We start from the raw sequence: 1153433 nt of genomic DNA, 5'->3' as shown, positions 1-1153433 counted from the left end.
CAATGCCAGCACGCAGGCCAGCCCACAGGAGCCGGCTCTCCACTGCTTGGTGCAGGGCACTGGACGCGTGATCCCTCTACGCTGCTCGGCCACTGCGAGCAGGGCAGCAGACATGGCAGGGCCATGGGGCAGGGCCGAGGCATCCTATCATGGCCGCCACCCCTGGGCACCTAGGCCCACGCCTTCTACAATACTGGCCCACCTGCCCTCTTGCTATGAATTCTGGAATGATCCCGGACCTCCCGGACCCCCGGGCTCCCTGCCGAAACTGGGCACACTAGATCTCCAGCTGCCGGTCCGGTCTGACGGCAGACAAGCTGGAGTACGCAGAGATTTGTGCAGAGATCGCAACCTGCAATTCCTAGAAGTGAAGCTGCCCAAGAGACCACCACTGGACAATGCACCCCCGCAACAACTAAAACAGTACAGATTTAAATTCGTGTTTAAAATGACATGTCTTCGTAACAAAGGTTTCTCTCCTTTTGTATTAATGACCATGTTTATGTGTATGTTTAAAGTTTGGTAAACAATAACTTTAAGGTTAAGAATGTAACTTTAAGGCTAAATTCTTACTAGGCAAAGTTAAATGAAAAACCTTCTGCAACCCTCAATGACCCTGGGTCCATGCTCCCAGAGGGATAGAGAATGGGAAAGCTACCATGGGAGGGGGTGGGTTATGGGGATTGGGTGGTGGGAATTGTGTGGAGTTGTACCCCTCCTACCTTATGCTTTTGTTCACTAATCTTTTCTTAAATAAAAAATTTAAAAATAAAAAAAAATTTAAAAAAAAAGGTTTTCAACGTAATTCTCATAAAGATAAAATTAACTTACATTTAAAGTCTGAGGTAAAAATTAGTTAACAATCAATATATTTTAACTAAGTTGGTCTAAACAAAAGGTTAAATAGACTTGTTGATATGTAAAACTCTCCATTACCATCTCTGTTAGATATGGTAGATCGCACAATGGCTATGCTAATTATTCTCATGCTTGAGGTTTCCTTTCCTGCACAACTAGGGTGTGACTCCATTTGAATGGGTGTAACAAAAGGTTAAAAGACGTTGTTGATATGTAAAAGTCTCAAATTCCTTCTCTATTAGAAATATGCTAATAACAAGTTTTGTTTCATAGTAAGTAAATTGCAGCCAGCTGCCTTTGGGACTCTAGGCCATTCCCTGCCCCCATGCAAATGCCCGTCGAAGCAAGTACGCCCCCCAGAGGCAAGAAATGTTTTTTTAAGCTGATTAAGTTTTGCCCACAGAGGCAAAAATGGCCCCCTCAGGCCTTCCCTTGGCAGCACACTGGTTCTTGTTACTTGCTTGCATGTTTCTCCATGTTTGTGCCAGTTTCTTTTTTAAAAATGCCTGTATGATATATGTTTCTGTTCACCTCACACCCTTGATACTGTAGTCATTTAGTTAAAAAGAAAAGGGGGAATTGTTGTATGCTTTACATTGGGTAGTTCTCCCCCGCCGAGAGAATTGGATCAGTCCAGTTAGTTTCACGGGCCCGCTTGGCCCCGCCCATAGGAACCCGGAGAGAGGGTCAGAGTTCCAGAGTTCCAGAGTTGGAGAGTTCCAGAGTTGGAGAGAGTGCTTGCACCTCCGCAAAGAGACAGCAGAGTTCTGTTTGGTGATTAGTTTGTCTTAGTTTATGAATCGTTGTTCCTGAATAAAGAAATACAGCTTCCCTGCCGAGCCATATGTCTCTGGTCATCTCTGTTACCCGCCCGTGAACACACTGTCAGAAAAATGGTTGAAGGATTCTGGTACAGCTTTTAATGCAAGGAAAACAGCATAAAGTCCTTTGTACTGAGGGGAATTCTCAGGAAGCTCAGTAAAGAGAGGTTTAGGAGGTTGTTTGTCTGGGTAATATATGAGGGCAGCAGCTCCCTTTTTTCCATCATCAGTGAAGACTAGGAGCAGAAGGAATGGGATCTCGAGAGAAAAGTTTAGGTGCTAGTAGAGGCAAAAGAGGTAAAGAAGCTATCAATTTATTAGAAGGAAAATGGTTATCTATTTGTCCTGGAAACCCCATGAAGCTTATGGCAAAGCGGGAATGATGGCGTATGAGCCACTCTGTATCTGTGAGAGAAAAGGGCAGAATAATTAAATCCAGTTCTTTCCCTAGGACCTGCACAGACCTATTTCTCCCTTGGCAAAACATAAATGCTAACACGTCTATCTCAGTGAGGAGTCTTGGAGCTCCTCCTACTGGCATGTGAAGCCACTTAAGAACCCCATGGTCTTGCCACAATGCCCCTACTACTGTGGGGGTGGAGTTGAAGATTAGAAGGTTTACCGGAGAGGAGGGGGAGAATCAAACAATGTGCATGTCCTGGAGGGCCTGGTTAACCCTTTCCAGTGCCAAGGAGGCCTCGGGAGTTAACTTACATATTGAGGAGGGCTGTTTGTTTCCTTCCAACAGGCCAAACAGTTGGAGGCAGCTTGTAGGTGTTGTTTTCGATGGGTTATGTTGTTTTTGCCGGGCTGGCTTCACAGGTGGGTAACAGACGACCCGGGATTCATGGCTGGGTTGTAGGCAGTATCTCTTTATTCATGCAGGACACAGCACAATCTAAGATGAGCTAAGTTAAACTCAAAGTACAGTACTGTAAAACTCACAATGCTGTCTTTATATATACTTGCCAAGTAAGGTGGAAACAGGATGTGACATAGAGAGGGTGGAGAGAAAAGTGACTGGTGAAAATCAGAGTGTGACAAAGAGGGGGCAGATTAGGCGAGATTCCTATCACTGAACCACAAATGCCCTGGAGGGAGGGTGGAACTTGTTAACAGTGGTTATGTAAATAGAATGAAGTGGTTATGTAAATAGAATAGTGTTAAGCAGGGGGGATTTAAACCAAATGAAACAGAAGGGGTCTCATGCATACCAACAATAGTGTTAAGCAGGGGGGATTTAAACCAAATGAAATAGAAGAGGTCTCATGCATACAAACATGTAGGCAGATAGAGATACTGCCTAAGCCAATTTAAATTTCCTAGAAAACTTTGTAAAGAAGCAAAAGTAAGGTTAGAAGGAAAGGTGACATTAGGTTTTAAGGGACGAATTTGCATTAAAGAAATCTCTGAACCTAAAAAAGATATTGGAGGAATTATCTGTATCTTCTCAGGAGCCACATTAAGGCCGCTTTTCTTTAATGCAGGAATGATTAAATCATGTAAGGCATAGAGATCTGTATCTGATTTTCCCCATATTAACACGTCATCCTTATGGATATATGGAAAAAGGGCAGATTTAACAGCCTCTTGACAAATTGTAGGACTATTGGCCATACCCTGGGGCAGCACCACCCATTCAAATCTATCAGCAGGGCTGGTGTTATTAATAGAAGGAACAGAGAAGGCAAAACGTTTACTATCTTGTGGATGCAAGGGAATAGAGAAAAAACAATCTTGTATATCAATAGCTATGATTGGAATTTCTGTGGGAATTGCAGAAGCAAGAGGCAAACCCTTTTGGGGGGAGCTCCAGAGCTGCATGGTTTTATTTACTGCACAGAGATCTTGGAGGAGGCGCCATTTTCCTGAGCGCTTTTTAATCACAAAGACAGGAGTATTCCATGGGCTTCGAGAATGATGAATGTGTCCCAAAGACAACTGCTCTCGGACGAGCTCTTTTAAAATTTCTAGTTTATCCCTAGGTAAAGGCCACTGTTCCACCCAGACAGGCTCATTAGAAAGCCAGCTTAAGCGGGGTGTTTGGCTACGAACAGTGGCATTTAGTATTGGGGGTGCTGATTAGATGTAGTCTCGCGGGAGCGGGTGTTACGCTCTGCAGAGGCATCTGTGGATATCCTAACATCAAGACATTCTAGAAGATCCCTGCCCACTAGGTTGGTGCTAATATCAGCTACCAATGGGTGGAAGTGTCCAGTAGATCCTTCCAGGTCTTCCCACATGAGCAAATCTCGTGTGAGAAAGGATTGGGTCACCCTTCCAATGCCATGTATACGAGGTCCTGGGAGGAGTTACCAATTTTGGGGAACCTCTGCTTGCCTTAAAATAGTCTTTTATGCCCCCGTGTGAATAAAACATTTAAAAGGAATATTGTCAATCTTTACTGTCATAGTAGGGTGACCACATTCTAAAACAGGAGTGGTCCACAAAATCTCAGGCTCCAAATTTGTACCATTCAGGGGCGTGCCATCTTTATGAAGTCTGGACCAACAATCTCTCTTCCAGTGAAACCCTTTACGATATCTTGGACAGACCGTATGTGGCTTCTGGCTCCCTGACTGAAGGCGGGGTTGTCCTGATTGGGGGCGGGGTTGCCCTGACTGGAGGCGGTATTGCCCTGACTGGAGGGGTGGTAGCTCTAACTGGTGGCATGGTTGCAGCTTATCAGGACATTGGTTACGCCAATGCCCTTCGTGACCGCACAGAAAGCAGGCCCCGTTTTGATTACGTGGGGTAACTGCATAAACCTGTGTCATAGCGGATGCCCCATAATTGCCTGATGTAAGTTCCTGTGTCACTAAAATCCAATTATCTGGGTGTAGGTGTTTAAGACTAAGGCATGCCTGATGGAATTGTGGTATCATGCCATCCCAGACAATAGAACGCAGGAGGAAAGAGAGGATTTCAGGATTATAAACCTTTCTTTCTAAGGTTTGCCTCACCCTTGAGATGAAATTTGCTAAGGTTTCATCAGTGTTTTGGAGAAGAGTTAATAGGGACTGAGGCCTCTACTGTGGTCGGGGTTAATCTTTCCCATGCTTGTGTTGCGCAGATGTGTACCTGTTCAAAATAACCAGTTGGAAACTTGGCTTCTGCCTGCTGAGTTCCAGATTCAAACTCTCCTGCTCCAAACAATGCATCAAAATTCCATGCTGTTTGTTACTATTTTCCTGAGATTGTCTAGAGCATTCATCATGGAAGTATGTTGTCCACTGTAGGTAGAGGGGGTCTGGGAGTGCAGCACAAACCAGGTCTTTCCAGTCCTGGGGGGTGTTAAGGTGCTGGTAAAAACTCCTTAAAATGGACTTGGTCCATGTTGCATGAATTCTGTCCTCCTTCACGGCTTGTCTGAGTTCCCTGAGGTTTTTGGAGGAGTATGGATGCCACACCTGAGGATTTTGTCTAGTTGGGGCCACATTTACTGGGAAGGTGTGGATTTGGTTTGATGACACTGGGGAGAGATCTATGGAAATGGAAGGTGCTGTAGTGGCAGGGGAAATTGAACACTTATCTATGGGGATGAAGCTCTTGGCGGGGACTGCAAATGGTTTAAGGTCCCTAAATGCTGAAAAAAATATCCTTTAACTCTCGTATCTCAGCCACAAGGTCTCTTAATGATGAGGTGTCAGCAGGGGGAGGAGTCAAAGAAGCGGAAGCTGCAGCAAGAGAAACCGAACCCGTGTCTGTGGGGACAGCTGGGGGAGGGGTCAAAGGAGCGGCCGAACACGTGTCTGCGGGGGCAGTGGGGGGAGGGTTTGTGGAAGCAGAAGCTGCCGCAGGAGAAACTGAACTCGTGTCTCCAGAGGCAGCAGTTTTGGGGCTGACTGCAGATTGCTTAGGGTGTTTAAGTCTTAAGCAAATATCCTTTAACTCCCGTATCTCAGACTCAAGGTCACTTAACCTTTTGGCAGGAGGCCATGTACATATCCTGAAAATAGTAAATATAGCCATGAGAACCCACGGTGTAGCAAAAATTAAAGCGTCTCTAAGATTGAAATCCTGTCCCAGGAAAGAAGGATAGAATGTCTGGGACACCTCCTCATAAAACGGAAATAATCCCATGGTGGAGGGAAACACGGGGCCACAGAGGTGGGCGGATGCCACTTACCTGTGTCTGGGCAGCTTTTCTGGACCTCAGGCTGGGCGTGAGTGCGGGACACATCAGGCACCAGATGTTGTTGTGCCAGATGTTGTTGTGCAGGCCGCGGAGAAGAGAGATAGGGGGTCCGGAGTGAAGAGGAAACACAAATCTTTATTTGTGCTGGCACCTCAGAGTTGGGTGCTAGAGAGGCAGGTTGGGACACGTGGAGGTAGCCAAAATGGCCGCCTCACGCAGTAACCTTTCCTGTGTCTGAACACCAGAGTGAAGCGCGCGCTGGCAAGAGAGCGAGGTGCGGAAGAAGAAGGGCTTTTATAGGAGTAGCTTTCGCGAGAATGGGATGGGGGAGGAGTAACCATAGTACTCCAGGATAGGATAATAACTCTCATGATAATGGGAGGGGGGAGGAGTAACCAAAGCACTCCAAATATCGTGGGGATATAGACAATGCCCTGAGGGCACAACATGGCTAAACAGGCACTCTGAGAATGTCCCAACTCTCCCAGGAACTAGCAGTAACCTGAGGGGACAACATGGCAGATGTGACTGCATCGGCACAATTTCCCAGCAGTTGTACAGTGTGGTCCTGTTCAGTATGAAGATGCTTTGTAGCATACTTCACCTCTATCCATTGCATGGCACTAGACTTTCAAAAAAGATATCTCCACATATAGCCAGATGTCTCCTGAGAGGCCAAAGTATTCCTGTGGAGGAAGAACTGTCTTACCCTAGCATCTCACTCATGAACTTAACTCTGGTGACATGCAAACTCTGCCCAGTAAAGTAACTTGGGGAGAATACGTCTCTGTTATTCTGAGATGTTCAGACCTCCTGGATCATATGTCCAGAGAGCAGGAGCCTTGTTAATTTGCTCCTTCCCTGCTGTATGGTGAATTGGCATCCCCTCTGTTTTCTGCATGTCCTCCTCCTGCATGCCCAAATCAACATGTTCATTTCTAACAGTCAACAGCTTTCAGAAACTATTAGGAAACCGGGTCTTAAGCAACCAAAGAGTACTGTACAATACTTTCCTATAAAATCTGGGGAATTTGTTCTGCAAGATTCATAGAAAACTCCACTGTTGTGGGAAGGTTTTAAACTTCAACAATAACCACAGCCTCTCTGCACTCAGCATGTGATACAGAATAGAAATCACAACTTTTAGAAATTTTTCATTTGAAATATTTAGACAACTGTACTGTATTCTTTTTATTTATTTTGATAGCATTTCTTTTTTGTTTCCAGATTTCCCATTCATATGAGAGAACATGGCTTATTTTTATCATTTTTTAGTTATCTTTATTTATTTGCTGGATAGAGACAGCCAGAAATGGAGAGGAAGAGGAAGAGAGACAGAGAGACACCCTCAACACTGCTTCCCCACTTGCAAAGCTCTCCCCTTGCAGGAGGGGGCTAGGGGCTTGAGCCCCAGTCCTTGCACATTGTATCATATGCACTCAACTAAGTGTGCCACCACCCAGCCCCAGAACCTGGCCTATTAAAATTTGAAAAGGAAATATCAGTTTAACTACATGTATAAACTTCCAGAAGCAAATTCTTCACAATATTAGTTGAGTATTTGAAAGCTGTTGTTGATGTTATCCCTGGTGAATTGATACGTTACAGTTCAATTTGTATTGAAGAAGCATAAAGAATAATGATTGTTGGTATGCTTCTAGATTCTGCTTGTGAAGTCTTTTGTTTTTATCATCATCATTGGGTTCACTTGTGTTGCTTACTATGTGTTCTGTTTGCATGTCCACTGTTGGCTGGGCACCCCCCCTGCCTCTGGCATATTGGTTTGGTCTCCCCCCACCCCCACCTCTGGGACATTTGGTTTAGTCATCGCTGGTTCACGCTTCTTTCTTCTCCCTGCCCCCTATCGTACATATTTCCTTTGTTCCTGACTCTTCTACCTCAGGAGGGAGGTAGGAGAGAGATGCAAGACAGGAAAATTGTGTTGTGATAAGAAGAGATTAGTTTGTTGTACCAAATCCCCATTCATTAATAAAGAAATACTGCTCTCCACTCAGCCATGAGTCCCTGGTCGTCTCTGTCTCCCGCCCGTGAAGCCAGCCTGGCAAAAACGACAAAATGGCACCTGGATAGGGACAAGAATCTTGGCTCCACATGCATTCAGCAGACCAAAAGAGACTAGAAAAGTAAAGATGCCATGGCCTGCATTTCTACTTATAGAGAGGTTTCCAAAAGCCTCTACCCTTTCTTTATGAGATAGTTTCTCTGTCTCTGGAACATTTCGCTCTGAGCCACACTTTGGTTTCCACCCACCGCCTGCCTGCTGGAGCCTGCTCGCCACCACGGGACATGGGGGGCTGGGCATGGGCTCCCTCTGCGCTGCTTGGCTGCCAGAGGCACAGTGGCAGCCCATCCTGGCCCCCACCCTGGGGTGCCTCGGCCTGCGCCTTCTACATGGCTGGCCCTCCTGCTACAATGTCTGGGCAGATCCCAGACCCCCGGTGACCACGGGCACTCTGCCAGAACTGGACCCCCTGCCAGAACTGGGCTCCCTGTCCAAGATCCCCAGCTTGTCTCTGATGGCAGACGAGCTAGAATACGCAGACATCCATACAGTGATCGCACTCGTGCACTTCCTAGAGATGAAGCTGGGCAACAGGCTACCGCCGGACAACGCACCCCCCCAAAACCAATGATGTGACTTGGCACAACCTGAAGAAACAGATTCACAGACTCCAAAGATCACTCTACAGGAAAACGAAATTCCGGTGGCTGATCTTCCCCATCGAGGCAGATGTGCATCATTTCATCCCCTGGCATTTCTTCCATGGTCATCTACTTTGGACTGGCACTTTTATCAGACTTACTGGTACACCTCTTGGACACTACACAACTCTACAGCAGCTTCCCTTTACACTGCTGGGTTTCTCAAAGACTGACTGCAGCCAGCTGCCTTGGGACTCTATAGGACACACACACACACATACTCTCCTTGCTAGGTAATGTCCACAGAGGCAGGAAATATTCTTTAGCCTGTTAGGCCTTGCCCACAGAGGCAAAAAACGCCCCCCTCAGGCCTTCCCTTGGCATCACACTGGTTCTTGCTGCTCTCTTACTTGTTCCTCCATGTCTTGTGCCAGTTCTTTTGAAAATGCCTGTACGATATAGGTTTCTGTTCACCCCACACTCCTGATACTATGGCCATTAGTTAAAAAGAAAAGGGGGAATTGTTGATATGCTTCTAGATTCTGCTTGTGAAGTCTTGTTTTTATCATCATCATTGGGTTCGCTTGTGTTGCTTATTATGTGTTCTGTTTGCACGTCCATTGTTGGCTGGGCACCCCCCAGCCTCCGGGATATTGGTTTGGTCTCCCCCTCCCAACTTTTGGAACATTTGGTTTAGTCATTGCTGGTTCGCACTTCTTTCTTCTCCCCGCCCCCTATTGTACATATTTCCTTTGTTCCTGACTCTTCCACCTCAGGAGGGAGGTAGGAGAGAGATGCAAGACAGGAAAATTGTGTTGTGATAAGAAGAGATTAGTTTGTTGTACCGATTCCCTGCTCGTCAATAAAGAAATACTGCTCTCCACTCAGCCATGAGTCCCTGGTTGTCTCTGTCTCCCACCCGTGAAGCCAGCCCAGTGAAAATGACAAATGATTGAAAGAATGAGGTCTCTTCATTCAATATAGGCAAAAAGAACCAAAAATCCTCTACACCTAGTGGTGTAAGCCGACATTTTTGCTCAACAAAGCATCGCCTGATATCAAGCTTGGTTTTCTGATTTTCTTCATATTTAATTTCATCTGTATAGTTGTGTGGTGATCACAGGTAGATAGTAACATCCAGATCACTTAGGAAGAAGGAAAAGTTAGATGCTTGGTGTATTTTGTGGTAAAGTGATTTTTTTCATTTCTACTTCCTTGTAGCAGAGCCAGGACACAACCTCTTCAGAGTCTACATGTTCTCTATGAAATATGGCTTTGCTTCAGTTACATTGCACTTGAAAGAAAATAATGTATTAAATAATTACAACTATTTTGTATCATATAAATGTCCACCTTGCAACCATAATCCCACTAGTCTTTGTTTACTACACACCTGTAAGAACATGCACTATGTTTAAATGATATGTGCATGCACCATGCTAAAGAATGCAATGGCACCCCTAGCCAGTGGAGAAGCAATTACAGAAGCCAGACTTCCCACCTTTTGCGGCCCATATAGAATTTTGGTTCATACTTCCAGAGAAGGAGAAATGTTAGTACAAGATGACCAGAGGACTCTGAACTCCAACTTCATAAGGACTTGGAGAGAGAAGAGGGAAATAGGAAGGACACTCAGCAGTAGTAATAGGTATTAGTGTTACTAAGAAAGGAAAAGAAGGGAGTCGGTGGTAGCACAGCGGGTTAAGCACATATGGAGCAAAGTGCAAGGACCTGCATAAGGATCTTGGTTCAAGCCTCCGGCTCCCCACCTACAGGGGAGTTGCTTCACAGGTGATGAAGCAGGTCTTCAGATGTCTATCTTTCTCTTCCCCTCTCTGTCTTCCCCTTCTCGCTCCATTTCTCTCTGTCCTATCTAACAATAATGGCATCAACAACAATAATAACTACAACAGTAGAAAACAACAAGGGCAACAAAAAGGGAAAAATAAATATATATAAATATTTAAAAAAGAAAGGAAAAGAAGGCAGGACTATAGGGGGGAAATGGCATATATATATAAAGATATAGAAATAGTAATCAACCCATATCTGTGACTTTGGGAGAATCATTGCAGTTTCCTGTGGAGGGGATAGGGACACAGAACTCTGGTGGTGGGGACAGTGTGGAATTAAACCCCTGTTATCTTGTAATTTTGTAAATCACTAGTAAAAAAAAATAGAAAAAAGAATGCAGGGCCTCATGCAAGTGAAGTGTGTACTCTGCTGTGGGACTATGTGAAAGCCTGGTAGAGCTTAGGGGAGCTCTCCCATCCTTGTGATGGAGGTCTGGAAAGACACTCTGTTAATCTCTCCCCTCTAAGGATGGAGCTAAGAGGGAAATGCTTTCCATGACTCAGTTTCCCCTTGTTAGTCTCTCAAAGCTTCACAAAAGCCTGTATCCTCTCACATTTAGTTCACTACCCTGCTAGTAGACCAAATGGCTGCCTGCTTGTAAATTTACTCAAAGTTCACTATATTCACCCAGAGTTCATCATCCTTTCATCCTTTGATCACATACATAAGCATACTCCATCACAAGCCTCGTCAGTACCCTGGCAATGAGACCCCCCACACCTATTTCCTTGTCTTTGATATCTATGATTTACATCAAGCCTTCCCCCTCTCTGCTTTATCTCACCTTACTGGTTTAACCACTATGTTTTTCTTAATACATTTAGATAACTAACATGTCTTGCATCATGGAAACTAGTTGCTTTGACCTTTCTGTAGCTCATCAATTCTTGTCATTCCTACCCCTCCTCACCATTGGGGTATCTGACCTTTAGAACCCTGTAATTTCTGACATATTGGAAAAATTTTCTTTGTTCTGTTTGCTATAAAACCCTGTGCTTACCCCAAATAAAGTGGAAGTTCATACCTGAGTCTCCCCTGGCAGTTTTCCTTCTGCATCATGCAGTCCCTAGAACTGGTGACTTACCAGTGGCTTACCTCAGGTTGCGAGGCAACCCACATGAGCACCAGCCTCTAACACTGAAAAAATAGCCCAGATTCTAAATGGTGTTTTAATAATAAATGAAAACATCACTAAAACTCCATGGAATTATTTTTCCCCCTTTAAAGGTATCTAGACATCACTTAAATATGAGAAATACTGACCCTATTTCATCCTAACTATTTCTGGAGATGGATGAATTAAAGGGGCTTAAGATCTGGAAGTTAGTCCTAATCCTAACATGTATAAGGAAATACGATTGTGTTACGACGATAAAGTGACTAGATTAGAATAGTATTGGGTTGAAAAGAAAGTCATGGGAGTCAGGCTGTAGCGCATCGGGTTAAGCACAGGTGGCGCAAAGCACAAGGACCGGCATAAGGATCCCAGTTTGAACCCCGGCTCCCCACCTGCAGGGGAGTCGCTTCACAGGCGGTGAAGCAGGTCTGCAGGTGTTTATCTTTCTCTCCTCCTCTCTGTCTTCCCCTCCTCTCTCCATTTCTCTCTGTCCTATCCAACAATGACAACAACAATAATAACTACAACAATAAAACAACAAGGGCAACAAAAGGGAATAAATAAAATAAATATTTAAAAAAAAGAAAAGAAAGTCATGACATGAAAAGGGCAGTAACACCCCATCAGGACTGACATCTTTCCCCCAAAAGGTAAATAATGAACCAGTCAGGGTAGATAGTTGCTCACCTTCCAGGGAAAAGATTCTAGGTATATCAGTGACTCACTCATTCATGTCATATGAGGACTTGTTATGTATATGGACTCATTCATGTCCATATACAAGGGTGATGCTAGCCCTACAAGAGTCTTAAGACTCCTGAAAGTTGCCTCCCACTTCCTCAAGTTAATCCACCCACTCTTGATGAATGCAGAGTACCATCACGGGCCAGCCCCAGGATAAAAGAAGCCTTACAGCACCACTGCAGAGAGTCCACTAATTAAACAGTCTTGAGGCACTTGGGAGAAAATATCCTGTTAGTATACTATCTCATACCATTCCTGGAAGTTTTTTTTTTTTTGAGGTGCTAGTTAGTTATTTTAAGATTATATTTAGTCATGTGTTGAGGGAAGGGTGGTGGTGGCAAACCTGGTTAAGCACACATAGTACTAAGAGCACATAGTATTAAGTGCAAGGATCTGCTCAAGGACCTAAGTTTAAGCCCCTGCTTCCCACCTGCAGAGGGGATGCTTCAAAAGTGGTGAAGCAGGTTTCCTAGTGTCTCTTTCTCTCTCCCTCATCCCCCTCTTTTTAAAAATATTTATTCTTTTTTAGTTGTTTTTTTCCTAATTTGTTATTATCTTTATTTATTTATTGGATAAAGACAGTCAGAAATTGAGAGGGAAGGGAGAGGTAGAGAGGGAGAGAGACAGAGAGACACCTGCAGCCCTACTTCACCACTCGCAAAGCTTTCCCCTTACAGGTGGGGACTGAGGGTTTGAACAAGGTGGGTCCTTGTGCACTGTAACATGTGCACTTAACCAGGTGTGCCACTACCTAGTCAATTATCTCTCTCTCTCTCACTGTCTCCCCCTCTCCTCTCAATTTCTCTCTGTGATATTGAATAAAATGAAAAATAAGTGAATAAATAAATAAATAAATATTAAAGAGAGTACACTCTGGTATATTCTATGCTAGTAATTGAAGCCGGATCCCATGCATGCCAGTCTTGTTCTCTATGGCTAAGTTACCTCCCATGCCACTAGCTTTTAACTACAAGTTACTCAGACCAAATATAGAGGAGCCAAGTGTGGTTGTCCCAATTGGCCCAGCTCACACATCACCAGACACAGGAGCCCAGGATCAAGCCCAGACCCCCACCTGCAAGAGAGAGAGCTTCACAAGCTCTGGAGCAGTACTGCAGGTCTCTCTGCTTCTTTTCATCTATTACCAGAGTCATCATGGAGATCCTGGGCCCAAGCAATGACCGTGGTGTAGATAAATAAATTAGTGTATTGGTAAATACTATCTTTAGATGTAGAGAAGACTTTCTGAATAAAGACTATTGAGACACAAAAAAGATTGATCAGACCAGTGGAAGAATGGGAGCTATGTCAAGAACACACACACATCATTCTATATGTGCAGATACACATACACCCATGTAGTACATAGATATAGACAAAACAAACATAGCATTTAGTAAAAACTGGGCATCTGTTATAAAACAAAAATTAAAACTACACGACATATACTAGGAACAATGTTTACCCTAGAAAATGGAAGAAAAAGTCATGCAAACAAAAAATATATATATTTCAAGCAATTGAACTTATTCTTGGCAAAATTCACTTTGAAAAGGATACCCAATTGCTGTGGGGAATGTAAACTGGAAAATTATTTCTTGTACATAATTAGATGCTATGCTTACAATTTTTTAAAACTCTGTATGCCCTTTGACACCTAAATCACATTTTAGAAACATATTCTCTACCCAAATAAATTGGATCATAAATGAAAGAGGAGTTATCATAACAGACACCACAGAAATTCAACACATCATGCGACACTTCTATGAGCAACTATATGCCACCAAGCTAGAGAACCTGGAAGAAATGGATGATTTCCTAGATACCTACCAACTTCCAAAATTTAATAAAGAGGAACTAGATAATGTGACCAGGCCCATCACAGCTAATGAAATTGAAACAGTTATCAAAAACCTTCCTAAGAATAGAAGTGCTGGACTAGATGGCTTTACAAATGAATTCTACAAAACCTTCAAAGAAGAACTAATACCTCTACTTTTAAAAGTCTTGCAGAAGATTGAAGACACTGGCATACTCCCTTCCATCTTCTTTGAAGCCAACATCATTCTGACACCAAAAGCAGACAAGAACACAACCAAAAAAGAAAACTATAGACCAATATCTTTGATGAACATATATGTCAAAATATTGAACAAAATTCTAGCCAGCCAGATACAGCAGTATATTAAAAAGATTGTTCATCACAACCGAGTGGGATTTATCCCAGGAATGCAAGGCTGGTTCAACATACGTAAGTCAATCAATGGCATTCACCACATCAATAAAACCAAAACCAAAAACCACATGATTGTCCCAATAGATGCAGAGAAAGCCTTTGACAAAATCCAATACCCATTCATGCTCAAAAAACTACAAAAAATGGGAATAGATGAGAAATTCCTCAAGATAGTGGAGTCCATATATAGGAAACCTACAGCCAACATCATACTCAATGGACAGAAGCTGAAAGCATTCTCTCTCAGATCGGGGACTAGACAGGGCTGTCCAACATCACCATTACTATTCAACATAGTATTGGAAGTTCTAGCCATAGCAATCAGGCAAGAGAAAGAAATCAAAGGAATACAGATTGGAAGGGAAGAAGTCAAGCTCTCATTTTGCAGATGACATGATAATATATATAGAAAAACCTAAAGAATTCAGCAGAAAACTACTGGAAGTTATTAAGCAATATAGTAAGTTGTCAGACTACAAAATCAATGTACAAAAATCAGTGGCATTTCTTTATCAAACACTAAATATGAAGAAGAAGACATGCAGAAATCACTCCCATTCACTGTTGCAACAAAATCAATAAAATACTTAGGAATAAAGCTGACCAAAGAAGTGAAAGACTTTTATACTGAAAACTATGAATCACTATTAAAGAAAATAAAAACTGATACCAAGAAATGGAAAGATATCCCATGCTCAAGGATTGGAAGAATAAATATCATCAAAATGAATATTCTTCCCAGAGCCATATACAAATTTAATGTGATACCCATCAAAGTTCCACCAAGTTTCTGTAAGAGAATAGAACAAAAACTTCAATCATTTATCTGGAACCAGAAAACACCTAAAATTTCCAAAACCATCTTGAGGAAAAGAAACAGAAATGGAGGTATGACACTCCCAGATCTCAAACTATATTATAAGGTCATCATCATCAAAACAGCCTTGAATTGAAAGCCCAGAACTAAACCCGCACACCTATGGACATCTAATTTTTTATAAAGGGGCACAAAATATTAAACAGAGGAAGGAGGCTCTCTTTAATAATGGGAAAACTGGGCTGAAACATGCAGAAGAATGAAACTGAACCACTTTATCTCACCAGAAACAAAAATCAACTCCAAATGGATCAAAGACCTAGTTGTTAGACCAGAAAATATCAAATACTTAGAGGAAAACATTGGTGGAACACTTTCCCACCTAAATCTCAAGGACATCTTTGCTGATACAAACCCAATTGCAAGGAAGACTAAAACAGAAACAATCAATGGGACTACGTCAAATTGAAAAGCTTCAGCACAGCCAAAGAAATGATTACACGTACAAAAAGACCCCTCACAGAATGGGAGAAGATCTTCACATGCCATACATCAGACAAGAAACTAATAATCAAAATATACAAAGAGCTCAGCAAGCTTAGTAACAAAAAAGTGAACGACCCCATCCAAAAATGGGCAGAGGATATGAACAGAACACTCACTACAGAAGAGATCCAAAAGGCTAACAAACATGAAAAATTGCTCCAGGTAGCTGATTGCCAGAGAAATGCAAATAAAGACAACACTGAGATACCACTTCACCCCTGTGAGAATGGCATACATCAAAAAGGACAGCAGCATCAAATGCTGGAGTGGTTGTGGGGACAGAGAAACCCTTCTACACTGCTGGTGTGAAAGCATGATATATTTTTAAGAGGATCTCTGACATTCATAGAACAGAACCTCCCTGCTGAGGAATGAATGTGCATTTATATCTGCAGAGGAGGAGATAGGGCCTAGAGATGGGGTTCCAAATTTGGCCTGTGTGTGCTGCCGCTTGTATGTTCACTTCTCTTGGAAGAAATTTTCCAGATGACTCAAAGTCTTGCTGCCATCTTTTGACGGCATCTCAAGGCCCTTTGTGACCCATCTCCTTACAATCTTTAGGCCTATAAGCAAGCTAGTAGGCCTGTCCCTAGTCCTGCTCATACTATGAAGCTCCCTAATTCATTTAACTTTGGTTAATGTACTGCCTTGTCATGATGAGGACTTGTTAAACCTGGCCCCATATATACATACCCTAAGGATGATCAGATTCATTTCTTCCTCAAGTTAAACAAACATATTTCAAATATAATTGTGTGGTTCTTGATAAGACTGTAGTATTAATGTGACTTTTCATGTTTAGGGGACATCTCTGCCTGATTGGTCCCTCAAAATGTTGGTGTCATGAAGGCATTTTTAAATCGAATTAATTTTCTGCATCCTAATGAAGCCCCACTCTGCCACCACCTAAAATCCAGCAATGTTCTTATTATTAACCTACTTTTGTTGAATGAAACTCCAGAGACCAGCTGCTAAGGTCAGTTACACTTAGTGAAGTGCTACAGTGTGACCTGAAGCAGTGGTGCAGAGCTGTGAGCGCATGTGCAGTGAGGGCTCAGCTGCACTGCAAAGGTCTTCTGAAATCCCCAGGAGGCTTATTACCTGATGTTGCTGATGCTACTTTTGACATTTCTGGGGATGAAGAACTTGAGATGTCTAAGAGCTGACAAAACACCAGGATGACTACCATGAAAAAAAAAAGAAGCTTTCACTATAGTCATAGTAAAGGACTGAAGAAGTCTACTCCATCACACAGGGTCTTGTGAAAATGGAACAAATGAGGGGCCCAGTAATGGTGCATCTGGCTGAGCATTCATGTTAAGCCCCTGGTCCTCACCTGTAGGGAGAAAGCCCCTGGTCCTCACCTGTAGGGAGAAAGCTTTGCGAGTGGTGAAGCAGGTCTGCAGGTATCTATCTCACTCCCTCTCTACCTCCCACCTCTTCTCAATTTCTGGCTGTCTCTATCCAACAAACAAATAAAGATAATAAAAAAAGAACAGAAAGAGAAAAGAGAGCAAGTGATAAAATGGTTTAAGCTAGGAAGGGTCTTAACCAGTTTGCTTACACTGTTTATACCCACAACTCAGTGAACTGTGATTACTGCTTAAAGACAGAATTCCCAAGTGGAAGACACACTCCAGTGAGCCTGAAAGTCCCAAGCCAGTTTTCAGCCTCTCAGTCCCCCCTCCTGAGTGCCAGCTTGTGTGTGTGCTCGCCAAAGGGTCATACACATCTGCAGTCTCCTATGCTTGAATGGAAATGCCTGATGTAGGCATTCTTTGTATCCCTGATTCCCTGTGCTGTCAACAGAACAATAGCAGGTCTGCTATGAGCACAGTCGTCACACCCACGTTTCACTAATGTTATTATGCTGCCCACTCAAGGAAGCATATTCACAGAAGTCCAACTTTCTAGATACATTTTCTTATTTTTAATTATATTTTTATTTACTTATGTTGGGTAGAGACAGAGAAAACTTGAGGGGGGAGAAATAGAGATAGAGAGAGACAAAGAGACACCTGCAGCCCTGCTCCATCCACAGCTGATGATGTGCCCTCTGCAGGTGGGGAGAGAACTTATCTCACCCCAGTCCTGCCTTTCACAAATAAAAACATTTGTCCCTGGAAAACAGTCGGGTTTTCAGGGTCTTACAGTTGATGAAAAGGCTGAATCCTGAGCTCCTCTGCCCCTCAGTCCTTCCTGATGCTAAAGGTAGAGAGCTATGGTACTGTTGTTGTTGTGGCCAAGTGTCAGGCTGCACCGTGGAGAAGAGAGAGGAAGTCCGGAACAAAGGGGGTACACAAATCTTTATTATAGGATGGGGGGGTGGCTCAGGCCACGTGGAGTCAGCCAACAATGGCCGTCCCCACTACCTGACCATGGGGTGAGAGAAGGGAGAGAGATCTATGAGAGGGGGAGCCAAGAGTCCAGAGAGAGCGAGCGGGGGGGAGGGGGATTTTTATTGGGTGACAACCAGGGGTGACATGTGGGGCCAGGATTGGTTGAAGGGGGCACTGCTAGGATTTCTCAGGGCGTGGCAAAACCTGGGGGCATCAGAATAATTCCTCAGCAACATCTCCTATCCCTTTATATCTAAACGGACACAGTAAAGAAAAATGGAATGGAGCAGGCTTAAATGTTTTAAGGAATGCCGTGCTCAGGTGGTAAGATGTAGGACTTTCTGTGGAGGAGGGAAGGCTTAAATGGCTGCCAACCTTGTGAGATTTATGTGTCCTCCTGAGCTCAACCCCTCTTTAGAGAGAGAGACTTACCTGGAGGGACTCATCTCATAGATTTAAGCGCAGCCTGCTCAACAATCTCTTCACAATAGCTCTACATCTTTTCTATCTTTCTGTCTAGTAATAGCATAAGATGGTTCAAAGTCTGTAAAAGACTATCATGGAGCAGAAACCTTTTGGGCATAAACCTAAATGATATAACAAAACAGGAAGGGACAAGTAGGGGAGTAGTCAAAGCCAGTGTGAAGTAAAGGGAAGGATTGGTGTGTAAAGGAACGTTCCCTGCTTGGGGGGGGGGAGGGGCAAAGGTACATAATGAGGGGGAGGCGGGAGGGCATGACCCACCAAACAGAGGGGCTATTTGGCATTGTATAGTCCTCAAGGCAACAGTCTGTAAAGTCTATGAATTACTCAGGATCAGTCTATAAGAAACCAGCAGCGTGAAGGGAAATAAGCTGATTTAAATTTGTAAAATGTCAGAAAGTCCGATACAAGTCTCAGTCCAAAGTAGATGGCTAGGGGAAGAATTGGCAGGGGATGAGAAACTGCATGAGGGAGGTCAGCCACTGGAATTCTGCTTTTCTGTAGAGAGCCAGCTGGAACCGCCAACATGTGACAGGCAGATCAGAAGCAGGAACGGCGAGCAGGCATTAAGAAAGTTCTGTCCTTGGAGTCTGTGTATCGGGTTCTTCAGATCATGTTAAGTGACATCTAGGGTTTCGGGAGGTGTGCCATTGTAGTCATGCAGTCTAGTGGGTGACGTCTTGGTGTGCAGGGGTTCAGATGGTTTTTCCGGGATTCCTGTGAAAGAAACAAACAATATGCTTCTCGTGGTTAATTTGAACTTGTAACAAGTTATAGGTTTGTTATAGTTGATACCTCAATGATTATAATTGGTTTAAAATCTCGTTATGATTTTATTTAAAGGTCATCTAATGTGACCTCCTGTAGCAGTCTCTACCGCAGGATCTTGAGACCAATTTTAGCCAAAATATGTATTTTAAACAGACACAAATTGCTTAGAGAGTTAACACATTTTCGTGATAATGATTTTAACGTTTACAGTGCCAGATTGATGCCAGATCTGTTGTGGATTAATTTCCACAAGATAGTTTACAGGGCACCTTTGGGGGCCCTTCAAAGGTGTCCTGTATATAAAATTTATATATTTTAGTTTTGGGAATGTATAGTCACGTTAAACATTTAGACTTTTACCTAAATAGTTAGTTACCTTAACAAGTTAATATTTACCTTTTCTGGTAATAGTGTAGCTGTAGGGTTACACTTTTGACCATTAAGTTAGTGTTACCAAACTTGAGACATACCCATAAACATTTAGTTATAACACACTGGAGGAAAAAGAACTTTTGTTATAAAAACATATTTTTAAAAAAAAAATTTATTTCCATCATTAGTCACACAGTTTAAGACTAAACACTTACATATATACCAAAACAATATATAAAAATCAAAAGAGGGAGAAAAACAAAAATTTTGGAATATTTCTGGACATCTCCAGAAACATTGGCTGCATCCAGCATTTTTATATAAAGCCAATTACCTTTTAGAGTACTCCGAGAAGATGGGTCATGCAAAAAAAATTTTTTTGTCATTCAACACACTCTCAAAAACAACTGGCCAGTTATAACATAAGACACTCAGGGAAAGGGTAGGAGAGAGGTCTCTGTGAGCCAGATTTTGTAGGTACTGCTATGTCATATTATGGGTCCTGGGATGTATCCTGCAACTGGTCCTCTTGTAGTATTTCTTGTTCTTCAGGGATAACAGCACCATCCTGCGGGTATTGTCGGACATGGCGGGCAGGAACCCAGACAGGTTTAGAGAAATTTTGAGGGAAAATGCATGCGAAACCCCTTCCCATGGTCAATAGTGGGTCAGGTCCTTTCCAAATTTTATTGAGTGGGTCTCTCCATTTGACCTTAATAGATGGGAGGGTAGATGGTGTTTGCCAGTGAAGAATAATAGGAGGTAGGTCTGAGTTATTGTAAATATTAAAGAGATTTAACATAGTTAAGGCTTTTGCTAGCTGGATATTTGGGGGGTACATTCCTCTTTTAATTTTACTTAGTTGAGCCTTAAGGGTTTGATGGGCCCTCTAGACAATGCCTTGTCCCTGTGGATTATAGGGAATGTCTGTGGTATGAGTAATGTTCCAGAGGGAACAAAAATCTTTAAATTGTTTGCTGGTAAATGCTGGTCCATGATCAGTTTTCAGTTGAAGAGGTAAACCCATCACAGCAAAACAGGAGAGCATATGGCTTTTAAGCTTTTTAGCGTTTTCTCCTGTCTGAGCTGTAGCCCACATAAATTTAGAAAAGGTATCAATTGAGACAAACACATATTTTTGTTTGCCAAAGTTTGGTATGTGGGTGATATCAATTTGCCAAATAGCATTAGCTTTTAAACCTTGAGGGTTAACCCCAAGGGTCTGGATAGCAGGTGTCTTTATGAGACTTGCACAGGAAGAGCATGTAGCTAGGATATGTTTTAACTGTGGTAAAGGAACATCAGGAAATCGATCTCGAAGGCCTTTAAGATTAACATGGGTTAGAGAATGAAAATTAGCAGGATCAGAGACAGAGACTGGGAAAGTTCCTGTGGAGGCAAGGCAGTCAACTGCGGCATTCCCTTCGGACAGGGAACCAGGAAGAGGGCTGTGGGAATGAAGGTGTTGAATATACAGTGGTTGGGTTCGAGAAGAGAGCATAGAGGCGATTTGAATCAAGAGAGGGGAAAGTGGATTGTCATCAATTTTCACATAAGAACGAGCAAGCCATGGAAGTAAGTTAACAGTGTACACACTGTCAGAAAAAAGGTTGAAGGATTCTGGTACAGCTTTTAATGCAAGGAAAACAGCATAAAGTTCTTTGTACTGAGGGGAATTCTCAAGAAGCTGAGTAAAGAGGTTTAGGAGATTGTTTGTCTGGGTAATATATAAGGGCAGCAGCTCCCTTTTTTCCACCATCAGTAAAGATTGTAGGAGCAGAGAGAATGGGATCCCGAGAGAAAAGTTTAGGTGCTAGTAGAGGCAGAAGAGGTAAAGAAGCTATCAATTTATTAGAAGGAAAATGGTTATCTATAGTTTCGTGGGAAACCCCACGAAGCTATGGCAAAGCGGGAATGATGGCGTATAAGCCACTCTGTATCTGTGAGAGAAAAGGGCAGAATAATTAAATCCGGTTCTTTCCTTAAGACCTGCACAGACCTATTTCTTCCATGGCGAACCATCAATGCTAACGCGTCTATCTCAGTGAGGAGTCTTGGAGCTCCTCCTACTGGCGTGTGAAGCCACTCGAGAACCCCATGGTCTTGCCACAATGCCCCTACTACTGTGGGGGTGGAGTTGAAGATTAGAAGGTTTACCGGAGAAGAGGGGGAGAATCGAACAAGGTGCATGTCCTGGAGTGCCTGGTTAACCCTCTCCAATGCCGAGGAGGCTTCGGCAGTTAAATTACGTTTTGAAGAGGGCTGTTTGTTTCCTTTTAACAGGTCAAACAGTGGTTGGAGGTAGCTTGTAGGCAGAAAGAGATACTGCCTAAGCCAATTTAAATTTCCTAGAAAACTTTGTAAAGAAGCAAGAGTAAGGTTAGAAGGGAAGGTGACATTAGGTTTTAAGGTACGAATTTGCGTTAGAGAAATCTGTGAACCTAGGAAGGATATTGGAGGGATTAGCTGTATCTTCTCAGGGGCTACATTAAGGCCACTTTTCTTTAATGCAGGCATAGAGATCTGTATCTGACTTTCCCCATATTAAAATATCATCTGTATAATGAAAAACATGAAGGCCCTTATGAATATATGGGAAAAGGGCACATTTAACAGCCTCTTGACAAATTGTAGGACTATTGGCCATACCCTGGGGCAGCACCACCCATTCAAATCTATCAACAGGGCTGGCGTTATTAATAGAAGGAACAGAGAAGGCAAAATGTTTACAATCTTGCAGATGCAAGGGAATAGAGAAAAAACAATCTTGTATATCAGTAGCTATGATTGGAATTCCCATGGGAATTGCAGAAACAAGAGGCAAACCCCTTTGGGGGGAGCCCCAGAGCTGCATGGTTTTATTTACTGCATGGAGATCTTGAAGGAGGCACCATTTCCCCGAGTGCTTTTTAATCACAAAGACAGGAGTATTCCATGGGCTTTGAGAATGACGAATGTGTCCCAATGACAACTACTCTCGGATGAGCTCTTTTAAAATTTCTAGTTTATCCCTAGGTAAAGGCCACTGTTCCACCCAGACAGGTTCATTAGAAAGCCAGCTTAAGCGCGGTGTTTGGCTACGAACAGTGGCATTTAGTATTGGCGTGCTGATTAGACCTGGTCTCGCAGGAGCGAGTGTTACACTCTGCAGAGGCATCTGTGGATATCCTAACATCAAGACTTTCCAGAAGATCCCTGTCCAGTAGGTTGGTGCTAATATTAGCTACCAAAGGGCAGAAGTGTCTGGTAGAGCCTTCTGGGTCTTCCCACATGAGGGAATCTCGTGTGCAAAATGATGGGGTCACCCCTCCTACTCCGTGTATACTGGGTCCAGGAAGGAGTTTCCAATCTTGAGGAACCTCTTCTTGCCTTAAAATCGTCTTTTCTGCCTCCATGTCAATCAAAAATTTAAAAGGAATATTGCCAATCTTTACTGTCATAGAAGGGTGACCCCATTCTAAAACAGGAGTGGTCCACAAAATCTCAGGCCCCGAATTTGTAACATTCAGGGGCAAACCATCTTTATGAAATTGGGACCAACAATCTCTTCAAATGAAACCCCTTATGACATTTTGGACAAACAGTCCATGGCCTCTGGCTCCCTGACTGAAAGCGGGGTTGCTCTGACTGGAGGCGTGGCTTCCCTGACTGGAGGCGTGTTCGCAGCTTATCAGGACATTGGTTACGCCAATGTCCTTGTCAACCGCACTGAAAGCAGGCCCCATTTTGATTATGTGGGGTAACTGCATAAACCTGTGTCGTAGTGGGTGCCCCATAATTGCCTGATGTAAGTTCCTGTGTCACTAAAATCCAATTATCTGGGTGTAGGTGTTTAAGATTATTGCATGCCTGACGGAATTGTGGTGTCATGCCTTCCCAGACAATAGAGCTCAGGAGTAGTGAGCAGACATCAGGATTATAAACCTTTCTCTCTAAGCTTGTCTTCACCCTTGAGATGAAGCTCGCCAATGATTCATCAGTGCCTTGGCGAATACAGTTAATGGGAGCTGACGAATCTACATCGGGTGGGGTCACCCTTTCCCATGCTTGTGTTGCGCAGATGCATACCTGTTCAAAATAACCAGCTGGAAACCTGGCTTCTGCCTGCTGAGCTCCAGATTCATAAGCTACTGCTCCAAACAAAGCATCAGAATTCCATTCTACCTGTTTGTTACTATTGTCCTGTGACTGTCTAGAGCACTCATTGCGGAAGCATGCCTTCCACTGTAGATAGAGTGGGTCTGGGAGTGCAGCACGAGCCAGGTCTTTCCAATCCTGGGGCATGTTAAGATGCTGGTAAAAACTCCTTAAAATGGACTTGGTCCATGGAGCATGAATTCCGTCTTCCCTGACTGCTTGTCTGAGTTGTCCGACCCCTTTAGAGGTGTATGGCTGCCATGCTGAGGGTTTTGTTTAGAAGGGGCCACATTTACCAGGAAGGTGTGGATTTGGTCCGATGGCACGGGAGAGGGTGCTACAGAAGTGGAAGGTGCCGTGGAAACTGCTGTAGTGGCTGCAGGGGAAACTGAACGCATATCTACAGGGATGGAGCTCTCGGGGCAGACTGCACATGGTTTAAAGTCCTTAAATGCTGAAAAATATCCTTTAAATCTCGTATCTCAGCCACAAGGTCCCTTAATGATGTTGTATCAGCAGGGGGCAGGGTCAGAGCCTCAGGAGAAGCTGAAACCGGGGCGACAGGGGACAGGGTCAGAGGAGGAGCCTCCGAACACTTATACTTGTCTGTGGGAATGGAATTTTTGGGTCTAGCCGCGGATCGCTTAGGGCGTCTAAGTCTTAAGCACATGTGCTTTAACTCTCGTATCTCAGCCTCAAGGTCGCGTATCCTCAAGGCAGACCACGTTGTACATATCTTGTAAGTCATGATTATAGCTATGAGAACCCACAGTGTAGCGAAAATTAAACCGTCTCTGAGAGCGCGAATCTGTCCCAGGACAGAAGGAGATAATGACTGGGACACCTCCTCATAAAACGAAAAATTTCCCATGGTTGAGGGAAATGCGGGGTCATAGAGGTGGGCGGATGCCACTTACCTGTGTCTGGGCGGCTTTCAGGGACCTCAGGCCGGGCCATCCAGTGGGGTGTGGGTGCGGAACATGATGGGCGCCAGATGTTGTTGTTGTGGCCAGGTGTTGGGCTGCACCGTGGAGAAGAGAGAGGAAGTCCAGAGCAAGGGGGTACACAAATCTTTATTATAGGATGGGGGGGTGGCTCAGGCCACGTGGAGTTAGGCAACAATGGCCGTCCCCACTACCTGACCACGGGGCGAGAGAAGGGAGAGAGATCTGCAAGAGGGGGGCCCAGAGAGAGCAAGCGGGGAGGGTGGGGAGGGGGCTTTTTATTGGGTGACAACCAGGGGTGACGGTGAGGCCAGGATTGGTTGAAGGGGGCACTGCTAGGATTTCGCTGGGCGTGGTAAAACCTGGGGGCGGAGACTGCATCAGAATAATTCCTCAGCAACATGGTACCACATGCTTTTCCATGGAATGTGTGCTCTCCACCAACACATTTTCCTTGAATCTGTCTGGATGCAGCACAGCAATGATTTGGGAGGCTGTGCACCCCAGCAGTGACATCTTGTAGCAGTACAAGTGATCCCTATGTCTTGGCTGTTCTTTCAACAACAATGTAACTGGCTCATTTGGCCTGTGCATTGTGCTGCTGGTTAGTATAGTCAGAGCTGTGCGTCAATTTTAAAACAGCCATCACCCACCCCACCCCACCCAACCCCAGCCCCAAACACTAGTGCACATGAACAGTCTCTCACCACAATATATATTTTTTATTCCTTAAAATAAATAAATAAATAAATAAATAAATAAATAATCTGGAGAACTAGCTCACCAGGCAGGGTGCTTGCCTCCCCCCCACCTTTCTCACTGAGTGAGAAAATTAGCCCAGGAGCAATTAAATTGTGTATGCTGAAGGCCCTAGTACCATGAAAAGTGAAAATAAATATGAGATCCAGGGTGTCACTCTCACTCTGACATCAATAGTAGAAAGGTGCAGACTCAGGACCTCACCCATGCAAGGCCTGCATTCTGCTTCTGAGATACCTCACCAACTACTATGCCTTTTCATTTTAGATTAGATTTTCTGAAAGTTTTATAATAACTGGTACTTGTGTAATAAAAAGAAAACTGCTAGAAGTAGCATGCCAATATAATACTCAGTGTAAAAGAAATATACAGGTACATAGAATATAGAGAAAGAATTCCCCAGAAGGTAAAAATCAACTACTTTTACTATTTCTGATATATTTGGGGTGACTTCCTCCGGGTCCTTTTCTGTGCACAAGCAAACATAGCTTTCCCATTTAAAGTTAGTTTGCGTCCTCTCCCAGGTTGCTGCATCTTTTGGATGTGACTTTCTAAATGGCTGAAGCCCATGGGTTATGACAAAGTTGGAGGCAGCTCAGGATTGCCCTAGGACATCATGCAGCAGGTGGGACTAGATGCTGTGGAGAGAAGTGGCTGTGTTGCGCATCAGGACTGCCCCAGAGTACCTGGTACTTTCCATGACCAAACGCTTAACTCTTCTGGCCAATTTGAAAAAAATAAATCTTAAATTATTATTAACAGTGATGTAACAGTTCAGTTAGTTGAAGTTCTTCCTTACTCATTATATACCAAGCTCCTTTTTCTTTTTCCAAAAACCTTTTTCACTTAATGCCATTAATTTACTGTCCTACTGGAAGATTAGCATGATCTTTGTTGATAAGAGTAGAAAGAGCTTTCTCTTTTTATTTTCTGTGAAGTGCTGACCAAATGGAAATTCTAATGTATAAACAATCTTAAAGAAGAGTCTGATCTCCACTTATTGTTTCCCACACCTTCAAAGTGGGATGAGCTGTCTGTATTTGGGAGGACGGCTGCACTCTCTTGTTTTTTTTTTCTTTTAATACAAAGATATGTATTCAATGTGTGTGTGTGTGTGTGTGAGAGAGAGAGAGAGAGAGAGAGACAGAGAGAGACAGAGAGAGAGAGAATAGCTAGGACACCAGTTCATCATGTGTGGTGGCCTAGATGGATTTGAGACCAGAGACTGTGAAGCCCTGTACTCTCTTTTTAAAAATTGTTTATTTTCTATATTTATTTATTGTACAGAGATGGCAAGAAATTGAGAGGGAAGGAGGAAAAAGAGGAGGAGAGAGATAGAGAGACACCTGCATCCCTGCTTCACCACTCACAAAGCTTTCTCCCTGCAGGTGGGGCTTGGGGGCTTGAACCCTGGTCCTTGTGCACTGTAGCATGTGTGCTCTACCAGGGGAGCCACCAGAGTCACCTCCCAGGTTTCCCTTTTCATAACTTCTGCAGTGCAGAAAGCTGTAGGAATGAGGACATGGTGGGAAGAAACTGAGACCAGAGCACTTCTCAGCTCTGGCTGATGATGGTGCTGGGAACTGAACCTGGGACCTCAGAACATTATGAAGGAGAGTCTTTTGCAGAACCATTGTGCTGTCTCTGAATCCCTTCGCCAATTTCATTCTGAAGTTTACCACCTAACATTGTATTTGCTAGTAATAATGTAAAAAATTAGTTAAAGAGCTTTGTTCTGGAGAAGTTCAGTGGGTTTTGCTTAATGAAACCTATTCTCTGTAAAAGGCACCCTCAACTCTGGACCCAAAAGTACTAGAATATGGAAACTGCAATAGAATCTTACTCATTATTTCTCTTCGACAAAGGTGATCTCTTAAGCCAATGCACAGTCTGAAATTTCACTGTGACTCAGTTCTTCCCAGGGCTCCACCACAAGGTTTGAAAGGCTAGCTACCAAAGTCTACAGTTACTAACACAGAGATCCACTTTGAAGTACAGAGTAATCACCGCACTTTCCAACAGCTAATAATGTTATACTGATCACATCTAAGGAGTCAGGTGCCGCCAAATGGGGAAACACCTGGATTTCTTTACAATGAAGAGGACCTCAGGTGGGAAAGAAGTTCATATAGAGCAAGGAATGGTTATTCTTGTATAGAAAATGACCACGTGATTCATTTCACAGGAAGAGCAGGGAGGAAATGGAATTGACTGATCAGGGTGAACACACAGAAAAGAATATTCCACATAGCCCCCCACAGAACTGGGATGTGCTTAAAGTTTGGAACAGCTTTACTCTTGCCACTAAAGTTTCCCTGATGCCATGTTGAGCCAGACTTGTTGAAATGCTATTGTCCTCTAGCAGGTCTTCCCTGTGTATTTTCCTGCTTCCATTTCATTTTTAGTTATACATTAGACCCCAGTCTGATGCAATAGTCAGAGCACAACTTTGATTGATGCTACTTGATTTCAAAAACCAAAACAAGAAAGTTGCCTTATGTTTCTATTCAGTCTTTGAAACAGAATGATGAAATTTTCTGTTGCGAAGGAAATCAAGAAATAATTTCCTAGTCTCAGATTTTAGTTTTAAATTTTGATGGTGTTAGAGTTTCCTTTTAATGAGAGTTTAAACATGAATGAACAAGAAAACTGTTTAATTCACCCCTAAGCACCTGTCGCCACGCTGGGTAATCATCAATAGTAAGGAAGACTTCCTTGTCTATTCCCCGCACTCCTGCAATTTTTTTTTTTTGGTGATGGGTGCAATGAGTTGTATACACACACACACACACACACACACACACACACACACACACACACACACACAAAATATACTTCTAGTATCCCACATTGTAAGCCAGTATTAAATCAATTGAAAATAAAACTATTGTCTACATGAACAACTCCTGTCATTGCAGCAAAGGTCAAATTGAAAGCACTATTTTTTAATATTTACTTATTTCCTTTTTTTCCCCTTGTTGTTTTTATTGTTATATTTATTATTGTTGTTGTTATTGATGTTGTTGTTGGATAGGACAGAAAGAAATGTAGAGAAGAGGGGAAGTCAGAGAGGGGGAGAGAAAGATAGACACCTTCAGACCTGCTTCACTGCTTGTGAAGCAACACCCCTGCAAGTGAAGAGCTGGGTGCTTGAACCAGGTCCTTGCACTTTGCACCACATGCACTAAATCTGCTGTGTTACTGCCCGACTCCCTGAAAACATTTTTAAGGTCTAAGGATGAAGCAGTGGCCACTTCCAAAGAGACTTAAATTGCAGCCATCCTGTCATTTCCCACCTAGACATCCAGCAAACATCTCTAAGCAACATGGACACTTTGCTATACAACCAAAGTATCATCATGTTGTCATATTATATTGTAGAATATATATTCCTAATAAAATTGATGACTGTGATATGCCCCCTTCCTAAGTAAGATTCTAATTGTCTATATTTCCTCACAAGTATCTTCTTATAAAGTCCTGAAAAGTCCTGAAAGTGACTCATTCTATCACTAGGCCCCATGTGTGTCCTTTGGTTCTGAAGTCATTCCTCTCCTGGACCCACCCCCATGGGTTCTGCTATGGTTCTTCTTCTTCTAGTGTTTTCCCTTCTTCCATAGCCAGTCAACAGCGTCAGGTTGAGCCTGATGTAAAGTTTTGAGACCTCCTTTGAATCTGGAGAGGTGGCAGTCGTTGACTATGTGGGTCATAGTCTGTCTGTAGCTGCAGGGGCAGTTCGGGTCATCTCTGGTTCCCCAGCGATGGAACATAGTGGCGCACCGGCCATGGCCTGTTCGATAGCGATTGAGGAGGGCCCAATCATAACGTGCTAGGTCAAAGCTGGGTTGACGCTTGCAGGGGTCTGTGATGAGGTGTTTGTTCTTTACCTCAGCTGACTGCTAACTCTGTTTCCAAGAGTCTGGAACAGAGAAGTTCAGTGTAGGCGTAGGGGACCAGATTGGGTGACGAGACGTCAAGCGTTGGACAGGGTGGGCGAAGATATCCGCGTATATTGGCAGGTCCAGTCGAGCGTAGACGTGGGAAATGAACTTAGATGATGCCGCATCCTGATGAATATCTGGTGGGGCGATGTTGCTAAGACCTGGCAGCCATGGAACTGGGGTGGAACGGATGGTTCCAGAAATTATCCTCATGGAGGAATATAATTTGGAATCGACCAAGTGGACATGGGGGCTATGGAACCATACTGGGGCACAGTATTCTGCAGTGGAATAGCATAATGCCAGAGATGATGATCGTAGTGTGGAAGCGCTTGCACCCCATGAGGAGCTAGCCAGTCTTGCAATGATGTTATTCCTCGCACCCACCTTTGCTGCAGTTTTTATGAGATGTTCGTGAAATGACAGAGTGCGATCGAGAGTAACGCCAAGATAGACTGGCTGGGCTTCATGCCGGATTCTCGTATCGCCAAGCTGCACATTAAGCTCACGTGAGGCCGAGGCATGGTGTAGATGGAAAACAGATGATACCGTTTTTGTAGTGCTAGGGATTAGTCGCCATTTTTTACAGTAATCAGATATCAGAGACATGTATCAGAGACGATCCTTCCTAGCCGACTGAATCCACATGGATCCCAGTCACTTTCAAAGCCAGCAACATGCAGCTCCTGACAGCTTTCAAGCTGTTGGTCCTGCTCTTCGAGTCCTCCAACTTAATGTTGAGGGGCTGTCCTTTGCCAAACGCGTTCTTATTGGTCAATTGGCGATACAGCATCAGGCAGATGTTATCTGCCTACAAGAAACACATATAGCAGTCGATGAAGCTGCTCGATTCACCATCAGTGGATTTGATTTAATATGCTATAATCTCCATCCTAAACACGGCCGAGCCATCTATGCCAAATCGTGTTTTGCGGACGTTTACCATACGGCCTCTTTGACCTTCTACGACTCCATTACTATTGGAAGTATTCAGCTCGTCAACGTATATAAGCCTCCCAGTGCCTCATGGGATAATGAGGTCCTGCCTAGCCCGAATCACCCAGCCATTTACATTGGAGACTTTAATAGTCATCACCAAGACTGGGGATATTCCTCCACTCGTGCTGACGGCTCTATCTTAGCCGACTGGGCTTCAGCGAATGACCTCTCCCTATTATATGATCCCAAACAGCCAGGCTCTTTTCACAGTGCTAGATGGAATAAAGACTCATCACCCGACCTGTGCTGGATTAGCACAGTCAACGGCCAAGCTTTTCCCGTTACGAGACAACTTCTCAAGATCTTCCCGCACAGTCATCACCACCCAGCTATCATCCACATTGGTCTCCAGCTCCCACTGATTCTGTGCTCAAAGAAACTAAGATGGAACTTTCACAAAGCAAACTGGCAATCTGTTCAGTGATCTTACCAACAAATCTGCTATGGTTATGGGTGGTGACTCATTAATGAAGCTGTTGCAGATAACTTCATCTGAATTTTTCATTTTTTTATTTAAAGATGCATTTATTTTTAATTTTCTTTGTTATCCTTGTTTATTTAGGATAGAAACACCCAGATATCAAGAGGGAAGTGGTTGCTAAGGAGAAAGACAGAGAGACACCTGCAGCCCTGCCTCACCACTTCCAAAGCTTTCCCCCTACAAGTGGGGACCAAGGGGGCTCAAACCCAGGTCCTTGAGAATTGTACCATGTGCATTCAACCAGGTGCACCACCTGGACCCTAGAGATGAGAGAGATGAGAGATAATGGGAGAGATGAGAGAGAACACTAGAGCATCATTCTGGCAGATGGGACTCCAGGGATCAAACTCAGGACCACATGTTCTCAAGTCCAAGGTTCCAGTTCCCTTGATTTAAGGGTTCAACCACTGAAGAAATTGAACCTCATAGGACTGGAGTGAGCTCCCTGCCCAGAACAACTCCTAGTGCGTAGTAGGATCCTCTTCTCTTTACTGCATTCTTCCACTGCCTGGATGGTGTTGCCATGGCACAGTGACATTTATGATTTTAGTATTTTGGTGATATAGTTCATTGATAAATATTGGAAACATTTTAAACTCTATTTTTTTCTGTATTTGCTTATATGTAAAATTCACAATTTAAAATGCACAATTTACTCAAGATTTAAAATTTTCTTCTTTATCCTCCCAATCTTTCACTCATCACCACTGCAATAAATGTTGTTTTCTGGGTCAGAGAGGTAATGCAGTAGTAACACACAGGAATTAGATGCTAGAGATTCCAGGTTTGGCCCCCAGCACCACCAATCACTAGAGGTGAGTGAGTGGTACACTGCAGAAAGGAAAAGAAAAGAAAAGAAAAGAAAGAAAGAAAGAAAGACAAAAAGAGAGACCTCACATGTTACTTTCTGAAAATATGCCATAATTAATTTAAAAACACAAGTCTTCAAAAACCAAAAATATCTTGCAGTGTATCAAGAAGAAGTAATAGACATTTCACTCAGCATTTTTTATTTATAAAAAGGAAACATTGAAAAAACCATAGTATAAGAGGGGTAAAACTCCACACAATTCCCACCACCAGAACTCCATCTCATGCCCTCCCCTATTTCTATTCTTTAGCCCTTTGGGATTATGGATCCAAGTTCATTGTGGGATGCATAAGGTGGAAGGTCTGGCTTCTGTAATTGCTTCCCCACTGAACATGGGTGTTGACAGGTCAATCCATACTCCCAGACTACCTCTCTCTTTTCCTAGTGGTGGTGGTGGTGGTGGGGGTTCTGGGGAAGCAGAGCTCTAGGACACATTGGTGGGGTTGTCTGTCCAGGGAAGTCTGGTCGGCATTATGCTAGCATCTGGAACCTGGTGGTTGAAAAGAGAGTTAGCATACAAAGCCAAACAAATTCTTGACCAATCATGTAACTAAAAACTCGAATAGTGCAGATGAAGAGTTGGGGAGTATCTCCATTTTGTAGATAGCTTGTAGGCATATTTTAGTTATATTCCAAAGGGCCTGTGGCTATACTAGTTTGTTTGTTTGTTTTTTTCCCTGAGCCTTGAAGTTTGATATGTAGGTGGATCCAAGTTATTGTCTGGGGAGATGATGTCATGGCTGGTAAAGGGACAGAAAGCTGGACCAGGGAAGAGAGTAGCTCCCAAATATGGGAAAGATGTATACATATTGTTGACTGAAAATCCCATCAATTTGATGTGATCTGGGGCCCATATTCAGCTTAGGAGTCCATGTGACGTCTGTATCCATGTAGATCTGAACTCACATTTTGTGAACATGATTAAGAACATTGCAAGTTGCCCCAATATAGACCCCTCTTTCTCAGGTGTAGCATAGAGTATGTTGTCCAGCCTCCCTTTGGAAGATGTAACATTCCCTACCATTGTTGATCCAAGGTGAGGGCAAGTTCCTATGTGGTGCCCACAAAGGGGTCTATTTTCTTGTTCCTGATAGAGATGACTGGTAACAACAGAGAGAGGGATCTATTCAAGGTCTAGGCCCATCATGTCTGTTTGGGAATCTCAGGACTCCCCAACTAGGGCCCCAGCTGATGGGGTGGCCTGATAGTGACTAAAGAGTCATCATTAAAGTATGCCAGTCTCTTGCCCTTATTCAGCTTTTGCAGTCCTTGCTTTGCTCAGGTTAGCTTTGGAGTGAAATGAGGAAGTGTCATAGTAAGTAGGTGAGGAGGGTGTCTAAGACTAAGTAGACACTATTTCACTATGAACTTATACTGACTCACTGCAGACTGTTGTGTACTTTTGCTTTCAGGTATATATTTTGCCCTAATTTATGGGTACATGTGAACATATGCTCTATCTTACAGGAACTGGTCTATATCTAGGTTTTGGGACTTTGTTAGGAAGTGAACCACCTGGAATGGAATTAGGGAATACTATGAAAGGAGAGGTCTCATCTGAGTAATGAGGCTGAAGGGTTGACATATCACACCTGAAGTCTCTGGACACAGTCTGAAATGAAGCATGCTGAGGTGGTACTCATTGTGTTGATTAGGTTGGGATCTGCAGATGCAATATCATTTGGTATGAATTGAAAGAAGAATGCAGGAAAGTGAGCCCCACCCTAGAGGTTCCAAGACTGGGGGAAGTATAGGCTCTGTAGAGGAAGTGGGAAGTGCCTGCTGTCTTAGGGTTCAAGAAGGCAATAGTTATTGCTATAAACACATTATTTGGCAATTGTGTTAACTGAGAAATCCCTTTGTTAGGATTTTCTGTATTATACACAACATCACCATAATTTGTGTCCTTTGATATTATTTGTATATAGCTGTGCCACCGGTTGCTTCTGTTCTCCCTGGTCTAAGCTTTTAAGAGAGTCAACATATCAAAGAGTCAGCCTATGGTCCATGCATTAAAAAGTCTGAGACATTGAATCAATTTTTCTCCTCCTATATTAATTAAACAGTGATTCATATGACTACAAATAAATAGGAGTATACATAAACACCATTGCCACCACCAAAAGACTGTGTTCCATCCCATCCTCTCCCCACCGCCCCATGAAGCAGAACATCCACCCCCACCCTCAACCCAGGGTTTTTACTTTGGTGCCCTACTCCAAATTCAGTCAAATCCTGCTTTGGGTTTCCCTTTCTGTTCTTTTTTCTCAACTTCTGTTTATGAGTGGGATCACCCCATAGTTGTCTTTATATTTCTGACTTAGCTCACTTAACATAATTCCTTCTAGCTCCACCCAAGATGGGTCAGAGAAGGTGGGCTCATTGTTCTTAATAGCTGCATAGTATTCCAGTATATATGCTACAAATTTCTTAGCCACTAATCTTTTGTTGAGTTTGCTTCCAGGTTTTAGCTATTACAACATGTGCTGCTATGAACATAGGTGCACACATATCTTTTTGGTTGGGTGTTATGGAGTCCTTGGGGTATATCCCTAGGAGAGGAATTACTGGGTGTTATAGAAGGTCTATGTCTAGCCTTGTGAGAGTTCTCAAGACTACTCTCCACACAGGAAGACTGTTTTTAATTTTAATTGAGCATATTCAAATAAAATTCTCTTAGTTAAAACAGATTTTTAAAAAAAGATTTGTTGGCTGAATTGTCAAAAAGATAAGGGGGGCCAAAGTATTAAATGGAGAATGGAAGCTCTCTTCAATAAATGGTGCTGGGAAAACTGGGTTGAAACATGCAGAAGAATGAAACTGAACCACCTTATCTCACCAGAAACAAAAGCTTCAGCACAGCCAAAGAAATGATCACACATACAAAAAGACCCCTCACAGAATGAGAGAAGATCTTCACATGCCATACATCAGACAAGAAACTAATAACCAAAATATACAAAGAGCTCAGAAAGCTTAGTAACAAAAAAGCAAATAACCCCATCCTAAAATGGGCAGAAGATATGAACAGAACACTCACTACAGAAGAGATCCAAAAGGCTAACAAACATGAAAAATTGCTCCAGGTAGCTGATTGCCAGAGAAATGCAAATAAAGACAACACTGAGATACCACTTCACCCCTGTGAGAATGGCATACATCAAAAAGGACAGCAGCATCAAATGCTGGAGAGGTTGTGGGGACAAAGGAACCCTTCTGCACTGCTGGTGAGAATGTAAATTGGTCTAACCTCTGTGAAGAGCAGTCTAGAGAACTCTCACAAGGCTAGACATGGACCTTCCATGTGACCTACTAATTCCTCTCCTGGGGTTATACCCAGGACTCCATAACACTCAACCAAAAAGATATGTGTACATCTCTGTTCATAGCAGCACAATTCACTCAGATTTTGAAGCAAAACTTATCAAACACAAATATACATGCAAGGCCAGGAGGTAGTTCACTGAGTAGAGTACATTATTTGGGGGTACAATGGACAGCATTAGGGAGACTCATGGATGGTGGAGTAGTAAGTAATACAGTCTTTCTATCAGTATCTCCCTCTAAATAAAAAGAATGAAAGATTTTGAGCCCAGAAACTGTTCAACCATATCAGGATTCAAGGAGGCCTTGAATTCATTAAGATCAAGCATCGGGACAGGACAGTTCAAAGAGAGGGGCTGGTTGGTCAAGCACACATTTTCTAGTGTGCAAGGACCTGGGTTCAAGCCCCTGGCCCCCACCTGCAGGGAGAAGCTTTTTGAGTGGTGAAATAGGGCTGCAGGTGCCTCTCTGTCTCCCTCTCTCTCTATCAGCCCTTTCCCTCCTGATTTCTGTCTTTATTCAACAAATAGATAAAGATAATAAAAAATGTTTTTAATTAAAAAAAAAAGTCAGATAATGGCCTGAAAGCTGGCTCAGCACACATGTTATACACCTTGCATGAATGAAGACCTATGTTCAAGGCCCAGAATTGCATGATAAAGCAAGAAATGTAGGCAGAAGTCCATGGAAGATGGAATGGGGATTTGGTGTCTCTTTCTCAAAATATATTAAACAATTTAATGATGGACTTACTGACTCCTGTCTTAGGTAACCATAGCTTATTTTGTCTGTTGGTGACACAGTTAGCACATGGAATTCAGTGTGTTTTTTGTGCACTGCTTGTTCCTGGGAGCACAGTGTGGAGAGACACAGAGGATGGGGGTAGGAAGTATTTCCTTCCTCACACAATTTTTTACAGTTTCCAGGAGACATGGCAGAAGGAACAAAACCCTAAATCCATGTTGGTGGCTCCTGCTTTGTTCTTTTTGACAATTCAGCCAACAAGTCTTTTTTTTAAATCCATTTTAACTAAGAGACTTTTATTTGCATATGCTCAATTAAAAATGAAAAATAGTCTTCCTGTGTTCTAGAATTCTGATGAGGGATTATTGTTTTTAGATACCACAACTTCCTCACATGAAAAAGAGAGTTCATTGGCCACATACTCCCCAGTCCTCAGTCCTTACACGACAGCTGGACACAGTATCACCTCCTGTTGACCGACTCCCTGGGTCTAGTCTAGCTTAGCCCTTTGATATATGGTAAGAGACTGAAAACTATTTGCCACAGTAGAACAGATTCTTTACGGCTGCTGTTGAATCTTTCTTTTTTTTTTTTTTCTAATGAAAAAATAAGAAAAAGTACATTGTTTGGAAAAATATGTTTTTAAAATCATTTTTAGAGATTGTAGATTTTGTTAGCGATAACACTAATTGTTAGGAAGGGGTCCCCAAATGTGTTATATCCCTTTAGCATAAAGCTTTTGTTCTCTGGCATTGAATATGTCATTTTTCTCCCCCAGATTGCATTTCTAGAGGTATAATATCTGTCTCCATGTCAAAGACAACTCATGTGCATGAATTTCCACTCAGTGAAGCAAGACTCTGCCTCCCCTACTTCTAATGCAGATGCTATCCAAGGGGTAGAGTTACATTCACTTCCCCAAGCAAAATGAAACAGATGAGACATTAAATATTGTCTTTGGACCAGGTGCACAGAAACAACCAATTACCCAGTCAGCTCATCAAGTTCTGATATGTTTACCACATTTTTTTTGTTTGTTTTCTCTTGAAACATTTGCTGAATTACAGGGAGGCTTTCATTCCTCTGTAATGAACAAAATTGGCTTATTAATAGAGGCCCCTTTTGTGTGATTCACTCACAGTTGACTCACAAATGCCTTTGAAGCCACATCTGAAAATTTCTGAACTTAACTTGAGTTTCTGTGAAGACAAAGCTTTCCTACAACAAAGAGGACATTGTTTCCAGCTCTGTGCTAAGTAGAGGAGATCTAGAATGACTGACAAGAGGGGCAGTCAATGAGAAGAGGAGGCATGGGGTGAGATGCTTCTGCTCATCTTTTAGACATTTCACGATGGCTTGGACTTAGAGGACAGACTCCAAGTGAATTTATCAAATTGTGGCCATTGCTCATTACACACTATAAATTTTTTTAAAATTTTATTTATTTATTATTGGATAGAGACAGAAAGAAATTGAGAGGGTAGGGGGATGCAGAAAGGGAGAGAGGCAGAGAGACACTTGCAGCCCTGCTTCACCATTTGTGAAGCTTTTCCCCTGTAGCTGGGGACTAGGGACTTGAACTCATGTTCTTGCACACTGCGATGTGTGTGCTCAGCCAAGTGCACAATTGCCTGTTTCCATCACATTTTGAATATTTAAGTATACTATTACAGCTGTGGAGTATTATTGTTTATTTGTTTTTGCTTTTTTTTTTGTCACCAGGGTTATTGCTAGGGCTTGGTGACTGCATGATGGTGCCACCATTCCCAAAGGCTTTTTTATTCTTCTTTCTTTTACTTATGCTATCGAGGGAGAGAGAAAGGGGAGAGAGACAGAGAAGGAGCAGCATCTGCAGCGCTGCTCCACTGCTTGTGGAACTTCCCCTCTGGAGGTGCGGACCAACGACTTGAACCCAGGTCCTCACACATGGAAGGAAACACACGATAGTGTGTGTGTGTGTGTGTGTGTGTGTGTGTGTGTGTGTGTGTGTGTGCTCTACCTATCCCTTCTATGAGTAGTTCATGAATAAACTTTACTGACACATTCAAGAGCTTCCTCCAGACTTGTTTCTGTTACTTGAAGACACTTCCCCACTTCCTAAGGAGGGGCTGTTTTTAAATCTCACCAAGTAATTAGCCTCCAAAAGAATGTGAACAGAATGGCTGCATTGCTGGAACTGGTGGGAACTATGAGGAGGCGGGGGGCTGTGTTGGGATGCCTGACAGTGCACTGGGAGATGGAGGATGAGGGCAAGGCTACTGCAAACCTCATCTAAGGCTTAGTGCTGCATGGCTTGAAGAGCAGCCCTCTGCCTACTAGCCACTTACTGAGGGACTCTCTCCCCGTAAATGGTTGAGCCCCTGGGCTTCCTTGGGAGGCTTGGGGAAACTCAAAGGAAAGTGGGTGGAAATCTAAAGCAGACAGTTCTGCTAAGTGTGAGTGTGTGCACTCCCAGGGGGCAGTGACTGAGTACAAGCCTTGTTTTTCCTTCTATGAGAGAGCATCTTGAGAAACTTTAGGGAAAATGAAACTTTCAGATGTAGGTGTAGAGAAAGAACTTGAATCAGGACAAAAAGGGATGCACATGTTGAAGTTCAAAGAAAAAAAAACAATTGAATTTTCCAATACTGCTGCAAGTTACTCTCACCAACTGTGACCATCAGGGACCCAGCTCAGCTGGTGGACTCAGGGCCTGGCACACTGAGACTCCAGTGCTACTCTGACACTTCCGGTTGGAGTAGTAGTTTGATGGTGCACTCTCTCTTTCTCTCTCTCTTACTCTCTCATGTGAGACTCTCTTTACCTTATAATGAAACAACTTAATCCCACTTTGAATGAATCAGAGTCAGGTCAACATTAGATAAAGTTGTATAGAAGATGACCTGGCATTCTCTTCTAAAACTACAGCCCAGAAGTCCCACTTCAGCAGTGATTCTGGCACTCTGATTTCTCTGATTATTATGCAATAATAGTATTTTTTTCAGGAACCTAAGGAAGTCATTAATGCATTGATATGAATTAACCAAATTCTTCAGCATAATGATAAATTAAAAAAACAAAAGGCAAGGGGAAGATGGGCTATGGAGCAGCTGCAGCTGTGTTTATCTCCTTTCCTTTCCCAGGTAAACTAGTAATACCAAAGGAGACCACCTGGGACCACAACAAGGCAGGATTAGAACAACTTCAGGAACCCACAAAATCATTGGTGAGTGCAAACACGTGTGGTTCGTGGACAGAGAGGAGCCTAGGGAGATATTAAGTGGCTGGTAACAATCCAGCAGTTTACCAGTTGAGACACCACCTCCAGTCTGTTTCACCAACAAAAAAATGGCTGAAGGGAGGAGAGGACTCCCCTAAGACTCACTGAAAGCAGCTATAAGTCCTCACTGCTACTTCCCTCAGAATCTGGAGCATAGGGGGAGGGGAGAGGCTGTGCTGGCACCAGGGGACAGAGAATGAACCAGGAAACTCAGGAGAAGATCTATACTTCTGAGGCCTAGAGATAGGGCTGTAAGAGTTTCTTACAGTGCATAAACACTGGATTATCTCTGTCCCACCCTGCTTTATCTCTTGGTCAGGAGTCTTATTAAGCTAAGAAGCCTACTTATAGTTTAAAAGCCCTCAGGCTCCCATAGCCTACAGGGAAGAAAAAGAACAAAAGAGGCGTTTAAGCCACTGTACTCAAAATCAGGGATTAAAATACTATTGAAACAACTGTCAATTTCCACAAGTATGAACCCTTACTTAGACACAAGTCAATCCAGGCAAGAATGGTCAGTAATTTGAAAAGTACTGAGAGAGGGAATTCATAACATACTATATAAAATGGTTAAACCAACAAGAAGAAATATTGGAGAAATGAACCAGAACAAGAGTCCAGCTAAAAGTCCCCCAAAGGTTGAAGCACAAAATAATGAGGTCAACATCCAAACACTAGTTAAGGACATAATCACAGGAGGGAGTGAAGAGTTTGAAAGAATTGTTATCAGAAATGCAGAAAAATCAAATGAGACTCTGGAAGAAAACACTAATTATGTCAAGGTTATTAGAGAGCTGAAAGCTGAAATATCTGAGCCAAGAACACAACTAGTTGAGCAAGGTAAAACAGTATCAGAACAGGGTAACAAAATAGATGAACTCCAGAAAACAGTAGAGGGGAGAGAGACTAGAATAAATGAGGATGAAGAATGAATTAGCAAGATCGAGGAAGAATTAGAGACCACTAAAAAAAGAAGGAAGAGATCTCAAAAAGAGATGAAAAGATAGTGAAAACAACAACAGAGACCTATAGGATGACTTCAAAAGAAATAATACACTTGGGAGTCAGGCGGTAGCTCAGCAAGTTAAGCGCATGTGGTGCAAAGTGCAAGGACTGGCTTAAGGATCCTGGTTCGAGCCCTCAGCTCCCCACCTGCAGGGGAGTAGCTTCACAAGTGGTGAATCAGGCCAGCAGGTGTCTGCTATCTCTCTATTTTCTGTCTTTCCCTCCTCTCCACTTCTCTCTGTCCTATCCAACAACAATGACATCAATAACAATAACTACAACAATAAAACAACAAGGGAAACAAAAGGAAATAAATAAAATAAAAATAAAATAAATAATATGCTTATTATTGGCTTACCACAGGAAGAAAGAGAGGGAAGGGAAGAAAGCATTCTTCAGGACATAGCTAAGAACTTCTCTAGTCTAGACAACATCAAAGACATAGAAGTTCAAGAAGCCCAGCGGGTTCCAAACAGAATTAACTCAGACTTAAAGACACCAAGACACATCATATTGAGAATGGAAAGGAATAAGGATAAGGAAAGGATACTGAGGGCTGCAAGAGAAAAACAAAGAATAACCTACAGAGGAAAACCCATAGGATTAGCAGCAGACTTCTCCACACAAACACTACAGGCCAGAAGAGAATAGCAAGATATCTGTTGGATAGTATGCCAGCTCCCCCTGGCTTCTGCTTAACCATATGCCTATATAGGGATTGATTGATCCCATTCAAAGCTTTGGTCTATTTACATAAATCACTTTTACATTTACATAAATCACCACACTCCCTCCAGGGCATTGGTGGTTCAGTGGTAGAATTCTCACCTGCTCCACCCCCTCTCCTTGTCACACCCTGATCTTCCACCAGTCACTTTATTTTATTTTATTTTTATTTTAAGAAGTGGTTGAGGAACAGAATAAAAATGCTAAGATCTGTGCTAATAAAACTAAATTATTGAATCCTCTAGCACTTGCCTACATGTCCCATCTCATATATCAAGAAGAGAGTCATCTAAAACACTGTTTCACTACTTGCAAAGCTTTCCCTCTGCAGGTGGGGACTTGGAGCTTGAATCTGGGTCCTCGCACATTGTGACATGTGTGCTCAACCAGGTGCACCACCAACCTTTTAAAAAGATTCTGCAGATGAATCTGTTGTGTTTCCTGACTTATTGTACTTAGCAAAATTCCATCCAAGATTTTCCATGTTGTCACCACTGACAGAATTTCCTTCTTAAAAGTTGATAAGAACCAGGCAATGCTGCACACTATGGAACGCACATATGGCCAAGGACATTCACCTCTCATCTGTGACCACCTTCGTGAAGAATCCGAAGACACTAGCTTAAGCCCTTGGTCCTCATCTTCATGGGAAAACTTGGCAAGTGATGGGAAAGAGCTACTGCTGATTCTTTTTCTCTTGATCCCTTCATCTGTGTGTGTGTGTGTGTGTGTGTGTGTGTGTGTGTGTGCGCGCGCGCGCGCACGCACTTGTGTTTATGTGTGAGTATTTCTTTGTCACTCTAAGATATAAAGAAATGGGGATAGCCACTGGGAGTTCTAGAGGTGTCATATAGGTACCAATTTAATCATAACCTTGGTGGACAAAAAGGAGTTGAATAATATTTGTTTCTTTGTTTTACCTATTTATCAAGTATATGTATGTTTATCATGCATTAACTGTTGTGAATAACTCTGCAGAAAACATAGAAATATACTCCTTGCAACAGTGACTTCATTTCCATAAGATATATTGTCTTTCTTGATCATGTGATAAATTAATTTTTAATTATTTGGAGTGTCTACAATGTTTACATAGTGTCTGTTGTAGTTTACATTCTACTAACAGTGTACAATGGATTCTTTCTTCTCCCCATCCTCTGTATTAATATCTATATTATCTCTTGCATGTGTGTTATCTTGTTGTTCGATCAAGTGTGAGTTAATATATCATTATGGTCTTGATATGCTTTTCTGTAACGATTAATATGTTGAACATATTAGTTTTTTATCATTTCTGTATCTTTACAAAAATCTCTATTAATCTTATGCCCACTTTGGGTCATTTTGCTTGCAATTTTAATTAAATTGTAATTAAGGTTTTAATTTAATTGAATTATTAAAAATAATCATTTCTTTGCCTTTGTTAAATTATTTTTATTTTTTGTCTGTATTGCTATTGAGTTGTATGAATTTCTTACATATTGAAAAACCAGAAAAGACTCAAATAATATCATAAAGGAAAGAGAATCCTTATAGCTGAAATTACAGAAAATGTTAAGGTTCCAAGAAATAAGTTTGATATGCCTACAAAGTGGGCAAGTCCAAATACCCATCTTTTAATTAATAAGATTAAACAATAGAGAAATAGGAATTATGGACAAAACAATTATAAGTGAGAAGATTTGAATTAATAATTCAAAATCTTCCATCAACTAAAAGGCAAGATTATATGGGTTCGCTAGTGGATTCTACCAAACATTAATTAGGAAGAATTAATAAAGAACAGCAGGTTTTTTTTTTCAAACTCCTCCATACAGAAAAAGAGAACATACTTCTAAATTTTTATTATAAGTCAGCACTACTCTGATATGACAAAGCCAAATAAAAACACTACAGGAAAAAGAAAAATATGGGCCAATAGTCATGGCAATTGGGCACAAAAACTAAGGGAAATATTAGCTCATAAATTTGAAAAAAATTACATCTTCCAATGATAAAAGAACTTGCAACACTGTGAATATGAAAAGAACGTAATTCAATAGATTATATATTTAGCAACATAGCTACTTGGTTCTGATTCTGCATGGAATCCTTTTTGCTCTTTGTTTCATTGGACTATCACCATGTTTTTTCTGTTTTGTTTTATTTTGTTTTTTAGTTCAGCAATTATTTCCATTTCACAGAGGAAAATGTTTACTGACATGTCAATAGAATAAATCAGTGACAGCATCTGGTCTCAGGTCTACCTGACTTCAGAGTTGAACCATTTGAGTACTATGCTATATTACCGCTTTGTTTCTCCCCTAAATGTTCTTTTATTTCAACGATAAAAGTCAGATATTGATTGCACCTCAGATGAGATGGTAGACTAAGTGAAAGGGGATAGTTACAACACATAACATCAGAACTGATGATAAGCACATTCAGTAGTTGTAGAAAACAGAAATTGTCCCCTGGGCTTAATTCAAACAACTTGATTATTTTTTTAATCTTTTATTACCACCTGGATTATTGCTGGAGCTTCATGCCTTGATGGCAAGCCAGAGACCATGTTTTCCTTATTTTCTTTCTTTCTTTCTTTCTTTCTTTCTTTCTTTCTTTCTTTCTTTCTTTCTTTCTTTCTTTCTTTCTCTTCCTTCCTTCCTTCCTTCCTTCCTCCCTTTCTTTCTTTCTTTCTTTCTTTCTTTCTTTCTTTCTTTCTTTCTTTCTTTCTTTCCCTTCCTTCCTTCCTTCCTTCCTTCCTCCCTTTCTTTCTTCCTCTCTCTCTCTCCCCACCTGTTTTTTAATTTGCTATATCAGAGGAACTGAAAGGTGTGGGGAGATAAAGAGGGAGAGAACATGAGACACCTTCAGACCTGCTTCACCACTCATGAAGTTTCCACCCTGCTGATGGGAATCGGGGACTTGAACCTGGGTCCTTATCCATGGTAATGTATGTACTCTACTGGGTGCCCAACTAACTAGCTCCTTGACCCAAACAAAAAGATATCATTGGCACAAATTCATTATGTGTGTTTTGTTAAGATGCATGTACACTGAAAGAAGAGCCTCTGAACCTCCACTTCTCCAGATGTAATCTCTAGTAATTGTTGCCATTCTTGCACATTACCACCTTTCAATCTACAGAGATGCAGGATTATTTCAGTTTTTAGCCTGAACACTAGTCCATTTCTTTGTAATCTTGACATGTTCCTAATCTCAAAAAGTACATACAATATAATGCACATGTTCTACTGTGTGTTTTAATGAATAAGCCCCATATGTATGTGATAATTTATTATTTAAAAAACCTAAAAAGTGCACAGGCAAAATAGCTCACTGGGATAGTGTGCAGCTCTGCTCTGTGCTTACCCCAGGTTCAAATCTGGCCCATACATCACATTAAAGGAAGCTTTGGTGTCATGGTCTCTTCTCTCTCTCTCTCTCTCTCTCTCTCTCTCTCTTTCTCTTTCTCTCTCATCTCTCTTAAACAAGAATAAGCTGAAATATTTGTTTAAAATAAATTCAGGGTCATGTTATTAAATGTATTGGTGATAAGGGAAAATTATATGAGGTAATAATCAATTAAATGTTGAATTCTTTTCAACTGGGCAGCTTTCAAATACCTACCACATCTCTGCACCATCCCTCAGTTTTTGCACCACTACCCTCCCTTTGCCCAGAGAATGAGAGAACACAGAGGGACAGATTGTAGGTTCTGATCATAAATAATCACCTGCAATATGCAGTAATTTCCTCCAGTTCAGGAATAATATCTGTCCAGTGGTGTAATTATGGTTGTACGTGGTGCCCTTCACATTTCTAATTTGGTGGACTGTCAGCTCCCAGTTGCCTGTCATTTGCTCCTGACACTGAAATGTAAACATAAGTGGAGGCTAATATGGGATCAGATCTGTTGTCCTGTTAGATATTTATATGTGGATATTGTGTTTATAAATAGTCATTTTGAATTAAAACATTTATGGAAGGACTTGTTATTAGTGTAGAGGCATTCGATAGAATAAGACATACATCCAGTAATATTTTTCAAGTCTCCAAATCCAGCTTGTGGCATCCAGTCAGATAACTAAAAGGAAAAAAAAAGAAAAAGACTCAGCATATAGACTGGGACATCCTCAGATAAACTGTCAGATTGCTACATGTACTATACTGAACAAGACAGATTTGCGTTCAAGAGACTGCAAGGTCGAAATTGAAAAACTGACTTTTTTCTCCTTTTCTCCCTCCTCCTCTTCCTTCTAACCTTCCTCTTTTTCCTCCTTCTTTTTATTCTCTATCCCCTAGTTGTTTATTGCCATCAGTTATCTCTGAATCTTGGTGCATGTACAATACTTCCACCACTCCTCTACACCATTTTCCCCTTCATTTTTAGATTTGTATTTGGAAATTTTTTGTGTGTGTGTTTCTTTTTTGTTTTGTTTTATTTATTTATTTATTTATTTTTATTTAAGAAAGGATTAATTAACAAAACCATAAGGTAGGAGGGGTACAACTCCACACAATTCCCACCACCCAATCTCCTTAACCCACACCCTCCCATGATAGCTTTCCCATTCTCTATCCCTCTGGGAGCATGGACCCAGGGTCATTGAGGGTTGCAGAAGGTAGAAGGTCTGGCTTCTGTAATTGCTTCCCCGCTGAACATGGGCGTTGACTGGTCAGTCCATACTCCCAGTCTGCCTCTATCTTTCCCTAGTAGGGTGTGTCTCTGGGGAAGCTGAGCTCCAGGACACATTGGTGGGGTCTTCAATCCAGGGAAGCCTGGCCAGCATCCTGGTGGCATCTGGAACCTGGTGACTGAAAAGAGAGTTAACATATGAAGCCAAACAAATTGTTGAGCAATCATGTGTTGGGTAGTATGCCACCTCCCCCTGGCTTCTGCTTAACCATATGCCTATATAGGGATTTACTGAACCCATTCAAAGCTTTGGTCTATTTACATAAATCACTTTTACATTTACATAAAGCACTCCCTCCAGGGCATTGGTGGTTCAGTGATAGGATTCTCGCCTGTTCGCCCCCTCCTTGTCACACTCTGATTTTCACCAGTCACTTTTCTCTCCACCCTCTCTATATCACATCCTGTTTCCACCCTACTTGGAGAGTATAAAAACAGCTGCTCTTCTGATTAAAGACACTTGGAAATTGCTTTCCGGCTCCAAGAGTTCCAGAGTGTATCTCCTGCAAAGTTGGTGCGGCACGAGTTCCTGATCCCTCTCCCACGCAGCAGCCTAGATCGGCTCCAGTTGAGTTCTCTCCAACCCAGAGAGCACTAGCTCGGGAAGAAGTACCCTCAGGCTATCCCGGCATCTGGCGCCTGAACAGGGACACGTAAGCAGCAGATTTACAAGAAGACATCTTAGATAAGTACACACCTTTTGGGTATCTGCAATATTGTGTTAAGGCACTGTGATTTTTTTCTTTCTTATTGTTTTCCTGAGATCTCTCCACCATGGAAAATCTTTTCCAAATTCTGCATTCTTTTTCCAGTATACAATTTTTATATATCTGGGACATTTTTCTCGGGGCTTCACCTTATATCCGGTTGATCATCATAGCAGCTTTTAAGGGATATATAGGGCAACCTCTCAAAAGGCTTAAGGACCTAGAGGCTGAGGTCCAGGAGATAAAGGAAGTGATCATAGAACTTAACCAGCACCTTAAAAACAAGAAGAAGCAAAGGCCTGTCGTGATCTTGACCCACCCTAATTCCTCTGCATCTTGCCCTGAGGCCCCTATTTTGGCATCTTGCCCTGAGGCCCCTATTTTGGCAGACACGTGTCCAAATTCCCCTTTGGATTCCACAGCCACTTCTTCGGCCACCCCCATTTTGGCAGACACGTGTCCGGAACCTCCTGCTGCCTCCACGGCTGCTTCTTCGCCCACCCCTGTTTTGACAGACACATGTCCGAATTCTCCTGTAGCCTCCAAAACCACTTCTTCGGCCACTTGTCCAGAAGCTTCCACTTCGGTGACTCCTCCTACCGCTACACACTTATCAGAGCAAGTCCACACATTTCCAGTCAATGTTGCCCCCAATAGACAAAAACCTCAGGCCTGGTATCCATATTCCGCCACAGACCTGAAGGAACTACGCCAGGCTATCAAGGATGACGGTATTCATGCCCCATGGACCAGGTCCATTTTACAAGGCCTGCTTCAGAACCTTAATACCCCCCATGATTGGAGGGATGTGACTCGTGCTACGCTCCCAGGCCCCCTCTTCCTGCAATGGGAGGCATTCTTTCGCGACGAATGTTTACAACAATCGCGGAAAAATATTCAAAATCAGCCAGAGGGTAATTTTGATGCATTGTTTGGAACAGGCCAATTAGAAACAGGGATTCAACAGGCAGAAGCCAAGTTTCCACCGGGGTATTTTGATCAAGTAAGCCTGTGTGCATTAAAAGCATGGGAGCAATTAACACCACCCATGGGAGCAGCCTCAGCCCCCATTCTCTCCCTGCAACAAGAACCTGATGAATCCCTCGCTAAATTCATTGCCAGGGTCCAGTCGAGTTTGGAAAGGAAGATTTATAATCCTGACGCTCGTTTTCTCCTCCTGCGATCCATAGTCTGGGATGGAATGCTTCCGCATTTTCGACAGGCCTGTATCACTCTTAAAAACGAACACCCAGATACTTGGATTCTAGCTACACAGGATATCAGATCAAGCTCTTTTCAAGGACCTATGTTACAAGCCTATGCAGCTACCTTACATAAGCAAAAAGGGGCTTGCTTTCAGTGCGGTCACCAAGGGCATTGGTGTAACCAATGTCCAGAAAATAGACCGTGATCCCGCCTCCAGTCAGGGCAACCCCACCTCCAGTCAGGGCAACCCCGCCTCCAGACAGGGAATCAGAGACCACGAATGCCTTGTCCCAGATGCCAGAAAGGATTTCACTGGAGGAGAGATTGTTGGTCAAGGTTCCATAGGAACGGCACGCCTCTGCCAAATGTAAACAGGGATTTAAACTAGGTATGGGGCTTCCCTTAGCCCCGCCCCCAAGAGGGAAGGAAGCAGGTTGCCCGCTTGGTGCTGTGCCCTTCTTCCACAAACAGAAGCCCAGCTTGAGACCCAATCCATCGCTACACCCACCACGCCAAGTAACAATAACAGAGGGTGAGCAGAAGGAGGAACCCGCGGTATGTGGGAACTTCCAGCATATAAAATAACCGGCTGGAGCAAGAGAAAAGCTCGAATTTGGAGCCTGAGATTTTATGGACCACCCCTGTTTTAGAAAGGGGTCACCCAACTATGACAGTAAAGATTGGTAATATTCCTTTTAAGTGTTTCATTGACACGGGAGCAGATAAGACAATATTAAGACAAGCAGAGGTTCCCCAGAGTTGGGAACTCCTCCCAGGACCACGCTTACATGGTGTTGGAGGATTGACTCAGGCATTCCGCACACGAGATTCCCTTGTGTGGGAAGATCCAGAAGGGACTACCGGACGCTTTCAGCCTTTAATAGCTGATATAAGCACCAATTTATTGGGAAGAGACTTGCTGGAATCTTTAGATGTAGTGATATCCTCAGACACCTCTGCAGGACACCACACTCACTCCTGTGAGAGTGCTAGACCCAACCAGCACCCCCAATACTAACTGCCACTGTTCGTAACAGAACTCCCCGCTTAGATTGGCTTTCTAATGAGCCTGTCTGGGTGGAACAGTGGCCTTTGCCTAGGGAGAAGCTAGAAATTTTAAAAGAACTCGTCCAAGAGCAGTTATCTTTGGGACACATTCGTCATTCTCAGAGCCCATGGAATACTCCAGTCTTTGTGATTAAAAAGCGCTCAGGAAAATGGCGCCTCCTCCAAGATCTTCATGCAGTTAATAAAACCATGCAGGTTTGGGGCTCCCCCCAAAGGGGTTTGCCTGTTGCTTCAGCAATTCCCACAGGAATTCCAATAATAGCTATTGATATACAGGATTGTTTTTTCTCTATTCCCTTACACCCACAAGATTGTAAACGTTTTGCTTTCTCTGTTCCTTCTATTAATAATGCCAGCCCTGCCGATAGATTTGAATGGGTGGTACTGCCCCAGGGCATGGCTAATAGTCCTACTATTTGTCAAGAGGTTGTTAAATCTGCCCTTTTCCCATATATTCATAAGGGCCTTAAGGTTTTTCATTATATGGATGATGTGTTAATATGGGGAGAATTAGATACAGATCTCTCCGCCCTACGTGATTTTCTAATCCCTGCCTTAAAGAGAAGTGGACTTAGTGTAGCTCCTGAGAAGATACAGCTAATCCCTCCAATATCTTTCTTAGGCTCAGAGATTTCCCTAATGCAGATTCGTCCTTTAAAACCTTGTGTTACTTTTCCTTCTAATCTCACTCTTGCTTCTTTACAAAGTTTTCTTGGAAATTTGAATTGGCTTAGGCAGTATCTTTATCTGCCTATGAGCTGCCTGCAACCACTGTTCGATCTGTTAAAAGGAAACAAACAGCCCTCCTCAAAGTGTATGTTATCCCCTGAAGCCTCCTTGGCTCTGGAAAAAGTCAACCAGGCTCTCCAGGACATGCACCTCGTTCGGTTCTCCCCCTCCCCTCCAGTAAATCTTCTAATCTTTAACTCCACCCCCACGGTAGTGGGGGCATTGTGGCAGAAACATGGCATTCTTGAATGGCTTCATACGCCGGTAGGCGGAGCTCCAAGACTCCTTACTGAGATTGATGCCTTAGCATTTATGGTTCGCCAAGGAAGAAACAGATCGGTTCAGGTATTAGGAAGGTAACCAGATTCAATCATTCTTCCTTTTTCTCTCACTGATACAGAATGGCTCATACGCCACCATTCTCGTTTTGCCATAAGTTTAATGGGTTTTCCAGGACAATTAGATAATCATTTTCCCTCTAATAATTTGATAGCTTCTTTACCTCTGTTGCCTCTACTAGTACCTAAACTTTTCTCTCGAGATCCCATCCCCTCTGCTCCTACAGTGTTCACTGATGGTGGAAAAAAGGGAGCTGCTGCCCTTATATATTATCCAGACCAGCAATACCCCAAACCTCTCTTTACTGAACTTCCTGATAATTCCCCTCAGTACAAAGAACTTTATGCTGTTTTCCTTGCATTAAAAGCTGTACCAGAATCCTTCAACCTTTTTTTCTGACAGTGTGTATACTGTTAACTTACTTCCATGGCTTGCTCGATCTTATGTAAGAATTGATGACAACCCACTTTCTCCTCTTTTAATTCAAATTGCCTCTATGCTCTGTTCTCGAACCCATCCACTGTATGTTCAGCACCTACGTTCCCACAGCCCTCTTCCTGGTCCTCTGTCCGAAGGGAATGCTGCAGCCGACCACCTTGCCTCCACAGGAATTCTCCTAGCCTCTGTCTCTAATCCTGCTGACTTTCATTCCCTAACCCATGTTAATCTTAAAGGTCTTCGAGCTCGATTTCCTGATATTCCTCTGCCACAGTTAAAACGTATTCTTGCTACATGTTCCTTCTGTGCAGGTCTAATCAAAACACCTGCTATTCAGACTCTGGGGGTTAATCCTCAAGGTTTAAAAGCCAACGCTCTTTGGAAAATTGATGTTACCCACATACCTAACTTTGGCAAACAAAAATATGTGTTCGTCTCAATTGATACCTTCTCTAAGTTTATGTGGGCTACAGCTCAGACTGGAGAAAACTCAAAAAAGCTTATAAGCCATATGCTTTCCTGTTTTGTTGTAATGGGCTTACCTCTTCAACTTAAAACGGATAATGGACCTGATTTTACCGGCAAACAATTTAAAGATTTTTGTTCCCTCTGGAACATTACTCATACTACAGGCATTCCGTATAATCCACAGGGACAAGGCATTGTTGAGAGGGCCCATCAAACTCTTAAGGCTCAATTAAATAAAGAAAAAGGGGAAATTACCCCCCCAATATCCAGCTGACAAAAGCCTTAACTACATTAAATCTCTTTAATATTTACAAAAACTCAGACCAACCTCCTATTATTCTTCATTGGCAAACAGCACCCACCCTCCCAGCTATTAAAGTCAAATGGAAAGACCACTTGATAAAATCTGGAAAGGACTTGACCCCCTGTTAACTATGGGGAGGGGTTTCGCATGCATTTTTCCACAAAATTACTCCAAGCCTGTTTGGGTTTCTGCCCGCCATGTCCGGTAATACCCACATGATGGCGCTGATATCCCTGAAGAACAAGAAACACTACAAGAAGACTGGCTGCAAGAGGACTGGCTGCAGGATGCACCCCAGGATCCATAATACAGCATGGCAGAATAAATAAATAAATAAATAAATATATATATATATGATTCACAGAACTCTTCCCCCCCCGAATGTCTTATACTATGACTGGCCAGTTGTGTTTTGTGAGTGAGTGAGTAAAAAAAAAATTTGAGTGAGTTGAGTGACCAAAATTTTTGTACGACCCATTGTGCTCAGAGTACTCTGAAAGTTAACTGACTTTATATAAAATGGCCGGACACAGCCATGGTTTCTGGAGACATCCAGAAACAGTCCAAAAATTGTTCATTTCCCTTTTTGATTTCTTTTTAAAATCTTGATATAAATATGAAATGTTTAGTCTTAAACTGTGTGAGTAAAGATGGTTCAACTATGACAGTAGATCTAAATTTGCATTTAAAATTATATGTCTTATTTACAAGTTTTTCTCTTCCTGTGTGTTATAAACTATATAATATGCATGTTTCAAGTTTGGTAAACATTAACTTAACGGTTAAATTGTAACTTTGAAGCTACATTCTTAAGAGAAAAGGTAAAATCAATTCATTAATGTAACTGAGTGTTTAAGGTAAAACTCTAAATATTCAATGTGACAATCCATCATCTCCTAAGTTAAAATACAAATCCTCTATACAGGACATTTTTGGTGGGCCCCCAAAAATGTCCTGTAAGCTATCTTGTGGAAATTAATCCACAACAAATTTGGCATCAATCTGATATTTTAAATGTACCAAAAAAATTGTCACTAAAATGTGTTAACTCTAGTAACTTGAGTTTGCTTAAAAACCCAATGTAAAAATAGTTAAGAATCAATATATGTGACTTAAATTCAGTATGAAAATTTTGCTATAGAGACTGCTACATGAGATCACATAAGATGACCTTTACACGAAATTATAAAGATACCTAAACCAATTATAATCATTGAATTATCAATTGTAGTAAACTTCCAATTTGTTACAAAGTATTTTATAAGTAATTGACTACAGCTATGACAAGCCTTCCCATAAAGAAGCATCTGCTCATATAGAATCCCCAGAAATCCATCTTGGACCCCTGACCTCTGACATCACCCACAATTACAGCCATCCCCCAAAACCCATGATGTGACCTGACACAATCTGGAGAGCCTGATTCACAGACTCAAAAGGACAAGACTTTCCTACTGCCTTTCTCTCAACCATCGGTGTCTACTCTTCCTGCTTCTGTTTCGCCCATCATGTTTTGGCGGTTCCAGGTCACTCTCTACAGAGAAGAAAAGTTCCAGTGGCCATCCTCCTCCATCAAGATAGACGTGTGGCATTTATTTCCTGGCCGTTGACATTGGACTGATGCTTCTATAGAACTTGCTGGGCACTCCCTTTATACTGCTGGACTTCTTGAAGAATGACTCTAGCAGTTCATAGAACTTTCTGCCAGCTGACTCGGGATTTTGCAATGCCAGATCACCCCTCTAGCCCCTCGGCTTATCAGGCCCCCACTCATCCACCCATCAGGCTCACTCTGTCTCTTGCTACTCTTACTTATCCCTCCCTGTCTTGTGCTAGTTCTTTTTGAAGACACTTACACGCTATCATTCTGCTTTCTTCTCAACAGGTTTCTGTTCACCCCTACACTGCTATTCCCCTGACAGAGATGAAGCCTTTTACAGACATTGACCCAGTTATATATGGCCATTAAGTAAGAGGAATATGTTGGGGAATTGTGAGGATATGGTTGAACTTGGAAGGGCTTGAGCCTGAGGGGTATGTCAATCCTGTTAGTCTCTCTCTCTACTGAGATGTTGAGCAAGGAGGGACAGTAGAACCCCAAAAAGTGTGCCTCTTATCAGTCTCCCTGCCTCACAAAGTGCCCCGCACTCCTGATACTATGGCAAATAGTTAAAAAGAAAGGGGGAGATATTGGATAGTATGCCAGCTCCCCCTGGCTTCTGCTTAACCATATGCCTATATAGGGATTGATTGATCCCATTCAAAGCTTTGGTCTATTTACATAAATCACCTTTACATTTACATAAAGCACCACACTCCCTCCAGGGCATTGGTGGTTTAGTGGTAGAATTCTCACCTGCTCCACCCCCTCTCCTTGTCACACCCTGATCCTCTCCTTGTCACACCCTGATCTTCCACCAGTCACTTTTCGCTCCACCCTCTCTATGTCACATCCTGTTTCCACCCTAATTGGAGAGTATAAAAATAGCTGCTCTTCTGATTAAAGACACTTGGAAATTGCTTTCAGGCTCCGAGAGTTCCAGAGTGTATCTCCTGCGAAGTTAGTGCGGCACGAGTTCCTGATCCCTCTCCCACACAGCAGCCTAGATTGGCCCCAGTTGAGTTCTCTCCAACCCAGAGAGCACTAGCTTGGGAAGAAGTACCCTCAGGCTATCCAAGCAGATATCTATCTAGTGCTCAATAAGAAAGGCTTTTACCAAGACTACTATATCCTGCTAGCCTGTCAGACTAGATGGAGGCATAAACACCTTCTCAGACAAGCAACAGTTGAAAGAATCCACTATCACCAAGCCTGCCCTGAAGGAAGTTCTGAAAGAACTTCTATAAACAGTCAGACCACCATAAATATGACATATATCAGATCACTGTAAAAATCTATGAGAATGGCATTAAAATAGGTTTAATCTTTGATATCAATAAGTGTCAATGGCCTGAATACACCTATTAAAAGACACAGAGTAGGAAGATGAATCAGAAAATACAACCCAACAATATGCTGTCTACAGGAAACTCAACTAACTCATCAAGACAAACATGCACTCAAAGTGAAAGGATAGAAAACTATCATACAAGCCAATGGCCTACAAAAAAGGGCAGGAACAGCTATTCTTATATATGACACAATAGACTTTAAAATAAAGAAAATTTAAAAAGATAGGGATGGACACTACTTAATGCTCAGAGGATCAGTCAATCAAGAGGACTTAACAATTATTAACATCTATTCACCCAATGAGAAGCCATCTAAATTCATCAAACATCTACTGAAAGAGATACAGAAATATATTAACAGCAACACAGTCATATTAGGGGACATCAACACCACACTCTCTCAACTTAACAGATCATCCAGGCAAAAAAAAAATCAATAAAGACATGAAGGAGTTAAATAAGGAGATAGATACAAGAGAACTATTGGACATTTTCAGAGTCATTCATCCCAATAAACTAGAATACACATTTTACTCAAGTCCACATGGGTCATTCTGAAGGATAGACCATATGTTAGGCCACAAAGACAGCATCAGCAAATTCAAGAGCATTGAAATCATCCAAAGCGTCTTCTCACACCACTGTGGAATTAAAGTAACACTTAACAATCAACAAAAGATTAGTAGTAGTCCCAAATTGTGGAAGCTTAATAGTACATGACTTAGCAACTACTGGGTGAAAGAGGAAATAATGGAAGAAATCAATTTTTTTTCAAAGTTCAATGAAAATGAAAACACAAGCTATCAAAATATTTGGGACACAGCTAAGGCAGTACTGAGAGGAAAGTTCATAGCCATACAAGTACACATTAGGAAACAAGAAAAAGCACAAATAAACAGCCTGATTGCACATCTAAATGACCTAGAAGAAGAAGAAGAAGAACAAAGGAACCCTAAATCAACCAGAAGGACAGAAATCACTAAAGTTAGGGCAGAAAAAAATAACATTGAAATTAGAAAACCACACAAAAGATCAAGAAAAGTAAATGTTGGTTCTTCGAAAGAGTGAACAAAATCAACAAAACTTTAGCCAGACTCACAAAACCAAAAAGCAAGAAGGCCCAAATAAATCAGATCATAAATGAAAGAGGAGATATCACAACAGACACTGCAGAAATTCAACATATCATGTGAGTCTTCTATGAACAACTATATACCACCACGCTAGAGAACCTGGAAGAAATGGATGATTTCCTAGATAACTACAAACTTCCAAAATTAAGTAAAGAGGAGCTAGATAATATCACTAGAACTAGGCCCATCACAGCTAATGAGATTGAAACAGTTATCAAAAACATTTCTAAGAATAAAAGTCCTGGACCAGAGGGTTTTACAAATGAATGCGACAAAACCTTCTAAGAAGAACTAATACCTCTACTTTTAAAAGTCTTGCAGAAAATTGAAGACACTGGCATACTCCCTTCCAGCTTCTGTGAATCCAACATTATTCTGATACCAAAAGCAGACAGGGACACAACCAAAAAAGAAAACTACAGACCAATATCTCTCACGAACATGGATGCTAAAATAATGAACAAAATTCTAGCCAACTGGATACAGAAGTATATTAAAAGACTGTTTGTTATGACTAAGTGGAATTTATCCCAGGCATGAAAAATTGGTTTAATATACGTAAATCCATCAACGTGATCCACCACATCAGTAAAAGCAAGACCAAAAACCACATGGCAGTATCCATAGATGCATAGTACAACATCCCTTTATGATCAAAACACTATAAAAAGTGGGAATAGATGGAAAATTCCTGAAGATAATGGAATATATACATATATATCAAACCTAGAGCCAACATCATACTCAATGATGAAAAACTGGAAGCATTTCCCTTCAGATCAGGTACCAGACAGGGCTGTCCACTATCACCATTATTATTCAACATAGTGTTGGAAGCTCTTGCCATAGCAACCAGACAAGAGCAAGGAATTAAAGGGAAACAGATTGGAAGAGAAGAAGTCAAATTCTCCCTATTTGCAGATGACATGATAGTATACATAGAAAAACCTAAGGAACCCAGCAAGAAGATTTTGGAAATCATCAGGCAATACAGTAAGGTGTCAGGCTACAAAATTAACATTCAAAAGTCAGTGGCATTCCTCTATGTAAACGCTAAGTTAGAAGAAGTTGAAATCCAGAAATCAATTCCTTTTACTATAGCAACAAAAACAATAAAATATCTAGGAATAAACTTGACCAAAGTAGTGAAAGGTTTTTATACTGAAAATTTGAGTCACTACTCAGAGAAAAAGACACAAAGAAGTGGATGGGTTGGAAGAATTAACATCATCAAAATGAATATACTACCCAGAGCCATCTACAAATTTAATGCTATCCCCATGAAGATCCCAACAACATTTTTTAGGAGAATAGAACAAATGCTACAAATGTTTATCTGGAACCAGAAATGACCTAGAATTTCCAAAACAATCTTGAGAAGAAAGAACAGAACTGGAGGCATAACACTCCCAGATCTCAAATTGTATAATAGAGCCATTGTCATCAAAACTTCTTGGTACTCTAACAGAATAGACACACTGACCAGTGGAATAGAATTGATAGCACGGAAGTAAGCCACACACCTATGGACATCTAATCTTTGATAAAGGTGCATAGACTATTAAATGGGAAAAGCAGAGTCTCTTCAACAAATGGTGCTGGAAAAATGGGTTGAAACATGCAGGAGAATGAAACTGAACTACTATATTTCACTAAACACAAAATTAAATTCCAAGTGGATCAAGGACTTGAATGTTAGACCAGATACTTAGAGGAAAATATTGGCAGAACTTTTTTCCACATAATCTAAAGACTTCTTCAGTGAAACGAATCCAATTACAAAGAAGAGTAAGGCAAGTATAAACCTATGGGACTACATCAAATTAAAAGCTTCTGCATAGCAAAAGAAACCAATACCCAAAGTGAGAGACCCCTCACAGAATGGGAGAAGATCTTTACATGCCATATATCAGACAAGCTAATAACAAAAATATATAAAGAGCTTGCCAATCTCAACAATAAGAAAACAAATGACCCCATCCAAAAATGAGGAGAGGATATGGACAGAATATTCACCACAGAAGAGATCGAAAAGGCTGAGAAAAACATGAAAAAATGTTCCAAGTCAGAGAAATGCAAATAAAGTCAGAGAAATGCAAATAAAGGCAACAATGATATACCACTTCACTCCTGTGAGAATGTCATACATCAGAAAAGGTAACAGCAGCAAATGTTGGAGAGGTTGTAGGGTCAAAGGAACCCTCTTGCACTGCTGGTGGGAATGTAAATTGGTCCAACCTCTGTGGAGAGCAGTCTGGAGAACTCTCAGAAGGCTAGAAATGGACCTACCCTATGACCCTGCAATTCCTCTCCTGGGGATATATCCTAAGGAACCCAACACACCCATCCATAAAGATCTGTGTACATCTATTTTTTTAGAAGCACAATTTGTAGTAGCCAAAACCTGGAAGCATGCAAAACAGATGAGTGGCTGAGCAAGTTGTGGTATATATACACAATGGAATACTACTCAGCTATTAAAAATGGTGATTTCACCATTTTTTCAGCCAATGTTGGATGGACCTTGAAAAATTCATGTGAAATAAGTCAGAAACAGAAGGATTTATATGGGATGATCTCACTCTCAGGCAGAAGTTGAAAAACAAGATCAGAAGAGAAAACACAAGTACAACCTGCACTGGAATTGGCATGTTGCACCAAAGTAAAAGACTCTGGAGTGGGCTGCAGGGAGAATACAGATCCAGAAAGGATGACTGAGGACCTAGTGGAGGTTGTATTGTTATATGAAAAACAGGGAAATTTTATGCATGTGCAAACTATTGTATTTAATATAAATATAAATTATAAAACACTAATTCCCCAAATAAAGAAATATAAAACATTAATTCCCCAATAAAGAAATTTTTAAAAAGCAAGGAAAATTTCAAAAAATTAGATCACATTTTACATCTGAATGAAAAAAGAGAAAGTTGTGCACCTATAATGACTTGGTATAATTGGACACAGTTACTTGGAGCTGGTTGAGTAACTGTGAAAATGGTGAGGAGGCAAGGACTGAAGTGCGGCATTTCACTACTTGGAACAGGGTATGTTTCAAAATATAGAGGAGAGAAGGACTATCTAGAGCAAGGCTGCCTTGGCTCTGTGGAGTCCTTCTAAACTTTCTACTTCTATAATATTGAACTAGAACTCCACAGGGAGGAAGAACACACAGTGAAACATGGACTTGACATGGGGTATTGCATCAAAGCAAAGGACTCTAGGGAGGGAGGGTGGGCACAGGGTGAAACATGGACTGGACATAGGTTATTGCATCAAAGCAAAGGACTCTGGGTAGGGAGAGGGAGAAAGCTTTGGGGGTTTTGTACAGAATGAAACTGTCTGCATTTGTCAATGACTGCACTGTAAAGCATTAGCTTCCTCAATGGAAAAAAATATATAATAGCAGCAACAAGAGACATTACTGTGCTATTTCAGATTTCAGAGCCAGAGGTGGCAGGAGGGAAGTGGGTGGGCATACTCTCTAAGTCCTGCAGAGCTACAGACAGCAGGCAAGAGGCTGCACCTTGGGCAGACAGTGAAGAAAGACAATGCTCCTTGCAGGAATGTGGCTTGAAGGCCACACTTTGGTACTAACTGCTGAACCAAAAGTGGGAAGGCCAGGCAGTGGCACACCTGCTTGAGTGCACACATTACAGTGCACAAGGACTGGTGTTCAAGCCCTCTGGTCTTCACCTGCAGGGAGAAAGCTTCAGGACTGGTGAAGCAGGGCTGCAGGTGTCTCTTTATGTCTTTCCCTTTTCCCTCTAAAATTCTATCTGTCCTATCAAATAAATAAATAAATAAATTTAAGAAAAGGGAGAAAAACAGAGAATTGTGTTGACAAGTAAGAAGATACAACTTTGACTTAATATGCAGAATTTGTTTGCTGATGTGAATATATATATTTGCAAAACTCACCATATTCATCAGATGCTCAAGGAGGACTGTGATCCAAATGGAATCTTCAGCCCCTGAAGTGATTATGATGGTGCACCTTCACCCAAGGGCTGAGTCACCCAAAACTGAAAAATCAGAAGTCTATCAATAAAGTTGGAAGAGAGAGAGAGGGTGGGGGAAGAGATGGAGAGAGGGAGGGGGAAGAGATGGAGAGAGGAGGGAAAAAGCGAGAAAGGATGGGGGAGAGAGGAAGAGATGGGGGAGGGAAAAGGGAGGGTACAAGAACTACCGTCCTGCTCTATTTTTAAAATAATCATTCTTGTATTTCTGGTTTCGTTTTGCATATTTACTTTTACTATTATTTACGGAATATTGTTCTTCTTAAAATTAAGCATCTAATTAAGCATCATTGTAAATAAATACCTGTGAAATAGGAACACCGTGCCTTTTGAAGTTTTCCCTCCCTAATATGTACAGATTAGAAGAAATGTACCTCCGGGTCGGGCGGTAGCGCAGTGGGTTAAGTGCACGTGGCGCAAAGTTCAAGGACAGGCATAAGGATCCCGGTTCAACCCGGCTCCCCACCTGAAGAAGAATCACTTCACAGATGGTGAAGCAGGTCTGCAGGTATCTATCTTTCTCTTCCCCTCTCTATCCTCCCCTCCTCTCTCCATTTCTCTCTGTCCTATCCAACAACAAGAACATCAATAACAATGATAGTAACCACAACAACTATAATAAACAAAACAAACAAACAAAAACAGGGCAACAAAAGGGGAAAAAATGGCCTCCAGGAGCAGTGGATTCATGGGGCAGGCACCAAGCCTAGAAACAGAGAGAGACCACAGCACTCGGTCTGCCTCCAGTGAAGTGGACACAGGGTTCCACTCTAGACTGAAATGGCAAAGCAGTATGCTGTCCAAATGAGCTGTTGATGTTTCACTGGTATAAATGTACTTACTTTTAAAATGTAAAGATATTTATATCAGGGCTGGGGACACTGCATCATGATTATGCAAAGAGACTTTCAGGCTTGAGGATCTGAGGTCCCAAGTTCAATTCTCAGAACCACCACCGTGAACAAGAGAGCTCTGGTCTCTCTCTCTCTCTGCCATTAAAGTATATTAATTCATTAAAAAAACAACAAATAAAAACATTAGTATCCTTTCCAAAATCATTCATTGCAGGTACAGAGGTAGACTCTGAAATAAAGCATTTAGGGTCTGCACAGGGAAGGGAGCTGAGCAGGTAGTGAGCCCACCATCCCTGGACTGCTCCAGGGATGAACCTCCAGGTCAGTCCAGGCAGTGCAGGTCTGCTGGTGACTCAGCCCTGAGGACGCTCTTACTGCTGTGCAGACAGTTTAAAGAGCTTCTGAAATGCTTTCACATTTCCCCACTACTACATAATGAGAGTCAGGTAGACTCCAGTAAAAACTTGATTGATTTAATACTTTGGTAATGATCCCAGTCTCAGATCAGGTCGGGGAAAACCAGGGAGTTACTTTCTACTCAAATTCCAGTTCCATCTCATTTTTATTTTTTCTTAGTGTTTTTTTTTTCTTTTTGAATCCCTAGTTCCAAAACCTGTCCCTCTATTATGCAGTGCAAATGGGAACAGATGGGGAGAAGTTATGTTGGAAAGGGCTTTGGAGGGCCACAGAGAAGAGAAATATGACTGCTCAATGTGTCATACACCAACCCACAGCTGCCACCAGCTCCTCCACGTGCAGCTCCTCCACGTGCCCTGGCGTGTGGAAGCAGCCCCGGTATCGGGGCAGGCTGGCTGCGGTAGCAAAGCATAGTGGGAGGACAGGCCTTCACCTGTGCCTTCTTGAAAATACCGAGAAAGCTTCTAGCAGAGCACCACCAATAAGAGCAGCACAGCCAAGGCTCTCCCAGAAAAGGGCTAGTGGAACCCTATGTTTCCCAAGGGCTAGCTGGCAGTCAGGTCTGTCCTGCCTGCTTCATATCAGACACCTCAGCATTTCTAGAAGCCACCCAGCAGGTGTTCTGGCCAGCCAGCAACTGCTCTGCTAGTTGGCTACATAGTCACGCAGAGGTGGGGAGGGGACCAAATGTGGTCTTGGAAGCTGGCAGTCCTGAGGCTGATCCACAATACCACATAGACTCTGGCTCTCTCTGCCCCTCCTTATCATAAGCAACTATATATTTTAAATTTTTTGACAGAGGATGAAACAGAAAAATAGACAGGGAGAGAGAAGCTTTCCAATCACCACCCCCCACCACCACACTCTGTATGGCGGTAGCACACCTAGTTGAGTGTACACATTACAGTGCACAAGGATCCAGGTTTAAGCCCCTGGTCCCTACCTGCCAGGGGAAAGCTTTACGAGTGATGAGGCAGGGCTGCAGGTGTTTCTCTGTCTCTTTCCCACCCTACCTCTCATTTCCTCTTAATTTCTTAATTTTTGGCTGTCTCTATCCAATAAATAAATAAAGATAATTTATATCAATATGTACCTTAAAATAAATAAATGGAACATTTTTAAAAACAAGAAGAAAACAGAAATTTCTTCATTTGATTGTATTCATCATCTGGAGATCCTCAAAATTAAAGAAACACTTAGTGGTTGAAAAATAAGGTAAGTTATGCCATTCTTCTGCAGAAACAGAAAGAAAGGGGCCAGGCTGTGGCATACCTGGTTAAGCAAATTCTACAATGTGCAAGAGTCTGGTTTGAGCCCCTGATCCCCATCTGCAGGGGAAAGGCTTCATTCATGGTGAAGCAGGGCTGCAAGTCTCAGTCTCTCTCTCTCTCCCTCTCCCTCTCCCTCTCTCCCTCTCTCCCTATCTCCCTCTCTATATCTCTCCCCTCCTCTCTCAATTTCTGGCTTTCTCTATCCAATAAATAAAGTTTAAAAAATCAGAAGAAATAAACAAAAGGCTATACTAACTTTGTGCACGATGTGACCTCCCACAGTGTTTTTTACTATTATAGTTGCTTAGGAGCTCACTAAATATTTCAAGAGGAAGGCAGCTGCCCAGTTTCAGATGTCAGATCTGCCAGTTACTAGCTGTGAGACCTCAGGCAAGTCCCCTGACTCCTTTGAGCCTGAGGTCCATCTTTTGTCAAGTGGAGTTGACAGGACTTGCTTTTGAGGTGTTAGTATTCTTGTTGATGCACATGTGTGCCTTGCACAAGAGCACTGCTTGTTGTATGGAACTCAGTGTTGCTGGCATTCTTAGCATAGGGAAGATTATCTTAAAGATTCCAGAAAAGGTGCTGAGACTGTACACTAGCATGTACATGCATGTACATATATATATATATATGAGGTATAACAGCATAAATATGCAGTATTCATACACACATATATGCATAGATACAATATCTATGCTGAATGTAATTTTAAGACTATCATGGTTTAAATAATTTAACTCAAACTGTGACTTGAGTCATATAGACATTACCTATGAACAAATCATTTGTTCTCTAAATTTTTTTACTAGTAATTTAAGAATGATTAACAAGATTGTAAGATAACAGGGGTACAATTCCACACAGTTCCCACCACCAGAATTCCGTGTCTCATCCCATCCATTGGAAGCTTCCCTATTCTTTATTGCTCTGGGAGGAGAGTATGGACCCAAATTCTTCATGGGATGCAGAAGATGGGATTTCTTCCCCCCTTTAATTCCTTTGACCAGATCACTGCTCAGTTCCATGTTATGGTGGTGCCAGAGACTGAATCTGGCTCCTGGTTCAAGATGTGTGTTGAGTAGACTTCTCTTTTTTTGTTTGTTTGTTTGCTTTTTTAAAATTTATTTTTTATTTAAGAAAGGAAAAATTAACAAAACCATAGGGTAGGAGGGGTACAACTCCACACAATTCCCACCACCCAATCTCCATATCCCATCCCCTCCCCTGATAGCTTTCTCATTCTCTATCCCTCTGGGAGCATGGACCCAGGGTCATTGTGGGTTGCAGAAGGTGGAAGGTCTGGCTTCTGTAATTGCTTCCCCGCTGAACATGGACATTGACCGGTTGGCCCATACTCCCAGTCTGCCTCTCTCTTTCCCTAGTAGGATGGGTCTCTGGGGAAGCTGAGCTCCAGGACACATTGGTGGGGTCTTCAGTCCAGGGAAGCCTGGCTGGCATCCTGATGGCATGTGGAACCTGGTGGCTGAAAAGAGAGTTAACATACAAAGCCAAACAAATTGTTGAGCAATAATGGACCCAAAGGTTGGAATAGTGGAGAGGAAGTGTTAGGGGGGTACTCACTGCAAACTCTAGTGTACTTCTGCTTTCAGGTATATATTTTGCACTAGTCTATGGATACGTGTGAACATATGCTCTCTCTCTCACAGAACCTGGTCTATATCTAGGTTTTGGGACTTTGTTAGAAAGTGATCCACCTGGGATGGAATTAGAGTATACTATGTAAGGAAAGGTCTCACCCGAGTAATGAAGCTGAAGGGTTGTCATTCCACGCCTGAAGTCTCTGGACACAGTCTGAGCTGAAGCATGTTGAGGTGGCAATCGTTGCATTGATTAGGTTGCGATCGGCTGATGCAATATTATTTGATATGGATTGGGAGAGGCATGTGGGAAAGTGGGCCCTATCCTAAGGTTCCAGGACTGGGGGAAATATAGGCTCTATAGTGGAGATGTGAGGTTCCTGCTGTCTTAGGGTTCCAAAAGACAATGGATAGTTAATGTTATCATCACATTATTTGGTAATTGGGTTAACTTTGAAAAGTCCTTTTGTTAGGGTTTGCTATATAGTACCCAGTATCTTAAATAGCTGTGCCACTGTTTGCTTCTGATCTACTTGGTCTAGGCTTTTGAGAGAGTCTGGATATCAAATACACAGCCTATATATTAAAAAGACAGTCTGTGTTTTAAAAACTTTGAGACATATAATTAATTTCCCCCTCTCATATTAATTATGTTGAGTAGACTTCTATGCTACCTTCCTAGCCCACAAATCTACAAGTTGTGAACATTTGTGTTATTCAATCTATAGGGACTTCTCAAACTGTGTCTGTCTTTGTAAAGTAAGCATGCAAAATTTTTGTATATTAGATCACTTTTTCCTTCCTAGGCTAGTTCATAAATTACATATATCCAAGATTCATTTTTTAACATTTTGAATTTTATCTATTTATTTTTAATTTGTTTTATTAGTGATTTAATATTTATTTATAAAATTTTAATATAATAGGAATATCATTCCACATGATTCCCATCACCAGATTTCTGTGTCCCATCCCCTACATTGGAAACTGCTTTAGTTCTCCCAAGGTCACCAATACAAGCTGATAACTACCTATCTATAGGGGTGTGCGTGTGTGTGTGTGTGTGTGTGTGTGTGTGTGTGTTTTCCTTTCTAAGTCACCCCTACACCTATTACAACTTCCGAATGTCTTTCCTTTTTCCCTTTCCTCTCACATATAAGCGAAATAGTGCCTGGCTCCCCTTGGTGTTTTCTAGATTTACTTCCCTTTCAGTGATGGTATAAAAATAAGATTTCTGGTGACAAATGTTTCAGGTCCTGATAGAATTGGGGCTAGAGCCCTCTGATCATCTTCCCCTATCGTTTAACCTTCTGGGTAAAATTCTTATGGGTGCAGAAGGTGGGAGTTCTGGCTTCTGTAATTGCTTCTCCACTGGACATGGATATTGACAGGTTGAATGTATCAAAATTTCGATGGGAGGCTGCTGTGATCCAGTGGTCTGGATCCACTTCAGAGTAGTTTTATCATCTATGAGAAGTAAGTTTAGGAATTCTCATTTTATTTTATTTACCCATTGTTATTTTTTTTCTGGTAACCAGTGAGTCTATTTTTCAGATAGGGAGAGAGAGAGAGAGAGAGATACAGAGGAAGAGAGGGAAGATAGCATAATAGTTATAAAAAAGACTTTAATGCCTGAGGCTCTGAATTCCAGGTTCAATCCCCCATAACAGTGAGTCAGAGCTGAATGGTGTGCTCTTTAGGGGAAAAAAAAAGTGATAGCTTCCCCCAGTGGAAACTGGGTTCTGAACAGGTCACGTATAGGAGCTGGTGGTGGTGCACCTGGTTGAGCACACACACTACAGTGTGCAAGGACCCAGGTTCAAGCTCCTACTCCCCACCGGCAGGAAGGAAAGCTTCATGAGTGGTGAAGCAGGGCTGCAGGTGTCTCTCTGTCTCTCTATCTCACCTTTCCCTCTCAATTTCTTTCTGTCTCTATCCAGTCATAAATAAGTAAAAGGGAAAAAAAAAGGTCATGTGCATAGGACATGCACACTTACTACCCAGGTGAGTCATCCTGCTGGCCCAGGACTACTCATTAGAAATAAAAAAGATGACTACTCTTCAAACAAAAAGATGTGTTTATTTATTTGTATGAAGGAGAGAAAGGGAATGAGAAGTGGGGAGGGGGGAGGATAACCAGAGCCTGGCTTGGCATAGTGATGCCTGGTTGAGCTCAGGCCCTGGTACAGGCCATCTGGTTCCCCCCCACCCCCCAGTGGTGATGTTTAAGGACACCGTGTCGAAGAATTCTTCCCCATGAACCAGGACAATGATCATTTTGAGTCCTTTCCATTGAGCTTACTTCTTCCATCTCTCAGAACCAGGCTCAGAAATGTAGCAGTGAATCCAAAGGCAGAGCTGGGGTCCAGGAGCTTGAGTTTCTCTCCCTTACAACCTCTGTTCTCTTGTTGAGCAAAGTGTTTGGTTGTGGCTGGGCTAGCCATCACTTCTTATCCCAAGAAGATGCTAACCAATTTAGTTATTTGTTTTTAATTTTTAATTATCTTATATATTTATTGGGGAGAAACAGCCAGAAATTGAAAGGGAGGGGGAAATAAAGAGGGAGAGACACAGAGACACCAGCACCTCTGCTTCAGCACTCTCAGAGCTTCTCCCTGCAGATGGGGACCAGGGGCTTGAACTCAGGTCCTTGTGCACTGTAATGTGTGTGTTCAACCAGGTGTTCCACCATCTGACATTAGATAATTTATAATTTGCCCTAAGAAGCAGGCCTCACATGCTAGTCTGCCAGAGACAACCCTGGACTACCCAGCATGCATTTTTAATTGTCCTTTTTATTTTCAAATGTATTACAATGTGGATAGTAAATTCTAGCATTACCTTAGTTCTAGATGAACGTTGATTAGCATCTGCAGGATGTCAAGGGAGACCGGCAAGTTTTCTAAGTGACATTATTGGCTCATGTGGGGGAGACCCACCTTAGTACTCTCAGCAACTAAGAAGAGGACTACAGGGGAGAATTGAGAGAGAAATAATAAAAGGAACTCTAATCCTTCAATTTACTTCTTAAACTGGGATAAAGAAGGTCAGGACATGAAGAAACTGAGAAATCTGAACTGATTATTAATACTGCTTTCCTCACCTGAGCAGCTGAGCAGATTCTGATTTGGGCTCCATAGAATCAGGGGCCTCTCTCTTCTGTTTACTGATTCTCCCCTTGGACACGGGAGTCAGTATCTCTGAATCCCACCTCAGTCATGTGCTAAGGAAAACTGTCTTTCTTCTTTGTGAGCACTTCATGAAATATGTGTATTAGGTACCTGGAACTGTGGGTAGGTACCCAGTCATCATAGTTGTGCCATTGTTTTGTTGTTGCTGTTTTTTTTTTTTTAACTATGATCACTGTACTCTCATGTTCTAACAGAGACAAGTGACATTTAAAATAAATCCTTGAGAGAGGAGTCACGGGAGGGATCTGTGAAGCTAAGGCTAAGTTAGAGGGAGTAAAAACTTTCTTACCCCTTCCTTCTCTCATGGTAAACCCAACATTATACACACTTTTTTTTCCCTATGGAAAACAAAGAGCTAAATGGACAAGTAGTGATGGAAACTCAATAGAAAAAAGGCATAATTATATTCTTAGGTGAATCAAAAATAGTGAAAACAAACAAACAAATACATATAGAAGGGAATGATTGAAGGAAGGAAGAATTGGAAATGGCAGAAGTGGTAGATGCTATCCTAGTCAGGAAAGCCTGACTAGAGTTTGTCCAGGAACTTTCCTGGGGTTCCCGCAAAGAGCTCTGAGGGGGTAGCACCAGTCTACCAGATCTGAGAGATGCCATTGTTCATATAACTGTTGCCTCTCAGTCATCCAGACTGCTGTTTGGGTGGGCAGGATGGAGAAATACTATTCAGTTAAAATTAAGAGCTTTGAAGTGGAGACAAACACAATCTGGTAGTATTACAGAGGCATTATTCACCCTGATGACTCACTCTCTTTGGCTCCCACACAGCATAGGCAAGAAGAAACATCAGTGACCTTGAAATGTTGGCCAAGTATAGGCCAAGTCTTGTGGCCTCATTTTCCAAGTGGGATCTGTGTAAAGGAGAGAAGGAAGAGGTGAGTGAGGAGGAGAAGGAGGAAGAAAAAGAGAGGAGAGGAGAAGGAGAAAGAGGAGAGGAGGAAGAGGAAGAAGAAGAGAGGACAGGAGAGGAGAAGGAAGAAGAGGAAGAGAGGAGAGGAAGAATATAAGGGGGTACAAGTTAAAGATTAAAGATGTAGGGGTCAGGTGGTGATGCACCTGGCTAAGTGCATAAGGACCCTTGTGCATAATGCACAAGGACCCGGGTTTGAGGCCCCTGGTCCCCCTCCTGCAAGGAAAAATCTTTGCAAGTGGTGAAGCATGGATGAATGTCTCTCTCTCTCTCCCTCACTCCCTCTCCCCTCTCAATTTCTGACTGTCTCTATCCAATAAATGAATAAAGGTAAAAAAAAATTAAATGATTAAGAATGTATGCGGATATTCCCCAAAAAGCAATATAAAAATTGTTGTTAAACAGCTGTTCAACTAAACTACTACAGCTAACATGAAAGCAACCATTGTGTGGACTGGTCTTGGCTTAGAGTGTGGAAGAGATCGTTCATAATGGAGCATGTAAAGTCACTATTAGCTGAGGGGCCAGGAGTGGGTGGCCAGGGCTCTCTGATGATTCTCTTTCATCTGAGTCCTCAGAAAGCCAGTGTGTCGGGCATGATGTGCCCATGTGGTTTCAAGTCAAACACAGCTCTCTGCTCAGTGTGCCACAAACAGCCTTAGCCCTCCAGCATTTGATGCCATGGGGAGGAAGCAGGTGATCAAAAGTGTACAGGAACAGAAGGGGTATTGCCAGCTGCACAATGGCAGACACTCAAGACACACGCAGCTGGTCCCCATGCTATGGAAGGGAAGGACACGCAGAGGTTGAAGGAAGTCATCTTCATTTCATCCAAGAAAGGTACTCTTAGGCTTCTGTTGTGATTTTCATCAGAGCATTGCTCCACTCTGCTTTATGGTTATGTGAAGAGTTGAACCTACAACCTTGGGGCTTAAGACATGAAAATCTTTAGCATAACCATCATGCTGTCTGACCAGAGTTTTGGGTAAAAAAACAAATCCTCATTCTGATACAGGTGACTATTGTTAAGTGGTAGAAACTAGGAATTTCTTGTGTGGAAGGAAAATATTAAAGAGAATTTAGGTAAACAATATAGTATATTAATAGAGAAGGGTGAGGAAGAGTGTAAGTGCTTCAGTAAAACACAAACTGAAATCTTAACACAAGTAGACATCGAGGAAGTCTTTCCAGAAACTGATAAAGGCACAGGACTTCCAGCTGTATTTGTAATATTCTGCTGCATATTCGGAGTGGTAGTGTGTATATATGTTAGATTCTCTATGTCTCTTCTCTACTTTTTTTAAATATATCCCTTAAAAATAGATCTTTCTCTTTTCCTAGTGGGGCAGAGCTCTAGGGAAGTGGGGCTCCCGGATACATTGGTGGGGTCCTCTGCACAGGGAAGTCTAATTGGCATCATTTTAGCATCTGGAACCTGGTGGCTGAAAAAAAGAGTTAACATAAAGTCATACAAATTGTTGATTAAGCATGAACCTAAAGGCTGGAATATTGCAGATGAATGCTTGGAGTCTTCATTTTGGAAATAGCTTGTAGGTCTATTTTTGGTATATACCAAAGGGCCCATGACTTTATTAGTTTTTGCCTGAACCTGACATCCGATATGTAGGTTATTGTCTGGGGAGATGATGTCATGGCTGGAAAAAGGGCTAGAAAGCTGGATCAGGGAAGAGAGTAGCTCCCAAATATGGGAAAGGTGTATAAATATTGTTGGCTGTAAACCCCATTGATTTGACCTGGGGCCCATATTCAGCATAGGAGCCTATGTAACCTCTAAATCCCTATAGGTCCTAACTCACATTCTGTGGTCATCAGTAGAAGCATTTCGAGTTGCATCAATTTCAGGACCCATCTTCCTCAGGTAGTAGATAAAGTATGTTATCCAATCCCCCTTTGGAGGATGGAACATTCTCTACCATTGTTGATCCAAGTTGAGGACAAGGTCCTATGGGGGCCCACGAAGGGGTATATTTGTTGCTCCTGATGAAGATAATCAGTGACAATGGAGATAGGGGTTTATTCGAGGTCTAGGCCCATCATGTCTGTGTGGGAATCCCAGGACTAGCTGACTAGGGCCCCAGGTGATGAGGTGGCCTGATAATGACTAAAGAGTCATCATTAAAGTATGTCAGTCTCTTGTCCTTATTCAGCTTTGTAGTCCTTAACTTTGATAAGGTTAGCTTTGGAGTGAGTGAGGGAAGTGTAATAGGAAGTAGATGAGAAGTATATCTAAGTCTAAATAGAAACTATTTCATTAGGTACTTTATGGTGTTTCTCTAGGTCTTTCTACTTGCTTGTTTAGAGAAACAGTCTGGGAGTATGGATCGACCTGTCAATGCCCATGTTCAGCGGGAAGCAATTACAGAAGCCAGACCTTCCACTTTCTGCACCCCATAACGACCCTGGGTCCATATTCCAGAGGGATAAAGAATAGGAAAGCTATAAGAAGAGGGGATGGGATACGAAGTTCTGCTGGTGGGAATTGTGTGGAGTTGTACCCCCCTTATCCTACGGTCTTGTCAGTGTTTCCATTTTATAAAAAAAAAAAGCTATATATTATAAACAACAACAAAAAATAGATCTGATTCATGTTCAGTCCCCAGAACCATAAGCCAGAGCTGAGAAATGCTCTGGCTAAAAGAAAATAAATAAGGGAGTCAGGAGGTAGTACAGCAGGTTAAGCGCAGGTGGTGCAAAATGCAAGTTCCAGCATAAGGATCCTGGCTCCAGTCCCCGGCTCCCCACCGGCAGGGGAGTTGCTTCACAAGTGGTGAAGCAGGTCTACAGGTGTCTCTCTTTCTCTCCCCCTCTCTGTCTTCCCCTCCTCTCTTCATTTCTCTCTGTCCTATTCAACAATGACGACAACAATAACTACAGTAACAGTAACTACTATAACAACAAAAAACAACAAAGACAACAAAAGAGAATAAATAAATATTAAAAAAAGAAAAGAAATAAATAAGCAGTTTGGTATCAGTCTCTATTTTGGAATCCATTATGAATTGATTATCTGTCCATTCTGAATAGAGAGGTAGAGAGGATCTGAATACTGGTGTTTTCTTTCTTCCAGCAGAAACAAGTACTTCAGAGTCCCCGACCTTAGATGGCAGCAATACCCATTATGGCCTGCAATTCTGAGGCTACCCCCCCTCCACCTTGTTAATTTTTCCATTTCCATCTGGGAATGTAGTTGTGTCCCTGTTTGCCACTGCCCTGGTTGTACCAAGAAGTGGGTGGAGTAGAAACTCAGTATCCACTGGTATGTGTCATTGTTCCTGAGTCAATCCTGCTTTTCAAAAGCACAATATGTTATTAGACAAATCCTTTCCTCTGTGCTGAACAACAGAAGAGGGCTTGGGTATTTTTTGACATCTAAGCATTTTAGAAAATAGTCTACATGCTCAGTCCCCTCAAAGGGCTATCACCTGCCAGGATTTGTGGAGAGTTGGTCGGTAGCCCCCCACGCCCACCCGATGTTCCCCGAGACCAGTTGTTGAGTCACATAATGGAAATGTTTTGCAATAAAAATGCCAGCTTCTCTTCTGTTGTATTTCTGCTGTTATTTAAAAAACAGCCAAATGGATGTTATTGAAATCCTGTTCCCCTCCCAAGGTCTGGCTGGGCTAGTGGCTCCTCCTGAAATCCTGTCCCCCTCCCCGCAAAAAAGGTTGAAATTGCTCCCCAGCTGGGCCTGAGACCCTTTGTGCCAGATCGCAACCTGAAGAGAATTCTTACATCTGAGTCGCTGTGAGCAGCTGAAAATATGAGGTTTGGGGTGGAAATGCTAACAGACTCTTAACTATCATTTTGTGAACCATGTGATTATAACACAATGCAAATGCCCTCAACAGCTACTCTTTGGCATAAGCAACAGAAACAAGACGCCTGAGCCCAGAGTCCTGCCTTTCTGGGCATCTGCTGGGCTCCCAGCAGCAGAGCAGGGCAGGCAGTGGCATCCTGGTATTTCTGTTCTCACTGAGGTTAAAGACTGTGCCCTGCACATGAATGTCTGCTCAATTGCAGGAGGAAGTGTGGCTCATTCCTTCACATGGCACCTTGCAACATGGGCCCATGGTCACCCTTGCTTGTTCTGGAAGTGTTATCACCAACACAGTGCCTGGTTCCAGCCAGACACGAATTGTTTGCCACCTCTAGTCCCACTGGTGTACTCACACTTGTTCTTGTGCCAGCTTGGCAATGATGCCTGTGCTGCTTCGGCATCTGGTGTTTAAATGTGGGTTGAGATTCCTCCCACTAATGTCCAGAGCCATGGAGATGCTTTGGCTCCAGGCTTCAGACACATAGGCACATGCCAGTGCCCAGTGGAGGGGAGGGGAGCTTCCTTAAGCAGGAGCATGCCTGTGCCCCCACAGTTGGAGAGGTGATGGCAGCTTCCCCAGGGCAGCCCTCTGGAGCACCGATGCCAGAAACATATCCTGTCACACCTCTCACAATGTCCAGTTCTCTCTAGGGGCTATCACGGTTGGCAACTTGCTCCACACAAGGCCAGCCACAACCTGACTCAATTTCTCTATTTCTTCTAACCCAATAGCTGGTCTGCTACCCAACAGCTGGTCTGTTATCATGGACAAGACCCTTGCCCTGAGTCTCAGGACTTCTATATATGAAACGGGGATAGCCCCTGCCTTCTAGCCTCCTTCTTGGAGGGATCATAGGATGTGAGAATGTTTCCCAAATTGCAAAGCACATTTTTGTTAGTATTATAGCATTCAGAATCACATTACAACATCAAAATACCCATCTAGGTTTATGTCAGTAGCAATGAATTATAAAATCTGTTCCTGGGGGCCAGGTGGTGGTGCACCTGGCTAAGCGCACATGTTACAGCGCACAAGGAGCCGGGTTCGAGCCCCTGTCTCCTCCTGCAGAGGGAAAGCTTTATGAGTGGTAAAGCAGGGATGCTGTCTCTCTCCTCCCTATCCCCCCCTTCCTTCTCGATTTCTGGCTGTGTGTGTGTGTGTGTGTGTGTGTGTGTGTGTGTGTGTGTGTCTTAAGAAATCAATCAGGTTGCCTGGGGCAAAGTTTCTTCCCGTCCCCATTTGTCACCCCCCCTTTTAAAAAAAAAAGATTTATTTATTTATGAGGGACACACACCAGAAGGAGGAAAGAGAGGGTGGTAGGGAGAGTGAGAGTAATAAAGGTAATTAAAAATATCTGTTCCCACTAAAAATGGCAGGTCATAGATTCTAAGAATCAGTAAGGACCAGTGAAATTTTTACTGTAAATTCTGTATTGAGGTCCTATAAAGGGTACATAGAGAGTGAACACATGATACTGAGCTTCAAGACTATATTTCAGTCCAACCAGAGCAGGTGGTGATGTAGTGGGTAACATTAGACATAAATAAATTGAGGCCCAGATTTGATCCTGGCATCTTGTGTGCCAGAGTGATGCTCTGTTCTCTCTCTCACTCTCACTCTCACTCTCCCTACCACCCTCTCTTTCCTCCTCCTGGTGTGTGTCCCTCATAAATAAATAAATCTTTTTTTTTTAAAAGGGGGGCGATGAATGGGGACGGGAAGAAACTTTGTCTCAGGCAACCTGATTGATTTCTGAAGACACACACACACACACACACACACACACACACACACACACACACTTTAATATGAAGCACAGGTTACTTGATAAAAAGGGCTAGAGAGGCTGGGTGGTGGTGCATCTGATTAAGCACACACATTACAGTGTACAGGGACCTGGGTTCAAGACCCCTACCATCAAGGAGAAAGCTTCATGAGTGGTAAAGCAGGGCTGCAGGTGTCTCTCCATCTATTTCTCTATTTCCCCCATTAATTTCTCTCTGTCTCTATCCAACAATAAGTAAAATAAAATAATAAAATAAAATATTTTTTAAAATTAAATTTAAATGATATTAAAATAATAAAGAGCTAGAAACTCTAGCTGTAGTATCATTGTAGTGAAGAGGGGCAGTGAGGAATGTGGGGTACAGGGGTGGCTTTACAGATGAGGAAGACAGTAGATGCCATTCTTTTTTTTCACTTTTTTTATTGGGGAATTAATGTTTTACATTCAACAGTAAGTACAATAGTTTGTACATGCATAACATTCCCCAGTTTCCCATATACAATACAACCCCCACTAGGTCCTCTGATTCCATTCTTTCTGTTCAAGATTCCATAGTCCATGTGGCTCTGGTGGGTGTGTCAGTCACAATACCATCGACACTGTTCCTCCTTGGCTACAAATGTGATGGTTGATGTGCGCCAGGCTGGACTAGCACAGCATTCCATGCTTCTGGCTGGAATGGCTGAACAGAGGCATGGCATTTGATTCAAACTAGGCCATTAAAAGTTCTCCATGGTGGTCCAGGAGGTGGCACATTGATAAAGCTTTGAACTCTCAAGCATGAGGTCCTGAGTTCGAACCCCGGCAGCACATGCACCAGAGTGATGTCTGGTTCTTTCTTCTCCTCCTATCTTTCTCATTAATAAATAAACAAAATCTTTTGAAAAATGTTTTAAAAAAAAGTTCTCCATGGGCACTGGTGAAGGCACACCAATGTGAGTGTACACATTACCATGTGCAAGGACCTGGGTTCAACCCCTTGTCCCCCACCTGCAGGGTGGGGGTTTAAAAGTAGTGAAACAGTGCTGCAGCTCTCTCTCTCTCTCTCTCCCTCCCTCTCTCTCTCTCTCTTTCTCTTTCCCCTTCTTTTCTTTCTCCCATTATCCTCTCAATTGCTTTTTTTCCTATCAGACTGAAAACTAATAAATACTTTTTAAAATATCCCCCAGAATACTGATGGTGTGGGGAGGTGAGAAGAGAAGTGTTCTCTGTGACTTATGCATAAAGAGATGGCAGAAGTGTAGAGCTTTCTGTGGGAACTTAGTGGTGCTCTGGCTCTTTCTCTCACCTCTCATTCTCTCCCTCACTCTCATAATAAAAATATCTGGAAAGAAAACTTAAAAAAATCACTTAAAAATTTTTTTTAAGGATTTGAATGTGACCAAAAGAAGGCAAGGTCTTCTGGATAAACAGAGTCACAGCAGAGAAGAGGAGGAGCATGGGGTGTTTGCAGATTTCATAGTCTAAGAACAAAGGAAGTGAGTTTGGTGCAAACTGGTTGGGTGACATAGATAGATAAATAGATAGATAGACAGACAGATAGATAGGGACTAGTTTAGGAGTAAAGGAAAATTTGTTTAAAGGTGTGAAAAAACCTGGCAACAACAATTAGTTTGCTCAGGTTGCCCTAACGACAGACCACATCCATGGTAGGTTAAATATAGACAGTTATTTGCTCATATATTTTTTAAATATTGAATTTATTAGTAAAATGAGAAAGACTAGAGAGAGAGAAAGAATCAGGCATCACTCTGGTATGTGTGCTGCTGGGGAATGAACACAGGACCTCACGCTTGAGAGTCTAGTGCTTTAGCCACTGCAACACCTTCTGGCCCACCTGTATTCTTGAGACTGGATGTTCACAGTTCAAGAGTTAGAAAATTTGACCTTTCTTGGTTTGTAGATGACCACCTTTACCTCCCTCTCTATACAGCCGGTGAACGGGGAGCTCTGGTGGTCTTTCCTCTTATAGAACACCAGTCATGTCGGATTAGGTCCTGACTCTTATGACCTCATTAAATTAATTTTTTTATTCAACCAGAGTTATAACCGGGGTTCAGTGTCTGCCTGATGCATCTGTAGCTTTTGGTGGCCATTGTTCCTATTTCCTCCCTTTTCTAATATTGATAAGACAAAGACAAATTGAGAAGAGAAGAGAGATACAGAAGGAAAGAGATAGACACCTGCAGCCCCGCTTCACCACTAAGGAAGCTTCTCCCTTGCAGGTGGAGATGGAGGGCACTGGAACCTGGGTCCTTGTGCATAGATGGTTGTGTGTGTGCTCAACCAGATGCACCACTCTCGTTTATGTTTTGAGAAATGTCTGTTTGTTTGTTTCTTAAGAGTGAGACGTAGGACCAAGTCACCACTGTGCTGAAATCAAGCCCACAGCCTTACTAGGAGTGGGAAAAGGAGGGTGAGTGGGACTCTTACACTTTGCTAGTGGGGCAGTAGGTCAGACAATGCATAGGGGAAAATCTGGCAAGGTGTAATCACATTGAAACAGATCATACCCATGACTTGGCAACTCTACTACTGAGCCTTTTCACCAATGCGCCATGAGATACATGCCAAAAAGATTTTTAGTTATCTTTCTCTAAAACTTAAGACCAACTGAAACATTCAGTGACAATAAAGACAAATGTTAGCACATTGAGACACAAAATAAACCCTGACATAGCAGTATTTACACCATGACCATTTGCATCTACTTTAATTCCAGACTTCTTTTTCCTCCAAGAGGAAAAAGTTGAGTACCAGGATACCATCAGACACCACTCTTACAAAGACCAATACACTGAAGCAACACAACAGGTCATAATAACTATGTGCAGACAAGTATTTGGTGCTACAATTGCTGTATTCAGGAGTTTCTGCTTCTTGAGAGGAAGGAAAGGGATCTGAACAGGGAGGGAAACTCAAAGATCTCAGCTGATCTTGAGATGTTTCACTTCCTCAACTGAGAAGCAGGCATTCCAGCTGGCTATTCTATACTCTGCACTCTGTTACCCTGGATGTAGTAGTGAATCAGTGAGACGTAGAAGCCTAAACCAGTGCTGACACTGCACTCTCCTCTTACACAGCCCTATGCCATCCAGAAACTTGGAATTTTTCTAGTATTACCTTACTTGAAGCTTGTGTCTCTCGATTTTTTTTGTACCACTATATTAGGGTTGATTATATGTTTCAAAGAGCCAATATTTGTCTTTTTCTTTGATGAACGTGTAGGTTGGTCTAGCTCTGGAGACCTCCAGGGATAACACAGGTGAGGCTCTGTTTTGAAGTCCCCCTGACTAGCTAGAGTGGAGATTTTTTGCTCTCACTTGGGGCGGGGGGTGCACTACACCTGCAGTTTTTCTGGGGTTGTATGTAGACACCACATTTGATGTGAGGTTGTGGAAGAATTAATTGTCAGCACAGCTCTGGGGAGTGATGATCTGAGGGGAACTGTTGGGTGGTTACGTGGTGTTGTACTGAGTGGCCTCTACAGGTTGCCAGCAGACCAATCTGGAAGCAGCCCTGACAACAGCAAGCAGTGCTTATGCTGCACATGTGTTTGTCTTGGTCAGCTTGGGTCAGAAAATAATTTAGGTCTTTCGTTTGTTTGTTTGTTTTTTTTGTCTTTGTTTTTATTTTATGGGCCTATATAAGTTAAGGTCTGGCAATGAGCTTCCCCCCCCCCCCCCCAGGGTTATTGCTGCGGTTCAGTGCCTGAACTATGAATCCAGAAATGCTCCTGTGGCCATTTAAATTTTTCTTTTTTTTGGATAGGACAGAGAAATTGAGAGGGGTGGGGGGGAGGTAGAGAGAGGGAAGGAAAGATAGAAACCTGTAGACTTGCTTCACTGCTTGTTGCAGGGAAATTGTGCAGATGCATTCACATCTGCTATGTTTTCCCCTCAGGCTACTAGTTCCCATGAGAGTTGGGATATTCTGGGAGTGCCTGTTCCTCCATGTTATGCCTTCAGGACATATTCTATATCCCCGTGATATCTGGAGTGCTTTGGTCACTCCTCCCCCCTCCCATTCTCATGAGAGTTATCATCCTATCCTGGAGTGCTATGGTTACTCCTCCCCCTTCCCATTCTCACAAAAGCTACTCCTATAAAAACCCTTCATTTTCCGCACCTCACTCTCTTGCCAGCGCTTCACTCTGGTGTTCAGACGCAGGAAAGGTTACTGCGTGAGGCAGCTATTTTCGCTACCTCCACTTGGTCCAACCTGCTTCTCTAGCACCCAACTCTGAGGTGCCAGTGCAAATAAAGATTTGTGTTTCCTCTTCGCTCCGGACCCCCTCTCTCTCTTCTCCACGGCCCGCACTCAACAACATCGCACTCAACAACAGCTTGTGACCCCCCTGAAGGTGAGGAACTGGGGGCTCGAACTGGGGTCCTTGAGCAGGTCCTTGTACTTTGTACTCTGTGTGCTTAACCCGGTGCACCACTGCCTGCCACTGATCTTTGAGCTTTCTTCTTGGACTTGGGAACCTTTTCATTTTAGGGGAAGTGTGCTAGCATGCAGTCTAGTTGCACCCCTCTGGGTCTGGGAAGCAAGCTAGGATTACTTTCATAGGCTGGTCTGGATTTTGTTCCTCTCCCTGCCTCCCTCCCTCCCTTCGGCTTTAGTGATAATTAAGAGTTTTCTAAGCACACCACACTGTTTCTGCACAAGTTGTTCTTTCTGCCTGGAATCCACCACCCCACTCACAAGCCCCTTCTCTCTTTAAGCTCTTCCTGTGTGATAACTTCAGTCTTCCCCTCCCTAGTTCTGTCTCTCCTGACACAGTGCTGTTCCTGTCCCTTCCTTCCTGCTGTGCTGAGATCCTTCATGACCAGAGGTCTCTCTTGGTGCTTCTCTACATCTTTCTGCCTGACACCCTTGCAGAATTCAGTTGCAGGCAAAGAAATAAGGTAAAAGGGGTGGGGGATGCCAGAGACACTCGCTTGCAGAAAAGGCGAAACACCAAGCAACTGTGGAGTTTCATGTCACCTCATGCAATCTGTGGGAAATTAACCACTCGATACACAAAGGCTTGACAGGGACTAAGACTGGTGGGACCTCTCTTCCTGCTTTGTCTGTGGACTTCTGCCTTCTTTGTATTTCTTGACCTGGTCTGGCATCCGTGGAATTGTTGTCTATAGCTAGCTATTTCTTGGGTGTTAGGCCCTGGATTCTGTTCTCAAGAAGACAATGATAGTAGGTTCCACTCATTAATTAAATTGTACTTTGTAGCCTAGGAGTCAGGTTTCTTGAATACAAGATGCAAATTTATGCAACATATGCAAATCACTCATGTTCTCAAATTCCATGAACAAAATCTGGTAGCCTTGAGATAAAGAAGCCCCTGCCAAGCATCATCTCTCCTAATTACTGCTTAATTCCTCCCCTTTACCATGGAGCTGACACTTTCAGGCTTGGCAGGAGCTAGGAGAAACACAATGAGAGCTGATTTCAAACAGGAAGTTCCTTCAGGGCAAAGGCCCTGGAATCTATTTATGTTCTCCTGTGGCTCTTCATATATACTGTTGAGCACACAAATAGTCTTTCTAAGGGATACTCCTCTGACTACTGCATTGTGGCTAAATTAAGATTAACCACAGTTAACCTTAACTTTTAAAGAATATGACATTTTAGTCCAGGAACAAAGAGATGGCCTCTACTATCAAATATATATGGCTATACAAATTCTAGTTAGTTACAATGAAATGAGACTTAAAAATTCAGTTTGTGGTGGTCTGGGAGGTGGTCCAGGAGCTGGCACAGTGGATAAAACATTGGACTCTCAAGCATGAGGTCATAAGTTTGATCCCCAGCAGCACATGTCCCAGAGTAATGTCTTGTTGTTTTTCTCTCCTCCTATCTTTCTCACTAATAAATAGTGTTTTAAAAAATCAGTTTGTAGACAAGCCACATTTCCTATATCTAATTGTTACACTAGAATGTGGATAGTGACTTTTTTTTAGGATTGAGCAGCACAGATATATATATACTTTTATCCTAGAAAATCCTATTGTCTGTTCCTTGGACCAGAAGAACGTCTTCACATAGGAGCAGTGATGGGAACTACAGGATCTCAAAGCTGCCAAATTAGAGTCTGTGTTTCAACAAAAGCCCCAATTCACTCACATGCAGATCAGAGTGGAAGGCACTGGTCTGGGTCTAGAATAGACGTTGGTGGTTCTCAAATTCTAACATGCACCACGCTTGTCTGGAGGGCTTCCTCAACACTGACTGCTGCACATCTATGTAAGTTTCCGACTCAGTTGGTGAGGTTGTTCTTTAGGGCTATGGTACACATGACCCCAATTCCATCTCTGTATTGTCTGTTTCAGACCCAAGGGAACATCCCACCTTGTCCCTTGCTAAGGTGTGGAGCTTTCTTTGCAGCATTAGGTGTTCCTTGGCTTGCATTTCTCCCAGTCACAGACATATGCATGGGCTCATGGGGTGTTGGGAAATTATGCAGATGTGGTCGAACATTGGCAGGGCCCACAAACTACTATATTTCCATGCAAGTATTATTTACAGATCCCCAAACACATTATCCCCTCTGGGTATTGCTAATTCAGTTAAAACCACTGCAACAGTTGCTAAGGACACTTCCACCTTCCCAACATGCCTTTTGCCTCTCTCCACCCCCTTTCCTAGCCAATCCCATCCCAACTTGCCACTTCCGGAATCCTCCCATAAAAGCTTCTCCTATTTTTGCTTTCACTCTCTTTGCTCTTTTCTCTTCTGAGACCCAACCTGGAGAAGGGCTGGTGGGCATAGTGGAATGTGGCCATTTTGCTAGCTCCAATCTGAACTTCTATGCTCACACCCAATTCTGGGGCATCTGCATGAATAAATATTTGTGTTCCCGCTCCACCACAAGTTCCTGGTCTCTCTCCCCCACGACATATCCTGATATCTGGTGCCTGAACAGGGACTCAACCTGCCCAGATGCAGATAAGTATACAGCCGCTTTGCCAGGATAGCCTGAGGGTGCTTCTTCCCGAGCAAGTGCTCTCTGGGTTGGAGAGAACTCTACTGGAGCCAACCTAGGCTGCTGTGTGGGAGAGGGATCAGGAACTAGTGTCACAGGAGAGAGACTCTGGGACTCTCGGAGCCAGAAGGCAATCCGATGTGTGTTTACTCAGAAGAGCATCTGTATTTACACTCGCCAAGAAGGAAATAGTAGGGTGGAAAACAGGATGTGACATAGAGAGGGTGGAGCAAAAAGAGAGTGCAAACTAGTGGTGGAAAACAGAGTGTGACTAAGAGGGGGCAGAGCAAAAAGAGAGTTTGAACCAATGGGATTAAACCAGTCCCCTGCAGGCAGGGCAGTTCTCAGGTAAAACAGTGATTATGTAAATAGACCACAGTGTTAAGCAGTGGGGAGCTGCTGTACTGCCCAACACTGCTTGGCTCTTGTCCCTTGTTTAACGAAGGCACTGTGATTCCTTTTCTCCCTCTTCTTATTTCTCTGAGACCCCTCCGCCATGGGCGACCTTCCTTTTCATGAGAAGGTTTCCCAAACCCTCTACTATTTTTTCATGAGACAGGTTTTCTGTCTCTGGGACATTTTGCTCTGGGCCACACCTTGGTTTCTCTTGACCATGATCATAGTGCTTGGGAGATACACGGGGTCACCTCCCATGTCTCCCATGGAGAGCACCTACTCTAACCTGGAAAGCAGCTCTAATCTAATTGACCTTGAGGCTGTCGTCCAGAAGCTCCCATTTCGGCAGACATGTCTCTGGCTGCCAGTGCCACTTCTGCGGCCCCTCCTCCTGCCACTTTTTCCGGAAGAAGGATGCCCACTGGGGCTCATAATACAACATGGCTGAATCTGAAAAATTAGTTCACAGAGCCCAAAACAACTTCCCTACCATTTCTCTCCCCCCCCCCACCATTAGAGAGAACAAATATCTTGAGCTTGCTGTCTGCTCCCTCTGCTTTCAGTTGTGTTTTGTGAGAGAGTGAGTTGAATGACTAAAAAAAATTTTTTTAGTAAGTTGAATGACCAAATTTTTTTGTACAACCCATTTTGCTCAGAGTACTCTGAAACTTAATTGACTTTATATAAAAATTCTGGATGCAGCCATGGTTTCTGGAGACATCCAGAAACATTCCTAAAAAATTGTTTTTCTCTTCTTTTGATTGTTTTTAGTCTTGGTATAAATGTGAAACATTTAGTCTTAAACTGTGTGAGTAAAGATGGTTCAACTAAGACAGTACAGATCTAAATTCATGTTTGAAATGATATGTCTTCGTAACAAAAGTTTTTCTCCTCCTGTGTGCTGTAAACTACAAGTTTATGTGTGTGTTTCAAGTTTGGTAAATATTAACTTAATGGTTAAAATTGTAACTTTGAAGCTACATTCTTACCAGGCAGAGTTAAATGAAGGCATTTTCAACATGATTCTTATAAAGGTAAAATTAATTTGCTAAAGTAACTGAGTATTTAAGGCAAAGTCTAAATATTTAACGTGACAATTCATCTCCAAAATTAAAATACAAATTCTCTATACAGGACATTTTTGGAGGGCTCCCAAAAGTGCCCTGTAAACTAATCTTGTGGAAATTAATCCACAACAAATCTGGCATCAATCTGATATTGTAAATGCTAAAAAAAAAAAAAAAAATTGTCACTAATATGTGTTAACTCTCTAAGTAAACTGAGTTTGTTTAAAGTCCAAAGTAAAAAATAGTTAAAAATCAATATGTATTTTAACTAAATTTGGTCTAAAGATCCTGCTGTACAGAGACTGCTACACGAGGTCACATAAGATGACCTTTTAACAAAATTAAAAAAATACTTAAACCAATTACAATCATGGAGTTATCTTCACATGAAGAAGCATCTGTTCATATGGTAAGATATTAAACTATATAAGAAGTTCCCACACATACAACTTATATAAATTAACAACAACATTCACATATTTTTCTACACTTAACTGGTGTATCTCATTTTGCCACCATAGGCCTGCCTTTGTCAGCCAACAATTTAAAGACTTTTTTTCTTTTATAACATCACCCACGCCACAGATATCCCTTACAACCCCCAAAGACAAACAGTTGTTGAAAAGGCCTGCCAAATGCCTAGGCCCAAATAAGTAAAGAAAAAAAGGGGATACATCACCCCAATATTCAGTTGTCTAAGGCACCAACTACAGTAAACCTCTTTTAATATCTACAAAAATTCGAACCAGACACCCTGCTAACCATGGGAAGCAGAATTGTTTGTGTTTCTTTCATAGGAATCCCCGGAAATCCATTTGGACCCCTGTCCTCTGACATCGCCCACAAGATGACATGACTACAGCGTACCTCCTGAAACCCATGATGTGACCTGACACTATCTGAAGAACCTGATTCATATACTCCAAGGACAAAACTTTCTTACTGCCTTTCTCTGGCCCATTGCAGTCTGCCATTCCTGCTGCTTCACCTGTCACGTTTTGGTGGTTCCAGCTCACCCTCTACAGAAAAGCGGAATTCCGGTGGCTGACCTTCTCCATCAAGATAGATGTGCAGCATTTCATCCCCTGGCATTTCTTCCCCTGGTCATCAGCATTGGACTGATGCTTCTATAGGACTTGCTGGTACACCTCTCGGACACTTTACACCACTTTACAACAGCTTCCCTTTACGCTGCTGGGTTTCTCAAAGACTGACCACAGTAGTCCATGGACATTATAGGTTGTTGTCTTGGTATTCTATAGGCCACTCCCCCTTGCCTGCAGGCCCTGCTCCCAGAGGCAGAAACCCCCTCTAGTTACTAGGCCCTGCCCCCAGAGGCAGGAGATGCCCCAGGAGGCAAGAAACCCCCCTCATTACTAGGCCCTGTCTTATTATTATTCACAATAAGGCAAAGGACATGATGGCATTTTTAACAGCTGAGTAGTATCTCATTATCCATGTATTAATTTGCATTTAAAATAAATTCCTAGGGATGAAGATACTACTCCAGACATCATACCTACAAGTAAGCATATACAAAGCAATGTTACAAACACTGGACTATGCTATAGAAATGTACAAAATCCTGCTTTGAAGGATTCTTATGAGGTTGTCATCCAGTGTGTGTGTTGAATACTTCCTGTGACAGGGTTCCAGGTACTAGTCTAGCAACCGTCTCTGCAAGGATAATCTTGAAAACGCTTGCTCTTTGACTCTTCTGAATACTGGATGTATCTAGATTCATCTAGATATATGATGGCAGCTGGATACTTTAATATTGAGCCAGCTATTTTCTGAGTAACAGAATTTGCAGATAGTTCCAGATTTTCCCTTAAGGATACATTGTTTCAAGGTTTTAGGAGTAGTAGTTAAATTTCTTATTGGATATGATTTATTTAAACACACATTCAATAAATCAAAATCAAAAGGATGACTTCATTTCCGGTAAACAGACTGAAGAGTAGAACTTTGACCCTGACTGTCAGGCTTCCCACCATCCCTCACCTGATCAAGTTTACCTAGCTTAATCTGGAACAAGACTACTGAATCATACCCCTGCACAAGATTCCAGGAGGAAGCCTTGCAGCTTGTGCTCCAGAAATGAAGACAACACACTAAGAATAACAGCTGTCCTGAGAAGGATGCACCCTGGCCTCTCCTTCCCACTCACTGAAAGCTTCTTTCTCCTGTGGCTATGTAACTAGTGTCCTTTATCAACCTTCTCCTTTTTCCAAACAGAATCTCAGCATATTTAGAAAAGCTTCCTTGCCTGTGGTGCCCCAAAGTTTCAGCAAATGGACCCTATTGTCAAGTTAATCACAGTACCTCCTGCAAGTGAAGGGTACCAGAACTTACTTAGGTTTAAGTCAGTCAGTGTGTGATGTTAGTTCAGAAAATACTGAAGGAGCTTGGCTGTGTTATATGAACCAGCCTCCTCATCCTTGAGGTGAAAACTGTCCAGAGGTTGGAGGGCAACTTTCTCCTGAGTTAGTGTTTTTATCCCCTGAGCTTGTGACAATCACCTTCTAGCCACACAGGGGTCAGTCCAGACAGTGGAAGAGCAGAAAAGTAGATCCCAATACCAATTATAATATAACTCATCTAACTTTAGATTTTTCTCTTTATAAAGCATAATCTTATTGTTTTAGTCAGCTCTGTTAGTAATTTTTTCCTTTTCCTTCCTTCCGTCCTTCTTTCCTTCCTTCCTGCCGTCCTTATTTTCTTAACTTTATTTAATTTGCTAGAATAGAGAGAAATTGAGAAGGAATGGGGAGGTAGAGGGGTAGAGAGACAGAGAGACACCTTCTGCCCTACTTCACCACTTGTGAAGCTCCACCCCCCACAAGTGGGGACCAGGAGCTTGAAACAGGGTTCTTGTGCACTGTAACATGAGTGCTCAATCAGGTGCACCACCACCCAGACACTTTTCTTTTTGCCTCCATGTTTATCACTGGGATTTGGTGCCAGCACTACAGATTCATTGCTCCTGGCAGCCACTTTCCTCCTTTTATTGGATAGTAAAAAGAGAAATTGAGAGAGGAGGGAGAGATAGGGAGAGAGAAAGATACCTGCAGCCCTGAAGGTGGAATCAGAAGCTTGAACCCAGGTCCTTGTGCACTGTAGTGTGTGTGCTTTACCAGTATACCCTCATTGCTGTTTGTTTGTATCTAATACATTCTAGCCCAGGTGACACTCAGCTGAAGTGGTGTTAGGGGAATGGTGCTTTGGCATAACTGCCTCACATGAGTGCTGTGTGCCCTGCTTCTATGTCACACCCTCAACTGAGATCATTTTGAGTTGTGGTCTAGCATTTGCAATGGTAACTATTCTTCCAATTTTAGTAGGAACTATAAAGATATATATGCATTTCTTCTCTATTTTCTTATGACTCAAATATCAAAATTCTGACTGAATTAGCAGCAAGGGGACCAATGTAAGCCATCCCATTGTTCGCAGAGTCATTACTGGATGACTGTCTCTGTGTCCCTAACCTTCTGTCTGGGTGGAAACACCTGCAGCACAGTATCTTCCACTTCCAGTGCATTATCTCCACCATCATTCACGGTGGAGGGCTGGAAAGTTTTGAAGAAAATTAAAGTGCCCCACACAGTACTTTTTGAGCTCTTTGAAGTCGCTTCTATTCAGAACATATAATTTCTATTCTACGTAAAAACAGTTGCCCTTTAGAACAAGGTCTGAAGTGACCCAGCTCTGTCAACTGTGAAAGGGCTGGAAAACCAGGAAGCACATAATATGCTGGGTTGGAATCATACAACCAAGTTCTCTTATTGGTTTTTTCCCCCCAAAACCAAAGTGTAGATGCTTTACTTGTAGCCGTGTTTGCTTCAGATTTAAGCAGGTAAGAACACTTCGCTATTAAGTAACTATTCTCAGAGCCCAATCTTGAATTACACTCAACAAATTAGATTGATCAATGGTTACATATCCATCAAAACACAGTATTATGGATACCTCCAACATAATCAAGATTAAAGTAGGTGGATGATATCATCTTAATCTGACAATTTAATAGTCCAACTAAAAAAGGAAAGGATATGAGTTTGGTATGACTTATTTTGGGCAGATACATCATATTTGAAATGATTGTTGTTTAAGTTCAGGCTGTTGAATCAAAATTACCACAGACAGGATGACTTACACACATTTCTTGCAGTTCTAGGGGCTGGAAGTCGGAGGCCACAGCGCCAGCAGAATCAGGTCTGGTGGGAGCTCTCTTTTCTGGTTTGTAGACAATCTTCTTTTTGTGAATCAAATAGCAAAGTAGTGGAGGATAAAGACAACAGCAGCAACCTTCACCAAATCAGCATCCCTGACACCTACTTTCCCTTGTTAAAAAGTGATTATTTCCCTACAGAACTATTTTTAATATTTAAAATAATTAATTAATTAATTAATTAATTAATTAATTAATTAATGGATAGATATAAATTGAGAGGGGGAAGAGAGAGAGAAAAAGAGAGACACTTGAAGTCCTGCTTCACCACTCATGAAGTTTCTCCCCCTGCAGCTGGGGACTGGGGGATTGAACCTGGGTCCTTGTGCACTGTAATGTGAACACTTAACCAGATGCAACACCACCTGGCTCCCATGACCTTATTTATTTATTTATTAATCTTTTTTTTAAAGTATCCATAGAAAGAGAGAGAGGGGGAGAGAGAGAAAAGAAAAGAGAGGGAAGGGGGAGAAAAAGAGAGGGAGGGAGAAAGGAAGAGCAAGGGAGAGAGGTGGGGGAGAGGGAGAGAGAATACCACTCATGTATGTGGTACTTAGGGTTGATCCTGAGGGTCACACATACAAGGCCTGTACTCTACCTTTTGGGGTCACTTCCTTGGGCCAGGATATGCCTGAGATCTCTCTCTCATCCTCCTGAGAGAGAAAGATAGACACCTGCAGACCTGCTTCACTATGTGTGATGGTTACCTTCTGCAGGTAGGAAGTGGGGGCTTGAACCCAGGTCCTTGTGTGTGTCCTTGCACTTAGTACTATGTGCGTCTAAGCAGGTACACCACCATCTGGCCCTGCCAGCTCTGTTAGTATTTTGGTCATTTCCAAGTAAAATAACTCTTTCCAGTAAAAAACGCACATGCCTTGCTCATGCTGTCTACAAGTGGCCTCTGTGTTCACTCACCAACACTCCACGTTCATTGATTAGCACAGCTCCAGCTCCTGAAGTGGGTGCCCATCACTGGACTGACTGCTACAGACACTGTTTCTGGAAACTCCCAGAACCCTGCACATCAACTGCCATGGGAGGTGCTGTAAGCATACGTGCAGTTAGCAGACGAGGTGAGAGAGCAGATTCACAGTGTCAGCAGATGCGGCAGGTTTATTACATTCAGAAGGGCTGATACCAGGAACACTCCCACACCTTCACTTTTTCACTTTCAGGCCTTTTTCCTCCAGTGGGGGAATAAGCTGGAGTCTGGGAAGTTTGGACAGGAAAGTGGTAGACTTTTCTTTCAGTTTCTTGCATCTGTGGTCAATTAATTAGCTTGCTATCTCAACTTGGGGCCACTGGGCAGCTGTCCTGCCTGAGCTGTCACCTGAAATCCTGCCTCCACGCTCACACCTCTCACTCTCACTGGAAGAGCAGCTAGAAGCTTCTCTGTATCTCTATTCCAGGAACAGTCTGAGGAGAGGCCTGATACACGTGGAAGACGAGTGCTGGAGCCCTCTCTGTCCACTGCTTCAAAAGAAGAACGGCCTTCTGTCTTTCTTTATTTTATGTTACAGCTCTTCTCTTTCAATGAAAAGTCCCTGCTCTCTATTCATTGCCAAGAAGAAAGACTTTTCAAGTGTGAGTTGCTAAGCTCAGAAGGGAAGGGAGCTATTTTTAAGAGGGTTTAAACTCTGAGCTGCTGCTCTGGGCCAGCCTGCCAGTAGTAAGGATATCCCGGGGCCTGGAGTCAACTGTTTCTATTCAGGAGAGGACATTCAGGAAGGAAGCTCCCAGGCTGGGGCTGGGGCTGAAACAACCCAGTTTCTTGGCCCACAGACAACCCTGGTGCTCTCAGACCTGGCTGCTCCAGGCAGAGCCTCAGAGGGGTCTGGGGAGTATTATTTTTTGATTCTCACCCATTTGATGTTTCTCTGCTGCCTTGGGTTTCTCACATCAACTTCCTCCAAATAGGAAGCAGAATCTGTTTGATTTTCATCCGGGAGCACAGGGAGGAGGGGCATGTTTCTGTCCTCTCCTATCTTCATCAAGCCATATGCAACTGGCAGCCACCCTACTTTCTCTCAGTGGGAAGAGGATAATCAGAGTTGAGTCCCAGTATGGGAGGAGGGACAGGCAGAGTTGCCTGCCTCCCCTCCTGTACCAGTGAGAACTGGGTCTGGCCACTGCTCTCCTGACCTTACTGCACTTGAGGTTTGGAGATGGGCTTTTCAGAGTCGGAGCTCAATGGTTTGGGTTCAGATTCTATCTTCTGAGCTTCTGTCCCCTTAAGGTAAGATGAGGGGAACAGTGCCTCCTCCCTTAGAGATACTGTGGGGAAGGTCACCCGTGAGCTTGGAAGAGTGTCAGTCTTGCCCTGTCTTTAGCACATTAACCCTTGCTCAGAAATCAGATGAGACAGGTGCTCTGATTAATTTCAAGCTCAGAAAATGGCATTGTTGGATGATGCAGCACAACCATTTGACCGAAACTACCAATAATTTAGGAGGACTGAGGTTTGTTATTATCATTTTAAAATTTCATTTATCTTATTTTATTTATTTACTACTGGATAGAGACAGAGAGAAATTGAGAGGGGAGAGATGGAGAGGGAGAAAGACAGAGGGATACCTGTAACCCTGCTTCACCACTCGTGAAGCTTTTTCCCTGTGGGTGGGGACAGAGGCTTGAACCCAGGTCCTTGAGTACTGTAATATGTGCACTTAACCAGGTGTTCCATAGCCTGGTTCCTGAGATTATATTGTCATTGTTATAATTATTATTACTTTACACTTTCCATTTCAGTAGTTTCTCCAAAAGAAAAAGAACAGGCAATAAAGTTGTTCTAGTAGTTTCTGAAAAGTAATATAGATACAGAAAGGCTAAGAGTGAATGGAAATGATTAACCCATTTCATCTGAAGATGGATAAAAAAGAGAGGGAAATTGTATTATATCTTGAACCATATAGGTACAGAATTTATAAGGTTATATTTCAGTAAAAACAAACTAGGGAAAAACAATAACCAGGAAAAATAGATAAAACTGGGGTGGGATAGATAGCATAATGGTTATATAAAGAGACTCTCATGCTTGAGGCTCCAAAGTCCCAGGTTCAATACCCCGCACCACCATAAGCCAGAGCAGAACAGTGCTCTTGTTAATATGTGTGTGTGTGTGTGTGTGTGTGTGTGTATGAAATTATATGAATAAAGGACACAAAGGACAAATAGTATAGATAGATGCAGGTATTAAAGTCACAGAGTACAATGTTTTGAAGAAGGGTCAAGCTATTTGATTCTGAGCTTCCATGAGGCCAAGGCCAAAGACGAAGTGATGGCAAAATTGAAGTTGAATCTTCCTAAGGAAACCCCTTCTTGTATCGGATGACTCATAGCATGGAGATTTATCAGGAAGAGAACACTGAGAAGGTTCTATTATGGTACTCTTCAACTCTTTGATGGGCTTCCAAATGTAAAAAGGAAGAATTACTTTGGGTAGTTCCAGACCATAAAACTAGAATCAATGAGTATATGTTAAGGGGAACAGATTTTGGTTAAAAATAAAGAACTTTGCAACAATTAGAGTTGTCCATAAATTGAATGAGTTGTCTGGCAAAGAAGTGAGCTCCCTGTTACTGGAAGTGATCAAATAGAGGCTGGTTGGCCATCTGTTAAGGAGAAGAAGGATGCATGCATAATGAGAGGGTTATGCATAATATAAGGCTTTGCATGACAGTTTTATTTATAATAGTAAGAAGGAAAATGGAACCAACCTAACTATTCAACAATAGGGGGTCAGATTATTTATGGCTCTTTCATATGACTAACATTTTACAGTACAATATAGATAAGTATTAAAAAACTAATCAAATTACATGGGAAATGCTTATAGTCTATTACTATATGGAGAACTTCAATTGTTGAAGTAGAAAATGTGTCATAATACTACTTTATAAGGAAAATCTACACACAAAAAGACAATACAAAAGATTACATACATAAAATAAATAATAGTGATTATTATTTAATCTTTAAATCATGGGTTATCTTATTCTTACAAGTCTTCCAGATTTTATACTTTGAGAACTTAACTACTTGTGAAATGATAAGAATAATGCCAGAAGAATGAAAGTCAGGAGTTTCTTATTAACAGTTTAAACTGGTTGGCCCCTATACTCTTTTCAAAGCTGAGGTTCCCTGTTTTCATTGTGAATGTAGGTAAAATTTCCCCTCAGGAATATGATAAAATCAAATGTAAGTGTCTTCACACTAGAAGATGTTGACTTTGGTTCTGAGGTTTAGTATAATCTAGTGCACTTCTGGTTGCCAGGAGCATTTTCTTTCTTTTTTTAAATATATTTATTTATTTATTCCCTTTTGCTGCCCTTATTGCTTTATTATTGTAGCTATTGATGTCATCATTGTTGGACAGGACATAAATGAAGAGAGATGGGGAGACAGAGAGGGAGAGAGAAAGATAGTCACCTACAGACGTACTTCAATGCTTGAAGTGACTACCCTGCTATTAGGAAATTGTGAGCATGTGGTTGAGCTTGGCAGGGCTTGACTTGAGGGGACATCCATTCTCTCCCTGCCCCCCAAAGCACCCTACATTCCATGCTACTAATGGCCTGTCCCTTTATTATTTACGTATCAATCTCCTGCCTTGTCTTACAAATAACTAAAGGTCTCCTTCCTAAGTCCCTGCAGGGTATTGATAATTCCTGCCAGTTGAATCCCTAGCAATGGTTGCTAGGAAGGTTCTACCTTTCCAGCCCCCCCCCATTTTTCTCCGCCCCTCTCATAACTATGTATGGATGGTGAAGCCACTTCCAGGGCAGGCTTGGCTCTTCCAAGTACCAGGGGAGGGTTAAAGGGGGGCATGCAGGGGGAGGCAGACAGGCCATTGCGGTTTTTTGGCTCCACATAGTTTTAACCAGGTGACTACATGCCTGACTTTGGGCCGCCCACATGAATAAAGATTTGTATTGCTACCACCATGAACTTAGTTCCTGGGTTATCTCTCCCTCCTGCAACGCTAGCCCAACACTCTGCAGGTGGGGAGATGGGGGCTCAAACTAGGATCCTTATGCTGGTCCTTGTTCTTTGCACACCAGGTGCATATTCATCTCCTGCCTTTAAGGAATGCAACAGCTATGAATGTAAAAGTCTGCACAGTACTGAAGGGATTAAGAACTGGACTCAGATCCCCTTAGTTTGTGCCTCCATTGCATATGAAACTGAAGTTTTCCCAACTGTACATGGTATAAAAAACATTAGCTAAGAGTTGTAGAAAACCCCCTAAGGGCTTCATGGAATCCTCTAAGCTGAAACATGTTCTCATTATTTGTAAATTGATGAGGCTTGAACAGAGGGGATTATAATATTTTGCCAAAGTCAGATATCTAGAAAGTGATAGAGTTAAATTTTAGTCTAACAGGAAAATGGGCAGGTAAGTGCATTAAGTACTTACTTTTTTTTTCCCTCCAGGGTTACTGCTGGGGCTTGGTGTCAGTACTATGAATCCACTGCTCCTGGTAGCCATTTTCCCCCATTTTATTGGATAAGACAGAAAGAAATTAAAAGGGGAGGTAGAGATAGAAAGGGAGAGAGACAGAGAGACATCTGCAGCCCTGCTGCTCCTCTTGTGAAGTGTCCCCCTGCAGGTGGGGAGCGGGGCCTGGAACCCTAGTCCTTGTGCATGGTTCTATGTGCACTTAGCCAGGCATGCCACCTGTAAGTGCATTACTTTTCTCCCCAGACTCTAAAAAAAGCTATTTACACATTTACTTATTCATTCACTCACTCACTCACTGATTTTAATAAAGAGAAGACAGAGTACCAGCACAACACATGCCATTCTGGGCACTGAACTCCTATCCCTCATGCATGCAAGTCCTGCCTCCTACTACTGAGCTAATGACAGAGCTGTCCTAAGCGTCTTGTTGACATTGAGTCTCTCTCTATATATATCCTTTATTATTATTTGTCGGGCTGCGTCTCGGGGGAGAGAGAAGTGAGCAAAGCTAAGAAGGAACACAAATCTTTATTCACACAGGCACCTCAGAGTTGGGTGAAAGTGCAGTGGTTTGGGCCATGTGGAGCTAGCAAAATGGCCACCTCCTGATACGCACAGCAACCTTCTGTGTCCGGAGGTGAAGGGGCTAAGAGAGTGAGGGGCAGAACAAGAAGAGCTTTTATGGGAGAAATTCTGGAAGTGACAACTCAGGACGTGATTGGCTAGGAAACAAGGCACTCTGGGATAGGATTACAGCTCTAGCTGGAATGGGAAGGGGGAGGAGTAAACAAGGCACTCTAGGATTATTGTATCAATTCTCATGGGCAATTGACAATACCATGAGGGGGCAACATGGTGGATGTGACCGCATCTGCACAATATCCCAACAATTATTATTTAGTAGTAGTAGTAGTAGTAGTAGTATTAGTAGTAGTAGTAGTAGTAGTAGTAGTAGTAGTAGTGATGGTGGTAGTAATTATTAAAACCTGGGGCCTTATTCATGTATAATTTCACTGCTCTGGACTGCTTCTTTTTTTTTTTGTCCAGATAGACAGATTTTTTTTTTCTTTTTTTATGAGAGAAATAGAGCCAGCCACTGTGTCACCACCATCCATGGACTCTCAGTCTTGTTCTTATCTGGTGTCAATGCCCAAGCCCACGGTCTCCTGTATGTAAGACAGGCATTCTGTCTCTGAGCACCTGGCCTCTTTCCTGAAACTTGTCCATAGCTCTTTGGTCCCAGAAACACTTTTTAACATCTTCCCCAAGACTCCACTAAATCTTCACTGCGGAGACACAGCTCTGTGGTAGGTAATCTTACAAGTTCATTGTCAGTGGGACTTATGTCAGACTCAGGAATGTTACACACGTCCCTCAGGACTCTATTCTGGGACTGACTCTTTAATAGCTCATCAATGGTTTACAAGGCTAGGAGAGAAAACAAGCTTCTAAAGCTGACAGATGATGTTTGCTGTTAGCAGATGACACCCATAATCAGCAAGGAAGGCTAGCATCCAGGACAGGATTAGAATTCCAAATGGTCTGGCAAGATTGAGAAGAGGTGGAGGAGAGAAGCATGAACATCACTGGCAACTAGCTGGGAGTAATTTATTGATTAAGAGCAAGAAAGTGATAATACTGGCATAGCAGGGACACAGACAGCAAAGCATGATGGGAGCTGGAGAACATCAAAGGTAGAGGTTGTTTAGAAACTAAAACTGAAACCCAAAGTCAAGTGTGACTGATTGTAGAAATGTGATAAAAAAAAAAGTATGTGACTATATTAAGGCTAAGTCAATTTTCTGTTCACATGTCATATTTCCAAAACTTGTTGAGTGTCCAGTGGCTTTATTCTATATCACTGTTCCAGACTTCTTAGAAAAGGTACATGTGGGTGGGGAGGTAGCATGATGATTATGCAAACAGATTCTCATGCCTGAAGCTCCCAAGTACCAGGTTCAGTCCTCCAGACCAACATAAGCCATGAGCAGTGATCTGGTTTAAAAAATAATAATACAATAAGACCTCAGAGCACAGGTCATGCCTGAAGCCCTGCAGTGCTCAACCTCTGGCACTGCATATATCAGAATAGTGTTTGGACTACCTCTCACACACACAATAACTAAATAACAAATACTTTTTACTGAAATTTTAAAAGAAATTAAATCTTTCCACTTGCAAAATGCAAGCTGAGATCTTTTAGTTGATTCAACTCACTTGCTGACCATCAGAACATTGTTTACTGAGCTACCTGGAAGTTCTCAGTGGGAGAGACCAAGACTAAGAGCAAAAGGCCCCAACACCACAGACCTGGAGGGATGCTCTGCTTCACTCACTTGCACTCACATCCACTCTCAATTTTCTTCCAGAGCCCTGCTCAGCCCTGGTTTATGGTGGTGCTGAGGATGGAATCTAGGACCTGGTTGTCTCTAGGCATAATTATTATGCTATGTCTTCTCTTTTATTATGCACTCTCTTCTTTTATTTTGAGGTACTCATATAACATTTTCTTGCCACCATCATGTACTGTGATAAAATTACAGGTAGTGAAGCAAGGTTGATAGAGAGAAAAGTGGGTTCTAGTTGCTAAATAGATTGTGCTCTTTTTTTGTTATTTATTTATTTATTTTAAAAAGGAGACATTAACAAAACCATAGGATAGGAGGGGTACAACTCCACACAATTCCCACCAACAGAACTCCATCCCCTCCCCTCCCATGATAGCTTTCCTATTCTTTATCCCTCTGGGAGTATGGGCCTAAGGTCATTGTGGGTTGCAGAGGGTGGAAGGTCTGGCTTCTGTAATTGCTTCCCCGCTGATCCATACTCCCAGTATGCCTCTCTCTTTCCCTAGTAGGGTGGGGCTCTGGGGAAGTAGAGCTCCAGGACACATTGGTGGGGTTGTGTATCCAGGGAAGTCTGATTGGCATCATGTTGGCATCTGAAACCTGGTGGATGAAAAGAGACTTAACATACAAAGCTAAACAAACTGTTAAACCATTATGGACCTGAAGGCTGGAATAGTGCAGATGAAGTGTTGGGGGGTACTCACTGCAGACTACTGTGTACTTCTGCTTTCAGGTACATATTTTGCAATAATTTATGGATATGTATGCTCTATATGAGGGGACCTGGTCTATATCTAGGTTTTGCTACTTTATTAAGAAGTGAACCACCTGGAATGAAATTAGAGAATACTATGAAAGGAACAGTCTCACCCAAGTAATGAAGCTGAAGGGTTGCCATTCCACACCTGAAGTCTCTGGACACAGTCTGAAGTGAAGCACACTGGGGTAGCACTCATTGCATTGATATGGTTGCGATCGGCGGATGCAATATTATTTGATGTGAATTGAGAGAAGCATGCAGGAAAGTGCACCCCACCATAAGGTTCCAGAACTGGGGGAAATATAGGCTCTCTAGTGGAAATAATTGGTTGCTGCTGTTTTAGGGTTCAAGAAGACAATGTTATCATCACATTATTTGGTAATTGAACTAACTTTGAAAGGTCCCTTTGTTAGGGTTTGCAGTATAATACCCAGCGTCTTGTATATAGCTGTGCCACTGTTTGCTTCTGTTCTACCTGGTCTAGGCTTTTGAGAAAGTTAACATATCAAAGACTCAGCCTATGTATTAAAAAGATTCAGGCTGTGTTTTAAAAAGTTCGAGACATACAATCAATATTTCCCCTCTCATATTAATTAAATAGTGATTTATATGACTAAAATTTAATAGGAGTGTACATAAACACCATTCCTACCACCAAAAGACTGTGTCCAATCCAACCCACCCACCCCTGCACCTCTTCTGCCTGGAAAAGCCGAATGTTCAACCTCCCCCTCACCACAGGGTTTTTACTTTGGTGCCCTACTCTAGATTTAGTCAGATCCTGCTTTTAGTTTCCCTTTCTGTTCTTCGTTCTCAACTTGTTGATGAGTGGGATCATCCTATATTCATCTTTATTGTTGCTGAGGAGTTATTCTGATGCAGTCTCCGCCCCCAGGTTTACTACGAAACCCTAGCATTGCCCCCTTCAACCAATCCTGGCCCTACACGTCACCTCTGGTTGTCACCCAATAAAAAGCCCCCTCACCCGCCCCCCTCTCTCTGGGCTCTCAGCTCTCCCTCTCTGAGGTCTCGCTCCCTGCTCCCCCCCCCCCCATGGTCGGCCATTGCTGGCTGGCTCCACGTGGTCTGAACCAAACCCCCCCCATCCTATAATAAAGATTTGTGTACCCCTTTGCTCTGGACATCCGCTCTCTTCTCCGCGGTGCAGCCCGACACCAGACCACCACAACAACACTTTATCTTTCTGACTTAGCTCACTTAACATAATTCCTTCTAGCTCCCTCCAAGATGGGACAGATAAATTGGGTTCATTGATCTTAATAGCTGCATAGTATTCCATTTTGTATATATACCACAGCTTTTTCAACCACTCATTTGTTGTTGGGCACCTGGTTGCTTCCAGGTTTTAGCTATTATGAATTGTGCAGCTATGAACATAGGTGTACACATATCCTTTTGAGTCGGCATTATGGAATCCTTGGGGTATATCTCCAGGAGAGGAATTACTGAGTCATATGGAAGGTCCATGTCTAGCTTTGTGAGAGTTCTCCCGACTGCTCTCCAGAGAGTCTGGGCCAATTTACATTCCCACCAGCAGTGCAGAAGGGTTCTTCTGTCCCCACAGCTTCTCCAGCATTTTTTGCTATGATGTCATTTTTGATGTATGCCATTCTCACAGGAGTGAGGTGGTATCTCAATGTTGTCTTTACTTGCATTTCTCTGACAGTGAGCGACCTGGAGTAGTTTTTCATATGTTTTGAATCCCCTCTGAAGTGAATATTTTTTCATATCCTCTGCCCATTTTTGGATGGGGTCATTTGCTTTTTTGGAGCTAAGTTTGCTGAGCTCTTTGTATATTTTGGTGATTAGTTTCTTGTCTGATGTATGGCATGTGAAGATCTTCTCCCAGTCTGTGAGGGGTCTCCTTGTTTGGGTGATAGTTTCTTTGGATGAGCAGAAGCTTTTCAATTTGATGTAGTCCCGATGATTTGTTTCTGTTTTAGTCTTCCTTGCGATTGAATTTGTATCATCAAAGATGTCCTTGAGGTTTACATGGGAAAGTGTTCCACCAATGTTTTCCTCTAAGTATTTTACAGTTTCTGGTTTATCATCCATGTCCTTGATCCATTTGGAGTTGATTTTTTTTTTTTTCTGGTGAGATAAAGTGGTTCAGTTTCATCTTCTGCATGTTACAACCCAGTTTTCCCAGCACCATTTATTGAAGAGAGCCTCCTTCTTCCATTTAATACTTTGGGCCCCCTTATAAAAGGTTAGATGTCCATAGGTGTGGGGGTTTAGTTCTGGGCTTTCAATTCTGTTCCACCTAATAAAATAGGTCTGCGTACCTATTTTTGTTCCAGTACCAGGCTGTTTTGATGATGATGGCCTTATGATATAGTCTGAAATCTGGGATTGTAATTACTCCATTTCTGTTTCTTTTCCTCAAGATGGTTTTTGCAATTCTATGTGTTTTCTGTTTCCAGATAAATGATTGCAGTTTTTGTTCTATTCTCTAAAGAAGCTTCGTGGAACTTTGATGGGTATCACATTAAATTTGTGTATGGCTCTGGGGAGAATATTCATTTTGACGATTTTTTTTGGATTTAGTTTCTATTTCCTTGAATAGTCACTCATAGTTTTTAGTAGAGAAGTCTTTCACTTCTTTGGTCAGCTTTATTCCTAGGTATTTTATTGAATTTGCTGCAACAGTGAATGGGAGTGATTTCTGTAAGTCTTCTTCTTCAGATTTAGTGTTTGCATAAAGAAATGCCACTGATTTTTGTACATTGATTTTGTAGCCTGACAACTTGCTATATTGCCTAATAGCTTCCAGTAGTTTTCTGCTAGAGTCATTAGAGCTTGACTTCTTCCCTTACAATCTGTATTCCTATGATTTCTTTCTCTTGCCTGATTGCTATGGCAAGAACTTCCAATATTATGTTGAAGAATAATGGTGATAGTGGACAGCCCTGTATAGTCTCTGATCTGAGAGGGAATGCTTTCAGCTTCTGTCCATTGAGTATGATGTTGGCTGTAGGTTTTCTATATCTGAATTCCACTATCTTGAGGAATTTCTTATCTATTCCCATTTTTTGTAGTTTTTTGAGCATGAATGGGTATTGGATTTTGTCAAAGGCTTTCTCTGCATCTATTGAGATAATCACTGGTTTTTGGCTTTGCTTTTATTAATGTTGTTGAGGTGGTCTGGTGTTGGGCTGCACCGCGGAGAAGAGAGCGGACGTCCAGAGCAAAGGGGTACACAAATCTTTATTATAGGATGGGGGGGGAGGTTTGGTTCAGACCACGTGGAGTCAGCCGGCAATGGCCGACCATGGGGGGGGAGCAGGGAGCGAGACATCAGAGAGGGAGAGCCGAGAGCCCAGAGAGAGAGAGGGGAGGAGTGAGGGGGCTTTTTATTGGGCGACAACCAGGGGTGACGTGTAGGGCCAGGATTGGTTGAAAGGGGGCACTCTAGGATTTAGCGGGGCATAGAAAAACCTGGGGGCGGAGACTGCATCAGAATCAGTCCTCAGCAACATCTCCTCCTATCCCTTTATATCTAAATGGACACAGTAAAGAAAAATGGAGCAGGCTTAAATGTTTTAGAGGAATGCCATGCTCAGGTGGGAAGATGTAGGACTTTCTGTGGAGGAGGGAAGGCTTAAATGGCTGCCAACCTTGTGAGATTTAAACGTCCTCCTGTGCTCAACCCCTCTTTAGAGGGAGAGACTTACCTGGAGAGACTCATCTCATAGGTTTAAGCGCAGCCTGCTCAACCATCTCTTCACAGTATCTCTACATCTTTTCTATCTTTCTATCTAGTAATTGCATAAGATGTACAAAGTCTATAAAAGACTATCATGGGGCAGAAACCTTTTGGGCATAAGCCTAAATGACATAACAAAATAGGAAGGGACACGAAGGGGAGAAGTAAAAGTCAGTGTGGTGTGAAGGGAAGGATTGGTGTGTAAAGGAACATTCCCTGCTTTGGTGGGGAAAGGGGCAAGGGTACATAATGAGGGGGAGGCGGGAGGCATGACCCACCAAACAGAGGGGCTATTGGGCATTGTATAGTCCTCAAGGCAACAGTCTGTAAAGTCTATGAATTACTCAGGATCAGTCTATGAAAAACCAGCAGCGTGAAGGGAAATAAGCTGCTTCAAAATTGTGTAAAATGTATATAGGGTATGTCAGAAAGTCCGATACAAGTCTCAGTCTGAAGTAGATGGCTAGGGGAGGAATTGGCAGGGGATGCAACGCTGCATGAGGGAGGTCAGCCGCTGGAATGTTGCTCTTTTGTAGATAGCTAGCTGGAACTGCCAACACGTAACAAGCAGGTCAGAAGCAGGAATGGTAACCAGGAATGAAGAAAGTTCTGTCCTTGGTATTCGTGTATCAGGTTCTTCAGATCACGTTGAGTGACATCTAGGGTTTCGGGGGGTGTGCCACGGTAGTCATGCCATCTAGTGAGTGACGTCAGGGTGTGCAGGGCTTCAGATGGTTTTTCCGGGATTCCTGTGAAAGAAACACAAACAATCTGCTTCTCATGGTTAATTTGAACTGGTAACAAGTTATAGGTTTGTTATAGTTGATACTTCGATGATTATAATTGGTTTAGAATCTCTTTATGATTTATTAAAAGGTCATCTAATGTTACCTCCTGTAGCAGCCTCTACCGCAGGATCTTGAGACCAATTTTAGCTAAAATATGTATTTTAAACAGACTCAAATTGCTTAGAGAGTTAACGCATATTCGTGACAATGATTTTAATGTTTACAGTGCCAGATTGATGCCAGATCTGTTGTGGATTAATTTCTACAAGATAGTTTACAGGGCACCTTTGGGGGCCCTTCAAAGGTGTCCTGTATATAAAATTTATATAGTTTAGTTTTGGGAATGAATAGTCACGTTGAACATTTAGACTTTTACCTAAATAGTAAGTTACCTTAACAATTAATTTTTACCTTGTCTGGTAAAAGTGTAGCTGTAGGGTTACACTTTTGACCGTTAAGTTAGTGTTACCAAACTTGAGACATACCCATAAACATTTAGTTATAACAAACTGGAGGAAAAAAAACTTTTGTTATAAAGACACATTATTTAAAAACAATTTTAAATCTGTCATTAGTCACACAGTTTAAGACTAAACACTTACATATATACCAAAACTACATATAAAATTTAAAAGAGGGAGAAAGAAAAAATTTTTGGAATGTTTCTGGACGTCTCCAGAAACTTTGGCTGCGTCCAGCATTTTTATATAAGGCCAATTATCTTTTAGAGTACTCCAAGCAGATGGGTCATGCAAAAAAAAAGAAAAAAAATTTGTCATTTAACACACTCACTCACAAAAACAACTGGCCAGTTATAACATAAGACATACAGGGAAAGGGTAGGAGAGAGGTCTCTGTGAGCCAGATTTTCCAGGTTCTGCCGTGTCGTATTACGGGTCCTGGGATGTATCCTGCATCTGGTCCTCTTGTAGTATTTCTTGTTCTTCAGGAATAGCAGCGCCATCCTGCGGGTATTGTCGGACATGGCGGGCAGGAACCCAGACAGGTTTAGAGAAATTTTGAGGGAAAATGCATGCGAAACCCCTTCCCATGGTCAATAATGGGTCAGGCCCTTTCCAAATTTTATCGAGTGGGTCTCTCCATTTGACCTTAATAGATGGGAGGGTAGATGGTGTTTGCCAGTGAAGAATAATAGGGGGTAAGGCCGAGTTATTGTAAATATTAAAAAGATTTAACGTAGTTAAGGCTTTTGCTAGCTGGATATTGGGGGGATATGTTCCTCCTTTATCTTTATTTAGTTGAGCCTTCAGTGTTTGATGGGCCCTCTAGACAATGCCTTGTCCCTGTGGATTGTAGGGAATGCCCGTGGTATGAGTAATATTCCAGAGGGAACAAAAATCTTTAAATTGTTTGCTTGAAAACATAGGTGCATTGTCTGTTTTCAAAAATAATGGGACCCCCATAACGGCAAGAGAGCATATGGCTTACAAGCTTTTTAGCACTTTCTCCTGTCTGAGCTGTAGCCCACATAAATTTAGAAAAGGTATCAATTGAGACAAACACATATTTTTGTTTGCCAAAGTTTGGTATGTGGGTGACATCAATTTGCCAAATAGCATTAGCTTTTAAACCTCGGAGATTAACCCCAAGGGTCTGGATAGCAGGTGTCTTTATGAGACTTGCACAAGAAGAGCATGTAGCAAGGATATGTTTTAACTGTGGTACAGGAACATCAGGGAATCGAGCTTGAAGGCCTTTAAGATTAACATGGGTTAGAGAATGAAAATTAGCAGGATCAGAATCAGAGACTGGGAAAGTTCCTGTGGAGGCAAGGCGGTCAACTGCGGCATTCCCTTTGGACAGGGAACCAGGAAGAGGGCTGTGGGAACGAAGGTGTTGAATATACAGTGGTTGGGTTCGAGAACAGAGCATAGAGGCGATTTGAATCAAGAGAGGGGAAAGTGGGTTGTCATCAATTTTCACATACGAACGAGCAAGCCATGGAATTAAGTTAACAGTATACACACTGTCAGAAAAAAGGTTGAAGGATTCTGGTACAGCTTTTAGTGCAAGAAAAACAGCATAAAGTTCTTTGTACTGAGGGGAATTATCAGGAAGCTCAGTAAAGAGAGGTTTAGGAGATTGTTTGTCTGGGTAATATATAAGGGCAGCAGCTCCCCTTTTTCTGCCATCAGTAAAGATTGTAGGAGCAGAGGGAATGGGATCCCGAGAGAAAAGTTTAGGTGCTAGTAGAGGCAGAAGAGGTAAAGAAGCTATCAATTTATTAGAAGGAAAATGGTTATCTATTTGTCCTGGAAACCCCACGAAGCTTATGGCAAAGCGGGAATGATGGCGTATAAGCCACTCTGTATCTGTGAGAGAAAAGGGCAGAATGATTAAATCCAGTTCTTTCCCTAAGACCTGCACAGACCTATTTCTCCCTTGGCGAACCATGAATGCTAATGCATCTATCTCAGTGAGGAGTCTTGGAGCTCCTCCTACTGGCGTGTGAAGCCATTCGAGAACCCCATGGTCTTGCCACAGTGCTCCTACTACTGTGGGGGTGGAGTTGAAGATTAGAAGGTTTACCGGAGAGGAGGGGGAGAATCGAACAAGGTGCATGTCCTGGAGGGCCTGGTTAACCCTTTCCAGTGCCAAGGAGGCCTCAGGAGCTAACTTAAGTTTTGAAGAGGGCTGTTTGTTTCCTTTCAACAGGTCAAACAGTGGTTGGAGGCAGCTTGTGGGCAGATAGAGAATTTTAACAACAAATGGCGCCCACGTGGACCTGACCTGCGCATCTCTCAGATAAGTAAAGACAATTTGGCTACCTATGCACGATGGCCTTCTCTTCTGCTTGTGAAGAGATCTCCAAAGGCCTCTGCTCTTTCTTCATGAGACTGTTTTGCTGTTTCTGGAACATTTATCTCTGGACCACTCTGTGGTTTCCACTCGCTCTGGCAAACTCAGAACAGCCACCGGGAAGTGCCAGCGGGCGGGAGGAGAGGCGCAGAGCTGCCGTTTCCACCTGGTTAAACAGCCAGCCAGCCGGCTGCACCCAGACAACCCCACGCACCGCGCCCACAGCCCCGCAGCCCCACAGCCCGCAGGAGGCCTATGCCAGCATGCAAGAGCCCGATGCCAGCACGCTAGAGCCTGATGCCAACATGCTGGAGCCCGATGCCAACATGCTGGAGCCCGAGGCCAACATGCTGGAGCCCGAGGCCAACATGCTGGAGCCCGAGGCCAACATGCTGGAGCCCGAGGCCAACATACAAGAGCCTGAGGCCAGCCCACAGGAGCCGGTTCTCCACCGCGTGGCGCAGGGCACTGGACGCGTGATCCCTCCACACTGCTCGGCCACTGCGAACAGGGCAGCAGACATGGCAGGGCCATGGGGCAGGGCCGCGGCGTTCTATCATGGCCGCCACCCCTGGGCACCTAGGCTCATGCCTTCTACAAAGATGGCCTGCCTGCCCTCTTTCTATAAATTCTGGAACCATCCTGGGCCTCCCGGACCCCCGGGTTCCCTGCCGAAACTGGGCACACGAGATCTCCAGCCGCCGGTCCGGTCTGAAGGCAGACAAGCTAGAGTACGCAGAGATTTGTGCAGAGATCGCAACCTACAATTCCTAGAAGTAGAGCTGCTCGGAAATGGAGCTGCGCAGGAAGCCACCTCCGGATGGTGAACCCCCCCAACCACTAAGACAGTACAGACTTAAATTCGTGTTTAAAATGACATGTCTTCATAACAAAGGTTTCTCTCCTTGTGTATTAATGACCATGTTTATGTGTATGTTTAAAATTTGGTAAACAGTAGCTTTAAGGCTAAATTCTTACTAGTCAAAGTTAAATGAAAAAGGTTTTCAATGTAATTCTCATAAAGATAAAATTAACTTACATTTAAAGTCTAAGGTAAAAATTAGTTAACAATCAATATATTTTACCTAAGTTAGTCTAAACAAAAGGTTAAATAGACTTGTTGATATGTAAAACACTACCTTCTCTATTAGAAATGGTAGATCGCACAATGGCTATGCTAATTATTCTCATGCCTGAGGTTTCCTCTCCGGCCCACACCTAGGGTGTGTCTCCATCTTGAATGAAAAGGTTAAAAAGACCTTTTGAAAAGGTTAAAAGACGTTGTTGATATGTAAAAGTCTCAAATTCCTTCTCTATTAGAAATGTTAGATCGTGCAGTAGATATGCTAATAACAAGTTTTGTTTCATAGTAAGTAAGTTGCAGCCAGCTGCCTTTGGGACCCTAGGCCGTTCCCCGCCCCCATGAAAATGCCCGTCGAGGCAAGTAGCCCCCCAGAGGCAGATATGGCCCCCTCAGGCCTTCCCTTGGCAACATGCTGGTTTTTGTTATATATGTTTCTGTTCACCCCACACCCTTGATACTATAGTCATTTAGTTAAAAAGAAAAGGGGGAATTGTCGTATGCTTTACATTGGTTTGTTCTAGCCCTCCCCCCGCCAAGAGAATTGGATCAGGCCTGCTAATTTCGCGGGCCCGCTTGGCCCCACCCCAAAGGAACCCCGGGAGAGGGTTCCTGAGTTCGAGAGTGCCAGAGTTCGAGAGTGACAGAGTTCCTGAGTTCGAGAGTTTCAGGGTTTCAGAGTAAGAGAGAGTGCCAGAGAGAGAGAGTTCCTGGGTTCCTGAGTTCGGAGAGTTCTAGAGTTGGAGAGTTCCTGAGTTCAAGAGTAAGAGGGAGTGCTTGTGCTGCTGCAAAGAGACAGCAGAGTTCTGTTTGGTGATTAGTTTGTCTTAGTTTATGAATCGTTGTTCCTGAATAAAGAAATACAGCTTCCCTGCCCAGCCGTTGTCTCCGCGTCTCTGTTACCCACCGTGAAGCAAGCCAGGCCAGCAAGAGCCTCCCGAAAATTTTAACAACAGTGAATGACATTGATTGACCAGCATTCCTGGAATAAATCCCACTTGGTCATGATAAACAAACTTTTTGATATATTGATGCATCTGGCTGGCCAAGATCTTGTTTCATATTTTGGCATCTATGTTCATCAGAGATATTGGTCTATAGTGTTCCTTTTTTGCTGTGTTCCTATTTGCTTTTGTTATCTGTGTAATGTTGGCTTCATAGAAGGTATAAGGGAGTATTTCTGTTTCTTCAATCTTATGGAAAAAATTTAGAAGTATGGCTACTAACTGTTTCCTGAAGGTTTTGTATAATTCATTTGTGAAGCCATTTGGTCCAGGACTTTTGTTGTTGGGAAGATTCTTAATAACTGTTTCAGTGTATTTAGGTGTATTTATGTTTTGTAGTTATTCTTAGTTCAGTTTTGGAAGTTTTAGGAATTCTTCCATTTCTTCCAGATTTTCTAGCTTTGTGGTGTATAGTTCTTCATAGAAGTTTTGCTTGATTTTCTGGGTTTCTGTGGTGTCAGTTGTGATATCTCCTTTATCATTTACAGTTATATTAATTGGACTCTTCTCCCCTTTTTTTAGTGAGTCTGGCTTGTGGTTTGTCAATCTTGTTTAATTTTTCAAAGAACCAATATTTGGTTTCATTGATCTTTTGTATGTTTCTCTTTTTTTTTTTGATGTTGTTTATTTCTGCTCTAATTTTAGTGATTTCTGCCCTTCTTATTGCTTTAGGATTCCTTTTTCCTCTTCCTCTAAGTCCTTAAGGTGTGCAGTAGGTCATTTATTTGAGTTTTTTCTTGTTCTTTAATATGTAATTGTATGGCTATGAGTTTCCCTCTCAACACTGCTTTAGCTGTGTACCAAATATTTTGATGGCTTGTGTCTTCATTTTCTTTTATTTCCAGGAACATTTGAATTTCTTGCTTGAGTGTCTCTCTGACCCAGTGGTTCTTATGCAGTATATTGTTTAATTTCCAAATTCTGTGTCTTTTAGTAATTTTCTCTTTGTTGTTAAAGGTTAGCTTTACTCCACTGTGGTCTGAGAAAATACTTGAGATTGTTTCCATGTTCTTTAATTTGTTGATGTTGTCTTTGTGGCCTAACATGTGATCTATTCTTGAGTATGTGTTGTGTGGATTTGAAAAGAATGTGTATTACAGTTTTTTGGCGTAAAGAACTTTGAAAATGTCCAGGAAGTGTAGTCTGTCCATCTCTTTATTTAATTCTCTTGTTTCTTTGTTGATTCTGTGCTTTGTTGATCTAAGTGTGAGAGTGGGGTGTTAACATCTGCCACTATTATTGTATTACTATTGATGTGTTTTTGTAGTTATTTCAGTAGGTGTTTGACGTATTTATATGGTCCCTCATTGGGTGCATAGACGTTAATAATTTTTAAGTCTTCTTGGTTGATTGATCCTCTCATCATTATGTAATGGCCTTACTTTATTTAATTTAAAATCTATTGTGTCAGAGATGAGAATGGCTGTTCCTGCCTTTTTTTGTGGTCCATTAGCCTGTGTGATTGTTTTCCATCCTTTCATTTTCAGATGGGATTCTTGCAAGTAGCATATGGTTGGGTTATGTTTTCTGATCCATCCTCCCACTCTGTGCCTTTTGATGGGTGAGTTTAAACCAATGACATTTATTGATATTACGGAATTAATGTATTGTAGTGCCACTTGTTTTTCTCTTGTAGCCTTTAGGATCCTTTCTTTATTCTTACTTCTTTTCATTGTAACATGATGTGTCTTGGTGTCTTCAGGTCTGGGTTGATTCTGTTTGGGGCTCTCTGGGCCTCTTGAATATTAGTGTCTTTTCTGTTGTTCAGGTCTGGGAAATTTCCTTCTAAAATTTCCTCTAGAATGTTTACTTCCCCTTCCTCTCTTTCTTCCTCTGGCAGGCCAATTATATGAATGTTACTTCTTTTGTGATGATTCTGTATGTCTCTTTTTTTGTTTTCAGTGTCTTGATCTCTTTTTTGAGCTCTTTCACCTCTTTCTTAGTTTTCTCTAGCTCATCCTCTGTCTGGCTAATTCTGTTTTCTGTTTCTGTTAGTCTGCTTTCTCTTCCCCTCAGCTTCTTTCTTCAATTCAGCTATTTTAGCTTTCAGTTCTCTAAATACCTCCATATAGCTAGTATTTTCCATGAGGGTGTCATCTGTTATTTCCCTAATTCTGCTAGCCCTTCCCTCCATAGTTGTCTTCATTTCTGTGATTATTAAGTTTACTATTGCTTGCATAATTTTTTTATCTATGGTTACTTCTGACTGATTTGTAGTTTCTTCTGGGCTCCTGTCTTCATTCATTGTAGTAGCAGTTTTATTTGCCCTTGGTTTATCCATTTTTTTATTGATGTGTTTTTTATTTTTATGTTCTGTTTTTCCTCAGTTGTTGTGTTTTGAGTACAAGCCACACTATACTAAATACCTTTATAACAAATGCAATCACCAATCTTGGAAATTACAATAGTAACTGAAACAAGGATTGAAGCAGTTTAACTAATACCAGTTAGCCAAACAATGCCTCCAGTCCAAGAAAAAATAGCCACCAAATCCAAATGAAAAAGAAAGAGAAAGAAAAAAAAAGGATAGCAAGAAAAGACAATTATGCAAATCTACTGTCCACTGTAAATTCTAGGGGTAGAAAGAGGAGAAGGGAAGTAGAGAAGAGACACACACAAAGGGAGTCCACTCTAAGTCAGGTTTGTTCCCTAAAATAATTCACAAACAAGTATTAGTGAATTCAGAAAGCAGAAGAAGGAGAAAGGAAGAAAGGAAGACAAGAAGAAAAAAAAGAAAAATAGAAGAAAAAAAGAAGCTAAAGAGGTTTTTTTTTTTTTTTTAATTTAGCTTAGAGGAGGGAGAAGGGGGAGAGTGGATAATGGAGATAGGTAGGGTGAAACAAGTTCCTCTCTCAATGGATAAAACACCCGGTCACCTAGCAATGGAAAATATACTAAGTGTTAATTTTGGTCAACCTGAAAGAATGGGGGAAAGGGACACTTGTGTATATAGTAGTAATAATAAAATAGAACAGAGTAAAATACCCCTAACAGTCAGTCTGCATCTTGGATGGCTCCTGATTGACTTGGGCACTGAGGAAGGACAATCAGTTGTTAAAAAATAATAAATAAATAAATAAATAAATAAATCCTTTAGGTAGCCTTTCCCTGGTGGGATGAGGCTCTGATTGGTCAGACATTTATCACTCCAGTTGGGCTTGAGCCACTTAGAAGGAAAAAAAAGAGCAAAGGGAATCAGAAAGGAAAAGGATTGGAATGACACCCCTGGTGAGCCAGGAATCTTGATAAAGAAAAAAGCTCATCAGGAAGCCTGCTAGTAGCAGTTCTCCACCCCCTGGGGTCTGGTTATGGGGGGGAGGGGTGCACTTCAGAAATAATCAGAAAATTTCCTTTTTTTTTTCTCTGTTTTCTAGCCCAAATTAAGCTATAGTCACCTCCTTGGTGTCACACATAGGACCCCTTATTCACTTTCCTGCTGAAGGCCGAGTATCCTTCCCTTTCCATAAGTTGTTGTCGAAGCTCATGCTGGCAGCTGCATCCATGTCACCATCTTGGCTCCACCCTCAATAGGTCATGTTCTATAACATTAAGGAATTTGAATTTTTCTCTTACTGATGAGTTAGTGAAGGTTAAGGGAAAAGGGGCTAGGTAACACAGCCAAATTAGGGTTTTAGGAAGAGAAATTTTATTATGGTAAGTAGCCTGGAAGCAGGGGTCCTGTTAGAAAGCAGTTGTTAGTCTATAAATAATAGAGACCAAAACTAGGCAATGGAGTTAGAAGAGGCGGAAGATATGCAGACATGAGAGACACTGTAAAGTGAGAGTCAGGATAGTTTTGTGCCTAGGTGAATGGAAAGAGAGGAGTTAGAGTAATGCTGAGGTGCTAGATGAGGGCTTGGAGAAATGAGATTCCCAAGGAGGGTGGTGGAAACAGGAAGCTGACTGATGGCACGGGAGCCATTCTGGCTCGGGGCTGAACATTTGCTCTTTGTGCTGAAGGAATGTATACACACGACAGCTATGTAGCCAACTGACGGGCACTGGCCATGGATCTCACAGGACATCCTCCCAGAGGAAGAATGTTCTGGACATATTCCTCTGTACACCCCTTACACAACACACTCTGCATCTCATAACTTCATTCAGTTGTCAAACTCAGAGTTTAATTTGGATTTCTCCTCAAGGATAATCCTGCTTCTAACTAGCCAGGCTACCAAATTAATGCAAGTAGCTTTGCCTAATACCCTCCTCATGCCCACAACAGTTACTCACCAAAACAAGTGATGCTTAATGGCACAATAATTGTCTCATTCTATCAAATTTTCTTTCATTAATATATTTATTTTTATTATTGGATAGAGACAGAGAACAATTGAAAAGGGAGGAGGGTAGAGAAAGAGAGAGAGAGAAATACATGTAGCCCTGCTTCACCATCTGTGAAGCTTTCTCTCTGTGGGTGGAGACCAGGGTCTTGAACCTGGGTCCTTTCACATTGTAATGTGTGTGCTCAACCAGGTGTGCCACCACCTGGCCCCTGTTATCAATTCTTATTGCCAGAGTTGATGCTTCCAAGATCTGCCCCTGTCACTATTGCATAGTTCTGTAAGAGGTCTTCTTGCCACCTAAGTTTGTATTTTCTACTGCTCATAGAGTCAAATTCAGTCTTTCAGGAAATGAACACACCTGTCTAGTCTAATCTTTGAGGATATCTGTATGTATTTCACCTGGAAGCCCCACCAGCCTCCTTTCCTTTCTTGAGTAATCTAAGCATTAGACTCTACACCTGACTGCCTCTGTGAATGCTTCCCGTAATGTGGGGAACAAACTTTCCACTGAAGGGGATCACTGCAGGCTCCTATTGCTTCATTCTCTTCATTCATTTGCTTCTTCCTTCCTTTCTTTCTTCATTTCTTTCTTTCTTTCTTTCTTTCTTTCTTTCTTTCTTTCTTTCTTTCTTCCTTTCTTCCTTTCTTCCTTTCTTCCTTATTGGATAGAGACAGAGAGAAATTGAGATGGGGAGATAAAAAAGGAAGAGGGACAGAGGGAGACCTACAGCCCTGCTTCACCACTCACGAAGCTTCCCCCTGCTGGTGGGGACTGGAGGCTTGAAGCTGGGTCCTTGACACTGTAATGTCAACCATTGACACTGTAATGTTAACCAGGTGCCCCATCACCTGCCCCCCTGCTTTTTCCATCAAGCAAGCACCATGGAGGTGGGAATAGACATAGGAAGCAGCCAGGTATTCAATGAAAAGCCAAGCCAATGATGGTAGGGAAGAAAGGCAGAGTGGAGGTAGACAGACAGACATAATGACAGTCTTTGATAGTCCTGATTGGTAAGGGAGAATTAGAATGTACAAAGTGAAGGAAGAGTAAAAGTAGTTGGACACATATTCAGCAGATCATTAAAAAGTCTTTCAGAAATGAAAAGAGTGGGTGGAAGTGGGGGAAATATTTGGAGATTATATGCAAACAGATGACAGAAGATGTGTGGAGAAAGAGGAGCTGAGGAGGACTGTTCAGGGGGAGCAGCTCTGAGGGGATAGCTAGGAACACACCACAGCTCCTGGGACTTGAGGAGGAAGTCCTACTAGCAAGAGACACAGGCAAAAATTGCTTTCCTACATGAAATAACATATTTTGGTTCTCTAAAGGGTAATTCTTTGGTCTTTAACCTTTTCATGAAAATTTCCAATTTCTGAAAATGTGCTGGATTTAAGGCAACTACCGATTCCTGATTCAAGTTGGGTTCCTTCGGATTACAAATCTTGATAAATACTGGTATGAAATTTAGTCATTTTTCTTCTTTCAAAGGAGATGCAATGTTATTATTTAACCAAAATCAACAGCAACCAAATTTTAGGCCAAAATATCTAAAAAAGGAGTGGGTTCATAGGGATTGGTTTTGCTGTGCTCTGGTGATGAAAGATGGCCTGGTGAGAGCCTCCAAGTATAGAGAGCAAACATTGATTTTATGTCTCAAACTTTTTAAAGCATAGACTGTCTTTTTAATACATAGGCTGAATCTTTGATACGGTGTTTCTCTCAAAAGCCTAGACCAGGGAGAACAGAAGCAACCGGTGGCACAGCTATATAGAAATAATGTCAAAGGACATAAATTGTGGTGATGTTGGGTATTATAAAGGAAATCCTAACAAAGTGATTTTTCAAACTTAACACAATTACCAAATAATGTAATTATAACAATAACTATCTATTGTCTTCTTGAACCCCAAAACAGCAGGAACCAATCATTTCCACTATAAAGCCTATATTTCACCCAGTCCTGGAACCTCTAGGGTGGGGCACATTTTCCTGCATGCTTCTCTCAATTCAAACCAAATAATATTGCATCCGCCAATCCCAACCTAGTCAACGCAATGAGTACCACCTTCACTTCACCGTCACTCACCATTATTCACTTCAGACTGTGTCCAGAGACTTCAGGTGTGGAATGACAACCCTTCAGCTTCATTACTTGGGTGAGACCTTTCCTTTCATAATATTCTCTAATTCCATTTCAGGTGGTTCACTTCCTAACAAAGTCCCAAAACCTATATATAGACCAGTTCCTGTAAGATAGAGCATATGTTCACATGTACCCATAAATTAGGGCAAAATATATACCTGAAAGCAGAAATACACAATAGTCTGCAGTGAGTCAGTATAAAGTTCTAATGAAATAGTATCTCATTAGACTTAGATACCCTCCTCACCTACTTCTTATTACAGTTCTCTCACTCACTCCAAAGCTAACCTTAGCAAAGCAAGGACTGCAAAATCTGAATAAGGGCAAGAGACTGGCATACTTTAATGATAACTCTTTAGTCACTATCAGGTCATCCCATCAGCTGGGGCCCTAGTTGGGGAGTTCTGAGATTCCCAAACAGACATGATGGGCCTAGACATTAAATAAATCCTTCTCTCCATTGTTACCAGTCATCTTTATCAGGAACAACAAAACAGACCCCTTTGTGGGCCCCACATAGGACCTTGCCCTCAACTTGGATCAACAGTGGTAAAGAATGTTCCATCCTCTATTCAGAGGATAGACAACATACTCTATGCTACACCTGAGAAAGATGGGTTAATATTGGGGCAGCTTGGAATGTTCCTACTCATGATCACAGAGTGTGAGCTCAGATCTACATGGATACAGATGTCACATGGACTCCTAAGCTGAATATGGGCCCAGACCAAATTATATTGATGGGATTTACAGTCAACAGTATTTATACCCCTTCCTCATATCAGGGAGCTACTCTCTTCCCTGATCCAGCTTTATGTCCCTTTCCCAGCCATGATATCACCTCCCCAGAAAATAACTTGGATCCACCTGCATATCAGATTTCAGGCAGAGAGAGAGAGAGAGAGAGAGAGAGAGAAACTAGTATAGCTACAGGCCCTTTGAAATATAACTAAAATATGCCTACTAGCTATCTACAAAGTGGAGGACCACTCCCAACACTTCATCTGTACTATTCCAGATTGTTCAATAATTTGTTTGGCTTTGTAAGTTAACTCTCTTTTCAGCCACCAGGTTCCAGATGCTAGCATGATGCTGATGAGACTTCCCTGGGCAGATGACCCCATCAACGTGTCCTGGAGCTCTGCTTCCTCAGAGCCCAACCCTACTAGGGAAAGAGAGAGGCAGGCTGGGAGTATGGATTGACCAGTCAATGCCCATGTTCAACGGGGAAGCAATTACAGAAGCCAGACCTTCAACCTTCTGCATCCCACAATGACCTTGGGTCCATACACCCAAAGGGATAAAGAATAGGAAGCTATGAGGGGGAGGGAATGGGATGGAGTTCTGGTGGTGGGAAGTGTTTGGAGTTGTACCTCTCTTATCCTATGGTTTTGATAATGTCTCCTTTTTCAAATAAATAAAAATTTTTTTGAAGTATTTGATTCAGTCAAACCACAGCTCTAAAAGGACTCTTTACCTCAAAGGTGAAGAGCAGCTATTCTTAGAAGAAATTACTACAAAATGTTATAAAACGTTAATTATTAAAAATACAATCAGTTCACAGATAGAGAAGCAAATACAAAAACCCCATATCATAATATGCAGTTCAGAATAAACTTTCTCAGAATTCACATTTGCACAGCTTTTCCTACATGTAATTCACCCAGATTTTACCTTCCATTTTCCCTAAAGATAAAAATTTACCTGATGGTAGTGTACCTGGTCATGGTAACATGTTCAAGGACTCGGGTTTGAGCCCCCACCATAATGGTGAAAAAAGGAAGAAGAAGAAGAAGAAGAAGAAGAAGAAGAAGAAGAAGAAGAAGAAGAAGGAGAAGAAGAAGGAGAAGGAGAAGGAGAAGGAGAAGGAGAAGGAGAAGGAGAAGGAGAAGGAGAAGGAGAAGGAAGGAGAAGGAGAAGAAGAAATTACAGTGATGAAGAATTACACTAGTGAAAGTTAGATTTATGTAGATTTCCATACTCCTTACATTTCACATGTATTAAATCCTGAATCCCTACACAGTTGTCCAGAAATAAGTGTTGATAAGACGTGTTATTTGCCCAAAGCCTCACATCATTGGTACTGAAGAAGTCGCACCTGGATTGGCATCTCCTACCACAACAAGCGCATTTCCAACATCACCCTGTTTGCCACAAGACGTTCTACGTCCAGTTTACTGTGCTTCTCCTGAAATGACATATACAATATCAAATGAAATAATCACAATTTTCTTTTTGCAATTGTATGACCCTTTCTTTAATGAAATGGATATGGATTTTCAGTTAAAAAAAAAAAAAGAAAGCAAAGATTGGCCCAAGACATGTAGTTTGGACAATGTGATATCCCTTTCCTGGCAGCTGCCACACTGTTATATTCTTCTGGTTTTGATTGGACTAGGACATCCTTGCAGATAAGGATCCCAGACCACGGGCTGGTTAAAACTTGGACTGCAATGGTCATTTCTGTGATCTATACAGATGCCCTGGTTCTATTGCTCTGCTACTTTCTAAGTTTTTGCTGTGTGACCATTGTGCTTCTCTACTACACATGCCTTCTTTTTACCCTCACAAATATGCAATTTTCCCCAGAGAGCTAAATACATATAGATCATTATGCCATCTTAGTTGTATGAAAGCAGACCTTCCACTTCCTTCTCTTTGAATTGCTTCACAGCTTATATTGTCTTGACAAGTTTCCCAACTTAAGTTGTCTTCTTTTTAAAATATTTACATAGGGGCTGGGTGGTGGAACACCTGGTTGAGCACACATGTTCCAATGTGTAAAGACTTGGGTTCAAGTCCCTGGTTCCCACCTGCAGGGGGAAAGCTTCACAAGTGCTGAAGCAGGTCTGCAGGTGTCTCTCTGTTTTCCTTCCTCTCTATCACTTCGTTCTGTCTTGATTTCTGGCTGTCTCTATTCAATAAATAAAGATAGTAAAATATGAAAAAATATTTACACAGTTACTTATTGATTAGATACAGACAGAATGAAATTGAGAAGGAGGGGGGAGACAGAGAGGGGAGAGACAGACACACCTAAAGCTTGTGAAGCTTCCCCCTGCAGGTGGGGAGCAGGGACTTGAACCTTAGCCATCACACATGGTAACATGTGTATTCAGCTGGATGCACCACTGCTTAGCCTCCTCTTAAGTTACCTTCAAGTTGATGACTCTCTTCTTCTTGATTCAGCTGTCCTATAATTTTTTATGACAAGTATGTCAGTTCCAAACTTAAAATTAGGATATTATTGGAATGTTACCGTAGAGATGCCAAGTGGCTATTTGATGTGGTGTCTGGATCACATTCTGAAGTGATGACAATAAAGAGTATCATGAAAATGCCCCACACTGGTGTCTTTGTATGTTACTGAGTGAGTGTGTGATCCTGGAGGACTGGGGATCTAACTCAGCATGCCAAAGCACAAGGTTTCCATCCTTGAAGACCCAGAGGCCATAGGTTCAGTCCCTGATATTATCACAAGCCAGAATGGAGGTGGTTTTGAGGAAAGAGCTCTCTATGTGGGGGGATAGATCTCGCATTCTTGTTTCCTTATTTTGGATAATTTCTTGACTTCCTTCCTCTTCCTCTTGGAGAAGGCAGAACTGAACCAAGTTAGTTCATTCCTTCTTTCTTCATCTCAAAGTTATCTGTCTTATAAAGCTTTTAATGGGATGAGATATGTGGCCACATACTGAGAATTACTCAGATTTCTTGGGTGTCTTCCGTGTGTACAAAGGTACATTTGTTAATAAATTCCTTTGACATTTTACTTTATCATCTCACCTCATATTTGTTTGATTACCCAGTCTTTAAGAGCTCAGGGATATTTCTTTCCACCCTACAATTTGACCAGCTGGGCAGGGAAACTCAAAGAACTGGAGAATCTAGGATGGCTGCAGAAATAATGACAAAGATCTCTGGAGCCAGCAAACACGCGAAAGATAGCTTACCAAATCTGACTCCTGGATCTTTCTATACAAAAATCTAATGGGAACCAAGTGGTAAGAAATAGTTTATTTCTCTAGCTAAACTTAAGCTTGGTAGGAGAGACAAACAAAGCAAAAACAAATGAACCTGGGTAGTATAGTTAGCTGAGAAGATATTTTCTGACCTTGAACTATTTCCCACAAGGAAGTTCCCTGCCATTCAAATTTATCTGCTGAGACATTGTGTTCAGAAAGGGCCATGGGGATGGCCCAAAGTGTTCACCTAGCATATGTGCAAATCTAATTAGGTCTCTAGCATCCCATAAGGATGCTGGGATGGTGATCTTGTCTCCCTCTCCCCCACCTCGGTATTTCTGGAAAATCATAATTGAAAATTGTGAAACTACCTTCTGTAGGCTACTCTTCTAAGATGAAAACTAGAATACTTAAGGATCAATCACTGAGGGTGTTTTGCTCATCTTGGTGCCTTAGCTCTGCTTCTCAGTAAAGCCTATTACCTTCCCAGTGTTCACTTTGGTCTCTCTCCTAAGGTGTTGTTCTCAAGTCTTTCCTCTGAATCTCTTGTTGGAAGAGTAAGTTATAGCCCTGACTCTCTTTCAGTTTCTCCTCACGTGGCTCATGAATATACACATTACATGTGGTGATCCTGTGCTAAGGGGTGGGGCCGAGCTTGTTCCCCACAGGGCTAATGGTTCTTCACACATAATCTCAACAAAGAATTGAGGAGAAAGCATTTCAGGGATTGTAAACTTTATTCAGGAAAATTGAGAACACCCATATGTTGGAGGACACATAGATTGAGAGAGACAGACACATAGAGAGAGCCTGAGAGCCCTTACTCACATAATGGCAGGCTCACCTAGGATGAGGGAGAGAGGGAGGGGGAGAGAGAGAGAAAAGGAGAGGGAGAGAGAGAGAGTCATGTCCATGGGTGTAGCATATAATCATCCAAGGCCCGCCTCCTTTCTAAGCCACACCTCACCTGTTACCACTCCCATTTCCTGTGCATCAATTTCCTTCCTCCAGGCTCAGGTGTTCTGGCATGTTGCAGCAGTGTCTTTGTTCCTCCAGGTACTTCCTGTCATTTCTTTTTCTTTTTTGCCTCCAGAGTTATCACTGGGACTCAGTGCCTGCACTATGAATCTACTGTTCCTGGAGGCTATTTTTTCCATTTTACTGGATAGGACAGAGATAACTGGAGAGAGGAGGGGAAGACAGAGAGGGAGAGAAAGACAGACACTTGCAGACCTGCTTCACCGCTTGTGAAGCAACCTACTTGCAGAACGGGAGCCAGGGGCTCGAACTGGGATCCTTGTGAAGGTCCTTGTTCTTTGTACTGTGTGCACTTAACCTGGTGTGACACCACCTGGCCCCCCTTCCTGTCATTTCTGACCTCAATAATTAGGTAATTAGAGGACTGCTTTTCTTCTGGTCGCCATCAGCTGGAAGTTACATGTGATGGAAAGTATTAAGTGGGCAACTGATTAAGCTGGGAGGCTGGGCACTCAGATGGCAGTAAATTTCTCCTTTGTGCATATGTGTATCTTCAATTGGGAGTGAACTTCTTTGGATCACTAGGTTCAGCTATAAAAATGTTTACAGAACTTGGTGAGTAACAATCAATGTAGGGAATTTTCTAAATTGTTTATTGAACTTGTGAAAAACTTTAGAGAGCTCTCAATGGCAATTTCTTGTTTAAAATATACAGTTAATTAAAGAATAAAGAAAGAATATTATAAAATCTTGGTTGGCACTAAGAAATGTTTTGAAGAAATAAATACATTTCTTAACAGAATTAATGCCAGTGGTGTACCTAGAATTTACATGGTCACTATGGCACTCTCTCAAGTTCCTCAAGCTTTTTTTGTGCTAAATTCAAACCATGAGATTTAAAGAAAAGCAAATGTATTATTTAGGGTCTATGAATTATTGAATAATAACAATGATGATGAACTTAGTCTTACAAGGTTGTACTGCTGATATGAGACAAAAAGATGGAGTCACTTGTGTCAAACTCCATGTCACTCAGGAATGTGGGCATGGCATTGCTAAATAAGGTAAATTTGCTTGAAAGTTAAAAATAAATAAATAAACCAAGTTATAGAAACCTCTAGCATTATTTATTCAATTATTTTGTAGTTTATAATTTTAGAGCCAGAGAAGACAAAGTAATGGGAAAAAAAAAGAAAGGAGTCTTTCAAAGAAGATGATCTTACTAGTGTTGTCCAGATTTACTGGATTGAGATTCTTCTCTGGAGGGAAGCTGAGTCTAAGTAGAGCTTACATTCTATCTGAGGTGCGTTTAGTTCATTTCCCAAGTCTCTCTGGGGAAAACCCAAGATTTGCTCAGTTTAATTATAGGAATTCATTCAGCATATAGGTCATATTACTATCATATGAATTGTCAAACTTAGGTCTATTTTTAAAACTAAAAATAGATGTGTTACATTACTTAGGAAACTGCACTAAAAGAAGTCTGTATGTGTGGTCAGTTATGATGAATCCCTGAAATTAACTTGTATCATCCACAAAAAAGAAGTATGCTTAAGAACATGGTCAACTTCTAATAGATGAAAAATAGTTTTAGTCTCTTTATAAAACAAAGTTATGGGTTGGGGAGATAGCATAATGGTGATGCAAAGAGGTTAGAAACTCTACCTGCATACTAGATGTCAGGCTCAGGTAAAAACTAGTAAAGTCATGGGCTTCTTGGGATATACCTAAAATAGACCTACTAGCTTTTGCCAAACAGAGACCCCAAATCTTCATCTACAATATTCTTGCCTTTAGGTTCATGATTAGTCAACACTTTGTTCTGCTTTATATCTTAATTATTTTTAGCCACCAGGTTCCAGATGCTAACATGATGCCAATCGGACTTCCCTGGGCAGCTGACCCCACCAATGTGTCCTGGAGACAGCTTCCCCAGAGTCCTGCCCCACTACGGAAAGAGAGAGACAGGCTGGGAGTAGGAATTGACCTGTCAATGTCCATGTTCAGCGGAAAAGCAATTACAGAAGCCAGACCTCCCACCTTCTGCAGCTCATAAAGAATTTTGGTCCATACTCCCAGAGGGATAAAAAATAGGACAGCTATCAAGAGAGGGGAGGGGATACAGAGTTCTGGTGGTGGGAATTGTGTGGAATTGTACCCCTCTTATCATATAGTCCTGTCAATATTTCCATTTGATTAGTAAAAATTTTTTTAAAAGTCCAAACCATAGGAGGAAAATGTAATATCAAAGAAACATTTCCAGGATGTTAGGGAATGGATAAAAAACATCTTGAAAGGCAAATGAACCCGAAGAACACAAGAAATAATTTCACAGGGAAAGGTTACATGTTCCAGGTGGGAACAGAAAGCCCAGCTGAGAAAGAAAATGGCATGCTGAAAGGAAACAGCATCTGAGAGCAGGCCACTGTGACTGTGAATTACTGTGTGCTTTAAGAACCCTAGACTACAACCAATCAGAATCTAGAAAGAGAGACAACTGAAGTATAGGCAAGCTGCCCTGCATTCTAAAAAGCTTCAGTGTTTCTCAAAAGACAGGAAAGCAGCTTAGTGCTGGCACTGGAATAAACACATAATTACAGTGGAGACTGAATTAAGACAGAAAAAGCACTAAGTTGGCTACTCTAAAAAGAACAAAATTTAAAATACCTGAATTTTACTCCTCCTGACTGGCTTACCAAAATATATGGAGGTTGGAGGGGGAGCTGATGGCCAGGTGTGTTTCCCAGAAATTTAAAAGTCTGCCAAGTGTAATCTCAACAAAGAATTGAGGAAAGAGCATGATTTTCAGGAATTTAAAACTTTATTCAAGAAAATTGAGAACATTCATGAGAGATCGACAGAGAGAGAGAGAGAGAAAGAGCCCTTCAGAGCTCTTACTCACATGTGGAAAGGATGCTCACTTAGGCAGAGAGCAGCCATGCCCACAGGTCTGTCTGATAGCACTCAAGCCCTGCCTTCACCTTCCAAGCCATACCTGTCACCACTCCCATTTCCTGGAAAGCAGCTTCCTTCCCCCAGGAACTTTCTTCCTGTCTCTCAACACAGGCTCTTTCTTCAGTTCTTTCCACAGTCCTCTACTTGTCTTGATTCCATTGTTATTTTGACTAAATGTATAATTAAGTATTATTTCATAGTCATCTATGTAAGTCCATATTCATAACTTTGTGTTCTCTCTCTATTAAAGGGAGCCCTAGAATTATATAAGTGCCATGCTCCCTAGAACTCCAGCCATGCTTTGGAGGTGTCCAAATGCTGTGTTAACAGCCACCTTGAGCAAATACTTCTTCAACTACATGACTTTCAGTTTGGCCCGAATGCCAGGGACTCTAGCCAGTAATGTAGGACTTTAGACCCTGTAAATTTTTCTGAAGGGTCTCCCTGTACAATTTACATTTAATTTTTACAAGTTGGCTTGCTTTGCAGAGACATTTCGAAGACAATGTTGACATATTCCCATGATATTGTGCTTTTTTTTTTTTTTTTAACTTTTTAATTGATTGCAAAGTTTCACCTAGCTTTCAGGGAATGTGATGCTAGCAGATAGGGGGAGTGAATCCTTTCTAGAGCTCTACAAATCCCAGATTATACTAAACTGTGAGTAAAGACCTCTTTAGCATTTGAAAGGGGTGACAATTGTATTACTAAACCTCACTGTACTGTCTCCAGACTTTGCTCAGCCAGAGAACAAAGAAAGAAAAGCAAATACTACTCCACACTCCTATTCCCTGGGGGTTCTGAGAGAGAGCCCACTAAGTAGAGGTCCCTCTGATGGTCAGCAGGGAATCTGCAGGAGGAGCCCTCTGACCCAGGACAACATGCCATCCATTACTCTCAGATTCACAGCTTCTGCTTTTTGGGGGGCATGTAGACGAATACATCTGTCAGAACTTCCATCCCTGATGAGATTGCTGGTGGTTACCCTGTACTCCTTTGGCCTTATTTCATCATTTTCTGAGTCTTGATTCCAGATGAACCAAGAAAGGCACTGAGAGCCAAGACCACTCCCTGAGGATTCATTCATACTCACCAAGCACCTAACTGGTGTGTCAACAGTGTGAGAGGTTGTGGTGTTGGGGGCTGTAGCAGATGGAGCAAGGGCTAATCAGTGGGGAACATCTGGTCTAGCACAGGAACTGAAAGAAGATTAATGTGACTGGAGTCAGAGGAAAACTAGTCAGGAAGCAGCTTCTGCAGGGCTTTCTTATTCTGAGGACTTTTCATTGGAGGAAATGAATTAGGAGGTTCTCAATATGAAGAAATGGTGTTAGAGGGCAAGGGACTTATTCAGGGAGGCAGGTTAGTAAGCCATACCAAACTAGGATTCAATCTTGACCTTCCCTGGGCAGACAACCTAACCAATGTGTCTTTGAACCCACCTCGCCAGAGCCCTTTGCCCAGTCGGGAAAGATAGAAACAGCTGGGGATGTGGATCTATCTGTCAAAACCCATGTCCAGCAGAGAAGCAATTACAGAAGTCCGCACCCCAAATAGAATATTGGTCCTTACTCCTGAATTCCTTACTTTCAGAGAAAGAGAAATACTAGGGGAAGATGACCAGAAGGCTCTGAACACTAACTTCATCAGGACCTGGAGAGAGGAGGAAAAAAAAAAGAAGGAAACACAGATTTAGAAAGGAAGAAAAATGAGCAAATATATATAAATAGAGGTAGTTATAGAAATAATATTCAGCCCACATCTGTAATGTTGGGAGAACTAATGCAGTTTCCAGTGAAGGGAATGAGGACACAGAACGTTGGTGGTAGGAAAGGTATGGAATTATACCCCTCTTATCTCAAACTTTTGTAAATCAATATTAAATCGCTAATTTTTTAAAAAGTCTCCTTGAGACACTTTCAGATTTTAGTGACTTATCTGGGGATCTTATGAGAAAGCAAACTGAAGGGCTGAGGAGATAGCATAGTGGTTATACAAACAAGCTCTCCTGCCTGAGGCTTCTGGGCCTTAGGTTCAATCCCCCACACCACCATAAGCCAGAACTGAGCAGGGTTCTGGTAAAAATAAATAAAATAAATTATAAATATATATCACCTGGTTAAATGAACACATTATAGTATACATGGATCCAGTTTCAAGCCCCTGGTCCCCACCTGCAAGGGGGAAGCTTCACCAGTGGTGAAGCAGGGCCGCTGGTAGCTCTCTGTCTCTCTCAATCTGTCCCTTCCCTTTCAATTTCTTTCTGTCTTTGTCCAATAATAAATGAGTAGAAATATACATATATGTAAAAAAAGAGAAAGCAAACTGATCCTGTAGCTGTGAACTAGAGCCTGGGTTGTATTTTAAGCAAGGTGCCCAGGTATTGGTCCACAGTAACAGAATTTTAGATTAAAGTGTTCGCAGCAGAGATTAAGGAAATGTGTGGAATAGGAGAGTCCTTGTGAGAGAAGTTTCTCAGGTCTGTGACTTGAGCAACACAGGGGAGCAGGTGGGTTTCACTGACAAGATGCACCAGAAAAAAAAAAAAGGGTGAGCCTGGGTGGGAAGTGGAGAGTGAGTAGTGTTCCATTGTGTAGATAGTCCACAACTTGCTCAGCCACTCATCTGCTTTTGGACACCTGGCTTGCTTCCCGATTTTGACTATTACAGATTGTGCTGCTATGAATACAGGTATACACAGATCTTTTTGGATGTCACTCACCTGCATTTATAGATCAGAAGACTAATGTCCAAGAGGGTGATTTCCTGCCTCAGCTGGTAAAGCTAGTTTGCAGCGACAAGAGAATGCAAACCCAGTTATTTCTGTCTGTGGAGGCTGTTCCTTGTCAGTCAACGTTCAGGTCGCCAGTATGCTGGGCTAGCTTCGCGTCAGGAGACAGATGACCAGGGGACACAAGGCTGAGTGGAGAAGCAGTATTTCTTTATTCACGAGTGAACAGTTCAAAAAACTAATCTAATCTAATCACCACACAATTCTGTCCTCCATCTCTCTCCTCCAGTGGCAGCGTCAGGAACCCAGGAAGTATACAGGATAGGGGGCAGGGAGAAGCAAGAAGTGTGAAAAGGCAAGGACTAAACCAAAATCTCCCAGAGGCAGGGGGAGTGAGACAAACCAATGTAACAGAATGACCATGTAAATAGACCACAACGTCAAGCAATGTAACAGAAGGGATCCCAGAAGCAGAACTAGAATCATACCAACAGTTCCTCCCACCATCAACTGCAGAGTAATCTGTTCTCTTTAAGAGGGCTTTAAACACCCAGCTCTAAAGTTGTTCCTTGCTTCTCTGAAAATAGTGCACGACTCCAAAGAACACATCTCACTCGTCCAAATGCTTTTTCTGCTGTTGTTTGTGGTTTTGATGTTCTTCTCTTCCTCTCTTTTCACTGTTTCATTCTTTTCTTATCTCCTCTCCCTCCTAGATTTTATTCACTTCTGTTATTTAACAATCTTAATGTTATTTCCTATAACCCCTTTTGCTTTACAAGCACAAGTGTAGACTACACATTAGCAAGCATGATAACAATGCAGAAATATTCTGATTCATGAAGCCAGGGGAATATCATTTAAAAAGGACTTCTTTACTTATCTGAAAGAGGAGGAGGAGGAGAAGAAGAAGAAGATGATGATGATGATGTTGATGATGATGGAGAAGAATGGACCCAGATCATCATTCTGGCACACATGATCCTGGGAATTGAATGCAATACATCACACCTACAAGTCCAAAGCCCTATCCACTGTGCCACTTCCCAGGTTATGGATTTGCTTTGCAAACAAATAATCTTCAGTCCAGGACTTAGCAGCTCATTGGTAGAGTCCACTTTGAATGTGTTAATTTTTACCTCACTCATCTGTGGGAAGCAATCCACATATATCTATGTTCCCCTTGGGGAAGAAGACCAGCATGTCCTCCCAGGGCCTCCAGCAATGGCTGGTACAGACTACCTGTAGTGCAGGTTGACCTGCCTGCTCTGTCCCTCCCCTCCACTTCTGCAATCACACCCCTCTTTTCTTAGGAAAGAAGCTCTTTCAGTCCAGTGCATGACTGTGCTACCTGTTAGCCATGTGGCCCTGTGTATCCCGCTGAGGACAAAAGGGTGAGTCAGGCCAAGAGGAATGTGCCACCGCCCTAGGTACAGTTAGATGCACTAGCTGTGGAGAAACAGAAATAACCCTCCCCCTCTTTAGAGGTGTCAAGGGTGCTGAGACATTATCCCTTTGTCATTCTAATTCTTGAGAGAACCCAGGCTTAGTGATGCTGGTGGCCGAATGATAGATTTTCCCAAGGTACCCAGCATAGGCTTTTGTCATTATGTCTCACCTTACAAATGGGTAAAAGGCTAAATGTTAAGTTCCCATATGTGTGTGTGTGTGTGTGTGTGTGTGTGTGTGTGTGTAATTTAGTGTGTTCTTTCTTTTTTAAAATTTTTATTTATTTATTTATTTATTTATTTATTTATTTAACAGAGACAGTCAGAAATTGAAAGAGGAAGGGGAAATAGAGAGGGAGAGAGACACCTGCAGCCCTGCTTCACTGCTTGCAAACTTCCCCCCTGCAGGTGGGGACAGGGAGTTCAAAACTGGGTACTTGTGCGCTCAGCCAGGTGTGCCACCACCCAGCCCCAATAAGTGTGTTCCTTTTTGTACTCATTGTCCTAATGTTAATCTGTTTGCTTTACTGCCTTGGAAAGACCCCCAAGGAGGGTTGGAAGCTTCTCCTCTGTGCTTCTCCAAGATAGCTTTGCACCCTCAAGGTTAGAATTTACCTGGGATGAAGCTCACACAGGGTAAAGGAAACTAGAGATGGAGGGGGAGAGAGAAGTCCTGATGGCATTGCATCCAGTTTTCCTGCTGAAGTCTCTTTTCCTTTAGATTGTCTGTTTCCTTGGCCTAATAAATATAGTTTGGCTTAAACTGGTCTGAGTTTTTACTGCTTACAATAATCTTTAAACTATGAAACATATTTGTTTCCAGTGGAATGTCCAATACTTGTTCATCTCCAATGCTTAACAATCACTTAACCTGCTCACAGATACTCACCAAGTGAATAGAGAGAATGTTCTCTGCATAGACACTTTCTGGGTCTCAATAGTCAGTAAAATCATGCAGTCCTTCCTGGTGACTTCATATGGAAAGTGCTTTTAAAGGTTTTTATTTTTTTTTTATGGTTCTGGAGACTGGAAAGTCTGAGATCCATGTGTTGGTCAATTTGGTGTCTAACGAGTGTCTGGGCCTGGCCTGCAGACGACCACCATGACGTGTTTCCTTGGTGTGAGCTCTGAGGACTGGGGACATTAAAAGTCATTGGTGCTATGAGACAGATATCTCTGTCTTTTCTTTTTTAGGCCCTAATCAGCATACAAACCTCATCCTCATGAGTTTACCTAGCTTTAACTACTTCTGAAAGTCTCCATTTTCAGACTAATGAATTGTGTATTAGGACTTCAATCTATGAATTGAATTCATAATGTCTGAAACTTTTTACAAATTCCTATCAGCCTGGTAGGAATGTTCCCTCTCACTGCTGACTTCAGCCATCTTAGTTTTCTTGCTTTATTTCCTTGACTAGACTAGTTGAATATTTGTTGGCTTTATTGATCTTTTTGTGAAAGTAACTTGTTTTTATTGATTTTTCTCTATGGTTTTTCTGTCTTCTAATTTATTTTCACTGTCTTTCTTTGTGTGTTTTGCCACCAGGAGCCCAGTGCCTGCACAGTGAATCCACTGCTCTTATCAGCCTTTTCCTTTTTCTTTTCTTTCTTGATTTGATGGGACAGAGAAAGATTGATCCTGGAGAGAGAGAGATAGAGAGACACCTGCAGTACTGTTTCATGGCTTGTGAAGCTGCCCTGATCCCACAGTTGGGGAACTTAACCTGTCCTTGTGCACACTTACTTTTACTCTGAACCTGTATTTGTTCCCTCCTCTGCTTGCTCTGAGTTTAGTTAGCTCTTGTTTTCCTAGTACCTCAAGATGAGATGTTCAGATGCTGCCTTGAGACCCTTCTTCTTCCTAAGCATGGGTGATTAAACTAGAAATCTCCAATCTCTGCATGATTTTCATCATACACCATAAGATTTGCTATATTGTGTTTGCATTTGGCAGGTATGTACTAATTTCCTTTGAGATGTCATTTTTGACCCCTTGGTTTAAATAATTAAGATTGTGTTTGATTTTCACATACTTGTGAATTTTGCTATTCATCTCATACAAAACTGAAACCTATTTATCATTCCTTGGATGTACGCTGAATTGGACTTCCTGTTGACTAACAAAATGTTGCACAAGTCAGACTGGAAGCCTCTACTTTCAGAAACGCCAATGCTGACATTTGAAGCTCAGCATTTATACTGTCGGAAGTCTAAACATGGAGAAGCCATGTGGAGTAGGACTGACTTGAATTTAGCTCCCAACCCCTCCAGCCATGTGGTGTACAGGTGAGTCATGAGAAGGTTTTAGGCAAACCTCCAGGTGGCCACAGCTCCAGTCAGTGCTGCACAAAACTGAATCACCCACCTGAGCCTGGTCAACACATGGGATCGTGACAGCTAACACAGTGGCTGCAGTTGTAAATGGTTAAGTTTTCAGGTACTTTGTTACTTAGCAACCCACAGACTGTGATATCACGACTTTATAAACTGAATTTTTTCTTTTTTAAATTTTAATTTATTATTGATATATACAGAGAAACTGAGAAGGGAGGAGAGATAGAGAGGGAGAAAGAGAGACATCTGCAGCCCTGCTTCACCACTTGTGAAGCTTTTCCCCTGCAGACAGGGACCAGGGGCTTGAACCTGGGTCCTTGAGCACTGTAATGTGTCGCTACCACCTGGCCCCAACTTTATAATATGGGTTAAGAGATGATATTCTATTTGCTGGGAGCACTTCAGGTGTAAGATGTCACAGCCTGAAAAGCACCTTGAAGGGTAGGAACTGGAGCCAATTGCTTTAGAGAGTCTGATGTGAGAGAGATATGCAGGCCCAGTAGCTTTCCAAGGAGGGTGTGTGTTTTGCCATGGTCATGGCTCATATTTAAGCCCCCACACCACAGAGAGTGATGGCAGTGGGAGAGGGGGTACTCTGGGGATGAAGTTTCGCTCTGTGTGTGGTTTCTCTCTGAATGAAAAAGCCAGTTTGGAATCAGTGCAATCAGGCATGTACAGGTTGTAACTGAAAGAGAGAGACAGGAGACATTTCCAGAAGTTAGAGTAAAATGGTCAACATTTTGCAAGGACATTATATTGACTTTTAATACAGATATTTAAATGCTATTTTATAAGATGCTCACATGAACAGAAAACATTGATGATACAGAAGAGAGATGGGGTTTGCAGGAGGGATGATCCCCAAGAGATAGGAAAAGGTGTTTTATATTTATTCAGGCTATCTCATAATGGACCTGATTTTTATTATTGATTAATTTTTAAAATTTTTCTTTATTATTGGATAGAGACAGAAATTGAGAGGGGAAGAAGAAAGAGGGAGAGAGACAGAGAGACACCTGAAATCCTGCCTCACCACTTGTGAAGCTTCCCCCCTGCAGATGGGGACCTGGGGGTTTGAACCTGGGTCCTTGTGCACTGTGATGCTAGCACTTAACCAGGAGTGCTACCACCTGATCCCATTAATTTATATTTTAGATAGAAACAGAGAAGGAGAGAAGAAGTGAGTGAAAGTGGAAAAGACAGAGGTACTTTGTTAGGTACTTTGTTAGGAGGAGGAAAAAAGGGGAGAGAGAAATGAGAGAGAGAGAGAGAGGGAGAGAGGAAGAGAGAGAGAGAGAGAATGTGAATTATGCACATAAGAATGTCATACAGCATCCACATGAGATCCTTGATGGTCCATATATTGTGATTTTACTAGCCATCACCCAGTATGGAAACTGCCACATTCTGCCCCTGTGACCACTGCTCTATGACTAGTGCTTAAGGCTCCTACTGCCCCCTTCTAGTCACTTGCACCTTGGGTCTCAGGTGGTGCTGGTCAGAATCCTATAAATCACAGAAGATACATTGCAAACTGACTGAAAGAAACATCTGTCTGAATTCGAGAGCTGGTTAGTTTAGTGACTTAGCATCATCATCAAGGTCTCAGGTACTTATCTTTCTGCTTTGCTGTCTTTAGAATTTTGTTCTTTCAAGTTGTCTCCTGTAATGACGTCAAGATGGCTGTCTCAGTCTGGGATCCATATTCCTAAGGCACAGTGGGTGGGGGTGGGATTTCCCTCCCATGGGGGTGGGATTTCCCTCCCATGTTCTTTCCCCAGAATTCCTGCAGAGGATTTCTCTTAGGGTTCTGGAAATCACTGAATGCCATGTCAGCAGCAGGGGTGACTTGGAGTAGGATTTTAAACTTCTTGATCTTCTGTTCTCTTTTGTGAAGAATGATGGGGTCTTGGAGACAGCTCACTCAGACAACCATGCATCTTGCCATATGCAGGGCCTTGGTGTGTATGTGTCCATTATACATGAGTGAGGCTGTGGTAGCTCTCCAATTTCTCTCTCTCCTCTTCTGACTCCATCTGAGGTAAAAACTATGGTGGAATGAAAATTGGATCAGGGAAGGCAGAAGACACAGCGTAATGGCTCTGAGATCCCAGGTTCAATCCTCAGAACCACCATCAGCCAGAGCTGAGCAGGGCTCTGGTCTTTCTTTGTGTATCTCTCTCATTACAATAAAACACACACACACACACACACACACACACACACACACACACACACACACACACACACACACACACACACATACACGGCCAAGTTGATATTAAAAAATAAGGAAAAGGAAAAATAATTGACCAAGGAGAGTGAAGTTACTTGTGAAGGAGCCCAGAATAACAAGAACCCACTTTAGTGAGTTCAGAGGGTGTATTCTGGCCTTCCATCTGCTGCACCCTCTGTGCTGTGTATACAGTTCATTTTCTCAAAAGCAAACTTGAGCTTCTCCTACCATTGAAAATAGCATAATTGAGTTAATAGAAATTTGGCTGTCTTTTCTTGCTTGAGTCTATTTTTCCACAAGCACTGAGCAGAGAGAGGAAAATAATTTTTTTAAAGGAAGAAAGGGCATAGATAGCATAATGGTTATGCGAAGAGACTGTCATGCCTGAGAATCTGACATCCCAGGTTCAATCCCTTACTCACCATAATCCAGATCTGAGCAGGGCTTTGGACAGGAAAAAAAAAAAAGACTAGAAAGGAAGAAAGGTGGGCATTATAGTATCAGCCATGTAGAACCACCAGGATACAAGAAATTGAATACCAAGTATATTGGGCAGGAACTGAGCTGTCTAGAGTCTACAATGGACATCCAGTCTGCACTGTGGAGATTCAGGGGATGGGGCATCTGGGTGCTAAGGGTAAGCACTCATTGTGGTTCATTGCTACCCCAGCTATACCCCACATAGGATGGCTCTAATCACCAGCAGAACCCTGAGGCCCAGTCAGAATGATAAATCCTGGAGTTCTTTGCTTCACGAAGCCTGAATCATATTTGTGTCATCATATTACTAAGCGACAATAAATACAATACATTATTACATGCAGTAGGCTTTCTGCAGAAACAATTAGAGTCAGGGCTGGGTAGTAGTGTACCTCGCTGAGCGCAAGTTACAATGTGCAATGACCCTGGTCCTGCAGGGGGGAAGCTTTGCAAGTGGTGAAGCAGGGCTAAAGGTGTCTCTCTGTCTCTCCCTCTCTATCATTCCCTTCCCTATCAATTTCTGGCTGTGTCTATCAAATAAATATAGTAAAAATAAATAACTAAAAAACAAACAGTTAGATTTCTATTTATTTATTTATTTATAAAATGGAAATACTTGACAAGACCATAGGATAAGAGGGGTATAGTTCCTACCACTAAAACTCCATATCCTATCCCATCCCCTGATAGCTTTCCTATTCTTTATCCCTCTGGGAGTATGAACCCAGGGTCATTATGAGGTGCAGAAGGTGGAAGGTCTGGCTTCTGTAATTGCTTCCCCACTGAACATGGGCATTGACAGGTCCATCCATACTCCCAGCCTGTCTCTCCCTCTCCCTAATGGGGTTCCAGGACACATTGGTAGGGTCATCTGCCCAGGGAAATAATTAGATTTCTTACTACACGTTCCTTTTGGATAATCTTAACAGTACCTTCTACTGAGAATAACAGCAGTAACTGCAGTCTTGAGGGATCCCCGGGAGAGCCTTCCCATCCCGTGGGCTCCCAGTCCTGCCCACATCACAGATGGGCTAGGGGAGTAGGCGGGATCCACAGGCTGTCCTCCTGCCACCAACTGTATCGCATCTGTTCCCTGGTGCTTTCTGGGAGCTGCAAGAAGAAGACATTCCTTCAGAGACCTGAGGAATCCTGCCAGAAGCCCAGTGTCCCAGAAAGCTCTTTTAGGCCACTGTCCTGCCATCCATCAGCTGTCATGTTACACTGTCCTACAGAAATGACACATGCTTTTATATAAAAACATACATACACATGTGTCTTAATTGTTTTCCCTGATGCAAGGGTGGTGTGTTTCCTTTCATGTAGTAGTGTAGCCATGTTCTTTTACTTTCCTGTGAAAATTCTGACTGGTAAAGAGACGAGATGAATGCCAGAATTCTGGAATATTGTTTAGAAGGCTATGGCTGGAATTGGGGGTTGTGTGTGTGTGACCTACGTTGTTGAAAGATTAATTTGGGCCACAGTTCACCTTCTGGCTAACTGTGTCCTATCTCAATCGAGTATCTCTGGATCCCATCAATCCCAAAGCAAAGGAAAGATTGTTGCAGCCCTGTGGTTCCTGTCCTCCTGTGAGACACCAAACAAAGGCTCCCCCCATAAACAGGCAGCCCTCTGCTGGCAGACTCGCTCCACCACTGCCTTCTCTACCTCCCAATGTCTGCCAGTCTGTCCTTTCTCTCCCAGGATCTTGGCTTACCTGGCCAGCAAGCAAGACCTCAGGGATAGTCTATTATTTAACTCTGTGCTTCCAGTTGATTTTGATTTGGCTTTTGCTTGTCAGACCTGGCAACCCTTCTGTCTGTCCCTTCAAATCTAGCCCTGTGTTTCTGTATCACATTTGTTGCTCATTCCTTCTGTGGCTTTTTTTATTATTACTGTTTTTTATTAGATTTCTCCAAAACAAAACTATTGACAGTTAAGTTCTGGGCATGGTAAATTCTCAGCAATATTCTTTAAATTGCTGCATTCAAAGAGGCTTTCAAAGCTGAAGCCTGGGCATCTGCTCCCAGGGTGAGGACAGGCCCCTCCTTCAGAGTCTGCAAAGAGGTAAGTCTTGCCCTTGGCAGGAGATGGAAAGCATAGGACTAGAAATGACAGGCTAGGCTAAGAGGCCCAGAGACTCTGTGGTGATACTGCCAACATGGACCTGGGTGTGCTCCTACACAAGATGAAGTCAGCTGCAGCCCTGTCCCTAAGCTCTCCACACTGTATGGGAAATCAAGGAAATAGGGGCATTCTTTCAGCCCTCCAGCTAGAGAGGGAAGTCTGAACTGAAAATGTGTAACCAGAGGCTTGCTTAATGAGACTGTACATACTCCTGAGACAGTCATTCAGCTCTGTGGCTCAAGTTATCCATGGAAAGAAAAGTATACAGACCACTCATATGTCCATGAAGGAGATAGTCAAGGTGAAGACTTTTAGGTAGTAAGTTGCTACATTCAGACAGGCTAAAATTCATAATTTGAGTCAACAGCTGTTCCCTAGAATCTCCTTTGGATTGTATCTAGGAGAAGGTTGTCTTCTTCTCAAAGAAAAGACAAGTATTCCAAGAGAGAGCAGTGACAAAATGTCCTATTTGAGGCTTTTTCCCAGTTGACATTCTTGACCTTCCCTTATTCATTAAGTCTGTAGAAGAGTGAACACTGGCTCTTAGGTATGACTTGAACTACCTTAAAATGTTAAAAGTATATTTAATAGAGAGTGAAAGTTACAGAGGGAAAAATGGCATGGTTTCACCCACCCTCTCTTGTCTTCATTCAGAAATAATTTTGGGTATCATGTTAAAGAGAAATCTGCAGTGGCAAAAATCATATTATTACACTGAGAAATGTCAGGCCTCACCCCACCCATCCATAAAATAGAGAAAGGTCTCTGGAGTTGCAGACTTAGGAGTATTTTATATGTGTTGCTTTCTTGGTAGATATAGAATATATTGGATCAATGAGATTAGACAAATATGATAAGAAAAAGTACATCTTGGTGAACCTGGTACAGATGGATACAGTCAAGATAAAGAAATAATCTGCACAGTACTGACATTGTTTTCTTAATTCTTTTATTATTTTTATTTATTGGGTAGAAACAGTCAGAAGACAAGAGAGAAGGAGGAAAGAAAGAAAGAGAGAGGCTGAGTGACACCTGCAACCCTACTTCGTCACTCGCAAAGCTTTCCCCCTGCAGATGGGGACCAGGGGCTTGAACCTGGGTCCTTGTATACTGTAATTTGTGCCCTTAACCAGGTGTGTCACACAAGTCAATAATCTGCTACCTCAAATATTCTAGTTTTGCTTCTTCTTGCCAAAACGGTAGAGAGTAAAACCTCCCCAGACATAGACAGGATGTGGGGGGATTACCAGAGGGCTGAAAGGAGTCAGATGTCCAAATCAGAAAAATCACCCATCAGAGAGATGCCTTGCACACGTATGGGAGGATCAACAAAACAATTAGGCATGAGACAGCTGGCTTTGTAATTTCTGATGAGCAATCTCCAAGAAACACACCTGTTTTTTCCTGTTTCAGAACTTATAAATGGCGATTAGTTTGGGATCGTAGTGTAAGGCCTCAAGAGCAGCATGGATAATACAGTTAGCTGAAATACAGTTTCTCTTTAATTGTGGCTGCAACCTGCTCTTCCTAAAATAAAATGGAGCATTTGCTCAGTTTAACTTTAGCTCAGCTTACTTTCCTGCCAAATAAAATATAAGTATACTGGATATAGTACCATGTTATCTTCCTTTGCAACATTAACCCAGAGTCTGAATGTTCTCATCACTGATTATTAACTTTCACACAAAAACAAAACAAAAAATTCTCAAGAGCCTGACCTTTGGCATCCGGTGGACTTAGCTCGGGTATAGAATGGACAATTTACCTGGTCACCTGTCCTCCCTTACCTATAAAGGTTGGATGATAGGTATATGTGTCTCATAAAACAGTCACAGTGCTTAGTCCACAGCTAGTTATTTTAGGTAATCACAAGTCCTAGACTGTAATAGCAAGTGGATGTACATTGCATGGGAGTATTTGCACAGCAAATACCATCTACTCTCCCCACCCAAATTTTGAATCCATTAAGACAGGAAATATTGACATTGTTAAGCCTGACATTGGGGACCAGGTGGAAGTGCACCTGATTAGTTGCTTATAGCACTAAGTGCAAGGACCTGAGCAAGGATCTGGGTTCGAGCCCCCAGCTCCCCACCTGCAGGGGGGATGCTTCACAAGTGGCTAAACAAGTCTGCAGGTGTCTCTCTCTCTCTTGCTCCCTGATTCCAATTCTCCTTTCAATTTCTCTTTCCTATCCAGTAAAAAATGAAAAAAAAATAGTTGCCAGGAGTACTTGAGTCCTAGTGATAACCCTGGAGGCAAAAAAAAAAAAAAGAAAAAAAGAAAGAAAGAAAGAGAGAAAGAAACGTAGAAGGAAAGAAAGAAGCCTGACACTGAACTTCTTCACTCCAAGCATCAGAAAGAGCCAGTTATAGTTACCACCTAGTCACCAGCAGTTCTAGACAATTTTCATCTCTGGACAGATGCCTTTGCTACTAACTTAAACCAGTCCAGAGCACAATTTGCTACAGAAACAAGAAGAGATAGGGTTATTAATACCCATTTCTTCCAAGCTTTCCATGAGATAAATCACTGCCCCTCCAGGGCAGCAAGAGTTGGAAGTAAGTATATGTTTCCAATTAATGTTCACCATAATGACTAGCACAAATGAGCCTTTATGGGGTCAGGCAGTGGCACACCTGGCTGAGTGTACATGTTATAATGTGCAAGGACACAGGTTCAAATATCAGGCCCCTACCTGCAAGTGGAAAGCTTCAGGAGTGGTCAAGCAAGGCTGCAAGTATCTCTCTCCATACCTATCTGTCTGTCTGTCTGTCTATCATCTATCTATCTATCTATCTATCTATCTATCTATCTATCTATCTATCTATCATCTATCTCCCCTTCCCTCTCAATTTCTGATAGTCTCTACTCAATAAATAAATAAATTTTTTTACATATATATTGCCTCCAGATTTATTGCTGGGGCATGGTGCTGGCTGTTGGACGTTAAAGCTAGCCCTCCCTGCTCTGCTCCATTGCTGACACTATGGTCTATTTACATAATCATTGTTTTGCCTGAAAGATCCCCACCACATCCCCTCAGGGTATCGCTAATTCAGTTAAAACCATCGCAACAGTTGCTAAGGATGCTTCCACCTTCCCAGCATGCCTTTTGCCTCTCTCCACCCCCTTTCTTAGCCATTTCCACTTCCAACTTGCCACTTCAGGTTTTTACCCTATAAAGCCCGCTGCTGTGCCCGTTTCACTCTGTTTCTCTTCCGTGTCCCGACCTGGAGAAGGGCTGGTGTGCATAGCGGGAGGCAGCCATTTTGCTAGCTCCACATGGCCTTAACCCTCTGTGATCACACCTGACTCTGGGGTGTCCGCATCAATAAATAATTGTATTACCACACCACCACGAGTTTCTTGTCTCTCTTTCTCTCCAGCGAAGCTAGCCTGGCAGCTGGCACTACAAATCCAATGCTCCTGATGGACATTTCCCCCTGTTTTTATTGGATAGGCCAGAGAAATTGAGAGTCCTCACAAAAGGTACTGTATTTTGATGATGGTACTGTATTTTCATTACTCCTGATTGATAGATGAGAAAACTAAATTGTTGAGAGTATAAGTACTTAATCAATATTCCTAGCTTGTAAATGAAAACCTAGAATGTGATTTCATATCTCTCTAACTCTTTTATTTATTTATTTATTTATTTGATAGACACAGAAATTGAGAGGAGAGAGGGAGAGAGACAGAGAGACACCTGCAGCCCTGCTTCAGCACATGTGAAGCTTTCCCTTACAGGTGGGGACCAGGGGTTTGAACTTGAGTCCTTGCGCACTGTGATGTGTGTGCCTAATCAGGAGCACTACCTATTTGGGGGCCAGACATTGATGCCCCAGGTTAAGTGCTCATAGTACTAAGAACAAGGTACAGTATCACCTGCCCCCCCTAGCTAACTCTTTAGATGCAGTACTGGCTTCGTGTGCATGAGAACTCAGCATTCATACTGAGCTCAATACTTCAGAGGGCTTACTTATTGGTTTAAGTTTCTGTTACTAATGTGTTTATGTGGTAGGGATGGAGAGGGAAAGGGAGGGAGAGGGAGAAAGGAAGAGGAAGAGAGCTGTTCAGCTCTAGTATGCTCAGTATTAGGGATCAAACTTGGGACCTTAAGCGTGCAAGTCTTGTGCTGTGACACAGCTCCCTGGCTGAAACTCTTACTAATTTTACAATGAGAGATTTCATATTTTCATTGTGTACTGGCTCTCTGAACTTTGTAGTCAGTTCTGCCAAGAAATCTTTTCTTTCTCCATCACCATCTCTACCAAATCTAGAGAATTTTATATAAATACAGCTCCCCTTTATGTTAAAAAAAAGCTACAGACCTGGTTTGAGCCCCCAGCTCCCCACCTGCAGGGGAGTCACTTCACAAGCAGTGAAGCAGGTCTGCAAGTGCCTGTCTTTCTCTCCCCCTCTCTGTCTTCCCTTCCTCTCTCCATTTCTCCCTGTCCTATCCAACAATGACAACAAGGGCCACAAAAAGGAATAAATAAATATTTTTAAAAAGCTACAGAAAATTAGCTATTGTAGGTAGCATATAAACATGGGAATGATTACATATGGGCATTTTTAATTTATCCAAACAAGTGTGCATATTCAGCATCAAATATCCATCAACAAATAATCCTTTCTCATATTATCTTTTTTTAATTTTATTTATTTATTCCCTTTGTTGCCCTTGTTGTTTTATTGTTGTAGTTATCATTGTTGTTATCGTTGTTGGATAGGACAGAGAGAAATGGAGAGAGGAGGGGAAGACAGAAAGGAGGAGAGAAATATAGACACCTGCAGACCTGCTTCACCGCCTGTGAAGCAACTCCCCTGAAGATGGGGAGTTGGGGCTCGAACCGGGATCCTTATGCCGGTCCTTGTGCTTTGCGCCACCTGCGCTTAACCCTCTGCTCTACAGCCCGACTCCCTCATATTATCTTTGGTTCCTGGGGACCTCCCCATACCTCATGTAGGAGCCAGGCCAAGAAGTGGTAAGGACAAGGTCTGAGGAGTAGTAGGAGATAAATACATTCTTGTCAAAGCACATGTGTCTGGTCGTATTCTGAGTTCATATAGAAATTAATTTTGGATTATCTTTCTGGTGTTCCCTATTTCATTACTTGGCATAAATAATCAGGGAATGATAGAACACATACTGGCAGAATCTTGTGACTTTGTTCTGTAAGCTGGCTTACAGAAAAGCAGGCAGCTATTGGAGAAGGTGGAGGAAGGTGTCTGAAAAACATTCTTTGTGAACAAACAGCATTGTACTGGTATAGTGACTTTATTTCATCAAGAAATCACACTACTCTTTGAGGTGATTGGTTCTATTTAATTTTTTAATAAGAAACTTTTTTAATTAGAGAAAAGTCTGAACATGTACAAAGAAATTCCCCTAAGTCTGTCCATCATTTATCCAAGTGCACATGGACACACACGGAAATAACAGGCACATGATATGTCAGTTGGGTTTGTTTTCCTACTTAATGAACTTAATAAATTTTGTAAAAAGCACTTTGAATGGTTTTCTTGAGCATCTTACTTATTTTCTTTTTAAACATAAAGCCCACTGTTGTAAAAAAAAATATTATGTTATTAAAGTGAAATATCTTAGTCAAAGGCTGTGTACATTTAAAAACCTGTTCTAGGGGCCAGGTGTTGGTGAACCTGGTAGAGCACACATGTTACAATGTGTGAGGACCCAGGTTTGAGGCCCTGGTCCCCACTTGCAGAGTGAAAGCTTTGCAAGTGGTGCAGCAGGGCTGCAGGTGTCTCTCTTTCTCTCTCTCTCTCTCTCTCTCTATCTCCCCCACCCTCTCAATTTCTCCTGTCTCTATCCAATAAATAAAGACAATAGTTTTTTTAAAAAAACCTCTTCTATGTATATATGTATATGTGTGTATACTGATATATATATGCATATATGTAAATAGTCCCTCAGATGGAATCTGCCAGTATACTGAATTCCAGCTTATTGAGAGAATGCCCTTTTTTGCATAAGCTCTTTTTTGTAAACTTTGGGTCAAAATCTTGTTTTCTCCTAGTGACTTGTCATATCAAGATGCCTGTTACCTTTGGGTAACAGAGAATGTCTACCACTGTGTTTGTAGTTATAAATATGAGGACCATTATTATTATATAGACAATAAGTTCTGTCTTGGAGAGAAAAGCTTTTCCTTTTAGTATGTCTTATATATATCTATATCTAATCTATATCTATATCTAATCTATATATCTGTGTCTATATCTAAATCTATGATAGTTGTGGTTTAGTTAGGAGACATGGCTATTATCTAGTTATAACAAAAAATTAAGAAGGCTTTCTTGGGCGTGTTTTGGGTTGTTTAAAATTAGTGGATTTATGGTGTTCTTAGAAACCACAGCAATGGAATACGTAAAGGAGGGAGAGACTTAGAAATCTAAACAGCTAACACACAGCATAAGTTACTTTCTGCCATAAGTCTGTTCTCCAGCTGTCATCTTCATTTTTATAGATTTATTTATTTATCACTTATTTATTACTGGATAGAGACAAAGAGAAATTGAGACAAACACCTGTAGCTCTACTTCATCATTCATGAATTTTCTCCTTGCAGGTGGGGACTGGGGACTTGGACTTGGGTCCTTGGGCACTGTAGTGTGTGGGCTTAACCAGGTGCACCACTGCCTGGACCCTCTACCCATAATCTTCCAAGATTCAGAGATTCCAGGAGAAGCAAGGGCAAGCTGTAAAAGCAGGAGATGGAGGCCAGGAGCCAACCAGTGCGTCAAGAGGCCAAGACGACTATTACAGCCATAGTACCCTCAAATCACTTCCATTCTCACGAGTTCTCCTGAAGTCATATCCTATGCTAACACCAACTGCAAATCATACCCAAGTATCCCAGCCTTCCTATTTGTTCACAGGAATAATACATGGTGTATTCCAAACAAAGAATCACGGTGAAGAAGCAGTTACAGAAGCCAGACCTCCCACCTTCGCACCCCATAACGGCCCTGGGTCCATACTTGCAGAGAGATAAAGAATAGGGAAGCTATCAGGGGAAGGGATGGGATACAGAGTTCTGGGGGTGGGAATTGTGTGGACACGCACCCTTCTTATCTTATAGTCTTGTCAATATTTCTATTTTATAAATAAAAAATTAAGGTACTCGGGTGAGACCTTTCCTTTTATAGTACACTCTAATTTCATCTCAGGTAGTTCACTTTCTAACAAAGTCCCATAATCTAGATATACACCAGTTTCTGTGAGAGAGAGCTTATGTGCACACGTATCCATAAACTACTGCAAAATATATACCTGAAAGCAGAAGTACACTAGAGGTTGCAGTGAGTACCTCCCTAACACTTCCTCTCCACTATTCCAAGCTTGGGATCCATGATTGCTCAACAAATTGTTTGGCTTCATATGTTAACTCTCTTTTCAATCACCAGGTTCCAGATGCCACCAGGATGCTGGCTAGGCTTCCCTGGATTGAAGACCCCACCAATGTGCCCTGGAGCTCAGCTTCCCCAGAGACACACCTTACTAGGGAAAGAGAGAGGCAGACTGGGAGTATGGACCGACCAGTCAACGCCCATGTTCAGTGGGGAAGCAATTACAGAAGCCAGACCTTCTACCTTCTGCAACCCTCAACGACCCTGGGTCCATGCTCCCAGAGGGCTAGAGAATGGGAAAGCTACCATGGGAGGGGGTGGGTTATGGGTATTGGGTGGTGGGAATTGTGTGGAGTTGTACCCCTCCTACCTTATGTTTTTTTTCACTAATCCTTTCTTAAATAAAAAATTTAAAAAAAAATTAAGGTAAAAATTATAACAAAAAAGAAAAGAAAAGAAAATCTAGTCCTAGGGGCCCAGTGACAGTTCATCTGGCAGGGTTCATGTCTGGTAATCCTAATGTCACATGACATGATTTCAACTGGTGACCTGCATCCTGAAACTAGGCTTTTCACTCATGCTAACAAAATCATCACAAATCTTTTCCTTAACTGCCTTCGTTTAAATTAGTTTTGTGAGTTGGCTTTTAGAGCACCATGAGGCTAACATCCATTTGACCTTTAACTTGGGAAGACCAAGAGGAATAACATTAAGTCATTCTTGACCTTTGCACCTTCTCCAGCTGTCTTCACAGCCCTGGGCAGCAGAATCTTGCTGTCACCGAGGCAGGTGTCCCCTCTGTTGTCTTCATAGCATTTCTTTGGAACCATGCCCTGAACTCTAAGGGCAATTTGTCTGTTTCTGACATGGAAGTACTGCCTGCTTGTCTGTTAGATTATTAGATCAGGGAGAAAGAGGAGGAGAGAGGAGCTAGAGCGCTTACCATGGAACCAGAAAACATATTAGGAAGCTGCTGTCAGCATTTGCTTCTGGGGCCCTTTTTTTCACTTGTTTGTTTTGTTGTCAGGCATTCTGGGGGATCTTTGGTCACTGCTGGTTATACACTTCCATTTCACAATGTGCTACTGCATAAACCTCTCCACATTTTGCAGCGAGGGAGATCGGTTTTGCATGTGTGTGGTTCTGGGATGGATCGCTGGTGTATATATATATATGTGTGTGTGTGTGTGTGTGTGTGTGTGTGTGTGTGTGTATGTGTTGTATCTTTCTGTATATCTTTCTGTCTCTCTCTCTTTGTCTCTCTCATTCTCTCTTTCTGTGTGTGTGTGTGTGTGTCTCTCTCTCAGTAAACATATACTTTGTCTTCACATTTTCAAAAGGCTAAGTTTCAGTGTTCTTTTAAGAGTCTTGTTGCCTGGTTGTAATGATAAGAAGGGCAGGATAAAGGACTGAAAATAGATATTTTTAAATTGTTAGTAAATTCTATTAAAAATATTTATTAACATCAGAGAGCCACAAACAACATGACCCAGGAATAGTGAAATTGTAAATGAGAGAGGTCCCAGATATGCTAAATGAGAGAATAAAAAAAAGGAAAGGAAGAAATAATAAAATAAAGCGAATAAGTGAATAACTGTTATAAAGACATTTTTACTCTGTCTTTTGTGTTGAATTGTTACCTAGGAGCTCTGTGACCAAGTAACTCGTTCTTACTGATCCCTCACTACAGCTTCCTGGACATACTTGCTTCTCCTTTGCCTGAGCAGAGGTCCTGTGTAAGCACCAAGTGAGCAGCAGGGGACAGGACTCACTCCCTGTGGTAAGGTCATATAAAGAGTTTAATAAAGATTTTAATTATGAAGCAAGGTATTGACAAGAGATCACAAGTCCTGCAGTAGCCTGGACTTATAGAAGGCTGCTACTGTTTTCTCTCTTTTTTATTATTATTCATTTATTTATTTACTTTTTCACCACTTATGTCACCAAAAGTCTGTATCCCCTTTCCCATTCCCATAGATAACCACTATAGTTCTCCCACAGTCTTGAAATAGGCTGACATTTTGTTATTTCACATTCATATGTTCAGTTCTCTATATTAAGTCTAAGAGTGAAACCATCCTGTAGCTGTCTTTCACCTCCTGACTGGCTTCACTGAGCATCATCTACTCCAGTTCCATCCACTTTATCCCAAAAGACACAATATCATCCCTTTTTATTGCTGTATAGTATTCTATGGAGTAGATGTTTTATAACTTTTTTTTTATCCTGCCATCTCTTGAAGAGCATTTTTGTTGTTCCAGGTTGGGTTGTTATTATTCATTTTTGTTGTTGTTGCTGAGCTGTAGGAGTTCTCTATAGATATTGGATATCAACTGCTTGTCTGAAGTGTATGTGCAAATCTCTTTTCCAGTTACTGCTGTTCTCCAAGGCTAGAAGAAACAAAGGACAGGACACTGACAAGACATGGAGAATGGGGACACCTGCAAGGAATTTGAGTGCTCAGGAAGCCCCCAGTGGCCCATGGACAAGGAGCCAGTAGACAGTTTGACCTCCTGATCTGCTAGGCTCTCCATCAGTGAATCCAGTCAGAAGCCAGGTGGCCAAGGAGCAGTGACCCATCCACGCTGGGACAAACCAGAAAGAAGACAGGTATTCACAGTCTCATTTGAGAGGAAAGGATAGGAGCATAGAATGCGGAAGACAGTGATCCAGGGGGAAGAGCCCTGGGTCTACCCTGGGCTTGCATTTCCAGTTTAAAGACAGTCTGTGTTAGGGCCAAGGACATAACTCCCCATGTAGAGCTCTCCAGTTCCCATGCTCAGACCAGATTCAAGCCCCTAACACCAGAAAGGGGCCAGACACAGAGGAAGCTTCCAGATTCTCAGTGCTGACTCTCCTTCATCTCCCTCCCTACCTCTCACCTCACCTCTCACCCTATAAATGGAAAAGGGGAAGAAAAAGAAAAAGTAAAAAAAAAAAAAAAAGAGAGAGAGGGAGAGTGCACTGGGTATGCTGGAACTGCATAGGTGTGAAAGCTCATTAGTAATAAGGAAATTAAATAACAGGTGGTCAGAGGTCCCAGGCTCAAATCCTGTCACCATCAGAGTTTCACAGTGCTCTGATCTCTCTCTCCCCCGATTCTCTCTCTTCCTCTTTCTCTTTCATATAAGTAAAATACTATATTCCTTTGTGTGACCTCCAGAGAAAATATTTCTCATTTTTTATCACTTCATTATTGATTCAATGATTGACAAGACTTTAGAATAAAAGGTGTATGATTCCACACAATTCCCACCACCAGAGTTGCATATCCCGTTCCCTCCACTGTTTCCCTATTCTTTATCCCTCTGGGATTATGGACCCAGAATCACTATGGGGTGTGGAAGGTGGGGGTTCTAACTTCTGTAACTGCTTCTCCACTGGACATGGGAGTTGGCAGGTGGACCCACACCCCCAGCCTGTATCTATCTTTCCCTAGTGGGGCAGGGCTCTGGGGAGGTGGGACTCCAGGACACATTGGTGAGGTTGTCTGTTCAGTGAAGTCAGGTTGATGACATGGTAGTATCTGCAACTTGGTGACTGAAAAAGCATTAAGATATAAAGCAGAACTATAGCAGATGAGATTTGGGGTCTCCATTTTGGAAAAGCTCTATTTTAGATATGTTCCAGAAGGCCCATGACTTTACTAATTTTTGCCTAATCCCAACAACTAACATGCAGGAGGACCCAAGGTATTGTCTGGGAAGGTAGTGTCAGAGTTGAAAAAAGAACCAGAAAGCTGGATCAAAGAAGAGAGTAGCTCCCAAATATGGGGCAATGTTGGAGAGTGGGCCCACTGCCCAGAAAGTCCAGGCTATTGTTTCCATGTGGTCCGAGTGGGTTGATCCCAGGCTCTCCCCACTCCAGGTCAAGACAACGGCAAGTTTCCCCAACCTCGTGAACTAATGATGGATGGCTTCTCCAGATGGGGACTACCTTTCTGCACATGTCCCTCCTCTCCCCTTAAAACAAAGGACATAAATTACTGTACATTGTGTATGGCCAAACTTAAAAACTACCGCAAACGTCCTATTACTCAACTGTCCCCTTCCTCCCCCTCCTCTGAAGTGCCTATAATTTACCACCAGGGCAAATTGCATTGTGAGCTTGTGATCAAAACTTGTATGATGACTCTTCACTTGTGATCATATAGTTTGTAGGTCAAACTGTGACTATGTATTGTGTTGCTTTGTGTTTGGGTTAATGATTACCTTAACCTTCTCCCTGTGCAATGGGTATATCTGCTTGCTTTCTCTCTCAATAAATGAGTTGCCCACTTCTGAGGCCTCTCCTGGAGCTGGACGAGTCTGGCGTGATTCTTGCCTCTCAGCGCATGTTGCCCCCAACATGCAGAGCCACCCCAGGACTCCCAGGGGGCCACTCTGACCTCCGTCGCCCAATGGCTGGGGAGATGGGGGACCCAGAGCGAAAGCCCACAGGGAAAGTATATAAGTACTATTAACTATAAAGCCCATTGATTTAATCTGGGGCCCATACACAGAAGCCTATGTAGCCTTTGCATCCCTGTAGGTCTGAGCTCATATTCTGTAGTCACAGCTAGGAACATTCTAGGCTGCACTCTTTGCAGGACCCATCTTCCTCAGGTGGCAGAGTATGTTGACCCAGCTTCCCTTCAGGGACTGGGGCAGTCTACCATTATTGATCCTTCTAGGGGGCAAGGTCCCGGAGAGGGCCACAAGAGGGTCTACTATTGTTGTTCCTGAAGGAGATGACCAGTAACAGAGGAGAAAGGGATTTGTTAGAGGTCTATTGATTGCCTCAATTTTTGAAGCCCTTAGAGAATTACCAGGTTTAGGGAAGGAGGATAATAATGAGGGTCAGGCAGTACTGCAGCTGATTAATAGCACACATTAGAGTGTACAAGGTCCAGGGCTCAAGGCCCTGGTCTCACCTGCAGGGGGAAAGCTTCACAAGTGGTAAGACAGGGCTGCAGTTGTCTATCTCTCTCCTTCTCTATCATCCCCTCTCAATTTTTGGCTGTCTCTATCCAATAATAAATAAAATTTTAAAACTTAATAATAATGATAAATGAGGAGACGAGGTAATGAGGTTGTTAGCAGATGCTTAGACACTGTATTACAGGGGGCTCAGGGGAGGTGCAGGAATAGCCAGGTGGAAAATGAGAAGTGCTGAGGGGGAACCTTCCAGTCCAGAGCTGTGGGCAGGTCCACAGTTGGAGGGAAAATTTTGGCGTCAGTCCAGCTTTGGCTGTGGTAGGTGAACCAGAGGCCTAGTAACTACTGATTAACCCAGTTACAGGCAAATACAGATCTGTGTTGTTTTCGCTGGGCTGGCTTCATGGGCGGGTAACAGACGACCAGGGACTCATGGTTGAGCTGTACGCAGTATCTCTTTATTCATGCAGGAAGCAGCGCAATCTAAGCCGAGCTAAGCTAAACTAAAAACTACAATCTTGTCCTTATAAATATACTAGCCCAGTAGGGTGGGAACAGGATGCGACGCAGAGAGGGTGGAGAGAAAAGTGACTGGTGAAAATCAGGGTATGACAAGGAGAGGGGGTGGAGCAGGCAAGAATTCTATCACTGAACCACCAATGCCCTGGAGGGAGGGTGGTGCTTGTTAACAGCAGTTATGTAAATAGAATGAAGTGGTTATATAAATAGAATAGTGTTAAGCAGGGGGGATTAAAGGAATGAAACAGAAGGGGTTTTTAGAAGCATACCAACAGGTCTGGCCTACATTCTGGTCTTTATTATTTGGAATTTGGCATTTTGTTTCCTGAAACACCTTGGAAACAACTCTGCCAAAGCAAATGAGCCAAAGAGACTGACAGACCCTCAGACCTGCAGCTTTGCTCAACCATCTGAGATTGGCAGTGGTTTCTGAGGGAGTCTCACGAGATGGTCTCTGTGCTGGTTCAGTCCAAAGACAACTGAGTCAGGTAGGAAGCTACAAGTTTTCTTTGGAAGTCACTAATGAGCACACAGACTAACGATCATCACTATTAAAGACTTTATACAAAACTTAAAAATATATTTTTATATTTATTTATTTTCCCTTGTGTTGCTCTTATTTTATTGTTGTAGTTATTATTGATTTTGTTAGATAGGACAGAGAGAAATGAAGAGAGGAAGGGGAGGCAGAGAGAGGGAGAGAAAGACACCTGCAGACCTGATTCACCACTTGTGAAGGGACCCCCTTGCAGGTGGGGAGCCGGGAGCCTGAACCAACATCCTTACCTCTGTCCTTGTGCTTCACGCAGCGTTCATGCTGAGTTGCCACCTGACTACCTATACAAAACCTTTAAAATCTTCTTGCATATTAATTATTGGATAGGGACAGAGAACAACTGAGGGAGGGGAGTCAGAAGTGGGGAGGTAGGCACTGGCACACCCAGTTAAGAACACATAGTATGAAGCACAAGGACCTGCGCAAGGATCCAGCTTCAAGCCCTTCTGTGTGGATGCTTCATATGTGGTAAATCAGGTCTGCAGGTTTCTATCAGGTTTCTATCTTTTTTTTTAAATTTCTTTATTGGGGAATTAATGTTCTACATTCGACAGTATGTACAATAGTTCGTACTTGCATAATATTTCCCAGTTTTTCATATAACAATACAAGCCCCACTAAGTACTTTGTCGTCCTTTTTGGACTTGAATTCTCCTCACCTATGCCAGAGTCCTTTACTTTGATGCAATATGCCAATTCCAGATCAGGTTCTACTTGTCTTCGCTCTTCTGATCTTGTTTTTCAACTTCTGCCTGAGAATGAGATCATCCATATTCATCCTTCTGTTTCTGACTTATTTCACATGAATTTTTCAAGGTCCACCCAAGATTGGCTGTAAATGGTGAAGTCACCATATTTAATAGTTGAGTAGTATCCCACTATGTATATATACCACAACTTGCTCAGCCACTCATCTGTTGTTGGACACCTGGGTTGCTTTCAGGTTTTGGCTATTACAAATTGTGCTGCTAAGAACATATGTGTACACAGATCTTTTTGGATGGATGTGTTGAGTTCCTTAGGATATATCCCCAGGAGAGGAATTGCAGGGTCATAGGGTAGGTCCATTTCTAGTTTTCTGAGAGTTCTTCAGACTGTTCTCTACAGAGGATGGACCAACTTACATTCCCAAAAGCAGAGCAGGGTGGTTCCTTTGTCCCCACAACCTCTCCAGCATTTGTTGCTGCTACTTTTTCTGATGTATGACATTCTCACAGGAGTAAAGTGGTATCTCATTGTTGCCTTAATTTGCATTTATCTGACAATCAAAGACTTGGAACATTTTTTCAATGTGTTTCTCAGCCTTTTGGATCTCTTCTGTGGTGAATATTCTGTCCATGTCCTCTCCCCAGTTTTGGATGGAGTCATTTGTTTTCTTGTGCTTGAGAGTTTGGCAAGTTCTTTATATATTTTGGTTATTAAACTCTTGTCTGATATATGGCATGTAAAGATCTTCTCCCATTCTGTGAGGGGTCTCTTAGTTTGGGTAGTGGTTTCTTTTGCTGTGCAGAAGCTTTTTATATTGATGTAGTCCCATAGGTTTATACTTGCCTTAGTCTTCTTTGTAACTGGATTCGTTTCATTGAGGATGTCTTTAAAATATATGTGGAAAAGAGTTCTGCCAATATTTTCCTTTAAGTATCTGATAGCTTATGGTCTAACATCCAAGTCCCTGACCCACTTGGAATTTACTTTTGTATTTGGTGAAATATAGTGGTTCAGTTTCATTTTTCTGGATGTTTCAACCTATTTTTTCCAGCACCATTTGTTGAAGAGACTCATCTTTCCCCATTTAATAGCCTGGGCACCTTTGTCAAAGATTAGATGTCCATAAGGTGGGGGCTTACTTATGGGCTCTCAATTCTATACCACCAGTCAGTGGTCTATTCATTTTCCACTACCAAGCAGTTTTGATGACAATAGCCCTATAATACAATTTGAGATCTGGGAGTGTGGTGCCTCCAGTTCTGTTCTTTCTTCTCAAGATTGCATTGGAAATTCTAGGTCTTTTCTGGTTCCAGATAAACATTTGTAGAATTTGTTCTATTCTCCTAAAAAATGTGATTGGGGGGAGTCGGGCTATAGCGCAGCGGGTTAAGCGCAGGTGGCGCAAAGCGCAAGGACCAGCATAAGGATCCCGGTTCGAACCCCGGCTCCCCACCTGCAGGGGAGTCGCTTCACAGGCGGTGAAGCAGGTCTGCAGGTGTCTGTCTTTCTCTCCTCCTCTCTGTCTTCCCCTCCTCTCTCCATTTCTCTCTGTCCTATCCAACAACAATAATAACTACAACAATAAAACAACAAGGGCAACAAAAAGGGAATAAATAAATAAAATAAATATTAAAAAAAGTTTAAAAAAATGTGATTGGGATCTTGATGGGGATAGCATTAAATTTGTAGATGGCTCTGGGTAGTATATTCATTTTGATGATGTTAATTCTTCCAACCCATGAACATGGAATATCTTTCTACTTCTTTGTGTCTTTTTCAATTTCCTTAAGTAGTGACCATAATTTTCAGTATACAAGCCTTTCACTACTTTGGCCAAGTTTATTCCTAGGTATTTTATTGTTTTTGTTGCTATAGTAAAAGGAATTGATTTCTGGATTTCAGCTTCTTCTAACTTAGTGTTTACATAGAGGAATGCCACTGACTTTTGAATGTTAATTTTGTAGCCTGACACCTTACTGTATTGCCTGATGATTTCCAAAAGCTTCTAGCGAGATTCCTTAGGTTTTTTTCATGTCATCTGCAAATAGGAAGAATTTGACTTCTTCTCTTCTAATCGGTAGCCCTTTAATTCCTTGCTCCTGCCTGGTTGCTATGGCAAGAACTTCCAACACTATGTTGAATAGTAATGGTGATAGTGGGCATCCCTGTCTGGTACCTGATCTGAGGGGAAATGCTTCCAGTTTTTCACTATAAAGTATGATGTTGGCTTTAGGTTTGTTGTATATAGACTCCACTATCTTCAGGAATTTTCCATCTATTCCCATTTTTGGTAGTGTTTTGATGATAAAGGGATGTTGTATTTTATCAAAGGCTTTCTCTGCATCAATAGATATGACCATGTGGTTTTTGGTCTTGGTTTCATTGATGTGGTTGATCACGTTGATTTATTTATATATATTAAATCAACATTGCCTACCTGGGATAAACCTCACTTGGCCATGATGAACAATATTTTTAATATACTACTGTATCTGGTTGGCTAGAATTTTATTCAATATTTTAGCATCTATGTTCATCAGAGATATTGGTCTGTAGTTTTCTTTTTTGGTTGTGTCCCTGTCTGCTTTTGGTATCAGAGTTATGTTGGATTCAGAGAAGCTGGAAGGGAGTATTCTAGTGTCTTCAATATTCTGGAAGACTTTTAAAAGTAGAAGTATTAGTTCTTCTTTGAAGGTTTTGTACAATTATTTGTAAAAACCATCTGGTCAAGGACTTTTATTCTTGGGAAGGTTTTTGATAACTGTTTCAATTTCATTAGCTGTTATGGGCCTGTTCATGCTATCTAGTTCCTCTTTACTTAATTTTAGAAGTTCGTAAGTATCTAGGAAATCGTCCATTGCTTCCAGGTTCTCTAGCTTGGTGGCATATAGTTGTTCATAGAAGTCTCACATGATATGTTGAATTTATGTGGTGTCTATTGTGATATATCTTCTTTCATTTACAATCTGATTTATTTGGATCTTCTCCCTTTTTTGTTTTGTGAGTCTGGCTAAAGGTTTGTTGATTTTGTTCACTCTTTTGAAGAAGCAACATTTACTTTCCTTGATCTTTTTATTTATTTATTTTTTATTTAAGAAAGGAAAAATTAACAAAACCATAGGGTAGGAGGGTACAACTCCACACAATTCCCACCACCCAATCTCCATATCGCATCCCCTCCCCTGATAGCTTTTCCATTCTCTATCCCTCTGGGAGCATGGACCCAGGGTCTTGTGGGTTGCAGAAGGTGGAAGGTCTGGCTTCTGTAATTGCTTCCCCGCTGAACCTGGACGTTGACTGGTTGGTCCATCCTCCCAGTCTGCCTCCCTCTTTCCCTGGTAGGGTGGGTCTCTGGGGAAGCTGAGCTCCAGAATACATTGGTGGGGTCTTCAGTCCAGGGAAGCCTGGTCATCATCCTGGTGGCATCTGGAACCTGATGGCTGAAAAGAGTTAACATATAAAGCCAAACAAATTGTTGAGCAATCATGGACCCAAAGGTTAGAATAGTGGAGAGGAAGTGTTGGGAGGGGGGTACTCACTGCAAACTCTAGTGTACTTCTGCTTTCAGGTATATATTTTGCACTAGTTTATGGGTGTTTGTGAACATATGCTCTCTCTCATAGAACTTGGTCTATATCTAGGTTTTGGGACTTTGTTAGAAAGTAATCCACCTGGGATGGAATTAGAGAATACTATGAAAGGAAAAGTCTCACCTGAATAATGAAGCTAAAGGGTTGTCATTCCACACCTGAAGTCTCTGGACACAGTCTGAGCTGAAGCATGTTGAGGTGGCAATCGTTGCATTGATTAGGTTGCGATCGGCTGATGCAATATTATTTGATACGGATTGGGAGAGGCATGTGGGAAAGTGGGCCCTATCCTAAGGTTCCAGGACTGGGGGAAATATAGGTTCTATAGTGGAGATGTGAGGTTCCCGCTGTCTTAGGGTTCCAAAAGACAATGGATAGTTAATGTTATCATCACATTATTTGGTAATTGTGTTAACTTTGAAAAGTTCTTTTGTTAGGGTTTGCTGTATAGTTCCCAGTATCTTGTAAATAGCTGTGCCACTGTTTGCTTTTGATCTACTTGGTCTAGGCTTTTGAGAGAGTCCAGATATCAAATACACAGCCTATATATTCAAAATATTCAGTCTGTGTTTTAAAAACTTTGAGACATACAATTAATTTTCCCCCTCTCATATTAATTAACTAGTGATTTACATGACTACACTTTACTAGGAGTGTACATAAACACCATTCCCACCACCAAAAGACTGTGTCCCATCCCACCCACCCATCCCCACCCCCAAGGACCTGGGAAGCCGCATGTCCACCCTCCCCCTCACCACAGGGTTTTTATTTTGGTTCCCTACTTTCAATTTAGTCAGAACTTGCTTTTAGTTTCCCTTTCAGATCTTCATTCTCAACTTATGTTGATGAGTGAGATCATCCCATACTCATCTTTATCTTTCTGACTTAGCTCACTTAACATAATTCCTTCTAGCTCTGTCCAAGATGGGTCAGAGAAGGTGGATTCACTGTTCTTGATAGCTGTATAGTATTCCATTGTGTATATATACCACAGCTTTCTCAGCCACTCATCTGTTGTTGGACACCTGAGTTTCTTCCAGGTTTTAGCTATTATGAATCCCCACACCTATGTATATCTAATCTTTGATAAGGGGGCCCAAAGCATTAAATTGAAGAAGGAGGCTCTCTTCAATAAATGGTCCTGGGAAAACTGGGTTGAAAAATGCAGAAGAATGAAATTGAACCACTTTATCTTGCCAGAAACAAAAATCAACTCCAAATGGATCAAAGACCTGGATGTTAGACCGGAAACAATAAAAAACTTAGAGAAAAACATTGGTAAAACACTTTCCCACCTACACCTCAAGGACATCTTTGATGAATCAAACCCAATTGCAAGGAAGACTAAAGCAGAAACAAACCAATGGGACTACAACAAATTGAAAAGCTTCTGCACAGCCAAAGAAACCATCACACAAACAAAGAGACCCCTCACAGAATGGGAGAAGATCTTCACATGCCATACATCAGACAAGAAACTAATCACCAAAATATATAAAGAGCTCAGCAAACCTAGCACCAAAAAAGCAAATGACCCCATTCAAAAATGGGCAGAGGATATGAACAAAACATTCACCTCAGAGGAGATCCAAAAGGCTAACAAACATATGAAAAACTGCTCTAGGTCGCTGATTGTCAGAGAAATGCAAATTAAGACAACACTAAGATACCACCTCACTCCTTTAAGAATGGCATACATCAAAAAGGACAGCAGCAACAAATACTGGAGAGGCTGTGGGGACAGAGGAACCCTTTTACGTTGCTGGTGGGAATGTAAATTGGTCCAGCCTCTGTGGAGAGCAGTCTGGAGAACTCTAACAAGGCTAGACATAGACCTGCCATATGATCCAGTAATTCCTCTCTTGGTGTTATACCCCAAGGACTCCCTAACACCCAACCAAAAAGATGTGTGTACTCCTATGTTAATAGCAGCACAATTCCTTGATCTTTTTTTTTATGTTTTTCTTATTTTCAATGTTATTTATTTCTGCCCTAACTTTAGTGATTTCTGTCCTACTGGTTGCTTTAGGGTTCCTTTGTTCTTCTTCTTCTAGGTCTTTAAGATGTGCATTCAGGCACATGCTTTTTCTTGTTTCCTAATGTGTGCTTGTATGGCTATGAACTTTCCTCTCAGTACTGCCTTAGCTGTGTCCCAAATGTTTTGATAGATTATATCTTCATTTTCATTGAACTCTCAAAGAATTTTGATTTCTTCTTTTATTTACTCTTTGACCCAGTAGTTTAAAGTCATGTACTCTTAAACTTCCACATTTGGGACTATTAGTAATCTTTCATTTATTGTTAAGTGTTAGTTTAATTCCACAGTGGTCTGAGAAGATGCTTGGGATGATTACAATGCTCTTGAATTTTCTGATGCTGTCTTTGTGGACTAACATATGGTCTATACTTGAGAATAACCCATGTAGACTTGAGTAAAATGTGTATTCCAGTTTCTTGGGATGAATGACTCTGAAAATGTACAATAGTTCTAGTGTACCTATCTACTCATTTAGCTCCCTCATGTGTTTATTGATTTTCTGCCTGGATGATCTGTCAAGTTGAGAAAGGGTGGTATTGAAATTCCCTACTATGACTGTATTGCTGTTAATATATTGCTGCAGCTCCTTCAGTAGATGTTTGATGTATTTAGATGGCTTCTCATTGGGTGCATAGATGTTAATAATTGTTAAGTCCTCTTGATTGACTGATCCTCTGAGCATTAAGTAGTGTCCATCCCTATCTTTTTAAATTTTATTTATTTTTAAGTCTATTGTGTCATATATGAGAATAGCTGATCCTGCCCTTTTTTGTGGGCCATGGGCTTGTATGATAGTTTTCCATCCTTTCACTTTGAGACTGTGTTGTCTTGTTGAATTAGGTGGGTTTCCTATAGACAGCATAGTGTTGGGTTGTGTTTTCTGACCCATCTTCCTACTCTGCTTCTTTTAATAGGTGAATTCAGGCCATTGGCATTTATTGATATCAAAGATTGAAGATATTTTAACACCATTCTTGTAGGTTTTTAGAGTGATATATGGCCTATTTTGGTGGTCTGACTGTTTATAGGAGATCTTTCAGAATTTCTTTCAGGGCAGGCTTGGTGATAGTTGATTCTTTCAACTGTTGCTTGTCTGAGAAGATTCTTATGCCTCTATCTAGTCTGAATGATAGTCTATCAGGATATAGTAGTCTTGGTTGAAAGCCTTTCTCATGGAGCACTTGATAGGTATCTTGCCATTCTCTCTGACTTGTAGTGTTTGTGTGGAGAAGTCTGCTGCTAATCTTATGGGTTTTCTTTTGTAAATGACTCTTTTTTCTCTTGTAGCTCTCAGGGTCCTTTCTTTATCCTTATTCCTTTCCATTTCTCAATATGATGTGTCTTGGTGTCTTTAAGTCTGGGTTAATCTCTTTGGGACCCTCGGGGTTTCTTGAACCTTTATTTCTTTGATTTTGTCTAGACTAGAGAAGTTCTCAGCTATTATGTTCTGAAGAATGCTTTCTTACCCCTCCCTCTCTTTCTTCCTCTGGTAAACCAATAATGGGTATATTATTTCTTCTGAAGTCATCCCATAGGTCTCTGTTGTTGTTTTCAGTATCTCTTAATCTCTTTTTGAGATTTCTTACTTCTTTTTTAATTGTCTCTAATTCATCCTTGATCTTACTAATTCTGTCTTCAGTGTCATTTATTCCTAGTTGACTCGGGAGAGGAGAGGACAGAAACACAGCTGCTGCTGCTCCATAGCCCTGCCTCTGAAAGTCCTCCTCTCTTTTTTTAATAGAAAAAGTGTACACCACCCATGTTCCTCTCACCACAGTGAGAGGTGAGGATTGAGTGGAAGTGATGCACAGCTTCCAGTGGACTCTGGTGGAGGGACAGCCACGCTGGCAACCAGTACGCTGGAAGCACACATCCTGTTGTTTTTTTCTAATGAGAGCATGGCTCAGCTCTGTCTGCTGGAGGTGCAGGGAATTGAACTTGGGCTCTTTCAGGGTTGAACTAGACACCTGTGGAGCCTCAAGCCAAAGGACTTGCTTCTCTGCTGTGTCTGCAGAAGATAGGTGGGGTTTGGGAGCTGGAGCTACTTGTTTATTTTTCCAGTGACTGACTCAAAACCGTCAAAGCCATCTCCTTTGTGCCCACTATTTTAATTAGTAATTTAATAATGAATAACAAGATTGTAGGATAACAGGTGTACAATGCCATGCAGTTCCCACCTGAGTTCCCTGTCCCATCCCCTCCATTGGATGCTTCCCTATTCTTTATCCCTCTGGGAGTATGGACCAAAATTCTTTTTAAAATTTTTTAATTATCTTTATTTATTTAGTGGAGAGAGACAGCCAGAAATTGAAAGGAAGGTGGAATAGAGAGGGAAACAGATATATACACATCTGTAAGCACTGCTTTACCACTTGTAAAGCATCCCTCTTGCAGGTGGGGACCAGGGGTTTGAACCCAGGTCTTTGTGCACTATAACATGTGTGCTCAAGCAGGTGCGCCACTACCCTGACCTTTGGCTCACAACTCTATATGGTGCAGAAGGTGGGAGGTCTGGCTTCTGTAATTGCTTCTCTGCTGGACGTGGGTGTTGGCAGGTAGATCCACACCCTCAACCTGTTTCTATCTTTCCCTAGTGGGGCAGCGCTCTAGGGTGGTGGGGTTCCAGGACACAATGGTGAGGTCATCTGCCCAGGGAAAATTTTTTCTAAATCTAAAGATGATTTGAGTTCCTTGGAGTCTTTGTATTTCTCCCCTGTGTATGGGTGGTAGACATATCATTAAAACTGCTTTTTACTTTTTTCCCCTTTGTCAACTTGCTTCCAGCCTGTTTTATTTGTCCCACCTTGAAGAACTTATGGCAGTGGTTCTTTACACATCCTGCCATGGTGGGAAGACAGACATCTCCTCTGAGGGAGACCACAGGAGCTTGGTTACAAGCAGGGAAACTCACTCAGTGATAAAGGTGACAGGGACAGTCAGAGCTAGGTTTTTTCTTGGAGAAGAGAAAAACACCTGTAACATTCAAGAGAACAAAATTTCTTTTTTAAAAAAAATTTTTTAATGTTTATTTTATTTTATTTATTCCCTTTTGTTGCCCTTGCTGTTTTTTTTATTGTTGTAGTTATTATTGTTGTTGTCGTTATTGGATAGGACAGAGAGAAATGGAGAGAGGAGGGGAAGACAGAGAGGAGGAGAGAAAGATAGACACCTGCAGACCTGCTTCACCGCCTGTGAAGTGACTCCCCTGCAGGTGGGGAGCCGGGGCTCGAACCGGGATCCTTATGCCGGTCCTTGTACTTTGCGCCACCTACACTTAACCCACTGCGCTACAGCCCGACTCCCGAGAACAAAATTTCTATTCTACAAAAAACTGAATTAGAAATATTAGTATGAGCTCACAACTTCAAACACTAGGCAGCATGAAAGTACATACAGATATGAAGGAGACATATCTCTGTGTGTTTGTATTTTGCATGCTCCAATCTCTAAGTCTGTGAGTGTTTAAAATAAAAAGTTTTTGAAGTATTACCATGGAGTAGCAGTACTATCTAAAATGGAGATACAGTTTAAACAAATGGTACTGCTGAAGGAATTCAGCAATGTGATTGTGTAATGGGTATCACACAGTGTAATATGGTGAGTACAGCTTCATCACCATCATTGTCATTTCCTCTGGGATTCAAATATGCCATAAACAATTCTGCATTATGTGTTTCCCCCCTGAAAATGTATCCTGGAAATTGTCTCATAATAGAATCTACCTTGCTTTGAAGATTAATAAGTCTAGCTTGTGTCCTTTATTACTTTCATAATTAGAAAAACAAAAACCAGGGCCAGGAGGTGACACACTTGGTTAAGTGAGCACATTATAGTGCACAAGGATCCAGGTTCAAGCCCCTGATCCTCACCTGCAGGGGAAAAGCTTCACCAGTGGTGAAGTAGGGCTGCAGGTGTCTCTCTGTCTCTCTCCCTCTTTATCTTCACAATTTCTCTCTGTCACTATACAATAATAAATAAAACATTAAAATTTACAAAAAATTTTAAAAAAGAAAACCAAAAACCATTAATTGTTGGGGGGATAATTTGCATTAGTATGTCATTTGCTGATGAGTTATAATTTAATTTGTGTTGCTAATGGGAACATCTGGCTGAAGAAGGCATGCTTGTGTTTTATTTTGCACCAGAGCATTGCTACGCTCTAGGTTATGGTGGCAGGTATTGAACCCGGATACTGTGATGCATGAAAGTCTGTTATGCTATGCATGTCACTATCTCCTCTGACCCCCATATTTGTATTTTAATGGCTGGTATTTAGTACAGAAATAAGAGAAACACATCCAACAACAAACAGATGGACACATGAGTATGCTCACTGACTTCTTTAACTTTCATGAACCTCTGAATCAGAAGTTCTGGGTACCTCAAGCAGCTGCCAGAACTCATCCCTTCCATCTCTAGACATATCCTGACCAAAGGAATGCTTCTCCATGTGTCAGCAGACATGCTCTGAACAAGACTGTGTCTGTGGACAAGAGTAAGGGGGCGGGCCCAGGGTGTATGGCTTTCAGTCTAGTGGCCAGAGACACGTTATCAAAACAAATAAAACATTAGAACAACCCTTTCTAACCTGGTAATATTGTGATGTGTCTGTGCCTTGTCAACTGTTTGACTTTCAGTTGTTTGACTTTCTTTTGAGTCTCAGGTTCCATATGCCCAAAATGGATGTAACAGTTATAAGGTCATAAGTCTGCTTGTAACCACACACATTATGAGTCTGGCATGAAGTCATCCTCTTAAGAGGCAGACACTATCACTAGACATAGATGGACGAAATTTGGCTCTTGTTCTGACTGAGAGCAATAGCATCACTTTGGTTTAAACTGAGGCTGCTTCCTGGTCCAGATAGGTTGTCTGGCTGAAATACCCACAGCCCTGACTGACCTGCCTCCACCACCACTAATAGCTCCTCTACTGTCCCTCACACCTCACGTCCAGAGAGGAAGTTCATACTCCCCATGCCTTCTTTTCCTTGCCTAGTCCCTCAGTCACCTCTGGAGTAAAGGCCTTTCTGTCCTTTAAGTTCTGAAGCAGTTCATCTTTTACTTCAGGAGGATTAAAAGAGAGGAGTATCTCTCCCCCTAGGGGATGGCCTCAGCTACACTGATCAGATGAGAAAATTGACATCATTCCCCCCCAAAGTTCATTGACCAAGGCCTGGGCTATTCAGCTTTCAAGTTGATCATTGTATTCAGTAAGAGCCTTAGCAGACAACTGGGTGATTCTGGGTCAGAAAAGCTGCCTAATGTGCTCTCCAGACAGACCACGTACTACAATGGCTGGACTCAGTGATTTCACAGACAGAGCTGGGAACAGGGGAATATCCCAAGTGTGCAGGTGTAAGAATGCTGAAGTTAGAGTTAAGGTTGCCCACCCCATCTTGGCTCTTATTCCCCCCCCCCCCAGCCCCCGGTCCCACCCCTCCACTTGGGCTTCTGTGTGGCACGTGTTCACCTGCTTCTCTGAGTCTGGCAATCAGCCCCACTTAGCTGGCCTCTCTGCAGCAGCTGCAGTAAATAATAATAATAATAACAGCTCCCAACATTTGTCCAGCCCTCCTGCATACTGGTAGGCACTGTGCCAAGTACATTTCTCACACTGGTAGGCACTGTGCCAAGCACTTCACACACATCAATGCCTGTGGCATTCTGCAAAGTCTAACATCCTTACACTCATCTGACAAGTGCAAAGCACCCAGCAGGGGAGATGAAGCTCTTTGCCTCAGGTCCCAGAATGGGTACATCAAGTCCCATCTCAGTGATTTCAAAGTCCTAGCTCCTTCCTCTCTTCACCCAGACTGTTCTTGGTTCCTTTCCTGGTTTCTCTTGACTGCTGTTACTAGGGTTTCCTGTTACCAGTCTCTCGGGTCACTCACTTCCTCTCAATAGATTGGTCTCTAGGGCAAAAGGGCTCCCTGGCAACCAGTGGGCCTTTAGGTGCTGAACCAAGAGCTCTTCGCTGCCCCCACCTGGAAGGTCTGCATACAGCACATCTGTTGCCTTTCACAGAACATTGTATGAAGATGTTTGAAACCTCCAAGAACAAGGGACACTTGCTTTGCCAATTCCTCCTTGGTCAAAACTTATGAGGATCTCAGCTTTTTTGTGTATTTCTGTTTCTCTTAGTCAGATGGGAATATGCTGCCCTTTCAGTCAAGGTAAGAGGACAGGGAAAGCGCTCAGCCCTTGAGAGGACAGAACGTGCTTGTCCACGGCTTCGAGGCCACAGTGTCTGCTTTTGGCATCTCCACATGCAAGAACTAAGCAACCTGATCTCCCGCTTCTATCAAAGATTTGCTGTCTCATAATAAAAATTCAAGGAAACATATTGTAAAATAATGGTAATAAAATAAAGTAGGAATGCCAGATTGTCAAGATCAAGATCTGAGGACATTTTAGTTTCTCAAAGTGGATTTTAAAAACTGTGAGGTAAACTGCTGGCCAGGAGGTGGCACAACCAGTGGGGCATGGGGACCTGACAGCTCTCTCGAAGTTCAGTGCCAGAGTGGTGATCTGGGGCTAGCCCTGCCTTTATTGTTAATAAGCAAGCAAATCTTAAAAAGGAAAAAAGAACTTAAATTCTTAAGCAGAGTTAATGAGATGCAAAGATATTTCAAATTCAAATATTTTGAGGTTTTTCCTAGAGCTGAGAAATTGTAACTTGAAAATGGACTTTGTGTCTCTCTAACATGTTTCCTCAGTTATAAATATGTGTGTGAAAGTTTGCCTGAGAGTTTAAGGAATAGAGGTCTGAAGTGTAAACTGATTGGTTTGAAAGGGGAATTAACTTTTTCAGCTTATTAGAAATAAGCCAGCAAAAGACCAGTAATTATTTTGTGAAACACTCAATTACCTGTTTGACTTTGTTGTCAGATAGGCATATAGAAGATTGTTGCATGAATTCTAAAGAAGACCCAAATAATCATTATGAGTTGCCAAGGTGTGGAGAGGAATATTATTCAGCTGAAGTTAACACTGGAATTTCCCCCAGATGCACAGTGGTTTGGAAGCTTTGCTCAGTAGAACACTGTACCAGCAAAACAAAATGGGTGTCCTGCCCCCCTCATGTTAATGACTCTCTCTAGTTCTTGCCTTCCTCACCATGTGATTATACCGTTATTTCTAGACCAGTCAATAGGCATATCTCCAAGACTAAGAGTAACTGGGGTCATTATTGTCTCTTCACCTCACATGCACCATTTCCTGTTTGAATAAGGCCTATAATCAGTATTATTTACCAATCTTTACAGTGAAATTTTAAACCACAGATTGTTACTGTCTTTGCAGGTATTAAACACCATTTCAAATACCCTTTCAATAGTTTTGCAGTAGCTAATGAAACCCATTTTCCCAGATTTTCAGTCCACTGAAAGACACTGAACCCCTAAGAGTCTTTAAAAAATATGTGTTGTTTAATTGATGGCAGCTGTTCCTTAGAAAGTTACCTAAGTGTATAAAAGTGTCTTTCCCTTGTTTAATAGCCTTTAAAAGAACAGTTAGTTACCCTTGGAAAATCTAGAATACATGTGAAGATGCTGCATGTTTTATGTTTTTGCTATCTCTGGGGACTCGCTGTCATAGGAGGACTTTTTAGGTAGAAAGGGGGAGGCAGACACTGAGGGGCAGAGAAAATGGAAGTCCACAGCAATGAAGCTCCCTGCTCCTTTTCACCCTGCTCTGCTCCTCCTCTCCCAGCTCTCCTCCTCCTCTCCCTGCTCTGCTCCTCCTCTCCCTGACCCTTCTCTCCCTGCTCCTCCTTTCTCTGCCCCTCCTCTTCCCACTCCTCTTCTCCCTGCTCCTCCTCTCCCTGTTCCTCCTCTCCAAGCTCTGTTCCACCTCTCCCTGCTCTGCTCTGCCTCACCCTGCTCTGCTCCTCCTCTTCCTGCTCTGCTCCTCCTCTCCCTACTCCTCCTCTCCTTTCTCCTCCTCTCCTTGCTCCTCCTCTCCCTGCTCTGCTCCTCCTCTCCCCACTCCTTCTCTCCCTGTGCCCAGGGCTTGAGTTTAAGCCTGGGCTGCCCCCTAGTAAGACAGCCTTCCTTCTGTAGGAACTACTAATATCTTGCTAGCTCTCAAGACTCTGACATTGAAAATCTCAAATATAACAGCTCCAACATACACAAGAAATAGCAGTAGAATTCACTTTTGAATTTAATCACTAAGGTTATATACACAGTTTGTTTGAATTGTAGGAGAAGATATTTTTTATATTTATTTAATTTGTTTTCTAAAGCATGTTCAGTCTCTGCTACTTGAATGCAACATTTTTCTACCTTGTCCTTGAGAATGCTTTTAAAAATAGCATTGAGTATTAGATACATACAGATTTCTTAAATGTCACTATTCATCTAACTTATAACCTCCTAACATTTTAGATGAGAAATCTAGGGCAGAAATCCTTCCACAGACATCTAGTGTCCAGAATGACAGTCCTAGGAGTTCAGGAGGCATGTCTCAAATGTGTTTTGCTGAGAGTCTGCATTCAGATAAAACATATCCGTTAAGAGCAGGGTCTTCATGGAGTGTTGTTATGTGCCGTGGAGAAGAGAGAGAGGTCCAGAGCGAAGAGGGAACACAAATCTTTATTTGCACTGGCACCTCAGAGTTGGGTGCTAGAGAAGCAGGTTGGGCCACGTGGAGGTAGCGAAAATGGCCGCCTCGTGCAGTAACCCTTCCTGCGTCTGAACACCGAAGTGAAGCGCTGGCAAGAGAGCAAAGTGCGGAAGAAGAAGGGCTTTTATAGGAGTAGCTTTAGCGAGAATGGGAAAGGGGAGGAGTAACTATAGCACTCCAGGATAGGATAATAACTCTCGTGAGAATGGGAGGGGGGAGGAGTAACCAAAGCACTCCAAATATCACGGGGGAAATAGACAGTGCCCTGAGGGCACAACATGGGGAAACAGGCACTCCGAGAATGTTCCAACTCTCGCAGGAACTAGCAGTAGCCTGAGGGGACACCATGGCAGATGTGACTGCATCTGCACAATTTCCCAGCAATGGAGGAGGTCTGTCTTGTGGCAGCACTGTGCCAACTTCCAAGCCAAGATGCAAGTGCTTTCTGAAGTCTACTTTTAGGGTTTCCATGTCTCCATAGGATGCCCCCAGCTCTGAGCAGCTGCAGGGAAGGCACATCGGGCTATGGAGAAGAAAAGCCCTTCCCTGCCACCCTGCCTGCTCCTGTCCACAGGCTCCCACTTTGCTGCTGTCATGGGTAGATTTGCCTCTCCCATGTGCACCTCTGCCCATGAGCTCACCTAGTCCTGGCCTTCAAGAAGCCAAACACTCGGAGCCAGCGAAGAGCTCACTTGGAAACGATGTGTGACCCAGGTTAGAGCCTGGCCCCCAGCACACTGAAGGAAGTGGAGGGTCTATGATTCTTTATCTCTGTTCTATCTGAAAAATGAACTTGGAGTGGTGAAGTCCTAGAGATATTCCCACCCCTTCAAAAGAGAGAGGGAGAAATATTTGCAAAGGTATATCTTATATCTGGGGAAATAGCTCAACTATACATCACTGAACTTCCATGCCTAAGGTTTCTGGTTTGAAATCACATGTACTACTGTGGCACTGTGATGTCTGTCACTTTTCTGCCTCATGTGAGTCTCTCAAAATTTTTTTTAATTGTCTTTCTTTTATTTATTGGATAGAAATATCCAGAAATCAAGAGGAAAGGGGGGAGATAGAAAGGGAGAGAGACAAAGAGACACTTGCAGCCCTGCTTCACCACTTGCAAAGCTTTCCCCCTGTAGGTGGGGACTAGGGGCTTGAACCTGGGTCCTTGCATCTTGAATATGTGTGCTCAGTCAGGTGCACCACCACCTGGCCCCTTTTAATCTCCCCCTCTCCCTCTCCCACTCTCTCTCTCTCTCTCTCTCTCTCTCTCTAATACATTGTTAAAAATAGAATGGGGGAAGGCACATGGGGCTTCCATTTGTCTCCAGGACCTCTCAGCAGAGCGGTGACCTTATATCACTGTTATTAATTGAGTTGCCTTGACCGTCAGCATGTAAACATGAAGGGGAAAGATGTCAGGTCAAAGTGATTTGATTTAGATGAAGGTGAAGACAGAGAGAGGGAGTGCACATTGGCAGGGAATGTCAATCGCCACTTGTCTGTTTCAGAAATTGAATACTGAAGATGGAGAAGTCAGAAACAAAGCGACAGACATGAATGTGTGTCTACCTTACATTGCAGCTCTTCACTGTTAGAGAGAGAAGTAAAGATGAAGGATTCTGAGAGAAACTAACAGAGAAGCCCTACTACAGCAAAACACTGAAACAACAGTCAACAGTTTCCCCTAGAAGGAAAGTCCTAGGCTTTTAAAGTGAAGATCCCCACCCCCGTTTCTTGTAAGTGACGCTTTAACTTTATTATACTATCAGCAACACTGGTAGAGTATCATCTTTATTTTCTCATGAGGAAATGCCTAAACACCCTCTTTGATGTCCTGCAGAACCCCATGGCCTCTTCTTCCACCCTCAGCCCCAGTATCACTTCCATCCTGACAGCCCCATCTTGTGGCTATTCGTGGAATTTCCACAAAAGCTGTGGGGTGTCTTCATAGTCTCAGGCACAAGACCCAACCTCTCTCCCTTCTGTGAGCCTATGATATGCAGCAGAAAAGAGCAGGCAGAAACTCACTTTGAAAGACCACAACCTGAATATATCTTCTTTTTTTTTCACCATTCCAATCACCGGAGGTCTGTGTCCCCATTCCCACCCTCATAGATGACCACTATAGTTCTCCCACTTGGAAATAGGATGACATTTTGTTTTTTTTTTTTCACATTTGTATACTCAATTTTCTATATTCCACTTGTAAGTGAAACCATCCTGGAAACCATTCCTTCACCTCCTGGCTGGCTTCACTGAGCATCATCTGCTCTAATTCTATCCACTTTATCCCAAAAGTCACAATATTGTCCCTTTTTATTGCTGAATAATGTTCTGCATAATACTTTTGTGATCAGAGTGTGAGAAAAAATAAATATGCATTGTAATTTTACAATCTTGTAGCCTACTATCAATCACAAATTAAAAATCAAATGAAAAAATTATAAAAGATCTACACACACACACACACACACACACACACACACAGCCTGCAGGGGAGAATGGATGGAGGTGTTCAGTCAATGCCCATGTCTTGAAGTGTGTTTTAACTATCTTCTATTATTTTAAAATTTTTCTTTATTCGTGAGAGAGATGAGGCACAGGAGAGAAAGAGAGAGATGTAGAACATTGCTGACACACAGGATGCTATGCATCAAACTCCGGACCCAATGATGAGAGTCTAACACTGCATCTGCTACATCTACCTTCTGGGCCTTGACAGTTATTTCCTTTAAAAAAGGATTGTATTATGTTATTTTGTAATGAGAAGTAGAGGAAGAGAGAGAGAGAAACTAAGAGAGATATTGAGAGAGAAGTTGAGAGAGCAGTCCATAGAGAGGAAGGTAGAGAGAGAGAGGGACAGGGAGGGGGGAAAGAGAGGGTCACAGGGAGAGAGAGGGAAAGAGAGGGAGGAGAGAGGGAGGGGGGCATGGCTGAGCTCTGTCTTCTGGTGGTGCTGGGGGTGGGCATGTGGGCCTCAGACTGGAATGTCTGATGCTGAACTGCAGTGTTTCCTGATGCTGAGGAATTATTCTGATGCAGTCTCCGCCCCCAGGTTTTACCATGCCCCGCGATATCCTAGCAGTGCCCCCTTCAACCAATCCTGCCCCCACATGTCACCCCTGATTGTTGCCCAATAAAAGCTCCCTCACTTCCCCCCCTTGTTCTCTCTGGGCTTCTTCGGCTCTCTCTGGGCTCTCCCCCCTTTTGCCCTGTGGTGAGGTAGTGGGGACGGCCATTGTCGGCTGACTCCACGTGGCCTGAGCCACCCCTGCCTGATCCTATAATAAAGATTTGTGTACCCTGCTTGTTCTGGACCTCCTCTCTCTCTCTTCTCCGTGGTGCAGCCCGACACCTGGCCACAACAACAACACCTGGAGCCCATCGTGTCCTGCACCCACGCCCCGCTGGGTGGTCCGGCCTGAGGTCTCCAAAAGCCGCCCAGACACAGGTAAGTGGCATCCGCCCGCCTCTGTGACACCACGTTTCCCTCCACCATGGGATTCTTTTCGTTTTATGAGGAGGTGTCCCAGTCATTATCTCCTGGGACAGGTTCTTGTTCTCAGAGACACTTTAATTTTTGCTATGCCGTGGGTTCTTATAACTATAATCGCCACTTACAAGATATGTACAATGTGGTCTGCCATGAGGATAAGTGACCTTGAGGCTGAGATACGAGAGTTAAAGCACATGTTCTTAAGACTTAGATGCCCTAAGCGATCAGCAGCTAGACCCAAAATTTCCATTCCCACAGACATGCACACGTGTTCGGAGGCTCCTCCTTTGACCCTGCCCCCAGATGATCCTGCCAGCCCAGTTCCGGTTTCTGTTTCTCTAAGCCCGCCTTCTGTTGACCTCGTGGTTCTGGTATCTGCTTCTCTAAGCCCACCTTCTGTTGACCCTGTGGTTCCGGTATCCACCCCTCTAAGCCTGCCTTCTGTTGACCCTGTGGTTCCAGTTCCTGCTTCCCTAAATCCTCCCCCTGCTTATACGTCATCATTAAGAGACCTTGTGTCTGAGATACGAGAGGTAAAGGATGTTTTTTCAGCATTTAAGGACCTTAAACCACATGCAGTCCGCCCCGAGAGCTCCATCCCCATAGATACGTGTTCAGTTTCCCCTACGGCCACTACAGCAGTTTCCATGGCATCTTCCACTTCCGTAGCTCTCTCCCCAGCATCATCAAACCAAATCCACACCTTCCTGGTAAACGTGGCCCCCTCTAGACAAAACCCTCAGGCGTGGCACCCATACACCTCTAAAGAGCTCAGAGAACTCAGACAAGCAGTCAGGGATGACTGCATTCATGCACCATGGACTAAGTCCATTTTAAGGAGTTTTTACCAGCACCTTAACACCCCTCAGGACTGGAAAGATCTGGCTTGTGCTGCACTCCCAGACCCCCTCTACCTTCAGTGGAAAGTGTGCTTCTGCGATGAATGCTCTAGACAATCACAGGAAAATAGTAACGAACAGGTAGAATGGAATTTTGATGCTCTGTTTGGAGCAGGAGTGTTGGAATCCGGAACTCAGCAAGCAGAAGCCAGGTTTCCAACTGGTTATTTTGAACAGGTACGCATCTGCGCAACACAAGCAGGGGAAAGGGTGACCCCATCCAATGTGGATTCGTCAGTTTCCATTAACTCTCTTCACCAAGGCACTGATGAATCATTAGCGAGCTTCATCTCAAGGGTGAGGACAAGCTTAGAGAGAAAGGTTTATAATCCTGACGTCTGCTCTCTACTCCTGCACTCTATTGTCTGGGATGGCATGATACCACAATTCCATCAGGCATGCCTTAATCTTAAACACCTACACCCAGATAATTGGATTTTAGCGACACAGGAACTTACATCAGGCTCTTATGAGGCACCTGCTTTGACACATGTTTATGCAGTTACCCCACGTAATCAAAACGGGGCCTGCTTTCAGTGAGGTCGATAAGGGCATTGGCGTAACCAATGTCCTGATAAGCTGCGACCATGCCTCCAGTCAGGGCAACCCTGCCTCCAGTTAGAGCTACCACGCCTCCAGTCAGGGCAATCCCGCCTCCAGTCAGGGCAACCCTGCCTCCAATCAGCCATGTAAGGTTTGTCCCAGATGTCGTAAAGGGTTTCATTGGAAGAGAGATTGTTGGTCCAAATTTCATAAAGGTGGAACGCCCCTGAATGGTACAAATTCGGGGCCTGAGATTTTGTGGACCACTCCTGTTTTAGAACGAGGTCACCCTTCTATGAAAGTAAAGACTGGCAATATCCCTTTTAAATTTTTGATTGACACGGGGGCAGAAAAGACAATTTTAAGGCAAGAAGAGGTTCCCCAAGATTGGGCACTCCTCCCTGGACCCAGTATACATGGAGTAGGAGGGGTGACCCCTTCATTTCGCACATGAGACTCGCTCATGTGGGAAGACCCAGAAGGCTCTACCGGACACTTCCGCCCTTTGGTAGCTGATATAGCACCAACCTACTGGGCAGGGATCTTCTGGAATGTCTTGATGTTAGGATATCCACAGATGCCTCTGCAGAGTGTAACACTCGCTCCTGCGAGACCAGATCTAATCAGCACCCCCAATACTAAATGCCACTGTTCATAGACAAACTCCCTGCTTAAGCTGGCTTTCTAATGAGCCTGTCTGGGTGGAAGAATGGCCTTTACCTAGGGATAAACTAGAAATTTTAAAAGAGCTCATCCGAGAGCACTTGTCCTTGGGACACATTCGTCATCCTAGAAGTCCATGGAATGTTCCTGTCTTTGTGATTAAAAAGCACTCGGGGAAATGGCGCCTCCTTCAAGATCTCCGTGTAGTAAACAAAACCATGCAGGTCTGGGGCTCCCCCCCAAAGGGGTTTGCCTCTTTCTTCTGCAATTCCCATGGGAATTCCAATCATAGCTATTGATATACAAGATTGTTTTTTCTCTATTCCCTTGCATCCGCAAGATTGTAAACATTTTGCCTTCTCTGTTCCTTCTATTAATAACGCCAGCCCTGCTCATAGATTTGAATGGGTGGTGCTGCCCCAGGGTATGGCCAGTAGTCCTACAATTTGTCAGGAGGCTGTTAAATCTTCCCTTTTCCCATATATTCATAAGGGCCTTCGTGTTTTTCATTATACAGATGATATTTTAATATGGGGAAAATCAGATACAGATCTCTATGCCTTACGTGATTTTCTCATTCCTGCATTAAGGAAAAGCAGCCTTAATGTAGCTCCTGAGAAGATACAGCTAATTCCTCCAATATCTTTCTTAGGTTCAGAGATTTTTCTTATTCAAATTAAGTTTCATTGGGTTTCCAGGACAAATAGATAACCATTTCCCTTCTAATAAATTGATAGCTTCTTTACCTCTTCTGCCTCTACTAGCACCTAAACTTTTCTCTTGGGATCCCATTCTCTCTGCTCCTACAGTCTTTACTGATGGTGGAAAAAGGGGAGCTGCTGCCCTTATATATTACCCAGACAAACAATCTCCTAAACCTCTATTTACTGAGCTTCCTGAGAATTCCCCTCAGTACAAAGAACTTTATGCTGTTTTCCTTGCATTAAAAGCTGTACCAGAATCCTTCAACCTTTTTTCTGACAATGTGTATACTGTTAACTTACTTCCATGGCTTGCTCGTTCTTATGTGAAAATTGATGACAACCCACTTTCCCCTCTCTTGATTCAAATCGCCTCTACACTCTGTTCTCAAACCCAACCACTGTATATTCAACACCTTTGTTCCCACAGCCCTCTTCCTGGTTCCCTGTCTGAAGGGAATGCTGCAGTTGATCGCCTTGCCTCCACAGGAACTTTCCCAGTCTCTGTCTCTGATCCTGCTAATTTTCATTCTCTAACCCATGTTAATCTTAAAGGCCTTCGAGCTTGATTTCCTGATGTTCCTGTACCACAGTTAAAACATATGCTCACTACATGCTCTTCTTGTGCAAGTCTCATAAAGACACCTGCTATCCAGACCCTTGGGGTTAACCCCCGAGGTTTAAAAGCTAATGCTATTTGGCAAATTGATGTCACCCACATACCAAACTTTGGCAAACAAAAGTATGTGTTTGTCTCAACTGATACCTTTTCTAAATTTATGTGGGCTACAGCTCAGACAGGAGAAAGCGCTAAAAAGCTTGTAAGCCATATGCTCTCTTGTTTTGCCGTTATGGGGTTCCCACATTTTTGAAAACAGACAATGTGCCAATGTTTACCAGCAAACAATTTAAAATTTTTTGTTCCCTATGGAATATTACTCATACCATGGGCATTCCCTACAATCCACAGGGACAAAGCATTGTCAAGAGGGCCAATTAAACTCCGAAGGCTCAATTAAATAAAGATAATGGAGGAACATATCCCCCTAATATCCAGCTAGCAAAAGCCTTAACTACATTAAATCTCTTTAATATTTACAATAATTTGGACCTACCTCCTATTATTCTTCACTGGCAAACACCATCTACCCTCCCATCCACTAAGGTCAAATGGAGAGACCCACCCAATAAAATTTGGAAAGGGCCTGACCCCCTATTGACCATGGGAAGGGGTTTTGCATGCGTTTTCCTGCAAAATTTCTCTAAAACATGTCTGGGTTCCTGCCTGCCATGCCCGACAATACCCGCAGGATGGTGCTGTTATCCCTGAAGAACAAGAAATACTACAAGAGGACCAGATGCAGGATACATCCCAGGACCCATAATATGACATGGCTGAACCTACAAAATCTGGCTCACAGAGACCTCTCTCCTACCCTTTCCCTGAATGTCTTATGTTATAACTGGCCAGTTGTGTTTTGTGAGTGAGTGTGTTGAATGACCAAAAATTTTTTTTGCATGACCCATCTTCTTGGAGTACTCTAAAAGGTAATTGGCTTTATATAAAAATGCTGGATGCAGCCAAAGTTTCTGGAGACGTCCAGAAACATTCCAAAATTTTTTTCTCCCTCTTTTGATTTTTATATGTAGTTTTGGTATATATCTAAGTGTTTAGTCTTAAACTGTGTGACTAATGACAGATATAATTTTGTTTTTAGAATGATATGTTTTTATAACAAAAGTTCTTTTTCCTCCAGTGTGTTATAACTAAATGTTTATGGGTATGTCTCAAGTTTGGTAACACTAACTTAACGGTCAAAAATGTAACCCTACAGCTACATTATTCCCATACAAGGTAAAAATTAATTTGCTAAGGTAACTAACTATTTAAGGTAAAATACTTAACGTGACTATACATTCTAAATATACAGTCTAAATATTTAACGTGACTATACATTCCCAAAACTAAAATATAAATTCTCTATACAGGACACCTTTGGAGGGCCCCCAAAAGTGCCCTGTAAACTATCTTGTGGAAATTAATCCATAACAGATCTGGCATCAATCTGGAACTGTAAATGTTAAAATCATTGTCATGAAAATGCATTAACTCTCTAAGCAATTCGAGTCTGTTTAAAATACATATTTTAACTAAAATTGGTCTCAAGATCCTGCTGTATAGACTGCTACAGGAGCTCACATTAGATGACCTTTAAATAAAATCATAACGAGATTTAAACCAATTATAATCATTGAGGTATCAACTATAACAAACCTCTAACTTGTTACAAGTTCAAATTAACCATGAGAAGCAGATTGTTTGTGTTTCTTTCACAGGAATCCCAGAAAAACCATCTGAACCCCTGCACACCCTGACGTCACCCACTAGATGGCACGACTACAGTGGCACACCTCCCAAAACCCTAGATGTCACTTAACGCCATCTGAAGAACCTGATACACAGACTCCAAGGACAGAACTTTCTTAATGCCTGCTTGTCGTTCCTGCTTCTGATTTGCCTGTCACATGTTGGCGGTTCCAGCTGGCTATCTACAGAAAAGCAGAATTCCAGTGGCTGACCTCCCTCATGCAGTTTCTCATCCCCTGCCAATTCTTCCCCTAGCCATCTACTTTGGACTGAGACTTGTATCGGACTTGCTGGCATACCCTATAGACATCTTACACAATTTTAAAGCAGCTTATTTCCCTTCATGCTGCTGGTTTTTCATAGACTGATCCTGAGTAGTTCATAGACTTTACAGACTGTTGCCTTGAAGACTATACAATGCCAAATAGCCCCTCTGTTTGGTGGGTCATGCCCTCCCGCCTCCCCCTCATTATGTACCCTTGCCCCTTCCCCCCCCAAGCAGGGAACGTTCCTTTACACACCAACCCTTCCCTTCACATCACACTGGCCTTTACTACTCCCCTACTTGTCCCTTCCTGTTTTGTTATGCTATGACTAGATAGAAAGATAGAAAAGATGTAATGAAGAGATGGTTGAGCAAGCTGCGCTTAAACCTATGAGATGAGTCCCTCCAGGTAAGTCTCTCTCTCTAAAGAGGGGTTGAGCACAGGAGGACACATAAATCTCACAAGGTTGACAGCCATTTAAGCCTTCCCTCCTCCACAGAAAGTCCTACATCTTCTCACCTGAGCACGGCATTCCTTAAAAACATTTAGGCCTGCTCCATTCCATTTTTCTTTACTGTGTCCATTTAGATATAAAGGGAAAGGAGGAGATGATGCTGAGGAATTATTCTGATGCAGTCTCTGCCCCCAGGTTTTACCACACCCACGATATCCTAGCAGTGCCTCCTTCAACCAATTCTGCCCCCACACGTCAGTGCCCCCTTCAACCAATCCTGCCCCCACACATCACCCCTGATTGTTGCCCAATAAAAGCTCTCTCACCTCCCCCCCCCTGTTCTCTCTGGGCTCCTTTGGCTCTCTCTGGGCTCTCCCCCCTTTTGCCCTGTGGTGAGGTAGTGGGGATGGACATTGTTGGCTGACTCCACGTGGCCTGAGCCACCCCCCCCCAGATCCTATAATAAAGATTTGTGTACCCCGCTTGTTCCAGACCTCCTCTCTCTCTCTTCTCTGCGGTGCAGCCCAACACCTGGCCACAACAACAGTTTCTTCCCCAGCCCAGTGTGTTTTGACCTAAATATTAAGCCTGATGCTAGAGCTTCTGGTTCCACTTCAGGCTGCCTGTAATCTTCCAGTGCTTGGAGTAGGTCTAGCTGGTGAGCATCAGAGATACATAAAACCTGGAGGTAAGAGAGAGAGAGAGGGAATAGTTGGAGAGGGCCACACGCGGACTCTTCATTCTGACAGAATGAAAACAAAAGCATCTTTTTGCTGAGTTATCCGTTGTGATTTTGGGCCCCATACTGTGAACAGATGTGTTTGGTGAAGAAGACATGGAATTATGACTGCAGGGTCTCTGAACTGCAATATAAATCTTTGAGGAATCCTTCTGTATCTATAAGGAGAACAGAAGACTAGCATCAGTCTGTGCAGGAAGTTTCTGTGTGAAAAAGCAAGCCCAGGGGATTTGTTTTGCATTGTTTCCAGGGGAAGAGCACAGACACTGGCCTCCCAGGGGACTATCTTCTGTGCCCACTGCAGGCTCTTTTCATTTCTGGGACGTGGCTCTCACCTCCCATGGCTGGAGGCAGCCTGCTTCTGCAGGGCCCTGAGGAGGAGGCTAGCTGCTTAGACATGAACTGCCCACGCCTGCTGAGCAGAGCTGTCTATGACCTGTCTTTCCATTTAGGAAAATGTTCAGTGTGTTTAGCTGAAGCCTGAAAAACCAGAACAGCAGATGCCCAGCAAGTGGTCTTTGAAGACTTTGCTGTCGTGGGGCCAGGTGGTGGTGCACCTGGTTGAGTGCACACACTAGGTGTGCGAGGACCTGGATTAGAGTCCCTGGCTCCGTACCTGCAGGGATTCATGAGTGGTGATGCAGGGCTGCAGGTGTTTCTCTCTTTTTAAATTTTAAAAAATCTTTCTATTTTATTTATTTATTGTTAGATAGAGAGGAATTGAGAAGGGGCGATATATATATATATATATATATATATATATATATATATATATATAGAGAGAGAGAGAGAGAGAGAGAGAGAGAGAAAGAGAGAGAGACAGAGAGACAGAGAGACACCTGCAGCCCTACTGCATCATTCACAAAGCTTTCCCTCTACAGGTGGGGACCAGGGACTTGAACCCAGGTCCTTGTGCACTGTAACATGTGTGCTCAACCAGGTGTGCCACCACCCACCCCCTTCTCGATTTCTCTGTCTATATCCAATAAATAAGTGAATAAAGATAATAAAAAGTAAAAAAAAAACAAAACTTGGGACCAGGTGGTGGCACACCTGGTTAAGCGCACACATTGCAGTGCACAAGGACCCAAGTTTAAGCCCCTTAACCCTACCTGCAGAGGGGAAGTTCCACAAGGGGTGAAGCAGGGCTGCAGGTGTCTTTCTGACTCTCTCCTTTCTCTCCCCCATCTTTCTTGATTTCTTTTTGTCTCTAGCCAATAATGAATAATACAGACTTTGCTGCTATTACAAAGCAGACTCCAGTTTGTGGGTGGGGATGGCAGCCCTTCAGGGAAAGGATGGTGGGATCAATCACAGGAGTTCAGCTGCTGGCCTCTTAGAAACAATCCCCTCTGTGCCTCCTCTCCAGTGGCTCAAGCAATGGCGAGCTCTGGACAAACAGCCTTGCTAAGGTGCTCAGGGAGAAGGAGCCAGGGCTTTGTTTTTGGCTCCCCAGGATCCCAGAAAAAGTCAGCTTCATGAATCCTTTCCAGTAGCACTCCATCTCCTAAAAATGCCTTTAATCAGGACCCTCTTCCCCTTTAAGTCAGACCAGAGAGGGGTTTCTGATGAGAGCTGCTCTGTTTGCTGCACAGCCAGGTTTCATGTAGACAATGGTTAGAAAGTCTCTGCTCCCTGGCACAGAGTGACGTAATGAGACACAGACATGGCCTCATGGAGTCTGCCACCTGTGGACACAGCCATTCTCTCAGAGCAAAACCACAGAAGCAGCCCCCCCAACACACACACAGAGTCACACCAAACTCCAACCAAGCCGCATTTCCTGGGGAAATTGGTTTCCAGAGAAGTGTTGGACCACAGCCCTTCCGGACATTCCAAGTCTATGTCACAGGGACCCTTGGGCGTCTGGTGGTAGAGTCTAGATGTTTAACCATGTTGGTCTGTAAGAAGCAGGAAGCTTGGTCTAGTCATGATCTAGATGGCAGCATCATCAAATTCTTCTTGCTCTCTGACCCCCAATTGTTCTTCCATCAACAAAGCTCCATTCAGCTCTGTTAATGGCTCTGGGGGGCTGAACCTGGGTCCTCTCTCCTCCACGTGCTCTGTGTGCCCACTGCACATCTCCTCAGCCCTTAAAACAACTTGCATTCTTATCCCACAAGGACTCGACCAAGCATTGTTTAACTCATCTCTATTGTGGTTATTTTAAAATTCATTCTAGGGGCCTGGTGGTGGTGCCCCCTGGCAGAACAAACAAGTCATAGTGCACCAGGACACAGGTTTGAGCCCCTGGTCCCACCTGCAGGGGAAAGCTTCACAAGTGGTGAACCAGGGCTGCAGGTGTCTCTCTCTCTTTCCTTCCCTATCTCCCTCTTTCCTCTAAATTTCTCTCTGTCCTATTAAACAAAATAAATAAAATTTAAAAAATAAAGTAAAATGAGAATTCTTGTGCTTTAATAGTGATATATTATATTATAATGTTTTTCAGAAACAAAGTACATGTCTTTGTCCTGGATCACATTTTTTTCATGTAGAGAGACAGCAGGGGGTGAGGAAATAACACAGCAGATGGTGTTAGAGACTGAATCTGGGCTCAGTATTGGAGAGGCAAGCCCTCTGCTCAAGAACCCTGTGGGTACATATGGCAGAAGCAGGGCTGGGAGATAGTGCAGCAAGAGAACCCAGGGCTTGCATGCAAAAGGTCTCAGGCTTGGTCTCCAGCACCATTGATACTACAGTGAACTGAGCTCTGGTTATACACACACAGACTCACACATACTGTCACACAGACACAGAGACACACAGAGGCACACAGACACACATTGACACACACAGACTCACACACTGACACACATGGACACAGAGGTACACATAGATACACAGACCCACACACTGACACACAGATACACACTGACAAACACTGACACAGACATACACATATACACACAGAGTCACACACACAGGCACATACAGATATACACATACACACAGACACAGACACAGACACACTCGCACATGCGCAACCCCTACAAAAAGCCAGATAGAACCCCCTCTTGTATGTCAGTTTTTAAAAGACTTGTGTCATCAGTCCTTCCCATTAAGACTTATTCTAAAGCAAAGCACTCTGGAGGGGGGAAGGGAGGAGGACAGGAAGAAAACTCTGGGGGGGGGTCTATTACAGTAATGAAATCCTATGCACCATCAACCATTGCACTGTAAGCATTAACCCCCTCAATAAAATAAATAAATAAATAACTCATTCTAGCATCCTGGGCACCTGCTGAGCATCTTGTTAGTGTCAGGTTGCTTTTGAAGCCTTCCTGTGCACAGATGGCAGTGAGCCCTTGATGTCAGACACAGACCCTGGAGAACTAGATAGTGCTGTGGAGTTTGAAGCATCTGTTCAGCTCCTGCTGGCTCCTGGTTACAAGCTGAGTGGGAGAAGCTAGCACCAGGGCCCTAGGTCAGCATGACTCAAGCCCTTCCCTTATCCCTGTGGAATCTGGATCTGAGATGAGCTGGGACAGCCAATTTTCTACATACATCTCTTGACTCTGGAAGGAGACCAATGATCATTTTCTCCATGACCAAGAGCTGAAACAGCCTCCTTTCACTTCTCCTCACAAGCCAGGTCATGTGGTCGGCATTCTAGGGGTCACCCATTCTCTTCACACCACCCAGGGCAGGGAGAGCATTGAGGAGGAACAAGTGGCAGGGCTTTGTATCTGCCTCCTGGTCGATTGCTACACCTCCTGTACATTATGTGGTGCTGAGCCAAGGTAGCCTACATGGAAGTCATGCTAAGTGCACACAGTCAGGAAGAGTAAGGGCACCCACACCCATATATCACATGCTTCTGCCAAAGTGTGGCATTTTAAATAAACTTTACTCTGAAAAAACATAAAGGTGTTAATGAAATATGGGGCAGGGCATGAGTTGACACAGCAGTTCCTGCCTCCCAAGACCCTCTAAATAATACCTCTTGAAATACACAGCTCTTCTCTGAGTTTGAATGGGCTATAAAGATTTTATGGGGTGTGTCCTGACTTTATTTAAAAATATTCTCCACTTTTATAGTAAAGGTGACCCACAAGCTCCTTGTGAGTCATACAACAACATATTCAAGCTGTTCCAGCCACCTCTCCAGACAGTAGATATGCCCCCTAGCACTTTCTTTCTTCCTGGATGGAGTCAGGGAGGAATTTGGATTTCACTGTTTATCTGAAACAAAGTATTTTTAAGAGCAGAAGTGGCAGGCTTTTACTTTAAATATCCCCTCATGAAAATCTCTATAATCAAGTTGAACCAAAGATTCAAAAACTAAGATTCCTTGTTACAGAGACTTGGAGGGGCCCAGTGATGGCACACCTGATTAAGTGCTCACACAACAGTGCACAAGGGTCCAGGTTCAAGCCCCTGGTTGCCACAGGCAGTGAGAACATTTCATGAGTGGTGAAGCAGGACTGCAGGTGTCTCTCTTTCTCTCCATCTCTCTCTCCCATTCCCTCTCAATTTCTTCTCTGTCTCTATAAAAATAAATAGACAAAAGTAACCACTTCCTTAAAAAAACACAAAAACAACTTGGAGAGGCAGGCAGTGCTGCACCTGGCGTAGAACAGACATTACTGTGTGCAAGGACCACACTTCAAGTTCCTGGTCCCCACCTACAGGTGGACAAGCTTCACTAATAGTGAGGCAGTGTTTCAGGTCTCTCTCTCTCTCTGTTTCTCTCTCTCTCCCTCCCTCCTATTAATCTCTCCCTATCTCCTTCAAAAAGAAAAACAATATAGCCACTGGTAGTGGTGGAATCATCCTGCAGGTACCATACCAAGCCCTAGCAGTGACCTTGGTAGGAATAAAAGAGAGAAAGAATGAAGAAAAGAAGAAAATTGGGGGAGATTAAATATTTTATACCTGAGCTGTTAAGACTGTAAAATTCATAGCCCCAGCATTTGGTCCAAAGCTGCTACTTTAACAAACTGTCAAAGTACTTGTGAGAACTCTGGTGGTTCTTTCTGGGAGGCTGGGGCACAGCACTCTGGTGGTGAGTATGATGTGCAACTAGACACTGCCATCTCACAGTCTTGTAACTTACTATTAATAGCAAAGAAAGAAAAATAAAATAACAAAGTTGCTGCTATAAAAGTTACTACTTCATTTTATTTTGAGAGAGAAAGAAGGGGCAGCATATCTGCAGAGCTGAGGATTTGGGTCTCACTCATTCACACCCTGTCTTCTACCCCTAAGTCACTTCCTGGTCACTAGTGTTGGTTTTTGGAAAAAAAAAAAAAACTAATTAACAGGAATGTGGAATGAGTTATTTCCATCAATAGGGAAAAGATTTTAAGTCCCCAAACTAAGATTCTCAAGTGTCTTTTGTTTATTGCTAGGTTCGCTCCTGAGTTGCATTTTCTGATTACATCCAACTTTCGTGTTTTCTCAGCAAGGCACACATTCTTCTCCATTGTTCTTTTCTTTTTCAAGTTTCCTTTTTCTTTTCTTTTATCCCCTACTGGGTTATCATGGGGGTTCGTGCCGGCAATACGAGTCCATGGATCCCAGCGGCCATTTTTTTCTTCCTTTTTCAACTTGTATAATATTTTGGAATAAATGTTTTCCTTTAGCATAAAGAATGGAGACACATGGGGGTAAGGTGGTAGCACAGCGGGTTAAATGCACATGGCTCAAAGCACAAGGACTGGTGCAAGGATCCTGGTTCGAGCCCTCACTTTCCCATCTGCAGGGGGGGTTGCTTCGCAAACAGTGAAGCAGGTCTACAGGTGTTTATGTGTATCTTTCTCTCTCCCTCTATCTCCTCTTCTCTCTTGATTTCTCTCTGTCCTATCCAACAACAACAATAACAACAAGGGCAACAAAGTGGGGAAAATGGCCTCCAGGAGCAGTTGATTCATAGTACAGACAGTAGATTCTTAGTACAGGCACCGAGCTCCAGCAATAACCCTGAAGGCAAAAAAAAAAAAATGGAGACACATGGTTCTGTAATTCCTTTGAACATTGGGCAGCTGACTTCCCTGCAGGATGGGCAGCATGACACCTCTCAGTAGGCAGTCTCTTGCAGACATCTCAGGTCCTCCAATAACTAGCAGGAGGACAGGGAGCCTGTGATTGGTGCTGAGTCAAGTCTTTGGATAACATATCAGTGGAAAGGTGGGGAAGATAAGTTACAAGGTCTGGGAGCTAAGGGGAAATTCAGAGAGTTGATATTGCCAAAGTGTTCTGTTTTCATGTGGACAGAATACTTCAACTCCCATATGATGCTCCATATGGGTTAATCCCTGCACAGCTGCAAAGACTTTCTTGAACTTGGAATGAATGCAGGACTTCCAAGCCTACTCCTTGTGAAGAGATTTTTCTCCATCTGGGAACTAAACATTATGAGATCTCAGACTGTTAGAGCTGAGGACAGATTTTCTAATGGTCATCTAGTTGCACCTGCTAAAGATGAAGATAAGTGAGGCCAGTGCTTGCCTTAGTCTGTGTGGTTGTTCAGGGGGAAAGCCACCTGGTAACCTGACTTGTGCACTGGCCTGGATGTCATCCATGACCATGGGCATTGAACATCTGAAGGGGGGACAGAAAGTGTTGAGGAGGAAGTGAATCTCACTCTACTCTTCTTGGTTGGTAGGATGGAAAATAATCAAGTTGACACAAGAGAGATTAGTAAAGAAGAGAAACAAATTTTTCTTGCCCACAAACTACCTATATAATGTGAACCTGGGCCCAGATGAGGCATGCCTGATTGAGCACATACGTTACCATGAGCAGAGACCTGGAACTAGCTCCCTTCCCCCACCTGCAAGGGTGGGTAGCCACATGAGCAATGAAGAAGTGGTGCAGGTGTCTCTTTTTGCTCTCTTGCTCTATTTTTACTTTTCCTTTCTATTTATCTGTAGCCTACCAAATAAAGAGGAAGAAAGGAGGGAAAATGACCTCCTGGAATGATGAGGCCATCACACAGGCATGAGGCCCCAGTGATATCCCTGATACCAATAAAAAAGTATGTGAACTCCACTTTCTGATCAGCCCAGAGAAGCTATATAGCCTCTAGAGATGGCCATTTTATTTGGGAGGGATACAAACTTTGCAATGTAAAGCAAAAACGATTTTGCAGGGCTCAACCACGTGTGCATGGAAATAGACTTTGCAAGCCTAGGACATAAGACTGTAGGACTTTCTCCCACTCCTGGTTGAGCACACATGAACCATACACAAAGAACTAGGCTCAAGCCTTTGGTTCCTCACCTAGGGTGGGGAAGCTTCATAGACGGTGAAGCAGGGCTGCAGGTGCCTCTCTTTCTCTCTTTCTATCTCCCCCTCCCATTGGACTTCCTCTTTCTATATCCAATACATGGATAAATAAATAAAACATATTTAGTGGGCTATCTCCCTAGATATAAATAGATAGATAGATGGATAGATAGATAGGTAGAGACACAAAGTGAATCCATATCGGTTACCTTTGGAGAATTATTGAAGTTTCTGCTGCAAGGAGATGGGGACACAGAACTCTTGAAGCTATTTTGGGTGAAACAGCAGACTCCATCAGAAAAAATAACATCAGAATTACTGGAATTCTTGAAGATGAAGACGAGAGAGGAGCAGAGATTATATTCAAAAAGTCATATGGAAAAATGTTCACACCTATGGAAAAAACATCCACACCTGAAAAAAGCTGAAAATATAAGCATAGAGGAAGCCAAAAGAACAGCCAGGGCTTATACCTCAGAAAGGTCATCCTGAGGTTCTTTGTCTCCCTGGCCACTGGCAGTGGAGACAGGACAGCCCCTGGGGGCAGGGGGGGCTGGTGATGAGGGTGATGTGCATGGAGAGAAAGTAAGGGAATACACGACCAATCAGCTCCAGGAGAAACCTCTTAGGACAACTCATTTATTAAGGGATACAAGCAAGTAGATATACCCAAGGCTCAGAAAGAAGGTTGAGGTAATCATTAACCCATACACAATGCATAGTTACATCTTGACCTACAAAGTATTTGATCACAACTGGAAAGTTACCATATAAGGTCCAGTCATGAGTTCACAATGCCTAGGCTTTTTCTCTAAGGGTAAATTACAAGCACCTCTGGGCAGGGAGTAAGGGAGGGGTTGAGCAAAGCCAAGTGGTGAAGCAGGGCTGCAGCAGGTGTCTCTCTGTCTCCCCCTTCCTTCTTGATTTCTGGCTATCTCTATCCAATAATTAAATAAAGGGAGTTAAAAAAGAAAAATACAGACGTGATGCACATAGACTTGGAACAAGGTCTGAAGCTCCTAAGAAGTGCTGCCTCTCTTGACCAAAATTTAAGGACCAAACAGAGACCACTTACAATAGCTTCCTTTCCCCAGAGTTTCATGAGTAGGTCTGTAGAGGTGCATGACTGGGATGTTAGCTGCATAGAAGATGATCATATTAGAAGTTCTTTAGTTTAATTAGAAATATTTCAATCCATGAGTCAACATCTTAAAAGCAGTTTCTACAATCACCACAAGGTGGCAATCTTCTGCACCTATTGAATATGGAAGAGCTGGAGCACTGGCAGGTGTGTGCTGACCAAGACTGTCAAGCCCAGCACTAGCTGTAGACATGTGCATTAATTCTAAAGGGGCCCAGGAAAGAACTGCTTATCAGAACAGGCTTCAAACACGCATTACAATTAAGCACAGACACACTCTAAATTTCATAAGATGTCCATACCAGGTCCCAAGGATAAAAATGATAAAAGTCTGTTTGAGAAAGGCATGTAGTCTTTACAAAATGAAAACTGACACAGAGAAGAGTCTTAAAAGCTTCCTGGAAAGTTTGGTTTTGAGTGAGAACGTGCTATTTGTTCATTAAAAAATAAGCATAGCAGGTCTGGGTGGTGATACCTGGTTGAATGCCCGTTACCATGATCAAGGACCCAGGTTCAAGAACCTGGTCCCCACCTTCAGGAGAAAAGCTTCTGAGGTGGTGAAGCAGGGCTTAAAGGCAATCTCTCTCTCTCTCTCTCTCTCTCTCTCTCTCCCTCTCCCTCTCCCTCTCTCTCTCCCTCTCTCTTTCTCTCCATTTCTCCATCTTCTGTCTCCCTTCTCCCTCTTCTCTCTCTCCCTCATCTCCCCTCCCCTCTCAATTTCTTTCTGTCTTATTAATAATAAAATAAAAAGGGGGAAATGGCCACCTGGAGCAGTAGACTTGTCATGTAAGTACCAAACACCATCAATAACCCTGGTGGAAAATAAGGAAGTAAATAAATAAACAAACATAGCATAGTGGCTATGTAAAAACTTTCATGCTTGAAGCTCTAAGGTCCCAAGTTCAATCTCTGACATCACTATAAGCCAGAGCTGAGCCGTGTCCTGGTTCTTCTTCTTCTAGCGTTTGCCCTTCTTCCGTAGCCAGTCAACAGCATCAGGTTGAGCCTGATGTAAAGTTTTGAGACCTCCTTTGAATCTGGAAAGGTGGCAGTCGTTGACTAGGTGGGTCACAGTCTGTCTGTAGCCGCAGGGGAAGTTCGGGTTGTCTCTGGCTCCCCAGCGATGGAACATAGTGGCGCACTGGCCATGGCCTGTTCGATAGCGATTGAGGAGAGCCCAATCATAACGTGCTAGGTCAAAGCCAGGTTGACGCTTGCAGGGGTCTGTGATGAGGTGTTTGTTCTTTACCTCAGCTGACTGCCAACTCTGTTTCCAAGAGACTGGAACAGAGAAGTTCAGTGTAGGCGTAGGGGACCAGATTGGGTGACGAGACGTCAAGTGTTGAACAGGGTGGGCGAAGATATCCGAGTATATTGGCAGGTCCGGTCGAGCGTAGACGTGGGAAATGAACTTAGATGATGCCGCATCCCGACGAATATCTGGCGGGGCGATGTTGCTAAGAACTGGCAGCCATGGAACCAGGGTTGAACAGATGGTTCCAGAAATTATCCTCATGGAGGAATATAATTTGGAATCGACCAAGTGGACATGGGGGCTACGGAACCATACTGGGGCACAGTATTCTGCAGTGGAATAGCATAATGCCAGAGATGATGATCGTAGTGTGGAAGCGCTTGCACCCCATGAGGAGCTGGGCAGTCTTGCAATGATGTTATTCCTCGTGCCCACCTTTGCTGCAGTTTTTATGAGATGTTTGTGAAATGACAGAGTGCGATCGAGAGTAACGCCAAGATAGACTGACTGGGCTTCATGCCGGATTCTCGTATCGCCAAGCTGCACATTAAGCTCACGCGAGGCCGAGGCATGGTGTAGATGGAAAACAGATGATACCATTTTTGCAGTGCTAGGAATTAGTCACCATTTTTTACAGTAATCAGATATCAGAGACATGTCTTTCGTGAGTGTTTCCTTGAGGATGTCAAACTTGGATGCCTGAATTGCACAGCAGATGTCATCGGCGTAGATGAACTTCCTTGAAGAAGTTTCTGGGAGGTCATTGATGTAAATATTAAATAGCGTAGGAGCCAGAATAGAGCCCTGGGGGAGGCCACTTGAGACAAGTCTCCATCTGCTAGACTTGTCACCCAGATGTACCTGGAATCTTCTGTTTTGGAGAAGAAACTATATAGTGTTGGTAAAAATAAATAAATAGCATATCCTGATAAAAATAGTGTTATTAGCCTGTAGTCAAAATCAGAAAATGGAAATGGGGTGTGGATAAACTTAACAACATCAGGGCAGTTATGAACAAAAAGTGACAGGGGCTGTGTCTTGGCTGTTGTGGACAGTCAGCACCTAGCAGCAGGTAAAGATAAATGCTTAAGAAGTCAGTTTGAAATTATAGCTGAGTGCTGTAAGTAGCCTATTTCACTGTGACAGTGGACTTTGTGTTTGAAGATGAGGTCCCTGGCCCACACTGAGGGGTAGGTGCTGTGTGGTTTTTCTGCTGAGTGGCAGTAGATTTGAAGGGATCTGTCAACCTGCATCCCTCTGGTTCCTGTGTGTCATCATCAGCACTGTATAAGCAATCTTCCCTGATGACAGAGAGTTCAAGCCCCCGGTCCCCACTGCAGGAGAGACACTTCATGAACAAAGAAGCAGGCTGCAGGTCTCTCTCTTTCTCTCTCTGTCTCTCTCCTCTATAATATTTCTTTCTGTTTCTATCATTATATATATATATATATATATAATTAAATAAATAAGTAAAAGGGAAAATGGTGAAAGTGGTGGATTCATTGTAAAGGCACTGATTGCAGCAAAACAGCAATAGCCCTAGTGGCAAGAAAGAAAGGAAGAAAGAATAAAAGAAAAAAAGAAAGAGAAAGAGAGAGAAAGGAAGGAAGGAAAGGAGGGAGGAGAAGAGGACTGGGGTCTGGATGATGAAGGAAGTCCTAAGGCTTTTGTGGGTCTGATGACAGGAAAAAATTGCTTTCTGTCTTCTATTGATGACAGACTTCCGGTTTCACAGGTTTGGGAGTGGGAGGGAAACTGGGGATCAGGGAGGAGAATTCATTCGAGTTCATATGGTTACTTGAACATCTCTGAAGAGCTAAAGATAATAATCTGACTTTCCAAACTCTAAACCAATGCATGGCATCACTTGGTATGTTGCAGGGCCTAGGGAAAGGGTGATTGTGTGCTGCACGTAGCTTTCCTCTTAAATTTTAAAGGTCCAATTCTTTTAATCTGGCCTGTTAAGGGAACTCTGGAGACCCAGAGAGAAGAGCAGGCTTGGGGAGGGAAGGGGAGTGCTGCAGAGGACCCGGATATTAAATCAGCCCCCAAGCTGCTAAAGGCATATGGCTTCCTGGAGCCCACTGGTGTCAGTTTGGGAAAGTACAGATTCAATATTCATTCTCCAACTCCATCCAGTTACCTGGTTGGCAAAACTTGCCGTAGTTAATTAGCTAAGTGAACTTTGCAGAGGTCACATGACACAGTTGTGCCACCCCTCAGAGGGTGAGGAGACAGAGCTGAGAGGGTGACTCCATGTGGGCCATACTTCCGTTGGCTGTTTCCTACACTTTGGCTTTCCCTTTTTTTTTTTTTTTTTTTACTTTATGATTTATTTTTATTAGTGATTTAATAATGATTAACAAGATTATAATATAACAGGTCTCAATTCCATACAGTTCCCACCAGAGTTCTGTGTCCCATCCCCTCCATTAGAAGCTTTCCTATTCTTTATTACTCTGGAGTATGGGCTAACATTCTTTATGGGATGCAGAAGATGGAAGGTCTGGCTTCTGTAATTGCTTCTCTACTTAACATGGACATTGGCAGGTAAGTCCATACTCCCTGTTTCTTTTTTTTTTTTTTAATTTTTTATTTAAGAAAGGATTAGTGAACAAAAGCATAAGGTAGGAGGGGTACAACTCCACACAATTCCCAACACCCAATCCCCATAACCCACCCCCTCCCCTGATAGCTTTCCCATTCTCTATCCCTCTGGGAGCATGGACCCAGGGTCGTTGAGGGATGCAGAAGGTAGAAGGTCTGGCTTCTGTAATTGCTTCCCCGCTGAACATGGGCGTTGACTGGTCGGTCCATACCCCCAGTCTGCCTCTCTCTTTCCCTAGTAGGGTGTGACTCTGGGGAAGGCTTTCCCTTTTTAAAACTTTTTATTTTATTTTACTTTATTTATTTTTCTATTATCTTCATTTATTGGATAGAGACAGCCAGAACCTGAGAGGGTCAGGAGAGACAGAGAGGGAGACACACAGACCTGCAGCACTGAATCACTACTTGTGAAGTTTTCCCCCTGCAGGTTGGGACTGAGGGCTTGTCCTTGTGCACTGTAACATGTGTGTTCAACAGGTGTGCCACCACCTGGGCCCTGGCTTTCCTTTTAAAACGGGACTTGTTAAGTATCAAAATACTTTATTTCCTCCTTTTAAAAAAGTTATTTATTTATTTATTTATTATTTTTCTGTCTTAAGCAAAGACCCTGGCCCTCCATCCCTGTGGAAGGGTAGAGAGCACTGATTCAACCTGGCAAAGGAGTCAGTTGGGTGGTGAAGGATGGAGGCTGGCCTTTTATGTTGAACAAAAGGCCCTATAAAGATGTGATACTATGTAACCCAAAATGTACATAATATTATTATACAATATGACTTCAATGACATGATCTTAAAAATTAAAAGTATTTTAATTACAATACACAAAATGATATATGCATGTCTACTTGAGTATATGCACATATATAGAATGACTCCTAGTATGATTCTACAATAATTTGTTTATTTTACATTTTAAAATGTTTTTGTCTAAAACCAAATGGTGCTCACTATAATTCAAGCAGATTTATAGAGAGGGGTAGTATACGTTTTCATCTTCTGTAGATCAGTATTTCATGTTTTGTACATATAAAGATGTGTATGTTGTAAAACTATTTTGAAATTTCAGATGTTAAATAAAATAAATATTTTGACCTTTTTAAAAATTTTATTTACTTATTGATGAGAAATATAGGAGAGAGAGAAGGAACCAGACATCACTCTGGTGCATGTGCTGCTGGGTGCTGAACTCGGGACCTCATGCTTGAAAGTCCAGCTGGCTTTCTAGCCCTTTTTCCAGACATGACATCATCTCCCCAGACAATAACTTAGATTCACCTGCATATCAGATGTAAGGCTTAGAAAAAAAAAAAAAACTAGTATAGTCATAGGCCCTTTGGAATATCACTAAAAAACAGGCCTACTAGCTACAAAACAGAGAGCCCCAAATCTTCATCTGCAATAATCCAGCATTTAGGTTCATGATTAGTCAACAATTTGTTTGGCTTTATCTGTTAACTCTTTTTTCAGCCACCAGGTTCCATATGCTACCATGATAGCAACTGGACCTCCCTGGGCAGAAAACCCCACCATGTGTCCTGGAGCCCTGATTCCCCAGAAGCCCGCCCCACTAGGGAAAAAGAGAGACAGGCTGGGAGTATGGATTGACCTGTCAACACACATGTTCAGCAGGGAAACAGACTTTCCACCTTCTGCACCCCATGACGCTGGGTCCATACACCCAGAGGGATAAAAAATAGGGACGCTACCAGGGGAGGGGATGGGATATGGAGTTCTGGTGGTGGGAATTGTGCGAAGTTGTACCCCTCTTATCCTATAGTTTTGTCAGTGTTTCCTTTTTATAAATAAAATTTTTTAAAAAAAGAACAACAGAAAGAGTGGGGGGGCTAGGCAGTGGCACACCCAGTTAAGTGCACAAAGTACTAAGCACAGGGACCTCACAAGGATCCGAGTTCAAGCCTCCATCTCCCCTTCTGCAGGGAGAAAGCTTCATGAGCTGTGAAGCAGGTCTGCAGGTGTCCATCTTTCTCTCTCCCTCTCCATCTCTCCCCTCCTCTCTCAATTTCTCTGTGTCCTATCAGAGAGATAGAAAGACAGAACTTCCAGAGGTGTGGCTATGGAGTAGCAGCAGCTGTGCTTTGCTCTTCCAGGAAAAGCAATGACAATAACCTGAAAACCTAACAAAATATCACTGGGATTTCTTCAGAAATTCACCAAGCCACAAGTGTGGCTTGTGGACAGAAAGGGGTGAGGGGCCAATTCCTGGGGCTGAAAGGCCGGACTCAGAGACAGCTGCCTCCACACTGGAAGTTTGGCAGTGAGGCTTACCACTTCTGGTCCAAGTTAGAGAAACAACTGTGGAAAGATAAGAAAGAAAGAAAGAGAGAGAGAGAGAGAGAGAGAGAGAGAGAGAGAGAGAAGGAAAGGAAGGAAGGAAGGAAGGAAGGAAGGAAGGAAGGAAGGAAGGAAGGAAAGAAAGGAGAAAAAGATCACTTAAGCCATAGGTGAGTACAGACACGTGGCTTGTGGGTGGGTGAGGGATTCCCACTACTAAGAACAGGTGAACAGGTGCTTAGGGAGGGCAGACACCAGATTAGACCTGCAGCTGAGACACACCACTTCTGGGTCTGTGTTTTAGCAACAAAAAAATGTTAAGAAGAAAAAAGAATCACCTAATTTAAAACTCACCCATTTACAACTGTGACTTCTCGAGCCTCCATTGCTGTTGCCCCAGAGACTGAAAGAGCAGCAGGGAGACTCTTTATTGACATCAGAGACAATGACCCACCTGGTGACTCAGGATAAAGGTTCCCGCCCTCATCAGGATACATAAAGGAGGAAATCGAACACCTCCGCCACAGCGCCTCCTGCTGGCACAACAACAAAAGCAACACCAAATGAGGAAACAAATATGCAGACAGCAATGACAGAAACCTGATGACCAGACAGACTCTGATGTAGAGAAAAGGACAGAGAAAGAGTCTCTCTAGTCTGGAAGAGGGAATCCTGACATTAAAAGGTGAACTCTGGGGCCAGGTGGTGGCACACTTGGTTGAGCACACACATTACAATCTATAAGGATCTAGGTTCAAGTCCTTGGTTCCCACCTGCAGAGGGAAAGCTTCACAAGTGGTGAAGCAGGGCTGCAGGTGTCTCTTTGTCTCTTTCCCTTTCTATCTCCCCCTCCTCTCCCAATTTCTCTCTATCTCTATCTGATAATAAATAAAATATTTTTAAAAAGAGAGAGATTTAAAATTTGAAGGTAGACTGCTGGTCCTTCTGCAGGAAGGGAACCAGGTATCACTGCATCTGACTTTGTAGAAAGAACTTAACAGGGTCAGCAAATAGCTCAGTTGGATAGTTTGCTACTTTGCTGGCTGTGTGACCTAGATTTGAGCCTGACCCCCACTGTATTGAAGGAAGCCTTGGTGTGGTTCTGTCTCTGTCTCTCTCTCTCTCTATCTCTCTCCCATTTTTATTGCTACCAAAGCTATCACTGAGACTCAGTGCCAGCAGGATGTACCCACTACTCCCAATGGCTATTTCATTTACTTTTTTCCTTCCTTCCTTCCTTCTTTCCATCTTTCCTTCCTCCCCTCTCTTCTCCCTTTGCTCTCTTTCCGTTTTTGATAGGACAGAAAGAAATTGAGAGGGAAGAGATATGGAAAAGGAGAGAGACATCTACAACCCTCTTCACTGCTTGTGCAGGCTGAGGGTTTGAAGTCATATCCTTGTGCTCTACCAAGTGTGCCAATGCCCAGCTCCTGGTGGTATGGTGGTCTCTCTCTCTCCCACCCTCTCTCCCTCTCCCTCTTCCTCTCTTTATTACAAACATAACTTAATAAAACTTAGAAGTAGTCACTACTGGGATAGATTGGAAAGGCTTTGTGACCATGCTGTCTTCGGAAATGTTCACAGAGTGGAGATAAGCATCCTTTAGGATGTTGTATAGATACACTAGCCAGGAAGACTTGGAACAGAAGACTTTGCCCTTAGACTGGGTGAAGATCACTGTACCAAAGTGCCGGCAACAACAGATACTTGGCTCAGGCTGTAGTTGACCCAGCAGAGCGTCTCTATTGCCATGTGGAGGCAGTGGGCTTGAGCCTCAGCACCATATGGGAGAGCCAGGGAGCTGAGAGAAGATCCATGAATGGTAGGAGAGTGAAGTAGTATCTTTCCTTAACTTTTTTTTTCTCTCATGATTCTCATATATACTGACCTGGGAGGAGTGGAATCATGCATGTGGAAGGTCCCAGAACTTCTAAAGAGAGAGAAAAAGAGTGGCCAGGCAATGGCACACCTGGATAAGCAAACAGATATTGGTGCTCAAGGACCTGGGTTCAAGCCCCCATTCTCCACCTGCAGGGGAAAAGCTTCACAAGTGGTGAAGCAGGGCTGCAGGTGTCTCTGTCTCTCCCTCTCTATCTCCCCCTCATTTCTCAATTCCTCTTAGTCTCTGTCCAATAATAAATAAAGAAATAAAAATATGTTTAAAAATGAAAAGAAAATGCCATTGTGAGAAAGAGAGAGGGAGAAAGGCAAGAGAGGATAAAAAGTATCCGGAACAATATGAAGAAGTCTCTGACATAGACATGAGATTTTGAGGCCTGAGGGGGAAAGGCAGTGGTGGATGGGGAAAATTTGCCCTGGGAGGCAGGGTTCAGTGGGACTCAGAGGGTGGTGAGGGCCATCCCAGGGCACCCTAGGGCTAGCCAGTGGCTGAATGCAGGCAGTGCAGTACATTAAATCGTCTGGGATCCTGCAGAGGGGCTGTGAGGCCAGTACTCCAGGACAGACACTGAAAGCCCAGGACTCCAGGCTGCTGAGTAGGTCTGTGGCTCCACACCTTGCTGGGCAGCTAGGCCATTTATACTCCACAAGCCTGATGGCTTCTTTGTGCTCTGCCTCAGCAAGGACAAATGTGAGGGTGAAGAGCTAAGAATATCCTGGCCTCTGTCATCAATGGAGGCCCTGTGCTCACAGGACTTTAAGGGAAAGAATGCATCCTTTTGGTGCCTGCCACCCAGCCTCCCCCAAGCTTCAAGCCCACAGTACAATCACCCCGGAAACTGCAGGTCATTTAGGAGTGGAGGCAACACCCAGCTATGATAACTCACTTAGAACTTGCCCTAGATTCTACCCTGTGGCAATTGCAGGATGGGAAGAGGAGTCCCAGAGGTGGGGGGGCCTTTGAGGCTGGCACTTCCTGTCTGAAGTGAAGCCATATGGTTTCTGTGGTTGGACTGGGCAGGCTGGCCTGAATGGCAGAGTTCCTGGCTGGAGTTGTAGCCCTTCACCCACCCAAGGAGGCCTCTGTCCTCAGAACTCTGGGGACTGCCCAGGCCTCCTGCTCACAGTCAATCTCTCTCTCTCTCTCTCTCTCTCTCTTCTTTTCTTTTGTTTCTTTTCCTGAGCACTGCTTATATCTGGCTGATGGTGTTGTGGGGGACTGAACCTGGGACTTGAGAGCCTCAGGCATGAGAGTCTCTGCATAACCACTATGCAGTGGGAGAGGGAAAGAGAGTTGAAGAGGGGGAGAAGGAAAGGGAGAGAGGGAGAGGAAGAGATGGAGAGGGAAGGGAGAGTGAGAGGGGTAGAAGGAGAGGGAGAAGCTTTCTTTTTCTTTCTGCACTTAGCCAGGTTCCTTGGACAGGAAGCTCAGCTGAAACTCAGGGCTACTCTTGTAACCCACTATCAGGTGGGAGGGTGTTTCCTCTAACAGGCAGTGCAAAGTCCAGCTCTTCTGCGCTGTTCTGGAGAAGTCTGAGCAGCTGCTAGCAGCCCAGAAACCCAAACTTGTGCAGAGAGAGGAGGAGAAGTAGAAGTGAGCAGGTCAGCTGTTAATGTCTGTGATTCTCAGAGCAAGGAGACAGCAACAGTCACAGGTTCTGTGGGAAATATGCCTACAGACAGCTGTCCCACATGTAATCACTTGAGGAACCTTAGAAAATCTTCAGATAGCTTCCATATTAGACGACTTAGTATCTCTAAAATGCTACCACCATACTACACCTAGACACATGTCCAAATGACAGGAAAATGCCAACCCAAAGGGATACATGCACCCTACATTCATAGCTACTTCATTCACCATTCCAAGGAATGGAAGCAGTCTAAAAGTCCATTGACAGAAAACAGGAAAGGTGGGGAGAGCACCTGGTTAAACACACACAGTACTGTGCAGAAGGTCATGCACAAAGACCAGGGTCCGAGCTCCTGCTCCCCAGTTGCAATGGGGATGCTTCACAAGCAGTGGAGCAGGTCTGCAGGTATCTGTCTTTCTTTCTGCTCTCTCCCTCTATCCTCCCATCCCCTCTCAATTTCTATTTTATCCAAAAAAAATTGGGAAAAAAATTGGCCACAGGAGCAATCGATTTGTAGTACAGGCACTGAGCCCCAGTGATAACCCTGGAGGCAAAGAGAGAGTGAGAGAGAGAAAGAGAGAGAGAGAGAGAGAGAGAGAGAGACTGACTTATGGGGCATATGTCCAATGGAATTCTATTCTGCAGTTTATGGAAAGAGAGAGATAGGCTGGGAATATGGATCAACCTGCCAATGCCCATGTCCAGTAGAGAAGCAATTACAAAAGCCAGAACTCCTACTTTCTGCTCCCTACAAAGATCTGGGTCCATACTCCCAAAGGGATAAAGAATAGGGATGCTTTCAAGGGAGGGGATATGGAGCTCTGGGGGTAGACATTGTGTGGAAATGTACCCCTATTATCTTATAGTCTTATCAATATTTCCATTTAATAAATAAAAATTTAAAAAAATAATAAAGAATGAAAAACTGAAAAATAAATAAATAACAGATAAATAAGATAAAATGTGTCCTTTGGGACAAAATGAATAGAACTGGATGTTATTATGTTTAGCAATATAAGGAATTAAAAGACAATTACTGGATGGTTTCATTCATATGTGGGATATAGGAAAATGAAATACATGAACTTGCAAAAAAAGTTACAACCATCTCTAAGACTTTGTGAGAACTGTGGTGGTTATTGTTGGGGGCTAGGGAGGAAGAAATGTGGAGGTGGGTGTGTGGAAATACATCCCAATGAATTACTAAGAGAGAGAGAGAGGAAGGTAAAATGCTACCACTAGGGACTCCCTGGATTTTAGCATCTAATCTAAGAATGTCGCCTTGAGGTTCTCTTCTAAAATGCAATTTCAGAGAAGGGAAAAAATTAGTCTCCTGGCTCAGTCCTACCTGTTGGTATGTTTCATATTGGTTTGCTCCCCTTCCCCCGACCTCTGAGAGAATTGGTTTGGCCCTTGCTAGTTTCGCACCCTGCTTTCTCCCCGCCCCCTATGCTAAAGACGTCCAGAGTCCCAGCAGTAGTCGCAGAGGGAGAATGATGGGGAAGCACATGGTGTGGTGATTTGCCCATTTGTGAATAAAGATTAAACTGCAGCTTCTCAACCCAGCCGTGTATCTCTGGTCATCTCTGTCCACTGCTGCGACGCTAGCCCAGCCTGCTGGAGCCCCCGAACTTTAACAACAAATGGCGCCCAATGTGGAGCTGACCTGCGCATCTCTCAGATAAGTGAAGACAATTTGGCTACCTATGTACTATGGCCTTCTCTTCTGCTTGTGAAGAGATCTCCAAAGGCCTCTGCCCTTTCTTCAAGAGACTGTTTCACTGTTTCTGGAACATTTATCTCTGGACCACTCTGTGTTTTCCTCCCAATGCCAGCCCGCATGAGCCGGCTTTCCGCTGTGTGGCGCGGGCATTGGGTGGCGGCTCCCTCCACGCTGCTCGGCTGACATGGCAGGGCCATGGGGCAGGGCCGCGGTGGCCTATCCTGGCCACTCTGGGGCACCTCAGCCCGTGCCTTCTGCACAGCTGGCCCGCCCACCCTCCTGCTATGAAGTCTAGGCAGATCCCGGACCCCCTGGAGACTGCGGGTTCCCTGCCGAAACTGGGCCCCCTGGCTGAGGTCCTCAGCTCGGGTCTGAAGGCAGACGAGCTAGAATACACAGAGATTCGTGTAGAGATCGCAACCTACAATTCCTAGAAGTGGAGCTATGCGGGAGGCCCCACCTCCGGATGGTGACCCCCCCCAACAACAACTAAGACAGTACAGATCTAAATTCGTGTTTAAAATGACATGTCTTCCTAACAAAGGTTTCTCTCCTTGTGTATTAATTACCATGTTTATGTGTGTGTTTAAAGTTTGGTAAACAGTAACTTTAAGGTTAAAAATGTAACTTTAAGGCTAAATTCTTACCAGGCAAAGTTAAATGAAAAAGGTTTTCAACCTAATTCTCATAAAGATAAAATTAACTTACATTTAAAGTCTGAGGTAAAAATTAGTTAAATATCAATATATTTTAACTAAGTTGGTAAAAAAAAAACCTGCGCACACCTAGGGTGTGTCTCCATCTTGAATGGGTGTAACAAAAGGTTAAAAAGACGTTGTTGATATGTAAAACTCTCAAATTCCTTCTCAATTAGAAACGTTAGATTGCGCTATGGTTATGCTAATAATTCTCATGCCTGAGGCTTTTTTCTTTCTATGGTTCATGTTTGCCTTTCCACATTCTATTGTTTCAACTTTAAACAGCCTTAGAATTGTGCTGGAAGGGACTTCCAATTGTAATAGAGTTATCAATTGTGGTAAACTTCTAACCTGCTACAAGTTTTGTTTCATAGTAAGTAAATTGCAGCTGTCAAGCTCTCTACAGAAAAGCGGAATTATGATGGCTGACATTCCCCATTGAGACAGATACACAACAATTCACCCCCTGGCATTCTTTGGTGGACATCTGCTTTGGACACTTCTATCGGACTCACTGGTACACCTCGGACACTTTGCACAAAACTAGCAGTTTCCCCTTATGCTGCTGTGTTTCTCAAAGACTGACTGCAGCCATACCTTGGGACTCTAGGCCTCACCCTCCCCCCATGCTAGAAAATGCCTGTCGAGGCAAGTACGCCCCTCAGAGGCAGGAAGTGTTTTTTTTAAGCTGATAAAGTTTTGTCCACAGAGGCAAAAAATGGCCCCCTCAGGCCTTCCCTTGGCAGCACACTGGTTCTTGTTACTCACTTACATGTTTCTCCATGTTTGTGCCAGTTTCTTTTTTGAAAATGCCTGTACAATATAGGTTTCTGTTCACCCCACACCCCTGATACTGTGGTCATTTAGTTAAAAACAGAAGGGGGAATTGTTGGTATGTTTCATATTGGTTTGCTCCCCTTCCCCCCGACCTCTGAGAGAATTGGTTTGGCCCTTGCTAGTTTCGCACCCCGCTTTCTCCCTGCCCCCTATTCTAAGGACGTCCAGAGTCCCAGCAGCAGCCATGGAGGGAGAATAAAGGGGAAGCACATGGTGTGGTGATTTGCCCATTCGTGAATAAAGATTAAACTGCAGCTTCTCAACCCAGCCGTGTATCTCTGGTCATCTCTGTCTACCACCGTGATGCTAGCCCGGCCTGCTGGAGCCCCCGAACTTTCACACCTACCTAATAAGCTGAGTGCATAGCCCTGATATTTTTAGGAGTTGGATAAGGAAGCCAAAGATAAGTAAACGTTTTGAACTGAGAGAGCAGAGACTACTAATGACCAAATATGTTTTTGTTTCTGCTAGTCAGCTCAACTCTTTTGTTCAGTCTCTCTAGGAGGAAGCAAATCAAAACAAAACAAAGAATGAAAGAAAGAAAGAAAGAAAGAAAGAAAGAAAGAGAAAGAAAAATCTGGAGCTTGACTCTGATGCAGCCTTTCAACTCTGACCTGCTATGCCCATTTCAATGCTTTTGTTTCCACCTTCAGGGACACTGTCTTTGAAGTTGGCTGGACATCCTCAGTTCTGTTTTTTTGGGGGAATGGAGGGAGGAATCTAGTGCTTCCTGAGCAGACAGCCTGCCACAGGGTGAGCTTGGAGTTCCCTTTCCGACCTAGCCTGGAAGCAGGGGCTGCTGCTCAGTAATGGTGGAGAGGGTGGAGACTGGCCAGCAGGTGTCAATAAGTTCTAAGACATGCAAGGAGCTGGCTTAACAGCCAGATGAGCTGTCTGCCAGAACAGCCTTAGAGGGTGCTGATTTTAGGGACTTCCAAAGGAGGGGTTCCTGGGAGAGAAATACTGTTCTATTTCATTCCAGAGAAGAGCTGATTCTTGATGTGTGTCTGAAGATGCCAGCATGTCTCTATGGAGCCTGGCAAGGCAGACTTTGTAAACCACCCTTCGCCTTCCCTCTGTCTACTCTACAGTCATGGCATGCTGCAGCTCTGAATTCCCTGAGGAATAGCCTGGTGACACCTTGAGCTTGAATGATGTGCAGAGCCTGCAGCACTGGCAATGGCTCAGGGAGTGTGCTTATGCTCTAGAGTGAGCCACTTGCACATGAAATAATTCAGACTAGAAGCCCTGGGACCACTGGAGCTTGGTCTGGGGCTCCTGTTCCTATCATGGCATCAGGAAAAGTTCTAGAAGAGCTGTCTCAGAGGTGTGGAGAAGACTGAAAACTCTGCTGGCTATTATGCAAGGTGTCTGAGTTTGGATCTGCACTTGGGCCTTGGAGTTAGCCAGTATCCTAACCTAACCCCACTCTACTGTTCCTGGGGGAGGAATTCCCTGTCTTAACTGTGTGCTATGCCCCACTCACACCATGAAGAGACTGCAACTTCAGCTGGAAAGTCAGGTAGCTTTGTAGCTTGGTCTCTAGGAGGGTGTCTGTTTCTCATAGCTAAAGCAGCAGAACAGATCTATGGATGGTATTTGGTTTCCCACTTCATAAAAATTCAGCATAAAGTAATCCATTCTCCAGAGAAGAGAATGACTGATCCAAAGATGTTCATATTTCATGTGGGGCAGGAGGCCAGGTGGTTAAGCACACATGTTACAGTGCACAAGGACCCAGGTTTAAGCCCCCAGTCCCTACTGGCAGGAGGGAAGTTCTGTGAGTGGTGAACCAGGGCTGCAGGTGTCTGTCTGTCTCTCTCTTTCTCTATCACTTTCTTCTCTCTTGATTTCTAGCTATCTCTATCCAGTAAATAAAGATAATTTAAAAAGAAAAAATAATTATGTGGGGGAGTTAAGTATTCAGGAGTGGGAGCTGGTTTTCTAGTCATAACGGTTACTATCATCACATGCTGCCTGGATCAGGGATGTCAGAAAGTTCATTTTTCTATCCCTGCAAGGTTGAGCTCTGAAGGGCAGGAGTGTATCAGATAGTGGGCCAGAGTTTTCACATCCTTGCCAATGCTCCTGCTGCATTGGCGTGAACTATTCAGTAGCAGGAGAAGGACCTGAGCATGGGAGCTGAAGTAGACAGCTCTCACACACTGAGCACATAGAAGTGATCTTTGAAAAGGCAAAACACCAGATGTCCTGCTTTAGTCTGAAATATTAGTTTCATTACCATTAGAGATAGGCTAGGAAAAGGGCTCACTGAGTTTCTTTCTTCTTTCCTTCTTTCTTTCTCCCTTTCTTTCTTTCTTTCTTCCTTTTTTCCTTTCCTTCTTTTTCCCTGCTTTGTGTCTAGGGCTATGACCCCCCTCCTCAAGCACCTTTGAGAGCTTAGTTTTGATAATAACTTTCCTAGCATTTCAGGATTTGGACAGTCATTATAGATCCACTTTAGAAGCTATTTCTACATTTCCATTTAGTTTCTCTCTTGTTAATATGCCACGTGTCTGTTTGTCTAACATCTGAAGAAACCAGAGTGAGGAGGAGGCAGGATGATTCCCTTTCATGCCCACTCAGCCACGTTATGAAGGAGATGTTCAGTTACTGGAGTTATTGGAATAAAACACTGCAAGTTGGGTGACTTCAAAAAACATCCCTGTCTTATAATTCTGAAAACTAGATATCCAAAATCTAGGTATGAGTGAGGCTGGCCTTTTTGAGACAGTCACCTCAGTGCCTCCCTTTCAGGTCCTGGTAACCACCCATCATCCATAGTGTTTCTTGACTTGTAGATGCAGCTGTCTAATCTCTGTTTCCATAGTTTTCAAAAAGTTGAATTGAGTATTGGATTACAGTTCTATAGGATCTTGTCTACATACATAGCTCTCTCTCTAAAAGATCTACCACCTTTTGCTGTCAAGATCCTAGTTCCTTCCTTGCAGAAACAACCCTCTACCGATCCCACCCACTCAACTTCCTGATCCCACCACTGTTCCTGTATATACTTAGCTCAACCATCACAGGTCCCTCCACTTCATCCTGTATTCACTCAGCTCAACCCTCCCCAGGTCCCTGTATTCACTCAGCTCAACCATCTCCAGTTACCTCCATTTCATCCTGTATTCACTCAGTTCAACCCTCCCCAGGTCCCCTCATTTCATCCTGTATTCACTCAGCTCAACCATCCCCAGTTCCTTCCATTTCATCCTGTATTCACTCAGCTCAACCATCCCAATGTCCCTTCATTTCATCCTGTACTCACTCAGCTCAACCCTCCCCAGGTCCTTCCATTCTATCCCCAATGGCAGGACTGTATCTTTCTAGAGATAGTCATAGTTCACAGAGTGTATATTCTCAACTTCTTTATTCACTCATCTGTTGACATGCACCACTACCTTTAACATTTTAACTGAAGCAACATCCTTGTAGAATATTGCAGGTTTATTGAATAGCACTACCACTTGCTGTCTGCATGTGCCTGTTCTCATATACACCCAAGGTCTGCTTTTGTCCCCACCACCACATTAGCAACCCCTTCTCTGCTCTGGAGCCCTTTATCTCCCTTTCCCTCTGGTGAATTCTCAGTCTAAGGTTTGTTTGTTCATTTGCTTTGTGTTTGTTTGTTTACTTTGCCTCCAGGGTTATCACTGGGGTTTGGTGCATGCACTACAAATCTATTGCTCCTGGGGGCAATTTTCTTCCATTTTATTGCATAGGATAGAGAGAAATTGAGAGAGAAGAAGAGATAGAGAGGGAGAGAGACAGAGAAACACTTACAGACCTGCTTCACTACTCATGGAGTTTCCCCCTGCAGTGGGGAATGAACCCAGGTGGGCTTGAACCCAGGTACTTGTGCTTGGTAATATGTGCTCTTAACAGGCTGTGCCACTGCCCAGTCCCCCTTGGGGGTCTAATGCGTGTTTGAGCATTAGACCAGAAGCTCATCTGTCAGTATCCCCTTGGCATGCCAGCCATTGTGGTTGAGCGAGATGGGCGAGAGTATGAGGGAAATTCCAACCAGCCTATCAGTCTCACTGCATCACCCCACTCCTCCTCCCTCTGGTGGGCTTTGCCTTCATAAATTTCTATTTCCCCATTCTTGCCTCACCATCCGTACCTTCTCATTGTCTTGCTCTCTTTTTCCTTATAAGGAGATATTGGTCTCATTGGCCAGCTTGGCTATTTCCCCTGCACAGCTACCTCTTTATAAACTTGTAACTGAAACAATAAAGTGTTCCATCCACTGCCACAGTGCCCTGAGGTGGTTTGTTGTACCGTCCACCACCACAGTACACTAGAAGACTGCTTAGTGAGCTCATCCCTGCAACTGCTAGCCTGAGATTCCCCACTCTCCATCTGTCTCTGGTGGCCAACAGACCAGATGGTGAAGTGGGAGCTGGGCTAGCTCATTCCCCGAGGAGCCTGACACCCCCTCCTCATTTTCTTTATGTTTTATCACTTTAGTGGAAAACCAATGATTTATGAGACTACTATTATTACAAGTGTACCATTCCGTATTGCCCCATGATAGGTGCATTTTATTGTAATTAATTACGTTCACAGCAACCTTATTTCCAATTAAGATCATATTTTGAGATAATTCCATTTAGAATTTGGACTTTGATTCCTCCTCCTCCTCTCTTTCTCTCTCTGCCTCTCTCTCTCTCTCTCTGTGTGTGTGTGTGTGTGTGTGTGTGTATGTGTAGGGACACAATCCAGTCCATAACAGGGAATGACAGAATGCTGGCTCATCAAATATCAAATGCTCCACAGCCTGTAAGGTAACACTCTAGATAGATTTGATTTTCAGTGGCAGTTCACGGGGACTTTGTGATAGACTAAGATATCTAATAATGTATCCATAATGGATAGAAGTGTTTCTGTCCCATTATTTTTCCATCTCAGCTCTGATTCGAGTGTCAACAGTCACCTAAGAGATAAAGGCTCTGTATTCCAATCCAATTTACAGGACCATTTTACTTTGAGTTTACCAAATAAGAAAATGTCAGGAATACATCTCTGAGTATGTGTATCAATAACACATATCTTATACATTTTGTGTAGTAGCATCTCTCTCCAGAGGCTTTCCACCTTCTCAATTCTTAAAATGGCTTCAATACATATAGAGACAGAAGAAGCATTTATGGGAGGTTACAGTGAGTTGAAGCTGACTTGCTAGAAGAGTTGTCCTTAGGGTAAGTGGATACTATGATTGTTTGTTTCAAAGAACTAGGTTGATAATCCCATTCTGAAGGTGCTAATCTGTGGACATACAAAGGGATGAGACTTTGTGGATATATTTTCTAGTGTGTTTGCCGTTTTTCACTGGGCCAATATTGTAGTAATCTATTTTGTATTACACAGTAACACTAGGCAGACAACTAGTATTTTTTCCACCTCAGTTATTCATATCTCAACATTGCTGTAAAGAGTTTTCTTTGATGACAAAGAAGATTTTGCTACTTGTGCTGAAATGGAACAGTCTGTGACTCATATTCATTTGCAAAACTGTGTTGGGAGATAATTATTTGCTTGGTTTTTAACCTCCCCAAACACATCTCTGTCAAGTAAAGACATTGAGAGCTCCATTGAGGGTGTGTATAAACATGGAAGAGAAGAGAACTTTGCATGCCCATGCTTGGACTGGATTTAACTGCATCCATGGCGACTGGGCCAACAAGACTAATGTTACACATAGTCTGCATCTTGGGTTCCAATGAGTCTTCTACAGTTTCTCCAGGGATTAAATGTCGGAGCCACAGGGTTCTGCAAGCTGCACTGGAAAGATCTAATCCGTTTTGGCTGGTTGTACAAAGACACTCTCTGTTCCCAATTAAATCAATTATCTGGGCAATCTTCATAATTAGCATTAGGAGACTTGAGCTGTCATGACAGGTTGTAGCAGAACTCTCTGAGTGTGTGGACTGAGTTACAGCTGCTCTTTGGCATCTGAGGTGGGGGCAGGAAAGGGAGCAGTTCGGTGCCCACTGGTAGTGATGGTGAGAAAGGAAAGGAAATAGCAGAAGGGGTTTGCACACCAGCTAGCCATGTCCCACTGATCAAGGTCTCTTATCTGGGCTTGACTTATCTCTGTGTCCGCAAGGTAAAGAGTGAGGTCAAATGGTTTCAGCTTGTCTCTATTCAGCAATGGTGACTGTCAGGCAAGCAGTAATCTCCATAGTCAACCTTTTGTGAAAAAAAGGCACAGAGAGTAGTTAGCAGTTCTCAGAGACCAAAGGCCCTCCAAGTTCCCTCTGTTTCTTTTAATGTCCTGATGAGGGTCAAATTGAAGACTCTGTATCCCAAGGCTTTGCTTACTAGCTACTCAATGGCTAACAACCAATTGCATGGACTTCACAATCTAGCAACTTTCTGGGATATGCAGAGTCTCAGTTCCTACTCTCAATGTATTAATCAGAATATAATTTTTAAAAATTTATTAGTGATTTAATAATTATTAACAAGATTGTAAGGTCACAGGAGCACAATAACATACAATTCCCACCACCAGAGTTGCATGCCCTATCTCCTCCACTGGAAGCTTCCTTATTCTTTATCTCTCTGGGAGTATGGACCAAAATTCTTTATAGGGTGCAGAAAGTGGGAGGTCTGTCTTCTGTAATTACTTCTCCGCTGGACAATGACATTGGCAGGTGGATCCACAACCCCAGCCTGTTTCTACCTTTCCTTAGTGGGGCAGGGCTCTGGTGAGGGGAGGTTCCAGGACACATTGGTGAGGTCATTTGCCCAGGGAAGTCAGGATGGAATCATAGTAGCATCTAATAACTTTTTGGGAAATGCAGAGTCTGTTTCTACTCCCAATGTGTTATTGAGAATGTGTATGATTAAACAGACATCAAGGTGGTTCATGTGTTTACTGTGATATCAGGCTGATTAAGTGGGTGTCTCTGCTAGGGGCATCTGCTCATGTCACAGCAGGAAGCTCTGACAGCCCAGGTGTCAGGAGATGGGTGTGTGCTTCATTCTCAGCCTCTGTGTGGAGCCGCTTACTCAGGGAGAGATTTTCTGTTTCATCTATTAATGTCTGACTTGTGTCACATGCTCCTGACTTCATGCTTCATTTCCACAAAGATGCTTCCAAGTATCCAGAAAAATTCATGCAAGTTGACTGCAGGGGGGAAGCCATTAGGAGGGGATTAATGTATATATGAGAAGAAATCCTCCTTTAATTAATGTATATATGAGAAGAAATCCTTTGCAGGCAGGAGAAATTGCTGTTCCAACTCTCCACTGGATTCCCTCCCACACTTAACAGTGACTTGACATGAGTGCTTTCTGTGAAAAGATAATTGGATTTCTAACTCTATTTGTTCAAAATTCACTTAACATTATAATGGTCCTAGATACAATGTTTGTATCAACTCATCAGTTGGATAATTATACAGATGCAGGCTTTGCCACTCCCTGCGATTCCTCACAGTGCCCTTTTCAACCAATCCTGTCCTGACACGTCACTCCTGGTGGTTGCCCAATAAAGCCCTCCCACTTCTGCCCTCTCTCTATCTCTCTCTCGCTCTCTCTCTCTCTCTCTTGCCCAGTGGTGAGGTAGCAGGGATGGCATATTTTTTGGCTGACTCCACGTGGCCTGAGCCACCCCCTCCAGATCCAATATAAAGATTTGTGTACCCCATTTGCTCTGGATCTCCTCTCTCTCTTCTCCACAGCGCAGCCCGACACTACAGTTCCAATTTCAAGATAAATATCTAGATTTTTGTACATATATTTTGCATCACCAATGCAGGAAGGACAAAAGGATCTAGAATAGAAATCCATTGATAAAAAGATACAACATAGTACTTGCTGCAGAGCCTAAGTGTGCTGGATAAGTTTAGATTTTCTCTGGGTGCTATTTTTATCATGCCTATGTTTATTTGCTAGATGTTTAATCACTGTGTTACTTTTAGCAAGTGGTTCACTGCAGAAGAATATGGCCTCCTGTATTCATGACTGAGGTGCCATTTAACTCAACCTAGAGTGAATTAAACATACTTGCATCTAATGGTGATTATCCCCCTCTTACCAAGGAAACTTAAACTGAACCCTGCTTCCTGAATACCTACAGGGGAATTACCTGACACTTTTAGGGCAAAGGAGGAGAGGGAGAGGAAGAGGAAAAGTAGAGGGAGAGATAGAGATCGATAGAGAGACAGAGAGAGAGATGAGAGGAGACAATGGGTATGTATTTCTAGGGAGCTTTATTAGTTTCTATTTTATGTGTGAGAGATGACTTTTCTTGCCACCTTAAAGATATGATGATGGTTAATTTTTCTTGATACTTTAAAGACATGATGATGATTAATTTTTTCCCCTTTTCAGCTCTTTTCCCTGAATGGGAAGCAGCCACCACCCAATCAATATCTGAAACAAAAAGTGAAAAATGTTATCTGTGAGGAAGATACAACCTCTGTAGAAACAGGTTGCTGCTCTCCTAGGAGGCTCTGGAGAGCCTCAGAATCCACCATCTTTCCAAAGATGCCTGAGCAGCAGGCCATTGGAAGCCATTGCTGAGAGAAACTATTACTGATTGGCTTGTCTTGGGATCCTGTTCACCAACTCAAAGGAATCATTAATCTATTGGTAAGGCTTTTAAAAGGATCTGGTACTTACTTGTTATTATTTATTTGTGTGTTTTTATTTTTTGCCACCAGGGTTATTTCTGGGACTCAGCATCTGCATGACAAATCCACTGCTCACAGTGGCCATTTTTTCCTTTTAATTTTATTGGAAATTGAGAGAAGAGAGGGTGATAGGAAGAGAGAAAAATAGACACCTGCAGCCCTGCTTGACTGTTTGTAAAGTTTCCCCCTTGCAGGTGGGGAGCAGGGAGAGGGGTGTTGAACCCAGATTCTTGCACAAAGTTACATGTGCACTCAACTGATTGCATCACTTCCAGGCCCTGTTACTTGTTATTCTGATCAAAGGGTAGTATCTTTCTCTCTCTCTCTCTCTCCCTCTCTCTCTCTCTCTCTCCCTCTCCCTCTCCCTTTCTCTCTCTCCTTCTCTCCCTCTCTATCTCTCTATCTCTCTCCTTCCTTCCCCTTTCTATTTCTTTCTTTCTCTCTCTCTTTCGGCAACCAGGGCTTTTGTTGGGGCATGGTGCTAGCAAGGCTCCACCATTCCTAGCAGTCATTACTTCATAGAGGGTGAAAAACAGAGGTAAAGAGGGAGGGACATACTGCTCCACACTAGTGAAATATCCCCCCACCCCCTACAGATGGGGACGGGGATTTTGAACCCAGGGCTTCGCACATGGTGACAGGTGCACTTAACTGGGTGAATCACTACCTGGCCTCTCTGTCTTTTTTGAATTTGAAGTAGTAACAGGTTTTCTGTTCACCTCTTTGCTGTACCTGCCACCTCAGCAAGCCCATGTTATTAAATATTAGGGAATATAACCTTTATGAGCCCATTAAATCTGAAAGTGCCTACACTTTATCTCTCTACTCTAGGGTAAAATAGGGAATAGTGGGCCCTGCTCCAGGCTAATTCCCTTTCAGAGGTAGCTCTTTGCAAAGGTCGTGCCATTCTTTGTCCAGATTAAGTCAATTGAATGTGTTGTGTTTGCCATCTAATATGAAGAGTGCTCACATGAATAACTGTTCCTGAACAGCTTGTAAAATTAAGCTATCTTGTGCCCTATTCCTTTGGTCTTCACTTTTCCAATGAACCAACTGAAGAGAGAGAGACAGGGTAATTTCCCCCAAATAGCATAGATCATATGCCAAGGGCATAATTTTAACTTCTCAAGGCTATTTGTGGGATGAAAATACTTTTGAAAAAGGACACAGTAGTTATCAACTCATATCACAAAGATAGATAAATATGTTACTGCAACATTATTTAGTCATTATTTACAGTGGCCAAAAGCTAGAAATTGAGAGGAAGGGGGAGAGATAGTGGGAGAGAGACACCAGCAGCCCTGCTTCACCACTAGTGAAGTTTCCCCCTGCAGGTGGGACCAGGGGCTTGAACCTGGGTCCTTGTGCACTGTAACATATGCACTCAACCAGCTGCACCACCACCCAGCCCCGATACATTTACATGTATAGATAGATTGACAGATAACGTATCTGGGCCAGGTGGTGCTCTTTATGTAGTGTCACTTTGTTGCCAACAGTTTCCATGTGATTTGCACTATGTTCTTAGTTTTTAACCTTACGGTGTTATAATACAATATTGGGATAAAAAGGGCATTATGGACCCACCTTCTAGTTGGTGTCATATGCCAGCCTGGTCATGCAAGTACTCTCACCAACCCTCTGTCTCTTCATTTGTGAACTAAGGAGAAAGCATCACACTGTGTCATAGGATTGTTGCAGAGATCAGATAAGGACACACGAGACCCTTGGTATGGTACTTGGTAAGTAAGTAAGTGCTGACGATGTGGGTTAGATCAAATCTGCCATTTTAATCTGTAGAGAAACCTGACAGCATAGGAAGATAAGGCCAGATAGGTCACTCCAAGCCTTGGTTCAAGCATAACTACCACTCCTAACTTGTAACCAAGAGCTAATCGCCAACCCCCCTAGAGGCATAATGTTCTTTTTTTAAAACATTTATTTTGTTGCCCTTATTGTTTTATTGTTGTAGTTATTATTGTCGTTATTGTTGGATAGGACAGAGAGAAATGGAGAGGGGAGAGGAAGATAAAGATAGACACCTGCAGACCTGCTTCACTGCTTGTGAAACGACTCCCCTGCAGGTGGGGAGTTGGGAGCTGGAACTTAGTTGGGATCCTTACACTGGTCCTGCGCCACCTGCACTTCACCTGCTGTGCTACCGCTGGACTCCCCACAATGTTCTTATTGACAAATAAGAATACTTGCATCAGGCAGTTGGGCAGTGGCACAGTGGCTTAAGGGCATGTGGTGCAAAGCACAAGGACCAGTGTAAGGATCCTGGTTCAAGCCCCCAGCTCCCCACCTGCAGTGGAGTCGCTTCACAGGCGGTGAAGCAGGTCTACTGGTGTCTATCTTTCTCTCCCACTTTCTGTCTTCCCCTCTTCTCTCCATTTCTCTCTGTCCTATCTAACAACAAAGACATCAATAATAACAATAACTACAACAACAATAAAAAAACAAGGGCAACAAAAAAGGGAAAATAAATAAATATTAAAAAAAAAAAAAAGAACACTTGCATCATCTACATAGTGAAAGCTGCCATTTGCAGGCTTTGTGGGCCCTTCCAATGCTCTCCCAAGGCCTCAGTCTCCTCACCTGTGGGAGATGGTAAGACTGTCCCTGTAGTGTGGCCCTAAGCAGGCAGTGAGGTGACAGGGAGGGACCAGAGGTGCTTACCACCCAGGACAACTGACATGAATATTAAAAGAAAATCACTTCACTCCAGAGGGATAAAGAATAGGAAAGCTATCAGGGGAGGGGATGGGATACAGAGATCAGGTTGTGGGAATTGTGTGGAATTGTACCCCTCTTATCCTATGGTTTTGTTAATGTCTCCTCTTTTAAATAAATAAATTTTAAAAATTAACTAAAAAAATCACTTCAAACAAGAAACAAAATTCCACCAGCTGCCCTAGAAAGTCATATTTTAAAACTGTCAATTGAATTTTATTATTAAATATAAAAGGAATCACTGTTATTATATTTTATTACCAAAACTGTGTTATTATTATTGGTAAGCTTTAGAATCAGAAAATGATTGCAGTGTTAATTGTTTTTAATTTTTTATCTTTATTTATTGGATAGAGACAGCCATAATCAAGAGGGAAGGGGCAGATAGAGAGGGAAAGAGACAGAGAGACACCTGCAGACCTGCTGCATCACTCTCAAAGCTTTCCCTCTGCAGGTGGTAACAGAGGACTCAAACCTAGGTTTTTAAGCATTGTAACAAGTGCACTCAACCAGGTGCACCACCAACAAGCCCCCCTGGTGTTGATATTTTTTAACTTACAAAAATTTAAGGCTGCATCCATAGTCCCAGTCAGAGAAGCAGTGGGGAAGCTTCCTGTGGAGGGGATGGGACACAGAACTCTGGTGGTGGGAACTGTGTGGAATTGTACCCCTGTTATTTTACAATCTTGTTCATCATTATTAAATCACTAATAAAATCTAAAAAAAAAATTAAAATTGTCTTACTTTAGATCTGACTCTTGCTACGCAGTTCTGGAAAGGGCCATTTTTGGCAAATGTAGCAAAGGATGTTCATTCTCCCAAGGGTCTCTTCTAACTCTCTGATATTTAACTACTCCTCTTATGAATCTCAAAGCATATCTTCATCAAGGAAGATAGAAGCCTGCATCTTTTGCAGGGTATTCAAGTCACTGCTGCAGACAGCTTGCGTTTGTGATTTGCGTCGTGCAATTGCCCACCAAGGAGCAAAGCCCTCTGTGCTGCATGAGGGTGGACACTGCCTAAATGGAAAGTTATGATTAACAGGAGCTAGCTATAAACATGAGCTGTTGATTAATGAGTCTTTCCCATCTGGAGACTGTTTGTTTCCACACCTCATCTTGGAATCACATTGGCATAGCTAGTGAGACCACTACTCCCATTAAAACCATTTATGATGCCAGCTCCCCAGAATCTGACTTGAAGAATTAGGCCATATTCCAAACACATTTGGACAGGAGATGAGATTTTGAGGCATCCTTTGATGTTTTTCAAGTAAAATGCAACAAACAAACAAAAACCCACAGAATCCCTGGCATGATGTCACTTTCATACATCTGGTTTTTAGGAATCACAGTCTTCTCAAAGCAAGGCATAGCCAAATGCTTTGGGTGAGTTGGGGCTCAAGCAACGCCACTTCACTTTCTCCCTGCAGGCAAAGGGCCATGTTTAAGACCACCTTGGAGTAGGCCAGATCCAGAAATATGTTGCTCACTTACAGGGGAAGAAGTGAATTCTGGGGCCAGGCAGTGGTGCACCAGGCTAAGCACACACATTACAGTGCACAAGGAACAAAATTCAAACCCCTGGTCCCCACCTTCAGGGGGAAAGCTTCATGAGTGGTGAAGCAGAACTGCAGGCGTCTCTGTCGCTCCCTCTCTACCTATCTGCCTGTCTATCTATCTATCTATATATCCCTCCCCTCTCAATTTCTCTCTCTTTATAAATGAATTCTCAGGTGGAAGACCTCTTCCATTCTCTGACACTTGAATGATCTAGGATCTGTGGTGAGGGAGGGGAGCGTCTCTTTTGGACTTGTGCAGGCAAGAAGCACTAATGAATAAAGACATAAGTGAATGAGGACAAATGCTTGTCCTGAGCACCTCCCGTCAGATGTAACTCCCTTGACATGTGTGGAAGGGGATATGTCTATCAAGATCACAGAACCCAGCCACCTGTCCTGAGTTGTCTTGAGACAAACTCTACATACTTCTCCAGGATTAGCAGTGAGGATGTCAGAGGTCAATCAGGGCTTCACAGTGCTGTTGTCAGATTTCCTAGGCACACAACTGTGGGTAGGCATTTCAAGGGGTACCAGGCCTTGTAAAGGGCTCTAGTGATCCTGCCTTGTCTTCATCAACTGTGGAAGTTTGTTTCCTGAGGAACTAGACATTTTTGAATGTGCTTTGCTTTCTTTTTCTTTTTTATTAAGAGGACAGTGGGTGAGGGAGGGAGGGAGAGAGATTGTGGGAGAGAGAGAAAGAGAAAGAAAAGGGAGAAAGAAAGAGGGAGGGAGAGAGAGAGGGAGAGAAAGGAAAAAGAGGGAAAGGGGAAAGAGAAAGAGGGAGAGGCAGGGAGAGAAAGAGAAAGAAGAAGCGGGGGGGGAGAAAGAGACAGAAAAGGAGAGGGAGGGAGATATGGAGAGAGAGAAAGAGAGGGAGAGAGAGAGGGAGAGAGAGAAATAAAGAGAGGCAGAGAGAGAGAAAGTGAGAGGGAGAGAGAGGGAGGGGGAGAAAAAGTGACAGGGAGAGGAGATAGAGAAAAGGGGGGGGACTCAGAAAGTGCTGAACTGGCTAGAGAGATAGGAATGGCTTTGAAGGAAGTCTTTTGAGGAAATGGACCCATCCCACCCTGAAGTCCTCTCAGAACAAAATGGCCACTGCTCCTTCAGCCATGCCCAAGCCCGAGAAGGCCCCCCACACCATCCCCATTCTTCTTCTTCTAGCGTTTGCCCTTCTTCTGTAGCCAGTCAACAGCATCAGGTTGAGCCTGATGTAAAGTTTTGAGACCTCCTTTGAATCTGGAGAGGTGGCAGCCATTGACTATGTGGGTCATAGTCTGTCTGGAGCCGCAGGGGCAGTTCAGGTCGTCTCTGGCTCCCCAGCGATGGAACATAGCGGCACACCGGCCATGGCCTGTTCGATAGCGATTGAGGAGAGCCCAATCATAACGTGCTAGGTCAAAGCCAGGTTGACGCTTGCAGGGGTCTGTGATCAGGTGTTTCTTCTTTACCTCAGCTGATTGCCAACTCTGTTTCCAAGAGACTGGAACAGAGAAGTTCAGTGTAGGTGTAGGGGACCAGATTGGATGATGAGATGTCAAGCATTGGACAGGGTGGGCGAAGATATCCGTGTATATTGGCAGGTCAGTCTAGCGTAGATGTGGGAAATGAACTTAGATGATGCCGCATCCCAACGAATATCTGACGGGGCGATGTTGCTAAGAACTGGCAGCCATGGAACCCGGGTTGAACAGATGGTTCCAGAAATTATCCTCATGGAGGAATATAATTTGGAATCGACCAAGTGGACATGGGGGCTACGGAACCATACTGGGGCACAGTATTCTGCAGTGGAATAGCATAATGCCAGAGATGATGATCGTAGTGTGGAAGCACTCGCGCCCCATGAGGAGCTGGCCAGTCTTGCAATGGTGTTATTCCTCGCGCCCACCTTTGCTGCAGTTTTTATGAGATGTTCGTGAAATGAGAGGGTGCGATTGAGAGTAACGCCAAGATAGACCGGCTGGGCTTCATGCCAGATTCTCGTAACCCAAGCCAAATCTGACAATCTCAAAGCCCAGATTTAAGCACAGTGTCAGGCAGTTCTGAAGGCCAGCAATTACACTTATAGGTGTGGGAAGAGAAAACCCCTTGGGTAAACTTCCTCTGAAGGCATCAGCTCTTAATGTTTAAAATCTGTTAGCAAACTGTGCATTTTGCTGCTCTCACTGGGGCACCTGGTCTCTAAATAAATCACAAGCTACTGAGCATTCCAAGGGTGGATTTGGAGCCTCCTTTAAGCACTATCCAAACAATGCAGTGTGGGGGCAGGAGGCAGGGCTGGACCCAGATGGCCTCCTTCAGGCTACAGCCCTTTCATGCTCTGGTGGAACATGGGCTTTGGAATGCTAAGCAACCCTGACATCACCAGTCAAACCTGGCTGAGAGAGAGGGGAGTGGAGGGAGAGGGAGAGAGAGAGAGAGAGGAGCCTCCAGGAAGCCACCCAGGGGGACTCTGTCTTTGAGGGTTGGCACTTTAACCTCCCAGAGACTTGTGAGGAGGGAAGCAAGAAGGTGCAGCTTGCAGTGTCAGCAGAGCCAGAGAAAAACTGAGATGCAAAGACCACACTGCTCTGCATCTTAAAAAATGAGGATTCATGGAAGGAAAGAGAGCACAACACTTACGCAAGAATTTCCTACTGAAATAGTTCAGCAAGGCCAGGCTACATGTGGACAAAGGGACTGACTTACCCAGCAAGGTCTGCAAAGGCATGTGCAGCCATGCTTTTCTCCCCTGCCTTCCGTTATTTCTAGGACAGAGAGAAATTGAAAAGGGGGGGGTAGATAGGGAGAGAATAAAAAAAGAAAGACACCTAAAAACCTCTTCACTGCTCTCAGCTACTCCCCTGCTGGTAGGGACCAGGGTCTTGAACCCAGGTCCTTGCCCAGAGTAATGTGTGTGCTCCAATGGGTGCAGCACAGTCCACCTCCCCTGCTTTATTCCTTTTCTTACTCAGTTCCCTGGGAGCTTATAAAGGAGATTAAACATGTTATAAATTGAGTGAGAAAGCTATATTATTTCTCATAACAACTGTGATTTAAATAAAGTTATATCACAAGAGTTTCTGATGCTTATAGTTACATCAGAATCTCACTTGAATATGGTCTATCACTCTGGGAGAAGGGATGGTGGTGACACATAACTTTGCTAGTGGGTGTAGTATAGAACTATACATTGTAATCTCAGAGTCTTATAAAATATTAATAAATTAAAAATATTATTGGTTGAGAACAAGAATATGGTCCGTCATAACTTTACAACTAATATTTCAATTGTTCTCTACTTTATCACCAATAGTTTCTTTTCTCACTTAAAAATTTTTTTTTTAATTTAAGAAAGGATAAATTAACAAAACCATAGGGTAGGAGGGGTACAACTCCACACAGTTCCCACCACCCAATCTCCATATATCCCACCCCCTCCTCTGATAGCTTTCCCATTCTCTATCCCTCTGGGAGCATGGACCCAGGATCATTGTGGGTTGCAGAAGGTGGGAGGTCTGGCTTCTGTAATTGCTTCCCCGGTGAACATGCGCGTTGACTGGTTGGTCCATACTCCCAGTCTGCCTCTCTCTTTCCTTATTAGGGTGGGTCTCTGGGGATGTGGAGCTCCAGGACACATTGGTGGGGTCTTCAGTCCAGAGAAGCGTGGCCGACATCCTGATGGCATCTGGAACCTGGTGACTATAAAGAGAGTTAACGTACAAAGCCAAAAAAAATTGTTGAGCAATCATGGACCCAAAGCTTGGAATAGTGGAGAGGAAGTGTTAGGGGGGTACTCACTGCAAACTATAGTGTACTTCTGCTTTCAGGTATATATTTTTGCAGTAGTTTATGGATACATATGCTCTCTCTCACCAAAACTAGTGTATATCTGGGTTTTGGGACTTTGTTAGAAAGTGAACCACTTGGTATGGAATTAGAGAATACTATGAAAGGAAAGGTGTCACCCAAGTAATGAAGCTTAAGGGTAGTCATTCCACACATGAAATCTCTGGACACAGTCTGAGCTGAAGCATGTTGAGGTGGCAATCGTTGCGTTGATTAGGTTGTGATTGGCAGACACAATGGCAAACGCTAGAAGAAGAAAAAGGCAGACACAATATTAATTGATATGGATTGGGAGAGGTATATGGGAAAGTGGGCCCTATCCAAAGGTTCGAGGACTGTGGGAAGTAGAGGCTCTATAGTGGAGATGTGAGGTTCCTGCTGTCTTAGGGTTCAAAAAGACAATGGGTAGTTAATGTCATCATCACATTAGTTGGTAATTGGGTTAACTTTGAAAAGTCCTTTTGTTAGGGTTTGCTGTACAGTACCCAGTATCTTATATATAGCTGTGCTATTGGTTGCTTCTGATCTACTTGGTCTAGGCTTTTGAGAGAGTCTGCATAACAAATATATATTATATTATATATATATTATATTTTATATATATTTTATATATATTATATTTTAATATATAGCCTATATATTAAAAAGACTCAGTCTGTGTTTTAAAAACTTTGAGACATACAATTAATTTTCCCCCTCTCATATTAATTAACTAGTGATTTATATGTCTACATTTTACTAGGAGTGTACATAAACACCATTCCCACGACCAAAAGACTGTGACCCATCCCTCCCACCCACTCCCACCACCCTTACTGGCACAGGAAGCTGCATGTCTACCCCTCACTACAGGGTTTTTACTTTGGTGCCCTACTTACAATTTGGTCAGTTTCCCTTTCAGATCTTCTTACTCAACTTCTGTTGATGAGTGGGATCATCCCATACTCATCTTTATCTTTCTGACTTAGCTCACTTAACATAATTCCTTCTAGCTCTGTCCAAGATGGATCAGAGAAGGTGGGTTCATTGTTTTTGATAGCTGCATAGTATTCCATTGTGTATATATACCACAGCTTTCTCAACATTCATCTGTTGTTGGGCACCTGGGTTGCTTCCAGGTTTTAGCTATTATGAATTGTGCTGCTATGAACATAGGAGTACACACCTCTTTTTGGTTGGGTGTTATGGAGTCCTTGGGGTATAATCCCAGGAGAGGAATTACTGGATCATATGGAAGGTTCATGTCTATCCTTGTGAGAGTTTTCCAGACTGCTCTCCACAGAGTCTGGACCAATTTACATTCCCACCAGCAATGCAAAAGGGTTCCTCTGTCCCTACAGCCTTTCTGGCATTTGTTGCTGCTGTCCTTTTTGATGTATGCCAGTTGCTGCTGTCCTTTTTGATGTATGTCATTCTTACAGGAGTGAGGTGGTATCTTAGTGTTGTCTTAATTTGCATTTCTCTGAAATTCAGTGACCTAGAGCAGTTTTTCATATGTTTGTTAGCCTTTTGGATCTCCTCTGTAGTGAATGTTTTGTTCATATCCTCTGCCCATTTTTGGATGGGGTCATTTGCTTTTTTGGTGCTAAGTTTGCTGAGATCTTTATATATTTTGGTGATTAGTTTCTTGTCTGATGTATGGCATGTGAAGATCTTCTCCCATTATGCAAGGGGTCTCTTTGTTTGTTTAATAGTTTCTTTGGATGTGCAGAATCTTTTCAATTTGATGTAGTCCCATTGATTTGTTTCTGCTTTAGTCTTCCTTGCAATTGGGTTTGATTCATCAAAGATGTCCTTGAGGTGTAGGTGGGAAACTGTTTTACCAATGTTTTCCTCTAAGTATTTGATATTTTCTGGACAAAATTCCAGGTCCTTGTTCAATTTGGAGTTGATTTTTCTGGTGAGATAACGTGGTTTAATTTCGTTCTTCTGCATGTTACAAACCAGTTTTCCCAGCACAATTTATTGAAGAGAGCCTCCTTTTTCCATTTAATCCTTTGGGCCCCCTTATCAAAGATTAGATGTCCATATGTGTGGGGCTTTATTTCTGGGCTTTCAATTCTGTTCCACTGGTCTGTGTGCCTATTTTTGTTCCAGTACCATGCTGTTTTGATGATGACGGCTTTATAATATAGTTTAAGGTCTGGGAGTGTGATGCCTCCATTTCTGTTTCTTTTCCTCAAGATGGTTTTGGCAATTCTAGGTGTTTTCAGGTTCCGGATAAATGATTGTAGTGTTTGTTCTATTCTCTTAAAGAAGCTTGGTGGAACTTTGATGGGTATTGCATTAAATTTGTATATGGCTCTGGGGAGAATATTCATTTTGATGATATTTATTCTTCCAATCCATGAGCATGGGATATCTTTCCATTTCTTGGTATCAGTTTCTATTTCCTTGAGTAGTGACTCATAGTTTTCAGCATACAAGTCTTTCACTTCTTTGGTCAACTTTATTCCTAGGTATTTGATTGATTTTGCTGAAACAGTAAATGGGAGTGATTTCTGGATGTCTTCTTCTTCAGATTTAGTGTTTGCATAAAGAAATGCCACTGATTTTTGTACATTGATTTTGTAGCCTGATACCTTGCTGTATTGCCTAATAACTTCCAGTAATTTTTGCTGGATTCTTTAGGTCTTTCTATGTATACTATCATACCATCTGCAAATAGTGAGAGCTTGACTTCTTCCCTTCCAATCTGTATTCCTTTGATTTCTTTCTCTTGCCTGATTGCTATGGCAAGAACTTCCAATACTATGTTATAGAGTAATGGTGACAGTGGACAGCCCAGTCTAGTCCCTGATCTGAGGGGGAATGCTTTCATCTTCTGTCCATTGAGTATGATGTTGGCTATAGGTTTGCTATATATAGATTCCACTATCTTGAGGAATTTCCCATCTATTCCCATTTTTTGTAGTTTTGAGCATGAATGGGTGTTGGATTTTGTCAAAGGCTTTCTCTGCATCTATTGAGATAATCATGTGGTTTTTGGCTTTGCTTTTATTGATGTGGTGAATGACATTGATTGACTTACGGATGTTGAACCAGCCTTGCATTCCTGGGATGAATCCCACTTGGTCGTGATGAACAATCTTTTTGATATGCTGTTTGCCAAGATCTTGTTTAATATTTTGGCATCAATGTTCATCAGAGATATTGGTCTGTAGTTTTCCTTTTTTGTTTTGTCCCTATCAGCTTTTGGTATCAGGGTGATATTGGCTTCATAGAAGGTGGAAGGGAGTATTCCTGTTTCTTCAGTCTTGTGGAAAAGCTTAAAAAGTATGGGTACTAACTGTTTCCTGAAATTTTTGTAGAATTCATTTGTGAAGCCTTCTGGTCCAGGAGTTTTGTTGTTGGGGAGATTCTTAATAATGGTTTCAATTTCTTTGTCTGTGATTGGTGCATTTATATTTTGTAGTTCTTCTTGGTTCAGTTTTGGAGGGGCATATGTTTCTAGGAATGCTTCCATTTCTTCCAGATTCTCTAGCTTGGTGGCGGATAGTTCTTCATAGAAGTTTCACATGAGTCTCTGGATTTCTGTGGTGTCAGTTGTGATATCTCCTCCATTGTTTACAATTCTATTAATTTGAGTCTTCTCTCTTTTTCTTTGAGTCTGGCTAGGGATTTGTTAATTTTGTTTAATCGTTCAAAGAACCAACATTTGGCTTCATTGATCTTTTGTGTGGTTCTTTTATTTTTGATGTTGTTTATTTCTGTTCTAATTTTACTGATTTCTGTCCTTCTGGTTGCTTTAGTGTTCTTTTGTTCCTCTTCCTCTAAGTCCTTAAGGTATGCAGTAAGGTCGTTCATTTGAGCTTTTTCTTGTTGTTTAATATGTGATTGTATGGCTATAAATTTCCCTCTCAGTACTGATTTATCTGTGTCCCAAATATTTTGATAGGTTGTGTCTTCATTTTTCATTTGTTTCCAGGAACATTTGAATTTCCAGCTTGAGTGACTCTCTGACCCAATGGTTCTTAAGGAGTATGTTGTTTAGTTTCCAAACTCTGTGTGTTTTAATAATTTTCTGTTTGTTGTTAAATGTTAGTTTTACTCCACTGTGGTCTGAGAAGATACTTGGGATGATTTCAATGCTCTTGAACTTATTGATGCTGTCTTTGTGGCCTAACATGTGGTCTATCCTTGAGTATGTGTTATGTGGATTTGAAAAGAAGGTGTATTCCTGTTTTTTGGGGTGAAGGACTCTGAAAATGTCCATGAGGTCTAGTCTGTCAATCTCTTCATTCAATTCTCTTGTATCTTTGTTGATTCTCTGCTTTGTTGATCTGTCTAAGTGTGAGAGTGGGGTATTGAAGTCTCCCTCTATTATTGTATTACTATTGATGTATTTTTGAAATTCTCTCAGTAAGTGCTTGATGAATTTAGATGGTCCCTCATTGGGTGCATAGATGTTACTAATTGTTAAGTCTTCTTGGCTGATTGATCCTCTAATAATTATGTATTGTCCTTGCCTATCTTTTATTACTTTATATAATTTAAAATCTATTGTGTCTGAGATGAGAATGGCTGTACCTGCCCTTTTTTGTGGTCCGTTAGCCTGTATGATAGTTTTCCATCCTTTCACTTTAAGTCTGTGTTTATCTTGTTGTGACAGATGGGATTCTTGCAAGCAGCATATGGTTGGGTTATGTTTTCTGAGCCATCCCCACACTCTGTGCCTTTTGATGGGTGAGTTTAAGCCATTGACATTTATTGATATTATGGATTTAATGTATTGAAGTGCCATTGTTCAAAAAAGATTTTTGTTTGCTCTGCTATATTGCAATTATTATAGTGATGTTCTTGTTTATAAGAGGTCTTTTAGAACCTCTTTCAGGGGCAGTTTGGTGATGGTTGCCTCCTTTAACTGTTGTTTGTCTAAGAAGGTTTTGATCCCTCCATCTAGTTTGAATGAAAGTCTAGCAGGATACATTATCCTTGGTTGAAACCCTTTTTCATTCAGGGCTTGATAGATATCTTGCCATTCTCTTCTGGCTTTTAGAGTTTGAGTGGAGAAGTCTGCATATAATCTTATGGGTTTTCCCCTGTGTGTGACTTTTTGTTTCTCTCTTGCAGCCTTTAGGATACTTTCTTTATCCTTACTCCTTCTCATTGTGACTATGATGTGTCTTGGTGTCTTCAGGTCTGGGTTTATTCTATTTGGAACTCTCTGGGCCTCTTGAATCTTGATGTCCTTTCTGTTATTCAGGTCTGGGTAGTTTTCTTCTATTATTTGCTCTAGAATGTTTGCTTCCCCTTTCTCTCTTTCTTCCTCTGGCAGGCCAATTATATGAATGTTACTTCTTTTGAGATCATCCCATATGTTTCTGTTGTTGTTTTTAGTGTCTCTCAATCTTTTTGAGCTCTTTCACCTCTTTTTTAGTTTTCTCTAACTCATCCTCTGTCTGACTAATTATGTTTTTTGCTTCTGTTAGTCTGCTTTCCCTTCCCTCAGCTTCTTTCTTCATTACAGCTATTTCAGCTTTCAGTTATCTAATTGCCTCAAGATAATCAGTATTTTCCTTGGGGTTCTCAACTGTTGTTTCCCTAATACTGCCATTCCTTTCCTCCAATGTTGTTTTCATTTCTGTGATTAATAAGTTTATTATTGCTTGCATACTTTTCTTATCTGTGGTTACTTCTGGCTGATTTGTAGTTTCTTCTGGGCTCTTGTCTTCATTCATTGGAGTATCAGTTTTATTTGTTTTTGATCTACCCCTTTTTTATTTATGTGTTTCTTATTTTTATGCTCTGTTGTTCCTCAGTTGTTGTGTCTTGAGTACAAGCAACACTGTACTAAATATCTTTATGACAGATGCACTCACCAACCTCAGGAATTACAATAGCAACTGAAGCAAGTATTGAAGCAGTTTAATCACTACCAGTTAGCCTAACAATGTCTCCAGTCCATGAAAAAATAGCAACAAAGTCCAAGTGAAGAAGAGAAAAGAAAGAGAGGATAGCAAGAATAGACAGTTATGCAAAACTACTATCCACTGTATATTCTAGGGGTAAAAAGAGGAGAAAGAGAAGTAGAGCAGAGATACACACTTAGAGAGTCCACTCTGAGTCAGATTTCTTCCCCAAAATAATTCACAAATTCAGAAATGCAAAGAAGGAAGAAGTGCATGACAAAATAAAAAAAAAAAGAGAATCGAGAGAAAAGAGAAAAGATAAGAAAAAGAGCTGTAATTAAAGAGCAGTGAAAGGAAAGTTTTTTTAATTGATTACTTTATTTTTTATTTTATTTTGGTTTTTTTTTTTAATTAGCTAGGAGGAGGAAGAAGGGGAGAGTCTATAGAGGAGGTAGGAGTAACGAGACAAGTTCCTGTCACAATAGATAAGATGCCTTCTACTCTAGCAATGAAAGATACCCTAAGAGTTAATTCTGATCAACCTAAATGGGGGGGGGAGATATATGCCTTTATATAATATTAATAATAAAATAGAGCAGGGTAAAAACCCTGTCCCAGATTGCCTCAAGCAGCCTGAGCAGAGGCAGCTGATTGTTAAGAAAGAAAAGAAAAAAAAAACCCTCAGGACTAGACAAAGATATCAGGAATAGACAGTTATGAAAATCTACTATCCACTGTATATTCTAGGGGTAGCTAGAGGAGGAAGGGAAGTTGACCAGTGATACACGCAGAGAGAGTCCACTCTGAGTTAGATTTCTTCCCCAAGATAATTCCCAAACATGTATCAGTGAATTCTGAAAGCTAAAGGATTAAGGAAGAAAGGATGACAAGAATGAGAAAAAGAAAAAAAGAGAGAGGGAGAAAACAGAAAAAGATAAGAAAAAGAACATTAATAAAAGAGTGGTGAAAGGAAAGAGTTATTTATTTATTTTTTATTATTTAATTAGCTTTGTGGGGGTAGGGAGAGTTTTTTATTTATTTATTTATTATTATTTAATTAGCTATGCAGGGGAGGGATGGAGGGGAGCTGCCTGAGCAGAGACAGCTGGTTGGCTACTTAGAAAGAAAAAAGGCCAAAGGTTTCAGAAGGGAATAGACTTAGAATGAATGATACCCCATGGTAGGACAGGAATCTTGGTAAAGAAAGAAGCTCAGCAGCGGAGCCTTCTAGGAGCTGGTCCCCATTGACTGGTTATGGGGCGGGGGAAGGAAGAGGGAGTGTGCTTTGGGAATAATAATTTAAAAGAAATTTTTTCCCTTTTTTTTGCTCTATTTTTTAACCCAAGTTAAGTTACAGTCACCTCCTTGATGTCATTGCTAGGACCCCTTATTGACTGGCCTATTAAAGGCATAAAATCCTACCATTTCCCATCGATGTGGTCAGAGCTCAAGCCACTAGCAGCTGCTCAGTCCGCCATCTTCCGGGAACCATCTAAAATTTTTTAAATATTTATTTATTTTCCCTTTTATTGTCGTTTTTCATTGTTGTTGTAGTTATTATTGTTATTTATGTCATCATTGTTAGATATAGGACAGAGAGAAATGGAAAGAGGAAGGGAAGACAGAAAGGGAGAGAGAAAGATAGACACCTACAGACCTGTTTCACCACCAGTGAAGCAACTCCCCTGCAGGTAGAGAGCCAGGGGCTCAAACAAGAATCCTTATGCCTGTCCTTGAGTTTTGCACCTTGTGTTTTTGCACTTAACCTGCTGTGCTACCGCCTGACTCCCTCTTTACTCACTATTAAGTGTCTGTTTTGCATACAATGTGTTTGGCTCAGGAAAACACCCGAGGGAATAACTTGCTTGGCCAGATCTTTTTGCTCTATGATAGTGTGTGATCTTCTGGTTAGGGAATTGGGAGATGCAGCCATCTACAGGGAAGTTCTAGGAAAGTGAGGCAGTAGATTCACAGAAAAATCAGTTATTTACCATCAGATGTTTATTTAAAGCCATAAAGACATACACATTCTTTTTCCTCCCTTCTTTTGAATGTCTTTACTGGACTGTGTTATTGTGATTAAATTTCTCCACTTTCAGGGATAAACTTTGGGGATTCAGTGGTAACAGGTGTGCTCAGCCAGGTGCTCTACCCCCAGCTTCTGTAGGGGATTCTGAGAATTTCACTCCTGTTCCCACTTTGGGAATCAGGAACCAATCAATTACTTTTATGCAGACTTGGGTTTTGACATCCCAGTTAATCAGCCAGTGCAGTTAGTGGAGTATTCCCATGCTATAAGTGGAGCATGATTGTTTCCAAAGCCTTCAAATACACTGGAACACATGAGCTCAAACTCACAACATTTTTGCTAGAAGCCTCAGAACACAATTTAGCATTCTGCTGTCTCTCTGGGTTGTAACTGTGAGAAAAAGTATCCTTGTTCTTTGTGTGTTTTGAGGTGGGGGGAGGTGACAGTGTTGTCTGTCATCTAAGCCAGCTGTTAACTCTGCCATGTTGCATTTGTTCCAAGTTTCATTCCACCCCAAAGCAACTTGGAGGTGTCCTGGGACGTATCTCCTGCCCACAAACACCTTTGCCAGGACTGCACAAGTCTACACAGCAGGGTGATGGGTGCACGGAAGGGGAACCAATAGTCATTCTCACATTGGATGATCTGCACCTGACCCAGGAAAGGGCTGGGAGCCTACAGAGAAGCCTCTTGAGGGCTCGGAATCTGGAGCCAGACGTGGTGGTGGTATACACCATTGTGTCTCACCAGCAACAGTTTAACTTGCACCTTTCTGAAGTCTGTGTGGGGGCTAGAGGACATGCTACAATGAGGATAGATGGCATCCGTTTTAGACCCAGATTTAAGAATCACTTGGCTCAGAACTCTTCTTCCTGCACCCCAGAAAAACTTCCTTCCATACTTCCAAAGGTCTCTGAACCCCAGTTCCACCATTACCCAGAACTTCTGTGGCCAGGACCTCTGTTTTTGCCCCATCCCTGAGAGGGAAGGGAATCTGGAGAACACCAGAGGAAGTGAGACACTGTTTGGTTCACCATCCCTGAGAGGGAAGAGGAAAAGAGAAGCATACCGGGAAACTGGACAGTCTGGGAAATGGAGGTGTGTCTTAGAAAGGAAGTGAAGGTGGGGCCTTGAAAGTGAATAAAAATGGAAGTGTCAGCTTCCACAAGGGCTCAGCCACCTTTGCCTAGATGGCCTACATGATTCTTGGATGCAGCCTTTCATTTTCCTGATTAAAGGTCTAAAATATCCAGGGGCCCAGGGAGAAGCTATGAGGAATACCTCAATGGAATCAGGAGGATTATTTGCAATCTAGGATTCCCAATTCAGGCATGGCTAGACATACACTCCATTTTCGCTGCCACCTGCCATTTGAGTGACTTGTAAAGGAGAGAGCCAGGAGGGCAGCAGGGGATTTCCCTGGTGAGTGCCAGGCCCCAAGTCTAAGCACCCCACCACCCACCCCATGGGAGCACTACAGGAAAGGTCTCCTGAGCAGTGGAGCAGTTCTACAGTGACTCCCACTCTCCAGTTCTCTCATCCTCTCACTGTCTCTGTCTCTTACCCTCTATCAGAAGAAAGAAGATGGAACCATCAGGCCCTGAGTGATAACCTTGGTGGCAGAAAAGCCAAAAGAGGACTGGAAGTAGAGGTGACCTACCACCTACCCATTCTCACACCATGACGCTCTCCAGTGGAACAGACCAGGTTCTTCAGGCCCTTAGTGTATCCTTGGCCAGTCCTCCCATTTCCACAAAGCAGCTCAAGTCTGCAGGGTCCTGTGTATTTGGGGTGAGTGCCAACCATTCAGGACCCTCCCCAAGGCTCCATTCCACTTGTCAACCCTGATCCTGATATACTGTCACATGTGTACTCCTCTGAGGTCAGCATGAGGCTACTTTTACTCAAGTTCCACCTTTTAAAGTGTTGGTTGACTATGTGGATCCACACCTCCATTCTTCTACACAGAAACCTGGAGGTGAAAAGTACCAGCCTGGAGGTCCAGGCTAGAAAAAAGACAGGAAAGCTGGATCAAGGAAGAGAGTAGCTCCCAAATATAGGAAAGGTGTACAAATATTGTTGACTGTAAACCCCATCGATTTGATCTGATCTGGGGTCCATATTCAGCTTAGGAGACTATGTGACCTCTGCATCCCTGTAGATCTGAGCTCTCATTCTGCGGTCATGAGTAGGAATGTTCCAAGCTGCCCCAATTTCAGGACCCATCTTCCTCAGGTGGAACATAGAGTATGTTATCAAGGCTCCCGTTGGAGGATGGAACATTTTCTACCATTTTTGGTCCAAGTTGAGGACAAGGCCATATGGGGATCCTGTCTTATTGGGACTTAGATCCATCTGCATATCAGATGTCAGGTTCAGGGAAAAACAAACAAACAAACTTTTATATTCATGGGCTCTTTGGAATATAACTAAAATAATAATATAAATACTATCTATCTACAAAGTAATATAACTACTATCTATCTACAAAATGGAGAACCCCCCCCAACTCTTCATATGAACTTTTCCAGCCTTTAGGTTCATGATTAGTCAACAGTTTTTTTGGCTCTATATGTTAACACTTCTTTCAGCCACCAGGTTCCAGATGCTAACATGATGCCAACCAGACTTCCCTGGACAGACAACTCCATCAATGTATCCTGGAGCTTCGCTTCCCCAGAACCCCACTCCACTACCGTGAGACAGACTGGGAGTATGGATCGACCTGCCAACACCCATGTTCAGCAGGGAAGCAATGAAAGAAGCCAGACCTTCCACCTTCTGCACTCCATAATGACCCTGGGTCCATACTCCCAAAGTGATAATGCATAGGAAAACTACCAGGGGAGGGGATGGGATACAGAGTTCTGGTGGTGGGAATTGTGTGGAGTTGTAGCCCTCTATGTTTTTTGTCAGTGTTTCCTTTTTATAAGTAAAAATTAAAAAGAAAAAGAAACCAAAGCTCTGCACACATCCTACAACCCTTTCCTCTCCAGCCTGTCGGATAAGTTCCTAGTTGAGATCAGGCCGTACAAACTGAAGAGCATCAGTCTTGTTATGTATTCTTCCTTTCATTCCCCTTTTTAGGTTTCTTCTATTTGTTTGTGGCCCAGCAGAAGCAGAGAGTGTTTTCTTCAGCCTCTTTTCATCTGGGGGCGTGTTATTCATTAAGCAGTCATCTCCCAGACTGTGCACAACAGCTCAGGAAATCAAAGCCGAGGACCAGAGAGCACATGACTTCCTGACTTTGCTAGGCAGATCCTGGACCCTAGCCTCTCCAGAGCTCTACTCCACTAGGGAAAGATAGAATCAGGCTGGGGGGATGGATCCACCTGTCAACACCCATGTCCAGCAAAGAAGCAATTAAAGAAGCCAGAACTCCCACCTTCTGCTCCCCCAAACGGCTTAGATCCTTGATACTACTAGTGGGAGAGAAATGATAAGATGAAGATAAGAGGACTCTGAACTCCAGCTCCATCAGCACCCAGAGGAGAGAGAGAAGGAAAAGGACAGGGACATGTGGAGGTAGTTATGTTGTCATGAGTGGCTTAGAGGGGAAGAGAGGATTGGGTCAGGAAAAAAGGGGCAACTATGTATAAGTGTGGACATGGTTGTAGAGATGATGGTTGGCCCATGTCTACAACCTTAGGGGAACTGCAGTAGATTGCAGTGGAGCGAGCGAAGATTCAGAGCTCTGGTGGTGGGAATGATGTGGAGTCAATTCCCTGTTGATGTGTAATTCTGTAATATAAATATAAATAAAAAGGAGGAAAAAAGATAAATATAGTAATTCCTTTAGGTCCACATAAAGTTACACAGTAAAGGCTGCGGGTAGAATGCCAAGACGTCAATGAACTAGGAGGCATGCTTGTGGTAGATTTTAATTAGTGACAACATTCTCAATATATTACCAATGTACCAAATTCACTCCACTCTTACCATTCCTATTTATTTTAACATTAAAAGGTTTAACATTAAAAGGTTTAGTCCAAGGGCTGGGAAGACAGTTTAGGTGACAAACCTTTCATGCCTGACACAATAAAGTCTTCAGGTTCAATTCCCAGAACACCCATAAACAGAGCTCAGCAGGGATCTGGGGATAAGGTGTTGGCCTGAGATATAGACGACAATAAATGCAAGAAACCCAACATGGAAGAGAACTGACCCATCATTATTTTCAGAAAATCTGATGATAGGTAATACTCTAAAGACACCATTGAAAAGCTATTAGAAATGTGTAATGAATGCAGCAGTACAGTCAATGCAAGAATTGCTTAAGCACCACTATGCAAAGAGTAAGTGAGAAGTTGGTCCCCTGCTGGACCACAGACCCCACAGGAAGTTCCTGGTCTCTCAAGCCTCCACCCAGCATGACCCAGTCAGGCCTTCACACAGACTGACTGGAGCACTCAACACTACCCAGTCAGACTGGAGCACCCAGCACTACCCAGTCAGATTAGAGCACCCAGCAATACCCAGTCAGACTAGAGCACCGAGAACTGCCCAGTCAAGCCTGGAGCACCCAGCACTACCCAGTCAGGCCTGGAACACCCAGCACTGCCAAGTCAGGCCTAAAGCACCCAGACCACCACACATGCCCGGGGTTCAACCCAGGGGTAAGCACCAAAGGCTCTAAGTCTCTACCTCAGCCCACTGCTGGGGTGGCCTGTATTCCTGGAGATGCCCACCCTCCTTCCTGGTGCACACTCACTCTCTCCCCCCGGGCAGCAGATGGATGAGGTGCAGAGACAGAAGCCGGCTCAGCTCTAAGGGCATTCATCATCCTGATGTTCCCAACCACTGTTCTCCAGAGCCCTGCCACATTAACCTGAGTGATGGGAGGCCAGACGCGTCTCCACACTCAGCGTCAGCACCCATCTGTGAAGTCCTGAATATTTCAGGCCCTCACTCCAGGGCTGGAAATACAGTTCATGACCTTGCTTGAGTCTGCTTCATCAGTTCTGGCATGAATATATGCAATCTAAGCAATCGCCTTCTCCCTAGGAGTTCACATTTTTCTCAAGTACCACCTTTTCTAGAGGCCTTTCCTCACATTGTCTGAGACCTGCATCGCTCACCCCTCTCTGGCTTCATCTTTCATGGTAACACTACCGCCTGCCTGTCAAACTCCAGGGTCGCCAATTAACCAGCTCTTTGCCCTGCTGAGCAGCCCTTCTCTCATCGTTTTAAGGACAAGGATGGGAGGTATGCAGATATTTATAGAAAACATCAGGTTGAATCTCATAGTATGCCTTAAAGATATATATATATATATATATATATATATATATATATATATATATATATAAAGATATATATATATCTTTCTATATATATATCTTTATATATATATATATATATATCTATATATATTTATATATATATAAAATATATATATATTTATTTATATATATATATTTATATATATATAAAATATATATATATAAATATATATATATTTCTATATATATATATATATATATATCTTTCTTTGATATATATATATCAAAACCAGGAAACTCCAGCCCTCAAAGAACTGACAAGTTGCTCACTGGGAGGGCAGCTGCTTTACATGTGAGTATGTGAGTGAGTCAAGTTCAAGCCCCAGGATGCCACCCACATGGGAGCATCATGGTTCTTGCCTAAGCTTCAGTGGTATGGCATACCTCTCTCTCTCCATCTCTCCCTCTCCCTCCCTCTCTCTCCATCTCTCCCTCTCCATAGCTACCTCTCCCCTTTCTCCATCTCTCCCTCTCTCCATCTCTTCCTCTCCTTTCCCTCTCCATCTTCCTCTCCACCACTCCTCCCTCTTCATCTCTCCCTCTCTCCATTGTCCTTCTTCCTCTCTCACTCTTCATCTCTCCTTCTCCCTCTCCCCCTCTCCATTTCCCTCTTTCCTTCTCCATCTCCCTCTTCATCTCCATCTCTCCCTCTCCATCTCTCCATCTCCCTCTTTCCTTCTCCATCTCCCTCTCCATCTCCATCTCTCCCTCTCCATCTCTCCATCTCCCTCTTTCCTTCTCCACCTCTCTCTCCATCTCCATCTCTCCCTCTCCATCTCTACTTCTCCTCCTCTCTCCATCTCTCCTCTCCCTCTCCCCATCTCTTCCTCTCTTTATTTCCCTATCCTTCTTTCCCTCTCCATTTCCCTCTCTCCTTCTTTCTCCTTCTTCCTCTCTCCCTCTCTCTCTCCCTCTACTTATCTCCCTCTTTTTCTCATTCTCTCTCCCTCTCTTTATTTCTCACCTCTCCATCTCCCTCTCTCCTCTCCATTTCTCCTCTCCCTCTCTCCTCCTCTCTCCCTTTCTTCATCTCTCTTGCTCCCTCTCATCTCTCCCTCTACATCTATTCTCTCTCTCTCTCTCTCTCTCTCTCTCTCTCTCTCTCTCGACACGTTCCCCCTTGGCCTACTCAGGTGATCATGGAGTTACCTTGGTTAAAGTGAAACTTTCCCTAATGTAAAATCCCATAGAAAAGCCCTTAAAATCAAATCAGCACCTCACAATCTACAAAAAGATTCCTTCTTTGTCTCTTCTCCTGAACTTGCAGAGCCATTGCTTTCCATCAGATGAAGTTAGATAGAGTCCTATTGCTTCACCAGAATGGGAAGTCTATGCTATTTTCATTAAGCAACTAAATGTTAGGTGATTTCTAGACCTTAAATAAATTCACACACTGGCAAGATGACAAAGTAAACTTTACTTCAATTTCTTTTCAGGATTGTAGCTGATAATATCATCAAAGCTATAATAACGTAGACTGCTTTCTGGTTTGTTAGATGCTTTAAGTACATTTCTTTACAAGTAAAATGTTCAGAAATTCTATTTTACACTGTGACTTCATTTTCTAAATTGTTGTCTAAGGACCAAATAGATAGTACAGCCCAAAGCATGGACTCAAATGCCCAGAAGTCAGAACCAGCCTCCAGCACTACTATAAGCCAGACCATCTCTCTCTCTCTCTCTCTCTCTCTCTCTCTCTCTCTCTCTCTCTCTCTCCTTTTCATTCCTCTCTTACTTAAAATAAACAAAGACCCAGCATCAAGTCCCAGTCTCCCTGCAAAGAGGAATCTTCACATGTGGTGAAGCAGGTCTACAGGTGTCTCTCTTTCTCTCTCCTCTATCTGTCCTTTCCTGCTCAATTTCTCTCAGTCTGTATCTAAAAGAAAAAGAAGGAGCAAAATGGGGAAATGCCACCAGGAGCAGTGGGTTCATCATGCAGGAACCAAGCCCCAGAGATAACCCTAGGGGGGAAAAATAGACTTTAACCACCACCTTCATAAACTGTAAAAATAAGAGAAGAAAATAAATATATCTTTTCACTTTTAAAGAAATTTTAAAGATATGTTGCAACTTAAAGATGTTAAGGCAAAACATAATTAGAAGCCATTGTGAAGAACAGAATTGAGAGCCCAGAAGTAAGCCTTCATACCTATGGACATCTTCAACAAAGATGCCCAGACTATTAAATTGGTAAAAAAAAAAAAAAAGAGTCTCTTCAATAAATGTTGTTGGGAAAATTGGGTTGAAACATGCAAAAGATTAAAAATGAACCACTATATTTCACAAAAACAAGTAAATTTCAAATGGATCAAAGACTTGGATGTTAGATCAGAAAATATCAAATACTTGGAGGAAAATATTGGAAGAAATCTTTTTCACCCAAAATTTTTATTTATTTATTTATTTAAGAAAGGATTAATTAACAAAACCATAAGGTATGGGTACAATTCCACACAATTCCCACCACCCAATCTCCATAACCCACCCCCTCCCCTGATAGCTTTCCCATTCTCTATCCCTCTGGTAGCATGGACCCAGGGTCATTGAGGGTTGCAGAAGGTAGAAGGTCTGGCTTCTGTAATTGCTTCCCCGCTGAACATGGGCATTGACTGGTCAGTCCATACTCCCAGTCTGCCTGTCTCTTTCCCTAGTAGGGTGTGTCTCTGGGGAAGCTGAGCTACAGGACACATTGGTAGGGTCTTCAATCCAGGGAAGCCTGGCCAGCATCCTGGTGGCATTTGGAATCTGGTGATTGAAAAGAGAGTTAACATAGGAGGCCAAACAAATTGTTGAGCAATCATGGGCCCAAAGCTTGGAATAGTGGAGAGGAAGTGTTAGGGAGGTACTCACTGCAAACTCTAGTGTACTTCTGCTTTCAGGTATATATTTTGCAGTAGTTTATGGATATGTGTGAACATAAGATCTCTCTCACAGAAACTGGTGTATATCTAGGTTATGGGACTTTGTTAGAAAGTGAACCACCTGAGATGAAATTAGAGTGTACTATAAAAGGAAAGGTCTCATCTGAGTAATGAAGCTGAAGGGTTGTCATTCCACATGTGCAGTCTCTGGACACAGTCTGAGGTGAAGAATGTTGAGGTGGCAATGGTTGCGTTGGTTAAGTTGTGATCGGCGGATGCAATATTATTTGGTATGGATTGGGAGAGGCATACGGGAAAGTGGGCCCTATCCAAGGGTTCCAGGACTGGGGGAAGGAGGGGCTCTATAGTGGAGATGTGAGGTTCCTGCTGTCTTAGGGTTCAAAAAGACAATCATTAGTTAATGTTATCATCACATTATTTGGTAATTGGGTTAACTTTGAAAAGTCCTTTTGTTATGGTTTCCTGTACAGTATCCAGTATCTTGTATATAGCTGTGCTATTGGATGCTTCTAATCTACTTGGTCTAGGCTTTTGAGAGAGTCTGCATATCAAATACACAGCCTATATATTAAAAAGATTCAGTTTGTGTTTTGAAAAACTTTGAGACATACAATTGATTTTCCCCCTCATATTAATTAACTACTGATTTATATGTCTACATTTTGCTAGGAGTGTACATAAACACCATTCCCAAGACCAAAAGACTGTGACCCATCCCTCCCACCCACTCCCACCACCCACTGTCCCAGGAAGCTGCATGTCTACCCCTCACCACAGGGTTTTTACTTTGGTGCCCTACTTAAAATTTGATCAGGTCCTGCTTTTAGTTTCCCTTTCAGATCTTCTTACTCAACTTCTGTTGATGAGTGGGATCATCCCATACTCATCTTTATCTTTCTGACTTAGCTCACTTAACATAATTCCTTCTAGCTCTGTCCAAGATGGGTCAGAGAAGGTGGGTTCATTGTTCTTGATAGCTGCATAGTATTCCATTGTGTATATATACCACAGCTTTCTCAGCCACTCATCTGTTGTTGGGCACCTGGGTTGCTTCCAGGTTTTAGCTATTATGAATTGTGCTGCTATGAACATAGGAGTACACACCTCTTTTTGGTTGGGTGTTATGGAGTCCTTGGGGTATAACCCCAGGAGAGGAATTACTGGATCATATGGAAGGTCCATGTCTATCCTTGTGAGAGTTTTCCAGACTGCTCTCCACAGAGGCTGGACCAATTTACATTCCCACCAGCAATGTAAAAGGGTTCCTCTGTTTCCACATCCTCTCCAGCATTTGTTGCTGCTGTCCTTTTTGATGTATGCCATTCTTACAGGAGTGAGGTGGTATCTTAGTGTTGTCTTAATTTGCATTTCTCTGACAATCAGTGACCTAGAGCAGTTTTTCATATGTTTGTTAGCCTTTTGGATCTCCTCTGTAGTGAATGTTTTGTTCATATCCTCTGCCCATTTTTGGATGGGGTCATTTGCTTTTTTGGTGCTAAGTTTGCTGAGCTCTTTATATATTTTGGTGATTAGTTTCTTGTCTGATGTATAGCATGTGAAGATCTTCTCCCATTCTGTGAGGGGTCTCTCTGTTTGTTTAATAGTTTCTTTGGATGTGCAGAAGCTTTTCAATATGATGTAGTCCCATTGATTTGTTTCTGCTTTAGTCTTCCTTGCAATTGGATTTGATTCATCAAAGATGTACTTGAGGTGTAGGTGGGAAAGTGTTTTACCAATGTTTTCCTTTAAGTATTTGATTGTTTCTGGTCTGACATCTAGATCTTTGATCCATTTGGAGTTGATTTTTGTTTCTGGCGAGATAAAGTGGTTCAATTTCATTTTTCTGCATGTTACAACCCAGTTTTCCCAGCACCACTTATAGAAGAGAGCCTCCTTTTTCCATTTAATCCTTTGGGCCCCCTTATCAAAGATTAGATGCCCATAGGTGTTGGGATTTATTTCTGGGCTTTCAATTCTGTTCCACTGGTCTGTGTGCCTATTTTTGTTCCTGTACCATGCTGTTTTGATGATGATGGCTTTATAATATAGTTTAAGGTCTGGGAGTGTGATGCCTCCATTTCTGTTTCTTTTCCTCAAGATGGTTTTGGCAATTCTAGGTGTTTTCAGGTTCCAGATAAATGATTGTAGTGTTTGTTCTATTCTCTTAAAGAAGCTTGGTGGAACTTTGATGGGTATTGCATTAAATTTGTATATGGCTCTGGGGAGAATATTCATTTTGATGATATTTATTCTTCCAATCCATGAGCATGGGATATCTTTCCATTTCTTGGTATCAGTTTCTCTTTCCTTGAGTAGCGACTCATAGTTTTCAGCATACAAGTCTTTCACTTCTTTGGTCAACTTTATTCCTAGGTATTTGATTGATTTTGCTGAAACAGTAAATGGGAGTGATTTCTGGATGTCTTCTTCTTCAGATTTAGTGTTTGCATAAAGAAATGCCACTGATTTTTGTACATTGATTTTGTAGCCTGATACCTTGCTGTATTGCCTAATAACTTCCAGTAATTTTTGCTGGATTCTTTAGGTCTTTCTATGTATACTATCATATCATCTGCAAATAGTGAGAGCTTGACTTCTTCCCTTCCAATCTGTATTCCTTTGATTTCTTTCTCTTGCCTGATTGCTATGGCAAGAACTTCCAATACTATGTTATAGAGTAATGGTGACAGCGGACAGCCCAGTCTAGTCCCTGATCTGAGGGGGAATGCTTTCATCTTCTGTCCATTGAGTATGATGTTGCCAATAGGTTTGCTATATATAGATTCCACTATCTTGAGGAATTTCCCATCTATTCCCATTTTTTGTAGAGTTTTGAGCATGAATGGGTGTTGGATTTTGTCAAAGGCTTTCTCTGCATCTATTGAGATAATCATGTGGTTTTTGGCTTTGCTTTTATTGATGTGGTGAAAGACATTGATTGACTTACGGATGTTGAACCAGCCTTGCATTCCTGGGATGAATCCCACTTGGTCATGATGAACAATCTTTTTGATATGTTGCTGTATACGGTTGGCCAAGATCTTGTTTAATATTTTGGCATCAGTGTTCATCAGAGATATTGGTCTGTAGTTTTCCTTTTTTGTTCTGTCCCTATCAGCTTTTGGTATCAGGGTGATGTTGGCTTCATAGAAGATGGAAGGGAGTATTCCTGTTTCTTCAATCTTATGGAATAGCTTAAGATGTATGGGTATTAACTGTTTCCTGAAAGTTTTGTAGAATTCGTTTGTGAAGCCATCTGGTCCAGGACTTTTGTTGTTGGTTCACCCAAATTTTATAGGCATTGTCAGTGATACAAATCCAATTGCATGGAAGACAAAAACAAAAATAAACCAACGGAACTACATAAAATTAAAAAGCTTCTACACAGCAAAAGAAACCACCACCCAAACAAAGAGACCCTTCACAGAATGGGAGAAGATATTTACATGCCATACACCAGACAATAGGCTAATAGACAAAATATATAAACAGTTCACCAAACTCAGCAACAAGAAAACAAATGACCCCATCCAAAAATGAAGAAAGAATATGAACAGAATATTTATCAAAGAAGAGAACCAAAAGGACACAGAAAAAAATAAAACATTGTAACTAATTTAAAAAAGAAACTTTAATAATATTAAAAGCTGAATTATGCTGTTTTTAAAAGTATAAAAATGCTTCAAGACGTTTTTGGCTATTTAGCTTTTAGGTAAATATGTAAGTGTCGGAAATCAATCTAGGTTGCAATATTTATTAGTAATAGAGAAAGCATGGAGATAGCCATGCTTGGTTCTGGCATATGTGATGTTGAGGACTGAACTTGGGACATCCTGTTTGTATAGGCAGGGCTGGAGTCACTACACTATCTCCCAGAAGCATATTGCACTTACTTATTCATTTATTTACTCATTTATTTATAGACAAAGAGAACATAAAGGCAGAGAGACAGTAGGAAAGATGACAGCTCTGGCTCTGTCTTCAATGTGGTGGAGGACAGACTTGAACCTGTCACAGATGTCTCAAAGCAGCACAGTGTCCAAGTGAGCTATGTTGCCAGCCCTTCCTACTTTAAAAAAAGACTATTTGAAGGTAGTAAATGGTGTTAAGATAATAGCTGCTGTCCTTTTGTGACGTGCTTATAAACCAGGCATTTTATGTTTCTTTTCTCATCTTATCTCACCCAAATTTCTGTGTCATAATTACTATTCCACTGTACAGAAAACAAAGTAGCTGGAGTTTGGAAATATTATGAGCTTGCCCAGCAATGAATGGGCCATTTGGCTTAGACAGAATTATTTTCAGAATACCATATTGCTTCTGTGAGTGCAGTGAGTCTACCATTTTTGAAACAAAGCAGCATCCATGTGGGGTGACAGAATTGTGCTTACTGTTTTCCTTCTGAATCCAGAGCCAGAGGCTGGCTCTTCTGTGAACACAATGACTTTCCTTTTATCAACTCACTGATTATGCTCAAGGACAATGCATCATTTAGTATATTGTTGCTCTATTTTTAACCAGTCTTAATGTTCTTTCTTCCAGCTCATCTAAGCCACAGTTCTCTTCCCTAATTAGTTCAAATAACTAAAAGCTTGTCAAACTTTGTATTTTATTTTTTCTACTTTGAACTGGAACTGTTACACATTTTACTCAAACTCCCAGAGTCCCCATTTTTTTCACTATCATGTTCTCCTTTGTATGGGGATAAAAATGATTACAACACAGTAGTAGAGGATTGGAATCAGGGTGGAGGCTTCTGCTCCCTATGTCCTGGTCATTCCCTTGTTGCAGCAAAGAAGGAAGACCAGGCTTTGATGGGGAGGAGGGACGATATCTGGTACTGAGGTGTGAAAAAACAAAACATGTTTCTATAGGATTTTAAAAGTGTTCATTTGAAGGCATTTAAAACACTTTCAAATAAGGCTCAGTGTATAATTTAGTGTGTCACTCCAAATCCTGATTTGCAGTATTGTTATGCTCCAAATGAATGAGAGACATAGGAATCAAGTTTGACCAGGAAAATAAAGGGAAAACTGTACTCATAAAGGAAAGCACAAATGAGAGCAGAATTGTACAAAACGCTGATATTGTAAATTTATACTATAAATCCAGAAACTGCTTATGTCAATTCTTTAAAGTTTAACTGAGATAGAAACTATTGCAGTGCTTATCCAAAATCAAGACTATTTTAAAGTGAAGCTTGTGCCCTGAACCACCTTCTTCTCCTTCTTCTTCTTCTTCTTCTTCTTCTTCTTCTTCTTCTTCTTCTTCTTCTTCTTCTTCTTCTTCTTCTTCTTCTTCTTGTTTTAGTGATTTAATAATAAAAAACAAGATTGTAGGATAAGAAGGCTACAATTCCACAAAATTTTCACCACCATAGTTCCATATCCCATCCCCTTTATTGGAAGCTTCCCTATTCTTTATCCCTCTGGAAGGATGGACCAAAGATCTTTATGGGTTGCAGAAAGTGAGAGGTCTGGCTTCTGTTATTGCTTCTCCACTGGACCTGGGCATTGGCAGGTGGATCCACACCTTTTTTTAAATTGTTGTTGTTCTTGTTGTTATTGATGTCCATCATTGTTAGATAGGACAGGAAGAAATAAAGAAAAGAGGGGAAGACAGAGAGGGGGAGAGAAAGATAGACACCTGCAGACTTGCTTCACTACTTGTGAAGCAACCTTCCCTGAAGGTGGGGAGCTGGGGGCTTGAACCGGGATCTTTATGCCAGTCTTTGTGCTTTGCGCCATGTGAGCATAAATGTTTTTGAAATAACCAGGCAGTGAATGCCTCTGCAGAGAAAGCAAAGCTCATCTGAAGGTAAAGAAGGAAGAAGGACTTTTAAAAAAAATTATCTTTATTTATTGGATAGACAGACAGAAATCCAGAGGGAAGGGGGAAATAGAGAGATAGACAGCTGTAACACTGCTTCACTACTTGCAAAGCTTTCCCTCTGCAGGTGGGGACTGGGGGCCTGAACCTAAGTCCTTGTTCATTGTAACATGTCTATTCAACAGGTGTGCCACCACCCAGCCCCCAAGAAAGGACTTTGATAGATTATTTTTTAAATACATTTTGAATATGGCAAAATGTTAGCACTTGTCAAAAAACTGTGACAACCACACAGATATCTGTTATAGCTATATACTCCTATATGTTTTATACATTTCAAGATCAGAAATTTTAAAATGCTACTAAAAGACCCAAACACAGTGATCAGAAAAAAAAAAAAACACCAGCAAAGCCAAGGTCAAATAGACATTAAAAGGAACAACACTTTTGAAAAGTTCTGACATTCCTAAGGTGAGGTATTAACAGAAGTTTCAACGTGACCATGGTCACTCAAGACTCACTTCTTTAGAACAAATTAATGATTAAGTCCATGGTTTCATTTAGCAGTGCTGGGAGACAATCATAAAACACTTTCTCTGTCACTAAACCAAAATTAGAGTTAGTCAACTTTGAAATTTCATGACTTTCTAGTCCTGGAATCCAGCTTCCCCAGGATACATTAGCATTTTTTTCACATCTGAGCCCTCTTGGCCAGCAGCAGTAATAACCTTGATTTTTTTTTCTTTCTTTCTTTTTTTCTTTTTTTTGGTTAGAGGTTAGGCCTGAACTTTCCTGATTCCAAGGGAAATTGGAAAACCTCCTCCTTTTAGTGCGAGGTTTGTCAAAGTCACAGAGTTTCTTTCCAGCCACAAGTCTGATGTCCCCGTGTCCTTGAATTCTGGTTGGGGCACATTCATCTGGTTCTGAAACACAGACACTTTAATTTCCAAGACCCACAGTCATTGAGTGGGCAAGTCAGAGGCAATTTGTGAGTCAGGCACAGAGGGAAACAGAATTGGAGTCTTCCAGCATTGTTCATTGTGAGCTCACTTACCAGGGCTGCTCAGGACAGAAAGAACTTGTCCTAACCCTCAAGGAAGATGAGTCCTGCAATAAGTGCAGCCTATAATGCTCCCAGCTGAGACCATGGACTGAGAGCTCAAACTGACAGGGACTCAGATGTCACAGTCTCTTGTGCTAAATATGAATAGATATGGGCCCCTGGTAAAGTGAATGGGGTAAACAGTTAGTGGTATCTGTACACTTTCCTCATGTTTGGGAGCTACTCTCTTCACTGATCCAGCTTTCTAGTCCTATTCTCAACTCTGACACCATCTTCCCAGACAATAATTTTAGTCCACCTGCATGTTAGCTATTGAACTCAGGCAAAAATTATTAAAGTCACAGGCCCCTTAAAACATATCTAAAATAATAGACTTATCTGCTCTATTCCTACTTTTTGGTTCCTGTTATTAAATATTTTGTCTGTTTTCCATCTTACCGTCTTTCAGCCACCAAGTTGCAGATGCTACCATGACACCCCACCAATGCATTCCAGAACCTCACCTCCCCAGAGCCCTGCCCCACTAGGGAAAGATAGAAATAGGCTGGGGTGAAGGTATGGATCCACCTGCCAATGCCCATGTCCAGCAAAGAAGCAATTATAGAAGACAGTTCCCAACTTCTGAACCCCATAATGATTCTGGGTCCATCCTCCCAGAGGGATAAAGAATAAGGAAGCTTCCAATGAACGGGATGGGATATGGAACTCTGGTGGTGGGGATTTGTCAGTCATAGTTCAGCGTGCCAGTATGCTGGGCTAGCTTCGTGGTGGTAAACAGATGACCAGGGACACATGGCTAAGCAGAAAAGCAGTATTTCTTTATTCTCGAGCGAACGGTTCAAAAAACTAACCTAATCTAATCACCACTCAAATCTGTCTTGCAGCCGACTCCACAAGCAGCAGCGTCAGGAACTCAGGAAGTACCTAGAATAGGGGGTGGGGAGAAGCAAGAAGCACGAAAATGCCAGGACTAAACCAAAATCTCCTGGAGGCAGGGGGAGTGAGACCAAACCAATGTAACAGAATGACCATGTAAATAGACCACAACATCAAGCAATGTAACAGAAGGGATCCCAGAAGGAGAACTAGAAGCATACCAACAGGGATTGTATGGAATTATACCCCTGTGTTAGGTAGTATGCCAGCTTCCTCCTGCTTAACTCTGTGGTTTATTTACATAACCAGTTACCTAAGAACCACCCTCCCTGCAGGGCACTGGTTTAATCTCACTAGTTTGCACTTTCTTTTGGCTCTGTCCCCTCTCCTAGTCACACCCTGATTTCCACCACTCTCTTTTCACTCCACCCTCTCTAAGTCACATCCTGTTTTCACCCTACTTGGTGAGTATAAATACAGCTTCTCTTCTGATAAAACACACTTGGAATTGCCTTCCAGCTCTAAGAGTCCCAGAGTCTCTCTCCTGCAATGCTAGCCAGGCACGAGTTCCTGATCCCTCTCCCACTCAGCAGCCTAGGTTGACTCCAGTCGAGTTCTCTCCAACCCAGAGAGCACTTGCTTGGGAAGAAGCACCCTCAGCTATCCTGGCATCTGGAGCCAGGAACAGGGACACATAAACAGCAGACTTATGAGAAGACATCCCAGATAAGTATACAAGCTTGGCTATCTGCAACCTCATGTTAAGGCACTGTAATTCTTTTCTTTTTTTTCTCTTTTCTTTCTTATTATTTTCCTGAGACCTCTCTGCCATGGATGATCTTTTCCAAATCCTGTACTCTTTTTTCTATATACAGTTTTTATATCTCTGGGCATTTTTATCAGGGCCACATCATGGATGCTTTTGACCATGGTGTCAGCTCTAGGGGATATATAGGGCAACCTCCCAAAAGGCTAAGGGACCTTGAGGCTGAGGTCCAAGAATTAAAGGAAATTGTCATAGCACTTACCCAGCACCATAAATGCTTAAAAGAAGAAGCAAAGCCTATCCCAATCCTGACCCACCATAAGCCCTATGCATCTTTCCCCGAGGCTCTCATTTTGGCAGACACATGTCCGGATTCTCCTGCAGCCTCCACAGCCACTTCTTCGGTTGCCACTTATCCACCGTCTTCCACTTCTGTGACTACTCCCCTCACTGCTACACAGCTATCAGAGCAAGTCCACACATTCCCAGTCAATGTTGCCCCCAATAGACAAAAACCTCAGGCCTGGTATCCGTATTCCACAACAGAACTTTAAAAAGTTTGTCAGGCTATTGAGGAAGATGGTGTTCATGCTCCATGGACCAGGTCCATTTTACAAGGCCTGCTCTAGAACCTTAATACCCCCCCAAGACTGGAGTGACGTGACTTGTGCTATGCTCCCAGGCTCCCTCTTCCTGCAATGGGAGGTATTTTTTTGTGACAAGTGTTTACAGAAATCATGGAAAAATAGTCAAAATCAGCCAGAGGGGAATTTTGATGCATTGTTTGGAACGGGTCATTTGAAAACAGGTATTCAACAGGCAGAGGTCAAGTTTCCACCTGGGTATTTTGATCAGGTATGCCTCTGCACATTAAAAGCATGGAAACCTTTAACACCACCCATGGGAGCAGTCTCAGCCCCCATTCTCTCCCTTCAACAAGAACCGGATGAATCCCTGGCTAAATTCATTGCCAGGGTCCAATCAAGTTTGGAAAGGAAGATTTATAATCATGACACCCAGTTTCTCCTCCTGTGATCCATTATCTGGGATGGTGTGCTTCCAGATTTCTGACAGGCATGTATCAGTCTTAAGAATGAACACCCAGATAGCTGGATTTTAGCTACACAGGATCTTAGATCAAGGTCTTGTCGGGTACCTACTATGCAGGCCTATGCAGCTACCTTACATAAGCAAAAAGGGGCTTGCTTTCGTGCGGTCACCAAGGGCATTGGTGTAACCAATGTCCAGAAAATAAACCGCGACCCTGCCTACAGTCAGGGCAACCCTGCCTCCAGTCAGGGAGCCAGAGACCATGAATGCCTTGTCCTAGATGCCAGAAAGGGTTTCATTGGAGGAGAGATTGTTGGTCAAGGTTCCATAGGAATGGCATGCCCCTGCCAAATGTAAACAGGGATTTAAACTAGTTGTGGGGCGTCACTTAGCCCTGCCTTCAAGAGGGAATGAAGCAGGTTGCCCGCTTGGTGCCATGCCCTTCTTCCATAAACAGAAGCCCAGCTTGGGACCCAACCCATCGCTCTGCCCACCATACCAGGTAACAATAGCAGATGGTGAGCGGAAGTAGGAGCACACAGTGTGTGGGAACTTCCAGCGTAGGAATAACTGGCTGGAGCAAGAGAACAACTCGGATTTGGAGCCTGAGATTTTGTGGACCACCCTTGTTTTAGAAAGGGTTCATCCAACTATGACAGTAAAGATTGGTAATATTCCTTTTAAGTGTTTGATTGACATGGGAGCAGATAAGACAATCTTAAAACAAGAAGAGGTTCCCCAGAGTTGGGAACTCCTCCCAAGACCATGCTTACATGGTGTTGGAGGGTTGACTCAGGCATTCCTCACACGAGATTCCCTTGTGTGGTAAGATCCAGAAGGGACAACTGGATGCTTTTGGCCTTTAATAGCTGATATAAGCACCAATTTATTGGAAAGAGACTTGCTGGAATCTTGGATGTAGTGATATCCTCAGACACCTCTGCAGGATACCACACTCACTCCTGTGAGACTACTAGACCCAACCAGCACCCCCAATACTAACTGCCACTGTTAGTAACAGAACTCCTTACTTAGATTGGCTTTCTAATGAGCCTCTCTGGGTGGAACAGTGGCCTTTGCCTAGGGAGAAGCTAGAAATTTTTTAAGAGCTCATCCGAGAGCAATTGTCCTTGGGACACATTTGTCATTACCAAAGCCCGTGGAATACTTCTGTCTTTGTGATTAAAAAGCGCTCGGGGAAATGGCACCTCCTCCAAGATCTTCATGCAGTTAGTAAAACCATGCAGGTTTGGGGCTCCCCCCAAAGGGGTTTGCCTCTTGCTTCTACGATTCCTACAGGAATTCCAACCATAGCTATTGATATACAGGATTGTTTTTTTCTATTCCCTTGCACCCACAACATTGTAAATGTTTTGCTTTCTCTGTTCCTTCTATTAATAACGCCAGCCCTGCTGATATATATGAATGGGTGGTACTGCCCCAGGGCATGGCCAATAGTCCTACTATTTGTCAAGAGGCTGTTAAATCTGCCCTTTTTCCATATATTCATAAGGGCTTAAGATTTTTCATTATATGGATGATGTGTTAATATGGGGGAATTAGATACAGATCTCTGTGCCCTAAGTGATTTTCTTAAGGAAAAGTGGCCTTAATGTAGCTTAATGTAGAGAAGATATAGCTAATTCCTCCAATATCTTTCTTAGGCTCAGAGATTTCCATAACGCATATTCATCCTTTAAAACCGTGTGTTAAAACTTTTCCTTCTAATCTCACTCTTGCTTCTTTACAAAGTTTTTTTGGAAATTTAAATTGGCTTAGGCAGTATCTTTATTTCCCTACTAGCTGCCTGCAACTGCTGTTTGATCTATTAAAAGGAAATAAACAGTCCTCCTCAAAGCATATGTTATCCCCAGAAGCCTCCTTGGCACTGGAAAGAGTTAACCAGGCTCTCAAGGACATGCACCTTTTTTAGTTCTCCCCCTCCTCTCTGGTAAAGAAGCATGGCATTCTTGAATGGTTTCATACACCAGTAGGAGGAGCTCCAAGACTTCTTATGGAGACTGATGCTTTAGCATTCATGGTTCGCCAAGGAAGAAACAGATCGGTACAGGTCTTAGGAAGGGAACCAGATTCCATCATTCTTCCCTTTTCTCTCACAGATACAGAATGGCTCATATGCCACCATTCTCGTTTTGCTGTAAGTTTAATGGGTTTTCCAGGACAATTAGATAATCATTTTCCTTCTAATAATTTGATAGCTTCTTTACCTCATTTGTCTCTACTGGTACCTAAACGTTTCTCTCGAGATCCCATCCCCTCTGCTCCTACAGTGTTTACTGATGGTGGAAAAAAGGGAACTGCTGCCCTTATATATTATCCAGACCAGCAATACCCCAAACCTCTCTTTACTGAGCTTCCTGATAATTCCCCCTCAGTACAAAGAACTTTATGCTGTTTTCCTTGCATTAAAAACTGTACCAGAATCCTTCAACCTTTTTTCTGACAGTGTGTATACTGTTAACTTACTTCCATGGCTTGCTCAATCTTATGTGAGAATTGATGACAACCCACTTTCTCCTCTCTTAATTCAAATTGCCTCTATGCTCTGTTCTCGAACCCATCCACTGTATGTCCAGCACCTTTGGTCCCACAGCCCTCTTCCTGGTCCCCTGTCCTAAGGGAATGCTGCAGCCGACCATCTCTCCTCCACAGGAATTCTCCTAGCCTCTGTCTCTAATCCTGCTGACTTTCATTCCCTAACCCATGTTAATCTTAAAGGACTTCAAACTCAATTTTCTGATATTCCTCTGGCACATTTGAAATGCATTCTTTCTATGTGCTCCTCTTGTGCAGGTCTAATTAAAACATCTGCTATTCAAACTCTTGGGGTTAACCCTCAAGGCTTAAAAGTCAACACTCTTTGGCAAATTGATGTCACCCACATACCCAACTTTGACAAACAAAAATATGTCTTTGTCTCAATTGGTACCTCATCTAAGTTTATGTGGGCTACAGGTCAGATGGGAGAAAGCTCAAAAAAGCTTATAAGCCATATGTTGTCTTGTTTTGCTGTAATGGGCATAGTTAAAACTTAAAACTACAATGGCACTGCTTTTACCAGCAAACAATTTAAAGATTTTTGGTCCCTCTGGAACATCACTCATACTACAGGCATTCCATATAATCCACAGGGACAAGGCATTGTTGAGAGGGCCCATCAAACTCTTAAGGCTCAATTAAATAAAGAAAAAAGGGAAATGTACCCCCAATATCTGGTTGGCAAAAGCCTTAACTACATTAAATCTCTTTAATATTTACAAAAAATTGGACCAACCTCCTATTATTCTTCATTGGCAAACACCACCCACCATCCCAGCTACTAAGGTCAAACGGAAAGACCCACCCGATAAAATTTGGAAAGGGCCTGACCCCCTATTGACCATGGGGAGGGGTTCCGCATGCATTTTTCCACAAAATTACTCCAAACTTGTCTGGGTTCCTGCCCACATTATCCGGCAATACCCACATGATGGCACTGATATCCTTGAGGAAGAAGAAACACTGCAAGAGGACTGGCTGCACCCCAGGATCCATAATATGACATGGCAGAATCTAAAAAATCTGATTCACAGAGCTCTGTCTCCTCCCCCCCCCCCCCCCCCCCCGTTGAATGTCTTAATCTATGACTGGCCAGTTGTGTTTTGTGAGTGAGTTGAAAAAAAATTGAGTGAGTTGAGTGACCAAAATTTTTTGTACGACCCATTTTGCTCAGAGTACTCTGAAACTTAATTGACTTTATATTAAAATGCTGGGCGCAGCCATGGTTTCTGATGTCCAGAAACAGTCCAAAAATTGTTTTTTCCTCTTTTTGATTTCTTTTTAGTCTTGGTATAAATATGAAATGTTTAGTCTTAAACTGTGTGAGTAAAGATGGTTCAAATAGACAGTACTGATCTAAATTGCATTTGAAATGATATGTCTTCATAACAAAAGTTTTTCCCCTCCTCCGCCCATCAGGCAGCCCTCTTCTCTGCCTACCAGACCTCTCTTCAGTCTCACTCTGTCCCTTGCTACTCTTACTTATCCCTCCCTGTCTTGTGCTAGTTCTTTTTGATGACACTTACACACTATCATTCAGGTTTCTTCCCAACACGTTTCTGTTTACCCTTACACTGCTGTTCCCCTGACAGATATGGAGCCTTTTACAGACATTGACCCATTTATATATGGCCATTAAGTTAAGATGGAGATGTTGGGAAATTGTGAGAATGTGGTTGAGCTTGGAAGTGTTTGAGCCTGAGGGTGTGTCAATCCTGTTAGTCTCTCTCTCTACCGAGAGGCTGAGCAAGAAGGGACAGTAGAACCCCAAAGGTATGCCTCTTCCTATCAGTCTCCCTGCCTCACAAAGTGCCCCGCACGTCTGATACTATGGCCATTAGTTTGAAAAAAAAAAGCTGGAGATGTTGGGAAGTATGCCAGCTTCCCCCTGCTTAACTCTGTGGTTTATTTACATAACCAGTTACCTAAGAACCGCCCTCCCTGCAGGGCACTGGTTTAATCTCACTAGTTTGCACTTTCTTTTGGCTCCACCCCCTCTCCTAGTCACACCCTGATTTCCACCACTCTCTTTTTGTTCCACCCTCTCTACGTCACATCCTGTTTCCACCCTACTTAGTGAGTATAAATACAGCTTCTCTTCTGATTAAACTACACTTGGAATTGCCTTCCAGCTCTGAGAGTCCCAGAGTCTCTCTCCTGCAATGTTAGCCAGGCACGAGTTCCTGATCTCTCTCCCATGCAGCAGCCTAGGTTGACTCCAGTCGAGTTCTCTCCAACCCAGAGAGCACTTGCTTGGGAAGAAGCACTCCAAGCTATCCCAGCACCCCTGTTATCCCACAGTATTGTAGATCATTATTAAATCACTAATAAAAAATTTAAAAAAAAACTTAATGTAGTCAGGACACTGAACTGGACCCAGACTTTTGCATAAAATCTTCAGGAAGTAATAAACCTGGAGTGTGGCAAACTGCAAATAAAAGAATACATGAGGCTGGTTTAAACTTCTCCAAAAGTGAGACTGACGTTCCTGAAAGCTAGTTGGCTCAGATGCTGCCCAGAGATGCTCCTCTCACCCCAATCTCACTTTAACTTTTATTTTATTTTTAATTTTTTTGTACTAGAGTTTTTATATTTGTGTTTGGTTGAGTTCTGAATTACTTGTGTTTTTTAATTATGGATTTATTCATCTTTAAAGATCAAATTTTGTTCCATTGTTGAAGCCTCTGATTCTTGTACTGAAAAGACACCAACACTCAAAGCAGTGGTGAAAAATGTCTTGTAAAGGATGGTTTCTGGGAAAGCCCATGTCTGGATGCCAGTGTCAGTTTACCTGTATGACTTCAGGCACCTCATTTACCCTCCCTGGGGTCTGCTCAGCTCACCATACCTGAGGACTGAGGAGTTAGCACAAAGATCCTGCAGTGGCCTTAAGGAGAGAGGTGGGGCGGTTCAGCCTGGTATAAAGAGGCATTAATCCCTGTTGTCACATTCTTCTTCCTGTTCTTCAATTTGTCTTTCTTTGTCCTTTGCATTTCTGTTCTGGGTTCATACTGACTATGCTGAGCTTAAATACAGCTTTTAAATTTTTTCTGCTGACAACTATTGAGTCAAAATAACATGCTTCATTTCCAATTTCTTGAACTTTCTGTTTGATAGCCTGTGCTTTGCATTTCCCCTCAGAAACATCATTAAGGACAGAAACACTCAAAGCCAAACTAAGAACATCCAGAAGTGAAATGGGTTCAGCCTTATATATTGCTGGTGACCAAGTCAGTGACATGGCACCCACCTCCACAGGCACCCTTGACTAGGTGAGGCACCCATATTGGTGTAACCACAGCTACTGGTGAACAGGCATGTTAAGGTCTGTAATGCTGTGAGAGTGATAGTCCCAGTAAGAAAGCCACCAGAGAAGGCAGGGTAGTTCTAAGGCAAGTACTACACATTTGAACTTTCCCAGACTTGCTGGTGGTGTACCTGGCTAAGTGCCCATAGTAGTAAGTGCAAGGACCCACAGCAGAATCGGGGTTTGAGCCCCCACTCCGCACGTGCAGGAAGGATGTTTCACAAGTAGTTAAACAAGTAGTGAAAGCAGGGTTGCATGTGTCTATCTCTGTCCCTATCTCCCCATATCAATTTTTCTCTATCCTAGCCAATAAAACTTTTCCACTCACATTCAGATGACTGACATTTTGTAATACAGTAAGAAAGGAAGGAAGGAACGAAAGAAGAAGGAAGGAAAGAAAGAGAGAGAGAGGAAAGAAGGAAGAAAGAAAGGAAAGAATAAAAGAAGAGAAAAGAAAAGAAATAGAGAGAGAAGAAAAATCTTTTCAGAACATAAGAATAGGGTCAAATTGGGGGTGGAGATAAGATGGTGACTTGGAAGCAGCTGCTGGCATGAGCTCCAGCAACAACTGCTGGAAAGGGTAGGGATAGGTGACCTTCAGCAGGACGGTGAATAAGGGGTCCTAAGGGTGACATCAAGGAGTTGACTAGCACACTTTGGGTTGGAAAGCAGAGAAAAAAGGAAATTTTCTGATTATTTCTGAATTGCACCCCTCTCCCCTCCCACTATAACCAGACCCCAGGGCCTGGAGAGCTGCTACAGCAGGTTTCCCGCTGAGCTTTTTTCTTTACCAAGATTCCTGGCTCACCAGGTTTGTCATTCCAACCCTTTTTCTCTCTGAGAGCCAATCTGGAGCCACCCAAGCTGCAGACTGACTGTTAGGGGTTTATTTACTCTGTTCTATTTTATTATTACTATTATATATACACGTGTCCCTTTCCCCCCCTCCTTCAGGTAGAGCCAAAATTAACTCTTAGTGTATTATCCATTGCTAAGTGACTGGGTGTCCTATCCATTGGAAGAGGAACTTGTTTCACTGTACCTACAGCCTCAATCCACTCTCCCACTTCTTCCCCTTAGATAAATAAATAAATAACTCTTTCCTTTCACTGCTCTTTCTTTCTTGTCTATTTTCTTTCTTTGTCTTCCTTTCTTCCTCTTTCTTCATCTTTCTGAATTCACTGATACTCATTTGTGAATTATTTTGGGAAAGAAATCTGACTCAGAGTGAACTCTCTTTGTATGTGTCTCTTCTCAACTTCCCTTTCTCCTCTTGGTACTCTTAGAATTTACAGTGGACAGTAGATTTGCATAATTGTCTATTCTTGCTATCCCTTTTTTCCTTACTCTTTCTTTTCATTTGGATTTGGTTGCTATTTTTTTTGTGGACCGGAGGCAGTGTTTAGTTAACTAGTATTGGTTAAACTGCTTCAATCCTTACTTTAGTTACTATTGTAATTTCCAAGGTTAGTGATTACATTTGTTATAAAGGTATTTAGTATAGCTTGGCTTGTACTCAAAACACAACAACTGAAGAACAACAGAACAGGAAAAGAAAACACATCAATAAAAAAATGGTTCAACCAAGAGCAAATAAAACTGCTACTGCCATAAATGAAGACAAGAGCCCAGAAGAAACTACAAATCAGTCAGAGGTAACCATAGATAAGAAACTATGCAAGCAATAATAAATTTAATAATCACAAAATTAAGACAACTATGAAGGAAAGGGCTAGTAGAATTAGGGAAACAACAGATGACATCCTCAAGGAAATACTAGCTACCTCAAGGTAATTAGAGAACTGAAAGATGAAATAGCTGAACAGAAGAAAGAAGCTGAGGGAAGGGAAAGCAGACTCAAAGAAGCAGAAGACAGAATTAGCCAGACAGAGGATGAGCTAGAGAAAACTAAGAAAGAGGTAAAAGAGCTTAAAAAGAGATTGAGAGACACTGAAAACAACAATAGGGACATATGGGATGATCTAAAAAGAAGTAACATTCGTATAATTGGCCTGCCAGAGGACGAAAGAGAGGAAGGGGAAGCAAACATTCTAGAGGAAATTATAGAAGAAAACTCCCCAGACCTGAACAACAGAAAGGACATTAAGATTCAAGATGCCCAGAGAGTCCCAAACAGAATCAACCTAGACCTGAAGACAACAAGGTACATCACAGTTACAATAAAAAGAAGTAAGGATAAACAAAGGATCCTAAAGGCAGCAAGAGAAAGACAAAAAGTCACTTACAAGGAAAAACTAATAAGACTATCAGCAGAATTTGCCACTCAAACTCTAAAAGCCAGAAGAAAATGGAAAGATATCTATCGAGCCCTGAATGAAAAAGGGATTCAACCAAGGATAATATATCCTGGTAGACTTTCATCCAAACTAGAAGGAGGGATCAGAACCTTCTCAGACAGAGAACAGTTAAAGGAGGCAACCTTCACCAAACCTGCCCTGAAAGAGGTTCTAAAAGACCTCTTATATTCTGCACAGCCAAAGAAACTATCACACAAAGAGACCCCTCACAGAATAGGAGATCTTTACACGTCATACAGCAGACAAGAGACTAATCACCAAAATATACAAAGAGCTCAGCAAACTTAGCACCAATAAAGCAAATGACCCCATCCATAAATGGGCAGAGGATATGAACAGAACATTCACTCCAGAGGAGATCCAAAAGGCTAACAAACATATGAAAAACTTCTCCAGGTCACTGATTGTCAGAGAAATGCAAATAAAGATAATATTGAGATACCACCTCACTCCTGTTCTTCTTCTTCTAGCATTTGCCCTTCTTCCGTAGCCAGTCAACAGGGTCAGGTTGAGCCTGATGTAAAGTTTCGAGACCTCCTTTGAATGGCATACATCAAAAAGGACAGCAGCAAGAAATGCTGAAGAGGCTGTGGGGACAGAGGAATCCTTTTGCACTGCTGGTGGGAATTTAAATTGGTCCAGCCTCTGTGGAGAGATGTCTGGAGAACTCTCAGGAGGCTAGACATGGACCTTCCATATGATCCAGTAATTCCTCTCCTGGGAATATACCCCAAAGACTCCATAACATCCAACCAAAAAGATGTGTGTACTCCTATGTTTATAGCAGCACAATTCATAATAGATAAAACCTGGAAGCAACACAGGTGCCCAGCCAAAGATGAGTGGCTGAGAAAGCTGTGGTATATATAAACAATGGAATACTATGCAGATATTAAGAACAATGAACTCAACTTCTCTGACCCATCTTGGTCAGAGCTAGAAGGAATTATCTTAAGTGAGCTAAGTCAGAAAGATAAAGATGAGTATGGGATGATCCCACTCATCAGCAGAAGTTGAGAAAGAAGATCAGAAAGGGAAACTAAAAGCAGGATCTGACTAAATTGAAAGTAGGGCACCAAAGTAAAAACCCTGTGGTGAGGGGGAGGGTGGACATGTGGCTTCCTGGGCCTGCAGGGGTGAGGGTGGGGGTGGGGTGTGTGAGTGGGATGGGACACAATCTTTTGGTGATGGGAATGGTGTTTATGTACACACCTATTAAATTGTAGTCATATAAATTACTATTTAATTAATATGAGGGGGGAAATTGATTGTATGTCTAACAAAGGGAGTTTTCCAAGTTAACCCAATTATCAAATAATGTGATGTTAACAATAACTATCCATTGTCTTCTTGAACCTCACATTTCCATTATAGAGCCTAAACTTCCCCCATTCCTGGGACCCTAGGGTAGGGCCCACTTTCCCTTATGCTTCTCCCAATTCTTATCAAATAATATTGCGTCCTCTGATCAAAACATAATCAACATAATGAGTGCCACCCCAGCGTGCTTCACTTCAGACTGTGTCCAGAGACTTCAGGTGTGGAATGACAACATTTATCTTCATCACTCAGGTGAGATCTTTACTTTCATAGTATTCTCTAATTCCATCCCAGGTGGTTCACTTCCTAACAAAGTCCCAAAACCTAGATATAGACCAGGTTCTGTGAGAGAGAGCATATGTTCACACATATCCTTAAACTAGGGCAAATATATACCTGAAAGCAGTATTACACTAGAGTTTGCAGTGAGTACCCCCCAACACTTCATCTGCACTATTCTAACCTTTGGGTCCAAGATTCTTCAACAATATGTTTGGCTTTGTATGTTAACTCTCTTTTCAGCCACCAGGTTCCACATGCCATCAGGATGCCAGCCAGGCTTCCCTGGACTGAAGACCCCACCAATGTGTCCTGGAGCTCCGCTTCCCCCAGAGACTCACCTTACTAGGGAAAGAGAGAGGCAGACTGGGAGTATGGATCTACCAGTCAACATCCATGTTCAGCGGGGAAGCAATTACAAAAGCCAGACCTCCCACCTTCTGCAACCCATAACGACACTGGATCCATGCTCCCAGAGGGCTAGAGAATGGGAAAGCTATTGGGGAGGAGATGGGATATGGAGATTGGGTGGTGAGAATTGTGTGGAGTTGTACCCCCATCCTATGATTTTGTTAATGTCTCTTTTCTTAAATAAATAAAAAAATAAAAATAAAAAGGCCTCTTATAAACAAGAATATCACCGTAAGACTTGACATATACAGAGATAATAAAAAATTGTTGAATAATGGCACTACAACACATTCAATCCATAATACCAATATATGTCAATGGTTTATACTCACCCATCAAAAGGCACAGTGGGAGGATGGATCAGAAAACACAACCCAACAATATGCTGCTTGCAAGAATCCCATCTGACCCAACAAGATAAACACAGACTTAAAGTGAAAGGGTGGAAAACTATCATGCAGGCTAATGGACCAGAAAAAAGGGCAGGAACAGCCAATTTCATCTCTGACAAAATAGATTTTAAAATAAATAAAGTAATAAAAGATAAGCAATACCATTATATAATGATTAGAGGATCAATCAGACAAAAGGACATAACAATGATTAATATCTATGCACCCAATGAGGGACCATCTAAATACATCAAGTATCTACTCAAAGAACTTCAAAAATATATCAATAGTAATACAATAATAGTGGGCGAATTTAACACCCCACTCTCACACCTAGACAGATCAACAAAGCAAAGGATCAACAAAGAAACAAGAGAATTAAATGAAGAGATGGACAGACTAGACCTCCTGGACAATTTCAGAGTTCTTCACCCCAAAAAAACTGGAATACACATTCTTTTCAAATCCATACAACACATACTCAAGGAGAGACCAAGTGTTAGGCCACAAAGATAGCATCAACAAATTCAAGAGCATTGAAATCATCCCAAGTATCTTCTCAGACCACAGTGGAGTAAAGTTAACATTTAAAAATGAGAAAATTACTAAAAGACACAGAATTTGGAAACTAAACAACATACTGCTTAAGAACCACTTGTCAGAGAGACAGTCAAGAAATTCAAATGTTCCTGGAAACAAATGAAAATGAAGACACAGGCTATCCAAATATTAGGGACACAGCTAAAGCAGTACTGAGAGGGAAACTCATAGCCATAAAATCACATATTAAAGGACAAGAAGAGCTCAAATAAACGACCTCACTGCACACCTTAAGGACTTAGAGGAAGAGGAACAAAGGAACACTAAAGCAATCAGAAGTACAGAAATCACTGAAATTAGAGCAGAATTAAACACCATCAAAAATAAGAGAAACATACAAAAGATCAATGAAGTCGAATGTTGGTTCTTTGAAAAATTAAACAAGATTCACAAATCCCTAGCCAGACTCACTAAAAAAAGGGAGAAGACTCAAATTCATAGAATTGTAAACGATAGAGGAGATATCACAACTGACACCACAGAAATACAGAAAATCATGCAAAACTTCTATGAAGAACTATATGCCACCAAGCTAGAGAATCTGGAAGAAATGGAAGAATTCCTAGAAGCATGCCCTTCCAAAACTGAATCAAGAAGAACTACAAAAACTAAATATACCAATCACAGAAAAAGCAAATTGAAATACTTAAGAATTTTCCCAATAACAAAAGTCCTGGACCAGATGGCTTCACAAATGAATTCTACAAAACCTTCAGAGCCCCACCTAACTAGGGAAAGAGAGAGGCAGACTGGGAGTATGTATCGACCAGTCAATGCCCATGTTCAGCAGGGAAGCAATTACAGAAGCCAGACCTTCCACCCTCTGCAACCCACAATGACCCTGTATCCATGCTCCCAGAGAGATAGAGAATGGGAAGGCTATCAGGAGAGGGGATGGGATATGGAGATCGGGTTATCGTAATTGTGCGGAATTGTATCCCTCTTATTCTATGGTTTTGTTAATGTCTCCTTTCTTAAATAAAATTTAAAAAATAAAATAAATAAAATAAAACCTTCAGGAAACAGTTAATACCCATACTTCTAAAGTTTTTCCACAAGATCTAAAAAACAGGAACACTCCCTTCCACCTTCTATGAAGCCAACATCATCCTGATACCAAAAACAGATAGGTACATAACAAAAAAGGAAAACTACAGAGCAATATCTCTGATGAACATAGATGCCAAAGTATTAAACAAGATCCTGGCCAACTGTATAGAGCAGTACATCAAAAAGATTGTTCATCACAACCAAGTGGGATTTATCTCAGGAATGGAAGGTTGGTTCAACATAGGTAAGTCAATCAATGACATTCACTACATCAATAAATGCAAAGCCAAAAACCACATGGTTATCTCAGTAGATGCAGAGAAAGCCTTTGCCAAAACCCAACACACATTCATACCTAAAACACTACAAAAAATGGGAATAGACAGGAAATTACTCAAGATAGTGGAATCTATATATAGGAAGCCTACAGCCAACACCATACTCAATGGACAGAAGCTGTGAGCATTCCTTCTCAGATCAGTGACTAGACAGGGCCGTCCACTATCACCATTACTCTTTAACATAGTATTGAAAGTTCTTGCCATAGCAACCAGGCAAGAGAGAAAAATCAAAGGAATACAGATTGGAAGGGAAGAAATCAACCTCTCACTATTTGCAGATGATATGATAGTATACATAGAAAAAACAATAGAATCCAGCAGAAAACTACTGGAAGCTAAGACAATATAGCAAGGTGTCAGGCTACAAAATCAATGTACAAAAATCAGTGGTATTTCTTTGTGAAAACATTAAATCTGAAGAAGAAGACATCCAGAAATCCCTCCCATTCACTGTTGCAGCAAAATCAATAAAATACCAAGAATAAAGGTGACCAAAGAAGTGAAAGACTTGTATACTGAAAACTATGAGTCACTATTCAAGTAAATAGAAACTGAATCCAAGGAATGGAAAGACACCCCATGCCCATTGATTGGAAGAATAAATATCGTCAAAATGAATATTCTTCCCAGAGCCATATACAAATTTATTTATTTTTTAAAAATTCTTTATTGGGGAATTAATGTTCTATATTCAACAGTAAATAAAAGTTTATACATGCATAAAATTTCCCAATTTTCCATAAAACAATACAACCCCCACTAGGTCCTCTGTGATCCTTCTTGGATCTGTATTCTCCCCACCCACCCACCCCAGAGTCTTTTACTTTGGTCCAATATGCCAATTCCAGTTCAGGTTCTACTTGTGCTTTCTTTTCTGATATTGTTTTTCAACTTCTTCCTGAGACTGAGATCATCCCATATTCATCCCTCTATTTCTGATTTATTTCACTTAACATGAATTTTTCAAGGTCCATCCAAGATTGGCTGAAAACTGTGAAGTCACCATTTTTATAACTGAGTAGTATTCCATTGTGTATATAGACCACAACTTGCTCAGCCACTCATCTGTTGGACACCTGGGTTGATTCCAGGTTTAGGCTATTACAAATGGTGCTGCCAAGAACAAATGTGTACACAGATCTTTTTGGATGGGTGTGTTGATTTCCTTAGGATATATCCCCAGGAGAGGAATTGCAGGATCATAGGATAGGTCCTTTACTAGTTTTCAGAGAGTTCTCCAGACTGTTCTCCACAGATGTTGGACCAACTTACATTCCCACCAGCAGTGCAGGAGGGTTCCTTTGACCCAAAAACCTCTCCAGCATTTGTTGCTGTTACCTTTTCTGATGTATGACATTCTCAAAGGAATGAAGTGGTATCTCATTGTTGTCTTTATTTGCATTTCTCTGACAATCAGTGACTTGGAGCATTATTTCATGTGTATCTCGGCCTTTTGGCTCTCTTCTTGTAGTGAATATTCTGTCCATGTTCTCCCCCCATTTTTGGATGGAGTTATTGTCTTCTTTTTGAGATTTGCAAGTTCTTTATATATCCTGGTTATTAGCCTCTTGTCTGATGTATGGCATGTAAAGAACTCCCATTCTGTGAGGGGTCTCTTGATTTGGGTAGCTGTGCAGAAGATTTTTAATTTTATAAAGTCCCATAGGTTTATATTTGCTTTAGTCTTCTTTGTAATTGGATTCATTTCATTGAAGATGTCTTTAAAATTTATGCAGAAAAGAGTTCTGCTAATAATTTCCTCTAGGTATGTGGTCTAACATTCAAGTCCTTGATCCACTTGGAATTTACTTTTGTGTTTGGTGAAATGTAGTGGTTCAGTTTCATTCTTCTGCATGTTTCAACCTATTTTTTCCAACACCATTTGTTGAAGAGACTCATCTTTCCCCATTTAATAGTCTGGGCACCTTTGTCAAAGATTAGATGTTCATAGGTGTGGGGGCTTACTTCTGGGCTCTCAATTCTATTCCACTGGTCATTTTCCACTACCAAACAGTTTTGATGACAATAGCCCTATAATACAATTTGAGATCTGGGAGTGTGGTGCCTCCAGTTCTGTTATTTTTTCTCAAGATTGTATTGGAAATTCAAGGTCTTTTCTAGTTCCAGATAAACATTTGTAGCATTTGTTCTAGTCTCCTAAAAAATGTGGTTGGGATCTTGATGGGGATAGCATTAAATTTGTAGATGGCTCTGGGTAGTATATTCATTTTGATGATGTTAATTCTTCCAACCCATGAACATGGAATATCTTTCTACTTCTTTGTGCTTTTGTCAATTTCCTTAAGTAGTGACTCATAATTTTCCATATATAAGCCTTTCACTTCTTTGGTCAAGTTTATTCCTAGATATTTTATTGTTTTTGTTGCTATAGTAAAAGGAATTGATTTCTGGATTTCAATTTTTCTTAGTGTTTGCATAGAGTTATATTACTGACTTTTGAATGTTGATTTTGTAGCCTGACACCTTACTGTATTGCCTGATGATTTCCAAATGCCTCTTGCTGGTTTCCTTAGGTTTTTCTATGTACACTGTCATGTCATCTGCAAATAGGGAGTTTGACTTCTTCTCTTCCAATCTGTATCACTTTAATTATTTGCTCCTGCATTATTGCTATGGCAAGAACTTCCAACACTATGTTGATTATTAATGGTGATTGGGGCATAACACTCCTATATCTTAAATTATATTATAAGGCCATCATCATCAAAACAGCCTGGTACTGGAACAAATATAGGCACACAGACTAGTGGAACAGAATTGAAAGCCCAGTACTAAGCCCCCAAACCTATGGATATCTAATATTTGATAAGGGGGCTCAAAGTATTAAATGGAAGAAGGAGACTCTCTTAAATAACTGGTGCTGGGAAAACTGGGTTGAAACATGCAGAAGAATGAAAATGAACCACCTTATCTCACCAGAAACAAAAATCAACTCCAAACTGATAAAGGACCTGGAATTTTGTCCAGAAACTATCAAATACTTAGAGGAAAACATTGGTGGAACACTGTCCCACGTAAACCTCAAGTACATCTTTGATGAAACAAAACCAATTGGAAGGAAAAATAAAGCAGAAACAAACCAATGGGTCTACATCAAATTGAAAAGCTTCTGCACAGTTAAAGAAACCATCACACAAAGAGACCTCTCACAGAATGGGAGATCTTCACATCCCATAAATAAGACAGGAGACTAATCACTAAAATATACAAAGATCTCAGCAAACTTAACACCAAAAAAGCAAATGACCCTATACAAAAATGGGCAGAGGATATGAGCAAATCATTCACTTTAGAGTAGATCCAAAAGCTAACAAACATATGAAAAACTGCTCAGGTGATTATTGTCAGAAATGCAAATAAAGACAACACTGAGATACCACTTCACCCCTGTGAGAATGGCTTACATCAAAAAGGACAGCAGTAACAAATGCTAGAGAGGCTATGGGGACAGAGGAACCTTCCTTCTGCACTGCTGGTGGGAATGTAAATTGGTCCATCCTCTGTGGAGAGCAGTCTGGAGAACTCTCACAAGGCTAGATATCGACCTTCCATATGACCCAGTAATTCCTTCCTGGGGATATACCCCAAGGACTCCATAACACCCAACCAAAAAGATATGTGTACACTTATGTTTATAGAAGCACAATTCATAATAGGTTCTTCTTCTAGAGTTTGCCCTTCTTCCGTAGCCAGTCAACAGCGTCAGGTTGAGCCTGATGTAAAGTTTCGAGACCTCCTTTGAATCTGGAGAGGTGGCAGTCGTTGACTATGTGGGTCATAGTCTGTCTGTAGCCGCAGGGGCAGTTCGGGTCATCTCTGGCTCCCCAGCAATGGAACGTAGCAGCGCACTGGCCATGGCCTGTTCGATAGCTATTGAGGAGAGCCCAATCATAACGTGCTAGGTCAAAGCCAGGTTGACGCTTGCAGGGGTCTGTGATAAGGTGTTTGTTCTTTACCTCAGCTGACTGCCAGCTCTGTTTCCAAGAGACTGGAACAGAGAAGTTCAGTGTAGGCGTAGGGGACCAGATTGGATGACGAGATGTCAAGCGTTGGACAGGGTGGGCGAAGATATCCGCGTATATTGGCAGGTCCGGTCGAGCGTAGACGTGGGAAATGAACTTAGATGATGCCGCATCCCGACGAATATCTGGCGGGGCGATGTTGCTAAGAACTGGCAGCCATGGAACCGGGGCGGAACAGATGGTTCCAGAAATTATCCTCATGGAGGAATATAATTTGGAATCGACCAAGTGGACATGGGGGCTACGGAACCATACTGGGGCACAGTATTCTGCAGTGGAATAGCATAATGCCAGAGATGATGATCGTAGTGTGGAAGCGCTTGCACCCCATGAGGAGCTGGCCAGTCTTGCAATGATGTTATTCCTCACGCCCACCTTTGCTGTAGTTTTTATGAGATGTTTGTGAAATGACAGAGTGCGATCGAGAGTAACGCCAGGATAGACTGGCTGGGCTTCATGCTGGATTCTCGTATCGCCAAGCTGCACATTAAGCTCACGCGAGGCTGAGGCATGGTGTAGATGGAAAACAGATGATACCGTTTTTGCAGTGCTAGGGATTAGTCGCCATTTTTTACAGTAATCAGAGACATGTCTTTCATGAGTGTTTCCTCGAGGATGTCAAACTTGGATGCCTGAGTTGCACAGCAGATGTCATCAGCGTAGACGAACTTCCTTGAAGAAGTTTCTGGGAGGTCATTGATGTAAATATTAAATAGCGTAGGAGCCAGAACAGAGCCCTGGGGGAGGCCACTTGAGACAAGTCTCCGTCTGCTAGACTTGTCACCCAGATGCACCCGGAATCTTCTGTTTTGGAGAAGAAACGATATAGTGTTGGCCACCCATGGAGGCAGGCATCTTGAGATCTTGACTAGGAGACCATGGTGCCAGACCGTGTCATAGGCTGCTGTGAGATCAACAAAGACAGCACCCGGAATACTATGCAGCTATTAAGAACACACAATGGAATACTATGCACAATGGAATACTATGCAGCTATTAAGAACAATGAACCACCTTATCTTTCCAAACTTGGATGGAGTCAGAAGGAATTATGTTAAGTGAGTTAAGTCAGAAAGATAAAGATGAGTATGGGATGATCCCACTCATCAACAGAAGCTGAGAAAGAAGACCAGAAAGGGAAACTAAAAGCAGGATCTGACTAAATCTAGAGTAGGGCACCAATGTAAAAACCCTGTGGTTGGGGGAGGGTGGACATTTGGCTTCCCAGGGTGGTGGGGGGCGGGGGTCAATAAGTGGGAGGGGACACAGTCTTTTGGTTGTGGGAATGGTGTTTATGTACACTCCTATTAAACTATAGTAATATAAATCACTATTTAATTAATATGAGACGGGAAAAATTGATGGTCTCAAACTTTTTAAAACACACACTGAGTCTTTTTAATACATACGCTGAGTCTTTGATATGTTGACTCTCTCAAAAGCCTAGACATGGGAGAACAGAAGCAACTGGTGGCACAGCTATATACAAGATGTTGGGTATTGTACAGCAAATCCTAACAACGGGACTTTTCAAAGTTAACCCAATTACCAAATAGTGTGATGATAACAATAACTATCCATTATCTTCTTGAACCCTTCTTGAAAACAGCAGGAACCTCACATTTCCACTATAGAGCCTATATTTCCCCCAGCCCTGGAACCTTAGAGTGGGGTTCACTTTCCTGCATGCTTCTCTCAATTCATATCAAATAATATTGCATCCGCCAATCACAACCTAATAAAGGCAACGAGTGCCACCTCAGCATGCTTCACTTCAGACTATGTCCAGAGACTTCAGGTGTGGAATGACAACCCTTCAGCTTCATTACTCGGGTGAGACCTTTCCTTTCATAGTATTCTCAAATTCCATTCCAGGCAGTTCACTTCCTAACAAAGTCCCAGAACCTAGATATAGACTAGGTCCCCTGAGATAGAGCATATGTTCACACGTATCCATAAACTAGGGAAAATATATATATCTGAAAGCAAAAGTACAGAATAGTCTGTGGTGAGTACCCCCCAACACTTCATCTGCACTATTCCAGCCTTTAGGTCCATAATTGTTAAACAATTTGTTTGGCTTTGTATGTTAACTCTCTTTTCAGCCACCCGGTTACAGATGCCAGCATGACGCCAACCAGACTTCCCTGGACAGATGACCCCACCAGTGGTCCTGGAGCTCCGCTTTCCCAGAGACCCACCCTACTAGGGAAAGAGAGAGGTAGACTGGTAGTATATACCAACCAATAAATGCCCATGTTCAGTGGGGAAGCCATTACAGAAGCCAGATCTTCCACCTTCTGCAACCCACAATGACCTTGGGTCCATACTCCCAGAGGGATAAAGAATAGGAAAGCTATTAGGGGATGGAATGGGATATAGAGATCTGGTGGTGGGACTTTTGTGGAGTTCTACCCCTCCTATCCTATAGTTTTGTTAATATCACCTTTAAAAAAAAGAATAGGGTCAAATCTTGAAAATATTAAAAACTAGGGAGAATAATTAGAGAACAGTCAGAGGACATTAAGTTATACTTCACTGTCATCGATACTCTAAGCTTTTTCTGCCCTTCACTGGAGAGATGTCCAGTCAGTTAACACACTGGGGAGTTGTAATGTGGGATATTAATCTTCACTGGAAAGTGAGTGGTCAGAGATCACTAATGGACAGAATTTACACTAGAAACATACATGTTAATTAGCCTAGTGAGTTCACTGGGCTAATTAACTACCTAACACAGATCTGATTAGCGAACTCTTTCACCTGTGAGAGTCAGAGGTCAGTGCTAAATCCGATAGTGCTGGACTTTCTCAGTACCCTCCACCAAGTGAATGGAGAGCTACAGCATAGACTTCCAAAGGCCTCTGCAGAATGAGTCCTGCAGACTGTCGGCGATTGTTGGGAAAGAGATGCAGACAAATCAGCTAAGATGGGACATAGGTTCCAGAGACAGTTGTATACACACCATAGTTCATTTTATCAAGATAGCATTCCCATTCAGCTTGATCTGCCTGGAAAATTAAAGCTGTCATTAGCTCTAGAAACATTGTTGGCCTTGGGAGTTTTGGATACCCTGGGCAGAGTTGCAATTCTGTTTCCTTCTATGTTTGTAAGCTTTGCTGGTTGGTTAAGATGCATCAGAGGAAGCCAGCTTAAAATACAAGAAGTTGGCTCAGGGTGGCCCTCAGTAGGAAAAGAAGTGTCTAACAGTAAAGCCCTAGCAAGAAACAGAAATGTCATTCTTCACTTGTACTCGTTTTCTTTCCTTTCTTTTTGTTTTTTCTTTTTTGCCACCAGAGTTCTCACTGGGGCTTTGTAACTGCACAGCAAGCCCACCAACCTCAGTTGCCATTTTTTTGTTGTTGTTGATAGAGACAAGAGAGAGATTGAGAGAGGAAGAGAAAAAGAAATACCTGCAGTACTACTTCACCACTGGAGTAGCTTTCCTCCTACAGGTGGAGACTGGGAGCTTGAACCCAGGTCCTTGTGCATGGTAATGTGTGTGTTACCTTGTGTGCCACCTCCTGGCCACGTTGTTCACATTCTTACTGAGAGACCCATAGACATTTGTGTACCTGATGCTATTGAACATCTACAAATACCAACCTTATCTAGGAGATACGCTCTCTCTGAAGGCTCCCTGTTGCTTTGAACCAGAAGCTATGTGTGTGAGAATATTTATTAATTGATAAAGAAATATGGAATGCTAAAGAAGAAGTTGTTATAAGCAATTTCATAAGAAACCATAAGTTTCAAGGGAGGGTTTTCTTCTATTTTGGAGTTGAACTGCCATGTTTCAGTCACTTACTTATTTTTACAGGCTCATCCCACCTTATAGCAGTGCTAGGGACTAAACCTTGGATCTTTAGTTTTTCTTTTTTGTATAACCATTGTGCACTTCCCCAGCCCATGATTATTAGATCATTAGATGTATAACTCAGCAAATCACGTTTCCCTTTCTCTGACATCAGTTGGAGAGTGACTATCCAAGTAGTACAATCTATATCTGTAACTTTATCTACTTTTACTGAATCCACACATGAGGTCAGACAGAAGTATGTATGTTGGGTAATCTTGATTTCTTTTTTTTTTAATTTTTTATTTATAAAATGAAACATTGACAAAACCATAGGATAAGAGGGGTACAGCTTCGCACAATTTCCACTACCAGATCTCCATATACCATCCCCTCCACTGATAGCTTTCCTATTCTCTAACCCTCTGGGAGTATGGACCCAAGATCATTGTGGGATGCAGAAGGTTGAAGTTCTGGCTTCTGTAATTGCTTCCCCATTGAACATGGGCATTGACTGGTCAATCCATACTCCCAGCCTGCCTCTTTCTTTCCCTAGTTGAGAAGGGCTCTAGGGAAGTGGAGCTCCAAGGCACATTGGTGGGGTTGTCTGTTCAGGGAAGTCTGGCTGGCATCATGCTAGCAACTGGAACTTGGTAGCTGAAAAGAGAGTTAACATACAAAGCCAAACAAATTGTTGACAATCATAGACCTAAAGCCTGGAATAGTGCAGATGAAGTGTTGGGGTGGGTCCTCCATTTTGTAGATAGCTAGTAGGCATATTTTAGTTATATTTCAAAGGACCTATAGCTATACTAGTGTTTTTTTTTTTTTGTTTATTTATTTTGTTTTTTGCCTGAGCCTGAAATCTGATATGCAGATGGATCCTAATTATTGCTTGGGGAGATGATGTCATGTCTGGGAAAAGGACCAGAAAGCTGGATCAGGGAAGAGAGTAGCTCCCTAATATGGGAAAGGAATATAAATATTACTGTGTTAAACCCCATCAATTTGATGTGATCTGGTGCCCAATCTTGATTTATTATTTGTTTTCATCAGATATAATGTCTTTTGCTCTTATATTAAATGTTTAACAAACAAACTTCTACAGTTAGGTGAACTTCCTAAATTGAGAGATGACATAGCTTAAATACACATAGTGCATTTCAATGTCATATATACCATGCAAATAAAGACTATGCAGGTTTCCTTCCAATTAGAAGTGCACTTCTTGGTTCTTGGAGAACTTGACTCATTTATGACAACAGTGCAATGTGTTAGTTACATCTCAACTAAAAATAATAAATCAGGGCAAAGAAGTTCACAAGAAGATGCAAAATGTTGTCCAACCTGGATGAGTGAAGAACTTCAGTGTTCAGCCTACCATTCTGTCTCTAATTATGGAACCAAAAGCTCTACCTGAGAAATAATTAAAGGGCTCCTATAGTGCCTAGGGAGAGTTAACTGCGTTGCAGCATATTATGAAGTGATTGAATGTGCTTTATGGTGGACTTGACAGAGAATGCACTTCCAAAATGCCTGGTATGCTATTCATCTGAAGGACAGGCATAAATCTGCCTGCAGATTTAGCTCCTGCTCTTGCCCCAGGTTCACTGGACATAATAGAGTATTAATCTTCACTTGGCTTACGGAAGTTTTATGAGTTCCTTCTGATCTGATGGGAGTTATGTGAAATGTCTTGTGCAGAGCCTTCATGACAAAGTTCAGAAAAGCTTCACTTACCTAACCCAAACAAAAGCTGCCTCTCACCGTGTTTATTTCCTGTTTCTTATATCTACCGATCTATTTATTTATATCAATTCACAATTAAGCTCTGGTTTATCCTACCATATTTATTGCTTCAGGGAGATGAGAGAGAGAGAGAGAGAGAGAGAGAGAGAGAGAGGATTATAAAGATGGCAGCAATGATAAAATAAAAGCTTCAATCAGCACTTTTCACTGAATATAGCTATTTGATACTGACCATGCTTGTAACTTGCCCTGGTGTGGTAGAGAACTGCTCCCAGCCTCACCTCTGGTTCATGCTTCAGCAAAAAGGAAGAGAATGTGATTCAAAAAAAAAGTCAAGGAGGTGACATGTCCATGAAAGTCTACTTAGTGAGCAGTTAAGTGTTTTAGCACAAACAAGATATTCCAACAGCCACATTCATACTGGGGATAGTTTATCATGAGATTCCCAAGTTAGTGAAGTACTTCTGGATGAAATCTAAAGGATTCAATTTTTTCTAAAGAGGTGTCCTCAAAACTTCTAACCAGATTATCATTCCACACTGGGAAAATCATTGAGAAAAATGAAGTCCTACCCCCTAATTAATTAATTAATACCAATATTTTAATAAAATGATATGATTAATGGGTTCATGGCTATGATGCTTTAAGAATATTTTTAAGTTCTCTATTTTAAATTATTTATTTATTTATTGTTGGATAGAGAGAGAGAAGGGGAGGAGGTGAGATAGAGGAGAGAGACAGAGAGACAACTGCAGCCCTGCTTCACCACTTGCAAAGGCTTCCCCCAGCATGTGTGGACCAGGGGCTTGAACCCAGGTCTTTGTGCACTGTCCTGTATGCTTAACCAGGTGCTCCATGGCCTGGTCCCAAGAATATCTTTATTAAAGCAAGGAAAAGTGGAGCAGATCAATGATTCTAAAAATACCGAAGTCCATGGTGGATTCACTAGTTTATACATACACAGACATGTGTGTGAAGTTTTACCCCTGGAATCTTATGATTCCACAAGCCAGCATTAAAACACTAATAACAAACAACTATTCAAAAAGTAAAAATATTGGGGCCAGGTGGTGGCACACCTGGTTAAGCACTCACATTACGGTGCACAAGACCTATTACATTGATTTTAAGACTCAGAGGTTAAGTATTTGTATATATGAGACAGTTTGTGTGAGGAATTCACAATTTTCTGAGAGAGAGAAAATTAGCATGTGAAATTTCTCCTATTACTGAGAACTGAAAAAATGCTCTCAGAGCTCAGTGGGGTGGGGGTTACTCCTAGTCAGGGAAGAAAGATACTTAGGAGGAGATATTTGACTTTGGCCTACAGAATGAGCAGGATGTGTGGTCTGGGAGGTGGCGCAGTGGATAAAGCACTGGACTCTCAAGCATGAGGTCCTGAGTTTAATCCTCAGTAGCACATGTACCAGAGTAATGTCTGGTTCTTTCTCTCTTTCTTTCTTCCTATCTTCCTCATAAATATAATCTTAAAAAAAAAAAAAAAAAGAAGAAGAAGAATGAGCAGGATGCCAGCAGTTGAGCAGTGAAAGGGGAGGCAAAGGAGGCTATTGCAGGAAAAGGCCCATAGCAGGGGCCCTTCTCTTGACCTGTTTGCCAAATCATTTGAGAAAACTAATTTTTTTTAGAGTCTACATTAATAAGGGTGAGCACCCATATTCTATGCAAAGCTCCCTGGAGATTTATTTATTATTTTTTTAAATATATATTCAATCAGGCTAAGGGTAGCTGGAGTTATATAGAGAAACAAGGTTTTTGTTAAGATGTTTGGAGGCATTTGTATAAAAATGAGAGGAATGTAGAGCAAGCAATCCCCAGAGAGTGCTTGGCCTACTGTGGTGGAAGGCAGCAATTCTTTTCACTAGTGATTCAAATACATTGATTATTGACAAAATAGCTGAAGGCTCTGGGCAATTCATAAATATGAATTGGCAAGAACTAAGGCCATTTCAACAATAAGTGTCAGTGATCTTGCATTCCTATCTTTCCTTTTTAAAGATTTTTCCCTTTTAATTTTTTTAAATTTATTTGTTATTGGATAGAGACAGAGAAATCGAGAGAGGAAGGGGGAGATATAGAGAGGGAGAGACAAGACCCACCTGCAGCCACTCGTGAAGCGTTCCCCCTGCAGGTGGGGAGAGAGGGCTTGAACCTTGGTCCTTGTGTATTGTAATGCATGTGCTTTATCAGGTGTGCCACCACCTGGCCCCCTTAGCTTTCTCTGCTTTACTGGAGTTGGGGCAGGAGGGGGGCGACTAGTAATGGCACTTGTGATAGGGACCTGGGCTGGGCCAGTGGCTTCTGGGCTAGAGTAGAGCAGAGGTGTTGAGGTCTCCTCCACCATCCCTGCTCCTCAAAATCTGACTCAGGAGTCAGCAACATGAGCACCAATAAGGGACTTGTTAGAAAGTCAAATTCAGGGCAGGGGAAATAGCATAATGTTTATGCAAACAGACTCTAGTGCCTGAGGCTCCAAAGTCCTATATGTTTAATCTCCTCCCTGCCTGGAGCCAGAGCTGAGTAGTGCTCTGGTAAGAAAGAAAGAGAGAGAGAGAGGAAGAAGGAAGGAAGGAAGGAAGGAAGGAAGGAAGGAAGGAAGGAAGGAAGGAAGGGGAGGGAAAGAGAGAGAGAGGAAGGGAAAAAAGAAAGAGAGAGAGAGAGAGGGAGGGGGAAGGGAAGGAAGGAGGAAGGAAGGAAGGAAGGAAGGAAGGAAGAAAGAAAGAAAGAAAGAAAGAAAGAAAGAAAGAAAGAAAGAAAGAAAGAAAGAAAGAAAGAAAGATTGAGGAGCCAGGTGATAATGCACCTGGTGGGCATACATGTTATAGTGTGCAAGGACCTATCCCCCAGCCCCCACCTTCTGGGGAAAAGCTTTGCTAGTGGTGAAGCAAGGTTTCAGTTGTCTCTCTGTGTCTTTTCCTCTCTATTACTCCCTCTCCACTCAATTTCTGGCTGTCTCTATCCAATAAATAAAGATAATAATAAAAAAAAATTTTTTAAAAATGGTCCACACCCATCAAGTGTGCAAGAACATGGGTTCAAGCCCCCAGTCCCCACCTGCAGGGGAAAAGCTTCATGAGCAGTGATGTGGGTATCCATTTGTCTTTTCCTCTCTCTTCCTCTTCCCTCTGTTAGCGAGCATAAATCAAACCACCATCCACTGAAAGGAAGCAAAGATGTTTATTGACGAATTGCAATCCAGGCCGAGATGGTGACTGGTGTTAGTCTACCAAGCTCGACCCCGAACAGGGCTCAAACCACACAATTTATAGGAATTCAGACTACACTCAGGGAGGGGGAACACATCACCTTATCAACCTACATCCAATAACAGGCTATAGCAAACACAAAATCCAATCATTTCAAACTTAGCAAAAGCATGATCCATTCAAAGCAAAGCGCGGGCTAGTTTCAAATATAGTAAGATCACACAACCAATAGAATCTAGCCAGGTAGGGTCACCACATCCCCCCACCATCAGCTATGACCACCCATCTGGTAAACAGCATGCCACAAACTCTGTGCAAAGGTCCTGATAAGGCTTGTCCCCATGCAGGGTCCTTCGAACAACTTACAAAACATTGGGTGGCCTTCACTGATTAGGTCCTGTTTATTCAAGGGGGAAAGGGCAAGGAATTTTCCATCTCCCTCAGCAAACAACTTAACTTCTGAAAAAGAAAAAGAACTCAACACTTAAACCCTAAAACTAAAAGGGAGAAACTGAAGAAATTTAAAATCTAATTCAGAAGGGGGTTTCAATGTAACAGCTTATTACTGCCTGTCACACCCTCTCTATTTCTTACTGTCTCTATCCAATCAAACTAAATCAGATTCTGACACCCAAGCAACTGACACAAAATCCCTAGAGTAGAAGTCCTTGAAGTAGTCAATGGTTTCCTCACTTCTATCTCCTTCCTTCTTCCATTGGTATTTGAAATTCAAGTTTACTCTGATTCTAAGACTATACTTTCAGGGGTCCTGTCTATAATGTGTTATTCAATGAAAAGAAGTAGAAATGACAGTCACCAACAAGATCCGCCCCACGGATGAGTGTTCTGTCAATGCGATTATCATGCAGCTGAAGACTGGAAAACAACTTCATTGAGTCAGAGTTTGTTTGTTGCTGTTGCTTGTTGGTTTAAACCAGAGCAGTTTCAGCTCTAGCTCTGGCTTATGCTGGAAAATGAACTTGGGACTAGTCTCAGGCACGAGAGCCTTTCACATAATTACTATGCTACCTTCCAGGCTCTTTAAAGATTTACTTACTCATTTGTTTATTCACACACACACACACACACACACACACACACGGAGAGAGAAAGATAGCATCATTCTGGCATATTAAATGCCTGGGATGATTCAGGGTTTCAGGCCCCCAAGCCTGTGCTCTACCCACTAGGAACATCCTGGGCTACAACTACATTCTTGTTTTTTCCCCTTCAATTATTGTCTTAATATATATTTTCAATGTTAGATTAGAAAAGAAGTAATATATTTTTCTTTCTCATGTATTTTAAAAATATAGTATTTAATAAAAATTCTTAATATCTGAGATATTAAAACTTATAGCTAATTTTGAGTTAGAATTTTGCATAAGTATGACAAATTATGAGATGTACTGGAAACAGACTTCTAATCAGAAGATAGCATTGGTTTCCTTTTTTTAATTTATTATTTATTTAATAAAGGAAAAATTAACAAAACCATAGGGTAGGAGGGGTACAAATCCACACAATTCTCACCACCCAATCTCCATATCCCATCCCCTCCCCTGATAGCTTTCCCATTCTCTATCCTTCTGGGAGCATGGACCCAGGGTCGTTGTGGGTTGCAGAAGGTGGAAGGTCTGGCTTCTGTAATTGCTTCCCCGCTGAACATGGACGTTGACTGGTCGGTCCATACTCCCAGTCTGCCTCTCTCTTTCCCTAGTAGGGTGGGTCTCTGGGGAAGCTGAGCTCCAGGGCACATTGGTAGGGTCTTCAGTCCAGAGATGCCTCGCTGGCATCCTGATGGCATGTGGAACCTGGTGACTGAAAAGAGAGTTAACATACAAAGCCAAACAAATTGTTGAGCAGTCATGGACCCAAAGGTTGGAATAGTGGAGAGGAAGTGTTAGGGGGGTGCTCACTGCAAACTCTAGTGTACTTCTGCTTTCAGGTATATATTTTGCACTTGTTTATGGATAAATGTGAACATATGCTCTCTCTCACAGAACCTGGTCTATATCTAGGTTTTGGCACTTTGTTAGAAAGTGATCCACCTGGGATGGAATTAGAGAATACTATGAAAGGAAAGGTCTCACCTGAGTAATGAAGCTGAAGGGTTGTCATTCCACACCTGAAGTCTCTGGACACAGTCTGAGCTGAAGCATGTTGAGGTGGCAATCATTGCTTTGGTTAGGTTGCAATTGGCAGATGTAATATTATTTGATATGGATTGGGAGAGGCATGCGGGAAAGTGGGCCCTATCCTAAGGTTCCAGGACTGGGGGAAATATAGGCTCTCTAGTGGAGATGTGAGGTTCCTGCTGTCTTAGGATTCAAAAAGACAATGGATAGTTAATGTTATCATCACATTATTTGGTAATTGGGTTAACTTTGAAAAGTCCTTTTGTTAGGGTTTGCTGTATAGTACCCAGTATCTTGTATGTAGCTGTGCCATTGGTTGCTTCTGATCTACTTGGTCTAGGCTTTTGAGAGAGTCCGCATATCAAATACACAGCCCATATATTAAAAAGACTCAGTCTGTGTTTTAAAAACTTCGAGACATACAATTAATTTTCCCTCTCTCATATTAATTAACTAGTGATTTATATGACTACACTTTACTAGGAGTGTACATAAACACCATTCCCACCACCAAAAGACTATTTCCCATCCCACCCACCCACCCCCACCTCCCACCAGCCTAGGAAGCTGCATGTCTACCCCTCACCACAGGGTTTTTACTTTGGTGCCCTACTCCATATTTAGTCAAATCCTGCTTTTAGTTTCCCTTTCTGATCTTCTTTCTCAACTTCTGTTGATGAGTGGGATCATCCCATACTCATCTTTATCTTTCTGACTTAGCTCACTTAACATAATTCCTTCTAGCTCTGTCCAAGATGGGTCAGAGAAGCTGGGTTCATGTTCTTGATATCTGCATAGTATTCCATTGTGTATTTATACCACAGCTCTCTCAGCTACTCATCTGTTGTTGGACACCTGGGTTGCTTTCAGGTTTTAGCTATTATGAATTATGCTGCTATGAACATAGGAGTACACACCTCTTTTTGGTTGGGTGTTATGTTGGGGTATATCCCCAGGAGAGGAATTACTGGATCATATGGAAGGTCCATGTTTAGCCTTGTGAGAGTTTTCCAGACTGCTCTCCACAGAAGCTGGACCAATTTATATTCTCACCAGCAATGCAAAAGGGTTTTTCTGTCCCCACAGCCTCTCCAGCATTTGTTGCTGCTGTCCTTTTTGATGTATGCCATTCTTAAAGGAGTGAGGTGGTATCTCAATGTTGTCTTTATTTGCATTTCTCTGACAATCAGTGACCTAGAGCAATTTTTCATGTTTGTTAACCTTTTGGATCTCCTCTGAGGTGAATGTTTTGTTCATATCCTCTGCACATTTTTGAATGGGGTCATTTGCTTTTTTGGTGCTAGGTTTTCTGAGCTCTTTATATATTTTGCTGATTAGTTTCTTGTCTGATGTATGGCATGTGAAAATCTTCTCCCATTCTGTGAGGGGTCTCTTTGTTTGTGTGATGGTTTCTTTGGCTGTGCAGAAGCTTTTCAGTTTGATGTAGTCCCATTGGTTTGTTTCTACTTTAGTCTTTCTTGCAATTGGGTTTATTTCATCAAAGATGTCCTTGAGGTGTAGGTGGGAAAGTGTTTTACCAATGTTTTCCTCTAAGTATTTGATTGTTTCTGGTCTAACATCCAGGTCTTTGATCCATTTGGAGTTGATTTTTGTTTCTGGTGAGATAAAGTGGTTCAGTTTCATTCTTCTGCATGTTACAATCCAGTTTTCCCAGCACCATTTATTGAAGAGAGCCTCTTTCTTCCATTTAATACTTTGGGCCCCCTTATCAAAGATTAGATGTCCATAGGTGTGGGGGTTTATTTCTGGGCTTTCCATTCTGTTCCACTGGTCTGTGTGCCTATTTTTGTTCCAGAACCAGGCTGTTTTGATGATGATGGCTTTATAATATAGTTTGAGATCTGGGAGTGTGATGCCTCCATTTCTGTTTCTTTTCCTCAAGATGGTTTTGGCAATTCTAGGTGTTTTCAGGTAGCATTGGTTTCCTTATCAGTCTTTAGATATGTCTTCACAACATGGCTTTATTCTGAAATCTTGCAAGCCCCTGAAATCTGAACTTTGTCTAAATGAAGTGTGAGTACAAGATTATTTCAGAAGTCAGACATAACATTGAAAATGATCTTTAGTTTTATCTTCCTACATTGACAGGTATGATTTTTTGACTTTGGATACAAATGTTTTCTAATCAACTCACCTTAATTTTTTTCTGTGATAATTGAGATGAACTGTACAAATAGATGGTAAGTAAATATTCTGATTAGCCAAACTAAAAATCTGATAGTCATCCCAGAATCTTCGTCCAATGTTCAGAGTACACAACTGCATTCTATAAGAGCTAATTGTGTGGTCCCAGAGTGAAGGCTTTCTGTTACTCTCACCTTCATTCTGGAGCTTCCTCCATTCGAGAACTGGCGTTTGATGTGCTGATCTCACTCTTATCCAGATTTAAATAGCTATGACTGCAGTAGGTATATGGCTCTAAGACCTAGTAGTCATTCTTGCCACATAGACTCCTAGGAAGAGAAGGAAAATGAACAGAGCTAGACAGGAATTACCATGCTATAGTCAACTTGTAGAAGCTTGTACAGACTTCTCAGTTTCTGTAAACAATTTGAAAACTGGAATTGTGACATGACCTAACTGAATGCTGATGATGGGATTAAATGAGGTAATGTTTTCACTATACCTAATTTTCATCTGTATAAGCACTTTTTGTGCTCAGTGTTATACTGGGAACATCTGGACACACTTTGTTTTGTGCCATCACAACACTCTCCATGGATCATGCTGTTCTCAGGGGAAGGTGTGGACCCATGGTGCTAGCAGCTATCAGTAGGTAGAGCTGTACTCTGGTGTTCTTCTAAGCGCTCTCCCTCTCCAAAGTTCTTTACATCTTCATACTTTTTCCCAGAAAAAAGGTTTTGTTTGAGTTAATTATTCTTACCTGGCTTCAACAGATAAAGAGACTGTCTATCATCTGGATTGGGAACAAAAACATAGACTATGCCAGCAATGTTTGAGAATGAAAAATAAAAAATACATTTTTGACTTTAGGAAAAATAATTGATTATTCACCACTGATTTATATTTCATTTTACTCATATAAACAATATTTTATTACTTTTATAATATTTAAAAATATTTATTTTCATTAAAAATTTTTTTGTTTCTAAAATGGAAATATTGACAAGGCCATAGAATAAGAGAAATACAATTCCACACAATTCCCACCAGCAGAACTCTGTATCCCATTCCCTCCTTTGAAAGCTTTCCTATTCTTTATCCCTCTGAGAGTATGGACCCCGGATCATTGTAGAGTGCAGAAGGTGAAAGGTCTGGCTTCTGTAATTGATTCCCCACTGAACATATTTTTCTATTTTGGATAGAGACAGAAAGAAATTGAAGAGGGAGGATGCGATATAGAAGAAGAAGAAGGAGAAGAAGAAGAAGAAGAAGAAGAAGAAGAAGAAGAAGAAGAAGAAGAAGAAGAAGAAAGAGAGAGAGAGAGAGAGAGAGAGAGAGAGACCTGTAACACTATCTCACCACTTGTGAAACTTTTTCCCTGTAGGTGGGGACCGGGGCTTGAACCTGGGTCCTTGTGCACTGTGGTGTGTACACTCAACCAGGTGTGCCACCACCCAGCCCTCCTCACATAAACTTTGTACATTTGTCAAGAGAAAGGTCAGAGATCCTGACAGGAACTGAACCCACATGCATTCCGGAGACAGTTCAGAATATGCTGATAATGGTTCCCCCTCAACAAGACATGAGGTTCCCAAGCCAAGTAAGTGTACACAAACAGGATTCACTGCTCTGGTACCCATGATAAATGCAGTTTTATTTTGCAGTTTGCTTTGTTGCTGGCTATTCATAACGACTTGGTTCACTGTTTAGCATGGGCATTTCTTGAAAATAACCATTATTTAATATTTTATATTTTTAAGCTTCTGGTTATTTCTTTAGAAAATTGCTTATGGACTACTTCTAAGAGACCTATATTTCTGTATCACTTACCTTATTTCAAATATATTTTAATTACAGAAGCAATTTATGCTCATTATTTAAGTTGGGAAAACACAAAAGAATAATGCATTTAAAAGAAAAATACATATAGACTACCTAAACATCAACTTATTTACTTCTAGTCTTTTTTAATGAGTGAATTTTAGAGGAATTAGAATTATGTGACTTTGAATCCTGTATTTTAGTTAACTTTGTCATTAATATTTCCCATATTTTTACATTTTTTGAAACACCTTGTTACAGACTTCAAATGGTTGCACAATGCATGATCTAACCTATTACTAAATTTTATGTTAGAATATTTTTCATTATGAACAGCACTCAAATGGTTATATTTAAGCCTAAATATTTGTTTCACATTCACGTCTATTATCTGATTTGCAGAGATGGTCAATGGAATAGGTTTTTCAGAGAACTTTTGTTTTCCAAAAATTCTACTATTAATCAAAGTCCTACATGTAGAGAATTGTCAGGGTCTCTGGCAGGGTGATCTCCAGGGGAAAGGTAACAGACAGGTTCTTTCTCTCTCACGACAGGGGGCAATACGAAGTAAAGACACGGGGGGGGGGGGGAGTTGCAGCTTGCTCAGATCTCAGATCTCAAGCCTCAGGTCTCAGGTCTCGTTTATTAGCAGGTGGGCAAGGTTTAAGTAGAAAACCAAAGAACATTACTCAAATTTGTCAGAAATTACAGGTTTCTTAAAGGTCAGTTTGTCCCTATGATAGGGGGCTGGTATGACAAGAACTGATGCAGATACATAAAGGTCAAGATAATTAGTCTCCTGATGCAGTCATTTAATTACCCAAAGGCATTTGAAGGGAGGAGAGGGGTTGAACCAGTTAAGGCAAGATAGAGAGAAGATAAGCAAGGTTTGATGCAAATTGTGGATATCAAAGGGCACTGCTAGGAGTGTGTGATAAGGTGTGTTCTCCTCTGTGAACTTTGAGTAAGTGAATCTTAAAGTAGGTGGCCATGTGGCCTGCAGTTAATGGGGAGAAGTACTGGGGTTTCTGTGGGCCTGAGAGTCAAGAAGGAAAGAACTAAGTCTGAGTTTCTCCCCTTTTGCTCACCTTGGTTGAGAGAGACTAACAAAGAGGGTATCTTCTCAGACCTCCATCCAAGGATGGGGGAGTTCTCCCTAAGCTCTATCAAGCTTACACATAGTCCCAACAGAGAACTGTATGAATTTTAATGAAATTTTATTCACTGTTTGCTATTACAAACAAAAAAGTTCTCATGTCTACTATCTCATTGAAAATTCACATTAGTTCTCTTAGGTGGGCTTAGTAGGTCATTATTTGAACCATAAAGTGAGATTAGATTTAGAGACATCAAGGAGATTAGAGTCCCATCAGAGGATGACAGAGTCAGAAACTTTGATCAAGTCTGAAATAATCAGAAGCTTAAAAATACAAAGTATTAAATAATGGTTATTTTTTAAAAATATTTATTTATTCCCTTTTGTTGCACTTGTTTTTATTATTGTAGTTATTATTGTAGTTGTTATTGATGTACTTGTTGTTGGATAGGACAGAGAGAAATAGAGAGGAGGAGAAGACAGAGAGGAGGAAAGATAGACACCTGCAGACCTGCTTTACCGTTTGTGAAGTAAACCTCCCTGTAGGTGGGGAGCCAGGGGCTCAAACCAGGATCCTTACGCCAGTCCTTGCGCTTTGTGCCACATGCGCTTAACCTGCCACAACTCCCTTAAATAATGGTTATTCTAATGGATTCTTTCAAGGTGGTTTCTAAGATCCTTGTATACTGCACTAGGCAGAATTTTTGAGTCAGACTAAGATACTTGTTCATGAACTGTGATGGAGTTCTGAAGGACAAGAGAGAAGCAGAGGGCATTAAACAGAGGGAGAGAAAGAAGAGGAAAATACTGGAATGAGGAGAAGGAAGGAGCAAGAAAATCCACTATGTTCTCTAACTGCGAGGGCTGGGGGCTTCCTCCAGCTGCCTTCTTTCTAGGGCATGATGTGAGAGGATGAGGTCTGCTTTCCTGGCAACACCCCACCTGTTGTCTGTAAAATCACTGGCTGGCACCCTTCCACCTTCCACTATAGATTAAAAGTGAGGTGGGAAGCCATCACCTTCTAAGGCGAGTGTAACATACATTTAAAGGTGTTTACACTCCTGGGTTGGTTTACAAGGTCTAAAATGCAGTAGGATTAGCTTCACACAGATGGAATAATTGTTGCTTAAGACATCAGGTGGATTGGAAAGTTGGTTCATTGTCATAATCTCTTATTCATTCATTCACTCATTTATTTATTTTATTGTCTCCAAAGTTATCACTGGACCTCAGTGCTGGCACTAGGAGTCCACCATTGCCTGCAGCCATTTTTTCCCTAATTTTTATTAGATATGACAGAGAAATTGAGAGAGGATGTGGAGATAGAGAGAAAGAGAGAAAGGTGGACACCTGCAGACCTACTTCAGCACTTCAGCATTTGTGAAGCTTCCTCCCTGCAGGTAAGGAGTGGGGGTTCGAACCTGGGTCCTTGTGCTTAGTAACATGATTGCTTAACCAGGTGTACCACCAGCTACATTTTGGTACTCTCTAAATAAAATCCTTAAGGTGTTCTTGTCCTGCCCAAACTCCATACCAATACCAACACATTCCTATCTTCTTTGATAGAATCAGGTAAAATTAGCATTTTGCTTGGGACATTAATCAGTGTCACTGATTAATGTGTTGGTTGTTAGTCAGCAGTCATATTTTATTTCTCATCAAAGCAAACCAACTGAACATTGTGTGTCGTGGTGTTACATAATAAGTCTTATTTGGAAGTAAAGCTTCAAGAATGAAAATATTCCTGCCTATATACATCAGCTATATGTCTCCAGAAATACCCAGAATTTCCTGTTGCTTATCATAATCTATACAGGTCAAAGAACCATTCAAACTGCAAGCAACTCTAAATATCTGTTTTTGTTTTATGATCAATCTGAATAGCTGTAATTCATGCTCACTAGAACCATACAGTGAAGCTATTTTCAAACTACTATTGTTTGTAAAAGAAAAAAGAAAGCCCAGAAATTATGACCTTATTATATTTAGATCTTGACCCAAGTTTCATCTTCATACTAAGAAAGGATAAAAAGTCATGCACAAAAATTAATATTTTTGTACAGGGAGATAGCATAATGGTTATGCAAACAGATTCCCATGCCTGACCCTCCAGGTGCCAGGTTCATTCCCCCACACCACCATAAGCTAGAGCTGAGCAGCACTCTGAAAAAGATAAATAGCAATAAATAACATTTTAAAAAACTCCTTGAAGCCATGACTGTATCCTCTTTTTTACAAGCCTCTATGGTTAACTTCTATTCCAATACAAAAGTGACTCTAACCTGTCAGAAAAAACCCGAATGCACAGCCAAGATAATCATGAGGCTTGAGGACACGCTGAGGGCCTGATTAAGACATTGTCGTGACCGTGACTGCGCATGTGCAGCTAGGGCAGCCTCACTAGGGGAAGCACCACACACCTGCCTAACCAGATCACGGTGTTCTGAGGATGGGTGAGATGTCTCCTTCAACACTGCTGCCCTGAAAAGGGGTTTTGAGGGACCTTTCTTGGTTCTTGCTCAACATTACTTATATGAGTCAGGAACTGCCTTTTCTTTACTGAATCTTACCTGTATTTGCACTGACTCCTACAACACAGAACTGGATGGTGCCTCACTCAGGAGAGTGCACATGTTACCATGAGCAAGGAGCAGGGTTCAAGCCCCTCAGTTTCCACCTGCAGGGGGGAAGCCAGAAGGGGAGTAGGGTAGGGCTGCAGGCGTCTCTCCCCTTTCTCTCTCATGCCCTCTCTCGCTCTCTGCTTGTCGCCCTCTAGCAAAAAGGAATGGCCAGTATGAACAGTGGGGTCTTGCGGGAGCTGAGGCCCATCCAGTGATAACCCTGCTGGGGAAAGAAAAACACAACAAAATATGCAGAATCCAAACAGGGCCAGGAGATGAGGAAGTTGCTACAGGACCAGGGAAACCACAGTTACTATTTTCTGAACACTGAAGTGGTGACTGGCTTTGCTTAGTACCCTCTGCCAACACCAATTCTAGTTCCTTCTTGCAAAACCTTTGGAGGAGTGCTGGTCTTTTCTGGCTTTGACATGATGAGTGGGGGCATGTGGCTTGGTGTGTAGTACAAAGCAAGTGACTTAACATTTGGTGAAGGTGCAAAGTCATGTCTACTTAGCCTCAAAGTGTAGACTGAATGGCTCAGTGGTGTTTTCTCTCTCTTTTTTTTTTTTTTTTTTGAGCTTCCTAGACCTCACTGCAGAGTGTCAGTGGCCTGGATATCCAGTCTGTGGAGGCCCATCCTCTCCCCCACTGATGGCTCACCTGCACTGCTGCTAGACCACTCCATCCTCAGGCCTTCACCTATTCATTTCCATGGCCAACCTGCTGTTGGCAAAGGACTCTGCACAGACCACCACCAGAATTCTCCACTACCAGTGCTTATGCGTTCTGACACCTTTGATGGCAGCACCTACTGCAAGTTGGGAGACTGAAATGGGACTGAAATCTGAAGCAAAAGCAAATGGCTAGAATTCAGGCTTCTTATTTTCCAATATTTTATTTATTATTGGATAGAGACAGAGAGAAATTGAGAAGGGAGGAGGTGGTAGAGAGAGAAAGAGACAGAGAGGCACCTGCAGACCTGCTTCATCACTTGTGAAGCTTTCCCCCTGCAGGTAGGGACCAGGGACTTGAACCCGGGTCCTTGTGCACTATAGTGTGTGCTTAACCAGGTGCTCTACCACCTGACCCCCAATAAGGACTGTTTTATAAGAATTTATGAAGGTGAAGTTGGAATATTTTGGTGATTTCTTTAAATCTTTAAGTTAATGCAGGTTTTATTTATAAATAAAACATTTCTAATCAGAAATATAAAATCAGGAAATATATGTAGGGCAGGGGAAATAGCATAATGGTTAGGTCAACAGACTCTCATGCCTTAGGCTTCAAGGTACCAGGTTCAATATCAGGTCCCACCATAAGCTAGAGCTGAGTAATGTCCTGAAGAAATAAATAAATATAATAAGTATAATAAACAGATCTAGAAGTAATAGTTCTCCTATTGCTTACATTTTATGTCATCAGTACTTAATAAGTATATAGTCTACTGTGCCAGCCAAGCTGTGGTGCCCCTGGTTGAGTTTGTGCATTACAGTGCACAAGGACTTGGGCTTAAGCCCCTGGTCCCCACCTGCAGGGGGAAAGCTTCACAAGAGGTGAAGTATGGCTACAGGTGTCTCTCTGTCTATCTCTCCCTCTATCACCCTCTCCCTATTTCAATTTCTCTCTGTCTCTATCCAATAATAAATAAAAAATATTCCAAAAATTAATTAGGCTACAGAGGCTGACTGTACATCAGCTATCTACAAGCTGCTTACTTTTAACTGTAAACTAGCAGCATGAGAGTAACACCAAACAAATCAAGAACAATTAACTACATTAAGCTTTGTGTCAAGCTGATGGCAGTTCTCAACTCATGAATGTGATATCTACACAGGAAATTACTGAAAATAAAATAAAAAACATCATTACTGGAAGCTGACCCTTGGTTCATTATCCAGTTCCTGTTGCAGTTCATTTCTTTTAATGGTTTTTGTGTTGGTGGAGAACACACAGAATGAAAGCATGTGCATTGCCTATGCTCAGAGAGTTTGCACTGGAGGGAAATGGAGAGGACAGGGACTGAGTGTGCAAAGATGACTCTTAGGGAAATGGAGAGGACAGGGACTGAGTGTGCAAAGCCACCCCGAGGGAAATGGAGAGGACAGTAACTGAGTATGCAAAGCCGGCCCCATGCTCTCTCTCTCTCTCTCTCAGGAGTTGTCAGGTCATCACTGGCTAGGAAAAAATAGTGGGGAACTCTGAGTATGAGTCTTCCTTCATATAAATCCTGGCTTCTTTGCATTCTTACACCTTTAATTATTGTCCTGGTGTGAGTTCATTGCTAGAAAAATACCTTTTCCTTTTTTCAGCTTCAATGCTATTTTATTGAGAGAATGCTGACTTATAGGACTATTCTCACTAGAACACGTTCCACAACACGGGAGTCCATACAGCACACCTTCCACCAAAAGGATGTCCTCCTGCAGCAAGAGCATTGGGTCCCCACCCCACCAGCAAGCTCCCTCCCAGGGTCTCTAATCTCACCAGCACACCCCCTCCCCTGGTCTCTAATCTCACCAGCATACCCTCTCCCCTGGGTTTAATCCCCACCAACACACTCCCTCCCCTTGGGTCTCTAATCCCATCAGCAAGGCCCTCCCCTGGGTCTAATCCCCACCAACACACTCCCTCCCCTGGGCCCCTAACCCCTCCAGCACACCCCCTCCTCCTTTTGATCCCCCCATCTGCTACAACAGCTTACAGTCCATGGATGCATCACCTTGTGTTTCCCTGCTGTTGTGTCTCATCCATGAAGAGATTATCTAGTGGTGGTACTTCTCCTCCTGCTTTGTGTTGTATCATCATTCCCAGTTCCATCCATGTAGCAGCAAAAACAAACAAAAAATATGTCATTGATTCTCACCTTGTATAGTACCCTCACTGTTTCTCACACTATGTAGTACCCTTACTGTTTCTCACACCATGTGGTGTCCTCACTGTCTCACAGTGTGTAGTGTCCTCACTGTTTCTCACACTGTGTGGTATCCTCACTGTTTCTCACACTATGTGGTATCTTCACTGTTTCTCACACCATATGGTGTCCTCACTGTTTATCACACCATATGGTGTCCTCACTGTTTTTCACACTAGGTGGTATCTTCACTGTTTCTCACACCATGTGGTATTCTCACATCCTGTGGTGTCCTCACTGTTTCTCACACTATGTGATATCTTCACTCTTTCTCACATCATGTGGTGTCCTCACTGTTTCTCACACTCTGTGGTATCTTTACTGTTTCTCACACCATGTGGTAACCTCACTGTTTCTCACATTGTGTGGTATTGTCATTGATTCTCACCTTGTGTAGTATTCTCATTGTACATCTACACCTTGTACATCTACAGCTTCTTTAGCCATTCACCTATTATTAGATACTTGGGTTGTCCACAAATTTTGGTTATTACACACACTATAGCCATGAACATGGATACTTGGTTTTGTCTTCTTTGGACAGATGCCTAAGAGGATTTTCTGGATTGTGTGGCAGCTCTATTTTTAATGTTTTGACTAATTTCCGCAGTGGTAAATCAATTCACATTCTCACCAACACTGTAAAAAGTGTTCCTTCTCTCCAGAGCCTGACAGCACTTGTTTCTGTTTCTTCTAGCTTGGGCCATTCTTCCAGAACTGAGATGGTATCTTGCTGTTTTGGTAGTTTTGGTATGTGATTCTCTGATAATCAGTGCCTTTGTCCAGATCTACTTTGTATATACGTGAGAGAGAGAGAGAGAGACCCTAGAGTACTGCTCATATCTGGCTTGTGGTGCTAGGGATTTAGCTTTAAAGTATTAACCCCCTTAAATAAAAAAGAAAGAATGACAGGATTCAGTGAAAGTTATATAAAGAACAATTTGGGAAAGGAAAGGGTGTCTTAGTTTGCACTTTTTGGAGTAAGATAGAACCTCAGCTGTCCTCAAAGAAATAGAGACTTGACTTGTCTGATGTCAAAAAGCCACAGGTAGTTGAGCTATGCATCACTAGAAACAGACAGGCTCAGCAAGGTGGCATCTTCTTCACAGCCACAGCACAGGAACAAGGTCTAGCCAAAGCCCTCACAGAGGGACTAGGAAAGATTCCTGTGGATACCAGGAAGAAAGAGAAGATTAGCAGTTTTAAAAACATATTTCTGGGATGCATCTTGAAAGTAAGCAAAGATAAGCATGTGAAAAACTAAGTGTGGACAGTATGGACTGACTTGTCAATGCCCATGTCCAGCAGGGAAGCAATTACAGAAGCCAGACCTCCCACCTTCTGCACCCCATAATGATCCTGGGTTCATACTCCCAGAGGGATAAAGAATAGGAAAGCTATCAAGGGAGGGGACAGGATACAGAGTTCTAGTGGTGGGCATTGTGAGGAAATGTACCCCTCCTATCCTATGGTCTTGTCAATATTTCCATTTTATAAATAAAATAAAAAATAAGTCCGAGTGTGACTAGGTTCCATTAAAACTTTATTTAAAAGACAGGTTGGTTTGACCCAATGATCACAGTTTATAGTGACTTCTCTGTAAAGACATCCACTTATTCAACAAACTTCAGGAGCCTTTGACACAACACACATACAACGCCAGGTCAGGGTATACCACAGAAAACTGACCTTTCTGTTAGATTTATGAGCCTGTATCAGTTGTGAAAATTGTCAAGTCATTAAGCAACTATAAAAAGTATGGTGAAATTAGGACAGAGAGTGTAGAGTATTAGCAATATCTATCTTTTTTTATCCGTCTTTCTTCAGTTTTTTCTTTTTGTTTTAAATCTAGAACAGAGAGGGGGTGGAGGGAGATGGAGAAGGAGAGGGGGAGGGAGAGGGAGAGGGAGAAGAAGAGGGAGAGGGAAAAGGAGAGGGGGAGGGAAAGGGAAAGGGAGAGGGAGAAGGGGAGGGAGAGGGAGAAAGAGGTGGCAACAAAGCTTCCTTCATTGCAGTAAGGGCTGGACTTAAACCCAGTTCACACACATACCAAAGCAGCATACCATGAAAATGAGCTATTTCACCAGCCCTCCCCCCACCACACACACACACACACACACACACACACACACACACACACACTTTTTACAATCTATACTCTAAACAGAATCCAGTATGGGTGGGCTAAAGTGAGGTCGGGTCTAGGCATATCTAATGTAATCTATCTGGAAAGCTACTAAAAGTTCCCCTTGCCACAGATTCAACCTTTTGGAGGAAGTAGCTGCATCTGAAGAATGACCTTGAGTTAGTCTGATGAAAGGTGTGGGGGGTGGGAGGGAAGATAAGTGAATGTCCTTAGGAGGAAGGACACTAGTTGGCAGAAAATGGCTTCTCACATTCCCTCAGACTTGAGTTCCCATAACCCATAAGCATGCCAAATTCTGTAGCTAGGGAGGTCAACTAAGAGATTTAATTGATATGTGGACACACAGAGATAAAGGAGCCAATGTGATGGAAATCAGAAGGAAGAGAGGATAGAGACACAAAGAAATTGTAGTGATCCAGAAGCTTCAGTGAAGATTAAATATCAAGTGTTCACATCATGTTAGGAAAGCTACTTTCTGGGAGACTCATCTAGTGTATCCCTGACCTGATTTATTCACATTTGACCCTAGGGCCAATACTAATTTGCATTTCAAAGAGTCATATTTGTCTAAACCCTATCACATTGTAAAAGTGAATCTGGAAAGACAACAAATGTAAAATCCTGTCCTGAATGTTATTACCTAATTGCATTTGGAAAATAAAATAATTTAAAGTAAAGCAGGGAGATTCATTACCTACTGGCAGAATTGACTACATACCAAACATTAAGAGTAAACTCTCAATGATATTCTTCTAAGGCCACAGACTGAACCCCACATCGCAGGAACTGCACCTACAGACAGATACAGCTCTAGACTCCTTCTCTTAAGTCTTGGTTTGGACAGGGGATCTTGGACAACAGTGTCAGTTGAGGGACTCATCTGGCAAAGAACTTACTGAGAACTTTTCAGCTGTAGCACAGAAATGCCCACTTCCCAAGCCCTCACTGGACACACAGTATGTATCTCTGGATTTTATGAAGGAGAATACTTTGTGAACTGGATAATTAGCTAGTGTTGCCAAAATTCTCTGTTATCCAATCCCAGAATGTACATTAAAAATTCTACTTTTGAAAATGAACAGAGGGGATTAAAAAATAAACTGAAGTAGTCTTTTTTTATTGTTGTTTTAGTTATTATTGTTGTTGTTGTTGATGTTGTCCTTGTTAGATAGGACAGAGAGAAATGGAGAGAAGAGGGGAAGACAGAGAGGGGGAGAGAAAGACAGACACCTGCAGATCTGCTTCACTGCTTGTGAAGCTACTCCCCTGCAGGCAGGGAGCTGGGCGGTCTAACTGGGATCCTTATGTCGTCCCTTGCGCTTCACACCATGTGACTTCCCCTCTTTTTTTTTTTTTAACTTATTAAGGCATAGGAACATGAGGGTATAAAAACAGCTGGAAGATAAATCATGGTGAATTTAAGCTGTAAATTTAATCCTCCAAAAACAAACAATACTCATATGCAGCCAGTGATGTGAGCAAAGCCTTATCTGTGCTCAACAGATAAACTGGTGTAGCATAGAAATGCCCACTTCCCAAGCCCTCACTGGACATGCAGTATGTATCTCTGGATTTTATGAAGGAGAATACTTTCACTTAAACTGGTGACTCTGGGAGGAGTCTGCTGATCCCATGTTTTTTGCCAATTTGAGATACATTCAGCAGTCTCTCACAAGAACGCTGGAATTCTCCATGAGGACAATGGACTGTGATTCCCATTCAGAACATGCAGGCACCGAGCTTTATTGGTGGGCAGATGTGAAGCTGCCATACAATCTATAATCTATAAACTGCTATTAATCACAAATTTTTAAAAATAGTTTGACAAGCCTTTAGATTCACGATTAGTCAACAATTTGTTCTGCTTTCTATCTTAATTCTTTTTCATCCACCAGGTACCAGATGCTAGCATGATGCCAATCTGACTTCCCTGGGCAGATAACCCCAACATGTGTCTTGGAGGCCCATCTCCCCAGATCCCTGCTCTACTAGGGAAAGACAGAGACAGGTTGGGAGTGTGGATCAACCTGGCAAGACCCATGTTCAGCTGGGAAGCAATTACAGAAACCAGACCTTCCACCTTCTGCATCTTATACTGACCCTGGGTCCACACTCCCAGAGGGATAAAGAATAGGAAAGCTAACAGGGGAAGGGATGGGATACAGAGTTCTGGTGGTGGGAATTGTGTGGAGTTGTGCCCTTCTTATCCTATGGTTTTTGTCAGTGTTTCCTTTTTATAAATAAAGATTAAAAAATGGTTTGACAAAAAAAATTTCAAAAAAGAAGGAAAAGAAAAAAGATGCCTGGTATCCATGAGATGGTGGGAGTCTGACTTTTGGTGAGAAATATCAGTGTTCACCCTGCTTAGCTTCCAAGATCAGAAGAGATCGGGTATGTTCAGGGTGGTATGGCTGTAGACTGGTAGACCGGTGGTGATTTCTAAGGGATGAACTTGTCTCCAAATGGTTCTTTTTTTTTCTCTTGGCCAGGATAAAAGTATTGCCAGACCTGGGGTAGGAGCAAGTTGAGGTTGGCTGATAAGCTATCAGGGGCGCAGGAGCAGAAGAAAAAGCCACCAAGGAGAGGTAGTCTTGCTGCAGAAGAGCCTGACCGGGTGTTGCACAGTTCCTGGGAAGGAATTCTAGAAATCTTATACCCATGCCTTAGGCAACGCAGGTCCTAGATTAGGCCCCAGGCCTATTCCTGGCCACAAGTTATAGCTAAACAGTTCTTTGGTCAAAACAAACAAGAATGAAAGGAAGGGAGGGAGGTAGGGAGGAAGGAAGAAAAGAGGAAGGGAATGAAGAAGGAAGAAAGGTGGTAGAGAAGGAGGAGAAGGAAGGAAGGGGAAGAAGGGAGGAAGGAAGGAAAGTAGGAAGGAAGGAAAGAAGGAAGGAAGGAAAGAAGGGAAGAAAGGAAGAAGGGAGGGAGGAAGGAAGGAAAAGAGAAAGGGAGGAAGGAGGAAGGAAAAAAGGGCAGGAGGAAGGGAAGGAGGGAGGCAGGGAAAGGGAGAGAGAAGAAAAAGAAAAGAAAGCTTATAGAGTGGTTCTAACAGTTGCTTATTGTTGGAGGATGGGGCCCACTGTCCTGGAAAGTCCAGGCTGTTGTTTCCATGAGGTCCAAGTGAGCTGACCCCCAGCTGTCCCTTCAGGTTGACACAAGGGTAGGTTCCTTTGACCTCCTGGATGGCTTCTCCGGAATGGAGGCTATCTTTCTGCATATGCCCCTCCTCCCCCGTTAAAACAAAGGCCATGAATTACTGTACATTGTGTTTGGCCAAACTTGATAAACCACTGCAAATTCCTGTTACTCAGCCCCCCCTCCTTCCCTTGCCCTGAGGTGCCTGTAATTTACCACCAGGGAAATATGCATTGTGAAGTTCATGATCAAATCTTGTATGGAAACTTTTTATTTGTGATCAAATAGTTTGTAGGTCAAAATGTGACTATGCATTATGTTGCTTTGTGTTTGGGTTAATGACTACCTTAACCTTCTCCCTGTGGAATGGGTATAATTTGCCTGCTTTCTCTCTCAATAAATGAGTTGCCCACCTTTCCGAGGCTGTTCTCCAAGCTGAATGAGTCTGTGATTCTCTCCGTGCACATCGCCCCCAACATACAGAGTTACCTCAGGACTCCCCAGGGTTTGCTCTCACCCTTGCCAGCTGTGGCCAGGGGGGCAGGGGACCCAGAGCTACATCCTGCAGCTTATGTTCTGGGAAAAAAATGCTGGTCAAGAATAGTGAAGTTCTACCTGCAACAACAATAAAATAAATATATTTGGAATATTTATAAACAGAATATATACAGAATATAATGACACTAGATCCATACTCCCAGAGGGATAAAGAATAGGAAAGCTATCAGGGGTGGGGATGGGATATGGAGTTCTGGTGGTGGGAACTGTGTGGAGTTGTACCCCTGTGGTTTTTGCCAGTGTTTCATTTTTTAAATTTTTTTATATTTATTTATTGATTTCCTTTTTGTAGCCCTTGTTTTTATTGTTGTTGTAGTTATTATTGTTGTTGTTGATGTCATCATTGTTGGATAGGACAGAGAGAAATGGAGAGAGGAGGGGAAGACAGAGAGGGGGAGAGAAAGATAGACACCTGCAGACCTGCTTCACCACCTGTGAAGCGACTCCCCTGCAGGTGGGGAGCCGGGTTCTTGAACCAGGATCCTTGGGCTGGTCCTTGCGCTTTGCGCCACATGCAATTAACCAGTTGCACTACCGCCCGACTCCCCAGTGTTTCATTTCTATAAATAAAAATTTTAAAAAGAATATATACTGTATATAATGGAGATATATAATTAATAAACATCTATAGATGATATCAAGCCTTGGGGTTATAACAAGTCACTCAAAGCCACCATTTCATAGATGACTGGGCAGCACTTGACAGCAAGTTCTCTTCATCCTGCTAGTTGCTACTATTTTCTATGATAATTAACTTATCAAGACATGATTCAGGGGCCAGGAGATGGATCTCCCAAAATAGAGCACTGTTTGTAGGAACCAAGCTTCCATCCCCCGCTGAGATGCCATGCAGAGGAAGCTTCCAGAGCAGTGTGATGATGTTGTGGTTCCCCTACTCTCCCTCTCTCCTCCTCCTATTATCTCACCCTCTAACTGGAAAAAAGGAGAGAGAGAAAGAGAGAGAGAGAGTCCATGGGAGTGGAGAACTCACTCAGGCATGGAGTCTCAATGAGTCCTGCTAATAAATAAATTTATTAAAAGATAGGATACAAATAAACATTATTAAAAATAACTCATCAGAAGAATCAAACTCCAGTGGAATTGTGTATTTTAAAAGTCACATTAAGGGGCTGGGTGGTAGTGCACCTGGTTGAGAGCACACATTATAATGCAAAAGGATCTAGGTTGAAGCAGCCAGTCCCCACCTGCAGGGGGGAAGCTTTGCAAGTGGTGAAGCAGTGCTGCAGATGTCTTTCTTTCTCTCTCTCTATTTCCCCCTTCCCTCTTGATTTCCAGCTGTCTCTATCCAAGAAATAAATAAAGATAATAAAAAATTAAATAAAAAATAATAAAAGTTACATTGACTTTTACTTTTCCCAACTGGATATTTTCAAAAATTTCAGGAAAACATGTATAATGATTAACTGGATTTATTTTTATTAGAGTCCTGCTCAGCTCTGCTTCATGATAATGCTAAACTTTGAACTTGGGACCTCAGAGCCTCCGGCATGAAAGGCTTTGTGAATAACCACTCTACTACCTCCCCACCCCACACCCCTTTGGCCCATTCATGTCATCAGGCCCTCAGGCTGTTTCTGTACCTTGGTAACCACAGTTACTGTAGAGTTCTTTGGTGGTGGGATTGTCAAATAACATGGAGGTGTATTATTCATACTTTGTTTCCTGTGAGAAACGCACATGCAAGGTACTTCTGTTTTCAAAGTTAGACTATTGTCTTGTAAACTATTCCACATTCTAGATTTATCCCTGTGTTCATTGTGGTTTATCTGGATTGCATGTGCACGTTGCCTGTTTTCTATCATGTCACAGTTAGGCGTAGGGGCTTGAGTAGATACAGTCATTTGGCAAGAACACTTGGCAATACAGCTTGAAACCTACTGGTGCAGCTCGTGTGAGAGATGGACCATGAGGACAGCCCCATGCTTGAGCTGGGTCACCTAGCTGAGCTGGTAACTACCATCTCTTTCCCTTGCAAAGGGAAAGTTTTTGCCCTATAAAGTAGAGAGCAGCCCGCAGGGCACTAGTTTGTCATGACCTGAATCTCCTCTGGTCCAAGTCTTGCAGTGTTTCATCCATAATTGGTGAGAGAGGGAGACTTAGCTGGGGTCAGCCTGACTTCCATAGGCAGAGGCCCAATCAGCACACATCATGCAAAACACCTGGATATGAGACTTCTTTTTTTTTTCTTGCCTACAGGGTTATTGCTGGGGCTCCATGCCTGCACCAGGAATCCACTGCTCCTGGAGGCATTTTTCCTCCTTTTTGTTGCCCTTGTTGTTTTATTGTTGTGGTGGTTATTATTGTTGTTGTTATTGCTGTCATTGTTGCTCGATAGGACAGAGAGAAATAGAGAAAGGAGGGGAAGACAGAGAGGGAGAAAAAGACACCTGCAGACCTGCTTCACCACTTGTGAAGTGACCCCCCTTCAGGTGGGGAGCTGGGGGCTAGGGGCTCTAACTGGATCCTTATGCTGGTCCTTGAGCTTTGCGATATGTGTGCTTAACCTGCTTCACTACTGCCCGACCCCGCAGAGATGTCTTCTTTTCCCATTTTTCAAGGTCTTCTGCTTCCATAGGACCTGCTGTTCTAACTCATAGGAGTCACCAGGATGAGACCAGCACAGGCACAGAGCCTTCTGTATCTGCCTGCCATGGGGAGGCTTGTGTTCCTTCCGGTGTTTAGAATTACTATTAGATATCATCCCAAATCTTTCCCCATTAGTGAAGCCTTGCATGACCGATTAAAGCCATTCATGTTCTATTTACTTAGCCCACTTGCTTCATTCTGTTTCTCTCCATCACTTTGCCTGTATGAGAGCTGGAGCCTTGTTTGTTCTTTTTATGAGAAAGTGCTGGGAAATTGTGCCGATGCAGTCACATCTGCCATGTTGTCCCCTCAGGCTACTGCTAGTTCCCGCAAGAGTTGGGACATTCTCGGAGTGCCTGTTCAGCCATGTTGTGCCCTCGGCATTGTCTATATCCCCGAGATATTTGGAGTGCTTTGGTTACTCCTCCCTCTTCCCATTCTCGTGAAAGCTGCTCCTATAAAAGCCCTTCTTATTCCACACCTCACTCTCTTGCCAGTGCTTCACTCCAGTGTTCAGATGCAGGAAAGGTTACTGTGTGAGGTGGCCATTTTTGCTACCTCCACGTGGCCCAACCTGCCTCTCTATCACCCAACTCTGAGGTGCCAGCGCAAATAAAGATTTGTGTTTCCTCTTTGCTCTGGACCCCCTCTCTCTCTTCTCCGCGGCCCACACACAACAACAAGAAACCTCCAACACGTGAGTGACATGAGAACTCAAGTAGTGCCTGTTAGTGAATGAACACGAGTAAAACCGGGGGGTGGGGTGGAGCGTGTGATGAAAGGAGTAGCTGCTGGCTTTTGCTGTGCCATGGAGCAGTGGCTACAAGAAACTCAGCCAGCCCCTTCTTTCTCTAGTCATAATTTCAAATTGCCTGAAGAACTGGAGGGAGCCCTTACCTGGCCAAAGACGAAAAGGTCTATGTTTTCAAGCCAGATTTCTACTTGCTGTATAGTTCAAGCAAACACTTCCTTTCAGCTCTGTCTATAGCCTCTGGGCTCAGTTTTTGAAAGGTGAACAAACTGCTTAGAATGGAGCTACAGAAACCTGTGAGTCACTGTTGACCAACTTGTTTCATTAACCTAGGAACGAGTGGTGGGACTCCGATGTTGCCTCAGCAAAAACCTGGGACTGAGGAATAGTGACACTCACAGAATCATTCAACACCAAAAGACTGAGCCTTTGGAACAGTGCAGACCACTACACAGAGCCAGATAAATGCATTCAGCTAGGGCTTCTTACTATGTATATATCTGCCCCTTGCAAAACAGAATCTACTCTAATTAAACCCCTCACATTCTGATTAAAGATGGTAATCCTTTTGCACTCTGAGCTTATGTTAAGTGTGTTTAATCTGTGTTTTATAAGGCAATGCACTGCTTCTGACATACCGTTGCTTGATGGCAGTATATAAAATCCAATATTTATCTGAGACTAGGTTCTGCTTGAATCCTCTCCGGTCTTTAGTTGTTTGCAGCTCTCACAGTGCCTTTTCTCTTGGGTAAATAAAGAGCTTAGTGTTATTTCTTTTGACAGTTAATGGTAATGTTAGGGATATATCTAGTCTTCATATTATTACTTTATTGTAGTTCAGTGAAAGGAAGCAAATTTGACTTTAATTTCATTTTTATATTCTTTCTTCAATCTCAGAAATGAAGAATGTTGTACTGGGAACTGCACTGATAAAATAAGAAAAATATTACAATAAGCATTAAAGATCATTTTCAGTTGAGTTGGAGCATTTCTTAACTCTACAAAGGAGATAAAGTAGGCTTTAAAAAATTATTACATACAAGTCAATCAATCACAGCTTTCTTCACTCACCAAAGTGAAGGAAAAAAAGCTGACTTAACACTAAATAACTTGCCAGAGTTCTTACAATGAATAAGCATGTGAGAGGCTCAGGAGAAGGTGGAGTGGATAAAGTATTGGACTCCCAAGCAAGAGGTCCCAAGTTTGACCCTTGAATATGCCAGAGTGATGATCTGGCTCTCTGTATGTCATCCTCCTCCTCTCTGGATCATAAACAAACAAATAAATAAATCTGACTGGGAAAAACCAAAATGCTCTTTGACAGATGACTGCATAAAAAGTTATAGGACATATACTCAATGGAGTACTACTTAGCAATTTAAAAAGATGATTTTGTAACTTTGGATAAAGTAGATGGAATTGCAGAAGACTATGCTTAGAGAAGCAAATAAGGAGGTGAGTACAGAATGGTTTTATTCATATGAGGAACATAGACAAGTGAGTACACAAATGTGAAAAAAAATTGTCAACCTACTTCCAAGACTGTGGGAGAACTATAGTGGTTCTATATGGGGGTGGAGACAGGGATGGGGACACAGACCTTTGGTGACAGGAGTGGTAAAAAATAATAAATAACATTTTAAACAAAAAACAGAAATGCACCTTAAGACTCAACTGTCCTGCTATGAATATGTCTAAAAACCCCCAGAGGGTTAAAGAGTAGGAAAGCTTTCAGGGGAGGGGTTGGTATACAGAGGTCTGGTGGTGGGAATTGTGTGAAGCTGTACCCCTCTTATCCTATGGTTTTGTCAATGTTTCCTTTTTATAAATAAAAAATAAAAATAAATAAATGAGAGGGCTTAAAAGGCATACTAGTTTCATTGTGAAAAATATGACCTATTACGTAGCTGTGAGTAATAAAAGCATGGAATATCTACTTAAAACAAACAAACAAATATGTCTAAAAGCCAAAGTTAAATGAGTCATAGTTTGAGTTAATGTCCCTCATTGTTTAATAAAAGACGTCAACTGAGGCTCATCATAAAAGCTTAATGTAAAGTGAATAAGTATACAAAAATGCTTCCAAAACAGTAAAGAAGCCAACTGTACCCAAAGGTGAGGCTGTGTCCAGGTAGTAAAGTTAGTGAGATCATCAGCTGTATTACAGTAGATACAACTGTGTGTACTTCAAGTGTCTTCATAACACTTTTAGAAGAGATATAAATTATCATTTAAGTCAATAAATTAACCTAATAAAAAAGAGGTAAAATATACACAATTCTTAATACTAAGTTTCTTGTTTCTGTCTAGTTCAGCATTACTTTGAAAGCCTGAAGTGCTAAGGTTCAAATATCTATCCCAGTATGTTGTTGTTTTATTCAACTCAAGACAGAGGTTAGAGTTTAAAGTCTTTTTTAATATATATATATATTTATTTTTCCTTTTGCTGCCCTTGTTGTTTAACATTGTTGTGATTATTGATGTCATTGTTGTTATATAGGACAGAGAGAAATGGAGAGAGGAAGGGAAGACAGAGAGTGGGAGAGAAAGATACACACCTGCAGACCTGCTTCACTGCTTGTAAAGCGACTCCCCTCAGGTGGGGAGCCGGGAGCTGGAACCAGGATCCCTACGCTGGTCCTTGCACTTTGCACTATGTGCGCTTAACCCACTGCACCACCGCCCAACTCCCAGAGTTTAAAGTCTTTAAACAAAAATTCACAAGCATGAATGTGCAAATAATGTGAGTGGGAGGGTTTTTTTTTCAAGTGAGATCCACTATCCTCTCAGCTTTACTTTTGCATGGTGGAGACAGAGCCTAAGAATCAGCATTATTAGCAAACTGTAGCTCTGATACAGGTGGCTACTGGACACATTTTGAGGAATGTCAAGCTAGAAGAACAAGTTTTTCCTCTGGCCCTTAGCTTTGATGAGATCTATGGATATCAGTTTTTTCTACTTAGGCTTTAATAAGCAGTCAATATTTTTGAGATGGAGAGGCAGAGAGAGTGCAAAGGTTCTGGTTCTTGGGGTTCTGATATGCCAGGTGTATACTGAGCACATATAGGATCTGTTTAATGAACTTGAACCTATGAGGAATTAAGGGGGGCAATGAATGAAGGGGAGACTATGAGAAAGGCCAGGAAGAGAGGCAAGAAGAGCCTTTAGAGTCAACAGGACATTCGAAGCTTTTAGTCTTGCCATTATCTGAAGTTAAGAAAAATGTTTGGATTTTGCTGTGCACAGTGAAGTGTTTGTGCCTGTCTTCACTTGCAGTACAGATATCTTCCTGTAAATCCTCTCTGAGTCAGGGGTTACAGATGCAGGGACATGTGGATTCCTGAACATTCATGGATAGACTTCAGGGGCCTCAAGCCCCTAAAATTACACATGAAATTTATTTGTTTATTAATGAGAAAGACACAAGAGAAACCAGAAATCACTCTGGTACATGTGCTGCCAGTGATTGAACGCAGGACCTCATGCTTGAGAGTCTAGTGCCTTACCCACTGCACCACCTCCTGGATCACTACATGAAATTTTAATATGCATGAAATTTGTAATTTTTAGCAGTTCTATGTTGGCATGCTTCTAGTTCTGCTTCTGGGATCCCTTCTGCTACATTGCTTGACATTGTGGTCTATTTACATGGTCATTCTGTTACATTGGTTTGGTCTCACTCCCCCTGCCTCCAGGAGATTTTGGTTTAGTCTTTGCCTTTTCACGCTTCTTCCTTCTCCCCACCCCCTATCCCTACGTGCTTCCTTGGTTCCTGATGCTGCTGCCGGAGGAGAAGGATGCAGGACAGAATGGGGTTATTAGATTAGATTAGTTTTTGAACCTTTCACTCGTGAATAAAGAAATATTGTTTCTCCACTCAGCCATGTGTCCCTGGTCATCTGTCTCCCACTGTGAAGCTAGCCTGGCACCATGAACTTTGACAACATATGGCGCCACAAAGTGAGGCCTAACCTGCGCATCCCCCAGATAAGTGAAGACGTTTGGCTACCTACCCACTATGGGATGCTTTTCTACTTATGAAGAGGTTTCCAAAGGCTTCTGCCCTTTCTTCATGAGGCAGTTTCTCTGTTTCTGGAACATTTTGCTCTGGGCCACACTCTGGTTTCCACCTGCTGCCCATCCACAGGAGCCTGCTTGCCACCGCGGGGCGAGGGGCGGGGAGCAGGGCAGCGGGCATGGTGGCCAGAGCTGCAGCCCATCCTGGCCCCCACTCCGAGGTACCTCGGCCTGTGCCTTCTGCATGGCCGGCCCACCCACCCTCCTGCTATGAAGTCTGGGCAGATCCCAGACCACCCGGAGACCATGGGCTCCCTGCCAGGACAAGGCCCCCTGGCCCAGATCCCCAACTCGGCTCTGAAGGCAGAGGAGCTAGAATACGCAGAGATCCGAGCAGTGATCACAACCTGCAATTCCTGGAAGTGAAGCTGCACAAGAAGCCACCACCGGACAATGCACTCCCTGAACAACTAAGACAGTACAGATCTAAATTCGTGTTTAAAATGACATGTCTTCGTAACAAAAGTTTTTCTCCTTGTGTATTGAAGACCATGTTTATGTGTGTGTGTTTGAAGTTTGGTAAACATTAACTTTAAGGTTAGAAATGTAACTTTAAGGCTACATTCTTACCAGGCAAAGTTAAATGAAAAAGGTTTACAACATAATTCTCATAAAGGTAAAATTAACTTACATTTAAAGTCTGAGGTAAAATTAGTTAAAAATCAATATATTTTAACTAAATTTGGTCTAAAAATCCTGCGCACACCTAGGGTGTGTCTCCATCTTATACGGGTGTAACAAAAGGTTAAATAAGATGTTATTGATATGTAAAGCTCTCAAATACCTTCCCATTTAGAGGTAGAACCAGCCCAGGCATAAGATAGATTACACGATAATTATGCTAATGATTCTTATGCCTGAGGCTCTAACAAAGGTTCTTTGCCTTACCACATTTTATTGTGCTTAAATTGGTTAAGGAGCCTTAAAATGAAACGAGAAAGATCTTCGAAATTTATAAAGATACTTAAACCAATTATAATCTGTTGCTAAAATTCGGCGGCTCTAGCCGGGCGGGTTGGCTTCAGGGAAGCTGTATTTCTTTATTCAGGAACAAGGATTCATAAACTAACCCAAACTAATGACAAAATTGTCATATGCTTTACATTGGTTTGTTCTAGCCCTCCCCCGCCAAGAGAATTAGATCAGTCCAGTTAGTTTTCGCGGGCCCGCTTGGCCCCGCCCCTAGGAACCCCGCCAGAGTTCCAGGGTTCCTGAGTTCCAGATTTTGAGAGTTACAGAGTAAGAGAGAGTTCCACAGTTGAAGAGTTTCAGAGTTCCGGAGTTCGAGAGTTGGAGGGAGAGTTCGGAGAGTGCCAGAGTTGGAGAGTTCCTGAGTTACAGAGTTACAGAGTAAGAGAGAGTTTCACAGTTGAAGAGTTTCAGAGTTCCAGAGTTGAAGAGTTCCTGAGTTCCAGAGAGAGAGAGTTAGACAGTTGGAGAGTTCGAGAGTTGGAGGGTTCCTGAGTTGCAGAGTTAGAGAGAGTGCTTGTGCCGCCGCAAAGAGACAGCAGAGTTCTGTTTGGTCATTAGTTTGGGTTAGTTTATGAATCCTTGTTCCTGAATAAAGAAATACAGCTTCCCTGCCCAGTCGTTGTCTCCGCGTCTCTGTTACCCACCTGTGAAGCTAGCCCGGCCAGCTAGAGCCTACGAAATTTAACAACAATAATCATTGAGTTACCAATTATAGTAAACTTCTAACTTGTTACAAGTTTTATTTTTTTTTCACAAGTAAATAAATTGCAGCTGTCTAGTTCTCTACAAAGAAGTGAAATTCCAGCAGCTGACCTTCCTCATGCAACGTTCCATCCCCTGGCATTCTTCCGTGGACATCTGCTTTGGACTGGCACTTCTATCAGACTCACTGGTACACCTCTTAGACACTTTGCACAAAACTATAGCAGCTTCCCTTTATGCTTCTGGGTTTCTCAAAGACTGACTGCAGCCAGTTGCCTTGGGACTCTATAGGAAATACCCTCCCTCCTTGCTAGGTAATGACCACAGAGGCAGGAAATGCCCATCAAGGCAAGAAAATCCCACAGAGGCAGGAAATGTCCTTTAGCTTTGTCCTAATGTCCTAAATGTCCTAAAGCCTTGCCCACAGAGGCAAGAAATGTCCCCCTCAGGCCTTCCCTTGGCATCACACTGGTTCTTGTTGCTCACTTACTTGTTCCTCCATGTTTGTGCCAGTTTCTTTTTTGAAAATGCCTGTACGATATAGGTTTCTGTTCACCCCACACTCCTGATACTATGGACAATTAGGTAAAAAGAAAAGGGAATTGTTGGCATGCTTCTAGTTCTGCTTCTGGGATCCCTTCTGCTACATTGCTTGACTTTGTGGTCTATTTACATGGTCATTCTGTTACATTGGTTTGGTCTCACTCCCCCTGCCTCCGGGAGATTTTGGTTTGGTCTTTGCCTTTTTGAGCTTCTTCCTTCTCCCCGCCCCCATCCCTACGTACTTCCTTGGTTCCTGACGCTGCTGCCAGAGTAGAAGGATGCAGGACAGAATGGGGTTGTGATTAGATTAGATTAGTTTTTGAACCATTTGCTCATGAATAAAGAAATATTGTTTCTCCGCTCAGCTGTGTGTCCCTGGTCATCTGTCTCCCACCGCAAAGCTAACCCGGCATACTGGTGCCGTGAACTTTGATGACAGTTCTAATTATCACTTTCATCAAAGTCTCAAAGTACTCTCTCTTCCCAAAAAATTGAGAGCACAGGAAACAGAATTTCAAACTTGTTCTGACTTCTTCCCATCACAATCAAACCTGCTATGACTTAGTTGACAACCTCCTTGGTGACAGGTCACTGAGTGTCCCTTCCCAGGAGCCAGTCTCCCTGCCTCCTCTGAGCATGCTGGTAGCAAAGATGTCAGGCTTAATTTCCATAAGTTGTTTTGGGCAATTAGTCCCTTTGAATTGCTCAGGGAAATTATAATTTGAGATGACAGTATTATTTTGTGCTGTTTGTTAACAAGCACCCATGGTCAGCAAAATCCCACTGAGACTGTTACAACCTGTTATTCTCCACCTTGGCACTCCCCTTTAAGTTGCCAGAAAAGACATAATGTAGTGAAATCAGATCACAGTCTGCAAAGGACAGAGCCCAGGTTCTCTTTGATCTTTCTGCCCAATGAAGGATTAGAGAAGGACTTTCAACTTCTTCCTGCTACTGTCAGCCCACAGCAGGCGTCACAGACTCATTGATGATTAACTTGAAAAGCTGCAGGAGTTTCTAGTCCTTCCGCTTGCTTGTTGATCTGTTCAGCCAAATTGTTTGGAATAAATAGGGTCCTTAGTGATGGAACATTTGACTCAGCACAAGTTGAATATTCTCCCTTATTTTCACTTCAATAAACAGGCAGGTCAGTTTGACCAAAAGGCCGAGATGTATCTGCCCAACAGTTCACCTGAGCCATCTCAGCAGTTGAGTGGACGGAGGGGGAGCACCCAGCAGTGTAGGAATTGGGATTGACTGACTCCTAACTCTGTCACAGGTAGTCCTTCCTTGGTCCTCTCAAGGCCCTCACTTCACAGTTTGTCAAAAAGTGGTAAGGATAATACATAGCTCCCAATACAGCTGTAAGGATTAAATGATAGTGAAAGTGCCCAGTATGTAGCAAAAACTAAACAAAAAGATAGGACTTTATAAATACAGTACATTTCTCCTTCTCAAATCCACATTCTACAAAGGAAATTTGGTGGTCTAATAAGTAATTACTACACTCATAAATCCCTATGTCCTCAAAACTTGTTAATATGGTTATATCTAATCCTGTATGTACTTGAGGTCCTCTTTAAAAAAATTTCTTTATTGGGGTATTAATTGTTTACAGTTGACAGTAAAATACAATTGTTTTTACATGCATAAAATTTCCCAGCTTTCCACATAACAATTCAACCCCCACTAGGTCCTCCTCTGCCGTCATGTTCCAGGACCTGAACCCTCCCTCCACCCCAGAGTCTTTTACTTTTGTGCAATATACCAACTCCAGTCTAGGTTCTGCTTTGTGTTTTCCCTTCTGATTTTGTTTCTCAATTTCTGCCTATGAGTGAGATCATCCCATATTCATCCTTCTGTTTCTGACTTATTTCTGACTGATTTCTTCAAGCTCCATCCAAGATGGACTGAAGAGAGTGACGTCACCAGTTTTAATAGCTGAGTAGTATTCCATTCTGTATATAGACCACAACTCAGCTACTCATTTGTTGTTGGACACCTGAGTTGCTTCCAGGTTTTGGGTGTTACACGTTGTGCTGCTATGAACATAGGTGTACACAGATCTTTTTGGATGGGTGTGTTGGGTTCCTTAGGATATATCCCCAAGAGAGGAATTTCAGGATCATAGGGTAGACCCACTTGTAGACTTCTGAGAGTTCTCCAGACTGCCCTCCACAGGGGTTGGACCCAGTGACATTCCCTTTACAGGAGGGTTCCTTTGTACCCACAACCTCTCCATTATTTGTTGCTGCTACCTTTTCTGATGTATAAGATTCTCACAGGAGTGAAGTGATGTCTCATTGTTGTATTCAACCTGAGGTCCTTTTAAGAATGATCCAAATAAGAATAGATATCATTACACTGTGCTTAGTTCCAAGCAGTTGACACAGATCTCAGTGTTCTATGAAGTCAAATATTTCATGTCATATAGAATCAGAAAGTTCATATGTCACAACCAATAAAACATTTGTAGGGGACCCAATATTATGTGTTATTTCTCCCTGCTGATGACAAATCAGACATTGCCTGTATGGCATCTTTTCAGAATAGCGGTGCTTTTTAACATTTTTTATTAAAAATATGTTTGTTAGCTCCCCCTAGTTCCTTATCATAAAATTCAATTCTTATTCTTTTTAAAAATTATCTTTATTTGTTTATTGGATAGAGACAGCCAGAAATTTAGAAGAAGGGGGATATTGAAAGGGATAGAGACAGAGACACCTGCAGCCCTGCTTCACCACTTGTGAAGCTTTCCCCCTAAAGGTGGGGACTAGGGGTTTGAACCTGGGTCTTTGCGCACTGTAAAGTATATGCTCAACCAAGTGCACCACTACCTGGCCCCTCAATTTTTATTCTTTAGAAACCAATGCTGGCTGTCGGGCAGTGGTGCAACCAGTTAAGTTTACATATTAACATGAGTAAGGACTCAGGTTCAAGCACTGGCTCCCCACCTGCATGGGAGACACTTCACAAGCAGTCAAGCAGGTGCCTCTCTTCCTCTCCCTCTCTCTATTTTCCCCTCCTCTCTCAATGTCCTTCTGTCCTATCCAATTTAAAAAAAAGTATAAAAATGGTGGATTCATAGTGCCACCACTATGAATAACTAGTGGTGATAGTGATAGCCTAGTGGTGATAGTGATAAGTTAATGATAACCCTGGAGGCAATAAGAAAAAGGAAAAAAAAGGAAACTAAATGCTGATAAATCTATTCCTTTGTAGACAACTTCACATGTTGAAGGACTTCATTTTGTATTTTTCTTCTCAAATTCCTAAATATTCTGTAATTACTTTTATTAGTATTTTCTGAGGTCAATGTTTCATTTCCCTTTTATGTTTACTCCAACTTTGGTAGTCCAATCTTTCCCTGCACATTTAATATGTGGCTATGGCTTCTGGCATCTTCATGCAGTTTTTAGCCATATGCTAACATCCTAACAGTGGGATTGTATGAAATGACTCTTTTTAAAGTGTAGTATATAAAAGCTGTGATATATATATATACAATGGAATACTACTCAGCTACTAAAAATGGTGAATTCACCTTCCTCACCCCATCCTGGATGGAACTTGAAGAAATCATTTGAAATGAGATAAGTCAGAAACAGAAGGATGAATATGGGATGATCTCATTTACAACAGAAGTTGATAAACAATAACATAAGGGAAAACACAAAGCAGAACCTAGACTGGAGTTGGTGTATTGCACCAAAGTAAAAGACTCTGGGGTGGGTAAATGGGAGGGAGGGTTCAGGTCCTGGAACATGATAGTTGAAGAGGGCCATTGTGTGTTGAATTGTTATGTGGAAAGCTGGGAAAATTTATGCATGTACAAATTATTGTGTTTTGCTGTCAATTATAAACCAATAATCCCCCAATAAAGAAATAAAAAAATTAAACATTATTAATCAGAGCCAAATAATAAAACTTATGTGAAAGAAGATGAAAGATAAGTACCAGATAAAAGTTATGGGTATATGGAATATAACTGACATATGGGATATAAGTTTACAAAGCATATAAGCATGCAAAAATGTTTTAAGTAATCAAGTTGTCTCTAAGACTTTGTGATAACTGTGGTGGTTAGGGGAAAGGTGAGATACTTAGAACTTTGGTGGTGGATGTGGTGTGAAACTATACCCCTGACATCTTATAATTCTGTGAATTGTTATTAAATCACAAATGAAAATTTAATATCAGAAAAGGAGTTTGATTAATATACAGAACAGAATACTACTCAACTATGAGGGAAGATTAAACCCTGCCCTTTGCCAGAACATGAGTGGGGCTGGAGGGGATGATACTAAGAAATAATTCAGAAGAGAAGGAGCAAATGCAAGATGGTCACACTTACATGTGAAGGATAAAGAAACAAGTAATTAAACATGGTCAAAAGGAAAACAGGACATTAGATTCTGACTGCAGAGCTGAGATCAGCAAAGGGTATGACTCTGGGAGTATTAAGAGTTGAAGGGCCTAGTAGACTTTGGTATGGGGTCATTGGTGCTGTGATGACTGACAGAAATAAATAAATAAGGGAGGCATGGCTATGGAGCAACAGCAGCTGTGATTCTCTCCTCTCCTCTCCTAGGTCAACTAGGAATACCAAAGGAGATCATCTGGGACCGCAACAAGTCAGGACTAGAACTACTTCAGGAACCCACCAAATCACTGGTGAGTGCAAGTACGTGTGGCTCATGGACAGAGAGAAACCTAAGGAGAGATTAAGTAGCTGTTAACAGCCTGGAAGATTACCACTTGAGGCACAACCTCCAGGCTGTTTTACCAACAAAAAGACTGCTGAAGGGAGGAGAGGACTCCCCTAAGACTCGCCAAATGCAACTATGAGTCTCCATTGCTACTGAGCTCAGAGGCTGGAGCAGCAGGGGGGAGGTCCTGTGCTGACATCTGGGGACAGAGAACTAACCAGGAAACTCAGGAGAATTACACCATGGTGGTCTACTGGTGGGGCTGTGCAGTGGGAGCCTTTCTATGTTGTTCTCCTGATAAGATCATAGTGAATAGTTGCCTCAGAACCTACAGACTATAAACAGGACTGGTTTGGAAACTTATAGGGCCTAGTAGTGCTGCCCATCTTGGCAGAGAAGCTGATTTGAGCCTGGAGATTTGGATTATTGGGTTGTGAGAGTCTCTTTGCATAACCACTGTATTATCTCTCCCTCACCCTGATTTATCTCTTCATTAGGAGTAAGGGATTAAGCTAAGAAGCCTACTTATAGATTAAAAGCCCTCAACTTCCTATAGCCTACAGGGAAGGAAAAGAACAAAAGAGGCTTTTAAACCACTGTGCTTCAACTCAGGGATTAAAACGATATTGAAATAACTGTCAATTTCCACACCTGTGAACCTTTTAATCAGCTTACTTAAACAAAAGTCAATCCAGGCAAAAGTGATCAGTAATTTGAATAGTACTGAGAAAGGGACCTCATAACATACTATATAGAATGGTTAAACCAACAAGAAGAAATATTGGAGAAATGAACCAGGACAAGAGTCTACCTAAAATACCCCCAAGGGTTGAAGCACAAAATAATGATGTCAACATCCAAACACTAGTTAAAGAAATAATTACAGGAGTGAGTAAAGAGTCTGAAAGAATTGTCATCAGAAATACAAAAACAACAAATGAGACTCTGGAAGAAAACAGTAATTATCTCAAGATTATTAGAGATCTGAAAGCTTAAATAGCAGAGTTAAGAAAACAACTAGCTGGGGAGTAGGGCTGTAGCACAGTGGGTTAAGCGCAGGTGGCGCAAAGCACTAGGACCGGCATAAGGATCCCGGTTCGAGCCCCGGCTCCCCACATGCAGGGGAGTCGCTTCACAGGCGGTGAAGCAGGTCTGCAGGTGTATATCTTTCTCTCCTCCTCTCTGTCTTCCCCTCCTCTCTCCATTTCTCTCTGTCCTATCCAACAATGACAACAACAATAATTACTACAACAATAAAACAACAAGGGCAACAAAGGGAATAAATAAATAAAATAAATATTAAAAAAAAGAAAGAAAACAACTAGCTGAACAAGCTAAAACTATCAGAGCAGGGTAACAAAATAGATGAACCAGAAAACAGTAGAGGGGAGAGAGAATAGAATCAATGAGGTTGAAGACAGAATTAGCAAGATCTAGGACACATTAGAGATAACTAAAAAAGAAGTAAGGGAGGCCAAGATGGTGGCTTTGGAGCCACAGCTGCTGTGAGCAACAAGAGGAAGGAGCTTGCAACCTGGAATCAACTGCATAGGGTAGGATACTGGGATGTCTGTAGGAGGGTTAACATGGGCTGGTCAGAGTGACACCAAAATACAGTCCCATAACTCTCTCTTGGACTGACAGATGGAGGTCAGGGTGACAAAGGAAAATCCTTTGATTATTTCTGAGCTCACTGCACCTCCACCCCAGTACCAGCCTGCAGAAGCAGCATAGCTGCTCCTAGAAGGCTGTCCACTGAGCTGTTTTCTTTACCAAGATTCCTGGAGAACCAGGGGTGTCATTCCAACCCTCTTCCTTTAACTTTTCTTTCTTTATTTTTATTTTACTTTATTACTACTATTATTATATACACGTATCCCTTTTCCATCCACCCCCTTCAGGTTAACCAAAATTAACCATTGTTCTTTTTTTTCCATTCGAGGTGACCAAGTGTCCTATCCATTGTGAGAGAAACTTGTTTCTCTCTACCTCTTCTCTTTACTCACCTTTTTTCCCTCCTCCTAGCTAATTAAAAAAAAATCTTTCACTTTACTACTCTTCCTTTTTTCTTCTTTCTTCCTTCCTTCCTTTCTTTTTCTTATAACTCTTTTCTTCCTTCCTCCTTATTTTGTTTTCTGAATTCACAGATAATTGCTTGTGAATTATTATGGGGAATAAATCTAACTCAGAGTGGATTCTATGTGTGTGTGTGTATTTTCTTTACTCCCCTTTTACCACTTTATATCCCTAGAGTTTACAGGACACTAGGTTTGCATAAGTGTCTATTATTGCTTTCCCTTTTTTCGATTTTTCTTTCTTTTTATTTTGTTTGGTTGCTAATTTTTCTTGTACTGGAGGTGTTGTTTGGCTAAATGGTATTGGGTGAACTGCATGAATCCTTGCCTCAGTTAGTATTATTGTAATTTCTGAGGCTGGTGACTGCACTTGTCATAAAGGTCATTAGTATACAGGGCTTGTACTCAAAACACAACAACTGAAGAACTACAGAACAGAAAAATAAAAGCCATCATTTAAAAAAATGGTTAAATCAGGAGCAAATAAAACTGCTACCACAGCGAATCTGGACAGGAGCCCAGAAGAAACTCCAAGTCAGTCAGACATAACCATAGATAAGAAAACTATGCAAGCAATAGTAAACATAATAACCACAGAAATGAGGACAACTATGGAGGAAAGGGCTATCAGAATTAGGGAAACAACAGAGGAGAACATCAAAGAAAATACAAGCTACCTTGAGGTAATTAGAGAAATACAAGCTGAAATAGCTGAGCTAAAAGGTGAACTAGCAGAACAAGCTAATACTATAACTGAACTGAAGAAAGAAGCTGAGGCAAGGGAAAGCAGACTCACAGAAGCAGAAGACAGAATTAGGCAGACAGAGGATGAGCTAGATAAAACTAAGAAAGAGGTGAAAGAGATCAAAAAGAGATTGAGAGACACTGAAAACAACAACAGAAACATATAGGATGATCTCAAAAGAAGTAACATTCATATAATTGGCCTGCCAGAGGAAGAAAGAGAGGAAGGGGAAGTAAACATTCTAGAAGAAATCATAGAAGAAAACTTCCCAGACCTGAACAACAGAAAGGACATTAAGATTCAAGAAGCCCAGAGAGTCCCAAACAGAATAAACCTAGACCTGAAGACAACAAGATACATCATAGTTACAATAAATAGAAGTGAGGATAAAGAAAGGATCCTAAAGGCAGCAAGAGAGAAACAAAAAGTCACATACAGGGGAAAACCCATAAGACTATCAGCAGACTTCTCCACTCAAACTCTAAAAGTCAGAAGAGAATGGCAAGATATCTATCAAGCCCTGAATGAAAAAGGGATTCAACCAAGGATAGTAATTCCTACTAGACTTTCATTCAAACTGGATGGAGGGATCAGAACCTTCTCAGACAGAGAACAGTTAAAGTAGGCAACCATCACCAAGCTTGCCCTGAAAGAGGTTCTAAAAGACCTCTTATAAACAAGAACATCACCATAATACTTGCCATATATCACAGCAAATAAGAATTGTTGAATAATGGCACTACCATACATTCAATCCATAATACCAATAAACGTCAATGGTTTTAACTCATCAAAAGGCACAGAGTGGAGGATGGATCAGAAAACATAACCCAACCACATGCTGCTTGCAAGAATCCTATCTGACCCGACAAGACAAACATACACTAAAGTGAAGGGAGGGAAAACTATCATACATGATAATGAACCACAAAAAAATGTAGGAACAGCCATTCTCATCTCTGACACAATAGAACTTAGATTAAGTAAAGTAATAAAAGCTAAGCAAGGTCATTACATAGTGATTGGAGGATCAATAAACCAAGAAGACTTAACAATTCTTAACATCTATGCACCCAATGAGGAACCATCTAAACACATCAAACACCTACTTAAAGAACAACAGAAATACATCGATAGTAATACAATAATAGTGGGAGACTTTATCACCCCACTCTCACACTTAGACAGATCAACAAAGCACAGAATCAATTAAGAAATAAGATAATTAAATGAAGAGATGGACAAACCAGACTTCCTGAACATATTCAGAGTTCTTCATCCCAAAAAACTGGAATACACATTCTTCTCAAATCCACACAGCACATACTCAAGGAGAGACCAAGTGTTAGGCCACAAAGAAAGCAACAACAAATTCAAGAGCATTGAAATCATCCCAAGTATCTTCTCAGACCACAGTGGAGTAAAGCTAACCTTTAACAACAAAGAGAAAATTACTAAAAGACACAGAATTTTGGAACTAAACAACATACTGCTTAAGAACCACTGGGTCAGAGAGTCACTCAAGCAAGAAATTCAAATGTTCCTGGAAACAAACAAAAATGAAGATACAAACTATCAAAATATTAGGAACACAGCTAAAACAGTACTGAGAGGGAAACTCATAGCCATACAATCACATATTAAAGAACAAGAAAAAGCTCAAATAAACGACCTTACTGCACACCTTAAGGAATTAGAGGAAGAGGAACAAAAGAACCCTAAAGCAACCAGAAGAACGGAAATCACTAAAATTAGAGCAGAAATAAACACCATAAAAAAGAAGAGATTTACTGTATAGTAGTGGCATTGTTCAACGAATTTTTATTTGCTCTGATATATGGCGAGTACTATAGTGAAGTTCTTCTTTATAAGACGTCTTTTAGAACTTCTTTCAGGGCTAGTTTGGTGAACGTCACTTGCTTTAACTGGTTTGTCTAAGAAGGTTTTGATGCCCCCATTCAGTTTGAATGAAAATCTAGCAGGATATATTATCCTTGGTTGAAACCCTTTTACATTCAGGGCTTGATAGATATCTTGCCATTCTCTTCTGACTTTTAAAGTTTGAGTGGAGAAGTCTGCTTATAGTCATTTTTTTTTGCTTTTATTTTTTTTTAATTTTTTTTTATTTTATTTAAGAAACAATTAATTAACAAAACCATAAGGTAGGAGGGGTATAACTACACAATTACCACCACCCAATCTCCATAACCCACCCACTCCCCTGATAGCTTTCCCATTCTCTATCCCTCTGGGAGCATGGACCCAGGGTCATTGAGGGTTGCAGAAGGTAGAAGGTCTGGCTTCTGTAATTGCTTCCCCGCTGAACATGGGCATTGACTGGTCAGTCCACACTCCCAGTCTGCCTGTCTCTTTCCCTAGTAGGGTGTGTCTCTGGGGAAGCTGAGCTACAGGACACATTGGTAGGGTCTTCAATCCAGGGAAGCCTGGCCAGCATCCTGGTGCCATTTGGAACCTGGTGATTGAAAAGAGAGTTAACATATGAGGCCAAATTGTTGAGCAATCATGGGCCCAAAGCTTGGAATAGTGGAGAGGAAGTGTTAGGGAGGTACTCACTGCAAACTCTAGTGTACTTCTGCTTTCAGGTATATATTTTCCAGTAGTTTATGGATATGTGTGAACATAAGCTCTCTCTCACAGAAACTGGTGTATATCTAGGTTATGGGACTTTGTTAGAAAGTGAACCACCTGAGATGAAATTAGAGTGTACTATAAAAGGAAAGGTCTCACCCGAGTAATGAAGCTGAAGGGTTGTCATTCCACATGTGAAGTCTCTGGACACAGTCTGAGGTGAAGAATGTTGAGGTGGCAATCGTTGCGTTGGTTAGGTTGTGATCGGCGGATGCAATATTATTTGGTATGGATTGGGAGAGGCATACGGGAAAGTGGGCCCTATCCAAGGGTTCCAGGACTGGGGGAAGTAGGGGCTCTATAGTGGATATGTGAGGTTCCTGCTGTCTTAGGGTTCAAAAAGACAATGGATAGTTAATGTTTTCATTACATTATTTGGTAATTGGGTTAACTTTGAAAAGTCCTTTTGTTATGGTTTGCTGTACAGTATCCAGTATCTTGTATATAGCTGTGTTATTGGATGCTTCTAATCTACTTGGTCTAGGCTTTTGAGAGAGTCCACATATCAAATACACAGCCTATATATTAAAAAGATTCAGTTTGTGTTTTGAAAAACTTTGAGACATACAATTGATTTTCCCCCTCATATTAATTAACTACTGATTTATATGTCTACATTTTGCTAGGAGTGTACATAAACACCATTCCCACGACCAAAAGACTGTGACCTATCCCTCCCACCCACTCCCACCCCCCACTGTCCCAGGAAGCAGCATGTCTACCCTTCACCACAGGGTTTTTACTTTGGTGCCCTACTTACAGTTTGATCAGGTCCTGCTTTTAGTTTCCATTTCAGATCTTCTTACTCAACTTCTGTTGATGAGTGGGATCATCCCATACTCATCTTGATCTTTCTGACTTAGTTCACTTAACATAATTCCTTCTAGCTCTGTCCAAGATGGGTCAGAGAAGGTGGGTTCATTGTTCTTGATAGCTGCATAGTATTCCATTGTGTATATATACCACAGCTTTCTCAGCCACTCATCTGTTGTTGGGCACCTGGGTTGCTTCCAGGTTTTAGCTATTATGAATTGTGCTGCTATGAACATAGGAGTACACAGCTCTTTTTGGATGGGTGTTATGGAGTCCTTGGGGTATAACCCTAGGAGAGGAATTACTGGATCATATGGAAGGTCCATGTCTATCCTTGTGAGAGTTTTCCATACTGCTCTCCACAGAGGCTGGACCAATTTAAATTGGCACCAGCAATGTAAAAGGGTTCCTCTGTCCCAACATCCTCTCCAGCATTTGTTGCTGCTGTCCTTTTTGATGTATGCCATTCTTACAGGAGTGAGGTGGTATCTTAGTGTTGTCTTGATTTGCATTTCTCTGACAATCAGTGACCTAGAGCAGTTTTTCATATGTTTGTTAGCCTTTTGGATCTCCTCTGTAGTGAATGTTTTGTTCATATCCTCTGCCCATTTTTGGATGGGGTCATTTGCTTTTTTGGTGCTAAGTTTGCTGAGCTCTTTATATATTTTGGTGATTAGTTTCTTGTCTGATATATGGCATGTGAAGATTTTCTCCCATTCTGTGAGGGGTCTCTCTGTTTGTTTAATAGTTTCTTTGGATGTGCAGAAGCTTTTCAATTTGATGTAGTCCCATTGGTTTGTTTCTGCTTTAGTCTTCCTTGCAATTGGTTTTGATTCATCAAAGATGTCCTTGAGGTGTAGGTGGGAAAGTGTTTTACCAATGTTTTCCTCTAAGTATTTGATTGTTCCTGGTCTGACATCTAGGTCTTTGATCCATTTGGAGTTGATTTTTGTTTCTGGTGAGATAAAGTGGTTCAATTTCATTCTTCTGCATGTTATAACCCAGTTTTCCCAGCACCATTTATTGAAGAGAGCCTCCTTTTTCCACTTAATCCTTTGGGTCCCCTTATCAAAGATTAGATGCCCATAGGTGTTGGGCTGCTTATAGTCTTCTGGGTTTTCCCCTGTATGTGACTTTTTTGTTTTTCTCTTGCAGCCTTTAGGATCCTTTCTTTATCCTTACTTCTTCTCATTGTGACTTGATGTATCTTCAGGTCTGGGTTGATTCTGTTTGGGACTCTCTGGGCATCTTGAATCTTAATGTCCTTTCTGTTGTTCAGGTCTGGGAAGTTTTCTTCTATAATTTCCTCTAGAATGTTTACTTCCCTTTCTCTTCCTCTGACAGGCCAATTATACGAATGTTACTTCTTTTGAGATCATACCGTATGTCTCTGTTGTTGTTTTCAGTGTCTCTCAATCTCTTTTTGAGCTCTTTTACCTCTTTCTTAGTTTTATCTAGCTTATCCTCTATCTGACTAACTCTGTTTTTTGCTTCTGTTAGTCTGCTTTCCCTTCCCTCAGATGCTTTCTTCAGTTCAGCTATTTCAGTTTTCAGTTCTCCAATTGCCTGAAGATAATCAGTATTTTTCTTGAGGGTCTCAACTGTTGTTTCCCTAATATTTCCATTCCTTTTCTTCAAAGTTGTTTTCATTTCTGTGATTAATAAGTTTATTATTGCTTGCATATTTTTCTTATCTATGGTTACTTCTGGCGGATTTGTAGTTTCTTCTGGGCTCTTGTCTTCATTCATTGGAGTATCAGTTTTATTTGCTCTTGATCTACCCATTTTTTTGATTAATGTGTTTCATATTTTTATGTTCTGTTGTTCCTCAGTTGTGTTTTGAGTACAAGCAACATTGTACTAGATTCCTTTATGACAAATGCAATCACCAGCCTCAGAAATTACGATAGCAACTGAAGCAAGGATTGTAGCAGTTTAACAACTACCAGTTAGCCAAACAGTGTCTCCAGTTCATTTAAAAATAGCAACCAAGTTCAAGTGAAGAAGAAAGAGTAAGGAAAAAAAGGATAGCAAGAATAGACAATTATGCAAATCTACTATCCACTGTATATTCTAGGGGTAGCAAGAGGAGAAAAGGAAGTAGAGCAGAGATACACACTTAGAGAGTCCACTCTGAGTCAGATTTCTTCCCCAAAATAATTCACAAAAAAGTATCATTGAATTCAGAAAGCCGAAGAAAGAGGAAGGGAGAAAGGAAGACAAGAAAAAAAAGGAAGAAAAACAAGACGGAGAAAAGAAAGAAAGATAAGAAAAAGAACTTTAATAAAGGATCAGTGAAAGAAAAGTTTTTTAATTAATTTATTTTATTTTATTTTTTAATTAGCTAGGAGGAGGAAGAATGGGAGAGTGGTTAGAGGAGGTAGGAGTAGTGAAACAAGTTCCTCTCGCAATGGATAAGATGCCTAGTCCCCTAGGAATGGAAAATACACTAAGAGTTAATTCTGGTCAACCTAAAGGAGGGGGGGGGAGAGCTACACCTTTTTATAATATTAATAATAAAATAGAGCAGGGTAAAAAACCCAGTCCCAGATTGCCTCAAGCAGCCTGAGCAGAGGTAGCTGATTGTTAAGAAAGTAAAACAAACAAACAAATAAAGAAAAACCAAAATCCAGAAGAAAAAAAACCACCTCAGGGCAGTCTTTCCCTTTTAGATCCAACTGGCCACTTAGAAAGAAAGAAGGCCAAGGGTTTCAGAAAGGAATAGCCTTGGAATGGAACCCCTGTTGGGCCAGGAATCATGGTGAAGAAAGAAGCTCAGCAGGAAAACCTGCTAGGAGCAGTTCTCTGGCACCCAGGGTCTGGTTATGGGGGTGGGGGGGTCAGGGTGTCCTTCGGGAATAATAAAAAAATTTTCCTTTCTCTTTTCCTCTATATTCTAACCCTAACTGGGCTATAATCACCCCCTTGGTGTCACAGCTAGGACCCCGAATTCACTATTCTGCTGAAGGCAAAAAATCCTACCATTTCCAGCAGTTATTGTCGGAACTCAGACCAGAAGCTACTTCTCAGTCTGCCATCTTGGCTAAGCCCTTGCTTTTTTTTTTTTTTTTTCAACAGAGCACTGCTCAGCTCTAGCTGGGGATTGAACCTGGAACCATATAGCCATAGACATAACCATTCTGCTATTTGCTATTTCCCCAGCCCCGTTGCAAATTTTTTTTTTAGGAAATGCATTTTGATACTAGGATTTTTCTTATCTTATTTAAACTTTAGCACAGAGTCAATAACTGGAGACTTGAGTGCAGGTGTAAAAGTCAGCTTCTTGGGGTCACAATAACCTTGAGTCACGTCTTTCCCAGCCTTGGGACACTATCACCCAGGGAGACACCATGGAAAGGGTGTTGGAGGCTCCAAGGGTTTTCTGAGTTCTCTGTGCAATGACACCACATGGAAACTCCTTTGAGAGCTGACACAGAGCGGGAAGCTGGCTAGAGGGTGGTTGGAGATGACCTGGGGTCTTTTTGGCATGCAGCACTATTGTTTCAGTCAAATTTCCTTCCAACCCTGTAGAGGATCACTGATAGTCTCTTAATCAGTGACAATAACCCCACAGATATGCACTGGTCTGGAAGCTTCTTTGCCAGCCAGCTGATATGCTTGGAGCAGAATTTGTGGTTTGTCACCAGAGAGACTGGGAAAGGGGGACAGAACAGCACTGAAATGACCCACAGAGACATAGCACCCTCTGGATGGTTACCTGGCCCTAAAGCCTGGGCACAGCAGGTGCCCTCCTGGGGGAGCTGCCTGCCAGCCCTGCAGGGTAGAGGCTAAGATACTTCAACCAAGAGTCATCAAACAACAGAGTGACTTCCCTGGGCAGACAACCCCACCAATGTGTCCTGGAGCCCGCTTCCCCAGAGCCCTGCATCACTAAGGAAAGAGAGAGACAGACTGCGAGTATGGATTCACCTGCCAACGCCCATGTTCAGTGGGGAAGCAATTAAAGAAGCCAGACTTCCCACCTTCTGCACCCCATAACGACCCAAAATCCATACTCCCAGAGGGATAAAGAATAGGAAAGCTATTGGGGATGGGATGGGATATGGAGTTCTGGTGGTGGGAATTGTGTGGAGTTGTGCTCTTCTTATCCTATGATCTTGTCAATATTTCCTTTTTATAAATAAATAAATAATTTTTAAAAGGCAGGGCAGAGAACACTGCAGGCATTCAGTGGGGTTTTATCTCTCTCTCTGTCTCTCTCTCTCTCTCAAGTGTTTCAGTGTTTCAGTGTTTTCTATAGGTCTATAGTTTGGACTTTTATCTGTCTGCCTCTTAAACACTGTCTTCATTTTCTGTTTTATTCAAAGAAAGGGAGCCTATCAGAGACATAGATGAATGAAATAACTGCAGTTAATCCTTTGCTCAATCCTTTGCTCAACTCCAGCCTAGGAGGAACAGAGAGAGAAGGGGAGAGAAAGAGAGAGAGAGGGAAAGAGAGAAAGAGCAGAGGGGAGGGGGGATTTATCTGTGTATTTATTTTCCTTACCCTGTGTCAGGATCCAGCCTGCAGAGTGGCAGAGTCCCAGCTGGTGGTCTCCACCTTGCTTCCATCTTTTCTGGGTCTTCTCCCCGGTGTTTGCTCCAACTCTGGCTGTTCCCTGATGCACCACCCTCCTTGCTTCCTCAATCCTGCCCACCCGCCTTTGTCAATAGTCACTCCACCAATTTCCTGGTTTAGTTATCCCATCTGCTTCCTGCTAGGACCCCATCATAGTGTCTGAGTCATGTCTGGAGAGCCACACCATAGTAAAAACACTGACTTTGGAAGATGAAGACATTGCACATGAAGACAGTTCGATTATCAACTTGAAATGCTGCAGTTAGAGTCACATCACCATTTCACAGAACAAACTCATGATTCTGCATTGCAGTCCATTATGCCAATGGAAAAAGCTTCACCTGGTGATACTGTACACTGTGAGGAGACTCTGGCCCACACCCACACAGCCTCCGCCTACTCACTGTACACTGTGAGGAGACTGCGTCACAACCTCACAGCACCCACCACCTCACTGTACACTGTGAGGAGACTCTGCCCAACACCCTCACGGCCTCCACCAACTCACTGTACACTGTGTGGAGACTCTACCTGACACCATCATGGCCTCCACCACATCACTGTACACTGTGAGGAGACTCTGCCTCACACCATCACAGCCCCAATCACCTCACTGTACACTGTGAGGAAACTCTGCCTATACCATCACAGCCTTCAACACCTTGCTGTGCACTGTGAGAAGTCTCTGTCCCAAACTCTCTCAGCATCCACCACCTCATTATACACTGTGAGGAGACTCTGCCCAACACCCTTACAGCTTCCACCAACTCACTGTACAGTGTGAGGAAACTGCCTCACACCTTCAAAATCTCCACCACCTTGATGTGCACTGTGAGGAGACTCTGCCTCACACTTTCACAGCCAACAAAACATTGCTGTGGACTATGAAGAGACTCTGCCCCACACCCTTACAGCCTCTACCACCTCATTGTACACTGTATGGAGACTTCCCCCACACTCTCACACCCTTCAACACCTTGCTATACACTTTGAGGAGACTGCCTCACACCCTCGAGGCCTTCACCACCTCAATGTACATGGGGAGGAGACTCTGCCCTCACACCCTCACAGCCTCCCATATGTCACTGTACCATGTGAGAAGATTCTGCCACACACCGTCACAGTCCCCACCACCTAGCTGTACACTTTGAGGAGACTCTGCCTTCACACCCTGACAGCTTCCACAACATTGCTGTGCACTGTGAGGAGACCACTCAGCCTCCACCACCTCACTGTACACTGTGAGAAGACTCTGCCCTACAACCTCACAGCCTACACCTCCTCGCTTTATACTGTATGGAAACTCTGCCCCACACCCTCAAGTCAACACCACCTCAATCTGCACTGTGAGAAGCTACCCCACACCCTCACAGTCTCACCACCTCACTATGCACTGTGAGGAGAATCTGCCTTGCACATTCACAGCCTCCACCAACTCATTGTGCACTAATAGGAGAGTCTGCCTCACACCCTCATGGCCTAAACAGCCTCAATATACAATGTAAGGAGACTTCCCCACACCCTCATGTGTGGGGAAGAGTCTCCTTACATTGTATATTACCACCTCGCTGTGCACTATGAGATGCTGTGCTAGCTTCATGGGCGGAAGAGAGAGACAACCAGGGACTCATGGCTGAGCTGGGAAGCAGTATCTCTTTATTGATGAGCAGGGATGTGGTTCAACAATCTAATCTCTTCTAATCACAGCACAATTCTGTCCTGCATCTCTCCTGAGGAGGAAGAGTCAGGAACAAGGAAGTACATAGGATAGGGGGTGGGGAAAAGGGAAAAGTGCGAACTAGTGAGGACCAAACCAATGTCCCGGAGGCAGGGGAGTGCTTAGTTAACAGTGGTTATATAGGGAGTCAGGCAGTAGCGCAGTGGGTTAAGTGCAGATGGTGCAAAGCAAGGACTGGTGTAAGGATCCTGGTTCAAGCCCCTGGCTCCCCACCTGCAGCAGAGGTGCTTCAGAAGTGGTGAAGCAGGTCTGCAGGTGTCTATCTTTCTCTCCCCCCTATTCCTCCCCCTCCTCTCTCCATTTCTCTCTGTCCTATCCAATAACAACAGCAATAACTACAACAATAAAACAAGGGCAACAAAAGGGAATAAATAAATAAATATTTTTTAAAAAACAGTGGTTATGTAAATAGAATACATCGTAAGTAATACAAGCGAACCTAATGTGATGATCGAAACAGAAGGTCTTATAAGCAGGATTTAGAAACACACCAACAATGAGAAGACTGCCCCAAACCCTCACAGCCTCCATCGCCTCACTGTACACTGTGAGGGACTCTTTTCCATACCCCCACAGCCTCCAAAATCTCACTGTGCAGTGTGGTGACTCTGCACCACACCCTCTCAGCCCATACCACCAGGCTGTACACTGTGAGGAAGCCCTGTCTCATGCCCTCACAGCCTCCACCACCTGGCTGTGTACTGCAAGGAGACTGCTTCACACCCTCACAGCCTCCTCCACCTCACTGTACCTTGTACCTTGTATGGTAGACTCTGCCTCCCATACTCACAGCCTCCACCTTGCTGTACACTGTGAAGAGACTCTGCCTCACACCCTCACAGTTTCCCCAACCTCACTGTACCCTTGAGAAGATTCTTCCACACACCCTTCACAGTCATCACCACCTAGCTGTAAACTGTGAGGAGGCTTTGCCCGACACCATCACAGCCTACACCACCTCACTATACACTGTGAGGGGACTGCCCCACACCCTCACAGATTCCACCATCTCACTGTACTCTGTGAGGAGACACTGCCCTACACATTCACAGCCTATGCCACCTCAATGTAGACTTTGAGTAGGCTCTGCTACACACCATCACAGCCTCCACCACCTCACTGTGCACTGTGAGGAGACTCTGTCTCACACCCTCATGGTCTCCACCACCTTGCTGTGCACTGTGAGAAGACTCTTCCTCGCACCATCACGGCCTCCACCACCTCAATGAACAGTGTGAGGAGACTCTCCCCACACCCTCACAGCCTCTACCAGCTCATTTAACACTGTGAGGAGGCTCTGCCTCACACCCTCACAGCCTCCACCTCCTTGATGTGACTGTGAGACTTCCCCACATCCTGACATCCTCTATCACCTCGCTGTACACTGTGAGGATACTCTGCCCCACACCCTCACAGACTCCAGCACCTTATGTACACTGTGAGGAGACCCTGCCCCACAACCTTATGGCCTCCACCACCTCAATATACATTGTGAGGAGACTCCTAACAGTGCCCTTTGATGTCCTTAAATTTATATCAAACCTTGCTTATCTTCTCTCTATCTCACCTTAACTGGTTTAACCCTTATTCTCCTCTCAAATGCCTTTGGGTAATTAAATGCCTGCATCAGGAGACTAATTATCTTGACCTTTATGTATCTGCATCAATTCTTGTCATACCAGCCCCCTACCATAGGGGCAAGCTGACCTTTAAGAAACCTGTAATTTCTGATGTATTTGAAAAATGTTCTTTGTCTGTATCCCTATTTAAACCCAAGCCTACCTTCCAATAAATGAGAGTGTTCCAAATGTACCCAGTGTCTCTTATCTATATTGCTCAGTCCTCGAGATAGTGAGGGAGAACCTCGCTGTGAGGAGACTCTGCTTCACACCCTCACAGATTACACCACCTCACTATATACTGTGAGGAGACTGCCCCACACCCTCACAGCCTCCACCACCATGCTGTACATGGTGAGGAAACTGCCTCTCGCCCTCACAGCCTCACCATCTTGCTGTGCAATGTGAGGACCTCTGCTCCACACTCTCACTGCCTCCACCACCTCACTGTATACTGTGAGGAGACTCTGCCCTACACCCTCACAGCTTCCATCACTTCACTGTACTCTATGAGTCGACTCTGCCTCACACATTCACAGCCTCCACCACCTTGCTGTACATTGTGATGAGACTCTGCCACACACCCTTACTGTATCCACCAGCTCACTGTACACTCTGAGGAGACTCTGCCCTCACACCTTCACAGTCTCCACCACCTCTGGACTGCTTTATTTTCTTGCTTTGATTCCTGGGTGGGGAGACTCAGCTGAAATTTTGAATACCTGACTTTTTCATGCCTTATGATGACATTTTTTGAAGACCTGACTTTTTCATGCCTTGTGATGACATTTATCCCAGTTTCACACACATAGACATGCCGGGATAGCCTGAGGGTGCTTCTTCCCGAGCAAGTGCTCTCTGGGTTGGAGAGAACTCAACTGGAGCCAATCTAAGCTGCTGCATGGGAGAGGAATCAGGGACTCATGCTGCACTAACATCGCAGGAGATAAACTCTGGAACTCTCAGAGCCGGAAAGTAATTCCAAGTGTTTTTACTCAGAAAAGCAGCTTGTATATATACTAGCCAAGTAGGGTGTAAACAGGGTGTGACGTAGAGAGGGTGGAGCAAAAAAAGAGATTGGTGAAAATCAGGGTGTGACAAGGAGAGAGGGTGGAGCAGGTGAGAATTCTACCACTGAACCACCAATGCCCTGGAGGGAGGGTGGTGCTTAGTTGAAAGTGGTTTATGTAAATAGACTGCAGCTTTAAGTGGGATCAAACCAATGCCCTGAAGGCATGCCAGTGCTTAGTTAAGCAGTATTAGAGACAGAAGCTTTAAGCCAGAGGAGCTGGCATACTACCCAACACAGACACACATGGGAACATGGGCCTGAGTATGCTCACCAGACAAGGTGTCTGCCTTTCTCTGCTCATGGTCCCAGTTCATTCTCTTAAAACACATGGGAGTTGCTGGCACCAGGGAAAATTCTGGTTATGTCTTGTCTCTCCCTCTCTGTGTCTGCTTCTGAATGAAAAAAGGGCCTGAGAGCTGTAGAATTAGGCATGTAAGAGGCCCAAGGAACACATACACTCACACTCACTCATACTTAAACACACTCATTTAGATGGAAGCACATACACACACTCATACACTCTCACACTAACATTCATACACACACCCACATGCACACCCAATCACACACACAAAAACACACACTCACACATTAACACTCACACACACTAACACATACTCACATACAGGTGCACATACACACTAACACTCTCACACACACACTCACACACTAACACACACTTACACACTCAGTCACACTCACACATGGATGGGCACTACCCATGGGCACTACCTGCCACTAGCTCCTCCCTGAGAACATCATCCCTAAGCTTTTTGGTTTTAATACTTTACTGCAAAACAAAGCTAATACTTTTTAATGAGTAGAATGCCTTTTAAAAGATAATCTTCTATACCTGAATATATTTTCACATTTCAAAGGTTTTGTGGAAATTTCCAATATTTGCAATTTAAAAATGAAGGTGCTAGAGTTGCTTAAAATTGAAAGCTGGAGTAAGAGATAACAGGGCCAGGCAGTTCAACACCCAGTAGAGTGTACACATCATCTAATGTACAGGACCCAGTGTAAGTCTCTGGTACCCATCTGTAGGGTGAATCCTCAAGAGCAGTGAAAGTCATTCTTTCTCCCCCTCTATCTCTGTCTCAATCAATTAATTAATCAATCAAATAACAAAAATGGCCACCTTGTGTTCACTTCGGCAGCACATATACTGAAAATGGCCACTTGGAGTAGTGGGGTAGTCAGGCAGTGACCAAGCTCTAACAATAATTCTGGTGGCAACAAATAAGTCCATAATTGATCTATACAGCTTTCCTCCAAGGTATATGTACCATCATCCTACCATGGGAGGAAATAAACAACATCTGATGCTCCTATTCAGGAAGACAGAGTACTCAGGCCCAGGCAGGAGCATGGGGCCAAAAGGCACAAAGCAGGGCTCTTCAGAAGTCTCTTGGGAATAAATGAGAAGTGAGTAAAGATGAGGTCATCCAGTGACAAGAAATTGTGTCAGGGCGGGTGACTAAGACTGACTTGTCCACAACAGCCCAACGTTGGCATTGGTGAAGATGAGCTGAGGCCACCAAAGACATTCCATTAGATGAGTCAGGTCTCCCTACCATGAAGGTCAGTGCCTTCAAGATTTCACCCAATATGTTAAGCCACTCACACACTTCAGAATAAAAATTTCATTTTCATGTGTGAAGATGATGTGTTTTCAAAGTCTGTCTTTTGTGAAAAAGACTAAGAAAAGTTCAAACTCAAAAGAGCCAGAGCAGAGTTGAGGGAGAGGCTGCCATGGAAAGGGCTGATAAGTGGGGGTGTCAGTGTGATGTCAGTATGCTGACATTGTGTTTTGTGGCTTGAAAATGTTAGCTTCCTTTAAAGAGGAACATATGCAGAAGATTCAATACATGAAAAAACAAAGGCTCAATAAAATCCTTGTACACACAAGAGCAGTATACTAAGTGAAAGAAGTCACTAAGGACAAATACTGCATGCTTTCCCTTACAGGATGTAACTAAAAGAGTCAAATTGATGGATAAAAACTCTCATGAACTAGTGGGGAGATATAGCATAATGGTTATGCAAAGAGACTCATACCTGAGACTCTAAAGTCCCAGGTTCAATCCCCTGCACCACCATAAACCAGAGTTAAGCAATGCTCTGGTAAACAAAATAAAATAAATAATTTGTTTTTTAGAAAAAGATTCTCATAAACCTTTTCATGGGAAAAGGGGCTGAGAGAAAGCTGTTGTTTAATGGGTACAGAGCATCACTTTGGTACAATGAAAAATTTCTGGAGATGGACAATGATGTGGATTGCACACAGTTATAAACTTGACAGAATGCCAATGAATGAGGCAAGAGGTGGTGCAGTGGGTAAAGCACTTGGACTCTCAAGCAAAATCCTACTGAAATGTTCAAAAAAGCTAAAATGGTTTATATGTATATACATATATATAACAATTTATCACTATAACCAGTAGGCTAAAAGGTCAATTAGATCTATATTGTGATTTTTATAATAACAAATTCTGATATTTAGAAAGTTCAAAGGTGTGGTGGTGCACCTTGTTAAGTGCACACATTACAGCATGCAAGGACCTGGATTCAAGCCCCTGGTCCCCACCTGCAGGGGGAAAGCTTTGTGAATGGTAAAGCAGGGCTGCAGGTGTCTGTCTGTCTCTCTCACTCTGTATCTCCTCCTCCCCTCTCAATTTCTCTGTCTATCCAATAAACAAACAAATAAATAAAGTGAAATAGAAATATATGACCCTCCCCCCAAGAAATGTGGAGATAGATTGTACAGATTCTTCATCAAAGAGGGTTTAATAGTGATCAACAGGAATATGAAAATCATGTTAATCATCACATACCATCAGGGAAATGCAAATCCAGACAACAATGACATATTCCTGACTCCCTGATGTCTGTGAAGGGGACCAGGACAGGTGCTGGTGAAGCTGTGGAGAGAAGTGTCTATCACCCTAACTAGCACTGGTATTAGTGGTCTTGTTACAGAGTTGCATTGTAGTCCAAGCTCCTTTGCTTTCTGTTATTTTTAATCTACAGTACTATAATATATACATGTACATAGACACAAGGATACATTGTACACATATGCACAGCTTTCTTCTCCTTGGAAGAACTGAAAGCAAGAGAAACACCAAAGTTCAGATGTTTCAGACTGAAATATTAAGTGTTTCCAAGAAAGAAATGTTAAGTATTGTATGTAATACTATGCCTGTTTTTATCTCTAGCAGAATGAAGATAGTAAGAACTGTTTTTCCTACATGTATATTTAGTCTTCTCTATCCTGAGAGCCCTGTGTGGTTTTGCCTAAGCATTTGTTGATAGGAAAGTTGGGCAGAAACTAAACCACAACAGGAGGGCATAAGGCTCTTCATCTCAGGTTGGAAAAAAAGACTGAAAATCAATAGATTGGGTATGGTGCCATGAACTCTTGGTATCTCCAACACAATGTTCAGTGATGAACCAGTGTTTGAAGAGACCACTGCTAGCTTCTGACAGGTAAATGGTATCTTCACCTGAAAAATCAGACCCATTTGGAGCATATTAATATTTCATTTTCTTTCAAACCACCCCTTGTCAACAGTCCTGGGACTAGAGGTAGGAGATGTTTCTTGCAGGCAGAAGAAACAGGTTATCTCCCAGTCATTATTAAAGCAGGCAGCATCACCAAGGAGAAGGGTGATGCTGGCAGCCCTCTTGTGGAAGAACTGGGCTGTTGGGGAATTATACAGATGCAGTCTTTGCCCTCAGGTTTTACCACTCCCTGTGATATCCTCGCAGTTCCCTTTTCAAATAATCCTCTCCCGACACGTCACTCCTGATCGTTGTCCTATAAAGCCCTCCCACTTCTGTGCTCGTTCTCTCTCTCTTCCCTGGTGGTGAGGTAGCGGGGACGGCCATTTTCAGCTGACTCCACATGGCCTGAACCACCCGTATAACCCAACAATAAAGATTTGTGTTGCCTCTTTGCTCCGGATCTCCTCTCTCTCTTTTCCACAGTGCAGCCCGACACCTGGCTCCCAATGTGTCCCACACTCATGCCCCGCTGGGTGGCCCAGCCTGAGGTCCAGAAAAGTCACCCAGACACAGGTAAGTGGCAGCTGCCTGACTCTGCAGCCCCGCATTTCCTCCCACCATGGGATTTTTTCAGCTTTACGAGGAGGTGTCCCAGACATTATATCCTTCTCTCATGGGACAGGCTCTCGATCTCAGAGACACTTTAATTGGTTCTCTTGGCTATATTTGCAATTTTAATGATATGTACAAGGCGTCCTGCCAAAAGGTAAAGAGACCTTGAGGCTGAGATACAAGAGTTAAAGGATATGTGCTCAGCACTTAAACACCTTAAGCCTTCTGCAGTCAGCCCTAAGAGTTCTGCCCCCACAGACACAAGATCGGTTTCTCCTGCAGCAGCTTCTGCTTCCATGACTCCTCCCCCTGCTGATACCTCATCATTAAGAGACCTTGTGGCTGAGATACAAGAGTTAAAGGATATGTTCTCAGCGTTTAAACACCTTAAGCCTTTTGCATTCTGCCCTGAGAGTTCTGCCCCTGCAGATACGTGTTCAGTTTCCCCTGCAGCCACTACAGCAGCTCCCACTTCTGTGACTCCTTCCCCCATGTCATCAAACCAAGTCCACACCTTCCAAGTAAATTTGGCCCCCAATAGACAAAACCCTCAGGTGTGGCATCCATATTCCTCCAAATAACTGATAGAACTGAGGCAGGCAGTGAAGGAGGACGGAATTCATACCCCATGGACCAAGTCCATTTTATGAAGGTTTTTCCAGCACCTTAACACCCCCCAAGACTGGAAAGAGTTAACTCGTGCTGTCCTCCCAGAACCCCTCTACCTACAATGGAAGGCTTGCTTTCGTGATGAATGATGTAGACAATCCCAGGAAATAGTCACAAATAGCTAGAATGGAATTTTGATGCATTGTTTGGAGCAGGAGAGTTTGAAACTGGAACTCAGCAGGCAGAAGCCAAGTTTCCAACCGGTTATTTTGAACAGGTACACATCTGTACAACACAAGTATGGGAAAGGTTAACCCCATCCACAGGAGAGGCCTCAGTCCCCATTAACTCTCTTCACCAAAACACCGATGAATCCTTAGTGAACTTCATCTCCAGGGTGCGGTCAACCTTAGAGAGAAAGATTTATAATCCTGAAGTCCGTTCTCTCCTCCTGCGTTCTATTGTCTGGGATGGCATGATTCCACAATTCCATCAGGCATGCCTTAGTCTTAAACACCAACACCCAGATAATTGGATTTTAGCGACACAGGAACTTAGATCAGGCTCTTATGAGGCACCCATTATGACACAAGCTTATGCAGTTACCCCACATAATCAAAACGGGGCCTGCTTTCAGTGCAGTCGCCAAGGGCATTGGCGTAACCAATGTCTAGATAAGCTCCAGTCAGAGCAACCATGCCTCCAGTCAGGGCAACCACACCTCCAGTCAGAGAAACCATGCCTCCAGTCAGGGCAACCACTTCTCTAGTCAGGGCAACCACGCCTACAGTTAGGGCAATCACACCTACAGTCAGGGCAACCCTGCCTTCAGTCAGGGAGCCAGAGGCTACGAACACCTTGTCCTAGATGTCAGAAAGGTTTTCATTGGAAGAGAGATAGTTGGTCCAAATTTCATAAAGATGGCACGCCCCTGAATGGTACAAATTCGAGGCCTGAGATTTTGTGGACCACTCCTGTTTTAGAACAAGGTCACCCTACTATGACAGTAAGGATTGTCAATATTCCCTTTAAATTTTTGATTGATATAGGGGCATAAAAGACTATTTTAAGGCAAGAAGAGGTTCCCCAAAATTGGGAACTCCTCCCAGGACCCTATATACACGGAGTTGGAGGGGTGACCCAAGCCTTTCTCATACAAGATTCGCTCATGTGTGAAGATGCGGAAGGGACTACCGGACACTTCCACACTTTGGTAGCTGATATTAGCACCAACCTACTGGGCAGGGATATTCTGGAATGTCTTGATGTTAGGATATCCACAGATGCCTCTGCAGAGCGTAACACCCGCTCCTGCGAGACTAGATCTAATCAGCACCCCCGATACTAACTGCCACTGTTCGTAACCAAACTCCCTGCCTAGCCTGGCTTTCTAATGAGCCTTTCTGGGTGGAACAGTGGCCTTTGCCTAGGGATAAGATAGAAATTTTAAAAGAGCTCATCCGAAAGCAGTTGTCCTTGGGACACATTCGTTATTCTCGAAGCCCATGGAATACTCCTGTCTTTGTGATTAAAAAGCGCTCAGAAAAATGGCACGTTCTCCAAGATCTCTGTGCGGTAAATAAAACCATGCAGGTCTGGGGCTCCCCCCAAAGGGGTTTGCCTCTTGCTTCTTCAATTCCCATGGGAATTCCAATCATAGCTATTGATATACAAGATTGTTTTTTCTCTATTCCCTTGCATCCGCAAGATTGTAAACGGTTTGCCTTCTCTGTTCCTTCTATTAATAACGCCATCCCTGCTGATAGATTTGAATGGGTGGTGCTGCCCCAGGGCATGGCCAATAGTCCTACAATTTGTAAAGAGGCTGTTAAATCTGACCTTTTTCCATATAGTAATAAGGGCCTTAATGTTTTTCACTACATGGATGACGTATTAATATGGGGAGAATTAGATACAGATCTCTGTGCCCTACGTGATTTTCTCATTCCTTCCTGTCTTAAAGAAAAGAGGCCTTAATGTAGCTCCTGAGAAGATACAGCTAATTCCTTCAATATCTTTCTTAGGTTCAGAGATTTCTCTAATGCAAATTCGTCCCTTAAAACCTAGTGTTAATTTTCCTTCTAACCTCACTCTTGCTTCTTTACAAAGTTTTCTTGGAAATGTAAATTGGCTTTGGCAGTATCTTTATCTGCCTACTAGCTGCCTCCAACCACTGTTGGACCTGTTAAAAGGAAACAAACAGCCCTCCTCAAAATGTAGGTTAACTCCCAAGGTCTCCTTGGCACTGGAAAGAGTTAACCAGGCCCTCCAGGACATGCACCTTGTTCGATTCTCCCCCTCCTCTCCGGTAAACCTTCTAATCTTCAACTCCACCCTCACAGTAGCGGGGGCATTGTGGCAGAACCATGGGGTTCTCGAGTGGCTTCACACGCTAATAGGCAGAGCTCCAAGACTCCTCACTGAGATAGACGCCTTAGCATTCATGGTTCGCCAAGGAAGAAATAGGTCTGTGCAGGTCTTACGGAAAGAACTGGATTTAATTATTCTTCCTTTTCTCTCACAGATACAGAGTGGCTCATACGCCATCATTCCCATTTTGCCATAAGCTTCGTGGGGTTTCCAGGACAAATAGATAACCATTTCCCTTCTAATAAATTGATAGCTTCTTTACCTCTTTTGCCTCTACTACTACCTAAACTTTTCTCTCGAGATCCCATCCCATCTGCTCCTACAGTCTTCACAGATGGTGGAATAAAGGGAGCTGCTGCTCTTATATATTACTCAGACAAACAATCCCCTAAACCTCTCTTTACTGAGCTTCCTGATATTCCCCTCAGTACAAAGAACTTTATGCTGTTTTCCTTGCATTAAAAGCTGTACCAGAATCCTTCAACCTTTTTTTCTGACAGTGTGTATACTGTTAACTTACTTCCATGGCTTGCTTGTTCTTATGTGAAAATTGATGACAACCTACTTTCCCCTCTCTTGATTCAAATCGCCTCTACACTCTGTTCTCAAACCCAACCACTGTATATTCAACACCTTCGTTCCCACAGCCCTCTTCCTGGTTCCCTGTCCAAAGGGAATGCTGCAGCTGACCGCCTTGCCTCCACAGGAACTCTCCTAGTCTCTGTCTCTGATCCTGCTGACTTTCATTCCCTAACCCATGTTAATCTTAAAGGCCTTCGAGCTTGATTTCCTGATGTTCCTTTACCACAGTTGAAACATATCCTTGCTACATGTTCTTCCTGTGCAAGTCTCATAAAAACACCTGCTATTCAAACTCTTGGGGTTAACCCCTGAATCTTAAAAGCCAATGTTCTTTGGCAAATTGATGTCACCCACATACCAAACTTTGGCAAACAAAAATATGTGTTTGTCTCAATTGATACCTTTTCTAAATTTATGTGGGCAACAGCTCAGATGGGCGAAAGCTCTAAAAAGCTTATAGGCCATATGCTCTCTTGTTTTGCCATAGTGGGCTTACCTTTTCAACTGAAAACTGACAATGGGACTGCGTTTGCCAGCAAACAATTTAAAGATTTTTGTTCCCTCTGGAACATTACTCATACCACAGGCATTCCCTATAATCCACAGGGACAAGGCATTGTGGAGAGGGCCCATCAAACCCTTAAGGCTTAATTAAATAAAGGTAAAGGAGGAATGTACCCCCCAATATCCAGCTAGCAAAAGCCTTAACTACATTAAATCTCTTTAATATTTACAATAACTTGGACCTACCTCCTATTATTCTTCACTGGCAAACACCGTCTACTCTTCCAGCTATTAAGGTCAAGTGGAAAGACCCACCTGATAAAATTTGGAAAGGGCTTCACCCCCTATTGACCATGGGAAGGGGTTTCACATGCATTTTCCCACAAAATTACTCTAAACCTGTCTGGTTTCCTGCCCGCCATGTCTGACAATAACCGCATGATGCTATCCATAAAGAACAAGAAATACTACAAGAGGAATAGATGCAGGATACATCCCAGGATACATCCCATAATATGACATGTCAGAAGCTGGAAAATCTGGCTCACAGAGCCCTCTCGCCTACCCCTTCTCTGGATGTCTTATGTTATGACTGGCCAGTTGTAATTTGTGAGTGAGTGTGTTTTGATTGACCAAAATTTTTGTATGACCCATCTGCTCAGAGTACTCTAAAAGGTAATTGCCTTTATATAAAAAATTCTGGACACAGCCAAAGTTTCTGGAGATGTCCAGAAACATTTCAAAAAAACTTTTTTTTCTCTCTTTTAATTTTTATATATAAGTCTTGGTATATATATGTAAAGTGCTTAGTCTTAAACTGTGTGAGTAAAGACGGACATAAATTTGTTTTAAAATGATATGTTTTTATAACAAAAGTTTTTTTTCTTCCTGTGTGTTATAACTAAATGCTTATAAGTATGTTTCAAGTTTGGTAAACGTTAACGGTTAAAAGTGTAACCTTGAAGCTATACTACTACCAGACAAGGTAAAGTTAATTTGCTAAAGTAACTATTTAAGGTAAAGTCTAAATACTTAACGTGACAATATATCCCCAAAACTAAAATGCAAATTCTCTATACAGGGCGCTTTTGGAGGGCCCCCAAAAGTGCCCCGTAAACTATTTTGTGGAAATTAATCCACAACAGATCTGGCCTCAATCTGGCACTGTAAATGCTAAAACTATTGTCACTAACATGCATTAACTCTCTAAGTAATCTGAGTCTATTTATAGTTAAAAAATCAAAATACATATTTTAACTAAAATTGGTCTAAAGATCCTGCTGTAGAGACTGCTACAACAGGTCACATTAGATAATCTTTTAAAAAATAATAAAGATATTTAAACCAATTATAGTCATCGAGGTATCAACTATAGTAAACCTCTAACTTGTTACAAGTTTTTTGTTTCATAAGTGAGTGATTACAGTTATTAAGCCTTCATATGAAGAATCATCTGTTCATATGGTGAGGTATTAAACTATAAAAAGTTCTTCCATATACAACTTATGTGAATTAACAACATTCACATATTCTTCTACACTTAACTGATGTATCTCATCCCCAATACTCAGTTGGCTAAAACACCAAACCTCTTTTTCTATAAAAAAAAAAAAAAATTCAAATCAGATGCCCTGCTAACCATGAGAAGCAGATTGTTTGTTTCTTTCACAGGAATCCCGGAAAAAACCATCTGAACCCCTGCACACCCTGACGTCACCCACTAGGCAGCACGACTACAGTGGCACACCCCCCCGAAACCCTAGATGTCACCTGACATCTGGTTTTCTGAAGAACCTGATTCACAGACACCAAGGTCAGAACTTTCTTGATTCCTGTTTGCCTTTCCTGCTTCTGCTTTGCCTGTCACATTTTGATGGTTCCAGCTAGCTGTCTACAGAAAAGAAGAATTCCAGTGGCTGACCTTCCTCATGCAGCATTTCATCCCCTGCCATTTCTCCTCCTAGTCGCCTACTATGAACTGAGATTTCTATTAGAATTGCTGGTATACCCGTTGGACACTTTAGACAATTCTACAGCAGCTTCCTTCCCTTCATGCTGCTGGTTTTTCATAGACTGATCCTGAGTAGTTCATAGACTTTACAGACTGTTGCCTTGAGGACTATACAATGCCAAATAGCCCCTCTGCTTGGTGGGCCATGCCCTCCCGCCTATAGATCCTGCCCTTTGAGGCAGGAAATGCCCCCTCATTATGAACCCTTGCCCCCCCAGACAGGGAACGTTCCTTTATGCACCAATCCTTCCCTTGACATCACACTGGCTTTTACTACTCCCCTACTTGTCCCTTTCTGTTTTGTTATATCATTTAGGTTTATGCCCAAAAGGTTTCTGCTCACCCGTACACTACTATTCCTCTGTCATAGATAGTCTTTTACAGACATTGAACCATCTTATGTGATGACTAGATAGAAAGATAGAAAAAGATGTAGAGATATTGTGAGGAGATGGTTGAGCAGGCAAAGCTTAACCTATGAGATGAGTCCCTCCAGGTAAGTCTCTCTCTCTAAAGAGGGGTTGAGCATGGGGGGACACATAAATCTCACAAGGTTGGTGGCCATTTAAGCCTTCCCTCCCCGACAAAAACGTCCTACATCTTCCCACCTGAGCACGGCATTCCTTAAAAATATTTAAGCCTGCTCCATTCTACATTTCCTTACTGGGTCCATTAGATATAAAGGAAAAGGAGGAGATGTTGGGGAATTATACAGATGCAGTCTTTGCCCTCAGGTTTTGCCACTCCCTGTGATATCCTCACAGTGCCCTTTTCAACCAATCCTGTCCCGACATGTCACTCCTGGTCGTTGCCCTATAAAGCCCTCCCACTTCTGTGTTCATTCTCTCTCTTTTCCCTGGTGGTGAGGTAGTGGGGACAGCCATTTTCGGCTGACTCCACGTGACCTGAACCACCTGTCTGACTCAACAATAAAGATTTGTGTTGCCTCTTTGCTCCACATCTCCTCTCTTCTCCATGGCGCAGCCCGACACTGGGCTGCCATAATTTCTTGTGCTCATTATTTCTCTGATCATAATCCTCTTGGTCTTAAGTCTTTAATAAATCTCTGAATCCCTGCAGGCTGATTATGCCCATTAATGTTTAGAATTAAGAAAAGTCCATTTTAATGCCTTGAGCAAATCTTGAAGAAAGCACAGCAATTACCTAAGTGAGGTCAAATGTGAGATGGAGAAAGATGCTCTGGGGCCAGCAGAGGCATGGCTGGAACCACTGTGTTGTCTAAGATGACAGGCTCCATCCAGTGTGCAATCAAGCTTGGGGCAACATGTAGGCACTTCTAGAAATGTGCACATAAAATAAGCAAGTTGAAAGAATACACAAAGGCATGTGTATACTAAGAGAAAGTGAGACTACTTCATATTCATTTTACCGGGGACACACTTGGTGTACAAAAAAGCTGTGTAGAAAAGACCTTGGAAACAATTGCTTAAGATAACATCCCCAAAGACCTAAAAAAGACACTATAAAGTACCTAAACAAATAGTTTCTACTTAGACCTAGATAGCCTCCTCACCTATTCGTATTACAATTCCATTAATCACTCAAAAACTAACCTTTTCAAAGTAAGGATTATAAAAGCTGGATAAGGGCAAGAGACTGGCATACTTTAATGGTGGCTCTTTGGCTTACTACCAGGCCACTTTATCTCCTGGAGCCTAGTCAGGGAATCCTGGGATTCCCACAGAGACATGATTGGCTTAGACTTCTAACAAATGTCTCTCAACACCATCACTAGTCATCTCCATCAGGAACAACATAATGGACCCCTTTGTGGGCTCCTACAGGACCCTGCCCTCAATGTGGATTAACAATGGTAGAGAATGTTCCATCTTGTGAAGGGAGGTTGGATAACATATTCTACCACCCAAGGAAGATGGGTCCTGAAATTAGTGCTGGCTACAATGTTCCTAGCCATGACCACAGAATGCCAGCTCAGACCTACAGGTATGCAGAGGCTCCTGTGCTGAATATGGGCCCCAGATAAAATCAGTGAGGTTTACAGTTAACAATATTTATATACTTTACCCATATTTAGGAGCTACTCTCTTCCCTGATCCAACTTTCTAGTCCTTTTTGCTAACTATGACACCATCCCCCCGACAAAAACTTAGGTCACCTGCATTTTACATGTCAGGCACAGCAAAAACTAGTAGGGTCATTGGCCCTTTATAATATACCTAAAATAGAACTATTAGCTTTTTCTAAAATGGAGACCCCTCAAATCTTCATCTGTAATAGTCTTGCCTTTAGGTTCATGATTAGTTAACACTTTGTTCTGCTTTATATGTTAACTCTTTTTCACCCACCAGTTTCCAGATGCTACCATGATGACAACCCAACTTCCCTGGGCAGACAATCCCACCAATGTGTCCTAGAGCCCCACTTCCCCAGATCCCTGCCCGACTAGGGAAAGAGAGAGACAGGCTGGGAGTATGGATCAACCTGCCAATGCCCATGTTCAGCGGAGAAGCAATTACAGAAGTCAGACCTTCCACCTCCTGTACCCCATAATGATCCTGGGTCCATACTCCTAGAGGGGTAAAAAAATAGAAAAGCTATCAGGGGAGGGGATGGGATAAGGTGTTCTGGGGGGTGGGAATTGTGTGGAATTATACAACTTTTGTCCTATGGTCTTGGCAATATCTCCATTTTATAAGTAAAAAAATTAAAAAGATAACATCTCCCTGGAGAAGTCCCATTCTCAAAACCCTTTCACTGTTAGAAGGAACAGAATATCTACACTAGATGATGGGCGTAGCTAAAGGGTAACTAGACTGCAAGGGGACTTACTAGGCATTTATTTTTTATTAGTGATTTAATAATGATTAACAACAATGTGGGATAAGAGGGTTATAATTCCACACAGTTCCCACCACCAGAGTTCTGTGTCCCACCTCCTCCAATGGAAGCTTCCCTATTCTTTATCTCTCTGGGAGCATGGATCCAGGATCATTACGGGGAGTAAAAGGGGGGTGTTCTGGCTTCTGTAATTGCTTCTTTGCTGGACAGGGGCATTGGCAGATGGATCCACACCCCCAGTCTGTTTCTATCAGCATTTCTTTTGGTTACATATCTAGATAAAAACCCAGAGAATACTCACATCTGACAATGACTCAGTGTTTTCTTCATTTGCCTGACATAGTTCACGTAGATGCTCAGGACAACAGAAGGGTGTTATATAGTGGATCTCAGAAGCCAAGATCACAGGACCATAAATGTGAGTTCTCACAAGCCGTGTAAAACTGAACAGAATACATCAGCTTCCTTGCTTTAGTTTCTCAGTTACACTGTGTGATAACTGATAATACATCCCTGTTGACAAAGAAGTTATTTCACAGATGCACAGTGTCTAGACTAGAGCTTAGTGTACTGCTAGCTCAGTGAGTGTTGACTTTCACTATTAGAGTTTTAGCCAAGGGTCAAATATAGTAAAACATTGGCTTGCTGCTTGGTGTTTGTGGAGATATGTATCTCTGAACAACAACCCACCTTAAACAACAGTATGTTACTCTATCTTATAACTCTAGGGGTAGTGGAGCTCAGGTGGTATTTTTTCTGTGACTCCCACTGGGGTTCTCTCCTATGGTAACTGAGGCTGGAGTCACTTAGAGGTATGAAATTTATTAGAATACCCCAGATTGTGTCTTGCCTCACAAGCCTAGTGTCTTAGCCTTCCATCACACGCCGGAGAGCTCTGCACCCTTCAGGTAGCCCATGTGACCCATCCTCTTGCAGGCTACTTGGGTTTCTCACATAGCCATGGACCTCTGAGCACTTTCTAATACTTAGAACCAGAGCTGACAGCACCACTAAGGCTCCACTGTGTTGGCCAAAAAAGCCAAAAAAAAAAAAAAATCAGACTCAACATGGGAAGGAAGGACTCTAACAGGGCATGACGATGGGGAGGAAGTGTTCACTAGGAGTAGTCCTTGGTGGGAGGTTTCCTTATTGACATGTGGAGATGATTGGGGAATATGTTCTATTCAGAGTGGAGAGAGAAGGTACAATTGAATTCCAGTAACTGAGGAAGGTAGAGACCAAAGCATGTGGTGTTGATGGATCCAAGATGGAGTGACACATGGTAGATGATTCAAGTTGAGCGAGGGTATCACAGAGATTCGAAATTAAAAGCATACTCACATATGTACAGTGCACTGTGCAGCATTAATCCTCTCAAAATAATGAAGTGGAGACCTGGACAGAATCTTCTCCACAGAAGAGACCCAAAGGGAGGCTGGGAAGTGGTGCACCTGGTTTACCATGCATAAAGATCCAGGTTCAAGTCTCCAAACCCCATTTGCAGGGAGGGGATGGGTGATAGCTTCACAAGCAGTGAAACAGGGCTGCAGGTGTCCTGCTTTATTCTCCTCTCTCAATCCCTCTCTATCCTATCAAATTAAATCAATAAATGTTTTTTTAAAAAAAGATGAAGAAGAAATCCAAAGGGCCAGAAGGGAGAAATGAAGGGTTGTATTTATATCTTATAGACTACGCTATACATCATTAAACTTCCCAATAGAAAGGTACAAAGCAAATAAGGAACCTCCTGAGGGTTCTACTGGCCTTTTAACCACTTAGTTTATTTCCAGAGCACTGTTCATCTGGCTCATGGTGGTGTGAGGTAGTGAATCTGGGACCTCAAAGACTCAGGCGTGAGAGTTTGTGTATGTAGCCATTATGTTATCCTTCTCCCCTTGGTTACTTTTTAAAGTAAATATGATACAAGAAAATAACAACAATGCTGTGAAAATATTCTTTTCACATGATGTTGATCTTTTCTTTCCAGATAATTGGATCCTAAGATGCATAAAAATAAATTCATATAGAATTGTAAGGCACTGTCTTTAGCAAATTAATTATTTTCACTCCAAGTATGATTTCATTTGTTTTTTTAGTAAGATAAAAATATTACTTTCAGTAATTTTCCCAGACTCATGTTAATTCACACTATTTCAGTAATAAGAAATTTTTGTAACAATGATTTAAAATATACAGTGATGGTAAAAATTTCATATTAATACAATGTTTATAAAAACACTGGAGGAAAGAGAAGCAAATTGTTTTTGAAGTTGTTTATAAATATTAGGAATTTTATGCACATGTGGTGTTGTTATACTGACATGTCTGGGGAAATGTGCAAATTAGAAGAAAATTACTGTAACTACTCCATCCTCCAACTTACACTTCTACCTACAACTAATAAGTTCTGAGGGGAGAAGCATTTGGTAAAGTTGGTAGGGTCCACAAGGGCATTAGAAACAGTATTGAAATAGAAACATGAATCAGGCTAAGCATAAAAATAAATGCTAGATTCAAGTATTATTGAAGGCAGAGAAAAAAGAACACATCCCTTAGTGTAAGAAGACAAATTATTATACCATTTGGAGAAGACTCTTTCTAGAGACTTTAAAATCATAATGTTAGCTGAATGTTAGCTATCAAGCTCAAGCAAAAAATACTAAAGTCATAGGCCCCAGGACATACCTAAAATAGACTTCCTAGCATCTCTTCACCTTAGCCCTAACCTCATCTGTTCTAGCCCTACTTTTTGATTCATGTTAATTAAACACTTTGTCCTGCTTTATATCTTACTATCTTTCAGCCACCAAGTGGCAAGTGGCAGATGATACTATAATGCCAACCTGACTTCCTGAGCAGATGATCTCACCAGTGTATTCTAGAATCTCACCTCCCCAGAGCCCTGCACCACTAGGAAAAGAGAGAGACAGGCTGAGAGTATGAATCAACCTGCCAATGCCCATATCCAGTGGAGAAGCAATTACAGAAGCCACATCTCCCACCTTCTGCACCCCCTAAAGAATTTGGGTCCATACTCCCAGAGGGATACAGAATAGGGACATTTCCAATGGAGGGGATGGGACACGGAGCTCTGGTGGTGGGAACTGTATGGAATTGTACCCCTGTTATTTTACAATCTTGTTAATTATTAAATCACTAATACATTTTTTAAGTATATGGAAGCATGGGTTGAATTCTGTTTTATTTTTTTTTCCTTCCAGGGTTTTTTGTGTGGTTTCTACCTGCACTGGTCCACCATTACTCATGGAATCTCTCTCTCTCTCTCTCATATCTCTTTCAGATAGACAGTGAAAAACAAAGGGAGGAAGAGGTATAAAGACAGAGGACATCCCCCAACTTTTGCATGGGCTCAGCCCCGTGAGCAAAGTTTTCATTGACCTTTCCATGGAATGGAATTAATTCCTCTAGGAAACAGGACTCAGAAATTCAGGTAACACTTATAAGCAATGTAATGTTCTCCCTGCTTTCTGAAGAGACAGGAAGTGGTCATTAAGAGGATAGATTACAGAGGTGCAGGCACTACCTGTACAGCTCATAAAACTGTGGCTGATGCATTAGAAGAACTAAAAAGAGCCCCGTGTATAACTGCATCCACAGAACCAAACAACAAATCCATTTATGCTAGTTTCAGCAGGAAATCAATTTATTAGGGATACTGGGTTGTTCTAGACTTTCTGGGAGGTCCAGGGAATCAATGTTGGAAGCAATTCGACTAGAGAAAATGCTCATCTCTCTCCAGGAGACTGATTTCACTACAAAGCACTGCTTTTTAGAGAGCCCCATGCACTTTTGCTGGCATTATTCATACTGAGTGCTTGTCCCTAAAAGCTCTGCAACTATCATTTCCCAAGGCTACCAACCTGCACTTCTTATCATAAAATGGGCTCTTGCTTTCAACATAATTATTAGGAGGTCTCAAACTGAAGGTATTTTGACTCCCAAAGAATATACTGCACAAGGACTGGTTTAAGGATCCCAGTTTGAGCCCCTGGCTCCCCACCTGCAGGGGGGTCACTTCACAAGTGGTGAAGCAGGTCTGCAGGTGTCATGTATATATATATATATATATATATATATATATATATATATATATATATATCATGAGGATGGCATGATTGGAGTGGGGGGTATGGCAAGTCTACCATAAACACCTATGTTTCCAGTGTACAGACTAGAAAGCCAATAGTTCTGGGTGTATTTGAGATTGGTGGTGGTGGTGAGGGAATGGTTTAATGAATCCAGATGCTTGACATTCATTGGGATAAACACTACTGAGACTGGGTAGACTTCAGGGAGGAGAAAATCAGAGGAGGAAAAGGAAATTCAGATTTTAAAAAATCTACTTGGAAAGACTCTGGGAAGATGGCAGAAGTGATACAGTTTTTGAACCTGCTCAAATCAGATCATAAAAAGAAACAAAACACAGGAGAACAAAACCACGAAGACACGAGGAAATGATCTTCAATAGCAGCTGGGAGATACTGCCCTACACTTCCCAGAAGGGATGAGGAGTCAGCACTGATGTTAATAGTGACAAGACCAGATTCTGTCAACATCTCAGGGCAGAGAAAACTAGGGAGCCTTAGACTTGAGAACCCTAAAAACACTATAAAGTACTAATTGAAAAGTTCAGCTGAAGTTGCAGGGAGCTTTTCATTATTTTTTTTTCCACCAGGGTTATTGCTGGGACTAGGTGCCTGCATGATGAGTCAACTACTCCTGGTGGCCATTCCCCCCTCCTTTCTTTTTCTGTTCCTTTTTATTAAATGGAGAGAAATTGAGAGGGGAAGAGGGTAGAGAAGGAGAAAGACACCTGCAGAGCTGCTTTAGGGAGAGAGAAACAAAGATACCTGCAGACCCTCTTCAGGGAGAAACAAAGACATCTGCAGGGGGCCAGGCAGTAGTTATTAAGCACACAGCACAAAGAGCAAGGACTGGCTCAAGGATCCCAGTTCAAACCCCAGCCTCCCCAATTGCAGGGTGAGTCACTTCACAAGCAGTGAAACAGGTCTGCAGGTGTCTTTCTCTCCCCATCTCTGTCTCCCCCTCAATTTCTCTCTGTCCTATCCAAAAACAATAACAAGAGCAATGAAAATGGAAAAAATGATCTCCAGGAGCAGTGGATTCATAGAGTAGGCATGAGGCCCTGGAGGAAAAAAAAAAAAAGACAGATACCTGTAGACCCCCTTCAGGGAGAGGAAAACAAAGGCACCTGCAGACCTGCTTTAGGGAGAGAGAAACAAAGACACCTGCAGACACTCTTCAGAGAGAGAAACAAAGACACCTGCAGACCTGGTTCAGAGAGAGAAGCAAAGATGCCTGTAGATGCTCTTCATGGAAAGGGAAACAATTACTGGTAGACCTGGTTCAAAGAGAGCGAAACAAAGACACCTGCAGCCACTCTTCAGGGAGAGGGAAACAAAGACACCTGTAGACCCAGTTCAGTGAAAAAAACAAAGACACCAGCAGACCCTCTTCAGAGAGAGAAACAAAGACACCTGCAGCCGCTCTTCAGGGAGAGGGAAACAAAGACACCTGTCGACCCAGTTCAGTGAGAAAAACAAAGACACCAACAGACCCTCTTCAGAGAGAGAAACAAAGACACCTGGAGACCTTCTTCAGGGAGAGTAACAAAGACAGCTGTAGACCTGCTTCAGGGAGAGTAACAAAGACACTTTCAGACTTGCTCCACCACTTGGGAAGTGTTCCCCCTGCAGGTGGGGAGTGGGCCCACCTTTGCACAAAATGATGTGTCCACTCAAGGAGGAACACTACCTGTACCCTGGCAGGAGCATTTCACTACTAACAGTAGTGAAAAGTGAAGTCTGAAGGCACCAGAGAAATCTGGAACCCATGACTTCACATAATAGCTAGTCAAACCTTATATCTAAGGGGGAAAGGTCGTATATTGAGACGAAATGCTACAAAGAGACCCCAATGTGAGAAGCATCAAAACAGGAGGCAGAGGAAAGCAGGTCTAAATGAACATTGGGATGATATGCCCCAAAATAAGCTCCCAGTTTTCTGAGCATGCTTGATAAAAAAAATAAAAATAAAACTCTAGAGCTGTACAGTTAGATGGCTTGAACAATAAGTATTTCTAAAAGTCGAGAAAATGATTTAAGTATAAATGAGCAAGTTAAAGGATCTTAACATTAACAATAATAATAAATAATAATAATAATAATAATAATAATAATAATGGGGTCAGGCAGTGGTGCACCCAGTTAAGCTCACATATGAATGACTGGGCCCCTACATTATATCATATACAAATATAAGTTCAGGTGCACCCAGTTAAGGACACATAGTGCCAAGAGCAAGGACCTGTGCAAGGATCCGGGTTTGAATCCCTTGCTCCCTGCCTGCAGGAGGGACACTTCACAAGTGGGGAAGCAGGTCTGCTGTTGTCTGTGTTTCTCTTCCTCTCTATCTCCCCCCTTAATTTCTATCTAGTCCAATAAACTGAAAAAATAGTCGCCAGGAGCAGTGGATTTGTAGTGCTGGCAATGAGCAGAGAGACCACCCCAGAGGCAAATAAAATAAAATAAGCTCATAATGGATCAATGATTGAAATGTAGGTGGTATCTCTGGTCCCTATCTGCATGAGGGAAGGTTCAGTCTCTCCCTATTTTCCTCTCCTCTCTATTTCTCCCTATATCTAATAAAAAATAAAGGAAAAAAAGAGCTAACATAATAAAACAGAATCATAAGAATCTTTTAAAAAGGAATAAATATAAGTGAGAAAACTAGGAAACTTAGAGAGAAAGCCGTAGTTAACAGAGCACCTAGTATGATATTTGAAAGTTATTGCTTAGGGTCTAGATGAAAGCCCAGTCAGCAGCCATACAAGCTGACATTATCAATAAACTGAACTTTATCAGAACTGAAAATTATGTTCATTTAAGAGAATTGTCAGCACAGTGAACTGTCAACCCATGGAGTAAGAGCAAATATTTGCAAACCACATAACTGAAAATAGATTAATATCTACATTGCACAAAGTTTACAACAAATAAAACCCAATTTCAAAAATGAGCAAAGAACCTGAGTAAACATATTCCCACTGAAAACATCAAAATGTTCAGTAACTACATAGAAAGGTGCTTGGCATCACTGAACATCAGGGAAATGCAACTCAATAGCACGGTAAGACACCAGTTCATGCCCAGTGGCATCGTTTTAGGAGAAATCAGGAAACAAGTGCCAGGAAGCATGTAGACAATGTGAAGCTGTCAGGAATGTACAAAGCTTTAGTTGCCATGGAAGACGGTCTGGCAGCACCTTAAGAATGAAACACAGAATTACTGTCTTGTAACACTGGCCGCCAGCTATAGACCAATTTCTCTCCTCTCCGTGTGTTACAAACTCCTTGAGAGGCTGCTTCTGTCAGGAATTTCTCCTCTTACAGAGAAATTCCTATCACCCGCCCAAGCTGGTTTCCGCCCAGGAAGATCTACCTGCAAACAAGTCCTGGCCCTCTCAACTTACATTGAAAATGGATTCCAGAAGAATTTAAAGACGGGTCCTGTCTTTGTTGATCTCACAGCAGCCTATGACACGGTCTGGCATCGTGGTCTCCTAGTCAAGATCTCAAGATGCCTGCCTCCATGGGTGGCCAACACTATATTGTTTCTTCTCCAAAACAGAAGATTCCGGGTGCATCTGGGTGACAAGTCTAGCAGATGGAGACTTGTCTCAAGTGGCCTCCCCCAGGGCTCTGTTCTGGCTCCTATGCTATTTAATATTTACATCAATGACCTCCCAGAAACTTCCTCAAGCAAGTTCATCTACACCGATGACATCTGCTGTGCAACTCAGGCATCCAAGTTCGACATCCTCGAAGAAACACTCACGAAAGACATGTCTCTGATATCTGATTACTGTAAAAAATGGCGACTAATCCCTAGCACTGCAAAAACGGTATCATCTGTTTTCCATCTACACCATGCCTCGGCCTCGCATGAGCTTAATGTGCAACTTGACGTTACGAGAATCCGGCATGAAGCCCAGCCAGTCTATCTTGGCGTTACTCTCGATCACACTCTGTCATTTCACAAACATCTCATAAAAACTGCAGCAAAGGTGGGCACGAGGAATAACATCATTGCAAGACTGGCTAGCTCCTCATGGGGCGCAAGCACTTCCACACTACGATCATCATCTCTGGCATTATGCTATTCCACTGCAGAATACTGTGCCCCAGTATGGTTCTGTAGCCCCCATGTCCACTTGGTCGACTCCAAATTATACTCCTCCATGAGGATAATTTCTGGAACCATCCATTCCACCCTGGTTCCATGGCTGCCAGTTCTTAGCAACATCGCCCCGCCAGATATTTGTCGGGATGCGGCATCATCTAAGTCATTTCCCACATCTACGCTCGACCAGACCTGCCAATATACGCGGATATCTTCACTCACCCTGTCCAACGCTTGACGTCTCATCATCCAATCTGGTCTCCTACGCCTACACTGAACTTCTCTGTTCCAGACTCTTGGAAACAGAGTTGGCCGTCAGCTGAGGTAAAGAACAAACACCTCATCACAGACCCCTGCAAGCGTCAACCCGGCTTTGACCTAGCTCATTATGATTGGGCCCTCCTCAATCGCTATCAAACAGGCCATGGCCGGTGCGCCGCTATGTTCCACCACTGGGGAGCCAGAAACGACCTGAACTGCCCCTGTGGCTCCAGACAGACTATGACCCACATAGTCAATGACTGTCACCTCTCCAGATTCAAAGGAGGTCTCGAAACTTTACATCAGGATCAACCTGACGCTGTTGACTGGCTACAGAAGAAGGGCAAATGCTAGAAGAAGAACAGTCTTGTCCATCAATCCCACTTCTGGGTCACTATTCCAAATGATTGAGAGCAAGGGTGCAAACAGATGTTTATTTGGAAACCAAAGTACTTAGCAGCATTACTCAAACTGCCAAAGGGTATAAACAACCCAAGTGTTTATTAGTAGATGAACATGTTTTTTTTTTAAGTAGTATATGCATTCTGAAGAATCTTTTAAGTCTTAAATAGGAAAAAAATACATGCTATAATATAGTTCAACCTTGACAACATCATGTAGACTTCAAGGAAGAAATACTCAGCAGAGTGTAGTCAACCTAGACTTGCTTTATCAGTGTGGTGTGTCCTATGTAACTATGAGAAACAGTAAGTTGTAATTTTCAATCACTTAATTTTTTTTAAAAAAAAGGTTACCAAAATAGCAAGGAAGTTATTGAATACCTTTAATTGTTTTCCAAGAACCCAAAATGGAAAGGACCAAAAATGGAAAACAAGGACCAAAATGGAAAGCTTTCTCTGGGCAAGGAGGGGGTCACTTACTGGTAACAGGTTACTGATAAAGATCCAAACAGATTGAAAAATGCATTTAAAATGTAACTTCATTAAGATCAACAAAAGTGATCCTTATTAAGGACACTAAAAAACCACTTCATTGTTCTTAAGACTATTAAGACTCTCAGATATTTCTTTTACCTCTCTTCTAGCACCAAGTACCAAAAGAGGAAAAGTTTTCAGTGTCTAAATTTTTAGCTAATAAAGAAAGAAGATATGACAGAATTGTTACATTTCTTCTATACAATCCATAGTTACTGGATCTGAAAACACTGCCAGAATTTTTTTCTTGAACAAATGAATCTGAGATTTAATAAAATGCCTAAAATTCAACTACCAATTTACACAAAGAGGACACAGTCAACAAGCCCAGCATAGGGAATCCTACATATAAAATTCTTCAGCTAATCAATTTCAGGATTAAAAGGGATGAGGGGATGTTTCCTTTTTATAAATAAATAAAAATAGTAAGTAAAATCTTTAAAAATAAAAAAAAGAAAGAAAGAAAGAAAGAAAGAAAGAAAGAAAGAAAGAAAGAAAGAAAGAAAGAAAGAAAGAAAAAAGAAAGGTAAAGGTAAAAAGTCTAATCCTAACTTTTCAAGAACAGCAGAGGGCAGGGCAGAGAGCACAATGGTAATACAAAGAGACTCATGCCAGGGGTTCCCAGGTCCAATTCCCTCTCACCACCATAATCCATAGCTGACCAGGGTTCTGATAAAATATATCTTAAACTATAAACCCCATCGATCTGATCTGGGGCCCATACACAGGAGGCTGTGTAACCTCTGAGTCCCTACAGGTCTCAACTTGCATTCTGTGGTCATAGTTAGGAACATTATAGGACCTGTCACTGCAGGACCTGTCTTTCTAGAGTGGCAGAGAATGTTGATTCAGCCTCCCCTCAGGGAGTGGGGCAGTCCCTACCATTGTTGTTTCAAATGGAGGATAAGGTCCTGGAGCTACTCTCTTCCCTGATTCAGCTTTCTAGTCCTGTTCTCAACTCTGACAACATCTCCCCAGACAATACCTTTAGCCCACCCACATGTTAGCTGTTGGGCTCAGGCAAAATTTAATAAAAATGCCTGAAATAGACCTACTAGCTTTTTCCAAAATGGAGACCCCATATCTTATCTGCTATATTCTTACCTTTACATTATTAAGCAATTTGTTGGGCTTTGTATCTTACTGCTTTTTCAACCACCAAGTTGCAGATGTTACCATGGCTCCATCCTGACTTTCCTAGACAGATGATCTCACCAATGTGTCCTGGAACCTCACCTCCCAGACAACCAATCTGGAGCATAATATTTACTTTCTGAACCTAATCCTTGATCTTTAGGGTGGTGATGGTCTCTTCAGGTTATGAGCGCCAAATAAGGTCACAGAGCACATATATGTTTAACACATAGTTGTGCCCACTGAGTGGTTGCTATCACTAAAGCTACTGCTGCTGCTACTCTCAGGAGAACACAAATAAAGTCTTAGTCTGGCTACATCCAATTCAGCTTGCCTGGTGCTGATACCAGCTAATTTTTACAGCATGACTACATATATCTGTTTTGTGATTCCTAATATGATGGCATGCTCTGTTGCCTCATACCACAGCTGCTAGTGTTAACTGTAGGGAAACTATAAGATGGACAACATTCAGGGCTGTGGAGAAACCATAGTGGTTATACAGAGAGACTGCTAAACCTTGGGCTCTCAGGTCCTAGGTTTAGTCCCCTGCACCATCAGAAGCCAGAGATGAGCAGTGCTCTGGTAAAAACAAATAAATACGACAATATTCAGTTGGAATGTGAGTGGAATTTCCTGGACATCAGTGTGGATGCTAATGCTGGAAAGGGCCTTGGAATTCAGTGCAACATCAAAGGCTTATATAAGAGAAGATGTGACTTGACAGCTGTTGTGACTGACAGTTTGGGGTATCCATCAGCCAAACTGAGAGTCCAAAAGGAACCTAGGAGTCACCCTCAGGGGAGACATCAGTGCACATTACACTGAGTCTTATAAAAGGTGACAATGATGATGGGTATATGATGCAAAGTCTGAACTGAGAGGGTTATTATCATGAGTTGTGGAGCACAGATAAGGAATTTTGCCCTTAGACTGTTTTGCTAATGTTTATTCTGCTGAGTTGGACTTGTTGCATTTATTTATTCCTATTATGTTTAGGATAGCCATGAAGCCAAAGTTTCTACCAGTCAGACTAGTCTTTGTCCTTTTAAAAATACATATTATTTCATTAATTTCTTGGGGATTATGACCCACTGGGAGTTGACAGGGAGCTGCCAACAGAAGGAAGGAAGCAGGGTTGTTGATAGCAACAAGAACACAGTTTTCAGCAACACTCACTCGATATTCTGATGAAAGAAACTTGCTTTAGGAACAGGAAAAAAATATGTTGTAATTTTATTTTAAATATTTCTTTTCTACAAAACCGCTAAAAAATTTAGTGTTCTAAGTATTATAAAATTCAAAATTATACCTTCTAAGCAATTACCTAAGTAGATTTTCTAAGGCAAAACAGATAATCCCCATGCTTGAAATGGTATTTCTAATTTATTCTTTATAAGCTAATTTTCAAAATGAAATTGTTTGGATGATTGATTTGCAGTAAACATAGTATACTAAATTGGTTTCTAAATTTAGAAAAAGGTTGTCTCCTCTTATGACAATCAATAAATAACAGAAGTATTAATGATAATGAAGCTTCCATAATTAAAAAGTCAAATTCTGAAATAACGAGCAGAAATGAATGCTAGCAAAGTAGCAGCAACATATTACAACTCTTTCATCTTTGAGCTTTTTTCATGGGATAACACAGCTTCCAAAATACAACTTAGTAAGTGATAATATATATACTACAGTTGCCGACTAACTTCTAGGAGTTTTGGATAACTAAGTACACTTAAAATAATGGAGATATGGAAATTATAAAGAAAGGCCAAGTTATTTTAATAAATGTAATGATTTATATATCTGATTTTTTAATGTTTATTTTATTTATTTATTCCCTTATGTTGTCCTTGTTGTTTTATTGTTGTAGTTATTATTGTTGTCCTTTTTTTTGGATAGGACAGAGAGAAATGGAGAGAGGAGAGGAGAGACAGAGAGAGGGAGAGAAAGATAGACAACTGCAGACCTGCTTCACCATTTGTGAAGTGACTCCCCTGCAGGTGGGGAGCCAGGGCTTGAACCAGGATCCTTATGCCGCAGGTCCTTGTGCTTTGCACCACCTGCACTTAACCTGCTGCACTACAGCCCGACTCCCCTATATCTGATTTTTAAAAAAATTTAGAAAGTAGTTAGCATTTAACACAGTATTGTCTCCAGGTAATGAGTAACTTGGTAAAGAAATACAAACCACCTAGATCTGAATAAGTCACTCTTATGAAACTGCAGTTGGAAAGATGTCATGCTTAGAGTTGGGACTCAGTGTATTTCAAGGAAGGGAAAAGGTCATGAAGATGGAGATCATGCCTCAAAGAAACCCACGCACAAGGATGAAGGACACACAGATAGTGATATCACAGCTTTTCTTTAACATCTGACATTAATTTATCAAATTTAACTGATCAACAGAAGGAAATATATCTAGTACTTAGTTTTATTTTAAAATGAAGTAAGTGAAATCATCCACATATATTAAACTTCTGTATTTGTGTTCTTTACAAACTTTGCATATTCTAGGTTTTAAAGATGGTAGACTCCATGTCCTTTCTTGGGGGTTTTTGAGGACTGATTTTTGGTAGCACTTCTCTGGCATAAAATGTTTTATGAAGTCCAGCTTCTCGGAGGGCTAGCTCAAAACGGAGTCTAGGATCAGAAATTATCTGCAGAAATGAAATATGAACAAAGTCAAATGCATAAATAGCAATCCAATAAAGTAAAGTCTATGACTTAGTCCCAAATTGCATGGTATACTGGGTAGCAAGAACTAGTTTTCATTGCTAGAGTTATAAAATACATATAGTCATTCATTAAAACAAAATAGATCCAAACTACAACCCCAGGCATCTGATTTATACAGATATTTTACTTTCTGCATCACTTGAAAATATGTAAATTAACTTTAAACACAAGGCCATTACTAGAAAAAAGAAAAATCAACAGAACTTTTCAAGGGCAGATTTCTATTTCAAGCAAAACTAGAAAACATTTCCATCCCTCTGATTCTGAATGGGAACAGCCATATGAGTAGTTCTTTTTTTTTTTTTTTCATGCTTAGAAGACTGCACTTAATTCCTCCTATGAATGTTAAATGCCAACAGACATTTTTACAGTAATAAAAAATGTGGTCACATATGGATTTCAGCTAGTGAGTTGTTATATCTGGACTTGAGATCCCTCTAAAAGGATAGGTTAAATAAGCTGTTTAAAGTGGTCCCTCCTTTTCAGAGTGCCTTAATCTAATCTGGGTAATAAGAATGTTCACCAGTAACTACAGTTCAAGGTGATATGTGGTGATATCTGCAAGAGCAGTAAAAAAAGACAGTACACTTACTTCCTGGTTCAAGTGGGGTGAAGATGACCTTGGATAAAGAACACAAGCTAACTGTAAAGTCAAACTTACAGTGCTATAAAGCAGAACAAAAAGAAAATAAGATCAAGCAAGCAAGAGAGGCACATGAAAATTCAGGGGTGAAAATGATTGATTTGAGATCAATTTAGAAAAATAGGTTGGGATTGGCAGATGCAATATCATTTGGTATGAATTGAGAGAAGCATTCAGAAAAGTGAGTCCCACCCTAGAGATTCCAGGACTGGGGGAAATATAGGCTCTACAGAGGAAGTGGGAGGTTCTTGCTGTCTTAGGGTTTAAGAAGGCAATGGATAGTTATTGCTATAATCACATTATTTGGCAATTGGGTTAACTTTGAAATATCCCTTTGTTAAGATTTGCTGTATCATACACAACATCACCATAATTTATATCCTTTGACATTATTTGTATATAGCTGTGCCACTGGTTGCTTCTGTTCTTCCTGGTCTAAGGTTTTAAGAGAGTCAACATATCGAAGACTCAGCCTATGGTCTGTGCATTAAAAAGTTTGATTCATATTAAGTGATTAAGTGAAATAAGTCAGAAACAGAAGGACAAATATGGGATGATCTCATTTTCAGGCAGAAGTTGAATAGCAAGATCAGAAGAAAAAGTTTGAGACATTCAATCAATTTTCCCCTCTCATATTAATTAAATAGTGATTTATAAGACTACAAATTAATAGAAGTGTACATAAGCACCATTCCCACCACCAAAAGATTGTGCCCCATTGTCCCCCTGACCCCCCACCTCCCACTCCATGAAGCAGAACATCCACCCTCACCTTCAGCCCAGGGTTTTCACTTTGTTGCCCTTACATCAAATTCAGTCAAATCCTGCTTTGAGTTTCCCTTTCTGTTCTTCTTTCTCAACTTCTGTTTATGAGTGGGATACTGGGTACTATACAGCAAACTCTAACAAAAGGACTTTTCAAAGTTAACCCAATTACCAAATAATGTGTTGATAACATTAACTATCCATTTTCTTTTTGAACCCTAAGACAGCAGGAACCTCACATCTCCACTAGAGAGCCTATATTTCCCCCAGTCCTGGAACCTTATGATAGGGCCCACTTTCCCACATGCCTCTCCCAATCCATATCAAATAATATTGCATCAGCTGATCACAACTTAATCAATGCAATGATTGCCACCTTAACATGCTTCAGCTCAGACTGTGTCCAGAGACTTCAGGTGTGGAATGACAACCCTTCAGCTTCATTACTCGGGTTAGACCTTTCCTTTCATAGCATTCTCTAATTCCATCCCAGGTGGATCACTTTCTAACAAAGTCCCAAAACCTAGATATACACCAGGTTCTGTGAGAGAGAGCATATGTTCACACATATCCATAAAAAAGTGCAAAATCTATACCTGAGAGCAGAAGTACACTAGAGTTTGCAGTGAGTACCCCCCGAACACTTCCTCTCCACTGTTCTAACCTTTGGGTCCATGATTGCTCAACAATTTGTTTGGCTTTACATGTTAACACTCTTTTCAGCCATCAGGCTCCAGATGCCATCAGGATGCCAGCCAGGCTTCTCTGGACTGAAGACCCCACCAATGTGTCCTGGAGCTCCACTTCCCCAGAGACCCACCCTACTAGGGAAAGAGAGAGGCAGACTGGGAGTATGGACTGACCAGTCAATTTCCATGTTCAGTGGGGAAGCAATTACAGAAGCCAGACCTTCCACCTTCTGCAACCCACAATGATCCTGGGTCCATGCTCCCAGAAGGATAGAGAATGGGAAGGCTATTGGGGGAGGGGATGGGATATGGAGATTGGGTGGTGGGAACTGTGTGGAGTTGTACCCCTCCTACCCTATGCTTTTGTTAATTTATCCTTTCTTAAATAAAAATAAATTAGAAAAAAGAAAACATGGAAATAATACAGTCAATGTCATTGCATAAGAAGATGGATCTGATGGTAAATTCAGCATAAAACAGACAGAGGCTGGATGAGTTATTATATGTCTACTACAATTGTTTAGATATGGAATAATAAATGCCCAAACTTGGCTAGTAGCAAGAATAGGTAAGAGTCAGAAACAACAAGAAGGAAAAGGGAAATAGAATTTGGTCACCTTAAATACAGGGACTGATATTAACAATACATATAAACTAAGAAAAAAACAGATATCTTTGTCTCACAATTTACTACTTTGAGCCCAGAACCCAAGATTCATCTCCTCTACTATACTTCCAAGGGTTGTGATCCATTCACATACTACTGATTCCTGATTGGTTCAGGATTCCCTCTTTTCAGTGCCAGGGATTGAGGTCAGTTGACAATATATTCAACAGAGATCAAGTGAAATAGGGAGTTCTCTTGCACATCGCCTCATCCCCTACCCCAAAACCACTCACAAGAGACACTCAGTGTCCATAAATGTGACCACTGTCACCTTCAAAATGACAAATAGAAGTCCTGTCTACATACATTTTCTTTCTGTAGTTTATTTTAAGTATTCATTTATTCCCTTTTGTTGCCCTTGTATATTTTAATTGTTGTAATTATTAATGTCTTCATTGTTGAATAGGACAGAGAAAAATGGAGAGAGGAGGGGAAGACAGAGAGGGGGAGAGATAGACACCTGCAGACCTGCTTCACCGCTTGTGAAGCAACTCCCCTGCAGGTGGGGAGCCAGGGGCTCGAACCAGGATCTCTATGATGGTCCCTGAGCTTTGCGCCACGTGCACTTAACCCACTGCGCTACCTCCTGACTCCCATTTTCTGTAGTTTTATATGGTTAATGGCAGAACCACCTACTAAGTCCAGTTCACTGGATAATTACTATTAGATGCCAGGCAACATACTAGGCCATTGACATTTATTGTCCTAATCCTCACAGGGACCTTGCAAATTATTGACAGAAAAGAAAACAAGACATAATAATGTTGATAACTTGCAGTTCATAGTCAGTAAATACTGAATGTGGATTTGAATCTAAAATACAAACTAGTCTCAACCTCATATATTCCCTAGCTTGGCATGATTCCCACTTCCCTTATCCTCCTCTCAGTCAGGACCAGACTTCCATCCCCACCTCCTCCAGTGAGAATTTTGTCATCTTAAAAAGATCTGATTCTCTGGTGGGGTGGAAATTGGTCCAACCCCTGTGGAGAGCAGTCTGGAGAACTCTCAGAAGGCTAGAAGTGGACCTACCCAATAACCTTGCAATTCCTCTCCTAGGAATCTATCCTAAGGAACCCAACATACCCATACAAAAAGATCTGTGTACACCTTTGTTCATAGCAGCACAATGTGTAACACTTAAAACCCGGAAGCAACCCAGGTACCCAACAACAGATGAGTGGCTGAGAAAGTTGCAGTCTATATACACAATGGAATACTACTCAGATATTAAAAATGGTGAATTCACCTTCACCTCATCTTGGATGGAGCTAAAGGAATCAGGTTAAATGAGATAAGTCAGAAACAGAAGAATGAATATTGGATGATCTCACTCAAACAAAAGTTGAAAAATACTACCATGATGCCATCCTGACTTCCCTGGGCAGACGACCTCACCAATATGTCCTGGAACCTCAACTCCCCAGAGCCCTGCCCCACTAGGGAAAGAGAAAGACAGGCTGGGGGTATGGATCCATCTGCCAATGTCCATGTCCTATGGAGAAGCATTTACAGACACCAGACCTCCCACCTTCTGCACCCCATAGAGATCTTTGGTCCATACTCCCAGAGGGATAAAGAATAGGAAAGCTTCCAGTGGAAAGAATGGAATATGGCACCCTGGTGGTGGGAACTGTTTGGAATTTTACCCCTTCTTGTTCCACAATCTTGTCAATCATTACTAAGTCACTAATAAAAAAAAATTGAAAAATAAGAAAACACGAAACAGAACTTGGACTGGGATTGGTGTATGCCGTTTTTGCTGAGCTGGCTTCGCAGGCGGGGGACAGAGATGACCAGAGACTCATGGCTGAGTGGAGAGCAGTATTTCTTTATTCACATGGAACACAGCACAGTCTAAGCTATATCTAATCACAATCCTGTCCTTCTCTATCTTTCCTCTCTCTCCTCTGGTGGAAGAGTTGGGAACAAAGGAAATACATAGGATAGGGGGCAGGAGAAGGAAGAAGCAAGTACTAAAGTAGCAAGGACTGAAGTAGCAAGGACTAAACCAAAATCTCCCGGAGGCAGGGAGAGTGAGACCAAACCAATGTAACAGAATGACCATGTAAACAGACCACAACATCAATCAATGTAACAGAAGAGATCCCAAAAGCAGAGCTAGAAGCATACCAACAGGTTGTATCAAAGTAAAAGACTGAGGGGTGGGGAGGGAGGGTTCATGTCCTGGAACATGATGGTAGAGGAGGACCTAGAGGTTGAATTGTTATGTGGAAAACTGGAAATGTTACACATGTACAAACTAACTGTATTTTACTGTTGGCTGTAAACCATTAGTTGCCCAATAAAGATAAAAATAAATGAAAAAAAAAAGATCTAATCCAAACCCCACACCAATGTCCCCAATATCCCATTCCTGACACATTATAAATGTGCTGCTTCAAAAGGTCACTTTTCCTCACCAGATAAAAGTCAAATATCCAAGCAAGACCTGCCTATAGTCTAATTCTACAGAGGGACCAGTCTCCTCTCCTAGACCTGCCTCCAGTCTAACTCTAGAGTGACCAGCCTCCTCTCCTATGCAGCAGGAATGGACTGCTTATATCTTCTGCTAGTCACAGCCCTTATTTCTCCTCCAGGGTACCTGAGAGTTTTCCATTTTCATGTCAATTTTTTTTTTTGCAAACTTTAGTTACAACTTAGAGAGATACCCTGGTGTCCTTACAATAAATCATTTTCCCTAAGTTCATTCTCTTTTCTGTTAGCTTCAGTCATCTTGAATGAACTTTGTTACTGCTGCCCCAAATCAAATCCACAGTTAAGATGTAACTTACTTGTTACCTCCTTGACTTCTACAGCCAGATTAATCACCATCTCCCTCTTGTCCTAGCAGCTAGCATCTCTGGTCTGGCCTGAGTAGCCATTCATTCCAGCTCCCTTGGTCACTTCCTCCAGACAGAATAAGTAACTTTTTCAGAGTGAAGTTCAGGTGTTATACACAACTTAGAATATAGTGTATGCTCCATAAATATGTGTCCAGTTAATACATCATCATTTATCTTTTTATTCTCAAAAGTGTTCAGTACATACAGTACTGAACATATCAGTTTATTCATCAGTGGATGGGTGATGTTTCCAAGTTTAAGATAATTAAATTGGCATTCAACTCTCTCAGGCTTGTAAAACTTTTCTCTTAATTTCAGTGATAAGACATTCATTCACCTGTCCTTTGTCCCTCCTATCATCCATCTAAAAGATCCTTTTTAATTCTTTCTCAGGGACTTCCAGAGGCAGGGCTACAAGCAGCAGCAGATCTGTTTCTCTCCTCTCCTCTCTCGGATCAACTAGGAATACCAAAGGAGACCACCTGGGACTGAAACAAGACAGGACTAGAATGACTACAGGAACCCACCAAATCACAGGTGAGTGCAAACACACGTGGCTGGTGACAGAGAGGAGCCTAGGGAGAGACTAAGTGGCTGGTAACAGTCTGGAAGTTTACCAGTTGAGACACCACCTCCAGTCTGTTCCACCAACAAGGGGACAGCTGAAGGGAGGAGAAAACTCCCCGGAGACTTACCAAGTGCAACTCTGAGTCTCCATTGCTACTGCCATCAGAATCTGGAGCAGCAGCAGGGAGGGACACCTGGGGACAGAGATCTAACCAGGAAACTCAGGAGAAGACCTATACCTTGGTGGCATAGCTGTGGGGCTGTGAATGTCTCTTTGCATAACAACTGGACTATCTCTGCCACACCCTGCCTTATCTCTTGGTCAGGATTCAGTGATTAAGCTAAGAAGCCTACTTATAGTTTAGAAGCCCTCAGGTTCCCATAGCCTACAGAGAAGAAAAAAAAAAGAGGCTTTTAAATCACTGAGCTCCAACTCAGGGATTAAGACTATTGAAACAACTGTTAACTTCCATCACTGTGAACCCTTTAATTACCTTACTTAGACACAAGTCAATCCAGGAAATAGTGATCAGTAATTTGAAAAGTACTAAGAGTACTAAAAGTACTCACAACATAATATATAAAATGGGTAAACCAACAAGAAGAAATACTGGAGAAACTAACCGGGACAACAGTCCAGCTAAAAGCCCCCCAAAGGGTGAAGCACAAAATAACGAGTTCAACATCCAAACATTAGCTAAGGAAATAATCACAGGATGAGTAAAGAGTTTAAAAGAATTGTAGTCAGAAATACAGGAACAACAAATGAGACTGGAAGAAAACACTATCTCAAGGTTATTAGAGAGCTGAAAGCTGAAATAGCTGAGCTAAGAACACAACTAGCTGAACAAGCTAAAACAGTATCAGAACAGGGAAACAAAATAGATGAACTCCAGAAAACAGTAGAGGGCAGAGAGAATAGAATCAATGAGGCTGAAGACAGAACTAGTAAGATCGAGGACAAATTAGAAACAACTAAAAAAGAAGTAAGAGATCTCAAAAAGAGATTAAGAGATGCTGAAAACAACAACAGAGACTTATGGGATGACTTCAAAAGAAACTATATACGCATTATGGGCTTACCAGAGGAAGAAAGAGAGGGAAAGGAAGAAAGGATTCTTCAGGTCATAATAGCTGAAAACTTCTCTAGTCTAGACAACATCAAAGATATAAATATTCAAGAATCCCAGAGGATCCCAAGCAGAATTAACTCAGACTTAAAGACACCAAGACACAACATTTTTAGAATGGAAAGGAATAAGGATAAAGAAAGGATCCTGAAGGCTGCAAGAGAAAAACAAAGAGTCACCTACAGAGGAAAACCCATAAGATTAGCAGCAGACTTTTCCACACAAACACTACAGGCCAGGAGAGAATGGCAAGATATCTATCAAGTTCTCAATGAGAAAGGCTTTCAACCAAGAATACTATATCCTGCTAGACTGTCATTCAGACTAGAGGGAGACATCACAACCTTCTCAGACAAGCAACAGTTGAAGGAATCAACTATCACCAAGCCTGCCCTGAAAGAAGTTCTGAAAGGTCTTCTATAAACAGTCAGACCATCATAAATAGGACATATAACAGAACACTCTAAAACTCTACAAGAATGGCCTTAAAATATCTTCAATCTTTGATATCAATAAATGTCAATGGCCTGAATTCACCTCTTCAACAAATGGTGTTGGAAACAATGGGTTAAAACATGCAGTTAATGAAACTGAACCAATGTATTTCACCAAATACAAAAGTAAATTCAAAGTGGCTCAAGGACTTGGATGTTAGACCACAAACTATCAGATACTTAGAAGAAAATATTGGCAGAACTCTTTTCCGAATAAATTTTAAAGACATCTTCAATCTTCTTCTTCTAGCGTTTGCCCTTCTTCCGTAGCCAGTTAACACTGTCAGGTTGAGCCTGATGTAAAGTTTTGAGACCTCCTTTGAATCTGGAGAGGTGGCAGTCATTGACTATGTGGGTCATAGTCTGTCTGTAGCCACAGGGGCAGTTCGGGTCATCTCTGGCTCCCCGGCAGTGGAACATAGCAGCGCACCGGCCATGGCCTGTTTGATAGCGATTGAGGAGGGCCCAATCATAATGAGCTAGGTCAAAGCCGGGTTGACGCTTGCAGGGGTCTGTGATGAGGTGTTTGTTCTTTACCTCAACTGATGGCCAACTCTGTTTCCAAGAGTCTGGAACAGAGAAGTTCAGTGTAGGCGTAGGGGACCAGATTGGATGACGAGATGTCAAGCATTGGACAGGGTGGGCGAAGATATCCGCATATATTGGCAGGTCCGGTCGAGCGTAGACGTGGGAAATGAACTTAGATGATGCCGCATCCCGACGAATATCTGGCGGGGCGATGTTGCTAAGAACTGGCAGCCATGGAACCGGGGTGGAATGGATGGTTCCAGAAATTATCCTTATGGAGGAATATAATTTGGAATCGACCAAGTGGACATGGGGTCTACAGAACCATACTGGGGCACAGTATTCTGCAGTGGAATAGCATAATGCCAGAGATGATGATCGTAGTGTGGAAGCGCTTGCACCCCATGAGGAGCTGGCCAGTCTTGCAATGATGTTATTCCTTGCGCCCACCTTTGCTGCAGTTTTTATGAGATGTTCGTAAAATGACAGAGTGCGATCAAGAGTAATGCCAAGATAGACTGGCTGGGCTTCATGCTGGATTCTCGTATCATCAAGTTGCACATTAAGCTCATGCGAGGACGAGGCATGGTGTAGATGGAAAACAGATGATACCGTTTTTGCAGTGCTAGGGATTAGTCGCCATTTTTTACAGTAATCAGATATCAGAGACATGTCTTTCGTGAGTGTTTCCTCGAGGATGTCGAACTTGGATGCCTGAGTTGCACAGCAGATGTCATCGGTATAGATGAACTTGCTTGAGGAAGCTTCTGGGAGGTCATTGATGTAAATATTAAATAGCGTAGGAGCCAGAACAGAGCCCTGGGGGAGGCCACTTGAGACAAGTCTCCATCTGCTAGACTTGTCACCCAGATGCACCAGGTCCATCTTCAATGAAACAAATCCTATTACAAAGAAGACTAAGGCAAGTATAAACCTATGGGACTACATCAAATTAAAAAGCTTCTGCACAGCAAAAGAAACCACGACCCAAACCAAGAGACCCCTCACAAAATGGGAGAAGATCTTTACATGCCATACATCAGACAAGAGTTTAATAACAAACATATATAAAGAGCTTGCCAAACTCAACAACAAGACAACAAATAACCCCATCCAAAAATGGGGAGAGGACATGGACAGAATATTCACCACAGAAGAGATCCAAAAGGCTGAGAAACACATGAAAAAATGCTCCAAGTCTCTGATTGTCAGAGAAATGCAAATAAAGACAACAATGAGACACCACTTCACTCCAGTGAGAATGTCATACATCAGAAAAGGTAACAGCAGCAAATGCTGGAGAGGTTATGGGGTCAAAGGAACCCTCCTACACTGCTGGTGGGAATGTAAATTGGTCCAACCTCTGTGGAGAGCAGTCTGGAGAACTCTCAGAAGGCTAGAAATGGACCTACCCTATGATCCTGCAATTCCTCTCCTGGGGATGTATCCTAAGGAACCCAACATATTCATCCAAAAAGATCTGTGTACACATATGTTCTTGGCAGCACAATTTGTAATAGCCAAAACCTGGAAGGTATCCAACAACAGATGAGTGGCTGAGCAAGTTGTGGTATATATACACAGTGGGATACTATTCAGCTATAAAAAATGGTGACTTCACCATTTTCAGCTGATCCTGGATGGACCTTGAAAAAATCATGTTGAGTGAAATAAGTCAGAAACAGAAGGATGAATATGGGATGATCTCACTCTCAGGCCGAAGTTGAAAAACAAGATCAGAAAAGAAAACACATGCAGCTATCAAGAAAAATGAACTCACCTTCTCTGACCCATCTTGGACAGAGATAGAAGGAATTATGTTAAGTGAGCTAAGTCAGAAAGATAAAGATGAGTATGGGATGATCCCACTCATCAACAGAAGTAGAGTAAGAAGATCTGAAAGGGAAACTAAAAGCAGGACCTGACCAAATTGTAAGTAGGGCACCAAAGTAAAAACCCTGTGGTGAGGAGTAGACATGCAGCTTCCTGGGCCAGTGGGGGGTGGGAGTGGGTGGGAGGGATGGGTCACAGTCTTTTGGTGGTGGGAATGGTGTTTATGTACACTCCTAGCAAAATGTAGTCATATAAATCACTAGTTTATTAATACGAGAGGTGGAAAATTAATTGTATGTCTCGAAGTTTTTCAAAACACAAACTGAATCTTTTTAATATATAGGCTGTGTAATTGATATGCAGACTGTCTCAAAAGCCTAGACCAAGTAGATCAGAAGCAACCAATAGCACAGCTATATACAAGATACTGGGTAGTGTACAGCAAACCCTAACAAAAGGACTTTTCAAAGTTAACCCAATTACCAAATAATGTGATAATGACATTAACTATCGATTGTCTTTTTGAACCCTAAGACAGCAGGAACCTCACATCTCTACTATAGAGCCTCTACTTCCCCCAGTCCTGGAACCCTTGGATAGGGCCCATTTTCCCGTATGCCTCTCCCAATCCATATCAAATAATATTGCATCCGCCGATCACAACTTAACCAACACAAGGATTGCCACCTCAACATGCTTCACTTCAGACTGTGTCCAGAGACTTCACGTGTGGAATGACAACCCTTCAGCTTCATTACTCGGGTGAGAACTTTCCTTTCATAGTATACTCTAATTCCATCTCAGGTGGTTCACTTTCTAACAAAGTCCCAAAACCTAGATATACACTAATTTCGGTGAGAGAGAGCATATGTTCACACGTATCCATAAACTACTGCAAAATATATACCTGGAAGCAGTACACTAGAGTTTGCAGTGAGTACCCCCCTAACACTTCCTCTCCACTATTCCAAGCTTTGGGTCCATGATTGCTCAATAATTTGTTTGGCTTTGTATGTTAACTCTCTTTTCAGTCACCAGGTTCCAGATGTCATCAGGATGCCGGCCAGGCTTCCCTGGACTGAAGACCCCACCAGTGTGTCCTGGAGCTCCGCTTCCTCAGAGAGCCATCCTACTAGGGAAAGAGAGAGGCAGACTGGGAGTATGGACCGACCAGTCAACATCCATGTTCAGCGGGGAAGCAATTACAGAAGCCAGACCTTCTACTTTCTGCAACCCACAATGACCCTGGGTCCATGCTCCCAGAGGGATAGAGAATGGGAAAGCTATCAGGGGAGGGGGTGGGATATGGATATGGAGATTGGGTGGTGGGAATTGTGTGGAATTGTACCCCTCCTACCCTATGGTTTTGTTAATTAATCCTTTCTTAAATAAAAAAGAAAGAAAAGAAAACACAAGTAGAACCTGAAATGGAATTGGCATTGGCGTATTGCACCAAAGTAAAAGACTCTGGGATGGGTGGATGGAGAAAAAGGATTCAGAGGACCTAGTGGGGGTTGTATTGTTATGTGGGAAACTGGGGAATGTTATGCATGTAGAAACCATTGTACTTACTGTTGAATGTAAAACATTAATTCCCCAATAAAAATAGAATAAATAATAATAATAAATAAAATAAAGATTCTGTTTCCTGAAAAAAAATAAATTCTTTCTCAGGTACAGAAATAGAATAAAATGAATCAGAAGAAACTACAACCAGTTAAATAATCCCTTCCTATTTTCCCCATAGAAAATGTTTCATTTTCCCACTAGCTCTAATGTACTATGTTCATTTTCTTTTCTAAATGCTTCCCTCTTCCAACTATGTTTTATGAGCATTAGTTGTTCCTTTAATGAGATTTATTTTGGGTTTAAATATAAATTTTAGTGTGTGAGAGAAATATTTGAACAAAATACAGTATTAACACTGGACTTCAAAATATTTTAATAGATTAATAACACTATTTTCTGGTAAGCAATTTTGCTCTGTGATCTATCAACTATTTTATAATATTAAGAATTATGCAATAATTATGTGCTATCATTTAGAAGCAAAAATTATGCTAGTATAAATTAATTCAAATGTAAATATTAAAAATACTGTGAAGCCCCAAACACACTTCTACAAATCTTGTCATCATTAGTGACTTTGCATCAATGATGCTAATTTCTATAATTACCTGTTGTTCATTGTATGTATTCAATGTGAAGAGTGGCTTTTGTAGAATAAATTCTTCTTCAGTTCCAATGCCCATCTTTGCTTTGGATGCCATTGTATCTGACATCATTCTAACAGGATCAAACTGAGCAATAATAGCAACCTAGAGGAGCGAAAAGTGTGGCTACTTAGAACAAGATACAAGCTTGGGAAGCAGTATTAAAACTTCTGTCCAGACCTCACAAAGGTGTCCTGGAACCTTCCCTCCCCAGAGCCCTACCCCACTAGCAAAAGAGAGAGACAGGTTGGAGGTATCGACCCACCTGCAAACACCCATGTCCAGTGGAGAAGCAATTACAGAAGCCAGACCTTCCACCTTCTTCACCCCATAAAGAATTTTGGTCCATACTCCCAGAGGGATAAAGAATAGGGAAGCTTCCAATGGAGGTGGTGGGAACTGTGTGGAATTGTATCCCTGTTATGTTACAATCTTGTTAATCACTATTAAATCGCCAATAAAAATTAAAAATAAATCTGTCCATTAAGGTCAAGAAACGTTATTAAAAACACAAAAGAGGGAAGGGAAGGACAAAATTAAACCAAGACAGTCCTGGAGATCCACAAGGGACTTAACGGCTTAGAAGCACAGCACTAAATGACAATGAAACTGTAGGTGAATGAGAGTCTGTGCTATCTAAAGGTTAGTCTCACAGGGCCTGAGGCTGAATGAGATCAGGGCTTTCCTAGGGGGTTCAGTCCATGAGAAAGGCAGAACCCAAGCCTACATGCCTGTATTTTCTTGCCTGTTCCTTTTCATTGTAACCTCACCTGGTCTTCCTTTTATTCTTCAAGTCCTTTGCATTACAAAGTGATTCAAAGTTATCTTTGGGGGACATGGTAAGTCAAAAACTTGGAGTCTCTGCTTCTCCCTTCTGAGTATAGGAAACACACAGGTTATCAGGTTTGTTTGTCTGTCTAGATGGAGACAGAGAGGCAGAAAAGGAGAGAGAGAGAGAGAGAGAGAGAGAGAGAGAGAGACCATAGCATCCCAGCTTCCAACACAGTGCACTATTCAAATGAGCTAATTCACTGGCCTACTGCTTGATTTTCAATCTGCTAGGTGCTCACTGGATTTTTTTTTTCCTAGCCTTTGAAGATCCCAAAGGGTTGTAGCTTGATTCCCACCCACACAGAACTAGGTTGTCTGCTAATGATGGAAAAATTACAGTAGTGATTAATTTTAGATAAAGTTTGATACAAAGTGATGGGAAATCTTATATAGAAACATTACACAAGGAACCACCCTGAGGGTAGCCAAAAGAACTCTTTTTTGACCACCAGGAGCCAATGGCTACAGTAGATAAGCCAGTCAGCAGGCAAAGACTACAGTTTTCTATGAAGTCCAGTCTGACTTAACAGACTCTGGGGTGTGCTCTCCAGTGAGCCATGTGTTGGCGTCATGGGGGTTGCACTGCACAGAGCTGGAGATTCCCAGCCATTGCTTTAATGCTCTTTCCCTTCCACTGGAAATCTGCAGAACCATTTTGACCCAAATGCCCTTGTCCTTTATGATAATTGAAGTCATTCAAACCTGCATTTTAATGAAAAACAGCCGCTAATTGTGTAAATTATATGCACCATTAGTAACACCTGCCTGTTAATTTCTAGAGTTAAGAATTAGCATTAAGAAAATGGCATTTTTAATGCCACTTAGAAACTATAATGGCATGACTTTAGATTCAATATGCTTTAGTTATTACTGGTTTTCTAGCCAAAATGTTTTACACTATAATTATAAATACTGACCGCAGATAATGGACATAAATGTTTCTTTTTCAAAGGGTTCACAGATATAAATAACTATAATCACATGGACCTGGGATAATCAACATTCTTGAGCAAGAATGTGTATACTATTAGTGGCATTAAATTTTGTACTCAGAAGGCCTTGGTACGGTATATAATTATTTGCTAATGATTTCACCTTTGTTGAATTTAGGCTTACTTATGGGCCTATGCCTTACATTTGTGTCTATACTCTACTTTAGCAAAATTACATAACAGTTGTATGCACTCATACCTCAACTACACAACAGCTCACTTAACTAGGCTTTCTTGTTTTAATTGACTTGGTATTTGCTAGCTATATAACTCATGAGGAGCTAAGTCTGAGCATCACTCCAGCACATGTGTCTCTGATGTTCCCCGTTGAATCTCCAAGTTCATACTGCCAGTTGACACCGTTCAGCTATAAATGGGGGGTGTATATGGCTGCATTTAAATCTTGGGAGAGCCTTTTAAAACAGACACTGATAAAATGCACCTGATATACTGAGAAAATGGAAAGGGTTCAACACAAAGCTGATGGACCCAGGAGTAACGATCACTCTCCCAACTTGGAAAAGTCACATTGTATGTACCAGATGTCCTGCATGAAGTCTAGTCATGATGTTGTTGTGGGCACTTGGGAACTTTCTACACCACCCTGGAAAGTTTCAAATGAAAAGCACCTGCTTCCTGAGGGTTTCCAGCCGCCTCTCTCTCTCTTCTTCTTCATGGGCTTCTTGAAGAGCCACTTCTTTCTTCTCCATCAGACGTTTTCCCAGCAATTCTTGACGATATTTAACCCTTTGAAAAGAATGTTCACCAGAATTGAGAAAAGTCATTTTCTTGGGAATTGTCAATATTGGGGCATGGGAGAGAGACGGTGTTCAGAGGCAACATCGTGTTCAGTTTTCTTGATGCCAGGGTCATCACTGGGGCTCAGAGTCTGCACAAGGACACCATCATTCCTTGTGGCCATTTTTCTACTTTTCTTATATAATGACAGAGATGCAGAAAGAGAGCCAGAGAGGGAGGAGGAGACTGAGAAGGACACCTGCAGCACTGCTCCATTGCTTGTGAAGCTAACTCCCTGACGGTGTGTCTCTGCCAGGTGCCTTACCACTTGGTTCCCTTTTTAAAAACTTACTTCTGGTTGACTTTATGTATTTGAAGCATAAAATATTCTTGTGTAAAATTCAGTTTACAGCAATGCCAATAACCAGGTAACTGAAGATCACAGGACAGAAAAGCACCCAGTAAATTACAACCCACCTTTTCCTCCATTGAAATGGTATTAAATTAAAAACACTGAGATTCTGTTAGCTATCACAGTTAAACCTGCATCCCAACAGCTTATAGTCTCACTCTTAAGTGAACAATAGCAGGCTTTTGATGTTTAATGGCATTTTGAGATGTTAAGAAAGGCTTTATTGCTGACTTAAAACATGCTTTTAGAAAGAATAGTAAATAAAGTGCTATCATAAGATGCCCAGATGAGACCTGCTGCCAGGAGTCATCCAAACAATAGTGCCATATATTTTGCCATGAATGTCCCTTCTGGGTTGATTTATGTTGATCTTTAAATACTGCATTTTGACTGTATGTGGCAGCAAAAACATGGCTTTCCCTTAGTATTATGTAGTCATCACCTTAAAAGTAGAAGACACTAAAATAGACCTGGGAAGTGGTGCCATGGAATCTTAAGCATGAGGAACTGAGTTCAATCCCCAGAACCCTGTGTGCCCAGAACTAGAGTGTTGCTCTAGTTCTCTAATAAATAAGACTTAAAATTTTTAACAAGCAGGGTAGATTCATGTAGTTGTGTGACACTATAAAACTCACTGGACCCTCTCCTACTGGGTGAATTAACTAAATGGCTCCCTACCTTACCATCTTTTTGTCCAAGCTATTCTGACAAATTAGAAAAGTGGAATTGATATATATAAAAGAATAAAAAAAGAAAGAAAGAAAGAAAGAGAGGAAGAAAGAGAAAGGAAGGAAGGAAGGAAGAGAAGAGAAGAGAAGAGAAGAGAAGAGAAGAGAAGAGAAGAGAAGAGAAGAGAAGAGAAGAGAAGAGAAGAGAAGAACACAGGCACCTGGATGCTGGACAGCTCTGGGTGACTGCTTGTGCTCTCTCATCACTCATGGTCTAGCTTCAGCACTATGGCACCTGCCACCAGCATGCTTCCCCTGTAGTGTGCCCACCTGCATGTCAGAGTGTGTGTATGGTGTATACCTACAGGGTACAAAACTCAGCTAGGATTTAAGAGGAAAGTCCTACAACCACCTTTGTGGTTGTAGTTCCCTTCACCAGTTCCCATATCAGGAGCCAGTAAGTCAGATACAAGGACCAAGAAGCCCACAGCCCAGATTGCTTCATTTTCTTACATTTCCATGTGCATTGGTGGTATAGTGCTAAGCATAGCTGCCTTCCATTTTCTTACATTTCCATCCTGTGGGGAGCCATATCTATCTCCATTTTCACTTAAGCATGACATGGTCTCCTTAATGAGGTTCTACTCAATTTAAGCACTGAGTACAAGCTAAGTGAACTACTGTGAAGTTTCAATTAAAGATACCCTGGGATTTGACAATTACCATATGCTAATTCTCAGAGCATCTGGAAAGTTCCTTGTCCTTGGGGAGCTAGAGGTTGCTTTGTCAGCAACAAAGTTTGGTCTGCTTAGAGGAAAAGTAATTGTTGTTTTAGTTAAAGAAGCTCTTGTCTGTTTTGCGGGGAAAAAATAGTTGTCTCAATTAGGGGAACTTGACTAGGGAGGGAGAAATTACAACTGAGGCATTTGCACCTGTGTCTCACAGAAGGCTGACTTGTGGCTTGAAACTCACCCATGCACTATCTGCTCCACACCTGCTGTATACCAGTCACTGTGCTAGGCAGTGGGGTCACACAGGAGACACAGCTACTCATAAAGCATAGGCCTAATGGACCTACAGATAACAAGATCTTTTTCAACCCTTCCCTTCCCTTCTCTTTCCTTCCCTTCCCTTCCCTTCCCTTCCCTTCCCTTCCCTTCCCTTCCCTTCCCTTCCCTTCCCTTCCCTTCTCTTGCCTTTCTTTTCTTTCCTTTCTGTAGTGAACATGTAACCATAGTAACTATAGTAACCATAGTGTGCCTGCATAGTGTGACAAAGACAGAGACATATGTATACACAGGATAAAATGTCAGCTCAAACCTGATTGGCCAATGGAAATGTAACTTTGAAACCAGAGGCAAGTTAAGTATAAGTGAAGGCTCAGAAACCAGCTGGATGAATCCTTCACCGTTTATGACTAGGATGTTGCCTGTGCTGCTAAAAGCTTAAAGCACAGGAGGCTAGGCTAAGTAACTGCTTCTCGGGCATCCAGAGACCCTTGATCAATCTACCCTGCTTGTTAAATTTTTTAAGTCTTATTTATTAGAGAACTAGAGCAACACTCTAGTTCTGGGCACACAGGATTCTGGGGATTGAACTCAGGTCCTCATGCTTAAGATTCCATGGCACCACTTCCCAGGTCAATGGAGATGCAACTTTGAAACCAGAGGCAAGCTAAGTATAAGTAAAGTCTCAGAAGGGGCGGAGCCAAGATGATGACTTGGAGGCAGCTGCTGTCTTGAGCTCTGAAAACAACAACTGCTGGAAAGGGTAGGATACCTGGCCATGAACAGGACGGTGAATAAGAGGTCCTAAGTGTGACAACAAGGAGGTGACTATAGCTCAATTTGGGTTAGAAAACAGAGAAAAAAGAAAGGAAATTTTCTGATTATTTCTGAAGCACACCCCTCTCCCCCACCCTATAACCAGACACCAGGGGCTGGAAAGCTGCTACTAGCAGGCTCCCCACAGAGCTATTTTTTTTTTCACCAAGATAGCTGGCTCACCATGGGTGTGATTCCAATTGTTTTCCTTTCTGAGTCCCTTTGCTCTTTTTTTTTTCTTTTCAAGCTCAATTGGAGTGACATTATATCTGACCAATCAAAGCCTCACCCCACCTGGGAAAGGCTACCTAGAGGGTTTTGTTTTTGTTTTTTAACAATTGGCTGTCTTTGCTCAGGCAGCCTGAGCCAATTGGGAGCTGTCCAAGCTGCAGACTGACTGTTAGGGTTTTTTACTCTGCTCTATTTTATTATTACTAATACGTGTGTGTGTCTGTGTGTGTGTTTGTGTGTGTGTGTGTGTGTGTCTATTTCCCCCCATCCATCAGGTTGACCAAAATTAACTTTTAGTGTATTACCATTGCTAGGTGACTGGGTGTCCTATCCATTGCTTGTTTCATTCACTCTACCTACCTCCCCTATTCACTCTCCCCCTCCCTCCTCCTAGATAATAAAAAAAACTCTTTCATTTCACTGCTCTTTTTCATCTTTTCTTGTTTTTCACATTCTTGTCTTCTTTTCTTCCTTCTTCCTTCTCTGCTTTCTGAATTCACTGATACTCATTTGTGAATTATTTTGGGGAAGAAATCCAAATCAGAGTGGACTCTCTTTGTGTGTATCTCTTCTCTACTTCCCTTTATCCTCTTGCTACCCCTAGAATTTACAGTGGACAGTAGATTTGCATAAGTCTATTCATGCTACAACTTTTTCCCTTTTTGTTTCTTTTCCATTTGGATTTGGTTGCTATTCTTTCTTGGACTGGAGACTGTTTGGCTAACTGGTATTAGTTAAACTGCTTCAATCCTTGCTTCAGTTACTATTGTAATTTCTGAGGTTGGTGACTGCATTTGATGTAAAGGTATTTAGTATAGCATGGCTTGTATGCAAAGCACAACTGAAGAACAGAACATAAAAATAAAAAACACATGAGTTAAAAAATGATTAAACCAAGAGCAAATAAAACTGCTACTGCAATAAATACAGACTGGAGTCCAGAAGAAACTACAAACCAGTCAGAAGTAACCATAAATAAGAAACATATGCAAGCAATAGTAAACATAATAATCACAGAAATGAAGACAACTATGGAGGAAAGGGCTGGCATAATTAGGAAAACAACAGATGAGACACTAAGGAAAATACTAGCTACCTTGAGGTAATTAGAGAACTGAAAGCTGAAATAACTGAACTGAAGAAAGAAGCTGAGGGAAGGAAAAACAGACTAACAGAAGCAGAAAACAGAATTTGCCAAACAGAGGATGAGCAAACAGAATTTGCCAAACAGAGGATGAGCTAGAGGAAACTAAGAAAGAGGTGAAAGAGCTCAAAAAGAGATTGAGAGACACTGAAAACAACAACAGAGACATACGGGATGATCTCAAAAGAAGTAACATTCATATAATTCATATAATTGGCCAGCCAGAGGACAAAAGAGAAGAAGGGGAAGTAAACATTCTAGAAGAAATCATAGAAGAAAACTTCCCAGACTTGAACAACAGAAAGGACATTAAGATTCAAGATGCCCAGAGAGTCCCAAACAGAATCAACCTAGACCTGAAGACAAGATACATCATAGTTACAATAAATAGAAGTGAGGATAAAGAAAGGATCCTAAAGGCAGCAAGAGAGAAACAAAAAGTCACATACAAGGGAAAACCCATAAGACTATCAGCAGACTTCTCCACTCAAACTCTAAAAGCCAAAAGAGAATGGCAAGATATCTATTGAGCCCTGAATGAAAAAGGGTTTCAACCAAGGAAAATATATCCTGCTAGACTTTCATTCAAACTAGATGGAGGGATCAAAACCTTCTCAGACATAGAACAGTTAAAGGAGGCAACCATCACCAAGCTTGCTCTGAAAGAGGTTTTAAAAGACCTCTTATAATAAGAACATCACTTTAATACTTGCCATATATCAGAGAAAATAAAAATGTTGAATAATGGCACAACAATATATTCAATCCATAATACCAATAAATGTCTATGGCTTAAACTCACCCATCGAAAGGGACAGAGTGAGGATGGATCAGAAAACATAACCCAAACCATATGCTGCTTGCAAGAATCCCATCTGACCCAATAAGATAAACACAGACTTAAAGTGAAAGGATGGAACACTATCATACAGGTTAATGGAACACACACACACACAAAAAGGCAGGAATAGCCATTCTCATCTCTGACACCACAGATTTTAAATTAAATAAAGTAATAAAGGATAAGCAAGGTCATTAAAAAATGATTAGAGAATCAATCAGCCAAGAAGATTTAACAATTATTAACATCAATTCACCCAATGAGGGAACCTCTAAATAATCAAACGCCTACTGACAGAATTACAAAAATACATCAATAGTAATACAATAATAGTGGGAGATTTTAACACCCCACTCTCACACTTAGATCAACAAAACAGAGAATCAACAAAGAAACAAGAGAATTAAATGAAGAGATGGACAGACTAGACCTCCTGGACACTTTCAGAGTTCTTTACCCCAAAACATCAAAATACACATTATTTTCAAATCCACACAACACATACTCAAGGAAAGACCAAATGTTAGGCCACAAAGACAGCATTAATAAATTCAAGAGCATTGAAATCATCCCAAGTATCTTCTCAGACCACAGTGGAGTAAAACTCACATTTAAAAACAAACAGAAAATTAGTAAAACACACAGAATTTGGAAACTAAACAACATACTGCTTAGGAACCACTGGGTCAGAGAGACACTCAAGCAAGAAATTCAAATGTTCCTGCAAGCAAATGAAAATGAAGACACAAGCTATCCAAATATTTGGGACACAGCTAAAGCAGTACTGAGAGGGAAACTCATAGCCATACAATCAAATAAATGACCTTACTGCACACCTTAAGGAGTTAGAGGAAGAGGAACAAAGAAACCCTAAAGCAACCAGAAGGACAAAAATCACTAAAATTAGAGCAGAAATAAACAACATCGAAAAGAAGAGAACCATACAAAAGATCAATGAAGCCAAATGTTGGTTCTTTGAAAGATTAAACAAAATTGACAACCCCCTAGTCAGACTCACTAAACAAAAAAGGGAGAAAACTCAAGTTCATAGAATTGTAAACGATAGAGGAGATATCACAACTGACACCACAGAAATCCAGAAAATCATGCGAAACTTCTATGAAGAACTATATGCCACCAACCTAGAAAATCTGGACGAAATGGAAGAATTCCTAGAAGCATATGCCCTTCCAAAACTGAACCAAGAAGAACTACAAAACCTAAGTTCACCAATCACAGACAAAGAAATCGAAACAGTTATTATGAATCTCCCCAACAACAAAAGCCCTGGACCAGATGGGCTTCAGGAAACATTTAATACCCATACTTCTTAAGCTTTTCCACAAGATTGAAGAAACAGGAATACTCCCTTCCACCTTCTATGAAGCCAACATCACTGATACCAAAAGCATATAGGGACACAGCAAAAAAGGAAAACTACAGACCAATATCTCTGATGAACATAGATGCCAAAATATTAAACAAGATCTTTGTCAACTGGATACAGCAGCATATCAAAAAGATTGTTCATCACGGCCAAGTGGGATTTATCCCAGGAATGCAAAGCTGGTTCAACATACATAAGTTAATCAATGGCATTCAGCACATCAATAAATGCAAAGCCAAAAACCACATAATTATCTCAATAGATGCAGAGAAAGCCTTTGCTAAAATGCAAAACACATTCATACTTAAAACACTACAAATAACAGGAATAGATGAGAAATTCCTCAAGATAGTGGAATCCACATATAGCAAACCTACAGCCAACATCATACTCAATGGACAGAAGTTGAAAGCATTTCCCCTCAGATCGGGGACTAGACTGGGCTGTCCACTTTCACCATTACTCTATAACATAGTATTGGAAGTTCTTGCCATAGCAATCAGGCAAGATAAAGAAATCAACGGAATACAGATGGGAAGGGAAGAAGTCAAACTCTCACTATTTGCAGATAATATGCTAGTATACATATAAAAACCTAAAGAATCGAGCAGAAAACTACTAGAATTTATTAGGCAATATAGCAGAGTATCAGGCTATAAAATCAATGTACAAAAATCAGTGTCATTTCTTTATGCAAACACTAAATCTGAAGAAGACATGCAGAAATCACTCTCATTCACTATTGCAGCAAAATCAATGAAATACCTAGTAATAAAGCTAACCAAAGAAGTGAAAGACTTGTATACTGAAAACTAGGAGTCATTATTCAAGGAAATAGAAACTGAATCCAAGAAATGGAAAGACATCCCATGCTCATGGATCGGAAGAATAAATATCATCAAAATGAATATTCTCCCTAGAGCAATATGCAAATTTAATGTGATACCCATCTAAGTTCCACCAAACTTCTTTAAGAGAAAAGAACAAACATTACAATCATTTATCTGGAACCAGAAAACACCTAGAATTGCCAAAACCATCTTGAGGGAAAAAAACAGAAATGGAGGCATCACACTCCCAGACCTCTAACTTTATTATAAAGCCATCATAATCAAAACAGCATGGTACTGGAACTAAAACAGGCACACAGGCCAGTAGAACAGAACTGAAAGCCCAGAACTAAACCCTCACACCTATGGACATCTAATCTTTGATAAGGGGGCCCAAAGTATTAAATGGAAGAAGGAGGCTCTCTTCAATAAATGGTGCTGGGAAAACTGGGTTGTAACATGCAGAAGATCTCACCAGAAACAAAAATCAACTCCAAATGGATTAAAGACCTGGATGTTAGACCAGAAACAATCAAGTACTTAGAGGAAAACATTGGTACAACACTTTCCCACCTAAACCTCAAGGACATCTTTGATGAAACAAACTCAATTGCAAGGAGGAGTAAAGCAGAAACAAACCAATGGGACTACATCAAATTGAAAAGCTTCTGCACAGCCAAAGAAACCATCACACAAACAAAGAGACCCCTCACAGAATGGGAGAAGATGTTCAGATGCCATACATCAGACAAGAGACTAATCACCAAAATATACAAAGAGCTCAGCAAACTTAGCACCAAAAAAGCAAATGATCCATACAAAAATGGGCAGAGGATAGGAACAAAGCAGTCACTTTAGAGGAGATCCAAAAGGCTAACAAACATATGAAAAACTGCTCCAGGTTTCTGATTGTCAGAGAAATGCAAATAAAGACAACATTGAGATACCACCTCACTCCTTTGAAAATGGCATACATCAAAAAGGACAGCAGCAACAAATGCTGGAGATGTTGTAGGGACAGAGGAACCCTTTTGCATTGCTGGTGGGAATGTAAATTGGTCCAGCCTCTGTGGAGAGCAGTCTGGAGAACTCTCACAAAGCTAGACATGGACCTTCCATATGACCCAGTAATTCCTCTCCTGGGGATATACCCCAAGGATTCCATAACACTCAACCAAAAGGATATTTGTACACCTATTCATAGCAACTCAATTCATAATAGCTAAAACCTGGAAGCAACCCAGGTGCCCAGTCACAGATGAGTGGCTGAGAAAACTGTGATATATATACCCAATGGATTACTATGCAGCTATTAAGAAACAGTGAACCCAAGTTCTCTGACCCATCTTGGACAGAGCTAGAAGGAATTGTGTTAAGTGAGCTAAGTCAGAAAGATAAAGATGAGTATGGGATGATCCCACTCATCAACAGAAGTTAAGAAAGAAGAACAGAAAGGGAAACTAAAAGTAGGATTTGACTAAATATGGAGTAGGGTACCAATGTAAAAACCCTGGGGTGAGGATAAGGGTGGACATTTGGCTTCCCAGGGTGGCAGGGGGTGGAGTGGGGGTGGGTGGGATGGGACATAGTGTTTTGGTGGTGGGAATAGTGTTTATGTATACTCCTAATAAATTGTGGTCATATAAATCACTATTTAATATGAGAGAGGAAAAATGATTATATGTCTCACACTTTTTTAAAGCACTGACTGAGTTTTTTAAATACATAGGCTGAGAGTCTTTGATATGTTGACTATGTCATAAGCCTAGACCAGGGAGAACAGAAGTAACCGGTGGCACTGCTATATACAAATAATGTCAAAGGACATAAATTAGGTGATGTTGTGTATGATACAGCAAATCCTAACAAAGGGATTTTTCAAAGTTAACCCAATTAGCAAATAATGTGATGATAACAATAACTATCTATTGTCTTCTTAACCCTAAAACAGCAGGAACCTCCCATTTCCTCTATAGAGCCTATATTTCCCCCAGTCCTGGAACCTTAGGGTGGGGTTCACTTTCCTGCATGCTTCTCTCAATTCATACCAAATGATATTGCATCTGCTGATCTCAACCTAATCAGCTCAATGAGTGTCAACTCAACAAGCTTCACTTCAGACTGTGTCCAGAGACTTCAGGTATGGAATGTCAAACCTTCAGCTTCATTACTAGGGTGAGGCCTTTCCTTTCACAAGGTTCTCTAATTCCATTCCAGGCTGTTCACTTCCTAGCAAAGTCCCAAAACCTAGATATAGACCAGGTCCTGTGAGATAGAGCATGTATCCATAAATTAGGGAAAAATATTTACCTGAAAGTAAAAGTTCACAATAATCTGCAGTGAGTTGCTAAGGAAATAATATCTAATTAGTAGCTAAATAGTAACTAATTAGACTTAGATACCCTCCTCACCTACTTCCCATTACAGTTCTTTCACTCACTGCAAAGCTAACCTTAGCAAAGCAACACTGTAAAAGCTGAATAAGGGCAAGACACTGGCATACTTTAATGATGGCTCTTTAGTCACTATCAGGCCACCCCATCAGCTAGGGCCCTATCTGGAGAGTCCTGAGATTCCCAAGCAGACATGATGGGACCAGACCTCAAATAAATCCCTCTCTCAATTGTTACTGGTAATCTCTATCAGGAACATCAAAATAGACCCCTTTGTGGCCCTCCATAGGACCTTGCCCTCAACTTGGATCAACAATGGTAGAGAATGTCCCATCCTCGAAGGGAGGATGGATGATATACTCCATGCTACACCTGAGGAAGATGGGTTCTGATATTGGGGCAGCTTGGACTGTTTCTATTCATGACCACAGAATGTGAACTCAGATCTAGAGGGATGCAGAGGTCACATAGGCTCCTAAACTGAATATGGGTCCCAGACCAAATCAAATAGATGGGCTTTACAATCAGCAATATTTATACACCTTTACCATATTTAGGGAGCTACTCTCTTCCCTGATCCAGCTTTCTGTTCCTTTTCCAGCCATGACATCATCTCCTCAGACAATAACTTGGATCCAACTGTATATCAGATTTCAGGCTCAGGGAAAAAAAAACTAGTTTAGCCTCAGGACCCTTGGAATATAACTAAAATATGCCTACTAGCTATCTATGAAATGGAGGACCCCTCAACTCTTCATCTGCACTACTCTAGCCTTTAGGTCCATGATTGTTCAACAATTTGTTTGGCTTTGTATGTTAACTCTCTTTTCAGCCACCAGGTTCCAGATGCTAGCATGATGCCAAACAGACTTCCCAGAACAGACCACCCCACCAATGTGTCCTGGAGCTCTGATTCCCCAGAGCCCCACCCTACTAGAGAAAGAGAGAGGCATGCTGGAAGTATGGATCGACCAGTCAATACCCATGTTCAGTGGGGAAGCCATTACAGAAGCCAGACCTTCAACCTTCTGCATCCCACAATGAGATTGGGTCCAGACTCCCAGGATAAAGAATAGGAAAGCTATCAGAGGAGGGGATGGGATATGGAGATCTGGTGGTGGGAATTGTGTAGATTTGCACCTCTCTTATCCTATGGTTTTGTCAATGTGTCCTTTCTATAAATAAAAAAAAAAAATTAAAGAAACACATGTGCTCAACCAGGTGTGCCACCACCCAGCCCCTCATATGCTGTATTTTCAATTCTCTATATTACACATATGAGTGAATCATTTCTCACTGCTTCAGTCTCCATTTCTTTTTCTCTATCTCCTTTTCTCTTATCTCCATGATATTTTCTCAGTATGTGAAGGAATATGTCCCCCCAGTTGACTCAATTAGAAATTGAGTCAATTAATAGGTAGAGGTAGAAGTAACCCTTTATGAAGACTAGATAATAAAAGAATTTCCCCTATTGCCCTAATCAAGGGCAGGAATGAGTATATGGTTAACTAAAATACTTATAGAAGAGATATTGAAGTTCCCCTTACCCCACTACCTTTGTACTTTAATAATTAACTTTTAACCCACATTCTGCTTCTGTAAATCCGTACTTGCTCTCTGGTGCCATATGTTAGTTGCAAAATGTTCTCCTTAAGTTGAAATAACAAACGTACTTATGTAACCTTTATCGGAGACCTCCTCTCCAGGACCCTTTAAAGAAGGATAAATTTCAAGCCTCAACATCACAGAGCCATGGGGCCATATTGGCACTCTGGCATGGGATCTCCTAGCTAGGGTTTGTCTCTTGTCTTTGTCTGTGTAAGTCTGTGTACTGGTCTTATTTTCACTCTTTCAAATTTAAGAATAAATCCCTTATACTTCACTTATATATGGGAATCGTGTCAGTGTGCCAGGACCCTTTAAAATAGGATAAATTTCAAGCCTCAACATCTCAGAGCCATGGGGCCATATTGGCATGCCAGCCTGGGATCTCCTAGCTAGGATTTGTCTCTTGTCTTTGTCTGTGTAAGTCTGTGTACTGGCCTTATTTTCACTCTTTCAAATTTAAGAATAAATCCCTTATACTTCACTTATATATGGGAGTCGTGTCAGTGTGTGGGTTCGAATCAGAAGTGCTCTTTCAAGTAAATAAGCTTTTTCAAACAAGGAAACAATGTTATGATTCACCTTGGGCTTCTTTTTCAGCTATCATTTGCTTTTTTCTCTTCTAAAAATTCCTTAAATGAAAAAGCCCTACTTTCTGTGTCTGGGTCTTTTCACTTAGTTCCAAATTCTCTGTAGTCTGGTGTTTGCAGCCTCCACTCCATGGAAGCTGCTTTCTCCAGTGTCCTCAGGGATCTCAATTGTAAATTTACAGCTTTCTTTAGAGCTCCTTCAACTTGACCTGTTTATGATGCCCTACACTAATCACTGTTTCCTTCTTTAAGCTCCCTTCATGCCTTTTCCTCATCTTTTATAGCCTCCAAATAATCTGTCTACCCAAGCTTCTGATGTGAAGTCTCCTCTCAATTTAAAAACATGTGGGAAATCTGACTCCCACTACAATCATGCTTAAATAGTTGCAGACTCTTCAAAACCCCAAACCCTCTGATTATATATATAGTTGTAATTTTAGGACTGACCTCAGAGAAATCACCCAAGTGCCATTATAGTATATTGATAATTAAATGCAAAGTTTTGTTTTTAGTATAGACGTGGTACCATCTGTGGAAGTTTAGGACAACCCTAACAGAACAAGCTAAACAGAAGGTCTAGATGCCCCTCCCCTCCTGTAAGATGAGCTACGGACATGAGTGCCACAGACTGGCTCTAGATTCTGCAAGAATATTCTGCAGGGAGAAACTTCACTTTAGTCCAAAAGCAGACACTTCTCAATTTTTTTCAAATATATATATTTTTTCCTCCAGGGTTATTGCTGGGCTCGGTGCCTGCACCATGAATCCACCGCTCCTGGAGGCCATTTTTCCCCCTTTTTGTTGCCCTAGTTGTTGCAGCCTCGTTGCAGTTATTATTGCCATTGTTGACGTTGTTTTGTTGTTGGATAGGACAGAGAGAAATGGAGAGAGGTGGGGAAGACAGAGAGAGGGGGAGAGAAAGATAGACACCTGCAGACCTGCTTCACCGCCCGTGAAGTGACTCCCCTGCAGGTGGGGAGCCGGGGGCTCAAACCGGGATCCTTAAGCCGGTCCCTGCGCTTTGCGCCACGTGCGCTTAACCCACTGCGCCACCGCCCGACCCCCTTTTTCAAATATTTTAATATCTGATTTCAACACAATTTTTGCTTGAAGTATTTATAGTTGACTTAATTTGGATACTGAAAAATTTATAGAATTCACAGAATGCATGCCTTTTAACAATATAACTTCTTAAAATAAAAAATGTTATGTCCTTAAAGAACAAACTAAGATCACAATATTTAGTATATTTGCTATAAGCTACTTTATAATTTTGATGGTAGCTACCAAGAGTAATGGATTCTACACTGAAAATTGGTATCTGTCACCTCTGCTTTCTGGTAGTAATCAGGTATCAGTGGTTGAATGCACATGTTACCATGCACAAGGACCCAGGTTTAACCCCCGGCCTCCACTTGCAGGGGGAAAGCTTCCCAAGTGGTGAAGAAGGGCTGCAGGTGTCTTTGTTTCCCTTTCTACCTCCCTTCCCCCTCTGCCCTATCAAATCAATAAATAAAGTTTTAAAAAATATTTTAAAAAAACCTTTACAGTTTTAAGATGCCTTCACATGCATCATCATACAAGTTCCAGTATAAGGGGCCAGGTGGTGTAGAACCTGGTTAAGTGCACACACTACAGTGCACAAGGTCCCCAGGTTCAAGCCCCTGGTCCCTACCTGTAGGGAGAAAGTTTCACAAATGGTGAAGCAGGGGCTGCAGGTATCTCTCTGTCTCTCTCCCTCTCTATCTCCCCACACTCCCCTCAATTTCTCTCTGTCTCTATCCAATAAAAAATAAAGGAAAAAAAAGTTCCAGTATAAAAGAAATCATCATCCAACTGCTCACTAAACATCTTAGTATTGTTCTCTCCATTTCTCCCAAGGACATGAACGGTTAATTTTAAATTAGAAGTTATACACGCCACCCCCTCCATTTCTAGAGAAGATTTGAAATGATGTAATGTTAAGCACAAGATAAAACAGCATTAAAATGAGGGAAAAAATAAGTAAAAGGAATAGAAGTCTCCAACAACTGTCACAGCTGGGCCACAGTCTTGCTGTTCATAACAGCCAGCACCTGCTCACTGGGTGTGAAAGCTGAGCCTCTGGGCCTACTAAACAGTTTGCTTCCAGACTTGTCTCTTGAGCAAGGTCCTGTTTAATTAAGACTACTCCTGCACTGTTCAGAAAGCGGCAGGTTAGCCAGATGCATTGGAGTCTTCAGTGTGCTTGTATTTTAAATACAGATTCATAAGCCTTACCTGGGATGACTGGCAGCAGGTATCCACAAGCCCACTTTGTGACACTTTCACTCTCTAAAGTTTAGAGGCCACTGGCTTACTGGGAGTGATGCACGGAAATGACAGAAAACTCAGCATTCTGAATGTAACAAAAGTGTTCTTAGTGAACTGTCCCTTGGATGTGATTTCTGTATTCCCATCTCTCCTTGTGCTCACAATCCTTTTCAATTCCTGATTGATGCTGGAATCGCCCACTTTTTCCTTGGGATGGTCCTGCAGGCGTGACCTCTTGTGACCACCAGGTGATTCTCTCTTGTCTGTTCATCAACGCTGTGATTCCTGCATCAGCTTGCTGGTGTTTCTGTATGTTCCATTGATGTCTTCTTACTCCCAAACTTACTCTGACAGTTGCAAACATGCTGCAGTCTCTCTGCTTATCTTCTGGGCATCAGTTTACCCAACTGCTATTGGCAGAGACAAGTAAGACACTCTATTCCCAGCTAGTAGCCATCAGTGCCCAAATATGGCCCTATGTAGGAGGAATGATTCATTCTCTGCTTTTTAATCTTATTTCTAGTTCATTGTCTTTATAGGATCACTCTCTTTATCTGAAGTGTGTGTTGTGTTTTTCACACTTTCTAAATGCCCTTGAAGTCTGCTGCCCCTTTTTCCACTTTCCTGGAGAGATTCACTGGTTCATCCCAGTGTCTTCACCTGTCCTTCCTTTGACAGTTTCACATGAAGCATCACCTGAGTTTAAAGCCCAAACTCCTTGTTCTGCACTGCCATCAGCAGGCACTGGGAAGTGGACTGTCACTTAATACTCATTTGCCCCCAAGTTTTATGTTTCTTCCCTGTACGTTTTTGCCATTTCGTGTAAATAATGCTCTACATCTCACCCTTTAGAGGGTCATAGGACTACTCTAAAACATAGATCTGAGCCACTGTTGAGAAATGTCCTTTGTTCCAGGCTCAGAGCCTCTTTCAGTCAGAGTTCACACAAGAAACTACTTACAAAATCCCGTTCAGCACATACTAACAATACCCCAAGTTCTGGGGTTTCCATCAAGGTTCCTGGGATTAACATGATGACCAGGTTGACTTTTGCCCCCATACCTCCAGTCTACCACTCAAGACTTCAGTTTGTGAGATACCTTCTATTTGTCTTCAAACTGACCCTACAAATCAGAGCAAGGATATTCTGGGGGAGGGGGTGAGGCTTAGATCCTCACTTCTGAGTGTGGGAAGCACGCCCAGAGGAAACTGCTTAGCTGATATGGCACAGTGCTTCTACACCAGCTAAGTCTCTAGCAATCGCAGGAGGCACACCAATATCTTCATGGGACTTAGCCATTGCTTCTTTCACCTGCTGGGGTGGCTGTGAGCCCTACTTGTGGGTTAAGGGGACCTTATGCCAGTAGGAAAAGGCTACATACTAAAATGTTAAGACCTTTGCTAGGTAGTTGTTACAAAAGATAAATAAGTGAAAGCCATCAGGGACCAGGTAGTGGTGCACCTGGTTAAGTGTACAAATCATAGAACCAAGAACCTGGGTTCAAGCCCCTGGTTCCCACCTGCAGGGGGAAAGCTTCACGAGTGGTGAAGCAGGGCTGCAGGTTTCTCTCTGTCTGTCTCCCTCTCTACCTCCTCCTCCCCCTCTCAATTTCTGTCTATTCAATAATGAATAAAATATTTTAAAAAGCCATCAATAAATGATAAATTATTTTGAAAGCAGCAAGTTATGTAAAGTTACGATGAAATAGGTTATATGTTTAAGCACATACTCAAAACTTTTAACTTAATTATTTTACAGCATCTTAGTATTTTGTGTACATGTAGGTTCTTGAGGTGTCTGTACAGTAGAGATCATGCACAGAGGCATGAGCTGAGCACTGACTTCCAGCTTTGTGTTCAATGTCATCAGCTGGGTGCTTTCAAATAAGTCATGGTGGAATTTTTTTTATTGCCACCAGGTTGTCACTGGGGCTCAGTGCCAGCACTATGAATCCACTGCTCCTGTTGGCCATTTTTCCTTGCTAATTTTCATTAGATATGATAGAAATTGAGAGATGATGGAGAGACAGAAAGAAAGACAGAAAGACACCTGGAGACCTGTTTGAATGCTTGTGAAGCATCCCTCCTGCAGGTGAGGAGTGGGGACTTGAACCTGGGCCCTTGTGCTTGGTTGTATGTGCCTTTACCCATGTGTACCACCGTCCAGCCCCTTGGTGGGAGTTCTTACATCATAGGAGTAAGCAGAGTAAGCAGTGAAAGCTTAACTTTTTCTTCTGCCAACCCCAGTCAGCTGTTAAATGTTTGTCACTGTGTTATTGCAGTGAACCTGCTGAAGTATCAAGACTAAACAACAACAAGTGCAGTGTACTTGTGTGTTACATTTTTCAGGTTTGCTTAAGACTCTCTTTTCTTCAGCCTGGCTTCCTCTGAATGTAGCTTAACAACTCTCAAGTCCAGACCTTTGCAAGCATAACCTTTGCCATTTAACAGGCTGTCCATGTTGAGCTGTTACTTTATTATTGGCTCTTCTCTTAAATATAAAGTCAGAAATTCTTGCACATAAAATTTTTATCTAGTTTTTCTCTGTTCAGAATCCAGACTTTTCTGTCTGCATTGCTCTCTAGGCCATACTCAGTATGTGGGTTTCTGTGTCTGTGAGTCTGCGTGCACACAACTGAGTGAGCCATGGTTGTGAGTACTTATCTCCGATGGGCTAACTTTAAGTCTACAGTTTAACTCAGCTCAGTGTCCACTAAAACACTGGACAGAGAGATCATTAAATATCTTGGAATCAATACTTGAGTTCTTAAGAGGGAATTCTGGAGGCTGGCAAATACTATTAGAGAATCAGGAAGCTGACTCGGTGAACTCTAAAGAAAGGAATACTCTGTATATGGCAATGATAAGGCTAAGGTGAAGCTGACAGTGATCTGGGCAAGTGAATGGGAGTTCTATACAGAGGACTCATTGTTATCTGTTTTAAGTCAGAATAAGAAGGATTCAGCTTACAGCACTTTACAAAAAGAACTTTAAAAGAATTCAGTAAAAGAAAATGATCTGACACGTTTCTCCCTAAAGTTGTTTTTAATCTGCCATTTTGATCAATGACTCCATAGAAGCTTAATCTGAAGGTAGAATCTGGGTAAAATGTCACTCAGAAATAGTCAGTGGATCACCTGGAATATCCAGCAGTAAAGATTATCCTTAGCTTTGTGAATTTTCTGCAAAGTTACTTGCTCCCACCAGAATGCCTTCATTTCCCATCAGGCTGTCAGTTTCGTGATAATAGCAATTGTAAAATTTCTGGTCCTTATTCTAAGCCATGGCAGTAAGGGTTCTCTAACAGTTATTATATTTTTTAAATTAAATAGGTTGGTGAGTCTAAAATCACATCACCATACTGTTCTTATACTAAAGACTTAGTCTTATCAGCTCTAGCCCTTTACAGGGTATGGGCTGTTTCATGGCTATTATACTCATCCTTTTATGGATCACAGTAGGAACCACACAGCCCACCAGGTACATAACTATGCGCATGCCAGTTCATGCTCTTGCTTCCTTTCCTACTAGGATCTGGGATTCCACTGGACATTTCTTGTTATCGTTAAGCACTGCTAATGACATTGACACCCTTTTTACAAGTTAGAAAAAAATCGCTCTGAACAATCATACTGTAAGCAAAGTTTGTACTACAGAAAAACCAGAAATAGTGACCTATGTTTAAATTTATCTTGTTTTGATTTTTGTTGGGCAGTAAGCCTGCTCCCCCCTGCTTAAAGCCTCTATCTCTAATCCTGCTTAACTAAACTCCGCCCTGCAGGCTAAACACTGATGTCTATTTACATAACACTGTTAACTAAGCACCGCCCTTCCTCCAGGGCATTGGTTTAATCCTCACTGGTTCAAGCACTTTTTCCTTCTCCCCACCCCCTATCCTATGTACATCCTCTTCTGACCTGACAGTTCCACCTCAGGATATATAAGGACAGGATTGTGATTAAAGATAGCTTAGATTGCGCTGTGTTCCACATGAATAAAGACTGAACTGTGTACCACTCAGCCATGAGTCCCTGGTGATCTCTCTCCCGCCCGCGAAGCTAGCCTGACAGATTTTGTATGTTATAAGCAACACAAACTTTAGCTCTTTAGAAAACAGAATTGACAACTACCCTAAAGTTCAAGAATATTTCTCACCCAAGGTTCAAGACAGGAGAAACTTTGAGGATGGAAATCAAACAAACCTTGATTTTTCAAATAGCCTTGTCCTTACAAAGGCAATGGATGGCCAGACTGGTAAGGATCACTGTCTCTCACAGAAGCCTGCTCTAAAGCTAGGTACAGGCTATATAGAAAACTGAAGGGTGTTGTGACAATAAGGCATGCAGTTTTAATGAAGTGTCTTGGTGTAGAAGAAATCTTGCTTGGTTTTACTACTTTGCTCTGGGGGAAAACATACACAGTTTTAAGGAGAGAGATGTTGGTATTAATTTAAAATTAGTTTTCAGTTATGTTATTTAAAATTGCTTTTCTGTAACAAAAAGATGCTTCTAGATAATTATTTTAAAATTTTAATTCTGACTTCTATTTCACAGGAAACTTGCAGAAGAGTAAGAGCAATCATCTTATGCTCTCCTATTTGTCTTTGTGCTGCGTTTTGTTTTGTCGATACAGGAGTATTGTGTCTAACTTACAATGTCTACAACAGTCTTTTTAAAAAATATTTATTTAATCCCTTTTGTTGCCCTTGTTTTTTGTTGTTGTAGTAGTTATTATTGTTATCACTGTTGGATAGGACAGAGAGAAATGGAGAGAGGAGGGGAAGATAGAGGGGGAGAGAAAGATAGATACCAGCAGACCTGCTTCACTGCCAGTGAAGCGACTCCCCTGCAGGTGGGGAGCTGGGGGCTCGAACCAAGATCCTTATGCTGGTCCTTGCATTTTGTGCCGTCTGCACTTAACCCGCTGCACTACCACCAGACTCCCTACAGCAGTCTTTTAAGTTGGCCTTGGCTCCTCAACAATGGATTGTGTCACTCTGTCAGTTTTACTCACCCCTTTCCCATGTTTGTTTTTTCCTGTTGTAGTTGTGTTCCTGGTTCTATTTAATACTGATCATCTCAATAAAGGTCAGGATTCCTTTGCTTTTCCTTTTCATGCAGGATTCCTTGCAGTAATTCTTGCAATGCAGGAGTTAGTGGTAAATTCCTTCAGTTTCTGAATATTTGAAGAGAACTTAACTTCTCCCTTATATTTAAAGGATAATTTAGCAGGACACAGTACTTATGGCTGGAAAGTCTTCTCTTTTAATACTTTTAATATGCTGTTCTATTTTCTCCTTGCCTCTAGGGTTTGTGATGAGGAACCTGATGAAAGCCTGATGGTTCTGTCTTTGTATGTGACTTTGTTTCCCTGGAAGCCTGCAATATTTTTTCCTTGTCCTTGGTTTTGGACAGTTTTACTATGTGTCTTGGTATGGGCTATGTCAGGAAATTTTGAGGATGTGGTTGAGCTTGGCAGGGCTTGACTTGAGGGTACATCCATCCTCTCATCTTATTAGACTCCCTGCCTCACAAAGCACCCTGCATTCCTGATACTATGGCCTGCTTCCTTATTATCTACATAATCATTGTTTTGCCTGAAAGATCCCCACCCATTCCATTCCTTTGATTTATCTTCTTTCTACCTTCAAGACCCTCCCTGCCTGCAGGGTATTATTAATCCTACCAGTTAAAACCCTTGCAACAGTTGCTAAGGAAGTTCCTACCTTTCCAGTCCCCTTTTGTCTTTCTCACCCCTTTCCTAGCCATTTCCATTTCCAACTTGCTACTTCTGAGTCTGACCTTTAAAAGTCTTGGTCTCTGATCAATAAAGAATTGAATTGCCTCGCCGCCAGGAGCTCTGTTCATGAGTCATCTCCCTCATGTCACTGAGTAAGTAGCAGCCCAGGCTGGCTCCAGTCGCATTCTCTCAAACCCAGAGAGTATGCACCCTGGAAGAGGCACCCCCACGCTAGCCTGGCAGGGCTGTTTTGGATACAGGAATTTAGGTGTGCATTCAGCTATTTGTATTTCTGTGTTTTGAACACTGCTCAGGTATGGAAATTTTCTACTCTAAGTTCCTTGAATACCTTCTCTATTCTGTCCCTCTCTTCTACCTCAGGGATTCCAATAACTTTGTCTTTCTGATGGAGTCTGCTATTTCATGGAGAAGTGCTTCATTTCTCCTAAACCTTTTCTCTTCAGCAGCTTTAAATTCAGAGTGTGGTGGCTGTGTCTTCTAGTGTTGATATTCTTTCCTCCACCTGATTTACTTCCCAGGACTCCTACCTCAGCCTGGACTGCCTCCAAAATGTCCTGCATGCCCTGCAGCTCTGTCTGGAGTTCTTACTATTATTTTGTTTTAAAGTATTTTGTGATTCTTTTTTCAATTTCTTTATTGGGGAATTAATGGTTTACAATTGACAATAAAATACAATAGTTTGTACATGTGTAATATTTCTCAGTTTTCCAAATAATTACTTATTCCCCCACTAAGTCCTCTGCCATCATGTTCCAGGACCTGAACCCTCCTCCCCGACCCCAGAGTCTTTTACTTTGGTGCAATACAACAACTCCAGTCCAGGTTCTGCTTGCATTTTCCCTTCTGTTCTTGTTTTTCAAGTTCTGCTGTGAGTGAGATAATCCCATATTCGTCCTTCTGTTTCTGAGTTATCTCACTTCACAGGATTCCTTCAAACTCCATCCAAGATAAGGTGAAGAAGGCGAATTCACCATTTTTAATAGCTGAGTAGTACTCCATTCTGTATATAGACCACAACTTGCTCAGCCACTCATCTGTTCGTGGACACCTGAGTTGCTTCCAGGTTTTGGCTATTACAAATTGTGCTGCTATGAACATAGGTATAAACAGATCTTTTTTGATGGTTGTGTATGGTTCCTTAGGATATATCCCCAGGAGAGGAATTACAGGGGCATAGGGTAGGTACACTTCTAGCCTTGTGAAAGTTCTCCAGACAGCTCTCTACATGGGTTGGACCCACTGACATTTGCACCAGCAGTACAGGAGGTTTCCTTTGATCCCACAACCTCCCCAGCATTTGTTGCTGCTACCTTTTCTGATGTAGGACATTCTCACAGAAGTGAAGTGGTATCTCATTATTGTCTTTATTTCATTTCTCTGACAATCAATGACTGAGCATTTTTCCATATGTTTGTTGGCCTTTTGGATCTCTTTTATGGTGAATATTCTGTTCATATCCTCTCCTAATTTTTGGATGGGGCCATTTGTTTTCTTGTTGTTGAGTTTGATGAACCCTTTATATATTTAGGTTATTAGCCTCTTGTCTGATGTATGGCATGTAAAGATCTTCTCCCATTCTGCGGAAAGTCTCTTTGTTTGGGTGGTAGTTTCTTTTGCTGTGTGATTTTTAGTGTGATGTAGTCCCATTGGTTTATTTTTTTTACTTAGTTTTCCTGTATTTTGTAATTATTTAGTAAAATGCTCTCTGAGTTCTTTAATCTGTGTTTGTCTGTAAAATCTAGTAATTGTAAAAAAATAAAGAACCTCAGATGCTTTTGAGGGGTTCATAAAAGCGGCCAATTTACTAGGTACACAAAAACAATAATGGAAAAATAAGTAAGCAAGAAAAGGCAAGCTAGTCAGCCACACCAGGAGCCAGGAGGCTTTTAACTTCACCACTGTTCTGTGTCAGGAGCAGGTCCCTGGAGAGGAAGAAGCAGGAGACAGGAGCAGCAGCCAGCAGCCACAGGAACTGAAGGTCAAGAGGGCTGACTCCACCAGATGCTGCCTCAAGTAATTTTCTCATACACTAGCTTGTGAGTTTACATCCTCTGGTATGTGTCTGTCTTATGCAGATGACATCAGCTAACCATACCCACTTGGCCCAGCCTCCCTCACAATTACAGACAAAGTACAAGGCATTCCCAATATTTAGCTTTTTGAATTGATTTTATAATGAGTTTTCTGAACTCTATCGCCATCATTTTTCTAGATCTGTGTCTGTCTGGTCATTTGAAGTTTCTGTCATTGCTGTAATTCTCGGTTTCTGAACTTAGTGTTCTTTGGTTGATGTGCCAGAAGGAGGCGCTGTGGCTAAACTGTTGAATTTCCCTGTTTGCTTATCTTGGTGGGGGAGGGGAGATTTTATCCTGAGTCACCAGGCTGGGCCAGTGGCCTGGATGTCAACACAGGGTCTCCCTACTGCTGTTCCAGTCTGGGGGTAGTAGCAATGAAGAATCCCTTTCTCCTGTGGCTTAGTGAGTTTCTGAAGAAATCCAGATTGTATTTTATTGGGTTTTCAGGTAATTTTCTTTGCTTTTTCTACCTGACCAGGCAGAGTGCAGTGAGACCACTGTTAGTTCATAGCCATGCATCTGAGACTCCCCAGAAAAGACCATTTTATCCATTTAGACTGTTAATAGGAACATGAAAATTTTTCTTTTCCTTTGAGAATAAAAGATCCAGATGATACAAACTTTCTTTTTGTGACTGATGATTTAAAATTGAGGAACTAAAGCTTTATTTACAGGCACAGAAATTTAAAGTTCCTATAATTGTCACATGTCGGATTTACTTTTCAACCAGCAAAAATCTGGTTTTAAGAAATAATTATCTTGCAAGTGATAAAAAAATAAACAGATGGCTAGATCTGACCCAACTCTGACAACAAAAGTAGAAAACAGTCACACAGCTGCTTTTGAACTATCTCATAACTTAGGTGAAGGAGAGGGACTCCCTCTGGACAGTGTCACAGGTCCAAGAAACCCACAGAACAGACAGTACCTGTCTCCTCCAAGACCTCCATTTTTTTTTTAAGTCCACTATAAGTAAGAAACTCTAAGTAGGAAAACTTATTCCAGGTTAGTAAACAATGCAATGAGAATGAATGCCAACGTATGTACCAATAGCTGGAACCTTGACCTAAAAGCTCAGTACCCACCTGGAGCTGAAAAGAGGCAGCTCATTCTCTCACTTCTGTAAGTCTAGCTGACTTATCTACTGTTGGAACTGTGGGATCTTTGTTTTGGCAGACTTATTTCTTGTTAATGTCTCTATGCAATCAAATTAGTTTGCTTCCAGATAAGAATTTGTCTTATTTACATAAAGTCATACTAGATGCTGAATAGAAATACCTTAGCTCACAATAATTTAGTTGCTTTGATAGCATTTCCACAACTACTCTGAACTATGCTGAGTAATGATTCCATTGTCTCCTTGGGGCTGTGAAAGTCTTCTAAGTTCTCTCCACTATAAATGACAAATGAGTTGCAAACATATTCCATCCAAACAGAATTTACAGAACTTAGAGGAATAGTGATGGACATGGGGGAGAAGAAACACATAACTATGCTCAACATTGAAATTGGTGCTCTGGAAAGCTTGCCAATACAGTCTAAGAACAGAAGAGGGATTGGTGTGTGGAAATAGATCTAGGTTTGCTAGCAAAAATTAGAAAAACGAAAAAATAAAAAATAGAAGATGAAGGAGAGGAGGAGGAAGAAGAAGAAAGAGGGGGGAGGATTAATGAAAGGAGGAAGGTGGAGAGAAGGAGGAAGGCTGGGCCGTGGCACACCTGGTTAAGTGCACACGTCACTTTACGAAAGGACCCAGGTTTAAACTGCTCTCCACTTGCAGGTGAAGCAGGTGAGGCAGGTAAAGCAGGTCTGCAGGTCTCTCCCTTGTTATCTCAATTTCCTCCTGACTTATCAAGTACAATAGAAAGGAAAAGAAAAAAGAAAAAATAGAAAAAAATGGCTACTGGGAGTGGTCATAGTGAAACACTGAACCCTAGTGATAACACTGGTGGCAATAAATTTAATAATAATAATAATAATAATAATAAAAGAAAGAAGAGGATGATGAAGAGAAAATTCCACAGCTTTCTAAATGTGAAGTGGAAAGTCCTGGAAGACAGTAATCTGATATATATACAGATGCATCTCTGGGGTGGATTAACACCAGTTAGAGCAGAAGGACAGACTTACATATTAAAGTCACCGAACTAAACTTGTAATATTTATGGCCTTCAACATGCACTTGACAATTTTGAGGCACTCTTTTCTTTTTATGAAAAATATGGCAAACATAAATAATACGGTGAAGTAATTTCTATATTCAACTGTTTTTTCACAAGGACAAGGTATGAATCACTTGTCTACAAAGATTGAAGACCCTATTATTTCCATAGCAATAGTTTAATTATATTCACTCCTCCACTTAATATTTATTGGCAGAGAGTTACCTACAGTGTGTAAAATGGAAGATAGATACAGGATACACTTTTATAACTTTATAATTTGCTGGAGAAGATAAAAATTGAACAAGTAATTCTGATTTTTAGACATCAATGCTGAGAGCAACCGAGTGGTGCCATGCTTGAGTATTGGACTTCAAGACACAAGGACCTGAATTTGATTCCTGGCACTGCATGTGCCAGAGTGATGCTCTGGTGTTCTTTACCTATCTATGTATCTATCTATCTCTCCTTTTTAACAAATAAATATGTCTTAAAATTCATGCTGGGGTTGTGTGAAGATATAAGACACTGTTGTGGCTTTTTGACATGATCACGATTTTTATATACTCCTCATATCAAGAGTTTGAGATTAAAATCCCTTTACTTGAATCCTAAATTGGTTTATAACTATTTTGTGCAATATATAAGTTATAAGAAGCAATATGTTATTTCCATGGACACATCATGGAAGTTCTAAAGACTCGGCTTGACTTGATGGAAGCCTAAAGCTAGCTCTAAAGCATTTCTAGAAGTCTACCTACTTAGAGCACACAAGACTCCAAGCTTCAAGGAGAAACCAGGCATAGCACCAATTAGCAATTCCCAAGTGCACCCAGCTTGCTAATAACCCTAGTTCAAATAAGAGAGGAACTTACCAGGAAATTTCAGCCCCACCGTTTAAGTGACTGCCTGCCATTTATATTGCACAGACTGGGCCAAACCACCCTTGCTATGTCCTGCCCAGAGTCCTGGCTCATCTAGGAGTGAGATCTCCCAGTGCTAAGCCTTCTCATGCTGACTTAGCTCACATAATGTGAATATTTTCAAGATCCAGCCATTGCCTGAGGCTATGGATCCAGGGCCTGAGAGTGGAAAGTGTTGTCCAATAAGGTGCTTCTTATTGGGCAGGGGGAGTTAAGTGTCGGGTCTTTACTGGAAAGGAGACAAAGAAGACAGGTCACAGGGGGTGGCAAACAGTTCCATCCGGGGCACTGACAGAAAAGCCAGAGACACATCCATGTAGCAAAGCCAGGAGACAGCTGGCTGAGCACTCTAGATGAGGAGAACGGGGAGGAAATAATATTGCTGAGTATACTGTAGTCTGTGTACTTTATAGGTTTAATTTCCGATAATTCTGAAGGCAACCATATGGTGGCTTGCTTGTCAGAGATACAGAAAGTGGCAAGATAGCTATTTCAGAACAGGGAGTGAAAGGCAATATTATTGGCCTTGCATCTTGGACTGCTTGGCTGTGTGTGAGAGCTATTTCTCTGAAACCTCTGTGCCAGGTACAGTGAACATTGAAAGGCTCTCTCTCCAGGTACTGCTTTCTTCAGTGAGCTGGGGAGGGCTTGAGCAGTACCTGGGAGAGAGAGCCTTTCAACATTCACTGTACTAGGCACAGAGGATTCAGCAAAGGGAACTGTCACCAAACAGAAAGACACCCTACCGAATGGGAAAAGATGTGTGTGCACTGTACCTCAGATACAGAGATAGCAACCAAAGTACATAAAGAGTTCACTAAACTCAGCAACAAATAAATAAATAAATAAATAACCACATTAAAAATGGGGTAAGGACGTGGCCAGAATCTTTACCAGGGAGGATATCTAGGTGACCAACAGACATAAAGGAAAAGGCTCAGTGTCATTGAGTATCACAGAAACGCAAATCAAGACAAGGATGAACTACCACTTCACTCCTGTGAGAGCGGCACACATCAGAAAGGTCAGAAGCAACAAGGGGCAGTGAGTGTGGGGGAAAAGAATACTGATGCACTGCTGCTGGGAATATAGACAGATCCACCCCCACCCCCACCCCGCCATGGAAAACAGTCTGGTGGCTCTTCAGAATAGCAGAAACGTACCTACCACTTGACCCAGCAGTTTCTCTCCTTGGAGACATCCTAAGCAAACAAAGACACCTATCAAGAGAGATGTGTGTACACCTGTGCTCATAGCAACACAATTCATAATAGCCCCAACTTGTAAGCACCCAGGTGCTGAATCACAGGGAAGTGGCTAAGGAAGCTGCAGTCCATATAAACCATGGAATACCACTCAGCCATTGGCCTCGCCTTGCATGGATTGGGAGAACCCATGTTAAGTGAGATGAGCCAAGATGAGAAGGACAGATATGGTATGACCTCACATCAAGAGAAAAGTTAAGAAACAAGAACAGAAAGGGAAACTTGGACTGGGTATGGTGCATGGCACCAAGCAAAGAACACTGGGAAATAATCTAACATGTAGTCTAACCCCTGTACCTTAAGCCCTGCCTTACCCACCTCTGCCCCTCTGGCAACCACCTCTTTGCTGTCAGAGTCTAAAGACTTATTTTTGTTTGGGCTTTTCATTTGCTGTTCCTTTATCTTCCATATAAGAGTAAAGGCACATGGTATTTGTCTTTCTTCATCTGAATTACTTTGTTTAGTATAATACCTTCAAGGTTCATCTAAGTGGTAAGAGTTCACTTTCTTGCAGCTAAATAGTATGTTCTACTGTACATAGTGCACAAATCACATAATTATGCTCTACATAAATGTTTTTTAATCACTCATCCCTTCATTGACATTGTTATCATTTCCTTATCTTGGCTATTGTGAAGAACATTATAGTAGATATAGGGATAGATACATTTTTAAATCTGTCTTTGTATTCTTTTTCATTGTTATTAATTTATTTATAAAATTAAAATATTGACAAGACCATAGGATAAGAGGGTTATTTAACAATTTATTCTTCTTTATATCTTAATGCTTTTTCAGCCAGCAAGTTGCAGATACTACCATGATGCCAACCTGACTTCCTGAGCAGATGACCTCACCAATGTGTCCTGGAACCCCACAATCTCCACAGCCCTGCCTCACTAGGGAAAGAGAGAAACAGGCTGGGGGTGTGGATCCACCTGTCAACCAACACCCATGTCCAGTGGGGAAGCAATTATAGAAGCCAGACCTTCCACCCCATAAAGAATTTTGATCTGTACTCCCAGAGGGGTAAAGTAGGGAAACTTTCAATGGAGGGGATGGGATATGGAGCTTTGGTAGTGTAAATTGTGTGGAATTGTATTCTTTAAATAAATATTCAGAAGTAGAACTGCTAGGAGAGACGGTAGTACAATTTTACATTTTCTAAGGGACTCAAAGTTTCCCAGAGAAGGCGATCACTTTCCATCCCTCCAAATAGTGTACACACATTGACTTTTCTATGAAACCTCAGCAAGATGTGTTTTTTATCTTTGCGATAGCATGCAACCTAGCAGGTGTCAGGTGAAACACCACTGTAGTCTTGATTTTAGTTTCCCTAATGATAAGATACAAACACCCTTTATGTTATCTCCTGGCCATCTATATAACATGGCTAGTGAAATACTTGTTTAGATCATCTGCCCATTTTTTAAAAGAAATTAGTTTTTTTTTCCATTGCATCTTATGAGTTCTCTGCATATTTGGGGGGATTAAGTCTATATGATATATGAATCACAAATATCCCATTAAGTAGACTGTCTTCATTTTAATGATGGTTTCTCTCATGGAGTGGAAGCTGCTGAGTCTGATATAGTCCTAGTTGTTGTCATTTTTGTCTCCCTTACTACTGGAGACAAATCTACTAAAACACCACTAAAATCATTGCAGAAAGTTATCACCTATGTCTTCTTGTATTTATGAAATGGCTTCCAGTCTTGTACTCAAGTTTTTCATTTATTTTGAGTAAGATTTTATAAGTGGAGCTGGTGGTGGCCTACTTTCCTTCTCTTCTCATATGGCTTCTAGTTTTCCCAAAGATATTTATTGAAAAAACTTTAAATGTTGGTTCCCTTACCAAAAGCTACTTGTTCATATATGTGTGGGCTTACTCCATGCTCTCACTTCTGTTCCACTGATCTTTGTGTCTGTCATTTCCAATATCATACTATTCTGATGATTGCTGTAGATTTGTAACCCAACTTAAAGTCAGAGAATGTTATGCCTTCTTTTTTTCCTCAGTATTATATTGGCTATTCGAGGTCTTTTATGGTTCCATACACTTTTTAGGATTTATTTTAAGTTTCTTTTTTTTCCTTCCTTCCTTCCTTTCTTCCTTCCTTCCTTCCTTCCTTCCTCTCCGTTTTTGTTTTAATTGCCACCAGGGTTATTACTGGGGCTCAGTGGCAGCACTATGAATCCACCATTTTTTCTATTTTATTTGATAGAACAGGGAAAAATTGAGAGGGAATGTGAAGATAGAGGTGAAAGAGACAGAGAGAGAGAGAGAAAGAGAGAGGGAGAGAGACCTGCTTTGAGAGAGAGAGAGAGAGAGAGAGAGAGAGAGAGAGAGAGACCTGTTGACCTCCTTGAGAGAGACCTGTTGACCTCCTTTATCACTTAGGAAGCTTCCCCCTGCAGGACTTGTGTTTGGAACACAAGCACTCGGCTAGGTGTACTGCCACCCAGGCCCTCATATCAGGATTTCTTTAATTGCACTTCTATGAGTAATATCACTGGGGTTTTGAAAGGCACTGCATTGAATGTGTACACTACTTTAGCTAAGCGGCTTAAAAAAAACTATTTCCACTCTTCCCACCCATGGACATGAAATATATTTCCATTTCTTTATGTTTTCACCAGTTTCTTTCAATATTGCTATAAGTTTTTGTTATCTAAGTCTCTCAGTCCTTGAATACATGTATTCCTAAGAAGTTGATGCTTTTTGACACAACTGTAAATGGTATTGTTATTTTAAATTCTCTGTCAGTTTGTTGCTTCAATATTGAGACAAAAGATTTTTGTATATTGATTTTATTTTTTTTCTGCTTTTATTGCCTCCAGTGTTATCATTGGAGATTGGTGCCTATACAATGAATCTATAGTTCCTAGTAGCCATAGTTTTCTTTCTTCTTTTCTTATTTTTTAATAGAGCAGAGAATTTGAGAGGGAAGAGGGGAGATGGAAGTAGAGAGAGACCTGCAGCCCTGATCCACTACTCATGAATCCTCCCTCCTGTAGCTGGGGCCTGGGGACTTGCAAGGAGCCCTTATGATTGGTAACGTGTGCAGTGTACCAAGTGCACCACTGTCCAGACCTGTCTGCTGATTATGTAGACTTTATTATTATTATTATTTCTTTTTAAAATATTTATTTATTCCCTTTTTGTTGCCCTTGTTGTTTCTATTGTTGTAGTTATTACTGTTTTGTTATTGATGTCATTGTTGTTGGATAGGACAAAGAGAAATAGAGAGAGGAGGGGAAGACAGAGAAGGGGAGAGAAAGAGAGACACCTGCAGACCTGCTTCACTGCTTGTGAAGTGACTCACCTGCAGGTGGGGAGCCGGGGTCTCGAACCAAGATCCTTCCACTGGTCCTTGAACTTTGTGCCACCTGTGCTTAACCCGCTGTGCTACCGCCTGACTCCCCGTCTTTATTCTTTCTTTTTTCTTTTCTTTTTTTAAATTTTTTTATATTTATTTATTTTCCCTTTTGTTGCCCTTGTTGTTTTATTGTTGTTATAGATGTCATTGTTATTGGATAGGACAGAGAGAAATGGAGAGAGGAGGGGAACAGAGGGGGAGAGAAAGACACCTGCAGACTTGCTTCACCACTTGCGAAGTGACACCCCTGTAGGTGGGGAGCTGGGGACTCGAACTGGGATCCTTCCACCAGTCCTTGTGCTTTGCTCCATGTGTGCTTAACCCACTGCACTACCGCCCGACTCCCTGTCTTTATTATTTCTAACCTTTGGTAGAGATTTTAGGGTTTTCTGTATGTCATCAGTAACTAGTGAGTTTTACTTTTTCCTTTACAATCTGCTTATTTTTTATTTCTTCTCACCAAATTGTTCTGGCCAGACTTCCAATACTATGTTAGATCATAGTGCTAACAGAGTGCATACTGTATCTTCACAATGGAAACACCTGTCAACTTTCATCATTTAGTATGATGTCAACTACAGGCTTGCCATGCATAGTCCTTATTATTTCTCTCTGTATCCATTTGTGGATCATTGGTTCATTTTTCTACACCAGAGCTTTACTGAGTTCTGCACCTAAGTAATTCCATGGCTCCCAACAGACTCGCTATTATTTCCCAGATGGGGGAAAGAGATGTCACAGCACCATTCCACTAATCATGAAGCTTCCCCTATGCCTGGCTCCCCTGTGGTAACTCCAGCACAGGTCTTTGCATATAGTAAAGTGAGGATTCTCCTGGCTCCTAGGCCATGGATTCTTGAAAATACCATAGCTTCTAACTGTTTAGTTTGGAATTATAGTATCTTGTCACTTTACTGTTACAGGCATATAACAGGGAAAAAAATTAAATTATGAGGGACACTTTGTAAAAAAAAAAAAAAAGCATTAAAAGGGTTTTCTGAATAGTGCCTACCTCTAACAAACAGAATTCTGCTATACTGTTTGCTTTATGTCCTACACAAGTAACTGCGGCTGACAGTAGAAATCCAGTAGCTTTTTGTACTGTGAGACAATTAAAAAAAAAAAAGCTATAAACAGTGAAATAATAGCAGCCCCAAAAGTCATCTCCAGTTGCCTGTGGAAGGACCATAGACCTGAAGTTGCCCTTGTGTACCTGTCATCATCAAAAACCTCTAGAATGAACCTCAGTGAAGCTGCCTCTCCCCAGCTGGAAGTCCATCTGCTCACCGGCACTAGTCCTGTGGCTTATCTTCACACTAAAATGACTGTACATTGTGTTATACAGTTTCTTCACCTACCTCTGTCAGTCATGCTCATTCAGATCAGATTCATTCAGAGCTATTACAATGCTGTCTAAATAATCAACATATCAGGGTCCCAGTCTATAACACACACACACACACACACAATATATAATTATGTCATCTGGATGAGATGGTTTAAAGTATTTTTTATGGAGACCTCAAATTTCATATGTTCTATTCTTTTTTATTTAATTAAACTATTTTTATTTCATCATATGCTCTGTTCTTACTTTATGTTCCTGATTATTAAACTATTTGTTCTGCTTTGTATCTTAATGTTTTTCAGCCACAAAGTTGCATGATGTCAACCGGACTTCCCTGGGCAGACAACCTCACCAATGTGTCCTGGAGCTCCGCTTCCCCAGAGTTCTGCCCCACTAGAGAGAGAGAGAAACAGGTTGGGGGTGTGGATCCACCTGCCAACACCCATGTCCAGCAGAAAATTAATTACAGAAGCCAGACCTTACACCTTCTGTACCCCATAATGATCCTGGGTCCATATTCCCAAAGGGATAAAGAATAGGGAAGCTTCCAAAGGAGGGCATGGGATATGGAACTCTAGTGGTGGGGACTGTGTGGAACAGTACCCCTCTCATCCTACTTAATCAATAAAAAATAAAGTATTTTTTAATTTTTAACTCTAGTTTAGAAACAGCATGGTGCCTCAGTGAGGTCTCTTTTAGGCTTTTCACTTCTAATTTGTGAGGCAACTCTAATATCATTACAGAGTCAGAGCAGACAGTGTACCAAGAATGGTATTTATTTAAGCCTCACAGTGATCCTTGGTCAACATCACTTGGAACACTGACTGGACAGAGGATCTGGTTGACAGAGATTTAGTGAACAATCTATCCCCAGGAATCTGCAAACATTTCTCACTGTGCTGCAAAAATATGTGTCTGCAAAGTTTTTGTTGATGTAACTTGACTAAATTTATTTTTAAAAAATTTTTTGCAGGAGCTGGGTGGTGCACCTTTCATAGAACACACATGCTACAATATGCAAGGACCCAGGTTCAAGCCCCTGGCCCCTATCTGAGGTGGGGAAGCTTCATGAGCCACGAAGCAGGGTAGCAGGTGTCCCTCTTCTTCTCTCCTTCTCTGCCTCACCCTCCCCTCTCAATTCCTGTCTCTATGAAAAATTAATTAATTAAAATTTTTAATTCCGAGATCCAACTGTGAACTTTTATATACTTTTAATGTCTTCCAACTTAGGATGCTGAATTTTACACATTGTTAAGAAAGAGAAAGCAAATAGAGACAAGCATCTGGTTTTGCTCCTTGGAAAATGCAGTAATGACCAATTCTCTTCTGTTGGTGGGCAGCCACACAAGCCCTAGACATACAAAGCCAGTTCAATACCAGAAAGGCAATCAAGTCTACCTGCTCCTTTCCAAACAGTCAGCACCATTTTTAATTATTTAATTTTTATTAGGAAATTTGTTTTAAAGACATGGCTACAATTTCACATTTCCCTAAAATATGTCATTAGCTTCACCCACTGCCAAGTGTCCTCTCCATCTACCACAAGGCTCTGGCCTCCCAACCCCAGCTAACTGTCTTGTCACTGCTATTAGTCCCCAGATCTGCTGAAGAAGACTATGAGTTTACTGATATTCCACCCTGTGTTGTCCTCTGCTTTTCTTTTTCACTCCAACTCTTGAAGGATATTTCAGTGAGATTCACCTATGAACAGCTGTCTTTCTCCTCCTAGCTTGTTTCATTCATGTTTCAGCAGAATACAAAGTCTCATTTCCCCTTATGGCTGAGAAATATGTCATTGTGTACACACCTCACAACTTCCACGTACACGCAACCACCTGAAATACTTGGATTGCTTTTGAATCTTGGTTACTACATGTAGCTCTACATGAAAATAAGTATGCACATGCACCTTCAGATACCAATCTTTGGGCAGAGACGTAGGAGAGGAATTGCTGAGTCACTTCGAGAAATGCCCACACTATTTTTCACTGAGGCTGAACCATTTTATCTATTTGATTCCACTTCTATAGTCATCATCAGCTTCAGCTTTGAGTGTTCATTGTTTTACAGCATAGAAAACTTTCTTCTTCTGGAACAATAACTCAACACAAATGTTTGTTATTATATAAAGCTATGTTTTTCCCCACTGAAATATGTGTGTGTACACATACAACTTGGAGATGAATGTTTAAGATTTTTACTGTTAAGAGCATTTCTAGATTGCTAAGCTTCTCCATGGACACAAAGTTTCATCTGCATGTCTTCCCCCAACTATTTCAGTGGGAGTGTAGCCACCAGGAAAAAATAAAAAAGTTATTATGGCACTTCTGTAAAAAAAAAAAAAAAAAAAAAAAGTGAGGTCTTCTCAAGAACTCAGTAGCTGATTTTGAGCCCACTCCTTTAAAGTAAGGAAGAGTGCTACTATATTGCTTCTCAGCAGTTAAAGATCCCCCATAGATTTTCAATAACTGTTGAGCTGAGATCCTACTACCAGTTTCTAGTTAATTGTTCTGGGGTCTGACCTGAGCACTGGACCTTCATATCCTCGCTCAGTGGTTCTGTTGTAGAAAAGAATGGAGTTGTTGTCTTACTGCTCTGTTAATCACACACCAGTTTCCACTTGTTGATTGCACTTGGCTTCAGTTATAAAATACCATCCAGGAGGATGAACTGATTTCTCTAGTAAGTTGCCTTAGGCAATCTTAAAATCACCTTTTATAATATACATATTATTTACATATTGTTTAGAATGTAGGTGTTCACACATTAAACATGCATATGTGTACATATATGCATTTTTCTTTAACCAGAGCACTGCTCAACTCTGGCTTTTAGTGGTGCTAGGAATTGAACCTGGGGCCTCTCATGTCTTAGTCATGAAAGTCAGTTGCTTCAATCTCTTTACTATTTTTCCCTGGACCCTAGATTACATATATTTTTTAAAAATACATTAAAATTATTACAAAGGAAGTAAATTGGAAAGGAAAGTTATTTATCAAATGGCAAGAAAGATCAATGAAGATAAGTGAAAGGCACTAATCATTCCCAGCCTTGGGAGGCTGTAGGGGAACAGTGCACTCAGGCTCCAGTGATGGGTAGGACAAAAAGAAAGACTGGGGGGAGGAACAGTGAAGTCATTAATTAGCAAGGAGTTGGGATGACTTCAAACAGGGCAAAGACTATAAAGGTAGAGAAAACAGATTATACAAGGTGCAAAACAAGGATAAAGGAGTGTACTTTATGGGGGCCAGGTGGCAGTGCACCTAGTTGAGTGCACATGTTACAGTGTACAAGGACCTGGGTTCAAGCCGCCAGTCCCTACCTGCAGAGGGAAAGCTTCACAAGTGGTGAAGCAGGGCTGCAGGTTTTTCTCTGTGTCTCTCCCTCTCTATCTCCCCCTTCCCTCTCAATTTCTGGCTGGCTCTATCCAATAAATAAATAAACATAATAAAAATTTAAAAGAAAAAAGGAATGTGCTCTACATATGTTTATTTTATCTTAACATTTATTTATTATCAAAGGAGATAGAAATAGAGACACCTGCAGCACTGCTTCACCACTCAGGAAGCTCCCCACCCTAACAGGAGGGGACACAGGTCTCGAACCCAGTTGCTGATATATGGTGATGTCTACACTCAACCAGCCATTGCCTAGCCCCTCAAGGATGTTTTTAGGACTGTTAGTCTATTACTTGAAGGAAGTGTCTTCTATTGAACATTAATAATATTAATATGACCATGATTATTGAACTCACATTAACTTCCACTTTATCCACCAACCTGCAGACCAGTTAAACAACCAAGAAAGTCTCACCCTTGTTTTGTTACTTGTAAACTACTGCTTTTTATTATCATAAATACACATCTGTTGTGGGAAATAGGGAAATCAAAACTATCATTTCATTACCTAGAGATAAAAGCTGTTAGGACAGGGTGATGCTTTCCCCCAGAATTTTCTTTATATAGATGTAACAGAAACAACAGTTTGAAAATATAAGCTCCATCTACTTCATATTTCCCCTGGAAATCTTATTTCCCTTTGCCCATTCCACTTGTATGGAAATTTAAATGAAGTTTTCATAAAAGCTGAGCTGTATCACTTTCTCTCCTTCCTTCCTTCCTCCCTCCCTTCCTTACTTCCTTTCTGTCTTTCTTTATAATTATCTTTATTCATTTATTGGATAGAGACAAGCAGAAATTAAGAGAAAATGGGGTGATAGAGAGACAGAGAGGCACCTGCTACACTGCTTTACCCCTGCAGGTGTGGACTGGGGGTTTGAACTCAGGTCCTTGTGCTCAACCACGTGCACCACCACCCAGCCCCTGAGCTATATCACTTTCTGCCCCTTAGGTGGGTAAAGCTAGGATGGCTGAAGATTTAATGAAAATACTGAGAGGGCTGGTGAAATAACTCCCTTGTATAGTTCGCTGCCTTTCCCCTGTTAACATACCTTTTGTACTTAGTGTGGCATCCTCTTCAACCTGACAGAGACAGAGCAAGGTGTCTATTACAGAGATTGCTTAGGAAATATATTGCTTGTGGATGTATGAGGTCTTGTGGGACGCTTAAACCAGATGCACTGTCAAATAACAAGAGCTGGTGAGACCTACAAGAGAGGAACCTAGGACCAGAAACAATATCAAGTAGTGTGCTCAGAATCTGCTGGCTGACCAAACTTCTCCCACCATCTATCTTCCTTCCTTTCTTTCTTGCTTTCTCTCTTTCTTTTCTTTCTTTCTCTCTTTTCTTTCTTTCTTTCTCTTGTCCTTCCTTCCTTCCTTCCTTCCTCCCTCCCTCCCTCCCTCCCTTCCTTCTTTCCTTTCTTTCTTTCTCTCATGGGACTAACGCTTTACCTACTGTGCAATCACTGATATATAAGTATAGTTTCATCATGCATGAGGACCCCATAGTTCTCTTCCACCCTTCCCCTCCTTCCCCAGTCCTTTTCTTTGATGCAGTACACCATGCCCATTCACATTTCACTTTGAGTTCTCCTTCTTTGTCCCTATTTATCAAGCCCTGTCTATAAATGAGATCATTTGGTATTTGTCCTTCTCTTTTTGGCTTCTTTCACTTAACATTATGTCCTCAAGTTTCATCTAAGATGACTCAAAGGTAACGACCTAGTTGTTTTTAACAAAAAAGTAATATCCGTTTTAAAAAAAGTAATATCTGTTTTAAAAAAAAGGTTTTAAAATTTTTTTAAATATTTATTTTATTTGTTCCCTTTTGTTGCCTGTGTTGTTTTATTATTGTAGTTATTATTGTTGCCATTGTTGTTGGATAGGACAGAGAGAAATGGAGAGTGGAGGGGAAAGACAGGGGAGAGAAAGATAGATACCTGCAGACCTGCTTCACTGCTTGTAAAGCGACTCCACTGCAGGTGGGGAGCCAGGGCTTGAACCGGGATCCTTATGCTGGTCCTTGTACTTTGATAGCACAGGTTTTTAACCAGTCATCTGCTGTTAGACATCTGGGCTGCTTCTAGGTTGTGATGATTACAAATTGTGCTGCTATGAACATTGGTAAACATAGATCTCTTCTGATAGGTGTTCTGCAGGTAGGCACAGGGAGCTTGAACCCATCCTTGAGCACTGTGACACATGTGCCACCACCTGGCCCCTTAAGACACTCCCATACAGAAAAAGCTGAGTAACGTTTGTAGTTCTGTCTCAGTACTCACTCAGTTCCATCCTGTGGTGTTTTCATAATAAAAATAGATTGTAAATACCTAGCAGCCTTCACACCACCCCTGCATCCCCACTGCCAATGCTTTTCTCAGGCACTTTGTCTTCTATAGCTACTGAAGAGTGTTTCTTGATTTATGAAATTGTGTAACTCAAAAACAACCAGAGCTGGGGAACTACTCTTGGATCATGTTTCTGAACTGGAGAAGAAGCCTGGTCCCTGTGTCAGCTACACTTAACAAAATTTCAATGTGCAAACTTGAACTTTTTAGAAGAAATTTGACCTATGAATAGGAAGGTTTTAAAAAATCATAGTGAGTGAAGGCTTGTTCTATCAGATAGTAAAACAATAATTAAGACACCACATTATCAGTACAGAACTGTAAATATAGGGCAGTTTTTAATTGCTCTAATTAGGAGTCCATCTGGACATAAAAGAATACTCAGAAATGAAATGCATATAATGAGGGTGGCATTTCAAATAAGTAGATAAGAATGAATCATTAAATAACTGATCTTAAGAAAACTGAGTTCCGGAGGCAGGGCTACAGAGCAGAAGCAGCTGTGTTTCTCTCCTCTCCTCTCCCAGGTAAACTAGGAATACCAAAGGAAATCATCTGGGACCGCAACAAATCAGAACTAGAACGACTTCAGGAACCCACCAAATCAGCAGTGAATGCAAATACATGTGGCTCATAGACAAAGAGGAGCCTAGGAAGAGATTAAGTGGCTGGTGATCTGTGTACACATATGTTCTTGGCAGCACAATTTGTAATAGCCAAAACCTGCAAGCAACCCAGGTGTCCAACAACAGATGAGTGGCTGAGAAAGTTGTGGTATATATACACAATGGCATACTACTCAGCTATTTAAAACGGTGACTTTACCATTTTCAGCCAATCGTGGACGGAACTTGAAGAAATCATGTTAAGTGAAATAAGTCAGAAACAAAAGGATGAATATAGGATGATCTCACTCTCAGGCAGAAGTTTAAAAACAAGATCAGAAGAGAAAACACAAGTAAAACCATAACTGGAGTTGGCATATTGCACCAAAGTAAAAGACTCTGGGGTGGGTGGTGGGGGGGGAGAATACAGGTGCAAAAAGGATGACAGAAGACTTAGTGGGGGTTGTATTGTTATATGGAAAACTGGATATTTGGAATATAACTAAAATAGTAGTACTAACTATCTACAAAATGGAGACCTCCCAATTCTTCATATGAACTAAAGTCCAGCCTTTAGGCTTATGATTAGTCAACAATTTGTTTGGCTCTATATGCTAAATTTTTTCAGCCACCAGGTTCCAGATGCTATCATGATGCCAACCAGGCTTCCCTGGATAGACAACCCCACCAATGTGTCCTAGAGCCCCACCCCTTTGGGGAAAGAGAGAGACAGGCTGGGATTATGGATCGACCTGCCAAGCCTATGTTCAGCAGGGAACCATTACAGAAGCCAGACCTTCCACTTTCTGTACCCCATAACGACCCTGGGTCCATACTCCCAGAGGCATAAAGAAAATAGGAAGGCTATCAGAGGAGGGGATAGGATATGGAATTCTAGTGATGGGAATTGTGTGGAGTTGTACCCCTCTTATCCTATGTTTTTTGTCAGTGTTTCCTTTCTACAAATAAAAATTAAAATAATAATTCAAACATAAAAAACCTGCCAAAATTAGTCATTGGCAGAAGATAAATTTCATAGATGGGACCATAGAGGCAGAATGAAGATTAACTGTAAGATAAAGATTTCTGGGGCCGGGTGATGGTGCACCTGGCTGATTGCACATGTTACAGCACACAAGGACCTGTGTTTGAGACCCCAGTCCCCACCTGTTGGGGGAAAGCTTTATGAGTGGTGAAGCAGGGCTGCAAGTGTATCTCTGTCTCTCTCCCTCTTTATTCCCCTTTCTCTCTCAATTTCTGGCTGTCTCTATCCAATACATAAATAAAGTTAAAATAAGTTTTAAAAGACAAAGACTTCTCCCAGAGAACAAGAACTTGGGTCTGCATGCCTTTGTGTTACTATGCCATTTGGCTGCTTTTTTTTTATTGTTGCTGATGTTTTAATCCTCTAAACTGACCCTCCTTTCCTTCTTTCCCAAGACCTCTACATTAGTGCAGCTATTTCAAATAATTTTAGGACCACTAGTCAGTTACTTAGAATTTCTGTTGCTCCATGTACACATCATTAATAAACTTCACTGGGTTGTTTCTTCTGTCAACTGGTCTCATGTTGTTCAACTGCCCAGCATCTGAAGAAACCAGTGGAGCACAAGATGGTGTCTTTCTGCCCTAATTCTCCTGCGTGAGATCATTCGCTGACTCAGGCCATCATCCTAGCACTTAACCACTAGTTTGCATCTGCTAGACCCAAGTAGGGTGTTTCTTGCTTGAACAGCAACTGTAAAGAATTTTGGCTCAGTCTGTGCAGGAACTAATCTGTTGTACCACACTGTCTTCAGTGAGGAGAGAGTAACAGTAACAAACATGCAGAGGAGGGGAACCTTCTCTCTTTCTCCCCACCCCCTTGTTCTGAGATCCATTGGCTTGTATAAAGTTTTTCCATACTTTCACTTTGAGTCTATTCTTGTCCTGTTGGGTCAACTGTGTTTCCTGCAGGTAGCACTTGGTGGAGTCATGCTTCTTGATCCATATCCCTACTCTGTGTCTTTTGATGGATGAGTTCAAACCATTAACATTTAATGGAATTACACACCAGGGTAAATCTGCTGGGGGGCGCTGGTGTTCCAGGCATGGAGGGCAGTTAACCCAGAAGATTTAAGAGGTTGCACTTAAGATTCCTGTTATAACTGAGGCTGTCTTTTGGTGGGGGTCCTCAGAACAGCTTGTTCTATAAACTTTCTACAAGCTGGTATCAGCACCTTAAGGCTCCTTGTGCTTCTCCTCTGCCTTTGTGCTTTCTGAATTCAAGGACTTGTTTCTTTCTTTTTTTCCATCCTCTTGTACACTGTTAAATTATATTTCCACTATTGATGATCTTGCACACAACCAATCAAAGAAAAAGAGAAAAGTCTTGCAACATTTATATTTATAGTTCTACATTTTAACATCAGAGAATTTGTCGGAAATAGGAAATTTAAGAAGGTATGTGTCTATACATGTATGGCTGATTATTATTAAATTAGGTTCATTTCCTTTATTGGGGATATTAATGGTTTACAGTCAATAGTAAAATACAGTAGTTCATATATGTGTAACATTTCTCAGTTTTCCACATAACAATTCAACCCCCTATAGGTCCTCTCCAGGACCTGAACCTCCCTCCCACCCCAGAGTCCTGTATTTGGTGCAATTCACCAAACCCAGCCCAAGTTCTGCCTTGTGTTTTCTTATTTTTCAACTTCTTTTTTATTATTAGTGTTTTAATAATGATAAACAAAATTGTGGGACAAGAGAGGATATATATAATTCCACACAGTTCCCAACACCAGAGTGCCATATCCCATACCCTCCATTAGAAAGGTCCCTATTCTTTATCCCTCTGGGAGTATGGGCCAAAGATCTCTATGGGGTGCAGAAGGTGGGAGGTCTGGCTTCTGTAATTGTTTCTCCACTGGACATAGATGTTGGCAGATGGATCCACACCCCCCAGCCTGTTTCTCTCTTTCCCTAGTGGGGCAGGGCTCTGAGGAGGTGGGGTTCCAGGACACATTGGTGAGGTCTTCTGCCCAGAGAAGTCAGGTTGACATCATTGTAGTGTTTTTTCAGCTTCTATCTATGAGTGAGATCATCCCACATTCATCCTTCTCTTTCTGACTTGTTTCTATAACAAGGTTCTGTAGCTTTTGTAACTGCTGCCACCATGGTCTGTCTCCTAGGGAGCTGTCCCAGAGCCCTTAGATGGATACCATCTTGGATCTTCTTGGGAGACCTACTTCTAAATGTGCTCCTTACATACAACCCACCTTGAGTTATTCTTCAAAGTTCTCTTTATTATTTTCTATAACAGAGACTTTTTATCAGGATTAAAAATTCTTCATCTTAAACTTTCTCTTTTCAAATCAGTATGTTGTTTTTGTTTCACTTTAATATAGTAACTTTGGAAAGATGATTTTAACTTCTCAGTGTGTTCATCATAAAACGAGAACAGATTAGTTGACTTCAAATGTGCTTTCCAGCTCTAAGATTAAATGATGCTATGAAATTCAGGGTTTTTTTTTCTCTGCAGTGCACACTATATACCATATAACAATTGCCAGGCAATACATGATTACTGTATATTGTTTTCCTCAGTTTTAGTTATAGTAAATGTGTTTCCCACATTATCTGAATCATGTTTATCCTCTTCTGGGTCAAAGCTATTAAGTCACAGCAGTAATGTCATTTTGTGCACACACTGAGCAAACAAATACTAGGAATTCTCTGTGAGGATTTTAAGTAGGAAGGCATTAAGGCACAAACTGGAAAACCAGAGATTTATGTGTGAATGAGAGTTTAAAATACATTATGAGTATCATTTTATCCATCTGTGAATACAACTATTGCAAAAATCTAATAAATTTAGGAAAGTCCCTGCTCTGGGATTTTTTCCTAATGCCTTGTAGAAGATGCTGCTTATCTCTGCCACTAACACAATTTAATTTTCCCCTTTTACCTTTCTCTGTCTGTGACCGACTGCTCAGCCATTAGTTTCTTCAGTTCTTCTAGGCGCTGAAGATCTCTCATTTCCATTTCTTGCCACTTCTGTTCTTTTTTAGCCCAGTATTTTCGTATCTATTGTGTAAATGTTACATAGAATTAAAATTAACAACAGGTATGGAAAAAAGAGAAAAGCTATAGCAATATTATTTATCAGTTTGTATAGAAAGACTGAATTCAAATGGCACTGCTTCTTTTTTTTTTTTCAAATCTTTATATTGGCAACAGAAAAATAAAACGCAATGGTACATGTCCTACAAAACTGCATGGTGGGGAGCCGGGCGGTGGCGCAGTGGGTTAAGCGCACGTGACGCTAAGCGCAGGGACTGACATAAGGATCCCGGTTTGAGCCCCCGGCTCCCCACCTGCAGGGGAGTTGCTTCACGGGCGGTGAAGCAGGTCTGCAGGTGTCTATCTTTCTCTCCCCTCTCTCTCTGTCTTCCCCTCCTCTCTCCATGTCCTACCCAACAACAAAAGCAACGTCAACAATGGCAATAATAACTGCAATGAGGCTGCAACAACTAGGGCAACAAAAAGAGGGAAAAATGGCCTCCAGGAGCAGTGGATTCATGGTGCAGGCACCGAGCCCAGCAATAACCCTGGAGGAAAAAAAAAAACTGCATGGTGTACCAGTTTCTGAAGTGGAAATAAAACTTGTGCTGAGACCACAGGTTTTAATCCAAGGCTAAAATAATTGATGCTCAGGCAGCCACACTGAAAGCTAGCTGTTGTCTCTAAAGTTTATGATCTACCTGTTACTCAAGGATATTTTTATCCTCTCATGGTAATGCAGTTTTAACAAACATAGCGCTGAGCCTATTTTTACTTTAAAAGCATGAGTTTATTTATGTTAAAGGACAGCAGGATGTTGAAAGCATTATGCTTCTGAGGAAGTGGCAGGAGATAGGAGGGAGGAAGCAGGAAAGGGGAACATTACAGAGTAGTGATGTATAGTTGTTCTGACTTACATAGCCAAAGCAGAGGGCACACTCAGGATGCTTCAGAAGCTGAAAGCCCAGTTACCATCTGGCCAGGTCTACTCCCTTCCCAGGACATGGGGAGAATGACTAAGCTGGAGAACAAATGAGCTGTTTTCCAGGAATGGATCCTTATTCAAGGTTTGCCTTTGGAGGTGGTTGCAGGGTGGGGGGAACTGAAGTTAATGCTTATTCAACAGGCCAGATCAGCCACTTAGCCCATCCTGTGGTGTCTGGGCTGGAGACTGCCTCTCGCAGGTGAAGGCCAGAGAGCCTCACAGGCAAACAGCAGTAACTGCCCTCAGGTCTGTAGTAGATGCTGGGTTAGCTTGTCCCCAGCATAGGGCTCTGTTTCTTTTGAGAGGTGACTGGAAAGCTCATCATGACTCTGCTGATATCCAGGCTTGTCCAGCAAGCAAGCCTGACACCTGCATCAAGCAAGGGGAGTTTTTCAGGTATGATGGCCGCGTTGTCACCACTCAGCAGCAGGACCTGAAGCACTAAGTCACGACAGAGGCATCTCTCCATCATATTCAGGGAATAACTGGGTCACTGAACTGCAAAGATGACTGAGGTTTTAACTTAGGGAGAACAGAGATACAGCAACTCAAAGGAGAGTAAAGTAAATGGTAGGAAGGGGAGAGAAAGAGTGGAAAGGGGGCTGGGCAGTGGCACACTTGGTTAAGGACACATAGTACTAAGTGCAAGGACCCATGCAAGGATCCAGGTTCAAGCCCCTGGCTCCCTATCTGCAGGAGGTATGCTTCATAAGTGGTGAAACAGGACTACAGGTGTCTCTCTTTCTCTCTCCCTCTCTATCTCCCCCTTTCTTTCTCAATTTCTCTCTATTCTATCCAATAAAATAGAAAAAATGGCCACCAAGAGCAGTGGATTCGTAGTACAGGCACCAAACCACATCAATAACCCTGGTGGAAAAAAGAAAGAGAGAGAGAGAGAGAGAGAGAAAACACTGGCAAGGTGTTTCAGAATCCTAACTGACAAATGTAAGGGCTTTGAGTACTAGAAATGTGAACACAGTCATGTTATGGACTTTTGGGAACACTTTTTCTGTCACCTTATTTGTTCTAATGACTATGCATTTGCCATAATTCAAAAATAAAAATACCCTAAAGCAAAAGTTTGAAAAGAACAGATACTGAATTAAAGGCCCTTTTTCTCCATAGTATTTGCTCTTTCCCAACATTCTCCTTTATTAGAGAGGGAAGCCAGTGGTATTTCTAAGGTGTTAGTGTCTTCTAATTGCTGAAAACACTTGGGTGCTGCTCTAGGAAGTCACTGGGAGAGTGTTAGACATGAGGGTTCTGGTATCTCCGAATCAGTTATTTCCATCTTTAGTTGACATTCTCCATGACTTTATTCTTGCTCAAGATTTACTCCACCTTTGTGCTTTCTACCAGGTCCTCTGAAACCTCTATGTCAGGAAATATACAGTTCTCTACATCTTCAGCCTTCAGAACACTATTTATTAGTGTTGATTGCAATTCTGCTCTGTCCCAGATGCTCATGCCATGGTGCCCCCTGTGCCACAGTGCTGGCTGATGCTTCACACATTTCCTCATTGCCAAGCATGGCGTTCACATCACGGTACCCTCCAGCACGACGTTTCCTTCTTTTGCTGGTTAACGTTATCTGTCCTTATCACTGGCATGTGTGAACTTCCAGACCATTCTTCAGTGTTAATAAAGAATTATGATATCTGAGCCTTACTTTCGCCAAAACAATTCCTCCACCACTATTTTTTATTTAATATATTTTTCTTTATTGGGTAGATAAAGGGCTTACAGTCAACAGTAGTTGGTACATGTGTAACATTTCAAGATTTTCTTTTTCTTTTTTAATTTATTTATTATTAGATAGAGACAGAGAGAAATTGATTTAAGAGGGGGAGATCGAGTGGGAGAGAGAGAGAGAGAGAACTGCATCCCTGATTCACCACTTGTGAAGCTTCCCCCCTACATATGGGGACCGGGGGCTTAAACCTGGGTCCTTGTGCACTATAGTGTGTGTGCTTAACCAGGTACGTCATGATCAGCCTCATATTTCTCAGTTTTCCACGTAACACTTTTTAAAAATTTTTAATTTTATTTATTTCCTTTTTGTTGCCCTTGTTTTTACTGTTGTAGTTATTATTGTTGATGTCGTCATTGTTGGATAGGACAGAGAGAAACGGAGAGAAGAGGGGAAGACAGAGAGGAGGAGAGAAAGACAGACACCTGCAGACCTGCTTCACCACCTGTGAAGCGACTCCCATGCAGGTGGGGAGTCGGGGGCTCGAACCAGGATCCTCATGCCGGTCCTTGTGCTTTGCAACACATGTGCTTAATCCGCTGCGCTACCACCCCACTCCCACCACGTAGCACTTTTAAAGCCCCATGAAGGTCCTCCTCTGCCATCATGTTCCAGAACCTGTACCTTTCCCCACCCCAGAGTCCTTTACTTTGGTGCAGTACACCAACTCCAGTCCAAGTTCTGCTTTGCCTCCACCATTCTAATTAACTTTATCACTGTCTGAATGTACTTCCCATCGGCTCATCTATTCTGTAACCTCCTCCATTTCAATGAACTACCACTTCCTCATGGTCAAGAAATCCTCAACCACACAATTGATCGAACAACCAGAAACTAGCCATTCCTGCCCCAGCATCTTCTATGCTCTAAGCAAAAAACATTGTTCTTGTCAGGCCTCATTACAAGATTTAGCTAACAAGTAGCCTTACTCTTCTCTCTCATAAGACTGCAGAAACTAGTTAATTTCACTGGCATTTCCATGAGTCATTCATATGTCTAGAACATATTTGGTTGTTGGAAAAGCCATGAGGCATTTCTGCATGGAAAAATACATCATGACTTTTCCAACAAGCCAATAATATAGGCCTGGTATACTTCCACTGGCTAATAAATTATATAACTGCAAAAACTCATATGCAATCTATGGTTTCAACAAAATCTTCATTGACAATGCGCATGCTTTTTTAAAAATTCCTCATCATAGAATCTCAGTTTCTCATGGTAGTATTTCAAAACCTTCACTTTTATCAGAGAAAATGACATTCTGCCCCTCAGAAACAAAGGTATCTGTTCTTCTTCCCAACCCTTGCCCCTCACCTTGGCTCAGATCCTACTTTGCAATTTTATTTCCCCCATAACCTTACTATAGCATCTAGACCCTAGAGCACAAATGACCCCTTGAGTTTTGCTATTTCCCGTCTATACAAATCTCTCCCTCTAACATTTTAAGGATGCTACAAGACTGTTACCTCAAGTCCTTCACTTTCCCCTTTCAGTCAAACGTTCCAGAGTACTGAGTGTTCTTGTTTCTCATCTCCTATGTCACTACTTGCCAGTGATGTCCTTACTCTGCCTCCCACTCTAAGTTATACTTAAACCAAAGATTACCAAATGTATAAAATAATTTTAAGAAGCTTTTCAATTCCTTTTGTACTTAATGTCTCTATGGACTTGGATCTACCAAGACTTATTTATAAGCTTAAAACATTACTGATGTAAGGAGTCGGGCAGTAGCGCAGCAGGTTAAGCACAGGTAGCGCAAAGCGCAAGGACCAGTGTAAGGATCTTGGTCCAAGCCCCCGGCTCCCCACCTACAGGGGAGTCCCTTCACAAGCGGTGAGGCAGGTCTGCAGGTGTCTTTCTCTCTCCCTCTCTGTCTTCCCCTCCTCTCTCCATTTCTCTCTGTCCTATCCAACATCAATAACAACAACAATAAACTACAACAATAAAACAACAAAAACAACAAAATGGAATAAATAAATATTAAAAAGAACATTACTGATATTGTCACTTATTTGACTAATAGGTATCTGTTGAGCACATGCTTTAAGTCAGACACTGCTGTGTACTTGAGCTGTAGTATTTAAAAAGAAACAAGACTTCTGCTTCATAGAACTGGGACTTGCTAGAAAGGGAGAGATGAGGAAAGTAAATAAGTGAATAGAATATTATATCTTAAATTTTTAAGTGGGAGGTTTATATTTAATCAATTAATTAACTAATCAATTTATTTTACCAAAGGACTGCTCAGCTCTGGCTCATGGTGATGTTAGAGATGTAACTTGGAACCTTAGAGTCTCAGGCATAAAAATCTTTTGTATAACTATGACGCCGTCTTAAATTCTAAGATAATTAGTTTAATACTGATTTAGAAGAAATTTCAGTAGAATTATATTAGAAATTCCTGGCACAGTATTTTAATTAATAATTAGTTAATTAATTTTTATTGCCACCAGAGTTTTCATTGGTCTGGCACAATTTTTAAAATGAAAGTTGAACCAAAACCTGAAAGAAATAGAAAAGAGGATGGCTTTAGGAGAAACAGCATTGGATGGAAATATTTTGGGCTTTTTCAAACTGGGGGAGAGCCCAGGGCAACTGAAATCAGTGGTGTGAGTTCAAACTGAAGTTGAGACTGACAAGACCGCCCGGGGCTAGGTGATCAGTGCAGGACTTTCTCCTAAAAACAAGGAAGAAATGGAACAAAGCCTTTACAGGCAACCTCCTGACTTGCTTCTAAAAAGACCTTTGGCTGCTTGAGTAAAGTAGGAGTTGAGAAGCAAAGGAGAAACAAGAGAACCACCCAGGATAGTAAGGAACACAGGGTGATCCTGAGTGTGGAATCCTTGAGAGGTAGAGCAGGTGTTCTGATCTCAGGAGTGTTTCTGAATGGAGTCAGAGTGTTCGCTGAGGGGCTAGAGACAGAAATTGAGGGGAAAGACAGTCCCAGTGACTTCTGGCTTCTGCTACTTGTGTCATAAACTAGCTGGATGAAGGTATCAAACACTGAGAGGAATGACTGAGAAAAAGGTCTTTTTAAAAAGAGAACACTTGAGAGCTCAGCATTTACTGTAAAGGCTTCCATAGAATGGCTCCAGTCATATATCTGGAGGTAGCAATGAGTACTTCATGGGACAGTTTAGGGCTAACAGTTTAAGTTACAGAGTTTAATTAACAGGGTATTTTCTGATCTTCTCTCCCCTTGTCAATTACGAATACCAAAGGACCTTGGACCGCAACAAGACAGGTCTAGAACAACTTTGGGAACCCACCAAATCACTGGTGAGTGCAAACACATGTGGCTTATGGACAGAGAGGAGCCTACAGAGAGATTCCTGGGGCTAAAGCCCATATCAACTCCTGAGCAGCTGGTAACAGTCCAGCAGTTTACCAGTTGAGTCACCACCTCTAGTCTGCTTTACCAACTAAAAGACTGCTGAAGGGAGGTGAGGACTCCATTAAGACTCACCAAATGCAACTGTGAGTCTCCATTGCTACTGCACTCAGAGGCTGGAACACCAGGAGGGAGGCCTTGTGCTGACATCTGGGAACAGACAACTGACCAGGTAACGCAGGAGAAGAGTTAAACCCCAGTGGACTAGTGGGGTTGTATAGTGGGAGCCTTTCCACATTGTTCTCCTGATGAGCACATGATGAATAATTGCCTCAGAACCCACAGACTATAAACAGGACTTGTTTAGAAGATCACAGGGCCCAGAAGTTCTGCCCAGCTTGGCAGAGAAGCTGAATTGAGTCTGGAATTATGGATCTTTGGGGTGTGAGAGTCTCTTTGCATACCCTCTATAGTATGTCTTCCACCCTGCTTTATCTCTTGGTCAGGAGTCAGGTATTAATCTAAGAATCCTACTTAGAGTTTAAAAGCCCTAAGGCTCCCATAGCCTAAAAGGAAGAAATAGAATAAAAAAGGCTTCAACAGCCACTGTGCTCCAACTCAGAGATGGAAATAATATTGAAACAACAGTGAATTTCCACAACTGTGAACCCTTGAAGTACCTTACTTAGACACGAGTCAATACAGGCAACAGTGATCAGTAATTTGAAAAGTACTGAGAGAGGGACCTCATAACATACTATATAGAATGGTTAAAACAACACGAAGAAATACTGGAGAAATAAAACAGGACAAATGTCCAGCTAAAAGCCCTGCAAAGGCTGAAGCACAAAATAATAAGGTCAACATCCAAACATAAGCTAAGGAATTAGTCACAGGCGTGAGTAAAAGAGTTTGAAAGAATTGTCATCAGAAATGCAGAAACAACAAATGAGGTTCTGGAAGAAAGCACTAATTATCTTAAGGTTATTAGAGAGCTGAAAGCTGAAATAGCTGAGCTAAGAACACAACTAGCTGAACAAGCTGAAACAGTATCAAAACAGGTAGCAAAATAGATGAAAACAAAAGAGGGGAGAGATAATAGAGTAAAGGAGGCAGAAAACAGAATTAGCAAAATCCAGGATGAATTAGAGACAACTAAAAAAGAAGTAAGAGATCTGAAAAATAGATTTAGAAATACTGAAAAAAAAACAACAGAGACCTATGGATGAATTCAAAAGAAATATATGCATTATTGTTAATTTATCCTTTCTTAAATAAAAAACAAATTTTTTAAAAAAGGAAATATATGCATTATTGTCTTACCAGAGGAAGAAAAAGAGGGAAGAAAAGAAAGCATTCTTCAGGACATAATAGCTGAGAACTTCTCTAGTCTAGACAAGATCAAAGACATAAAGGTTCAAGAAGCCCAGAGAGTCCTCAATAGAATGAACCCAGATTTAAAGACACCAAGACACATCATATTTAGAATGAAAGGGAATAAGGATATAGAAAGGATCCTGATAGCTTCAAGAGAAAAACAAAGAGTCACCTTCAGAGAAAACCTCATAAGGTTAGCAGCAGATTCTCCACACAAACACTACAGGCCAGAAGAGAATAGAAAGCTATCTATCAAGTTCTCAATGAGAAAGGCTTTCAACCATGACTACTGTATCCTGCTAGACTATCATTCAGACTAGATGGAGGCATAAAAACTTTCTCAGACAAGCAATAGTTGAAAGATTCAACTACCACCAAGCCTGCCCTGTAAGAAGTTCTGAAAGGTCTCCAATAAACAGTCAGACAATCGTAAATATGCCATATATCTGAACACTCTAAAAATATACAATAATGGTGTTAAAATATCTTCAATATATGATATCAATAAATGTCAATGGCCTAAATTCACCTAATAAAAGACACAGAGTAGGATGATGGGTCAGAAAACAAAACCCAACAATATGCTGTCTGAAGGAAACCCACCTAACTCAACAAGACAAACACAGACTCAAAGTGAAAGGATGGAAAACTATCATACAAGCCAATGTCCCACAAAAAAGGACAGGAACAGATATTTTCATATCTGACATGATAGACTTAAAAATAAATAAAATTTTTAAAGATAGCTATGGAACATTACTTAATGCTCAGAGGATCAATCAAGAGGACTTAACAATTATTAACATCTATGAACCCAATGAGAAGCCATCTAAATACATTAAAAATCTACTGAAAGAGATACAGCAATATACTAACAGCAATACAGTCATAGTGGGGGACTTCAACACCCCACTCTCTCAACATGACAGATCATCCAAAAGAAAATCAATAAAGAAATGTTGGAGCTAAATGAGGCTATGGATAAACTAGAACTACTGGACATTTTCACAGTCATTCTACTCAAGTCCACATGGGTCATTCTCAAAAATAGACCATATGGTAGCCACAAAGACAGCATCAGCAAATTCAGGAGCATTAAAACCATCACAAGCATCTTCTTAGACCACAGTGGAACTAAACTAACTAATAACGATAAACAAAAGATTAGTAATAGTCCCAAAATATGGGAGCTCAACAGTACACTACTTAACAATGACTAGGTCGAAGAGGAAATAAAGGAAGAAATCAAAATTTTTCCAGAGTTCAATGAATATGAAGACACAAGCTATCAAAATATTTGGGAAACAGTTAAGGTAGTTCTGAGAGGGAAGTTCATAGCCATACAAGCACCCATTTGGACACAAGAAAAAGCTCAAATAAACAACTTGATTGCACACCTTAAAAGCCTAGAAGGAGAAGAACAAAGGAACCATAAAGCAACCAGAAGGACAAAAATAATTAAAGTCTGGGCAGAAATAAATAACATTGAAAATAATATAATGGGAGGTAATATATGAACAACTAGAAGCCACCAAGCTAGAGAACCTGGAAGAAATGGACAATTTCCCATATACCTATGAACTTCCAAAATTAAATAAGGAAGAACTAGATATTATGAACAGGCTAATCATAGTGAATAAAATTGAAACAGTTATCAAAAACCTTGCCAAAAATATAAGTCCTGGACTAGATGGTTTTATAAATTAATTCTATAAAACCTTCAAAGAAGAACTAATACCTCCACTTTTAATCTTTCAAAAGATTGAAGACATTGGAATACTACCTTCCATTTTCTATGAAGCCAACATCACTCTGATACCAAAAGCAGACAGGGACACAACCAAAAAAGAAAACTACAGACCAATATCTCTGATGAACATAGATGCTAAAATAATGAACAAAATTCTAGCCAACCAGATACAGCAGTATATTAAAAAGATTGTTCATCATGACCAAGTGGGGTTTATCCCAGGAATATAAGGTTGGTTTAAAATACGGAAATCCATCAACGTGATCCACCACATCAATAAAAGCAAGAATAAAAACTACATGGTCCTATCAATAGATGCAGAGAAAGCCTTTGACAAAATACAATATCCCTTTATGATTAAAACGCTACAAAAAATGGGAATAGATGGAAAATTCATCAGCATAGTGAATTCTATATAGCAAACTTACAGCCAACATCATATTCAATGGTGAAAAACTGGAAGCATTTCCCCTCAGATCAGGTACTAGACAGTGCTGCCCACTATCACCACTACTATTCAACATAGCGTTGGAAGTTCTTGCCATAGCAATCAGGCAGGAACAAGGAATTAAAGGGATACAGATGAAAGAGAAGAAGTCAAACTCCCTATTTGCAGATGACATGATAGTATACATAGAAAGATCTAAGGAATCCAGCAAGAAGCTTTTGGAAATCATCAGACAATACAGTAAGGTGTCAGGCTACAAAATTAACATTCAAAAGTCAGTGCCATTCCTCCATGCAAACACTAAGTTAGAAAAGTTATAAATCCAGAAAATAACTCCTTTTACTATAGCAACAAAAACAATAAAATACCTAGGAATAAGCCTAACCAAAGAAGTAAAAGATTTGTATACTGAAAATTATGAGTCATTCCTCAAGGAAATTGAAAAAGACACAAAGAAGTGGAAAAATATTCCATGTTCATGGGTTGGAAGAATTAACATCAACCAATATACTACCCAGAGCCATCTACAAATTTAATGCTATCCCCATCAAGATCCCAACCACATTTTTTAGGAGAGTAGAACAAATGCTACATATGTTTATCTGGAACCAGAAAAGACCTAAAATTGCCAAAACAATCTTAAGAAAGAACAGAACTGGAGTCATCACACTCCCAGATCTAAAATGGTATTATAGGACCAATGTCATCAAAACTGCTTGGTACTGGAACATGAATAGACACACTGACCAGTGGAATAGAATTGAGAGCCTGGAAGTAAGCCCCCATATCTATGAACATCTAATCTTTGACAAACGTGCCCAGACTATTAAATGGGGAAAGCAGAGTCACTTCAGTAAATGGTGTTAGAAAGAATGATTTGAAACATGCAAAAGAATGAAACTGAACCACTGTATTTCACCAAATACAAAAGTAAATTCCAAGTGGATCAAGGACTTGGATGTTAGACCAGAATCTATCAGATACTTAGAGGAAAATACTGGCAGAACTCTTTTCCACATAATTTTTTTCTTATTTATAAAAAAAAGAAACATTGTCAATATCATAGGATAAGAGGGTACAATTCCACACAATTCCCACCATCAAAACTCTGCATCTTATCCCCTCCCCTGATAGCTTTCCTATTCTTTTCCATTATTATTTCTTTATAAAAAGGAAACACTGATAAAACCATAGGATAAGAGGGGTATAACTCCATATAATTCCCACCACCAGAACTCTGTATCCCAACCCCTTCCTTGATAGCTTTCCTATTCTTTAACCCTTTGGGAGTAAGGACCCAAGGTCAGGAAAAAAAAATTAGTATAGCCACAGGCCTTTTGGAATATAACTAAAATATGCCTACTAGCTATCTACAGAATGGAGACCCCCCCCCCCAACTCTTCATCTGCACTACTTCAGCATTTAGGTTCATGATTAGTCATCAACTTGTTTGGCTTTATCTGTTTACTCTCTTTTCAGCCACCAGGTTCCAGATGCTACCATGATGCCAATCAGACTTCCCTGGACAGACGACCCCACGAATGTGTCCTGGAGCTCCGATTCCCCAGAACCCTGCCCCACTAGGGAAAGAGAGAGGCAGGCTGGGAGTATGGATTGACCTGTCAACTCCCATGTTCAGCAGGGAAGCCAGACCTTGCACCTTCTGCATCCACATAAATTTTAAAGATATCGTCAATTAAATGAATCCAATTACAAAGAAGACTAAGGAAAGTATAAATCTATGGTACTACATCAAATTAAAAAGCTTCTTCACAGCAAAAGAAGCCAATGCCCAAACAAAGAGACCCCTCACAGAATGGGAGATCTTTACATGCCATATGTCAGACAAGCAGCTAATAACCTAAATGTATAAAGAGCTTATCAAACTCAACAACAAGAAACTAAATTACCACATCCAAGAATGGGGAGAGGACATGGACAGAATTTTCACCACAGTAGAGATCCAAAATGGCCAAAAACACATGAAAAATTGCTCCAAGTCTTTGATTGTCAGAGAAATGCAAATAAAGACAACAATGAGATACCACTTTACTCCTGTGAGAATGTCATACATCAGAAAAGGTAGCAGCAACAAATGCTGGAGAGGTTGTGGGGTCAAAGGAACCATCCTATACTGCTGGTGGGGATGTCAATGGGTCCAACCCATGTGGAGAGCAGTCTGCAGAACTCTCACAAGGCTAGACATGTACCTACCCTATGCCCCTGTAATTCCTCTCCTGGGGATATATCCTAAGGAACTATACACAACTATCAAAAGATTTGTGTACTATGTTCATAGCAGCACAATTTGTAGTAGCCAAAATTGGAAGCAACCCAGGTGTCCAAGAACAGATGAGTGGCTGAGCAAGTTTTGGTCTATATACACAATGCTATTAAAAATGGTGACTTAACCGTTTTTAGCCAATCTTGGATGGATCTTGAAGAAATCATGTTAAGTGAAGTAAGTCAGAAACATAAGGATGAATATGGGATTATCTCACTCATAGCAAAACTTGAAAAACAAGAACAGAAGGGAAAACACAGGCAGAACCTGGACTGGAGTTGTTGTATTGCACCAAAGTAAAAGACTCTTGGGTGGGAGGGAGAGGGTTCAAGTCTGGAAAAGGATGACAGAAGACCTAGTGGGAATTGTATTATTATGTGGGAAACTGAGAAATGTTATGCAAGTACAAAACATTGTATTTACTGTCGAATGTAAAACATTAACCCCCCAATAAAGGGAAAAAATTAAAAAATAAATATAATACAGGGTATTTTCTGCCCAAGGATAGGATGACACCTCTAGATCTGTAGATAGAAGAGGGAAGGGGAGCATTCATATTCTTGCTCATCTGTTTCTTGCACAGTTTTCTCACTCTTTACAAAGAATAACTTCATTCCTCCCTCCACTTGTCAGTTTCACTCTGCTTTTAAGACCACAGCAAATGCCTAACTGTCCATATGCTCTCCCTCTGAAACCTCTGTGAAAAAAAGCTAGCTCCATCCAAGGCTCTCTAATGACCCGTAACTACACTCTGCTTTTGTCCTTGATTCTGCTAGCAGACTTACTGGTATACTTGGGCATTCACTTTATGCCCGGTACTTTTTGCCTGGCCATGCTGCCTACTAGTGCCTCATCCATCATTCCAGAGTTAACTTCAGCCTTGCTAAATCAGCCTCTCTCTTTGTCCAGCCTCAAGACATAACTAGCTAGACCTTCTAGGCTCTATTTATTTATGTATCCTTAGCATAGCACTTTCTATATTGATCTGCATTATTCATTTTTGTATCCCTAGCACCTTGTAGTACATCTGATACATAATAAGGCTTAACCAATCATTGTTACATGAGTGGGAGCTTATTCTGGTATCTGATCCTAGAATAACAAAGTGGTAGGTGGGAATGAAGCCAGCAGTTTCATTGGCTGATTGAGCTAAGTACTTCCCAGAGGACAATTCCATTCATTGCTCATAAGTTAATAGGGGACACAAGTCTATATTAAGAATTATTGTTTGGGGGGGCAAACAATAGAACACCTGGTTAAGTGCACACATTACAGTGCACAAGGACACAGGTTCAAGCATCTGACACCCACCTGCAGGGGGAAAGCTTCACAAGTGGTGAAGCAGGTCTATCTCATCACCACTGTTTCTCTCTGTCAATATATAAAAATAAATAAATAAATAAAATAATGAGAAGAACTCTGCCTCTCTTTTTTAATTTTTTAAAATTTATTTATTTATTTTTTATTTAAGAAAGGATAAATTAACAAAACCATAGGGTAGGAGGGGTAGAACTCCACACAATTCCCACCACCCAATCTCCATATCCCATCCCCTCCCCTGATAGCTTTCCCATTCTCTATCCCTCTGGGAGCATGGACCCAGAGTTGTTGTGGGTTGCAGAAGGTGGAAGGTCTGGCTTCTGTAACTGCTTCCCCGCTGAACATGGGCACTGACTGGTCGGTCCATACTCCCAGTCTGCCTCTCTCTTTCCCTAGTAGGGTGAGTCTCTGGGGAAGCTGAGCTCCAGGACGCATTGGTGGGGTCTTCAGTCCAGGGAAGCCAGGCCGGCATCCTGATGGCATGTGGAACCTGGTGGCTGAAAAGAGAGTTAACATACAAAGTCAAACAAATTGTTGAGAAATCATGGACCCAAAGGCTGGAATAGTGGAGAGGAAGTGTTACGGGGTACTCACTGCAAACTCTAGTGTGCTTCTGCTTTCAGGTATATATTTTGCACTAGTTTATGGATACGTGTGAACACATGCTCTCTCTCACAGAACCTGGTCTATATCTAGGTTTTGGGGCTTTGACAGAAAGTGATCCACCTGGGATGGAAATAGAGAATACTATGAAAGGAAAGATCTCACCCGAGTAATGAAGCTGAAGGGTTGTCGTTCCACACCTGAAGTCTCTGGACACAGTCTGAGCTGAAGCATGTTGAAGTGGCAATCGTTGTGTTCGGCAGATGCACTATTATTTGATATGGATTGGGAGAGGCAAGCGGGTAAGTGGGCCCTATCCAAGGGTTCCAGGACTGGGGGAAATATAGGCTCTCTAGTGGAGATGTAAGGTTCCTGTGGTCTTAGGGTTCAAAAAGACAGTGGATAGTTAATGTTATCATCACATTATTTGGCAATTGGGTTAACTTTGAAAGTCCTTTTGTTAGGGTATGCTGTATAATACCTAGTATCTTACATAGCTGTGCCACTGGTTGCTTCTGATCTACTTGGTCTAGGATTTTGAGAGAGTCCACATATCAAATACACAGCCTATATATTAAAAAGACTCAGTCTGTGTTTTAAAACTTCGAGACATACAATTAATTTTCCCCCTCTCATATTAATTAACTAGTGATTTATATGACTACACTTTACTAGGAGTGTACATAAACACCATTCCCACCACCAAAAGACGGTGTCCCATCCCACCCACCCCCCCACCCCCACCCCCCACCAGCCCAGGAAGCCACATGTCCACCCTCCCACTCACCACAGGGTTTTTACTTTGGTGCCCTACTTTAAATTTAGTCAGACCCTGCTTTTAGTTTCCCTTTCAGATCTTCTTAACTTCTGTTGATGAGTGGGATCATCCCATACTCATCTTTATCTTTCTGACTTAGCTCACTTAATGTAATTCCTACTAGTTCTGTCCAAGATGAGTCAGAGAAGGTGGGTTCATTGTTCTTGATAGCTGTATAGTATTCCATTGTGTATTTATACCACAGCTTTCTCAGCCACTCATCTGTTGTTGGTCACCTGGGTTGCTTCCAGGTTTTAGCTATTATGAATTGTGCTGCTACAAACATAGGAGTACACACCTCTTTTTGGTTGGGTGTTATGGAGTCCTTGGGGTATAACCCCAGGAGAGGAATTACTGGATCATATGTAAGGTCCATGTCTAGCCTTGTGAGAGTTCTCCAGACTTCTCTCCACAGAGGATGGACCTATTTATATTCCCACCAGCAATGCAAAAGGGTTCAATCTCATCTCCACTCTGTTTCTCTCAACTGTCTATCTCATCACCACTGTTTCTCTCTGACTATATATAATAATAAATAAATAAATAAATAAATAAATAAATAAATAAATAAAATAATGAGAGGAACTCTGCCTCTCGTTTAAAAAAAAGGGAAAAAAAGAATTATTGGTTTTGTAACCCTTTAAAAAATATTAAGGCTAAAGGTGTTCAGCCCCTGGGGAAATACTGAGACACATGTGTTAAGCATGCTGCTTTTGTCTTTTGAGTGATGGTTACAAAATCCCATTGACAGAATATGAAATTAATATAAATGATGGGTTGTATTACCCCTAACCCTAACCCCTAACCCTAACCCTAAACCTATGGGTTGAACCCCAGTTTGATTTCAAGCAGCCTGTGTGATGTTGAATCTTTGAGTAAATAGATCTTGCTCCCAGATCATTATTTCAAAGGCTTTATTGTCACAATTATTAGCTAGATACTCAAAATACAGAGTTAAAAATATCCATTTTCATTTCTCACAAACAGATTAAGGAATTTTTATTTCATTTTCATAATACCTTGCAACTTACAACTCTCTTTTCTACTTTTGACATGGATACCTCTTGAGTGCCAGCTAGTTTACTTTTGAGAAATAAAACATATTCTCATTATTCTTGAAGTTTTCTTAGCTCTGATTTGTAACAGATAGTTCTTTTATAGTAACATACTTTCTTAATCTTTGGTAAAGTCAAGCCAGTGAAGTAACAGAATAAAAAAACTATCCACTATTTAGATATATGAACAAAAATGATGACATCCTCCCCAAAGCATTAAGATAAGTCTAATATGCCAATTGACTTTTTACTTTTCCAAACAATTTGTTTACGACTAAAATCTCTAATAGTTAACATATTTCTTAAGGTTTTAGAGTAAATCAGAGTTTAATTTTAAAAACTTAAGCATTATACAACCATTAAATTATATATTTTCACTTCTTCAATCCAAGAAACACTATAATTCAGCATAAATAAGAATTTCTTGCTTACACACTGAAAGCAAAATGTTAGAACTTAAAGTGTTATAGTAAGAAGACAATTTTGTTTCTGACAGTTTTATTTCAAGAAGCCTGTGTGATGCTGAATCTTTGAGTAAATAGATCTCCATATCTTGCTCCCAGATCATTATTTCAAAGGTTTTAGTGTCACAATTATTAGCTAGATATTCAAAATACAGAGTTAAAAATATCCATTTTCACTTCTCACAAACCACTTAGATGAAGAAATGTTATTTCATTTTCATAATACCTTGCAACTTGCAACTCTCTTTTCTACTTTTGACCTGGAACATGTACCCCACCCAAAGGTAAAATTTGTTACCTAAAAAAATATAGCAGGACATCTTAGTAAAAAATATTCTTTTTAAACCCTATTTTCCCCATATATTTAATATAAATCATGAACCTTTATCATATAAAATCACCATCAATCAAAGTGTTACACCTTTCTGTACAGCCAATTAGACAATCATCTATATTTCACCACAAAATTTTTATATACCTATATGGATTTCTACAAGGTACTTTTAAAAGCCTTAAACTTCAAAACATACAATTAATTTTCCCCCTCTCATATTAATTAACTAGTGATTTATATGACTACATTTTACTAGGAGTATACATAAACACCATTCCCACCCCCAAAAGACTGTGACTCATCCCTCCCACCCACTCCCACCCCCCACTGGCCCAGGAAGCTGCATGTCTACCCCTCACCACTGGGTTTTTACTTTGGTGCCCTACTTACAATTTGGTCAGGTCCTGCTTTTAGTTTCCCTTTCAGATCTTCTTACTCAACTTCTGTTGATGAGTGGGACCATCCCATACTCATCTTTATCTTTCTGACTTAGCTCACTTAACATAATTCCTTCTAGCTCTGTCCAAGATGGGTCAGAGAAGGTGGGTTCATTGTTCGTGATAGCTGCATAGTATTCCATTGTGTATATATACCACAGCTTTCTCAGCCACTCATCTGTTGTTGGGCACCTGGGTTGCTTCCAGGTTTTAGCTATTATGAATTGTGCTGCTATGAACATAGGAATACACACCTCTTTTTTTGCACAGCAAACCCTAACAAAAGGACTTTTCAAAGTTAACCCAATTACCAAATAATGTGATGATAACATTAACTATCCGTTGTCTTTTTGAACCCTAAGACAGCAGGAACCTCTCGTCTCTACTATAGAGCCTCTACTTCCCCCAGTCCTGGAACCCTTGGATAGGGCCCACTTACCCGCATGCCTCTCCCAATCCATATCAAATAATAGTGCATCTACCGATCACAACCTAATCAACACAACAATTGCCACCTCAACATGCTTCACTTCAGACTGTGTCCAGAGACTTCACGTGTGGAATGACAACCCTTCAGCTTCATTACTCGGGTGAGACCTTTCCTTTCATAGTATACTCTATTTCCATCCCAGGTGGCTCACTTCCTAGCAAAGTCCCAAAACCTAGATATACACTAGTTTTGGTGAGAGAGAGCAAATGTTCACACGTATCCATAAACTACTGCAAAATATATACCTGAAAGCAGAAATACACTAGAGTATGCAGTGAGTATCTCCCTAACACTTCCTCTCCACTATTCCAAGTTTTGGTTCCATGATTGCTCAACAATTTGTTTGGCTTTGTATGTTAACTCTCTTTTCAGCCACCAGGTTCCACATGCCATCAGGATGCCAGCCGGGCTTCCCTGGACTGAAGACTCCACCAGTGCGTCCTGGAGCTTAGCTTCCCCAGAGACCCACCCTACTAGGGAAAGAGAGAGGCAGATTGGGAGTATGGGCCGACCAGTCAACGCCCATGTTCAGCGGGGAAGCAATTACAGAAGCCAGACCTTCCACCCTCTACAACCCACAATGAGCCTGGGTCCATGCTCCCAGAGGGATAGAGAGTGGGAAAGCTATCAGGGGAGGGGGTGGGATATGGAGATTGGGTGGTGGGAATTGTGTGGAGTTGTACCCCTCCTACCCTATGGTTTTGTTAATTAATCCTTTCTTAAATTAAAAAAAAATAAAATAAAAATAAACTTATATTAAAAAGAAATAAATTAAATAAATAAATAAATAAATAAATAATAAAAGCCTTAAACTTAAACACTGTTTCTGCCAATTTCCAATTTTATAAACATGTTGCCTGCCTAGAAAAGGGAGATTGTCATACCCTTCCTGAAAAATAAATAAATATACCCAAAAAATTTAGGAATGAGGAAATAAACTTTTAAGAAGATGAAACATATGCAAAGATTTGAAAATAAGTACACTTTTACTGCCTTAAAAGAATGAAAGTCATAACTTAGGTAACACTCTAAAAAGAGGAATTAGTTAAATATATCTTGTGATGAAGTACTTTGAAACAACTAAAAATTATGTGGTAAGTAAAATGAGAAAATGTCTTAAGATTATACTGATAAATGGGAAAAATCAGGTTAAAAGAATAAATGCAATGGGCAGCATGACTCAAGTTAAAGACCTGTGACTATAGGATAATATAAAGACATTATTATTAATATCTTTGGACAAAAGTTTAGGACCTAGAGTAATTTCTATTGTACCTTGTGTGCTTGTTTGTATTTTCTAAGCTATCTTCAGTGGATGCTGAATACTTAATGGAAGTATGTTTCCTAAGCTTTGACCAAATTTAATCAGGCCAGAGTTCCTAAAAAGGGAAAAGATAGAAAAGATGGCCAGAGGGCTCTGAACCCTAGTCCAACCAGAAACTTTTGTGACTAAGAACCTTTGTTTTCGCCCCATGACTGAAGAGAACCTGGTGAACACCTGAGGAAGTCAAGCACTGTTTTCTTTTTCTTTATTCTTTTTTTTGTTTACCTCCAGAGTTATCAATGGGGCTCAGTGCCAACACTACTTAGTGACTTAAGCAAATGAAGGACAACTAACAGATGGTGTCACTTATATATGGAATATAGAGGATGGAGACACGGGAACATAAAAGAATATATATCTGTATCTGTGACTTTTGGAGAACTATGGTAGATATTGTTGGGGAGGGACACAGATCTGTGATGGTGGGACTGGTGTGCAATTATATCCCTATTATATTAGAGTCTTGTAAATCACTACTAAATTATTAATAAAATATATATGTACAAAATAAAATAAAAATAGAAGTCTGGACAATAAAAATTAATATTTAGAAGGGACATAACTTTCACTTGTTGAAATTTCCCAATTCTATTCTTAAAATGAGTCAGACGACTAGAATATTAAATATCCCTGTGTCTAATAGCTTCACTTTTTGACACATTAGATATAGCATCACTTTCATTATCAAAAGAAGCTTTACATAATTAGTATTTAATTTTCTTCTCTAGGCTTTATAAAGGTTGGTGTAGTATCATGAGGATTGACTTTGACTCTCTGAAAATTTTTGACTCAGAACTATTCCTCAGTTCTTTGCCTCCCTCAGTATATCCTGCCAGTTCCTGACATGCTTGGATGTTGTCTATTATTAGCAAATAAGAGCTGAGTGTTTCCTTTTAACTTTAACCATAGTTAATTACAGTGCCCCTTTTAGTCCTGGGCTTCTGACATAACTGTATTCTCATCCTCTTAATTTCTCTCTCTCTCTCTCTCTCCCTCTCTTTCTCTCTCGCTCTCTCTCACTGATTTTCTATTTTAATTATTGCTAATAGGTAACAGATGGCACACTCCAAATCTGAACAAAGCAGAGGAGTGTAGCAAGAGGACTGTTAACAAAGGAGGACTAGAATACAGGCTAATGGCAAGGATTGTTCAATAGCTGGGCTCCTCTGTCGTCTATACATTGGTCAGAAAAAATGGTGTGGGAAGGACCACTTGACAGGAGCTGAGCCCTTTGGCAAAGGACATGGCCAGTCAGCACAACTGTGCAGAAAAGGAGCCTGGGAAGCAACTTTCCCTACCTCATTCTTTTCTTCACCCAGCTTTCCAGTGTTGGAACTTGAATGAACCTAACTGGAAGAAAGCAGAGAAATCATGTAGATCAGCAGCAGGAGCAGAGCACAGTGGAGGGTAGGAGGGAACCAGGAGCAGCATACTCAGCACAGTACTATCAGTACCTTTCATTATAAATCATGTATTTTAGGTGCTGATTACTTTTACCAGTTATGTGTGATTCTTCCATAACAGAACTGCCTACTTAAATTGGCAAAAGCTATTTTCTTCTATAAGGTAGTCTTCTATCCTTGTAACATGCCAGAGTAAACACATTACTTATCTTCATCTTAATCGAAGTGCCAGGTGGATTGAGAAATAACTATTATGTCTTCTTTAGGAGTAAGGTCTATTTTCAGTATGGACATTGAGATGTTGTATAATGTTTGCATCATGTGTTGCTATTGCTAAAATGATTTTGTCTGGAATCTTGTTTAATTTTTCCCCTTTCAATATTCATAGAGAAGGGAGTATATATACTGAGGTGGTTATATTTGAAAGCCTGAAATGTTAGACAGAGTGAAGAGTAATCAAACCAGAGAATTATTCAATCATGACTTCTTAGAGCTGAGGTGATTTTAGCAGTCCTTAATCCAAGCACCTCATTTTACACCTGAGGAGGCAAAAATCCATAAAATTTATATAACTTATCCAAGGTCATAAATTTTGGCAGGTCTTCTTAGTTTGGATGTAAGTACTGTGATTATTCATTAAATTCATTCATTGAACCAATACTTATGGAATTTCTTGTTATACACTAGAGGTTGTTTGCTTCTAATGATTAAATGGAGGATGGCAGTGAGGGTCAATATGGCAGAATTAGGGAGGATATGCGCATTCCTTCCTCCTGGTATCAACAGAGAGATCATAGCAAAACACAGGAGAGACAGAGAGAGAGAGAGAGACTTTCCACAAAAATACAAAAGAGAAAACATCCAGGTACCAGGACACAGAAAAATGATCTCTACTGAGAAGATAAAAGTCATGCCATGTCACAAGAAATCACAAGCAAAGGGATGAAAGGGACTGTAAAGTAAAGGACTCTGGCCTGCTGAGCAGAGCCAGACTATGCTGAAATGCCAGCACCCCACTCTTATAACTCTGCAACAGAAAAAAAAAAAAAAACAGGAATTTTAAGAATTGTAGGAGTAGGGAGAGGATATCACCGTTATTCCACAGCAACAGAAGCTTGCCAGAGCTCCTGTAGGGGTAGACACAGCCATACTGGAATTCAGTCCCCAAGCAACAGATCCTAGGGGTGCACTGAGGAAGGGCACCTTTCTGGCCAGCTTACACCCTGTCAGATGTTACCCTCTAGGCCTACAACCCAACAAAATGCAAAATAGGATACTGGCAAAGGAACAAGGGGGCATGTGGGCATGTGCTAGCATGAAGCCTTTAGTTAATGGGAGTGAGTAAAGGTACGGATATTGGGACTGAGGGAGAAAATCTGAGTCAAAGGTAATACCAACATTTTTGAACTGTGCACATTTTCATTTGCTGAGAAGAAGAATATTGGAGGGGAAGGTCTGGAGGAAACACTAGGAATATGTTTGGGGCATGTTAGATGTCAGGCAGTGGGATATAAGAGTTGGAAGGAGAGACAGATGCCGGGTTAGCGTGGGGGTGTCTCTTCCTTGGAGTGTACTCTCTGGGTTGGAGAGAATGGGACCAGAAAGCCTGGGCTGCTATTCACTCAGTGACAGGAGGTAGATGACTCATGAACAGAGCTCCTGGTGGTGAGGCAATTTGATTCTTCATTGATGAGGGAGCCCAGGCTTTTAAAGGTCAGACCCGAAAGTGGCAAGTTAGAAATGGATATGGTTTGACATGGTTTGGAAAGGGGTGGAAAAAGGCAAAAGAGGGCTGGGAAAAGTAACTTCCTTAGCAATTGTTGCAAGGGTTTTAACTGGTAGGATAAATAATAATACCCTGCAAGCAGGGAGGGTCTTGAAGGTAGAAAGAAGATAGATCAAAGGAATGGAATTGGTGGGGTTCAGGCAAAACAATGATTATATAGATAATAAGGGAGCAGACCATAGTATCAGGAATGCAGGGTGCTTTGTGAGGCAGGGAGTCTGATATGACGGAGCAAACCTTTGGGTTTACTCCTGTCCCTCCTTGTTCAGCCTCTCAGTAGAGAGAGAGACTGACAGGATAGACACACTCCTCAGGTCAAGCCCTGCCAGGCTTTACCACATCCTCACAATTTCCCGACAGATGAATCTATGTTGTTTTATCCGGGCTGGCTTCACGGGCGGGTAACAGAGACGACCAGAGACACACAGCTGGGCTGAGAACACAGTTTAATCTTTATTCACGAATGGGCAAATCACCACACCATGTGCTTTTCTCCATCACCCTCTCTCCGCCGCTGCTGCTGGGACTCTACCCGTCCTTCGCATGGGGGCAGGGAGAAAGCGGGGCATGAAACTAGCAAGGGGCAAACCAATTCTTCTCAGAGGTCGGGGGGAAGGGAACATACCAACAATTCCCCCTTCTGTTTTTAACTAAATGACCACAGTATCAGGGGTGTGGGGTGAACAGAAACCTATATCGTACAGGCATTTTCAAAAAAGAAACTGGCACAAACATGGAGAAACATGTAAGCAAGTAACAAGAACCAGTGTGCTGCCAAGGGAGGGCCTGAGGGGGCCATTTTTTTTGCCTCTGTGGGCAAAACTTTATCAGCTTAAAAAAAAACATTTCCTGCCTCTGAGGGGCATACTTGCCTCGACGGGCATTTTATAGCATGGGCGTGGGGAACGGCCTAGAATCCCAAAGGCTGGCTGCAGTCAGTGTTTGCAGTCAGTTTGCTGTCTTGATGGGGGATGTCAGCCATCGGAATTCTGCTTTTTTGTAGGGAACTTGACAGCTGCAATTTACTTACTATGAAACAAAACTTGTCATTAGCATAACCATAGCGCAATCCTACGTTTCTAATTGAGAAGGAATTTGAGACTTTTACATATCAACAATGTCTTTTTAACCTTTTGTTACACCCATTCAAGACGGAGACACACCCTAGGTGTGCGCAGGTTTTTTTTTTTTACCAACTTAGTTAAAATATATTGATATTTAACTAATTTTTACCTCAGACTTTAAATGTAAGTTAATTTTATCTTTATGAGAATTACATTGAAAACCTTTTTCATTTAACTTTGTCTGGTAAGAATATAGCCTTAAAGTTACATTTTTAACCTTAATGTTACCAAACTTTAAACACACACATACACATGGTCTTCGATATACAAGGAGAGAAACTTTTGTTACAAAGACATGTCATTTTAAACACGAATTTATATCTGTACTGTCTTAGTTGTTGGGGGGGGGGGGTCACCATCCGCAGGTGGCCTCCCACGCAGCTCCACTTCTAGGAATTGTAGGTTGCAATCTCTACACGAATCTCAGTGTATTCTAGTTCGTCTGCTTTCAGACCCAAGCTGTAGATCTCGGCCAGGGGGCCCAGTTTCGGCAGGGAGCCCGCGGTCTCCGGGGGGTCCGGGATCTGTCCAGATTTCATAGCACGAGGGCGGGTGGGCCAGCCGTGCAGAAGGCGTGGGCTGAGGTGCCCCGGGGTGGTGGCCAGGATAGGCTGCCATGGCCCTGCCCCATGGCCCTGCCATGGCTGCTGCCCTGCTCCCAGTGGCTGAGCAGCATGGAAGGAGCCAACGCCCAATGCCCCGTGCCATGCGGCGGAAAGCCGGCTCATGCAGGCTGGCGTTGGGCTCTTGTGGGCTGGTGTTGGGCAGAAACTACAGAGTGGTCCAGAGATAAATGTTCCAGAAACAGCAAAACAGTCTCGTGAAGAAAGGGCAGAGACCTTTGGAGATCTCTTCACAAGCTGAAGAGAAGGCCATAGTGCATAGGTAGCCAATTGTCTTCACTTATCTGAGAGATGTGCAGGTCAGGTCCACATGGGCACCATATGTTGTTTTATCCAGGCTGGCTTCATGGGCGGGTAACAGAGATGACCAGAGACACACGGCTGGGCTGAGAACGCAGTTTAATCTTTATTCACGAACGGGCAAATCACCACACCATGTGCTTTTCTCCAACATCCTCTCTGCTGCTGGGACTCTGCCGTCCTTCGCATAGGGGGTGGGGAGAAAGCGGGGTGTGAAACTAGCAAGGGGCAAACCAATTCTTCTCAGAGGTCGGGGGGAAGGGAACATACCAACAAATCTAGACCACAGAGATTAATAAGTTTCCTTTTAACACAACAAAACAAAGCACAACAAAAGGTTTTTTAGAGATAGGTGTGATATTCTTAAAGGAAGAGACACTGGGTCACAGAAGGGGTTTTTGTTTGCTTTGTTTTTGTCATACACAACTCCTGGCAAAAACATGTATTTTCTATGGAGATGTCACACTTACACCCTTTCACATCAGTACCAGCACCACCACCAAGAGCAGAGTCAACACTAAGGCCTGTCCCCCCCCCTCAAGAAGGGGTAGCTGCAGACAGTACTCAAGACAGGCCTCCACTGCTTGCATAGCCCAACAACAAGCACCCGTCATAGTCACTTTTAAATGGCAGCTGATGGGGCCCTATTCAGGGAGTCCTGAGATTCCCAAACAGATATGATGGGCTTAGACCTCAGATAAATCCCTCTCTCCATTGTTACTGGTCATCTATATCAGAAACAACAAAACAGACCCTTTTGTGGGCCCCCATAGAACCTTGCCCTCAACTTGCTCAACAACAGCATAGAATGATCCACCCTCTGGAGGGAAGCTGTACAACATACTATATGCTACACCTGAGGAAGATGGGTTCTGATATTGGGCAGCCTGGAATGTTCCTACTGCTGACCACAGAATGTGAAGTCAGATCTATAGGGATGCAGAGGTTACATAGGCTCCTAAGCTGAATATGGGCCCCAGATCACATCAAATCAATGGGGTTTAAAGTTAACAATATTTATATACCTTTCCCATATCTGGGAGCTACTCTCTCCCCTGATCCAGCTTTCTGGTCCTTTTTCCAGCCATGACATCATCTCCCCCAGACAATAACTAGGATCCATCTGGAGCTTATCAGATTTCAGGCTCAGGGAAAAAAAAACTAGTATAGTCATTGGCCTTTTGAAATATAACTAAAATACGCCTACTAGCTATCTATGGAGACCCCCCCCCCCCACTCTTCATCTGCACCACTCCAGCCTTTAGGTTCATGATTATTCATCAACTTGTTTGGCTTTATATGTTAACTCTTTTCAGCCACCAGGTTCCAGATGCTACCATGTTGCCAACCAGACTTCCCTAGACAGACAACGCCCCCAGTATGTCCTGGAGCTCCAATTCTCCAGAACCCCACCCCACTAGGGAAAGAGATAGGCAGGCTGGGAGTATGGATCAATCTTTCAACTCCCATTTTCAGTGGAGAAGCAATTACAGAAGCCAGATCTTCTACCTTCTGCATTCCCTGGGTCCATACTCCCAGAGGGTTAAAGAATAGGAAGGAAAGCTACCAAGGGAGGGGATGGGATACAGAGTTCTGGTGGTGGGAACTGGGAATTGTGTGGAGTTGTACCCTCTTATCCTATGGTTTTGTCAGTGTTTCCTTTTAATAAAAAATAATTGTAAAAAAAATGACAGCTGAAACCAGGTAAGTGAACATCTTGGACTAACATCTTACATTTTCTGGCACCTACTGACTTCATATGTTGAGAAATGACTCTTAGCTCAAGCATAAATGTTACAATCCTTAAATGATAAGCACATGTTAATGTTCATTTCTCAATAGTGATGCTAAAACAAAGCATGCAATGAACATGTCAAAATTATATAAAACCTCACTTCATTTGGGTAATTTAAGCTGCTTAAACTACACTAATTTATTTCCTTATAATACAATACTAAGAGGACTGCTACTAACTCTCCATAAACAAAGTATGAACAGTTTATTTCTGAGTCAAGTGATATACATACACAAAGGAATAGTACTCAGCTATAAGATAAGATAAATTCTTCATTTTTGTATGTTTCTTTAACAAGTAATGAGAAGGGGTATCTATGTGGGGGAGGCAGAGAGCTGTTCACCTCTGGTTTATGATGGTGAAGGAACAGAACTTGGCACTTTGGAGCCTCAGGCATGAACGCCTTTTTGCATAGCCATTATGCTACCTCCTTCTCTATATCTTGGTGAAACATGAAGGAGTCAAATTAAGTGAGGTAAGCCAGAAGGAAACATGGTGACTCTCCAGTGGTCTCATTTAAAGGTGGCACAGAAAAGCAAAGCAAGGAAAGGGAGATGGTGAAACTTGAGCTGGGTATGGTACATTGCAGTGAAGCAAATGGCTTTGAACTCAAGGTAGAGAGAGGTAGTGGGCAAGGGCACTGGTATGGGGTACCAGGACACAAAGGTGAAGAGATACATGGCTGGTGGCAGAGTGGTGTACAGACACCTATCACAGAGAGGAGAAGCTGCACTCATGTGTCAGCCACTGTCCTGGAATCCAGCATTTCCCCCAGTTAAATGGTTTGGGGGGAAAGTTGGTAGTTAGGCATAAAAATCAAAGCAGAAACTACAACAGATTGGCCCTCAAAATGAAGGGGCTGTACTCTCTCCCATGGCAAGGGGTTCCTTTCCAAAAGGATGTCATCAGTGGGGGGTGGAAGGAAAGCAGAGACACACTGCTGTTCAGTCCTCCAGAGGCTGACCTCCAGGCCCCAGAAATTCATGGGAATTCCTATAGCTCATAGTTTCTATTCTATGAAAATGCTGAAAAGATAATTTTATAGCAAATGATATAAAATGATACCACAGTAATTGTGTCTGTGTTCACAATTCTGGTCCCTAGTGATGTAACACAAACTAAAGATACAGATAAAGGATAGATAAAATAGATAGATGATAGATAGATAGATAGATAGATTAGATAGATGACAGGTATCATGAGTTACTCTAGATTTCAGTGGAATCCAGTTAGATATCCCTGTTTGCCTGTCTAGATAGCTACATATGCACATATGCCCCTTTCTTTGAATAATCAGTAAGAGGGCAAAGCATGTGGAAGAAATGAAAAGGTTGGATTGGGAGGTACTATCTCTGAGGTAATCTAATTTTTTTTTAGTACACAAAGTCCCAAGATATATGTATCATCCTATGCAATATCAGAGAAGTTACTGGAAGTAAAAATTAATCTACCTTATGACCTAGTAATATTGCTCTTAGGCATTTATCCAGTGGACACTCAAACACTAATTCAAAGGGACAAATTAAAAAAAAAAGGTAATCTGTCACAGAGATTTGGGGAGTGGGAATAGTAGTTATCCAGCGGACACTCAAGCACTAATTCACAGAGACATATGCACCCCTGTGTTCACAACTGCATTATTCACAACAGCTAAAGAGTGGAAGCAGCCTAAATGCCTATCATCAGATGTCTGTGCACATATATGTGCACATATACATACAGCAGTAATTCAAGTTCCACCCAAGAAGAAAAACTATTAATAGAGTGGATGAGTCTGTCAGGTCAGAAAGCCTGTACCCTACAACCTGGATTTCAGTTAGTTGTAGCAAAACTAAGAACTTTTATTAATATGAAATGATTAATATTAATGTTCATTCTAGGAACCAATCAGAATAGCATGGACCATTGAAAGGATGAGTGTTCACCTACACCTATTACAACTTCAAGGTGCCCTTCCTTTTCCTTCAGGTCAATTTTTGAAAGAGAGAGAGAGAGACAGAGAGAGAGAGAGGAAGAAAGAAAGGAAGAGAGGCGGGAGTCAGGCGGTAGCACAGTGGGTTAAGTGCAGATAGCACAAAGCGCAAGGACCGGTGTAAGGATCCGGTTTGAGCCCCCCGCTCCCCACCTGCAGGGAAGCAGTGAAGCAGGTCTGCAGGTGTCTGTCTTTCTCCTCCCCCCTCTGTCTTCCCCTCCTCTCTCCATTTCGCTCTATCCTATGCAGCAACAACATCAATAACAACAACAACAATAACAACAATAAAAAGGGCAACAAAAAGCAAAATAAATAAATATAAAAAATAAAATTTAAAAAAAAAGAAAGGAAGAGAGGGAAAGACACCACAACACCAATGCTTCCTTCAGTAGTGTGGGGAACAGCCTGAACCTGGGTCATGCACATGGCAGAGCAGCAAACTACCCAAGTGAGCTATTCTGATGTCCTCAAACATATCTGAAAATTGGCCTCAATTAAATGAATCCCAGATGGTCTCACTAATAGGTGGAACTTAAGGAACAAGCACATAATGGGAAAACACAATGTGAAACTATGACTAGTTGTGGCATAGTGCACCAGAGCAAAGGATTCTGGAGGGGGAGGGGAAGGGGAGGAAGAGGGCATTGGGTTTCTGATGTACAATAATGGAAAAGAATCAAAGTTGAGAGTGAGAGCATCACAGGAAGATGAAAAATTTGAAGCATGTGTCAATAACTATGATAAACTGTAAATTACCAATAAAATGATAAAAAATAAACTCATTGACATCATGTAAACATTAGAAACCAGTAACAAGAAAGAAGGAAATTGTTATTTGCAAGTGGTCAAGAGGTGTTGTAGATGTTTCTCTGTCTTTCTCCCTCTCTTATAATCCCCTTTTCTCTCGATTTCTGGCTGTCCAATAAATAAATTTTTAAAAAGACAAAAAAAAGTAAAGGATGGGTGTATAAAATGTGGTCTGATGATATAGGACTAGAGATACAGAGGAGTCTTAGGAATCAAGAAGGGTAAAAGTGCAATTCTCAGATGATATCTGGGAGGTGACACCTTAGCCAATACCCTTGATTTTTTACTATTACTTGTTATCACAAATATGCTTCCAAAACTATATTTGTTTTTGGCAGATTTTAGGATCTAATGGTAAGAAGACTACATTATAGCCTACTGAGTCCCCTTACTGCCCAGCTGTCAGCTGAAGTTAGTCCAAGAGGAAGACAAGTCCCTTCCATATGGCCACCTCAGTCTTCAGGCCAAACATGGCCACAGTCTTCATGTTCCAGATATCTGACTCACTTTCTTGTGACTCTGATTTTAAAATATTAATGTTAGGAGGGCTGGATGGTGGTGCACCTGGTTAAGCACACATTACTAAGTGCAAGGACCTGGTTTTAATTCTTGCTTTCTACCTGCAGGGGGGAAACTTCATGAGTGGTGAGGCAGGGCTGCAGATGTCTATCTCCCTCCTTCTCAATTTCCCTCTCCCCTCTCAATTTCTATATGTCCCATCCAATAAAATGGGGGAAAAAAATGGCTGCCAGGAGAAGCGCATTTATAGTGCTGGCACCAAGCCCTAGGGATAACCCTGGAGTGGGTAGGTGGGTGGGGGGAATTAATGTTAGTAGGTCAAGGGTACTGAGGTAATCTCCTAGTCTTAAAGTTACCTGTGTCACCAGGAACTCAGGACCCTTATTTGTTTACTTGTTTATTTTTACCAGGCTAATGCTCAGCTCTGGCTTATGGTGGTACAGGGAATTGAACCTGGGACTTTGGTGGAGTGCTGCTCTCAAGTCTTTTCCTTTTCTTCTTCCTCTTCCCTCCCCCTTCTCCTCCTCCTCCTTCTTCTTCTCTCTCTCTCTTTCTCCCTTTCTCTCTCTCTCACTCCCCCTCCCACTATGTGAATTATTTTTAAGACTAGAAAAAATTTCCTGGAAGCTGTGGAATTACACCCGTGATACATGCCAGCTGCCACAAAAATAATAGCTGTGGCGATGGTGGTGGTGGTGATGATGATGATGGAATGAAGCAAAACATGTGCCTTACAACTGTGAAACTGTAGGGCCAGGTGAGGGTGCACTGGGTAGAATGGACATGTAACATGAGCCAGGACCCAGGTCCAGGCCCCTGGTCCCACCTACAGTGGGGAAGCTTCACAAATGATAAAGCAGGGCTGCAGGTCTCTCTTCCTCTCTCTTTTTCTATATCCCCTCCTCAATTTCTCTCTCTCTATCCAGTAAATTAACTAATAAATTTTTGTTTTTAAATTTGTTTAATTATCTTTATTTTTTAATTAGATAGAGACAGCCAGAAATTGAGAGGGTAGGGGGTGATAGAGAGGGCGAGAAATACCTACAACAATGCTTCACCACTCACAAAGCTTTCCCCTTGCAAGTGGGGACCAGAAGCTTGAACCTGGGACCTTGTGCATTGTATCATGTGCACTCAACCAGATGTGCCACCATCCAGCCCCAACTAATTAATTTTCTAAAAGAGCTGTACAACTACATGGCTCAGAGAGTTGGCACAGTGGATAAAGCCCTGGACTCTCAAGCATGAGGTTCTGAGAATGGTCAGGAGTGCATACACCAGAGTACCACTCTGGTTCTCTCTGCCCCTCTCATTATTAAACAAATGATCTTTAAAATAACTATTCAGTTGCAAGAGATCAACCAAGAATATAACTTAGAGCTCCTTAGAGCACCATAGTGTCCCTTACATGCTAAATAAAATAACATTTAATAATGGTGTTTCTGTGTACCTCACTGCAAAGTATAGGACAGTGAAAGAATGCCTACATGCAACTTTCACAAAGTATAAAGCCAAAATAAAGCACTTCAGGTGTGTTCCGTTAGATATCTTTTCCAATTTTTCTTCTTTATTGCTCATAGCTACACCTAACTCTTGCATTGTAAGTGTGAAAGGATGCCAAGTTCAATTTGACTTTACCATAGAAACTTTGAAGCTCTTCCAGATTTGTGGGCCTTCGAGCTTTCTGCTCTAAGCTGCACAGTCTACCACTTGGTCACCTTAAACAGTACTGTTGCCCAATCTACTTCCCCCATTACTATTGATTTTGCTGTTGTTTTGGAGCCAAGCAGTTAATATGCAAACACATGTGGGATTATGTGAAAGCATGGTAGAGCATAGGGGAATTCCCCCATCCTTGAGATGGAGGTCTGAAAAGATACCCCACCTGTCAGTCTCTCCCTTTGGAGGATAGAGCTTGGAGGGAAATGCTTTCCTGACTCAGTTTCCCCTTGTCAGTCTCCCAGGCTTCACAGAGGTCTACAACCTCTCACACTTAACTCATTCCCTTGCTGCAAACCAAATATTTGCCTGCTTGAAAGTTCACTATGTTCACTATAAATTCACCATCTTTTAACCATATACAAAGTGTACTCCATCACACTGCCTTGCCAGTAACTTAACAGCGAGACCCCCACACCTTATTTGCCCGTTATTTGATCACCATGATTTACATCAAACTCTGCCCTTCTCTGCTTTATCTCACTCTGCTTGTTTAAGCACCATGTTTTTCTTAATACCTTTAGGTAATTTGATTCTGAGATATATGCAATTCTTTTGAACCTTAAACTCCTAGTGAGAACTTGATGGAACCACCAAGGTTACATCCTGAGAAATCAAAGCACAAGTTACATCTTAGCAGCTGACTTTGTCAGATGATAACATGACTTCTCTACGTCAATTGTCCCATGTGCTGACTGTACCAACTTGTTAAAAGCACACAACAAGCAAAGAGGATATAAACTGAAGTATAATAAATGCAGAAAAACTGACATAGTTTTAAAAAAGAAAGAAAGAAAACGAAAACATCACTTTTATTTTCCACAGCTTTAAGTTTAAAGTAAAAACAGGGCAATAATTTTATAAGTCTGTTCTGTCATATAGCCCAGTGTCAATTGTGTTCACAAAAAAATTTAAAAATCTTGTTCACCAACAACTGTGCACTAACCAGTCTTAAGACTTCAAATGATGAAAACATGTTTATACCACAAAGACTGAATCAGTGGAGGCATGTGGGCTGTGGAAACTTCTTCTACTATGTTATGGAGTTGATCATAAACTGCCTTTTCAGAAGTACTCTCACTGAAAGTCAATGATTATATAAAAATGTTAAGAAATATTTTAATTTGATGTAAATCCTATAGTTTTTATGTATGAACATATAAACATTTTCTAGGTATTCTATAAATACTTTTGACAAATCTCCCCTCAAATAAGTGTCACAAGTTATCAGCGATAGTTTTTTTTTTTTTCTTGCCAGAGTATTGCTCAACTCTGGTTTATGGTGATTCCAGAGATTAAACCAGGGACTTCAGGGCCTCAAACATGAAAGTCTTTCTTACAACCATTACACAATCCCCCAGGACCCATCTATATTCACTTTTAATGTGCAAATAAAAGTTTCAATTGCTATTTTGAAGACTGAGAAACAAATAACAGAATGGTGAATTGGTGTTTGCAGATGAAACAAATAATAAATCAATAAATAAATTATTTTATGTTTCACTAGGTAAATAGATTTACAAGGCACTTGAGGAGAACTCCTCATCCTTCTGAGATGGGTGTCTGCAAAAAAGCCACACCACCAACTCAGGTCCCCCCGCCCATTGTGCACTGAACCCCCACTGCAGCTGTCCTCTGCCCCTGCTCCCCATCTCCCATACACCCACCTTCCCTCCTCTTCCCCTGCCCCCCACCTCCCATCCACCTAGCCCCCTCCTCTGTCCCTGCTCCCCTACCTCCCATACACCCACCCCCATCCTTTGCCCTTGCTCCCCACCTCCAATACACCCACCCCCTCCTCTGCCCCAGCACCCACCTCCCATACACCCACCCCCTCATCTGCCCCTGTTCCTTACCTCCCATACACCCTCAGCCCCTCCTCTGTCCCTGCTCTCCATCTCCCATATATACCCACCCCACCCTTGGCCTTACTGAAGCAGAACTTGTCTGCTCTGGATTTCTCTTTGCATTTATCTTTTGCTCCTTGTTGGTTAAGTTCCACCTATATGTGACGTTGTCTTCTCCTTCTAGGGACTTTACTTAGCACAATTTCTCTAAATTCTCTCCACCATGAGGCCAAGGAGATGAATTTAACAGCCCAGTAGCCCTCCATGAGTGGTACATATAATACACATTTACTAACTACTCATCTATTGTTGAGCACCTGGGTTGCTTCTGCATTTGAGTTGCTATGAACATGTGTGCATGTGGATATCTTTGGATAGTTGTTTTTGTTTTCTTTGGATAAATTCCTAGAAGTGCTAAGTCATACGGTAAGTCTATTTCTAATGTTCTGAGGTGCCTCCAGACTGTCTTCCATGGGGGCTGAAGCAATTTACATTCCCACCAGCAGTGCACAAGTGTACCTGTTCCCCACTTCCCCACCACCTGTGTCTGTCCTTTGTGACATATGGTATTCTCACAGGTGTAATGTGTTATCTCATTTTTTGTGTTTATTTGCACTTCTACGGTAATTAGTGACTTTGAGCATTTTTTCATGTTTGCTGAACATCTAGATACTCTCTTTGAGGAGGCCAGGCTGTGGTGCACCTGGTTAAGCACTCACATTGCAGTGCATAGGATCTAGGTTCAAGCCCCTGGGCCCCACTTGCAGGGGGAAAGCTTCATGACAGGTGAAGCAGGGCTGCAGGTGTCTCTCTGTCTCCTTACTTCTCTCTCTCTCCTCCAGGGTTATTGCTAAGGCTGGTACCTGCACTGCTAGGGCTCACATGGAGTGGCTTCAATGGGAGGGGTAAGCCTCCGACCCTCCCTCACCAGCTCTAGTGGCTGTGTGAATTAGAAAGAGGCATCGGGAGATATTCTGGTACAAACATCTGTTTATTTGGAGAAGGGTACAGGGTCTTATACTGAGTTAAACAAAGAACATTTTTCACATATGTCAGAAATTACAAGTTTCTTAAAGGTCAGCTTGCCCCCATGGTAGGGTATTGGTATGACAAGAATTGATGAGATACATAAAGGTCAAGACAATTAGTTTCCATGATGCAGGCAAGTTAATTATCCAAAGGTATTTGAGAGAAGCATAGGGGTTAAACCAGTAAGGTGAGGTGAGGTAGAGAAGAAGAAAAACAAAACTTGATGTGAATCACAGATATCAAAGGTCACAAGGAAATAGAATATGGGGTCTCACTGCCTGGTACTGGCAGGGGTGTATGATAGAGTGCGTTCTCTATATGATTAAAAGATGAAGTTATAGTGGATGTGTGAACTTTGAGTGAACCCTCAAGCAGGCAGCCATTTAGCCTGCTAGCAGGGGGAACTAAGTGTGAGAGGCTTGTAGGCTTTCTATGAGCTTGAGAGACTTACAAGGAGAAACTGAGTCTGGGAGACTTTTCCCTCTTGGCTCATCTCTATAAGGAGAGAGGCTAAAAAGTGGGGTGTCTTTCCAGACTTCCATCCAAGGATGGGAGAGCTCCCCTAAGCTCTACCAAGCTTTCACATAGTCCCACACCTGTACTATGAATCCACTGCTCCTAGCAGCCATTTTTTCCATTTTCTTCAACAGGACAGGAAGAAATTGAGGGAGGAAGGGAAGACAGAGAGGGAGAGAGAAAGAGACACCTGCAAACCTGTGTCACCACTTGTGAAGCGACCCACTGCATGTGGGGAGCTGGGGGCTTAAGTCAGGATCCTTGCACAGGTCCTTGTTCTTAGTACTATATGCACTTAACCAGGTGTGCTACTGCCCAGCCCCCTCACCCCCTCCCTTCTCAATTTCTCTGTCTCTATAAAATAAATTAATTAATTAATTATAATTAATTTTTAAAATAAAAGAAAAATAGATTCTCTGATGAAGACTCTGTCTATATCCTCTCCCCATTTTTTCAATGAAGCTGTCTGGGGTTTTTTGCTGTTGTTGTTGCTGAGTTTTGTCAACTACATATTTTGGTTCTTAACCTTTTGCCTAATGTATGGCTTGTAAAGATTTTTTCCCATTCAGTACAGTGTGTTTTGGTGGTGTACCTTTCATTGCATAGAAGCTTTTCAATTTAAGTCCCATTGGTCTATTTTTTGTTTTTATTTTCCTTGCTCTTGGACTTCATCCTTCAAAGACATTTTGAGTCAGATATCACAGTGTTCTGCCATTGTTTCTGTCTATGTTTTGATGGCTTCTAGGCTATGCCACAGTCTGGAGTTGTTCTGATGATACATGGTGTTTCTGTTTCATTCTTTTGCACATCTCAACCCAATTTTTCTAGCACCACTCATTGCAAAGATTCCCCTTTTCACCATTTAATGTTCCAGGTTCCCTTGTCAAAAATTAATCATCCATAAGTGTGGAGAAAGTACATTCATTAAAGCAATCTTTAGTGTTCTGTGCTATTGTGCTGCCCCAGTATTATGTCATTTTCTAATGATGTCAATGATTTGCTGCACTGCAGTCAGCTGAAATGCTACCTAAGCAACTTCTGGTCTTTGCTATGCTCCTTAGTACAGGTCAGTCATAAACTGTCTTTTCATTGCTTACATGTCTTCTAATCACAGCTATCTGTGCTCATATAGGTCAATAAAGTGGGTTATACTTTATGTCCACAGATCTCTGAAGTACAAAAGCACTGACACAAGACTCCACTTGACTCTTATCAGTCACTCTGAGAACTGGCTGTGAGAATTCCGTGCTAAACACTCAAAGCTAAGACAGCAGTTAATTCAGACATTCACAACAGCAAGAGGTTTCAAACCTTTTCCTTCATCTCTTCTCTTCGTAGCATTTCCTTCTCCTTCCACAGTTTCATTTTCTCTTCTTCCTTTTCTCTTTTTCTAGTAGAAATTTCCATTTCCAGTCTTGCCACCTCTTCCTGATGGACCCGCCACTGAATCACCTGAAATTAACAGAAATTCATTCCAGTCACGATGCACATATGTGTGATTTCACAGATACAAGACAGTTTTATATCAGCTAGGTGCCAAGTTTTACTTAATGCAATTAAAATTCTATCTGTGCATGAGTATGTTGTCCAATATGTTTGTGTACATGTATGTTAGTGCCAACAAGGGAAAACAGCTCTCACATCACTCATCCAAATATTATTCACTTAACTACATGGAGAGAAATCCTAAAAGTCTGTGATCTCTAAATTTTCATAAGTAGCAAATAATTTTTTCTGTGTGTTTATGCATGGGGATTTTCCTGGTAAGTTTGCCAATATCTTTGTAAACTATCAAGTGGTCCTAAAATATTTTAGAATTGCTGGCATATTTCACCATTTATTCTTATAAGTTAGAAAAATCAGCTTCAATAAAGATGAAAAAATTAAAGCAATGTCATTGGTAGAAGCATAATTGGGATAGCACTTCTAGAGGACACAGGACAATAAATAAGTAGGTATCTCATTATAGCCTATGACCCACAACAGTGTTTCATGGAAATTATTCAAATACAATCAGTTGGACAAGTACACAAAATGTGAGTGGGGGGGATAGAAAAATATTGCTGCAAAAAGATTCTCAGGCCTGAGGCTCTGGGGTCCCAGGTTCAATCCCCTTTTGCCACTATAAGCCAAAGCTCAGCAGGGCTCTGCTAGAAAAAGAAGGAGAAATAGGGAGAGGAGGAGGAGAAAGAGGAGGAGGAAGAAGAGGAGGAGGAAGAAGAAGAAAAGGAAGAGGAGAAGGGGGAAGGGAAGGGACAGGAAGGGAAGGGAAGGGAAGGGAAGGGAAGGGAAGGGAAGGGAAGGGAAGGGAAGGGAAGGGAAGGGAAGGGAAGGGAAGGGAAGGGAAGGGAAGGAAAGGAAAGGAAAGGAAAAGGAAGGAAAGGGAAGGAAAAGGAAGGGAAAGGGAGGGAAGGCAAGGGAAAGGAAGTGAAGGGAAGGGGAGGGGAGGGAAGAGAAGGGAAGGGGAGGGGAGGGAAGGGAAGGGAAGGGAAGGGAAGGGAAGGAAGAGGAAGGAAAGGGAAGGAAAAGGAAGGGAAGGGAAGGAAAAGGAAGGGAAGGGGAGGGAAGACAAGGGAAAGGAAGGGAAGAGAAGGGAAGGGGAGGGGAGGGAAGAGAAGGGAAGGGAAGGGAAGGGAAGGGAAGGGAAGGGAAGGGAAGGGAAGGGAAGGGAAGGGAAGGGAAGGGAAGGGAAGGGAAGGGAAGGGAAGGAAAGGGAAGGAAAGGGAAGGAAAGGGAAGGAAAGGGAAGGAAAGGGAAGGAAAGGGAAGGAAATGGAAAGGAAAGGGAAGGAAAGGGAAGGAAAGGGAAGGGCCATATGAGGGTTTATATAGTGCTGCTTCCATAGAGAAATGGGAAAGTCTGTCAGAGGAGATAGGTCAGAATAACTACACCATCTTCACACAGTGACTGACATTAAATAAGGGTGGAACAATGAATTGTGACACTGACACAATAAATATCCAACAACATATTTTTAAATTTAAAAAAGAGGTTCAATACAGTATATATGGCATGACCTCATTGATATGCAACCTAGTTTCTTTATATATTTATTTATTTATTTATTTATTTATCACCAATAAGGTTACTGCTGAGACTCAGTACATACACTACAAACCCACTATTCCTGGTTGCCACTTTTTTTTCCTTTCTACTGGGCAGGACAGCAAAGAGTTGAGGTGGGGAGACAGAAAGAAAAGAAACCACTCATGAAGATTCCCCTCCCCCTCTGCTGGAGGGTGGTGGGGGCTTGAACAAGGGTCCCTGTGCATGATAATTTCTGTGTTAACAAGATCCACCACTGTCCAGCCCCAATATAAAATATTTTCTTTGTATCTATATAGAGAGGCTTAGAAAGAGGTCTAACAAAATAATAATATTGGTTAACCATGAATAGCACTTTATGAAACTGGAAACTATTTTTTTCTTCAGTTCTTTTTTAAGTGCCCAGTGACATTTTTACAACAAACATGCATGATCCTTGTAGGTAGGAAATGAATGAATCAGAATGAAAGTATTTACATTTTCCTTGAACATGTGTTTCCAAGGAAGTAAAGAAGAGGAAGATGGAGAATTGCCCAGAATTCTTCTTAGGAGAGGATCTAACATTCCCAGTTTAATACCTTGTGTCTTAGATATTTGATATAAGCTTAATTCATTACTGATAATATGTAATGAAACTAACAAAATGTCTTAAAAATATAATGAGGTGAGTAAATATTTGAGGGGTTTTTTTTGTACTTCATTACTCAAAGTTGATTTTCCAAAAATATTTTCCCCTATTTGGCAATCTAATCAAGGCAATTTACACTCTTGGTTTCCAAACACATGAGTTCTCACCAAATGCTGGCTAACCAGGACATGCTGGCCTTATTTGTTGGACCCTCATTTTTAGAATGAGATTACATTTGCCTTCTGTCATGACATCCTGCTTCCAAACAATTCCTGCCTGTAGCTCTGTCTTTCTGTAACATGCTATATATAAATCCAGTTATATCTCCTTCTGCACACTCACAGAATAATCCTCTCTGTCCCTTCCCTTGAACTCAAGGTGTTACTTGACACCATTGACCATCTCTTCATGTTTAAAACTCTTTAATGTAGACTACTCTCTTTTCTCTTTTGTTCTTTCTGTGTTCACCCAAAACCACTGCTATTCTCTTTGACCCCACATTCTTCTTTGTTCACTACTTGATGTGTGTGTTCATCCTTTGACATGAGTCTACCAATTCCTTCTGTGTGTATGGCTCTAAAATGAATATCAGGGTTTGTTTTTTTTTTTTTGCTATCTGAGTCTAACAAATGCTCAAAACCTCAGCTATTTGTACAAGTATCTCAAAATACATTTTCAAAATTAAACTTGATGTCTTTAACTTCACCAGAGCTTCACACCAGATCCTGTGTACCTGCCTCTTTTTTCAAGTATATTGATTTATTCTGTGCAGTGAAAAGTATCTTTGTTTCTGTTAATTATTATGTAAACCTATCAATATTCTTTCAATTTTACAACAGACTTATATTTCTGAAACTTAGAAAAGCTTCTACTTAGGACAAAACACTTTCTAAACTACTGACCTTCCCTGAAGATATTTTGCTACAATTTCCTAATCTACCCATAGCTCATCTGTCAAATATATTTATAACAATCTGATAAAGCTCACAAGGGCAGTGAAGATTTCTCAAAATAGAACACAGATAACTTAGCTTCCTTCTTCCAACACACACACCACTTTAGCTGAGCTAACATGCGTCTCTAGGAAGGTTCTCCACCCTTCCTGCTACACAGCCTTTCCTGTTCCTCAGTCATGGGACTCCCTTATCTGTAATGTCCTCAGGTTTTGCTGGTTTCATAAAACATTCCTTGGTTTCAGCCTGTTTCTCACACCTTTAATGAAACACACTCCACCCCATGCAATCTCTTTTCTTATTTCACTTACCAAATCCTGAATGCTCTCCAATTGTTCTGAGCATACTCTCTCTGTCTCTCCACTTAGAGAAACAACCACAGTATGTATCTATATTGTCGCATCCTCTTACTGTCTAGAAAGCCTTAGTACAGTGTAGCTGTTCAGTAATTTGAACTTAATTTATCTGGATACAATTTTAAATAAACTGATAAATGAAGAAACTATAGTATTAGAACAGAGGAGCTTGTTGTACCCAAGGGAATAATGGATCTCACATGATCTTAACAGCTTCAAAAGCCATTGCAGTTAGCAGGTAGTGGGGAAGCTGATGGGTGGACCAGGCCTGCAGCAACTAAAAACAATGAACAGTATTAACATTACAGAGAAACAAGCAGAGATTTTGTCCCCAGTAGAAATAGAAAACAGTCTCATAAACTTTTTGACAAAAAATAAATGTGAGGGTACACATAATTAAATCTCTAGATCTACAAAGTTACAAGAAATTAAGTAAGTAGGTAAACATACTAAACAATCTGATGTTTAATTAGCAGAACTAAAATTTGAAAAACTTGGAAGCATAGAAAGGAAAAAAGAAAGGGAGAGAGAAAGATAAAGGAAGGAAGGAAAGGAAATAGAAGGAAAGAAAAGAAAAGAAAATGAAAGAAAAGGAAAAGAAAAGAAAGAAACGAGAAAAGAAGAGAAGAGAAAAGGAAAAGAAAGGAAAGAAAAGAAAAGAAAAAAAGAAAGGAAAAGAGGGGGCCAGGTGGTAGCACACTGGGTTAATACACAAGGCACGAAGCACAATGACCAGCGTAAGGATCCTGGTTCAAGCCCCTGGCTCCCCACCTGCAGTGGGGTCACTTCACAAGAGGTGAAGCAGGTCTGCAGGTGTGTCTGTCTTTCTCTCCTCCTCTCTGTCTTCCATTCCTCTCTTGATTTCTCTCTGTCCTATACAACAACAACAACATCAGCAATAACAACAATAATAACAGAAACAAGGGCAACAAAAGGGAAAAAATGGCCTCCAGGAGCAGTGGATTCATAGTGCAGACACCGAGCCCCAGGCACAGAGACCCAGCAATAGCCCTGGAGGGAAAAAAAAATAGAAAAGCTCTCAGGGGAGGATATGGGATATAGAGTTCTGATGGTAGGAATTGTGCAGAATTATACCCCTCTTATCCTATGGACTTGTCAGTGTTTCCATTTTATAAATTAAAAAAAATGTTTCACCTAGGAGCTGGGTGGTGGCATACCTGGCTGAACATACACATCACCAAGCACAAGGACCTGGGTTTGAGTCCCCCCCACCACCTGCAAAGGGAATGCTTCACAAGCACAGACACCCTCTCTTACCTCCCACTCCTCTCTAAATATCTCTCTGTCCTATCAAATAAGAGAGAAAGGAAAATGGCAGCCACTGGAAGTGGTGGATATGTAGTTCTGGCACTAAGAACCAGCAATTACCCTAGTGGCAATAAAAAGAAAAAAAGTGGAGGTGGAGCCAAGACAGTGACTGGAAAGCAGCTGCCAGCATGAGCTCTGACAACAACTGCTAGAAAGCCGTAGAGATCCTGGCTTTCAGCAGGACAAGGAAGGAGGCATTCTAAACATGTGACCAAGGAGGTGACTATAGTTCTATTTGGGTTAAAAATTAGAGCAAAAAAAAGGAAATCTTTTTATTATTTCTCTCCACCCCACTCTCCCCATAACCAGACCCTGGGGATAAGGAGCTGCTGCTAGCAGGCTTCCTGCTGAGCTCCTTTCTTTACCAAGATTCCTGGCTCACCAGGGGTGCCATCACAATTCTACTTCTTTCTAAATACCTAGGCTATTTTTTTTCTCTGAGTAAGGGACTTAGGCTCAATTGGAGTGACATAGGCTGATCAAGCAAGCCTCACCCAGCTTGGGAAACACTGCTTAGAAGTTTTTGTTTTGTTTTGTTTTTTCTTTCTGAATCAGTTGTCGAGACTCAATGTGCATGTGCTAATTGGGAGCTGTCCAAGCTGCAGACCCACTGCTTGGGCTTTTTACTCTATTCTATTTAATTATTACTAATATATATATATATATATATATATATATATATATATATATATATATATATATATATGTCCCTTTGCCCCCCCTCCCTCAGGTTGACCAAAATTAACTCTTAGTAGACTTTCCATTGCAAGGCAATGAGGTGTTTACTTATTGTGAGAGAAACTCGTCTCACTCTTCATACCTCCTCTATCCACTCTCCCCTTTCTCCTGCCTCCAAGACAATTAAAAATAAACAACTCTCCTTTCATTGCTTTTTTTTTTTTTACTATTTTCCTCTTTTCTATTATATTTTCTCTCTTTTTTTCCCCTGTCTTCCTTTCTTCCTTCCTCCTCCCTCTGCTTTCTGAATTCACTGATACACATTTGTGAACTATTTCAGGGAAGAAATCTATCTGACCCAGAGTGGATTCTCTTTGAGTGTGTCTCTGCTTTACTTCCCTTTCTCCTCTTGCTAACCCTAGAATTTACAGTGGACAGTAGATTTGCATAATTGTCTATTCCTGCTATCCCTTTTTTCCTTAATCTTTCTCTCTCATTTGGATGTGGTTGCTATTTCTTCTTGAACTGGAAACATTGTGGGGATAACTGGTATGGTTAAACTGCTTCAATCATTGCTTTAGTTACTACTGTAATTTCTGAGGGCGGTGATTGCATTTGTCATAAAGGTTTTAGTATAGCATGGCTTATACACAAAACACAACAAATGAGGAACAACAGAAGATAAAAATAAAAAACACATTAAAAAATGGGTATATCAGGAGCAAAAAAACTGCTACTACAATGAAGGAAGACAAGAGCCCAGAAAAAACTACAAATCAGCCAAAGGGACCATAGATAAGAAAAGTATGCAATAAATTTATTATATAAAAGTATGTAATAAATTTATTAATCGTGGAAATGAAAACAACTTTGGAGGAAAAGGCTAGCAGTATTAGGGAAACAACAGATGAGACCCTCAAGGAAAATACTAACTATCTTGAGGCAATTAGAGAACTGAAAGCTGAAATAGCTAAATGAAGAAAGCAGCTAAGGGAAGGGAAAGAAGACTAGCAGAAGCAGAAAACAGAATTAGCCAGACAGAGGATGAGCTAGAGGAAACTAAGAAAGAGGTGAAAGAGTTCAAAAAGAAATTGAGAGACACTGAAAACAACAACATAGACATACGAGATGATCTCAAAAGAAGTAACATTCATATAATTGGCCTGCCAGAAGAAGAAAGAGAGAAAAGGGAAGCAAACATTTTAGAATAAATTATAGAAGAAAACTTTCCAGACCTGAACAACAGAAAGGACATTAAGATCCAAGAGACTCAGAGAATCCCAAACAGAATCAATCCAGACCTGAAGACACCAAGACACATCATAGTTACAAAGAAAAGAAGTAAGGATAAAGAGAGGATCCTAAAGGCTGCAAGAGAAAAACAAAAAATCACATACAGGGGAAAACCCATAAGACTATCAGCAGATATCTCCATTCAAACTCTAAAAGCCAGAAGAGAATGGAAAGATATCTATCGAGCCCTGAATGAAAAAGGGATTTAAACAACGATAATGTATCCTGCTAGACTTTCATTCAAACTAGATGGAGGCAGAAAACCTTCTTAAACAAACAACAGTTAAAGGAAGCAACGATCACCAAACCGGCCCTCAATGAGGTTCTAAAATACCTCTTATAAACAAGAACATAAATATAATACTTGCAACATATCAGAACAAACAAAAAATTGTTGAGCAATGACACTACAATACATGCAATGCATAATATCAATAAATGTCAATGGTTTAACCTCACCCATCAAAAGGCACAGTGTGGGAGGATGGATCAGAAAATATAACCCAACCATATGCTGCTTGCAAGAATCCCACTTGACCCAACAAGAAAAACACAGACTTAAAGTGAAAGGATGGAAAACTATCCTACAGGCTAATGGACCACAAAAAAAAAGCAGGAACAGCCATTCTCATCTCTGATACAATAGATTTTAAATTAAATAAAGTAATAAAAGATAGGCAAGGACATTACATAATGATTAGAGGATAAATAAGCCAAGAAGACTTAACAATTATTAACATCTATGCACCCAATGAGGGACCATCTAAAAATATCAAGCACCTACTCAAAGAACTTCAAAAATACAAAAATAATAATACAATAATAGTGGGAGACTGGAATACCCCACTCTCACACTTAGATCAACAAAGCACAGAATCAACAAAGAAACAAGAGAATTAAATGAAGAGATGGACAACTAGACCTCTTGGACATTTTCAGAGTTCTTCACCCCCAAAAATCGGAATACACCTTCTTTTCGAATCCACGTAACACATACTCAAGGATAGACCACATGTTAGGCCACAAAGATAGCATCAACAAATTCAAGAGCATTGAAATCATCCCAAGTATCTTCTCAGACTACAGTGAAGTAAAGCTAACAATTAACAACAAACAGAAAATTATTAAAACACACAGAATTTGGAAACTAAACAACATATTCCTTAAGAACCACTGGGTCAGAGAGACACTCAAGCAAGAAATTCAAATGTTCCTGGAAACAAATGAAAATGAAAACACAAGCTATCAAAATATTTGGGACACAGCTAAAGCAGTACTGAGAGGGAAACTCATAGCCATACAATCACATATTAAAGAACAAGAAAAAGTTCAAATAAATGACCTTACTGCACATCGTAAGGACTTAGAGGTAGAGGAACAAGGGAACACTAAAACAGCCAGAAGGACAGAAATCACTAAAATTAGAGCAGAAATAAACAACATCGAAAAGAAGAGAACCATACAAAAGATCAATGAAAGCAAATGTTGGTTCTTTAAAAATTAAACAAAATTGACAAACCCTAGCCAGACTCACTAAACAAAAAAGAAAGAAGAGTCAAATTAATATAATTGTAAACGATAGAGGAGATATCGCAACTGACACCAAAGAAATCCAGAAAATCATACGAAACTTCAATGAAGAACTATATGCCACCAACCTAGAAAATCTGGAAGAAATGGAAGAATTCCTAGAAGCATATGCCCTTCCAAAACTGAACCAAGAAGAACTACAAAACCTAAATGCACCAATCACAGACAAAGAAATCGAAACCATTAGTAAGAATCTCCCCAACAACAAAAGTCCTGGATCAGATGGCTTCACATACGAATTCTACAAAACCTTCAGGAAACAGTTAAAACCCATACTTCTAAAGCTTTTCCATAAGATCGAAGAAACAGGAATACTCCCTTCCACCTTCTATGAACCCAACATCACCCTGATACCAAAAGCAGATAGAGACACAACAAAAAAGGAAAACTACAGACCAATATCTCTGATGAACATAGATGCCAAAATATTAAACAAGATCTTGGCCAACTGGATACAGCAGCATATCAAAAAGATTGTCCATCATGACCAAGTGGGATTTATCCCAGGAATGCAAGGCTGGTTCAACATATGTAAGTCAATTAAGGTCATTCACATCAATAAAAGCAAAGCCAAATACCACACGATTATCTCAATAGATGCAGAGAAAGCCTTTGACAAAATCCAACCCCCATTCATGCTCAAAACTCTATAGAAAATGAGAATAGACACGAAATTCTTCAAGATAGTGGAATTCATATATAGCAAACTTATAGTCAACATCATACTCAATGGACAGAAGCTGAAAGTCTTTCCCCTCAGATCAGGGACTAGACAGGGCTGTCCACTACCACCATTACTCTTCAGCATAGTATTGGAAGTTCTTGCCATCACAATCAGGCAAGAGAAAGAAATCAAAGGAATACAGATTGGAAGGGAAGAAGTCAAACTCTCACTGTTTGCAGATGATATGACAGTATGCATAGAAAAACCTAAAGAATCCAATGGAAAACTACTGGAAGTTATTAGCAATATAGCAAGGTGTCAGGCTACAAAATCAATGTACAAAAATCAGTGGCATTGCTCTATGCAAACGCTAAAACTGAAGAAGATGACATCCAGAAATCACTCCCATTCATTGTTGCAGCAAAATCAATAAAATACTTAGGAGTAAAGCTGACCAAAGAAGTGAAAGACTTGTATACTGAATACTATGAGTAACTATTCAAGGAAATAGAAATTGAATCCAAGAAATGGAAAGACATCCATTGCTCATGGATCGGAAGAATAAATATCATCAAAATGAATATTCTCCCCAGAGCCATATACAAATTTAATGCGATATCCATCAAAGTTCCGCCAAGCTTCTTTAAAAGAATAGAACAAACACTACAATCATTTACCTGGAACCTGAAAACACCTAGAATTGCCAAAACCATCTTGAGGAAAAGAAACAGAAATGGAGGCATCACACTCCCAGATCTTAAACTATATTATAAGGCCATCATCATCAAAACAGCATGGTACTGGAACAAAAATAGGCACACAGACCAGTGGAACAGAATGGAAAGCCCAGAAATAAATCCCCACACCTATGGACATCTAATCTTTGATATGGGCCCAAAGTATTAAATGGAAGAAGGCTCTCTTCAATAAATGGTGCTGGGAAAACTGGGTTGAACCATGCAGAAGAATGAAATTGAACAACCTTATCTCCCCCCAAAAAAATCAACTCCAAATAGATCAAGGACCTGGATGTCAGACCAGAAACTATCAAATACTTAGAGGAAAACATTGGTGGAACACTTTCCCACCTAAACCTCAAGGGCATTTTTGATGAAACAAATGCAATTGCTAGGAAGACTAAAGCAGAAACAAACCAATGGGACTACATCAAATTGAAAAGCTTCTGCAAAGCCAAAGAAACTATCACACAAACAAAGAGACCCCTCACAGAATGGGAGACCTTCACATGCCAAACATCAGACAAGAGACTAATCATCAAAATATACAAAGAGCTCAGCAAACTTAGCACCAAAAAATCAAATGACCCCATCCAAAATTGGGCAGAGGAAATGAACAAGACATTCACTTCAGAGGAGATCCAAAAGGCTAACAAACATATGAAAAACTGCTCCAGGTCACTGATTGTCAGAGAAATGCAAATAAAGACAACACTGAGATACCACCTCACTCCTGTGAGAATGGCATACATCAAAAAGGACAGCAGCAACAAATGTTGGAGAGGCTGTGGGGACAGAGGAACCTTCTGCACTGCTGGTGGGAATGTAAATTGGTCCAGCCTCTCTGGAGAGCCGTCTGGAGAACTCTCACAAGGCTAGACATAGACCTTCCATATGACCCAGCAATTCCTCTTCTGGGGATATACCCCAAGGATTCCATAATGCCCAACCAAAAAGATATGTGTACATCTATGTCCATAGCAACACAATTCATAATAGCTAAAACCTGGAAGCAAGCAACCCAGGTGCCCAACAGCAGATGAGTGGCTGAGAAAGCTGTGGTACATGTACACAATGGAATACTATGCAGCTATTAAGAACAATTAACCAAACTTAGCAGACCCATCATGTACACAGCTAGAAGGAATTATGTTAAGTCAGCTAAGCCAGAAAGATAAAGATGAGAATGGGATGATCCCACTCATCAACAGAAGTTGAGAAAGAACAGAAAGGGAAACTAAAAGCAGGATTAAATAGAGAGCAGGGCACCAAAGTAAAAACCCTGTGGTGAAGGGGAGGGTGGCCATTGGGCTTCCCAGCACAGGGAGAGGTTGTTGGGATGGGACACAGTCTTTTGTTTGTGGGAATGGTGTTTATGTACATTCCTATTAAAGTGTAGACATATAAATCACTATTTAATTAATATGAGAGGGGAAAAATTGATCACATGTTTAGAACTTCTTAAAACACAGACTGAGTCTTTTTAATACATAGGCTGTCTTTGATATGTTGACTCTCTCAAAACCTAGACCAGGGAGAACAGAAGCAACTGGTGGCACAGCTATATACAGGATGCTGGGTATTATACAGCAAACCCTAACAGAGGGACTTTTCAAAGTCACCAAATAATGTGATGATAACAAATAATGTGATGATAACAATAACTATCCATTGTCTTCTTGAAACCTAAGATAGTAGGAACCTCACATTTCCACTATAGAGCCTATATTTCCCCCAGTCCTGGAACCTTAGGGTGGGGCCCACTTTCCTGCATGCTTCTCTCAATTCAAATAAAATAATTTTGTATCCGCGGATAGCAACCCAATCAAAGCAACAAGTGCCACCCCAGCATGCTTCACTTCAGACTGTGTCCAGAGACTTCAGATGTGGAAAGACAACCCTTCAGCTTCATCACTCAGATGAGGCCTTTCCTTTCATAGTACTCTCTAATTCCATTCCAGGTGTTCCACTCCCCAATAAAGTCCCCAAACCTAGATATAGTCCAGGTCCCCTGAGATAGAGCATAATGTTCACACATGCCCATAAACTAGGGAAAAATATATACATGAAAGCAGATGTACTCAAGAGCCTGCAGGGAATACCGCCCCCAACACTTCATCTGCACTATTCCAGTCTTTAGGTCCATGGTTGTTCAACAATTTGTTTGGCTTTGTATGTTAACTCTCTTTTCAGTCACCAGGTTCTGGATGACAACACGATGCTGACCAGACTTCCCTGGACAGATGACCCCACCAATGTGTCCTGGATCTCCGCTTCCCCAGAGACCCACCCTACTAGGGAAAGAGAGAGGCAGACTGGGAGTATGGATCAACCAGTCAACGGCCATGTTCAGTGGGGAAGCAATTACAGAAGCCAGACCTTCCACCTTCTGCAACCCACAATAACCCTGGGTCCATACTCCCTAAGGGAAAGAGAATGGGAAAGCTATCAGGGGAGGGGATGGGATATGGAGATCAGGTGGTGGGAATTGTGTGGAACTGTACCCCTCTTATCCTATGGTTTTGTTAATGTCTCCTTTCCTAAATAAAAAATAATAATAAATTTTAAAAAAAGAAAAAATATCTAAATGCAATGCATGAATCACATTTGAATTCTAATTTAAATTAATCAAATAAAATTTATGAAACAAAGGTTTTTCAATATTGGATGGTTGATGTCATCAAGGAAATAGTATAAGAAGCTTAAATACTATTAGCATATGGTTATGCTTTTGTAACGATGCCTCTATTCTTAGAGCTATGTACTGAAATGCTAACAGATTCAATGATGTGTTTGATGACTTGCCCGCTGTTGGCTATTGGGCACAGGGAAATAATAAACATGCAGAAGAAGCAAATTAATGAGTTGTGATTACTGAAGTGGATTTGTGTGTGTTTGTAAGTCATATCAGATATTTTTATATGTTTAAATTGCTTCACACTGAGAGTTTTGTAAATTAAAAATGTATCTATGGGAGTCATGAGGTGGTCAGCCAGTGGAGTGTGTGCAGGCTCTCCTAGAGGAGGAGCACATTCAGATGGGACCCATGAAGGTTTCAGACATGTTGAATAATAAAAAAGAAGAACAGCTCAACTATTCTGATTGCTGAGATCATTTCTATAAATTTCAGTAAAAGAAGTTTGGGATTTTGGAACTTTTATTATTCTTTGATTAAAGATTAATTTATGACAAAAAGGAAATTCAAGCTTAGACAATAGACATGACTTACTCAAGCTTCTCTTAAAAATTTCAGAGCCTGGGGCCCATATTCAGCTTAAGAGCCTATGTGACATCTGCATCCCTGTAGATCTGTACTCACATTCTGTGGTCATGAGTAGGAATGTTCCAAGCTGCCCCCAGCTTCCTCAGGTGGAACACAGAGTATGTTGTCCAGCCTCCCTTCAGAGGATGGAACATTCTCTGCCATTGTTGATCCACATTGAGGGCAAGGTCCTATGGGAGCCCACAAAGGGGTCTATTGTGTTGTTTCTGATAAAGATGACCAGTAACAATGGAGAGAGGGATCTATTCGAGGTCTTGGCCCATCATGTCTGTTTGGGAATCTCAGGACTCCTTGACTAGGGCCCTAGCTGATGGGGTAGCCTGATAATGACTAAAGAGTCATCCTTAAAATATGCCAGTCTCTTGCCCTTATTCAGCTTTTGCAGTCCTTACTTTGATAAGGTTAGCTTTATAGTGAGTGAGGGAAGTATAATAAGAAATAGGTAAGGAGGGTATCTAAGTCTAAGTAGACACTATTTCATTAGGAACTTTATGGTGTCTTATTAGGTCCTTCTACTTGCTGCATATACTGACTCACTGCAGACTATTGTGCACTTTTACTTTCAGGTATGTATTTTGCCCTAATTTATGGATACATGCTCTATCTTAAGGGACCTGGTCTATATCTAGGTCTTGGGATTTTGTTAGGAAATTAACTTCCTGGAATGGAATTTGAGAATACTATGAAAAGAAAGGTCTCACCCGAGTAATGAGGGTGAAGGGTTGTCATTCCATGCCTAATATCTCTGGACACAGTCTGAAACGAAACATGCTGAGGTGGTACTCCTTGCATTGATTAGGTTGGCATCAGCAGATGCAATATCATTTGATATGAATTGAGAGAAAGATGCAGGAAAGTGAGACCCACCCTATTGGTTCTAGGACTCAGGGAAATATCAGCTCTATGGAGGAAGCAGGAGGTTCCTACTATCTTAGGGTTTAAGAAGGCAATAAATAGTTACTGCTGTAATCAGATTATTTGACAATTGGGTTAACTTTGAAATTCCTTTTGTTAGGATTTGCTATATTGTACACAACATCACCATAATTTATGTCATTTGACATTATTTGTATATAGCTGTGTCTTATAGAGTAATGCCATCGGATGCTTCTATTCTTCCTGCTCTAAGCTTTTAAGAGAGTCAACATTTCAAAGACTTAGCGTATGTGCATTAGAATGTTTAAGACAATCAGTTTTCCCTTCTCATATTAAGTAGTGATTTATATGACTACAAGTTAATAGGATTGTACATAAACACCATTCCCACCACCAAAAAACTGTCCCATCCCATCCTCCCCCCACCCTCACCCCAGTAAAGCTGAATATCCACCCTAACCCTCAACCCAGAGATTTTACTTTGGTTCCCTACTCCAAAATTCAGTCAAATCCTGCTTTGAGTTTCCCTTTCTGTTCTTCTTTCTCAATTTCTGTTTATGAGTGAGATCATCACATTAAATCAGTGGGGTTTACAGTCAATAATGTTTATATACCTTCCCCATATTTGGGAGCTACTCTCTTCCTTGATGCAGCTTTCTGGTCTTTTTTCCAGCCATGACATTATCTCCCCAGACAATAACTTGCATTTACCTGCATATCATATGTCAGGCTCAGAAAAAAAAAGAAAGAAAACTAGTATAGTCATGGGCCCTTTAGAATATAACTAAAATAAGCCTAATTACTATCTATAAAACAGAGACCCCCCCCCAACTCATCATCTGCACTATTCCAGCCTTTAGGTTCATGATTAATCAACAATTCATTTGACTTTATATGTTAACTCTTTTTTCAGCCACCAGGTGCGATCATGATGCCAACCAGACTTCCCTGGGCAGACGACCCCACCAATGTGTCCTAGAGCCCTGCTTTCCCAGAGCCCTGCCCCACTAGGAAAAGAGAGAGACAGGTTAGGAGTATGGATCGACCTGTCAACACCTATGTTTAGCGGGGAAGCAACTACAGAAGCCAGACCTTCCACCTTCTGCACGCCATAATGACCCTGGGTCCATATTCCCGGAGGGTTAAAGAATAGGAAAGCTATCAGGGGAGGGAATGGGATACAGAGTTTTGGTGGTGGGAATTGAGAATTGTGTGGAGTTGTACCCCTCTTATCCTATGGTTTTTGTCAGTGTTTCCTTTTTATAATTTTTTTTTAATTTAAGAAAGGATACATTAACAAAACCGTAGGATAAGAGGGGTACAGCTCCACACAATTCCCACAACCCGATCTCCATATCCCATCCCTTCCCCTGATAGCTTTCCCATTCTCTATCTCTCTGGGAGTATGGGGAAACTAAAAGCAGGATCTGATTAAATCGAGAGTAGGGCACCAAAGTAAAAACCCTGTGGTGAGCGGGAGGGTAGACATTAGGCTTCCCGGGGCAGTGGGGGTGGGTGGGTGGGATGGGACACAATCTTTTGGTTGGGAATGGTGTTTATGTACACTCCTATTAAAGTGTAGTCATATAAACCACTATTCAATTAATATGAGGGGAAAAACTGATCATATGTCTCAAACTTTTTAAAGCACTGACTGAGTCTTAATACATAGGCTGAGTCTTTGATATGTTGACTCTCTCAAAAGCCTAGACCAGGGAGAACAGAAGCAACTAACCGGTGGCACTGCTTCATACAAGATGCGGGGTATTATACAGCAAACCCTAACAAAGGGACTTTTCAAAGTTAACCCAATTACCAAATAATAAGGTGATAACAATAACTAACCATTGTCTTCTTGATCCCTAAGAAAGAAGGAACCTCACATTTCCACTATAGAGCCTATATTTCTCCCAGTCCTGGAACCTTAGGGTGGGGCCCACTTTCCTGCATGCTTCTCTCAGTTCAAATCAAATAATATTGCATCTCGGATTGCAACCTAATCAACACTAGTACCACCCTAACATGCTTCACTTCAGACTGTGTCCAGAGACTTCAGGTGTGGAATGACAACCCTTCAGCTTCATCACTCGGGTGAGATCTTTCCTTTCATAGTATTCTCTAATTCCATTCCAGGTGTTCCACTCCCCAATAAAGTCACCAAAACTAGATATAGTCCAGGTCCCCTGAAAAATTTTTAAAAAATTTAAAAAATTATAGAGCCTGAGGAAAGCAGGAAGGAACATTCTCTCGGAAACTAGGAAAAACAATAAAGCCTAAATTTCTTCAGGGACTCACTAAGCCACAGACATCAAGTTCCAGATGCTACTGTGATTCCATCCTGACCTGCCCAGGCATACAACCTCACCAATGTATCCTGGAACCCTACCTCCCCAGAGCCCTGGGGAAGGTAGGGAAAAACAGAAACAGGCTGGGGATGGATCTACCTGCTAACACCCATGTCCAGTGGAGAAGCGGTTACAGAAGCCAGAACTTCTACCTTCTGCACCCCAAAAAAAGGATTATCGTCCTTACTCTCAGAGGGCGAGAAATGTTATGGGAAGATGACCAGAGGACTCTGAACTCCAACACAAGAGAGAAGAGGAAAAAAAGAATCTACCTGTGAAAGCTTATAAATTAGAAAACTATTACCTTGATATTAGTAAAGGTAGAGATTTTATCTACAAATTAAAAAAAATCACAAGGCCTGAAATGTGCACACCCACTTCCTGCAACTTTGAGCAAACAACCTATTTGTCCTCCCTTGTGTATAAAATGAGAAGGAGCCGGGTGGTGGTGCAGTGGGTTAAGCACACATGGTGCAAAGCACAAGGACCGGCGTAAGGATCCGGGTTTGAGCCCCCGGCTCCCCACCTGCAGGGGAGTTGCTTCACAGGTGGTGAAGCAGGTCTGCAGATGCCTATCTTTCTCTTCTCCTCTCTGTCTTCCCCTCCTCTCTCCATTTATCTCTGTCCTATCCAACAACAATGACAGCAACAACAACAATAATAACTACAACAATAAAAAAGGGCAACAAAAGGGAAAATAAATAAATATATATATGAAAAAATGAGAACAGTGATATCCATACCTCAGAGGTAGTTGTCAATTAAACAAAAGAAAACTTTCAATTTAGAATGGCTGCCTGGAAAATAGCACAGTAGATAAAATATTAGACTCTCATGCATGAAACCCTGATTTCAGTCCCTGGCACTGTATGTGCCAGAGTGATGCCCATGATCTCTCTTGTAAATAAATAAATAATGAATGAATGAATATCTACAACAAAAAATATTAATTTATGGGAACCGTCACTGACTAGCTTTTGCAAATATGATATCACTTGACTTGAAGTTAAAACGTAAGCAGGTAAAAATAAGTGTAGAATATTTTTTTACCAAAAATAAGTCTAGCAAATGAAAAATAAACCAACAAAACTGGGGTAAACCAGTTAAGCCACCAGATTATCCAATTGTTCTTTCCTTGTCAATTACAAATGGAAATGATGCTTATCCAGTTTTCCAGAAAAATTATTTCTTAAATTGCATTCCACAGGTGGGCAATGGAGACAGCATAGTAGTTATGCAAAAAGACTCATGCTTGAGGCTCCAAAGTCCCAGATTCAATCCCTGAACCACCGTCAACCAGAGCTGAGCAGTGCTCTGGTTAAAAAAAATAAAATTATAATTAAAAAATTATTATAAAAAATTAATTGAATGCTGGGGAAGTGGTATAATGGTTATTCAAGCAGACTCATGCCTGAAGTACCAAAGATCCCACAGTTCAGTCCCTAGCACCACCATAAGCCAGAGCTGAGCAATACACTTGAAAAAAATAGATAGATAGATAGATAAATTGAATTTTATTTAGCAATGGAATGAATGCCAATTCAACAACCAATGTCAATAAGCTACAGATGATAATACATATAATATATTATATATAATACATATTATACTACATATACCACAGACACAGTACCCCAGATATACATGAAATACTGAGGGAAAACTCAAGCAAGTCATCATCAGTCTTGGGAAAGTAAATTGCTTTCACTCAATATTGGAAACAAGAGAACAGTCAGAAAGGACCCTGGAAGGCATGTGTAAAATCAATAAATCACAATGTCACTTTTAACTATAGCCAATCTCCTCACAACAGGTGAAAAAGTAGATAAAAATGAGGAAATGCAAAAAAAGGAAAGATTGTTCTGTTTAAATAATTAAATTGTGAGATATTGACAACAGTAAAGTAGGAAAGTGTGGGTCTCTCAGAATGTGCAATGGACACAGGGAAGCCAATGATGGCTGAACCGCCCTTAAGCACTGGCTCTCCACACGGGTGGGGTAGTTTATAGACTCCCATAGGAAGAGACTGACAGCTGATTCTGGGACTTTACTTCCAACCAATTGCAGCATGTTGAGAATATCTGAAGAATAAGAGAGCTGTTAGGTAGGCAAAGAAATCAGTATGAGACCCACAAGCTTAGCACAGGACACGTCTAAGTGAACAGTAACTTCTAAGCAGGAGAGTGTAGCTGGAAACCCTTAATGGTGGTGTGAAGGAGCCTGTTAGTTAGTCACCCTAAAGGGACAGCCTTGGGGGGGTGGGAGTCATGGTGGCAATCCAGAGCATCACTGGAAAAGCTTAGGAGCCAGAATGACCTACCAAAGAAACATTTACTTAAACTTTATTATTCCTGGTGGAGGGAAGGTTTTCAGCAAACCTTATCAGAAACAGATGAAACTTCAGATATGCTCATTTACTATCAAACAATAAATTAGGAGTTTAAAATGAGAGGATTACTAGTATTACAGGTATTTCTTGATATATATATATTATACATATATATATATATTATACATATATATATATATTATACATATATATATTGCCTCTAGGTTTACTGTTGGGGCTCAGTGCCTACGCCATGAATCCACTGCTCTTGGAGGTCATTTTCCCCATTTTTGTTGCCCTTGTTATTGTTGCTATTGCTGCTGTTGTTGTTGGATAGGACAGAGAGAAATTGAGAGAGAAGGGGAAGACAGAGAGGTGGAGAAAAAGATAGATACCTGCAGACTGCTTCACCGCCTGTGAAGTGACTCCCCTGCAGGTGGAGAGCCAGGGGCTTGAACCAAGATCGTTATGCTGGTCCTTGTGCTTAACCCGCTGCACTACCACCCGGCCTGCAGTTTTTCTTGATCTCAATGTAAAAGTAATACAGATGAAGTGAACATTAAAAGGACAGGTATTCTCAGAGCAAATAAAATGCTAAAAGAAACAAAGTCCATAAAAACTTTAGAGGTAAACAGAAGTGGAAATGTATCTGAAGGTGACAATGCCAGCACAATCTTACTCAAACTTGAGAATTTTAGAAAGAATTCTTAGTGCTAATGTATTACAAAGAAAATGGTACTTTTTGTCTCTTTTCTACCACTGACTAACAACACTGATACTTTGAATAAATGACTAGACCAGTTTCCTTGTGTGTTAAAGGGAAAGAATATATCAGGCAACCTCTGAGGCAATTAAGTTTCTTATTCTGATTGTATTTTATATTTTCCCCATGTAGGAGGACCACAACTGATGAAATGCTCTGGATTTTTTTCTACATTCAAAGCAATCAAAACAGAAAATAATAAAATGGAAAATAAAATAATAGCATTATATAGGCCTGCTCAAGAATAAAATACACACGTTAATACCGAATATTGCCAGCTATATTTATGTGGGTTACTTTACATATGGGAAGTATCTCCTAACTAGTACTGTGTTCTCTTTCTCTCTCTCAGCCTAAAAAAAAAAATTAAAAAGAAAAAAATCAGCTTCCAGAGCAGTGATAACAATTAAAAAAAAGTTCTTAAAGCCTCTATATTCAGTTTAGCTGAGTAAACTTCAAATTTTCATTTTGTTAAATATTTAACATTGTGATAGTTCTATTGAGTTTTTTCCTAAATGTTTCATAATTTCCAATATTACTTAACCAAGCTTTTATAATATTATATGTTCTTTTATCTTTATATTTCATTCATAAAATATAATTCCTGGGATATTTTATACATTATTATAACTTGCTATTCTTTTTTTTTCTTAGTGGAATAATTTGATTTTTTCTTCCTAGTGTCTATATCATCTTTTGGTTTCTTGGGTGACTTCATGAGTGCATTTTTATCATTTCTCATACATAACTACTAATAAATTTCTGAGACTTTTTATTAGTCTTTCCCAGAATCTCAAAGAACATGCACTATTATGTTGACTGTTTATTGTCCTTTTCTTCTCAAATAAAATCTTACAATGTTTTATGTAATTGGAACCTAGAGCATCTTAAGTTAACTTTAGCATACAACAAGACTTGTAGAGTAAGAAATAAACTAACAATAAGCATACACACACAGAGAGAGAAAGATATTTTTTCCTATGGTTAAAAAATGTATAAACCTATCAGTCAATTTTGTTTATGAATCTGGAAACCCAAACTGTAAAATAAAATCTGAAAATAGGGATAGCAGTCTTGCAATCGGTTGTTGGCTATGATAGCTAGGAAAAGCATTTTCCATTTCTTAGCCTTAAGTTATCTTTGAAAAATGAAGAGGACTACATCAGTTTTGTTGTTTTTTCAAACTGGAATCATGACTCATTCATAGAGCATAGAATCAATTTTGTTGATGGGAATTGGGAATTTTTTTAGTGAAAAAGAACAGAGAATGTTGGTGTTCAACTCATGTCATTATAACAATGCTGTGTCAATATCTGAGGTTTCTGTCTTGTGCATGTATTTGCTCCTTTGACATATGAGATGTGTTTTTCTTTTTATTTATTTATAAAAGGAAACATTGACAAAACCATAAAGGGGTACAACTCCACACAATTCCCAGTTCCCACCACCAGAACTCCGTATCCCATCCCCTCCCTTGATAGCTTTCCTATTCTTTAACCCTCTGGGAGAATGGAGCCAAAGTCATTGTGGGATGCAGAAGGTCTGGAAGGTCTGGCTTCTGTAATTGCTTCCCCACTGAACATGGGCATTGACAGGTTGATCCATACTCCCAGCCTGTCTCTCTCTTTCCCTGGTGGGGTGTGGTTCTGGGGAATCAAATCAGAGCTGTAGGACACATTGGTGGGGTTGACTTTCCAGGGAAGTCTGGTTGGCATCATGCTAGCATCTGGAACCTGGTGGCTGAAAAGAGAGTTAACATACAACGCCAAACAAATTGTTGATTAATCATGAACCTAAAGGCTGGAATAGTACAGATGAAGAGTTGGTGGCAAGGGTGGGGGGTGTCTCCATTTTGTAGATAGCTAGTAGTCATATTTTCGTTATATTCCAAAGGGCATGTGGCTATGCTAGTTTTTTTTGTTTTGTTTTTTCATTGAGGGTTACAGCTGAAGAAAAAAAAAACATCAGGAAGCTATATACACACTTCTAGGTACTCTAGAACTCTGGTATAAACACTAAAGTTACTGTGTTATCACCATCACCAATCATTCTGCCATTAGCCCAGAAGCAAGGTATAGATAGGAGACACTAGGCTTCAAATCATAAAATTGAATTCTGTGACTTAATAATATTCTCTGAGACACACCAATCAAGCTAAGATTAATCTACAAAGGGTAACTGTTGCACATGCCTTTCAGAGCTGTTATACAAACAGCATCCACTGGTCTAAGCTGGAAGCTCAGGAATCATCCTAGCACTGCCCTTCCCTGAGACATCATATGTAATCCCTGGCCAAGTTCTATTGTCCAGAACACCTTCTTTCTCTGGAGTCAACTCACTTGTCTCCACCTCATGATTCCCATCCTAACACCACAAGGATGCAGCCTGCATTCCACTGGTGTCTCTTTCCTGCCCTTATCCTCATCTTACTACTGATCACTGTGTTTTTTTGTTTATTTGGGTAAAGCCTTAGTGTTTGTCCTTGACTATGTCTGCAGCTCTAAATCACAGCCTATGTCCCCCACAACCTCACCTTCTATGTTCCAACACAATGACTGCCTTAGAGTCCCTAAACAGACCACACTTCCTCCAGCTACGTGAATTTTGGAAAGGGTATTTCCCTTATTGTGAACTATCCATTTCTGTGCCTTTGATCCTCCACTCCTTTTCCTAATCAACAATCCATTCTTCATCTCTAACACCTGTCTGGGAAGACCTGTGTACTCATCCCCCCATGTGAGGCCCAGCCTCCAAGCTTCATGCTCCCTTCAGAATACTCATAATAGTCTGAAACTAGACTTGGTGTGGATTATCTGGTCAGTATCTGCTTCCCCACTGAACCCTGATCTCCATGATGACTGGGGATGTATTCAGCAGACTCACTGGAGTCTCCACAGCCTTACACACCAACTTGACACTTGAAGGATGTTCAATTGATGTGCTTGAATGAATAGATGAGAAGCATAAGTATTACACAAGTGTTAATACTCTGGATTGCTGCAACTGCTTTTCAATTATCTGTCTTGAATTCAGTATCACATTAGCTCACTCCACTTGACATGTGTTTTGAGTCATTTTCACACATTTTTATTTTCTGCTCAAGGCTAGTAGCATTGACCTTGGATTAATCACATTTTAAAAGTTATTTATTTAAATATTATTTTTTACCTGATAGGACAGAGATTGAGAGAGACAGGGGACACAGAGAGGGAGAGAGATAAAGAGAGAGAGAGAGACTTGCAGTCAACCTTAACCACTCATTAAGCTTATCCCCCATGGGTGAGGACAGCAGGCTTGAACCTGGGTGCTAGCACAGCTGCCTGTACCACCGTCTGGCCTCCTACAAGTGTTCTTATAGCTATTTATTTTCTTAGGCACCAGATATTCAAAAGGAGAAAATATTTTAGAGCATATGTAGACTTGACTTCATATGTATAAAGTTACTTCCTGGTCATCTCCACAGTAACAGGTCAGCCCTTCCTTTTACTCCCTTTTACTCCTCTCCCTTTTCTTCCCATTATTTTTCCACAAAAAAAAAAAAAAAAAAAAACCACAAAAAACTTTCATTTGTCACTCAAGACCATGCAAGATTCTTTCCTTTTCTTCTTTTTGCCTCCAGGGCTATTGCTGTGGCTCGGTGCCTGCATTACTAATTCACTGCTCCTAGTGGCTTTTTCTTTCTGATTTTTTGTAGATAGGACAGAGAGAAATACAGAGAGGAGGGGAAGACAGAGAGGAGGGAGAGAAAGATAGAGACCTGCAGACCCACTTCACCACTTATGAAGTGCCCCCCCCATAGGTGGTGAGCTGGGACTCGAAGAAGGATCCTTGTGCCAGGCTAGCCTGAGGGTGCTTCTTCCCAGGCACGTGCTCTCTGGGTTGGAGAGAACTCGACTGGAGCCAACCTAGGCTGATACGTGGGAAAGAGATCAGGAACTAGCGTGTCGAGAGAGAGACGCTGGGACTTGCAGAGCAAGAACACACAATACCCTAGTGCATTTATTGATCTGCCTTTAAATATCTTCTGAGACAGAAGTGGTAGGGTGGGAAAAGGAAGTGCGTAGGATAAGGGGGCAGAGTGTAAAAAGAGCTTGAACCAGTGGGGATTAAACCAGAAAAGATTAAACCAATGGGGATTAAACCAATGCCCTGCAGGCAGGGTGGGTCTCAAGCAAAACAATGATTACGTAAATAGACCACAGCATTAAGCAATACAGGGGAACCTGGCAAGATGACACTGATAAAAACAGAAGCAGAATTAACCAAAGGAGAGATGATGACCAACATTTATCCCTTTCTTTTTATCTAATGGCCATAGTATCAGGAATGCGGGGTGTTTTGTGAGGTAGGGAGATTGATAGAAGGAGGCACACCTTTGGGGCTCTACTGTCTGTCCTTGCTCAACCTCTTGGTAGAGAAAGAGAGAGACTAACAGGATTGACACGCCCCTCAGGTTCAAGCCATTCCAAGCTCAACCACATCCTTACAATTTCCCAACATCTCCCTCTTTTTAAATGGCCATATTTAAATGGGTGAATGTCTGTTAAAGACTCCATTTCTGTCAGGGGAATAGCAGTGTAGAGGTGAACAGAAACCTGTTGGGAAGAAACCTGAATGATATTGTGTAGGTGTCTTCAAAAAAGAACTGGCACAAGACAGGGAAGGATAAGTAAGAGTAGCAAGGGACAGCATGAGACTCAAGAGGGGCCTGGTAGGTGGAGAGGAGGGCTGCCTGATGGATGAAAGGGGGCGCTGCCTGATAGGCAGAAGAGTGGGGGCCTGATAGGCTGAGGGGCAAGAGGGGTATTCTGGCGTTGCAAAGTCCCACGACAGCTGGCGGTAAGGTCCATGGACTGCTACAGTCAGTCCTTGACAAGTACAGTAGTGTAAAGGGAGTGTCCAAAGGTGTACCAGCAAGTCCAATAGAAGCACCAGTCCAATGTCAATGACCAGGGAAGAAATACCACACATCTATCTCGATGGAGGAGGACAGCCACTGGAACTTTTCTTCTCTATAGAGAGTGAGCTGGAACCACCAAAATGTGACAGGTGAAGCAAAAGCAGGAAGAGCAGACAGCGATGGGTGAGACAAAGGTGGTAGGAAAGTCTTGCCTTTTGGAGTCCATGAATCAGGTTCTCCAGATCATGTCAGGTCACATCATGGGTTTCGGGGGGGCAGCTGCAGTTGTGGGTGATGTCAGAGGACAGGGGTCCAAGATGGATTTTGGGGGATTCTGTATGAGCAGATGCTTCTTCATGTGAAACTTGACATAGCTGTAGTCAATTACTTGTGAAGAAAAAGACTTTAAAAAAATTAGTTTACTATAATTGATAACTCGATTATTATAACTGGTTTAAGTATCTTTATAATTTTGTTTAAAGGTCATCTTATGTGACCTCATGTAGAAGTCTCTGTACAGCAGGATTTTCAGACCAAGTTTAGGTAAAATATATATTGATTTTAAACTATTTTTTACTTTGGACTTTAAACAAACTCAGGTTACTTAGAGAGTTAACACATGTTAGTGACAATGCTTTGTTTTTGAACATATACAATGTCAGATTGATGGCAGATTTGTTGTGGATTAATTTCCACAAGATTAGTTTACAGGGCATTTTTGGGGACCCTAGAAAAATGTCATGTATAGAGAATTTGTATTTTAACTTTCGAGATGATGAATTGTCACATTGAATATTTAAACTTTTACCTTAAATACCCAGTTACTTTAGCGAATTAATTTTACCTTTCCTGTTAAGAATGTAGCTTCAAAGTTACATTTTTAACCGTTAAGTTAATGTTTACCAAACTTAAAACATACACATAAAACGTAGTTTATAACACACAGGAGAAAAACTTTTGTTACGAAGACATATCAATTCAAACATGAATTTAGATCTGTACTGTCTTAGATGAACCATCTTTACTCACACAGTTTAAGACTAAACATTTCACATTTATACCAAGAATAAAAAAATCAAAAGAGGAAAAAATAATTTTTGGACTGTTTCTGGACATCTCCAGAAACCATGGCTGCGTCCAGCATTTTTATATAAAGTCAATTAAGTTTCAGAGTACTCTGAGCAAAAAGGGTCATACAAAAAATTTTGGTCACTCAACTCATTCAAAATCTTTTTTTTCAACTCACTCGCTCATAAAACACAACTGGACAGTCATAGCATAAGACATTCGGGGGTTGGGGAAAAAGAGAGAGAGTGAGCTCTGTGAACCAGATTTTTCAGATTCCGCCATGTTGTATTATGGATTCTGGGGTGAGTCCTGCATCCAGTCCTCTTGAAGTGCTTCCTGTTCCTCAGGGGTATCAGCGCCATCATGTGGGTATTGCTGGACATGGCGGGCAGGAAGCCAAACAGGTTTTTAGTAATTCTGTGGAAAAACACATGCAAAACCCCTCCCCATGGTCAATAGGGGGTCAAGCCTTTTCCAAATTTTATCGAGTTTGTCTTACCATTTGATTTTTATAGCTGGGAGGTTGGATGGTGTTGGCCAATGAAGAATAATAGGAGGTTGGTCTGAATTTTTGTAAATATTAAAGCAATTTAATGTAGTTAAGGGTTTGCCAGTTGGATATTGGGGGGGTTCATTTCCCCTTTTTCTTTATTTAATTGAGCCTTCAGGGTTTGATGGGCCCTCTAGACAATGCCCTGTCCCTTTGGATTATAGGGAATGCCTGTAGTATGAGTAATGTTCCAGAGAAAACAAAAATCTTTAAATTGTTTGCTGGTAAAAGTAGGTACATTGTCAGTTTTAAATTGAAGATGCATGTTCATTAGAGAAAAACAGGAGAGCATATGGCTTATAAGATTTTTTGAGCTTTCTCCCATCTGAGCAGTAGCCCACATAAACTTAGAAAAGGTATCAATTGAGACAAACACATATTTTTGTTTGCCAAAGTTGAGTAAGTGGGTGACATCAATTTGCCAAAGAGTGTTGGCTTTTCAGCCTCGGGGGTCAACCCCAAGAGTTTGAACAGCAGATGTCTTGATTAGACCTGCACAGGAGGAGCATGTAGCAAGAATGTGTTTCAACTGTGCCAGAGGAATGTCAGGAAATCGAGCTCAAAGTCCTTTAAGATTAACATGAGTTAGACAATGAAAGTCAGCATGATTAGAGACAGAGGCTAGGAGAATTCCTGTGAAGGCGAGGCAGTCAGCTGCAACATTCACATTGGACAGGGGACCAGGAAGAGGGCTGTGAGAACAAAGGTGCTGAAGATACAGTGGTTGGGTTCGAAAACAGATCATAGAGGCAATTTGAATTAAGAGAGGAGAAAGTGGGTTGTCATCAATTCTCACATAAGATCGAGCAAGCCATGAAAGTAAGTTAACAGTATACACACTGTCAGAAAAAAGGTTGAAGTACTTTGGTACAGCTTTTAAGGCAAGGAAAACAGTATAAAGTTCTTTGTACTGAGGGGAATTATCAGGAAGCTCAGTAAAGAGAAATTTGGGATACTGATTGTCTGGATAATATATAAGGACAGCAGTTCCCTTTTTTCCACCACTAGTGAAGATTGTAGGAGCAGAGGGGATGGGATCTCGAGAGAAAAGTTTAGGTACCAGTAGAGACAAATGAGGTAAAGAAGCTATTAATTTATTAGAAGGAAAATGATTATCTAATTGTCCTGGAAAACCCATTAAACTTATGGCAAAATGAGAATGGTGGCATATGAGCCATTCTGTATCTGTGAGAGAAAAGGGAAGAAAGATTGAATCCGGTACCCTTCCTAAGACCTGTACCAATATGTTTCTTCCTTGGCAGACCATAAATGCTAAGGCATCAATCTTGGTAAGGAGTCTTGGAGCTCCGCCTACTGGCGTATGAAGCCATTTGAGAATGCCATGCTTCTGCCACAGTGCCCCCACTACTGTGGGGGTGGAGTTAAAGATTAGAAGGTTTACCGGAGAGGAGGGGGAGAACTGAACAAGGTGCATGTCCTGGAGAGCCTGGTTAACTCCAGTGCCAAGGAGGCTTCTGGAGTTAACATACGCTTTGAGGAGGGCTATTTGTTTCCTTTTAACAGATAAAACAGTGGTCACAGGCAGCCAGTAAGGAGATAAAGATACTGCCTAAGCCAATTTAAATTTCCAAGAAAACTTCATAAAGAAGCAAGAGTGAGATTAGAAGGAAAAGTAACACAAGGTTTTAAAGGACAAATCTGCATTAGGGAAATCTCAACCTAAGAAAGATATTGGAGGAATTAGCTGTACCTTCTCAGGAGCTACATTAAGGCCACTTTTCTTTAAGGGAGGGATAAGAAAATCATGTAGGGCACAAAGATCTGTATCTAATTCTCCCCATATTAACATGTCATCCATATAATGAAAAACCTTAAGGTCCTTATGACTATATGGGAAAAGGGAAGATTTAACAGCCTCTTGACAAATAGTAGGACTACTGGCCATACCCTGGGGCAGTACCACCCATTCAAATCTATCAGAAGGGCTGGATTTATTAATAGAAGAAACAGAGAAGGCAAAATGTTTACAATCTTGTGGGTGCAAGGGAATAGAGAAAAAAATATCCTGTATATCAATAGCTACGATTGGAATTCCCATGGGAATCACAGAAGCAAGAGACAAACCCCTTTGGGGGGAGCCCCAAACCTGCATGGTTTTATTAACCATATAGAGATACTGGAGGAGGCGCCATTTTCCCGAGCGCTTATTAATCACAAAGACAGGAGTATTCCATGGGCTCCAGGAATGACGAATATGTCCCAAGGACAAGCTCTTTTAAAATTTCTAGCTTCTCCCTAGGCAAAGGCCACTGTTCCACCCAGACAGGCTCATTAGAAAGCCAATCTAAGTGTGGAATTCTCTTACAAACAATGGCAGTTAGTACTGGGGGTGCTGATCGGGTCTAGTAGTCTCACAGGAGTGAGTGTGGTGCCCTGAAGAGGCATCTGAGGATACTAGTGCATCAAGAGATTCCACCAAGTCTCTGCCCAATAAATTGGTACTTATATCAGCTATTAAAGGAAGAAAACGTTTTGTAGTCCCTTTTGGATCTTACCACACAAGCGAATCTTGTGTGAGGAAGTCTTGAGTCAACCCTCCAACACCATGTAAACGTGGTCCTGGGAGGAGTTCCCAACTCTGCGGAACCTCTGCTTGTCTTAAGATTGTCTTGTCTGCCCCTGTGTCAATCAAACACTGAAAGGGAATATTACCAATCATTACTGTCATAGTTGGGTGACCCCTTTCTAACATGGGGTGGTCCACAAAATCTCAGGCGCTGAATCTGAGCCATTCACTTGCTCCAGCCTGTTATCTCTACATTGGGAGTTCCCACACACCAAGTGCTCCACCTTCTGCTCTGCTATTGCTACATGGCGTGGTGGATGGAGTGATGGGTTAGGTCCCGAGCTGGGCTTTTATTTATGGAAGAAGAGCGTCGCACCAAGGAGGCGTCCAGCTTGACTCCTTCTTGAAGTTGGGGCTGAGAGATGCCCGGGCCTAGTTTAAATCCCTACTTAAATATACATTTGACAGGGGCATGCCATTGCTATGAAACCTTGACCAACAATCTCTCCTCCAATAAAACCCTTTCTGGTATCTAGGACAAGGTGTTTGGGGTCTGTGGCTCCTTGACTGGAGGCGAGGTCACCCTGACTGGAGGCTGGGTCGTGATTTATTTTCTGGACATTAGGTATGCCAATGTCCTTGGCGACCACACTGAAAGCAAGCCCCCTTTTGCTTATGTGGGGTAGCTGCAAAGGCCTGTGTCATAATGGGTGCCTGATAAGAGCTTGATCCAGTCTCCCATGTCGCTAAATCCAGGTGTCTGGGTGTTCGTTTTTAAGACTGTGACATGGTTGTCGGAAATCTGGAATCATGCCATCCCAGACAATGGACCACAGGAGGAGAAAACGGGCATCAGGATTTTAAATCTTTCTTTCCAAAATTGATTGGACCCTGGCAATGAATTTAGCCAGAGATTCATCTGGTTCTTTGAGAAGGGAGAGAATGGTGGCTGAGGCTGCTCCCCCGGGTTGTGTTAATTTTTCCCACATTTGTAATGTGCAGAGGTGTACCTGATCAAAATAACTGAATGAAAACTTGGCCTCTGCCTGCTGAATTCCGGTTTCAAAATTACCCGTTTCAAACAATGCCTTGAAATTCCATTCAGGCTGATTCTATTTCTCTGGGATTGCTGTAAGCATTCATCATGAAAAATGCCTCCCATTGCAGGAAGAGAGGGCCTGGGAGTGTAGTGCAAGCTACGTCCCTCCAATCTTGGGGGGTATCAAAGTTCTGGAGCAGGCCTTGTAAAATGGACCTGGTACATGGAGCATGAACTGCATCCTCCTTAATTGCCTGGCAAATCTTCTTAAGATCTGTGGAGGAGTACGGATATAGATCTGAGGTTTTTGTCTATTGTGGACAATGTTTACCGGGAATGTGTGGACTTGCTCTAATAGCGGTGTATCAGTGGGGGGGAGGAGTCATGGAAGTGGAAGCTTCTGGATAAGTGGTGGCCAGAAAAACAGCTGTGGAGGCCACAGGAGAAGCTGGACATGTGTCTGCCAAAATGGGAGCCTCGTGGAAAAATGCAGAGGGCTTAAGGTGGGTCAGGATCGGGACAGGCTTTGCTTTTTCTTGTAAGCATGTATGGTGCTGGGTAAGTGCTGTGACCATTTCCCTTAACTCTTGGACCTCAGCCTCAAGGTCCCTTAGCCTTTTGGGAGGTTGCCCTATATATCCCTGAAAGCTGCGACCATGGTCAAAAGGATCCAAGGTGTAGCCCCGAGCAAAATATCCCAGAGATATAGAAACTATATAGAGAAAAAGGAGTACAGAGTTTGGAAAACATCTTCATAAAGAGGAAGATCGCCCATGGTGGAAGGGTCTCAGATAAATAATAAGAAGGAAAAAAAAAAAGAATCACAGTGTCTTATACGAGGTTTGCATAGAGCCAAGCAGCGTATAGTTATCTGGGGTGCCTCCGCAGGTCTGCCACTTGTTTGTGAAGCCAAGGGGTAGGTCCCTGTTCAGGCACCAGATGCTGGGATAGCCTGAGGCTGCTTCTTCCCAGGCACGTGCTCTCTGGGTTGGAGAGAACTCGACTGGAGCCAACCTAGGCTGCTGTGAGGGCAAGGGATCAGGAACTAGCATGGTGAGAGAGAGACTCTGGGACTCATGGAGCAAGAACACACAATACCCTGGTGCATTTATTGATCTGCCTTTAAATATCTTCTGAGACGGGAGTGGTAGGGTGGAAAAAGGAAGTGCATAGGATAAGGGGGCAGAGTGTAAAAAGAGCTCAAACCAGTGGGGATTAAACCAGAAAAGATTAAACCAATGGGGATTAAACCAATGCCATGCAGGAAGGGCAGATCTCAAACAAAACAATGATTATGTAAATAGACCATAGCGTTAAGCAATGCAGGGGAACCTGGCAAGATGACACTGATAAAAACAGAAGCAGAATTAGCCAAAGGAGAAATGATAACCAACATCTTTGCACAGTTCCTTGCGCTTTGCACCATTTTCACTTAACCCAGTGTGCTACTGCCCAGCCCCCTCAAGGCTCTTTTCCAATGATTGCATCCAACACTTGTCTATTTCATCTCTGAAACATATTAATAAATAATATATAAATTAGACTTAGTCTAGTACTTCTCTTGCTTTATTTTCTATTGTCATTTCATTCAGTCCTTTACACAATTATTTATTAACTCGTGGATAATTTTATTTTGGGGGGGTATATTGTCAGGACTTAAAGCCAGCGCCCCCCCAGACCTGGAGAAGGGCTGGCGTACATAGCGGGTGACGGCCATTTTGCTAGCTCCACATGGCCTAAACCTGCTGTGCTCACACCCGACTTGGGGTGTTCACATCAACAAAGAATTGTATTACCACACAACCACGAGTTCTTCATCTCTCTCTTCGGTGAAGCAAGCTCAGCAGTATATGAAATTTAACTTCATGATACCAGGCATTTGACTTTGAACACTATTCCAACACCACACCTGGAACACTGTCTCACCCAAAGAAGGTGAATATTTCTTGAAAGTAAGAACAAGTATCCAAAACTCAGATTAGGGTGGGGGGAGAAAGAGAGAGAGAGAGAGAGGGCTCACTAGGTAGGTTGTGTGCCTTGCCATGCTTGGGCCCAGGTTTTAGTTCCATTTGACATGGGAGGTGCCATTGCAGAGGATGAAGTTCCACTGCTGTGCTGTCTCCCACTCTCTTTTTCTCTCTGTCTCTGAGTGATCAAATGAAGCGCTACGAGCAGTGGAGTTGCACATGCTGGAAGACACAGTGTGCACTGACACACACATACACACACACACACACACACACACACACACACACACCACAAAATACAAAGCAGACAATACAACTTGTCTTGGCAACCATATGTCTTCAGTCTCTATGATTGGCTCCTAAAGTCCAGGATTGTACAGTCTTTGTAATCCATAAAGCCTGCCACAAGGCCAAACTCATAGAAGGTCTAGTAACTAGGAGGCAGCATAATCATGGAAACAGTTCCATGTCTGAGTCTCTGAGCTCCTAGGTTCAGTTCTCAGCATCACCATAAGCCAGAGCTGAGCACTGCTCTGGTTAAAAAGAGGTGGGGGGGGAGGAAAAGAAAATTAATGAGTTTTTAAATATAATTGTTATCTGAAAAACATTGAGATTAATTTCAGTGTCAGGTTTTGTTTTTTGTTTTTTTTAATGAAGTTGCCTAATCCTAGAAATAACTGTACTTTCGATTATGCAGTTCTGAGTTTTCTTATCTTAGGCTGTGGTTAAAAATCAAGTATCTAGCATATTTGCCTAACAAGGCATTTGCCTAATTAATGCAAGTGAAATGGATTGCAGAGAAGAGAAGAAGATATCTGAAATCCTTACTTGTAATTAGGATGGTCTGATGTCTAGAGGAAAAGAGTGGTAGACTTGTGTTATTATGAGACAAAATGCACTGATAAACTTTTCTTAAATTCACAGGTTTATGCTAGCATAGCCACTTACCACAAAGATCTGATATTTCCCTAGGTCTTATTATTTTAATGAAGAGAACCTCAAGAGAATTTCTCAGAGATCAGTAATCACTGGAACAGTCTTCTTCTCCTTCTCCTCCTCCTCCTCCTCCTCCTCCTCCTCCTCCTCCTCCTTCTTCTTCTTCTTCTTCTTAAAAGAAAAGACATTTTTTGAAGCTATGAAATGGACACCACTGCTGAGAAGGAAAATTAAAGCAAGCGATTATGGAGTGTGATCAAGGTGATCACAGTTAGTAGATTCCCTAGCACAAGGACACAGCAGGCAGTCTTCAGTGAGGATAATTTTTACCCCCTCAACCCATCTCTTTCTAGATAGAGCACAGAATCAAGAACAAATGCCTTGAAAAATTTGGCAATGGTCTTAATCTCCTAGAAACTTGTTTTATTTTACCTATAAAGGAGTAAACAAAGAAGTCAAGCCAGTACCACAAAAAGATTAAATGGGAAAATTCATAAAAGAGACTTCCACTATCATCAGAAGAATCCCTTTCACTTGGGAAAGTACAACAGATATTTCAAATTAGATGGAGTGGATGTTAATAAATGTGTATTTCTGAATACCTTTCTGTGGAAAAAACAGTCAGGACATACCCCTAAAGAAGCTATTTATCTTCTTAGGAAAAAAAGGAAAAAAGAGCATAAAGAAAAGGGAGGGAAAGAGGAGAGAACATGTTAAATGAAAGTGAAAGACCATGAAATCTACCACAGTCTGATCTAAATCACCCCACAGAATGACACTGGGCATCACACACACCTTTTCCCTGTATGTCCACAAAAGGATGGAGCCTGTCCTTTTTAACCTTTTCTAAGTAGATAGTCTGGAAGAAGCAGAATGGTCTATTGTTGTTACAATGTATTTGTGAAATAGGAAATCTTATTCTTTTCCATAAATCCTTAGTAAGCCTCTGATATGAGTGTTCTGAGCAGATAAACATGAGAACAATGTGCATTATTTTGAATTCATTCATTTTATGCTCAAGATTAACCAGTTTTACTTCTGTGTGACAACTCTACTGAAGCTCATTTATACAATCCTCTAACTTCCCCAATCTAATTACTTCCTGTGAATGTTTCTCAGAGGACTATCTCTGACCTTTGCACACAAAAGCCTACACTATTCATCCAAGGAGACAACACCATCCTAATCCATAAAAAAAACATATTAAGTAGGACATATAAAGTATGATAGTGTGAACCTAATTGCCATTTATGCTAGATTTAGAAATCAAAATTTGCTCTTTTAAGTCTACGTTCTTTCTTTTTTTTTAGATCTCAGGTATTTTTTTAAAGATTTTTTAATATTTATTTATTTATTCCCTTTTGTTGCCCTTATTGTTTTATTGTTGTAGTTATCGATGCCTTTGTTAGATAGGACAGAGAGAAATGGAGAGAGGAGGGGAAAACAGAGAGGGAGAGAGAAAGACAGACACCTGCAGACCTGCTTCACCACTTGTGAAGAGACTCCCCTGCAGGTGGGGAGCCAGGGGCTTGAACCGGGATCTTTTCACTGGTTCCTGCGCTTTGAGCCATGTGCACTTAACCCACTGCGCTACTGCCCGACACCCTCAGGTATTTTTTTTTATTAGTGATTTAATACTTACTTGCAAAATTAGGAGGTAAAAAAGATATAATTCTGCACCATTCCCACCATTCCCTGAGTTCTGTGTCCCCATTCCCTCCATTGGAAAACTAGAGTGGTTCTCCAAAGGTCACAGATACAGGTTGACTATTATTTCTATATATTTGCCCATATTTCTATGGTCCTGCTTTCTCTTCCTTTCTAAATCACACCTATAACTGTTACTACTTCCAAATGTCCTTCCTTTTTCCTCTTTTTTCTCTGGGTACTAGTGAAATTGGGGTTCAGAGCCCTCTGGTCATCTTCCACTATCATTTCTTGCCCTCTGGGAGTATACACCAAAATTCTTTTTCGGGTACAGTAAGTGGGAGTTCAGGCTAAATTCAGTTAAAGCTTTCATAATATTTTCCATAGACTGCAAGAATATTTCTCATGGTCCCTCCACTTTAAGACTTAGCCCATGCCAGTCCACCTTGCATATGTAAGCCTAGCTGGCCCCTTTATAATGAGGCATTTAGAGCCAGACAGTGGCACACCTGGTTAAATGCTCATGTTACAGTGCTCAACGACTCAGGTTCAAGCCCCTGGTCCCCACCTGTGGGGGGAAAGCTTCATAAGTGGTGAAGCAGGACCGCGAGTGTCTCTCTATTTCTCTCCCTCTCTCTCACCCTCCCCTCTCAATTTCTCTTTGTCTCTATCTAGTAAATAAATAAATAAATATAATGAAGCATTTGATCACACTACTCACTTGCTTCACACTGTTTAAAGGTCTTCAGCAGAGGTATACATTCAAGTATCTCTTGGTGCTAGACTCGTATCAGAAATGAATAACTAAGATGGGGATAGATAGCATAATGGTATGCAAAGAGACTCTCAAGCCTGAGCTGACTCCAAAGTCTCAGGTTCAATCCCTCACACCACCATAAGCCATAGATTAACAGTCCTCTGGTTAAAAAAACAAAACAGTGGTCCGGGAGATGGCGCAGTGATGGAGATTTGAACTCTCAAGTATAAGGTCCCGAGTTTGATCTCCGGCAGCACATGTGATGCCAGAGTGATGTCTGGTTCTTTCTCTCTCCTCCTATATTTCTCATAAATAAATAAAATCTTTTTAAAAATGAAATTAATACTTGGGCTGAGTGTAACATAAGGAAGTGTTTGGGCAGATATATACTCTATCCCTGAAGTGGCCAGCTTCTCTCGACTCCAGTCAGTTGTTACCCTGTATGCATATAGGCCCTACCCAAACCAGTGCAACTCAGATTAGGTGAAATGATGATGATTGCCAGAAGGAAATGAGAAGGTGAAGGGAAGGAGTAGTCATAGGAGTCATGAGGTGACAGGAGAATGTTGGTGACATACCTGATGGGGAGGAGTGCTCAGAGGGGTACAAGGTGACAGAAGAATGCTGGGGACATACCTTATGGGGAGGAGTAGTCAGAGGGAACATGAGGTGACAGGAGAACATTGGTGACATACCTGGTGGGGAGGAGTGGTCAGAGGGGTCACAAGGTGACAGGAGAATGCTGGGGACATACCTTATGGGGAGGAGTGGTCAGAAGAGTCACAAGTTGACAGGAGAATGCTGGTGACATATCTAACAGGGAGAAGTGGTCAGAGAGGACCTGAGGTGACAGGAGATTGCTGGTGACATACCTAATAAGTCTTATATACACTTAGAGGTGTAAAACTACTCCTGTAAAACATTTCAGTGTGGGTAACTAACACAAAATCAACAACAAATGGAGCCCTGCTACAGCAGGTATTTTAACTTTCAAAAGAAGTCACAGCCTGTAGGTACAGGCTAGGGCCTGTGGTGATGGGTACAGGTGTACACGTGTCCACAGGCAAGGGGCAGTCACACAACCCAGAGTAACAGTGATTAATTGCCTTTTAATTATACTTAGTAGAATGGCCTAAAGGATACATCATGGATTCTCTAATCACATATATATCCCTTAGGCCTAGACACCTCCTCTCCTACCCTTACTTCACTTCCTTCGATCACTTTATCTACTCAATTAACTATACTAAATGAAGGAAGATATATTATTCCTTTTTTTTTTTTTATCTCATCTGACAGAGCATCAGCATTATTTTTACCCCTTGACAAACTTTAGAAGAAACACTATACAACTGGCCAAGATTTATACTGGTTTCAGGATCTCTCTCTCCTTCTCCGGTGGGTTGGTCTCCAGGGGAAAGCTAATGGGCTGGTTCTTTCTCGCTCACGACAGGGGTGACACGAAGTAAAAGACACCAGGGGACTCTTAGCGTGTCTAAAATCTGAGTGCTAGAATCCCAGAATCCTAGAGTCCGTTTATTAGCAAAGTGGACATGAGTTAAATAGAAAAGCAATGAAGGGAATTATTGTTGAAATATGACATAAATTACAGGTTTCTTAACAGTCAGCATGCCCCTAAGGTAGGGGGTTGGTATGACAGGAATTGATGAGATACAAGACAGCTATTCTCCATAATACAAGCAACTTAATTATCCAAAGGTATTTGAGAGAAGCATAGGGGTTAAACCTGTAGGGTGAGACAGAAAGAAGATGGTTATCAAAAGGCCATATAGTTTGGAATTTCTCTTGTCTGGGGTCTGAGGTGTGTGATGAAGTGTGTGATAAGGTGTGTTCTTCTGTGATCAGAAGGTGACTTTGAATAAGTGAATCTGTGGCCATGTGGCCTGCAGTTAATGGAGGGAAGTATTGGAGTTACTGTGGGCCTGAGAGTCAAGAAGGAAAGAACCAAGTCTGAGTTTCCCCCCTTATGCTCACCTTGGTTGAGAGAGACTTACCAAGAGGTTATCTTCTCAGACCGCCATCCAAAGATGGGAGTGGTTCTCCCTAAGCTCTATCAGGCTTACACATGTTCCCAACATACTGGCAAAAACTATATATCAAATAAAGGACAATCATCAAAAAGTAAATGAAGGACAACTTGATCCTCACTAAGACCCCAGGAAAATCCTGGGTCTACTTCCTCCATAACTTGAAGACGGATCCCATAAACATAATATTGGTTTGAATACAGCAAATGACACTCAATTGGGATAAGTTCTAAGACTATCATATAAAGAAGTGACTACAAAAGTTGAATAAGGGCAAGAGACTGGCTCACTTAATGATGACCTTTTTGGCCACTATCAGGTCACTCCATCACCTGGGGTCCTTAGCAGGGAATCCTTGGATTACCTTATAGACAATATGGGCTTATACCTCTGATAGATCCCTCTCCCTACCATCACTGGTCACACCCATGGGAACACCATTATAAGCCTTTGTGTAGGCTTCTTCAGGTCTGTACCCACACTGTGAAACAGCAATGGCAGAGACTGCCCCACTCTCTGATTGGGAAGCTGGGTCATCCTACTCTGCCACTCGAGGAAGACAGATCCTGAAATAAGTGCAGCCTAGAATATTCCCAGCTGTGATCATGGATTACGAGCTCATACTGACAGGGACTCAGAGGCTGTACAGGCTCCTGTGTTAAATATGAATGGATATGGGCCCCATGTTAGATGAGTGTGTTAAACAGTTAATTCCATTTGTAGATCTTCTTCAAGTCTTTGGGCAATTCTCTGCCTTAATCCTGCTTCCTAGTTCTACTCACAGTTCTAGCACCATCTTCCCAGACAATATTTCTAGCCCACCATCATGTTAGCTATCAAGCTTAAGCAAATATCATTAAGACATAGGCCCCTAGGAACATATGTAAAAATAAATTTCCTAGCTTCTTTCTACCCCAAGGTCCCTACTTTCATCTACTCTGTTCCTACTTTATGGTTTCTGTTTATTAAACATTTTGCCCTGCTTTTAATCTTACTGCATTTCAGCCACCAATTCCAGATGCTACTATGATTCCATCCTGACCTCCCTGTGCAGACAACCTCACCAATGTGTCTTGGAACCTCACTTTTCCAGATTTCTGCCCCACTAGGGAAAGATAAAAACAGGCTGGGGGTGTGGATCCACCTGACAACGCCTATGTCCAGCAGAGAAGCAAGTACAGAAGCCAGAACTCCCACCTTCTGCTCCCCATAAATAATTTTGGGGAGTGGGGTGGTAGCGCAGTGGGTTAAGCACATGTGGCACAAAGCACAAGGACCGGTGTAAGGATCCCGGTTTAAGCCCCCAGCTCCCCACCTACAGGGGAGTCGCTTCACAGGCGGTGAAGTAGGTGGTCTACAGGTATCTATCTTTCTCTCCTCCTGTCTTCCCCTCCTCTCTACATTTCTCTCTGTCCTATCCAACAACAACAATATCAATAACAATAGTAACTAAAACAATAAAACAACAAAGACAACAAAAAGGAATAAATAAATAATAAAATATTTAAAATAAATTAATTAATTAAGAAATAATTTTGGTCCATACTCCCAGAGGGATAAAGAATAGGGACGCTTACAATGGAGTGGATGGGGCATGGAACTCTGGTGGTGGGGGCTGTGTGGAATTGTATCCCCTCTTATCCTATGGTCTTGTCAATCATTATTAAATCAATAATCATTTAAAAATAAAGAATAGGTCACACAAACAAGGAGACCCCTCATAGAATGGGAGATCTTCACATGCCATACATCAGACAAAAGACTAATCACCAAAATATACAAAGAGATCAGCAAACTTAGCACCAAAAAAGCAAATGACCCCATCCAAAAATGGGCAGAGGATATGAACAGAACAAAAGAGATCCAAAAGGCTAACAAACACATGGAAAATTGTTCCAGGTTGCTAATTGTCAGAGAAATGCAAATAAAGACAACATTGAGATACCACCTCACTCCTGTAAGAATGGCATACATCTAAAAGGACAGCAGCAACAAATGCTGGAGAAGCTACGGAGACAGAGGAACCCTTCTGCACTGCTGGTGGGAATGTAAACTGGTTCAGTCTCTATAGAGAGCAGTCTGGAGAACTCTCACAAGGCTAGACATAGACCTTCCATATGACCCAGTAATTCCTCTCTTGGGGATATACCCAAAGGACTCCATGATACCCAACCAAAAAGATATTTGTACACCTATGTTCATAGCAGTCCAATTAATAAAAGCTAAAACCTGAAAGCAACCCAGGTGCCCAACAACAGATGAGTGGCTGAGAAAGCTGTGGTATATATACACAATGGAATACTATGCAGCTATTAAGAACAATGAACCCACCTTCTCTGACCCATCTTGGATGGAGCTAGAAGGGATTATGTTAAGTGAGCTAAGTCAGAAAGATAAAGATGAGTATGGGATGATCCCACTCATCAACAGAAGTTGAGAAAAAAGAATAGAAAGGGAAACTAAAAGCAGGATTTGACTAAATCTGGAGTGGGGCATCAAACTAAAAACCCTGGGGTGAAGGTGAGTGCAGATATTTGGCTTTCCAGGACAGCGCGGGGTAGGGGTCGTAGGATGGGACAGTCTTTTGGTGGTGGGAATAGTCTTCGTGTACACTCCTATTAATTTTTAGTCATATAAATCACTAATTAATATGAGAAGGGCAAAATTGATTGTATGTCTCAAACTTTTTAAAGCACAGACTGAATCTTTTTAATACATAGGCTGAGTCTTTGATAAGTTGACTCTCTCAAAAGCCTACACCAGGGAGAATGGAAGCAACCAGTGGCACTGCTATATACAAATAATGTCAAGGGACATAAATTATGGTGATGTTGGGTATTATACAGCAAATCCTAACAAAGGGGTTTTTCAAGATTAACCCAATTACCAAATAATGTGATGATAACAATAACTATCTATTGTCTTCTTGAACCCTAAGACAGCAGGAACCTCACATTTCCACTATAGAGCCTATGTTTCCCCCAGTGCTGGAACCTTAGGGTGGGGTTCACTTTCCTGCATGCTTCTCTCAATTCATACCAAATAATATTGCATCTGCCAATCCCAACCTAATCGACGCAATGAGTAATAACTCAGCATGCTTCACTTCAGACTGTGTCCAGAGACTTCATGACAACCCTTCAGCTTCATTACTCAGGTGAGACCTTTCCTTTCATAGTATTCTCAAATTCCATTCCAGGCGGTTCACTTCCTAACAAAGTCCCAAAACCTAGATATAGACAAGGTCCCCTGAGATAGAGCATATGTTCACACGTATCCATAAACTAGGGCAAAATATATACCTGAAAGCAAAAGTATAGAATAGTCTGCAGTGAATACCCCCCAACACTTCATCTGCACTATTCCAGCCTTTAGGTCCATGATTGTTCAACAATCTGTTTGGCTCTGTATGTTAACTCTCTTTTAAGCCACGAGGCTCCAGATGCCAGCATGATGCCAACCAGACTTCCCTGGACAGACAACCCCACCATTGTGTCCTGGAGCTCTGCTTCCCAGAGCTCCATCCTACTAGAGAAAGAGAGAGGCAGGCTGGGAGTATGGATCAACCAGTCAATGTCCATGTTCAGTGGGGAAGCAATTACAGAAGTCAGACCTTCCACCTTCTGCATCTCACAATGACCTTGGTTCCATACGCCCAGAGAAATAAAGAATAGGAAACCTATCAGGGGAGGGTATGGGATACGGAGATCTTGTGGTGGGAATTGCGTGGAGTTTTACCCCTCTTATCCTATGGTTTTGTTAATGTCTCCTTTTTTAAATAAATAAAAAATTTAAAAGAAAGAAAGAATAGGGAATTTTCTAAAGAACAGGATGGGATATAGAACTCTGGTAGTGGGAACTATATGGAATTGTACCCCTGTTATCTTACAATCTTATTAATCATTATTAAATCAATAGTAAATATTAAAAATAAATAAATAATACATATATTTATAAAAACAGTAACAGCCTGGTTTTGTATGTACATTTCCCAAAACTTTAATTTTAAAATGCATCCATATGCTTTGAAAGTAAACTTATCGAGCTCAATTAAGTATTCAATTCATCACTTTTATGTATAGTAAAGTGTGCACTCTCTTACTCTATCAAGGGAGCTATCACCTAGCTCCCATCCTCAGCCTTGCAGTTGCATTGTTGTATTAATAGCTGTTCATAGTTAGGGCCAAGAAGCAAGTCACTGTGACCTCACTCCTTGCAGGCTTTATTTTCTGTCCCATGTACTTGGTACAGTTTCTCTGTACTCTACATCACACAGCTTCTCATGAAAAATTTGCAAACAACATATCTTTGATATGTATTTATAAGCCTAGGGAAGGAAAAGAGTCTGTACCCCATTGGACTACCAGCGGTGGACTGAAGCATAAAATTCCTCCTCTGGGAAGGAGAGTTCTAAGACACTGTCTCTAAGGTTCTTACAGGATCTCCCCTGGAAATGAAGGAAGGCTGAAACCTGCCCCTCTCCACCCCATCAATGATGACACCTGCTGGGGCAGGCCTCCCAGTCTGGCTCCTAACCCTGCTTTCCTTTCCTAGGGCCACATTCCAAAATATTTACCTATAAACAAGCCCTTGTCTAGGGCTCTGCTTGGCCAGTCTTCTTGTTAAAGTACTTCTGTTTGAAGGGAAAGTAATAGAAGAAAGCAGAACCTATGCTGATACTCCATAAGAACAGAAGGTCCTTTGATAAACACAATTTTTACACAAGTCTGGAAGAGCTACAAGAGATAGTAAGAGTGGCATGCTGAAACTGTTGGCTGCTTAACAATTACATGTATCCCTTTAATTAGAATCTTAAAGGATATGTGGGAATACAACACTTCAGATCTACTGAAAACAGTATTAATGTCATCCTGCTAAACCTTCACTTTCATTTGTCATTAAACTAACTTGTGAGTTTCCATTGTCTTATTTTACATGTACATCTGTGACAGTTCCTCAAATGAGCAATATGAAAAACAGCAGGGGGCCAGAGCCCTATGGTAGGGAGGGACCATATGGTAAGAGACCAGATGTGTTATAACCCATCTTGGGAAATGTCAAAATGAACCTTTGTTACAAGTTTTATAAATCACCATTTCTTCAGGAAAGTGATAAAGAAAGGAAAGAAGAAAGAAAGATCTACATAAAGAATAATTCATTGATGAGATTGAGATCTTAAAAAGGCTTGTATTATTATGATCAAATTTTATAATGATTATATCATGATCGATAAGATGGTGGTTAGATAAGAGGGGGACAATTCCACACAATTCCTGCTACCATAGTTCTATGTCCCATCCCCTCCATTGGAAGCTTCCCTATTCTTTATCCCTCTGGGAGCATGGAACCAAATTATTTATGGGGTGCAGAAGGTGGAAGGTCTGGCTTCTGTAATTGCTTCTCCACTAGGCATGGGTGTTGGCAGGTAGACCCATACCCCCAGCCTGTTTCTATCTTTCCCTAGTGGGGCAGGGTCCTGGGGAGGTAAGGTTCCAGGACACTGGTGAGGTCATTTGCCCAGGGGATTTGATAACAGGTATCAGAACCAATACTGACAGCCAATTAGTATCATCCAAGTGAGTTAAGGAGTAGACACAGACCAAAAGAACATTAGAACAGAAAGGATTCTGATAAGTTGGGATAAGAGGATTTTAAGAAGGAGGAGGGGAAGAAGAGATGAGGAGGAGAAGGAGAAGAAAGGAAAAGAATGAATCCATCTGGGGCTACTGGATGTTTTTGATTTATATGAATTAGTAACAGGAAGTCGAGATGCTTGGCAAATGGGAACACAGCTAACTGCTTGGACAGAGAGTTGGAAGGAAGGAACATACATGTGGAGAAAGATAAATAAAGGCTTCTTTGTCGTTCTCTGAGCAGCATTTCCCCCACGCATTCCTACATTACTGAAAGCAATCCTATAGTCTTTGGGAAGCAGCAATCCTAGGAATATAGAAAATTAAATTTTGTCTCCAGTTAAGCACCAAAGACAATACTTCTGGCAGGCCAATTTTGTGTATATGACTCAATGTTTATATCAGTGATTTTGGAACAGTGATTTGTTATTCTCTTTCACAATATAACTTTATAACAGAAAGATAACTGTCCAAGTATTCTGGTGAATCAAAGATGGCTACATTGTCATTTTCCCATTGTTTTGATGTAGACAGTTTAATTGGGCTCCATTCAGAGCATCTGTACACAGAGTGGGAGCCATACCATTCACTTTGAGGTAATGATTAAGTTTTTCCTTCCTCAGAAAAAACAGAAAGAACATTTTGATACTAGCACTTCTCAGTAGCTCCATATGATGGAATTGACATGAACAAAGAGGTCTAAGTCTGTGGTCTTGTGAAGCCTCTTTTTTTTTTCTCAAGTCCCAGTCAATCAAGTTTTATAATCAGAGCATATTTTTTGGAGACCTTTGGCTGGAAGTTAGAGTTGCAGTTGTCTACATTTATTCAAAGCATTTTGTAAAAGATTATTGACAGGGAAATTTTTAATTGAAAAAAGTCTCTGGGGAAATGATGATTACTTTAGAAAAGTGTGAGTAGCCATGATGACTCTGGAAGGGTGCAAGTTCTGGAAGCATTTCTCACAGTGGAGAGGAGAATCACTGTCAGCAGGGCTTGTGAAGGCCCATGGACATCTATGGCCTGACTGTTAACCGACTGCAAAAAAGTCAAAGGATCGCCATCACTACTGTAGGGGCCTGACAAGGATTTTCCCTGGGGTTGGAGGTGGTGAGTATAGGTTAGCAGCATAGCTCATTAGAGACTGCACCTGCTGCAGATGGGGACAAAGAGACTCAAACTCAGGTCCTTGCGCATTATAACATGCACTCAGACAGGTGGTGGCTCTATGTCTCTCACTATCTCCCCCTTTCTTCTCTATTTCTGGCTGTCTCTATCCAATAAGTAAATAAATATAATAAGATGACAAAGAGAGAGAGAGACTGCTTTGTTCTGCACACAGCACAGGTTCCCACCAGCCCAAATTGCACTACAGAAGCTCCAGTGCTGTGGTGTCCTTCCCTTTCTGCCTCTGTCTCTGTGTGTGTATCTTTCTAGCTTTCTAACTTTAGATGTCAGTTTGGTAGGGGGGTAGAGACAGCATAATGGTTCTGCAAAGAGACTCTCATGCCTGGGGCTCCAAAGTCCCAGGTTCAACCCCCTCATACCCATAAGCCAGAGCTGCGCAGTGCTCTGGGGAGAAATTAAAAAGAAAGAAAAGAAAAAAAAATCAGCTTGAAGCAGGGAAAACCTGTCACAACAATGAAATTATTATATTTTCTCTCCACAAAAGACAATTGATTTAGTTAGCTATATAGATTAAAATTTTAAATAGTGATATTTGTTTGAAAATTATATAATTTGAAGTTTTCTAAGTGTGTCATCTACTGAGGGTGAGGCACTAGAAATTTACATGGTTTCTATTCAAAACTGCCTCATTATTCCATGGAGACAACTTTAGGACTGAGCATGAAATGTGATATTAGGTGAGATGAAACACCACTCAGGCATATAAAATGGCATTTCTCTTAACACTGATGAAAACTTTTCTTCCCAAACACTGAAAACATTATGAACTCTGTAGGCCTCTGTTGGGACTATGTGTGAGCTTGACAGAGTTTAGGGAGGTCTGAGAAGATACCCTCTTGGTTAGTCTCTCTCAACCGAGGTAAGCAAAGGGGAGAAGCTCAGACTTAGTTCTTTCCTTCTTGACTCTCAGGACCACAGATACCCCAATACTTCTCCCCATTAACTGCAGGCCATATGGCCGCCTACTTTAAGATTCACTTACTCAAAGTCACCTTACCTTCTGATCACAGAGAACACACCTTATCACAGACTCCATCATACACCTCAGACCCCAGACAAGAGAAATTCCAAACTATATGGCCTTTTGATATCCATCTTCTCTCTGTCTCACCCTACTGGTTTAACCCCTATGCTTCTCTCAAATACCTTTGGATAATTAAGTTGCTTGCATCATGGAGAATAACTGTCTTGTATCTCATCAATTCCTGTCATACCAGCCCCCCTACCATAAGGGCAAGCTGATCTTTAAGAAACCTGTAATTTCTTACATATTTCAATAATAATTCCCTTTGTTTGGTTTTCTATTTAACTCATGTCCACCTGCTAATAAAGGAGACCTGAGACCTGAGACTTGAGATCTGAGGTCTGAGCATGCTGCAGGTCTCCCCGGTGTCTTTTACTTCATGTGGTCTCTTATGCGAGTGAGAAAGAACCGGTCCGTTACCTTTCCCCTGGAGATCACCCCGCCAGAGACCCGACAGGCCTCCAACACAGTCATTTAGACACAGACAGGCACAGTGCTGGGAGAGACTTTCTAAAGACCTCCGTGGTCAGACTAAGCCCTATTTGAAATGTCACATACATGTTCAAGAATAATGCGCCTGACTAATACGACAAATGAGAGCGTGTGAGTCTTCATGCTAATTATCAGCCTGTAAATGTAAATTCTAACTGTCCAGCTTGTACTAAAATTCACTTAAACATGCAAACCTATCATGGGGATAATACTACATCAGACATGCAAAATGTTCAGTTTAGATCTCTAGATATTAAGTCTGATTCTCCTCGTTGACATATGAGGAAATTGAGAACTAGAAATATTAGGTGCTTTGTCTAATTAGTACCAGGTGTGAACATGAATTTAATTCTCACAGGCTTACTTGGATGTTTTTATGCAGTACTGAAGATGAACTTGGCATCATGACTGTGTGATAATATCAAGTGGCCTCTCCATGCCCAATTTGTTTTTATTTTTCACTTAGAGACAGAGAGAGAATAGATATCATGATACCAACTTCACTACCTATTAAGCTTCCTCAAGTGCTTATTCATGATAGCCCTATGTGGTACGAGGGTTTGAACCCAGGGCCTCCTTCAGTGGGTGTAACTGTCTCCTCACATCTCTTACAGTTCTTAATTCATAGCCCTTAAGGAGCAGCACTTGTTAGAACCAGTTATAAGAGAAACCATTTGTCCCTTTATAGTCTGCAAGTTGTTGGTATGCTTCTGGATTCTGCTTGTGAAGCCTTCTGTTTTTATCATCACATTGGGTTTGCTTGTGTTGCTTGCTATGTGTTCTGTTTGCACGTCCACTGTTGGCTGGGCACCCCCCTGCCTCCGGGATATTGGTCTGGTCTTCCCCCCTGCCTCTGGGACATTTGGTTTAGTAATCGCTGGTTTGCGCTTCTTCCTTCTCCCTGCCCCATCATACCTATTTCCTTTGTTCCTGACTCTCTTCCACCGGAGGAGAGAGATGCAGGACAGAATTGGGTTGTGATTAGATTAGATTAGTTTGTTGAACCGCATCCCCGCTCGTGAATAAAGATTGAACTGTGTTCTCAGTTTAGCCATGAGTCTCTGGTAGTCTCTGTCTCCTGCCCGCAAAGCCAGCCCGGCACAATTGACAGCAAGCAGTGAAGAATACATTGTGAAGAGTGGTTGGAGACTGTTACCTTTACCATGGGGGATGGGGAATGTAGAGCGCAGCTCAGTGGGTGAGGCCATCAGTCAGTGGAGACTCCAGCTGCAGCACCACCTGAATCACTCACAAAGAGGGCAGCCAAAGACTCTTTCTGATTCTGGACAGTGACTCTACAATCCCTAAGAATGTTTACTAATTTTTACATGGTGCTGGGGGGGGTAGAGAAGCTAGCATAGTGGTCATGCAAAGAGACTCTCAAGCCTGAGGCTCCAAAGCACCAGGTTCAATCCTCTACCCCACCAGAAGCCAGAGCTGAGCAGTGTTGGAGGATGGGGAGGGCATGATGCTAAGCATCAAGCCTTGAGTGGCATCCAGGTGCATTTCCACAGAGTCACCTGCCAAGCCAAAATTTCTCTACTTTTTTTTTTTTTTGGCATGAGAAGTTGTTGTAGAGCCAGATGTTGTAGTGCGCGGGCTGCAGAGAAGAGAGAGAGAGGGTCCAGAGCAAAGAGGAAACACAAATCTTTATTCGCGCTGGCACCTCAGAGTTGGGTGTTAGAGAAGCAGGTTGGGCCACGTGGAGGTAGAGAAAATGGCCGCCTCACGCAGTAACCTTTCCTGCGTCTGAACACCAGAGTGGAGCGCCGGCAAGAGAACGAGGTGAGGAAAACGAAGGGTTTTTATAGGAGTAGCTTTTGCGAGAATGGGAAGGGGGAGGAGTAACCATAGCACTCCAGGATAGGATGATAACTCTCGTGAGAATGGGAGGGGGGAGGAGTAACAAGAGCACTCCAGATATCGCGGGGATATAGACAATGTCCTGAGGGCACAACATGGCTGAACAGGCACTCTGAGAATGTCCCAACTCTCCAGGGAACTAGCAGTAGCCTGAGGGGACAACATGGCAGATGTGACTGCATTGGCACAATTTCCCAGCATCTTCCCCTTTCCTTTTATCTAATGCCCAGGGCAAGTGTGTAAAGTCTATGAACTACTCAGGGTCAGTCTATGAAAAACCAGCAACGTGAAGGGAAGGAAGCTGCTGTAAAATTGTCTAAAGTGTCCAAAGGGTATACCAGCAAGTCCGATAGAAGTCTCAGTCCAAAGTAGGCAACTAGGGGGAGAAATGGCAGGGGATGAAATGCTGCATGAGGAAGGTCAGCCTCTGGAATTCTTCTTTTCTGTAGATTGTGAGCTGGAACCACCAAAACGTGACAGGTCAAAGCAAAAGCAGGAAAGGCAGACAGGCAGTAAAAAGGTTCTGTCCTTGGAGTCTGCGAATCAGATTCTTCAGATCGCGTCAGGTGACATCTAGGGTTTCGGGGGGGGGGGGTGCCACTGTAGTCGTGCCATCTAGTGGGTGATGTCAGGGTGTGCAGGGGTCCAGATGTTTTTTTTCTGGGATTCCTGTGGAAGAAACATAAATAATCTGCTTCTTGTGGTTAGCAGGGCATCTGATTTGAATGCTTTATAGAAAAAGAGGTTTGGTGCCTTGAACAACTGAGTATTAGGGAATGTATCTTTCCTATTCATTTATGATTATATTTTATATTATTTGTCATGGTAGTCAGCCGTTTATCTGGAAGGTCCTGGGTGATTCATGGGGAAAAAGACCTTATCTTTTAACAAAGACTCTAAGGTGTAGGGAAGCGGGAACTATCTTATCCCTTTTTTTTTTTGTATCTTGCCTTTTGTTGCCCTAGTTGTTCTTGTTGAAATCATATTGTTGTTATTGCTGATATTGTGGTTGTTGGATAGAACAGAGAGAAATGGAGAGAGGAGGGAAAGACAGAGGGAGAGAAAGATACCTGTAGACCTGCTTCACCGCCTGTTAAGTGATTCCCCTGCAGGTGAGGACCTGGGGGCTCAAACTGGGATCCTCAAGCCAGTTCTTGCACTTAGCGCCACCTGCGCTAAACCCGCTGCACCACCGCCCGATTCCCAGGAACTATCTTTTAACATAAACTCTATGGCCATGCCAATAGCAACCTTGAGGGCACATGTGGCTCTCCACATGTCCCCCTGTCTTATATCCTGTGTTGATGTTTGGCGGACTTTGTTTTGTGGCAGGGTGGACTGTGCCTGTCTTAGGTTGGGGATCAGCCTTCCGTCTTACCCGTCATTGGAATACCTGGTCATTTTTGCGCAGTAGTACCAAATGCCCTGTCTTAGGTTGATTGGATAGTGCTAGTTTCCTCTTACCCGTCATTGGCTAGCCAGCCCTCTACATGGTGGACGTTCTGATGGAGGGGGGCAAATCCTCCACAGCAACTCAATATTCTGCCATGTCCAGCCTATGATAGTGAGTTTGTATAAGTTGCATCTTTATGGCATCAATCTGTTGCCGCAAAAGGCCATGAGCTTGTTAAGAATTATAGGACTGTGGTCTGGGAGGTGGTGCAGTGATTAAAGCCTTGGCCTCTTAAGCATGAGGTCCTGAGTTCAATCCCTGGCAGCACATGTACCAGAGTGAGTCTGGTTCTTTCTCTCTTTCTCATTAATAAATAAATTTAAAATGTTGAAAAAAAAAGAATTATAGGACCTATTGTGAGCAGAAGAAGTAAAACAAGCTAGGGTCCCACAACTAAGGGTATACAGGTAAGGAAGGGGGAATGTATCCATTGATATGAAGAGGTAGGATCATATCTCAAGTCTAAGGGAAGCAGTCAGTGGATGTGATGTCCAGGGGAACAGCCATTTGTCTTTGGGGGTAGTAAAGGATGTCCGTGGCATGGGTGATGTTATAAAGGGAAACATCTTTAAATTGTTGTCTGACAAAGGCAGGCCTATGGTGGCAAGACAAGATACACCAGTTAAGTTTACAAGAATAGGTGAATGTTGCTAATTCACATAGGTTGGATATGGAGGAACTTCTTACAGTTTAATACCTTACCATATGAACAGATGATTCCTCATATGAAGGCTTGATAGCTGTAATCACTTACTTGTGAAAAACAATAAAACTTGTAACAAGTTAGAGGTTTACTATAATTGACTTTGGACTATAAGCAGACTCAGGTTACTTAGAGAGTTAATGCATGTTAGTAACAATGGTTTTAACATTTAGAGTACTTCTGAGCAGATGGGTCATACAAAAATTTTTGGTCATTCAGCACACTCACTCACAAAACACAACTGGTCATTCATAACATAAGACATTCAGGGAAGGGGTAGGAGAGAGGGCTCTGTGAGCCAACTTTTGTAGGTTCTGCCATGTCATATTATGGATCCTGGGATGTATCCTGCATCTAGTCCTCTTGTGTTTCTTGTTCTTCAGGGGCCATCATGAGGGTATTGTCGGACATGGCGGGCAGGAACCCAGACAGGTTTAGAGTAATTATGAGGGAAAATGCATGCAAAACCTCTTCCCATGGTCAATAGAGGGTCAGGCCCTTTCCAAATTTTATCAAGTGGCTCTTTCCATTTGACCTTAATAGATGGGAGAGTAGATGATGTTTGCCAGTGAAGAATAATAGGAGGTAAGTCTGAGTTATTGTAAATATTAAAGAGATTTAACGTAGTTAAGGCTTTTGCTAGCTGGATATTGGGGGGATACATTCCTCCTTTATCTTTATTCAATTGAGCCTTAAGAGTTTGATGGGCCCTCTCGACAATGCCTTGTCCCTGTGGATTATAGGGAATGCCTGTGGTATGAGTAATGTTCCAGAGGGAACAAAAATTTTTTAATTGTTTGCTGGTAAACGCTGGTCCATGGTCGGTTTTCACTTGAAGAGGTAAGCCCATCACAGCAAAACAGGAGAGCATGTGGCTTATAAGCTTTTCAGAGCTTTCTCCTGTCTGAGCTGTTACCCACATAAATTTAGAAAAGGTATCAATTGAGAAAAACACATATTTTTGTTTGCCAAAGTTTGGTATGTGGGTGACATCAATTTGCCAAATAGCATTAGCTTTTAAGCCTCGGGGGTTAACACCAAGAGTCTGAATAGCAGGTGTTTTTATGAGACTTGCACAAGAACAGCATGTAGCTAGGATATGTTTTAATTGTGGTAACGGAACATCGGGAAATCGAGCTCGAAGGCCTTTAAGATTAACATGGGTTAGAGAATGGAAATCAGCAGGATTAGAGACAGAGACTAGGAGAGCTCCTGTGGAGGCAAGGTGGTCAGCTGCAGCATTCCCTTCGGACAGGGAACCAGGAAGAGGGCTGTGGGAACGAAGGTGCTGAATATATAGTGGTTGGATTCGAGAAGAGAGCATAGAGGCGATTTGAATCAAGAGAGGGGAAAGTGGGTTGTCATCAATTTTCACATAAGAACGAGCAAGCCATGGAAGTAAGTTAACAGTATACACACTGTCAGAAAAAAGGTTGAAGGATTCTGGTACAGCTTTTAATGCAAGGAAAACAGCATAAAGTTCTTTGTACTGAGGGGAATTCTCAGGAAACTCAGTAAAGAGAGGTTTAGGAGATTGTTTGTCTGGGTAATATATAAGGGCAGCAGCTCCCTTTTTTTCACCATCAGTGAAGACTAGGAGTAGAAGGAATGGGATCTCAAGAGAAAAGTTTAGGTGCTAGTAGAGGCAGAAGAGGTAAAGAAGCTATCAATTTATTGGAAGGAAAATGGTTATCTATTTGTCCTGGAAACCCCAGGAAGCTTATGGCAAAGTGGGAATGATGGTGTATAAGCCACTCTGTATCTGTGAGAGAAAAGGGCAGAATAATTAAATCCGGTTCTTTCCCTAAGACCTGCACAGACCTATTTCTCCCTTGGTGAACCATGAATGCTAACGCGTCTATCTCAGTGAGGAATCTTGGAGTTCCTCCTACTGGCGTGTCATAGCGGATGCCCCATAATTGCCTGATGTAAGTTCCTGTGTCACTAAAATCCAATTATCTGGGTGTAGGTGTTTAAGATTAAGGCATGCTTGACGGAATTGTGGTATCATGCCTTCCCAGACAATAAAGCGCAGGGGTAGTGAGCGGATGTCAGGATTATAAACCTTTCTCTCTAAGCTTGTCTTCACCCTTGAGATGAAGCTCGCTAATGATTCATCAGTGCCTTGGCGAATAGAGTTAATGGGAACTGATGAATCTACATTGAGTGGGGTCACCCTTTCCCATGCTTGTGTTGCGCAGATGCGTACCTGTTCAAAATAACCAGTTGGAAACCTGGCTTCTGCCTGCTGAGCTCCAGATTCATAAGCTCCTTCTCTAAACAAAGCATCAGAATCCCTTCTACCTGTTTGTTACTATTTTCCTGCGACTGTCTAGAGCACTCATCGCGGAAGTATGCCTTCCACTATAGGTAGAGGGGGTCTGGGAGTGCAGCACGAGCCAGATCTTTCCAATCTTGGGGCGTGTTAAGATGGTGGTAAAAACTCCTTAAAACGGACTTGGTCCATGTTATCAGAGAGATAAACTGAACTCAAATTCCATCAGGACCTGGTGAGAGAAGAGGGGAAAGAAAAAAAAGAAAAATGGGGGGGCGGATACTCAGAAGTAGTAGGTGTGACTTAGAAAGGAAAAGAAGGCAGGATCATAGAAAAAAAGGGCAAATATATAAAAATATAGTTATAGAAATAATAGTCAACCCATATCTTGGTCTTGGGAGAACTAATGCAGTTTCCAATGAAGGGAATGGGGACACAGAACTCTGGTGGTGGGAAGGATGTGGAACTATACCCCTACTATCTTATAATTTTGTAAATCAATATTAAATCACAAATAAAAAAATAAAAACAACGAAGGGTGGTTGTTGTGAGTAAGAAGTGAGTAAGAGAGAAGCAGAGAAAGAGCACAAAGCTTTGCTTCACCATCCATGGAGTTCTAGCAGCTGCTTCATTAGTGCCAAGGGCTGAACCTCGAGCCTCACACATGCCAGGCAGAAGGTCTACTGCTAAAGCAGCCACTGCACATGACAACTAGTACTGATGCTTGGTACCCCATACTTAACACAGAACACCCAGCAAGACTAATGTTTTGGCATGAATAACAACTTACTAAGGTGGACTCTACAGGTAAGCCATCATCCAGTCCCTAGTGATAAATATTGATCCAAATAGAGCACTGGTGGTAAATATTGATCTAAACAGAGCACAGGTGATAAGTATTAATCTAAACGGAGCCCGGCATCCTTGGCCACACAACAGTGAACACACTCAGTCTCATCTGAATATAGCACTTCCACTTTTCTCTCTCACTCTCACATGTAAAACAATAAAGAACATTTATAAAGCATTTGTGATATGCCTGGAACTCTTATATTATTTAGACACAGGGGCCCTATTAGTATTTACTACAAATCAGTGGATTAGGTATTAATAAATAAAGTGCTTCAGCTACTTGCTAGAGTTAACAAGCTCAGATAAGACATGAACCAAGTGATCTGATTGGCACTTTGATCCTATTCACTCCAGCCATGTTTCACAAACTTCAGTCACAAAGGGATGTTCTTTTGTGTGGCCTGGGAGGTGGCACCATGGATAAAGCACTGGAATATCAAGGCTGAAATGCCAAGTCCCATGTCTAGCATTGCATGTGCCAGAGTGATGGTTTGGTTCTTTCTCTCTCTCTCTCTCTCTCTCTCTTTCTCTCTCTCTCCCCCCCTCCCTCTACTCCCCCGTTCACTCTCTCCCTCTCTCTCTCTCCCCTCTCTTCCTCTTTCTCTTTTATTAATCATTAAATAGTGTTAAGAAAGAATATTCTCTCATAAGTCAATTTGATAGGTAATCTGTTTATTAATAGTTTCCTTTAAATTGGTCACTTTTAAGTAACACAATTATATCAATTTTAAAACAAAACAAAAACAATAGATTACTTCAAACCAACTAAAATATAACTAGACCAAAATGTTTAAATATTAATAATACTTTATAAAGTTAGTAAGATTATAAGTAACTAATATGAGTGAGGTTTTTATTTTTATTTTTAAATTTTATTCATTATTATTTATTCCCATTTGTTGCCCTTGTTGTTTTGTTGTTGTAGTTATGATTGATGTCATCATTGTTGGATAGGACAGAGAGAAATGGAGGGAGGAGGGGAAGACAAAAAGGGGGAAAGAAAGACACCTGCAGACCTGCTTCACCGCTTGTGAAGCGACTCCCCTGCAGGTGGGGAGCCGGGGGGCTTGAACCGGGATCCTTAGGCTGGTTCTTGTGCTTTGCGCCACATGCGCTTAACCTGCTGTGCTACTGCCCGACTCCCTATTTTTATTTTTTTTTAGACTTTGAGTAGTTAAGAATATTACCAATTTGTTTAAAAATAAAATAGACACAAACACTGGGGTATGTATTCATGACATGGCAAGACAATGCTTTGGAAAGGTGGTAGCAAAAAAAAGTTTCTGAGGGTTTCATTAGGAGTCTCTTGAACCCTGACCATCAGAAATTTTGTGAGACTTATCAGAAACAAACTGAAAAGCAGCTGTGCATATTATATTCATAGAGCTAGATGCTGGAATTAACATTTTCATCAGGTAATTAGAAATGTGAACACTGACATTTCAAATTTTGTAAGACAATTAAGTGGAAATTCTATGTAAAACTATGAAAACAGAAGTTAAGAATTGAGTGACGTAATCTAAGAAAACTCCTCCTTGGATTTTACTGAGATTTCCAATACCCCCACTCTGCTTAGCACTGTTCTCACCAGGACCTGCCACTCTCTTGCAAGGTCTTTAGTATGACTACCTGGCTAGCCATCTAGTTCCTAGTAGAATGCCCATTTCATGAGGTTTTGGATTTGGGCTTTTCTCATCTTTGACCCCCTGTGTTTACAAGAGTGTCAGCATATACTCAGAACTTAGTCAATATCCATTAAATGGATGAACAAAGAAACTCACCCATCCAGCAATGAAAGCTGGAAGCCTGTGGGCCTTTGCCTCCTCATTCTCCTTCATTTCATATGTAAACTCTTCCTCCCCCATCTTCACCACCATCACTCCAGAACAGATCATTGGACAGTCAGTGAAATAGCTCTCTTGGATTGCACACTGCTTTGCCATGTATACAAACAAGTTGAAGCCTGGACCCCATCACACTGAAGGAAGCTTCAGTGCCATAGTGTCTTTGTCTCTCTGTCTTTCCCCCCACAAAAAAATAATAATAATAACAAGGCAATTCACTGCCATCGTTTACCTAGACGATTCTATTCTAATCAATGCCTGACTTCCCTCCCCTCTAAACCTGTTCTCATAAAACCTGTTTTGCCAACCTAGGTTTTCAGAAGGACCTTAACATGTCAGTTCCCCCACAAAACATTCCAACAAGTACTTAGCACTACAAAGTCCTGTCAGATTTAGCATACAGCCACCACTCTAGCTGTCCACTTGTTATTCTCTGCACCCTCGTTGGTCAAGAAGGAACGGAAAGTGTAGGGAGCCGGGTGGTAGCACAGCAGGTTAAGCGCACATGGTGGAAAGCACGAGGACCAGCATAAGAATCCCGGTTTAAGCCCCCGGCTCCCCACCTTCAGGAGGTTCGCTTCACAGGCGGTGAAGCAGGTCTGCAGGTGTCTATCTTTCTCTCCCTCTCTGTCTTCCCCTCCTCTCTCCATTTCTCTCTGTCCTATTCAACAACAATGATAGTAATAACAACAACAATAACAGCAATGATAAACAAGAGCAATAAAAGGGAAAAATTAAAAATTATAATTTAAAAAAATTTAAAAAAAGAAAGTGTATTTGACACATTACTGCTGAGCTGGAGTGACTTCTCACAAACTCTTGTGTCTGGGGTGTCCTCTGTAATTCCTTTCACCCTGCTTACAAACGTGATCCTTTGGGATTCAGTTCCAATGAATGCCTTTCCCAGACCTCCATACTGACACCCTCTCCACAGGTTACACAGGTTTCCCAGAATATGTAAATGTGTCTCTCCAGTGTCACTACCACACTCCACAGTCACTAGACGCTCATCTGCCTGTCGGTTCTGTTGAGACCCTTGACTATGTCTCACTCGTGTCTCTACCTTGGCCCATCACAGATGCCTGGAAAACATCTGCCGACAGCAAGTGAGTGGGTTATGCTCTATACAAGAAAAACCATTTTGAATAATCATTAATTACATTAGTAATAGGCAACTTGATTCCCTTTCAAAGGCACAGGTTCTGTTTCACAAATTCTTTCATAAAAGTAAAGAAGCTGGCATAAAGCCCAGAAAGTCACTTATAACATGTCTCTCATGGTCCTTTCAAACCCATAAATTTGATTCTTTATTATAAATACCTCAGGAACCAACAGATCAACTCTCTCTCTCTCTCTCTCTCCCTCTCTCACTCTCTCTCTGGCTCAACTTTACTCTTCACTAGTCTGCCTCCCTCACCCACACACAAAAAGAGCTTTTATCAAGCCTACATACTCAAATATCAAATCTGTTGTAATGAGACAGTACAGGGAAACTATTGCTTTAGACATTTACAAAATGTGTACATTCCAAATTAGTTTGCATTACAATTACTCTAAGGGGAATGTAATGGGTTAAAATCAGACAGGTACAGAGTAGCAAGAGGTCATCCTGTTGAGTATTCAGTGTTCCACCAGGTAGACGTTACTCAGATACCTTGGGTAACAAAACAAAGATGGGCTGGGTGGAGGAACAACTGGTTGAGTGCACACATATGATTTCAAAACAAAGAATTCTGTCAATAAGGAACACATCTAATCTCTCTATAATCATCCAGAGAGCTCTATAAAAATGCACAACACAGTGAAGAGAGAGATATTCTGTTCATTGTGACTCACCAACCATAAACTTGTAATTCTTCTGTAAAGAGATTTCCTGGGCCATTAAGGTAAGAGCAAGGAATCAGGACCTACATCTTTCTACCCAATTACCCCCTCACTCAGCACCTCAAATTTCCCCACTCAGTGAAACAGTAAGAGGGCAGACTACACAGAGAGGTTAGATGTGCCCTCTTAGTGTCTAGTTAGAGGAAAGGATCAATATACAGTGCCCGGATAGCCTGAGGGTACTTCTTCCCGAGCTAGTGCTCTCTGGCTTGGAGAGAACTCAACTGGAGCCGATCTAGGCTGCTGCGTGGGAGAGGGGTCAGGAACTCGTGCTGCACTAACTTCCGCAGGAGATACACTCTGGAACTCTCGGAGCTGGAAAGCAATTTCCAGGTGTCTTTAATCAGAAGAGCAGCTGTTTTTATACTCTCCAAGTAGGGTGGAAACAGGATGTGATATAGAGAGGGTGGAGAGAAAGTGACTGGTGAAAATCAGAGTGTGACAAGGAGGGGGCAGAACAGGCGAGAATCCTATCACTGAACCACCAATGCCCTGGAGGGAGTGCTTTATGTAAATGTAAAAGTGATTTATGTAAATAGACCAAAGCTTTGGATCAGTAAATCCCTATATAGGCATATGGTTAAGCAGAAGCCAGGGGGAGGTGGCATACTACCCAACAATACAGAAACCAGAATGAGTTTTGGATTTATGAAAACTACAGGGATTTCCTCTAGCAGAATTGTATGGGCTAATGCCATATTTTAAACTTTGGGGCCAGGACCCAGGTTCTAGCCCCCACTCTCCACCTGCAGTGGGGAAGCTTCACAAGTGGTAAAGTAGGACTGCAGGTGTCTCTCTTATCTCTTTCCCTCTCTATCTCCTCCTCCTTCTTCCCTATCAACTTCTCTCTGTTCTATCAAATAAATAAATGAATGTTAAAAAATAAATGAAAATTTAAACCACAGAAAACATCAAAGCCAGCAATTAAAATTTTGAAATATGTTATCAGAGAACATAATGTGTATACAAGAATCCTTGGGGTTGGGTGGTGACACAGCTGGTTGAGTGCACACATTACAATGTTCAAGGACCTGGGTTCAAGCCCCCAGTCCCCACCTGCAGGGGGGAAGCTTTGCGAGTGGTGAAGCAGGGCTACAGGTGTCTCTCTGTCTCTCTCCCTCTATATCACCCCTTCCTTCTTAATTTATGGCTGTCTCTATTCAATAAATATAATTTAAAAATTTTTCTTAAAAAAAGAATCATTGGACAGAGCTAGAAGGAATTACGTTAAGTGAGCTAAGTCAGAAAGATAAAGATGAGTATGGGATGATCCCATTCATCAACAGAAGTTGAGGAAGAAGATCTGAAAGGGAAACTAAAAGCAGGATTTGACCAAATTGTAAGTAGGGCACCAAAGTAAAAACCCTGTGGTGAGGGGTAGACATGCAGCTTCCTGGGCCAGTGGGGGGTGGGAATGGGTGGGAGGGATGAGTCACAGTCTTTTGGTGGTGGGAATGGTGTTTATGTATACACCTAGTAAAATGCAGTCATATAAATCACTAGTTAATTAATATGAGAGGGGGAAATTAATTGTATGTCTCGAAGTTTTTTAAAACACAGACTAAGTCTTTTTAATATATAGGCTGTGTATTTGATATGCGGACTCTCTCAAAAGCCTAGACCAAGTAGATCAGAAGCAACCAGTGGCACAGCTATTTAAGATACTGGGTACTGTACAGCAAACCCTAACAAAAGGACTTTTCAAAGTTAACCCAATTACCAAATAATGTGATGATAACGCTAACTATCCATTGTCTTTTTGAACCCTAAGACAGCAGCAACCTCACATCTCCACTATAGAGCCTCTACTTCCCCCAGTCCTGGAACCCTTGGATAGGGCCCACTTTCCCGTATGCCTCTCCCAATCCATATCAAATAATATTGCATCTGCTGATCACAACATAATCAACACAACAATTGCCACCTCAACATGCTTCACTTCAGACTGTGTCCAGAGACTTCACGTGTGGAATGACAACCCTTCAGCTTCATTACTCGGGTGAGAACTTTCCTTTCATAGTATACTCTAATTCCATCTCAGGTGGTTCACTTTCTAACAAAGTCCCAAAACCTAGATATACACCAGTTTCTGTGAGAGAGAGCATATGTTCACACGTATCCATAAACTACTGCAAAATATATACCTGAAAGCAGAAGTACACTAGAGTTTGCAGTGAGTATCCCCCTAACACTTCCTCTCCACTATTCCAAGCTTTGGGTCCATGATTGCTCAACAATTTATTTGGCTTTGTATGTTAACTCTCTTTTCAGTCACCAGGTTCCAGATGTCATCAGGATGCCAGCCAGGCTTCCCTGGACTGAAGACTCCACCAATGTGTCCTGGAGCTCAGCTTCCCCAGAGACCCACCCTACTAGGCAAAGAGAGAGGCAGACTGGGAGTATGGATCAACCAGTCAACACCCGTGTTCAGCGGGGAAGCAATTACAGAAGCCAGACCTTCCACCTTCTACAACCCACAATGACCCTGGGTCCATGCTCCCAGAGGGATAGAGAGTGGGAAAGCTATCAGGGGAGGGGATGGGATATGGAGATTGTGTGGTGGGAATTGTGTGGAGTTGTACCCCTCCTACCCTATGGTTTTGTTAATTTATCCTTTCTTAAATAAATAAATAAACAAGAAAAAATCCTTGTAGGACTGGGGAGATAGCATAGTGGTTAAGAAGTAAGATCTCTATACCTCAGGCTCTGTTGTCTCAGGTTCATTCCCCAGCACCACTAGAAGAGCACCAGCTGAGCAGTGCTCTGGTTAAAATAAAATTCAAAATTAATTAATTAGGAGAGAGTCCTCACTTTTAAAAGATTAAAGTCAATTCCAGAGAAAGGCAACTTACTCAGGGCTACATGCAGTTAGTACTAAAGCTTATTAAGGGTCTATCCTGGATCAGCTCAAGGATTAGCCAGGCATAAACAGTGTAGAGATGGATCTAAAAGTGGATCCTTCCTTCATGGTTAGAGTGCAGCAACAGAGATACACACAAGCCCCCATGCATGAGGAATAATAAAGCCGATGTAAGAATTGAGCAGAAGAAGGATGTGCAGGAGGAGAGCACATCCACCTGCTTCACTGCAGATAAAAGCCAGTTCCAAGAGGATGGGGTACTAGAGAACCATGAAAAGTACTTTAACAGGAGCCAACACATTTAACGTTGATCTACATATTTGATTGTGACATACAAAAAGTTACTGATATCTAGCCATTTCTGTTCTTAATATCTACTTCTTTATTTATTCTTTGTTTTTATATTTTTGGACAGAAACAAAGACTGCTTGGGAGAGAATGGGGAGATAGAAATGGAGAAACAAAGAGATACCTGCAGCAGCCCTGCTTCATCATCGGTGAAGCTTCCCCTCCTGTAGGTGGGCGGGGGGGCTTTGAACCTGAGGCCTTGTGCATGATGAGCTGTACATTTAACCAGGTGCACTACCTCCTGCCTCCCCCCACTCCCAATATGTAGCCAAACAGCAGCAACGTCAAGGCTATAATCTACTCATTTCAAAGTAAAATCTTACTTATCCGCAAATGTCTCATCATGACAGAGTAGAGTGTAGGTACAAAGAGTGGTGACAGTTAGGGTCTGATAGAAGTTGAGGGCCAAGTCACGCTTAAGCAAATCTCTTTATACTCTCCAGTTCTCCCTCCACACTGCCATGGACTCAGTCCTTCCTATAAGCCCTGCAGCCTGCCAAGTGCTGTGTCTGTTGTTAACTTAATGGTCCTCAGTCGCATCACAGGCCATTGTGAGAAGGTCAGAGGTGGAGTTTGGGCAGACATCCTCCAGACCTCTGCTGCTAACTCATGGCCTTATGAGCTCGCTAGCTGTCTAATGAATCATTCACAGAAATGACTCTCAGTGTGGACTGGACATGAACCACTTGCAGCCAACGACAGGGATCAGCTTGCAGCAGTCATGGCAGGTTATGAATGCACCAGTGTATGGAGGCTGCATGGCCAGAATGTGAGCTCAGCAAAGAACTGAGGGGTAGTTACAAGGCCTCCTCTGCTCCCACACATGTTGGTAGGGGACCCCCCAAGTTCTGCAGTTTTATCTTTACAAGAGGGTACTTAGGTCAGATTCTCTGTGTCCGGCATTTTTCACTTGACATCATAATGAGACTTGTCTGTGCTTTCAGACACGTCCACAGTTCACTGGCCTTATCACTCAGTAGAATCTATGTGTGAATGCTCTGCAGTCTGTTACCCCTCCCCTGGCTGAGAATCCTTCTAGTTTTGACAATTGCAAGTAAAGCTGCCAGACATTTTCACTTACAGGTTTTAGTGTGAAAATGGGTTTTGTGTTAATATATAGCATAGTCAGACTTCTTTCATTTTAGACTTTACTGTAGAGTATATATACTGACACGCCATCATGGTTTTAATTGCATTTTGCTAATGACAGTGAACAACACTATTCCATGTTTTATTTGTCATATATGTTTAGTGAAGTGACTTCAAATACTTGGTTATTTTTTGTTTATTAAGTGTTGATAATTCTTTATAAATTTTGGTATGATTCTTATCACATATATGATTTGCAAATATATTCCCTAATGAATGGATGATATATTTCTTATTTTTTATTACCTTTATTTATTGGATAGTGACAGCCAGAAATTGAGAGGGAAGGGGGAGATAGAGAGAAAGGGAGACACCTGCAGCCCTGCTTCACCAGTTGCAAAGATTTCTCCCTGTAGGCGGGGACCAGGGGATCAAGCCCAGGTCCTTGTACATTGTATCTTGTGTATTACCACCCAGCCCCTTGGGTGATACGTTTCTATTGTATCCATAGTGTACTTCATAATTCTGAGCAAGTCTAAGTTATCAGTTTTCCTCTTGTAGGGACAGTCCTTTTGGGGCCATGCTTAAGATGCCCTCAGTAACTCAAAGTTGTAAGGACTCTGTGTTATGCTCTTTCCTTGTGTTTTATAGTTTTCAGCTTTCCATGTAGGTCAATGATCCACTTTGAACTAACTTATGTTTTGGGAGCCAGTTATGTGTGAGAGTTCACTTGTTTCTGCATCTGGATAGTTCCTATATGATCTATATGATACTCTTTCTCTATTTAATTGATGGTGTACCTTTTTTGACGGTCAACTGACAACAGATTCTGGATATCTGTCTGGGTTCTCCATTCTCTTCTGCAAGACAATTGTAAAAACTATGTATTTATTTTCAAAAAACAAAAAATCTTTACAAACACTGTTTTCAGGCTCCAACTTATGTCTTCCTCTCTTAAATTGCCTAGTCTTGGTTATTATAGTTTCCTGAGGTTTTCATGCATGAAGGAAGGCTCTGTAAGACACAAGCATCTACATGCCAAACAATGCATCTTCATTTAGAAAACATCTTGTAAAGTGCAGTCATGACCTGTTGCTGAAATACAAGGCTCTTGTTTCGGAGGATGTGAGAGAGTACAGCCAAGGCAGACACACTTGCTACAGTAAAACTAAGGCACTATGACTGTGGCTACTTCAAGTGTTTTACTCAAAACTAATACTTAGACTCACCAGATTCCCAGATCCTGAGGAGTCTTAGTTAGCTAGCTATCATGAGTCACGGATAGCATAATATAGCTGTGTAGAGAAAATGCCATCTCCTTCTGTCATTAAAAAAAAATCCTCTAATATCAATGTCTTTGGTTCCTAATGGCTCTCTTGATCCTGCCAATGTCATATGATTAACCACCAAAAAAAACTTCTCTGAGGGAGTCGGGCGGTAGCGCAGCGGGTTAAGAGCATGTGGCGAAAAGTACAATGACTAGTGGAAGGATCCCGGTTCGAGCCCCCAGCTCCCCACCTGCAGGGGAGTCGCGCTTCACACACAGTGAAGCAGGTCTGCAGGTGTCTCTCTTTCTCTCCCCCTCTCTGTCTTCCCCTCTTTTCTCCATTTCTCTCTGTCCTATCCAACAACAATGACATCAATAACAGCAACAATAATAACTACAACAATAAAACAACAAGGGCAACAAAAGGGAATAAATAAATAAATAATTTTAAAAAATCTTCTCTGAGAATCTTCCTAACCAAATCTCTTAAGGCAAGATTCACAGAAAGATCAATTATGCTGACAGTGCTCAGCTTAGTGGACCACATTCATGAGCAAGTACCCTAACTTGGCAGGAACTATTGAACCCTTGCCAGTTCCTGCATTGAACTAAGTGTCTGAACTTTGCCCCCATTATATTGCTTTTATCTTCTTTGATCAAAGCAGCATATAATGTGCAAATTGTAAATGATCAAGAAAAAATGTACCGTATCTGACATTACCAAGAAAAAGTCCTGAGGTGATGCCAAAAACATAAATAACAGCAAGAGGCAGCTAAAGACATTGATAGACAATTACCATGTAACAAAGGTGTTCTCAGGACATCTACTCACTCAGACTGTGTGCTCAGTGAATAAGTGGTAACGTTGGAAATGTTTGCTTCTCCCTTTAAGGTAAACACACACAGAACCCTATACACTGGCAGTCTCAATTCCAGCTTGAATCTGGGGAAGTCATTACTGGTTCTGAGTCCTGTCTTGTTTGGGTTTTTTTAACCTGCACACAAGTTCTTTAAGGGCCCTGGGTTGTAATGTCTGTTATTGATTGATACTTTGGTGATTTCTCTTCTCAACTATTATCCTCATTACTGAGAAGCTGTGTATAGAGAAAAAAGAATGCTATGCCAGTGGCTCTCTCTCATGTTCTTCCCTCTGGCCACTAAACTCCAGTTCTCTGATGGGTGTCTGGTGGATGTCTTTAGCTAAGGAGCAGTTTGGCCTAAAGCTGCAACTGTGACAAGCTCTGCTGCCCCTCAGACCAAGGAGTTCCTGATGTGGACACAATAAAGACCTGCCAGGTAGCCAGATGTGGGAAAAGGGCCCACTGTCTGGGAAGTCCAAGTCATTATTTCCATGAGAGTTTGAGCAGGCTTTTCTTATACATACTCCCCCATTCCCTTTTAACTAAGCCATAAATTACTGTGTATGGCCAACCTGTAACCCATTGCAAATATCCTAGCTTTGTTTAACTGCCCCCCACACACACCTGCTCAGAGGTGCTTGTAATCCACCATTAGAAAAAAGGTCTACCTAGGTATTATGAGCTCATGACCAGATCCAGTATGGTAACTTCCCAGCTAATATCAAATACCTGGCAGGTTAAGATTTAACTCTGCATTGTGTGTATGACTTAATGATGACCTCAAACTTCTCTCTAAACCTTGGGTCTATCTGCTTGTGTCCCCCAATAAACAAGTTGTCCATGAGGCTTCTCCTGGAGCTGGTTGTGTGCTTCCTTCCTCTCCACTCACATCACCCTCATCACCAGTTCCCCTCTAGGCCCCCCAGGGCCCACCCCGGTCTCTGCCACCAGTGGCCAGGGAGGCAGAGAGCCCCAGAATTACCCACAGCCAGAGGACTCCATGACAGAACTATGGTGGTCTGGCATCAACTGTCCTAATCGGTGACCCATGCAAGATGCTGTTGATGCTTCTCAGTCCATGCTCTGATGTAGTCAAGTCCTTTTGGTAATAAGTACTACTAAAGTTCTGGTTAGACACATGCTTAACACAGCCCACGGGAGGATGTGTGTCCCTCTCCAGACTCCTTGATTTAACAGCCAGCAAGAGTCTCTGAAGCTTTATCCCTCAACCCGGAGATGCAAACTGGGCTCAGGGTCCTGGTATAGTCTCCCCAATATCCAGCCTCATGTTCTGATATTATACTCCATTATTACCTGTTTTCCCTGAATACTGTAGCTTCCTGATAAGACATGATTTAATCAGGTAGCGATGGACAAGGAATGTAAAAACAAGGTGAAGTAGACAGGGAGACAAAAAAAGAAAGGAAACTTGCTCATGTATAAAATACACCTCATTTTTATAGTGATAAAGTTTCCTTTCTTTCTTTCTCCCTTCCTTCCTTCCTTTCTTTCTCTTTTCTTTCTTTCTTTCTTTCTTTCATTCTTCCTTTCTTTCTCTCATTCTTTCTTTCTTGATGCCTCCAGTGTTATTGCTATGGCTTAGTGCCAACACTACAAATCCACTGCTCCAGGTGCCCATTTTTTCCCATTTTATTGTACAAGACAGAGAGAAAGGAGAGATAGAGAGGGAAAGAGAAAGGTAAACACCTGCAGCCCTGCCTAACTGCTTGTAGTAGCATCCTCCATGCAGGTGAGGAGTGGGAGTGTGAACTGGGGTGCTTGCAGAGGTCCTTGTACTTAGTACTATGTGCGCTTAATCATGTGTACCACCACCTGACCCCATCAAGTTTCATTTTTAAAAACCAGACATGTAGCTCAGGGGGAAAAAAAAACACTGACATCTCAATGAAGGTTTAATTTGAATAAGAAAAGCCAGCCTTGCAAATAGACTAAACTGTCGAGCGTAAAACATTAATCCCCCAATAAAGGGAAAAAAATATTCTACAGAATAAGAGAGAAAAAGAAAAAATGGAAATAATTGACAGAACCAAGTTTATAATGTGGCTGGATGGGTAAGAGTCTCAAACATTAGGGGGAGAACTGAAAAATGAACATGGGAAAGACATTATCCAAAAGTTGATCAGAGAAGAACATGGCAGGAAATAAAGTCAATTCCATACCCCCATCACTTCATTTCTCAAAGAAGCATCAACTAGGCTGCCCACTGGGAATACTGGGTGCTGGGGAAGAGGGAAGTGAAGTGAAGGTCTTGAGAGGACTGGGAGCCCTGTGAAGCTCTCCTATGGAAAGTGAGGTGATCAATAAACTGGAAGGCAAGACTAATTTTACATAACATTGAAAGCCCAGGTTAAGATGGTTGTTCCGTAGCAGAACTTGAACATCCAGCATGGATGAAAAAAATGCCAGCTGAGAGACAGGTGTAGGAAGGAAGTTGACTCACCATACCCTAAGCAGGTGTGAATGCTGATGATGGAGTGGTCTCTACTGAACCCTAGGGGGGGACTGAGGTCATGGAGAAGCTTTTAGGGAACAAAGTTCCTATTATTTTCTCAGCCTTCTCATAAGAGGTCCAATGTCTCTACTTGATACAGCAACTATCACCGATAGAAAAGAAAAATGAAACAAAAAGAGACATACAGGGAGCTCTTATCTTATGTCAGAGCTCCTTTTACAGTTTTCTTATATATATATTCATAAAGATTTTTATATTTTATTTATTTTCCCTTTTGTTGCCCTTGTTTTATTGTTGTAGTTATTGTTGTCATTATTGATGTCGTCTTTGTTGGATAGGACAAAGAGAAATGGAGAGTGGAGGGGAAGACAGAGAGGCAGAGAGAAAGATAGACACCTGCAGACCTGCTACACCGCCTGTGAAACAACTCCCCTGCAGGTGGGGAGCCAGAGGCTCAAACCGGTATCCTTATGCTGGTCCTTGTGTTTTGCGCCTTGTTCGCTTAACCCGCTGCGCCCAGCTCCCCCCTTTTACAGTTTTCTTAAAAGACTTAGATCATCCAAGTCACCCTCCCAAAGCCCCTTTAGATTCCAAGGCTGAGAACTAACTTATGGTTAAATGTTTAATTAATGTTTATTATAGCCAACGTATTGGTTTTAGAAAAGTCAGATTTATGATACACTAAAGTAACATTTTTCAAATTCTGTTAGTCTAATTTATAGCACATTAAGGCTCAGAGTATAATAAATATCTTCTATTATTTTGTAACAGATTTATATGCAAAGCTGGAGAGGGCCCAGTTAATACTGAAATTCAAGTCAAATGAGCTGGTGTGAACATGAGGCAAGTCACTTAATTTTTTTAGGGTTTTGACTTCCAGACTTGCAAAATAAAGGTAGAAATGAATTGTCAAGTTTCACTACAGGTTAAATAAAAAATTATGAGCATACACTGATATTTTAGATTACTTTGAAATGGATAGATTCACCTCTTTCTTCTGACATATGTGTTCCTAGATCTATTTCACTGAGCCTCAATCCTCAATCAAGAGCACAAACACCACTGATAGCATTATCTCTGTATAAAACAGAAATCACATGGCTACAATTAATGATCCAGTCTCCCATTCTCTGCCCACATTTACTCTTTGAAGCCTTTGTCTCCAAAAGCTCAGAAATATCTGTCCGCCTCTTGTTTCCTTGCCTCTCTGAGAAGACTGTACATCACACTGCCTCTGGGAACCAGCTGAATGCAGAAGGCTGGGTATTCACAGCTATCTCAGCACATTAATTTCTGAGTGAGAATAATATCTGAGCATGTCCCTTAGCTTCTTATCAGAATATCTGAAGTGTAGCATTTGCCCAACACACAGAACAACATAATACGTGTGAAACTGTCAAAACACAGAATTTCTTCCCCCACATTCAGGTTGTTTTCTTGTTGTTGTTGTTGCTACCATATAAAAACTAATCAGAACCCATGACTCATTCTTGAGTTACAGAAGATATGATGGTCATTGTAAGTCAAAGAGTACAACTGGGTGCTGGGTGGTCGCACATCTGTTTGAATGCACATGTTACAATGGACAAGGACCCAGGTTCAATCCCCTGGTCCCCATCCACAGGTTTTACAAGTGGTGAAACAGGGCTGGCTTCTTCCCTAGTTTAATCTACTCTATAGTCTTTGGGTTCACGTTCACTAATCATTTTGCCCTGCTTTATATCTTACTGCATTTCAGCCACAAACTTGCAGGTGCTACCATGACATTTTCCTAGACAGATGACCTCACCAATGTGTCCTGAAACTTCACCTCCCTAGAGCCCCGCCCCTCTAGGGAAAGATAAGAAACTTATAGCTGACTTTTCAGAGAGAAACTGAGGGAGAGAAGGAGAGATGCCACAGCACCAAAGCTTTCTCTACTGCCATGGGGGCTGGGCTCAAAGATAGCAAAGCAAGCACACTATCCAGGAGAGCTATTTTGCCAGGTCTGTATAGGTAGACTGGGAAAAACTATAGGGACAAAGGTCAGAAATTGTCAAGGACTAGAAGCACCTGAGGGGCATGGAGGATTTTTAAGAGATGATGGAATGGTTCTGTGTATTGATTGTGGTAATTTTCTGTTACCCATTTGTCAACACTAAGAGGGGGACCAGGACTCAGCTCAGTAGGCAGATCACATGATCCAGCACGTGTGGAGGGCCTGACTGTGAACCCAGTACTTCACGAGAGCACCTCAGCCCTCACCAAGGGAACTCTGGGAGGGGTGGCATCGGGCTTTGGCATCTCTCCTTTCTTTCTGTCTCACTCTCTCTATCCCTCCCTCCTGGATCCTATCTCTCTCTAAGAAAATACAGAATAAATCTTGGTCCAGAACATAATAAGAGCAAATGATTTCAGCATGCACCAACAGTGACAAGGATACGATGAACAAAAGAAGTATGAAAAGAGTGTACGCTGTGTGATTTAATTCAGATGAAATTAAAGAATTCAGAATAAGCAAAACTAATTTATAGTGATTGATTCAGAACATGGCTGTGTGGAGTGTTGGAACTACTGAGAAGCATGCTGGAGATGTAAGAACTGTTCTTTATCTAGGTCTGACTTTTTTTCCATGGGAGATACATATACACAGAACTTAGCCAGCAGCACACTTAACTTCTAGGAACATTGCTGAAGGTCTGTTTATCTCAGAACAGCACTTGGAGCTCAGCTCCAGAGCTAACAATAATGTATGTAAGATCCATAGAAGCAGACTAGGAACATACAACATACTAGAACATGCTCCTCTGCTGCTTTTTATTCTGTTGATTGAGAAGAGATAATCACTAACTCTGTAGCTCATGGCTTGAAAGAGCTTTTATTCTTTTTAGGCTCCAATCTTATACAATGTCATAACAAGTATCTTTTTGTTTAAAATTACAGCCTAGACATTTCCCCTCTTTTTTAAAGATTTTATTTATTAATGAGAAAGATGGGAGGAGAGAGAGAAAGAACCAGATATCACTCTGGTACATGTGCTGCCAGGGATTGAACTCAGGACCTCATGCTCGAAAATCCAATGCTTTATCCACTACACCACCTCCCAGACCACCCTCTTTTTTAAAATCAACTTTTTTATTTCTATTTTATTGGATAGGACAGAGAGAAATTGAGAGGGGAGAGGAGATGGGGAGAGAGACACCTGTAACCCTGCTTCACTGCTCATGAAGCTTCCCCCCTGCAGGTGGGAACTGGGGTCTCAAACTGAGGTCCTTGCACATGGTTCTTCTTCTAGCGTTTGCCCTTCTTCCATAGCCAGTCAACAGCGTCAGGTTGAGCCTGATGTAAAGTTTCGAGACCTCCTTTGAATCTGGAGAGGTGGTAGTCGTTGACTATGTGGGTCATAGTCTGTCTGTAGCCGCAGGGGCAGTTCGGGTAATAGGGGTGACCAAACAGGCATGCCACTGCCCAGCCCCAAGTCCCTCTGTTTTACAGCAGATATACTTGGTTTTTAGATGCTATTAATTACTAAAACATAATGTCTACAAGGTTCATTTTTAATCAAGAGGGTAAGTTGTTCTACCACTCTCTATCATGTACTTTGCCAATAAATCAAGATTTCTGTATTTTATTATAGATACAGTATACCTGGGTAAAATTTGGTTTTAAAAATCCTGTTTTATGAAAGAAAGAGATTTAGAGCATCACTCCGGCACATATGATGCTAGGGATCAAATTTGGGGCTTTGGATGGGCAAGTCCAGTACTCTGCCTGCTGACACCACATGCTGGTAATGCCCTGGCCAGAACTCTAGAGAGCCCGCATCAACATATCCACAAGGACTCCCATCCAAGTCTGAGCGACACTTATTGCTCCTATTTGTGTTCTGCCAGTGAGGCAGCTGCTCAGTCAAAGACTAGCCTTCCCTCCTCCGAGGACTGAGGTTCTCCACTAATGCCTCCAAGTCACCCTAGAGGCCTCAGACTGGTCTGGAGAAGGGACATGCTAGCTGCTCCCCACATGACTTTATTGGGGGCCCACACACAGCCCAGCTAATTTTGTCTTCATGTCTTGACAAACTCTCTTGCCTCCACAGCTTTTTGCATAACCTTTTCTTAAAATCATTATTCATGAGCTTTTTATGCATCTTCAATGTTGCTGTGGTTCCAGAGTCTGAACTCCCAGCAGAAATTCCCTCTACAGCCATGCTTCCCACTTCCACCTGGCACCTGACTCCATGTGCACTGGCTGTGGCTGGTGCCAGACAGCTCTCAACCAAAACCTTGGCACCAACGCCCTGTCACCAAAGTATTAGATTCAACTGTATGGACTGTCGACTATTTACTATCGGCTGGGCAGAACTGCAATTTCATGTTGCTCAAACTAACTCTTCTTTTCTGGGCAGGATTTTTAGTGAGACTGACTTAAGATGGATTTAAATGGAAGGGAAAATGGACCTTTAAATGGATACCCAGGTGAACATATCTTCTGAAAACTGTCCTACCTTGGCTTTCAGGTCAGTGCATAGTTCCTGTTGCATTTTCCTGTCCTTAGCCAAGATGTTCTCCAACTCATAAGCTGCACAAGCCTCAGCAAGTGTCAGCACAGCTTTCTGAATAAAATCTCTTCTATTCCTATTCCAAGTTGATAGTAGGATTCTTCGCTGTTCACGAGCAAAGCGGTATTTGTCATAATACTTCTCATGTTCAATCTAAAAAGAAAACGTGAAAGTGAGCAAGACCAAGGTGGTGCACCTGGCTGAGTGTACATATTACAGTGCACAAGAACCTGGGTTCAAGTACCTGTTCGCCATCAGCAGAGGGAAAGCTTCAAGAGCAGTCAAACTGTGCTGTAGTTCTCTCTCTCTCTCTCTCTCTCTCTCTCTCTCACCATGTCTCCTCTTCCTTTTGCTAAGCATCATCATCTCCAGTTCCATCTATTTTGTCCTAAAGGACACAATATTATCTTTTTTTATTGCAGAGTAGTATTCTATGGAGTATATATCCCACAGCTTCTTCAGTCAGTCTTTTAGTTAGTCTTTAGTGTTTGCTGCCCCTCAGTCTTCTCTTATCCCATCCTGTATGAGGAGACTATGGACTTGTCAACACTCAGTCACTAGTGTTGTCAGCAGTGATCACAGGGCCAGGACTCTGGGGCTAGCTAGTACTTGGTCCTAGCTGCTGCTATTACTTCTAAGTTACTTGTTCCCAAGTTTTCATAGTAATCAATCACTATTGATCTTCTTCTTTTTTGTATTGAGATATATGGAAGTAAGTATGGATACATGTATCTTCTCATTTTTTTAATGTTTTATTTATTTATTTAGGATAGGTACAGAGAGAATTTGACTCCTGAGTTCAGTGTTTCAGGCCTCTTTAGGGGAGACCACATGGAGTTCTGGTTTGGGTGGGGTAGGTAAGTGCCAGCCCCCCGGGCCAGTTTCCCTGTGACTAGGATGGGGTTCAAGCCTGTGGATGGAGGACCGGGTACCCCCACAGAAGATGAGATGGCAAGGCTTCTAGAGGTGTGAGCAAAAGAGAGAGATGGAAAGCCTTGTGGAGGTGTGTGCAAGAGAGAGATGGCAAGCCTTCTGGAGGTGTGGGCAAGACAGAGATGGCAAGCCTTCTGGAATCATGTGAGCAGATCATGAACACACTGCAACCACTCAACTAAAGCAAATCAGGAGCCACAGGGACAAGACAAGTCAGCACAGAAGAGAGATGTTGCCAGAGAGGTGTTCCTCCTCATGGTATCACAGGCAACACAGACTTGGAAAGTAAACCCCTGGCTTGCAAGACACAACCTTATTGATCTCTAGAGAGTGAAACAAAGGTTTTTAGGGCACCATTATGCAATATATATATATATACATACATAATCTTTTTCTTCCCTCCTCCTAGAGCACTGCTCAGCTCTGCGCCTGACTATGGTGTGGGGAAACTGAATTGGAGACTTTGGAGCCTCAGGCAGGAAAGTCTCTTTGCATATTCATTACACTCTCTCCTGCATCCATTATATTTTGTTGAAAAACTACCAACAGCTTAGACCTTTTAACCTTCAAGTATAAAGGGCCAGCACTCACCAACTCACGTCTAGATTTGTGGGGAAGATGTCTCTGTAGCATGTCCAAGTACAGAGTCCTTCTACCAGACAGATCTCCAGGATACTGATCCAAAACAACTTGGTAAATCCAGTGATCTTCTTCATTTAATTGGAAATTTCTAGAAGCAAAGGAAATATCACAACACAGTCTTAAGAAAGCAAAGAGCTGGAGAGACCACACACTATTCAAGGTACCAGCAAATGATAATAATTAAATAAAGCCTTATATTTATTTTTTGTGATCTATCTTAAGGAAGTTGTTTATTATGGAATTATATAAAATTACAAAAAAAATCCAAAGTAGATGTTTAATTAAACTATATTTAACTCACTTGATAAGGCTGGATGGTATAAATTGTATACTTGCCTTTAGGTTCCTGTTTATTAAATAGTTTGTCCTGCCTTACATCTTACTGCCTTTTCAGATGCTACCATGATGCCAACTTGACTTCTCTGGGCAGATGACCTCACCAGTGTGCCTTGGAACCTCTCCTCCCCAGAGCCCTGCCTCACTAGGGAAAGAGAGAGACAGGCTGGAGGGATGGATCCACCTGCCAACACCCATGTCCAGTGGAGAAGCACTTCCAGAAGCCAGAATTCTCACCTTCTGCACCCCATAAAGAATTTGCGTCTGGAAGTCGGGCGGTATCACGGCAGGTAAAGCGCACATGGCCCAGAGCGCAAGGACTGGCGTAAGGATCTCGATTCAGGCCCCGGGCTCCCTACCTGCCAGGGTGGGGGAGTGGGTCACTTCACAAGCGGTGAAGCAGGTCTGTAGGTGTCTGTCTTCCTCTCCCCCTCTCTGTCTTCCCCTCCTTTCTCCATTTCTCTATGTCCTATCCAACAACAAGGACATCAATAAGAACAACAATAATAACTACAACAACAAAACAACAAGGGCAACAAAAGGGAAAATAAATAAAATGAATAAGTATTTTAAAAAATTGTAAAAAAAAATTAATTTGGGTCCATAATCCTAGAGAGATAGAGAATAGGGAAGCTTCCAATGGAGAGGATGGGACATGGAACTCTGGTAGTGGGAACTGTGTGGACTTGTACCCCTGTGATCTTACAATCTTGTTCATTATTATTAAATTACTAATAAAAAATAAAATAAAATGTATGATTCCATAATTATTAAGTAAAACAGCATGATGTAAAAATTATATGGGATGTATACTTACACAAATACGTGAAGCTTTAAAGCCACATTAGCTGATTAAGTATATGCTACAGGAAGTCTTTTCCGTTACATTTTTAAAAAGATTTATTCATTTATGGAAAGAGAAAAGATAAACAGCACTACTCCAGCACAGTAGTACCAGAGACTGAGTACTTGTGCTTAAGAGTTCAGTGGGTCCTTTCATGCCTTCAACTGGCCTGACCATGAGTTCCAGGCACACTATGAAGAAGTTTAACAATAAAACCTAAAAATTCAAAGATATATAAGGGCTGGGGAGATAGTATAATCGTTATGCAAAAAGACTTTCATCTCGGGGCACCAAAGGCCCCAGTTCAATCCCCAGCACGATCATGAACAAGAGCTGTGCAGTGCTCTTTTTAAAAAGGGGGGGGGGGTGCTGGTGAAAGGATGAGGAAAAAGAAAGACTTTTACACTGTTGTTGAAGCAAACTCAACACACCATTTCTAAAGCAGTTATTCCTTAATAAAAATAATGTCTAGCAACATTATTTGAGATTGCCTATACTGATATTTAAAATCTTTGCTAAGGCATAAAGTAAAAAAAAAAAAGCACTGGAAAATAAATCACCAAGCATACAGATTAAAAGTACATTTTGGAGGTGGGCAGAAGTATACTTAATTATGCACAAGAACCAGGGTTTAAATCCTCATTCCCCATTTGCAGAAGGAAAGCTTCACAAGTGAGTGAAGTAATACTGTATGTGTCTCTAACCCTCTCTATTACCCTCTCCCTCCTCTCCATTTCTCTCTGTCCTAGCAAATAAAAAGGAAAAAAAAATGACTTGAGGGAGCAGTAATTAACTCTGTAGGCACAGAGCCTCAGTGATAACCCTGGTGGGAAGAAAGGGGGGGTGTTAGAGAATGGGAAAACTATCAGGGGAGGGGGTGGGATATGGAGATTGGGTGGTGGGAATTGTGTGGAGTTGTACCCCTCCTACCCTATGGTTTTGTTAATTAATCCTTTCTTAAATAAATAAAGAAAGAAAGAAATGGGGGTGTATTTTCCTTATTCAACAAGGTTTCCATGTATAGACTGGAGGGTAATAAGGGGCTGGGTGGTGGTGCACCTGGTTGAGCACACACATATTACAATGCACAAGGACCGAGGTTCAGGCCCCTGGTCCCTACCTGCAGGGGGAAAGCTTCACAAGTGCTGAAGCAGGGCTGCAGGTTTCTCTCTCTCTCTCTATCTCCCCCTCCTCTCTAAATTTATCTCTGTATCTGTCCAATAATATATATACAGTTAAATGAACAACTATACAAAAGGAAAATAAATCTAGAAAGATATTGATTTAAGGTTGAATTCTAAAAATCAAATATAAAAATTACCTTTCACCATCACTACTTGCTTTCTGGATTATGTTCTGCTTCATGTTCTATGTAAAGTATTAGTAAATCTCTATGTAGACTGGGAAATTTGCAATATCAGCTTGAACTCCAAACTGAATTAATGTTTCTTTGTTATTCTGAGATTATTTGCATATTATTAGACCTGTTTAATAAATTGGAATAATCAAATACAGATGCAATCAAAGAGAGTATTATTAGCAACAAATATCTCTTTGATCCAAAATGGAGACTTGCTATTACTTATTTCTTTTTTTTTTAATTATCTTTATTTATTTATTGGATAGAGACAGCCAGAAATTGAGAGGGAAGGGGGTGATAGAGAGGGAGAGAAACAGTGAGACACCTGCAGCCCTGCTTCAGCACTCGCAAAGCTTTCCCTCTGCAGGTGGGGGCCGGCGGATTGAACCTGGGTCCTTGTGCACTGTAACATGTACGCTCAACCAGGTGCGCCACCACCCGGCCCCCGCTATTACTTATTTCTTAGTGTATTCATGGACTTCTACTTGAAATTTAATTGTACAGTTCAAATGCCTTGTTTTCTATGCCCTTGGAAAATACTTAACAGAATAGAAAATATTTTATATTAGTAGTGCTAAAGGAAATTCCACTGTATCCATACAAAGTTGCCTAATTTTCATAAAGCATTCTTTAAGAAGTAAGAAAAAAAAAGATTCTTTTCCACAGAAGATGACCCTCTCTAACAGATCTCCAGTAGGAATTTAAGCAATAGTTGAAGAAGCTCAGCCAGGAAGAAGCAGACACTTCCACTGCAGAACATGACATCATTTCATCTTGAGGAAGACTTGATCCATTCACTGAACATGGCCAGTGCTTTGGGCTCTGTCTAGATGGGTTATGGGTGTGTAGCTTATCTAGGGCTTCAGTGAAGACAGCATCAAGCAGAATTGCTTAGCATAGAGAAAGGCTTGGCCTGGGTATTTCTGGTGTTTAAAACACCCTCAAGTTTTCATAAACAAGATCTCAGATCCTCTCTCAAGGAACACATCTCCCTCATGATAATGTAAGCTCAATTTTAATAACAGTTAGTCATGTAAACTTTCCATCCAGCAACAGAAAGAACTGACCTAAAGTACATACCCCCACTGATGCTTTGAAACTGTTTTTACAGTCAAGGGGATCCAAATCAAGCTTAAGTGCTCACCTGTATATGATTACAAATGTGTGTACACAAAGGTGCACATCCTAGTGAGAGGAGAGAGGTAGAGCCTCTGTGATGTTCTCTTAGACTGCTGTTCATCTATACAAAACTACTTTTGTTACAGCACCCAGATCACCTTTCTCAGCTAGAATTCCATCACCAAGATGCCAGCGGCACATAGATGTCCCTTCTTCTCTGACAATTCCCTTGGGCAGCTCAGTAGCAGCTACTTGAAGAACTGGTTGACCTGTGAGCAAAGAAAACTGGCTCACTTGCCTCAGATGGGTCAGACTTTTCTTCTGTTATTACCAGGGTTATTCCTGGGGTTCGGTGACTACACAATGAATCCACTCCTCCCAGTGGCCATATGTTTTTCTTCCCCTTTTCTTCTTTGTATTTGAGAGAAGAAAGAAAGTGTGTGTGTGGCGAGGGAGAGAATAGAGAGGGAGAGCGAAAGACACCTGCTACATTGCTTCACCACCTGAGAACTTCCCCCTTTGCAGATGGGGCTGGGGCCTGAACAAAAGCAGTTAAATGGTCACAACAGGTTGAGCACCATAGAGAACATCTCATTAACTACATTATATTTTTGAGGATGACACCATTTCTGCCTAATTGGTTTATTAATGATACATCTCCTGTGATAAATGTGCCATTGAAAGTTTTTTTTTATTGGCACTTTTCTAGGTGTTGCACCTCCTTCTTTTGTAGCAATTAAGGCAGGAACAATACTATACCAACTTACAACAGAAGGAGAAGCTGTTTCCTGGAATTCAGTATTTGTCCTAATGACTTTGGCTGTTCTTTCTATTCTGCCAGCCATCTTCCAAAAAAAAACTAAAGCAGAAATTTGAGTAAAAAGTCTTCTGGATCTTAGTTCTCCTGTTGTCATCATCACTACTCAATGTCATCATCTCAGGATTGGCAGGTTTAAGTGTTAAAATCACCTCTTCAGAAACTGAACCAAGGACTTTGTAGCAGAATGTGTCTTATCAGAGTAATAATAGAGTAGAGTGCATTTAACTAACAAGGGACAGAAGAGAATAAAAAATGAAAATTGTTTTACTATGAAAAGTGTTTAGTAGTTAGTTATAAGACATCTTTTAAATTAATATTCCAAGAATAGATAGTAGTAGTGTAGTATGAAATTCTTGATTAAATCGATCATATTAATATATAGTTTGAAGCCTGGTTATACGTGCTTTTCCTTGATAGTATTTTTTCTCTTTTTATCCCTTACTAGTAACTAATATATATATATATTGAGTCTAGGTTTAAAAAAATAGTATTTCAGTTCTAGCTAATGTTAGCTTTTTTCAGAGCATAAACTTGAAAATTAAAACAATAAATTTACATTTTCTTGTTTTACCTTTGAGGCAGGGAATTTGTTTAGAGATTGTATCTTAGTGGACTATTGAATTTGGAAAGGATATCAAGTTATATATATTTTTTGTGAAATTTTCTATTCTATATTATCATGGATTAGACTGAAATTTTAATTCTGACCAGTCTTTTATCTTACACCCCCCCCAGCTTTCAAGTATTTTCACTGTGTATATATGTATTGGTGATTATACATAATTGTGTCATACTGGTACTTATAATTTATATTCAGATAATATTTTAAAGCAGTTTACTAAAGCAAACATTCAAAGTATGCACTTTTTATTTTTTAAAGCTTTTTTTTTTACTTTTTAAAAAAATATTTAGTTATTCCCTTTTGTTGCCCTTGTTGTTTTATTGCTGTATTTATTATTGCTATTTTGATGTCATTGTTGTTGGATAGGGCAGAGAGAAATTGAGAGAGGAAGGGAGACAGAGGGGGAGAGAAAGACAGACACCTGCAGACCTGCTTCACCGCTCATGTAGCGACTCCCCTGCAGGTGGGGAACCAGGGGCTCGAACCGGGATCCTTGTGCCAGTCCTTGCGCTTTGCACCACCTGCACTTAACCTGCTGCACTACTACCTGACTCCCAGTATGCAGTTTTTAGATATTAGATTATATTACTTTATAATTTAAAACATAAGCAATGGTGTTGCAATACTTCTTATGTGGTTAGTTTGTTCCAATGATTGTAAAATTTACCTCATTTATTTGTCATTAAAATTTATGTTAAATTATCCCTTTATGCATGATACAGTTATAAGAATGCCTTATTTTATTTCTACTGATGACTTTTTCCTTTGAGCTGTTTTTAAATAATGCAGTGCCCCAGTTTACTGTTTTCTCACATGGTAACTAATTTATTTAAACACCGTAGAAAAGCTAGGTAACTTTTTTTTTCATGCCTAATAGCAATACCCTTGATTCTACAACATGCCTGATCTACTGTAAAATACTCTTGTCAGTTGTATCTTCACTCAAGACTGTCATGTTGAAAAGTACTTTAGTTGTGGGAGAAATACCTGTATGTCTTGAATTGTGAGAGGTATGATTGATCTCAGTCTGTTTCTACTACATGATGTGTACTAATTATTTTTTTCTATCACAGTATTAACAGATGTATTTATTGTAAATACAATGAGAATATGTTTATTAATATACTATTCTTATGGTTAAAAAATAGTTTAAGACCTTTGGTAAATGGAAAAGAACTTTAAACTAATTGCTTTGATGAGCACTCACACTGACTGGTGGTGCAAGACTGTGACTGTTGTCCCAGAACCAGTGCAGACAGCAGATAATTGCAGAAATGTTTTCAAATATAAGCACACATTAAGCAGTGTACATTGCTATGAATAAATGAAACAGTGGGAGAGTTGATGGATCTCGGTCACTGCTGTACACATTGCATGGATGTATTAATTAGGTCCCATTTTCTAGAAGACATTAAGCTAAATAAACATATGAAATGCTAATACAACAACAAAACCAGAGATTTCAAATCAAACATGCCATCGATGATCCCATCCATCTTAGCTTCTTGCTGATTTTAGAAGCTTCACATCTTAACAGATTTTTCCAATTACCACAATTACACAAATTGTAAGTCACTTTTCTAGTATATGTAGGGAAATGAAAAAGATGCTTAAAGATAATGACATATAAATACATTATTATTTCAGAGTATTTAGAGCAGTGTCTAGAGTTACAGGCTTAACTCTTGAGGCAAATATTCACAAGACTGGTGTTGCATATATATCTCCATTAGAATGCTGTTTATGAGGGAGAAATTCCAACCGTTATATATGAGAAACTGGATAATCAAAATCTAAGAAAAATATTCAAATATAATAGCCTCTTCACAATAACAAAGTACATATTTCTTACTTAGCCTCTAAAATACAATAAAGTTAAGCATAGTTGCATCTCTAAATTCAAATCTGAAGATCTCTTTTTGATCAAACCTGCATGTTTACATGTAACTACTGAGACTAAGGTTAAATCTAATCTTGCCAGGTTCTTGTTTAATTTGACCATGTTGTTGGTGACTATGACAACTTAAGTAAACACCCAGAATTAAATTACATAGATAATGAAAAAAATATATTTTGAACACTTGTCAATTTCTGAGTTTTAAAAATGGCTATAATTTAAAAGAACTTCAACTTCATCCTAAACTTTCATAATTGTCAAAGCTTTTACACAGATGATCTTTATCAGGTCTCCATAGTTTATTTTTTTGTCCTTCTCAAATTTCAAATTTCAAATGCTTTGGCCCTAGTCAGGGAATCCTGGGATTCACACACACATACGTTGGGCCTAGACCTCTAACAGACCTCTATCTCCACCATCGCTGGTCATCTCCACCAGGAACAACATCGTAAACCCTCTTGTGGGCCTCAACGGGACCTTCACTTCAACACAGAACAACAGTAGTTAACTGCCCCACTCTCCAGAGGGAGACTAGGCCAATATACTCTGCCACTTAAGGAAGATGGGTCCTGCAAAGAGTGCCTAGAATGTTCCTAGCTGCGACCTTGGAATGTGAGCTCAGACTGACAGGAATGCAAAGGTTACACAGGTTCCTGTGCTGAATATGAATAGACATGGGCCCTACGTCAGATTAATGGAGTTTACAGTTAACGGTATTTACGTAATTTATCCGTATTTGAGAGCTACTATCTGCCCTGACCCAGCTTTCTAGTCCTATTCTAAACTCTGACACCATTTTCCTAGACAATACTTTCAGCCCACTAGCATGTTAGCTATGGGGCTCAGGCAATTGGGCCCCTTGCAATATACCTAAAACAGACTTCCTAGCTTCTTCCAACATGATGACCCCCAAATCTCACCTGCTACATTCTTACCTTTAGGTTCCTGCTTACTAAAAAATTTGTTCTGCTTTATATTTTAATGATTTTCAGCCACCAAGTTGCAGATGCTACCATGACACCAACCTGACCTCCCTGGCAGACGAACTCACTGATGTATCCTGGAACCTCACCTCCCAGAGCCCTGACCCACTAGAAAAAGATAGAGACAAGCTGGGGTTATGTATACACCTGCCAACACCCATGTCCAGCAGAGAAGCAATTACAGAAGCCAGACCTCCCACCTTCTGCACCCTATAAAGAACTTTAGTTCATATTCCCAGAGGGATAAAGAATAAGGAAGCTTCCAGTGGAGGGGAAGGAATATGGAACTCTGCTGGGGGAAACTGTGTGGAATTCTACCCCCATTGAAGGGCAGGAGTTTTAGTAGCAAGGGCAGCAAACATGTTATATGACAGTAACTGCTAGAACAAGAGAAGCAAGCGGATGCAACTAAACCTTGCATTTACCAACTGGCTGATAGTTGCTTTACATTTTCTCAGAATGAAGAAAGCTTCCCAGCGAAATGACAGTGTCTTCTGAAGGTGGCTGATGCAGTCACCAGCACCTGGGATCTGCCCCAAGACCGGCAAGTGACCTTAGGGAAACATCCTTGTCTCTTCAAGTCCAAGTGTCAGAGAATGTGTGTGACTCCTCTACCAAAAAGCAAGACCACAGTGAGCCACCTTTGGGCTCCTGTGGGTGAAAGATAGATAGCTCTGGCACAGTATCTCTTGGCTTCACTAGCTGTGACTGTCCGGAAAATACAACTTAACTTCATTTTTCAATGTTGTCATTTCAAATCAAATTCATTCATGTTGGGCCTTAAAGCCAGCCCCCCTGCTCTGCTTACATAATCATTGTTTTGCCTGAAATATCCCCACTACGTTATCCCCTCAGGGTATTGCTAATTCAGTTAAAACCATCGCAACAGTTGCTAGGGACACTTTCACCTCCCAGCATGCCTTTTGCCTCTCTCCACCCCCTTTCCTGGCCATTTCCATTTCCAACTTGCCACTTCCAGTTTTTACCCTATGGAACCAGCTGCTATTCCAATTTCGCCCCTTTTCTTTTCGGTGTCCTGACCCGGAGAAGACCTGGAGAAGGGCTGGTGGGCATAGTGGGAGGTGGTCATTTTGTTAGCTCCACGTGGCCTAAACCACTGTGCTCATACCCTACTCTGGAGTGTCCGTGTGAATAAAGCATTGTGTTCCCACTCAGCCATGAGTTCCTGGTCTCCTCTCTTCCCCGAGACGCAACCTGACACATTCAAACACCCAGTCTAATCACCCTGGGGCCTGACATTGATTCTTAATCTACCACCATCCCCCTCTAGGCAACTATCCAGATTTGAATTCCTTTGATTTCCCCCCAGCCTATGGGAGGGGAAGCTGTCTGCGGACACATTTATGACCAGAAGAATCTTCCCTGTGGCTTCTGTTTGTGTGTGTGTGTGTGTGCTTGTGTGTGTGCATGGTTGTGTGAGTGTTGGGGGGGAGGCGTGTGTGTGTACTATGTTCCAGGAGGTTCTGCTCCACTTGCAAGCCTCACCTGCAGGTTTCTGGGACCTTGCACTCAGGTGAAAGTTAATGGCCATGGTAAAGTGGACTTTCAGGAGAGTGGCTGGAAAACTTCCACAACAAAATTGTCCATAGTTTAAAGTCAGGGAGACCTTGTATAAGCAGCCAGAATCACACTCTTCTGTGAGGGTGAGAGGAAATGGAGACTATGCCTAGATTCTAAAGTGATGGCTCCAGAATTTCTTATAGGAGGACCTAGGGGAAGATAGAAACTTATTTGGGAAGGAAAACTCCCATGATAAACATACTGTTTTTACTGAGGTGTGTGTGTGTGTGTGTGTGTGTGTGTGTTTCAGAATAATTTACAAAGAAAGCTCAACTCTTCACTTAGAATATATATTTTTGGAATTCAAGTAACTTTGATAAGGCTTCTAAGTCATACCTTGCACCTTATTAGTCACAGTGATTTATTTTATTTTTATTTTTTACTGGGGGAGGTTAAGGACCTACAGTGCACAGTAAATATAGTTGTTGGTACATATGTAAAATTTCTCAGTTTTTTTCAAAACACTCTCACCCCCCACATAGGTCCTCCACCAACATCAAGCACCTCCACCCCCACAGTCTACTCTGGTGCAGTACACCAACTCCAGTCAAAGTTTTGCTTTATGTTTCCCCTTCTGTTCTTATTAATCCACTTTTGTCTATGAGTGGGATAATCCCATATTCATCCTTCTCTTTCTGGCTGACCTTTCTTACATGGTTTCTTCAAGCTCCATCCAAGATGGGGTGAAGAAGATGAAGCCATCATTTTTCATAGCTGAGTAGTATTCCATCATAACTTTCTCAGCCACTCATCTGTTGTTGGACACCTAGGTTGTTTCCAGATTTTGGCTATTACAAATTGTGCTATGAGTACACAGTACAAATTTTGCTATGTGTACACAGATCTTTTTGGATGAATGTGTTTCGTTCTTTAGGGTCTAATTTTTTAATTAAAAAAAGAAATGTAAGCTAAAAATTGAGTTTAGTTTTTGCACTAAAAAGCTGTTGTCTTCCTAGAATAGACCCTTAGAAGACTTGGCAGGCTCCAGGGCAGGTCTGCTTCTAATGTTCTGAAGTATGTCCAGACTGTCTTCCCAGGGAGTTTACCAACTTCCACTCCCAGAGCAGCCTAGAAGGTTCTTCCCCTTTCCCTTCCCACCAGATCCATGCTCACCAGAAGTGGTTGTTTCTATCCCTTCTGATGAATGACATTATCGCTGGTGTGAAGTGGTGTTTCATTGTTGTCTTTGTTTCCATTTCTCTGATGATCAGTGACTTTGAGCATTTGTTCATTGTGGGACTATGTGAAAGCTTGGTAGAGCTTAGTGGAGACCCCATCCTCGGATGGAGGTCTGGAAAGACACCCCACTTGTTAGCCTCTCTCATCATAGAAATAAACCAAGAGGGAAAAAGTCTCCCAGACTAAGCTTGCCTTGTTAGCCTCCCAGGCTCACAGAAAACCTGCAGACCTCTTGCATATAGTTTCTCCCCGCTGGTAGGCCACATGGCTGCCTGCTTTAAGGTTCATTCACAAAGGAGAAACACACTCCATGTTACACCCCAACACCAGACAGTGGAGCCTCAAAACACTATTTCCTTATGCCTTTTGATATCTATTTGCATCAAGCCTTGTTTATCTTCTCTCTATCTCACCCTACTGGTTTAACCCCTATGCTTCTCTCAAATGCCCTTAGAAAATTAACCTGTTTGCATCATGGAGAATAATTGTCTTGACCCATATGTATCGCATCACTTCTTGTCATACCAGGCCCCTACCATAGGGGCAAGCTGACCTTTAAGAAACCTGTAATTTCTGACATATTTGAAAAATGTTCTTTGTTTAAATCTCTATATATACCCAAGCCAACCCCTGAATAAACTGAGAGTGTTCGTATCAGAATCCTCCCTGAGTCCCTTTCTTTATCACATAGTCTCTTGAACTAGTGATGGAGACTCGGTAAGCCTACCTTCCCGGATGAAGTCACCGCACTAAGCCCCAGCATCTCATATGTCGTTTGGCCATCTGGATCTACTCTCTGGTGAACATTCTGTTCATGTCTCCATGTCTTCTTCCACGTTTGTTAACAGGGTTGCTTGTTCTTTTGTTACTGAGCTTTCTGAACTTTGTAGTTTAGTTATTATCCCTCTGTCTGCTGTATGATCTCAATGGCCTCTTCCCAGTCAGTAGGGTGTCTTTATGTTTTGCTGATATTTTCTCTTGTTGTACAGAAGCTTTTCAATTTGGTTTACTCCCACTGGTCTATTTTTGTTTTTGTTTTCCTTGCTGGTGGACTCAATTCATCAAAGGTGTTTCCAAATCAAAACATAGAGGAGTGTCCTGCCAATGTCCTCTTCTGTGTATTAGGTGGTTACAAGAATATTTCAAAGTGTAATAAAGGGAATAAAGTCACTTTATATTCATGTCATGATATAGTTCTCCAGGTTCAAAGGCAAGAATAGTAAAACTAGCCTTGTTCTTTGTGACTACATGAAAAATAACTTAATAATCATCATGAAGGCTTCTTGAAATTTTACTTTACACATACAATTGCTATAATGTCACAGCAAAGCAACTACTAGTAACTAGTAAGTAATTATGAAATTATTAACAGTTTGTTCTGCTTTATATCTTAATGATTTTTCAGCCATACAGTTGCAGATGTTACCATGATGCCATCCTGACCTTCCTGGGCAGACGACCTCACCAATGTGTCCTAGAACCCCACCTCCCCAGAGCCCTGACCCACTAGGGAAAGACAGAAACAGGCTGGGGGTGTGGATCCACCTGCCAACACTCATGTTCAGCAGAGAAGCAATTAAAGAAGCCAGACCTTCCATCTTCTGCACCCCATGATGATCCTGGGTCCATGTTCCCAGAGGGATAAAGAATAGGAAAGCTATCAAGGGAGGGGATTGGATACAGAGTTCCAGTGGTGAGAACTGTGTGCTTATTTTACCCCTTTGATCTTATGGTCTTGTCAATATTTCCATTTTACAAATAAAATTTAAAAAGAAATTATGAGAATGGATTAGAAAGTCACTGCACTCTTTCTTAGTTTGTTGAGCTGTAGCCATTAAAAATGGTCAACTTGATTTTCTATGAAGGCCTGCAATGGTGAGTCAGCACACTGGTAAGCATCCTGGCTTTAGTTGTGCACATCTCAAGCACTCCAGTCTCACTTCTGATACAGTTTCTCTGTAAATTCATATTTATCCAGTCAGACTTTGAGGTAGAAGAAAAACTTGTTATGAACAACTGATCTGATATGTAAAACAGACATTATGATTACTCTGATGTCAGCATTTGACAGCTTTGTCCATAGAAATTTTAATCCTGTCTCTGCTTATTGCAAAACATATATTTCATTATTTTAATAAAAAATTCTCTATGTATTGCCCAGACTATGAAATAACAATGTCAAATGTCCTGGATGCAAATCTGTCAAGTTGTGATAGTCATTTTCTTCAATCTTATTGATTCAAGAATAATTTGATTTCACACTCAGTGAAAAGTAGAAACCTTTCATCAATGACTCTTATTCCTTCATTGTATAAAAGTCAGCTTTTTCAGCCTTGAGGGATTAAACCAGTACAGAAGCCAGACCTCACACCTTCTGCACTCCACAATTATACTGGGTCCATGATCCCAGAGGGATAAAGAATAGGTAATTTTGCAGTGGAGGGGGTAGATAGGATAAAGAACGCTGGTAGTAGGGACTGTATAGAATTATACCCATGTTATTTTTAATCTTGTTAATCATTATTAAATCACTAATAAAGTTTTTTGAAATAAAATTAAAATGTAGTTTTGTGTGCCACTACACTGTGTGGTTTCTAGTGGAGACAAATATATCAAAAAGGCAGATGTGGGCTGTTGAGATGCCAGCAATAAGACCTCTCAAACTAGGCATTTCTTCTTAATAATTTATATTATCTTTATTTACTGAATAGAGAGAGTTAGAAATTGAGATGCTAGGGAGATAGACAGAGAGACACTGGCAGCAGTTTCACCACTCGCAAAGCTTTCACCCTGCAGGTGGGGACCAGGGGCTTGAACCCTGGTCCTTATATGTTGAAACATGTGCACTCAACCAGATGCACCACCATCCAGCCCCCAAACTAGACATTTCTTATGGCTACTGTTTTTTTTTAATTTTTTATTTATAAAAAGGAAACATTGACAAAACCATAGGATAAGAGAGATACTTCACACAATTCCAACTACCAGACCACTGTATCCCATCCCCTCCCGTGATAGCTTTCCTATTCTTTAACCCTCTGGGAGTATGGACCCAAGATCATTGTGGGATGCAGAAAGTTGAAGGTCTGGCTTCTGTAATTGCTTCCCTGCTGAACATGGGTGTTGACTGGTCGATCCATACTCCCAGCATGTCTCTCTCTTTCCCTAGTGGGGGAGGGCTCTGGGGAATCGGAGCTCCAAAGCACATTGGTGGTGGTGTCTGTCCAGGGAAGTCTGGACGCATCATGCTAGCATCTGGAATCTGGTAGCTTAAAAGAGAGTTAACATACAAAGCTAAGCAAATTGTTGAACAGTCATGGCCCTAAAGGCTGGAATAGTACAGATGAAGTGTTGGGGGGTCCTGTGCTTTGTAGATAGCTAGTAGGAATATTTTAGTTATATTTCAATGGGCCTATAGCTATACTAGTTTTTTTTTTTTTTTTTTGCCTGAGCCTGAAATCTGATAAGCTCAAGGTGGATCTAAGTCATTGTCTGGGGAAATTATGTCATGGCTGGAAAAAGGACCAGAAAGCTGGATCAGGGAAGAGAGTAGCTCCCTAACATAGGAAAGGGATTATAGTTAACTGTAAACCTCAACGATTTGATGTGATCTGGGGACCATAATTAGCTTAGGAGCCTGTGTGACCTCTGCATCCTTCTAGATATGAGCTCACATTCTGTGGTCATGAGTAGGAACATTCCATGCTGCCCTAGTATCGACCCATCTTCCTTAGATGTAGCATAGAGTATGTTGTCCATCCTCCCTTTGGAGGATGAAACATTCTCTACCATTGTTGATCCAGGTTGAGGGCAAGGTCCTATGGGGGCCCACAAAGGGGTCTATTTTGTTGTTCCTGATAGAGATGACCAGTAACAATGGAGAGAGGGATTTATTCGAGTTCAAAGCCTGTTGTATGCTTTACATTGGTTTGTTCTAGCTCTCCCCCTGCCAGGAAAATTGGTTTACTCCTGCTAGTTTTCGCGGGCCCGCTTGTCCCCACCCCAAGGAACCCCGAGAGAGTTCCAGAGTTCGAGAGTGCTTGGCGCCGCCGTGGGGGAAGGAGGCAGGAGAGTTCTTTTTGGTGATTAGTTTATGAATTGTTGTTCCTGAATAAAGAAATATAGCTTCCCTGCCCAACCGTGTGTCTCTGGTCGTCTCTGTTATCCGCCCGTGAAGTTAGTCCAGCCAGCTGGAGCCTCCGAATTTTAACAACAAATGGGGCCCACGTGGACCTGACCTGCACATCTCTCAGATAAGTGAAGACAATTTGGCTACCTATGTACAATGGCCTTCTCTTCTGCTTGTGAAGAGATTTCCAAAGGCCTCTGCCCTTTCTTCATGAGACTGTTTTGCTGTTTCTGGAACATTTATCTCTGGACCACTCTGTGGTTTCCACTCGCTCGGACGCACTCAGAGCAGCCAGCGGCGCCGGGAAGAGCCAGTGGGTGGGGGGCGAGCCACAGGCTGCTGTTTCCACCTGGTGGAGCAGCCAGACAGACAGCCAGCCAGCCAACTGCGCCCAAACAACCCCGCACACCGCGCCCGCAGCCACGCAGCCCACAAGAGGCCAATGCCAGCACACAGGAACCCAATGCCAACACGCTGGAGCCCGATGCCAACATGCTGGAGCCCAATGCCAACACACTGGAGCCCAATGCCAGCATGCAGGAGCCCAATGCCAGCACGCAGGCCAGCCCACAGGAGCCGGCTGTCCACCGCGTGGCGCAGGGCACTGGGTGCGGGATCCCTCCACGCTGCTCGGCCACTGCGAGCAGGGCAGCAGACATGGCAGGGCCATGGAACAGGGCAGCAGATATGACAGGGTCATGGGGCAGGGCCGCGGCGGCCTATCATGGCTTGCCACCCCAGGGCACCTCGCCCCGCGCCTTCTACAAGGCTGGCCTGCCCGCCCTCGGGCTATGAATTCTATACAGATCCCGGACCTCCCGGACCCCCAGGCTCCCTGCTGAAACTGGGTCCCCTGGCTGAGATCCTCAGCTCCGGTCTGAAGGCAGACAAGCTGGAGTAGGCAGAGATTCGTGCAGTGATCGCAACCTACAATTCCTTGACATGGAGCTGAGCGGGAGGCCACCTCCAGATGGTGACCCCCCCAAAAAACTAAGACAGTACAGATCTAAATTCGTGTTTAAAATGACATTCTTCGTAACAAAGATTTCTCTCCTTGTGTATTAATGACCATGTTTATGTGTGTGTTTAAAGTTTGGTGAACAGTAACTTTAAGGTTAAAAATGTAACTTTAAGGCTAAATTCTTACTAGGCAAAGTTAAATGAAAAAGGTTTTCAATATAATTCTCATAAAGATAAAATTAACTTACATTTAAAGTCTGAGGTAAAAATTAGTTAACAATCAATATATTTTAACTAAATTGGTCTAAACAAGACCTGCGCACACCTAGGGTGTGTCTCCATCTCGAATGGGTGTAACAAAAGGTTAAATAGACTTGTTGATATGTAAAACTCTCGATTACCTTCTCTATTAGAAATGGTAGATTGCACAATGGCTATGCTAATTATTCTCATGCCTGAGGTTTTCTTTCCTGCGCACACCTAGGGTGTTTCTCCATCTTGAATGGGTGTAACAAAAGGTTAAAAAGACGTTGTTGATATGTAAAAGTCTCAAATTCTTTCTCTATTAGAAAGTTTAGATTGTGCTGTGGTTATACTAATAAGAAGTTTTGTTTCATAGTAAGTAAATTGCAGCCAGCTGCCTTTGGGACTCTAGGCGGTTCCCCACCCCCATACAAATGTCCGTCGAGGCAAGTACACCCCCCAGAGGCAAGAAATGTTTTTTTAAGCTGATAAAGTTTTGCCCACAGAGGCAAAAAAATGACCCCCTCAGGCCTTCCCTTGGCAGCACACTGGTTCTTGTTACTCGCTTACATATTTCTCCATGTTTGTGCCAGTTTCTTTTTAAAAAATGCCTGTATGATATCGGTTTCTGTTCACCCCACACCCTTGATACTGTAGTCATTTAGTTAAAAAGAAAAGGGGGAATTGTTGTATGCTTTACATTGGTTTGTTCTAGCTCTCCCCCTGCCAAGAAAATTGGTTCAGTCCTGCTAGTTTTCATGGGCCCGCTTATCCCCGGCCCAAGGAACCCCGACAGAGTTCCAGGGTTCCAGAGTTCAAGAGTTCTTGGCGCTGCCACGGAGGAAGGAGGCAGGAGAGTTTTGTTTGGTGATTAGTTTGGGTTAGTTTATGAATCATTGTTCCTGAATAAAGAAATATAGCTTCCCTGCCCAACCATGTGTCTTCGAGTCTCTGTCTCTGTCTACCACTGCGAAGCTAGCCCGGCCTGCTGGAGCCCCAAATTTTAACAACATAAGCCCATCAAGTCTGTTTGGGAATCTCAGGATTCCCCAGTTAGGGCCCCAGTTGGTGGAATGGCCTGATAGTGACTAAAGAGACATTGTTAAAATATGCCAGTCTATTGCCCTTATGCAGCTTTTTCAGTCCTTGCTTTGATAAGGTTAGCTTTGGAGTGAGTGGGTTGGGGCTCACTTCCCTGCATTCTTCTCTCAAGTCATATCAAATGATATTGCAACTTCCAAGTCCAACCTATTCAATACAAAGAGTATCATCTCAGCATGCTTCACCTCAGACTGAACAGAGACATCAGGCATAAAATGCCAACCCTTCACTCTCATCACTCAGTTTTTTTTGCTTCCATGTCAATTACTCCCATCTCCAGAGACCCTGTATTTTTCTACCTCCAGGGGCTCCGCATTCATTAAAACATTAAGCGAGCTCCCCTGCTTCACCCTGCATTCCTTGATACAATGGCCCACTCTCTTATTATCTACATATCAATGTTCTGCTTTGTCTAGCAAATGACTTAAGGTGTCCTCCCTATTTCCCCACCCATTCTGCTCATTTGATATATTCTTTTCTTACCCTCAAAACCCTCCCTGCCTGCAGGATATTATTAATACTACCAGTTAAACCCCTCACAACAGTTGCTAAGGAAGTTCCTACCTTTCCCAGTCCTCTTTTACCTTTCTTCGCCCCTTTCCTAACCATGTATGGTATTATTAAGCCACTTCCATTTCCAACTTGCCACTTTTGTTTTCCGGCCTTTAAGAGCTGGGGCACAGGAATGAATAAAGATTTGAACCGCCTTGCCACCACCAGCTCGGTTCCTGGGTCATCTCTCTCGAGTTACTAGCCCGACACTCCTCTCTCTCCATTTTTCTCTGTCCTATATAACGATGATGACATCAATACAACAATAATAATAACTACAACAACAATAAAAAAGGGCAACAATAAAAATAGATATACCACAGAGACTCCCCCAAGTGCCACTGCAGCAAAGTGGTTTTACTACCCACCCTTTCTCATCTTCCCCCAGCTCCCCTCTGGTAACAAGCATGGTTTTCACAGTCTAACAGTCAATTTGGTTGTTTTGGAAGTTTGTTTATTTTAGTTATTTTTCCTGCTGATATGAGTGAAATCACTTAGTGGTTGTTTTTTACTTCCTTACTCATTCTGCATAGTATGGTCAGCTTAGCTTTAGCTTAATTTCCCTCAGTTTTGTCTTAATGGGTGTGGTGTCATCTTTCTTTTTTTTTTAATTTCAAATGTTCTTTATTATGTAATCATTATAAAATATAATGAAGTTTCACCTTTGGATTTTTATAATCTTTACAGGAAATCTAACTAAGTCTAACTGTCATACAACACATGTTTATTTGTTAGGGGGATATGGAATACTACACTACCAAAAATACTCAAAGATACTTGTTGATAACAAATATATCTTAGCTTATTACTTTACCTAATCAAAATCTTCATTCTTTATATCCTATTCTTTATATGCTATGTGACTCCAACACTGAGACATCCCCATTAGGCTGGCCATGACCTGGGATCATTTTGGTGTTTGTGACTTTCAGCCCTCAAGAAGGTGAGTACAGGCATGGGGGAAGAGCCCCCACAGTCCAGTGGAGTGTTTTCTATCTTGCACTTTTCAGCTTTCTTTGTATCTACAGGTAGTAGAAGCAGTGAATGAGCACTTGGCCCATTCTTTGTTTCTGTGAATAATGCAGATCTTACTAGTCCTTACACATTGTATCTTTTTTTAAATTTCTTTCTCAAGAGTAGGGTAGTCTTCCACTTCAGAGAGATCCCAGGCTTGGTATTTAGTCACCTACTGAAGAGCATTGCAGCTGACTCCATATTTCAGCTGCTATGAATAGTACAGTCACAGACACAGAAGGTAGATATATTCCTTCAAATTAGTGTTTGGGGGTCCTTTGGGATAAATGCACAAGTGTGTGACACATATTACATGGCATTTCCATTTTTATTTTTTTTACGGATTCTTTATAGCATATTAGCTACACTATATTGTTTCTTCTCCAAACAGAAGATTCTGGGTGCATCTGGGTGACAAGTCTAGCAGATGGAGACTTGTCTTAAGTGGCCTCCCCCAGGGCTCTGTTCTGGCTCCTACGATATTTAATATTTACATCAATGACCTCCCAGAAACTTCTTCAAGGAAGTTCATCTATGCCGATGACATCTGCTGTGCAACTCAGGCATCCAAGTTCGACATCCTCGAAGAAACACTCACGAAAGACATGTCTCTGATATCTGATTACTGTAAAAAAAATGGCGACTAATCCCTAGCACTGCAAAAACGGTATCATCTGTTTTCCATCTACACCATGCCTCGGCCTCGCATGAGCTTAATGTGCAACTTGACGTTACGAGAATCCGGCATGAAGCCCAGCCAGTCTATCTTGGCGTTACTCTCGATCGCACTCTGTCATTTCACGAACATCTCATAAAAACTGCAGCAAAGGTGGGCGCGAGGAATTACATCATTGCAAGACTGGCTAGCTCCTCATGGGGCGCAAGCGCTTCCACACTACGATCATCATCTCTGGCATTATGCTATTCCACTGCAGAATACTGTGCCCCAGTATGGTTCCGTAGCCCCCATGTCCACTTGGTCGATTCCAAATTATATTCCTCCATGAGGATAATTTCTGGAACCATCCATTCCACCCCGGTTCCATGGCTGCCAGTTCTTAGCAACATCGCCCCGCCAGATATTTGTCGGAATGCGGCATCATCTAAGTTCATTTCCCACGTCTATGCTCAACTGGACCTGCCAATATACGCGGATATCTTCGTCCACCCTGTCCAACGCTTGACGTCTCGTCACCCAATCTGGTCCCCTACACCTACACTGAACTTCTCTGTTCCAGTCTCTTGGAAACAGAGTTGGAAGTCAGCTGAGGTAAAGAACAAACACCTCATCACAGACCCCTGTAAGCGTCAACCCGGCTTTGACCTAGCACGTTATGATTGGGTCCTCCTCAATCGCTATCGAACAGGCCATGGCCGGTGCGCCACTATGTTCCATCGCTGGGGAGCCAGAGACGACCCGAACTGCCCCTGCGGCTACAGACAGACTATGACCCACATAGTCAACGACTGCCACCTCTCCAGATTCAAAGGAGGTCTCGAAACTTTACATCAGGCTCAACCTGACGTTGTTGACTGGCTACAGAAGAAGGGCAAACGCTAGAAGAAGAAGCTACCCTTGGCACACAGTCACAGACCAGAGATATAGACCATGGTGCGAAGTGTGCCAGGACACAGGAAATTTCCAACAGTCTCGAGACCACATTAGCAGAGAACAATTCCACCCAGTCCTAAGGATCCTTTTTTAAAAAAATTATTTATTATTGGATAGAGAGAGAAAGAAATTGAGAGAAGAGGAGAAATTAAAGAAGGTCCATACTTCCAGAGAGATAAAGAATAGAAAAGCTATCAGGGGGTGGGGATAGGAATGGGATACAGAGTTCTGGTGGTGGGAATTGTGTGGAGTTGTACCCCTCTTATCCTATAGTTTTTGTCAGTGTTTTCTTTTTATAAATAATAATAATAATAATAAAAGGAGAGGGGCCCAAAGGATTAAATGGAAGAAGGAGGCTCTCTTCAATAAATGGTGCAGGGAAAACTGGATTGTAACATGCAGAAGAATGAAATTGAACCACCTTATCTCACCAGAAACAAAAATCAACTCCAGATGGATCAAAGATCTGGATGTCAGACCAGAAACAATCAAATACTTAGAGGAAAACATTGGTAAAACACTTTCCCACCTACACCTCAAGGACATCTTTGATGAATCAAACCCAATTGCAAGGAAGACTAAAGCAGAAACAAACCAATGGGACTACATCAAATTTAAAAGCTTCTGCACATACAAAGAAACTATTAAACAAACAAAGAGACCCCTCACAGAATGGGAGAAGATCTTCACATGCCATACATCAGACAAGAAACTAATCACCAAAATATTTAAAGAGCTCAGCAAACTTAGCACCAAAAAAGCAAATGACCCCATCCAAAAATGGGCAGAGGATATGAACAAAACATTCACCTCAGAGGAGATAAAAAAAGGCTAACAAACATATGAAAAACTGCTCTAGGTCACTGATTGTCAGAGAAATGCAAATTAAGACAACACTAGTATACCACCTCACTCCTGTAAGAATGCCATGCATAAAAAAGGACAGCAGCAACAAATGCTGGAGAGGTTGTGGGGACAGAGGAATCCTTTTACATTGCTGGTGGGAATGTAAATTGGTCCAGCCTCTGTGGAGAGCAGTATGGAAAACTCTCACAAGGCTAGACATGGACCTTCCATATGATCCAGTAATTCCTCTCCTGGGGTTATACCCCAAGGACTCCATAACACCCAACCAAAAAGAGGTGTGTACTCCTATGTTCATAGCAGCACAATTCATAATAGCTAAAACCTGGAAGCAACCCAGGTGCCCAACAACAGATGAGTGGCTGAGAAAGCTGTGGTATATATACACAATGGAATACTATGCAGCTATCAAGAACAATGAACCCACCTTCTCTGACCCATCTTGGACAGAGATACAAGGAATTATGTTAAGTGAGCTAAGTCAGAAAGATAAAGATGAGTATGGGATGATCCCACTCATCAACAGAAGTTGAATAAGAAGATCTGAAAGGGAAACTAAAAGCAGGACTTGACCAAATTGTAACTAAGGCACCAAAGTAAAAACCCTGTGGTGAGGGGTAGACATGCAGCTTCCTGGGCCAGTGGGGGGTGGGAGTGGGTGGGAAGGATGGGTCACAGTCTTTGGGTGGTGGGAATGGTGTTTATGTACACTCCTAGTAAAGTGTAGTCATATAAATCACTAGTTAATTAATATGAGAGGGGGAAAATTAATTGTATGTCTTGAAGTTTTTTAAAACACAGACTGAATCTTTTTAATATATAGGCTGTGTAATTGATATGCAGACTCTCTCAAAAGCCTAGACTAAGTAGATCAGAAGCAACCAATAGCACAGCTATATACAAGATACTGGGTAGTGTACAGCAAACCCTAACAAAAGGACTTTTCAAAGTTAACCCAATTACCAAATAATGTGATGATAACATTAACTATCCATTGTCTTTTTGAACCCTAAGACAGCAGCAACCTCACATCTCCACTATAGAGCCTCTACTTCCCCCAGTCCTGGAACCCTTGGATAGGGCCCACTTTCCCGTATGCCTCTCCCAATCCATATCAAATAATATTGCATCTGCTGATCACAACATAATCAACACAACAATTGCCACCTCAACATGCTTCACTTCAGACTGTGTCCAGAGACTTCACGTGTGGAATGACAACCCTTCAGCTTCATTACTCAGGTGAGAACTTTCCTTTCATAGTATACTCTAATTCCATCTCAGGTGGTTCACTTTCTAACAAAGTCCCAAAACCTAGATATACACCAGTTTCTGTGAGAGAGAGCATATGTTCACACGTATCCATAAACTACTGCAAAATATATACCTGAAAGCAGAAGTACACTAGAGTTTGCAGTGAGTATCCCCCTAACACTTCCTCTCCACTATTCCAAGCTTTGGGTCCATGATTGCTCAACAATTTATTTGGCTTTGTATGTTAACTCTCTTTTCAGTCACCAGGTTCCAGATGTCATCAGGATGCCAGCCAGGCTTCCCTGGACTGAAGACCCCACTAATGTGTCCTGGAGCTCAGCTTCCCCAGAGACCCACCCTACTAGGCAAAGAGAGAGGCAGACTGGGAGTATGGATCAACCAGTCAACACCCGTGTTCAGCGGGGAAGCAATTACAGAAGCCAGACCTTCCACCTTCTACAACCCACAATGACCCTGGGTCCATGCTCCCAGAGGGATAGAGAGTGGGAAAGCTATCAGGGGAGGGGGTGGGATATGGAGATTGTGTGGTGGGAATTGTGTGGAGTTGTACCCCTCCTACCCTATGGTTTTGTTAATTTATCCTTTCTTAAATAAAAAAAAATTATTTATTATTGGATAGAGAGAGAAAGAAATTGAGAGAAGAGGAGAAAGTAATGAAGGTCCATACTTCCAGAGAGATAAAGAATAGAAAAGCTATCGGGGGGTGGGGGTAATAATGGTGGGAATTGTGTGGAGTTGTACCCCTCTTATCGTATGGTTTTTGTCAGTGTTTCCTTTTTATAAATAATAATAATAATAAAGGAGAGAGACACCTGCAGGCCTGCTTTACCAGTCGTGAAGCTTTCCCCTACAAGTGGGGACTGGGGGCTTGAACCTGGGTCCTTATGCACTGTAATGTGTGTGCTTAACCAGGTGCACCACCACCTGGCCCCAAGGCTCCAAAGTTTTGAATTTGTGACTCCACCAATTAAATAAAGATCACTTTCCTATCTATCATTATTTCTCTCTTCATTTCTCTATCTTGTATTCATCAAGCAACAGCTAGATATGTTAGTATTTATTACCTAAAATAGTAAATAAATAAATAAATAAATAAATAAATAAATAAATAAATAAATAGAGAAAGGAAACAGACTGAGCCTTAGAATTTTGCAAACTATAGTGGTTACCAGAGATGGGGGGTGGGGGTATTAGCCCTTTGGTGGCAGAGGTGCTGAGCTATACTAGCATATATGTGAGCATGAACCATGAAATTCTGAAATTTTGCAAACAAAAGCTAATCATTAAAAATAAAATAATGCTAAAAAGGTTAAAGAAAATTGTCTATGTAGCTATTAAGAATAATGAACCCACCTTCTCTGACCCATCTTGGACAGAGATAGAAGGAATTATGTTAAGTGAGCTAAGTCAGAGAGATAAAGATGAGTATGGGATGATCCCACTCATCAACAGAAGCTGAGAAAGAAGAACAGAAAGGGAAACTAAAAGTAGGATTTGACTGAATCTGTTGTAGGGCACCAAAGAAAAATCCTTGGGGTTAGGGTGAGGGTAAGGGGTGGATGTTCGGCTTCCCGAGGCGGTGGAGGTCAAGGGTGATGGGATGGGACAAGTCTTTTGGTGCTAGGAATGGTGTTTATATACACTTCTATTAATTTGTAGTCATAAATCACTATTTAATTAATATAAGAAGGGAAAAATTGACTGAAAGTCTCAAACTTTTTAAAGCACAGACTGAGTCATTTTAATACACAGGCTGAGTCTTTGATATGTTGACTCTCTTAAAAGCTTAGACCAGGGAGAACAGAAGCAACCGGTGGCACTCCTATATACAAAATAATGTCAAATGACATAAATTATGATGATGTTGCATATGATACAGCAAATCCTAATAAAGGGATTTTTCAAAGTTAACACAATTGCCAAATAATGTGAGTATAGCAATAACTATTGTCTTCTTGAACCCTAAGACAGCAGGAACCTCCCACTTCCTCTACAGAGCCTGTATTTCCCCCAGTCCTGGAACCTCTAGGGTGGGGTTCACTTTCCTGCATGCTTCTCTCAATTCATACCAAATGATATCTGCCGATCCCAACCTAATCAATGCAAAGAGTACCATCTCATCATCCTTTACTTTAGAGTGTGTCCAGAGACCTCAGGTGTGGAATGTCAACCCTTCAGCATCATTACTCAGGTGAGATCTTTCCTTTCATAGGATTCTCTAATTCCATTTCAGGTGGTTCATTTCCTAACAAAGTCCCCAAACCTAGATATAGACCAGGTCCCATGAGATAGAGCATATGTTCACATGTATCTATAAATTAGGGCAAAATATATACCTGAAAACAAAAGTACACAATAGTCTACAGTGAGTCAGTATAAAGTTCATAATGAAATACTGTCTACTTAGACTTAGATACCCTCCTCAACTACTTCCTATTGCAGTTCGCTCACTCACTCCTAAGCTAACCTTATCAAAGCAAGGACTGCAAAAGCTGAATAAGGGCTAGAGACTGGCATACTTTAAGGATGACTATTTAGTCACTATTATGCCACCCCATCAGCTGTGGCCCTAGTCAGGGAGTCCTGAGATTCCCAAACAGACTTGATGGGCCTAGAACTCGAATAAATCCCTCTCTCCATTGTTACCAGTCATCTCTATCAGGAATATCAAATTGACCCCTTTGTGGGCCCCCACAGGATCTTGCCCTCAACTTGGATCAACAACAGCAGAGAATGTTCCATCTTCTGAAGGGAGTCTGGACAACATACTCAATTTAGAGACATTCTGTGATACTGAATTTACTAGTGAACATACCCAGGGCATCTTTCATTTCTGTTATGGTGTGTTTGATCTCTAAAACTTATTTTTGAATATTTCCTAGAATTCCCAACTCTGCTTACATTGTCAATCCATTCCTGCATGATGCATAGTTTTCTTTCTTTTTCTATTCTCTCTTTCTCTCTCTCTCTCTCTCTTTTTCTCTCTCTTTGCCTCCAGGGTTATCTCTGGGGCTCAGTGCTGGCACTGAGAAGCTACTGCTCCTGGAGGCCATTTTTTCCATTTTATTGGATAGGACAGAGAGAATCTGAGAGAGGAGGGGGAAATAGATAGGGAAAGAGACACCTGCAGACCTGCTTCACTGCTTATGAAGCATTCCCCCATGCGGGTAGGGAGCCCAGGGCTCGAACTGGGATGCTTATGCAGGTCTTTGTGCTTTGTACTATGTATGCTTAACCAAGTGTGCTACTGCCTGGCCCCTGATGCCTAGTTTTTCTACTACAATTTTTAGCATATTAATCATAGTTTTTTTTAATTCTTGGTCCATTAATTTCAAATTGCCACCATTATCTGAGTCTACTTTAGACACTTCATCAGATTCTTCAAAAGGCAGTTTTTCAGCTTCTTACTTTTTATTGCTGAGAGGTAGATATGACTTATCAGCTAAAAAAAAAAAAAAAAAAAAAAAAAAAACTGTGGTAAACAGACCATTAGTAATGGAGTGGTAAAGTCTCTTGTTAATTCTGAGCACTTGGCCTGTTAGCTTCCCCAGAACTTCTCAGTGCCCCCTTCCCCAGAGGATGACTCAAGGAGACTGGAGCTGGGGAGTCCCCCTCAACCCCACATGCATGTTCAGCGATGGCTGCAGTTGAGTATTCTACTACCCCAAAACAGGTCAGACTCTATAACATGTCAAGTGTTTAGGGTTACGAGAAGTTTTCCTGAGAATGGGCCCTGCTAAGAGAGTCAGCTTTCTCTGGCCTGCTCCCCAGAGCAATGGATTCTCAAAACTGTCCACATTCAGCTGTGATCAACTTGTCAATCATGATTCATGTTTTCTACCCTGACACCAGTTCCTTGGGAGGTGTCTCCTCCTAGGTTTCTTCTCAGATGAAGTTTTGACTCTGTGTGTTGTCCTCTTCCTTACCACTCTTATGGGTCTATGAGTTACTGACATTTTCACTTGTTGTAGGATTCAGTGGCGAATTGTACACACCCTTCATGCCTGACTGGAAGTTAGCAATTCCTTTTTTTTAAAATATTTATTTATTTATTTATCTCCTTTTGTTGTCCTGTTTTTATTGTTGTGGTTATCATTGTTGTTGTTATTGATGTCGTCATTGTTAGATAGGACAGAGAGAAATTGAGAGAGGAGGGGAAGACGGAAAGGGGGAGAGAAAGACAGACACCTGCAGACCTGCTTCACCGCCTGTGAAGTGACTCCCCTACAGGTGGGGAGCCGGGGGCTGGAATCCGGATCCTTACGCAGGTCCTTGCGCTTTGTGCCACATGTGCTTAACCCGCTGCGCTACCACCTGTCTCCCAGTTAGCGATTCTTTACAGACATAAACTTGCCTGAGAAACTGACCTGCTCTATTCTTTTAAATGCCTGTGTCATTGCTTTTACTTACTTTTACCTTTTTAATCTTATTATTACTGTTTTACCAAGCCACATGTCATTGAATTTATTTAAACTTTTTCTTTTAAGAAAACACATTTTTAAAAGTCCTTCCCATTTCAAGATTTTTATCTAGTTAAGGCTTTTTTCTTCAGACAACTTAAGGCACCTGAAATTTATTAAGTCATCTGGAATAAGAAAAAGATCTAACCTTGTTTTCTATTTGCCTGTCAACTTTGCTATGTCGTAACTAATCCAATCTTCCCCCCAGTTGTTAAAAATTACTGCTCAATAATAAACTTAATTATTATAGATTTGTGTTTTCTGAATTTCCTCTTTGTCCAATTGATATGCTGCACAGTCTATAAATGTACAAAACTTTCAGATTTATTTTTATATTAACATATAAACATGTGTATTATATATGTGTATACATATACATATATACTGGGCTTTAAAGTTTTATCACCCCTACTTCCAATTATTATTCATTTTGGAAGCCTGTGTTTTAAAGCTTAATTTTCCTAATATATTTTGGAATACTTTTAAACAATTCTTTAATTGAGATTACATTAAATTGACAGATTGATTTAATGAGTCATGAATATTTTAAAATCAAATCAACTGTTGTATAAAATAAGAGTTGTTTTTACTAGAAGCCCAACTCACACTGGCTTAAGATATGAATGTGAACCATTTACCCTTGAAAGTCAGCAGTGGAAAAAAAAAAAAGAAAGAAAGAAAGACCACCAAGCTGTCTCTAAAACTGAGAATTGCAGTGTTTATGACTGGGGTAAGGGGAGGGGTGATGATGTAGGACTACACCCTTGTCATCTTACAATCTTACAAATCATTTTAAATCACTAAGGATATATATAGAAAAAAAAAGTGTGTGTCGGGGAGTGGGGGAAGAATCCCAGCAGTGAAACCTCATGAAACTGGACACCAGGGAATGCGGCAGTGGCACACCTGGTTGAGCAGACGTATTACAATGCACAAAAACCCAGGCTCAAGCTCCCGGTCCCCACCTGCAGAGTGAAAGCTTTGCAAGTGATGAAGCAGTGTTGCAGGTATCTCTCTGTCTTTCTCTCTTTCTTTCTGCCCCCTCTCCTCTCAATTTATGGATGCCTCTATCCAATGAGTAAAGATAATAAAAAATATAAAAAAGAAATATTGTCCAAAAAGAAAAAGAGAAACCAACACCAGTTCTACTTCCACAGGATTTTCTGAGCTTTGCCTTCTTGTGTGTGGTTTCCGTTCAGCCACAGAAGCTACCATAGCAAACCCAGCTGTGAGCCCTTCTGTATAGACACAGAACAAAAACCACCATGGCTCACAAGTGTCTAGAAGACACCTGGCATGGATTTCAATACCCAAGTTAGTCAGTGTGTCCTGAGAAACGAGGTTATACTGACACATGTTCCCAACAGTCAGCCTTCGAATCTGGAGATGGACTCATTCCAGTTGACACCAGTTGGTACAAGACAGGGAAAATGAAAATAAAAGTTGGGGTTAACCCAGAGTCTATGGCCTCTGATTGAGTGAAAAGACTGTAACTAAAAGCACTCCATGGAGAGTTTAACCTCAAAGGTCACCGTTTTACTAACCTGGTTAAAATATGGTCACACTCACTTGTGTGGGAACTTTACATAAATGTGCTTGATCTATATGATGCATCACAGTCTCCAGTAAGAAGGACCAAAAGGGGAAAGTGGCCATGTCAGAATAAGGGTAGCTGAGCCTCTATGAACACCAGGCTTTGGTATGGAGTCCTGAATTCAACTCTTAGACTGCATGTGCCAGAGGAATGTGATCTCATTTTCCCTCCCTCTTTCTCTCCCTCTCTTCCTAGCCCCTCCTTCTCTCTCTTTCTCATTAACTCCCACCAGCAGTATATAAGGGTTCCTTTTTCTCCACATCCTCAGCAACACTTATTGTTACTATCCTTTCTAGTGTATGACATCTTACAGATGTAAAGGGTATCTCACTGTTATCATTATTTGCATTCTCAGTCCATATCCTCTCCTCATTTTTGGATAGTTTTTTGTTGGTTTGTTTTTCTGAGCCTGGTGAGCTCTTTATAGATTTTGGTTAGCCCTTTGTTCGATGTGTGGCATGCAAAGGTTTCCTACTCTGAGGAGTGTTTAAGTCACGGTTCCTTTTGCTGTGCAGAAGTGTTTCAGCTCGATGTAGTCCCATTGGTTTACTTTTGCTTTCATTTTCCTTGTGGTTGTATAAAAGTCATCAAAGATGTCTTAAAAATATGTTGAAAAGAGCCCTGCCAGTATTTTTCTCTAAGTATTTCATGGTTTCTAGCCTAGTGTCTTTGATCCATTTGGAATCTGCTTTTGAGTGTGGTGGAATGTGGTGGTCCAGTTTCATTCCTCTGCATCTTTCAATCCAATTTTCACAACACCATTTGTTGAACTCTCTCCATACTCCATTTAATGCTTTGCCCCCTAGCCCCTTATCCTGATGGTGGAAGCTTATTTCTGGACTCTCAGTTCTGATCTGTTGGTCTGGGAGCATGTTTTGTTCCAGTTCCAAGCAGCTTGATGACAATTGCCCTACGATAGTCTGAGATCTAGGAGTACGATGCCTCCATTGTTATTCTTATTTCTCAAGATTGTCTTTTATGACTCCAGGGTAAAAAAAAGGAATTGTAACTTTTGTTCTACTCTCTCAAAGAAATCTGGTGCCACTTTGATGGGGATGGCATGAAATCTGTAGATGGCTCTGGATAGAATGGTCACTTTGACAATGCTGATTCTTCTAATAAGGGACCTTGTCTTAGAACAGCATCCCAGTTACTTTCTGGCTTATCCTAACCCTAAGAACTATTCAGACTCCATAGTGAATTTTAGTTCCTCTATTAACACTTCCTAAACTATTTTTTCCTGATTTTTCTCTCTATAGACATCTTAGCACGAAATATATGTATTTCAGTAATGGCAGTGATGCAGTGGCACTGTGTTACAGAAAAGAGCCACAAAACTGAACTCAGAATCAAGGGAAGGTAGGAAAATGAGCTTTGAAAGTTAGGCCTTAGAGCAAGGAAGGCCTTAACACGCTGTTATGGCAAAATCATCCATGTCTGGAAGTTGCTGACCTCAGAAACCACAATCTCAGATGGCTTCCCAGAGGGACAAGATGATATCTGGGAATAAAACTTTTAGGGCAACAGCCAAAATATTTATCTCCCTCACTGCCGAGACCAGTCAGATAACACCCTCTTCAAAAGCATGGTCCTCCCTCTACCTCACTGAGGTGTGTGAGTCTCCAGCAAGGCTGAAGTGAGCAGAGGAAAGAGAATTTTATTTTATAATTAAAGATTTAATATGAAATGCATAGTTGAGTTAATGCTTCATTGTGGCTGCATTTTAATTAAAGTATAATTAATGAATCAATCAACACATATAAGTTATATATATATATAAAACTTTTCTCTCTGTTGCAAGTTGGGAAGGAGCAAGGGAACACAGAGATGGAGGCATGGAAAAGGCTCTTTGGAGACCAGAAGGTACAACCTCCCTAACAGACGATTAGGAAAGAAGTTTAATCCAAGAAAGACTCGTGTCATCCAGGATTTCTCATCACCTCTCTGTGTGGTGAGAGAAGTAGAAGCTGTAACTGGAGAGTTTGGGTCAGGGAGAAATGAAGACAAAGAGCACTTCTTGACAGAAATGGAAGGTTTCCTTGCTGTTTATTTCTGACACTAGTGCTTCATATGGAAGAGTTTCATTCACAGGTAAAGCTCTGCAAACTGTGAAAAGCACAAATATTTCCACTTCAAAGTGACAATCTTTTACTTCAAATATACTATAAATATACCTCTTCACTAGTTCTTCATTCTTTTAAAACATATAAGCACTGGGGAGAAGTCTGAGGCCAATAAAATAAAATAAAAAGTATATTTACCTACAACATATTCCCCAGAAACTCCATATAAACACACTACCTGAAGCAGATTATTGATCAGACCTGAGCCTGAACTTCTGGCTTTCTTCACTAAATGACTTTTAACATGAAACCTACCCTAGAGGAGAGAACTCTGTCAAAACCTATCTCAAATCTCTTAAATAATACTTGCCATTTGGAAGAATACTTATCTCTCAGGTTATAACAAAAGGTACACTTTTATAAAATTAGCATGTTTCTTTTTAAAAATAATTTATGAAACACTGTATGTTTTCCGTGGGAGAAACTCCAGTGGATTGCAGGTGGTACAACCTGATGGGCCCCCTATCTGCTGTCATCAGTTATCAGTACTGATTCATGCATTGCCCTGAAGGGGAGCTTTGTATCTTGAAATGAAAATTCAGTTACTAAAATCTTATATTTGAAAATAATTTCTTACCTTGGCATATAAAACTCTTTTTTCAATCATAACTTTTTAAGATTTTAATTTCAACCTTAAAGAGCATTTAAAAACCTTAATTTCCCAGAAAACATTTTATTAAATAAAAACTCTCTATCCAACAAGTAGTGAATCTAAATACTTGTTAATTGAGTAGTCTAGTCAACAATCAAGAAAACACTAAATCCAAAGTATACTAAGCCCCCCAAGAATAAATGAACAAAAAATTTACACAATTCAAGTAGTTTTATCTTCTTACCTACATATGTCTTCTAACAGCACATCAGAATCTTGAAATTTCTTTTGAAATTTCTCTGTAAATTTACAGAACTCATCTAGGATTGAAGATTTCAAACTGGGGTATGGGCAGGACAAGGTTTCTAATTCCATGGGGATTTCACTTAGGTGGCATCTCTCCTCTGCAGAATAGTCTAGTATCTAAGAAAAAGAAAGTCTCATGAGTGTTATACCCAGGTGGTAAAGTGCTCACGTGCCAAGCCCTTGCCATGTGCACCACACTTACTTTCAGACTCCAGTCTGAAGTGTCCTTTCCTGTTTTCTGTTGCTCCAGATTAAGTCTTTCAAAGACAGCTTTCAACTGTTTCTTCACAGAGTCAACCTACACAACATTTCAGACTAGTAGTGGGCAACTTGCTCTGTTAAATACAATTCTTATAGTTATTTGTTTGTTTGTTTGTTTATTAATACAAGAGTCAGTAGTAAAAGGGAGAATCAGAGCATTGCTCTGGTACATGCACTACTGGGGATTAAACTCGGGGCCTCATCGTTGAGAGTCCAATTCTTTTCCCATGGCTTTCAACTCCCAGACCATCCAATGTTGATATTCAAAGGCATGGAATTTCTCCCCAACGTCAATAAAAGGTGGGAAAGTTTAAAAGGGAACCCCTTTGCAGGACTTTGGGGGAAGGTTCTGGGGAGGCTAGTCAGGCAACTCTCATCAGAAATATGACCCCTGAGGAGCGTCCAGGCACGTAAACTGAAGCAGAAATGGGAAGCACAAAAGTCATAGCGACTTCTACTTCCATTGGGCTGTGTCTTTATTTATATCTTAGTCACCTCTTCCATCCTGAGCAGCCCTACCTCAAGGCCCCAGTGTGGTCTACAGTGCTACAGAACACATGGAAAACCATGTAAGAAAAAACCACCTAGGGTTGAAGAAGGAGCTCACCTAGATTCAACTGGACAGCATGCCCGCTTGGCCACGTGTACTATCCAGACTCAAGCACAGCACCCACCATCCTGGTAGGAGCTTGGGTGTCTTCCCCCTTCCCCTTCTATGTGTGCCTGCAGTGGTGAAGCCCTGGCACTGACCAAAGATAATATGTATCTATTTTACCTAACGCTCTACATCTTGTATACCTCTGACCACAGGACTTATGCTCTACAGGGAAGACATTCAGTCAACTGGCAGGAAACATGCAGATAAGAAATATCAGGAGGAGGTAAGTGAAATATATATGCAAAACATATATTTATTTCTTATTTCAAACAATCATATTGGTAGAAAAATGACATATTTTGGTCTTAAAGATAAAGGTAATATACTAACCTGTTCTAGTACTGAATTGAACTCAGTATGTGAAGTTGAGTGCTGTGAAATTTGCAGCTGTCTGTATTTCAGATCTGTTCTCAATTGCTGAATAGGATTTATCACATTTTTAACATATGAGCACCACTGCTCTGATAACTCTTGTTCTATAATGAAATACAATTAACTCATAGTAACAAATTGCTGTTTTAAATTTCTTAAAGTTCAGATCATTAGAGTCAAGTTCATCTTTGCATTTCTATAGAAAAGGGGGGCAGGTGGTGGCACACTTGGGTGAGCACATACATTACGGTGCACAAGGAACCAGGTTTAAGCCCCTGGTCCCCACCTGCAGGGGGAAAGCTTCACAAGTGGTGAAACAGTGCTGCAGGTGTCTCTCTGTCTCTCTCCTTCTCTATCTCCCTCTCCCCTCTCAATTTATCTCTGTATTTATCCAATAAATAAAATATATTAAAAAGTAAAAACAAGCATCAGTTACTATAAAATAACATGATCTGAGTAGCTGAGTTTTTATCTTTAAAACCAAAGTCTACTTTTAATACAGAAAAAAAAAAATCTCACCAAAATTCCTAAGATCAGAAAGACATTCTTTTCCAACATTCTCTTCACTGAGAAAGGATTTTATTTCGGACTCCATTTTACATCTGAAATTGACATTATTTCAATCAGTTTTTATCATCATAATTTTTTAATTTACTTATTTATAAACTAGAAACACTGACAAGACCATAAGATAAGAGGGGGTACACTTCACACCACCAGAGCTCCTTATCCCATTCCCTGATAGCTTTCCTATTCTTTAACCCTCTGGGAGTATGGACCCAGGGTCATTATGGGGTGCAGAAGGTGTAATTACTTCCCCACTAAACATGGGCATTTACAGGTTGATCCATACTCCCAGCCTTTCTCTCTCTTTCCTAGTGAGGCAGGGCTCTGAAGAAGCAGGGCTCCAGGACACATAGGTGGGGCTGTCTGCCCAGGGAAATCCAGTTGGCATCATGGCAGCATCTGGAACCTGGTGGCTGAAAAAGAGTTAACATATAAAGCCATACAAATTGTTGATTAATCATGAACCTAAAGGCTGGAATATTGCAGATGAAGATTTTGGGTCTCCGTTTCGGAAATAGTTACTAGGTCTATTTTAGGTATATTTCAAAGGGCCCATGACTTTATTAGTTTTTTCCTGAGCCTGACATCTGATATGCAGGTGGACCCAAGTTATTGTCTGGGAAGATGATGTCACGGCTGGAAAAATGGCTAGAAAGCTAGATCAGGGAAAAGAGTAGCTCTCAAATATGGGAAAGGTGTATAAATATTAACTGTAGACCCCATAGATTTGATCTGGGGCTCATATTCAGCATAGGAGCCTATGTAACCTCTGCATCCCCATAGGTCCATAATTTTTTATTATCATATTTTCAACATATCAGTTATAAAGAGGCACTAGTAATAGAAAGATTCAATCTAATGTAATTCCATTCACTTACGCACTTTCTAAATTCCTAGCATAGACTAGGTACCTGCCAGGTACTGAGACAGAAATATTACATGGACAAGCCAGGCAATAAGTAGCAGTACTAGTAACAGCAAGCATGTGGCACTTCCTGGCATTATTTCTGTGGAGAGAGCTCAGGGTATTGGGAAACCACTGAGAAACACCAAGCTGACATCACCTGCCCAAAAGGGCTGGGTAGCAGGCCACCCACTAGAGTGCACCCATCCCCACGTACAAGGACCCGGGGGTCAGTCCTCAGTCCCCACCTGCTGGGGGTTGGGGGCAGAGACTGAGAAGCAGTGCTGCATGTGTCTCCTCTCCCCTCTCTGCTTCTCTCATCCTCACTGTCTCTATCAGAGAACAAAATGAAATCAAAGGGGAAATGGCCACAGGGAATGGTAGAGTCATTGTGCTAGAACTGCATGCAGTGACAACCCTGGTGGCAAGAGAAAAAGAGGAGACTGAACTAAAAGGAAAAATAGTCAATAAAAACAGAAGATGAAGAGGAGAGTCAGGCAAACATGGGACAATAAGGAAGTGATTTTGAAAGTGTAGCCATGATGAGCTTCTGTGGGATTTGGAAGACAAAATGACCTTGCAGAAGAAATAAACTATACCACTATCTTACACCACACAGAAAAACTAACTCAAAATGGACTTTTCTATTGAAAAAAAAAACACAATAAAACTAAGAAAAAACACAAAAAAAATGGATTAAATGCCTCCATGCAAAATCTGAAACCATCAAAGAATAGAAGCACTGTGGGGCAGGGGAGATGGGGGCAGCATAAATGGTTCTGCTAAACTTTTGTGCCTAAAGCTCTGAAGTCCCAAGCTCAATGCCTAGCACCACCATCAGCCGGAGCTAAGCAGGGCTCTGGTCTTTCTCTCTGTGTCTATCTCTCCATATTTTGCTCTCCATCAAATTAAAATAAAGTTTTAAAAAAGGAGGATGAGGAAGAGGAGGAGAAGGAAGTGGAGGAAGAGGAGGAAGAAAAGGAGGAGGTGAAGGAAGTGGAGGAGAAGGAGGAAGAGGATGAGGAGGAGAAGAAGGAGTAGGAAGAAGATGAGGAGAAGTAGGAAGAGAAGAAAGAGGAGGAAGAGAAGGAGGAGAAAGCACTAGCAAAACTCCTTTTAGCTGGTAAACACTGACTTCGGCAATGTCGTCATGGATCTACCTCCATTGACAAGAAAACAAAAATAAATACAAGTGGTCAGATCAAACTAAAAATGTTCTGCACAACAAATGAAATTATCATCAAAATGAAAATGCAGCCTTCTAAAAGGGAGAACAGTTTATAAATCATTATTAGCATAAGACACTCATATGCAAAGCATATGAATTCCTATAAATGAATAATAAACAATAAGAAATGCAGTGCTTAGGGAGTCAGGCGGTGGTGCAGCGGTTTAAGTGCACGTGGCACAAAGCACAAGGACCCGCATAAGGATCCCAGTTGGAGCCCCTGGCTCCCCACCTGCAGGGAGTTGCTTCACAGGTGGTGAAGCAGGTCTGCAGGTCTCTGTCTTTCTCTCCCCCTCTCTGTCTTTCCCTCCTCTCTCCATTTCTCTCTGTCCTATCAAATGACATCAATAACCACAACAATGTTAAACAACAAGGGCAACAAAAGGGAAAATAAATAAATATTTAAAAGAACGAAATTTAGTGCTTAGAAACCATTTACTTCAAGTCCCTTTTACTTTCAGCATCCAGGAAGCCTTAGGAGAATAAACAAACCATTAGGAGGAGAGATACTGTTCATAAGAGAGATCAAAGTTCTAATTTGCATGTGACACTTTCAGTAAGTTCCAATTTGGCTTCTAAGATAAACTTTGACTCAGATCATTTCGATAAGCATCCTGGTCAACAAAAAGCACAAGGGCTTTTATGTCCTTTAAGAGTTATAAATAATAATAATAGGGGTTGAGTGATATCACAGTGGGTTAAGCACACATGGTGTGAAACAGAAGGATCTATGCAAGGATCCTGGTTCGAGCCCCTGGCTCTCCACCAGCAGGGGGTGTCGCCTCACAAGCGATGAAACAGGTCTGCAGGTGTTGTGTCTTTCTCTCCCCTTCTCTGTCTTCCTTTCCTCTCTCCATTTCTATGTCCTATTCAACAACAACGACAGCAATAACAACAACAACAACAATAAAACAACAAAGGTAACAAAATGGGGGAAAGTTTTTAAAAAAATTATAATAATAAATCTAGTTCTAGTTTGTGAATGCAGGCAACATCTGCCAAACTGTGTTCTCTGATGCAATGCTGTCAGTTAAGATGTCAGGTGGAAAATGGTGAGCAAAACAAAATAAGACAAATTTATTTTATTAATTTTAATTAATTAATTAATTATTTTTTTTATTTATAAAAAGGAAACATTGACAAAACCATAGGATAAGAGGGGTACAATTCCACACAATTCCCACCACCAGAATTCTGTATCCCATCCCATCCCCTAATAGCTTTCCTATTTAACCTTCTGGGAGGATGGACCCAAGGTCATTGTGGGATGCAGAAGGTGGAAGGTCTGGCTTCTATAATTGCTTCCCTGCTGAACATGAACATTGACAGGTTGATCCATACTTCCAGCCTGCCTCTCTCTTTCCCTAGTGGGGCAGGGTTCTGGGGAATCAGAGCTCCAGGACACATAGTGGGGTTGTCTGTCCTGGGCACATGTACACATATCCATAAATTAGGGTCAACTATACTCCTCAAAGTAAAAGTGCTCAATAATCTGCTATGATTAGATGAAGACATAATAAGCTCAGCCATCAAACAGAAAGGCCTAAAAAAGGCACTATCAACAGCCTCTTAGTTCCTTCTTTCTTTTCTAGAAATTTAATCTTGTTACTATTAGTTTTTTAATTCACTGAGCACACACTAAATTAGCCTACATCGAGAGCCACACAGGGAAGTATCCTGAAATTCTTCTTATCCAATTTTCAGGACATAATAGTTTTAAGATACTAGGTCATTATTATGAATGCTTTCCATAACAATATTTATATACTTCTTTATATCTACCTCAAAAACAAGTCAAACCATCAGAAAGGGAGTGGAACAGCTAAAATAAAAAACTTTCCCAGCATGTTCTTTTCCATTAGAGTTTGCATAAATGAGCACATTGTGAACAAACTCAGGCTTTATTCTGAGTTTCAGCATCTACTCACAATTAAAACTGTCTAGTAGACTTCCCTTTTGATTCAAGTTATGCAAATTTTCAAAAAAAATCTAATGAGCTCAAATATCCTTTCTACACTATGTGACTTGCTGAGGAATAAGACAGATCTAGTCTGCTTTACCGCAAAAGTATGGTGATGAAGTCTATATGTTTGTTATTCTATTTTAAGTTATATGATGATGAAAACTACTTAAAAGCATGAACCTTCTACTTCCCATTATAGGACTCAGTTACTAGAATAAGAAACTCCTAATGTGAAAATCATCTAAAGTTAAAAAAAAAGGGGAGAAGAAGAACCTAAGCTGAAAAACATGACAATGGCAATAAAGTTAATGGTGTTTGGAAACTACACATACATTAGGACTACAAAAACTGTGTTTTGATATAAAATATATATGTGAAACATTTAAATGCATACTCAACAAATAAATATCACATTATTAAAACTGTACATTTCTCACAAATAAAGGAGACAGTATATCTGAATTGTAATACTTGAAAAATAATTTTCAAATATTACAATTAAGATCAACTACAGGATTGCTTCAGTTCATCTTGACAGAAGTTCTGGGAGTAATAATACAGGTCAGAAGTGTAAACTGAGGGAGTCAGGCAGTAGTGCACTGGGTTAAGCGCATGTGGCGCAAAGCTCGAGGACCTGTGTAAGGATCCTGATTAGAGCCCCTGGCTCCCCACCTGCAGGGAAGTCACTTCACAGGTAGTGAAGCAGGTCTGAAGGTGTCTATCTTTCTCTCACCCTCTGTCTTCCCCTCCTCTCTCCAATTCTCTCTGTCCTATCCAACAACTACAACAACAATAAAACAACAAGATCAACAAAAGGGAATAAATAAATAAATAAATATTTTAAAAAAGAAGTGTAAACTAACCAAGTTACTGATGATGCAGCTCCACCTAGACTGACTGAGCAAGCTGAGCACCTAAGTTCACTTGTCCATTCACTTACTGAAAGTACTTATCTGCTCCCAGGTAATGTGCACTGTAAGAATGCTGAGACCCTGGCCCTAGAACAGTTCACCTTTTGTAGGAAAGAGATACATGTAGACAAATCTTATATTCACATGTGCTAAGGAGTCACTGACTGAAACACAGCTGAGTATGGATTTAGAAGAGTAAGCCATTAGTAGTTATCTGTGAATATATATTTTTTCCTAAGGAAAGTAAAAGCTATATTAACATATTCACTGGATTCAAATTGAACTGAAGAAATGAAAGGATTTTAATTTGACTCACTCTCAAACTGTAACTTTAGCTTCTGATTAAATGGTTTAATTAACATGGAAAGTAACAGAACATCAAGCAACATAAATGCCACTCTTAGCAATTCCTTCATGTTTTTATCCATATTCCCTACACTTCTTACCTGACTTCATTCAACCTTTGATGTTCCTGCCACCAAACTTGCTTGTGTTGTTTTATTAGCATTTGTTCTTTAGATATCTTTGATGTCTGTTCTGTTTTTCTGATCTGGAATTAAAAGAACAAAAGAGCAGTTTCAAAGCTTTTTTTAAACTTTATTTTTTTATTCCATTTTGTTGCCCTTGCTTATCGTCATTGTTGTTATTACTGTTGTTGTTATTGATGCTGTTGGATAGGACAGAGAGAAATTGAGAGAGATGAGGAAGACTGAGAGAGGGAGAGAAAGATAGACACTTGCAGACCTGCTTCACCACCTGTGAAGTGAACCCCCTGCAGGTGGGGAGCTGGACTCACCAGGATCCTAATACTGGTCAGTACACATTCTGCCATGAGCACTTACCTCGCTGTGCCACCGCCCAGCTCCCTCAAAGTTTTTAAAATGTGTTTTCCATAATAGAAATGTTTAATATACATTTAAGACCTACAGAGTGAGAGAGACAGAGAGAATCAACACAGCCTATACAGTGCCAGAAACTTGATGCAAGTCATACGCTTTGAAATCAAGTTCCCACACCAGCCACTGTATTTTCTACATATTGGCTCATTTTTTTCTTTTTTTTTAAGTTTCTTTATTGGGGAATAAATGATTTACATTCAATAGTAAATACAATAGTTTGTACATTGCATAACATTTCTCAGTTTTCCATATAATAATACAACCCCCTCTAGGTCCTCTGTCATCTTTTTGGACCTATAATCTCCCCTCCACCAACCCCAGAGTCTTTTACTTTGGTGCAATATGCCAATTCCAGTTCAGGCTCTACTTGTGTTTTCTCTTCTGATCTTGTTTTTCTTTCTTTTTTTAATTTTTTAAAATTAATTTTATTTATTTATTTATTTTTGAGATCGATGCTGAGAAAGAGACATACACACACAGAGAAATACTAGAGTACTGCTCAGCTCTGGCATATGGTGGTGCTGGGAATTGGACCTGGGATTTAGGAGCCTCGGGCATGAGATTCTTTTTTTTTTAATATTTATTTATTCATTTTCCCTTTTTGTTGCCCTTGTTGGAGATTCTGTTTCCATAACCATTATGCTGTCTCCCCCACCCTATGATCTTATTTTTCAACTTCTGCCTGAGAGTGAGATCATCCCATATTCATCCTTCTGTTTCTGACTTATTTCACTTAAAATGAATATTTCAAAGTCCATCCAATGATGATGTCCAAAAGCTTCTTGCTGGATTCCTTATGTTTTTCTATGTATACTATCATGTCATCTGAAAATAGGGAAATTTTGACTTCTCTTCCAATCTGTATCCCTTTAATTCCTTGATCCTGCCTGGTTACTATGGCAAGAACTTCCAACACTATGTTGAAAAATAATGGTGATAGTGGGCAGCCCTGTCTAGTACCTGATCTGAGGGGAAATGCTTCCAGTTTTTTACCATTGAGTATGATGTTGGCTGTAGGTTTGCTATATATAAAATTCACTATCTGGAGGAATTTCCCATCTATTACCACTTTTTGTAGTGTTTTGATCATAAAGGGTGCCGGGATAGCCTGAGGGTACTTCTTCCCGAGCTAGTGCTCTCTGGCTTGGAGAGAACTCAACTGGAGCCGATCTAGGCTGCTGGGTGGGAGAGGGATCAGGAACTCGTGCCGCACCAACTTCACAGGAGATACACTCTGGAACTCTCGGAGCCGGAAAGCAATTTCCAAGTGTCTTTAATCAGAAGAGCAGCTGTTTTTATACTCTCCAAGTAGGGTGGAAACAGGATGTGATATAGAGAGGGTGGAGAGAAAAGTGACTGGTGAAAATCAGAGTGTGACAAGGAGGGGGCGGAACAGGCGAGAATCCTATCACTGAACCACCAATGCCCTGGAGGGAGTGCTTTATGTAAATGTAAAAGTGATTCATGTAAATAGACCAAAGCTTTGGATCAGTAAATCTCTATATAGGCATATGGTTAAGCAGAAGCCAGGGGGAGGTGGCATACTACCCAACAAAGGGATGTTATATTTTGTCAAAGGATTTCTCTGCATCTATTGATAGGACCATGGGTTTTTTGGTCTTGCTTTTGTTGATGTGGTGGATCATGTTGATTGATTTACATATACTAAACCAACCTTGCATGGCTGGGATAAATCCCACTTGGTCATGATGAACAATCTTTTTAATATACTGTTGTATCTGGTTGGCTAGAATTGTGTTCAATATTTTAGCATCTATGTTCATCAGAGATATTGTCTATAGTTTTCTTTTTCCTTTGTGTCCCTGTCTGCTTTTGGTATCAAAGTGATGTTCGTTTCATAGAAGCTGGAAGGGAGTATTCCAGTGTCTTCAATCTTCTGGAAGACTTTTAAAAGTAGAGGTATTAGTTCTCCTTTGAAAATTTTGTAGAATTCATTTGTAAAACCATCTGGTCCAGGACTTTTATTCTTGGGAAGGTTTTTGATAACTGTTTCAATTTCATTAGCTGTGAGTGGCCTGTTCATGTTATCTAGTTCCTCTTTACTTAATTTTGGAAGTTCATAGGTATCTAGGAAATCATCCATTTCTTCCAGGATCTCTAGCTTGGTGGCATATAACTGTTCATAGAAGTCTCGCATTATATGTTGAATTTCTGTGGTGCCTTTTGTGATATCTCCTCTTTCATTTATGATCTGATTTATTTGGGTCTTCCCCATTTTTTTGTTTTGTGAGTTGCACTTAAGGTTTGTCAATTTTGTTCACTCTTTTGAAGAACAACACTTACTTTCCTTGATCCTTTATATGGTTTTCTTATTTTCAATGTTATTGATTTCTGCCCTAACTTTAGTGATTTCTGTCCTTCTGGTTGCTTTAGGGTTCCTTTGTTCTTCTTCTTCTAGGTCTTTAAGATGTGCAATCAGGCTATTTATTTGTGCTTTTTTTTGTTTCCTAATGTGTGCTTGTATGGCTATGAATTTCCCTCTCAGTACTGCCTTAGTTGTGCCCCAAATATTTTAATAGCTTGTGTCTTTATTTTCATTGAACTCTCCAAACATTTTGACTTCTTCCTTAATTTCCTCTTTAACCCAGTAGTTGTTAAGGTGTGTACTGTTGAGCTTCCACATTTGGGGACTATTACTAATATTTTGTGGGTTGTTCAGTGTTAGTTTAGTTCTACTGTGGTCTGAGAAAATGCTTGGGATGATTTGATGCTCTTGAATTTGTGGATGCTGTCTTTGTGGCCTAACATATGGTTTATCCTTGAGAATGACCCATGTGGACTTGACTAAAATGTATATTCCAGTTTCTTGGGGTGAATGACTGAAAATGTCCAATAGTTCTAGTTTATCTATCTCCTCATTAGTTCCCTCGTTTATTTATTGATTTTCTGCCCTGATGATCTGTCCAGTTGAGAGAGTGGGGTGTTGAAGTCCCCTACTATTACTGTGTTGCTGTTAATATATTTCTGTAGCTCTTTCAGTAGATATTTGATGTATTTAGATGGCTTCTTACTGGATGCATAGATGTTAATAATTGTTAAGTCCTCTTGAATGACTGATCCACTGAGAATTAAGTAGTGTTGATCCCTATGTTTTTAAATTTTATTTATTTTAAGGTCTATCATGCCAGATATTAGAATAGCTAGCTGTTCCTGCCCTTTTTTGTGGGCCATTGTCCTGTATGATAGTTTTCCATCCTTTCACTTTGAGTCTGTGTTTGTCTTGTTGAGTTATGTGGGTTTCCTATAGACAGCATATTGTTGTGTTTTCTGATCCATCGTCCTACTCTGAGCCTTTTAATAGGTGAATTCAGGCCACTGATATTTATTGATATCAAAGACTGAAGATATTTTAATGCCATTCTTGTAGAGTTTTAGAGTATTATGTTATATGGCCTATTTATTGTGGTCTGACTGTTTATAGGAAACCTTCCAGAACTTCTTTCAGGGCAGGCTTGGTGATAGTTGGTTCTTTCAACTGTTGCTTATCTGAGAAGGTTTTTTTTTTTTTTTTGGCTCAATCTAGTCTGAATGACATTCTAACAGGATACAGTAGTCTTTGTTGAAAGCCTTTTTTATTGGGCACTCGACAGATATCTTACCATTCTCTTCTGGCCTATAGTGTTTGTGTGGAGAAGTCTTCTGTTAATCTTATGGGTTTTCCTCTGTAGGTGACTGTAGGATCCTGCAACCTTCAGGATCCTTTCTATATCCTTATTCCTTTTCATTCTAAAAATGATGTGTCTTTAAATCTGGATTCATTCTGTTTGGGACTCTCTGGGCTTCTTGAACCTTTATGTCTTTGATGTTGTCTAGACTAGAGAAGTTCTCAGCTATTATGTCCAGAAGAATGCTTTCTTCCTCTCCCTCTCTTTCTTCCTCGGGTAAGCCTATAATGCATATTTTATTTCTTTTGAATTCATCCCATAGGTCTCTGTTGTTGTTTTCAGTATCTCTTAATGTCTTTTTGAGATCTCTTACTTCTTTTTTAAATTGTTTCTAATTCATCCTAGATCTTACTAATTCTGTCTTCAGCCTCATTGATTCTATTCTCTCTCCCCTCTACTGTTTTCTGAAGTTCATCTATTTTGTTACCCTGTAATGATACTGCTTTAGCTTGTTCAGATAGTTGTGTTCTTAGCTCAGCTATTTCAGCTATCTAATAAACCTTGAGATGATTAGTGTTTTCTTCCAGAGTCTCATTTGTTGTTTCTGTATTTCTGATGACAATTCTTTCTAACTCTTTACTCACTCCTGTAAGTATTTCCTTAACTAGTGTTTGGATATTGACCTCATTATTTTGTGCTTCAACCTTTGGGGGGATTTTAGCTGGACTCCAATATTTCTTCTTGTTGGTTTAACCATTCTATATAGTATGTTATGAGGTCCCTCTCTCAGTACTTTTCAAATTACTGATCACTCTTGCCTGGATTGACTTGTGTCTAAGTAAGATAATTAAAGGGTTCACAGTTGTTTCAATATTATTTTAATCCCTGAGTTGGAGCTCAGTGGCTTAAAAGCCTCTTGTTTTTTTTCTTTCTTGTTTTTCTATGGGAGCCTGAGGGCTTTTAAACTATAAGTAGGCTTCTTGACTTAATCACTGATTCCTGACCAAGAGATAAAGCAAGGTTGGGCAGAGATAATCCAGTGGTTATGCAAAGAGACTCTCACAGCCCCACCACTAGGCCACCAAGGTGTAGATCTTCTCCTGAGTTTCCTCATTAGTTCTCTGTCCCCTGGTGTCAGCACAGAGCCTCCCTGCCAATTTTCCAGGTTCTGATGGCAGTAGCAATGGAGACTCACAGCTGCATTTGGTGAGTCTCAGGGGAGTCCTCTCCTCCCTTCAGCTGTTTTTTTTGTTGGTGAAACAGACTGGAGGTGGTGTCTCAACTGGTAAACTGCTGGACTGTTACCAGCCACTTAATCTTTCCCTAGGCTCCTCTCTGTCCACTAGCCACATGCGTTTGCACTCACTGGAGATTTTCTGAGTTCGTGAAGTCGTTCTAGTCCTGTCTTGTTGCGGTCCCAGGTGGTCTCCTTTGGCATTCCTAGTTGACCCGGGAGAGGAGAGTAGAGAAACACAGCTGCTGCTGCTCCGTAGTCCCACCTATGGAAGTCTTGCCTTATCTTCCTTAACACAATATCTTTCAGTTTCATCCAAGATGATGGAGAGGTGATGACTTCATCATTTTTAACAGCTGAATAGTATTCTATCATGTATCTATACAACGGTTTTTTTAACTCCTCATCTGTCAATGGACATCTGGGTTGCTTCCAAGTTTTGGTGATTATAAATCATGCTGCTATGAACATGGATATACACAGATCTTTTCTGATGTTGTTCCCTTTCGGTAAATCCCCAGGAGAGAAATTGCTTGGTCACAGGGCAGGTCTACTTCTAGTGTTGCGAGAAATCTCCAGTGTGTCTTCCACAAGGGTTAAAGCATTCTGCACTCCCACCAGCAGTGTAGGAGTATCCCTTTTCTCTACATCCTCTCCAATATGTGTTGTTACTGCTTTTCTCATATATAATAGCCTCACAGGTATGAAGTGGTATCTCATTGTTGTCTTTACTTGAATTGCTCTGATGACCATGACTTTGAGCACTTTCTCATGAGTCTGTTGACTCTGTGGTTCTCTTCCTCTGTAAGGTTTCTGTTCATGTCCTCACCCCATATTCTTATAGGGTTGTTTGTTAAGTCTACTGACCTCCCTATGAATTTTGGTTATTTGTCCCTTCTCTGAAGCATGTTGTATATAGAGAGATCTTCTCCCATGCTGTAGGATGTTTTTCTGTTAGTTTGGTGATACCCTTTGCTGTGTAGAAGCCTTTTTTTTTTTTTAATTTCTTTATTGGGGGATTAGTGGTTTGCAGTTGATAGCAAAATACAGTAGTTTGTATATGCATAACATTTCCCAGTTTTCCATATAACAATTCAACCCTCACCAGGTCCTCCTCTGCCATAATGTTTCAGGACCTGAACCCTCGCCCCAGCCTAGAGTCTTTTACTTTTACTGCAATACACCAACTCTAGTCCAGGTTCTGCTTTGTGTTTTCTCTTCTGATCTTGTTTTTCAACTTTGTACAGAAGCTTTTTAATTGATATAGTTTCACTGATTTACTTTTGTTTTTGTTTTCTTTGCTGTTGAATTTGAATCTCTGAAGATTTTCTTGAAGCATGGGTCATGAAGTGTCCTGCCAATGCTTTCTTTGAAGTATTTGATAGTTTCTGGTCTAATATCCATGTTTTTGATCCATGTGGAGTTGACTTTTGTGCTCAGTGATATATGGTGGTCCAGTTTCATTCAATTTTCCCAGTTTTTCCATCACCACTTGTTGAAAAAAACTCTCCTTTCACCATTTCATGTTCTGACCCCTTTTGTCAAAAACAAGTTGCCTGTAGATAAGGGCACTTAATTCCAGACTTTCAATTCTGTTCCACTGATCTATGTGTCTGATTTCTTTGCAGTACCGGCTGTTTTGATTATAGTAGCTCTGTAGTATAGTTTGAGGCCAGGATGTGTGATGCCAACAGAAGTATTGTTGACAACTGAGAAGAATTCTTGAATTCCTATCATTGCTGCTATTTTGATAAAAAGTGATGACCATCTATGTAATAACTATGTCACTGTCAAGTATGCATTTTGAGATGCCAAATAAGACCATTAAGTGAACATTGAGCCAGCTAGCTTTTCACAAGCTGAGACTGAACTAAAAGCCAAGTATTACGTTTGGCCTGAAAACTAAAATATGTTTAGGTATATTATATGTTGACTGTTCATACTCTGTTTAAGTATAAAAGGGACATTAACAAGAGGTAAAAGACAACTACTAGGTAGTTTCATTCATGTGGAAGCTAGAGAACTGAAACACACACACACACACACACACACACACTCACACTGAACCCAAGAGTTGCCTCTATAACTTTGTGAGAACTATTGTGGTTATTGTCAGGAGCATGAGTGCTCAGAACTTTGGTAATTGTACTCTCTAATATTATAATCTTGTAGACCACTATTAGTCACAGATGAAAACATGGTTTGAAAAAAGGGGATATTTATTTTTATTTGAACATCCTGACTTCTCAATAATCAATATTTCTTCTTGTCAAATTTGAATATCCATCCACTAATTCTTTTTATTCATTGTATCATGAGAAATTTGTAAGCACATGTCAAATTAGGGTGATAGTATCACTCATATGCAACATTCTACTTACAGGATGATCACTGGTGACACCCATAACTAACCCCATGGCAGTTCTTAAAATCAGATTCAGAGACTGAATGTTAAACAGAAATGCTTCAGTATATTTCTTCAAAATATCAGTGCTGGGCCCCATGGCGACTCATCTGGGGAGTCACCCACCTGCATGGGGCAAGCATCTTCAGCAGCGATGCAATTGCCTCTGTTTCTCAGCCTCCATCAACAAGAAAGAACAGTAATAGCTATAGGGAGTGGTGGAGTCATTTCCAAGCCCAGTAGTGACCTTGGTGGAAAAAATAAAGAATAGCTATGAGAAATAACTCCAAATCCTATGCTATCATCATCATTAATCATTAGTCTTCATAATCTCATAATAACTTCACTTATCTCATAACTGTAAATTTCCATGGTTGTCTCCATACTTTTTAAAATTAAAGTTTATTAAAATCACTATCAAAATAAGATCCACAGAATGCGACTGACTTGGGCATTTAGATTTCTTCCTCCATTTTTTTTTGACTTCTTACAATTTATTTTTGGAAGACATTTCATAGTTTTGTCCTTTATTGTTTCTTAGTCCGGACTTTACTGACTAGTTTCTGATGTTATCATTTAGCATGATTTTCTGTTTCTTATATTTCCAGCTCATTGATCATTGTATCTAGAGATTTGATCAGACCTAGGTTCAATTTATTTTAGCAAGAGCTCTTATTGATGGAAGGCTTGTGCTCTAGTTCTTTTTCTGTTACAAATAGTATTGCAGTGAATAGCTTCATTGATCTTTCTATGGTTCTTCCCAGTATAGTTTTCAGATGAGCTTCTTTAGTGTTTTTGCTTTTAAAGGTAGAGACAGCAGGCAGAGAGGAAGAGAAGTTAAAGATACCACAGCAGGAGATGCTCCTCAACCCAGTGGGGGCTGGACTTGAACATGTGTGACACACTGCTGAGCAGCACACTGTCCATGTGAGCTGTCACCTCAGCCGTCCTTCATGACACACACACAGGGCGGAGCAGCACACTGTCCATGTGAGCTGTCACCTCAGCAGCTCCTCATGAGCTTCTGGAAGACTATGGGGTCTGTGGGTAAATGGATATGAAATATTGTTTAATGCCCCCCAACAAAGTTGCATCACTCTATAATCCCACTGGAAACTCGAGGGACAGCATGTTTTCCTCATAGACTCTCAGAGTGTTTTTTTTTTAAATATTAGTTTTATTATTAAGTGTTTTTTTAAAAAATATTTTTAAATTTTATTTTATTTTTTATTTTATTATTTTTTTTTCTACCAGAGCACTGCTCAGCTCTGGTTTATGGTGGTACAGGGGATTGAACCTGGGACTTTGGAGCCTCAGGCATGAGAATCTGTTTGCATAACCATTATGCTATCTATCTATTAGTAAAGTAAATGGGAAAATAGGCTGATAATGAATACAAATACTAAGAAAACATGTTAATTATATAATATTAGGAAGAATAAAATATTACTTGAAAGCCAACACATATTTTATAAAAAGTTCAAACAGTAGCATACGAATACCAGCAGTGGGATCAGGAGGATAGCTCACCTGGTCAGTGCACTGCTCTGCCACATGTGTATTCCAGGGGAAAAACACCCCCACCTCAATCAAGGAAGCTTTGGTCTGTACTCTCTTTCACTCACACACACTCACTCTCCCTGCTTCTCCATTTAATTTTAAAAAAATACAGAATAGCAATAATTTTCTAATTATAAGTCTAGTTGAATATACTAGACTAGTGAGAGGAAAGTTGAACACAGACAAATGTAAGAGGAAAGCTAAACAAGTGAGAAACAGGACAGGTTGTAACTTGCCCTCCCTCTACCCCAAGTAGCAAGCCGCTGCACTGCCCTGCCATGCTTGGAAGGGGCTTTCCGAGAATCTAAGGGGCTTTCCCTGTATCTAGCAGCTTAAGAGCTAAGTACGTGGAAAGGGTTAGAGAAAAATTAAAAATTAGACAGCTTCAGTTTCTGTAAACTTGCTTCCGCTTTGCTGAAGGGGTGTATATTGAACCCAAACTTGAACTCAGGGCGGAAAGCTTACAGAATGATCTGAGCTTTCAATCTGCGTGCAATAAAGTCAACTTTCTGCTTCACCCAAATCTGGCCCCAGAGTCCTCAATTTTCTAGTGTGAATCTGAAGTTGTTTCCCTAACACTAGTGTATTAGCACTAACAACATTCAACAAAGAAAAATGTATTTAACTGCCAGCTATCTAATACCATCTAAGTTATAAAACACTCAAGAAAAAGTCTTACTTTTTTTTAAAGAATTGTTGGGAATAGGGTGGTAGTGCAGCAGGTTAAATGCAGGTGGCACAAAGCACAAGGACCAGAGTAAAGATCCTGTTCAAGCCCCCACCTCCCCACCTGCAGGGGAGTCACTTCACAAATGGTGAAGCAAGTCTGCAGGTGTCCATCTTTCTCTCCCCCTTTCTGTCTTCCCCTCCTCTCTCCATTTCTCTCTGACCTATCCAACAACAACAATAATAATAAAACAACAAGGGCAACAAAAGGGAATAAATAAATAAATATTTTTTTAAAAAGAACTGTTCACATTTTACAAGAATAAATTTAAAACAAATGTCAACTTGCCATCCTTAAACCATATTTGATCTCAGTTAAAGTCATGTGCAAGTTCCCACCACATCTCCCTTAATCTGGGCATAATAATATAACATTATAAGTAACATAATGTTATAGGTAATGGAATATTTCATGATAATGAAGGAATCAGAAAACGATAAGGTATTCATCAAATATTTTCTTTTCACTATTTGAAATTCAAAACAAAAGATAGTACAAAATTATTTCAGAAGTGCAGTTCATTATCATTCTAAAGTTATGGAGAAATGGAGGAGAGACACTTATCAGAATGATTCCTAGACCATAAAACATGTAGTATAAGAGGGCTTTTGTTTGTATGGGCCAGATCGTGAGCCCACAGGTTACCAAGCAAAAGGACTTGGGTTCCAGGGTCCCACTCGTGGGGGGAGTTTCAAGAATAGAGAAGCAAGTCTGCAGGTGTCTATCTTTCTCTCTGCCTTTCACTTCCCACCTCAATTTATATCTGCCCTAGAAAATAAATAAAATAAAATGAAATGAAAATGGCTGCTGGGAACAGTGCAAGCACTTAGCCTCAGTGATAACCCTGGAGACAATAATAAAAAATAAAGTTTTTTTGAGGTGTTCCAAGCTATGACTCCTAGGCACAAAGTTATTTCTGGAAAATATGTAATTCAAGCATTTCTTCCTGCATCACATCTGCTATGTTCCAAATGTTAATAGTGCTGTTCTAAATGCCGGCAGGAAGGGGTCATCTCCTTACATCAGAAATACATGATTAAGTGAGTTAGGAACAATCTAGCCACAGAGAATGCTGAGAAGCAACTGTCTTTGCACTAGTGTCAAACGTTTATTTTATTTTATTTTACTTTGTTTTATTTTATTTTATTTTTTACCAGAGCATTGATCATCTGCATTGAACCTGGGACTTCGGAGCCTCAGACATAAGAGTCTCTTTGCATGACCATTATGCTATCTATCCCTTGCAGGTGGGGAGCTGGGGGTTCGAACCAGGATCCTTACACCAGTCAGTGCACTTTGCCCCATCTGCACTTAACCCGCTGCACTACCGCCCACCCTGAAATACAATTCTAAACCATGTGAGATCTGGAAACAATGGGCTCAGCTCATTGCACATAAAAACCTTTCAAGTGAAGTCCAGGCTCAGCTCTTCTTGACTCAGTATATTTACAAGGTGGTGCAGAAGGGTTTTTTATTCATATAGTAATTTATGACCGGAGCTGCCAAACAGTGGTACACCTTGATGAGTGTACACATTAGCAGGACCAGGGTTCTAGGCCCCTATCCTTAACATGCGGGAGGGGAGCTTCATGAGCAGTGGCGCAGGACCGCTGGTGTCTGTCTCTCCCTCTGTCTCCCCTTCCCTCTCAATTTCTCTGTCTTATCAAATAAATATTTTATTAGTGTTTTGACAATGTTTTATAAACCTTAAAGATAACAGGGGTATAATTTCACATTGTTCCCACCACCAGAGCTCTATATCCCCATTTCCTCTATTGAAAACTGAAGTGGTTCTCCCAAGGTCATAGAGAGGGGCTGTCTATATTTATATATTTGCTCACTTTTTCCTTTTTAAAAAATATTTTAATTTATTTTATTATTGGATAGGGACAGAGAGAAACTGAGAGAGGAGGGGGAGAGGGGGAGATAGGAGGCAGAGAGCAAGAGAGACACCTGCAGTCCTGCTTCACCACTTGTGAAACAATCCCCCTGCAAAGGGGAGACCAAGGGCTTGAACCGAGGACCTTAAGCACTGTAATATGTGTGTTTAACCAGGTGCACCACCACCCAGCCCCTTGCTCACTTTTTCTATAGTACTGCTTTCTCTTCCTTTCTAAGTTGCACCTACACCTATTAGTACGTCTGAATGTCTTTCCTTTTTTCCTCTTCTCTCTCCAGGTTCTGATGGAGCTGGAGTTCAGAGCCCTCTGGTTATCTTCCCCTAACATTTCTCCCCCTTCTGAGAGTATGGACTAAATAAATATTATTTTTAAAACACATACTTAAAAGTTTATGACTGATATAGTGACTAGCAGCTTTTTATTATTCAAATTAAATTGAAAATTGCTGAAAGTTCAGTAACTTTTTCTGGACATTAGTTGAATAACACTGGGCAGTGCTGCCAATGCACAGTATATAGTATAGTCTCTGAAAGCTTCTACTAAAGCTTAACTGGTACTAACACTTGGAATAGTCTAAAAACCATTTCTAAAAACCACTTATAATGTTACTTTTTTCACATTACATTGCAAGTAGCTTACTTACTAATAATTCAGTTTTACAAACTGAACACACACACAATTTCTAACCTTTAACTCTGTAGAGACAGAAGCTAATTTTGCTTCTGTTAATGCATGCAGCTGCCGAGAGGCTAGTGACTGATAGCTGGTGCTTCCTACTCCTTTCTTACAGGAAGCCAGGTTACCTGTTTAAAAAAAAAGAAAAGAAAAGAAAGAAAGAAAAACTAGTATAGCCACAGGCCCTTTGGAATATAATTAAAACATGCCAACTATAGCTATCTATAGAACGGAGAACCCCTCAACTCTTTATCTGCACTACTCCAGCCTTTAGGTTCATGATTAGTCAACAACTTGTTTGGCTTTATATATTAACACTCTTTTCAGCCACCAGGTTCCAGATGCTAGCATGATGTCAACCAGACTTCCCTGGACAGACAACCCCACCAATACATCCTGGAGCTCTGATTCCCCAGAACCCAGCCCCACTAGGGAAAGAGAGAGGCAGGCTGGGAGTATGGATCAACCTGTCAATGCACATGTTAGGCGGGGAAGCAATGACAGAAGCCAGACCTTCCACCTTCTGCATCCCACAATGAACTTGGGTCCATACTCCCTCCCAGAGGGTTAAAGAATAGGAAAGCTATCAAGGGAGGGGATGGGATATGGAATTCTGGTGGAATGACCTTGGGTCCATACTCCCAGAGGGTTAAGCTATCAAGGGAGGGGATGGGATATGGAGTTCTGGTGGTGGGAATTGTGTGGAGTTGTACCCCTCTTAACCTATGGTTTTGTCAGTGTTTTCCTTTTTATAAATAAAAAAAAAGTCTAAGAGAAATAGTGACTAGAAGTTAAAAATACAGTTATAGTTCAATCCCTGGCAGCACTTATGCCAGTGTTTGGTTCTCTCTCTCCTCCAATCTTTCTCATAAATAAATGAAATCTTAAAAAATAAAATAAAAAAGAATAGGATAGCTATCAGGGGAGGGGGTGGGATACGGAGCTCTGGTGGAGGGAATTGTATTCCTCTTATCCTATGGTCTTGTGAGTGTTTTCATTTTATAAATAAATTAAAATAAAACAGAAAAAAATACAGTTATGGCAAAATAATGACCTGGTCTTATTTGAAAATAAAAACAGATAATAATATTCAAAGCTTATTAAGTCTCTGTCTTTAAAAAGCTTAAAACATATTATGCTACAATCCTTCTATAAAATTACTTCTAAAATGGCATAAAGGAATGCCTCAGCTTAAGTTAACATTGAGAAACTCAGAAAATTTTATCAAGGTATTCAAAAATTCTACTTATATAAAACATATTAGGTATAACTTTGAATTCTTACATGTCACATAAAGTAATCTTTAAAGTTTAGTTACATTTACTTAGAAAAAATAAAATAATTTTGGCATTTAACTGAATTTAAATAATTTAAATGAAACTGAAAGGTAAATCTTTAATAGGTCAAATAAGATGAGCATGTGAAATGCTTCAGCATTCTCCCATATACATAAAACGTCTTGGTTGAACTTGCTAGCAACTATCTGATACAGTAAAACATGATGGGTGTTCTTAAGCAGTAGCATAAAGTATAATATCGGTAATCTGAGCAAAAAATGTACTTTTTCACTAGTTGTAGGAATAACCAACCTGTCCTGTGTACAGCAGTAACCACTGTGAGGATAGCAGGGGTCACATGCCTGCAAGAATATGCCCACCTATGTCCACAAAAGCAGAGTGAGCGGGTGGGGAAGGCAATGTCCTGGTTATACAAACAGACCCTCTTGTGTCTAGGCTCCAAGTTCTCAAGTATCAGGTGTCAAGTTTAGTCACCCACACCACCACAAGCCAGAGTTGAGCAGGGCTTTGGTAACAACAACAGAGAGAGGAAGCATGGATGTGATGACTAATGCTGGAGATTAAATCACACATTACAAGGGCACTGGAGACATGTCTAATGCGAAGAACAATGAACTTTCCAATATAAAAATTTTGGAAAATGTTCTACTTCATGCCATACACAATCCACTGCTACTGGAAAATCATACATGGAAGCATATATATATATATATAATATTTTAAATATATATTTATTGAATAAATTGTACATATTTAAATATGTTTGATATATTATATATATATAATCTGTTACCATTTTTCCTTATTTTCAAGGGCAGTTATTTATTTATTTATTTTTAAAGCGGACAGAGAAAAATTGAGAAAAGAAGAGAAGAGAGGAAGAGAAAGACACCTGCAGACCTGCTTCACCCCTTGTGGAGCCACCCCCCTGCAGGTGGAGCCTGGGGCTAGAACTGGGAACTTTGAGCGGGTCCTTGCGCTTTGTAATATGTGCATTTAACCCGGTGTGCTGCTGCCTGGCCCTTCAGTCTTATTTATGTTTTCAATACTCGTCAAGGGAATCAGAGAGAGGTGAAACTCCACAATATTATTTTAAAAATATTTGTAAAGATGCATTAGTTGTAGTGCTTTTCAAATCAAGGTTGAGAACTGTTTTGATTTGTATTTTATTTAAACTTATTATTCCTTCACTCCTAGAAATCTTCCATTTTTTTCCTCTCTCAAGTTGTCTTATTCTCATTCTTTCCTTCCCAACACTCTTCATTCCCTTCTCTTGAATTATCACAGACTGATAATTTTTTTGTAATTAAAAGCATATGCATGACTCCTTTTGAGTTCTTTAAAGGTAAGGTACTACTTACAGAACAAAGTGGCTAGCCAAGTTATTCTTTACTTCTATCAAGCCCTTGTGGGGGATACAAGGCTTCACATCCACTTCTGGATGTAGCCATCAGCCACTTGCCAGCTGGACTCGGCTCTGATAGAAGCCTTGTACAGAACCACACCACCATCTACACACTGTCCCTCTGGATATTAGTTAATTCTTTTTTTTAGCATCAAAATTGAAAGGGTGAATCTTAGAAGCAAATCCTGATTTGCAGAGTCCCTTTCAAATATTGTCTTAGTGTAGCTTGTTTCTCTAGATTTTCAGAGGAAATCTGTTTCTCACAATTTCTTCATAGTTTGAATTTTAATTATAACCATAGAACTCTCATGCTAAAATGCATTCTGGAAATCAAAATTGGAATGAAAACAAATTTGTCTTCAACTTGAAAGCGAGTTTGGTTCCAACTCTATAAATGACCAATTGGAAACACTAAATTATTTAATACTGACACATAAATAATAATTATTATTCATCTTCCAAGACTGTCAATGGCTTCTGAACTAAGGAATTATATATAAATTAATGCCTCCTAAAACTGACTAAACTATGGTTTTCTTATGTCTGAGGATTAAGATTTGGCTATTATTTTCCCAAGCAAATAAACTGCTTATTTTAGCTTCTCATTTGAACATTATATACAATTAAGACCCAGAAAGATGACCGAGATCATAGCCCTATAAATTCAGATCCAAGGACTTATATTCACAACATAAAAATCATGGAAAATGAAGGTTTACTTCAGTCATTATAGTGGCCAGATCCAACTTGAACTGAATTCATTTGGTGGCAAACTGAAATGAAACTGAAGTGTATTATATTTAACATAAACACCCATTCACTTATGTAGCAGTACTAATGCACGTGTTATGGGCACTGCCCATGAAAAATCATTCCAAGGAATGGAGCCTAACAGCTCTACTCACATCATAAACAATGTGAACAGGAAAACATCTTGCCCCACACTTTAAGTAAGAGATTATAAAAACTAAGTTAAAACAAACACATTATTTCTCCCAAGCAAGTATGTATACACACACCATCTAGGCCATTTCAATTACTAGTTTAACTTACTAATCACTAATTTCACTTACTAGTGAAAAATTCAAAGTGGCTATTTCAATCTATAACTTAAACTTTTGTGGTATAATAGCTACTAGAATGGAATTTTCTATGTTAGATAATTGTAGAGAGCTTCTATTAAAAGGAAGTACATGTTCATATTAAGTTACATTTTAGAAATTGCATGAGTGTTATCAAAATCTTAAGCAATTTAGGCCTACTCAATGACTGAAAATATTTTAAAAGAATATGTTTCCCTATAAATTTCTTAAAGTATATGAAGAAAGTCTGACATACAGTGTGAAGATACAGTTTTGTAGTAACTAGAAAATATTTAATATAAGGTTCTTTTTAAATTTTTTTCCTTCTTATATATACTTATTCCCTTTTGTTGCCCCTTGTTGTTTTATTGCTGTAGTTATTGTTGTTGTTATTGATGTCGTCATTGTTAGATAGGACAGAGAGAATTGGAGAGAGAAGGGGAAGACAGAGAGGGGGAGAGAAAGATAGACACCTGCAGACCTGCTTCACCACCTGTGAAGTGAATCCCCTGCAGGTGGGGAGCTGGGGACTCGAACCGGGATCCTTATGCTGGTCTTTGCCCTTTGTGCCACCTGCGCTTAACCCGCTGCGCTACCGCCCAACTCCCTAATGTAAGGGTCTTTATACACTTGACAGAAAAAAAAGTAAATCTCCCCAGAAAGGTCTTTGTACACAAAGATCTGTGTTGTGGCACTGCTGTTTGGAGTAGACAACACAAGTGCCAGCAATAAATGAATGGTTGAAGAGGTGGAACATATGCACAGTGAAATACTACACCTCTGTTAGAAGTAATAGCAAGTTTGACTGTTAGAACATGGATGGAACTAGAGAATCACTGATAGCAAAAAGCCAAGAGTAGGATGACCTCCTGTAGAGATGGGACATGAAAAACCAAGCAGAGGACCATGCAGGCTCTGACATCTAAAGGGGGAGGGAGGACTCTGACTGGGAGGTGGGGGCCTAGCACTGTGGTGCATAAGACCACTTGGCTAAGGGTGAAATGCACTGGTACCCGTCCCAGAGACACCTTGGCTAAGGGTAAAATGCACTGGTACCCATCCCAGAGACTGAAAATGTTCACATGTGATAGATACCCTGTGACTATGAAGAATCAGCATTTCTTCAATAAAGTGATAGTGGGTTTGGTAAATGAAAGCTGCATCACCATATGTGCCGTATGTCCATTACATAGACAAGCCCAGGCACAAAGAGCAGTACTCATACTCTCTCCATGGGAACAATGTCCTGAGAAGATGTTGATCTGTCATGAAGGTTTTTTTAAAAATGTTTTTTAATTTTTTAATCTTTATTTGTTGGATAGAGACAGCCAGAAATCAAGAGGGAAAGTGGTGATAGAGAGGGAGAGAGACAGAAAGAAACTGCAGCACTGCTTCACCACTCACAAAGCTTTCCCCTTGCAGGTGGGGAGCAGGGGCTAGAACCTGGATCCTTGTGCACTATAATACTAGGTGTGCCACCACCCAGCCACTTGTCATGAAGTCTTGCCTGTTTACAAAGAGAATGTGTGTACACATGCATACTTACATAAATAAGAGCAGGGACATTAACCTAAATATCTTATCTCTTTTAAAAAATTAGATCTTTTATTGTAGATCTAATGGATTTAGGTTTAAGCAGTGAGCTTTGGTAGTGAGGCCTGACCACATCCACTGTGAACCCTTCCAGAGCTCATTCCAGAGCACAGTGACCCTACCAAGCTGCTACAGCACTGTGAAGTTCAGTCTGAAATATCCAATAAACTTTGCCTTTAATCTTGAATATGATTAATTTTATAGAAATTTTCTGTGCCTTGTATGAGAAATTTCATCTGACACATTTTTTTTTAGCAGAATGACTCAAAAGCACAAGACCTTTTCTTTTCATTAGTTGTCGCAAATGTATTGCTGTTTCTCTTGATTACAAGCTTATTCATCAGAAGAAAACTATAAATGTCAGGCCACAAGCAAGGTCACAGAGTTCAACAATTAAATGGAATTTTGATGTGCTTTTTCTACCATTCTGCTGAGGAAACTGTCATCAACGGAAGTCTAATGCTGTGGCAGACACAGCTAGGCGCCAAAAGTCACTCTCCTTCCTTGTTTTCTTAGTCTTAATAAAATACAAATTTGTCTAGAGCTAAAATATTAACTGGTTGGGAGCTGGGCAGTAGGGCAGTGGGTTAAGCACACATGGCGCAAAGTGCAAGGACCAGCATAAGGATCCCAGTTTGAGCCTCCACCTCCCCACCTGCAAGGGAGTCGCTTCACAAATGGTGAAGCAGGTCTGCAAGTGTCTATCTTTTTCTTCTCTTCTTTGTTTTCCCCTCCTCCTCTCTCCATTTCTCTCAGTCCTATCCAACAAAGATGACATCAATAACAACAACAATAATAACTACAACAATAAAATGAAACAACAAGAACAATAAAAGGGAATAAATAAATAATATTTATATATATACTGGTTAAGTGCACATAGTACTAAGCACAAGGGCCCAACCTGTGCAAGGACTCAGGTTCAAGCCCTCGGCTCCCCATTTGCAGGGAGACACTTCACAAGGGTGAAGCAGGTCTGCAGGTGTCTTTTCTTTCTCTCTCCCTCTCTATCTCCCTCCCCTCTCAATTTTTCTCTGTCTTATTCCATAGAATGAGAAAAGTGGCCACCAGGCACAGTGGATTTGTAATGCTGGCACCAAGCCCCAGCAGTAATCCTGAAAGCAAAAAAGAAAAAGAAAATAACCTTTCTTGAAATCAGGGCTTCTAAGTGACAGGTGATACACTTCTGACCAATGAGATATAAGCATAGGCATGCTGGAAATGTGCAGGTAAGAACTGACTTTTGAAATAAAAACAGAAATGTCATATAATTCAGCAATCCCATTCATAGACATGCATACAAAGAATGTGACTCAGCCAATAGTCAGTCCATTTACCCCCTTTGGCTCATGATACATTGTTGACAGCAGTCAGAACACAGAATCAACCTGAAATGTCCATGGGAAAGTGACTGCAGAGTCAGAAATTATAGTATATTTCTCTAGTATACAGGGGGATACTGCTCAGCTATTGAAGATATGAAATCATGCCTTCTGTGATAAGATCACAGAATATAAGGTGATTATGTTCAGTGGCACCAATTAGGAAATGAAAGACAGTTCCTAGACACTATTTACAGGAGGGAGAGGAAGATGGCGGACTGAGAAGTCGCAAACAGCGAGCGCTCTGATCGCATCGTCGGCAACGGTAGGATTTTCTGCCTTTAGCAGGCCAGTTAATAAGGGGTGACACCAAAAAGTGAGTACAATTTAATTTGGGTTAAGAATTAGAGTAAAGGTGACATGGACTAGCGGGGTTCCAGAAGTCCCAGGGCGCCGGGCAAGGCGAGTGCGCCGGGCATTGTCCTCCGCCCGCCCAAGAAGGCGGCTCCTCCGCCGGTTGCAGAGCACGGCAGGCAGAGGACCCGGAGAGAGCACTTTAGCTCGGGGGGCTTTCCCTTGGGAGACTCCAGGGTCCACCGCGACCCTGAGAGCGGATCCAAAGACCTCTTGAGTATAGCTCTCATTGGATCAAAGGATTTGGAGCTAGTTTTCATTTTTGAGAAATCCTTTAAAAAAGTCTGGAGGGGGGGGTTTCCCGGAAGATGGCGGACTGAGAAGCGGCTAGCCTTTGAGCTCCTGACACATCTCGTGTAAACAATAGGATTTTCTGCCTTTAGCAGGCCAGCCAATAAGGGGCCATAGCAGTGACACCAAGGAGGTGTCTATAACTTAATTTGGGTTAAGAATTAGAATAGGGGAAAAAAATTCTTTTTTCTTCCTTTTAATTTTCAAGCATACATCCTTCCCGCCGCCCCCCCCCCCATAAGCAGTGCCTGGGACCAGCTACTAGCAGGATACCCCATACCACCAAACAGGGTTTTGTTTTGTTTTTTTTTTAAAACTCACTGATACACATTTGGGAAGTTCCTCGCACTGCTCTTTAATTACAACCCTTCTTCTTATCTTCTCCCTTTTCTCTCTCTTATCTCTCTCTATCTCCTTTGTTTTTTTATTTTTTTTTATTATTTTTATTTATTTATTTTTTTTTTTATCTTGTCATACACTTCTTTCTTCTTTGCCTTTCTGAATTTGTGAATTACTTTGGGGAAGAAATCTGACCCAGAGTGGACTCTCTATGTGTGTATCTCTGCTCTAGTTCCCTTTACACTCTTGTTACCCCTAGAATATACACTGGATAGTAGATTTGCATAACTGTCTATTCTTGCTATCCTCTCTTTCTTCTCTCTTTCTTCACTGGGATTTGGTTACTATTTTTTCACGGACTGGAGAAATTTTTTGGCTAACTGGTAACGATTAAACTCCTTCAATACTTACTTCAGTTGCTACTGTAATTCCGGAGGTTGGTGAGTGCAATTGTCATAAAGGTATTTAGTACAGTGTTACTTGTGCTCAAAACACAACAACTGAGGAACAACAGAGCATTAAAAAAAAAAAGAGAGAGAGAAACACATAAATAAAAAAAATGGGTAGATTAAAAACAAATAAAACTGCTACCCCAATGAATGAAGACAAGAGCCCAGAAGAAACCACAAATCAGTCAGAAGTAACCATAGATAAGAAAAGTATGCAAGCAATAATAAACTTATTAATCACAGATATGAAAACAACATTGGAGGAAAGGAATGGCAGTATTAGGGAAACAACAGTTGAGACCCCCAAGGAAAATACTGATTATCTTGAGACAATTAGAGAACTGAAAGCTGAAATAGCTGTAATGAAGAAAGAAGCTGAGGCAAGGGAAAGCAGACTAACAGAAGCAGAAAACAGAATTAGTCAGAGGATGAGTTAGAGAAAACTAAGAAAGAGGTGAAAGAGCTTAAAAAGAGATTGAGAGACACTGAAAACAACAACAGAGACATATGGGATGATCTCAAAAGAAGTAACATTCGTATAATTGGCCTGCCAGAGGAAGAAAGAGAGGAAGGGGAAGCAAACATTCTAGAGGAAATAATACAAGAAAATTTCCCAGACCTGAATAACAGAAAGGATATCAAGGTACAAGAGGCCAAGAGAGTACCAAACAGAATCAACCCAGACCTGAAAACACCAAGACACATCATAGTCACAATGAGAAGAAGTAAGGATAAAGAAAGGATCCTAAAGGCTGCAAGAGAGAAACAAAAAGTCACATACAGGGGAAAACCCATAAGACTTTCTGCAGATTTCTCAACTCAAACTCTAAAAGCCAGAAGGGAGTGGCAAGATATCTATCGAGCCCTGAATGAAAAAGGGTTTCAACCAAGGATAATATATCCTGCTAGACTTTCATTCAAGCTAGATGGAGGGATCAAAACCTTCTTAGACAAACAACAGTTAAAGGAGGCAACTATCACCAAGCCGGCCCTGAAAGAGGTACTAAAAGACCTCTTATAAACAAGAACATCACTATAATACTTGTAATATATCAGAGTAAACAAATTGTTTTTTAGAACAATGGCACTACAATACATTAAATCCATAATATCAATAAATGTCAATGGCTTAAACTCACCCATCAAAAGGCACAGGGTGGGGGGATGGATCAGAAAACATAACCCAACCATATGCTGCTTGCAAGAATCCCATCTGTCACAGCAAGATAAACACAGACTTAAAGTGAAAGGATGGAAAACTATCATACAGGCTAACGGTCCACAAAAAAGGGCAGGAACAGCCATTCTCATCTCAGACACGATAGATTTTAAATTAAATAAAGTAATAAAAGATAGGCAAGGACATTACATAATGATTAGAGGATCAATCAGCCAAGAAGACTTAACAATTATTAACATCTATGCACCCAACGAGGGACCATTTAAATACATTAAACATCTATTGAAAGAATTTCAAAAATACATCAATAGTAATACAATAATAGTGGGAGACTTCAATACCCCACTCTCACACTTAGACAGATCAACAAAGCAGAGAACCAATAAAGATACAAGAGAATTGAATGAAGAGATTGACAGACTAGACCTCTTGGACATTTTCAGACTCCTCCACCCCAAAAAACTGGAATACACCTTCTTTTCAAATCCACACAACACATACTCAAGGATAGACCACATGTTAGGCCACAAAGACAGCATCAATAAATTCAAGAGCATTGAAATCATCCCAAGTATCTTCTCAGACCACAGTGGAGTAAAACTAACTTTAACAAGAAACGGAAAATTATTAAAAGACATAGAATTTGGAAACTAAACAACATGCTCCTTAAGAACCACTGGGTCAGAGACTCACTCAAACAGGAAATTCAAATGTTCCTGGAAACTAATGAAAATGAAGACACAACCTATCAAAATATTTGGGACACAACGAAAGCAGTACTGAGAGGGAAACTTATAGCCATACAATCACATATTAAACACCAAGAAGAAGCCCAAATGAACGACCTTACTAGACACCTCAAGGACTTAGAGGAAGAGGAACAAAGGAACCCTAAAGCAACCAGAAGGACAGAAATCACTAAAGTTTTAAGAGCAGAAATAAACAACATCGAAAATAAAAGAACCATACAAAAGATCAATGAAGCCAAATGTTGGTTCTTTGAAAGATTAAACAAAATTGACAAACCCCTAGCCAGACTCACCAAACAAAAAAGAGAGAAGACTCAAATTAATAGAATTGTAAACAATGCAGGAGATATCACAACTGACACCACAGAAATCCAGAGAATTCTGCGAAACTTCTATAAAGAACTATATGCCACCAAGCTAGAGAATCTGGAAGAAATGGAACAATTCCTAGAAACCTATGCACTTCCAAAACTGAACCAAGAAGAACTACAAAATCTAAATGCACCAATCACAGACAAAGAAATTGAAACCGTTATTAAGAATCTCCCCAACAACAAAAGTCCTGGACCAGATGGCTTCACAAATGAATTCTACAAAACTCTCAGGAAACAGTTAATACCCATACTTCTTAAGCTATTCCATAAGATTGAAGAAACAGGAATACTCCCTTCCACCTTTTATGAAGCCAACATCACCCTGATACCAAAAGCTGATAGGGACAGAACAAAAAAGGAAAACTACAGACCAATATCTCTGATGAACATAGATGCCAAAATATTAAACAAGATCTTGGCCAACTGGATACAGCAACACATCAAAAAGATTGTTCATCATGACCAAGTGGGATTCATCCCATGAATGCAAGGCTGGTTCAACATCCGTAAATCAATCAATGTCATTCATCACATCAATAAAAGCAAAGCCAAAAACCACATGATTATCTCAATAGATGCAGAGAAAGCCTTTGACAAAATCCAACACCCATTCATGCTCAAAACTCTACAGAAAATGGGAATAGATGGGAAATTCCTCAAGATAGTGGAGTCTATATATAGCAAACCTACAGCCAACATCATACTCAATGGAGAGAAGCTGAAAGCATTCCCCCTCAGATCGGGGACTAGACAGGGCTGTCCACTGTCACCGTTACTCTTCAACATAGTATTGGAAGTTCTTGCCATAGCAATCAGGCAAGAGAAAGAAATCAAAGGGATACAGATTGGAAGGGAAGAAGTCAAGCTCTCACTATTTGCAGATGATATGATAGTATACATAGAAAGACCTAAAGAATCCAGTAGAAAATTACTGGAAGTTGTTAGGCAATATAGCAAGGTATCAGGCTACAAAATCAATGTACAAAAATCAGTGGCATTTCTTTATTCAAACACTAAATCTGAAGAAGAAGACATCCAGAAATCACTCCCATTTACTGTTTCAGCAAAATCAATCAAATACCTAGGAATAAAGTTGACCAAAGAAGTGAAAGACTTGTATACTGAAAACTATAAGTCGCTACTCAAGGAGATAGAAATTGATACCAAGAAATGGAAAGATATCCCATGCTCATGGATTGGAAGAATAAATATCATCAAAATGAATATTCTCCCCAGAGCCATATACAAATTTAATGCAATACCCATCAAAGTTCCACCAGGCTTCTCTAAGAGAATAGAACAAACACTACAATCATTTATCTGGAACCTGAAAACACCTAGAATTGCCAAAACCATCTTGAGGAAAAGAAACAGAAATGGAGGCATCACACTCCCAGACCTTAAACTATATTATAAAGCCATCATCATCAAAACAGCATGGTACTGGAACAAAAATAGGCATACAGACCAGTGTAACAGAATTGAAAGCCCAGAAGTAAATCCCAACACCTATGGGCATCTAATCTTTGATAAGGGGGCCAAAAGGATTAAATGGAAAAAGGAGGCTCTCTTCAATAAATGGTGCTGGGAAAACTGGGTTGAAACATGCAGAAGAATGAAATTGAACCACTTTATCTCACCAGAAACAAAAATCAACTCCAAATGGATCAAAGACCTAGATGTCAGACCAGAAACAATCAAATACTTAGAGGAAAACATCGGTAATACACTTTCCCACATACACCTCAAGGACATCTTTGATGAATCAAACCCAACTGCAAGGAAGACCAAAGCAGAAACAAACCAATGGGACTACATCAAATTGAAAAGCTTCTGCACATCCAAAGAAACTATTAAACAAACAGAGAGACCCCTCACAGAATGGGAGAAGATCTTCACATGCCATACATCAGACAAGAAGCTAATCACCAAAATATATAAGGAGCTCAGCAAACTTAGCCGCAAAAAAGCAAATGACCCCATCCAAAAATGGGCAGAGGAAATGAACAAAACATTCACCACAGAGGAGATCCAAAAGGCTAACAAACATATGAAAAACTGCTCTAGGTCACTGATTATCAGAGAAATGCAAATCAAGACAACACTAAGATACCACCTCACTCCTGTAAGAATGGCATACATCAAAAAGGACAGCAGCAACAAATGCTGGAGAGGATGTGGGGACAGAGGAACCCTTTTACATTGCTGGTGGGAATGTAAATTGGTACAGCCTCTGTGGTGAGCAGTCTGGAAAATTCTCAGAAGGCTAGACATGGACCTTCCATATGACCCAATAATTCCTCTCCTGGGGTTATACCCCAAGGACTCCATAACACCCAACCAAAAAGAGGTCTGTACTCCTATGTTCATAGCAGCACAATTCATAATAGCTAAAACCTGGAAGCAACCCAGGTGCCCAACAACAGATGAGTGGCTGAGAAAGCTGTGGTATATATACACAATGGAATACTATGCAGCTATCAAGAACAATGAACCCACCTTCTCTGACCCATCTTGGACAGAGCTAGAAGGAATTATGTTAAGTGAACTAAGTCAGAAAGATAAAGATGAGTATGGGATGATCCCACTCATCAACAGAAGCTGACTAAGAAGATCTGAAAGGGAAACTAAAAGCAGGACCTGATCAAATTGTAAGTAGGGCACCAAAGTAAAAACCCAGTGGTGAGGGGTAGGCATGTAGCTTCCTGGGCCAGTGGGGGGTGGGAGTGGGAGGGAGGGATGGGTCACAGTCCTTTGGTGGTGGGAATGGTGTTTATGTACACTCCTAGCAAAATGTAGACATATAAATCAGTAGCTAATTATTATGAGAGGGGGAAATCAATTGTATGTCTCAAAGTTTCTCAAAAGACAAACTGAACCTTTTTAATATATAGGCTATGTATTTGATATGCGGACTCTCTCAAAAGCCTAGACCAAGTAGATTAGAAGCTTCCAATAGCACAGCTATATACAAGATACTGGGTACTGTCCAGCAAACCATAACAAAGGGACTTTTCAAAGTTAACCCAATTAACAAATAATGTGATGATAATATTAACTATTGATTGTCTTTTTGAACCCTAAGACAGCAGGAACCTCACATCTTCACTATAGAACCCCTACTTCCCCCAGTCCTGGAACCCTTGGATAGGGCCCACTTTCCCGTACGCATCTCCCAATCCAAACCAAGTAACATTGCATCTGCCGATCACAACCTAACCAAAGCAACGATTGCTACCTCAACATGCTTCACCTCAGAATGTATCCAGAGACTTCACGTGTGGAATGACAACCCTTCAGCTTCATTACTCGGGTGAGACCTTTCCTTTAATAGTACACTCTAATTTCATCTCAGGTAGTTCACTTTCTAACAAAGTCCCATAACCTAGATATACACCAGTTTCTATGAGAGAGAGCTTATGTGCACATGTATCCATAAACTACTGCAAAATATATACCTGAAAGCAGCACTACACTAGAGTTTGCAGTGAGTACCTCCCTAACACTTCCTCTCCACTATTCCAAGCTTGGGATCCATGATTGCTCAACAAATTGTTTGGCTTCATATGTTAACTCTCTTTTCAATCACCAGGTTCCAGATGCCACCAGGATGCTGGCTAGGCTTCCCTGGATTGAAGACCCCACCAATGTGTCCTGGAGCTCAGCTTCCCCAGAGTCACACCCTACTAGGGAAAGAGAGAGGCAGACTGGGGGTATGGACCGACCAGTCAACGTCCATGTTCAGCGGGGAAGCAATTACAGAAGCCAGACCTTCTACCTTCTGCAACCCTCAACGACCCTGGGTCCATGCTCCCAGAGGGATAGAGAATGGGAAAGCTACCACGGGAGGGGGTGGGTTATGGGGATTGGGTGTTGGGAATTGTGTGGAGTTGTACCCCTCCTACCTTATGCTTTTGTTCACTAATCCTTTCTTAAATAAAAAATTAAAAAAAAAAAAAGAAACACAGTTCTTGGATGGTGTTATTGGCATGTGGGGTATAAATAAGCCAGGATAAACAAACTGGCGAAACAAAACACAGGCAGCTCTTAGGAAGATAGTGGTGACAATAGAGAAAAAGACAGTGAGGCTGGGGAGAACTGGGTGTGGAACTATTTCAGTTGTGCTCTGGCATTGAGGCTGTGAGTGGAGTGAGTCTACACACATTCAGGAGTTAAACTGTACTTGAATTTTATATTCAAAATCAATAACATTGGCCATTTGCTTTAGGGAAGAGGGTAGATAGCATAATGATTAGGCAAAGAGTCTCTCTTGCCTGAGGCTCCAAAGTCCCAGGTTCAGTGCCCACACCACCATAAGCCAGAGCTGAGCTGTGCTCTGGAAAAAATTAAAAAATAATAATAAAAAATACAAAAAAGAAAGAGAATGGGAAGTGAAGAGATGATCAATCCAAAAGAAATGGCCTCAGTAAGAAAATAAAATGTCCTTTGGGGGAAAAATTATGTTCTTTTTCATGTGGGCACTTGCTGCTTTTTCCTGATCATTCTTATTTTCCTACTTGAAACATAGATTTTTTTAAACATTTTTTCCTTTATTGGGGGATTAATGTCTTACAGTCCCAGTAAATACAATAGTTTGTACATGCATAACATTTCTCAGTTTTTCACATAACAATACAATCTTTACTAGGTCCTCTGTCATTCTTTTCCAGGACCTGTAATATAGATCTTAACTAGACATGAGGAGGTCACTTGTGAGAAGGTCATGAATATTAGGTGGAAAGATACATGCTAACTACTGCAAAAGAGAGAGCCAAGGGAGTCTGGGACACTGGTGATATCCAGAGACTGCAAGACCAGTAGTGGATTGCTTCTCTCTGGACTCATTGTTATGAGAGAAATAAATCCCCCAAGCTTCCGTAAGCAGGTTTTGTAGCTTTCAGCCAAGCAAAATTTCCCCACAGATGCAGTCTGAGATGAAGATTATGGAGAGTTTGTGCCTCTCCATACAAAGCAGAATAAAAATTCTCTATATAAAAATGTTTATTGAAACAGGCACAGGATAAAACACTAGAACATCTTACTGTCACTGCTCTTCAATAGTATAAGGAAAAAACTCCAGCAAGAGTTCCTATTTTAAAACTCAAATAGGGGTTTTATTTGCACTTTCAACAAGGCTAAAAGAGAGTAGGTGAAAAAATGTGTAGGTGGTGATACAAAGAAAAAAAAAAACAGAAAATCATTTCCACTATCAAAAAGCAACACAGAAGAACATAACTATGGGCTTTCAATACTCTAGAACAAGGACTTTTTTCTATAAAGGATCAACTATGCAGAGAATTCTCCTTTTACATCTCACACTAAAATTTTGTTTTCAGTGAAAAGAAAAACAGCAATCTACCATTTTTCAGCTGGTGGATTCAACCATAAAAATTTGGTGAATGATGGTGCTTGGAATATAGTGACACTGATATACAAAGATTATGTATCTTTTTTAGCAGTTTTTTTCTTTTAAATTTTATTAATGATTTAATACTGATTTACAAGGCTTTAAGATAATAGGGGGTATATTTCTATGCATTTCCCACCACCAGAGTTCTGTGTTCCATCCCCTCTATTGGAAATTTCACTATTGTTTATCCCTCTGGGAGTATGGACCAAAATTCCTCAAGGGGTGCAGAAGGTGGGAGATTTGGCTTCTGTAATTGCTTCTCCACAGGACATGGGTGTTGGCAGGCGAATCCATACCCCCAGCCTGTTTCTATCTCTCCCTAGTGGGGCAGGACTCTGAGGAGGTGAGGTTCTAGGACACATTGGTGAGGTCGTCTGCCCAAGGAAGTCAGGATGGCATCATAGTATCATCTGCAACTTGGTGGCTAAAATGCAGTAAGATGGAAAACAGGACAAAATGTTTAATAAGCAGGAACCATAGTATCTTACTAGTTTTCAACACCAAGTTGCACCAAGTTTCAGCCACCACCTTTATATAAGCTTATACATTCCATGGGGCACTATGTGTTTCCAGATTCCTCCCTTACGCTGGCATTCCATGCTACCCTTCACAAACACATCTCTCACTACAGTTCAGTTTCAAAATTTAAGGTCAGGCTGCCTCTCAATATGTTTATCATCATCTCCTCACTTTGACTGGGTTCTAACACACCATATGGAGTTACTCCTTCCATAAACACTTCCTCTTCACTGGAGCTCCCACATCCTAGCAGGGACTGCCCCCTCCATGTCGTTATAATTCTAGCCCTGGTTATCTTATGACATGCCAACAGTCCCAAATAAATGCTCTTATCCCTAGCTTTGGATTCCAACATAATGTTTTAGGCAACTCAGTGCCTTCTCCTCTTGCAGTACAGACACTGTTTTTGTTATAGTCCAAATAGTGGTGTTAGGTCTGCTCATTAATGGAAGGGAAAATAACAAAAATTGGCCAAAGGAATACCATCTTCTCTCTAGAAATGCAATTCTGTATTAACAGGAATTCTGTATTTAATTGCTTTTATAATTTAAGTTTTCTATTTGTTTTTTAGTTTTCTATTTGCTTATGTCTTCTATGATATTCTTCTTTAGTTCTATTTATTTATCATTTATTTTATTTTAAATAGAGATAGAGGCAGAATGACAGAGACCAGAGCAGCAAAATTTCCTTCAGTGCAGTGGAGGCTGGCTAGAATCTGGGTCATATAGACAAAGCAGCACACTATTCAGGTGATCTATTTTACCAGCACAGTAACATTCTTAAATAATGCATCAGTCAACATATTTTGAAGCCCCTTTACCCTAGTAAATTCTAATTTATATTCATTAAGTTAATAATAGAAATTTCCCTTTTAATGGCTATAGTTAGCTATGATAAAGAGGGAACAGTGCATCTTATACCTACCTAAGAAAGAAAATATCATACCACTGCAAAGTGTGAGTTCTGAAGTTCAGATATTAGAGTCCCATCTCTGAGGGCTTTGACAAGTTCCAGACAGATAACATACTAAAATTGCTAGGGCATCTGGTATCAAAATATTATCAAAAATATTAGCTACTGGTGTTATGATAAGGGTACCCACAGATATCTAAATTGTATCCATAGACTGATTTTCATACTCTGGTTTGAGAAATGATATTAGGATATAAATATTATCACTTAGGTGATAACACTAATGTCATCATTAATATATGACCACAAAAGTGGGCAGTAAATGAATCTTAAGATGTATATTCTCCCTAAAGGTTGTTTTCAAATACAAATCCTTATATAACCTTATATAAATCCTTATATAATCCTTATAGAACACAGTCTCTAATCTAAGGATTACAAAAGCTGGATAAGGGCAAGAAACAAGCACACTCTAATGATTACCCTTTTGATCACTATTAGGCCACTCCATCATCCAGGGCCCTAGTCAGGGAATCCTTGTATTCCCACACAGATATGATGGGCCTAAATCTCTAATAGACCCTCCCCTCTCCACCGTCACTGGTCATCTCCATAAAGAACAACACTGTGGACCATCTTGTGGGCCTCTCCAGGACCTTGCTCTCACTGTAGAACAACAATAGTAGAAACTGCCCATTCTCCAAAGGGAGGCTGGGTCAACATACTCTGCCACTCAGGAAGACTGGTCCTGAAATGAGGGCAGCCAAGAATGTTCCTAGGTATGACCATGGACTGTGAGCTCAGACCTACAGGGATGCAGAGGTTACACAGGCTCCTGTGCTGAATATGAATAGACATGTGCCTGGGTCAGATTGATGGGGTCTACTATTAATGGTATTTATATACTTTACCATATTTGGGAGCTAGTCTCTGCCCTGATCCAGCTTTCTAGTCCTATTTCCTACCATCTACCATCTACCCAGACAATACCTTTAGCCCACCTGCATGTTAGCTGTCAGGCTCAGGCAAACATTAGTAATATCATGAAGCCCTTGCAATATACCTAAAATAGACTTCCTAACTTTTTCCAAAATGGAGACCCCCAAATCTCATCTACTATAGTCTTACCTCTAGGTTTCTGATTATTAAACAATTTGTTCTGCTTTATATCTTAATGCTTTTCAGCCACCAAGTTGCAGATGCTACTATGATGCCAGCCTAATTTCCCTGGGCAGACAACTTCACCAGTGTGTCCTGGAAACCCACCTGTCCACAGCCTTGCCCCACTAGGGAAAGATAGAAACAGGGATGGGAGTATGGAACAACCAGGTACAGCAGAGAATCAATTACAGAAGCCATAACTCCCACCATCTGCACCCCATAATGATCCTGGGTCCATACTCCCAGAAGAGTAAATAATAGGGAAGATTCCAATGGAGGGGATGGAATGCGGAACTCTGGTGGTGGGAATTATGTGGAATTGTACTCCTCTTATCCTACAATCTTGTCAATCATTACAAATAAATATAAAAAAGAGATCTTTGAATGAATTTTAGTTTAAATAGCCAAAACTTTTTCCAGTTATTCTGAATAGAAAAACTGCAACAGAGAAGTGTATGCATGATAGAATTCAGTGCTACTAAGCTGCAGGACATAAAAAGATTCTGGTAAAATTAATTTAGATCAACTCTAATGTTCAACTTATATTCTCTTAAGGGCTGGCTCATTACTCTGCTAAAAACACTTTCCTGTATCTCCACAAACTAATTAAAGTAAAATTTCATTTCTGTCCCATGGTCTGGTAGCTCCTGGTCAGGTTGATACAGAAAAACATACCAGGCCTGTTATTGATAATTGCTAATTGTTATTGATAATTGATAAATGCAGTAAAAATAACATGCTTGGCACCTATCACAGAGAGATGAGAAATTGTGCCCGTGTGTCAACTATTATTTTTTGAACCACTAACCCCCACATAAATTATTTTTAAAAATTACCAATCAAAATGAATACTGCATACTTAAAATGAACACTGAATAAAAATGTCAATATTATTTTTTAATGTCTTCAACACTAGTGCTAAGACATACTAAGTCAGCTTGTGAAATCTTAGAGTAACATTTAATCATGATGAACTTAAACATTTTATTTATTAAAATGTATCTATTTATTTTTCACAAGAGACAGAAAGAAAGTGAGTCAGAATAAATCATTCTGGCATATTCATTGGTGATTGCAAGGAACTGAACTTAAAACCCTAATATTGCAACTATAAGATTTTTTTTGCTAGTATTTTTTTTACTTTTTTAAAAAAATTGATTTAATTATGATCAAACAGTCTGTTAAAAAGAGGGGTACAAGTCCATACAATCCCCATCACCAGAGTTCCGCATCCTATCCCCTCCATTGGAGGCTTTCTTATTCTTTTTTTTTTTTTTGCATTTTCTAAATTTATTTAAAAAGGGAGACATTAACAGAACCTCAGGAAAGGAGGGGTACAACTCCACGCAATTCCCACCACCAGATCTCTATATCCCATCACCTCCACTGATAGTTTTCCCATTCCTTATCCCTGTGGGAGTATGGACCCAAGGTCATTGTGGGTTGCAAAAGGTGGAAGGTCTCCTTCTGTAATTGCTTCCCCGATGAACATGGGTGTTGACTGGTACATCCAAACTCCCAGTCTACCTCTCTCTTTCCCTCATAAAGTGGGTCTCTGGGGAAGCAGAGCTCAAGGACACATTGATGAGGTCATCTATCCAAGGGAGTCTGGTCCGATCATGCTGGCATCTGGAACCTGGTGGCTGAAAAGAGAGTTAACATACAAAGCCAAACAAATTGTTGAACAATCATGGACCTAAAGGCTGGAATAGTGCAGATGAAGTGTTGGGGAGTACTCACTGAAGACTATTGTGTACTTTTGTTTTCAGGTATATATTTTGCCCTAGTTTATGGATACATGTGAACATATGCTCTATCTCATGGGACCTGGTCCATATCTACATTTTGGGACTTTGTTAGGAAGTGAACCACCTGGAATGGAATTTGAGAATACTATGAAAGGAAAGGTCTCACCTGAGTAATGAAGCTGAAGGGTTATCATTCCACACCTGAAATCTCTGGACACAGTCTGAAGTGAACATGAAGAGGTGGCACTTGTTGCCTTGATTAAGTTGGGATTGGCAGATACAATATTATTTGATATGAATGGAGAGAAGCATGCAGGAAAGTGTGCCCCAGCCTAAGGTTCCAGGACTGGGGGAAATATAAAACAATGATCCCATGTTGACAGATACAAACGGTAAGTATGGGGATGTCACCGATAAAGATGTGAACAATGGGGTTCAATGTTAGAGCATAACAAAAGAATACCCCCAAATCCTTTATTGACCAACTGTCTCTCCATGAGACAGGAAGTGATGACCTCATTGTATATTTATCTTGCAAGATCATCATTTCACCAAGTAAATGTACTCAAGACATAAATTCACTCCCTGCATCTGAATCATTTGATCCTGTCATCTTAGTTCCTCACCTCTACTTCAAAATGGCACCAGGCATCATCATAAAATAGAAGGAAGTAGACAGACAAGTGACGTAGGTGCTTCTGCAAAGTATCCATCTACCTTCCTGTGCTGGTCCTCCAACTTCTTCATTCATTTATTCCACGCCAAGCAAATGTGATGTTCCAGCACTGGTATGAGTGCTGAACTTATAAAGATGAAGACACAGTGCCCTCCAACAACTCTAGGTATAGGGTCTCTTAACACATGGTAGCAGTCTGGAAACATTTTTAAAGTTACATATTCTCAGTAAATGTCTACCATGTTCTTTCAATATCTACTATTTGTAGCTACTATTTGTGTCTACTATTTATACTGTTCAATATCTACTATTTGTATCTACTGTTGCATCTATGAATATCTATAAGAATATCTACTATTGGGAGTCAGGCAGTAGCATCGCAGGTTAAGCACAGGTGGCGCAAAGTGTTGGTTACTATGCCAGGCCCCCTGCATTGCTTAATGATGTGATCTATTTACACAATAATTGTTTTGTCTGAGACGCACCCTGCCTGCTGGGCATTGGTTTAGTCCCCACTGGTTAGAACCTTCACAACAGCTGAAGACCTGCCTTGCCTGCAGGGCATTGGTTTAATCCCCACTGATTAGATGGAATTTACACTCTTTTCCTTCTCTCCACCCACTCTCCTACCCAGTTCCTTTTTCTGGCTTACCACTTCCACCTCAGAAGATATAAATGCAGATCAATAAAGCCAGCATGGAACTGTGTTCCCGCTCAGCCACAACAATTTCTGGTTCCTCTCCTGCACCACTGAGTAAGCAGCAGCCTAGGTTGGCTATGGTTGAATGCTCTCCAACCTGGAGAGCATGTGCCCGGAAAGAAACACCCTCAGGCTAGCCCGGCATCTGGCACCCAAACAGGGACCTACCCCTCGGCTTCAAACACAAGTGGCAGAACTACGAAGATGCCTCAGATAAGTATACACCGCTTGGCTCTCTACAACCTTGTGTTAAGGCACTGTGATTCTTCTTTATTTCTTATTATTTTTCTGAGGCACCTCCGCCATGGGCAATCTTCCTCTTTATGAAGATGTTTTCCAAACTCTGTACTCCTTTTTCTCTATACAGTTTTTATATATCTGGGACATTTTGCTCGGGGCCACACCATGGATCCTTTTGACCATGGTCGCAGCTTTCAGGGGATATATAGGGTACCCTCCCAAAAGACTAAGGGACCTTGAGGATGAGGTCCAAGAGTTAAAGGAGATGGTCATTGCTCTTACCCAGCACCATACATGCTTAGTAGAGAAAGCAAAGCCTGTTCCAAACCTGACCCACCCTAAGCACTCTGCATTTTGCCCCAAGACTCCCATTTTGGCAAACACGTCAGGCAGCCACCACCACCGGTTAGCCAGCAGCTTCCGGGACTCCTCCCCCCACCACTACGGACACTGAATACCTTTGCCAGCTTTGCAATGGAGCTTTTCCTCAAGAGCAAGTCCACACATTCACGGTTAAAACTGCCCCCAATAGACAGAAGCCTCAGGCATGGAACCCGTATATTCCACAGATCTTAAAGCAGTTTACCAGGAAATTAAGGAGAATGGAATTCATGCTCCATGGACCAGGTCCATTTTACAAGGCCTTCTCCAGAACCTTAATACTCCACAAGACTGGAGGGAGGTAGCTGGAGCTATGCTGCTAGGCCCCTCATCCTTCAATGGGAGGCATTTTTTCATGATGAATGCTTACAGTAAACCTGGGGAAATAGTCAGAATCAGCCTGACTGGAATTTCGAGGCATCGTTTTGAACGGATCATTTTGAAACCAGAATTCAGCAGGCAGAGGCCAAGTTTTCACTCGGTTATTTTTATCAGGTACGCCCCTGCGCATTACAAGTATGAGAGAGGTTAACACCACCCACAGGAGCGGCCTCAGCCCTCATTCTCTCCCTTCACCAAGAACCAGATGAATCCCTAACTAAATTCATTACCAGGGTCCAATCAAGCTTCAAGAGAAAGATGTATAATCCTGACACCCGTTTTCTCCTCCTGTGGTCCATTCTCTGGGATGGCATACTTCTGGACTTCCATCAGACATGCCTCAGTCTTAAAAATGAACACCCAGATACCTGGATTTTGGCAACACAGGAGCTTAGATCAAGCTCTTGTCAGACACAGGCCTATGCAGTTACTTTAGATAAGTGAAAGAGGGATTGCTTTCAGTGCAGTCAACAAGGACTCTGGCATACCCAATGTCCAGAAAATAAACCAAAACCCCGTTTCTAGTCAGGGAGCCAGAGGCCCTGAATGCCTTGTCCTAGATGCCAGAAAGGTTTTCTTTGGAAGAGAGATTGTTGGTCAAGGTTTCATAGAAATGGCATGCCCCTATCAAATGTAGACTTAAATAGGGATTTAAACTAGCCCGGGGGCATCCCTCAGCCCCGACTAAAGAGGGAGTCAAGCTGGTCACCTGCCCGGCACCATGCCCTTATTCCATAAACAAAATTCGAGCCTGGGACCCAACACATCGCTCCTACCACAATGCCACATAACAATGGCAAAGGGTGAGCAGAAGGAGTGCATGGTGTGTGGGAACTCACAGCATAAAAAGAGCTGGCTAGAGCAAGCCTGAGATTTTGTGGACCACCCCTGTGTTAGGGGTCACCCGACTACGACAGTAAGGATTGGTAATGTTCCTTTTAAATTTTTGATTGATACTAGAGAAGATAAAACAATCTTAAGTCAAGCAGAGGTTCCCCAGAGTTGGGAACCCCTTCCAGGACTGCATTTACATGATGTTGGAGGGTTGACTCAAGCCTTCCTCACATGTGATTTGCTTGTGTAAGAAGATCCAGAAGAGTCTACCAGATGCTTTCGTCCTTTAATAGCTAATATAAGCACCAATTTATTAGGCAGAGACTTGGTGGCATCTCTTGATGCAGTAATATCCTCAGACGCCTCTGCAAGGCACCACACTCACTCCTGTGAGACTACAAGACCCAACCAACACCCCCAATACTAACTGCCAATGTTCGCTACAGAACTCCCCACTTAGATTGGCTTTCTAACGAGTCTGTCTGGGTGGAACAGTGGCCTTTGCCTAGGGAGACGATAGAAATTTTAAAAGAGCTTGTCCGAGAGTGTCAGGCTAGCTTCACGGGCGGGAGACAGATAACCAGGGACTCATGGCTGAGCTGTACGCATTTCAGTCTTTATTCATGTGGAACACAGTGCAATCTAAGCTAAGCTATCTCTAATCACAATCTTGTCCTTATATATATACTCGCCAAGTAGGGTGGAAACAGAATGTGATGTAGAGAGGGTGGAGCGAAAAGAGATTGGTGAAAATCAGGGTGTGACAAGGAGAGGCGACGGAGCAAAAAAACATCATGAACCAATGGGGATTAAACCAATACCCTGCAGGCAGGATGGTGCTTAGTTAACGGTGGTTTATGTAAATAGAATACAGTGTTAACCAGGGGGGATTAAACCAATGAAACAGAAGGGGTTTAGAAGCAGAATTCGAAGCATACCAACATTTCCCCCTTTCTTTTTAATGAATGGCCATAGTATCAGGAGTGTGGGGTGAACAGAAACCTATATCGTACAGGCAATTTCAAAAGAACTGGCAGAAGACATGGATGAACAAAATAGAAGAGCAGCAAGAACCAGTGTGATGCCGAGGGGAGGCCTGAGGGGGCGTTTCCTGCCTCAAAGGGCAGTGCCTAGCAGACAAAAGGCCATTTCTTGCCTCTGGGGGCATCTCTTGCCTCTGGGGGCACTTCATGTCTCAAAGGGCGTTCGTTTCCTGCCTCTGTGGGAATAACCCAGTAAAGGGGGGATTTTCTGCCTCTGCGGGCAGAGTCTGCTGGTGAGGGGGCAGAGCAAAAAGATTGGTGAAAATCAGGGTGTGACAAGGAGAGGGGGTGGAGCAAAAAGACATCGTGAACCAGTGGGGATTAAACCAGTGCTCTGGAGGCAGGGAGGTGCTTAGTTAACAATGCTTTATGTAAATAAAATACAGTGTTAAGCAGGGGGGATTAAACCAATGAAACAGAAGGGGTTTTAGAAGCAGAATTAGAAGCATACCAACACGAGAGCAGTTGACTTGGGATGCATTCGTCATTCCCGGAACCCATGGAATGAATATTCCTGTCTTTGTGATTAAAAAGTGCTTGGGAAAATGGCATCTCCTCCAAGATCTCTGTGTGGTTAATAAAACCATGCAGGTTTGGGGCTCCCCCCAAAAGGGTTTGCCTCTTGCTTCTGTGATTCCCATGGGAATTCCTCTTATTGCTATAGATATACAAGATTATTTTTTCTCTATTCCCTTGAACCCAAAAGATTGTAAACGTTTTTCCTTCTCTGTTCTATCAATTAATAATGCCAGCCCTGCCAATAGATTTGAATGGGTGTTACTGACCCAGGGCATGGCCAATAGTCCTACTATTTGTCAAGAAGCGGGTAAATCTGCCCTATTCCCATAAATTCATAAGGGCCTTAAGGTTTTTCATTATATGATGACATTTTAATACGGGGAGAATTAGATACAGATCTCTCTGCGCTACGTGTTTTTCTTATCCCTGCCTTAAAGAAAAGTGGCTTTAATGTAGCTCCTGAGAATGTATAGCTAATTCCTCCAATATATTTCTTAGGCTCAGAGATTTCCCTAATGCAGATTCGTCCCTTACAACCTTGTGTTACTTTTCCTTCTAATCTCACTCTTGCTTCTTTATGAAGTTTTCTTGGAAATTTAAATTGTCTTAGGCAGTATCTTTATCTCCCTACCAGCTGCCTGCAACTGCTGTTTGATCTGTTAAAAGGAAACAAACAGCCCTCCACACCTGATTTTAGCCAAAAGGCTGAGAAGTGATTACAAACAGTCCTACTAAAAGCATATGTTAACCCCAGAAGCCTCCTTGGCACTGGAAAGAGTTAACCAGGCTCTCTAGGACATGCACCCCGTTCAGTTCTGCCCCTCCTCTCTGGTAAATCTTCTAATATTTAACTCCACCCCCATGGTAGTGGGGGCACTGTGGCAGAAGTATGGTGTACTCGAATGGCTTCATACACCAGGGGGAGCTCCAAGACTCCTTACTGAGATTGATGGCTTAGAATTTATGGTTCGCCATGGAAGAAACATATCGGTACAGGTCTTAGGAAGGGAACCAGATTCAATATTTCTTCCCTTTTCTCTCACAGATACAGAATGGCTAATACGCCACCATTCTCATTTTGCCATAAGTTTAATGGGTTTTCCAGGACAATTAGGTAATCGTTTTCCTTCTAATAAATTGATAGCTTCTTTACCTCTTTTGCCTCTACTAGTACCTAAACTTTTCTCTGAAGATCCCATCCCCTCTGCTCCTATATTCTTCACTGAAGGTGGAAAAAAGGGAGCTGCTGCCCTTATATATTATACAGACAAGTAATACCCCAAATCTCTCTTTACTGAGCTTCCTTCTTCTTCTAACGTTTGCCCTTCTTCCATAGCCAGTCAACAGCGTCAGGTTGAGCCTGATGTAAAGTTTCGAGACCTCCTTTGAATCTGGAAAGGTGGCAGTCGTTGCTATGTGGGTCATAGTCTGTCTGTAGCTGCAGGGGCAGTTCAGGTCGTCTCTGGCTCCCCAGCGATGGAACATAGTGGCGCACCGGCCATGGCCTGTTCGATAGCGATTGAGGAGGACCCAATCATAACGTGCTAGGTCAAAGCCGGGTTGACGCTTGCAGGGGTCTGTGATGAGGTGTGTGTTCTTTACCTCAGCTGACTGCCAACTCTGTTTCCAAGAGTCTGGAACAGAGAAGTTCAGTGTAGGCGTAGGAGACCAGATAGGATGATGAGACGTCAAGCGTTGAACAGGGTGGGCGAAGATATCCGCGTATATTGGCAGGTCCAGTCGAGCGTAGACATGGGAAATGAACTTAGATGATGCCTAATCCCGATGAATATCTGGCGGGGCGATGTTGCTAAGAACTGGCAGCCATGGAACCGGCATGGAATGGATGGTTCCAGAAATTATCCTCATGGAGGAATATAATTTGGAATCGATCAAGTGGACATGGGGGCTACAGAACCATACTGGGGCACAGTATTCTGCAGTGGAATAGCATAATGCCAGAGATGATGATCGTAATGTGGAAGCGCTCGCGCCCCATGAGGAGCTGGCCAGTCTTGCAATGATGTTATTCCTCGCGCCCACCTTTGCTGCAGTTTTTATGAGATGTTCGTGAAATGACAGAGTGCGATCCAGAGTAACACCAAGATAGACTGGCTGGGCTTCATGCCGGATTCTCGTATCGTCAAGCTGCACATTAAGCTCATGCAAGGCCGAGGCATGGTGTAGATGGAAAACAGATTCCCCTCAGTACAAAGAACTTTATACTGTTTTCTTTGCATTAAAAGCTGTACCAGAATCCTTCAACCTTTTTTCTGACAGGGTGTATACTGTTAACTTACTTTCATGGCTTGCTTGATCTTAATGTGAGAATTGATGACAACCCACTTTCTCTTCTCTTAATTCAAATTGCCTCTATGCTCTGTTCTCAAACCCAAACACTATGTTCAGCACCTACGTTCCCACAGCCCTCTTCCTGGTCCCCTGTCCAAAGGGAATGTTGCAGCCAACTGCTTCACCTCCACAGGAATTCTCCTAGCCTCTGCCTCAAATACTGCTGACTTTCATTCCCTAACCCATGTTAATCTTAAAGAACTTTGAGATAAATTTCCTGATATTCCTCTGGCACAGTTTAAATGCATTCTTGCTATGTGCTCCTCCTGTGTAGGTCTAATTAAGACACCTGCTGTTCAAACTCTTGGAGTTAACCCTCGAGGCTTAAAAGCCAACGCTCTTTGGCAAATTGATGTCACCCACTTACCCAACTTTGGCAAACAAAAATATGTGTTTGTCTCAATTGATAACTCCTCTAAGTTTATGTGGGTTACAGTTCAGACAGGAGAAAGCTCAAAAAAGCTTATAAGCCATATGCTCTCCTGTTTTGTTGTAATGGGTATACATCTTCAACTTAAAACTGACAATGGAATGCTTTTACCAGCAAACAATTTAAAGGTTTTTGTTCCCTCTGGAACATACTATACTAGGCATTGTTGAGAGGGCCCATCCAACCCTTAAGGCACAATTTAATAAAGAAAAAGGGGGAATATACCTTCCCAATATCCAACTGGCAACAGCCTTAACCACATTAAATCTCTTTGATATTTAGAAAAACTTGAACCAACCTCCTATTAGTCTTCATTTGCAAATACCATACACCCTCCCAGTTATTAAGGTCAACTGGAAAGACACACTCGAAAAAATTTGGAAAGGGCTTGATCCCTATTGACTATAGGGAGAGGTTTCACATGCGTTTTTCTGCAGAATTACTCAAAACCTGTCTAGCTTCCTGCCCACTATGTCCAGCAATACCCGCATGATGGTGCTGATATCCCTGAGGTAAAAGAGAAACTGCAAGAGGACTAGCTGCAGGACACAACCCAGGATCCATAATACGACATGGCAGAATCTGAAAAATCTGGTTCACAGAGCTCTCCCCCCACTTCTCTGGATGTCTTATGCTATGACTGGCCACTTGTGTTTTGTGAGTGAGTGAGTTGAATGACTAAAAAAATTTTTTTCGAGTGAGTGAATGAGGAAAAAAATTTTTTTGAACGACCCATTTTTGCTCAGAGTACTATGAAACTTTATTGAGTTTATATAAAAATGCTGGACACAGCCATGGTTTCAGGAGACGTCCAGTAACAGTCCAAAAATTATTTTTTCCTCTTTTGATTTTTTTTTTTAGTCTCGGTATAAATGTGAAACGTTTAGTCTTAAACTGTGTGAGTAAAGATGGTTCATCTAAGACAGTACAGATCTAAATTTGTGTTTGAAATGATATGTCTTTGTAACAAAAGTTTTTCTCTCATAAAACTACATATTTTATGTGTCTGTTTCAAGTTGGGTAAACATTAACTTAATGGTTAAAAGTGTAACTTTTAAGCTACATTCTTACCAGGCAGAGTTAAATGAAGGAGTTTTCAACACAATTCTTATAAAGGTAAAATTAGTTTGCTAAAATTACTGAATATTTAAGATAAAAGTCTAAATATTTAACATGATGATTCGTCATCTCCAAAATTAAAATACAAATTCCCTATACAGGACATTTTTCTAGGGCCCCCCAAAATGCCCTGTAAACTAATTTTGTGGAAATTATCCACAACAAATCTGGCATCAATCTGACATTGTATATGTTCAAAAAAAAACAAACCAACGGGAGTCGGGCAGTAGCACAGGGGGTTAAGTGCACGTGGCACAAAGTGCACGGACCAGCTTAAGGATACTGGTTTGAGCCCCCAGCTCCCCACCTGCAAGGGAGTCCCTTCACAGGTGGTGAAGCTGGTCTGCAGGTGTCTATCTTTCTCTCACCCCTCTGTCTTCCCCCTCCTCTCTCCATTTCTCTCTGTCCTATCTAACAACAATGACATCAACAACCACAACTATAACAACAATGAAAAACAACAAGGGCAACAAAAAGGGAAAATAAATAAATATAAAAAATTTTAGAAAAAAAAACCACATTGTCACTAACATGTGAGACTGCTACACAAGGTCACATAAGATGACCTTTAAACAAAATTATAATGCTACTTAAACCAATTATAATCATTGAGTTATCAATTATAGTAAGCTTCTAATTTGTTAGAAGTTTTTTCTTCACAAGTAAGTGATTATAGCTATGTCAAGCCTTCACATGAAGAAGCATCTGCTCATATGGAATCCCCAAAAATCCATCTTGGACCCCTGTCCTCTGACATCACCACAACTGCAGCTGCAACTCCAACACCCATGATGTGACCTGACAAGATCTGGAGAACCTGATTCAAGGACTCCAAAGGACAGGACTTTCCTACCGCCTTTCTCTCACCCATCGCTATTTGCTCTTCCTGCTTCTACTTTGCCTGTCACGTTTTGGCAGTTCCAGCTCAGTCTTTACAGAGAAGCAAAGTTCCAGTGGCTGTCCTCCTCCATCGAGATAGATGTGCGGCATTTCTTCCCCTGGTCGCTGGCAATGGACTGACGCTTCTAATGGACTTGCTGATACACCTTTGAGCACTCCCTTTACACTGCTGAACTTGTCGAGGACTGACTGTAGCAGTCCATGGACCTTACTGCCAGCTGCTTTGGGACTTTGCAATGCCAGATCACTCCTCTTGCCCCTCGGCCTATCAAGCCCTCATTCCTCTGCATATCAGGCAGCGCCCCTTCCACCCATCAGGCAGCCCCCCATCTCTGCCTACCAGGCCTCTCTTCAGTCTCAGGCTGTCCTTGGCTACTCTAACTATCCCTCCATGTCTTATTCCAGTTCTTAAAAAAAAATTTTAAAAATGCCTGCACAATATGGGTTTCTGTTCACCTCTATACTGTTATTCCCCTGACAGATATTTAGTCTTTTACAGATATTGACCCATTTATATATGGCCTTTAAGTAAGAGGGAGATATGTTGGAAAATTGAGGATGTGGTTGAGTTTGGCAGGGCTTGAACCTGAGGGGTGTTTCAATCCTGTTAGTTTCTCTCTCTACCAAGATTTGAGCAAAGAGGGACAGTAGTACCCCAAAGGTGTGCCTCCTCCTATCAGTCTCCCTGCCTCACAAAGCATCCCACATTCCTGATACTATGACCATTAGATAAAAAGAAAGGGGGAGATGTTAGTTATTATGCCATCCCCCCTGCATTTCTTAACGCTGTGGTCTATTTACATAATCATTGTTTAGTCTGAGACCTGCCCTGCCTTCAGGGCATTGGTTTAATCCCCACTGGTTAGAACCTTCGTAACAGCTGGAGGCCTGCCCTGCCTGCAGGGCATTGGTTTAATCCCCACTGGTTAGATGGAAATCGTGCTCTTTTCCTTCTCTCCACCCACTCTCCTACTCAGTTCCTTTTTCCGGCTTGCCACTTCTGCCTTGTAAGATATAAATGCAGATAAATAAAGCCAGCATAGCATTGCGTTCCCGCTCAGCCATGAGAGTTCCTGGTTCCTCTTCCACGTTGCTGAGTAAGCAGCAGCCTAAGTTGGCTCCAGTCGAATTCTCTCCAACCTGGAGAGCACGCACCTGGGAAGAAAGACCCTTAGGCTAGCCTGGAAGCAAAGTACAAGGACCAGCATAAGGATTCAGGTTTGAGCCCCAAGCTCCCCACCTGCAGGGGAGTCACTTCAAAGGTGGTGAAGGAGGTCTGCAGGTGTCTATATTTGTCTCCCCCTCTGTCTTCCCCTCCTCTCTCCATTTCTCTCTGTCCTAACAATGATGACATCGATAATAACAACAATAATAACTACTACAACAATAAAAAAACAACAAGGTCAACAAAAGGGGAAATAAATAAATATTTAAAATTTTAAAAAAGAATATCTACTATTTGTAAATTATTATAATTAAAGTGACTTCTTCCTATTCCTTATTCCTAGTGCATTCTTTTCACCTAGTATCTCAGGTGAAACCTTTATAGATTACGATAGTTGATTCATTAAAATTTTTAAAAAATATTTATTTATCAACAAGGGCAACAAAAGGGGATAAATAAAAAAATTTAAAAAATAATTTATTTATTTCCCTTTTGGTGCCCTTGTTGTTTTATTGTTGTAGTTATTATTGATGTCGTTGTTGTGGGACAGAACAGAGAGAAATGGAGAGAGGAGGGGAAGACAGAGAGGGAAAGAAAGACAGACACATGTAGATCTGCTTCACCACCTGTGAAGCAACTCCCCTGCAGTTGGGGAGGTGGGGGCTCGAACCAGGATCCTGTGCCAGTCCTTGCACTTTGTGCCACCTGCGCTTAACCCACTGTGCTGCTGCCCGACTCCCATGTTGGTTCATTTTAAATCTAGTCATCACTTTAAAGTTTCTGTAAGAGAGCATCAGGTTGCTATAGTTATTTCCATCTACAGTGTGTCAGACTGCAGGACCTTGCACATTATCTAGCCCATGTCATATTTTCTGTCAGAAAGTCCTTACTTAAGAATAGAAGGATCAGATCTGTTTACTTCTTGTCCTTTGTTGTGCCTCTATTAGATGTATCATCTACAATACAGGAACCTTTGTAGAAATGTATTGCAAGCACTTGTACACTTTATGAAGGTTAGATTTGTGGTCCGGGAGGTGTCATAGTAGATAAGGCATTGGACTCTCAAGCATGAAGTCCTAAGTACAATCCCAGGCAGCACATGCACCAGAGTGATGTCTGGTTCTATCTCTCTCTCCTATAATTTCTCATGAATCAATAAATAAAATTTTTTTAAAGGTTAGGTTTAGTTTTTTCAAAAACAACATAATCTGTAAATCCTCTCAGTAGAAGAGAGGAGCAATCATAATATTTCACAGTGTTCTGAGTGTGAGAGAGGACTGTGTGAGAGTACCAGGAGAGAGCCATGAATTTCATTAGAAAGCTCATTTTATTTCCTTGGAGAAATAAATCTAATTTAGAAAACCTAAAACTGCCTTCCTCCACCCTCCTATGTCTTTCCACATAGTACTGCCCTGCACCTGCAAACAGAAACACACTGGTCTTTAGAGAGGGAAACGGGGAGGGGGAGCAGGCTGTGGTACACCTGGTTAAGCACACATATCAGTGTGTAAGGATCAGGGTTCAAGTCCCTAGTCCCCACCTGCAGGGGGAAAGTGGCCAAATACGGCTGCAGGTGTCTTTCTGTCTCTTTTCCCCTCATCTACTCCTCCCTTCTCAATTTCTCACTATCTCTATCCAATAATAAGTAGATAACAATATTCAAAAGAGAGACTCAGGGAGATTCTGAAGGCAGAAATAGTCTGCACTTTGCGACTAGATGGCTTCATTTTGCTTGACATGGAAGACCAAAGGGAGAGAGATAGGCTAGATGGTGTGCAGGTGAGTCTTAAAAAGTATAACAGGGAGAGTCAGGCAGCAGCACAGCAGGTTAAGCACACATGGTGCAGAGTGCAAGGACCAGCGTAAAGATCCCAGTTCGAGCCCCCAGCTCCCCACCTGCAGGGGAGTCTCTTAACAGGCGGTGAAGCAGGTTTGCAGGTGTCTCTCTTTCTCTCCCCCTCTCTGTCTTCCCCTCCTCTCTCCATTTCTCTCTGTCCTATCCAACAACAATGACATCAATAACAACAACAATAACTACAACAATAAAAACAACAAGGGCAACAAAAGGGAATAAGTATAGCAGGTTGTTGTAGTTATTAGATAACAGGAGGGGCAAAGACTTCTGAAGACATAGCTGTGTCAGTGAGGAGCACAGAGCAGAGCATGTGTGCAGGAGTACAAGCAAGTAATTCTGTGTGACCACAGGCAAGGGGGCAAATAGGCAGACTTCCATATAGACAAAGAAATAATGGGTAAAACAAGGACTGACAGAGATCTGTTAGTGCCAAGAACATTGATGGCTTCAATTTAGAAAAGGACTGTCAAAACTGAATAGATGAAGTGACAGGAGAGCAGATCACAGAGGTGGATAGATCTTTAAAAAGAAGTCATTGAGGAAAATGTCTTATTATATGACACTGCTATAGGACAACTTTCTTGCAAGCTGAAGAAATGGTCCTTATCTCTGAGAATATCACAGAGAAGGTAGCTCACCATAAGGCATACTGTAATACCAGAATGAGTGAGTGAATGAGAGAATTATATAACAGATTGAATTTTAAAGGGTGTGATGATCATTTTGCCTTTAATGACCAAAGAGCTTTCTGAATTGCTAATCCCTGGCACCCTTCTTTGAGTCACCTTTATTCTTCAGTTTCTCTCAGGGGCTATAGACTGACCAGTGAGAGGAGTCAACAGAAAGAATAATCCACCATACCCCACTGACAAGCACCATCTATAACTGAGGGTACCTAGAAATTAAAGCAGCTTCATCTATCAGCGTATGCATACATTCAGACATTTCTCTCTATATCGAATCATTGTTGATGTATCGAAGCATGCTGAGCACTGTCAATATCTTATAATATTAATTGTCTCTTATGATTTAGTAAGACTGAAATAAAAATCAGTTTGATTGTTGGTTGGTGAGTTTTCAGGACAGAACTCACTACTTTTCTATTCCCATAAAATTCAAACTGGGTCAGCAAAATAGACAACTGAGATAGTGCACTGCTTTGCCATGTGTGGGACCCAGGTTGGAGTGCAAGCCCCAAACATTAGAAGAGGTTTCAATAGACCTACTAGCTTTTTCCAAAACGAAAACCCCAAATCTTCATCTGCAATATTCTTGTCTTGAGGTTCATGATTAGTCAACAATTTCTTCTGCTTTATATGTTAACTCTTTTTCAGCCACCAGATTCCATACACTAATATGATGCCAACCTGACTTCCCTGGGCAGACGACCCCACCAATATGTCCTGGAACCTCCCCTCTCCATAACCCTACCCCACTAGGGAAAGAGAGAGACAGGAGTATGGATCTACCTGCCAATGCTCATGTTCAGCAGGGAAGCAATTACAGAAGCGAGACCTCCTACCTTCTGCACCCTATAATGATCCAGGGTCCATACTCCCAGAGGGACAAAGAATAGGAAATCTTTCAAGGGAGGGGATTGGAAATAAAGCTCTGGTGATGGGAATTATATGGAATTATACCCTTGTTATCCTATGGTCTTGCCAATACTTACATTTTACAAATAAATGAATAAATAAATATATATAGAAATAAATAAGAAATTTCAGTATTGTTTCTTTCCTCCCCACACCCCCAATTCTCTCTCCTTCTATATGAGAAAAAAAAAGTCAGCCTGGAGCTGTGCTGCCATAGAAGACAAATGAAAACAAAAACAGAAGTTGAAAAACAAAAGTAGACAGGAAAGCCCCACTTTACTGAATAGAATATGTTCTATAGCTGAGGTAAACAGCCATCACATTGCCAAATACCCAGTAAACCGAGCTAAAGACCCTACATTGTTTCTGGACAACAGTGACAGAAAGTCTTCATAGGTGGTTTCCAAAATAAAAGAAAAGTAGAAATCATAGAACCACTTTGTGATTGCCAGAAAGTTGGGAGAAGGAAGGTTCACACTTCCTGAAGCATGAGAAACTCCTGCAAGGAAGGGCTGGCACACTGCAAACTAAAGGCATTTCATGGGCAAAGCTGCCTAACAATGACATTCACATGAAAGCTTAGCAGATGAACAGGCATTCTTACTTAGCATTGAGTTACCCTGATTTCTGCCAGCTCTTTCCTCTCACTTACAAAAATGAGGGAACTCCAAAACATGGACTTGAGGAGAAGGGAAGACCAAGTCAGACTTCAACAGTGAGCGCTCCTTCCCCTCACATATTTACAATCTCAGAAGGACCTCATCCTTCCTTATAATAATCACAAATTTTACCTGACAAGCAGTAGACATCATCTACTTTTTTAAAAATTAATTTTTCCTTTATTAGGAGATTAGTAGTTTACAGTTGACAGTGAAATGCAACAGCTGGTATATGTGTGATATTTCTGTCTTCTACATAACTCTCTCATCCTCCCCAGGTCCTCCTCCACCATCATATGCTTACTTTTATCTTAATACCTCCTAAAAAACATAAAACACTTTCACTCACTCAGATTCAGTAACAAAACTCTGCTGTCAGTCCCCTTTCTAAAATGAGTTATATTTCCATAAAAATTTAAACAGTACATTAAAAGTCCATGAAAACATTAATTATTTCTCTGGCTTTGTTTTCTCTTTTATTATTCATTAGATCTACTGTCTAATTTGCACAAAGGAACATTAATATTTCAATGATCAATTTTTTACTTTGAGAGTATAAAGGATGTTCAAACTCTACTCCAAGTAGAACATGTCAAATTCCTGTAGTGTAAAAGTAACAGGATAAGAAAGCACCAGCCATAGCTGTTCAAGGAGACTGCCAAGCAAAAGACTAAAAGAGCTAACAAACTTGTGTATCCACTTTCATTTTTTTATATATAAAAAGTAGTGTGTGAGTGTGGGAGTATGTGAAATCTTGGTAGAGCTTAGGGGAGCTCTCCCATCCCTGGATGGAGGTCTGGAAAGACACCCCACTTGTTAGCCTCTCTCCTTATAGAGATGAGCCAAGAGGGAAAAGTCTCCCAGACTCAGTTTCTCCTTGTTAGTCTCTCAAGCTCACAAAAAGCCTTCAAGCGTCTCACACTTAGTTCCCCCTGCTAGCAGGCCAAATGGTTGCCTGCTTGAGGGTTCAAAGTTCACACATCCACTTCTCCTTTTGATCACAAAGGAGAACACACTCTATCATACACCTCGCCAACACCAGGCAGTAAGAACCCATATTCTATTTCCTTGTGCCCTTTGATATCTGTGATTTACATCAAGTTTTGTTTTTCTTCTTCTCTGCCTCACCTTACTGGTTTAACCCCTATGCTTCTCTCAAACACCTTTGGATAATTAACTCACCTGCATCATGGAAACTAATTGTCTTGACCTTTATGTATCTCATCAATTCTTGTCATACAAGCCCCCTACCATAGGGGCAAGCTGACCTTTAAGAAACCTGTAATTTCTGACATATGTGATTAATATCCTTTGTTTAACTCAGTATAAAGACCTGTACTCTTATCCCAATAAACGAATGTTCATACCAGAATATTCCCCGATGCCTCTTTCTGAGTCATGCAGCCCCTAGAGCTGGCGAGGGGGGGTCGGAGGCTTACCCCCTGGTTAGAACCACTCCACATGAGCACCAGCATGTGGGGGTTTAGGTGGTGTTGCACCTGGTTAAGTGCACATAGTACAAAGCACAAGGACCAGTGCAAGGATCCCAGTTGGAGCCCCCAGTTCCCCACCTGCAGGGGGGTTGCTTCACAAGTAGTGGAGCATGTCTGCACATGTCTCTCTGTGTCTCTCCCTCTTTGTCTCTCTTCCTTTCTCAATTTCTCTCTGTCCTATCCAATAAAAAGTGGCCACCAAGAGCAATGAATTCATAGTGCAGACACCGAGTCCCAGTGACAACCCCGGAGGTAAAAAAAAGTATTGTTTTAATATAATTTAATTATTTTGAGTCTATTTTAATATATGGTTATTAGTGATTTACAAGATTATAGGATAGTGGGGGTTAAAGTCCACACCACTCCCACCACCAAAGTTCCTCAATACCTCTTCAGCAATAACCATGATAGTTCTTCCAAAGACATAGCTATAGACTCACTGCATATATATATTTTTTCCAAGGTCACGTGCTTCAATTATCTACATCCCACTTATGAGTGGAATCATTCCAGAGCTTTCCTTCACTTCTCTCCTTCCTTCACAAGTCATAAGCACAGCCCATCTCATCCTCTTTATCCCATGGGCACATTATGGTCTTATTTATTTATTTATTTATTATTGGTGATTAATAGTTTACAGTCAACAATAAAATAAACTAACAAAAATACAGTAGTTTGTACTTGTGTAAAATTTCTAAGTTTTACACATAACAATTAAGCCTCCTCTAGGTCCTCTGCCATCATGTTCCAGGACCTGGACCCCCCCAACCCCACCCCAGAATTTAATTTAAGGCCAACATTCATGTCCAGAAGAGAAGCAATTACAGAAGCCACACTTTCCACCTTCCGTGTCCCATAGAGATCTTTAGTCCATACTCCCAGAGGGATAAAGTATAGGGAAACTTCCAGTGTAGGGGATGGGATATGGTATGCAAGTGGTGCGAACTGAATGAATTGTACCCCTCTTATGCCACAATCTTGTCGATAATTATTAAATAATGAATAATAAATTTTTTTCCCTCCAGGGTTATTGCTGGGCTCGGTGCCTGCACCATGAATCCACCACTCTTGGAGGCCATTTTTCCCCCTTTTTTGTTGCCCTAGTTGTTGCAGCCTCATTGTGGTTATTATTGCCATTGTTGACGTTGCTTTGTTGTTGGATAGGACAGAGAAAAATGGAGAGAGGAGGGGAAGACAGAGAGAGAGGGGGAGAGAAAGATAGACACCTGCATACCTGCTTCACTGCCTGTGAAGCGACTTCACTGCAGGTGGGGAGCCAGGGGCTCGAACCAGGATCCTTACACCGGTCCCTGCGCTTTGCGCCACGTGCACTTAACCCACTGTGCCACCGCCCAACCCCCTATGAATAATAAATTTTAAAAAGAAGTTGAAAAATAAGAAAACACAAAGCAGAACTTAGACTGGGTTTGGTGATTGCACAAAAGTAAAGGACTCTGGGGTGGGGGGAGGGTTCAGGTCCTAGAATTTGATGGCAGAGGACCTAGGGGAGGATGAATTATTATGTGTAAAACTGAGAAATTTTACACATGTACAAACTACTGTATTTTATTTATTTTCCCTTTTGTTGCCCTTGTTTTTTTTTTTATTGTTGTTGTAGTTATGATGTCTTTGTTGTTAGATAGGACAGAAAGAAATGGAGAGAGGAGGGGAAGACAAAGGGGAGAGAGGCGGGGAGAAAGATAGACACCTGCAGACCTGCTTCACCACTTGTGAAGGGACCCCCCCCCTATAAGTGGGGAGCCAGGGGATCAAACCGGGATCCTTACACTGATCCTTACACTTTACGCCACCTGTGCCTAAACCACTGCGCTAGCATTTGACTCCCTGTTACTATATTTCATTGCTGACTGTAAACCATTAATTAAATGAAATGGGCAACTTTCCAGTGCTCATCTCTCAGGACAAATTATGGTGGTGATTTCTAGCTCCAGAAGAGACAGCCCTGGTGGTGGATCCTAGGCTTGCTGGGGACTCCCAGTTGTATGGATGGGCCTTAGCCACCCTCACCTTACAACCTGGTGTATGGCAGCTACTGCTTCTAGCCCCAGATTGTCTCTATGTTTCCCTAGTGGGACAGGACTCTGGGGAGGTGGGGTTTCAGGACACAGTGGTGAGGTTGTCTGCCCAAGAAAGGCAGGCCAGAATCATGACAATATTTTTTCAACTTCTGTCTATGAGTGAGATCATCCCATATTCATCCTTCTCTTTTGGGTGGGTATGTTCTGTTCCTTAGGATATATCCCCAGGAGAGGAACTACAGGGTCACAGGGTAGGTTCACTTCCAGCCTTGTGAGAGTTCTCTATGGTCTTTTTTTTTTTTTTTTTTACTGATGAACAGTACTACATTGAGTATATGTCCCATGACTTCTTTTAATTTTTATAAGACTCAAATAAATGACTTTTATTCCATTCTTAAAGGAACCCCCCAACTCTACCTATGTATTTGTCATAGCCCCCACTCCAATATTTCAAACTTTTACTCTGGAAAATGGAAAGTTGGCACCAGAGAAGGAAATGGGCAAATATGCCCATGGGGAAGCAGATGCCCATTTTTATTCACTACTAGTGTCCAGCCTTCTCTTCCTTTCTAAGCCCTCCCCCCTCCACCACCAGAGCACTACTCAGCTCTGGCTTATGGTGGTACGAGGATTAAACCTGAGGCTTTGGAGCCTCAAACTTAATGGTATCTTGCAGAACCATTATGCTATCTACCCATGTCCCCCTCATCACTTTCTATCCATCTCTTTTTTTCCCAAGGCAACCAGAAGCCTACTAAAGTCAACAGGAGTCAAGAGTGACCCACATTTTGGCATGACTTCTTCTCTCATTATCACTGCCCAGGAAAGGCCTCAGAGTCTCAGCTATTTGTTCAAAGTGTGTATTTTAACTTTGAATCAACATGTGAATGGGCTTAAAGCTGTTTAATCAGGTGCCTTCCAATAATATGCTTACCATAATAAAAACAAAACAAAGCAAAACTCTAATGTGTAGAATTTCAGGCTGGATGATTGTTGGGAAATTGTGATATCTGGCCCCCTAACAGGGCCCCAACCCGCCCAAACGCAGATAAGTATATAGCCGCTTGGCTCCTGTAGCCTCGTGTTCCTTTTCTCCCTCTTCTTATTTCTCTGAGACCCCTTTGCCATGGTGACCTTCTTCCTTCTTATGAAGAGGTTTCCCAAACCCTCTACTTTTTTTTCCATGAGACAGGTTTTCTATCTCTGGGACATCCTGCTCTGGTCCACACTTTGGTTTCTCTTGACTGTGATCGTAGCACTTGGGAGACATGTGGGGTCCCCTCCCATGTCTCCCGTGGTGAGCACTGACTCTAACCTGGAAAGCATCCCTAATCTAACCGACCTTGAGGCTGCTGCCCAGAAACTCCTGTTTCAGCAGACATGTCTCTGGCCACCGCCACAGCTTCTGTGGCCCCCCCCACTGCCACTATTGCTGGAAGTAGTACATCCTCCCGGACTCTAATACAACATGGTGGAATCTGAAAAATTAGTTCACAGAGCCCCAAAACAAAACCTCCTTACCATTTCTCTCTTCCCCCCTTGCTCTCTCTAAATATATTAAGCTTGCTGTCTGTTCCCTTTGCTTCCAGTTGTGTTTTTTAAGTGAATGATTTGAGTGACTGAATTATTTCATACAACCCATTTTGATCAGAGTACTCTAAAACTTAATTGACTTTATATAAAAAAGTTGGATGCAGACATGGTTTCTGGAGACATCCAAAAACAGTCCAAATATTGTTTTTTCTTCTTTTGATTTTTTTTAAGTCTTGGTATAAATATGAAATGTTTAGTCTTAAACTGTGTGAGCAAGGGCAGAGGGTAGATAACATAATGGTTATGCTAATGATTCTCATGCCTAAGGCTCTAGCAATGGTTCTTCTCTTTGCCTTACCACATTTTATGCTTAAATTGGTTAAACAGCCTTAAGATCATACTACAAAGGCCTTCCAAAACAATAAAGATACTTAAACCACTTATAATGATCAAGTTATCAATTATAGTAAACTTCTAACTTGTTAAAGTTTTATTATTTTTCACAAGTAAGTGATTACAGCTGTCAAGCCTTCACATGAAGAAGCATCTGCTCATATGGTAAGATATTAGACTATATAAGAAGCTCCCACATATACAACTTATGTAAATTAACAACATTCACATATTTTTCTATACTTAACTGATGTATCTCATTTTGCCACTATAGGCCTGCCTTTGTCAGCTAACAATTTAAAGATTATTTTTCCTTTATAACGTCACCCATGCCACAGACATCCCTTACAAGCCCCAAAGACAAACAGTTGTTGAAAAGGCCCACCAAACACCTAGGCCCAAGTAAAAAAAAAGGGGGGATACATCCCCCCAATATCCAGTTGGCTAAGGCACCAACTACATTAAACCTCTTTTAATATATATAAAAATTCAAACCAGACATCCTACTAACCTCGGGAAGCAGATTTGTTTGTGTTTCTTTCACAGGAATCCCTAGAAATCCATTTAGACTCTTGTACTCTGACATCGCCCACAAGATGGCATGAGTACAGAACACCCCCTGAGACCCATGATGCTACCTGACACGATCTAAGGAATCTGATTGGGGGAATCTGGAAGATGGCAGAATAAGAAGCTGCTACTGGCTTGAGCTCTTACCACATCTACTGGAAAGGATTTTTTGCCTATAGTATGCCAGTCAATAAGGGGTCCTAGCGGTGACAACAAGGTGACGATAACTCAATTTGGGGTAGAAAATAGAGTAAAAAGAAAGAGAAAAATTTTTCTTTTAAATTATTATTCCCGAGAGCACCCCCTCTCCCCTGCCCTCCATAACCAGTCCCTGGAGACCAGAGATCTGCTCTTAGAAGGCTCCCCTGCTGAGCTTCTTTCTTTACCAAGATTCTTGTCCCATCAGGGGTTGTCATTCATTCTAATTCTATTCCCTTCTGAAACCTTTGGCCTTTTTTCTTTCTAAGTAGCCAATCAGCTGCCTCTGCTCAGGGGGCCTGGGGCAAGCAGGAGCCATCCAAGCTGAAGACAGGACAGGTTTTATAGTCTGTTCTATTTTATTATCAATACAAGATAAACACGACCCCCTTTCCCCCTCTCCTTGAGGTTGACCAGAATTAACTCTTAGTGTATTTTCCATTGCTAGGTGACTGGGTATCTTATTCACTGCTAAAATAACTTGTTTCACTTTTTCTACCGCCCCTACCCATTTTCTCCCTACGCCCCCCCGCATAGCTAATTAAAGAATAAAAATAAATAAATAAATAACTCTTTCCTTTCACTGCTCTTTTATTACTGTTCTTTTTCTTATCTTTTTCTTTTTTCTCTCTTTCTTCTTTTCTTCTTTTTCTCATTCTTGTCATCCTTCTTCCTTCCTCCTTCAGCTTTCTGAATTCACTGATACATGTTTGGGAATTATTTGGGGGAAGAAATCTGACTCAGAGTGGACTCTCTATGCATGTATCTCTGCTCTACTTCCCTTTCTCCTTTAGCTACCCCTAAAATATACAGGGGACAATAGATTCGCATAACTGTCTATTCCTGCTATACTTGTCTAGTGCTGAGAGTTTTTTTTTTCTTTTTTCTTTCTTAACAATCAGCTGCCTCTGCTCAGGAGGCTTGAGGCAATCTGTGACAGGTTTTTTACCCTGCTCTATTTTATTATTAATATTATATAAAGGTGTATCTCTTTCCCCACCTCCTTTAGGTGGACCAGAATTGACTCTTAGGGTATCTTTCATTGCTAGGGGATTGGGCATCATAGTCATTGTGACAGGAGCTAGTCTCACTACTCGTACCTCCTCTACAGACTCTCCCCTTCTCTCTCTCCTCCTAGCTAATTAAAAAAATAAAATAAAAAATAAATTAATCAATTAAAAACCTTTCTGTTCACTGCTCTTTTATTACAGCTCTTTTTCTTATGTTTTTTCTTTTCTCCCTGTTGTTTCTCTTTTTTTTAATCTTGTCTTCCATTTCTTCCTTCCTTCTTCGTTGTCTTTCTGAATTCACTGATATCCATTTGTGAATTATTTTGGGGAAGAAATCTGACTCAGAGTGGTCTCTCTATGTGTGTATCTCTGCTCTACCTTCCTTTCTCCTCTTGCTACCCCTAGAATATACAGTGGATAGTAGATTTGCATAATTGTCTATTCTTGCTATCCCTTCTTTCCTTTCTCTTTCTTCTTCACTTGGACTTGGTTGCTATTTTTCCATGGACTGGAGACATTGTTTGGCTAACTAGTATTGATTAAACTGCTTCAATGCTTCCTTCAGTTGCTATTGTAATTCCTGAGGTTGGTGATTGCATTTGTCATAAAGGTATTTAGTACAGTGTTGCTTGTACTCAAAACACAACTGAGGAACAACAGAACATAAAAATAAAAACACATAAACCAAAAAAAATGAGTAGATCAAAAACAAATAAAACTGCTACTCCAATGAATGAAGACAAGAGCCCAGAAGAAACTACAAATCAGCCAGAACTAACCACAGATTTGAAAAGTATGCAAGCAATAATAAACTTATTAATCACAGAATGAAAACAACATTGGAGGAAAGTAATGGCAGTATTAGGGAAACAACAGTTGAGACCCCCAAGGAAAATACTGGTTATCTTGAGGCAATTAGAACTGAAAGCTGAAGTAGCTGAACTGAGGAAAGAAGCTGAAGGGAGAAAAGCAGACTAACAGAAGCAGAAAACAGAATCAGTCAGACAGAGGATGAGTTAGAGAAAACAAAGAAAGAGGTTAAAGAGCTCAAAAAGAGATTGAGAGACACTGAAAACAACAACAGACACATTTGGGATGATCTCAAAAGAAGTAACATTCGTATAATTGGCATGTCAGAGGAAGAAAGAGAGGAAGGGGAAGCAAACATTCTAGAGGAAATAATAGGAGAAAACTTCCCAGTCCTGAATAACAGAAAGGACATCAAGATTCAAGAGGCCCAGAGAGTTCCAAACAGAATCAACCCAGAGCTGAAGATACCAAGACACATCATAGTCACAATGAGAAGAAGTAAGGATAAAGAAAGGATCCTAAAGGCTGCAAGAGTGTTGTTTTCTACGGGTTATGTTGTTTTCGCCGGGCTGGCAAAACAGACGACCAGGGACTCATGGTTGATCTGTAGGCAGTATCTCTTTATTCATGCAGGACGCAGCACAATCTAAGACGAGCTAAGCTAAACTCAAGTACCCTAAAACTCACAATGCTGTCTTTATATATACTTGCCAAGTAGGGTGGATACTATCCAACATCTCCCCCTTTCTTTTTAACTATTTGCCATAGTATCAGGATTGTGGGGTGAACAGAAACCTATATCGTACAGGCATTTTCAAAAGAACTGGCATAAGACATGGAAAACAAAATAGGGGAGCAGGAATAACCAGTGTGATGCCAAGGGGAATGTTTCTTGCCTCAAAGGGCAAGATGCCAAAATAGGGGCCTCAGGGCAAGATGCAGAGGAATTAGGGTGGGTCAGGATCATGACACGCCTTTGCTTCTTCTTGTTTTTAAGGTGCTGGTTAAGTTCTATGATCACTTCCTTTATCTCTTGGACCTCAGCCTCTAGGTCCTTAAGCCTTTTGAGAGGTTGCCCTATATATCCCTTAAAAGCTGCTATGATGATCAACAGGATATAAGGTGAAGCCCCGAGAAAAATGTCCCAGATATATAAAAATTGTATACTGGAAAAAGAATGCAGAATTTGGAAAAGATTTTCCATGGTGGAGAGATCTCAGGAAAACAATAAGAAAGAAAAAAAATCACAGTGCCTTAACACAATATTGCAGATACCCAAAAGGTGTGTACTTATCTAGGATGTCTTCTTGTAAATCTGCTGCTTACGTGTCCCTGTTCCGGGCGCCAGATGCCGGGATAGCTTGAGGGTACTTCTTTCCGAGCTAGTACTCTCTGGGTTGGAGAGAACTCAACTGGAGCCGACCTAGGCTGCTGTGTGGAAGAGGGATCAGGAACTCGTGCCGCACCAACTTCGCAGGAGATACACTCTGGAACTCTTGGAGCCGGAAAGCAATTTCCAAGTGTCTTTAATCAGAAGAGCAGCTGTTTTTATACTCTCCAAGTAGGGTGGAAACAGGATGTGATATAGAGAGGGTGGAGAGAAAAGTGACTGGTGAAAATCAGAGTGTGACAAGGAGGGGGCGGAGCAGGCGAGAATCCTATCACTGAACCACCAATGCCCTGGAGGGAGTGCTTTATGTAAATGTAAAAGTGATTTATGTAAATAGACCAAAGCTTTGAATGTGATCAATAAATCCCTATATAGGCATATGGTTAAGCAGAAGCCAGGGGGAGGTGGCATACTACCCAACACAAGAGAGAAACAAAAAGTCACATACAGGGGAAAACCCATAAGACTATCAGCAGACTTCTCCACTCAAACTCTAAAAGCCAGAAGAGAATGGCAAGATATCTATTGAGCCCTGAATGAAAATGGGTTTCAACCAAGGATAATATATCCTGCTAGACTTTCATTCAAACTAGATGGAGGGATCAAAAGCTTTTTAGACAAACAACAGTTAAAGGAGGCAACCATCACCAAACCGGCCCTGAAAGAGGCTTAATAGGCCTCTTATAAACAAGAACATCACATTAATACTTGCAATATAGCAGAGCAAACAAAAATTTGTTGAACAATGGCACTACAATACATGAAATCCATACAATCAATAAATGTAAATGGCTTAAACTCACCCATCAAAAGGCATGGAGTGGCAGGATTGATCAGAAAACATATCCCAACCATATGCTGCTTGCAAGAATCCCATCTGACACAACAAGATAAACACAGACACAAAGTAAAAGGATGGAAAACAACCATACTGGCTGTTCTGAGTGCATCCGCACGAGTGGAAACCACAGAGTGGTCCAGAGATAAACGTTCCAGAAACAGCAAAACAGTCTTGTGAAGAAAGAGCAGTGGCCTTTGGAGATCTCTTCACAAGCAGAAGAGAAGGCCATAGTGTATAGGTAGCCAAATTGTCTTCACTTATCTGAGAGATGCACAAGTCAGGTCCACGTGAGCGCCATTTGTTGTTAAAATTTGGAGGCTCCAGCTGGCCGGGATAGCTTCACGGGCAGGTAACAGAGACGACCAGAGACATACGGCTGGGCAGGGAAGCTGTATTTCTTTATTCAAGAACAACGATTTATAAACTAAGACAAACTAATCACCAAACAGAACTCTCTTGCCTCCTTCCCCTGCAGCGGTGCCAAACACTCTCGAACTCTGGAACTCTGGCGGGGTTCCTTGGGGCAGGGACAAGCGGGCCCGTGAAACTAGCAGTACTGAACCAATTTTCTTGGCAGGGGGAGAGCATACAACAGCCTAGACCAAGTAGATTAGAAGCATCCAATAGCACAGCTATATACAAGATACGGGATACTGTACAGCAAACCATAACAAAAGGACTTTTCAAAGTTAACCCAATTACCAAATAATGTGATGATAACTAACTATCCATTGTCTTTTTGAACCCTAAGACAGCAGGAACCTCACATCTCCACTATAGAGCCCCTACTTCCCCCAGTCCTGGAACCCTTGGATAGGGCCCACTTTCCCGCATGCCTCTCCCAATCCATATCAAATAATATTGCATCCACAGATCACAACCTAACCAAAGCAACGATTGCCACTTCAACATGCTTCACCTCAGACTGTGTCGAGAGACTTCACGTGTGGAATGACAACCCTTCAGCTTCATTACTCGGGTGAGACCTTTCCTTTTATAGTACACTATAATTTCATCTCAGGTGGTTCACTTTCTAACAAAGTCCCATAACCTAGATATACACCAGTTCTGTGAGAGAGAGCTTATGTTCACACGTATCCATAAACTACTGCAAAATATATACCTGAAAGCAGAAGTACACTAGAGTTTGCAGTGAGTACCTCCCTAACACTTCCTCTCCACTATTCCAAGCTTTGGATCCATGATTGCTCAACAATTTGTTTGGCTTCGTATGTTAACTCTCTTTTCATCACCAGGTTCCAGATGCCACCAGGATGCTGGCCAGGCTTCCCTGGATTGAAGACCCCACCAATGTGTCCTGGAGCTCAGCTTCCCCAGAGACACACCCTACTAGGGAAAGAGAGAGGCAGACTGGGAGCATGGACTGACAGGTCAATGCCCATGTTCAGCGGGGAAGCAATTACATAAGCCAGACCTTCTGGGAAAACTATCAGGGGAGGGGGTGGGTTATGGAGATTGGGTGGTGGGAATTGTGTGGCGTTGTACCCCTCCTACCTTATGGTTTTGTTCATTAAGCCTTTCTTAAATAAAACATTAAAAAAAAAAAAAAAAAGAAAATGAAGACACAACCTATCAAAATATTTGGGACACAGCTAAAGCAGTATTGAGAGGGAAACTTACAGCCATACAATCACATATTAAACAACAAGAAAAAGCTCAAATGAATGACCTTACTGCACACCTCAAGGACTTAGAGGAAGAGGAACAAAGGAACCCTAAAGCATCCAGAAGGACAGAAATCATTAAAGTTAGAGCAGAAATAAACAACATCGAAAATAAAAGAACCATACAAAAGATCAATGAAGCCAAATGTTGGTTCCTTGAAAGATTAAACAAAATTGACAAACCCCTAGCCAGACTCACCAAACAAAAATAAAAGAAGTCTCAAATGAATAGAATTGTAAACGGTGGAGGAGATATCACAACTGACACCACAGAAATCCAGAAAATAATGCAAAACTTCTATGAAGAACTATACGCCACCAGAGAGTCTGGAAGAAATGGAACAATTCCTACAAACATATGCACTTCCAAAACTGAACCAAGAAGAACTACAAAACCTAAATGCACCAATCACAGACAAAGAAATTGAAACTGTTATTAAGAATCTCCCCAACAACAAAAGTCCTAGACCAGATGGCTTCACAAACAAATTCTACAAAACTTTCAGGAAACAGTTAATACCCATACTTCTAAAGCTATTCCATAAGATTGAAGAAACAGGTACACTCCTTTCCACCTTCTATGAAGCAAACATCACCCTGATACCAAAAGCTGATAGGGACACAACAAAAAAGGAAAACTACAGACCAATATCTTTGATGAACATAGATGCCAAAATATTATACAAGATCTTGTTCAACCGGGTACATCAGCACATCAAAAAGATTGTTCATCACGACCAAGTGTGATTCATCCCTGGAATGCAAGACTGGTTCAACATACGTAAGTCAATAAATATCGTTCACCACATCAATAAAAGCAAAACCAAAAGCCACATGATTATCTCAATAGATGGAGAAAGCCTTTGACAAAACCCAACACCCATTCATGCTCAAAACTCTACAAAAAATGGGAATAGATGGGAAATTCCTCAGGATAGTGGTATCCATATATAGCAAACCTACAGCCAACATACTCAATGGACAGAAGCTGAAAGCATTCCCCCTCAGATCGGGGACAAGACAGGGCTGTCCACTATCACCATTACTCTTCAACATAGTATTGGAAGTTCTTGCCATCACAATTAGGCAAGAAAAAAAATCAAAGGAAGACAGATTGGAAGGGAAGAAGTCAAGCTCTCACTATTTTCAGATGATATGATAGTATACATAGAAAAACCTAAAGAATCCAGCAGAAAACTTCTGGAAGCTATTAGGCAATACAGCTACAAAATCAATGTATATATATATATATATATATATATATATATATATATATATATATCTACAAAAATCAATGTACAAAAATCAGTGGCATTTCTCTATGCAAACACTAAATCTAAAGAAGAAGACATCCAGAAATCACTCCTATTTACTGTTTCAGCAAAATTAGTAAAATACTTAGGAATAAAGATGACGAAAAAAGTGAAAAACTTGTATACTGAAAACTATGAGTCACTACTCAAGGAAATAGAAACTGATACCAAGAAATGGAAAGACATTCCATGCTCATGGATTGGAAGAATAAATATCATCAAAATGAATATTCTCTCCAAAGCCATATACGAATTTAATGCAATACCCATCAAGTTCCACCAAGCTTCTTTAAGAGAATAGAACAAACACTACAATCATTTATCTGGAACCTGAAAACACCTAGAATTGCCAAAACCATCTTGACGACAAGAAACAGAAATGGAGGCATCATACTGCCAGATCTCAAACTATATTATAAAGCCATCATCATCAAAACAGCATGGTACTGGAACAAAAATAGGCACACAGACCAGTGGAACAGAATGGAAAGCCCAGAAATAAATCCCCACACCTATGGACATCTAATCTTTGATAAGGGGGCCCAAAGCATTAAATGGAAGAAGGAGGCTCTCTTCAATAAATGGTGCTGGGAAAACTGGTTTGTAACCTGCAGAAGAATGAAATTGAACCACTTTACCTCGCCAGAAACAAAAATCAACTCCAAATGGATCAAAAACCTGGAGGTTAGACCAGAAACAATCAAATACTTGAGGAAATTATTGGCAAAATACTTTCCCACCTACACCTCAAGGACATCTTTGATGAAATAAACCCAATTGCAAGAAAGACTAAAGCAGAAACAAATCAATGGGACTTCATTAAATTGAAAAGCTTCTGCACATCCAAAGAAACTATTGAACAAAGAGACCCCTCACAGAATGGGAGAAGATCTTCACATGCCATACATCAGACAAGAAACTAATCACCAAAATATATAAAGAGCTCAGCAAACTTAGCACCAAAAAAGCAAATGACCCCATCCAAAAATGGGCAGAGGATATGAACAAAACATTCACCTCAGAGGAGATCCAAAAGGCTAACAAACATATGAAAACTTCTCCAGGTCACTGATTGTCAGAGATATTCAAATTAAGACAAAATTAAGATATCACCTCACTCCTGTAAGAATGGCATACATCAAAAAGGACAGCAGCAACAAATGCTGGAGAGGCTGTGGGGACAGAGGAACCCTTTTGCATTGCTGGTGGGAATGTAAATTGGTACAGCCTCTGTGGAGAGGAGTCTGGAAAACTCTCACAAGGCTAGACATGGACCTTCCATATGATCCAGTAATTCCTCTCCTGGGGTTAGACCCCAAGGACTCCATAACACCCAGCCAAAAAGAGGTGTGTACTCCTATGTTCATAGCTGCACAATCCATAATAGCTAAAACCTGGAAGCAACCCAGGTGCCCAACAACAGATGAGTGGCTGAGAAAGCTTTGGTATATATACACAATGGAATACTTATACAGCTATCAAGAACAATGAACCCACCTTCTCTGACCCATCTTGGACAGAACTAGAAGGAATTATGTTAAGTGAGCTAAATCAGAAAGATATAGAGGAGTATGGGATGATCCCAATCATCAACAGAAGTTGAGAAAGATCTGAAAGGGAAACTAAAAGCAGGGTCTGACTAAATTGAAAGTAGGGCACCAAAGTAAATACCCTGTGGTGAGGGGTAGACATGCAGCTTCCTGGGCCTGTGGAGGGTGGGGGTAGGTGGTTGGGATGTGACACAGTCTTTTAGTGGTGGGAATGGTGTTTATGTACACTCCTAGTAAAGTGTAGTCATATAAATCACTAGCTAATTAATATGAGGGGGGAAATTAATTGTATGTCTTGAAGTTTTTAAAACACAGACTGAATCTTAATATATAGACTGTGTATTTGATGTGCAGACTCTCTCAAAAGCCTAGACCAAGTAGGTCAGAGGCAACCAGTGGCACAGCTATTTACAAGATACTGGGTACTATACAGCTAACCCTAACAAAAGGACTTTTCAAAGTTAACCCAATTACCAAATAATGTGATAATACTAACTATCCATTGTATTTTTGAACCCTAAGACAGCAGCAACCTCACATCTCCACTAGAGAACCTATATTTCTCCCAGTCCTGAAACCTTAGGATAGGGCCCACTTTCCCGCATGCCTCTCCCAATCCATATCAAATAATATTGCATCTGCAAATCACAACCTAATCAACACAATGATTGCCACCTCAACATGCTTCAGCTCAGACTGTGTCCAGAGACTCCACGTGTGGAATGACAACCCTTCATCTTCATTACTCAGGTGAAACCTTTCCTTTCATAGTATTCTCTAATTCCATCCCAGGTGGATCACTTTCTAACAAAGTCCCCAAACCTATATTTATATCAGGTTCTGTGAGAGAGAACACGTATCCATAAACTAGTGCAAAATATATTCCTGAAAACAGAAGTATACTAGAGTTTGCAGTGAGTACCCCCCCCTAACACTTCCTCTCACTATTCCAAGCTTTGGGTCCATGATTACTCAACAATTTGTTTGGCTTTGTATGTTAACTCTCTTTTCAGCCACCAGGTATCAGATGCCATCAGGACGCCAGCGAGGCTTCCCTGGACTGAAGACCCCACCAATATGTCCTGGAGCTCCACTTCCCCAGTGTCCCAACCTACTAGGGAAAGAGAGAGGCAGACTGGGAGTATGGACCGACCAGTCAACGTCCATGTTCAGCGGGGAAGCAATTAAAGACAGAAGTCAGACCTTCCACCTCTGCAACCCACAACGACCCTGGGTCCATGCTTCCAGAGGGATAGAGAATGGGAAAGCTATCAGAGGTAGGGATGGGATATGGAGATTGGGTGGTGGGAATTGTGTGGAGTTGTACCCCTCCTACCCTATAGTTTTGCTAATTTATCCTTTCTTAAATAAAAAATAAATAAAAAAAAAAGAACCTGATTCACAGACCCCCAAAACAGAACTTTCTTACTGCCTTTTCTCTCACCCTAGCTGTCTTCCCTTCCTGCTTCTGCTTTGCCTGTCACGTTTTGGCGGTTCCAGCTCACTCTCTACAGAAAATCGGAATTCCAGTGGCTGACTTTCCCCATCGAGATAGACGTGCAGCGTTTCAACCCCTGTCATTCCTTCCCCTGGTCGTCGACATTGGACTGACACTTCTATCAGACTTGCTGGTACACCTCTTGTACACTTTACACAACTTTACAGCAGCTTCCCTTTACACTGCTGGTTTCTCAAAGACTGACCCACAGTAGTTCATGGACTTTGCAGCCAGTTGCCTTGGGGACTATACAGCACAGAATAGCCCCTTTGCTTGGCAGGCCACGTTCTTCCGCCTGCAGGCCCTACCCTTTGAGTCAGGAAACACCCCCTCATTACTAGGCCATGCCCCCAAAGGCAGAGATGCCTCCAGAGGCAGAAAACCCCCTTGTTACTAGGCCCTGCCCCCAGAGGCAGGAGATGCTCCCAGAAGCAGAAACCCCCCTTGTTACTAGGCCCTACCCCCAGAGGCAGGAGATGCCCCCAGAGGCAGGTAACGCCCCTTTGCACACCGGGCCTCCCCTTGGCTTCACACTGGCTCCTGCTGCTCTCCTACTTGTCCCTTCCTTTTTGTTGCAGTTCTTTTGAAAATGCCTGCGTGATATCATTCAGGTTTATGCCCAAAAGGTTTCTGTTCACCCCTGCACTACTATTCCTCTGTCACAGATGGTGTCTTTTACAGACATTGACCCATTTTGATGTGATGACTAGATAGAAAGATAGGGAAAGATGTAGAAAAAATTGTGAAGAGATGGTGAAGTCTGGCAGAGTTTAACCTATGAGATGAGTCCCTCCAGGTAAGTTTCTCTCTTTACAGAGGGGTTGAGCAAAAGGGGGGGACACATAAATCTCACAAGGTTGGCAGTTATGTAAGTCTTCCCTCCCCCACATAAACATCCTACATCTTCCCACTGGAGCTTGGCATTCCTTAAAAAACATAAAGCCTGTTCCACTCTAAATTTCCTATACTATGGCCATTAAATAAAAGGAAAGGGGAAGGTGTTGGGAAATTGTTCAGATGTGGTCAAACATTGGCAGGGCCCACAAACCATTATATTTCCATGCAAATTTTATTTACAGATATCCACCACCATATTACCTCCTCAAGATATCACCTATTCCCATGCAAGCTAAAACCCTAGCAACCATTGCTACGGAAGCTTTCTACCTTCTCAGAGTGCCTTGTTTTCTCCATCCCCTTTTTTAGCCAATCCCATCCCATCTTGCCACTTCCAGAATTTCTCCCATGAAAGCCCCTCCTGCTTCTGCTTTCGCTCTCTTGCTCCTTTTTTCTCTTCCACGACCTGACCCAGAGAAGGGCTGATAGGCATAGTGGGAGGTGGCCATTTTGCTAGCTCCATGTGGCCTAAACCACTCTGCTTTCACCCATTTCTGGGGTGTCCCCATGAATAAAGATTTGTGTTCCTGCTCCACTCCAGTCTCCTCTCTCCGCCACGACGCAACCTGACAGGTGATAAAAGTGAAATAGAAGACTTTCTGGTAGTATGTAGAGATAATTTTGGTTAAAGTTATTGCCCTATGCACACACACTCTGAAATCCCAGGTATCTGGGAAGCCTGCTCCCACCTTTGAGCTGTAGAACCATGCTGATCTGACTGCATGACTAGACTAGAAGAGGGGGGAGCTAGGCAGGAGACATGGGCTAGACAATGTGGCTGTGGGTTCCAGTCTTGACCATCCCTTATTGGCAGCATGTTATGGCTCTTGCTCCTTAGCCTCTCAGATTCCTTCCTCATCTGTTCATGGTTGTAATGAGGGATTAAATGACTAACAGAGCACATGCAAAGGGCTTGGTCAACAGTCAGTACTGAAGGGTAGGAATCAATGTTCTGTCTTTTCCTTGCATTCCTTACAGCACATTTAACCAATCTGGGATTTCCCCAGTCTTTTATTGAGTGATAGTTGCAAGAGTGACCAAGTATGGTTTAATTACTGGCCAGTGGGGATAAATGCATCTTTCATTCTACAGTCATCACTCACTGAAATGATAGAGTTGCAAAACATTTTCCCTAAAATTACTAACCAGACATGATTTGGTATCCAGACATGCTTGACACTTCACAGAGCTTTACGTAGTTCTTTTTAAAATTACTTATCAGTATTTAATAGTAAAATAAGATATAAAATCATATTTCCATTATCTTTTTGTAAGTATTCTAAATTACTTTTTTCACGAGAAAAAAAATGCTTAAATTTACTGTTAGGACACGTGTTCTCCAGAAGGCATCAGTTCCCCTCATGCCTTAGGCCATCCTGATACTGAGGAGGAATCTCAACTGCACTTAGCACTGGCTTGCACAGCTGCCTGACTCACCGGGAATCTCAGAAACTAGCATCTCCAGTCACTGCAGTCAGTCACTTCTGACATGGGAGCCAAGCAATGCATCACATTCCACAGAGGGGCAGAGCCAGGCTCTGAAATCAGATGTTCATAGTCTGAATACTGATGCTTCAGATCACTAGCTTTGTGACCTCAGGCAAGTAATAGTAACTGACTCATCCTTGTTTGTAGTGAGACTTAAATAAAATAATGTAAACTGCAGTGAAATAATATAAAAATAAAAAGTTATCTGAGGACAAAAAAAAAAAAGCATGGAATACCCCCCAACACTTCATCTGCACTATTCCAGTCTTTAGGTCCATGGTTGTTCAACAATTTGTTTGGCTTTGTATGTTAACTCTCTTTTCAGCTACCAGGTTCCAGATGCCAGCGTGATGCGACCAGACTTCCCTGGACAGACGACTCCAACAATGTGTACTGGAGCTCCACTTCCCCAGAGCCCCACCCTACTAGGGAGAGAGGAAGACTGGGAATATGGATCGACCAGTCAACGCCCATGTTCAGCAGGGAAGCAATTACAGAAGCCAGACCTTCCACCTTCTGCAACCCACAACGACCCTGGGTCTATACTCCCAGAGGGGATAGAGAATGGGAAAGAAAGGGGAGGGGATGGGATATGGAGATCGGGTGGTGGGGATTGTGTGGAACTGTACCCCTCTTATCCTATGGTTTTGTTAATGTCTCCTTTCTTGAAAAAAAAAGCATGAAAACATTGATTCACTATAAATACACTCTTATGTTCATGGCTGCACTATTCACAAGAGTCAAAATATGGACTCATCCTGAATGTCAAGCCATGGACAATTGGAAAAAGAAGTTATGGGGCAGTATTCAATGAAATACAACTCTGCCATTTACAAGATAACTTCATATCATTCAGGATGGATGAAGTGGATGGACTTAGAGGTGATTATGCTAAGTGAAATAAGAGGGGAAAGACAACCACAAAATAGTTGCACTCATTTATAATATCAATATAGTGATTTATTGCAGGTTACAGGATTGTGGGGTTACAGGACAGAGCAGTTTCACATCACACCCATAACCGAAGTTCTGTGTCCCCAGTCTGCTACTGGTAACCACCATAGTTCTCACAAGGTCTTAGAGATTGTTTCTGGTTCATTTTTTTGTTTGTTTCAGGGTCATGTATTCCAATTCTCTAGATTCCACATATGAATGAAGCCCTCTGAAAGTTGTCTTTTACCTCTTATTTCACTAAGGATAATTACAACCAGTTCTGTCCACTTTGTCCTAAAAGATGCAATATCATTTTCTTCATTTTTTTTCTGCAGAGTAGTATTCCACAGAGTATATATATTCCAAAACTTCTTAAACCAGGCATCTGTCAATAAGCATTTAGTCTGCGTCCAGTCTTGGCTATGATGGGTAATGCATCTGTGAATATATGAGTTAAGTGTTTGCATGTCATTTGGCTATATATCTGAGTGGTTTTTAGTTCTGTGGCCCACTTTTTCATTGGTTTATTATTATTTTTCCTTTTGTTGAGTTGTACCTGTTCTAAATAAATATCTGATATCAATCAATTGCCCAGATACATGAACTGTAAATATCTTCTCCCAACTACTGGTTGCCTGGCTATCTTTGTGTAGTCTGCTTTCAATGTGCAGAAGCAATTTAGTTAGATATATTCCCTTAGATTTACCCTTGTTTTCATTTCACATGCCTGCAGGCTCAAGTTTCCAAATACATATTTGCTATTAAGATCCTGCAATGTTTCACCAATATTTCCTTCTATATATTTCAGAGTTTTGTTCCCTTTGTCATATGTTAGGTGATTATATATGTGAGGGCTTACTTCTGGGATCTCAGTTCTGTTCTGTTGATTTTCGTGTCCATCTTATTCCAGTGTCATGCTGTTATTATTGTTACTGCTTTGTAGTTTAGCCTGAAGTTGGGGAGCATGATACCTTCATTGTTTTTTTCCTTTTTTCACCAGAAGTGTTTTTGCTGTTATTTCATAATATACATTCATGCTTATCACTCCAGACCTGGTGCATAAAAGAGTATTATCTGGCCTTACAGATACATAGTGATAAGATCATTAATTGCTTTAAAGGTGATGAATGCTGGAACTTCATTCTTCTGAAACTGAATACTTCTTTCCGCTCCCTGTGTTGGCTTCCATAATTGCATTTAGTTCACCAGGTGGTTTTAGAATTTTTTGTTTTGTTTGTTTGTTTTATTTTTACAGTTTTCTTTATCTAGCTAAGGGTTTGTTGTGTTGGGGTTTCCAAGGGAGTCAGGCATGGGGTCACAAACAGTGCCAGCTCTAGACCTTAACAGACCACCAAATCCTAACTCTAGCTCCTAGACCACAGAGTTGGAAATTATGATGTGGTAACTTTTCTGTAGATTTTATAGTAATTACATCCAAAATATATTTATCCTCCCTGTGGGTAGATTAATTTTGTATAATTCTAATGGTATTTAAGGATTTCAGTCAAACCAAGTCTTTCAGACATTCTAGAAAAACTAGAAATATGTAACTCAAAGGAATATTCTCTGCCAAGATTTGGAAGTTGCCTATTTACATAGTACAACTTTGCCAAAGACTTCTCAGTTAATATTGTGCTTTCAACACTGGGTAAAAAGTAAAATACAGAGTAATGTTTTTTTCCTACCATGTGATTTTGCTTTCAGTTTTTTTTCCAGAGCTGAGAATAGAACATATCTCTAAGGCTCCCAGTCCAGTGAACTAAACAATGTGGCTTCTTCATTTTTAAATAGTCTGTTCAAAATGAACAAATCTTAACACTCCATCATGCAAAAAAAAGAGCCAATAGGAAAGAAGTAGTTTTTCCAACTAAGAGAAAAACTAGGATAGCTCTGAACATGCAGAACTAAACTTACCTATAAGGCTGCCAGGTAAGGTTCAAGGAGTTGATTCATGTTGTAAACCAAAATGAATGTACCACAAACTTTTGTTTTTCTCACCCCAAACTTACATTACAAAATTACCTAAACAACAACACAAAGGTTTTCAAATCCAGAGATATACAATTGTTTCACAGAAGAGGTTGATGTTTTATATGACAGAGACTGAAATATCAGTGTGATTTATTGGCACATTCAAACCAGATGTGCATGTGAACATGGACACACACACAAACCTGGTCTCTAGAAGGCACAAAGCTACTCATTTTAATCACTGAGGGAAAGTACCTGCAATACACACAAAATTTCTATAACATCATTCACTGAAGTGTGCATTTTTAGAGCAACTGACCTTTATGTGAACTGAAGAATAAAGCTGTTCACGAACCTGACAATAGCTTTTCAGAAGCAAAACAGTGAACCACTGTCCCCATTGCACACATCAAACTAAACAATTAAAAGGGCACCTAGCACAAAGTTGAAAAAGCCACTGTAACATAACATTGCCAAGATTATTGGTCTAGTCCCAAGAAAGAATTCATTATTTTGCCTTGACATTTATTTTAAAAATAAAAAGAAGTAATTTATTTATTTATTTAGCAGATGAATGGCTTGAATACATTTATGACAGCAAAACAAGCTCAGTGGTGCTCACCTTTGTAACATTGCTGCCAAATTAACTTGGGCACCAGTGGCCACTGATATTAAGACTGATGCTAGTAGCAGAGTCTTATTTTTATTATCTTTAGTTATTTGATAGAGACAGCCAAAAATTGAAAAAAAGGAGAGATAAGGAGGGAGAGAGAGAGAGACAGAGAGACTCCCGTAGACCTGCTTCATCATTTGTGAAGCTTCCCCCAACAGGTAGGGTCTGGGGACTTAAACTAGGTCCTTGCGCACTGCAACATGTGCACTCAACCAATTGTGCCAGCCCCTGGACCCGCTAGTAATAGAGTTTCAATAAGCATTTATTGTGTGGCTCTAACAAACCTGAATTTGAGTTCTACTTCCTCAGTTACTGGTTGTGTGGTGGGGTAATTTTGCTAACTCCTTAGCTGCTGCTGCCTTTTTTTAAACACAAGTATTGTTCAACTGGCCATTAATGGGCAGGCTAGCACAAGAAGACCACTGGACATTCAACATGTTAATACTGGGTCTTCTCAATCACCAGAGCTCAGCACTGGATGTGACACATTATGACAGCCATTTAATTTTTTTGAACAAAATTTTGTATTTGATATTCCAAAAATTAAAATAACTGTAATATTGCCAATTTTAACAAAGTTAAGAACTTCCAAGAATGTATTACACCAAAGTAAAGGACTTTGGGTGGTGGGGCATTCAGGTCCTGGTGACTAATTCTGGAGGAGGACCTAGGCTGGGGTGAGAGTGTCTTGCAGAAAACTGAGAAATATTATACATGTACTTAAAAAGAATTTCAAAGTAAAGCACCTTAAATCAACAAACAAAATTTAAACATAGAAGATAAAGTACTCCCATACCTCTTGAAAGTTACAAGAGGTATACTATAAACTTTATTAGTCATGCCAGATTATGTTTATAAATCTAAATTAAAATCTGGATAAACCTTAATTCAGGACAATCAAAATTTATATAACTAAAGATAGACACAATTCAACTTTGACCAAAAATGTCTTGCTGAATTTGCAGAGGCCGTTATAGCTACAAAGAATAAAGCTGAAGAAAATGTTAGAAATGTGTGCAAAATATTTGCATGAATAAAATGTGCTAGGTATTTAATTACATTGAGCAGGAAAGAATAGCTCAAGAAGAGTGAATCATGGTTTTAGATTCTCAGAGATGAATGAATGACATCTTCATTTACATGTCTCATTTTGTTAAAGTAGATGAAACTGGAACTACTAGTAACAATTGCATTTGCTCATGACTTTACTAGTTTTTGCCTGAGTCTGACATCTAATATGCAGGTAGACCCAAGCTATTGTCTGGGGAAATGGCCCCTTTATACCTAAAATAGACCTACTAGCTTTTTCCAAAATGGAAACCCCACATATTTATCTGCAATATTCTTGCTTTTGGGTTCATGATCAGATAATTTCTTCCGCTTAATATCTTAACTCTTCTTCAGCCACCAGGTTACAGATGCTACTATGATGCTAACCTGACTTCCCTGGGCAGACGACCACACCAACGTGTCCTGGAGCCCCACTTCCCCAGATCCCCACCCCACTAGGGAAAGAGAGAGACAGGGTGGGAGTATGGATCTACCTGCCAACGCCCATGTTCAGCAGGGAAGCTGCTGGGCTGGCTAGCTTCACGGGTGAGAGACACATGACCAGGGACTCATGGCTGAGCTGGGAAGCAGTATCTCTTTATTCATGTGGAACATGAATAAAGCAATCTAAGCTATCTCTAATCACAATCCTGTCCTTATATATACTCACCAAGTAGGGTGGAAATAAGATGTGACATAGAGAGGGTGGAGCGAAAAAGGACTGGTGGAAATCAAGGTGTACTAGGAGAGGGGGTGGAGCAAAAAGACATCATGAACGAGTGGGGATTAAACCAATAGCCTGCAGGCAGGATGGTGCTTAGTTAACAGTGGTTATGTAAATAGAATACAGTGTTAAGCAGGGGGGATTAAACCAATGAAACAGAAGGGGTTTTAGAAGCAGAATTAGAAGCATACCAACATTTCCCCCTTTCTTTTTAACTAATGGCCATAGTATCAGGAGTGTGAGGTGAACAGAAACATATATCGTACAGGCATTTTCAAAAGAACTGGCACAAGACATGGAGGAACAAAATAGAAGAGCAGCAAGAACCAGTGTGATGCCAAGGGGAGGCCTGAGGGGGACATTTTCTGCCTCGAAGGGCAGTGTCCAGCAGGCGAAAGGGCATTTCTTGCCTCTGGGGGCGTTTCATGCCTCAAAGGGCGTTTCCTGCCTCTGTGGACATCTCTTGCCTCTGGGGGCACTTCATGCCTCAAAGGGCATTTTCTGCCTCTGTGGGCATGACCTAGTAAGGAGAGGGAATTTCCTGTCTCTGCGGGCAGGGCCTGCAGATGAGGGGGCGTGTCCTATAGAGTCCCAAGGCTCTGGCTGCAAAGTCTATGGACTGCTGCTGTCAGTCTTTGAGAAACCCAGCAGCATAAAAGGAAACTGCTGTAAAGTTGTGTAAAGTGTCCAAGAGGTGTACCAGTAAGTCCAATGGTAGTGTCAGTCCAAAACAGATGATCATGGAAGAAATGCCAGGGGATGAAATGCTGCACGTCTGTCTCGATGGGGAATGTCAGCCACCCGAATTCCGCTTTTCTGTAGAGAGTGAGCTTTGGAGTCTGTGAATCTGTTTCTTCAGGTCGTGCCAGGTCACATCATTGGTTTCCAGGGGTGCATTGTAGTCATGCCATCTTGTGGGTGATGTCAGAGAACAGGGGTCCAAATGGATTTCCAGGGATCCCATTTGAGTAGATGCTTTTTCATGTGAAGACTTGAAAGCTGTAATTCACTTACTTGTCAAACAAAACTTGTAGCAGATTAGAAGTTTACTATATTGATAACTCCATGATAATTGGAAGTCCTTTCTAGTATGATTTTAAGGTTGTTTAAACAGTTTAAACTCAATAAAAGCACCATGGTTAGAAGCCTTAGGCATGAGAATCATTAACATAATCATTGCACTATCTGCACTGCCCATAACTCATACAGTTTTCAGGGTTAAACATTTCAGATTTATGCCAAGACATAAAAAAAAAATCAAAGGAGGAAAAAACAATTTTTTGGATTGTTTCTGGATGTCTCTAGAAATCATGGCTGTGCCCAGAATTTTTTTTTAAGTCAATGATATAAAAAAATTCAGTCATTCAAATCACTCTCTTACGAAACGCAACTGAAAGCAGACAGCAAACCTAAGATATTCAGAGAGAACAACGAGGGGGAAATTGAGAGAAAAGCCATAGGCAGCTTTTGCTTCTTTCACCTTGAACCAGATTATCCATATCTCACCATGTAGCATCATGAGTATCCAGAGGGCATCCTAGTCCAAAAAGCTCAAAATTCCATTTAGGGTGCTTCTGACAGTTCCTGCTGGATTGCTTCAGGCACCCATTTTTAAAAGTGTCTTCCTACTGAAGAAAGAATTGAATCACGAGGGTAGAACTAACCACGTGTCTCCATTCTTGGGGACTGCCAGAGTACTGGAGACTTCTCTTCAAGTTAAAGTAGTCCTTCTCCATGGGAAACATGCGAAAGGAAGTCCAGAAAGTCCCAGGGGAAATCCCCATGCATCTTCCAAGCTCTAGTATCATGGTCATAAGAAACCAAAGTGTGGCCCGGAGCAAAATGTAGTCCTTCTCCTCGGGAAACATGGGAGAGGGAATGCAGAAAGTTCAAGGAGAAATCTCCGTGCATCTTCCAAGCTCTACGATCACAGTCATAAAGAACCAAGGTTCCCGGTCAGGGAACCAAAGTGTGGCCCAGAGCAAAATGTTCCAGAGACAGAGAAACTGTCTCATGAAGAAATAGTAGAGGCTTTGGGAAACCTCTTCATAAGTATAAAGGCAGGCCATGGTGGCTTTCCTTATCTGGTCTTCTTTTGTCTGCTGCATGTGTGTGGAGCCGAGATTCCTGTCCCTGTTCAGGGCGCCATTATGCCGGGCTGGCTAGCTTCGTGGGTGGGAGACAGACGACCAGGGACTCATGGCTGAGTTGGGAAGCAGTATCTCTTTACACGTGGAACACAGCGCAATCTAAGCTATCTCTAATCACAATCCTGTCCTTATATATACTCGCCAAGTAGGGTGGAAACAGGATGTGACATAGAGAGGGTGGAGTGAAAAAAGACTGATGGAAATCAGGGTGTACTAGGAGAGGGGGTGGAGCAAAAAGACATCATGAACCAATGGAGATTAAACCAATGCCCTGCAGGCAGGGCAGTGCTTAGTTAACAGTGGTTATGTAAATAGAATACATTGTTAAGCAGGGGGGATTAAACCAATGAAACAGAAGGGGTTTTAGAAGCAGAATTAGAAGCATACTAACAGGAAGCAATTACAGATGCAAGACCTTCCACCTTCTGCACCCCAGAATGACCCTGGGTCCATACTCCCAGAGGGATAAAGAATAGGAAATCTTCCAATGGAGGGGATTGGATACAGAGTTCTGGTGGTGGAAACTGTGTGGAACTGTGCCCCTCTTTTCCTATGATCTTATCAATATTTCTATTTCATAAATAAAAATTTTTAAAAAACCAATTGCATTTGCTGAGTATTGTAAACAGTCTAGAGTAAGGAAATGCCTAGGTTCTTGCTAAGTAGTTCAGTATTAGCCCTAAAAGCACAAACTCCTGGGAGGTGGAGCTACGAGCAGCAGATCGCTTTGTCTCCTCTCCTCTCCTCTCCCAGATCAATTGGAATACCAAAGGAGACCACCCAGGACCAAAACAAGACAGGACTAGAATGACCACAGGAACCCAGTAAATCACTGGTGAGTACAAACACGTGTGGCTGCAACAGAGAGGAGAGAGGGGCCTAAGGAGAGATTAAGTGACTGCTAACAGTTCAGCAGTTTATCAGTTGAGACACCAGCTCCAGTCTGCTCCACCAACAAGGGGACAGCTTAAGGGAGGAGAGGACTCCCCAGAGACTCCCCAAGTGCAACTCTGAGTCTCCACTGCTACTACCCTCAATCTGGAGCAGTGACAGGAAGGGACACCAGGAGACAGAGATCTAACCAGGAAACTCAGAAGACCTATACCTCGGTGGCATAGCTGAGGGGCTGTGAAAGTCTCTTTGCATAACCACTGGATTATCTCTGCCACACCCTGCTTTATCTCTTGGTCAGGAATCAGTGATTAAGCTAAGAAACCTATTGATAGTTTAAAATCCCTCAGGCTCCCATAGCCTACAGGGAAGAAAAAGAAAGAAAGAGGCTTTTAAACCACTGAGCTCCAACTCAGGGATTGAAATAACTGTTAACTTCCACCACTGTGAACCCTTTAATTAAATTACTTAGACACAAGTCAATCCAGGCAATAGTGATCAATAATTTGAAAAGTACTGATAAAGGGAACTCATAACATAATATATAAAATGGTTAAAACAACAAGAAAAAATATTGGAGAATCGAAACAGGACAAGAGTCCAGCTAAAAGTCCTCCAGAGGGTGAAACACAAAATAACGAGCTCAACATCCAAACATTAGCTAAGGAAATAATGACAGGAGTGAGTAAAGAATTTGAAAAAATTGTAATCAGAAATGCAGGAACAACAAATGAGAATATGGAAGAAAATACTAATTATCTCATGGTTATTAGAGAGCTGAAAGCTGAAATCACTGAGCTAAGAATGCAACTAGCTGAACAAGCTAAAACAGTATCAGACCAGGGCAACAAAATAGATGAACTCCAGAAAACAGTAGAGGGCAGAGAGAATAGAATCTATGAGGCTGAAGACAGAATTAGCAAGACTGAGGATGAATTAGAGACAACTAAAAAAGAAGTAAGAGATCTCAAAAAGAGATTAAGAGATGCTGAAAACAACAACAGAGTCCTATGGGATGACTTCAAAAGAAACAATATACGCATTATTGGCATACCAGAGGAAGAAAGAGAAGGAGAGGAAGAAAGCATTTTCCAGGCCATAGTAGCTGAAAATTTCTCTAGTCTAGACAACATCAAAGATATAAAAATTCAAGAAGCACAGAGGGTCCCAAACAGAATTAACCCAGACCTAAAGACACCAAGACATATCATACTTAGAATGGAAAGGAATAAGGATAAAGAAAGGATCCTGAAGGCTGCGAGAGAAAAACAAAGAGTCACCTACAAAGGAAAACCCATAAGATTAGCAGCAGACTTCTCCATATAAACACTATAGGCCAGAAAAGAATGGCAAGATATCTATCGAGTGCTCAATGAGAAAGGCTTTCAGCCAAGAATACTATATCCTGCTAGACTGTCATTCAGACTAGATGGAGGCATTTTCTGTCCAGAAGGACAGAAATCACTAAAATTAGGGCAGAAATAAATAACACTGAGAATAGGAAAACCATACAAAAGATCAACGAAAGTAAATGTTGGTTCTTCGAAAGAGTAAACAAAATCGACAAACCTTTAGCCAGACTCACAAAACAAAAAAGGGAGAAGACCCAAATAAATCGGATAGTAAATGAAAGATGAGATATCACAACGAACACCGCAGAAATTCAACATATCATGCAAGGCTTCTATGAACAACTATATGCCACCAAGCTAGAGTACCTGGAAGAAATGGACGATTTCCTAGATACCTATCAACTTCCAAAACTAAGTAAAGAGGAAGTAGATAACATGAACAGGCCCATCACAGCTAATGAAATTGAAACAGTTATCAAAAATCTCCCCAAAAATAAAAGTCCTGGACCATATGGTTTTACAAATGAATTCTACAAAACCTTCAAAGAAGAACTAATACCTCTATTTTTAAAAGTCTGCCAGAAGATTGAAGACACTGGAATACTCGCTGCCAGCTTCTACAAAGCCAACATCACCCTGATACCAAAAGCAGACAGGGACACAACCAAAAAAGAAAACTACAGACCAATATCTCTGATGAACATAGATGTGAAAATATTGAACAAAATTCTAGCCAACCAGATACAGCAGTATATCAAAAAGATTGTTCATCATGACCAAGTGGGGTTTATCCCAGGCATGCAAGGTTGGTTTAATATACGTAAATCAATGTGATCCATCACATCAACAAAAGCAAGACCAAAAACCACATGATCATATCAATAGATGCAGAGAAAGCCTTTGACAAAATACAACATCCCTTTATGATCAAAACACTACAAAAAACGGGAATAGATGGAAAATTCCTGAGATAGTGGAGTCTATATATAGCAAACCTACAGCCAACATCATACTCAATGGTGAAAAACTGGAAGCCTTTCCACTCAGATCAGGTACTAGACAGGGATGCCCACTATCACCATTACTATTCAACATAGTGTTGGAAGTTCTTGCCATAGCAATCAGGCAGGAGCAAGGAATTAAAGGGATACAGATTGGAAGAGAAGAAGTCAAACTCTCCTTATTTGCAGATGACATGATAGTATACATGGAAAAACCGAAGGAATCCAGCAAGAAGCTTTTGGAAATCATCAGGCAATACAGTAAGGTGTCAGGCTACAAAATTAACATTCAAAGTCAGTGGCATTCCTCTATGGAAACACTAAGTTAGAAGAAATTGAAATCCAGAAATCAATTCCTTTTACTATAGCAACAAAAACAATAAAATATCTAGGAGTAAACCTAACCAAAGAAGTGAAAGACTTGTATACTGAAAATTATGAGTCACTACTCAAAGAAATTGAAAAAGACACAAAGAAGTGGAAAGATATTCCATGTTCATGGGTTGGAAGAATTAACATCATCAAAATGAATCTATTACCCAGAGCCATCTACAAATTTAATGCTATCCCCATCAAGATCCCAAGCACATTTTTTAGGAGAATAGAAAAAATGCTACAAATGTTTATCTGGAACCAGAAAAGACCTAGAATTGCCAAAACAATCTTGAGAAAAAAGAACAGAACTGGGGGCATCACACTCCCAGATCTCAAACTGTATTATAGGGCCATTGTCATCAAAACTGCTTGGTACTGGAACATGAATAGACACACTGACCAGTGGAATAGAATTGAGAGCCCAGAAATGAGGCCCCACACCTATGGACATCTAATCTTTGACAAAGACATGGGGAAGCAGAGTCTCTACAACAAATGGTGTTGGAAACAATGGGTTGAAACATGCAGAAGAATGAAACTGAATCACTGTATTTCACCAAATACAAAAGTAAATTCCAAGTGGATCAAGGACTTGGATGTTAGATCACAAACTATCAAATACTTAGAGGAAAATATTGGCAGAACTCTTTTCTGCATAAATTTTAAAGACATTTTCAATGAAAGGAATCCAATTACAAAGAAGACTAAGGCAAGTATAAATCTATGGGACTACATCAAATTAAAAAGCTTCTTCACAGCAAAAGAAACCACTACCCAAACCAAGAGACCCCTCACAGAATGGGAGAAGATCTTTACATGCCATACATCAGATAAGAGTTTAATAACCAACATATATAAAGAGCTTGCCAGACTTAACAACAAGACAACAAATAACCCCATCCAAAAATGGGGGGAGGACTTGGACAGAATATTCACCACAGAAGAGATCCAAAAGGCTGAGAAACACATGAAAAAATGCTCCAAGTCTCTGATTGTCAGAGAAATGCAAATAAAGACAACAATGAGATATCACTTCACTCCTGTGAGAATGTCATACATCAGAAAAGGTAACAGAAGCAAATGCTGGAGTGGGTGTGGGGTCAAAGGAACCCTCCTACACTGCTGGTGGGAATGCAAATTGGTTCAACCTCTGTGGAGAACAGTCTGGAGAAATCTCAGAAGGCTAGAAATGGACCTACCCTATGACCCTGCAATTCCTCTTCTGGGGATATATCCTAAGGAACTCAACACATCCATCCAAAAAGATCTGTGTACACATATGTTTTTGGCAGCACAATTTGTAATAGCCAAAACCTGGAAGCAACCCAGGTGTCCAACAACAGATGAGTGGCTGAGCAAGTTGTGGTATATATACACAATGGAATACTACTCAGCTGTAAAAAATGGTGACTTCACCGTTTTCAGCTGATCTTGGATGGACCTTGAAAAAATCATGTTGAGTGAAATAAGTCAGAAACAGAAGGATGAATATGGGATGATCTCACTCTCAAGCAGAAGTTGAAAAACAAGATCAGAAAAGAAAACACAAGTAGAACCTGAAATGGAATTGGCGTATTGTCCCCAAGTAAAAGACTCCGGGGTGGGTGGGTGGGGAGAATACAGGTCCATGAAGGATGATAAATGACATAGTGGGGGTTGTATTGTTAAATGGGAAACTGGGGAATGTTATGCATGTACAAACTATTGTATTTACTATTGAATGTAAAGCATTAATTCCCCAATAAAGAAATAAATTTTTAAAAAAGCACAAACTCCTGGTTTTTCATATGCCACAGTGATGCTCTGGTCTTCCCTCTCACATTAATAAATAAACATGAGACTGGGGTGGCAGCGTCATGGTTATGCAAGCAGACTCTCATGCCTGAAGCTACCCGTCCCAGGTTCAATCCCTACCCCACCTCCACCACCATAAGCCAGAGTTTATCAGTGCTCTGGAAAATACGTAAATAAAACAATCAATAAATAAATATTAGAACAATCTAAATAGTCATTCACATGGAAAACTTACAAGAATATACATGAAACATATATGTGTGGTACATGTAGATCATGTATGTGAGTATGTGAATATGGTCTCTTCTGAAATTATTTTTATGACTAATTTTGAGAAGAGAAATCATAACTAATTTATCAATGTAATAGCAATTTAACTGACAATGCCCCTTACTGGTCCTCAGAATAGGTCCATTGGATGTAATGTGTCAGACTAGACCACCCCCCTCCTTGGTCTTCCACATGCTGCTTTCTGAACATTCTTGCTCTGTGACCTTCCAAAACAGAATGATGACATTTTCTTTGACTGGCTGACACTCAGAAATCAGTGACAACACTGTAGAAGCTCTCTCTCTCTCTCTCTCTTGAACAGGGGAGAAAAGAATTTAAATAAGATATGAGAAACACTTAAAGCAAAAAATGATATGAATTACCTAAAGTTTAACTTCTGTTCATTGAAAATCAGCACAAAAAGAGACAAGTTTCAAACGGAGGGACTATTTGTAACTAGTCATCAAAGGATGAATGCTCTATTTATATAAGATGCAAACAGTTAAAAGAGATGGGCAAATGGCACAGACATATAATTCACAGGGTGGAAACACATATAGTCAACAGTCACATGAAACCATCAGCCTCATTAGTCGTTCTTGCTAGGTGCAGAAGCTGAAACTTTCTGTGCAAATTCAAAGATTTGTCCTGTCCCTGAGTCTAAGCAGACATTGAATCCTTTGTTACAAGGTTGGCACAAAGCTTGTCTGGGAGTTGACTGCAGAAGAAGACCCAGGGGCAGAGAAGAATGGAGGCTTGAAGACCACTGTGCTCTGCTTGCTAAGCCACACACCTCAGTTCACAGGAAGCACACACAGGGTTCACAGGAAGCATCCTAAGGCCTCCGGCGAGTCCTCAGCCCTAGTCTGACATGCGGATGAGAAAAACAAACCATCTTTTTTCTCAGATAACACACTTTCCACACAAGGCAAAAATACAATGCAATGAAATGTACCAAGTGCAGGAAATTGTTCTCAAAGTACACACACAAAGTGTCTTCGCTGAGGCTTCTCTACTCTAGGCCTATTTTTTTCACATAGAAGGAGACAGAAGCAGAGAGACAGGTTCAGGGCAGAAGATTTCACAGCACAGAAACTTCTTCAGTGCAGAGAAAGCCTGGCCTTCTCCCAGGTGGAATAGTCCTGAAGTATAGACTCTGCACATTACAGCCAGGAACACAGATTAAACTCTACATGGAATCCAAAATCACTGAGCACTGCTGGCACACGTGTGGCTTCTTTCCTGAACTTTCTCCATGTGTCTGTCTGTCTAGTGCACTTTCTCTCCTTTGAACTGCACACATTTCAACCCAACATGTATCTTCTTAACTGTCATTCTCCTCCCAACCTCATTCCCTGAACCTTGACAAAATTAAGATTCTTCTGCCATGATTTTTGATATGATTCTCTAATTTGGGTTGCAACAGTTCTCTCCTAAGCCATCTGCCATGCAGGCTATTTCCAGCCCTCACTGAATTCCCATCTACAGAGCCAGCATGGGGTCAGGGTCTGTGCTGCCAGCCTCCTGTGCACGTCCCCACTGACTGCAGCATACTCAACTCTTCATCTCTGGCATTTCTCCAGACATCTTCTTTCTCCATTCACCCTTCTTGTTTTTAAAATTTTATTAATTATTTAATAATGATTAACAAGACTATAAGATAGCAGGGGTACAATTCCATACAGTTCCCACCACCAGAATTCCATGTCCATTGGAAAATTCCCTATTCTTTCTTTAAACAATATTTATTTATTTATTTATTTCCTTTCGTTGCCCTTGTTGTTTTATTGTTGTAGTTACTATTGTTGTCATCATTGTTGGATAGGACAGAGAGAAATGGAGAGAGGAGGGGAAGAGAAAGATAGACACCTGCAGACCTGCTACACCGCCTGTGAAGTGACTCCCCTGCAAGTGGGGAGCTGGTGGCTCGAACCGGGATCCTTACACCAGTCCTTGTGCTTCGTGCCACCTGTGCTTAATCTGCTGCACTACCACCTGACTCTCGAAAATTCCCTATTCTTTATCCCTCTGGGGGTATAGATCCAGGATCATTATGGGGTGCTGAAGGTGGGAGTTCTGGCTTCTGTAATTTCCTCTCCACTAGACATGGGTGTTAGCAGGTGGATTCATACCCTCAGCCTATTTCTATCTTTCCCTAGAGGGGCAGGGTTCTGGGAAGGTGAGGTTCCTGGACACATTGGTGAGGTCGTCTGCCCAGTGAGGTCAGCATGTAATGATAGTAGTGTCTGCAGAAGATTGTTGGAGTTGGAGGGTTGACATCTCTGGATACAGTTCAAAGTGAAACATGGCGTGGAGGCACTGGTTGTACTGACTTAGTTGAGGTTAACAGAGGCAGTGTGACAGGAAGGGATCAAGAGGAGAAGCATGAGAAATATAGGCAAAGTTCCAGAGGTTTCAGGATTGGGAGAAACACAGATTTTAAAGAGTACAGGGAAGGTTCCTTGCTATCTTAGAGTTTAAGGCAATAGGTAATTATTAATATAACCAAGTTATTTGGGAGCTTAGTTTACTTTGAAAATTCCAAGGTTAGGATTTATTGCACCATACAAGATCTCACCCCAATTTATGTCACTTAATGCTATTTACAAGTATCTATATCTTAGCTAGACAGGACTAGCTGCTTCTGGTCCTCCTCGTCTATCACACTTCTTTAAGGAGTGACCCAGTCTCAAGGAATCTGAACCCCTACCATTCCATTAACAACTGGTCAACCTATTGTGCTTTTTCCAGAAATAGCATCCCTCAGACCCACAGCTATATCAAAATATCTGAAAAATGCAAAGGACATATTAAGCAAAAAGAAATGCAATGCATGCCCTACTTAACTGGGCAGTAGTCAGGATACTGACATGGTTATTAAATGTTCTGGCTTCATGATATCTTTAAAAATAAAGATGCCAAATGTACAGCAGAATTTAAAATAAGTCAGGGCCTCAAATGAAGAAAATACTTTTAAATTGGTCCAGGGTGGAGTCTTGTACTGTATTCCAGGGTTAGCAGAAACCTTGTAATTATGCACAGAATGTTTTTGTGTTAATTTTCCTGGGGAGAGATTATACAGGTTTCATCAGCTTCTCAGGAGGAATCTCTGACCCAAATAAGCTTAAATACTGAAGGTGAGTCAGTGGCTGAAATATCAAAAGAATCTGAAGCTAAGTAACTGATAAAATTTTCCAATATTTAGCTTATTTTAAGTGCAAATATTAAATTTATGTATAAATATTCAAATGAGCCCATCATTTTAGGGAATATACTGTGGGCTCCGTTAGGTGTTTGAAGTCCATTCAAATCACTTTACACATGGTCGGAAATGTGAAGGCATTCTTCAAAGCACCATTCCTAGATTTCCCTAGTGATTTGATACATCTTAAAAGTCCTGGCACTAGCCCACAGACACTAAATTTGAATTTAGAGTGGAGAAGCCTAGGGATATATTATTATCACTATAAAAGGATTTCCTTTTTAAAAGCAGTTTTAAGTTCACAGCAAAATTAAGAGGACAGTTCAGAGATGTCCTGCTGACTGAGATTTGTCCCTAAAAAAGCCCCTAAACCATTATCACTTGTCTTTACCTTGACAAAAAAATGATTTGTCATGACTATCTAAAGCACTTCTCATGGTGCTGCCCATTCTGTGGGTTTGGACAAATATAGGACAAGTATCTGCCTTTTAGTCTCAGAGTAATCTATCCTGTCTACTCATCACTGTCCCCATCAAGTTCTGTGATGTCTGTGTATGTGAGTCTGTGTGTGAGTGTGTGTGTGCGAGCGTGTGTGTGCCTGTGTGTGTGTATGTGTGTGTGTGCATGTGAGTGTGTATATGTGTGACTGTATGAGTGTATGAATGTGTGTGTAAGCATGTGTGTGAGCATGTGTGTGAGTCTGTGTGTATGAGCGTGTGTGTGTGTGTATGAATGTGTGTGTATATGAATGTGTGTGTGCTGCTGGGAATAGAATATAGAACCCAGGCTGCTATATAGTTGAAGTGTGCACTGTACCACGAAGCTACAGCCCAACTACCCAAGCATTTTCATTTCTCAGTGCTGGGAAGTGAACCTATTGTCTCCTTGTGTGTGATAACACCATGGAAAGGCCTCCCTTAACTTTCTCTATCTTTATTTTAGAGGAAGGGAAGAGAAGACAGACACCATAATGCCATGTACAGGACTTCCCCAGTTCTGTCTATGATTCCCATGTTGCATGAGGGCTTGAAGCCAAGACACTCTACTTGTTGGGTCAGCCTCTATTGAATGAGCTAGCCCCAGGTCTGGGATTCTGCTTTTTATTAAGCTTCTCAGGTGACTCCTACTAATGGAAAGCATTTACTGGAACATGTCTCAAGTTGCTATTAATTGACATCCTCAGTCAATTAGTAGCTCACCAAGAGGTGAGCTCACTGGTAGAGAACATGCCCTGAGCTCACAGACTCTGCAATTGATCCCCAGCACCAAATAAAATCCAGAAACTTTGGCCTTAGCTTTTTAAAAGAGCTAGACTTAAAATAAATAAATAAATAAATAAATAAATAAATAAATAAATAAATAAAGCTGGGAAGACAGCATAATGGTTCTGCAAAAAGCCACTCAAGCCTGAGACTCTGAGATCCGAAGTTCAAACCCCAGCACCTCTATAAAACAGAACTGATTGGTATTCTGGTCAAAAAATAAAAAAATAAGAGCTAGACTTATTTCTCTGTGAAATTTAGAATGCAAATGCTTAATTATAATCATATAAAATTGTGACTAGGCTGGGGAGATAGCATAATCATTATGCAAAAAGGCCTGAGGCACCAAGGTCCCAGGTGCAACCTCCTGCAATGCCGTAAGCCAAACTGAATGTATACGTGGAGTGTTTTTATATATATCCTTTATAGTAAAATAATTAGTACTAAATTTCTTTCACAATTCATATGTGACCAGATACAAAGACTTTACTGCTCAAGCAAAATCCTGAAACCAGGTACTAGAATACACACACTTTCTGAAAAATATTTGTACATGTTCATGTAGCTGAATCTAGGACTTTGATGAACTATCATGTTCAAAGTAATAAGAAGTCATTAAAGTAATCAGCATAAAAAGTGGAACATCAGAAGGCTACAGGAGGTCAAGTACACTCTCTCAAGCATCATTTCATTAAGCTCATAGTTAATTCACAAAATATTGCTTTTGAAAGGTGCTACAAATCACCCTGCACAGATCATTTATAACAGGGAATTCAGTACAGCGCCAACTTTAAGAAAGAGTTGGAGGAGTCGGGCGGTAGTGCAGCAGGTTAATGCAGGCGGTGCAAAGCACAAGGATCCAGTTTGAGCCCTCAGCTCCAGACCTGCAGGGGAGTCACTTCACAAGTGGTGAAGGAGGTCTGCAGAAGTCTATCATTCTCTCCCTGTTTCTGTCTTCCCCTCCTCTCTCCATTTCACTCTGTCCTATCCAACAACAATCACAAAAATAATAACTACAACAATAAAAAAACAAGGGCAACAAAAAGGGAATAAATAAATAATGAATAAATATTTTTTAAAAAATGAAAAATTAGAAAGAACAATAAAAAGACATATTGGCAGAATTTTTCTAATTTTTTTGTAATTTTATTAATTTTTCCTTTTGTTGGCCTTGTTGTCTTTTTATTGTTGTTGTAGTTACAGTTGTTGTTACTGATGTCCTTGTTGTTAGATAAGACAGAGAGAAATGGAGAGAGGAGTGTCAGGAAATTGTGAGGAGCCTCACGAAGCACCCTGCATTATTCTGCCTCCAGGAGCCTGGCATTCCTTAAAACATTAAGCTCCCCCTGCTCCACCCTACATTCCTGATACTATGGCCTATCTGCATAATCATTGTTTTGCCTGAAAGATCCCCACCCATTCCATTCTGATGATCTATCTTCTTTCTACCCTCAAGACCCTCCCTGCCTGCAGGGTATTATTTGTCAGGAAATTCTGATGATGTGGTTGAGCTTGGCAGAACTTGACTTGAGGGGACATCTACATAATCATTGTTTTGCCTGAAAGATCCCCACCCACTCCATTCCTTTGATCTATCTTCTTTCTTACCCTCAAGACCCTCTCTGCCTCCAGGGTATTATTATTAATCATACCAGTTAAAACCCCTAGCAACAGTTGCTGGGGATGTCCATACCATTCCCAGCACCCTTTGCCTTTCTCCACCCCTTTCCTAACCATGTATGGTATTGTCAAGCCACTTCCATTTCTGTCTTGTCTCTGCCATGTCCAGACCTGGAGGAGGGCGGGTGTGCAGATCAGGAGGCTGACACTGGCCATTGCGGTTTGCACTATGTGGCTTGACCAGGTGTGCTACTTCCTGACTCTGCGGCGCTCAAATGAATAAAGATTCGAATTGTCCTGTCACCAGAACTTAGCTCCTGGGTGATCTCTCTCTCCCTCCCATCGCTAGCCCGACAATTATTACAGGTTGCTTCTTTTCTCCCTGGTCTAAGCTTATAAGAGAGTCAACATTTCAAAGACTCAGCCTATGGTCTGTGAATTAAAAAGTTTGAGACATTCAATCAATTTTTCCCTTCTGATATTAATTAAATAGTGATTTATATGAATACAAGTTAATAGGATTGTACATAAACACCATTCCCACCCTCTCCTTTCCCACCCCCCACCCCCCATGAAACTGAACATCCACCCTCACCCTCCACCCAGAGATTTTTACTTTGGTGCCCTACTCTATTCTGGAAAAACTTTAATACAGAGTGGAAAGCATTTTTGCAAGAGTTCAAACTACAGTATTTTCTGCTTCAACAGTCGCATGGTCTTTGGTGCAACTATTCAGCTCAGTGTGTGATGTCAAAGCAGCCAGTCAATAATCTAAGTAAAAACCATGGCTCTACAAACTTTCCTTTGCACAAGCACATTGCCAAACAAATTGGAGAGCAGTTTGGCAAGCACTATGCTGAATAATCTATGAATGCTTGTTTATCATTTTAAATTTTTGTTTTGTTATACCTATCTTACTAAAAACATCTGTACCAAGAATAATGAAAAGCAGATATTACCAAGGATCTAGAAAACTAGAGGAAAATTGCAAAGTACATAGGTTGAGAGCAGTCAAAGGTGTGTGTGTATGCGTGTGTGTGTGTGTGTGTGTGTGTGTGTGTGTGTGTGTCTATCTGTACATGCTTGCACATACGTGCACTACTGGGAACTGAACCCAGGACCTCACACAGCCAGTTGGGCAGTAGTGCAGCAGCTTAAGCGTAGGAGGCATGAAGCGCAAGGACCAGCCGAAGGATCACGGTTTGAGGCCCCGGCTCCCCACCTGCAGGGGAGTCGCTTTACAGGCAGTGAAGCAGATCTGCAGGAGTCTCTTTTTCTCTCCCCGTCTCTGTCTTCCCCTCTTCTCTGTCCTATCCAACAACAATGACATAAATAACAACAGTAATAATAACAATAATAACTACAACAACAATAAAACAACAAGGGCAACAAAAGGGAAAATAAATAAATGTAAAAAATTTAAAAAAAATAAAGAAACAGGTAGCCTGCCATCAGTTATATCTCTGGTCAAGGAATTTTTTAAAGGAGAAAACACAATACCACCCAAGCAAGAAGGTTAATTCATCAGCATAGGCTGGGGAGGTGGCATAGTGGTAAAACTCTGGACTCATAAGCATGAGGTTTCAGGTTTGGTCCTCGGCAAGGCATATGCCAACGTAGCTCTGATTTTTCACTCTCAACTTCTCTCCCAATCTCTCTCTCATAAAATAAGTAACAAATAATTAAAGAGAAAGAGAGAAGATATAAGCTTTAAAAAAGAAAAGAAGGAAGGGAGGAAAGACGGAAGGAAGGAAGGAAGGCAGGAAGAAAGGAAGGAAAGAAGGAAGGAATACGGAAAGGAAGGAAGGAACAGTGTCAACAGAACAAATCTGCAATCTTCTAAAATATGTGTGAGAATCATCGGTAATGATGATGATAATGCTACAACACTATTGGGATAATTCATTTTTATTCAGAATCGGTTTGATAGCTCTGACTTTCTTTAAAAGGCAGATATGTCAGAGTGGCATAAACTCAAATGCTTGATTACACAAATAGTGTTCAATTATTTTTAAGTTAAAAATTACAAATAAGAACAAAGGAACCGCCTAGGTGCTCCTTAAACTCTACTTACTCAGAACTTTGCATTTTCACTGAATGATTTTTCAGCTGTGCTATAAGTGCTCAGTCTTCAAGAGGTCTCTCTTCATCTTAAAGAATGAGAGTTCCACCTAGTCATTCACTCCCTGGGCCCATGCTTTAGATTGTGAAAATTGCTCAAGTTGGTTATGCTGCAGTGCTCCCTGCCTGAGTCTGCCATCATAGAAACAGTGCGGGGGAGGGAGGGTGGTGGCAGGCGGTAGCACAGCAGGTTAAGCACACATGGTGCAAAGCACAAGGACTGGTGTAGGGATCCCAGTTCGAGTCCCTGTAGGGGGGTCGCTTCACAAGCAGTGAAGCAGGTCTGCAGGTGTCTATCTTTCTCTCTCCCTCTCTGTCTTCCCCTCCTCTCTCCATTTCTCTCTGTCCTATCCAACAACAAAAACGATAAACAACAAGGGTAACAAGAAGGGGGGAAATGGCCTCCAGGAGAAGTAGATTCGTAGTGCAGGCACCGAGCCCCAGCAATGACCCTGGAGACAACTAATTCATTTAAAAAAAGAAAGAAAAAGTGCCAGGAGCTGAGCTGTGTACACCTCCCCAAGGAAGCTTCTCCACAACTCAAAGCAGGAACCATGGCTGCTATGCTTTTGGTAAAGATGAGGGCTCTGAGGCAGAGAGAGATGAAGGAAATCACCTACAAACAAGCAGTGGATCACCTACAGTTAACGGTATTAATTTATAAACTCTGTCTCTATTATCCATACTCTAATATATATATATATGTATTTTACCAGAACACTGCTGAATTCTGGTGTAGGAGACTGAATCTGGGACTTTGGAGCCTCAGGAATGAGAGTTTCTTTGCATATCTATTACACCTCATAATCTAAATATTTCAGTTATTCACAGAGAGATAGATTGACACCAGAGCACTGCTCTGCTCTGGTTTATGGTGGTGCTAGAGATTGAACCTGAGATGCCGGAGCATCAGGCATGAAAGTCTTTTGCAGAGCCATTACACTGTTTTCCCTGCTGGTAATCTTTGGGGGAATCTAAGAAAAAAAGTATATATTCACCTTGTGGTATAATCTTTCAGCCAGTATTCTGATCCTACCTGTTTTCATTGTAACAAATACAGAAAGTAGTAATGTCTCTGTTACAAAAAAGAGGAGTGTCACATTTTCAACGGTTTTCTGAATAATTTATGTTAATTGATTTTTGATGGTCCACACAATTGTTTTGAAGGGCCACAATTTAAACATTTCATTGTCAGAACAGCTGAAAGATTCTGAGTTTTTGAGGGGACCCAAACATATTACAAATGAGAGAAAGGTTGGTGGTAAAAGAAATAAAAGTGGTCTATAAGGTTGCACAGTGGTTTAAACACTGAACTTGTAAGCATGAAATCTCAAGTTCAGTCCCTGGCATCATGTACAATAGAGTTATGTTCTGGTCCTCTTTCTCATCAATAAATCAAGGGAGGGAGGGATATATATATATATATATATATATATATATATATATATATATATATGGAGAAAGAGAGAGAGAGAGAAATACGTAAATAAACATGAAGATATTCCATATCAAGTATAGGAAGAAATGAAAAATTTCAAGATGACTATCTTACGTAAAGTAAATTGCAGAGTGAATATATTCCTTATCAAAACCAGAAGGGCATCCTCCAAGGAAACAAGAGCAACCAGCTCTAAAACTTGTGTGTAACCACAAACAACAGCAGATAACCAAAGCCATTATAAGAGCAAAGAAGAAAACAAAGGAGGCTTTGTGGACCCTGACCAAAATGTTCCCTAAAGCAATGCTGATTGAGGCAGCACATGCTGAGGGCAAGACAAGCATTCAGATCAATGGAGCAGAATAGAGAATCCCCCAAATAAACTCAGACATGTGCAGACATTTTATATAGATCAAAGCAGCCAAAACCATGCAGCAGAGAAATGAAGCATCTTCAACAGAAGGCACTGCCCATGTGTAAAAATTAAACTAGACCAGCAATTGACACCACACACAAAAATAATATTTTAGACTGATTGGTTGATTGATTTTTATGAGAAGAAAAAGAGAGTAGAGCACTGCTCTGATTTGGTTTATGTGGGTGTCAGTGCACCTGGCCCTCAAAGTATACAAGTCACAGTTTCTGAAACACTGAGTATCTTTTCAGTCTCCTACCCCAACTCCCATCCACAATATAAACTTAACTCAAAATGGATCAAGACTTGACAAGTAGACCTGAAGTCATAAAATACACAGACTCAGAAGTATGCATCAGCAACATACTCTGGAATTTTAACCACATTGGAAATTCAAAGTCATTGTCAAGGGAAACTAAAGCAAGTACGGAAAATGGGGCTGTATAAAATTATAAAGCTATACAAGGGAGTCAGGCAGTTGTGCAGCAGGTTAAGCGCACATGGCATGAAGCGCAAGGACTGGTGCAAGGATCCAGGTTCGAGCCCCCAGCTCCCCACCTGCAGGAGAGTTGCTTCACAGGCAGGTGACTATATTTCTCTTCTCCTCTCTGTCTTCCCCTCCTCTCTCCATTTCTCTCTGTCCTATCTAACAACGATGGCATCAATAACAACAATAATAACCACAATAATAAAAAGCAACAAGGGCAAAAAAAGGGAAAACAAATCAATATAAAAAAATTTTAAAAAGCTATACAAAAGAAATGACCACAAAAATAGTCTAGTGGGTGTAGACATGAGAATAGCATACACCTGACAAAAGACTAATAGCTAAACTACATAAAGAAGACACAGAACTCAAAATAAAAGCTAAGTAATGAAGACATGGATGAAAGATCTGAATATTTACCCAGTGAGTAAATATGGGCCAGCATACAGATGGCCCACGTGGAAAAAAGGTCCCACATCATTCATTATTAGCGCAATACAAATTCCAACTGCAGTAAGATACCTGTGAATGTGGTTTACATAACAAACAACTGCCAGCCTAGGTGTATACAAAAAGCAGCTCTGCTCCTTCAGTGTCTATGAAAAGGGAGCAAATAGCCCTTGAAACAATAAAACTGAAGATGCCTCACAGTCTTGCCTTGCAATACCTTTTCTCCATGCAGCCCAAAGGGGGAAAACACCAATTTTAAAGGATAAGTACACCCCTCTACTCACAGATGTATTACTTATAATAACCAATCTATGGGGGCAATTTTAGTGCCCAATGACACAGGACTGGATTAAACACTGAAATAGACGTTCAGTGGAGCACTTCTTTGTAGTCAAAACAAGATATGAGGGGCGGGGTAGATAACATAATAGTTATGCAAAGAGACTCTCATGCTTGAGGCTCCGAAGTCCCCAGGTTCAATTCTCCCTGCACCACCATAAGCCAGAGCTGTTCAGTGCTCTGGTATTTCTCTCTGTGTCTTTCTCTTTCTGCATCTCTCTCAAAAATAAAATAAATAAAATACTAAACAACAACAATAATAACTACAACAACAATGAAAAACAAGGGCAACAAAAGGGAAAATAAATAAATATTAAAAAAATTTAAAAAACCCAAGATATGAGAGTGTATTCTTTGGATGAAAATGGATAGGACTGGAGGTGATTACACTAATTGCAACAAAGAGGTGAAGGACAAGCAGCATGTGGAATATGCATGGCTAAAACAAACAAACTATTGGTAACCAAACTCTCTCAGGAACTTGGTGTGAACTAGGGTGTTGGGGAAGGGAATGGGGGCACAGAACCTTGGAGGAGGGTGTAGTGATTTATACTTACTGTGTATGGGTGTGAAATGATGCCTCTGAAACTTCATAACTTTGTAAAATTTCATTAAATCATTAATAATAAAAGGAGAAAAAATCAAAAGAAGTTATAGGATTGTAATTGTTATACACATTATCGTTGAGTACTCAACATACTGCAAGTCAGCCATAAAAAAAAAAAAATGACAGTGTGTCCCTCAGGACAAAATGGGCAGAACTAAAGGTGATTATACTAAACATAATACGTAAAGAAGTTTTTAAAAAAACTCATTACAGCAAGCATAGGACTGTGGTGGAAGAGAGTGGGGGGCATGGGCAGAGTATTGGGGTCTTGCTGGTGCAGGGCAGTGAAAACAGAGTTAAGTTGGAGGTGAGTGTTCTGCAGACACTTATCACGGTGATGTGAGAATGTGAACTGAAATGATTTTTTAGGATTAAAACATAATAACCCAGAAATGAGCCACAACATTAAGACTAGGTTTAGACTCCTAGACATTTTTATGTAAGCAGGTCAACAGAATTATATGATGATGACATTACTAAGATCATGTCCAAACTAAGCCAAAATGTCTTAAGTTACTTAGATGTAGATGTTTGGGGAAAAAACAAGTATCAAAATAACTACTGATTTACAAATAACTGAAAAATCTAATGCCAAATATCAAAGCCATGAACTGATTTTATAATCTAATGACTATAGAGACATGATAATAACAATGAGTCACTGGAGCATAGAGAAATCATTGTTTTCAAGACAGTTTTTAAACTAAATTTGACGTTATAACACAAACGAAAAAGACAAATGTGTGGCCTACCCTCAGTTTTCATTTTTTTATCTTGTTTGTTTACTACTGGTTAGAGACAGAGAGAAGCTGTGTGTGGGGGGGACAAAGAGGGAGAGAGACAGAGAGACACTTGCAGCCCTGCTTCACTGCTTGTGAAGAGTTCCCCCTGAAGGTGCGACCTGGGGCTTGAACCTAGGTCCTTGCACACTGTAGTGTGTGCGCTTAACCAGGTGCACCACCACCTGGCCTTTCCCCTCAATTTTCTCTGAAAGTACCAGGAACTGGCTTGCAAAAAAGAAACAGAAAGAAGAAAGGCTTTGGAGACTCAGAACCTCCGACTCTTATTTTAATTAAGGATAACTCACTGAATTTTTTAACCAGTTAGACATGCCTTCATAATGAAAATGTACTTGAAACTAAATTCTTTTATGCTATCACTTCAATGGAGTATGAACTTATTTTTAAAATGATTTATAATCATTTATTTAGAATTTATGAAATGATAAGATACATTAAGCAGTAAATTAACAAGTGATAAACCAATTTCTACTCATGTCTATCCTGCTCCTGAGTCTGTACAAATAAAAGAAGCAATCGACAGTTGGGCGGTAGCAGTGGGTTAAGAGCAAAACTGACTCTTCTATCAGACTTGCTGGTGGAGCTCTAAGACACTCCCTTTACACTGCTGGACTTCTCGAGGACTGACTGTAGCAGTCCATGGACTTTGCAGCCCACTGTCTCAGGACTCTGCAACGCCAGATCACCCCTCTCTCCCCTCAGCCTATCAGGCCCCTACTCCTCTGTCTACCAGGCAGCGCCCCCTTCCACCAATCAGGCAGCCCCTCTCCACCTACCAGGCCTCTATTCAGTCTCACACTGGCCCTTGCTACTCTTACTTATCTCTCCCTGTCTTATTCCAGTTCTTTTAAAAATGCCTGCATAATATCATTCAGGTTTCTGCCCAAAAGGTTTCTGTTCACCCCTACACTGCTATTCCTAACAGAAGTGGAGTCTTTTACAGACATTGACCCACTTACCTATGACCATTAGATAATAGAAAGAGAGAGATAATCGGGAAATTGTGAGGATGTGGTTGAGCTTGGCATGGCTTGAGCCTGAGGGGTGCGTCTATCCTGTTAGTCTCTCTCTCTACCGAGAGGTTAAGCAAGGAGGGACAGTAGTAACCCCAACAGTGTGCCTTGTCCTATCAGACTCCCTGCCTCACAAAGCACCCCACATTCCTGATACTATGGCCTTTAAATAAAAATAAAGGGGGAGATGTCAGGCATTAAGCCAGCTACCCCTGCTCCATCCTGCATTGCTGATATTATGGCCTATTTTCATAATCATTGTTTTGCCTGAAAGATCCCCACCCATCCCATTGATCTATCTTCTTTCTACCTTGAGACCTGCCCTGCCTGCAGGGTAACATTAATACTACTGGTTAAAACCCTTGTAACAGTTGCTAAGGAAGCATCTACCTTCCCAGAGTGCTTTTGCCTTTCTCCACCCCCTTTCCTATCCATTTCCATTTCCAACTTGCCACTTCCGGTTTTATCCTATAATAGCATTGATTCTCTGATCTATAGATCCTTTTGCATTACCATGTTTCCATGAGTTCCTGAGTCATCTATCTCCCACGTTGCTGAGTGAGTAGCAGCCCAGGCTGAGTCCAGTCGAGTTCTCTCCAACCCAGAGAGCACGCACCGGGAAGAGGCACGCCTGCTAGCCTGGCATTTTATTTCTTGTTGGACAGAGACCAAGGGAAATTCAGAAGGGAGGGAGAAGAGAGAGAATAAAAGAAACAGAGAGACACCTGCAGCCTTAGGGATTGACCCTGGGTCCTTGTACATTATAATGTGTGTGCTTAATCAGGTGCATCAACCACCACCTGGACCCCTATATAGGAGTTTTGGTATTTGTATCTCTGCAAGATATTGCAGTTGAACATAATTTGTATATGTATACAAATTAGAATCTCACTATTTGATTTGGTTGCCTCTTCTTTATTAAATGCACTGAGGAATGTTTAAAAAAACTTGCTTTGTTCCATTGTCAAAAACAATGACTTGTTAATAGTAGTATTAAGGTGGCTCAGTGGGTTAAGCGCATGTGGCGCAAAGCGCAGGAACCGGCGTAAGGATCCCGGTTCGAGCCCCCGGGGAGTCGCTTCACAGGCGGTGAAGCAGGTCTGCAGGTGTCTATCTTTCTCTCTCCTTCTCTGTCTTCCCCTCCTCTCTCCATTTCTCTCTGTCCTATCCAACAACAAACTGCGTCAACAAGGGCAATAATAATAACCACAATGAAGCTACAACAAGGGCAACAAAAGGGGGAAAAAATGGCCTCCAGGAGCGGTGGATTCATGGTGCAGACACTGAGCCCAGCAATAACCCTGGAGGAGGAAAAAAAAAATAGTAGTATTAAAGGGGCTCGGGCTGTAGCAAAGAGGGTTAAGGTCATGTGGAGCAAAGTGCTAGGACCGGAGTAAGGATCCCGGTTCAAGCCCCGCTCCCCACCTGCAGGGGGGTCGTTTCACAAGCAGTGAAGCAGGTCTTCAGGTGTCTATCTTTCTCTCCTCCTCTCTGTCTTCCCCTCCTCTCTCCAGTCCTCTCTGTCCTTTCCAAAATGACAACATCATCATCAACAACAATAACTACAACAATAAGACTACAAGGGCAACAAAAGTGAATAAATAAATATTTTTTTTAAAATTTTTTTATATTTATTTTTTTTATTTATTCCTTTTGTTGCCCTTGTTGTAGTTATTATTGTTGTTGTCGTTGTTGGATAGGACAGAGAGAAATGGAGAGAGGAGGGGAAGACAGAGAGGGGGAGAGAAAGATAGACACCTGCAGACCTGCTTCACCGCCTGTGAAGTGACTCTCCTGCAGGTGGGGAGCCGGGGTTTGAACCGGGATCCTTATGCCGGTCCTTGTGCTTTGCGCCACCTGCGCTTTAACCCGCTGCGCTACAGCCCGACTCCCTAAATAAATATTTTTTAAAGTATTATTAAATAAATGGCTTTTGTTCACAAATAGCTAAATCTATTTTGTGGTTTGAAAGAGCTAGCAACACTGCTTCTTTTAGACTGTTAGCAAAGAAATATTTTCATCAATTAACAGTCTTTGGTAAGAACAGTTCTTTTCTAGGGGTTATTTCTTAAATGGTGTATTGTATAAATAGACTTCCTCAAGGATAATTCCACGGATTGTTTTCTTCAAGGCATTAAGAGTATACTAATTGTAGCAAGCTAGTTCAAAATTCTGGCAGAAAACAATCTATCACATGTCAAATAGAAAATTTACTTGAAGAAGAAGTTGTCATAAAAGCCAGGAGGTAGTTCAGTCCCCAGAGTACTGGAGTTGCAAGCATGAGGTCCCAAGTTCAATCCCAGCCATCTCATGCCAGAGTAGTGCTCTGGTTCTCTCTTTCTCCTTTTTTTTTTTTTCCTCTTTTTTTTTCCCTTTCTCTCTCCTCTCTGGTAAATAAGTGTATTCTTAAAAGTTGCCATAGATTGAAGGAATCATGTGAAGTGAAATAAGCCAGAAAGAGAAGGATGACTATGGGATGATCTCACTTATGGATAAAAGTTGAAAAATAAGAACAGAAGGGGAAAAAATACTAAGCAGAACTTGGACTGAAGTTGTTGTATTGCACCAAAGTAAAGGACTCTGGGGTGGGGGTGGGGAGAGCATTCCGGTTCAGGAACATGATATCAGAAGACCCAAGTGGGGGTGTGTGGTTAGAGTGTTATGTGGAAAATTGAGAAATGTTCCACATGTATTTTACTGTCAACTGTAAATCATCAATCCCAATAAAGCGAAAAATAGATTGACTCAAAAAAAAGGTTGCCAAAGTCCGTAGTCAGTCATTCAATACACTCACAAAGCATGACACCCTTCTTCATGCCTTCTCAAGCAGTAAGGAAAGGGCAAGACATAGGCCATGGCAGTTAGTACTGCAGAACCCCCAGTAGAAGAACAGCATTGAAGTTATCCAGAGTTACTATTCTGCCTCAGCTTCACCAATTTTCTCCCAGCCTGTGCTGAACCCACCACCAGCCAATGAGTAGTGGAGGGAAGGGTAAAATAGCCATAAGCACTGAGTCATGAAAATCAATAAACAACATTCTAAGAGTTTTATCTTCATTCATTAAACGCTAGTAATCACATTTGGGGAAAGTATTCTGTTTTAACCAAGATCTAAAGTTAAATGTGTAGCTGCTGAATGGAGATTGCATAAGCAGGCACTCTGCCTCCATAGCCCAACAGCCGACTTCTCGTTAACAGTGAAAGGAAAGGAGTGAACTCACAGGTGGGGATACTCTTCAACATCACAGAAGCATACCTCTACCATATTTCCCCCTAGCTAAGGTAAAGTTTATCCTATGGAGAGAGAAAGAAAGCAAGATATAATTGACAGTTAAAAAGAGAGATAAGGGGAGTCGGGCAGTAGCACAGTGGGTTAAGCGCAGTGTCAAAGCGCAAGGACCAGCATAAGGATACCGGTTAGATGCCCCAACTCCCCACCTGCAGGGGAGTCACTTCACAGGTAGTGTAGCAGGTCTGCAGGTGTCTATCTTTCCGCCTCTCTGTCTTCCCCTCCTCTCTCCATTTCTCTCTGTCCTATCCAACAACGACAACATCAATAACAACAACAATCATAACTACAACAACAAGGGCAACAAAAGGGAATAAATTAAAAAAAAAGAGAGAGAGAGAGAGAAGTAGGAATCTGGCACCGCAGTTATATAAAAGGTGTTCATGCATGAAATTTCCAGGCCCCAGGTTCAAGCCCCATAAGCCAGAGCTGAGCAGTGTTGGAGTGTATGTGTGTGAGAGACAGAGAGAGAAAGGTGAGAATGAACAAAGGAAAACTGCAGTGGTAAGAAAAAGTTTAAGCAAATTTTTAAATTTTTAAAAATATTTTTAATTCCCTTTTGTTGCCCTAGTTGTTTTATTGTTGTAGTTATTATTGATGTCCTTTTTTGATAGGACAGAGAAAAAGGGAGAAAGGAGGAGAAGACAGAGACGGGTAGAGAAAGATAGACACCTGCGACCTACTTCACCTCATGTGAAGCCACTCCCCTGCAGGTGGGGAGCCGGGGGCTCAAACCAAGATCCTTACGCAGGTCCTTATGCTTTGAGCCACTGTGCTACTGCCCAACTCCCAAAGCAAAAACTGTTTATGGAAAAGGAAAATAAAGAGGATAGCAAAATGGTGACATAGACATTAAAAAAAAATAGTTCACTTGGACAGTGTGTTGCTTTGCTATGTGCATGACCCAGGTTGAAGGCCAGCTCCCACTGTTCTGAGGGGAACGTCAGTGCTATGGTCTTTTTCACTTTGTCTACCTGTCTCAAAACAAACAAACAAACAAACAAACAAAAACCCCAATGATGTAGAGGTAGGACAGTGGGATTTGAAACTATGAGGTCCTGAATTTGAACCTTTGCATTGTATGTCCTAAAGAAATGCTCTGGAGAGTTGAGCGGTAGCACATCGGGTTAAGCGCAGGTGGCGCAAAGCGCAAAAACCGGTGTAAAGATACCGGTTGGAGACCCCGGCTCCCCACCTGCAGAGGAGTCCCTTCACAGGCAGTGAAGCAGGTCTGCAGGTGTCTCTCTCTCCCCCTCTCTGTCTTTCCCTCCTCTCTCCATTGCTCTCTGTCCTATCCAGCAACAACGACATAAATAACAACAACAATAATAACTACAACAATAAAACAAGGGCAACAAAAAGGAATAAATATTTTTAAAAAAACTAAAAAAAAAAGAAGAAATCCTCTGGTTCTTCCTCTCATAAACAAACAAACAAATAATAACATCTTTAAAAAACTCTAGCGGCTGGCTTTACTTAGTTCAGCACTGTAGCTTCATGCCGGAGGTTCTTGCTTTAATACCTAGCACTGCAAGGACCAGTGTTTCCCAGACATGTTTCTGGAGCTGCCTCTTGTGAAAATTTCTCCTACATATGTAATAAATTTTTGCTTAAACTTTTTCTTACCAAAAAGAAAATCCTAATCATTTTACTAAGTTGCCTGCAAAGGTGTTCCTCCCTGAGAGATGGAACACTTGTTTTGCAAGCATGAGGTCCTGGGTTCAATCCCTGCCAGAGACTACAACTGGGCAGTGCTCTGGCTGGTTCGTCTATCACACATGTATAAGTAAATAATTTTTTAAAAAATAGTTCTATTGACATATGATTTATAATCCATATTGATATTCATTGTAAGTATACAATTTTCATTATTTTATATTTTCATTAAAATTTACATTATTTTATTTAAATTTTTAAAAATATTTATTCCCCCCCAAAAAGTATTTATTCCCTTTTGTTGCCCTTGTTTTTTATTATTGTTGTAGTTATTGTTGTTATTGATGTCATTGTTGTTGGAACGGACATACAGAAATGGAGAGAGGAGGGGAAGACAGAGAGGGGGAGAGGGGGAGAGAAAGACACCTGCAGACCTGCTTCACTGCCTGTGAAGCGACTCCCCTGCAGGTGGGGAGCCAGGAGCTCGAACTGGAATCCTTATGCTGGTCCTAGTACTTTGTGCCATGTGTGCTTAGGCCGTTGTACTACCACCTGACTCCCCATTATTTTATTTTAATGAGAGAAAGAGAGAGACCAGAACCCTGCTCAGCTCTGGCTTATGGTGGTTCTGGGGATTGAACCTGGGAGCTTGGAGGCTCATGCATGAAAGACTCTTGCAGAACCATTGTGCTGTCTCCCCAGTGTCTTTTTTTCCTTCCCTATGGCACACTGGGACTGAATCCAGGGCCTCTTCATATGAGGCCCTTCATCACTAAGCCGTCTCCTTGGCCCCAGTGCCCTTATTCCTAACATCTATATAGCTGTGCAACTGTCAATACCACCCAGTTACTTTGTTTTATTATTAGTTTATTATTTATTTATTTGTTTATTATTAGTTTTATTATTTATATATTATTTCCCCCCTTCCCTCTCAATTTCTCGCTGTCTCTATCCAATAAATAAATAAAGATTATTTTTAAAAAATTTAAAAGGGAGTGGGGCGGTAGCACAGCAGGTTAAGCGCAGGTGGTGCACAAAGCACAAGGACCAGCATAAGGATCCCGGTTCGATCCTCCGGCTCCCCACCTGCAGGGGAGTAGCTTCACAAGTGGTGAAGCAGTTCTGCAGGTGTCTATCTTTCTCTCCCCCCCTCTGTCTTCCCCTCCTCTCTCCATTTCTCTGTCCTATCCAACAATGACGACATCAATAATAATTACAACAATAAAACAACAAGGGCAACAAAAGGGAATAAATAAATAAAATTAAAAAACTAAAAAAATTAGGTTTAAAAAAATTAAAAGAAAAGTGAGAAACAATGTCTGGCTTCCTCTGGTGTTGTCTCTTTCAGTGATGTTATAAAAACAAAAACTCCTATTATCATTCAGTTTTAAAATATTTCCACCACTTGAAAAAGTTCTTTCATATTCAGTTGCATTCAGTCTTCCCATCACAGCCCAAGGTATTTGTCTGTTTTTCTGTCCTTTGTATTTCTTTCTTTTGGAAGTTTCATATAAATGTCATTATACAACAGGTGGTGTTTTGTACCTGGCAATTTTCCTCTTAGGACAATGTGCTGGATGTTTATCTACGCTGTAGAATGTATCTGTAGTTCATTATTTCAATTTTTTTAAATATTTACTTATTCCCTTTTGTTGCCCTTGTTGTTTTATTGTTGTAGTTATTATTGTTGTTATTATTGATGTCGTCATTGCTGGATAGGACAGAGAGCAATGGAGAGAGGAGGGGAAGACAGAGAGACTTCACCCGCTTCACCACCTGTGAAGTGACTCCCCTGCAGGTGGGGAGGTGAGGGCTCGAACCAGGGTCATTATGCCCGTCCTAGCGCTTTTCACCTCACGTGCTTAACCCACTGTGCTACTGCCCAACTCACCATTTTAATTGTTGAGTAAAATTACATTGTGCCACATCTAACTTAGTTACTACTTGATGGATACTCCCAGTTTTCTTTTCTATTACAAAAAAGTCATTATTATTATTCATATATAGAAGTCTTTATATGTGTATTTTAAAAATTCTTCTTAGGTTTTTTGAGGTAGAATTGCTGAGTATATGTATTGGGTTGTATGAAACAACATCATAGCACTTTTTCCCCCCATATGGTTTTCTTTCTTTCTTTCTTTCTTTTCTTTTTTTTTTTTTTTTTTTTAACCACAGCACTGTTCAGCTCTGGCTTATGGTTTGAACCTGAGACACTACAGCCAACATCAGCCATAAGAGTCTCTTTGCATAACCATTATGCTATCTATCCCTGCCCTTTTCTTTCTTTTTTCTTTTTTTTTTATCCCTGCCCTTTTCTGTGTGTGTTTTTTTTTTAAGGAGTTTATTTATTCATTCATGAGACAGATAGGAGGAGAAAAGGAACCAGAGATCACTCTGGTACATGTCCTGCTGGGGATCTTCTTTGGTTTTCTATGCAAAAATTCATCATGACTTTTTGGACAACCCAGTATGCTTATACACTTGAAGAAACTGACACTTTACCAAAATATGTGTACAATTAATCAAGTTTATAATATAGAGTTAACAATTTTTCTACATTCTTACTATTATTTGATTTGTCAATGTTTTGACTTATACTTATACTAGTATTTTGGAGTAATATTATACTTTGGTTTTAATGTATATTTTGTTAATGATTATGATACTGAATATCTTTTTGTGTGACAATTAAATGCCTATATAATTTTATCTTGAAATATTTATTCAAATCTGAATTGTGTTTCTTTCTTCCATAATCTTGACATTTACATGTTCTTTACACATTCTAGTATAGTATCTTTATCAGATTATAATTTTTTTTTTTGCCTCCAGGGTCATTGCTGAGGCTCAGTGCCTGCACTATGAACCCACTGTTCCTGGAGACTATTTTTTACCCTCCTGTTACCCTTAGTGTTTATTACTGTTATTATTATTGTTGTTGTTGTTGTTGATGTCATTGTTGTTGGATAGGACAAAAAGAAATTGAGAGAGAAGGGGAAGAGTCTTTTCTTTTTATTACTAATGTCTTTCGATACTTTTTTTTTTTTTTTTTTTTTACTAAACTCAATGGATCAGTTTCTTCTACCTGAAAAAAAAAATCAGTGCTTAAAGCATGGCTAAAGAGATTTCATGCAGTGTTTTCTTAGAATTTGGAAGACTGGAGTAGGGCACCAAAGAAAAAACCCTGGGTGGAGGGTGAGGGTGAATGTTCAGCTTCATGGGGTGTTGGGGGGGGGTTGGGGATGGGACACAGTCTTTTGGTGGTGGGAATGGTATTTATGTACACTCCTATCAATTTGCAGTCATGTAAATCACTATTAATTAATTAATATGAGAGGGGAAAATTGATTGAATATTTCAAACTTTTTAAAGCACAGACTGAGCCTTTTTAATACATAGGCTGAATCTTTGATATGTTGACTCTCTTAATAGCTTAGTCTAGGGAGTTGGGCAGTAGCACAGTGGGTTAAGCACAGGTGGGACAAAGCACATGGATCGGTGTAAGGATCCTTGTTCGAGCCTCTGGCTCTCCACCTACAGGGGGTTCACTTCACAGTCAGTGAAGCAGGTCTGTAGGTGTCTATCTTTCTCTCCCCCTCTCTGTCTTCCCCTCCTTTCTACATTTCTCTCTGTCCTATACAACAACGATGACATCAACAACAATCATAACTATGACAATAAAAAAAACAAGGGCAACAAAAGGGAATAAATAAATATATATTTTTTAAAAAGCTTAGTCCAGGGAGAACAAAAGCAACTGGTGGCATAGCTATATGCAAACAATGTCAAAGGACATGAAATATGGTGAGGATGTGTATAATACAGGAAATCCTAACAAAAGATTCTTCAAAGTTAACCCAATTGCCAAACAATGTGATTATTGCAATAACTATCCATTGTCTTCTTAAACCCTAAGACAGCAGGAACCTCCTGATTCGTCTATAGAGCCTATGTTTCTCCCAATGATGGAACCTCTGGGGTGGGGCTCACTTCCCTGCATGCTTCTCTCAAGTCAGGCCAAATGATATTGTATCCACTGATTCCAACCTAATCAATGCAACAAGTACCATCTCAGCATGCTTCACCTCAGACTGTGAACAGAGACATCAGGCATGGATTGCCAACCCTACACCCTCATCACTCAGGTGAGACCTTTCCTTTCATGGTAGTCTCTAATTCCATTCCAGGAGGTTCACTTCCTAACAAAGTCCCAAAAACTAGATATAGGCCAGGTCCCATAAGATAGAGCATATGTTCACATGTATCTATAAATTAGGGCAAAATATATACCTGAAAGCAAAAATACACAATAGTCTTTAGTGAGTCAATATCAAGTTCATAATAAAATAGTGTCCACTTAGACTTAGATACCCTCCTCATCTACTTCCTATTACAGTTCTCTCACTCACTCCAAAGCTAACCTTAGCAAAACAAGGACTGAAAAAGCTGAATAAGGGCAAGACTGGCATACTTTAATGATGACTTTTTAGTCACTATCAGGCCATTCCACCAGCTGGGCCCTAATAGGGGAGTTCTGAGTCTCCCAAACAGACTTGATGGGCCTAGACCTCAAATAAATCCCTCTCTCCATTGTTTCCGGTCATCTCTATCAGGAACAACAAAACATACCCCTTTGTAGGCCCCCAGAGGACCTTGCCCTCAACCTGGATCAACAATGGTAGAGAATATTCCATCCTCCGTAGGGAGGATGGACAACATACTCTATGATAAACCTGAGGAAGATAGGTCGATACTGGGGCATCATGGAATGTTCTTACTCATGACCACAGAATGTGAGCTTAGATCTAGAGGGATGTAGAGGTCACACAGGCTCCTAAGCTAATTATGGGCTCCAGATCACATCAAATTGATGGGGTTTACAGTAATATTTATATCCCTTTCCCATATTAGGGAGCTACTCTCTTCCCTGATCAGCTTTTCCTTTTCCCAGCCATGACATCATCTCCCCAGACAATAATTTTAGGATTCACCTGCATATCAGATTTCAGGCTCAGGGAAAAAAAAAACACTAGTATAGCTACAGGCCCTTTGAAATATAACTAAAATATGCCTACTAGCTATCTACAAAATGGAGGACTCCCCCAACGCTTCACCTGCACTATTGCAGCCTTTATGTCCATAATTGTCTAATAGTTTGTCTGGCTTTGTATATTAACTCTCTCTTCAGCCACCAGGTTCCAGATGCTAACAGGATGCATCCAGACTTCCCTGGACAGACAATCCCACCAATGTGCCTTGGAGCTCCACTTCCCCAGAGGTTGGGAGTATGGATCGGCCTGTCAATGCCCATGTTCTGCAGGGAAACAATTATAGAAGCCTGACCTTCAACCTTCTGCATCCCACAATGATCTTGGGTCCATACTCCCAGAGGGTTAAAGAATAGGAAAGCTATCAGGGGAGGGGTTGGTATACAGAGGTCTGGTGGTGGGAACTGTAAGAAGCTGTATCCCTCTTATCCTACGGTTTTGTCAATGTTTCCTTTTTATAAATAAAAAATTAAAAAAAAAGAATTTGGAAGACTGAATGTTTCTTCCTTATGACTGCTTATTATAAATGTGACATGAGCTATGGGTTTTCCATATGCATTTCTTCATATTGAGAAAGTTTCCTTATATGAGTATTTAAGCACTTTTTACCATGAATTTATACTGAATATATTTTTAATTATTAATTTATTATAGAGACATTTAAATTGAGAGGGGAGGAGAGGTTGTGAGGGAGAGAGATAGACACCTGCAGCTCTGCTTCATCACTTGTGAGGCTTCCCCCCTGCAGGTGGGAACCTGGGACTTGAACCTGGGTCATTGCACATGGTAAAGCATGCTCAACTGGGTGCACCAATGTCTTGTCCCATTTATATTAAATCTTTTTACTGCTTTTTGGGTGCCTATTTATAACTTATCTAAATGCCTATTAAAGTACAGAAAGATGGAGAATTCTGTTTCCTCACAGGGTGGTATGTTAGCAGGTGATAGCCACCTCTCCTCTGGTCAAGCCCAGAGGTGTACAGAAGCTGTATCCACGTGTCTGACTGACTGTAGTAGGTCATCTGGTTTAGAGAAAGACTGGCAGTTCATTTCTTCCAGGGCAAAGGGCCAGGGTGGGTGGGGTGTGGGGAGAATTTGTAAGTGATTTTGTTTATCTTCTCATAGAGCATATGATTCTGAAGGTAGCAAAGCATTAAGGTTCATACATTACAATAATTTAATTTTGAACTGCATAGTCAGGTTTCTCTTGAGGTCATATAATTATCTCCTCTTTTAATTTTGAGCTTCACATTTAGTATTTCAAATAGCATTTTAGTGTGGTGGTAATTAATTATGCTATGACTGGCACAAAGTCAAAAGTTGCTTTATATTATTTAAAAAATATATACTTATTTTTGAGAGGATGAGAGAGAAAACAAGGAAGAGCCAGAACATTTCTCTGGCATACGTGATACCAAGGCTCAGAACTAGAGCCCCACACACTTGAGTCCTTCAAAGAGCTGATACTAAGATGAGAGTGTTCACTTGCCAGCTTTGCTGCAGCTGTCCGGCAGCTTTCTTCAGCTTTGAGCTTCATTCAAAATTGACAGACTCTCAGTAAAAATTGCACGTTCAACACAGGTCCATAAATGAGGGCTTTTATCTTCATTTTTGATGAACAGCTTTGAGAGAGAATGAATTCTTGATTGACAAGTTTTTTTCTTTAAGTGATTAGAAAAAATATCTTCTCATTACCCTTGATTGCCTTTGCTGCTTATGAGGAGTCAGCTGTTATTTTATTGTACTTTCTTTCTGCTTCAAAATGTTCTTGTCTTTATCTTTCAGCAGTTTATGAGTCTAGCATGGTGCTTTTTATATCTATCATACTCAGGAATTACTGTGTTTCTTAGAACTCTAGACTTTTTTTTTCTAAATATAAAATCAGAAAATTTTAGGTCACTGCTTCTTTAAATATCTCCTATATGCCCTTCTATCTGTGTCTTCCTTCTGGCACTCCTACCTGCCCCTGCCCCAGAACTCAGGCTCTGCTTATTCTTCTTTAATCTTTTTAATCTTTTTTTCTTTCTTTTTTTTTTCAGACTGAATAGTTTCTATTGGTATACAATTTCCATGAATTCTTTTTTTCTTTCTTTAACAAGAACACCAGTCAACTACACCTTATGATGTTGCTTGGGACTGAACCTTGGAGCCTCAAACAGTTTTTGAAAGTCTTTCTGCATAACCCTCAAACTCTCCCCAGCCCTTTATTGCTTTTGCATAGTTTCTAGGAATCACTGAGCATCTCTGCTTATTCCTTTTTTTTTTTTTTCCTTAATTTTTTGTTTATCTGCTTTCCTTTAGAGCATTGCTCATTTCTGGAAGTACTGAGGACTGAACCTGGATCTCATAGCCTCAGGCATGAAAAGTCAGTTGCAGACTGGCAAAATTTCTTCCAAATACAGAATAGGACTGAGAGCTACTGAAGTTTTGTGGGTGTTGAAGGAAGTGAGGAGACTATTTTGCCAAGTGGGTAGAAGAGCTTCATTTAGGGTCCTATTCATACAGAACCCTACATAACACTTTTCTACCCACTAGGTTTGCAATATTTGGGGCCACACAAATCATTTTCTATTCTTAATTTGTTAGATATTTTTTGATTACTGTTTTTCTTCATAATCTAGTACGATGATCATAACATTTTGCTATAAAATATTTGTGTTAATGATGTAGTGAAATCTTGTGACTGTAAGAAGACACTAAACAAGGAAAATGACTGGTCAGATATGTTACAAGAAATAGAAACAATAAATAAATAAATTTATTTATTTATTTATTTTGTGGACAGAGACAGAGAAGTTAAGAGGGAATGCAGAGATACTGAAACTGCTGTAACACTGCTTCACTGTTCCTGTACCCCCCCTTCCCAATGTAGTTGGGGGCCAGGGGCTTAAACACATATCTTTGTGGGTGGAAACATGGACTCTCAGCTAGGTGTGCCCGGCCAAGAAACAGAAATCAATCTAAATCATATGACATTACACAAAGTGAAGTCTACTCTTGTTTCTCGGATGAGCAGACTATAGAAAAGAAAACATCAGGGCTGGGACCCATGCTTTCTCTGCCTGACTTGTCCTCTAAGTAGGAAGTTTCTGGGATAATTAACTTAGGGTCTACCCACAGATTGGCTGCATTTAAGTCATGCCCCTACCAGGCTGATGCCTGGGCCAGAGACGGGTGGGCTCAAGGGGTGTGGGTATAGGTGCATGCAAACATATACTAAATGTAGATAGCTCAAGTCTATCTGATTTCATCAAGTTTTAAATTCTCATGATTCTATCACATTTCAAAGGAAGCATAGCCTTGATGGTTCAAATGGGAGGGGATGGGGCACAGACAAACCTATATAACCCTGACAAACTGGTTTTTAACTCTTTTCCTCAATACATGAAATTTTATTTTTATTTATTTATTTATTTATTTATAAAAAGGAAACACTGACAAAACCATAGGATAAGAGGGGTAAAACTCCACACAATTCCCACCACCAGAGCTCTGTATCCCATTCCCTCCCCTTATAGTTTTTCTATTCTTTAACCATCTGGGAGTATGGACCCAAGGTCATTATGGGGAGCAGAAGGTAGAAGGTCTGTCTTCTGTAATAGCTTCCCTACTGAACATGGGCATTGACAGGTCAATCCATACTCCCAACCTGTCTCTCTCTTTGGCTAGTGGGGCAGAACTCTGGGGAGGCAGGGCTCCAGGACACATTGGTGGGGTTGTCTGCCCAGGGAAGTCTGGTTGACATCATGGTAGCATCTGGAACCTGGTGGCTGAAAAAAGAGCTAACAATAAAAAGCCAAACAAACTGTTGACTAATCATGAACCTAAAGGCTGGAATAGTACAGATGAAGAGTTGGGGGAGGGTCTCCGTTTTGTAGATAGCTAGCAGGCCTATTTTAGTTTTATTCTACTATTTTTTTTCCCTGAGCCTGAAATCTGCTATGCAGGTGGATCCAAGTTATTGTCTGGGGAGAAGATGTCATGGCTGCAAAAAGGACCAGAAAGCTGGATCAGGGAAGAGAGTAGCTCACAAATATGGGAAAGGTGTATAAATATTGCTGATTTAAACCCCACTGGTTTGATTTGATCTGGGACCCATATTCAGCTTAGGAGCTATGTGACCTCTGCATCCCTATGGATCTGAGCTCACATTCTGTGGTCATGAGTAGGAACGTTCCAAGCTGTCCCAATTTCAGAACCCATCTTCCTCAGGTGAAGCATATAGTATATTTTCCAGCCTCCCTTTGGAGGATTGAACATTTTCTACCATTGTTGATCCAAGTTGAGGGCAAGGTCCTATGGGGGCCCACAAAGGGGTCTATTGTGTTGTTCCTGATAGAGATGACTGGTAACATTGGGGAGAGGGGTTTATTCGAGGTCTAGGCCCATCAAACACATGGAATTTTAAAATCTTAAGTCTTAGTATTAAAACTCCATGCCAGAGCACATGCAAATGGTCCTTCTCACAAAGGTATTTGTCCTCATGGAAAGTAGAAATAAGTCAGGGTGCAGGGGCCCAAATGATTTTTCATGTGGAAGGACACAGGTGCAATTTGCATGGGTAAAACTTTATATTTTTGAAATATTATTAGTGATTAAATAATGATTAATAAGATTGTAAGATAACAGGCTCCTATTTGGGAGCTACTCTCTGCCTTAAATCCAGCTTTCTAGCCCTATTCTCAACTCTGACACCATCTTCCCAGATAATATTGTTAGTTCACCTGCATGTTAGTATCAAACTCAAGAAGCAAAAATTAATAAAGTCACAGGCCCCTACCAACATAACTAAAATGCACTTCCTAGCTTTTTCCCATAGAAAGACCTCTAATTTCATCTGCTCTACTGCAACCTTTGGGTTCCTGTTTATTGAACAATTTGCTTTATATCTTACTACGAGAGGAAGATTTTAAGAGCAGAGTAGCAGAGTAGTGCTGCAGTGTGTCGTCTCTGTCTCTCACCACTATCCAGAAGAAAAGAAAAGGAAAATAAGTAAATAAATAGGTCAGGGGAGTGATAGTCAGGCACCAAACCTCAGCTATAACCCAGGTAGAGAAAAAAAAATGTTGTGAGAGTATGGTAGAAATAAGACCTATTAAAAAGTTTTAGACATTCAATCAATTTTTCCCCTCTCATATTAATTAAATAGTGATTTTTATGACTACAGGCTAATAAACCTGCCAATATACGCGGATATCTTCGCCCACCCTGTCCAACGCTTGACATCTTGTCACCCAATCTGGTCCCCTACGCCTACACTGAACTTCTCTGTTCCAGACTCTTGGAAACAGAGTTGGCAGTCAGCTGAGGTAAAGAACAAACACCTCATCACAGACCCCTGTAAGCGTCAACCCGGCTTTGACCTAGCACGTTATGATTGGGTCCTCCTCAATCGCTATCGAACAGGTCATGGCCGGTGCACCGCTATGTTCCATCGCTGGGGAGCCAGAGACGACCCGAACTGCCCCTGCGGCTACAGACAGACTATGACCCACATAGTCAACGACTGCCACCTCTCCAGATTCAAAGGAGGTCTCGAAACTTTACATCAGGCTCAAACTGACGCTGTTGACTGGCTACGGAAGAAGGGCAAACACTAGAAGAAGAACAGGTTAATAGGAGTGTACATCAACACCATTCCCACCACCAAGACTGTGTCCTGTCCATTACCCCAACTTGAGTCCACCTGTATATCAGATGTCAGGCTCAGGCAAAAACTTATAAAGTCATGGGCCCTTTGGACTATACCTAAAATAGACCTACTGGCTATTTCCAAAACGGAGACCCCAAATCTTCATCTGCAATATTCTTGCCTTTAGGTTCATGATTAGACAACAATTTGTTTAGCTTTATATATTAACTCTTTATTCAGCCACCAGGTTCCAGATGCTAACATGATGCCAACCAGACTTCCCTGGGCAGACAACGTGTACTGGAGCCCTGCCTCCCCAGAGTCCTCTCCCACTAGGGAAAGAGAAAGACAGGCTGGGAGTATGGATTGACCTATCAACACCCATGTTCAGCAGGGAAGCAATTACAGAAGCCAGACCTTCCACTTTCTGTACCCCATAATGACCTTGGGTCCATATTCCCAGAGGGATAAAGCATAGGAAAGCTTTCAGGGGAGGGGATGGGATAGGGAACTCTGGTGGTGAGAATTGTACCCTTCTATGTCAGTGATTCCATTTTATGAATTAAAATTTAAAAAATAATAATATGACCTTAATAATAATAAGAGGCTTCTCAATTTTAGGCAAAGACCTTTAGTATGCTTTGCCACAGGTTTCCTCACTTGTTTGTGTTGAACTATTATTCCTCTCTTTTACTTACTACTTCCCAACACTTCTGATTCCAATTTTACATTGCTGGGAGTCAAATGCTACCAAGCACTGAGAACAAAAAAACAATAAACAAAACAAATAAATGACTGGCTGAGGATTTGTACATTCAGACAGCTGGTTCAAGTTGGGGCACAGGCAACTCTGAAGTCGTAAGTAAAACTAATCTAAAAACCATAAGTAAAACTAGCAACCCTTCTTAGGACCACATTTTCCCACAGCATTCTATGCCTGGTTCCAAGTAAGCACCCTTTGACCTTCTCATTCTCACTGCTCTTACCTTTCCTATAAACATCCAAGAATGAGGAAGGAGATGGTGTTCCTGATTTCCCTTTATCCTGGATAACTCTACTATTGTTTTTCAGGACTTATTGTGGGATAATAGGGAATCACAAAGAGTAGAAAGCTAAAAGTTGTTCTTTTATTTTTTTAACATCTAAACTTTTTATTATTTAGCTTTTTAAATTTTCTTTCTTTTATTGGGGGAATTAATGTTTTACATTCAACAGTAAATATAATAGTTTGTACATGCATAACATTCCCCAGTTTCCCATTTAACAATACAACCCCCACTATGTCATTTATCATCCTTCATGGACCTGTATTCTCCCCACCCACCCACCCCAGAGTCTTTTACTTTGGTATGATATGCCAATTCCATTTCAGGTTCTACTTGTGTTTGCTTTTCTGATCCTGTTTTTCAACTTCTGCCTGAGAGTGAGATCATCCCATATTCATCCTTCTGTTTCTGACTTATTTCACTCAACATGGTTTTTACAAGGTCCATCCAAGATCGGCTGAAAACGGTGAAGTCACCATTTTTTACAGCTGAGTAGTATTCCATTGTGTATATATACCACAACTTGCTGAGCCACTCATCTGTTGTTGGACATCTGGGTTGCTTCCAGGTTTTGGCTATTACAAATTGTGTTGCCAAGAACATATGTGTACACAGATCTTTTTGGATGGATGTGTTGGGTTCCTTAGGATATATACCCAGGAGAGGAATTGCAGGATCATAGGGTAGGTCCATTTCTAGCCTTCTGAGAGTTCTCCAGACTGTTCTCCACAGAGGTTGGACCAATTGACATTCCCACCAGCAGTGTAGGAGGGTTCCTTTGACCCCACACCCTCTCCAGCATTTGCTGCTGTTACCTTTTCTGATGTATGACATTCTCACAGGAGTGAAGTGATATCTCATTGTTGTCTTTATTTGCATTTCTCTGACAATCAGAGACTTGGAGCATTTTTTCATGTGTTTCTCAGCCTTTTGGATCTCTTCTGTGGTGAATATTCTGTCCAAGTCTTCCCCCCATTTTTGGATGAGGTTATTTGTTGTCTTGTTGTTAAGTCTGGCAAGCTCTTTATATATGTTGGTTATTAAACTCTTATCTGATGTATGGCATGTAAAGATCTTCTCCCATTCTGTGAGGGGTCTCTTGGTTTGGGTAGTGGTTTCTTTTGCTGTGAAGAAGCTTTTTAATTTGATGTAGTCCCATAGGTTTATACTTGCCTTAGTCTTCTTTGTAATTGGATTCCTTTCATTGAAAATGTCTTTAAAATTTATGCAGAAAAGAGTTTTGCCAATATTTTCCTCTACGTATTTGATAGTTTGTGATCTAACATCCAAGTCCTTGATCCACTTGCAATTTACTTTTGTATTTGGTAAATTACAGTGATTCAGTTTCATTCTTCTGCATGTTTCAACCCATTGCTTCCAACACCATTTGTTGAAGAGACTCTGCTTTCCCCATGCAATAGTCTGGGCCCCTTTGTCAAAGATTAGATGTCCATAGGTGTGGGGCCTCATTTCTGGGCTCTCAATTCTATTCCACTGGTCAGTGTGTCTATTCATGTTCCAGTACCAAGCAGTTTTGATGACAATGGCCCTATAATACAGTTTGAGATATGGGAGTGTGATGCCTCCGGTTCTGTTCTTTTTTCTCAAGATTGTTTTGGCAATTAAAGGTTGGTTTAATATATGTAAATCAATCAATGTGATCCACCACATTAACAAAAGCAAGACCAAAAACCACATGGTCATATCAATAGATGCAGAGAAAGCCTTTGACAAAATACAACATCCCTTTATTGTTGTTTTCTCCGGGCTATGTTGTTTTCGCCGGGCTGGCTTTACGGGCGGGTAACAGATGACCAGGGATTCATGGTCGAGCTGTAGGCACTATCTCTTTATTCATGCAGGATGCAGCACAACTTAAGCCGAGCTAAGCTAAACTCAAGTACTGTACAACTCACAATGCTGTCTTTATATATACTTGCCAAGTAGGGTGGAAAGAGGATGTGACATAGAGAGGGTGGAGAGAAAAGTGACTGGTGAAAATCAGAGTGTGACAAGGAGGGGGCGGAGCAGGTGAGAATCCTATCACTGAACCACCAATGCCCTAGAGGGAGTGCTTTATGTAAATGTAGAAGTGATTTATGTAAATAGACCAAAGCTTTGAATGGGATTAAATCTATCCCTATATAGGCATATGGTTAAGCAGAAGCCAGGGGGAGCTGGCATACTATCCAACATATCCCCCTTTCTTTTTAACTATTTGCCATAGTATCAGGAGTGTGGGGCACTTTGTGAGGCAGGGAGACTGATAAGAGGCACACCTTTTTGGGGTTCTACTGTCCCTCCTTGCTCAACCTCTCTGTGGAGAGAGAGACTAACAGGATTGACACACCCCTCAGGCTCAAGCCCTTCCAAGCTCAACCATATCCTCACAATTACCCAACATTTCCCTCTTACTTAATGGTCATATATAACTGGGTCAATGTCTGTAAAAGGCTTCATCTCTGTCAGGGGAATAGCAGTGTAGGGGTGAACAGAAGCCTGTTGGTAAGAAAGCAGAATGATAGCGTGTAAGTGTCTTCAAAAAGAACTAGCACAAGACAGGGAGGGATAAGTAAGAGTAGCAAGAGATAGAGTGAGCCTGATGGGTGGAGAAGTGGGGGCCTGGTAAGCTGAGGGGCTAGAGGGGTGATCTGGCATTGAAAAATCCTGAGTCAGCTGGCGGAAAGTTCTATGAACTGCTACAGTCATTCTTCAAGAAGTCCAGCAGTATAAAGGGAGTGTCCAGCAAGTTCTATAGAAGTATCAGTCCAATGTCAACGGCCAGGAATTAAATGCCACACGTCTATCTTGATGGAGGAGGACAGCCACTGGAACTTTTCTTCTCTGTAGAGAGTGACCTGGAACCGCCAAAACATGATGGGCGAAACAGAAGCAGGAAGAGTAGACACCGACGGCTGAGAAAAAGGCAGTAGGAAAGTCTTGTCCTTTGGAGTCTGTGAATCAGGTTCTCCAGATGGTGTCAGGTCACATCATGGGTTTCGGGGGATGGCAGTAATTATGGGTGATGTCAGAGGTCAGGGGTCCAAGATGGATTTCTGGGGATTCTATATGAGCAGATGCTTCTTTATGCGAAGGCTTGTCATAGCTGTAGTCAATTACTTATGAAAAAACTTTGTAACAAATTAGAGGATAACTACAATTGATAACTCAATGATTATAATTGGCTTAGGTATCTTTATAATTTCATGTAAAGGTCATCTTATGTGACCTCATGTAGCAGTCTCTATATAGTAAAATTTTCATACTGAATTTAAGTCACATATATATTGATTCTTAACTATTTTTACATTGGGTTTTTAAGCAAACTCAGGTTACTAGAGTTAACACATTTTAGTGACAATATTTTTTTTAGTACATATACAATATCAGATTGATGCCAAATTTGTTGTGGATTAATTTCCACAAGATAGCTTACAGGACATTTTTGGGGGCCCTCCAAAAATGTCCTGTATAGAGGATTTGTATTTTAACTTAGGAGATGATGAATTGTCACACTGAATATTTAGAGTTTTACCTTAAACACTCAGTTACTTTAATGAATTGATTTTACCTCTTCTCGTAAGAATGTAGCTTCAAAGTTACAATTTAACCGTTAAGTTAATGTTTACCAAACTTGAAACATGCATATTAAACATATAGTTTATAACACACAGGAGAAGAAAAACTTGTAAATAAGACATATCATTTCAAATGCGAATTTAGATCTACTGTCATAGTTGAACCATCTTTACTCACACAGTTTAAGACTAAAATTTCATATTTATATCAAAACTTAAAAAAGAAATCAAAAAGAGGAATGAACAATTTTTGAACTGTTTCTGGACGTCTCCAGAAACCATGGCTGCGTCCAGCCGTTTTATATAAAGTCAGTTAACTTTCAGAGTACTCTGAGCACAATGGGTCGTACAAAAATTTTGGTCACTCAACTCACTCAATTTTTTTTTTTCCACTCACTCACTCACTCACAAAACACAACTGGCCAGTCATACCATAAGACATTCGGTGGGGGGGGGGGAAGAGTTCTGTGAATCAGATTTTTTTTTTTATTCTGCCATGCTGTATTATGGATCCTGGGGTACATCCTGCAGCCAGTCCTCTTGCAGCCAGTCTTCTTGCAGTGTTTCTTGTTCTTCTGGGATATCAGCGCCATCATGTGGGTATTGCCGGACATGGCGGGCAGGAACCCAAACAGGCTTGGAGTAATTTTGTGGAAAAATGCATGCGAAACCCCTCCCCATAGTCAACAGGGGGTCAGGTCCTTTCCAAATTTTATCAAGTGGTCTTTCCATTTGACTTTAATAGCTGGGAGGGTGGGTGGTGTTTGCCAATGAAGAATAATAGGAGGTTGGTCTGAGTTTTTGTAAATATTAAAGAGATTTAATGTAGTTAAGGCTTTTGCCAGCAGGATATTGGGGGGGTACATTTCCCCTTTTTCTTTATTTAATTGAGCCTTAAGAGTTTGATGGGTCCTCTCAACAATGACTTGTCCCTGTGGATTATACGGAATGCCTGTAGTATGAGTAATGTTCCAGAGGGAACAAAAATCTTTAAATTGTTTGCTGGTAAAAGCATGTCCATTATCCGTTTTATTAAGTTGGAGAGGTAAGCCCATTACAACAAACCAGGAGAGCATATGGCTTATAAGCTTTTTTGAGTTTTCTCCAATCTGAGCTGTAGCCCACATAAACTTAGGTATCAATTGAGACGAACACATATTTTTGTTTGCCAAAGTTGGGTATGTGGGTAACATCAATTTGCCAAAGAGCGTTGGCTTTTAAACCTCGAGGATTAACCCCCAGAGTTTGAATAGCAGGTGTTTTGATTAGACCTGCACAGGAGGAACATGTAGCAAGAATACGTTTTAACTGTGGCAGAGGAATATCAGGAAATCGAGCTCGAAGACCTTTAAGATTAACATGGGTTAGGGAATGAAAGTCAGCAGGATTAGAGACAGAGGCTAGGAGAATTCCTGTGGAGGCAAGGCGGTCAGCTGCAGCATTCCCTTGGGACAGGGGACCAGGAAGAGGGCTGTGGGAACGTAGGTGCTGAACATACAGTGGTTGGGTTCGAGAACAGAGCATAGAGGCAATTTAAATTAAAAGAGGAGAAAGTGGGTTGTCATCAATTCTTACATAAGATCGAGCAAGCCATGGAAGTAAGTTAACAATATACACACTGTCAGAAAAAAAGTTGAAGGATTCTGGTACAGCTTTTAATGCAAGGAAAACAGCATAATGTTCTTTGTACTGAGGGGAATTATCAGGAAGTTCAGTAAAGAGAGGTTTGGGGTATTGCTGGTCTGGATAATATATAAGGGCAGCAGCTCCCTTTTTTCCACCATCAGTGAACACTGTAGGAGCTGAGGGGATGGGATCTCGAAAGAAAAGTTTAGGTACTAGTAGAAGCAACAGAGGTAAAGAAGCTATCAAATTATTAGAGGGAAAATGATTATCTAATTGTCCTGGAAAACCCATTAAACTTATGGCAAAATGAGAATGGTGGCCTATGAGCCATTCTGTATCTGTGAGAGAAAAGGGAAGAATGATTGAATCTGGTTCCCTTCCTAAGACCTGAACCTATCTGTTTCTTCCTTGGCGAACCATAAATGCTAAGGAATCAATCTCGGTAAGGAGTCTTGGAGCTCCGCCTACTGGCGTATGAAGCCATTCGAGAACGCCATGTTTCTGCCACAATGCCCCCCACTACCGTGGGGGTTGAGTTAAAGATTAGAAGATTTACTGGAGAGGAGGGGGAGAACCGAATGAGGTGCATGTCCTGGAGAGCCTGGTTAACTTTTTCCAGTGCCAAGGAGGCTTCGGGGGTTAACATACGCTTTGAAGAGGGGTGTTTGTTTCCTTTTAACAGATCGAACAGTGGTTGCAGGCAGCTCGTAGGCAGATAAAGACACTGCCTAAGCCAATTCAAATTTCCAAGAAAACTTTGTAAAGAAGCAAGAGTGAGATTAGAAGGAAAAGTAACACAAGGTTTTAAAGGACGAATCTGCGTTAGGGAAATCTCTGAGCCTAAGAAAGATATTGGAGGGATTAGCTGTATCTTCTCAGGAGCTACATTAAGTCCACTTCTCTTTAAGGCAGGGATTAGAAAATCACGTAGGGCGGAGAGATCTGTATCTAATTCTCCCCATATTAACACATCATCCATATAATGAAAAACCTTAAGGCCCTTATGAATATATGGAAAAAGGGCAGATTTAACAGCCTTTTGACACATAGTAGGACTATTAGCCATGCCCTGGGGCAGTACCACCCATTTAAATCTATCAGCAGGGCTGGCATTATTAATAGAAGGAACAGAGAAAGCAAAACGTTTACAATCTTGTGGGTGTAAGGGAATAGAGAAAAAACAATCCTGTAGATCAATAGCTATGATTGGAATTCCTGTGGGAATTGCAGAAGCAAGAGGCAAATCCCTTTGGGGGGAGCCCCAAACCTGCATGGTTTTATTAACTGCACGAAGATCTTGGAGGAGGCGCCATTTTCCTGAGCGCTTTTTTAAGCACAAAGACTGGAGTATTCCATGGGCTCCGAGAATGACGAATGTGTCCCAAAGATAACTGCTCTTGGACGAGTTCTTTTAAAATTTCTAGCTTCTCCCTAGGCAAAGGCCACTGTTCCACCCAGACAGGCTCATTAGAAAGCCAATCTAAGTGAGGAGATCTGTTACGAACAGTGGCAGTTAGTATTGGGGGTGCTGGTTGGGTCTAGCAGTCTCACAGGAGTGAGTGTGGTGTCCTGCAGAGGTGTCTGAGGATATCACTACATGTAGAGATTCCAGCAAGTCTCTTCCCAATAAATTGGTGCTTATATCAGCTATTAAAGGCTGAAAGGGTCCGGTAGTCCCTTCTGGATCTTCCCACACAAGGGAATCTCGTGTGCGGAATGCTTGAGTCAATCCTCCAACACCATGTAAGTGTGGTCCTGGGAGGAGTTCCCAACTCTGGGGAACCTCTGCTTGTCTTAATATTGTCTTATCTGCTCCCGTGTCAATCAAACACTTAAAAGGAATATTACCAATCTTTACTGTCATAGTTGGGTGACCCCTTTCTAAAACAGGGGTGGTCCATAAAATCTCAGACTCCGAATTCGAGCTGTTCTCTTGCTCCAGCCGGTTATTTCTATGCTGGAAGTTCCCACATATTGCGGGTTCCTCCTTCTGCTCACCCTCTGTTATTGTTAGTTGGCGTGGTGGGTGTAGCGATGGATTGGGTCCCAAGCTGGGCTTCTGTTTGTGGAAGAAGGACACAGCACCAAGCGGGCGACCTGCTTCCTTCCCTCTTGGGGGCGGGGCTAAGGGAAGCCCCACACCTAGTTTACATTTGGCAGAGGCATGCCGTTCCTATGGAACCTTGACCAACAATCTCTCCTCCAGTGAAATCCTTTCTAACATCTGGGACAAGGCATTCGTGGTCTCTGATTCCCTGTCTGGAGACGGGGTTGCCCTGACTGGAGGCGGGGTTGCCGTCTATTTTCTGGACATTGGTTATGCCAATGCCCTTGGCGACCACACTGAAAGCAAGCCCCTTTTTGCTTATGTAAGGTAGCTGCATAGGTCCTTGAAAAGAGCTTGATCTGAGATCCTGTGTAGCTATAATCCAAGTATCTGGGTGTTTGTTTTTAAGAGTGATACAGGCCTGTCGAAAATGCGGAAGCATTCGATCCCAGACTATGGATCGCTGGAGGAGAAAACGAGCGTCAGGATTATAAATCTTCCTTTCCAAACTCAACTGGACCCTGGCAATGAATTTAGCGAGGGATTCATCAGGTTCTTGTTGAAGGGAGAGAATGGGGGCTGAGGCCGCTCCCATGGGTGGTGTTAATTGCTCCCATGCTTTTAATGCACACAGGCGTACATGATCAAAATACCCCGGTGGAAACTTGGCTTCCACCTGTTGAATCCCTGTTTCTAATTGGCCTGTTCCAAACAATGCATCAAAATTCCCCTCTGGCTGATTTTGAATATTTTTCCGCGATTGTTGTAAACATTCGTCGCGAAAGAATGCCTCCCATCGCAGGAAGAGGGGGCCTGGGAACGTAGCGCGAGTTATATCCCTCCAGTCTTGGGGAGTATTAAGGTTCTGAAGCAGGCCTTGTAAAATGGACCTGGTCCATGGGGCATGAATACCGTCATCCTTGATAGCCTGGCGTAGTTCCTTCAGGTCTGTGGCAGAATATGGATACCAGGCCTGAGGTTTTTGTCTATTGGGGGCAACATTGACCGGAAATGTGTGGACTTGCTCTGATAAGTTTGTAGCGGTAGGAGGAGTTATCAAAACACTACAAAAAATGGGAATAGATGGAAAATTTCTGAAGATAGTGGAGTCTATATATAGTAAACCTACAGCCAACATCATACTCAATGGTGAAAAACTGGAAGCCTTTCCACTCAGATCAGGTACTAGACAGGGATGCCCACTATCACCATTACTATTCAACATAGTGTTGGAAGCTCTTGCCATAGCAATCAGGCAGGAGCAAGGAATTAAAGGGATACAGATTGGAAGAGAAGAAGTCAAACTCTGCTTATTTGCAGATGACATGATAGTATACATGGAAAAACCGAAGGAATCCAGCAAGAAGCTTTTGGAAATCATCAGGCAATACAGTAAGGTGTTAGGCTATAAAACTAACATTCAAAAGTCAGTGGCATTCCTCTATGGAAACACTAAGTTAGAAGAAATTGAAATCCAGAAATCAATTCCTTTTACTATAGCAACAAAAACAATAAAATATCTAGGAGTAAACCTAACCAAAGAAGTGAAAGACTTGTATACTGAAAATTATGAGTCACTACTCAAAGAAATTGAAAAAGACACAAATGTTGGGTAGTATGCCAGCTCCCCCTGGCTTCTGCTTAACCCAAGCATCGGGTATGCCTGTATAGGGATTGGTTTGATCCCCCTCAAAGCTGCGGTCTATTTACATAAATCACTTTTACATTTACATAAAGCACCACTCTCCCTCAAGGGCATTGGTGGTTCAGTGGTAGAATTCTTGCATGCTCTCCACCCTCTCTATGTCACATCCTGTTCACACCCTACTTGGAAAGTATATAAGGACAGCATTGTTTGTTTTAGTTGGTTGTAGTGTTAGTTTAGTCTAGCTCGGCTTAGATTGTGCTGTGTCCTGCGTGAATAAAGAGATACTGCCTACAGCTCAACCATGAGTCCCAGGTCGTCTATCTCCTCTCACGAAGCCAGCCCGACACACAAAGAAGTGGAAAGATATTCCATGTTCATGGGTTGGAAGAATTAACATCATCGAAATGAATATACTACCCAGAGCCATCTACAAATTTAATGCTATCCCTATCAAGATCCCAAGCACATTTTTTAGGAGAATAGAACAAATACTACAAATGTTTATCTGGAACCAGAAAAGACCTAGAATTGCCAAAACAATCTTGAGAAAAAAGAAAAGTTGTTCTTAATCCAAGGTTCAGATTAACTTCCTTTCTAGAAAAGTTAGCCAGGACCTCTGCTGTTTACTTTTGTTTTTCATGTGGAGCTCACTAAACCCATTTTTGTCTTTTGAATCTTGTCCTTAGCCTGCTCTTTCCACTCCTTTCTCAACAGACCCACCAAGGTTTTAGCTTTCTAAAAAGGTTTCAACTTTTAAGTAGGTCATTTGCATTTCTATATGCTCTCAGGGAGAGTCAGAACCTTTCCAGGAAAGGCTGCCACCTTCCACTGGAAATCTGAAATGGAAACAATACAATTTGAAAGTAGATGGCATTTTTGTCAGTGAGAACTTAATTGATTGAATGAGTTAGAGTATGGAGGACATGATTCAGAATTATTTCAACTGTATTCAGGGACTAGAACTTTAGGGGTGAAAAACCAGATTTTTTTTTTTTTTTTTTTTTACCATAACACTGATCTGCTCTAACGTGTGTGTGGTGTTGCAGGGGAACCTGGGACTTTAGAGCCTCAGGCATGAGAGTCTCTTTGCATAACCATTATGCTATCTACCTATGCCCCAAAACCAGAATCTTTAAGAAATTTCATTTGGACTTTTCTTGGTGAAAGGAAAAAGGCCAGTAGAAGAAAATGGATGTGGCACTGAAAGGAGTGAGTTTCATAAAAGGCAAGGTATTTGTAAAAAATGAGGAAAAATAACTTAAGAAAGGATGCAAATTAGAGACAAATTATTATCAATGAAACAAAATCCTGCAAGACAAAGGATAATCAGTGAAAGTGGCCCCAAGGGACAGGGCTAGTAAAACTGGCCCTAGAGGTGAGAAATTACCTGACATTGAGGACGGGATAGGTCATTCCCTCTGTTTACAGAAGCTGTACAATTTAAGGAAACCCCACCGAAACAGTACCAACGACAGGATAGGGCTTCTTAACGTGGCCCGAAGAGGAGACCAGATATTAATTAAGTTGTATAGACAAAGATGACCACCTTCAGGAACTATTACTTATAGGAACTATTTTGCAACAACAATTTATATGCTAAATTGAGTATGGGAAACAAAAGGACAACTTGAGAGACTAACACTTCCTCACCCTACTTCATTTTTGTATTGGTCAATGAGTACATTGAGAACCATTGAGACTTCAGGCAGGTTTGTGTTAGGAGGAAATTCATGGGAAGCCCATCATGGGTTGGGAGACCTGGTGGATTGAAGTCCTCATTCTGCTTGCCCTGGACCAGCTTACTGACCTTCCAGCTGGCACACTTCCCTGACCTGTATAAATTTGCTCTCACACAAGTCTAATCCCTCACAGAACTGTCAACTATGTTCAAATTCTCCTAAATTGTAAAAGAGGCTTTTCTATTCAACAAACCTTATTTAAAATCCTTGGGGCTGGATGGTGGTGCACCCAGTTAAGTGCCTATATTACCAAGTGCAAGGACCTGGGTTTGAGTCTCTGCTCCCCACTAGCAGGGGGTCCACTTTACAAGTGGTGAAGCAGGTCTGTAGGTGTCTATCTTTCTCTATCTCCCCCTCCTCTCTGAATTTCTCTGTTCTATCTAGTAAAAATTTAGAAAGAAAAACAATTCCTATCTGTTTTTGTAACCCTCAATTACAATAAGACACACCACTTAGCAGAGAACATTATTTAACTTTTAAAAAAATTAAAAGATTTTATTTATTTATCCATTGAGAAATGATAGGAGAGAGAGAAAGAACCAGACATCACTCTGGTACATGTGCTGCCAGGGATTGAACTCTGGACCCCATGCTTGAGAGCCTAAAGCCTTATCCACTATACCCCCTCCTGGACCATGAACATTATTCAACTCAAAATTCAGGATCTTAGCTAGACAAAGGTAGTTTGTACACAGATTAATCTGTCTTGAGAAAATGTTACAATATTCCACTTCTGTCAGGTTTCTTATACAGTACTGTTAATCCAACCTAAGGAGCAGTGGCATAACTATGCTCTTCTTACTATACAGATCAACATAGGAAAGCCAAAAATCAATGGAAGGTACCTATTAGTCTTAATGCCTATTATATGATAATGCAATGTAATACTTAAGAGCCTGGGACATTCATGAAGTTTGTTAACAGCCTTTATGTAAATGTGAAAGTTTTTTGCAAAAACAACAACAACAACAAAAACGGTATTGACAAATTACTATTAACAATTGCTGCCTCGGGAGTTGGGTGGTAGTGCAGCAGGTTAAGCACATGTAGAGCAAAGCACAAGGACCGGCTTAAGGATCCCAGCTCAAACCCCTGGCTCCCCACCTGCAGGGGGGTCACTTCACAAGCAGTGAAGCAGGTCTGCAGGTGTCTGTCTTTCTCTCCCCCTCCTCTCTCCATTGCTGTGTCCTATCTAATGACAACATCAATAACAACAACAATAATAACTACAACAATAAAAAAACAAGGGCAACAAAAGGTAAAATAAATAAATTAATAAAAAAACCCAAACAATTGCTGCCTCAAATTTCCAAGCACAAAGCAGCTTCTTGTGAGAGACAGAGAGACACTTGCAGCCCTACTTCACCATCTGTGAAGCTTCCCCCCTGACCTGTCCTTGTGCATATAACCTGTGATCAACCAGGTGTGCCACCACTGGGCTCCTAACAATATTCTTGAGTGGAGCTATCAGGATTGTACTGGAAACACCTCAGCTTACTGTTTCCTCATCAAAGGAGCACACAAGGGGTATCCTGGAACCTTCTTAAGCCAAGGATGTAAGTTTGAAGACTCCCCAAATCTGCAGCAGTCTGTCCCTGGAAAGGATGTGGTTGAGAAGAGCAAGAAGGACTCTGGTAGATCAGTGATGTAGGGAGGAAGGCGTGGTCTCAGAGATGGAGGGCAAACTCACCTCGAGGAGCAGAAGCAGCATACATGTCAAATGTCAAAAGGCTTGGCTTCAGGGCCTTTGCAACTCTGGAAAAGAGAAACCCACTCCTTGTCATTCATCTCTTAGAATTCTTAAGCTGTTATTTCTACTTTCCACACAGGCACAAACTCCAACAACACAGGTAAGGTTGGCCAGAAGCAAAACAAAAGCTAGCTCAAATTTGCAGGTCAGCTCCTGGGAAGCCCTCTTATCCCACCCCCCCTAGCTCCTGCACCCCAAGCTCTTCAGGGAATTCTCCTCTACCCCCACCTCCTACAGGACCTCTCCCTGTCACCCCACAACATGCACCCCAAGCTCTGCGGGAGTCCTCTGCTTCCCACCTTCTGCAAGCCCTTTCCCTTTGTCACCCTCTACCTGCACCCCAAACCCTGCAGGGAGCCCTCCTCTGCTTCCCACCTTCTGTAGGTTCTCTCCCCTTGTCACCTCAAACCTGCACTCCAAGCTCTGTGGGGAGCCCTCTGCTTCCCACCTTCTGCAGGCCATCTCCCCTTGTCACCCCAAACCTGCACTCCAAGCCTTGCAGGGAGCCCTCCTCTGCTCCCCACCTTCTGCAGGGCCTCTCCCCTTGTCACCTCAAACCTGCACTCCAAGCTCTGCAGGGACCCCCACCTCTGCTCCCCACCTTCTTTAGGTACTCTCCCCTTGTCACTCCAAACCTGCACCCCAAGCTCTGTGGGGAGCCTTCTGCACCCCACCTTCTGCAGGCCCTCTCCCCTTGTCACACCTTCACCCCAAGCTCTGCGGGGAGCTGTCCATTCCCCACCTTCTGCAGGCCCTGTCCCCAAGTCACCCCACACCTGCACCCCAGGCTCTGCAGGGAGCCCTCTTCTGCTCCCCACCTTCTGCAGGCCCTCTTCTCACCTTCTGTAGGACTTCTCCCCTTGTCACCCCACACCTGTACCCTAAGCTCTGCGGGGAACCCTCTGCCCCCCTACCTTCTGCAGGCTTACAGCAGCATCGGTGTCTATGGCGACCTGAATCCGCAGCCCATTGGCTGGTTTAATATGCTGGCGGACCAATGGAGAGGTTGATCCGTCCCCTGGACCAATAGGCGAGCAGGGGGCGTAGCGAGACGCAGCGTGCTGACGTCAGGGGCGGGCTGCCCGGAGTAGTCGCCGGCCGCTGAGGCGGCACCATGGGTACCGGGTAGCTGGCGCGGGGCGCGGGAGGCGCCGGGAGGGCGGGGGGAGGGAGGGCCGCCGCGGCCCGGACTTCTTCAGTCCCTCCCCAATGTCGCCGACGCCCCCGATCCGCGGAGCTCCGACGGCCGCCGCTCAGCCTGCCAAGTAAGTGGGTGGCCGGGACCCCTTGACCCGGCCCGGGCCCGCATCCCCTTTCCCGACCCCAGGTCCCCCCCGTGCCCCAACCCTCAACCCCGACCCGGATCCCGACCCTACTCCCAATCCCAGATCCTTGATCCCTGCCCCAACTCCCGATCCCGGATCTCCGACCACCGACCCCTGACCCCAACCGGCCCGGCCCCGCAGCCCCCTCCGTGTCCCCAGCACAGCCCCTCCGCCTTGCGGCCCCAAGTTCAGTCCATTTGCTGCTCGCGGCGACTCCTCGGCGCACCCCCGCCCCCGGAGCCCGACCCGCAGCTCCCACCCCGGGTCGCCCACCCGCCTGCTCCACGCCCTGGCCGCACACCCCCGGGCGCCCGCCGTCCAGCGCTCGCTGGCTGCGGGCTCCCGCCCACACCCGCGGCCCCAGGTCGGCCTCCACTCACGGCATCTCCCCGGCGTCCAGCGCCCCCTCCAGCCTGTGACCCCCACGTGCCACCCTCTCAGTTCCCGGGCCCCAGCTTCCCCGCTTGTGCCCCTGCGCCGCCTCTTTCTCCAGCCGCCCGGAGGGAAAAGGGAGCTGCCATCCCCAGCTTGGTCTTCAGCCCCCCCCCCATCCCGGGGCTGTCGGGTCCTCCGCACCCCCCCCCCCCCACAACTGCCCGGTCCTTCTGCAGCCCCCTCCCCTCCGTGGCCTGCTCCTCCCCCCGGCTTCCCCTCCCCCCCAGGCCTGCCCCTCTCCCTGGGCCTGCCCCTCCCCTCGGGGCCCGCGCCCCTCCCCCCGGCCGCTGGCCCCTTAGCCCCCCAGGAGGCGGGGAGCTGTGGGTGCCCTCCGTCTGCCGGCGGGGGTGGGGGCTGCAAGCAGGTGTGTGCGGGCGCGCTGCGGGCTCTGCGGCGGCAGCTTTCCGTGCGGGCGGGGTGCGGGGCCCTTGGCCCCGGCGGGCGGGTGGGTCAGCCTCCCAGCATCCATGGCCCACCGCTGGCACCTGGGGGGTGCGGGAGCCAGCGGGGCAGTCGGGGTGAGCCCCGCACAGCACATGCATCCGACTCTGGTGGACTGGCCTGGCGAGGTCTCGGCGGCGCGCCTGCCTCTTAGCAGGCTCCCGAAGGAAGGGTGCGGGAGGCCCCAGAGCCGGGCGCTCGGCAGCCGCGCCTGCTTGAAGAGGCCTGCGGGGGCCCGCGGACAGACATGTATGCAGGGACCTGGATGCCCGCTCTGTGGCCACGCGCTGCTGCCCTGGGACCTCTCGGTGGGGCAGGAACAGAGGAGCAGTGTCTGCTCCGCCGGTGTGCAGATAGCGCTGCCTGGTACTGTGAAGCCCGGGCCTGGCGCCTTGGATAGCGTGAACCTAGGAACTCTGGCATTTTCCTGGACAGTGAGCGAGCCCAGGTCGCGCTGCTGTCTGGTTACTGAGTCTGAAGAAATAAATTACTTTTAAAGATGCTTATATGGATACGTTTAGTAGTGGTTAGTATCCATTTTCATCTTCATTTTTCTTTCCTTTTGAAATCAGAATTTTCACAAAATACTTGGCTAGAATAAACTATCTCAAGAAGAGAAATAGAGGATTCTATTGCTGTAGGATCATCTTTTCTGGTTCTTGAGAAACAGTTATAGGAAAGGGTAACAAAAATAAAACGATACATGTCCAAAGTGTGCGCGGGCTTATTTAACACAATTTAATTTCCTGGTCGCCTTTGTTAATAACCCTCCCCACGCTTGCTTGCTTTGTACTAGATACAGGAAATAGGAAGTTGGTTGTCTCGCTGTCTTCCAACACCTTTGTGCGATTAAAGGCATTGAAAACTAAAACGGGTTCTGCACTGGGAAAGGCTGCATCTTTTCACTGTTATGCTGCTTCTCATACACTGTACATCTACAGACTCAGAGTTAGTAACACTGAGCAGTCTATCTGGAAGTATTTGTAGAAGCCAGCAGGAAATATATTATGTAACAATGTCATACATAGCAGAATCTGACATGCGCTTATTTGATATGATATGAAGATCAGGAAGTAAAAGCATATTTAGCTTCTGTCACATTAGAAATTCCTTGTTCAGGGATATAGATCATGTCTGTTTATGTCTGTGATGGTATGCGTAGTCTTACTGTCCTCAGGTAAAGGTAGATTTCAATTCTAAGTCTATTCTATTTACTGTGAACATTTGATGAGAGGAAGTTTTAAAACTGGCGATTCTTTTTCTGTAGAGAATGACAAACTTGCATTTTGATCCAGTGAAATTCCTTCCCAGCCCCCACTGTCATATAGGGGAGGTGCTGCACTTCATGTTTTGTGTATTTTAGTGAGGATAGGCACCACAGTGGGGAACCAGGTTCAGGTATATTAATTCTGACCTGCATAGCTCAGTAAAGGCTGACGGGGCACAGTGTAGTGGTGGAAAGCCTGAAAGAATGTGCAGGAGTGGTTAGCCTTCAGCCAGAAAAAAATATATATGTGTTATGTGTATGGCTGTTAAACGTATATGTTAGTGCCGAATTTACAGATTGAATAAACCAAATCTCATTCAGTAACTGTTTCTTCTGTGATCTGAATTTAAAGTATACGCTACCAAAATCAGTCTAATAAAAATCTCAGGGATTGTATGACCTTGAGTATTTGGACTAGCCCTGTTTGATCAGGATTGCACTTTTTTCCTGAGCTATCCAAATTGGGAAAGTAAACTCAATTAAAAACTTTGAAGTTCACTTACTGTTTTAAAACCCCATTTTTGTCTGTCTTTAAACTGAGTGATCTCCATGCTGTTGCCCAGGTATCCGTTGAGAGAATTTCTTAACCATGGAGCATGCCTTTCAGTTAACATACTAGGAATATTTAAGATAACACTAGTGTATTTTAACGGTGCTCCATATGCTATCTCTGCTTCAACTAAAGAGTAGATCCCTCACTTTGCTTCTAAAATGGATGTTTTACTAAGCTTCTTTCTAAAGAGATTTTTGTTATCATGGAAAGAGAGGATACCAGAGAATCACTGTGGCACTTGTGCTGCTGGGGATTAAGTCCAGTGCTCTAGCCACTCCCTCCCACCAGGGCCACTTTTATTCTTAACTGAAAAATGAAGTAGAGGTTATTTTAGGACTTAGACATCAATGAAATTGTATGTGGCTTTGAGAACTTGCCTTCACGCTTCCAGTGTGCTGGGAGATAATTACTTTTTCAATGTGTTAAATGGTCTTGTAGTACTGTTCTTACACTAAAGGGGAAACTGTTTAAAACACAGCACCAGTGGACTAGGTATGTTTAGACATCTAAGCAGCTATCCCATGCTTAACCTGTTAAACAGCTGCAGCTAGAAGGGCAGTGCAATGCTAAACACATTTCAGCGTGAAGCTTTGGGTGCTGCCGGTACTGGTGGGAGATGGTCACTCCTGCTGGTCAGTTTGATGTCCAGTTTGTTCTCAGGTAAAGGATCACATGCTTGCGCCTTTTTGTGTACAAGGTGCACAACAGTTTCTCATCATCACCATAAAGATCTAGTAGTCAGGTGGTGGTGGGGAAGATCCAGTAGTATTACCTTAGTTTTGGGGAGGTTAAGTTACCACAACTAAATTGAGAACATTACATTGTGCTACTTTTCTTTTCTTTCTTTCTTTCTTTTTTTTTTTTAAAGCTGGGTTCTTTTTTAATTAATTAATTTATTTTTTTAATATTTATTTTTATTATTTATTCCCTTTTGTTGCCCTTGTTTTATTGTTGTAGTTATTATTAATGTTGTTGTTGTTGGATAGGACAGAGAAATTGAGAGAGAAGACAGAGTGGATGGAGAAAGATAGACACCTGAAGACCTGCTTCACCACTCATGAAGTGACCCCCTTGCAAGTGGGGAGCCGGGGACTCAAACAGGGATCCTTACGCAGGTCTTTGCACTTTGCACCATGTGCGCTTAACCCGCTGCGCTACTGCCCGACTCCCTATTTTAAAATTTTTTATATTTATCTTCCCTCTTGTTGTTTTTCATTGTTGTTGTAGTTATTATTATTATTGTTGTTGTTGATTATGTCATTTTTGGATAGGACAGAGAGAAATGGAGAGAGATGGGGAAGACAGAGGGAGAGAGAAAAATGGATGGGGAGAGAGAGAGACACCTGAAGACCTCCTTCACTGCCTGTGAGGAGACTCCCCTGCAGGTGGGGAGCCGGGGGCTTGAATGGGGATCCTTACGTCAGTCCTTGTGTGCTACTTTTCTATTAAAGTTAGGAACACTGCAGACGTTCCATTTGCCACTGGAGTAAGGTAATGTTTCTTTTTACAATTTATATTTATTTTTACACCAAACACCAGTATGTATGGACTGCATTGCTAGTCATTTTGTTAAATCCATAGTTTTTATAATATTATAGTTTTATAACTCATTCATTGGTTCCGGAACATAGTGTCATTAGAAGTTGGAATATAAATTTTAGTATTACAAAATACGTAGATTGACGTGTCTGGATGTTTCTGATTATTTTAAGTCATGTGATGGCGAAGCAGTTTCCCTGAACTGAATAATGGCAACTGTTGGGTTGACAGATGCTGATCCATCCCTGTAGGCAGGAAATAGATCATCAAGCCCACACAAATGTCCAGAACAAAAGGCTATGATTAAGGGACCAGAGGACCCGCTGATACTTTTCATCAACATTTAAGATATCTTTGCTTTCTGAAGTTGCATTCTATAGGAAAACTTAATTGCATGGACCAGGTCGTGGTGGACCTGGGTTTGAGCCTCAGATCCCCCACTTGGAGGTGGAAAGCTTTGTTAGTGGTGAAGCAGGGCTGCAGGTGTCTCTCTATCTCTGTCCCTTGCTGTCTCCCCCACCCTCTTGATTTCTGGCTGTCTTTCAATAAATAAAGATAATTTTTAAAAATTAAAAAAAAACAACACCTAAATTGCAAATATCCCATGGTGTTTGCCCTGCTCTTTCCTAGCCCTGAACTCTGTCTGTTATCTCTCTTCCCCCACTGTACCATCACATGCTTGGAAAGGCAGAAAAGTGACTGTATTAGGCCAGGAATGAAGCTAGGACACATATGTAGCATGAGTAAGCACTTGTACTTGATCCACCATAGTTCTCCTTACTGGGGGCAAAATTTTGTTAATCTGCCCATGAAAAAAAACCTTCATTTTCTTACATAGAATGTAGAAGTGCCGGGAGTCGGGCTGTAGCGCAGCGGGTTAAGCGCAGGTGGTGCAAAGCACAAGGACCGGCTTAAGGATCCCGGTTCGAACCCCGGCTCCCCACCTGCAGGGGAGTCGCTTCACAGGCGGTGAAGCAGGTCTGCAGGTGTCTGTCTTTCTCTCCTCCTCTCTGTCTTCCCCTCCTCTCTCCATTTCTCTCTGTCCTATCCAACAACGACGACAACAACAATAATAACTACAACAATAAAACAACAAGGGCAACAAAAGGGAATAAATAAATAAAATAAATATTAAAAAAAAGAAATTCCTTGAAAAAATTTTTAAAAAAGAATGTAGAAGTGCCTAATGTTTGAAGTTTAATTTAGAGTAAACGTGTGTGTATAAAAAATAATATGATAAAAATTCGGTAAAATGTATAATTGTGGTGGGGCTATGAATTACAAAACAAGCTTTTAAGGCCTGACTTGGAACCCACAGCTTACTTAAAAACAGTTATATATTTATTTTTACCAGAGCCCTACTCAGCTCTGGCTTGTGGTGCTGAGGGCTGAGCCTGAGACTCTGAACTGCAAGCATGAAAGTCTGTTGTAGAGTCATTATGCTGTATTCTCAGCCCCCGTGGATAAACTTAAAACATTTTATAGATGGCAGCTAAAATTCTGGTCACTGGATTTACTCTTGTAAAATGTAAACAAAAGACAGGTGAAAATCACCCAAAACTGTAAATTAGGAGATTCGACACTAAGCCAGATGACTTTGACAAAATACATGGCTGTGGGGGCTTATTTCCTTTCAAAAGTGAGGGTCTGGCAGCACAGGAACACTTGAGGGTCTAAGTTGGATCCTGGCCATCAGATAAGTGACAGACTCCTTTCTCCTCTTGCCCACCTCTTCCATCAGTTAATAGATAATTTACAAACAAGCAGAATTCATAAAAATGTAAAGCCTAGTTTATCTTAAATGGTTTAGTTTTGAGCTGCAGTTCCCAGTCTTATACATTTTTGTTAAAAGAAAAAGAAAATTGTTTCCTGGTATATAATCTCCATGTTCATCTTAAGTAGCTTTTAAAATACAATTTTGGGAGGTGATGGAAAGAAATTCCAGTTGACATTGATTTAGAGATCTTGCTGTTGACCCCCATAGTCCGAGGTCACCTGTGGTAATTCTGGGCCAGGAAGGGGCTCATCTTCCCTGAGCAAACCCATGGGGAGTGTTGTAAGGCAGTGAGGTGTGTGGCTGGCACCCTGCCTGTCACAGCTCAGTTGTTACTGTTCTGTGGTAGGCCTGCAGTTATGAAGTTCTCCGAGTCTCATTTTGCTTGTCTAAAATTTAGAGATGGAAGTGTGGTGCTCACATGACCGTTGGAAGGACTAAATGAGTTTACATGCACTTGAGACCTGGCTCAGGTTAAGTGCTTAATATAGTCTGTTCTTTGAAGTTTACACTGCAATATTTGATGAAGTTTTCTGTAGTTACTGCTGAGTCTCAGGGCCGCCCTCCCCCCATGTGACTTTAGTATGATTATGAATTAAAGCAGGGTATTTCAGGGAAGAAATAAACTAAAGAAATATTGTTGTGAGCTTGATAGGTCTCAAGAGATTGCCTGGGATTGGAAACATTTTACCAGGTATGGTGCATGCTGTACCCTGTCTAGCCTAGGTCTGGGACCACATGGGAGGCACTGTGGGACCAGAGGAAGCTCTAGTTTCTCTGTCTGAATGAAAATAAACAAACAAACAAAAACCTGTTGTGAGAGGTAAAATGATGCATATGCAAGACATGCAAAGAAAAAAGAAGGAATGAGAAAGAAAGAAAGAGAGAAAGAAAAAGATTTCTTATAAGAAAGAATCAATCCATTGCAATAAACACAAGGGCCTTTTAAATCAGATGTATGTCATAAAAGCATGTAGACACAGTTAATGATCAATGTGGTGAGTTGGCTAAACACACCTTGACAAATTGTTCAGGAGGAGGGAGAAGGTCAGTAGTTCCACATTTCGGTTACCAGAGCAGCTGTGGATGTGAGTCATAGTTAAGAGTATGTATAGGGCTACTACTGCACTTGCATCCCTAAGCAGCAGTCATGTTACAGTGTCTGCTGCTCCCTGGGTGCAGGCAGTGTCAGTGATAGTCAGCTGCTCCTGTTACAGTGTCTGCTGCTCCCTGGCCTAGACAGTGTCAGTGGTAGTCAGCTGCTCCTGCTATATATAGTGTTTTTCCTGTTCCCTGGATGCAGGCAGTATCTGGTAGTCAACTGCTCCTGCTACAGTGTCTGCTGCTTCTCCTATAGTGTCTGCTGCTTCCTGGACTAGATGTTAGTGATAGTCAACTACTCCTGTTACAGTGTCTTTGCTGGTCCATGGCTAGATAGTTCTAGTGGTAGTTGTGAGTTGAAATGCAGCTTGCAGTCAATTCATTGAGCTGCTTTTCCTGTCCAGAATTAATCACATGTGGAACTGGTAGAAAACTGCCAAGACAAAGATGGACAGGAAAGTTTGGAAGATATTTTATATTAACTGCCTGTCGAGTGACTTAATAGGTATCAAGAGGCTTTGGTTCTAGTCCTGGTTGTATAATTAATCCCAAACAGGTTTGTGTCTCAGGAGGCAGACATTTAATTCCTTTGGACCTTAACTTTGTCATGTATGAAATGATGGGATTGGACCACATGTCTCCAGAATCCTTCTAATAACTTGCATTTCATAACTCTTAGAACATCAGACATTCTCATTCTGTTACATATATTTTTCTGCAGCAAGACTATCCTGTTTTCTCATAGAGATTTTTTTTTTTTTTTAAATCCTCAATTTACTCTCTGGGATACAGGTTGAAGTTTGAAGTTGAGTGCCTGAAATGTTCAGCTCCTGAAAAGTACAAACATTGAAGCCAAAGATACAACCCCGTACTGACCGTGACAGTGGCTGCCCTTTTGTATTTATTTGCTAACAACCAGACTGCTGTGCCTGTATGAGGCTTAACTCCTGATTGAAACCAGGTTTTCAGAAGTTGAGTAGGGCTCAGAGGGATGCAGCCAGCACAGTGTGAGAGTGCAGGTGCCAAGCCCTGATCACCCTGCATCTGTCACACCAGAGTGACGCTCTGGCTCACTCCCTCATAAATAAACAAATACTCTTTAAAATGAGAAGTTGAATAGGAATGAAGGCCATTTAGGAAATGATTAGAAGGGGTGTTTAGTCTTGTTAAGAGGAGAAGTTTTCCATTTGCTTCATTTGATTTGTCCCCAAAGAAATTTAAATAACTGACACAGATTTTTCTCTGAAGCACATTGCTTTTCCATGAATGCTTTATTCAGAGGAATTCAGTGATTCATAGCTCAGTATAGAATATAGGTATTTTTCATGTAATCTTTGCTTATAGGCAACTTATCAGTGTTGAGAATCATAGTAGGCATTAACAGGAGGGGTTTTCACTAGACTTGTGTTCTTCTGTTTAGAAAAGTGATTTAAAAATCAGCAGAGTTTCTTCTAGCTTCTCTCCCCCACAAAAGGAAAATATAAAGAAAGAAAATCCTCCTTGTAAAATCTACAGATATGTTACCTATAAACTAATTTAAAAATAGAGATTAGCTATTTTCCTTTGCTAAGAAATAAGTACATTATTTTCAGAAAGGAGACTAAATTGTACTGTTTGTGTTTGCAGCAGTAAGTGAATTCCTAGTGGCATGATGAACGTGGGCTCTTGGATAGTCCCTTCAGTTTCCACACCTTCACAAGAATGGTCAATGGAAAGCAGTCATGGGCAGTTTGCAGCCAAGTGCATCATGTTTTCTGACACTTGTACCCTGGATTGAATGGAAACAGACTGATCTAGTCAGAAATCATTTCATTCTTGAGCAAAACTAGTGCTTGAGATAGTTAATGCATCCCTGCTGTGTGGAGTATTGTGTTAAGTTTTGGATGTCTCTTGTTAAAAAAAAATTGGTCTTTAGTTTCTTTCATTAATATTTATTATTCCCTTGTTCTCCAGTAAGCTATGTCCTCAGAATTATGGTCAAAAAGACAGTTTCCCCAGGGAGTTTACAGTCTGTACTGGATTCAGTACTGAGCATCTCCTTTTGAGGGATATGATTAATTTTTGCAGTCTGTTTGGCTAAGATGACACATGAAGTGGCCCGGTGGTGATGCTCCTGGTTGAGCATACATGCTCCAGCGCACAAGGACCAAGATCCAAGCCCCTGTCCCCACCTGCAGGTGAGCTTCACAAGTGGTGAAGCAATGTGGCAGGTGTCTCCCTGCCACTCTGTACCCCCTTTCCTCTCTGGATTTCTCAGTCTCAATCCAATAAATAAATAAAATATTAAAAAGAAAAATAGCATATTAATAAGTATCCATATTTTTTTCTGTAATTGTTAAGGGTGAGCTATAGAGTGACTGTATAAACTGGGTTTGGCTGAGTACTTTTGTGTGTGAGGTAATCTGGACAGGCAGCTACACTAACCACTCACTCAAGCAGGCCTATGTTTGGAAAAGGTCTACCTCAACCTGACCCATAAACCAGCTCACTTGGATAGTGTGGCTCTGCCACGTGTGAAACCCACCACACTGAAACAATCTTGGCGTGGTTTCTTTCCTGCTTGCTCTATCTCAGAAAGAAGGGAGAGGGAGGAGAACAGGTACCTTCTACCAATGATTAAGTAGCCATTTTAGAAAAGATTTTCATCATGTTTGTAATTTGTACAGTCATGTCAATGAATTGATAGCAGTGAAAAGGCATTATTTATGACTCTTCAAAAAGGTTGCTTCCTTCCTCCTCCCTCCCCTCCTCCTTTCTTCTTTCTGTCTTCCTTTTTTCCTTCGATCCTTTCTTTCCCTATGGTGTTGCCAGAGATTGAACCTGGGGACCTTGGAGCCATAGGCATGAAGGTCTTTTGTGTAGCCCTTATGCTGTCTGCCCTGCCTGAAAAATTATTATTTATAAAGTCCATGATTTATGGTTCTCATGCCTTGCCATTTTAGGTTCATATTTTTATTTTTATATTGCAAAACTTTGGTTTATTTGTGTTCTGTGCTTTTTTGTGTTCTTTATGCAATTTATATACTTTTATAATTCCAGCCTTAATATCCATTATTGAAAAGATTCCCTTCCACTGTTGTGAATAACCAGAAGAATGTTTTGAAAATCTTTTGTGATATCTGCTAGAATAAACAGTCCCATTGACTCTTACCTTGAATATCAAATTGATGCACTGGAATGTGTATCTTTAGCTGTGTGCTGTCCCCTCATCTGTGCTAGACTCAATTGGATTCAAATGGATAGCACCAATTTAAAGACAAACTTCCATTCTGCTGTTCTGGATTTGTTTTCATTTTCTTTTTCTTTTCTTTTTAACCAGAGCCCTGCTCAGCTCTGGTTTATGGTGGTTCAGGGGATTGAACCTGGGACTTTGAAGCCTTAGGCATGAGAGTCTCTTTGCATAATCATTATGCTATCTGCCCCCCCCCCCCCAACTCAGGTTCTTAAAGTGTTTTGGAGGATAAAAAGTGGAGGAAAATATTTTAGTCTGTATTTTAGGAAGTATTCGATAAAATATACTTGAGCCATGACTATCCCAAGAGGCGGAGCTGGGCTGAAAGAGGCCCCCCGTCCCCCCAGGTGCGGACGGAGGCGAGCGGGAATGAGAGTGAATTTCAGCCTGTTTCATTCTTCAATAAGAGTATTTTATGCCTTTGTTAAGTCTAATGTATCTAAAATTGTCTCTACACCCAGGGTTAGCCAGTTTAAAATAATCTTTAAATTGCATAGTCAAGCTGTGATGGAATGGTATTAGTAGGATACAAAGAATTTATCCAGTGAAAAGTGGAGTTGGACCTCTTCCGTGCACTGCAGTCATTCTGCCTGCGAAACCAGCCAGCCATCAGTTCTAGGAGGGGTGGTGCCAGTTTAGCTGTACTCCTTTTTTATTATTATTATTTTTAATTTACTTGTTTTTCTTTTATTGCCATCAGTGTTATCATTAGGGCTCAGTGCCTACAATATGAATTCACCGTTATTGGCGGCATTTCCCCCTCTTCCCCCCTTCTGTTTTATTTTTAGCTGTACTCTTACAGAGTATAAGAATTTACACACAGATTCACATTACTCCAATTTGTTTAGTTGGACACTATCATAAGATTTCATTCTGATGTGTTCATTATACAAAGCCTCTCCCTTATAGTCACCAGACTTTTTCTTTTCCTGATTGTGTTGGTGACCAGAAACCTTCAGGATAGGGATCGATTGGAATGTACTGGTCATTATATGAAAGTAAAGCAGTGATACTGCCATTAGTAATTATAGGACTCTTAGGAGCTTATTAGGCTTCTCTTATTCAGAAACTGGCAAGGGCCTTACCTTTAGGATGGGCATCTAAAACCTCTTGATTTGGCCAAAACTTGTCCCCGGCTTTTAGATGTCCAATGCTGATTTCTGTGCCTGACATGGAGACATATTTGGTAGCTCTGGATTTCACAAGCTTTTAATCTATATCCCGCCTCCATGGGAGCTCCAAGAAGAGAGAGAACACTTGTTGGAAAGAAATCTTGTTGAAAGCAGTAATGGTGGAGGGCTTAGCTGTTTCAAGAGCAGAACACAGGTGGCTTTCCAAGAGGGAAGTCCAGGTAACCTCTTGGGGAAGACACTATGTTTCCTATTAGCTAATTTAGATGAGAGATCAAGATTTCTTATGTTTCCCCCATTTATATTAAACAGGAAGTGTTTTACATCCGCTCAGGTGAGTTTTTTTTTTTTTTTTTTCCCCAAATAAAAGCTGGGAAAAACACATGCCGAAGTGAATGAATTGCTTCACTGCAGAAGTATCAGCATGTCAGCTCCTGCATCACTGAAGTAGGAACTTGGTCTGGTTTTCCTGAAAGCCCTGTAGCAAGGGATAAATCATGTATTCCTCAATCAAGTTACAGTTTAAAGGCGGGTTCCCCGAAATTCTGCTGGCATACTGATCAACTAAGAGTAGGAGAGGCTTAGGTTCCTAATGGGAAAAGATGGACCAGAAAGGAGGCCGACCAGGTAGAACACAGCACTCGTATTTTTGTATGCTTTTGTTCTCTAAGTGAATTAGAATATTGTTTTTTCTTTTTTTCCTTTTCTTCCCCCTCCTTTATTTTTCTTTGCCTCCAGGGTTATCACTTAGGACTCGAGGCTAGCACTGGGAATCCGCTGCTCCTGGTGGCCATTTTTTCCATTTTACTGGACAGGAAAGAGAAATTGAGGGGAGAGAAAAAGAGAGACACCTGCAGACCTGCTTCACCACTTGTGAAACATCCCCCCAGCAGGTGGGGAATAGGGGCTTGAACCCCGATCCTTGTGCTTCTTACTGTTTGTACTTAACTGAGTGCACCATGGCCCAGCCTCCAGTAGTTGGTAGTATTGTAAAATGAGATACAATTGGCTATGACTTGGATGATTCAAAGTTTTATATAAACACCAGTAATATATGTACTAAAAGATTTGTAAGTGCCATCCCAAGTAATATACGTGGACTCATCAGCAGGCATGTGTCACCTGCTTAATTAATGTCCCCTACGTTCTCTTGGCAATATGTTGTCAGTTCGTGTGAAACTGCTCTGCAAAATATTTTGACCGAGCAACCTAAGTTGTTGGTAATAGCTTATCCATTAATCAATTTGGTGAAACACAGACAAAATATATGTGATCGGCATAGTGTTTTTAGAGTTAACAGCGTAATTTAAATTTGGTGGGTAAATTGAAAACTGGTAATCACTAGTGGTAAGGAGATTTTTCCCTTTTTTTATTGCCTCCAGGGTCATTGATGGGGCTTGGTGCCTGCACTACCAGTCCACTGTTCTTGGAGGCCATTATTACTATTATTGTTATTTTTCCCTTTTTATTGGATAGGACAGAGAGAAAATGAGAGGAGGGGAAGGTTGAGGGGGGAGAGAAAGATAGACACTTGCTGACCTGTTTCACCACTTGTGAAGTAACCTCCCCTGCAGATGGGGAGTTGGGGACTCGAACCAGGATCCTTGCACTTTGTACTACATACGCTTAACCTGGTGCTCCACCTCCAACTCCCCATAATGATACTTTTTATTCAGGATTTCATGAACTTTTTCAAATACAGAAAAACAGAGAGAATGATGTAATGATGTAATGAACATACTGTCATTCAAATATTAAAAACCTTGCTTTGAGAAATTTGCCATAGGTTTCTGAAGCTGTGGACTGTCCATCTCATTATGTGTTTTGTGTTTACTGCTTAAACATATTGCTATGTATTTGGGCTTTTGAATTTTTTTATTATCTTTATTTATTGGATAGGGACAGCCAGAAATCGAGAGGAAGAAAGAGAGAGAGAGAAAGACCTGCAGCACCACTTCACCAGTGGCAGAGCTTTCTCCCTGCAGGTGGGAACGGGGGCTTGACCCTGGATCCTTGAGCACTGTAGCATGTGTGCTTAACCAGGTGTGCCACCACTAGCCTGTATAGGGTCATTTGAGCCTTTTAATTGTGGTTATGATTTCCTGTCACCTTTCTCCCATTTTTAGAGTTTCAACTCCACCCATTAAGCACTTTGGCAGATGGAACTTGTCCCCATTCTTTTTCTAGACTGGGCTGTGAAGCCAGCACTTCCCAGGAGCTTCCTATTTTCTTTTTCCATTATTAAGTACTACTTAAGTACCAATTAAATATTGAATATTAATTAGCTCTTAAGTACAACACAGTGTAGACACTTTATTTTCCCTTGATGTTTCTGTTAGTACAGCATGAAGGTCAACATTTTTGCTCTTAAAATAAGAGTCCATGTATTTATCAATTTGAGAATGAATTAAAAACAACCACAGGAAGGAAACACCCTGATTAGCCTACAATTGCTATTCAGTTCTCTGCCATAGAGGACAGCTAAGGAGTGGGTTACCTGGGGCCTGAAGGTGGCCCACCTGCTAGAAACACATTTTGCATTTTGCCACTTTCAATGACCCGTGTTCCATCCTCTGCCCACTACACAGAAGCACCATACTAGAGTGAAGCTTCAGAAGCAGTGCTGTGGTATCTCTCCTTTTCTTTCTCTCCCTCTCTTCTGTCTGACAAAAAAGCAAAAAACAACACCTATAGCAATGGAATACTGCGGACTGGATGCTCCTAGGAAGCACTGACATTAGAGAAGAGAGAGAATGAGAATGTTTTTTTTTTTAATTTTCATTTTTTAATTATTTGTTTATAAAAAGGAAACACTGACAAAACTATAGGATACGAGGGGTACAACTCCACACAATTCCCACCACCAGAACTCCAAATCCCATCCCCTCCCCTGATAGCTTACCTATTCTTTATCCTTCTGGGAGCATGGACCCAGGGTCATTATGGGATGCAGAAGGTAGAGGGTCTGGCTTCTGTAATTGCTTCCCTGCTGAACATGGGCATTGACAGGTCGACTCATATTCCTAGCCTGTCTGAAAGAGAAGTTTTTAAAAATTGTTTTCTCTTTTTTGTTGTTGGTTGCCCTTGTTATGTTATTATTATTATTGTTGTTGTTATTGCTGGAGCAAGGTGTTTTTTTTATTATCTTTATTTATTTATTTGGATAGAGACAGCCAGAAATCGAGAGGGAAGGGGGTGATAGAGAGGGAGAGAGACAGAGAGACACCTGCAGCACTGCTTCACCACTGTGAAGCTTTCCCCCTGCAGGTGGGGGCCAGGGGCTCGAACCCAGGTCTTTGCACACTGTAACATGTGCGCTCAACCAGGTGCGCCACCACCGGCCCCTGGATCAAGATTTTTTAAGTGTTAATTACTCTGATTTATTTTAGTTGACTTACTATACTGCCTAGAGGAAAAAAAAAAACTTTTTCTGAATCTTGAATTGTAAACATAGTTTTTTTTTTTTTATGACAATGCATTTTCTTCTTTATTGGGGGATTCATGGTTTACAATGTGAATACAGTCATGGGCACATGTGTCACATTTCTCATTTTCTGCATAACACTACCCCCTCCTCCTCTACCATTATGTTGCAGGACCTGAACACACCCCCACCCCCTACCTTTTACTTTGGTGCAGTCCACCAGTAAATGTATTTCTAATGAACTTACGATTTCTTTTTATGCAAATTTTTTACTCCTCTCTTTGTTTGTTTTTGTTTTCCTGGGGGCTTCACTGCTTTGGTTGACTTTCTGAAAGAAAAGGACAGAGACAGTGAACACACACACACACACACACACACACACACACACAGAGGGGGTGAGGGAGAGAGAGAGAGAGAGAGAGAGGAAGGGAGACTGACTAACTGCAGCACCAAAGCTTGTCCTATTGCAGTGGGAAGGCATTGTTCTCAAAACTAGGCTATATTCTTTTTTTTTTTTTAGGCTATGTTCTTATCCATTCATCACTTGATGGGCAGGCCGCATATTTCTCTCCCCCCACCCCTTTCCTTCTCTTCCTTTTTAAAAGCTATTTAGAAAATACTACTTGTATTAGAAAACACTATGCTTTTGTGAAAATGTATGTTTTCAGGTCAACATTTTGAGCAGTTGTCAGTCTGTTTCCAAAGTAGCTGTGCTGTTTTAGCTCCCCCCCGGCAATGTATAAGGGTTCTAGTTCTTTCTCCATCTTTACCTGTAGATATCCAAATGAGGATAACATGAAAATGCTTTGCAGTTTTCATTTACATTTCTATGACTAGAGAAATTTGAGTGCTTTTTTACTTTTAGATGTTTATTGACTTTGTTTATCAACTTTAGAAAAATGCCTATTCACTTCTATTCTAATTGACTTATTTCAAATGTTTTTGTTAAAAATGTTGTGACTGCTTTTGTGGGAAACATTTTGTGGAAATTAGTGATATGGGTGGAGTAAAGACACGCAGAGAATGCCACATAACACTTAAAAAATAGAGCAGAACTCAGACAAACCACCATTAGTCACCCTGTGTGTTACTGGAGTGATGCCAACATAGCTTACAGCTACAGCTAAAGTGTCAGACTTTAAAGTATGTAGGTAATATTAGCACTATTTCACTATATTCTGTTGAATAATCTCAGTACATTTGTTAATTGTAGCCAGTTACATCTTAGTGTCTATATACTGTCTAGTCTGTGTTCATCAGACACATGTGGCTGTGTAAGTTCAGGTTTGATAGAAGTGGATGACTGAGCTTCTCTGTCAGGCTGATGCCCTTTGAAGGTACTCAGTAACCTGAAAAAGGACTGGCGAGTATCTAGGTCAGTGTAAACACACTGCAGAAAGTGTATTTGCTTAGTGTTGATCTAGAACTTATTTTTATTCTTATGCTTCTTACTCTGAGGAAAAAGTGGGATGTGTATTTTTACATTTCTGAAAATTTATTTTTTTACTTCCTGCTTATGAGAAAGACAGAGAGAAGCCAGAGTACCCTGGGCTTGAGCCTCCAGGCATGAGAGTGGGAGCCTCGGGGTGCTGATCTTGTTTCCACAAGTTGAGCTGTGTGCCCCATCTGACTGACTTCTTAGCTTGAACTCTTGTACTTTAAAACAGGAGACACTAAAGTGGTAGGTAGCACTTAATTCATTATCAGTCTTGCTTTCCTGTGTTTCATGTAGTTTTGATATTTACAGCAAATCATACCTCAAAGTCATTTGCAATTCCAAAGTTTCTGTTCTTTTAAGCAATATTAAATAAAAGATTGTAGGTACTGGAGTTTAATGCCTAGTAGTCGTTTGCTCCATCTTCAAATCACTGATGAACAGCTGTCTGTTCACCAGTGTGTCCTTAAAAAGACTCAGAATGTGGGACCAGAGATGGTTTGCTTGGTGGGATTTGTGTACAGCCATGCCTAAGCACATAGCCTGTGCTCTGAGGAAGAACCACTGGGGCTGTGGTGGATCTCTGCTCCTGTTTATCTGAAACTGAAAGAATGAAGAAGTCAAGTGAACCTGGCAGTAGTACAACTGTGTATGTGCAAGGTCCCAGCATGATTCAGTCATTTATTCAGTTGGTCAGTCAGTCAATCAATATTTTAAGTTGGTTCTTTTGAAAAGTTGAGGTAAAGTTTAAGGATCTATGCTTTGTTTTTTATTTAATTTTTTTATTGTCTTTATTTGTTGGATAGAAACAGCCAGAAATTGGGAGGGAAGGGGATGATAGAGGAGGAAGAGAGACAGAGACACCTACAACACTGCTTCACCACTCACAAAATTTTCCCCTTGCACATGAGGACCAGTGGCTTGAATCCAGGTCCTTGTGAATTGCAACATGTGCACCCAACTAGATGAACCACCACCTACCCCCTAGGACCTGTGATTGGCTTTTTTCCTCTTTCCGTCCACCTATCCATCTATCTTTCCATCAGTCTATCTGTCCGTCCATCTGTCCATCCATCCATCTGTATCTGTCCATCTGTCTATCTATTCCTGGGACTTCATTGCTCCAGGAAGACTTTTCAGATAGAAAGACCAAGAATGAAGTGAGGTGGAGTTATAAACAAGGGGGAAGGTGAGGAGACCTACTGTACCAAAGTTTTCCTTCAGTGTGGTGGGAATCAGGCTCACACCTGGTTATACACTGAAATAGTAGCACACTATCCAAGTGAGCTATTCTGCAGTCTTCCTCTCTTCCTTCTCTCCTTCCCTCCCTCTCTCCCTTTCTCTTCCTTTCTTTCTTTCCAGTTCTCATAGTTTTGCTAGTTTTTTTAAATTCATAATTATTGGTTCTATTCCTTTGTTAATACATTTTCCTCAAAGATGAACTAATTTTTTAAAATAAATTTTTTATGAAGATTTTATTTATTTATGAATGAGAAAGATAGGAAGAGAAGGAGAAAGAACCAGATATTACTCTGGTATATTTGCTGATGGGGATTGAACTCAGGACCTCATGATTCAGAGTCTAATCCTTTATCTACCTCCCGGACCACAAGATGAACTAATTTCTGTTGCTATTCTGAGATTTCTTTAAAAATTTTATTTATTTATTAATGAGAAAGATAGAAGAGAAAGAACCAAACATCACTTTGGTACGTATGCTGCCAGGGAATGAACCCAGGACCTCATGCTTGAGAGTCCAGTGCTTTTTTATACTATGCCACCTCCCAGACCACTGTTCTGAGATTCTTCATCCTTTATATATATATACATATATATATATATATATATATATATATATATATATATATATAATATTTTGTTGCCCTTGTTTTATTGTTGTTGTTATTGATGTCATCATTGTTGGATAGGACAGAGAAATGGAGAGAGGAGGGGAAGACGGGGAGAGAAAGACACATGCAGACCTGCTTCACCGCTTGTGAAGCGACTCTCCTGCAGGTGGGGAGCCAGGGGGCTCGAACCAGGATCCTTACACCAGTCCTTGCGCTTTTCACCACCTGCACTTAACCCACTGCACTTAACCACCTGACTCACACTCCATCCTTTTTCTTTTCTATGTCTAAATAGATTGTTCTACCTGGAATGTGTTTTTTGTTTCTATACCATTTATTCTTCATTCGATCCTTATCCCACTTCATCTGATCCTTATTCATATCTTCAACTTGCAGTGCATGATCAGTCTCCGATCATCTCATATATTGTCATGAGTCAGTAGAGTTACCTGGATATCAGTGGGCTCTGGCTGAGCATTGCGGTCAAAACGCTTCATACAGTGTCATAGTTATACTCTGTGTGACGTGGGAAAGAAATTACTTTTTGAGCATTGAGATAATTATTGGAGGATTCATTACCTAGAAGAGGGACTTTATTAAAGTAGTACTTTGGAACTTATTAAAGCCCATGACTTTAGAGAAAAAATACTGCACAGATATTATTTTCATTAAAGGTAATTATTGTTTTTAGCTCTTGAATTTATTAAGAAACAACTAAATTTGGAAATTTATTTTACTATAACAATATGTACAGATAAAATTAGGAGATAGAAAAATTAGCAAATAGGTATTGCTTTTCACCATAGTTTTGCAAAATACTTTTTAAAACTACCAGAAAAAAATCATTGTCAACTGATTTGAATTTCACTAACCAATGAATCTATAAGATCTGTGTGTAAATATTTTGAAATAAACATTATAAGCATGTATGAGTTGTTGTACCTGCCCCAAAGCTTCGTTCCCCAGCTAACGGCATCATTTCTACTTGTTTTTGAGAACATTAAGTCCTGCTGTTAGAATTGTCAGCTGTTTTCCTGAACCGGCATGTATGCTGGAGACGTTTGAGTGCAGTGTGGGAGTCTCTTTTTATGCATGTAGTGGTCTTTATCCTTATGAAGGTTTTGTATATGCATTCTCTGGACTTTTAATGAGTGAATTGCCTGATTCACATAAGATATCTTTTAAAAAGAGGACCTTATCTACCAGATTGCTGTTATTTCCTAATGAAGAAGGTGACAGTTGACCTTTAGATGAAGATCGCTAACATTTCAGAAAGTTGTAATGAATTAGTTTTCTTTCTTTATGAGTAAGTTGTTAGTGATGAACTTATTCTTTGAAATGTAGTTAAAAGTGAGAAAGAAGAAAGACATCTGTGCATGCTGAGACTCTAGATTGATACTTGCCGTAGTCTCATCTGGATCTATTAGGAGGGAGTGCTTACTGCAGTTAAGTTCTGCAGTCAGTGCAAGTAGCCAAAAGCAGTTTAGTTTGGCATACTCATAGCTTACCTCAGTGAGCCTCCAATGTTGTCCCCGAATCCCAAATCTTTAAGAGAAAGAGGGAGAAAAGTGCCATTGGATCAGATCACCTCTGAACATCCATGCCTTATGTACTGCCATGTGGTAACAGACTTTAGCAGGCAGAGATTCTAAGCCAGCAACTTTGCCTGTGCACGAGTTCAGACTTCCATCTTCTCATAAAACAATAGTTATTTATTTGTCCCTCACTACATGGCAGGGATATTTGGAGTACTTTATGTGAATTAAGTCCTTTAATCCTCAAAACAAAGCTATGAGTCAAGTGCTGTCATATCTTATTTTACAGAGGAAAATATAGAGACCTGTGTGCATCCTAGAACTGTATAGCTAGCTAGGAAGTAGTAACACTGGAACTTCGGTCCAGGATACGAGCTTCGAGCAGGGTATTGAGCCACTCCCTCTGCTGCCCAAGCAGGCTCTCTGTGTAATCTGCAATATCACATTCACAATGGCACATTCACCTGTACATTCTTTGATGAGGGGGGGCTGTTTCCTCTGCAGCCGACATGCTGTGGGTAATCAGTGTGCATTTGCTGAGTGAAGAAGTGAATGTGACTCATCACTCAGACTGGGCATGAGCCCAGGTCCCTGTATAAGTACAGACTTTTAACCCTTTCACTCCGGAACATCTCCAGAATGAATGGAGGAATCACACTGAAATCACTGTAGCATTTGTCAGATTCTAATACAAAAAATATAGTTGGCAATGGCTAGAGATTTGCTCTTGTTTTCATTATAAGTACAAAACTAAGTATTTAACTAGTACATGTTCAACAGCGTCCATTCATGATGTAAATAATAAAAACATATAGGATGTGTAATCTAATTAAAGTGTTGTTTGCAGTAAATTGTCATTCTGGTTTGTTAGAATTCTTAAGCAGCATCCACATCGTTACAAAAGGAACATGTACCTTCTGATTTTAGCCACATTGACATTTTGCTTCCAATTAAGCTATGCAATAATTTATAGAGTTCAGACTAAACATACTACAGAAATGGAACGTAATAAAAATTGGATTTTATGATATTTGCTTTACAAATTTGGTAAGATTGTTTTGTAGATGCTTGGCAGTTCAGTTTTGTAAGTTCTTGCTTTTTGTGTTAGATTATAATTAAGTTTCTTATCTGAGTATGTTAAGAGTGGATTTTATTGTAGTAGGTTGTATTGTGCCAAACAATTTTCCCTTTAAAGTTGCTATTCAACAAATATAGTCAAGTGAAAAATTCCAACAGTTGACAGTATTTCCCCTTTTATCAATTCTCTCTCTCTCTTCTGATAGCTGAGTATCAATAGAACTGAATTTAAGAGCAGAGTTTTGAATGGCCATGTGACCTATTTAAGCCACAGAGTTCAGCTTTCTGAGGAGCTTGGTCAGCTGGTGAATGGTGAAGGCTCTCGAGTAAAGAGGCAGTTTAGGACAAAGTGGCCTGTGTGCTAAATTTCACTCCATTCTGCTGAGCCATTTGGGAGAGAACTGACTTCATAAATTTTAGCCTGTCAGAAAAATCATGATGCAGTTGCATAGAAAACCAGAAAAATACATCATGACTTTTCTGATAATCTAATAATACTAAGCTAAGTACCCACTGCATGGAAAACTAAGACAGTCTTAGAAAAGACCCCTCTTCTTTGAATGTTCCCCTGGACTTTTAGAAGTGATAAGACAAAATAAATAATAAGGGAGTGAAGATATATGGAAATGCATCCAAGTACCAAAAATGATATCAAATTAAGTCTTTGCACATATTCCAAGTTTATAACCTATACCTGCATCTAATATCTCCTCTTTCTCAAAAATAATTTTGTTACCCTAGCAACAAAAGATTCAGCCCTTACTTAGCTTAGCAGGAATTCTGTAGAAAAACAAAAGCCCACACTTTAAACATATAAATCATGTGAATGGTATTGGTCTCCTTTTTATCCATGGCTATGCCTTCAAGTTGGAATTTATTCTTACTTTCACCATGGAATCTGTGGCTGTCTGTAGCAGACTGAGAAATGTCTGGTCTCCCTCTCTCCTCCTCTAGCAAGGACTGTCAGGTCTGCAAACACTGGATGAAGCAGAGCACCTGCCATCAACTCTCCTTTTTTTCTCTAGTTTTGATAATACTGTATGCGAGACCATAGCTACTCTTGGGTTCCCCCCTTTCACATCCCCAAGTCATTAGTTATCAAAATTTACTCTTTTTTTTGATTGGCTTATTTCTTTAATATTTCTCAGACTTGTAGTGCCACCTTATTTGATACCTGAACAGTTAGAATAAAATCTCAACAGGAGCTTCTGTTTCCTTTTCACTAGAGTCCTAGCTAGCATGGCCAGAGTGCTCATCCTGCAGCAAGGTGGTGATATGGCCACTCTCTTGCTTAACTACTTCATTGGAGCCCTGATGGCCATCCTGCACTTCCTTGCCCTTCCTAGGATTCTACCTCCCCACAACATCCTACAGTGTCTTACCCCATTACTATTACTTTTAATATTTTTATTAGTGATTTTTAATAGTGATTTACAGAGTTATAAGATAATAGGAGTGCAACTCCACACCACTTCCACTACCAGAGTTCTGTGTCCTCATCCCTATCCGGTGGGAACTGCAATAATTTTCTCAATACCACAGATATGTATTCTCTGTCTGTATATATCTACGTATTTTTCCACCCATTTTTATTTACTTTTACAGCCCTGCCTTAACTTTCTAAGTCATGCCTACACCTATTACTACTTCCAAATGTTTCTCTTCTCCCCTCTCTGAAAAGCTAAACAATGCCTGACTTCTGTTGTTTTCCAGATTCTCTTCCCTTTCAGTGATGATATCAAAGCAAAGATTCCTGGTACCCAGTAGAATTGGGGTTCAGAGCCCTCTGGTCATCTTTCCCTAACATTTTTCCCCCTCTGGGAGTATGAAACAGAATTCCTTTTTTTTTTTTTTTAATTTAATTAGTGATTTAGTGACTTACAAAATTACTTGTCAACAGGGTTATAATTCCACACTGTTCCCACCACCAGACTTCTGAATTCCCTGTCCCTCCACTGCAAACCAATGTAATTCTCTCATAGTTGCAGATGTGGGTTAACTAGCATCTCTACTGCTATCTGTCTAGATAAGTACAACCCTCCCCCCCTTCTCCCAGCTTCTCCAAGCCACTCATGACCCTATTACTACATCCAAATGTCCCTCCCTTTTTCCTCCTCTCTCTGTGGGTCTTGATGGAGCTGGAGTTCTGAGCCCTCCTTATCCTTTTCCTCCTGCCACTTCTCCCTCACTGGGAGTATGGATTAGAATTGTTTTGAGGGTGAAGAAGGTGGGACTTCTGTCTTCTATAACTACTTCTCTGCTGGAATTGAGTGTTGGCAGGTGGATCCATACCCCCAGCCTATTTCTATCTTTCCCTAATGAGGCAGGGCTCTGGGGAGGGGTGGTTCCAGAGCACATTGTTGAGGTTGTGTGCCCAGAAAATTCAGGATGAAATCATGGCAGCATCTGTAAATTGGTGTCTGGAAGGTAGCAGGACATGAAGTGAGACAAAATGTTTAATGAATGGGAACCAAAGAGTAGGAACAGAGCAGATGAGATTAGGGATCTTGCTGGAAAAAGCTAGAAAGTCCATCTTAGGCATGTTTCTAGGAGCCCACAACTATGGTAGTTTTTGCTTGAGTGTGATAGCTAGGAGATGTACTTGGATAAAAATATTGTCTGAGAAAATGGTGTCAGAGTAGATAAAAGGGCTAGAAAAGTTGGATTAGGGCAGAGAGTAGCTCCCATCCTTCAAAAAATTCTGTGGATAGAATTAACTGTTTACTTTCATCCAACGAACCCAGGATATATATATCAACAGAACCTGTGCAACCTTTGAGTCCCTATCTGTCTGAGCTCACAGTTCATGGTCACAGCTGGAATATTGCAAGCTGCACTAATTTCAGTTCCTGTCTTCCTCGAGTGGCAGGAGAGACTGGGGCAATCCCTACCATCACTGCTTTATAGTGAGGGCAGGTGAACCAAAATTCTTTATGGGGTGCAAAATATGGGAGTTCTGGCTTCTGTAATTGCTTCTTCACTGGACATGGGTGTTGGATCCATACCCTAGTGGGGTGGGTTTCTGGGGAGGTGAGGTTCCAGGACAGAATTATAGTTGCAACTTGGTTGCCCTTATTTTTTAACCATTCTTCTTTCTGCCTCTAATGATGTTTCCATTTTTAAAATTAATTTTTAAAGTTCTTTGTACCTTTCAGGATTTTATTTAGATATTTTCTTCCACAAATTCTTACCATAGCAACTAGGCAAGAGAAAGAAATCAAAGGGAGATACAGACTGGAAGAGAAGAAGTCACTATTTGCCTAAGATATTATAATAGACATAGAAAAACCTAAAGAATCCAGCAGAAAATTTCTGGGTGTTATCAAGCAATATAGTAGTAAGGTGTCAGGCTATAAAATTAATCTACAGAAGTCAGTGGCATTCCTCTATGTACATCCTATGACCCTACAATTCCTCTCCTGGGGATATATCTTAAGGAACTAAACACACCCATGCAGAAAGATCTGTGTACACCCATGATATTAGCAGCACAATTTGTAATAGCCAAAACCTGGAAGCAACCCAGGTGCCCAACAGCAGATGAGTGGCTGAGCAAGTTGTGGACTCTGTACACAATGAAATACTACTCAGCTATTAAAAATGGTGAATTTACCTTCTTCCCCTCATCTTGGATGGAGCTTGAAGGAATCCTGTGAAGTCAGATCAGACAGAGCAGGATGAATGTGGGGTGATCCCACTCACACGGGCAGAAACTGAGTCATAGGAACTGTCAGTGTGACAGCAATGCCATGAGTTGCCCAGTCATTCTGGTAAAGCATCTCTGTTCTGGGCAGTGCAAACCCAAGTTCTTAATCTTTGTTATATAGACAGGAGATAATGAGAAAGACCACAGCACTGAAGCTCTGTCCTTCTGTGCTGTGGGGCCAGGCTTAAACCTGGGGTGCTCATCAGGCAAAATAGCCTACTCCCGAAGTGAGCTGTTTTGTCTGTCATGTCCCCTCTCCCTCTCCCCCATTCTTAATGCTCAGTCTCCCCTTACTTTGACATTGCTGACTGAGGCAGCCTCTAACTCCAGTCATATTGTAAGCTGTTGGTTAGTCTGAGACCCAAGGAGCTTAGTAAAATTTTGCATTTTCCTAGGCCTGGGTACAGAGAGTTCCAGGTTAAACCTATTAGTGACACCAAGGGTTTTCTAGGCGTCCTGTGGCTTCTGGCTCAGCAGTATTCTGCCAACTCCACTCCATTTGCACAAACTTCTCCCTCTGCCTGACCAGTTCATGGTGTCCTCTGGGCTATGGCCTCCTGGGCTGGTGCTTTCTGAGATGTTCCCACAGAGACTCCTGCTACCCGATACTGGCAATAACTCCTCATTTAATGGAGCTGGATATTGACAGACCTCAGCATTTAATGCAGCCTTGAACGTTTACCTTTCTTGCCTCTCCAGGTGTCCACCGATAATGCCTAAAATAAGCTGTGTTGCTTCTGATTGCTACAGGCCAGCTGGTTCAGTTCTCCCACTTCTCAGCATTCCGCAGATGCCACAGACTCAGCCGTGCTTTAGTGCATGTTCACAGGTCTTTCCTTCCCCTATCTGCACAGCCTCCTGCTCAGTGCTCTCACATAGCAGCTGCTTGCTGACCTCCATCTATAGCACGTGTCCAGCCAGCTGACTTAACCTGGAGTGATCAGGCTTCAGTGCCAGGGACCAGCTGCATTCTAAGGACTGTCACTCCTCTCTGACGGTCCTGTGACAAGTGTGGTAAAAGAGGTAGACTCAGATACTTGAGTGAGGAGAGAACCAGGGTTCCTAGCTCCAAGAAGGGCATGCAGTTATTGTCAGCTCTCTGAAGTGCTGTCCAATTCATGTTAAAATCATCTGCAGCGTGTGCATGCTGTCACTGTATAGACCTGTGTCATGGACTTTGCAGAACATACCACCTTTAATTTTAGGGTCACTTGAGGCTTTCCCAGATACATCAAGAATGTAGATATGGGACAGGCTCTTCACAATATTTATTAAGTATATTTGATTATGCTTGTGACATTACTGAGGTTTTCTGTAGGCTAAAGGCACAACAAAGTAAATAGAGTAAAAATGGAAGCCATTAATTTGATTTTGTTTTGCTGTCATAATAAAATTTGGCAGTTTGTATAGATTTAAAAGATAGCAGTCACAAAACCTTAAGACATTATAATTATTATATAGGACACAGAGAAATTGAGAGGTAAGGAGGTAGAGGGAGAAAGACACCCGCAGACCTGCTTCACCTCTTATAGAGCTTTGCCCCTGCAGGGGGGAGCAAAGGCTTGAACCTGTGTCCTCGTGCATGGTAATATATGTACTCTATTGGGTGCTCTAACACTCAGGCTCCAAGATCTTTTAAAATAGTTTTTGTTTTTGAAGTGACCTTGGTTTACATGCTTGTGAATCAGTTTTTCACTTCAGAGTGTGTCTACTCCCTTCCAGCACAAATATCACCAGCAAAGTCTGCTTGACCCCTCAGTCACCCCCACCTTTGCCAGTCCTTCTCTCTGACTCTAGCCTGCTGTTAATTTCTGCAGTCCAAGTCCAGTCTTCCTTCACTTTCTTTTCTTTGTGGTTTTTTTTTTTTTTTTTTAGATTTTATTTATTGATTCATGAGAAATGATAGGAGCGAGAGAAAGAACTAGACATCACTCTGGTACATATGCTGCCGGGAATTGAACTTTGGACCTCATGCTTGAGAGTCCAATGCCTTATCCACTGCACCACCTCCCAGACCACTTCTTTGTATTTTTTAATGCCCTGTGCATGAGATTGTTGCACTTCTTCATTTTTGTAAGTCCCTTTATTCGTGTAGGTCTGATTTAGGGGTGGTGAATTCCATTAACTATTGCTTGTCTGAGAAACTCTTCATCTTCTTCACACCTTCAGACCTTGCAAGATGAAGTATTTTTGGATGAAGGTCTTTTCAATTCAGAACTTTCAATATAGCCTGCATGTCCTTTCTAAGCATTTTAGCTGAGCAGAGCTGATGGTCTTAGAAGGCTTCCCTCATCCTTGACTCTGCTTTGCTCTGGTAACCTTGATCTTTACTCCTTTAATTATTATGTGTTATGGTGAGCTTTGGTCTGGATTCATTTTTCTTGGAGTTCTTTGAGCTTCCTGGGTCTGGGGGTCTAACTCCTGCTTTATTTTCAGGATATTCTTCTTAACATTTATTCACATTTGAAATCTTGTCTCTTTCTCTTTTCTCCTTTTAACTGTGTGAATCTTCCTCTTGGTGTACGAGAGCTCTCTTAGATAATTTCTTTTTATCCCCCACATACTTCTAACCTCCAGGTCCTTGCCATTGCAGCTCAGATGTCTCTTCAGATGACGTGGATATTTTCCTGTTTGGAGAAGGCTTTATAGGTTTTCAAAGATAATAGAACCCTCATTGACAAACTAGTGGTGTTGCCTGGGAACTTTTTTTTTAAATATTTATTTATTTATTCTATTTTGTTGCCCTTGTTGTTTTATTGTTGTAGTTATTGTTGTTGTTATTGATGTCGTTGTTGGATAGGACAGAGAGAAATGGAGAGAGGAGGGGAAGACAGAGAGGGGGAGAGAAAGACAGACACCTGCAGACCTGCTTCACCACCTGTGAAGCAACTCCCCTGCAGGTGGGAAGCCGGGGGCTCGAACCGGGATCCTTATGCCGGTCCTTGTGCTTGGCCCCAAGTGCGCTTAACCTGCTGTGCTACCACCAGACTCCCTGGGAACTTTGTTTTGAATTGTCTCTCAGCTTTGAGCATTAGCCTTCCTTGAGAGCCTTCTCCTATGACCCTTAGATCCCATCCCTATGCGTATTCATGGCGGCATCTTTGTGGACAAATAGCTCCTCGCCATAGCTACCTCCTGTCCTACCTCCTACCCATTACAGAGACACCAATGTACCTGCTGTGCCTGGAGACTGAAAGTGGCCCACTGTTAACTCCCATGCTACTTAGTAGATGCTAATAGTGAGAGAGTGTTTAGATGTGCTGCCTCATGATATGTCAGAGATGGGTTTTGTTAGAATTAAAGTGGGAGAAATATGTGAACTGACTGATCTTAGACCTTCTGTTCTTTATTTTATATTTTATTTTTTTAATTAAATTTATTTCTTATTTAAGAAAGGATAAATTAACAAAGCCATAGAGTAGGAGGGGTACAACTCCACACAATTCCCACCACCCAATCTCCATATCCCATCCCCTCCCCTGATAGCATTCCCATTCTCTATCCCTCTGGGAGCATGGACCCAGGGTCATTGTGGGATGCAGAAGGTGGAAGGTCTGGCTTCTGTAATTGCTTCTTCGCTGAACATGGGCGTTGACTGGTCGGTCCATACTCCCAGTCTGCCTCTCTCTTTCCCTAGTAGGGTGGGTCTCTGGGGAAGCGAGCTCCAGGACACATTGGTGGGGTCTTCAGTCCAGGGAAGCCAGGCCGGCATCCTAATGGCATCTGGAACCAGGTGGCTGAAAAGAGAGTTAACATACAAAGCCAAACAAATTGTTGAGCAATCATGGACCCAAACAAAGGTCAGAATAGTAGAGAGGAAGTGTTGGGGGGGTACTCATTGCAAACTCTACTGTACTTCTGCTTTCAGGTATATATTTTGCACTTATTTATGAATACGTGTGAACATATGCTCTCTCTCACAGAACCTGGTGTATATCTAGGTTTTGGAACTTTGTTAGAAAGTGATCCACCTGGGATGGAATTAGAGAATGCTATGAAAGGAAAGGTCTCATCCGAGTAATGAAGCTGAAGGGTTGTCATTCCACACCTGAAGTCTCTGGACACAGTCTGAGCTGAAGCATGTTGAGGTGGCAATCGTTGCATCGATTAGGGTGCAATCGGCTGATGCAGTATTATTTGATATGGATTGGGAGAGGCATGCGGGAAAGTAGACCCTATCCTAAGGTTCCAGGACTGGGGAAAATATAGGCTTTATAATAGAGATGTGAGGTTCCTGCTGTCTTAGGGTTCAAAAAGACAATGGATAGTTAATGTTATCATCACATTATTTGGTAATTGGGTTAACTTTGAAAAGTCCTTTTGTTAGAGTTTGCTGCATAGTATCCAGTATCTTGTAAATAGCTGTGCCACTGGTTGCCTCTGCTCTACTTGGTCTAGGCTTTTGAAGGAGTCCGCACATCAAATACACAGCCTACATATTAAAAAGACTCAGTCTGTGTCTTAAAAACTTCGAGACATCTAATAAAGTCCCAAAACCTAGATATACACCAGTTTCTGTTAGAGAGAGCATATGTTCACACGTATCCGTAAACTACTGCAAAATATATACCTGAAAGCAGAAGTACACTAGAGTTTGCAGTGAGTACCCCCCTAACACTTCTTCTCCACTATTCCAAGCTTTGGGTCCATGATTGCTCAACAATTTGTTTGGCTTCATATGTTAACTCTCTTTTAAGTCACCAGGTTCCAGATGTCATCAGGATGCTGGCCAGGCTTCCCTAGACTGAAGACCCCACCAATGTGTCCTGGAGCTCCGCTTCCCCAGAGACCCACCCTACTAGGGAAAGAGAGAGGCAGACTGGGAGCATGGACCGACCAGTCAACGCCCATGTTCAGCAGGGAAGCAATTAACAGAAGCCAGACCTTCCACCCTCTACAACCCACAATGACCCTGGGTCCATGCTCCCAGAGGGATAGACAATGGGAAAGCTATCAGGGGAGGGGGTGGGAAATGGAGATTGGGTGGTGGGAATTGTGTGGAATTGAACCCCTCCTACTCTATGGTTTTTTTAATTAATCCTTTCTTAAATAAAAAATAAATAAATAAATAAAACCAAAAAACTTTGAGACATATAATTAATTTTCCCCATCATATTAATTAGCTAGTGATTTATATGATTACACTTTACTAGGAGTGTACATAAACATCATTACCACCACCAAAAGACTGTGTCCCATCCCAATCACCAACCCCTACACCCCACAGTCCCAGGAAGCTGCATGTCTACCCCTTACCACAGGGTTTTTACTTTGGTGCCCTACTTTCAATTTAGTCAGATCCTGCTTGTAGTTTCCCTTTCAGATCTTCTTATTCAACTTCTGTTGATGAGTGGGATCATCCCATACTCCTCTTTATCTTTCTGACTTAGCTCACTTAACATAATTCCTTTTAGCTCTGTACAAGATGGGTCAGAGAAGGTGGGTTCATTGTTCTTGATAGCTGTATAGTATTCCATTGTGTATATATACTACAGCTTCCTCAGCCACTCATCTGTTGTTGGGCACCTGGGTTGATTCCAGGTTTTAGCTATTATGAATTGTGCAGCTATGAACATAGGAGTACACACCTCTTTTTGGCTGGGTGTTATGGAGTCCTTGGGGTATAACCCTAGGAGAGGAATTACTGGATCATATGGAAGGTCCATGTCTAGCCTTCTGAGAGTTTTCCAGACTGCTGTCCACAGAGGCTGGACCAATTTACATTCCCACCAGCAATGTAAAAGGGTTCCTCTGTCCCCACAGCCTCTCCAGCATTTGTTGCTACTGTCCTTTTTGATGTATGCCATTCTTACAGGAGTGAGGTGGTATCTTAGTGTTGCCTTAATTTGCATTTCTGTGATAATTAGTGACCTGGAGCAGTTTTTCATATGTTTGTTAGCCTTTTTGATCTCCTCTGAGGTAAATGTTTTCTTCATATCCTCTGCCCATTTTTAGATGGGGTCATTTGCTTTTTTGGTGCTAAGTTTACTGAGCTCTTTATATATTTTGGTGATTAGTTTCTTGTCTGATGTATGGCATGTGAAGATCTCCCATTCTGTGAGGGGTCTCTTTGTTTATTCAATAGTTTCTTTGGATGTGCAGAAGCTTTTCAATTTGATTTAGTCCCATTGGTTTGTTTCTGCTTTAGTCTTTCTTGGAATTGGGTTTATTTCATCAAAGATGTCCTTGAGGTGTAGGTGGGAAAGTGTTTTACCAATGTTTTCCTGTAAGTATTTGATTGTTTCCAGGTTTTTGATCCATTTGGAGTTGATTTTTGTTTCTGGCGAGGTAAAGTGGTTCAATTTCATTCTTCTGCATGTTACAACCCAGTTTTCCCAGCACCATTTACTGAAGAGAGCCTCCTTCCATTTAATTCTTTGGGCCCCCTTATGAAAGATTAGATGTCCATATGTGTGGGGATTTATTTCTGGGCTTTCCATTCTGTTCCACTGGTCTGTGTGCCTATTTTTGTTCCAGTACCATGCTGTTTTGATGATGATAGCTTTATAATATAGTTTGAGATCTGGGAGTGTGATGCCTCCATTCCTGTTTCTTGTCGTCAAGATGGTTTTGGCAATTCTAGGTGTTTTCAGGTTCCAGATAAATGATTGTAGTGTTTGTTCTATTCTCTTAAAGAAGCTTGGTGGAACTTTGATGGGTATTGCATTAAATTTGTATATGGCTCTGGGGAGAATATTCATTTTGATGATATTTATTCTTCCAATCCATGAGCATTTGGAATGTCTTTCCATTTCTTGGTATCAGTTTCTGTTTCCTTGATTAGCAACTCATAGTTTTCAGTATACAAGCCTTTCACTTCTTTGGTCAACTTTATTCCTAGGTATTTTACTGATTTTGCTGAAACAGTAAATGGGAGTGATTTCTGGATGTCTTCTTCAGATTTAGTGTTTGCATAAAGAAATGCCACTGATTTTTGTACATTGATTTTGTGTGTGTATATATATATATATATGTGTGTGTGTGTGTGTATATATATATATATATTTGTACATTGATTTTGTAGCTGTATGGCCTAATAACTTCCAGTAGTTTTCTGCTGGATTCTTTAGGTTTCTCTATGTATACTATCACATCATCTGCAAATAGTGAGAGCTTGACTTCTTCCCTTCCAGTCTGTATTCCTTTGATTTCTTTCTCTTGCCTGATTGCTATGGCAAGAACTTCCAATACTATGTTGAAGAGTAATGGTGACAGTGGACATCCCTGTCTAGTCCCCGATCTGTGGGAGAATGCTTTCAGCTTCTGTCCATTGAGTATAATGTTGGCTGTAGGTTTGCTATATATAGACTCCACTGTCTTGAGGAATTTCCCTTTTATTCCCATTTTTTGTAGAGTTTTGAGCATGAATGGGTGTTGGGTTTTGTCAAAGGCTTTCTCTGCATCTATTGAGATAATCATGTGGTTTTTGGCTTTGCTTTTATTGATGTGATGAATGACATTGATTGACTTACGTATGTTGAACCAACCTTGCATTCCTAGGATGAATCCCACTTGGTCGTGATGAACAATCTTTTTGATGTGCTGTTGTATCTGGTTCGCCGAGATCTTGTTTAATATTTTGGCATTTATGTTCATCAGAGATATTGGTCTGTAGTTTTCCTTTTTTGCTGTGTCCCTATCTGCTTTTGGTATCAGTGATGTTTGCTTCATAGAAGGTGGAAGGAAGTATTCCTGTTTCTTCAATCTTATGGAAAAGCTTAAGAAGTATGGGCACTAACTGTTTCCTGAAGGTTTTGTAGAATTTGTTTGTGAAGCCCTCTGGTCTAGGACTTTTGTTGTTGGGGAGATTCTTAATAATGGTTTCAATTTCTTTGGTGCATTTAGGTTTTGTAGTTATTCTTGGTTCAGTTTTGGAAGTGCATATGTTTATAGGAATTGTTCCATTTCTTCCAGACTCTCTGGTGGCGTATAGTTCTTCATAGAAGTTTTGCATGATTTTCTGGATTTCTGTGGTGTCAGTTGCGAAATCTCCTGCATCACTTATAATTCTATTAATTTGAGTCTTCTGTTTTGTTTGGTGAGTCTGGCTAGGGGTTTGTCAGTTTTCTTTAATCTTTCAAAGAACCAACAAAAGGCTTCATTGATCTTTTGTCTGGTTCTCTTATTTGCGATGTTGTTTATTTCTGCTCTAATTTTAGTGATTTTTGTCCTTCTGGTTGCTTTAGGGTTCCTTTGTTCCTCTTCCTCTAAGTCCTTGAGGTGTGCAGTAAGGTCGTTCATTTGAGCTTTTTCTTGTTGTTTAATATGTGATTGTATGGCTTTAAGTTTCCCTCTCAATACTGCTTTAGCTGTGTCCCAAATATTTTGATAGGTTGTGTCTTCATTTTCATTTGTTTCCAGGAACATTTGAATTTCCTGCTTGAGTGACTCTGACCCAGCGGTTCTTAAGGAGTATGTTGTTTAGTTTCCAAATTCTGCGACTTTTAATAATTTTCTGTTTGTTGTTAAATGTTAGTTTTACTCCACTGTGGTCTGAGAAGTTACTTGGGATGATTTCAATGTTTTTGACTTTATTGATGCTGTGTTTGTGGCCTAACAGGTGGTCTATCCTTGAGTATGTGTTACGTGGATTTGAAAAGAAGGTGTATTCCAGTTTTGTGGGGTGAAGGACTCTGAAAATGTCCAAGAGGTCTAGTCTGTCAATCTCTTCATTTAATTCTCTTGTATCTTTGTTGATTCTCTGCTTTGTTGATCTAAGTGTGAGAGTGGGGTGTTAAAGTCTCCCACTATTATTATATTACTATTAATGTATTTTTGAAGTTCTTTGAGTAGGTACTTGATGCATTTAGATGGTCCCTCATTGGGTGCATAGATGTTAATAATTGTTAAGTCTTCTTGGCTGATTGATCCTCTAATAATTATGTGATGTCCTTGCCTATCTTTTATTACTTTATTTAATTTAAAAGCTATTGTGTCTGCGATGAGAATGGCTGTTCCTGCCCTTTTTTGTGGTCCGTTAGCCTGTATGATAGTTTTCCATCCTTTCACTTTATGTCTTTGTTTATCTTGTTGTGTCAGATGGGATTCTTGCAAGCAGCATATGTTTGGGTTATGTTTTCTGATCCATCCCCCCACTCTGTGCCTTTTGATGGGTGAGTTTAAGCCATTGACATTTATTGATTGTATGGATTTAATGTAGTGCCATTGTTCAACAAATTTTTATTTGCTCTGCTATATTGCAAGTATTATAGTGATGTTCTTGTCTATAAGAGGTCTTTTAGAACCTCTTTCAGGGCCGGTTTGGTGATGGTTGCCTCCTTTAACTGTTGTTTGTCTAAGAAGGTTTTGATCCCTCCATCTAATTTGAATGAAAGTCTAGTAGGATATATTATCCTTGGTTGAAACCCTTTTTCATTTAGGGCTCGGTAGATATCTTGCCATTCTCTTCTGGCGTTTAGAGCTCGAGTGGAGAAGTCTTTTGTTAGTCTTATGGGTTTTCCCCTGTATGTGACTTTTTGTTTCTCACAGCCTTTAGGATCCTTTCTTTATCCTTACTTCTCATTGTTAATATTTTGTGTCTTGGTGTCTTCAGGTCTGGGTTGATTCTGTTTGGAACTCTCTGGGCCTCTTGAATCTTGATGTCCTTTCTGTTATTCAGGTCTGGGAAGTTTTCTCCTATTATTTCCTCTAGAATGTTTGCTTCCCCTTCCTCTCTTTCTTCTTCTGTCAGGCCAATTATACGAATGTTACTTCTTTTGAGATCATCCCAAATGTGTCTGTTGTTGTTTTCAGTGTCTCAATCTCTTTTTGAGCTCTTTCACCTCTTTCTTTGGTTTCTTTAACTCATCCTCTGTCTGACTAATTATGTTTTCTGCTTCTGTTAGTTTGCTTTCCCTTCCCTCAGCTTCTTTCCTCAGTTCAGCTATTTCAGCTTTCAGTTCTCTAATTGCCTCAAGATAAACAGTATTTTCCTTGGGGGTCTCAACTGTTGTTTCCCTAATACTGCCATTCCTTTCCTCCGATGATGTTTTCATTTCTGTGATTATTAAGTTTATTATTGCTTGCATACTTTTCTTATCTATGGTTACTTCTGGCTGATTTGTAGTTTCTTCTGGGCTCTCATCTTCATTCATTGGAGTAGCAGTTTTATTCGTTTTTGATCTACCCATTTTTTTTGGTTTATGTGTTTCTTATTTTTATGTTCTGTTGTTCCTCAGTTGTTGTGTTTTGAGTACAAGCAACACTGTACTAAATATGACAAATGCAATCACAAACCTCAGGAATTACAATAGCAACTGAAGGAAGGATTGAAGCAGTTTAATCACTACCAGTTAGCCAAACAATGTCTCCAGTCCATGAAAAAATAGTAACCAAGTCCAAGTGAAGAAGAAAGAGAAAGGAAAGAAGGGATAGCAAGAATAGACAATTATGCAAATCTACTATCCACTGTATATTCTAGGGGTAGCAAGAGGAGAAAGGGAGGTAGAGCAGAGGTACACACATAGAGAGACCACTCTGAGTCAGATTTCTTCCCCAAAATAATTCAAAATAATTCATTGAATTTAGAAAGACGAAGAAGGAAGGAAGAAATGGAAGACAAGATTTAAAAAAAGAGAAACGAGGGAGAAACGAAAAAACATAAGAAGAAGAGCTGTTATAAAAGAGCAGTGAAAGAAAAGTTTTTTAATTTATTAATTTATTTTTTATTTTTTAATTTTTTTTTAATTAGCTAGGAGGAGGGAGAAGGGGAGAGTCTGTAGAGGAGGTTGGAGTAGTGCGACAGATTCCTGTCGCAGTGGATTAGACACCCAATCCCCTAGCAATGAAAGATACCCTAGGAATTAATTCTGGTCAACCTATAGGAGGTGGGGAAAGAGATACACCTTTATATAATATTAATAATACAATAGAGCAGGGTAAAAAAAAAACCTGTCCCAGATTGTCTCAAACCTCTTGAGCAGAGGCAGCTGATTGTTAAGAAATTAAAGCAAACAACCACAAAAAAAAAATACACCTCAGGAATAGACAGTTATGTGAATCTACTATTCACTGTATATTCTAGGGGTAGCTAGAGGAGAAAGGGAAGTAGAGCAATGATACACGTAGAGAGAGTCCACTCTGAGTCAGATTTCTTCCCCCAAATAATTCTCAAACATGTATCAGTGAATTCAGAAAGCTGAAGGAGGAAGGAAGAAAGGATGACAAGAATTTGAAAAAGAAGAAAAAGAGAGACAGAGAAAATAAAAAGAACAGTAATAAAAGAGCGCTGAAAGGAAATAGTTATTTATTTAATTAATTAGCTATGCGGGGGGGGAGATTGTGTAGGGGAGGTAGGAAGAGTGAAACAAGTTACTTTAGCAGTGGATGAGACATCCAGTCCCGTAGCAATGGACAATACACTAAGAGTTAATTCTGGTCAACCTGAAGGAGAGGGGTAAAGGGATACGCGTTTATCTTGTATTGATAATAAAATAGAATAGAGTAAAAAATCTGTCCTGTCTTCAGCTTGGATGGCTCCACCTTGCCTCAGGTCCCCTGAGCAGAGGCAGCTGATTGTTGAGAAAATAAAGCAAAAAAATACCTCTGATGGTCTTTCCCTGTCTGAGTAAGACTCTGCTTGATGGAATATTTGTATCTGGAATTGGCTTCTTAGAAAGAAAAAAGGGCAAAGGTTTCAGAAAGGAATAGAATTAGAATGAATGACACCTCTTGGTGGGACAGGAATCTTAGTAAAGAAAGAAGCTCAGCAGGGGAGCCTGCTAGGAGCAGATCTCTGGCCCCCTGGGACTGGTTATGGGGGGGGGTGCGCTTTGGGAATAATTAAGAAGAAATTTGCCCCTTTTTTTTTACTCTATTTTCTAACCCAAATTGAGTTATAGTCACCTTCTTGGTGTCACCGCTAGGACCACTTGTTGACTGTCCTGCTAAAGGCAAAAAATCCTACCATTTCCAGTAGATGTTGTCGGAGCTCCAGCCACTAGCAGCTTCTCATTCCGCCATCTTCTGGAATCTCCCCTTCTGTTCTATCTTGGGTGCTATTGGAATGGCACTCTGGTTTCTGTCCTTCTCTCATGTGAATCTCTAGCTCATATAAAGAGAATAAACCTTTTTGAAAAGAATAAAAGTAGACACTCATCAAATCAATTTTAAAATAAACTTTTGGCACAGACCCTGAGATTTTATGCCATGGTCATCTATTTATAGATTTAAGAATGCTGTGGGAATCCTTGGTAAGAAGTGGTACAGAATTGCGAGCTGCCTTCTACCTCTCCTAGCTTTGCTGTCCACATCTGTTCTGCATAAAGCCACAGGAACCTCCCATTACAGGAATTCCTCAGCCTAATCCAGACTTGGAGCCGTGACACATGGGAGAGAATTGGAAGCCCTCCTGAAGCCCCATTTGCTAAGTGGTGACATACCATTAAATATCTATGTTAAGCATGATATTACCTACAGAACAACTTCCCACCCCCACCCCCACCCCCACCCTCAACAGAGTGGGACAGAACATAGACTCAGTTTCACCTCTCTGACCACATTTTCATTGGGGTAGAGGGAAAGATGCTATTCTGTTTTGGCTCTGAAGCCATTATTTCAAGAATTCTGGCTTAAAAAAACACCTCTACTGTGTGTATGCCGCTCTTGGTTATTGGCTATTGTGAACATGATTTAGCTAACTGCTCTGAGTGACTCAGCACACTGTGAGTATTCAGCTACACAGGTTTAAGGAGACCAGACTTAAGTCTGGGTGAGCTGAGTTTGTAATACCCAAAACACACCGGTTGACAATTAGGAAACAAACTTGAACTGAGCTCAAGACTTGAGAGTAAAACTTTTACTGGTAGCCTTGGAAATGATCTAAGCCCCTTTAAAAGTAGATTTACCAGGAAAACCAAAATAAACCCTTATACTTACTAGAGCTTAGGAGAAGCAAGGAGTTAGAAATTTAGCCTAGATACATAACTAAGAGTTTCAGTAAGGAATCCCTCAAATAAGGAATTTAGAAACTGCTGAACTAGATCATCATCAAAGTCCTTCTCACTTGTTGCTTTCCGTGGAACTGTTGTTTTATTAGTCCTCAAGTATGTGTTGCTAGGAAATAATTTAACCTCAAAGGATTTTTCGGTACACTCTGATAACTTAAAGAATTCATGACAGAAATGCTTATCGACTTGTACTTTTCCGTCTTCTTGCCCGTAGAAGACTTGGGCCCTGGAAGTTCCACTGCTCCTGGAGCACTTTCCTTTTTCTTTTATAAAAAGATAGGGCAAAAAAGATAGTTTATAAAAGATAGTTTATAAAAGATAGGGCAAAGAGGAGAGAGACCACAGCATTGCTTGTCCCCATGGGTGCTGGGAGCTTGAGCTCATATCCTTATAGGTGGTCCTCATAGTGTGGATTTTACTGGTTAAACCGTCTCCCAGCCCCTTGGTTGTAGTTTGTTTAATGTCATTTGTTGTATGATTATTTTTGAAATTGGATAAAATTGACAAAATTTGGGGGTCAGGCAGTGGGTTAAGTGCATGTGGCACAAAGTACAAGGACTGGCGTTAAGGATCCCGGTTTGAGCCCCCGGCTCCCCACCTGCAGGCAGTGAAGCAGGTCTGCAGGTGTCTATCTTTCCCTCCCCCTCTCTGTCTCCCCTCCTCTCCATTTCTCTCTGTCCTATCCAACAGCAGTAATAACCACAACAAGGATAAAACAAGGGTAACAAAAGGGAAAAAAACTGACAAAATTTTCTGTTTAAAATTTGTACTTGGCTTGAGGAGACAGCATAGTGGTATGCAAATGACTTTCATGCCTGCGTCTCTGTGCTCCCAGACCCCTGCACCACCATAAACCACAACTAAGCTGTGAGCTAGTTTACAGTGTGTGTGCGTGTAAGTGTAACACCTTATAGGAGTACTTTATGAGTTCAGTTATTCTAAAACTCTGAAGGGAACCAGAAAGGACCTTTAAACTGGACCATTTCCTCATTCCTTCAGACTGAAATGCTTATTTAATTTTACCCTATATACTTTTAGAATGGAAGGGCCAGGGAACTTCTGAGTCAAATATTTTATATATTTTTAATAACTAAGGTAAATCAAATGTAATCAATAAAGGAACTATAAGATACTTCTTCTAGCGTTTGCCCTTCCGTAGCCAGTCAACAGCGTCAGGTTGAAAGCTGTCAGGAGCTGCTTGTTGCTGGCTTTGAAAGTGACTGGGATCCATGTGGATTCAGTCAGCTAGGAAGGATCATCAGTTTCCCCAATGAATGGATACTCACGGGATGCACCATGAGAAGGTTGATACTAAAATGCCATATAAGATTGTAGCCTTTATTCATTGTTGCACTCACTTTAGAGGATAATCTTGTGAAGTTACTGTCACTACTTTTTTTTTATTAGTGATTTAATATCAACTTAGAAAATTGTAAGATAATAGGAGTGCACTTACATTCGGTTCCCACCACACCAGAGTTCTATGCCCCATCCCCTTCACTGGAATCTGCAGTGATTCTCCTAAGGTCACCAATACAGGCTGATCGTATCACCACCTATCTAACAGTTTTCCAACAGTCCTGCCTTCACTTCTTTTCTAGTTCACCCCTACACCTATTACTACTTCTGGGTGCCTATCCTTTTCTCCTCTTCTCTCTCAGATAAAGAAACAGTGCCTGGCTTCCTCTGGTGTTTTCCAGTTTTGCTTCCCTTTCAGTGATAGTATAAAACAAAGATTCCTGGTAACAAACACTCCAAGTCCTGTTAGAATGGGGTTACAGAGCCCTTTGGTCATCTTCCCCTATCAGTTATCCCTCTGGGAGTATGGACCAAAGCTCCTTTTTAGGTCCATATAAGGTAAGGCACTGAGAGGAGGAAAGTGCCAGTGAGGGAGGACTGCAGACTGTTGCACATCCTGGTCAACAGCTGTCTTGTTTGGCAGTGGTTGGTGATTGACATAGCGGCAGGAGAATGGTTCTGAAAGATGCAGCTGCTCTGAGTAGTGGTGACGAAGGAGAGAGCTGAGGTAGGAAAGGAACAGACTGCCATTTTTGTGTCTATCCCATTAGAGTGCCAGCTTGATCCATTTTCACCAAACACTAAATTGAATGTCTTATTTGTCAAGGTATCTCTGATGTTCAAAATTACTTCTTTTTTTTTTTCTTGTGATTGATTTCTTAGAGTTTTGAAGATCCATACTTCCATGTGAACAGATGGTATTTTTGATATAGACTTTATAATTCTAATAAGTTCATTTCATATCAAAGTTTTATATTCACAATTACGCTAATTGCAGAGAGGCTCTGGAATGACTGGAGGGTCGTCTGACATGTGTTCTCTTTCTTTGCTCTGCCATCATTCTAAATATTTATAAGTCATTGTTTATTTATGCTCTGTAATGTCATGCTTCCTGGTGACTGCCCTACCATCCAGTGCACTGCTGGGCTCTCTGCAGTGTCTAAGCAGTGTAAGCATTCCCAATATTTTTGTCACTGAGCTTTAGGTCAGCTTATGATCTTAAGGTTAATAAAGACAGATATCCCCCAACCCTATAGTTAGTTTTTAAAATTATTATTATCTTTATTTATTTATTGAATAGAGACAGCCAGAAATCTAGAGGGAAGGGGGTGATAGAGAGGGGCCCTATAATAAAAGTACATAATATTTTATCTAGGGCACAATATTTCAAAGTTAAAATATTGTTTTGGAGATTTGATTATATCAAATTGATTTATATTCTTTTAAAAATAGTTTCATGTTATTCCATATGAAATAGTTTTACATGTGATAACGAGTAAAGAGAAGCCAGAGTAATGCTTTTGTGTTGCAGAGCTGAGTATCAGATCAGAAACCTCAGATGTAAAGGCTCATGCTCCTGTAGTTGACCCAGTTCCCTGGTGGCCAGCACATTTATTTATTTAGTTTCTCAACTCTGACTTGGTGTCAGAGATTGAACCTAGGACCTCAGAGCCTTGGGCAAGGAAATGATGAAAGTGTTTTGCATTGACATGGCACTACCTCCACAGCCTTGCTGATTTAGATTCTTATAGATTATGAATTTGTAGTCGGTTTGATAGAGGTTGACTGCACCTTGTGAACAAATAAAACAGTAAACAAAGAAAACCACAAGCTTTAAGAGATGTCAGCACTGGTTATCTGAATTAGTTTACAGTATTGCTGTAGAATCACTAAATGCTGCTTTTGATCTGTCCTGCTCACTAGACCAGGACACAGGTATCTTTATATTTGTTTTCCGCAATGAAAGCTGTGTCTTTAAGTTCTGCCTTAGTCCACTTTGATTTACAGGGTCACACTGAAAGTGTACTTTAACTTTAGCCAGATTTGTAGCTGAAATTGTGGGAGCACTGACATATCCACACTGTGGCCTAGGCTGTCACCTTCTGTGAGTGGAATGTTGCTTCCTGGGCTGATGGCTGCTTGCTAACTAATGTCTCCCTTTAAGAAAGTCAAAAGTGCAGCCAGGTGGTGGTGCTCCTGGTTAAACACACACAGTGCACAAGAACCCAGGTTCAAGCCCCCGGTACCCACCTGCAGGGGGAAAGCTTCACAAGTGGTGAAGCAGGGCTCTCTCTCTTATCTCCCCTCATCTCTCAGCTTCTCTTTGTCTCTATCCAATAATAAAGGTAAATAAAAAAAAATTTTGAAAGAAAAAAAAAGTCAAAAGCCTCCTCACCTACTGAAAAGAAAATTCACCCAACTAGTAAGATTGAAACTTAAAATTTGATTCTTCTGGATACTTTCAGGGCAACTACTTAATGAAAGGCATATTGGGGGCAGCATTTTATTCATTGATTATTTGCCTTTGAATGTGAGCATCTATAGTAAATATCACCACCAAGTACAGCAGGAACTGGCCACACAGCAAAGCCTGTTACATCAGCAGGCACCCTGTGAAAGGCCTTAGAAGTCGCAGGTGTGTTAGACCCAAGGAGCACACATGTTAGAGACCTGGGTCTCAGCTTGGCTTAAATGACATGGGGTCCATGTTAAGAAACAGAGAAGTGGTTGATACCACACTGTGTGTTAAGACTAACTAGATTCCACTGGAGGGGTGAGTCCTAGAAAAAGACAACATCGGGGCACATTGAGGAGTAAGGGTGAGATGTCTACAGAAGTTGTGTGGAGAAAGAAATGTCTTTGCACAGCCAGAGGCAGTGAGCTTAGCCCTGTGTAGCTTGTGGAGTGAACAATGACAGGCAGAGTGCAGGGACTCTTGAAGCAGTAGATAACCTGTAGCAGGTAGGAGGCCCGGGAGCTTTGTGAGGACATGAAGACAGACATAAAGACAGTGTCTGTAAAGGGAGGGGCTATACTGAGTAACATCACTGGCAAGCAGGCCTGAGGTTTAGGCACTAGCAGACACAGACCCTTTGCACATCCCGCATTAGGAGTGAATGCGTAATGAGAAAGATAAGAGGAGAGAGAGAAAAAAAACAGACCTCGCTGCTGCACATGCTGCTGGGGATTAAACTCAGGACCTCATGCTTGAGAGCCCATGCTTTATCCATTGCCACCTCCTGGACCACACTTTTCTTCATCCTTAAAAGTCCAGCTCTCTCTGGCTAAACAGTTCATTTGGGTTGTGTGCTGCTTGTCCTGTGCCATGACCAGGTCAACACTGGTCCCTACAGCACCGGAGGAAGAGAAGCCACCCTGAGGGAGAGGCCCTGAGAGAAGTGTGGGAGAAGGAACACACAGTCCTGCATAACTATGCAGAGCTCTACTGCTGCATTACCTTTAGTCCCAGAGCCTTTCTCTAGTCCTTTACATGCATTGATTCCATGTGTGTGCTTATAGTTTACCTGGAAGGCAGTTTCATTTGGATGCTCTAATTCTTTGCTTAAGCACTGAGGTTTTCATAAACTTTCACCTGATGAATAACATTGGCTCACTTAGTTGTGTCATCTGACTGAATTTCCTTCTGGGAGGAAATGGGGGTGGGTGATTCAAATCAAAATAATCTATTTGGCAGCTTTAATTTTGTTCAAGTTTTCATGCAGAAGATATTTGCCCTTGCCCTGTCCTAGGCCATTTATATAGAAAACAGAACCTATAAGCAGGGGCCAGTCAGATTTGATTCCCACTCTGAGTCCCTCCCACTGGTGCTCAAACCCCGAGAAAAGCATGCTTAAGCATACAAAAGAAATAGTATTCGAACGGACAAAAATGGTGTGGTATGAAATATGTCTTTAATTTTAATGTTATGACAATACGTTGTCGGAAGAGAAGGCTTCCTGGTTGCTTACTGCAGATTGGAAGACAGTTCTGTATCAGACCATGGAGTGTATTTCTATGCATCTAGAATGACTAGGCTAGACAAACACAAAGCAACGTGTATTTAGTCAAGAAAGACATTTACAAAATAGTGGTAGTTGTCTAGATGTTTTGCTGCTACCAGGCATAGAATAGCAAATGATGTTATCCTGGTTTTTGGTTTTGAACTTGTTTGAGGTCTGGGTGGTGATGCCCCCATTTGAACACACATGTTAATCAATAGAGTGCGCTAGGATCCTGGTTCAAGGCCCTGGTCCCCACCTGCAGGGGAGAAGCTTCAGTAACACTGAAGAAGTGTTGCATGTGCCTCTCTTCCCCTATTCCTTTGTCTCTCCCTTCCCTCTCAATTTCTATCTATGCAATAATAAATATATTAAAAAATAAATGTTAATGTTGTGGGCTTGAAGGTGACACATCCAGTTGAGCAGAAGAGCCCAACTTCAAGCCCCCACTCCCCACATGTAGGGGAGAAGCTTCAGAAGTGATGGAACCGGGCTACAGGTGTCTCTCTCTTCCTTTCTACCTCCCTCTTCCTCTAAATCTCCACTGTCCTAACAAATAGAAATAGAAGTTGGGGGTGGGGCATGGCCACTGGAAGCAGTGCTGGCCACACACATGGCCACTGGGAGCAGTGCTGGCATCAAGCCCTAGCAATAACCCTGGTGGTAGAAAACTTTTTTGAAAAGATTAAAAAAAATTGTTTGCATTAATTGATGCTTAAATACATTTTTTTTCTTGGAAACCAAAACATTAGTAGACTTAAATGATGTTCCAGAATTAACATACAATTCAGCAAAAGTTGGTTTAAGCCAGTGAATATTCAAAGAGTAGAATTTAATCAGCATGTGCATATGGTAAAGACACCTGTGCAGTGACTGCCCTCAGTGGCAGAGAATTGTGTCTGTGCCTTCTCTGTGAATATATATATATGTGTATATATATATATATATATATATATATATATATATATATGTACATATATATATATAGAGAGAGAGAGAGAGAGAGCTAGTGCTATCACGTTCCAGTAGACTAGATGCAAGTTAGTCCTGGTAACGATCGTTTTGTCTCTATGAGCTTTGTACTTTGTCACCTATCAGCATCCGAAGTAATGACTGCTCAGCTAGATTCTTGTCTGAGAACACCTTCTGTAAGAGTCAAACTTTCCAAAATCGCATCACAAAGTTTTAAAACTACTGAGACCTGCCCTCACATTTGCAGTTCTATGAACTAGGACTACTATGTACATATGAATCAGAGTTCTAATTTATTAATCCAAAAATGTAAAATCTGTTTGCCCAATGGGTTTGTTTCTTCAAGAATCGGGCTCACAGTGGCAGTGGTCAGCCTAGATTCTCATCAGAGGTCGAAGTAATTTCAAAAGAGACTGCTTCTTCAGAAGATCTTTCTCATGGTCTCACTTTCTTACTTTCCAAGCTTTCCTTTCAGAATCCAGGCTTTCCTTCCCTGCTCTTAATCATAATGACTGTCCCCTTGTCCGATTCTGTCAGCAGTTATACATGATGAGGCATGATCACGTTGATTCTGGTTTTGATAGCACGATCTTTTTCTTGATCACAGTCTCTCTATATATAGTTCTTGAACACGCTGACTGATGCCTAGTTTATTTCCACCCATATCCAATCATGTACTGATTTTATTTTTCTCTTGGGAATGACCTTGTTTTCTTTCTTTCTCTCCCTCCTTCCCTCCCTTCTTTCCTTTTTTTTTTTTTTTTTTTTTTTGCCTCAATGGTTATCACTGGGGCTCAGTGCCTGCACTACGAATCCACTGCTCCTAAGGCCATTTTTCCCATTTGTTGCCCTTGTTGTTGTTGTTGTTATTATTATTGTCATTGCTGTTGGATAGGATCGAGAGAAATGGAGAGAGGAGGGGAGACAGAGACACCTGCAGACCACTGCCCGTGAAGCAACCCCCCTGCAGGTGGGGAGCCAGGGGTTCGAACCGGGATCTTTACACCAGTCCTTGCACTTTACGCCATTTGTGTTGCACTTAACCCACTGCGCTACCGCTCAACCCCCTCTTTCTTCCTTTCTCCTTGTTGCCTTTGGACATTCCTTTTGAGGACCCTTAAGCAGAGTGTATAGTGGTGATGGAGGGCTTCTCTGTGGTCTTCTTAACAGGCCACTAGAAGAGGCTGGAAACCTTTATTTCCCATTTATTTATTTATTTGTTTATTTATTTATTTTGATAAGACAGAGAGAAATTGAGAGGGAAGGGGAGATAGGGAAAGGTGGTATTTTATCACACCAGCTAAAATGAACAGAACTGAAGGTGATTTTGCTATGTCACATGAATAAGGACCTGAAAGGCCTTGATTTCATTCACAATGTGGAATATAGATGACAAGACCAAGCAAACTCACAAAAAATAATAATGACCAAACTGACTCATAGACTGTGCAACTCAACTCACAGTGGTCATCAGGGACGGGACGGGACGGGGCCGTAGAATGTAGACTAGTGGGGAGGTTCCAGTAAGTATAGTAAAGTATGTATAAAATAGTAAAGATGCCTTAGGAGTTCGATAGCACAACGGGTTAAGTGCACGTGGCACGAAGCGCAAGGACCAGCATAAGGATCCTGGTTCGAGCCCCTAGCTCCCCACCTGAAGACAGAGAGGGGGAGAGAAAGACAGACACCTGCAGACCTGCTCCACCACCTGTGAAGCAACTCCCCTGCAGGTGAGGAGCCCGGGGGCTCGAACCAGGATACTTACGCAGGTCCTTGTGCTTTGTGCCACCTGTGCTTAACCCGCTGTGCTACCCCGCTCGTCTCCCACCATTTTCTAAAACAATGTTTCATTTTTTGAAAGCCTTCCATTTATTTATTTATTTATTTATTTTCCTTTACCAGGATTATCATTGGTACTCAAGGACTCCATTGTTCCTGGTGACCTTTTTTTCTTCCATTTTGATCAAAAAAGAGGGGGGTTGAGAGACAGACAGCGGCTGCTGTGCTCTGTTCAGCTCCTTGTGAAACACCCCTGCAGTGGGGACAGAGTCTGGAAGCTGTTCCCTCACACACATGAGGGAACACTGCCTGGCACCTGGGCATCTTTTGTAAACATGAGGAGAGTTAAATTTTAGTTATTAATTATATAGTGGCACTATTTTTCTCAGTATTTCTCCACTTGTGGTAACAATGATTGATGGATCTTCCAAGTTCTTTTCCCTGAGTGTGAACAGGTGACCCCCAAAGAGTGTGGGGGTTAGGTAGGTTTGAGATAATGAGCTAGACAGATAATGAAATTACACAGGTGCATTAATGTAAGTCTCTAGAGTGATCTTTAAAGTGCTTCACCTGGCTTCTTCGGAGCTGTAGATGTGCACACACACCAGAAATATTGTCTGTGTGAGGACTGGCATGGTAAGTCGGGTGGGACCAGTGTTCTTATTCCACAGATCACACGTCCAGTGATGCTTGGGGCTCTGCAGAAGGCAGCCTGCTTGGCCGCACTATCCACAAGACCCTCACTCTTCACACAGAGCATATCCTAATAATTTATAATTTTAGATTTAGTCTTTGAAGATAGAAATGAATTAATTGATAAACTGAGTAGAAGTCTAATGTGGACTTTTAAGAGGTCTTATGCAGTGTGTCGAGATAATCGTTAGCCAGAAATCTGGGCAGATCCCAAGACACTGGACAGCCATACAGTTAATTCATGGAACACCATAGACTGAGACGCCTCGCCGTGGCATAACTCCTCAGCTTTACTAGGCAATATGCTTTTGATTTTTAATAGGCCTCATAAATATTTTGAAATAGCCAAGTCTTTAATTAAACAACTTTACTTTTGGTTTTATTGTCTCTAGTACTGTATCTATAAATCCCCATATTGCTGAGCTAGCAATTTCATGGATGTTTAGTCTTTGTTAATGCCAGCATTTGATGTGGAAAACTACTGATAAAAACATCTTTTATTTAGTGGTCTGGGAGGTGGTGCAGTAGATGAAACATTGGACTCTCATGCTTGAGGTCCTGAGTTCAAGCCCTGGCAGCACATGTACCAAAGTGATGTCTGGTTCTTTCTCTCCTGTCTTTCTCATGAATAAAGAAATAAAATCTTTAAAAAAATCTTTTATTTAAACATCTTCAGATTTGATTTGGCTTATTATACTCTTAATTGCAAATGATAGGGAACAATGCCCGAGGGAATTTTTTTTGAGATGTCTACTGTGTCTAGAGCAAAAATTTTAATATAAAAATTGACTAAAGTCAGCCGGTACTGATAGACAGGCTTTGCTTCCTGATCACCCTTCTGTTGACCTGGGAAAGTGTCCCGTGTACATGCCTGCTGCAGCACTGCTCCAAGCACCTGCTCTCAGCACCTCAGGCTGCAATCACTTTCTCTCTCTCTCTCTCCTCTCACTGTGTGTGTGTGTGTGTGTGTGTGTGTGTGTGTGTGTGTGTCACTCTTGTCTTGTCTTCCTTTTAGACTCAATGTTTGGGGTAAGGGTCTTATTATTCTATCCATTTTCAATAATACCTGGTTTATAGTATAGTACACAATTGGTCAACATTACACTACATAATTAAATCTTCATAAGACATTTCAACATGTAAAATTTAATTTTTAGGATCTTTGCCATTGTTGTTGCTATTTCTGACAGGCTTCACTGCTCTGGTCCACTTTTCAGAGGGGACCAGGGTTTGGGGGTACTGCACACAAGCTTTCTTCAGTGCCCTGTGGTGTCCTGGGGTCTGGCAAAGCAGGCACCTGCCCTGTTAGCTTCATCACCTGCCTGCCTGTCCTCCCTCCCTCCCTCCCTCACTTACTCATGTTCTTTCTTTGTTCTTTTTCAGTATTTTTATTTATTTGTTACTGGAGAGAAACAGAGAAATTGAGAGGGGGAGGAGATAGAGAGGGAGTGAAACACTGAGACACTTGTAGCCCTGTTTCAGTAATCAGTCTTTCTGATCATTCATTTTCTGCCTTGGTGGCTATATCAGTATGGTTTATTGTGTGTTATGCCTCAAATTACAGCGGTTTTTAAATTTCTCAAAATGTTTTCCTATTGATTCCTTGGGCTCACTCAGGCAGGGGTAAGTCACCTGGTGACTTGGCCTTTCTAGGACTTCTTTTTTTTTAAATTTTTAAAAATTTTTTAATTTATTTAAGAAAGGAGACATTAACAAAACCATAGGATAGGAGGGGTACAACACCACACAATTCCCAACACCCAATCTCCATATCCCATCCCCTCTCTAGGACTTCTTAAGGTGTAGCTATTTTCCATATCTGAGCTCTTGGCTGGGATGGCTAGGCCCCAGGGGATGGAGAGAGACACTGTATCCTCTTTAGCTTGCTGATCTTAAGGATCCAGAAGAAGCAAGTCTCTGTGGTCTCTTGAGGTTTAACAACAGGCTGCACAGGGTCACCTCTGGCACAGGGGCTGGCCTTCCTAGAAGGATAGTCACCTAGTGCTATTCTGGGTGCACTTCTTGCTAAATTCAGCAAGAACATTACTGTCATTTCACTGTGGCTCAGCTCTTCACACCTGTCCTGTTTTGTGGAATTTATTTAGGCTTTATTGGTTTTCTTGAATAATTTGTTTAGTGCTGTTCCTGGTGTTCTCACCCTTCTACAATTACCCTTAATTGGTTCCAGATCTTTCTTCTAAGAGTGTTGAGGCTATACTTTGAGTCATAGTGTGTCCTAAGAGGCATTGTATGTTTATGGCCATGCCACCCTGAACATACCCAATAACATCTAAAAGTTACTATATTGATATTTCACCTTTTTGTTTGAACCATATTTTTTAAATCAGTGTATAGAGCCACGGCATCTCTGCTATACTTGATAGAGTTCTGCTGCCAGACTGAATCTCATTAAGTTTAGTTTTTTTGAGAATTTTTTTTCTCTCCTCCTAGTGCTCTTAGTAAATATCTATCCCAACTCTATTCTCCAAGATGTTGTGTTCTTTTAATACCCCCACCCCTATGTGTGTGAGTGTGAATGTGAGTGTATGTATGTGTGTTACTTTGTGTGAGTGTATCTGTGTGTGCATGTTACTTTATGTGTGTGTGTGTGATGATGAATTTGTCTGCGAGTGTGTGTGTGACTTTTTGTGTGGAATGTGTATGTGAGTGTGAATGTGTCTGTGAGTGTGTGTGGCAGTGTGAGTGTCTATGTGTCTTAGTGTGTGTGTGTCTATGAGTGTGTCTGAGTATATGACTGAGTGTGTCTGAGTGTAAGTGAGATAGTGTGTGAGTGTGGTTAGTGTTCAGTGAATTTTATTCCTTTGGTACCTGCTGACTGACACTGGGTCTGTCTGGTTGACTCCTTGCCTGTTGGTGGCACTGCAGGGTTGTGTATGCAGTGTTCTAACTCACCCACCACCCAGCTGCTCACTCTTCCCCTTCATCTTTTTTTTTAATTTTTTAAATTTATTTTAAAAAGGAGACATTAACAAAACCATAGGATAAGAGGGGTACAACTCCACACAATTCCTACCACCAGATCTCTGTATCCCATCCCTGATAGCTTTCCTATTCTTTATCCCTCTGGGAGTATGGATCTTCCCCTTCATCTTATCCTGACTGAGGCCCGGGAATCTAGTATTCCAGACTTCAGCTTCCAGAGTAGGTTCGTGTCTCTTGCGTCATGGCTTCCTCTGGTTATTTTGCCCTCAGTATGAAGCCACTCAGGTAACCACTTTGCAGTATTCCAATTATCATTTACAATTTATCTAGATTAGGTAATTTGAAAAATATTTTGCTTGATTAATTTCTTAAACATTTTTTATCAAGAAAATTATGCATTCTGTTATTTCTTAGAATTGTGAGTTAGTGAAAGGAAAAAAAAGGACATGTCTGCTTATTTTGCCTTTTGATCCAGTCCTGCCCTACATACATGAACTTGTAATTTCACTCTTACTCTCTTGGTTCTCCCACTCTCTGTTTTGAAACCCTTTGACATTCCTGGGTCCTCTTCTTTTTCCCTCATTGCAGCACCTGTACAAAGGACCTGTACATTCTCTTTTGTGTTCTTTATGAGAAATAAGATACTATTGGAACGAGTTGTACTCTATTTCTGTCCAGCTATCAACAGTCTAGTTACTCATTTTTCATTAACATCTCAGCAACGTCGCTTGTCACAGGTAACACGGCAGTACTGCAGTGTAACTCCAGGGTGAACCACTTCATAGAATCCAGAGTATATAGTTGCCTCCAGGTTTGAGCAGTTTTGACTATGATGTTATTCATTAAAAATTTGTTTTATCTTAAGATGTTATTAAGTGGTATACAGGGCTGAGGACATTCTATTTCATGGTGTAAAACACATTATTGAAATGAATTCCTTGAACATAATTTGAGTCATAGGATTTGAATTTTTTTAAGCTACATATCCAGAAGTAATTCACTTTTCTTTATAAGGAATGCTTGTGGGGGGCCAGGCAATTGCACACAGACTTAAGTGCACATAGTACCAAATGCACAAGGATCCTGGTTTGTCCTGGCTCCCCACCTGCCCGGGGGGTGGGTGTCATTTCACAAGCAGTGAAGCAGATCTGCAGGTATATTTTGGTATATTATATTTATTTATATATTTATAAATATATATTTATAATAAAATATATAAATATATGTTTTATATTTATATATTATATTTTTATTTATTATATATTTCTCTCTTTCTGCCCCCCTCCCCAATTTCTCTCTGTCCTATCCAATAAAAAATGGCCTCCAGGAGCAGTGGCTTTATAGTGCAGGTACTGAGCCCCAGTGATATAACCCTGGAGAAAGAAAAAGTTTGTTTGCTACTGTTAATACACTCTTGTATTCTGTTGGCAAACATTCTAAATTAGTAAAGATCATATCTAAGAAGAATTTGTTATGCCTTTATCCCACCACATGAATCTTCCCTTTGCATAGAAGCTAGCTGCAGGAATGCTTAGTTGACACATGCAGTTAGAAGACTCTGACAAGCAGGTGCATTATTTAGGTAGGTCAGTCCACTTCTGACTGTGGTGCTGGTCAGCTATCTACATTCCAGACACGCATCCCTCCCCCCCATTCAACAGTCTAATTTTGTCTTTTTAAAAATTTTAATGTAACTTGATTTTTACTGTTGATAGTTCTTTGTAATCTGCTTCTTTTATTCAGTTAGTTTGTTTAGATGTCTATATTTTGAATATTGACAAGGTATGGAAAATTTTCTGCTGTGATTTCTTTGAATATGTTCTCCGTTGACGACCTTTGTAGTCCTCCCTCTCCTTCCCCCCTTCTACTGCTGCTGCTCCTGCTGCTGCATGCTTATATACTAGTAATTCTCACATTCATTTTCTCTGTTGGAGTCTGCTATTTCATAGAGATTTGCTTCATTTTTCAGAAGTCTTCTTCAACAGGTTTGAACTCACTGGAGAATAGTAGTTTGATATTCTAGTCCTGATATGCTTTCCTTAACCTGATTTATTCTACTTACTAGGCCCTTTATGTTAGCCATAACTCTCCAAGAAGTCCATCACAACCTGTAGCAACTGTGCTACAGTCTTCTTTGTGAGCTTTGCAACTCTTGCTGAAGTGATCTCTGAGTTCTTGGATTTGTGTCTGCTTATATTCTTGATGTGCCCTCACAATGAGTTTTCTGAATTCCAACTGTGACACTTTTCCCAGGTCTCTGTGTGTTTGACCCAAGTGTATTTTGTTCATGTTTTGGTTATGTGTGGTTTCTGTTCAGCCAGCAGGTGGCTCTCTGGCTATGATGTTTGCATGTTGTGGTGGGGGGGGGTTGATTCTGATGTGTGGTCTGGGCAGATTAGTGCCTGTGGTGACATAAATAGGACCTTGCTGCTTTGCTTTTGTCTGTTCTGTACTCTGGACAATTTGCTGCCACAGCACAGCTTTAGTTTTATGCCAACCTTTTCACTGTCTTGGGGCTGACCCTGTGTTTGCTGCATAGCTATCAGGATGGTTCTTGTTACTTTCTACACTCCCAACTATTTCTTCTGTCTTGAGAGTTTCTCCTCCCTTTCCACCCATGCCTACACCCAGCTATGGCTCATTTTCTTTGGAAGTCCCAGTTGTAATGTGGTGGGTGAGTTTCCAGATGGTTTTTCATGCTTTGTCTAGTTGATCGTAAGAGATATTTTTGGAGCCTGCTACTCCGTGGTTCCCAGGTCAGTACATCTTATGGCAGTACATCTTATCTCAGTTTGTGGTATTTTTCTTAAAAAAAAATACTTCTTCTTCCAAGATACAATTTTTTACTCACAAGCTATATAGGCCTTCAAAAAAAATGAGGTTAAGCGCATGTGGTGCAAAGCGCAAGGACCAGCATAAGGATCCTGGTTTGAACCCCCAGCTCCCCACCTGCAGGCTAGTCGCTAAACAGGCAGTGAAACAGGTCTGCAGGTGTCTGTCTTCCCCTCCTCTCTCCATTTCTCTCTGTCCTCTCTAACAACAACAATGGAAAGCAACAAAGGCAACAAAAGGGAAAATAAATACATAAATAAATATACCAAAACAATGAACAACAGATTCTTTTTATCAATATTCTCTATAGCCATTGTCATTTTTGGATAATCAAACTCCTTTAAGGAAACTAAAGTATCTGTGATTCTACACTAACAACATCTTTGTTGCCAATTACTTAAACTAGATTTTTTCTTAAATACAGAAAAGTTTATTTTTCAAGCCATAACTCGTTTTTTTCTGTTGTATAATTCACTTCTGTAACAATAAAGGTTTTTATAATGTGCCTGCCTTCTTATATATATTCTGCTTTAAAAACTGACCCTTTCTACAATGTTAAGTGCTTATTTTAATTTTTCTTTCATGATAAGATAATCATATTTACTTATTTGCTATCTTCAGACACCCTGCAGTGTAGCAGTTTTCTTTTTTAATTTCTTTACTGGGGAATTAATGTTTTACATTCAACAGTAAATACAGTAGTTTGTACACGCATAACATTTCCCAGTTTTCCATATAACAATACAACCCCCACTAGGTCCTCTGTCACCTTTTTTGGACCTATATTCTCCCTCCCACCCCCCTCAGAGTCTTTTACTTTGGTGCAATACGCCAATTCCAGTTCAGGTTCTACTTGTGTTCTCTCTTCTGATCTTGGTTTTCGACTTCTGCCTGAGAGTGAGATCATCCCATATTCATCCTTCTGACTTATTTCACTTAACATGAATTTTTCATGGTCCATCCAAGATCGGCTGAAAACGGTGAAGTCACCATTTTTTTATAGCTGGGTAGTATTCCATTGTGTATATATACCATAACTTGCTCAAACTGTGGCAGTTTTCTAACAACGGTGCTGCCCATTGCTATTTTTAGTTAGGAGTTCTGAATCTCAGAATATTCCTTTTGTGAGCTAAAGTTCTAAAACTTGTCAGACTGTGGCAGTTTACTTCAGTGTCATGTTTGTGTTGACTTTTAAGAGCTCTCAGTACTATTTATTTTTAAACTCTTTGGATGCCTCTTTCTCTATGAAGTTTAAATATTTTATCAACATTACACCCTTCCCCTGCCATAGTACTAGTCATCATTCTGACCCTAGATGTTGCCTTTTAGAAATCAAATATCTGTAGTGAATTGTGATTACTGTGTCTGGAAAGCTACAGGGGTCCCTAGTTATATCTGTAGTCCTTATCAGCCTGTTGCAGCACAGAAACCGATGAGAAATTGCTGACTCTTTGCCTGTTTGGTTGCAGGAGGAATGCCAGCACCTGAGCAGGCCTCATTGGTACAGGAGGGGCTACTACAGACCCGCCAGGAAACTGCCTCCACTGGCCCAGGCATGGAATCGGAGACCACAGCCACCACTATTCTAGCCTCTGTGAAGGAGCAGGTAATCCTCTTGCTGAAATTTGCAATTATTTCTTCAATGCCTTTTAAAATTAATTTTTGGATATGTTTTAAATCTGTCTAACATCCTTGACGCCTTCACATTTTCTAATTATAAGGTGTTTACATCCCTGAGTACATTGGGATGACTGACATGTAGAGCTGCGCCAGGTGCCAGTCAGAATCGGAACATGCAGGATACTTGTGCATCTGCAAGTAAGGACAATATTGATGATGATCGGTGTCTGTGTCTCCCACGTTGCAGAATGTGTGCATGCACGCAGAGCTTGGTAATGCACATTTCACATGGCTGACTTTACTATCAGAACTCTGGCAACCTGAGGGCTGTGAGATCTTTAAGACGAGCTTTAGCTTTTAATATAGATTTATGTAGGGCTGTCTTTGTGATTTGGAGATAGAGGCTGTTTGTTGTATTTGTCTCAATCAAAGTATATTCATTTGTGAGCTAATGTTCTCAAATTTGTCGGGATGTGCCAGTTTGCCTCAGTGTCATGTTTATGTTTATTTTAAAGGTTCTCAGTGCTATTTATTTTTTAAACTCAAGCAATTTTCTAAATTACATCTTATTTCTTATGCTTAGATATATTAGAATTCCTAAATTTAATTTTTTGAGATTTCAAACTTAATAAATTTTAAAAGCTCTGGGAATGGTTTACTTTTCTTTTGCTCCTTAAAAAAAAAAGAAGAAGAAGTATGTGAACTCCAGGTATTTTTGAGATAATCTAATGGAATTTTTAAATCATATCAAACTGCAGGATACCTTTTTTTCCTCAATAAAATATGTTTCATATTTGTTGGCAGATTTTAAAATTTACTATCAACATTTTAGATGTCTAATAAATAATAGAAATTTGGAAAAGAATATTTAAAACTTCATTATTTTACTGTTCAGTGAGTACAACTTACAGCTAGGTATGTGAGTTACAGATTGCTTCAAAGCTACGACACATTACATTAAAATTGTTTTGTCAGGAAATAACTTCACACCATATTGCAGTGACATGATATAAAAATATTCTCCATTACTAAAATCTGAAGTTCTGAAACATTCCACCAGCTAAGAACTTGTTAGAAGATACAATAAACTTATAGTTAGTGCTGCTTTTATTTTCCAACAAACTGTTGATTGTCTAAATTTCTCTTTACTTTTTTTCCTCCCACTGTAATAGAGCACTGCTCAGCTCTGGCTGATGGTTGTTCAGGGGACTGAACCTGAAACTTTGGAGCCTCGGGCAGGAGCGTCTTTTCTGCAGACTCATTATACTGTCTGCCCTGCTCTGCGACCTTTAACCAAAAAAAAGGGTGTCGAGGGAGGAATAACTATCTCTGATTTATTTGGGGTTCTTAACGGATAATTTTTTTTGGTAGAAGATGATGATAAATATATCAAATTACCAGAGCTCTAGAAACTGTCTTAGTAACCATAGCAGCATCTTCCACTCAGATATCCATTCATATAGAAGACAATAGGAAACTTGTTAAGATTTTGGGGGCTGAAATTACTTGATGTCCACACATGACTTACAAATTGTATCTTTTGTCAATAGTGTTCTGCATGCATGTTTTGTGGAAGGAAAGGAGGATTCCAGTTCCTCAAGGTAGCCAAAATAAAATATGGATTGTTTATTAGAAGAATTGTATCCCCTGGGTATTTAGTGAGGAAATAGAATCTTGTTCTAAGAATTTGAACTGACTACTATATATGTACAGCTTTCATTTTGTGCTCTCTCTCTTTCTCTCTCTTTTCTTTTACCATAGCTCGGCTTAGCTTTGGCTTGTGTTAGTGTGTGGAGGATTGTAGTTTTCATTCTTAGTTTCTTGTAGATTGTTTGTCACTACTCAGCCTTTTAGTCATTTAACTAATAATACTATCTGTATTTCTTGTTCCAAGTTTCTTGTGTGATTTTGAATAGCTAACTCAAGCTCCCATAGGTTTTTGTGACTCCGAACACAACATTTTCTCTATACTTGGAAGAGAATTTTCTTAGTGCTTTCCCCAAATAGGTAACTTCTTATCATCTACCCAGTAAGATAGAACAAAGAAAAGTTATAAAGGAATAAGAACCTAACTATTATTCACCTTTTACTTTATTTGGAGAGGGGACTTGTGTAGCTAGGCTCCTTACAGGGTTCTGGTCATCTCTCCCTCACTCAGTAAAAAATACTGTGCAGGACGTGTTGTTTTCAGCTGTGTTACAGCCAGCTTGGGTAACTCATGGCAGATTATGTCATGGTCTGATTTGCATCAAAGAGCAATGCTAGGCCAAGAGATCATTCATTGGGTAGAGTGCACACTTCATGATGCGTGCAACCCGATTGGGACGCTGGTATGTCACATGGGAGTTGCTGTAGCACCAGTAAAAGCTCTGGTATTGGGCTTCCTTCTCCATCCCTCCTTCCCCTCTCCAGCCCCCTCTTCTTCCTGCCCTCCCACCCTCTCCTTGAAAAAGAGCCAGCCTGGGAGGAGAGATCATACATGTGTGAGACCCCAGGTCCTCCAGGAGGAAACAAAGGCACTATTCTTGGATACGTAATTATCAAAGGAAAAACTTCACAGGTCTGGAAGATGACCCAGTAGGTAGAGTGCATGCCTTACCATGCAGGAGACGCCAGGATTGACCTTCCTGTTCCACACAGGGTACCATCCATAGGGAACAACAAAGCAAGTGGTGCTCGAGTGTCTCCTTTCCGCATCTCTCTGTCTCTCTGTCTGTCTCTCTCATTTCCATCTTCCTCTTAATGTATAAATACAAAAATGAAAACATACAACAAGAGTGCTTGGTGGCTTTACATATGCATGAGGCCCTCTACTAATTTCCTGGCAGTCCTTTGTAAAACAAGCACCTCTCCCTGGCACCACCATCAGCCAGATCTGGTCAGATCTTTGACTTAAAATAACAGCAATAGCATGCTGCCCTTTGAACAGTGACTGGAGCTCTGGAGCGGTAGCACTGGCTCTGTGGACCTCAAAGTGCACATCTTGTTTGGTAGCAACTATTCCTAGGAAAAAGATGCTTCTTCAGGGTGCAGAGGGTAGGTGACTTGAGTTCCCATGCTAACTCCCTTACTTGCTGTGTGTTTGTGCTAATACCTGATACTATCTATATACCTCAGCTTAGCATCTTCAAAACAGCAGTAAAAGTTATTGATCACATTAAAACAGCCTGTGTAAAATGCCTAGAGCAGTGTCTGCCACTTTATTAGCATTTATTGTTGTCGTTTCTGCATCACAAGATTAAGTTCTTCTTAGGAACTAGTGGTTCCACCTTTAAATACATGTGGAGATTCAGTGAGACTTCCTTTGGGCATCAATATGGAGGCAGTAGATATTCTGAATTTGCTTCCTGCTTATACTGTGACAGTATATTTGGGTTAAAAAGTTGAAAAGGGATATCTTTGGACATGCACTTAAACATGGGAGGTAAAGTTTGGGTTCTCCTTACAAACACACGCCTGAGGCAGTGACTCTGGGTGGAGTATACCTGTGACCAACCCCATACAAGGTCCAAGTCCCCACCTGCAGGGGGGAGTGTAATGAGTGGTGAGGCCATGCTACAGGTATCTCTCATCTCCATCCCCATCTCCATCCCATCCCTTCTTCCTCCTCAGATTTTCTGTTTCTATCAATAAAAGAAGAGAAGCAGGGAGGGAATCCTACCAAGAGCAATGAGATGGCTGTGCAGTCACTTAGCTCTGGCAAAACCCCTGGTGACAGAAAAAGTTCAGCTACCTTGAATGTATGGATAAGCCACAGGGAGGGAATGGAAAACAACCAGTAGCAGTTTTATTAAAAATTTTTGTTTAGGCTGTTAAAATCTGAAATCAGTTAGGGTGTCATAGAAACAGATCAGTCTTGCTCTACTGAACCACAGTGGTAGAAGTTGTTCCTACACCTTGGCTTAATTTCAAGATTCACCTTCTTTCTTTTTTGATATTGATAGCAGGCATATAGGCTCATGTCTGTATAGTCTGAGAAAAATGCCCATGCTCTTTGGCAGACAGAGAAAAAGAAAAAGGAAAAAACAACCTGCTGTATTCAAGTGCTTTATGAAGCCAGAGGTGCACCACCTATAGCCAGACCTCCTCAGGCTTCCCTGCTTTCCATGTGTGAGCTCCTCGATTATTTAACTAGTTACTGGTGTGAGTAGTGAGTGTGTGTGTGCTCCTTGATTATATAACTAGTCACTGTTCTCTCTTTGTGTGTGTACATGCTCCTTGATGATGTAACTAGTCACTGTTTTGTGTGTGTCTGTGTGTGTTCCTTGACTATATAACTTGATGTTGTGTGTGTGCGCGGGCTTCACGATTATACAACTAGTCACTGTTCTCTGTGTGTGCTCCTTGATGATGTAACTAGTCACTGTTTTATGTGTGTCTGTTCCTTTATTATATAAGTTAACACTGTTGTGTGTGTGTGTGCTCCTTGATTATATCACTAGTCACTGTTTTGTGTGTGTGCACTGTTCTCTCTTTGCGTGCGTGCGTGGTCCTTGATTATATAACTAATCACTGTTGTGTGTGTGTGCGTGTGTGCGCGCGTGCGCGTGCTCCTTGCTCCTTGATATATAACTAGTCACTGTTCTCTCTCTGTGTGTGTGTGTGTGTGTGCGCGCGCGCACATGTGTGTGCGTGTGCATGCACACAAGTGTTCCTTGATTCTGTAACTAGTCATGCTACAGGCAGCTTACCCCAGCCCCATCTCCAACCCCATGAATATACCTGTTAAACATTAATTGATCAAGAATGAACAGGATGAGTAAGTCACCAACTGACTGTTTTGTGAAGATAATGGGACATGTATCCACTTTCCTTACTATGCAAGAGAATCTCAGAAACATCATCTAGAAAACCAATTACCCTAGCGTACATTCTATCTAGTCCATACCAGCACAGAAATACACTACATCTATATTGATAGATGAGTTATTACATAGATGTACATTTCATCTTATAATTTTTTCATAATTTGTTGAGAGCTAAATACAGAGGATAAAAGGGTGTGACTACCTTCATTCTGTTATCAAATGATACCAGGAAATGTTTTTCATTCTGTTAAGGCTCAAAAAAGCTAATTCATGGGAATAACAAAGTAATCTAATCCCTGAACTAGAATGTGAGGTACAGGAAGTGTCAACTCAACATAAGCGGTCAGTTAACTGTAATCAAGATCATCTGCAGAATCTGCTCTTAAACATTTTCTTTTTGTTGACTTTTACTTATTCACAAGAGCGAGAGGGACTGGGGGAAAAGCAAAGCATCACTCTGGCAGATGAAATGTTGGGAATCAAAACCAGAGGGCCTTGTACTTCTAAGTCTAGTTCTCTAATTACTGTGCTACCTCCTGGGCGCGGTTATTCCACTTCTAATGAAAATGTAACTATTTGACAAACTTGATAATTATTTAGTGCTTCTCACAGTATGGTACAGAAAGTAAGTTAAAGAAATAAGGCTGAATGTGCTAGCCTAAGTGGACTCTGCACCCTCCTGAAAACCTGAGGCTAGAATGGATGATTTATCCTTTCTTTTTCGAAATGAACAGTCCACTTTTGGAGGCAGAAGAATTGAAATTGGTAAGACAGTAGATGGTCAAAGTTTAGTTGCCATTCTAAGCTATAAAAATCCTCTTTGAAAGACTATATCGCCAGTCATGAATAGCACTGATATGTGTAATTCCATGTAGGGTGTAGATTGATCTGCATCCTGTGAAACCCCACATGTAATATTTATAACATTCATAAGTTGTCTGTCACAAAATTGAATCAGTGGGATTTGTGTCTGAGCTTGGCCATGCTCTGTGTGTGCTCTAAGTTCCATTCAGCTCTTCTTCTACCCATAAGAACATTCAGATTTGTAGTTAATGATTTAATACCTTTGAAATTCAGAGTTAAGGTTGGTGTCTCCACTTAGATATCTTGAGATGCTAAGCAAAGACATGATTTCATAAAACATGCTGTTTCTTCTTACTTGGCTGAGGCCTTAAATTACATGCTTCTTTTGTTTTCTTTAGTGAGTGAAACTACAATGTTCTTCACTTGTAGTGTTCTAAAAGACAACACTACTTTTCAAGATATTTTTGACTTTGCTGAAAATTACAATTCACTATGCTAATAGTCACTTAAGTGATTATTTAATCTTAAAAGCTGAAGTGAGAGTCATTAGAGATCCCTAGTATTTATTTATTTGTTTGTTTGTTTGTTTATTTTAAAAAGGAGACATTAACAAAACCGTAGGATAGGAAGGGTACAACTCCACACAATTCCCACCACCAGATCTCCATATTCCATCCCCTCCCTGATAGCTTTCCCATTCTTTATCCCTCTGGGAGTATGGACCCAAGGTCATTGTGGGTTGCAGAAGATGGAAGGTCTGGCTTCTGTACTTGCTTCCCCACTGAACATGGGTGTTGACTGGTCCATCCATACTCCCAGCATGCCACTCTCTTTCCCTAGTAGGGTGGGTTTCTGGGGAATCGGAGCTCCAGGACACATTGGTGGGGTTTTCTATCCAGGGAAGTCTGGTCGGCATCATGCTGGCATCTGGAACCTGGTGGCTGAAAAGAGAGTTAACATACAAAGCCAAACAAAGTGTTGAATAATCATGGACCTAAAGGCTGGAATAGTGTAGATTAAGTGTTGGGGGGTACACACTGCGGACTATTGTGCACTTTTGCTTTCAGGTATATATTTTGCCCTAGTTTATGGATACATGTGAACATATGCTCTATCTCAGGGGACCTGGTCTATATCTAGGTTTTGGGACTTTGTTAGGAAGTGAAACACCTGGAATGGAATTAGAGAATACTATGAAAGGAAAGGTCTCACTCGAGTAATGAAGCTGAAGGGTTATCATTCCACACCTGAAGTCTCTGGACAGTCTGAAGTGGCGCTCGTTGCATTAATTAGGTTGGGATCAGTGGATGCAATATTATTTGATATGAATTGAGAAAAGCATGCAGGAAAGTGCGCCCCACCCTAAGGTTCCAGAACTGGGGAAATATAGGCTCTATAGTGGAAATGTGAGGTTCCTACTGTCTTAGGGTTCAAGAAGACAATAGATAGTTATTATAATCACATTAGTTGGTAATTGGGTTAACTTTAAAAAGTCCCTTTGTTAGGATTTGCTGTATAATACCCAACATCTTGTATATAGCTGTGCCACTGGTTGCTTTTGTTCTCCTTGGTCTAGGCTTTTGAGAGAGCAACTTATCAAAGACAGCCTGTGTACTAAAAAGATTCAGTCTATGCTTTAAAAAGTTTGAGACATATAATCAATTTTTCCCCTCTCATATTAATTAAATAGTGATTTATATGACTACAAATTAATAGGAGTGTACATAAACACCACTCCCACCACCAAAAGACTGTGCCCCCGCACCCCCTGTCGCCACGGGAAGCTGAATGTCCATCCTCACCCCAGGGATTTTACTTTGGTGCCCTACTCCAGAGATCCCTAGTTTTTAAAGATGAAATAAGGAAGTTTAAAGTCCCCTGTGACCTGTTGGTATTACTTCATTTTTACATGGATGTATTAGCTCCAGTGATTCCACACCCTTCCTGCATGGCAGAATGCCCAGAGCTGAACAAATTCCAGTAAAATTATTTACTTTATTTCTCTGAAACTGAAACAACTAAGCTGCTATGCACCTGCCTTTGCAACTTCCTTTCTTTGGCTCCCAAGTTTATTTACAGTGAAATAGTTCTCTCTGACGTACCTTACCTCGTGAAAAGGCAGAATTTCTATTCCAGCTATAAACAAGCTAGCTTGCAGTTTGGCTAAAAGCAATGTACTGTAAGTACAATGCCATAAAACCTCACACTTTTTACATTAATAACTTACATTAATTTTCTTCTGGTAACTGAATTATTTTGGCAAGTATTCCTGTGTAACACACAGTGGAATCTTCTGTGCCTGAATTGCCCTTTCAAAGACAAGGTAAGATTGGATTTTGTTAGTGGTTTTGGTAGGCTTGTCAATTTTGGTAGCCTATCTTGTTTGTTAATATTATGGAGATGAGGTTTGAAATAAAGTCAATTGTAGAACTAGTTGTGAAGCTTTTTGGCCTCTATCTAAGAATTCTGAACCTTGGTGCTTGGGTCTCGGTTCATCTCTGTCAAATTGCATTAAGTCATAGTCAGATGTAACTTTCTTCAATGATGTGGGGTAGGCATGGTGTGTGTGTGTGTGTGTGTGTGTGTGTGTGTGTGTGTGTATAAAAAATCTGGCAAAGTATTGCCAATGACTTCACCTGAATTTCATGTATAAAATGTATTGTCTGAGCAACATAATAAGCCAGATCATGAAGCTGGCTGACTGACAGCAAGCAGTTTCCTCTGCTTGTATTACTGACTGTGTGATGACTGCTTCACTCAGTGATCTGCCATAGGGAATGTTAGGTGGAATCCACATGCCAGCAGTTGTACTAAAACTCAGTGACCTCCCAGTAAATAAACCAGTTCTGAAATTCTAGGGATCCAACTATGATTGTTGTTAGCTGGATCAAAAATGAAGATTTAGAGCACAGGATAAGTGCCCCAAAATATTTACTGGGTCAAGAAACCAAGAATATTAAAATGTTCATTATACTCCTAAAATTGTTTACTTTTAATTAAATTAAAAAATATATTAGAATATGTCTATCCCGGGGCCAGGTGGTGGCGCACCTGGTTGAACGCACTGGTTACAGTGCACAAGGACCCAGGTTTAAGCCCCCAGTCCCCACCTACAGGGGGAAAGCTTTGCAAGTGGTGAAGCAGTGCTGTAGGTGTCTCTCTGTCTCCCTCCCTCTCTAACACTCCCTTCCCCTCTCAGTTTCTGGCTGTCTCTATCCAATAAATAAATAAAGATAATTTGAAAGAAATTTTTAAAAGAATGTCTGTCTTATGTAAATCTATTAACCTAGGCATTTCAACTTTATTTTCTACCCTTGAACTAGCATTACCTTTTGTTTATATTTGAAAGTAATTGTTTTTCTTTCACCACTTAAAGTTAACCCTGACTTTGCATGTTTAAAATTTACATTTCATTTTCAGTCCAATAACTCAATTCGCAGTTCCTGTTCAAAATGAATTTATGACTGGATGGAATAATTTTCCCCTGCACATGCAAACTTCATGCTATTAAACTGGAAATGATTGACTGCTGCGTTGGCAAGACTAAATGCATGACAGAATCATTCAGCACTAAACTCTACTGCAGGGCCCCTTTTCTGTAGAGAATTACTTCTGCAGCGAAAAATATTTGAGACACATGTCTCCCCCTCAGCTATAGCCCTTAAAGTTACTTGACATCTGTAGCAAAGCAGTGTATCCATTAAGTGTTCTAGATTTCTAAATTCCCACTTTGGGTACTTGTGAAGAAGTGGAGCCATCTGGCAGTACTCCATCAGCTTCTATTTGTGAATGTAACCCTCCCACTCAGATCTGCTCACACCTCAGCAAAGAAATTTAAGTTATGTTTATTTTTTCCTAGCATTCCCAAGGAAAAATCACTTAAAATGCACACGTATTTTTAAGTAGTTTGAAGACAAGCCTATATCTCAGTTTATAGACATTTAAACGTTTTTATACACTCAAGCCTTGTTAATGTAAGGGTTGTGCAAAATAGAAGCAGTTTGCAAGCAACTTGAAAGAACATGTTAAAATGTGAAGGCAAATCACCTTAATTCAATTTAAATTCTGTGTAATTATGTTTCAGATATAAGAAAACCCATAAATTTAAAGTTCCTTTTCTTAGATCTGAAATCTACTGGCTCTGTAAAATGATTCAAATATTTTAAAACAGAGTTTTTGGGGCTAGGGAATAGCTTATCACTGTCCTTTCCACAATGACTCAGTTCAGGTTGCTGGTGTCCCACGAGAACACCATAGACAGCATGGTGATGCCAGTTCTGCATAAGGAGCCCTGCTATGTGGTGTCTCCACCCCTGCCCTGACTGTTTCTGTCCAACTAGAATTGAAAAGGAAAATTAATGAATCCTGATTGTTTTCTCCCTATCTAGCATTTCTGTTTTCTGTTACTCCATACAAAATTCCTTTCCATCATAAAATCAATATATATTTATCAATTCTTCCTATAGAAAAATATATTGTGTTGCTAAGTTATGGTATGATTGATACCTCATCATCATTTATGTGATATTGAAAGCTGTGACTAAAGCTTTAAAACCGTTTGAAGAGAATATACTTACTGGGGTTTTCCCTTTACACTGTTCTCTTTCTCTTTAAATAAGGTCAGTGATTTTGTTGCATGATTTAAGCTGTTTTCAGAAGGATCTGGAGTAGTCTGTTACTTTATTTAGCAACATTTAATGAAAACATAAAATCTTCACATGTAAAACATGAGATACAGCAATTTGCTGCTGTTGACATCATTTTAATCTGATTGGTGAGACAATTAAGGCTCTAGGTCAGAACATGGAGCTTTTGTTTCTAAGCAGAATGCTGATTAGCTTTTTTGCTCTGCTCTGCTCTGCTCTGCAGATAAGGAATTGACTACTGTAAAACTTTTCAAATTTTTAAATTTTTATTTCCATTAAAAGCCCATGATGAACTCATTCTGTTGTCAGAATTAAGTTTTCTCTCTACAAGTGGAGCAGTAAATGATTACTGAATCATTTCCCTAATATTGACAGTGCCTTTATTGATCCTGAAGCTGTTTGCCACTATTTATTGTTACCTCTTCTCTCAAGACTACTCCCATCACCACTTCCATGAGTTGCCTTAACAATTAGCACCGTTACTGCTATCACCACCTCTCACCACTCTTATCAGTATTATAGGAAACACATGAAAAAATTTAGAAAATTCACTGTCAGAACATAAGAACCAGTGAGTTGTTCGGAATGTGAATACTTGTTATTTTTGTAGAAGTAGACCAGCTGACCTTACTTTTATCAGTGTATTGTTCAAATAACATTGTTACTACTCCCTGCATGGCAAGCATTGTGCTGAATTCTTTATATGGAAGGGTCTCATATTCCGTACAGAAAAAATTTGAATTAATGCAGTGTAAATGTCTTCCAGGTGGGGACCGTTTAGCTCCTGAATCTATATGACCTGTGATATCTTTTGGTCCAGCCACCACTAAGCTCAAGGCAACTCCTCAGGTGGCACTGGAGAGTCACTAAGTGCTAATTTTTTTTTAATTTATTTATAAAATGGAAATATTGACAAGACCATAGGATAAGAGGGGTACAATTCCATACAATTTCCACCACCAGAACTCTATTAAATTCCCTCCCTTGATAGCTTTCCTATTCTTTATCCTTCTGGGAGTATGGACTCAGGATCATGGAATATTCCTAGCTTTGATCACAGAATGTGAGTTCAGACCTATAGGGATGCAGAGGTTACATATGCTCTTGTGCTGAATATGGGCCCCAGATCAAATCAATGGGGTTTACAGTTAACAATTTTTATATACTTTACCCATATTTGAGAGCTACTCTCTTCCCTGATCCAGCTTTCTAGTCCTTTTTCCAACTATGATACCATCTCTCTAGACAATTCAGGCTCAGGCAAAAACTAGTAAGTACTAATTTTCAAATTGATAATTTTGTGTGGCCCACACGTGACTCTTGGAAGAAAAATGGTTCCCCACCCCAGAGCTACCAGCTGCTTGAATCAGGAACACCTGATCCCATTTTTGTTTTCCCATGTTTTCCACCTTAATGGAGTTGCTGAGAAAAGAGTTGGGCTATATCAGTAGATTATTTCTGTAGTTGGCTTGTAACAGCAAGCACTTAGTTATGCAGGTAATTGTTCTTTTAATCCCTTTTTACAGATGGGGAAACTGGAATTCAGGCAAGCTGACAAAAGAGCCAACACTTGCATATTTAATAAGTAGGAAATAAGGAATTTATTTCTAGGAAGTTAAATTCCAGGGTTGTATGTCAATCAGTTTAATAAAGAGAAAAACTGAGTGCAGAGGAAAACTGCGTGTGTGTGTGTGTGTGTGTGTGTGTGTGTGTGTGTGTGTGTGTGTGTGATGACGGTATATTTGGGAAGCTACCTTGGAATACAGAACAAAACATATAGGATGAATATTCCAAGACATAAAGCTGATGAAATTCAATCCCCATACATATTGTGGATGTTCTTCATAAGATTTTAAAAGTAAGCATGACAGAAGCCATACCTGAATATGATTTTGTTTGTTTTTAAAGAGAAAACTAAAGGTACCCCAACGCCAAGGCTTCCTTTCATGTATGTAGTGGAGTGTGAGCTCTAACCCGGGTCATGGGTGTGGCAAAGCAACACACTCTTCAGGTGAGCTATTTTGCTATCCCATCACTTGAATATAATTTAAAAACACCCTTTAAAAGCAGGTGTAAACTCCCTGGGTTTGCAGCTTTGGAGGGGTGGCCACTTGCCATTCATCACCAGTGGTTGGGTGGCTTAACAAGGGCTGTTGGCCTTTGCTGACCTCCTTTGCCCTGTGTATAGTCTGTAATATCCACTCTCCTTCAGGTAGATGACATGTACTTCTGTTTGGTGAATGCTGCTGTTGTTGGTGCTACCCTGATTCTCTACTAAGTGCTTCCATGTTTTAGACACTCTATACTGAGTTGTCTGAACAATTATGGCACAGCTTTGCATGGAAAACCAGAAAAAGTACATCAGGAGTTTTCCAGCAAGCCAGGATTTCTTCACAGAAGCTAAGCATGTTCACTGGAGCTGCTAAGGTTTTTGCTGCTGCTGCTTTAACAACTAGAAAGAACTAGGGGCCAGGTAGTGGCACACCATGTTAAGTGTGCATGTTACAGTGTGCAAGGACCCAGGTTCGAGCCCCTGTTTCCCACCTACAGGGTGAAAGCTTCATGAGTGGTGAAGCAGTGCTGCAGGTGTCTCTCTGTGTCTCTCCCTATCACCCCTTCCCTCTCAATTTCTGTCTGTCTCTATCCAATAAATAAAGATAATAAAAATAAATTTTAAAAGATTGAAAAAAAAAACAACTAGAAAGAACTATATATAAAAAAAAAAAAGAACTATGGAGACAGTCTTGCTGCAACTCAGTAGAGTAGTTGGTCTCCTAATATGCAAAGCACAAGACTCGGTTGTCTGTTCTGTGGCTGAAGTAGCCAGGATGTTGACCTCACTGTGTAGGTTTTTAAATATCCACAGGGAACTATCCATTGGTGTAAAGGTTTTGTTTCCTACAGCAGATTAGGAAAGGCAGGTGAAAGGGCAGGTATTTTGTCCACTCAGAGAACATGACATAGCTACCTGAGAGCCAGGCAAGGAGACTGCCTTGAGATCAGAGCCAAGGAAGTGTGGGTCTCTCCCTTCCTCCATTCAGATGGTGCTTTGGAGGGTATTGCTGGAGGGGCTGGTCAGGAACAGCCTGTTGGCTGGGGGCCATGGCCATGGCTACCCAGGTCCTGGGGCTTCAGAGAGGCTGCAGTGGTCCAAGGGCTTTGAATTCTTCTGAAAACACCACTGTACCAGACCCAGTATTATTGCATGTTATCAAATTTTTTATTTATGGTAGAAATCTTAGCTCTTAAATAATTTCTTTGGGATCTTCAAAGTTTATTTCTCTCTTCTCTCTCTTTTCCCCTCCCTCCCTCCCTCCTTCCTTACTTCTTTCCTTCCTACCAGGGTTATCAATGGGGTTTGGGGCTTGCATGATGAATCCATAGCTACTGGTAGCATTTTTTTTTCTTTTTCTTCCCCTTTTCATTTATTCTTATTATTCTTAATAGAGACAAACTGAGAGGGAAGGTTGGGGAAGAAAGAAAAGGGAGACAGTGACAGCCCTGTTTCACTATTCCTGGGACTTGAACCCTGGTCTTTATGTAGGGTAATGTGTGTACTCTACTGGATGTGTCACCATATAGGCCTAAGTTTATTAGTTTTTAAATATATCTTGGCATGGTAAAAAGAATACAGGGATTGATGTTAACCTAATCTGAGTTCAACTTCAGATTTCCACAAATTCTTATAACGTGTGTTTCCTTTTTAGTGAACTACAACAACCAAGCACAGATTTGAAGTTGTTATTCACATATTTAAAATGTTAATAAAAGTGCTTGATATTGGGAGTAGAGGCCTCTTGGGCATCCCATGAATACTGACATTTTCCTCTTTATGATTTTCATCACAAATATGCTTTTTACATCTAATGCCCCTACAGTATTACAGCAGAATGAAGCCCTCCAACTCGTATGTGGGGTTGGTTGTTTGTTCTGTTGGTCTTTATTTCCCACACAGCATCACATTCAGTGGTCCTCTTCTTCTTTCAGGTGTTTTTAATTCCAGTTGTTGAATTTGGTTTGGCAAGTTGAGAAATTTCCTTTTTATCCTGTTAAGAGCCTGTCCTAGGACTCCTGTGGCCTAAAATAAATATGTGACTATTCTGAAAAGCTTTCTGCAGGACATGAGAAACCATCCATTGTTTTGGGAATACGAGCTATGGCTGGGAAGCAACATTGAGTCCTGACTCACAGCTCAGGGCGATGGGCTAAAGCTATCTGGAATGCTTCAGGTCCAGAAAGCAGAGAGAGGTGTGCAGGGTTCTGTTTTGATCCCCTTGGGGAAATTTCCAGACCATCATATATATGGCAGAGTTCATTTCTTCTCTTGAATAGAGATTATTTCTTAAAGCTTCTTAATGTTAAGACCCTAATGCTATGCAACATACTGTATTCAACCAAGCCTTCTTTGTCTATAAAACATTCAGAATTCCCAACAAGGAGACAGAGAAAAAGATTAAAAAAAATTGTTACAAATGAGTGAATACCAAACTTGGCACATCAGTCCCTGACTGGTTGTCTTACTTAAGGAATGCCTGGGGTTAATGCAGCTCTCTATTGGTGTGACTACTCATCATGAGTTCTTAGGAAAAGTGGTCCATTCTATTTAATAAGTCAGGAAAATGCACATTATCCAGAGTAATTGAAGTTGCAAAATAAACTGGCATTTGAAGCTTTGGACATCCAGAAATTTTAATCTTGTGGAACAAATCTTTTTACTGAAGGAAAATGGGAAATTGTTGAATAGTTCCAAGGATTTATCTAAGCAATTTAAAAAAGGGATACACTAAACATAGCTAGAGAAAACAGCACTAAGGAACTAGTTCTTACCATCTAATTATTTTTACTAGCTAAGGTAGAATTTTTAAAAGTATTTTTATTTGTTCGTTTATTATTGGATAGAGACAGATACTGAGAGAGGAGGGAGAAATAGAGGAGAAAGGAGGCAGAGACACCTGCAGCCCTGCTCCACCACTCATGAAGCTTCCCCCTACAGGTGGGGACCAGAGGCTTGAACCTGGGTCCTTGTGCACTGTAGTGCATGCTCTTAACCAGGTAACCAGGTGCACCACCACCTGGCCCCACTAAGGTAGAGTTTTGTTAAAAGTCTAATAATGAGTATTTACCAAGCAGTTACTATAATCCATGCACCTTGCAAGTAAACTAGTTAGATTACCCAGTACCCTATGATATAGAACTTACAGACACCGTGTCATTAAAAATGAGGGAGCCAAGATATCTAAGTAATTTATATAGCTATTTATAAGCAGACACACTTGTGTCTCCTATATCTTGCCAATTTTTTCACTGGTGCTGAACTTGTTGCTCTTAGCATAGTCCAGGAGAACCTCTCTTGACTGATATTAAAGCACTCCCTCATCGTGAGACTGCACTAACCAAGCATGTTAGCAAGCCTCTGTCTACTGTGCAATGGGGTAAAAGCAGTAAATAAGTTGATTGCCTGTTGTGAAAGTTAAAGTACTTGAGGATTCTTTTAAGTTGCAAAAAATATATATATTATTGTGTTATCCTTGCAGTTAGAAAAGTAAGAACAGGGAGTTGGGCAGTAGCACAGCGGGTTAAGCGCACATGGCGCAAAGCACAAGGACCAGCCTGAGGATCCCAGTTCGAGCCCCCAGCTCCCCACCTGCGGGGGGGGGGGGGTGGCACTTCACAGGCAGTGAAGCAGGTCACAGGTGTCTGTCTTTCTCTCCCTCTCTCTGTCTTCCTTTCCTCTCTCCATTTCTCTCTGTCCTATCCAACAACAAAAACAACATCAATAACAACAACAATAAAAACAAAGGCAACAAAAAGGATATAAATACTTTTTAAAAAATCTTTTAAAAGAGTAAGAATAAAATTATTTCCATTTATGAAGCATATTGCTTTGTGCACTAAGAAATAAGGATTCTAGTTACTTAGATTTTAACTTTCTGTCTCTTTCTAATTATGAGGGGAGAGAGGACAGAGCTCTGCAGGTGTGATGCTGAAGTCAGAGGGGTCCTCCTGAGTGAGATTGCAGTGCCTCAGCCATTGAGCCATGACCTCAGATGCTTCCCAGTTGCGTATCTAAATTTTACCCTACCTGTCACAGATACTTTATTTTACTTCCCACCCTCCCCTACATCAACAAGAAAAAGTCTTTTTTTTTTATTATCCATGTTGTTATATAGATTTATAAGATGCTTAAAAGAAACGATGAAAGATTCTGACAGGAACAAAGGAACCCTAAAGAAACCAGAAGGACTTAAATAACTTAAATTAGGTCATTTTCTATATTATGGCAATACAGTGATTGGTCGCTTTATTGTCCTCTGGATGAATACTTGGGGTGTTTGTAGTTTTTACTGTTATGAATAGAGACTGATACAGAAATGAATAAATAAAATAAATTTAGCAACAACAAAAAAGAGATTCTGATAACCTCTTTTTCCACTCGTTAGTGAATGTGATTTCAGTAAATGTACATGCGCAACCCATATATAACTATCTGTTGAATAAGTTTTCACTCAGCATCCTTTGGGACTTCATGGGAACAGAAATCATGTCACGAGAGAACCCTCTTTGCCTTAAGGTAAAAGCAGGTAGTAGTGACAGTACAGTGACATTAAAGGAAGTTAGAAGATACTGAGATTTCCCTGTCCAATCCAGAGTCCGCCATTCACTGAGCCAGACTTTTTGTGCACCACAGGAATGCTTAGTGCACTTGCACAGCCAGAGACACTTGCAGTCTTGGGTCCACAGTATGGAGAGCATTCCTAGCTTCACCTTTGAGTGGGAGTCAGGCACAAAGAGCAGAACTTCTGATTCCAAATGTCTCACCCAGAGGAAGTCTTTCATCTCTTTTCTGCTTTGGGTGCTTGGTTTGCTCACTACTCTTCCAGACATCAACCCTCCACTGTACCTCAGCCACCTCTCGGCCCTTCACTCTTTACAGCTCTTCCTCTTTGTTGTCCTCACAGCCCCCCTCATAACATCTTCTGTTGTTTGTTCAAAGAAAAGGAGGTGGACCAGAGTTTTCAAGTCTGACTTGTAGGTGAGTCTAGGTTTGGCATTTTTTTGTTTGTTTGTTTTTGGTTTTGTTTGTTTTTTAATAAAATGAGAATATTTACAAGACCATAGGATAAGAGGGGTACATTTCCACACAGTTCTCACCACCAGAAGTTCATATCCCATCCCCTCCCCTATAGCTTTTCTATTCTTTAACCCTCTGGGAGTGTGGGCCCAGGATCATTATGGGATGCAGAAGGTGCAAGGTCTGGCTTCCGTAATTTCTTCCCTGCTGAACATGGGCATTGGCAGGTCGATCCATATTCCCAACCTGTCTCTCTCTTTCCCTAGTGGGGGCAGGAATCTGGGGAGGTGAGGCTCCAAGACACTTTGGGGTCGTCTGCCTAGGGAAATCTGGTTGGTATCATGGTAGCATCTGGAACCTGGTGGCTGAAAAAGAGTTAAGATATAAAGCAGAACAAATTGTTGACTACTCATGAACCTAAATATAAGAATATTGTAGATGAAGATTTGGGGTCTCCATTTCGGAAAAAAAGCTAGTAGGTCTATTTTAGGTATATTTCAAGGGTCCATGACTTTACCAGTTTTTGCCTGAGTCCGACAGCTAACATGCAAGTAGACCCAAAATATTGTCTGCAGAGATAGTGTCATAGTTGGAAAAAGGACTAGAAAGCTGGATCATGGAAGAGCGTAGCTCCTAAATATCGGGAAATTATATAAATATTTTTAACTGTAAACCCCACCGACTTGATCTGGGGCCCATATTCAGGACAGGAGCCTATGTAACCTCTGCATCCCTGTAGGTCTGAGCTCGTATTCTGTGGTCATGGCTAGGAACATTGTAGGCTGCACTAATTTTAAGACCCATCTTCTTCAGGTGGTAGGTAGAGTATATTATCCAGCCTTCCTTCTGAGAATGGAACATTTCCTACCATTGGTGATCCACATAGAGGGCCAAGTCCTGTAGGGGCCCACAAAGGGGTCCATTATGTTGTTCCTGATGGAGATGACCATGGAGAGAGGGATCTGTTCGAGGTCTTGGCCCATCATGTCTGTGGGAATCCCAGGAATCCCTGACTAGGGTGGCCTGGTAGTGACCAAAGTGTCATCATTAAAGTATGCCAGTCTCTTGCCCTTATCCAGCTTTTGTAATCCTTATTGTCTGACAAGGTTGGCTTTGGAGTGATTGAGGGAAGTGAAATAGGAAGTAGGTGAGGAGGGTGTCTAGGTCTAAGTAGAAACTAGTTGATTACTTTATGGTGTCTTTTTACGGTCTTTCTACTTGCTTGCTGCATTTATTGACTCACTGCAAACTATTTTGAGCTGTTGCTTTAAAGTATATAGTTTCCCCCAACTTATGGATACATGTGCACATGGGCCCTGGTCTATATCTAGGTTCTGAGGCTTTGTTATAAGTGCACCACCCCAAAAGGAGTTAAAGGAGTCCTATGATCTAAGAAAGGTCTCACCAGAGTAATGAAGTTGGAGGGTTGACATTCCACATCTGTTGTGTCTGGACACCATCTGAAGTGAAACATGTCAATGTGATACTGGTTGTATTAAATAGGTTGGGATTAGCCGATGCAGTATCAATTGGTATGAATTGAGAGAAGAATGCAGGAAAGTAGCCCCACCCCAGAGGTTCCAGGACTGGGAGAAATATTGGTTTTGTAGAGAATGGTGAAGGTTCCTGCTGTCTTTGTTTTAAGAAGGCAATAGATAGTTATTGCTATAACCAAATTATTTGCCAAATGGGTTAACTTTGAAAATCCCATTTTTAGGATTTTCTGTATCATATAAAACCTCACCATAATTTATATCCTTTAATGCCATTTACATATAGCTGTATCTTTTAAAAATTTTTAATATTTATTTATTCATTCCCTTTTGTTGCCCTTGTTATTTTATTGTTGTAGTTATTATTATTGTTATTGATGTCATCATTGTTGGATAGGATAGAGAGGAAGGGAAGACAGAGAGGGGGAGAGAAATATAGACACCTGCAGACCTGCTTCACCACCTGTGAAGCAACTCCCCTGCAGGTTGGGAGCCAGGGACTTGAACCGGGAGCCTTGAACCGGTCCTTGCTCTTTGTGCCACCTGCACTTAACCCATTGCGCTACCGCCCGACTCCCCATACAGCTGTATCTTACAAAGTGACACCACCAAGTTGCTTCTGTTCTCCCTGGTCTAATATTATAGGTGATTTAATATTTCAAAGAAAAAAGTACTTATTATAAATGTATTAACAATTTGAGCCCACTGTTATAATTCAGTCTGATTACCAATTTAAAGTCTTAAGTGATTAGATTGAAGGAATATATACTTAGAACTATGGTCTATGCATCAAAAGTTTGAGACATTTAATCCATTTTTCCCTTCTCATAATAGAGATCTGTGAGACTATGAGTTACTAGGAGTAACCATTCCCATTCACCATTCCCACCACCGAAGCTTTGTGTCCCTCACCCCTCCCCCTCACAGTGAAGCTAAAAATCTACCCTCCCTCTCCCCCAGAGATTTTTACTTTGGTGCCATACTCCAAACTCAGTTAGATTCTGCTTTAAATTTCCCTTTCCATTCTTCTTTCTCAGTTTCTGTTTATGAGTGGGATCATCCCATGCTCGTCTTTGTCTTTATCTTTCTGACTAAAGCTCACAACACAATTCCTTCTAGCTCCATCCAAGATGGGTCAGAGAAGGTGGGGTCATTATTCTTGTTAGCTGAGTAGTATTCAGATTTTGGGGCTGTAAGTATAAGTTAGATACAGTCATCTTAAGGTTTTCATATTACTTTTTTTTTTTTCACCAGAACACTGCTCAGCTCTGGTTTATGGTGGTACTGGGGATTGAACTGGCACTTCGGAATCTCAGGCGTGAATCTCTTTGCATAACCATTATGCTGTCTACCACTGCTAGATACAGTCTTCTTGAAATACAGCTTGCCGGTTTCTCACAAAACTCACCCAACATCCTTCCTACATATACAACCTAGGAATGAATGAAATAAATGAAATTTTTAAAATCTTGTATCTTCTTATTTAAAGCAGTGCTGTTTATAACACCCCTGAATAAGAAGCAATTTGTTGACTTAGTTTATAACCAGTAGGTGAATGAATAATCACATCTAGTCACAAGGTAAAAAACACAGTAACAGTCTTTTGAAATATACCGCTTTAAACGATTCAGACATGAAAGAACTCCTAATGCAATTTGTTTAGATAAAATTATGACACCAAAAAAAAAGTATCTAAATTATTACGAAGGAAGTTTGCCCAGAGGAGTGAGAAGGACAAAGCATCCAAGGAAATTTGGAGAGCAAGAGAAATACTTAAATCTGATTCAAGTTTTGTACATGCATTTAATAAAATCCATCAAGCTCTGCAATTTAGAAAAGTTTGCTTTGCCATGTATCACACCACAAAGTTGGCCTTCAAGGACTGTTGGTATGCTTCTAGTTCTACTCTGGGATCCCTTCTGTTACATTGCTTGACATTGTGGTCTATTTACATGGTCATTCTGTTACATTGGTTTGGTCTCACTCCCCCTGCCTCCGGGAGATTTTGGTTTAGTCCTTGCCTTTTCTAGCTTCTTGCTTCTCCCCGCCCCCTATCCTAGATACTTCCTGGGTTCCTGAAGCTTCAGCCGGAGGAGAGAGAGGCAGGACAGTATTGTGTTATGATTAGGTTGTTGGACTGCTTGCCCGCTCGTGAATAAAGATTAAACTGCGTTCTCAGCTCAGCCATGAGTTTCTGGTCGTCTCTGTCTCTAGCCTGCGAAGCTAACTGAGCATACTGGCTCCCTGAACTTTGACTGACAAAGGACTCAATGTTTGTTTGTTTTTTCCCCTCCAGTATGTTTTAACTAGGACTGTGAGCATCTGCAGATGAGGGACTTTAAGTAACATTTTATTAACCTCCAACTAAGTTGGTGCTACTAGGTGCTCAGGCGATACTTTTGAGCATGTTCCTGAGTAAACAAACAATGAGACATGAGCATGAGAGCAGAACAAAGCATCTTGTAGTTCAGCCAGAGAAACTCAAGGATGAGAGTTCAAATCTGTTCCCAGCCTGGGTGAAGCTCTTGGATGTAGAAAAGTTTGTTTTAGATGTGCTCATCTAACATCTGTTTTTCTATTAGAGAGGACCGTGCAGAATGTGGCTGGTATGGCAGAGAAAGTATTTTGGATGGCATACAAGGATTCATATGACTGACTGTCCCTGGAGTACTTTATTTATTTTTTTAATTTAAAATTAGATTTATTAAAAAATTATAACATCCAGATATAAAGCTTAGAATCTTGACATTCAGGCTTTAATAAGATGACAAGTCAAGTGCAATATAGGCAGCAATATAGCAGTCTGAGAAAAATGGTCTGGAGTATTTTATATAGGAAATGACTTTATTGAAACAGCATGAGGAGCCAGTGTTGGTAGTTTTAATAAAATCAACCCTGACTGATTTATTTGAGGACCAGGCAGGATTATGGAATTAGCATCCTATGCTTCTCAGAGTGTTTTAAGATTCCAACAGTAATATTAATATTTACTTGTGAAGAGAGAATTGGTGGGCAAGTAAAATCTTCACCCTGTGGGAACATTTAATATTGGCATTTGGTTCCTCTATGTTAGTGCAAAAGCTACTGCTGTACTCCACAGTCCTTGAATATTAAGTTCTCAGTGTTACAAGCTGACACCTTCGCAAGGACAGATCATGCTTTATTTTACATCTAAAAAACCGAACAAGTTGGTGTATTTTGCTTGGATTTTTGCAAAACTTTTCAGTGTTTGGGAATGAACTCTCTGTTCCCTGCACCCACATTTCTGTAGGCATGAAGAAATCCTACGGCCTTGGCATTAAGGCTTCTCCCACTCACAACTCAGGTCTGAGTAAGGAGGTGCCACCGCCTCTCTGAAATCATTCTTACTTCTCTTTGTTTTTTCTCCAGAGTGAATTTTTTTTAATTAAAGCAATATTATATGTCTCAGATGTGTATCATTAAGCTTCTTTTCTTTCACCCTTTATCCCAATAACTATCAGGCTCATTTCTGCCTTACTGTGAAAAGTTTCTACATTTGATTTTATAGGCTTCTGTATATCAACAGATACAGTTGACCCAAGATACATCATTATGTTGTTCTTTTTTTCTTCTTCCTGATTCCCCTTGTTTGAGATGTGTCCTTTAGAAGATATTCACTGACTCACTCACTCATCTCTAGTTCTCCTGTGAACATTCATGGCCAGTTCCTACTTGAGAGATAAGGGGCCATCCCTGGTGTTTTGGCAGGTGGGGTTACCCTTAAGGAGGACCTTGTTCAGAACAGCCTAACTAGGCTCTGCTATTTGGTCTTACTCTGAATGATGCTGACCAAATTAGATGTTTTGGGGGTTTGAAAGATAATCTTCAGAGTCATCTATTGTCTTGACTTGTAAAAACTTAATCCTAAAATGATAGTACTGGGGAACAGGCTTAACAATCTCCATATTAATCTGAACACCAACCAGGAAACCAACTTACTCAGTACTTTTATTTATTTTTTTAATCACATAAGAGAGTCTTATAGGATGTGAAAAGACACCAGAGCATTGAACTGAGAGCCTCAAACATATGACTTCTGTAGCTTCGCTTCTCTCTCTGCTCTGCTAGCTCAGTGCTTACTAGACCACTGAATAACTAGTTTGTCAGAAAAAAATACGTGATGTATTTCTTCTATGTGTTTATATGAAAAGGTGCATGGGGGGGTTTCTGACAACCCAATATTACAAATTATCGAAGAGGTACATAAACTGGGAGCAGAGGACTGGGCTTCTACTCTATGAAAGCAGGCATACCATTCTCCCCATTTCTCAGTGTTCACCAACCCAGAGGCTTTCCAGACCCCTTCTTGATAGGTTTCAATGGAGACTTGCTTGAGAGACATGATTAAATCATTGGGAATTAGTCATTGGACTTCATTTCTAGCTCTTCCCCCACAATTATCCCAAGGGGAGTAGGGACAAAAAGGCCCACCTCTAATGCCCATTAGTTCCCCTGGAACCAGCTCTCCCTGGTGCTTTCCAATGGCTGCCTTTATTAACTTGGCAAAAGACGCCTTTATCATTGGCCAAGTTTAGGCTTCGGCTTAGCCATGAGAAGACCAAACATGTACGTGACATAGGTACTGGTCACCCAAATGATCTCAGTATCATGTTCCAGTTGGGACTACTGTGAAGAATGTGGGCTTCTTAAGATACCCAAGCATGTGGGTGATACTGTAACGGTCATGCAGACAACTTGCATGCCCAAGGCTTCTAGGTCCACAGTTTAATCTGGAGTAGCATCATAAGCAGTGTTTTGGTAAAAAAAATAAGAAAGAAAAAAAAAAAGATACCCACTAGCAGGGTCAAATTTTGCATCTATGTATAAATTGTTGTGAGATCTCCATGTTGCAATGTGACAAAAACTGACCCTTTACCTTCCTAAACTACAGAAAGCCAAATAGCCACATTCATTTTTACATTATCAGGAATTCTCCCTTATTTGCAAAAATAAAATTAGAACAAAGTACTTCTTTTTTAAAATTTATTTATTTATAATATTGAAACACTGACAAGACCTAGAACAAAGTATTTCTTATTTAAGTGGCACCTCCTCTCTTTGCCACATCTTTTTTTAAATTTAATTATTTTAATTTTTTATTTATTTAAAGAAGGAGACATTAATAAAACCATAGGATAGGAGGGGTTCAATTCTACACAGTTCCCACCACCAGATCTCCATATCTCATCCCCTCCCCTGATAGCTTTCCTATTCTTTTATTTTTATTAATGTATTCCCTTTTGTTGCCATATTGTACTATTGTTGTTGTTATTGATGTCGTTATTGATGCTTAACCCACTGCACTACCGCCCGACTCCCAGCTTTCCTATTCTCTGTCCCTCTGGGAGTTTGGACCCTAGGTCATTGTGGGATGCAGACACTGGAAGGTCTGGCTTCTATAATTGCATCCCTGCTGAACATGGGCATTAACTGGTCGATCCATACTCCCAGCATGCCTCTCTCTTTCCCTAGTAGGGTGGGGCTCTGAGGAAGCAGAGCTCCAGGACACATGGGTGGGGTCATCTGTCCAGGGAAGTCTGGTTGGCATCATGCTAGCATCTGGTACCTGGTGGCTGAAAAGAGAGTTAATGTACAAAGCCAAATAAATTCTTGAACAGTCATGGACCTAAAGGCTGGAATAGTGCAGATGAAGTGTTGGGGGCTATTCACTGCAGACTGTTGTGTACTTTTGCTTTCAGGTATATATTTTGCCCTAATTTATGGATACGTGTGAATATATGCTCTATCTCACGGGACCTGGTCTCTTATCTAGGTTTGGGACTTTCTTAGGAAGTGAACCACCTGGAATGGAATTAGAGAATACTATGAAAGGAAAGGTCTCACTTGAGTAATGAAGCTGAAGGGTTGTCATTCCACACCTGAAGTCTCTGGACACAGTCTGAAGTGAAGCATGCTGAGGTGGTACTTGTTGAGTTTATTAGGTTCGGATTGGTGGATGCAATATTATTTGATATGAATTGAGAGAAGCATGCAGGAAAGTGTGCCCCACCCTAAGGTTCCAGGACTGGGGAAAATACAGGCTGTATGGGGGAAATACAGGCTGTGTAGTGGAAATGTGAGGTTCCTGCTGTGTTGGGGAAGACAATAGATATTTATTGTTATCATCACATTATTTGGTAATTGGGTTAACTTTGAAAAATCCTTTTGTTAGGATTACTGTATAATACTGAACATCACCATAATTTATGTCCTTTGACATTATTTGTATATAGCTGTGCCACTGGTTGCTTCTGTTCTCCCTGGTCTAGGCTTTTGAGAGAGTCAACATATCAAAGACTCAGCCTAGTGATTTATATGACTAAAAATTAATAGGCGTGTACATAAACACCATTCCCACCACCAAAAGACTGTGCCTCATTCCAACCCACCCACCCACCCGCACCCCACCCCCACCACCACAGCCAGCCAAATATCCACCCTCATTCCAGGGATTTTACTTTGGTGCCCTACTCCAGATTTAGTTAATTCCTGCTTGTAGTTTCCCTTTCTGTTCTTCTTTCTCAACTTCTGTTGATGAGTGGTGTTGTTTTCGACGGGCTGGTTTCATGGGCGGGTAATAGACGGCCAGGGACTCATGGTTGAGCTGTAGGCAGTATCTCTTTATTCATGCAGGACACAGCACAATCTAAGCCGAGCTAAGCTAAACTAAAAACTACAAACAATCTTGTCCTTATAAATATACTAGCCCAGTAGGGTGGGAACAGGATGCGATGCAGAGAGGGTAGAGAGAAAAGTGACTGGTGAAAATCAGGGTATGACAAGGAGTGGGGTCGGAGCAGGCAAGAATTCTACCACTAAACCACTAATGCCCTGGAGGGAGTGTGGTGCTTTATGTAAATGTAAAAGTGATTTATGTAAATAGACCACTTTGAATGGGATCAAACCATGTAAATAGACCGCTTTGAATGGGATCAAACCAATCCCTATACAGGCATACCGGTGCTTGGTTAAGAAAAGGCCAGGGGGAGCTGGCATACTACCCAACAGAGTGGGATCATTCCATACTCATCTTTATCTTTCTAACTTAGCTCACTTAACATAATTCCTTCTAGCTCTGTCCAGGATGGGTCAGAGAAGGTAGGTTCATTGTTCTTAGTAGCTGCATAATATTCCATTGTGTAAATATGCCACAGCTTTCTCAGTCACTCATCTGTTGTTGGGCACCTGGGTTGCTTCCAGGTTTTAGCTATTATGAAATGTGCTGCTATGAACATAGGTGTACAAATATCTTTTTGCTTGTGTGTAATGGAGTCCTTGTGGTATATCCCCAAGAGAGGAATTACTGGGTCATATGGAAGGTCCATGTCTAGTCTTGTGAGAGGTCTCCAGACTGCTCTCCACAGAGGCTGGACCAGTTTACATTCCCACTAGCAATGCAAAAGGGTTCCTCTGTCCCCACAGCCTCTCAGCATTTCTTGCTGCTGTCCTTTTTGATGTATGCCATTTTCACTAGGGTGAAGTGGTATCTCAATGTTGTCTTTATTTGCATTTCTCTGACAATCAGCAACCTAGAGCAATTTTTCATGTTTGTTAACCTTTTGGATCTCTTCTGTTGTGAATGTTGTACAGGATCTTGTTTAATATTTTGGCGTCTATGTTAATCAGAGATATTGGTCTGTAGTTTTCCTTTTTTGTTGTGTCCCTATCTGCTTTTAGTTTCAGGGTGATGTTGGGTTCATAGAAGGTGGAAGGGAGTGTTCCTGTTTCTTCAATCTTGTGAAAGAGCTTTAGAAGTATAGGTACTAGCTGTTTCCTGAAATTTTCGTAGAATTCGTTTGTGAAGCCATCTGGTCCAGGACTTTTGTTGTTGGGAGGATTCTTAATAACTGTTTCGATTTCTTTATCTGTGATTGGTGCATTTAGGTTTTGTAGTTCTTCTTGGTTCAGTTTTGAAAGGGCATATGTTTCTAGGAATTCTTCCATTTCTTCCAGATTCTCTAACTTGGTGGTGTATAGTTCTTCATAGAAATTTCGCATGATTTTCTGGATTTCTGTGTTTTCAGCTGTGATATCTCCTCTATTGTTTACAATTCTATTTATTTGGGTCTTCTTTTTTTTTTTTTTTTTAAGTGAGTCTGGCAAGGGGTTTGTCAGTCAGTCTTGTTGAATTTTTCAAAGAACCGACATGTGACTTCATTGATCTTTTGTATGGTTCACTTATTTTCAGTGTTGTTTATTTCTGCTCTAATATTAGTGATTTCTGTCCTTCTGGTTGCTTTAGGGTCCCTTTGTTGTTCTTACTCTTAAGTCCTTAACGTATGCAGTAAAGTCGTTTATTTGAGCTTTTTTCTTGTTCTCTAGTATGTGATTGTATCGCTATGGGTTTCCCTCTCAATACTGCTTTAGCTGTGTCCCAAATATTTTGAAAGCTTGTATCTTCATTTTCATTTGTTTCCAGGAACATTTGAATTTCTTGCTAGAGTGCCTCTCTGACCCAGCTGTTCTTAAACAGTATGTTTTTGAGTTTCAAATTATGTGACTTTTAGTAATTTTCTGTTTGTTAGCTTTACTCCACTGTGGTCTGAGAAGATAGTTGGGATGATTTGAATGCTCTTGAATTTGTTGATGCTGTCTTTGTGGCCTAACATGTGGTTTTCTTCCATTATTTCCTCTAAAATAGTTACTTCCCCTTCCTCTCTTTCTTCCTCTGGTAGGCCAATTATAGGAATGTTACTTCTTTTGAGATCATCACATATGTCTTTGTTGTTGTTTTCAGTGTCTCTCAATCTCCTTTTGAGCTTTTTTTTTTTTTTAACCTCTTTCTTTGGTTTCTCTAGCTTATCCTCTGTCTGGCTCACACTATTTTCTGCTTCTGTTAATCTGCTTTCCCTTTCCTCAGCTTCTTTCTTCAGTTCAGTTATAGTATTAGCTTGTTCTTCTAGTTGGCCTTTTAGGTCAGCTGTTTCAGCTTTCATTTCTCTAATTAATTTGAGGTAACTTGTATTTTCTTTGAGGTTCTCCTCTGTTGTTTCCCTAATTCTGATAGCCCTTTCCTCCATAGTTGTCTTCATTTCTGTAATTATTAGGTTTACTAATGCTTGCATACTTTTTTTTATCTATGGTTACTTCTGACTGATTTGGAGTTTTTCTGGGCACCTGTCCTGATTCATTGTGATAATAGTTTTATTTGCTCTTGATTTAACCATGTTTTTTTTTTCAATATGGTTTTTATTTTTCTGTTCTGTCGTTCTTCAGTTGTGTTTTGAATATAAGCCACGCTATACTAAAGACCTTTATGACAAGTGCAGTCACCCACCTCAGAAATTACAACCATAGTAACAGAGGCAAGGATTGATGCAGTTCAACCAATACCATTTAGCCAAACAACACCTCCAGTCCAAGAAAAAATAACAACCAAAGAAAAGAAAATTAAAGAAACAGGATAAAAGGGAAAGCAAGAATAGACAATTATGCAAGTCTACTGTGCACTATAAATTCTAGGGATAGAAAGGGAAGTAGAGAAGACACACACACACACACACACACACACACACACAGAGTCCACTCCGAGTCAGATTTCTTCCCCAAAATAACTCACAAGCAAGTATCAGTGAATTCAGAAAACAAAAGAAGGTGGAAGGAAGAAAAAAATTTTAAAAAAAGAATAAGAAATGAAGGAAGAAGAAAAAAGGAAGAGCAGTGAAAGGAAAGAGGGTTTTGTTTTTTTTTTAATTAGGTAGGAAGAGGGAAAAAGAATAAGGAGAAGAGGTAGAGAGAAACAAGTTCTCTCACATTGGATAAGACACCCATTCATCCTATGCAGCGGATTCCGGGTTGAAAGCTGCTGCCTCTTGGAGCTCGTGGCAACTGTGGCTCCAAAGTCACCATCTTGTCTCTGCCCCCTAGTTTATTTATTTTTATTTTCCCTTTTGTTGCCCTTGTTTTTTATTGTTGTACTTATTGTTGTTGTTATTGATGTCATCATTGTTTGGTTGGACAGAAAGAACAGGAGAGAGGCGGGGAAGACAGAGAGGGGAGAGAAAGATAGACACCTACAGACCTGTTTCACTGCTTATGAAGCGACTACCCTCCAGGTGGGGAGCGGGTGCTTATGAGGTTAACCGGGATCCTTATGAGGTTCTTGAGCTGGATCCTTATGAGGTTCCTGAGCTTTGTGCCATGTGCGCTTAACTCGCTGCGCTACCACTGGACTCCCTCAACATCTCTTTTTATCTCCATGGAGATTGGGTGGAGCTTCCAAGAGAAAACCTATCTTAAAATTTTATTCCAGCCAGAGACGTGTCTCCTCCCAGTGGGGAGGAGCCTATGGTCACCATAGATGAAGCTCCCTGTTCCTTGAAGAGAGAAAGCCACGCTCTCTCTACCCTCTATGTGATGACCGAATCCTTAATACTAAAAACTTAACTTTTTACATGAGAAAGCATGTCCTATCCTCCTTTAAAATTAATTTCAAGTAGAAATATCAGCTTGCTCTACTATTCTTTTTGTTTTTATTAATTCTATCAAGACTACCATGGTAACAGCCTGAGAGGGGCACAGTAGAATTAGAAGTAGAACATAGTAGAATTAACATAGTAGAATTAGCTGTAGAATTAGAAGCATGAAGTCCCAGTTTATTTTCTGGCACTGCATATGCCGGAGTGATGCTCTGACCCTTTCTCTCATGTTAATCGATAACATAAATCTTTAATAAGAGATATGGCTATATGATATTGGAACAGACTATCAGGAGCCACTTTTTAAGGCAATATTTTGCAGACATAGTTTTCCTCGTTATTTTCATTACTAAGTATTAATAATCATTCTCTGATAACTCTGGTTTACCCACTAGGCTTAAGTGGAAAAGAGCAATTTACTTCCTTAATGTTAAAATTCCCACCAGAGCTGTGTTCTTTGGGTCAGCTTTAGCAAAGCAATTAGAACTATTAGCAAGGACAGCATTTTTATGTGGCCCTCATTGCTGTAGAGAGAGGCCAGTGTTAGCTTCTGGGCTGTTGGTTAAAAATGCACTAATGTGCTTAGCCCTACCAGGACATCTCTGTCACTCTTTTGCTGTAGCAACAGTTAGTGGGGAGTCATTTTTCTAGCTTTGAAGCTGCTCCCAGGGCAGTTGATCACAGTAGCAGGGAATTAGCTACATGCTGCTGTGGTTGAATCATCTCAGTCTATATTTTCCATATGACATTTGGTTACTCCTGGCCTTTAGTCCCAAATAATGAAAATAACAAGTTTGAGAGAGAGGGATATCAGCCACCTATTTATTCTAGCTCCCAGTGGTCATTTTTTCTTCTTTTTTTCTAAAATTGAGGCTTATTAGAGTGGAGGAGACAGCATAATTGTTATGCAGAGACTCTCATGGCTTTGATGTCACAGGTTCAATCCCCTGCACCAGAGCTGAGCACTACACTTAAAAAAAAAATTAAACAAAAAATTGAAGCTTATCTATTCTTATCTCTTGACTTTATACAGATTTTCTTTCAAATCGTTATAACTATTTCTGCTAATTTATCAATGCCTACTCTGCTTAGCTGAACTCTCAACTTTAATATTATGTTAGCAAAGTTAATTACACTTATCTGTAAATGGAAAATCAGAGTATTTCATATTAACATAGAATCTTTAGAAAAGTCATTTTGCTCCTTTTATTGTAGTATAAAGCAACAAATGGTCACTTTCAAAGAGCCAAATTCAGATTTAAAGCTTTTATTGAAAACTTTAAAAAAAAATTTATTCATTCATTAATGAGAAAGGAGAGAGAAAGAACCTCTGGTACATGTGCTTCCAGGGACTGAACTCAGGCCCTCATGCTTGAGATTCCAATGCCTTATCTACTGTGCTACCTCCCGGACCACTATTTATTACTCTTTAGAGACAGGCTAGACTAAGTAAATTATGATTCTGTTACTTGGCAGTTGTGATTGTCATAATCACAGTAGTACTCCCTTCTTTGATGGCATCAGATCCCAGTAACTGGAGTCTGTAAAGCTTATTTTATTTGACTCAGATCTTTTACAGATAAAATTAAGTTGAGGGTGGGTTGGATTGTCCTTCAGAAATGCCTGTATAAGAGATAGAGTAGGGTGTAACACACATGCAGAAGATAGGCACCGTATAGGTGAAGACAGATTACAGTAGTGAGACCAGCCAGCCACCACAGAAGAGGTAAGGGACAGACCCCCTTATATGTCCAGGGTGAGCATATGCCAACATACATCTTGGTAAAACTATTGCCAAGTCTCTAGCCTCCAAAGCTCTATCGTGTGAATCTCCCAGGATTGTGACAATATATCATAGCATCAATAGGGTCTTAGTAGAGGTTTTCTACCTGGAAGAGAGGGGGCAGTGGTGCACAGGGATAAGCACACATAGTATGAAGCACAAGGACCTGCGCAAGGATCCCTGTTCTAGAAAGTTCCCCACCTATAGGGGGGATGCTTCATAATTGGTAAAGCAGGTCTGCAGGTGTTTGTCTTTCTGTGCTTCTCTCTATCTTCCCCTTCCCTTTCAATTTCTCTCTGTTATATCCAATAAAATGGAGGGGGGAGAATGGCTATCAGGAGCCATGGACTCGTGATGCTGGCACCGAGCCTGCAGTAATAACCCTGGAGGGGGAGGTAGAGGGGGGAGAGAGGAGAGAGAGAATGAACTGCTTAACAAATACCTGAGACTGGACAAGTGGTTTTGGAAGTGGATAAAGCATAGACTGGAACGACTGGTGAATGGAGGAAAAGCCTAGGCCGGCTTAAGCAGTTGGTAGTGATTTGGACAGTACAAAGATACTGCTGAAGATTTTAGGAGGCCATGAAAAACTGCATAGCACCAGGATGGCAAGTGGCTTGAGCAGTATGCCTCTGTCTTGTCTATACCTTCTGAAGCCAGGGCCCCGGTCCTGTATCCTGCCTGCTGGAGTCAGATACCCAGTCTGGTGTCCTGCTGTCTACACCCTGCTGGAGCCAGGCACCCAGTGCCTTGCTGGGTGATCTCATTGTGTCAGCCTGAAGCACTGACACTCCAGAGGCAACAAAAACAATATTGCTCAGTCCCTCCTGATTGAGCTTATAACTTAGATTCAGCAGTTCTGATTAACCAGAATCCAGCCTGTTGTCTAATAACAGTTCTTTTCCACCTCTCTCTCTGGCCTTTTTGTTTGTTTTACTGTATTGTACTGATAACCCACTGAGGGAAAATAAATATTACACAAAGAAACTCAGATATACATAAATTGATTCCTTCATTCCTTCTTTCCTTCCTCCCTCCCTCCGTCCCTCCCTCCCTCTCTCCCTCCCTCTTTACAGAGTCTCAACAGAAGGAAATAAAGTTGGCCCAAATGTCCTGTGATTTCCCCATCAGCATCAAAACTCGTCAGACCATAGAGATCAGACTTGTGGTTTCTGCCTTTGTCTCATTCTCACTCACCATTGTCATCCTGGAATTCTCTTGTGTTAATTTGTTTAATCTAAATATGCACCATTCTCCCTGTATACCCTCCCAAACTCTTCACCCAGGATCTCTGAAACTATTTCTCCGACCCTACGTCCTCAACCTCTGTATTTTCCCTTTCTTTTATAGCTGGATTTTCTTTGAAATAAAAAAAAGCTAGCTAGCTAGCTGTCTACATGTATGTGTATATGTGAATGAAAACTAGACCATCATGCTGGCATAGACCATGCCAGGAATAGAATCCAGGAGACCCCCCCACCCACCCACACCCCATTTTCAAACAGTGCAGCAGTTTGACTTACCTCTGAGGGGACTCTGTATCCTCTGAAACTACCTTTAGGGGTTTCTGATCATTCTTTTCTCCCCTTTAATTTGGCTCTGGGGAATAACTTTAGGACTTCATGCATGAAGTACTTTGAGCTGCCTCCATGGCCAAATTGCTTTTTAATCATTTTTGGGGGGAGGATAATGGTTTACGGTACAATTGTTAACACATGGATAGTTTTTCATATCCTGTGATAGATGTCTGCAGAAAACTTTCACTGCCCCTGTGCCCCCCCTCCCATTTCTGTTCCTTTGTTGTTGTTTTTTTCAACCAATGAACTGGGATTTCAAAATCTTCTCCCACCTCCTTTCCCCTTCCGCCACCCCAAAGTCTTTTGCTTCCACCAAGTTGCAGATGCTACTGTGATTCCATCCTTACCTCCCTGGGCAGACGACCTCACCAATGTGTCCTGGAACCCCACCTCCCCAGAGCCCTGCCCCACTAGGGAAAGATAAGAGACAGGCTGGGGTTATGGATACACCTTCCAACACCCATGTCCAGTGGAGACTCAATTACAGAAGCCAGAACTCCCACCTTCTGCCCCCCATAATAATCCTGGGTCCATACTCCCAGAGGCATAAGGAATAGGGAGGCTTCCAGTGGAAGGGTTGGGATACAGGACTCTGGTGGTGGGACTTGTGTGGAATTGTACACAGCCTTGTACACAACCTTGTCCCACAACCTTGTCAATTATTATTAAATCATTAATTAAAAAAAAACAAAGTCTTTTGCTTTGCTATAAAACATCCCACCACATCCAAGCTTTTGGTTTTCATTTCCCTTTCTGTATGACTCTATTTTTACCCTGTAGCTTCTACACAGGGAGGAAGAGGACAAGAGTAGTGCAAAGGCACCCCTCCGTTTATGACGCTACCTTGGTGTGTCTAGGTTTTCCCATGTGGTACAGGACTATAATTTCTGATTGTGCTTCCTGATTGGAAACATATATAAACTTCAGATACCTTTAAAAGTAGTTAAGACCTGAGCTGTTGGGGCTGGGTGGTAGCGCACCTGGTTAAGCACATATGTTACAATGCACAAGGACCCAGGTTCGAGCCCCCAGTCCCCACCTGCAGAGGGAAAGCTTCACAAGTAGTAAAGCAGGGCTGTAGGTGTCTCTCTGTCTCTCACCCTTTCTATCCCTCCCTTCCCTCTTGATTTCTGACTGTCTTTACCCAATAAAATAAATAAATAAAGATAATAAAAAATTTTTTAAAGAAACTTTAAAAAAATAGAAAAGAACCGAGCTGTTAACCCATTCTTTCTGTCTTTACCCAATAAACTAAATAAATAAAGATAATTTAAAAATTTAAAAAGAAACTTTTAAAAAATAGAAAAGAACCGAGCTGTTAACCCATTCTTTCTGTTGTGGAGCCTGTCAGGATATTTGTAAGTGAGCAGCTGTCCTTCTACCCAGGTTCCTGGTCCACTGCCTTTCCTACACTGCAGGTGTCTATCTAGAACCTGCAAACCACATTTAACAACAAAGCAAAGTGTAAAGGCAGCTCTGCTATGAAACAAACCATGTAAATAAACCAAGGGTAAGTAATTGAATTATATCCATACCATTGGTTCTCTACTCACATAAATAACATGATTGGATCTTTAAAAATGACTCCTCATGAATCTCCTCTATCCTTTAAATAATTCTAAGCTGTGTTATTCAGTGCCCAATATAATTCATATTATGTTTGGAAATGAAGATGGATTATAATCTTCCACACTCATCTGGATGTGCTGAATTGACGTTCTCATGACTGTCCTGTCGTGATTTTACCTGAGATGTCTAAAACACTCTCTCTGTGTCATGGCATAATCTAGAGTGACCAATATTTTATAACCCCCAGTCACACTGCTTCCTTTCCTTGTATGACCTGTTTGTTGTTTGTTATTAATTTATTAGCACAGCTGAAAAAAGGATGGAATCTAGGTATAGCCTCTTATAAAGCTGAAGTTTCTTTTTCTGTACTTGCTGTTTACCTAACTCAAAGTCTTCTAATACTCTCAAGTAGATTCTAAGTTTATACTGTCAAAATCACAATGGGAGATCAAACAGATAATTATGAGGTAGAACATAGAATATTTTACCTGTGATAAAGGTAGTGTCATATTTATCATGTTACTACACTGACATTGACAAGTTCTAAAATAGTTTAAAGATGCAGCTTTTGCTTTTTAAATAAGAAAACTATGCTTTGTACAATTAAAAGCATCTCAACATGAATATATGTGTGAAAAATACCTTCGCACAAGGTATTTATTTTAAAGTTCCTTCAGTACACTAATGGCATATAATTTAGTTTCACAGCTCAGTGTGCTGTAATCAAGAGTGTGAATAGGCAATCAAATACTTCTGTGAAATTCTGTTCCCCCAGCGAATTCATGGCAAGCCTGTTGCTATGGTACAGTCTCACCTGGGACTTGTTTAGCTTCTATTGCAATCAGATATGTTGACAATAATGAGTGCAAGAACAGAAATCCTCATAGAAGTTTCAGAATAGAGAAATACAGATAGATAAATGGAGCAATGTGATTCTTCTTCCATGTTCGTGTTCTTACTTGTGACTTAAGAGACTGGAAAGCCAGTGAAAGCCTCACTGTAAAATGAGTTGGATGTCTTGGAAGGCCTGTTGTTCAGGTGGAAAGCTATGGCAAAGATCACTTCTAAACGACAGACTATTAATAGATTTGCACTATCCACAGCTGCTGCCTGGAAGTTTGGAAATTGCCCTGGTTATTTGATACCACCAGGGTTCTTATGCCAGATATTAGATTGGAAGAGATCACGTCAGAGTTAAATAGCAAAGCAAGCAGAGGTCTGAGATGGGCCACTTATGCTTGTGTTGTTTCTAAGAGGTTGGTCTTCCTCTCTTCACCTCAAGGTCACTGTCATGTCGTATACCTAGGTTAGCTTGTGAGGCTGACAGACAGTGAGGGAGAATAGCAGCTCCAGGATTACACCTTGGCCTCATGTTCTTCCTGTGCCATCTGTACTGAGCATGTGAACTTAGACACTAAGATCTGTATCAGTCTGCCATGAAGGAGGCCTTGGTGCTGTGGTCTCTCTTCTCTCTGTGCCTCTATCAGAAAAAGGAAGGGAGGAAGGGAAAAAGGAAAAGGGAAAGGAAAGGAAATCATTCTGATCATGCTTAATGGAAGGAGACCCTGGTTCTGTGATCTGTATTACTGGCTTTCCCTCCCTCCCTGTCTCTCTGAAAAAGAAAATCATTCACTTTAAGGAAGTTGTAGGAGTCAAATCAGAAGTGTTCAACACAGAGATTATTTGTTGGGCAGTATCTGGTTCATAGGTACTATAGAAAGTACCTAATAATATTATGTTAGTATCACTAGACCCTTACTCTGCCATAAGCGGGGCTAAGCCCTGCTCTGTGGTCCTAGAGGATAAGTCAGTAGAGACTCAAGTCCATGCCTTTGCATTGAAAATGCTACTTTCCTTCAGTGTTACTAATGTATGCTATGACAAAACACAGAGATGTCTAAACCAGCACAAGTCATGACCAATGAAACCCTAAGATCCACAAACTACACGTTGTTTTATTGTTTGTTTGCTCTTATCAGAGTATTGCTCAGCTCTGACTTGTGATGGTGGGAATATTATTTCACCTCACAGTTTGACATAACCCCATAAAAAGCTTGCTGTCACACATATATGTGCCTTAAAGGGACCTTTTAGTTCAGGTTGGAGTCAAGGATAGTGCTAGCTGGCCATGTGATCTTTCTCCAGCTGACAGGTGTGGAAGGGAAATTGGGGCCAGCTACTCTTCTATCTGTTGAGAAGAACCTGATCTTCTCATGACATGCCTGCTCATACACAGGCCTCTGGGGCAGAGGGCCACTCTTGGGCAGGTGCCAAGGAGAGTGCTGGTCTCTGTAGTCAGGCCTCAGCCAGGAGCACTGCCTGAACCTGAGCATCAATACCAGACATTCATTAAAAGCAACACTTACCCATTCTTCTCCTTCTCCTTCTTCTTCTTTTTAGTTTTATTAGTGATTTAATATTGATTTACAAAATCACATGTCAACAGGGGTATAATTCCACACTATTCCCACTACGAGAGTTCTGAATCTTCAGTGTCCCCACTGCAATCCATTACACTTTCCCCAAGGCTGTAGACATGGGCCAACCATCGTCTCTACATTCTGCCTACATTTATACATAATAGGCCCCTTTTTCTTCCTAGTTCATTCCTCTCTTCGCCTCCAAGGCACTTATGACAACATAACTACCTCCATATGTCTGTCTCCTTTTCCTTTTCTCTCTCTGAGTGTTGATGGAGCTAAAGTCCATAGCCCTCTTTCCCTCCTATCATTCCTCCCCCGTTGGGAGTATGGATCAAAGTTGTTAAGCGCAGGTGGCACAAAGTGCAAGGATAGGCATAAGGATCCCAGTTCGAGCCCCCGGCTCCCTACCTGTAGTTGGGGGGTTGTTTCACAAGTGGTGAAGCAGGTCTACAGGTGTCTATATTTCTCTCCCCCTTTCTGTCTTCCCCTCCTCTCTCCATTTCTCTCTGACCTATCCAACAATGATGACATCAATAACAATAAACAACAAGGGCAACAAAAGGGAATAAATAAATAAATAAATAAATAAATAAGCAGATATTCTTTTTAAAAAGTATACATGATAAAACTATTTATCCCACCCAGCATTGTCTTGTGCTTGTATGATTCCACTGCTCCTAGCATATATGTATTTTTTTCCTTGGAACTTCAGATAGGACAGGATAAAGAGAAAAAGAAAAAAGAGCCACCATTCACTGTTCACAGACCTTCTCCTTGGCACTGTGCAAAAGCCCCACTCTTAACATATGTTAAAAGTATTTGTCCTGCCAAGTGTGCTTTTACCCAACCAAAAAAGGAATTTAGTTACCAGTTAAAGATTTTATTGGGCACCAGGCAATGATGCACCTGATTAAGAACACATAGTACTAAGCACAAAGATTGTGCGATCTGGATTTGAATCCCCAGCTTCCCGCATGCAGGGGGGACACTTCACAAGCAGTGAAGCAGGTCAGTAGGTGTCTTATCTTTCTATCTTCCCCATCTCTCTCAATTTCTCTTAGTCCTACCCAATAAAAAGGGAAAAATGGACACCAGGAACAGTGGATTCATAGTACCAGCACTGAACTCCAACAATAACCCTGGAAGCAAAAAGGAAGGAAGAAAGAAAGAAAGAAAGAAAGAAAGAAAGAAAGAAAGAAAGAAAGAAAGAAAGAAAGAAAGGGAGAAAGGAAGGAAGGAAGGAAGAAGGAAAGTTTTTATTTGTTACAGGAGGGGGAGAATTAGAGCATCACTCTGGCACATGCAATGTAGGGATCAGACACTTGTTCTTCTGTCATCATTTGTCAATAGTGGTGCTTTAGCCATTCCTTTCTTGTGATTTTATACAAAAAATTGGATCCTATGCATATGAGGATTATGAAAGGAGAACAGAGATGACAAAAAAGAGCTAGTGAGCATGGAGTATCATCAGAAGATGGAAGAAGTAAATTACTAACTGAGTGGTCTGATTAACATACAGTGCTATGAGCCCAGTAAAATTGGAATCCAGTACTTCTATGTATGGGCCAAACTCTCTCTTCTTTTCCTTCTACTAAGGAATTTAGAATATATCCTGGAATTTTTTTATCAGTGAGGTTCTTGTAGAATAGTTCATTTTAAAAAATGGTCTGTTTGTTGTTTTATCTGAGAGAAGAACAGCATTGTTCTGACATTTCTTTTAGTGTGTAAATCTTTGTAACATCATTATGGTTTATGCAACATTTAGTGTCTTTGCTTATAGTTAACATCATTATTGATAGGCGAGCTGGAGTTTATAGACATTAAGCTATTCCCATAGTCAGACAGCTACCAATAAACACAGCCTAGATTTCAGAAACTGTTGTCTTCTGTCTTCTGATCTACTTCAAATAATACACCTTTAAAGAGAGTCACAGCTTTGATTTTATACCACTACCACCACCACCATACTTATCATCATCATCAACATCATCTTGATTGAGTAGTTGTGGTACCATAGCATTGCTCAATTCTGACTAATGATGGTGTTAGGGAATTGAACTTCTGAGCTTTGAACCTGAAAGTTTTTTGTTTGTTTGTTTGTTTGTTTGTTTGCCACCAGGGTTGTCGCTGGGGTTTAGTGCCTGCTAATCCACCACTCCCAGAAGCCAGTTTTTCCATTTATTTTCTTTCTATTTTTGTTTGAAAGGGCAGAAAGAAATTGATTGGGGAGAGGAGATAGAGACGGAGAAAGAAAGATACATAACTACAGACCTGCTTCTCTATTCATGAATTGTCCCCCAGCAGGTGGAATGCAGGAGCTCTAACCTAGGTCCCTGTGCATGGTGATATGTATGCCTCGCCTCCCCTCCTGAGAGTCTTTTTACATAACCATTGCACTGTCCCCCCCAAGCCCCCACCCACCCAAGATCCTAACTTTTAAACAGTAGGACCCAGGTCAGCAAACAGCAGTCTACAGCCCAAATCCAGCCTATTTTTCAGTAGCCTAAAAGCTAATATCTTCCAGGATTTGGCAAAAATTGGTGTCTTACAGAATGGGGGGGGGGGGGGATGAGGATAAGTTGAAATCAACTTAGGTGGTGATTGTGCTATACTTTGGTGGAGAGTATGTTAGAACATACATATTTTGAGGTGTTAGGCTACAGAGCTGCAACTTCATATTGCTTTGAAAACTAATGGAAAATCAATTAAAATTGAAGTTATTAAAATGGTAGTTTTTTTTTTTTTCCCCTCCAGGGTTATTGCTGGGCTCGGTGCCTGCACCATGAATCCACCGCTCCTGGAGGCCATTTTTCCCCCTTTTGTTGCCCTTGTTGTAGCCACCTGGTGGTTATTATTATTGCCATTGTTGATGTTGTTCGTTGTTGGATAGGACAGAGAGAAATGGAGAGAGGAGGGGAAGACAGAGAGGGGGAGAGAAAGACAGACACCTGCAGACCTGCTTCACCGCCTGTGAAGCGACTCCCCTGCAGGTGGGGAGCCGGGGGGTTGAACCGAGATCCTTACGCAGGTCCTTGCGCTTTGTGCCACATGCGCTTAATCCACTGCGCCACCGCCCAACCCCCAAAATGGTAAATTTTATATTCTGTATATCTTAACACAAGGTAAAGCCATGCATATAATCATGTAAGTATATAAAATCAACTTCTTAAAGCCTATTACTATATTGAATACATAATCAGAATGATTTGCAATAAAATAATTATACCTTCAAACTGTTATATCAAAAATTTACCATTTTACAGCTTGTATGTGATATAGCTATACTTATTTAGAGAGTACTGCTGGTTTACAAAACAAATATATAAGATGGTAGCTCAAAGGCAGCAACCAGACAGACTCTCCAAAAGAAAACTGATTCAAATCTTGGAAATTCTAAGTGAGAACAGGATTTTAAGGCCTGTAGGAGATGAACTATAGAGGAGGGGACAAAGAGGAACCATACCCGGAGGAATATTGTAACTCATCTATAAGCCAGCAGAAAGCTAAAAGAACAAAGGAAAAGCAAAACCCATTGTCCAGGCAAGAGGTGCCCTATTTGGGGAAATAGGGCAGAGATGCCCACCTGTGGAGTCATCTTAAATTGCCTCAGTGGAATTCAGCTAAAGACAGTACCAAGGGATAGTTTGGGTGAGGTGGAGTTCCCCTAATTTTACTGGACTTACAAGCTGTCTGTCTATTATTGTGTTGGTTTGTTAGCTTGTTAGTTCATTGCTGGTTGTTGCAACTTGCCTGCCTCCCCTCAGCTCTGAATTTACCACTTTTGAAAGTATTTGCCAAGAATGGCAACTTAATCTTTTAGTCTTATTCCCTAGTATTATTATTATTAGTTAGATCTGCTGGAGAAAAGGAGATTAAACGTTGTCTTGTTTTTGTTTCTCTTATCTTTTTAATACTACTTGCTGTGATTGAAGTAAGTAATTTGAATAATGGAGGTGTGTCTTGGTCATTTACTCTTCTCTATTTTTTTCAGCAAATAAAGATTTATATGCATCATTATCACCAACTGTGCAGTTAATTAACTCTTAAGTAAGCATCTAACTTTAGGTGATATGCACTACTAGTCTTACTAATTTTGAAATGTCTGCACTTAAGAGAATCAAATAAATTGTGATTTTATTTTATTTTTATCTTTTAATTTTTTTGTTATTTTATTTATTTTTTGCCTCCAGGGTTATCTCTGGGACTTGGTGCCTGCACTACGAATCTACTACTCCTGGAGGCCATTTTTTCTATTTTGTTGTACTTGCTGTTTATCCTTGTTGTTATTGTTATTGCTGTCATTGTTGTTGGATAGGACAGAAAGAAATTGAGAGAGGAGAAGACAGAGAGGGGGAGAGAAGCGACTCCCCTTCAGGTGGGGAGCTGGGGCTCAAACCAGGATCCTTAAGCTGGTCCTTGCCCTTCACGCCATGTGCACTTAACTTGCTGTGCCACCGCTCAGCCCACTGATTTTATTTTATTTATTGGACAGAAACAAGAGAAACCAAGAGAGATGGGAGGCAGGGAGAACCTGCAGCACTGTTTGATCACTCATGAAGCTTCCCTGTGCTGCTGGAACATGGACCTGGAACTTGGGCCTGTGCACACTGTAACCTGTGTGCTCAGCCTGTTGCACTACCACCTGGCTCTGAAAAGAAGAATTAAAACACCTTGCCATCATGATCATGTCAGGCATATGTCTTCATGAAGATTCATTGCAGTTGGGAAACCGTTTCTTGGTTCCATGCACTTTCACCCCAGCTTCTCCAACACTGTTGAAGAGACTGTCTCCACTTAATGTTTTGGGCCCCCTTGTAGAAATCTAGATGTCTGCATATGTAGGAGCTTATTTTGCTGTATTTTACCCCACTCTTCAGCTGGCCTTATCACTTAATTGTATTTAATAGTACTTCAGAGGCGAAGGATAACTGTGCACTGTATGTGTTACTGATATAGCATAGAGATTCCAATATATATTTCCATATAGATTGTGTATTGTTATATACACTCTTACATGGGGTATAAAAGTCAAGAATAAAATAATTCTTTTTTCATATATCTAGCAGACTTCAGTTCTCCGGACTGGTATTTAGATAGAGACAGAAGCAGACACAAGCACAACACCAAAACTTTCTTCAGTGTAGTGGGGACAAGCCTTGAACCTCAGTTGTGCACATGGCAAAGCCAGTATGTGCTGGTCCTTGGGAGGGAATTGTGAACAGATTAAAACACTCAGTGTTTAACCCTAACAGAAAGAGGAAAGTTGATCCTTTAAAACTGGTTTTTGGGAGTCAGGAGGTAGGACAGCAGGTTAAGCACATGTGGCGCAAAGTGCAAGGACCTGCATAAGGATCCCGGTTCAAGCCCCCAGCTCCCCACCTGTAGGGGAGTCGCTCCACAGGCGATGAAGCAGGTCTGCAGGTGTCTTATCTTTTTCTCCCCCACCCTGTCTTCCCCTCCTCTCTCCAGTCTTCTCTGTCATATCTAACAACAGTGACATCAATAACTACAATAACTACAACAACAATAAAAGACGAAAAGGGCAACAAAAGGGAAAGTAAATAAATAAATTTTTTTTAAAAACTGGTGTTTAACCTTTGTGTGCAAATCTCTTAGGGGATTTGTTCAAGCACAGATAGCTGCCCACCCCCTTTTCTGATTCAGAGAGTCCATAGCAATGAGGTACTATTGAGTAGACTTGCTATTATTATTATTATTATTATTATTATTATTATTATTATTATTTGGACAGGGTGACACACCCAGCTGTACAAGGCCCTGAATTCAAGCTCCCCAGTCTCCACCTACAGAGGGGAAGTTTCACAAGCTGTGAAGCAGGTATCTCTCTTTCTCTGCCTCTTTATCTCCTCTTCCTCTTTCAATTTCTCTCTGCCCTATCAAATAAGAGAGGAAATGGAGGCAAAAAAAAAGAAAAATGGCCGCCTGAATCAGTGGGTTCATTGTGTTGACACCAAGCCTGGTGGCCATTAAAAAAGTATATTTTTAATTTGGTTTACACCTCTAAGTGACTATACCAGGCCATCTCTAGCACCTTCATACTGATGTCTTTCCACCAATGCCTACTGGCTTACCCAACCAGGTTCTCCTTGCTAATCTCAATTCTGTGGTCTGACTTTAAAGGTTTGTCTTCATTTGACTTTGCTTGTTTTTCCTCACTTTGTTTATGGGTGAGATCATTCAGTATTTCCCTTTTATGCAAATTTATTAGACTATTTTTTTTAAGTTACCAGAGAAGCTTCTGTACCATACACCTTGACATTTCTCATTTGTACCTAGCCATACAAAAAAAATGCTTTTCTTTAAATGTATTTTAATGTAAGATTTTCTTTAATTTAGTTTCCTAAAAAGGGAGCTTGGGTATGGAAGTTGCAGATAAAAACCTCAACTCAGAATATAAATTTGGAGTACCTTGTGAACTTTATGATTTTTCTGTCTGCTTCATTAAAACTAGATGATAACTATCAAAACTAGAACCTGATGTTTTCCTTGGTTTGGTAGGAGGATAACACATGAGATACCTTCATACGGCTCATCTCCTGTGAGAATTTTAGCTACTGAGACAAAAATTCATCTCAGTGGGAACATAAATGTATCAACAACATTAAGTAGTGGGCATGGCTTAGGGCAGCTAATCCAGCAGGTGTCTTAATAATGTCCACTCTTCTTGTCTTCGGAGTTGTGTAACATTAACAACTGTGATATCTCATACTTGATGAGTATTTGTTATGGAAAAAAAGGAATTAAAAACTTGTCTTCCAGTATATAAACTTTCTAGCATTTTTTTAAATGATATCCCTTAGGATGGCCCTAAGCATTTTCCTGGAGGTCCCAGTGGAGACTCAGAGCAGTTTCAGAAACTGGATAATGGTTATGCAAAGATTTTTGATGAGTGCAACGATCCCAGGTCCCAGGCTCAATCCCTGGCGGCACCACAGTAAACCAGAGTTGAGCGCCATTCTGGCTAAAAGGAAAAAGAGCTGTGCACATCCTTCAGTGTGTCGATTTCACTTGGTGTTCTCTAGTGCTCTGCACAGCCAGTGTACGGAAGATGCTCACTTTATAGCGTGCTTACAACTGCAAAGAGCAACCTAAGAGTTCATCCTGACGAGAACATGCAAACACAGTATGTTGTGGTCCTATAATAGAGTGCTGCTGAGCAGTGAAGATAAAGGAACTACATCTACCCATGTTGAAACTGATAAATCTCAAAATCACAGCAAAAAGCAACTTATAAGAATGTGTACATTTTTCCATTGGTGTGTGCATATGCAAAGCAATGTTATATTTCACTATGGGTCAGTATATGTAAGATAAATGACAAGATATTCAGGTGTCTGTTAAATACCAAATTCAGAATAATAATGTCTTCTGCAAAGGAGAAAATGGAGAACTTAAGGAATTTTATTGTATCTGTAATATTTTATTTTTTTCATTCCTGTAGCAAAATGTTAAGATTTAGTATATCCTAATGAGGTTCTCCAAAGCTGTTACTGTCCATATATTTCTCATATACATGTCACTGACTATTATTATGACATATCAGTAGCCTTACTTTGCTTCTTACGTTTGTTTATGATCTTCCTTCAGAATTTAAGAGGAAGCTGTCATATACTAAATCAGTGGCAAAAGCTTATTTTTCTTGCACTTGCCAAAAAAGAACTAGCGTAACACACTCCTGTAACTGAGATACCTAATTTTAGATACTGATTTGAAGGGCAGCCTTCATACTCCATATTCAGAGGATAAAATATAAGAAGTAGAAATTTATAGATGGTGTCTTTGCATAATCTTTTTAATGAGTGTTATTTTGGAAATCATTAGTTGTATTTTTCTGTGACTGTAATACTGTCTTCCTCACCAGTCAGTCAGTGAAGCCAGTAGAGAGAATTGTCGAATATGTCTGTTGTACTCATCCGTCTTGTGCGTGTTCTGTTTTTATTCTAGAGGAGTAATCATAATTTTACAGTAAAGCATGCATATATTTTACTTGTAAATATTCATAGGTATTACAGATTTTATGTCTTATAATCTCCAGATACTTTGATTTTAGGACTTTTATCTCATCCTGTTTGTGAGAAGTATGCACAAGTAGTGAGTAGGGTAGTTTTGGTAATTCCAGCCAGTGATATTCATTGTTGTAGTCTACTGCCAGTGGAAATGTGACTTTGAACTTAGTCTGTGTAGACATTAGAGAAATTTCTCAGCATTTTTAAGTAAAAAATTATACCTTTATCATGGATATTTAAGCACACCTAGTAGCTTATGTGATTTTATGTGAAGGAGAAAGAGGAAAGCCAGAACCCCACTCTGGTACATGCAGTGCTAGGAATTAAACTTAGAGCCTAGAGCATGGGAAGCTAATGTTGAGCTATTTCCATGGGCAAAACCTCAGCTGAATCCTGCAGGATCAATGTCCAAGTCTATGCTGCCAAATCAGTCTAGTTAAAAAAAATGAGAAGAAAAACTACTGACTCTGCCACCAAGCATAAACATAGTCCTTTGTGTGGAGGATATTTCTGGATGAAGAACTTGATGTTTAGGCTGATTGCAGGGGGCGTAGCAGAGAGGTGGGAATAGAGAGAATTAACTTTCGTGCTTCCTGATGTCAAAGTCTACACTTGAGTCATAGTCTGGCGTCCTTTTTTTAAAAAAACAAAAATTCTGTTACACAAGTCAGTGATTTTCTTTCAAATCAACTTTTTCCAAATAATATTCCTGTATAAACAGGACTAATTTATGTGATTGTGTGTTAGTATTCAAAACACATTTAGATAAGGGAGAAATATAAAACACTTAATATAAAATTAAGATCTTATGTCTTAATCTCAAACTTTCTTCTTTCCTGCTGCATTTGCTGCCTTTTCAGCCATGATCTCGGTTCTACCTTCTTCTACACTCTTGAGTCCCCAGCAGTTCTTCCACATTGCTCTTTTCCCTTCTTTCGTGGGAATTCCTGAATGGTAGAAGTCAGCTGGACTGTCAGCAGTGGCTCCCAGCTGGAAGTACTTGAGGATGTCATCCCTGTCATTCTTGTAAAATCTTCTTGGATCTCTCCCAGCTCTTGTCTTCAGTGCTTTGAGATCATCTTTCCGTTCACCTCTCAATTATGGAGTTTTTGTACCAAACCAGCTGCTACATTCTGTCTTTGCTCATTTCTTGTTTTTTTTCTAAAGTTTATACACTGATTCAACACACTGCAGGACACAGTAGTTCTTCTCAGGATCAGGTGTAATGATTGGCTTTCTATAGAAGTTCTCTTTCCTTTTTTTTTCTTTGATCTGTGTTACGGTTCTCTTATTTGATTGTGGTTTGTCTGCACTGAAGTTAATGTACAAACAAGCCAACTGCTTGATACACACAGGATCTCTACTGTGGCTTGTCAGCTTCTTGGCAACCCCAAAGGTACCTGTTTCTACACCAGGGAGAAGGAAGTGCCAACTTCTGCACAGGCAAGAAACTACTCATCTGTTTCCTAAAAGTATTCTCAAAGGGTCAGAGCCTTCTACAAACATACAAATGAGTGTATTTTTTTTCTGTGTCCTAATTTAGACAAGCCTTGACTCTGCATGGTCACTTTGGGCCATTTCAGGATGCAGTGAACCTTTGGGACACAAATGATGTATGATGGCTTCAGGGCTAGTTTCCAAATCACAGATCACTTTCTACTGGCAGCCTTGTTACTAGCAGCTCTGCTTTTGTAAAAAGAGAAGCATGACAAACAATTGAATAAAGTAATTGAAAAATGGAAATGAGTGTATGGGAAAAAGTGATGCTGTTTAAGTGTAAAGAAAGAGTTGTATCAGGTAAACTATTATTCTTACCCTGCGGACCGCAAGCTGTTTCCCCTGAGAAGACATCTGTGACACCCTCACATGAGGCAGATTTGAGCCCCTGGAACTGGGGGAAGCTCCTTTTCTCTGCCTTTTTCTTAATTAATTTATTGGGTAGACACATAGAATGGGCCCAGCAGTCACACACCTGGTTGAGCACACACACTTTACAAAGCACAAGGACCCAGGTTCAAGCCCTTGGTCCCTACCTGCAGGGGCAAAACTTCGCAAGTGGTAAAGCAGGGCTGCAAATGTCTCTCTGATTCTATCACTCTATCCTCTCAATTTCTCTGTCTCTCTATCCAGTGATAATAAAAATATATTTTTTAAAAACCCAAAATGTTAAAAGAGAGATAAAAGTAGAGCTTCCTCCCTGTGGATGGGGACCAGGGACTTGAACCCTGGCCCTTGTACAGTGTAACACTGAAGTGGATGCTTCTCTCTTTCTGTCTGGCAATGTCAGCCCAGAGTGCTGAGCTTTAGCAGGAACAAACAAGAATTCTTGTTTGTTTGTTTGTTTGTTTTGTTTTGAATCCATCAAAGTGGATCACAGTGGGAATGGTTAGGCTCTTACATACTGAGACACCAACACTAATCACTAGACCTCACCTCCCATATTACTGAATTTCAATCCATTAGTATAATTATTTAAATTTTTTAAATTATCTTTATTTATTGGATAGAGACAGCCAGAAATCAAGAGAGAAGGGGCAGATAGAGAGGGAGAGAGACAGACCCTTGCAACCCTGCTTCACCACTCATGAAGCTTTCCCCCTGCAGGTGGGGACCGGGGGCTCGAACCCAGGTCCTTACGCATTGTAATATGTGTGCTCAACCAAGTGCGCCACCCATCCAGCCCCTTCTTTTATAATTTTTTAATTTTGCTTTTTTTCAACCTTTTATTGCCCTTGTTGTTTTATTGTTGTAGGTATTGTTGTTATTGATGTCATCATTGTTGGATAGGACAGAGAGAAATGGAGAGAGGAGGAGAAAACAGAGAGGGGGTGAGAAAGAGAGACACCTGCAGACCTGCTTCACTGCCTGTAAAGTGACTCCCCTGCAGGTGGGGAGTTGGGGGCTCAAACCGGGATCCTTAACGCTGGTCCTTGTGCTTCGTGCCACATGCACTTAACCTGCTGTGCTACTACCTGGCCCCCTAAAAAAGAATTAAAAAAAAAAAAATTTAAAGAAATTCTCTTAGACTAATAATGGATTTTCCACAGTTATTATCTACTTGACTTTTTGTTCTGAACATTCAACGTAATCTGAAAATATTAGACAGGAAATGTTAGGCCTGTTATGACTGTATTGTGCAGCACTGATGAAGCCACGGTTATGTATCCAGCCCCCTCCTATACTCACTCACCACCCGGGTCATTAAAGAGGACTCTATGGAGTAGAGGGCATGTTTCCTGATGTGTGTTCTAAGAGGAGCCAACTGCTCCCATAGAGTGTATACATTGCCATGCACAAAGATCTGCATTCAATCCCCATTCTTCACCTATGCAGGGGAAGCTTCACACTTGGTGAAGCAGTGCTGCAAGTGTTTCTCATCTCTGGCTCTCCCTCTCCTGTATCTCACCCTCAGGGGGGAAAAGTAATGACCTCCAGCAGTGGTAGATAGTATAGACGCTGAGCCCTAGTGATAACCCGGTACCTGGTGGCAAAACAAAAGCACCTAAGACTTGCTGGTAGAGTTTGCCTTTACCCGATTCCAGAAGGAACTAATAGTTTCTCAGTAAATTGGTTTTGTTATTGCCCGATAGACACAGATGTACTTATTGGCATAAGTAACATTTTAAGTGGTTTTTATTTTCCTTTTTAAAATCTTTAAGTATCTGGGTATAAGCTTCATAAGCCTGGCATTTTTCAGTAGCAGTCATTGTCCAGTTAAAGTGGCTATAGCTCAGCATTTGCTTGGAGTGGATCTGTAGGCAGGTAGGACAGCAGGACCAGGGTTATTCTGAGATGTTATTGTGGTTTCACATCTTGGAGTGCACCTAAACTGACTTGTGCCCAGCGTGACATCATTTCTGTTTATTAATGTCTTATCAAACTAACAACAGGATAAGTACCAGTGAATTTAGAACAGTTTCTGTAATAAAGCTTATTTGCTTCATGGTACATCTTAGACTGAAGAATATAATTTCTCTAGACAATCTGGCCAGCATTTTAGTACAGTTTTAAATTCTTTATTGTGGATCAGTATTTTTCATTTATTTCCCTTTCACACAGTGAGAGGTGAATGATTTGTAACAACAACAAAATTTTGTTTGCATCATAAGAAAATTGAAGAAAAAAACTTTGTGGGATTGGAATGATTTATTTTTTATTTACAATTATAGACTTAGATACAACATAATAAAGTGATTCTCATCACGGGGATGAACATGTTATAATGCAAAGCTGTACTACATTATGAGGGCATTAATCTTGTCACCTCATCCAGCATGGAGCAAAGTCAAACGATAAACCTGAGAGAAGAAATGAGAGCTAAGGGGATAGGGAGGACCATGCCAAAGACACGGTAACTTTATTTCTGAGTCTCTAAGATTTATACAGAAGGAAAGCAATTCTACACACAATACAAGATTACACAAAGTATTATGATTTACTGGCAGTTAGTTAAAGATCAGTCAGTTACTGTAAAGATCAAGAGATTACTGGCATTTGCTTGCTTCTACATACTATTTTATGATTATTCAGCAGCCGACTATTGTTCCCTAAGATTAATTTGTCCTGCCAAAATCAGCAGAGCACAAACAGGAGTTGCAGGAGTTCACTCAGAGGCCATGGTTTTCTTTATCCATGCTTTCCTCTTGGCAGCCTCATTTACAGAGGGCCTGGTAGAGGCTCGCCTTCTGGGGGTCCCCTACACATTAAAATTAGTGACTAAGGGGAGTCGGGCAGTAGCACAGTGGGTTAAGCGCAGGTGGCACAAAGCACAAGGATCCGAGTAAGGATCTCAGTTCGAACCCCTGGCTCCCTACCTACAGGGGAGTTGCTTCACAAGCAGTGAAGCAGGTCTGCAGGTGTCTTTCTCTCCCCCCCTCTGTCTTCCCCCTCCTCTCACCATTTCTCTGTCCTATCTAACGACGACATCAATAACTACAACAATTAAAATAACAAGGGCAACAAAAGGGAATAAATAAATTAATTAAAAATATATTTATAAAAATTAGTGACTAAGAGTAGTATGCTTATGTAGTGGGGTGGTGGGGTGGACTGCACCCAGTAGAGAGCACACATTGACATGTGCAAGAACCCAGGTTCTGTCCTAGCTCCCCTCCTACAGAGGGGGACACTTCTCAAGTAGTGAAGCAGGTCTGCAGGTATAACTTTCTCCCTCTCTATCTTCCTCCTCTCTCAACTTCTCTCTTTCCTGTCTAATAAAATGGAAAAAAGAAAAAAGAAAAGAGAGAAAGAAGGAAAAAATGGCTGCTGGGAGCGCTGGATTGTTTGTGCAAGCAGACCCCAGCTATAACCCTGGTAGCAATTTAAAAAAGAGGAAGAATGAGCTTGTGTTGATTTTGTCTCTATTGCTAGTGCACAAGGAAGTTCTCTTCAACACAACACTGTAGCACAAATACTATTTGAGTATTTTAGAACCAAGAATCAGCCTATTTACAGACTCTCATCCCAAAGCAAGGCTGATACTCTAATATTAGCCCTACAGTTTGAAAATGCTGTGGCCTAGGGAGTGACCCAGTGGGCAGTGTTGGACTCTCAGCATGAGAACCCGAGTTCTATTTCCAGAATCACATCTGCCAGAGAGACTGTCTGCTTTCCCCCCACTAATAAATAAGCTCTTAAGTTTGGAAGAACTACAAAACAGTAGATCATTTAAGATAATGGCTCCATCCTAAACTCCAAAATTTACAGAAACACTACAGTGTTGTTATGGCTGTGTTCTTGTGTTTTCTGTGATGTTCATCAGTTGCAGCCTCTGCCTGAGTGGGTCACCTTGGCATCTTATCTGCCTTTTCTTTCTTTGAATCACAGGAGCTTCAGTTCCAGCGACTCACCAGAGAACTGGAAGTGGAGAGGCAGATTGTGGCCAGTCAGCTAGAAAGATGTAGGCTTGGAGCAGAGTCACCTAGCATCGCAAGCACCAGGTACAGTCATGTCTCTGTGTTTAATGTCAGTCACCTGTCTTCAGTTGTCCTGGGTGTAACCAGTGGTTCTGTGAGCATTGTTACAATTAACTTGCCTTCCTGAATCTGATAGCAGATCTGTCAGTGTATTCTGATTTTAAGAAGCTTCTTCAGTACCGGTTGCCTCTCAGTGCCATGCTTAGTGGTTTTGTTTGGCCTGGTAAGCATCTGTAGGAAATGCTGTGCCACCTTTAGAGAATGGATTATTCATATGGAGACAGTTGATGGGTGTGTACCACTATCATTTGCTAATTATTTTGTAATTGGCTTGGAAAACCTCATTGAATTTTTTTTCCCTTGCTAAGAAATATTTCTAAATGAGAGCATATTGGCATTTTTTGTATACCCTTAATTAAAATAAACTCATAAGTAGAGTTTTTCTAAAACTTCAAAGTAATTACATGAAATAATTTAGTACATTCAAAATATATTTATGTATATATATATTATTTAGAAACCATGTCTTGTTTTAAGTTGAAAAAGAATACTTCCTTAGGACTGCTTAAAAATATTATTGCCACTGGTATCCAAACAATGAAATCACTGCTTCTCCACTGTGTTTTTCTTAGTGATTACATATTCCAGGAAGCCTGCCCTAAAGTACTTGACTTTCCAAGTCACTGTGTGGGTGGTAGGGGTAATGCTTACAGTACATCTCTCGACATGTTGGTGCCATTTCTCTGCATGTGTCTGCAAAATGCCTTCACCTCACCTTGGGTTCTTTCCCCTTGCCTTGTTTGCATGCTTGAGCTTGGGTTAATCATAGCAAAAAAAAAAAAAATCTTAATTATGCATGTACAGACTATTGTATTTTACTGTCAACTGTAAACCATTAATCCCCCAATAAAGAAATTTAAAAAAATAAGATCTTCAGTAGAGAACTGCTCATGGCTACTCTTTATTAACTGACTGATGATGTGAATTTAAAATTTAGGTACATATATGTGTATATGCACACACACACACACACACACACACACACACACACACTTGTCTCTGGCCCTTACATAGTTGTGCATATTGGTATGTTTAGTATAGCTTAAAGATTATTAAGAACCTTTAAACACAGATATTACATTATGTGATCATTTTTAAAAACAGATCTACATGTTTTATAGTTTTTATGATATTTTTATAAGAAGAAATATTATAGGATTTGAATATAAATTTTTCTAACCTTGACTTTGTACTACTGAATGGATTGATCAGCACTGATATAGTATAAACACCTTTGAACCAAATTACAAGTTACAAATATAGAGGATGCGACTTTGACGAACATTGTAAAAATCCTATTGCTGGGCCTGCGAAGTAGATCACTTGGATGGTGTACTAGTTGGCCATGCCCACAACCCAGTTTTAAGCCACACTGAAGAAAGTTTTGGTGCTGTGGTGACATTCTCTCTGTGTCTCCGCGTGGCTCTTATCTAAAGTAACTGTACTGTTAGCAACACTGTATAATGTTGCATGGTGTTTAGTGTTGTTTATGAGTGTATGTATATGTGATAAAAACAAAAATATTTTGGAGTGCACCAGTTTAAAATAATACTAGGCTGAGGAAGCAGTATAATGGTTATGCAGACAATACTCATGCCTGAGCCTCAGATCTCATAACTTCAGTTCCCAGGACCACTATAAACTAGAGCTGAGCAGGGCTCTGATAATAAAAAACAGTAAATAAATAAAATAATGCTACCACCAGGATAACATAAGCAGTTAATACTTGGTTTCTAACCAAATCTGTATGTAACATTTTATTTAATTAAATGTTATCATATCTGGGGGGCAAGGCAGCAGGTTAAGTGCACATGGCATAAGGATTCCAGTTCGAGCTTCTGGCTCCCTACCTGTGTGTGTGTGGGGGGGGGGGGGGTTGTTTCACAAGCGGTGAAGCAGGTCTGCAGGTTTCTATCTTTCTCTCATCCTCTCTTGATTTCTCTCTGTCCTGTCCAACACCAATAGCAATAACAGCAACAAGGGCAACAAAAATGGGGAAAATGGCCTCCAAGAGCAGTGGATTCATAGTGCAGGCACCAAACACTAGAGATAACCCTGGAGGCCAAAAAAAAAAAATTACCATCTGGAAACATGACAAAATATTAACACCTGTTATATGAGGGGGTGGTTAACATATGTCTGATTATTGGTATAATTTCTTTGCTTTCCTTTAATCTTTAAAATAATAAATAAGCCGGGAGTCGGGCTGTAGCGCAGCGGGTTAAGCTCAGGTGACGCAAAGCACAAGGAGCGGCATAAGGATCGCGGTTCGAACCCCGGCTCCCCACCTGCAGGGGAGTCGCTTCACAGGCGGTGAAGCAGGTCTGCAGGTGTCTATCTTTCTCTCCTCCTCTCTGTCTTCCCCTCCTCTCTCCATTTCTCTCTGTCCTATCCAACAACGACAACAACAATAATAACTACAACAATAAAACAAGGGCAACAAAAGGGAATAAACAAATAAAATAAATATTTAAAAAAAGAATTAAGAAAAAATAATAATAATAAATAAGCCAATATAGTTGAATTGACAAATTTCAAAGTTTGTTAAAATGTATTGTTCAATATATGTATATGTTAGCCAAACACACGTCACAGTGATGTTGGTGCTTTGTGTTAGGGCTCAGTGCCCATGTGCTCTGGATTAATGGGTCCTGTAGAAATGGCAGGTGTACTGTCAGGAGGAAGAAGGTCTGCACTCTGTCAGTACAGGCTTTTTGTGATTCCACAGTGCAAAGGAATTTCACACTGTGGTGGTATTTGGGCACCAAGAGGCCCAGTGCAGTTAAAGTTATCCTAGAGAAACCTAGCAACTTCCGAGACTGGAAAGGTAGTCTGCAGTTGAGCCAGTAGTGTAGCAAGTCAGTTAAAAAGAAGAGCCATGCAGGTCTTGTTGACAGCCATGCTGAAGTGAGCACTGCCCTCAGTTTGCTTCAAGCACAGTGTCTGTTAGATAAAAACAAATGGTTGTGGAGCAGGAGCTACTAACCCTTGGGTTGAGTCTTTTTTTTTTTTTTTTTTTTTTCTATAATGTTGTGGTTTGACTGCAGCTACTTCTTGGCAGAAAAGATTCCTCACCAGTCCCGGGTCTTGTAAGTAGGGAGCATGCTATGATAGGAGTTTCTGTCTGCTTTTGGAGCCCTGGGTGCCAGTGGCTACCAAGACCAGAGACGGGCACAGTGCATACATATCCTGGCAACAGAATGGCCCTTGGGGAGATGCAGAGGTATGTAGGGCTTATCTCAGGAGGATACCATAGCACAAATTCGAAAAGGGAATGTGCCCTGGCATGTTCTATATAGACCTTACATTCTAGGTACTGTAGAGCATGGGATTACTCTTTTTTTCTTAGACTTTTATCCAGGGTCGAACATTCTGATACCAGCCAAGTTTAGATCCCCTTGGGTGGGAGAACAGTAAATGGAACCAGAGTCCATGGCTTATCCTGTAACATCTCCCTAGAGAATGCAAGGGTACAGGAATGGCCAAGCCTGTGCTATTACTCTGTTTGTTTTTGTTTTTGTTTTACTGGCTGTGGAATTAAATAATACTCTTTAAGTAATTTATAAAATTAATGTGTAAAGAGAAAAATTCACAGATCTACAATTCAGGGAAAACTACTTCATTGTAAAGTCAAATTTATTGAAATATAATTCACTTAGAGTAAAATTTGGGCTAAGGTGATACGCAGTGTTAGTATGTGAGAAATCTCAGGTTCATTCCTTGGCACCACCAGTTATAATCAGACTGAGTGGTGTTCTGCACTAGACAGACAGACAGATTAATGAATAAAGTGATGTTATCTGATATTTTTGCACATTGTTTTAAGACTTAATTGTTCCTTTGAGAGCAGTTGCTCTCTTCACAGTGTCTGCTGTTTATTGACTGCTGATAGTGTTAGAAAGTTACTCTGGGGGGCCAGACGGTGTCACACCTGGTTAAGTGCACCACTACAATGCACAAGAACCCAGGTTCAACTCCCTGATCCCCACCTGCAGGGGCAAAGCATCCTGAGTGGTGACTGCAGGTATCTCTCTGTCTGTCTCCCTATCTCCCCCTTCCCACTCAATTTCTCTATCCAATAATAAATAAAGATATAATTTAAAAAATAAATAAAAAACAAAAAAGACAAGTTATTCTGAGAGAAATCTTGTGAATATCAAGAGAAGGCAGTAGAAAGAAGATGAGATAACTTCACACTCTTCTAAGGTTTTCTCTCCCTTTTCAGTTTGTAGTCCTGCTAAAGTAGAATTTTTTTAGGTTTCAAAGAGGTCACACAATCTTGCCAAATAGCCTTCTTTTTTAAAAAAAATTTTAAAAATATTTATTTATTCCCTTTGGTTGCCTTGTTTTGTTGTAGTTGTTACTGTTGTTGTTATTGATGTTGTCATTGTTGGATAGGACAGAGAGAAATGGAGAGAGGAGGGGAAGACAGAGAGGGAGAAAGAAAGATAGACACCTGCAGACCTGCTTCACCGCTTGTGAAGCGATTCCCCTGCAGGTGGAGAGCCGGGGCCTCGAACCAGTTTCCTTATGCCGGTCCTTGGGCTTTACGCCACCTGTACTTTTAACCCGCTGTGCTACCGCCCGACTCCTGCCAAATAGCCCTCTTATCACCACTGAAGAAAATACTTTTGTTTTTAATGAAGAGACTTGATGTCTCACTGTCAATCAGACCTTTTCTTTATATTTTAGGGTCTCTGCTGGTACCCACCAGGCTACTAAAGATTCTAAAGAAATGCTTTTAGGAGTGACAGAAGTAGAACAGACTTTTTTCATGGATCACATCTTTGCTTCAGCAAATATTTTTTTAAGTCATTGTGAAATAAAGTGCAAGCAATTTTTTGTTCCCCTAAAAATGAAGAGTCTTTGAGAAAATTGAATGCTTATGCTTGGCAGTTATTTACTGTGTCACTTCAGGAAGCTGCTTGATGAAGTTCTAACCCCTTTGACCTCACCACCCAGCATTTTTTTTTTAATTTTTTATTTAAGAAAGGATTAATGAACAAAGCCATAAGGTAGGAGGGGTACAACTCCACACAATTCCCACCACCCAATCTCCATAACCCACCCCCTCCCATGATAGCTTTCCCATTCTCTAGCCCTCTGGGAACATGGACCCAGGGTCATTGTGGGTTGCGGAAGGTAGAAGGTCTGGCTTCTGTAATTGCTTCCCTGCTGAACATGGGCGTTGACTGGTCGGTCCATACTCCCAGTCTGCCTCTATCTTTCCCTAGTAAGGTGTGTCTCTGGGGAAGCTGAGCTCCAGGACACATTGGTGGGGTCTTCAATCCAGGGAAGCCTGGCCAGCATCCTGGTGGCATCTGGAACCTGGTGATTGAAAAGAGAGTTAACATACGAAGCCAAACAAATTGTTGAGCAATCATGGATCCCAAGCTTGGAATAGTGGAGAGGAAGTGTTAGAGAGGTACTCACTGCAAACTCTAGTGTACTTCTGCTTTCAGGTATATATTTTGCAGTAGTTTATGGATACATGTTTATGGATAAGCTCTCTCTCACAGAAACTGGTGTATATCTAGGTTATGGGACTTTGTTAGAAAGTGAACCACCTGAGATGAAATTTGAGTGTACTATAAAAGGAAAGGTCTCACCCGAGTAATGAAGCTGAAGGGTTGTCATTCCACACGTGAAGTCTCTGGACACAGTCTGAGCTGAAGCATGTTGAGGTGGCAATTGTTGCTTTGGTTAGGTTGTGATCAGTGGATGCAATATTATTTGGTATGGATTGGGAGAGGCATACGGGAAAGTGGGCCCTATCCAAGGGTTCCAGGACTGGGGGAAGTAGGGGCTCTATAGTGGAGATGTGAGGTTCCTGCTGTCTTAGGGTTCAAAAAGACAATCGATAGTTAATGTTATCATCACATTATTTGGTGATTGGGTTAACTTTGAAAAGTCCTTTTGTTATGGTTTGCTGTACAGTATCCAGTATCTTGTATATAGCTGTGCTTCTTCTAATCCACTTGGTCTAGGCTTTTGAGAGAATCCGCATGTCAAATACACAGCCTATATATTAAAAAGATTCAGTTTGTGTAAGGAAAGTAATTCTCATAGTTCATAGGATCTATCATGGACCCAGAACATTGTAGAAGATGTTTTAATTGTGACTAATTCTTCCAAAGTGAGTCACCTACTTCTTGTACCACACGTTTAAAGATATTATGGAAGTAGTGGTGTCAGGAGAACACACACACAAAAGGATATCAAAGTCCTAGGTCGTTTACATTTGGCTAAATAATAGCTGTCTATCAGTATCCACTTCCATAACTAATGAATTGGAGTGTGCTTTTTAAAAGATCCAGGAATCTGTGTACCATGCCATTAGTTAGTTATCCTAGAGAACCATGTAATTAAAATAACATTTCATTTTCTTTAGTTTTATAGTCTACACTTAGTAATTACTGTTATTTAAATATATAGCTGTGATGAATTATTGAACCAATACAAGAATTTTTTTATGGTTCCCACTTAACACTTATTAGTTTTGTCTAATTTTTAATATATCTATTGAAAAAATCTAAAGTAACTTAAATAGAACATACAGGTTATATCAAGATGCTTCTTTTAGAAGAATGTAACTTTACTACTTTAAAGGAGTTAATTGCAATCCTGTATTTTCATAATTTTACCATATTGAACTTCTGGTGTTTTTATCCTTATCTTGAGAAATGTACTTAAGTATCATACCTCAGATACCTCAGAAATGAAAATTGCTGATGATTTATCATTGACTTTTTTTTTTTTTTAGCCTCCAGGGTTATGGATAGGGCTTGGTGCCTGCACTACAAATCCACTGCTCCTGTGTTCATTTTCTGGATAAGACAGAAAGGGAGAGAGAAGGACAGACACCTGCAGACCTGCTTCTCCACTTGTGAAGCATCCCCACAGCAGGTGGGGAGCCAGGGGATTGAGCTGGGATCCTTGTGATTCCTTGTGCTTTGTACTATGTGTGCTTAACCCAGTGAGCCACCACCCAGCCCCACAATTCCACATCCTTCCCACCACCAAAGTATTTTGTCCCCACCCACTCCACTGGATACTGCAGTAGTTGTCCCAAGGTCACATAGGTTGACTATGATCTCTATAACTATCTATCATATATATATATACATATTCATTCCCGTTTTCTCCTATGGCCCTGCCCTCTCTTCCCCTCACACATACTACTACCAAGTGTTCTTCCATTTTTTTGTTTTTATTTCCCTCCAAAATTTTTTGGGGGTGCAAAAGGTGGAAGGTCTGGCTTCTGTAATTGCGTCTTCACTGGACTTGGTAGGTGGATCCATACCCGCAGCCTGTTTCTATCTTTCCCTAGTGGGGCAGGGCTCTGGGGAGGTGGGGATCCAGGACACATCTGTGAGGTCATATGCCCAGGGAGATTTGGATGGAATCATAGTAGTGTCTGCAACTTGGTGGCTTTGATTTAGTTAGTTTCTGGAGAAATACTATTTACATTTTGTTGACCTTTTAAGTATGTTTTCCTTTTTCTTGTTGATCAAGAACTCGATGTGAAACAGCCATGCCTCCATAAGTCCCCAGAATGTCTTTTGAAAGTAAAAAAAAAATTGAGATAAAATTTAAGACTTATTTTCCCAATTCTTTCTTCCCAATAAATTAGTATTCATGTATATTTGTATATATGTTTTCCCCAGCTAGCTCCAGGGAGTTGCCCTATGGTCGTGTATTATTACCACAGCAGCTTTCCAGGGAAACTTTTTCATTATTTTATTTGATATAGAAGAGAGGGAACAGGGACCAAGAGAAGCAGCATGGTGCTGTGGCCCCAGCCCAGGGCTATTCAGTGTATGGAGTGGTACAGTGCTGTGGGAGAGCTATTAAAAAAAAAATTATTGAGGGGGATAGTCCATCACAGTACAGTCATTGTCACGTGCACATAATCTTGGCATGTACCTGGCGCCACTATTCTCACCCCACTCTCTTCCCCCAGAGTTCCTTGCTCTGATTCAATACCCATGCCCAGTTCATGTTTCACTTTGTTTTCTCCCTCCCTGTCCCCAATTATTAGGTCCCACTTAACATGATGTCTTCTAGTTTCATACATGATGACAGAGAGGAGATAGCTTCATCATTTTTAACTGAATAGTATTCCATCATATATATATACACACACTACAGTGTTTTTTTTTTATTTATAAAAAGGAAACATTGACTAAACCATAGGATAAGAGGGGTACAGCTTCACAGTTCCCACTACCTTCTGGTATCTCATCCCCTCCCCTGATAGCTTTCCTGTTCTTTAACCCTCTGGGAGGATGGACCCAAGGTCATTGTGGGATGCAGAAGGTTGAAGGTCTGGCTTCTATAATGCTTCCCTGCTGAACATAGGCGTTGACAGGTTGATCCATACTCCTAGTCTGTCTCTCTCTCTTTCCCTAGTGGGGAAGAGCTCTGGGGAAGCCGAGCTCCAGGACACGTTGGTAGAGTTGTCTGTACAGGGAAATCTGGTCTGCATCCTGCTAGTAGTATTTGGAACCTGGTGGCTGAAAAGAGAGTTAACATACAAAGCCAAACAAATTGTTGACCAATCATGGACCTAAAGGCTGGAATAGTGCAGATGAAGAGTTGGGGGAGCCTCCATTTTGTAAATAGCAAGTAAGCATATTTTAGTTAAATTCCAAAGGGACTGTGGCTATACTAGTCTTATACTACAGGGTTTTGGTGGGTTTTTTTTAAATTTTTTATTTATAAAAAGGAAACATTGACAAAACCATAGGATAAGAGGGGTACAACTTCGTTCAGTTCCCACCAACAGAACTCTATCTCATTCCCTCCCCTGATAGCTTTCCTATTCTTTAACCCTCTGGGAGTATGGACCCAAGGTCATTGTGGGATGCAGAAGGTGGAAGGTCCGGCTTCTGTAATTGTTTCCCCACTGAACATAGGCATTGACCGGTCAGTCCATACTCCCAGCCTGTCTCTCTCTTTCCCTATTGGGGAAGGGCTCTGGGGAAGCAGAGCTCCAGGACACATTGGTGGGGTTGGTTGTCTGTCCAGGGAAATCTGGTTGGCATCATGCTAGCATCTGGAACCTGGAGGTTGAAAAGAGAGTGTGTCTATACTAGTTTCTTTCTTTCTTTCTTTCTTCCTTTTTCTTTTTGCCCCTGAGCCTGAAATTTGATATGTAGGTGGATCTAAGTTATTACCTGGGGAGATGTTATCATGGCTTCCAGAAGGACCAGAAAGATGGATCAGGGAAGAGAGTAGCTCCCAAATATGGGAAAGGTTTATAAATATTGTTGACTGTAAACCCCATCGATTTGATCTGTCCTGGGGCCCATCCATATTCAGCTTAGGAGCCTATGTGAACTCTGTATCCCTCTAGATCTGAGCTCACATTCTATGGTCATGAGTAGTACCAACAACTCATCGGACTTGTAGGTTGCTCCCAAATTTTGGTGATTATAAATCATGGTGCTATGAACATGGTATACAGAGATCTCTTCTGATGGTGAAATATTTTGTTAAATCCCCAGGAGAGAAATTGCTGAGTCACAGGGCAGGTCTACTTCCAGTGTTCTGAGAAATCTCCAGTGTGTCTCCCACATGGGATGGAGCATTCTGCACTCCCACCAGCAGTGTAGGAGTGTCCCTTTTCTCCACATCCTCTCCAATATGTGTTGTTACTGTTTTTCTTATATGTGATATTCTCACAGGTATGAAGTGGCATCACATTGTTTTCTTTACTTACATTTCTCTATCATGTATATATACACCATACTTTTGTTGTTGTTTTGGTGTTTTTTATTTGTTTGTTTTTGTGAAGCCACTCATTATTTGGAGAGCTGTCTTTTCTGACCCCTGACAAATATTTTTATTTATTTATTTTTGCCACTAACAATTCACAGCACCGGGCAGCCATTTTTTCTTTTCTTTTCTTTTTTTTTTTTTTTTCTTTTCTATTTTATTTGATAGGACAGAGAGAAAATTAGAGGGGAGGGGTTGATAGAGAGATACCTGCAGGCCTGTTTCACTGCTTATAAAGCTTCCTCCCTGTAGGCAGGGAAGAGGAGCGGAGTCCAGGCCCTTGGACAGTTGCGGGCATTATTATGACACCATCCTGACTTCCCTGGGCAGATGATCTCTTTAGTTTGTCTGTTACCCCACCTCTCCAGATCTTTGCTTCACTAGGGAAAGAGAGAAACAGGCTGGAGTATAGATCCACCTGCCAATGCCCATGTCCAGTGGAGAAGCAATTACAGAAGCCAGACTTTCCACCTTCTGCTTCCCATAATGATCCTGGGTCCATGCTCCCAGAGGCTTAAAGAATAGGGAACCTTCCAATTGAGGAGATGGGATACAGAACTCGGGTGGTGGTAACTTTGTGGAATAGTGTCCCTCTTATCTTATAATCTTGTTAATCATTATTAAATCACTAATAAAAAATTTAAAAGTAAAAGAAATATGGTCGAATGTGTCATTCTGACATGACTCAGCCTCCTCCTTGTAAAACTTTAGACTTAAATATTAGATTTTTTTCCTCCCTTGAAATGACACTCTGGTTTAGTCTTTCAATGTGTGTGTTTATTTCTTCTAGTCTTTCAAAAAGGGGAGTTCTAACTACAGGACTCTTTGAACCAGAGAAATACTCAATTAAACTTACCTGCCAACATAGAAGAACTGGTGTATAGCAAGTATAGACTGAAGCCCCATATCTATTTCTCAGGAGCACTAAAACTACTTTTCAGCAGATACTTATTTGTAAATAATAAGTGAACCAGTTGTTCTTATCAACATTGTTCAAAAGTAGAAATCATAGTATTAAATACTAATTAAGTCTAGAAGCTAAAATGTTGAGTGAATTTTGCAACTATTAATGAAATAATGTATCAAGATCTGTGATCATCAATGACTGATTACATCATTTCTGGAAAGATGGTTTTTTTATATAGATGAATAACATTTCCTATTTCACAGGGTTCTCGTAAATATTTAGGGTTGTTGTGAATGCAACACAGAAGCTCAATAAAAGTTAGCTGCTACTATTATCACATGATTTAAAACATTTTCACAGTGGGGCTGGTAAGAAAGCATAATGGATATCAGACTGTCATGCCCGAGGTACCAGAGATCTCAGGTTTAGTCCCTAGCACCATCAGCCAGTGCTGAGTAGTAGTGCTCTAGTTAAGAAAAAGAAAATCACTCTGAGTGGATTATGGTTGAGAGCACCTGAATCCACTGTGAGATATTTCTTATGATGATAGCAACAAAAGGGTGACAGTAAAAAGTTGTGACGTCATTGGAAAGTAGCTAAGTTCACCAGTGATGTATTCTTCTCAAAAGGTGACAGTAAAAAGTAGTGACATCATTGGAAAGTAGCTAACTTCACCAGTGATGTATTCTTCTCTAAAAATTGCTCAATCATCTGGATATAAATTCTAGGTCTTTGATAAATTTTTTGATAATGCCAAGAAAATAATAGAGGTATTCATTAATCAGTATTCACTTTGTTGCTGTTGAGGTGGTGATGAGAGCAGATGAGGGGTTGGCTCTTTAACCCATTTCCTTGCTGTGAGGAGCTTATTTCAGTATTGGATAAGGAATAAGGTTTGTTTCAGATGGTTTTTTAACTGGTTTTCCCAAATAGTTTTTAACTGATTAATCTCTTTTAATTAAATTGTAATTAGAATTGGTTTTATATTTATAAACTTGTTTGATTTTATTTCTTATTTATTTTCCCTTTTGTTGCCCTTTTTTTTTTCTTTATTGGGGGACTAATGCTTTGCATTCCACAGTAAATACAATAGTTTTTACATACATAACATTTCTCAGTTTTCCATATAACAATACAATCCCCACTAGGTCCTCTGTCATCCTCTCCACCCCCTACTTTGGTGCAATACGCCAACTCCAGTTCAGGTTCTACTTGTGTTTTCTCCTTTGATCTTGTTTTTCAACTTATGCCTGAGAGTGAGGTCATCCCATATTCATCCTTCTGTTTCTGACTTGTTTCACTTAACATGAATTTTTTTTAAACTCTGTACAAGATCGACTGCAAACGATGAAGTCACTGTTTTTAATAGCTGAGTAGAATTCCATTGTATATATATACCACAACTTGCTCAGCTACTCATCTGTTGTTGGACACCTGGCTTGCTTCCAGGTTTTGGCTATTACAAATTGTGCTGCTAAGAACATAGGTAGACACAAATCTTTTTGGATGTTGGGTCTCTTGGTTTGGGTATTGGTTTCTTTTGCTGTGCAGAAGCTTTTTAATTTGATGTAGTCCCATAGGTTTATGCTTGCCTTAGTCTTCTTTGTAATTGGATTTGTTTCATTGAAGATGTCTTTAAAATTTATGTGGAAAAGAGTTCTGCCAATATTTTCCTCTAAGTATCTGATAGTTTCTGGTCTAACATCCATTTTGTGTTTGGTGAAATATAGTGGTTCAGTTTCATTCTCCTACATGTTTCATCCCGTTTTTCCCAACACCATTTCTTCAAGACACACATCTTTCTCCATTTAATAGTCAGGACACCTTTGTCAAAGATTAGATGTCTGCAGGTGTGGGGGATTACTCTCAGCTCTCAATTCTATTCCACAGGTCATTGTGTCTATTCATTGTGTTCCAGTACCAAGCAGTTTTGTTGACAATAGCCCTATAGTACAATTTGAGATCTGGGAGTATGATACCTCCAGTTCTGTTTTTTCTTCTCAAGTGATGTTGACTTCATTGAAGCTGGAAGGGAGTATTCCAGTGTCTTCAGTCTTCTGGAAGACTTTTAAAAGTAGAGGTAGTAGTTCTTCTTTGAAGGTTTTGTAGAATTCATTTGTAAAACCATCTGGTTTAGGACTTTTATTCTTGGGGCAGTTTTTGATAACTGTTTTAATTTCTTTTTTTTAATTTATTTTTTATTTAAGAAAGGATAAATTAACAAAACCATAGGGTAGGAGGGGTACAACTCCACACAATTCCCACCACCCAATCTCCATATTCCATCCCCTCCCCTGATAGCTTTCCCATTCTCTATCCCTCTGGGAGCATGGACCCAGGGTCGTTGTTGGTTGCAGAAGGTGGAAGGTCTGGCTTCTGTAATTGCTTCCCCCTGTTTTAATTTCATTAGCTGTGATGGGCCTGTTCATGTTATCAAGTTTCTCTTTACTTAATTTTGGAAGTTCGTAGCTATCTAGGAAATCGTCCATTTCTTCCAGGATCTCTAGTTTGGTGGCATATAGTTGTTCATAGAAGTCTCGCATGATATGTTGAATTTCTGTGGTGTCTGCTGTGATATCTCCATTTCATTTACTGTTGTTAAAATTTTCGGCGGCTCTAGCTGGGCGGGCTAGCTTCACGGGCGGGTAACAGAGACGCGGAGACAACGGCTGGGCAGGGAAGCTGTATTTCTTTATTCAGGAACAACGATTCATAAACTAAACCAAACTAATCACCAAACAGAACTCCGCTGTCTCTTTGCGGCGGCGCAAGCACTCTCTCTAACTCTGGAACTCAGGAACCCCTCTCGCAAGCACTCTCTCTAACTCTGGAACTCAGGAACCCTCCAACTCTGCAACTCTTCAACTCTGGAACTCAGAAACCCTCTCTCAGGGTTCCTTGGGGCGGGGCCAAGCGGGCCCGCGAAATTAGCAGGACTGATCCAATTCTCTTGGCGGGGGAGAACTAGAACCCAATGTAAAGCATACAACAATTTACGATTGGATTTATTTTGTATTTCTCCCATTTTTTGTTGAGTCTGGTTAAAGGCTGTTTATTTGTGCTTTTTCTTGTTTCTAGTATATGCTGTGCTTAGTATTAACTGTCTCTTCCTTTTCCAGACAGGTATTGGGTGTTCTGGACTTATACCATGTACCACATGTTAATTGCTTCTTCAATAACACTGAAACATTTACTTAATGTTGCTTATTCATGAATCAAAAGCTGGAAATGCTGTTAGAATAGGAAACACTTTTTAAAAAGCAAAGCAGAAATCTAAGAAATATATCCTGCTTTCTTTTTCTTTTTTTTTTTCCTGCTTTCTTTTTCTTTGTACACTCTTAATGAGATTAAGGGTTTCAAAATACAGCTATAGGATAAATACTTGAGAAAGTGCATGTTTGTTTTAAAATGTAGGCTTGTCTATTAAAGTCCTTTATAGTACATTTTGCACAGACTTGTTGAACATTTTGGTACTATGGTCAGTGAAGCTGTAGCCATCAACAAAGCTATCTGCAGTGATGAATGTCATTGGTTTTGTTTGCTAACCATTGAGTCTTGCTGTCTATCTCTGCGGCATTACCTGTGTCAGCTCTGTGTTCACTGTGGTGCAGAGCAAGGAGAAACCTTTGGCCTTGCTCCTACCAGCTCCAGCTTCTACAACTACCAAATCTGAACTCTTTAGTTGTTGCCCAAGGAAATGCATATGCTTGTGTATGCTATTTCTTGTCTGTTTAATTAAAAGGGAAAAAAGCCTTTCTAGTTGCTAAAGCAACGAAAATGAGATAAACAGTAGCTTTTTATTTTTAGACGACGAACAAGCATAATTCATACAACTCAGATACTTGTAGACTGACCCTGTGCCTACACTACACCTGCGATTATGGCAGAATATTTAGAAAAGATAGTCACTATGTTGAGTCGTTTTTCATCTCACTGTACAGACATACACAGAGACAGGGCGGGAAAGATAGCACAATACTCAGGGCTTCCCCCAGTGCTTAGAGTTTCTTGTGGTCTCAAACCTGGGTCGTGCACAAAGCAAAGCAGGTGCCCTCCAGGATGAGCTGTACTGTCAGCCCCTTGCTGGTTGAACTACCAACTCATGTTAGAAAACCTTTCTAGTTTGATTTCTGCTTTTTCTTTTGAAACACCTGTTGTGGGATGGGTTTAACCAGCAGTCATGCTTCCTGTCTAATTTATGGGGCAGCCAGAGGGAACTGTTTGTCTCATTTTTGTGTAGTGCTACATCCTTTTTGATCTTCCCCTTCCCATATGGTCTTCTTTTATTCATAAATTCAAAGCACTAACACAAAATGCTTTTGTCACAGAGCATTTAACATCTTCTAAAATATGTTCACCTATAGTCCCAATGAAAGTACTTGAATTGTTAAAAGGGCCCTTCTAGTATTTCCTCTTCCATTACTGTTTTGCTGTGTGTCGAATAAGTAGTCTAATAATAGCATTTATTTGTATCTCACCTTTAATTTATTATAGACTGCTGCTAGAAAGCTATAAAAACGGGGAGGGGTGGCATAAGGGCAAAGTGGAGGGTGAGCTAGAGCTGGTAGTGAAGCCCACCCGTTTTAGCACAGTAGCTGCTGAGCACTTTTCTCCCAACTTGTCGACAGCCAATGTAAACTGACACTGTTAGCTGTCTTTGTCACTTGTGATTTTTGTAAAGTTATTTGAACTGTCTTATTTGTTATTCCTTGCAAAACCATAGGCATATCCTATTTCTGGGAACACTTTTTTAAAAAAAATATTCCTTTTTGTTGCCCTTGTTTTATTGTTGTTGTTATTGATGTCATCGTTGTTGGATAGGACAGAAAGAAATGGAGAGGAGGGGAAGACAGAGAACAGGAGAGAAAGATAGACATCTGCAGACCTGCTTCACCACCTGCAGGTGGGGAAGCCAGGGGCTCAAACCGGGATCCTTATGTCAGTCCTTGTGCTTTGCGCCACGTGCATTTAACCTGCTGTGCTACTGCCCAACTCCCTCTGGGAACACTTTGAAGGCATAACACACAAAAATAATAAATTTCAGTTGTGGATATATTTTTATGGTTGCACTTTTCCTGGCTGCAATGTTTTCGGAAGTAAGATTTTGAAAAAGTAAACTATTGACTATCTGACATAAAACCAGGGAAAATTAATTAATAATGGGCCCTTTTTCAGGAAAATGAACATTCAATAGAGATTTCTTCAGAGTCAGATACCATCGTAAAAAGAAGAGAGAAAAGGTGCTTTAGTATTTGAAAAGTCATAGGGTGGGGAAAATAAGATTATGTAATGGAACACAAAGGATAATTAATACAATCCAAGGGGACCTGCCGAAAGTTATCACAGTGCCTGCAGAATTCAGAAATACTGTGTCTTTACTGATGGAATAACATCATTAGTGGAGTGTTTCTTTACTGGAAAAAGTGAAGCTCCCCAATAAAAAAAAAAGTCTACAGATAGTTTTTAAAGTGGGCCAACCAAAATGAAAGTAGAACAGTGATTAATTAGTGGAGAAAAAGAAAATACAGGTTGGAATTTACTCAAACTGTGGAATTTTATTTGTAAATGTGGTCATTCCTGAATTCAAAAGTTAACGTGCTTAATAAATGTAGAACTTTTGCATGGAACTTAGAACTTTAGTGAGAGCTCAAACATTAAAGCTAGTTGGAAGCTCACGAGGAAAACATTGGGCCAGGAGTGTACGAATACATGATGTTTGGTGGCAGCTGAACTGTGCTGGCGTGACATAGGGGAAATGAGCCCCCTGACAACACATCCTATCAGATAACCTTTCCTCAATGAAGTGAGACTGACATTGGGAAAAAAAAAAAAAATACAAGCTCAGTGGCCAAATGGAGACAGTTGTTTACATCCTCAGGACAAACAGCAAAATTCAGCTACTGTGGGAATGATTTACATAAAAATCACTCAGAAAAGGTTGTGAACAGTCTCCACCACCAGGGACAAAACGGAATACAGAATGGTGTGGGGAAAACTTTACTGGAGTGTTCAATTTAATGGGGTCATAGCAAATATCTGTATTTACGTGATACTTGCATGTACCATTTGAAGTTTGGAAATAATGAAAGAATTTTCAGGCCGTTCCTACAAGTTCTGCATTTCAAGTGTGAAGCACTGGGTTCTATGCAGGAGCTACAATGAATTAGAAGCTTCTAGAATGTGGGTTTGTGTGGGAAAGGGGAAGCTAAAAGGCAACCGGTGGTGGAAAGCCTTCCTGCCACATATTAAGATGTTTGAATTTATGCCATAGTAACATTTTTTAATTCCGTCTTTATGGATCTGTTGTGCATTAGCATCAGGAAAATGATACTAGAGTGTCTGAAAAGTCAATGTGACAGCAGTGTGGAAGCCTGGATGGGTGAGAAATCAAAGCCAACCAGACTGGAGCTAAGATCCAACCAGAAGGATTATGCCTTAACTGTCTCTATTATAGTAGGGGGTGCATATTTTAAATATATGGTTTACATTACTGCCATGCGACGGAAATTGTCTTCAATTCCAGGGGCTCACCAGGCAGGCTTTGCTGCTGTACTGTAGCTTAAAGACTAGGAGAAGGGAAAAATGGCTCTTTTCTTTTTCTTTAATTTCTTTATTGGGGAATTAATGTTTTACATTCGACAGTAAATACAATGGTTTGTACATGCATTACATTTCCCAGTTTTCCAAATAACAATACAACCCCCGCCACTAGGTCCTCTGTCATCCTTTTTAGACCTTTCCCCCTACCCACAACCCACAACCCCAGAGTCTTTTACTTTGTTGCAATACACCAACTTCAGTTCAGGTTCTATTGTGTTTTCTTTTCTGATCTTGTTTTTCAACTTCTGCCTGAGAGTGAGATCATCCCATATTTATCTTCTGTTTCTGACTTATTTCACTGAACATGATTTCTTCAAGCCCCATCCAAGATGGGCTGAAAACAGTAAAATCACTGTGTCTAATAGCTGAGTAGAATTCCATTGTGTATAATTCCACAACTTGCTCAGCCACTCATCTGTTATTGGACACCTGGGTTGCTTCCAGATTTTGGCTATTACAAATTGTGCTGCTAAGAACATATGTGTACACAGATCTTTTTTGGATGGGTGTGTTGGGTTCCTTAAGATATATCCCCAGGAGAGAAATTGCAGGAACATAGGGTAGGTCCATTTCTAGCTTTCTGAGAGTTCTCCAGACTGTTCTCCACAGATGTTGGACCAATTTACATTCCCACCAGCAGTGCAGGTCTTTGACCCCACAACCTCTCCAGCATTTGTTGCTGCTACATTTTCTGTTGTATGACATTCTCACAGGAGTGAAGTAGTATCTCATTGTTGTCTTTATTTGCATTTCTCTGACAATAAAAGTTTTACTTGGAGCATTTTCATGAGTTTTTTGGCCTATTGGATCTCTTCTGTGGTGAATATTCTGTCCGTGTCCTTTCCCTATTTTTTGATGGGTTTATTTATTTTCTTGTTGTTGAGCTCGGCAAGCTCTTTATATATTTTGGTTATTAGCCTCTTGTCTGATATATGGCATGTAAAGAGCTCCCATTCTGTGTGAGGTCTCTTGGTTTGGGTATTGGTTTCTTTTGCTGTGCAGAAGCTTTTTAATTTGATGTAGTCCCATAGATTTATGCTTGCCTTAGTCTTCTTTGTAATGGGATTTATTTCATTGAAGGTCTTTAAAATTTATGCAGAAAAGAGTTCTGCCCATATTTTCCTTCTCCCCACCCCCTATCCTACGTACATCCTCTTCAGACCTGACTCTTCCGCCTCAGGATATATAAGGACAAGATTGTGATTAGAGATAGCTTAGATTGCACTGCGTTCCACATGAATAAAGACTGAACTGCGTACCACTCAGCCATGAGTCCCTGGTTGTCTCTCTCTCCCGCAGGCCAAGTTAGCCCGACATAATGGCGCCTGAACAGGGAGCGCCTGAACAGGGACCGGCACCGACAAGGGACCTAACATGTCCATCCCCCAGATAAGTAAACTTGGCTACCTATCCACCATGGGCTGCCTTTCTACTTATGAAGAGGTTTCCCAAAGCCTCTACTCCTTCTTCATGAGACAGTTTCTCTGTCTCTGGAACATTTTGCTAATTTGGTTCCTTATGACCATGATCGTGGAGCTTGGGAGATGCGTGGAGATTTCTCCTGGGACTTTCTGGACTTCCTCTCCCATGTTTCCCGCGGAGAAGGACTACTCTTAACTTGAAGAGCATTCTCCAGTACCCTGGCAGTCCCCCAAAATGGAGACACATGTTTTTTTCCTGATTCGATTCTTTCTTCGATGGGAAGACGTTTTTAAAAATGGGTGCCTGCAGCAATCCAGCAGGAACCGTCAAAAGCACCCTACATGGAATTTCAAAGAGCTTTTTGGACTAGCATGCCCTCCGGGGACTCATGATGCCACCCCCGCCCTCTCCTTTTCTCTATCTCCCCTTTCCTATCAATTTCTTTCTATCTAATGAATACATAAGTTAAAAAAAATTAAAGCAACATTTTAGAACTGAATTGATTATTCATTCAAGAGTTGAGTAGTGTACAATTTGAGAATTGTTTGGAAGAAAGCAGTTCAAAGCAAATGTTCTGAATATCATTACATTCACATAGAAGACATGATAATGACAATCAGTCACTACACAAAATTGTGAATGTTGAGTGTTGGGGGTAGGGTCAGGAGACAGTTAACTGGTAGAACATGTGCCCTGAATCCAGGCCCAGGCACTGCCCAGGAGATGCAGGAATGGTGGAGTGATGCTGTGGTGGCACTGCCCCTTTCTCAGAAGAAATCAGGAATGAGGAACCTGGGCCTGGATGGTACCTCAGTGGTGGTGTACTAAAGATGGAAGCCCAGGAGATCCACGTTACTATGGGACTTATTACATTGATTGTGAATGTCTTCAAAATTCATCATGAAATTTTTTAATTATGTTCAATCCCCAACTTTAGCATGCTTTTCCAATTACTTCTACTTTTTCCTCCCTAAAGTTGATTAGGAAACATAACTTTAAGACATTTTACTAACTTCACCTAGAAATGCCTTATAGCTGGAAATATTATTTATCCAATTATTAAAATGAGGTTACTGAAAAGTCTTACACGGAGGAGGAAGAATAGGTCAACCTGCTTGAACAGCTTCCTTTATACAGGGCAAAAAAAAAAAAGTAAACAGAATCTTTTTAAGAATCATCATGTGTTGCAGCAAGATAATCAGTCATTTGTTCATGCCAAGCAATATAATGTGTTAGGCTCTCAATATAGGAGATGAACAAAAAAAAAACCCAAAGGGTGCGGGTAAGTGTGAAGCATCTGCTTTTTTGTTCCACCCTAAGTGCCAGCAAGCCCTCCTGCCTCAAAGAATAAGATGACAAGGAACAAAATAGCCACTGTCCTTGTCCAGCTTGAGCAATCAGCATGATTTATATCTTAAGGATTATGATTTTGAGAATATCTTGTAGAAGTGTTTCATTAGCAGTTATGTCAAGCATTAAACTCAGGATATAATATCCACCAGAAACTTCAGGCATTTTAAACATTCCTGGGCAAGTGCCAACTGATTGCACACAGAGCAGAGCTTACCTATCATCACGCATTAGGATCGAGGTTCAAGCTCTCTGTACTCACCTGCAGTGAAAAAGCTTCCTAGCAGTGGAATAGTGCTGCGTGTGTCTCTTTCTCGCCAACTCTTTTCCCATTTATTTCTGTCTTTATTAGAGTGATAGAACACAGAAATGACTGCCAAGAGCAGTGAGACAAAAAATAATAATAATTCAAATTCTGAGTAGTTGTTTGATCTACATATCTTAATATTCATACTAAGTCTCATGATTTTGATAAGAATGTAAATAATCTTAACCTTACTGCTTAGAAAGCCATTTTAGATCATGGTTGATTAAAAAACAAAAATATAGGAGAAACTGAAATTCAGTGTAGGGAACCACTTTGAATTCCCAAATGTGTAATAATCTGCCCTTGGGAGCAGGATAAATGTGTCTTTACTGATATTTGTGCAGTTTTTAAAATGACTTTTCACCCCATCTGTCCCTTTTGAAGTCAGCTGAGAGTGTGTCATGTAAAGGAACATGTTTATCACAGTGCTGGAGATTAGCACTGATTGTGTCCATTCACCAGAAGTGAGTCCCCTGCCTGCATGGAGCTCAAGTCCCAGGGCTGACCTTCTGAGGAGTGAAAGGGAATAACATGGCACAGAAGTCCAGGTCAATCTTGCCATCTGTAGTGGAGCTTCCAAAGACAGGAGCCTCTGAGTCTAAAAACTGCCCAAGGCAGGAGACAAGTGAGAACTAAACAATGGTCCCTTCTACAGTCCTTTATTTTGTAGTGTTCACTTAAGCCAAGATTTATATGTATTTTCCTGTTAATGTAGTAAATTCTACAGGAATACATCATGGAGGTTTTTTGTTTTTTCAGATTTTAAAAGAAGAAAACCTTTTGGCTATCTCATGCTAGCCCACTAGGTTATGGTTTTCTAGACTTCATTCTGAAGTTGTAGGAGAGCACATGTGACTGACTGTTTCACAAACTCGTGTGCTACCCTAGTTATTAGCCCTCTCTTTGGAGTCAGACTCTCCTGGAATTGGAACCTAACTTGTATGGTTATTAGCATGACACTCAGGCTTGTTCCTTTATCTATAAAAATAATATGATGCTTCTTCACACGGTTTCTGTGAAAATCAAGGAGTTAATAGATTTGAGGCATTTAAACTAACGTTTGATGGTTGCTTGGCAATGACTTCTTGTTTTGAGGTTACATCACACTGTCTCCTAACTCCATGCTGCCAACAAGAGCAGTGAGGCCTGGGGGCAGGGAGTGGCCAGGAGGCACAGGTGTATTTTTATGCACAAATCTCTAAAATTGATACTCTTTAGCTAAATCTTTTCCTGATTTGTGAAACTATATATTTCTGCTAATTTACGATGTGATCTGAAGTGTTGTGGTAACATTTAGTTCAAACTGACTTCACCAAGTTGTCTACTATTGTAGGACTTCTTTTGAAAATAAGTAAAAGGAATCAAAAGCAGCCATTTTAGCTTGCTCTCATGTCTATATTATATATGTACTTTTCATGTTGATTAGCCCAGAAAGCAGTATGCTAATCATATAAGTATCATGAGCATCATGATTAATTACCATTTGTCTTAACTAATATAAATTTATATCACTGTCTAGTTTCTTTTTTATCTTTATTTTTATTGGATAGAGACGGCCAGAAATCGAGAGGAATGGGGAGATAGGGAGAGCGACAAAGAGACACCTGCAGCCCTGCTTCACCACTCATGAAGCTTTCCCTCTGCAGGTGGGGACTGGGGGCTCGAACCTGGATCCTTGCACACTATAACGTGCATTCAACCAGGTGCACCACCACCCAGCCCCCCCTCCCTTTTTTTTTTTTACACTTCACAAATTACTGTCTAGTTCTAAGGTGAGAAACTATCCCAAATTCATACAGAAAGTTAAATATTATCAAAAATTAGCTGAACTATAAGAGTCATTCCTGATTATATTTGAAGGTTTTATACTTCTGTATAATTCAGTGTAAGAATTAAATGTTTATATGCAAAGCAGTTCCATAATTAAATTTTATGACACAGAAAGTAAATGTTCCATTTTTTTCCCCCTTTTCTCTAGCTCAACTGAGAAGTCATTTCCTTGGAGATCAACAGGTATGAGTTTCAGTTATATCAAAAAGTCTTCTATACACAAGTGTCACTGCTTTTCTTAATTTACAACCTCTTGTTAAATACACCAAGTAAAACCTTTCTTGGTGACAATTTTGAACTACCCACTTTGAAGTAGTACTACTTAATGTGCTTGGTTTATTAACTTAATTTAGTAAATGTGTATTTTCCCCCAGTAGTCCCTCTAGTCTTTCTTTATGCCATTTAGTTCAGTGCCCTTAGCTCCCATGCATATTGTCCTAACTTACAAGATGTCATTCTCTTTTTCTTACCTGAGAGACCAGAACACCACTCTGAGGACAGAACCCAGGGCCTTATCATGCAAGTCATACTCTCTACCATTGAGCCACATTCCCAGCCCCATATTTCAGACTTTTTTGTGGCTGAATAATATTCCATTGGAAAAAAAAAAACACTTTATCAGTGGGAACTTAGACTGTTCCCTTGTCTTGGCTATTATAAAACAATACTGCACTGAGTGTGGAGATCTTTGCAAATTTAGTGTTTTCATTGTCTTTGGATAAATAGTCACAAATGAAAGTGCTGAGTTTTACGGTAGTGCTGTTTTCTGCTTCTTAAATAACCTCTTGCTTGCTTTTAATAGGGGTTACACTCTCAGACAGGTTTCATAGTTCTGGCTACTGCGTGTTCTTAGAGATGTGATGTCTCATTGTGGCTTCCTGTGTGCTTTTTAGATGATTAGTGGTACTGAGAATTTTGTTTGTCCCTCTTGGCCATCTACATATCTTGTTTGAAAAAATGTTTACTCAGAATTCTACCCACTTCTTAAACAGATTGTTTCTTTGCTGTTGATTTGTTTGAATTCTGATATTGTTCTAATTATGTTGGGTATTAATCCCATTTCAGACATACGATTTGCAAAATGTCTTTCTATTTCAGTAGGTGGCGATTTCATTTTCTTGATTTCTGATGCTTCTGTATAGAAATTCATTCCACTTGTTTGTGTGGTAGGTTGGTGGGTTGGTGGGTTTTGGTGTTTGCTTCAGACAAGACCAATGTCAGCATGGTCAGTTGCGAAGAGCCTGTGCGTTATTTTAGTATTATTATGATTTCAGGTCTTTAAATAGAGTCATTAATCCATTTCAATTTAATTTTTGTCCTTTTCCCTATAGAATATTCTTAGCAGTGTTGCCAAAAATTTGACTGGCCATAAATTTGTGGATTTATTTTTGGGATTTCTAGTCTATTTTACTGATTTATTTGCTTGTTTAATGCTGATACCATACTGTTGTGGCTACTATAGCTTTATAATATAGTTTTAAATCAGAAAGCATGATACATCCAGCTTCTCACATAATCATTAACATAATCATTGCACTATCTGCCCCACCCATAACTCATACCGTTTCAGGATTAAACGTTTCAGATTTATGCCAATACGTAAAAAAGAAATCAAAGGAGGAAAAAAACTATTTTTGGATTGTTTCTGGATGTCTCTAGAAATCATGGCTGTGTCCAGCATTTTTTTTTAAGTCAATGTCAAACAAAAATTCAGTCATTCAAATCGCTCTCTTACGAAACAGATCTCACCATGTAGTATCATAAGTCCCCGGAGGGCGTCCTAGACCAAAAAGCTCCTCGAAATTCCATTTAGGGTGCTTCTGACTGTTCCTGCTATATTGCTTCAGGCACCCATTTTTAAAAGTGTCTTCCTATCGAAGAAAGAATCTAATCAGGAGAGTAGAACTAACCACGTGTCTCCATTCTTGGGGACTGCCAGGTTACTGGAGAACGTTCCTCAAATTAGAGTAGTCCTTCTCCATGGGAAACATGTGAGAAGAAGTCCAGAAAGTCCCAGTGGAAATCCCCATGCATATCCCAAGGTCTATGATCATGGTCATAAAGAACCAAATTGTGGCCTGGAGCAAAATGTAGTCCTTTTCCTCAGGAAACATGGGAGAGGGAATCCAGAAAGTCCAAGGAGAAATCTCAGTGCATCTCCCAAGCTCTATGATTAGGGTCACAAGAAACCAAAGTTCCCGGTCAGGGAAACAAAGTGTGGCCCAGAGCAAAATGTTCCAGAGACAGAGTAACTGTCTCATGATGAAACAGTAGAGGCTTTGGCAAACCTCTTCCTAAGTAGAAGAGAAGACCATAGTGCATAGGTAGGCAAAGTCTTCACTTATCTGGGAGTTGCACAGGTCCGGTCCCACGTTGTAGGCGCCATATGTTGTTTTCGGCGGGCTGGCTTCACGGGCGGGTAACAGACGACCCGGGACTCATGGCTGGGTTGTACGCAGTATCTCTTTATTCATGCAGGACGCAACGCAATCTATACCAAGCTAAGCTAAAACTAAAAAACTACAATCTTGTCCTTATAAATATATTAGCCCAGTAGGGTGAGAACAGGATGTGACGCAGAGAGGGTGGAGAGAAAAGTGACTGGTGAAAATCAGGGTATGACAAGGAGAGGGGGTGGAGCAGGCAAGAATTCTACCACTGAACCACCAATGCCCTGGAGGGAGGGTGGTGCTTGTTAACAGCGGTTATGTAAATAGAATGAAGTGGTTATATAAATAGAATAGTGTGAACAGTCTCACCACAATTATTTGTCTTTGAGTCAATCAGCGAGAACCATAGAGTCATTCTACCATGCCATGCTGAGCTTTGGATTTCGGGCCTCATACTTGAATGTCCATTGGTTTCCACTACAGAGCTTCCCTGATCATCCTGGGGAAATCTTGATATGCGTAACCAGACTGTTCACCTAGTTCTTCCTCAGGTGTTTATCTACAAAGCAGTAAAACTTCTGATTATGTTTCCTCTTTCTATTGAAGGATTAATGCCTAAATCAGAGTCCTTTTTAACCCAAGTATAACTGTTATGTCAGTCAAGGTCCTGCTGGGAGATCTGAGCCCAGGCTAGGTTAGTCACTATGAATTTACAGTTAGATATTGGTGAGTTGAAAATTTTGGAAGAATTGAACAGTATGATAAAGTACTTTGAGCATTTTGAAACAAGGAAGCTGCTACCCTTTCTAGGATCAGGTCAAATGACTAGGTGTTTTTACCAGCAAAAGTAGAACACTGGTGCAGCTCAGGGCTGGGGTTTTTCTAGCACTGATCAGAACCATGAAGAAGAGTGAGTCTCCTGAGCAATGCTGTATAAAGTAGAGCTCGGAGTGCTTCTGGGCCTCTTGACATGTCTTCTCCTCCTCTCACCAGCCTGCCCCAGTGAAACTGAGTTGAGTTGAATTGAATTGAGCTGAGCTGGAGAGAGCAATTGGAGATTTTTTTCAGAGATTTGAAGGTTATGCAGTCAGCTCATTTTTGTCTTACTTATCTCATTAAAATATGAAATTGGAGATATGAAGGTTATGCAGTCAGCTCATTTTTGTCTTACTTATCTCATTAAAATATGAACTACATTAAAATATTGAATGTAAATGTCACATATGTTTTAATCTAATGCATCATAATTAAATTTTATCCACATAGTTCCTTAATTACTTTAGTGTTGAAGAAATACACATCCAGTAATGATTCTATCCTCACTACAGCTACATGATTTTGTGATTCACACCTAATGACTGTTTGGTGAGATCACAGCCTTGCCCAAACTCATATAAACTTGGGCAGTACACATTTATCTTTTAGATTATTGGAGGCAGTAAAAAAGCATTAACCAAGTGACTTTCACACAGTCATTGGAAGTGGTATTTACTCCACTTTACATAACTTAAACTTATCTGTGTTCTTAAATTTCTCTGCTTTTTAGCCATACTTAGGATGTTTAAGTTGTAGCCATGGCAATTAGCTACAATGATAAGAGTAGAAAATTGAAATTTGATTATATGAATGAGAGTGAGATCTGAAAAGCTTAATGGCTTTTTCACTATGTCATATGTGGACATTGAGTACAATATGAGAACAGTATCATTTTAAAAATTGGGCTGTGTCTCAGCAAAGGGAACAAATCTGCTCAATTTTCCTGGTCTCCTAAATAGAGAAGACAGAATAATTTATGATTGAGGGCCACTGACCGTTTCTCAGATTTTCCTTAGCACTTGGAATGTTTACTTGCAGACAGTTTCCCTTGCTTACAGACATGACCTGAAAAGTTGGACACTCTGAGAGTCCTTCAGCACAAGGCCAGTTGTTGGCAGGTCCTGGCTTCACTGCCCCCCAGGAATTCTCAGGATGTTGCATTCTGCTGGAAAGACTGAGACTAGGAACAGCCGCTGAGATTTGTGTTAAATGGCTTATTGCAGTGTGCTTCTCCAAGGTGAAGCTCTGGGTGCTTCTGTTTCTCTGATTCAGGTCAGGGGTTTAGTTTGCTTGTTTATGGTAGGCAGGTGGTAGGCTTGTTTATGGTAGGCAGGTGGTTTTTCACTGCACCGGATGGACACTTTCAGAGTAAAAGGTACAAAGCTTTTTAAGTTTGAAGGCTCAAAAGAGATAACTCAAAACAGCATAGGAGAAAGATGATCTCTTCTACAAAAGATCTCTATTTCCCCGCCTGATTTGGAGGGTGCCTTAAAGAGTAGCTTCCCTGGGAATAATAAAGCTGTTCTGAGTCCCCTGCCTGCCTGTGGACCCCTCTCTCCATTACTCTGCATTTTGTAGCTCACAGGAGCTGCACGTTTGGTCTGTAAGAGTATAAATGCACATCAAGAGTTTTCTGTTTCCATTTTCTTTCCCTTAGCCTTGAGACTTATATAAACTTGCATTTTTATATATATATATATATACATATGTACATATATATGTATAATATATATATTATATAATATATATAATATATATTCTGATATATATTATATATATATATTCTGATAAGGAGTTAAGGGAATGTTGTCTTAGTCTCCTTTCTGTTTCCTTTTACACTAGTGTACCATTTTTTTAAAATGTTTTATTTATTCAGTTACTGTATAGTGACAGACAAATTGAGTTGAGGAAGACAGCTACAGCCCTACTTCACCTTCTGTGAAGCTTTCCTCCTGTAGGTGGGGACCAGAGGCTTGAATCTGGGTCCTTGCATGTGGCAGTGTGTGCTATCAATCAAGTGTGTATCACCATCCAACCCATAGTGCACCAATTTTTTTTTATTGTTCATGTCTTTTGATAATTTGTATTTGTACATTCTTTTACATTCCAGCAAAATTTGAGCTTAAGGACTCACGTGAAAATAGTAAACACCAGCATCACAGAAAATGTGTATGAGGATAACAGGCAAGATTTTTCAAAAGGTGAGAGTACACATAGACACATACATCACTTCATGATAGAAAACACAAAATGATCTTATAGAAAAGAGCCTTAAGGGGGCTGGGCGGTTCAAACCCCAGCTCCCCACCTGCAGGGGGATCGCTTCACAAATGGTGAAGCAGGTCTGCAGGTATCTTTCTCTCCTCTCTGTCTTCCCATCCTCTCACTCAATATCTTTGTCCTGTCCAACAACAACAATAACAACCACAACAAGGGCAATAAAGGGAGGGGAATAGCCTCCAGGAGCAGTGGATTTGTAGTGCAGGCACTGAGCCCCAGCAGTAACCCTGGAGGCGCCAAAAAAAAAAAAAAAGAAAGAAAGAAAGAAGAAAGTAAAGAGCCTTAATTTATCCAATTTTTTTTATGTAAAAGCACACCAATTCAGTGTTTTTTGTTTTGTTTTTAAATTTTTTTCTTTTTAATTATCTTTGTTTATTAGATAGAGACAGCCAGAAATCGAGAGGGGAGGGGGAGATAGAGGAGAGAGACAGAGAAACACCTGCAGCCATGCTTCACCGCTTGTGAAGCTTTCCCCCTGCAGGTGGGGCCTGGAGGCTCGAACCCATGTACTTGCACATTGTAACATGTGCACTCAACCAGGTGTGCCACCGCCCAGCCCTTGTTTTGTTTTTAATGTAGGTTAGTTATGAAAAAGATGGAGGCTCTGAGGTCCCTGGTTCAATCTTTAAGCAGGGTTCTCCCCAAACCCCCCACCCACAAAATAAGATATTTTTTTAATGCACAGTATATACTGCCAGCAGATGTGATTTAGTCCGCAATTCCACACAGTTGGGGTTTCTTTGAATTTAGTGGTGATAAGGGAGGAGACAGAAGCACTTCAACACTCCCTTACATGTAGTGCCTAGGGTCAAACTTGGGACATCTCACCTGTAAACATGGTGCATCCTCTATCTGGCTACCAGCTGTGATTTTTGTCAAAGAAAACTGTACTAAACAGAATTATCTATAAAATGTCTTTCTGCTAGTTTTAACCCTCATATCTGTCATTCTGTTTGTGCATGTATGGCACTCAACAAGTAAGAATGTAAGCATTTTATTCAAGTATGCATATGCATATCTGCACATCTAATTACACACAGGATATATGAACACACTCTCATCTGAAGTGTTAGTGCTCTCAAAATCACATATCCAGCTGTAATCTTTAATGTTTATGTTTAATAGAAGCATGCCAGATATTTAAATTTCTTTATGCTTTTAACACCATGTGACAAAACAATCTTTTAAATATCTAAATAAAGTAGATTTGTCACGTCTGAAAGCTCCTTCTTTCCATCATGGCTTCCCTTAGAGCCACACTTCCTTAGCTCTTGGCCCTTGCTTTGAGAAACATCAGAGAGCCCCCTCTAGAACTCCAGAGTCTATCCTTAAGGCATAGTTGGTCTGTGTTTACTTGTATCTGATAATTTTTATCAAAAAGGACAGTCTCATTCGATATGTAAAACTTGTACCTTGTGTTTCCCTTTTATGCTCTTATCTCTCTACTTCTGTCCATGAGTGAGATCATCCCATATTCCTTCTCTTTCTGGCTGATCTCACTTCACATGATTCCTTCAAGCTCCAGCCATTATCAATACCCCCAATTAAAAAAAAAAAAAAAAGTAAAAACTTTAGATTTAGCAGAGCTGACCCATTTATTTCTTTTGATGGTGAATATCATGCCTCTCAGGTTTCTGTGGGGTTGTTAGATTTAGTTTTCTTAACAAAAAGATGTGTCTCCAAAGAATAGTTTAAAGAGTTTTTGGGCACTAGCTATCTGTAGCTGACTGACATTCTGTACCACAGAGTACCACTTGTTCTTTCTCCAAATTCTCCACAGGGAATGAAGATCCCAATGTGCACCTGCCAAGCTCAGATGTTGGACACTTCACACGTGTCCCATTGCTTTTCATCTTTAGTCCTCAGACACGATACAGTGATTTTCTATCATAGCTTTGACACCTGTATTTTCATTTGTACTCCAGCTAAAAATACTTCATACCTGTCCATTTTGATATTGCTGATCATGGAATTCCTCTTTACTTTATATCATTTTTGGCAAAAGTACATCATTTTATATACCAGAACAGAATTTAGCAATGTTAAAATACTTATGAAAAAGATCTCACTGGTGAGAGAGACTTACTAGATTTGTGGAGTACTTTCCAGATTTGTTACTACAGCAATCAAGTAAAAAACTTCACACTAGTATATACAGGTGCAAGTTTGCTTAAACTACAAAATTGGATTCCAGATAGAGAAACTTTTCTAGTGAATTTCAGAACAATTTGATGGTCAAAATCAACTCATAGATGCTTATTCATACTTTCTATTTTCGAGTCTTTTTATTTATTTATTTATTTATTTTTGGATAGAGTAGAGATCAATTGAGAGGGAAGAAGGCAAGGCAGAATGAGACAGACACCTGCAGACCTGCTTCAACACTCAGGATGCTTTCCCCCTGCAGTGGGGGCCCAGGGACTTGAACCAGAGTCCTTGTGCACTATTATATGTTTGCTTTACCAGATGTGCCATCATCTAGCCTTTTTATTTTCTTTTTTTTTTTTTTACCAGAGCACTGGCTCAGCTCTGGTTTATGGCAGTGTGGGACATTGAACCTGGGACTTGAGAGCCTCACACATGGAAGTCTGTCTGCATAACCATTATGCTATTACCCCCCCCCCACCCTGCTCCTTTATTTTCGGAGTGTTTTTTCACATGACGTTTCTACATGCATAAATTAATGTAGAGCCATGTTTTGTGTTAACATTTAAAGGATTATATAAGTATATGTAAGACTCGGAATGATGAAACTAGAAATAGTTTCTAGAAATATGGAATTTATGTATATGATAGTTTATATCTGTGTCCATAATCTATTTATTTATTTGTTATTATTTTTATTTTTACTTTTACTAGAGCTCTGTTCAGCTCTGGCTGATGGTAGTGCAAGGGATTGAACCTGGAACCTTGGAGCCTCAGGCATGAGAGTCTCCACTTAACCATTATGCTGTCTTCCCCCCCCCCCAACCCCCTTATGTCAATACTTTCCAAGTGTCTGCAACAGTCTGAAAATGTTCAGCAACATTACTGTATCTTCTGTGAATCAATGTTTTTCTCCTCCATATTTCCTTCACCTCCTTACATTTTCTCTCTGAGAGAGTGTTTCCCTCTGACCCCATTTCCAGACATTAAAGGTTGTTTGCTGAATGAAGTGTTCTGTGTCAGAGACATTTCGCGAGACAAGAAGCCTTTTCAGGAACTCCTGTCAGTTCCCTTTTTAAGTTTTGCCATGAGTTTTACCCAGTAATCGTAGAATGTACCAGAATATTTCTGCATCTGTGCAAAATAGACTTCCTCCTGAAAGTATACTCCTACAGTTAGGGAAAGCACCACAACCACAGGAAGCTGGGTTCTGAGAAGGTAAATTTTCCAATTTTACACCTTCTAAGTGTTGCCCCTCTGGGTGTGACTAACCTCAACAGGCACCAGAATTGCAAGAAACATGACATTCTCAGTTCCCATGACTGTCAAAGAGAAGGCTGGGGAAATGGCATAAAGGACTTATGTAGTGCACTCATGACTGAAGCACCATAGGACCCAGTTTCAATCCCTGACAGAATTGAGCAGTTCTCTTGTCAGAAGAAAAACAAATAATCAATAAAATATTAAAACTGTGGAGAGAATATCATCTACCTTACCTCTATGTGGACTTGACGTCTCAAGTAGTCTACCAGAGCTCAGACTAGACTCTTTTCATCTAGTGGCAAGCCCTAACCCACTTAGTAGGACAGTGTAGGCAAGAGCAGGTTGGTTGCAAGCAAGATCATAGCCTGCTGGACTGTGTAAATGGAAAGCACCTCTGAGTCCTTGTTTCCATGGCGATTTACACACAGTAAAGACCTGCTGTTTCATAGAGCATAGAAAGCAGAGGCATTTTGACAATTGCAAACTCTTTCTAGAGGCCTTGGATTCTTTTTTCTAACTAGCAAATGCATAAACATAGCTAGTAGTATATAGTTGGAAAGTATATCACTGACAAAGATCAAGTAATTTCTTTGCATCTCCATTTTAACTATGAGCATAATGTGGTAGATGATAGCCTCACAGATTTATCCACAGATAGTTTTTTTGGTTGCAGCTGTATATTCTTTTTAATTAGGGTGTGTGTGTGTGTGTGAGAGAGAGAGAGAAAGAGAGAGAGAGAGAGAGGAGATATTCTCAGATAAATGTAAAAATCAAGGACTATGATCTAAATGATCTTCCAGTCTTAACACAGATGGAAGTTACTACAGTCTACCCTAAAACTTGTTTAAATTACTTTTAGACATGCATATTTGGGGGTAGATGCTAATTTGGTATTTGAATATGCCCATGATTCTGGTGTTCTGGAAAGTTTGTGATTTTTATTTTTAAGTAGCACTTGATCTTCAGTTAGGAAAAATGTAACATTGTAATCCTGCTTACCATCTTTACTCTTAAAAATGTCTTGTTCATGCTAGCTACTTAGCTACAGTTTACAGCATTCATTACAAAATGATTAACCCTTTCCTCCATGTCTCTGTGGCTCCTCCAGTGAATTGAGTAAGTTTTTCCATTCCACACAGATGTTTTTAAAAGGCATTCATTTTGGGGGCTGGGCGGTTCCACAGTGGGTTACGTGCGCATGGTGTGAAGTTCAAGGACCTGAGTAAAGATCCTGGTTCAAGCCCCTGACTCCCCACCTTCAGGGGGGGTCACTTCACAAGCAGTGAAGCGGGTCTGCAGGTGTCTATCTCTCCCCCATCTCGATGTCTCTCTGTCCTATCCAACAACCGCAGTAACAATAATAATAACACCAAGGGCAACAAAAATGGGGGAAAATGGCCTCCAAGAGCTGTGGATTTGTAGTGCAGGCACCGAGCCCCAACGATAACCCTGGAAGCAAAAAAAAAAAAAAAAAGTTTGCTTAAAAAATGCACCATTAATCACGGGGAAACTAACCTTGCTAAAATAAGGAATGTCTTACTCAGTAAGTAAGAAATGGGTCTTCTGTTTACCCAAGTACAGTGGCTGTATGTTCACACATGTCCATTGGTGCATTTAGTTTTTGGGTTATAGATTTTCAGAAACAGTGAAGGATAATAATAGTCAAATCGTTTTGTAATCAAATTAGTTTTCAATGATTTAGAGAACCTTCAGTATCATTTTGTCTTTACAGGTACTCACTATCATTGGGTTTTGCTAGATAAAAAAAAAATAATTACTAAAGACCTTGTCAGTAATGCAGAATTTTACTGTTGTATAGTTAATACTAGAAGAAGAAACTGGCATACACAAAACTCTAATGGTTTTTGATTTACTGAATTTCATTCGTGGTCGAAACATAGCTCTCATTTCAGGCTATTACCAGGTGGTCCAATTTCTTGTATTATCCTTCTAATCCAACAAACTGTGTTTTACTTAGTAAAACTCCTTCAATTCCTTGGATTCTGGAAACCAGAAAATCACTCTTGGTATTATCATTTGACAAAGACTTAGATCGTGTTTCAGCATGCACCAAGAGAACAATAAGCAATCTCTAGTCTTCATTCAAATCCCATGCTTAAAAATACAGACCTGTTATGGAACTCTATGATACAACACTCATTAAACACTGTATGAAGAATGTCAGTATGTTTTTCTGGAGGATAAGAAGTAAACCTTGGATTGAGTTCGATAGCAAGTTAAAAGTTTGAATGCAGTAGAATTTCCCAGTTCTACTGTAAACCTTGTGTTAATTTTGAAAACTCGCCTGGTCAGCAATACTTAAAAGCTTTACTTCACTTTTCATAGATGAACCTTACTGACAGTACAGAAGTAAAGCCATAGCACAATGCTTGGCGTTAGTCAGTACTCAGTAAGGAGAAGCTGCTGTTCTTACTAGAATTTTATTCAGATATCAACTCTTTGCCCACAAGCATGCTATATAGATATGCCAGACACTGATAATAAAAGTAACTTATGCAAGAATCCCTACCCACCCTCAGTAAGCTTACAGCTAACAGAGAAAAATGGTGCCTGGTGCTTAGAAGAAAGTGAAAACTGAATCCTGTGATAAGTAGATACTGGTTCTGTATTATTTCCTTTAGGAATATTTTTTCTAAATACATTTTCCCAGGGTAACAGCACAAACATTCACACACACACACACACACACACACACACACACACACACACACACACACACACACACACACGTCTCTTTTCCTGTAGCTTCGAGCTAAAAATGTAGCATATAAAAGGGCTTTAGTAAATAAAGTAAGCAAAGACTAAGGAGACACTGAAATTTTTAATCCTGTATGTTGGACCCAGAATGTGATACAGATTTAACTTAAATATTTGAAATAAGAGTAAAGCACCATTCCTGGGGGAAAGTGTTTGTTTATAGCATGAGAGTTATATATGAGGAAAAAGTAATTTAGTGCAGATAATTAGAAACAGGTAAACTTATTCTGAGATGTTAGAGGAAAGTGGGCATATTTGAATGGAGCTGGGGAAAGGCAGTATCATCTATGCAGCCTGAATTTGAACTTAAAAGCAACTTGGAATAGGGAAGAAATATTTAAGCTCAAGTTGGTGCAGCTGAAAATAATACAACATGAGAGAGATTGGACTAGAGGGAACAAATGATCATGTTAGATTTATCTGTATTCATTTCAAAAAAATTTAGAAGAATCAAATAAGTAAATGTTTAAGGAATTAAATTCAGCTTTACTTATAACTCTGAAAATGGTACAAAATCTTTTATTTTATTTTGTACAACACAGAATATAGCATAAAAGGCTAGCCTTATCTTCAGAGATTTTTATCACCAAGTTCACCAATACGAACACTAAATTTTTCATGCCACAAGTTTGACTTAAATGGTTTTCTAAAGAATGTGATCACCAGTTGTTTTCTGCCTATCTGTCCTCCTGGGGGATGTTTCAGGCTAGTTTTCCCAGGGCAAAGACAGGTCCATATTCAGAGCTTAACTCATTATCAACAGTAAGTTAATTTGGAATTGGGAGTCAGCATAAGGAGTCAGCATAGGGAGTCAGCATAATGAGATTTAGTAATAAAAATATTAGTAACTACCCCACTAGGGAAACAGATTGATAAGCTAGGAGTATGGATCTACCTGCCAACGCTCATGTTCGTCGGAGAAGCAATTACAGAAACCAGACCTGTTATCTTCTGCACTGCATAATACCCTGGGTCCATACTCCCAGAGGGATATAGAATAGGTAAGCTATCAGGGGAGGGCTTGGCATATGGAGTTCTGGTGGTCAGAATTGTACCCCTCTTATCTTAGGGTCTTGTCAGTGTTTCTATATTATAAATTAATTTAAAAGTATTAATAACTTGAGTACATAGAACATTTTCATGTTGAAAAGACTCAAAACATCTGGTTTTTTTAAAAACATTTTTATTTATTATTGAATAGGGACAGAGAGAAATTGAGAGGGGAGGGATAGAGAAAGACAGAGAAATGGCTGCAGCCCTGCTTCACCACTTTGAAGCTTTCCCCCTGCTGATGAGGACCATGGGCTTGAACCTGGGTTCTTGTGCACTGTAATTTGAGTGCTTAGTTAGTCAGGTGCACCACCACCGGGCCCCAAAATGTTTTTTTTAAGGTAAAATTAATATTTTTGTAAATACATGGATTATAAGATGTTACTAACAAATACCTGAAACTTTTTATAAGTTTTTGTGTATTTAGATCTAGCTGATTAAACCTATCTCCTTACAGATGTGCCAAGTACTGGTGTAAACAAAGCTAAAGCTTCTGACGCTGTTCACTCCAACTATCTCATCAGGACAGAGGCAGAACAAGTGGCCCTCTACTCACCAGAACAGACATCTCTCCATGAAAGTGAGGGTCTGTCATGTTCTCCGTTAAATGCTACATTTGCTCTTAATGCTTTACTTTGTAAGTGAGCATCAAAAGTATCATGTTTGCTTTTTTGCTGATTGTCATTCTTGCAGGATCACTGGGTAACTCAAGAAGTTCAACACAGATGAATTCTTATTCTGACAGTGGGTACCAAGAAGCAGGGAGTTTCCACAACAGCCAGAACTTAATTAAGGCAGATACTAGAGCACAGCATTCATTCATAGGATCAACTAATAACCATCTGGTGAGGAACTCAAGAGCTGAAGGGCAAACACTGGTTCAGGTGAGTGAAACATATCAAAATCTTGTAAAGAAATACTTTCCTGAGTAAATATTTGTTACAAATACTTCATATTAACAGTAAAAGCAATATGAACAGTTTTGAATTTATAAAGTTGAGAACTCATATTACAGAGTGCTGCTATTAATGAATTCTTAATAAAATCTAGACACAAGAACAATTCTGGAAAAGATAACTTATGAGGGAAGCAGTTCACAGAGAGTATTCCAGAAACAGGTGTAGCCTGGAGCTTTTTTAATTATTATTATTGTTGTTGTTATTGTTATTATTTATTTATTCCCTCTTGTTGCTTTATTGTTGTAATTATTGTTGTCTGTCTTTGTTGTTGAATAGGACAGAGAGAAGTGGAGAGAGGAAGGGAAGACAGAGAGGGGGAGAGAAAGATAGACACCTGCAGACCTATTTCACTGCTTGTGAAGCGACTCCCCTGCAGGTGGGGAGCCGGGGGCTTGAACCGGGATACTTGAGCCGGTCCTTGTGCTTTGCACCACGTGCACTTAAGCCGCTGCGCTACCACCTGACTCCCAGCCTTGAACTTTATGGTTTCCTTATAGTGCTAGATAGAGTCTTGGAAGTGAATGCTATTGGTCCAGTCTAACCTAAGCTTTTCTTTTTCTTCTCTTTTTTGCTTTTATTGATAGAATTGCTCCCCAAACACACATTTCTTTCCTTTTCAATTATAGATTTTCCTACCTATTAAAAATTATTTTACAGAAGCATGTCCATCATACTAAATTAGAACTATCTCATTTAACAGTAAAGACTAGTAAGTATGGGCTGTTGAAAAAGTCTTGGCATATTTTATCAGGTTTTCTATGCAAAACTGCGTCATAGCTTTTCCAATAACCCAATGTGTTATAAATACATCAAGACACCCACTCCTTAGCTTCTTATTAATGCTTTGTATCAATCCAACAGAAGTGGTCAGTGCCATGAGTGCATAGCCAGTGAGGGTGACTGTCAGTATCCAGGTGCTTTCCCTAGCTTTGAGAACGGCCAGATGAGCAGAATTGTAGGCAAGCAGCAGATCTTGCAGAATGTACTGCTAGCTTGAAGCTGGGAGTATACCCAGCCCACAGACCAGACACAGGCCTTGCATGTCCTAATCCTGTCAAGACATCCATGTAGCACTCAAAATTCAGTAAATCTAGCAGCTTTTTAAACCATAGCAACATTAAAATGCTCATTTTTATTCCTATTTATTTTTTAATATTTTATTTATTTATTATTGGATAGAGACAGAAGTTGAGAGAGGGAGAGAAAGATAGAGATAGAGAGCTGCAGCACTGCCTGTGAACGCCCCCCCCACACACACACAGATGGAGCCCCCCCTCGGGGGGTTGCATCTCACACACTATAATGTGTGCACTCAACCAGGTGTGCCAACACCCAGCCCATCAGCCAGTTTTCAGTCACTATATAGTCAGTCACTATTCTTTCCCACTGTCTTCCTAAATCAAGAACAAAAAGTGATCAGAAAATTCATATTTATAATTTTACTGATTTATAGAAGACCAGGCATTTTCATTTCTTATTCTGGTCTTTCCACTGACCAGGCCAGGAACCCAGAAAAGACTGAGCGCTGCTCCAACTGGAATAGAATTTGGTGTTTCCTTGGTTATATCTCTTTAAAAAATCTGTCACTTTAGATAAGAACTTGCACATTAAAGGGGACAGAAAGAAATGGATGCAATCACTAGAAAGCTCACATAAGCTGAAAGAGGCAGCATATTTGGCTTTGGCACCCGTGCAAACAAGCCACCACTTAAGGTTGATTCACAGGGAGAGTATTAGCGCCAGGCCCTACCCAGACATTCACATATTTCTCTTTAAGCAAACTCATTACTTTTGTTAATGTAACCAACACATTAAGAGTGAACAACTAGACAGATATTATCTGTCTAGTTGTTCTGTTCAAGTTGTATTTTAGAATTTTTTGTTATTTTACACAAATGCATTGCTTTTATCAAACTTCTGCTCACTAGGAGATGAGTATGTTGCCCCAGTAGCCTTCACTCTTGGAATACAGTATTTCTATGTATTGTGAAGAATCATAAAGGCAACAGAAAGGGGGTACTGTATATCTTCAAGTCTCTTTACTGATTTTTGGTATTCTAAAGGCAGAAACATGGATATTGAACCATTTTGAGAAAAAAAATAATAGAGAAGCAGAAAATACAGTAAGAGAAAATTGAGACCTAGCTTTAAAGCATAGAGAATTTAGTCTTTGATGCCTAGAATTAAAAGTGAATTCAGCTTCCATGGTAAGCTGTGTGCATTTTGTTAAATTGTCGCTGAACACAAAACCCTGGTAAACCCACTTTCCCCCTTTCATCAGCCTTCAGTAGCCAGTCGGGCTATGAGAAGAGTCAGCTCAGTCCCATCCAGAGCACAGTCTCCTTCCTATGTCATCAGCACAGGCGTGTCTCCATCAAGGGGCTCACTGAGAACTTCTCTGGGTAGTGGATTTGGCTCTCCATCCATGACCGATACCCGACCACTGAACCCCAGCACGTACTCCTCCACCACATTACCTACGCAGCGGGCAGCCTCTCCTTTCTCTGCACAGAGACCCACCTCCCCAACTGCTGTGAAAAGAATTGTTTCAGTCACTTCCCGGCAGACCTCTAACCCCAACGGACCAGCCCCTCAGTACCAAACTGCCACCAGAGTAGGATCCCCACTGACCCTGTCAGATGCACAGACTCGAGTAGCCTCTCCATCCCAAGGCCAGGTGGGGCCATCGTCCCCCAAACGCTCAGGGATGACTGCCGTACCACAGCACCTGGGGCCTTCACAGCAAAGGACTGTTCACGACATGGAGCAGTTTGGGCCGCAGCAGTATGACATTTATGAAAGAATGGTTCCACCTCGGCCGGATAGCCTGACCGGTGAGTACAAGCGACAACTTTACTTAAAAGCCCAGGAAGCCGTCTTCTGTGCAACACGGGTTTAAAGTAAAAAGAGAACAGTATGATAATGCCAGGAAAACTCCTATTTTTAACCACTTTGTACTTCAGACTTAACATGCCCACCACCTAGTTTCAAGCCCAGTCCTTGCTCTACTAGAGAAAGGTCTAGTGCTGTGGTGTCTTTCCCTCTCTCTTGTCTCTTTCTTCCTGAAGAGGGCAGTCTACTGCACCAAATCCCTGTGACCACCAAAAATTAAATATAATAATAATAATAATGAGAAGGAGAAAAAGAAGATTCCTGTTTTGAAGGTGTAGAGTACAGGTCACCCAAGGCTTGGTTTTGGCATTCCAGTGGGCAAAGCACAAAGCTCTGGAGCCACTTAGAGTAAATCAGGAAAGTGCAGTTACCCCCAGTGGTACAGCCACATTTTTCTGGAAAGTCTCTGTTCTTTTCAGAAATTGAAATCACCTTCAGTAATGTTTTAAATTGTATTTTTAAGTAACATGTTCACAGAAGTAAACAAGACTATATGAGAAAATGTGAAATGGCAAAAGAATGTCTCATTTACCCTCCTTCAGTCCCTCTGCCAGCTTATGTTGCTTCCAGAGTGCCTACTCACACACGGAAGTATGTACTTCCATACAGAGGTAAACATCTGGTGTTTCCTTTTATGATGGTGGGGTTCTTCTATACATATATACATGTTCTTCGTGTGTGTGTGATAGTTTCTAATTTTACTTAATTTGTTTTGGATAGAGACAGAAATTGAGAAGAAAAGGAGGGAGGGAGAGAGAGAGACACCTGCAGCGCTTAAACCTGAGTTCTCATACATTATAAGAAGCCAGGAGTGCCACCATTGATCTTTGCTATCTTGCTCTTTTAATTTTTCCTTAATAGATGGCTGTGATCCCACTTAATATATATACACACACACACTTTTTAATTTATTTATTTATTAGCACAAGAGAATCAGAGTGTCACTCTGTGCTGGGCACAGAGCCTGAGGTTCCCATTCTTGCATCTGTCATAACTAAATAACTTCTCTACTAGAGGACATCACATTTCTGGTTGTTAGATATGGCAGTGCAAGGTATAGTACTCTCCATATTTATACATAGATATAGGATAACTGAAATCCATTGCTTGCAGTAGAATTGCTACATCAATAATGTGTACATGCCTAATTAAAATTGTTTTTGCTTTGTTTTGTCTTGCACCAGTAGTAATAGTAATGGTATGTTTAATTCCACCAATAATTATAAGACTGTTTCTGTTTATCTATCGATTGAGTGGTCCCTTATACTGTCGAACGATTTGATCTTTGCGAATATGTTAGGCAAAAAGTGATATCTGTTGTTTTAAATGGATTTTATTGACTTCACTGAAATTCAAGATTTGGTGTTTTACAGATTTTGTGTAACCTAAATTCAGGTGTTTTGCCTATCTTTATAATTCTAAATATTGTCATCCTTTAACCAGTTGGGCCTTTGTAATACACTTCTCAAGTACTTATTTATTCTTTAATTTGTCTTTTAGTATTTCTTACTTAGAGAAATTCTTAATATTTTGTACAGTAAAATTAATGTCTTTTCCTTATGACTTCTGGGATGTTCCAACTGAATAAATTTGCCAGGTGAATTAATAATTAGCTTGACTTAGGACCCAACCAAATGCCATGTGGAAAAGTCACTTCTTCCTTCAGTCATCAGACAAGTGTCTTTGCTTAGATATTTTCTTTTTATTTTATTTTATTTTTATTTATTTATTCCCTTTTGTTGCCCTTGTTGTTTTATTGTTGTAGTTATTATTGTTGTTGTCGTCATTGTTGGATAGGACAGAGAGAAACAGAGAGAGGAGGGGAAAACAGAGAGGGGGAGAGAAAGATAGACACCTGCAGACCTGCTTCACCGCCTGTGAAGCAACTCCCCTGCAGGTGGGGAGCCGGGGTTTGAACCGGGATCCTTATGCCGGTCCTTGTGCTTTGCGCCACCTGCGCTTAACCCGCTGTGCTACAGCCCGACTCCCTGCTTAGATATTTTCTAACTTGCTTCTAAAAAGCATATAGTAATATAAGTTAGGATGCGTTTACCTAATTCTGCCTCCTTAGAAAAACCTTAAGAGATCAACAGCTATGAAGATTTATACATTCCCCTAAGTACAGAGCAGATGTGTAGGAATCTGTGTACTGGGAAGTGACTAGAAGCCAGGAAAGGGATTCGGGTGGTAGCGCAGTGGGTTAAGCACACGTGGCACGAAGCGCAGGGACCAGCATAAGAATCCTGGTTCGAGCCCCAGCTCCCCTCCTGCAGGTGAGTCGCTTCACAGGTGGTGAAGCAGGTCTGCAGGTGTCTATCTTTCTCCGCCTGTCTTCCCCATCTCTCTCCATTTCTCTCTGTCCTATCTAACAACAACAACATCAATAACAACAATGATAACTACAACAACAATAAAAACAAGGCCAACAAAAGGGAAAATAAAGTAAAATTAAAATTAAATAAAATTAAAAAGCCAGGGGAAACCTAAGCAAATAAGTGACTATCTGTCTCTGTGTTCAGCTGAGAGGCCAGTGTCCCAGGTTCTCAAAGCCTACTTCTCGGATGGTCCATCACAAATTGTGTTTCAAGATAAGCACAGTATAACTTAGCTGTTATGGTCCCTTCTTCCCCACACTAGTCTTCTGTTCACCTACTTGCTCCTTATCCTGAATGTGCATCCCACTGTATAAATTCCTATTTTTTATTCTTCAGAAAGTAATGTACTCTTCTCATGTTTGCTATGGTTCTTGACTTCTAAGGATTAATAAATAGTGTGCTATTCTTTTTTTTTTTTTTTAAGTTTTTTTTTTTCCCCCAGGGTTATTGCTGGGCTCGGTGCCTGCATCATGAATCCACCGCTCCTGGAGGCCATTTTTTTCCCCCTTTTGTTGCCCTTGTTGTAGCTTCGTTGTGGTTATTATTATTGCCCTTGTTGATGCAATTCGTTGTTGGATAGGACAGAGAGAAATGGAGAGAGGAGGGGAAGACAGAGAGGAGGAAAGATAGACACCTGCAGACCTGCTTCACCGCCTGTGAAGCGACTCCCCTGCAGGTGGGGAGCCGGGGGCTCGAACCGGGATCCTTACGCCGGTTCCTGCGCTTTGCGCCACATGCGCTTAACCCACTGCGCCACCGCCCGACCCCCAATAGTGTGCTATTCTAAGTGATAAGTCTGAAGCAATATTTTGTTATAGTTTCAGACATTTGGATTTTTGTGATCATAATTTATCTAGTCATGTATAAATTATTTTCTATAACTGGAAAACCTATGTGTAAGTTTTAATTCATAGGGAATATGTCACTGCAATAGATGAACTGGTATGTGCTTGTGAGGGTACAGATACAAACTACTAATTGGGTAGATAATATTGTGGAAGATTGGTATTTTCCATTATTTGAAAGAGGTATGGTTATTAAAAGTTAATCAGTAGAATTACTTCTGGAAATATGCATTTCTAATAACAATTACAAAGCATAATTACCTGTAATCCAGTTACCTTGTGCTTTCTACACATGCTCTTTTTTCTTAATATATGACTTTGTACTCCAGTATATTGACCTGTAACTACAGTCTTTTATAAAAAAAGAACACCATTTTTATATACTTCGCAAGCAACAACTGTGGCCCAGGCCTTGCTGGGACCAGATTAGGGAGCCCACTTCTGCTCCTTGCATCGTTGAATGAGCTGTGACCACAGTCCTTAACAGTCACTGTTCTGCTAGTCACCACGATTCCAGGTGTCAGCAGAGTGTCGCAGCTGACTGTCATTTTTCTTACTTACTATTCTATTTGCCTTAAAATATTGCTTTAGCAAGTGAATGTTTTTTTATTGATTTAATAATGATCAATACAACCGAAGGATAAAGAGTACAATTCCACACAGTTCCCACCACCAGAGTTCCATGTCCCATCCCCTCCATTGGAAGCTTCCCTATTTTTTATCCCTCTGGGAGTATGGACCCAAATTCTTTATGGGGTGCAGAAGGTGGGAGTTCTGGCTTCTGTAATTGCTTCTCCACTGGACATGGGCATTGCCAGGTGGATCCACACCCCCAGCCTGTTTCTCTCTTTCCCTAGTGGGGCAGGGCTCTGGGGAGGTGAGATTCCAGGGCATATTAGTGAGGTTGTCTGTATAGGGAAGTCAGTTTGACGCCATATGCAACTTTGTGACTGAAAAGCATTAAGATGTAAAGCAGAACAAACTGTTTAATAATCAATAATTTAAGGGTAAGAACATGGCAGATGAGATTTGGTGTCTCCAGTTTGGAAAAGCCTAGTAGATCTATTTTAGGTATATTCCAAGGAGCCCATGGCTTTACTGATTTTTGCCGGAGCCCGACAGCTAACATGCAGGTAGACTAACAATACTGTCTGGGGAGATGCTGTCAGAGTTGGAAATAGGACTAGAAAGCTGCATCATGGAAGAGAGTAGCTCCCAAATCTGGGAAAAGTATATGAATGTAAAAAAAAAGTATGTAAACCCCATTAATTTGATCTTGGGCCCAAATCTTTCCTAGGTTGAACATGAGAGCAACAGAGCCAGAGCACCACTCTGGCACGTGTGACTCTTAAGTATCAAGCTTAGGGGTCATTGCTTCTGAGCCCACTGTGCCACATCCCATGCCAAGTTACAAAGTTCAGAGCTTCATAATACAGAATAATCAATTTGCCTTTTTTAAGAATGTAAAATTTTTGGGTTTGAAATCTGTTAAGCATGAATCTGTGTAAATATTAGTTATTAAATATTAGTTATATTAGTGTTAAAATATTTCTTATGATTTACTATTAATGTACTAACTTTGTTTTCTTTACATTTGGAAGAAAAACAAAATCTGACATGGGTTCCTACAAGATCAACTCTCTTAAAAATAGGGTTAACTACAGTGGTAATAAGCTATAAAATACTACTTTGTAATAATGCTATTAATTCATGGATAACACCACATTTCTAGCATGAAAATTCATGTTTTCTTGCATAAGTCATGGGTGGGTTAACTGAGAGTCATATTACAAACTACTTCTTGAACAATGACTGTTGTATGCTTTACATTGGGTTCTAGTTCTCCCCCGCCAAGAGACCTAGGGACCCCGCCAGAGTTCCAGAGTGACAGAGTTGCAGAGTTCGAGAGTAAGAGAGAGTGCTTGCGCCGCCGCCGCCGCAAAGAGACAGCAGAGTTCTGTTTGGTGATTAGTTTGTCTTAGTTTATGAATCGTTGTTCCTGAATAAAGAAATACAGCTTCCCTGCCCAGCCGTTGTCTCTGCGTCTCTGTTACCCTCCCGTGAAGCTAGCCCACCCGGCCGGCAAGAGCCTCCGAATTTTAACAACAAATGACCTTTTAAAATGCACTTTTGCCTTGGTGTTGGAATTTAAAATGGTTCCTGCCTCCATTTTAGTAGAATTGTCTACTTGGTAGTTTCCTGTAGTTCAGGAAAGTAATGAACCTGAGCCATTTATGTACCCATGTTCTCAGTAATGAGAATCAGATCATGATAGTAGAGTAGAGGGAAGTCTTTCCTGGTGAGCATCAGTAAATAGCATTCAGTTAAGGAATGAGTTTACTTTTCTTTAATTTTTTTTTAGTGATTTGGAAAACTATAAAGTAACGTTATCTATGGGGACCAGGGAGGTGAGTTGTCATTAGAACACATCTTACATGTGTGAGGCCCTTGCCTCAGCTTCTGCAACTGTATGAGAGATAAAATGGAATTCTGGGTGTGATGGAATGCTGTGTTGTGTCCTGCCCCACACCCCAACCTCACTCTTCTCTTAAATGAAATCTAAAACTTGGGCTTGTCCGGGGACACAGCAATTGATGCATAGTGTATTTGTATAAGGCCCTGGTTCAGTCTCCATTAGCGTGTGAATATATATCTTTGCTGTCATTTTCATGTGTGTGTGTATGTGTGTATATATATGTATATATATAGAGAGGGGGGAGAGTAAACTAAGTAGGTTTAATGATTAGACTTAGAATTTGGTTTAGCCTTGGTGTGTACTTCTGAGCTCACCCCAGTGTTCTCAGCTTCTTGCTGATGTAATTCTCATGCCTCTAGGTTTGCGGAGTTCCTATGCTAGTCAGCACAGCCAGCTGGGGCAAGACCTCCGTTCAGCTGTGTCTCCTGATTTGCACATCACTCCTATATATGAAGGAAGGACTTATTACAGCCCAATGTACCGCAGCCCGAACCATGGCACTGTGGAGCTCCAAGGATCACAGACGGCTTTATACCGCACGGGCTCAGGTGGGCTTCAGCTCTGTTAGCTGGCTGTCACTTTTACAGGCCTAGGAGTAGAAGCATTTGATTGAGATTGGATTCCTATAAGAATGGAGTCACTCTTGTATCCCAGTTTGTTTTCAGATAAAGGATGTTGACAGCACAGCAATAAACAGTAAAATAGGAGTTCATTCTGTTGCTTACCTGTTTATAGATTATCTATTTTTACCATAGTTCATTAGAATCAATGGGCATTGTGTTAATCACGAAGAAGTGTGTAAGACTATAATTCTCACTCTCCTTAGGTTTAAAGTATAGCAGATATAAAAATGAAAACCTTACATGCTTCACTAAGCGTAATCTTCTTCAATTACATCCACTTTGCCCCATAGGACACAATATCTTCTTTCTTTCTTTCTTTTTTTTTTCCTTTATTTTTATTTGCTGAATACATGCACCCAGAATTTGAGAGGAGTGGGGAGAAGGAAATAGAGAGGGAGAGAGAAACAGAGAAACACCTGCAGCTCTACTTCACCACTCACAAAGCTTTCACCCTGCAGGTGCAGACCAGGGCCTTAAGCTTAGGTCCTGGACATTGTAACATCTGTGCTCAACGAGGTACACCACCACCTGGCCCCTATCATCTTTTTTCTTTTATTATTATTGAGTAATATTCCACTAAGTATATGTCCCATCTTTCGAAAGGCATTTTACTTATTTCCAAGACTTTACTATGGTGAATATCTTTGAGTAAATGCCTAGCGATGGAATTACTGGATCATAAGGTGTTTCCATTTGTTTTAAGGATTCTACAGACTGTTTTTTATAGTGGCTGTACCAGTTAGCACTCCCCCCAGCAGTACAGTAGAGTTCCTCTCTTTCCACATGCTCTCCAACACTGATCTTCTCTTGTTTTATTGATGGTGTCCATTCTCACAGGCGTGAGGTGGGATCTCAGTGTGGTTTAATTTGCATTTCTGTGGTGATGAGTGAATTGGAGCATTTCCTTATATGTCTGTAGGCCAAGTGTATCTCTTCTTTAGAGAACTGCCTATTCATATCTTCAAACCCACTTTTTAATTGAGTTTTTTTTTCTTTTTGTTGAGCTTCAGGAGTTCTTTGTAGATATTTGATATCAACCACTTGTCTGAAGTATAGTGAGCAAATCTCTTTTCCCATTTTCTGGGTTTCCTCTTTATCCTTATGGAATTTTCTTGTGATGTGTACAAGCTTTCACTTTGATACAGTACTATTCGTTCATTCTTACATTTACTTAACTTCTAGTAGGTGTTGGAAATCTACAAAGGACATCCAGCCAACGAAGTACCCTTACATACCAAAGAAATAATTACGCTCTGAACACCACAGCTACCTACGCAGAGCCCTACAGGCCGATACAGTACCGAGTGCAAGAGTGCAACTACAACAGACTTCAGCATGAAGCACCAGTTGACGATGGCACCACCAGATCACCATCAATAGACAGCATTCAGAAAGACCCCAGGTACTGGCCATACATGTGGAGGAAGACAGTGTCACAGGGGTGATGCTACTTCATTGCGGGGCTATGTTTGTTCCATCAGTAATTTCTTAACTCTGCCATTTCCGGTTGTATTCTTGACATATAGGACATTGAGGTTAACTTCATTTTAAAGAAAGATTTTCTCCCTTAGTGCTTTAATACAAAATCTAAAAAGCACAGCACTATTTTAATACTAGCTGTATTCATCCCTGAGATGCTTTTACCAAGGTAGCCTAGGGTAGCCTTAGTCTGAATTCACAAAAGTTTTTTTAAAAGACCATTTCACCTAATTTGCTTTTATCTTAACTGAATTCTTAGATAAGGACTTCAAGAAATTTATATGCTTGTTCTAAACTGGAAAAGACCAGTGTTGTATTTTATTGCTATTATTATCAAGGTAAATGCTGTGTAGTCCTTTCCTAAACTAGGTTTTTCTGCCATTTGTCAGAAGATAGTTAACAAGAAATTCTCGAATCCTATAAGCAAGATTATCTGGCATGGACTAGATGTTTCCTCCATTTGACTCTGTTCAGCCAGGTAGAAAGCTGTTTTTTATTAACAAATGTGTCACTTAGTACTTGATTGGCTTTAAAAAAGTGAGTCCCATCTTAGCAAGAACTGTTTAAAATATTCAGGGAATAAATATATTTAGAAACAAAAAGAACTTTAATTTCTGAAAGAGTGACATTATTGCTAAATTTTTAACAAATTCAGTGTTATTTTAAGGCATGTTTTAGTGATTTTTTTTCATTTACTCTTCACCCACAAATAGCTCTTTCATTGGAAAATTGTTCAAATTATCAATTCATATCTAGCAGCCTGCCAGTTTATCTTAGGGAATATGAGTCCAGAGCTTGAGCTTTCATTATTAAGAAAACAGCTAGAGGTTTTAGAATGAGAGACTCACTGCTTCACTAGAACCATTCCAGTACTCACTTGTCTTCTGAGATTCTTTTAGATTTCTGCATGTCTTCAGCTCTTTTGTTCCTTGTTGCTACTGTTTGATCACTGTAAGGATTATTAAGTCATTTGTCTAATAATACCTCTAGTATGATTAAGTCAAAAATACTTTGTATTATTCCCCTTTTTTAAAAAGACAAGGGCACCATAGTAAATGGAGAAATTCCCAGCAGAGCTTTGTATCACAAGTATTCTTTTATGCCTTTACTCAGCTAAACCTGCAGAGATGTGAAAAGCTGCTAAGAAAGAAAAGAAAAAAAAGCTGCTAGAAAGGTGCTGAAGGCAGATTGGCGCTTTGAGTTAGTGTGTTCCTGCCTGAAGGCTTCAGTTCTGACCTCTACTATAGGGCTGTTACTGTGAACAAGAGCTACATGTGTGACAACACACTTCAGCTATTCGTAATGTGGTGATATATAGTCTAATGTGTAAAATTGTTACGGCTGACTTTGATATGTGGAACTTTAGTGATAATACTTTTTTTTTTTTGGACTCCAGGGTTATCACAGGGGTTTGATGTCAGCACTACAAACTCACTGCTCTTATGAATGATTTTTTTCCCCATTTTTTATAGGATAGGACAGAGAGAAACTGAGAGAGGAGCAGGAGATAAAGAGGGAGAGAGAAAGATAGACACCTGCACACCTGCTTCACTGCTTGTGAAGCAATCTACCTGCAGGTGGGGAGCGAGCTCGAACCTGGATCCTTGTGTGGATCTTGAGCTTCATACTATGTGCACTTCAGGCAGCTCTGTGGCCTCTGTTTCCTTCAGCTTACGGGTCAGGTGTGAGCCTTTCTGAAGCCATCTTGTTCCCATACAGGGAGTTTGCCTGGCGTGATCCTGAGCTGCCTGAAGTCATTCACATGCTGCAGCACCAGTTCCCATCGGTCCAGGCAAATGCTGCCGCCTACCTGCAGCACCTGTGCTTTGGGGACAACAAAGTGAAGATGGAGGTACAGCCCATTGTCCTGGATGCGCTGGGAAGGATGGCCTTTCACTTGAGCAGCTGCTTGTTTGCATGCCTGAGAACTTACCAGTTGCATTCAGAGGCCTCTTGAAAGGAGCCTTTTAATACCAGATGTGTTCTACTTCTTAATCATGGATTTCATTTTTCCCCAGGAAGAACCAGGATGCATATATTTCTTGAACTCCTTTGCATTTTAAATCATACTTGCTTACTATCTTACTTAAAAGCACAAGTCCAAAATCAACCTACACTTTTAAAATCTATTAGATAAAAAGTACAGTATGTATAAGCAACTAGTGAGCTCATAGGAGATCCAAATCAAGATTGCTGCCAACACACACTCACATAAACGTACAGAGGTATTACAGCCATTACTAATACTGAACATAGTTGCATATTTTATCTCAGTCTTTTTTTGTTTTGGCATTTATAGAAACAGAGAATCCTTAGTTATTGGCTAATGTTCTATAACATACAAATCATTTCAACATTTTAGGCAATTTCTCCCTGCAATGTTATTTAGAACTTAAATGTTTTTCATTAGTTTATTGTGCAAAATATACCAGCTACAGAACTAAGGATGAATGCAGTAAATACAGCCCAGGGATATTCATGGACTGCACTAATGAATGACAAATGAGAAGAATGTGTACATATCCTAAACAGACAGTCTTAGAAACCAGATCACTTAAGTCAAACTCTTTTTCTGTGTCATCACCAAGCCAGAGCATATTTCTGTGTGTTTGTGCCTTTGTTCACTGAGCCTGGGAGTCAGTACACCTGATGGTATTTCCAAGGGAGACACCAAGCCCCTGTTCCCTGCACATGACTAAGTTGCCTGGGTCACCTTTGATTAAACCTGCAGCTAGAAAGAGGCCTTCCCTGTGGGAGTCTTCTTCAGATTTATGAAAGAAGTGTTCTCTGAGTAAAGGCTAGCCATTTATTTATTTATTTGTTTACTTACTTACTTACTTATTTTTCAACTCAGTTGCACTTGTGCAATGAAGATGATATTCAGTTAGTCTTTTTTCTCATATGCCCATCAGATCTTACAGAAGTGTTGCATTTTTAAGAAAGAGATCTAAATTTTTCTTTTGAAAGATTTGAAGACATCAGAATTTTTTGTTTCATTTTTATTTATTTTTATTGCCACCAGGTTATCACTGGGGCTTGGTGCCAGCATTGTACATCTATTCTCTTGTGCTTCTGGCAGCCATTTCTCTCTGTCTTTCTCTCTCACTCTTTCTATTTTATTAGATAGGACAGAGAGAAGTTGAGTGGGGAAGAGAAAGATGGACATCTCTAGACCTGCTCTACTTCTCATGAAGCTTCCCCCTGCAGGTGGGGAGTAGGGGTTTGAACCTGGCTCTTTGTGCATGGTAACGTGTGCGCCCAACTGGGTGCCTAAGACTAATCTTTCCAAACAGACTTTTATTTTGTTGCTGGCTAATCAGATGTCACTCAGGCTTGGTACCAAATGTTTTTTATTCTAGGTATGTAGGCTAGGGGGAATCAAGCATCTAGTTGACCTCTTGGACCACAGAGTTTTGGAAGTTCAGAAGAATGCTTGTGGTGCCCTCCGAAACCTCGTTTTTGGCAAATCTACAGATGAAAATAAAATAGCGATGAAGAATGTTGATGGAATACCTGCCTTGTTACGACTATTGAGGAAATCCATTGATGCAGAAGTAAGGGAACTTGTCACAGGTGGGTACAGAGTATGGTCTTGTCCTACTGGAAGTGCTGAATGAACCTAGGCTAAGGCTATAGATGGAGAGAGATGGATATCTTGGGCTCTGCTGTGCAAACCCTGATTTAGTCTAAAGATCCAGGAGACATGGACAGGCCTATAGGATCATCTGTCATTGATGTATACACCTCAGTTAGCACATGTCTTGTTTATGGTGGACTAAGTAGATCCTTTTTACTATGCATCTCATCTTAAGTATACTTTCTTTAAATGAAAATTAGACACTCAGTGGCTTTGCTACCTCCCATTTTAGTTCAGTCATTGTTTTCCCTGGTAACATTGGTGTAAATGAGTGTGACTCAGTTTCTTTTTCATTATTCTAACTTGGGAGGAATGCCACTGAGTTGGTGAATATCAGTGAAAGGTTTCAAGTACTAGGATTCAGAAGAGACAGCATTGATAGCACATGATAGCAAATGTTCTCTGTTTGGAAAACCGAGTTGTTAGTTTGCAGCACAAATAAGGGTGGTACTTCTAGGCTTTTACAGAAACTTAACCCAGCATGGGATGCAGAGCCTATACTGCCAGTGGAAGGAGGACACACAGAAAACTGTCCCAGTTCAAGGAACTTGTGTCTTGTGTACAGTGAGTGAGAATGTTATATACTAGTTGTGTCCTGTCCAGTTATATACTAGTTATATACTAGTTGTGTCCTGTCCAGTTTGTGCTTTTAAATGTACCCTTTTAGCAGACTGCTGGGTAGTGGTTTGATCTGAGGGAAATAGTCCTGGTGTCTGAGGGACATAAAGCCAGAGATAACAGCTGGAACTATGTTAGTGATAGCAATGAGATAGTGACAGATGGTGGGCTGGAGGGACAGTTAAGAGGAATGTTCATGGTTAGGTCATGATGACCCTTTATAACTGAGAAGAGAACAACAACCCAGTACTTCATTAGTTCAAAAATAGTTATTCAGTAAGTGGCAGCAAGTATACTCAGTAAAATAGCGTAGAGGGTTAAAGCGTGTTGGGTTATTGGTGGTAGCATAGAAAAACTTGTAGAAGTTTTGCAGAATAAACCCAATGTAGTCTTTAAATGCAGAAGTTGAGATTATCGATTGTTCTATATTTACACATGGGATAAAATAAAAATTGGGGGCCAGCAAAATCAATCACCTGGGAGGCTACCCGAAAAAGGAAACCCAAGTAGTTAGAAGAGAAAAAGGCCTAAATTGTTGTATCAGAATTATAAAGGTAGACTTAAGGTAGCAGTTTCCCGTTGAAAGAGTGAGGCCATAGAGAAAGTGGGATTGGATAATATACACCGTTTGTTTCTTTGGAACTAGAGAAACCCGACACAAATATGACAAAATGTTAGTATTATTTAAAGCTAACTGGTAGGTTCCAGAGTATTGGTCTTATATTGGTCTTACTTCTGCTTGATATATTTAAATTTTTAACAGTATATTTTTCAAAATTATTTCCGTTCTAACTAGCTAATGCTATGAAATCAGAACTGAAGTTTCTGTCAGAAGTCAGTTACACCTGGGAATGCAGCAAGTCACTGTGACTCTAGCAGCCTTCTCACTAGACTTGATGTCCACAGTACAGTGACTTGTACTTCAGATATGGAGTACAAGCTAGTAAACTGAGGAGAGCTTTATGAGCAACTGTAAACTCTGAATGAATTGCCTGCCCATGTATTTTCATTATTAATGCTTTAACACTTTAAGACACATATTTCTTTCTCAATATGTATTTCCTCACTCTAAAATGCTTTTGAAGAAGCTCACCCTCTCACACTAAAAAATAAGATATTTATTCACTAGCCAATGTGTTTGTATATGTGTATAAGATGTAAATTAGGGGTCAAGCATTGGCACACCTCACCTGGTAGAGAGCACATATTGCCAAGCCCAAGGACACAGGTTCAAGCCCCCACTCCTCACCTTCAGGATAGAAGCTTCACAAGCAGTGAAACAGGTGTGCAGGTGTCTGTCTCTCTCCCTCTATCTACTTACAGGAGCAGTGGATTCATAGTGGCAGCGCCAAGCCCAGCTATAATAACTGGTGGCAATAAAAAAAATAATAACACTAGAAAAATGTGAATTAGAACACATTTCAGAAAATTATGAAAAATTAGTATGCAGTCCCTGGAGACAGTGCTTCATTAGAACTCTGGATTTTCAGGGATAAGGCTCAGAAGTCCCCAGTTTAATCCCACGACACTGCCATAAACCAAAGCTAAGCAGTACTTTAGTGTGTCTCTCTCCTTCCCTCTCTCTTACTCTCATAAAAATAATGATTTTTCTGAATACAGATAATATCCCTTTTAGAATTCTACACACCCATTGTGACTATGCCCCAAGACTTAATCTCTGCTTGGTTTGTTTGTTTGTTTGTTTTTAAATAAAAAGAAAACACTGACAGAAATCATAGGATAAGGGGGTTGGGAGGCAGAAAGGAAGTATTTGCAGTGTGTTTTCTTTCATTATTTGGCGTTCTTTTCCATAACATTGAACTTACTGTTTAATCTAGAGATCTTTTCCCCTGTGAAGCCAACAAGATTGACCAGTGACATGCGTAAGCTCCCCCCATCCCTGGTAACTTAGAGATAACCTAGTTGCTGATTACACACTGGAGTTACAACCTTTGGATAACCAAGATATTGGAGACACAACTTCTACTCCGATCTGCTTCTCTTTTGAGTAACTGAATAGTTTTATCATGACTTAGCCCTTATACCCTGAATGTACACTCTTTCTCTTCTTCTGTCATGATTTCTCAGAGGAAGAAGAACTCTGAGATAGAGATTTGTTTCTGAGGCTTTTCTGAGCTGCACTCAAAGAATTTTCAGATTTAGTGGTTAGACAAGAAGGAAAGTATAAGACAATTTGGCAGTTTCATCTGAGAGTCAGTCAGATTTCTTCGTGGTAGAGCCAGACTTCATGACTAAGGATTCTGTGCACTGATTCACCTGGTGTGTACTCAGGATGTGAGTGCTGACTTAGGCACTCCCTTCATTTCTGTGTGGTGCCAGCACTGGATGCTGAGAGCTCAAGTATTTTAAAGCATGAGCCTTGGTTTTGACAGGAACATATGTGCTATTTCCCCAGTTGAGTGCACCACTTCCAGAGTAAAACTAGCAGCAACACCTGACATTTCTTGTTTAGAATCAGCTGCCAATAGCTTTTAGACTTTAAGAAATGCTGTTTTATATTTGCCATGTGTTAGAACATGGGAAATTAAGAAGTGGTTAATAACTGTGTACTCTGGCCTTTAACAACTGACTGACATCTAGTTCTGGTTACTTGTAATTTTCTCTTTAAACATTCTTTCTTTTCAGCTCACCTGTTAGCTAACACCTACTAAGACATTAGACCACAAAACTTCAGAAGTGAGTTTCCAATCTCAAAAGGCTAAATGTCAGTTCATCTCAGGCTAGTGTGTTAACATTATTCAGCTAATGCAAAACTACCAGGTCATAATACAAATCAAGCTTAGTTGGTGTGCAGTATCAAGAGATCCTTGATTTCTTTTCTTACCTCATCTGAAGTCAAATTCTTTTTATTTTTTTATTTTTTATTTATAAAAAGGAAACATTGACAAAACCATAGGATAAGAGGAGTGCAACTCCACACAATTTCCATCACCAGATCTCTATATCCCATCCCCTCCCCTGATAGCTTTCCTATTCTTTAACCCTCTGGGAGTATGGACCCAAGGTCATTGTGGGATGTAGAAGGTGGAAGGTCCAGCTTCTGTAATTGCTTCCCCGCTGAACATGGGCATTGACAGGTTGATCCATACTCCCAGCCTGCCTCTCTCTTTCCCTAGTAGGGTAGGTCTCTGGGGAAGCGGAGCTCCAGGACACATTGGTGGGGTTGTCTGTACAGGCAAGTCTGGTTGGCGTCATGCTAGCATCTGGAACCTGGAGCTTGAAAAGAGAGTTAACATACAAAGCCAAACAAATTGTTGACCAATCATGGACCTAAAGGCTGGAGTAGTGCAGATGAAGAGTTGGGGGGGGGGGGGGGGGTCCTCTGTTTTGTAGATAGCTGGTAGGCATATTTTAGTTATATTCCAAAGAGCCTGTGACTATACTAGTTTTTTGTTTGTTTGTTTTGCCTGAAATCTGATATGCAGGTGGATCCTAATTATTGTCTGCGGAGATGATGTCATGGTTGGCAGAAGGACCAGAAAGTTGGATCAGGGTAGTAGCTCCCAAATATGGGAAAGATGTATATATATATTGCTGAGTGTAAACCCCATCAATTTGATCTGATCTGGGGTCCATATTCAGCTTAGGAGCCTATGTGACCTCTGCATCCCTGTAGATCTGAGCTCACATTCTGTGATCATAAGTAGGAACATTCCAAGCTGCGCCAATATCAGGACCCATCTTCCTCATGTGTAACATAGAGTATATAGTCCAGGAAGGGAATATGTCTCATTTCATGATCTCCAGAGTATCTGGAATCCATTACATGATATGCAGTGAATTAGTAGTAAGTTAATGGCAGCACACTAAGAAGTGTAGAGGGGCAGACTTGATGTTGTGTAGACATCAGGACTATAGAAAGAATGGGACTTCATGGATGTGGACTCAGCCTTTAGTCTGTTACATGCCATTTCCAGATGAAAGAGCTTATAAATAGTGTCCCCTTGGCATAGTTAATACGCCCTCAAATGGTCACTTACTTTCAGGGTCAGAGAAGAACTAATTTGTTGCTTTCAGCTCTCATTTGGGCCATGAGAGCAATCAGACTCTTGGTGGGTTTTCATCTGTATCCCCTCCTAGTCTTCAGCTCACATTAGTAGGGTCCACTTTATAAAACTGGAGCAGCAGAAACACACTCTCTGATTGACTGAGCATTTCAAGCCATAAAAATTGAGAATGAGCAGAGTCCACAAAGCCCTTCACTGGGAACTGTCCACTAATGCAGAATTTCTGTGTAGAACAAAATACACAGCAGGCAGTGTTCTTGACCTCTGATTTGAAGCTTAGTGGGTAGTGACTTTTCATAGCTCTGTGCTGCTGGGAGGGGTGGCACCAACACCTCATATCTGATCTCACACACCTCTAAGACTTGAGCACCTTTGCGTACCTTGTAAACCTTTTTTGAAAGAGCTAAACTGAAATAAGACAGACAGCATGAGCACCTTGTAAGGGAGGGTCAGCTGGGGCTTACGTTACAATACAAAAGGACCCTGGTTCAAACCTCCGTCCTCACCTGTAGCAGGAAAGCTTAATTATTTGTGTGCTGGTGCTAAAGTTGTGTGTCTCTCTCCCTCTCTTATCTCCCTTCACTCCCAATTTCTCTCTGTCTGTATCCAAAATCAGTAAAACAATAGAGAGAGCAGCTTGTGACAGGGTACAGGGAGATAGCCAGTGGCCATATGTGAAGTACCCTAAAGTGCTTCTGCCTTATTTCTTTTTAGCAATGCCCACCAACACTTCTGTGCTTTTTTTTTAATTAGGTAATACAAATACATTGATAACTATATAAAAATTAGTGCTTTTAGGTTTTTTTCATACCAGGAAGCAAAAAAAAAAAAAATTGTGGACTGTAAGTGTATTTATACTACCAGAGATAAATAACATTTTCTAAATGTTGTTTAGTTGGTTTTAATGTCCCCATAGAAGTACATTTTTCTAATAGTGCTATTATTTTAATTAATCTGCAATTAGCTGTTTATAATTAGATTATAAAGTTACCATTTGATTGTTAGAATAGCTATAAAGCTGGTTCTAAATGTGAGCTCTGTCAGAGTACTGTAGTGTAGGAGTTATGTGAAACAGTATTTTTTATTACGTTATCCATTCTTTGTGAGGAAAATGAACTTTCCTCTATCATGGCAATATTTCACTATATTACTGGTTACTGATAAGTGAATAAGCAGTGTTTTCTACAGTCATATGCACAGAATTCCCTAATATTTTCTCAGTTAGTTTATATACTATTAGTTATCACAACAAATAGCTAACTGCTTTAAATTAAATTGAAACCTTGAGCTTCCTAAAGCAAATTATAGTCTTATTTTTAACTTTCTCTTTAGAAAGCAAGACATTATAAATAGAGTGCTGCTAAATATTTTTAAATAAATTGTGCATTGGAATGTAGAAACTGGAGGTTTGATCTTGATGGGGAATGCTAATCCCACAATTCTCTATCTCCCCATTGCTCTTGCTACATCTGAGAGTTGGTTTATTTTCTGTTCATTACTTCCCACTCAAGCCGCATTCTTCCTGACCTACTAAATGAATGTCTGGACAGACTAAGTCAATAGAACACTGTTTTATTATGATTTCAGTCAGGTAAAGTACATACACACGTTTGACTGATCTTAAGAATGATGCTTACTACTCTGCGTAGAAATGCCAAATGAATCATCCCAAATCTACAGCTTTTATGTTTAATTGAGCCTTTTCATTCAATTTTGGTTGATCAGACCTGGTTGTTTCTATTTTCTTATGTAGAGAGTGAAAAAAAAACCACGTCTTGAAGCTTTTTGTGTTAGCTGGTTCAGCACAGAACTAGAGAGGCAGTAACTGAAAGTACATAAGAGTGAGACAGCTTTTGTGGCGGCCCCTTGGCTGCCTCAAATGTGCCACACGAGAACCTTTTTATTTTTCCTGGCCAAGGCTAACTCTGAGCATTTTCATTTAGTTGCATGTGTGACGGGCGAATATAGCAGACTTTTATGATCACTTTGTCTTTTCATATAGTCAAAGGACAGGATAGATAGTTTGTATACTTAAAGGTTACATAGTTTTCGAGCAATTTACATTTTACACTAGCACAACACTAGTGATTTCTATTTTTCAATGTGGGGGGGGCTATGATCTTTGACATAACTTAATTTGTATTTTTGGGAGATGGAATATGAACAGAATTTTCCTGTCTTCATAGCTAGGATGATGCTTTCAACTTCCCTTTAAAGAAAAAAACATGTAAAAATGTTAACACAAATTAAGCTGGACAAGTAGGAAACCAAACGTAAATTTAAAAACAAATGCAAGTTATAAAATGGACCCATCAACACTTTTTTTTTTTAAGTTTTTATTAAGAAAGGATTAATGAACAAAAATATAAGGCAGGAGGGGTACAACTCCACACAATTCCCACCACCCAATCCCCATAACCCACCCCCTCCCATGATAGCTTTCCCATTTTCTAGCCCTCTGGGAGCATGGACCCAGGGTCGTTGAGGGTTGCAGAAGGTAGAAGGTCTGGCTTCTGTAATTGCTTCCCCGCTGAACATGGGCGTTGACTGGTCGGTCCATACTCCCAGTCTGCCTCTATCTTTCCCTAGTAAGGTGTGCCTCTGGGGAAGCTGAGCTCCAGGACACATTGGTGGAGTCTTCAATCCAGGGAAGCCTGGCCAGCATCCTGGTGGCATCTGGAACCTGGTGATTGAAAAGAGAGTTAACATATGAAGCCAAACAATTTGTTGAGCAATCATGGATCCCAAGCTTGGAATAGTGGAGAGGAAGTGTTAGGGGGATACTCACTGCAAACTCTAGTGTACTTCTGCTTTCAGGTATATATTTTGCAGTAGTTTATGGATACGTGTGCACATAAGCTCTCTCTCACAGAAACTGGTGTATATCTAGGTTATGGGACTTTGTTAGAAAGTGAACTACCTGAGATGAAATTAGAGTGTACTATAAAAGGAAAGGTCTCACTCAATCCAAACCAAATAATATTGCATCCGCCGATCACAACCTAACCAACGCAACGATTGCCACCTTAACATGCTTCACCTCAGACTGTATCCAGAGACTTCACGTGTGGAATGACAACCCATCAACACTTTTTTAAAGATGTATTTATTAAGGAGAAAAAGAGCATTACTCTGCAACATGCATTGCTGAGGACTGAACTCAGGACCATATGCTGGAGGAGCCAGTACTTTACCCATTGTACCACCTCCCTTGCCACACGAGTATTTTTGAGAACTGTTAAACATATGTGCCCTACATGCCTGTGCAAGATAAATGAAAGTATGGATGATGATATATATTATGTTAACCTAGTAAAGCTTAAATAAAATTAAATTTAGAAATGCAAATATTTATCATCCTTTTAAAAAATAATATGTGTAAGGTACAGGGCAGTGGCATACCTGGTAGACACACATTACCACTAGCAAGGACTTGGGTTCAAGGCCCTGGTCCCCCCACCTGAGCGGTGATACAGTGCTGCAGCTGTCTATTTCCACCTTCTCTCTCAACTTCTGTCTCTATCCAAAATAGATAAATAAGTGAATTTTTTTAAAAATCAACATATAGAATTTGAAATTAAGTGGGAGGTTCATTCGTCCTGTGTGGCTTCCTTCGTGTGAAGATAGATATGTGTGTGGTGAGATATCATTGCCCTCATGTACCTGAGCTGCCTGACTGCACATAGATGCCCATGGTTAATAATGGGGTGGTGTACAGCTCGATCTAGACATCTGGCAAGAACAAGATCAGTACAGAATTCAAGATTTTACTACCTCCATGAAAAGTCAGCATCTACGAAGTAGAAAATATCTTCTTGCCAGAAGTAAGTCTTGGAAGTAGCCAGGAGTGAAAATAGGAACTGTAAAAAAAAGAAGAAAGTTTTTCTGCCAAGAGTTAAAGAACGCCTAGGTATCAACTCCAAGATCCAACATGCTAGGGAATCATCCCTTCTCCTCTTAGTCACATTTTCACCTGAAGTTTGTGACTCATACTGTTTAATTTTTCTGTGGAAATGTCTAATTTTATACCTAGAGCCTAAGTATGATAGACTCTCCTTCCCATAATCCTTGGCTTGTGTTAACTTGACTGGAATTCGTCCTGTGAAGTAGAACATAGCCTGTTTGCAGCTCTTCCCCATGTGCTGGATTCTTCAGAGAAAGGAATCTGAAAGACTGACAGAAAGAGAATTGCTCCAGTGGCATTAGGAATCCCATAATGTATAGGTGTTGGCATAAGGAGATTGGGAAATATTCCTTCCCTGCCAGTGGCATCTGAACTGTGTGATGACACCAGAGTTGGCACATCCCTGGCTCTAGTGTACTGAGCTGAGGACCTTGCTAGCAAGAGCTGTTAAAGCCCCACCTATGGTAGCTGCTCTGCTTCAACCTTCTTCTGTTGTCATACTTTCTCCTCTTACTTTTGTCATAATAGCTTTGGGATGGTACCTGCTTCATCATGCACACAAGCCAGGTTTGACCCCAGTCCCCAGATCACTGAGGGAAGCATGGGTGCTGTGGTGTCTGGAGTCTTTCTCTCTCTCTCTCTCTCCTGTCTCTTTCTCTCTCTCTCATATATATATATATCAGTGAGGTCATGGAAACAATAGCAAAAGTGGAAAAAAAAACAGCTTTTCTATACTGTGTGTACATGTTCTATTGATACATATTTCTCAATAGTTGTGGAACAATAGTTTGACCTACCTCACAGTTCATACAGAAATAAAGACCCTCTGATATATTTACAATTTGAGTAAAACTCTCATAAGCTATATTTAAAGTGTGTTGCCCTAAAGATCACAACATGAATCACAATGTAGTGACTCAAATGTGTTAGTCTCACTTATATCCAAAAAAGAATCACAATAACCTGTACTTCTAAAGCTCATGGAACTAAAACTGTATTATCTAAATAAGAAATAGGAACCACTCTGTGCCAGTGAAATCATTGTAAGCTTTACACTACAGCTGCCCCGTAGTGAAAGAAAGGATATGTGGTGTAAGAAACAGCTTGTCTATCTCCTCGTCTATCTCTTTAGAGAACTTCAAGTACGGAACTCAAAAACAGCTTGGTGCCCAGAACACAGAATGGAATGGAATGGAATGGAATGGAATGGAGTTAAGTGGGGTGGAATGGAATTGGAATGGAATGGAATGGGAATTGGAATTGGGATTGGGATTGGGATTGGGAATGGGAATGGAAATGGAAATGGAAATGGAATGGAATGATGCAATGACAAAAAGTTTTGTAATGATCACGGAGCATTTTATTTATGACCATTGTATCCCTTCCCTTCAGAATAACTAATTTGCTTTGAAAGCACAGTCATCTTGCTCTCACACGTCACAAAAGAAAAACTCGACTTTGTAAAATACTATCAGATGTTCACTATCCCCTCAACATTTTTCAGGGCTTCCTCCCCAGGCCTAATGCAGATCAAGGCTATAGAGTGGTTTGGGACAAACTGAGTTTACATTGATTCGAGTTAATATGTTTTATTTCATTGCAAGACTTTTATTTATTTATTTATTTTGTTTTCACCTCATCCCCATTACAAGACCTTTAGCTGATTTGTAAAAATCTTAACTTTCTAGGAGTCCTCTGGAACTTATCCTCATGTGATGCTGTAAAGATGACTATCATTCGAGATGCTCTGTCAACCTTGACAAACACTGTGATCGTTCCACACTCTGGATGGAATAACTCTTCTTTTGATGATGATCATAAGATTAAATTCCAGACTTCACTTGTTCTGCGCAATACAACAGGTTGTCTGAGGTAAGTTCTTTCTGCCGTCCTTTCTGTTAATTCTGTGATTAGATAAAATGTGTCAAAGGGAATCACTTAGGAGGATACACGCACTTTATTAACAGCTATAACTTTTCAGATTTCTTTCAAAATTTAGACCGCTGAACATTGTTCTCCTTTGAGAAGCACATTCAACTATCTTTTCAATAACCTTCTGGTGAATTAACTCTTAATTGTTTCTGTTCTGAAGCCTCTACCAAAATTCTAGTGTTTTCTACTTGAACAGCATTTTCTAGTTGTCACAATCTAATTTCTAATAAACTTAAAGCTGATTTTTGTTAAAAGTCAGCATACGATAGTTAATGTTGTTCTTTTAAAACATTTTAAAAGGATTGCAAAAAGGTATATGGTTTGAACAGTCATTGAATTTAAATTTTATAAAGAAATGAGAATGAGTACAAGTACTACTTTCAGTGATTATTTTTAGCATTTAAATGTCCCTAGAACTGCTTGTAAGTTTCTTAATATTGCTTATTCTGTGCCATTAACATTTAGCAGCTAGAGCCAGAAGCCTTGGTACAGAGTGACAGCCTTAGGCCAGCTGTTTTCCCCTCATCCTCCATGCTGCAGTTTCCTTTTCTTTACCGTAGGGATGATAATACCTTCTCAGAGCTGTGAAGAGTCAGCTCGCATTATGTGTTTAGGGCAGCATCTGGTACACATTACATGCTATTTCATGGTTTTTTTCTTAAATACTCTTATTAATGAGAGGGAGGGAAAGAGAAACAACATCTCTGTGGCATATGTCCATAGTCCATCCACTGTGTCATCCCCCCACCACCATGGAGTCTCAGCATCTCTACAGCGCAGATTGAGAGGTAGAGGGATGGACTGTCAGCCTCTGGGCTAGAGCAGACAAGAAGTTGTGATCTTGGAAACATGCCTCTATATAGCTGTCCACATCAGAGGTGGTCGTGGGCCTGCTGACAGTTCATGGATGCAACATCTCATCCACACATACCTCCTTCCTAGGCCTTGGGAGTGAGTGATCCCTCTTCAGCTATCATGAGGCTTTCGGGAGCCCAGAGGCCAGGCACAAGCACAGGCTCACTCTCCAGCTCTGGGCTATGAAACCAGTGGTGATGTGACAGAAGGAGGCAGGCAGGCAGATGGCAGAGCCAGGAAAGTGGCTCAGTGGGCAGTGGCCCCTTGGCCTGTGTATGACTGAGCTTCAACACAAACCCACTACACTGAAGGGAATCAGTTGTGGTCTCTCCCTCTCCCCCTACACCTCTATCTCTATCTTAAGAAAAGGTGGATAGGCAAACAGAGAAACAAGTGAGACAACAGTAGGTGCTAAGAACACAACAGGATGGTGTGCCACCAGGGAAGTGGTTCAGGAGGCAGAGTGCTTCCTTGTGTGTGTGAGTCCCTGGGTTCAGTCCCTAGCACCACATATGGTGGGGCAGGTTGCTGGGGTCTCTCTCCATAAAACAGCTTGGATGGGTGAGGCTGGTGGTGGCAGTCAGGCATACACATGACCTTGCTGCAGAATCTGGACTGAAACCCCTGACCCCCATCTGCAGGTGGAAACCAGAGTTGGAGCACTGCTGCAGGTGTTTCTTTCCTCTGTCTCTTTCTTTACCTCTCTTTGTCTTATCCTCTGCCAAGAGCAGGGATGGGCATGAAATTGGTTATGTTCCTAGGTTACCTTGATGATCAGGTGACCTTTCATAGAACAAAATTTAAGGTGAATTTTGAAGTGCTACAAGCAGTCACTCACTAGAGGGAGCATCTTTGTTCGGAAGGCATGTGCCATAGGCCAGGAAGCTGTTAAAGCTCTGGCACCTTATATAGGAAAGCTCTGAGAATAACTGAGGGCCTGGAGCTTTGACAGGTAAGCTGCAGGTCACATGGGGTTTCTTAAAGCAGAAGAATGAGTTTGTACTTTATTAAGAGCCATGGGAAGCTGTCAGAGGGTTTTAGTTGCAGGAGTGATGGGACTGGTTTCTGGCTATGAGGTCAAAGACTTAAGCAGGAAGACTTTTTCAGTGATCAAGGAAGACTTTTCCAGTGATCTAGGGAGTGATAAAAAACAGTAGCTGGAAAACTTGTGTAGGGTGTGTGACAGGTAGAGAGTTGACAGAGGGCGGGGTGGTGACACACCCAGTTGAACACACACACTGACATGTGCAAAGGCCTGGGTTCAGGCTCCCAGTCCCCACCTTCACAGTGGTGAAGCAGAGCTGCAGGTTTCTGTCTTTCTCCCTCTCTATCTCTCCTCTCCCCTCTTGATTTCTGTCTGTCTATGTTGGTATGTTTCTAAATTCTGCTTCTAAAACCCCTTATGTTTCATTGGTTTAATCCCCCCTGCTTAACACTTGTATTCTATTTACATAACCTCTGTTAACTAAGCATCGCACTGCCTGCAGAGCATTGGTTTAATCCCCACTGGTTCACGGTCTTTTTGCTCCGCCCCCTCTCCTTGTCACACCCTGATTTTCACCAATCTCTTTTCGCTCCACCCTCGCTACGTCACATCCTATTTACACCCTACTTGGCGAGTACATATGTAAGGTCAGGATTGTGATATAGTTAGTTTAGTTTAGATGGCTTAGATTTTTCTGTGTTCTCCATGAATAAAGAGATACTGCTGCCCAGCTCAGCCATGAGTCCCTGGTCGTCTGTCTCCAACCCGAGAAGCTAGCCCGGCATGTCTATATCCAATAAAAAAGGATAATTTAAGAAGTTTTTTAAAAGAAAGAGTTGACGCAGGGACCAGCATAAGGATCCCGGTTCGAGCCCCCAGCTCCCCACCTGCAGGGGAGTCGCTTCACAGGCGGTGAAGCAGGTCTGCAGGTGTCTATTTTTCTCTCCCCCTCTCTCTCTGTCTTCCCCTCCTCTCTCCATTTTCTCTCTGTCCTATCCAACAACAAAGCAACGTCAACAATGGCAATAATAACCCCAACGAGGCTGCAACAACTAGGGCAACAAAAGGGAAAAAAACGGCCTCCAGGAGTGGTGGATTCATGGTGCAGGCACCGAGCCCAGCAATAACCCTGGAGGAAAAAAAAAAAAAAGAAAAAGTTGAGGCTTGGAAAATAACATGATGGTTATGCAAAATGACTACCATGCCTGAGGCAGCAAAGGTCCGGGTTCAATCCCCAGCATTACCATAAGCCAGAGCTGAGCTCTGTTTGATGTTTCTCTCTGTATCTCATTAAAATACATTAAACAAACAAACAGGCAAAGACCAGATGGCAAAAAAAAAAGTTGGCATGATTTGCTACTATATTGACTATTATTTTCTTAATTTTATTCTACTTTATAGGACAGAAAAAATGAGAGTGGAAGGAAAGATAGTGAGAGAGAGAAAGACACCTGCTGCACAGATTCTTAGCTCATGAATCTTCCCTTTTGCAGGTGGGGTACAGGGGCTTGAACTCTGGGCCTTGCACATGGTCAACAAGGTGCACCACTACCCAGCTCCTTGGATTGACTTTAAAGAGAAAATAAAAATAATTTCTAGGTCTTTGAATGGATCAACTGGGAGTATGAATACACCTTTGCTGAAACCAGGGAGCAGGGAGAAGAAAGGATGGAAAGGAAGCAATAGAATTTTTCATCCATTTTGTGATGTCTGAGTAGCTCTCTGTGGAGGAAGCCAAGATAGTAGTTGAATGAATGAGTGGATTTCTGGAGACAGGGTAGGCTAAATAAAGATACGTGAGAGCCCTAGCTATATGGTCAGTATTCATGCCTAAGAAGTCCTGGGCCCAGGTCCAGAGACTCAAAATCATCCTAAATAGACAAGGTTGAGTGTAAGGGATAAGGATAGTAGAAAAAATAGAAGAAATAGCAGTCTTGGGAACCTCGAGGAAACCAGAGCAACTGCTAACTAGGGGCAGGAGACAGGACAGAGGGTAGTGTCACATAACCTTGGCAGACCAGCAATGCAAAGTCCCCCAAAGCCCTTTCCAGCCTGAGTGCTATGAAATCTCAGAGTTAGCCTAGAGCTCTGGTCAGTGGAACATGAGATAGATCCTGATGGTTCACTGTCAGCTTGTGAAGGCAAACTGATCTCAAAACCTTTAGTATGGGTGAGACCAGAAACAATTTTCAGGGAATTTTATTACTAGAAAGAGGAGGAAAAAGTGTAGTCCAAACACATGTCTTTATTTATCTTGAAATGTTTCTGCAAGAAATAGCGTATTTTATTTACTCATTCAAGAAACATTTTTGAGTACTTCTGTATTCAAAATGTAATAGACAATGGCCTGGGCATTGGCACAGTGAATAGATGATAGATCTGACCTCTAAACATGAGGTTCTGAGTTCAGTCCCCAGCATCACATGCCAGCTTAATGCTTTGGTATGTGTCTTCTCTTCCCCCCCACACACACCCACACCCACACGCACACATACTTTAAAGATGCATAGGGGAGAGCAAGGAGTTATGGCCTATTAACGAGGGAAATAAGGCCCATCTAACAACCACATGCAGCTCTTTCCTCACATCTCTCTAAGGTGGTTAACTATTGTTTCCCCCTTTTATATATAAGGGAATCAAGCCAAGTAGGCTCTGAAGTGACCTCCTTAGACGAATTTAGAATGAGTTGTTGACGCTTCCTTGGGGAAATGACTGAGCAGCAAGACATTTGCATATATGAGAACCTAGGTTGAATTCTTACACCATATAAAAGCTAGAAAGATCTGCATAGAACATCAGGAGTGATACAGCAGTAGCCTGCCCCCCCCCCCCAACACACACTAGAAAATGGCAGTGATAATTAAAGTGCTGTGTCATGCAGACTGTACCAAGCCCAGAGTTCTTTGCTCCCCTGTGTGGACAGTGAGTTTTTGTGTTAAAATTCAGCCTCCAGATTTCCTGCATGAGCCAGACCCATTACATGGCTCTGTTATTTCCCAGTCTTGTCACTGAGAAAAAGCTGTGAAGCTAACAGGGAAGCTGTTCACCGCATCAGCTCCCATGTCTCTGCCCCTTCAGGAACCTCAGCTCTGCAGGGGAGGAGGCTCGGAAGCAAATGCGATCCTGTGAGGGGCTGGTGGACTCACTGCTGTATGTGATCCACACATGTGTGAACACGTCTGACTACGACAGCAAGGTGGGTGCCTGTCTGGCCCTGGGCAGAGCGGGGAGTGGGGGGTGTTCTCAGTGACAGATGACAGCTGCTAATGTTGCTATCTTCATGCTATGAATTCTTTCTGGAACTCTCCATAATCTCCTTTTATTAAGACTGCTGCAGATTAAAGCGATATTCCACAGTAATTACAAATTAAGAATATAGCCTTTGGGGGGCCGGACAGTGGTGCAGCCAGTTAAGCACAGATACTACTATGTGCAAGGACCCTGGTTCCAGCCCTGTTTGTCTCCCTACCCACCCTTCCCTCTTAATTTCTGTTCTATCAAATAAAGAAAGGGGGAAAAAAAAGCCACTGGGAGCAGTGGATTGGTCATACAGGCACTGAACCTCAGTGATAATCCTGCTTGGAAGAAACCAGAACTGAGCATGGTCTTACAGCCTGGCAGGAGCCTGCTTTCTCTGCAGCCAACACAGGCTCGTTGTCAGGGTGACTGTCCCGGTTGATGTTCCCTCCAATTCTGCTTCTCCACCCAAAACCACATCTATTTGTATTTTAGTGTCTGCTAAATGTAAAACCCTGCTTGAGGCCCTCCAATCCCCAAAGCTTTCTGCACCCCAGTGCAGCCATGGCACCACCCAGCATAAGCTTGGCATACCCTTTTCTACACCCCTGCTCGCACTTGCTCTCAGCCCCTTCCTCCGTTACTATGATGAGTTTTTTTCCTTCTTCCTTTTTGCCATTTCTCTGTTCCCAGAGCAGGAGCTGAGAGAAAAGTGGGGAGAAGCAGGAGGCAGGGCTAAAATTTCTTGGCAAACTACATATGTGGGACTTAGGATAGGCTGAATGAGGTTGAGTTGTGAGGATGTATATAAGGGAGAACAGAATGATGGGTGACAGGCTCTGGTGAAGATGAGAAACTTCAAGGCAACAGCCACATGTTTCTTTGCACTTTATTAAACCTCTTTATCTGCAAATGAATTGAGAAGAATAAGAAAGTTGGAAGGGGACCTTTGCTGTGCAAAAACTGAGCTCCGTCTAGACGCTTTCAGTTTACATGACAGCAAGTCTCTCAACTGTACTTCAAGTGGCAAATGATCATATACAAGGCAAATGTCAAAGGATAAGAAGTGATGGAATTTTACACAGAGGGGACAGAAAGGTGGCAGGAGACAGTGGTGAGCCTTGTGCCCAAGATAACAGGCACTGTCATCAACATAAGGAATTACAGAGTGAGGTGTTAGCACCCTGTATGCATTCCTACAGCTACAGCTGCCCTGAAGCCTAGCTGTGGGCTGCTTCTCCCCCCAGAGCAGCTGTGCATATTTCTTTCAGTATGAGAGGATCTCCATGTCCTGGTTTCTGGCATACCCCAATAGTTCTTTCTCTAGACTGTTTCAGGTTCCAACCGGAAGAACTTATTCTTTCATATTCTGCATGTGATCACTCCTCCAGTGCTCAGGACAGAAGTTCTTTCCATTGATGCACTGTGTGGTCTCATTCTGTACCCTGTTGCATTCCAGACGGTGGAGAACTGTGTGTGCACCCTGAGGAACCTATCTTATCGGCTGGAACTAGAGGTTCCTCAAGCGCGGCTGCTGGGACTCAATGAGTCAGATGACCTACTAGGAAAGGAGTCTCCTAGCAGAGACTCAGAGCCAAGCTGTTGGGGAAAGAAGAAGAAGAAGAAGAAGAGGATGCCGCCAGAGGATCAAGTTAGCATTGTTTTTTAACACAGCATCTAAGATGTTCGATTTGTCTAAGAGTGAGAATTTACATACTTGCCTAAAATGACACGTCTATATTATGACACAGGCTTTCCTCTGACTTTCACTAAGTCTATCAGGAAGTGATGCTGTCAGCTGCCAGCTATGTCATTTAATGTGCTCTCTTTGTTTGCAGTGGGATGGAGTTGGCCCTATCCCAGGACTGGCCAAGTCACCCAAAGGGGTTGAGATGCTGTGGCATCCGTCAGTGGTCAAACCATATCTAACTCTTCTCGCAGAAAGTTCCAACCCAGCCACCTTAGAAGGCTCTGCTGGCTCTCTCCAGAACCTCTCTGCTGGCAACTGGAAGGTAATACAGCCTCTTCTTATCTATGCTTTACAGTCAAATCAGCAGTAATAGTCGGTGGGGGGGGGGGGGGAGGATGGAGAGATAGAAGTTGGCTCTGGGCCTTCCACCTTCTACACCCCATAATGACCCTGGGTCCATAATCCCATGGGATTAAAGAATAGGAAAGCTATCGGGATGGCATGGGATGGAATACGTAGCTCTGGTGGTGGAAATTGTACCCCTCTTATCCTATGGTCTTGTCAATGTTTCCATTTTACAAATTAATTTTTAAAAAAATTAATAAACAGATTGTAACTGGGCATTGTGGACACACCAGAGGAAGCACAGATAGCTGCTACTGAAATTCCCCAACAAGTGTGTTTAATAGTCATTATAGTCCATATTGTTGGGTACTTCCTCCATGGCTACCAGATAAAGTTAGTGTCTACTATACTTGTCAATTATATTAATCACTTCAGCAAAAAACCATTGCTAGGTCTAAGTATGACTTGTTTCATACCAACAACTGCTACAGTAAATAAATATTTTCAGATATTTGTGGTTTAGTACTAGTCCAATTTGGTTAATTTGCTGTTCTTAATTAACATGCTAATAGCTTTCATGCTAAGTGCTGGTTCTGTAGCCATACTGCTTGACTTTGAATCCTTATCCCAACTTATTAACTGGGCACCATGGGTCCTGGGTCAGTTGGAGGTGTGCATATCTCATGAAGCAGCTGTGAGGACTAAGTGGAGGCAGTAATTGTGCAAGACCCAGAATATACCTGAATATGTGTGCTAGACCTAGTATTCACCTACAGCTTGCTGTGGCCCCAGAGTCATCTGTTGATGTGAAAAAAAGGACCATAATTGAAACAGATATGAGTTACATAGAATTTCATTTCTGGGATCATTTATTGAATATAGATGATGTGGGTTTTTTTTTCCTTAATATAAACATTATATTTAAATGACTTTAAGAATATCTAAAATAGCCAATCAAAATTAGTATACCCTTAATAAGAAAACAGCAAAATTACATGCACAGCTGTTATTGAGTCAGAAGCTGTTGATAGCAGTGTGGATTCCACAGAGGAGACAGACCATGATTTTATTGTTGTAGACCTCAGAGAGAAGTTAGTAAAACTGCCAGGGTCCTTGGCTCTGGAGCAAGCATCTTCCATTTACTCTTATATATTTCATTTGATTCAGAACATAAGATTTAATTTTATATGAAAAATGTAATGGGCTGTGGAATTGCATCTTTTCCTCATTTGTATTATTAAAATCTTGAATCTGTATTATTAAAATCTTGAATCTTCTTGAATCTGTTCGGATTCAAGAAGCTGTGTTCAAAATAATGCAAGGGTTGGCAGAATTTTCTAGAACTTGTACAGATGATTTGCATTGGTAGAAATGTCAGTTACTGCTCAACATCAAGTGAGTGAAAGTCCCTTTCCAAATGAGGAGGCATTTGGTCACCTTACCTTCTTTTATTTCTTTGGTTTCCATATGACTTCATGTTCACATTCCAACAGTGGAGACTGACTCATATAGAGGCTTTCCTCAGAATCACCGAACAGTTACTTGATTGCAGATAGAAAACAAAAAGCAGCAGCTATTTGGAAAAGCATTTCCTACACAAGTGTGCTTAGCTTTTCAGAAGTGGGTGTAAGTTGTTTCTGGAGAAACTCCTTCTTTTCAGAGCAAGCGCTTTTTTCCAAGCAATCTATTTGAGAGATTACTGAACTCTAAATATTGTTGCAGAGAATAGGTGGGGTGGAGATAGTTCCTATTTAATTCACACCAAGTCTCAAGACTTGGCCTAGAGCCAGCTGCAGAGAACACACAGGTTGTATCTAAAGAGAGTAGCCAAGACCTTCGCTCGGGACAGTAAATACCTGGCAGGTGGTGCGGAGATTTCCTGTTTAGCCGCCCAAGCCACAGCCTGTTGCTCCCTGACACCACAGACTTAACACTGAAGAACGGAAGTCTAGGGATGCATCTTTGGGACTTTCCTGAGTGGCAGTGACACCCGAAAGCTGACTCTGTTTTCCTTCCTCTTTGCCCCTTTTGCTCACTAGTTTGCAGCTTATATCCGGGCAGCTGTCCGCAAAGAAAAAGGGCTTCCCATCCTTGTAGAGCTTCTGCGAATGGACAACGACAGAGTTGTTTCTTCTGTGGCAACCTCCCTGAGGAATATGGCTCTGGATGTCCGCAACAAGGAGCTCATAGGTGAGTCACAACATGAGAGTAGCTGCAGCACTTGTAATGTTCCTCTCTGATTCTAGTGAGAGCTGAGTTGTAGTCCCCAGCTTCCTGACACATTTGCTGCCCCTGCTGCCTGTCTTTGTTCCTTTTGAGTGAGACACTGACTCATTAAACATGAATTCATTGGCAGCTTTTCAGAAGAGCTAGCAACTTCTGTCCTATGTTAAAGCACTCTTGTTATATTTGTTGTCTGTTTCCCAAGAGAGGTTGACTTCTTAAAAAATAACTATTAATACTTTCTACCTTGGTGTTAGCACACCTGGTTAAGCACATACATTATAGTACATACACAGAGACCTGGGTTCAAGCCCCTGGTCCCCACCTGCAGGTGGAAAGCTGCACAAGTGCTGAAGCAAGGCTATAGGTGTCTTTCTCCCTCTACCTCCCCTCTCAATTTCTCTCTGTCTCTATCCAGTAATACATAAATATTAATCATTACAAAAAAAAAAAAGAAATCACTTGAATGGTTTATAGGTTTTCCTCTAGATCTGTGTAAATGTTTGCCATGAGGCTACCATCCAAAGACCATGTCTGCCCTCAAGCAATTCTGGACTGGGTAAAGCAAGTGGGACTCCTTGGGTGGGAAGCTCTAGAAGACACTCACCCTTGGTCTGCAGTTGAAGGACTGGTGCGGCATAGATGCCCAGCAGCTTGACCCTCCTGCTTCTAGGACATTGCTGTCCTACAGGCAGAGTGTGGTGTCCTGACTGGTCTTGTGAGGCCTGGTGTGAATGCATCTTAGAATATGCTTAGCATGAAGGTGGGAATGGAGAACAAGGGCAGGAACTTTGCCTTCAAAGTTGCTATGAAGATTCACTCTGGCAACTTTCACAAAAGCACCCCTTACACAGTGCAGAACTGCTTTTTTCAGTCACTCTGGTTGCTCTGCTTTTGAGACCTGATTCCTTTGGGCCACAGTGTGCCCTTTGGAGAGGAAAGGACTTCCTCCACAGCCTGCCAGTGATCTGGTTCATGTCGACCCCAGCACATGTGTCTCGACAGTTCCACACTGCCTGGGACAGAAATTCATTATATCTTGAAACCGTTTTTAACTCATTCTCGTTATGTCTATATTGCCTGAACTTCTTTATTGTTTTATTGAAGAGACAGCACTTTTCTTTTCAGACTGTTTTGTTAGGGAGATTATGGATTACAGGATAGTCACTGAGACAAGGGTTCAGTTTCTTATCTCCCCAAGGGTTCAGTTCTTATCTCCCCATAACAGGCCCACCACCAACTGATACTCTTCCTCCCACTGGGCGCTGGGTCCCCCACATCCTCTGCTGTGTCACCTCTCCCCTTCCATGATAGCTTCTGCTTTGGTGCTATTACCACACCCAATCCAAGTTTCACTGGATTTTCCCCCCTTTTTTTATGATTGAGATCATCTGGCATCCATTCCTTCTCCTTCTGCCTTGTGCCACTTAATGTGATTCCTTCAAGTCCTTTCTAAGGTGCAGCAAAGAAGACGGTTTCATCATTGTGGCTGAGTAGTATTCTGTTGTATATGTATACCAAAGCTTTACTAGCCACTCCTCTTTCCTTACCTGGGTTGTTGGCAAGTTTGAGCTATTGCAAATTGTGCTGCTGTGAACATAGGTGTGCATAGGTCTCTTTGGATGGGTGTTTAATTTTATATTGTTTAAAAAGCATGTATAGTTTGGGAATTCATACTGCTAAAATTTAATAGTTGACAGAATAGCACCTTGTGGCCTGTCGTTTCCAAAGGTGGAGAAGACCTGGGAGAACAGAAAGTATGGGGACAGTGCTGTGTGTACCAAGACAGAGCGTGTGTTCAGAGCCCCAGTGTCCTCTCAGCAAGAAGGCCCTTCTGCTTCTTAAATACCCTGGCCCCTTTTTAATGCTCACAGGCCTGTTGGGGAGAGCATTTCCCCAGCTGAGCACTCCTGAACTGTTTGGTGAATCTTTTTCCTATTGTAAAGATTCCTCCCTTCTGATGCCACCTGAGTCCTTTCCAGATAGTGTTTGACTCCCATTGACCCAGCCTTCTTTTCCCATTTCTGTCACTCCTTCCTCACACTCATCCCAAGCACTGATGATGGATTTATACTTCAGAGGCACTTCCACAAGGAAACAGTTTTGTCACAGAACTTGACTATGTGGTCACCCTAGTCAGGCCAGCTGCTGTTGAGCTGCAGGCTCTGGGGAGCCACAGGCCTCCCCCAGGCATAGGGAGCTGCCCTCCTCCAGTCTCAGAAGCACAGTTTATAAAGTTGTGCCCCAACAGAGTGACAGACTGCGTATCATGGCCCCTTTGGTCCTTTGTGGGTACTGAGATACACCAGTGCTCTTTTTTTTTTAATTTATTGGGGAATTAATGTTTTACATTCAACAGTAAATACAATGGTTTGTACATGCATAACATTTCCCCATTTTCCATATAACAATACAACCCCCACTAGGTCCTCTGTCATCCTTTTTGGACCTATATTTTCCCTCCCACCCCCCTCAGAGTCTTTTACTTTGGTGTAATACGCCAATTCCAGTTCAGGTTCTACTTGTGTTTTCTTTTCTGATCTTGTTTTTCAACTTTGGCCTGAGAGTGAGATCATCCCATATTCATCCTTCTGTTTCTGACTTATTTCACTTAACATGAATTTTTCAAGGCCCATCCAAGATCAGCTGAAAACAGTGATGTCACCATTTTTTATAGCTAAGTAGTATTCCATTGTATATGTGTGTGTGTGTGTGTGTGTGTGTGTGTGTGTGTATACCACAACTTGCTCATCTGTTGTTGGACACCTGGGTTGCTTCCAGGTTTTGGCTATTACAAATTGTGCTGCTGAGAACATATGTGTACATATATCTTCTTGGATGGGTGTGTTGGGTTCCTTAGGATATATCCCCAGGAGAGGAATTGCAGGATCATAGGGTAAGTCCATTTCTAGCCTTCTGAGAGTTCTCCAGACTGTTCTCCACAGACGTTGAACCTATTTACATTTCCACCAGCAGTGTAGGAGGGATCTTTGACCCCACAACCTCTCCAACATTTGCTGCTGTTACCTTTTCTGATGTATGACCTTCTCACAGGCGTGAAGTGGTATCTCATTGTTGTCTTTATTTGCATTTCTCTGACAATCAGAGACATGGAGCATTTTTTCATGTATTTCTCAGCCTTTTGGATCTCTTCTGTGGTGAATATTCTGTCCATGTCCTCCCCCCATTTTTGGATGGGGCTATTTTGTTGTCTTGTTGAGATTTGCAAGTTCTTTATATATTCTGGCTATTAGCCTCTTGTCTGATGTATGGCATATAAAGATCTTCTCCCATTCTGTGAGGGGTTTGGGTAGTAGTTTCTTTACCTGTGCAGAAGCTTTTTAATTTTATGTAGTCCCATAGGTCTATGCTTGTCTTAGTCTTCTGCTGGGAAACTATGCAGATGAGGTCACATCCACCATGTTGTCCCCTCATACTCCTCCCCCTTCCCATTCCGATGAGAGCTGTGATTCTATCCTCAAGGGCCTTGTTTCCTAGTCAATCACATCCTGACTTTCTCCCATAAAAGCCCTACTTCTTCCGGAAGGCAGCCATTTTGCTAGCTCCACGTGGCCCGAACTACACTGCACTCTCACCCAGCTCTGAGGTGCCGCGCAAATAAAGATTTGTGTTCCCTCTTCACCCTGGATCTCCTCTATCTCTCTGGCGCCCGAACAGGGACCTGACCAGCCCAGATGGAGGTAAGTATACAGCCGCTTGACTCTCTGCGGCCTCGTGTTCCTCTCCGCCATGGGAGACCTACCTTTTTTTTTTTTATTTTTTTTTTAATTTATTCCCTTTTGTTGCCCTTGTTGTTTTTATTGTTGTAGTTATTATTGTTGTTGTCGTTGTTGGATAGGACAGAGAGAAATGGAGAGAGGAGGGGAAGACAGAGAGGAGGAGAGAAAGATAGACACCTGCAGACCTGCTTCACCGCCTGTGAAGGGACTCCCCTGCAGGTGGGGAGCCGGGGTTCGAACCGGGATCCTTATGCCGGTCCTTGTGCTTTGCACCACCTGCGCTTAACCCGCTGTGCTATAGCCCGACTCCCGAGACCTACCTTTTTACAAAGAGGCATCCCAAACCCTCTACTCTTTTCTCATGAGACGGGTTTTCTATCTCGGAGATATTTTACTCAGGGCCGCACCATGGATCCTCTTGGCCATGGTCGCAGATTTCAGGGTATATATAGAGCGCCCTCCCAAAAAGTTAAGGGACCTTGAGGCTGATATCCAACAGTTAAGGGATATTGTCTTGGTGTTTACCTACCCTAAGACCTCTGCATTTTGCCCCAAGAATTCTGTTTTGGCAGACACGTGTTCGGCTTCTCTAGCTGCTGCTGCCACTCCTCGAGCAGCTTGCACTTCTGTGACTCCTCCCCCCGCTGCTATCCCACTATCAAAGCAAATCCACATCTTCCTGGTAAATGTGGCCCCCAATAGACAAAACCCTCAGGCATGGCATCCGTAGTCCTCCAAAGATCTTAAGGAGCTTCTCCAGGCAGTTAAGGAAACTGGAGTTCATGCTCCATTGACCAAGTCCATTTTAGGAGGCTTTCTCCAGAACCTTAATACTCCCCATGATTGGAAGGATGTAGCTCGTACTATGCTCCCAGGTCCTCTCTTCCTGCCATGGGAGGCATTTTTTCATGATAAATCCTTACAGCAATCCCGGAGAAATAGTCAGAATCAGCTGGAATGGAATTTCGATGCACTGTTTGGAATGGGTGATTTTGAAACCGGAATTCAGCAGGCAGAGGCCAAGTTCTCAGCTGGTTATTTTGAACAGGTATGCATCTGCGCATCCCAAGCATGGGAGAAGTTAACACCATCCACGGGAGTGGCCTCAGCCCCCATTCTCTCCCTTCGTCAAGAACCCAATGAATCCCTAGCTAAATTCATTACTAGGGTCCAGTCAAGCTTAGAGAGAAAGATTTATAATCCTGATGCCCGTTTTCTCCTCCTGATGCCCGTTTTCTCCTCCTGTTGTATTGTCTGGGATGGCATGATTCTAGAATTCCGTCAGGCATGCCTCAGTCTTAAACACGAACACCCAGATACCTGGATTTTAGCTACATAGGAACTTAGATGAAGCTCTTATAAGTCACCCACTATGACACAGGCCTATGCAACTACCCCAAGTAAGCAAAAGGGGGCTTGCTTTCAGTGTGGTTGCCAAGGGCACTGTCGTAACCAATGTCCAGAAAATAAATCGAGACCTCACTTCCAGCCAGGGAGCCAGAGGCCACGAACACCTTGTCCTAGATGCCAGAAAGGTTTTCATTGGAGGAGAGGTTGTTGGTCCGAGTTTCATAAAAATGGCACACCCCTATCGAATGTAGATTTAAACAGGAATTTAAACTAGATGTGGGGCATCCCTTAGCCCCGCCCCCAAGAGGGAAACATGGCCCACTTGGTGCTGCACCTTTTTTCCATAAACATAGGCCCAGCCTGGGACCCAACCCGTCGCTCCACCCACCACGCCATGATATGTCGGGCTGCGCCATGGAGGAGAGATAGAGGAGATCCGGGTGAAGAGGGAACACAAATCTTTATTCACACAGGCACCTCAGAGTTGGGTGAGAGCACAGTGGTTCGGGCCACATGGAGCTAGCAAAATGGCCACCTCCCACTACGCACAGCAACCCTCCTCTGCATCCACAAGTGAAAGGGCTAAGAGAGCAAGGAACAGAAGAAAAAAGGCTTTTATGGGAGAAAGTCAGAACGTGATTGGCTAGGAAACAAGGCCCTCAGGGATAGGATCACAGCTCTTGTGGGAGGGGGAGGAGTAAACAAGGCACCCTGTGATAGGATAACAGCTCTCGCGGGAATGGGAAGGGGGAGGACTAAACAAGGCATTCCAGGATTATATTATCAACTATTGCAGGGAATTGACAGTGCCCTGAGGGGACAACATAGTGGATGTGACTTCATCTGCAAAACTTCCCAGCAGTCTTCTTTGTAATTGGATTTGTTTCATTGAAGATGTCTTTAAAATTTATGCAGAAAATAGTTTTGCCAATATTTTCCACTAAGTATCTGATAGTTTCTGGTCTAACATCCAAGTCCTTGATCCACTTGCAGTTTACGTTTGTATTTGGTGAAATACAGTGGCTCAGTTTCATTCTTCTGCATGTTTTAACCCATTTTTTCCAACACCATTTGTTGAAGAGACTCTGCTTTCCCCATTTAATAGTCTGGGCATCTTTGTCAAAGATTAGATGTCCATAGGTGTGGGGGCTTACTTCTGGACTCTCATTTCTATTTTGCTGATCAGTATGTCTATTCATGTTCAGTACCAAGCAGTTTTGATGACAATGGCCCTATAATACAATTTGAGATCTGGGAGTTTGATAACTCCGGTTCTGTTCTTTTTTCTCAGGATTCTTTTGGCAATTCTAGTTCTTTTCTGGTTCCAGATAAACATTTGTAGCATTTGTTCTATTCTCCAAAAAAATGTGGTTGGGATCTTGATGGGGATAGCATTAAATATGTAGATGGCTCTGGGTAGTATATTCATTTTGATGATGTTAATTCTTCCAACCCATGAACATGGAATATCTTTCCACTTCTTTGTGTCTTTTTCAATTTCCTTGAGTAGTGACTCATAATTTTCAGTATATAAGTCTTTCAGTTCTTTGGTTAGGTTTATTCCTAGATATTTTATTATTTTGTTGCTATAGTAAAAGGAATTGATTTCTGGATTTCAACTTCTTCTAACTTAAGGGTTTGCATAGAGGAATGCCACTGACTTTTGAATCTTAATTTTGTAGCCTGACACCTTACTGTATTGCCTGATGATATACAAAAGCTTCTTGCTGGATTTCTTAGGATTTTCTATGTATGCTATCATGTCATCTGCAAATAGGAAGAGTTTGACTTCTTGTCTTCCAATCTGTATCCCTTTAATTCCTTGCTCCTGCCTGATTGCTATGGCAAGAGCTTCCAACACTATGTTGAATAGTAATGGTGATAGTGGACAGCACAAATCAGTATCTAATCTGAAGGGAAATGCTTCCAGTTTTTCACCATTGAGTAGGATGTTGGCTGTAGGTTTGCTATATATAGACTCCACTATCTTCAGGAATTTTCCATCTATTCCCATTTTTTGTAGTGTTTTGATCATTACGGGATGTTGTATTTTCTCAAAGGCTTTCTCTGCATCTGTTGATATGACCATGTGTTTTTTGGTCTTGCTTTTGTTGATGTGGTGGAACACGTTGATTGATTTACTTATATTAAACCAACCTTGCATGCTTCGGATAAATTCCACTTGGTCATGATGAACAATCTTTTTAATATACTGCTGCATCCGGTTATCTAGAATTTTTTTCAATATTTTCACACTATGTTCATCAGAGATATTGGTCTGTAGTTTTCTTTTTTGGTTGTGTGTCTGCTTTTGGTATCAGAGTGATGTTGGCCTCATAGAAGCTGGAAGGAAGTATTCCAGTGTCTTCAATCTCCTGGAAGACTTTTAAAAGTAGAGGTATTAGTTCTTCTTTGAAGGTTTTATAGAATTCATTTGTAAAACCATTTGGTCCAGTACTTTTATTTTTGGGAAGATTTTTTGATAACTGTTTCAATTTCATTAGCTGTGATGGGCCTGTTCATGTTATCTACTTCCTCTTTACTGAGTTTTGGAAGTTCGTAGGTATCTAGGAAATCGTCCATTTCTTCCAGGTTCTCTAGCTTGGTGGCATATCGTTTGTTGTTCATAGAAATAACGCAGGATATGCTGAATTTCTGCGGTGTCTGTTGAGATATCTCCTCTTTCATTTCATTTATGATACGATTTATTTGGGTCTTCTCTTTTTTGTTTTATGAGTCTGGCTAAAGGTTTGTCAATTTTGTTCACTCTTTCGAAGAACCAGCATTTACTTTCGTTGATCTTTTGTATGGTTTTCTTATTTTTTTTTTTAATTTTTTATTTAAGAAAGGATTAGTGAACAAAAGCATAAGGTAGGAGGGGTACAACTCCACACAATTCCCAACACCCAATCCCCATAACCCACCCCCTCCCATGGTAGCTTTCCCATTCTCTATCCCTCTGGGAGCATGGACCCAGGGTCGTTGAGGGTTGCAGAAGGTAGAAGGTCTGGCTTCTGTAATTGCTTCCCCGCTGAACAAGGGCGTTGACTGGTCGGTCCATACCCCCAGTCTGCCTCTCTCTTTCCCTAGTAGGGTGTGACTCTGGGGAAGCTGAGCTCCAGGACACATTGGTGGGGTCTTCAATCCAGGGAAGCCTAGCCAGCATCCTGGTGGCATCTGGAACCTGGTGATTGAAAAGAGAGTTAACATATGAAGCCAAACAATTTGTTGAGCAATCATGGATCCCAAGCTTGGAATAGTGGAGAGGAAGTGTTAGGGAGGTACTCATTGCAAACTCTAGTGTAGTCCTGCTTTCAGGTATATATTTTATAGTTTATGGATACGTGTGCACATAAGCTCTCTCTCACAGAAACTGGTGTATATCTAGGTTATGGGACTTTGTTAGAAAGTGAACTACCTGAGATGAAATTAGAGTGTACTATTAAAGGAAAGGTCTTACCCGAGTAATGAAGCTGAAGGGTTGTCATTCCACACGTGAAGTCTCTGGATACATTCTGAGGTAAAGCATGTTGAGGTGGTTTTCTTATTTTTTAATGTTATTGATTTCTGCCCCAACTTTAATGATTTCTGCCCTTCTGGTTGCTTTAGGGTTCTCTTGTTCTTCTTCTAGGTCTTTAAGATGTGCAATCAGGCTGTCTTTTTGTGTTTTTTCCTTTTTCCTAACGTGTGCTTGTATGGCTATGAACTTTCCTCTCAGTACTGCCTCAGCTGTGTCCCAAGTATTTTGATAGCTTGTATCGTCATTTTCATTGAACTCACGAAACATTTTGATTTCTTCCTTTATTTCCTCTTTGACCCAGAAGTTGTTAAGAAGTGTACTGTTGAGCGTCCACATTTTGGGACTATTACTAATCTTTCGTTGATTGTTAAGTGTTAGTTTAATTCTACTGTGGTCTGAGAACATGCTTGGGATGATTTCAATGCTCTTGAATTTGCAGATGCTGTCTTTGTGGCCTAACATATGGTCTATCTTTGAGAATGACCCATGTGGACTTGAGTAAAATGTGTATTCCAGTTTCTTGGGATGAATGACTCTGAAAATGTCCAATAATTCTAGTTTATCTATCTCTTCATTTAGCTCCCTTATGTCTTTATTGATTTTTCTGCCTGGATGATCTGTCAAGTTGAGCGAGTGGAGTGCTGAAGTCCCCTACTATGACTGTGTTGCTGTTAATATATTGCTGTAGCTCTTTCAGTAGATATTTGATGTATTTCGATGGCTTCTCATTGGGTGCATAGATGTTAATAATTGTTAAGTCCTCTTGATTGATTGATCCACTAAGCATTAAGTAGTGTCCATCCCTATCATTTAAAATTTATTTATTTTAAAGTCTATTGTGTCAGATATGAGAATAGCTGTTCCTGCCCTTTCTTGTGGGCCATTGGCTTGTATGATAGTTTTCCATCCTTTCATTCCATAGCCCATCCCCTCCTCTGATAGCTTTCCTATTCTTAAACCCTCTGGGAGTATGGACCCAAGTCATAGTGGGATACAGAAGGTGGAAGGTCTTGCTTTGGTAATTGCTTCCCTGCTGAACATGGGCATTGACAGGTCTATCCATACTCCCAGCCTGGCTCTCTTTCTCGAGTGGGTCAGGGATCTGGGGAAGTGGAGCTCCAGGACACATTGGTGGGGTTGTCTGTCCAGAGAAGTCTGGTTGGCGTCATGCTAGCATCTGTAACCTGGAGGTTGAAAAGAGAGTTAACATACAAAGCCCAATAAATTGTTGACCAATCATGGACCTAAAGTACAGATGAAGAGTTGGGGTGGTCCTCCATTTTGTAGATAGCTAGTAGGCATATTTTAGTTAAATTCCAAAGAGCTTGTGGCTATACTTTTTTTTTTTTTTTTTTTGCCCCTGAGCCTGAAATCTGATTTGCCAGTGGATCCAAGTCTAGGGAGATGATGTCATGGCTGGAAAAGGACCAGAAAGCTGTATCAGGAAGCGAGTAGCTCCCTAATATGGGAAAGGGGTATAAATGTTGTTGACTGTAAACCCCATCAATTTGATGTGATCTGGGGCCCATATTTAGCTTAGAAGCCTGTGTGATCTCTGCATCCTTGTAGATCTGAGCTCACATTCTGTGGTCATGAGTAGGAACATTCCAAGCTGCCCCAGTATCGACCCATCTTCCTCAGGTGTAGCATAGAGTATGTTGTCCATCCTCCAGGATGGAACATTCTCTACCGTTGTTGATCTTCATATTTTCATTTAAGAAACTGATATGTTACTGCCACTCACAGCTTAATAAAAATGTGTATCTGTACCCAGATCACATGTAAAGATCCAAAAATCTTTAATTAAAAGCATTCTTTATTGATTTTACTGCATTCGGGCTTCAAAATGTTTTCAAACATAGGTTTCTAGTTTGCTTTATTTGTTAAAGCCAGGACTTCAGCACTCCAGACCAACTCAGGAGAGGAGAGGAGGGGAAAGAGAGAGGGACTTTCTTCCAGTGCAAGGGGCCAGGCTGGAAGCTAAGTGGTCATCTGCATGGCAAAGCAAGATACCCTACCCGATGAGCTATCTTGCCAGCCCTCAAAGATAAACTTTAAGGAGCTCTAGAAGAGAGAAATCTTTGAGGTTTAAGAATTCAACAGAGAACAAAATTCAGTTTCATAATTCCTTTATTTCTTTATTTATTTTCCCTTTTGTTGCCCTTGTTTTTCATTGTTGTAGTTATTGTTGTTGTTGTTATTGATGTCGTTGTTGTTGGATAGGACAGAGAGAAATGGAGAGAGGCGAGGAAGACAGAGGGGGAGAGAAAGATAGACAACTGCAGACCTACTTCACCACCTATGAAGCTACTCTCCTATAGGTGGGGAACCGGGGGTTCGAACTGGGATCCTTATGCTGGTCCTTGTGCTTTGCGCCACATGCGCTTAACCTGCTGCACTGCTGCCCTACTCCCTCTTTATTTCTTATTAATAAAAATACTTAACAAACTTGACTGGTACACCCAGTTTTATACAGTAGTGAACAGTTTCTTTCTAGCTTTAACAGTATTGTTTTATAAGCCAGTCTTTAAGTCACATGGATGCATATGGTTATATTCTTACAAATCAAATATTTGTGTGGCTGGGTGGTAGTGCAGTAGGTTAAATGCACATGGCACCAAGAGCAAGAACCAGCATAAGTATCCCAGTTCGAGCCTCTGGCTCCCCACCTGCAGGTGGGTTGCTTCACAGGCAGTGAAGCAGGTCTGCAGATGTCTGTCTTTCTCTCCCACTCTGTCTCCCCTCTTCTCAATTTCTCTCTGTCCTATCCAACAGTGACAACAATAATAATAACAACAACAGGGCAACAAAAGGGGAAAAATGGCTTCCAGGCACAGTGGATTCATAGTACAGGCACCAAGTCCCAGTGATATCCCTGGAGGCCAAAAAAAAAAAAAAATCAAATATTTGACATATTCTTCTTTGCCATGTTTTGACTATTTTGCTGTTATTGTTTCAACCATTGTTTTCATTTTTGTTTTTTAAGTAGTGTCAGGCATCAAACCTAGGGCCTTGTTGAACTGTTCAGTCACTGAGCCACCTCCTGGCTCAGTATCATGACATATATTTTAGAGAGAGAAGAAAGACCAAAGCGTTGAAACTTCACCGACTTTTGTGTTTGGTTATCTCATGCAGTTCCAGGAGTTGTGCCTACGTCCCACACATGGAAAATAGGCACTTATTTATTTATTTACTCCCATCAAGAAGAGGTATAGGACTACCCACTGCTTGTGTAACTTCCCATGTGCTGGTGCTCCCATGTGGTAGTGGGACTTACACCTGGGTCCTTATGGATTTTATACATGTACATCCAGTTGAGTTAGCTGTCAACCACTAGAGGTTTCATTTTTAAAAGTCTGCAAGACTGCACACTTGTCATGGTCTTCTTAGAGCAGCACAAGCTCTTGAAGATGGCATGCTATCCCACTGTCTCAGAGCAGCACAGACCCTGTGCCTCCTGAGGGCAGCATGTCTCAGTCCGTAGAGCAGCACAGACCCTGTGCTTCCTGAGGGTGGCATGTGATCCCATTTTCTCAGTCTTACAGCAGCACCAGACCCTGTGCCTCCTGAGGGCGGCATATCATCCTACTGTCTCAGTCTTAGAGCAGCACAGACCCTGTGCCTCCTGAGGGCAGCATATCATCCTACTGTCTCAGTCTTAGAGCAGCACAGACCCTGTGCCTCCTAAGGGTGGCATGTGATCCTTTGCATTTGACAGGTAAATACGCCATGCGAGACCTGGTCAACCGGCTCCCCGGGGGCACCGGCCCCAGCGTGCTATCTGATGAAACCGTAGCTGCCATCTGCTGTGCTCTACATGAAGTCACTAGCAAAAACATGGAGAATGCCAAGGCTCTGGCCGACTCAGGGGGCATAGAGAAGCTGGTGAACATAACCAAGGGCAGAGGAGACAGGCAAGTCATGTGGGGAGGCCTGTCCCCAGACCACCCCTGTGGGGCCCTTTGTCTGGGAGGCCCTTCTGGGGAAGGCTCTGCCTCTGCATTTCAGGCACACCAGTCAGCTGGTTCTCTAGCTGGGAAAGCTGCTTTGCTGGGACAGGGGCAGCTGTGAGTCCTTCAGCTTCATTGTAACACCCCATATCCATTGGTAACATTTGGTGGTACGAACACTGGGGAGAATCAGAGTGCCAGGGTGAGGAAAGGCTGGGACACTGCTCTTGCACCTCCTCTCAGCTCCAGCCTCTAGATCCTGTTGTACATGAGCATCTGTTTGAATTCTGTCAGTCCTGGAGTCCCTCCTCTGCAAAAGAGTTGCCCTGGCCTCAGGATGTGCCTTGGGCTCAGCTCGCACGTTCCCTTCTGGGTGACACGGGTGCATGCACTGCATGGAAGCAGAATGGGCTTGCTATAGAGCTCTGGCAGTGACTGTAGGTCTGCCTCTTATCAGAGCAGCATAACCTTCAGTGAAGGAGGTTGCTTGGCACCTTCTCCCCAGGACAGGACTGCTGTCTTACTGGCAGAGCAGCACAACACCTCTGTTCACATTTGCCAGCCCACCCCTGCTTGATTCTGCTCTTAGCAGAGTTCTCTGCCATGTTATCTGACCCACCAGAAGCAGGGGCTTTGTTCACTGCTTCTTCCTCTGTGTGTAAAACAAGTATGTATTAACTGACTAGCAGTGCTAAGAGTTACCTTATGCCTTGTCTTTCCCTTTCCAGTGTTGATAGAAATACTGTAATATAGGGAGTCAGGCGGTAGCGCAGCGGGTTAAGCACACATGGTGCAAAGCGCAAGGACCAGTGTAAAGATCCCGGTTCGGGCCCCCAGCTCCCCACCTGCAGGGGAGTCGCTTCACAAGTGGTGAAGCAGGTCTGCAGGTGTCTTTCTCACCCCCTCTCTGTATTCCCCTTCTCTCTCCATTTCTCTCTGTTCTATCCCACAACAAGGATATCAATAACTACAACAATAAAAAACAAGGGCAACAAAAGGGAATAAATAAATATAAGAAAAAATTTATTTAAAAAAAGAAATACTATAATATAATAATAATGTAGTAATGTAGCAAATATCCCCTTTATGAGGTCAAAGCCTTACTGCATTTTCTGTTTTCATAACAAGGAGAAATCTTTAGTCACACTCCCTTTGATTTCATTAGGAAGAAGTGCACATGGTTTCCATTTGTTTTGAAGTGAAGGGAATAAGATGTTGCAGATAAAATTGGGTTGCATCCCACTAACTCCCCTTCCTGGCCTCCGCCCCCTTGCTGAACTAACTAATGATGATTTGTGCTGTTAAATTTTGCTGGGTAGCCTACATTTGTGAGTGGGAAAAGAAAAGGCTAAGGAAATGCTGAATCAGTGCTAAAACCTTTGCCTATTAAAAAAAATAAATAAATAATGTGATTGGTCTAAATTTTAAAGAGAGATCCAGAAAGCTCTGAACGAAATCAAGAGTACACTTCCCTTTTACTCATGAGGTAATTTTCCTGCCCCTGGGGCCAACAGTACAAACCAGGAGGTAATGGAAGGCCAGGTGAGGACTGACTATGTCACAGTACTAGACATGGTGGTTGAGAGTCTTCAGACCATTGAAGAAACCCAGGGGCCCATGATCTCAGAAACCAAGGGAAGGAAGTATTTCAAAGGTGAGCATATGCCAAATTCTTCCACTCTGGCGGGACAAGAACTGGGAATTGTTCAGCTAAACAGCGATGAGGTTGTAAGTTTGAGATAAAATAGAAGATGGGAGATTAGAGATGAAAATGCATAGCTCTTTGAAAGAGTTCCGCTGCAAAGGGAAACAGGAAGCCTTCCTTGCTGTTTTCAGCTGGGCTTCTGTCTCTAAACATGTCTAGCCTAGCTACCTGTCTCAAGTGTCTCCCTGGCACACTGCTGCTTTATTGAGTGTTGAGAGCAGATGCAGAACCGGGTATGAGCCCTGCCCTGCTTGCTTCTGTGTCAGCTACTAGCTTGCAAAGACAGGAAGTTATTAGCTCAGTGATGATGTGGGACTGAGCTGGAAGAGGGCAGTCATGAGGCGTGGAGGCCCATGGGCCTGTATCAGGTTCTGAAATGTCAACTACCTTCATTCCATTGGGATTTCTCCTTATGCTGCAGTTCATGTTTAGAAAATATAAAATGAAGGAAGGCTTTGACCTCATTCTGTTCTAAACTCATCAGGGTTAGCAAGAAGATTGAGTCTGAATGGAGAGATGGTGAAGTTCCTCTGGGAACAGTCAATTGCAAAGCCCCTGGGCTACCCTGCATCCCTCCCTCAGTGAAGCTGACGGAGTCTGCTTTCCCGCAGCAGAAACCCAGATGCGGGGGCGGGGGTGGAGGACAGGGCAGAGAAAGTGCTTGCAACCTCCTCCATGGGAGGATGGGGTAGAAAAAGAGGTCAGTCCTAGATCCTGTGATGCACATCTGGAGTCTAACCCTCATTATCAGAATGAGTTTTGAAGACAGAGATGTTTAGTTACCCTGCCAGCTGACTCCAAACACCGACCCCCAAACGCACACACCCTCTCCCCATGGCCATCTGAAGGCCTTTGCTGAGACAGGAAGCTTTACTCTGCACTTCTCTTGACCAGTGTGTGCAGAGCAGTGCTTAGACAGCCCCAGGGTCAGCAAATCATCAAGAAGGGGAGCATAGTAACTAACCATATCTTTCAAATCAAACATCAGAGCACATTGGCCATCTACAATAGAGGAGTATAAACAGTGAGGGGACAGTGAAGTTACATGAAGGTGAAATGATGGAAATGAGGGGGTGACTTAAACTAGCCTGGGGCCACGGTAGCCCCATATATACAATGTGGTCATGGCCGTAGCCTCAAAGCCCCTCATTTCCATGATAAGGCTGAGGGCTGACAGCTAGGAAAGACCCTCGAGTCAGAGGCCTGGGTTCCTCACTGCTGCTCCTTGCAGAGCACAGGCCCTGAACTTGACCAGCCTAGGTCTTGCTGGCTTCTCAGTGTGTTGTAAGTAGCCTGTGGCCCCATTGCCTCTGGTTTCCAGCCTGAGGTTCTGAGAGCCACCTGACGCTGTGCTGCCCACTTGTTAACATCCTCTTTCTCTCCTTAGATCATCCCTGAAAGTGGTGAAGGCTGCAGCTCAGGTCTTGAATACATTATGGCAATATCGGGACCTCCGGAGCATTTATAAAAAGGTAACTCAAGAATAGCTCTACATAACTAGCATTCATCACAGCACACATTCACAATCATTTATTGTAATGAAGTGTCATTATCATTTTGAGAGGCTTCTGTTTCTCTTTTCACTCCTTAGGATGGGTGGAATCAGAACCATTTTATCACACCCGTGTCGACTTTAGAGCGAGACCGATTCAAGTCACATCCTTCCTTGTCTACCACCAACCAGCAGATGTCCCCTATCACTCAGTCAGGTCAGTGGGTAAACTCCACTCTGCAAGAGCACTTGTTTGACAGAACATTGTGAGCACAGATGATTAAACCTGTCGCTTCCAAACACTGAAAAGGAACATTGGCTTTTGGAGTGGGAGCTACCTTTGGGGATTCTATACTACTATTAGCCACAGACTTTCCTCCTTTTATTAATTAACATTTCATTTTATTTTCACTTTTGAACTGGGAATTGGCATCTGTGCAATTCCAGTGTTCTTGGTGGACTTTATTTTCCAGAGAGAGGTAAGATGAGAGAGAGAGAGAGAGAGAGAGAGAGAGAGAGAGAGAGAGAGAGGGAAGGGAAGATTCCACAACACCGCTTCAGCACTCTAGAAGCTTCTCATCTGCATGGTGCTTCTGTGTGGTGCCTGGGTTCTCAAGCCTGGGTAAGTGTGGGTTCTACACTTCCTGGCCCCCTCATTCTTCCATTTTAGAAATCTATTCAATTTTATACCACCTGCAGTGCTTAAATTACCCTGTGGGTTTTGCTTGACTGGCCTGAGAGGGAGTGGGGAAATCTGCATGTCACAAGCTGACCAGGTAGCGTATGTGTAGGAAAACAGAGAGAGAGCCTTTGAGAATTGCCTAAAGATCTGCTCTGCCTGGTCCCCTACTGACCATAAGTTGGGCAGTTTTTCTGTAGTGAATTTTTTTATTTCTTTATTGGGGGATTAATAGTTTACAGTCAACAGTAAAATATAATAGTTTGTACATGCATAGCATTTCCACATAACAATTTGACCTTCTCTAGGTCTTCCCCTGCCATCATGTTCCAGGACCTAACCCCTCCCTCCTCCCTCCCCCCTCCTCCCTCCAAGTCTTTGGTGTAGTAAGTGACTTTTTTCTGTTTTTCTTCTATTGAAATTCTGAAACAAGGTTCTTTACCCCCATAATCTGGGCGAGCCATGATATTCTTTCCCTCACCTTTTTTTCCCTGCCAGTTAATCCTCTACCCCCACCCCCAGCTTGCAGAGCTAGTAGGAACAGACCCTAGAATTAGGCTTGCATGAATTTATTTCACTTATGGCAGCCAATGATCTACGTGGAGCGACAGACTGTTACTACTGTGTCAGATCTGGCCTGTAAATGTGATCCTTAAATAAAAGACAGAAAGGGGGCAGGCAGTGGCTCACCTGGTTACATCCTCACATTACAGTGCACAAGGACCTGGGTTCAAGCCCCCACTCCCCACCTGCAAGGGGAAAGCTTCACGAGTGGTAAAGTAGGTCTGCAGATATCTCTGTTCCTCTCCTCTGTCTCCCCCCCCTTTCAATTTCTCTGTCTCTGTCCAATAATATAAATAAATAAATGAAACAGGGACAAACCATAAGTACTTGTTTTAAATCTGGTTTGCTCTTTTTTCTTTTCCAGAAAAAGAAAAAAGCTCAGCTCTGGCTTATCAGAGCCTCGGGCATGAGAGTCTTTTTGTGTAATCATTATACTATCTCTTCTCCACACCCAAATCTTGTTTTTAAGCCTCCCACTCTTATATATAAATATTATATGTTGCATTTAGCTCTGCTACTACTGGCAGTCTTATTTCTCATGTGGACAGATGTGGGCAAAAAGACTAATACATGACCAGTGATTTTCACTACATAATTGGATGTCTCACTTGTATTGGAATTTTTAAAAATTATCTGTGCCCACTGGGCACAGTGTGTATTTATATCTTAGTGCTCAAAGTATGAGTTGTTGTCTGCAAAGAAACCTGTGTTTGTTTGGTTTTTTTCTTCCATCCTTACTGAGCTCCCACGTGTAGCCCAAGGCAGTCTCTCTTTGTGAAAATGCTGAGAATCCTTTAGAGATTCAGGAATAGAAGTACCAGGGGAAACTGGGGAATGCTATGCATGTGCAAACTATTGTATTTACTGTTGAATGTAAAAACATTAATTCTCCAATAAAGAAATAAAAAAATAAAAATAAAAAATAAAAGAAGTACCAGGGGTAACGAGATATGACTTCATAGGAGGAAGCACATGTACAGAGAGAAGAATACTTTCAGACAGATTAGGACCTGGCTTCTCAGCAGCGCACTTGTCTTGAGTTTCTCTCTAATTCATGTATGGAAAGTTTGAGAAGCCCAAATTCCTTTGGATTCCATTACAAGAGGAATGTATTTCACACTTGTTACCAGTTTATGAGCATATCTGATGTCTTGCTAGTGTGATTGTGGGAGTTGAGTGAGTTTATTCTTGGTCCTGGTACCATCTAGAAAATCAGATGGTTAGCAGCACATAGATGCTACTGCCTGTGCATCCGTAACTGTGTGATTGATTGTGTGTGATTTAGTGTGTGATTAACACACTCAATTTACAATTAAGATGTAAGATGGCAGGTACACTTCCACACCACACCCTTCCACCTCCCAAAGATAACCACTGTGGTTCTCACAAGCTTTACAATTTGCTTGCTTCTGTTATCCATAACCCTTTTTTAAGACAGAGCAGGTTCATCAACTGAAGTGGCATTTGGAGGGAAATTTTTCAGTGTCAATCCTGAAAATTTCAGCACATTTAAAATCATTGGGAGCTACTGCTGTCAAATGAATAAGTAACCACTTTTATTTAGAATTGCCTATAAAGGAGCCAGGATTTGTGTGTGTGTACGTGTGTGTGAGTGTGTGTGTGTGTGTGTGTGTGTGTGTGTGTGTGTGTGTGTGTGTGTGTGTTCCCAGAGCCCTGCTGACCTCTGGCTTTTGGTGGTGCTGGAGGCTGAACTTGGGACCTTTGGTGCCTCAGGCATGAAGGGCTTTTTTGCGTAAGCATTATGCTATCTCCCTAGCCTGCCATGACTTTTAATAAGAAAATAATGTGTGCAATGTTTTTTTGTTTGTTTTGTTTTGTTTGTTGTTTTATTACTCAAAAATGCCCAAACAATGATCCATGGATAGATAATGATACTATTAAATGTTTGTCTTAAACTTGAGTTTAAAAGCCTTGTTGGCCTCTGAGGCTCTCTTCAGTTCCCTGATGAGTCAGCTTCCTGGTTTATACATGATTTCTATGACAGCTGATCACTATTTTAAAAAGAATAAACTTTATTAGCTAAGAACTCTTCTTCAGACACATTTATATATACAGATATTTTAAAAATGTGTATCGAACTGTGCCATACAACCTTTGTGTACTGAATGTTCATACATTAAGAATAACAAATGGATGTTTTCTAAGCAGCGGAACTCAGATGATAAGTTATTCAGAGTAACTCTGAGATTAGATGTAACTACTGCATGGCCCGTGTGCTGTTACCACTGGGTAAAGGCCTAGTCAAGATAAGGGCCTCTGCTTCATTGGTGGGTGAGCTCAGGCTCTACCGGCACTGCTTTGCACCCTGAGGCCTACAGCCTGACTGTTCTTCAGTCCCAGCTGCACTGCACTTCTGACTACTGACCTTTGTTTTCCAGAGACACTGACAGCTGCTTTCTCTCTCTCCTTCCCTCTCACCCTTCCGCCCGCCCTTCAGTCGGCAGTACCTCCTCCTCACCAGCACAATTAGGCATCAGAGATCCTCGCTCTGAGTACGCTAGGACCCAGCCACCTGTGCAGTATTACAATAGCCAAGGGGATGCCACACAGAAAGGCCTATACCCTGGTAGGTGCCACTTTACTGTGTGACATGGAGCTTGAGAAGTGGCCTGTGGCCCAACAGATATCCCGTACCTCAGCAGCAAACCTTCTTTCCAGTCTGTCCCTTTCTTGCTTCAGGGGAAGTTGCACTTAACTAAGTAAAACAAGCTAGTGGTCTTGTGGCCACAAATTTAAAAAATTGACTCACCTCCTAAGTTTAGACCTAAGAATGGAAGGCCATTTTATTTACATTTTCATAGACAAGAGCTTGAATGAACACCACAATATAGAATATGATTTGTCTCAAACTTTCTTAAGAATAAAAAGTACTAAACAACATTAGTATTTTTCAGCCTACTCAGAAAACTGTACATGTAATTTTTAAGGGATACTATTCCAAAAAATTATTAAGATTTCACGTCCCAACTGTATTAAAAATTATAAATGATTTACACATTAAATAAGGCACTGTGAGTTACCAAAAAAAAAAAAAAAACCTATCTGTTAAAAAGAAAGAAAGAAAGAAAGCTGGCAGTATGCTAACAGCTGTTGGGGGAGCTGTCTCAGTGGTGCTGTTGTCTTTGAAACTGTAGCTCTGCAGAACTGTGTGCTAGTAACTGTTACTATGGCGACTGCAAGCTCCTTGCAGAGGAGACGCACAGACTGCACTGCATTGCTGCCTCCAGTTTGCAGCAGCCTGCTGCATTTTAAAGCTCGCTGCGTCAACACACACACCCATCTGTATCTTCTTAGCTTACTTCACTGAATTAATTTGCCTCAAGGGTGTTTCATTTTCCTCATTAAGAATATCTTTGTTAGCCTCAACAGTAAGAGAAGGGCAACCAGTGCTATCGCCAGGAGTCTTTTGTGGACACTTTGAGACACTTGTCTGATGACCAGGCTCTAGGTTTGTCTCAGGAAGCACTTATACAGACTATACCTCCATTGGACGCATACCTAGGCCTGCACCTCCCCGAACCCAGAGTGCCAGAGACAGCTGCTCTGAGGACTTGGTGCTTGTTCTATTTTCCTCTCCATTCGGGTCCAGTGCTCTTCTTTGAGACCTAGAAATGTGATGTCCCTGAACCCAAGGAGGGGGGTGGGGAGACTCCTACAGAGCCAGGCAGAAAAGTTTCACAGGTGTGGCAGGCTCCCTGCAGCCCCTGGGGCTCGGGAAGGAACGCTCTCAGGATGCTCTGCACATTGGCCATGTTTCTTGGTGAACTATGCAAATGGCCTATTTCATGCAGTGGTTGTTCACTCTTGACGGTCTTGGGGTAAGAGCCAGCAGACCCAGGGAGCACAGGCTCCTGGCTGCCCTAGCCTCTGCTGGCCCCAGGGGACAGAGAGACCTAGTGCAGGAAACCCACACAACCTAATGCAGCATAGTAATGAGTTCTAGTTTTAATTTCATAAAATATTTTTTTCCAGGCTCCAGCAAACCTTCACCAATTTACATCAGTTCCTATTCCTCACCAGCAAGAGAACAAAATAGACGGCTACAGGTGAATTTGCAATCGTTTTTATGAAGGCCAGTTATCAGGGGTCAACCCAGGAAGCGTTCCTGCCAGAAGCCGGGCCAAGCTGGCAGGGGTGGAGGAGCTTCCCTGGGAATCTTGTCTCCATGGAAACACATCTGGGCATTAGTACATGTCTCCCACAGTGGCTTCACATCCTGAAATATCTGTGCTGGTGCTGCTGAGACCACCAGGCCTGTGATGGGAAATAACTGAGAGGATTTGAACTCATACTTTGCCCAACAACTTCCTTTTCCACTCTTTCTGTTAGCCTCTAAAATTCCTTCTGTGCTCCAGGTGGGGAAAGGTTGGTAAACACACTACTTTTTTTTTTCTTTTACACCAGAACATTGCTAGCTCTGGCTTAAGGTGGTCAGGGAGATTGAACTGAAACTTTGGAGCTTCAGCCATGAGTCTCTGTCCCACCCTCCCATTGTTCTCTTCATTGTTTACTTCACCCTCTGTCCTCATAACTCCCTACCTCCATGGTGTGAAGACACAAGTCCACCCTCAGGTCAAAACAGATTCAGCCCTGCTGGAGCAGAGCCCACAGTAGCTGAGTGAGGATTAAATCAATTTTATTATATATATAATAATTATGTAATTTTTATATATATTGAATAGAAATGGAGAGAAATTGAGGAGAGAGAAAAACCTACAGCTTCCCCACCCCCATGGGTGGACTGGGGGCTTGAACCTGGTTCCTTGTGCATGATAACGTGCACCCTACCAGATTCACCACCACCAGGCCCCTTCCAGCTGAGTTTTTGTCCTTCTTGATGTTGTATGTACCTGGGCCGTCTGTGCTCCCCTCTTATCCCCAAGTTTGTGTATCTCCTGATCATCATCACAGGGTGCTCTGAGACTCTCAGCATCATCACCTTTTCTCTGTAGATAGGAGAAAAAGGACTTGTGCCATAGTGTTCTATTCCAGACAGATACCCCCAAGACTCATGATTCTAACTGAAAATTAAAAAGATCACTTCACTCTGGAAGCATTATGTCAGAATGTGTTTAATACCAGAGCATGTTGGTAATACCTGTATGGTAAATGTAGGACATCCTACCAGGTCAAGAGATGGGGACATGAGCAAAAGGAAAGACAGACATTAGAACCTTGACAATTTTTTCTCCAAACATATTTGGAGATGTTAGTAAGACCAGAAATTAGGCAAAAGGAAAGGATAAGGAAGCAGGGCTCCTCCCTTTAAGTGGACCATATGTTTAGCTTTGCTTCCTCGTGGGTTTACTAACCTGACATTGACATGTCTCCTGTTAGATTCTGTTTGCACATGTCTCTGTAACCACCTTCCCATCTTGAGATTTCTTACCCCTTTGATAGTACAAGAGGGTTTTAAAAGTTGGACTGGGGTTAAACAGACTCCATATTTCCTTTGAACTGAGGAGTGGACTTAGTCCTCTCAAAGTACATTTTAATCATGGTATTAATTGTATAATTACAATTATCCAAAACCCCAAAGGCAACATTAAACAAGTATCTGATGTGCTAACAGTGTTCCTCCATCAGGGCAAGCCAAGGCCATCACTACATGGGGTGTGGCAACGTCCTGGGCCCTTCCACAGCAGAGCAGAGAATTGAGCCTCCTAGTGAAGGGAGTTATCAAAGGACACCTGGCCAACTTAGTCTCTTGTTGGGCACTGGCTTCTCTAGACACCATAAGACAAAATTTTTATAAATACAACTGACCTACCTGTAAACATTATTTAAAATTCTTACAAACCTATAGTAAATCTTCAGTGTGCAGCACAAATAGTTTTCCACAGCAGTCACAATTATTGACTGCTGCTTTTAAATTTTGAAATAAGGAAGTTCATAAGAATTTTTGTTTAGGGGGTCGGGTGGTAGCGCAGCAGGTTAAACGCATGTGGCGCGAAGTGCAAGGACCGGCATAAGGATCCCGGTTCGAGCCCCCAGCTCCCCACCTGCAGGAGAGTCACTTCACAGGTGGTGAAGCAGGTCTGCAGGTGTCTCTTTCTCTCCCCCTCTGTCTTCCCCTCCTCTCTCCATTTCTCTCCTGTTCAGCAACAATGACAATAACAACAATAATAACTACAACAAAATAAAACAAGGACAACAAAAGGGAAAATAAATAATAATAAAGTAATTTTTGTTTAAACATGTATTTTCAAGAATTGCTTTGATTTACTTGCCTTTTCATTTTTGTCAACAGCAACAACAGCTGTACTATAGCCAAGACGACTCCAGTAGGAAGAACTTTGATGCATACAGATTATATCTGCAGTCTCCGCATAGCTATGAAGACCCTTACTTTGATGAGCAAGTTCATTTCCCAGCTTCTTCTGATTATTCAACACAGTATGGACTGAAATCGACCACAAACTATGTTGACTTTTACTCCACTAAGCGACCTTCTTACAGAGCAGAACAATACCCAGGGTCTCCGGACTCATGGGTGTAGCATCGAGATGCTCAGTGGAGCTCTTTCTAATCTTGTTAAGAATGAGATGAAAAGTCTGTCTTGCTGATTTGGTGATGAAATGAGAAAGTGAAATAGAAGGAATGAGTGTAGAGCCTTTTTTTTTCTTTTTTGAGGAATTATCAGGGAAATGAGGGAACTTTTGGGAGAAATGACTTTGTAAGCTCTATTTAGGTGTTAAGTCTAATTACCTGTAGATTCCATAGTTTGGTGACAATGTGGGCGAGGTGATGAGAGGTTGGAGAAATGGGTAGAATGAGATGGGGATGTGTAGGTCAAATTAAAGATGAATTTTTAAATGTGAATAAAGTTACGTTCTGATAGTTTGTACAGAGAAAAATAAAATGGATGACCTTCATGTTTTATTGCTATTACTAAATGTCAAGATTGTATGCTATTATGTCTTGTAAATTTATTTTGTTGGTGTAAATATAGAAATGCCACATTGGTCAAGTGCCATCATTTGTAACGCAGTGTGTCATTTGAAAAGAGAATGAAGAAGCTGACAGCTTAAAAAATATAGATGGGAGGCCCACGAAATTGTTAATAATTCAAATAAACTACAACATCTTTTGTTTTCAAGGTGAATAGTGTACCTTTGAAGCACAAAGTCTGATCTGGCATAGCAGCTCATGCCCATCCCTGCCTCTTCATAGGACACTTCACTGCCATTTTCTATGCACATAAAAAATAAATAAATGTGGACATTTCATCCTTGGAAATTTGCTCCCTATTCTTCATTTTCTGTGTGTGATATAGCGGGGAAAACAGATTACTAAATGCAAATCTAATTGCATGTCAAAAACAGCTCTAGTGCCCAACTTTTAGTTCTACACAGCTAATGTCTGTCATAACAGGGCTATACCTTGCCTCCTACTTGTCTGTTTAAGTGACACTGTTATTTAGAACTTGTTTCTAATCTAAATGCACATTGCCATTTTCTCAAGTTTTGGTTTAGATTGCTGTCAGCACTTAAAACTACTTTTCACCCACCTAAGGGCCCAGCCCTGATTAAATTGACAGGTTCCTCGGCTTATTTTTATTATTTTTTAAGAACTACATAGGAACAGTGAACAGGTACTTACTGGTCAGTAAAAACAATGTATATGACAAAACACATTCTAATTATTTTTTTTGCTGTGATTCCACCACAGAGATTTCTGGACTAGACCCTGAAATTATCATAATACTGAGTGGCATTACTTGCTAGCTTTTGCTCACCTGTGAGAATGAAAAGGGAGACCCAAATCTGCAGCTTTCCCACATTTTGTGATTTCCTACTGTCACCTCAGCTCCTGGCTCTTCCTTGAGAAACAAACACCCACATAGCAGGTCATGGAGGTTGGGACCTCGCTCCATATAGCCTGCAAAGTGGCACTGATCCTAAATGTGAACTGAGATGGCACAGATTCCTGGCTCCCTTCAGGGCAGACATTAGGACTTCAGCTCTGATGCCACTGGAGTTTGGGATCAATAACTTCCCTGAACCTGCTGTTTATACCCAGGCAGCTAGGCTGACTGCCTATAGCTGCTGCTTTGGAAGCTGAGTGGTTTGGGGAACCACACTGCCTGCTCTGACAGCATTGCACAGCCCAGTCCAAACTGATAATACAAAGAACTTAACTTGGGTCTTCATCCAGGTCTCAGTGGGACCAGTTTGTCACCACTGTTCACTTATTAAACATTTAAATTAAACATTTAAAACATTTATGTTTATATGGAGTACTTGTCAACAACAAGAAGGAATGAGCCAATAATATGAGTGTTAAACAATTTCAGATGAATCTCAGGCCAGCAAATTGGCTTCCTTGAGTTACCTGCTGCTTTGGCCCAGGCGAGAGCCTAGCCTCCAGGGCACTGAGGGAAGCTTCAGTGCTGCAGCCTCTCCCCCTCCCCCTTTACTTCCCTCTCCCTCTCCTTTCCTCTCTCTTTCCCCCCTCCCTTTCTCCCTCTTCCCCTTTTCCCTACCTCTCCCTTTCTGTCCTCTTCCCTCCCCCCCTCCCTCTCTTTACTCCTCTCCATCTCCTTACCCCTCCCCCCTCTCTCTCCATCTCTACCTCTCTGTCCCTATCTAAATAGATGTTGCTCAAACTACGAAACTAGAAGTGAGATTCCATGATTGATGGTTCTATTCTGAGCAGGTGTGACAGAAATGGTGACAGAAAGTGATGAGATAGCACTAGAGATGGACTCGAGCCACTGGAGTATCTGAGATGATGACTAGAATCACTGACTAAAGAGCGTTCTGGAATGATGGAAATGCTCTATAGTCACAACTCTTGCACAGGTGTCTATATCAAATGTACCTAAATGTGTGCTTGAGCCTGTCCTTTTCACCATGTGTAAGATATCCCATTAAAAATATTAACTTGTGCGTCAAATATCTAAAGAGCTTGGCTGTGATATTCATAATCAGTTTTATGACTAAAAAGCAAAATTCGAGGGGGGGGTGGTGTCGGGCAGTAGCACAGTGGGTTAAGCGCTGCTCAGCCGCTGTAAACAGGGCAGCAGACATGGCAGGGCCATGGGGCAGGGCCGCGGCAGCCTATCCTGGCCGCCACCCTGGGGCACCTCGGCCCGCGCCTTCTGCATGGCCCTCCCGCCCTCATGCTATAAAGTCTGGACAGATCCCGGACCACCTGGAGACCACGGGCTCCCTGCCAAAACGGCCCCATGGCCGACATCTCCAGCTTGGGTCTGAAGGCAGACAAGCTAGAATACGCAGAGATTCGTGCAGAGATCGTAACCTACAATTCCTAGAAGTGGAGCTGCCCAAGAGGCCACCGCTGGACAACGCACTCCCAGAACGGCTAAGACAGTATAGATCTAAATTCATGTTTAAAATGACATGTCTTTGTAACAAAAGTTTCTCTCCTTGTATATTGAAGACCATGTGTATGTGTGTGTTTAAAGTTTAGTAACATTAACTTTAAGGTTAAGAATATAACTTTAAGGCTAAATTCTTACCAGGCAAAGTTAAATGAAAAAGGTTTTCAACGTAATTCTCATAAAGATAAAATTAACTTACATTTAAAGTCTGAGGTAAAAATTAGTTAACAATCAATATATTTTAACTAAATTGGTCTAAACAAAACCTGCACACACCTAGGGTGTGTCTCGATCTTAAATGGGTGTAACAAACGGTTAAATAGACGTTGTTGATATGTAAAACTCTCAAATTCCTTCTCAATTAGAAACGTTAGATTGTGCTATGGTTATGCTAATGACAAGTTTTGTTTCATAGTAAGTAAATTGCAGCTGTCAAGTTCTCTGCAAAAAAGCAGAATTCCAATGGCTGACATCCCCCATCAAGACAACAAAGGCTGACTGCAGCCAGCTGCCCTTGGGACTCTAGGTCGTTCCCCACTCCCATGCTAGAAAATGCCCGTCGAGACAAGTACGCACCCCAGAGGCAGGAAAAAAAATTTTTTTAAGCTGATAAAGTTTTGCCCACAGAGGCAAGAAATGGGCCCCTCAGGCCTTCCCTTGGAGGGAAGTTGGTCAAACACTAACTCACACTACTAACATTGTCTGGAAGACCATGCTACTGAGCTGTTGTAGTCATGTATCATCACTGAAGAATTGTGGTTACTGACTGTAGCACCATCTCCCACAGCAGTGATGTCAGCATGACAAGTTGGAGGGGATTTTTGTTTCCTACTCTTCTTCACAAATTGAAAGAAGCAAAGACAGACCAATGCTAGTTTGAGCCCACGATGGCCCCATGACCTAAGTTCTGTCCCCAAGTTCTGTCCCTCACACACATGGCTTCCCATTAGCTGCTGGAACTCCTGCAGTCACACCCTCATTCTCCAGCAGGAAGGAAAGAATTGGGGAGCTAAGTAGGTCAATATTACAGTCCAAGATTTGATGACTGAGGTACCAGGTCAATCCTACATGCCAGATCACCAAATCAGAGTATTTTTCTCTGCCTCTCCCTCTCCCTCTCTCTCTCATAAAAACAAATGCAATGATTCTTTTTTAACAGGTATCAGTAACACTTGCCGAATGAGTTGATCTATTGAAAATACTTCCATAGTCTACTCACCCATACCTCTCATTGGCCACCCTATTTGTAAGGGAGAATGGGAAAAGAAGTTTTAAATCATGACCACTGCTTCTTGTAGTTATTAAAAGCTAATGTAGAAGCCAGTCATAAAATCTAGCAAAGAGGGAGTCCAGCAGTAATGCAGCAAGTTAAGCGTACATGGTGTGTACATGGTGCCAAGAGCAAGGACTGGCATAAGGATCCCAGTTCGAGCCCCCAGCTCCCCACCTGCAGGGGAGTCGCTTCACAGGCAGTGAAGCAGGTCTTCGGGTGTCTATCTTTCTCTCCCCTTTTCTGTCTTCCCCTCCTCTTAATTTCTCTCTTTCCTATCTAACGACATCAATAACAGCAACAATAATAACTACAACAACAATAAAAAACAAAAATGGCAACAAAAGGGAAAAATAAATAAATATATAATATTTTAAAATTCTAGCAAAGAAAATGAGGGGTGGGTAGTGGAGGTATTATCAGTCTCTCCCTGGGACACTATGATGCTGTGAGTTTCCCTATAATCCATTATTTCAGTTCCTATGTAGACTCCAAGTCAGAACCCTATGCTAATTAATTCCATGCTTGAAAGGAAGCCACAGTTCCCATTCCTCCTTAAACATGAATACTAATCAATCCAGATGAAGCTTTTCAAGCTCACACTGACCAAGAGATAAGAATCCCAGCAGGTAAATTTTAATTTATTGTTCCAACTCAAAGCTTGCAAGTTAATCAGTCTTGTGGTCTGAACCCCCACTTCCTGGTAATTTCCGTCTCTGGAGATAGAGTAGGAAAGTTCAGGATGCCCATAGATTTGCCTGAGGATTTGACAGAGGGACTCTGTCCCTGTGCCCACTGTGGCCAGTGTATGTCACATGTCCATGCAAGATTATTTTGGCAAAGTTTCTACTGTTAAAAGGACTTTCTACTGTTAAGGACTACAAAAGATGAATAAGGGCAAGAGACTGGCATACTTTAATGATGACTCTTTAGTCACTACCAGGCCACCCCATCACCTGGGACCCTGGTCAGGGAATCCTGGGGTTCCCACAGAGACATGGTGGGCCTAGACCTCTAACAGATCCCTATCACCACTGTCGCTGGTCATCTTCATCAGGAACAACATAGTGGACCCCTTTGTGGGCCTCTACAGGACCTTGCCCTAAATGTGGATAAACAAGGGTAGCAAATGTTCCATTCTCTGAAGGGAGGTTGGATAACATATTCTATCTTTCAACCGAGGATGATGGGTCCTAAAATTAGTGCAGCCTGGAATGTTCCTAGCCGTGACCACAGAATGCCAGCTCAGACCTAGAGGGATGCAGAGATTACATAGGTTTCTGTGCTGACTATGGGCCCCAGATCAGACCTACGGGGTTTACAGTTAACAATATTTATATACTTTGCCCATATTTGGGAGCTACTCTCTTCCCTGATCCAGCTTTCTGGTCCTTTTTCCAACTATGACACCATCTCCCCAGACAGTAACTTAGGTCACCTGCATGTTAGATGTCAAGCTCAGGCAAAAACTAGTAGGGTCATGGTCCCCTTGTAATATAGCTAAAATAGGCCTACTAGCTTTTCCCAAAATGGACCCCCAAATCTTTGCCTGCAATATTCTTGCCTTTAGGTTTATGATTAGTCAAAAATTTGTTCTGCTTTATATATTAACTCTTTTTCAGCCACCAGGTTCCAGACATTATCATGATGCCAACCTGGCTTCCCTGGGCAGACAACCCCACCAATGTGTCCTGGAGCCCTGCTTCCCCAGAGCTCCACCCAACTAGGGAAAGAGAGAGACAGGCTGGGAGTATGGATCGACCTGTCAATGCCCATTTTCAGCAGGGAAGCAATTACAAAAGCCAGACCTTACACCTTCTACACCCCATAATGACCCTGGGTCCATACTCCCAGAGGGATAAAGAATAGGAAAGCTTTTAAGGGAGGGGATTGGATATGGAGTTCTGGTGGTGGGAATTGTATGGAGTTGTATCCCTCTTATCCTATGGTCTTGTCAATACTTCCATTTTATAAATAAAAATAAACAGTGAAAAAAATAATGTTGGGCATTGAATGACCTATTAGTAACATCGTCAGTGGCTCCCCACAAACCCCTGGCCACGAGGACAGAATGATGCATGTCATGTCTGCAGAATGCATTCCTACAGTGTTCTAACCATTGAGATCTCAGGAGCACAGAGACGATGAGGTCGCCAGTACCCCCCAAGAACATGCAGTAGCCCTGAGCCATGAAAGCAGAATGCAGTCAACACGCTTCAGCTAAATTGTCAAGAAAATTCTCTGAGAGCACTCTTGTGGGAGTTCTAAGCAACTTGTGAGAGTTCTAAGCAAAGGCACTATAAGTACAGGAGGATGGCAGGGATGAAAGGAGCAGAGGAAAAAAAACAATGAGCCCAAGTGTAGGGACACTCAAGTGAGAGAAGCAGAAAGCAGTGCAACCAATTCCTCTTGTGATTCTGGTGAAGACAAACATCTGCTAATGATCACTGTTTGCTCCTAAGTGCCAAGGACGGTTTTCTGGGTACTTTGCCACCTTACCCCACTTGTTTTTCACAGCAGCAGTGTAAAGAGAAAAAAGAAAAATTGCCTATAGAAGCAGCGAGCAAATAGCCCAAGACCATACCACTTGGAGCTCTAACTTGCATCTGCGGAATTCCAGAGCAGAAGAGTGTGGGGAAGTAAATTCCCCAGGTCTCCAATAATTGATTCATCTAGGAGCACTCCCCACCCCCCACAGAAGGCTAAGTGATTGAGAGCAAAACCTTTAGAGGGCTAGATAATAGATAGCAAGCTAAACGGTTAAAAGCAAACCTTTAGAAGAGTAGATAGTAAAGGAATTCCACCCCCTTACCCTGTTCAAGGACCACAAAGAGTTCCTGATTAACTATTTGCAGAGGAGATACCAAAACCTTCATGCTCTGTAACCGTTGTGCCATGATTGTTATTACTAACCTGCATATTTTCGCTTCTGTAAACTTGCTTGCTTACCAGCGCCACATGGTAGTTTCAGAATGTTTATTCTAGGAATGTACTCATGTAACCCCTTTGAATTCCCCCCCACTCCCATTCCCTTTAAAAAGAGATGAGTTCCCAGCATCTGGGTCTCTATACCAAACAATAGGGCCACTATTGGCACTCTGGCTTGGGGAGTGACTCCCCTCTGATCTCCTGAGGTCTCTCTGTGTGTTTTAGCTTCTTTGTCTGTACATGTCTAAGTTTGTAATAATGGCTATTCTGTGTGCTTGTGTGAATAAATACCTCAACTTCCTCTATTTCCTCTGTGTCAGCCTCAGTTTGTCTGTTTTTAATGGGTATGGTCTGAAGCAAAATACTTAACAAAGAACAATTGCCTCCATCCTTATTTAAGCTAAAATGCACCCTTGATAGACAGCCCCTCCCTGCTGGGATCCCCATCGAGCCTCCTACTAGCTTCAAGGCAAGATCAGACTCATGGTATGTAAACTAGGTTTATTGGTTACCTTAGCGAAGATACCTAGGAAAATGCCTCACAGACTCAACTCAAAGGTGATGTTTTAAAATGAGAAATAGAAAGTAATTGTTCATAAACTATGCTCTGAGTGTTCATAGAATCAAACCCAAGGGCTAGATCCCAGCTCAAGATCACCAGATGTCCTGCGCTCAGTGGAAGGAAGCCACTCAGCTGTGGATATTTGCCTCCAGTTAGCATAGGGAAGGGAAGGCGTAGCAGCTTCAAAGCGAGAAAGCTCTTCTCCCCATGTCCCCTCTGCTATGAGAAAGACCACTCCTAAATAACACTTCAGGCCTGAATATCTGCAAAAGGGAAACAAAAGGCATCCCGAAAGGTGATGATTTCTCTCACTGCTCTTCAAGGACAGAAGAGAGGCCATGTGATGGAACTAAGAAACACAAAAGGTGAGGTCAGGAACTGAACCTGGGGAGGGCTAGAGGAGTGAGGGTAGGTGGGAGAGAGGAGGAATAAAGTCAGAACAGACCAAACCATAGGGCCACCTGGTTAGGTGTGAGCTCAGGAGCCTGGAGTCCTGCTTGGGTGAGTTCTTAGCCAATAGCCTATAGATGCCTGACTTGTGTTCTGATTCCAGTTATAAATACCAAATCTGCTTCACAAATGAGAATGCCGCTGTTTTGCTTCAATGCTGTAACTCCTGTGTGTGGGTTGTAGACTCAAGGCACTTCTGAAACCTGTGGGTTGTCTCCTAATTACAGAGAATGAACAAACTAAATCCCAAGCTGCAAAGCAGGTCCTGAAAGACCCTGGAAAGAGGGTTGTTGCTGGGTGGCTCATTGTAAGGAAAAGCCTCAGTCAGACTCACAGGCATGAAATTCCCAAATCCAGTCCCTGGCGTTGTATGTGCCTGCCTGAGCTAAGTTTCTGATGTGTTCTTCTCTCTCTCTCTCTCTCTCTCTCTCTCTCTATATATATATATATATATATATATATATATATATATATTCTTTTAAAAAAATTGAGAAGAGGTGGGCCAGGCAGTGGCACAATGGGCTAAGTGCACATAGCACAAAGTACAAGGACTATAAGAATTCTGGTTTGAGCTCCCCAGTTCCCCACCTGCAGGGGGGTTGACTCACAAGCGGTGGGTGAAGCAGGTCTGTAGATGTCTGTCTTTCTCTCCCCCTGTCTTCCCCTCCCCTCTCAATTTCTCTCCATTCTACTCAATGAAGAAAGAAATGGCCTCCAGGAGCAGTGGATTCAAGGTGCAGGCACCAAGCCCCCACTCAGTAATCAGAGCAACACCTGTGAGCTCAGGAACAAAGCTTCCTGTAAACTTTGGAAAAAAATGGTTGATTCTGAGGTTGAAGCTGGATTTCTTCTCCTCCTGCAGTCTCACATGGAATGGAAGACATTTAGGTTCATAGTGCAAGTGTCAGCTGACCTGCCCATCTGCCCCAGAGGCTGAGAGAAAGCCCCAGAGAAAGACACACCCATAGGGATGACTATGGAACCTACTCAAGGCAATGGGGTCAACACACAAGTGAGTGAGTCACCCTTACCCTTTGAACACCAGGCCCCCATCCAGGGGGCCGTGCAACACTGGAAATGCTAAGGCCAAAACTATTCAGTCCTGGAACAAGGTCATTCACTGGGAGGTTGTGAGGAAAGTACTGCTGTGGGCTCCATTTTACAGATGAGGAAACCCAGAAAGACTAAGAAACTCACTTCAACATGTCAGTCTCACTTTCTCATTAAAATAAAATAGAAAATTGGGCTGAGGGCTGGGGAGACATAATGGTTCTGCAAAAGACATTTATGCCTGAGGTTCCAAGGTCTCAAGTTCAATCCCCTGCACCATCATAAGCCAGAACAGAGCAATTATCTGCTATTTTTGTGTTTCTTTATCTCTCTCATTAAAATAAATTATTTTTTATTTTTTATTATCTTTATTTATTGGATAGAGACAGTTGAAATTGAGAGGGTAGGAAGAGATAGAGAGGGAGAGCAAGAGACACCTGCAGCCTTGCTTCACCATTTGCAAAGCTTTCCCCATACAGGTGGGGACTGGGGGCTCGAACCTGGGTCCTTGCTTATTGTAACATGTACACTCAACCATGTGTTTTCAGATAAATCAAATATCTGAAAAGAAATTGGGCTGAGGAGGTGGCTCAACAATCAGACACCTGAGAAATGGTGATTCAGTCTGTAGTGTCGTACTGAAAATGAAATGAAAGGAAAAGGAGACAAGTGGCAGTGGTGGCTGGAGCAGCAAGCTCTTGCCTAAGAGCAGCTGCCTCCCTGGGGTCACAGTGAGGCAGGAGGGGCCAGCTGCCCAGCAGCACCTGGTTCTGGGAGTGGACAGGAGGATGTACGACCCTTCTCTAGGTTTACAGCAGAAAGTTCACTCTGACACGCTGACTGAATATAAAAGTCAGGCTGGATTTTCCCTAGGCAAGTCCAAAACTCTACTTACTGTGACACCTCCCAGGCTGCTATTTAATTTTGAACAACTCTTTAAACTTCAGACATTTGGTCTAGCATGTACAGAACTTGGAAGTCATCATTACAACTTAGCAACACGTAAAACCCGAGCAAATTAAAAAATCAATAGAAATGAATCTTCTAGGACCAGGTGGTGGCATAACTGGTTGAGCGCACAGGTTATAATGTACAAGGACCCCATTTGAGCCCCTGGTCCCCACTTGCAAAGGGAAAGCTTCATGAGTGGTGAAGGTAGACTCTCTCTCTCTCTCTCTCTCTCTCTCTCTCTCTCTCCCTCTTTATCACCAGCTTTCCTCTCAATTTCTGGCTGTCTCTATTCAATAAATAATGATAATAAATAAATAAATAATAAATAAAATTAGTCTTCTTAGATTGGCCAGGGAATTAGGAACACAGGGCAAACTAGTGCTCCCCCATTGGAATATTCAAAATGACTTATTACGATCACATCCCAATCATCAGTAACTCTAAAAGCACTGTCTTTTCAACGTGGGCACTGACTAGTGGCCCTTTGTTTGGTTGGAGATCTCCCTGGGTTTCCCTATGACAAGTGACCTTTTCAGATTATTTCTTCTTTAGCTGGGTGTCTGTGACTTGAAAAGAAGACTGTACTGCATCATGATTGCTCTGTACGTGGAGCTCCAGTTTCACTGCTCAGCCTCTATAAACACTTCGGTGAGAAGATTGTTGCTACTGCTCTGTTTGGTCTTCTCCAGCATCTTCGCTTGGTCTTCTATAACTCTAACAAGCAAGAGGGGGAGAGGACATCACTGTCTGGGTAGAATGACAGTCTGGACTCTCAGTATGCTTCCTAGTAGTGTTCGATGGGGGTTAAGAGCCTTAACTTCCTGCTTGTCTTGCCATACCACTTCAGTGTCCTGGGGCTCTTCCTACAACCTCATGGAGATGGACAATGGGGCCACACCAGAAAGGGGCCACCACCTCTTCTGCATGTGTAGCTGGAGTAGAAATGTTGTTATTTAGAATCTTAGCTCTTGTGGAGGATTTTTTTTTCTTTGTGTTGTTTCCAGCTTCTTCAATGATAAATCAAGAATACATGACAAAAAAAAAACAAAAAAAAACCTACAAAGCCCTCATTATTGTATCATTCCTTGGGTCCCTACTGAAGCTGTTCTCTCCAATTTTTAGAGTCTTCTTTCTTTTATTTTATGGATAATTCCCATGGTTTTCAATTGTAGTTAATATGAGGAATAGAGAAAAATTATGCCTTCACTATCTTTCCAGAAGTAGAAGTCTGAGAGGTTGTTTTAGCAGTGAATTTAAAAAATTAAGCTGATACCAAGAAAAACATAATCTTATTTAGTTGAAATCAATAAAAACTGAAGGTATTTTGTAGAACCAAAGGCAAAGAAATGAATATCAGCATTTACCAGCCTGTCCTGAGGTACATTAGTAGTTTTGCCACAAGCAAAGCACTCCTCGGGAATTAGAATGATCCAGGAAAGGCTGCACTTTATTCATCCTCTTGGGGTGGGAGTGGGGGGGTAGAGGTACACAGAGTTCTGAAAATATCTGAATTAAAGACTGTGCTTACTTTCCTATATAATTAGCATTTTTCAAATTAATTTGGACATGGGCGGTTTCCCCAAATACTCAACAATAACCCGTTATAATATCCCCTTCAGAGACTGAGCTATATGTAAACACAGGGCACTATCTCAGAACTTAGTCTCTATGAGGGAAGGGGCTGTCTTCTTACTATGTGACTGGTTTCCAAGATTTCTGAAGGGAAGAATCTATCTTGATGTAACATGCACAGCAGAGTGAGATAGGAGTATTTGTATGCTTCTCTGCAGTTCCCCAACTCTAGTAATGTTTGTATTTTTGCTTAATTTACTTGCTTATTTTTCTCTGTAAATTACCTCTATAAAGATGGGAAGCCATTATTAGTTCTGATTTGCAGGTTAAAGAGACACAGAGACATGAAAGTGTGCTCCTGGAAGAATCAGAGCTAGGTCTAAATCCTTTGGGCTATCAAGTTTCCTCACGATTTCTGAGTTCCTCAAGTTTAAATGCAATCCTCTGCTTTCAGACAGTGTGGCCTGACCCTCTGGGCCTTCACTCAGGGGCCCTTTGCCCTCAGTCCTACCTGGACTTCCCTCCAGCGGGGGTTTTCTAGAACATTGCTCCTTTCTCATCACCACACAAAGAACTCTGCCAGGATGGCCTTCCTGCTTTCCAGAAACCTTTGTTCTGTGGAAAACAAGGGCAGTTTTCCAGAACAAAACCTCTGGAGATATGAGGGGAAGCTAGCATCCTAAATACAGGATGAGGATCAGAATTGCTCCCTGACCCTCACTTCCTCCTAAACCAGCACAGTCCAGTGTAGGAAGTGACTGGGGTTAGAGCAAGTACAGAGGTCCTCCCAGCAAACACAGCATCTCAGCAGCATGCCCTCTGCTCTCCAATGAATACAACAAAGACTTGTCTGCCACACTGTCTTCAGGGAACAGAGGAAGAAATGGCTGCTCTTCTTGTGAAAAGGTTAAACCAAAGGGCAAAAGCATGGACTAAAGTGATGCTGGGGGAAAAAAAAACAAAACAAAAAACCCTCAACATTTGTCCCAGGAAAGAGCTCCTGTCTGTGAGTTTTAATAGTTGCCTTTCTTCTTGGTGATGTCACAGAGAAGGGGGCAGTCAGTTGGTGGAGGAAGAGATGAGGAGAGAGAACATGGGATTTATGGTTGACATCAAATGTCTGACTGATCTGGCCAAATTAGTCCTTTCTTCCTACTTAGCAATTCTTCTTGCAGCTAAGGACTTTAACTGAGGCATAAAATTCTTTAAAAATCCCCCCCCCCCACACACACACACCCAGTGACTGGGCCTGGCTGCTATAATGGCTACAGAAGTCCTTTGTGTTAAGTCATTGATAATATTGTTAAAACACAACTGTAAGAGGAAAAATGATGTCTGTGGTCTACACGTTAGACTGGATTCATTTGACTAACTTGAGCAGTTAGGATCATGGGGTCCAGTGTGAGCACAAAGGCAGATTTAATGCAGTGGGAGGTCAGAAAGACCTTAGTCTGTCCAAACAGTGGACCACTGATGTTCACCATAGTCATCCCGGGGCCACCTTAGGAGCTGACACTTGAGGCAAACTCTGGAACAGTGAGAGGGAGAACAAAATAAGAAAAGCCAGGTAAAGTACAACAATACCTCAGAACACAGCTTTACTACCAGGATCCTGGCATAAATTCTGTCCATATATAGTGGAACTGAAAGAAAGGAACCAGTGCAAAACACAGCTGTCATCACCTTGTTGTGACCTGGGCAGTCACTTTGACTTCAGGATAATTTCTGCCTTGGACTATATATTTTGCAAGGTTATGTCTTGAAGACTTCCAGCAATGACCAAGAGATGATATTGGAGCAGAATCTAGCATCGTGTCTGACATATAAATGATGCTGAGTAAAATTTACTCTCTGGAAATTCTGGAGCTAGAGGCAGTTATGCTAAGTGAAATAGCTAAAAGGTGAAAAATAGCTACCAGATGATTTCACTCATAGTGAACTCTAGATAACTACAAACTTGAAAAAAAAGTGTCTCTCTGTGTGTAAACTATATCCTTAAAACCTTATAATTTTTGTAAACCACTCTTAAATCACTAATAAAAATTACAAACAAAAAAAAAAATCCCTGGGCCAGCTGGCCTAGCGCATATGCTACAGTGCGCAAGGACATTGGTTCAAGACCCTGGTCCCCACTCCCAGGGAGGAAGCTTTGCAAGTGCAGAAGCAGGGCTGCCAGTGTCCCTCTGTCTTTCTCCCTTTCTATCACGCCCTTCCATCTTGATTTCTGGCTGTCTCTATACAAAAAATAATGTTAATTAAAAAATTTTAAGTAAACAACAACAACAAATGTTAGTCCTCCAGGCATCTCCATTTGCAGCTATACAAGTGGCAGGAATCTTGAAATGGGAGAGTGGACAGCCTCTTGTGCAGCAGACTGGAAACACATTTTTCACTTCCACCACATTCAGTTGGCCAAATCAAGTCACAAGAAGCTCAGATTCAAAGGATAGCAAAGTAGTCCACATCATGCCAATTTTTTTTCCTTCTTTGGTGTTTTATTGTGGTACTATGGGCTTACAGGGTTATTTTATGGGTATACTTTCACTCTCCTTCATATGTGTGTTGCCACACCACACCACCGCCAGTCACTCTTGCTTAGTGGGAGGAGTGGCAAAGTCACATTTTATATAGGACATGATTTCAGAGAGCAGTGGGAAATTTTGCCATTTTTTGCAATTTGGTGCACCTAGTTTTTTGACTGACCAAGGTTGATTGGGGAAAGAAAATAAAAAGGAAAATCCTATTTATGTCCTCACAGCCATAGACAAGGAAACTGAAATTCTAGGTTGCTCAATATAAGCAAGATGAAAATTGACCTCTGAAACCATTAAGAAGTTGAGCACTCTCTAAGGTACAGTAAGGAGAATATGTGTCAATCAGGGGGTAAATCAAAACCCTCCTTTCTCTGTGTCTTGGGAAGGCAGATAGGCCTGGATTTATTGAGGACACTCAGCCTCCTGACAGCAGTTTGATTACAGACTCCAGCATCATTAATCAGAAATTGCTGATGATGGAGGAAGGCTATAAACCTCCAATTCTCTGTTTCAAAATTGATTCAACTTGAAAACAATTATTTGACTTACACATACTTGATCTTTTGGCCTAGAAGAAAGAAGGGAAAGTATCAAAAAAAAAAAAAAGGTTTGTAAGGAGTTTGTTGTTGTTAATCTAACTTCCAGAGCATCTTTTATTAGCCTTCCAGTATGAGGAACTGTAACACACACACACACACACACACACACACACACACACACACACACACCTTCTACTGATAGACTAGCAATACTAAACTGAGGAAAGTCCCTAGTCCACCCATCTCAGAAAGTCTGGCACCCCACAATATATCTGAATTTCTAGAGACAAGAGCTCACACTGTTCAGTTTATTCCTCCCTGTTAGCTACTGCCTCTTACTTTCACGTGATACTCCAAACCCAGTCCAAGTTCTGCTTTGTGTTTCCCCTTCTGTTCTTCTTCCTCAATGTCTATGAGTGGGATCTTCCCATATTCACCTTTCTCTTTCTGGATTATCTCCCTTAACATAATTTCTTCAAGCTCCATCTAAGATGGGTCAAAGGGAGTGAATTCACTATTTTTAATAGCTGAGAAGTATTCCATTGTGTACATAGACCACAGCTTTCTCAGCCACTTGTCTGTTGTTGGACACCTGGGCTACTTCCAGGTTTTGGTTATTACAGATTGGGCTGCTGTGAACATAGGAATACACAGATCTTTTTGGATGGGTATGTTTAGGTCCTTAGGATATATCCCCAGGAGAGGAATTGCAGGGTCATAGGGTCACTTCTAGACTTGTGAGAGTTCTCTAGACTGCTCTCCATAGGGCTTGGACCAATGTACATTCCCACCAGCAATGTAGGAGGGTCCTTTGCCCCCAAAGCCTCTCTAGCATTTGTTACTGTCTTTATTGGTATATGACATTCTCACAGGAGTGAAGTGGTATCTCATTGTCTTTATTTGCATTTCTCATATGTCTGTTGGCCTTTTGTATCTCTTCTTTGGTGAATATTCATATCTTCTCTCCATTTTTGAATAGGGTCATCTTGTTGTTGTGTAATAACTTCTTTAGCACTTGGGCCAGAAGTCTCCAAATCCCTGTCTCAGCTGTGGCACCAAGGGTGATGCCCATGGGTGCAGTACCTGGAGAAGTGGGTGGAGCAGAGTAAGGTGCTAAGATGCTATGAGCTGGCGTTGGGCCATTTCTCCTTGTTCTACATCCATTACTTCCAGAGAAACATTCAGAAGGTAGCAGCATCCTCAGGCCTCACCACTCAGCCTTTAACACATTTGGGTTTGCTGGGCTCCTCTAGGCTTCCAGGATCATCAAGGAGATGAGAACTGAGCCCCTTGCACTACATGGCCTACCAGGAGGAGAGCCAGGAGCAGGTGCAGTGGCCATTCACAGCAGCTGGAGGGGCATTCTGGGACTGCAAAAATGTGCCTGCTGCTCTTGGTTCTGGCTGGTCTCAGTCTGGCTGGTCATGATTCTGGCTGGTCCTGGCTCTAGCTGTTCTTGGTTCTGGCTGGTCTCAGTCTTGCTGGTTTTGGTCTGGCTGGTCTTGGTCTGGCTGGTCTCAGTCTGACTGGCCTTAGTTCTGGCTGGTCTCAGCTCTCGCTGGTCTTAGTTCTGGCTGGTCTCAGTTCTAACTGGTCTTGGTTCTGGCTAGCCTCGGTCTGGCTGGTCTCAGTTCCCACTGACAAAATATTGCTGATGAAAAGGCCTCATACATGGTTTTCCAAGATATCACATATGGCATTTACTGCAGTGTCTATACACAGGGGAAGACCCAATCATGTCCACTAACAGTGAGCTGAGGGCAGAGGCAGAGAGCAGCCTTGCATGCCCTGGGCCAAGTGGTCAAACATGTGGTCTGCTGGGGCTCATGTGGAGTGGCTCCAACCAGGGGGTAAGCCTCCAACCCTCCCTCACTTGCTCTAGAGGCTGCTTGACTCAGAAAGGCATTGGGGAATATTCTGGTATGAACATTCATTTATTTGGAGAAGGGTACAGGCCTTTATACTGAGTTAAACAAAGAACATTTTTCACATATGTCAGAAATTACAGGTTTCTTAAAGGTCAGCTTGCCCTTATGGTAGGGGGCTGGTATGACAAGAATCGATGAGATACATAAAGGTCAAGACAATTAGTTTCCATGATGCAGGCAAGTTAATTATCCAAAGGTATTTGAGAGAAGCATAGGGGTTAAACCAGTAAGGTGAAGTAGAGAAGAAGAAAAACAAAACTTGATGTAAATCACAGATATCAAAAGGCACAAGGAAATAGAATATGGGGTCTTACTGCCTGGTGTTGGTGAGGTGTATGATAGAGTGTATTCTCCTTTGTGATCAAAAGGTGAAGTGGATGTGTGAACTTTGAGTGAACCCTTAAGCAGGCAACCATTTGGCCTGCTGCTAGCAGGGGAAACTAAGTGTGAGAGGCTTGTAGGCTTTTTGTGAGCTTGAGAGACTAACAAGGAGATACTGAGTCTGGGAGACTTTTCCCTCTTGGCTCATCTCTCTATAAGGAGAGAGACTAACAAGTGGGGTGTCTTTCCAGACCTCCATCCAAGGATGAGAGATCTCCCTTAAGCTCTACCAAGATTTCACATAGTCCTATACCCTTCTCTCAGGTCAATGGACCTGGATGACCAGTCCATGGCTCTGGCTCTGCTCAGCTTCTCTAAGTCAGACAGAACAAGTGGATGGGTTCACAGTGTGATCAGGCTGAGCTGAGCTGAGCTGACCTGAGCAAGTAGACGGGGGTCACAGTGTGACCCAGGCTGAGCTGAGCTGACTTGAGCAGGTGGACAGAGATAAGTCACACTGTGACCCAGGCTAAGCTAGTCTGGGAGCCTGCTCAGGTCTGCCAGCCACTCCCCCAAGGCCCTGGGGTGGCCTTGGCCTCACAGAGGTCTCTATCCTTCCTCTGCCTGAGCACCTCATTGTTGGTCATCATTTCTCCTTTAGCTAATTCTGTTTCTGTTCCCCTGCTCCATTGCTTAATGCTGTGGTCTGTTTACATAATCACTGTTTTACCTGAGACAATTTTAAGGCAAGCAGAAATTCCCCAGAGTTGGGAACTCCTCCCAGGACTGCATTTACATGGTGCTGGAGGGTTGACTCAAGAATTTCTCACACAAAATTCGCTTGTGTGGGAAGATCTAGAAGGGACTACTGGATGCTTTTGTCCTTTAATAGCTGATATAAGTACCAATTTACTTGGCAGAGACTTGCTGGAATCTCTGGATGTAGTAATATCCTCAGACACCTCTGCAGGGCACCACACTCACTCCTGTGAAACTACTAGACCTGACCAGCACCCCCTAATACTAACTGCTACTATTCGAAACAGAACTCCCCACTTAGATTGGTTTCCTAACGAGCCTGTCTTGGTGGAACGGTGGGCTTTGCCAAGGGAGAAGCTAGAAATTTTAAAAGAGCTTGTCTGAGAGCAGTTGTCCTTGGGACACATTCGTCATTCCCAGAGCCCATGGAATACTCCTGTCTTTATGATTAAAAAGCGGTCGGGAAAATGGCACCTCCTCCAAGATCTCCATTTGGTTAATAAAACCATGCAGGTTTGGGGCTCCCCCCAAAGGGGTTTGCCTCTTGCTTCTGCAATTCCCATGGGAATTTCAATTATAGCTATTGATATACAGGATTGTTTTTTCTCTATTCCCTTGCACCCACAAGATTGTAAACATTTTGCCTTCTCTGTTCCTTCTATTAATAATGCCAGCCCTGCTGATAAATTTGAATCAGTGGTACTGCCCCAGGGCATGGCCAATACTCCTACTATTTGTCAAGAGGCTGTTAAATCTGCCATTTTTCAATATATTCATAAGGTTTTTCATTATATGGATCATGTCTTACTATGGGGAGAATTAGGTATGGATCTCTCTGCTCTACGTGATTTTCTTATCCCTGCCTTAAAGAAAAACGACCTTAATGTAGCTCCTGAGAAGGTACAGGTAATTCCTCCAATGTCTTTCTTAGGATCAGAGATTTTCCTAACACAGATTTGTCCTTTAAAACCTTGTGTTACTTTTCCTTCTAATTTCACTCTTGCTTCTTTATGAAGTTTTCTTGGAAATTTAAATTGGCTTAGGCAGTATCTTTATCTTCCTACTAGCTCCTGCAACCACTGTTTGATCTGTTAAAAGGAAACAAACAACCCTCCTCAAAGTGTATGTTAACCCCAGAAGCCTCCAGGAATGGCGAATGTGTCCCAAGGACAACTGCTCTTGGACAAGCTCTTTTAAAAGTTCTAGCTCTCCCTAGGCAAAGGCCACTGTTCCACCCAGACAGGCTCATTAGAAAGCCAATCTAAGTGGGGAGTTCTGTTATGAACAGTGGCATTTAGTACTGGGGGTGCTGGTCGGATCTAGAAGTCTCATGGGATTGAATGTGATGCCCTGTAGAGGCGTCTGAGGATATAACCACATCCAGAGATTCCAGCAAGTCTCTGCCCAATAAATTGGTGCTAATATCAGATATCAAAGCATCCAGTAGTCCCATCTGGGTCTTCCCACACAAGTGAATCTCATGTGAAGAAATCTGTGTCAATCCTCCAGTGCCATGTAGATGTGGTCCTGGAAGGAGTTCCCAACTCTGGGGAACCTCTGATTGCCTTAAAATTGTCTTGTCTGCTCCGGTATTAATCAAACACTTAAAAGTAATTTTACCACACCTTACTGCCATAGTAGGGTGACCCCTTTCTAAAACGGGTGGTTTACAATATCTCTGGATCTGAATCTGTGTCATTTGATTGCTCCAGCTAGCTATTTTTATGCTGGAAGTTCCCACACACCACACACTCCTCCTCCCACTCACCCTCTGTTATGGCATGGTGGGTGGAGTGACAAGTTGGGTCCCGGGCTGAGCTTTTGTTTATGGAAGAAAGGTGCAGTGCCAAGCAGGCAACCCGCTTGACTACATCTTGAAGGTGGGGCTGTGGGATGCCCCATGCCTTGTTTAAATCTACATTTGGCAGGGGGGTGCCATTTCTATGAAACTTAGACCAACAATCTTTCCTCCAATGAACTTTTCTGGCATCTAGGACAAGGCATTCAGGGACTCTGGCTCCCTGACTGGAATCAGGGTCATGGTTTATTTTCTGAACACTGGTTATGCCAATAGCCTTGGTGACCACACTGAAAGCAAGCCCCCTTTCACTTATCTAGGGCAGCTGCAAAGGCCTGTGTCATGATTGCCTGATAAGAGCTTGATCCAATCTCCTGTGTTGCTAAAATCCAGGTGTATGGGTGTTCATTTTAAAGACTGAGGCATGCCTGAAAGAAGTCAGAAAGTATGCCATCCAGGACAGTAGAATGCAGGAGGAGAAAACGGGTGTCAGTATCATCAGTCTTTCTCTCCAAACCTGATTGGACCCAGGTAATGAAGTCAGCTAGGGATTCATCAGGTTCTTGGAAAAGGGAGAGAGTGTGGGCTGAATCTGCTCCCATGGGGGGTGTTAACCTCTCCCACACTTATAATGCACAGAGCTGCACCTGATAAAAATAATTGGGTGGAAACTTGACCTCTGCCTGTTGAATTCTGGTTCCCAAACGACCTGTTCCAAACAGAGCTTCAAAATCCCACTTGGACTGATCCTGGCTATTTCTCCGGTATTGCTGTAAACATTCATATCTAAAAAATGCCTCCCATTGAAGGAAGAGCAGGCCTGGGAGTGTAGCGTGAGCTATGTCCCTCCAGTCTTGGGGGGGTATTAAGGTTCTGGAGAAGGCCTTGTAAAATGGACCTTATCCATGGAACATGAACTCCATCCTTCTTAATTGCCTGACAAAGTTTTTAAAGTTCTGTGGAGGGATACAAGTACCATGCCTGAGGACTGACCTGTCTATTGGGGGTAACGTTTACCGGGAATGTGTGGACTTGCTCTGGAGGAAAAGCTCCGTTGCTAAGCCGGCAAAGGCATTCTGTGTCTGATAGTGGAGTAGCAGCAGGGGAAGGGGCTGCAGAAGCGTGCCAGCAGCTGGACACGTGTCTGCCAAAACGGGAGCCTCTGGGCAAAATGCAGAGGGCTTAGGGTGGGTCAGGACTGGGGCTGGCTTTGCTTTCTCTAGAACACATGTATGGTGCTGGGTAAGTGGAATGACCATCTCCTTTAACTCTTAGATGGAAACCTCAAGTTCCCTTAGCCTTTTGGTAGGATGCCCTGCATATCTCCTGAAAGCTGCGACCATGGTCAAGAAGATCCAAGGTTCAGCCCTGAGCAAAATGTCCCAGAGATATAAAAGCTGTCTGGAGAGAAAAGAGTAGAAGGTTTGGGAAACCTTCTCATGCGAAAGAAGGTTGTCCATGGCTCAGGGGGTCTCAGAAAAATAAGAAAAGGGAGAAAAATAACCACAGTGCCTTTGTTAAACATGAGGCTGCAGAGAGCCAAGCAACTGTATACTTATCTGAAGTGCCTGCCACTTGTGTGGAGCCAGTGGTCCCTCGTCAGCTGCCAGATGTCGGGTTGCCTTGTGGGAGAGAGAAGAGACCAGGAACTCATGGCAGAGTGGGAACACAAATCTTTATTCATGCGGACGCCCTAGAGTCTTGAGTGAGTACAACGGGTTTAGGACATGTGGAGCTAGCAAAATGGCTGCCTCCCGCTATGCATGCCAGCCCTTCTCCAGGTCTTCTCCAGGTCGGGACATGGAAGAGAAAGAGGGAGGGAGCAGGATATTCCATGTTCATGGGTTGAAACTACTGAGGAGAACAGCAAAGCCAGGAAAACTCTGAAATGAAGATTCAGTGCCTGGGATCGCACTCTGTCATTTCACAAACATCTCATAAAAACAGCAGCAAAGGTGGGCGCGAGGAATAACATCATTGCAAGACTGGCCAGCTCCTCATGGGGCGCGAGCGCTTCCACACTACGATCATCATCTCTGGCATTATGCTATTCCACTGCAGAATACTGTGCCCCAGTATGGTTCCGTAGCCCCCATGTCCACTTGGTCGATTCCAAATTATATTCCTCCATGAGGATAATTTCTGGAACCATCTGTTCCACCCCAGTTCCATGGCTGCCAGTTCTTAGCAACATCGCCCCGCCAGATATTCATTGGGATGCGGCATCATCTAAGTTCATTTCCCACGTCTACGCTCGACCGGACCTGCCAATATACGCGGATATCTTCGCCCACCCTGTCCAACGCTTGACGTCTCGTCACCCAATCTGGTCCCCTATGCCTACACTGAACTTCTCTGTTCCAGTCTCTTGGAAACAGAGTTGGCAGTCAGCTGAGGTAAAGAACAAACACCTCATCACAGGCCCCTGCAAACGTCAACCCGGCTTTGACCTAGCTTGTTATGATTGGGCCCTCCTCAATCGCTATCGAACAGGCCATGGCCAGTGCGCCACTATGTTCCATTGCTGGGGAGCCAGAGACGACCCGAATTGCCCCTGTGGCTACAGACAGACTATGACCCACATAGTCAATGACTGCCACCTCTCCAGATTCAAAGGAGGTCTTGAAACTTTACATCAGGCTCAACCTGATGCTGTTGACTGGCTACGGAAGAAGGGCAAACGCTAGAAGAAGAAGTGCCTGGGAAAACAAACGGAACACCAGCCACATCTCCCACAATAATACTTTCTGGAAAGAGGCCTGGTCCAATATCAATCCCAGAAGAGTTGAAAGTTTTACTTAAGTAGAAATGATGACTAATCATTCTGGTATAAAATTAGACTCACAATCTTCCCTGTCATTTTCCACTGGAGTCTCATTGTTTGAGACCCAATAGAAATCCTCTTTCAGATTCTTTCCCTCAGGTATCCATTGAGAAAGAAAGTAGACTATGGGCTACTGCTACAAGTTTAGGGATGGAGAAGTGAGAAGTGACTTACTAATTAAGATGTAAGAGTCGTTAAATTAATGCCAGACACTGAGCCCAGGAGGAATCTCAGCAATACCACATATGCATGGAGCCTGAGTTCTTTCCCTGCCTCCACATTTAAAAAGCAAATAAGCATACTCTTAGCCAATGTTAATCAATAAAAAATGCATCTTTATCTATGTTTATTTTAATAATATTTTATTCATACATTGGATTATAACTTTGTTTTGTTTATCAGGGCTGTGGGCTGGAGAGCATGTTTCTGAAATACTTAAAATTCAATAACCAGAACAGCTGTGTTTCTCTCCTCTCTTCTCCTGGGTCAACTAGGACTATCAAAGGAGACCAACTTTACCACAACAAAACAGGACTAGAACAACTTCAGGAACCCACCAAATCACTGGTGAGTGCAAATACATGTGGCTCATGGACAGAGAGGAGCCTGGGGAGAGAATAAGTGACTGGTAACAGTCTGGCAGTTTACCAGTTGAGACACCACCTCCAGTCTGTTTCACCAACCAACAAGGGGACAGCTGAAGGGAGGGGAGGACTCCCCTGAGACTCACCAAATGCAAATGTGTATATCCATTGCTACTGCCCTTAGAATCTGGAGCAGCATCAGGGAGGCTCTGTGCTGACAACAGGGGACAGAAAACTGAAGAGGAAACTCAGGAGATCTATACCTCAGTAGTAGGGCTGTGAAAGTCTCTTTGCACAACCGCTGGATTATCTCTGCCACACCCTGCTTTATATCATGGTCAGGAGTCAGTGATTAAGCTAAGAAGCCTACTTATAGTTTAAAAGACCTAAGGATCCCATAGCCTACAGGGAAGAAAAAGAACAAAAGAGGATTTTAAGCCACTGAGCTTCAACTCAGGGATTAAAACAATATTGAAACAACTGTCAATTTCCATAACTGTGAACCCTCTAATTACCTTACTTAGACACAAGACAATCCAGCTGAGAGTGCTCAGTAATTTGAAAAGTACTGAGATAGGGAACTCTGTTGTTAAAATTCCGAAGGCTCTAGCCAGGCGGGTAACAGAGACGCGGAGACAACGCCTGGGCAGGGAAGCTGTATCTCTTTATTCAGGAACAACGATTCATAAACTAAACCAAACAGAACTCTGCTGTCTCTTTGTGGCGGCACAAACACTCTCTCTTACTCTCGAACTCTCCAACTCTCTAACTTTTTCACTCTCGAACTCAGGAACCCAGGTACTCTGCTACTCTGGCACTCTCGAACTCAGGCACCCTCTGTCGGGGTTCCTTAGGGCGGGGCCAAGCGGGCCCGCGAAATTAACTGGACTGATCCAATTCTCTTGGCGGGGGAGGGCTAGAACAAACCAATGTAAAGCATACGACAGAACTCATAACATGTTGGTATGCTTCTGGATTCTGCTTGTGAAGCATTCTGATTGTATCATCACATTGGGTTCGCTTGTGTTGCTTGCTATGTGTTCTGTTTGCATGTCCACTGTTGGCTGGGCATCCCCCTGCCTCCGGGATATTGGTTTGGTACCCCCCCCACCTCTGGGACATTTGGTTTAGTCATCACTGGTTTGCACTTCTTTCTTCTCCCCACCCCCTATTGTACATATTTCCTTGGTTCCTGACTCTTCTGCCAGAGGAGAGAGGGGCAGAACAGAATTGTGTTGTGATTAGAAAAGATTAGTTTTTTAAACTATATCCCCACTCACTTGTGAATAAAGATTCAACTGCATTCTCAGCTCAGCCATGAGTCTCTGGTTGTCTCTGTCTCCTGCCCATGAAGCCAGCCCAGCAAAAACGACAAAATGGCTCCTGAACAGGGACTAACACCAATGTGGGACCTAACCCGCCCATCCACCAGATAAGTAAAGCTTTTGGCTACCTATCAACTATGGGCTGCAGTTGACAAAGCGGGTGCGACACATGGTTCTGCTGCTCTCTCACTCTCCGTGTCTTTCAGCGTCGCTGCTGGAGCTGCCGCCTGACCTGTGGGCCGTGGTGGGCCACAGAGTCCATGAGAACACGGGTCCTGCTGCCACCTCTGTGGAGTCACTCTGGGCCACACTTTGGTTTCCTGACTGGGAAACTTTGGTTCCTTGTGGCCATGATCGTGGATCTTGGAAGATGTGTGGAGATTTCCCCTGGGACTTTCTGGACTACCTCTCACATGTTTCCCGCAAAGAGAGACTACTCTGACTTGGGGAGCATTCTCCATTGCCCTGGCAGTCCCCAAAAGTGGAGACACGTGGTTGGTTCCGCCCTTCTGATTCGGTTTTTTCTTCTATGGGAAGATGTTTTAAAAAATGGGTGCCTGCAGCAATCCAGCAAAAACCGCCAGAAGCACCCTAAATGGAATTTCAAAGAACTTTTTGGACCAGGATGCCCTCCGGGGACTCGTGATGCTACATGGTGAGATCTCGATAATCTGGTTCAAGAAATCCATTTGGACCCCTGTCCTCTGACATCACCACAAGATGGCATGACTACAACGCACCCCCCAATACCAATGCACAACCTAAAACCTGGCACAATCTAAAAAAAACAGATTCACAGACTCCAAAGCTCACTCTTTACAGAAAAGCAGAATTCTGGTGGCTGATCTTCCCCATCGAGGCAGACATGTATCATTACACCCCCTGGCATTTCTTCCGTGGTCATCTACTTTGGACTGGCACTTCTATCGGACTTACTGGTACACCTCTTGGACACTTTACACAACTCTACAGCAGCTTCCCTTTATGCTGCTGGGTTTCTCAAAGACTGACTGCAGCCAGCTTCCTTGGGACTCTATAGGCAACACACACATCCCTCCTTATTAGGTAATGCCCACAGAGGTAGGAAACGCCCATTGAAGCATGAAACGCCCCCAGAGGCAAGAGATGCCCACAGAATCAGGAAATGTCCTTTATCCTGATAAGCCTTGCATTTGAGGCAAGAAACACCCCCCCTTGGCATCACACTGGTTCTTGCTGCTCTCTTACTTGTTCCTCCGTGTCTTGTGCTGGTTTTTTTTTTAAATGCCTGTATAATATAGGTTTCTTGTTGTTTTTGACAGGTTATGTTGTTTTCGCCGGGCTGGCTTCACGGGCGGGTAACAGACAACCAGGGACTCATGGTTGAGCTGTAGGCAGTATCTCTTTATTTATGCAGGATGCAGCACAATCTAAGATGAGCTAAGCTAAACTCAAAGTACAGTACTGTAAAACTCACAATGCTGTCTTTATATATACTTGCCAAGTAAGGTGGAAACAGGATGTGACATAGAGAGGGTGGAGAGAAAAGTGACTGGTGAAAATCAGAGTGTGACAAAGAGGGGGCAGATTAGGCGAGAATCCTATCACTGAACCACAAATGCCCTGGAGGGAGGGTGGAACTTGTTAACAGTGGTTATGTAAATAGAATGAAGTGGTTATGTAAATAGAATAGTGTTAAGCAGGGGGGATTTAAACCAAATGAAACAGAAGGGGTCTCATGCATACCAACAGTTTCTCTTCACCCCACACTCCTGATACTATGGCCATTAGTTAAAAAGAAAAGGGGGAATTGTTGGCATGCTTCTGGATTCTGCTTGTGAAGCCTTCTGATTTTATCATCACATTGGGTTCACTTGTGTTGCTTGCTATGTGTTCTGTTTGCACGTCCACTGTTGGCTGGGCACCCCTCTGCCTCCAGGATATTGGTTTGATCTACCCCCCTGCCTCTGGGACATTTAGTTTAGTCATTGCTGGTTCGCGCTTTTTCCTTCTCCCCACCCCCTATCGTACATATTTCCTTGGTTCCTGACTCTTCCGCCGGAGGAGAGAGATGCAGGACAGAATTGGGTTGTGATTAGATTAGATTGGTTTGTTGAACCGCATCCCCGCTCATGAATATTGAACTGCATTCTCAGCTCAGCCATGAGTCTCTGGTTGTCTCTGCCTCCCACCCGTGAAGCCAGCCCGGCAGAAAAGACAATAACATACTATATAAAATAGTTAAACCAACAAGAAGAAATATTGGAGAATGAACAATAGTCCATCTAAAAGCCCCTCAAAGATTTAAGCACAAAATAATGAGCTCAACATATAAATACTTAAGGAAATACTCACAGGAGTGAGTAAAGAGTTTGAAAGAATTGTCATTAGAAATGCAGAAAGAACAAATGAGACTCTGGAAGAAAACACTAATCATCTCAAGGTTATTAGATAGCTGAAAGCTGAAATAGCTGAGTTAAGAACACAACTAGCTGAACAAGTTAAAGCAGTATCAGAACAGGGTAACAAAATAGATGGACTCCAGAAAAACAGTAGAGGGGAGAGAGAATAGAATACATGAGGCTGAAGACAGAATTAGCAAGATCGAGGATGAATAGGGACAACTAAAAAAGAAGTAAGAGATATCAAAAAGAGATTAAGAGATACTGAAAACAACAACAGAAACCTATGGAATGACTTCAAAGGAAATAATATACACATTATTGGCTTACCAGAGGAAGAGAGGGAGGGGAAGAAAGCACTCTTTAGGATATAATAGCTGAGACTTCTCTAGTCTAGACAATATCAAAGACATAAAGATTCAAGACGCCCAGAGGGTCCCAAAAAGAATTAACCAGGACTTAAAAACACCAAGACACATCATATTTAGAATGGAAATGAATAAGGATAAAGAAAGGATCCTGAAGGCTGCAAGAGAAAAAACAAAGAGTCACTTACAGAGAAAAACCCATAAGATTAGCACCAGACTTCTTCACACGAACACTAAATGCCAGAAGAGAATGGCAAGTTATCTATTGAGTGCTTAATGAGAAAGACTTTCAACTAAGACTACTGTATCCTGCTATCCTGCTAGGCTGTCCTTCAGACTATATGGAGGCATAAAAACCTTCTCAGACAAGCAACACCCTGAAAGAAGTTCTGAAAGGTCTACTATAAACAGTCAGGCCGCCATAAATAGGCCCTAACTCAACAAGACAAACACAGACTCAAAGTGAAAGGATGGAAAACTATCATACAGGCCAGTGACACACAAAAAAGGGCTGGAACATCTATTCTCATATCTGGCATGATAGACTTTAAAATAAATAAAATTTTAAAAAGATAAGGATGGGCAGTACTTAATGCTCAGTGGATCAGTCAATCAAGAGGACTTAACAATTTTTAACATCTATGCACCTAATGAAAAGCCATCTAAAGGGAGTCGGGCGGTGGCGCAGTGGGTTAAGCGCACGTGGCGCAAAGCGCAGGGACCGGCCTAAGGATCCCGGTTCGAGCCCCCGGCTCCCCACCTGCAGGGGAGTCGCTTCACGGGTGGTGAAGCAGGTCTGCAGGTGTCTATCTTTCTCTCCTCCTCTCTCTCTGTCTTCCCCTCCTCTCTCCATTTCTCTCTGTCCTATCCAACAACAAAAAGCAACGTCAACAATGGCAATAATAACTGCAACAAGGCTGCAACAACTAGGGCAACAAAAAGGGGGAAAAAGGCCTCCAGGAGTGGTGGATTCATGGTGCAGGCACTGAGCCCAGCAATAACCCTGGAGGGAAAAAAAAAAAAAGAGAGAAAAAAAAAAAAAAAGAAAAGCCATCTAAATACATCAAACATCTATTCAAAGAGATACAGCAGTATATTAACAGCTACACAGTTATAGCAGGGGACTTCAACACCCCACTCTCTCAACTTGATAGATCATCCAGGCAGAAAAATCAATAAAGACATGAGGACACTAAATGAGGAGATAAATAAACAAGAACTATTGGAGTCATTCATCCCAAGAAACTAGAATACACATTTTATTCAAGTCCACATGGGTAATTCTCAAGGATAGACCACATATTAGTCCACAAAGACAGCATCAGCAAATTCAAGAGCATTGAAATCATTCCAAGCATGTTCTCAGACCACAGTGGAATGAAACTAACAACAATCAATGAAAGATTAGTAATAGCCCCAAAATGTGGAAGCTCAACAGTACACTACTTAACAACTACTGGGTCAAAGAGGACATAAAGAAAGAAATCAAAATGTTTCGAGAGTTCAATGAAAATGAAGACACAAGCTATCAAAATATTTGGGACACAGCTAATGCAGTACTGAGAGGAAAGTTCATAGCCATACAAGCACACATTAGGAAACAAGAAAACGCAAAAATAAGCAGCCTGATTGTACATCTTGAAGACCTAGAAGAAGAAGAACAAAAGAACCCTAAAGAAACCAGAAGGAGAGAAATCACTAAAGTTGGGGCAGAAATCAATAACATTGAAAAGAAGAAAACCATACAAAAGATTAACCAAAGTAAATGTTGGTTCTTCCAAAGAGTGAACAAAATAAAAAAAAACCTTTAGCCAGACTCACAAAAAAGGGATAAGATCCAAATAAATCATATCATAAATGAAAGAGGAGATATCACAACAGACCCTGAAGAAATTTAACATGTGATACTTCTGTGAACTTCTATGGAAGAAATGGACAATTTCCTAGATACCTATGAACTTCCAAAATTAAGTAAAGGGTAACTAGATAACATGAACAGGCCCATCACAGCTAATGAAATTGAAACAGTTATCAAAAATCTTCCCAAAAATAAAAGTCTTGAATTAGATGGTTTTACAAATGAATTCTATAAAACTTTCAAAGAAGAACTAATACCTCTACTTTTAAAAGTCTTCCAGAAAATTGAAGACCCTGGAATACTCCCTTCCATCTTCTGTGAGGCCAACATCACTCTGATACCAAAATCAGACATGGAGACAAACAAAAAAGAAAACTACTGACTGATGAACATAGATGCTAAAATATTGAACAATATTCTAGCCAACCGGATACAGCAGTATATTAAAAAGATTGTTCATAATGACCAAGTGGGGTTTATCCCAGATGTGCAAGGTTGGTTTAGATACATAAATCAATCAATGTGATCCATCACATAAACAAAAGCAAGACCAAAACCACATGGTCATATCAATAGATGCAGAGAAAATCTGTTGACAAAATACAACATCCCGTAATGATCAAAACGCTACAAAAAATGGGAATAGATGGAAAATTCCTCAAGATAGTGGCGTCTACATGTAGCACACCTACAACCACCATCATACTCAATGGTGAAAAACTGGAAGCATTTCCCCTCAAATCAGGTAATGATTTGTGCTGCCCACTATCACCATTACTATTCAACATAGTGTTGGAAGTTTCTGCCATAGTAATGAGGCAAGAGCAAGGAATTAAAGGGATACAAATTGCAAGAGAAGAAGTCAAATTTTCCCTATTTGCAGATGACATGATAGTATACATAGAAAAACTTAAGGAATCCATCAAGAAACTTTTGGCAGTCATCAGGCAATACAGTAAGGTGTCAGGCTACAAAATTAACATGCAAAAGTCAGTGGAATTTCTCTACGCAAACACTAAGTTAGAAGAAGATGAAATCCAGAAATCAATTCCTTTTACTACAGCAACAAAAATAATAAAATATCTAGGAATAAACCTAACAAAGAAGTGAAAGACTTGTATACTGAAAATTATGAGTCATTCCACAAGGAAATAGAAAAAGATACAAAGAAGTGGAAAGATATTCCATGTTCATGGGTTGGGAGAATTAACATCATCAAAATGAATATACTACCCAGAGCCATCTACATATTTAATGCTATCCCCATCAAGATCCCAACCACATTTTTAGGAGAATAGAACAAATGCTACAAATGTTTATCTGGAACCACAATAGACCCAGAATTGCCAAAACTATCTTGATAAGAATGAACAGAACTGTAGGCATCACACTCCCAGATCTAAAATTGTATGATATGGCCATTGTCATCAAAACTGCTTGGTACTGGAACATAAATAGACTCACTGACTGGTGGAATAGAATTGAGAGCCCAGAAGTAAGTCCCCATACCTATGGTCATCAAATCTTTGACAAAGACTATGAAATGGGGAAAGCAGAGTCTCTTCAACAAATGGTGTTCAAAAAATGGGTTGAAACATGCAGAGGAATTAAACTGAACCACCCTATTTCAGCAAATACAGAAGTAAATTCCAAGTGGATCAAGGACTTGGATATTAGACCACAAACTATCAGATAATTCAAGGAAAATATTGGCAGAACTCTTTTCTGCAAAAATTTTAAAGACATCTTCAATGAAACAAATCCAATTACAAAGATGACTAAGGCAAGCATAAACCTATGGGAATACATCAAATTAAAAGGCTTCTGCACAGCAAAAGAAACCAATACCCAAACCAAGAGACCCCTCACAGAATGGGAGAAGATCTTTATATGCCATACATCAGACAAGAGGCTAATAGCCAGAATAGATAAAGAGCTTTCCAAACTCAACAACAAGAAAACAAATAACCCCATCCAAATAAGGGGAGAGGTCATGGACAAAATATTCACCACTAAAGAGATCCAAAAGGCTGACAAGCACATGAAAATATGTTCTCTGTCTCTGATTGTCAGAGAAATGCAAATAAAGACAACAATGAGATACCACTTCACTCCTGTGAGAATGTTATACATCAGAAAAGGTAACTGCAGCAAATGCTGGAGAGATTGTGGTGTCAAGGGAACCCTCCTGCACTGCTAGTGGGAATATAAATTGGTCCAACCTCTGTGAAGAACAGTCTGGAGAACTCTCAGAAGGCTAAAAATGAACCTACACTATGATCCTGCAATTCCTCTCCTGGGGATATATCCTAAGGAACCCAACACACCCATCCAAAAAGATCTGTGTGCACATATGTTTTTAGTAGCACAATTTGTAATAATGAAAACCTGGAAGCCACCCAGGTGTCCAACAACACATGAATGGCTGGGCAAGTTGTGATATACAAGAATAGAATGCACTCAGATATGAAAAACAGTGATTTCACTGTTTTCAGATGATCTTGTATGTATCTTGAAGAAATCCTGTTAAGTGAAATAAGTCAGAAACAGAAGGATGAATATTGGCTTATCTCACTCACAGGCAGAAGTTGAAAACAAGAATAGAAAGGGAAAACGCAAGTAGAACCTGAACTGGATTGACATGTTGCACCAAAGTAAAAGACTCTGTGGTGTGTGGGAAGGAGAATACAGATCCAAGAAGGGTGACAGAAGACATAGTGGGGGTTGTATTGTTATATGGAAAACGGGGAAATGTTATGCATGTACAAACTATTGTATTTACTGTCGAATATAAAACATTAATGCCCCAGTAAAGAAATTTAAAAAATTCAGTAACCAAACCACCACCACTACCTGCAACACACACATGAGTTAGTTAAGAATGTCTTCAAGGGCCAGCAATATAGCTCACCTGAATAATGAACCTGCTTTGTTATGTATATAACACAGGTCAAACCTTGCCCCCACAGTACTGGAGGAAGCTTTGTTGCTACCATCCTTTTCTATCATCTGTCTTTTTCTAATTGAAAACAAACAAACAAACAAAAAAACAATTTGAAGCTTTGAAATATCCTCAAAAACAACAGCAAAAGTATTTATGATGCTTTTAAATTCTTGAATAGTCACAAGAACATTGACAGATTGAGAATGATAGCATTCCAGAGCCTTTATTTCCTTATTAATTTACTTAGTTACTTGTCTCCTTCCAAGGGGTCCACAAATTGTCCCTCTATGTGATTCTCCCACAGTTACACAATACTGTCCAACAGAACTTTCTACAACTATGGGAATGTTTGTGTCCAAGAGAATTAACACAGGCTACACATGACTATTGGACACCTGAATGTGAAGGGTACAACTCTGGAGCTGAATTTTTCATTTGAGTTATTGTATTTTTTAAAAGTTTTTTTATCTGTATTTATTTATTGGATAGAGACAGCCAGAAATTGAGAGAAATGGGAGATAGAAAGGAAGAGAGACAGAGAGACAACCGCAGCCCTGCTTCACCACTTGTGAAGCTTTCTTCCTGCAGGTGGGAACCTGGGGCTTGAACCTGGGTTCTTGTGCACTCAACTAGGTGTGCCACCAGCCAGCCCCAGCATTTGAGTTATTTTAAATTTTAATTTGAATAGCTAAGACCAGGAATGGCTCATGCATATTAGACTATAATTTCCTTAAGACTGAAGTTGAGTTTCTTATTTTTTAAATCTTATTTATATATATATATATATTTATTTGTTTATTCTCTTTTTGTTGCATTGTTGTAGTTACTTTGTTCTTGTCATATAGGACAGAGAGAAATGGAGTGAGGAGGGGAAGACAGAGAGGGGGAGAGAAAGATACACACCTGAATAACTGCTTCACCGTCTGTGAAGTGAATCCCCTGTAGGTGGGGAGCCGGGGATTCAAACCGGGAACCTTACACCGGTCCTTGCGCTTTGTGCCACCTGCGCTTAACACACTGCGCTATTGCCTGACTCCCTGAGGTTGAGTTTCTGCTTCCTCCACATCTCAGCAGTCTTGGCAAAAAGTGGCGTCCTTGAAGGACCCTTTATAAATCCATCTGATTGATCCAGGGCTAGGGAACCATTTTTTCTGCCAAAAGCTATTTGGATACATATAGCATCAGTCTCAGATCATAAAAATTGTCTACTTAAAGACTAGCACTTAATCCCACTTGTGTTTGCTTTGACAGGGCCAGACCAAATTATTTTCAGGGTCTATATACGTGTTCCCCATCCCTGGGCAAAGATATCTCATTTGCAAGAATCTTGAGTGGATTTCCTCAGCAAAGGTGAACTAACTGACCTCATAGGCATATGGCCTAATGGAGAAAAATGGAATTAGCTTGGCTACTGAAAGGCCTGGTTTGCACGTGCCAATTGATTCTGTAAATAGGAATGGTCTGAGGTATGAGAGAACTGCCGCTCTCTGGCTCCCTGGCTCCCTGGCTCCCTGGCTGCTGCCCTAGCTTCCCTCCAGGATGCCTCCTCCATCCTGGTCTCCTGTTTGAATGTGCACTTGCTGACATGATACTGGTTTGAAAGGGTGGCTGAAAATAACTCTGGGAGCTGAGCTAACTGAACACATGCTCACATGACAGCTAGGAGGATCACCCCTTCTCAGCATTATATTCAGGAACTGCCTGGCTGACACTATGGGGAATCACAACAGCCATGGTAAAGGATTCTATTTTCCGGGGTTGGGTGATGGCGCACCTGGTTGAGTGCACTTATTATAATGCAACAGGTCCGGGTTCAAGCGCCTGGTCCCCACCTATAGGCAGAAAGCTTTGCGAGTGGAGAAGCAGTGCTTGCAGGTGTCCCTCTGTCTCTCTACCTCTCTATCACTCCCTTCCCTCTCAATTTCTGGCTGTCTCTATCCAATAAATACATATACATATACATATACATATACATACACATATATATCTATATCTATATCTATATCCTGTCTTCTGCAGAGAGCAGAGCAGCTTAGCTCTCTCCAGGAGGGAAAGGCCCCAGCTGACAGCCCCACGTCCTCAGGTAGCAGAGTTCTCCCCCAACCCCCAGTCATTGAGATGACCAAAGTCCTGCCATCCTGAGACTGAGAAAATTTAGAATTGAAAGTGTGTTGTTTCTTCACTGTGCTAGGGGTAGCTTGCTGGTTTTTAAAAATATCCTTTAGTTCTTTAAAAATTTTTTTTCATTAGTGATTTAATAATGATTAACAAGATTGTAGAAAGAGATTGGAGCACAGGAGTGAGTCACCGTAATACTAACAAGTAACATTTGTATACTATTTCATGGTTTGTAAAGCATTTTCCACAGGCATGATCTCATCTATCACTTTAGACCTCAGAGAACACAGAGAGAGGGCATTTATAAGTGACAGCTGAAGGGAGCACTTCATTAATTGGTCTCAAGAAAGTGAGAATCACTTTAGATCTACAAATGGGCTTGTTTTTGTTTTAATTTTATTTGATAGGACAGAGTGGGAAGGGAGTTAGAGAGGGAAAGGGAAAGGACACCTGTAGCTCTGCTTCACCACTCATGGTGCTTCCCCCCTTCACGTAGGGACCCAAGCTTGAACCTGGGTCCTTGTGCCTGGTACCATGTGTTCAACCAGATATGCAACTCCCTGGCCCCTGCAAGTGAGTTTCAAACCTGAAATATCTCTTAGGCTGAAAAGAAGAAAACTAGATATCAGGAAAGACCACTTTTGACTAGGAATTACAGAAAAATTGAGATGAACAAGGACACAGCTCAAGTGGACCAGCCAGTAGGCCAAGATTTCTGTGTTGGTAAGGGGGAAACATTGAATCAATGTTACTAACTTCTCTGCAGAACTTCTCAGAGTCTTTTTTATTGTGTGGTGTAACTTCCCAGAGGCAGGCTAGGGTTAACAATATTTCTTACACAGACTTCATCATGGAATAGTGACTGATAGAAACTAATGCACTTTAGGATTCACTTAGGGAAATACAAACTACTTCCTGAAACAGTGGATTTGGCCCCAACCACAGACCAGGACTACCAAAATGTTGAGTCAAAAACCTTTGCAGAGAGGTGAAGGAGGCTGCATATTGAAATAAAATGGTCTAAAACCCAGAGAGAAACAGAAGGAGGCTAGTCTTACTCCAGGATTAAGGATGGAACAAATCTGATAACAGAATGTGTATCTGCCAAACTCCCCATGGACATTGACTTATGTGATGCAGCAAATGAACTTCGGCCCTCTTTTTTTAATATAATTTTTTTTATTTATAAAAAGGAAACATTTATTAAACCATAGGATAAGAGGGGTACAACTCTACACAGTTCCTACCACCAGACCTCTATATCCCATTCCCTCCCTGATAGCTTTCCTATTCTTTATCCCTCTGGGAATATGGACTGAAGGTCATTGTGGGATGCAGGTGGATGGTCTGGCTTCTGCAATGCTTCCCCACTGAATATGAGCATTGACAGGTCAATCCATGCTCCAAGTCTGTTTCTCTTTCCCTAGAGGGGAAGGGCTCTGGGGAAGCAGAGCTCCAGGATACATTGGTGGGGTTGTCTGTCCAGGGAAGTCTGGTTGGCAACATGCTAGCATCTGGAAGCTGGTGCTTGAAAAGAGAGTTAACATACAAAGCCAAACAAATTGTTGACCAATCATTCTGGTTGAGCACACACATTAAAGTGCACAAGGACCTGGGTTCAAATGTCTGGCCCCCACCTGCAGGGGGAAAGCTTCATAAGTGGTGAAGCAGGGTTGCAGTTGTCTCTCTGTCTCTCCCTTTCTATCTCCCCCTTCCTCTTGATTTCTGGCTGTCTCTATCCAATAAACAAATAAAGATAATACATAAGTAAATAACCACCCCAGTTCAGGACACACCATGCTGACTAGTTTTTTCCTGCGTCTTTCTGTCTGAAACTTCCTGGCTACAGTTTCAGCAGCCATCTTGAGCCATGAAGTTTCCTTGAGAATGATGGTAAGTGAATAGGCTTCCTACCAGAGGTAGGTACATCTACCAGAGGTATGTACATCTACCAGAGGTAGGTACATCTAGTGTGGACTACATTTCTATCAGAGGTAAATTAGCTTCTGTTGTGTTGAAATGGCTGTATTAGACTTCTCTGATGATGGAAACAGTGATGAACAATCAAACTGATTCTAACAGATACATCCAGTCATATTTTAAATATACTTCCTGGTCTTAATTTCTAGCTGCCTGCTGCATCAATGAACAGTTTCCTCCACTAGCCCTGCTTTCCTGCCACACCCATCCCCCAGAAAATGTTCCTTCTCTGTCTGATTCAAGTCCTAAGTCCTGCTTATCTTTTCCACACCTATCCAACCTCTCCCTTTCTAAATCTAGCAACTAAATTCATAGCCACACATTTTGGCCCTGTATCATTCACAGCACCATGAAAAATAGTGCTCTAGGTGTTTTATATTAATGACAATTTTGGAGCAGAGTGGCTGAGTGTAAGAAGCACTGACATTGGAAGAAAATAAGGGAGAAATTTCATCATTTGCAAGGCTCTTAAGTGAGAACTGGTAGGTGACCTTTTTGACATAAGCCTGAGTTCCCCTGACTGTTTAATTTTATAAGAAGGGTGTGGGATTTTAATGAACTGCAGCTACTGTCTATTCTATTTCTTTCTTTCTTCCTTTTTTTTTTTTTTTTGCTTCCAGGGTTATTGTTGGGGCTTAGTGCCTGCACCACAAATTCACTGCTCCTGGAGGCTATTTTCTTCCCTTTTGTTGCCCTTGTAGTTTTTGTTATTATTATTGTTGTTATTGATGTCATTGTTATTGGATAGAGCAGAGAGAAATGGAGAGATGAGGAGAAGACAGAGAGGGGGAGAGAAAGATAGACCTGCTTCACCACTTGTGAAGCCACCCCCCTGCAAGCGGGAAGCCAGGGGCTTGAACCGGGATCCTTATGCTGGTCCTTGCGCTTCACTCCATGTGTGCTTAATCCACTGCACTACTGCCTGGGCCCCCTGTCTACTTTCTTTAAGCAGCGTCTTCTGGGATCTGTGTGTTCTTCCAGGTGATAGGATGCATAGTCACAAAAAAAGGATGGTGCCATTTGCAAATCTACTGAAAGCCCTTCCACCAGAAGCCCTGCCATATTTACTTTAATTCTCCCTAGTTAAGAGGCCTTAGGCATCTTATTTTCTTTCTTTTTTATATATGCTTTTAATTTTTTATTGTCTTTTACTTATTGGATAAAGATAACTAGAAAGAGAGGGAAGGGGATGAGAGAGAGACAGAGAGACATCTGCAGCCCTGCTTCATCACTTGCAAGGCTTCCCCCTGCAGGTGTGGACCAGGGGCTTGAACTTTTGTCCTTGTGTGCCCTAACTTGTGTGCTTATCCAGGTGTGCCAGCACTGCCCCCTCAAATTTATTTTCCAGATGTAGTCATGACTGTACCACTTATTAACAGTCTGTTTAATGATAGAGGGGAAGAAATGAGAAAGAGAGAAAGAGAAACGGTGAAAGACCTCACCAGAGCAACATTCTGGCACATGTGATACCTATCAGGGGTTGAACCAGGACCTCATGCTTGCAAGTTTAGCCCTTTATACATTGTTGCAAGTCCTGGACTATTTATTATTTACTTATTTGTGTACCTTAAAGAAAATAAACAAAGGGCAGGGGTGACACCACAATGATTGTACCAAAGGACTCTCACGCCTGAGGCACCAAAGAACACAGATACACAGGTTTAATTCTCAACACCACCATACACCAAAACTAAGCAGTGCTCTGGTAAACAACAAACAAATGAAAATATGGATCATTTCCTCACACATTAAATACTAGGAGGCTCTCAGCAGGGTGTAGAAAAGTGTAGTTGGGATAAAGTAGAGTATGGGTTTGCTCAAATGGTTGTCAAAAGTCTACCTTCTTCCCCCCCATGGATATTAATTTTTTAAAAATATAATATTTATTTATAAAATGGAAGCACTAAGACCACAGGATAAGAGGAGTATAATTCCCACTACCAGAGCTCTGTATCCTATTCCCTCTCCTGATAGTTTTCCTATTCTTTAACCTGAGGGATTATGGACCCAGGGTCATTATGGGGTGCAGAAGGTGGAAGGTCTGGCTTCTGTAATTGCTTCCTCAAAAAGTCTAATTTCTAACCAAGGCATTTCTGATAGGGACTTTTTTTTTTAACCACATAGTAATTTATGATACCTTTATTTTATCCTATTTTCTTAACTTAACCAAAGAGACTAAAAGGGAAGCAGAGGAAAGATCACTTCCTCCTGTGAGATGTCTCTTCATCAAGATCACCAGCAGATAGATGTAGGTGCTTCCCTCCCCCTTAACCAAGGAAGCAGTGCAGCCTCCAGAAAGCAGAAGCCCTTCACCACTGCAAAGGGAGATGGTGGTGATGATTTTTCATGTGTTATATGCACCAAGTCTAGCTGGCTACAACTCAAAGCCTCTCATCTCCCTCCCCCACCATCCCAGTCCTGACTCCACAGGCCAATGCTTTCATCACCCCCTTTTACAGAGGGGTAAACGGAGGCACAGAGAAGCTGAGTGACTCTTCAGTAAGTGTCATAATTGGAAGTACAGGAGTCTGAATTTTACTTCCAGCATTTGATTGGGAAGAGGTGTGATAGGTGTGTAAATTCATTGTGGCTCCTCCCTATATTTTATTTTGCATTTCTACCTTTGAAAAGAGGAGGGGATTCCTAATTTTACCAGGCACTTGAGGAGTTGTCTGGAACTAATGTGTTCTAATCAGCAGGCACAAGCCCCTGTCTCTTGAGTGTGACCTGATTTAGGGACCAGCTCTGCTGATGTGCCCAGGACCCAGAGTTTCCCTCAGACACTGACTTTCAGGGTGAAGACCAAGACAGTCCTGGGGAAACTGTCATCTTAAGTGGAGCTTTCCACATCAGGGATGAAGAGATTTCTCAGAACAAAGCTCAGACTACAGCCAGTGGTGGCAGGTGTGGCAAAGGCTTGGAAAGGTGATGTAGGGCTTGGGCTTTAAAAGCTAGCCCTGTGGGCTTCTGTTTCTCTATGTCCAGACCAACATGTAAGTGGCAAATTGACTTTTTACTCTCTCTCTCTTTCTTTTTCTCAAGTTCTAACATGTGAATGTTCTCAATTTTCCCAATAAAATATAAAATTTCTGAAAATCATGCTCTCCCCTCAATTCTTTGTTGAGATAATACAGGATGAACTTTTTTCCTTAATGTTTAGGGAATGAATGCTCGCCCTTTCTCCCATAACAGTCTGAGTGAGAGTGGAATTTACATTTCTTTACCGTGGGCCACAAATGCCCTGTGCATCCGAAGTCACTCTAGGCAGTGTTTAATTCTGTCAGTCACTTGGAGACCAAGCTATGGTCTTAGCAGATGAGGGCTTGTGCACAACCCCTTGCTGTGGGCCAGGGCTCAGGCATTCTTTATTGTCCCAGGTGCCTGTGCCTGTGACTTGGAGTTGTTCATAGTGTAGGCTGCTTGTGGAGAGGGATATGCTTCACAGAGGCTACACTGCTGCCAGAATCCATTCTTCTGGTTGTGTCATGAACAGGTAAACTAAGTAACTAAGTAAACTAAGTAACAAAGTAAACTAAGGCTTTAGTGCAGCTGGAAGGTACACCTTCTCTTCCCCCACACCCAGAGGTTTACTGTGTGTTAAAGAGAAGAGTGAGAAAGCCAGGACATGATTCTGGAACAAGCAGTGCCAGGAACAGGACTCAGGACCTCATGCCTAGAGGCCCAATGTTTGCTTCCCTGCACTTCCTCCCAGAATGCAATAGTTACCTTCTTTGTCATGTAAATGACTCAGATTTGAACCTGGTCCCACAGTAGAGGAAGCTTTGGTGCTGTGGTATCTTTATGTCTTTCCCTTTTCATTTGTCACTCTGTCAAGTCTCTCTAAAAAAAAAAAAGCTGTCATGAAACAACAAAAATAATTAAAAATAAAAGATTGGGGAGTAAGGTAAGGGATTGCTGCATTTCCTGTATGTGAGTTGTCCAGCCATACCTACCCCCAACCCAAGCCCTCAGGTGGCCTCCACTAAGCAGCAATGTGGGGAAAGTTTCTGGGGCACATCAGGTGGAGTTGAGCTGCATTAGAGCTTGTGCAAAAGCATAGACAGCAGTGGACAGGGAGCAGGGGCTAGAAGCACAGGAGGTGAACCCTGGGAGCTTGTGGCATCACAGCAAGGGACTAGGCTACAGACACCCAGTTTAGCCAGATCTCTATAAGGAGGGAGATTGACAATCAGGGGCCAGCTGCACCGAGAAACTAATGATACTTTGACACTGACTTGCTCTTTCCCTCCCTTCCTCCTTTCCTTCCTTCCTCCCTTCCTTCCTCCCTTCTTTCCTTCCTTCCTTCCCTCCTGTCGTATGCTTTACATTGGTTTGTTCTAGCCCTCCCCTGCCAAGAGAATTGGATCAGTCCTATTAATTTCACAGGCCTGCTTGGCCCTGCCCCAAGGAACCCTGGGAGAGGGTTCCTGAGTTCGAGAGTGCCAGAGTTCCTGAGTTCCTGAGTTTGAGAGTTTCAGGGTTACAGAGTAAGAGAGAGTTCCAGTGTGCCAGAGTTTCAGAGGGTTCCCAAGTACGAGAGTTCGAGAGTTCCTGAGTTCCAGAGTAGAGTTCCAGAGTTCCAGAGTTGGAGAGTTCCTGAGTTCAAGAGTAAGAGAGAGTGTTTGTGCCACTGCAAAGAGACAGCAGAGTTCTGTTTGGTGATTAGTTTGTCTTAGTTTATGAATCGTTGTTCCTGAATAAAGAAATACAGCTTCCTTGCCCAGCCGTTGTCTCCGCGTCTCTGTTACCCGCCTTGAAGCAAGCCAGCCCGGCAAGAGCCTTACGAATTTTTAACAACAAATGGCGCCCATGTGGACCTGACCTGCGCATCTCTCAGATAAGTAAAGACAACTTGGCTACCTATGTACTATGGCCTTCTCTTCTGCTTGTGAAGAGATCTCCAAAGGCCTCTGCTCTTTCTTCACGAGATTGTTTCGCTGTTTCTGGAACATTTATCTCTGGACCACTCTGTGGTTTCCACTCACTCGGGCGAACTCAGAACAGCCAGCGGGAAGAGCCAGCGGGAGGGAGGCGAGGCGCGGAGCTGCTGTTTCCACCTGGTTAAACAGCCAGCCAGGCGGCTGCGCCCAGACAACCCCACGCACCGCGCCCGCAGCCCTGCAGCCCGCAGCCCTGCAGCCCCGCAGCCCGCAGGAGGCTGACGCCAGCATGCAGGAGCCCGATGCCACCATGCAGGAGCCCGATGCCATCATGCAGGAGCCCGATGCCAACACGCAGGAGCCCAATGCCAGCATACAGGCCAGCCCACAGGAGCCGGCTCTCCACCACGTGGTGCAGGGCACTGGACGTGTGATCCCTCCACACTGCTCGGCCACTGCGAGCAGGGCAGCAGACATGGCAGGGCCATGGGGCAGGGCCGCGGCGGCCTATCATGGCCGCCACCCTTGGGCACCTAGGCCCACGCCTTCTACAAAGCTGGCCCGCCTGCCCTCTTGCTATGAATTCTGGAACGATCCCGGACCTCCCGGACCCCTGGGCTCCTTGCCGAAACTGGACATCCTGGCAGAGATCCTCAGCTCCGGTCTGAAGGCAGACAAGCTGGAGTACACAGAGATTTGTACAGAGATCGCAACCTGCAATTCCTAAAAGTGAAGCTGCGCGGGAAGCCACCTCCAGATGGTGAACCCCCCCCAACAACTAAGACAGTACAGATTTAAATTCGTGTTTAAAATGACATGTCTTCGTAACAAAGGTTTCTCTCCTTGTGTATTAATGACCATGTTTATGTGTATGTTTAAAGTTTGGTAAACAGTAGCTTTAAGGCTAAATTCTTACTAGTCAAAGTTAAATGAAAAAGGTTTTCAATGTAATTCTCATAAAGATAAAATTAACTTACATTTAAAGTCTAAGGTAAAAATTAGTTAACAATCAATATATTTTAACTAAGTCTAAACAAAAGGTTAAATAGACTTGTTGATATGTAAAACACTACCTTCTCTATTAGAAATGGTAGATCGCACAATGGCTATGCTAATTATTCTCATGCCTGAGGTTTCCTCTCCGGCCCACACCTAGGGTGTGTCTCCATCTTGAATGGGTGTAACAAAAGGTTAAAAGACGTTGTTGATATGTAAAAGTCTCAAATTCCTTCTCTATTAGAAACGTTGGATTGTGCAGTAGATATGCTAATAACAAGTTTTGTTTCATAGTAAGTAAGTTGCAGCCAGCTGCCTTTGGGACTCTAGGCCGTTCCCCGCCCCCATGCAAATGCCCATTGAAGAAAGTACGCCCCCAAGAGGCAAGAAATGTTTTTTTATATTCATTTTGATGATGTTAATTCTTCCAACCCATGAACATGGAATATCTTTCCACTTCTTTGTGTCTTTTTCAATTTCTTTGAGTAGTGACTCATAATTTTCGGTATACAAGTCTTTCACTTCTTTGGTTAGGTTTATTCCTAGATATTTTATTGTTTTTGTTGCTATAGAAAAAGGAACTGATTTCTGGATTTCAATTTCTTCTAACTTAGTGTTTGCATAGAGGAATGCCACTGACTTTTGAATGTTAATTTTATAGCCTGACACATTACTGTATTGCCTGATGATTTCCAAAAGCTTCTTGCTGGATTCCTTAGGTTTTTCCATGTATACTATCATGTCATCTGCAAATAAGGAGAGTTTTACTTCTTCTCTTCCAATCTGTATGCCTTTAATTCCTTGCTCCTGCCTGATTGCTATGGCAAGAACTTCCAACACTATGTTGAATAGTAATGGTGATAGTGGGCAGCCCTGTCTAGTACCTGATCTGAGGGGAAATGCTTCCAGTTTTTCACCATTGAGTATGATGTTGGCTGTAGGTTTGCTATATATAGACTCCACTATCTTCAGGAATTTTCCATCTATTCCTATTTTTTGTAATGTTTTGATCATAAAGGGATGTTGTATTTTGTCAAAGGCTTTCTCTGCATCTATTGATATGACCATGTGGTTTTTGGTCTTGCTATTGTTGATGTGGTGGATCACATTGATTGATTTACATATATTAAACCAACCTTGCATGCCTGGGATAAACCCCACTTGGTCATGATGAACAATTTTTTTGATATACTGCTGTATCCGGTTGGCTAGAATTTTTTTCAATATTTTCGCATCTATGTTCATCAGAGATATTGGTCTGTAGTTTTCTTTTTTGGTTGTGTCCCTGTCTGCTTTTGGTATCAGAGTGATGTTGGCTTCATAGAAGCTGGCAGGGAGTATTCCAGTGTCTTCAATCTTCTGGAAGACTTTTAAAAGTAGAGGTATTAGTTCTTCTTTGAAAGTTTTGTAGAATTCATTTGTAAAACCATCTGGTCCAGGACTTTTATTTTTGGGAAGATTTTTGATAACTGTTTCAATTTCATTAGCTGTGATGGGCCTGTTCATGTTATCCACTTCCTCTTTACTTAGTTTTGGAAGTTGGTACCCAGAGCCATCTACAAATTTAATGCTATCCCCATCAAGATCCCAAGCACATTTTTTAGGAGAATAGAGAAAATGCTACAAATGTTTATCTGGAACCAGAAAAGACCTAGAATTGCCAAAACAATCTTGAGAAAAAAGAACAGAACTGGAGGCATCACACTGCCAGATCTCAAACTGTATTATAGGGCCATTGTCATCACAACTGCTTGGTACTGGAATATGAACAGACACACTGACCAGTGGAATAGAATTGAGAGCCCAGAAATGAGGCCCCACATGTATGGACATCTAATCTTTGACAAAGGGGCCCAGACTATTATATGGGGGAAGCAGAGTCTCTTCAACAAATGGTGTTGGAAACAATGGGTTGAAACATGCAGAAGAATGAAACTGAATCACTGTATTTCACCAAATACAAAAGTAAATTCCAAGTGGATCAAGGACTTGGATGTTAGACCAGAAACTATCAGATACTTAGAGGAAAATATTGGAAGAACTTTTTTCCGCATAAATTTTAAAGACATTTTCAGTGAAACGAATCCAATTACAAGGAAGACTAAGGCAAGTATAAACCTATGGGACTACATCAAATTAAAAAGCTTCTTCACAGCAAAAGAAACCACTACCCAAATCAAGAGACCCCTCACAGAATGGGAGAAGATCTTTACATTCCATACATCAGATAAGAGTTTAATAACCAACATATATAAAGAGCTTGCCAGACTCAACAACAAGACAACAAATAACCCCATCCAAAAATGGGGGGAGGACATGGACAGAATATTCACTACAGAAGAGATCCAAAAGGCCGAGAAACACATGAAAAAATGCTCCAAGTCTCTGATTGTCAGAGAAATGCAAATCAAGACAACAATGAGATATCACTTCACTCCTGTGAGAATGTCACACATCAGAAAAGGTAACAGCAGCAAATGCTGGAGAGGGTGTGGGGTCAAAGGAACCCTCCTGCACTGCTGGTGGGAATGTCAATTGGTCCAACCTCTGTGGAGAACAGTCTGGAGAACTCTCAGAAGGCTAGAAATGGACTTACCCTATGATCCTGCAATTCCTCTCCTGGGGATATATCCTAAGGAACCCAACACATCCATCCAAAAAGATCTGTGTACACATATGTTCTTGGCAGCACAATTTGTAATAGCCAAAACCTGGAAGCAACCCAGGTGTCCAACAACAGATGAGTGGCTGAGCAAGTTGTGGTATATATACACAATGGAATACTACTCAGCTGTAAAAAATGGTGACTTCACCGTTTTCAGCCGATCTTGGATGGACCTTGAAAAAATCATGTTGAGTGAAATAAGTCAGGAACAGAAGGATGAATACGGGATGATCTCACTCTCAGGCCGAAGTTGAAAAACAAGATTAGAAAAGAAAACACAAGTCGAACCTGAAATGGAATTGGAGTATTACACCAAAGTAAAAGACTCTGGGGTGGGTGGGTGGGGAGAATACAGGTCCATGAAAAATGATGAATAAAATAGTGGGGGTTGTATTGTTAAATGGGAATCTGGGGAATGTTATGCAAAAAAAAAAAAAGAAATGTTTTTTTAAGCTGATAAAGTTTAGTTTGTGCCAGTTTCTTTTTTAAAAAATGCCTGTACGATATAGGTTTCTGTTCACCCCACACCCTTGATACTGTAGCCATTTAGTTAAAAAGAAAAGGGGGAATTGTCGTATGCTTTACATTGGTTTGTTCTAGCCCTCCCCCGCCAAGAGGATTGGATCAGTCCTATTAATTTCGCGGGCCTGCTTGGCCCCGCCCCAAGGAACCCCGGGAGAGGGTTCCTGAGTTCGAGAGAGCCAGAGTTCCTGAGTTCCTAAGTTCGAGAGTTTCAGGGTTACAGAGTAAGAGAGAGTTCCAGTGTGCCAGAGTTTCAGAGGGTTCCCAAGTACGAGAGTTCGAGAGTTCCTGAGTTCCAGAGTAGAGTTCCAGAGTTCCAGAGTTGGAGAGTTCCTGAGTTCAAGAGTAAGAGAAAGTGTTTGTGCCGCCACAAAGAGACAGCAGAGTTCTGTTTGGTGATTAGTTTGTCTTAGTTTATGAATCGTTGTTCCTGAATAAAGAAATACAGCTTCCCTGCCCAGCTGTACGTCTCTGGTCATCTCTGTTACCCGCCCGTGAACTAGCCCGGCCAGCTAGAGCCTCTGAATTTTTAACAACAAGGGGCCAGCTGCAACGAGAAACTAATGATACTTTGACACTGACTTGCTCTTTCCCTCCCTTCCTCCTTTCCTTCCTTCCTCCCTTCCTTCCTCCCTTCTTCCCTTCCTTCCTTCCCTCCTCCTCTTCTTTCTTTTTAGCTATTTTTCTCCCTGAAGGCTTATCTCTGGAGCTTGGTGCCTGCACTACAAATCCACTGCTCCTGGTGGCCATTTTTGCTATTTTATTTTTTCTTTCTATCTTTATTTGACAGGACAGAGAGAAATTGAGAGGGGAGGGAAGATAGAGAAAGAAGGCCCTACTTTGCTGCTCATGATGCATCCCGCTGCAGACGGGGATCGGGGCTCTAACCTGGCTGAGTCCTTGCACTTGGTGATATGTGCATTTAAACTGTGCACCACAGCCCAGCCCCTTCTCCTCCTCCTCTTCTCTCTCTTCTTTTCCATTTTCTTCATCATCTTCTTCTTCTCTTAGCTGGAAAACAGGAGGTAAAGCTCAAATCTGTCTCCTTAATTTGGGGGGTTAGAAGCATTTTATAAGGTTAAGAATTAAGGTAAATATGCGGAAAAGATGGTTGTTATGTTGGTGACTGATGAGTTTCTTAGAGAATAAGTCAAATATGGGGGAAAGGGTGATTTTATTGGTGGGCTTTTAATCAGTACATATAATGAGAATTAGGTCCTTATGGTACACCTTGCTTCAGCCTGCGGTAGTTTTATTTCAGTCAGAAGCTTTCATGTGAGCTTCTCTTATCCTCATAATTACTCTGAACCTAAAGAATAACTTGGGAGAGAACTGGTAGTCTCTGTTTAAAGCAGTTCGGGCTCATTCTGATGTGTAGTTTCAGCTGCATGAATTTGGTTAAAGTATATATTTAAGCTTTGGAATTAAGAGATACCAGGAAGATTATTTTTTAAAATTTCTTTATTGGGGAATTAATGTTTTATATTCAACAGTAAATACAATATTTGTATATGCATAAAATTTCCTAGTTTTCCATATAACAATACAACGCCCACTAGGTCCTCTGTCATCCTTTTTGGACCTGTATTCTCCACCCCCCACCCATCCCAGAGTCTTTTACTTTGATGCAATACACCAACTCCAGTTCAGGTTCTACTTGTGTTTTCTCTTCTGATCTTGGTTTTCAACTTCTCCCTGAGAGTGAGATCATCCCATATTCACCCTTCTGTTTCTGACTTATTTCACTTAATATAAATTTTTCAAGGTCCATCCAAGATCGGCTGAAAATGGTGAAGTCACCGTTTTTAATACTACTCAGCTGAGTAGTATTCCATTGTGTATACCACAACTTGCTCAGCCACACATCTGTTGTTGGACACCTGGGTGGCTTCCAGGTTTTGGCTATTATAAATTGTGCTGCTATGAACATGTGTGTACATAGATCTTTTTGGGTGGGTGTGTTGGGTTCCTTAGGATATATCCCCAGGAGAGGAATTGCAGGATCATAGGGTAGGTCCATTTCTGTCCTTCTGAGAGTTCTCCAGACTGTTCTCCACAGAGGTTGGACAAATTTACATTCCCACCAGCAGTGAAGGAGGGTTCCCTTGGCACCACAACCTCTCCAACATTTTCTGCTGTTACCTTTTCTGATGTATGACATTCTCATAGGAGTGAAGTGGTATCTCATTGTTGCCTTTATTTGCATTTCTCTGACAATCAAAGACTTGGAGCATATTTTCATGTGTCTTTTTGCCTTTTGGATCTCCTCTGTGGTGAATAGTCTGTCCATGTCCTTCCCCCATTTTTGTATGGGTTTATTTGTTTTCTTGTGGTTGAGTTTGGGAAGTTCTTTATATATTTTAGTTATTAGCCTCTTGTCTGATGTATGGCATGTAAAGATCTCCCATTCTGTGATGGGTCTCTTGGTTTGGGTATCAGTTTATTTTGCTGTGAAGAAACTTTTAAATTTTATGTAGTCCCATAGGTTTATACTTTCCTTAGTTTTCTTTGTATTTAGATTTGTTTCATTGAAGATGTCTTTAAAATTTATGTGGAAGAGTTCTGCCAATGTTTTTCTCTAAGTATATGAAGGTTCTGATCTAAAATCCAAGTCCTTGATCCACTTGGAATTTACTTTTGGATTTGCTGAAATAGAGTGGTTAAGTTTCATTCTTCTGCATGTTTCAACCCATTTTTTCCAACATCATTTGTTGAAGAGACTGCTTTCCCCATTTAATAGTGTGAACACCTTTGCCAAGGATTAGAGGTCCATAGGTGTGGGGGCTTACTTCTAGGCTCCCAATTCTATTCCACTGATCAGTGTGTTTATTCATGTTCCAGAACCAAGCAGTTTTGATGACAATGGGCCTATCATACAATCTGAGATCTGGGAGTGTGATGCCTCCAGTTCTGGTCTTTCTTCTCAAGACTGTTTTGGCAATTCTAGGTCGTTTCTGGTTCGAAATAAACATTTGTAGCATTTGTTCTATTCTCCTAAAATGTGGTTGGGGTCTCAATGGGGATAGCATTAAATTTGTATATGGCTCTGGGTATTATATTCATATCTGGCTGCTGTTAATTCTTCCAATCCATGAACATGGAATATCTTTCCACTTCTTTGTGTCTTTTTCTATTTCCTTGAGTAGTGACTCATACTTTTCAGTATATAAGTCTTTGGCTTCTTTGGTTAGGTTTTGTTGCTGAGGAGTTATTCTGATGCAGTCTCTGCCCCCAGGTTTCACTACTCCGTGCGAAACCCTAGCATTGCCCCCTTCAACCAATCCTGGCCCTACATGTCACTCCTGGTTGTCGCCCAATAAAAAGCCCCCTCACACCCCCTCTCTCTGGGCTCTCAGCTCTCCCTCTCTGAGGTCTCTCTCCCTGCTCTCCCCCCGTGGTCGGCCATTGCTGGCTGGCTCCACGTGGTCTGACCAAACCCCCCCCCCCATCCTATAATAAAGATTTGTGTACCCCTTTGCTCTGGACGTCCGCTCTCTTCTCCGTGGTGCAGCCCGACACCAGACTGCCACAACAACAAGGTTTATTCCTAGATATTTTATTATTTTGTTGCTATAGTAAAAAGAATTGATTTCTGAATTTCATCTTCTTCTAACTTAGTGTTTGCATAGAGGAATGCCACTGACTTTTGCATGTTAGTTTTGTAGCCTGACATCTTACTATGTTGCCTGATGATTTCCAAGAGCTTCTTGCTGTATTCCTTAGGCTTTTCTATGTATACTATCATGTCATCTGCACATAGGGAAAGCTTGAATTTTTCTCTTGCAATCTGTATCCTTTTAATTCCTTGCCCCTGACTGATTGCTATGACAAGAACTTACAACACTATGTTGAATAGTAATGGTGATAGTGGGCATCCCTGTCTAGTACCTGATCTGAGGGGAAATGCTTCTAGTTTTTCACCTAATGTGTGCTTGTATGTCTATGAACTTCCCTCTCAGTACTGCCTTAGCTGTGTCCCATATATTTTGATAACTTGTGTCTTCATTTTCACTGAACTCTTGAAACATTTTGATCCCTTCCTTTATTTCCTCTTTGACCCAGTAGTTGTTAAGTAGTGTACTGTTGAGCTTCCACATTTTGGACTATTACTAGTCTTTTAAAAATTTTTTTAAAAAATTATCTTTATTTACTTATTGGATAGAGATAGCCAGAAATAGAGAAGGAAGGGGGTGATAGGGAGAAGACAGACAGACACCTGCAGCCCTGCTTCACCACTCATGAAGGTGGAGACAGAGGCTCCAACCAGCTCCTTGCACACTGTAACATGTGCACTTAGCCAGTTGCACCACAGCCTGGTCCCTATTACTAGTCTTTTGTTGATTGTTAAGTGTTAGTTTAATTCCACTGTGGTCTGAGAAGATGCTTGGGATGATTTCAATGCTCTTGAATTTGCTGATGCTGTCTTTGCGGCCTAACATATGGTCTATCTTTGTGAATGACCCATCTGGATTCTAGTTTCTTGGGATGAATGACTCTGAACATGTTCAATAGTTCTGGTTTATCTATTTCCTCATTTAGTTCCCTCATTTCTTTATTGATTTTCTTCCTGGATCATCTGTCAAGTTGAGAAAGTGGGATGTTGATGTCCCCTACTATTACTGTGTTGCTGTTAATATATTGCTGTAGCTCTTTCAGTAGATGTTTAATGTAGTTAAATGGCTTCACATTGGGTGTATAGATGCTAATAATTGTTAAGTCCTCTTGATTGACTGATCCACTGAGCATTAAGTAGTGTCTATCCCTATTTAAAAAAATTTTTTATTTATTTTAAATCTGTCATGTCAGATATGAAGATAGCTGTTCCTGCCCTCTTTTTGTGGTCCATTGGCTTGTTTGATAGTTTTCTATCCTTTCACTTTGAGTCTGTGTTTGTCTTGTTGAGTTAGGTGGGTTTCCTGTAGACAGCTTATTGTTGGGTTGTGTTTTATGATCTATCTTCTTACTTTGTGCCTTTTAATAGATGAATTCAGGCCATTGACATTTATTAATATCAAAGACTGAAGGTATTTTAACGTCATTCTTGTAGATTTTTAGTATGTTCTGATATAGGGCATATTTATAGTGGTCTGACTGTTTATAGGAGACCTTTCAGAACTTCTTGCAAGTCAGGCTTGATGATAGTTGATTCTTTCAACTGTTGCTCCTCTGAGAAGGTTTTTATGCCTCCATCTAGTCAGAATTACAGCCTAGCAGTAATTCTGTAGTCTTGGTTGAAAGCTCTTCTGGCCCCTAGTGTTTGTGTGGAGACATCTGCTGCTAATCTTATGGGTTTTCCTCTATAGGTGACTCTTTTTTTTTTCTCTTGCAACCTTCAGCATAGTGTTTTCTTCTAGAGTCTCATTTGTTGTTTCTGCATTTCTGATGACAATTCTTTCAAACTATTTACTCAATCCTGTGAGTGTTTCCTTAACTAGTTGGTTGCTTTGTGCTTCAACCTTTTGGGGGCTTTTAGATGGACTCTTGTCCTGGTTAATTTCTCCAGTATTTCTTCTTGTTACTTTAACCATTCTATGTAATATGTTGTGAGGTCCCTCTTTTGGTATTTTCAAATTACTAATCACTGTTGCCTGGATTGACTTGTGTCTAAGTAAGGTAATTACAGCGTTCATAGTTGTAGAAATTGACAATTGTTTCAATATTATTTTAATCCCTGAGTTGAAGCTCAGTGGCTTAAAAGTCTCTTTTGTTCATTTTCTTCCCTGTAGGCTATGGGAGCCTGAGGACTTTTAAACTTTAAGTAAGCTTCTTAGCTTAATCACTGACTCCTGACCAAGAGATAAAGCAGTGTGGGGCAGAGATAATCCAGTGGTTATGCAAAGAGTCTCTCACAGCCCCACCACTTGGCCACCGAGGTATAGATCTCCTGAGTTTTCTCTTTAGTTCTCTGTCCCCTGGTATCAGCATAGAGCCTCCCCTTTGCTGCTCCAAATCCTGAGGGCAGTATTAATGAGAATCACAGTTGCATTTGGTGAGTCTTAGGGGAGTCCTCTCCTCCCTTCAGTTGTCTTTTTGTTGGTGAAACAGACTGGTGCTGGTGTCTCAACTGGTAAACTTCGGACTGTTACCAGCCACTTAAACTCTCCCTAGGCTCCTCTCTGTCCATGAGCCACACGTTTTTCATTCATGGATGATTTGGTGGGTTCCTGAAGTATTTCTATTCCTGTCTTGTTGTGGTCCCAGGTAGTCTCCTTTGGTATTACTAGTTGACCTAGAAGAGGAGAGAAACATAGCTGCTGCTGTTCTGTAGCCCTGCCTCTGGAAGTCAATACTCTCAGCAATAAAACATTTTAAATAGTGAGTCAGGCAGTAATGCAGCAGGTTAAGTGCACGTGGTGTGAAGTGCAAGGACCAGCATAAGGATCCTGGTTTGAGCCCCGGGTCCCCACCTTTAGCAGAGTCACTTCAAAGGTGATAAAGCAGGTCTATCTTTGTCTCCCCCTCTCTGTTTTCCCTTTTATCTCAATTTCTCTCTGTTCTATCGGATGACCGAAACAATAACAACAACAATAACAGTCACAACAACAAGGGCAACGAAAGGGGAAAATGGTTTACAGAGCAGTGGATTTGTGGTGCAGGCACTGAGCCCCGGCACTAATCCTGGAGGCAACCCCCCCCAACATTTTAAATAAAATAAAATAAAATCTTATTTACTTTCTTTCTCTCTCTCTCTCTCTTTTTTTTTTTTTGCCTCCAGGGTTATCACCGGGGCTCAGTGCCTGCACTATGAATCTACTGCTCCTGGAGGCCATTTTTCCCATTTTGTTGTGTTTGTTGTAGTTGTTATTGTTGTCATAGCTGTTGTTGTTGTTGTTGGATACGACACAGAGAAATTGAGAGAGGAGGTGAAGACAGGAGGAGATAAAGATAGACACCTATAGACCTGCATCACTGCTTGCAAAATGACCCCCTGCAGGTGGGGAGCTGGGGGGTCAAACTGGGATCCTATGCGTGCTTTGTGCCATGTGTACTTAGCTACCACCCAGCTCAAAAATCTTGTTTACTTTCAACTCTAGTTTTTTTCTTCATGAAGGCATTGAGCATTTGAATTAAATAAGATAGCCTGGAATTTAATAGATTTCTATGTTTGTGCTTCCCTGAGTAGCATGGCTATATGGGTGCTCTAACCAAGTCACACATGTTTCTGACAACTGATAGAGGAGACTGTGCCTCCTGTCTGTAGAATTCCTCCTTTCAGTCTTATTCCCACACTCTTATCTCCCTTCCTTCCAATATCAAGTAAGAACTTGTTTGTAGTATGTGTGTAGAAGGGAGTTATCCCAATGACAAATATGGGAGTCACTGGCCACAAAGATACTTGTGAAACAAAACCAGGAACTAGTTTAATTTTAATATATATATTTTATTTATTTATTAGATAGATATAGAGAGAAATTGAGAGGGAAAGAGGAGAGAGGGAGAGAGACACCTGTAACTCTACCTCACCACTCATGAGGCTTCTTCCTGGAAGTGGGAACTTAGGGCTTGAACCTGAATCCTTGTGCATTGCAACATGAGCACTCAAACTGGTGTACCATGATCTAACCCCTGAAATATTATACATCTTTGAAAAGGAAATATTTTTTTCTGACACATGCTGCAATAATTATGATTCCATGAAATATGAAATAAACAAGTGACAAAAGGATAAATACTGTGTGATTTCACATATATACAAGACCGTAAATAGGTTAACTCAGGGACAGTAGTTCTGGTTACCAGGACATGAATAATAAGGGAGATTGAGCATTGCTACTTAATGATTTTAGTTTTAGTCTGGGGAAGTAAAAAAATTCTGAAGATGAATGATAGTGATAATTGTATAGCAATACAAATCCACTTAATGCTACAGAACTCTACACCATAGTGATTAGGATGATAATATGTTTATTTTAAGTATAGCAATTTTATTGGGGGGTTAAGGGTTTACAGTATATACAGTTGTTGGTACATGTGTAAAATTTCTTAATTTCCTGCAAAAACCCTAAAGACCCAACCTAGATCCTCCACCATCATGCACTAGGACCTGAACACCCCTAGCCCCAGAGTCCTTTACTTCGGTGAAATACACCAATAAACATAGTATATTTTTAATTTTTATTTATAAAAAGGAAACACTGACAAAACCATAAGAGGGGTACAACTCAGAACTCTATATCCCATCCCCTCCTCTGATAGCTTCTCTGTTGTTTTTTTTAAATTTTTTAAATATTTATTTATTTTCCCTTTTGTTGCCCAAGTTTTTTTTATTGTTGTTGTAGCTATTATTGTTGTTGTTGATGATGTCATTGTTGTTGGATAGGAAAGAGAGAAATGGAGAGAGGAGGGGAAGACAGAGGGGGAGAGAAAGGTAGACATCTGCAGACCTGCTTCACCACTTGTGAAGCGACTGCCCTGCAGGTGGGGAGCTGGGGGCTTGAACCCTGATCCTTATGCCAGTCCTTGTGCTTTGTGCCATGTGTGCTTAAGCTTAATCTCTCTTTTTTTTAAAAAAAATTTATTTATTTATAAAAAGGAAACATTGAGAAAACCACTGGATAAGAGGGGTACAACTCCACACAATTCCCACCACGAGTACTCTGTTTCTCACCCCCTCCCCTGATAGCTTTCCTATTCTTTAACCCTCTGGGAGTATGGACCCAAGGTCACTGTGGGATGCAGAAGATGGTAGGTCTGGCATCTGTAACTGCTTCCCCACTGAACATGAGCTTTGACAGGTCGGTCCATACTCCCAGCCTATCTCCATCTTTCCCTAGTGGGGAAGGGCTCTGGGGAAGCAGAGTTCCAGGACACACTGGTGGGGTTGTCTGTTCAGGGAAATCTGGTCAGCATCCTGCTAGTGTCTGGAACTTGGTGGCTGAAAAGAGAGTTAACATATAAAGCCAAACCAATTGTTGGTCAATCATGAACTTAGAGGCTGCAACAGGGCAGATGAAGAGTGATTGCACCTGCTGTACATGGGCAAGCAAGCTGCAGGTGGCAGGGGTTGAGGCCTAGGGGTAGGGGTGGGCCAGTCTGATGTGAAGCATGCTGAGGTGGTACTCGTTGTATTGATCAGGTTGGAAACAGTGGAGGCAATAACATTTGATATGAATTAAGAGAAGCATGCAGCAAAGTGAGCCCCACCCTAGAGGTTCCACGACTGGGGCAAGTATAGGTGCTATAGAGAAAGTGGGAGGTTCCTGCTGCCCTAGGGTTAAGAGACAATAGACAGTTATTGCTATAATCACATTATTTTGCAATTGGGTTAACTTTATCATTATTTATTTATTTTATTTATAAAAAGGAGACATTGACTAAACCACTGGATAAGAGGGGTACAACTCCACACATTCCCAGCCACCAGAAGCCTGTCCTATCCCCTCCCCTGATAGCTTTCCTATTCTTTAACCCTCTGGGAGTATGGACCCAAGGTCACTGTGGGATGCAGAAGGTGGAAGGTCTGGCTTCTGTAACTGCTTCCCTGCTGAACATGAGTGTTGATAGGTCGGTCCATACTCCCAGCCTGGCTCTCTCTTTCCCTAGTGGGGAAGGGATCTGGGGAATCAGAGCTCCAGGACACATTGGTGGGGTTGTCTGTCCAGGGAAGTCTGGTGGGCATCATGATAGCATCTGGAACCTGGTGGTTGAAAATAGAGTTAACATAAAATACCAAATTGTTGACCAATGATGTACCTAAAGGCTGGAATAGTGCAGATGAAGAGTGTGTGGGCTCTCCATTTTGTAGAGAGCTAGTAGGCATATTTTAGTTACATTCCAAAGGGCCTGTGGCTATACTAGTGTTTGTTTGTTTGTTTGTTGTCGTTATCGCCGGGCTGGCTTCACAGGCAGGTAACAGATGACCAGAAACACACAGCTGAGCTGAGAACATAGTTTAATATTTATTCACGAGCGGGCAATGTGCTCCTCCATCTTTCTCCTCTGGCGGCAGAGGCAGAAACTCAGGATGTATGTAGGGGAGGGGGCGCGGAGAAGGGAGAAGCGCCAAAAGGCAAAGACTAAACCACAATCTTCCGGGGGGGGGGGGAGTGAGACCAAACCAATATGAAGCATACCAACAATTCCCCCTTTTCTTTTTAACTAATTGACCATAGTATCAGGAGTGTGGGGTCAACAGAAACCTATATCATACAAGCATTTTCAAAAAAGAAACTGGCACAAATATGGAGGAACAAGTAAGTGAGCAACAAGAACCAGTGTGCTGCCAAGGGAAGGCCTGAGGGGGCATTTTTGCCTCTGTGGACAAGGCTTATCAGCTAAAGAACATTTCCTGCCTCTGTGGGCTTTTCTTGCCTCTGTGGGAATTACCTAGCATGGAGAGAGGGTATGGCCTAGAGTCCTAAGACAGTCAGTCTTCGAGAAACCCAGCAGCATAAAGGGAAGCTGCTAGTTTTGTGCAAAGTGTCCAAGAAGTGTAGCAGTAAGTCCGATAGAAGTGCCAGTCCAAAGCAGATGTCCACGGAAGAATGACGGGGTGGAACGTTGTATGAGGAAGGTCAGCTGCTGGAATTCCACTTTTCTGTAGAGAACTTGACAGCTGCAATTTAACTTACTATGAAACAAAACTTGTAGCAGGTTAGAAGTTTACCAAAATTGATAACTCTATTACAATTGGAAGTCCTTTTTAGTATGATTTTAAAGTTGTTTAAAGTTTAAACAATAAAATGTGGAAAGGTAAACAGAGAACCATGGGGAAAAAAAGCCTCAGGTATGAGAATCATTAGCATAACCATTGTGCTATCTACCCCGCCCATATTTGAACACACACATAAACATGGTATTCAAATACACAAGGAGAAAAAATTTTGTTACGAAGACATGTCATTTTAAACACGAATTTAGATCTGTACTGTCTAGTTGTTCAGGGGTGTGTTGTCTGGCTGTGGCTTCTTGCGCAACTTCAGCTCCAGGAATTGTAGGTTGCCATCTCTGCAGGGATCTATGCGTATTCTAGCTTCTTTGCCTTCAGAGCAGAGCTGGGGATCTTGGCCAGGGGCCCCAGTCCCAGCAGGGAGCCTGCGGTCTCCAGGTGGTCCAGAATCTACCCAGACTTCATAGCAGGAGTGCAGGCGGGCTGGCTGTGCAGAAGGCACAGGCCAAGATGCCCCTGGGTGGCAGCCAGGATGGGCTGCAGCCCTGCCCACCCAGCCTGCTGCCCTGCTCCCGGCGGCCGAGCAATGTGGGGGGGAGCCCATGCTGAGCCGGCTCTTGCGGGCTGGCATTGGGCGGAAACCACAGTGTGGTCCAGAGATAAATGTTCCAGAAACAGCGAAACAGTCTCAAGAAATGGCAGAGGCCTTTGGAAAACTCTTCACAAGCAGAAAAGAAGGCCATAGTGCATAGTTAGCCAAATTGTCTTCACTTATCTGAGATATGTGCAGGTCAGGCCTCACATTGTAGCACCAAATATTGTTATAAGCAGGCTGGCTTCACGGGCGGGTAACAGAGATGACCAGAGACACACGGTTGAGCTGAGAACGCAGTTTAATCTTTATTCATGAGCGGGCAATGTGCTCCTCCATCTTTCTCCTCCAGCGGCAGAGAGGGACTCCTAAACTAATCACCACACAGATCTGTCCTGCATCCTTCTCCTCTGGAGGCTGCGGCAGGAACTCAGGAAGTACATAGGATAGGGGGTGAGGAGAAGGGAGTAGTGTGAAAACTAGCAAAGGCCAAACCAAATCTCCCGGCAGGGGAGAGCAAGACCAAACCAAAGTGAAGCATAGCAACAATCCCCCCTTTTCTTTTTAACTAAATGACCATAGTATCAGCTCAGGAAGTGTGTAGGATAGGGGGCGGGAAGAAGGGAGTAGCGTGGGCCAAACCAAATCTACCGGCAGGGGAGAGCGAGACCAAACCAATGTGAAGCATAGCAACAGTTTGTTTTTTCAGCCTGAGCCTGAAATCTGAAATGGAGGTGGATCCTAATTATTATCTGGGGAGGTGATGTCATGGCTAGCAGAAAGACCAGAAAGCTGGACCAGGGAAGAGAGTAGCTCCCAAATATGAGAAAGGTGTATAAATATTGTTGGCCATAAACCCCATTGATATGGTCTGATCTGGGGCCCATATTCATCTTAGCAGCGAGCCTATGTGAATTGGGTTAACTTTGAAAAAGCCTTGCTTCTCTTCTCTCTCTCTCTATCTCTCAACCTCTCTCTCTCAACCTCTCTCTCTTCTCTCTCTCCTTCTCTCTGTTTCCTTCTCCTGTCTTTTCCATCCTAACTTCTTTCTTCTCTCTGTCGTATCAGTACTCGCCTATGGTTTAGGGTAATGCTGGTCATTGAACTCTTCTTTACTTCTCTACATTTTTTTACGTTGTCAATAATTAGTTACTTACTTATTGAAGTACTACCAGAGATCTTCTCATCTCTGAGTGTTGATGGTGCCTGGGAATGAACCTGGACCCTTAGGCAACCCAGGCGATGTGATTTTCCATAACTGGTATGCCACCTTCCATACCTTTCCTCCTCCTCTCTCACTCTGTCTCTCAGTTTGTCTCTTTCATCCTTTTGGAGTCCTGATGCCCTAGCACATTTTGTGAATGCTCACCCCATGTCGCAGAACTCCTTCACACCCATGCCTTGCCTTCCAAGCACAGCATCCAACCCACAACACCCCCCACAGCCTTCCCCCATCCCCTCACCATCAACCTGCCTAGGTTTGTCTGGGCACCTGCAGTTGCCCCCATCTCCACACCTGTGCTACCCCAGGGGTAGGTGCCAGTCCCCATCCCTACTGGCCCAGGCAACCAGCCATCTACCCAGCCAGCCTGGCAACCTCCCATTTGAAGGGCTCTCCCTGGAGGGGCTGCCTCCTATGTATTCCAGTAACACTGTGCACCCCTTAACAGACCCTCTTCTTTTCTCCTTCTTCTTCTTCTTCTTCTTCTTCTTCTTCTTCTTCTTCTTCTTCTTCTTCTTCTTCTTCTTCTTCTTCTTCTTCTTCTCTCCTCCTCCTCCTCCTCCTCCTCCTCCTCCTCCTCCTCCTCTTCCTCCTCCTCCTCCTCCTCCTCTTCCTCCTCCTCCTTCTCCTCCTCCTCCTCCGCCTTCTTGCACCCATGAAGTGGGTCTTGCAGGCATGCACAGCATGGGATGACCCGCCCTTGGATGGCCCCTTTGGCCATGGAGCTGAGAGTGGGTCTCCCTGTGGGAACTGGCCTTGTGGGAGAGTGGGTCTCCCTGTGGGAACTGGCTCTCCTTGGCCCTGGTGCCTGATTCTCCCACTCTGGGAGAAGCAGTTGGGTGGGTTAGCAGGCAGCCTGTGGAGCAAAGGCTATTTGCCAGCAGGCAGGCAGGCAGGATGACTGGCTGGCAGGCAGGATGGCAGGGTGTATGGGGCCTGTGTGTGGGTGGGCATGGTTTCCCCGCATCCCTCCCTGCCTGTGCACCAGTGTAGGCTTTGTGAGGGGTGAAGCAGTGATGATAGTGGTCGCAGCTGTGGCAGGGTGGGGTGGGTGGTGGTTGTGTGTGGGGGGGTCCAGGAGCCAAGCTGTCACTGGAGGCCAGTGTGCGGAGCCGGCCACTGGGAGTCACTGTTGCACCGGCGGTGCACAGCTTGGCTTCTTGAGGCCGGCAGAAAGGACTGTGGTTTCTATGGCCATACCACTCTGAACATGCCTGATCTTGTCTGATCTCAGAAGCTAAGCAGGGTCAGGTCTGGTTAGTACTTGGATGGGAGACCACCTGGGAGTACCGGATGCTGTTGGCTTTTGCTGCCTGCCTGTGCAGCTCATTGCCCAAGATCTTGTCATTGCCACTCGAGCCATGCTTCTCTCTCCCTCTCTCTCTTTTATCTTTTCTTTATAAATTTTTTGTTTTAAAGAGTTTATTTACTTATGAGAAAGATAGGAAGAGAGAGAAAGAACCAGACATCATTCTGGCACATTCTGCTGGGGATCCAACTCGGGACCTCATGCTGAGAGTCTAAAGCTTTACCACTGCACCACCTCCTGGACCACTTTTTAAAATAATTTTTAAAGTACTGATTTATTCCCTTTTGTTGCCCTTGTTGTTTTATTGTTGTAGTTATTTGTGGGACTATGTGTAAGCTTGGTAAAGCTTAGGGAAAACTCCCCCATCCCTGGATGGAGGTCTGGGAATGACACCCCCTTGTTATCCTCTCTCACAGAGATGAGCAAAGGGGAAAATGTCTCTCAGACTCAGTTTCCCCTTATCAGACTCTCAAGCCCACAGAGATCTCACAGCTTCTCCCCACTAACTGCAGGACACATGGCTGCCTGCTTTAAGGTTCACTCAAAGTTCACGTAGTCACCCAGAGTTCACACAATCACCTTACTTTTAGAACATGCTCCATCATACACCTCAAATCCCAGACAAGAGAAACTCCAAACTCTATTTCCTTATGGCCTTTGATAGCTATCAAGCCTTGTTTATCTTCTCTCTATCTCACCCTGCTGGCTTAACCCCTATGCTTCTCTCAAATACCTTTAGATAATTAACCTGTTTGCATCATGGAGAAAAATTGTCTTGACCTTTATGTATCGCATCAATTCTTGTCATACCAGCCCCCTACCATAGGGGCAAGCTGACCTTTAAGAAACCTGTAATTTCTGACATATTTGAAAAATGTTCTTTGTCTGAATCCCTATTTAAACCCAAGCCCACTGTTCAATAAATGAGAGTGTTCCAATTCTCCCCGGTGTCTCTTGCCTATATCGCTGAGTCCCTTGAACTATCAAGGGAGAACCAGTAAGCTTACCTTTGTGGCTGAGAGTCACCCCGCATAAGTGCCAGCAGTTATTATTGATGTTGTTGTTGTTGGATAGGAAAGAGAGAAATGGAGAGAGGAGGGGAAGACATCTGCAGACCTGCTTCACCGCTTGTGAAGTGACACCCCTGCAGGTGGGAAGCCAGGGGCTGGATCGGGATCCTTACGCCAGCCCTTGCGCTTTGCGCCACATGTGCTTAAGCTTATCTCTCTCTCTCTTTTTAAAGTTTATTTATAAAAAGGAAATATTGAGAAAACCACTGGATAAGAGGGGTACAACTCCACACAATTCCCACCACAAGAAGCCTGTATCCCCTCCCCTCCCCTGATAGCTTTCCTATTCTTTAACCCTCTGGGAGTATGGACCCAAGGTCACTGTGGGATGCAGAAGGTGGTAGGTCTGGCATCTGTAACTGCTTCCCCGCTGAACATGAGCGTTGACAGGTCAGTCCATACTCCCAGCCTGTCTCTCTCTTTCCCTAGTGGGGAAGGGCTCAGGGGAAGAAGAGCTCCAGGACACATTGGTGGGGTTGTCTTTCCAGGGAAGTCTGGTGGGCATCATGATAACATCTGGAACCTGGTGGTTGAAAATAGAGTTAACATAAAAAACCAAACAAATTGTTGACCAATGATATACCTAAAGGCTGGAATAGTGCAGATGAAGAGTTGGGTGGCACTCTATTTTGTAGATAGCTAGTAGGCATATTTTAGTTATATTCCAAAGGGCCTGTGGCTATACTAGTGTTTTTTTTTTCCCTTGGTCTGAAATCTGATGTGCAGGTGGATCCAAGTAATTATCTGGGGAGATGATATCATGGCTGGAAAAAGGACCAGAAAGTTGGATCAGGGAAGAGAGTGTAGCTCCTAAATATGGGAAAGGTGTATAAATATTGTTGATTGTAAACCCCATTGATTTGATGTGATCTGGGGCCCATATTCATTTTATGAGCCTATGTGACCTCTGCATCCCTATAGATCTGAGCTCACTTTCTGTGGTCTTCAGCAGGAATGTTCCAAGCTGTCCCAATTTCAGGACCCATCTTCCTCAGGTGTATCATAGAGTATATTGTCCAGCCTTCCTTTGGAGGATGAAACATTCTCTACCATTGTTGAGCCAAGTTGAGGGCAAGGTCCTATGGGTGGCCACAAAGGGGTCCATTGTGTTTTTCCTGATAGGAATGACTGGCAACAATGGAGAGAGGGATTTATTGGAGGTCTAGACCCATCATGTCTGTTTGTGAATCTCAGGACTCCCTGACTAGGGCCCCAGCTAATGGGGTGGTCTGATAGTGACTAAAGAGTCATCGTTAAAGTATGCCAGTCTCTTGCCCTTTTTTGATTCTCCCTTATTATTATTATTATTATTTTTCCCCTACTAGGATGCTGTTCAGCTTTCACTTATAGTTTTATGGAGGGTTTGGAGCTCGGTCTTCTGACGGCTCCCAGGTCTGCGACTTTGGGTGCTGCTCCATTATTAATATTAAGATTAATAATAATATTATTATTTTCTTCTACTAGGACACTGTTCAGCTCTGACTTATAGTGGTATGGAAGGGTTGCACCTGGGATTTCAGAGGCCACTGGATCAGTGAGGCTTGTGTTGGTGCTTCCTTATTATTTTTTATTTTTCTCTACTAAGACACTCTTCAGCTCTGACTTATTGTGGTATGAAGGGATTGGACCTTGTCCTTCAGAGGGATCTCAGGTCTGAGAGGCTTGGGTGCTGTTCCTTTATATTAATATTCTATTTCCCCCTACTATGACACTCTTCAGCTCTGACTTATAGTGGTATTGAGAGATTGGACCTAGGACTTCAAGGGGTCCCCAGGTCTGAGAATATTGGTGTGCTGGTCCTTTACTACTACTACTACTACTACTACTACTACTACTACTACTACTACTACTACTACTACTACTACTACTACTATAATTCTACTTGGAAACTGTTCAGCTCTGACTTATAGTGGTATGGAGGGATGAACCTGGACCTTCAGAGAGCTACTGGGTCTGTGAGGATTTGGGAGCTGCTCCTTTTTATTTTTTTTCCCCCTCTAATAGGATACTTTTCAGCTCTGACTTCAGTGGTATGGAGGGTTTGGACCTGGGCCTGCAGAGGGACCCCAGATTCAAAGGCTTGGTATGCTGTGCCATTATTATTATTATTATTATTATTATTAGTCTTTTACTAGGACACTGTTCAGCTCTGACTTATAGTTGTATGGCTTGGACCTGAGCTTTCTTAGAACACCAGTCCACGAGGTGAGGAGTCGGGGCTCAAACTGATATCCTTAGGTGAAACCTTTTGCTTAATGCTATGTGTGTTTAACCCACTGCGGTACCATCGACCCTGGGTGCTGTTTCCTTATTATTATTATTTACCTACTAGGAAGTTGTTCAGCTCTGCCTTATTGTTGTGTGGAGGGATTGGACATAGGACTTCAAAGGGCCCCGGGACCTAGAGGGCTCAGAGTCTGTGAGGCTTGTGGTGCTCTTCCTTTATTATTATATTTTTTCCTACTAAGACTCTGTTCAGCTCTGACTTAATAGTGGTATGGAGGGATTGGAGCCAGCACTTCAGAGGGCCCTTGGAACTGCAAGGGTCCCCTGGAACTTGAATACCCCATGGAATGGAGTGCTGATCCTTCATCCTTACTTTTATCCTTAAAAGTAAGTTCGGGGGTCGGGTGGTGGCGCAGTGGGTTAAGCGCACGTGGCGCAATGTGCAGGGACCAGCGTAAGGATCCCGGTTCGAGCCCCCGGCTCCCCACCTGCAGGGGAATTGCTTCACAGGCGGTGAAGCAGGTCTGCAGGTGTCTATCTTTCTCTCCCCCTCTCTCTGTCTTCCCCTCCTCTCTCCATTTCTCTCTGTCCTATCCAACAACAAAGCAACATCAAAAATGGCAATAATAACTGCAACGAGGCTGCAACAACTAGGGCAACAAAAGGGGGAAAATGGCCTCCAGGAACGGTGGATTCATGGTGCAGGCACTGAGCCCAGCAATAACCCTGGAGGAAAAAAAAAAAGTAAGTTCGAGCTGTTCAGCTCTGGACATGAACTTCAAAGGGCCCCTGGGACCATGAGGCTTGGGGTCCTGTTCCTTTATTATCATTATTTTCCTTATTAGAACATTATTCAGCTCTGACTTTCGTGATATGGACCTATTGAACTCAGGACTTCTGAGTGCCCCTGCCCATGTCAGTGTCTCTGTATATTTCTCATGGGTCTCTAGCTCTCATTACTAAGATAACAGTAAAATAAAATTGGATTAAATAGTAGGTGAGAAAGAAGTACTGCCTCTTAGTTATCATCCTCTCTTTAAACATTTCTCTCATTACTAAACTGATTAACAAAGTAAAGTAAAATAAATATATTTTAAAAGAATTCAATGGGCTGGGAGACAGCTTACTAGCTAGTTCCTTTATTATTATTTTGTGTCCCAACTAGGACACTGTGCAGTTCTGACTTTTAGTGGTATGGAGGTATTGAGCATCAGACTTTGGAGACTCAGGCATAAGAGTCTGTTTATGGGGGCCTGGCAGTAGTGCAGTGGGTTAAGCGCACATAGCACTAAGTACAAGTACCAGCCTAAGGATCCTGATTCAAGCCCCTGGTCCCCACCTGCTGGGGAATCTCTTCACAAGTAGTGAAGCAGGTCTATAGGTGTCTATCATTCTCTCCCAGTAGTCTTCTCCTCCTCTCTTGATTTTTCTCTGTCCTAAGAATAAACAGTAATAACAACAATAATAATAAACAACAAGGGGAACAAAGTGGAAAAAATATCCCCCAGGAGCAGTGGATTTGTAGTGCAGGCCCTGAGCCCCAGCACTAACCCTGGAGGCAAAAAACCAACCAACCAAACAAACAAAAAACCCACCTCTGTTTACAAAACCATTATGCTATCTAGACCCCCACCCCCCCTTAAGAATGATTTTTCTACCAGAGTTGACTGCAAATAAATTGACAGTATCCCCATGTGATTTTGTGCAGCAATGCAGCTTCTGACTTTGGAGACCAGACCACTTCACTGGGACTTTGTGCCTGCACTATTTTACCACTCACAATGGACTTTTTAAAATCCACCCACACCCACACCCCCACCCCAGTCAGTGGTGTTGAGCAGAATTTAGGAGTCTTGTGTTATCCAACTTATCAGAGAGAGTGAAGACACAGAGGCTGTGGTGCACACAGAAACAGAGGAACAAAGATAGAAGTTGGCAGCATGAGGGGTAAGAGTAGAATTGCAGAGGTTATCCAGCTCAGAGGCATGTGTTTGGTATGGTGGTGGTGGTGGGTGGCACTACCTTGAGCCAATGAATCTCAGGGATACTGTCATCTAGATGGGTTGTTGTTTTTCAGCAGTGGAGGTACTGTCAAGATGTGAATGCATTTGAAGATCCAAACTTTGAGTTAGAGATGAACAAGGCATGGGAGCATAAGTACAGTTGTTGCACCTGCCTCATGCAGCTCCTTGGCATATGACTATGGTACCAGCAGCAGCCTGCCACTGGGCCCCTCCAAGGTGACCTCTCCATCAGAAGTACCTACATCCTCAGAAGATCCTCTCGAGCAGGGGAGCCAGCCAAGACATCCTGAAAGTCTGGAGGGCTCTCAAGTGGATGCAAGTATCCTTCAGTCTTTACTCCTTGACCTTCAAAGTTTTTGGACTTTGTGGAGCTCTAGCATTCTAGGGCAACTCTCTACCATGTAGGAGATCGCTCTGGCACCAAGCAACAGGTTTTTCTTCTTCAAATCCCAATGAAGGGCGTCTTAGGTCCAGAACCCCCCCTGGCCTGCACAGGCCCCCAGGACCCACTACTTCATAGCACAAGTGCCCAAAGTCCTGACACAGCCTCTGGACCAGGGCCCCAGGGAACAGCTTAGTCCTTGGAATCCTCTAGCTTCATCTGCTCTGGTGGTGGGATTTGGCAGGCACAGTGGCAGGAAAACAAAGAAGATGAATTTGTACTAGGAAACTAGAGTTTATAGTTATTTTTCCCCAGATTACTGTATAGTGGAAATATTTATTCGTAAGACTGTTGTCACAATAGTGTCAGTTTCACACCACCCCAGATAAGTACCAAGACACAAAGATATAGAGAGATTTAAACTTAGCCCATATTGGTGATCATGGCAAAACTACTCCAGTGGAGGTGATAGAGACACAGAACTCTGGTAATTGGAACTTTATGGAATTATACCCCTATTCTGTTATACTTTTGTCACAATATTAAATAGATAATAAATAATACATTAAAAAGAGAAAAGAAAAAAGAATACAGTCTACCACAATCAGTGGAATTAGGCAAGTGCAAAATTTGAATGAAACCCAGGCAGTATAAAGAAAAACAAGTATCATCATTTACATTTATGATGACATCTTAAAAGTAATTTAAGAAACCTACTTCAAGTGCATGCGTACACACACACACACACACAGAGAGAGAGAGAGAGAGAGAGAGAGAGAGAGAGAGAGTGCTCTACAGTGTCTGGGTTTAGTTTTAAGGCTAATAATTATTTTTAATTAAAATAATTTTACTTTGGGAGTCGGGCTGTAGCGCAGCGGGTTAAGTGCAGGTGGCGCAAAGCACAAGGACCGGCATAAGGATCCCGGTTCGAACCCCGGCTCCCCACCTGCAGGGGAGTCGCTTCACAGGTGGTGAAGCAGGTCTGCAGGTGTCTATCTTTCTCTCCTCCTCTCTGTCTTCCCCTCCTCTCTCCATTTCTCTCTGTCCTATCCAACAACGACAACAACAATAATAACTACAACAATAAAACAACAAGAGCAACAAAAGGGAATAAATAAATAAAATAAATATTAAAAATAATAATAATAATAATTTTACTGTTTTTATGCATTCAGTGGATAGAGATAGCCATAAATGGAGAGAAAGAGTGGAAGTAGAGAGAGATAGAAACAGAAAGGCATCTGCAGTACTGTTTCAACACTTGCAAAGCTTCCCCCCTGTAGGTGGGAACTGGGGCTCAAACATGGGTCCTTGTGCTTTATCATATGTGTGCTCAACCAGGTACACCACCACCTGGCTCCAGATTTCATCTTATTTTTTGAAATATTATTCATGAAGAAGTTAGGAAGAGTAGAGAATGAGAGAGAGACAGACAGAGACAGAGACAGAGAGAGAGAGATAGCAGGGACCAGGCACCACTCTGGTGCTTGTGCTGCTGGGGGAGTGAACTCAAGACCTTATGTCCAAGAATCCAATATTTATCCACTGCACCATTTCTTAGACCATCTTTTATTTGCTTTGATGTGGACTTTTAAACTTCAAGTACTAATTTTACAACTTTAAAAACCAATGAGAGGCTGAAGACACCACATAATTGTTATGCAAAAAGACTTTCAGGCCTGAGGGATCAAAAGTCTCAGGTTCAGTCCCCAGCACCACCATATATGCATTTAAGCTGGGAATTACTTTCTGAAACACATATAAATGTTGTCCTACCTTAAATGTTATTTTGTATTTTGTTTTCCTTTCTTCAAGAAAGAGTACAGACACATTTTGATCATCAGATAATGAAAGTTTCTATTAGAGACAGAATAAGTGTTGGCTATAAGTGCAGTATCCAGAGTTTAGAGAAAACTCCTTTGGTTGCAGAAACATACCTTCAGTCACTGTTTGCACAGGATCACAGGATCCCAGAAGGTCCTTCCTGCTCTTTATTATATAGTTGACAGCCATAGCAGACTGAAAATGCTCCATCTCATCATTATATAGCAGGGTGGGCTGACTAACAGGAAACCCCTCCACAATCCTAAAAATGTATTTGTTATTTATACAAGAAATATAGAAGTTAGATTATCAAAATTATTAAGTATCTAGTAGTTAATGTCAGTAAATGTTTTTGCAGATTTATTAGTATATGTATTAGAAAGACAATGAAAGGGGCTGGGTGGTGCTACGTCTGGTTGAGTACACCTGCTACCATCTACAAGAACTTGGGTTGAAGTCTCCAGTCCCTGCTTGCCAGGAGGAAGCTTCATGAATGGTACAACAGTGCTGCAGGTGTCTCTCTTCCACTCTCAATTTCCTTTTTCCCTCTCAGTGTCTATCCAAAATAAATATAAACAAATTATGTTTTTTTAAGATGTGTGTGTGTGTGTGTGTGTGTGTGTGTGTGTGAGAGAGAGAGAGAGAGAGAGAGAGAGAGAGAGAGAGAGAGAGGGAGGGAGAGAGAAATATATCGAAAACATTACTCTGTTCTATGTGGTGCCAGGGATCCAATCTGTGACTTATTCCTTGTGACTCTAATGCTCTTTATGCATTGTGATACCACCCAGGCATAACCATGCCATCCTATATTTGAATTAAATACTAATTGAGTCTCCCAACAAGGACTGTAGTTATGGCAGGATGTGCACTCCAGTGGCACACAAAAAAGGGCAGGGACATATCTCATATCTGACACATATCTCATATCTGACACATATCTCATATCTGACACAATAGATTTTAAAATGAATAAAATTTAAAAAGATAGGGATGGACATTATTTAATGCTCAGAGGATCAATCAAGAGGACTTAACAATGATTAATATCTATGCACCCAATGAGAATCCATCTAAATACATCAAATATCTACTGAAAGAGCTACAGCAATATATTATCAGCAACACAGTAATAGTAGGAGACTTCAACACCACACTCTCAACTTGACAGATCATCCAGGCAGAGAATCAATAAAGAAATGAGGGAACTGAATGAGGAGATAGATAAAACAGAACTATTGGACATTTTTAGTCATTCATCCCAAGAAACTGGAATACATATTTTACTCAAGTCCACATGGGTCATTCTCAAGAATAGACTGTACTTTAGGCCACAAAGACAGCATCCGCAAATTCAAGAGCATTGAAATCATCCCAAGCATCTTCTCAGACCACAGTGGAATTAAAAAAACACTTAACAATCATCAAAAGATTAGTAATAGTCCCAAAATATGGAAGCTCAGCAGTATATTACTTAACAACTACTGGGTCAAAGAGGAAATAAAGGAAGAAATCAGAATGTTTTGAGAGCTCAGTGAAAATGAAGACACCAGCTATCAAAATATTTGGGGCAAAGCTAAGGCACTATGGAAAGGGAATTTCATAGCCATAGAAGCATACATTAGGAAACAAGAAAAAAAGCACAAATAAACAACTTGATTACACATCTTAAAGACATAGAAGAAGAAGGACAAAGGAACCCTAAAGCAACAAAAAGGACAAAAATAACTAAAGTTAGGGCAGAAATAAATAACACTGAAAATAAGAACACCATACAAAAGATCAACAAAAGTAAATGTTGGTTCTTCCAAAGAGTGAACAAAATTGACAAACCTTTAGCCAGACTCATGAAACAAAAAAGGGAGAAGACTCAAATAAATTGGATTGTAAATGAGAGAGGAGATATCACAACAGAAACCATAGAAATTCAACATATCATGCAAGGCTTCTATGAACAAATATGTGCCACCAAGCCAGAGAACCTGGAAGAAATGGATGAGTTCCTAGATACCTATGAACTTCCAAAATTAAATAAAGAGGAACTATATAATATGAACAGGCCCATCGCAGCTAATGAAATTAAAACAGTTATCTAAAACCTCCCCAAGAATAAAAGTCCTGGACTAGATGGTTTTACAAATGAAGTCTACAAAACCTTCAAAGAACAACTAATACCTCTGTGTTTAATAGTCTTCCAGAAGATTGAAGACCCTGGAATACTCTCTTCCAGCTTCTATGAAGCCAACATCACTCTGACACCAAAATCAGACAGGGAGACAACCAAAAAAGAAAACTACAGACCAATATCTCTGATGAACATAGATGCTACAATATTGAACAAATTTCTAACCAACCGGATACAGCAGTATATTAAAAATATTGTTCATCAGGGTCAGGCAGTGGTGCAGGGGCTTAAGCGCACGTGGTGTGAAGTGCAGGGACTGGCGTAAGGATCCCGGTTCGAGCCCCCGGCTCCCCACCTGCAGTGGAGTCGCTTCACAGGTGGTGAAGCAGGTCTGCAGGTGTCTATCTTTCTCTCCCCCTCTCTGTCTTCCCCTCCTCTGTCCATTTCTCTCTGTCCTATCCAACAACGAACAACATCAACAATGGTAATAATAATAACCACAACGAGGCTACTACAACAAGGGCAACAAAAGGGGGGAAATGGCCTCCAGGAGCGGTGGATTCATGGTGCAGGCACCGAGCCCAGCAATAACCCTGGAAGAAAAAAAATATTGTTCATCATGACCAAGTGGGACTTATCCCAGGGATACAATGTTGGTTTAATATATGTAAAACAATCAATATGATCCACTACATCAATAAAACCAAGACGCCTGCCCGCGTGCCTGCCCGGGCAGCGTGGTTTCACGGCTAGGCCTGGCCTGGCCCTGCCCAACCCATTTCTGTGGGTGGAGGCTCCGACCCTCCCGACTGACTGCCCTCAAGCTGCCCCCCTGCGCCCCTTCCTGGGCAGCGCTGCAGCACGGCTCCCCATAGCCCGGCCCAGCCCAATCCCAATTCCGCGGGCAGAGGCTCCAACCGGCTGGCATCAAGCCACCCACCTGTGTGCCTGCCCGAGGAGTACCACAACACGTGACGGCACAGCCCGGGCCGGCCCAGCCAGGCCCAGACACACTTCCACGGGCAGAGGCTCTGACCTGCCCGATTGGCTGTTCTCAAACTGCCCACCCACGTGCCTGCCCTGACAGCGCAGCAGCGTGGCTTGGCCCGGCCCAGACACACTTCCGTGGGTGGAAGCAGCGACCTGCCTGACCTGCTGGCCTCAAGCCACCTGCACGTGCAGCGTGGTTTCGAGGCTCGGCCAAGCCCGGCTCAGAACCACTTCTGCTTGTGGTGGCTCCAACCCGCCCGACCAGCTGCCCTCAAGCTGTATGCACGCACGCCTGTCCAGGCAGCCTGCCCACACATCTGCCTGGGCAACTCCTCAGCGCAGCCCAGCACAGCTGAGACCCACTTGCCCAAGCGGAGGCACCAACCATCTCGACCGGCTGGCCTCAAGCCACCAGCCCGCACACCTGCCCAGGCAGTGCCATGATGTGGCTACGCACGTCCGGTCCCAGCCCAGACACACTTCTGCGGACGGAGGCTCCGACCGGACCGACTGGCTGCTCTCAAGTCACCCGCCAGTGCACCTGCGCAGCCAATACCATGGCACGGCATGACCCGGCCCAGACACATTTCCTTGGGCGAAGGTTCTGACCAGCCCTACTTGCTCTCCTCAAGTAGCCCGCCCGTGCACCTGCCCTGGTAGCATGGTTTCGTGGCTCAGCCCGGCCAAGCCCAGACCCACTTCCTGGGACAGAGGCTCCGACCAACCAGACCAGCTGGCCTCAAGATGCCTGCCTGAGCAACTGCCCGGGCAGTGCTGCAAAGCAGCTCGGTACAGCCTGGCCAGGTCCGGCCCAGACCCACTTCCATGGGCGGAGGCTCCAACCAGCCCGACCAGCTACCTTCAGGCTGCCCGCCCGTGCACCTGCACTGCAGCTGCGCAGACCGGCCCAGACCCACTTAAACGGCCAGAGGCACCGACCAGCCCGACCAGCGGGCCTCAAGCCGCATACCCGCATGCATTTCTGGGCAGCGCCACTTCACGGCTAGGCCTAGCATGGCCCAGACCCAATTCCACAGGCTGAGGCTCTGACCAACCCGACCAGTTGGACTCAAGCCATCCGCCCACACACCTGCCCAGTCAGTGCAGCAGCTGTGCTGCCTGGCCTGGCCAAGACCCATTTCAGTGGGCAGAGGCACCAACCGGCCCGACCAGCTGGCCTCAAGCTGCCTGCCCGTCCGCCCACCTGCACGTGCAGCGTGGTTTCGAGGCTCGGCCAAGTCCGGCCCAGATCCACTTCCACAGGCGGTGGCTCCGACCCGCCCGACCAACGGCCCTCAGCAGCATGCACGCACGCCTGCCCAGGCAACTCCTCAGCATGACCTGGCACAGCCCAGACCCACTTGCCCGAGCAGAGGCACCAACCGTCCCGACAGACTGGCCTCAAGCCGCCAGCCCGCGCACCTGACCGGGCAGTGCCGTGACGTGGCTAGGCACGTCGTGGCCCAGCCCAGACACACTTCCGCGGGTGGAGGCTCTGACCAGACGACCGGCTGCCCTCTAGCCTCCCACCAGCGCGCCGCGGCACGGTTTGGCCCGGCCCACATCCACTTCCGCAGGAGGAGGCACTGACTGGTCTCACCAGCTGATCTCAAGCCACCTGCCTGCTTGCATGCCTGGGTAGCCCGCCCGCGCGCCTGCGTGGGCAACACCGCGCGGCATGGCCAGGCTTGGCCCAGACACATTTCCTCGGGCGAAGGCTCTGACCAGCACGACTGGCTCTCCTCAAGTAGCACGCCCGCGCACCTGCCCTGGTAGCGTGGTTTTGTGGCTTGGCCCGGCCAGGCCCAGACCCACTTCCGTGGGCGAAGGCTCTGACTGGCCCGAACGGCTGCCTTCAAGCTGCCTGCCAGCGCGCCAGCCCGAGCAGCGCCATGATGCGGCACGTCTGGGCCCAGCCCATACACACTTCCGCTGTCGGAGGCTCCAACCGGCTGCCCTCAAGCCTCCCGCCAGCGCGCCTGTCCAGGCAACGCCATGGCATGGTTCGGCCTGGCCCAGATCCACTACTGCAATCGGAGGCTCCGATCTGCCCAACCGGTTGCCTACAAGCCGCCCGCCTGCGTGCCTGCCCTTGCAGCAGCGCAGACCGACCCAGACCCAATTCCAAGGGTGGAGGCACCGACCAGCCCGACCAGCAGGCCTCAAGCCGCACGCCTGCATGCATTTCCGGACAGTGCCACTTCGCGGCTAGGCCTAGCCTGGCCCAGACCCACTTCCGTGGGCAGAAGCTCCCACTGGCTGACCGACTGACCAGCTGCCCACCCACGCCGTCAAGCCCAGGCACCTGCCCAGTCAGCACGTGGGCAGAGACTCTGACTGGCCTGATCGGCTGTCCTCAGGCCGCCCATCCACATGCAAGCCCTGGCAGCGCCACAGCGCTGCTTGGCCCGGCCCAGACACACTTCCGTGGGCAGAAGCACTGACTGGCCTCAAGCCGCCCACCCATCTGCATGTGCAGCATGGTCTCGAGGCTCTGCCAAGTGCGGCCCAGACCCACTTCCGCGGGCGGTGGCTCTGACCCGCCCAACCAGTTGCCCTCAAGCCACCTGCACGCATGCCTGCCCAGGCAACCTGCCCACGCACCTGCCCAGGCAACTCCTCGGCATGGCCTGGCACAGTCCAGACCCACTTGTCAGAGCGGAGGCACCAACCGTCCCAACTGGCTGGCCTCAAGCCGCCAGACCGCGCACCTCATCGGCAGCGCCATGACGTGGCTCAGTACGTATGGGCCCAGCCCAGACACACTTCCGCGGGTGGAGACTCCGACCAGCCCGACCGGCTGCCCTCAAGCCTCCCGCCAGCGCTCCTACACGGGCAATGCCATGGCACAATTCAGCCCAACCCACATCCATTTCCGCAGGCAGAGGCACCGACCGGTCCGACTGGCTGTCCTCAAGCCGCCTGTCCACTTGCATGCCCGAGCAGCCCGCCCGCGTGCCTATGTGGCCAACGCCGCAGCCCAGTCCGGCCTGGCCCAGACAAATTTCCTCAGACGAAGGCTCTGACTAGCCCAACTTGCATTCCTCAAGTAGCCCGCCTGCGCACCTGCCCTGGTAGTGTGGCTTCGTGGCTCAGCCCGGCCAGGCCCAGACCCAATTCCTAGGGTGGAGTCTCCGAGCAGACCAACTGGCTGGCCTCAATCTGCCCACATGCGCACCTGCCCAAGCTGCGCTGCAAAGCAGCTTGGCATGCCCGGCCAGGTCTGGCCCAGACCCACTTCCATGGGCGGAGGCTCTGACCAGCCCGACCAGCTACCTTCAAGCTGCCCGCCCACGTGCCTGCACTTGCAGCTGCGCAGACCGGCCCAGACCCACTTAAATGGGCAAAGGCACCAACCAGCCCGACCAGCGGGCCTCAAGCTGCACACCTGCACGCATTTCCGGGCAGCGCCACTTCATGGCTAGGCCTAGCATGGCCCAAACCCAATTCCGCAGGCTGAGGCTCCGACCGGCCCGACCAGCTGGACTCAAGCCATCCACCCATGAGCCTGCCCAGTCAGTGCAGCGGCTGCGCTGCCTGGCCTGGCCAAGACCTACTTCAGTGGGGCAGAGGCACCAACCGGCCTGACCAGCTGGCCTCAAGCTGCCCGCCCAAGTGCCTGTCCAGGCAGCACTGTGGCACAGCTCGGCCTGGCCAGACCCACTTCTGCGGGCGGAGGCACCAACAGGCCCAACCAGCTTCCCTTAAGATGCCCACCCACGCTCCTACATGGGCAGCACTACCTCATGGCTCGGCCTGACCACATCCTCTTCCACAGGCGGAGGCACTGATTGGTCTGACCGGCTGCCCACAAGCCACCTGCCCACTTGCATGGCCCGGCAGCACACCCACGCGCCTATGCGGCCAACTCCGCAGCCCTGTCTGGCCTGGCCCAGACACATTTCCTCAGGTGAAGGCTCTGACCAGCCCGACTTGCATTCCTCAAGTAACCTGCCTGCACACCTGCCCTGGTAGCATGGTTTCGTGGCTCGGCCCGGCCAGGTGCAGACCCAATTCCTGGGGTGGAGTCTTTGAGCAGACTGACCGACTGGCCTCAATCTGCCCGCATGTGCACCTGCCCGAGCTGCACCGTGACTCGGCTCAGCATGGCCCGGCCATGTCTGGCCAAGATCCACTTCCGTGGGAGGAGGCTCCGACTGGACCGACCGACTGCCTTCAAGCTGCTCGCCCATGTGCCTGCCCTTGCAGCGGCGCAGACCAGCCCAGACCCACTTAAACGGGTGGAGGCACAGACCAGCCCAATTGGCGGGCCTCAAGCCACATACCTGCACGCATTTCTGGGCAGCGCCACTTCACAGCTAGGCCTAGCATGGCACAGACCCAATTCCGCAGGCTGAGGCTCCAACTGGCCCGACCAGCTGGACTCAAGCCGTCCACCCACGCGCCAACCCAGTCAGTGCAGCGGCTGTGCTGCCTGACCCAGCCAAGACCCACTTTCATGGGCAGAGGCACCAACCAGCCCAACCAGCTGGCCTCAAGCTGCCTGCCCGAGTGCCTGTCCAGGCAGTACCATGGCACAGCTCGGCCTGGCGAGACCCACTTGGGTGGAGGCACCGACCGGTCTGACCAGCTGCCCTTAAGATGCCCACCTACGCTCCTACCTGGGCAGCGCTGCCTCATGGCTCGGCCCGGCCCACATCCTCTTCCGCAGGTGGAGGCACCGACCAGTCCGACCGGCTGCCCACAAGCCGCCTGCCCGCTTGCATGGCCGGGCAGCACACCCACTCGCCTACGCGGCCAACGCCATGGCCTAGCCTGTCATGGCCCAGACACATGTCCTCAGGTGAAGGCTCTGACCAGCCCAACTTGTTCTCCTCAAGTAACCAGGCCGCGCCCTGGTAGTGTGGTTTTGTGGCTCGGCCCAACCACACCCAGACCTATGTCCTGGGGCGGAGGCTCCGACCAGCCCGACAGGCTGGCCTCAAACCGCCTGCCCGCCCGCCTGCACATGCAGTGTGGTTTTGAGGCTCAGCCAAGCCTGGCCCAGAACCACTTCTGCGGGCAGTGGCTCTGACCCGCCTGACCAGCTGCCCTGAAACTGCATGCAAGCAAGCCTGCCCGGACAGCCCGCCTCTGTGTCTGCCTGGGCAACTCATCGGGGAGGGCTGGCACGGCCCAGACCCACTTGCCTGAGTGGAGACACCAACCATACCGGCCGGCTGGCCTCAAGCCACCAGCCCATGAGCCTGCGCAGCCAACACCATTGCCCGGACCAGCATGGCCCAGACATTTCCTCGGGCGAAGGCTCTGACCAGCCTGACTGGCTCTCCTCAAGTAGCCGGCCCGTGCACCTGCCTTGGTAGCGTGGTTTTGCGGCTCGGCCGGGCCAGGCCCAGAACCACTTCCTGAGGCCGAGGCTCTGACTGGCCCAACCAGCTGGCCTCAAGCCGCCCTCCTGCGCACCTGCCCGGGCAGTGCCGTGAAGCGGCTAGGCATGGCCTGGCCAGGTCAGGCTCAGACCTACTTCCGTGGGCAGAGGCTCCTACCGGCTGCCTTCAAGCCGCCCGCCCGCGCGCCTGCACTTGCAGCTGCGCAGACCGGCCCAGACCCACTTCCACGGGCGAAGGCACCCACCAGCCCGACCAGCGGGACTCAAGCCACACACCCACACACATTTCTGGGCAGCATCACTTCACGGCTAGGCCTAGCATGACCCAGACCCAATTCTGCCGGTGGTGGCTCTGAACGACCCGACCAGCTGGACTGGGCCAGACCCACTACCGTGGGCGGAGGCACCGACCGGACCAACCAGCTGCCCTTAAGATGCCCACCCACGCGTCTGCCCGGGCAGCGCCGCCTCATGGCTTGTCCCGGCCCATTCCCATTTCTGTTGGCAGAGGCACCAACCAGCCCGACCGGCTGACCTCAAGTTGGTCATTCGCGTGCCTGCCCAGTCAGCCTGGCAGCGGTGCTGCCTTGCCTGGACTAGACCCACTTCCACGGGCAGAGGCATCAACTGGCCCAACTGGCTGCCCTCAAGACACCTGCCCGCGCCTGCCCGGGCAGTGTGGTTTCGCAGCTCACCCCGGCCCGGCCCAAACCTATTTCCGAGGGTGGAGGATCCGACCCTCCCGACTGACTGCCCTCAAGCCTCCCACCTGCTCGCCTTCCTGGGTAGCGCCGCGGCACGGCTCCCCATAGCCCAGCCCTGCCCAGTCGCAATTACGCGGGCGGAGGCTCCGACTGGCCCAACCGGGTGGTATCAAGCCCGACCAGCTGCCCTCAAGCTGCCTGCAAGCATGCCTGCCCTTGCAGTGGCGCAGAATGGCCCAGACCCACTTCCACGGGTGGAGGCACTGACCAGCCCGACCAGTGCGCCTCAAGCCGCATGCCCACATGCATTTCTGGGCAGCACCACTTGGCGGCTAGGCCTAGCCTGGCTCAGACCCACTTCAGAGGGTGGAGGCTCTGTCCGGCCCGATCAGCTGGACTCAAGCTGCCTGCACGCATGCCTGCCTGGGAACCCACCTATTTGTCAACCCGGGCAACTCTTCGGCGTGGCGCTGCGTGGCACAGCACGGCCAAGACCCACTTGTCCAAGCGAAGGCACCAACCATCCCGATCGACTGGCCTCAAGCCGCTAGGCTACACGCCTACCTGGGCAGTGCCGTGACGTGGCTCGGCACATCCGGACCCGGCCCAGACACACTTCCGTGGGTGGAGGCTCCGACTGGATCGACCGGCTGCCCTCAAGCCACCTGCCCACTTGCGTGCCCTGACAGCCTGCCTACACACCTGCACTGCCAATGCCACGGCACGGCACGGCCCAGCCCAGACACATTTCCTCGGGTGAAGGGTCTGACCAGATTGACTTGCTCTCCTCAAGTAGCCCGCCTGAGCACCTGCCCTGGTAGTGTGGTTTCGTGGCTCGGTCCGTCCAGGCCCAGACTCACTTCCTGGGGAGGAGGCTCTGACCGGTCTGACCGGCTGCCCTCAAGCAGGCCCGCCTGCGCACCAGCCCGGGCAGCGCCGTGAAGCGGCTCGGCTCTGCCCGGCCAGATCCAGCCCAGACCCACTTCTGTGTGTGGAGGCACCGACCGACCCGACCAGCTACCTTCAAGCTGCCTGCCCACTCGCCTGCCCTTGCAGTGGTGCAGACTGGCCCAGACCCACTTCCACGGGCAGAGGGACTGACCAGCTTGACCAGCGGGCCTCAAGCTGCACGCCCGCAAGCATTTCCAGGCAGCGCCACTTCACGGCTTGGACCAGCCCAGCCCAGACACATTTCCATGGGTGGAGGCTCTGACCCTCCTGACTGACTGCCCTCAAGCGGTCTGCCCGTACGCCTTCCTTGGCAGTACCACGGCAGGGCTCCCAATAATCCGGCACAGCCCAGTCTCAATTCTGTGGGAGGAGGCTCCTATGGGCCCGAAAGGCTGGCATCAAGACACCCGCCCATGTGCCTGCCCAGGCAGCACCAAGATGCGCCACGGCATGGCCTGGCCAAGCCCAGACTCACTTCTATGGGCAGAGGCTCTGGCTGCCCTCAAACGGCCCACCCACATGCCAGACCTGGGAGTGCTGCAGCGAGGCTTGGCCCGGCCCAGACACACTTCCGTGGGTGGAAGCACCAACCGGCTTGAGTGGCTGTCATCAAGCTGCCCACCTGTGGGCCTGTCTAGGCAGCACCGTGGCGCAGCTCGGTGGGGCCAGACTCACTTCTGTGGGCAGAGGCTCCGACAGGACTGATCGGCTGCCCTCAAGCCGCTCACCTGCGTCCCTGCCCTGGCAGCACTGCGGCCTGGCTTGGTCCGGACCAGACACACTTCTAGGGTGGAAGCACAGACCGGCCCAACCACCTGGCTTCAAGCCACCCACCCACCTGCCTGCACGTGCAGCATGGTTTCGAGGCTCGGCCAAGCCCGGCCCAGAACCACTTCGGCAGGTGGTGGCTCCTACCCGCCCAGCCAACTGCCCTCAAGCCGCCTGCACGCATGCATGACCGGGCAGCCTGCCCGCACTTCTGCCCAGGCAACTCCAGATCCACTTGCCCGAGCAGAGGCACCAACTGTCCCGCCCGGCTGCCCTCAAGCCACCCGCCTGGGTGCCTGTTCAGGCATCGCCACGGCCCGGCTCAGCTTGGCCCGGGCCCAGACCCACTTACACAGGCAGAGGCACCAACCGGCCGGACCGGCTGCCCTCAAGCCGTTCACCCGCACACCTGCTTGGGCAGTGCAACGGCTCGACCTGGACCGGCCCAGACCCACTTAACACGGGCAGAGGCACTGACCAGCTGGCTTCAAGATGCCGGCCTGCCCAACTGCATGGGCTGCGCCACGGCACAGCCCGTTCCAGCCCAGACCCACATCCACGTGCGAAGGCTCCGACTGGCTGACCTCAAGCCACCCGCCCGGGCACCTGCCCAGCATCGCCATGGCCTGTCTCGGTCTGTCCTGGACCTGACCCACTTCCACGGGCAGAGGCACCAACTGGCCTGACCGGCTGCCCTCAAGCCACCCGCCTGTGCTCCTACTCAGGCAGCGCCGCGGCTCGGCCTGTCCTGGCCCAGACCCACTTCCATGGGCGGAGGCTCAGACTGGCCCGACCAGCTGCCCTGAAGCCTCTGCCCAGCAGCTGCACTGGCAGTGCCATGGTGCGGCTCAGCCTGGCCCGGCCCAGACCCACTTCTGCGGGTGGAGGCACAGACCGGCCCAACCGGCTGCCCTCAAGTTGCCTGCCCAGTTGCTTGCCTGGGCAGCGTTGCGACCCGGCTCGGCCGGGTCCGGTCCAGACGCACTTACATGGGCAGCGGCTCCAACCAGCCTGACCGGCTGCCTTCAAGCCTCCAGACCGTGTGACTGCTCGGGTAGCGCAGTGGCTTGTCCCGCCCGGCCCAGACCCACTTCCTCTGGTGTAAATTTGATTGGCTTGACCAGCTGCCCACAAGATGCCAGCCCACGCACCTGCCAGGGCAGTGATGCAGCTCGGCCCAGCCAAGACCAGACCCACTTCTGTGGGCAGAGGCACCAACAGGCCAGACTGGGTGCTCTCAAGCCACCTGCCCAGCCCTGCCCAGACCCACTTCCATGGGCAGAGGCTGAGACCGGCCTGACTGGCTGCCTTCTGGCTGCCTGCACAGGGGCCAGCACGTGCAGTGCCATGGTGCGGCTCAGCCTGGCCTGGACTAGACCCACACCAGTGGGCGGAGGCACCGACTGGCAAGACCTGTGGCCCTCAAGCCTCCAGGCCACGCGCCTGCTTGGACAGCACCACGCCTTGCCCCGCCCGGCCCAAACCCACTTCCTTGGGTGTAAATTTGACTGGCCCGACCGGCTGCCCACAAGCTGCCCGCCCGTGCACCTGCCATTGCAGCGGCGCATCTCAGTCCATGCAAGGCCAGACCCACTTCCGTGGGCAGAGGCACTGACCAGCCAGACGGTGCTCTCACGCCACCTGCCAAGTCCGACCCTGACCCACTTCTGCCGGCAGAGTCTCTGACTGGCCTGACCGGCTGCCCTCAAACCACACGCCCAGGCTCATACCCAGGCATTGCCAACCCAGCTCGGTCTGTCCCGGCCCAGACCCACTTCAGCAGGCAGAGGCTCTGACAGGCCCTTCCAGCTGCCTTCAAGCCGCCTGCCCGCGCACCTATTCAAGCAGCACCACGGCTTTGCCCGGCCCACCCCAGACCCACTTCCGTGGGCGGAGGCACCGACTGGCCCGCCCAGCAGCAAACAATTTACCTGCCCGCGTGCCTGACTGGCAGTGCTGCCACGCAGCACAGTTCAGCCCGGCCCAGACCCACTTCCGTGGGCGGAGGCTCCGCTGGATTGACCAGCTGCCCTCAAGCTGCATGCCATGCGCCTTCCCAGCAGTGCCGTGGCGAGGCTCGGCCTGGACCAGCCCTGACCCACTTCTGCGGACAGAGGCCCGGACTGGCCTGACTGGCTGCCCTCAAGCCACCTGCCTGCATGCCTGCCAGGCAGCGCTGTGGCACAGCTCAGCCCTGCGCAGACCCACTTCCCTGGGCGGAGGCTCAACCGGCCCGAAAGGCTGCCTTCATGCGGCTCGCCCATGTGCCTGCCCTGCAGAGCCATTGCGCAGATCATCCCAGCCGAAACCCACCTCCGCAGCGTAGACCGGCTGGCTTCATGATGCCTGCCTACCTGCCTGCATGGGTTGTGCCATGTCACAGCCCGAACCAGCACAGACCCAATTATGCAGACGGAGGCACCAACAAGCCCGACCAGCTTCCCTCAAGCTGCCTTCCCCCGTGCCTGCTCGGGCAGTGCCACGGCTTGGCTTGTCCCAGCCCAGACCCACTTCTGCTTGCGGAGGCTCCGACTGACCCGAACTGCTGCTCTCAAGCCGACTAAACGCACATCTACTCAGTTGCGCCGCGGCGTGGCTCGGACCGTCCCAGCCAAGAACCACTTATGCCAGTGGTGGCACTGACCGGCTGGCTTCAAGACGCCTGCCTGCCCGCCTGCATGGGTTGCTCTGCGGCACAGCCCGGTCCACCCCAGACCCACTTCCACCTGCGGAGGCTCTGACCGGCCCGACTGCTGCCCTCATGCTGCCTGCCCGCAGCCTGCTCTGCAGCGATGTTGCGAGGCTCAGCCTGGCCTAGCCCACACCCATTTTCATGGGTGGAGGCACAGACCTGACTGACCCATTTCCGAGGGTGAGGTTCCAACCGTCCCACCCGGATGCCCTCAGATCACCCGCCCGGGCACCTGCCCAGGCATCGCCGTGGATTAGCTTGGCCTGGCCTGGCCCAGACCCATGTACACAGGCGGAGGCACCAACCGGCACAACTGGCTGCCATCAAGCCATCCACCTGCACACCTTCTTGGGCAGCGCAGCGGCTCAGCCTGGACCAGCCCAGACCCACTTCAGCGGGCAGAGGCACTGACCAGCTGGCTTCAAGATGTCGGCCTGCCCAACTGTGTGGGCTGCGCCACGGCACAGCCCGTCCTAGCCCAGACCCACTTCCGTGGGCAGAGGCACCGACTGGCCTGACCGGCGCTGAACAAACCACCTGTCCGCGCACCTGCCCGGCAGCGCTGCTGCGAGGCACAGCCCAGCCCAGCCCAGACCCGCTTCCATGGGTTGAGGCTCCGCGTCCCAACCAGCTTTCCTCAAGCTGTCTGCCTGCGCCCCTGCCAGGCAGCGCTGCAGCACAGCTCAGCCCGGCCGAGAACCACAACCCCGGGCAGAGGCTCCAACCGGCCCGACAAGCTGCCCTCATGCCGCCTGCCCATGCACCTGCTCAGCAGTGCCATGGCTTGGCCTGTTCCAGCCGAGACCCATTTCTGTGGGCATAGGCTCTGACCAGCCTGACAGGCTGCCCTCAAGCCACCTGCATGCACGCATAACAGGCAGCACTGTACACAGTTCAGTCCGGCCTGGCGCAGAGACATTTCTGTGAACAGAGGCTCTGACAGGCCCTACCAGCTGCCCTAAGCCTCCTGCCTGCGCACCTACTCAGTCAGCAGAGTGGCCTGGCCAGACCCAGCACAGACCAACTTCCATGGGCAGAGGCACTGACTGGCCTGACTGGCGAGACACAGCATGGCCTGGCCCAGACCCACTTCCGTGGACGGAAGCACCAACCAGCCTGACCAGCTGCCCTCAAACCACCTGCGCGGTTGCCTGCCCTGCATCACCATGGCCTTTCTTGGCCTGACCTGGACCAGACCCACTTCCACGAGCAGAGGCACCAACTGGCCTGACCGGCTGCCCTCAAGCCACCCGCCCAAGGTCCTCGTCGGGCAGTGCTGCAGCTTGGCCTGTCCTGGCCCAGACCCACTTCAGTGGGCAGAGGCTCCGACCAGTCCGACAAGCTGCCCTGAAGCCACCTGCCTGCACACATACCCAGCAGCACCGCAGCACAACACAATCCGGCCCGGTGCAGACCCACTTCCACATGCAGAGGCTCTGACATGTGGAAAACCCTACCAGCTGCCCTCAAGCCACCTGCCTGCGCACCTACTGGATCAGTTCAGTGGCCCGGCCTGGCCCGACCCAGACCCACTTCTGTGGGCAGAGGCTCTGCTACCCAACCAGCTGCCCTCAAGCTGACTGCCTGCATGCCTGCCATGCAGTGCCGTGGTATAGCTCAGCCTGGCCCAGACCCACTTCCCCGGGCAGAGGCTCCAACCTGCCGGAATGGCTGCCCTCATGCCGCCCACCCGTGCACTTGCTTGGCAGCACCACGGCTCAGCCTGTTCTGGCCGAGACCCATTTCCATGGGCAGAGGCTCCAACTGGCCTGTTGTTAAAAATTCGGCTCCAGCTGGCTGGGCTAGCTTCACGGGCAGGTAACAGAGACGACCAGAGACATACAGCTGGGCAGGGAAGCTGTATTTCTTTATTCAGGAACAATGATTCATAAACTAAACCAAACTAATCACCAAACAGAACTCTGCTGTCTCTTTGCGGCAGCGCAAGCACTCTCTCTCTGCAACTCTTCAACTCTTCAACTGTCGAACTCTCTAACTCAGGCGGGGTTCCTAGGGGCGGGGCCAAGCAGGCCCGCAAAACTAACTGGACTGATCCAATTCTCTTGGCGGGGGAGAACTACCCAATGTAAAGCATACAACAATTCCCCTTTTTCTTTTTAACTAAATGACTATAGTATCAAGGGTGTGGGGTGAACAGAAACCTATATCGTACAGGCATTTTTAAAAAAGAAACTGGCACAAACATGGAGAAACATGTAAGCAAGTAACATGTGCTGCCAAGGGAAGGCCTGAGGGGGCCATTTTTTTTGCCTCTGTGGACAAAACTTTATCAGCTTAAAAAAAACATTTCTTGCCTCTGGGGGGCTACTTGCCTCGACGGGCATTTGCATGGGGCCGGGGAACGGCCTAGAGTCCCAAAGGCAGCTGGCTGCAATTTACTTACTATGAAACAAAACTTGTTATTAGCATATTTCTAATAGAGAAGGAATTTGAGACTTTTACATATCAACAACGTCTTTTAACCTTTTGTAACACCCATTCAAGATGGAGTCAGGAAAGGAAACCTCAGGCATGAGAATAATTAGCATAGCCATTGTGCAATCTACCATTTCTAATAGAGACGGTAATGGAGAGTTTTACACATCAACAAGTCTATTTAACCTTTTGTTTAGACCAACTTAGTTAAAATATATTGATTGTTAACTAATTTTTTACCTCAGACTTTAAATGTAAGTTAATTTTATCTTTATGAGAATTACGTTGAAAACCTTTTTCATTTAACTTTGACTAGTAAGAATTTAGCCTTAAAGTTACTGTTTACCAAACTTTAAACATACACATAAACATGGTCATTAATACACAAGGAGAGAAACCTTTGTTATGAAGACATGTCATTTTAAACACGAATTTAAATCTGTACTGTCTTAGTTGTTGGGGGGGGGGTTCACCATCCGGAGGTGGCTTCCCGCGCAGCTTCACTTCTAGGAATTGTAGGTTGCGATCTCTGCACAAATCTCTGCGTACTCCAGCTTGTCTGCCTTCAGACCGGACCGGCAGCTGGAGATCTCGTGTGCCCAGTTTCGGCAGGGAGCCCGGGGGTCCAGGAGGTCCGGGATCATTCCAGAATTCATAGCAGGAGGGTGGGCGGGCCAGCTTTGTAGAAGGCGTGGGCCTAGGTGCCCAAGGGTGGCGGCCATGATAGGCCGCTGCGGCCCTGCCCCATGGCCCTGCCATGTCTGCTGCCCTGCTTGCAGTGGCCAAGCAGCATGGAGGGATCACGTGTCCAGTGCCCTGCGCCATGCGGTGGAGAGCCGGCTCCTGTGGGCTGGTCTGCGTGCTGGCATTGGGCTCCTGTGTGGTGGCATCGGGCTCCAGCGTGTTGGCATTGGGCTCCTGCGTGTTGGCGTCGGGCTCCTGCGTGGTGGCATCGGGCTCCTGCGTGTTGGCATCAGCCTCCTGCGGGCTGCGGGGCTGCAGGGCTGCGGGTGCAGTGCGCGGGGTTGTCTGGGCGCAGCCGGCTGGCTGGCTGTTTAACCAGGCGGAAATAGCAGCTCCGTGCCTCGCCTCTCGCCCACTGGCTATTTCCGCTGGCTGTTCTGAGTTCGCCCGAGCGAGTGGAAACCACAGAGTGGTCCAGAGATAAATGTTCCAGAAACAGCAAAACAGTCTTGTGAAGAAACAGCAGAGACCTTTGGAGATCTCTTCACAAGCAGAAGAGAAGGCCATAGTGCATAGGTAGCCAAATTGTCTTTACTTATCTGAGAGATGTGCAGGTCAGGTACACGTGGGCACCATTTGTTGTTAAAAATTCGTCAGCTCCAGCTGGCCAGGCTAGCTTCATGGGCGGGTAACAGAGATGACCAGAGACATACGGCTGGGCAGGGAAGCTGTATTTCTTTATTCAGGAACAACGATTCATACATAAACTAACCCAAACCAATCGCCACACAGATCTGTCCTGCATCCTTCCCCTGCAGCAGCGCCAAACACTCTCTCTAACTCTCCAACTCTGGAACTCTGGAACTCTGGCGGGGTTCCTAGGGGTGGGGCCAAGCAGGCCCACGAAACTAACTGGACTGATCCAATTCTCTTGGCGGGGGAGAACTACCCAATGTAAAGCATACAACACTGGCCCGACAGGCTGCCCTCAAGCCACCTGCCTGCATGCATACCCAGCTGCACCGCAGAAAGGCTTGGCCCAGCCTGGTGCAGAACCACATCCACGTGCGGAGGCTCAGACAGGCCCTACCAGCTGCCCTCAAGCCACCTGATTGCAAACCTTCTCGGTCAGCACAGTGGCCTGGCCCAGCCTGGCACAGACCCACTTTTGTAGGCAGAGGCACCGAATGGCCCAACAGGCGGCCAATAATCCACCTGCCCATGTGCGTGCCCGGCAGCACCATCGGGAGACACAGTACGGCACGGCCCAGACCCATTTCCATGGACGGAGGTACCGATGGCCCAACCGGTGGCCAACGATACGCCTGCCCATGCACCTGTCCGGCAGCGCCATCTCGCAGCACAGCCCTTCCTGGCCCAGACCCATTTCTGTGGGTGGAGACTCCGCTGGCCTGACCAGCTGCCTTCAAGCTGCCTGCCTGTGTGCCTGCCAGGCAGCGCAGCGGCACAGCTCAGCCTGGCCCAGACCCACTTCCCCGGGCAGAGGCTCCAACCTGACCGAATGGCTGCCCTCATGCCTCCTACCCATTCGCCTACTCGGCAGTGCCGCAGCTTGGCCTGTCCCGGCCCAGATTCATTTCTGCGGGCATAGGCTCTAACCTGCCCGACAGGCTGCCCTCAAGCTGCCTGCCTGTGTGCCTGCCAGGCAGCGCCGCAGCACAGCTCAGCCAGGCCCAGACCCACTTCCCCGGGCAGAGGTTCCAACTGGCCCGACAAGCTGCCCTCATGTCACCCACCCATGTTTCTGCTTGGCACCACTGGGGCTCAGCCTGTCCCGGCCCAGACACAATTCCGCAGGCAGACACTCCGTCCAGCCAAACAGGCACCTGCCTGCATGAATACCTGGCAGCACCACAGCACGGCTTGGCCCAGCACGGTCCAGACCCACTTCCACGTGTGGAGGCTCAGACAAGCCTTACCAGCTGCCCTCAGACAGACTGCCTGCACATCTACTCAGTCAGTACAGTGAGCTGGCCCGGTCTGACTCGGCCTGTCCCAGCCCAGACCCACTTCTGCGGGCAGAGGCTCTGACCGGCCCAACAGGCTGCCCTCAACTACCTGCCTGCACGCATACCCGGCTGCATCACAGAACGGCTCGGCCCGGCCCGGCACAGACCCACATCCACGTGTGGAGGCTCAGACAGGACCTACCAGCTGCCCTCAAGCCTCCTGCCCATGCACCTACTCGGTCAGCCAAGTGGCCTGGCCCAGCATAGCCCAGACCCACTTCCGTGGGTGGAAGCACTGACTGGCCCGACCGGCGGCCAATAAGCTGCCTGCCCGTGCGCTTGCCTGGCAATGCTGCCGCGAGACACAGCACAGCTTGGCCCAGACCCACTTCCGTGGGCAGAGGCACCGACTGGCCATACCACCACCAAACAAACTGCCTGTCCGCGCAACTGCCTGGCAGCGCTGCCGGGCGGCACAGCCTGGCATGGCCCAGACCAACTTCTGTGGGCGGAGGCTCCACTGTCCCAACCAGCTTCCCTCAAGCTGCCTGTCTGACTGACTGCCAGGCAGCACCTTGGCACAGCTCAGCCAGGCCCAGACCCACTTCCCCGGGCAGAGGCTCCAACTGGCCCGACAAGCTACCCTCATGCTGCCAGCCCATGTGCCTGCTTGGCAGCGCCGCGGCTTGGCCTGTCCCAGCCCAGACTCACTTCCGAGGGCAGACTAGCCCAACAGGCTGCCCTCAAGCCACCTGCATGTACATATAACAGGCAGCACCATACACAGCTCAACCCGGCCCGGTGCATGTTGAAAAATTATACAGATGCAGTCTTTGCCCTCAGGTTTTGCCACTCCCTGCGATATCCTTGCAGTGCCCTTTTCAACCAATCCTGTCCGAACACATCACTCCTGGTTGTTGCCCAATAAAGCCCTCCCACTTCTGCGCTCTCTCTCTCTCTCTCTCCCACCAGTGATGAGGTAGTGTGGGACGGCCATTTTTCGGCTGACTCCACGTGGCCTGAGCCACCCTGTTCTGTAATAAAGATTTGTGTACCCCATTTGCTCCGGATCTCCTCTCTTTCTTCTCCGCAGTGCAGCCCGACACCTGGCACCCAATGTGTCCCGCACTCACGCCCCGCTGGGTGGCCTGGCCTGAGGTCCGGAAAAGTCGCCCAGACACAGGTAAGTGGTAGCCGCCTGACTCCGTGGCCCCACGTTTCCCCCCACCATGGGATTTTTTCCGCTTTATGAGGTGTCCCAGACATTATATCCTTCTCTCATGGGACAGGCTCTCGATCTCAGAGACACTTTAGTTTTCGCCACACCATGGGTTCTCTTGGCTATATTTGCAACTTTCATGTATAAGGAGTCCTGCCAAAAGGTTAAGAGACCTTGAGGCTGAGATACAAGAGTTAAAGGATATGTGCTTAGGGCTTAAATGCCCTAAGCCTTCTGCAGTCAGCCCTAAGAGTTCTGCCCCCACAGACACGTGTTTGGTTTCTCCTGCAGTGGCTTCTGCTTCCATGACCCCTCCCCCCACTGATACCTCATCATTAAGAGACCTTATGGCTGAGACACAAGAGTTAAAGTATATATTTTCAGTGCTTAGAGACTTTAAGCCTTTTGCAGTCTGCTCCGAGAGTTCTGCCCCCGCAGATACGTGTTCAGTTTCACCTGTGGCCACTACGGCAGCTTCCACTTCTGTGACTCTTTCCCCCACGTCATCAAACCAAGTCCACACCTTCCCGGTAAATGTGGCCCCCAATAGACAAAACCCTCAGGTGTGGCATCCATACTCCTCCAAAGAACTCAGAAAGGCAGTGAAGGAGGATGGAATTCATGCCCCATGGACCAAGTCCATTTTACGAAACTTTTTCCATCACCTTAACACCCCCCAAGACTGGAAATACTTAACTTGTGCTGCACTCCCAGACCCCCTCTACCTGCAATGGAAGGCATGCTTTCGTGATGAATGCTCCAGACAATCCCAGGAAAATAGTTACAAACAGCTAGAATGGAATTTTGAGGCATTGTTTGGAGCAGGAGAGTTTGAAACTGGAACTCAGCAGGCAGAATCCAAGTTTCCAACCAGTTATTTTGAACAGGTATGCATCTGCGCAACACAAGCGTGGGAAAGGTTAACCCCATCCACAGTAGAGGCCTCAGTCCCCATTAACTCTCTTCACCAAAACATCAATGAAACCTTAGAGAACTTCATATCCAGGGTGTGGTCAACTTTAGAGAGAAAGATTTATAATCCTGAAGTCCGTTCTCTCCACCTGCGTTCTATTGTCTGGGATGGCATGATTCCACAATTCCATCAGGCATGCCTTAGTCTTAAACACCAACACCCAGATAATTGGATTTTAGTGACACAGGAACTTAGATCAGGCTCTTTTGAGGCACCCATTACGACACAGTTACCCCCCGTAATCATAATGGGGCCTGCTTTCAGTGTGGTCACCAAGGACATTGGCATAACCAGTGTCCAGATAAGATCCAGTCAGGGCAACCACACCTCCAGTTAGAGCAACCACACCTCCAGTCAGGGCAACCCCGCCTTCAGTCAGGGAGCCAGAGGCCACGAACACCTTGTCCTAGATGTCGGAAAGGTTTTCATTGGAAAAGAGATTATTGGTCCAAATTTCATAAATATGGCACGCCTCTGAATGGTACAAATTCGGGGCCTGAGATTTTTTGGGCCACTCCTGTCTTAGAATGTGGTCACCCTACTATGACAGTAAGTATTGGCAATATTCCTTTTAAATTTTTGGTTGACACGGGGGCAGAAAAGACAATTTTAGGCAAGCAGAGGTTCCCCCAAATTGGGAACTCCTCCTGGGACCCCATATACACGGAGTTGGAGGGGTGACCCAAGCCTTTCTCACACGAGATTCGCTCATGGAAGGGACTAGTGGACACTTCCACCCTTTGGTAGCCGATATTAGCACCAACCTACTGGGCAGGGATCTTCTGGACTGTCTTGATGTTAGGATATCCACAGATGCCTCTGCAGAGCGTAACACCCGCTCCTGCAAGACTGCATCTAATCAGCACCCCCAATACTAACTGCCACTGTTCGTAACCAAGCTCCCTGCTTAAACTGGCTTTCTAATGAACCTGTCTGGGTGGAACAGTGGCCTTTGCCTAGGGAGAAGCTAGAAATTTTAAAAGAGCTCGTCCGAGAGCAGTTGTCCTTGGGACACATTCGTCATTCTCAAAGCCCATGGAATGCTCCTGTCTTTATGATTAAAAAGCGCTCGGGAAAATGGTGCCTCCTCCAAGATCTCTGTGCGGTAAATAAAACCAGGACTGGGGCTCCCCCCAAAGTGGTTTTCTTCCTGCTTCTGCATTTCCCACGGAATTACAATCATAGCTATTGATATACAAGATTGTTTTTTCTCTATTCCCTTGCATCCGCAAGATTGTGAACATTTTGCCTTCTCTGTTTCTTCTATTAATAACGCCAGCCCTGCTGATAGATTTGAATGGGTGGTGCTGCCCCAGGGCATGGCCAATAGTCCTACAATTTGTCAAGAGTCTGTTAAATCTGCCCTTTTTCCATATATTCATAAAGGCCTTAATGTTTTTCACTACATGGATGACGTATTAATATGGGGAGAATTAGATACAGATCTCTGTGCCCTATGTGATTTTCTCATTCCTTCCTGCCTTAAAGAAAAGCGGCCTTAATGTAGCTCCTGAGAAAATACAGCTAATTCCTCCAATATCTTTCTTAGGTTCAGAGATTCCTCTAACAAAAATTCATCCCTTAAAACTTAGTGTTACTTTTCCTTCTAGCCTTACTCTTGCTTCTTTACAAAGTTTTCTAGGAAATTTAAATTGGCTTAGGCAGTATCTTTATTTGCCTACAAGCTGCCTCCAACCACTGTTTGACCTGTTAAAAGGAAACAAACAGCCCTCCTCAAAATGTAGGTTAACTCCCGAGGCCTCCTTGGTACTGGAAAGGGTTAACCAGGCCCTCCAGGACATGCACCTTGTTTGATTCTCCCCCTCCTCTCCGGTAAACCTTCTAATCTTTAACTCCACCCCCACAGTAGTGGAGACATTGTGGCAGAACCATGGGGTTCTAGAGTGGCTTCACATGCCAGTAGGCGGAGCTCCAAGACTCCTCATTGAGATAGACTCATTAGCATTCATGGTTCGCCAAGGAAGAAATAGGTCTGTGCAGGTCTTAGGGAAAGAACCGGATTTAATTATTCTTCCCTTTTCTCTCACAGATACAGAGTGGCTCATAAGCCATCATTCCCACTTTGCCATAAGCTTCATGGGGTTTCCAGGACAAATAGATAACCATTTTACTTCTAATAAGTTGATAGTTTCTTTACCTCTTTTGCCTCTACTAGTACCTAAACTTTTCTCTCGAGATCCCATTCCCTCTGCTCCTACAGTCTTCACTGATGGTGGAAAAAGGGAGCTGCTTCCCTTATATATTACCCAGACAAACAATCCCCTAAACCTCTCTTTACTGAGCTTCCTGAGAATTCCCCTCAGTACAAAGAACTTTATGCTGTTTTCCTTGCATTAAAATCTGTACCAGAATCCTTCAACCTTTTTTTCTGACAGTGTGTATACTGTTAACTTACTTCCATGGCTTGCCTGTTCTTATGTGAGAATTGATGACAACCCACTTTCCCCTCTCTTGATTCAAATTGCCTCTATGCTCTGTTCTCGAACCCAACCACTGTATATTCAACACCTTCGTTCCCACAGCCCTCTTCCTGGTTCCCTGTCTAAAGGGAATGCTGCAGCTGGCTTCCTTGCCTCCACAGAAACTCTCCTAGTCTCTGTCTCTGATCCTGCTGACTTTCATTCCCTAACCCATGTTAATCTTAAAGGCCTTCGAGCTCGATTTCCTGATGTTCCTTTGTAACAGTTGAAACATATCCTTGCTACATGTTCTTCCTGTGCAAGTCTCATAAAAACACCTGCTATTCAAAACTCTTGGGGTTAACCCCGGAGGCTTAAAAGCCAATGCTCTTTGGCAAACCGATGTCACCCACATACCAAACTTTGGCAAACAAAAATATGTGTTTATCTCAATTGATACCTTTTCTAAATTTATGTGGGTGACAGCTCAGACGGGAGAAAGCTCTGAAAAGCTTATAAGCCATATGCTCTCCTGTTTTGCCGTAATAGGCTTGCCTTTTTAGTTGTAAAAACTGACAATAGGACTATGTTTACCAGCAAACAATTTAAAGATTTTTGTTCCTTCTGGAACATTACTCATACCACAGGCATTCCCTATAATCCACAGGGACAAGGCATTGTCAAGAGGGCCCATCAAACCCTTAAGGCTCAATTAAATAAAGATAAATGAGGAATGTACCCCCCCCAATATCCAGCTAGCAAAAGCCTTAACTACATTAAATCTCTTTAATATTTACAATAATTCGGACCTACCTCCTATTATTCTTCACTGGCAAACACCATCTACCCTCCCAGCTATTAAGGTCAAATGGAAAGATCCACTCGATAAAATTTGGAAAGGGCCTGACCCCCTATTGACCATGGGAAGGGGTTTCGCATGCCTTTCCCCTCAGAATAACTCTAAACCTGTCTGCATTCCTGCCCGCCATGTCCGACAATACTCTCATGATGGCACTGCTATCCCTGAAGAACAAGAAATACAAGAGGACTAGATGCAGGACACATTCCAGGATCCATAATATGACATGGCAGAACCTAGAAAATCTGGCTCACAGAGACCTCTCTCCTACCCTTTCCCTGAATGTCTTATGTTATGACTGGCCAGTTGTGTTTTGTGAGTGTGTTGAATGACCAAAAATTTTTGTATGACCCATCTGCTCAGAGCACTCTAAAAGGTAACTGACTTTATATAAAAATGCTGGATGCAGCCAAAGTTTCTGGAGACGTCCAGAAACATTCCAAAAAATTTTTTTCTCCCCCTTTTGATTTTTATATATAAGTTTTGGTATATATGTAAGTGTTTAGTCTTAAACGGTGTGAGTAATGACAGATATAAATTTGTTTTTAAAATTCTTCTTCTTCTTCTAGTGTTTGCCTGTTTTTAAAATGATATGTTTTTATAACAAAAGCTTTTTCCTCCTGTGTGTTATAACTAAATGTTTATAAGTATGTTTCAAGTTTGGTAAACATTAACTTAATGGTTAAAAGTGTAACCTTGAAGCTATATTACTACCAGGCAAGGTAAAGTTAATTTGCTAAAGTAACTAACTATTTAAGTTAAAGTCTAAATATTTAATGTGACAATATATACCCTAAACTAAAATGCAAATTCCGGAATCCGGGGAAAAACCATCTGAACCCCTGCACACCCTGACGTTACCCACTAGACGGCACCACTACAGTGGCATACCCCCCGAAACCCTAGATTTCACCTGACGCGATCTGAAGAATCTGATTCATAGACTCCAAGGACAGATCTTTCTTAATGCCTGCTTGCCTTTCCTGCTTCTCCTTTGACTGTCACATGTTGGTGGTTCCAGATCGCTCTCTACAGAAAAGCAGAATTCTAGCGGCTGACCTTCCTCATGCAGCGTTTCATCCCTTGTGTTTCTCCCCCTAGTCACCTATTATGAACTGAGACTTCTATTAGAATTTCTGGTATACCCGTTGGACACTTTAGACAATTTTACAGCAGCTTCCTTCACTTCACACTGCTGGTTTTTCATAGACTGACCCTGAGTAGTTCATAGACTTTACAGACTGTTTCCTTGAGGACTATACAATGCCAAATAGCCCCTCTGCTTGGTAGGTCATGCTCTTCCACCTACAGGTCATGCCCTTTGAGTCAGGAAATGCCCCATCATTATGAACCCTTGCGCCCCCCAGACAGGGAGCGTTCCTTTACGCACCAATCCTTCCCTTGACATCAAACTGGCTTTTACTACTCCCCTACTTGTCCCTTCCTGTTTTATTATATCATTTATGTTTATGCCCAAAAGTTTTATGCTCACCCCTACACTACTATTCCTCTGTCATAGATAAAGTCTTTTACAGACATTGAACCATCTTATGCAATGACTAGATAGAAAGATAGAAAAAGATGTAGAGATATTGTGAGGAAAGGGTTGAGCAGGCAGAGCTCAACCTATGAGATGAGTCCCTCCAGGTAAGTCTCTCTCTCTAAAGAGGGGTTGATCACAGGGGGGGACACATAAATTTCACAAGGTTGGCGGCCATTAAAGCCACCCCTACCCCACAGAAACATCCTACATCTTCCCACCTGAGCACGGCATTCCTTAAAAACATTTAAGCCTGCTCCATTCTATATTTCCTTACTGTGTCCATTTAGATATAAAGGAAAAGGAGGAGATGTTGAAGAATTATACAGATGCAGTCTTTGCCCTCAGGTTTTGCCACTCCCTGTGATATGCTCGCAGTGCCCCTTTCAGCCAGTCCTGTCCCAACACGTCACTCCTGGTTGTTGCCCAATAAAGCCCTCCCACTTCTGCATTCTCTCTCTCTCTCTCCCCGGTGGTGAGGTAGCGGGGGACAGCCATTTCTTTGGCTGACACCACGTGGCCTGAGCCACCCTGTTTGATTCGTAATAAATATTTGTGTACCCCATTTGCTCCAGATCTCCTCTCTCTCTTCTCCGTGGTGTTGTTAATATTTCGGAGGCTCTTGCCGGGCTGGCTTGCTTCACGGCGGGTAACAGAGACGCGGAGACAAGGCTGGGCAGGGAAGCTGTATTTCTTTATTCAGGAACAACGATTCATAAACTAAGACCAGCTAATCACCAAACAGAACTCTGCTGTCTCTTTGCGGTGGCGCAAGCACTCTTTCCTTTTCTGTAACTCGGGAACTCTCCAACTCTGGAACTCTGGAACTCTGGAACTCTCGTACTGGGGAACCCTCTGAAACTCTCGTACTGGGGAACCCTCTGAAACTCTTCCACTGTGGAACTCTCTCTTACTCTGTAACTCTGAAACTCTCGAACTCAGGAACTCAGGAACCCTCCAACTCTGGCACTCTCTAACTCAGGAACCCTCTCTCGGGGTTCCTTTGGGGTGGGGCCAAGCAGGCCGCGAAATTAACTGGACTGATCCAATTCTCCTGGCGGGGGAGGGCTAGGACAAACCAATGTAAAGCATACGACACCGTGGCACAGACCGACAGGCGCAGACCCATTTCCACATGCGGAGGCTCCGACAGGCCCTACCAAAGCCTCCTGCCTGTGCACCTACTTGGTCAGTGCAGTGGCCTGGCCCGGCCCAGCACAGACCCACTTCCGTGGGCAGAGGCACTGACTGGCCTGACCGGCGGCCAATAGCCGCCTACCCATGCACCTGCCCGGCAGTGCTGCTGCGCGGCACAGCCCAACCCAGCCCAGAACCAATTCCGTGGGCAGAAGCACCTCCCGGCCTGACTGGCTTCCCTCAAACCACCCACGCGGTTGCCTGCCCGGCATCACCATGGCCTGTTTCGGCCTGACGCAGACCAGACTCACTTCCACGGCCAGAGGCATGAACTGGCCCAACCAGCTACCCTTAAGCCACCTGCCTGCACTCCTGCTCGGGCAGTGGCACGGCTTGGCCTGTCCCAGCACAGACCCACTTATGCGGGCAGAGGCTCCGAGTGGCCAGACAATCTGCCCTCAAGAAACCTGCCTGAAAGCATACCTGGTTGCACCGCAGCACGGCTCGGTCTGTCCGGGCGCAGACCATGTCCGCGTGCAGAGGCTCCGACAGGCCCTACCAGCTACCCTCAAGCTGCCTGCCCAGACACCTACTCGGTCAGCGCAGTGGCCTGGCCTGGCCCAGCCCATACCAACTTCCGTGGGCAGAGGCACCGACTGGCCTGACCATCGGCCAATAAGCCACCTGCCCATGCGCCTCACTGGCAGCACCGCTGTAAGACACAGCCTAGCCCTGCCCAGACCCACTTCCGTGGGCAGAGGCTCCACGGGCCCACCAAGCTGTACTCAAGCTGCCTGCCTGTGTGCCTGGAAGGCAGTGCCGTGGCACAGCTCAGCCTGGCCAGGGCCCACTTCCATGGGCATAGGCTCTCAATGGCCAGACAGGCTGCCCTTAAGACACCTGCCTGCACACATACCTGGCAGCACCTTTGCATGGCTCAGCCTGGGCGGCACAGACGCACTTCCATGTGAGGAGGCTCCAACAGGCCACACCATCAGCCCTCAAGCCACCTGCCTGCGCACCTACTGGGTCAGTGCAGTGGCTTGGCCCAGCCCATCCCAGACCCACTTCTGTGGGTGGAGGCACTGACTGACCTGACTGGTGGCCAATAAGCTGCTTGCCCGTGGACCTGCCCAGCAGCACTGCCGCGAGACAGCATGGCCCATCCCAGACCCACTTCCGTGGGCAGAGGAACCAACTGGCCCAACCAGGTCTAACAAGCAGCCTTCCCACATGCCTGCCTGGCAGCACCGCCATGTGGCACAGCCTGGTCCGGCCAAGACCCACTTCCATTGGCAGAGGTTCCGCTGGCCTGACCAGCTGCACACAAGCTGCCTGCCTGCATGCCTGCCAGGCAGCACCGCGGCAAAGCTCAGCCTGGCTGAGACCCACTTCCCCGGGCAGAGGCTCCAGCCAGCAAGAACAGCTGCCTTCATGCCACCTACCTATGAGCCTGCTTGGCAGCGCTGCGGCTCAGCCTGTCCCAGCCCAGACCCACTTAGGTGGGCAGAGGCTCCAACTGGCCTGACAGGCTGCCCTCAAGCCACCTGCCTGAACGCATACCCGGCATTACCGCGGCACTGCTTGGCCTGGCCCGGTGCAGACCAACTTCCACATGCGGAGACTCCGAGAGACCCTAACAGCTGCCCTCAAAACGATTGCCTGCGCACCTACTCAGTCAGCACAGTGGCCTGGCCCAGCCCAGACCCACTTCCGTGGGCGGAGGCACCGACTGTGCAGACTGGCAACCAACAGGCTGCCTGCCCGCATGCCTGCAAGGCAGCGCAGCCACATGGCACAGCCTGGCCTAGCCCAAAACCGACTTTCGTGGACGGAGGCACTGACTGGCCTGACCAGTTACCCTCAAGCCACTCATGCGGTTGCCTGCCTGGCATTGCCAAGGCCCATCTTGGCCTGACCTGGACCAGAACCAGTTCCATGGGCAGAGGCACCAACTGGCCCAAAGGCTGCCCTCAAGCCACCCGCCTGCACGCATACCTGGCAGCACCACAGCACAACGCGGTCCGGACCAGCGCTGACCCACTTCTGTGAGTGGAGGCTCCGACAGGCCCTATGAGCTGCCCTCGAGACGCCTGCCCGCGCACCTAATCAGTCAGCGCAGTGGCCTGGCCCGGCTCGGCCCAGACCCACTGCCGTGGGCAGAGGCACCAAACGGCCTGACCGGCTGCCCTCATGCCGCCCGCCCATGCACCTGCTCGGGCAATGCCAAGGCTCGGCCAGTCCTGGCCCAGACCCACTTCCGCAGGAAGAGGATCCGACCGGCCCGATAGGCTGACCTCAAGAGACCTGCCTGCATGCATTCCCAGCAGCACCGCGGCAGGGCTTGGCCCATCCTGACGCAGACCCACTTCCCATGCAGAGGGTCCGACAGGCCCTACCAGCTGCCACCAAGTCGACTGCCTGCATACCTACTCAGCGCAGTGGCCTGGCCCAGCCAGGCCCAGACCCACTTCCATGGGCGGAGGCACCAACTGGCCCGAGTGGCAGCCAATAAGCCGCTTGTCCGTGCACCTTCCCGGTAGCACCACCGGGAGACACAGCACGGCCTGGCCCAGACCCACTTCTGTGGGTGGAGGCACCGACTGGCCTGACCAGCTGCGCTCAAGCCACCCACGTGGTTGCCTGGCTGGCATCTCCACGGCCCATCTCGGCCTGACATGGACCAGACCCATGGTCAAAGGCACCAACTGGCCCGATTGGCTGCCCTCAATCCGTCTGCCCGCGTTCCTGCTTGGGCAGAACCATGGCTCGGCATGTCCTGGCCCAGACCCACTTCCATGGGCGGAGACACCGACTGTCCCCACCGAAGGCCAACATGCCACCTGCCCATGAGCCTGTCTGTGCACCTGCCCGGTAGAGCTGCCGCACGGCACAGTCCGGCCCGGCCCAGACCCACTTCCATGGGAGGAGTCTCCACTGTCCTGACCAGCTGCCCTCAAGCTGCCTGCCACGGCACATCTCAGCCTGGCCGAGACCCACTTCCCCGGACAGAGGCTCCAACCCGCCCCATGTCTGCCTTCATGCCGCCAGCCAGTGTGCCTGCTCAGCAGCGTCGCGGCTCAGCCTGTCCCAGCCCAGACCCACTTCCACAGGCAGAGGCTCTGACAGGCCCTACCAGCTGCCTTAAGCCTAGTGCCTGCACACCTACTCAGTCAGCAGAGTGGCCTGGCCTGGCCCAGCACAGACCCACTTCTGTGGGCAGATGCACTGACTGGCCCGACTGTTGGCCAGTAAGCTGCCTGCCCGTGCGCCTGCCTGGCAGTGCTGCTGCGAGACACAGCACAGACCATCCCAGACCCACTTCTGTGCGCAGAGGCACTGACTGGCCCGACCGGCGGGCAACAAGCGCCTGCCTGCGTGCCTGCCTGGCAGCGCTGCTGCGCAGCACAGTCCGACCTAGCCCAGAGCCACTTGTGTGGGCAGAGACATTGACCAGCCTGACCGTCTGCCATCTAGCCACCCACTAGGTTGCCTGCCCAGCATTGCCACGGCCCGTCTCGCCCTGACCCAGACCAGACCCATTTCAATGGGCAGCGGCACCAAGTGGCTCGACCGGCTGCCCACAAGCAGCATGCCCGTGCGCCTGCTCATCAGCGCCACGGCTGGGCCTGTCCCAGCCCAGACCCACTACCACGGGCAGAGGCTCCAACAGGCCCTACCAGCTGCCCTCAAGAGGACTGCCTGCACACCTATTCAGTCAGCTCAGTGGCATGGCCCGTCTTGGCCCAGACCCACTTTCGTGGGCGGAGGCACCAACTGGCCCACCGTTGGCCAATAAGATGCCTGCCCATGCGCCTGCCCGGCAGCACCACCAGAAGACACAGTACGGCCCAGCCCAGACCCACTTCAGTGCGCGGAGGCACCGAATGGCATGGCCGGTGGGCAACAAGCTGACTACCCGCGCACCTTCCCAGCAGCACCACCTATGGCATAGCCCGACCCAGCCCAGACACACTTCCATGGGCAGAGGCACCGACCAGCCTGAATGGCTGCCCACCAGAAAACTGCGTGGTTGCTTGCCGGGCATTGCCACAGCCTGTCTCGGACTGACCCATACCAGACCCATTGCACGGGCAGAGGCACCAACTGGCCTGACAGGCTGCCCTCAAGCCACCCGCCTGTGCTCCTGCTTGGGTAGTGCTGCGGCTCGGCCTGTGCCGGCCAAGACCCACTTCAGCAGGCAGAGGCCCCAACCCGCCCGACAAGCTGCCCTCAAGACACCTGCCTGCACGCATACACAGCAGCCCTGTGGCATGGCTCAGTCCAGCACTGCGCAGTCCAGCCCAGTGCAGACCCACTTCCATGTGTGGAGGCTCTGACAGGCCCTACCAGCTGCTCTCAAGCCACCTGCCCGTGCAACTACTCATTCTGCGCAGTGGCCTAGCCTGGCCCGGCCCAGACCCACTTCCGTCGGAGGAGGCACTGTCTGGCCCGACTGGCGGCCAATAAGCCGCCTGCCCGTGCGCCTGCCCGGCAGCGCCGCTGCAAGACACACCACTGCCCGGCCCAGACCCACTTATGTGGACAGAGGCAACGACTGGCCCGACCAGCGGGCAACAAGCTGTCTTCCCGCACGCCTGCCAGGCAGTGCCCCCGTGCAGCACAGCCCGACCCAGCCCAGACCCACTTCCGTCGGCGGAGGCACCTATCGGCCTGACCGGCTGCACTAAAGCCACCTGCTAGTTTGCTGTCCGGCATCGCCACAGCCCATCTCAGCCTGACCCAGACCAGATCTACTTCCATGGGCAGAGGCACCAACCAGCCCACCAGCTGCCCTCAAAACGCACGCCCATGTGCCTGCTCATCAGTGCCGCAGTTGGGCCTGTCCCGGCCCAGACCCACTTCTGTGGGCAGAAGCTCTGACAGGCCCTACCAGCTGCCCTAAGCCTCCTGCCTGCGCACCTACTCAGTCAGCAAAGTGGCCTGGCCTGGCCCAGCACAGACCCACTGACTGGCCCGGCCTGGCCCACAGACCCACTGACTGGTCCGACCATTGGCCAATAAACCACCTGTCCATGCACCTGCCCAGCAGCGCGGCTGTGAGACACAGCACGGCCCATCCCAGAGGCACCAACCGGCCTGACCGTCTGCTGTCTAGCCACCCACTAGGTTGCCTGACTGGCATCGCCACAGCCCATCTCGCCCTGAAACGGACCAGACCCACTTCAACGGGCAGAGGCACCGAGCAGCCTGACGGCTGCCCTCAAGCCGCATGCCCGTCAGCACCGCAGCTGGGCCTGTCCCAGCCCAGACCCACTTCAGCGGGCAGAGGCTCCGAGAGGCCCTACCAGCTGCCCTCAAGAGGACTGCCTGCGCACCTACTCAGTCAGCACAGTGGCATGGCCCATCCCAGTCCAGACCTACTTTCGTGGGCGGAGGCACTAACTGGCCCACCGTTGGCCAATAAGCTGCCTGCCCGTGCGCCTGCCCATCAGCACTGCTGGGAGACACAGCACGGCCCGGCCAAGGCCAAGACCTACTTCCGTGGGCAGAGGCACCGAACAGCCTGAACGTCTGCCCTCAAGACTCACACATGGTTGCCTACCCGGCATCACCACAGCCTGTCTCGGCCTGACCCAGACCAGACCCACTTCCATAGGCAGAGGCTCCGACCAGCCCGACAGGCTACCCTCAAGCCACCTGCCTGCATGCATTCTCGGCAGCACCGAGGAATGACTCGGCCCGGCCCGGTGCAGAACAACTTCCACGTGTGGAGGCTCTGACAGGCCCTACCAGCTGCCCTCAAGCCAACTGCCTTTGCACCTACTCAGTCAGCGCAGTGGCCTGGCCAGGCCTAGCCCAGACCCACTTCTGTGGGCAGAGGCACCAACTGGCTTGACCGGCTGCCCTCAAGCAGCCTGCTTGGGCACCAACTAGGGCAGCGCCGCAGCTTGGCCAGGCCTGCTCTAGACCCACTTCCATGGGCAGAGGCACCGACTGGCCCGACCAGCTGCACTCAAGCCTCCAGCCCACACCCCTACACGGCAGCGACGCCGTGCTGCACAGCCTGGCCCAAACCCACTTCCTCGGGTATAAATTTGACTGGCCCGACCGGCTGCCTACAAGCTGCCCACCTGCGCACCTGCCATTGTAGCGGTGCAGCTTGGTCCATGCAAACCCAGACCCACTTCTGTGGGCAGAGGCTCCGACCGACCAGACTAAGTGCTCTCAAGCCACCCACCCACCCAGCCCGGCCCAGACCCACTTCCGCCAGCGGAGGCTCTGACCAGCCCGGCCGGCTGCCCTCAAGTGGCACACCCGGGTGCATGCCCAGGCATTGCCATGGCCCGGCTTGGCCTTCCTGGCCCAGACACACTTCTACGGGCAGAGGCTCCGACCAGACCAACAGGCTGTCCTCAAGCCACCTGATGCGCGCATACCCAGCAGCACCATGGCACGGCTCAGCCTGGCACGGCACAGACATAATTCCACGTGCAGAGGCTCTGACAGGCCCTTCCAGCTGGCCTCAAGCCACCTTCCTGCGCACCTACTTGAGCAGTGCCATGGCTTGGCCAGGCCCACCCCAGACCCACTTCCATGGGCAGAGGCACCTACTGGCATGCCTGATGGCAAACAATTCGCCTGCCCACATGCCTGCCCAGCAACGCTGCTGTGCAGCACAGCCTGGCCTGGCCCAGACCCACTTCCGTGGGTGGAAGCACCTACTGGCCCGACCAGTGGTCAATAAGATGCCTGCCCACATGCCTGCCCGGCAGCGCCACCGTGCTGCACAGCCCGGCCCAGACCAACTTTCGTGGGTGTTGGCTCCACTGGCCTGACCAGCTGACCTCAAGCAGCCCGCCTGCATGCCTACAGGGCAGCACCGTGGCACAGCTCTGCCTGGCCCAAACCCAATTCCCCGGGCAGAGGCTCCAACCGGCCTGACTGGCTGCCCTCATGTGGCCTGCCAGTGCACCTGCTCTGGGCCTGTCCTGGCCCAGACCCACTTCCGCAGGCAGAGGCTCCCACTGGCCTGACAGGCTTCCCTCAAGTCACCTGCCTGCACGCATACCCTTCAGCACCACGGCGGCTAGGCCCAGCACAGCGCAGAGCCACTTCCCAATGGCGAGGCTCCGACAGGCCCTACCAGATGCCCTCAAGCCGACTGCCCGCGCACCTACTCAGTCAGCACAGTGGCCTGTCCCAGACCCACTTCCATGGGTGGAGGCACCAACTGGCCCGACATGTGGCTCTCAAGCCTCCAGGCCGCCCCTGCTTGGGCAGCACCATGGCTTGGCCCAGACCCACTTCCTCGGGTGTAAATTTGACTGGCTCGACTGGCTGCCCACAAGCTGCCAGGGCAGAGGCGCAGCTCAGCCCAGCCAAACCCAGACCCATTTCCATAGGCAGAGGCACCGACCGGCCAGACTGGGTGCTCTCAAGCCACCCACCCAGCCCGGCCCAGACCCACTTCCGTGGGTGGAGGCTGCAACTGGCCTGACCAGCTTCCCTCTGGCCGCCCACACCAGGGCCAGCACATGTAGCAGAGGTTCTGAATGACCTGACAGGCTGCCCTCAAGCCACCTGACTGCACACATACCCAGCAGCACCGTGGCACAGCTCAGCCCGGTCTGGTCCAGACCAACTTATGCAGGCTGAGGCACCGACAGGCACTACCAGCTGCCGTCAAGCCGACTGCTCGCGCACATACTCAGCACAGCGACCTGTTCCAGCCTGACCCAGACCCACTTCTGTGGGCAGAGGCACCGACTGGTCTGACCGGTGACCCTGAAGCCTCCAGGCCACATGTCTGCTTGGGCAGCACCACGGGTTGGCTCACCCGGCACAGACCCACTTCCTTGGGTGTAAATTTGACTGGCTCAACCGGCTGCCCACAAGATGCCAGCCCATGCACCTGCCAGGGCAGTACCGTGGCATGGCTCAGCCCGGCCTGGCACAGACCCACTCCCACATGCGGAGACTCTGACAGGCCCTACCATCTGCTCTTAAGCCGACTGCCCACGCACCTACTTAGCGCAGTGGCCTGGCCCAGCCCGGCCCAGGCCCACTTCCGTGGGTGGAGGCACCGACCGGCCTGAACGGCTGCCCTCAAGCCACCTGCGTGGTTGCCTGCCTGGCATCGCCAAGGCCCATCTCAACCTGACCCCAACCAGACGCCCTTACACAGGCAGAGGCACTTTCACATCTTCATGGCCCATGTCGGCCTGACCCGAACAGGACCTACTTCCATGAGCAGAGGCACCAACCAGCTCGACCGGCTGCCCTCAAGCTGCCCGCCTGCACTCCTGCTGCTCCTGCTCAGGCAGTGCCGCTGCTTTGCCCGTCATGGCCCAGACCCACTAAAGTGGGCAGAGGCTCTGACTGGCCCGACAGGCTGCCCTCAAGCCACCTGGCAGCACGGCTCAGTCTGGCAAGGCGCAGACCCATTTCTGCGAGTGGAAGCTCAGACAGGCCCGGCTAGCTGCCCTCAAGCCTCCTGCCCGTGCACCTACTCGGTCAGTGCAGTGGCCTGGCCCGGCCCAGCCCAGTCCCACTTCCGTGGGCGTAGGCACTGACTGGCCCGACCGGCGGCAATAAGCCACCTACCTTGCACCTGCCAGGCAGCGCCGCTGCGAGACACAGCATGGCCTGGTCCAAACCCACTTCTGTGGGCGGAGGCACCGACTGCCCCTACCTGCACCGAACAAACCACCTGCCTGCGTGCCTGCCCGGCAGCACTGCCACGTGGCACATCCCAGCCCAGCCCAGAACCACCTCCGTGGGCAGAGGCTTTGCTGGCCTGACCAGCTGCCCTCAAGCTGCCTGCCTGGGTCCCTGCCAGGCAGCACCACAGCACAGCTCAAGCTGGCTGAGACCCATTTCCCCAGGCAGAGGCTCCATCCGGCCCGACCGGCTGCCCTCATGCCACCCGCCCATGCACCTGCTCGGCAGCACTGTGGCTCAGCCTGTCCTGGCCCAGACTCACTTCCATGGGCAGAGGCTCTGGCAGGCCCGACAGGCTGCCCTCAAGCCACCTGCCTGCATGCATACTGGCAACACCGTACCATGGCTCGGCCCAGCATGGTGCAGAACCATTTCCACGTGCGGAGGCTCCAACAGGCCCTACCAGCTGCCCTCAAGCCTCCTACCTGCTCACCTACAGTCAGCGCAATGGCCTGGCCCAGCCTGGCCCAGACCCACTTCTGTGGGCAAAGGCACTGACTAGCCCACCGGCGGCCAATAAGCTGCCATCCCGTGCGCCTGCCCGGCAGCGCAGGTGGGAAACACAGCATGGCCCGGCCCAGACCAAATTCCATGGGCGGAGGCAATAACTGGCCCGACTGGCAGCAAACAAGCCGCCTGCCAGCATGCCTGCCCAGCAACACTGCCACACGGCACAGCCCAGCATGACCCAGACCCACTTCTGTGGGTGGAGGCACAGACCAGCATGACCGGCTGCCCTCAAGGCACCCGCACCGTTGCATGCCCGGCATCGACACAGCCGGTCTCGGCCTTACCCGGACCAGACCCACTTCTGTGGGCAGAGACACCGACTGGCATGTCCTGCACCGAACAAACCGCCTGCTCGTGTGCCTGCCTGGCAGCATAGTCCGGCCAGGTCCTGAACCACTTCCATTGGTGGAGGCTCTGCTGGCCCAACCAGCTGCCCTCAAGCTGCCTGCCTGGATCCCTGCCAGGCAGCACTGTGGCACAGCTCAACTTGGCTGAGACCCACTTCCCCGGGCAGAGTCTCCAACTGGCCTGGCTGGCTACCCTCATGCCGCCCGCCCGTGTGCCTGCATGGCAACGCCATGGCTCGGCCTGTCCCAGCCCAGACTCACTTTCACGTGCAGAGGCTCTGACCGGCCTGACAAGCTGCCCTCAAGCCGCATGCCCGCGCACCTTCCCAGCAGTGCCGTGGTGAACTCAGCCAGGACCAGCCCTGACCCACTTCTGTGGACAAAGGCTCAGACAAGCCTGAATGGCTGCCCTCAAGCCGCCTGCCTGCATGCCTGCCAGATAGCGCCGCCGTGCGGCACAGCCCAACCCGGCCCAGACTTACTTCCCCGGGCAAAGGCTCTACCTGCCCGACCGGCTGTCCTCATGCCGCCCGCCCATGCGCCTGCCCTGCAGTGCCATTGCACAGATCATCCCGGCCCAGACCCACTTCCACGCCATAGACTGGCTGGCTTCACAATGCCCGCCTACCCACCTGCATGTGCTGTGCCGCATTGCAGCCCGAACCAGCACAGACCCAATTCTGTGGGTGGTCGGGCCAGTCAGTGCCTCCGCCCGTGGAAGTGGGTCTGGGGCGGGCCTGGCCAAGCCGCAGTGCTGCCCTAGTTGGTGCACGTTCAGATGGCTTAAGGGCAGCCTTAGTGCCTGTCAGTGCCTCAGCCTGTGTAAGTTGGTCTGGACCGGACCAGGCCGAGCCGTGCCACGGTGGTGCAGGGTATGCATGCAGGCTGGTTGCTTGAGGGAAGCCTGTCGGGCCAGTGGGAGCCTCTGCCCGCTGAAGTGGGTCTGGGCTGGGATAGGCCGATCTCAGTGCTGCCAGAGCAGGCGCACTGGCAGGCTGCATGAGAGCAGCCAGTTGGGCCGGTTGGAGCCTCTGCCCAGGGAATTGTATTTGGGCCAGGCTGAGCTGTACCATGGCCTGTCTTGGTCTGTCCCGGACCTGACCCAATTCCATGGGCAGAGGTACCAACCGGCCCGACCAGCTGCCCTCAAGCTGCTCGCCTGCACACCTGTTCGGGCAGCGCCACAGCTTGGCCTGTCCCACCCCAGACCCACTTCCACGGGCAGAGGCTCAGACTGGCCCGACCAGCTGCCCTGAAGCTTCTGCCAAAAGGCCCCTCAGGCAGCGCCATGGTGCAGCTCAGCCTGGCCTGGCCCAGACCCACTTCCGTGGGAGGAGGCACAGGCCAGACCACCCGGATGCCCTCATCACCTGCCTGCTTGCTTACCCGGGCAGCGCTGCAGCACGGCTCAGCCAGGTCTGGTCCAGACCCACTTACACGGGCAGAGGCACCCATCGGCCAGACTGGCTGCTATCAAGAAGCCTGCCTGCGTGCCTGCCTGGGCAGCGCAACAGCGCGGCTTGGCCCGGCCCAACCCAAACCCACTTCAGCGGGCGGAGGCTGCCCCCAAGCTTCCAGGCCTCACGACTGTTCAGGAAGCACTGTGGCTTGGCCCTCCCGGCCCAGAACCACTTCCTCTGGTGTTACTTTGACTGGCTGCCCACAAGCTGCCAGCCGGTGCGCCTGCCAGGGCAGTGGCGCAGCTCGGCCCAGCCAAGCCCAGACCCACTTCCATAGGCATAGGCACCAACCGGCCAGACTGGTTGCTCTCAAGCTGCCTGCCCAGCCTGGCCAAGACCCACTTCCGTGGGTGGAGGCTGCAACCGGCCTTACTGGCTGACCTCTGGCCACCCACACAGGGGCCGGCATGTGTAGCGCCGTGGTGCGGCTCTGCCTGGACCGGCCTAGACCCACACCTGTGGGCAGAGGTTCTGACCATCCCAACCGGCTGCCCTCAAGCGGCCCTCTCGGGTGCCATCCTGGGCAGCGCCATGGCGCAGCTCGGCCTGGCCCAGCCCTGACCCACTACCGCAGACGGAGTAACCGACCGGCCCTATAGGCGGCACAGCTTGGCCTGGCCCAGACCCACTTCCGTTGGCAGAGGATCTGTTGGCCTGACCAGCTGCCCTCAAGCCGCATGCCCGCGTGCCTTCCCAGCAGTGCCCCGGCAAGGCTCGAGCTGGACAAGCCCTGACCCACTTCTGAGGACAGAGGCTCAGACTGGACTGACTGGCTGCCCTCAAGCCACCTGCCTACTTGACTTTCAGGCAGCGCCATGGCACGGCTCAGCCTGGCCCAGCCCCACTTCCTTGGGCGGAGGCTCCAACTAGCCCGACCGGCTGCCTTCATGCCGCCCGCCCGCCCGCTTGCCTGCCCTTTGCGCAGATCATCCCGGCCCAGAACCACTTCCGCGGCATAGGCACTGACCGACTGGCTTCACGATGCCCGCATACCCGACTGCATGGGCTGCGCCGCGTCACAGCCCGAACCAGCACAGACCCAATTCTGAGGGCAGAGACAATGAACAGCCTGACTAGCTGCCTTCAAGCTGCCTTCCCTGCGCCTGCTCGGGCAGCAACGCAACTTGGCCCAGCCCAGCCCAGACCCACTTCCGCTTGCGGAGGCTCCAACTGGCCTGACCAGCTGCCCTCAAGCCGACTAAATGCGCGTCTACCCTGGAAGCACTGTGGTGTGGCTCGGACCGTCCCAGCCAAGACCCACTTCCGCTGGTGGTGGCACTGACTGGCTGGCTTCAAGATGCCCACCTGCCTGCCTGCATGGCTTGCACGGTGGCACAGCCCGGTCCATCCCAGACACACTTCCACCAAGAGGCTCTGACCGGCCTGACCGTTGCCCTCATGTCGCCTGCCCTGAGCCAGCTCTGCAGCAATGTTGTAAGGCTTGGCCTGGCCCGGCCCACACCCATTTTCATGGGCAGAGGCACAGACCAGACCAACCCACTTCTGATGGAGGAGGTTGCAACCAACCCGCCTGGCTGCTCTCAAGCTACCCGCATGGGCGTCTGCCCAGGCATTGCTGCAGCCCGGCTCGGTCTGGCCCAGCCCAGACCCACTTACATATGCGGAGGCACCAACCGGCTGGACCGGCTGCCCTCAAGCTGTCCACCCGCACACCTGCTTGGGCAGCACAGCGGCTCGGCCTGGACTGGCCCAGACCCACTTACGTGGGCAGAAGTACTGACCAGCTGGATTCAAGGTGCTGGCCTGCCTGACTGCGTGGGCTGCGCCATGGCACAGGCCATCCCAGCCCAGACCCACATCTGTGGGCGGAGGCACCAACCTGCCTGACTGGCTGACCTCAAGCCACCCAACTGGGCCAACCGGCTGCCCTCAAGACGCCCACCCGCGCTTCTGCTCGGGCAGTGCCGAGGCTCGACCTGTCCCGGCCCAGACCCACTTCCACGGGCAGAGGCTCAGACTGGCTCGACCAGCTTCCCTGAATCTTTTGCCCTGTGGCCGCACAGGAAGTGACACGGTGCGGCTCAGCCTGGCCCAGCCCAGACCCACTTCCACGGGTGGAGGCACAGACCGGCCCAACCAGCTGCCCTCAAGTCGCCTGCCTGGTTGCTTGCCCGGGCAGCACCACAGCCTGGCTCAGCCCGGTCCGGTCCAGACCCACTTCCGTGGGCAGAGGCACCAACCAGCCTGACCAGCTGCTATCAAGAAGCCTGCTCAAGCGCCTGCCCGGGCAGCGAAGCAGCACGGCTTGGCCCAGCACAACACAAACCTACTTCGGTGCACGGAGGCTCTGACTGGCCCGACTGGCTGCCTTCAAGCCTCCAATCCACGCCACTGCTCAGGCAGCACCACGGCTTCGCTCACCCAGCCCAGACTCACTTTCTCTGGTGTTAATTTGACTGGCTCGACCAGCTGCCCACAAGATGCCAGCCCACGCACCTGCCAGGGCAGTGGCGCAGCTCGACCAAGCCAAGCCCAGACCCACTTCCTGGGCAGAGGCACCAACCAGCCAGACTGGGTGCTCTCAAGCTGCCTGCCCAGCCAGGCCCAGACCCACTTCCACGGGCAGAGGCTGCTACTTGCCTGACCAGCTCACCTCTGGCTGCCCATATAGGGGCCAGCACGTGCAGCAGAGGCTCTGAATGGCCCGACAGGCTGCCCTCAAGCCACCTGCCTGTGCGCATACCTGCAGCACCGTGGCACGGCTCGGCCTGACCAGACCAACTTACACAGGCTGAGGCACTGACAGGCACTATGGGCTGCCCTAAAGCCACCTGCCCGTTGCAACAACTAGGGCATCATTGCGGCTTGGACAGGCCCACCCCAGACCCACTTCCATGGCGGAGGCACCGATGGGCCCGACCGGCTGCCCTCAAGCCTCCAGCCCGCACACCTACATGGCAACGCCGCTGCACAGCACAGCCTGGCCTGAACCCACTTCCTTGTGTGTAAATTTGACTGGCCCGACCAGCTGCCCACAAGCTGCCTGCCTGCGTGCCTGCCATTGCAGTGGCACAGCTCGGTCCATGCAAGCCCAGGCCCACTTCCGTGGGCAGAGGCACCGACCAGCCAGACTGGGTGCTCTCAAGCTGCACACCCGGCCCGGCCCAGACCCACTTCCTCGGGCAGAGGCTCTGACCGGCCCAACTGGCTGCCCTCAAGCCGCACGCCCGGGGAACATGCCCGGTCATTGCCATGGCCCAGCTCGGCCTGTCCTGACCCAGACCCACTTCTGTGGGCAGAGACTCCGACCAGACCAACAGGCTGCTTTCAAGCCACCTGCCTGCACGCAAACCCGGCAGCACCGTAACACGGCTTGGCCAGGTACGGCACAGACCCACATTCACGAGCGGAGGCTCTGACAGGCCCTTCTGGCTGCCCTCAAGCCACCTGCCTGAGTACCTACTCGAGCAGAGCCACGGCTTGGCCTGGCCCATCCCAGAACACTTCCGTGGGAGGAGGCACTGACTGGCCCGCCTGGCAGCAAACAATTTTCCTGCCCAAGTGCCTGCCCAGCAGCACTGCCGCGTGGCACAGCACAACCCGGCCCAATCCCACTTCCGTGGGCGGAGGCTCCGCTGGTCTGTCCAGCTGCTCTCAAGCCACATGCCTGCATGCCTTCCCAGCAGTGCCGTGGCGAGGCTCAGCCTGGACCTGCCCTGAACCATTCTGCGGACAGAGGCTCAGACTGGCCTAACTGGCTGCCCTCAAGCTGCCCGCCTGCCTGACTGCCAGGCAGCACAGTGGCATGGCTCAGCCTGGCCCAGACCCACTTCCTTGGGTGGAAGCTCCAACCGGCCCGACCAGCTGCCCTCATGCCGCCCACCCATGCGCCTGCCCTGCATTACCGTTGCACGGATCATCCCGGCCCAGACCCACTTCTGCGGTGTAGGCACTGAGCGGCTGGCTTCACGATGCCTGCCTACCTGCCTGCGTGGGCTGCGACACATCGCAGCCTGAATTACGCTGGTGGAGGCACCAACCCAATTCCGCTGGTGGAGGCACTGACCAGCCCAACCAGCTGCCTTAAAGCCGCCTTCCCCTGCGCCTGCTCAGGCCGTGCCGTGGCTCGGCCCGGCCCAGCCCAGACCCACTTCCACTTGAGGAGGCTCCAACTGCCTGACCAGCTGCCCTCAAGTTGAGTAAATGCGCATCTGCCTGGGAAGCGCCGAGGCATGGCTCGGACAGTCCCTGCCAAGACCCACTTCTGCAGGCGGTGGCACTGACTGACTGGCTTCAAGACCCCTGCCTGCCCGCCTACATGGGTGGCTCCGCGGCACAGCCCGGTCCAGCCCAGACCCACTTCCGCCTGCGGAGGCTCCGACCAGCCCGACTGCTGCCCTCATGCTGCCTGCCCACAGCCTACTCTGCAGCGATGTTGCAAGGCTCGGCCTGGCCTGGCCCACACACATTTTCATGGGTGGAGGCACAGACTGGACCAACCCACTTCCAAGGGCGGAGGTTGCAACCATCCCACCTGGCTGCCCTCAAGCCACCAGCACGGGTACCTACCCAGGCATTGCCATGGCCCAGCTCGGCCTGGCCCGGCCCAGACCCACTTACACAGGCAGAGGCACCAACCGGCCGGACTGGCTGCCCTCAAGCCGTCCACCCACACACCTGCTTGGGCAGTGCAGTGGCTCGGCCCGTACTGGCCCAGACCCACTTACGTGGGCAGAGGCACTGACCAGCTGGATTCAAGATGCTGGCCTGCCCGACAGCATGGGTTGCACTGCGGCACAACCCGTCCCAGCCCAGACCCACATCCATGGGTGGAGGCACCGACCAGCCTGACGGACTGACCTCAAGCCACCCACCCAGGCACCTGTCTGGCATCGTCACGGCCCATCTCAGTCTGTCCCGCACCTGACCCACTTCCATGGGCAAAGGCACCAACTGGCCTGACCAGCTACCCTCAAGCCACCTGCCCTCACCCTGCTCGGGCAGCACCATGGCTCGGCCTGTCCTGGCCCAGACCCACTTCCATGGGTGGAGGCTCAGACTGGCCCGACCACCTACCCTGAAGACACCGCCAGGTGGCTGCACAGGCAAGGACATGGAGCAGCTCAGCCTGGCCCAGCCCAGTCCCATTTTCATGGGTGGAGGCACAGACCGGCCTAATTGGCTGCCCTCAAGTCACCTGCCTGATTGCCTGCCCGGGCAGCGCCATGGCATAGCTCTGCCAGGTCTGGTCCAGACCCACTTACGTGGGCAGAGGCACCAACCAGCCTGACTGGCTGCTATCAATAAGCCAGCGCCACAGGGTAGCTCGGCCCGGCCCAACCCAAACCCACTACCATGGGCGGAGGCTCCAACCGGCCCAACGGGCTGCCCTTAAGCCTCCAGGCCATGTGACTGCTGGGCAGCACCGCGGCTTGGCCTGCCTGGCCCAAACCCACCTCCTCTGGTGTAAATTTGACTGGCTCGACCGGCTGTCCACAAGCTGCCAGCCCATGCGCCTGCCAGGGCAGTGGCGCAGCTCAGCTAAGCCAAACCCAGACCCATTTCCGTGGGCAGAGTCACCAACCGGACAGACTGGGTGCTCTCAAGCCACCCGCCCAGGCTGGCCCAGACCCACTTCCGCGGGTGGAGGCTGTGACTGCCCTCACTGGCTGCCCTCTGGATGCCTGTACAGGGGCCGGCACGTGCAGTGCCGTGGTGCGGCTCAGCTCGGCCCGGCCCAACCCAAACCCACTTCCAAGGGCGGAGGCTCCAACCTGCCCAACTGGCTGCCCTCAAGTCTCCAGGCCACGCGACTGCTCGGGCAGCACTGAGGCTTGGTCCGCCTGGCCCAGACCACTTCCTCTGGTGTAAATTTGACTGGCTCAACCGGCTGCCCACAAGCTGGCAGCCCACGTGACTGCCAGGGCAGTGGCGCAGCTCGGCCCAGCCAAGCCCAGACCCACTTCGGTGAGCAGAGGTATGGACCGGCAAGACTGGGTGCTCTCAAGCCGCCCGCCCAGCCCGGCCCACTTCCGCAGGCGGAGGCTGCGACTGGCCTGACCGTCTGCCCTCTGGCCACCCGCACATGGGCTGGCACGTGTAGCGCCATGGTGCGGCTCGGCCTGACCCTCCCTAGACCCACACCCGTGGGTGGAGGTTCTGACCGTCCCAACCAGCTGCCCTGAAGCGGCCCTCTTATGCGCCAGCCCAGGCAGAGACATGGTGCGGCCTGGTAGCACTACATGGTAGCCCTGATGCACTACCGTGGATGGAGGCACCGACTGGCCTGACCGGCTGCCCTCAGCCACATGCAGGGCCCGGCCCAGACCCTATTCCACAGGCGGAGGCTCCGAACATCTGCCCTCAAGCTGCCCGCCCGCATGCCTGCATGGGAAGTGCCGCAGCATGCCTCAGCCCAGCCTGGCCCAGATACACTTCTAGAGGCGAAGTCTCCGACCGGCTCATATGGCTGCCCTCAAGACGCCCGCCCACGCTTCTGCTCGGGCAGCGCAGTGGCCTGGCCCAGCTCGGCCCAAACCCACTTCAGTGGGCGGAGGCACCTACTGGCCCGACCAGTGGCCAAAAAGCACCTGCCCACTTGCCTGCCCCGCAGTGCTGCCCCGAGACACGGCAAGGCCCGGAACAGACCCACTTCCGTGGGCGGAGGCACCAACTGTCCTGACCAGCGGCCAACAAGCTGCCCACCTGCATGGCTGCTGGGCAGCACTGCGGAACAGCTCAGCCTGGCCCAAACCCAATTCCCTGGGCAGAGGCTCCAACCGGCCCAACTGGCTCTCCTCATGAGGCCCGCCAGTGCGCTTGCTCTGGCAGCACCGTGGATCAGCCTGTCCCTGCCCAGACCCACTTCCGTGGGCAGAGGCTCCCACCAGCCCGACAGGTTTCCCTCAAGCCACCTGCTTGCATGCATAACCGGCAGCACGTGGCGAGGCTCTGACAGGCCCTACCAGCTGCCCTCAAGCTGACTGCCTGCACACCCACTCAGTCAGCGCAGTGGGTAGCCCGGTTTGGCCCAGACCCACTTCCGTGGGTGGAGGCACCGACTGGCCCAACCGGCAGCCCTCAAGCCCCAAGGCCGCACGCCTGCTTGGGCAGCACCACAGCTTGGCCTGCTCGGCCCAAACCCACTTCCTCGGGAGTAAATTTGACTGGCCCGACTGGCTGCCCACAAGCTGCCAGCCCACGTGCCTGCCATTGCAGCGGCGCAGCTTGGTCCATGCAAGCCCAGACCCACTTCCATGGGCAGAGGCACTGACCAGCCAGACTGGGTGGTCTCAAGCCGCTGGCCCAGCCTGGCCCAGACCCACTTCCGCTGGCAGAGGCTCCAACCGGCCCGACTGGCTTCCCTCAATCAAGCCGCACGCCTGGGCGCATTCCTGGGCATTGCCACAGTCCGGCTCGGCCTGTCCTGGCCCAGACCCACTTCCGCAGGCAGAGGCTCTGACCGGACCAACAGGCTGCCCTCAAGCCACCTGCCTGCACGCATACACGGCAGCACCATGGCATGGCTCATCACAGCAAGGCACAGACCCACTTCTGCGTGCAGAGGCTTTGACAGGCCCTTCCAGCTGCCCACAAGCTGCCTGTCCACGCCCCTACTCGAGCAGCACCACGGCTTGGCCCAGCCCACCCCAGACCCACTTCTGTGGGCGGAGGCACCGACTGGCCCACCCAGCGACAAACAATTCGCTTGTCTGTGTGCCTTCCAGACAGCGCCATTGTGCGGCACAGCCTGGCCCATCCCAGACCCACTTCTGTGAGCGGAGGCTCCACTGGCCCGACCAGCTGCCCTCAAGCCGCATGCCTGCACACCTTCCCAGCAGTGCCATGGCGAGGCTTGGCCCGGACCAGCCCTGACCCACTTCTGCAGACAGAGGCTCGGACTGGCCTGACTGGCTGCCCTCAAGCTGCCACCTGCATGCCTGCCAGGCAGCGCCGTGGCACAGCTCGGCCTGGCCCTACCCACTCCCTGGGCGGAGGTTCCAACAGGCCAGACCAGCTTCCCTCATGCCGCCCAACTGCTTGCCTACCCTGCAGTGCCATTGCATGGATTATCCTGGCCCAGACCCACTTCCACAGTGTAGACTGGCTGGCTTCACGATGCCCACCTACCCGCTGCGTCGCAGCACAAACCAGCACAGACCCAATTCCGTGGGCGGAGGCAACGAACAGCCCGACCAGCTGCCCTCAAGCCGCCTTCCCACGCGCCTGCTCAGGCAGCTCCGTGGCTCGTCCCAACCCAGCCCAGAACCACTTCCACTTGCGGAGGCTCCTACTGGCTTGACCGGCTACCCTCAAGCCAACTAAACACGCATCTGCCCAGGAAGCGCTGTGGCGTGGCTCAGACCATCACTGCCAGGACTCACTTCCGCAGGCAGTGGCACTGACCAGCTGGCTTCAAGACACCTGCCTGCCTGCGTGGGTTGCTCGGCGGCACAACCCGGTCCAGCCCAGACACACTTCCGCCTGTGGAGGCTCCGACTGGCCTGACCCCTGACCGCTGTCCTCATGCCACCTTCCCGTAGCCTGCTCTGCAGCGATGTAGCGAGGATAGGCCTGGCCCAGCCCACACACATTTTCATTGGCGGAGGCACAGACCAGACCGACCCACTTCCGAGGGTGGAGGTTCAAACCGTCCTGCACTGCTGCCCTCAAGCCACCCGCATGGGCACCTGCCCAGGCATCACCACGGCCCAGCTCGGCCTGGCCCAGCCCAGACCCACTTATACAAGCGGAGGCACCAACCGGTCGGACCGGCTGCCCTCAAGCCATCTACCCTCACACCTGCTTGGGCAGTGCAATGGCTCAGTCTGGACCGGCCCAGACCCACTTTCGTGGGCAGAGGCACTGGCCAGCTGGCTTAAAGATGCTGGCCTGCCCAACAGCATGGGCTGCGTCGCAGCACAGCCCGACCCAGCCCAGTCCCATATCCGCGGGCGGAGGCACCAACCTGCCTCACCGGCTAACCTCAAGCACATGCAGCAGAGGCTCTGAATGGCCCGACAGGCTGCCCTCAAGCCACCTGCCTGCATGCATACCCGGCAGCACTGCGGCACAGCTCAGCCCGGTCCGGTCCAGACCAACTTATGCTGGCTGAAGCACTGACAGGCACTACCGGCTGCCCTCAAGCTGCCTGCCCACGCACCAACTAGTGCAGCACCGTGGCTTGGCTAGGCCTGCCCCAGACCCACTTCCATGGGCGGAGGCACTGACTGGCCTGACCGGCTGCCCTCGGGCCTCCAACCCGCACACCTGCCCGGCAGTGCCGCTGCAGGGCATAGCCTAGCTTAAACCCACTTCCTTGGGTGTAAATTTGACTGGCCAGATCGACTTCCCACAAGCTGCCCACCCACGTGCCTGCCACTGAAGCGGCTGGATGCTCTCAAGCAGCCCTCCCAGCCCAGCCCAGACCCACTTCTGCTGGCAGAGTCTCAGACCGGCCCGACCGGCTGCCCTCAAGCTGCACGCCCGGGCACATGCCCAGACATTGCCACGGCCCAGCTCGGGCTGTCCCGGCCCAGACCCACTTCTGCGGGCAGAGGCTCCAACCGGACCAACAGGCTGCCTTCAAGCCACCTGCCTGCGTGCATACCTGGCAACACCACAGCACAGCTCAGCCCAGCACGACACAGACCCAGTTCCGCATGCAGAGGCTCCGACCGGCCCGATCAGCTGCCCTCAAGCCGCCCAACCACGTTCCAGCCCTGGCAGTGCTACAGCGAGGTTGGCACGACCAAGATGCACTTCAGCCAGGCGGAAGCACTGACAGGCCTGACCGGCTGGCCTCAAACCACCCGCCCGCCTGCCTGCACATGCATCGTGGTTTCGAGGCTTGGCCAAGCCTGGCCCAGAACCACTTCCAAGGGCAGTGGTTCCAACCCGCCCAAAGAGGTGCCCTCAAGCCACCTGCATGCATGCCTGCCCAGGCAGCCCGCCTGCGTGTCTGCCCAGGTAACTCCTTGGCACGGCCTGGCACAGCCCAGACCCACTTGCCCGAGCAGAGGCACCAACTGTCCCGACTGGCTGGCCTAGAGCAGCCAAAACGTGAGCCTGCCCGGGCAGTGCCATGATGCAGCTCGGCACATCTGGGCCCAGCCCAGACATACTTCTGTGGGCAGAGGCTCTGACCAGATCGACCGACTTCCCTCAAGACTCCCACCAGTGCACCTGCCCAGGCAATGCCGCGGCACGGCCCGGCCCGGCCAAGACATATTTCCTTGGGTGAAGGCTCTAACCAGCCCGACTTGCTCTCCTCAAGTAGCCCGCCTGTGCACCTGCCCTGGTAGAGTGGTTTTGTGGCTCCGTCCGGCCAGGCCCAGACCCACTTCCTGGGTCGGAGGCTCTGACCAGTCTGACTGGCTGGCTTCAAGCCGCCCGCCTGCACACCTGTCTGGGCAGTGCCGAGAAGCGGCTCAGCACAACCCAGCCAGGTCCGGCCCAGACCCAATTCTGTGAGCGGAGGCTCTGACTGGCCTGACCTGCTGCCTTCTAGCCACGCGCCTGCATGCCTGCACTTGCAGTGGTGCAGACTGGCCCAGACCCACTTCCACAGGTGGAGGCACCGAGCAGCCCAAATGGCGGGCTTCAAGCCGCATGCCTGGATGCATTTCTGGGCAGCGCCACTTCGCGGTTAGGCCTAGCCTGGCCCAGACCCACTTCCAAGGGCGGAGGCTCCAACCAGCCAGACCAGCTGCCCTTAAGATGCCCACCTGTGCGCCTGCCCGTGCAACACTGCCTCACGGCTCGGCACAGCCCATTCCCATTTCTGCGGGCAGAGGCACCAACCGGCCAGACCGACTGACCTCAAGTCAGTCTCCCGAGTGCCTGCCCAGTCAGTGTGGTGGCGGTGCTGCCTTTCCCGGACTAGACCCACTTCCACTGGCACAGGAATCAACCAGCCTGATCAGCTGGCCTCAAGCCGCCCTCCTGCACACCTGCCCGGTTGGCATGGTTTCATGGCTGTTCCGTCCTGGCCCTGACCCATTTCCACGGGTGGAGCCTCTGACCCTCCCAACTGACTGCCCTCAAGCCGCCTGCCCGCATGCCTTCCTGGCAGTGCCACGGCACGGCTCCCCATAGCCTGGCCTTGCCCAGTCCCAATTCCATGGGTGGAGGTTCTGACCAGCCCGATGGGCTGGCATCAAGCCACCCACCCTTGCGCCTGCCTGGGCAGCACCACGACGCACCAAGGCATGGCCTGTCCCGGGCCGGCCAATCCCAGTTTCACTTCCACGGGCAGGGTCTCTGACTGGCCCGATCGGCTACCCTCAAGCCGCCTGCCCGCGCACCTTCTTGGCAGCGCCGTGGCACGACTCCCCATAGCCCGGTCTTGCCCAGTCCCAATTCCATGGGTGGAGGCTCCAACCGGCCCGACGGGCTGGCATCAAGCCACCAGCCCATGCGCCTGCCTGGGCAGCACCACAGCATGCCAAGGCATGGCCTGTCAGGGCCGGCCAGGCCCAAATTCACTTCCATGGGCAGGGTCTCCGACCGGCCCGATTGGCTGCCCTCAAGATGCCCACCTGCGTGCATGCCCTGGCAGTTCCTCAGCGTGGCTTGGCCAGGCCCAGACACACTTCCATGGTGGAAGCACCAACCGGCCCAACCGGCTGCCCTCCAGCTGCCCACCCGCCTGCATGTACAGCATGGTTTTGAGGCTCGGCCAACCCGGCCCAGAACCACTTCCGCGGGCAGTGGCTCCGACCCGCCCGACCAGCTGCCTTCAAGCCTCATGCATGCACGCCTGCCCGGTCAGCCTGCCTGCCCATCTGACTGGGCAACTCCTCGGCATGGCCCAGCACGGCCCAGACCCGCTTGCCCGAGTGGAGGCACCAACTGTCCCGACTGGCTGGCCTCAAGCCTCCAGCCCTCTCCCCTTCCTGGGCAGCGCCATGATGCAGCTCGGCATGTCTGGGCCCAGCCCAGACACACTTCTGCAGGTGGAGGCTCCGACCAGCCTGACCGGCTGCCCTCAAGCCTCCCACCAGTGCACCTGCCCGGGCAACACCGTGGCACGGTTCGGCCCGGCCCACATCCACTTTTGCAGGTGGAGGCATCGACCAGTCCAACCAGCTGCCACCAAGACACCTGCCTGCTTGCATGCCCAGACAGCCCCCCCACGTGCCTGTGCAGCCAGTGCCATGGCATGGCCAGGCCCGGCCCAGACACATTTCCTCGGGCGAAGGCTTTGACCAGTCCAACTTCCTCTACTCAAGTTGCCCATCCACACACCTGCCCTAGTAGCGTGCTTAAGTGGCTCGGCCCAGCCAGGCCCAGACCCACTTCCTGGGGCGGAGGCTCCGAGCAGCCCGACAAGCTGGCCTCAAAATGACCGCCTGCATGTGCAGCGTGGTTTCGAGGCTCGACCAAGGGTGGCCCAGAACCACTTCCACGGGCGGTGGCTCCGACCCACTTGGCCAGCTGCTCTCAAGCTGCCTGCACGCACTCCTGCCAAGGCAGCCTTCCAGTGCATCTGCCCGGGCAACTTCTTGGTGCGGCCTGGCACGACTCAGACCCACTTGCCCAAGTGGAGGCACCAACCGTCCCGACCAACTGGCCTCAAGCTGCCAGCCCATGCATCTGCCCAGGCAGCACCGTGATGTGGCTCGGCACATCCGGGCCCAGCCCAGACACACTTCTGTGGGCAGAGGCTCGGACTGGCCAGACCGGCTGCCCTCAAGCTTCCCGCCAGCGCACCTGCCCGGGCAATGCCATGGCATGGTTCGGCCCGGCCCAGATCCACTTCTGCAGGCTGAGGCACCGACCAGTCTGACCATCTGCCCTCAAGCTGCCTGCCCACTTGCATGCCCGGGCAGCCCGATGGCATGCCTGCATGACCAACGCCACGGCCCAGCCCAGCCCAGACACATTTCCTCGGGCGAAGGCTCTGACCAGTTCGACTTCCTCTTCTCAAGTAGCCTGCCTGTGCACATGCCCTGGTAGTGTGGTTTCGTGGCTCAGCCCAGCCAAGCCCAGACCCACTTCCCCGGGCAAAGGCTCCAACTGCTCTGACCAGCTGCCCTCATGCCGCATGCCCGCAGCCTGCTCGGCAGCGATGTTGCACAGCTCGGCCAGGCCCAGCTCACACCCATTTTCATGGGTGAGAACAGAGACCAGACCGACCGGCTGCCCTCAAGATGCCTGCCTGCACACCTGCCTGGTCCGGCCCAGACCCACTTCCGTGAGCGGAGCTTCCATCTGTCCTGACCGGCTGCCCTCAATAGACCTCGCGGGTGCCTGCCCAGGCATTGCTGTGGCCCGGCTCAACCTGGCACAGCCCAGGCCCACTTACAAAGGCGGAGGCACAAACCAGCCTGATTGGCTACCCTCAAGCCACCTGCCCATGTGCCTCCTTGGGCAGCACTGTGGCTCGGCCTGGACTGGCCAGACCAACTTCCATGGGCAGAGGGTCCGACCAGCCTGACCAGCAGCCTTCAAGATGCCCACACAGGTGCCAGCATGGGTAGTGCCATGGTGCGGTTCGGCCTGGCATGGCCCAGACCCACTTCTGAGGGCATAGGCTGCGACCGGCCAGATCGGCAGCCCTCAAGCTGCCTGCCCGTGTGCCTGCCTGGCAGCGCACCAGGGAGGCTCAGCCTGGCCTGGTCCAGACCCACTTCCATGGGCAGAGGCACCGACTGGTCCGCCCGGCGGCAAACAATTCACCTGACCGCGTACCTGCCCGGCAGTACCGCTGCGCAGCACAGCCCAGCCCAGACACACTTCCGTGGGTGGAGGCTCTGCTGGCCCAACCAGCTGCCCTCAAGCTGCCTGCCTGCATGCCTGCCAGGCAGAGCCATGGCCCAGACCCACTTCCCAGGGCAGACGCTCCAACTGGCATGACTGGCTGCCCTCGTGCCGCCTGCCCGCAGCCGGCTCTACAGTGATGTTGCGTGGCTCAGCTTGGTCCTGCCCACACCCATTTTCATGGGCGGAGGCTCCGACCAGCCTGACTGGCTGCCTTCAAGCCACCTGCATGGGAGATGGCATGGAAGTGCCACGGTGCGGCTCGGCCTGGCACGGCCCAGACCAACTTCTTCATATGGAGGCTCCAACAAGCCCTACCAGCTGCCCTCAAGCTGCCTGCCTACGCACCTACTCGGTCAGCGCAGTGGCCTGGCCCAGCCCGGCCCAGACCCACTTCCATGGGCGGAGGCACTGACTGGCCCAACCTGCGGCCAACAAACCGCCTGCCCACATGCCTGCCCAGCAGCACCACCGCGAGACACAGCACGGCCCGTCCCAGGCCCACTTTGTAGGCAGAGGGACCGACTGGCCTGACCGTGGGCCAATAAGCCACCTGCATGCGTGCCTGCCAGGCAGCACCACAGCACAGCTCAGCCTGGCCCACTCCCACTTCCCCAGGCAGAGGTTCCAATCGACCCAACTGGCTGCCCTCATGCCGCCCGCCCATGCGGCTGCTTGGCCTGTACCGGCCCAGACTCACTTCAGTGAGCAGAGGCTCTGACCAGTCTGACAAGCTGCCCTCAAGTCACCTGCCTGCATGCATACCAGGCAGCACAGCAGCACGGGTCGGTCCGGCCCAGCACAGACCCATTTCCACATGTGGAAGCTCCGACAGGCCCTACCAGCTGCACTCAAGCCTCCTTCCTGCGCACCGACTCGATCAGCAAAGTGGCCTGGCCCGGCGCGGTCCAGACCCAATTCCGTGGGCGGAGGCACTGACTGGCCTGACCGGTGGCCAATAAGCTGCCTGCCCATGCACCTGCGCAGCAGCGCTGCCGCAAGACACAGCACAGCCTGGCCCAGACCCACTTACGTGGGCAGGAGCACCAACTGGTCCGACCGCCACCGAACAAACTGCCTGTCCACGCACCTGCTTGGCAGCAGCGCTGCCGTGTGGCACAGCCCAGCCCAGACCCACTTCCGTGAGTTGAGGCTCCACTGTCTAAACCAGCTTTCCTCAAGCTACCTGCCTGTGTCCCTGCCAGGCAGCTCCGAGGCACAGCTCAGCCTGGCCGAGAACCACTTCCCCGGGCAGAGGCTCCAACCGGCCCGACAAGCTGACCTAATGTCGCCCGCCCGTGCACCTCCTCGGCAGTGCTGCGGCTTGGCCTGTCCCAGCCCAGACTCACTTCCGTGGGCAGAGGAGGCTGCCCTCAAACCACCTGCATGCAAACATAACAGGCAGCACCGTACACAGCTCAGCCCAGCCTGGTGCAGACCCATTTCCACGTGCGGAGGCTCCGACAGGCCCTACCAGCTGCCCTCACGCCTCCTGCCTGTGCACCTACTCAGTCAGCAGAGTGTCCTGGCCAGGCCCAGCCCAGACCCACTTCTGTTTGCAGAGGCACTGAGTGGCCTGACTGGTGGCCAATAAGCCGCCTGCCTGTGCGTCTGCCCGGCTGTGGTGCTGGGAGACACAGCACGGACCGGCCCAGACCACTTCCGTGGGCGGAGGCTCCGCTGGCCCGACCAGCTGCCCTCAAGCTACCTGCCTGCGTGCCTGCCAAGCATTGCCACAGCTCGTCTCAGCCTGACCCGGACCAGAACCACTTCCATGGGCAGAGGCACCAACCACCCCGACTGGCTGCCCTCAAGCCGCCCGCCCATGCTCCTGCTTGGGCAGCACCACTGCTCGGCTTGTCCCGGCCCAGACCCACTTCAGTGTCCGACCGGCCCGACAAGCTGCCCTCAAGCCACCTGACTGCATGCATACCTAGCAACACCTCAAGCCGCCTGCCCACGCACCTACTTGGTCAGTGCAGTGGACTGCCGCGGCCTGGCCCAGACCCACTTCTGTGGGTGGAGGCACTGACCAGCCTGACCGGCTGCCCTCAAGCCGCCTTCGCGGAGGCTCTGACAGGCCCTACCAGCTTCCCTCAAGCCGCCTGCCCACACACCTACTGGGTCAGCGCAGTGGCCTTGCCCATCATGACCCAGACCCACTTTCATGGGCAGAGGCACTGACTGGCCCGACTGGCGGCCAATAAGCCATCTGCACGTGCTCCTGCCCGGCAGTGCCACCGTGAGACACAGCACAGCCCGGCCCAGACCCACTTCCGTGGGCAGAGGCACCGACTGGCCCGACTGGTGCTGAACAAACAGCACACCCGCGCACATGCCCGGCAGCGCTGTTGCGCGAAACAGAGGCTCCAACCCGCCCGACAGGCTGCCCTCAAACCACCTGCCTGCACCCATACCTGGCAGCACCGCAGAACGGCTCGACCTGGCCCAGTGCAGACCATTTCCACGTACGGAGGCTCAGATAGGCCCTACCAGCTACCCTCAAGCCGCCTGCTTGTCCACCTTCTCAGTCAGTGCAGTGGCCTGTCCTGGCCTGGCCCAGACCCACTTCTGTGGGAGGAGGCACCAACTGGTCCGACGGGCAGCCAATAATCCTCCTGTCCATCCGCGAGCCCGGCAGAGCTGTTGGGAGGCACAGTACGGCATGGCCCAGACCCATTTCTATGGATGGAGGTACCGACAGACCTGACCGGAGGCCAATGAGCTGCCTGCCTGTACACCTGCCCGGCAGCGCCATCACGCAGCATAGCCTGGCCTGGCCCTGAGCCAATTCCATGGGCAGAGGCTCCACCGGCCTAACCAGCTGCCTACAAGTTGCCTGTCTGCATGCCTGCCAGGCAGCGCCGAGGCACAACTCAGCCTGGCCCAGACCCACTTCCCCAGGAAGAGGCTCCAACCGGCCTGAATGGCTGCCCTCATGCCACCCGCCTGTTCTCCTGCCTGGGTAGCGATGAGGCTTGGCCTGTCCTGGCCCAGACCCAATTCAGCAGGCAAAGGCTCTGACCGAACTGACAGGCTGCCCTCAAGCCACCTGCCTGCATGCATACCCAGCAGCACTGCGGTACGGCTTGCCCTGACATGGCGTAGACCCACTTCCACGTGCGGAGACTCCAACAGGCCCTACTATCTGCCCTCAAGCTGACTGCCCGCGCACCTACTCAGTCAGCACAGTGGCCTGGCCCGGCCCACTTCCGTGCACAGAGGCACCGACGAGCCTGACCGGCTGCCTTCAAGCCATGTGCGTGGTTGCCAGCCTGCCATCGCCACATCCCATCTCGGTCTGACTCAGACCAGACCAAATTCCACGGGCAGAGGGACCAACCAGCCCGACTGGCTGCCCTCAAGCCTCCAGCCCTCGCACCTACTCGGTCAGCGCAGTGGCCTGGCCCGGCCTGGCCAAGAACCACTTCCTTGGGAGGAGGCAACGACTGGCCCGACCAGCTGCCCTCAAGCTGCCTGCCTGCATGCTTACCATACAGCGCCTCAGCACAGTTCAGCCTGGCCGAGACCCACTTCCCTGGGAAGAGTCTCCAACTGGCTCAACCAGATGACCTCATGCTGCCTGCCCGTGCACCTGCTCGGCCTCGCTGTGGATTGGCCTGTCCCGGCCCTGACCCAATTCCGCTCCGACTGGCCTGACAGGCTGCCCTAAAGCCACCTGCCTGCACGCATACCGGGCAGCACAGTGGCATGACTTGGCCCAGTGGAGACCCACATCCGTGGGTGGAGGCACTGACTGGCCCGACCAGTGGCCATTAAGCCACCTGCATGTGAGCCTTCATGGCAGAGCTGCCATGCAGCACAGCCCAGCCCAGTCCCACTTCAGTGGGTAGAGGCTCCGCCGGCCCAACCAGCAGCCCTCAAGTTGCCTGTCTGCCTGCCTGGCAGGCAGCACCTTGGCACAGCTCAGCCTGTTCCAGACCTACTTCCCCAGAGAGGCTCCAACCGACCCAACCGGCTGCCCTCATACTGCCTGCCTGTGCACCTGCTCGGCCGTGCTATGGCTCGGCCTGTCCCAGCCACACTCATTTCTGTGGGCATAGTCTCTGGCCAGCCTGACAGGCTGCCCTCATGCCACCTGCCTGCACGCATACCCAGCAGCACCGTGGCACTGACTAGCCTGACCAGTGGCCAATAAGCCCTACCACCTGCCTTCAAGCTGCTTGCCTACTTGCCAGCCAGGCAGAGCCATGGCACAGTACATCCTGGCGCAGAAGCACTTCCCCTGGCAGAAGCTCCAGTCAGCCAGACTGGCTGCCCTCATGCTGCCTGCCCATGCACCTGCTTGGGCAGCGCTGAGGCTTGGCCTGTCACAGACCAGACCCACTTCATTGGGCAGAAGCTCTGACCGGCCCTACAGGCTGCCCTCAAGCCACCAGCTAGCACGCATACCTGGCAGCACTGCAGCATGGCTTGCCGTGGCCCGGCGCAGACCCACTTCCACATGCAGAGGCTCCAACAATCAGTACCAGATGTTCTCAAGCCTCCTGCCCGTGCACCTACTCAGTCAGCGCATGGCCTGGCCTGGCCCAGACCCACTCTCGTGTGCAGAGGCACCGACTGGCCCGACCGGCAGCCAATAAGCTGCCTGCCCGCGCTCCTGCCCGCCATCGACGTTGCATGGCAAAGCCCGACCTGGCCCAGACTCACTTCTGTGGGTGGAGGCACTGACTGGCCTGACCGGCTGCCATCAAGCCACATGCACAGTTGCCTGTCCGGCATCGCCACAGCCTGTCTCAGCATGACCTGATACAGACCCACTTCCACGGGCAGAAGCACCAACTGGCCTTACCGGCTGCCCTCAAGTGGCCTGCCCACGCTCCTGCTCATGCAGCGCCGTGGCTCGGCCTGTCCCAGCCCAGACCCATTTCTTTGGGCAGAGGCTCCGACCGGCCCGACAGGCTGCCCTTAAGCTACTTGCCTGCATGCATACCCGGCATCACCATGGCACGGCTCGGCCCAGCCCATCACAGACCCACTTCCATGTGCGGAGACTCTGACAGGCCCTCTCAGCTGCCCTCAATCTGACTGCCTGTGCACCTACTCAGTCAGCACAGTGGCCTGGCCCCGCCTGGCCCAGACCCACTTCCATGGGCCGAGGCACCAACTGGCATGACTGGTGGCCAAAAAGCTGCCTTCCCATGTGCCTGCCCGACAGCAATGCCGGTAGACACAGCATGGCCCAGCCCAAACCAACATCCGTGGGCGGAGGCATCAACTGGCCTGACCGGCTGCACTCAGGCCTCCAGCCCGCACACACACCCGGCAGCACAGCTGCGCGGCACAGCCTGGCCCAAACCCACTTCCTCGGGTGTAAATTTGACTGGCCCGACCAGCTGCCTACAAGCTGCCCACCCACTCGCCTGCCATTGCAGCGGCGCAGCTCGGCCCATGCAAGCCCAGACCCACATCCATGGACAGAGGCACTGACCGGCCAGACTGAGTGATCTCAAGCCGCCCGCCCAGCCTGGCCCAGAACCTCTTCTTCTGGTGGAGGCTCCGACCGGCCCGACCGGCTGCCCTCAATCCGCACTCCCGGGTGAATGCCTGGGCATTGCCACGGCAAGGCTTGGCCTGTCCCGGCCCAGACCCATGTCCGCGGACAGAGGCTCCAACAAGACCAACAGGCTGCCCTCAAGCCAACTGCCTGTGTGCATACCCGGCAGCACTGCGGCATGGCTTGGCCCAGTATGGTACAGTCCCACTTCTGCGTGTGGAGGCTCTGACAGGCCCTTCTGGCTGCCCTCAAGCCGCCTGCCCATGCACCTACTGGGTCAATGCAGTGGCCAGGCCCAGCCCAGACCCACTTCTGTGGGCAGAGGCTCCGCTGGCCCGACCAGCTGCCCTCAAGCCTCATGCCCACGTGCCATCCCAGCAGTGCCACGGCAAGGCTTGGCCTGGACCAGCCCTGACCCACATATGCAGACAGAGGCTCGGACTGGCCTGACTGGCTTCCCTAAGCCTCCAGGCCACACGACTGCTCGGGCAGCACCATGGCTTGGCCCACCCGGCCGGCCCAGACCCACTTCCTCTGGTGTAAATTTGACTGGCTCGAATGGCTGCCCACAAGATGCCAGCCCATGTGCCTGCCAGGACAGTGGCACAGCTCAGCCCAGCCAAGACCAGACCCACTACCACAGGCGGAGGCTGCGACTGACCTGACCGACTGTTCTCTAGCTGCCCACACGGGGTCTGGCACGTGCAGCACTGTGGTGTGGCTTGGACTGGCTCAGCCTAGAGCCACACCCGTGGTAGGGGGTTCTGACCGTCCCACCTGGCTGCCCACAGCAGCCCTCTCTAGCGCAAGCCCGGGCAGCGCCATAGCATGGCTCGGCCCGGCCCAGCCCTGACCCACTACCGCAGACGGAGGCACTGACTGGCCCGACCGGCTGCCCTCAAGCCGCCCGCCAGGTCCAGCCCAGACCCTGATCCAGGGGCGGAGGCTCCAACCATCTGCCCTCAAGTCGCCTGCCCGCATGCCTGCACGGGAACCACTGCAGCAAGGCTCACACCAGTCCAGCCCAGAACCACTTCTGCAGGCGAAGTCTCCAACTGGCCCGACTGGCTGCCCTCAAGACGCCCACCCACGCTCCTGTTCAGGCTGCGCTGTGGCTCAGCCTGTCCCGGGCCAGACCCACTTCCACGGGCAGAGGCTCCGACTGGAAAGACAGGCTGCCCTCAAGCCAACTGCCTGCATGCATACCCGGCAGCACCAAGGCACAGCACGGCCCGGAGCAGACCCACTTCTGCCTGCGGAGGCTCACAAAGGCCCTACCAGCTGCCCTCAAGCTGCCTGCCTGCGCACCTACTAGGTCAGCGCAGTGGCCTGGCCCGGGCCGGCCCAGACCCACTTCCATGGGCAGAGGCACCTACTGGCCCAACCGGTGGCCAACAAGCCACCTGCCCGCGCGCCTGCCCAGCAGCACCACCATGCAGAGCAGCCCGGCCCGGCACAGAACCACTTCCGAGGGCAGAGGCACCTACTGGCCCACCCGGCGGCAAACAATTCGCCTGCCCTCGTGCCTGCCCGGCAGCACCGCCACACAGCACAGCCCGGCCCGTCCCAGACCCACTTCTGTGGGTGGAGGCACCGACCGGCCCAACTGGCTGCCCTCAAGCCACCCGCCAGGTCCGGCCCACACCCTGATCTGCGGGCGGAGACTCCAACCATCTGCCCTCAAGTCGTCCGCCCACATGCCTGCACGGGAACTGCCTTGGCACAGCTCAGACCAGCCTGGCCCAGACCCAATTCTGCAGGCGAAGTCTCTGACCAGCCCGACCGGCTGCCCTCAAGACGCCCACCCATGCTCCTGCTTGGGCAGCACCACGGCTTGGCCCGCCCATCCCAGACCCACTTCCTCGGGTGTAAATTTGACTGGCTTGACCAGCTGCCCACAAGCTGCCAGCCTGCTCACCTGCCAGGGCAGTGGCGCAGCTTGGCTCAGCCAAGCCCAGACCCGCATCTGCAGGTGGAGGCACCGACCAGCCTGACTGGCTGACCTCAAGCCACCCACCTGGGCACCTGCCCGGCATTGTTATGGCCCATCTTGGTCTGTCCCAGACCCGACCCACTTCCACGGGCAGAGGCACCAAACGGCCCGACCAGCTGCCCTCAAGCTGCCCACCCGTGCTCCTGCTAGGGCAGAGCCATGACTCGGCCTGTCCTGGCCCAGACCCACTTCCATGGGCGGAGGCTCAGACCAGCCCAAGCAGCTGCCCTGAACCCTCTGCCCAGCAGTCACACAGGCAGCACCACGGTGCAGCTCAGCCTGGTCCGGCCCAGACCTACTTCCATGGGTGGAGGCACAGACCAGCCCAACCAGCTACCCTCAAGTCGCCTGCCCGCTTGCTTGCCCGGGCAGCACCGTGGCACGGCTTGGCCTGGAACGGTCCAGACCCACTTATGCTGGTGGAGGCACCGACCAGCCTGACCAGCTGCTATCAAGAAGCCTGCCCACGTGCCTGCCCGGGCAATGCCGCAAGCAGCTCAGCCCGGCACAACCCAAACCCACTTCCGTGGGCGGAGGCTCCGACTGGCCCAACTGGCTGCCCTCAAGCCTCCAGGACACATGACTTCTCGAGCAGCACCACGGCTTGGCCTGCCCGGCCCAGAATCACTTCCTCTGGTGTAAATTTAACTGGCTTGACCAGCTGCCCACAAGCTTCCATCCCGCGCACCTACCAGGGCAGTGGTACAGCTCAGCCCAGCCAAGACCAGATCCACTTCCGTGGGCAGAAGCACCGACCAGCCAGACTGGGTGCTCTCAAGGCGCCCGCCCCGCCCAGCCCAGACCCACTTCCGTGGGCAGAGGCTGCGACCGGACTGACCGGCTGCCCTCTGGATGCCCACACAGGGGCCGACATGAGCAGTGCCATGGTGCGGCTTGGCCTGGCCCCACCTAGACCCACACCCGGACCAGACCCACTTCCTCGGGTGTAAATTTGACTGGCTTGACCGGCTGCCCACAAACTGCTGCCCGTGTGCCTGCCAGGGCAGTGGCTCATCTTGGCCCATCCTAGCCCAGACCCACTTCTGTGGGCAGAGGCATCGACCGGCCAGATTGGGTGCTCTCAAGCCACCTGCCCAGCCCAGCCAGACCGACTTCCGCGGGCGGAGGCTGCGACCGACATGACCAGGGGCCTTCTGGCCGCCCACACAGGGGCCAGAACATGCAGCAGAGGCCTCGAATGGCCCGACAGGCTGCCCTCAAGCCTCCTGCCTACACGCATACCCGGCAGCACCACAGCATGGCTCAGCCCAGTCCAGTCCAGACCAACTTATGTGGGCTGAGGCACCGACAGGCACTACTGGCTTCCCTCAAGCCACCTGCCTGTGCACCAACTAGGGCAGCGCCATGGCTTGGCCAGGCCCATCCCAGTCCCACTTCCATGGGCGGAGGCACCAAATGGCCTGACTGGCTGCCCTCAGGCCTCCAGCCTGCACTCCTGACCGGCAGCGGCGCTGCACAGCACAGCCTGGCCCAAACCCACTTACTCGGGTGTAAATTTGACTGGCCTGACCAGCTGCCCACAAGCTGCCCACCTGGGTGCCTGCCATTGCAGCAGAGCAGATTGGTCCATGCAAGCCCAGACGCACTTCTGTGGGCAGAAGCACCGACCGGCCAGACTGGGTGCTCTCAAGCCACCCGCCCAGCCCAGCCCAGACCCACTTCCTCGGGCGGAGGCTCCAACCGGCCGGACCGGCTGCCCTCAAACCGCACGCCCGGGTGCATGCCCGGCAGCATGGCTGCACGGCTCGGCCAGGCATGCCACAGACCCACTTCCGTGGGCAGAGGCAATGCTGGCCCAACCAGCTGCCCTCAAGCTGCATGCCTGCATGGCTTCCCTGCAGTGCCATGGCAAGGCTCAGCCCGGACCAGCCCTGACCCATTTTTGTGGATAGAGGCTCGGACTGGCCTGACTGGCTGCCCCCAAGCCACCACCTGTGTTCCTGCCAGGCAGTGCCGTGGCTGCCCACCTGGGTGCCTGCCATTGCAGCAGAGCAGATTGGTCCATGCAAGCCCAGACCCACTTCTGTGGGCAGAAGCACCGACCGGCCAGACTGGGTGCTCTCAAGCCACCCGCCCAGCCTGGCCCAGACCCACTTCCCCAGGCGGAGGCTCCAACTGGCCCGACCAGCTGCCCTCATGCCGTTCGCCCACACGCATGCCCTGCATTGCTGTTGCGCAGATCATCCCGGCCCAGACCCACTTCCGCGGCGTAGGCACTGACCGGCTGGCATCATGATGCCCGCCTACCCGCCTGCATGGGCTGCGCTGCGTCACAGCCTGAACCAGCACAGACCCAATTCCATGGGTGGAGGCACTGACTAGCCCGACCGTCTGCCCTCAAGCCACCTTCCCCCGCGCATGCTCAGGCAGCACTGCACTTGACCTGGCCCATCCCAGACCCACTTCTGCTTGCGGAAGCTCCAACTGACCCGACCGGCTGCCCTCAAGCCACCTGCCCAGGAAGCACCGCGGCGTGGCTCAGACCATCCCACCCAAGACCCACTACCGCGGGCAGTGGCACTAACCAGGTGGCTTTAAGATGCCTGCCTGCCCGTCTGCGTGGGTTGCTCCACGGCACATCCTGGTCCAGGCAAGACCCACTTCCATGAGCAGAGGCTCTGACTGGCCCAACAGGCTGCCCTCAAGACACCTGCCTGAACGCATACCCGGCAGCACCACGGAACGGCTCGGCCCAAACTGGCGCAGACCCACTTCTACGTGCGAAGGCTCCAAAAGGCATTACCAACTGCCCTCAAGCCGCCTGCCCACGCACCTACTCGTTCAGCGCAGTGGCCTGGCCCGGCTCTGCCGAGACCCACTTCTGTGGGCTGAGTCACCGACTGGCCCTACTGGTGGCCAATAAGCCACTTGCCAGTGTGCCTGCCAGGCAACGCCACTGCGAGACACAGCACGGCCCAGCCCAGAACCACTTCCATGGGCAAGAGGCACTGACTGGCCCGACCAGCGGCCAACAAGCCGCCTGTCTGCGCACCTGCCTGGCAGTGCTGCTGCGCGCACAGCCCAGCCCGGCCCAAACACACTTCCGTGGGCGGAGGCTCTGCTGGCACGAGGAGCTGCCCTAAAGCTGCCCGCCTGCATGCCTTCCAGGCAGCGCTGTGGCAAAGCTCAGCCTGGCCCAGACCCAATTCCCCTGGCAGAGGCTCCAACCAGCCTAAGCAGCTGCTCTCATGGCCCCCACCCGTGTGCCTGCCACGGCTCGGCCTGTCCCAGACCAGACCCACTTCCGTGGGCAGAGGCCCCCACCGGCCCTACAGGTTGCCCTCAAGCCACCTGCCTGCATGCATACCCTGCAGCACCGTGACATGGCTTGGCCCCAGCTGGCACAGACCCACATCTGCATGGGGAGGCTCCGACAGGACCTACCAGCTGCCCTCAAGCAGACTGTCAACGCACCTACTCATTCAGTGCAGTGGCCTGGCCTAGCCCGGCCCAGACCCAGTTCCATGGACGGAGGCACTGACTGGCCCGACTGGAGGCCAATAAGCCACCTACCCAAGCACCTGCCCGGCAGCGCCGCTGCGAGACACAACATGGCCCGGCCCAGACTCACTTCCGTGGGTGGAGGCTCCACTGGCCCAACCAGCTGCCATCAAGCTGCCTGCCTGGGTCCCTGCCAGGCAGCACCACAGTATAGCTCAAGCTGGCCAAGACCCACTTCCCCGGGCAGAGGCTCCATCCGGCCTGACCGGCTGCCCTCAGGCTGCCCGCCTGTGCACCTCCTTGGCAGCGCCGCGGCTCAGCCTGTCCTGGCACAGACTCACTTCCACGGGCAGAGGCTCTGACCGGCCCGACAGGCTTCCCTCCAGCCACCTGCCTGCAGGCCTACCCAGCAGCACCGTGGCACTGACTAGCCCGACCGGCAGCCAATAAGCCACCAGTCCGTGCGCCTGCCCTGCAGCGCCACCGGGAGACACAGCATGGCCCGGCCCAGACCAACTTTCATGGGCTGAGTCACCGAAAGGCACTACCGGCTGCCCTCAAGACACCAGCCTGCACAACTGCTTCGGCAGCGCAGCGGCTCGGCCTGGACCGGCCCAGACCCACTTAGACGGGCAGAGGTACTGACCAGCTGGCTTCAAGAAAAAAGGCCTGCCCGACTGGGTGGGCTGCGCCATGGCACAGCCCAACCCAACACAGACCCACATCCATGGGTGGAGGCACCGACCTGCCTGTCCGGCTGACCTCAAGCCACCCACCCAGGCACCTGCCTGGCATCGCCACGGCCCATCTCAGACTGTCCTGGACCTGACCCACTTCCATGGGCAGAGGGGGCAGAGGCACCAACCAGCCCGACCGGCTGTTCTCAAGCTGCCTGACCGCGCTACTGCTCTCCTGTCCCGGCCCAGACCCACTTCCATGGGCGGAGGCTCAGACTGGCCCAAATAGCAGCCCTGAAGCTTTCGCCCAGCGGCCGCACAGGCAGTGCCACAGTGCAGCTCAGCCTGGCCCAGCCCAGACCCACTTCCATGGGTGGAGGCACAGACCAGCCTGACCAGCTGCTATGAAGAAGCCTGCCCGCATGCCTACCCGGGCAGCGCCACAGTGTGGCTCGGCCTGGCCCAACCCAACCCCACTTCTGCAGGCAGAGGCTCTGACCAGCCCGACTGGCTGCCCTAAGGCCTCCAGGCCACTTGACTGCTCAGGCAGCACCACGGCTTGGCCCGCCTGGCCCAGACCCACTTCCTCTGGTGTTAATTTGACTGGCTCGACCGGCTGCCCACAAGATGCCAGCCCGTGCACCTGCCAGGGCAGTGGCGCAGGTTGGCCCAGCCAAGACCAGACCCATTTCTGTGGGGAGAGGCACTGACTGGCCAAACTGGGTGCTCTCAAGCCGCCCACACAGCCAGACCCACTTCCGCGGGCGGAGGATGCAACCGGCCTGACCGGCTGCCCTCTGGCTGCCTGCAGAGGGGCCAGCACGTGCAGTGCCATGGTGTGGCTCAGCCTGGCCTGGCCTAGACCCACACCCGCAGGCAGAGGTTCCAACCGTCCCGACCATCTTCCCTCAAGCGGCACTCTCGGGCACAAGCTCGGGCAGCGCCATGCCACGGCTTGGCCCGGCCGAGCCCTGACCCACTACCGCGGACAGAGGCACCAAACGGCCTGACCAGCTGCCCTCAAGGAGCCCACGAGGCCCGGCCCAGACCCTGTTCCACAGGCATTGGCTCTGATCTTCTGCCCTCAAGCCGCCCACCCGCATGCCTGCAAGGGAAGCGCCATGGCACGGCCCAGCCCAACCCAGCCCAGACCCACTTCTGTGGGCGAAGTCTCCGACGGGCTGACCGGCTTCCCTCAAGACACCCACCCATGCTTCTGCTCGGGCAGCACCACGGCTCAGCCTGTCCCGGGCCAGACCCACTTTCGTGGACAGAAGCTCCGACCCGAAAGACAGGCTGCCCTCAAACCACCTGCCTGCACGCATACACGGCAGCACCACCCACAGCACGGCCTGGCCCGGCGCAGACCTACTTCCACGTGTGGAGGCTCAGACAGGCCCTACCAGCTACCCTCAAGCTGCCTGCCCGTGCTCTGACTCGGTCAGCGCAGTGGCCAGGCCCAGGCCGGCCCAGATCCACTTCCGTGGGTGGAGGCACTGACTGTCCCAAGCAGCGGCCAACAAGTCACCTGCCCGTGTGCCTACCTGGCAGCACTGCTGCACGGTGAAGCCCGGTCTGGTCCAAGCCGTGGGCGGAGGCACTGACTGTCCTGATCGGCGGCCAACATGCTGCCTGCCCGTGTGCCTGCCAGGCAGCTCTGCCTCACAGCAAAGCCCATCTCAGACCAGACCCACTTCCATGGATGGAGGCTCTGCTGGCCAGACCAGCTGCCCTCAAGCTGCCCACTTGCATGCCTGCCGGGCAGTGCTGCAACACAGCTCAGCCTGGCCCAAACCCAATTCCTCGGGCAGAGGCTCCAACCGGCCTGACTGGCTGCCCTCGTGTGGCCTGCCAGTGCGCCTGCCCTGGAAGCACCGCAGATCAGCCTGTCCCAGCCCAGACCCACTTCCACGGGCAGAGGCTCCCACCTGCCCAACAGGCTTCCCTCAAGCCTCCTGCCTGCACGCATACCCGGCAGCACTGCGGCATGGCACAGCTCGGCCTGGCCCGGCACATACCCACTTCCACATGTGGAGGCTTAGACAGGCCCTACCAGCTGCCCTCAAGCCGCCTGCCCGCACACCTACTCGGTCAGCACAGTGGCCTGGCCCGGCCTGGCCCAGACCCACTTCCATGGGCGAAGGCACCTACTGGCCCTACTGGCAGCCAGTAAGCCACCTGCCCGTGTGTCTGCTTAGCAGCGCCGCTGCGAGACACAGCACTGCTTGGCCCAGACCCACTTCCATGGGCGGAGGAACCGACTGTCCTGACCAGCGGCCAACAAGCCACCTGCCAGCACGCCTGCCCAGCAGCGCCGCGGCACTTCGCAGCCCGGCCCATCCCAGACCCACTTCCATGGGCGGAGGCTCTGCTGGCAAGCAGCGCCACAGCACAGCTCAGCCTGGCCCAAACCCAATTACCTGGGCAGATGCTAAAACCGGCCTGACTGGCTGCCCTCATGATGCCTGCCAGTGCACCTGCTCTGGCAGCACCGCGGATCAGCCTGTCCTGGCCCAGACCCATTTTTTCAGACAGAGGCTTCCACCGGCCCAACAGGCTGCCCTCAAGCCACCTGCCTGCATGCATACCTAGCAGCACCACGGCACGGCTCGGCCCGGCCCGGCGCAGACCCACTTCCACGTGCAGAGGCTCTGACAGGCCCTACCAGCTGCCCTCAAACTGACTGCCTGCGCATCTACTCAGTCAGCGCAGAGGCCTGGCCCACATCCACTTCCACAGGCAGAGGCACCGACCAATCGGACCAGCTGCCCTCAAGCCGCCTGCCCACTTGCATACCCGGACAGCCCGCCTGCGCACTTGCACGGCCAACGCCGCGGCCTGGCCTGGCCCAGCCCAGACCCATTTCCGCAGGTGGATGCTCTGACCCTCCCTACTGAATTCCATGGGTGGAGGCTCCGACTGGCCTGACCGGCTGCCCTTAAGCTGCCCGCCGGCACTCATGTACATGCAGTGGTGCAGACCGGCCCAGACCCACTTCTGTGGGCAGAGGCACCACCCGGCCCGACCAGCTGTCCTCAAGCCACCCGCCCATGGGCCTGTCCAGGCAGCACCGTGGCGCAGCTTGGCCGGGCCAGACCCACTTCTGTGGGTGGAGACACCAACCGGCCCAACCAGCTGCCCTTAAGACGAATACCCATGTGCCTGGCCAAGAAGTGCCACCTCACGGCTCAGCCTGGCCCATTCCCATTTCTGTGGGCAGAGGCACCAACCGGCCCGACTGGCTGACCTCAAGTTGGTCGCCCGCGTGCCTGCCCAGTCACTGTGACGGTGGTGCTGCCTTGCCCAGACTAGACCCACTTCCATGGGCAGAGGCACCAACCATCCCAACTGGCTGGCCTCAAGCCGCCCACCCGCACGCCTGCCCTGTCAGAGTGGTTTCACGGCATGGCTTGGGCTGACCCAGACCCATTTCCACAGGTGGGGGCTCCGAACCTCCTGACTGCCCTCATGCCACCTGCCCACACACCTTCCTAGGCAGCGCCGCTGCACGGATCCCCTAGCCAGCCCGGCCCAGTCCCAATCCCATGGGCAGAGGCTCTGACTGGCTGGCATCAAGCCACCCACCCATGAGCCTGCCCAGGGAGCACCACGATACGCCACAGCATGGCCTGGCCCAGGCCGGCCAGGCCCAGACTTGCTTCCACAGGCAGAGGCTCTGACCGGCCTGATCGGCTGCCCTCAAGCCGCCCACCCACGTGTCTGCCCTGGCAGTGCCGTTGCGCGGCTTGGCCTGGCCCAGACCCACTTCTTCGAGCGGAAGCACTGACTGCCCTGACCAGCTGGCCTCAAGCCACCTGCCCGCCCGCCCGCTGCACATGCAGCCCAGTTTCGAGGATTGGCCAAGCCCGGGCCAGAACCACTTCCGTGGGTGGTGGCTCTGACCCGCCCAACCAGCTGCCCTCCAGCCACATGCATGCACACCTGCCCGGGCAGCCCACTCACGCATCTGCCTGGGCAACTCCTCAGCGCAGGCCGGCACAGCCCAGACCTACTTGCCCGAATGGAGGCACCAACTATCCCAACCAGCTGGCCTCAAGCAGCCAGCCCATGCGCCTGCCTGGGCAGTGCCGTGACATGGCTTGGCATGTGTGGGCCTGACCCAGACACACTTCTGTAGGCGGAGGCTCAAACTGGCCCGACCGGCTGCCCTCAAGCCTCCCTCCAGCGCGCCTGCCCGGGCAACACCTTGGCACGGTTCAGCCCGGCTCAGATCCACTTCCGTAATCGGAGGAACCAACTGGTCCGACCGGCTGCCCTCAAGCCACCTGCATGCTTGCATGCCCAGGAAGCATACCCGGGCAGCACACCTGCGCACCTGCGTGGCCAACACCGCAGTCGGGCCCAGCCCACACATTTCCTTGGGCTAAGGCTCTGACCAGCCCGACTTGCTCTCCTCAAGTAGCACCTGCCCTGGTAGCGTGGTTTCGTGGCTCGTCCTGGCCTGGCCCAGACCCACTTCCTGGGGTGGAGGCTCCAACCGGCCCGACCAGATGTCCTCATGCTGCCTGCCTATGCACCTGCCAGGGCAGGGCCGCAAAGCAGCTCGGCATGGCACGGCCAGGTCTGTCCCACTTCCTTGGGCAGAGACTCCAACCGGCCCGACTGGCTGCCTTCAAGCTGCCCGCCCGCACACCTGCAATTGCAGCTGTGCAGACTGGCCCAGGCCCACTTCCACAGGCGGAGGCACCGACCAGCCCAACCGGAGGGCTTCAAGCTGCTTGCCCACACGCATTTCCAGGCAGTGCCACTTCGTGGCTAGGCCTAGCCTGGCCCAGACCCACTTCTGCGGGCGGAGGCTCTGACCGGCCTGACCAGCTGGACTCAAGCCGTCCGCCCACACACCATAGCAGTCTGTGTGGCAGTAGTGCTGCCTGGCCCAGCCAAGACCCACTTCTGTGGGCAGAGGCACCAACCGGACCAACCAGCTGGCCTCAAGTCACCCGCCCGTGTGCCTATCCAGGCACACCGTGGCACAGCTCAGCCATGCCAGACCCACTTCCGCGGGTGGAGGCACCGACCGGCCCAACCAGTTGCCCTTAAGACGCCCACCCACATGCCTGCATGGGCAGCACCGCCTCACGGCTCAGGCAGGCCCATTCCCATTTCTGCAGGCAGAGGCACCAACCGGCCCTACCGGCTGACCTCAAGTTGGTCTCCCACATGCCTGCCCAGTCAGCGTGGCAGCGACTGGGCAGGCATGAGGAAGACTGCCTTGCCTAGAGTAGACACACTTCCAGGGGCAGAGGCACCAACTGGCCCGACCAGCTGGCCTCAATCCGCCAGCACTTGTGCCTTCCCAGGCAGCGCTGTGACATGGCTCAGCATGTCCGGGCCCACCTGACCAGCTGCCCTCAAGCCTCCTGCCAGTGAGCCTGCCCAGGTAGCGCCACGGCATGGTTCGGCCTGGTCCAGGTCCACTTCCGCAATTGGAGGCACCAACCGGTCCACCCGGCTGCCCTCAAGCCACCTGCCTGCTTGCATGCCACGGCCCAGCCCTGCCCAGACACATTTCCTTGGGTGAAGGCTCTGACAAGACCAACTTGCTCTCCTCAAGAAGACCCCCGTGCACCTGCCCTGGTAGCGTCGTTTTGTGGCTCAGTCCAGCCAGGCCCAGACCCACTTCCTGGGGCAGAGGCTCTGACTGGCCCGACTGGCTGGCCTCAAGCCAGCCCGGGCAGCGCTGCAAAGCAGCTTGGCATGGCACGGCCAGGTCTGGCCCAGACCCAATTCCGTGGGCGGAGGCTCCGACTGGCCTGACCGACTGCCTTCTAGCTGCCCACCCACGTGCCTGCCCTGGCAGTGCTGCAGTGTGTCTTGGCCTAGCCCAGACACACTTCCATGGGCAGAAGCACTGCCTGCACGCACTCCTGCCAGGGCAGCCTTCCAGCGCATCTGCCCAGGCAACTCTTCAGTGTGGCCTGGCATGACCCAGACCCACTTGCCTGAGCGGAGGCACCAACTGTCCTGACCGGCTGGCCTCAAGCAGCCAGCCCGCACACCTGCCCGGGCCTCACCGTGGCGTGGCTCAGAACATCCTGGCCTGGCCCAGACACACTTCCACTGGTTGAGGCTCAGACTGGCCTGACCGGCTGCCTTCAAGCTTCCCGCCAGCATGCCTGCCCGGGCAAAGCCGTGGCATGGTTCGGCCCGGCCCAGATCCACTTCCACAGGCGGAGGCACCGACCAGTATGACCTTCTGCCCTCAAGCGGCCTGCCCACTTACATGTCTGGGCAGCCCGATGGGGCACCTGTGTGACCAACACCCCTGCCTGGCCTGGCCCAGACACATTTCCTTGGGCGAAGGCTCTGACCAGTCCGACTTCCTCTTCTCAAGTAGCCCACCTATGCACCTGCCCTGGTAGCATGGTTTCGTGGCTCGGCACGGCCAAGCCCAGACCCACTTCCCTGGGCAGAAGCTCCAATCAGCTGCCCTCATGCCGCATGCCCACAGCCTGCTCGGCAGCAATGTTGTGTGGCTCGGCCCAGCCCACACCCATTTTCACGGGTGAGAACAGAGACCGGACAGACCGGCTGCCCTCAAGGTGCCTGGTTGCTAACCTTCCTGGGCAGCGCCGGCAGCGCGGCTCGGCCCGATCCAGCCCAGACCCACTTCCACAGGTGGAGTCACAGATCGGCCCGACCAGGTGCAAGTGGTTTGTCTTGATTTTGCCCAGGTGCATGGTGTTTATAGATTCGCACACAGGTGCAATTGGTATGTCTTGATTGTGCCCAGGTGTGTGGTTTTGTAGATTCACACACTGGTGCAAGTTGTCTGTCTTGATTTTGCCCAGGTGCATGGTGTTTGTAGAATTGCACAAAGGTGCAAGTTGTTAGTCTTGATTCTGCCCAGATGGGTGGTGTTTGTTGAATCACACACAGGTGTAAGTGGTTTGTCTTGATTGCGCCCAGAGGTATAGTGTTTCTAAATCCCATAGAGGTGCAAGTTGTTTGTCTTAATTGCGCCAAGCTGCATAGTGGTTGAAGAATCGCACATGGGTGTAAGTTGTCTTGATTGCATCCTGGTGCATGGTGTTTGTAGATTCGCACACAGGTGCATGTGGTTTGTTTTGATTTCGCCCAAGTGCGTGGTTTTTGTTGATTCACACACAGGTGCAAGTGGTTTGTCTTGATTGCGCCCAGGTGCACACAGATGCAATTTGTCTTGATTGTGCCCAAGTGCATTGTGTTTATAGTATCGCACACAGGTGCAATTGGTTTGTCATGATTTCGCCCATGTGCATGGTATTTTTAGATTCTCACACAGGTGCAAGTTGTCTTGATTACGTCCAGGTACGTGGTATTTGTATATTCACACATATGGTGGTAGCATGTGGTTTGTCTTCATTGCGCCCAAGTGTGTGGTGTTTGTAGATTCGCACACAGGTGCAAGTGGGTTTTCTTGATTGTGCCCAGGTGTGGGATGTTTGTAGATTAGCACACAGGTGCATGTGGTTTGTCTTCAGTGGGCCCAGGTGTGTGGTGTTTGTAGATTCGCACACAGGTTCAAGTGGTTTGTCTTGATTGTGCCCAGATGGGTGGTGTTTCTTGAATCATACACAGGTACATGTTGTTTTTCTTGATTTCGCCCAGGTGCGTGGTGTTTGTAGATTTGCACACAGGTGCAAGTGGTTTTTCTAGATTTCTGCAAGGGGCATAGTGTTTCTTAATCCTACACAGGTCCAAGTTGTCTGTCTTGATTGCGCCAACCTGCATAGTGTTTGTAGAATCGCATACAGGTGCAACTTGTTTGTCTTGATTGCGTCCTGGTGATTGGTGTTTGTAGATTATCACACAGGTTAAAGTTCTCTTGATTGCGCCCTAGAGCCTGCTTTTTGTAGATTCGCACACAGGTGCATGTGGTTTGTCTTGATTTTGCCAAGTGCATGGATTTTGTTGATTGGCACACAGGTGCAAAAGGTTCGTATTGATTGCACCCAGGAGCATTGTGTTCGTTGGTAAGCTCACAGGTGCAATTTGTCATGATTTCGCCCAGATGCATGTTGTTTGTAGAATCACACACAGGTGCAAGTTGTTTGACTTGAATGCATTCAGGTGCATGGTGTTTGTATATTCTCACATAGGTACATATGGTTTGTCTTCATTGTGCCCAAGTGTGTGGTGTTTGTATATTCGCACACAGGTGCAAGTAGTTTGACTTGATTCTGCCCAGGTGCATGGTGTATGTACATTCGCACACAGGTGCAAGTGGTTGGACTTGATAGCACGCAGCTGCGCGGTGTATGTAGAATTGCACACAGGTGCAATTTGTGTGTCTTGATTGGGACCAGGTGAGTTGTGTTTGTAGAATCACACACAGGTGCAAGTGGTTTGTCTTGTAGTTGCACCCTGGTGCTTGTTGTTTGTAGGCAAGCAAACAGGTGCAAGTGGTTGGTCATGATTGCTCCCAGGTGTGTGGTGTTTGTAGAATCACACACAGGTGCAATTGGTTTGTCTTGACTGCACCCAGGTGCATGGTGTTTGTAGATTCGCACACAGGTGCAAGTTGTCTGTCTTAATTGCACCCAGGTGCAGGATGTTTGTATACTCACACACAGTAGCATGTGGTTTGTCTTCAGTGCACCCAGTTGTGTGGTGTTTGTAGATTCACACACAGGTGCAAGTGGTTTGTCTTGATTGCGCCCAGGTACATGGTATTTGTAGAATCGCACACAGGTGAAAGTTGATTGTCTTGATTGTGCCCAGATGAGTGGTGTTTGTTGAATTGCACACAGGTAAAAGTGTTTTTTTCTTGATTTCGCCCAGGTGTGTGATATTTGTAGATTCACACACAGGTGTAAGTGGTTTTTCTAGATTGCTCCCAGAGACGTAGTGTTTCTAAATCCCACACAGGTGCAAGTTGTCTGTCTTGATTGCGCCAACATGCATAGTGTTTGTTGAATCGCACACAGGTGCAAATTTCTCTTGATTGCGTCCTGGTGCGTGGTGTTTGTAGATTCTCACACAGGTTAAACTTCTCTTGATTGCATCCAGGAGCCTGGTGTTTGTTGATTCACACAAAGGTGCAAGTGGTTTGTCTTGATTGCACCCAGGTGCTTGCTGTTTGCAGATAAGCACACAGGTGCAAGTGGTTGTTCATGATTGCTCCCAGGTGCATGGTGTTTGTAGAATCACACACAGGTGCAAGTTGTTTTTCTTGATTGCACCCAGGGGCTTGGTGTTTGTAGGTAAGCACACAGATGCAAGTTGTTTGTCTTGATTGCGCCCACGTGCATGGTGTTTGTAGATTCACACACAGGTGCAAGTGGTTTTCCTTGATTGCACCCAGGTGAGTGGTATTTCTAGAATCATACAGAGGTGCAATTTATTTGTCTTAATTGCGTCCAGGTGCATAGTTTGTAGAATCTCACACAGGTGTAAGTTGTCCTGATTGCGCCCAGTTGCTTGGTGTTTGTAGGTAAACACAGACGTGCAAGTTATTTGTCTTGATTTTGCCCAGGTTAGTGGTGTTTGTAGAATCGCACACAGGTGCTATTGGTTTGTCTTGATTGTGCCCAGGTACATGGTGTTTGTAGAATCACACACAGGTGCAAGTTTTTTGTCTTGATTGTCCCTAGGTGGGTGGTTGTAGAATCACACACAGGTGCAAGTGGCTTTTCTTGATTGTGCCCAGGTGCGTGGTTTTGTAGATTCGCACACAGGTGCAAGTGGTTTGTCTTGATTGTGCCCAGGTGTGTGGTGTTTGTATATTCGCACACAAGTGCAAGTGGTTTGTCTTGATTGTGCCTAGGTGTGTGGTGTTTGTAGATTCACACACAGGGGCATATGGTTTGTCTTGATTGCACCCAGGTGCATGGTGTTTGTAGATTTGCAAACAGGTGCAAGTGGTTTTACTTGATTATGCCCAGGTGTGTGGTGTTTGTACATTTGCACACAGGTGCATTGGTCTGTCTTGATTGCGCCCAGGTGTGTGGTGTTTGTAGAATCGCACACAGGTGCAAGTGGTTTGTCTTGATTGCTCCCAGGGGCGTGGTTTTTGTGGAATCGCACATAGGTAGAAGTCTTTTTTTTTTTGTTTGCATCCATGTGTGTGGTGTTTGTAGATTCGCAGAAAACTGCAAGTTTTTTGTCTTGATTGTGGCCAGGTATGTGTTGTTTGTAGCAAGCACCCATGTGCTGGGTCACTGTAGCAGTTCTGCCCAGTTGCGTGGTGTTTGTAGAATCAGACACAGGTGCAAGTGAGTTGTCTCTATAGCACCCAGGTGCATGGTGTTTGTAGATTTGCACACAGGTGCGAGTGGTTTTCCTAGATTGCTCCAAGGGGTGTAGTGTTTCTAGAATCCCCCCCAGGTGCAAGTTGCCTGTCTTGATTGCTCCAAGCAGAGTAGTTTTTGTAGAATCGCACACAGGTGGTTTGTATATTCGCACATAGGTGCATGTGGTTTTTCTTCATTGCTCCCAAGTGTGTGGTGTTTGTAGATTCGCACAAAAGTGCAAGTGGTTTGTCTTGAGTGCACCCAGGTGCTTGGTGTTTGTAGGTAAGCACACAGGTGCAAGTAGTTAATTTTGATTTTGCTGAGGTGTGTGCTGTTTGTAGAATCGCACACAGGTGCAAGTTGTTTGTCTTGATTGTGCCCAAAGGGGTGGTATTTGTCGAATCGCACACAGGTGCAAGTGCATTGTCTTGATAGTGCCCTGGTGCGTAGTGTTTGTAGAATCACACACCGGTATCAGTGGTTTGTCTGAATGTGCCCAGGAGCGTTGTGTATGTAGATTTGCCCACTGGTACAAGTTATTTGTCTAGATTTCTCCTAGGGGCGTAGTGTTTCTAGAATCACACACAGGTGAAAGTTGTCTCACTTGATTGTGCCAAGCTGCGTATTTTGGTAGAATCGCACACAGGTGCAAGTGGTTTGTCTTGATTGTGTCCTGGTGCATGTAGATTATCACACAGGTTAAAGTGTCTTGATTGTGCCCAGGAGCATGGTGTTTGTAGATTCACACACAGGTGCAAGTGGTTGGTCATGATTGCTTCCAGGTGTGTGGTGTTTGTAGAATCACACACAGGTGCAAGTTGTTTGTCTTGATTGCTGTGCCCAGGTGCTTGGTGTTTGTAGGTAAGCACACAGGTGCAAGTTTTTGGTCTTGATTATGCACAGGTGGCTGGTGTTTGTAGAATCGCACACAAGTGCAAGTGGTTTGTCTTGATTGGGTCCAGCTGCATTCTTTTGTGGTGTCACACATGGTGCAATTTACTTGTGTTTATTGTGCCTAGGTGCATGGTGTTTGTGTATTCACACACAGGTGCAAGTGGTTGTCTTGATAGCGCCCAGGAGTGTGTTGTTTTTAGAATCGCACACAGGTGCAAGTATCTTGTCTTGATTGCCCCCAGGTGGGTTGTGTTTGTAGAATTGCACACAGGTGCAATTGGTTTGTCTTGATTGCGCCCAGGTGGGTGGTGTTTGTAGATTCTCGCACAGGTGCAAGTTGTTTGCCTTGATTTCGCCCAGGTGCATGATCTTTCTAGAATTGCACACAGGTGCATGTGGTTTTTCTTGATTGTACGCAGGTGCCTGGTGTATGTAGAATCGCACACAGGTACAATTTGTTTGTCTTGATTGCGACAAGGTGAGTTGTGTTTGTAGAGTCACACACAGGTGCAAGTTGTTTGTCTTGATTTCGCCAGGTGCTTGTTGTTTGTAGAATTGCACACAGGTGCACGTTTTTTGTCTTGATTGCCCCCAGGTGGATTGTGTTTGTAGAATCACACACAGGTGCAAGTAGTTTGACTTGATTCTGCACAGGTGCGTGGTGTATGTACATTTGGACACAGGTGCAAGTGGTTTTTCTTGATTGCACGCAGCTGCACGGTGTATGTAGAATCACACACAGATGCAATTTGTCTTGATTGCAACCAAGTGAGTTGTGTTTGTATAATCACACACAGGTGCAAGTGGTTTGGATTGATTGTGCCCTGGTGCATGGTGTTTGTAGATACGCACACAAGTGAAAGTGGTTTGTCTTGATTTTGCCCAGCTGCATGGGAGTTGTGGATTCGCATACAGGTTCAAATTGTTTGTCTTGATTGCACCCAGGTGAGTGGTGTTTGTAGAATTGCACACAGGTGCAACTTGTTTGTGTTGATTGCACCATGGTTCTTGGTGTTTGCAGATTTGCACACAGTTTCAAGTTGTTCTTCTTGATTGCACATAGTTGCGTAGGTTTGAAGGTAAACACCCATATGCTGAGTGACTTTAATGGTTGCGCCAGTTGCGTGGTGTATGTAGACTCGCAAAAAGGTGAAAGTTGTTTGTCTTGATTGCGCACACGTCTGTGGTGTATGTAGACTCACACACAGGTGAAAGTTGTCTTCATTGCGCCCACATGCCTGGTGTTTGTAGATTCTCACACATGTGCAAGTTATTTGTCTTCATTGTGCCCAGGTGTGTGTTGTCTGTAGATTCACACACAGGTGAAGTGGTTTGTCTTGAATATGCCCAGCTATATGGAGTTTGTAGATTCTCACACAGGTGCAAGTTATTTGTCTGGATTGCACCCAGGTGCGTGGTGTTTGTAGATTGGTACACAGGTGCAAGTAGTTTGTCTTGATTGCGCCCAGGTGCCTGGTGTTTGTAGATTCACACACAGGTGCAAGTGGTTGGTCATTATTGCACTCTAGTGCGTGGTGTTTGTAGATTCACACACAGGTGCAAGTGGTTGGACTTGATTACACCCAGGTTCATGGTGTTTGTAGAATCACACACAGGTGAAAGTTGTTTGTCTTGATTTCGCCCAGGTGCTTGGTGTATGTAGGTTAGCACACAGGTGCAAGTTGTTTGGCTTGATTGCACCAAGGTGGGTGGTGTTTGTAGATTCGCACATGGGTGGAAGTGCTTTGTCTTGATTTCGCCCAGGTGCATGGTGTTTGTATATTCTCACACAGGTGCAGGTTGTTTGTCTTGATTGCGTCTGGGTGCATGATGTTTGTATATTCACAGATAGGTAATGTGGTTTTTCTTCATTGAGCCCAAGTGTTTGGTGTTTGTAGATTCGCACACATGTGCAAGTAGTTTGACTTGATTCCACCCAAATGTATGGTGTTTCTAGATTTGCACACAGGTGCAAGATGTTGATCTTGATTACGCCAAGGAGTGTGGTGTTTTCAGAATTGCACACAGGTGCAAGTGGTTTGTCTTGATTTTGCCCAGGTGCATGGTGTTTGTATAATTGCACACAGGTGCAAGTTGTTTTTCTTGTTTGCACCCCAGAGATAGGTGTTTGTAGATTCGCACACAGGTGCAAGTGGTTGGTCATGATTGAGCCAAGGTGCCTGGTGTTTGTAGATTCAAACACAGGTCAGGTGGTTTGTCTTGATTGCATCCAGTTGCGTGGTCTTTATAGAATAACACACAGGTGTAACATGTTTGTCTTGATTGCGCCCAGGTGCATGGTGTTGGTAAACAAGCACACAGGTGCAAGTGGTTTGTCTTGATTGCGCCCAGGTGGGTTGTATTTGTAGACTGGCGCACAGGTGACAGTGTTTTGTCTAGATTCTGCCCAGGTGTGTGGTGTTTGTACAGTCTCACACAGATGCAGGTGGTTTGTCTTGATTGCTTCCGGGTGCTTGGTGTTTGTATATTCGCACATAGGTGCATGTGGTTTGTCTTCATTGCTCCCCAGTGTGTGGTGTTTGTAGAATTGCACACATGTGCAAGTAGTCTAACTTGATTCCGCCCAGGTGTGTGGTGTTTGCAGATTCACACACAGGTGCAAATGGTTTGTCTTGCTTTCGCCCAGGTGCCTGGTGCTTTTAAATTCTCACACAGGTGCAAGTTGTTAGTCTTGATTGTGAAAGGTGCGTTGTGTTTGTAGTGTCACACACAGGTGCAATTTGTTGGTCTTGCTTGTGCACAGGTGGGTGGTGTTTGTAGTTTCTCACACAGGTGCAAGTTGTTTGTCTTGACTGAGTCCTGGTGCATGGTGTTTCTATATTCTCACACAGGTTATAGTTGTCTTGATTGAAACAGGATCCTGTTGTCTTCAGAATCGCACACAGGTGCAAGTTTTTTCATGATTTCGACCAGTTGCATGGTGTTTGTAGATTCTCACACAGGTGCAACTGGTTGGTCACGATTGTGCCCAGATGAGTGGTGTTAGTCGATTCTCACACAGGTGCAAGTGGTTGATTATGATTGCGCCCTGCTGATTGGAGTTTGTAGGTAAGCACACAGGTGAAAGTTGTTTGTTTTCACTGCCACAAAAGGGTGGTGTTTGTATATTCGCACACAGGTACAAGTGGTTTGTCTTGATTTCGCCCAGGTGCCTGGTGTTTGTAGATTCTCACACAGGTGCAAGTTGTTGGTCATGATTGCGCCCAGGTGAGTTCTATTTGTAGTGTCACACACAGGTGCAATTGGTTTGTCTTGATTGTGAACAGGTGGGTGGTATTTGTAGATTCGCACACAGGTGCAAGTGGTTTGACCTGATTGTGCCCAGGTGCGTGGTGTTTTTATAATTGCACACAGGTGCAAGTTGTTTATCTTATTTGCACCCCGGAGATAGGTGTTTGTAGATTTGCACACAGGTGCAAGTGGTTGTTCATGATTGGGCCCAGGTGTGTGGTGTTTGTAGATTCTTTTTTTTTTTTTAATTTTTTATTTAAGAAAGGATTAATGAACAAAAACATAAGGTAGGAGGGGTACAACTCCACACAATTCCCACCACCCAATCCCCATAACCCACCCCCTCCCATGATAGCTTTCCCATTCTCTAGCCCTCTGGGAGCATGGACCCAGGGTCGTTGAAGGTTGCAGAAGGTAGAAGGTCTGGCTTCTTTAATTGCTTCCCCGCTGAACATGGGCGTTGACTGGTCGGTCCATACTCCCAGTCTGCCTCTCTCTTTCCCTAGTAAGGTGTGTCTCTGGGGAAGCTGAGCTCCAGGACACATTGGTGGGGTCTTCAATCCAGGGAAGCCTAGCCAGCATCCTGGTGGCATCTGGAACCTGGTGATTGAAAAGAGAGTTAACATATGAAGCCAAACAATTTGTTGAGCAATCATGGATCCCAAGCTTGGAATAGTGGAGAGGAAGTGTTAGAGAGGTACTCACTGCAAACTCTAGTGTACTTCTGCTTTCAGGTATATATTTTGCAGTAGTTTATGCATATGTGTGCACATAAGCTCTCTCTCACAGAAACTGGTGTATATCTAGGTTATGGGAGTTTGTTAGAAAGTAAACTACCTGAGATGAAATTAGAGTGTACTTCATTACCCGAGTAATGAAGCTGAAGGGTTGTCATTCCACACGTGAAGTCTCTGGACACAGTCTAAGGTGAAGCATGTTGAGGTGGCAATCGTTGCGTTGGTTAGGTTGTGATCGGCGGATGCAATATTATTTGGTTTGGATTGGGAGATGCATACGGGAAAGTGGGCCCTATCCAAGGGTTCCAGGACTGGGGGAAGTAGGGGCTCTATAGTGAAGATGTGAGGTTCCTGCTGTCTTAGGGTTCAAAAAGACAATCGATAGTTAATATTATCATCACATTATTTGTTAATTGGGTTAACTTTGAAAAGTCCCTTTGTTATGGTTTGCTGTACAGTATCCAGTATCTTGTATATAGCTGTGCTATTGGATGCTTATAATCTACTTGGTCTAGGCTTTTGAGAGAGTCCGCATATCAAATACATAGCCTATATATTAAAAAGTTTCAGTTTGTCTTTTGAGAAACTTTGAGACATACAATTGATTTCCCCCTCTCATATTAATTAACTACTGATTTATATGTCTACATTTTGCTAGGAGTGTACATAAAGACCATTCCCACCACCAAAGGACTATGACCCATCCCTCCCTCCCACTCCCACCCCCCACTGGCCCAGGAAGCTGCATGTCTACCCCTCACCACTGGGTTTTTACTTTGGTGCCCTACTTACAATTTGATCAGGTCCTGATTTTAGTTTCCCTTTCAGATCTTCTTAGTCAGCTTCTGTTGATGAGTGGGATCATCCCATACTCATCTTTATCTTTCTGACTTAGTTCACTTAACATAATTCCTTCTAGCTCTGTCCAAGATGGGTCAGAGAAGGTGGGTTCATTGTTTTTGATAGCTGCATAGTATTCCAGTGTGTATATATACCACAGCTTTCTCAGCCACTCATCTGTTGTTGGGCACCTGGGTTGCTTCCAGGTTTTAGCTATTATGAATTGTGCTGCTATGAACATAGGAGTACAGACCTCTTTTTGGTTGGGTGTTATGGAGTCCTTGGGGTATAACCCCAGGAGAGGAATTACTGGGTCATATGGAAGGTCCATGTCTAGCCTTGTGAGAGTTTTCCAGACTGCTCTCCACAGAGGCTGTACCAATTTACATTCCCACCAGCAATGTAAAAGGGTTCCGCTGTACCCACATCCTCTCCAGCATTTGTTGCTGCTGTCCTTTTTGATGTATGCCATTCTTACAGGAGTGAGGTGGTATCTTAGTGTTGTCTTAATTTGCATTTCTCTGACAATCAGTGACCTAGAGCAGTTTTTCATATGTTTGTTAGCCTTTTGTATCTCCTCTGTGGTGAATGGTTTGTTCATTTCCTCTGCCCATTTTTGTATGGGGTCATTTGCTTTTTTGCGGCTAAGTTTGCTGAGCTCTTTATATATTTTGGTGATTAGTTTCTTGTCTGATGTCTGGCATGTGAAGATCTTCTCCCATTCTGTGAGGGGTCTCTCTGTTTGTTTAATAGTTTCCTTGGATGTGCAGAAGCTTTTCAATTTGATGTAGTCCCATTGGTTTGTTTCTGCTTTAGTCTTCCTTGCAATTGGGTTTGATTCATCAAAGATGTCCTTGAGGTGTATGTGGGAAAGTGTTTTACCAATGTTTTCCTCTAGGTATTTGATTGTTTCTGGTCTGACATCTAGGTCTTTGATCCATTTGGAGTTATTTTTTGTTTCTGGTGAGATAAAGTGGTTCAATTTCATTCTTCTGCATGTTTCAACCCAGTTTTCCCAGCACCATTTATTGAAGAGAGCCTCCTTTTTCCATTTAATCCTTTGGGCCCCCTTATCAAAGATTAGATGCCCATAGGTGTTGGGATTTACTTCTGGGCTTTCAATTCTGTTCCACTGGTCTGTGTGCCTATTTTTGTTTCAGTACCATGTTGTTTTGATGATGATGGCTTTATAATATAGTTTAAGGTCTGGGAGTGTGATGCCTCCATTTCTGATTCTTTTCCTTAACATGGTTTTGGCAATTCTAGGTGTTTTCAGGTTCCAGATAAATGATTGTAGTGTTTGTTCTATTCTCTTAAAGAAGCTTGGTGGAACTTTGATGGGTATTGCATTAAATTTGTATATGGCTCTGGGGAGAATATTCATTTTGATGATATTTATTCTTCCAATCCATGAGCATGGGATATCTTTCCATTTCTTGGTATCAGTTTCTATCTCCTTGAGTAGCGACTCATAGTTTTCAGTATAGTCATAGTTTTCAGTATAAATCTTTCACTTCTTTGGTCACTTCATTCCTAGGTATTTGATTGATTTTGCTGAAACAGTAAATGGGAGTGATTTCTGGATGTCTTCTTCTTCAGATTTAGTGTTTGCATAAAGAAATGACACTGATTTTTGTACATTGATTTTGTAGCCTGATACCTTGCTATATTGCCTAATAACTTCCAGTAATTTTCTACTGGATTCTTTAGGTCTTTCTATGTATACTATCATATCATCTGCAAATAGTGAGAGCTTGACTTCTTCCCTTCCAATCTGTATCCCTTTGATTTCTTTCTCTTGCATGATTGCTATGGCAAGAACTTCCAATACTATGTTGAAGAGTAACGGTGACAGTGGACAGCCCTGTCTAGTCCCCGATCTGAGGGGGAATGCTTTCAGCTTCTGTCCATTGAGTATGATGTTGGCTGTAGGTTTGCTATATATAGACTCCACTATCTTGAGGAATTTCCCATCTATTCCCATTTTTTGTAGAGTTTTGAGCATGAATGGGTGTTGGATTTTGTTAAAGGCTTTCTCTGCATCTATTGAGATAATCATGTGGTTTTTGGCTTTGCTTTTATTGATGTGGTGAATGACATTGATTGACTTATGGATGTTGAACCAGCCTTGCATTCATGGGATGAATCCCACTTGGTCATGATGAACAATCTTTTTGATGTGTTGCTGTATCCGGTTGGCCAAGATCTTGTTTAATATTTTGGCATCTATGTTCATCAGAGATATTGGTCTGTAGTTTTCCTTTTTTGTTCTGTCCCTATCAGCTTTTGGTATCAGGGTGATGTTGGCTTCATAAAAGGTGGAAGGGAGTGTTCCTGTTTCTTCAGTCTTATGGAAAAGCTTAAGAAGTATGGGTACTAACTGTTTCCTGAAAGTTATGTAGAATTCATTTGTGAAGCCATCTGGTCCAGGACTTTTGTTGTTGGGGAGATTCTTAATAACGGTTTCAATTTCTTTGTCTGTGATTGGTGCATTTAGATTTTGTAGTTCTTCTTGGTTCAGTTTTGGAAGTGCATAGATTTCTAGGAATTGTTCCATTTCTTCAGATTCTCTAGCTTGGTGGCATATAGTTCTTTATAGAAGTTTCGCAGGATTCTCTGGATTTCTGTGGTGTCAGTTGTGATATCTCCTGCATTGTTTACAATTCTATTAATTTGAGTCTTCTCTCTTTTTTGTTTGGTGAGTCTGGCTAGGGGTTTGTCAATTTTGTTTAATCTTTCAAAGAACCAACATTTGGCTTCATTGATCTTTTGTATGGTTCTTTTATTTTCAATGTTGTTTACTTCTGCTCTAACTTTAGTGATTTCTGTCCTTCTGGTTGCTTTAGGGTTCCTTTGTTCCTCTTCCTCTAAGTCCTTGAGGTGTGCAGTAAGGTCGTTCATTTGGGCTTCTTCTTGGTGTTTAATATGTGATTGTATGGCTATAAGTTTCCCTCTCAGTACTGCTTTAGCTGTGTCCCAAATATTTTGATAGGTTGTGTCTTCATTTTCATTTGTTTCCAGGAACATTTGAATTTCCTGTTTGAGTGAGTCTCTGACCCAGTGGTTCTTAAGGAGCATGTTGTTTAGTTTCCAAATTCTATGTCTTTTAATAATTTTCCGTTTGTTGTTAAATGTTAGTTTTACTCCACTGTGGTCTGAGAAGATACTTGGAATGATTTCAATGCTCTTGAATTTATTGATGCTGTCTTTGTGGCCTAACATGTGGTCTATCCTTGAGTATGTGTTACGTGGATTTGAAAAGAAGGTGTATTCCAGTTTTTTGGGGTGGAGGAGTCTGAAACTGTCCAAGAGGTCTAGTCTGTCAATCTCTTCATTCAATTCTCTTGTATCTTTATTGGTTCTCTGCTTTGTTGATCTGTCTAAGTGTGAGAGTGGGGTATTGAAGTCTCCCACTATTATTGTATTACTATTGATGTATTTTTGAAATTCTTTCAGTAGATGCTTAATGTATTTAGATGGTCCCTCGTTGGGTGCATAGATGTTAATAATTGTTAAGTCTTCTTGGCTGATTGATCCTCTAATCATTATGTAATGTCCTTGCCTATCTTTTATTACTTTATTTAATTTAAAATCTATCGTGTTTGAGATGAGAATGGCTGTTCCTGCCCTTTTTTGTGGACCGTTAGCCTGTATGATAGTTTTCCATCCTTTCACTTTAAGTCTGTGTTTATCTTGTTGTGACAGATGGGATTCTTGCAAGCAGCATATGGTTGGGTTATGTTTTCTGATCCATCCCCCCACCCTGTGCCTTTTGATGGGTGAGTTTAAGCCATTGACATTTATTGATATTATGGATTTAATGTATTGTAGTGCCATTGTTCTAAAAAACAATGTTTACTCTGATATATTACAAGTATTATAGTGATGTTCTTGTTTATAAGAGGTCTTTTAGTACCTATTTCAGGGCCAGCTTGGTGATGGTTGCCTCCTTTAACTGTTGTTTGTCTAAGAAGGTTTTGATCCCTCCATCTAGCTTGAATGAAAGTCTAGCAGGATATATTATCCTTGGTTGAAACCCTTTTTCATTCAGGGCTCGATAGATATCTTGCCACTCCCTTCTGGCTTTTAGAGTTTGAGTGGAGAAATCTGAAGATAATCTTATGGGTTTTCCCTTGTATGTGACTTTTTGTTTCTCTCTTGCAGCCTTTAGGAACCTTTCTTTATCCTCACTTCTTCTCATTGTGACTATGATGTGTCTTGGTGTCTTCAGATCTGGGTTGATTCTGTTTGGTACTCTCTGGGCCTCTTGAACCTTGATATCCTTTCTGTTATTCAGGTCTGGGAAGTTTTCTTGTATTATTTCCTCTAGAATGTTTGCTTCCCCTTCCTCTCTTTCTTCCTCTGGCAGGCCAATTATACGAATGTTATTTCTTTTGATATCATCTCATATGTCTCTGTTGTTGTTTTCAGTGTCTCTCAATCTCTTTTTAAGCTCTTTCACCTCTTTCTTAGTTTTCTCTAACTCATCCTCTGTCTGACTAATTCTGTTTTCTGCTTCTGTTAGTCTGCTTTCCCTTGCCTCAGCTTCTTTATTCATTATAGCTATTTCAGCTTTCAGTTCTCTAATTGCCTCAAGATAATCAGTATTTTCCTTGGGGGTCTCAATTGTTGTTTCCCTAATACTGCCATTCCTTTCCTCCAATGTTTTTTCATTTCTGTGATTAATAAGTTTATTATTGCTTGCATACTTTTCTTATCTATGGTTACTTCTGACTGATTTGTAGTTTCTTCTGGGCTCTTGTCTTCATTCATTGGGGTAGCAGTTTTATTTGTTTTTAATCTACCCATTTTTTATTTATGTGTTTCTCTTTTTTATGCTCTGTTGTTCCTCAGTTGTTGTGTCTTGAGTACAAGTAACACTGTACTAAATACCTTTATGACAATTGCACTCACCAACCTCCGGAATTACAGTAGCAACTGAAGTAAGTATTGAAGTAGTTTAATCGTTACCAGTTAGCCAAACAATTTCTCCAGTCCGTGAAAAATAGTAACCAAATTCCAGTGAAGAAAGAGAAAAGAAAGAGAGGATAGCAAGAATATACAGTTATGCAAATCTACTATCCAGTGTATATTCTAGGGGTAACAAGAGGGGAAAGGGAACTAGAGCAGAGATACACACATAGAGTCCACTCTGAGTCAGATTTCTTCCCCAAAGTAATTCACAAATTCAGAAAGGCAAAGAAGAAAGAAGAAGTATATGACAAGATTAAAAAAAAGAGGGAGAGATAAGAGAGAGAAAAGGGAGAAGATAAGAAAAAGAGAAAAGGGAGAAGATAAGAAAAAGAGTTGTAATTAAAGAGCAGTGCAAGGAACTTCCCAAATGTGTATCAGTGAATTCAAAAAAAAAAAAACACCCTGTTTGGTGGTATGGGGTATCCTGCTAGGAGCTGGTCCCAGGGACTGCTTATGGGGGGGGGGGCGGGAAGGATGTATGCTTGATAATTAAAAGGAAGAAAAAAGAATTTTTTTCCCTACTCTAATTCTTAACCCAAATTAAGTTATAGTCACCTCCTTGGTGTCTAAGGACGCCTTATTGGTTGGCCTGCTAAAGGCAGAAAATCCTATTGTTTCCAGGGGAGTGTGTTCGGAGCTCAGAGGCTAGCAGCTTCTCAGTCCGCCATCTTCCGGGAACCCCCCCCCCCCCTCCAGACTTTTTAAAAGGATTTCTCGAAAATGAAAACTAGCTCCAAGTCCTTTGATCCAATGTGAGCTATACTCAAGAAGTCTTTGGATCCTCCCTCAGGGTGGCGGTGGTCCCTGGAGACTCCCAAGAGAAAGCCCCTGAGCTAAAGTCCTCTCTCCGGGTCCTCTGCTGGCCACCCAGCAGCGCTCTACAACCGGCGGAGGAGCCGCCTTCCTGGGCAGAGGACAATGCCGGGCGCACTCGCCTTGCCCGGCGCCGCCTGGGAAGTCTGGAGCCCCGCTAGTCCGTGTCACCTTTACTCTAATTCTTAACCCAAATTAAATTATAATCACCTCTTTGGTGTCACCCCTTATTTTCTGCCTGCTAAAGGCAGAAAATCCTACTGTTTCTAGAAGATGTGATCAGAGAACACGCTGTTAGCAGTTTCTCAGTCTGTAGATTCAAACACAGGTCAGGTGGTTTGTCTTGATTGCGTCCAGTTGCGTGGTCTTTATAGAATAACACACAGGTGTAACATGTTTGTCTTGATTGCGCCCAGGTGCATGGTGTTGGTACACAAGCACACAGGTGCAAGTGGTTTGTCTTGATTGCACCCAGGTGGGTTGTATTTGTAGATTGGTGCACAGGTGACAGTGTTTTGTCTAGATTCTGCCCAGGTGTGTGGTGTTTGTACAGTCTCACACAGATGCAGGTGGTTTGTCTTGATTGCTTCCGGGTGCTTGGTGTTTGTATATTCGCACATAGATGCATGTGGTTTGTCTTCATTGCTCCCCAGTGTGTGGTGTTTGTAGAATTGCACACATATGCAAGTAGTTTGACTTGATTCCGCCCAGGTGTGTGGTGTTTGCAGATTCGCACACAGGTGTAAATGGTTTGTCTTGTTTTCGCCCAGGTGCCTGGTGCTTTTAATTTCTCACACAGGTGCAAGTTGTTAGTCTTGATTGTGAAAAGATGCGTTGTGTTTGTAGTGTCACACACAGGTGCAATTTGTTGGTCTTGCTTGTGCACAGGTGGGTGGTGTTTGTAGTTTCTCACACAGGTACAAGTTGTTTGACTTGATTGAGTCCTGGTGCATGGTGTTTCTATATTCTCACACAAGTTATAGTTGTCTTGAATGAAACCAGGATCCTGTTGTCTTCAGAATCGCACACAGGTGCAAGTGGTTTTTCATGATTTCAACCAGGTGCATGGTGTTTGTAGATTCTCACACAGGTGCAAGTGGTTGGTCATGATTGTGCCCAGATGAGTGGTGTTAGTCGATTCTCACACAGGTGCAAGTGGTTGATTATGATTGCGCCCTGCTGATTGGAGTTTATAGGTAAGCACACAGGTGAAAGTTGTTTGATTTCACTGCCCCAAAAGGGTGGTGTTTGTATATTCGCACACAGGTACAAGTGGTTTGTCTTGATTTGGCCCAGGTGCCTGGTGTTTGTAGATTCTCAAACAGGTGCAAGTGGTTGGTCATGATTGTGCCCAGGTGCATTCTATTTGTAGTGTCACACACAGGTGCAATTGGTTTGTCTTGATTGTGAACGGGTGGGTGGTATTTGTAGATCGCACACAGGTGCAAGTGGTTTGTCCTGATTGTGCCCAGGTGCGTGGTGTTTGTATAATTGCACACAGGTGCAAGTTGTTTGTCTTATTTGCGCCCCAGAGCGTGGTGTTTGTAGATTCTCACACAGGTGCAACCTGTTTGTCTTGATTGCGCCCTGCTGATTGGAGTTTGTAGGTAAGCACACAGGTGCAAGTTGTTTGTCTTCATTGCCCCAAGGAGGCTGGTTTTTGTATATTAGAATACAGGTGCAAGTGGTTTGTCTTGATGTCTCCCAGGTGCCTGGTGTTTGTAGATCTCACACAGGTGCAAGTGGTTGGTCATGATTGCACCCAGGTGCGTGGTGTTTGTAGATTCACACACAGGTGCAAGTTGTTTGTCTTGATTGCGCCCTTTTGATTGGAGTTTGTTGGTAAGCACACAGGTGCAAGTTGTTTGTCTTCATTGCCCCAAGGTGGGTGGTGTTTGAATATTTGCACACTGGTGCAAGTGGTTTGTCTTGATTTTTCCCGGGAGCCTTGTGTTTGTAGATTCTCACTCAGGTGCAACTGGTTGGTCATGATTGGACCCCGGTGCCTGGTGATTGTAGCTTAGCACACAGGTGCAAGTGTTTGGTCATGATTGCACCCAGGAGCCTGGTGTATGTAGAATTGCACACAGGTGCAAGTTGTTTGTCATGATTGAGTCCTGGTGCATGGTGTTTCTAGATTCTCACTCAGCTTAGACTTGTCTTGATTGCACCCAGGAGCTTGGTGTTTTAAGAATCGCACACAGGTGCAAGTTGTTTGTCATGATTGAGTCCTGGTGCGTGGTGTTTCTAGATTCTCACTCAGCTTAGACTTGTCTTGATTGCACCCAGGAGCTTGGTGTTTTAAGAATCGCACACAGGTGCAAGTGGTTTTTCATGATTTTGACCAGGTGCATGGTGTTTGTAGATTCTCATACAGGTGCAAGCTATTTGTCTTGATTGCATCAAGGTGCATGGTGTTTGTATATTCGCACACAGGTGCAAGTGGTTGGACTTGATTTCGCCCATGTGCATGGTGTTTGTAGATTGGCACACAGGTGCAAGTGGTTGGTCATGATTGCTCCCAGATGAGTTGTGTTTGTATATTCACACACAGGTGCAAGTTGTTTGTCTTGAGTGCGCCCTGCTGATTTGAGTTCGTAGGTAAACACACAGATGCAAGTGGTTGGTCATGATTGCACCCAGGTGCCTTGGGTATGTAGAATTGCATACAGGTGTAAGTTGATTGTCTTCATTGTGCCCAGGTGCCTGGTGTTTGTGGAGTCTCACACAGGTTCAAGTTATTTGTCTTGATTTCACCTAGGTGCCTGGTGTTTGTAGATTCTCACACAGGTGCAAGCTGTTTGTCCTGATTGCGCCCAGGTGTGTTCTGTTTGTAGTGTCACACACAGGTGCAAATAGTTTGTCTTTATTTTGAACAGGTGGGTGGAATTTGTAGATTCGCACATAGGTACAAGTGGTTTGTCTTGATTTCGCTCAGGGGCCTGGTGTTTGTAGTTTCTCACAAGGTGCAAGTGGTTGATCATGATTGCTCCCAAATGAGTGGTGTTTGTAGATTCACACACCAGATGCAAGTGGTTTTTCTTGATTATGTCTAGTTGCATGGTCTTTATAGAATAACACACAGGTGTAACATGTTTGACTTGATTGCGCCCAGGTGCGTTGTGTTGGTACACTCGCACACAGGTGCAAGTGGTTTGTCTTGATTGCGCCTATGTGCATTCTGTTTGTAGTATCAAACATCGTGCAATTGGTTTGTCTTCATTGCCCCCAGGAGGGTTGTATTTGTAGACTTGCGCATGGGTGACAATGTATTGTCTTGATTCCGCCCAGCTGTGTGGTGTTTGTAGATTCTCACAGAGGTGCAGGATGTTTGTCTTGATTGCTTCTGGGTGCTTGGTGTTTGTATAATCGCACATAGGTGCATGTGGTTTGTCTTCATTACTCCCAAGTGTGTGGTGTTTGTAGATTTGTACACATGTGCAAGTAGTTTGACTTGATTCCGCCCAGGTGTGTGGTGTTTGCAGATCCGCACACAGGTGCAAATGGTTTGTCTTGATTATGCTCAGGTGTCTGGTGTTTTTAAATTATCACACAGGTACAAGTTATTTGTCTTGATTTTGCCCATGAGCGTGGGGTTTGTATATTCGCACACAGGTGCAAGTGATTGGTCTTGATTTCACCCAGGTTCATGGTGTTTGTAGATTGGCACACAGGTGCAGGTGGTTGGTCATGATTGCTCCCAGAAGAGTTGTGTTTGTAGATTCACACACATGTGCCAGTTGTTTGTCAAGATTGCGCCCTGCTGATTAGAGTTTGTAGGTAAGCACACAGGTGAAAGTTGTTTGTCTTCATTGCCCCAAAGAGCCTGACGTTTGTACATTCGCACACAGGTGCAAGTGGTTTGTCTTGAATTCTTCCAGGTGCCTGGTGTTTGTGGATTCTCACAGAGGTGAAAGTGGTTGGTCATGATGCGCCCAGATGAGTGATGTTTGTAGATTCTCACACAGGTGCAAGTGGTTGGCATGATTGCGCCCAGGTGCCTGGTGTTTGTAGATTCGCCGACAGGTGCAAGTGGTTTGTCTTGGTTTCGCCCAGGTGCCTGGTGTTTGTATATTCTCACAAAGGAGGAAGCTGTTTGTCTTGATTGCGCCAAGGTGCGTTCTGTTTGTAGTGTCACACACAGGTTCAATTGGTTTGTCTTGATTGTGAACAGGTGGGTGGTATTTGTAGATATGCTCACAGGTACAAGTTGTTTGCCTTCATTGCCCCCAAGGTGGCTGGTGTTTGTATATTCACACACAGGTGCAAGTGGTTTGTCTTGATTTCACTCAGGGCCCTGGTTTTTGTAGATTGTCACTCAGGTGCAAGTGGTTGGTCATGATTGCACCCAGGTGCCTGGTGTTTGTAGATTTGCACACAAGTGCAAGTGGTTGGTCATGATTGCACCCAGATGAGTGGTGTTTGTAGATTCACATACAGGTGCAAGTTGTTGGTCTTGATTGCCCACGGAGGCTGGTGTTTGTATATTCGAACACAGGTGCAAGTGGTTTGTCTTGATTTCTCCCAGGTGCCTGGTGTTTGTAGATTCTCACGCAAGTGCAAGTGGTTGGTCGTGATTGCGCCCAGATGAGTGGTGTTTGTAGATTCTCACACAGGTGCAAGTGGTTGGTCATGATTGCACCCAGGTGCCTGGTGTTTGTAGGTTCGCACAGAGGTCCAAGTGGTTCGTCATGATTGCGCCCAGGTGCCCAGTGTATGTAGAATCGCACACAGATATAAGTTGTTTGTCTTGATTGCGCCAAGGTGCCTGATGTTTGTAGAATCGCACACAGGGGCAAGTTGTTTGATGTGATTGAGTCCTGGTACATGGTGTTCCTAGTTTCTCACACAGGTTTTAGTTGCCTTGATTGCACCCAGGAGCCTGGTGTGTGTATATTCTCACACTGGTGCAAGTGGTTTTTCTTGATTTCTCCCAGGTGGCTGTTGTTTGTAGATTCTCACACAGGTGCAAGTGGTTGGTCATGATTGCGCCCAGGTGCCTGGTGTTTGTAGATTCGCACACAGGTGCAAGTGGTTGCTCATGATTGTGCCACGTGCTGGTGTATGTATAATCACACACAGGTATACATTGTTTTTCTTGATTGCACCTTGCTACCTGTTTTTTTGTAGAATCGCACACAGGGGCAAGTTGTTTGACTTGATTGAGTCCTGGTGCATGGTGTTCTCACACAGGTTATAGTTGCCTTGATTGTGCCCATGAGCCTGGTGTTTGTAGATTCTCCCACAGATACAAGTGGTTTTTCCTGATGTCGACCAGGCGCATGGTGTTGTAGATTCTCAAAGAGGTGCAAGTTATTTGTCTTGATTGCATCCAGGAGTGTGGTTATTTATTCGCACAAAGGTGCAAGTGGTCGGACTTGATTGTGCCCAGGAGCATGGTGTTTTAGAATCGCACACAGGTGCAAGTGGTTGGTCTTGATTTCTCCCAGGTGCATGGTGTTTGTAGATTTGCACACAGGTGCAAGTGGTTGGTCTTGATTGCACCCAGATGAGTGGTGTTTGTAGATTCTCACACTGGTACAAGATGTTTGTCTTGATTGCTACCTGCTGATTGGAGTTTTTAGGTGAGCACACCAGTGCCAGTTGTTTTTCCTCATTGCCCAAGGAGGCTGGTGTTTTTATATTCGAACACAGGTGCAAGTGGTTTGTTTTGATTTTGCCCAGGTACCTGGTGTTTGTAGATTCTCACTCAGGTGCAAGTGGTTGGTTATGATTGCGCCCAGATGAGTGGTGTTTGTAGATTCTCACAAAGGTGCAAGTGGTTGGTCATGATTGCATCCAGATGAGTGCTGTTTGTAGATTGTCACTCAGGTGCAAGTGGTTGGTCATGATTGCGCCCTGCTGATTGGAGTTTATAGGTAAGCACACAGGTGCAAGTTGTTTGTCTTCATTGCCCCAAAGAGGCTGGTGTATGTATATTCGCACACAGGTGCAAGTGGTTTGTCTTGATTTCGCCCAGGTGCCTGGTGTTTGTAGATTCTCACAGAGGTTCAAGTGGTTGGTCATGATTGCACCCAGATGAGTGGTGTTTGTAGATTCTCACACAGGTGCAAGTGGTTGGTCATGATTGCGCCCAGGTGCCTGGTGTTGTAGAATCACACAGGGCCAAGTTGTTTGACTTGATTGTGTCCTGACGCATGGTGTTACTAGATTCTCACACAGGTTATAGTTGCCTTGATTGTTCCCTGGAGCTTGGTGTTTTCAGAATTGCACACAGGTGCAAGTGGTTTTTCTTGATTTCGACCTGGTGCATGGTGTTTATAGATTCTCAAACAGGTGCAAGTTATTTGTCTTGAGTACATCCAGGAGCGTGGTGTTTGTATATTTGCACACAGGTGCAAGTGGTTTGCCTTGGTTGTGCCCAGGAGCATGGTGTTTTAGAATCGTACACAGGTGCAAGTGGCATGTCTTGATTTCGCCCAGGTACATGGTGTTTGTAGATTCGCACACAGGTGCAAGTGGTTGGTCATGATTGCTCCCAGATGAGTTGTGTTTGTAGATTCACACACAGGTGCAAGATGTTGGTCTTGATTGCGCCCTGCTGATTGGAGTTTGTAGGTAAGCACACAGGTGCAAGTTGTTAGTCTTCAATGCCCAAGGAGGCTGGTGTTTGTATATTCGAACACAGGTGCAAGTTGTTGGCCTTGATTTTGCCCAAGTTCATTGTGTTTGCAGATTGGCACACAGGTGCAAGAGGTTGTTCATGATTGTTCCCAGATGAGTTGTGTTTGTAGATTCACACACAGGTGTAAGTTGTTTGTCTTGATTGCGCCCTGCTGATGGGAGTTTGCTGGTAAGCACACAGGTGCAAGTTGTTTGTCTTCATGGCCCCAAAGAGGCTGGTGTTTGTATATTCACACACAGGTGCAAGTCGTTTGTCTTGATTTTGCTCAGGGGCCTGGTGTTGGTAGATTCTCACAGAGGTGCAAGTGGTTGGTCATGATTGTGCCCAGGTGCCTGGTGTTTTTAGATTCACACACAGGTGCAAGTGGTTGCTCATGATTACGCCCAGTTGCCTGGTGTATGTAGAATCACACACAGGTATATACGTTGTTTGTCTTGATTGCGCCCTGCTAGCTGGTGTTTGTAGAATCGCACACAGGGGCAAGTTGTTTGACTTGATTGAGTTCTGGTGCATGGTGTTCTCACACAGGTTATAGTTGCCTTGATTGTGCCCATGAGCCTGGTGTTTGTAGATTCTCCCACAGGTACAAGTGGTTTTACTTGATGTCGACCAGGTGCATGGTGTTGTAGATTCTCAAACAGGTGAAAGTTATTTGTCTTGATTGCATCCAGGAGTGTGGTTTTTCTGTATTCGCACACAGGTGCAAGAGGTCGGACTTGATTGCACCCAGGAGCATGGTTTTTAGAATCGCACACAGGTGCAAGTGGTTGGTCTTGATTTCTCCCAGGTGCATGGTGTTTGTAGATTCGCACACAGGTGCAAGTGGTTGGTCATGATTGCACCCAGATGAGTGGTGTTTGTAGATTCTCACACTGCTGCAAGATGTTTGTCTTGATTGCTACCTACTGATTGGAGTTTTTAGATGAGTACACGGGTGCCAGTTGTTTTTCTTCATTGCCCAAGGAGGCTGTTGTTTGTATATTCACACACAGGTGCAAGTGGTTTGTCTTGATTTTGCCCAGGTACCTGGTGTTTGTAGATTCTCACACAGGTGCAAGTGGTTGGTCATGACTGCGCCCAGGTGCCTGGTGTTGTAGAATCGCACACAGGGGCTAGTTGTTTGGCTTGATTGTGTCCTGACGCATGGTGTTCCTAGATTCTCACACAGGTTATAGTTGCCTTGATTGTGCCCTGGAGCTTGGTGTTTTCAGAATCGCACACAGGTGCAAGTGGTTTTGTTTGATTTCGACCAGGTGCATGGTGTTTATAGATTCTCAGACAGGTGCAAGTTATTTGTCTTGAGTGCATCCAGGAGCATGGTGTTTGTATATTCACACACAGGTGCAAGTGGTATGCCTTGGTTGTGCTCAGGAGCATGGTGTTTTAGAATCGTACACAGGTGCAAGTGGCATGTCTTGATTTTGCCCAGGTACATGGTGTTTGTAGATTCGCACACAGGTGCAAGGGGTTGGTCATGATTGCTCCCAGATGAGTTGTGTTTGTAGATTCACACACAGGTGCAAGATGTTGGTCTTGATTGTGCCCTGCTGATTGGAGTTTGTAGGTAAGCACACAGGTGCAAGTTGTTAGTCTTCAATGCCCAAGGAGGATGGTGTTTGTATATTTGAACACAGGTGCAAGTGGTTGGTCTTGATTTTGCACAGGTTCATGGTGTTTGCAGATTGGCACACAGGTGCAAGTGGTTGTTCATGATTGCTCCCAGATGAGTGGTGTTTGTAGATTCACACACAGATTCAAGTTGTTTGTCTTGATTGCTCCCTGCTGATGGGAGTTCGGAGGTAAGCACACAGGTGCAAGTTGTTTGTCTTCATGGCCCCAAAGAGGCTGGTGTTTGTATATTCACACAAAGGTGCAAGTCGTTTGTCTTGATTTTGCTCAGGGGCCTGGTGTTGGTAGAGTCTCACACAGATGCAAGTGGTTGGTCATGATTGCACCCAGATGAGTGGTGTTTGTAGATTCTCACACAGGTGCAAGTGGTTGCTCATGATTACGCCCAGGTGCCCGAGTATGTAGAATCACACACAGGTATATACATTGTTTGTCTTGATTGCGCCCTGCTAGCTGGTGTTTGTAGAATCGCACACAGGGGCAAGTTGTTTGACTTGATTGTGTTCTGGTGCATGGTGTTCTCACACAGGTTATAGTTGCCTTGATTGTGCCCATGAGCCTGGTGTTTGTAGATTCTCCCACAGGTACAAGTGGTTTTACTTGATGTCGACCAGGTGCATGGTGTTGTAGATTCTCAAACAGGTGCAAATTGTTGGTCTTGAATGCGCCCTGCTGATTGGAGTTTGTATTTTAGCACACAGGTGCAAGTTGTTTGTCTTCATTGCCCCAACGAGGCTGGTGTTTGTATATTCGAACACAGGTGCAAGGGGTTTGTCTTGATTTCTCCCAGGTCCCTGGAGTTTTTAGATTCTCACACAGGTGCAAATGGTTGGTTTTGATTGTGTCCAGGTGAGTGCTGTTTGTAGATTGTCACTCAGGTGCAAGTGGTGGGTCATGATTGCGCCCTGCTGATTGGAGTTTATAGGTAAGCACACAGGTGCAAGTTGTTCGTCTTCATTGCCCCAAAGAGGCTGGTGTATGTACATTCGCACACAGGTGCAAGTGTTTTGTCTTAATTTCGCCTAAGTACCTGGTGTTTGTAGATTCTCACACAGGTGCAAGTGGTTGGTCATGATTGCGCCCAGATGAGTGGTGTTTGTAGATTCTCACACAGGTGCTAGTGGTTGGTAATGATTGCGCCTAGGTGCCTGGTGTTTTCAGAATCGCACACAGGGGCAAGTTGTTTGACTTGATTGAGTCCTGGCACATGGTGTTTGTAGATTCTCAAACAGGTACACGTTATTTGTCTTGAGTGCATCCAGGAGCATAGTGTTTGTATATTCGCACACATGTGCAAGTGGTTTGACTTGATTGTGCCCAGGAGCATGGGGTTTTAGAATCGTACACAGGTACAAGTGGCTTGTCTTGATTTCGCCCAGGTGCATGGTGTTTGTAGATTCGCAGACAGGTGCAAGTGGTTGGTCATGATTCCTCCCAGATGAGTTGTATTTGCAGATTCACACACAGGTGCAAGATGTTGGTCTTGATTGCGCCCTGCTGATTGGAGTTTGTAGGTAAGCACACAGGTGTAAGTTGTTAGTCTTCATTACCCAAGGAGGCTGGTGTTTGTATATTCAAACACAGGTGAAAGTGGTTTTTCTTGATTTCTCCCAGGTGCCTCGTGTTTGTAGATTCTCACACAGGTGGAAGCTGTTTGTCTTGATTGCGCCCAGGTGAGTTCTGTTTGTAGTGTCACACACAGGTGCTATTGGTTTGTCTTGATTGTGAACAGGTAGGTGGTATGAGTAGATTCGCACACAGGTTCAAGTGGTTTGTATTGATTTCGCCAATGTTCATGGTGTTTGTAGATGCTCACACAGGTGCAAGTGGTTTGTCCTGATTGAGCCCAGGTGCCTGGTGTTTGTATAATTGCACACAGGTGCAAGTGTATGTCTTATTTTCGTTCCGGAGTCTGGTGTTTGTAGATTCGTACACAGGTGCAATTGTTTGGTCTTGATTTCACCCAGGTGCATGGTGTTTGTAGATTCGCACACAGGTGCAAGTGGTTTGTCTCCACTAAACCCAGATGCCTGGTGTTTGAAGAATTCCACACAGGTGCAGGCTTTTGCGCTGATTGCGCCCAGGTGAGTTCTGTTTGTAGTGTCACACACAGGTGCAATTGGTTTGTCTTGATTGTGAACAGGTGGGTTGTATTTGTAGATTCGCACACAGGTGCAAGTGTTTGTCTTGATTGCACCAAGGATCATGGTGTTTCTCGATTCAAACACAGGTGCAAGTGGTTGGTCATGATTGCGCCCAGGTGCCTGGGGTATGTAGAATAATCGCACACAGGTGTAAGTTGTTTGTGTTCATTGTGCTCAGGGGCCTGGTATTTGTGGAGTCTCACACAGGTGCAAGTTATTTGTCTTGATTGCATCCAGGTGTGTGGTGTTTGTATATTCGCACACAGGTGCAAGCGGTTGGACTTGATTGCGCCCAGGAGCGTGGTGTTTTAGAATCTCACACAGGTGCAAGTGGTTTGTCTCCACTTCACCCAGCAGCCTGGTGTTTGAAGAATCCCACACAGGTGCAGGCTTTTGCCCTGATTGCGCCAAGGTGAGTTCTGTTTGTAGTGTAACACACAGGTGCAATTGGTTTGTCTTGATTGTGAACAGGTGGGTTGTATTTTTAGATTCACACACAGGTGCAAGTGTTTGTCTTGATTGCACCAAGGATCATTGTGTTCGTCGATTCAAACACAGGTGCAAGTGGTTGGTCATGATTGCACCCAGGTGCCTGGGGTATGTAGAATCGCACACAGGTGTAAGTTGTTTATCTTCATTGTGCTCAGGGGCCTGGTATATGTGGAGTCTCACACAGGTGCAAGTTATTTGTCTTGATTGCATCCAGGTGTGTGGTATTTGTATATTCGCACACAGGTGCAAGTGGTTGGACTTGATTGCGCCCAGCAGCGTGGTGTTTTAGAATCGCACACAGGTGCAAATGGTTGATCTTGATTTCATCCAGGTGTGTGGTGTTTGTATATTCGCACACAGGTGCAAGTGGTTGGACATGATTGGGCCCAGGAGCGTGGTGTTTTAGAATCGCACACAGGTGCAAATGGTTGATCTTGATTTCGCCCAGGTGCTAGTGGTTTGTATTGATTTCGTCAAGGTTCATGGTGTTTGTAGATGCTCACACAGGTGTAAGTGGTTTGTCCTGATTGTGCCCAGGTGCATGGTGTTTTTATAATTTCACACAGGTGCAAATGTTTGTCTTATTTTTGACATGTAGCCTGGTGTTTGTAGATTCGTACACAGGTGCAATTGGTTGGTCTTGATTTCGCCCAGGTGCATGGTGTTTGTAGATTCACAAACAGGTGCAAGTGGTTGGTCATGATGTGCCCAGGTGCCTGGTGTTTGTAGATTCGCACACAGGTGCAAGTGGTTTGTCTCCCCCCAGTGCCTGGTGTTTGAAGAATCTCACACAGGTGCAGGCTTTTGTCCTGATTGGCCCAGGGGTGTTCTGTTTGTAGTGTCACACACAGGTGCAATTGGTTTGTATTGATTGTGAACAGGAGAGTTGTATTTGTAGATTCGCACACAGGTGCAAGTGTTTGTCTTGATTGAACAAAGGATCATGGTGTTTGTCGATTTGCACACAGGTGCAAGTGGTTGGTCATGATTGCGCCCAGGTGCCTGGGGTATGTAGAATTTCACACAGGTGTAAGTTGTTTGTCTTCATTGTGCTCAGAGGCCTGGTATTTGTGGAGTCTCACACAGGTGCAAGTTATTTATCTTGATTGCATCCAGGTGTGTGGTGTTTGTATATTCGCACACAGGTGCAAGTGGTTGGACTTGATTGCGCCCAGGAGCGTGGTGTTTTAGAATCACACACAGGTGCAAATGGTTGATCTTGATTTCGCTCAGGTGTTTGGTGTTTGTAGATTCCCACACAGGTGCAAATGGTTGGTCATGATTGCTGCCAGATGAGTGGTGTTTGTAGATTCACACACCGGGTGCAAGTGGTTTTTCTTGGTTGCGTCCAGTTGCATGGTCTTTATTGAATAACACACAGGTGTAACTAACATGTTTGTCTTGATTGCGCCCAGGTGCGTGGTTTTGGTACACTTGCACAAAGGTGCAAGTGGTTTGTCTTGATTGCGCCCAGGTGCGTTCTGTTTTTAGTGTCACACATCGGTGCAATTGGTTTGTCTTTATTACGCCCTGGTGGGTTGTATTTGCAGATTTTCGCTCGGGTGAAAGTGGTTTGCCTTGATTACGCCCAGCTGTGTGGTGTTTGTAGATTCTCACACATGTGTAGGATGTTTGTCTTGATTGCTTCTGGGTGCTTGGTGTTTGTATATTCGCACATAGGTGCATGTGGTTTGTCTTCATTGCTCCCAAGTGTGTGGTGTTTGTAGATTTGCACTCATGTGCAAGTAGTTTGACTTGATTCCGCCCAGGTGTGTGGTGTATATAGATTCAAACATGTGCAAATGGTTGGTCTTGATTTCGCCCAGGTTCATGGTGTCTGTAGATTGGCACACAGGTGCAAGTGGATGGTCATGATTGCGCCCAAATGAGTTGTGTTTTTAGATTCACACACAGGTGCAATTTGTTGGTCTTGATTGCGCCCTGCAGATGGGAGTATGTAGGTAAGCACACAGGTGCAAGATGTTTGTCTTCTTTGCCCCAAAGAGGCTGGTGTTTGTAGATTCGCACACAGGTACAAGGGGTTATTCTTGATTTTGCCCAGGTGCCTGGTGTTTGTAGATTCTCACACAGGTGGAAGCTGTTTGTCTTGATTGCGCCCAGGTGAGTTCTGTTTGTACTGTCACACACAGGTGCTATTGGTTTGTCTTGATTGTGAACAGGTGGGGTGGTATGAGTAGATTCGCACACAGGTGCAAGTGGTTTGTCTTCATTGCCTCAAGGTGGCTGGTGTTTGTAGATTCTCACACAGGTGCAGTGGTTGGTCATGATTGCGCCCAGATGAGTGGTGTCTGTAGATTCTCGCACAGGTGCAAGTGTTTGGTCATGATTGCGCCCAGGTGCATTCTGTTTGTAGTGTCACACACAGGTGCAGTTGGTTTGTCTTGATTGTGATTAGGTGGGTGGTATTTGTTGATTTGCACACAGGTGCTAGTGGTTTGTATTGATTTCACCAAGGTACATGGTGTTTGTAGATGCTCACACAGGTGCAAGTGGTTTGTCCTGATTGCGCCCAGGTGCATGGTGTTTGTATAATGCACACAGGTGCAAGTGTTTGTCTTATTTTCGACCCGGAGCCTGGTGTTTGTAGGTTCGTACACAGGTGCAATTGGTTGGTCTTGATTTCGCCCAGGTGAATGGTGTTGTAGATTTGCACACAGGTGCAAGTGATTGGTCTGATTGCGCCCGGGTGCCTGGTGTTTGTAGATTCGCCCACAGGTGCAAGTGGTTTGTCTCCACTTCACCCAGCTGCCTGGTGTTTGAAGAATCCCACACAGGTGCAGGATTTTGCCCTGATTGCGCCCAGGTGAGTTCTGTTTGTAGTGTCACACAGAGGTGCAATTGGTTTGTCTTGATTGTGAACAGGTGGGTTGTATTTGTAGATTCGCACACAGGTGCAAGTGTTTGTCTTGATTGCACCAAGGATCATGGTGTTTGTCGAGTCGCACACAGGTGCAAGTGGTTGGTCATGATTGCGCCCAGGTGCCGGGGGTATGTAGAATAATCGCACACAGGTGTAAGTTGTTTGTCTTCATTGTGCTCAGGGGCCTGGTATTTGTGGAGTCTCACACAGGTGCAAGTTATTTGTCGTGATTGCATCCAGGTGTGTGGTGTTTGTATATTCGCACACAGGTGGAAGTGGTTGGACTTGTATGCACCCAGGAGCGTATATTTTAGAATCACACACAGCTGCAAATGGTAATGGTTGATCTTGATTTCATCCAGGTGTGTGGTGTTTGTATATTCGCACACATGTGCAAGTGGTTGGACTTGATTGTGCCCAGGAGTGTGGTGTTTTAGAATCGCACACAGGTGCAAATGGTTGATCTTGATTTCGCCCAGGTGCTTGGTGTTGGTAGATTCCCACACAGGTGCAAATGGTTGGTCATGATTGCTCCCAGATGAGTGGTGTTTGTAGATTCACACACCTGGTGCAAGTGGTTTTTCTTGGTTGCGTCCAGTTGCATGGTCTTTATTGAATAACACACAGGTGTAAGTAACATGTCTGTCTTGATTGCGCCCAGGTGCGTGGTTTTGGTACACTTGCACAAAGGTGCAAGTGGTTTTTCTTGATTGCGCCCAGGTGCGTTCTGTTTTTAGTGTCACACATCGGTGCAATTGGTTTGTCTTGATTGCGCCCTGGTGGGCTGTATTTGTAGATTTGCGCTCGGGTGAAAGTGGTTTGCCTTGATTCCGCCCAGCTGTGTGGTGTTTGTAGATTCTAACACATGTGTATGATGTTTGTCTTGATTGCTTCCGGGTGCTTGGTGTTTGTATATTCGCACATAGGTGCATGTGGTTTGTCTTCATTGCTCCCAAGTGTGTGGTGTTTGTAGATTTGCACTCATGTGCAAGTAGTTTGACTTGATTCCGCCCAGGTGTGTGGTGTTTGTAGATTCGCACACAGGTGCAAATGGTTGGTCTTGATTTCGCCCAGGTTCATGGTGTCTGTAGATTGGCACACAGGTGCAAGTGGATGGTCATGATTGCGCCCAGATGAGTTGTGTTTGTAGATTCACACACAGGTGTAATTTGTTGGTCTTGATTGCGCCCTGCAGATTGGAGTAGGTAGGTAAGCACACAGGTGCAAGTGGTTTCTCTTCTTTGCCCCAAAGAGGCTGGTGTTTGTCGATTCGCACACAGGTTCAAGGGGGTTTTTCTTGATTTCTTCCAGGTGCTTGCTGTTTACAGATTCTCACACAGGTTGAAGCTGTTTGTCTTGATTGCGCCCAGGTGAGTTCTGTTTGTAGTGTCACACAAAGGTGCTATTGGTTTGTCTTGATTGTGAACAGGTGGGGTGGTATGAGTAGATACACAAACAGGTGCAAGTGGTTTGTCCTCATTGCCTCAAGGTGGCTGGTGTTTGTAGATTCTCACACAGGTGCAAGTGGTTGGTCATGATTGCGCCCAGGTGCATTCTGTTTGTAGTGTCACACACAGGTGCAGTTGGTTTGTCTTGATTGTGATTAGGTGGGTGGTATTTGTTGATTCGCACACAGGTGCTAGTGGTTTGTATTGATTTCGCCAAGGTTCATGGTGTTTGTAGATGCTCACACAGGTGCAAGTGGTTTGTCCTGATTGCGCCCAGGTGCATGGTGTTTGTATAATTGCACACAGGTGCAAGTGTTTGTCTTATTTTCGACCCGGAGCCTGGTGTTTGTAGGTTCGTACACAGGTGCAATTGGTTGGTCTTGATTTCGCCCAGGTGAATGGTGTTGTAGATTTGCACACAGGTGCAAGTGATTGGTCTGATTGCGCCCAGGTGCCTGGTGTTTGTAGATTCGCACACAGGTGCAAGTGGTTTGTCTCCACTTCACCCAGCTGCCTGGTGTTTGAAGAATCCCACACAGGTGCAGGCTTTTGCCCTGATTGCGCCCAGGTGAGTTCTGTTTGTAGTGTCACACAGAGGTGCAATTGGTTTGTCTTGATTGTGAACAGGTGGGTTGTATTTGTAGATTCGCACACAGGTGCAAGTGTTTGTCTTGATTGCACGAAGGATCATGGTGTTTGTCGATTCGCACACAGGTGCAAGTGGTTGGTCATGATTGCGCCCAGGTGCCTGGGATATGTAGAATAATCGAACACAGGTGTAAGTTGTTTGTCTTCATTGTGCTCAGGGGCCTGGTATTTGTGGAGTCTCACACAGGTGCAAGTTATTTATCATGATTGCATCCAGGTGTGTGGTGTTTGTATATTTGCACACAGGTGCAAGTGGTTGGACTTGTATGCGCCCAGGAGCATATATTTTAGAATCACACACAGGTGCAAATGGTAATGGTTGATCTTGATTTCATCCAGGTGTGTGGTGTTTGTATATTCACACACATGTGCAAGTGGTTGGACTTGATTGTGCCCAGGAGCGTGGTGTTTTAGAATCGCACACAGGTGCAAATGGTTGATCTTGATTTCGCCCAGGTGCTTGGTGTTGGTAGATTCCCACACAGGTGCAAATGGTTGGTCATGATTGCTCCCAGATGAGTGGTGTTTGTAGATTCACACACCTGGTGCAAGTGGTTTTTCTTGGTTGCGTCCAGTTGCATGGTCTTTATTGAATAACACACAGGTGTAACTAACATGTTTGTCTTGATTGCGCCCAGGTGCGTGGTTTTGGTACCCTTGCACAAAGGTGCAGGTGGTTTTTCTTGATTGCGCCCAGGTGCGTTCTGTTTTTAGTGTCACACATCGGTGTAATTTGTTAGTCTTGATTGCGCCCTGGTGGGCTGTATTTGTAGATTTGCGCTCGGGTGAAAGTGGTTTGCCTTGATTCCACCCAGCTGTGTGGTGTTTGTAGATTCTCACACATGTGTAGGATGTTTGTCTTGATTGCTTCCGGGTGCTTGGTGTTTGTATATTCGCACATAGGTGCATGTGGTTTGTCTTCATTGCTCCCAAGTGTGTGGTGTTTGTAGATTTGCACTCATGTGCAAGTAGTTTGACTTGATTCCGCCCAGGTGTGTGGTGTTTGTAGATTCGCACACAGGTGCAAATGGTTGGTCTTGATTTCGCCCAGGTTCATGGTGTCTGTAGATTGGCACACAGGTGCAAGTGGATGGTCATGATTGCGCCCAGATGAGTTGTGTTTGTAGATTCACACACAGGTGCAATTTGTTGGTCTTGAATGCGCCCTGCAGATTGGAGTAGGTAGGTAAGCACACAGGTGCAAGTGGTTTGTCTTCTTTGCCCCAAAGAGACTGGTGTTTGTAGATTCGCACACAGGTGCAAGGGGGTTTTTCTTGATTTCTTCCAGGTGCCTGCTGTTTGCAGATTCTCACACAGGTGGAAGCTGTTTGTCTTGATTGCGCCCAGGTGAGTTCTGTTTGTAGTGTCACACAGGTGCTATTGGTTTGTCTTGATTGTGAACAGGTGGGGTGGTATGAGTAGATTCGCACACAGGTGCAAGTGGTTGTCTCCACTTCACCCAGCTGCCTGGTGTTTGAAGAATCCCACACAGGTGCAGGCTTTTGCCCTGATTGCGCCCAGTTGAGTTCTGTTTGTAGTGTCACACAGAGGTGCAATTGGTTTGTCTTGATTGTGAACAGGTGGGTTGTATTTCTAGATTCGCACACAGGTGCAAGTGTTTGTCTTGATTGGACCAAGGATCATGGTGATTGTCGATTCGCACACAGGTGCAAGTGGTTGGTCATGATTGCGCCAAGGTGCCGGGGCTATGTAGAATAATCGCACACAGGTGTAAGTTGTTTGTCTTCATTGTGCTCAGGGGCCTGGTATTTGTGGAGTCTCACACAGCTGCAAGTTATTTGTCGTGATTGCATCCATGTGTGTGGTGTTTGTATATGCGCACACAGGTGCAAGTGGTTGGACTTGTATGCGCCCAGGAGCGTATATTTTAGAATCACACACAGGTGCAAATGGTAATGGTTGATCTTGATTTCATCCAGGTGTGTGGTGTTTGTATATTCGCACACAGGTGCAAGTGGTTGGACTGGATTGCGCCCAGGAGCGTGGTGTTTTAGAATCGCACACAGGTGCAAATGGTTGATCTTGATTTCGCCCAGGTGCTTGGTGTTGGTAGATTCCCACACAGGTGCAAATGGTTGGTCATGATTGCTGCCAGATGAGTGGTGTTTGTAGATTCACACACCTGGTGCAAGTGGTTTTTCTTGGTTGCGTCCAGTTGCATGGTCTTTATTGAATAACACACAGGTGTAACTAACATGTTTGTCTTGATTGCGCCCAGGTGCGTGGTTTTGGTACACTTGCACAAAGGTGCAAGTGGTTTGTCTTGATTGCGCCCAGGTGCGTTCTGTTTTTAGTGTCACACATCGCTGCAATTGGTTTGTCTTGATTGCGCCCTGGTGGGCTGTATTTGTAGATTTGCGCTCGGGTGAAAGTGGTTTGCCTTGATTCCGCCCAGCTGTGTGGTGTTTGTAGATTCTCACACATGTGTAGGATGTTTGTCTTGATTGCTTCCGGGTGCTTGGTGTTTGTATATTCGCACATAGGTGCATGTGGTTTATCTTCATTGCTCCCAAGTGTGTGGTGTTTGTAGATTTGCAGTCATGTGCAAGTAGTTTCACTTGATTCCGCCCAGGTGTGTGGTGTTTGTAGATTCGCACACAGGTGCAAATGGTTGGTCTTGATTTCGCCCAGGTTCATGGTGTCTGTAGATTGGCACACAGGTGCAAGTGGATGGTCATGATTGCGCCCAGATGAGTTGTGTTTGTAGATTCACACACAGGTGCAATTTGTTGGTCTTGATTGCGGCCTGCAGATTGGAGTAGGTGGGTAAGCACACAGGTGCAAGTGGTTTGTCTTCTTTGCCCCAAAGAGGCTGGTGTTTGTAGATTCACACACAGGTGCCAGGGGGTTTTTCTTGATTTCTTCCAGGTGCCTGCTGTTTGTAGATTCTCACACAGGTGGAAGCTGTTTGTCTTGATTGCGCGCCCAGGTGAGTTCTGTTTGTAGTGTCACACACAGGTGCTATTGGTTTGTCTTGATTGTGAACAGGTGGGGTGGTATGAGTAGATTCGCACACAGGTGCAAGTGGTTTGTCTTCATTGCCTCAAGGTGGCTGGTGTTTGTAGATTCTCACACAGGTGCAAGTGGTTGGTCATGATTGCGCCCAGGTGCATTCTGTTTGTAGTGTCACACACAGGTGCAGTTGGTTTGTCTTGATTGTGATTAGGTGGGTGGTATTTGTTGATTCGCACACAGGTGCTAGTGGTTTGTATTGATTTCGCCAAGGTTCATGGTGTTTGTAGATGCTCACACAGGTGCAAGTGGTTTGTCCTGATTGCGCCCAGGTGCATGGTGTTTGTATAATTGCACACAGGTGCAAGTGTTTGTCTTATTTTCGACCCGGAGCCTGGTGTTTGTAGGTTCGTACACAGGTGCAATTGGTTGGTCTTGATTTCGCCCAGGTGAATGGTGTTGTAGATTTGCACAGAGGTGCAAGTGATTGGTCTGATTGCGCCCAGGTGCCTGGTGTTTGTAGATTCGCCCACAGGTGCAAGTGGTTTGTCTCCACTTCACCCAGCTGCCTGGTGTTTGAAGAATCCCACACAGGTGCAGGCTTTTGCCCTGATTGCGCCCAGGTGAGTTCTGTTTGTAGTGTCACACAGAGGTGCAATTGGTTTGTCTTGATTGTGAACAGGTGGGTTGTATTTCTAGATTCGCACACAGGTGCAAGTGTTTGTCTTGATTGCACCAAGGATCATGGTGTTTGTCGATTCGCACACAGGTGCAAGTGGTTGGTCATGATTGCGCCCAGGTGCCTGGGGTATGTAGAATAATCGCACACAGGTGTAAGTTGTTTGTCTTCATTGTGCTCAGGGGCCTGGTATTTGTGGAGTCTCACACAGGTGCAAGTTATTTGTTGTGATTGCATCCAGGTGTGTGGTGTTTGTATATTCGCACACAGGTGCAAGTGGTTGGACTTGATTGCGCCCAGGAGCGTGGTGTTTTAGAATCGCACACAGGTGCAAATGGTAATGGTTGATCTTGATTTCATCCAGGTGCTTGGTGTTTGTATATTCGCACACAGGTGCAAGTGGTTGGACTGGATTGCGCCCAGGAGCGTGGTGTTTTAGAATCGCACACAGGTGCAAATGGTTGATCTTGATTTCGCCCAGGTGCTTGGTGTTGGTAGATTCCCACACAGGTGCAAATGGTTGGTCATGATTGCTCCCAGATGAGTGGTGTTTGTAGATTCACACACCTGGTGCAAGTGGTTTTTCTTGGTTGCGTCCAGTTGCATGGTCTTTATTGAATAACACACAGGTGTAACTAACATGTTTGTCTTGATTGCGCCCAGGTGCGTGGTTTTGGTACACTTGCACAAAGGTGCAAGTGGTTTTTCTGATTGCGCCCAGGTGCGTTCTATTTTTAGTGTCACACATCGCTGCAATTGGTTTGTCTTGATTGCGCCCTGGTGGGCTGTATTTGTAGATTTGCGCTCGGGTGAAAGTGGTTGGCCTTGATTCCGCCCAGCTGTGTGGTGTTTGTAGATTCTCACACATGTGTAGGATGTTTGTCTTGATTGCTTCCGGGTGCTTGGTGTTTGTATATTCGCACATAGGTGCATGTGGTTTGTCTTCATTGCTCCCAAGTGTGTGGTGTTTGTAGATTTGCACTCATGTGCAAGTAGTTTCACTTGATTCCGCCCAGGTGTGTGGTGTCTGTAGATTCGCACACAGGTGCAAATGGTTGGTCTTGATTTCGCCCATGTTCATGGTGTCTGTAGATTGGCACACAGGTGCAAGTCGATGGTCATGATTGCGCCCACATGAGTTGTGTTTGTAGATTCACACACAGGTGCAATTTGTTGGTCTTGATTGCGGCCTGCAGATTAGAGTAGGTGGGTAAGCACACAGGTGCAAGTGGTTTGTCTTCTTTGCCCCAAAGAGGCTGGTGTTTGTAGATTCACACACAGGTGCCAGGGGGTTTTTCTTGATTTCTTCCAGGTGCCTGCTGTTTGTAGATTCTCACACAGGTGGAAGCTGTTTGTCTTGATTGCGCGCCCAGGTGAGTTCTGTTTGTAGTGTCACACACAGGTGCTATTGGTTTGTCTTGATTGTGAACAGGTGGGGTGGTATGAGTAGATTCGCACACAGGTGCAAGTGGTTTGTCTTCATTGCCTCAAGGTGGCTGGTGTTTGTAGATTCTCACACAGGTGCAAGTGGTTGGTCATGATTGCGCCCAGGTGCATTCTGTTTGTAGTGTCACACACAGGTGCAGTTGGTTTGTCTTGATTGTGATTAGGTGGGTGGTATTTGTTGATTCGCACACAGGTGCTAGTGGTTTGTATTGATTTCGCCAAGGTTCATGGTGTTTGTAGATGCTCACACAGGTGCAAGTGGTTTGTCCTGATTGCGCCCAGGTGCATGGTGTTTGTATAATTGCACACAGGTGCAAGTGTTTGTCTTATTTTCGACCCGGAGCCTGGTGTTTGTAGGTTCGTACACAGGTGCAATTGGTTGGTCTTGATTTCGCCCAGGTGAATGGTGTTGTAGATTTGCACAGAGGTGCAAGTGATTGGTCTGATTGCGCCCAGGTGCCTGGTGTTTGTAGATTCGCACACAGGTGCAAGTGGTTTGTCTCCACTTCACCCAGCTGCCTGGTGTTTGAAGAATCCCACACAGGTGCAGGCTTTTGCCCTGATTGCGCCCAGGTGAGTTCTGTTTGTAGTGTCACACAGAGGTGCAATTGGTTTGTCTTGATTGTGAACAGGTGGGTTGTATTTGTAGATTCGCACACAGATGCAAGTGTTTGTCTTGATTGCACCAAGGATCATGGTGTTTGTCGATTCGCACACAGGTGCAAGTGGTTGGTCATGATTGCGCCCAGGTGCCTGGGGTATGTAGAATAATCGCACACAGGTGTAAGTTGTTTGTCTTCATTGTGCTCAGGGGCCTGGTATTTGTGGAGTCTCACACAGGTGCAAGTTATTTGTCGTGATTGCATCCAGGTGTGTGGTGTTTGTATATTCGCACACAGGTGCAAGTGGTTGGACTTGATTGCGCCCAGGAGCGTGGTGTTTTAGAATCGCACACAGGTGCAAATGGAAATGGTTGATCTTGATTTCATCCAGGTGTGTGGTGTTTGTATATTCGCACACAGGTGCAAGTGGTTGGACTTGATTGCGCCCAGGAGCGTGGTGTTTTAGAATCGCACACAGGTGCAAATGGTTGATCTTGATTTCGCCCAGGTGCTTGGTGTTGGTAGATTCCCACACAGGTGCAAATGGTTGGTCATGATTGCTCCCAGATGAGTGGTGTTTGTAGATTCACACACCTGGTGCAAGTGGTTTTTCTTGGTTGCGTCCAGTTGCATGGTCTTTATTGAATAACACACAGGTGTAACTAACATGTTTGTCTTGATTGCGCCCAGGTGCGTGGTTTTGGTACACTTGCACAAAGGTGCAAGTGGTTTGTCTTGATTGCGCCCAGGTGCGTTCTGTTTTTAGTGTCACACATCGCTGCAATTGGTTTGTCTTGATTGCGCCCTGGTGGGCTGTATTTGTAGATTTGCGCTCGGGTGAAAGTGGTTTGCCTTGATTCCACCCAGCTGTGTGGTGTTTGTAGATTCTCACACATGTGTAGGATGTTTGTCTTGATTGCTTCCGGGTGCTTGGCGTTTGTATATTCGCACATAGGTGCATGTGGTTTGTCTTCATTGCTCCCAAGTGTGTGGTGTTTGTAGATTTGCACTCATGTGCAAGTAGTTTGACTTGATGCCGCCCAGGTGTGTGGTGTCTGTAGATTCGCACACAGGTGCAAATGGTTGGTCTTGATTTCGCCCAGGTTCATGGTGTCTGTAGATTGGCACACACGTGCAAGTGGATGGTCATGATTGCGCCCACATGAGTTGTGTTTGTAGATTCACACACAGGTGCAATTTGTTGGTCTTGATTGCGGCCTGCAGATTGGAGTAGGTGGGTAAGCATACAGGTGCAAGTGGTTTGTCTTCTTTGCCCCAAAGAGGCTGGTGTTTGTAGATTCACACACAGGTGCCAGGGGGTTTTTCTTGATTTCTTCCAGGTGCCTGCTGTTTGTTGATTCTCACACAGGTGGAAGCTGTTTGTCTTGATTGCGCGCCCAGGTGAGTTCTGTTTGTAGTGTCACACACAGGTGCTATTGGTTTGTCTTGATTGTGAACAGGTGGGGTGGTATGAGTAGATTCGCACACAGGTGCAAGTGGTTTGTCTTCATTGCCTCAAGGTGGCTGGTGTTTGTCGATTCGCACACAGGTGCAAGTGGTTGGTCATGATTGCGCCCAGGTGCATTCTGTTTGTAGTGTCACACACAGGTGCAGTTGGTTTGTCTTGATTGTGATTAGGTGGGTGGTATTTGTTGATTCGCACACAGGTGCTAGTGGTTTGTATTGATTTCGCCAAGGTCCATGGTGTTTGTAGATGCTCACACAGGTGCAAGTGGTTTGTCCTGATTGCGCCCAGGTGCATGGTGTTTGTATAATTGCACACAGGTGCAAGTGTTTGTCTTATTTTCGACCCGGAGCCTGGTGTTTGTAGGTTCGTACACAGGTGCAATTGGTTGGTCTTGATTTCGCCCAGGTGAATGGTGTTGTAGATTTGCACAGAGGTGCAAGTGATTGGTCTGACTGCGCCCAGGTGCCTGGTGTTTGTAGATTCGCACACAGGTGCAAGTGGATTGTCTCCACTTCACCCAGCTGCCTGGTGTTTGAAGAATCCCACACAGGTGCAGGCTTTTGCCCTGATTGCGCCCAGGTGAGTTCTGTTTGTAGTGTCACACAGAGGTGCAATTGGTTTGTCTTGATTGTGAACAGGTGGGTTGTATTTGTAGATTCGCACACAGGTGCAAGTGTTTGTCTTGATTGCACCAAGGATCATGGTGTTTGTCGATTCGCACACAGGTGCAAGTGGTTGGTCATGATTGCGCCCAGGTGCCTGGGGTATGTAGAATAATCGCACACAGGTGTAAGTTGTTTGTCTTCATTGTGCTCAGGGGCCTGGTATTTGTGGAGTCTCACACAGGTGCAAGTTATTTGTCGTGATTGCATCCAGGTGTGTGGTGTTTGTATATTCGCACACAGGTGCAAGTGGTTGGACTTGATTGCGCCCAGGAGCGTGGTGTTTTAGAATCGCACACAGGTGCAAATGGTAATGGTTGATCTTGATTTCATCCAGGTGTGTGGTGTTTGTATATTCGCACACAGGTGCAAGTGGTTGGACTTGATTGCGCCCAGGAGCGTGGTGTTTTAGAATCGCACACAGGTGCAAATGGAAATGGTTGATCTTGATTTCATCCAGGTGTGTGGTGTTTGTATATTCGCACACAGGTGCAAGTGGTTGGACTTGATTGCGCCCAGGAGCGTGGTGTTTTAGAATCGCACACAGGTGCAAATGGTTGATCTTGATTTCGCCCAGGTGCTTGGTGTTGGTAGATTCCCACACAGGTGCAAATGGTTGGTCATGATTGCTCCCAGATGAGTGGTGTTTGTAGATTCACACACCTGGTGCAAGTGGTTTTTCTTGGTTGCGTCCAGTTGCATGGTCTTTGTTGAATAACACACAGGTGTAACTAACATGTTTGTCTTGATTGCGCCCAGGTGCGTGGTTTTGGTACACTTGCACAAAGGTGCAAGTGGTTTGTCTTGATTGCGCCCAGGTGCGTTCTGTTTTTAGTGTCACACATCGCTGCAATTGGTTTGTCTTGATTGCGCCCTGGTGGGCTGTATTTGTAGATTTGCGCTCGGGTGAAAGTGGTTTGCCTTGATTCCGCCCAGCTTTGTGGTGTTTGTAGATTCTCACACATGTGTAGGATGTTTGTCTTGATTGCTTCCGGGTGCTTGGTGTTTGTATATTCGCACATAGGTGCATGTGGTTTGTCTTCATTGCTCCCAAGTGTGTGGTGTTTGTAGATTTGCACTCATGTGCAAGTAGTTTGACTTGATGCCGCCCAGGTGTGTGGTGTCTGTAGATTCGCACACAGGTGCAAATGGTTGGTCTTGATTTCGCCCAGGTTCATGGTTTCTGTAGATTGGCACACAGGTGCAAGTGGATGGTCATGATTGCGCCCACATGAGTTGTGTTTGTAGATTCACACACAGGTGCAATTTGTTGGTCTTGATTGCGGCCTGCAGATTGGAGTAGGTGGGTAAGCACACTGGTGCAAGTGGTTTGTCTTCTTTGCCCCAAAGAGGCTGGTGTTTGTAGATTCACACACAGGTGCCAGGGGGTTTTTCTTGATTTCTTCCAGGTGCCTGCTGTTTGTAGATTCTCACACAGGTGGAAGCTGTTTGTCTTGATTGCGCGCCCAGGTGAGTTCTGTTTGTAGTGTCACACACAGGTGCTATTGGTTTGTCTTGATTGTGAACAGGTGGGGTGGTATGAGTAGATTCGCACACAGGTGCAAGTGGTTTGTCTTCATTGCCTCAAGGTGGCTGGTGTTTGTAGATTCTCACACAGGTGCAAGTGGTTGGTCATGATTGCGCCCAGGTGCATTCTGTTTGTAGTGTCACACACAGGTGCAGTTGGTTTGTCTTGATTGTGATTAGGTGGGTGGTATTTGTTGATTCGCACACAGGTGCTAGTGGTTTGTATTGATTTCGCCAAGGTTCATGGTGTTTGTAGATGCTCACACAGGTGCAAGTGGTTTGTCCTGATTGCGCCCAAGTGCATGGTGTTTGTATAATTGCACACAGGTGCAAGTGTTTGTCTTATTTTCGACCCGGAGCCTGGTGTTTGTAGGTTCGTACACAGGTGCAATTGGTTGGTCTTGATTTCGCCCAGGTGAATGGTGTTGTAGATTTGCACACAGGTGCAAGTGATTGGTCTGACTGCGCCCAGGTGCCTGGTGTTTGTAGATTCGCACACAGGTGCAAGTGGTTTGTCTCCACTTCACCCAGCTGCCTGGTGTTTGAAGAATCCCACACAGGTGCAGGCTTTTGCCCTGATTGCGCCCAGGTGAGTTCTGTTTGTAGTGTCACACAGAGGTGCAATTGGTTTGTCTTGATGGTGAACAGGTGGGTTGTATTTGTAGATTCGCACAAAGGTGCAAGAGTTTGTCTTGATTGCACCAAGGATCATGGTGTTTGTCGATTCGCACACAGGTGCAAGTGGTTGGTCATGATTGCGCCCAGGTGCCTGGGGTATGTAGAATAATCGCACACAGGTGTAAGTTGTTTGTCTTCATTGTGCTCAGGGGCCTGGTATTTGTGGAGTCTCACACAGGTGCAAGTTATTTGTCGTGATTGCATCCAGGTGTGTGGTGTTTGTATATTCGCACACAGGTGCAAGTGGTTGGACTTGATTGCGCCCTGGAGCGTGGTGTTTTAGAATCGCACACAGGTGCAAATGGTAATGATTGATCTTGATTTCATCCAGGTGTGCGGTGTTTGTATATTCGCACACAGGTGCAAGTGGTTGGACTTGATTGCGCCCAGGAGCGTGGTGTTTTAGAATCGCACACAGGTGCAAATGGTAATGGTTGATCTTGATTTCATACAGGTGTGTGGTGTTTGTATATTCGCACACAGGTGCAAGTGGTTGGACTTGATTGCGCCCAGGAGCGTGGTGTTTTAGAATCGCACACAGGTGCAAATGGTTGATCTTGATTTCGCCCAGGTGCTTGGTGTTGGTAGATTCCCACACAGGTGCAAATGGTTGGTCATGATTGCTCCCAGATGAGTGGTGTTTGTAGATTCACACACCTGGTGCAAGTGGTTTTTCTTGGTTGCGTCCAGTTGCATGGTCTTTATTGAATAACACACAGGTGTAACTAACATGTTTGTCTTGATTGCGCCCAGGTGCGTGGTTTTGGTACACTTGCACAAAGGTGCAAGTGGTTTGTCTTGATTGCGCCCAGGTGCGTTCTGTTTTTAGTGTCACACATCGCTGCAATTGGTTTGTCTTGATTGCACCCTGGTAGGCTGTATTTGTAGATTTGCGCTCGGGTGAAAGTGGTTTGCCTTGATTCCGCCCAGCTGTGTGGTGTTTGTAGATTCTCACACATGTGTAGGATGTTTGTCTTGATTGCTTCCGGGTGCTTGGTGTTTGTATATTCGCACATAGGTGCATGTGGTTTGTCTTCATTGCTCCCAAGTGTGTGGTGTTTGTAGATTTGCACTCATGTGCAAGTAGTTTGACTTGATGCCGCCCAGGTGTGTGGTGTCTGTAGATTCGCACACAGGTGCAAATGGTTGGTCTTGATTTCGCCCAGGTTCATGGTGTCTGTAGATTGGCACACAGGTGCAAGTGGATGGTCATGATTGCGCCCACATGAGTTGTGTTTGTAGATTCACACACAGGTGCAATTTGTTGGTCTTGATTGCGGCCTGCAGATTGGAGTAGGTTGGTAAGCACACAGGTGCAAGTGGTTTGTCTTCTTTGCCCCAAAGAGGCTGGTGGTTGTAGATTCACACACAGGTGCAAGGGGGTTTTTCTTGATTTCTTCCAGGTGCCTGCTGTTTGTAGATTCTCACACAGGTGGAAGCTGTTTGTCTTGATTGCGCGCCCAGGTGAGTTCTGTTTGTAGTGTCACACACAGGTGCTATTGGTTTGTCTTGATTGTGAACAGGTGGGGTGGTATGAGTAGATTCGCACACAGGTGCAAGTGGTTTGTCTTCATTGCCTCAAGGTGGCTGGTGTTTGTAGATTCTCACACAGGTGCAAGTGGTTGGTCATGATTGCGCCCAGGTGCATTCTGTTTGTAGTGTCACACACAGGTGCAGTTGGTTTGTCTTGATTGTGATTAGGTGGGTGGTATTTGTTGATTCGCACACAGGTGCTAGTGGTTTGTATTGATTTCGCCAAGGTTCATGGTGTTTGTAGATGCTCACACAGGTGCAAGTGGTTTGTCCTGATTGCGTCCAGGTGCATGGTGTTTGTATAATTGCACACAGGTGCAAGTGTTTGTCTTATTTTCGACCCGGAGCCTGGTGTTTGTAGGTTCATACACAGGTGCAATTGGTTGGTCTTGACTTCGCCCAGGTGAATGGTGTTGTAGATTTGCACACAGGTGCAAGTGATTGGTCTGACTGCGCCCAGGTGCCTGGTGTTTGTAGATTCGCACACAGGTGCAAGTGGTTTGTCTCCACTTCACCCAGCTGCCTGGTGTTTGAAGAATCCCACACAGGTGCAGGATTTTGCCCTGATTGCGCCCAGGTGAGTTCTGTTTGTAGTGTCACACAGAGGTGCAATTGGTTTGTCTTGATTGTGAACAGGTGGGTTGTATTTGTAGATTCGCACACAGGTGCAAGTGTTTGTCTTGATTGCACCAAGGATCATGGTGTTTGTCGAGTCGCACACAGGTGCAAGTGGTTGGTCATGATTGCGCCCAGGTGCCTGGGGTATGTAGAATAATCGCACACAGGTGTAAGTTGTTTGTCTTCATTGTGCTCAGGGGCCTGGTATTTGTGGAGTCTCACACAGGTGCAAGTTATTTGTCGTGATTGCATCCAGGTGTGTGGTGTTTGTATATTCGCACACAGGTGGAAGTGGTTGGACTTGTATGCACCCAGGAGCGTATATTTTAGAATCACACACAGCTGCAAATGGTCATGGTTGATCTTGATTTCATCCAGGTGTGTGGTGTTTGTATATTCGCACACATGTGCAAGTGGTTGGACTTGATTGTGCCCAGGAGTGTGGTGTTTTAGAATCGCACACAGGTGCAAATGGTTGATCTTGATTTCGCCCAGGTGCTTGGTGTTGGTAGATTCCCACACAGGTGCAAATGGTTGGTCATGATTGCTCCCAGATGAGTGGTGTTTGTAGATTCACACACCTGGTGCAAGTGGTTTTTCTTGGTTGCGTCCAGTTGCATGGTCTTTATTGAATAACACACAGGTGTAAGTAACATGTCTGTCTTGATTGCGCCCAGGTGCGTGGTTTTGGTACACTTGCACAAAGGTGCAAGTGGTTTTTCTTGATTGCGCCCAGGTGCGTTCTGTTTTTAGTGTCACACATCGGTGCAATTGGTTTGTCTTGATTGCGCCCTGGTGGGCTGTATTTGTAGATTTGCGCTCGGGTGAAAGTGGTTTGCCTTGATTCCGCCCAGCTGTGTGGTGTTTGTAGATTCTAACACATGTGTATGATGTTTGTCTTGATTGCTTCCGGGTGCTTGGTGTTTGTATATTCGCACATAGGTGCATGTGGTTTGTCTTCATTGCTCCCAAGTGTGTGGTGTTTGTAGATTTGCACTCATGTGCAAGTAGTTTGACTTGATTCCGCCCAGGTGTGTGGTGTTTGTAGATTCGCACACAGGTGCAAATGGTTGGTCTTGATTTCGCCCAGGTTCATGGTGTCTGTAGATTGGCACACAGGTGCAAGTGGATGGTCATGATTGCGCCCAGATGAGTTGTGTTTGTAGATTCACACACAGGTGTAATTTGTTGGTCTTGATTGCGCCCTGCAGATTGGAGTAGGTAGGTAAGCACACAGGTGCAAGTGGTTTCTCTTCTTTGCCCCAAAGAGGCTGGTGTTTGTCGATTCGCACACAGGTTCAAGGGGGTTTTTCTTGATTTCTTCCAGGTGCTTGCTGTTTACAGATTCTCACACAGGTTGAAGCTGTTTGTCTTGATTGCGCCCAGGTGAGTTCTGTTTGTAGTGTCACACAAAGGTGCTATTGGTTTGTCTTGATTGTGAACAGGTGGGGTGGTATGAGTAGATACACAAACAGGTGCAAGTGGTTTGTCCTCATTGCCTCAAGGTGGCTGGTGTTTGTAGATTCTCACACAGGTGCAAGTGGTTGGTCATGATTGCGCCCAGGTGCATTCTGTTTGTAGTGTCACACACAGGTGCAGTTGGTTTGTCTTGATTGTGATTAGGTGGGTGGTATTTGTTGATTCGCACACAGGTGCTAGTGGTTTGTATTGATTTCGCCAAGGTTCATGGTGTTTGTAGATGCTCACACAGGTGCAAGTGGTTTGTCCTGATTGCGCCCAGGTGCATGGTGTTTGTATAATTGCACACAGGTGCAAGTGTTTGTCTTATTTTTGACCCGGAGCCTGGTGTTTGTAGGTTCGTACACAGGTGCAATTGGTTGGTCTTGATTTCGCCCAGGTGAATGGTGTTGTAGATTTGCACACAGGTGCAAGTGATTGGTCTGATTGCGCCCAGGTGCCTGGTGTTTGTAGATTCGCACACAGGTGCAAGTGGTTTGTCTCCACTTCACCCAGCTGCCTGGTGTTTGAAGAATCCCACACAGGTGCAGGCTTTTGCCCTGATTGCGCCCAGGTGAGTTCTGTTTGTAGTGTCACACAGAGGTGCAATTGGTTTGTCTTGATTGTGAACAGGTGGGTTGTATTTGTAGATTCGCACACAGGTGCAAGTGTTTGTCTTGATTGCACCAAGGATCATGGTGTTTGTCGATTCGCACACAGGTGCAAGTGGTTGGTCATGATTGCGCCCAGGTGCCTGGGGTATGTAGAATAATCGAACACAGGTGTAAGTTGTTTGTCTTCATTGTGCTCAGGGGCCTGGTATTTGTGGAGTCTCACACAGGTGCAAGTTATTTATCATGATTGCATCCAGGTGTGTGGTGTTTGTATATTTGCACACAGGTGCAAGTGGTTGGACTTGTATGCGCCCAGGAGCATATATTTTAGAATCACACACAGGTGCAAATGGTAATGGTTGATCTTGATTTCATCCAGGTGTGTGGTGTTTGTATATTCACACACATGTGCAAGTGGTTGGACTTGATTGTGCCCAGGAGCGTGGTGTTTTAGAATCGCACACAGGTGCAAATGGTTGATCTTGATTTCGCCCAGGTGCTTGGTGTTGGTAGATTCCCACACAGGTGCAAATGGTTGGTCATGATTGCTCCCAGATGAGTGGTGTTTGTAGATTCACACACCTGGTGCAAGTGGTTTTTCTTGGTTGCGTCCAGTTGCATGGTCTTTATTGAATAACACACAGGTGTAACTAACATGTTTGTCTTGATTGCGCCCAGGTGCGTGGTTTTGGTACCCTTGCACAAAGGTGCAGGTGGTTTTTCTTGATTGCGCCCAGGTGCGTTCTGTTTTTAGTGTCACACATCGGTGTAATTTGTTAGTCTTGATTGCGCCCTGGTGGGCTGTATTTGTAGATTTGCGCTCGGGTGAAAGTGGTTTGCCTTGATTCCACCCAGCTGTGTGGTGTTTGTAGATTCTCACACATGTGTAGGATGTTTGTCTTGATTGCTTCCGGGTGCTTGGTGTTTGTATATTCGCACATAGGTGCATGTGGTTTGTCTTCATTGCTCCCAAGTGTGTGGTGTTTGTAGATTTGCACTCATGTGCAAGTAGTTTGACTTGATTCCGCCCAGGTGTGTGGTGTTTGTAGATTCGCACACAGGTGCAAATGGTTGGTCTTGATTTCGCCCAGGTTCATGGTGTCTGTAGATTGGCACACAGGTGCAAGTGGATGGTCATGATTGCGCCCAGATGAGTTGTGTTTGTAGATTCACACACAGGTGCAATTTGTTGGTCTTGAATGCGCCCTGCAGATTGGAGTAGGTAGGTAAGCACACAGGTGCAAGTGGTTTGTCTTCTTTGCCCCAAAGAGACTGGTGTTTGTAGATTCGCACACAGGTGCAAGGGGGTTTTTCTTGATTTCTTCCAGGTGCCTGCTGTTTGCAGATTCTCACACAGGTGGAAGCTGTTTGTCTTGATTGCGCCCAGGTGAGTTCTGTTTGTAGTGTCACACAGGTGCTATTGGTTTGTCTTGATTGTGAACAGGTGGGGTGGTATGAGTAGATTCGCACACAGGTGCAAGTGGTTGTCTCCACTTCACCCAGCTGCCTGGTGTTTGAAGAATCCCACACAGGTGCAGGCTTTTGCCCTGATTGCGCCCAGTTGAGTTCTGTTTGTAGTGTCACACAGAGGTGCAATTGGTTTGTCTTGATTGTGAACAGGTGGGTTGTATTTCTAGATTCGCACACAGGTGCAAGTGTTTGTCTTGATTGGACCAAGGATCATGGTGTTTGTCGATTCGCACACAGGTGCAAGTGGTTGGTCATGATTGCGCCAAGGTGCCGGGGCTATGTAGAATAATCGCACACAGGTGTAAGTTGTTTGTCTTCATTGTGCTCAGGGGCCTGGTATTTGTGGAGTCTCACACAGCTGCAAGTTATTTGTCGTGATTGCATCCATGTGTGTGGTGTTTGTATATGCGCACACAGGTGCAAGTGGTTGGACTTGTATGCGCCCAGGAGCGTATATTTTAGAATCACACACAGGTGCAAATGGTAATGGTTGATCTTGATTTCATCCAGGTGTGTGGTGTTTGTATATTCGCACACAGGTGCAAGTGGTTGGACTGGATTGCGCCCAGGAGCGTGGTGTTTTAGAATCGCACACAGGTGCAAATGGTTGATCTTGATTTCGCCCAGGTGCTTGGTGTTGGTAGATTCCCACACAGGTGCAAATGGTTGGTCATGATTGCTGCCAGATGAGTGGTGTTTGTAGATTCACACACCTGGTGCAAGTGGTTTTTCTTGGTTGCGTCCAGTTGCATGGTCTTTATTGAATAACACACAGGTGTAACTAACATGTTTGTCTTGATTGCGCCCAGGTGCGTGGTTTTGGTACACTTGCACAAAGGTGCAAGTGGTTTGTCTTGATTGCGCCCAGGTGCGTTCTGTTTTTAGTGTCACACATCGCTGCAATTGGTTTGTCTTGATTGCGCCCTGGTGGGCTGTATTTGTAGATTTGCGCTCGGGTGAAAGTGGTTTGCCTTGATTCCGCCCAGCTGTGTGGTGTTTGTAGATTCTCACACATGTGTAGGATGTTTGTCTTGATTGCTTCCGGGTGCTTGGTGTTTGTATATTCGCACATAGGTGCATGTGGTTTATCTTCATTGCTCCCAAGTGTGTGGTGTTTGTAGATTTGCAGTCATGTGCAAGTAGTTTCACTTGATTCCGCCCAGGTGTGTGGTGTTTGTAGATTCGCACACAGGTGCAAATGGTTGGTCTTGATTTCGCCCAGGTTCATGGTGTCTGTAGATTGGCACACAGGTGCAAGTGGATGGTCATGATTGCGCCCAGATGAGTTGTGTTTGTAGATTCACACACAGGTGCAATTTGTTGGTCTTGATTGCGGCCTGCAGATTGGAGTAGGTGGGTAAGCACACAGGTGCAAGTGGTTTGTCTTCTTTGCCCCAAAGAGGCTGGTGTTTGTAGATTCACACACAGGTGCCAGGGGGTTTTTCTTGATTTCTTCCAGGTGCCTGCTGTTTGTAGATTCTCACACAGGTGGAAGCTGTTTGTCTTGATTGCGCGCCCAGGTGAGTTCTGTTTGTAGTGTCACACACAGGTGCTATTGGTTTGTCTTGATTGTGAACAGGTGGGGTGGTATGAGTAGATTCGCACACAGGTGCAAGTGGTTTGTCTTCATTGCCTCAAGGTGGCTGGTGTTTGTAGATTCTCACACAGGTGCAAGTGGTTGGTCATGATTGCGCCCAGGTGCATTCTGTTTGTAGTGTCACACACAGGTGCAGTTGGTTTGTCTTGATTGTGATTAGGTGGGTGGTATTTGTTGATTCGCACACAGGTGCTAGTGGTTTGTATTGATTTCGCCAAGGTTCATGGTGTTTGTAGATGCTCACACAGGTGCAAGTGGTTTGTCCTGATTGCGCCCAGGTGCATGGTGTTTGTATAATTGCACACAGGTGCAAGTGTTTGTCTTATTTTCGACCCGGAGCCTGGTGTTTGTAGGTTCGTACACAGGTGCAATTGGTTGGTCTTGATTTCGCCCAGGTGAATGGTGTTGTAGATTTGCACAGAGGTGCAAGTGATTGGTCTGATTGCGCCCAGGTGCCTGGTGTTTGTAGATTCGCACACAGGTGCAAGTGGTTTGTCTCCACTTCACCCAGCTGCCTGGTGTTTGAAGAATCCCACACAGGTGCAGGCTTTTGCCCTGATTGCGCCCAGGTGAGTTCTGTTTGTAGTGTCACACAGAGGTGCAATTGGTTTGTCTTGATTGTGAACAGGTGGGTTGTATTTGTAGATTCGCACACAGGTGCAAGTGTTTGTCTTGATTGCACCAAGGATCATGGTGTTTGTCGATTCGCACACAGGTGCAAGTGGTTGGTCATGATTGCGCCCAGGTGCCTGGGGTATGTAGAATAATCGCACACAGGTGTAAGTTGTTTGTCTTCATTGTGCTCAGGGGCCTGGTATTTGTGGAGTCTCACACAGGTGCAAGTTATTTGTTGTGATTGCATCCAGGTGTGTGGTGTTTGTATATTCGCACACAGGTGCAAGTGGTTGGACTTGATTGCGCCCAGGAGCGTGGTGTTTTAGAATCGCACACAGGTGCAAATGGTAATGGTTGATCTTGATTTCATCCAGGTGCTTGGTGTTTGTATATTCGCACACAGGTGCAAGTGGTTGGACTGGATTGCGCCCAGGAGCGTGGTGTTTTAGAATCGCACACAGGTGCAAATGGTTGATCTTGATTTCGCCCAGGTGCTTGGTGTTGGTAGATTCCCACACAGGTGCAAATGGTTGGTCATGATTGCTCCCAGATGAGTGGTGTTTGTAGATTCACACACCTGGTGCAAGTGGTTTTTCTTGGTTGCGTCCAGTTGCATGGTCTTTATTGAATAACACACAGGTGTAACTAACATGTTTGTCTTGATTGCGCCCAGGTGCGTGGTTTTGGTACACTTGCACAAAGGTGCAAGTGGTTTGTCTGATTGCGCCCAGGTGCGTTCTATTTTTAGTGTCACACATCGCTGCAATTGGTTTGTCTTGATTGCGCCCTGGTGGGCTGTATTTGTAGATTTGCGCTTGGGTGAAAGTGGTTGGCCTTGATTCCGCCCAGCTGTGTGGTGTTTGTAGATTCTCACACATGTGTAGGATGTTTGTCTTGATTGCTTCCGGGTGCTTGGTGTTTGTATATTCGCACATAGGTGCATGTGGTTTGTCTTCATTGCTCCCAAGTGTGTGGTGTTTGTAGATTTGCACTCATGTGCAAGTAGTTTCACTTGATTCCGCCCAGGTGTGTGGTGTCTGTAGATTCGCACACAGGTGCAAATGGTTGGTCTTGATTTCGCCCATGTTCATGGTGTCTGTAGATTGGCACACAGGTGCAAGTCGATGGTCATGATTGCGCCCACATGAGTTGTGTTTGTAGATTCACACACAGGTGCAATTTGTTGGTCTTGATTGCGGCCTGCAGATTAGAGTAGGTGGGTAAGCACACAGGTGCAAGTGGTTTGTCTTCTTTGCCCCAAAGAGGCTGGTGTTTGTAGATTCACACACAGGTGCCAGGGGGTTTTTCTTGATTTCTTCCAGGTGCCTGCTGTTTGTAGATTCTCACACAGGTGGAAGCTGTTTGTCTTGATTGCGCGCCCAGGTGAGTTCTGTTTGTAGTGTCACACACAGGTGCTATTGGTTTGTCTTGATTGTGAACAGGTGGGGTGGTATGAGTAGATTCGCACACAGGTGCAAGTGGTTTGTCTTCATTGCCTCAAGGTGGCTGGTGTTTGTAGATTCTCACACAGGTGCAAGTGGTTGGTCATGATTGCGCCCAGGTGCATTCTGTTTGTAGTGTCACACACAGGTGCAGTTGGTTTGTCTTGATTGTGATTAGGTGGGTGGTATTTGTTGATTCGCACACAGGTGCTAGTGGTTTGTATTGATTTCGCCAAGGTTCATGGTGTTTGTAGATGCTCACACAGGTGCAAGTGGTTTGTCCTGATTGCGCCCAGGTGCATGGTGTTTGTATAATTGCACACAGGTGCAAGTGTTTGTCTTATTTTCGACCCGGAGCCTGGTGTTTGTAGGTTCGTACACAGGTGCAATTGGTTGGTCTTGATTTCGCCCAGGCGAATGGTGTTGTAGATTTGCACAGAGGTGCAAGTGATTGGTCTGATTGCGCCCAGGTGCCTGGTGTTTGTAGATTCGCACACAGGTGCAAGTGGTTTGTCTCCACTTCACCCAGCTGCCTGGTGTTTGAAGAATCCCACACAGGTGCAGGCTTTTGCCCTGATTGCGCCCAGGTGAGTTCTGTTTGTAGTGTCACACAGAGGTGCAATTGGTTTGTCTTGATTGTGAACAGGTGGGCTGTATTTGTAGATTCGCACACAGATGCAAGTGTTTGTCTTGATTGCACCAAGGATCATGGTGTTTGTCGATTCGCACACAGGTGCAAGTGGTTGGTCATGATTGCGCCCAGGTGCCTGGGGTATGTAGAATAATCGCACACAGGTGTAAGTTGTTTGTCTTCATTGTGCTCAGGGGCCTGGTATTTGTGGAGTCTCACACAGGTGCAAGTTATTTGTCGTGATTGCATCCAGGTGTGTGGTGTTTGTATATTCGCACACAGGTGCAAGTGGTTGGACTTGATTGCGCCCAGGAGCGTGGTGTTTTAGAATCGCACACAGGTGCAAATGGAAATGGTTGATCTTGATTTCATCCAGGTGTGTGGTGTTTGTATATTCGCACACAGGTGCAAGTGGTTGGACTTGATTGCGCCCAGGAGCGTGGTGTTTTAGAATCGCACACAGGTGCAAATGGTTGATCTTGATTTCGCCCAGGTGCTTGGTGTTGGTAGATTCCCACACAGGTGCAAATGGTTGGTCATGATTGCTCCCAGATGAGTGGTGTTTGTAGATTCACACACCTGGTGCAAGTGGTTTTTCTTGGTTGCGTCCAGTTGCATGGTCTTTATTGAATAACACACAGGTGTAACTAACATGTTTGTCTTGATTGCGCCCAGGTGCGTGGTTTTGGTACACTTGCACAAAGGTGCAAGTGGTTTGTCTTGATTGCGCCCAGGTGCGTTCTGTTTTTAGTGTCACACATCGCTGCAATTGGTTTGTCTTGATTGCGCCCTGGTGGGCTGTATTTGTAGATTTGCGCTCGGGTGAAAGTGGTTTGCCTTGATTCCATCCAGCTGTGTGGTGTTTGTAGATTCTCACACATGTGTAGGATGTTTGTCTTGATTGCTTCCGGGTGCTTGGCGTTTGTATATTCGCACATAGGTGCATGTGGTTTGTCTTCATTGCTCCCAAGTGTGTGGTGTTTGTAGATTTGCACTCATGTGCAAGTAGTTTGACTTGATGCCGCCCAGGTGTGTGGTGTCTGTAGATTCGCACACAGGTGCAAATGGTTGGTCTTGATTTCGCCCAGGTTCATGGTGTCTGTAGATTGGCACACACGTGCAAGTGGATGGTCATGATTGCGCCCACATGAGTTGTGTTTGTAGATTCACACACAGGTGCAATTTGTTGGTCTTGATTGCGGCCTGCAGATTGGAGTAGGTGGGTAAGCATACAGGTGCAAGTGGTTTGTCTTCTTTGCCCCAAAGAGGCTGGTGTTTGTAGATTCACACACAGGTGCCAGGGGTTTTTTCTTGATTTCTTCCAGGTGCCTGCTGTTTGTTGATTCTCACACAGGTGGAAGCTGTTTGTCTTGATTGCGCGCCCAGGTGAGTTCTGTTTGTAGTGTCACACACAGGTGCTATTGGTTTGTCTTGATTGTGAACAGGTGGGGTGGTATGAGTAGATTCGCACACAGGTGCAAGTGGTTTGTCTTCATTGCCTCAAGGTGGCTGGTGTTTGTCGATTCGCACACAGGTGCAAGTGGTTGGTCATGATTGCGCCCAGGTGCATTCTGTTTGTAGTGTCACACACAGGTGCAGTTGGTTTGTCTTGATTGTGATTAGGTGGGTGGTATTTGTTGATTCGCACACAGGTGCTAGTGGTTTGTATTGATTTCGCCAAGGTTCATGGTGTTTGTAGATGCTCACACAGGTGCAAGTGGTTTGTCCTGATTGCGCCCAGGTGCATGGTGTTTGTATAATTGCACACAGGTGCAAGTGTTTGTCTTATTTTCGACCCGGAGCCTGGTGTTTGTAGGTTCGTACACAGGTGCAATTGGTTGGTCTTGATTTCGCCCAGGCGAATGGTGTTGTAGATTTGCACAGAGGTGCAAGTGATTGGTCTGATTGCGCCCAGGTGCCTGGTGTTTGTAGATTCGCACACAGGTGCAAGTGGTTTGTCTCCACTTCACCCAGCTGCCTGGTGTTTGAAGAATCCCACACAGGTGCAGGCTTTTGCCCTGATTGCGCCCAGGTGAGTTCTGTTTGTAGTGTCACACAGAGGTGCAATTGGTTTGTCTTGATTGTGAACAGGTGGGCTGTATTTGTAGATTCGCACACAGATGCAAGTGTTTGTCTTGATTGCACCAAGGATCATGGTGTTTGTCGATTCGCACACAGGTGCAAGTGGTTGGTCATGATTGCGCCCAGGTGCCTGGGGTATGTAGAATAATCGCACACAGGTGAAAGTTGTTTGTCTTCATTGTGCTCAGGGGCCTGGTATTTGTGGAGTCTCACACAGGTGCAAGTTATTTGTCGTGATTGCATCCAGGTGTGTGGTGTTTGTATATTCGCACACAGGTGCAAGTGGTTGGACTTGATTGCGCCCAGGAGCGTGGTGTTTTAGAATCGCACACAGGTGCAAATGGAAATGGTTGATCTTGATTTCATCCAGGTGTGTGGTGTTTGTATATTCGCACACAGGTGCAAGTGGTTGGACTTGATTGCGCCCAGGAGCGTGGTGTTTTAGAATCGCACACAGGTGCAAATGGTTGATCTTGATTTCGCCCAGGTGCTTGGTGTTGGTAGATTCCCACACAGGTGCAAATGGTTGGTCATGATTGCTCCCAGATGAGTGGTGTTTGTAGATTCACACACCTGGTGCAAGTGGTTTTTCTTGGTTGTGTCCAGTTGCATGGTCTTTATTGAATAACACACAGGTGTAACTAACATGTTTGTCTTGATTGCGCCCAGGTGCGTGGTTTTGGTACACTTGCACAAAGGTGCAAGTGGTTTGTCTTGATTGCGCCCAGGTGCGTTCTGTTTTTAGTGTCACACATCGCTGCAATTGGTTTGTCTTGATTGCGCCCTGGTGGGCTGTATTTGTAGATTTGCGCTCGGGTGAAAGTGGTTTGCCTTGATTCCACCCAGCTGTGTGGTGTTTGTAGATTCTCACACATGTGTAGGATGTTTGTCTTGATTGCTTCCGGGTGCTTGGCGTTTGTATATTCGCACATAGGTGCATGTGGTTTGTCTTCATTGCTCCCAAGTGTGTGGTGTTTGTAGATTTGCACTCATGTGCAAGTAGTTTGACTTGATGCCGCCCAGGTGTGTGGTGTCTGTAGATTCGCACACAGGTGCAAATGGTTGGTCTTGATTTCGCCCAGGTTCATGGTGTCTGTAGATTGGCACACACGTGCAAGTGGATGGTCATGATTGCGCCCACATGAGTTGTGTTTGTAGATTCACACACAGGTGCAATTTGTTGGTCTTGATTGCGGCCTGCAGATTGGAGTAGGTGGGTAAGCATACAGGTGCAAGTGGTTTGTCTTCTTTGCCCCAAAGAGGCTGGTGTTTGTAGATTCACACACAGGTGCCAGGGGTTTTTTCTTGATTTCTTCCAGGTGCCTGCTGTTTGTTGATTCTCACACAGGTGGAAGCTGTTTGTCTTGATTGCGCGCCCAGGTGAGTTCTGTTTGTAGTGTCACACACAGGTGCTATTGGTTTGTCTTGATTGTGAACAGGTGGGGTGGTATGAGTAGATTCGCACACAGGTGCAAGTGGTTTGTCTTCATTGCCTCAAGGTGGCTGGTGTTTGTCGATTCGCACACAGGTGCAAGTGGTTGGTCATGATTGCGCCCAGGTGCATTCTGTTTGTAGTGTCACACACAGGTGCAGTTGGTTTGTCTTGATTGTGATTAGGTGGGTGGTATTTGTTGATTCGCACACAGGTGCTAGTGGTTTGTATTGATTTCGCCAAGGTCCATGGTGTTTGTAGATGCTCACACAGGTGCAAGTGGTTTGTCCTGATTGCGCCCAGGTGCATGGTGTTTGTATAATTGCACACAGGTGCAAGTGTTTGTCTTATTTTCGACCCGGAGCCTGGTGTTTGTAGGTTCGTACACAGGTGCAATTGGTTGGTCTTGATTTCGCCCAGGTGAATGGTGTTGTAGATTTGCACACAGGTGCAAGTGATTGGTCTGACTGCGCCCAGGTGCCTGGTGTTTGTAGATTCGCACACAGGTGCAAGTGGATTGTCTCCACTTCACCCAGCTGCCTGGTGTTTGAAGAATCCCACACAGGTGCAGGCTTTTGCCCTGATTGCGCCCAGGTGAGTTCTGTTTGTAGTGTCACACAGAGGTGCAATTGGTTTGTCTTGATTGTGAACAGGTGGGTTGTATTTGTAGATTCGCACACAGGTGCAAGTGTTTGTCTTGATTGCACCAAGGATCATGGTGTTTGTCGATTCGCACACAGGTGCAAGTGGTTGGTCATGATTGCGCCCAGGTGCCTGGGGTATGTAGAATAATCGCACACAGGTGTAAGTTGTTTGTCTTCATTGTGCTCAGGGGCCTGGTATTTGTGGAGTCTCACACAGGTGCAAGTTATTTGTCGTGATTGCATCCAGGTGTGTGGTGTTTGTATATTCGCACACAGGTGCAAGTGGTTGGACTTGATTGCGCCCAGGAGCGTGGTGTTTTAGAATCGCACACAGGTGCAAATGGTAATGGTTGATCTTGATTTCATCCAGGTGTGTGGTGTTTGTATATTCGCACACAGGTGCAAGTGGTTGGACTTGATTGCGCCCAGGAGCGTGGTGTTTTAGAATCGCACACAGGTGCAAATGGAAATGGTTGATCTTGATTTCATCCAGGTGTGTGGTGTTTGTATATTCGCACACAGGTGCAAGTGGTTGGACTTGATTGCGCCCAGGAGCGTGGTGTTTTAGAATCGCACACAGGTGCAAATGGTTGATCTTGATTTCGCCCAGGTGCTTGGTGTTGGTAGATTCCCACACAGGTGCAAATGGTTGGTCATGATTGCTCCCAGATGAGTGGTGTTTGTAGATTCACACACCTGGTGCAAGTGGTTTTTCTTGGTTGCGTCCAGTTGCATGGTCTTTGTTGAATAACACACAGGTGTAACTAACATGTTTGTCTTGATTGCGCCCAGGTGCGTGGTTTTGGTACACTTGCACAAAGGTGCAAGTGGTTTGTCTTGATTGCGCCCAGGTGCGTTCTGTTTTTAGTGTCACACATCGCTGCAATTGGTTTGTCTTGATTGCGCCCTGGTGGGCTGTATTTGTAGATTTGCGCTCGGGTGAAAGTGGTTTGCCTTGATTCCGCCCAGCTTTGTGGTGTTTGTAGATTCTCACACATGTGTAGGATGTTTGTCTTGATTGCTTCCGGGTGCTTGGTGTTTGTATATTCGCACATAGGTGCATGTGGTTTGTCTTCATTGCTCCCAAGTGTGTGGTGTTTGTAGATTTGCACTCATGTGCAAGTAGTTTGACTTGATGCCGCCCAGGTGTGTGGTGTCTGTAGATTCGCACACAGGTGCAAATGGTTGGTCTTGATTTCGCCCAGGTTCATGGTTTCTGTAGATTGGCACACAGGTGCAAGTGGATGGTCATGATTGCGCCCACATGAGTTGTGTTTGTAGATTCACACACAGGTGCAATTTGTTGGTCTTGATTGCGGCCTGCAGATTGGAGTAGGTGGGTAAGCACACTGGTGCAAGTGGTTTGTCTTCTTTGCCCCAAAGAGGCTGGTGTTTGTAGATTCACACACAGGTGCCAGGGGGTTTTTCTTGATTTCTTCCAGGTGCCTGCTGTTTGTAGATTCTCACACAGGTGGAAGCTGTTTGTCTTGATTGCGCGCCCAGGTGAGTTCTGTTTGTAGTGTCACACACAGGTGCTATTGGTTTGTCTTGATTGTGAACAGGTGGGGTGGTATGAGTAGATTCGCACACAGGTGCAAGTGGTTTGTCTTCATTGCCTCAAGGTGGCTGGTGTTTGTAGATTCTCACACAGGTGCAAGTGGTTGGTCATGATTGCGCCCAGGTGCATTCTGTTTGTAGTGTCACACACAGGTGCAGTTGGTTTGTCTTGATTGTGATTAGGTGGGTGGTATTTGTTGATTCGCACACAGGTGCTAGTGGTTTGTATTGATTTCGCCAAGGTTCATGGTGTTTGTAGATGCTCACACAGGTGCAAGTGGTTTGTCCTGATTGCGCCCAAGTGCATGGTGTTTGTATAATTGCACACAGGTGCAAGTGTTTGTCTTATTTTCGACCCGGAGCCTGGTGTTTGTAGGTTCGTACACAGGTGCAATTGGTTGGTCTTGATTTCGCCCAGGTGAATGGTGTTGTAGATTTGCACACAGGTGCAAGTGATTGGTCTGACTGCGCCCAGGTGCCTGGTGTTTGTAGATTCGCACACAGGTGCAAGTGGTTTGTCTCCACTTCACCCAGCTGCCTGGTGTTTGAAGAATCCCACACAGGTGCAGGCTTTTGCCCTGATTGCGCCCAGGTGAGTTCTGTTTGTAGTGTCACACAGAGGTGCAATTGGTTTGTCTTGATTGTGAACAGGTGGGTTGTATTTGTAGATTCGCACAAAGGTGCAAGAGTTTGTCTTGATTGCACCAAGGATCATGGTGTTTGTCGATTCGCACACAGGTGCAAGTGGTTGGTCATGATTGCGCCCAGGTGCCTGGGGTATGTAGAATAATCGCACACAGGTGTAAGTTGTTTGTCTTCATTGTGCTCAGGGGCCTGGTATTTGTGGAGTCTCACACAGGTGCAAGTTATTTGTCGTGATTGCATCCAGGTGTGTGGTGTTTGTATATTCGCACACAGGTGCAAGTGGTTGGACTTGATTGCGCCCAGGAGCGTGGTGTTTTAGAATCGCACACAGGTGCAAATGGTAATGATTGATCTTGATTTCATCCAGGTGTGCGGTGTTTGTATATTCGCACACAGGTGCAAGTGGTTGGACTTGATTGCGCCCAGGAGCGTGGTGTTTTAGAATCGCACACAGGTGCAAATGGTAATGGTTGATCTTGATTTCATACAGGTGTGTGGTGTTTGTATATTCGCACACAGGTGCAAGTGGTTGGACTTGATTGCGCCCAGGAGCGTGGTGTTTTAGAATCGCACACAGGTGCAAATGGAAATGGTTGATCTTGATTTCATCCAGGTGTGTGGTGTTTGTATATTCGCACACAGGTGCAAGTGGTTGGACTTGATTGCGCCCAGGAGCGTGGTGTTTTAGAATCGCACACAGGTGCAAATGGTTGATCTTGATTTCGCCCAGGTGCTTGGTGTTGGTAGATTCCCACACAGGTGCAAATGGTTGGTCATGATTGCTCCCAGATGAGTGGTGTTTGTAGATTCACACACCTGGTGCAAGTGGTTTTTCTTGGTTGCGTCCAGTTGCATGGTCTTTATTGAATAACACACAGGTGTAACTAACATGTTTGTCTTGATTGCGCCCAGGTGCGTGGTTTTGGTACACTTGCACAAAGGTGCAAGTGGTTTGTCTTGATTGCGCCCAGGTGCGTTCTGTTTTTAGTGTCACACATCGCTGCAATTGGTTTGTCTTGATTGCGCCCTGGTGGGCTGTATTTGTAGATTTGCGCTCGGGTGAAAGTGGTTTGCCTTGATTCCATCCAGCTGTGTGGTGTTTGTAGATTCTCACACATGTGTAGGATGTTTGTCTTGATTGCTTCCGGGTGCTTGGCGTTTGTATATTCGCACATAGGTGCATGTGGTTTGTCTTCATTGCTCCCAAGTGTGTGGTGTTTGTAGATTTGCACTCATGTGCAAGTAGTTTGACTTGATGCCGCCCAGGTGTGTGGTGTCTGTAGATTCGCACACAGGTGCAAATGGTTGGTCTTGATTTCGCCCAGGTTCATGGTGTCTGTAGATTGGCACACACGTGCAAGTGGATGGTCATGATTGCGCCCACATGAGTTGTGTTTGTAGATTCACACACAGGTGCAATTTGTTGGTCTTGATTGCGGCCTGCAGATTGGAGTAGGTGGGTAAGCATACAGGTGCAAGTGGTTTGTCTTCTTTGCCCCAAAGAGGCTGGTGTTTGTAGATTCACACACAGGTGCCAGGGGTTTTTTCTTGATTTCTTCCAGGTGCCTGCTGTTTGTTGATTCTCACACAGGTGGAAGCTGTTTGTCTTGATTGCGCGCCCAGGTGAGTTCTGTTTGTAGTGTCACACACAGGTGCTATTGGTTTGTCTTGATTGTGAACAGGTGGGGTGGTATGAGTAGATTCGCACACAGGTGCAAGTGGTTTGTCTTCATTGCCTCAAGGTGGCTGGTGTTTGTCGATTCGCACACAGGTGCAAGTGGTTGGTCATGATTGCGCCCAGGTGCATTCTGTTTGTAGTGTCACACACAGGTGCAGTTGGTTTGTCTTGATTGTGATTAGGTGGGTGGTATTTGTTGATTCGCACACAGGTGCTAGTGGTTTGTATTGATTTCGCCAAGGTTCATGGTGTTTGTAGATGCTCACACAGGTGCAAGTGGTTTGTCCTGATTGCGCCCAGGTGCATGGTGTTTGTATAATTGCACACAGGTGCAAGTGTTTGTCTTATTTTCGACCCGGAGCCTGGTGTTTGTAGGTTCGTACACAGGTGCAATTGGTTGGTCTTGATTTCGCCCAGGCGAATGGTGTTGTAGATTTGCACAGAGGTGCAAGTGATTGGTCTGATTGCGCCCAGGTGCCTGGTGTTTGTAGATTCGCACACAGGTGCAAGTGGTTTGTCTCCACTTCACCCAGCTGCCTGGTGTTTGAAGAATCCCACACAGGTGCAGGCTTTTGCCCTGATTGCGCCCAGGTGAGTTCTGTTTGTAGTGTCACACAGAGGTGCAATTGGTTTGTCTTGATTGTGAACAGGTGGGCTGTATTTGTAGATTCGCACACAGATGCAAGTGTTTGTCTTGATTGCACCAAGGATCATGGTGTTTGTCGATTCGCACACAGGTGCAAGTGGTTGGTCATGATTGCGCCCAGGTGCCTGGGGTATGTAGAATAATCGCACACAGGTGAAAGTTGTTTGTCTTCATTGTGCTCAGGGGCCTGGTATTTGTGGAGTCTCACACAGGTGCAAGTTATTTGTCGTGATTGCATCCAGGTGTGTGGTGTTTGTATATTCGCACACAGGTGCAAGTGGTTGGACTTGATTGCGCCCAGGAGCGTGGTGTTTTAGAATCGCACACAGGTGCAAATGGAAATGGTTGATCTTGATTTCATCCAGGTGTGTGGTGTTTGTATATTCGCACACAGGTGCAAGTGGTTGGACTTGATTGCGCCCAGGAGCGTGGTGTTTTAGAATCGCACACAGGTGCAAATGGTTGATCTTGATTTCGCCCAGGTGCTTGGTGTTGGTAGATTCCCACACAGGTGCAAATGGTTGGTCATGATTGCTCCCAGATGAGTGGTGTTTGTAGATTCACACACCTGGTGCAAGTGGTTTTTCTTGGTTGTGTCCAGTTGCATGGTCTTTATTGAATAACACACAGGTGTAACTAACATGTTTGTCTTGATTGCGCCCAGGTGCGTGGTTTTGGTACACTTGCACAAAGGTGCAAGTGGTTTGTCTTGATTGCGCCCAGGTGCGTTCTGTTTTTAGTGTCACACATCGCTGCAATTGGTTTGTCTTGATTGCGCCCTGGTGGGCTGTATTTGTAGATTTGCGCTCGGGTGAAAGTGGTTTGCCTTGATTCCACCCAGCTGTGTGGTGTTTGTAGATTCTCACACATGTGTAGGATGTTTGTCTTGATTGCTTCCGGGTGCTTGGCGTTTGTATATTCGCACATAGGTGCATGTGGTTTGTCTTCATTGCTCCCAAGTGTGTGGTGTTTGTAGATTTGCACTCATGTGCAAGTAGTTTGACTTGATGCCGCCCAGGTGTGTGGTGTCTGTAGATTCGCACACAGGTGCAAATGGTTGGTCTTGATTTCGCCCAGGTTCATGGTGTCTGTAGATTGGCACACACGTGCAAGTGGATGGTCATGATTGCGCCCACATGAGTTGTGTTTGTAGATTCACACACAGGTGCAATTTGTTGGTCTTGATTGCGGCCTGCAGATTGGAGTAGGTGGGTAAGCATACAGGTGCAAGTGGTTTGTCTTCTTTGCCCCAAAGAGGCTGGTGTTTGTAGATTCACACACAGGTGCCAGGGGTTTTTTCTTGATTTCTTCCAGGTGCCTGCTGTTTGTTGATTCTCACACAGGTGGAAGCTGTTTGTCTTGATTGCGCGCCCAGGTGAGTTCTGTTTGTAGTGTCACACACAGGTGCTATTGGTTTGTCTTGATTGTGAACAGGTGGGGTGGTATGAGTAGATTCGCACACAGGTGCAAGTGGTTTGTCTTCATTGCCTCAAGGTGGCTGGTGTTTGTCGATTCGCACACAGGTGCAAGTGGTTGGTCATGATTGCGCCCAGGTGCATTCTGTTTGTAGTGTCACACACAGGTGCAGTTGGTTTGTCTTGATTGTGATTAGGTGGGTGGTATTTGTTGATTCGCACACAGGTGCTAGTGGTTTGTATTGATTTCGCCAAGGTCCATGGTGTTTGTAGATGCTCACACAGGTGCAAGTGGTTTGTCCTGATTGCGCCCAGGTGCATGGTGTTTGTATAATTGCACACAGGTGCAAGTGTTTGTCTTATTTTCGACCCGGAGCCTGGTGTTTGTAGGTTCGTACACAGGTGCAATTGGTTGGTCTTGATTTCGCCCAGGTGAATGGTGTTGTAGATTTGCACACAGGTGCAAGTGATTGGTCTGACTGCGCCCAGGTGCCTGGTGTTTGTAGATTCGCACACAGGTGCAAGTGGATTGTCTCCACTTCACCCAGCTGCCTGGTGTTTGAAGAATCCCACACAGGTGCAGGCTTTTGCCCTGATTGCGCCCAGGTGAGTTCTGTTTGTAGTGTCACACAGAGGTGCAATTGGTTTGTCTTGATTGTGAACAGGTGGGTTGTATTTGTAGATTCGCACACAGGTGCAAGTGTTTGTCTTGATTGCACCAAGGATCATGGTGTTTGTCGATTCGCACACAGGTGCAAGTGGTTGGTCATGATTGCGCCCAGGTGCCTGGGGTATGTAGAATAATCGCACACAGGTGTAAGTTGTTTGTCTTCATTGTGCTCAGGGGCCTGGTATTTGTGGAGTCTCACACAGGTGCAAGTTATTTGTCGTGATTGCATCCAGGTGTGTGGTGTTTGTATATTCGCACACAGGTGCAAGTGGTTGGACTTGATTGCGCCCAGGAGCGTGGTGTTTTAGAATCGCACACAGGTGCAAATGGTAATGGTTGATCTTGATTTCATCCAGGTGTGTGGTGTTTGTATATTCGCACACAGGTGCAAGTGGTTGGACTTGATTGCGCCCAGGAGCGTGGTGTTTTAGAATCGCACACAGGTGCAAATGGAAATGGTTGATCTTGATTTCATCCAGGTGTGTGGTGTTTGTATATTCGCACACAGGTGCAAGTGGTTGGACTTGATTGCGCCCAGGAGCGTGGTGTTTTAGAATCGCACACAGGTGCAAATGGTTGATCTTGATTTCGCCCAGGTGCTTGGTGTTGGTAGATTCCCACACAGGTGCAAATGGTTGGTCATGATTGCTCCCAGATGAGTGGTGTTTGTAGATTCACACACCTGGTGCAAGTGGTTTTTCTTGGTTGCGTCCAGTTGCATGGTCTTTGTTGAATAACACACAGGTGTAACTAACATGTTTGTCTTGATTGCGCCCAGGTGCGTGGTTTTGGTACACTTGCACAAAGGTGCAAGTGGTTTGTCTTGATTGCGCCCAGGTGCGTTCTGTTTTTAGTGTCACACATCGCTGCAATTGGTTTGTCTTGATTGCGCCCTGGTGGGCTGTATTTGTAGATTTGCGCTCGGGTGAAAGTGGTTTGCCTTGATTCCGCCCAGCTTTGTGGTGTTTGTAGATTCTCACACATGTGTAGGATGTTTGTCTTGATTGCTTCCGGGTGCTTGGTGTTTGTATATTCGCACATAGGTGCATGTGGTTTGTCTTCATTGCTCCCAAGTGTGTGGTGTTTGTAGATTTGCACTCATGTGCAAGTAGTTTGACTTGATGCCGCCCAGGTGTGTGGTGTCTGTAGATTCGCACACAGGTGCAAATGGTTGGTCTTGATTTCGCCCAGGTTCATGGTTTCTGTAGATTGGCACACAGGTGCAAGTGGATGGTCATGATTGCGCCCACATGAGTTGTGTTTGTAGATTCACACACAGGTGCAATTTGTTGGTCTTGATTGCGGCCTGCAGATTGGAGTAGGTGGGTAAGCACACTGGTGCAAGTGGTTTGTCTTCTTTGCCCCAAAGAGGCTGGTGTTTGTAGATTCACACACAGGTGCCAGGGGGTTTTTCTTGATTTCTTCCAGGTGCCTGCTGTTTGTAGATTCTCACACAGGTGGAAGCTGTTTGTCTTGATTGCGCGCCCAGGTGAGTTCTGTTTGTAGTGTCACACACAGGTGCTATTGGTTTGTCTTGATTGTGAACAGGTGGGGTGGTATGAGTAGATTCGCACACAGGTGCAAGTGGTTTGTCTTCATTGCCTCAAGGTGGCTGGTGTTTGTAGATTCTCACACAGGTGCAAGTGGTTGGTCATGATTGCGCCCAGGTGCATTCTGTTTGTAGTGTCACACACAGGTGCAGTTGGTTTGTCTTGATTGTGATTAGGTGGGTGGTATTTGTTGATTCGCACACAGGTGCTAGTGGTTTGTATTGATTTCGCCAAGGTTCATGGTGTTTGTAGATGCTCACACAGGTGCAAGTGGTTTGTCCTGATTGCGCCCAAGTGCATGGTGTTTGTATAATTGCACACAGGTGCAAGTGTTTGTCTTATTTTCGACCCGGAGCCTGGTGTTTGTAGGTTCGTACACAGGTGCAATTGGTTGGTCTTGATTTCACCCAGGTGAATGGTGTTGTAGATTTGCACACAGGTGCAAGTGATTGGTCTGACTGCGCCCAGGTGCCTGGTGTTTGTAGATTCGCACACAGGTGCAAGTGGTTTGTCTCCACTTCACCCAGCTGCCTGGTGTTTGAAGAATCCCACACAGGTGCAGGCTTTTGCCCTGATTGCGCCCAGGTGAGTTCTGTTTGTAGTGTCACACAGAGGTGCAATTGGTTTGTCTTGATTGTGAACAGGTGGGTTGTATTTGTATATTTGCACACAGGTGCAAGTGGTTGGTCATGATTGCGCCCAGGTGCCTGGGGTATGTAGAATAATCGCACACAGGTGTAAGTTGTTTGTCTTCATTGTGCTCGGGGCCTGGTATTTGTGGAGTCTCACACAGGTGCAAGTTATTTGTCGTGATTGCATCCAGGTGTGTGGTGTTTGTATATTCGCACACAGGTGCAAGTGGTTGGACTTGATTGCGCCCAGGAGCGTGGTGTTTTAGAATCGCACACAGGTGCAAATGGTAATGGTTGATCTTGATTTCATCCAGGTGTGTGGTGTTTGTATATTCGCACACAGGTGCAAGTGGTTGGACTTGATTGCGCCCAGGAGCGTGGTGTTTTAGAATCGCACACAGGTGCAAATGGAAATGGTTGATCTTGATTTCATCCAGGTGTGTGGTGTTTGTATATTCGCACACAGGTGCAAGTGGTTGGACTTGATTGCGCCCAGGAGCGTGGTGTTTTAGAATCGCACACAGGTGCAAATGGAAATGGTTGATCTTGATTTCATCCAGGTGTGTGGTGTTTGTATATTCGCACACAGGTGCAATTGGTTGGTCATGATTGCGCCCAGGTGCCTGGGGTATGTAGAATAATCGCACACAGGTGTAAGTTGTTTGTCTTCATTGTGCTCGGGGCCTGGTATTTGTGGAGTCTCACACAGGTGCAAGTTATTTGTCGTGATTGCATCCAGGTGTGTGGTGTTTGTATATTCGCACACAGGTGCAAGTGGTTGGACTTGATTGCGCCCAGGAGCGTGGTGTTTTAGAATCGCACACAGGTGCAAATGGTAATGGTTGATCTTGATTTCATCCAGGTGTGTGGTGTTTGTATATTCGCACACAGGTGCAAGTGGTTGGACTTGATTGCGCCCAGGAGCGTGGTGTTTTAGAATCGCACACAGATGCAAATGGAAATGGTTGATCTTGATTTCATCCAGGTGTGTGGTGTTTGTATATTCGCACACAGGTGCAAGTGGTTGGACTAGATTGCGCCCAGGAGCGTGGTGTTTTAGAATCGCACACAGGTGCAAATGGTTGATCTTGATTTCGCCCAGGTGCTTGGTGTTGGTAGATTCCCACACAGGTGCAAATGGTTGGTCATGATTGCTCCCAGATGAGTGGTGTTTGTAGATTCACACACCTGGTGCAAGTGGTTTTTCTTGGTTGCGTCCAGTTGCATGGTCTTTATTGAATAACACACAGGTGTAACTAACATGTTTGTCTTGATTGCGCCCAGGTGCGTGGTTTTGGTACACTTGCACAAAGGTGCAAGTGGTTTGTCTTGATTGCGCCCAGGTGCGTTCTGTTTTTAGTGTCACACATCGCTGCAATTGGTTTGTCTTGATTGCGCCCTGGTAGGCTGTATTTGTAGATTTGCGCTCGGGTGAAAGTGGTTTGCCTTGATTCCGCCCAGCTGTGTGGTGTTTGTAGATTCTCACACATGTGTAGGATGTTTGTCTTGATTGCTTCCGGGTGCTTGGTGTTTGTATATTCGAACATAGGTGCATGTGGTTTGTCTTCATTGCTCCCAAGTGTGTGGTGTTTGTAGATTTGCACTCATGTGCAAGTAGTTTGACTTGATGCCGCCCAGGTGTGTGGTGTCTGTAGATTCGCACACAGGTGCAAATGGTTGGTCTTGATTTCGCCCAGGTTCATGGTGTCTGTAGATTGGCACACAGGTGCAAGTGGATGGTCATGATTGCGCCCACATGAGTTGTGTTTGTAGATTCACACACAGGTGCAATTTGTTGGTCTTGATTGCGGCCTGCAGATTGGAGTAGGTTGGTAAGCACACAGGTGCAAGTGGTTTGTCTTCTTTGCCCCAAAGAGGCTGGTGGTTGTAGATTCACACACAGGTGCAAGGGGGTTTTTCTTGATTTCTTCCAGGTGCCTGCTGTTTGTAGATTCTCACACAGGTGGAAGCTGTTTGTCTTGATTGCGCGCCCAGGTGAGTTCTGTTTGTAGTGTCACACACAGGTGCTATTGGTTTGTCTTGATTGTGAACAGGTGGGGTGGTATGAGTAGATTCGCACACAGGTGCAAGTGGTTTGTCTTCATTGCCTCAAGGTGGCTGGTGTTTGTAGATTCTCACACAGGTGCAAGTGGTTGGTCATGATTGCGCCCAGGTGCATTCTGTTTGTAGTGTCACACACAGGTGCAGTTGGTTTGTCTTGATTGTGATTAGGTGGGTGGTATTTGTTGATTCGCACACAGGTGCTAGTGGTTTGTATTGATTTCGCCAAGGTTCATGGTGTTTGTAGATGCTCACACAGGTGCAAGTGGTTTGTCCTGATTGCGTCCAGGTGCATGGTGTTTGTATAATTGCACACAGGTGCAAGTGTTTGTCTTATTTTCGACCCGGAGCCTGGTGTTTGTAGGTTCATACACAGGTGCAATTGGTTGGTCTTGATTTCGCCCAGGTGAATGGTGTTGTAGATTTGCACACAGGTGCAAGTGATTGGTCTGACTGCGCCCAGGTGCCTGGTGTTTGTAGATTCGCACACAGGTGCAAGTGGTTTGTCTCCACTTCACCCAGCTGCCTGGTGTTTGAAGAATCCCACACAGGTGCAGGCTTTTGCCCTGATTGCGCCCAGGTGAGTTCTGTTTGTAGTGTCACACAGAGGTGCAATTGGTTTGTCTTGATTGTGAACAGGTGGGTTGTATTTGTATATTTGCACACAGGTGCAAGTGGTTGGTCATGATTGCGCCCAGGTGCCTGGGGTATGTAGAATAATCGCACACAGGTGTAAGTTGTTTGTCTTCATTGTGCTCGGGGCCTGGTATTTGTGGAGTCTCACACAGGTGCAAGTTATTTGTCGTGATTGCATCCAGGTGTGTGGTGTTTGTATATTCGCACACAGGTGCAAGTGGTTGGACTTGATTGCGCCCAGGAGCGTGGTGTTTTAGAATCGCACACAGGTGCAAATGGTAATGGTTGATCTTGATTTCATCCAGGTGTGTGGTGTTTGTATATTCGCACACAGGTGCAAGTGGTTGGACTTGATTGCGCCCAGGAGCGTGGTGTTTTAGAATCGCACACAGGTGCAAATGGAAATGGTTGATCTTGATTTCATCCAGGTGTGTGGTGTTTGTATATTCGCACACAGGTGCAAGTGGTTGGACTTGATTGCGCCCAGGAGCGTGGTGTTTTAGAATCGCACACAGGTGCAAATGGTTGATCTTGATTTCGCCCAGGTGCTTGGTGTTGGTAGATTCCCACACAGGTGCAAATGGTTGGTCATGATTGCTCCCAGATGAGTGGTGTTTGTAGATTCACACACCTGGTGCAAGTGGTTTTTCTTGGTTGCGTCCAGTTGCATGGTCTTTATTGAATAACACACAGGTGTAACTAACATGTTTGTCTTGATTGCGCCCAGGTGCGTGGTTTTGGTACACTTGCACAAAGGTGCAAGTGGTTTGTCTTGATTGCGCCCAGGTGCGTTCTGTTTTTAGTGTCACACATCGCTGCAATTGGTTTGTCTTGATTGCGCCCTGGTGGGCTGTATTTGTAGATTTGCGCTCGGGTGAAAGTGGTTTGCTTTGATTCCGCCCAGCTCTGTGGTGTTTGTAGATTCTCACACATGTGTAGGATGTTTGTCTTGATTGCTTCCGGGTGCTTGGTGTTTGTATATTCGCACATAGGTGCATGTGGTTTGTCTTCATTGCTCCCAAGTGTGTGGTGTTTGTAGATTTGCACTCATGTGCAAGTAGTTTGACTTGATGCCGCCCAGGTGTGTGGTGTCTGTAGATTCGCACACAGGTGCAAATGGTTGGTCTTGATTTCGCCCAGGTTCATGGTGTCTGTAGATTGGCACACAGGTGCAAGTGGATGGTCATGATTGCGCCCACATGAGTTGTGTTTGTAGATTCACACACAGGTGCAATTTGTTGGTCTTGATTGCGGCCTGCAGATTGGAGTAGGTTGGTAAGCACACAGGTGCAAGTGGTTTGTCTTCTTTGCCCCAAAGAGGCTGGTGGTTGTAGATTCACACACAGGTGCAAGGGGGTTTTTCTTGATTTCTTCCAGGTGCCTGGTGTTTGTAGATTCTCACACAGGTGGAAGCTGTTTGTCTTGATTGCGCGCCCAGGTGAGTTCTGTTTGTAGTGTCACACACAGGTGCTATTGGTTTGTCTTGATTGTGAACAGGTGGGGTGGTATGAGTAGATTCGCACACAGGTGCAAGTGGTTTGTCTTCATTGCCTCAAGGTGGCTGGTGTTTGTAGATTCTCACACAGGTGCAAGTGGTTGGTCATGATTGCGCCCAGGTGCATTCTGTTTGTAGTGTCACACACAGGTGCAGTTGGTTTGTCTTGATTGTGATTAGGTGGGTGGTATTTGTTGATTCGCACACAGGTGCTAGTGGTTTGTATTGATTTCGCCAAGGTTCATGGTGTTTGTAGATGCTCACACAGGTGCAAGTGGTTTGTCCTGATTGCGCCCAAGTGCATGGTGTTTGTATAATTGCACACAGGTGCAAGTGTTTGTCTTATTTTCGACCCGGAGCCTGGTGTTTGTAGGTTCGTACACAGGTGCAATTGGTTGGTCTTGACTTCGCCCAGGTGAATGGTGTTGTAGATTTGCACACAGGTGCAAGTGATTGGTCTGATTGCGCCCAGGTGCCTGGTGTTTGTAGATTCGCACACAGGTGCAAGTGGTTTGTCTCCACTTCACCCAGCTGCCTGGTGTTTGAAGAATCCCACACAGGTGCAGGCTTTTGCCCTGATTGCGCCCAGGTGAGTTCTGTTTGTAGTGTCACACAGAGGTGCAATTGGTTTGTCTTGATTGTGAACAGGTGGGTTGTATTTGTATATTCGCACACAGGTGCAAGTGGTTGGTCATGATTGCGCCCAGGTGCCTGGGGTATGTAGAATAATCGCACACAGGTGTAAGTTGTTTGTCTTCATTGTGCTCGGGGCCTGGTATTTGTGGAGTCTCACACAGGTGCAAGTTATTTGTCGTGATTGCATCCAGGTGTGTGGTGTTTGTATATTCGCACACAGGTGCAAGTGGTTGGACTTGATTGCGCCCAGGAGCGTGGTGTTTTAGAATCGCACACAGGTGCAAATGGTAATGGTTGATCTTGATTTCATCCAGGTGTGTGGTGTTTGTATATTCGCACACAGGTGCAAGTGGTTGGACTTGATTGCGCCCAGGAGCGTGGTGTTTTAGAATCGCACACAGGTGCAAATGGAAATGGTTGATCTTGATTTCATCCAGGTGTGTGGTGTTTGTATATTCGCACACAGGTGCAAGTGGTTGGACTTGATTGCGCCCAGGAGCGTGGTGTTTTAGAATCGCACACAGGTGCAAATGGTTGATCTTGATTTCGCCCAGGTGCTTGGTGTTGGTAGATTCCCACACAGGTGCAAATGGTTGGTCATGATTGCTCCCAGATGAGTGGTGTTTGTAGATTCACACACCTGGTGCAAGTGGTTTTTCTTGGTTGCGTCCAGTTGCATGGTCTTTATTGAATAACACACAGGTGTAACTAACATGTTTGTCTTGATTGCGCCCAGGTGCGTGGTTTTGGTACACTTGCACAAAGGTGCAAGTGGTTTGTCTTGATTGCGCCCAGGTGCGTTCTGTTTTTAGTGTCACACATCGCTGCAATTGGTTTGTCTTGATTGCGCCCTGGTGGGCTGTATTTGTAGATTTGCGCTCGGGTGAAAGTGGTTTGCTTTGATTCCGCCCAGCTGTGTGGTGTTTGTAGATTCTCACACATGTGTAGGATGTTTGTCTTGATTGCTTCCGGGTGCTTGGTGTTTGTATATTCGCACATAGGTGCATGTGGTTTGTCTTCATTGCTCCCAAGTGTGTGGTGTTTGTAGATTTGCACTCATGTGCAAGTAGTTTGACTTGATGCCGCCCAGGTGTGTGGTGTCTGTAGATTCGCACACAGGTGCAAATGGTTGGTCTTGATTTCGCCCAGGTTCATGGTGTCTGTAGATTGGCACACAGGTGCAAGTGGATGGTCATGATTGCGCCCACATGAGTTGTGTTTGTAGATTCACACACAGGTGCAATTTGTTGGTCTTGATTGCGGCCTGCAGATTGGAGTAGGTTGGTAAGCACACAGGTGCAAGTGGTTTGTCTTCTTTGCCCCAAAGAGGCTTGTGGTTGTAGATTCACACACAGGTGCAAGGGGGTTTTTCTTGATTTCTTCCAGGTGCCTGCTGTTTGTAGATTCTCACACAGGTGGAAGCTGTTTGTCTTGATTGCGCGCCCAGGTGAGTTCTGTTTGTAGTGTCACACACAGGTGCTATTGGTTTGTCTTGATTGTGAACAGGTGGGGTGGTATGAGTAGATTCGCACACAGGTGCAAGTGGTTTGTCTTCATTGCCTCAAGGTGGCTGGTGTTTGTAGATTCTCACACAGGTGCAAGTGGTTGGTCATGATTGCGCCCAGGTGCATTCTGTTTGTAGTGTCACACACAGGTGCAGTTGGTTTGTCTTGATTGTGATTAGGTGGGTGGTATTTGTTGATTCGCACACAGGTGCTAGTGGTTTGTATTGATTTCGCCAAGGTTCATGGTGTTTGTAGATGCTCACACAGGTGCAAGTGGTTTGTCCTGATTGCGCCCAAGTGCATGGTGTTTGTATAATTGCACACAGGTGCAAGTGTTTGTCTTATTTTCGACCCGGAGCCTGGTGTTTGTAGGTTCGTACACAGGTGCAATTGGTTGGTCTTGACTTCGCCCAGGTGAATGGTGTTGTAGATTTGCACACAGGTGCAAGTGATTGGTCTGACTGCGCCCAGGTGCCTGGTGTTTGTAGATTCGCACACAGGTGCAAGTGGTTTGTCTCCACTTCACCCAGCTGCCTGGTGTTTGAAGAATCCCACACAGGTGCAGGCTTTTGCCCTGATTGCGCCCAGGTGAGTTCTGTTTGTAGTGTCACACAGAGGTGCAATTGGTTTGTCTTGATTGTGAACAGGTGGGTTGTATTTGTAGATTCGCACACAGGTGCAATTGGTTGGTCATGATTGCGCCCAGGTGCCTGGGGTATGTAGAATAATCGCACACAGGTGTAAGTTGTTTGTCTTCATTGTGCTCGGGGCCTGGTATTTGTGGAGTCTCACACAGGTGCAAGTTATTTGTCGTGATTGCATCCAGGTGTGTGGTGTTTGTATATTCGCACACAGGTGCAAGTGGTTGGACTTGATTGCGCCCAGGAGCGTGGTGTTTTAGAATCGCACACAGGTGCAAATGGTAATGGTTGATCTTGATTTCATCCAGGTGTGTGGTGTTTGTATATTCGCACACAGGTGCAAGTGGTTGGACTTGATTGCGCCCAGGAGCGTGGTGTTTTAGAATCGCACACAGATGCAAATGGAAATGGTTGATCTTGATTTCATCCAGGTGTGTGGTGTTTGTATATTCGCACACAGGTGCAAGTGGTTGGACTTGATTGCGCCCAGGAGCGTGGTGTTTTAGAATCGCACACAGGTGCAAATGGTTGATCTTGATTTCGCCCAGGTGCTTGGTGTTGGTAGATTCCCACACAGGTGCAAATGGTTGGTCATGATTGCTCCCAGATGAGTGGTGTTTGTAGATTCACACACCTGGTGCAAGTGGTTTTTCTTGGTTGCGTCCAGTTGCATGGTCTTTATTGAATAACACACAGGTGTAACTAACATGTTTGTCTTGATTGCGCCCAGGTGCGTGGTTTTGGTACACTTGCACAAAGGTGCAAGTGGTTTGTCTTGATTGCGCCCAGGTGCGTTCTGTTTTTAGTGTCACACATCGCTGCAATTGGTTTGTCTTGATTGCGCCCTGGTGGGCTGTATTTGTAGATTTGCGCTCGGGTGAAAGTGGTTTGCTTTGATTCCGCCCAGCTGTGTGGTGTTTGTAGATTCTCACACATGTGTAGGATGTTTGTCTTGATTGCTTCCGGGTGCTTGGTGTTTGTATATTCGCACATAGGTGCATGTGGTTTGTCTTCATTGCTCCCAAGTGTGTGGTGTTTGTAGATTTGCACTCATGTGCAAGTAGTTTGACTTGATGCCGCCCAGGTGTGTGGTGTCTGTAGATTCGCACACAGGTGCAAATGGTTGGTCTTGATTTCGCCCAGGTTCATGGTGTCTGTAGATTGGCACACAGGTGCAAGTGGATGGTCATGATTGCGCCCACATGAGTAGTGTTTGTAGATTCACCCACAGGTGCAATTTGTTGGTCTTGATTGCGGCCTGCAGAATGGAGTAGGTGGGTAAGCACACTGGTGCAAGTGGTTTGTCTTCTTTGCCCCAAAGAGGCTGGTGTTTGTAGATTCACACACAGGTGCAAGGGGGTTTTTCTTGATTTCTTCCAGGTGCCTGTTGTTTGTAGATTCTCACACAGGTGGAAGCTGTTTGTCTTGATTGCGCGCCCAGGTGAGTTCTGTTTGTAGTGTCACACACAGGTGCTATTGGTTTGTCTTGATTGTGAACAGGTGGGGTGGTATGAGTAGATTCGCACACAGGTGCAAGTGGTTTGTCTTCATTGCCTCAAGGTGGCTGGTGTTTGTAGATTCTCACACAGGTGCAAGTGGTTGGTCATGATTGCGCCCAGGTGCATTCTGTTTGTAGTGTCACACACAGGTGCAGTTGGTTTGTCTTGATTGTGATTAGGTGGGTGGTATTTGTTGATTCGCACACAGGTGCTAGTGGTTTGTATTGATTTCGCCAAGGTTCATGGTGTTTGTAGATGCTCACACAGGTGCAAGTGGTTTGTCCTGATTGCGCCCAGGTGCATGGTGTTTGTATAATTGCACACAGGTGCAAGTGTCTTATTTTCGACCCGGAGCCTGGTGTTTGTAGGTTCGTACACAGGTGCAATTGGTTGGTCTTGATTTCGCACAGGTGAATGGTGTTGTAGATTTGCACACAGGTGCAAGTGATTGGTCTGACTGCGCCCAGGTGCCTGGTGTTTGTAGATTCGCACACAGGTGCAAGTGGTTTGTCTCCACTTCACCCAGCTGCCTGGTGTTTGAAGAATCCCACACAGGTGCAGGCTTTTGCCCTGATTGCGCCCAGGTGAGTTCTGTTTGTAGTGTCACACAGAGGTGCAATTGGTTTGTCTTGATTGTGAACAGGTGGGTTGTATTTGTATATTCGTACACAGGTGCAAGTGTTTGTCTTGATTGCACCAAGGATCATGGTGTTTGTCGATTCGCACACAGGTGAAAGTGGTTGGTCATGATTGCGCCCAGGTGCCTGGGGTATGTAGAATAATCGCACACAGGTGTAAGTTGTTTGTCTTCATTGTGCTCAGGGGCCTGGTATTTGTGGAGTCTCACACAGGTGCAAGTTATTTGTCGTGATTGCATCCAGGTGTGTGGTGTTTGTATATTCGCACACAGGTGCAAGTGGTTGGACTTGATTGCGCCCAGGAGCGTGGTGTTTTAGAATCGCACACAGGTGCAAATGGTAATGGTTGATCTTGATTTCATCCAGGTGTGTGATGTTTGTATATTCGCACACAGGTGCAAGTGGTTGGACTTGATTGCGCCCAGGAGCGTGGTGTTTTAGAATCGCACACAGGTGCAAATGGAAATGGTTGATCTTGATTTCATCCAGGTGTGTGGTGTTTGTATATTCGCACACAGGTGCAAGTGGTTGGACTTGATTGCGCCCAGGAGCGTGGTGTTTTAGAATCCCACACAGGTGCAAATGGTTGTTCTTGATTTCGCCCAGGTGCTTGGTGTTGGTAGATTCCCACACAGGTGCAAATGGTTGGTCATGATTGCTCCCAGATGAGTGGTGTTTGTAGATTCACACACCTGGTGCAAGTGGTTTTTCTTGGTTGCGTCCAGTTGCATGGTCTTTATTGAATAACACACAGGTGTAACTAACATGTTTGTCTTGATTGCGCCCAGGTGCGTGGTTTTGGTACACTTGCACAAAGGTGCAAGTGGTTTGTCTTGATTGCGCCCAGGTGCGTTCTGTTTTTAGTGTCACACATCGCTGCAATTGGTTTGTCTTGATTGCGCCCTGGTAGGCTGTATTTGTAGATTTGCGCTCGGGTGAAAGTGGTTTGCCTTGATTCCGCCCAGCTGTGTGGTGTTTGTGGATTCTCACACATGTGTAGGATGTTTGTCTTGATTGCTTCCGGGTGCTTGGTGTTTGTATATTCGCACATAGGTGCATGTGGTTTGTCTTCATTGCTCCCAAGTGTGTGGTGTTTGTAGATTTGCACTCATGTGCAAGTAGTTTGACTTGATGCCGCCCAGGTGTGTGGTGTCTGTAGATTCGCACACAGGTGCAAATGGTTGGTCTTGATTTCGCCCAGGTTCATGGTGTCTGTAGATTGGCACACAGGTGCAAGTGGATGGTCATGATTGCGCCCACATGAGTTGTGTTTGTAGATTCACACACAGGTGCAATTTGTTGGTCTTGATTGCGGCCTGCAGATTGGAGTAGGTTGGTAAGCACACAGGTGCAAGTGGTTTGTCTTCTTTGCCCCAAAGAGGCTGGTGGTTGTAGATTCACACACAGGTGCAAGGGGGTTTTTCTTGATTTCTTCCAGGTGCCTGGTGTTTGTAGATTCTCACACAGGTGGAAGCTGTTTGTCTTGATTGCGCGCCCAGGTGAGTTCTGTTTGTAGTGTCACACACAGGTGCTATTGGTTTGTCTTGATTGTGAACAGGTGGGGTGGTATGAGTAGATTCGCACACAGGTGCAAGTGGTTTGTCTTCATTGCCTCAAGGTGGCTGGTGTTTGTAGATTCTCACACAGGTGCAAGTGGTTGGTCATGATTGCGCCCAGGTGCATTCTGTTTGTAGTGTCACACACAGGTGCAGTTGGTTTGTCTTGATTGTGATTAGGTGGGTGGTATTTGTTGATTCGCACACAGGTGCTAGTGGTTTGTATTGATTTCGCCAAGGTTCATGGTGTTTGTAGATGCTCACACAGGTGCAAGTGGTTTGTCCTGATTGCGTCCAGGTGCATGGTGTTTGTATAATTGCACACAGGTGCAAGTGTTTGTCTTATTTTCGACCCGGAGCCTGGTGTTTGTAGGTTCATACACAGGTGCAATTGGTTGGTCTTGATTTCGCCCAGGTGAATGGTGTTGTAGATTTGCACACAGGTGCAAGTGATTGGTCTGACTGCGCCCAGGTGCCTGGTGTTTGTAGATTCGCACACAGGTGCAAGTGGTTTGTCTCCACTTCACCCAGCTGCCTGGTGTTTGAAGAATCCCACACAGGTGCAGGCTTTTGCCCTGATTGCGCCCAGGTGAGTTCTGTTTGTAGTGTCACACAGAGGTGCAATTGGTTTGTCTTGATTGTGAACAGGTGGGTTGTATTTGTATATTCGCACACAGGTGCAAGTGGTTGGTCATGATTGCGCCCAGGTGCCTGGGGTATGTAGAATAATCACACACAGGTGTAAGTTGTTTGTCTTCATTGTGCTCGGGGCCTGGTATTTGTGGAGTCTCACACAGGTGCAAGTTATTTGTCGTGATTGCATCCAGGTGTGTGGTGTTTGTATATTCGCACACAGGTGCAAGTGGTTGGACTTGATTGCGCCCAGGTGCGTGGTGTTTTAGAATCGCACATAGGTGCAAATGGTAATGGTTGATCTTGATTTCATCCAGGTGTGTGGTGTTTGTATATTCGCACACAGGTGCAAGTGGTTGGACTTGATTGCGCCCAGGAGCGTGGTGTTTTAGAATCGCACACAGGTGCAAATGGAAATGGTTGATCTTGATTTCATCCAGGTGTGTGGTGTTTGTATATTCGCACACAGGTGCAAGTGGTTGGACTTGATTGCGCCCAGGAGCGTGGTGTTTTAGAATCGCACACAGGTGCAAATGGTTGATCTTGATTTCGCCCAGGTGCTTGGTGTTGGTAGATTCCCACACAGGTGCAAATGGTTGGTCATGATTGCTCCCAGATGAGTGGTGTTTGTAGATTCACACACCTGGTGCAAGTGGTTTTTCTTGGTTGCATCCAGTTGCATGGTCTTTATTGAATAACACACAGGTGTAACTAACATGTTTGTCTTGATTGCGCCCAGGTGCGTGGTTTTGGTACACTTGCACAAAGGTGCAAGTGGTTTGTCTTGATTGCGCCCAGGTGCGTTCTGTTTTTAGTGTCACACATCGCTGCAATTGGTTTGTCTTGATTGCGCCCTGGTGGGCTGTATTTGTAGATTTGCGCTCGGGTGAAAGTGGTTTGCTTTGATTCCGCCCAGCTGTGTGGTGTTTGTAGATTCTCACACATGTGTAGGATGTTTGTCTTGATTGCTTCCGGGTGCTTGGTGTTTGTATATTCGCACATAGGTGCATGTGGTTTGTCTTCATTGCTCCCAAGTGTGTGGTGTTTGTAGATTTGCACTCATGTGCAAGTAGTTTGACTTGATGCCGCCCAGGTGTGTGGTGTCTGTAGATTCGCACACAGGTGCAAATGGTTGGTCTTGATTTCGCCCAGGTTCATGGTGTCTGTAGATTGGCACACAGGTGCAAGTGGATGGTCATGATTGCGCCCACATGAGTTGTGTTTGTAAATTCACACACAGGTGCAATTTGTTGGTCTTGATTGCGGCCTGCAGATTGGAGTAGGTTGGTAAGCACACAGGTGCAAGTGGTTTGTCTTCTTTGCCCCAAAGAGGCTTGTGGTTGTAGATTCACACACAGGTGCAAGGGGGTTTTTCTTGATTTCTTCCAGGTGCCTGCTGTTTGTAGATTCTCACACAGGTGGAAGCTGTTTGTCTTGATTGCGCGCCCAGGTGAGTTCTGTTTGTAGTGTCACACACAGGTGCTATTGGTTTGTCTTGATTGTGAACAGGTGGGGTGGTATGAGTAGATTCGCACACAGGTGCAAGTGGTTTGTCTTCATTGCCTCAAGGTGGCTGGTGTTTGTAGATTCTCACACAGGTGCAAGTGGTTGGTCATGATTGCGCCCAGGTGCATTCTGTTTGTAGTGTCACACACAGGTGCAGTTGGTTTGTCTTGATTGTGATTAGGTGGGTGGTATTTGTTGATTCGCACACAGGTGCTAGTGGTTTGTATTGATTTCGCCAAGGTTCATGGTGTTTGTAGATGCTCACACAGGTGCAAGTGGTTTGTCCTGATTGCGCCCAAGTGCATGGTGTTTGTATAATTGCACACAGGTGCAAGTGTTTGTCTTATTTTCGACCCGGAGCCTGGTGTTTGTAGGTTCGTACACAGGTGCAATTGGTTGGTCTTGACTTCGCCCAGGTGAATGGTGTTGTAGATTTGCACACAGGTGCAAGTGATTGGTCTGACTGCGCCCAGGTGCCTGGTGTTTGTAGATTCGCACACAGGTGCAAGTGGTTTGTCTCCACTTCACCCAGCTGCCTGGTGTTTGAAGAATCCCACACAGGTGCAGGCTTTTGCCCTGATTGCGCCCAGGTGAGTTCTGTTTGTAGTGTCACACAGAGGTGCAATTGGTTTGTCTTGATTGTGAACAGGTGGGTTGTATTTGTATATTCGCACACAGGTGCAAGTGGTTGGTCATGATTGCGCCCAGGTGCCTGGGGTATGTAGAATAATCGCACACAGGTGTAAGTTGTTTGTCTTCATTGTGCTCGGGGCCTGGTATTTGTGGAGTCTCACACAGGTGCAAGTTATTTGTCGTGATTGCATCCAGGTGTGTGGTGTTTGTATATTCGCACACAGGTGCAAGTGGTTGGACTTGATTGCGCCCAGGAGCGTGGTGTTTTAGAATCGCACACAGGTGCAAATGGTAATGGTTGATCTTGATTTCATCCAGGTGTGTGGTGTTTGTATATTCGCACACAGGTGCAAGTGGTTGGACTTGATTGCGCCCAGGAGCGTGGTGTTTTAGAATCGCACACAGATGCAAATGGAAATGGTTGATCTTGATTTCATCCAGGTGTGTGGTGTTTGTATATTCGCACACAGGTGCAAGTGGTTGGACTTGATTGCGCCCAGGAGCGTGGTGTTTTAGAATCGCACACAGGTGCAAATGGTTGATCTTGATTTCGCCCAGGTGCTTGGTGTTGGTAGATTCCCACACAGGTGCAAATGGTTGGTCATGATTGCTCCCAGATGAGTGGTGTTTGTAGATTCACACACCTGGTGCAAGTGGTTTTTCTTGTTGCGTCCAGTTGCATGGTCTTTATTGAATAACACACAGGTGTAACTAACATGTTTGTCTTGATTGCGCCCAGGTGCGTGGTTTTGGTACACTTGCACAAAGGTGCAAGTGGTTTGTCTTGATTGCGCCCAGGTGCGTTCTGTTTTTAGTGTCACACATCGCTGCAATTGGTTTGTCTTGATTGCGCCCTGGTGGGCTGTATTTGTAGATTTGCGCTCGGGTGAAAGTGGTTTGCTTTGATTCCGCCCAGCTGTGTGGTGTTTGTAGATTCTCACACATGTGTAGGATGTTTGTCTTGATTGCTTCCGGGTGCTTGGTGTTTGTATATTCGCACATAGGTGCATGTGGTTTGTCTTCATTGCTCCCAAGTGTGTGGTGTTTGTAGATTTGCACTCATGTGCAAGTAGTTTGACTTGATGCCGCCCAGGTGTGTGGTGTCTGTAGATTCGCACACAGGTGCAAATGGTTGGTCTTGATTTCGCCCAGGTTCATGGTGTCTGTAGATTGGCACACAGGTGCAAGTGGATGGTCATGATTGCGCCCACATGAGTAGTGTTTGTAGATTCACACACAGGTGCAATTTGTTGGTCTTGATTGCGGCCTGCAGATTGGAGTAGGTGGGTAAGCACACTGGTGCAAGTGGTTTGTCTTCTTTGCCCCAAAGAGGCTGGTGTTTGTAGATTCACACACAGGTGCCAGGGGGTTTTTCTTGATTTCTTCCAGGTGCCTGCTGTTTGTAGATTCTCACACAGGTGGAAGCTGTTTGTCTTGATTGCGCGCCCAGGTGAGTTCTGTTTGTAGTGTCACACACAGGTGCTATTGGTTTGTCTTGATTGTGAACAGGTGGGGTGGTAAGAGTAGATTCGCACACAGGTGCAAGTGGTTTGTCTTCATTGCCTCAAGGTGGCTGGTGTTTGTAGATTCTCACACAGGTGCAAGTGGTTGGTCATGATTGCGCCCAGGTGCATTCTGTTTGTAGTGTCACACACAGGTGCAGTTGGTTTGTCTTGATTGTGATTAGGTGGGTGGTATTTGTTGATTCGCACACAGGTGCTAGTGGTTTGTATTGATTTCGCCAAGGTTCATGGTGTTTGTAGATGCTCACACAGGTGCAAGTGGTTTGTCCTGATTGCGCCCAGGTGCATGGTGTTTGTATAATTGCACACAGGTGCAAGTGTCTTATTTTCGACCCGGAGCCTGGTGTTTGTAGGTTCGTACACAGGTGCAATTGGTTGGTCTTGATTTCGCACAGGTGAATGGTGTTGTAGATTTGCACACAGGTGCAAGTGATTGGTCTGACTGCGCCCAGGTGCCTGGTGTTTGTAGATTCGCACACAGGTGCAAGTGGTTTGTCTCCACTTCACCCAGCTGCCTGGTGTTTGAAGAATCCCACACAGGTGCAGGCTTTTGCCCTGATTGCGCCCAGGTGAGTTCTGTTTGTAGTGTCACACAGAGGTGCAATTGATTTGTCTTGATTGTGAACAGGTGGGTTGTATTTGTATATTCGTACACAGGTGCAAGTGTTTGTCTTGATTGCACCAAGGATCATGGTGTTTGTCGATTCGCACACAGGTGCAAGTGGTTGGTCATGATTGCGCCCAGGTGCCTGGGGTATGTAGAATAATCGCACACAGGTGTAAGTTGTTTGTCTTCATTGTGCTCAGGGGCCTGGTATTTGTGGAGTCTCACACAGGTGCAAGTTATTTGTCGTGATTGCATCCAGGTGTGTGGTGTTTGTATATTCGCACACAGGTGCAAGTGGTTGGACTTGATTGCGCCCAGGAGCGTGGTGTTTTAGAATCGCACACAGGTGCAAATGGTAATGGTTGATCTTGATTTCATCCAGGTGTGTGATGTTTGTATATTCGCACACAGGTGCAAGTGGTTGGACTTAATTGCGCCCAGGAGCGTGGTGTTTTAGAATCGCACACAGGTGCAAATGGAAATGGTTGATCTTGATTTCATCCAGGTGTGTGGTGTTTGTATATTCGCACACAGGTGCAAGTGGTTGGACTTGATTGCGCCGAGGAGCGTGGTGTTTTAGAATCCCACACAGGTGCAAATGGTTGATCTTGATTTCGCCCAGGTGCTTGGTGTTGGTAGATTCCCACACAGGTGCAAATGGTTGGTCATGATTGCTCCCAGATGAGTGGTGTTTGTAGATTCACACACCTGGTGCAAGTGGTTTTTATTGGTTGCGTCCAGTTGCCTTGTCTGTATTGAATAACACACAGGTGTAACTAATATGTTTGTCTTGATTGCGCCCAGGTGCGTGGTTTTGGTACACTTGCACAAAGGTGCAAGTGGTTTGTCTTGATTGCGCCCAGGTGCGTTCTCTTTTTAGTGTCACACATCGGTGCAATTGGTTTGTCTTGATTGCACCCTGGTGGGCTGTATTTGTAGATTTGCGCTCGGGTGAAAGTGGTTTGCCTTGATTCCGCCCAGCTGTGTGGTGTTTGTAGATTCTCACACATGTGTAGGATGTTTGTCTTGATTGCTTCCGGGTGCTTGGTGTTTGTATATTCGCAGATAAGTGCATGTGGTTTGTCTCCATTGCTCCCAAGTGTGTGGTGTTTGTAGATTTGCACTCATGTGCAAGTAGTTTGACTTGATGCCGCCCAGGTGTGTGGTGTCTGTAGATTCGCAAACAGGTGCAAATGGTTGGTCTTGATTTCGCCCAGGTTCATGGTGTCTGTAGATTGGCACACAGGTGCAAGTGGATGGTCATGATTGCGCCCGGATGAGTTGTGTTTGTAGATTCACACACAGGTGCAATTTGTTGGTCTTGATTGCGGCCTGCAGATTGGAGTAGGTGGGTAAGCACACAGGTGCAAGTGGTTTGTCTTCTTTGCCCCAAAGAGGCTGGTGTTTGTAGATTCTCACACAGGTGCCAGGGGGTTTTTCTTGATTTCTTCCAGGTGCCTGCTGTTTGTAGATTCTCACACAGGTGGAAGCTGTTTGTCTTGATTGCGCACCCAGGTGAGTTCTGTTTGTAGTGTCACACACAGGTGCTATTGGTTTGTCTTGATTGTGAACAGGTGGGGTGGGATGAGTAGATTCGCACACAGGTGCAAGTGGTTTGTCTTCATTGCCTCAAGGTGGCTGGTGTTTGTAGATTCTCACACAGGTGCAAGTGGTTGGTCATGATTGCGCCCAGGTGCATTCTGTTTGTAGTGTCACACACAGGTGCAGTTGGTTTGTCTTGATTGTGATTAGGTGGGTGGTATTTGTTGATTTGCACACAGGTGCTAGTGGTTTGTATTGATTTCGCCAAGGTTCATGGTGTTTGTAGATGCTCACACAGGTGCAAGTGGTTTGTCCTGATTGCGCCCAGGTGCATGGTGTTTGTATAATTGCACACAGGTGCAAGTGTTTGTCTTATTTTCGACCCGGAGCCTGGTGTTTGTAGGTTCGTACACAGGTGCAATTGGTTGGTCTTGATTTCGCCCAGGTGAATGGTGTTGTAGATTTGCACACAGGTGCAAGTGATTGGTCTGACTGCGCCCAGGTGCCTGGTGTTTGTAGATTCGCACACAGGTGCAAGTGGTTTGTCTCCACTTCACCCAGCTGCCTGGTGTTTGAAGAATCCCACACAGATGCAGGCTTTTGCCCTGATTGCGCCCAGGTGAGTTCTGTTTGTAGTGTCACACAGAGGTGCAATTGGTTTGTCTTGATTGTGAACAGGTGGGTTGTATTTGTAGATTCGCACACAGGTGCAAGTGGTTGGTCATGATTGCGCCCAGGTGCCTGGGGTATGTAGAATAATCGCACACAGGTGTAAGTTGTTTGTCTTCATTGTGCTCGGGGCCTGGTATTTGTGGAGTCTCACACAGGTGCAAGTTATTTGTCGTGATTGCATCCAGGTGTGTGGTGTTTGTATATTCGCACACAGGTGCAAGTGGTTGGACTTGATTGCGCCCAGGAGCGTGGTGTTTTAGAATCGCACACAGATGCAAATGGAAATGGTTGATCTTGATTTCATCCAGGTGTGTGGTGTTTGTATATTCGCACACAGGTGCAAGTGGTTGGACTTGATTGCGCCCAGGAGCGTGGTGTTTTAGAATCGCACACAGGTGCAAATGGTTGATCTTGATTTCGCCCAGGTGCTTGGTGTTGGTAGATTCCCACACAGGTGCAAATGGTTGGTCATGATTGCTCCCAGATGAGTGGTGTTTGTAGATTCACACACCTGGTGCAAGTGGTTTTTCTTGGTTGCGTCCAGTGGCATGGTCTTTATTGAATAACACACAGGTGTAACTAACATGTTTGTCTTGATTGCGCCCAGGTGCGTGGTTTTGGTACACTTGCACAAAGGTGCAAGTGGTTTGTCTTGATTGCGCCCAGGTGCGTTCTGTTTTTAGTGTCACACATCGCTGCAATTGGTTTGTCTTGATTGCGCCCTGGTGGGCTGTATTTGTAGATTTGCGCTCGGGTGAAAGTGGTTTGCTTTGATTCCGCCCAGCTGTGTGGTGTTTGTAGATTCTCACACATGTGTAGGATGTTTGTCTTGATTGCTTCCGGGTGCTTGGTGTTTGTATATTCACACATAGGTGCATGTGGTTTGTCTTCATTGCTCCCAGTGTGTGGTGTTTGTAGATTTGCACACAGGTGCAAATGGTTGGTCTTGATTTCGCCCAGGTTCATGGTGTCTGTAGATTGGCACACAGGTGCAAGTGGATGGTCATGATTGCGCCCACATGAGTAGTGTTTGTAGATTCACACACAGGTGCAATTTGTTGGTCTTGATTGCGGCCTGCAGATTGGAGTAGGTGGGTAAGCACACTGGTGCAAGTGGTTTGTCTTCTTTGCCCCAAAGAGGCTGGTGTTTGTAGATTCACACACAGGTGCAAGGGGGTTTTTCTTGATTTCTTCCAGGTGCCTGGTGTTTGTAGATTCTCACACAGGTGGAAGCTGTTTGTCTTGATTGCGCGCCCAGGTGAGTTCTGTTTGTAGTGTCACACACAGGTGCTATTGGTTTGTCTTGATTGTGAACAGGTGGGGTGGTATGAGTAGATTCGCACACAGGTGCAAGTGGTTTGTCTTCATTGCCTCAAGGTGGCTGGTGTTTGTAGATTCTCACACAGGTGCAAGTGGTTGGTCATGATTGCGCCCAGGTGCATTCTGTTTGTAGTGTCACACACAGGTGCAGTTGGATTGTCTTGATTGTGATTAGGTGGGTGGTATTTGTTGATTTGCACACAGGTGCTAGTGGTTTGTATTGATTTCGCCAAGGTTCATGGTGTTTGTAGATGCTCACACAGGTGCAAGTGGTTTGTCCTGATTGCGCCCAGGTGCATGGTGTTTGTATAATTGCACACAGGTGCAAGTGTTTGCCTTATTTTCGACCCGGAGCCCGGTGTTTGTAGGTTCGTACACAGGTGCAATTGGTTGGTCTTGATTTCGCCCAGGTGAATGGTGTTGTAGATTTGCACACAGGTGCAAGTGATTGGTCTGACTGCGCCAAGGTACCTGGTGTTTGTAGACTCGCACACAGGTGCAAGTGGTTTGTCTCCACTTCACCCAGCTGCCTGGTGTTTGAAGAATCCCACACAGGTGCAGGCTTTTGCCCTGATTGCGCCCAGGTGAGTTCTGTTTGTAGTGTCACACAGAGGTGCAATTGGTTTGTCTTGATTGTGAACAGGTGGGTTGTATTTGTAGATTCGCACACAGGTGCAAGTGGTTGGTCATGATTGCGCCCAGGTGCCTGGGGTATGTAGAATAATCGCACACAGGTGTAAGTTGTTTGTCTTCATTGTGCTCGGGGCCTGGTATTTGTGGAGTCTCACACAGGTGCAAGTTATTTGTCGTGATTGCATCCAGGTGTGTGGTGTTTGTATATTCGCACACAGGTGCAAGTGGTTGGACTTGATTGCGCCCAGGAGCGTGGTGTTTTAGAATCGCACACAGGTGCAAATGGAAATGGTTGATCTTGATTTCATCCAGGTGTGTGGTGTTTGTATATTCGCACACAGGTGCAAGTGGTTGGACTTGATTGCGCCCAGGAGCGTGGTGTTTTAGAATCGCACACAGGTGCAAATGGAAATGGTTGATCTTGATTTCATCCAGGTGTGTGGTGTTTGTATATTCGCACACAGGTGCAAGTGGTTGGACTTGATTGCGCCCAGGAGCGTGGTGTTTTAGAATCGCACACAGGTGCAAATGGTTGATCTTGATTTCGCCCAGGTGCTTGGTGTTGGTAGATTCCCACACAGGTGCAAATGGTTGGTCATGATTGCTCCCAGATGAGTGGTGTTTGTAGATTCACACACCTGGTGCAAGTGGTTTTTCTTGGTTGCGTCCAGTTGCATGGTCTTTATTGAATAACACACAGGTGTAACTAACATGTTTGTCTTGATTGCGCCCAGGTGTGTGGTTTTGGTACACTTGCACAAAGGTGCAAGTGGTTTGTCTTGATTGCGCCCAGGTGCGTTCTGTTTTTAGTGTCACACATCGCTGCAATTGGTTTGTCTTGATTGCGCCCTGGTGGGCTGTATTTGTAGATTTGCGCTCGGGTGAAAGTGGTTTGCTTTGATTCCGCCCAGCTGTGTGGTGTTTGTAGATTCTCACACATGTGTAGGATGTTTGTCTTGATTGCTTCCGGGTGCTTGGTGTTTGTATATTCGCACATATGTGCATGTGTTTGTCTTCATTGCTCCCAAGTGTGTGGTGTTTGTAGATTTGCACTCATGTGCAAGTAGTTTGACTTGATGCCGCCCAGGTGTGTGGTGTCTGTAGATTCGCACACAGGTGCAAATGGTTGGTCTTGATTTCGCCCAGGTTCATGGTGTCTGTAGATTGGCACACAGGTGCAAGTGGATGGTCATGATTGCGCCCACATGAGTTGTGTTTGTAGATTCACACACAGGTGCAATTTGTTGATCTTGATTGCGGCCTGCAGATTGGATTAGGTTGGTAAGCACACAGGTGCAAGTGGTTTGTCTTCTTTGCCCCAAAGAGGCTGGTGGTTGTAGATTCACACACAGGTGCAAGGGGGTTTTTCTTGATTTCTTCCAGGTGCCTGGTGTTTGTAGATTCTCACACAGGTGGAAGCTGTTTGTCTTGATTGCGCGCCCAGGTGAGTTCTGTTTGTAGTGTCACACACAGGTGCTATTGGTTTGTCTTGATTGTGAACAGGTGGGGTGGTATGAGTAGATTCGCACACAGGTGCAAGTGGTTTGTCTTCATTGCCTCAAGGTGGCTGGTGTTTGTAGATTCTCACACAGGTGCAAGTGGTTGGTCATGATTGCGCCCAGGTGCATTCTGTTTGTAGTGTCACACACAGGTGCAGTTGGTTTGTCTTGATTGTGATTAGGTGGGTGGTATTTGTTGATTTGCACACAGGTGCTAGTGGTTTGTATTGATTTCGCCAAGGTTCATGGTGTTTGTAGATGCTCACACAGGTGCAAGTGGTTTGTCCTGATTGCGCCCAGGTGCATGGTGTTTGTATAATTGCACACAGGTGCAAGTGTTTGTCTTATTTTCGACCCGGAGCCTGGTGTTTGTAGGTTCGTACACAGGTGCAATTGGTTGGTCTTGATTTCGCCCAGGTGAATGGTGTTGTAGATTTGCACACAGGTGCAAGTGATTGGTCTGACTGCGCCCAGGTGCCTGGTGTTTGTAGATTCGCACACAGGTGCAAGTGGTTTGTCTCCACTTCACCCAGCTGCCTGGTGTTTGAAGAATCCCACACAGGTGCAGGCTTTTGCCCTGATTGCGCCCAGGTGAGTTCTGTTTGTAGTGTCACACAGAGGTGCAATTGGTTTGTCTTGATTGTGAACAGGTGGGTTGTATTTGTAGATTCGCACACAGGTGCAAGTGGTTGGTCATGATTGCGCCCAGGAGCCTGGGGTATGTAGAATAATCGCACACAGGTGTAAGTTGTTTGTCTTCATTGTGCTCGGGGCCTGGTATTTGTGGAGTCTCACACAGGTGCAAGTTATTTGTCGTGATTGCATCCAGGTGTGTGGTGTTTGTATATTCGCACACAGGTGCAAGTGGTTGGACTTGATTGCGCCCAGGAGCGTGGTGTTTTAGAATTGCACACAGATGCAAATGGAAATGGTTGATCTTGATTTCATCCAGGTGTGTGGTGTTTGTATATTCGCACACAGGTGCAAGTGGTTGGACTTGATTGCGCCCAGGAGCGTGGTGTTTTAGAATCGCACACAGGTGCAAATGGTTGATCTTGATTTCGCCCAGGTGCTTGGTGTTGGTAGATTCCCACACAGGTGCAAATGGTTGGTCATGATTGCTCCCAGATGAGTGGTGTTTGTAGATTCACACACCTGGTGCAAGTGGTTTTTCTTGGTTGCGTCCAGTTGCATGGTCTTTATTGAATAACACACAGGTGTAACTAACATGTTTGTCTTGATTGCGCCCAGGTGCGTGGTTTTGGTACACTTGCACAAAGGTGCAAGTGGTTTGTCTTGATTGCGCCCAGGTGCGTTCTGTTTTTAGTGTCACACATCGCTGCAATTGGTTTGTCTTGATTGCGCCCTGGTGGGCTGTATTTGTAGATTTGCGCTCGGGTGAAAGTGGTTTGCTTTGATTCCGCCCAGCTGTGTGGTGTTTGTAGATTCTCACACATGTGTAGGATGTTTGTCTTGATTGCTTCCGGGTGCTTGGTGTTTGTATATTCGCACATAGGTGCATGTGGTTTGTCTTCATTGCTCCCAAGTGTGTGGTGTTTGTAGATTTGCACTCATGTGCAAGTAGTTTGACTTGATTCCGCCCAGGTGTGTGGTGTCTGTAGATTCGCACACAGGTGCAAATGGTTGGTCTTGATTTCGCCCAGGTTCATGGTGTCTGTAGATTGGCACACAGGTGCAAGTGGATGGTCATGATTGCGCCCACATGAGTAGTGTTTGTAGATTCACACACAGGTGCAATTTGTTGGTCTTGATTGCGGCCTGCAGATTGGAGTAGGTGGGTAAGCACACTGGTGCAAGTGGTTTGTCTTCTTTGCCCCAAAGAGGCTTGTGGTTGTAGATTCACACACAGGTGCAAGGGGGTTTTTCTTGATTTCTTCCAGGTGCCTGGTGTTTGTAGATTCTCACACAGGTGGAAGCTGTTTGTCTTGATTGCGCGCCCAGGTGAGTTCTGTTTGTAGTGTCACACACAGGTGCTATTGGTTTGTCTTGATTGTGAACAGGTGGGGTGGGATGAGTAGATTCGCACACAGGTGCAAGTGGTTTGTCTTCATTGCCTCAAGGTGGCTGGTGTTTGTAGATTCTCACACAGGTGCAAGTGGTTGGTCATGATTGCGCCCAGGTGCATTCTGTTTGTAGTGTCACACACAGGTGCAGTTGGTTTGTCTTGATTGTGATTAGGTGGGTGGTATTTGTTGATTTGCACACAGGTGCTAGTGGTTTGTATTGATTTCGCCAAGGTTCATGGTGTTTGTAGATGCTCACACAGGTGCAAGTGGTTTGTCCTGATTGCGCCCAGGTGCATGGTGTTTGTATAATTGCACACAGGTGCAAGTGTTTGTCTTATTTTCGACCCGGAGCCTGGTGTTTGTAGGTTCGTACACAGGTGCAATTGGTTGGTCTTGATTTCGCCCAGGTGAATGGTGTTGTAGATTTGCACACAGGTGCAAGTGATTGGTCTGACTGCGCCAAGGTACCTGGTGTTTGTAGACTCGCACACAGGTGCAAGTGGTTTGTCTCCACTTCACCCAGCTGCCTGGTGTTTGAAGAATCCCACACAGGTGCAGGCTTTTGCCCTGATTGCGCCCAGGTGAGTTCTGTTTGTAGTGTCACACAGAGGTGCAATTGGTTTGTCTTGATTGTGAACAGGTGGGTTGTATTTGTAGATTCGCACACAGGTGCAAGTGTTTGTCTTGATTGCACCAAGGATCATGGTGTTTGTCGATTCGCACACAGGTGCAAGTGGTTGGTCATGATTGCGCCCAGGTGCCTGGGGTATGTAGAATAATCGCACACAGGTGTAAGTTGTTTGTCTTCATTGTGCTCAGGGGCCTGGTATTTGTGGAGTCTCACACAGGTGCAAGTTATTTGTCGTGATTGCATCCAGGTGTGTGGTGTTTGTATATTCGCACACAGGTGCAAGTGGTTGGACTTGATTGCGCCCAGGAGCGTGGTGTTTTAGAATCGCACACAGGTGCAAATGGAAATGGTTGATCTTGATTTCATCCAGGTGTGTGGTGTTTGTATATTCGCACACAGGTGCAAGTGGTTGGACTTGATTGCGCCCAGGAGCGTGGTGTTTTAGAATCGCACACAGGTGCAAATGGAAATGGTTGATCTTGATTTCATCCAGGTGTGTGGTGTTTGTATATTCGCACACAGGTGCAAGTGGTTGGACTTGATTGCGCCCAGGAGCGTGGTGTTTTAGAATCGCACACAGGTGCAAATGGTTGATCTTGATTTCGCCCAGGTGCTTGGTGTTGGTAGATTCCCACACAGGTGCAAATGGTTGGTCATGATTGCTCCCAGATGAGTGGTGTTTGTAGATTCACACACCTGGTGCAAGTGGTTTTTCTTGGTTGCGTCCAGTTGCATGGTCTTTATTGAATAACACACAGGTGTAACTAACATGTTTGTCTTGATTGCGCCCAGGTGCGTGGTTTTGGTACACTTGCACAAAGGTGCAAGTGGTTTGTCTTGATTGCGCCCAGGTGCGTTCTGTTTTTAGTGTCACACATCGCTGCAATTGGTTTGTCTTGATTGCGCCCTGGTGGGCTGTATTTGTAGATTTGCGCTCGGGTGAAAGTGGTTTGCTTTGATTCCGCCCAGCTGTGTGGTGTTTGTAGATTCTCACACATGTGTAGGATGTTTGTCTTGATTGCTTCCGGGTGCTTGGTGTTTGTATATTCGCACATATGTGCATGTGGTTTGTCTTCATTGCTCCCAAGTGTGTGGTGTTTGTAGATTTGCACTCATGTGCAAGTAGTTTGACTTGATGCCGCCCAGGTGTGTGGTGTCTGTAGATTCGCACACAGGTGCAAATGGTTGGTCTTGATTTCGCCCAGGTTCATGGTGTCTGTAGATTGGCACACAGGTGCAAGTGGATGGTCATGATTGCGCCCACATGAGTTGTGTTTGTAGATTCACACACAGGTGCAATTTGTTGGTCTTGATTGCGGCCTGCAGATTGGAGTAGGTTGGTAAGCACACAGGTGCAAGTGGTTTGTCTTCTTTGCCCCAAAGAGGCTGGTGGTTGTAGATTCACACACAGGTGCAAGGGGGTTTTTCTTGATTTCTTCTAGGTGCCTGGTGTTTGTAGATTCTCACACAGGTGGAAGCTGTTTGTCTTGATTGCGCGCCCAGGTGAGTTCTGTTTGTAGTGTCACACACAGGTGCTATTGGTTTGTCTTGATTGTGAACAGGTGGGGTGGTATGAGTAGATTCGCACACAGGAGCAAGTGGTTTGTCTTCATTGCCTCAAGGTGGCTGGTGTTTGTAGATTCTCACACAGGTGCAAGTGGTTGGTCATGATTGCGCCCAGGTGCATTCTGTTTGTAGTGTCACACACAGGTGCAGTTGGATTGTCTTGATTGTGATTAGGTGGGTGGTATTTGTTGATTCGCACACAGGTGCTAGTGGTTTGTATTGATTTCGCCAAGGTTCATGGTGTTTGTAGATGCTCACACAGGTGCAAGTGGTTTGTCCTGATTGCGCCCAGGTGCATGGTGTTTGTATAATTGCACACAGGTGCAAGTGTTTGTCTTATTTTCGACCCGGAGCCTGGTGTTTGTAGGTTCGTACACAGGTGCAATTGGTTGGTCTTGATTTCGCCCAGGTGAATGGTGTTGTAGATTTGCACACAGGTGCAAGTGATTGGTCTGACTGCGCCCAGGTGCCTGGTGTTTGTAGATTCGCACACAGGTGCAAGTGGTTTGTCTCCACTTCACCCAGCTGCCTGGTGTTTGAAGAATCCCACACAGGTGCAGGCTTTTGCCCTGATTGCGCCCAGGTGAGTTCTGTTTGTAGTGTCACACAGAGGTGCAATTGGTTTGTCTTGATTGTGAACAGGGGGGTTGTATTTGTAGATTCGCACACAGGTGCAAGTGTTTGTCTTGATTGCACCAAGGATCATGGTGTTTGTCGATTCGCACACAGGTGCAAGTGGTTGGTCATGATTGCGCCCAGGTGCCTGGGGTATGTAGAATAATCGCACACAGGTGTAAGTTGTTTGTCTTCATTGTGCTCAGGGGCCTGGTATTTGTGGAGTCTCACACAGGTGCAAGTTATTTGTCGTGATTGCATCCAGGTGTGTGGTGTTTGTATATTCGCACACAGGTGCAAGTGGTTGGACTTGATTGCGCCCAGGAGCGTGGTGTTTTAGAATCGCACACAGGTGCAAATGGAAATGGTTGATCTTGATTTCATCCAGGTGTGTGGTGTTTGTATATTCGCACACAGGTGCAAGTGGTTGGACTTGATTGCGCCCAGGAGCGTGGTGTTTTAGAATCGCACACAGGTGCAAATGGAAATGGTTGATCTTGATTTCATCCAGGTGTGTGGTGTTTGTATATTCGCACACAGGTGCAAGTGGTTGGACTTGATTGCGCCCAGGAGCGTGGTGTTTTAGAATCGCACACAGGTGCAAATGGTTGATCTTGATTTCGCCCAGGTGCTTGGTGTTGGTAGATTCCCACACAGGTGCAAATGGTTGGTCATGATTGCTCCCAGATGAGTGGTGTTTGTAGATTCACACACCTGGTGCAAGTGGTTTTTCTTGGTTGCGTCCAGTTGCATGGTCTTTATTGAATAACACACAGGTGTAACTAACATGTTTGTCTTGATTGCGCCCAGGTGCGTGGTTTTGGTACACTTGCACAAAGGTGCAAGTGGTTTGTCTTGATTGCGCCCAGGTGCGTTCTGTTTTTAGTGTCACACATCGGTGCAATTGGTTTGTCTTGATTGCGCCCTGGTGGGCTGTATTTGTAGATTTGCGCTCGGGTGAAAGTGGTTTGCTTTGATTCCGCCCAGCTGTGTGGTGTTTGTAGATTCTCACACATGTGTAGGATGTTTGTCTTGATTGCTTCCGGGTGCTTGGTGTTTGTATATTCGCACATATGTGCATGTGGTTTGTCTTCATTGCTCCCAAGTGTGTGGTGTTTGTAGATTTGCACTCATGTGCAAGTAGTTTGACTTGATGCCGCCCAGGTGTGTGGTGTCTGTAGATTCGCAAACAGGTGCAAATGGTTGGTCTTGATTTCGCCCAGGTTCATGGTGTCTGTAGATTGGCACACAGGTGCAAGTGGATGGTCATGATTGCGCCCACATGAGTTGTCTTTGTAGATTCACACACAGGTGCAATTTGTTGGTCTTGATTGCGGCCTGCAGATTGGAGTAGGTGGGTAAGCACACAGGTGCAAGTGGTTTGTCTTCTTTGCCCCAAAGAGGCTGGTGGTTGTAGATTCACACACAGGTGCAAGGGGGTTTTTCTTGATTTCTTCCAGGTGCCTGGTGTTTGTAGATTCTCACACAGGTGGAAGCTGTTTGTCTTGATTGCGCGCCCAGGTGAGTTCTGTTTGTAGTGTCACACACAGGTGCTATTGGTTTGTCTTGATTGTGAACAGGTGGGGTGGGATGAGTAGATTCGCACACAGGTGCAAGTGGTTTGTCTTCATTGCCTCAAGGTGGCTGGTGTTTGTAGATTCTCACACAGGTGCAAGTGGTTGGTCATGATTGCGCCCAGGTGCATTCTGTTTGTAGTGTCACACACAGGTGCAGTTGGTTTGTCTTGATTGTGATTAGGTGGGTGGTATTTGTTGATTTGCACACAGGTGCTAGTGGTTTGTATTGATTTCGCCAAGGTTCATGGTGTTTGTAGATGCTCACACAGGTGCAAGTGGTTTGTCCTGATTGCGCCCAGGTGCATGGTGTTTGTATAATTGCACACAGGTGCAAGTGTTTGTCTTATTTTCGACCCGGAGCCTGGTGTTTGTAGGTTCGTACACAGGTGCAATTGGTTGGTCTTGATTTCGCCCAGGTGAATGGTGTTGTAGATTTGCACACAGGTGCAAGTGATTGGTCTGACTGCGCCAAGGTACCTGGTGTTTGTAGACTCGCACACAGGTGCAAGTGGTTTGTCTCCACTTCACCCAGCTGCCTGGTGTTTGAAGAATCCCACACAGGTGCAGGCTTTTGCCCTGATTGCGCCCAGGTGAGTTCTGTTTGTAGTGTCACACAGAGGTGCAATTGGTTTGTCTTGATTGTGAACAGGTGGGTTGTATTTGTAGATTCACACACAGGTGCAAGTGTTTGTCTTCATTGCCTCAAGGTGGCTGGTGTTTGTAGATTCTCACACAGGTGCAAGTGGTTGGTCATGATTGCGCCCAGGTGCATTCTGTTTGTAGTGTCACACACAGGTGCAGTTGGTTTGTCTTGATTGTGATTAGGTGGGTGGTATTTGTTGATTCGCACACAGGTGCTAGTGGTTTGTATTGATTTCGCCAAGGTTCATGGTGTTTGTAGATGCTCACACAGGTGCAAGTGGTTTGTCCTGATTGCCTCCAGGTGCATGGTGTTTGTATAATTGCACACAGGTGCAAGTGTTTGTCTTATTTTCGACCCGGAGCCTGGTGTTTGTAGGTTCATACACAGGTGCAATTGGTTGGTCTTGATTTCGCCCAGGTGAATGGTGTTGTAGATTTGCACACAGGTGCAAGTGATTGGTCTGACTGCGCCCAGGTGCCTGGTGTTTGTAGATTCGCACACAGGTGCAAGTGGTTTGTCTCCACTTCACCCAGCTGCCTGGTGTTTGAAGAATCCCACACAGGTGCAGGCTTTTGCCCTGATTGCGCCCAGGTGAGTTCTGTTTGTAGTGTCACACAGAGGTGCAATTGGTTTGTCTTGATTGTGAACAGGTGGGTTGTATTTGTATATTCGCACACAGGTGCAAGTGGTTGGTCATGATTGCGCCCAGGTGCCTGGGGTATGTAGAATAATCGCACACAGGTGTAAGTTGTTTGTCTTCATTGTGCTCGGGGCCTGGTATTTGTGGAGTCTCACACAGGTTCAAGTTATTTGTCGTGATTGCATCCAGGTGTGTGGTGTTTGTATATTCGCACACAGGTGCAAGTGGTTGGACTTGATTGCGCCCAGGAGCGTGGTGTTTTAGAATCGCACACAGGTGCAAATGGTAATGGTTGATCTTGATTTCATCCAGGTGTGTGGTGTTTGTATATTCGCACACAGGTGCAAGTGGTTGGACTTGATTGCGCCCAGGAGCGTGGTGTTTTAGAATCGCACACAGGTGCAAATGGAAATGGTTGATCTTGATTTCATCCAGGTGTGTGGTGTTTGTATATTCGCACACAGGTTCAAGTGGTTGGACTTGATTGCGCCCAGGAGCGTGGTGTTTTAGAATCGCACACAGGTGCAAATGGTTGATCTTGATTTCGCCCAGGTGCTTGGTGTTGGTAGATTCCCACACAGGTGCAAATGGTTGGTCATGATTGCTCCCAGATGAGTGGTGTTTGTAGATTCACACACCTGGTGCAAGTGGTTTTTCTTGGTTGCGTCCAGTTGCATGGTCTTTATTGAATAACACACAGGTGTAACTAACATGTTTGTCTTGATTGCGCCCAGGTGCGTGGTTTTGGTACACTTGCACAAAGGTGCAAGTGGTTTGTCTTGATTGCGCCCTGGTGGGCTGTATTTGTAGATTTGCGCTCGGGTGAAAGTGGTTTGCTTTGATTCCGCCCAGCTCTGTGGTGTTTGTAGATTCTCACACATGTGTAGGATGTTTGTCTTGATTGCTTCCGGGTGCTTGGTGTTTGTATATTCGCACATAGGTGCATGTGGTTTGTCTTCATTGCTCCCAAGTGTGTGGTGTTTGTAGATTTGCACTCATGTGCAAGTAGTTTGACTTGATGCCGCCCAGGTGTGTGGTGTCTGTAGATTCGCACACAGGTGCAAATGGTTGGTCTTGATTTCGCCCAGGTTCATGGTGTCTGTAGATTGGCACACAGGTGCAAGTGGATGGTCATGATTGCGCCCACATGAGTTGTGTTTGTAGATTCACACACAGGTGCAATTTGTTGGTCTTGATTGCGGCCTGCAGATTGGAGTAGGTTGGTAAGCACACAGGTGCAAGTGGTTTGTCTTCTTTGCCCCAAAGAGGCTTGTGGTTGTAGATTCACACACAGGTGCCAGGGGGTTTTTCTTGATTTCTTCCAGGTGCCTGCTGTTTGTAGATTCTCACACAGGTGGAAGCTGTTTGTCTTGATTGCGCGCCCAGGTGAGTTCTGTTTGTAGTGTCACACACAGGTGCTATTGGTTTGTCTTGATTGTGAACAGGTGGGGTGGTATGAGTAGATTCGCACACAGGTGCAAGTGGTTTGTCTTCATTGCCTCAAGGTGGCTGGTGTTTGTAGATTCTCACACAGGTGCAAGTGGTTGGTCATGATTGCGCCCAGGTGCATTCTGTTTGTAGTGTCACACACAGGTGCAGTTGGTTTGTCTTGATTGTGATTAGGTGGGTGGTATTTGTTGATTCGCACACAGGTGCTAGTGGTTTGTATTGATTTCGCCAAGGTTCATGGTGTTTGTAGATGCTCACACAGGTGCAAGTGGTTTGTCCTGATTGCGCCCAAGTGCATGGTGTTTGTATAATTGCACACAGGTGCAAGTGTTTGTCTTATTTTCGACCCGGAGCCTGGTGTTTGTAGTTTCGTACACAGGTGCAATTGGTTGGTCTTGACTTCGCCCAGGTGAATGGTGTTGTAGATTTGCACACAGGTGCAAGTGATTGGTCTGACTGCGCCCAGGTGCCTGGTGTTTGTAGATTCGCACACAGGTGCAAGTGGTTTGTCTCCACTTCACCCAGCTGCCTGGTGTTTGAAGAATCCCACACAGGTGCAGGCTTTTGCCCTGATTGCGCCCAGGTGAGTTCTGTTTGTAGTGTCACACAGAGGTGCAATTGGTTTGTCTTGATTGTGAACAGGTGGGTTGTATTTGTAGATTCGCACACAGGTGCAATTGGTTGGTCATGATTGCGCCCAGGTGCCTGGGGTATGTAGAATAATCGCACACAGGTGTAAGTTGTTTGTCTTCATTGTGCTCGGGGCCTGGTATTTGTGGAATCTCTCACAGGTGCAAGTTATTTGTCGTGATTGCATCCAGGTGTGTGGTGTTTGTATATTCGCACACAGGTGCAAGTGGTTGGACTTGATTGCGCCCAGGAGCGTGGTGTTTTAGAATCGCACACAGGTGCAAATGGTAATGGTTGATCTTGATTTCATCCAGGTGTGTGGTGTTTGTATATTCGCACACAGGTGCAAGTGGTTGGACTTGATTGCGCCCAGGAGCGTGGTGTTTTAGAATCGCACACAGATGCAAATGGAAATGGTTGATCTTGATTTCATCCAGGTGTGTGGTGTTTGTATATTCGCACACAGGTGCAAGTGGTTGGACTTGATTGCGCCCAGGAGCGTGGTGTTTTAGAATCGCACACAGGTGCAAATGGTTGATCTTGATTTCGCCCAGGTGCTTGGTGTTGGTAGATTCCCACACAGGTGCAAATGGTTGGTCATGATTGCTCCCAGATGAGTGGTGTTTGTAGATTCACACACCTGGTGCAAGTGGTTTTTCTTGGTTGCGTCCAGTTGCATGGTCTTTATTGAATAACACACAGGTGTAACTAACATGTTTGTCTTGATTGCGCCCAGGTGCGTGGTTTTGGTACACTTGCACAAAGGTGCAAGTGGTTTGTCTTGATTGCGCCCAGGTGCGTTCTGTTTTTAGTGTCACACATCGCTGCAGTTGGTTTGTCTTGATTGCGCCCTGGTGGGCTGTATTTGTAGATTTGCGCTCGGGTGAAAGTGGTTTGCTTTGATTCCGCCCAGCTGTGTGGTGTTTGTAGATTCTCACACATGTGTAGGATGTTTGTCTTGATTGCTTCCGGGTGCTTGGTGTTTGTATATTCGCACATAGGTGCATGTGGTTTGTCTTCATTGCTCCCAAGTGTGTGGTGTTTGTAGATTTGCACTCATGTGCAAGTAGTTTGACTTGATGCCGCCCAGGTGTGTGGTGTCTGTAGATTCGCACACAGGTGCAAATGGTTGGTCTTGATTTCGCCCAGGTTCATGGTGTCTGTAGATTGGCACACAGGTGCAAGTGGATGGTCATGATTGCGCCCACATGAGTAGTGTTTGTAGATTCACACACAGGTGCAATTTGTTGGTCTTGATTGCGGCCTGCAGATTGGAGTAGGTGGGTAAGCACACTGGTGCAAGTGGTTTGTCTTCTTTGCCCCAAAGAGGCTGGTGTTTGTAGATTCACACACAGGTGCCAGGGGTTTTCTCTTGATTTCTTCCAGGTGCCTGCTGTTTGTAGATTCTCACACAGGTGGAAGCTGTTTGTCTTGATTGCGCGCCCAGGTGAGTTCTGTTTGTAGTGTCACACACAGGTGCTATTGGTTTGTCTTGATTGTGAACAGGTGGGGTGGTATGAGTAGATTCGCACACAGGTGCAAGTGGTTTGTCTTCATTGCCTCAAGGTGGCTGGTGTTTGTAGATTCTCACACAGGTGCAAGTGGTTGGTCATGATTGCGCCCAGGTGCATTCTGTTTGTAGTGTCACACACAGGTGCAGTTGGTTTGTCTTGATTGTGATTAGGTGGGTGGTATTTGTTGATTCGCACACAGGTGCTAGTGGTTTGTATTGATTTCGCCAAGGTTCATGGTGTTTGTAGATGCTCACACAGGTGCAAGTGGTTTGTCCTGATTGCGCCCAGGTGCATGGTGTTTGTATAATTGCACACAGGTGCAAGTGTCTTATTTTCGACCCGGAGCCTGGTGTTTGTAGGTTCGTACACAGGTGCCATTGGTTGGTCTTGATTTCGCACAGGTGAATGGTGTTGTAGATTTGCACACAGGTGCAAGTGATTGGTCTGACTGCGCCCAGGTGCCTGGTGTTTGTAGATTCGCACACAGGTGCAAGTGGTTTGTCTCCACTTCACCCAGCTGCCTGGTGTTTGAAGAATCCCACACAGGTGCAGGCTTTTGCCCTGATTGCGCCCAGGTGAGTTCTGTTTGTAGTGTCACACAGAGGTGCAATTGATTTGTCTTGATTGTGAACAGGTGGGTTGTATTTGTATATTCGTACACAGGTGCAAGTGTTTGTCTTGATTGCACCAAGGATCATGGTGTTTGTCGATTCGCACACAGGTGCAAGTGGTTGGTCATGATTGCGCCCAGGTGCCTGGGGTATGTAGAATAATCGCACACAGGTGTAAGTTGTTTGTCTTCATTGTGCTCAGGGGCCTGGTATTTGTGGAGTCTCACACAGGTGCAAGTTATTTGTCGTGATTGCATCCAGGTGTGTGGTGTTTGTATATTCGCACACAGGTGCAAGTGGTTGGACTTGATTGCGCCCAGGAGCGTGGTGTTTTAGAATCGCACACAGGTGCAAATGGTAATGGTTGATCTTGATTTCATCCAGGTGTGTGATGTTTGTATATTCGCACACAGGTGCAAGTGGTTGGACTTGATTGCGCCCAGGAGCGTGGTGTTTTAGAATCGCACACAGGTGCAAATGGAAATGGTTGATCTTGATTTCATCCAGGTGTGTGGTGTTTGTATATTCGCACACAGGTGCAAGTGGTTGGACTTGATTGCGCCCAGGAGCGTGGTGTTTTAGAATCCCACACAGGTGCAAATGGTTGTTCTTGATTTCGCCCAGGTGCTTGGTGTTGGTAGATTCCCACACAGGTGCAAATGGTTGGTCATGATTGCTCCCAGATGAGTGGTGTTTGTAGATTCACACACCTGGTGCAAGTGGTTTTTCTTGGTTGCGTCCAGTTGCCTGGTCTGTATTGAATAACACACAGGTGTAACTAATATGTTTGTCTTGATTGCGCCCAGGTGCGTGGTTTTGGTACACTTGCACAAAGGTGCAAGTGGTTTGTCTTGATTGCGCCCAGGTGCGTTCTGTTTTTAGTGTCACACATCGGTGCAATTGGTTTGTCTTGATTGCACCCTGGTGGGCTGTATTTGTAGATTTGCGCTCGGGTGAAAGTGGTTTGCCTTGATTCCGCCCAGCTGTGTGGTGTTTGTAGATTCTCACACATTGTAGGATGTTTGTCTTGATTGCTTCCGGGTGCTTGGTGTTTGTATATTCGCAGATAAGTGCATGTGGTTTGTCTCCATTGCTCCCAAGTGTGTGGTGTTTGTAGATTTGCACTCATGTGCAAGTAGTTTGACTTGATGCCGCCCAGGTGTGTGGTGTCTGTAGATTCGCAAACAGGTGCAAATGGTTGGTCTTGATTTCGCCCAGGTTCATGGTGTCTGTAGATTGGCACACAGGTGCAAGTGGATGGTCATGATTGCGCCCGGATGAGTTGTGTTTGTAGATTCACACACAGGTGCAATTTGTTGGTCTTGATTGCGGCCTGCAGATTGGAGTAGGTGGGTAAGCACACAGGTGCAAGTGGTTTGTCTTCTTTGCCCCAAAGAGGCTGGTGGTTGTAGATTCTCACACAGGTGCCAGGGGGTTTTTCTTGATTTCTTCCAGGTGCCTGCTGTTTGTAGATTCTCACACAGGTGGAAGCTGTTTGTCTTGATTGCGCGCCCAGGTGAGTTCTGTTTGTAGTGTCACACACAGGTGCTATTGGTTTGTCTTGATTGTGAACAGGTGGGGTGGGATGAGTAGATTCGCACACAGGTGCAAGTGGTTTGTCTTCATTGCCTCAAGGTGGCTGGTGTTTGTAGATTCTCACACAGGTGCAAGTGGTTGGTCATGATTGCGCCCAGGTGCATTCTGTTTGTAGTGTCACACACAGGTGCAGTTGGTTTGTCTTGATTGTGATTAGGTGGGTGGTATTTGTTGATTCGCACACAGGTGCTAGTGGTTTGTATTGATTTCGCCAAGGTTCATGGTGTTTGTAGATGCTCACACAGGTGCAAGTGGTTTGTCCTGATTGCGCCCAAGTGCATGGTGTTTGTATAATTGCACACAGGTGCAAGTGTTTGTCTTATTTTCGACCCGGAGCCTGGTGTTTGTAGGTTCGTACACAGGTGCAATTGGTTGGTCTTGACTTCGCCCAGGTGAATGGTGTTGTAGATTTGCACACAGGTGCAAGTGATTGGTCTGACTGCGCCCAGGTGCCTGGTGTTTGTAGATTCGCACACAGGTGCAAGTGGTTTGTCTCCACTTCACCCAGCTGCCTGGTGTTTGAAGAATCCCACACAGGTGCAGGCTTTTGCCCTGATTGCGCCCAGGTGAGTTCTGTTTGTAGTGTCACACAGAGGTGCAATTGGTTTGTCTTGATTGTGAACAGGTGGGTTGTATTTGTAGATTCGCACACAGGTGCAAGTGGTTGGTCATGATTGCGCCCAGGTGCCTGGGGTATGTAGAATAATCGCACACAGGTGTAAGTTGTTTGTCTTCATTGTGCTCGGGGCCTGGTATTTGTGGAGTCTCACACAGGTGCAAGTTATTTGTCGTGATTGCATCCAGGTGTGTGGTGTTTGTATATTCGCACACAGGTGCAAGTGGTTGGACTTGATTGCGCCCAGGAGCGTGGTGTTTTAGAATCGCACACAGATGCAAATGGAAATGGTTGATCTTGATTTCATCCAGGTGTGTGGTGTTTGTATATTCGCACACAGGTGCAAGTGGTTGGACTTGATTGCGCCCAGGAGCGTGGTGTTTTAGAATCGCACACAGGTGCAAATGGTTGATCTTGATTTCGCCCAGGTGCTTGGTGTTGGTAGATTCCCACACAGGTGCAAATGGTTGGTCATGATTGCTCCCAGATGAGTGGTGTTTGTAGATTCACACACCTGGTGCAAGTGGTTTTTCTTGGTTGCGTCCAGTTGCATGGTCTTTATTGAATAACACACAGGTGTAACTAACATGTTTGTCTTGATTGCGCCCAGGTGCGTGGTTTTGGTACACTTGCACAAAGGTGCAAGTGGTTTGTCTTGATTGCGCCCAGGTGCGTTCTGTTTTTAGTGTCACACATCGCTGCAATTGGTTTGTCTTGATTGCGCCCTGGTGGGCTGTATTTGTAGATTTGCGCTCGGGTGAAAGTGGTTTGCTTTGATTCCGCCCAGCTGTGTGGTGTTTGTAGATTCTCACACATGTGTAGGATGTTTGTCTTGATTGCTTCCGGGTGCTTGGTGTTTGTATATTCGCACATAGGTGCATGTGGTTTGTCTTCATTGCTCCCAAGTGTGTGGTGTTTGTAGATTTGCACTCATGTGCAAGTAGTTTGACTTGATGCCGCCCAGGTGTGTGGTGTCTGTAGATTCGCACACAGGTGCAAATGGTTGGTCTTGATTTCGCCCAGGTTCATGGTGTCTGTAGATTGGCACACAGGTGCAAGTGGATGGTCATGATTGCGCCCACATGAGTAGTGTTTGTAGATTCACACACAGGTGCAATTTGTTGGTCTTGATTGCGGCCTGCAGATTGGAGTAGGTGGGTAAGCACACTGGTGTAAGTGGTTTGTCTTCTTTGCCCCAAAGAGGCTGGTGTTTGTAGATTCACACACAGGTGCAAGGGGGTTTTTCTTGATTTCTTCCAGGTGCCTGGTGTTTGTAGATTCTCACACAGGTGGAAGCTGTTTGTCTTGATTGCGCGCCCAGGTGAGTTCTGTTTGTAGTGTCACACACAGGTGCTATTGGTTTGTCTTGATTGTGAACAGGTGGGGTGGGATGAGTAGATTCGCACACAGGTGCAAGTGGTTTGTCTTCATTGCCTCAAGGTGGCTGGTGTTTGTAGATTCTCACACAGGTGCAAGTGGTTGGTCATGATTGCGCCCAGGTGCATTCTGTTTGTAGTGTCACACACAGGTGCAGTTGGTTTGTCTTGATTGTGATTAGGTGGGTGGTATTTGTTGATTTGCACACAGGTGCTAGTGGTTTGTATTGATTTCGCCAAGGTTCATGGTGTTTGTAGATGCTCACACAGGTGCAAGTGGTTTGTCCTGATTGCGCCCAGGTGCATGGTGTTTGTATAATTGCACACAGGTGCAAGTGTTTGCCTTATTTTCGACCCGGAGCCTGGTGTTTGTAGGTTCGTACACAGGTGCAATTGGTTGGTCTTGATTTCGCCCAGGTGAATGGTGTTGTAGATTTGCACACAGGTGCAAGTGATTGGTCTGACTGCGCCAAGGTACCTGGTGTTTGTAGACTCGCACACAGGTGCAAGTGGTTTGTCTCCACTTCACCCAGCTGCCTGGTGTTTGAAGAATCCCACACAGGTGCAGGCTTTTGCCCTGATTGCGCCCAGGTGAGTTCTGTTTGTAGTGTCACACAGAGGTGCAATTGGTTTGTCTTGATTGTGAACAGGTGGGTTGTATTTGTAGATTCGCACACAGGTGCAAGTGTTTGTCTTGATTGCACCAAGGATCATGGTGTTTGTCGATTCGCACACAGGTGCAAGTGGTTGGTCATGATTGCGCCCAGGTGCCTGGGGTATGTAGAATAATCGCACACAGGTGTAAGTTGTTTGTCTTCATTGTGCTCAGGGGCCTGGTATTTGTGGAGTCTCACACAGGTGCAAGTTATTTGTCGTGATTGCATCCAGGTGTGTGGTGTTTGTATATTCGCACACAGGTGCAAGTGGTTGGACTTGATTGCGCCCAGGAGCGTGGTGTTTTAGAATCGCACACAGGTGCAAATGGAAATGGTTGATCTTGATTTCATCCAGGTGTGTGGTGTTTGTATATTCGCACACAGGTGCAAGTGGTTGGACTTGATTGCGCCCAGGAGCGTGGTGTTTTAGAATCGCACACAGGTGCAAATGGAAATGGTTGATCTTGATTTCATCCAGGTGTGTGGTGTTTGTATATTCGCACACAGGTGCAAGTGGTTGGACTTGATTGCGCCCAGGAGCGTGGTGTTTTAGAATCGCACACAGGTGCAAATGGTTGATCTTGATTTCGCCCAGGTGCTTGGTGTTGGTAGATTCCCACACAGGTGCAAATGGTTGGTCATGATTGCTCCCAGATGAGTGGTGTTTGTAGATTCACACACCTGGTGCAAGTGGTTTTTCTTGGTTGCGTCCAGTTGCATGGTCTTTATTGAATAACACACAGGTGTAACTAACATGTTTGTCTTGATTGCGCCCAGGTGCGTGGTTTTGGTACACTTGCACAAAGGTGCAAGTGGTTTGTCTTGATTGCGCCCAGGTGCGTTCTGTTTTTAGTGTCACACATCGCTGCAATTGGTTTGTCTTGATTGCGCCCTGGTGGGCTGTATTTGTAGATTTGCGCTCGGGTGAAAGTGGTTTGCTTTGATTCCGCCCAGCTGTGTGGTGTTTGTAGATTCTCACACATGTGTAGGATGTTTGTCTTGATTGCTTCCGGGTGCTTGGTGTTTGTATATTCGCACATATGTGCATGTGGTTTGTCTTCATTGCTCCCAAGTGTGTGGTGTTTGTAGATTTGCACTCATGTGCAAGTAGTTTGACTTGATGCCGCCCAGGTGTGTGGTGTCTGTAGATTCGCACACAGGTGCAAATGGTTGGTCTTGATTTCGCCCAGGTTCATGGTGTCTGTAGATTGGCACACAGGTGCAAGTGGATGGTCATGATTGCGCCCGGATGAGTTGTGTTTGTAGATTCACACACAGGTGCAATTTGTTGGTCTTGATTGCGGCCTGCAGATTGGAGTAGGTGGGTAAGCACACAGGTGCAAGTGGTTTGTCTTCTTTGCCCCAAAGAGGCTGGTGTTTGTAGATTCTCACACAGGTGCCAGGGGGTTTTTCTTGATTTCTTCCAGGTGCCTGCTGTTTGTAGATTCTCACACAGGTGGAAGCTGTTTGTCTTGATTGCGCGCCCAGGTGAGTTCTGTTTGTAGTGTCACACACAGGTGCTATTGGTTTGTCTTGATTGTGAACAGGTGGGGTGGGATGAGTAGATTCGCACACAGGTGCAAGTGGTTTGTCTTCATTGCCTCAAGGTGGCTGGTGTTTGTAGATTCTCACACAGGTGCAAGTGGTTGGTCATGATTGCGCCCAGGTGCATTCTGTTTGTAGTGTCACACACAGGTGCAGTTGGTTTGTCTTGATTGTGATTAGGTGGGTGGTATTTGTTGATTCGCACACAGGTGCTAGTGGTTTGTATTGATTTCGCCAAGGTTCATGGTGTTTGTAGATGCTCACACAGGTGCAAGTGGTTTGTCCTGATTGCGCCCAAGTGCATGGTGTTTGTATAATTGCACACAGGTGCAAGTGTTTGTCTTATTTTCGACCCGGAGCCTGGTGTTTGTAGGTTCGTACACAGGTGCAATTGGTTGGTCTTGACTTCGCCCAGGTGAATGGTGTTGTAGATTTGCACACAGGTGCAAGTGATTGGTCTGACTGCGCCCAGGTGCCTGGTGTTTGTAGATTCGCACACAGGTGCAAGTGGTTTGTCTCCACTTCACCCAGCTGCCTGGTGTTTGAAGAATCCCACACAGGTGCAGGCTTTTGCCCTGATTGCGCCCAGGTGAGTTCTGTTTGTAGTGTCACACAGAGGTGCAATTGGTTTGTCTTGATTGTGAACAGGTGGGTTGTATTTGTAGATTCGCACACAGGTGCAAGTGGTTGGTCATGATTGCGCCCAGGTGCCTGGGGTATGTAGAATAATCGCACACAGGTGTAAGTTGTTTGTCTTCATTGTGCTCGGGGCCTGGTATTTGTGGAGTCTCACACAGGTGCAAGTTATTTGTCGTGATTGCATCCAGGTGTGTGGTGTTTGTATATTCGCACACAGGTGCAAGTGGTTGGACTTGATTGCGCCCAGGAGCGTGGTGTTTTAGAATCGCACACAGATGCAAATGGAAATGGTTGATCTTGATTTCATCCAGGTGTGTGGTGTTTGTATATTCGCACACAGGTGCAAGTGGTTGGACTTGATTGCGCCCAGGAGCGTGGTGTTTTAGAATCGCACACAGGTGCAAATGGTTGATCTTGATTTCGCCCAGGTGCTTGGTGTTGGTAGATTCCCACACAGGTGCAAATGGTTGGTCATGATTGCTCCCAGATGAGTGGTGTTTGTAGATTCACACACCTGGTGCAAGTGGTTTTTCTTGGTTGCGTCCAGTTGCATGGTCTTTATTGAATAACACACAGGTGTAACTAACATGTTTGTCTTGATTGCGCCCAGGTGCGTGGTTTTGGTACACTTGCACAAAGGTGCAAGTGGTTTGTCTTGATTGCGCCCAGGTGCGTTCTGTTTTTAGTGTCACACATCGCTGCAATTGGTTTGTCTTGATTGCGCCCTGGTGGGCTGTATTTGTAGATTTGCGCTCGGGTGAAAGTGGTTTGCTTTGATTCCGCCCAGCTGTGTGGTGTTTGTAGATTCTCACACATGTGTAGGATGTTTGTCTTGATTGCTTCCGGGTGCTTGGTGTTTGTATATTCGCACATAGGTGCATGTGGTTTGTCTTCATTGCTCCCAAGTGTGTGGTGTTTGTAGATTTGCACTCATGTGCAAGTAGTTTGACTTGATGCCGCCCAGGTGTGTGGTGTCTGTAGATTCGCACACAGGTGCAAATGGTTGGTCTTGATTTCGCCCAGGTTCATGGTGTCTGTAGATTGGCACACAGGTGCAAGTGGATGGTCATGATTGCGCCCACATGAGTAGTGTTTGTAGATTCACACACAGGTGCAATTTGTTGGTCTTGATTGCGGCCTGCAGATTGGAGTAGGTGGGTAAGCACACTGGTGCAAGTGGTTTGTCTTCTTTGCCCCAAAGAGGCTGGTGTTTGTAGATTCACACACAGGTGCAAGGGGGTTTTTCTTGATTTCTTCCAGGTGCCTGGTGTTTGTAGATTCTCACACAGGTGGAAGCTGTTTGTCTTGATTGCGCGCCCAGGTGAGTTCTGTTTGTAGTGTCACACACAGGTGCTATTGGTTTGTCTTGATTGTGAACAGGTGGGGTGGGATGAGTAGATTCGCACACAGGTGCAAGTGGTTTGTCTTCATTGCCTCAAGGTGGCTGGTGTTTGTAGATTCTCACACAGGTGCAAGTGGTTGGTCATGATTGCGCCCAGGTGCATTCTGTTTGTAGTGTCACACACAGGTGCAGTTGGTTTGTCTTGATTGTGATTAGGTGGGTGGTATTTGTTGATTTGCACACAGGTGCTAGTGGTTTGTATTGATTTCGCCAAGGTTCATGGTGTTTGTAGATGCTCACACAGGTGCAAGTGGTTTGTCCTGATTGCGCCCAGGTGCATGGTGTTTGTATAATTGCACACAGGTGCAAGTGTTTGCCTTATTTTCGACCCGGAGCCTGGTGTTTGTAGGTTCGTACACAGGTGCAATTGGTTGGTCTTGATTTCGCCCAGGTGAATGGTGTTGTAGATTTGCACACAGGTGCAAGTGATTGGTCTGACTGCGCCAAGGTACCTGGTGTTTGTAGACTCGCACACAGGTGCAAGTGGTTTGTCTCCACTTCACCCAGCTGCCTGGTGTTTGAAGAATCCCACACAGGTGCAGGCTTTTGCCCTGATTGCGCCCAGGTGAGTTCTGTTTGTAGTGTCACACAGAGGTGCAATTGGTTTGTCTTGATTGTGAACAGGTGGGTTGTATTTGTAGATTCGCACACAGGTGCAAGTGTTTGTCTTGATTGCACCAAGGATCATGGTGTTTGTCGATTCGCACACAGGTGCAAGTGGTTGGTCATGATTGCGCCCAGGTGCCTGGGGTATGTAGAATAATCGCACACAGGTGTAAGTTGTTTGTCTTCATTGTGCTCAGGGGCCTGGTATTTGTGGAGTCTCACACAGGTGCAAGTTATTTGTCGTGATTGCATCCAGGTGTGTGGTGTTTGTATATTCGCACACAGGTGCAAGTGGTTGGACTTGATTGCGCCCAGGAGCGTGGTGTTTTAGAATCGCACACAGGTGCAAATGGAAATGGTTGATCTTGATTTCATCCAGGTGTGTGGTGTTTGTATATTCGCACACAGGTGCAAGTGGTTGGACTTGATTGCGCCCAGGAGCGTGGTGTTTTAGAATCGCACACAGGTGCAAATGGAAATGGTTGATCTTGATTTCATCCAGGTGTGTGGTGTTTGTATATTCGCACACAGGTGCAAGTGGTTGGACTTGATTGCGCCCAGGAGCGTGGTGTTTTAGAATCGCACACAGGTGCAAATGGTTGATCTTGATTTCGCCCAGGTGCTTGGTGTTGGTAGATTCCCACACAGGTGCAAATGGTTGGTCATGATTGCTCCCAGATGAGTGGTGTTTGTAGATTCACACACCTGGTGCAAGTGGTTTTTCTTGGTTGCGTCCAGTTGCATGGTCTTTATTGAATAACACACAGGTGTAACTAACATGTTTGTCTTGATTGCGCCCAGGTGCGTGGTTTTGGTACACTTGCACAAAGGTGCAAGTGGTTTGTCTTGATTGCGCCCAGGTGCGTTCTGTTTTTAGTGTCACACATCGCTGCAATTGGTTTGTCTTGATTGCGCCCTGGTGGGCTGTATTTGTAGATTTGCGCTCGGGTGAAAGTGGTTTGCTTTGATTCCGCCCAGCTGTGTGGTGTTTGTAGATTCTCACACATGTGTAGGATGTTTGTCTTGATTGCTTCCGGGTGCTTGGTGTTTGTATATTCGCACATATGTGCATGTGGTTTGTCTTCATTGCTCCCAAGTGTGTGGTGTTTGTAGATTTGCACTCATGTGCAAGTAGTTTGACTTGATGCCGCCCAGGTGTGTGGTGTCTGTAGATTCGCACACAGGTGCAAATGGTTGGTCTTGATTTCGCCCAGGTTCATGGTGTCTGTAGATTGGCACACAGGTGCAAGTGGATGGTCATGATTGCGCCCGGATGAGTTGTGTTTGTAGATTCACACACAGGTGCAATTTGTTGGTCTTGATTGCGGCCTGCAGATTGGAGTAGGTGGGTAAGCACACAGGTGCAAGTGGTTTGTCTTCTTTGCCCCAAAGAGGCTGGTGTTTGTAGATTCTCACACAGGTGCCAGGGGGTTTTTCTTGATTTCTTCCAGGTGCCTGCTGTTTGTAGATTCTCACACAGGTGGAAGCTGTTTGTCTTGATTGCGCGCCCAGGTGAGTTCTGTTTGTAGTGTCACACACAGGTGCTATTGGTTTGTCTTGATTGTGAACAGGTGGGGTGGGATGAGTAGATTCGCACACAGGTGCAAGTGGTTTGTCTTCATTGCCTCAAGGTGGCTGGTGTTTGTAGATTCTCACACAGGTGCAAGTGGTTGGTCATGATTGCGCCCAGGTGCATTCTGTTTGTAGTGTCACACACAGGTGCAGTTGGTTTGTCTTGATTGTGATTAGGTGGGTGGTATTTGTTGATTCGCACACAGGTGCTAGTGGTTTGTATTGATTTCGCCAAGGTTCATGGTGTTTGTAGATGCTCACACAGGTGCAAGTGGTTTGTCCTGATTGCGCCCAAGTGCATGGTGTTTGTATAATTGCACACAGGTGCAAGTGTTTGTCTTATTTTCGACCCGGAGCCTGGTGTTTGTAGGTTCGTACACAGGTGCAATTGGTTGGTCTTGACTTCGCCCAGGTGAATGGTGTTGTAGATTTGCACACAGGTGCAAGTGATTGGTCTGACTGCGCCCAGGTGCCTGGTGTTTGTAGATTCGCACACAGGTGCAAGTGGTTTGTCTCCACTTCACCCAGCTGCCTGGTGTTTGAAGAATCCCACACAGGTGCAGGCTTTTGCCCTGATTGCGCCCAGGTGAGTTCTGTTTGTAGTGTCACACAGAGGTGCAATTGGTTTGTCTTGATTGTGAACAGGTGGGTTGTATTTGTAGATTCGCACACAGGTGCAAGTGGTTGGTCATGATTGCGCCCAGGTGCCTGGGGTATGTAGAATAATCGCACACAGGTGTAAGTTGTTTGTCTTCATTGTGCTCGGGGCCTGGTATTTGTGGAGTCTCACACAGGTGCAAGTTATTTGTCGTGATTGCATCCAGGTGTGTGGTGTTTGTATATTCGCACACAGGTGCAAGTGGTTGGACTTGATTGCGCCCAGGAGCGTGGTGTTTTAGAATCGCACACAGATGCAAATGGAAATGGTTGATCTTGATTTCATCCAGGTGTGTGGTGTTTGTATATTCGCACACAGGTGCAAGTGGTTGGACTTGATTGCGCCCAGGAGCGTGGTGTTTTAGAATCGCACACAGGTGCAAATGGTTGATCTTGATTTCGCCCAGGTGCTTGGTGTTGGTAGATTCCCACACAGGTGCAAATGGTTGGTCATGATTGCTCCCAGATGAGTGGTGTTTGTAGATTCACACACCTGGTGCAAGTGGTTTTTCTTGGTTGCGTCCAGTTGCATGGTCTTTATTGAATAACACACAGGTGTAACTAACATGTTTGTCTTGATTGCGCCCAGGTGCGTGGTTTTGGTACACTTGCACAAAGGTGCAAGTGGTTTGTCTTGATTGCGCCCAGGTGCGTTCTGTTTTTAGTGTCACACATCGCTGCAATTGGTTTGTCTTGATTGCGCCCTGGTGGGCTGTATTTGTAGATTTGCGCTCGGGTGAAAGTGGTTTGCTTTGATTCCGCCCAGCTGTGTGGTGTTTGTAGATTCTCACACATGTGTAGGATGTTTGTCTTGATTGCTTCCGGGTGCTTGGTGTTTGTATATTCGCACATAGGTGCATGTGGTTTGTCTTCATTGCTCCCAAGTGTGTGGTGTTTGTAGATTTGCACTCATGTGCAAGTAGTTTGACTTGATGCCGCCCAGGTGTGTGGTGTCTGTAGATTCGCACACAGGTGCAAATGGTTGGTCTTGATTTCGCCCAGGTTCATGGTGTCTGTAGATTGGCACACAGGTGCAAGTGGATGGTCATGATTGCGCCCACATGAGTAGTGTTTGTAGATTCACACACAGGTGCAATTTGTTGGTCTTGATTGCGGCCTGCAGATTGGAGTAGGTGGGTAAGCACACTGGTGCAAGTGGTTTGTCTTCTTTGCCCCAAAGAGGCTGGTGTTTGTAGATTCACACACAGGTGCAAGGGGGTTTTTCTTGATTTCTTCCAGGTGCCTGGTGTTTGTAGATTCTCACACAGGTGGAAGCTGTTTGTCTTGATTGCGCGCCCAGGTGAGTTCTGTTTGTAGTGTCACACACAGGTGCTATTGGTTTGTCTTGATTGTGAACAGGTGGGGTGGGATGAGTAGATTCGCACACAGGTGCAAGTGGTTTGTCTTCATTGCCTCAAGGTGGCTGGTGTTTGTAGATTCTCACACAGGTGCAAGTGGTTGGTCATGATTGCGCCCAGGTGCATTCTGTTTGTAGTGTCACACACAGGTGCAGTTGGTTTGTCTTGATTGTGATTAGGTGGGTGGTATTTGTTGATTTGCACACAGGTGCTAGTGGTTTGTATTGATTTCGCCAAGGTTCATGGTGTTTGTAGATGCTCACACAGGTGCAAGTGGTTTGTCCTGATTGCGCCCAGGTGCATGGTGTTTGTATAATTGCACACAGGTGCAAGTGTTTGCCTTATTTTCGACCCGGAGCCTGGTGTTTGTAGGTTCGTACACAGGTGCAATTGGTTGGTCTTGATTTCGCCCAGGTGAATGGTGTTGTAGATTTGCACACAGGTGCAAGTGATTGGTCTGACTGCGCCAAGGTACCTGGTGTTTGTAGACTCGCACACAGGTGCAAGTGGTTTGTCTCCACTTCACCCAGCTGCCTGGTGTTTGAAGAATCCCACACAGGTGCAGGCTTTTGCCCTGATTGCGCCCAGGTGAGTTCTGTTTGTAGTGTCACACAGAGGTGCAATTGGTTTGTCTTGATTGTGAACAGGTGGGTTGTATTTGTAGATTCGCACACAGGTGCAAGTGTTTGTCTTGATTGCACCAAGGATCATGGTGTTTGTCGATTCGCACACAGGTGCAAGTGGTTGGTCATGATTGCGCCCAGGTGCCTGGGGTATGTAGAATAATCGCACACAGGTGTAAGTTGTTTGTCTTCATTGTGCTCAGGGGCCTGGTATTTGTGGAGTCTCACACAGGTGCAAGTTATTTGTCGTGATTGCATCCAGGTGTGTGGTGTTTGTATATTCGCACACAGGTGCAAGTGGTTGGACTTGATTGCGCCCAGGAGCGTGGTGTTTTAGAATCGCACACAGGTGCAAATGGAAATGGTTGATCTTGATTTCATCCAGGTGTGTGGTGTTTGTATATTCGCACACAGGTGCAAGTGGTTGGACTTGATTGCGCCCAGGAGCGTGGTGTTTTAGAATCGCACACAGGTGCAAATGGAAATGGTTGATCTTGATTTCATCCAGGTGTGTGGTGTTTGTATATTCGCACACAGGTGCAAGTGGTTGGACTTGATTGCGCCCAGGAGCGTGGTGTTTTAGAATCGCACACAGGTGCAAATGGTTGATCTTGATTTCGCCCAGGTGCTTGGTGTTGGTAGATTCCCACACAGGTGCAAATGGTTGGTCATGATTGCTCCCAGATGAGTGGTGTTTGTAGATTCACACACCTGGTGCAAGTGGTTTTTCTTGGTTGCGTCCAGTTGCATGGTCTTTATTGAATAACACACAGGTGTAACTAACATGTTTGTCTTGATTGCGCCCAGGTGCGTGGTTTTGGTACACTTGCACAAAGGTGCAAGTGGTTTGTCTTGATTGCGCCCAGGTGCGTTCTGTTTTTAGTGTCACACATCGCTGCAATTGGTTTGTCTTGATTGCGCCCTGATGGGCTGTATTTGTAGATTTGCGCTCGGGTGAAAGTGGTTTGCTTTGATTCCGCCCAGCTGTGTGGTGTTTGTAGATTCTCACACATGTGTAGGATGTTTGTCTTGATTGCTTCCGGGTGCTTGGTGTTTGTATATTCGCACATATGTGCATGTGGTTTGTCTTCATTGCTCCCAAGTGTGTGGTGTTTGTAGATTTGCACTCATGTGCAAGTAGTTTGACTTGATGCCGCCCAGGTGTGTGGTGTCTGTAGATTCGCACACAGGTGCAAATGGTTGGTCTTGATTTCGCCCAGGTTCATGGTGTCTGTAGATTGGCACACAGGTGCAAGTGGATGGTCATGATTGCGCCCACATGAGTTGTGTTTGTAGATTCACACACAGGTGCAATTTGTTGGTCTTGATTGCGGCCTGCAGATTGGAGTAGGTTGGTAAGCACACAGGTGCAAGTGGTTTGTCTTCTTTGCCCCAAAGAGGCTGGTGGTTGTAGATTCACACACAGGTGCAAGGGGGTTTTTCTTGATTTCTTCTAGGTGCCTGGTGTTTGTAGATTCTCACACAGGTGGAAGCTGTTTGTCTTGATTGCGCGCCCAGGTGAGTTCTGTTTGTAGTGTCACACACAGGTGCTATTGGTTTGTCTTGATTGTGAACAGGTGGGGTGGTATGAGTAGATTCGCACACAGGTGCAAGTGGTTTGTCTTCATTGCCTCAAGGTGGCTGGTGTTTGTAGATTCTCACACAGGTGCAAGTGGTTGGTCATGATTGCGCCCAGGTGCATTCTGTTTGTAGTGTCACACACAGGTGCAGTTGGTTTGTCTTGATTGTGATTAGGTGGGTGGTATTTGTTGATTCGCACACAGGTGCTAGTGGTTTGTATTGATTTCGCCAAGGTTCATGGTGTTTGTAGATGCTCACACAGGTGCAAGTGGTTTGTCCTGATTGCGCCCAGGTGCATGGTGTTTGTATAATTGCACACAGGTGCAAGTGTTTGTCTTATTTTCGACCCGGAGCCTGGTGTTTGTAGGTTCGTACACAGGTGCAATTGGTTGGTCTTGATTTCACCCAGGTGAATGGTGTTGTAGATTTGCACACAGGTGCAAGTGATTGGCCTGACTGCGCCCAGGTGCCTGGTGTTTGTAGATTCGCACACAGGTGCAAGTGGTTTGTCTCCACTTCACCCAGCTGCCTGGTGTTTGAAGAATACCACACAGGTGCAGGCTTTTGCCCTGATTGCGCCCAAGTGAGTTCTGTTTGTAGTGTCACACAGAGGTGCAATTGGTTTGTCTTGATTGTGAACAGGTGGGTTGTATTTGTAGATTCGCACACAGGTGCAAGTGTTTGTCTTGATTGCACCAAGGATCATGGTGTTTGTCGATTCGCACACAGGTGCAAGTGGTTGGTCATGATTGCGCCCAGGTGCCTGGGGTATGTAGAATAATCGCACACAGGTGTAAGTTGTTTGTCTTCATTGTGCTCAGGGGCCTGGTATTTGTGGAGTCTCACACAGGTGCAAGTTATTTGTCGTGATTGCATCCAGGTGTGTGGTGTTTGTATATTCGCACACAGGTGCAAGTGGTTGGACTTGATTGCGCCCAGGAGCGTGGTGTTTTAGAATCGCACACAGGTGCAAATGGTAATGGTTGATCTTGATTTCATCCAGGTGTGTGGTGTTTGTATATTCGCACACAGGTGCAAGTGGTTGGACTTGATTTCGCCCAGGAGCGTGGTGTTTTAGAATCGCACACAGGTGCAAATGGAAATGGTTGATCTTGATTTCATCCAGGTGTGTGGTGTTTGTATATTCGCACACAGGTGCAAGTGGTTGGACTTGATTGCGCCCAGGAGCGTGGTGTTTTAGAATCGCACACAGGTGCAAATGGTTGATCTTGATTTCGCCCAGGTGCTTGGTGTTGGTAGATTCCCACACAGGTGCAAATGGTTGGTCATGATTGCTCCCAGATGAGTGGTGTTTGTAGATTCACACACCTGGTGCAAGTGGTTTTTCTTGGTTGCGTCCAGTTGCATGGTCTTTATTGAATAACACACAGGTGTAACTAACATGTTTGTCTTGATTGCGCCCAGGTGCGTGGTTTTGGTACACTTGCACAAAGGTGCAAGTGGTTTGTCTTGATTGCGCCCAGATGCGTTCTGTTTTTAGTGTCACACATCGGTGCAATTGGTTTGTCTTGATTGCGCCCTGGTGGGCTGTATTTGTAGATTTGCTCTCGGGTGAAAGTGGTTTGCCTTGATTCCGCCCAGCTGTGTGGTGTTTGTAGATTCTCACACATGTGTAGGATGTTTGTCTTGATTGCTTCCGGGTGCTTGGTGTTTGTATATTCGCACATAGGTGCATGTGGTTTGTCTTCATTGCTCCCAAGTGTGTGGTGTTTGTAGATTTGCACTCATGTGCAAGTAGTTTGACTTGATGCCGCCCAGGTGTGTGGTGTTTGTAGATTCGCACACAGGTGCAAATGGTTGGTCTTGATTTCGCCCAGGTTCATGGTGTCTGTAGATTGGCACACAGGTGCAAGTGGATGGTCATGATTGCGCCCACATGAGTAGTGTTTGTAGATTCACACACAGGTGCAATTTGTTGGTCTTGATTGTGGCCTGCAGATTGGAGTAGGTGGGTAAGCACACTGGTGCAAGTGGTTTGTCTTCTTTGCCCCAAAGAGGCTTGTGTTTGTAGATTCACACACAGGTGCCAGGGGGTTTTTCTTGATTTCTTCCAGGTGCCTGGTGTTTGTAGATTCTCACACAGGTGGAAGCTGTTTGTCTTGATTGCGCGCCCAGGTGAGTTCTGTTTGTAGTGTCACACACAGGTGCTATTGGTTTGTCTTGATTGTGAACAGGTGGGGTGGTATGAGTAGATTCGCACACAGGTGCAAGTGGTTTGTCTTCATTGCCTCAAGGTGGCTGGTGTTTGTAGATTCTCACACAGGTGCAAGTGGTTGGTCATGATTGCGCCCAGGTGCATTCTGTTTGTAGTGTCACACACAGGTGCAGTTGGTTTGTCTTGATTGTGATTAGGTGGGTGGTATTTGTTGATTCGCACACAGGTGCTAGTGGTTTGTATTGATTTCGCCAAGGTTCATGGTGTTTGTAGATGCTCACACAGGTGCAAGTGGTTTGTCCTGATTGCGCCCAGGTGCATGGTGTTTGTATAATTGCACACAGGTGCAAGTGTTTGTCTTATTTTCGACCCGGAGCCTGGTGTTTGTAGGTTCGTACACAGGTGCAATTGGTTGGTCTTGATTTCGCCCAGGTGAATGGTGTTGTAGATTTGCACACAGGTGCAAGTGATTGGTCTGACTGCGCCCAGGTGCCTGGTGTTTGTAGATTCGCACACAGGTGCAAGTGGTTTGTCTCCACTTCACCCAGCTGCCTGGTGTTTGAAGAATACCACACAGGTGCAGGCTTTTGCCCTGATTGCGCCCAAGTGAGTTCTGTTTGTAGTGTCACACAGAGGTGCAATTGGTTTGTCTTGATTGTGAACAGGTGGGTTGTATTTGTAGATTCGCACACAGGTGCAAGTGTTTGTCTTGATTGCACCAAGGATCATGGTGTTTGTCGATTCGCACACAGGTGCAAGTGGTTGGTCATGATTGCGCCCAGGTGCCTGGGGTATGTAGAATAATCGCACACAGGTGTAAGTTGTTTGTCTTCATTGTGCTCAGGGGCCTGGTATTTGTGGAGTCTCACACAGGTGCAAGTTATTTGTCGTGATTGCATCCAGGTGTGTGGTGTTTGTATATTCGCACACAGGTGCAAGTGGTTGGACTTGATTGCGCCCAGGAGCGTGGTGTTTTAGAATCACACACAGGTGCAAATGGTTGATCTTGATTTCGCCCAGGTGCTTGGTGTTGGTAGATTCCCACACAGGTGCAAATGGTTGGTCATGATTGCTCCCAGATGAGTGGTGTTTGTAGATTCACACACCTGGTGCAAGTGGTTTTTCTTGGTTGCGTCCAGTTGCATGGTCTTTATTGAATAACACACAGGTGTAACTAACATGTTTGTCTTGATTGCGCCCAGGTGCGTGGTTTTGGTACACTTGCACAAAGGTGCAAGTGGTTTGTCTTGATTGCGCCCAGGTGCGTTCTGTTTTTAGTGTCACACATCGCTGCAATTGGTTTGTCTTGATTGCGCCCTGGTAGGCTGTATTTGTAGATTTGCGCTCGGGTGAAAGTGGTTTGCCTTGATTCCGCCCAGCTGTGTGGTGTTTGTAGATTCTCACACATGTGTAGGATGTTTGTCTTGATTGCTTCCGGGTGCTTGGTGTTTGTATATTCGCACATAGGTGCATGTGGTTTGTCTTCATTGCTCCCAAGTGTGTGGTGTTTGTAGATTTGCACTCATGTGCAAGTAGTTTGACTTGATGCCGCCCAGGTGTGTGGTGTTTGTAGATTCGCACACAGGTGCAAATGGTTGGTCTTGATTTCGCCCAGGTTCATGGTGTCTGTAGATTGGCACACAGGTGCAAGTGGATGGTCATGATTGCGCCCACATGAATAGTGTTTGTAGATTCACACACAGGTGCAATTTGTTGGTCTTGATTGCGGCCTGCAGATTGGAGTAGGTGGGTAAGCACACTGGTGCAAGTGGTTTGTCTTCTTTGCCCCAAAGAGGCTGGTGTTTGTAGATTCACACACAGGTGCCAGGGGGTTTTTCTTGATTTCTTCCAGATGCCTGCTGTTTGTAGATTCTCACACAGGTGGAAGCTGTTTGTCTTGATTGCGCGCCCAGGTGAGTTCTGTTTGTAGTGTCACACACAGGTGCAGTTGGTTTGTCTTGATTGTGATTAGGTGGGTGGTATTTGTTGATTCGCACACAGGTGCTAGTGGTTTGTATTGATTTCGCCAAGGTTCATGGTGTTTGTAGATGCTCACACAGGTGCTTGTGGTTTGTCCTGATTGCGCCCAGGTGCATGGTGTTTGTATAATTGCACACAGGTGCAAGTGTTTGTCTTATTTTCGACCCGGAGCCTGGTGTTTGTATGTTCGTACACAGGTGCAATTGGTTGGCATTGATTTCGCCCAGGTGAATGGTGTTGTAGATTTGCACACAGGTGCAAGTGATTGGTCTGACTGCGCCCAGGTGCCTGGTGTTTGTAGATTCGCACACAGGTGGAAGCTGTTTGTCTTGATTGCGCGCCCAGGTGAGTTCTGTTTGTAGTGTCACACACAGGTGCTATTGGTTTGTCTTGATTGTGAACAGGTGGGGTCGTATGAGTAGATTCGCACACAGGTGCAAGTGGTTTGTCTTCATTGCCTCAAGGTGGCTGGTGTTTGTAGATTCTCACACAGGTGCAAGTGGTTGGTCATGATTGCGCCCAGGTGCATTCTGTTTGTAGTGTCACACACAGGTGCAGTTGGTTTGTCTTGATTGTGATTAGGTGGGTGGTATTTGTTGATTCGCACACAGGTGCTAGTGGTTTGTATTGATTTCGCCAAGGTTCATGGTGTTTGTAGATGCTCACACAGGTGCAAGTGGTTTGTCCTGATTGCGCCCAGGTGCATGGTGTTTGTATAATTGCACACAGGTGCAAGTGTTTGTCTTATTTTCGACCCGGAGCCTGGTGTTTGTAGGTTCGTACACAGGTGCAATTGGTTGGTCTTGATTTCGCCCAGGTGAATGGTGTTGTAGATTTGCACACAGGTGCAAGTGATTGGTCTGACTGCGCCCAGGTGCCTGGTGTCTGTAGATTCGCACACAGGTGCAAGTGGTTTGTCTCCACTTCACCCAGCTGCCTGGTGTTTGAAGAATCCCACACAGGTGCAGGCTTTTGCCCTGATTGCGCCCAGGTGAGTTCTGTTTGTGGTGTCACACAGAGGTGCAATTGGTTTGTCTTGATTGTGAACAGGTGGGTTGTATTTGTAGATTCGCACACAGGTGCAAGTGTTTGTCTTGATTGCACCAAGGATCATGGTGTTTGTCGATTCGCACACAGGTGCAAGTGGTTGGTCATGATTGCGCCCAGGTGCCTGGGGTATGTAGAATAATCGCACACAGGTGTAAGTTGTTTGTCTTCATTGTGCTCAGGGGCCTGGTATTTGTGGAGTCTCACACAGGTGCAAGTTATTTGTCGTGATTGCATCCAGGTGTGTGGTGTTTGTATATTCGCACACAGGTGCAAGTGGTTGGACTTGATTGCGCCCAGGAGCGTGGTGTTTTAGAATCGCACACAGGTGCAAATGGTTGATCTTGATTTCGCCCAGGTGCTTGGTGTTGGTAGATTCCCACACAGGTGCAAATGGTTGGTCATGATTGCTCCCAGATGAGTGGTGTTTGTAGATTCACACACCTGGTGCAAGTGGTTTTTCTTGGTTGCGTCCAGTTGCATGGTCTTTATTGAATAACACACAGGTGTAACTAACATGTTTGTCTTGATTGCGCCCAGGTGCGTGGTTTTGGTACACTTGCACAAAGGTGCAAGTGGTTTGTCTTGATTGCGCCCAGGTGCGTTCTGTTTTTAGTGTCACACATCGCTGCAATTGGTTTGTCTTGATTGCGCCCTGGTGGGCTGTATTTGTAGATTTGCGCTCGGGTGAAAGTGGTTTGCCTTGATTCCGCCCAGCTGTGTGGTGTTTGTAGATTCTCACACATGTGTAGGATGTTTGTCTTGATTGCTTCCGGGTGCTTGGTGTTTGTATATTCGCACATAGGTGCATGTGGTTTGTCTTCATTGCTCCCAAGTGTGTGGTGTTTGTAGATTTGCACTCATGTGCAAGTAGTTTGACTTGATGCCGCCCAGATGTGTGGTGTTTGTAGATTCGCACACAGGTGCAAATGGTTGGTCTTGATTTCGCCCAGGTTCATGGTGTCTGTAGATTGGCACACAGGTGCAAGTGGATGGTCATGATTGCGCCCACATGAGTTGTGTTTGTAGAGTCACACACAGGTGCAATTTGTTGGTCTTGATTGCGGCCTGCAGATTGGAGTAGGTGGGTAAGCACACTGGTGCAAGTGGTTTGTCTTCTTTGCCCCAAAGAGGCTTGTGTTTGTAGATTCACACACAGGTGCCAGGGGGTTTTTCTTGATTTCTTCCAGGTGCCTGGTGTTTGTAGATTCTCACACAGGTGGAAGCTGTTTGTCTTGATTGCGCGCCCAGGTGAGTTCTGTTTGTAGTGTCACACACAGGTGCTATTGGTTTGTCTTGATTGTGAACAGGTGGGGTGGTATGAGTAGATTCGCACACAGGTGCAAGTGGTTTGTCTTCATTGCCTCAAGGTGGCTGGTGTTTGTAGATTCTCACACAGGTGCAAGTGGTTGGTCATGATTGCGCCCAGGTGCATTCTGTTTGTAGTGTCACACACAGGTGCAGTTGGTTTGTCTTGATTGTGATTAGGTGGGTGGTATTTGTTGATTCGCACACAGGTGCTAGTGGTTTGTATTGATTTCGCCAAGGTTCATGGTGTTTGTAGATGCTCACACAGGTGCAAGTGGTTTGTCCTGATTGCGCCCAGGTGCATGGTGTTTGTATAATTGCACACAGGTGCAAGTGTTTGTCTTATTTTCGACCCGGAGCCTGGTGTTTGTAGGTTCGTACACAGGTGCAATTGGTTGGTCTTGATTTCGCCCAGGTGAATGGTGTTGTAGATTTGCACACAGGTGCAAGTGATTGGTCTGACTGCGCCCAGGTGCCTGGTGTTTGTAGATTCGCACACAGGTGCAAGTGGTTTGTCTCCACTTCACCCAGCTGCCTGGTGTTTGAAGAATCCCACACAGGTGCAGGCTTTTGCCCTGATTGCGCCCAGGTGAGTTCTGTTTGTAGTGTCACACAGAGGTGCAATTGGTTTGTCTTGATTGTGAACAGGTGGGTTGTATTTGTAGATTCGCACACAGGTGCAAGTGTTTGTCTTGATTGCACCAAGCATTATGGTGTTTGTCGATTCGCACACAGGTGCAAGTGGTTGGTCATGATTGCGCCCAGGTGCCTGGGGTATGTAGAATAATCGCACAGAGGTGTAAGTTGTTTGTCTTCATTGTGCTCAGGGGCCTGGTATTTGTGGAGTCTCACACAGGTGCAAGTTATTTGTCGTGATTGCATCCAGGTGTGTGGTGTTTGTATATTCGCACACAGGTGCAAGTGGTTGGACTTGATTGCGCCCAGGAGCGTGGTGTTTTAGAATCGCACCCAGGTGCAAATGGAAATGGTTGGTCTTGATTTCATCCAGGTGTGTGGTGTTTGTATATTCGCACACAGGAGCAAGTGGTTGGACTTGATTGCGCCCAGGAGCGTGGTGTTTTAGAATCGCACACAGGTGCAAAAGGAAATGGTTGATCTTGATTTCATCCAGGTGTGTGGTGTTTGTATATTCGCACACAGGTGCAAGTGGTTGGACTTGATTGCGCCCAGGAGCGTGGTGTTTTAGAATCGCACACAGGTGCAAATGGTTGATCTTGATTTCGCCCAGGTGCTTGGTGTTGGTAGATTCCCACACAGGTGCAAATGGTTGGTCATGATTGCTCCCAGATGAGTGGTGTTTGTAGATTCACACACCTGGTGCAAGTGGTTTTTCTTGGTTGCGTCCAGTTGCATGGTCTTTATTGAATAACACACAGGTGTAACTAACATGTTTGTCTTGATTGCGCCCAGGTGCGTGGTTTTGGTACACTTGCACAAAGGTGCAAGTGGTTTGTCTTGATTGCGCCCAGGTGCGTTCTGTTTTTAGTGTCACACATCGCTGCAATTGGTTTGTCTTGATTGCGCCCTGGTGGGCTGTATTTGTAGATTTGCGCTCGGGTGAAAGTGGTTTGCCTTGATTCCGCCCAGCTGTGTGGTGTTTGTAGATTCTCACACATGTGTAGGATGTTTGTCTTGATTGCTTCCGGGTGCTTGGTGTTTGTATATTCGCACATAGGTGCATGTGGTTTGTCTTCATTGCTCCCAAGTGTGTGGTGTTTGTAGATTTGCACTCATGTGCAAGTAGTTTGACTTGATGCCGCCCAGATGTGTGGTGTTTGTAGATTCGCACACAGGTGCAAATGGTTGGTCTTGATTTCGCCCAGGTTCATGGTGTCTGTAGATTGGCACACAGGTGCAAGTGGATGTTCATGATTGCGCCCACATGAGTTGTGTTTGTAGATTCACACACAGGTGCAATTTTTTGGTCTTGATTGCGGCCTGCAGATTGGAGTAGGTGGGTAAGCACACTGGTGCAAGTGGTTTGTCTTCTTTGCCCCAAAGAGGCTGGTGTTTGTAGATTCACACACAGGTGCCAGGGGGTTTTTCTTGATTTCTTCCAGGTGCCTGCTGTTTGTAGATTCTCACACAGGTGGAAGCTGTTTGTCTTGATTGCGCGCCCAGGTGAGTTCTGTTTGTAGTGTCACACACAGGTGCTATTGGTTTGTCTTGATTGTGAACAGGTGGGGTGGTATGAGTAGATTCGCACACAGGTGCAAGTGGTTTGTCTTCATTGCCTCAAGGTGGCTGGTGTTTGTAGATTCTCACACAGGTGCAAGTGGTTGGTCATGATTGCGCACAGGTGCATTCTGTTTGTAGTGTCACACACAGGTGCAGTTGGTTTGTCTTGATTGTGATTAGGTGGGTGGTATTTGTTGATTCGCACACAGGTGCTAGTGGTTTGTATTGATTTCGCCAAGGTTCATGGTGTTTGTAGATGCTCACACAGGTGCAAGTGGTTTGTCCTGATTGCGCCCAGGTGCATGGTGTTTGTGTAATTGCACACAGGTGCAAGTGTTTGTCTTATTTTCGACCCGGAGCCTGGTGTTTGTAGGTTCGTACACAGGTGCAATTGGTTGGTCTTGATTTCGCCCAGGTGAATGGTGTTGTAGATTTGCACACAGGTGCAAGTGATTGGTCTGACTGCGCCCAGGTGCCTGGTGTCTGTAGATTCGCACACAGGTGCAAGTGGTTTGTCTCCACTTCACCCAGCTGCCTGGTGTTTGAAGAATCCCACACAGGTGCAGGCTTTTGCCCTGATTGCTCCCAGGTGAGTTCTGTTTGTAGTGTCACACAGTGGTGCAATTGGTTTGTCTTGATTGTGAACAGGTGGGTTGTATTTGTAGATTCGCACACAGGTGCAAGTGTTTGTCTTGATTGCACCAAGGATCATGGTGTTTTTCGATTCGCACACAGGTGCAAGTGGTTGGTCATGATTGCGCCCAGGTGCCTGGGGTATGTAGAATAATCGCACACAGGTGTAAGTTGTTTGTCTTCATTGTGCTCAGGGGCCTGGTATTTGTGGAGTCTCACACAGGTGCAAGTTATTTGTCGTGATTGCATCCAGGTGTGTGGTGTTTTAGAATCGCACACAGGTGCAAATGGTAATGATTGATCTTGATTTCATCCAGGTGTGTGGTGTTTGTATATTCGCACACAGGTGCAAGTGGTTGGACTTGATTGCGCCCAGGAGCGTGGTGTTTTAGAATCGCACACAGGTGCAAATGGAAATGGTTGATCTTGATTTCATCCAGGTGTGTGGTGTTTGTATATTCGCACACAGGTGCAAGTGGTTGGACTTGATTGCGCCCAGGAGCGTAGTGTTTTAGAATCGCACACAGGTGCAAATGGTTGATCTTGATTTCGCCCAGGTGCTTGGTGTTGGTAGATTCCCACACAGGTGCAAATGGTTGGTCATGATTGCTCCCAGATGAGTGGTGTTTGTAGATTCACACACCTGGTGCAAGTGGTTTTTCTTGGTTGCGTCCAGTTGCATGGTCTTTATTGAATAACACACAGGTGTAACTAACATGTTTGTCTTGATTGCGCCCAGGTGCGTGGTTTTGGTACACTTGCACAAAGGTGCAAGTGGTTTGTCTTGATTGCGCCCTGGTAGGCTGTATTTGTAGATTTGCGCTCGGGTGAAAGTGGTTTGCCTTGATTCCGCCCAGCTGTGTGGTGTTTGTAGATTCTCACACATGTGTAGGATGTTTGTCTTGATTGCTTCCGGGTGCTTGGTGTTTGTATATTCGCACATAGGTGCATGTGGTTTGTCTTCATTGCTCCCAAGTGTGTGGTGTTTGTAGATTTGCACTCATGTGCAAGTAGTTTGACTTGATGCCGCCCAGGTGTGTGGTGTTTGTAGATTCGCACACAGGTGCAAATGGTTGGTCTTGATTTCGCCCAGGTTCATGGTGTCTGTAGATTGGCACACAGGTGCAAAGTGGATGGTCATGATTGCGCCCACATGAGTAGTGTTTGTAGATTCACACACAGGTGCAATTTGTTGGTCTTGATTGCGGCCTGCAGATTGGAGTAGGTGGGTAAGCACACTGGTGCAAGTGGTTTGTCTTCTTTGCCCCAAAGAGGCTGGTGTTTGTAGATTCACACACAGGTGCCAGGGGGTTTTTCTTGATTTCTTCCAGGTGCCTGCTGTTTGTAGATTCTCACACAGGTGGAAGCTGTTTGTCTTGATTGCGCGCCCAGGTGAGTTCTGTTTGTAGTGTCACACACAGGTGCTATTGGTTTGTCTTGATTGTGAACAGGTGGGGTGGTATGAGTAGATTCGCACACAGGTGCAAGTGGTTTGTCTTCATTGCCTCAAGGTGGCTGGTGTTTGTAGATTCTCACACAGGTGCAAGTGGTTGGTCATGATTGCGCCCAGGTGCATTCTGTTTGTAGTGTCACACACAGGTGCAGTTGGTTTGTCTTGATTGTGATTAGGTGGGTGGTATTTGTTGATTCGCACACAGGTGCTAGTGGTTTGTATTGATTTCGCCAAGGTTCATGGTGTTTGTAGATGCTCACACAGGTGCAAGTGGTTTGTCCTGATTGCGCCCAGGTGCATGGTGTTTGTATAATTGCACACAGGTGCAAGTGTTTGTCTTATTTTCGACCCGGAGCCTGGTGTTTGTAGGTTCGTACACAGGTGCAATTGGTTGGTCTTGATTTCGCCCAGGTGAATGGTGTAGATTTGCACACAGGTGCAAGTGATTGGTCTGACTGCGCCCAGGTGCCTGGTGTTTGTAGATTCGCACACAGGTGCAAGTGGTTTGTCTCCACTTCACCCAGCTGCCTGGTGTTTGAAGAATCCCACACAGGTGCAGGCTTTTGCCCTGATTGCGCCCAGGTGAGTTCTGTTTGTAGTGTCACACAGAGGTGCAATTGGTTTGTCTTGATTGTGAACAGGTGGGTTGTATTTGTAGATTCGCACACAGGTGCAAGTGGTTGGTCATGATTGCGCCCAGGTGCCTGGGGTATGTAGAATAATCGCACACAGGTGTAAGTTGTTTGTCTTCATTGTGCTCGGGGCCTGGTATTTGTGGAGTCTCACACAGGTGCAAGTTATTTGTCGTGATTGCATCCAGGTGTGTGGTGTTTGTATATTCGCACACAGGTGCAAGTGGTTGGACTTGATTGCGCCCAGGAGCGTGGTGTTTTAGAATCGCACACAGGTGCAAATGGAAATGGTTGATCTTGATTTCATCCAGGTGTGTGGTTTTTGTATATTCGCACACAGGTGCAAGTGGTTGGACTTGATTGCGCCCAGGAGCGTGGTGTTTTAGAATCGCACACAGGTGCAAATGGAAATGGTTGATCTTGATTTCATCCAGGTGTGTGGTGTTTGTATATTCGCACACAGGTGCAAGTGGTTGGACTTGATTGCGCCCAGGAGCGTGGTGTTTTAGAATCGCACACAGGTGCAAATGGTTGATCTTGATTTCGCCCAGGTGCTTGGTGTTGGTAGATTCCCACACAGGTGCAAATGGTTGGTCATGATTGCTCCCAGATGAGTGGTGTTTGTAGATTCACACACCTGGTGCAAGTGGTTTTTCTTGGTTGCGTCCAGTTGCATGGTCTTTATTGAATAACACACAGGTGTAACTAACATGTTTGTCTTGATTGCGCCCAGGTGCGTGGTTTTGGTACACTTGCACAAAGGTGCAAGTTTTTTGTCTTGATTGCGCCCAGGTGCGTTCTGTTTTTAGTGTCACACATCGCTGCAATTGGTTTGTCTTGATTGCGCCCTGGTGGGCTGTATTTGTAGATTTGCGCTCGGGTGAAAGTGGTTTGCTTTGATTCCGCCCAGCTGTGTGGTGTTTGTAGATTCTCACACATGTGTAGGATGTTTGTCTTGATTGCTTCCGGGTGCTTGGTGTTTGTATATTCGCACATAGGTGCATGTGGTTTGTCTTCATTGCTCCCAAGTGTGTGGTGTTTGTAGATTTGCACTCATGTGCAAGTAGTTTGACTTGATGCCGCCCAGGTGTGTGGTGTCTGTAGATTCGCACACAGGTGCAAATGGTTGGTCTTGATTTCGCCCAGGTTCATGGTGTCTGTAGATTGGCACACAGGTGCAAGTGGATGGTCATGATTGCGCCCACATGAGTAGTGTTTGTAGATTCACACACAGGTGCAATTTGTTGGTCTTGATTGCGGCCTGCAGATTGGAGTAGGTGGGTAAGCACACTGGTGCAAGTGGTTTGTCTTCTTTGCCCCAAAGAGGCTGGTGTTTGTAGATTCACACATAGGTGCAAGGGGGTTTTTCTTGATTTCTTCCAGGTGCCTGGTGTTTGTAGATTCTCACACAGGTGGAAGCTGTTTGTCTTGATTGCGCGCCCAGGTGAGTTCTGTTTGTAGTGTCACACACAGGTGCTATTGGTTTGTCTTGATTGTGAACAGGTGGGGTGGGATGAGTAGATTCGCACACAGGTGCAAGTGGTTTGTCTTCATTGCCTCAAGGTGGCTGGTGTTTGTAGATTCTCACACAGGTGCAAGTGGTTGGTCATGATTGCGCCCAGGTGCATTCTGTTTGTAGTGTCACACACAGGTGCAGTTGGTTTGTCTTGATTGTGATTAGGTGGGTGGTATTTGTTGATTTGCACAAAGGTGCTAGTGGTTTGTATTGATTTCGCCAAGGTTCATGGTGTTTGTAGATGCTCACACAGGTGCAAGTGGTTTGTCCTGATTGCGCCCAGGTGCATGGTGTTTGTATAATTGCACACAGGTGCAAGTGTTTGTCTTATTTTCGACCCGGAGCCTGGTGTTTGTAGGTTCGTACACAGGTGCAATTGGTTGGTCTTGATTTCGCCCAGGTGAATGGTGTTGTAGATTTGCACACAGGTGCAAGTGATTGGTCTGACTGCGCCCAGGTGCCTGGTGTTTGTAGATTCGCACACAGGTGCAAGTGGTTTGTCTCCACTTCACCCAGCTGCCTGGTGTTTGAAGAATCCCACACAGGTGCAGGCTTTTGCCCTGATTGCGCCCAGGTGAGTTCTGTTTGTAGTGTCACACAGAGGTGCAATTGGTTTGTCTTGATTGTGAACAGGTGGGTTGTATTTGTAGATTCGCACACAGGTGCAAGTGTTTGTTTTGATTGCACCAAGGATCATGGTGTTTGTCGATTCGCACACAGGTGCAAGTGGTTGGTCATGATTGCGCCCAGGTGCCTGGGGTATGTAGAATAATCGCACACAGGTGTAAGTTGATTGTCTTCATTGTGCTCAGGGGCCTGGTATTTGTGGAGTCTCACACAGGTGCAAGTTATTTGTCGTGATTGCATCCAGGTGTGTGGTGTTTGTATATTCGCACACAGGTGCAAGTGGTTGGACTTGATTGCGCCCAGGATCGTGGTGTTTTAGAATCGCACACAGGTGCAAATGGAAATGGTTGATCTTGATTTCATCCAGGTGTGTGGTGTTTGTATATTCGCACACAGGTGCAAGTGGTTGGACTTGATTGCACCCAGGAGCGTGGCGTTTTAGAATCACACACAGGTGCAAATGGTTGATCTTGATTTCGCCCAGGTGCTTGGTGTTGGTAGATTCCCACACAGGTGCAAATGGTTGGTCATGATTGCTCCCAGATGAGTGGTGTTTGTAGATTCACACACCTGGTGCAAGTGGTTTTTCTTGGTTGCGTCCAGTTGCATGGTCTTTATTGAATAACACACAGGTGTAACTAACATGTTTGTCTTGATTGCGCCCAGGTGCGTGGTTTTGGGGTGCAAGTGGTTTGTCTTGATTGCGCCCAGGTGCGTTCTGTTTTTAGTGTCACACATCGCTGCAATTGGTTTGTCTTGATTGCGCCCTGGTGGGCTGTATTTGTAGATTTGCGCTCGGGTGAAAGTGGTTTGCCTTGATTCCGCCCAGCTGTGTGGTGTTTGTAGATTCTCACACATGTGTAGGATGTCTGTCTTGATTGCTTCCGGGTGCTTGGTGTTTGTATATTCGCACATAGGTGCATGTGGTTTGTCTTCATTGCTCCCAAGTGTGTGGTGTTTGTAGATTTGCACTCATGTGCAAGTGGTTTGACTTGATTCCGCCCAGGTGTGTGGTGTCTGTAGATTCGCACACAGGTGCAAATGGTTGGTCTTGATTTCGCCCAGGTTCATGGTGTCTGTAGATTGGCACACAGGTGCAAGTGGATGGTCATGATTGCGCCCACATGAGTTGTGTTTGTAGATTCACACACAGGTGCAATTTGTTGGTCTTGATTGCGGCCTGCAGATTGGAGTAGGTGGGTAAGAACACAGGTGCAAGTGGTTTGTCTTCTTTGCTCCAAAGAGGCTGGTGTTTGTAGATTCACACACAGGTGCCAGGGGGTTTTTCTTGATTTCTTCCAGGTGCCTGCTGTTTGTTGATTCTCACACAGGTGGAAGCTGTTTGTCTTGATTGCGCGCCCAGGTGAGTTCTGTTTGTAGTGTCACACACAGGTGCTATTGGTTTGTCTTGATTGTGAACAGGTGGGGTGGTATGAGTAGATTCGCACACAGGTGCAAGTGGTTTGTCTTCATTTCCTCAAGGTGGCTGGTGTTTGTAGATTCTCACACAGGTGCAAGTGGTTGGTCATGATTGCGCCCAGGTGCATTCTGTTTGTAGTGTCACACACAGGTGCAGTTGGTTTGTCTTGATTGTGATTAGGTGGGTGGTATTTGTTGATTCGCACACAGGTGCTAGTGGTTTGTATTGATTTCGCTAAGGTTCATGGTGTTTGTAGATGCTCACACAGGTGCAAGTGGTTTGTCCTGATTGCGCCCAGGTGCATGGTGTTTGTATAATTGCACACAGGTGCAAGTGTTTGTCTTATTTTCGACCCGGAGCCTGGTGTTTGTAGGTTCGTACACAGGTGCAATTGGTTGGTCTTGATTTCGCCCAGGTGAATGGTGTTGTAGATTTGCACACAGGTGCAAGTGATTGGTCTGTCTGCGCCCAGGTGCCTGGTGTTTGTAGATTCGCACACAGGTGCAAGTGGTTTGTCTCCACTTCACCCAGCTGCCTGGTGTTTGAAGAATCCCACACAGGTGCAGGCTTTTGCCCTGATTGCGCCCAGGTGAGTTCTGTTTGTAGTGTCACACAGAGGTGCAATTGGTTTGTCTTGATTGTGAACAGGTGGGTTGTATTTGTAGATTCGCACACAGGTGCAAGTGTTTGTCTTGATTGCACCAAGGATCATGGTGTTTGTCGATTCGCACACAGGTGCAAGTGGTTGGTCATGATTGCGCCCAGGTGCCTGGGGTATGTAGAATAATCGCACACAGGTGTAAGTTGTTTGTCTTCATTGTGCTCAGGGGCCTGGTATTTGTGGAGTCTCACACAGGTGCAAGTTATTTGTCGTGATTGCATCCAGGTGTGTGGTGTTTGTATATTCGCACACAGGTGCAAGTGGTTGGACTTGATTGCGCCCAGGAGCGTGGTGTTTTAGAATCGCACCCAGGTGCAAATGGAAATGGTTGGTCTTGATTTCATCCAGGTGTGTGGTGTTTGTATATTCGCACACAGGTGCAAGTGGTTGGACTTGATTGCGCCCAGGAGCGTGGTGTTTTAGAATCGCACACAGGTGCAAATGGTTGATCTTGATTTCGCCCAGGTGCTTGGTGTTGGTAGATTCCCACACAGGTGCAAATGGTTGGTCATGATTGCTCCCAGATGAGTGGTGTTTGTAGATTCACACACCTGGTGCAAGTGGTTTTTCTTGGTTGCGTCCAGTTGCATGGTCTTTATTGAATAACACACAGGTGTAACTAACATGTTTGTCTTGATTGCGCCCAGGTGCGTGGTTTTGGTACACTTGCACAAAGGTGCAAGTGGTTTGTCTTGATTGCGCCCAGGTGCGTTCTGTTTTTAGTGTCACACATCGCTGCAATTGGTTTGTCTTGATTGCGCCCTGGTGGGCTGTATTTGTAGATTTGCACTCGGGTGAAAGTGGTTTGCCTTGATTCCGCCCAGCTGTGTGGTGTTTGTAGATTCTCACACATGTGTAGGATGTTTGTCTTGATTGCTTCCGGGTGCTTGGTGTTTGTATATTCGCACATAGGTGCATGTGGTTTGTCTTCATTGCTCCCAAGTGTGTGGTGTTTGTATATTTGCACTCATGTGCAAGTAGTTTGACTTGATTCCGCCCAGGTGTGTGGTGTCTGTAGATTCGCACACAGGTGCAAATGGTTGGTCTTGATTTCGCCCAGGTTCATGGTGTCTGTAGATTGGCACACAGGTGCAAGTGGATGGTCATGATTGCGCCCACATGAGTTGTGTTTGTAGATTCACACACAGGTGCAATTTGTTGGTCTTGATTGCGGCCTGCAGATTGGAGTAGGTGAGTAAGCACACAGGTGCAAGTGGTTTGTCTTCTTTGCCCCAAAGAGGCTGGTGTTTGTAGATTCACACACAGGTGCCAGGGGGTTTTTCTTGATTTCTTCCAGGTGCCTGCTGTTTGTTGATTCTCACACAGGTGGAAGCTGTTTGTCTTGATTGCGCGCCCAGGTGAGTTCTGTTTGTAGTGTCACACACAGGTGCTATTGGTTTGTCTTGATTGTGAACAGGTGGGGTGGTATGAGTAGATTCGCACACAGGTGCAAGTGGTTTGTCTTCATTGCCTCAAGGTGGCTGGTGTTTGTAGATTCTCACACAGGTGCAAGTGGTTGGTCATGATTGCGCCCAGGTGCATTCTGTTTGTAGTGTCACACACAGGTGCAGTTGGTTTGTCTTGATTGTGATTAGGTGGGTGGTATTTGTTGATTCGCACACAGGTGCTAGTGGTTTGTATTGATTTCGCCAAGGTTCATGGTGTTTGTAGATGCTCACACAGGTGCAAGTGGTTTGTCCTGATTGCGCCCAGGTGCATGGTGTTTGTATAATTGCACACAGGTGCAAGTGTTTGTCTTATTTTCGACCCGGAGCCTGGTGTTTGTAGGTTCGTACACAGGTGCAATTGGTTGGTCTTGATTTCGCCCAGGTGAATGGTGTTGTAGATTTGCACACAGGTGCAAGTGATTGGTCTGACTGCGCCCAGGTGCCTGGTGTCTGTAGATTCGCACACAGGTGCAAGTGGTTTGTCTCCACTTCACCCAGCTGCCTGGTGTTTAAAGAATCCCACACAGGTGCAGGCTTTTGCCCTGATTGCTCCCAGGTGAGTTCTGTTTGTAGTGTCACACAGAGGTGCAATTGGTTTGTCTTGATTGTGAACAGGTGGGTTGTATTTGTAGATTCGCACACAGGTGCAAGTGTTTGTCTTGATTGCACCAAGGATCATGGTGTTTGTCGATTCGCACACAGGTGCAAGTGGTTGGTCATGATTGCGCCCAGGTGCCTGGGGTATGTAGAATAATCGCACACAGGTGTAAGTTGTTTGTCTTCATTGTGCTCAGGGGCCTGGTATTTGTGGAGTCTCACACAGGTGCAAGTTATTTGTCGTGATTGCATCCAGGTGTGTGGTGTTTGTATATTCGCACACAGGTGCAAGTGGTTGGACTTGATTGCGCCCAGGAGCGTGGTGTTTTAGAATCACACACAGGTGCAAATGGTTGATCTTGATTTCGCCCAGGTGCTTGGTGTTGGTAGATTCCCACACAGGTGCAAATGGTTGGTCATGATTGCTCCCAGATGAGTGGTGTTTGTAGATTCACACACCTGGTGCAAGTGGTTTTTCTTGGTTGCGTCCAGTTGCATGGTCTTTATTGAATAACACACAGGTGTAACTAACATGTTTGTCTTGATTGCGCCCAGGTGCGTGGTTTTGGTACACTTGCACAAAGGTGCAAGTGGTTTGTCTTGATTGCGCCCAGGTGCGTTCTGTTTTTAGTGTCACACATCGCTGCAATTGGTTTGTCTTGATTGCGCCCTGGTGGGCTGTATTTGTAGATTTGCACTCGGGTGAAAGTGGTTTGCCTTGATTCCGCCCAGCTGTGTGGTGTTTGTAGATTCTCACACATGTGTAGGATGTTTGTCTTGATTGCTTCCGGGTGCTTGGTGTTTGTATATTCGCACATAGGTGCATGTGGTTTGTCTTCATTGCTCCCAAGTGTGTGGTGTTTGTATATTTGCACTCATGTGCAAGTAGTTTGACTTGATTCCGCCCAGGTGTGTGGTGTCTGTAGATTCGCACACAGGTGCAAATGGTTGGTCTTGATTTCGCCCAGGTTCATGGTGTCTGTAGATTGGCACACAGGTGCAAGTGGATGGTCATGATTGCGCCCACATGAGTTGTGTTTGTAGATTCACACACAGGTGCAATTTGTTGGTCTTGATTGCGGCCTGCAGATTGGAGTAGGTGAGTAAGCACACAGGTGCAAGTGGTTTGTCTTCTTTGCCCCAAAGAGGCTGGTGTTTGTAGATTCACACACAGGTGCCAGGGGGTTTTTCTTGATTTCTTCCAGGTGCCTGCTGTTTGTTGATTCTCACACAGGTGGAAGCTGTTTGTCTTGATTGCGCGCCCAGGTGAGTTCTGTTTGTAGTGTCACACACAGGTGCTATTGGTTTGTCTTGATTGTGAACAGGTGGGGTGGTATGAGTAGATTCGCACACAGGTGCAAGTGGTTTGTCTTCATTGCCTCAAGGTGGCTGGTGTTTGTAGATTCTCACACAGGTGCAAGTGGTTGGTCATGATTGCGCCCAGGTGCATTCTGTTTGTAGTGTCACACACAGGTGCAGTTGGTTTGTCTTGATTGTGATTAGGTGGGTGGTATTTGTTGATTCGCACACAGGTGCTAGTGGTTTGTATTGATTTCGCCAAGGTTCATGGTGTTTGTAGATGCTCACACAGGTGCAAGTGGTTTGTCCTGATTGCGCCCAGGTGCATGGTGTTTGTATAATTGCACACAGGTGCAAGTGTTTGTCTTATTTTCGACCCGGAGCCTGGTGTTTGTAGGTTCGTACACAGGTGCAATTGGTTGGTCTTGATTTCGCCCAGGTGAATGGTGTTGTAGATTTGCACACAGGTGCAAGTGATTGGTCTGACTGCGCCCAGGTGCCTGGTGTCTGTAGATTCGCACACAGGTGCAAGTGGTTTGTCTCCACTTCACCCAGCTGCCTGGTGTTTAAAGAATCCCACACAGGTGCAGGCTTTTGCCCTGATTGCTCCCAGGTGAGTTCTGTTTGTAGTGTCACACAGAGGTGCAATTGGTTTGTCTTGATTGTGAACAGGTGGGTTGTATTTGTAGATTCGCACACAGGTGCAAGTGTTTGTCTTGATTGCACCAAGGATCATGGTGTTTGTCGATTCGCACACAGGTGCAAGTGGTTGGTCATGATTGCGCCCAGGTGCCTGGGGTATGTAGAATAATCGCACACAGGTGTAAGTTGTTTGTCTTCATTGTGCTCAGGGGCCTGGTATTTGTGGAGTCTCACACAGGTGCAAGTTATTTGTCGTGATTGCATCCAGGTGTGTGGTGTTTGTATATTCGCACACAGGTGCAAGTGGTTGGACTTGATTGCGCCCAGGAGCGTGGTGTTTTAGAATCACACACAGGTGCAAATGGTTGATCTTGATTTCGCCCAGGTGCTTGGTGTTGGTAGATTCCCACACAGGTGCAAATGGTTGGTCATGATTGCTCCCAGATGAGTGGTGTTTGTAGATTCACACACCTGGTGCAAGTGGTTTTTCTTGGTTGCGTCCAGTTGCATGGTCTTTATTGAATAACACACAGGTGTAACTAACATGTTTGTCTTGATTGCGCCCAGGTGCGTGGTTTTGGTACACTTGCACAAAGGTGCAAGTGGTTTGTCTTGATTGCGCCCAGGTGCGTTCTGTTTTTAGTGTCACACATCGCTGCAATTGGTTTGTCTTGATTGCGCCCTGGTGGGCTGTATTTGTAGATTTGCGCTCGGGTGAAAGTCGTTTGCCTTGATTCCGCCCAGCTGTGTGGTGTTTGTAGATTCTCACACATGTGTAGGATGTTTGTCTTGATTGCTTCCGGGTGCTTGGTGTTTGTATATTCGCACATAGGTGCATGTGGTTTGTCTTCATTGCTCCCAAGTGTGTGGTGTTTGTAGATTTGCACTCATGTGCAAGTAGTTTGACTTGATGCCGCCCAGGTGTGTGGTGTTTGTAGATTCGCAAACAGGTGCAAATGGTTGGTCTTGATTTCGCCCAGGTTCATGGTGTCTGTAGATTGGCACACAGGTGCAAGTGGATGGTCATGATTGCGCTCACATGAGTAGTGTTTGTAGATTCACACACAGGAGCAGTTTGTTGGTCTTGACTGCGGCCTGCAGATTGGAGTAGGTGGGTAAGCACACTGGTGCAAGTGGTTTGTCTTCTTTGCCCCAAAGAGGCTGGTGTTTGTAGATTCACACACAGGTGCAAGGGGGTTTTTCTTGATTTCTTCCAGGTGCCTGGTGTTTGTAGATTCTCACACAGGTGGAAGCTGTTTGTCTTGATTGCGCGCCCAGGTGAGTTCTGTTTGTAGTGTCACACACAGGTGCTATTGGTTTGTCTTGATTGTGAACAGGTGGGGTGGTATGAGTAGATTCGCACACAGGTGCAAGTGGTTTGTCTTCATTGCCTCAAGGTGGCTGGTGTTTGTAGATTCTCACACAGGTGCAAGTGGTTGGTCATGATTGCGCCCAGGTGCATTCTGTTTGTAGTGTCACACACAGGTGCAGTTGGTTTGTCTTGATTGTGATTAGGTGGGTGGTATTTGTTGATTCGCACACAGGTGCTAGTGGTTTGTATTGATTTCGCCAAGGTTCATGGTTTTTGTAGATGCTCACACAGGTGCAAGTGGTTTGTCCTGATTGCGCCCAGGTGCATGGTGTTTGTATAATTGCACACAGGTGCAAGTGTTTGTCTTATTTTCGACCCGGAGCCTGGTGTTTGTAGGTTCGTACACAGGTGCAATTGGTTGGTCTTGATTTCGCCCAGGTGAATGGTGTTGTAGATTTGCACACAGGTGCAAGTGATTGGTCTGACTGCGCCCAGGTGCCTGGTGTTTGTAGATTCGCACACAGGTGCAAGTGGTTTGTCTCCACTTCACCCAGCTGCCTGGTGTTTGAAGAATCCCACACAGGTGCAGGCTTTTGCCCTGATTGCGCCCAAGTGAGTTCTGTTTGTAGTGTCACACAGAGGTGCAATTGGTTTGTCTTGATTGTGAACAGGTGGGTTGTATTTGTAGATTCGCACACAGGTGCAAGTGTTTGTCTTGATTGCACCAAGGATCATGGTGTTTGTCGATTCGCACACAGGTGCAAGTGGTTGGTCATGATTGCGCCCAGGTGCCTGGGGTATGTAGAATAATCGCACACAGGTGTAAGTTGTTTGTCTTCATTGTGCTCAGGGGCCTGGTATTTGTGGAGTCTCACACAGGTGCAAGTTATTTGTCGTGATTGCATCCAGGTGTGTGGTGTTTGTATATTCGCACACAGGTGCAAGTGGTTGGACTTGATTGCGCCCAGGAGCGTGGTGTTTTAGAATCGCACCCAGGTGCAAATGGAAATGGTTGGTCTTGATTTCATCCAGGTGTGTGGTGTTTGTATATTCGCACACAGGTGCAAGTGGTTGGACTTGATTGCGCCCAGGAGCGTGGTGTTTTAGAATCGCACACAGGTGCAAATGGAAATGGTTGATCTTGATTTCATCCAGGTGTGTGGTGTTTGTATATTCGCACACAGGTGCAAGTGGTTGGACTTGATTGCGCCCAGGAGCGTGGTGTTTTAGAATCGCACACAGGTGCAAATGGTTGATCTTGATTTCGCCCAGGTGCTTGGTGTTGGTAGATTCCCACACAGGTGCAAATGGTTGGTCATGATTGCTCCCAGATGAGTGTTGTTTGTAGATTCACACACCTGGTGCAAGTGGTTTTTCTTGGTTGCGTCCAGTTGCATGGTCTTTATTGAATAACACACAGGTGTAACTAACATGTTTGTCTTGATTGCGCCCAGGTGCGTGGTTTTGGTACACTTGCACAAAGGTGCAAGTGGTTTGTCTTGATTGCGCCCAGGTGCGTTCCGTTTTTAGTGTCACACATCGCTGCAATTGGTTTGTCTTGATTGCGCCCTGGTGGGCTATATTTGTAGATTTGCGCTCGGGTGAAAGTGGTTTGCCTTGATTCCGCCCAGCTGTGTGGTGTTTGTAGATTCTCACACATGTGTAGGATGTTTGTCTTGATTGCTTCCGGGTGCTTGGTGTTTGTATATTCGCACATAGGTGCATGTGGTTTGTCTTCATTGCTCCCAAGTGTGTGGTGTTTGTAGATTTGCACTCATGTGCAAGTAGTTTGACTTGATTCCGCCCAGGTGTGTGGTGTCTGTAGATTCGCACACAGGTGCAAATGGTTGGTCTTGATTTCGCCCAGGTTCATGGTGTCTGTAGATTGGCACACAGGTGCAAGTGGATGGTCATGATTGCGCCCACATGAGTAGTGTTTGTAGATTCACACACAGGTGCAATTTGTTGGTCTTGATTGCGGCCTGCAGATTGGAGTAGGTGGGTAAGCACACTGGTGCAAGTGGTTTGTCTTCTTTGCCCCAAAGAGGCTGGTGTTTGTAGATTCACACACAGGTGCCAGGGGGTTTTTCTTGATTTCTTCCAGGTGCCTGCTGTTTGTAGATTCTCACACAGGTGGAAGCTGTTTGTCTTGATTGCGTGCCCAGGTGAGTTCTGTTTGTAGTGTCACACACAGGTGCTATTGGTTTGTCTTGATTGTGAACAGGTGGGGTGGTATGAGTAGATTCGCACACAGGTGCAAGTGGTTTGTCTTCATTGCCTCAAGGTGGCTGGTGTTTGTAGATTCTCACACAGGTGCAAGTGGTTGGTCATGATTGCGCCCAGGTGCATTCTGTTTGTAGTGTCACACACAGGTGCAGTTGGTTTGTCTTGATTGTGATTAGGTGGGTGGTATTTGTTGATTCGCACACAGGTGCTAGTGGTTTGTATTGATTTCGCCAAGGTTCATGGTGTTTGTAGATGCTCACACAGGTGCAAGTGGTTTGTCCTGATTGCGCCCAGGTGCATGGTGTTTGTATAATTGCACACAGGTGCAAGTGTTTGTCTTATTTTCGACCCGGAGCCTGGTGTTTGTAGGTTCGTACACAGGTGCAATTGGTTGGTCTTGATTTCGCCCAGGTGAATGGTGTTGTAGATTTGCACACAGGTGCAAGTGATTGGTCTGACTGCGCGCAGGTGCCTGGTGTTTGTAGATTCGCACACAGGTGCAAGTGGTTTGTCTCCACTTCACCCAGCTGCCTGGTGTTTGAAGAATCCCACACAGGTGCAGGCTTTTGCCCTGATTGCGCCCAAGTGAGTTCTGTTTGTAGTGTCACACAGAGGTGCAATTGGTTTGTCTTGATTGTGAACAGGTGGGTTGTATTTGTAGATTCGCACACAGGTGCAAGTGTTTGTCTTGATTGCACCAAGGATCATGGTGTTTGTCGATTCGCACACAGGTGCAAGTGGTTGGTCATGATTGCGCCCAGGTGCCTGGGGTATGTAGAATAATCGCACACAGGTGTAAGTTGTTTGTCTTCATTGTGCTCAGGGGCCTGGTATTTGTGGAGTCTCACACAGGTGCAAGTTATTTGTCGTGATTGCATCCAGGTGTGTGGTGTTTGTATATTCGCACACAGGTGCAAGTGGTTGGACTTGATTGCGCCCAGGAGCGTGGTGTTTTAGAATCGCACACAGGTGCAAATGGTAATGGTTGATCTTGATTTCATCCAGGTGTGTGGTGTTTGTATATTCGCACACAGGTGCAAGTGGTTGGACTTGATTGCGCCCAGGAGCGTGGTGTTTTAGAATCGCACACAGGTGCAAATGGTAATGGTTGATCTTGATTTCATCCAGGTGTGTGGTGTTTGTATATTCGCACACAGGTGCAAGTGGTTGGACTTGATTGCGCCCAGGAGCGTGGTGTTTTAGAATCGCACACAGGTGCAAATGGTTGATCTTGATTTCGCCCAGGTGCTTGGTGTTGGTAGATTCCCACACAGGTGCAAATGGTTGGTCATGATTGCTCCCAGATGAGTGGTGTTTGTAGATTCACACACCTGGTGCAAGTGGTTTTTCTTGGTTGCGTCCAGTTGCATGGTCTTTATTGAATAACACACAGGTGTAACTAACATGTTTGTCTTGATTGCGCCCAGGTGCGTGGTTTTGGTACACTTGCACAAAGGTGCAAGTGGTTTGTCTTGATTGCGCCCAGGTGCGTTCTGTTTTTAGTGTCACACATCGCTGCAATTGGTTTGTCTTGATTGCGCCCTGGTGGGCTGTATTTGTAGATTTGCGCTCGGGTGAAAGTGGTTTGCCTTGATTCCGCCCAGCTGTGTGGTGTTTGTAGATTCTCACACATGTGTAGGATGTTTGTCTTGATTGCTTCCGGGTGCTTGGTGTTTGTATATTCGCACATAGGTGCATGTGGTTTGTCTTCATTGCTCCCAAGTGTGTGGTGTTTGTAGATTTGCACTCATGTGCAAGTAGTTTGACTTGATTCCGCCCAGGTGTGTGGTGTCTGTAGATTCGCACACAGGTGCAAATGGTTGGTCTTGATTTCGCCCAGGTTCATGGTGTCTGTAGATTGGCACACAGGTGCAAGTGGATGGTCATGATTGCGCCCACATGAGTAGTGTTTGTAGATTCACACACAGGTGCAATTTGTTGGTCTTGATTGCGGCCTGCAGATTGGAGTAGGTGGGTAAGCACACTGGTGCAAGTGGTTTGTCTTCTTTGCCCCAAAGAGGCTGGTGTTTGTAGATTCACACACAGGTGCCAGGGGGTTTTTCTTGATTTCTTCCAGGTGCCTGCTGTTTGTAGATTCTCACACAGGTGGAAGCTGTTTGTCTTGATTGCGCGCCCAGGTGAGTTCTGTTTGTAGTGTCACACACAGGTGCTATTGGTTTGTCTTGATTGTGAACAGGTGGGGTGGTATGAGTAGATTCGCACACAGGTGCAAGTGGTTTGTCTTCATTGCCTCAAGGTGGCTGGTGTTTGTAGATTCTCACACAGGTGCAAGTGGTTGGTCATGATTGCGCCCAGGTGCATTCTGTTTGTAGTGTCACACACAGGTGCAGTTGGTTTGTCTTGATTGTGATTAGGTGGGTGGTATTTGTTGATTCGCACACAGGTGCTAGTGGTTTGTATTGATTTCGCCAAGGTTCATGGTGTTTGTAGATGCTCACACAGGTGCAAGTGGTTTGTCCTGATTGCGCCCAGGTGCATGGTGTTTGTATAATTGCACACAGGTGCAAGTGTTTGTCTTATTTTCGACCCGGAGCCTGGTGTTTGTAGGTTCGTACACAGGTGCAATTGGTTGGTCTTGATTTCGCCCAGGTGAATGGTGTTGTAGATTTGCACACAGGTGCAAGTGATTGGTCTGACTGCGCGCAGGTGCCTGGTGTTTGTAGATTCGCACACAGGTGCAAGTGGTTTGTCTCCACTTCACCCAGCTGCCTGGTGTTTGAAGAATCCCACACAGGTGCAGGCTTTTGCCCTGATTGCGCCCAAGTGAGTTCTGTTTGTAGTGTCACACAGAGGTGCAATTGGTTTGTCTTGATTGTGAACAGGTGGGTTGTATTTGTAGATTCGCACACAGGTGCAAGTGTTTGTCTTGATTGCACCAAGGATCATGGTGTTTGTCGATTCGCACACAGGTGCAAGTGGTTGGTCATGATTGCGCCCAGGTGCCTGGGGTATGTAGAATAATCGCACACAGGTGTAAGTTGTTTGTCTTCATTGTGCTCAGGGGCCTGGTATTTGTGGAGTCTCACACAGGTGCAAGTTATTTGTCGTGATTGCATCCAGGTGTGTGGTGTTTGTATATTCGCACACAGGTGCAAGTGGTTGGACTTGATTGCGCCCAGGAGCGTGGTGTTTTAGAATCGCACACAGGTGCAAATGGTAATGGTTGATCTTGATTTCATCCAGGTGTGTGGTGTTTGTATATTCGCACACAGGTGCAAGTGGTTGGACTTGATTGCGCCCAGGAGCGTGGTGTTTTAGAATCGCACACAGGTGCAAATGGTAATGGTTGATCTTGATTTCATCCAGGTGTGTGGTGTTTGTATATTCGCACACAGGTGCAAGTGGTTGGACTTGATTGCGCCCAGGAGCGTGGTGTTTTAGAATCGCACACAGGTGCAAATGGTTGATCTTGATTTCGCCCAGGTGCTTGGTGTTGGTAGATTCCCACACAGGTGCAAATGGTTGGTCATGATTGCTCCCAGTTGAGTGGTGTTTGTAGATTCACACACCTGGTGCAAGTGGTTTTTCTTGGTTGCGTCCAGTTGCATGGTCTTTATTGAATAACACACAGGTGTAACTAACATGTTTGTCTTGATTGCGCCCAGGTGCGTGGTTTTGGTACACTTGCACAAAGGTGCAAGTGGTTTGTCTTGATTGCGCCCAGGTGCGTTCCGTTTTTAGTGTCACACATCGCTGCAATTGGTTTGTCTTGATTGCGCCCTGGTGGGCTATATTTGTAGATTTGCGCTCGGGTGAAAGTGGTTTGCCTTGATTCCGCCCAGCTGTGTGGTGTTTGTAGATTCTCACACATGTGTAGGATGTTTGTCTTGATTGCTTCCGGGTGCTTGGTGTTTGTATATTCGCACATAGGTGCATGTGGTTTGTCTTCATTGCTCCCAAGTGTGTGGTGTTTGTAGATTTGCCCTCATGTGCAAGTAGTTTGACTTGATGCCGCCCAGGTGTGTGGTGTCTGTAGATTCGCACACAGGTGCAAATGGTTGGTCTTGATTTCGCCCAGGTTCATGGTGTCTGTAGATTGGCACACAGGTGCAAGTGGATGGTCATGATTGCGCCCACATGAGTAGTGTTTGTAGATTCACACACAGGTGCAATTTGTTGGAATGATTGCGGCCTGCAGATTGGAGTAGGTGGGTAAGCACACTGGTGCAAGTGGTTTGTCTTCTTTGCCCCAAAGAGGCTGGTGTTTGTAGATTCACACACAGGTGCCAGGGGGTTTTTCTTGATTTCTTCCAGGTGCCTGCTGTTTGTAGATTCTCACACAGGTGGAAGCTGTTTGTCTTGATTGCGCGCCCAGGTGAGTTCTGTTTGTAGTGTCACACACAGGTGCTATTGGTTTGTCTTGATTGTGAACAGGTGGGGTGGTATGAGTAGATTCGCACACAGGTGCAAGTGGTTTGTCTTCATTGCCTCAAGGTGGCTGGTGTTTGTAGATTCTCACACAGGTGCAAGTGGTTGGTCATGATTGCGCCCAGGTGCATTCTGTTTGTAGTGTCACACACAGGTGCAGTTGGTTTGTCTTGATTGTGATTAGGTGGGTGGTATTTGTTGATTCGCACACAGGTGCTAGTGGTTTGTATTGATTTCGCCAAGGTTCATGGTGTTTGTAGATGCTCACACAGGTGCAAGTGGTTTGTCCTGATTGCGCCCAGGTGCATGGTGTTTGTATAATTGCACACAGGTGCAAGTGTTTGTCTTATTTTCGACCCGGAGCCTGGTGTTTGTAGGTTCGTACACAGGTGCAATTGGTTGGTCTTGATTTCGCCCAGGTGAATGGTGTTGTAGATTTGCACACAGGTGCAAGTGATTGGTCTGACTGCGCCCAGGTGCCTGGTGTCTGTAGATTCGCACACAGGTGCAAGTGGTTTGTCTCCACTTCACCCAGCTGCCTGGTGTTTGAAGAATCCCACACAGGTGCAGGCTTTTGCCCTGATTGCGCCCAGGTGAGTTCTGTTTGTAGTGTCACACAGAGGTGCAATTGGTTTGTCTTGATTGTGAACAGGTGGGTTGTATTTGTAGATTCGCACACAGGTGCAAGTGTTTGTCTTGATTGCACCAAAGATCATGGTGTTTGTCGATTCGCACACAGGTGCAAGTGGTTGGTCATGATTGCGCCCAGGTGCCTGGGGTATGCAGAATAATCGCACACAGGTGTAAGTTGTTTGTCTTCATTGTGCTCAGGGGCCTGGTATTTGTGGAGTCTCACACAGGTGCAAGTTATTTGTCGTGATTGCATCCAGGTGTGTGGTGTTTGTATATTCGCACACAGGTGCAAGTGGTTGGACTTGATTGCGCCCAGGAGCGTGGTGTTTTAGAATCGCACCCAGGTGCAAATGGAAATGGTTGGTCTTGATTTCATCCAGGTGTGTGGTGTTTGTATATTCGCACACAGGTGCAAGTGGTTGGACTTGATTGCGCCCAGGAGCGTGGTGTTTTAGAATCGCACACAGGTGCAAATGGTTGATCTTGATTTCGCCCAGGTGCTTGGTGTTGGTAGATTCCCACACAGGTGCAAATGGTTGGTCATGATTGCTCCCAGATGAGTGGTGTTTGTAGATTCACACACCTGGTGCAAGTGGTTTTTCTTGGTTGCGTCCAGTTGCATGGTCTTTATTGAATAACACACAGGTGTAACTAACATGTTTGTCTTGATTGCGCCCAGGTGCGTGGTTTTGGTACACTTGCACAAAGGTGCAAGTGGTTTGTCTTGATTGCGCCCAGGTGCGTTCTGTTTTTAGTGTCACACATCGCTGCAATTGGTTTGTCTTGATAGCGCCCTGGTGGGCTGTATTTGTAGATTTGCGCTCGGGTGAAAGTGGTTTGCCTTGATTCCGCCCAGCTGTGTGGTGTTTGTAGATTCTCACACATGTGTAGGATGTTTGTCTTGATTGCTTCCGGGTGCTTAGTGTTTGTATATTCGCACATAGGTGCATGTGGTTTGTCTTCATTGCTCCCAAGTGTGTGGTGTTTGTAGATTTGCACTCATGTGCAAGTAGTTTGACTTGATTCCGCCCAGGTGTGTGGTGTCTGTAGATTCGCACACAGGTGCAAATGGTTGGTCTTGATTTCGCCCAGGTTCATGGTGTCTGTAGATTGGCACACAGGTGCAAGTGGATGGTCATGATTGCGCCCACATGAGTTGTGTTTGTAGATTCACACACAGGTGCAATTTGTTGGTCTTGATTGCGGCCTGCAGATTGGAGTAGGTGGGTAAGCACACAGGTGCAAGTGGTTTGTCTTCTTTGCCCCAAAGAGGCTGGTGGTTGTAGATTCACACACAGGTGCCAGGGGGTTTTTCTTGATTTCTTCCAGGTGCCTGCTGTTTGTAGATTCTCACACAGGTGGAAGCTGTTTGTCTTGATTGCGCGCCCAGGTGAGTTCTGTTTGTAGTGTCACACACAGGTGCTATTGGTTTGTCTTGATTGTGAACAGGTGGGGTGGTATGAGTAGATTCGCACACAGGTGCAAGTGGTTTGTCTTCATTGCCTCAAGGTGGCTGGTGTTTGTAGATTCTCACACAGGTGCAAGTGGTTGGTCATGATTGCGCCCAGGTGCATTCTGTTTGTAGTGTCACACACAGGTGCAGTTGGTTTGTCTTGATTGTGATTAGGTGGGTGGTATTTGTTGATTTGCACACAGGTGCTAGTGGTTTGTATTGATTTCGCCAAGGTTCATGGTGTTTGTAGATGCTCACACAGGTGCAAGTGGTTTGTCCTGATTGCGCCCAGGTGCATGGTGTTTGTATAATTGCACACAGGTGCAAGTGTTTGTCTTATTTTCGACCCGGAGCCTGGTGTTTGTAGGTTCGTACACAGGTGCAATTGGTTGGTCTTGATTTCGCCCAGGTGAATGGTGTTGTAGATTTGCACACAGGTGCAAGTGATTGGTCTGACTGCGCCCAGGTGCCTGGTGTCTGTAGATTCGCACACAGGTGCAAGTGGTTTGTCTCCACTTCACCCAGCTGCCTGGTGTTTGAAGAATCCCACACAGGTGCAGGCTTTTGCCCTGATTGCGCCCAAGTGAGTTCTGTTTGTAGTGTCACACAGAGGTGCAATTGGTTTGTCTTGATTGTGAACAGGTGGGTTGTATTTGTAGATTCGCACACAGGTGCAAGTGTTTGTCTTGATTGCACCAAGGATCATGGTGTTTGTCGATTCGCACACAGGTGCAAGTGGTTGGTCATGATTGCGCCCAGGTGCCTGGGGTATGTAGAATAATCGCACACAGGTGTAAGTTGTTTGTCTTCATTGTGCTCAGGGGCCTGGTATTTGTGGAGTCTCACACAGGTGCAAGTTATTTGTCGTGATTGCATCCAGGTGTGTGGTGTTTGTATATTCGCACACAGGTGCAAGTGGTTGGACTTGATTGCGCCCAGGAGCGTGGTGTTTTAGAATCGCACACAGGTGCAAATGGTAATGGTTGATCTTGATTTCATCCAGGTGTGTGGTGTTTGTATATTCGCACACAGGTGCAAGTGGTTGGACTTGATTGCGCCCAGGAGCGTGGTGTTTTAGAATCGCACACAGGTGCAAATGGTAATGGTTGATCTTGATTTCATCCAGGTGTGTGGTGTTTGTATATTCGCACACAGGTGCAAGTGGTTGGACTTGATTGCGCCCAGGAGCGTGGTGTTTTAGAATCGCACACAGGTGCAAATGGTTGATCTTGATTTCGCCCAGGTGCTTGGTGTTGGTAGATTCCCACACAGGTGCAAATGGTTGGTCATGATTGCTCCCAGTTGAGTGGTGTTTGTAGATTCACACACCTGGTGCAAGTGGTTTTTCTTGGTTGCGTCCAGTTGCATGGTCTTTATTGAATAACACACAGGTGTAACTAACATGTTTGTCTTGATTGCGCCCAGGTGCGTGGTTTTGGTACACTTGCACAAAGGTGCAAGTGGTTTGTCTTGATTGCGCCCAGGTGCGTTCCGTTTTTAGTGTCACACATCGCTGCAATTGGTTTGTCTTGATTGCGCCCTGGTGGGCTGTATTTGTAGATTTGCGCTCGGGTGAAAGTGGTTTGCTTTGATTCCGCCCAGCTGTGTGGTGTTTGTAGATTCTCACACATGTGTAGGATGTTTGTCTTGATTGCTTCCGGGTGCTTGGTGTTTGTATATTCGCACATATGTGCATGTGGTTTGTCTTCATTGCTCCCAAGTGTGTGGTGTTTGTAGATTTGCACTCATGGCAAGTAGTTTGACTTGATGCCGCCCAGGTGTGTGGTGTCTGTAGATTCGCACACAGGTGCAAATGGTTGGTCTTGATTTCGCCCAGGTTCATGGTGTCTGTAGATTGGCACACAGGTGCAAGTGGATGGTCATGATTGCGCCCACATGAGTTGTGTTTGTAGATTCACACACAGGTGCAATTTGTTGATCTTGATTGCGCCCTTCAGATTGGAGTAGGTGGGTAAGCACACAGGTGCAAGTGGTTTGTCTTCTTTGCCCCAAAGAGGCTGGTGGTTGTAGATTCACACACAGGTGCCAGGGGGTTTTTCTTGATTTCTTCCAGGTGCCTGCTGTTTGTAGATTCTCACACAGGTGGAAGCTGTTTGTCTTGATTGCGCGCCCAGGTGAGTTCTGTTTGTAGTGTCACACACAGGTGCTATTGGTTTGTCTTGATTGTGAACAGGTGGGGTGGTATGAGTAGATTCGCACGCAGGTGCAAGTGGTTTGTCTTCATTGCCTCAAGGTGGCTGGTGTTTGTAGATTCTCACACAGGTGCAAGTGGTTGGTCATGATTGCGCCCAGGTGCATTCTGTTTGTAGTGTCACACACAGGTGCAGTTGGTTTGTCTTGATTGTGATTAGGTGGGTGGTATTTGTTGATTCGCACACAGGTGCTAGTGGTTTGTATTGATTTCGCCAAGGTTCATGGTGTTTGTAGATGCTCACACAGGTGCAAGTGGTTTGTCCTGATTGCGCCCAGGTGCATGGTGTTTGTATTATTGCACACATGTGCAAGTGTTTGTCTTATTTTCGACCCGGAGCCTGGTGTTTGTAGGTTCGTACACAGGTGCAATTGGTTGGTCTTGATTTCGCCCAGGTGAATGGTGTTGTAGATTTGCACACAGGTGCAAGTGATTGGTCTGACTGCGCCCAGGTGCCTGGTGTTTGTAGATTCGCACACAGGTGCAAGTGGTTTGTCTCCACTTCACCCAGCTGCCTGGTGTTTGAAGAATCCCACACAGGTGCAGGCTTTTGCCCTGATTGCGCCCAAGTGAGTTCTGTTTGTAGTGTCACACAGAGGTGCAATTGGTTTGTCTTGATTGTGAACAGGTGGGTTGTATTTGTAGATTCGCACACAGGTGCAAGTGTTTGTCTTGATTGCACCAAGGATCATGGTGTTTGTCGATTCGCACACAGGTGCAAGTGGTTGGTCATGATTGCGCCCAGGTGCCTGGGGTATGTAGAATAATCGCACACAGGTGTAAGTTGTTTGTCTTCATTGTGCTCAGGGGCCTGGTATTTGTGGAGTCTCACACAGGTGCAAGTTATTTGTCGTGATTGCATCCAGGTGTGTGGTGTTTGTATATTCGCACACAGGTGCAAGTGGTTGGACTTGATTGCGCCCAGGAGCGTGGTGTTTTAGAATCGCACCCAGGTGCAAATGGAAATGGTTGGTCTTGATTTCATCCAGGTGTGTGGTGTTTGTATATTCGCACACAGGTGCAAGTGGTTGGATTTGATTGCGCCCAGGAGCGTGGTGTTTTAGAATCGCACACAGGTGCAAATGGAAATGGTTGATCTTGATTTCATCCAGGTGTGTGGTGTTTGTATATTCGCACACAGGTGCAAGTGGTTGGACTTGATTGCGCCCAGGAGCGTGGTGTTTTAGAATCGCACACAGGTGCAAATGGTTGATCTTGATTTCGCCCAGGTGCTTGGTGTTGGTAGATTCCCACACAGGTGCAAATGGTTGGTCATGATTGCTCCCAGATGAGTGGTGTTTGTAGATTCACACACCTGGTGCAAGTGGTTTTTCTTGGTTGCGTCCAGTTGCATGGTCTTTATTGAATAACACACAGGTGTAACTAACATGTTTGTCTTGATTGCGCCCAGGTGCGTGGTTTTGGTACACTTGCACAAAGGTGCAAGTGGTTTGTCTTGATTGCGCCCAGGTGCGTTCCGTTTTTAGTGTCACACATCGCTGCAATTGGTTTGTCTTGATTGCGCCCTGGTGGGCTATATTTGTAGATTTGCGCTCGGGTGAAAGTGGTTTGCCTTGATTCCGCCCAGCTGTGTGGTGTTTGTAGATTCTCACACATGTGTAGGATGTTTGTCTTGATTGCTTCCGGGTGCTTGGTGTTTGTATATTCGCACATAGGTGCATGTGGTTTGTCTTCATTGCTCCCAAGTGTGTGGTGTTTGTAGATTTGCACTCATGTGCAAGTAGTTTGACTTGATGCCGCCCAGGTGTGTGGTGTCTGTAGATTCGCACACAGGTGCAAATGGTTGGTCTTGATTTCGCCCAGGTTCATGGTGTCTGTAGATTGGCACACAGGTGCAAGTGGATGGTCATGATTGCGCCCACATGAGTAGTGTTTGTAGATTCACACACAGGTGCAATTTGTTGGAATGATTGCGGCCTGCAGATTGGAGTAGGTGGGTAAGCACACTGGTGCAAGTGGTTTGTCTTCTTTGCCCCAAAGAGGCTGGTGTTTGTAGATTCACACACAGGTGCCAGGGGGTTTTTCTTGATTTCTTCCAGGTGCCTGCTGTTTGTAGATTCTCACACAGGTGGAAGCTGTTTGTCTTGATTGCGCGCCCAGGTGAGTTCTGTTTGTAGTGTCACACACAGGTGCTATTGGTTTGTCTTGATTGTGAACAGGTGGGGTGGTATGAGTAGATTCGCACACAGGTGCAAGTGGTTTGTCTTCATTGCCTCAAGGTGGCTGGTGTTTGTAGATTCTCACACAGGTGCAAGTGGTTGGTCATGATTGCGCCCAGGTGCATTCTGTTTGTAGTGTCACACACAGGTGCAGTTGGTTTGTCTTGATTGTGATTAGGTGGGTGGTATTTGTTGATTCGCACACAGGTGCTAGTGGTTTGTATTGATTTCGCCAAGGTTCATGGTGTTTGTAGATGCTCACACAGGTGCAAGTGGTTTGTCCTGATTGCGCCCAGGTGCATGGTGTTTGTATAATTGCACACAGGTGCAAGTGTTTGTCTTATTTTCGACCCGGAGCCTGGTGTTTGTAGGTTCGTACACAGGTGCAATTGGTTGGTCTTGATTTCGCCCAGGTGAATGGTGTTGTAGATTTGCACACAGGTGCAAGTGATTGGTCTGACTGCGCCCAGGTGCCTGGTGTCTGTAGATTCGCACACAGGTGCAAGTGGTTTGTCTCCACTTCACCCAGCTGCCTGGTGTTTAAAGAATCCCACACAGGTGCAGGCTTTTGCCCTGATTGCTCCCAGGTGAGTTCTGTTTGTAGTGTCACACAGAGGTGCAATTGGTTTGTCTTGATTGTGAACAGGTGGGTTGTATTTGTAGATTCGCACACAGGTGCAAGTGTTTGTCTTGATTGCACCAAAGATCATGGTGTTTGTCGATTCGCACACAGGTGCAAGTGGTTGGTCATGATTGCGCCCAGGTGCCTGGGGTATGTAGAATAATCGCACACATGTGTAAGTTGTTTGTCTTCATTGTGCTCAGGGGCCTGGTATTTTTGGAGTCTCACACAGGTGCAAGTTATTTGTCGTGATTGCATCCAGGTGTGTGGTGTTTGTATATTCGCACACAGGTGCAAGTGGTTGGACTTGATTGCGCCCAGGAGCGTGGTGTTTTAGAATCGCACCCAGGTGCAAATGGAAATGGTTGGTCTTGATTTCATCCAGGTGTGTGGTGTTTGTATATTCGCACACAGGTGCAAGTGGTTGGACTTGATTGCGCCCAGGAGCGTGGTGTTTTAGAATCGCACACAGGTGCAAATGGTTGATCTTGATTTCGCCCAGGTGCTTGGTGTTGGTAGATTCCCACACAGGTGCAAATGGTTGGTCATGATTGCTCCCAGATGAGTGGTGTTTGTAGATTCACACACCTGGTGCAAGTGGTTTTTCTTGGTTGCGTCCAGTTGCATGGTCTTTATTGAATAACACACAGGTGTAACTAACATGTTTGTCTTGATTGCGCCCAGGTGCGTGGTTTTGGTACACTTGCACAAAGGTGCAAGTGGTTTGTCTTGATTGCGCCCAGGTGCGTTCTGTTTTTAGTGTCACACATCGCTGCAATTGGTTTGTCTTGATAGCGCCCTGGTGGGCTGTATTTGTAGATTTGCGCTCGGGTGAAAGTGGTTTGCCTTGATTCCGCCCAGCTGTGTGGTGTTTGTAGATTCTCACACATGTGTAGGATGTTTGTCTTGATTGCTTCCGGGTGCTTAGTGTTTGTATATTCGCACATAGGTGCATGTGGTTTGTCTTCATTGCTCCCAAGTGTGTGGTGTTTGTAGATTTGCACTCATGTGCAAGTAGTTTGACTTGATTCCGCCCAGGTGTGTGGTGTCTGTAGATTCGCACACAGGTGCAAATGGTTGGTCTTGATTTCGCCCAGGTTCATGGTGTCTGTAGATTGGCACACAGGTGCAAGTGGATGGTCATGATTGCGCCCACATGAGTTGTGTTTGTAGATTCACACACAGGTGCAATTTGTTGGTCTTGATTGCGGCCTGCAGATTGGAGTAGGTGGGTAAGCACACAGGTGCAAGTGGTTTGTCTTCTTTGCCCCAAAGAGGCTGGTGGTTGTAGATTCACACACAGGTGCCAGGGGGTTTTTCTTGATTTCTTCCAGGTGCCTGCTGTTTGTAGATTCTCACACAGGTGGAAGCTGTTTGTCTTGATTGCGCGCCCAGGTGAGTTCTGTTTGTAGTGTCACACACAGGTGCTATTGGTTTGTCTTGATTGTGAACAGGTGGGGTGGTATGAGTAGATTCGCACACAGGTGCAAGTGGTTTGTCTTCATTGCCTCAAGGTGGCTGGTGTTTGTAGATTCTCACACAGGTGCAAGTGGTTGGTCATGATTGCGCCCAGGTGCATTCTGTTTGTAGTGTCACACACAGGTGCAGTTGGTTTGTCTTGATTGTGATTAGGTGGGTGGTATTTGTTGATTTGCACACAGGTGCTAGTGGTTTGTATTGATTTCGCCAAGGTTCATGGTGTTTGTAGATGCTCACACAGGTGCAAGTGGTTTGTCCTGATTGCGCCCAGGTGCATGGTGTTTGTATAATTGCACACAGGTGCAAGTGTTTGTCTTATTTTCGACCCGGAGCCTGGTGTTTGTAGGTTCGTACACAGGTGCAATTGGTTGGTCTTGATTTCGCCCAGGTGAATGGTGTTGTAGATTTGCACACAGGTGCAAGTGATTGGTCTGACTGCGCCCAGGTGCCTGGTGTCTGTAGATTCGCACACAGGTGCAAGTGGTTTGTCTCCACTTCACCCAGCTGCCTGGTGTTTGAAGAATCCCACACAGGTGCAGGCTTTTGCCCTGATTGCGCCCAAGTGAGTTCTGTTTGTAGTGTCACACAGAGGTGCAATTGGTTTGTCTTGATTGTGAACAGGTGGGTTGTATTTGTAGATTCGCACACAGGTGCAAGTGTTTGTCTTGATTGCACCAAGGATCATGGTGTTTGTCGATTCGCACACAGGTGCAAGTGGTTGGTCATGATTGCGCCCAGGTGCCTGGGGTATGTAGAATAATCGCACACAGGTGTAAGTTGTTTGTCTTCATTGTGCTCAGGGGCCTGGTATTTGTGGAGTCTCACACAGGTGCAAGTTATTTGTCGTGATTGCATCCAGGTGTGTGGTGTTTGTATATTCGCACACAGGTGCAAGTGGTTGGACTTGATTGCGCCCAGGAGCGTGGTGTTTTAGAATCGCACACAGGTGCAAATGGTAATGGTTGATCTTGATTTCATCCAGGTGTGTGGTGTTTGTATATTCGCACACAGGTGCAAGTGGTTGGACTTGATTGCGCCCAGGAGCGTGGTGTTTTAGAATCGCACACAGGTGCAAATGGTAATGGTTGATCTTGATTTCATTCAGGTGTGTGGTGTTTGTATATTCGCACACAGGTGCAAGTGGTTGGACTTGATTGCGCCCAGGAGCGTGGTGTTTTAGAATCGCACACAGGTGCAAATGGTTGATCTTGATTTCGCCCAGGTGCTTGGTGTTGGTAGATTCCCACACAGGTGCAAATGGTTGGTCATGATTGCTCCCAGTTGAGTGGTGTTTGTAGATTCACACACCTGGTGCAAGTGGTTTTTCTTGGTTGCGTCCAGTTGCATGGTCTTTATTGAATAACACACAGGTGTAACTAACATGTTTGTCTTGATTGCGCCCAGGTGCGTGGTTTTGGTACACTTGCACAAAGGTGCAAGTGGTTTGTCTTGATTGCGCCCAGGTGCGTTCCGTTTTTAGTGTCACACATCGCTGCAATTGGTTTGTCTTGATTGCGCCCTGGTGGGCTATATTTGTAGATTTGCGCTCGGGTGAAAGTGGTTTGCCTTGATTCCGCCCAGCTGTGTGGTGTTTGTAGATTCTCACACATGTGTAGGATGTTTGTCTTGATTGCTTCCGGGTGCTTGGTGTTTGTATATTCGCACATAGGTGCATGTGGTTTGTCTTCATTGCTCCCAAGTGTGTGGTGTTTGTAGATTTGCCCTCATGTGCAAGTAGTTTGACTTGATGCCGCCCAGGTGTGTGGTGTCTGTAGATTCGCACACAGGTGCAAATGGTTGGTCTTGATTTCGCCCAGGTTCATGGTGTCTGTAGATTGGCACACAGGTGCAAGTGGATGGTCATGATTGCGCCCACATGAGTAGTGTTTGTAGATTCACACACAGGTGCAATTTGTTGGAATGATTGCGGCCTGCAGATTGGAGTAGGTGGGTAAGCACACTGGTGCAAGTGGTTTGTCTTCTTTGCCCCAAAGAGGCTGGTGTTTGTAGATTCACACACAGGTGCCAGGGGGTTTTTCTTGATTTCTTCCAGGTGCCTGCTGTTTGTAGATTCTCACACAGGTGGAAGCTGTTTGTCTTGATTGCGCGCCCAGGTGAGTTCTGTTTGTAGTGTCACACACAGGTGCTATTGGTTTGTCTTGATTGTGAACAGGTGGGGTGGTATGAGTAGATTCGCACACAGGTGCAAGTGGTTTGTCTTCATTGCCTCAAGGTGGCTGGTGTTTGTAGATTCTCACACAGGTGCAAGTGGTTGGTCATGATTGCGCCCAGGTGCATTCTGTTTGTAGTGTCACACACAGGTGCAATTGGTTTGTCTTGATTGTGATTAGGTGGGTGGTATTTGTTGATTCGCACACAGGTGCTAGTGGTTTGTATTGATTTCGCCAAGGTTCATGGTGTTTGTAGATGCTCACACAGGTGCAAGTGGTTTGTCCTGATTGCGCCCAGGTGCATGGTGTTTGTATAATTGCACACAGGTGCAAGTGTTTGTCTTATTTTCGACCCGGAGCCTGGTGTTTGTAGGTTCGTACACAGGTCCAATTGGTTGGTCTTGATTTCGCCCAGGTGAATGGTGTTGTAGATTTGCACACAGGTGCAAGTGATTGGTCTGACTGCGCCCAGGTGCCTGGTGTCTGTAGATTCGCACACAGGTGCAAGTGGTTTGTCTCCACTTCACCCAGCTGCCTGGTGTTTAAAGAATCCCACACAGGTGCAGGCTTTTGCCCTGATTGCTCCCAGGTGAGTTCTGTTTGTAGTGTCACACAGAGGTGCAATTGGTTTGTCTTGATTGTGAACAGGTGGGTTGTATTTGTAGATTCGCACACAGGTGCAAGTGTTTGTCTTGATTGCACCAAAGATCATGGTGTTTGTCGATTCGCACACAGGTGCAAGTGGTTGGTCATGATTGCGCCCAGGTGCCTGGGGTATGTAGAATAATCGCACACATGTGTAAGTTGTTTGTCTTCATTGTGCTCAGGGGCCTGGTATTTTTGGAGTCTCACACAGGTGCAAGTTATTTGTCGTGATTGCATCCAGGTGTGTGGTGTTTGTATATTCGCACACAGGTGCAAGTGGTTGGACTTGATTGCGCCCAGGAGCGTGGTGTTTTAGAATCGCACCCAGGTGCAAATGGAAATGGTTGGTCTTGATTTCATCCAGGTGTGTGGTGTTTGTATATTCGCACACAGGTGCAAGTGGTTGGACTTGATTGCGCCCAGGAGCGTGGTGTTTTAGAATCGCACACAGGTGCAAATGGAAATGGTTGATCTTGATTTCATCCAGGTGTATGGTGTTTGTATATTCGCACACAGGTGCAAGTGGTTGGACTTGATGGCGCCCAGGAGCGTGGTGTTTTAGAATCGCACACAGGTGCAAATGGTTGATCTTGATTTCGCCCAGGTGCTTGGTGTTGGTAGATTCCCACACAGGTGCAAATGGTTGGTCATGATTGCTCCCAGATGAGTGGTGTTTGTAGATTCACACACCTGGTGCAAGTGGTTTTTCTTGGTTGCGTCCAGTTGCATGGTCTTTATTGAATAACACACAGGTGTAACTAACATGTTTGTCTTGATTGCGCCCAGGTGCGTGGTTTTGGTACACTTGCACAAAGGTGCAAGTGGTTTGTCTTGATTGCACCCAGGTGCGTTCTGTTTTTAGTGTCACACATCGCTGCAATTGGTTTGTCTTGATTGCGCCCTGGTGGGCTGTATTTGTAGATTTGCGCTCGGGTGAAAGTGGTTTGCCTTGATTCCGCCCAGCTGTGTGGTGTTTGTAGATTCTCACACATGTGTAGGATGTTTGTCTTGATTGCTTCCGGGTGCTTGGTGTTTGTATATTCGCACATAGGTGCATGTGGTTTGTCTTCATTGCTCCCAAGTGTGTAGTGTTTGTAGATTTGCACTCATGTGCAAGTAGTTTGACTTGATTCCGCCCAGGTGTGTGGTGTCTGTAGATTCGCACACAGGTGCAAATGGTTGGTCTTGATTTCGCCCAGGTTCATGGTGTCTGTAGATTGGCACACAGGTGCAAGTGGATGGTCATGATTGCGCCCACATGAGTTGTGTTTGTAGATTCACACACAGGTGCAATTTGTTGGTCTTGATTGCGGCCTGCAGATTGGAGTAGGTGGGTAAGCACACAGGTGCAAGTGGTTTGTCTTCTTTGCCCCAAAGAGGCTGGTGGTTGTAGATTCACACACAGGTGCAAGGGGGTTTTTCTTGATTTCTTCCAGGTGCCTGCTGTTTGTAGATTCTCACACAGGTGGAAGCTGTTTGTCTTGATTGCGCGCCCAGGTGAGTTCTGTTTGTAGTGTCACACACAGGTGCTATTGTTTTGTCTTGATTGTGAACAGGTGGGGTGGTATGAGTAGATTCGCACACAGGTGCAAGTGGTTTGTCTTCATTGCCTCAAGGTGGCTGGTGTTTGTAGATTCTCACACAGGTGCAAGTGGTTGGTCATGATTGTGCCCAGGTGCATTCTGTTTGTAGTGTCACACACAGGTGCAGTTGGTTTGTCTTGATTGTGATTAGGTGGGTGGTATTTGTTGATTCGCACACAGGTGCAAGTGGTTTGTATTGATTGCGCCCAGGTGCATGGTGTTTGTATAATTGCACACAGGTGCAAGTGTTTGTCTTATTTTCGACCCGGAGCCTGGTGTTTGTAGGTTCGTACACAGGTCCAATTGGTTGGTCTTGATTTCGCCCAGGTGAATGGTGTTGTAGATTTGCACACAGGTGCAAGTGATTGGTCTGACTGCGCCCAGGTGCCTGGTGTCTGTAGATTCGCACACAGGTGCAAGTGGTTTGTCTCCACTTCACCCAGCTGCCAGGTGTTTGAAGAATCCCACACAGGTGCAGGCTTTTGCCCTGATTGCGCCCAGGTGAGTTCTGTTTGTAGTGTCACACAGAGGTGCAATTGGTTTGTCTTGATTGTGAACAGGTGGGTTGTATTTGTAGATTCGCACACAGGTGCAAGTGTTTGTCTTGATTGCACCAAGGATCATGGTGTTTGTCGATTCGCACACAGGTGCAAGTGGTTGGTCATGATTGCGCCCAGGTGCCTGGGGTATGTAGAATAATCGCACACAGGTGTAAGTTGTTTGTCTTCATTGTGCTCAGGGGCCTGGTATTTGTGGAGTCTCACACAGGTGCAAGTTATTTGTCGTGATTGCATCCAGGTGTGTGGTGCTTGTATATTCGCACACAGTTGCAAGTGGTTGGACTTGATTGCGCCCAGGAGCGTGGTGTTTTAGAATCGCACCCAGGTGCAAATGGAAATGGTTGGTCTTGATTTCATCCAGGTGTGTGGTGTTTGTATATTCGCACACAGGTGCAAGTGGTTGGACTTGATTGCGCCCAGGAGCGTGGTGTTTTAGAATCGCACACAGGTGCAAATGGAAATGGTTGATCTTGATTTCATCCAGGTGTGTGGTGTTTGTATATTCGCACACAGGTGCAAGTGGTTGGACTTGATTGCGCCCAGGAGCATGGTGTTTTAGAATCGCACACAGGTGCAAATGGTTGATCTTGATTTCGCCCAGGTGCTTGGTGTTGGTAGATTCCCACACAGGTGCAAATGGTTGGTCATGATTGCTCCCAGATGAGTGGTGTTTGTAGATTCACACACCTGGTGCAAGTGGTTTTTCTTGGTTGCGTCCAGTTGCATGGTCTTTATTGAATAACACACAGGTGTAACTAACATGTTTGTCTTGATTGCGCCCAGGTGCGTGGTTTTGGTACACTTGCACAAAGGTGCAAGTGGTTTGTCTTGATTGCGCCCAGGTGCGTTCTGTTTTTAGTGTCACACATCGCTGCAATTGGTTTGTCTTGATTGCGCCCTGGTGGGCTGTATTTGTAGATTTGCGCTCGGGTGAAAGTGGTTTGCCTTGATTCCGCCCAGCTGTGTGGTGTTTGTAGATTCTCACACATGTGTAGGATGTTTGTCTTGATTGCTTCCGGGTGCTTGGTGTTTGTATATTCGCACATAGGTGCATGTGGTTTGTCTTCATTGCTCCCAAGTGTGTGGTGTTTGTAGATTTGCACTCATGTGCAAGTAGTTTGACTTGATTCCGCCCAGGTGTGTGGTGTCTGTAGATTCGCACACAGGTGCAAATGGTTGGTCTTGATTTCGCCCAGGTTCATGGTGTCTGTAGATTGGCACACAGGTGCAAGTGGATGGTCATGATTGCGCCCACATGAGTTGTGTTTGTAGATTCACACACAGGTGCAATTTGTTGGTCTTGATTGCGGCCTGCAGATTGGAGTAGGTGGGTAAGCACACAGGTGCAAGTGGTTTGTCTTCTTTGCCCCAAAGAGGCTGGTGGTTGTAGATTCACACACAGGTGCCAGGGGGTTTTTCTTGATTTCTTCCAGGTGCCTGCTGTTTGTAGATTCCCACACAGGTGGAAGCTGTTTGTCTTGATTGCGCGCCCAGGTGAGTTCTGTTTGTAGTGTCACACACAGGTGCTATTGGTTTGTCTTGATTGTGAACAGGTGGGGTGGTATGAGTAGATTCGCACACAGGTGCAAGTGGTTTGTCGTCATTGCCTCAAGGTGGCTGGTGTTTGTAGATTCTCACACAGGTGCAAGTGGTTGGTCATGATTGCGCCCAGGTGCATTCTGTTTGTAGTGTCACACACAGGTGCAGTTGGTTTGTCTTGATTGTGATTAGGTGGGTGGTATTTGTTGATTCGCACACAGGTGCTAGTGGTTTGTATTGATTTCGCCAAGGTTCATGGTGTTTGTAGATGCTCACACAGGTGCAAGTCGTTTGTCCTGATTGCGCCCAGGTGCATGGTGTTTGTATAATTGCACACAGGTGCAAGTGTTTGTCTTATTTTCGACCCGGAGCCTGGTGTTTGTAGGTTCGTACACAGGTCCAATTGGTTGGTCTTGATTTCGCCCAGGTGAATGGTGTTGTAGATTTGCACACAGGTGCAAGTGATTGGTCTGACTGCGCCCAGGTGCCTGGTGTCTGTAGATTCGCACACAGGTGCAAGTGGTTTGTCTCCACTTCACCCAGCTGCCTGGTGTTTGAAGAATCCCACACAGGTGCAGGCTTTTGCCCTGATTGCGCCCAGGTGAGTTCTGTTTGTAGTGTCACACAGAGGTGCAATTGGTTTGTCTTGATTGTGAACAGGTGGGTTGTATTTGTAGATTCGCACACAGGTGCAAGTGTTTGTCTTGATTGCACCAAGGATCATGGTGTTTGTCGATTCGCACACAGGTGCAAGTGGTTGGTCATGATTGCGCCCAGGTGCCTGGGGTATGTAGAATAATCGCACACAGGTGTAAGTTGTTTGTCTTCATTGTGCTCAGGGGCCTGGTATTTGTGGAGTCTCACACAGGTGAAAGTTATTTGTCGTGATTGCATCCAGGTGTGTGGTGTTTGTATATTCGCACACAGGTGCAAGTGGTTGGACTTGATTGCGCCCAGGAGCGTGGTGTTTTAGAATCGCACCCAGGTGCAAATGGAAATGGTTGGTCTTGATTTCATCCAGGTGTGTGGTGTTTGTATATTCGCACACAGGTGCAAGTGGTTGGACTTGATTGCGCCCAGGAGCGTGGTGTTTTAGAATCGCACACAGGTGCAAATGGAAATGGTTGATCTTGATTTCATCCAGGTGTGTGGTGTTTGTATATTCGCACACAGGTGCAAGTGGTTGGACTTGATTGCGCCCAGGAGCGTGGTGTTTTAGAATCGCACACAGGTGCAAATGGTTGATCTTGATTTCGCCCAGGTGCTTGGTGTTGGTAGATTCCCACACAGGTGCAAATGGTTGGTCATGATTGCTCCCAGATGAGTGGTGTTTGTAGATTCACACACCTGGTGCAAGTGGTTTTTCTTGGTTGCGTCCAGTTGCATGGTCTTTATTGAATAACACACAGGTGTAACTAACATGTTTGTCTTGATTGCGCCCAGGTGCGTGGTTTTGGTACACTTGCACAAAGGTGCACGTGGTTTGTCTTGATTGCGCCCAGGTGCGTTCTGTTTTTAGTGTCACACATCGCTGCAATTGGTTTGTCTTGATTGCGCCCTGGTGGGCTGTATTTGTAGATTTGCGCTCGGGTGAAAGTGGTTTGCCTTGATTCCGCCCAGCTGTGTGGTGTTTGTAGATTCTCACACATGTGTAGGATGTTTGTCTTGATTGCTTCCGGGTGCTTGGTGTTTGTATATTCGCACATAGGTGCATGTGGTTTGTCTTCATTGCTCCCAAGTGTGTGGTGTTTGTAGATTTGCACTCATGTGCAAGTAGTTTGACTTGATTCCGCCCAGGTGTGTGGTGTCTGTAGATTCGCACACAGGTGCAAATGGTTGGTCTTGATTTCGCCCAGGTTCATGGTGTCTGTAGATTGGCACACAGGTGCAAGTGGATGGTCATGACTGCGCCCACATGAGTTGTGTTTGTAGATTCACACACAGGTGCAATTTGTTGGTCTTGATTGCGGCCTGCAGATTGGAGTAGGTGGGTAAGCACACAGGTGCAAGTGGTTTGTCTTCTTTGCCCCAAAGAGGCTGGTGGTTGTAGATTCACACACAGGTGCCAGGGGGTTTTTCTTGATTTCTTCCAGGTGCCTGCTGTTTGTAGATTCTCACACAGGTGGAAGCTGTTTGTCTTGATTGCGCGCCCAGGTGAGTTCTGTTTGTAGTGTCACACACAGGTGCTATTGGTTTGTCTTGATGGTGAACAGGTGGGGTGGTATGAGTAGATTCGCACACAGGTGCAAGTGGTTTGTCTTCATTGCCTCAAGGTGGCTGGTGTTTGTAGATTCTCACACAGGTGCAAGTGGTTGGTCATGATTGCGCCCAGGTGCATTCTGTTTGTAGTGTCACACACAGGTGCAGTTGGTTTGTCTTGATTGTGATTAGGTGGGTGGTATTTGTTGATTCGCACACAGGTGCTAGTGGTTTGTATTGATTTCGCCAAGGTTCATGGTGTTTGTAGATGCTCACACAGGTGCAAGTGGTTTGTCCTGATTGCGCCCAGGTGCATGGTGTTTGTATAATTGCACACAGGTGCAAGTGTTTGTCTTATTTTCGACCCGGAGCCTGGTGTTTGTAGGTTCGTACACAGGTGCAATTGGTTGGTCTTGATTTCGCCCAGGTGAATGGTGTTGTAGATTTGCACACAGGTGCAAGTGATTGGTCTGACTGCGCCCAGGTGCCTGGTGTCTGTAGATTCGCACACAGGTGCAAGTGGTTTGTCTCCACTTCACCCAGCTGCCTGGTGTTTGAAGAATCCCACACAGGTGCAGGCTTTTGCCCTGATTGCGCCCAGGTGAGTTCTGTTTGTAGTGTCACACAGAGGTGCAATTGGTTTGTCTTGATTGTGAACAGGTGGGTTGTATTTGTAGATTCGCACACAGGTGCAAGTGTTTGTCTTGATTGCACCAAGGATCATGGTGTTTGTCGATTCGCACACAGGTGCAAGTGGTTGGTCATGATTGCGCCCAGGTGCCTGGGGTATGTAGAATAATCGCACACAGGTGTAAGTTGTTTGTCTTCATTGTGCTCAGGGGCCTGGTATTTGTGGAGTCTCACACAGGTGCAAGTTATTTGTCGTGATTGCATCCAGGTGTGTGGTGTTTGTATATTCGCACACAGGTGCAAGTGGTTGGACTTGATTGCGCCCAGGAGCGTGGTGTTTTAGAATCGCACCCAGGTGCAAATGGAAATGGTTGGTCTTGATTTCATCCAGGTGTGTGGTGTTTGTATATTCGCACACAGGTGCAAGTGGTTGGACTTGATTGCGCCCAGGAGCGTGGTGTTTTAGAATCGCACACAGGTGCAAATGGAAATGGTTGATCTTGATTTCATCCAGGTGTGTGGTGTTTGTATATTCGCACACAGGTGCAAGTGGTTGGACTTGATTGCGCCCAGGAGCGTGGTGTTTTAGAATCGCACACAGGTGCAAATGGTTGATCTTGATTTCGCCCAGGTGCTTGGTGTTGGTAGATTCCCACACAGGTGCAAATGGTTGGTCATGATTGCTCCCAGATGAGTGGTGTTTGTAGATTCACACACCTGGTGCAAGTGGTTTTTCTTGGTTGCGTCCAGTTGCATGGTCTTTATTGAATAACACACAGGTGTAACTAACATGTTTGTCTTGATTGCGCCCAGGTGCGTGGTTTTGGTACACTTGCACAAAGGTGCAAGTGGTTTGTCTTGATTGCGCCCAGGTGCGTTCTGTTTTTAGTGTCACACATCGCTGCAATTGGTTTGTCTTGATTGCGCCCTGGTGGGCTGTATTTGTAGATTTGCGCTCGGGTGAAAGTGGTTTGCCTTGATTCCGCCCAGCTGTGTGGTGTTTGTAGATTCTCACACATGTGTAGGATGTTTGTCTTGATTGCTTCCGGGTGCTTGGTGTTTGTATATTCGCACATAGGTGCCTGTGGTTTGTCTTCATTGCTCCCAAGTGTGTGGTGTTTGTAGATTTGCACTCATGTGCAAGTAGTTTGACTTGATTCCGCCCAGGTGTGTGGTGTCTGTAGATTCGCACACAGGTGCAAATGGTTGGTCTTGATTTCGCCCAGGTTCATGGTGTCTGTAGATTGGCACACAGGTGCAAGTGGATGGTCATGATTGCGCCCACATGAGTTGTGTTTGTAGATTCACACACAGGTGCAATTTGTTGGTCTTGATTGCGGCCTGCAGATTGGAGTAGGTGGGTAAGCACACAGGTGCAAGTGGTTTGTCTTCTTTGCCCCAAAGAGGCTGGTGGTTGTAGATTCACACACAGGTGCCAGGGGGTTTTTCTTGATTTCTTCCAGGTGCCTGCTGTTTGTAGATTCTCACACAGGTGGAAGCTGTTTGTCTTGATTGCGCGCCCAGGTGAGTTCTGTTTGTAGTGTCACACACAGGTGCTATTGTTTTGTCTTGATTGTGAACAGGTGGGGTGGTATGAGTAGATTCGCACACAGGTGCAAGTGGTTTGTCTTCATTGCCTCAAGGTGGCTGGTGTTTGTAGATTCTCACACAGGTGCAAGTGGTTGGTCATGATTGCGCCCAGGTGCATTCTGTTTGTAGTGTCACACACAGGTGCAGTTGGTTTGTCTTGATTGTGATTAGGTGGGTGGTATTTGTTGATTCGCACACAGGTGCTAGTGGTTTGTATTGATTTCGCCAAGGTTCATGGTGTTTGTAGATGCTCACACAGGTGCAAGTGGTTTGTCCTGATTGCGCCCAGGTGCATGGTGTTTGTATAATTGCACACAGGTGCAAGTGTTTGTCTTATTTTCGACCCGGAGCCTGGTGTTTGTAGGTTCGTACACAGGTCCAATTGGTTGGTCTTGATTTCGCCCAGGTGAATGGTGTTGTAGATTTGCACACAGGTGCAAGTGATTGGTCTGACTGCGCCCAGGTGCCTGGTGTCTGTAGATTCGCACACAGGTGCAAGTGGTTTGTCTCCACTTCACCCAGCTGCCTGGTGTTTGAAGAATCCCACACAGGTGCAGGCTTTTGCCCTGATTGCGCCCAGGTGAGTTCTGTTTGTAGTGTCACACAGAGGTGCAATTGGTTTGTCTTGATTGTGAACAGGTGGGTTGTATTTGTAGATTCGCACACAGGTGCAAGTGTTTGTCTTGATTGCACCAAGGATCATGGTGTTTGTCGATTCGCACACAGGTGCAAGTGGTTGGTCATGATTGCGCCCAGGTGCCTGGGGTATGTAGAATAATCGCACACAGGTGTAAGTTGTTTGTCTTCATTGTGCTCAGGGGCCTGGTATTTGTGGAGTCTCACACAGGTGCAAGTTATTTGTCGTGATTGCATCCAGGTGTGTGGTGTTTGTATATTCGCACACAGGTGCAAGTGGTTGGACTTGATTGCGCCCAGGAGCGTGGTGTTTTAGAATCGCACCCAGGTGCAAATGGAAATGGTTGGTCTTGATTTCATCCAGGTGTGTGGTGTTTGTATATTCGCACACAGGTGCAAGTGGTTGGACTTGATTGCGCCCAGGAGCGTGGTGTTTTAGAATCGCACACAGGTGCAAATGGAAATGGTTGATCTTGATTTCATCCAGGTGTGTGGTGTTTGTATATTCGCACACAGGTGCAAGTGGTTGGACTTGATTGCGCCCAGGAGCGTGGTGTTTTAGAATCGCACACAGGTGCAAATGGTTGATCTTGATTTCGCCCAGGTGCTTGGTGTTGGTAGATTCCCACACAGGTGCAAATGGTTGGTCATGATTGCTCCCAGATGAGTGGTGTTTGTAGATTCACACACCTGGTGCAAGTGGTTTTTCTTGGTTGCGTCCAGTTGCATGGTCTTTATTGAATAACACACAGGTGTAACTAACATGTTTGTCTTGATTGCGCCCAGGTGCGTGGTTTTGGTACACTTGCACAAAGGTGCACGTGGTTTGTCTTGATTGCGCCCAGGTGCGTTCTGTTTTTAGTGTCACACATCGCTGCAATTGGTTTGTCTTGATTGCGCCCTGGTGGGCTGTATTTGTAGATTTGCGCTCGGGTGAAAGTGGTTTGCCTTGATTCCGCCCAGCTGTGTGGTGTTTGTAGATTCTCACACATGTGTAGGATGTTTGTCTTGATTGCTTCCGGGTGCTTGGTGTTTGTATATTCGCACATAGGTGCATGTGGTTTGTCTTCATTGCTCCCAAGTGTGTGGTGTTTGTAGATTTGCACTCATGTGCAAGTAGTTTGACTTGATTCCGCCCAGGTGTGTGGTGTCTGTAGATTCGCACACAGGTGCAAATGGTTGGTCTTGATTTCGCCCAGGTTCATGGTGTCTGTAGATTGGCACACAGATGCAAGTGGATGGTCATGACTGCGCCCACATGAGTTGTGTTTGTAGATTCACACACAGGTGCAATTTGTTGGTCTTGATTGCGGCCTGCAGATTGGAGTAGGTGGGTAAGCACACAGGTGCGAGTGGTTTGTCTTCTTTGCCCCAAAGAGGCTGGTGGTTGTAGATTCACACACAGGTGCCAGGGGGTTTTTCTTGATTTCTTCCAGGTGCCTGCTGTTTGTAGATTCTCACACAGGTGGAAGCTGTTTGTCTTGATTGCGCGCCCAGGTGAGTTCTGTTTGTAGTGTCACACACAGGTGCTATTGGTTTGTCTTGATGGTGAACAGGTGGGGTGGTATGAGTAGATTCGCACACAGGTGCAAGTGGTTTGTCTTCATTGCCTCAAGGTGGCTGGTGTTTGTAGATTCTCACACAGGTGCAAGTGGTTGGTCATGATTGCGCCCAGGTGCATTCTGTTTGTAGTGTCACACACAGGTGCAGTTGGTTTGTCTTGATTGTGATTAGGTGGGTGGTATTTGTTGATTCGCACACAGGTGCTAGTGGTTTGTATTGATTTCGCCAAGGTTCATGGTGTTTGTAGATGCTCACACAGGTGCAAGTGGTTTGTCCTGATTGCGCCCAGGTGCATGGTGTTTGTATAATTGCACACAGGTGCAAGTGTTTGTCTTATTTTCGACCCGGAGCCTGGTGTTTGTAGGTTCGTACACAGGTGCAATTGGTTGGTCTTGATTTCGCCCAGGTGAATGGTGTTGTAGATTTGCACACAGGTGCAAGTGATTGGTCTGACTGCGCCCAGGTGCCTGGTGTCTGTAGATTCGCACACAGGTGCAAGTGGTTTGTCTCCACTTCACCCAGCTGCCTGGTGTTTGAAGAATCCCACACAGGTGCAGGCTTTTGCCCTGATTGCGCCCAGGTGAGTTCTGTTTGTAGTGTCACACAGAGGTGCAATTGGTTTGTCTTGATTGTGAACAGGTGGGTTGTATTTGTAGATTCGCACACAGGTGCAAGTGTTTGTCTTGATTGCACCAAGGATCATGGTGTTTGTCGATTCGCACACAGGTGCAAGTGGTTGGTCATGATTGCGCCCAGGTGCCTGGGGTATGTAGAATAATCGCACACAGGTGTAAGTTGTTTGTCTTCATTGTGCTCAGGGGCCTGGTATTTGTGGAGTCTCACACAGGTGCAAGTTATTTGTCGTGATTGCATCCAGGTGTGTGGTGTTTGTATATTCGCACACAGGTGCAAGTGGTTGGACTTGATTGCGCCCAGGAGCGTGGTGTTTTAGAATCGCACCCAGGTGCAAATGGAAATGGTTGGTCTTGATTTCATCCAGGTGTGTGGTGTTTGTATATTCGCACACAGGTGCAAGTGGTTGGACTTGATTGCGCCCAGGAGCGTGGTGTTTTAGAATCGCACACAGGTGCAAATGGAAATGGTTGATCTTGATTTCATCCAGGTGTGTGGTGTTTGTATATTCGCACACAGGTGCAAGTGGTTGGACTTGATTGCGCCCAGGAGCGTGGTGTTTTAGAATCGCACACAGGTGCAAATGGTTGATCTTGATTTCGCCCAGGTGCTTGGTGTTGGTAGATTCCCACACAGGTGCAAATGGTTGGTCATGATTGCTCCCAGATGAGTGGTGTTTGTAGATTCACACACCTGGTGCAAGTGGTTTTTCTTGGTTGCGTCCAGTTGCATGGTCTTTATTGAATAACACACAGGTGTAACTAACATGTTTGTCTTGATTGCGCCCAGGTGCGTGGTTTTGGTACACTTGCACAAAGGTGCAAGTGGTTTGTCTTGATTGCGCCCAGGTGCGTTCTGTTTTTAGTGTCACACATCGCTGCAATTGGTTTGTCTTGATTGCGCCCTGGTGGGCTGTATTTGTAGATTTGCGCTCGGGTGAAAGTGGTTTGCCTTGATTCCGCCCAGCTGTGTGGTGTTTGTAGATTCTCACACATGTGTAGGATGTTTGTCTTGATTGCTTCCGGGTGCTTGGTGTTTGTATATTCGCACATAGGTGCCTGTGGTTTGTCTTCATTGCTCCCAAGTGTGTGGTGTTTGTAGATTTGCACTCATGTGCAAGTAGTTTGACTTGATTCCGCCCAAGTGTGTGGTGTCTGTAGATTCGCACACAGGTGCAAATGGTTGGTCTTGATTTCGCCCAGGTTCATGGTGTCTGTAGATTGGCACACAGGTGCAAGTGGATGGTCATGATTGCGCCCACATGAGTTGTGTTTGTAGATTCACACACAGGTGCAATTTGTTGGTCTTGATTGCGGCCTGCAGA

General features: G+C 43.6%; 2 protein-coding genes and 1 pseudogene across 27 annotated transcripts; 2 read left to right on the top strand and 1 right to left on the bottom strand.

Moving 5' to 3' along the window:
• Window positions 1-331004: 331004 nt before the first annotated feature.
• Window positions 331005-656904, bottom strand: CCDC148 (coiled-coil domain containing 148). Of its 8 annotated transcripts, none has more exons than XM_060177892.1 (15): window positions 656701-656904; window positions 655727-655791; window positions 545999-546114; window positions 533407-533510; window positions 527907-527989; window positions 527346-527491; window positions 526299-526394; window positions 526035-526213; window positions 494480-494618; window positions 492902-493108; window positions 423317-423457; window positions 387699-387817; window positions 346155-346272; window positions 343667-343807; window positions 331005-331248 (listed from the first exon to the last, which is right to left on the bottom strand). In XM_060177892.1, the coding sequence occupies exons 2-15, from the start codon at window positions 655749-655751 to the stop codon at window positions 331102-331104; spliced, it is 1761 nt and encodes a 586-aa protein (XP_060033875.1). In that variant the 5' UTR covers window positions 655752-655791; window positions 656701-656904; the 3' UTR covers window positions 331005-331101. The 8 variants fall into 8 exon arrangements, with proteins under 8 accessions (XP_060033875.1, XP_007524367.2, XP_060033878.1 ...); XM_007524305.3 differs by lacking the exon at window positions 656701-656904 and adding an exon at window positions 656627-656695; XM_060177895.1 differs by lacking the exon at window positions 656701-656904 and adding an exon at window positions 656461-656472.
• Window positions 656904-855590, top strand: PKP4 (plakophilin 4). 19 transcript variants are annotated; one of them, XM_060177880.1, is made up of 23 exons: window positions 656919-657051; window positions 669322-669476; window positions 710543-710679; window positions 761161-761273; window positions 783654-783688; window positions 796685-796813; window positions 796921-797111; window positions 799468-800020; window positions 806134-806322; window positions 807580-807799; window positions 809596-809728; window positions 811236-811449; window positions 821752-821935; window positions 826914-827031; window positions 828532-828723; window positions 828911-829084; window positions 831147-831297; window positions 843659-843854; window positions 846983-847067; window positions 847187-847304; window positions 850789-850917; window positions 852324-852397; window positions 854602-855590. In XM_060177880.1, the coding sequence occupies exons 3-23, from the start codon at window positions 710548-710550 to the stop codon at window positions 854848-854850; spliced, it is 3579 nt and encodes a 1192-aa protein (XP_060033863.1). In that variant the 5' UTR covers window positions 656919-657051; window positions 669322-669476; window positions 710543-710547; the 3' UTR covers window positions 854851-855590. The 19 variants fall into 19 exon arrangements, 16 of the variants coding, with proteins under 16 accessions (XP_060033866.1, XP_060033865.1, XP_060033864.1 ...); XM_060177890.1 differs by lacking the exons at window positions 656919-657051; window positions 669322-669476 and adding exons at window positions 753060-753145; window positions 768073-768215 and having other exon boundaries at window positions 710542-710679; XM_060177889.1 differs by lacking the exons at window positions 656919-657051; window positions 669322-669476 and adding exons at window positions 710795-710891; window positions 768073-768215.
• A 57823-nt stretch (window positions 855591-913413) lies between these two features.
• LOC132534443 (5S ribosomal RNA) lies at window positions 913414-913532 on the top strand (annotated as a pseudogene).
• Window positions 913533-1153433: the final 239901 nt, after the last annotated feature.

The sequence above is a fragment of the Erinaceus europaeus genome, chromosome 18, assembly GCF_950295315.1.
Source record: "Erinaceus europaeus chromosome 18, mEriEur2.1, whole genome shotgun sequence".
NCBI classification, from domain to species: Eukaryota; Metazoa; Chordata; class Mammalia; order Eulipotyphla; family Erinaceidae; genus Erinaceus; species Erinaceus europaeus.
This window is presented reverse-complemented; position numbering and strand designations above follow the sequence as displayed.

What these genes read in the sequence shown, in the direction of transcription:
- CCDC148 (XM_060177892.1), bottom strand. Translation starts at nt 655,751, where the DNA reads ATGTATGCTGCTTCTGCTCCTCGAG. An exon ending in CTGTCTCTACAGAGTTAAAG is followed by an intron (nt 533,511 to 545,998) that starts GTTAGAAATTGT and finishes TTTTAATTCCAG; the next exon opens with ATCAGAAAAACAGAACAGAC. An exon ending in TCAATTCAGTACTAGAACAG is followed by an intron (nt 526,395 to 527,345) that starts GTTAGTATATTA and finishes AATGTTGTGTAG; the next exon opens with GTTGACTCTGTGAAGAAACA.
- PKP4 (XM_007524293.2), top strand. Translation starts at nt 710,548, where the DNA reads ATGCCAGCACCTGAGCAGGCCTCATTGGTACAGGAGGGGCTACTACAG. An exon ending in TCCGGAGCATTTATAAAAAG is followed by an intron (nt 847,068 to 847,186) that starts GTAACTCAAGAA and finishes TTCACTCCTTAG; the next exon opens with GATGGGTGGAATCAGAACCA. An exon ending in GTCCCCTATCACTCAGTCAG is followed by an intron (nt 847,305 to 850,788) that starts GTCAGTGGGTAA and finishes CCCGCCCTTCAG; the next exon opens with TCGGCAGTACCTCCTCCTCA.